This window comes from Ambystoma mexicanum, chromosome 3q (assembly GCF_040938575.1).
Source record: "Ambystoma mexicanum isolate Mex_15411 chromosome 3q, UKY_AmexF1_1, whole genome shotgun sequence".
Classification (NCBI taxonomy): Eukaryota; Metazoa; Chordata; class Amphibia; order Caudata; family Ambystomatidae; genus Ambystoma; species Ambystoma mexicanum.
In genome coordinates this window covers 231,275,647-232,429,079 of record NC_090926.1, presented here as the reverse complement: position 1 = coordinate 232,429,079, position 1,153,433 = coordinate 231,275,647, and the positions used below count along the sequence as shown (strand labels likewise).

Here is a 1,153,433-nt window from a genome sequence, read left to right as displayed (position 1 = left end):
AAGGTCGCTGTGGACTGTACTGTACAGTACGGCACGGCACAGCCTGAAGTCCACCTCCCAGCCCTGCCTCTGGAGGAATTATTCAAAACAAACTTTGCAGTGCAAGAAACTGTAACAGGATGCAGCCGAGGCTTGCATTCTTTGTGATAATGTTAACAACATATGACTGGAAAGTGTAAATGATTTAGTGTTACTGGGAAGTGTAGACGTTGCGGGGACCTATTTAGAATGATCTTTTTTTTTAAAGAAATGGTTGTGAACCATCTGTATGAATATTAGGAGAGTAATGATTATTTTAGTTGTGATAAAGGAATGGTCCTTTATAACCCGCCCCCACATTACATAAGAAAAGGCGTGATCAGGTGTGCATTATAGATGCCCTCTTTTTTGTAATATTTGCAGTTTCCGGTTGCAGAACGTGTTCCCTGCAGTGAAGGGAGGAGCTTGAAAACATTTTTTTAAAACCTCAGGGTACGGTTTTAACGTTATCTCCAAACACTGGGAAAATATCAGGTATTTCCTCGCAGAGTCAGACATGCATGGCTGCACCTGTGCGTGTGAAGACTTTTCCAAATATGGATGTTCACGGGCAGCTGATTCTGGATGTGGGCATATATGGAGTTCGCCCTGCTGACCCTGGGCACTTGGAGCTCCCCCTGGAACATGGTGGGTGTGAATGGATGCGTGGTGTCGCCGTATTATCCGTTCCTGCCGGTATAGAATGGATGTACATGGGCATCTGATGCCTAACATGGGCATATGCAGCTTTTCCTGCATGGCCTAGGCACATGGATCATGGCATATGAGAAGTGAATGTGAGTGTGAGAGTCTGGCTGTAGGTATATGAATTGTTTCCTGAAGCTGGCATGTAATGGGTGCACCTGGGTGGCATGAGGATGAACCGGGGCATATAAAGCCGCTCATGGCATACAGGGATGCGTGTGGTCATTGAAGATTGTTCCTGGCATGTTGCAGATGCAGCTGCGCACATTAAGATGTTCTTATATGTAGACAGGAGGCAGATCCTTGGCATATGAAGTTGTTACTGATATGTGATGCTTAACCCGAGCATATGAAAAAAATCATGGCATACGGTAGCTGCGCCCTGGCTTTTGAAAATGAACCAGAGAAGACGAAGTGCATCTGGGAGGGTCTGGCTCGCTCAGCAGATCTGAAATATTTCAGTAGTGCCCTTTGTGCCATATTTTGAAACATTGGCGTGCCCTATTTTGAAACATTGGCGTGCCCAATGGTTGTTGTTCAGGGCAGGTATTTACCGGTCACCATTTTGAAGATTCAGCCTCCACCATTGGTTTCACGGTGTCTGATGTTTGTCATAGCTTAAGCATTCCGTCACGTGATTTATTTTAAGTCGGCACTAGCGGCTGCAGTTTTTCGCTATCGAAATGGCATAAAAATGTGCGCGAAAGACCAAGTGCAAGGAGGAACCCGAACCAACCAATTGTAGCTAAATGTAGGGGCGGACAGGTTCCCCCTAAGAATGTTGGAAAATATTTGGTCAAAATGGAGCATTTTAACAGCGCACCAATTTGTGAAAAAATTAAAAAATCCAACAGCTGTCAGATCTCCACCAGTACACACGAGCATTTCTCAACACATTTTCTTAATGCCTATTCCCATTTATATGCCAGTATTCTGCCAGAGTAAGAAGACATGTACATGCTGCCTGCACCAATATTTGCCAGCAACCCCACTTAAGAAGCAGGCTCGCACAGGCCTATAGGACAATGGGCAGGGCTGGTCTTTGTGTCAGGCAGCTCAGGCTGCTGCCTGAGGTCAGTCAGCCTGTAGAGAGCGCTGCGCGGCGGTGCTCTGAGTCCTGCAAGCCAGGCCACACGCACCAGCCAGGCCTATTCAGAATCATTTTTATGTCACTCACACATCAAACAACGAACGTCACTCATGTCCCTGTATTACTGCTACTTCAGGCTGCCTTTGCCCTCAGGCAGGGCAGGGCAGCAACTGACAAATAAATTAGCAACATTTGTTTGTTGCTTTCACTTCCCCGGCCCCGCTGGCGCCAGCCAGGCCCATGGGTGCACCGCACGTGCGGCGTGCCCTCAGGCTATGTGTGGGAGCACTGATAGATTGATGATTGGGGCTGGCTGGCGCCCACGCCATTTGGAAAACAGGAGCGAGTGGTGGATGCAGCAGCAGCACATCAGTTAAGTGTTTGGGCCGACTCGTGTGTGTGTCCGGGTGTCCCCCACTGCTCTAGTGCACTTTGACAGAGATTGGAGGCAAAACATCTCTGTCAAAGTGCACTAGTAGCATGAGTGTGTAATAACAGAGACGTCCATTACTAGAGCGCTTGGAATCCAGCCGCTGGATTCTAGCGTGAAACGCTAAGTCGAGCATTGCACCAAGCATGTCTGCCTAAATTTGAAAATCAAAATTCCTGAGATTTATGCATACAAAGGTTTTTCCTGAATTTTGCAGTACCGAAATTGGACATTTCACCTTAGTTGTTTTTCATGAGGTTATGCAGTGCAGTGGTGAGTTGTCCAGACTGCACACCTGATAGCTCTGGTTCAATGGGGCTGAGTCCATCCTAACCTGGGCAAAAAGACAGAAAGCAAAAGAAATGCACTTTCGCATTGAAAGTCGGCAAAAAAGAATGAAAGGTGAAGCAAAATAAACGCGCGTTATTTTGCTTCAGCTCCATTCTTTTTGCCAATGTGTGAAGCGTTATAGTCATTACTGCAGAGACAAAGCCACACTCAGGCAGGGAGTCCATGGCGGTGTAGCGCAGTGGTGAGTTGTCCAGACTGCAAACCTGATGGCTGTGGTTCAGTGGGGCTGAGTCCACCCTAACCTGGGCAAAAAGAAAGAAAGCAAAAGAAACGCGCGTTCGCATTGAAAGTCGGCAAAAAAGAATGAAAGGTGAACGAAAATAAGCACGCGTTATTTTGCTTTACCTGCATTCTTTTTGCCAATGTGCTGGAAGCGTTACAGTCATTACTGCAGAGATAAAGCCACACTCAGGCATGGAGTCAATGGCAGTGCAGTCCTGCAAGCATAACAAAACAAAAAAGTAATCAGTGAAAGCTGTCCCCCACCAAAATTCCTGAGATTCCTGGGTCTTTCCCGGAGACCCGGAGAAATTGTTAAAATTCCTGAGTCTCCGGAAAAAATCTGGAGGTTAGGCAGGTATGGCACCAAGTCATCATTATTATTATCCCTCTGCTCTTATAGAGCTGCTTTTGAAAAGTAATCCCACCGCATGTAGCTAAACTGCGTATTCCACATTATTAATTGCTGCCTGTGTTACAAAAAAATAATGCTCATTTGTGTAACACGCCCGAAAATTAGAATAGGCAATGCATAATCCCTTAAAGTGTGTGACATTAAAAATCGGTATCTTTTTAGGTGCCCAGGTAGACTAGGTCACTGAACTGCAAATGTTGTCGAACTATGAAAATGTGATGTGTGAGACCTCTACTTACTTGCATTCTTTTGATGAGGTTTACTCGGCATATAGGGGCAGTGGTGATATTGTCTTGTGTATAGGGGCTACGTTTAATAAGTTTTATTCTAGGCATGATGTGAGCGGCTAAATCGGTTGGCGTCATTGTATAGTTTGTCATTATGTTGTTCATGTCTGTTATCGCATCTATTTAAAACTAGTTGCACTCGTTCTAGCATGCTCAGTTGTCTTAAGATGACTATTTCTTACTTTATGTATGACCTGTATTAAGGATTGGGCGTTTGTTGGCAATGATGAAGGGATGCCAGCTCAAGTGGGAGGTGGGAATTCCAAGCGCCTGGAGATTGAGCACGGCATGCAGACTAAAGTTTGCAACATGTACAGCCAGCCAGGTTATACACATCGACATAATATGCCAGTCTCCGGAAGATTTTGGAAACTGGCTTGTTTTGGTGGGTTTGCCTAGCGCCGCAGACCTCGAGTGCTGTCAAAGTGCCTCTGTTTTCTGGGCCATTTCGAATTTTCACCATTTGTGCAGCGGCTTGGTATGTCTATTGGAAGATATTGCTGCCTGGAGTTGTTGTCGCCACCTGAAACAAAGCAAAACCACGTTCTCCTCACATTTGCATCTGTCACATGTTGGAATGATAACCTACTATCAGAAAATTATTCATATGGTTAGTCTTGTATTGCCCCTTGTGAAATACATGAGAGGTTGTATGAACAGAACACCTGGCTGCAACACAGGGCCAGTGGTCAGTGGGCCCTCAGACCCCTGCATGCTGGTCACACCGCAGTGTGCCAGTACGGAGAGTTTGAAACGGCTTCCCTAAGAGCAGGTGACAGAAAAAACATTTACTTGGGCAGCAACAGCTGTGTTTTCACATTAGAATTCTTCTGTAAAGTACTTGAATTACAATTTAATGAAACTAGCTTCATTTGTATAGCAATTATTTATTCTTATTGAGGAGGGGTTTTGTCGCACAACATAGGTGTAGTTTGGGAGTGACGTGTGCCAGTCGGGGGAGGAGGGGCACATTCTGATGAATGGGGGGCAGGGGGCGCCAACAATGCTTCCTGCCTGGGGTGCAATCTGGTGTAAGACCGGCCCTGGCAATGGGCCCAGGGCCGAACCAAAAACACAAAATGCTGGTGTGGGCCAGTTTTTTGGTCAAACTGGGCCACTTTTTTGCACAATTTGGGCCAGTTTATGTTGTGGCCTATTTGCTCTGGCGCACACAAATGAGGCGGGACACCATTGGCGTACGTCAAAACTCTCCATTCTCCTCTTAAAAACCTCTTTCCATTTCCCTCAGCCCTCCCTTTCCTCCCTCCTCCCTCTTCCTGCTGCTGTCTCTGCCCTCTTAAAGGGGCCACGTTCCTTTTACTCCACAACACCCCCCGTTGCTTTTCAGGGAGGTTCGCGGGCTACATCTGCTCAATGAGATGTGGGGGCCTCCTTACGATTCGGTGCTGGTGACTCACGAGTCTCACCCTCTGGGGCTCTGATCGAGGGATCCTCAGTCTCTCTCCACCTAGGTTCCGCTTCTTCCGCCGCCGTCCTGGGCCCGTTGTCGGGCTCCTCTTGGTGTAGCTTGCGGAAGAATGATGCATTGGGAGTGATCTCTCCTTCTGCTATCGCAGTGATCATTGGTGCCTTCACTTCGGTGACCAGGAGTGGCTCCAGCACGTACCTTGCGTCTGTCTTTGTTTGTTGCCTTTGTCTGACGATTACAACTTTGCCGACTGGGAGCTGAGGTTCTTTCGCTCTCCTTTTCCGGTCTGCCCACTCCTTCGCTTTTCTCTTCTTCTCGGCCTGTCTTTCTCTGATTTCTGCATCTTCTTCTGGAGTGTAGTCTTCCAGCTGTGGTAGCCGAGTCCTTGGCTTGTATCTTGCCATCAGCTCTGTAGGTGTCCGTCCGTCGTGGGTGGTGGTTCGATAGCTCCTTAACATCGGAAAGATGGCTTGTGGCATTGCCATCTGGTCTACGGCTGCTTTCTGACGAGTCAGTTTGATATTGGCCATGAACCGTTCCACCATGCAATTGGCTTGTAGCCACAGTGGTGTGATTCTTTGGTGGCGGAATCCTAGGGGGACCGCAAACTTTCAGAAGTCCTGGCCTTGGAACAATGGCCCATTGTCTGTTTTGACGGTGTTGGGGACACCCCATTCGCTGAATAGTTCATCTATTATCCCGGTCACATGGTGGAATGCTGTGGACTGTACATGCTTTACAAGGGGGAAGTGTGAGTATTCATCGATGGTCACTAGAAGGTGGCCCCCTTCTTCTAGAGAGCCGTAGAAGTCCATTGCTACTCTCTGCCAGAGTACCTCCAGTAGTGGTACTGTTTGGAGTTGGTAGGGGGGCCTGTTCTCCACCGTCTTTTGGCACGGCGTGCAGTGCAGAAGCGTGTCCTCTACGATGGTGTCCATGTACGGGAACCATATTTGATTTCAGAGTATCTTATTCGTGTTGGTGACTCCTCTGTGGCCCTCAAGGGCAATAGTCACTAGTGTTTTTTTCAAGCTCTTGGGGGCCACTAGGCAGTTGTCTCGTAGCAGTGGTCCTCATTCCCTTGTGGCGAGCTCGCTGTGAATTTTCACCACCATAGAAGGTCCCTTTTGTCCACCTCCCCGTTCTCAAAGTTTTCAGTCAGTAGTTGTTGCCACCTGTTGTTGTTCGTCAGGTGAATTGCTGCCTGGAAGGTGGGTCTGCTCTGCTCTTTTCTGCAAAAAGGTCACTCGTGACAGCAGGGGGTAGCGCGTTAAGTGATAAGTATGCTATGTAGACTTCCGCCTCATTTCCCTTGGTCTCCTCAGGTGTTCCTTTGGGGTAACGTGATAGATAGTCGGCTGGGTTAGCTTCTCTGCCTGGTTTTTGAACAATGGTATAATCGCACGCTTGTAGTCTGATCCCCCACCACTCGATGTGAGGGGACATTTTCGTTTTGGGGTTTCCGAAAAAAGTGAGAGCAACGCCTGATGATCCATGATGAGAGCGAATGTCCGACCGATAATGAAATGATGAAACTTGTCACCTGCCCAGACCGCAGCTACGCTCTCCCGTTTGGCCTGGGAGTATGCCTGTTCTATGGTGGATAGTGCTCTGCTGGCCTAAGCTACCACTTCTCTGCTGCCCCTGTTCGTTGGATCTATTTGTACCAATATGGTGCCCAGTCTTACCGGGCTGGCATCCACGTTAATCTCGGTGTCCCATTCTGGGTTGAAGTATACTAGTTTCCAGTTGTTGGCTAGTTTATCCTTGATGGAGCGGAATACTTCTTGGCAGTGCTCATCCCACTTAAAGGTGGTGTCTTTTTTGAGGAGTTTTTTCGAAGGGGGTTTGTGAGGGTGGAGTAATGTGGAAGGTAGCGGGCGCAATATCCCGCCATTCCTAGAAAGGACTGCACTTCTGCTACGTCATTTGATGGTTCCCGGTTCACAATGGCACTTATCTTGCTAGGGTCGGCCATGATGCCGTGATCAGAGAAGATGTAACCAAAGAAACGTAGGCTTCGCCTATTGATGGTGCACTTTGGTCCATTGAGGGTGAGGCCGGCCTTGTAGAGTATGTCGCACACTGACCGTAATGCTGTGTCATGTTGTTCTTGCGTGATCTCGAACACAAGGATATTGTCACCGTAGTGTAAGGCATTCGTGTCGGGCGCAATTAGCCATTGGATTGTTTCTTGAAATATCTCGGCTGCCGACGATATTCTGAAGTTGATCCTCTTATAGAGAAACAGTCCTTCGTGTGTTGTGAATGTGGTTAAGGGTCTTGAAGCAGGGTTGATGACCAGCTGGTGATAACCCTGGTTCAGCACCAATAACATGCGGCCCACTCGAGCGGATGCACACGTGGAGCACCAGGGAGGCCGCGTAACACCCATAATACACAGCCTCACCTAAAAAAAAAATATATATATAATAATACAAAGGAAGAGTGGCAAACAAGCTCTCGACAGCAACCAGCCTGCAAGCCACGGGGCTCCAACACACTCATAAGCCACATCGAGAGGACTGCTCATAGAAAGGTGCGGTCAGGAACAGAGACAAACAAAGCTCGTGGCTTGGTTCAATCTCACCAGCATGTCCTCAATGTTGGGTCCCGGGTGTCTCTCCTTCTGAATTGCAGTGTTGGGAATCCACATATTCACACAAAGGCATAGGCGGCCATCTGATTTGGGCACGACCACCAAGGGTGACACCCCTGGGGTCGGGCCATCTACTCTCTCAATAATATCATTCTTGAGGAGTAGTTGCAGTTCACGCGTTACTTGGGCTTGTAAATGAAATCCTATTCTGCGGTGGTGCTGCAGCATGGATTTTATTGTGCGATCAATGTGGAGTTTGATGACTGTGTCTTTCAGCTTTCCTACTCCTTCGAATAGCTTGGGAATGGTTCTTTGAGATTGTCCATGTTCAATTTGCGTTGGGACAGTGCTCAGAGGCTTTGGGTGTTTGGGGAAAGGCTGTGTATGGTTTCTGACAGGTTGTATTTAATGTCAATAAGTACCAGGGCCTTGGCCGTCCGGTAGCTGAGGAGACACCTCTCGGTCACCGGGCTTTGTTTGACGTGAATGGTGGTGGATAGTCGTTGTCCTCGGTGTATCAGATCACAGCTGAATTTGCCCTCGGATTAGAGAGGGATGGTCGCTCCCCATTGGAAATTCGATCGTGTGAAGGTTGTAGGGGGTACATGCTTGCAATGGTTTCGTAAGCTCTTTCGTTCATCACGTTAACTGGGGCTCCTGTGTCTATAATGGATTGGTTTATCAGTCCTCCTATTTGTACTGTCACTTTTGGTGCTGCACTGTCGTCCGAGCTGTCATACATCAGCCAGACGTATTCTCTGCTGTATCTATCTTACTCGTAGTAGGATTCTCCTGCAGAGAGCTCTTCTCCTTCAATAGTTTTTTTTGTATGGGTCATACACGTGTACTCTTGCCCTTGTCTTTGTTCTTCTGCCTGGATTGGTGTCAGAGTGGAGAAGTGTTCCAGTGTGTCCTCCTGCCTTCCTGACGAGTGAACATTTAGGTTTCCCACTGCTCTTATGAACCCTTGTTGGGTGGGGTATGTTGCTGTGTTTATATTTTGGATGATTCTCCCGCTGTCTTTCTCCTGGTATGGTATAGGAATGGGGGCTTTTGGTGGATCGTACCTTTTTATCGCTTCTGACATTGGTGGTGGCCTGTAGGCGGGTAGCATTGGTGCTTTCTCTAGGCACTCTAGGCTTTCTCCATGAAATTATTTTCCTGCAAACATCACATACACATTTGGCTGATAGCTGGACAGTGGCCTTTGGGGGGAAACTCAAACCCTCACCTGTAGCACGGTCTTTCTGTAGGGGTTTGTTTATTTGTGTTCCAACTTTCTTGCCGATTCGATGGGCTGAGATATTTGGTCTGTCCTGGTGGGTTAGTGGCTAGGGCAGCGACAGTGTCTACCTCCTTGTGGTTTTTGATGGCCGCTGCTTGAACATCCACTCTCTTGTACACTCTCACAAGGTCTGCTGTTTCTTGTAGCGGAAGGGGTTTCTTCTGCAGAGGCTTGTGGATTTTTGAGGATGTGCATCCTTCAATTATCCGTAGCCTGATGGCTTCATCATCGTTGAAGTTTGCGAAATCGCAGTATGTTATTTTTCTTTGGAGTCAGAGGATGAATTCGCCAATGGTCTCATGTGGTAGTTGTGTACACTGATTGAAGGTGTACCTTTCGTAGTCTCTGTTCGGGAGGACGACTAGTTTTCCGTTGATTGTGGCAGTGAGGCATTGGTATGTCGTTTTCTCTTGGGGCAGGGTGATTTTTATGATCCCTTTGATCTCTTTTCTCACAAGGTTCGTGAAGATGTCTATCTTGTTGGGGGCTTCCTGGTTCCCCACGGCTCTCATAAAGTCTTCGAATTCCTCCATCCACTCCTCCCATCGCTGGCCTTGACCCTGCTGGGACTGTAGAGTGAATGGGTTGGGGCACTGTAGAAACATAGCTGGGGGTGTGAGGTTTCCCCCCGTGGCGGCTTGTACGCCTGCATGGCGGCACTCCCTGTGACATGAACTGGTGGGCGGTACTTCCTTGTGTATGGGTTGGGAGTGGTTGGGTGTGAGCCTTTTTCCTTACAAGTGATTTGTTTGTCTCTGTTCCAGACTGCCCCTTTCTGTGAGCAGTCCTCTCGATGTGGCTTATGAGTGTGTTGGAGCCCTGTGGCTTGCAGGCTGGTTGCTGTCGAGAGCTTGTTTGCCGCTCTTCCTTTGTATTATTATATATATATATATTTTTTTTTAGGTGAGGCTGCGTATTATGGGTGTTACGCTGCCTCCCTGGTGCTCCACGTGTGCATCCGCTCGAGTGGGGCGCATGTTATTGGTGCTGACAGGGGCCTGTGGCATTCTACAGCGCCATCCGGGCATTAGTTGTGTCTCCTTGTGCTTTCTGACCCCTTCCACATGGTCCTCCTTACTCCAGGGATGCCGTCTGGGCATTCGCTGTGTCTCTGTGTGCTTTCCGACTCCTCCCACATGGTCCTCCTTGCTGTGGGGATGGTATGCATGGTGATGCCATCAGTCTCCACTGCTAGCGCCTCCTCCTCGCGCCGAGCAGTGCTGCATTCCCTCTCGCAGCTTCCAATGTGGTCCGGCCTCCGTCCGGAAGGCAGGATCTCCTTGTGGGGTTTCACTTTGCTTCTCTAGCGTGGTCCGGCCTCCGCCCGGGCGCTTCTTCCTCGACACCGGCTGGTGTCGTCTCCTCCAGCTTCCACGTGGCTTGGCCTCCTTCCGCAGCAACCGTCCTCACGGCTGGCGGTCACCTCCTCAGGGGAATCCCATTGTGTGCACGTAGCTTGGGTTCCGGCGCTTCGTCGACAGTTGTTGTGGCCTATTTGCTCTGGCACACACAAATGGGGCCACGTTCCTTTTCCTCCGCAACAGTTTGATGAGTTAATTCACTCTGCGGCTAGTAGTTTTGACCAGTGTTGCTGAATAAATATTCTTTAAAATGCACAATTTGCACCACACTTAATAAAAAAAATTACTATTCAAACAATGTAACAAAAACGAATGAATTGCCATTTGCAACTGTGGACCATGTTTTAATTGGTGCCGGAGACAATTGGATGCCCCAGTGGACCCTGTTGAGAAGACCATTGTGTTTGCTTTACTCACATAGCCAGTGATGGCATTGTAAGAAAACGTCTGTGCTCGCTGCGCCAATATTGCCCATCACTGCTTTGCTCTCGATTACACTCAGCAAGCCTGCCCCATCCTTCCCCAGCCTCGCCACATTGATTCTTTTGTGAATACACCAGCCTCCATACGCACAAAAGCACATACCCACTGCACTCACAGACACGTGGACATGCACACACATACATGTGTGCGCCAGAGCAAATAGACCATGCACATACGTTTGCAAATGCAAGCATTCAGACAGGTGCACACACACCCACCCACATGTTTACACAACCACTAGAATGCACACACTCATACATACACAAACGCAAACAGAAATATATATTTTTAATTTGCTAACCTGCTTGTCACTTGCTTCCCTTTCCTCCGGACTGCATCCCATACAACATGCTGCTGTCAGTCCTGTGCAACGTGCAAGCAAGAATCAGGAAAATGAGGGAGTTGTCAATCAAACACCCCTCCCAGAGCCCTGGTTCCTGGCATGCATGGTAGAACACCCAGAGATCATGCCCCAGGACAGCCAGCAAAGCAGGGATGCGCAGTAGTGCCTCAACCAGCTTTTGAGCCTGCAGTACCCCAGCCAGCATAGGCAATGGGTCATGGTAGGCTATGGAAGCAATACGCTGCCAACCTTGCATGGCGCATTGGGAATGCGCAGCTTGCATATCCCACACCAGGGGAAACCTTGTTACCCCAATATAGCTGGCCCAGGAACACTTAGCTGTGTGGTGGGTCGGCACCCTGCCACCCCATTAAAGATGACCCACAACCATAAATACCATAGATCAGAGATTCGGTCAGGAGTCAGGGCATCTGCTGAATGTCACATATCGGGAGATTAAATCTAACGTGGCTTTCATGCCCTGCCAGCCCGAGCGAAGCAAGGTCCACAGCTCAGGCTCTGGGCCATTAAAGGCCATGTCCGCCCTCCTGGCAGGGCATGAAAGCCATGAGAAAAATGGGGAAAAAACAAGATGCCCGCCACCATACGGAAAAGGGACATAGTCCCTTTTCCATGTCTATGGCAGCAGCCAAACAGGCGGAGTGCTGGACTGGAGAGCAATGCTCTGGTCCTGCGGGTAAGTGGAGGGCGGGTAAGTGGAGGGCGTCGGGTGGCAACAGAGGGAGGCTCCCCATTGCCTGACCGCAATTAAAAAAGGAAGAAAAAAAAGCACCACCCGGGGATGGGACTTGGGAGGTTGGGACAGTGGGCGGGGATTGTTTATTCCCGCCCGCTGTACCAGCCAACTGATTCGCACAGCGCCCTTCCCCGGTTGCAAATGTGAATTCTCATTGCACAGCTTTAATGTCACGGTTCAGAACAGGATTTCAAAAGAGAGAAAAACTCGAATTTCATGAATCGCAGCAAGTTTGAAGAATTCCAACTTCTGGGACTTTCTTAGAAGCTCAGGTAAATGCGGTGTTCGATTGAGTTGGACCTTGCACCCATATAAGGCCCACAGTGATGTTCAGCATCATGTTGGGTGTGGTGTTTGGAGCGGCAAGGGGCTGTGGTCAGGGGTTAGGGAGAATATGGGGAAGGGAACTATTTTAAAATAGAGAGATTATTCAAATCAAAATTAGAGTAGGTTGGAATACAATTGAAATTAGATGCGAGCCGTAGAGTAGATTGAGAACCTATTATGGGAAATATGCTTTTTTTCCTGACAGAACATACAATAACAGGGAGACATCTTATGCTTTGATGGAGTTAACAAAATTAGAGTGACAGGTGTTTATACGGCAGAACCTACCAGCATCTTGTAGAGTGACAGCTGATTTTTGTGTGGGACAAAACAGTATCACTGCGTAGGGGGTGATTTTTGAAGAGGTAATACAATCACATAGAGTGACACATTATCATTGTTGTATAGAATACAATTTGACAGTGATTGATACTATATTTTCTGTGAAGCAACAGAAAATCACAGCTTGAAAAGTGAGTCTGACAGAGAGAACACACAATCACAGTGTGACCAGTGATTTTTATGACAGACAAGATAACAATCACAGATATTCATATGAGATTTTTCTGTGTGGCACAATATCACAGACTGACAGGCGACACAACAATATCACAGACTGACAGGCGATTTATTTTACGACACAACAAAACCACAGAGTGACGGGTGAGTTAAGACAAATCACAGAGATTGACATGTGATCTTTTTATTAGGTGGAAAGACAAAATTTGAGATGGACATGGGATTTCTGCAGGAAGCCACGTAACATCACAGGGTTGGCAAATGAGTTTGTGGAGTCACCAACACATTCACAGACAAAGACATGATTTCTGCAGGTGGCAAGATACAATTTCAGAAAGGGATTTTTCTGGGAGAGAACAGACAATTGGAAAGGTACTGGTGTTGTTTTTTTGTATAAAACGCTAAATCAGAGCTATCAGTACCAGATTTTCTGAGAAGAAATAGAAGATCACAATGAGTGACAAGCGATCTTCGCGGGAGAAAGCAAAAAATAAAAGTAAGCGAGAAATGTTTTAGCAAAGCAATAACAATCTGTTGTTGGAGAGATGGGCCTCATTGCTGTGGAAAATAAGTCAAAGTCATCAGATCACAACACGTGCCCAGCCCTGAAATGTGCCAGGGAGAAGGGTCAAGGTGGTGCAGCTGATGGGTGGTCCATCCAGCTACTGTTGCTGCTGCTGTGTGCTCAGGAGCAGCCTGTAGCCTTGGGCAGCCACTTTGGTCATTCAGGAGTCGCCTCTAAAGGAAGATTTGAACAGTCTTGTTTATTTATTTATTGCATTTGTTGGCAGCGCCCAAACCAGAAGTTTCACGTCTCTAGTAAACCTAGGCTGGTTTACAAAATGTAATATTAAGTGCACAAGTGTTGGAGCCGCATCACGAACAGATTCAGGAGAAAAGGGTTCACTCCACTACTTCTGGGGCACACGAGGAAGAGGATCAGATCTCATCCAGCAATGCACAAGGGTGTGAACCTACAGGCGATGATAGTGGGGGGCTCAGGTGGCTATAGCCCCAGGTCTTTTGGTTGTAGCCCCGGATAGAAGCTAAGGGGCTACAACCAAAAGGCTATAGCTAGCCCCAAGTCCTTACAGTCCTGACAGCGTAGCCCCGGATCTTTCCCAGACCTAGCAACACCCCGGACCCACACACAAAGTCAAGGGGCAGGATGATGGACATTTGCATGACCCTTCCCAGTTTCTGAGAGCCAAACAATGACCAAGACGGAGATTACAGTCAGTCCTGTAAGGCAAGGCTGGAGGACGTCATTGTGGAGGACACAGCTGAACTGACCGAGGGCAGAGAGGGGCAGTTCAAACCACTCAAGAGTGTGATTGAAGCACAGAGCCACATCAACAAATGGCTGTGTAGAGTCAGAAGCATCCTTACAGCGCTCACAGTGCTAGCGGAAGGCCCCATCCTGTGGCAGTAAATGTACTGCCACCATGACAACCTTTGCACAGCACATAATGACGGGTGCATGCCACATCTCGGCCACAATGTGTGCAATTGCTGTACAATGGACAAGCCATGGTAGCCTGTTGCCACCTGCGTTGTCTGAAAGCAGACTGTCTTCCAAGGGAAGGGTCAGAAAAATGTGGGTACCTCATGTGATAAAGTAGCCTTTCTTCCTTCATTATGATTGAGAGAAGGCATGTAGTTTCTTCATGCCAATCATGATGTGACATCACCAGCAGAGCCCTGAAGAGTAGAGATAAAAGAAGACCCCAGAAGACAATCAGCCTGGCAGTGGGTACAGGTGGGGAGTGCATGGGCAAGAGAGCAGCGCGTGGCTAAGATGACGAGACAGCATAGTCTAGCTGAGAAGCAGTGAAAGCAGCTTGCGGCAGAAAATTCGTTAGAAAGTACACCAACCAAAGACTCACGGATGAGCACCAAGTGAGGAAGACGTCAGAGAAGTTCCCCAAAGCGTGAGAAGCTAACCAGAGAGCAAGAGCGTGAGAAGCTAACTAGAGAGCAAGTGCGTGAGAAGCTAACCAGAGAGCAGGAGCGTGAGAACAGAATCGCGGGGACAGGCAGCACAGCCAACTGCTAGGAGCAAGGAGAAGCCATTCCAGGAGTGCCTGAGAAACTGAAGAGGTAACAGAGGTAGGGGGCCCTAAGATAGGCACCCACAAGAAGTGGCCAATGAAGGCAGACACACCTAGAGGTATTGAAAGTGGAGTAAGGAGGTGGAGAACCATTAAAGCAGTGGATGGGGACCCCACGGAAGAGGACAGGAACATCTGAAAATCTAAGGAGAGACTAAAGAAAGTTGCATGTTGGGAATTGTGGTTTGAATGTTCCAAGACCCTAGAGGACGAGGACGAGAAAGCTATAGAGAACCAAAGGAAGCTTAATATCGGGAGTTATGATTTCAACACTCCACAAATAACAGAGTGGCCCTGACAAGTGAAAGGGAACCACAGTATGTGTACGTTCAGAAGTTGTGGTTCTCCCATTTCATAACCCGGGTGAGGTGGCACTAATAAACCAGAGAGAACTAAGAAAGCTGCAGATAAGAAATCTGCAGATATAAGAGTGTTGGTGAACAGTCAGAACATGTGACACAAAGTCTCTGTTTCAGCTCTTTATTATGTATTCCCAGGAGGAGGCTGGGATAAGTGCCCACAGGGAGTCGGGATCATCGTGGAAAGCACTAAGCCAGGCTTCTGCAAACTGTTGCTCTTCAGTTGTTTTGGACTATGAACTGTGTTATCTGGGGCCATTAGCTATGGTGGCTAGAGATGATGGAAGTTGTAGTCCAAAACAACTGGAAGCCAAAGGTTGCACGCCACCGGTCTAAGGTTGGGTTCAATCATAAAGTGTCTGGGTAATTGCTTCAAGTTCACTTCATTAGATCGGATTTACGGTGTCATTTGTGTATAGTAAAAATGCAAAATGCATCTTTCCTAAAACAGGTGGACACATTTTAGGCGCCATACTTATATGGTTCAAATTGCATAAAACTAGAATAAATAATGGGGAGCTGGAGAATAGTCCTGCTTAACACCGCTATTTGTTATATATTAATTTGTAAAACTCCCCCCATTACTAGCCTGGACTGCTGCATGGGCATTCATATAACATGTTGGTATCATTTGCAGTAGTCCCACAGGGACCTTCATTTCCTTCTTCTTTTGCCACATTGCCTGAGTGTCAACCGAGTCAAATGCTTTCTCGAGATCCAGAAAGGCAACATATAACCCCCCCCCCAATAGTACAACCATTTTCAATTAACACATTTAAAATAAAACAATGATCCATTGTCGAAAAAACCTTCCCTGAACCGTGCTTGCGAAGATTGTAAAATATTATTAGAACATGCCCACTCCATCGGTCTAGTTTTCAGACACTTATTACAAATTGTACTCGTTATATCTAACAAGGAGATGGGCTGGTGGATCCTTAATAGATCCCTTGTTAAAAATCGGGACTATAATGGCATTTTCCCAGGAGTTTGGGATTACAGCAGAACCAAGAAATGGCATTAAAAAGTGTAGCCAAAATATCTGCGCCCAGTTCCGGGCACCATTTAGAATAGTCTAACCTCAGTCCAACTGGGCAGGCAGTTTTTCCAGGCGGTAGAGCCTTGATACCGGCCAATATCTCTTCTTTAAAGAACACAATAACCGTAGTACAACAATCTGCCGAGGAGGCCTTACCACCGCTATCAGGGTCATACAAAATATTAGAAAATTGTGATATCCAATTTTCTGGAGAAATTAGCCCTATATCATATTTTTGCAGTGTTCAAATACACAGGCTACTAACCTCCAAAAGAGCTTGCAGTGGTTTGAGGAGACAGCCTTCTCCACCTGCTCCTATTGTTTATGGACAAACTCTCCCTGTTTTCACCTCAGTAACTTTTTTTAATCGTTCTTGAGAGCATCCGTGTAATTGGTCAACCAAGGTTGTTCCCGCTGGATCGTCAATGTTCCTCGCATCCATGAGACGTTATTTCAAGTAGGTTTATCAGTACTTACACTGTGATGGGGAGGGGATTGGTGATCCACACTTTTGGGGTTTACCACAACTAAAAATTGAGTTCCTTTCTTGAAAAGGCCTTAGTAAAAGGTATGGTATGATAGATTATTTATAACGTGCCTAATACCAAGAGGTTTCGAAGCGCGGACCCGGGGATTGAACCTGTGATGCTCATCTTGCTTCCAAGGCAAGCGGGTTGCCCCTGAGCTATCCTCCCGAGAGGTGTCATGATGGATTAAACTACTTGGTATCATGGTGGTTTTATGCCAGAAAGGCGAATATCCCATTTTCGCATCTCCCTGAACAATGGGCAAAATGTGCAATTTCTCCTTTTTCTGACCTTTTTGATTTGCTGACTTCTATACACACTTGCCCAGCATCTATCACTACCCCTGCCCTCGCTCAGCCCTTAGCCCTACCCCTGCCCTCCCTCACCCCCTATCCCTACCCCCGCCCTCGCTCAGCCCCTATCCCTACCCCTGCCTTCCATCAGCCCCTATCCCTACCCTCGCCCAGCCCCTATCCCTACCCCTGCCATCGCTCAGCCCCTATCCCTACCCATACCCCTGCCCTCGCTCTGCCCCTATCCCTACCCCTGCCCTCGCTGTTTCCCCTTCCACCCTTTTTTCTTTGTTCCACTTTATCCCAACTTTTACTGACCTTTCTATACAAACCATAAATATATATATGCATGCTCGTTATGGAAAATCGTTGGAAATATTGAATTGTCATTTTCTATGCGATTTGACTTCTGCAAGCCATGATGGTTCACTCTCCAGTAGGGATATTGTTCTCCCGTGGGATTTCTAATCTGAATTCAGTCTCAGGAACATAGCACTTCTTTCCCATAATCACAGTCACAGCTCTCTGTCCGTACCAAGAAGAGAGCTCAGATCCAAGCCCGCGTCTCTGCAGCATCTAACAACTCGGCCGAACTCTTTAAAATCTGCAAGGAACTGGCCCATCCTGCTGCAGTCTCTACCTCTCCTGTACCTTCCCAGGCCCTCTGCACGGCCCTGGTTTCTCATTTCCTCTCTAAATCCCAGGACATCCTGTCCTCTCTCTCTTCCTCTCCCCCTCCTCCCTCTACTCCCTGCTCTTCCTCTGGCCCTTCTTTGGCCACCTCTCCTCCGTCCTTCTCTGCCTTTCCCCTGTTCTCCCCAGACAAGGTTTCTAGACAAGTCTGATCTATGACAGTTTCGTCAAAACAGGTTCATCCCTGTTCCTCCAAAACCATCAAGGACCACATTGACTCCCTGGCTCCTGCTCTGGCCGACTTCTGCAACCACTCCCTCGCCACTGGAGTCTTCCCATCCCCCTGAAGCACTCCGTTGTGCACCCTCGTCTTAAAAAACCATCTACCGACTCATCCTGCCCAGCTAGCTATCGCCCAATCTCCATCACTCCTTTCCTGGGCAAACTCCTGGAAAAGCTCACCATCTCCACACTGAATCGTTTGGTTGTCTTCATGACCACCCCCTGTGTCCTCATCTTACTTGCCCTTTCTTCTGCCTTTGACATGGTCAACCATGCCATCCTGCTCAACCGTCTCTGTGATAACCTTGCCCTGGCGTGGCTGACTTCTTTCCTCTCTGATCGACCCTCCCAGGTCCAACGTGGGGCCTTCCTCTCCTCTATCTCTATCTCTACCTGTGGTGTTCCCCAGGGGTCTAACCTCTCTCCCTGCATGTTCAAGCAATACCTGGCACTTCTTGCCCACTGCATTTCCGCTCTCTACCCCAACTTCCAGTGCTATACGGATGACACTCAGCTCATTTTCAGGCTACCTTCAGCCACCTCTTCTCCTTCACTCATCTCTGACTGTCTGTCTGCTATCCAGGAGTGGAGTGCTGCCAATGATCTCTGCCTTAATGCCAGTAAGACTGAGATTCTCCTCATCGATACACCCGCTCCCTCCTTTCCTGTCACTCCCTGGCCGGCCTCTCTTGGTCCTCTTCCTGCTCCCACCTGCAAGGCTAAAAACCTTGGGGTCAACTTCGACTCCACACTCTCCTTCTTTCTCCTCACATCTCTGACCTCTCCAAGAAGTCAAACCACCTGCTGCACCCCCTCAGAGGTATTCTTCCTTTCCTCTCATTCCCCCAGAAGCTCACTGTCTCCAGAGCTCTGGTTCTCTCTAGGCTGGACTATTGCAACAGCCTCTTTCTAAATCTGCCTGCTTCTACTCTCCGCCCCCTGGAACTCATCCAGAACAGGTCTGCGAGACTTGTCCTTGGCCTCAAGCCCAGGGATCGTATCTCTCCAGGACTGAAATCTCTGCACTGGATCCCAGTGGCTGCGAGGATTAAGTTAAAAACCCTCTGCATTGTCCACACGGACTTCTGTACCCTGGGGCCTCAATGCCTTCAACTCTCTCTTCCTAAGTATCTTCCTTCTCGAGCTCTTCGCTCATCTGCCTCCAACTCCCTCAGGGCCAGTCACTTCTCCAAACAACGAGTTGGTGGTAGATCTCTTTCTTCGGCTGGGGCCTCCCTCCGGAACAGCCTCCCTGCCTCCCTGAAACTTGAGGAGAACCATCTCCGGTTCCGGAAGCACCTCAAAATCTTCCTCTTTACTTCTGCTTTCTCTCTTCCTCTCCCCTGCTGAATTCCTGGCTGAAACTGAAAATGCACTGGTCACCTGGCCAACTTCTGATCTCAGGCCCAGGTCACCTCCACCGCCAGTTGCACACCGGCACTGCCTCCCTGGCAACCTCCGCACTTGTGGACTGTTTTGTGTATCCCTACAGTCCCCCTACCAGCACTTGACACCTGATGCCTGCACTTGCACTAGCCACCAGCTGGCCGTATTTTTTATTATTGTTTTATTTATTTATATGTATTTATATGTATCCCATGTACTGCACTGTCCCATCCCACTTACCCCGGCAGTTCTCCCCTCCCCCTTCCCATGCACTTGCGCGATCTGAATAACACCTGTAGTAAGATTGTTGTCTCTGTCTTCCCTCTGTCCCCCCTCCCTTGCCTCGCCACACCTTGAAATACGTCTGTATACGTGCGGTATAAATGCCATATCATAACATATGTTGCTCACATCTTCATTGCAATTGCAATCACAGGGATATAATACCCAGCTTGCTTCTTCTTTGCAATCACATTCACAGGGATATGTTGCGCCCAGCTCACATCTTCATTGCAATCACAGTCACAGGGATATGATGCGCCCAGCTCGCATCGTCATTGCAATCGCAGTCACAGGGATATGATGCGCCCAGCTCGCATCGTCATTGCAATCGCAGTCACAGGGATATGATGCGCCCAGCTCGCATCGTCATTGCAATCGCAGTCACAGGGATATGATTCGCCCAGCTCGCATCGTCATTGCAATCGCAGTCACAGGGATATGATGCGCCCAGCTCGCATCTTCATTGCAATCGCAGTCACAGGGATATGATGCGCCCAGCTCGCATCTTCATTGCAATCGCAGTCACAGGGATATGATGCGCCCAGCTCGCTTCTTCATTGCAATCACAGTCACAGGGATATGTTGCGCCCAGCTCGCTTCTTTTTTGCAATCACAGTCACAGGGATATGATGCGCCCAGCTCACATCTTCATTGCAATCACAGTCACAGGGATATGATGCGCCCAGCTCACATCTTCATTTCAATCGCAGTCACAGGGATATGATGCGCCCAGCTCCCTTCTTCATTGCAATCGCAGTCACAGGGATATGTTGCGCCTAGGGCTGTACCGAACTTCGGCTTCGAGTCCCTATTCTGCCGAAGTTCGGCTGAAATACAGCTATCCGGCTTCGGCAGAATAGTTTCTGTTTAGGGACTCGAAGCCGAAGTCCACTTTCTATGATTAGCTGCCCTCTCCCTGTTTGGGAGATGACAGCCAATCATAGAATGTTTGACAGTGTTCAGGCTGCAGAAGCCAAACAAGCTGTTTGCCTATTGGCTTCTGCAGTCTGACCACAGAGGAACCAGCCTAACGTGTTGAAATAGGAAGCGAGGGAAGGGAACAGTTCTTCCCGTCCCTCACTTCCTATGCCAGCACCCGGACCCAATCACCAGGTAAGTGACGCCCCCCCCCCATACCCCCTCATCACGGTGAGGCCGCGGGGCCTCAGGGAACCCCCGCGGCCTCACCGCAATAATGTTTTGTTTGTCGGGCCACCGGTGCAAAGCCGGTGGCCCGACGTTTATTTTGCATTGGGGGGCCGCTCCTACAGGAGCGGCCCCCCCAGACTCATGAGGCCGCCGGGGCACTTTGCCGACCCCGGCGGCCTCGGTGCCCCCCATCCCCCTCACCACGGTGAGGCCGCGGGGCCTCAGGGAACCCCCGCGGCCTCACCGCAATAATGTTTTGTTTGTCGGGCCACCGGTGCAAAGCCGGTGGCCCGACGTTTATTTTGCATTGAGGGGCCGCTCCTACAGGAGCGGCCCCCCCAGACTCATGAGGCCGCCGGGGCACTTTGCCGACCCCGGCGGCCTCGGTGCCCCCCATCCCCCTCACCACGGTGAGGCCGCGGGGCTTCAGGGAACCCCCGCGGCCTCACCGCAATAATGTTTTGTTTGTCGGGCCACCGGTGCAAAGCCGGTGGCCCGACGTTTATTTTGCATTGGGGGGCCGCTCCTACAGGAGCGGCCCCCCCAGACTCATGAGGCCGCCGGGGCACTTTGCCGACCCCGGCGGCCTCGGTGCCCCCCATCCCCCTCACCACGGTGAGGCCGCGGGGCTTCAGGGAACCCCCGCGGCCTCACCGCAATAATGTTTTGTTTGTCGGGCCACCGGTGCAAAGCCGGTGGCCCGACGTTTATTTTGCATTGGGGGGCCGCTCCTACAGGAGCGGCCCCCCCAGACTCATGAGGCCGCCGGGGCACTTTGCCGACCCCGGCGGCCTCGGTGCCCCCCATCCCCCTCACCACGGTGAGGCCGCGGGGCTTCAGGGAACCCCCGCGGCCTCACCGCAATAATGTTTTGTTTGTCGGGCCACCGGTGCAAAGCCGGTGGCCCGACGTTTATTTTGCATTGGGGGGACGCTCCTACAGGAGCGGCCCCCCCAGACTCATGAGGCCGCCGGGGCACTTTGCCGACCCCGGCGGCCTCGGTGCCCCCCATCCCCCTCACCACGGTGAGGCCGCGGGGCCTCAGGGAACCCCCGCGGCCTCACCGCAATAATGTTCTGTTTGTCGGGCCACCGGTGCAAAGCCGGTGGCCCGACGTTTATTTTGCATTGGGGGGCCGCTCCTACAAGAGCGGCCCCCCCAGACTCATGAGGCCGCCGGGGCACTTTGCCGACCCCGGCGGCCTCGGTGCCCCCCATCCCCCTCACCACGGTGAGGCCGCGGGGCCTCAGGGAACCCCCGCGGCCTCACCGCAATAATGTTTTGTTTGTCGGGCCACCGGTGCAAAGCCGGTGGCCCGATGTTTATTTTGCATTGGGGGGCCGCTCCTACAGGAGCGGCCCCCCCAGACTCATGAGGCCGCCGGGGCACTTTGCCGACCCCGGCGGCCTCGCTGTGAAATGTGCCTCACCCCTTGAGCACGGTGAGGCCGCGGGGCCACAGGGAACCCCCGCGGCCTCACCGCAATAATGTTGTGTTTGTCGGGCCACCGGGCCAAAGCCGGTGGCCCGAGATTGTATTGCATAGGGGGGCCTAAAAAAAAAAAAACTATTCGGCTCACTATTCGGCTCCGGCCGAATAGTTGACAAACTATTCGGTATCCGGCCGAATACTAAATATGCTATTCGGTACAGCCCTAGTTGCGCCCAGCTTGCTTCTTCTTTGCAATCACAGTCACAGGGATATGTTGCGCCCAGCTCACATCTTCATTGCAATCACAGTCACAGTCACAGGGATATGTTGAGGCCCAGCTTGCTTCTTCGCTAATATCCCAGGCACCGGGATAGTGAGCCCAGATGTCTATTTGTAATGTCAACCAGTCCGATGCACATGGCTCACTTCTTCCTCCTGCAAAGACTATGGGGCCTCACTCACCCTTCAGGGATGTGCTGCCCAGACCCCTTCTCAGTGATATAGCACCACATATATGTTCAGGGAAATAGTGCTCAGGTCTCTCTTCAGGTGCAGAGTGCCCTGCTCACTGTTCCGGGATAAAGTGCCGAAGGTTGAGCAGCGCCAGGTATTTGAAGTCTCTCAGGCTTCCCTGCCGCTCCACTCTGTAAGGTCCAGTACACTCATCCATGATGGCCTATATGTGACTGCATCATTCACCTTTTTAGGCAGAAGTATCTGGGAATCATCAGCAGCCCCCTTGCCCTGCCGTCACTGGCCACCAGATCACCAATATTCTGTACCACCACACCAAACAATGTTTTACCTCAATATCAGAAGCAAGCACTCTGTACAGCAACACTACACGGTAAGATACACAAACCTACTGACGCTTCCACAGTGTGCCAGCCCACAGCCACAGTCTCGCAGGAATGCTGCGTGCAGAATTACTGCCACACTCCTTCGAATGCTGGATCCAGCTTTGTGTGGCAGATGAAATTCACTGATACCAGCTGGGAAATTCCGAGCTGGGAAATTCCCAGTCTGCATTACTTTCCCAGATATGCTGCTACATTGTTGTATAACCAGGACACTCTCTCAGTCAGAATGGCATTACGACCAAAAGTCCTTTTACTCCACACTTGGTCAACCTCCCTCCTGCAAATTAACTGGACTCCCTAAGCCTGCATCAGGCATGCGTACGCAATTCGACAACAGGTACCTTGCATGAGTCTTTATTTCAAATCCCGCTGAGAAGTACACTTATAGGAGCTTGAAGAAGCGGTGGCCCATTGGTTTACACACAATCAGCCCCGTTTCTTGGTCCTTGTGGAGCGGGCGATGGGCAGGATCGCAGAGCTAAATAGCTCAGGAGGTGGGCGCAGTAACGGGCTCGCCAGAAAGCTGCTTCTGAGCTTGCCAGACAACAGTTTGAGCAGCCTGCTGTGCCAGTGAGTGCTCCCGTGTGGTGTGCGGCTGGCTGCTCTCTGTCGATTTCTGGATGGCTGCAATGCCGTTCAGAATATGCAAACAAAGGAAGCATATTCCAAACCCAGCATGTGAGATGCTCTGGAGTTACACACCCCGTGCACCTCCTTCTTTGTGCTGACAGCCTTTCAAGTGGGGCAATGTATAAGTTTGGCTCACTTAACAAGCCATTGTATTTACACAGTATGTGCTTACCATTTCAGTTAGGTGACCAAACCTATGCAATCTTCAAAGACAGCGATGTCATTTCACCAAAATGCCTGGGGTAACAGAAGTGACATCACACGGCTCTTGACCTCTGATGACATCACAGGAAGTGATGTCATTTGACCCCACCCCAAAGTGACATCACGAGAAGCCTTTCAGCCTTTGACAAAACAGGAAGTGGCATCACATCGCATTGTTTGTAAGTACACTTCGAAAAATATGTTTACAATATCACTGTAAAGTGATATACATTTATACAAGACTGGATCACTATATGTATCATTAATATCTTACCAAATTACTCTGAATGCAAGCAGGCGTCCAAGGTCAAACGATAATTATGTATTTTCATGTAGCACTTACGCTTAAGCGCTTCATGTAGAACAAATATACATAGAATATCACCCAACCTGTGTTGGTACTCATTTATCAGCCTCAGCAGGATGAAAGGCTGAGTTCACCTTGCCGGGAGGCCAATCTGCAGATCACGCACACGTTGCAGCAGCGAGCGCTCACCCCACTGAGCTATTTTACCAGTTATAGCTATCAGAAAAACAGCCACTCCAGAAACAAAGAGCCACATGTTGCAAGCCACAGCACAGGAACCTTAGTTTAAATAAAAGTGTTTAGGGGTAGGAAGGAAGACCACAGGGGTAGCAAGGGAGACCTCAGGGATCACAAGTGCGACCCCTAAATGACGTCCCTGTTCAAAAAGAATTAACTTGCCACACGGAAAAGTTTTAAACCGTTTTCTTTATTTTCATGTCTCTTAATTTGAGACACAAACACTTTTTTTTGTATATTACTTCTTAGATGGATAGGGCGCATCCCTGGGAAGGTTTACTTTAATTGTCTGGTTTAAGTATTCTAGTGGCTGCTTTGGGAACTTGACTAAATGCATCTGCTCAGCATCAAATGTCTTTTAATTGTCTATTCAAGCCAGCCACTGCCCAGAAGCACACCAGAGGGCAACTCAATGTCACTTGGCACCTTGACCGGCTATGTGGTGCTTCCTTATGTAACTGCACATATACATTGTTTTTGTCTGATGTGCCCAACATCTATACAAGAGCACACTGGAATGTTTTGTGTATGTGACTCTGATGAGCATGCCATACTGTGCCCACACTTAAACACATAAAGCAATCAAAGAAGTTGCCTCAAATTGTAAATCCACTAGGCCAAACGCCCTTTCTACATTGCCACACTATGATTTTCACTAGCTGCAGGCCAGTAATAAGAGTTTTTAACGCCAGCTCTTTTAAATAAAACATGGGCATGCTCTTTTTTGCTGAAATAACCCTGGATCCCTGCTTAATAGTGAGGAGGTAGTGACTGAGGAACTGTGGACCCTTTACCATGCATTAGAAGCCGGTTTTGTTTAAAACGCTTCATCAGCTTATTGCTGCTCAGTCTAAAGTTTGAAAGTGGTACAATCATTTCTGTATAGCCTTTCTGTGCATTGTTTATTGGGTCCCTCTTGTGCAGTATCCTGCCCTGTCTGTAGATGTAATTCCCTAAAGATGTGTCTGTATTGGGGTTGGGCATGCCCACACTGAGACACAGCCCTTTCTCCTCTAAAATTCTTCAGAAACAAGAAGCAAAAGAGCCCTTGTACCCCATTTGAGTGGCTGATGTTGCAGCCATTTTTCACTCGCATCCAAAAACGTAAGCTGTTCAAATGAGCATGTATTGTTCAGGGTTACAAACTTAATGTTATGGTGAGTATTGTGAACCATGATGTGAGCAGCAAACCAAGCATCAGTTATGCATTTAGAGATTCACAAATACATCCTTTTATCACAGACTTGTTTATCAAATGTAGAGATCTCTGGTCACTGTTATAGTCCTGAAATGCTCTGTGATTTAATGCAAAGCATACAGGAATCCTCGTTTGGTGCCATTTGTCCCCTTTCCCTCTCTCAATGAGGTATTTTGAAAGAGTACACTAAGAATGTACCAGACTGTCCATCTTGGAATGATAAACTTCTATCAGAAAATAATTTATATGGTTCGTCTAGTATTGCCCCTTGCGAAAAACAAGTGAGGTGGTACAAACAGAACACCTGCAACACAGGGCAAGGTCAGTGGGCCCTTGGACCCTGGTAGGCTGTTCACACAACGCAGCGTGCCAGTACAGACAGTTTGAAACTGCATTCCGGCAAGGCCTCCCCTACGAGCAAGTGACAGAAAAACAATGTACTTGGGCAGCAACAGCATTGTTTTTACATTAGAATTCTTCTGTAAAGTACTTGAATTACAATGTAATGAAACCAGCTTCATTTATATAACAATTATTTATTCATATTGAGGAGGGGGTTTGTCGCACGACAGAGGTGTAGTTTGGGAGTGACATGTGCCAGTCGCGGGCATGCGTTCAAATGTTTCATCAGGGGCACTAAGTCGGCTAGAAACTGCCCTGCACACAATGCTTAGCGGTGGAATTTGTGCCAGCTGAAAACAGGTGTAAAAGTATAATGAAGATTGCCAAGATCATGCATGTCCTTTGCGTTTCTCATATACTCCACCTTGTGGTCACTCATTTGCCAGTGTATAGACGCCATGATTGGTGTGACACAGAGAATCTACTTATATTTGAATTGCTCATAAAGTGCCCGGAATGTCTTGTGCAAATTCCATTAAAGTGAATAAATTCAGGAACAGAGATATGTATTTTATGACCATGATGCATAAACTGAAAATGTAGTCACATCATCCATGAAGGTGATTTTCCATTCTCATATAATTAACAATGTAAGTGGAAATTCATTTTGTTAAATAGCCACATATCCTTTTTCATAGATCCAAGGACTCAGGCACAATTTTGAAAGCATTTGTGCAACATATACATTCCAAATGGCAAGGAGACGAGTGGGGTTCAGATTCAGCACCAAGACAAAAATGAAATTGCATTTGGCTACATTGGGCCTAAAAATGCAAAGCATTGAAAACACATAGAGATGGCTGCCAAACTTAAAGGGCAGCACTTCATTCTCAACTGCCATATCAAAATGCTGTTTTCAGAGAAAAAAATTAAATGGGCCCAATTTGTTTGTTTGTTTGTTTATTTAATATAGCGCAGACCAAAACCCCCAGGTAGCTGGGTGCAAGCAATACAAGGATACTTAGGAAGCTTAGTTACAGAGTATACCAAAATACATAGGAAACATAGTTACATAGGTAAGTAGGTACATACAATAAATAATAAACAGTAATAAGCAGTGACAACTTGGAATGCAGCCAAGGTTAGCAATGACCAAGTGGTCCCAATACAAATACCAAAATACAGTTGGAAATGGTTAGCATAGCAATCCTTAGGAGGACATTCAAAGATGGGTAGGGTGAGGTGTTAGATAGGGTCAGATAGGGGTCAGATGGTCAGAGGGCGGTCGGGTAAGGCATCATTAGACCATAGCCAGGTGAGGAGTTTCTGTCTGAATGTGGAGTAGGGTAGGTCAGTTCTAAGATCTAGGGGGAGTCCATTCCAGGATTGAGCGGCTAGATCCGGAAAGCTAGAGCCGCCGGCTGTGATCCGTTTGTATCTAGGAACCTTTAGGGTGTAGGCATTAGATTTTCTTGTGGGTCTGCCAGACGTTATCTTGTTAACTCTTTCTACAAGGTAGGGAGGCGCTATATTATTAAGACATTTGGACGTGAGGGAGAGGGTTTTAAGGGAAATCCTGTCCTTAATTTTGAGCCAATGGGCATTTCTTTTGAATGCATAGATATGTTCTCTGTTTGGGATACTTAAAGCTGCTCTAAGGGCATTATTTTGGAGTCTTTGCAATTTATCAATAATGTACTTGTTGGATCCCGCATATAAAGCATTGCAGTAATCCAGTCTAGATAGAATAAGTGCCTTGGCTAGTGTGATGCAGTTAGTCTCAGAAAGGAATGGTCTGCAAGCTCAGATCAATTTGCACATATGAGCTCTAGAAGAAGCTAGAGAGTTCATTTGCTTCTTTGGGGTGAGCGCCGAGTCAAGATAGAAACCCAGGGTTTTAACAGCAGGCATCACTTTGATGACATTATTATCAATGTTGAATGAGGCGTAACTAGGGTTAAGTTTTTTAATGGCCCTCTCTGAATCTAAGAACCTCGACGAGACCCGGAGGCCCAGCCTGCCAAAACTCAACAAAGGATGAAGCGATAATTGAATTAGATAATTCTGTCACATCTCCAACTGACCCTTCGAGTAATTTGTTACTTATGGATCTAACAGTTCATATGGACCATGAAGGAGTCGATGATTCTCCAGCTGATATCGACGTAAATAAAGAGTGGACAGAAACCGTAGAAAAAAGCACTGTTGCTCAGGGGGAACAAAAACAATCCCAATCAGTTACGACTATACTGGGTACTCAGACCACCAAAATCAATATCTGCAAAGAAGTGGTTAGTGCCCCCTTGGACTCAGCAAAGACAACTCATCAGAAAGAAAATCAAAATCCAGATAAAATGGACAGCTCGGTAAATAGGCAAAAGATCATAAATGAACATAAAACGACAAAATCACAGACAGGATTAATTATGGCTACGAGACTTACGCAAACACAAACTTTTAAGATGGAGCAACTGACGCCTGGAAAAAACTTTCTAATCCTAAACAGAAAGACGATTCTAAATATCCTAGCCAAAATACCAAAGTTGAAAGCATTAGATACTGCAGATTTGGTGTTGATCGAACCTTATCACAGACACAAGAAGGCTAAAGCATACCTGCATGTTAGAAAGGCTGCAAGTACAGATCTAAACCAAGACGTGATTATCGCCTTAAAGGAGATGGGCTTTGCCCTTGTGGAAATTACAACATCAGTGAATGTGAAAAAGAGTTCTCATCAAAATCTGACGGGAAAAGAACCTGGACGACAAACACATACAGTACTCCAAACTTCCAAGAAAAGAGAGGAAAAGTACAAGGAGGTTGGAGATATCGGGAGAGAGAGATTACATTCAAACTACAATGCAATAAATGAAAATGTAAAGTATAAGAAGTTAAGACATACAGAGAGCATAAGAATGAACGACAGATGGGGAAAAAACCGCAGCCGTGCTGCGTCGTCTGACCAAACCTCTGACTGGTCCCACAACAAAAAACGCAAACCTACAGGCCCATGGAGATGGCTGAAAAAGGTGTTAAATCCTAATTCACAAAAATAACAACGAAATTGTTTAGGGACGCCGACTCGCCGAAAAACTGCTGAACACCTTCAAGATATTCAATCTAAGGAAACATCCATGTGCTCATGGAATACGAGAGGCCACGAACACCTGACCAAACCCGATGCTTTTGACTTGTCACAGTTTGATATCATCTGCCTCCAGGAAACCTGGCTGATGGAACAACCTACAATCGATGGATACGAAACCTGTGTCTCCCTTGCTAGTAAGGGCATGTTTGGTAGACCATCATCTGGTCTTCTAACCGCGGTCAAATTAGGATCTGGTATCTCGGTTATAAAAAAAGTGACAGAAACTTATGGTATTTTGGCCATACTAACGGAATGGCGTCATCTAGAAAGGCCATCTCAAGAGAAAACTAAATCCTATTTAGCCATTATAAATGTCTATTGGAACCCGCAAAGAACAAAGAGCACCGATTTTTGTAGTGCCATCGCGGATACAGTAGACAAATTTACTACTGAACTGCTTACTGACCACATTGTCATCTGCGGAGATTTGAACGCCAGGTGTGAACAACCCCCCCTAAGTAGTCATTTTTCGACATCTCGAGAACGAGGGGTGCTATGGTCTGATTTTATGGATTCGAGAAACTTCCATAATGTGGCAACCCTCCGAGGCCAGTTCCCAACGATTCCAACTTGGGAACGGCTTGACACCTTCGCAACGCTGGATTATATTTTCATCTCACATTCCTTAATATCTTTCGTGGAATCCTATGAGGTCTTCAGAACTCAAGCCAGTGACCATAATCTTTTGTCAATGGCTTTTGAGTCAGTTAGCATTCAAAAAGAAATCTATCCATTTGACGTGGAGGTATCGCGCAAGTCCTCAGGAATAAAACAAACAGCAGCAAACATTAAGGAGATTTCGCAGAAATTTGACAATGAAGAAAAAAACACTGCATATGCGCAAAACAGGCCAAACTATATCCCATTTCTTGTGAATTATAGAAAAGCGCAAAGAAACCTTCCTTCCTCAAACGAAAATAGGGCACACAAATATGATCAGCAAGTGGTTTTGAGAAGAAGAGAAGTCCGTAAATTGAGGCATCTGGCTAGAGTTTCCGGCAATATTGAGTATGAAGCAATTGCTATAGCGGCCGCAAAAACATACAAAACATGGCTAAAGCAGCATAAAGGAGTCATGTATCAGAATGACGCTGAACAAATGCTAAAAACGCTGACGTCAAAAAACTCTAGAGATTTTTGGGCGCTGATTAAAAACAAAAGCCGAGAGACAACAAATCAGATCGCAAATGTAATATCGGAGTCGAGCTGGACAACTTTTTTTGTAGCCCAGTTCGCAGCCATACCTGAAACTACTGGAAGCTATACACCTCCTATAAAGTCAACATGGGTTCACCTTGCAGATCAACAAGAAATTCTTGCTACCATACTGAAGCTGAAGACATCCAGGGCACCGGGGCCAGATGGTCTAACCAATATGGATCTAAAACAACATCCTCAGGAATGGGCAGACTTGATAACAAAAATATTCAATCAATGCCAGACTAAGAAACAAATTCCCAAAACATGGACGGAAGCATTGATAGTACCCATCTTTAAAAAGGGAAATAGAGAAAATCCAGCGAACTACCGTCCTATAGCCCTCTTGGACATTATGGGCAAGATATTCGCAACCCTTTTACTTACCAGATTCCATAGATGGGCAAGAACCGCGCCCTGTTATGATGAACTGCAAACGGGCTTTGTAAAAAACGCAAGTACGAGTATCAACATTATGATATTAAATATCATAAAAGAAAATGTGAAAAACGGTGCCCCAAAAGTTTTCATAGCGTTTATAGATTTAACGCAAGCGTTTGACAAAATCAGTCGACGGAAGCTATGGTTAAAATTATCAAATTGGAACTGCCCGGGAGAAATCCTAGAACCGATCATTGCTCTCCATACAGACACAAAATTGAGAGTTTGTCTAAATAGACAAGGCATGATGACCGAACAATTCCCATCGGAACGTGGCGTGAAGCAAGGATGTCCTCTTGCCCCGGCACTTTTCATCGCGTTTTTGGGGGACTTTCAATATACTCAACCAGCGGTAAGAGCTTTTCCACCAAGAGTAGGAAACACTGTAATATCTAGACTACTCTACGCGGACGATCTGATCTTAATAGATCAGACCCAAATAGGGCTCCAGCGCCAACTAGACAACTTGGCAAAGTATATCGAGCTAAACGATCTGGAAATAAACATCACCAAATCTAAAATCCTGATTATGTGGAAAAACAAATCGACCACCAGTGAGCGCTGGTTTCTGAATAAAAAGAAGATTGAAATTGTAACCTGCATAAAATATTTGGGAATAATGCTTGATGACACACGCTCAGAAAAGACTATTCACTTGGCCTTATGGTCAAAAATAAAAACATTAACTACCCAGGCGAAGCTTGTAGATCGGAAATTTGGAAAATTTTCTTTATTGCCTGCAATCCAATTCTACAAACAAAAGGTAGTCCCTGCAATGACTTATGCTATGGACGCGGCACTACATTTCCAAGATTCAACATGGTCTAAATTAGAAGGATATTTGTGGAAAACAGTTTTGGGTCTCCCAAAATCAACGTCAATTACAGCTATTAGACGCCAACTGGGCTTACTATCGCTGAAAGCGGCTGTGAAACAAAGCCAGTTAAGACTACTGCGAAAAATCATCTCGCCAGACGCCCTACCATTATTCAAGGCCATTCGCAGGGAACTTACTCAAGGCCACTGCCCCGCCCTGAACAAATGGGAGAAAGAACTGCAAAAAAATCTGGCAGAGTTAGCTTGTACGCCAGAGGACTTAATGTTAAATCCTGAGAAGATAAAGAAAAAAATAGCTCAAGAAGACTGGATTCAAACTTGCGAATCAGCAATGGCAAACAAACTACTTGCCCACTTACCGCCGACAACAAACAAGCTCACTGAATTATTGTATTAAATTTCCTGATAAGAGACTGCAGAAAACATTTTTGAAAATAAGACTGAATCTAATTTTAACCCAAGAAATTAAAGCCATTCGGACAAAAACTTTGTCAAAAATGTGCAGGTTGTGCCCAGAATCACAAGAAGTAGAAACTGTAAGACATTTACTCCTAAACTGCACAAAAACAGCACATCTGCGAGAAGCTTTTCTGCTACCCCTAATGCAAAATACATCTCTGCGTGAGGAGGACACATGGTGGTGTCGCCTGGTAGCAGGTGAAAAGACCAAATGGTCCACTGCAGCGGTAAAGATGTTGGAGGCATCAATCAAACTAGCAACAGAGACTGGCAGTCCATGCAGCACCGTCTAGCAGAAATTTTATTCCTTCTGTCCTTCTGGCCGACTTTTTTTTTCTTTTCCAAATTCCGTTTAGTCTCAACTCTTGTCGTGTAACATTTCATATGTGTGCATCAAATTTGTGAGTTGTGACTTCTTGTAAAAATCAAATTTTGATTTGATTATACACAAGTAAAGAAAAAAAAAATAAGATCAGTAGCTCAGTTTTATCGTCATGCAGGCAGAGGCCGTGGGATGCCATCCATGCCTGAATGAGGAGATATATCTTGTTTACTAAGGCCGAGTCTTCCAAGAAGTTGCCCGAAAGAGGGATGAGGATTTTAGTGTCATCTGCGTAGTTAGTGTAGGTGACACCCAAACTGTCCAATTTGTCAAACAAGGGCTTAGTAGATACGCATGATCCTTGAGGAACACCGCGGGAGACTTGTATGGGGTCAGCGGCTGTTAGAGGGGAGGAGACTCTCATTGTACGGTTCGCAAGGAAGGATTGCACCCAGGTTATGGCATCACTTGAGAAATGGGCAGGTGATCTAAGATGGTTGCATAAGACTGCATGATCCACCAGGTCAAAAGCTGCCGATAGGTCGAGGAGGAGTAGCATAGCTGATTTACCATTGTCCTTTAACTCATCAATTTGGGTCTTGAGGTCGTTCAAGGCTGTTTCTGTGCCATGAAGTGGGCGGAAGCCAGACTCGTGTGAGTCTAGTAAGTTATTAGTTTCTAGGTAGTCCTGAATTTGTAGGTAGGCTACTCTGTCGATAATTTTAAGTAAGAAGGGGACTGTGGTGATAGGTCTATAGTTGGTTGGTATGGATGGGTCTAAAGTTTGTTTTTTGAGCAAAGGTAGCACCCAGGATTGTTTGAGATTGTTAGGCACAAGATCGATTTGAAGGATGCGTTGATAAGCTTTGAGATGAAGAGGGCTAAGTCTCTAGCTGCATCCTTTATGATTTGGGCTTGACAGTTGTCTTCTTTGCAGTTGGAAGGTTTGAGTGAAAGTATAATTACTTCTGTCTCAACAATGGATATTTTTTAAAAGCTGAATGTGGGGGGGAGGTTATTGTGTAGGTTTAGAGGTGGTTGCTGCTGAGGTAAGAATTCAGCTGGTAGGAGCAGGCAGGCTTTCTTTTTGGCAACTTTAATTTGGAGGGAGCTAATTTTTTTTTTTCCAAAATATTTATTTTAAACAAACAGGATAAAATGATACAAAGCTTAATCAATCACGACATATGGTGCAAAAGCAATACAGTTGGTTGCTCTTCCCTCCCCTCCCCATGATCTTAATGTTCCTCTACCTGGCCCAGCTGCGAATTATCGTTCCGTAAGGTTCTCCTGGCTAGTTGGGGCTTGTATGTCAGGGCTGGATAATTCTGATCAAAGTCCAGGATCGGGCCCCAGATGTTCTCGAAGCGATGTAGGCGGCCTGCCCCAGCAGCCGTCACCTTCTCCGCAATTAAGATGTCCCAAATTTTAATCCACCAAAAAGGCATTAGTGGTCCTTCTGCGGTTTTCCAAGTGCGGGCTATTACATTTCTGCCTGCCAGTAGACATTGGGACAGTAGTTTGGCCATAGGGCCAGATCTAGGGTAGATCCCGGGGACCGGGGCTCCCAGGAGGATGGGCTCGGGCTCCAGGGGAAGACGTATTTGAGTGATGTCTGCGATTGTTGCTAAGCATTGTTTCCAAAAGGTCTGGGCCCTCGGGCAGGACCACCACATATGAAAGAAAGACCCTACTTGGCCGCATTGCCTCCAACAGTTTGGGTTAAGTGTAGGGTTCATATGGTGTAGTCTCAGGGGAGGATAATACCAGCGAAGAAGGATTTTGTATGCGCCCTCTCTGTTCGTAATGCAGGATGAAGAAGTGTGTGCCCGCGACCAAATGTCAACCCATAGCTGGTCCTCGATTGGGTGGCCTAGGTCCGCCTCCCATTGGGCCATGTATCGGGTTTTAGAGGTTAGGAAGTCATTTTGGAGGCGTTTGTATAGAGCGGAAATTCTCCCCCTGGTTGGGAGGTCATTTAGGGTCAGTTCAATAGCCGTGGGAGAGCGGGTGGCGGCTTGGCGGGTCTGTGGATGGGAGCACCAGTGGCGCAGCTGAATGTACGTAAATCTATCCTGTTCCTGAAGCTGGAAGAGTTCTTTACAACGCCCAAAGGTGCAGGGTTGTCCCCCTTCGAATAGTTGACCCAAGGTCTCCAGGCCTCCCGCAATCCAGGCTCCGAAGGTCCGGGTGGACCAGCCAGGGGGAAAGCTGGGTTCAGGAACACCGGGGAGAAAGGGCTGAGTCCCACTGGGGTTTTCTTTTGTTTCAGCGCTTTATCCCAGACAGCAATAGTGTGTTTGGTGGTCCTCAGGAGGTTCTGCCACCGTCGGCGCTCGGAGGGATTGATGTGCGGAAGAAAACGTAGCGGGAGCGGTAGTTGCGCCTGTTCAAGGTCCACCCATCTCGGGCGGTTGGTAAGTATCTGCCATGATCGGATGCAGGCGAGTTGGGCCGCCATTTGATATTTTTGTAGATCTGGAACTCCGAGGCCACCCAGTCTAGCGTTGCCCAGCATCGTGGACCTGGGGATTCTGGGCTTCCTCCCTTTCCAGATAAACCGTGTCATTTCCTTTTGTAGCTTCTGAAGAGCAGGTGCCGGAATTGGTACTGGAAGCGAAGCGCAGGCATATAGGAGCCTTGGTAGCAAGTTCATTTTACAGGCCGTGATGCGGCCCATCAGTGAAATCTCTTGTGCCGCCCACCGCTTTAAGTCTGCCTCGAGGTCCGTGAACAGTGGGGGAAAGTTTGCTCGGTAGACTTCCCCAGGGTCAGCTGGGATCTGGACACCCAAATAACTGATGCTCTTAGTCGTCCATTGTATCGGACATAGTGGGGCCAGATCCTCCCGGATCTCTCGGGACAGGCCCACCCCCATGGCAGCTGACTTCCGGAAGTTGATAGCAAAGCCCGTGACCTTTCCATAGCTCTCTATCTCAGCTAGGGCCTGAGGGAGGGAAGTACGAGGCTCCATGATGGTTAGTAGGACGTCATCTGCGTAGAGGGCCAGTTTGTGGTGTGTTGCATTCGATTGGAAACCCTTAATCGCCGGGTTTCACCTGATCCGTTGGGCGAATGGTTCCATAATTAGTGCGAAAAGCAGTGGCGATAACGGACAGCCCTGTCTGGTTCCGCAGGTCAGGTCAATAGGGGGGGAGAGGATGCCATTGACTCTGAGAAGGGTCTTGGGCGCTGTATAGTTAGCCAACGTCATGGCGCAGAACTCTGGACCAAAGCCAAAGGTCTCGAGGGTAAGCCTCATGAAGTTCCAGTCCACCTTGTCAAAGGCCTTAACTGCATCCAGGGCCAGAAGCACCAGCTCCTGGGAGTCTCGGGAGGCAAGCTCCACCAAGTTCAGAGCTGTATGAATGTTATCAGCGGTAGAGCGGTGTGTGATGAAGCCACTCTGGTCGGCATCGATTATCTCTGGCAAAATCCGGGCCAGGCGGGTTGCTAAAATTTTGGAGTAAATGTTGGCATCTATATTGAGCAAAGCAATCGGTCTGTAGGACGCAGGATTCTTCGGGTCACCGCCAGGTTTGGGCAGCAAGACTGTGATGGATTCTTGCATCGACGGGGTTATAGTGCCTGTGTTCCTGAATGAATTAAACAGCTGTACCAGAGGTGGCAGGAGTTGGGGTTTGAAGACTTTATAAAACTTCGACGAATAGCCGTCTGGGCCTGGGGCTCGGGATTTAAGGGATTTTATCGCCTCATCGACTTCCTCAGTGGTGATTGGGGCTTCCAGCGAGTCCCGAGCTACGTTTTTCAGTCGAGGGAGCGCCGCCTTTTGCAAGTATTCCCTGTGTTCTTTGACGTCTCGGGCCGGGGCGGTCATCACTTGGGTCAGGTGGGCCGATGCGATTTGAAGCTTGTCGTGATCCGAGTATTGAGTCTTGCCCTGCTGATCCCGAAGGCCCACAATTGTGTTATTCCTTCTTGTCTTGGCATGTTTAGCCACCAGTAGCTTGTTTGCTTTGTTGTTTTTGGCATAGTAGAACTGTTTAGCCTTCGTCATTTGATGGGCGGTATGTTCAGCGTAGTGTGCTTCAATTTTCTTTTTTGCTATTCGGAGGGCTCGCTGCGTTTTAGGGGTCCAGCCCTTCTCCTTATGGATCCTCTCCGCCCTCTCGAGTTCCTCTTCAAGACCCTGACAAATCTGTCGTTTATGCCTATGATAGGCTACCCCTTTGGCAATCAGTTCTCCCCGCACCACTGCCTTCATAGCATCCCAGTTGTTGGCTAAGGAGGTATCTCCGCTAGAGTTTTCTTTAAAGAAGTTGTTGATCGCGGTTGCGATTGCGTCTCTGAGTGGCATCTCATTAAGGATGGGATCATATAGAGTCCATCTATGCCTCTGGGGCTCCGGGGGTCCCTGGACTCGGATTTTCAAGGTTACCGGGGCGTGGTCGGATAGGATTCTGGAGCCTATAGTTACCTCTTCAGTGAAAGCGAAGATCTGCAGCGATATCAGTAGAAGATCTATCCTAGAGAATGTCCGGTGAACATAAGAATAGAAGGAGAAATCTTTTTCAGATGGGTGGAGTACCCTACATGAGTCCACCACTCCAAGGGTTCTAAATAATCGCAAAAGGGCTAAAGCCGTGGTGAAGTCCCCGGCGGAGGGTGGATGCGATTTGTCTTTTACGGGGTCTGGGACCCCATTAAAGTCCCCACCGATCACTATCTGGCCCTCCAGAAAGGGAGAGAGGGTTGCGGTTAGCAAATCATAGAAGGGTGCTTGGCCAGAATTCGGTGCGTACACGGAGACCAAGGAGAACAGCTGTCCCGATAGCAGACATTTCACTGCTATGTAGCGTCCCTCCGGGCAGCTTATGGAGTCCAGAATCTGTGGATTCAGTCCCCTCCGGAACAAGATTGCTGTACCGCCCCGCTTGGAGCTTCCAGATGCGAAGAGTTGCTTTGGAAAGTCGCGAGAGTGTAGGCGGCTGAAGTCTGCCGGAAGCAGGTGAGTTTCCTGTAGCATGGCCACATCGGCAGAGTCATTCTGGAGTTTTTGTAGAATTGATTTGCGTTTAGGCGGTGAGTTCAACCCCCTGACGTTCAGAGAGACAAACTTCCAGAACTGCTGGTCCGGGGCGGGACCCGGGGTCGCTGATGAGACTTGTGGAGGGGGGGGGAGCTACTGGAGAATCAGCCATTATGTCGTGGGAGATGTGACCATCTGTTATCCTGCTTTTGGGGTTTTTTCTCGGACCGCCAACGGGCAGTCCGAGGTTTAACTGGGGGAGGGGGACCCATTATGGGGTCAGGCCCTCCCCTGGCCAACAGGGCCGTGAAACAGCGAATAGCCAACATGGCTAAAGGTATAAATAGTCTGAGTGAAATGCTCCAAGGACTCATAGGTGGAACGTGCCTTGGAGCTGGGCATGGGCCGTGGGGGAAAGCCCGCTGCATCGGGGGTGGAGATCATCCATGTTTTCAGGGGTGGCGGTCGGCTCCACAGCGCCGGGTTCACTAAGCCGGGTCTCAGGGCGCCGAAGAGTCCCTCGTGGGGTAGCTCCGGGTCATTTCCTCCTCCTAAATCTCGGAACCTTCGACCATGTGTTTTGTATGGGCCTAGGGGAGGCTATAGGGTCCGGGTCAGCCGCCACTTCAGTGGCCTGCTGGGACGAGGTGTTAGCGGAGTCCGGATGCAATATACTTTCAGCATCGCCCAGATGTTTGATCCTACTCATGGTACCTTTATAGGAGAATTGCAAAGCTGTAGGAAAGAGCCATCTGTAGCGATTTTTTTGGGCTTGGAGGAAGGTGGTCAGTGGGCGAAGGGCTCGCCTTTTCTGAAGGGTCAACGGAGAAAGGTCTTGATAGATCTGAAGGGGGTCCCCTGGAAGGTGATTTCGTCGTTGGAGCGACTTATTGCCAAAATGGCTTCCTTTGTCGTATAGAAATGCACCCTGGTGATAACATCAGGCGGGCCGTCTGACTCCACTCCACGACGGGGATTTAGCCTGTGAGTGCGATCCAGTAGCAATAGTGAGTCCTCCAAATCGGGGAGAAGAGATTGAAAGAAAAGGCCTACATATTCGGCTAGCCCTTGGTCTGGGACTGATGTGGGGACCCCCCGAATGCAGAGGTTGTTGCGCCGGGCTCTGTTCTCCATGTCCTCCTGCTTGTATTCCAGGATTTCGACCTTGTCCTGCAGAAGCCCAACGGAACGCTGGATCTCAGTCAGGGAGGATGCGTGGTCCTGGGCGCGATCCTCAATCTCACCCACTCTCTGTTCCACCTCCGAAACCCTCTTATCAGTATTTTCCAGCTTGGCAGTAAGCTCAGACATACATGATCGAAATTCAGTTTTAATGTCAGCCATGAATTCCCGAATATCCTCCTTGGTTGCTAGAGGTCCCTTGTTGTCCAGGGATTCTCGCCAAAAAACAATAAAGGCAGCAGGATTGCGGTCAGCAACTGGGTAAATTAAGGCAGCCCTTAATGGGTTGACGTTTCTAAAATACTTAAATTTAAAACTCTAAATTGTGGTCCACCCCCCTGAGCTAATGACATTTGACAGACACCAGAAGGTGCTTTATGAGTCAGGGGTGGAGTTGTCTTCATATGCATCAGAAGATAAGCAGACCCTGGGTCGGCCATTGACTTTTCAAGAATGCTGATGGGTTTACACCAGGCCAAAAAACAATAAAGGCAGCAAATGGCCAGAACACATGTTCAGTTGGAAGAAAAGAAATATAATGTGAAATTGAATGAACAATATGTATATCAATAATGGCCATATGAATGTATGTAGGATCATACTGTGTTCATTTTTTCAGATACCATAAGGCATACTGAAATTGTTCATATATCACTGTGAAGCTTATAAAAAGATATATCTGTTGATTTCACTCTCATAAAAACCCAACATTGGGAACAAGAGTTACAACCTGAAATGTGATTATGACTTCCCAGAAAATGTAACGAAGCATGCATTTTGGGACACAGTAGCTTAGTGAAATATGACACTTTATGTACAAACTTATGACACTGGCCCTCATTACGACCCTGGCGGAATCCGAAAAACGATGGCGGAAATGTAATACCGCCATCGAATACCGCCCGTTGCGATCATGACCCGTCACTGTAAAGTACGATGCCATTAGCGACACCGTAGTGAACGCCAACGCTAACTGCACCAAGTACGCGCACGCGCGCCGTGCAAGACCACAATATCCGCCATGGCGCAACGGTACGCGAATGCTGACCCCAGCGGACATTCACTTAACGCCATCAAGCATGGCGGAAAGTACCATTCCGCCATGGCGAGAACTACGGCATCGCGAACCAACCGTAAATGGCCCTACTGAGTGCCTGTACTCCACTCCCTGGCCACATTGCACAACTCCCCGTAGGCGCAATGTAGTCACACCATGCAACCAGTGAAATGTACAAGTCACCCATGCATGCCAACGAACAAATGCATGCAGGGGCCCCAAGTGCCCTGTGAGTGGCCATCCACATTTGGCAACACACCATTGCCGTACTGATGCAGCACAGGCATCTGAAGGTGCAAGTACACCAAAATGAACTGAAAATCCCATGAGACAAAACAACAACAGACCCCCATCGCTTGCCACCAGTGTAAATCAACATTCAAAGCAGTAACCTGAGGGAGACTGCACCAGCCCTGTACACTTGCCAGTAGTCAAACCAACCATCAGCATAAGCACGTACCACACAACTGTACCCAGAAGCCGGAACCCAATGCAGATCACCTCACAATACATCGCGCCACAAATCGGAATATGCCACATTACTAGAAAAGAATAACGCTACACGGTTAATATCTGAATATAAATTTAATGAACATCAAAATCACCAAGCCCATACAGCCATTTGAACATAAACTCCCAAATGATCATCATTACTGTGGGCTGCATCCGCAATAAATGACCAGCTTCCCCTTGTGTGACGCCCTGTACCTTCATGGTACACAGGGGCTACATCAACATCCAAAAAGGCAACATGGAAGCGCCTAGGACCGCAGGGCCGTCCCATGAAGTAGGCACTAGACCAGCTGGAAGCTAGGTATGCTGCACCTAGCCTCTAGTACTGCGTAAGGGCATGTGGGCCATTGGCGATCGTCCCATAAGATCGTAATGGTGCTCCACTGATTAACTCGAAGCTGCAGGTGTCGACTGTAGAAGCCATCTGCAGGAGTGGCGTACAGATGGCAGCGGCAGAAGGGGAGGAGATACCTGTCACCCAAATGAAAAAAATAAAAGTATGGGCATCCGAACTTCATATGTATTACTCACTTCATTCAACACACCAAACCTACAACCATATGCATGCTAGCCCACTCATAAGGATCAATTGCACCCAAAAATCACTTGCGAATCATAACGACATAAATCGAGGTGAATACACTATTACAAACGAGTGTCTGTGTGCATGCGCCTGTCAGAACAGGATCCATCAGATGGGATCATCAACGTGCATAGACACAAGTGATTGAAGGCGCGTCGAGACAGGGAGGGTTCAACAAGGGCAGACAGACGATGGTCCCACTATGGCAGCCTTGCATCACATAGCGCAGGGGAAGGGGATAGATTCCAAATAGCCATGTACATGGCAGACTCCCAATTAAATCATCTGTCCATGCATCCATTCATCATTCCCTCATCCCGGTATGAAAACGCCTGAATATTCACTCACATAACATTCGAAATTTCCATTGAGTCTGTGTGTAATGCAGTCTTCAAAATCCACTGTGCTCCTGCCCGGATTCCTTGTGTAGTGAAGTCACATGTATTTGGGAACGTCCTGCCTTATCGTCCACTACGCTATAGCGCATCCCATTCAAATCATATCAATCATTGCATTCTCGTCATGGGCCCTGTCCCAAGGACATTCAACAATAGAACGTTACATTTCCAGTCAGACCTGTGGGCGTCTCCACGCTGCTAGTTGAAAACCGAAAGTGCTGTCCTTCGAATTCCTAATTTGCAACATCACGTCGAAAAGGCATCTGTGAACGCTTGTATTCACAAATACATCTATGTAGTGCGGCTGTGTGTGAAAATGGTAACTGGCCTCAATCACTGATGGGACTCCCCGCCCGTCGGTGAACGTCGGTACAGTGCTGCATGAGGGTCCACCGTTGATCGAGCACTACATTCCACTGACCCTTCACAAGTCTGCTCGCGAATGCAAATATAGTATGTGCAACAATGGGACCATAGCAGAATTAACATATAAACCAATATTTCACTGCCATCGGGATTAAGAACATGAATGCAAATGCAAGATGCCATGCGTCGAATTGCAGCGCCGTGTGCGGGACGTGTTCGCACGAAAGGCATTGCAGCTGACACAGGTGGAATGAATCACCACAGGTGAAGGCTATACAGCCTGAAAATACATAAATTGCACACCCAACCCCCTCCCCCAACCACACCCACTCCAGAATGCTACCGGCAGGACTAGCGATGTTGGGCCTGGGGGACCTGATTGCACTGCAAGTACTCCAACTCCAAGAAGAAGACGAACGCCAACTACTACAACAACCGGCCGCACAGAGGAGACGCAGGAGGAGGAGGAGGAGGAGGAGGGCAAGGCATGGCCAGCAAGCCCCACCAGCACAGCCACTACCACCACGCAGGCAGCCCGCAATCCCACGCCTCCGAGCTAATCCGTTCAACCTCACAGCTGAGCAGATCCACACCCTCTACCGTTTGGACCGGGACACCATAACCGCCATTGTCGACATGACACACGCTGACCTTGTCAGCATGATAGATAGCCCAACCGCCATCCCACCCCTACTGAAGGTGGTGTCTGTACTCCACTTCCTGGCCACAGGCACCTACCAGCACACAGTCGGACAGTTGCATGGCATTTCACAGCCACTATTCTCACGGACACTATTCCAAGTGCTTGATGCCCTCCTGAAGCACTCAGACGACTACATCACTTTACCACGCTCGGAGCAGGAGATTACAAACACAAAAGTGGGATTCCATGCACTTGGCGGCATACCGGGTTGCATTGGTGCCATCGACTGCACCCATGTGGAATTGGTTGTCCCACATGCCATGGAGGCCCAGTACCGCAACCGGAAACAGTATCATTCTATCAATGTACAAATGGTGTGTGACTCCAACAGGATCTTTACACATTGTTGTGCCCGATTCCCAGGATCAACCCATGATTCTATGGTCTTGTGGAACTCTAGAATGCCACGCTACATGGAGCGACACGCAGGGCACCGATCCTGGCTACTCGGTGAGTCTCATTTAATGCATGAGTATGTGGGGTAGGTGATGCGTGAATGACCTGGCAGGAAGGGGGGGGATGCGTACGTAGCAATGACATTCTACGAACATCCTTTGTTGTCCACATACAGGTGATGCCGGGTATCCACTGAAGAGATGGCTCCTTACACCAATCCGGAACCCACAGGACCAGCATGAGGAGGACTACAACCATGCCCACTCACGTACCCGTGTGGTCATAGAACAGGCATTCGGCCTACTGAAGGCTCGTTTCCGCTGCCTCAGCAGGTCTGGCGGGGCACTCCTGTACCGCCATGAGAAGGTTGCAAAGATGGTCATGGCATGTGTCATGCTACACAACATGTGCGTACGTAGGAATGTGGCCATGCCCCCCGACGCAGAACTGCAAGCACCTGAAGATGGTCATGATGAGGGTGGGGATGTGGCAGCACCTCAAGGGGTCCGCGAGGCACAGGAGGCCCGTGAATTACGTCAGAATATCATAGATGCATGCTTCTAGCACTCACGCCTGGTGGCTGTTACATGGACACGGGACTTGTGGCACTGTGTGTGTTTGGAACATGCACAATGTGGACTGTACGCCAAGATAGGCCTCGTACACAGAGATCAATGTCCACACATCTCATTGGATGAATATGAAGAATTGTTTTGCAGATGTGAAATGACATTACACACCCAATCAACCCGCCACCCAATGAAGCACAACACACCCCCTCCACCCTCCTACCTCCCCCCCGAACACCAGTGTCCAATGACGCTCATTGTCAGTGGGCAGACGCTATTGCAAGCCCCCTCTCCGGTTATCAGGGGCACCCCTGCCTGTGGAGCGCCGGTTCCTCCCAGATCTACGTTGGGGGCTGCCCTGGACGGAACTTGCAACGGATGATGTCTCTGCCTGCTCACGTCCATGCATGTCCCTAAGGGTTTGTGAGAGCTCAGTGAGCACACGGCGCACAGCGGCAAGTTCACCACATACGTCTTTGGACGTCGCATGCAGTTCCCCCCTCAGGCTCTCGGTGCTTCTCTCCATTTGTCCCCTCAGGCTCTCGGTGCTTCTCTCCATTTGTCCCCTCAGGCTCTCGGTACTTCGCTCCATTACTGCCCTAAGTGTCTCAGTAGATGTTTCAATGGCTGCCTTAGAACCCCCACATTCAGCAGCATGCTCCTTGAGGAGCGTGGCCAGTTGCTGCTGTTGCACAATCATCTGCTCGAGGGACTGTTGCCTCTGCTGGGCCATGCCCATTTGCGGTGGTGTCACAGAGGGGCTGGACGCCTCATGTTGCCTTGCCACAGGCCTTGTGGGGGTTGGCCAGTCGTCGTCTTGTGGGTGCCCCTGCGTGGTTTCCTCATGGTGTACGGGATGATACAAACAGGGGGATTGAGACAGGTCATGGATGGGTCCTACTTCGCCAGCACCGTTTTCTGTGTCGGAGCATGCTGGAATGAATGCAGTGTCACCTAGGGTGCTGCTGCCACCAGAAGCAGTGCCTTCTGTGGCATCCATTGGGGGGACCTGTGGTGCTGCTGTTGTGGACATGCTGGCTGCTGGGGTGCCTGTTGGAGTCCCCTCCAGTGTGCTGCCACTCGATTTGTGCTGCTGCCGTGTCTTGATCCGTGCAGCTGAGGTGGAGGGTCTTTGGCCGTTGGTCTTGGCCCTCTTTGCAGGTGTGCTGGTAGGGGTGTCCTGAAGCTCGTCGTTGGAATCGGACCCTGTGGTGGAGTAAAGGAGGGCGAGCGTTATTTATGGGTCTGTGGTAATTGTAATGGCAATTGTATCACATGCATTGGGGTGGTACCTGGGGGTGATTTGGGTCAGGGCCTTGGAGGTGGTCTCATTTTTGTGTGGATTGGGGATGCAGTTATTTTGCAGTCTGCAGTTAGGGTGTGCATGCTGCACATGTAGAGTGTGTTTTTGGGACTTTTAAATATTTATTTATTTAATCTGACTTTTAAGGGGCGCTGTCATGGCAATGTATGTGGTCGTTCTCCTGGACATGTGTTTCTATTGCACTATGGGGACACATGGTACTTCACATGGTTGGTAATTGTGGATTTGGCATAGTTTTATTTGGGCCACCTACCTGATTCTTCGGATGTCTGCACTCCTTTCTCCATCCCTCCGACTCCCTCTATGCTCTCCATTCCAATGGTGGAGGTACAGATTTCTTCCCAGGGGGTCAACTTGATGGGTGATTCCGATCCTCCCCCGGTAGCTGTGGCAATGTTCCGGTTGGCAGAGAGTATGCTCCGGACGCGTATCCGTAGGTCGTCCCATCGCTTTCTGCATTGCTGTGGGTTGCGGGGTGCGGTCCCCACCGCACTTACCCGCTGTGCCACCAGGGCCCATATGGCCTTCTTGTTCGCAAGTGCCGTCCTCGTCATTTGCGTCGAGAAGACGACGGCAGCATTCTCCTGGAGGGTCTCTGTGAGCACGGTGAGTTCCTCATGGGAGAAGTGGACCTGCCGCTTGCGATCGCACGCTTTTTTAGCAACTTTTGCCATATTTATTTTTTTAACTGGGGTGGCTAACGGGTTGGGATGTGTCTCAGGGTCGGATTTTTAATGGTTGTGTTGGGATTCTGATTTTATGGGTGTACGGCGTGCTGTTTCCCGTTCCGGCCCCATGTTTTTACTTCCGTTTCCGTATATTTACGGTGACCGTAATTTGCGCTGACCGCTCATTTCGGTGACCGCTAAGATGGGTGGCGGAATTGCACCTAGGGCGACGTACGACGGCGGTAAGGGGCGTTTTGGGGTCATTTCCGCCATCGCGGACTTTGCACTTCCGCCATGGCGTAATGCTCCTGCCCGATGGGTCAGAATTGGCCGCACTTTCCTCCATCGTGCAGTGGCGGAAACGCTATTTACGCTATGGCGGTCATGTCAGTTACTTTCCGCCAGGGTCGTAATGAGGGCCACTGACTTTTATCAGTTTTGAGTACATCACTGAAAACTGTGCTTTGAACCTGCAACCTTGTGCAGTCACAGCACTCATTTCATTAAATCTGGCATGATAAGATAAAGCCAAATATCTATGTTAGAGGATGCTTCGTTGTACATTAAAGTTTTTTGCCATGTTAAAGTTTTTCACCTAATATTTGAAACTATGAAAATACTATCCTAGATGGGAGGGGCTATTATTCAAAGGGATGATGCATAATAACTAAACAGAACCATTCAAAAAAATGGGGCTAGGCCTCGGTTAAAGAATGGAGAACAGTTGTCCAATCCCAGTTAAGAGCCAATCAGCTGGGATCTCATAATTTAGACATTTTGTCAGTTTTATTATTGGTTTTTTAAAGTGTTGCACAATGGGAATCAGGGAGAAAGCTGCCTGATTTCATCTGAGTGGGACTACTGCAAAATGTCATGATGCCTGCCCCCGGGCATCCGGATCGAGTTCATCAGCCCCTGGAGCAGGCATCCAGATACTTGTTAAAACCCCAGCAGCCCCGGCTGGGGGCTGTTTGGGTTCAGTCCTGGCGCATGAGCCGCCAGGCTCACAGACATTACTTACCTCATGCAGACCATGCTGCAAATGAATCCAAGCCAACGTGAGGCCTGGATGGGACTATTTTATTACAGGGACTATTTTTTACTCGGGTGTGGTTCTGGGGAACATCTTACCTGGAACTACTTTGGAGGCTATTTAAACCACGGCCGAACAGCAGCACACGCTTCGCGTTATTCTGCATCCTGCAGCGTAACGCTTACCGTGCCTGCAAGTCAGCATCCAGTCTTCTGCCACGCCCGCCTCGAATCCGGAGCTCCTAGAAAAAGGGGAAAGAAGGAGAAAAGGTTAGATCACGGACATTATTTTAATTCCTTACCAGATTCCGGATCCAGCACGTCTCCGAGCCTGGAAAGGACATTATTCCAGCACGCGTCACATCGCCAGCAGCAGCGCCGCGTCATACTCACCAGTCCACAGCATCCTTCGACTCAGCGCTGCCTCCATCCTTTTCTTCGTCGAACTCCAGCACCTAGGGGAAAACAAAAGAAATAACAAGGTGAGCCAAGAGAGCCGACAAATACAATCTCTTACCACCATAGGCTTACCTGATTTACCACCGGAGGCATTACCCCTTTAATACGCCTCATCTTCCTATGCCGCACCTATAAAGGGAGAGAAAACAACAAGTTAAACTCATGCAACTTTTACCGGACAGTGTTGGGTAATACAGACTCTTACCTGAACGCCATCAGCTGCCTCCAGCCAATATTCTTTTGGACCAGCTGCAATTCAACAAGGGAATGGAACAAGAGTGAACATCGGACATATTGAACTCTTTGAACTTTATAAACCCCGGAGTCAATATTCCTCCGGAACTCCTCCAGTACCTTCAAACCAGTGAAGTAACTGGTATCTACGTGCCCCTGCATGCCACGCAGGATGGAGAGCTCATCATTTAAAAACATAAAGTGAGGTTACTAAAAGGGGATATCGGAGGTGACAACAGTGGGAGGGGGCCATCACTACAATCCACGGGTAGCTAAATCCCTTTCTCCACTTGCAGGAGAATACCTCTACTGGTCAAGCAGATGAGATTAGGCGGGCCAGTCCAGACAGTCATCTCGGCACTACGCATCACGTTGGTGGAGACTGCAGCTGTCCGGGTCCGATCGACGCCCCTGTGGGAACCAGGTGAGCGTAAAACAAAATTGCTGGGCAAATAGTCTTGCCTGGGAGACAGGAATGGAAGTTAACCAGGAAAATAGACAGGGGCTGGGATCTATGACCAAGGAGAGACAAAATAAAGCAATTAATGATGGAGAACATACATTTCGGTAGAAAGACCACCTGGTCCGAGGGCCTTTCCTCTGCCCAATCCTCTAATGGCATGAGTGATTTTGGGAAGTGAAATGTCACCCTCTAAATGAGACAGGTCAGTTTGGGGATAAGAGTGTCTGTTGATCTTATAGAGAAAGGAGTCAATGCTTTCGGAGGGGACAGTGGTTTCAGGAGATTATAAGTCTGAACAAAATTGTTTAAAACAGTTTAAGGTATCGTCAGGGTGAGTAAGGGCGGTGTCAGTTTTGTCTTTGATGTGTGATATATGTGTTCTTTCCTTCCTAGTTTTAAGATAAGATGCAAGTAACTTGCCTGCCTTGTTGGAAGTCTGGTAAATCTTGGTTTTGTATTTCAGTAGAGTTCCAGCAGCTAATTCAGTGAGCTCATTGTTCATTTGGAAACGTAAGGCCATGAACTGACGAAGGTTTATTGCACTAGAGTCTTGATAGTAATGTTTTTCATGTTGGACAGTTGAATATAAAGCTCATCAAGGTGCTTTCTATGTAGCTTCTTTTTTTCCCCAGAATATGCCATGATGTGGCTTCTAAGCGCGGCCTTGAACGCGTCCCACTTGTTAACAACTGAGGTGTCACAATCGAAATTTTCAGCAAAAATTGCTGAAAGAATAATTGTATTGCTTGAATAAACTGCTGGTCTTGCAACAGATAGTTGTTGAATTTCCATCTGGACTATGGCTTTGTGATGTACTCAAAATTGAAAGAAGTGCAGACAGGGGCGTGATCAGAAATTATAATATTGGAGATCAAAGAGTCAATAATAGTGCCGTAAAAGATTTGGAAGAGAAAATGTAATCTAGGCGGCACAGTGTATCATGAGGAGGTGAGTGTAATGTGTAGTCTAACTGCGTAGGATGGGAGAGCCTCCCTGATTCAATGAGTCCAGTCTCAGCCAGACAACCTACAAAGGATTTGTGGGTTTTAGATGTTTTAAACACACATTTGGATTTCTGATCTAGGAATGGATCGAGGATTTGATTGACAATGCCACATACAATGAGTTTGGTAAAATCATTTTTGAGAATCATTTGTTTCATGGAAACCCAAAAACTAGGGTCAGATGGGGTGGGACCATAAATATTCAGAATGGACACATGAACAGACCGAATCAATAGCTTGAACCATAACCATCGCCCATTGGAGTTAGCATTTTCACCCAGAATCTTAAATGGTAATTTCTTACTGAGAAGTATAGCGACTCAATTTTTCTTGCCCACCGCAGGACTTGCAATAACCTCTTTCATCCAAAAGGATTTGAGTTTCATTGCTTCGGCACTTGATAAGTGAGTTTCTTGAATGCATGCTAGTGATGGCTTGAGTTTATTAAGATGAGATATAATCTTGCACTTCCTTATTGGAATATTGCAACCCTTAACGTTCCACGTTACACATTTAAATACCATGGGAACAGTTCGGTAATAGTAGGGTCAGAGTATAAACCTGTAATGAGCACAAACTGCGGGTGAACCAGAATATAATGTTCACTTCCAGAACAATATGAATCAATGAAGTAGGGATACACTTAGGACCTCCCATAACGCGGACCAAACATGGATGGAAAACACCTAAGGATGAGGGGATAAGGAAGGGAAGTCTGATCAAGGACTGCCAAAATGGAGTCAAAAAGTGACGAAAAAAACCTCAGATTCAGGAAAAAAAGAATAGCATTTATCACTTTGGATCAAAGAAGATGATCAGACCAGGAAGTGCGAAAAAGGAAGAAAAAGGCAAAAAGGGGTAGGTGACAACTACCGAGCCGTCAGAAGGAAAAAGACGACTCACAACAGAAGAGGGACACCTCCACAGCGCCCGACTCACCAATGCTATAATACAATGTTAGTAACGGCATTGAATAAAGCCCGAAGTGGGCGAGATAACAAAAACCTCATGATCTGGAAGAGGTAGAGGGATTACAGATGACGATGTGTCCATGCCTTCAGTCTTAATGGAACAAATAAATGATTTCAGGTCGGCAGGATCATCAAACATGGCAGTATGTTCCTCGTGAGTAACTTTGAAGGAACAAGGGTGATATAAGTCATTTATGATATTGAGCTGCTTTAATGCAGGGCGGAAGGACAAGAGTTATTTTCTGCACAGAGCTGTACTCCTTGCCACATTCTGTGAAATGTGTAATTTGCTTCCATGCCAGGTGAGAGAGTTTCTCTCCTTGATTGTTGAGATAATTAGCTAGAACTGAGTATATTCAAGCAAGTAGAATGTAAGAGTTTGGGGAGGAGAGCGAAGGGAGTTTCTTAATGGACCAATATGATGAGCTTGCTGTATATTGAATGATGTTTCCATAGGTAGATGAACTAAAGCAAGTAGTAATTTCTGTATAAATGCAATGGGGTCTGAACCTTCACAGCCTTCGGGATGGCCTGAGATGCATAGATTATTGCGTCTGCTTCTATTCTCCAAATCCTCATTATGTTTCTGGAGGTCTTTAATAGTTTTTTCAAGCAGCGTCACCCTGGGAGAAGCATCCTCCACAAGACCAACCCTTGTTCCACCTCTTCCATTCTATCTTTAAAGCCCCTCCATCTATCATCCAATTGTTGAGGTTTTTGATTGGTGGTTTCGATAAAGGGTTTTAATGCTCAAATTTCTTGTAGAATGGTTTCAACGGCTGGGTCCGCCAATCTAAGCGGCAGTGGTGGGTCATTCTTTGGCCTTTTCAAGTTTGTTGAAGAAGGGTTAGTGTCTTCACTGACAGGCATTGATTTTGGATTATTTTTTCCAGTAGCCATTATAGTCTGGGGCTCCGATTAAGATACACCACGGATAAGAACAGCAGATGATGAGGTTCATTTGATGTAACTCCAAGCACAAGGTCCAGAAAAAGGGCTGTGTACTTAATGATGCAGAGGGCAGCAACAATGGCTGCACAATACCCAGAAATTGGCCCCTCAGAGTTAGAGAAGAGTTGGGGAATCCAAGTGCTGAGGTAATTCAGAAAGAGGAATCAGATGATATATTGAATATGAGCACTGATGTGCCATAAGTTGCTCAGATATCTTTTGTTTATTCTCCCTCTTCCAGAGTTGAACATTTTACTTTCACTTCGCTTTCCTTCTATTTCCTTTCTTTTTTGTTTTCCTTTTCTTCCTATCCTTGTCCTCTTATTTAAACTATTGTCCTCTTATGTATGAATATATTAGTAAAACAAGTGGTTGTTTTTTTCTTTTCAAATGACCCCACTTATTCTCCCCTTTTTCCTGCTGAGCTGCTGCCCAATATAATTCAGTACCGTGCGTGAGAATTATAACATTCCACAGGAGTAAAACTTTGTTAAGAGATAATATAATGTCAATTAAGACTGTTATTTGAGAGAAACTTAACTTTAATTGCAGCCTTCAAGTTTTTAGAGTCCACAGGAGGTGGTGCTGTTTTTTTTTATAGATGGAGCCGACAAGGCCCTAAGCCTGCGCTCTGTGCTCCGAACGATGCTGAGAGTCTCCTCATGAAAGGTGGCCATTGTCAGGAGCTGCAGGCCCCCGGGTGACGAGGAGCAGTGCACTGGCCCATGGGCAAACAAATAGTAGTCGCAACCTCAAACTGGAGCCATTGGAACGTAGCTGCAGCTTCGGGGCAGGGACTCATCAGGAAAGTTAACTGGTAAGTGATAGAAATGCTGTAATGGATATGCGGTGAGTCAGAGCTGCAAAATTAGGTGGCCATCTTTAAACTTAAATTGTAGTTTTCCCACTTTATCTCCCAGAAATCCTCTTCAGGTTCTTTTTCTGAGGCTCTACTCATCTTATACCCCAAAGCTACTAAATATCCCACACTTCCCTGCAACTATAGATCAATCTCTCTCATTAATGTGGAGAGCAAAATCTTTGCTAAAATTCTTGCCAACAGAATTTAATCATCTCTCCCCGCTTTGATCAGATCCGACAAAGTCGGGTATGTTAAGGGGCGGAACATCCCTGAAAATGCTAAATTATTATTTGATGTCTTTCTCCAAGGGTAAGAAAGATACGTAGGGCTATGCTGCAGTTGCACTTGATGCGGAAAAGGCTTTTGACTGTGTCAACTGGGACTTTATGTTTCAATCACTTTGGTGGCATGGTTGTGGCGAGCAGTTTATATCCCTGGTTATGGTTCTCTACTCTTGTCCCAAATCATCTATTATTAACGGTCTATCCTCATCCTTCTTTCCCTTATGTAGAGAAACTAGACAAGGCTGTCCCCTCTCCCCATCCTTTATAGTCTCTCTCTTGAACCCTTGCTAGAACTCATCAGATCCGAGAGACACATTCCTGGAATCCCCTGTGGAAATTCTATTATTAAAATTGCAGCTTACGCAGATGATATACTTATCCTTATTAAAAATCCCAAACTTCACCTTCCTCACCCGCTTAATAGTCTTCATCAGTTTTCCCTAGTGTCAGGCTACAAACTAAAGAAAGAAAAATCTGAGATTTTACCCCTCAGTTCCTTTTGTGTCAATCCTGACTTAGATGTCTTCGGTTTCAAATGGTGCAATGAGTCCATTTAATTTCTTGGCATTCGCTTTGCCTCCTCAACATATGATACTATCAAACTTAACACACATATACTGTTAGATAGACTTAGAGAATTAACATCAATGTGGTTTCCCCTCTACCTCTCCTGTTGGGGGCGTCTTGACACCATTAAGATGATGTTGTCCCGTATTGTTTTATATTACCTGCAACTCCTTCCGGTCCCATTGTCTCCTTCATTTTTCAAATCCATCTGCTCTATCCTTCTCAACTTCTTATGGGGCCCTGGGAAATGTAAAAGGATTGCTGTTGCCAAGTTAAAAGCCCCATATGACATCGGTGGGGTCAGATTCCCGGACTTCATATCATTCAGCATTTCTTCTTAAACAATCCCACTGCTGGCTTGCCCCTCCCAATTCCTCAGACATCCCCTCCTGGTGTGTATTAGAAAAATATCTAGTACACCCCTATGATGTAGCCAATCTTACTTATGTATTTAGCTACTTTTCTACAGCCCCATCTGACCCCATTAAGGCCACTATTTCTGCCCTAAAACTATTTCTCTTTCCACATACCAAAACCCCTTCCAAGAACCTTTCCCCACTGCTTTGGCACAACAAAAATATCACTACTAATAACAGAATATTATATCACAAAATCCTGGTTAAAAGGTGGCATCAGATTTATCCAGCAATTTGTTAATGGCTCCTCCATTCTCTCCTTCCAACAACTAAGAATTCTCTTTTCTATCCCTTTTTCTGACTTCCACTTTTATAATAATTTGGTAAATGCGTGCCTAGATGCACTTAATCATTTCTCGAACATCATCCTTTCACCTGATGCCGCTAGACTTTTATTACTGACCATGGTTTCCGATATAAAGGCATCAAAATTGTACAATGCTTTGACCTCTAAGAATGTTGTATGGCCTATGCGCTTGACATGGGAGAATGACCTGGGCAGTGCTCTGAGTGACCACGCGTGGTCTCTTCTATACTCTAGGATCAGGGGCATATCTGCTTCAGCCAACATAACACAACATCTGTTCTTCTTTATCCACAGAGCATTTATCACTCCCATGAAATCATCCAAATCCAAAAGAGATACAGATGATAAATGTTGGTCATGCGGTAGCACCCCTGCCTCCTATAAACATATGTTTTTTGACTGTTCATATGTATTTAAGTTCTGGCAGGAAGTTTGGAAATTCCTTAAACTCTTTTTTTCTCTAAATATCGTATTATCGTATTTAAATATTGTTTTAGGAAGCCTGGTGGTCACGAACATTAATCTGCATACCTCTGCCAAGCTATCTGACTTGTTCATTGCCCTTGCTCTGAAGCTCATCACCACCAAATGGAAAGACTTGCACAACCTTTCTGCCAGGGGGTGGTGGGACAACATCTGTCATGTGCACAGAATTGAGTTAAGTATGGCCACTTGTCTGGATACTATTCCCAAGTATAACACCAAATGGTCTTTCTTTATTCGCTACGTGGACTGTTTTAATGCGTCATCGCATGGTACTTGAGCACTGGTTTTAGATCCTACGCTCTGTTTGAACATCACCGGTTTGCTTTTATTTGTCCATTAGATTTTTCCAATGCTTTACTTCAAAAATACCAACTATAATTTTCCCATTGATACCCCCTCGCCCCCTTCCCCTCTGTTCTCGTGTTTGTTTTTGGTCTATTCCACCTGTAAGTCTTGGGTATACGATCTTCAACTTGATTGCAAATCTCAATGTTGTTGAACTTCCCTCATTAATTAATTATTCCCTTGGTCCTACTCAGTTTGCCACAAACTCTATGAATTTATTATCGTATTCCTTGTGATCAAATTGTGATCAATGTTTTTTATCTTCATGAATTTCTGAAATGTTATCAATATGTACTGTTCTCACTTCATATAATCTCAATAAAGATTATTATATTAAACAAAATAAAATGATGGCGGACATTCTTGACTGAACGTGGAGAGGCCTCTAACCAAGACCCAATGTTTGCCCTGTGTATCGATAAGCCTTGAGGACTTTCCTGAGTGCAAAAACCCAAATATATTTTATGTAAGTAAACTTGTCCAACAAAACCAAGTCTTGTTGGGATCTGTTTGATTAAATATCTTCCTATTATTGATTGGGTGGGCAGACAAAGTAGACCCCTAGAATTTTCTTACCAAATAATAATGTAATTCCTTCCCCTATAGGTAGTGTACACTTGTGTACAGGCACGATTTAAATAACATATCATATCATATCATAACTAACGCAGGGTGAAATTATTGAAATTCAAAATCAACAATATCACTTCCAGTGCAAATACAAATATAGTCTGTTTAAGTGCTTAAGTAGCCCTATTTCTTTTTGCCAACCCCAATATTCCCTAAAGGGAATTCCCATAAAAACGAACATTTCTAACTATTCACCATTTCTCAGACCCTGTCTTAAATCCGAGGGCTGCTGAATGCAAACTGAATATCTGGGTCTTGTGATGGTCTTGCCAAAATTAAATGAAGTGGCGTCTCTGATTGAAAAGCATACTCTCTACTGAGAGTGGGAAAGTGATTCTTGGTAGAAAAGAGATTCTTCATGGCATTGTAGTGAAGGAAGAAGGGTCCTTTATATATAAAAAGTGTTTTGTTTTTGAAAGTCTGTTGTGCTCTAACGCTGCTAGGATTTCCAAGTACGTAGGGAGATAAAATACAGAGCACTGCATGTGTGAAACTGCTTTTGCCAAAAGGAAAGTGTTGCATGTTATTTAAATTAAACTTCATGTAAAGGGTATTGCTAAGCCTGTGATCCGGTCATGTTTCAAAAAGCTACATGTTATAAAGTAAACCTCCTGCAAAGTATTTGACAGTACATGTTGTGGGGCTAAAGAGTCTGTGATCTGTGTTATCCTAAACCAACCAGTGTTTTCAATTTGTGTGAAAAGGGAAGTGCTAGGAAAGGAAAACATTTGGCCCATGGAGTGAGGTTATGTGATTTGTGATGTTGTACCGATAATGATTTTCCTATTCTGTAATAAATATATATTCTTTCTATACACCGGCTGGCTTCTTGTCTTACCTGTGTCACAGGGGTGAGGGTTCCATGTGGCTCTCAATGAATCATGGACAGGGCTAGAATGAACAGAAAAGGAATATTGTTGTGGTGCTTTTGATTGGGGAGGTAAATAATTCCCTGCATCAATGGTTGCCATATAAATATCTCCAACACATGACAAAGCCGATTCCAGTTGAATACATTCTCTGACTAAAGAGGATAACAATGCCTTCCTGGGGCAACCATAGAACAGATATAAAACATAATGTTATATAATGTTATCCAGGGATTCAATTGAGTGATTGTTTCAAAGGCATGTACTACTAAAGGATGATGTAATTTAGCCCATCCCACCTTGACATAGGCCATCAAAGTGGCAGCTGTCTGTTCTCTTCTGTAGCCACCTTTGGAGGTCAGTCAGGGTGTCGGCATGAATGCTTCATCACTCAGCAAAGTGCTACCTATGGTACACTTACGTGAATTGGACCTGTCCAACGCAGGGTGTGAATAGCATTTGGCTGGCGAGGCAAGCATAATACAACTTGTGAGAGAGCTGCTCTCAACATTGAATCATAGATCCGTGGGCGGCACTCATGTAACCCATAATCAAGCCTTCTTAAGCTCATCTTAGTGCCTTAATGCCCGTGGGCTGCAGTGCGCTTTACAAATCTAAATAAATAAATAAATATTCTATACGGCATTGATGAAATGAAGGGGAATATGGAATACATGTTGCCTTCAATTCTTTACCAGCGTTTTAAAGACACAATGCACACTATTCAGCAGCATGTAGCTGGGGAGGGTCCCTAGTTAGGGCTGGTTTTATTTTCACTGCATGCCAGGCTAAACTGACGAGGCGCTTGGAAGAGCAGTTCAATCAAAACCTGGGGCACCAAGGACGTGCACTATGTATTTAACGGCCACTTTCACCACAGCTATTGGCATAATCAGACAGTACATGCCTCTTTTTCCACACATCTGTCTCAGGTTCAAGGAACACTGCGGTAACACTGTATACAGGCTGAAGAGACTGTGGGGCAGAAAGCTCCGTAGGCATCTGAGACTAAATAACATGCAACAGAAGACCCAGAGCAAACACGCTGAATGATGGATACCAGTTTGTCACATGGTAGCAGGGAAGGGACAATAATCCAGTTTAATTTTGACTGAATAAGTGGGCTGGCTGGACAGCAGGACTTGTCCAACTGGATATTGAGAGCCTAAGTTGATCCCCTGCTAGTTTGCAGTGCAAAAGAGTATTTAGCACGGCAGGTTCTTTTGCATTTGGCAGCATGACACATTTCTCTTAGTCTCATGTTAAACAACTGACATTTAATACAATGTACCAGCACCAAAACTGACTGACTACGGCAAAAAGCTTTTGTTTTTCTCCCAGCAAAAACAGCATGCTTAGTTCAGAGATTATTTTGCGTTCAAGAGCATCCCCTGGCACTTTACCTTACCAGAGCATCTCACTTTGGGGTCTTTAGTGGCATGATGCTGTGGGTTGCATCATGTGGGTTTGACATCTATATGGACATAATCGGGAATGACTGTGTTCAGTTTAAGAGCCATAAGAAAAGCATAGAGGGCAGCAAGGAAATCTGTGAAGGTTTTGGCAATCTCAGAAAAACAGAAGACAGCTGGTTTCGCGAAACCGGTTCATAAAATGTAGCATAGCATGTGTCGGCACTTCAACGATAACCCCCCTCATCTTTTCTCCTTCACCCTTGCAGCACTCAATTCCAGTACAATTAATGCAGTGTTTCAAGCTAATATGCTACGATAGCCGTGTCTGTGTAAGGGAGATGAACCCAGGGCCATCTTAAACAATTTGGGGGCCAAGGGCACAGACACCTTTGGGGGCCCCCCTCCATCGAGCCAAATGAGTTAAGGTACCCAGAATATCTGATTGTGTCCCCCTCATCGCAATCACAACACATAGCTTGGCATGTTACCTCGCAGCTATTAAAATAGCCAATGGCACTCCCTTTCAGTCCCCTTACCCCCTTCATTCTTGCTGTAATAAGAATGATAAAGAAGTAGCATTTCAAGCCCAACATCAGCAGTCCACGAAAAGGCTACTTGCATTCTAGCATAGCTACAGGCCATTTTTCATCATGAGCAGTAATGAGGAAGATACACTAGTCATAGTATAAATTCAGGACACAGATTGTATGTAAAAGGTGCATATAATCCAGAATAGACAGACAACTCAGATTAGCTCCCTCACAGAATGCAAAAATGCTCAAGCATGGAGACCAATTGGAAGCAAGGAGAAAGATAAACCTACCATGGAATAGATAATGGATGAAGATTAGTTGCTACCATTTATGTACACGCATCCATACAGATTGAGATTAGATGAGGGACATGGTTTTCAAGTAGGGTTGCCATTAGAGAGCAAAGAAACAAAACAAGTGGCTTTGATATGCAATATACCAATGCTCACTATTATTATAGAGGAAGCAACACTATAGGCAGTTAAACCACGTGTGAAGCTGTTATGAAGATCATACCCTGAGAGCAAAATCACTCAGAAGGGTGACAATTGTGAATGGTTTAGGGACTACCAATTTTCACATATTAGGCAATGCAAGATTAAATGAGATACTCAGGATTACACATTGGTTAAAAGGTGAAGCTGGGATTTGCATCCACTCTGCAATTTTATGCACTTTACAACTTGCGTTTCTAGTACGTACCATGAACTGAAATAATCCCATTTTATAGATCCGATTTAGAAAGGAGACAAATCACATAACCTAACATGACAATTTTAAAAACAAAATGTTATAGAAGCTTATTATGCAAAATGGGAATGATTCTAGCTTCATTGTCTCGATCATCAAGGGAAGTATATAGGTGCCAACATAGTATTTGATGTGATATTACAAGATTAAATCTGGGTTTCTCTTTATTTTTCAATGCTTTAAATTGGCCCAAAACACAGGCTTGTGAAATTGTTATTCATAAACATATACAAAAACCTTTTGGTTGTACAAAAAGCAAAGCATTTTTGTGCCAAATGAGCAGACTTTAAAATATGCTTGCCACAGCCCTGCAATATCTCATCCACTCTCTTTGTCTAGGAGCCCTTCTGCTGAAATGACCTACATAAAAAGTCAGATCAGGTAATGAATGGGCTAAACAATACCCCCAGCATGTGAAAAGGCAACCTTTCCAAGGAAGACAGTACAGTAATGTCAGTGAAATAAGTTGATTTGTCCAGGATCACTGTATCGCATGAACGCTTTGGTTCCACAGTCTTGAATTTGCATACCTAATCACTTCTCGGACTAACCCTTTATAGTCTTAATTTGAGGTAGCTGCCTAGGTTTTACAAGCCTCCATCTACAGAAACCAATTTCTAGACCTTCACCATACTGATGCTATATTCGTTTTTGCTTTTATAGCAACCACAGGTACAGGTACACTACTGAAAATAGCACCTGTTGCACTACAAAACAAAATACACATACCTGCAGATTTATCAACTTCAAACATAGGAAAGGCTGAGCAGGCCTTGCTGGAATTCAGCATTATAATCTTGCATATGAACACACATCTCTACAATTAGTGCTTAACACACTGAGCTATCTTCTGAACCCACGGGACACACACATTTATCAGTATGCATTTCAACTTTGACTATTGCACCTGATCAATATAATTTCCATATAAAGGTGATATTGCTGCAGGAGTTGTCGTTGTGAACACACAAACTATGTGGTGTGGGACAGTGAACACAGAAAGCATTACATGATAAATTGATGAGAGCAGTAAGTATTTGTTAGGACAGGCAATAGGTTCAGAGCCTCAGCAACACGCCGTACAATATCTTGATGTGTGCTATTTAAGTTTGTAAACAATGGTCACTAACTTCTTTAGATTAGACATCTTTGTGGGGGCCCCATCCAAGAGGGGAGCCCGGGCACGTGCCCCTTTTGCCCTCCCATAAAGATGTCACTGGATGAACCCACATAACAATAGAAGAAGAAAATGTGTTGTGGTCACACGATCTATCAAAGATGAAACTCAACATGAACTAGTGTATTTGTCAAGAAGGATCGCAGCCTTGCCTGGAAGTGGAAGAAGGACTAATCTGTAGGGAGGAGCCAGAGGAGCAGGAAGTGCCAGAATGTTCTCAAGAGCCAAGGAAGCAGAAGTAAAACCGGCAAAGTGTGGTATCTGAAATTTGCCATGATTCATTATCATTAAGTCATTTTCCTGCTTCCGAACGGAGAAGCATTGGTCCCAAATGACAAGTGGTGTAATGTGGATGAACAGGATACAAGGGTTAAAGGAGACCCTTGACTAGAAGACAAGAACAATTATCCTTGAGTAAAAAAGCCTTGGCCCATATTTGTATTTTTTTGAGGGCAGGTAAATAGTGGCTGTATTTGAAAAACAGCGTACATTAGGGCAACAGCACAACAGCAGTAAAAGAAGCACTCCCATGACTTGATGCTGCAACAAAGATAAGTAGACACATAATTTAGGTGGAAGTTGGGAAACATAGGAAATTGAAATAAGGACATCACATTATTAACAACACAGAGATAACACTGTATTTAGTTATCTACAGGTGGCTTAGGGAGGGTGAGGGTTAAAGGGAGAAAGTATATCAATATGTGTCATGATAGTAATCAAGGCACAAGGTTTCAACTAATTTGAAGAATAAGCCAAAAACATGAAGTAGAACCTTCCTTAGAAATGAAAATCCAGAGTAGTGTAGCGAGGCAGATGTACAAGTCATCTAAGGAACCCACCCCCTCACCTCTGTCATACTGGAAGAACAGCAAGAGAACACTGTGCATGATACCTGGTATCATCCCATTACCACATCGAAGGTAAGAGAGACGTTATGTGCTCAGACAACCACACCGAATGAACTGTGAGAAACCTGAAGGTTGCCTCCCTGACTAGTCCCTGGGGATCTGTCATCCAGGTGGCCAGGACACGGCCATCGCTATTGGATCCAGTTCCTGAGGGTGGACCATTGACGGAGGATCACCTGGATGGGGGTTCTCAGGGAGTGGAAGTGGGACACTGATGGGTGAGACGCGGTATACCCCTTCTTCTAACACCTTTTTCCCATCCAGCCATGTAGGATACTCAGAAACTCTTCCCCCCCTTTTTCCAACACAAACACTTTTGTACAGTACAAAAGCACAACGGGCTAACGCCAGAGGTATTTACCTGACATGTCCGAACACAAGGGTCAGGAAAAGTCAGGCAATTGACCAAAATCACACACACACCTGACGGCCCTTTCCCTTCCCCAGTGGGATAAAAGGTGGAGCACAAGAGCACACGAAGAGCAAGGCAGACGGAATGACCAAATAGCTATCCAAGCACGGCAGTTAAAGAGGAGAAGAAAGGCAGCGAGAACCAAAAAGATGACAAGGAGAGAAGCGAGCTTGCCCTTTCCGACCAAGACCCGCAAATCCTCCATGGAAGGAATAGTAAGACCGCGAACAATAGCCAATGTGTGTGTTAGGAAAGTTTCCCATTTATGTGTAATTTTCCCTCCAGTTGTGAACCCCCCAACCTTCTGCTGTTATCTGATAAGCCTAGCCTGACTTTTGATTGGAGCACAGCCTTCTGCTGCACTCTGCTGGGTTTTCGCTCACTTTATTATGGGGAAATTAACATGTCCTAAAGACAGTCAGTGCTGGGAGACTGTTTCGCTTAGTCCTTTCCTATGTTGCAACTTTTCTGCAACATGTTACCAGTGCACAATGTACCATACAGTACAGTGCACTGGGGTCTTCCTTTTGTTTCCAAAGGTCCTTGACTCCCTCAAAGGATTTCTTGGTAGAAGTACAGATGTGCCTTGGACAGGGCTGGTGGTAGCTTTTACTTTTGCATATTTTTAAACCTTTCGTGCCAAACAAAGGCATTTACAGCGGTTGGCACCGGAAGATGGCCGGGATCCAAAATGGCCCTGCCACAAGGTTCTTTGTCCTGTCCTTCTGCCATCTTGTCCCTTTGCTTTCCCCAGGTCGAGCTGACCCGGGTCAGTCCTTATTTGGTCATGCATTCTCCCACAAAACACCAAGCTTTTGCTGGCTTCTGCATGCCATTGTGTGTGTGCCTCCAGGATGTGGGCTGGACTCTCTAGTTCCAATACACATCCTGGGTGCCAGAGAGTCTGGTGTGCTGAGAATGACTGGGACCACCGTGGTCTGTGATTGGTCCACGTCTGGTGTGCCTATATGTGAGCAGATCTCCCATACCAGGTCGATCTCTTGAGTTCTCACTGAACCTAGGATAGGATCCAAGCATCCTGAAACTAAGAGCAGAGTCGAGGAACCACTGGTGACCCTCTGGAAGATTTGGCACCCTGAGGCCGCTGTTGTCCCGCAGGACGCCTCTGCATCTTATCGAACCTAGAAGGTCTGCAAAGGTGCTTCGTCCCATTTGAATAGTGGGAACAACTAGTCACGAAATCTTCATGTTAACCTGCAAGCGAGCCTCTTCGGGAGTGTTCCTGGGCCAACCAGCGAACTGACCAGCGTGTGCAGGACCTTTGCTCTGAAACCGCTGCTGTTGACACTTGAAACTTGGTAAATTGTAAGCTCTGGGTCCAAGGCACTCTCCTACCAAGTTTCGTATACCTATGCACAGTAGGTCTGGAATTAGGAGAGTACGCCTGAACCCGAGTGCATGCGGTCACTGTGTTGACTAGCCGTGGTGACGAACCTCGCAGGTGCCTTGCTGCTGTGCCCCTCTGTGCCCTGAATCCTGCTGCAGTGAAACTGGCCTGATACCTTCACCAGGAACAGAGAAATCATCACTGTCCTGCCACGGAATCATCGCTGTAACTCAGCCGCTGAAAGCTGCAGAGCCGCACAATTGACACATTTGAACCTGCAACCTGTGGACTCGACTGCCGAAGTTTGGTGCACAGTGCACCGGGGTCAGTGAGTACTTGCAACCCTTACCGGTGGCTCCTAGCATGTCCTTCCATTTTTATGCATGAGTGTCCGCTGAGGGCCACTCACCTTTCCTCAGGTATCCTGTGCTACCATTATATTGCCAACTCCTGGAACCTGCCCTCTTGTGGAGAGCCTCCTGGAATAGGTGGAACCTATTCTTCATCACCTCACCAACCTTCCTGACTCGCTACAGGTCCTGCAACACTTGGTTCCCTCAGAGTCTCAATGGGTACCAGGCTCCTCCATGACCAGTCTTCCTTGCACTGCCTCCTGGCCTACCGCGCACTTAGGGGCTGTAACTGTAACCCCTACATCCCCCCTGCCTCCTTGCACTTACCTAGAGCCGCGCTGCCCTGGCTGAACTTACTCAGAGCCATGCTGCCCGGATCGCACTTCCTGCCCTTAGATGACTCTCTGTATTCAGATCTAGCAAGTATCCTGCATTCAGGAAGAAACAAGGCTGTTACCAAGCTAAGGATGAACGTAAATGAGATTCTAATGGCTGCTGAAACATCCATTGAGGATTAAGGCACTATTGAGAACTGATTGGATCTCTACAATGACAAAAATGTGACAGTATAAGTTGTACTGTAGTTTGGCTCCACTGGATAAACCGCAAATACTTATTGGGGTATTCAGTTCTTGCATTATCCTCTGAATCATCTCCCCACAAATGAGATTTGTCAGACCAGAGCGCAAGATAAGGAAAAGATATAGGGTTGTGCCCTATGTAATGATTTGACAGTGGTACAAAACCGGAAACATATTATATAGTTTTGTACAGCGCTCACAAAAATTAGAACACTATGGGCCTCATTACGACCCAGGCGTAAGTTACCTACGTTTACGTTTACGTTTACGCCATGGTGGTTGGCGGACTTACCGCCCCATTCCGAGATTGGCGGGGCGGTAAGTCCCCAATCCCCATTTACCCTTCCCCATTCCCATTTCTGCCCCATAGGGCATAATGGGAGTGGGGAAGGCGTTAATTACGGCACCGTAAATTACGGTGGCGTAATTAACTCCATGGTCCCTTAGCACCATGGATTTTAACACCTGCTAAAAGCAGGTGTTAAATCCGCCATGGCGCTAAGGGACCTCGTACTCAGGCGGTAAGGGTCGGCGCTGTTTACGGCGCCGTAAACCCCTTACCGCCTGAGTTGTAATGAGGCCCTATATCTAGGCTGCATTATTTATAACTCTGAAGTGCTAAATGTTGACCAATTTTTTATAAGAATCTCTAGTGGAGAGGAAACTTTAGCTACGATCGCAGTTTTGAATTTTTTACAAGAAGCAAAACTGATAAAGCTATGCTAATCCTATTTTTAAAGGAATCTCTGCTTGGAAAAGATATTGTTTGCAAGTTGAAGATCAGGGATGTAATTTAGCGGTCGCCAGGCGTTGCAACTGTGACCTCTGTGGTCTCCCTTGCGACCTCTAAAAAAAGAAACAAAAAAAAGTGTTTTTTTTTTGTGATGCAAGCTCCTGGGCTGTGGCCAGCACCATGTGGCTCTTTACTTCTGGAGTGGCAGGCTTTCTTGTTCAGGCCCCTTAAAAAAAAGAAGAAAAATAAGAACAGGAGCGCTACAAGTCTAACACTTTCAGCACTGACCCTAAATAATAAAGAATAGGAATACCAAATAATGGGCCTCATTACAGGTCGGGCGGCCCGGAATTAACAGTGGAGGTAAACCCGCCGCTACTATTAATTCTGGACCGCCCGATCCCGAGTCCTGCAGGCTGGAGGTGATCTTCCCGCCAGGTCTGACCTGGCGGGTTGAACATCTCCCGCCTGCAGGCAGACGTGGAAACACCAGCACCATCACGAGATGGTGCCGGTGTTTCCACTTCCCCATTCCCATTGAGTCCTGTGGGACTCAATGGGAATGGGGATTTACACCATTCCGCCTCCGGGATTCCCAGGACACCAGGGTCGTAATGCCCTGGTATTTCTGGGAGTCTCGGAGGCAGAATGGTAATACGAGTCCGGCGGTAACCAGGCGGTTTTACCACTGCGGTTACCGCCGGACTCGTAATGAGGCCCAATGTGTATTTCTGGAATTCTATAAAATAATTACTAGACTCATTAAAGGTTTATTTCAGGCACACTTCAGGGGGTGAGTCACTGATTTAGGGCCTCATCACGACGTTGGCGGTAACCCTTAAAATCGGCGGTAAGGCTATCAGTGCCGATTTTAAGGGTCCGTCGGATCACAAGTCCAAATACCGCTGCGCCATTACAGCCGACACAAGTACAGCCGGCTGTACAAGCGTCGGCTGTAAAAGCGCCAGTAACCATTCGCGCTAAAACATCAGCAAAACGAGTCCGGCGTAGGCGCAATTAGCGCCCGAAAAGCAGTGGATAATCCACCGAAAATACCTCCAGCAAAAAGCTGGAGGTAACAGAACACAGGCCACAGCAATAAGGGCCCAGGTGAAACCAATGCAAATCAGAGGCCTACAAAGGACCCACCCATGCACAACACACCCTCCCCAACACCATTACACCAGCAGGAGCAGGAAGGAGACAGCAATAAGGGCCCAGGTGAAACCAATGCAAATCAGATGCCTACAAAGGACCCACCCATGCACAGCACACCCTCCCCAACACCATTACACCAGCAGGAGCAGGGAGGAGACAGCAATAAGGGCCCAGGTGCAACCAATGCAAATCAGAGGCCTACAAAGGACCCACCCATGCACAACACACCCTCCCCAACACCATGCTGCCATTTGGAGCCGGGAGCCTTGATGTTGACTTCTACCTGTTGCGCCTGGAGCTACAGAGGCCAGCCAACCAGGCCAGGGCCCTGGGAGTGCAGGGGGTAGTGGGGATGAGGAGAAGGAGGAGGAGAGCAGCACCAGCAAGGCGGCCAGACATTCCCAGGGTCAGGCCAACACCCTGGGCCCTGACTGATGGCCAGTTGGTGACCAGATATCGGACGGACAGGGCAACCATCAGCCAGTTGCTGGACACAATCCAGGGCGACATTGGCAGCCGCATAGCCACCAGCACAGCAGTACCTCCCCTAGTGAAGTTTGTGTCTGTGCTTCAATTCCTTGGGACTGGCAGCTACCAACATACCGTTGCCAGGATGCATGGAATGGCCAAGTCCACATTCAGTGCCATGCTGGGACAGGTGCCTGATGCACTGTTGAATCATGTGAACGAGCACATGGCACTGCCAGCCACACAGGCACAGGTGCACCAGCTGAAGGGTCAATTCTATGCCATTGCCCAAGTCCCGAATGTAATAGCAGCCCTGGACTGCACACATGTGGCACTCGTACCACCCGAGGCACATGAGGCAGTCTACAGAAATCGGAAACAGTACCATTCCCTCAATGTGCAGATGATATGTGGTCCTGACCTCACCTTCAGCCACTGCTGTGCCCGCTACCCAGTAACAACAACAGTACCCTGCCGGCGTACATGGAAAGGCACCGAGGACAAAACACATGGCTGCTGGGTGAGTACAAATGTATACCATAATGCATGTCAATCCACAACTGATAGTGCCTGTCACAAAATCCATTATTCCCAATAGGCAGCACCATTACTGCAGCATTCACATTCAAGCAGCTTGCACGATAAACCTTGGACATGTCCAACACAGCAGAACACACCCATGCAGGATGTAAAAGACATGTGGCGGCACAGTGACATATGTAATCCCCACCACTATAAAGCCTCCTGTGTGAGTAGCACCATGGGTCCCAACACTGACACAGTACAGAAATCCCACCCTGCCCACCCGAAAGTAATGAAATTCTAAACCATAAGCTGGCACATCCACAAATGCACCACACATAAGTAGCCTAAGTAGTGGCAATGTACATCCCACGAACACTGTCCCCAGAATGGCCAAGCAAATGCACGGAGAACAGTACAGAATAGTGACAACCAGCAAATGCAACTGCAGCCAAATGGAATTGCAATGACACATGAGGCAGCCACTCTTGCCATGTAGTAGTAGATGGAAGGGCCCCCTTACCCAGCGACAAGTGAATGAGTACTGTTACATCCAGAAATATAGTTGTACCAAGTTGAGAGTACCTCATTGATTCAATTGTGCCCATAGAACAGCACACTCCACAATGTTGTAGACCTAATGACAATTATAGCAAACTGACACTGATGACAGAGCTCTGTACACCCACTGGACTTACCTTGTCCCCATAACGGCTTTCTCTCCCCTGCAGGTGATTCTGGATATCCCCAGTATACGTGGCTCCTGACCCCTGTGCGTCATCCACACACGGCAGCGGAGCAGGCATACAACCTTGCCCATGCTCGTACATGGATCTGCGTGGAGAGGGCATTTGGACTGCTGAAGGCACGTTTCCGGTGCCTCGACGGCACGGGAGGGGCAATGATGTATGCACCAGAAAAAGTTGGCAAAATTGTACTGACATGTGCCATGCTGCACAACATCTGCTGTCGCAGAAATGTGCCACTGCCCCCTGATGCTCATGTGCAGCCACCTGAGGATGGGAGTGAGGATGATGACGTGCCAGAAGGTGTTGCACATGCACAAAGGTTTGGGCTCAGGGAGGGTAGGTTGGCCAGACATGGATTGATTGATGCATTTTTTTTAAACGGGTGATGGGTAAATTAAACAGATGTCACTTCAACATTAAATTGGATTTGTCAACAATCACTACTGTCCATGCATTGTGATTTTTCAAACATGATTTATTTTCAGTCCAACAAACCCCCCTCCCCCAGTGAACACCCAGCACACAATCCCCCCTCCCCCAGTGAACACCCAGCACACAATCCCCCCTCCCCTCAGTGAACACCCAGCACACAATCCCCCCTCCCCACAGTGAACACCCAGCACACAATCCCCCCTCCCCCCATTGAACACCCAGCACACAATCCCCCCTTCCCCCAGTGAACTACCCTCAACTGTGCAGATAGGCGTATGTGCCTTATCAGGGCACAACAACGATGCCATGCACCACTAGGATGGTCGTGGGCACTTTCCTTTTCCAGGCCCCTCTGGTGTGCGTGCCCTCAGGTGGCACATAGACCGGCACCTAGGAGATGGCTTTTAGGGAACCCTCCGTGAGTGTTTTTGATGTTGAAGGGACAGAAGTGGCGGCCTGCATGTACTGTTGCATGAGGTTGTTTCCCTCCCTTGTTTGCTCAGCAAGTGCTGAGACTGCCTCGCTCAACTCCCTCACTCGTTGTCCAAACCCTGTCAGGGCAGCGGCACATTGGGCCTCATTACGACCCAGGCGGTAAGTTACCGCCTGGGCCGTGACTTTACCACCATGGCGTAAACTACGTTTACGCCATGGTGGTTGGCGGACTTACCGCCCCATTCTGACCTTGGCAGGGCGGTAAGTCCCCAATCCCCATTTACCCTTCCCCATTCCCATTTTTGCCCCATAGGGCATAATGGGAGTGGGGAAGGCGTTAATTACGCCACCGTAAATTACGGTGGCGTAATTAACTCCATGGTCCCTTAGCGCCATGGATTTTAACACCTGCTAAAAGCAGGTGTTAAATCCGCCATGGCGCTAAGGGACCTCATACTCAGGCGGTAAGGGTCGGCGCTGTTTACGGCGCCGTAAACCCCTTACCGCCTGAGTTGTAATGAGGGCCATTGTGTGCACGCATCGTCACGCGCTATGTATTTGCATCCATGCCGTATAGATGCACTGACAGCCTTGATGTGACGGCTCTGCACCTTGGCCATTGATTCCACCCTGGCCTGTTTGGCCTCAATAATGTCGAGTCGGCCCATCACTGCTTCCCTGTGACGAAGGGCTCCCCTGGTGTGTCATGTGCTGACCTGCGACTTGTGCGCTGTCGGGGGGGTGCTGCATGGGGACATTGCGCTGGCTTGGATTGGGCTGCCAGGCTCTGAGTGCTGGCCTTCTGGCTGCCATATGATGGCGTGTCCTCGTCCGGCTGTGGTGTGCGGACACGATGCACAGGCACATGTGGGCTTTGTGCTTGCTGTGTGCCAGGCCCTGGGGTTCCCTGTGGTGTGACCATCCCTTGTGCGTCACTGCTTCGGGGTGAATGCTGTCCTCCAGCATGATGAGCACGTGGAGGCGTGACCGATCCACAGCTCAGTCCCTCTGCATCGGGGCTGTGTCTGGTGGCTTGGAGCGAGCTGGCAGTGGCCTCCCTGCGGCCATGTGGGTGGTGCTGCCATCTGGTAGGGCTGATTTGGGGTGAAGTGGGGGGTGGCCTGGGTCGTCTCCCTTCCGTGCGGCCTGTACGTGGGGTGGTGGTGCTGGTGGAGGCTTGCTGCTGTGGGCGCTGTGTTGGTGTGGCCTCCTCCCCATCATCCTCGTCCTGTTGGGTTTGACGTGTGCCTGTGGGGTACATAGGGTGTGGTTTGAGTTCAATGCTACATACATTTGTGTGATGCAGTTCATGCCAACTAGTGGGATTGAAGACATCAATCACGCATTCACCTTGCATTCTGTTCAGTCGCCATGTGGTGCTTGTTGTGAGTGGGTATGGAGGAACACTGCATGTGAATGTCGCAGTGACAAGATTGCATGCATGGTTGGGGTGGACTGCGCTCAGGGTTTTGGGAGTGTATTCATGCACACTCAAACTCTACCTAGCTGTCCTATGGCTATGGATGTCTATCCTCTGCCCCTGTCATTCATGCACTGCATGTGCAGGGTCGTCTAGGCAGCACTATGGTTCAATGGATGTAGGCCTCACTTATGGGTGTATACAGTTCCTCACACACATTTCTTCGCATTCATTCACTCAGGGTCTGCATGTGTGGTACTTTCAGCTGCATGCATTCGGGGGTGGGACTCACCTGCAGTTGGATCGATGCCAGTGCCTGCTTCCACTCCACCAATGCCCTCGATGGTGCTAACATCTATCAGGGCACTCATTTTCTCCTCCCAAGGTGTGAGTTCGGGTGGGGGTGGTGGTGGCCCTCCTCCAGTGCCCCTGCTTGCACTCCTGTGCTGTGACAGGATGCTGCGGACTCGCACGCGCAGGTCGTTCAGGTGCTTGCGGCAATCCTCCCCATCCCGGGTCACATGTCCCACAGCTGTGACCCTCTGGCTGATGTTGCGGCAGATTTGTGCTCTGCGCTGGCCACTTGTTTTGCGCTGCTGCAGTTCCTCATGGTGTGTCTCAGCCTCCTCCACCAGTACAGCTAGCTCCTGGTCGCTGAATTTGGGCTTTCTCACCCTGTCCAGGGCATTCTTGCCCCTAGTGCGCTCCTGAGACATGTTTTGGGGTTGGATGGCTTCCAGGGGCTGTGATATCCGACGGATTGTGATTTCCAAGATGGCTGCCGCTTTGTTTCCCGTTCCGGCGGTGACGCGTTTCCCACGTGCTAAAAGCGCACGCTCATAGCGCGCGCTATGAGCGCGATATGGCGGTAGCGCACGGTGCCCCGGATTTAAAGGTTTGCGCTGTTTACGATAATGCCATGGACCGGGACGTGGGCACGATAACTCGTGATTTGGCGGATTGTCCGCCGCGGGCCTTGGCGTTAGCGCTATTTACGTCCGGCGGGAAAACTGCCGCATTACCGCCGAAGTCGGGATGAGGCCCTTAGTCTGTTCTTAAACTCCTCAACTCAGCTTTTCATGCTTCTGAGGTCAATAAATGAGTACCAACACAGGTTGGGTGATATTGGGTGTATATTTTTTCTATATAAAGCGCTTAAGCGTAAGTGCTATATAATAACACATCATTATCATTTGGTTATGGACGTCTGCTTGCATTCACAGTAATTTAGTAATATGGGACAATACACACTGATCTTAACGATACATATGGCGATCTATTCTTGTATGAAATGTACATCACATTATAGTGATATCGCAACCATATTTTTTGTAGTGTACAATACTATGTGATGCCACTTCCTGTTTTGTCAATGGGTGAAAGGTCGTGTTCCATCGCTTCCCGCGATATCACTTCGGGGTGGTGTCAAATGACATCACTTCCTGTGATGCTATCAGGGTTCAAGCGTTGTGTGATGTCACTTTCGCTACCCCAGGCATTTTGGTGAAATTACGTCCCTGTTGAAGATGATGAACCGATATATTTTAACTTGTGTACATTTAGATTGTTGAATTGCTATATTTTAGCTTGTGTAACTTTTGTTCATTGCGAGGAATTTGATATAGTTTTATCTTGTGTAAATTTTGACTAATGTGATGAACTTGTCAAGATTTTAATTAATGTGATGAATTTTATATAGTTTGAGTTTGTGCAAATATTGATTATCATGATGAACTTGTTAAGGATTTTTATATGTGTGTTTGTTTTTGTGTAAGGTTGTCTTAGAACAACCAGGATCACAAATAATTAAAAAAAAAAAAATCTTCCCCTTTTCCTATCCCTTGCACCTCCCCCTCTCCTTTCCCTTGCACTTCTCGTTCTCGCGCTTGCACGATCCAAATGACGCAAAGGCCTAGTAAACTCATTTGTCTTATCCTCCCTCTGTCTTGCCTTCCTTGTCTTGTGGCATCTAGAAACACTTGTGTACAAGCGCGTTATAAATGCCATATCATGTCATTGGATTTACAAACTATGGATGTTGGTGTTTCTTAATGAGGAGACATTACATTAAGAGCACTGACTAGACATGGAAGCATGAACTTGGGGCTACGAGGAGATCCCTGGTTATGCAGGAGCATGCATGGGAATGTGTGTGGCATTATTACATAAGAGATCTTCATGAAAAGGATGTCTGTGGCACTCCAAAGGATCACCTTTAGCCTACTTTTAAGCTGTCTACAAATCCTGCCCCTCACCCCTAAAAAGAACTTCAAGTCTATCTCCACCTCTAACATACCTGCCTAACCTCCGGGCTTATGCCGGGGACTCAGGGCTTTCAGAGTCTTCTCCTGGTCTCTGGGGAAGAGCTTGTAGTCTCTGAGCTTTCGCAGAAGCCCCAGAATTGCTGTGCTCTGAGGCGGGGAAGGCTGGGGCAGTCAACAATGAAGCGGCTATGGCAGCACTTGCCACGCCTGCATCCCCGAAAAGAGTGTTTTTTAAATTGTCAGTGATTTTCAAATTAAGGGTTACTTTTATTTGTTCTTGCCGTGGAAGCACTGATCAAGGGATTGCTAAAATGTTAAAGGGATGTCTCAGCAGGACTATACAGGCTGCAGGCGTTGTCCCCTTATTCTCTTTGTTGCTTTTAAGTAAGCCATTTGGCACGTCTTATTGCAGGCATTACCAGACAAGTGTGTGGCAATGGCCCATTTCTCTGTCAAGCCACAGATCACTGGGATATATAAGCCACATAATCTGCATCTATGCTAAAGTAAATGCCAGACTAAAAATGCATACTAGTCTGTGCCCTGCCTGCTTGGTTGACATGAAAACAATGTGTTTACCCTTCATGAGGCATTGCACATTTTATTTACGTCCTGCATAACAAGATGCATGCCAGTGTGAAATGACCGAAATGCATTCTGTGACTCATAGGGCCTCATTACACGTTGTGCGGTAGGGATTTAACGTTACCGGTAATGGAATACCGGTAACGTTAAATCCCCATGCCAATTACGACCTGGCTCACCGCTATTAGCGGCACCGCTAAGTACAGTGCCACTAATAGCGGGCAGGCCGCGTGCGCGCGACCCTCCTTCCCGTAAATTACACCATGCCGCTATTAGCACAGCATCACAAGGCGAGCGAACATGCTAATAGCGGCATGGTAAAGCCCCCCAAATCCCTTACCACCATGGTGCTAATACCGGCATCGCAAACCACCCGTTAAGAGAACTGAGCAGTGTTCCCACCTGCCACAGATGGACAAAATCAGCCCAGGTGAAGGCAGCTCTAAAGGAGCACACCACACCCCTTCCCACACCCCTTCCCACACCAAGATGATTCCAATACTGGCAGCATTACATGGCCTGGAGGACCTCATTGCAGTGCAGCTGCAACAACAACAGGCAGCACAAAGGAGACGCAGGAGGAGGAGGAGGAGGAGGAGGGCAAGACAGGCACAGCAAGCACCACCACGGCACCTAATCATACCACAGAGGCACCCACCAATCCCCAGGATCAGAGCCAGTCCATTCAACCTAACCCCTGAGCAGATACACACCCTGTACCGTCTGGACACGGCTACCATCACCAGCATCGTGGACATGATCCACGACGACATTGTGTGCCTCATAGACACAGAACTGACATCCCCCGCTACTGAAGGGGGTGAATGTGCACCACTTCCTGTCCACAGGCACTTATCAGCATACAGTGTGACAGATGCACGGCATCTCACAACCAGCATTCCCACGCACACTGAACCAGGTACCCGATGCACACCTGAAGCATGCACCTGAACACATATCCATGTCACAGACTGCCCAGGAGATAGCAAACACAAAAGTTGGCTTCCATCCACTGGCAGGCATCCCAAGTTGCATCGGGGCCATTGACTGTACCCATGTTGAATTGGTGGTCCCACATCACAATAAAGTAGTCCACCGAAACAGGGAGCAATTCCACTCTATCTACGTCCAAATGGTATGTGACGCCAACCAGATATTCACACATTGCTGTGCCAGATTTCCTGGAACTACACATGAATCCATGGTTCTGCGGATCTCAAATATCCCACGCTACATGGAGCGACACACCCGACAACGTACGTGGCTACTTGGTGAGTAGCCGGGCAAGCACATGGCAACGTTATTTGGGGGGGAGAGACACACACTCAAAGTGGGTGTTGACTGGCGTCCGTACGGAAAATGGACATACAGATGTACGCCAATGTCCATCAGGGAAGGCCACGATGTACCTGAGAAGAACCCACATGCAATTTGAAGGTGCACGATTTTGAGAACAATGCAGGTTGCAAAATATTACACATCCATCCCCATTTCACATCATGCCACGCCACATATTACACAAATCAGCAACATGGCGTCAAGATGGTAATACAGAATCAGCGCATCACAGCATCAATCCAGCAATGTACACTTGAATGCATGCAAAGGGATCACCCCTAGACATAGCACTGAACCACACACCTATAGCACCACTGAAGTGATGCTTCACAGCATGGCAACATCGGTGTCAGAATGTCAGTACACTAGCAGTGTGGTACAAAATTTGCCTGGGCCAGGGACACCTAAGACCTGGCCTCACCCAGGACATGTCAAAATTACTGTTGTAGGCATTATTGTGGCATTTCTACTTGCAGGGTCGGCCACACACTTACACGTTGCTGTCACACAGACCATCTGCATGTATGCTCTCAGTCTAGCACTTGCATCACAATGCAATGTCAATTTGTGTGATGTGAACAGGCCACCCTTGAGGTGAACAGTAACAGGACCCCATTCATCCCCCCATACAGATGATGCGGCCTATCCCCTGAAAACCTGGCTCCTCACACCTGTACGGAGACCACAGAACAGGCACGAGGAGGTATACAATCGTGCACATACCCGTACCCGCATCGTGATCGAGAAGGCCTTTGGACTTTTGAAGTCACGTTGAATGTGCATTACCAGGTCTGGTGCTGCTCTCTTGTATGGACATGAGAAGGTGGCCAAGATCACCATGGCATGTGTCATGCTGCACAATATGTGTGACAGACGGAATGACCCACTGCCCCCTGACATTGGAATAGAAGCACCTGATGAGGATGATGATGTTGATGAGGACGGAGGTGAAGGGGATGCAGGTGCTGCAAGAGGGGATGGCCAGGAGGCACATGCTGTGACACAGCATCTGATCAGCCAATCAATCTGCGGAACAGGTTTTCGTACTGTCACACGGATATGGGGAGGAATGCACTGGTGTATGTCTTAGAGCATGCAATGGACCCTGTTGCCAATGAAGTACACACACACACAATGAAGATGTCCAAGGCTGTGTTTTCATCAGAAACCAGTGTATTGACTAACATAAAGGTGAAGAAGTGCAAGCCCCACAACATCCCACCACCCTTCCCACCCACCCCTCACAACAGACCCATAACACCCTTCCCACCACCCCCACAACAGACCCATAACACCCTTCCCACCACCCCCCACAACAGACCCATAACACCCTTCCCACCACCCCCCACAACAGACCCATAACACCCTTCCCACCACCCCCCACAACAGCCCCTCATGTGTCTGCCATTTTTGCCATGGCCAATGCACACCGAGGTATCCCCATCAACCCCCTAATTTCCATTGTCCTTGGAAGGATCTTGAGGGTTGCCAGACGTGCGCCTGGTGGTTCGCATTGAGCGCTTGAGGGGGCTGGTTTGTGTTGACCCGGAAGACGAGGATGGGGCAGACTGGCCTTGTTGGTGAAAGTGGCGGTCCATTGTGTCTGCCATGCGGACAAGCACCTCCCTAAGCCTTGCAATTTCATTGCATATCCTGTCCGTGTTGGCGTCCATGCGCTCAGTGGAGTGCCTCACCGTCTGGACAATGTTCTCACTGAGATTGGCAACCTCAGCGACATGCTGGCCAACCAGCACGGTCTGCTCCTGTTGGCGCTGCAGGATGGTGGAAATTTGGAGGTCAGTGCCGGGTGACCGTGCACTGGATGCCGTGCCCTCAGATGGCTGCAATGCAACAGGTGATGGTAGCATGGGTGACATGATTGCAGGGTTGGTGTCCTCGAAAGTCCCATCAGAACCAGGGGTCTGGGATGCCACTGACTCTGGGCTTCCTGGGGGGCTTGGGATGTGCTGGACTAGGGTGTCCTCTGGATTGGATAGGGGGCCAGTGGCAGCTGCCTCACCAGCAGAGCTTGCCGCAGCTGATGGTGGGCCCTGGGTGTCTGGCATTGTTGCCAGTGGGTTTGCCTCCGGTGGTGGGGCCACAGTTGGTGGTGCAGCTGGCACTATGACGTAGGCTACCACTTTTCAGGTGTGGCCTTCCCCCCTTGCCCCTGGTTGTTGCTGGGGTATCCTCCGGCTCCTGTGCCCTTGGCCTCTTGGATGTAGGTGGTGCCTTTGATGCATCAGTGGGATCCTCCCCATCTGCATGTGAGCATGTCAGGGACGAGAAGGGGGATGGCATTGGTTGCGTTTCAATATACTCAATGTAAATTACAGGAATGATGCAGTTGTGGCCATTGGGATTTAGCAGTTGTGGATGCAGGTGATGTGCCAGTTCAGTGCCTCATCCATGCATGGTTGAGTTTGGGACTTGTCTCTGGTGATGTGTGCATGTGTGTGTGTTTGGATCTGACACTGGCATGGTGCTGGATGGATGCATGTGTGGATGTGTGTCCATGCATGAGTGGGGTCTGTACTCACATATGGGGGTGACTGTACATTCACACCGCATCCTGTCATGTGTACACTCACCTCCATCGGAAGTGGTAGCCACGCCGACCTCCATGCTGCCCACTCCCTCGATGCTTTTGATGGCAATCATGTTTGCGCATGTCTCCTCCCATTCCTTCAGGCGTATTGGTGAGCCATCTCCACCGGCACTGGCAATGCAGTGGTTTTCAGCCAGGATGCCCCTCACCCGCAGCCTGAGGTCGTCCCACCTCTTCCTGCATTCGCGCACAGTGCGCGTGCTGGTGCCCACGGCACTGACTTTGACAGCCACCTCCTCCCAGATGGCTTTCTTCTTCAGCAAGGTAGCGCGGCGCATGTCATTGGCAAAGACTACCTCTGCATGCTCTGCAAGGGTCTGTGTCAACATGACCAGTTCCTCATTAGTATATTTTTCCTTCCACTGCCTGTCACAGGTTTTCTTCAAGGCCTTGGGCATGATGCAGGTGTCACGGATGATTTAACACAGCTCCCAACTCCAAAATGGTCCAGGGGGCAGAGGATGGCAATGGATTGTGTTTTTAAAGATGGCCGCCGTGCTCTTTCCCGTTCCGGTGCGATGACGCTATTTCCGGTTCCGCAATTTAAAGGTCAATGCTAATAGCGGTGACCGCTAATAGCGGTGACCGCTATTAGCAGTGACCGCTATTAGCATGTAGAGTGAGGGCGGAGGTGCTATCAGCACTTTGGTCGGCCCCGGTAAGGTGCTTTTGCGGCATGGCGGTAGGGTCATTTACCGGCATGGCCCTATGCGCGTGTCCGCTTACTCGTAATGGTACGCTATTGGCGGTCTCCTGTGAGGGCGGACACGCTAATAGCGCCATGCCGGTAAATCCCGTTTTTTACCGCCTACCGTGTAATGAGGCCCATAGTCTTGTAGTTATAACGGGAAACCACGGGTATATTCTCAGAATCAATTTAAAGAAGCCAAAAGTCTGTCTCTGCATGGAATGGTGCGTGGGTGCGTATTTCAAAATGTTTGGAGGCCCCTTTGCTTGCAGCTGAGAAGACCTGCCTGCACACGTTAGCAAAATGCCTTAATCTGGAACAGTGTAATGCTTCCAGGGGCACAGTTCCATTTGATGCAGTTTTGTGTACATAGCCGATTACACATTCAATATATGTTTCTCCGTAAAATACTAGATAAAGCCGCCCATAGACAAATCCAACAATACCTCGAAACCAACTCCATCCTAGACAAGAGACAATCGGGGTTGCGCAAAAGGCATGGAACTGAAACCGCTTTACTAGATCTAAAAAATCAAATCACCAACATCCTTGACAAAGGCAAACCCGCGCTTCTCCTACTCCTTGACCTTTCAACAGCGTTTGACCTGGTTGATCACAATACCCTTACTAATCACCTCACGCAGGCTGCATACTTCTCCAAGCATGCTGCAACATGGGTCACATCATTTCTAGAAGGCAGGGTTATGAAAGTGTTCTCAGACATAGCGAATGCAGAACCCTCTTTGGAATCAGAAAAATACAATCTTACAGCTGTTACACCAAGCAAAGGAAAATACACCAACACGGGCTTGTAAAGATTCCCATAATCTTTATTACAAAACTGAACAGTATTGCACAAAGCACACAAATAACTATTTGGCTGTCAATACATCACAGAGACCACCAGCAGGGTTCAATGTGAGCAGTGAGCAGAATTTCCTAGCTGGACATCAGCGTATTTATACAGTTTGTTATAATGATGTCCAGCACTTTTACAATTTAATAACACACTCGGCTAGGGTCATGCCAGGTTCATTTCCTAATTTACATATCTCGTGCATGCGGTTTACTTTTAAATACACTTACTAACAGACATTATTATTCTCTAATTTAACGTTTCACTCTTTACATATTACTTTAATACAAATCAAACAAATGTTTCGCATGTCGTATTTGGATTGCATTATTGTTCTTGTATACTTGTAGGTTAACATTGCTAATTCAAGCAATCCTCTGATCCCGAGGTCAACAAAGGACAAGGTCTACATGACCCTAACATGTAGCCTGAAGGCAGGTTGGACATCAACCCTCCTACAGAGGTTGAAGAGGTTAAGGCAAGAACAAGAGCACACGAGACGGCCATTTTAGACTACAGGGTGACTTTGTACAATAAACTAAAATGGCGGTTCTAACCTAAAATGGAGGCTCGATTCACTTGGGGTCACGACCTTGTAATACGGGTTTCCTCGCAAAGCGACTGGGCATAGGCCAACATATACAATGAGGACGAAACAATGTTATATCAGTTCTAACACCACTATCATTCACTGTGATGTGCCCCAAGGATCATGTACGGCCCCCACACTCTATAATATTTTTACCAAGCCCCTCTTCGATAAACTGGACGCACTTGGGATCACATATACTAACGATGCTGATGTCACCCAAGTGCTCCTCCCCCTTACTGGGAACTACAAGCAAGACACCACTACCCTACAGAAAATGTACTCCACCATACAAGCATGGTTGGCAACGAACGGTCTATGCCTCAATGGGGACAAGACCGAAATCCTCATTCTTGGGCAAAAGTCCACATTAGCCAATCTCGACTCGTCTTACCTAAACTTCTGTATCGACGATTGTGTCATCACTGTACTAACCTCTGTCATAACTCTCGGTATACACATTGATGCTACGCTATCCATGGATAAACAAGTTAGCGCTATTGTCTCAGCTTCTGCCCTGAGCACAAAGCTGATCAATGCAATAAAACCATTTCTAACAATGAACAACCGCCTCTACATTGCCAGAGCCACCATAGGAGCCAAGCTGGATTACTGCAATGCTCTCTTAGCCAGCACCTCCAAAGAAACATAGCAAGACTCTAAACCACCCAAAAGAAAACCACTCAGAGCTGCTCTCAGTATACCTAAAAGAGACCACATCTCACAAGCAAGAAAGGCTGCTCACTGGCTCCCAGTCAAAGACTGCATCACATTCAAAATCCTCACTACCACACACAAATGCATCAATCATTCAGCACCCACATATTTATCAGACATGCTTACCATAGCTCAATCCACCAGGCCTACTAGACTACACTACTCTAACCAACTAACTGTACCGCACATCAACAGGGCCAAGGCTGGAGGTACTGGATTTCCCTACCTCGCCCCCAAACTCTGGAACGCACTCCCTACGGCCCTCAGAGCCAAAACATCTCACCATGCCTTTCGCAAAAATCTCAAAATGGCTCTCTTCAATTAACTCTCTTTTTCCCTTATACTACCCTATTCCTATATGCCTATAGGAAGAATAAGCAGTTATACCCATGTATAACCCCTATGATGTCATTCGTCTGTTGTATGTATCTATGTATGTAACTAAGCTGTAAACACCAATGTAACAAGCGCCACGATGCCCACGGGCTGATGTGTGCTCAACAAATATGACTAAATAAATAAATATATATATATATTTTGACATGTGGGCGGAGCCTTGCACAATTGGGCGGAGTCTTGTGTGGCTATGGGCGGGGCATAATTCTCAGGGTTTTTGATTTTCAAATCTAGGCAGGTATGATCCCTAAATCAGATACAGACAGTGGCAGGGGTTTGGGGTACATGCAAATATCGGTGCCGTGACTAATGCACATGGCTCTAGAGGAAAGGCTTGGGCACTCTCAATGTGCGTCTTAGTTTCATAGACCCAGACCAGTCTCCCTCAGAACCTGCTGAGCTCCCTGTGGCTGTTCAACATAACGCATGCACGCCGTAGAGCGTGCTGCACCCGTCCCTGACTTTGGTGGCTAGCTAGTGGAGTGGGGTCAGTCAGCAGCTATGCGGAAGGTCTCCCTCTCCCCCACCAAAATAGAAAACAGAGGGGCTTCTCACATGACCCGCCAGGCCTGACAGTCTTTTCTTTGGTGATTGCACAAAATGCTATTTTTAAACATCAACTCTTGATTGGCCAAGTCCTTGGACTGGAACTGTATAAAAATATTTGGAGAAATGCAAGGGTTGGGAGGTCAGAAGCAAACTGCGGTCTAACTGCCCATTTCCTCTCTTCTCCGCAGTGCTTTTTTTTGGTTTTGGCGGGATTGTGGAGGCGGGAGCGAGGACGGAGGGCGGTCTCGGCCGGGTAGTCCTTGTGCATTTTAGTGATGATGTGTTGGATGTGTCTGTGCAGGTAGCCCTGGTCTTAGAGTCTTTCATCTTTGACAGTTGTAATGGCCCCCACGCCCTGACTCTGAACAAAGAACGATCTCTACCACAGGGAAGGGATAATGTAACAATTAGGTATCCCATGCATTTGGCAATATGTTCCTTGCATTATTGTATTGCATATTCGTCGTTTTTCCTAAGTGGTCATTTAGGGTTTCAGACCCAAGCTGTTTTTCTTTCTTTGTTCTGCTGTGCAGATACCAAAAAAGGTAGCCCGCCGCTAAGGGCCAAATACGAGCCGAGCTGGCAAAATTGGCTGTGTAAAACACTGGATGGAATATTTTGTAAAGCAGACAGATATTTGTATAGAGCTGGGAAGATATGCGAAAACAATCTCTGACTGGACTCATATCCCACGTTCATCATCTAACCACAATTTGTGATCCTGGGAAAATCACGCTTAATCTGAATAATTCAGTTGCCAGCATGTGTTATGAAAAAAGACCCACTCATGTTTTACTATAGTGTTACGCCAGCCATGTATTGTAGTGACCATTCTTATATTGTCCACTACATCTCCTGATTATTCACATCTATGGGGGGCGGCGGAGGGGAGGGGCTAGGCGTATGGTATGAAGGGGTGGGAACCTGGGTGGTAATGACGGTGGTGGCACAGCAGGAAGCATTGGGCTATGTTGAAATGCCAGCGCTTACCACCAACCAGCATTCCAGCGCCACAGACTGACATGGAACGGTGAACAGGGATGGCAGCCAGGGTGCAGGACACGGGTGGGTTGAGAAGCTCTGGGGCTGGGTGAAGGGGACAGCATAGGACGTGGATGGCGTGAAACACTACTGCAGCATTTATCTTCTAGAACAACATTTCCAAAGTTTCCACTCCTCCATGTCAATAAAAATAGGAAGTGATTGCTCTCCTTGTACTGTCCCAGCCAATCAATTAGTGGCAGAGGGGCAGGGCAGGAAGTCAGGTGGAAAGTTTTGTTTTCTTAAACTTTCCATCCGGAAATCTGTTTTGCGGGCAGGCTGACAGGCACTGGCCCCAAACAGGGGTCAGGCTAGGGCTCCTATGTTGCTGTATTTAGGGTTTTGCCAGAGAATGAAGCCACAAGGTGGGGCTGTAGCACAGCAGCATGACCTTGACTCATGAGACACTTTGCACCTGATTCACAGAGCGTTTTCCTATGGGATTGCACCATTATAAAACACTTCTGTGAATCAGGCCCTTTATATGGTGCATTAATGCTACCAAAGACACACACTAAATGATTATTCAATTGGTAAATACAGGCAACAAAAGTGCTAGAAACAACCCGTATACAATGTATTGATTCTATAAATACACAACCATAAAAGAGTGAATGACATGTACAGGAAGGCAAACTGGACTGTTCACCTTGCACGGTTAGTGCTACTATGCCAACCTATTCTGGCAGCCCACATCCAAAGTATATTCAAAATCTACCTTTGGAATGTGACAAAATGATAGAGGAATACATACAAATACGTACACGTGGTTTCTCAAAGGAATACAAATGAATGGACTCAAAAAAATTAATATGCAAATATGTTCAACATGATGCATAGAAATTCACTAATTGTATATTCATGAATAACTGAGAGTGGAGTTATCAGCCATGCTGCACCCCGCTAGGTGCAGTGACAGGTGCAAACTAAGGCAACCGAAACAATCAAAGGAGACTGTGACCGGAGGTGCATAGGGTGTGAAGAGAAGAGCGCGAGGCAAGATCACAGCCCTCTCTACCTGTATAAGCAATACAATAAACACTGAATGAAGGACAATAATGTGTTCCCTGCAGACAGACTGCACTGTCAACAACAGTGGGGCTGTTGCAATGCACATATTCTTTAAGGAAACACGAGTCATCGCAAACTAAAAGGCTGTCTCACTCTACCCGTGCATTTGCTGACCCAGGATGTTGCATTATCAAAGATATGCTTTACTCGGCTTTCAGGCCTTTGTTGTGTGGCAGCAAATATGCTTGGAGATTAATACAGTTCAAGGGGGGCTTGTTATTAGACCTCAATGATAACACCAATTTGTTTTATGAAACATCTATTATAATCCAAGCACCACACTGCTGGCCCCCTACCCCCTGCCTCCCAGTGGAAGTCCTTTACCTATGTTGCACTGTATTAATTCTTCCCATTCTTTATAATAAATTGATTGTGTGATCAGGGGTATACAACTCAAACTGTTAGTGCCCCAAAAACGTATTTACCATTGCCCACTGACCTTTTGCATATGAAAACCAGATCAACGCATTGGTGTTGCTAACGGATGCAGGCAGGCTTTCCTGGCTGTAGGCCGGGCAAGGGAAGTGCATGGGGTGCTGGGCATGAGCTGCCGGGAAAGCAGGATCCAGGAAGATAATTGGGAGTTACAGTGCTCGAGTGGAGGGAAGCAGGGCAAAGGTGGAACACAGAGGGACTGCTCCCCTCTGGCCTCTGCAGCTGCAATCCACACACTGGGTAGAGCAGGGAATTGGAGACGTATGTATGCACCAGCGCGTGTGCACAGAAGCGTCTGTGATCTGACCAGAACTTTCCAGCTCCTCTGCTCAGGCAGAGGCGTGGCCATGGTGTAGAGCGACGTGCGCTTCTCTACTTCTTTATCTTGGGTGTCTCTTCTCCAGCCAGTCCTCCCTGCATCCTGTCGCCCGCAAGCCCTCAGCCCCCTCTGCGTCACGCTGTCTTCCCATCACCTCTAAGCGGAACTCTCCCCAACTCAAGCACGCCAGCTTCGATTCTGGCCTCAGCGTGAGCTCGAGATCTAAAGCTTGAGCGTGGATCCCACCGCAAACTACTGCACGATGGCTGTGCACCCTGATGGAACCCGATCCCCCGGGTATTGCCCCCTGGGATGCCCCATCGCTGACCAGCCATGGCAATGGTGGCACTGGCTTCAAACTATAAACCAGTGGTATTCAGACTTTTTCATACCAAGCCCCCCTTGCATAAAATATTGTTTCTATTGTTTCTGCCCCCCCACCTAGGGGGTTGTCCCCCATAGGGGACCCAAAGGATATCTATGGGGGCCCAAGGCTCTTTAAAATGAGCAGATTACCTACTGCTTATATGTTCTATTGAAAGTAGTCACCCTAATCCTTTTTCATGCAAAGAACAGCCATCTTAATCCGTTTTTAATAGTCTAGGGCCCCCCAGGACATCTTATGGGCTGCCTAAGGGGTGCCAGTCCCCAAGTTTGAAGACCGCTGCTATAAACCACTTGTACAGAGCTGATGATTGGCTCTGGAGGCATGGCCAGAGCGGTAGTTCAAAGTGGTAGGTGAATGTCCCATGAAATGAGAGCGCTTCACCCACTTGTGTCATTTCAACCAAATTTTAGGTTTGGGACAATATGCTCAGTCGGATTGCACATTTCATTTCAAGCCCACATAATGTTAGCTCAGCCTTTCTTCCTTCCTTAGTTAACAAGTTACATTCATCTAGGTGCTGTAAGGAAGGCGTGGTATCAACAGTAAGACAGACACAAGTGACCATAGTTCAAGGGTGTTTATTGAACTTCAAAAAGGGTTCTAATCGTAAACCTAAAGATGGGAGCAAGCTACGACCATCAAATAGTAATAACACAGTCCTAACGGTGTCTTGTCAAAATAAAAGGGCCTATACTAATAAACCTACTGCCAATCCTTACCTCTAAATACAAATAGTGTGGGAAACAATGTTATGTAAAAGAAAGAAGTGTCCAAGAAATGATAATTCAGGATATTCAGGCCATTGGCCTCCCTTCCCCACCTTTTCAGCATGGGACAAAGTGACACACTCGAGCTTAGCACAGTTTCTAGCTTCTCTAGCACAAGGGTGAAGTTCAAACATTAGCATCAGGGCCTTCCGTGCCCAAGTCTCCTTGCCTTTCAAAGTCTCCTCTTTCAGAGGGCCTGATGCGACAAACAATAAGTTATTTTCATCTCAGGATTTCACATGTACTCAATCTCTCAGGTGATTCACTATTCGGACTCGGACCGGTCTGTTATCGGCCTCCCCAACACACTGGCTGTGTTGCTTTCTGTAGTGCTGCTTTGTTGTTGGAGCCAAGGACAGTGCCACAGGAGCAGGCAATTCTCCCAGCCTTGATCGATGCAGGTGAGCCCCGGGTACCTCAGACACACAATGCAGGATTCTTCAGCCTGGTTTCCTGGTCTTACGCTTTCTATTCTCGAGGTTTTGTGAAAGTAACGGTTCCTCTTCGAAAAGCTCAAAGGCACTTCTCACCTAGCAATACCCTTCGCTTTTGCCATATTTCCCCTTGTATCAAACTGTCATCTTTGAATTGCAGCATCCTCATGTGCTTTGCCTTGCTCAGAGTGTGCTCTTGTGCTCTGCCTTTCATCCATGTGGGGAAGTGTAATGGAAGTCGGGTGTGTGTGATGGTCAGTAATTGCCTGACCCTGCCTGACTGTCATATTGGGATATGTCATGTATACGGCTCGGTGTTCGCCTGCTTTCTCTCATAGCAAGCTGTCCATGAGAAAGTGTTTGTGTTGTGATGGGGTGGGGGGTTTGAATTCCTAAGTATCCTACCTGGTAGAATGGGATAAAGGTGTTACAGGGAAGTGGATACCACGTCACACCATCCAGTGTCATACTCCCTGAAGAACCCTCACCCAGGTGATCCTCCTGCACTGCTCCACCCCCAGGAACTGGATCCAAAACCAATAGCTGTGACCTGGCCACCTAGATGACAGATCCCCGCGAACTAGAAGATGAGACACCTTCAGGTTTCTCAAAGTGCCAAAAGATACTTCAGTGGGTTTCTATGGGTTATATTGTAAAGGGGCACTCTTAGCAGCTACCCCGATTACAAGCAAGAGGGAACTTGGCACCCAACAAAATCCCTGCCACAAGAATGGAAGACTCAACCATAGGGCATACTGTCTTTATCATCAAACAAAATGACAGGGATCACACTAGAACAGCATGTCGTTTCCAGAGCTCTCGTCCTGCAAACGTGCGTCATGCCATTTTAACCATACATGACATCACAAGAACAAGTTGCATCCCCAAAACCTATCAGTGAAGGGGTTTGTTCAGTTTAGAAAAAACTATATATATATATATATATATATATATATATATATATATATATATATATATATATATATATATATATATATATATATATAAACACATAGGGGTTAGTTAGGTTATTGCATTGCCATATCTGGTGGCTCCTCCTAGGACCACCTCTAAATGTAACAAATACAAAGTTGCAGATTGATGGGCAAATTATTGGCTCCTGCAACATAATGTGCCTTAATGTGAAAGATAGCTAAGGATTGGACAGAACGTGACTTCCCAGCCATGGGACCTTGGACCGCTAACAGGCTGAGTGGACCTTTTCAAGGCAATGGGAATTAACACAAAGGTGCTGTGTATTCCCATCATGTTGCCACCTCTGATCACCTAAACCCTGAGAGAGTACATCCAGTTTTGAACCTGTGTAGTAATTCTATCTTTCCACCTCTGGTTCGATGGGAACAGCTGCCCTCCATCTACCTCAAGTGATTAAGCATTGTCATGTTCTTCCAGGTCACATGTGTAGGGACCACGAAATGGAGCTCTCCTGCTTGGAATTATGAGGATTTTAAACTGCATTCCTTGCAGTGTCTTAACGCTGTGGTGAACTGGAAACTTTCCATCTCTGCTTGTCCTTGGCTAGGATGTGCACTGTGTCTGCTCTGGAAGCTCTGTATGCCTGTCTTTTCTGAATCAGGCTGTCAGCCTTTCCATGTAGTAGAACTCTTCCTCATCTTTCCCATTCACTTCAGTGCACCTATGGCTTCCATCTTTGTTCTTATGGCTTTCTTTGTTAGTTGCTGTTGAACATTTGCAAGCTGGATATATGTATTCTTTGGCATCTTGATGGTTCCGTTTAGCAAAAGATATATATGTGTGTGTTAGTTCTCTATCTGCATAAGTCATAAGCATTTGTTTTGTTTCTATCTGCAATAAACAAATGAGTGTTTGTGTAGCTTTGTGCATGGCATCACAAGAAGATGTACAAGAACAGATCGCCTGTCTGTTAGCATGCACCAACATGTGTTTATTCCCTCTGTCCCCACAGGCCATCCCCACCCCCCCTCACCCCTCGTGATGTTCCCTTGTGCCCCCCCCTTCTAACACACAGGTGTTTCCTGTTTTGCTTGATTGTTCTTCCCGGCTTCCCCACCTCCCCCCTCCAGCCTACTTCTGCAGGAGTCTGTCCTGATACATTCTGGTTTCACCACCACCATCTTGTGGCCAATGCTGGATTTTACTTTTATGGACTTAATTGATTCACGGTGCATCGCCCTTTCTCAACTCTCATGCTGGACTTCCTTTGCATCTTGTACTCATGGTGGCCCAGAAACATGCTGTTCCCATCTTCATCTTGTATCCTGGCTTGCAACATGATGTGTTACTACTGACTTCTGCAATTGTATTTGCTCTCCCCTCTTGCTTCTCCACTCTTTTTAACTGCTTACTCTCTGTGCTCCCCTCCTCTTCCTTCTCCTATCTCCTCCCCCTACTTTCTTCTATGCACTTACTCTATCAGAATTGTCCCTGGACCTAGTATGATAGCAACCTCGTCTGTCTCCTCCCACCTCCCATTACTGTACCCCGCAGGCCCCATACAGCACTATCTGAAATGGTGTCAGGCCTAGTACGATAGTCGCTTGTTTTGTTCCTCCCCTCCCTTTCTGCACCCCTCTCTCTCACCTTCTGTTTTTCTCTGGCTCTACCAGAAATGTCGTCAGGTCTAGTACAGTAGTCGCCTGTCTGTTTCCATTTCCTTCCAACTCTCCCCCTCCCTTCCTTATCTATGTCTTAGCTCTTGCACTATCTGAAATGTCGTCAGGCCGAGTATGATAGTTAATTTCATATCCTTAATGTTCATGGCCTGTAAGAATGTCATTGTATTTTCCCTTGTTTCCTTCCCTTGCCTTGAAGCGCTTTGAAACACATTGTGTATAGGCGCTATATAAATAAACTATCATATCGTATCATATCATATCATGGATCCCTGTATGCTTCATGTCTACGTACACCTACGTCGTGATGTCAGTAATGACAGTGATGTCAGTGATTATGTCATCACTTTTCAAGGTTGTAGTCAGTCAATGTGTTTGAATGATTACAACTCTATCTCCTCCATATCGTCAGTCAGGTATGGTTTGAATGGCTCTCTGAGTGAGTAACGTTTCTCAATGGTGATGAAGGGCCCAAGAGTGATGTACATCTATAATTTCTCTGCTTTTGGTCTGCGAGTCAGGTGGGGGTCACAAGGGCCACACTTGGACCTCCATCTTCAATACCCCTCTGGTTGATGAGTCGACCACTCTACCCAGACGATTCTCTCTATTCACATACAGTTTCAGGAGCCAAACCTTTGTTATTCCTCCAAGGTGTCCATGACACTTTGCATGGTTGTTCAAACTCCAGGACAAATAACGGCAATCTCCACTAGTGTTGCACCATACCCATTTTCCACAATAGTCACGTGTGTTATAGGAAAACTCAAATATTGTTCCTGCCGGGAATAGAGGACACTACGTCAACTGTAATTTCATCGCATTACATGTCTTTGTTTCTTTGTCTTCATTCAGTCTCGAAGTCTGTTAATACTTTCATCCCTATAGTCTTTTCAGTAGTCTTCCTGCATTGTGATTTTGCTACTCTGATGACACAGAAGGTGAATAACACTAGTATCAATGCTACTGCCAGTACTTTCAGCCTGTTGGCCATCTATAATTGTATCCAGGAGAAGATGTATGAGAACCAGTCATCCTTTCCTATGGAGTTTGTCTCTGCCTCCATTTTAGCGTGCAGGTCTGATAGTTTGGGGATAGCCACTGACAGGGCCCCATTCTCTTCATCATGGGCGTGTGTGAATGTACATCAAGAAGGCCCGATCTTGGTGCAAATGCCTCCTTCCATTGCTGTGAGAAGGTATAGAATATATCGGTTCTGTAAGGCCATTACCCTGACCGCACTCAATTCTTCTTTGATGGTGTTGAATCCCCTAACGGTTGAATTTATCAACTGCATCAGTTCCCATCGTCTGATCTGGAGCCATTTGGTATTCACATTTGCTTGAATTGCTGGAACGATGTACACGAAGAACATCTCAGTCCTGCTGAACAACCTATGTGTTCGGGTGATATTGCATCCAGTGCATCTTTCATTTTTGATGATGCATAGTTCCCTCTCTTCACTTTTATCAGCTCTACAGATCTCTTCTTCCTTTGATGAGCATCCATATAAGGGAATCCCTCTACTAGTATGTTTTTCCGGGGTACTACTGTTGCTGGTGTGTTTAGCTGTACAAGAGAACATATCTCTCCCCACTTAGGTGTCAATTGCATGTATGCCTTCATTTTCTACCTATCTGAGAAACTTTGCACTTGCTTCCCATTCCTTGAGGCAGTTGTCATTCCCCCTTTGTACTATTTCTACTGTAACATTTAGGAGTGTGTGTACTTAGCTGTGGTCATTCCCAGCATCCTGACATTCCCCCTGTCTCCTTTTGTCCTGTCTTGGGGCATTGTAATTCCTTTTGGGTCACTATCTTTGCTTCTCCTTTGTGTTGGCCGTCAGAGATGTATTGTTAGTGTTCCAGTAATCATCTATCATGTCTTAAGTCTTGTTATACTTGTTATAACTATCTTCATACAGGAACGTCTTCCGCAACATCCATCTTAATGTAGCCCATCTCCTTTGAAATCGGCATCTGGTGGTGGAGAGCAAGAAATGCATGAAACATTGTGCTCTGGCGGTTGGATTTTCAGTTGCTATGAAAGTTCTGGATGTACAAATGGCATAGGGAATGAGAGAGCATACATTACAGCTCTCCTTCATAGTTTCATACCCCACCATGGTCATGTGTTTGTACCACATGTTATTAGAGATATGGGCCGAATTAGTTAGATACAAATGTTCCGGGTCAAAGTCTATGGGCCTCATTATGAGGTATGCAGTAGAGGGATAACTGAGCCCGGAGGGATGCCGGCCCCGTTATCCCTCTACCGCCCGATTAGGAGGTCTCCTCGTGGGACCCGCTAAGGATGCCTGGCGGGTCCTGCGAGCAGACCAGGATGCAAACAATGGGTTCGTCATTAACAGGGCTGTTGTTTGCATCCTTCCCATTCCCATTGAGACCTATACAAAGGAATGGGGATGTACCGGGTCGGGGTTCCCAGGAAGGGGAATTTCTGGGCCCTCCAAGGTCGGAATGGCCCGGTACTTCCCCATTCCGGGAACCCGGACCCAGTATGGGGGTTGCCATGACGCTAAAAGCGGCATGCTTACCTCCATACTCAGAATGAGGCCCTATGTCTGCACTGCGTTTAAGTCTTTTCACTTCTTTGGCAGTTAGTAGGTGTCAAAGGATGTGCATGCGAAAATAAAATCCTTTAAAATGCAAAGAGAGTAAAGAAGTAGAGACAAGCGAAGGTACAAAACATCAGTACAGCAGTTCACATTACAGTTCCCATGTTTGTAATACCGAATGTACTCTGTGTTGTTCCGAAGATCCGTAAAACTCACCAGAAAAGCCTCAAGAATGCGTGATTATTGTTTAGTGTGTTAGGTTAAGCTCTTTGTCTAAAATATTGTGGGAGCGCTGCATAGAACAACTGCTCCCACATTAAACGGACCCTAGTACTACTTAGTAACGTTATGACAGATGGGTCTCCGTGGATCGTATGTGGGTAGGTAGTGTGCCATGTTAAGCAGAAAAGCTTGAAAGAACAATCTAGGCGGGATCATCCGTTCAGTCTTAGATTCAAATACAAATGAAAAGCAGGTTGGCAGAAAAAGTCACGATCCACAGCGCTTGTATATAAACAAATAAACAGTAGGCAAAGAGGCTGCTGGTGTCTGGGAAGTGTGGATATACTGCCAATATAGTTCCACTGTGGTAAATTCAAATTAAACACGAGAGGGCCCCAGTCTAACTGCGCCAAGTAATTTTGCAAATAAGAACTTGAAATCCAAAAGATTTATTCAAGGAACAGCCTTGAATAAATCTTTTGGATTTCAAGTTCTTATTTACAAAATTTCTTGGCACAGTGAGACTGGGACCCTCTCGTTTTTAATTAGATTAAAATACAAATCTAATAAAGTACTCCTCAAAGGTTGTGTGCAGGTACGGAATCATATATTTAAAGCAGTCCTTTTACTTTCACGATGAATACCTCGTGTGAAGAAAAGAGTGTGCCTAATCTAGTTGTGCATTTTGTCCTTCCCTAACTCTTGCCATAGACCGAGTCAATCTTTGTTGTGATGCTTCTCCTTTGACTTGTTCTTCTTCTTGCATCAAATTGTCTTCGTTCTGGCGGTAGAAGGTCTCACCTCGGCAGGGCTTGACGTCTCCAATATAATTCCAGGCCTTTTTTCCACTCAGCTTAACAGCGCGATCAGTGGCCTGCTCAACAAGATAGGGTCCCTCGAACCTTGGCTTGAATCAAGGCCTGAAAACATTTTGCAAGAAGACAGTGTCCCCAGGATAAAGTAGTAGTTGTTTCAACAGTTCATCATTAGTTTCTGGTTTGTTGTCTTCCTCAATCTTCTTCCCCCTCTCCCGCCAGGATTAAAGCTGTCGAGAGATAAAGAGGCACTAGCCATCATCGAACCAAGATACTCATGCATTTAATCTCCTAAAACAACAGCAGAACTGTGAGCATCTGTCAGTTCTCTAGTGGGAGGAGCAAATGGGTCGTCGCATGCGTCACCCTGTCACCACCTCATGAGGGGTTAAATAGTGGTTGGATCTAGGCTGGTCGCGCAATGTGAACAAAGCTAGGCGCAGGCAATGAAGCCATCCCTTTTCAGCGTGGCTTTAGTTTTGGCTTTTTTCTCTTTCAGCAGACCAGTGAGGCATTCACATATTCCATTCGCTTACGGGTGATAAGCACAGCAGAACCTGTGCTTGATCCCCAGTAGAGCCATTATATGCTGAAAGGTCTCATTTACGAAGTGAGGTCCATAGTCAGATTGTAGGACCTCGCATACCCCCATCATGGGAATACCTCTCTAACTATGAATTTGGCAGCTCGGAGGGCATCAGGGTGTGAGCAGGGATCAGCTTCGATCCACCGGGAAAATGGGCATACAACTACTATCTGTGGTAGGGGCACTAACTAGTGCCCAGCTTTACTACTGTAATAGTCAACTGCTGGGCATCCCTTCCAACCAACTTCAGCGGCTTCAGAGAGCTCAGAATGCAGCTGTTAGATTGATTTCTAAATTACATAAATCTACTCATGTGTCTCCATACCATAGGGAGTTACATTGGCTCTCAATTGTTGATCGCATTAAATTTAAGACAGCCTCTATTATCTTCAAATGCATAAATGGCATTGCTCCTCTATATTTAAGAGAGCTAATTCAGCCATATCATCCTATGAGACAATTACGCTCCAGCGACAGTCATCTTTTGATCATTCCTCACTCAACCAATACATCTCGAGGTGATAGAAGATTTGCTGTCTTTGGTCCCAGGCTGTGGAACTCTTTACCGCTACAGCTTAGGACCACGAGTTCTCTCCTGCAATTTCACCGAGCACTGAAAACCTTTCTCTTCAGGTAGATGGCCCCCTTTTTTTTGGGGACCCTATATTTGGCATTCTTGGATCATGTCAACAAAGTCTACATGGAGGTGTTGGAAGGCCCAATTGAATGGGGATTGCTCCTTGCACTATGCGTGAAGTATGAGCCGCATTGACATTTATACAGACAGTACAGTTTTCCATAAATGTGGCTATATGCTCTGCCATATTTGGGCAGAACCAACCCTCCAGATAATGTGCTTAATCAGCCTTTTTATGCACAGAAATCTTGTCAATAGGGCACTTTTAATTCTTCCTTGCGTACCACTTAGACAGGCTATTTATAGCAGCACCCCCATAAATCATAAAGCTCACTGGTGACAGCCTGGCTAGCAGCAGCTTGCAAATCCATTCTTTACTTTAGTAATCAACACAGTTCCTTGAAAGAAGCAACTGGGATAAGTCCTGGTCTGTTTAATTTTTGTAACACCCTCCTCTGTTAATTCTTCTATCTATAAAATACTTGAGTAATGTAAAAGGGAATTTGTGTTTTGTTCACTTTGTTCAACTGCCTGCATTTTGTAGGTTACAGTGTTATTAAGGAATCTTGAATCATGAACATGCTTTTCCTTTTGCTTTAGGACACAGGTATTATTGGGTAAAATGAAGAATTTCTTAAAAAAGGGACGCATTTCTGCTTAATTGGCTTTAATAGAGGCAGCGCAGTTGCAGCAGAATGGGCATTTCATACTTTGGTTTCTTTTCATCACAGAAGCATACCAATTGCATAGCTGGGCATGTGGTCAGAACATTAACTCACTTTCTGACCACCCACCGCAAGCAGGTATAATGGATACAGGTATAAGCAGTGCTGTATTTATTTTCAGTGGCACAGATTGCACATGTAACTCTCAACAGGACTGCTATATATTCAGGCAAAGTAGCCTAATTTATCAACAGAGCTGCTATACTGTACGCATGTCATGGCACAATGCCAAATATTCACAGCATGGCTGATTGCATAATGTCCACATTTCTTAGCAGGACTGCTATGTTTTGGGAAAGTACCCAAATTTCTTAACAGAGCTGCTGTTAAGAAAGCACGAACATGTGTTGGCATTCTCTGCAGCTAAAGTACAAAACAAGAACAGTGTCTGAGCTCTTCCCGCCAACCTCTGACTGTGTCAGAAGATGGCATTGCTGTCATATACTTCAATCCCTTCTACTCGGTCTTGCGCTTTTCAAAACCTCTGCTTCTACCATGTCCGATTGCTGATTCTCACTGTCAAAAATCTAGCACATTTCAAAGCCTTATTATGAATCTCCTGACTAATGTAGGATAGTCCAAACAGGGTTAGAGCTTTTGACAAGCCATTTTTGTCAGGCAAGCCTCACATGGAACTGCCAGTGCCCTAACCCTATTCAGCAGCCTGTTGGGAAAGGCAGCTCAGTGGCTCAATAATCCTGCTGCAGAGATTGTGTAACCTGTGCGTTCAAATCCTGTTAATAGGTGAGTTAATGAGTATGCATCAATGATATGCATTTGAAATGGAGGTAACATTAAAAAAAAACATAGTTGACTTAACTTTCGACTTATCAAAAGGACTACTAAATGTTCAGTGATTCAGAGCACACACATTTCATCCGGGGTGCTCTACTTGTAATGGCTCATAACACACAACTCCTCAGGGCTGCTATACCCGTGATTGCTCACAACACAACTCTTCAGGGCTGTAATGTCTCAGAACACAAACTTCATCAGTGTTACTATACCTGTGATGGCTCAGAACACACAGCTCTTCACGGCTACTCTACTTGAAATGGCTCAGAACACACAAATCTTCAGTGCTGCTATACCTGTGATTGCTCAGAACACAATTCTTCAGGACTGCTGTGCTTGTAAAGGCTCAGAAAAAACATCTCATTGGGGGTGCTATACCTGTGATGGCTCAGAACAGACCCATCTTATTTGGGCTGCTATTCTTGTAATGGCTCAGAAGAACCACATCCCATGAGGACTGCTATATGTGTAATGGCTCAGACCACACACCTCATCAGGGCTGCTATACCTGTGATGGCTCAGAAGTAGAACATGCACATCCCACGAGGACCACTTTACTTGTAATGGCTCAGAACAGACATCTCATTTGGGCTGCTATACTTGTAATGGCTCAGAAGAAGCACATCCCATGAGGACTTCTATACTTTTAATGGCTCAGAACAGACACATCTCATCTGGGTTGCTAAACCTGTGATGGCTCAGAATACACAACTCTTCAGGACTACTATACTTGAATGGCTCAGAATACACACTTCATCAAGGCTGCTAGACCTGTAATGGCTCAGAATAACATCTCATATGGGCTCTTGTACTTGTAATGTCATACAGTGTTGGAAAAGCATCTGCATTCAAGCAAGTGCTGCATCTGGTCAGACAAACCTCTAACTCTAAAGTTCCCAGCCTAATGGGCAAAAGAAGGTTTGCACACATCTAAAAAGGAGCACCCACTGGTAAAGCTGCACTGGATTTTTTAAATAGAAAAGGCATTTTCATCTTTTTGAACCCAAGCAACACAGAAGAACAAAGGTGTGGCAGGGACAGGGGGTGAAGGGACAGAGAACATACTAGACAATCCAGAACAGGAATTCGAGCAATTGGAAGAGAGAGCAATGAGCTACATGATAGGGCAACAAAGAAAGTGAGAAGGGAAACAGAGTTAATAATAGGACAAACACATAATAGGGAGGCACCAACGCCAGATAGTGGCCGCTGCAACCTTGCGAGGGGATTTATCCCATGAAAAGATGAGCATCTTATTAGGTTCTGCTATATAGAAGCTGAATATTGATCTTGGACTCATGCCATAATCCAACTATGACTCTTGCAAACGGAACTCAAATTTCAAAATAATAATCTATATAGGGATTTGAAAACATATCTTACCACTATTGCTTTGAGGCTTTGTGGTTACTTTAAAATTACGACAAACAAATCCCAAATTTAAGGGATATGAATTCCTGACATTTATGTTGGCCTTGATAACGACCAGGGGGTCAAAACATGTGTCGGCTGTCTACAACTTGATGAATAAATACTTATTTATTTAACTTACTGATCTACTGCAGTGATATATTCTCTATATGAGTGAACTCTTACAATTTCAGGGGTATATTGAGTGCGAGTAGCCTTCCCGTACTTAATTCATAAGGCAAACACATAATAGGAGTGAGGGATAGAAGCAGAGCAAACAAGACATTTGGAGACAGTAAAATAAAACACAGATCAACAGCAGGTGGGGAGAGATGGAAATAGAAAACCAAGACTACAGAAGGGCAGGCCAATAGCATAAGAGACAGTGCAATAAAGTTAATCAAAAGGAGTATCAACCACAACCGAGAAAATGAAAAAACAAATATAGCCCGAGTAATGACATGAGAGAGGAAGAGGAGTTGTATCAACCGATACAGCTAGATATAGGAGGGAAAAAGCAACAATAGGATGCAGATATGGGACAGAGAAACAGACCTCAAATGTGGCACTGCAGCACTTGAGGGTGAGAGGCAGAGCGTCAGAAAGTGAGACAGGGGGAACTAAGTAGCAAAGGGAAGGAGAGATAGAGCAAAAACATGGAGTGGCTGTCAAGCAGGTAGGGCGAGGCAGCAACAGTAGGTCCGAGAGACAGAGAAATGATGCTGGTAGAGGGAGGGACTTGATTTATGAATCACCTGATGTAACTAGTTGGTATCTGTAGTAACTCTTAACAGAGTTTGTGCCCAAGTATCATGAAGATGAAACTGGGTAGTATGCATCTGCAAGGTTCTTGTGTGGGGAAAATGTTTTCCATAGGTGCAATAAATTATTGTGTTGCTCCATGTCGTTTTGCTTCCAAGGCGAGCACGTTGCCCCTGAGCTATCCTTCTGAGACAAGGATATCACGTAGGCTGATTCGGAATACACTGTAACCTCCTTGTCCTTGCGTGTTTCTAATGCCATTATGATAGCCACTAATTCTGCTGCTTGTGCTGAAAAATGTGAAGGCAATCTTGCGCTTGCTACTACTTCGGCTTTCCCATCTGATTTCAGTTTTGCCACTGTTGTCCCATTATGCCTTTCTTCCGTCGTCTGGTCTATCGTTGATGACTCGTCAATGAAAAGCAACCGTGCACATAGTCTCCCTCTTCCACTGGTTCAGCTAACAATGTAGCTGGGTTTACAATTCTGCATCTTTCAACTTTTATTGCTGGATTCAAGATAATTACTTTGGATTCAGATGCTCTCTGGGTGGGCAACGAGTTTTTCTGTTTTTTTGAGAATCTCGAAGAGGGCATGCTCCACGAATGTGGGTTGCTGCACCCCATTGTTATACTCGCCGACTTCTCCACTGCAAAAACAGAAGCAGCCAAAGCTTGTTCACACAGGTATTGACCTTTCATCACTGGGTCTAAACGCTCACTATAATAGACCATTGATTTGTGTCCTAAGGTTGTTTTTTGCATGAGCACTGCTGTCATCACTACTCCATTGGAGTGTGAGAAGATGTAGAATTTGTCATTGTGACAGATCAACTTCCGAGCACCAGTGGTCCAGGGTTGAATATTGGTTTCTAAACCATCAATCCTCCCCACACCTCTAGTACACCAGAAGCGATCCAAACAGATTGGAACACAAGTCCATTATAAACCTCCTTGTCCAATTTTGGTAACATGGACAGAATGGCAGGCTTATCTCCCCAAGGTCATGGATCGTTGATTAGTTGCAAGACAGCAAAAATACAATTATTACCCAATGATAAAAGGGACTATCCAGTCAAGGTGCATACAAAATATCTACTTTATTATTACTACAACAGACAGCTCTAGCACACTACAAAATACACTACAAAATACAACCCACCCTGTAAAGCAACACAGAGGACAGACAGTTTCACGAAGGAAAGGGATGCACTCTGGATTTTGACATGAGGGTAGTTGGTAAAGTAATCAGATTATTCGTTCCAGCACCCGGGGGCAAAGGGTCATAACTGTCTCTAGGGGCCTTCACAGAAGGATCAGGGGGCCAGAACCACAATGTACCTGCTGCTGAAGAAGTTCTTGGCACTCAACAGCATTGAGGCAGTTCCATGGCCCTTGGCAGCCCATGAGACAGCGTTAGTGGTGGGAGACAGCTGTGGGTACCATGCGGCAGGCAGTTAGGCAAACGAGGCTGAATGGACGCAGTGACTCGGGGGCCAAGAATCGTTTCTTTGTGCTGGTTGGCAGATCTGGTTGAGGCGACTTGGACAGCTCTTGTGACTGCGGCGTGACAACAGTCGGTGGTGCAGCCAGATGCGGTTCGAGGACTCGACTGTCTCGAAAGTGTCCTTAAAAGATGGACGCTGGATGATGCTCGTGTGGCACTCCTGTTAGCTTCTTTGCAGGCTTGTGTCCTTTCAAGGTGGACGGCCCAAAGCGCAAGAGGATGATTGCGGGCAACGGCCTTGTCCTTTGTCCAGAGACTCTCTGGCACTTCCCACCTAGGAATCTTGCTGGCAGAACCTAGCAGGTCACACTGTGTGCTGGCTGGGTACCAGTTCTGGTGCTGCTGGACAGGTCCTCTGAGTCCAGCATCTCCCTCTGTTCCCTGGGAGATGTTTAGGGGAGGGATCTTGCTTCCCTCTTGGAGCTCCTTGCCTTCTTTCACTGGAAGAAGATGTAAGGTATCCTGTACCTTCAGCCCGGGTCCGAATGAGTTCTTCTTGTTACTCCTTGTGAAGTTGTCAGATGATCTGCTAAGTGAGGGGTTCAGCCCACTTTAAAGCCAAATGGGCCCCAGGGATTGGTGCAGGCTAAGCCCACCTCAAAGAACCAATCCTGGGTCCCCACCAACAATCTTCTGTTATGCATGAGGTCAGGACCAAAGTGCTCTGCGACAGTACAGACAAGGTGTGACAACATATACCTAAGTGCCACCCATCTTCCTCTCTGTTGTAGATCAAAGTGTCTCACTGGTTAACTGAGTCCTCTGTGACTCTTGATCAAAGCACATGTTTCCTTTGAAGTATGTGGCCAGAGCAGACTTCCTGTCTCCTCCAAATCACATACTTCTCCCCTCTGAAAGGGGTCTGATCTGCAGGGACACCTGTGGTAACTGCTGGACCCAGACAGGCCATTTACTGCCTTTCATACAAAGAGTAGGAACTAGCTTCAAGTTGACCCATTGCATACCAAAGGGTTGTTAGTCCCACCTTCTTGTTTTCTCTTCGGCAACCAATCCCCTCAGTGGGCTTGCCTCAATTATCTCGTTAGTATGCACTGCCACCAGCCGAATTTAGACACAAGGAGGCTCCATGGAGCCTTTGATATTTAAATAAGGCTGCTCATGGCTGGAGGAAGGTGTGCCTTCCCCCTTCTTGGAATGCTTCCCAGGGCTGTCACATCCATGCTGAATATGACTGGGGAAGATGGCACCTGTAGGCTGTGTCTTCCTAGAGTACATGCGACTATGCGTTTTGTGCGGGAAGCAGATTAAATGTGCGCAGAATGGCCTCATACATTTCCCTGAGGTTGGACGGTACTCTCCATCTGTAGGTTGCTGAGGTCCATTGATTAAAGATAGACCGTGACTCTCAGTACCACTGTGGTAATCTCACATGTTTCCACTTCCGGTTTCTATACAGGAAGGAAGTCAAGTCCTGTGACTCTTCGTGGAGTGGTATGAAAAAGGTGTTCTTCAAATCTATTACCATGAAATGGGTAGCTTCAGGCGGAATGATCCATAAAATTGTCGCTGGATTGGGAACTAATGGAAATCCTGCCTGTTCAAGTTGGTTCAAATGACGTATATCTTGGATAAAATACCATGAACCCTTTGTCACCTTCTTCATCGGGTCCACAGCTGTGAAGGGTCTAAATTGTCTTGCTTTACTTTACGATTGTCTCATAAATGCCTTTGTCTGCCTCCCTTGATAGGGTATATTGGGTTGCCCTCTGTAAAATAGCCCCTTGCTTGAGCTTTATTTTGACAACTCATATCCCCTTTAACAGGCCCACGTCAAATGGACTGCTAGTCCATAGGACACTGGGTACTCGCCCCAAGTCTTCCTCGGGAAATGGTGGTGCCTTTTTTAGCAAAACCATTCTTTGTGGTACCTCCTTGTAATGTATCCTCACCCAATGGGTAATGCACATGAAAAACACTGTCTTGTGATGTGAGCGATTGTCTTGAAACCATTCCTCATCTGTCAACGCAGTCAGCCTGTGCCCTTCCCCCACTGCGATTATTGTCCTCCATGATTGTCCTGTGTCATCAGTCCCATGCAATACTACTGTCTCATCCTTTACTATCACTGCTTCTAGTTCTATCCGTATCACTTGTCCTTCCTTCTCATCTAGTAGAACCTCTGGTCTGAACAAGAGCTTGTTGGGTGTATGTAATAATTTGCCTTGTATCCCTGGAAGCCATGCTATCAGCACTTCAACTACATATTGAAAAAACTCAAGATTCACTGGCACCCCCCTCTGTACAGTCTGCATGCAATATGCCTGGATGAGTTCCCACATGTTCATGTAGTAAATTTCCGGTGTCGAGCACACTATCCCTTGTGCAGTGAATTAAAACTATCATGTTAAGTTGGCTTATCATGCCCCTACCTATTATGTTTACTGGTGTCTGTAGGGATTATAACAATGGCATAGTCAGATCATGTTCTCCTACGGAAATTGGATGTTTGTCAGTGAAAGGAACCAAATCAGTAGCCCCAGAGAATCCCTGCGCATCCATGGAAAAGCCTGACATTGGGTATCTTCCCTCCCTAATACAGAATTGAGTTGCCCCCATATCTACGAGAAAGGAGAAAGTCTTGTCACATATTGTCACTCCAACATGTGCTGTGTGTAATGGATAGGATCGAACACATCAGGTTTGTCTGTGGCCTGTCCTATTGCGGATATAATGACATTCCTGTCCCTGTAAATGGATTGCCCCCACTACATTCACCCCTCCCAGTTTTCGTAAGGGGGTCTGCATCGTGAAGTCTGTATGTGATGTTGCTAGAATGTTCTGCTGTGTCGGTGCTTGCTGTGCTGGTTCAGGTGGCTGCATGTGTTCCTGCGCTTGCGGTGCATGAGGCATGGGCAGATATGGCTGCACTTGGATGTTTTGTGTGTGCGCTGATTGTGGCGCATATGTCTGCTCTTGCGTGTGATGCTGGGCAAAATAGTCAGTTTGCTCTGTCTGATATGTTGGCTGATGCAGAATCCCCCCATTCTGTTGCATTCCGCCCCGGGTTCTGCACAATCGAGATATGTGGCCTGTCCTTCCACATAGCCAGCATAGTATTGGACCCCTCATTGGTCTCGGCTGTCCCCCATTAAATTAATCTCCACCCTGCTGCATCATGTGTCTGAATCCTCTTCCCGGGGCACTCCTCCCCACCCTCTTGGCCAGTGGTTTGCGTCACCCCTTCCTACAAAGTCTCCTATTGCCTGTGGTTGATTTTGTATAATCTGAGTAACTACCATTGCATACTTACATACTTCGATAACCTCTTCTGCACTAACTTTGCTTCTTCGTGCTTTCTCTCCTCATGCTTCTTTCTCGCATTCTCTTGCATTAACCAACAATAGTGCACTATAGTCAGTTGAATTTCTGACTATGGCTCAGCCTCCAACCCCACTAACCTCTTCAGCTGTTTCTGTACCTGTTTTGGCAACCCTTGACATAATATGTGATAAAATAACCCCCCTGTTTTATACCACATCTCACTCATCTCGAGACACTAACACTCTTGAATCTCCTGAATATATTGAAGTGGATCTTCATCCTCTCACATTTCGCATGCCATAATCATGCTTATATCAATTGTGTCCATCTACTGTACCCTTAGAGCTTACCATACGGTTGCTCTGCAGTTATTGAACGGTGCGCCAACCTGTGCCGTGGTCTGTGCTGTCACTCTGGGGTATCCTGCTCTTTACCAAAAATTGGCCGCTACTTCCCCGAGAATGGCAGAGAGTAGGCTCTTCATGTCGCCCACTGCCAGTGTCATCCCTGCTGTGAGTCTTTCAATCTCATAAATCCATTTCCCAGCCCCTGCAGTCAATTAAGGTAGCCTGCACCTCAAATGATCCTTATCCGTCTGTTCCTGCGGTATATACTGGGGTCGTTTGCCACCCTTCTCTAGTAAGGGAAACTGTGTCAGTCTCATTCCTCTGTTATGTCTCCCTATGTCTTTAATGGCTGTAAACACCCTTGTCATCTCTGCTTGTTTCTGTTCTGGCAGGGCTCTGAGCCTCTGCGCATAAGGGGTAATTTTGTCTGCAGTGTGTGGTCTGTCCCTAGGACGCACCAGTCGTCCCTCAGGTTCTCCTTCTTCTCTTCCCATGTCTTCCACTTGTCCCCACAATGTATCTCTGACAGGACTTGTTTCCCTGGAGTGGCAGCGAGGCCTCTCCCCCTCGTCATCATCACTTTCCTGTTGATCTTCTTCTGACCCCATGGTTCCAATGCTATCTTCACTGTCTTCTTCTCTTTCATCCTCAAAATTAAGCCTCCTTAACATCGGTTTCTCCCTTTGTTTCCCCTTTCCTTGATATGATAAACTGTGTTCTGCCCTCAACGAGGACCCTGCTGTACCCCTACTCGTCTTTGGGGCAACCAAACTGTCTCTTCTGCTCCTGTAAAGTTCCCCTATTCTTCTTCGTATCCCTTCAAGTCATATAGACATGTCAAGTCCGTTTTAATGTCCATTGCTTTCTTATAATGTCTCTCCCTACTTTGGTCACTTTCCCGCGACGTCTCCTATCCTCCTCTTCTTCTCTGTGTCAGGGCTCTTTAATGAGTCGCTCGACTTCTAACCTTCCTTTCTCCCTCTTTATTTGCAATTGTCTCTCCTGCTCTTCTTCAGCCTTCCTCCCCGCTGTCTCCTCTAGCTCTCTGCTTTTTCTTCTTTCCTCTCTATCTCCCCGTCTTCTGCTCGCTCTCGTTCTCTTCCCACCCTGTTGTATTCTTCCTTCTCTTCCCTTTCTCTTCCATGTACTTCCTCCGTTATCTCTGTCCATTCTTTAGCTTCTTCCTCCATATCCTTACGATTTGGAGCTTCCTCTCCCATATGTACAATCTTGCGTGTGGTCTTCCCGTCCAGTTTACGCAATATCTGTCCACCTACCCATTCATTTGTTGAGACTATCGCCTCATGATCACCACTATGTCCTGTCCGTCCCTCATCGTCTCTTCTCAGTTTTGCTTGCATGTCGCTGCGCTCCTCATGCTAGGCACTGTTCACCTGCGCTTTTTTTTCTCCTGCTTTGCACCACCAAGTGTGCCTTCACTGCTATATGCTGGAGGTACAAAAATAGGTTTGGTATATCCTGTTGCTGCTTTCAACTCCTTTAAGGGGTATCATCCCAGACTTTCTGTTGTTGGGTCTATATCTGCAGTTTGAGGAGGAGGAGAGGCAGCCGAAGGCAGTTCGCCTTCCGTATCACGTTGACTCAGCGCCATTGCTTTTGGATGGAGTCTCCTTCCTCATTCTGAAACATTTTCCATAGCTGTAATATAGCCGACCAGTTCCTTAATTTCTTCCCCTTATAACCTGCATGTAAGTACATGGTCATATGTTGCTTCTCACATTTCGAACAGCTTCAGTCTTTGAGCCATGGCTTTGCCAATTTGTCCTCGGTATCGCAAGTCCATTGCGCCCTATACTTGCGTATTTTGTCTTGATATCGTGGGAGGGACTTGCACAAATGTGGAATGTATGTATCCCTCATTTTGACACGTTACTTTGTAATCGTCAATATTTACTTGACCTCAAATCGTGATTTCGACACGCTCAATTTACCCATGTCAATTTGCAATTTAAATAATTAACATTACTTTTTAATCACATTTTGACAAACCATAACAATGCAAATAATCTTTTCAACTCCCTCTCTGGATCACCACCATCAACAAAAGTGTGCTGCGCTCACCGCCCATACTGCGTTTTCAGCCCTTAAGGCCCAAACTGTAACTTCACTTAGGTGCTCCTCGAGCTCCGCCCAAATGGCATAACACTTTTCATTGATTCAAGCATAAGTTCAACAAATGAGACCCACCACCTATTACACACCTCAACTCCTGTTGGACAACCTTGCAGGTGCTGTCACCAACTGCTCAAAGGAAAAGCCCTTAATAGTTTACTATATATTTCTGGTTTCAACTACATAAATACAATAACAAACATGCCATAATGAATTGACGTCTTCCTGCCTCACAGGGTATCCCAAAAAATCATGTTGTCCATACTGCTGCATATAGGAATACATCTCAAAGAGATACATTTAAAAACACCTTCCGTGATATAAGCTAGCTTCTACTGCTAATACCTATATACAGGTAACCATACATAATCATCCATGAACCAAGCTAATCTGCCTAACCAATAAGCATCCTTTTTTTGTATTTTTTATGTTTTTTCTCCATACACCAAACTAGAGATCGAATATAAGTAACTTTTTTTATAATCTTTTTTATCTTTTTCATCCATAAACTAACCTGACAGCCTAAACTGACCACCTAAAGAATGGGGAACCTTTACATAGAAACACAAAACATAGGGCCTCATTATAGGTTTGCCGGTCCAGTAGTAACAGTGCCAGTAAGCTACCAGCGCCGTTACGACCGGACCGGCAAACTATGAGTTCTGCTCTCATGTGCTTTTTCGGCCGCCAGGTCTGACCTGGGAGGCGTACCGGCACCCGCAAGCAGAGCATGCCGGATGCACCGGCACCATTCACGAATGGTGCCGGTGAATCCAGCTTCCCCATTCCCATTGAGCCCGATGGGGCTGTATTGCTCTCCCCAGAGTGGACGGAAAAACATAAATCACCAATGCAATTACAGCGCAAATACTTTGAACGCAGACAGAGGCAATAAATCACAACCACACACTCTTAGAAGATAATCCGCTCTTATACGGCTATTTATTCAAAGCTGATAACATAATAACATAGAAATAACTCACAGAAGTAATATAGACATAAATAACAAAAGAAGCAAAGAATTCAAAAGGAAATACATCACTGTGAGCGTAACAGGATTCCTCATCTCACCCAGAAGCGGCTGGAAGACCCCAGGAAAAGCCAGACCGAGAGCACCACAGCTCACAGGAGTGCTGGACGTAAGTGTCCTTCTCCGGCTGAAGTCTCACCTGACCGCTCCGGGTTTCCGCATATATACACACTCCACAAAGGGGAGTCAATTCTCGAACCTTCTGGAAATTGCACTTGCGCAGTTGATGAGCAGCCGTCGGTTGCCAGCTGGGTCAATCGAGAGCTACCCTCAAGGAGCAGAGTGCCTCCCTTCTCTAAAAACACGCTCCGCGGAGAACAGTACCAAACCATAACAACGTTAACTTTCCCAGCAGAAATGTCCTTGACCGCATACCAGGTTTGGAAAGCATGTTTTTCTCAGCACCATGAATCGAACACTCAGCAAAATGTGTGCAGCTGTTCACTGCAGCCTGAAATAAATATCCATCATGGCTCCGAGCGCTCCCAGAATACACTGCGCACCAGCGCCATTTTAGTTCAAGCATAACAATTCCACCCTTGGATATTTACCTTCCATAACCCGGTGGCAAAGGAGCATTTCTCTGAAACCTACGAAACATTAAAACTAAATTGGGAATACATTGAATACAACAACAACAAGCTATTATGATAGACAATATAATAAAAATACAAGCAAAAGCGTAACGCAGTGTACCCCCAATATCAGGTATCCATGAAAATAACCAATCCCACCAATTCCCAGTACGATCTTGAGACACTTGAGAAATGAGATCCCTCAAACCTCGAATATGACTTTCAATAGATCGTGAATGGTCACTTAAATTGAAACAACACATACCTTCAATGCGTTGCACCCTAAATTATGCTTTAGCAATAGATAATCAACAGCAGCTCTGTTCTGCAAAGTTGCTTTTCTAATAACTTGACTATCAAGGAGTAATTCTTCTAATGCCTGAGAAGTATGATTAAGGCGTTTGACTACAAAACATGCTAATTTCATTAAGGATTTGTAACCTCCAGCAGCTAAACCCCAAACTCCCACTAATGAAAGGGTTAATGCTAGAACCTCAGCTTCTGATAACAAGTCTACATGTGAATCACAATCAGGAGATAGACCTACAGATACAGAAGTTGACCTTTTACCTCGAGTTATCGCTGGGTGTAAAGGAAACATCATTAGTCCTAATCGAGTTAAAGCACATGGACCTCGGGAAATGTTAGCTGGAATATAAGTATATGTGATGTTACCACATGAAAAGAGCCATCCTGTTGGAAGTTTCACATGATTCAAATGACTGGCAGCTATCACTGTATGATTACAAGACATAGGCCCTCATTACGACCCTGGCGGAAATCGAAAAACGATGGCGGAAATGGAATACCGCCATCGAATAGCGCTCGGTGCGATTATGACCCGTCACCGTAAAGTACGATGCTATTAGCGACACCGTAGTGAACGCCAACGCTAACTGCACCAAGTACGCGCACGCGCGCCATGCCAAACCGTAATTACCACCATGGCGCAATGGTACGCGAATTCTGACCCTAGCGGACATGTACCTAACGCCATCAAGCATGGCGGAAAGTACCATTCCGCCATGGTGAGAAGTACGGCATCGCGAATCAACCGTAAACGGCCCTACTGAGTGCCTGTACACCACTCCCTGGCCACATTGCACAACTCCTCGTAGGAGCAATGAAGTCACACAATGCAACCAGTCAAATGTACAAGTCACCCATGCATGCCAACGAACAAATGAATCTAGGGGCTCCAAGTGCCTTGTGAGTGGCCATCCATATTTGCCATGGCACCATTGCCGCACTGATGCAGCACAGGCATGTGAAGGTTCAAGTACAGCAACATGAGCAGAAAAATGAGTCAAACAAAAACAGGCCCCCCCCATCGACTGACACCAGTGTAAGGCAACATTCAAAGCAGTATCCTGAGTGAGACTGCACCAGCCCTGTACTCCTGCCAGTAAACAAACCAACCATCAGCATAAGCATGTACCACACAAGTTGGCAGAGTGACTGAGCAGCCAGGCACATCTCAAGAGGGGCCAATGGGAGCTGCAGGGCACAGATGGCACGAATACAGAAGCTATTCCAATGGACATGACCTCAGTCTCCCTCCAAGAAACGCACGCAAACACAGGCACCTGTGACCAGCCATATACTGATAATCACATCATTCCACCAATCCACCTGGCTGACCGGCATCTGTTACACAAAAGCTAATCCCCCGCCCCTGAGCATGACATAATCAAAACAGTCATAATGGTAGCCCCTATCCCTGACCACACTGGGCTTCGTAGGCAAACGCGGCCAGTACAGTACCACGCAACTATACTCAGAAGCCGGAACCCAATGCAGATCTACTCACAATACATCGCTCCACAAATAGGAATATGCTACATTACTTGCAAAGAATAACGCTACACGGTTAATATCAGAATAGAAATTTAATGCACCACAAAATCACCAAGCCCATACAGCCATTAGGTCATGAACCCCAAAATATATTTCATCATTGTGGGCTGCATCCGCAATAAATGACCAGTTTCTTCTTGTGTGACGCCCTGTTCCTTCATGGTACACAGGGGCTACATTCACGTTCAAAAAGGCAACATGGAAGCGCCTAGAACCGCAGGGCCGTCCCATTAGGTAGGCACTAGTCCAGCTGAAAGGTCGAAATGTTGCTCCTAGCCACTAGTACTGCGTAAGGGCATGTGGCCCATTGGCGATCGTCCCATAAGATCGTAATGGTGCTCCACTGATTAACTCGAAGCAGCAGTTGTCGGGAGTAAAAGCCATCTGCAGGAGTGGCATACAGATGGCAGCGGCAAAAGGGGAGGAGATACCTGTCACCCAAATGAAATGAAAAAGAATAGTATGGCCATCAGAACTTGATTTGTATTACTCACTTCAATGATCACACTAAATATACAGCCATATGCATGCTAGCCCACTCCAAAGGATTATTCCCACCCAAAAATCACTTGCGAATCATAACTATAAAAATCGAGGTGAAAACACTATTACAAACGAGTGTTTGTGTGCATGCGTCTGTCAAAACAGAATCCATTCGATGGGATTAGTAACGTGCATAGACACAAGTGTTTGAAGGCGCGTCGAGACAGGGAGGGTTCGACAAGGCCAGATAGACGATGGTCCCACTATGGCAGCTCTGCATCACATAGCACAGGGGAGGTGGATAGTTTCCAAAAAGCCCTGTACATGGCAAACTCTCCATCAAATCATCTGTCCATGCATCCATACATCATTCCCTCATCCCGGTATGAAAACGCCTGATTATGTACTCACATAACATGTGAAATTTCCATTGAGTCTGTGCGTAATGCAGTCTGCAAAATCCACTGTGCTCCAGGCCGGAATTCCAGTGTTGTGAAGTAACATGTATTTGGGAACGTCCTGACTTATCGTCCACCACGCTATTGCGCATCCCATACTATTCATATCAATCATTGCATTCTCGCCATGGCCCCTGTCCCAAGGACATTAAACAATAGAACGTTATATTTGCAGTCAGACCTGTGGGCGTCTCCTCGCCGCTAGCTGAAGACCGAAAGCGCCGTCCTTCGAATTCCTCATTTGCAACATCACGTCGAAAAGGCATCTGTGACCGCTTGAAATAACAAATCCATCCATGTAGTGCGGCAATGTGTGAAAATGCAAAGTGGCTTCACTCACAAATGGGACGCCCCGCCCATCGGTGAACCGCGGTACAGTGCTGCATGAGGGTCCACCGTTAATCGAGTACTACATTCCACTGACCCTTCACAAGTTTGTTCGCGACTGCAAAGATAGTATGTGAAGCAATGGGACCATAGCAGAATGAACATATGAACCAATATTTCACTGCCATCGGGATCAAATACATGATTGTAATAGCAAGATGCCATGCGTCGAATTGCAGCGTTGCGTGCGGGACGTGCTCGCCCAAAGGGGATTGCAGCTTGCACAGGTGGAATGAATCACCACAGGTGGAGGCAATACAGCTTGAAAACACATAAATTGCACACCCAACCCCCTCACACAACCACACCCACTCCAAAATGCTACCGGCAGGACTAGCGATGTTGGCCCTGGGGGACCTGATAGCACTGCAAGTACTCCAACTTCAAGAAGAAGACGAACACCAACTACTACAACAACCGGCCGCACAGAGGAGACGCAGGAGGAGGAGGAGGGCAAGGCAGGGCCAGCAAGGCCCGCCAGCACAGCCACTACCACCACGCAGGCAGCCCGCAATCCCACGCCTCCGAGCACATCCGTTCAACCTCACGGATGAGCAGATCCACACCCTCTACCGTTTGGACCGGGACACCATAACCGCCATTGTGGACATGACACAGGCTGACCTTGTCAGCATGATAGATAGCCCAACCGCCATCCCACCCCTACTGAAGGTGGTGTCTGTACTCCACTTCCTGGCCACAGGCACCTACCAGCACACAGTCGGACAGTTGCATGGCATTTCATAGCCAGTGTTCTCACGGACACTATTGCAAGTGCTCGATGCCCTCCTGAAGCACGCAGACGACTACATCTCTCTACCACGCTCGGAGCAGGAAATTACGAACACAAAAGTGGGATTCCATGCACTTGGCGGCATACCGGGTTGCATTGGTGCCATCGACTGCACCCATGTTGAATTGGTCGTCCCACATGCCATGGAGGCTCAGTACCGCAACCGAAAACAATTTCATTCTCTTAATGTACAAATGGTGTGTGACTCCAACAGGATCATTACACATTGTTGTGCCCGATTTCCAGGATCAACCCATGATTCTATGGTCTTGCGGAACTCTAGAATACCACGCTACATGGAGCGACACGCAGGGCACCGATCCTGGCTACTCGGTGAGTCTCATTTCATGCATGATAATGTGGGGTAGGTGATGCGTGAATGACCTGGCAGGAAGGGGGGGGGCGTACGTAGCAATGTCATTCCACAAACATCCTTTATTGTCCACATACAGGTGATGCCGGGTATCCACTGAAGAGATGGCTCCTTACACCACTCCCGAACCCACAGAACCAGCCTGAGGAGGACTACAACCATGCCCACTCACGTACCCGTGTAGTCATAGAACAGGCATTCGGCCTACTGAAGACTCGTTTCCGCTGCCTCAGCAGGTCTGGCGGGGCACTCCTGTACCGCCATGAGAAGGTTGCAAAGATGGTCATGGCATGTGTCATGCTACACAACATGTGCGTACGTAGAAATGTGCCCATGCCCCCTGACGCAGAACTGCAAGCACCTGAAGATGGTCATGATGAGGGTGGGGATGTGGCAGCACCTCAAGGAGTCCGCGAGGCACAGGAGGGCCGTGAGATTCGTCAGAATATCATAGATGCATGCTTCTAGCACTCACGCCTGGTGGCTGTTACATGGACACGGGACTTGTGGGACTGTGTGTGTCTGGAACATGCACAATGTGGACTGTACGCCTATAAAGGCCTCGTACACAAAGATCAATGTCCACACATCTCATTGGATGATTATGAAATGTTTATAGCATATGTGAAATTATGTTACACACCCCATCGACCCGCCACCCAAGTGAGCCCAACACACCCCCTCCACCCTCCTACCTCCCCCCCGAACACCAGTGTCCGAAGATGCTCATTGTCAGTGGGCAGACGCTATTGCAAGCCCCCTCTCCGGGTATCAGGGGCACCCCTGCCTGTGGAGCGCAGGTTCCTCCCAGATCTACGTTGGGGGCTGCCCTGGACGGAACTTGCAACGGATGATGTCTCTGCCTGCTCACGTCCATGCATGTCCCTAAGGGTTTGTGAGAGCTCAGTGAGCACACGGCGCACAGCGGCAAGTTCAGCACATACGTCTTTGGACGTCGCATGCAGTTGCCCCCTCAGGCTCTCGGTGCTTCTCTCCATTTGTGCCCTTAGTGTCTCTGTACTTCTCTCCATTTCTGCCCTAAGTGTCTCAGTTGATGTTTCTATGGCTGCCTTAGTACCCCCACATTCATCAGCATGGTCCTTGAGGAGCGTGGCCAGTTGCTGCTGTTGCACGATCACCTGGTCGAGGGACTGTTGCCTCTGCTGTGCCATGGCCATTTGCGGTGGTGTCACAGAGGGGCTGGACACCTCATGTTGCCTTGCCACAGGGCTTGTGGGGGATGGCCAGTCGTCGTCTTGTGGGTGCCCCTGCGTGGTATCCTCATGGTGTACGGGATGGAACAAACAGGGAGATTGAGACAGGTCATGGATGGATCTTACTTCGACATCCCCGTTTTCTGTGTCGGAGCATGCTGCCATTAATGCAGTGTCACCTATGGTGCTGCTGCCACCAGAAGCAGTGCCTTCTGTGGCATCCATTGGGGGGACCTGTGGTGGTGCTGTTGTGGGCATGCTGGCTGCTGGGGTGCCTGTTGAAGTTCCCTCCTGTGTGCTGCCACTTGATTTGTGCTGCTGCCGTGTCTTGATGCGTGCAGCTGAGGTGGAGGGTCTTTGGCCGTTGGTCTTGGCCGTCTTTGCAGGTGTGCTGGTAGGGGTGTCCTGGAGCTCGTCGTTTGAATCGGACCCTGTGGTGGAGTAAAGGAGGGCGAGCGTTATTAATGGGTCTGTGGAAATTGGAATGGCAATGTATCACATGCATTGGGGTGGTACCTGAGGGTGATTTGGGTCGGGGCCTTGGAGGTGGTTTCATTTTTGTGTGGATTGAGGATGCAGTTGTTTTGCAGCCTGCAGTTAGGGTGTGTCTGCTGCACGTGTAGAGGGTGTTTTTAGGATTTTTAATGATTTCTGTATTTAATGTGAGTTTTAAAGTGCGCTATCAGGCCAATGTATGTGGACGTTCTCCTGGACATGTGTTACTGTTGCACTATGTGGACATATGGTACTTCACATGATTGGACATTGTGGATTTAGCATTGTTTTATTTGGCCCACCTACCTGATTCTTCGGATGTCTGCACTCCTTTCTCCATCCCTCCGACTCCCTCTATACTCTCCATTCCAATGGTGGAGGCACAGATTTCTTCCCAGGGGGTCAACTTGATGGGTGATTCCGATCCTCCCCCGGTAGCTGTGGCAATGTTACGGTTGGCGGATAGTATGCTCCGTACGCGTATCCGCAGGTCGTCCCATCGCTTTCTGCATTGCTGTGGGTTGCGGGGTGCGGTCCCCACCGCACTTACCCGCTGTGCCACCAGGGCCCATATGGCCTTCTTGTTCGCAAGTGCCGTCCTGGTCATTTGCGTCGAGAAGACGACGGCAGCATTCTCCTGGAGGGTCTCTGTGAGCACGGTGAGTTCCTCACGGGAGAAGTGGACCTGCCGCTTGCGGTCGCACGCTTTTTTCGCTACTTTTCCCATTTTTATTGCTTTCACTGGGGTGGATGACGGGTTGGGATGTGTCTCAGGGTAGTATTTTTTATGGTTGTGTGGGAATTCAGATTTTATAGGTGTACGCCGTGCTGTTTCCCGTTCCGGGACCATTTTTTAACTTCCGTTTCCGTATATTTACGGTCACCGTACTTTCCGATTGCCGCTCATTACGGTGACCGCTCAGATGGGTGGCGGAATTGCACCTAGGGCGCCGTACGACGGCGGTGAGGGGCGTTTTGGGGACATTTCCGCCATCGCAGACTTTGCACTTCCGCCATGGCGTAGTGCTCGTGCACGATGGGTCGGAATTAGCCGCACTTTGCTACGTCGTGCAATGGCGGAAACGCTATTTACGCTATGGCGGTCAGGTCAGTCACTTTCCGCCAGGGTCGTAATGAGGGCCATAGTATTATTTACACTGGTGCATTTGCGTGGCACCCACGAACATAGTCGTCTCTCAAACATTGTATGATTGTGCTGGTTGGTCAAATCGATCTGTTGGCATTTGCCAATTTCTTGTGCATTGCAGGTCATAAAATAACATACATCACCTTGGGTTATATTATAAGTAATAACACGTGTCAAATTTCTCCATTTACGATCGGTCTCTTGGCAGAACCTACAATATTCATACACGGAAAAAGATTGCCTAATATCCGAGTCTTGAACCAAAGAATCATTGTGTGTGACGCCGAAGATATGCTTTAAAACTGGAACAGGTGTCGGCACTGCTACTAAACAATAAAGCTTCAGCATTGGGCACATCAGTAAGACAAAAGTGTGATATGTTGAGTACTTGCCGTGCCAGCTATATCCACATATTCTCCGTCTGGGTGATCATAGGAGAATGTTTTCGCCTTCCTGAAAATACGTCTTGCATGACTGGCATCAAGGTTGTTTTCACTTGCTCCTGATGTGTTTGCCGCATTTCACGAATCCAGGTCTTCGGTCTGGCTGGCTTTTCGGCATCGGCATAAGGCTGCTTTGGGACAACATTATTCATCACTATCAGTATCCCCTTGATCACTGCCACAGATGTGACATTTTTCGTTGGTAACAGCAGACTGTTTAACTCTCCCAAATGGAGTCCATTTAGTACCACAATTACACCAGCCAGACACAGGATCGACAAGGCAAACCCAGAAAAGAGATATCAGTGTTGCACATCACTCTCTCAGGTAACATTTGTCTGCGTATACATATTGCCATTTCTTTCTACCAGGCTCCATAACTAAAACGACTTGATCTTTGCCTGATGCAATGACATCTGCAGGTACTGGTGGGCCACTTGGCTTTTCCACCCATACCTTTGCACCCGGTGTCTATCAATGCTCGCACCTCTTGTGTATTTCCTGGCCCCCAAAAAATCTTAACATCAACATGAGGCCGCCTATCCACTTTTATGCGGGCAGACGCTGCTGGAGCTTGGCCGAAGCCCTAGTCAAACTTCGAATGAGTGTGACTCGACTCCGCCTCTAACATCGCACTCACCACCTTTCTCAAATCAGCATATGTTGGCTGGTACGGGGAAGGTGTCCCCATAGACCCTTCGTCTTGTTCTTCCGCAGGGGGAGCAGAAGGTGAGGTGTCCCCCTGTGGCGTGGTGACTACTTGTTTCTTAACCTGTTTATAGCACTCTTTGGCTGCAAGTCCTCGTTTTTTGTATAATTCATACATTACTCTGGTTTCAATGCCATCAATTTCTTCGTGTGGCACACCATCTTTTAACAAAGCCAAAAACATGTCTTTTCGGGACACTCGGGAGTCTCTACTATCTTGCCGCCTGCCTTCGGTTCTTCTCTCACTACGCCCCTCCCTCTCCCGTGGCTTGTTATCGCTCTTATCCCACTCCCCCAAATCTGCAAGTTGCCGAATGGCATCTGCTACCTCATCAGTAGCTTTGCCCGTCATACCTACGAGCAAAGTCATAATGACACTTTTGTATGCGGGTGGCGCAGTTCTAATCACCATGTTTTGAGTTGAAACTGAGAGCGGCACGGCTCCCATGTGATCAGGAGCATCTATGTGAATAGCCTCTTTCATAGCATGCTCTCTGACTTTCTGAATTGCTTCTCTCAACGTATACCACTTCGTTTCTTCACTAGGCCAATCTGTGATAATAGGGTATTTACGGTTACATGCTTGGGCTACCAGGTGCAACAAAGACACCTGCGTATCTTGACCATTTGCATCAGGGGTGGTCCTGCCCTTAAGACCTCCTGTACATTGGTGTCAATTGACAGTGGTAAAAAACGCGGTGAATCTGTAGAATCTACCAACAACCCTGCAGCACCCCCATCGAGTAATCTCACCATCCATGTCAATAAAGCTTCCCCTGATTTTTGCCTCAAACGGGTAATCATTTCCCCAACCTCCTGTTGTGTGTAATCCTCCAGCGTGGTTAAATCCACCATTCCGCCAGCAGGATTCTGCGGGTGGGGTCCGGCTCGCCGTCTTCTAACTGGCTTAGCCGCCACTGTTTTCTATTTCACTTCCATTTTGGGGTCAGACTCATCTGCGGAACTACTTTCTAGACTGGTTGAATCAAAAATATCACCATCCCACTTATCCGGATCCCAGTCCACACCAGCGGTAGCGATTACAGTTGCCACCTTTCTTTTGTTGACCCCTGCCCGTCTTTTCCTTTATTTATACCGGGCTACTCTGACTGCTGCCCTCTCGGCCACCGCCTGATATGTGTCAGCCTTATCTTTAAACAGTTTCATTTGAATTTGCTGCATTAACGCAGTCTGCCGTTCTGCAGCTAGCTCTGTTTCTAATCACAAAACCTCATTTTTCATTTCCACCTTTATTTGATGCATTTTCCTATAAGCATGCAAAAGAACCCAACCCCGCCTACCTAATGCCGCACATTCTTTGCCACGTTCTACTAGGACTTGTTGCAAGCATGCCATTACATCAGCCGGATCGGCATCTCCCCATCCTTGATCCCATGTTTCACTTAGACTTGCACCACATGCCCACACCTGGGCCAACCTATCATATGGACTCTTAGTCCAGCCTGGAATAACAACATCAGAACAGTCACTGCCAGCGGTAACGCTCTTCTTCCTGAACAAACTACTCATTATCGCAAACAAAACAAAACCTCATTGTATCTATATGTTTTTTCTCTCCACGCTGCAATCACTCCGACAGGCACTCACACACTGGCAAAGGAAAAAAACTTCACTACTCAAAAACTTCACTTGCAAGACAACCGAATCCTATCTACGTTCCAACAGATTCTTGAATACTCGGAAGAACTCATCACAAGTATCCTGTTTGTGACGCCAAAAATGTATTGCTCTCCCCAGAGTGCACGGAAAAACATAAATCACCAATGCAATTACAGAGCAAATACTTTGAACACAGACAGACGCAATAACTCACAACCACACACTCTTAGAAGATAATCAGCTCATATACGGCTATTTATTCAAAGCTTAGTAGCAACCAATAATAACATAGAAATAACTCACAGAAGTAATATAGACATAAATCACAAAAGAAGCAAAGAATTCAAAAGGAAATACATCACCGTGAGCGTAACAGGATTCCTCATCTCGCCCAGATGCGGCTGGAAGACCCTGGGAAAAGCCAGGCTGAGAGCACCACAGCTCACAGGAGTGCCGGACATAAGCGTCCTTCTCCGGCTGAAGTCTCACCTGACCACCTCCGGGTTTCCGCAGATATACACACTCCACAAAGGGAGGTAAATTCTCAAACCTTCTGGAAATTGCACTTGCGCAGTTGATGAGCAGCCGCCGGTTGTCAGCTGGGTCAATCGAGAGCTACCCTCAAGGAGCAGGGTGCCTCCCTTCTCTAAAAACACGCTCCGTGGAGAACAGTACCAAACCATAACAATGTTAGCTTTCCTAGCAGAAATGTCCTTGACCGCATACCAGGTTTGGAAAGCATGTTTTTCTCAGCACCATGAATCTAACACTCAGCAAAATGTGTGCAGCTTTTCACTGCGGCCTGAAGTAAATATTCATCATGGCTCCGAGCGCTCCCAGAATACACTGCGCACCAGCGCCATTTTAGTTCAAGCATAACAGGGGCTCAAATGGGAATGAGGAGGAATATTTTCTGGCAAGGCCGTAATGACCCGGTAATTGCCCATTCACGGGCGCTGGGAAAAAATGATACAGGCGGCAGCGGCTACCGCCAGTATCATAATGAGGCCAATAGAATCACAACACTAAGCAGAACTTCCCCCTTCCTCTATATTTGCCATATAGTTGAGTCGATACTTACACTCCACGATCCACTTCACTTATTTCCCACGCATGGTATTGGGGTACGATCCTTACGGGTCGCTGCGCAGACCTTCGGCATGCAGCGGGATGAGGCTGGCTTAATGCTGAAAGGTCTTAGCGACCATCCTCTGCTGCCATTTGTAAAGGAGCAGCAGGGGAACTCTTAGCAGCTACCCCAATTACTAGCAAGAGGTTAGTTGCGCCCCAACAAAATCCTCAACGCAAGAACGGAAGACTCATTGGTAGGCCAAAATATACTGTCTTTATTATCAAACAAAATGACAGGGATTACAATAGAACAGCAGGTCGTTTCCAGAGCTCTTGTCCTTCAAACATGCATCACACTGTTTTAACCAAACATGACGTCACAATAAACGAGTTGCGTCCCCCAAAACCATTGAAGGGGATTGGTCAGTTTAGGAAAACTATATATATTACACATAGGGGTTAGTTTGGTTATTGGATCGCCATATCTTTTGGCTCCTCCTTGGAACACCTCTAAACGTAACAAATATAAAGTTGCAGGTTGATGAGGAAATTATTGGCTCCTGCAACTCATTACAAGGCTTTTACTGGTGCCCAGAAATGGGTAATCACTGGCTCATTATGGCCTTGCCGGACCCAGTATTTGCCCATTCCTGGGCGCCGGGAAAAATTCTTCCCCATTCCCATATAAGCCCTATAGGGCTCAATGAGAATGGGGAAGATGGACCGTTATCAACGGTGCCGGTGCATCCGACATGCTCTACTTGCGGGTGCCTTTATGGCTGCCAGGTCAGACCTGGTGGCTGCAATAGCACCCGCAAGCAGAACTCGTAGTTTGTCAGTCAGGGATCTACGGTACCGGCATGCTTACTGGTACCGTAGTTCCCGGACCGGCAAACCTATAATGAGGCCCAATGTGCCTTCGCCTGAAAGGTAGCTAAGGATTGGACAGAACGTGTCTTCCTAGCTTTGAGACCTTGGACCACTACCAGGCTGCGTGGACCTTTTCAAGGCAATGGGAACGAACACAAATGTGCTGTGTGTTCCCATCATGTTGCCACCTCTGATCACCTAAACGCTGAAAGAGTACATCCAGTTTTGAACCTGTGTAGTAATTGTATCTTTCCACCTCTGGTTCGATGGGAACATCTTCCCTCCATCTACCTCGAGTGAATAAGCATTGTCATGTTCTTCCAGGTCATGTATGTAGGGACCATGAAATTGAGCTCTCCAGCTTGTGAGGATTTAAAGCTGCATTCCTTGCAGGTGTCTTATCGTTGTGGTGAACTGGAAACTTTCCGTCTCTGCTCTCGATTAACCAGTACGTGCACTCTGTCTGCTCTAGAAGCTCTGTCTGTCTTGGCTGAATCAGGCTGTCAGCCTTTCCATGTATTCAAAGTTTGTCTCATCTTTCTCATTCACTTGAGTGCACCTATAGCTTCCATCTTTGTTCTTATAGCTTTTCGTGTTAGTCACAGTTGAGCATGTGCAAGCTGGATATGTGTATTATTGTATTATTTGTCAACTTGCTGTTTCCGCTTAGCAATGGATATATATGTGTGTGTCAGTCCTCTATCTGCGTGAGTCATAAGCATTTGTTTATTGTCTATCTGCAATAAACTAATGAGTGTTTGTGTAGCTTCTGCATGGATGCTTATATGCTTCATGTCTATGTGCACCTCTGTCGTGATGCCAGCAATGACAGTGATGTCAGTGATGATGTCACCAGTTTTCGAGGCTGTAGTCAGTCAACTTGTTTGATTGATGACAACTCTATCTCCTCCATATTGTCAGTCGGGTATGGTTTGAATGGCTCTCTGAGCGAGTAATGTTTCTCACATCCGCAAAACATTAGTGATGGTGATGAATGGCCCAATAGTGATGTACATCTATATTTCTCTTCCTTTGTGCTGCAAGTCGTGTGGTGGTCACGAGGGCCACGCTTGGGCCTCCTTCAATATGGATGATAATGATTTGTTATTTACACAGCTCTTTCGCCAAAGCTCTGTACATAGAACATATTTGCATACAATTATTATCCAAAGGAAGTTGGTACTCTATTGACCTCAGAAGGATGAAAGAGTGAGTTGGACTTGCGGCTTGCCGATCACACACAGATCACAGCCGCAATCTCTCAATCCACTGAGCTACTTTACTGGGCAATGTTCATGTAATGGTCATATTATTGTAATATAATCCCTGGAGGCATTTACACGCTCGCATGTTAATGCAGGTGTACATCGTGAACTAATGTATCCAACAAAAGGTTCTTTCGTAATTCAGCTTTTTGCTTTTCAGAAATAGTTTTTTCTGCACGTGGCAGGAGGGTTCAGGATGAAGTTTGTCTTTTGAAACCCTTTTGTCCATATGTGAAAAGGTGGTTTAGATGAGCGGAATGATTTGGCTGGGGCTTGCAGGTGCCACTGAGGGTATGGGCTTTCTGAAACAGGTGGAATATGGCCCCATGCTTGTTGCCCAGAAGTGGGCCACACTTTTGAGGATGTTGCTTTCCTAGCTGAATGTTTTCAATTTTCTTGGCATTCTGCAGGGCTAGTTCCATTCTCTTCAGCTTGATATATTTTAGAATTTTCACTGATTTGTGTGGCTTCTGTTCACATGTGTTGAAGTTGTCTAGGTTCTCGGCAATGGCACAGAGTCCTGGTGTAATACACAGAAAGGGTGGCATGGTACACAACAACCACATCTATATGCACTGTTGCGGTCCGTTGTCTGCGAAGGCACTGAATAGCTGTATGCTCACCCCACCAGTGGGTGGACAGCTAATGAATTAAGAGTTCACCTCTGACACGTTTAAAGCTTGCACTTTGCAATTCGAATTCCCTGCATGGCCGACTCAGGCCTCCCAGACGGAGTTGATATGCTGAGTACCAGTGCATTGGATAATAGGAACATCTAGTATTGCAGTGTTTTGAAGCAGGAGGAATCCAGCAAGAAGCGCTATATAAAGATATTATTCTGTCCTTTAGGAATTGCCGTAAGGTGCCATGGCCAACTGCGTGAAGATACGCACAGAGGTACATCAAGCAGGGCTGGTAATGTGCTGTGCCCTCATGGGCATCTTAATGCATGGCGTGGAGAATGCTAGTGCATTCAAGTGGGTGCAGGCTTGAACCGACAACTCGTTTTCCAGGATTTTGGAATGAAAGTTGAACTTTGAGGGTCATCAGAAGCTTCCCAATGTGCCCAGGGGTTTTTTCCGCAGCAGAGCAGCTCCACGTTTCCTGCGGGTAGGTTGGGTGGTACCTTTGAGGAGGGAGGACGATGCTGGGCAAGGGTTGTGGGGTAGGAGGCCGGTTTTGAAGGGGTTAGTGAATGTTCAAGCCTTGGAAGTGACTGACACAAATGATATTATAGGAGTTTGCAGGGCTCTTGCTTCGGGTACCTGCCTTGCCTTGGGGCTGTACACTTGTTTGCTTGAGGCTGGTTTTCATTAAGGAGAAGTAACGTAGCCTATGGCATTTGCCTAGTGCCTTGGTGGGATCAATGTGAAGGAAGTTAATTGCTCTGTACTTGGCTTATTATAGTTTTACCCGCATGCAAACTATTTCAGGGGGTACTTTTAAGAAAATGCAGCTTGGGGAATCTTTGCACAGTTTAGTACTCTTTGCACTTGAACTTTTAGCATTTTTTGCACTTGTACTTTTTTGTCTGACCCCCATACGTTCCTCATACTGATTAGGCAATTTAATTACTTTCAGTCACATTGGGCCTCATTACGAGTAGGGCGGTAAGGGATGCCGGGCACCAGTAAGGAGACCGGTGCCAGTAATCCCTTACCGCCTTACTACGAGTTCCCTTAGCGGGTCCCTCCTTTAACGCCTGGTCTGACCAGGCGTTATGGACGGGACCCGTTAAGGGACTTCAGAGCTAAAAACGGTACCGCAATTTGCGGTACCGTTATTAGCGCCTTCCCCATTCCCATTGAGCCCCAATGGGGGCTCAATGGGAATGGGGAATGGCTTTTTCAATGGGTATTTACCGTTCCTGCAAAGGTCGGACTACACCGGTAAGTCCCCATTGAACCATACCGGTGACTACCTCCAATCTCGGATTGAGGCCCATTATGTCCAAGCGGAAAGCGAGAGACTTACCATTGGTCGTGAACAAAACAAAACAAAAAAAAATAATCTGCTGGAGAAGTAGGGATAGGCCAGACTTCCCAGCAGTCAACTCTAAATGAGTATTTGAAACAAATGGCTGGGAAAATTGAGGAGCGCATTCAAAACATGGAAAAGGGTCTTTGAAGTTGCAACCTCCCATTAAAGTGATCGAGAGGGCATACAGTTAGTGCTGCTCTCGCCAAACAGTAATTTTCCCAGTTTGTCTCAAAGCCTTGATTTTAGTGAACAAGAGATATTGAAAGTGCACTCACCAGTGGGTACTCTGGGGCAGGAGTCAATTAACATTGGACAGAACTTGGTGATACAGGGAATGGAGAATATGGGAGTATCCCACCACCAATCAAACTCTATTGAGAGCTCATTAGTCTCAACTTCCAGTGATTTTAAAATATTAGATGAAATCCTGGACAAAAAGTTGGCCACAGTTCTCTCTGGTATTACCTCACTCAAAGACTCCTTGAATGTATCCCTCTCGATCATGGATGATTTGATCAGGGGGATAAAGAGTGATGTCCAGGAGCTCAGAAGGATTGTAAACCTGAGTAATACATCCACCTCGGTCTGTAAGGACATGAATACAATGTTGGAAACTAATAGTCTCCCACCAAAAGAGAACTCTGGTGCCCAACAATATGAACCCTTACCTGTGCACATCCATCAGCACAGGAAAGGTGTAGAGGAGGTACCAAATAAAGCCTGCACTCCCATCGCCCATTTTGAAGTACCAGGAATGTTCACACCAGAATATGTGACATATGATGAACAAATAAACCAGCAGAGAGCCGCAGTAGGGCTATGCCCAGTACCCATCAGAAAAGCAACACCCATTGAAGTACCAATACCCAGACAACCATGGACAGTAAGGTATCCATTGAGAGAACCCTACCAACAAATGAGACGAAATAAAGATTGCCTAAGTACCGTCCCAGAAGAAACCAAAAAAGTCTTAACGGAAGACGAATGGTGACATTGCGAAGGCCCGGACAGACTCACAGATAGAACAAATGACGAACCAAGAATGACATAGGGAAACGAAACGCCCTGAGAAAAGAGATTGTGAGCTTAAAGTGATAGAAAGCTATCAAAGCGTAAGAGAGTTAAGCTGTAAGTAGGTGCAAGATATTCAACCAGCTAACGCCTGTACATATGCTTGAAACCGCAAGAAAGCTAAGAAAACAGTGCGGATGCTATGCTAATTAGAAGAATAGCACGGCAAGTGCCATTGTACATAATATACCTCAAAATGAAGCGCATTTTTATAAGTGCGATTCCACCTTACACGAAAAGCAAAATCAACTCAGGTTACTAGAGGCCAAACAAGACAAGATTCATATTCTAGCAAAATGAGAAGAGACGGCTGAATCGAAACTCAGCAGATGCACCTCATGCCAAGAGAGCCAAGGTCATATCAATAGAAGGAACGAACAGTAGCTACATCTAATTGAAACTTAAGAACAGAATATCCTGTCTCTGAAAGGTCGAGATAAGGAAGCATGGGCAGGTGGCAAGCCGAATAAGAATTAAACGCACAAATTGAGAGAACCTAGGAAAATTCACAGTGTCCACATCACATGACCAGGCGAGCGAGGAGAAGCACAAGTTCACACCTACGCTTGGCATCCACCCAGGAGGAGATATCAGAACTTTTCCAGACAGAAGATGAAGTTTCGAGGCCAACCACAGTAAAATAATTGATACATAGTTGCTGAAGTGATGATTGATTGTAACCTTAATTGGAGGAAGGCCGGGTAGCTGAGGGGGCACCCTGCACCTGGCTGACCATTCTGCGTGCTGCTAAGTAAAGTGGAAATTTACGCATGGGGTTGGTGCCAACATAATCACAATTGACCAAATAATGTAGGGTCCTATAGTTAGTAGAACCAATGGGACGTCGTACTTTTAGTGACGTCTACAGTAGTCATTTTGAAGGAAGGACTTGGACGCCCACCTGACAGTATTTACCCAATCCCCTCACTCCGTTTCCATATACAGATATAGTACCTATAGTAAAGTTACCTTTCCGAACCAATAGAAATGCTTATTAGGGCCACCATGGGGGCGCACAGGCAATGGCTGCCTGATTGCGGTGTTCCCGCTGAGGCCGGGCCTACACAGGGGATTAAGCCCCCCCCAATACCCTCCTGAGCAAACACAACGGGAGGCAGGAGCTTATGAACCCCCCGTGCCGCCCCCCCTCGAAAGAGCGGACCTCCAGCTCCAAGTGGAACCGGAGTTAGGAGAGTGTCGGAGCTCGACTGGGCGGGCGCCGCGATCGGCAGCGCAGTACCCGGAGGAGACCTACGCGGAGAGAGGAGCGGAGGAACGACCCGGCCCCCCACCGGGCCTGGAGGAGGAAGGCGAGTGTCGGTGGGGCGGCTCCCCCCGGGTGGGGACCGGCGGAGGCCCTCTCCGCTCAACCACAGAAAGAGGAGATGGTCGCCTCTCCGACCCGGCCCCGGGTCCCACAGCGCGGCAACGCAGGCCCGCTAAAACATCGCTGGAGGCTGGGCCTTCCTGGAGGAGACCCAGGCGAGGAGGCCCCCGGTGACGCCCCACCTCGGGCGAGTGGCAGATCTGCCCCCCCCCCACACAGGGACCAAAACGACCAACGGCGCTGCCAAGCGCAGAGGGACCCCGCTTCAAGGGTGAATTCGGAGGCCAGAAAGGGGTGAGCTGCCCTGGCCCGGACCCCACCACGAAGCAAGACACCGCCCCGGGGGCCCATCGGGGCGAGGACCCGCCAGAACACAGAGGGAACCGGGGGGCAACCCCGGGAGGCAACAGCAACCAAGCAGCCCAGGTGAGAGGCCCCCGCCGGCAATCGGTGGGGCGTGTGCCCACTTGGGGGGACTACCCCATTCCCCGGGGGGGCTGGAGCCCGCTCCCAGAAGCCCCCACCTGAGAATTATTTAATGACACGTCGTCGGATCAACATAATACACCCTCCGGGTCCTGCTAGGCCACGACGGTCCTTGCAGCTGGGGGTCAGTCCGCCCCCACGGCCTGCAGGAGGACTCCACGGGCTCCCCGCTACCGCGGGGTGGGGGGCTTCCCCGACTTCAGCGGGCCCACGGCCCACCCTCAACTTGCAGACGGCATGCGTCCCATGTGAGAGGCCCCCGTCCCAGGTTGGCGGGGCGAGTCCCCGCCTGGCGATCTGCCCAACCCCTTGCAGGGGACAATCCACCGCCCGTACACTCCACTGGTGAGACGTGGAGTGGCCAGGCTCCAGGGCTGCTCTGTATTCCCCCCAAGAACCCATCCGGACCGCAGTGGATCCCACAGCGGGTGACCAGTGGCACCATATGAGTTGGAAGAAGACCCTACAAACGTTTTGCTTTCAAGTAACAGAGGCCACCACTGGGGTCCCCACACTGTCCAGCATCATGGCCCACCCTGAATCCGCAGGACAACCCGCGATGACAATGGAAAGAGGCTTCGCCTCAATTCTCCAGGAGATTAGAGAAATGAGATCTGATATCGCTCAGAAGTTCGAGAAATTGGACCAAAGAGTAGACAAAATCGAGGACAGAGTCCTCGAAGTGGAAAACTATCAATCATCCTCTACATCGCAGGAGATCCAATTCGGCACCCGGCTCGCTGCTCTGGAAAGGAGAGACGAGGAGAGAGCCAGGCTAATGGACAACTATGAAAATAGGGAAAGACGGAACAATCTAAGGTTCTTTGGAATCCCAGAAACTGAGGGGGAAACGGAGAAAGAGTTGACTCGAGTGGTGAGAGACATTATCACCCTCCTGTTCGCAGAAGAAATGACAACGCTGCTCATGTTCGATCGGGTACACAGGGCCGGGGGAAGGTCGGGGAGCCCCAGAAGGGTCCTGGCCAGCTTCCACTATTACACCGACAAAGCCAAAGTTCTGGAGGCTGCGAGGAAGGCAGGATCGATAACTTACAACTGCTCCCAAATCTCTATCTTCCAAGATCTTTCAGTCTACACCCTAGCTAAATGTAGGATGTGCCGCCCCCTGACACAACTACTGAAAGAGAAGGGCGTTCGATACAGATGGGGATACCCCTTTTCCCTGTCTTTTGAATATTCAGGCCAACACACAATGCTGGTGACGGAAGAGAACATTAAAGGAGCTATTCAAGACTACGTGGGGGATTCCGCCCCCAGGAAGGGGCCAGTGGGCCCGGAAGCGCTAAGCAGGGGCTCCCCCAGTCAGCCTAACTCCAGGAGAAAGAAAACCGGCGCTAGGAAATTCAAGAAATTGAACACGCCACCGGCACCAATGGAGGAGGAGCGGGCCGAATCGGAGGGGTGACAACAACGATCCCAAGATGATCTTCGGGACCAATCAACAGGAGGTCTTGGGAGACGCTTCACCTGCAGCACTCCCTTGAACTGCAAGTATAAGGGGGCCTTGGGGGGCCACGACTATGGGGGCTGTGAGATGTAACATTTTGTGCCCAGGGATTGACCGCCCCTGGGGCGGAGGGATCAGCCCGGGCTACCCGTAGTTCGGGCCGTGACGATTGGGGGGGGGTAACACTTGTGATTCCCCCTCGAGCAATATCCAAGCCAGGGCGCACGGGAGACGGGAAGCGGAGGGGGGGGGCTCACGTTAGTGTGCTTTGTTATCAACGCCTGGCCGTAGGGAATCGGCCTGTGGTCCGGCCAGGAATCCAAGAATGGATGAACTACATGGCTGAACGCCAGGGAGTGGGGTGGGGGTTTGCACACAAGTTGGGGGTTTTGGTGTGGAGCCTGAGTTGGGGGGCAAGTTGGGGAAAAGTTCTAAAAATGTCCAGGCAAGGGACCACAGAAAGCAGGGAGGGTGCGACCATGCAACATCAATGACCAAAAGGGAAGGTGACAACAACCATGGCTGATGACCGACCGGCCCTAGGAGTGGAACCCTGAATGTGCGGGGCCTGAACACCCCCACGAAAAGATCCCTAATCAGTAGAGAATTTAAGAGGGCTAAGCTGGACCTACTTTTCGTGCAGGAAACGCACTGGGCGAGGCGGAGGGAGCCCAAGATGCGGGGGGGAGGTATTGAGGAGATGTTCTATGCATCCCATAAAGGAAAGAAAAGAGGGGTCGCAATCCTGCTTGCTAGGGGGTTGGGATTTGAGAAAGACTCCATCCTCAGGGACCCTGAAGGCCGCTACCTCTTTGTACGGGGCTCCCTACAGGGCACCCCCATAGCTCTGGCAGTAGTATACGCTCCAAACGAAGGCCAGGCACTATTCTGGGAGGGAGTGGGGGAAAAGCTGAAAACTTTCGCTCAAGGCCCATTGTTGGTGGGAGGTGATTTCAATATGGTCCTCGACCCATCCAGAGATAGACAGCGGGTGGGCGTATCGAGCCCCAGACCCACGGGAGATGCAATGTCACTCGGTTTTCAAGGGGTGAATGAGGACCTGGGCCTGACAGACACGATGCCCGCCCCCCGGACGGGGGCGCCATCCTTCTCGTACTATTCCTCCGCTCACAAAGCCTTCTCCAGGATAGACTACATTCTTGTGGACGAGGTACTCCGCCCACACGTAGCGGGCTACACGATAGACACCGTTCCCTGGTCGGACCACGACCTGGTTAGAGTCACCTTGGCGGGGGGCTGGTGTAGAGAACGAAGAGGCCGCTGGAGGTATAATGATGCCATATTGAGAGACGAGGTTCATGGCCAGGCTGTCTTGGAATCCATCTCGGAGTTCTTTGAGCTCAACGACAATGGGGAGGTGGGTACGCATACCCTCTGGGATGCCTTCAAGGCGACCCTGAGAGGGGTCCTCATAAAAATAGGTTCTCGTCAGAAGAGGGAGAGGGAGACCCAGGAGAGAATTCTGAGGGAAAAGATAGCACGCCTCCAATGGGGGGCCCCCTGGCACAGGCCTTAGACCGAGACTGCGTGGCCACCCTGGAGGATTACAGACTTCAATTAAAAGACCTGCTCCTCCATAAAACGGAGAGGAGCCTCCAAATGGTCAAACAGAGATACTATGAGAAGGGGGACAAAGCGGATAGGATCCTGGCCTGGAGGTTGTCGGGAGGTCCAGAGGAGTGGGATGGTGAAGGAGGTGAGGGACAACAGGGGAATACTAGGATACGACACCCCCCACATTAGTGAAGCCTTTCGCCAATACTACGAGGCACTATACACCTCGGAATATGATGGAGGTGATGCCCAGATCGAGGAGTTTCTTGACTCCGTACAGATACCGTCCCTTCCCCGGGAGCTGTCAGAGGGGTTGGAGGGTCGGGTTACCGAGGAAGAAGTGGAGAAGACGATCAGAGGGATGAAGCTGGGGACCTCCCCGGGGGAAGACGGCTTCTCGGTTTATTTTTACAAGAGATTTCGCTCCACCCTGTCTCCCTACCTGGCGAGGGTTTTCAACTCTGTCCTGGAAGGGGCACCCTCCCCGATTCCATGATGGGCGCCATCATAGTGGTCCTGCCCAAGGAAGGTAAGGACCTGAGGGAATGTTCGTCATACCGGCCCATATCACTGCTTAACATCGATGTTAAAATCTTGGCCAAGGTGGTGGGTCGGCGGATGGAAGGGATAATGCAAAAGCTAGTCCACGGGGATCAAGTTGGCTTCATTAGGGGCAGACAAGGGTCGGACAACATCCGAAAAATGATAGACTTGATGCTTTTCGCCCAAAACTCAGATCTAGACGCATGCATCCTGTCCCTGGACTCGGAAAAAGCTTTTGATAGAGTTTAGTGGAGATATATGACCCTCCTTCTCCAGAGGATGGGCTTCGGCGCGCACATCCTGAGTTGGGTGGCTGCCCTCTATAGAGCCCCAACCGCACGGTCCAGGTGAATGGACTGCTGTCAGAATCCTTTTCCCTCACCCGAGGGACTAGACAGGGCTGCCCTCTTTCCCCACTGTTATATGTCCTCACGATGGAGGCTCTGGCCATAGCGGTCCGATCCCACCCAGGCATTAGGGGTATTTGAAGGGGGGAGGTGGAATTTAAGCTCTCCCTGTTTGCCGATGACATCCTGGCATATCTGGTGGACCCGGTCTCTTTGATCCCTCCCCTCCTGTCCCTGGTTAGCTCCTTTGGATTTTTCTCGGGTCTGAAAATTAACACGACCAAGTCCGTTCTCCTTCCGATGCGCCTGGAGGACCCGGTACTGGACCCCCTTTCCAGGTTTCAAGGGATAGCAGTGAGCAAGAACACCATAAAATACCTGGGCGTCCTCCTCACTAGGGACTTATCATCACTGGGAACCTCTAACTACGGGCCCATCTTGTCCGATATTCACTCAGATTTGAGGAGATGGGGAAAGATGATTCTCTCTTGGTATGGCCGGATGACGGCAGTCAAAATGAATATACTGCCCCGGCTATTGTACCTCTTTACAGCCCTCCCTACCCGGATACCCGCCCAAACCTTCATAGACTTGCATAAGGGGGTCCGAGACTCTATTTGGCAGGGAAGAACCCCAAGGGTTGGAAGGGCCACCCTGACGCTTCCAAGAGAGGAGGGGGATTCGGTCTCCCTGACTTCCAGTTGTATTACCAAGCGGCTCAACTACGGGTCCTCCTGGAACACATGAAGGAGGGTCTGCTGACATATTGGTCGTATCTGGAGGACATGGACGTCCACCCCCTCAAGGTCCGAGACCTCCTGTGGGCCCCTCGCAGGTCAATTCCGAAACAAGCTCTATCCCACCCAACTCTGGGTGTTCTCTGGGAGATCTGGAGAGAATGCCCCCAGACAGCCCATCTTTCATGTTGGCCGTCCCCTATGACCTCTCTGTGGGGGCCCCTTCTGAAACTGGGTAGTAGAGAATTTAGACAATCCCAGCGCTGGTCCGACGCGGGCCTGGAATGGGCGGGCCAGTTATTCAGGGAGGGAGAATTCCTGAGTTATGAGGACCTTAGGGATGGGCTGGGGGGCGGTGCTTTATCCATTTTCAAATACCTTCATCTTAAGGGTATCCTTAACGACCCCGCATGGGGCCCAAACCTGCGGAGACAATTAACTCCTTTCGAGAAACTCCTCGATTCAGCAACCTCCAGAAAGGGAGTAGTGTCCTGTATGTACGCAATCCTAAACACCCATAACCTTCAGACTAGGAGAGGCTTTTGGGGGTTTTGGAATGACCTGGCGGGGGAAGAGACATCAGAGGACGCCTGGGCTCGCATTTTTAGGATATCATTCCACGGCAATCTTTTTACCTCGGACATGGAACACAACTTTAAAATCTTGCAGGGGTGACACAGGGATCCGGTGAAACTCTCGAAAATGTTTACAGGGGTGTCACCAGAATACCCGAGGGGTTGTGGCCAAGCAGGGACTAGAGGCCACATGTGGTGGCTATGCCCGAAAGTGCAGACCTACTGGGAATCTGTGAAAGGTTGGATAGCGGAGGTAACGGAAGACCCTCTGCCACTCGACCCGCTGACCATGCTGCTGGGCCTCCCTGCGGAGGAGGCGGATCTGCACCGGTACCCAAGAATGGTGGAAACTATGTTGAGAGCAGGCAGAGTGGCCCTAGCACAGAAGTGGAAGAGCCCGGAAACACCTTCTAGGGAAGACTGGATGAAAAAACTCAAGAACATGTTCTTGATGGACAAATTGACTGCCTTGGTAAACAATAATTCATGTTCTTTTCTCACCAATTGGTATGGGATCCAGCAGACATGGGGATGGGACGTCCATTAATTCCAATACCGCGCCCCCGGATGGTCGGGGCGTGATCATCAACGAGAAGAACTATACCCAGTGGGGGGATCCCACGACCCGGGGCGATATCGGCCTCAAGCCAGCCATTGAGTTGGTCACGTGTCGCATTGAGTCAGATACAGCGGAAATTATATGAAAGTTTGGTCTCCTTGCTACTGTTATGTTGGCGTGGACATGCGGGGGTGGGGGATAAACGGGGGGCAAAATAGGGGGGGTTTGGGTCTAATGTAATGTTTATTTTTGTTTTACAAAATGCTAATAAAAACCAAAGTTTAAAAAAAAAAAGAAATGCTTATTAACTTTTGAGTGTTACACGTCACTTATAACGAATTTTCAGTACAAATTATGTGTTTTTTATGAAGTTCGTTGGAGTTGAAGTGAGACAGACTATCGCATCACTGCTGATTGCCATGACTCCCCGTTTTTTGTACTTGTCATTAAAGGGACTCCCTTTGCCAAACCATTGAGTTGTCCTTATTGATTGGTGTTGAGTAATAAATCTGCACCCCCATCCACCTCAAGGTGCAGCTATCTCCTCTTAAAGTACGCTCGGAGCACACCTCAGCTCTATGGGCCGGACGGGGGTCTCCTGAGTACAAAGGTACATCAGGGGCAATAGAGATAGTCATGAATAGACCATTGTCATTACCAATCCCCATTCCCCAAATATCCAGGAATCCCGGTAGGTTGGGTGCAAAGCAATTAACAATTGACCTCCCGCCTGAAGCAGCACCCCTGGTAGGAGTAATAACAGGCCCCCCCCCCCACAAAAAGGTGTGGAAGAATCAACTATCTCCCTGATAAATAAATCTACACAATGGGTTAATACCCGTTTACCTGGGATGAAGATTAATCTAAGGGGTATTTTGATGGTAAGGTGGGTGGCGTGGGTTGGAAAGACCCCTAAGTGGATAGAGGGGGATTGTGTGATAGTCTCATTGATAGCCCTGACAATGTTGGACTATCTGGTCCCTGCACTTAATTCAGCTTGGCGGACCAAGTTGCCTGGCTTGGATTCAAGCTCTTTTCTCCCGTTGGCTGCTTTTTATCCATCCCACCCTGCCCTACCAACCCGACAACAGGAGTGGGAGACTCCTAAAATGAGAGGGGGTGTGATTGGCACGTGGGGGAGGGGGTCAGTGTGGAGACTGGACAGGGAGGGGGCAATTGTCACCGTAAATTGTTTTGATAACATGGCTGGTATTGAGGAGCTGGATTGACTGAATCTTATTGGGGATTGAATTCTGGGGACAGATGGCTCAGTGGGAGTACTAAGTGAAAATAATCATCTGAGTATGGATTGCGTGGTCACCCGTGCAAGGGCGCTGTGTCTAAGCTACCAAGGAGGGAGGTCGTGTCCTTTTTGATGTCTTGTGACATCGTCTTCTTGCAAGAAACTTAGGCATTGACTCCTGATTGCTTGGATGATTATGTTTCAATCTGCAATCCTGCGAGGAAGGGTATTAGAGGCTGCTGCCATGGGGAATGGCAATTTTGATTAAATCCTCCCTTGATTGTAATATAACTGAGAGGAAGATGAAGAACCCTACCCTGCAATGTGTGGCAGTCTCATCCGAGTCAGGTCAGGATTTGATGTTGGTTAACTTTTATAAGAGCCTCCATGTTTCTGATAAGGACTGTTTGGGGGCATTGAATGCATTTTTTTAATCAGACTATCTGTCCAAGCTGAGTGAACAAACGATTGTGGTTATGGGAGGGGATTTTTATGCCGAATTAGGATTGGGGATCCCAAATGATATGGTAGACTCCGGTGAAGATTGTGTACACAGTATCTCTAGCCCTCTACTGTCCGATGAGAGAATGTGCTCTAGGAGTCCACGGTTGAATACATGGTTGTTAGACTCGGCATACCGAACGGACGTGTACACTCAGATGTTCGGGGTAAGACCACATTTGTTGGTTCTCAGGGTAAATCTATAATTGACTATTTTTGTATTTGTGTCCAACATTGGTCATTAATTGTGGACTTCAAAGTCATTGATGAGATTAATAACGACTATTTTCCTCTGAGGTTGGTCTTATCTTTTGAGATGCTGGTAACTATGCACCCGCACTTGGACCTTTGTGACGACAACCCACTCTGCAAACACAGGTTAAAATGGGCTAAGTCTGATCCAGTTTCAACCCAGCATAACGCGATCCAGACACACTTGGACCACATTGCATGTATTTTGTCTGATGATGTGCAACTAAAGGAAGTTATTCAAGCATCACATACAACATGGGATTCCCTAACATAATTATTCAAACACGATTTCAAAAATAGAAAAAGTCCTGTGCACAGCTGGTTTGATGGATCGTGTAGGATAGCACAGAACAATCTGAAGGGTATCTTGAGGGATAGGGATAGGGCCAGCACCAGAGGAGAGGTAATTGGCGCAAGAGCACAGTATAAAAATGCTCTGGCGTTAAGAAAGAACTCCCTAGAACATTTTGCATGGGAAGAACCTCTTATGACAGTTTTGAATAAGGATTCATTGTTGCATGTGGGCCAGCGTATAACAGGGGTAGGACCCGCAAAGAGAATCACGTGAGTGCAAGGGCTTGGTTAGACCATTTAAAGCTATTGTTTAAAGGACAAGCAGCTAGATGTGAGGACGTGGAGTGGTTCTCCACACTATGTCTGACTGTGAAAGAGGTGCAAAATGCGGTTAGCCGACAAACGCATAATCGGGCACCTGGCCCAGATGCAATTCCCGCTGACCTATTTCAAGAGGAAATAGAACTATGGGCTCCACTATTGCCTGAATGTTTTTTAATTCCTACCTAAAATTGGGGGAATACCCACAATCCTGGAAAAATGCTATAATCTACCCTATTTTCAAAAAGGGGGATCCAGGAAGCCCTCTTTCATATAGGCCTATTTCATTATTGGACACACCTTTTAAGATTTTTGGACGGGAAGTATTGCAGCATTTGGAACGGTGGATCTCTGATAATGATAGTCTTTTAGACATTTAATATGGTTTTCAGCCAGGTCTGCGGATGCAGGATCAGGCTCTTAACTTGTATTTGGTTGGTTCATCGTCTATTTACGTAAGGAATTAACCAATGTATCTGGCCTTTATGGCCCTGAGCACAGCATTCGATAGAGTGGATAGAGTGAGACTATGGCAAGTGCTCAGGTCCATAGGGTGCACGGCTGAATTGGTTAAAGTGTTACAGATCATTCATGAGGATACTAGAGCCTGTGTGAGGTTTGGAGACCAGGGCCAATGCACTGGTTTCTTTGAGGTGGCCTCTGGAGTACGCCAAGGATGCGTTGTGGCCCGGTGATATTTGCCCTCTGTATTCATGGTTTATACAAGGCACTAGTTAAGACGATGGCTGATTCACCCAAGTTGGGTGAGATGCCCCTCCCTGTACTGGCCTACGCGGATGACACACACCTGATTGCACGGTCCCCACTTGACCTGTTACTTTTAATAGACACCTACACTGCCTTTATGTCTGACCTAAAACTATCTGTCAATGCAAAAATGTCAGCAGTAATGACATGCTCTAAAAGGAGAGCTGGGAGGATAAAAATGAGAAGAATGCTGAGCAACAGTGAAATTATCCCACGTGTTGAAAAATGTGATTATCTGGGCATCACCCTTAGCGAAAATTGGCGGGGAGCCTTGCATATAGAGTAGCAGTGTCTCCGAATGAGACAGGGTCTTGGACGATTGTCCCGCTTTATGAACATGTGCCAGGGTCAGCCGTTTAAGCTTATTTTGGAAGTATACAGAGCACAGACTAAGGCGGCAACGAATTACAGTGCTGCGCTGTGGGGCAACAAAAAGGTTACTGCTATTGAAGTAATAGAGAATGTTTCTTTTTTTAAACTCTTGGGTCTCCCTAGCTCAGCACCGGATTTTGCAGTACACGTTGAACTAGATACTTTGCACATAGGTGACGTGTGGTACAAGGCTGCGCTTTTGCATTGCCTGGCACTTTGGTCTAATCCAAGACTGAATTGACGCATAGGATTATTAGTGCCTTGATGCAGAGTTCATTCGGGTGCAAAATCCCCTGGCTACACTTTACATCTCAGTGCTTATTACAACTGAACACTCCAAGTTTGCAGTGTCCCTCTGCTCTTTTAACACTGGCTGCAGCGAACAAATATAAGCAGATGTTTGATTCCTTAGTTATAGCCAATAGGGAAACATCTGGGGTGTGGATTGAATCTAATAGGAAACACTTGTTAATTTCAGACCCAGCTGGTGTTTAATCATATCTTCTGCACAGTAATAAAGCGATAGATAGATCGCTGGGCTCTGACTAGGGCCCGATTTAACCTTTCATGGCTCAGAGCAGTCACTGATATGGGGATCTAGGGACCACCCCACAGTTTGCCCGGGGTGAAGTTCTGAAATAGAAGATCTGTTGCACTTTGTATTATTCTGTCCCCTTTATCACGATGTTAGAAAGAAAACCATTGCTCCGCTTCTTAAAGCTACACATTTCACGCATTGATTTATCTCTTACGTGCAGAAACATTACCAGTTGCATGGGGCTGCTTGGAATGTCTGAGAAAATCTTGGCATCCTAGGAAATAAATGTAGGAGGGCAATTGTTAACTTATTGTTTTTATCCTGATAGCTTTCTTTTATGCTTTTAACTTTGACGCATACTATGAATTATATATTGTTTGTTGATCATACCCTTGTTGTATTGATGCATTGATGTATGTATATGTGGTTTATGGATTTTTTATCCGAACACACTTTGATGATGATGAAGTTAATTGCAATGAATATCTTTGGCTGCCATTTTTTGACATTGGCTATTCTCTGTGAGATTAATAGTTGTATACCAACTAGTCGTGGCATCTCTACCATGTTATGTTGCTAAGGTGAAACTATTGTTACAGTGATTTTTAATTAAACAAATGTAATTAAATTTTAGCTCACTTTCATGTGGTTGATGTAGCCTCAAATAGCAATGGAGCAGTGTACATAGCAAGGCGCGTTACAATAGAAACCTCTTCAGTCCTCCTATGCGTACCCTCTCCTCAATGCACACTTGCGTACCACACTCACCATGAATGTGAGCACCATCCTGGCTGGGAGTGGACCTCTCACACCCTCAACCAGAAAAGATTAATCGCCTGATACACACCTTAAACAAACTAAACAGCAAACCCATGATTCAACAAGAATACACTAGAGAAAAAGCACAGCGCACTCCAAGTCCTAAATCGACGCACCCTCATACACATACAGAAATACTTTAAGAAATTGCACCAGACCAACAACATACTTACACCAACCTCTATCGAAGACAAAACAACTGCTGTATCTGTGATGCTGGTTATAGCAGCAAGTTTTCGAGGAGCCAGGTCATATGCCTGCCTGCAAGAGCCCACTATTCCCCAGAAGAAACTTGCTGCTTTCCCTGCATGGCCTAACACGAGAAGGCTGCAGCGTAAGACGATCGAAGGCTGGAAACAAGATGGAACAGAGGTGAACTCATAGAAAAGACAGTGAAAGTGAAGGAACATGGAACTCAGCCCCTCGGACTCTGGGGAACCTCAGGTTTACCTGCTTTGCATTGCTAGGCCTTCATCTGCCCCCGACCCCCCTCGGGTAATTGACCTGCGTGGTCCGCTTCTGGAAAGCTGCACCATATCCTGGCGCCAAGTCGCCTTTGTCTCCAGCCCAGCATCTCTCTAGAATATTTAAGCCACCCTTCCTGTGTGGGAGCCTCCCATTTCTTGATCAGAATCGTTAATGCAAAACCATATACTGTATCTGCCGCTGGTGAACTTGGACTACCCAAACTAGTCTAAAACTTATTTTATGGCGCAGTGTTGACTATAACCGCAAGCACTTACATATTAGAATAAACATTGACTTTGGGGCATTCCAACCCCACTTGGTGAACCTTGGTTCTGGAAGCCCTTGTAGATCAGGAACTCTGCCAATGACACTAAGCTGGCAGAGTCATATCCTAAGATATTCAAGTGTAATCATCTTAGCAAATGATTCAGCTGCAATTCTGCAATAACCTTTTTCCAGCACTGCACAGATAACTATATATTTTCATTCACATCCCTTTATTTTATGATATAAAGTGCTTGCTCTTTGTGTTGACTTGTCTTCTGTGTGGATCGGCCTCATTCTTTTCCTGCTCCGTGTTCCCATGCCCTCATGATCTGCGAGGACTGCACATCTTCTGGTCTCTGGGTGTTCACTCCTTTTTCCTGGTGTTCTGTGCTATCCTGTCTCATTTTGAATCCAAAACCAGCTCCCATTTCACGGCTCCTTTGCTACCTCCAGAACGGGAGGGGAGCAGTTGTTTTTCTTCTCATACTTGGCAGGGAGAGTGTTCTTGGCGCAAAGGGTCCTTGGTCTGGCAATGGGTTCAGGCTTAATTATTGATACGCTGCACTGTGTCCCAGGAGGGATTTTATTTAACCCCTGAATGTCAGAGAGCTGTGTCTGGAGAAGGAACAAGCGTTCTTAGTGGCTTCTGAAAGATCAGCTTCGACAAGGGCTTTCCATCCTAGCCAAGGATTGATGTCATCATAAATTCAACAGAATTTAATAGAACATTATTTGTATTATTATTATTGTATACATTGAGCATGGTCTTAGCTTTCAGAAACAATGGAGAGCTTTACAATGCAACATTTTAGGCAGCATCCTAAATATGGTGAGTTGAAAATGTGGAAGTCCTCCTCAGTGATGGCGCTGATACTAAAGAGAAGGCCAGGCCCTCTGACACGTGTGTTCCATGTGCATCTGTGTTCACATTTTTCTGTGTGCATGCTGCGAGCTCCATGCCCCCTTCCTTAAGCGAGTGATCTTGTGTAGTACCAACAAGGCTCGATAACCGCATCATTTTTCAGGTCAGCAATGCAATCACCGTAGCCGAACCACAGTCTGAGATTCAAGCTGCTGCTGGCCTGCCGTAGATCATTGCAACACTAAAAGGTGATGTCTGGAAGGTTTTGAATGAGTCATTAAAATAAACACTAGCATTGCCCTAGGCAACATTCTATGCCATTGTTTTTCAGCCTGACATGCCATTATCGAAGGGAAAGATCACATGCAAATCAGGCTTGGTCACAACCCGAAGGGGCAATTCAGAACTAAGCCTTGGTCACTTCCATTCTGCATGAGACCACCCGCAGCCTCAGATATGTTTTGGTCTCATTGGGCATCATCAGTGAGGTGTAACTTTGGTCTCTAGGCAGAGCAGGATCGGTACCCACGTCTGAGCATACCCTCCCCACACTGGGTGGCATTTGAAAAACACAAAGTAGATGGCTGGAGCGTTTTGAATGAATCTCAACCACTGACATTTCTCTGGACAGCCTGCCAGACAATTGTTTTCACCTTGCCCAGCCATTACAGAAGGGCAAAGACTATAATCAAATCAGGCTTGATCCCACCACAAAAAGGCAATCCAGCCCAAACTGAAAGGTCACATTCATTCTGCACAAGACCACAAGCAAGCCCAGGCATCCTTTGGCCTCATGGGGTGTCATCAGCGAGGTGTAGCTTGGGACTCTAAGGCACAGCAGGCTCTGGATCCACATCTGGGCATGTGGTCTTTATCCCTTTTTAATGGTACATCAGGGTGAAAAAGAAGGTTGCCCAGGGCAATGCCTGTGGTTGTGATTCTTTCCATAGTTCTATCTATCAATCTTGCCTTTTGCCACCCTAAGTGGGACATATATGCACTGTTGTGGGCCCTGGGCCCACTGTGCCTATAGAACAAAGCTACACCTAACTGATGAGTCCAAATGTGCCTGAATCATTTCTGGGGTTGCTTGTGCTCTCATCAGGTGTAGCAAGAATAGTCTAACAAGTGGGGCCTGAAGCTAATGTAGATGAGCTGAGTGCAGTGACACTAACATCTGTAAATGCCCACACAGTGCTGCCTCGGCGGCATGCCGAAGGCATGTGACCTAGAAGTTTCCCATTTTCGGAGGTGGGACCATGCATGATTTGCATATGGTATTTCCCATCGTGTATGCTGAAAAAAGATGGTTGAGATTCATTCCACACTTTCCCTCTTTAGTGTGGCTGCAGTAAATCATGACAGTGGCCAGGCGGTGCCCTGCCAGGTAAACCCTTTGGTTCTTTCAGAGGCGGGGGGTCAAGGTTTGGCCCATGCAAGAGACCTGAGATGCAAAACATTAGGAACCCCTGCAGGGAGCAGGATCACTTTTTGGAGCTGCAAGGAAGGGTTGCAACATGTTTGACAGAGTTAGCTATACGAGGGTAATTCTCCAGTGCCACGTTCAGTGTTACCCGTTTGCAGACAGATGTGCAACACGCATGGTACTGTGTAGGCAGCAGAGCAGATGCCTGCCCAGCTTTGGGTCTATTCAAAATGACTGCAGCAGTAATTGCTGTAAAAATGGGCGGAAAGTCGGCGCATTCACCTCCAGCTCAGACTTTCCCCGGAACTCATAATTGGGCGGTACGGTGATGAGGCAGTAATGCTATTACCACCACACCTCCCAACTCCTGATGAGGCGTGCTGAAATAAAATGAATTTAATTGACCACCATTAGTTTCATTGATTGTCCCCTACAGCATGCAGCGTTATGCAACCTATCATTTCCAATCACCCACCATTCACATCCCTTAAGGGACATGCCCAGGATTGAAGCCATCCTCCCATTACCGGTACATACAGCTGTGCCTGCAGCAATTCATGCTTCATTGTAGTAGACAAAGGCAGATTACTTCTGAGCAGGGCTTTGGGGTGGCGTGGAATGGGTGTTATGTCCCAAGAAGTCTATTCAAATGAACAAAATCAATCCTGTGTGCGCGGGATAGCTCAGTAAGATGTGACACTGGAGTGTGCCAGTAAGGCCAAGGTTCAAATACCAGTAAGGTAGATGTGAAAAAAATACAAAGGTGCTCTTCCTGCTGCTCCATGTGACATGAAGGAAGGCAACAATGGCGGATTTCCCTGAAAAGTAGGGGAACGTTGTACTCTTTAGTTCCCTGCCACTTGAACCTCTGCCCAGAATGTGCAGTAACAGCAAGGTTGTATACCAATATACATAATTAGCAATCACAGCTTTACACTTGATTGCAATCATTAAGCTACAGTCTGAATAAACCTGCCTGTAAACACATTAAAAGTTCACATTGTGTGTTGGGTGGATGACGGCAGAAGCTAGGCTGCATGAGAGAAAGGTTTTTTTACTTTTGGTACCAGTGGAAACCCAGCTAAGAAGAGGGTTCCAGTCCACCCCCAATATACTACATCAGCATTATAACTGATCAGCCAGAGGGCATGTCCAACCCAACACCCTCTATTCAACACAAGTGTGTGTTCTCATACTGCAATCCCTTTCGCAGGGGTGTTGCTAGGTCTGGAAAAGATCTGGGGCTACACTAATGTTGGGACTCTCAGGGCTAGCTAGCCTTCTAGTTGTAGCCCCTGAGCTTCTACACAGGGCTACAACCAAAGGACCTGGGGCTATAGCCCCCTGATCCACCCCTAGGAACGCCTCTGTGTGATGTCGAGGTGTCTCTGACACTGGACCTCTTCTGGCTATTTTGGCTTGATAGCTCATCGGCCAATCATGATTTCTGAACTTCATGCACAATCTTGAGGCTTGATGTCCACAAAATTTGAACCTGGGTTGGGAGTCGAAACCTCAAACCTTCCCTAATGTTATATCACACTCGGATTCGAGTTACATTTATTCTGTTATTGCTTCTCTTTTGGGTTTTTGCTCCATTGTTAAAGATTACTGAATTTTGCCTTCAGGGTTCCACACAATTTGGGGTTTATTTTCAACGTTGTTTTCCAAATAAACAATGACTTTTTTATTCGCGTTTTCTGGATTTTACAACTAATTAAAATTATAGAGTGTTAAACCTCGACTATAGCTAGTCAGAGCTGGCTAGTAGACAGAGGTAACTACTATTTGTTTAGGGGGAAGATTTCGGAGATCTGCTTTTTTAAAATATTATATATACATGAGCTCCGTTCCCCTATCGGTAAAAGTCAGAGATCCCTTCTTGGTGTTGGGATCAGAAGAGGAGATCTGATGCAGGGATCTTCCTGATCCGTATTGGTCTAATCAGATCACACGAAAAGCCGACCGGTTTCAGTGGTATAGTAGTAAGTGTAACCACTTTCTTCAGGGCTGGAGACTCACACTATGTGTGTGCGGTCGGATTTCTTCTGTTTTTTTAAAGCTGAAACTGAAGTTTTCAGAAATAGGAGGATGCCCCAATAGAGCTGTGACAACTCCCATTTATCAGGGTAGTGGAGTCGAGCTGGTATTTTCCTGTCCCGAAACCAAACATGTATCTTGTGTACCTATGGAGGAAATGTTCTGTAAGTATTTACATGGAAAATAGAAGGACTAACATACCACACTATACAAACATCATAGTGTAATATCAACATACATTTAAAATACATTATACGCTAGCTCCATAATTATCATTGATCAGCTCGAGGTGAGCTTGATCTGTAGCGCATAAAAGCCCAAAAGGGCATCCTACGCTGATTCTCCACAGTCACCCACTGTTCATATGGGACAAAATGTAAAGGGGGACACTTAAGCCAAGAGTTGGTACCACTGATATGTGTTACTTCAGAATCATGCAGAACAACATGTTTAAAGAAGGTGCTTATGAATGGGCGTGAGGGAGTGCATAAGAGTTACAGGCGATGTGCAAGAAAGATGAAAAAGTCGCTGCATCATCCCGCTCAGTGAAGGGGATACTATCGGATTTTTTCATAAAGAGGTGCGGTATTGTGGGAGAGCGGCTCCGTGCGGGGGCCTCACTAACCTCCCAAAAGGTAATATAAAAAAAGCATTGAAGATCTTGAGGCCACAATGAAAGACTTTAAGGAGTTTAATTTAAACAAACAAATTGGCAAACTAAGAAAAGACCTTGCTAGCTACACGCAAGAAAAGATTTATCCATATATCACAGATGCCTATTACGAAGATCAGAGCCAAACTTCTGCACAAACTGGCCAAAAATACAATCAGTATAATAGAAAGCGAATACAACCACGCCCAAAACCATCCAACTGGACCTTTTCAAGCAGAAGTTCAAGTGGAAGTAACCAGAGTTCAGCATCAAGTGGCTTCCAAAATACTTCCCATAATAATGCCTCCACAGCACCCCAATTTTTTCACCGAGGGCAGGGAAAAACAAAGAACAGAGGCAAAGGACAATGGAATGCCCAATGGCAAAACCAGTCACCTTGCGTTATACGCAGCAAGGGACTGGGGTGGAAAAGGCACTCTTCAAAAGTCTTGGAAAACTGGAAAAGGAACAACACCAGGTTTTTAACAACTTTTCAAAGAAAGATAAAGAGGCATTGAAGACACTGGCAGAGAATTACCAGATTGTAATAAAACCAGCAGACAAGGGCGGGGCCACTGTCATACAGGATGTGGAAGATTACAACTTGATGGTTCGCAACCTTTTGGAAGATCGAACTAGTTACAGACAGCTGGGAAAAGACCCCACTGAGGATATTCAGAGATTGATCGAACCTATCCTGGAGGAAGCAATTGCCGAAGGTCATATAAGCCTAAAGGAATATGATTTCTTATCTCCAAGAACACCAAGAAGACCAGCATTTTACGCTCTACCTAAAATTCACAAAGAGAAAATACCTATCCCGGGAAGACCGATAGTAACAGGAATAGGATCAGTTCTGGAGCCACTTTCAGAATTTGTGGATTTTTTCTTAAGACCAAAAGTGAACAAGATGCGTTCTTATCTAAAAGATACAACAGCGGCATTACTCCTTCTGAAGAACCGGCAGTTCGAATCCAAGACACATTTCCTTGTAACTATGGATATCGAATCATTATATACACAAATCCCCCAAATGGCAACTCTACAAGTTCTTGACAACATCTTGAGAAATCTGAATCCACCTTTGGATACCCCAGTAACCTTGATCATGCAACTGGCGGAAATCGCACTCACCAAGAACTATTTTCTCTTTGAACAAACATTCTTTGAACAAATATCGGGCACAGCAATGGGCACGATGTTTGCGCCCAGTTTTGCCAATTTGTATGTAGCAGCATTCGAGGAGGAGGTGATCTACCCAGATACAAATCCCTGGAAAGTCAATATAGGACTATGGACACGCTATATTGATGATGTCCTCATGATCTTCAAAGGCACCGAAGTGGAACTTGGGAATTTCATGCTCTGGCTCAATGAAAAGAATAGGTATCTGAAATTCACGGAGACACATAGGGAATCCAAAATACATTCTTGGACTTACAACTTGAAATACGTAACAACACCATAGCCATTCTGGTCTTCAACAAATCGATCGCCAGGAATTCCTTGCTAACATTTTCAAGCTTCCACTAAGCAAGTTTGACGAACAATTTGCCGTTTGGTCAATTCCTTAGGTATAGAAGAAACTACTCTAATATTATAGATTTTGAGAGACAATCAGATCAGCTGGCCAAAAAATTGAAGACAAGGGGATACCCGAAGAGAACTATAAAACAAGCTAAAAAAAAGAGCACGAAATATACCACCTTCCACCACTCTCGAACAACATGCCAAAAATGGAGACTCTGAGGACAAAATTACTGCAGTCTTTACTTTTTCGCCTCTCACTAACAAATTAAAACAAGAAGTTTTGAGACTGTGGCCGATCCTAAATGTGGGGGAATTGAATCTAGCTACTCCATGCTTTGCCATGAAAAGAAACAACAATTTGAGAGACTCCCTTGTTAAAACTTATAAAGAAAAGAGCCTACCCGTTGAGACACTCTGGAACCAAGATAAACCACCAGGACACACACCATGCGGGTCATGTAGCGCTTGCCCCGGAACGGCCAGAACAAAAACTATAGATATTGCCTGGCGCTACCCATGGATACAAAAAGAAATAACAAACTCTAACACAAAGAATGTCATCTACTTAATTACGTGCCTGTGTGCATTGAGATATGTGGGAATGACTACCCGTCCAATTAAAATCAGACTGGCTGTACATCGCTCCTGTATATGCACCAAGAAGATCACGGCACCTATGGTAGAACACTACATAGAGAAAAAACACAGCCCCACAGACATCCAAAGGACAATCCTAGAAAAGGTCAAGATACCTACAAGAGGAGGAAATATCCAGAATCTTCTGTTTAGACGTGAACAGTTATGGATATATAGCTTAAAAACGGATGTGGTTGGTTTAAATGAATCCATGTGCTGGCAGACTTTGGCAACTCTTTAAACTGCCAGCCTTTCTTATGTATATACTTTGGGGGTGGTTATGCTACAACTGCTTGAAACATCTCTGTTTGGTTGTTTTGTCGTGAGTAGCATCCTGGAGTCAAAGAATTGTTTGTAACTGGACATATGTAAAATGCCTTTCAGCTACTAATAACCTTTCTCTCCCTAGGAAACAGAACTTATGTTATGCTGTATAATATATGGTGCTATTTGTGCTTACCGTGTATCTATACAGTGCACACGTGGGCCTATGGTGTGTTAGACCCAGCACAAATATTATGTACATGTTTATGCATATTTCACAATTCCCCATACTGGTAGTAGCTGTTAACTTCAGTTATGACTTGAGTCAACGCTATTTGAGCTATTTTTAGTTTCTCTGAGCAATTTTAGCATCGTAGTGACACGATTGATTCAATTTACATATTCCAATATGAGTCTTATTCTTTACACCTTTTTGCCCCATCAAAACATCCGGAGGTGGCTTTGTCATTTAATTTGACGATTTTGGTAACTCCTCCAAGCATGAGTGCAACTCTATGCTTTGACACCTCCCATTTTTGGAAGGATCTGCCATACCGGATACCACTCCAAGATGGCCACCATGGATTGGCCCTTCGTGGTATATTCGGCCCGAGATCTGTCAGCCACTTTTTGAGTTCTGCTGCTCGCGGTGGACACGTGACACATGAGACTGGTCACGTGACCGCAACTACAACAGAGCCCGTAGAACAGCAATTGCAGTTCGGATGCTGATCGCGGAATGAATATTACTGCGGCATAATTAGCTTTTGGGAGGTAAGTGAGGCCCCCGCACGGAGCCGCTCACCCACAATACTGCACCTCTTTATGAAAAAATTCAATAGTATCCCCTTCACTGAGCGGGATATTGCAGCGAATTCTTCTTCTTTCTTGAACGTCGCCTGTAACCCTTATGCACTCCCTCACGCCCATTCATAAGCGGCTTCTTTAAATATGTTGTTCTGCATGATTCTGAAGTAACACATATCAGTGGTATCAGCTCTTGGCTTAAGTGTCCCCTTTTACATTTTGTCCCATACGAACAGTGGGTGACTGTGAAGAATCAGCGTAGGGTGTCCTTTTGGGCTTTTATGCACTACAGGTCAAGCTCACCTCGAGCTGATCGATGATAATTATGGAGCTAGCGTTATAATGTATTTTAAATCTATGTTGATATTACATTATGATGTTTGTCTAGTGTGGTATGTTTGTCCTTCTATTTTCCATGTAAATACTTACGGAACATTTCCTCCGTAGGTACACAAGATACATGTTTGGTTTCGGGACAGGAAAATACCAGCACGACTCCACTACCCTGATAGATGGGAGTTGTCACAGCTCTATTGGGTGAGATGTTGATTTTACACCTATCCATCCATGTGAGATAAAACTATGGGATATGATATTAACTACTACCTCCCTCTTTTCTCTCTCCCTCCCACCCCCTGTTTTATTTTATTTATAGGGCCTTCTCCTATTTCTGCAAAATTTTCATCTTTAAAAAACCAGAAGAAATCCGACCGCACACACATAGTGCGAGTCTCCAGCCCTGAAGAAAGTGGTTACACTTACTGCTATTCCACTGAAACCGGTCGGCTTTTCGTGTGATCTGAGTAGACCAACATGGATCAGGAAGATCCCTACATCAGATCTCCTCTTCTGATCCCAACACCAAGAAGGGATCTCTGACTTTTACCGATAGGGGAACGGAGCTCATGTATATATAATATTTTAAAAAAGCAGATCTCCGAAATTTTCCCCCTAAACAAATAGTAGTTACCTCTGTCTACTAGCTAGCTCTGACCAGCTATAGTTGAGGTTTAACACTCTATAATTTTAATTAGTTGTAAAATCCAGAAAACGCGAATAAAAAAGTCATTGTTTATTTGGAAAACAACTTTGAAAATAAACCCCAAATTGTGTGGAACCCTGAAGGCAAAACTCAGGAATCTTTAACAATGGAGCAAAAACCCAAAAGAGAAGCAATAACAGAATAAATGTAATTCGAATCCGAGTGTGATATAACGTTAGGGAAGATTCGAGGTTTCGACTCCCGACTCAGGTTCAAATTTTGTGCACATCTTTCCTCTGGACAGCCAGTTGGCTGTGAACCTATGCCAAGTGTGGCATTTTTTTTCGTACCTACCCCCACAGTGCACCTTGCCCCAGTCGGACACTCCTCTTTTTCTCCTCCCTCCACTCATTTCCTTAAAATCATGTGGTAATGATGTTTGTCAAAATCTAAGAAACTCACTAATATGGCAGAGGCAAGATACCTAACTTTCGCAGAGGACCTCGTTGAGAATATTTTGGCGAACCCATCTATCCTCGGATCAGAGGGTATACCAGAATTAGGCAACAGTGGCAATGAATGGAATGAACTAGAAATCTTGAAAAAACAACTGATCCATACAGAACTACATGGCACCATAATGACAGAATACTTACGGGCGCATGCAGCCCCTATGGGATTAATAATCAGAATTGAACCTAGGATATTCCTCGGGCAGGTCTAATTTAGAAAGGATTGGTCGTACATTTCCAATAAATGTACAAGAGACTGGCTCATACTGATTATTAGTACAGCCAAGACGGTTTCAGAAAAAATGATGAAAGAGATCTTAGAAAAACAAGATAACCTGAAGACAGCCACTGCAATTGCTACATATAAAAAAAGCATTGAAGATCTCGAGGCCACAATGAAAGACTTTAAGGAGTTTAATTTAAACAAAAAAATTGGCAAACTAAGAAAAGACCTTGCTAGCTACACGCAAGAAAAGATTTATCCATATATCACAAATGCCTATTACGAAGATCGGAGCCAAACTTATGCACAAACTGGCCAAAAATACAATCAGTATAATAGAAAGCGAATATAACCACGCCCAAACCCATCCAACTGGACCTTTTCAAGCGGAAGTTCAAGTGGAAGTAACCAAAGTTCAGCATCAAGTGGCTTCCAAAATACTTCCCATAATAATGCCTCCACAGCACCCCAATTTTTTCACCGAGGGCAGGGAAAAACAAAGAACAGAGGCAAAGGACAATGGAATGCCCAATGGCAAAACCAGTCACCTCGCGTTTCACGCAGCAAGGGACGGGTGTGGACCAGTACACCACCTCCCTAAGAAATTTAACTTTTCCAAGAAATTCAAAAAATACAAAAAAGAAAATGGTGACATGGCAGATGGATATGGATACTGATGGGCCTATACAACCCAATATCAACATAGCGGAAGAAATAAATGAATCAGCACGGTTGATTCCAGCACTGATCACTCAGGTCTCCCCTCCTTACGAAAAATCTCTGGTTATAAACCTTTCAAAAATTGTACTCACTCAGGAACAACATGCCCTGTTGGAAAAGGGATTATCTTTCGTACCCACCTCACAACATGATCCATTCAAGACCAGGATCGAGGCAGCACAACTAATTCGAAAAATAAGGATAAAACAGTACTTTGGAACCCTTCCAGAATCTGAATCCCCTAGATTGGAAGAAAGAAATGCCACAGACTTAAAAAATAAATCAACCTTTTACCCACCACCAAATGGGATCTCCCCGGAGTCCATTACTTTTGAAAACATGAACAACATGCCAAAAATAGAGACTCTGAGGACAAAATTACTGCAGTCTTTACTTTTTTGCCTCTCACTAACAAATTAAAACAAGAAGTTTTGAGACTGTGGCTGATCCTAAATGTGGGGGAATCGAATCTAGCTACCCCACGCTTTGCCATGAAAAGAAACAAAAATTTGAGAGACTCCCTTGTTAAAACTTATAAAGAAAAGAGCCTATCCGTTGAGACACTCTGGAACCAAGATAAACCATCAGGACAGACACCATGCGGGTCATGTAGCGCTTGCCCAGGAACGGGCAGAACAACAACTATAGATATTGGCTGGCACTACCCATGGATACAAAAAGAAATAACAAACTCTAACACCAAGAATGTCATCTACTTAATTACGTGCCTGTGTGCATTGAGATATGTGGGAATGACTACCCGTCCAATTAAAATCAGACTGGCTGAACATCGCTCCTGTATATGCACCAAGAAGATCACGGCACCTATGGTAGAACACTACATAGAGAAAAAACACAGCCCCACAGACATCCAATGGACAATCCCAGAAAAGGTCAAGATACCTACAAGAGGAGGAACTATCCAGAATCTTCTGTTTAGACGTGAACAGTTATGGATATAGAGATTAAGAATGGATGTGGTTGGTTTAAATGAATCCATGGGCTGGCAGACTTTGGCAACTCTTTAAACTGCCACCCTTTCTTATGTATATACTTTGTGGGTACTTATGCTACAACTGCTTGATGCATCTCTGTTTGGTTGTTTTGTCGTGAGTAGCATCCTGGAGTCATAGAATTGTTTGTAACTGGACATATGTAAAATGCCTTTCAGCTACTAATAAACTTTCTTTCCCTAGGAAACAGAACTTATGTTATGCTGTATAATATATGGTGCTATTTGTGCTTACTGTGTATCTATACAGTGCACACCTGGGCCTATGGTGTGTTAGACCCAGCATAAATATTATGTACATGTTTATGCATATTTCACAATTCCCCATACTGGTAGTAGCTGTTAACTTCAGTTATGACTTGAGTCAACGCTATTTGAGCAATTTTTAGTTTCTCTGAGCAATTTTAGCATCATAGTGACACGATTGATTCAATTTACATATTCCAATATGAGTCTTTTTCTTTATACCTTTTTGCCCCATCAACACATCCGGAGGTGGCTTTGTCATTTAATTTGACGATTTTGGTAACTCCTCCGAGCATGAGTGCAACTCTATGCTTTGACACCTCCCATTTTTGGAAGGATCTGCCATTCCGGATACCACTCCAAGATGGCCACCATGGATTGGCCCTTTGTGGTGTATTCGGCCCGAGATCTGTCAGTAGCGGTTTGAGTTCTGCCGCTCACGGCGGACACGTGACACATGAGACTAGTCACGTGACTGCAACTACAACAGAGCCCGTAGAACAGCAATTGTGGTTCGGATGCTGACCGCGGAATGAATATTACTGTGGCATAATTAGCATTTGGGAGGTAAGTGAGGCCCCCGCACAGAGCCGCTCTTCCACAATACCGCACCTCTTTATGAATAAATCCGATAGTATCCCCTTCACTGAGCGGGATGATGCAGTGACTTTTTCATCTTTCTTGCACGTCGCCTGTAACTCTTATGCACTCCCTCACGCCCATTCATAAGCGGCTTCTTTAAACATGTTGTTCTGCATGATTCTGAAGTATCACATATCAGTGGTACCAGCTCTTGGCTTAAGCGTCCCCTTTCACATTTTGTCCCATATGAACAGTGGGTGACCGTGGAAAATCAGCGTAGGATGTCCTTTTGGGCTTTTATGCACTACAGATCAAGCTCACCTCGAGCTGATCGATGATAATTATGGAGCTAGCGTTATAATGTATTTTAAATGTATGTTGATATTACACTATGATGTTTGTCTAGTGTGGTATGTTAGTCCTTCTATTTTCCATGTAAATACTTATGGAACATTTCCTCCTTAGGTACACAAGATACATGTTTGGTTTCGGGACAGGAAAATACCAGCTCGACTCCACTACCCTGATAAATGGGAGTTGTCACAGCTCTATTGGGTGAGATGTTGATTTTACACCTATCCATCCATGTGAGATAAAACTATGGGATATGATATTAACTACTACCTCCCTCTTTTCTCTCTCCCTCCCACCCCTTGTTTTATGTTATTCATAGGGCATCCTCCTATTTCTGAAAACTTCAGTTTCTGCTTTAAAAAACCAGAAGAAATCCGACTGCACACACATATTGCGAGTCTCCAGCCCTGAAGAAAGTGGTTACATTTACTGCTATACCACTGAAACTGGTCGGCTTTTCGTGTGATCTGAGTAGACCAACACGGATCAGGAAGAGCCCTACCTCATATCTCCTCTTCTGATCCCAACACCAAGAAGGGATCTCTGACTTTTACCGATAGGGGAACGGAGCTCATGTATATATAATATTTAAAAAAAGCAGATCTCCGAAATCTTCCCCCTAAACAAATAGGAGTTACCTCTGTCTACTAGCTAGCTCTGACTAGCTATAGTCGAGGTTTAACACTCTATAATTTTAATTAGTTGTAAAATCCAGAAAACGCGAATAAAAAAGTCATTGTTTATTTGGAAAACAACTTTGAAAATAAACCCCAAATTGTGTGGATCCCTGGAAGCAAAACTCAGGAATCTTTAACAATGGAGCAAAAACCCAAAAGAGAATCAATAACAGAATAAATGTAACTCAAATCCAATCTTGAGGCTTGCCAACCAGGCCAGGTGTGCAAGTCCTGCCTACCTCTTCTATGGGTGAACTTGAAGGGCCCCGGTCCCTTACTCCCTGGCAACGATGAACAGCAGTAAAGCTGATCATCGAGGCCAGATTTCTCCTGAGGTTCTTTGCAGAACGTCCTTCTCCCAAGCTTCAGCTTTCTCTCTATGGCTAGTCTCTACACTTGCTTTCTACTTGCGTTAACATACATCTGATATCTTGCTTCAAATAATAAGTGTGTTATATAAGTCAGTGAAGATCCGTTCTCGCTAGCTTGCCACCTCCTGCACTGTCATGCACTGCCACCTTCCTTCCTGTCCTAGTCCACTGCCCAGAAGCCTGTTTGCCTCTTATGCATGGGCCCCTGTCTTCCTGCTTTCTGCTTAATTTGTACAACAAATAAGTGCCTAAGCCCAAATATTTTCTAACACACACATGACACGTCAGGATGGGCAGCTCCCCGTCCACTGTGGCCACCACCCATGGCTTCTCCCCATGCTGTGTGGTTGATGGATGGACTCACTACAGCAGATGTGTGATTTACAAATACTAATCAACATACACATAAAATAACATATTGGTTGTGTCTTGACATGAGACAAATGTTTAAGTGTGTCTTTAAACACAATCATCATTTACATGTTGCTCTGATTCTGCAGGTGTTTATTATGTGGCTGGCTAAGGTGCCAAAACACTGCATCATAATCAAACTGAATCTGAGACAATAATGCCGGGGCTCAGAAATAAGTGCCAGGGCTGAGCTCTGGCAAATACCCCCACAAATTAAGCGCTGACTGCTCTACTCCTTCTATTCTCATCTCATGGTTGCCATCTCACAACTCCAGAATTTGGACTTGACTTCTCTAGCCTCCTACTGGCTCACACCCCCATGTGCTGAAATCAAGGGTGTCCGTGCTGTTCAGGCGGTCTGCATCCAATTTCAGAATCTGGCCCCCTCACAGGAAGTGGGCTGGAATCAAAGGCGAAGCAGCTGCCATGGTGGACGAGGAGCACATAAGGACAGCTAGGACACCAGTGAGGAGAGATAGGGGATACTGAGGACGGGAACGCTCTGTGACATCCGCAGGCATCTGCGGCAACAGACTTGATGCACACTTCCTAGTGCTGCACCTATGTCTCCAGCTCCGCCCATGTGACACATGGGATAGAGAAAACCAACTGGCAAGCAACTGAAGCCTAAACAATTTCTAAAATGGGCAAATAATGTAACTAGCAAATAAGCATTTGGCAGCCTTGAAATCGGGCAGAAGCACAGAACTGAAAAAGTGAACATTTCCAGTCTTACTTGGGATGGACCCCTCAGTCCTAAAAGACAGGTCACACATAACAATACCCCCTGAAGAACACTAACAACAACCTGGCTATGCTAGCCTTGCACACATGATCAGCATGCATGGGCTGCCCACGGCTCAACCAAGAGCATGCATGGGCTGCCCACGGCTCAACCAAGAGCATGCATGGGCTGCCCACGGCTCAACCAACCCCACATGTCATGAATAAGATGATCAGGTGCCCTCAATTCCTGCGTAGAGTCGAGGAGTTGCAACCACTTAGAATGCCCGCCATCCGGCCAATGGCCTTGCTGCCCACTGACTCTCCGAACAACAGGACAGTGGGGAATAAGAATTGGCAGATCTGTGCATCAATTCTATAGGGTAGCATAGACACGGACGAGGCCAGAAGTGCAATCTAGTCTGCACCCCACACTACCACTACCTACGGGCGCCATGTGCTGCATGAAGGTCCTCAACGTCTGAAACACCTAATTTTGACAACCAACCCCTTTTGAGGAGAGATTTTTCATGCCTTCTGGAGTTGTTGCCTAGCTCTCTAAGGGCTATGGGGGGCTATTGCAGTGCGGTGGAAAGGTATAGGCGGGAACAAAACTTTTTGTAACTTTGTGTAAGACCTTAAAATGTAACCATCTTTCCTGTCTCCGCCAACCGCTGCTTACTTGGGTTCTGAATCACATTGGTGCATCTCGGTGGGAAGTGGACATGGGATGAAAAGGCAAAGGTTAGGCTGGAATTCCCACCAACCCCTAGGAAGAAACACTGCCTTACAATAACATTTAGCACACACAGAAGGAAAGGCAGGCAACGAAAGTCTGGTGTACAGTCTCTTTAGTTGGCACTTGACTTTTTCTCGTCTCCTAGTACACCATCAGTTTTTAAGAGATTTTAATAAAAATGGGAGAATCACACTACACAATTTCCAATATTAACGTACCTAAGCAGCTGCATTACTAAAACAAAAGAGAAATGGATCCTTTTAAAATATTATATATATATATATATATATATATATATATATATACATATATATATATATATATATATATATATATATATATATATATATATATATATATAATATATATATATATGTTGCACTGTAACTATGTATTATAAAAAGCCTTACTGTGGAAACAGCCTGGCCAGGGCTGTCTCAAGGCCCTTTCTGCAGTAGGTCTTTCTGTTGCTCCTTCTGGGTGGTGATTTGGCAGGGCAGGGCAGAAGCAGCGTGTGTAAACCCCGAAGTCTTTAGAGCCCCCACACACATGTGTTAGGTGCAGCACAGCACCCAGCAGTATAGGGAGGGGGAGTCCCTTTATTTGTTGTAGCCAGGCTGTTTATGCTCAGAGCAGACCGGCATTGAGTGCAGCCTGGGGCCCCCAGAGACTTACTCAAACCCGGTCCGTGTCTGCCAGCAGCGGCCCGTAGAGTCCTTGTGCCCCAGGCCCAGGGCCCTACAAAGTACGGCACAATGGAGGGCCTGGGGGGTTAGGCGAAGGGTGGTGGCAGAGGAGGGGCAAAACACAAGGGGAGGGCAGCCAGGTGGTGCCCCCCCACAAGCAGTTTCCATGGCAGCAGCAACAACACAGGGAAAGTTGTGATGGCAAAGCCGTGGGAGGACCGGGCCCCCACTGGAATAACAAAAGATATGGAAGTATAAGTAGGGCCCCGTGAGAAGGGAGAGGCACATTCAGGAAAGAAGCACACCTCGCTCAGGTGAAGCTTCTTAGATCCTGGAAGATCGAAGGAATCTCTCTCGTTTCCCCTACAGCCAAACTTGCGTTAGCTGCAGAGAAAGGGAGCGAATCTGGTGTTCGGGCTGCGGATGGCGTACACACTCACTTACATCTGCGGTGGATGGGAAGAAGAGATAGCACGTCGGGCCGGAGCTGTGCCGAGTCCCGGAGCCTGGAGAGGGACAGAGGAGCGTCATTACAACGGTTACCCAGGGCGGCGGGCTGCGCTACGGCCATAGTAGCACGGAGAGCCGGCAGCTCTGCAGACACCAGGGAGATCCACAGATCCTCCAGACACCAGGGAGATCCACAGATCAAGGCGAAAGGCGAATGACGGCGGGCGTGCGCAAAGCAGAGCAGGGAAGGAGGGTCCAGCATGGGCCGTTGCCAGGTGCCCGCAACAAGAAGCTGAATTCTTGGTCGAGGTCACCGAAGGGCGAGGAGGGGACCAGGCACAGCCAACGCAGGGAACGCTGGCATCATAAAGTGTGAACGGTGAGCAGATCTAACCTCGCAATTAAATCCGGAAAAGTCAGAGGTGGGAAGCATCCGGAAAGCATTACTAAAGGGACATCGGGGGAAACAATAAACAGTGCTCAGATGCCCAACGGTGCAGAGTACTATTCCTTAAATTGTTGAGGACAGCAAAACGTGGAAAGTGCGCTTAAAGTCGCAGGATTGAAAGAAACGCCTGGGCCAAGAAAAACACCCAGGTTAAGAGTTAAGCTAAAAGAGTGAGGGGCACACTGAAGGAGGAGAGAAATGGCTGATGACAGAGCAAAAAGGGCAAAAGAATTCAGTGAATGGGCCAGGGAAGCAGAAAAAGAATTTGGGGCCCAATGGGTTTATGACATTTTGAGAAAGGAGGAGCAGGTAAAGGAAATGTCGCCTTTGCTGATTGTGGAAAGCAGCAGCAGCGAATCAGTAACGACAAGGGAGGAGGCACTCCCACAAGGTCAAAAAAGAGGGAGTTAAGAGCCCAGGAAATCAACAGAGGAGACCGAGGTCCCAAAGAAGAAGAAAAGAGAATAACAAAGGTACTGTAAAAAATGGTAGCAAAATTGAAAAACGCACTGTTAAAATGTTACGCACCTGCATCGCTGGTCCGGGTAAGGCGCCCAGAACCAGCGAAAAGGGTATGGGGGGGAAGAAACTAAAAGCACAGGAAAGAATGGCGGGGCTCAACCACTGAAACGGAAAGCAGCGAGGATGATGAGAGAGGCCACTTAAAAGCATGGGTAAAATGGAAGGGGGTCGTGAGTAAGGGAAAAGAAAAGGGCTCGGGGTTGGAGAGGGCAGGAAAAGGAACAGAGAATCCAGCGCCATTGCCACAAGGTTCCCCGGTGGCCCCGGCACCCCAAGGGGTGCCACCGTCCATACCAAGTGCACCTGAGGGGCAAATACCTGCGCCGAAGGGGGCCCCAGCAGAAACGGGGGCCACACCACAAGGTGTTCCAGGGGGGACCCCACAAGGACAGGTGGGAGTGGGAAACACGACCACAGCAGTAAAAGAGGGCGGCCCAACCATGACAAAATATGGCAGGCGTAGAATGGGGAAAGATGCACAAGGGAGGTCTATGAGAACATTGGCATGGTACATTAATGACAACGTTAAAGAAAACATTTGGAGAAAGGAATTTATAGACATTTTCTCCTTGCTGGAGAGCCAAAAAAGAGGGCTGAATGTGTCAGCAGAGGACATGAAAGAGGACGAGAAAGGAATATTAAGAAGGGTAACAGTTGAGAGGAGTTTTCAGAACTGGGTATCAGCTTTCCACATACTGTCAACCATTATATTACAAAAATACCCAGAGAATGGTGTGGCATTGGTAGCATACGAACAAAGGGTATTGAAAGTGTACAAACCATTTGGGGGGGAAGCATGGAAGGAGTACGACCATGAGTTTAGGAAGGAAATGGACTGTTACCCCGATATAGAATGGGATGAGGAGAATTATAACTTGTACATATTTAATGTGTTAAAAGAAAAATGGGACCACAGTTCAGGAGGACAGCAGAGAAAACCATACCCGCAGAATAATTATAGAAGCGAATACAGGTACAACAAAAGAAGATACAACAACAACTATAGGAGGTCAGGGGAACAGAATTTTCGGAGCAGACAATATGGTGCACAGCGAGGTTGCCAGAGTGGCATGCCACCAACGGCCCAGGGGGGTGATGGGGGAAATACCTGGACACCACAAGCCCCCCCGGCCCAGTGCTGGGAATTCGAAAGCGGGGTCGCATGCAGCTGGGGAAAAAATTGCAAATTCAGCCACAGATGCGAGAAATGTAGCGGGGACCACAGCATCGCCAAATGCACAAGGGCAGCAACAGCCAGAAATAGAAACAGTGAGGTGAAGCGTATCTATGGGATGGGGCGAGAAGGGGGTTTCACCGGTGAAGCTGGAAAAAATTGAAAAATGGCTCCAGGCATTTCCAGACCAAGAGCGCCCACTTTGATTAGAGAAGGCTTCCAGGAGGGCTTCACAATCCCTTTTACAGGACAGGGATCACGGGACATACCAAAGAACTTAAAATCACCCACTGAGAACAAGGGGATCGTGAGTGAAAAGATAAGAAAGGAAATAGAACTAGGTAGAGTTGGGGGGGCCTTACAAATCACTGCCATTTCAGGAATACATATGGTCACCACTGGGACTAGTACCAAAGAAAGAGAGAGGTGAATTCAGACTCATTCATCACCTCTCTTACCCACCGGGAGCATCAATGAATGACGGAATCCCGCAAATGGAAGCGACAGTGTCATACACAGAGTTCCAAGAGGTACAATTGGTCAGAAAGGCAGGCAAGGGGGCATGGATGGCAAAAGCAGATAAAAAGTCAGCATTCCGACTCCTACCTGTAAACAAGGAGTCACAAAAATGGCTGTGCATGCAATGGGAGGGCAGTTTTTTCATTGACAAATGCCTCCCCATGGGATGCTTCATCTCGTGCATATTTCGAAAAAGTGAGTTCATTTCTGCAGTGGGCACTCACCAAAGAGATGGAGGGGGCCAGGGTGGTCCATTACCTGGACGATTTCCTATTTGTAGGGCCACAAGGCCTTCCCGGGCCGACCCGGGGCCTTTCTTATTTGGGCATGTACTTTCCCGCGAAACACAGATGCTTTCGCGGGCTTCTACAGGCCTTGCATGTGCCTCCAGGATGTGGGCTGGGAAGTCTGATCCCAATACACATCCTGGGTGCCAGAGAGTCTAGTGTGTCGTGAATGCCTGGGACCACCGTGGTCCGTGATAGGTCCACGTATGGTGTGAGTGTTTTGTGAGCAGATCTCCCACTGGGTCCCCTCCATTTTGGCGCGAAGGGAACCGTGGATAAGAGGAGGCTGGAAACACCACTACCATGTCGATCTCCTGAGTTCTCACGAACAAAGGAATACAGGAGCCAAGTATCCTGCAACTACGAGGCTGAACCGAGGAATCGCTGGTGACCCGCTGAAGGACTGCTCCGCTGCACTGCTGTCGCTCTGTGAAACCATTCTGCCTCTGATCGAACGAGAAGGCCTGTACTGGTACTTCGACCCTTTGGAATAGTGGGAACAACTATTCTCGGCATCTTCATCATCTCCTGCACGTAAGCCTTCGGAAGCGTCTCTGAGCCATCCAGTGGACTGACCAGCTTACCCAGGAGTCTTGCTCTGTAACCGCCGTCAGGTTGCTGCTGTATTCCGAGTCCTTGACACTCTCACACGATTCGTACCCTTGGCATTCCCAGGTCTGAAGTGAGATGTGTACATTGGACTGAAATACACATGGCCGCTCCGTTGCCTTGCTGTGGTAACAAACTGTGCGGGTTCACTGCGTTTGGGACATCCTCAACTGTAACTTCTGCTGCCGCGGAATCTACACGACGCCAAGACGTCCCCTGCTCGTATCTGAACCTGCCAATACTGAAACTGATGCGGAGAAGCCTGGGTCTGCCTGCATCGGGGACCGGTGAGTAGCAACGCTAGGAACTGGTCGCCCTCCTGCAGTAGCCCGTAGCTTTTCCTCGCTGTGTTAAACAGCACACCTTTTTCGCACTCGCGCTCTGCTTCTGCCCGCAAGTTGAGGCCGCGCTTGAGTAGCGGAGATCTGTTCGCCCTCCTTTGTTCACCACTCTGAACTGCCTGACTTCCTTGGCGAGACTTCCCTTGGCCCTCTGGCACCAGTGTGTGCAGGTACTTTTGAGCACAAGGCTCCACTCTTCGTAGGGCTCGGACTTCCTTCTAGTTAGGTGGCCTCTGAAGGCAAACTGGGTCTAAACGATTACTAGCACTGCCTGTTTTCCTCCCCATCTAGGTGGTCTGCATATTTCGTGCTTCTAACCCTTTAGACCCTTCGGTAATTGTATATATATATTGTATTTGATTGTGATGTGTTGGTTTACTTGAGTTTTATCGTGATTCTTTGCTATGGTCAATATTACAAAGGCCTTGTAATAAATGTGTCTATATTTTTAATATAACACCTGCTTGGAGTAATTTGTAAGCGTCCTTGCTTTGTGTGCTCATTGCGGGCTTTCAATCACCCTGACCCCTTTGAGACCTAGGGCCTCATTACACGGAAGGTGGTGAGCCATGGCGCTATTAGCGCCATGGCTCATGCCGGTAAAATACCGGCACCGCCTTGGCGGAAAGGGGATTTACCGCCCCATTCCAAGGTTGGAGGGGCGGTAAATCCCCCTTCCGCCATTGCCCTTCCCCATTCCCATTTCTGCCCCATAGGGCTCTATGGGAATGGGGAAGGTGCTAATTACGGCACCGCAATTTTGCGGTGCCGCAATTAGCTCCGAGGTCCCTTAGCGGGTTGGTTTTTAACGCCTGCAAAAAGCAGGCGTTAAAGCACCAACCCGCTAAGGGACCTCATAGTAAGGCGGTAATGGTTAACGGTCACCGTTACCATTAACGGTGGCCGTTAACCATTACCGCCTTCCGTGTAATGAGGCCCCTAGTCTTGACTGCCGCGATCGCTACCTTGATTGGTCTGGCTTGTCCAGAGGTTACCCTGTTCCAAGAAACTGGGCTGGCCTTCTGAACCTCTGCCCCTCCAGGACAGAGTTCAGAAATCCATCTTAACAAATTGGTGTACAGCGGTGGGATACGACTGAAGGTATCCAGTGATGCGCACGAGCGAAGGCATTTCAAGTTATTCCTACCAGGACACATAGTGAATTGTCGTAGTATAACTTTTAACAGTATGGAAACAAATAGCTTGTTAACTTTAAATGCTTCTAAATCCGAAACATTGAAAAAGATGTGTGCAGAGAGAGGTGTCTCCTCTCAAGGCACCAAATTGGATATGATCCAAAGAATCGTGGCGTGGCAAGAAGCGCAGCTTGATGCTATAACTTCTGAGGACAGTGCGGAAGGAGGTGGGGCTGCTCCCACTGGTAGAACCGACGGTTCTGCCACTGCACTGGTCCACCGCGACCACGAGGACAGGGAGGATGAGATGTCTAATGTTTCCTCTGCCAGTGTCGATGGGGAGGCCATGCTTGATTTCAAGAAGCAAGAGCTGCTGTTTAGGCAGAAGGAGCTTTATTTCAACATGGCCAAACTGAAAATCGAACAGGCCGAAAAACAGAAAGACAGGGATCACCAGGTGGAACTGGCCAAGCTTCAGGTTGCAAATGGATCCAAGGGTCCTGGACATGGGTCTGGGGCCTCCTCTCATCCACGGTTTCCAAAAGATCTTCTCAGTGTGTATGAGGAAAAGAATGACATTATGGACTGGCTGAATACGTTTGAGTATGCATGTGAAGTTCAACAAGTTGACAATGCTGATAAGATTGCCTGGTTACTCAGCAGACTGCCCCATTCTGGCTGCAGTGCCATTATGGAAATGTCAAAGGCTGAGCGAGCGGATTTTGCAATGTTAAAGCAAACTCTCATTTTAAAGTTTGGAAAGACTCCTGCCCAATATTTAAAACGATTCCGAGAGTATAAGAAAAAAGAAGGTGGTACTTGGGTATCTTATGTAACCAAATCCTTAAAAAACTTGACTGGCTGGGTCGAAGGTTATAAGGTTTCTACCTTTGAAGGCATGATAAGTCTTGTCATGCTGGAACATATTTTTGCATCTTCTTCCCCGGAGCTTAAGCAGCATTTGGCCGATTCGAAGGAGATAGATCCTAAGAAGCTTGCCATTGCAGCAGATTTATGGGTGTCACATCGAGTGTCCCATAAGGACAAAACTCATTCTGGTAAGCAGGAGGACAGGAAAAAGTCCAAAGATAAGGAGGGTGGAGAATCTGATAAATCTTCTTCTCAAAAGGGCCACAAAAAGAAAAATAAGGGTAAGACACAAGAGAACTCGCAGGGTACTGGAGGTCAGCCTCCGAAACAGAACTCTGGTTACAATAAGCCTCCCTATGTAAACAGACTCAACTGACCACGTGAAGGGGGATCCCCGGTGTAAGGTTAAACCTTTGGGGGTCCACTCCGCTAATCTGGCCTTCTCCTCCTACGAGGAAGTAGAGATTACAGGAGCATCCTTCTCCTCATACTCCTTCCCCAGTGGGATAGAAGCTCAGGTAGTTTTAGTTTCCCTGGGTTCCTGGGAGCCTAAAGTCAAAGAGGCTTATGCTAGGATTCCAGATAATACCAAGCACTTCTTTAAAGACAGTGTGCTGATCAATGGAGTAGATACTCCAGCTCTTAGGGATAGTGGGTGCAGTCGAACTGTAGTGGATTCTACCTTGGTAGACTCAGAAGAAATTGCCAGAGCTACTCTGATGCCCACTAAATTGGCTTGCAGTAATACCTGTAAATCTTACTTTAAATGGTACAGCAGTCAAGATTCCAGTGAGCATTCAGAGAAACGTCTCAGGAAAGGTCTTGGTGGGCAACGATCTCAGAGCTTTAGGGCTCGTAGGAGACACTGCCGGCCAAGACCAATGCGCCGCCCCAGCCAAAGGGGAAACTCAAGGCGAAAGGAGTAAGAAAGTCAAGACGCGGGAAAGAGAATATTCCCCCAAACTCGCCTTCCACTGCGGTGGAGGAAGTTGGTTAATCGCCCGGGCCTGACGAGGAGGTGGCGACGCCTGAAGTACTTGACCCCAATGACCATCCTGAACTAAAAGACTTTTTAGTAGAAGGTGGTCCGGACAGAGAAGAATTCAGTAAAGGCCAACGTGAGTGCCCATCTCTGGAAGGCCTAAGGAGACAGGCCTGCTCCCAGCTTGAGGGTGAACCTCCTGGGACGCATCGGATTTATTGGGAAGGTGGACTCCTGTATAGTGAGCCCACAGAGTCTACAGAAGGTGACCATAGGAGGTTGGTGGTTCCCCTTGCTGTAAGACCCTTCCTCCTGCAGCTGGCGCATGAAGTGCCCCTTGCTGGTCACCTTGGTGTTAAGAGGACCAAGCAAAGATTATCCATGCACTTCTACTGGCCCAAGATGGGGGTGCAAGTAGAAAGTCACTGCAGGAGTTGTGCCTCCTGCCAGTTATCTGGTAAGAGTGGCTCAACAATCCAAGCTCCATTGGTACCACTCCCAGTTGTGGGAATACCATTCGAAAGGGTAGGGATCGACATCGTTGGTCCTCTTGACCCGCAAACATCCTCAGGCAATAGGTCTATCTTGGTGCTAGTCGACTATGCTGCCAGATATCCTGAGGCCGTCCCATTGAAAACTGTAACTGCCAAGTCAGTTGCGAAAGCGTTACTTGGCATCTTTACTAGGGTTGGCTTCCCTAAAGAAGTTGTGTCTGACCTAGGCAGCAACTTTATGTCAAAGTATATGCAGGCTATGTGGAAGGAATGTGGGGTCACCTACAAGTTCTCCTCTGCCTACCACCCCCAGACCAATGGCCTGGTGGAACGTTTCAACAGAACGTTAAAGAGCATGATTGGGGCTCTGGAAGAACCTCAGAGAAGAAAATGGGATCTTCTTTTACCATGCTTACTGTATGCCTACCGAGAGGTACCACAGGAGGGTGTTGGCTTCAGCCCCTTCGAACTTCTGTTTGGTCATCCTGTACGGGGACCCTTAGCCATAGTCAAAGAGGGATGGGAGATGCCCACTCCCCCTGTCACTACCAACGTAGTAGATTATGTGCTGGGGCTCAGAAAACGGATGGTACTTCTGATGGGCTTGGCTAGTGATAAATTGAAGGCAGGACAAGCGCTGGTGAAACATTGGTATGACCAGAAAGCCTCCCTCATCAACTTTACACCTGGTCAGCAAGTCCTGATCATGAATCCCATAAGGCCTCGAGCTTTACAGGACAAATGGTCAGGCCCTTACACAGTGGTGGAGCCCCTGTGTGAGGTTAACTATTTAGTGGACCTTGGAAGGCCTGGACAGGCTACAAAAGTGGTCCACGTAAATAGGCTGAAGGCTTTCGTCCCAAGAGTCGAAATCGCAGCGCTGCTACTGGCTTCAGATGTTGAGGAAGAGGAGTCTGAACCTCTCCCCGACCTGTTCCAAAGCGGTCCTTCATATAGCTCCTTTGAGGGTGTCCGAGTGGCCCCTCACCTGACTTCTGATCAGCAGGCTGAGGTGAAAAGTTTGCTTAGGCAGTTTTCCCCCCTGTTTTCACAGTCGCCTGGTTTGACACCTTGGTGCAAACATAACATAGACACAGGAGACAGTGTACCTACCAAAAGTAGGGTATACAGGATGTCAGACAAAGTACGGTCTTATATTAAGACCGAGGACAACAAGATGTTAGACCTTGGGGTGATTGAACCCTATAGTAGTCCTTGGTCCAGCTCTGTGGTTTTGGTTTCAAAGGCAGGCACTTCTGAATTGAGGTTCTGCGTGGATTACAGGGCTCTGAATGCTGTCACCAAGACAGATGCACACCCCTTGCCTCGAACAGATGAGCTGGTGGATACCTTGGGTGCCTCCAAGTACCTCAGCACGTTTGACCTCACTGATGGCTATTGGCAAATAGCTTTAGCAGAACATGCCAAGGAGAAGACAGCGTTTTCTACTCCAGACGGTCTTTACCAATTCAGGGTAAAGCCGTTCGAGGTGAAGAATGCACCTGCCACTTTCCAGAGGCTTGTGAATCATGTGTTGAATGGGTTGGATGAATTCTCTCTTGCATATCTGGATGATATAGCAGTTGGGAAGACCATGTGAAACACCTCGGGATTGTGCTACAGGTGCTTCATAAAGCACACTTGACCATAAAGGCTAGTAAATGCCAGATTGTACAAGGCTCACTGGTTTACCTTGGACATGAAGTAGGTGGAGGGAGGATACAGCCTCTTCCCAGTAAAGTATAAGCAGTACAAGACTGACCTACCCCCACTACACAGACCCAAGTGAGAGCCTTCTTAGGACTCACGGGGTATGACTGCAACTTCATGGCAGACTATGGCACTATAGCTGCCCCTCTGACTGCCCTCACGACTCCGAAGAAACCCAAGAAGGTAACTTGGACCGACGAGTGTGAGAAGGCCTTCAACGGCTTAAAAGAATCCTTGTGCCAGGCCCCTGTCCTCAGGGCCCCTGATTATCAAAGACCTTTTATTGTGCAGACGGACGCCTCTGACACTGGGATAGGAGCTGTACTATCACAAGTAGATGAGAAGGGTAAGGAACACCCTATTGGTTTTATTAGTCGCCAGCTTAAGGACAGAGAGCTCAGATGGTCCACAGTGGAGAAAGAATGTTTCTCTGTTGTGTGGGCCCTACGCAAGCTAAGGCCCTACCTCTATGGGACCCACTTCACTGTGCAAACTGACCATAAGCCCTTAAAGTGGCTGATGAACATGAAGGGAGAGAATCCAAAGTTGCTTAGGTGGTCCATAAGTCTACAGGGCTTTGACTTCACTATTGAGCATAGGCCAGGTGTCCAACATAGCAATGCTGATGGATTGTCCAGAATGTTTAACCGACCTGAACAAGAGACTCATCCAGGGGTGGATTAGTTCCCCCTGTCCATAGTCTGGGAGGGGCGAGTGTTAGGAAAGATTTCTTAATTGTGGGTAATTTTCCTTCCATGTGACAACCCCTAAACATTTTGCTGTTGTTTTCACCATGATCTAGACTTTGCCAGAAAAGTGCAGCCTTCTGCTGCACTCCTCTGGGCTTTCGCTCCATTCTTTTGGGGAAACTCACATGCCCTTAAGGCAGTCAGTACCGGGAAACGTTGTTTTCCATAGTTCTTTTATCATGTTGCAGCTTTCGCGCAACATGACACAAGAGGTCACTGTAAGCTAAGTTACTGCTCTCTTGGGTCTCTAGTCACTCTACAGGCCCTAGACACTCTCTTTGGATTGTTAACGAACGGTGCAAGTGAATCACAGACGGGACTGGTGGCAGCGATCATTTCTTTGTGTTTTGAGCTCCTTTTGGCTGTTTAAGCGCGTTTCTCGCACTTAGCCCAAAATGGTGGCCTGGCTCCCTAAATGGCCAGACCACAAGGCTCTTTGTCCTGCCTGCTGACCGTCTTGCCCCCTTCAGATTCCCCCGGTCGAGCCGACCCGGGGCCTTCCTTATTTGGGCATGTACTTTCCTGCGAAACACAGATGCTTTCGCAGGCTTCTACAGGCCTTGTGTGTGCCTCCAGGATGTGGGCTGGGATGTCTGGTCCCAATACACATCCTGGGTGCCAGAGAGTCTAGTGTGTCATGAATGCCTGGAACCACCGTGGTCCGTGATAGGTCCACGTATGGTGTGAGTGTTTTGTGAGCAGATCTCCCATTGGGTCCCCTCCGTTTTGGCGCAAAGGGAACCATGGATAAGAGGAGGCTGGAAACACCACTACCATGTCGATCTCCTGAGTTCTCACGAACAAAGGAATACAGGAGCCAAGTATCCTCCAACTACGAGGCTGAACCGAGGAATCGCTGGTGACCCGCTGAAGGACTGCTCCTCTGCACTGCTGTCGCTCTGTGAAACCCTTCTGCCTCTGATCGAACGAGAAGGCCTGTACTGGTACTTCGACCCTTTGGAATAGTGGGAACAACTATTCTCGGCATCTTCATCATCTCCTGCACGTAAGCCTTCGGAAGCGTCTCTGGGCCATCCAGTGGACTGACCAGCTTTCCCAGGAGTCTTGCTCTGTAACCGCTGTCAGGTTGCTGCTGTATTCCGAGTCCTTGACACTCTCACACGATTCGTACACTTGGCAGTCCCAGGTCTGAAGTGAGAAGTGTACATTGGACTGAAATACACACGGCCACTCCGTTGCCCTGCTGTGGTAACAAACTGTGCGGGTTCACTGCCTTTGGGACATCCTCAACTCTAACTTCTGCTGCCACGGAATCTACACGACAACGAGACATCCCCTGCTCGTATCTGAACCTGCCGGCACTGAAACTGACGCGGAGAAGCCTGGGTATGCCTGCATCGGGGACCGGTGAGTAGCAACGCTAGGAATTGGTCGCCCTCCTGCAGTAGCCCGTAGCTTTTCCTCGCTGTGTTAAACAGCCCACCTTTTTCGCACTTGCGCTCTGCTTCTGCCCGCAAGTGGAGGCCGCGCTTGAGTAGCGGAGATCTGTTCACCCTCCTTTGTTCACCACTCTGAACTGCCTGACTTCCTTGGCGAGACTCCCCTTGGCCCTCTGGCACCAGCGTGTGCAGGTACTTTTGAGCACAAGGCTCCACTCTTCGTAGGGCTCGGACTTCCTTCTAGTTAGGTGGCCTCTGAAGGCTAACTGGGTCTAAACGTTTACTTGCACTGCCTGTTTTCCTCCCCATCTAGGTGGTCTGCATATTTTGTGCTTCTAACTCTTTAGACCCTTCGGTAATTGTATATATATTGTATTTGATTGTGATGTGTTGGTTTACTTGAGTTTTATCGTGATTCTTTGCTATGGTCAATATTACAAAGGCCTTGTAATAAATGTGTCTATATTTTTAATATAACACCTGCTTGGAGTAATTTGTAAGCGTCCTTGCTTTGTGTGCTCATTGCGGGCTTTCAGTCACCCTCACCCCTCTTGAGACCTAGTCTTGACCGCCGCGATCGCTACCTTGATTGGTCTGGCTTGTCCAGAGGTTACCCTGTTCCAAGAAACTGGGCTGGCCTTCTGAACCTCTGCCCCTCCAGGACAGAGTTCAGAAATCCATCTTAACAACGGGCTTGGCGGATTTACCCCCAGCTCTGAGCTGGGGGCAAATCTGCTGTGATTTTGCTGATTTTTGGCGTTAATAGCGCCGAACATTCCCCATTAGGATCAATGGGGAATGGGGAATTCCCAAATGGGACCAATGGGGAATGGGTAGGTACCTTTCCGCCAAACCCGTGATCCGGCGCTACTAGCGCTGGGGTTTGGCGGTAACGCGAATAGCCCTGGCTGTATTCCCAACTCGGAATGAGGCCCATCCCGATATAGATGAAAAACTCCAAATGATTGCATGCCATTTAAGCCCAATCCACTAAAAGGCAATGCTTTACTTAGCATGTTATGAAAGCACATGCCTTGCTACCTATTGGCCACCTTACCCTCTGAATCTTAACACAATTCCAGTATAGGGCCCCTGTGCTTGTAACGGTCTCTAGGTTCATCCTAAGTGCCTCAGATCTAGAAATATCGGCGTGTCTCGGATGCGACCACCCCAGGGTAAAGTTACTGCCCTGTGCACCTGAGGGATTTCAGCCAGAGAACTTCTGCATGGTGACTTTTCATGTTCTTCCCAAATGCGGCCCCAATTGAACAACGGTCCCCAGTGAGTCATTTGTGCCATGGATTCTGTCGTTTTCAAATGTTTGAAATGCCCAGACTGGGAGCTGTTTTAGCCTGCTTTATATAAAAGGTAGGGTTTTGCGAAGTATCACTCAGTAATGAAAACAAAGCCTCTTAAACTGTCCCATACCACGACAAGGAAGACTGTCAGGGGCCCCAGAGATCTGGGAAGCAGGCCCGGCCTTAGGGGAGGGCGAGCCAGGTGACCGCTGGGGTGCCGCGCCCCCAGGTGCCATTAGCCCCTGCCACGCCAGCTCGGGGGAGTCTTCCAAGGGCTCCACCGAGCTGGCGTAGCGGGAGAAGGCGCGGCAGGCAGGCGCATTCAATTGTCACCAAATGCACCCCTGCGCCGCGGGCCGGCGCCTTCACCAACAAAAGGCACTGTTAGCCCCCGCCACGCCAGCTCGGGGGAGTCTTTCAAGGGCTGGCATAGTGGCATAGTGGCAGCAGGCACCTCATTGTTAGACAATGCGCCCGCTATTCATAGAATTACCTCCTGGCCGAAGCGAGGAGGATTTAAAAAAAAAAGTGACACTCTGTGGCCACGCCCCCCTGTTGACCAAGGGCGCGCGGGGAAGGGGGATGGCGCCAATTTGCCCAGGGCGCTGCTGCCCTTAAGGCCAGCCCTGCTGGGAAGACTCGGTGAGACCACTGGAAGTCACAACGCCTTCCTATATCCTGGAAGGCCCAAGGACGTGCCATGGCATAATCAAGTCTTGATCAGGGAAGAGCCCCCGCCGGGCTGTCTCTGTGAGGGAACCCCAAGCAGGGAATGATCTCCCTTAATTGTGGCTAAGGGTCGAAGGCTGCTTTTGCTGTTGCTGTAACAGGGATTACAATATTTGGGGCTGGTTGAGAGCAAGGGCCACGTTTTGTGCAGCACGTGCTTCTTGGGGCACGAGCCACATTTGTACACCAAAGGGAATGGTTCCATAAATTAGGTTGGTCAAATAGAATGATCTCTGCTTTGTGGGATTCGATGTGAATGTATTGCCGTGTAAAAAGCTGAAGCTGCTCTACTTATTCTTACTATCTCTCCAGTGTCATCTGCATAATTATATAACTTGACTCTGAAGCATTCAGTTATTGTCAGGAATGTACAGGGGAAAGTATTTTTAAACCCTTGAGTCAAGGCTGTTCTTCATGGGACTCCATGTGTCTGGACAGTGCGCCGATTGCAAACGTTGCCTTTGCAGCGCTGCTTGGCGTTTCTTAAGAAATGTACCGCCCAGTCCAGGCTGGCTGATCCACCCAACACCGCTTCCGTTGTCATAATCAAGGAAATATCTCATCTTCATTGCTGTGTGCAGCATTGCCCAAGCCGGTCTGAGATTGTCACAGACTCCCTCGAGTCCTGCTTAATTAGGGTGTTGCTGCAATATTGTGATGCCTAGGACTCCCATAGCTGACAATTATTATCTATCTACATTGATTTTAAATGTACAAGTCTTAGATGACTTGTATTTTTTTGAATTTATAGTAGTCACGTTTTTTAAATATTACATACACACTAGGAATGTCTCCAGTGGGAAACCACCTACGGTTTTAAACTTTTTAATTGCTGACCACAACTTTGAGTCGAATGTATATATTTTGGATCCGTTGTGCCAAGAAGAGAGGAGTGTAGCTCTTGATTCATGAAATGTGGTTTCACCTCGCACACTAATGGATTATGAGAGGTTTTAATTAAAATGGAATTAGTTTGCTTTGATATTTTATTGATAAGTGTATAATTATGATCAAAATGATGTCTTAAATTTGTAAAAGTTTAAGTACATAAACAAATAAATAAATAAATTAGTGGACATACATAGATTAAGGACAACCAACATTGGACATTTTTAAGTGCAGGTAGGCGGTATGGCCAGCTGTGCTCGGGAAGTAATCATGATGGCTGAAGTGCTAGAGTGGAGGCAGAGGAAGTGAGGGACAGAGGCAGATTAGAGATGAGGGAAAATTGTTAGCTAGCAGGCATATGAGAGGTAGGTTAAGAGGGTAACTTGGAGGTGAGGAGAAAGGTTTTTAGTTTGGTTTTGAACAAATCCATCGGGACTGTTTCTCGGAAGAGAATTCCATGCAAGTGGAGCAAGAAGAGAGAAAAAGCACAAGTGAGAGGAAGCACATGGAGGGCGAGGAGCCACAAGGGTAGTCGAGGAGGCAGAGAAGAGATTAGGAGAAGGCTTGTAGGATTGGATAGAGGAGGATAGATACAGTGGTGCCTCACCATGGATAGATTTGTGACCCAGGAGAAGAAATTTCAATCTGGATGGGTTTTGCATCGTCAGCCAAATAGCCTGGTGACAGTACGAGGAAGTAGGTGTTCAAAGAGAGTCTTGGTAGCAAAGTTAATGATCTTGTTGAGAGGACAGAACGCATAGTTGGGGAGAAAAGGGAGGATAATGGCACAGAAGTCCAGTTTAGAGAAGACAAAAGTGGTTAAGAGATGCTTGGTGATGTTAAAAAGAAGGATGGGCCCGATTTTCCTAGTATTTAGGAGGTTGAGGTGAGCCGTCATTCCAGTTTTGGAGATAAAAGTAGAGAAGGTGTGAGAAGGATCATAGATGACGCTGCGGGTTCTAACGAAGAGTAGGGGACGTGTCAGATGGGAACTGGATAGGCAGAGGAAGACATTAGAGAGCTTTTGGCAGGGAAGAAGAGCACCTCCATTTTGGTAGAGTTTTACATCAAAGAGTGCAAAGCCATACAATATTTAATGGCAGAGAGACAGTTGGAAATGTTGATAGAAAGATCAGAGGAGAGTTCACGAAAAGTGAAGATGATTTGGGTGTCATCCGCGAAGTGTTGGTACAAGAACCCAAATGAAGAGATTAATGCCCTAAGAGTAGAGGTGTAGAGTTTAAAGAGGAGCGGACCCAAGACAGAGCCTTGTGGAATACCAACAGTTACTGGAATAAGTTGAGAGCTGTTGTTGTTCTGGGAGACAGAGAATTGGTGAGGTGCAAGACAGGACTCAATCCAGGCAAGGGCTCAATCGCGAATCCCATGAATAAAGAGAGTATTAAAGAGATCAGAGTGATCAAAAGCAGCAGACAGGCCAAAGAGAATTAGTATAGGGGATAGGTTAGAGTGCTTAGCAGAGGCAATGAACTTGGACACATCCATGAGAGCAGTTTCCGTGGAGTGACAGGAGCAGAATCCTGCTTGTAGGAGGTCTCGAAGTTTGTGGATGTCTAAGAAATTGGTAAGACAGTTGAACACAACCTCTTTGAGCACTTTAGAGTAGTGCGGAAGCAGAGAAACAGGGTGAAAGTTAGTAGTTGCTTTGGATACACCCTTTGCTTTTTTAGGAGAGGGGTGGCCATGGCTGTTTTGTAAACAGAGGGAAAGCAAGCAGAGTTGAAGGACAGGTTGAAGAGTTTAGTGAGGTGAGAGGTCACTAAAGGGGCAATAGGCTTCACTAGTTGAGGAGCAAGAGAGTCTGATGGGGCACAAGAGGAATTAGCCTTCATCAGTAGAGATAGCACTTCGTCAGTATTAGTGTGACTAAAGTGGGAGATAGAGGCAAAGGTAGATGGGAGAGTAGGCAGAGTGTGAAATGTAGGAGGAGGGAGTGTGAGGAAGGTCAGGAGAGAGTCTCTAATTTTGGATTTTTTTCCAGCAAAGTATTCAGCTATGCTATTCGCTGTGTAAGTAGCTGTGAGAGTGGAGATGATAGTCATAGATTTAGGAGGAGAGAGGAGTGAGTTTAGGGTGCCTTCTAGCCAGCGAGGATGGGTGGAGTGCGAGTCAATGAGGGTTAGGTAGAATTCCTTTGTTGCTCTATCAAGAGTTGCAGGTCTCCATGTGAGTGGGCACACCTCCGTTTGCGGAGCAGCCAAAACTTGTCTGTGCGGGAAGAGTGTATGAATGGGGTTACCCATGGTTGAGGATGCTGAGACTTAGGAGGGAAAGTAAGCATTCGCAAGTGAGAGGAGGATGAGTCACGTAGTAGGAATTGGAAGCTGGAGAAGGCAGTGTTGGTGGAAGAGACATTGGTTGTGAAGGAGGGTAGTCGGAACTAAAGGTCAGAGAGAAAGAGAGGAATGGTAGAAGGTTTACATTTCTTTTTAGTAATAGGTGAAGCAAGTGGTGAGGAAAAGTCAGACGGTGGAAAGGAGATGGTGGTGGAAACAATTGAGTGATCAGATATGGATGGTGTGACAGGAGTATTAGTGGCAGAGAGAGAGGTGGAGATGAGAAAGAGATCCAAAGAGTTACCCCTGTGTCTGTAGGTAGGTAATGGATAGAGTGGAGAGGATGGCCACTAAGAAAAGACTGACATTCAGAATTTTGAGTGGTTGGAGAGGGGAGGTTAAGGTCACCTATGAGAATGAGGTTCTGTCTAGTGGAAAGAGAATCAAAGAGTTGCCATAGATCATTAAAGAACAGTCCAGTGGGACCAGCAGGGCAATAGATGGAGTTGATACAAACTAAATGGGGCACAACAATAGTAGAGATGATGAATTCAAAAGATGTAGGAGAGGACGTGGCGTTGGAGATTTATGAGGAATCGAGGTGGGAAGAGAGTAGTTGTCTGATGCCTCGATCTCTGCTAGTAAGTTGATGAGAGTGAACAAAGAATACTTTGGAGTCCTGTAGGGCCACCAGAGTGAAAGTGACAGATGTAGAAATCCAGGTTTCAGTGATAGCAAGAAGGTCTAGGGGAGGAGAGCGGACATGAAAGTAGCCAGTGATGAAGGACATTTTTTGTGGCATACAGAATGAGCATTCCAGAGTGCAATGTTCAGTTGATGAGGTAAGGAAGGATAAGTTAAGTCTTAGAGGAAGAGAGTCTGGGTGGATGCTTGTTAGAGGAGGTATGGTTAGTTCAATGGCTTTGTTGGAAGGAGGTGGGAGAGAGATGAGTAGTGAGAATTTCGAGTTGTATGTTTTATAATAGGTATAATAAGGATAAGAAAGGAGGAGGTTTTAGTGATAGGAGAAAGCATAGGGAGATGTGAGTAGGAGGAGCAGCAGGAAGAGCAGGAGTGAGTGCATTATATGTTAGTAGCACAGTGGAGAGAGACAGTACAGTAATTAGGAAGCTTGGGGTACTCACAGGTGCAACAGGGAGAAGGCAAAAGCAAAGGCTCATAGGCAAAGAGGCTGGTCAAAGGCTGGTCTTCACTCTTCACTGTTCTGCCCTCAACTGGAACACCCCTAGGATGTTCAGAAGGGATGAGACATGCTCTTGTCACCTGAGTGCCTAGTCCATCAGCGGTTGGTCTCTCTGATATTGTCCCTGGTGTTGCTGGGATGAGGCCATTTCTTCCTGACTGGTGCTCCAAGAGGATCCTCTTGTGGCCTTCGGCTGGAGATGGGATTGATCCAAGATGGCCACAGGAAGTGATGGCACTGGTCCAATATGGTCACAGGAAGTGATGTCACCAATCCAAGATGGCCGTTTCAGGGGTAACACTGGAGTGGCATCATAACACCATCCCATCCATAACCAATTTGATGCAAGGGTGTTGTGCACAGAATGCCAAGCTTCTCAATTCTACAATCATAAGTTATTGGTGTCATAAATAATGCCTTAAATTAATAGAATAAGAAGGGACCTTCCTAAAGGTTCAAAGGGCACAGATAGCAATAATAATGTGAGATACCACGAGGGCACTGTGGTATGCATCACTGGACGATGGCGCTGAAAACATTGCAGGAAACAAAAAAACAGAGAGTCTCCTTTGGATACCTCTAATCAGGATTCTCTTATAGTGCATGCTGTTAAGGTAGACACAGCAACATCAAAAGAAAACCATATTGAAAGAAGTCTAAAATGAGAATTGGAGAACTCACCTGAAGGCTGATGCCACTGGAATTGCACAATCTATGGAAATGATCACATTGACAGCTGTCGATAGCCAGGGTGACTGGCTTCTGGGATTGCTCGATACAGCAAGAGTAGTTCCATTATGAAGCCTAAACTTTAAAGCAGTAGCGACTCAATCACTCATAGAAAGTGATTGTTAGAGCTCCGCACAATAGATACAAATAAAAATTTTAACACTACAGAGGAATAAAAAATAGAAACTAAATCAATAACAATAAACATACTAAGAAAATATATGATTTCAAGTTTTCAACCACTTCGTCCTAAATTGAACTCAACTAAACATTACAGATAAAATTAATGTTAAAACTACTGTCTTAATTGAAAGACTTGAAGTCAACATTAACTATCACTTAGGAAAAATAATGTTTTCAATGTTTCTCTGAAATCAATTAAAGAAGAGGCTGACTGAAAAAGTACAGGTAAACTATTCTAAAACGACAGAGTTGCACATGAGAGTGCTTGCTTCTGAGTCTTTGTTTTATTTACTTCAGGAATTTCCAGGACAAATTTATTCCAATTTCGTGATGTTTGGTTACGGGCCAGAACATCTAGTTTTGAAGCAGGCACTAAAGATTTCCTTATTTTATGGGTTTAAAAATTGAACAGTCTAGTAAGATATGATCCTCCAACAGGAGCCAATGTAAGGTCTTCAAAACAAGTTTGCCGGTATCCCGCCAGTAGTTCTGGTGGGATACCGGCAAACTGATCTACCATTTCTGACACCTGATATCCTGGAATTTCTGGGATATTACAGGTGGTGGAAAGGGCGGTAAATACCCACACCATGGATGGAGGAGATTACTGGTATTACCGGCACCACATTACCAATGACCGTTATACCGGTATTTTTTTTCCAGTGGGCGCCTGGAGGTAAATCAGTGACCCCCACTGGCAAACTTGTAGTTTTACAGTGCAGAAAAAGTTCTAGTCACGGAATTAGCAACACTTTTACCAGCACTTTTACTGCACCGCAAAACTTGTAATGAAGCCACAGACTCTCACCTTATTGCTCCAATATTACATTTTGCGGCAGCATGGAACACTAGTTTTAAAGGCCTTAATATTTTACTTGGAATATCCATGAATACGGCATTCCCACCGTCAATAAGCGACAACCCCAAAGCTTGACCTACATAACAAAATTAATTAGGAGGAAAACAATCTCAAATCCTGCATAGGAGAGAAAGTTGATAGTGAGCCAACTGAAATGTTTTGCTACATGGAGTGTTGTCCAAAGATCCATATTAATGAGAAAGCCCAAAGATTTAGCCGAAGAGGATAAACTTCATATCAAATTCCCTAAATTGAGCGAAGATTGACATGCCTTAATTAAATAGGTCTTATTTTCTCGGGCCAAAAAGCAAAAATTTGGTTAACACATGATTATATTTTAAGTGGGCTTTTCTCATCCACTCTTCAATGGCAGATCTACAGCAACCTAAGCAAAGCCCATCTTCTTCAGATGTCATGGCTAGATACAGCTGTGCATCATCAGCTTAATTCATTCATTCATGTTGTCATTGTTATGGCGCCTTTCGCCATAATTATGGTCCCAACGTGCTGTTGGTTGAACGTCCTCAGGGGGACCAAAGTCCAATGTATGGGAAAAATGTGTCGGTGCTATTATGCATGTGTACATTTCGGCCATTAGAGTTATGAGCGAGTGGCCAAGACCCTGTTAGTCACCCATGTCTGAATGGGAATTGAATGGGTGGAAGGAAGGTATACTATGAACTAAGCAGGAAGGTTGTGTTTAAGTGGAAAGAGAATTATGTGAGTAACTACAGTTCGAATTTTTTGTTGTGAAAGGTACCTTCATTCTTATGGCAGCAGTGTTGTGCAATAGTATTTATGCTGCATGTGAGTGCTGGGCTGTGTGGGAGCGGAGCCGTGCATTCGGCTACGTTACGGAGGAGCGGAGTGCGAGAGAAAAAATTGGTTATCTGTACAAACAACAATGTCTATCCCCTGGTTTGAATCCATGTGCAAAGGGCAGTGCTTAGTCATACATGTGCTCTAAGTGTGATAATTAAATACATGTGTATATTCACCCTGTGAATGAAACTTGGAGTAATACATTGGCAACTCCAGGTCCTTCAAGTGTGAAACAAAGAAAATTCCCACCTTAAATTTATATTTGTGGCGGCGATGCCTACCCTCAGATGCTTTGGAGCTACATACAATGCTGACTACAAAAGAAAATTACATTGTAACTAATTGGCCTCCTCCAAATTTATGCAATAGCTTGAACTAAGGTACATTTAACTGAGATGCATTGCCCACGCTCAGATCCCAATTGAGTGCAATACCTGGCCCACTCTGAGGGTTTTATCTTGTGCGAGTTACTGGATACCTTCTTGGGTCTTCTGTACGGGTTGGCGGCAGGTCTCTGGGTGGGGATATGGTTGCAGCGCGCAGATGATTAATGAGATAAGGAGGCATGGTAGCTGAAGGACGGACAGGAGGGAGGGAGTGTGCCTGTGGGGGGGTCTGTCTGCTGGATGGACCTAGGGTGCAGGAAGGGTGGGGGTGTTAGGAGGCAGAGGGAACAGGTTTTGAGGGCTTTCCTAAAAGCCAGGTGATCTTCTATGAAACAGGGATCGAGGAGGAGGGAGTTCCAGAAGGTGGGTGCAAGGACAGAGAAGCAGTCTCCTCCTAGTCTGGATACTACTATGAGGTGTGCAGAACCTGATCTGAGCATTTGTGTGGGGTGGTAGCCTGAGAGTTTTCTTTGGAGGAATACAGGGCCTTTCTTATAGATGGCACAGTGGGTAATGCACATGGCTTTGAAGGACCTGTCAGCTGATGGGTAGCCAGTGAAGTGTCCTGATTGCGCGGGAGACGTGTTCTCTGGGGGAGAATGTGAGAAGGAGCCTTTCTGCAGAGTTTTGGATCAGTTGGAACTTTCTGAGTTGTGATGCAGGCATGCCGAGATAGAGGGAGTTATAATAGTGGTTATATGTGATAATCTAGATATTAAAGGTCGCACACATAAAAGACTGATTCATTTTGACCAATTTGGTGCGCCTTTAATATTTCAGCGGTCTATGTCTGAGAGGCAAGATGCTAGGTTGGGTGTCGAGAGGATGGGGAGTTGAGAATTTTGGGGAGGATCTGAGTGTTATCGGCATAGTTGTAACAGGAAAGATTGTGGGTGCGGATGAGCGCGGGGAGGGGTGAAAGGTAGAGGTTGAAGAGGAGAGTGGAGATTGAGGCTCCCTGTGGGACTCCATGGGGGACTATGTTGGGGGCAGAGAGAAAGGATGGAAAACAGTGATTTGGGAGCAGTCCGAGAGAAAGGGGGAGATCCATCTGAGGGAGAATCCCTGATGCCAAGGTTGAAGAGTCTGTTCATAAGGATGGAGTGGTTGATTGTGTCGAAGGCTGGCGAGAGATTGAGGAGGGTACGTGCGGCGCAGCCCTCTGAGTCTACTGTTCTTTTCAGATTGTCCCAGATTGAGACAAGGGAGGATTCAGTTCCATGTAGGAGTCTGAAGCTAGACTGGATATGGCAAAAAAGGCTGTCGGAGTCTACACCGAGGCTGAGTTGGTAAGAGACTGTGCAATTGATCACTTTGGCTATGAAGCGATTGTTGGAAATTATGCAAAAGTTGGAGGGGATGAGGGAGTTAAGGGGGGCTTTTTTAGTAGTGGTTTATGAGAGGTATTGTATGCTGTCAGGAAGATCCCAGCTGTTAATGAGTGGTTGATTATAGATCTGGCAAGGTTGCCTGCACAGGTGGAGGAGGGAATTTTTTTGAGGTGGGCTGCGGGCAAGGGTCTCCCGGGGGGCGGCTATTAGAGAGAAGCCTTAGGAACTGGCTGAGAAGGAAGGGAAGGGGGGTAGGCGGGAGCGAGGGGGAAGAGGATGATAGTTTAGCGCTGATGACGAGGTTCCTTTTAACGGCTATGTTGAAATAGTGGTCCAACAGTGTAGTGCACAGTGTTTGGGATACGGGGGAGGAGGCACAGAGGGAGGTCTTGAATTCGGTGATAATATTGTGGAGTTCTTTGCAGGGGTTGGTTTTATTGTTGATGCAGGAGCTGTAGAAGCTTGTTTGGCTTTTCTGATTTCAATTTTCTTTTTTTTTTTACTACTTTTCATTTTACCAACCCACAAATATAATATGACATAACTTCAACACATACAACTTCTCCATACTAAATGCAATATGTATAAAAACATAGACAGCTCCCATCCCCCATAACAACAAACAGAGATATAAAAGCTAAACAAAGGAATGAAGAAGAGGAAAAAAAAGTGGAAATATTTTGTTCCACCCTAACCATTTTCCTTATACCACTTTAAAATCAAATTTCATAAATACATCATAAAATATATTTTCCTGCAAAGAACAAGTATAGCAGTTACATTCAAACATAAAAAAAATCAAAAATGTACTTATCTTAGCCTCTGTCTTGTCTTCTCTATACGGACCAGATTAAGCTGGTTCCAAATTCAGGAACCCCCACAAATGTTATTGAATAGAGCCTCCTTTTTCTGGAACGACATCACAACTCTTTCAGTGTTACAAATTGAGTACCTTTCTTCCATCCCTGAGTCCAATGTTGGGTACCCATCCGTTTTCCAATTATGTAAAATGATTTCTTTCGCTGCTAACGAACCCTTCAGAATCCAAGTCACTTGGTGCTGTCTAAGCTCCTCCAGGTCTGTATCCTCTCGAACGATTAATGTTTCAAAATTAAAGTCATTTTCTTCTTTCACAACTCTATTCATAACCTCAGTGATTCCTTTCCAAAATTCTCTCACTTTGTAGCACTCCCAAAACATATGCTCTAGAGTGCCTTGTACGTGACCACATCCCCTACAAGTATTTGTTAAACTCAAGCCTTGCGTGTGCATACGATCTGGAGTACAAAATACTCTGTTCAGTAATTTCACTTGTCGGGCTCTTTCTCTGATATTTAATGACATTCTTGTGATGTTACCACACAGAGCCTCCGATCGACTTTGAGTAATTTCCTCTTCCAAGCTGTGAGACCATGCTGCCAAGATCATGTTATTTCCTTCTGAGGTTTTGCTTAATAGATTATACATTTTGGATGCCATATGCGCTTGGCTACTTATAATCTTAAGAGTATCCAATATGTCTGTAGAATCCAATGTTGGCATGATCACTGCACTTATTAGCTTCCGATATTCACCATACTTGCATTCATTTAACTCATACTTGCTTTTTAGGTCTTGAAATGACCGCCACTTGCCTTCTTCAAATAGGTCATCAATCCTTTTTACCCCTGCCAGATGCCAGTTTGGCCAGAAAATTGTTTTGTTCTTAATTTTAATTGCTGGGTTTAACCAAATTGAAGATGAGTTTATTAGGCCCAGTTTTATGTTCAGTGTCACGGCCATGGCTCTCCAAGTAGATCTTAGAAAGTCAGTCGGAGCAGATCTATTCCCCCAGGCTGCATTGGTGGTTGATCAGACGGCCCAGGTGTTTTGTGAGCCTGCCATGCTTGCTTCTGCAACAGCCCACTCATCCATAGCATCGCCAATGAATGGCAGAAAATGTCTTATCGTGAATGCTTGATGATATCTTCCAAAATTTGGAATAGTCAATCCCCCTCTTTTGTTTTGCAATTGCAGTTTCCATAACTTCAATCTTGGTTTCTTATTTTCCCATAAAAAACAAGTGGATTAGACTATCCAGCTCTCTCAGCTTTGATTTCTTCACAAGAAGAGGGATCAAACTCATAACATAAATTATTGTTAGTGTTATCATCATCTTGATCGCATTTCCCTTGCAAGGGTGGCGTTGTTTTGGGTTGTAGGGTTGCTCTGCCAAAGAGGTTACAGGGGATGGTTGAGCGTTTTGAGGGATTTCAGAAAGGGCTGAACCACCTGTGGGATGGAACTGTGCAGTGGGAGATGGAGATGGTGAAGCAGGGGAGGAGGGGGAGGGTCCGGAGGTAAGATCAAGGATGCTTGTAGCATGGGGGTAGTGCAGGGGAAGGGGGAGAGGAGGAGTTGCCAGGAGAGTGGAAGGAGGGGGTAGAAGTGTAGGAGAGAGGGGAGGGATGGGGTTGATGGGGACTTTGGGGAAAGAGTGCTGCGGGAGGGCTGCAAATAGAGGGTCATCTGCGCTTGGGCAGATGGGCGGGTGCCAGTGGTGTGTGGGTGGCTCTGCTGAATAGGGAATTTTAATAGTTGCAGCATCTGGGGATGAAGGCAGTATTTGCCGATGATAGATTGGAATGCCAGACAGTCCATAGACTTGATCTGCAGCATGACTGAGTGAAGGGCCAACATCCAAAATTTGAGATGGAGCATAAACCTGTTCACAGTATTTAAACTCAATTATGCTTATTTATCTAGCGCTCAAACCCACTGATATGAGCATGCTGCAGAAACAACAAGTATGATCACCAATTTTGGCAAGACAGATATTGAAGAAAGAGGTGTGTTTTTAAGGCTTTCTGAAATGCCCAAATTTGGTTCAGAGCTGAGAGAGTCTGGAACCTTACTCAGTAAAACCTCTGCCACCGGCAGAGTACGCAAGTCAACACTTTGAACTTGGCTGCATGGCAGACTTTTTCCTGGCTTCATTAGCTGTGATTGGCCTGTCCTTTTCATCATGAGCGACACACTTCCATGTATGCTAGCCTCTAGGCCTCACCATGAGTTGGGTGGAGTGGTAAAATGTGGCAGTAACGCTAATATTGACACATTTAGAGCTCCGCCCAATCCTGTGTTCTGGGGCATTCACCTCTAGCTCTGTGCTGGAGATGAATGCGCTGGCTTCAAGGCCATTTTCGACGCTATTGCCGCTGCCGCTATTACAGCCAGCGGTAATAGCAACCCCCAACCCCATTGGGTCCAATGGACCCAATGGGAATGGGGATTTACCACCTACCCCCACCCGCAACTCAGGAACCAGCACAAACTGCGCCAGACCAAGTTGCGGTAACGCTAATTGTATTGCCGTTCAGCAGTAGCCTGGCACAATTAGCGCCTGGATACCGCCAAACTCATGAAGAGGCCCATCTGTTTATGCTCTATGCTGGCACTTCGGGTTCTTCATGAAGCAAGTAGTCACATGCCCATGTTAGCCCATGGGATTGTGACATCTTTGGCTCTGCTTCTGTCCTGGGTTTCAAGTGAGCGAAAGGTCCTGCAGAGTCTGATTCTGCTTCCACTTCTCTTACAGCACTGGTTCCTAGACACGGTTTGGTCGAATTTCCTGGTCAACATGAGGCTAGGGCGATGACTCCCTCACAAGTCCTTGACGAGTATTACTTTGCAGAGTTGGGAGTGGTGAAGTTGTGAATTTGTATAAGGTTGCGGGAGCACGGGTCAGGGTGAGCCTGTGTTGGTGACTAGGCCATCTACGGCTAGCGTGGTTTTGATAGAAGCTGTGGCGGATGAGTGACACATGATGCAGTTCTGTCCCTGGGTTTGTGACGCACGTTGGTTGGCACTCCTGGCAAGAACAGGCAAAAACAGGTGTCTCCCATGCTATCTGCCCTTGGCTAATGACACAGTGCGCCGAATGCCTGCAGGGTGGAATAAAGAAGGGATGTCTTTGTCATGCAACCTGAACCCGAGCCATCAGAGATCGGTAGGGGGCAGGTTGGCGCAGTGCTGGAAGCGGGGCTCTGAATGCGGCCAAAATAAACCTGGCAGCTTAGGAGTGTAGGCACTGAGCAGGGGACCTGCAGAGTGAAAAGCGTGTAAGTGAGAGTGTGAATGGGCTGAAGGCGCATGACCAGATCCTGGCCAAACGAGACGTGGAAGGGTAGGCCGAAAGAATGCTTGTAGTGGGTCTCTGAATTCCCGCAAAATATGAATACACCTGGTGGCTTAGTGAAGCAGAGAATGTGCAAGGGACTTGTAGAGCAAAGGGAGAGTAGGTTATAATGGTACCATATTTGGATTCATATGAAAAAAGGTTATTACTTTAAAGCGTTAGGCCTCATAGTTGACCAGTAGGTGCTTGGCCATATATGCATCAAAGAGGAAAATGATCACAAAGTATCTATCTTGGCTATGGCTGTATAAGGACAGGATGGTCTGCATCACTCTTTTGATGATAAACAGTAATTTGCCAACAAACACATGTCATTTGATCTGCATTTAGCTACCTCATAGTTTTGTTGGATGGCCTTCCTGTTTCCCTTCTGGTTGAGACAATGATAGAGCCAAACCATGGTCCTCCTGCTCTCCCTCCTTTAAACTTTAGATGTGGGCTTGTGTTGTGTAGTGATTGGGTGGCATTTGGTGAGAGCTGGGAAAGGACGGGAGATGTGTTGTGTAGTGCTTGGATGAATGCATGAAACTTATGATGTCTGAGAGAATGCTGTGAAAATGTTGTTGTATAAGTGAGAGAGTGTTTATGAGATAGGGCTCTATACTCAGGAGTTGGAGGGATCAAGCCTGGATGGTGGGTGCCAGTGGGCGCCTAAGAGATAACTTAATGTTACCAAATGTAAGCAATAACGGATCTTACCTGTAACTGACCTGAAGTACCTGCGGACGTGCTTTATTTCACTGGCGACGAGGGTGGGATGTGTTAAATGAGCCATGTGTATGGTGAAAGGATGAGACTACTGATACCGGTGTGTGGGGTAGTCAATGGAACAGAGCGACACTGTGCTCTATAAACAGCAAGTGTGGTGAAAGGATATGATATGATAGTTTATTTATATAGCGCCTATACACAATGTGTTTCAAAGCGCTTCAAGGCAAGGGAAGGCACAAGGGAAAATACAATGACATTCTTACAGGCCATGAACAGTAAGGATGTGAAATTAACTATCGTACTCGGCCTGACGACATTTCAGATAGTGCAAGAGCTAAGTCATAGATAAGGAAGGGAGGGGGAGAGTGGGAAGGAAATGGAAACAGACAGGCGACTAACATACTAGGCCTGACGACATTTCTGGTAGAGCCGGAGAAAAACAAGAGGTGAGGGAGAGGGGTGCAGAAAGGTAGGGGAGGAACAAAACAAGCGACTATCATGCTGGGCCTGACGACATTTCAGATAGGGCTGGAGAGGGGTGGGTAGGAAAAAAACAGTAAGGGGAGGTGGAGGAGACAGACGAGGTTGTTATCATACTAGGTCCAGGGACAATTCTGATCGAGTAAGTGCATAGAAGAAAGTAAGGGGACGAGATAGGAAAAGGGAGAAGGGAAAGGAGGAGGGAACAGAGAGTTAGCAGTCAAAAGAGTGGAGAAGAAGAGGGGAGAATGTATACAATTGCAGAAGTCAGTAATAACACATAATGTTGCAAGTTAGGATACAAGATGAAGATGGAAACAACATGATTCAGGGCCACCATGAGTACAAGATGCAAAGGAAGTTCAGCATGAGAGTTGAGAAAGGGTGACGCACCGTGAATTAATGAAGTCCATAAAAGTCAAATCCAGCATTGGCCACAAGACTGTGATGGTGAAACCAGAATTTATCAGGACAGAATCCTGCAGAGTAGGCTTGAGGAGGGTGAGGGGGGAGCAGGGTAGATGAATCAAGCAAAACAGACAACACCTGTGTGCGAGAATGGTGGGGGGCACAAGGGAACATCATGAGGGGGGGTAGAGTGGGTGGGGATGGCCTGTGGGGACAGAGGGAGTAACACATGTTGATGCATGCTTACCTGCTGTCTGAGCAGGGGGTTGGGCCCTGGATCTTCTTTGTCCGAACAGGTCCAAACAGGAATTGCCCTTTTCTTTGTCTGCCCTTCGCTTAGGATGCCCGGGCGAGAGACACCCTTGATCTAATAGTTAAGAGCAGGAAGGAAGAGGCAGGGCTAAGAAGGTGGGTGGTTCTTAGGCCAGGTGACCTAGATCCACTTGCACCTGCTCCCCATCTGCAAAGGAAAAGAGGCTGGAGGGATCCTTAAGTAGGGAAAAAGAGCAGCAAGCAGGAAGGCACCAGGTGGGCGGGGCTTGCTAAGTGGTGAAAAAGAGCGGCAAACAGGAAGGCACCAAGTGGGCAGAGCTTGCTGAAAAAGAGCAGCAGGCAGGAAGGTACCAGGTGGGCAGGGCTTAGGCCAGGTGACCTAGATCCACTTGCACCTGCTCCCCAGCTGCAAAGGAAAAGAGGCTGGAGGGCTCCTAAAGTAGGGAAAAGAGGGGCAAGCAGGAAGGCACCAGGTGGGCGGGGCTTGCTGAGTGGTGAAAAGGAGCCGCAAACAGGAAGGCACCAGGTGGGCGGGGCTTAGGCCAGGTGACCTAGATCCACTTACACCTGCTGCTCCCCATCTACAAAGAAAAAGAGGCTGGAGGGCTCCTTAAGTAGGGAAAAAGAGACGGCAAGCAGGAAGGCACCAGGTGGGCGGGGCTTGCTAAGTGGTGAAAAAGAGCGGCAAACAGGAAGGCAACAGGTGGGCGGGGCTTGCTAAGTGGTGAAAAAGAGCGGCAGGCAGGAAGGCACCAGGTGGGCGGGGCTTATGCCAGGTGACCTAGATCCACTTGCACCTGCTCCCCACCTGCCACTGGCACTATCGCTTCCAGTGCGTGGGGTAGTCAATGGAAAAGGTGTGGAGTTAGTCTCTCTTACGTAAGAGTTAGTTATTGATAGAGGGTTGCACGCCCTAAAGTGTTTTCAGAGCAGCACCAATCTCAAAACAAGGTGCATTGTGAGAGAGGTGTGTGTGAGCATGTATATGTCTGTGGGTGCAGATGTGACTATGCATGTGTGTGAATGGGTGCAGTTGTGTTCGGTTGGCATATGGTGAGGGCTAGGAAAGCGAGATATGTTGTGTAGTGCTTGGAGGTGTAGCCAGGATTGCCTAGCAAGTGGGTCCTGAAGCTAATGTAGTTGGACCCACCGCAGTGACAATGCCCACACAGCGTTACTGAGTGGGAATTTACAGATTTTGGGTGGGCCTTACCTGCTTAGGCCCAACCCTATCTACGCCTCTGCTTGGATGGATGAATGGATCTTTTGATGTCAGAGAGAATGCTGTGCGGATGCTGTAAGCGATGAAGGATTTTACCTGTAACTGACCTGAAGTGCCTGAGGACCTGCTTTATTGGAGCTTGATAGATACATGTGTATCCCTCTGGGGGAGATCGGGGGAACCTGATGCGACTTTCTGCAGACACTGAGGAGGAAGAAGAAGGGAACCTTTGACTTGGAGCCGCTCTCTCCTAGTTCCTACGTAACTGGGCTACCTTATAGCTAACTCATTGCCACACCTTGCTTCTTTTCGCTGTCAGCCCATCATTTCTCTTTCAGCCTCAACCCCTTTTCCCCCTCTTTCCCTTGCTGTTTCACTTCTTCCCTTGAGTGCTTTGAAACGTCCTGGAGGTGGCTTTAAGCATCCCACACACACACCTGGAGGGCTCCCTGTCATCATATACATTGATTAGGAGTATGGGATTCTGGTGGCAACTGACGAATCTCTTGTGCAGGTGAGTGAGAGATCATTAAGATCAGTGTGAACATAAAGTTTAGGGAAATCTTGGAATCACATTGTTTAAAGCAGCACCAGCTCTGGGATTGTGGGCTGGTGCTAGACAGCCCATAGGCCAAAGGGGGCAACACACTAGAGACGTGTTGGGTGGGAGTAGATGCAGATGCGAAGAACAAATGGTTAACTTTGCACTTCCAAGCTAGAAGGCATCTGAAAAGGAGCTCGCCTCTCATCGCAGTTACCTGCCCATCTTGCTTCACCAGGGCCCTCGGTTGTTCAGTGACCTCCATTACCCAGGCCCGACAACAGACTGTTCGCTATCATCTTGGTTCTTTTAAATGGAAACAGGGCTGCAGATTAATAGAAGGGCAATCAGTGCCAAGCTCAGTGTCGTGACCGACATGCAGGAACAGGAAGCCCGGTCATGCTCCAAAACCAGGTCAAGAAGATAATAAAAGACCATGGGGATACCAATGGGGGATGACAGCCACTGTTGGGTGGAAAGCAAACATTTTTTGTTTTCATGCACTTTATTGATTGGGCACCAGACGTGTTGAAAATGTAGCCTAACACTGAAAAATCAACTTTTTTTCAGCTTGAAGACGATCGTGAACGGAGACACTAGAAGTCAATTCCCCACTATGTCAAGAGTCCTTCTTGCGCTGCCGGTGCCACTTTTGCCCCGTAGTACTTCTGTGTGATTGTATGTTTGGTGGATTGAAATCGTGACACCTGTGGCGACTACTTAGCAACCACAAGCCATCCATACTTCCCGTACTGCCTCATCCCAACCTTCTCCCTCCCCTCCACCAATCCAGTGACCGTACATAAACCTTTAGTGTCTGCTCATGCTGGTGTTTATGATGTACCTATACCCTGCCTCAATTGCATTCTCATAACTGACCCCTCTCACACGCTGGACTTCCTTCACCACTCCACTGGCTTGATGTCAAGCACCCATGTATGGCATTGCTCTGTATTCATATAGGGTGCTTCTGATCGATGCACCAAGCCCTCTTTCTGATAAATACAAGAATGCAAATTCAATAAATACCACCCCCAAGACCTTGACAGCCTGTCATGTCGCAAAGTAGCCAGTCAGAGGACGGGAGCTGCTTGGAGACCTCAGCTCATGAGACACTCCAAAGAATGCAAGAGTTTGCCAGGGGACCATCAAAGCCCAACAGTTGTGAAGTCTGCCGACTGTAAACAAGAGATGCCATTTGCCTTCCCAACGCTAATCCATCTCAATGAGCAATGGAAATCGTATAACATTGAGCTTCACCACGTCGAGATGCTTCATATCGGTCCACCAATTGCAAGTCTACCATCAACGAAAGCCAGCCAAAGACAATCCAGTCAGTCCATCCCCTGCAGGCATGACCAGCCTCAAAATGTAGGTTAATCAAGGAAGATCAGGGGGTGTCCTCAGCTATTGTGTTGCCACCAGATCCAGGTTGACCCACAAAATCAGCCTCTCTGACCTGTTAGGGCATCCCTTCAAGCACTGACCTATTACATTATATGCCAATCCAAGCCTACCTATTGCTCCTGGCATCTCTGCTGCCCGGTTATACCCAATGTGTGCTAATCAAAATCTCTGTATGGACGTTTTGACCGAATTCGAGGAGTACCATTTGTTTGAAGCCCAAAATACCAAACATGAGGAGTGGGGGTTGCAAGGGAGTCCCCCGCATCCCATGGTATTATGGGCTTCAGGGGCTGCAGGGGTAACCCCCCGCTTCCGTGACATTGGAACAGGGGGACTAAAAAAATAAAAAGAAGAAAAAGGGACCCTGCGGCATCAGCTTTGACCTTTTGAGGGATGGAACTGACGCTGCAGAGCTTCAGAAGAAGCACCGGCGGCCGGCGAGAAGGTAAGTAGGGAAGGGGAGATTAGTATGAGGCTGCTTGCGGCACAGGGATTTGGGGTGCTTCACCGAAGGGTAGACAGATTTGCAGGGGTATCAACTATGGTCAATTCCACTGCAAACTTTTAAACTTTCAGTCAAACAACCCCGATCCCTGCTGCCCACTGTTTTGACACTCAGCGTCCGAATGAACCCACTCGCTTGGTTGCTAACAAACTCCTGTGTGCGGATTGGCCAGTGGAAATACCCCTACAACTGATCTCTGTTCCTCATCAGGACTCCACCCCAGGGTTATTTTCAGGTCAGGAATATGCTGTTGCCCATAAACAGTTATTTTGCATGAATATTTTTATATAAACCCTCCTGTCACCACAAGGGTGAAGGAATGTTTGACCTGCCGTGGTAAGATTTTGCTTACAAGATATGTCAAAAAGTGATTTTGTCTCTCCTCTTGCTAACTGCAAGTCCCATTCACTTTTTGCTGTTTTGTGAACCTTTGTTTACTGTCAGAGGGACTTCTAATGAAGCCCCCTGCAGCTAGGACGTATTTATGGCATACTGCTATTTGTAGTCCTTAGTAGCACCTAAAGCCACCAGAGCATGGGCTCCTTGTTCATCTTAGGTTAGGTGAGTTATCTCACCCACAAAGTGTGTTGGGGGCTAGGTTGGTCGAGGCTACATGTTTTATGTTTGGCTGTACCATCCAATAGCCTTATATAGCCGTTTTACTGCGTTGGTAGCCATATGCGCTTTCATGCCCATGGGTTTAAGCGCTATATAAATAAATAAATAAAAACACGCTACTAATATGGAGACCATTGGGCTAGCAAGACATTTTAAAAATCCCACATCCCAGCCAGGTTGTTTTGTGAACTTTCTTTGGGTGTTTGGAACACATGGAATGAACAAAATGTCTGTTTTGCCTAAGTAGGCTCTGATCAGAGCCTACCCAGGTACCCTTTGTTTGTGGGTCTCAAAACATACCAATCCACATCCCTGAGTATATGCCCAGGAAAGTGTAGATTAACCAACAATGTGAGCTGGTGGAATGTTGTGAATTAATCTTAACCACTGGCATTGTGCTGGGAAACCTTCCAAATCATTATTTCTTGCCCATCTACACCCTTGCAGAAGGGGCCAGTCATATGCAAATCAGACTTGGTCCCACCACCAACCGCAGCAGTTCAGCCTGAACTGCTAGGTCATGTCCCTTCTGCATGGAAACACAAGTATTACCACACATGTTTTAGTGGTTCCCTATGGCACAGTGAGCAAGGGACGCACGTCTGGGCATGCGCTTAATCATTCAGCGATACAAACTAAAACTAAGAAATGTAATGAATGGATGGTTATGAATTTATGAATTAATCATAACCACTGGCAAAATCTTCCACACCATCATTTTCTGCTCATCTGCTCCATTGCAGAAGGGGATCAGCCATATGTAAATCAGTATTTTTCCTGCTACCAATGAGAGCAGTTCAGCCTAAATTGCTAGGCCACATCTGCAACGCATGAAAACGTAAGCAACCCCAGAAATGTTTCGCCTTGTTGTGCCTTATTAGTGAGGTGTGGCTTGGTTCCCTACGGCACAGTGAACAAGGGACACAGGAAAGGTATGTTTGGCCGGCCAGTCCTGATAAGTAAGCTGCCAGAATTTTGAACAGTGCATGGATGCTGATTGGAGAAATGAAGTGAACCCCAGCCCTCTGTGTGTGTATCTGTGGGGATATTTAGCCATTGTGTGAGATCAGAGCAGATCCTTCCTAGACCCAGGACCTTGCAGCTCAGATGGAATATGTTGTTCTGAAGATCCTGGCTGTGAACCTGTGCTGCGTCCTCTAAATCTTCCAAAGGCAACACTCTGTCCTCATTAAGAAGAGAGCCTACATCCAAGCCTGCATTTCTGTGGAATCTAACAACTCGGACAAATTTTTCTAAATCTGCAAGGAGCTGGCCAATCCTGCTGCAGTCTCTACCTCTCTGTTTCCCTCCCAGGCCCTCTGCCCAGCCTTGGCCTCTTATTTCACTACTAAAACACAAACATCCTTTCCACCCCCTCTTCCTCGACCTCCTCTTCCTCCTCCTCTACCACTCCTGGACCGTTTGAGGCCATCTCTCCTCCTTCTTTCTCCTCCTTTCCTCTGTTCACCCCTAACAATGTTTCTAGACAGGTCCGATCTATAAAAGTCTCATCAAAGCAGATTCTCCCCTGCTCATTCAGAACTATCAAGGACCACATCGACACCCTTGCTCAAACTTTGGCCGATTTCTGCAATCACTCCTTTGCCACTGGAACTTTCCCCTCCTCCTTAAGCACTCTCTTGTGCACCCTCTTCTAAAGAAGCCCTCGGCCGATCCTTCCTCTCCAGCTAACTATCGCCTGATCTCCATCACTCCTTTGCTGGGCAAACTCCTGGAAAAGCTGGCCATCTCTCACCTTTATCTACATACGGAATTTGTTGGCTGCCTCCATGACCACCAGTCTGGCTTCAGAGCTGCCGGAAGCACGGAAACTGATCTTCTGAACACCCATGGAGACTTCCACTCGAATCTTGACTCTAATCTCCCTTCTGTCCTCATTCTCCTTGATCTATCCTCTGCTTTTCACACGGTCAACCATACCATTCTGCTCATCGTCTCTGGGACAAACTTGGTATTACTGATCAGGCCCTGGCCTGGTTGACCTCCTTTCACACCGACCGGCCCTCCCTGGTCCAACTGGGGTCTTTCCTCTCGTCTATCTTTTTCTCTACTTGTGGTGTTCCCCAGGGGTCTAACCTCTCTCCCTGGCTCTTCAACCACTACCTGGCACCTGTTGCCCATTGCATCACTCATTTCTGCTTCAATTTTCAATGTTATGAGGGTGACACTTAGCTCTCTTTCAGGCTCCCCTCAGCCACCTGTCCTTCTTTACTCATACCAGACTGTTTGGCCGCAATTCAGGAATGTTGTGTCGCCAATGATCTCTGCCTTAATGCCAGTAAGACTGAGATATTCCTCACTGGGACACCGGCTCCCTCCTTTCCTCTCTCTCTCTCTCTCTCTCTCTCTTTCTCTCTCTCTCTCTCTCTCTCTCTCTCTCTCTCTCTCTCTTTCTCTCTCTCTCTCTCTCTTTCTGGCCACCCAATCTGGGCCCTCTTTGGGCTCCATCCTGTGAGGTTAAGAACCTTGGTGTCATCTTCGGCTACACCCTCTCCTTCTCTCCTCACATCTCTGATGTCTTTAAGAAGTCAAACTATCAGCTGCACCTCCTCTAAGGTATTCCTCCGTTTCTCACTTCCTCCCATAAGCTCACTGTCTCCAGAGCTCGGGTCCTCCCTAGGCTGGACTATTGCAACAACCTCTTTCTAAATCTTCCTGCCTTTACTCTTTGACCTTTTCTTTTGTTTCAACTTTATTTAAATATATATAAAACAATACAACAAAATAAAATCTGAAACATCAGAGTGGGAACAGGTGAAAAAACACTCCAAATACAACCATTCAGTAAAACGTACATTATCACTAAGTGAACAGTATTTCTGCAAGAAAAGAAGTCAGAAATTATCCCACCCTTTACCTCACAATAAGACAAAACAACACAAAAACACAAAAGCTACAACAACACAAAACATACACCCTCACCCACCCCCCAACTTCAAAGTCCATTAACAGAAAAACCAAAGCCTACACCTTAACCAAATAGATCACCAAATGACCCCCATCTTTCCTCATATTCAGTTTCCCTATGATGTCGAATCGCCTGAGTCTTCTCATCCCAAGAGAGTGTCCGCATATCTGACACCCAGTTCTCACAATGCAGCTTCTTCCTGGATTTCCACACTTTAATTATTTGTTTTATGGCCATCAACAATGCCCTATCAATCCAAACTGAACAATCCCACAACTCCACCTTCCGACTATCAGCTGAAAGGAAAACCACTGATAGAAAAGTATGAGGCAATATCACACAAGTAACCATGTCAACGCAATCTAAAACCTCTCTCCAAAAATCTACTACCCTACTACATTCCCACAGCATATGTATGTATGTCCCTCTTGAACTTCCACACCCCCAGCACAAGTCCACATCAGCCAAACCTCTCTCTTTCATCCTCACTGGTGTCCAATAAATACAGCCTAAAAGACGTTGGTGAATATACCTCAGATTTAAATCAACCTTAGCCCTCACTGAAGCCCTCCAGCTATTATCCCACAAATCCTCAGAAAGGTCAGTTCCCAATTCACACACTCACTTCATTCATAACTGATCCCAGGAATTTCTCATACAGTCCTGCAAAGGTATCAACCGAACATACGAAGAAACTGTCCTAGGAGGTGCAGCAAAAATCTCACAAATCTGAGGACTACCACTCAAAGGTTCACTCAACATTTGCATCCTTTCCATCAGTAACTGCTCTAAAAGCCCATACCTACCTGCCTCCCTGTTATGCAGCCCATAGAAATTAGCCGATTCTTCAAACAGAACCATCCTCCCCCTTCCAAACATCCCCTATCTTCAGAATGCCCCTATTAGGCCAACCCCTCCAATTAAGCATCTTGTTATTAATTGTTAGACCTGGATTCAGCCAAATAGAGGCCAACTCGTATAAATGCAAGGACTGTCCACACCCCAGAATCCAAGCAACCAAAACCGATTTCAAAACCACCAGAGCTTCCAATTTGACACCAGAATTCGCTAACCTCCCATAAGAATATATACAATCTAAATGGAAAGGATGTAGCAGTTCCCTTTCCATTATACGCCAATATGGATCTAAAAAGAAGCCCATGTATGATAACATGTTTCGGCTCTGCTGAGCCTTTTTCAAATCTGGGCTACATAATATTCCACAGCAAATCACCATACGTAAATAAGATAATATTGTTGGGATATAACCATGATGGGATAATTCAACGTGCAATATGACCTCATAACTATTTGTACATTTATGTCATGTTTTCGTGTGAATTATATATTTTTTATTACAATATTATGTTATTTACGTATGGTGATTTGCTGTGGAATATTATGTAGCCCAGATTTGAAAAAGGCTCAGCACAGCCGAAACATGTTATCATACATGGGCTTCTTTTTTAATGTGTGATTATGCAATATTATTAAATATACACACATATTGATGGCGCAGAGTCCTGCATTCTTTTCTTTTTTACACTGTTTACGGTGACGGTGAAGCTTTATTACCGTCTGGACAAAGTGACCTGCGACATCTTTGAATTTATCCTATGGCCTCAAAGATATGGCATTAGATTGCCAACTCAAATTGATACCAATTCAAGGAATGGTAAGGTGTCGACCTCCAGAGCAACTTATACTAAAGCCACCCTTTTCAGTTACAATATGGATCTAAGCTCTGCCTCTCCTTGAAATAATAAGAAGCCTTTTTTAATAAAAAGCCCCTACAATAATTTTCCAATACCGGGTAACCAAAACCCCCATCTTTAACTTTACGCACCAATATATATCTTGGAATTTACGGCTTGTTACCCTTCCCCCATAGGAATTCCATGAAAATCCTATCAATGTTCTGGAGCATTCTTTTAGTAAACTTAAGGGGAAGTGATTGAATGAAATACAGGACTTTTGGCAACATCATCATCTTGATAGGATTGATCCTTGCCCAAATACTCAGAGTCAATCTTTCCCACCTAGGTACATCTTTCAGCAAAATTTCCCTCAATTTGTCTACATTGTATTCCACTGTCCTCTTAACATCGCGCACTAAGTAAACCCCTAAATATCTCACTGAAACATCAGTCCATTGGCAATCCCAATTCACCAACCTCCTATTCAATGGATACATCTGAAGTGGAAATACTACCGTTTTACCCCAATTTACCTTATAACCAGACAATTCTCCCACCTCCTGCAGCATATTTCTCAATAAAGGTCCGCCTACCTCCGGATTCCTCAAGACCACCGTCAGATCGTCAGCATACGCTAGAACTTTCACCTCATCATTTCTCAGCTTCCAACCACAGATCTGCTGCTCCTGCCTAAGATATATCAATAACGGTTCCAGAACCAAATTAAACAAAAATGGCGAGAGAGGACACCCTTGTCTAGTACCTCCATACAGCCGAAAAGCCTGAGATAAAACGTCATTAACCCAAAGTTTAGCCAAGTTATTATCTTGCAGTGCACCTATAACATTCAAGAATTGTGGGCCAAAGCCCATCCGAAGCAGCGTGAAATTCAGGAACAACCAATTCACACAATCAAACACTTTTTCAGCATAAAAAAAATCAAAAATATGTCCTCCTCCTTAGCATGGGAAAGTCCCATTATATTCAGCAATGTCCTAATATTATCATAGCCATATCTATCGACCATAAACCCCACTTGTGAACCGCCTATTAATACCCCCATAAATCTTTGCAACCTAGAAGCCATAACCTTTGCAAACATTTTGAAATCTACATTAAGTAAGGGAATTGGACAATAATTAGCACATTTTGACAGATCTTTTCCCTGCTTTGGGATGAGGGTAATAACCGCCTCTTGCATCGTCGGACACAATACTCCATCTGAAAGAAACGTATTAAATAAAACACACAATCTGGGCACCAAAACCGAACTGAATACTTTATAAGACTCTACTGGCAACCCATCTGAACCAGGAGACTTACCCGTATTAAGCTGATTGATAGCGTCCGTAACCTCCGCTTCCACTATCCGAACATCAAGCGCCTCTCTACCCTCTTCAGATGAAAAGGGAAGGTCTATTTTTATCAAAGAACTGCACTAATTTGCCTTCCTCAGCCTGCGACTCATCCGCATAAAGAGAAGCATGATAGGATCTAAAGCATTCACAAATGTCAATACTTCTGACCTTCACATCCCCAATGGAATCCTCTATCTCCCGCACAAACGACCTTTCTGACAAACTTTTCAATTTCCTAGCAAGTAATCGCCCTCCCTTATACCCCTCCTCCCAATATTTCTGCCTCATAAAATATAAACCTTTCTCAGCTTGTTCCTCCATCAGTTTTCTTAATTTGCTCCTTGCACCCTCCATCTTCAGTCTATCCTCCCCTTTACCAGACAAAGCATACCCCCGCTGTAAATCCTTAAGTTCCAATTCCAACCCCCTAATTTTCATTTCCCCCTCCCTCCTCACTCTAGCTGTCCAATTAATCAATTCTCCTCTTATAGTTGCCTTAAATGCATCCCACACTATCATAAAATCCGCCGAGCCCACATTGGCCTCATAATAATGAGCAATTGAAACATTAATAGCCTCACAGATTTTCTCCTCTTGTAAAATGAAAGTCTGAAGTCTCCATTTAACTCCGGAAGGTCGATGCATAGATCGTTCCATTTTCAACTTCACCAGCCAATGATCAGAGAGACACCGCTCTCCAATTTCCAGCATCTTTACAAAATCAATCATTTTGTCCGAAATCAACAAATAATCCAGTCTCGAAAAAGAATTGTGAGCTGTAAAGAAAAATTAGAAACCCCTCTCCGCAGGGTGAAGTGACCTCCAACTGTCCACCAAATCAAAAGTATCAATAAAATTATGAAAAGCATTACTCAGCCCCTGACCAGTGAACCTACATGATGACAATCTATCCAAGGCAGCATCTAAGACACAATTAAAATCACCTCCGATAACAATATAATCACCTGTCATCCTTTTCAAAGAATCCGACAACTCCATAAAAAAATTAATACCATTTGAGCATGGACTATACACCGATCCCAAGGTCACCATTCTTCCTTCATACTTAACATCCGCTAAAATATACCGTCCATCATCATCCATAAGTATATTTTTCACCACCATTCCCAATTCTTCCGAAGCAGCAGTCCCACTCCCCTCGAACTTCCGGAATAACAATTTAACAGAACCCTCATAGACTTTGATACCCCAAAAAAAGAAATTGGACTGTCTATCAGGTGCGTTTCCTGCAAAAAAATAACATCCGCCCGCTCACGTGTAAGCCGGACCACCACATTCCTCCCTTTTTTTGTACAATTCAGCCCTTTAACATTCCAAGTCACAAAATTCAAAGACCCCATCAAGTTCCATCAATCACAAACACTAAGAAATTTGCACGGATCACCCAAGACACCAGTTTGAAGATCGCAAACAGAACAGAGCTACAAGACTTGTCTTTGGCCTCAAACCCAGCGATCGTATCTCTCCTGCTCTGACATCTCTTCACTGGCTCCCCGTGGCTGCAAGGATCAAGATCAAGATCCTCTGCATCGTCCACAAGGCTATCTGGGGCCTGGGACCACTCTACCTCCAACTTGTTCTTCCAAAACATCTTCCTTCTCAAGCTCTATGCTCACCCACCTCCAACTCTCTGAGGGTCAGACGCTTCTCCAAGCAAAGAGTTGGGGGCAGATCTATCTCCTCGACTGGGGCTTCCCTCTGGAACAGCCTCCCAGCCTCTCTCAAACTTGAGCAGAACCACCTCCCGTTCAAGAAGAAACTCAAGACCTTCCTTTTCACTTCAGCTTTCTCTCTTCCTCTCCCCTTCTGATGCACCTGACTGATGCGCGAACTGGTAACCCTCTGACCTCGGGCCCAGACTCCTGCATGTCCAGTTGCCCGTGCACTGCCACTGAGCTCCCCAGCATTTAAGGGTCTGTATCTGCAACCCTACAGTCCCTTCTCTCTGCACTTATGAGCCACCCGCTGGCTGCACTTGTGAGTTAACTGCACTCCCCCCTTCCACACCCCCCTGGCACTTCTCCCCTTCCCTCTTCCCTGCACTTGAGTGATCTGAATGACACAATGCATAGTAAGATCGTTATTTTGTCCTCTCTTAATTCCCCCTCCTTGTCTTGTCGCGGCTAGAAACACTTGTGTACAGGCGCGTTATAAATGCCACATCATATCATATCCAGGGGTATCCTGCCTCTAATCTGACAGGAACAATGGGATCATCCTTCACTATATCCTTGTGTGCCTCGTTCAAAGATCCTGCTTCTATTGTCTTCAGCTAGGACGAAAGTTGGCGGCCTACTGCTGTGCTGGAATTGAGATCCCTGTGTTGCGGCTCTCACTTATTTATGTTACTCGCTGTGGGATGTTTAGACTCACACCACAGCAGCAATGTCTTATTGAGGGACCATCTTGAGCGTTGGCTAAGCCCTTTGTGCATTCCAGAGCAACCTCTGACATGCTTGCTGGGTCTCCATTGTGCTTTCCATCAGTGCTGTTGCTGCTGATATACCCTCCTTATCATGGGTTGCCTGAAAGGGGTGTGTACTGATTTATTTGGTCTTGGGCTTGGCCCCTCCTGGGACAGTTTACTGAACCGAATCCTGAACCACTGTTTGACTGGACCCAATCCTGAAAGCAATCCTGTGCTTGTCAGGTTATCCTGCAATTCCTGAGCCACTAACTGGGATGTATGTGATTTCTTCAAAAATATTTTACCTAATGGAGATTTCACAGAATCCATTTTGCCGAAAAACTAAATCTACGTTTTACTTTTTTTACTTTTTTTAATGCAGAGGGTGATCTGCCGCAGCCTCTCCTCACCCCTCCCTACCCTAACTTATACCCTTAACCCACACCCCACCTATTAAATTCAGTGAAATCTCATTAGGTGAAATGGTATTCGAAGAAATCTACGATAACGCAGTAACTGGCACTGTGAGTACTCATCGCCGGGTCCTCATATATTACTTGAGTCCTTTTCGGGGTTCCTGGGCCTGGGAGTAGATGTTCTCTTTAACAAGTATTTCCATTGACTTGCATTGGTAGAAATCCTGCCTTCCAGCTTTCCAGCTGGTTGGGTCTCGATCCTGTAGCTGAAGCTCTTCTAGGGGGTCTCATCTGGATCTTCCACGGGTTGGAAGCTTCTTTGGCTGCACCTGTGGGGTAATCCTTGTACTTACCTTGCCATGGCTTGTCAATGGGCTTTGCCCTGTTGATTCCTATAGACAACCTTTTGGAAACTCCTCTAAAGTGACAGAAAATGGTTACTTCCATAGATCTGGACATTTTTCTTTGCCCGCAACAACCCCCCGCTGAGTCTGTGGACTTTTCTACAAAGAACTGTAATGTTAGACAGTGCCAGTGACTTAGTAAGGGCTTCAATATAATAAATCACCACAGCGCGCTCCTCTCCTGCAGGATAACATTTGAATCGTTCCAACTAATTTTGCAATTGTGTTGCTATATATATGATTTTTGGATGGCCCTGTGTGTCTGGCTTCTAATGGCCGAGACCTTTCACTCCCTTTGTGTATTACACTATCTATATATCTCCCTGTTAGGTTTATCTATTCTACGACATGTCAGAGGTTGTGGGGAACCATCTGTTCAAACCCATATGCCGATATAGTGATTACAGTGTATGCATGTGTTTACCTGTCTACAGAGATCCCTTATCTACTCCCGTCCCTTAGCTTAAAAGTTGTAGGTCTTGTCACCAGGATTTAGTCCTGACACTGTCTTTAGGAGTGAGAAGGGTCTGTCCTAAGGCCCTTTATTGTTTTTGTGTATACATAATGTTTCTAGTGTGCTCATTTATAGTACTTAATTGAACCTCTAGCTGCTGACTGTGTAACCATATAATAAAGATATATAATTTTCAGTGTATTTTTGTAGTGTGCTCTTTTGAATAATATTTTGGGCCTAACTATACCTGACCATCAGCTTTCTCCCCTCCCCTGAGGGGACCCTGGCTGCTCATCTGTGCTACCAAATGGGCAGAGTTCGGATTATCTTTGGTGGTGTGACAGGGCTGTGGGCACGGCCCTGTCAGGAGGGGTAGGGAGCCTGTCCCCAACAGGCTTCTGGGTGCTCGAGGGAGTGGGGGCAGGCCCCCTCCCTGCTCCCACTTACCTGAAAAGAACATGCTGGGATTGTAATGGGAACCGTGACCGCCAGAGCAGGGAAGAACGCCGGAGACAGGGACTGCGCCATAACAGACTGTGCAGCACTGAGCAGCGCAACGAGCAGCACAACACCAGCTGTCAGAAGTGACGCCGCAGAGACTCTTCAAGTAACCATGGTGTCTAGGAATGGAGCCGGCACGGGAGGACAACCCACTAAACTACCAGGGATTCAGCATATTAAACCAATCCACTGAAGCACCAGTGTTTGCAATGGACAAAGACCTTCAGAGAGGCCTAAAAGAGCAACTGGTCCCTGTGAGCCGTTAGAGGCTCCACATCAGGAATGCAGTCAGATTGCCTGAGAAAGGGGCAGGGCTTACAAGCCCTTAAGAAGCTTTTCCACCCCTTGCCATGACACTTCCCCTGGAAAACAGGCAATTGATTGGACCTGTAAGTATTCAATCCTGGGAAGTGGTGGGGCATTTAAGTGTGTGTGAATGGTTTAGTGTGGGTTAGTTGGGTGAGGACAGTAGACAGAGGAGGACGTCCGAGAGAGCAGCGGAGACAGTGCAAGAGGAGTGTGAAGCTACGGGAATGATCGGTCTGTGGAGTCTTTGTGCATGGAAGTAAGGAGTGAGTGGAGTAGGAGTAGAATAGTGTACTGTTGGGAGTGAGAGGTGGTAGTGGAGAGGAGAAGGGAGAGCAACAGTAGTAAAAGAAGGTTGTGGTGGTAGAGTAGTGGAGGATTAGAAGGGGCAAGGAGGTGGCGTAGGTGGAAGGAGGGAGATGAGCATTATAACAAAGGTAGCAACAGTGAAGGAATTGAGTAGCAGATGGCGAGGTAACATCAAAGAGTGGAGGTAGGAAGGCAGAGTGTGTGACGCAAGGGATAACGATGTGGTGGGAGGAAAACAGCTTGGGCTCAAGTGTATAAAGGGCCAAGAGAGATTGTGTGCATGTGTGAGGGAGAGAAAGAGTGTTGCCCGGTGGAAGAAGGTACCATCCCTAATTCGCTAAGAACATAACACTAAGCAGGGTTAGGCGAGGGGGAGTCAGAAGATGCGCAGTGAGCCAGGTAGCCAATGCCTTAGGGAAGAAGCACTTAATCTTAAAAAGAACAAGAGACAGCAGGTGTCACCTGGCGCCAGATACTGACCTTCCGTTACGGACTCCTCAGGAAGGGAGGTGGGAAAGACCTGCGAGAGAGGGACATCCTTACAAACCCCACCCGTCGATGAACACAGTAAACACGTAAGATCCCTTTTATGGAACCAATAGCCATTCCAAAGTCTGTATCAAGTCCAATAAACACCCTTGAACTATCAAACAGCGTGAGCGTGGCTATTTGTGGCGGACACCCCATCACAGTGCATTCACTTAAGGCAAGTGATCCAACAGCCATCAGCCAGAGAGCAATGGAAAACCTTCCCCCAATAACCTCAGAAACCATCAGTAGGTTCAATTTTCCAAAGGGTGAGGCCTCATGTGTGCAAAGTATTATGAGCTTCAAGGTGATGATGTCCCTCGAAGAGGATGAGATACAAGAACTAATCCCCCACAGTTTCAATTGGGGAAGACACAAACAAAACGATCTGCCTACAGGAAACTGGTTACTCCTCCCTTACTGCTCAGCACACTGATGTGTCCACGCCGTTCACTTGTACTGCTGCTTACCACATTGTAAGCACACGACTGGAGAGAGAGAACAAATCATAATACACAATCTTTTTATTTTTTAAACGTTTCTTGAAAAGGTTTACCAACAAGGAAGTCAAAGGAAGGTGACTGAGGGTTAGTATGTAGTGACTTAACAAAATACTGTACAACACACAACACAAATAGACTAATAGGCTGCACTGCAGCCTCACTATGCAAAGGCGTTGCTTGAAACTCTACATCGGTTTGATTTTACAAGTACAGATTTACTTGCTACTATTATGTATGTTTTCATCTGTGGAAACACCATAACCCCAATGAAGGCAGGTTTTGCTCAGGTCGACACGTGTTTCGGCCCTTTAGTCATGATACACTTGCACCCACGTGCTCATGTAGTTGGTTTCTAGGGCCATCATCAGGACATATACGTTATTCCATATAAAGATCAGTTTGTAGGGAGCCCCATAAATCACAATTCCTATAATGAAATGACACAATACAACAATTTAAAAATCAGAATCAAAACAACACTCTCCAGACAAATTCCATTGCCTGGTAACTTAGTTACCCCCTCAACAAGTAAAACAATGTGGTACCGTAACTTCTAAGGCAGGTACTGTATAGATCGTCAAAGCTTGGAACCAACAGATCCACTTGGTTCAGCACAGTTTGTTCTGGAGGGCTCAGTTGCTTAACCCTAAAACGACAATGATCAGACTTGAAGTTTGCAAATTTTAGAGAAGTACTGACATGCCCAATCTCTCATGTGTCACTCGACTGGCAGATCATGTGTGAAGGCGAACAATTCTTCCTACCTGCGTGTAGATGAGGGCACGCAATCTATAAAGTAAAAAAATTATCATCAGGTGATTATGGTATAACCCGACGTTGTGTCACACAGCCTGTTCTTGTAACTGCTATATACCAGTTTGTAGCTCGCAAGTGTTGTGTCATGTCTAATGTTTCCTAATGCGATTGTGACCGGGTTTACCATTAGTCTTACAGAAAATAAATACAAATGGCCCATTGCCATTGAATTCCTCCAACACCATTAATGCGGGGAATAGAAAAACAAAAAACAGAGCACCAGCCTTCACCCACATGTACAGCTAGACCCAGCGTTTCCTTAAACACTCGGCCCCTAATATCCAGTTCTGTGTCTTGCTAATGTTACGGCCCATCACTCTACTTCCGAAATAACGTTGTAATTGGGTCATCTTAAGCTGTACCCTATATTGTACTCTCACCTCGTCTAGGTCAAGACACCGGTGTCCCGCTATCCACTGAAGCGCAGCCTGTCATCCAGATTATAGGATGCTGAATGCGAACCTCGCGCTTCTGTGTTTTTGCGATGGCCACAAAGCCTCGAAATCAAAACGAGGCTTAGGGTTGGCATAGGTGAATCAAGGGAGGAATTGTGAATTAAAACACTGCACTATGAAGACTAAGTGAAGGATAGTTCATGAGTCTCACTTACCAATGGCAGACATGACTCAATGGAATATGGAATAACAATATTTGGTAAGTGAACAAGTGAAGTAGGAACAGTAAAATTAGATCATGTATCTCTCTACCCAGGCATGTTGTAGATATGAGGTACATGGCAATCAGGAAGTCTGGCTTGAATATGTAAGGAAACCATGTGCAATAACTAGACTACTTGAGAGGTGTCCTTAGGGGAAGAGATTGTTGAGAACCTTATGCATAGAAACAGATTGCGAAAAGCTAGAAAGCATAATGAAATGTAAGTCAGAAATGTAGCACTCCTGGTACCAAGCTGTGAAAAAAGAAACTAAGAAGGTAACTAATCCCCCTGGACATATGCAAATAATGTATTAGCAATGTCGGAAATGAAACAATTGAAATATATGAAGGATGCTGGAATTAAATGAGGCTCATTATTTGTCTTTTCACGAAGTCACTGTGACCGTTGAAAAATCGAAGAATAACGAGGACTTGAACCACGCTAGTTTTTTGGTCTGTCAAGATTGTGTCACATTAATTATAGAAGTGTTGTGCAAATTACTGAATTGTATCCCCCTGAGGAATTTCCAGTACATAGAATGTGTCAGTATGAATGATGTGGAAAGAAACATGTTGGGATGAATGGGGTGGAATGCGAAAAAAGAAAAAGGGAGAAAAAAATTGAATTCTACACAAATGGTATTCTGTTATATTTTTTGCCATTGTTGTCAGACTCTGATGAAATGGGCTACCATTGGTTTATCATCCACTTTGTTCTTAATACATGAGCGATGCTCACATATCCGTTGTCTTACTAGCCATTTAGTTTTTCCAATGTAGATTAGGTCACAGGGGCACCTAATCCCATGAATCACCCATTGTGATTTACAATTAGAGACAGATCTTATCTGCCATTTCCAACCATAAATGATCCACTTCCTTCATGTTCTGAGTCAATTGACACACCGAATATCCTCTTCATGTGTAGTGTCCAACTATGGGCGGTAAGTCCCATAGTGTTCTTTGTTTATCGTGGGAGGATTTTGGATTCTCATAGGTGTATACCAGGACGTCCTTCAGATTTGTTTGTCTTTTATAGGCAAATCTTGGTTTAATAGGAGTAAAATCTGGTATGTGTATCATTTTCCAATTATTTTAAATGATTCTCGTAAGATTGTGGCGTATTGGGCTGAATGTCGTAGTACATGTCATTTCGTCTAAATTAGTCTGAGTCCGGGGATAGTGAGACTCTCAGCTATTTGAGTGTGTTGAGCCCGCTTGCAGGCATTTCAAACTACTCTCGTGTGGTACCCTCTTTGTTTTAGGCGACAGCTTAGCTCTTTTCTGTGTTTTTTTAATTCTTCATTGGAGCTGCAGTTTCCGCGGAACCAGACAAACTGCCCAACTGGGAGATTGTTTCTCAAACTCAGCGGGAGAAAGCTCTCAAATTTTAAACAGTGTTTTTATTAGTGGGTTTCCAAAATAAAGTGGTGTTTAACTTCCCAGTTGGAGACTTAATGATTAATAAATCCACAAAAGTCAGCTGCTCATGGTCATAGCTCATGGTGAATTTAAAATGTGGGTCTTGTGTGTTCAGCCACGGCAGAAACAAATTTAATGAGTCTTCATATCCATTCCAAATCATGAAGACATCATCAATATATCGATGCCACCCATTGATCATGGAACAGTACAGGTTGTCTTGATCATAAATTGTTCTTGATTCAAAATAATCCATGTACAGATTGGCAATGTTGGGGGCAAAAGTTGCCCCCATACTTGTCCCATATCTTTGTTTATAGAAAGTACCATTGAAAAGGAAGTTGATTTCAGTGAGTGTGTTTCTGATGCACTCAAGAGTGAAATCTGTGTGGACATAATTTGGACTGGGTGTTCGTTGGTCAAGAATATCCTTCATGATATTCACGCTATCCATTTGTGGGATGCTAGCATATAAAACTTCTATATCTAAGGACACTAGGAGATAATTTTGGCCAATCTCCATTTCTGCCAAGTTGTTTAACATTTCCGTAGTATCTTTAATGAAAGAGCACATTGCTCTTACGAATGGTCTCAACAAAATGTCTGAATAGATCGACAAGGGTTCTAAAATAGAGCCTATTGCCGATATGATCAGTCTAGCTGCCGGTATCCTGCAATTCTTGTGGATCTTTGGTAATAAGTAAAATGCATGTACCTTGGGCTAAGATCTTGTAAGGAACGATTGCTCGTCAGCGTCTATCCAGCCTTGAACAAAAGCATGAGTGTTCAGACTGCTTATCTCTTCTTTGAGTCTATGTGTGGGGTCATGTTCTAGTCTCCTGTAGAAAACAGGATTGTCAAGGTGTCTCCTTACCTCAGCTATATATGCTTGCATGACCATAAAACGATCCCCCCTCCCTTGTCAGCCGGTTTGATCACAAACTCTGAATTCTGTTGTAGTTGCTTTAGAGCATATCTCTTTTCTTTGGTCAAATTGTTTTGATGAAAATTATGCGAGGAAAGTAGAGATTTCAATTCAGTAAGAATCTTATTTTCAAAGGCAACATTTTCTGGGTTCACCACATTTGCTGTAGGGAGAAAAGAGGAAGGGGCTTTGAGGCCAGTAACACTTCCTTTTTCTAACACTGATGTATCTGATGATTGAGAAAAAAGAAAAATCTGTGTCGTATTGATCTAAAAAATCTTCTTAGTTCAATCTTTATTTCAAAATCATCTTCTTGCACAGTGGGAACAAAACGGAGTCATTTACTAAGGACACTGATCTCTTGCTCAGACAGTTGATAATGAGTCAGGTAAAAAATAGGGATCATCAACCTTGTTGTTGTGTTTGATTCCACTGGTGGGTGTGCATCCGGGGGGGGTCCCATACTGTTTGGTTGTGCCCTGTCTGCCACGTCCTTAAAAATAAATCGCAGAGTTTGCCGAGTGAGAGGCCCAGCTGCTGTAGGCAAAGCCAGAGTGCTTATGTTATCAGTTTCCCTTCCACTTGAACTGTTTGATGTGTTTGAGAAGGTGACAAACCTTTTTTTCCTACTGTTTTGGTTATTGAACCTGTTTGTGTTATTTCCTACTTTATTTTGTGCGTCGTAGTAGCTATCTACCAAATAGGGATATGTTTTTTCTGCTCTATACTTATCAATATCTTTCTTTAGTTTCCAAATGTTCTCATCTAATGTGAGTTGTTTACATTTTCCAATCTCTTTGTTCATTTTATCCAATTTGTTCTTAATGTCTTGTATCATGCTATCATGTTGGATTTTACTTTCCAAAGTATCTAATTCTTCCTTCTGTTTCTTCGCCTCCTCTTCTGCTGTATCAATAATCAAAATAACCCAATCTCTAGAGCACATATTCCCCACACCACTAAAATTGTGTTTACATTTTGGATTGTCCATGAAGACTCGTGGGACATTTCGTGCCTGTAGTCCCTCTGGAATCACCCCTGCCTTTAAATGTTCTAGCATCAATTGTCTGTGTGATTAGGTCCTGATCACATTTTCTTTTTTTTGGGTCAGTAGCTCTAGGTCGTTAGTTTGTACATTAGATGATTGGCCATTCGAAGAGGATGCAAGGAGAGAAGGAAGGAAGTTGCTGGTAATGTTCATCGAAAATGAAAGTGTTCACATTTTCCATTTTAACAATACACAACTTTTTCCCCACCAACCAAAGGCTTGCCTATATGCAAGTCTTTCTTTTTGGGTACTTCCCCATTTTTTTTGTTGTTAAGGGACCAGTTTCAATTGGAGAAGACACAAACAAAACTATCTACCTATTGGAAACTGGTTACTCCTCCCTTACTGTTCAGCACACTGATGTGTCCACGCCATTCACTTGTACTGCTGCTTACCACATTGAAAGCACACGACTGGAGAGAGAACAAATCATAATAGAACAACTTTTTATTTTTTACAAGTTTCTTGAAAACGGTTACCAAGAAGGAAGTCAAAGAAAGGGGACTGAGGGTTAGTATGTAGTGTCTTAACAAAATACTGTACAAGACGGAAAACAAATAGACTAATAGTCTGTGCCGCAGCCTCACTATGCAAAAGAGGTGGAAATACCCATATAGAAAGACTTAAAAATATTACTGGCAAAAGTCAAAGATTCCCTTAAGGAAGAGTTTAAGTCACTGAAAAGAGAAGCTAAAATGTCCAAAGTTCCTTAATGAACCAACTAGCTTTTGTGAGATAGAAAGAGAGCTCACATGATCTCAATCACTTGAAAAGATGTCTTTGGAAGAAATGAGAATGATGGGTAAGGACAGATGCTGAGATGCTCCACAAGTACATGTCATTTTTCTGGTCCCAGTAGGCACCCCAACTGAAGTGCAAGAAGAAACAAATTGTTCCACCATGGCGTTAGTGTGGTAGGTTTCTTCTTTATAAGCTCACACATTATTAATAAAGAAATTCAGTGTAACTCGGTCTTGTAAATGTAATAGAAGCAAGACAGCAAGAAGGGCAGGTGATAGTGCCTTTGATAAACTTAGATGAAAGAAAAAAGGCATTATGAGTACATATTTGGTGGGATCAGGTGGGGATGCAAGAGAGACACTCCAGAAACAGATAAAAGCAAACCCAAGGATCGGATAATCCTTAGTTGCAGTTGAATTGGATGGAATCATTTTAGAAGAGCTTTTACAACGGAGGATAGCACAAGGGCAACGTGCTGGCATTGGAAGCAAGACCACGCAGAGCAACAGAGGTTCAAATCCAGGATCCGCGCAAAACCAATTAAATACAAATATATAAAAACAAGCCAAGTTTGTGTATTGATCTAGACAAGTAATCTTTTGTGGGATGTGCTAGAATGAAACCAAATGGTGGAAAACTGGAGAACTATAACTGTTCAATTCATAGAAACGGTCCTTGAAACTGAAACAGAGGCGTGCATGAGGAATAAACTAAGACATTGGTTTGGAAAGCAAATAGGGGAAGGCTGTATTGTTCAAATGATTTGAAATTTTTAAGAATATGTTGTATTGCTAAATGGAATCCCTTAAAAGATGCCATTGTAATGGGGAAAAGGGAAAGATCATTGATTGATTTAGTATATCTTGATTATTGTGTAGTCTGTTTTCGGATAATATAATAGTTATCAATGTTTATGTGTGCCGTTCTCAAGCCCATCCAGAGAACCCACCGAAAAAGCCTATTCAAGAACACCAACTGCCACTTACTTGGGTCAATGGAAGCTTTAAAACAAAGTTGAAGTTGGTCTTGCATTTTGGGAATCCTCTTTGTTGGGAATCCATGTGTGATGGTAGGCAGATATCAACCAACAACACAAAAACAAACAGAAAATAAACCCAAAGGCCCTCATTTTCCCTGGGAACCAATAGGGGAAAGAGTACCTAGAATTCCATAAAGCAAATATTTACCTGGGAAAGTTAATTTCGCTAAAAGAAATATCACTCAAATACAAAAAAAGAAAGGTGATGTATCAACCAGTGGCGAGGAACAGCTGTGAGTCTTGATCTGAGGCCCGGGAGGAAATTTGTGTGCATTCATGAATGAAGGAGTCGAGTGTAGAGCCTTGAGAATGGAGTCAATCTGACAAAAACACTGAACACCAATCACAGTTTCTCGGAAAAATAGAAAGCAACACAAACAGATGCTTCTTTAGAAATACCTAAAGAGATTAGAGAATCAAGAGCAGTGGGAAAACAGGACTGGGATACGGAAGCATGACGAAAGAAGAGAGAGACCGTTTTGGAGGCAAAATACATTTTTTGTAATGGAACATAGCTGATTGATGACTAAAATCATCAATGCAGACTTCAGTAATGTCATCTCAGTAGCAATCCTCATATTGCTCCAGGAAAACCAAGCTATGATATCACTTGAACTGAAAGTCTATCATATGTCATCCTGCCAAATCTAGACAGGAATGTGATTGTTGGCATATGCCACACCTAGATGGAATTTCAGAAATGTGATTGTTAGCATATGCCACACTTAGATGGAATGCTCAAGTTTAGTCTGCGCCAAATCTAGACAGAAATGTGATTGTTAGCAGATGCCACACCTAGATGGAATTTCAGAAATGTGATTGTTAGCATATGCCACACTTAGATGGAATGCTCAAGTTTAGTCTGTGCCAAATCTAGACAGAAATGTGATTGTTAGCAGATGCCACACCTAGATGGAATTTCAGAAATGCGATTGTTAGCATATGCCACACTTACATGGAATTTCAGAAATGTGATTGTTAGCATATGCCACACTTAGATGGAATTCTCAAGTTTAGTCTGCGCCAAATCTAGACAGGAATGTGATTGTTAGCAGATGCCACACCTAGATGGAATTTCAGAAATGCGATTGTTAGCATATGCCACACTTACATGGAATTTCAGAAATGTGATTGTTAGCATATGCCACGCTTAGATGGAATGCTCAAGTTTAGTCTGCGCCAAATCTAGACAGAAATGTGATTGTTAGCATATGCCACACTTAGATGGAATTCTCAAGCTTAGCCCGCGTTGCATCTAGATAGAAATACGATTGTTAGCATATGCCACACTTAGATGGAATTTCAGAAATGTTATTGTTAGCATATGTGATTCTTAGCATGCACCACACTTATAATTCTGAAGCTAGCCTGTGTCGCATCTAGATAGAAATGTGACTGTTAGCTTGTGCCACACTATTATGGAACTCTGAACTTTAGCCTGCGCGGTATCTAGATAGAAATGTGACTGTTAGCATGTACCGCACCTAGATGGAATCCCACAATTGCAAGGATAGGATTGCCAACTACCCAACCAACTAACAATTCCATCCCTCTGCATACACCTCTCAAACTATAACCAAACAAAACCACAAGCCTTAAACGCAGCAATCTGCCCAAACTTCACAACAATGCAACAACAAAACAAACCACACATAGACTTGCACAACAGCACGCGACGACTACGGACCATAAAACACCCCCACGCCCAGCCAACGGACCCATCGGGCTGAAGCTGCCAACAGCACATCACTGCTCTCTTGCACTTTTCCAGCTTATTCCAACTAACCCACCCCCCTCGTCCCCTTTTTCAGAGCCGCCAGAGTGCCAGGAGACCACTTCGGTGGTGATAGTGCACGGTACAAATGTCCTTTAACATTAACATTATCATCCTCAGCTGGTGTAGGGAGTACACCAGGAAGCCATTTAGTTGACCTGCAGATAAGTTGCCAGGTCGAGAAGTACAATTAAATTCATGTCCATTGAACAAATTCACCACTGGTTCAAGCGGTGGACATCCTTTATAATCGCCAGATGACCATTTGAATTATAAATGTACATTCCCAAGCGACAGCCATTCAAAGTCAGTTATAATTGATGTAGAATATTGAACATCTGATGTCTATGGAGACAACACTGGGGAGCCCCCATTCAGCATTATGATTTCAAAGCCAAGATGAGAGTGTAAGGTGGAGGGACCCCTTTATTATTATTAGTATGGTATTTATTGAGCATGGACCTAACTTCAAGAGAAAACAGAGCACTTTTACAGAGGTATACAACAGTACAGATACATAACCGAGTGCTTTTCAGAGGTAATAACAGAACAGATATACTGCAGGGGTAGGGTACAGAGGAGGGCTACAGCTGTACCGGGTGGTGGGGAGGAGAGGGTCGGGTGTCGTCTAGCGAGTCAGCTGGCACGAGGGACGATGTGATGGCCTAGGTGTTGAGCTGAATACCTACACTTAATACGAGTATATCAGGCCTTGCAGATTCTTTAAAATCCCACTAAATCTCATGGGTATGTTCCTTAGTTTACATACTCCACCTAAGAGAAAAGCACTGGTCCCATAGCGACGGATGACAAAATATTTACCGGTACTTACGCTAAAATGGTGGATGTTACCATAAGCACACATCTTATTTGGTGCAATGATGCCACCCAAAGGACAGCCATGCACAGTGACATTTTTATTTTCCATTTACTGTAAACAACGCTTGTTTGTAATAAATATCAAATAAAGGTTTCAAACATTCCCCTTCTCGCCAGCAAAGTTGAGTACCATGAAGGTGGTATTCGCCCGTTATAGAATCTTCTTGCCAATGCAGTGGGTTAGAGCCCTGTTTATGGTGCCCCGATCTTGAAGTGTGATTTGAAGGCTGCTGGTACAAGAGCCCAAAGAACTGAAGCATATTTGTGCAAACAAGGTCTGGTCTCAGATTTCAACACAGTTGAAGTAGGGATGAATTTATTGTTCTTCAGTAACGTGCATGCAATGGATGGGTTCACAGAATAACTACAAATAATCAAACCAACTCAGGAAGATGGCAAGGGTTTCTGTTTTCTTAACAATTATCTAAAACAGGGAGGTTACAACAGACATCAACAGATGTTTGCTCCACTCTCATCAATTTTCTCATAAAAACATCCTTATATGCAGAAAATACATCAGAGGTGATGTCATCCTACGTAGCACATAAGAAAAAACTATAAGCAATTGTAATTAGTTCCAGGGGAACTTCTGAGTATACATTACATAAGGACTAGGATTATGATTGGCTGCCCTACTGTCAGGTGGACAACGTATGCCTACCTCTAAAACATGTAATCTTTAACACTATTAAGTACACGGCTTATCATTGGTTCTCAGACTATAAGGCCCTTTGTTATACAACCCTCTACAATTGGTTGGCACGCTTGTGCCATGTTTGGAACATTCGGTTCACTTAGTAGTACGAAAACTAAGACCCAGATGCTAGGAGGTGGACTTTACTTTACCTCCCCACCCAATTAGCCCGACATCTCTCATCTCAACGGGGCACGTATCACAAATATATGGGAGAAACAGGCTGAAAGGGCAGTAAGCAAGGGCTTTCCATGCAGAGAGTGGAGTACAACAAGGGTATACATTTGCTCCCACTCTGATTACTCTCCATGTAGATGACTTAAATGATACCCTAAAGAAGCAAAAATGAGACATGCTGTAAAATGGTGAAATCAAACCCCTTCTCCGCTGTGGCTGTAAAGGCGATGATCCGGCCATTGCCGGGACCGGCAGGGGTGTGCAGAGCCTTCTTGAAGGAGTAAATAGTTTCCGTTTAGAGTATGGATACATCACCTGAAATGAAAACTCATGATAGGGGGCACAAAGTCCAAAGGGTTTAAGAAGAAAAAAGAAATCGATATTAGGAGAGAGAATTCAGAAAAGGTGAACACTTTTGTATGCCCGAGGATGATATTGACAGTGAGCCTGACATTGCAGAAGCACATCCGGAACACAAAGAAGAAGACAGGTGCTGCTGCTGGTGCGCTGCTGCTGGTGCGCTGCTGCTGCTGGTTCGCTGCTACTATGGTGTGCTGCTGGTGTGCTGCTGCTGCTGCGCTGCTGAGGTTTACCAGGAAAATATCAGCCACATTTCTGGAACTTATGCAGACTGAAATGGCTAGCATCAGAAACTACAGAGCTGAACTCGTGGGTTTAGATAACTCTGCTGCCTCCCTAGGGGCCACCGGTGATCATTTTGGCTTACTGCACAGAAACCCAGACTCATTTAAAAGTGGAAAAGGTCACTTTAATGTGACAGGCTAAAGCTTACAATTAAACGCTTACCTGGCTCCATGGCCTTACAAACTAAAGACATATTTTAAACAACCAATTAAATAATTAAACATTCTCATTTTTTACCCAACAATTAAATAATTAAATAAAGCCATTTCCTCCCTAACTATCCCTTTGACCCTACCGTCTCCTTACCCCTTTTCCAGGCGTCCCGCTTTCTCCCCGGGGCCATGCCCCTCCAGGCTCAATACCTGTTCCCCCGTGGTGGCCCGCTTGTGCAAACAGCGCCACCCCATCCTTTCCCGTGTCATTCCCCCATTGTGCTTCCCTCCCCCCACATCAAAAGGGGCCATGCCCCCGGAGCCCAGGACCACTTCAATACCCCTCAGACTCCCCTCTACACCAATATCCCCCATCCTATGACCTGCAGCCAGTCTGACCTGCCACATCAGCAACAAAATTGCACCTTACAATTTCACTGATGCCCCAACCTGTCACACAAAACTACCCTATAATAGCTCCTTAACAGACCAAAAAACCCCATAAAACCTTGACATGGGACGTAAAAAAAAAACCCCGCCGAAACCAAGTACAATGGTCCCCCATCCCCCTTTCCAAATACCAGACACCAGACCTAACCCAAAATGAAGGGGGTGGGAGGGCGGGACAATCACCAAGTCCAACTGTCGCCTGCCTCCCGAACCTTTCCTGGCCCCTTAAATACCCTAGGGAGGCGCTCTGCCCCCCACGGCCACTCGCTGGCCGTGTGCAGCGCCAAAAACTTCCCCGGGGGGACCCCCTTTTGGCTTACTGCACAGAAACCCAGACTCATTTAAAAGTGGAAAAGGTTGTTTTAATGTGACAGGCCAAAGCTTACAATTAAACGCTTACCTGGCTCCATGGCCTTACAAACTAAAGACATATTTTAAACAACCAATTAAATAATTAAACATTCTCATTTTTTGCCCAACAATTAAATAATTAAATAAAGCCATTTCCTCCCTAAATATCCCTTGGACCCTACCGTCTCCTTACCCCTTTTCCAGGCGTCCCGCTTTCTCCCCGGGGCCATGCCCCTCCAGGCTCAATACCTGTTCTCCCGTGGTGGCCCGCTTGTGCAAACAGCGCCACCCCATCCTTTCCCGTGTCATTCCCCCATTGTGCTTCCCTCCCCCCACATCAAAAGGGGCCATGCCCCCGGCACCAGAAAAACCCTCCCCTGAGGTGTTCTTTCTGCCCCACCCCCCCTCACCAATTCTCCTACCTCCAACTCCTCAACCAATCTCCCAGCCAAGAGCTCAAGTCCGCCAGATAATGATTGTTCCCCAAACCGGAAAGTTTACCCATCCTCTCTAACTCTCATCAATCCTTTCTAAACCAATTCTTACATTCCAAAACCTGTACTGACACCGATGTACAAAATTCTACCATCTCTCTGTTTATCCCCTTCCTTGCCCGCTCTATCGGACCCTCATTTCTCGCTCCCCTCCCAACTCTCTGTGGCAAACACTTAGTCCCCCCTACAGTTGCTTGAGGCCACACTTGTCGGACCCATAACAAAAAGCCTTTTTATTTTCCTGAAAAGAGCCACACCCGTATCCCGTACCAAATCATTTTCCCCACCAAGACTAATCCCCCCCCAACTGGAGGCCCCTAGTTTTCCCTCAACCCAGCCCACATAGGAAGCAACTGATCCCAGCCCAGCCCCCCCAAAACCGGACCATCTTACCACCACATCTTTATAGTTGCAACCCAGTTGCCTGTCAACAACCCTTTCCTCAGCTTCTGTCCCCGCCCACTTAACCCTAGAATGTCCCAAAAACCAGATTTTTGACATCTGACCGTACCTCCTGGCAGCATCTGAAAAAGATATTACAAAATCACTTGCAAATCAACAACATCCTAATAAATGCAACACTCCTGCTACCTACTGCAAAAATGTTATAACGACCTTCCGTTTGACCCGGTCCCTGGCATACCCTTTGTATCTCCCTTAGTCCCAGCGTCCCAACCTATTCCCCTACTCCTCTGAATAGTCCAGCCTGCTACCTTCAGATGCTGCACCCCTCCTAAGTGAATGAGTTCCAACCTCCTAACCCTTCCCACACCACTAGTAACACCTTCCTCCGTACCCTATCCTTTCTGGCCATCTCCTTAACCCTCTCTGGAAAAACCCAAGGTCCTCTCCTACCTGTCCCCCTATATTCTGCCCCTTTCACCTAACCTTTAAACAATACACCTAAACCCACTTGGCCCCCCCTTTTTCCCCTAAACTATTACCCTCCTGCTCACCCTTGCCACCCCCACCTTCCATCACCTTATTAATTTGGCCCTGCGTTGCACCCCCTGCACCGGGGGCCCACGTGCACCCCCGTCCATGCAGGCCCTTTACTTTATTACTCCTCTCGCCACTGCACCAGGGGCCAAACCTGCACCCCTGTACATGCAGTCCCTTCCATATAACCATCTTCAAGCTCCTTGCGTCCCTTACCACCTGTTTCCCACCTGCACCAGAGGCCCTAGTGCACTCCCGTCCATGCAGGCCCCTTTTCTGCCTTACTCCTCTCCACCGCTGCACTAGGGGCCAAACCTGCGCCCCCGTCCATGCAGACCATTCCTCATAAATTCCTCTTCCAGCACCTTGCTTCATTGCTTCACTTTTTTCCCCCAGCTGCACCAGGGGCCCTAGTGCACCCCCGTCCATGCAGACCCTTCTCCTCACTTCCCCCTGCTGCACCAGAGGCGCTCCCGCACCTCCGTCCATGCAGCCTGAAGCTTACTCACCCTGTCGTGCGGCAAGCGTGAGGGCTTCGCCACCGTCAACCATGCCCGCCAAACGACGGCCACCACCCCTTAACAATTTCCACAACTACACCCCCCTGCGGCCTTCCCCTATCTACTATTCTTCCTCCTCACCTCTCTCCTACCCCCTTTAAATCGCCCCCAAAACCTTTCATCAAACCTTGCTCCTCCCCACCTTTTACGCTAAACTGAGCCCGACCTACCAGCACACCCCAATTTACCTGGCATGCGGTCCTTCCCCTCACCTCCTTGCCCCGCTCCTCGCCCTGACCCACTGTCCCCTGCCTGAAAACAATCCGTAACCGGATGCCGACCCGCACACCTGCTGCACTCGTGTTTAAAATTGCACATCCACCTCGTGCAGCCTTCTTTATTGAACGCCCAACATGCTGTCGAGGGCTGACCTCCGCCTCCTCCCCCCACCCCCTCATGGGCGGGGCGACCAAGAAAGGGCCGGTAAGGCACAGGCAGCCCACTTGCTGTGTGCAATGTTGGGGCAGGCCTCGTTGGAGCCATCCATTGCAGCCAAAGATCCATGTCTATCTCCCCCCAGACCGCCTGACTGTCCTCCGCCATTCTCGCTCTGAATTCCTCATCATAGCGTACCCAGGCAAAACCCCCAAAACTTGTGAGCGCCCTCCTAATTACGTCCATATATTTAAGCAGGGCCACGCAACGCTCTGGGAATTTTTCACAATTATTCACTGCCATAAATGATAAATGCCGACGTCCAATTCTCAATAGTCACCGCTACCCTTGGTCGTGCAGCCAGTTCCCTCTCCTCTTCTTTAGACCCCTCCTTAGCTCTCACTTCCCTATGGAGCAATTTAAAAACATCTACAAATTCCCCCGCCTGAATCTTTTCCCTGGTCGCCGCCATCAAGTGCGCCCCCAACGGTTTTGTTATCCCCATGTATGGCAATTTTCTCTCCTTTCCTTTCATTTCAACCTCCTTTTCTTTTCCCCCTTGCACCTCGAGCCCCAATGGCTCCACCACCTTGTACGTCTGAATCTCCACCGAGCAAATGCTCTTCTCAACCCCCAAGGCTCCAATGGCCTGTGCACCAACTTCTTTCCTCAGCCCTTTCAAAGCCGACCCTTCGTTTCCCGTCCCCCCTCCTGGGACCCCTCTCTGCCATGCAGATGACCATTCCCTTTCCCGCTCACCTCTTTCTGCACCCGCCGTCTGCTGCCTTGCGTCCACACCAATGCTCCTCATCTCCTTCCTTATCGGGCTCCTACTGTGGGGACAAAACATGTCAGCAGATTCACCCAGCCAATCTTTCCCCCTCCCTCTTGCCCCCTGACCCACCTGCACCTGTCTTTCCATACCCCAAGCCCAACTTCTTCTCTCCTCCCCCCTTGTCCCCGCTGACCTATAACCATCCACCTCCCACTGCCCCACATAATCCTCCAAACCCATTTCATCACCCATCAAATACCATTGTGGCTGCGAGCTCGTGCCCCAGTCGAGTTGCTCATCCTCCTGCGAGCCTGGGGTGTCCACCCCGCCACTCCTTTGACGTCTTCTCGGCGGGGCCGTGGAAACCCCTGCCTGGTCCTCTTCTCTCGGGCGAGGCACTCCGACCTCCACCCTGGGTTCTTCATTGCTAGGGGCCGTGCTGCACCCTCTAGGCTCTCCGTCCGCTGCCTGAGCAGGGGCCGCTCTCAAACCCTCTACTTCCATTTGACCAGCGGGGGCTGCGCAGCACCCTCCGCCTTCACTCACCCTACCAGGGGGGCCGTTCCGCACCCCGCCCTATCCACCTCAATTGATGGGGACCTCCCGCTCCTTCTCCCACCCGCACTCTTCCATAGGTATTTCCCCGCTCTTCCCCGCTGCCCTTGCACCCCCTTCTGTGCCCCAACCTTAGCACCGCCGTTATTCCCTCGAGCCCCCTCCCTTTGAGCACTCCTTGCTTCCTTAGAGCTATCCTTCATTACCTCCCCACATGGCTGCCCACCCGAATTCATCTGGTCCCCGGACGCCCTCCTGTCTATCTCCCTCCTCAACCTCCTGCCCCTGGATTCCCACACCTCCCCTCTCCCCGCCGCGGGGGTGCAAGCCACCATTGCCGCGAGAGCCCCATCGGCTGCCGCTCTGCGCTGCGGCCTACCCCCACTTGTTTCCCCCTCACCCGTGACCTCTCCCACCGCCCCCTCCAGCTGGGCCCTAGATGCCCTGCTAATTATTGCCAGGGCCTCCCTCAGTGCCCTGGCATCGACCAAACCCTCCTTGCCAGCTCCCCGGCCCAACATTGTGCCACACCAATCTAGTTGTGCACTAGGGGTAATCCCACTCAGGCTAGCTAACTAAGCCCCCGAGCCAAAACCTACCCGTGGACCTACGCCCAACAATGCCAACCCAGCTAAACTAGCACAGAGTAAAATTAAACAATAATAACCCACTCGCTGGCCGTGTGCAGCTCCAAAAACTTCCCCGGTGGAAACGCTTCGCGTTCCCCCTGGGCCCCCTTCTGGAAAGATATGCGTCATCTAGCCCAGAGTACCCACGGCTCTGTCAGAAGGGAATGTTGACTGCACCAGGGTGGAGGAGAGAATAAGAATAATTCTGCTTCCTTTGCTGTTTCGGCCCATTTTAATTGTGATTGATTGATAGCTGTTCGGAAGGCTTTAGAGCACCACCCCATCTCGAATCGATTAAAGAGCAAAACAGTGGTGGAATGTATGTATTTATTTATTTGCATTTTTAAAGCGCTCACACAGCCCGTGGGCATCGTGTTAGTTGCGTAACTGTTTCGTTTTAGTTGAGTATTTATAACGTGCTTAAACACCAGAGGTGTCTAAGCACGGAACGGGGATCGAACCTGTGTTGCTTCATAGCGCCTTGCTTCCAAGGTGAACACGTTGCAGCTGAGCTATCCTCCCGTGACGAGCCAGCACAATGTGCCCAAATAAATAGCTTGCTTTGTCCCAGGGGAATGGCTTGAGGAAAGAGCTGGCAAAACCCATATTGGGCACACCTGTTCCACTCAGCGATGCAATGAGAAAAAGCTACTGGTTTGATCCATTAAAAGGCAGCAGACATTAACGAATGACCGCAAGAAGGAAGGAGGTCATGTATTCTCCCCGCAGGACATCATGCCATTCTCACTGGAACAATACCCATATATTACGTACAGGGAATATTAGCCGGGAGATGAGCTAGCTGTTTACTGTTTAGTCATTTGCTCTGTGTTCCTTTTCTGTTTTATAGTGTTTTAATTGGTGTCATTCTTAGCCCTTTTTTCCTATTGTGTTTTTAACTTGTTTATCACACAAGGGCAAATAGGCCTGGGTGTGCTATTAAAAACTTGAAGTCTGCGTCTGAAGAGTGCCCGGACAGGTCTCGTTGAAACGAGGATTGTTTCATGGGTACTAGGGACCACCTTGCAGGAAAATGCTGCATCAGCAAAGTACCAGTCCAGCCTCCCTGTCTCTCAGCCTCTAACTCTTAAAGCAGGGAAAGGCTCGGTGTTATGTTATGTTAAATGCTCTTACACCACACACTGTTGCCACCTTCGTGGTCTCTTAGTGCTGTGGCGGATCTGTAATGCAAGGAGGGCCTAGGCAATACCGCACCGGTAAGGCGTGGCGTCAGCACAGTGCCAGGTCAGGCATACTACCACGGATCGGTTACTTTCAAACCTAAAATGACCTTTTTGGTCTGGTAAGTTAATGGACAAAGCAGCAGGACCGGTACTTTCAATTTTGGCACAAGGTTTTTGCATACACATAAGCTGGGCAGACATGCTTGCGTTTACAGTTCGTGCCAAGCCTGATGTCAGGGTCTAACCCATATTTGGAAGCTGCCCTCTCTGTGGTCTTTGCTGGGATGCAGAAGTGTTTCTTGCTTACTTTTTCTTGGGAAATGTTAGTATGTTGCTCTGGCACCACTGTACCTTGGACCTTCCAGGAGAAAATGCTGTCTGTGGTCTTTTGCTCCCATCTCACACTGGGTGCAGAACTTGGGGTCTCTGGGATTGCCCTACTGTTTATGAGAACCTGTTTCAGTCTCCAGCTTGTGGTCACTGAGCCTGTTTTCATGGTTTCCTGACACAGGCGAGCTAGTTTGTTGGACTTTTGTTCATGTTCAGGGACCAGTCCAATTTGTTTGTGTCTAGTTGCAACAAAAGGAATTAACTGTAGTAGCCTGCTTGAACAATATGCAAGACTCAGGCATCAGAGACCACTTTTTCCCAGACTGAGAAAAAATTCTGCAGGCGACCTCCCAGCACTGAACGGGGCAGGCAGGGAAGAGCAGGACCAACGCTCTGCATGTAGTGAAGAAGGCTGTCGAAGCAGCACTGGCTTCACTCTGGCAGGGATGTGCTTCAAGGTACTCTGGACCTTCAAGTGACTCCCCTGATGCCCTCTACACGTCGGGAAGGTTCCACTGGTCTGTTACCTGTAACCTCTCAAGCAGGGAGTGGAAGTCCTAGATCTGATTGGTGAACTGCTCCCGGTTAACGGTCCCCTTGGTAGATCTCTTTGCCTTTCGAGCAGACATTCTCCGCCCCCTGTTCTTCTTCTTGACCTGGGACCCTGGGGCCATGGGGATTTATGTCTTCCCTACATTTCGTCTTCTTCGGAGGCTTTCACTATGCCTCAAGAGGGAAAGGCCGTGGATCATTTGTATTGCACCCCGAAGGTCAAGGAAGGTTAGATCTGCCCTCCTTCTTCATATGTGAGCTGCGAGTTTTGCCCTCCCTTTCAGCCCACATGCCCTACGGTGGCTCATGCTTCCTCTTCGAACCATCAGACATCTTCATCTGATGGCTTGACTATTGAAAGACTGTATATTTCCGAAAGAGGGGCTGCCCTTGGACCTTGCAGTGGCTGAACAAGGGTCTAAAAGGTCCTCCATCTGGTCAGCCTATGCTCAACACTGGAGGCCCTTACTTTTTTAGTTGGTGCCTCCGGAACCATCTTGACCTTCTGGCTTGTGATGCTGTGCAGCTGCTTGACTAATAAGGGAAGGGTTCATACTTGGTTTGGCCGTCTCCTACATAAGAGCACAGCTGGCAGCAGTCCAGATGGTTTGTAAGCCCTGGGCTCCCCTCACTGATATTGGCGATTTTGCTGCTCGTTTACTTAGAGGGTCTGAGATCGACCGTCCTCACATCAGGTCTCCCTTTTCCCGCTGGGACATTCACCTCGTCTTCGGGGCTCCCGCAGCTGCTCCCTTTGAGACACTGAAGGCAATTCCCATCGCTCTCCTTTCCTACAAATGTCTTCCTGGCGGCTTTTATGTCAGCCATACGACTGGGTGAATTGGGGGGCCCTCATCTGCAGTACTCCCTTCCTTAGGTTTGTACTGGAGCGGCTGATCCTGATACCACTCCTCTGTTCCGACCAGAAGGTTCTCTCTGATTTTCACCTCCACGAGAACCTGGTCTTTCGCAACCTATGCCCATTTTCCTCTGAAATTCCTGCTCCCTACCTCTTTCATGTGGGCAGATTGGTTTGGGTTAACCTTGACCAACGTCTGACTGTAGAAAAGGGGATCATCTCTTTATTGCTTTTGGGCCAAATCAGGCAGTGTAAATACCGTCTATTGTAACCCTGAGTAGATGGATTTGAGCTGATCACCAGGGAGTTGAGGACTCCCCATCAGGCAGGGTGCGATCTGCTCCATAAGGGCTATGACGGCAAATCGGGTACCCGTCAACAAGGTTCCTATTAATGACATTTGCAGGTCGGCCTCATGGGCTTCCCTGACAGTTGATCACTTACTACAAGTTGTACGTAGGTCCCCTACCCTTCTTTTGGTGCATCTGCGCTGTCTTGTGTGAATTCATAATTTTCACTAATAAAGGAACACATTTGCACTGAACATCTGCCTTGTGTGCTCTTGATTAAAGAATATCCAGTGTACTGCTTTTGAGCACTCCTTAAGTAGGGACTGGGACGAGGAAAAAAAAAGAGGCAGACTCTGTTCTCTACTTCCATTGTAGGATGCAACAGAGACAGGCTTTGTTCATGCCCCAGGTATGAGCATACTTGATCACAGGCCAAATTGACCTTTTCATTTTGACCGAATTTGTCTGATCGTTTTTTGGTGGAATTTCTGTCAAATTAAATTAAATATGTGGGGTGGCGTAAGGGAGTAGTTTAGTGTGGGGGAAGTGGGGCAGGAGTGCGGGTGATCTCCCCCCGCATTTTCGAACAAAAAAACAACCAAAATAAAGTCGGTCAAATTAGAAACTGTCAATTTTATTCAGTCAAACAGACCTAAACCCATTGGCCCATACCCAGTGGCGTCACTTTGGAAGGCCCAGGGGTGTCACCTGCCTCCCTTACAAACTGTTGTGCCCTCCACTGTACTCTCCTTCCCGGGCTGCAGGTGTGGGCCTGGGTTGCTGTGCTGGCTGCCTCTCTTTAGAGAAGCCAGCACAGCACAGAAGTGAAACGCACTTGCGAGTTGACACCTCAGGACCAATGTAATGAGGACGTTTGGCTGCTGCTTCCCAGAAATGCATTTCCCCAAAAGCATTGTGGGCCAGTAAGCACGGGCACCATGCCTTTATATATGGGGCACGCCTGGCTTGCTCTTTTCTTTTAGAAGGGGCACCCCTGCTTCGGATCCTCTGCTTTGTCTGTGCCTCGTTGCTGGCACGCTCGCACCCATCTGGACCACCTAGTCCATCCACTCCACACCGCCTCTCGACCATCCTACCTCATCCACAACGCGCACCGCCACCAAGAGGAGTGGGACCAGCCCAGGTAAGTGGCTTGTTTGGGAGGTGGGCTGCTATGGCCTGGATGGTGTGGGGCTTCTCTTGTGGGGGATGGGAGGCAGGAGCCCGGTATGGGGCTTCTGCTCTGGCTGTGGGGAGCAGCATGCCAGGTATGGGGCTTGCAGTTTTGGTGGTGGGGCAGGATGATAGGTATATGGCTTGTACTGTTGGTGGCGGGGTGCACAATGCCAACATATGGCGCTTGTGCTCTGGTTGGTGAGGGGCTGGATGCTAGGTACGTGGCTTGTGTGGTGGGTGCTGGATGCCAAGCACAGGGCTTGTGCTCTGGGTGGTGAGGGGCAGGATGACAGTTATGGGCTTGTGCTTTGAGTGGCAGGAGCAGGATGTCAGGTATGGGATGTGTGCTCTGGTTGCAGGAGGGCAGGATGCCAGGTATGGTGCTTACAATCTTGGTGGTGGGGGGCAGGATGCCAGGTATGGTGCTTACAATCTTGGTGGTGGGGGGCAGGATGCCAGGTATGGTGCTTACAATCTTGGTGGTGGGGGGCAGGATGCCAGGTATGGGGCTTACAATCTTGGTGGTGGGGGGCAGGATGCCAGGTATGGTGCTTACAATCTTGGTGGTGGGGGGCAGGATGCCAGGTATGGGGCTTACAATCTTGGTGGTGGGGGGCAGGATGCCAGGTATGGTGCTTACAATCTTGGTGGTGGGGGGCAGGATGCCAGGTATGGGGCTTGTGCTCTGGGTGGTGGGAGGCAGGATGATAGGCATGTGGCTTGTGCCCTGGGTGTTGGAAGGGCAAGATGCCAGGCATGGGAATTGCAATGTTGGTTGTGGGCAGGAGGCTGTGTATGGGGCCTGTGCTGTTTGTGATGGTGGTATGGTCCATTTGAATTTGGACGTGTGGGGATCTACCTATATGGTGACCCTACCAACCATAAAATGGCGTTATTTGGGCATTTACTGCGGCACTTTGCATAATATTGCAGCCCCTACAAGGCTTTACATTACAAATGGTGGCTGACCAGGCATGTGATGGTATTATTGGTGGGTTTGAGGCTGTACTTACATCAGAACATGTCAAAAAGGGGCAGGCGTGTGCATGGTTGACATGGATGACATGTCACTTTTGAAACTGGCATTACATTGACTGTGATTAAGTGGTTTTGTTTCAAACTGGCAAAGCTATGTTTAACTGGCAGGCTGGCACATTGCGCTGAACAATGTAGTGTTTAAGAGAACCGCAGCATATTTAAACAATACCCCAGGCAAGTTGGCACTATTATTAGCAACTCCCTTAAATTGAGCAACACGGTCACCCTGAATTGACAGCTCTCTGCGCCATTTGAGCAACACTACGCTTTGGTTTGCAGTAACCTGGCATGTTGGTGGTAACCCTTGCAAATAATTCTATACCTAATTCTGCTATATGCTGGCACTTGCAAACCTAACAATGTGCCCTGCAGAAAATCATGGGATAATATCACAACTTGTGTCATTTATTCTGACCTATGATGCATAATGCTACCTTCCCCTCTGCCTTCAAGCATGCCACTATCATTCCGATTCTGAAGAAACCTTCTGCTCCCCTTCTTACTGCTAACTTCCGCCCTATCTCTCTTCTCTCATTTCTCTCTAAGCTTCTCGAGCGTCTTGCCTACTCGCAGCTCTCTACCTTTGTTTCCAATCTCTCTCTCCTTCCGACCTCTCAATCTGGTTTCCATCCTAAACACTCTCCTGAAACTGCCCTTACCTACATCCTTAACTCCCTCCTCTCCGCTCGACACACTAAGCAATCCTCTGTCCTTATTCTTCGTGACCTCTCTGCTGCCTTCGACACTGTTGATCACCCCCTTCTTCTCAACACTCTTTCTTCCTTTGGATTCAAAGGCTCTGCTCTTAACTGGCTATCTTCCTACCTCTCCTCCCGCTCTTTTACTGTTTCCTGGGGAGGCCAGTTCTCTCCTACCCAGCCTCTGGATTACGGTGAACCCCAAGGCTTGGTGCTTGGCCCTTTCCTTTTCTCACTCTACACCTCCCTCCTTGCCCCTGTTATATCCTTGTTCGGCATGTCCCACCATTTCTATGCCGATGATACTCAGTTCTTCCTTTCCTTCTCTTCCTTCTCTCCCGACCTCCACCTAAAACTCTCTTCCTGTCTTTCCCCTAAAAAAACTGGATGTCCTCATGCTTTCTCTCTCTCAACACTGACAAGACTGAAGTTGTATTCTTCCCCTCCAACTCTAGTCCCCCTCTATCCTCCCCCTTTCATTCACTTTCCTCCTTCTAATCTCCCTATCTTTGCACACGCTCGCAACGTAGGAATTCACTTTGTCTCCTCTCTCTCTTTTTCCCACCACATCTCTCTCACCTCTCGATCCTGTCGCTTCCATCTCTTTAACATTCGCAAAGTCCGCCTCTCACTCACCTTCCATGCTACTAAACTTCTAATCTCCTCCCTTATCTTCTCTCGCCTCTTCTTCTGCTCCTCCTTATTCTTTGGACTACCTAATTCCCATCTCGCCCCCCTCAAATCTATCTATCATTCTGCCGTCCGTACCCTCTGTCTCCTTTCCCCCCCGTGACTCCATCTCTGCTTCCCTTTCCTCCCTTGGCTGGCTCCCCTTTCACTCCCAACTTAAATTTCACTTCCTCTGCCTAGTCTTTAAATCTCTCCATGGCCTTGCTCCCCCTTATCTCTCTTCTCTCCTCTCTTTCTACACTCCCTCCCGCTCCCTTCGTTCTGCTGACCACTTCCTTCTCACCGTCCCTCCATCCCCCTGTGCCTCCTCCCGCTTCCGTTCCTTCCATCTTCTTGCCCCACTGCACTGGAACTCCTTCCCTCTCTCTATCCGCTCTATTCCTTCCTTCTCCTCATTCCGCACATCCCTTAAATCTCTCCTTCTCCATTCTCCGCCATACAACCCCTTTCCTCACCTGTCCCCCTCCTTCCTTCCTCTCTCCCCTCTTGATCATCTCCTTCCTCTCTCCCTCCTCCCCACTCCCATCCTTTTCCCCTTACCTTCCCTCCCTCTTCTCCTCCCCCCTCCCTCTCAGTTCTACTGCTATGCTTCCCCTCCTCCCTCCAGTTTAATTGCTCTTCTCACTGTTTTGTTGGACTGATTCATTACTTTATGTTACTTCCACTGTTATTCTTTTATGTATCATGTTGTTCTGATGTTCAGCGCATTGGCGTAAGGTGCTTTATAAATAAAATAAAATACAAATAATTGCCATTGTGCTTACAGTTGATGCCTTGGCATCAGAAGTATTAGAATATTGAATTGCTCCTACAGAATTGCTTGTAAATGTCTTTTTTTTATCCTACTTCCCTAAATATTGCCCTGTAGTGCGGCATCATTTTTATTTCCCCAGGTGACTTTGGGCTACTCTGCTCCTGCCAATTTGGTTAATAAATTCACCACGTCCATTTTTAGGTGCCTCCCCACTCTTGCCTGTGACCCTTCCTGTGCACCCATCTAAATTCGATTCCTGGAGATGCCACTGCCCATGGCCATTGAGTACTTCTAAGTCTGTAGCAGAGACAGGCCGTGCTTGCAGCCCATTCCGACTGCACAAACCTGCCTACATTTGCTAAAGAAAAACCCAGAAGATGACGTCATCGAACACTCTGTCCCCTTTCCCCTGAGACTCCTCCAACCGGCACCACCCACATAAAAAAGAGCTACGTCAAATGACGCCAATCTGAGTGAGATTTACACTCATCTGCCCATACCTCGATGTGATTGGCTACTATTTGTCTTTTTGTAGCCAATCACATCACATCGAGGTGTGGGCAGAGTTAGTAGAAGGGCCAGAAATCCCAGAGATGCCAATCTGCGGAGACGCGGAGAGGAGCGTAAAAACCCAGAGTCTCTGGGATAAACCTGGAGACTAGGTAGGTATACTATTGCATGGTGTAAAGGTGACAGACTGTGCTTGTGAGCTGTGGCCCAATCTCATTGCATGCTGTTACAGGGAAAGAAGGCCGGGGCAATGCTCCATGCTGCTCCCTACTGGATGGTGCAAGAGAAACATAAAGTTGGTGCACTTAGGTGAAGCTTTCGCCCATTGCCGAGTGTAGTAGGGCTGGCCGCGCACATGGTCCATAGAGTGAGGACGTCACTCCATACTGCCGTAAAGGCTAAGGGGGCTCATAGCCACTGAGGCAGTCTCCCAACAACACATGGCGAACCGTAAAGGCAAATGGGGAAAAGTGTAAGTGCTGATCACACCCAATTCTAAAAATCTTACTAAACTTCCTCCAGAAAAATGAGTTTGTCCTGATCAAAAATCATCTTCAAAAGATTGTGCTATTTTGGTGTCAGCGTGCAGATGTCATTCGCAATGACATACGACAGGATGGATTTTAGGAGCCCTTCGACAAGCCAAGAGTGCGGGAGAGTGTCCCAGACCTAGCCCCGAGTGCATCGGGAAGGCGGCCTTGGCTGGAGGGCGCGTCGGCTTGGAACCCATGGGGTGGCTGGCGGATGAGCGCGATGTTCGCTACCAAGCTTCAGCGACAGCTGGGCTTGATTTGGAGAGACACATGCTGCTGAGTCCGTGACAAAGTAAACAGAAGAATCTGTGACAGATTAATACAGTGGCAAGGATGAGTCTTTTGGGCAGGATCCGCGGCCTCTGGTTTGGGGTGTTGTCCAGGGCTTCTGTTGCTTACGGAAAGCCTCAGATGCGATGTTGCAGAAAGGGAAGACGTTGAGGGGAGGCGGGAGCTGCCACCCTGCGCATTGGCAGAAGCCGACAGGCCCACAGGGATAACGTGAGATCTCTCTGAAGGCACGAGCAGAGGCAAGCCAGGAAACTGAACTGCTGAACCTGGGCGACTGTTCCACCAGTGTCAGACCTGGAGCGGATGTGCTGGTGGGCCACGTGTCCCTTTTCCTGGAAGTGGCATGAAAATACAGAACCTGCTTCCAACCTGCAACTTGTCTCCTGTGTCTCCCTGCAGCGTCGAACAAGAAAAATATATAGGAGGGGGGAGCGATGGAACCCTCTTTTTGTTATCGGGGCCGACCTGACTCTAGAGGTTGAAAAGGTAACAGAGAGTATAAGTACTCTCCCTTTGACGCACAGGAGGTGCAGACAGACAATAGAAGGTTAGGTTTCATTATAAACTAGCCAAAGGATCACATAGCTGAACAAGAAGAATTGTACAGTTAGAACAAAATGTATTCATAGTCAGGAATCATGTTAAAAAGCAAACATGGACTAAACAATTAGTCTTACACAGATTAAAGAAGCAAACATTTCTGTGCGTGGTGTGGTTAGTAACAACAAAAGTGAAATTGCATGTACTGCTAAAACCTTAACTGTACGTAACTAGTGTCAACAGTAGTTACGTACAGTTAATGTTCTAGAAAGGGGTAGCCGTTGACTCCGTTTTCTGTGATTTCCAGTTTGAGGGCCATTTTCAATGGGATCTGATTGACATGCCACCTGACATAGGGTTATTCAGGCTTATCATGTCACCTTTTAGTAGCCAAGGATTCGACCTAAAGAGCTCGATTCTTGACCATAAATCGTCTTTCTTTGTATTGTACAAAAGTAGAGAACCTGTTGTTGTATTTTTTTTTACTTTAGGCCTCATTAGGAGTTTAGCAGTGCAGTAAAAGCTGGAGCTATGGGTTTACTGCTGCATTTAGCGTTTCAGCAGTGACACTCGCTGAAAACCGCCTGGCTTTGCGTAGGAAATTCCCACCGCACAAAACCATTACTTTGTGCCATATTCCTGGTATGCAATCACCAATGGGGACCTAATGGGTTCCAAAATGGGGAATATCTGAGGGGCTCGCAGGACTTGACATCATGAGGACCCCTTCCGTTACTGCATGCAGTCAGGCTGAAAGAGTTTGACAGCATTAATGAGATCCTCTGTGTTTTCTATCCTGACAACCGATAAAAAGTATTTAAAAACTAGCCAAGGGTAAAAGTTTATATTGAGAGAACACGTTGTACTCTAAGGCCACTGCAGCGCGCAGCCTCTTGGCATTTTCTAAGGAAAGCCTCCAGACCGGCTTGTCTTTGGCAGCTTTGTGTTCTCTTGAGAGGTCACTGTGAAAGACTTCTGAGTAAACCTTGCCTTATTTGTAGTATTTGGCCTCCAGGGCCAGCAATTGCTGGAGTAAAATAAAATACCCAAATCTATTGGTTTCTTTTATTGCTCTTCATGCTGGGCTCTAGCCTCTAAGCAGGGGACCAGGTATCAACCCCTTTCTTTCCAAGAGGAGCGCGTTGCTCCTGAGCGATCCTCCCAGCCCAAGTTTTCGACCAGCCTTCAGCATACCCAACCAGCGCACATGTCCGCCGCCAACTGGGAATCCTGGGTAAGATTTTGTTTTTGGTGCTATCATCTCTTAACAAAGCACTTTAATGACTTCCTGGAGAACCTACCTGCAATACCAGAGGGCAGCGGTTGTGCCAAGCCCGCTTATAATTCCACTTCTTGGCAATATCAGAGCAGGTTTAGCCGTATACACGGGGGGTTATCAGGCATTTTTCTCATGGTTGGTTAGTAGTCCCTACCCCTTTTGCTTTCTTCTCAAAGGGGCCCTCATATCCGGCCCTGTCGTGCTCATTGCTTTGTGAGCTCATTGTTGGATAACATGATGCTGGAGATGTTGCTATGCTGTCCTCTGTGGTCTTGTCTGTAAGCGGGCATCAGGGGATAAACAGAATGAAGCCCGATGCCGAAGATTAGCGGCCTGAAAAAGAAGATGAAAATGTGCTGAGCCGGTCTATAGTTTCTGAGGTTAGAGTTTACAAATTGAACAAAAGTTTGTATTTCGGCGATGTGGCTATGAAGCTCATTCCTGTTGCATTAAGTTTTTACACTGCAATGGAAGGAGAAGTTACTAACCAGTAACAATAGTTATCCACTGTGACAGGGTCAGAGGCTTGACCCTGTCAGGGGAGTACAGCGACGCCTCCCAGCTTGGTGTAAGACGCCTACCAGGGAATATGTCAGCGCCAATTCTACCCCAGTGGTCGGGTGAGGGAGTTGGGGGCCGCACCCCAGTCCCTAATCCCCCTGCATGTGCCTTGAATGTCATGACCTGTACTACTTTCAATCGCCCAATGCCACACCTTCTCAATTGTGGCCTGAGTTCTTTTTGTTTCCTTACAGAACTACAAGTACCATGAGGTACTGATAGAGCAAAGGACCCTGGTGGGCCGGCAGAGTAAAACAAAAACTTCCAGGCAAACTCTAAAGTCCTGGCGCCATCCAAGAAAGGAAGCAATTCTCAGTGCAGCATGGAATAAACGAGAAACTGACATGACATTAAGCAGAGACCCACACAGAGACGGCTCCAATTGCGCACAACAGAAGGGCGAGAGGTTAAGGAGGAGTTTTGTAGAATTTCACTAGTGTGACCGAGCCCGCGGGAAAATACGGCCTCAAAATGGGCCCCAGAGTCAAGTGGAGTGTACAAACAAGGAGGGAAGGCAAAAAGCAGTGGGTATAAAAGGATGGTAGAGAGGGGTCTAGAATAAGGAGTCATCAGTTCAGGGAAAGGAGTATGGTGGAGAGAGAGAATGGGGCAGTATTTGGAGAAACACAGGCTCCATCTTGAACCATCAATACCAATATTATGGGAACACCAGAGCAGGGCATTCTAGAAAGTCCTGGAGGGAGTGAGACAGATACAGCCTTTGTCTTTAGGCCCTCCCCTTATAGAGAGGCTATCTTAGTAGGGTTTACCAATCTCTAGTATTTACCCTGATTAGGGGTGATAGGGAAGCCGGGGTTATGAGGGCGTGGGGTGCACAGGAAACTGAGGGACCAACTAGAACAGCCTTTTAGTCGAATTAACCTGCACTCTCAAACCAAACACAAGGTTAATCAAATCTTGCGAACAAAAATTGCTGAACCTTCTATCCGAGTTCTGAGTTTGTTGAGGGCATTTGTGACACCACCAAGAATTTCCTCCCAGAATTCCTACACTTACAATTATTAGCTGATGAAAAGATGCATTCTGGATTAATTTAAAATGCTTGTACTTCACATCAATTTTTTAAACATCAATCAAAACAAATAGATAGAAGCACAGACTTCTGAGCTTTCGGAAAAATAAAAAAAACTTTATTGTGCTGCTAGCTCCTAGAATGCTCAGCAGCTACAATTCAATTTGAATTCATTTTGCAGTCCTCATAAGTAATCTACGCTTCCAAAATATGGGTGGGCGGAGAGTGTAGCTAATGAATGTTGTGAGGGTGCCCTTGCTGGAGAGCTGTTGTTACATAGGGTATGTCACGTCAAGCTCGGCTAGGGAAAAATTCTGCTATATTTTATAGGAATGCTCAATCAATATGATACTCGAGGGGTCATGAAAGGAGTTCAATGGCTTCCTTTTCAGGCCAGCATACGTTCCTCTGTGGACTTTCTCAAAATGTTCATGGTATAGTGATTCACGCCCTGTTCAGTCTCACATAGTCAATATTCCATTCCAAGAAAGGATTGAATTTAGCTGCGTTCACATCCTGTAATGGTTTTGCTGCTGTTTCTAAAAATGGATTTAGCTATATACACATCTAGCATTGGTTTTGCCCCTTGTTTAAAAAATCGTTTTTAGGTGTGTGCACATCCTGCTTTTCACGGGGGTGTGCTGACTGGTTACCCCCTGTTCCCTCTGTTTCTGTGTCCGGTCTGTTTTCTGTTGCCTCAGCGTCTTCATTTCCCATTGTTTTTTCCCTATCCTGTTTGTGTCTCCCTGTGCGCGTGCTCCTTCCTTGCCTACCTCTTCCCACACATCTCAACTGCTCTGCCCGGTTAAGTGTTTCACACTATGTGCCCCTCACTATGGCGCTTTCTTTCACCCCCATATTCTCTAACTACTTCTCCATCTCCTATCCTTCACCTCTCACTAAGACTGACAGAAAGAAACACAAGAAGGACATACTGGCCTCCAACCCATGCCTTCCTATCACTGACACTCACGTCGGTGCTTCCGCCAGAGAGACTCTCACTGACATCCTCTTTGTCGTTCCTTCTACCGACCTATGGACTCTCCAAATGGCTGCTCTGTTCTCTCCTTACTCTTCCTCACCTATAAATGGTGGCACCCGCTGGGAGGCCTTTCTTGCCTCCTTCGCCTACAGGGCCATCATAAATGTCTATCGAAATGGTACCATCCTGATACATGAGCCTCAACCCAACTTCTTACTTTTTGATAGGCTCCTTCCTCGCCTTATCAACTTTTCTCTTTCCTCCACACAGGCTCCCTTGCCACCTGCCTCTATGGCCGCCCAGGCTCCATTGCCAACTATGCCCACCTTGGTTACCTTGCCTCCTACCAACCTCACCACCTCCCTTACAACTCCCCCCTACTCGCACTACACTGTCAACCTCATCAGCCTTTTCCATCCACAATGCTGCCTCATCTGGAGCTCTGTTGCCTCCTGTGGCCCCTCCCACACTGGCTCCCTTGCCATCTACCACCATCCTGGCTCCCTCGCCTGCACCCTCCTCACTGACACCCTTGTCATCCGTGCCTCCTCTGCCTTCTCCTATCTCTATCTCTCAGGCACTCTTGCCGCTTACTGGGGGACATCTGTCCCCTGCACCCCCATATAAGTCCCTCAAAAGTGGCAACCTTTTCCAAGTTGCCACACTACACTCTCGGTCTGCTGTCAAGCACTCCTCTGACATCTGCCACCTCCTTGAACTCCTGGACCTTAATGTTCTTTCTCTTACTGAGGCATGGTTTAAGGACAGCTCTGTCACAGGTTTTGACACACTTCTCCCTGAAGGCTACAAGATCCTCTCAGTGCCCAGGCCCAACAGGCTAGAAGGTGGAGTAGCCTTGGCCACACATTTCACCATCAAAACACAAGGCATCCTGTCCTCTCTCTCGTCTGCTCCCCTTCCTGCATCAACATCTCTTGGGACCCCTCTGCCGCCCACACCCCTCCCCCTCGCCTATCCTCCCTCCCCCCTGTCACACCTGATGAGGTCGCTAGACAAGTCCATTCTATGAAAGCCTCTTCAAAACAGGTGGACCCTTGCCCCTCCAAAACCATCAAGGACAATATTGACACTCGCGCTCCAGCCTTGGTTGACCTCTGCAACTTCTCTTTCGCCACTGGAGTTTTCCCTTCTCCCCTCAAGCACTCTCTTGTGCACTCTCTGCTCAAAAAACCCTTCACTGACCCTTCTATTTTGGCAAACTATCGCTGATCTCCATCAACCCTTTGCTGGGAGAACTCCTAGAGAAGCTGGCTATCAGTCAACTCAGCCTCCACTCTCAATCTTTTGGTTGTCTCCATGACCATCGGTCTGGCTTTAGAGCACCCAGAAGCACAGAAACTGCTCTTCTGAACACCCGTGAAGACCTGCTCTCAAATCTTGACTCTAACTCTCCTTCTGTCCTCATTCTTCTCGACCTCTCTTCTGCTTTCGATATCGTAAACCACAACATCCTCATCTCTCGTCTCCGTGATACCCTTAGCATCACAGATCAGGCCCTGGCGTGGCTCGCCTCCTTTCTCTCCGACTGGCCTTCCCAGGTGGAATGTGGGTCGTTTCTCTGCTCTATCACTCTCTCTACTTGTGGTGTCTCCCAGGGAACTAACCTATGCCCCTGGTTCTTCAATATATAGATGACCCCCTCAGCCCACAGAATCTCTACCTTTACCTCTATGTTTCAGTGTTATGCGGATGACATGCAGCTCTCTTTCAGGATACCATCGGCGTCCTCCTACTTGTCGCTCATCCCTGACTGTCTCTCCGCGATTCAATCTTGGTGTGCTGCTAACGATCTCTGCCTGAATGCCAGTAAAACAGAGATCATCCTCATTGGGACCCCTGCTCTGGCTTTCCCACATTCACACTGGCCAGCCTTCCTAGGCCTTGCACCCTCACCTACCAATGAGGCAACAAATCTAGGGGTCATCTTCGACTCCACTCTCTCCTTCTCTTCTCACATCTCAGACAACTACAAAAAGTCCCACTACCAACTGCACCTCCTCAGAGGCATTCTACCTTTTCTCACTTTCCCCCAGAGGCTCACCACCTTGAGAACTCGGGTCCTCTCTGACTGGATTACTGCAACAGCCCCTTTCTCAGTCTTCTTACTTCTACTCCCCGTCCTCTACAACTCATCCAGAACAGAACCACAAGAATTATCCTTGGCCTCAAGCACAGGGACTGCATCTCTCTGGCACTGAAAGCCATCCAATGGCTCCCTGTGGCTACAAGGACCCTCTGCATAATCCACAAGTCTTTCTGGGGCCAGTGCCCGCACTATCTACAACACTCTCTTCCTAAATACTCTCCCTCTAGAGCCCTCCGCTCGTCCTCCTCCAACTCTCTGCGGGTGATCCGCTTTCACAAACAGAGATTTGGGGGCAGATCTTTATCCTCTGCAGGTGCCTCCCTCTGGAACAGCCTCCCTGCCTCTCTCTGTCTTGAGCCCAAGCCCCTTAAGTTCTGGAAACTCCTCAAGACTTTCCTCTTCTCGTCCTCCTTCTCTCTCCCTCTACCCTCTTAACCTCTGTTTTATTGTCTTCACCCTCCTTCCTCCTTCTCCCCCTAACTTTGTTAAATTTTTGCTGACTGGTTGCCAGGTTCATCTCCAAAGCCTTACAGGTCCCAGGCTCCCCCACCAGTCTTTGAACTTGCCTACGGGCCACTGCACTATGTTCAGCATTACAACACTTTCAGCTTACGCTCCATGAGCGGGGCAACCCCTCTCTGCACTTAACCCAGGGCCCTGCTGGACTGGATGCTTTTGTTCCCCTTCACCCCACTCACCTTCGTCTGTATGCATGAATGACCTGAATGTACTAGGACTAGTAAGTGTGTTCTGTCCTGTCATTGTCCCCCTTTTTCCTTTGTCCCCCTCCCTAGCATTGTCGAAACTGTAACTTTTCATGCACTTGCACTAGGAGAAATGCCGCCACGCCTAGTACGCTAGTGTTTTATGTTGAGCAGTCAGACACTTCAAGGCCTAAACATGTTTACTGTATTCCCTTGCTTTTTTCCCACCTTGAAGCGCTTTGAAACACTCCACCTGTGTATAGGCGCTGTATAAATGAACAATTACAATTGACAACTGGGGTTTCTGTGTCCAAGGACCTAACATTTGGACAGAACTCCCTCTCGAACTATGCTCAATCATCTGACCTTTACAAAACTCCTAAAAGATTTTTTTTTCAAAATCTCTGGATTAGGTTCCTCTTGTCTCTGATCACTGGGCAAGAGTCCTCTCAGTGGATTCCAATGAGCTACAGCTGGCTAGACTCTCAAAGTGGTTTGTTTAATTGGAAGATGCAGTAGAAATGTTATCTTCACCCATTGAGACAATCTGTGTCTACATATGGATGCATTCTTTTGTGGCAAAACCATCCAGCTCTGGACGTCCTCAATGATCTCTACAGATGCCTAGACAGGGTAGAACCGGAGCAGGCAATGCCACACAAAATCTGTATATGCCCACCCAGCAGCACTGTGTGGGCATTTACAGATGCGTGTGACACTGTGGTGGGCCCAACTAGATTAGCTTCAGGTCCAACTTGTAAGACAACTCTGGCTATGCCTCTGGATCGATGAAACCATCTACAAAATCAGAAAAACAATGTTAAGTTGCTGCTGGTTGTACTCTTACATATGCTGCCGCACCAGATAACCTGTGTTTACATTTTGATCAATCCAGCAGATGAAGCACCATAAAGCTAAGGAGTAGCTCAAAACTTTCTTACATCAGCTTTGCACCACATTAAGGTTTGGAGATCTCTCCTGAACTTGGTTTCTTATGTAAAAACATGTGTGTTAAAAGAGAGTTTCAGAATCAACACCAGTGTAGGATGAAGTTCACACGATACACTGCAAACATTACTTGGCAAACAGGAACATTTTTAAACAAATCAAACAATCTTAATTCAGAAAGCAGGTTCCCAAACATAAAGGGGGTAATTCCCAATTCTAGCTCATTAAGGCGTCCCCAGGAAGCCATAACCGACCAGGACTCCACAGCCCACAGTCATGGTGGTGAGGGATTGGACTAAATGCCAATTGAATACCTGTGTAACTGCACATGGCTAAGGAATTTTGATTCCTGTAAATACCCACCAAATGTAAGTAGGAATCACTGGGGCCAATTACTCACTCATCACATTTGGTCCGGATGCATGTGGTACAGGGGTGACGGGTTCAGAGGAAGTTTTTAGTGTCGGGTTTTTAGCTAGCGGCGGTTCCAATCTCTCAATTAATACATAATTACAGGGATTGACCAACTGGACTGGACAGGTAATGTTGAAAACTGACCACTGATTCTCCCCCAAAGAAAAATGACCCCAGGACTCTGCAAGCAGGGTTAATTGGTTGCAGGCAGCGGTGGTCAGGCCCCAGACCGGCCTCTTTTCCGGAAGAGAGCAGCTGGAGCAGACAATAAGGTTTTTGTCACACAAGTAAGATATCTGCCATATATCAGGCCTCTTGGCAAAATGGTGTCCAGTGCAACTATAATGCCCCTTGAGTGGACGGTCAGCTCATGGGATGCTCCAGGAACCTTTTTGTTGTCCTCTGAGAGCAGGACACAGGCCTGGAGAGACCCACCAGTCTAGGGGAGGAAAGCACCCAATTAGAATCTTCTCTGGTCACAGAAGAAGGTCCACAAGGTCCCCAGTGGGTGGCTATGGAAATGCGTGTTCTTCAGCAACAGTCGTTAGTCCCTCCTCTGTATTGTCTTTGCTCTTCTGACCGTTGGTTCCAGTGGGCAACCTCCAGAATGGCTCCCGATCCTCTCGACTTACCCGAACAGGCAGAGGTTGTCCATGCAATAGACAACCTCTGGGAGAAATGTGGCTTAGGACCATACAGTCCCAATTCCAGTTTCAACTTTTTCCAGTCAAGCAAAGCACTTACCAAGAAGGCAAGACTTTATCCCGCAAAAGTGCTTTACCTTACTTGGAAGTTTCTGGCCTCAGGGGGCAGAAAGAAGACCAAAAGCCAAGATGGTACAGAAGCCTAGGGCTTGAACCTTGAGGAGCAGCCAATTTGAGTAATTGGTACTGAAATGTATGTATTTATTTATCTGCCCACAGGCATCAGGGCACACATTAACACAGGACAGGGAGATCAACGGGACAAAAGAACATAAACATAGGTGTTTCTAGCAACCTATTACTCGAGTCTTTGGGCATTTCGGAATGCCAGTAAATGTTTTTCCTGTGCTAGGTCTATGAGCAGGGTATTCCGGGCCTGGGCTGCTTGTACCTGGAACGACCACCCATTCCACCTCACTCTTTTGGCTCTTGGATTAACCCAGCATTGAGTGTTGCTTGATTGCAGGAGTCTGCAGGATTCTTAGAGTTGGAGACTATCATTTAGGTGGGCAGGTGCATTTCCATAGAGGCATTTGTGGGTCGGGGAGATGACTTTGAAATGTATTCTCGCGGCCACAGGCAGCCAATGGAGTTCAATCCTAGTGCTCGAAAAATGTGATCCCTTCTCTTTGCAACGCACATAATCTTGACTTCCTCATTCTGAATCACCTGGAGCTTGTGGACACAGTCCTTGTTGGTGATATAAATAAAATATCAATTCAATTCACCTATCAGAAGGGCATTACAATAATCTAGCCTGGGCATGATGATGGCCCTGACCAGGGCTTCACAGTTCCTATGGGTCAGGAAAGTTTTAATTTGCCTAAGCACTCTTAGATGGCATTGAGATCTCTTAACAGCCCTGCATACCTGTGCATTAGCACCCAGGTAGGCTTCTAGGAAGACAACAAATGTCTTAAACGTTTTCAAAACAGGGATACAACTGCCCTCAATATTCAGCGTTGCGTATTTGGAGACCAGTTTTGCCCTGGCCTGCGTGGAACCAAACATCAGCAGTTCAGTTTTAGCGCTATTAAGGCACATCATATCATTAGACATCCAGTATTTTATTGACTCATATATGTTGGTTAGCCTAACTGAGTCGCTGGTGTAGTTGCTGCAGGAGCTGAATATCATCTGCGTAGTTTGTGAATTTGGTCCCCATATTTGTCAGAAGGTCTCAGAGTGGCCTGATGCATAAGTTAACCAGGGCTGGCCATAGGCACGCTCCCTGTGGAACTCCACAGTGTATTTGCTCTGATCCCAAAGTGGCACTGCCCCAGCACAACCTAGATTTCCTGTTGCTCAATAAGGAACAGATCCAGTTTGTAGCATCTCCTAGGCAATTGCTGGTGTTTACTGTTTCCAGCAGGTGTTTGTGATCAAGCAAGTTGAATGCTGCCGACAGATCTAATAATATCAGCAGCCCCGACTTGCTTCGATCCAGGGTGTCCAGCATATGTGTTTGGAGATCCAGTAGGGTGCTTTCTGTATCATGGTTTGCCATAAAGACTGATTGTCTCGGGCGGAGGATACCTGTACATCCGCGGTGTTGCTGTAGCTGGATGGTAGCAAAGTTGTCCACTATCTTCAGGACAAAGGTGGTGTTCCGTAGGTTACTTGCCTCTTTGGGGTTCAAGACAAGTTTTTTTTTACCCCGCAGCTGGGCATTTTAAATATTTTTTAAGAAAATTGAAAGATGGCAGATCAACCTCAGAAAATGTGTGGGGCTAATCTGCACACATTTTCCTATGCTCACCACACAACAAAAACATAGACCTGTGTACTCTGGGTGGGCACAGCCTACAGGCGCCACCCCTGCCCTCCGTCCCATTTAGTTGGAATGTGACAGCCATGAGTTCATGAAAGCACCTCAGAAGGAGGAGGGCCAAACCTTCCTCCGGCCATGGCCAGCATAATTAAATATCAAAGACTCCATGGATCCATCCAGTTCATTGTCAGTTCTGTTGGTGGCAGAGCATGATGATGAGATTTAATTGAAGCAGGCTTGCGAGAGACCTGGTCACAGAACTAAAAAAGGACAGGAACACCAACACCCCTTTGAGATGCATCTGTGTCAACCTGAAGCCAGATCCTGCCCTAAAGGGTCAATGACAGTGAGCTGTCATGTCTGGTACATGTGTCTACAGTAGGAAACCCACGCAGGGATACGTCATTCAGAGGGTAGGAGTATGTGATTTGATGGAGGCAGAAAATCTGTTCTCGCCACAACATCAAGGGAAACCTGCGCTTTGATCAGGAACCACAGAGAGCTCAATCAGAGAGACCCTGTGATACACAACAGACAGGAAGATGGGTGAGACTTAGTAGTATATGTTTTCACCCCTTTACCTTTCCTGCTGCAAAGCACTCTGGTTATGACCTCACACATAACATAAGATTGTTGGTGGGGATCCCGGATTGATTCATTAAGGTAGGCTTGGCCTGCACCAATCACTGGGGCCCATTTGGCTGTAGAATAGGGTTGAGCCCCTCATTCGGCAGATCATTGGAAGACTTCAAAAGGAGTAACAAGAAGAGCTAATTTGGACCCTTACTGAAGGTACAGTCTGCCTTACAGCTTTTGCCAGTGAAGGAAGGCCTGGATTTCCAAGAGGGAAGCACAATCTCTCCCCTAAACATCTCCCAGGGAACAGAAGGAGATACTAAATCTAGAGGATCCTCTAGCAGCTCCAGAACCGGAACCCAGCCAGCACACAGTGTGCTCTGATAGGTTCTGTTAGCAAGCTTCCTAGGTGGGAAGTGCCAGAGTGTCTCTGAACCTAAGAAGGACAAGGCCATTACCCGCAACACTCTCCTCAGCTTTGGCCCGTCAGCCTTAAAGAATGACACAAGCCCAGCAAAGAAGGTAGGAGGAGTGCACCGACAAGCATCAACCAACGTCCGCCTGAAAGGACATTTTCAAGACAGTTGAGCCCCTCGAGCTGCAACCGACTGCATCCTGACTGTTGTCACGCCACAGTCGCTCACATCGTCTGAGACACCTCGACCAGTGCTTCAGACCTGTCATCCAGCACTGAGATGATTCTTAACCCCAAGCCGCTGTGTAGGCCAGCCTGCAGCCCTCCGTCCAGCATCGCTTGCCGTAACTGCCTGTCACCTGATACTCACAGCTGTCTCCCATCTTGAACTCTATCGCAGAAGCTGCAAAGCACCCTGAAACCGACTCAACCCTGTTGAGCACCAAGAACTTGTACAAGCTCAAGGTACACTGTGGTTCTGTCCTCCTGGTCCTTCTCCGAAGGCCTCTAGTGGCATTGCATGACCCATTGCTCCCTTAGTGCTGAAACCAAGCATTCTTGAACTATTACAATTGATTACTTTACCAACTACCCTCCTGTCAGTATCCAGAGTGCATCCCCTTCCCTTCTTGAAACTGTCTGTCCTCTGCACTTCATTACAAAGTGGGTTGTATTTTGTAGTGGGCTAGAACTGTCTGTTTTAATAATAATAAAGTCGATATTTTTTATACAACCTTGACTGGACAGTGCCTTTTATCATTGGGTAATAATTGTATTTTCGCTGTGTTGTAACTAACCAGCGATCCAAGACCTTGCGGCGATAAGCCTGCCGTTCTGTCCACATTATCAACATTGGACAAGGAGGTTTATAATTTACTTGCGTTTCCAATCTTTTTGGATCCTTCTGGTGTACCTGAGCGGTGGGGCTGATTGATGGTTTAGAAAACGATTTTCATCCTTGGACCACTGGTGCCCTGGAAGTTATTTTATCACATTGGTGGTAAGTGGTCGGATGTAGTTGGAACCTTGCGCACAGCTTAGTCACCCAACGATAAATGTACTGTTGCAGGCAACATTTAGACACTGCTAGGTATTTGTAACAATCATGGCTCTTGACATGGACTATAAAAAGCATTACCAAGGATGTCCTGCCCGTCCAATGTCAAGAGAGGGGACTTCCACACATCACTAAGGTTAATAAACCTGAGTTGCTGACCAGCCTCCCTGCTTGGGTAGAAGCAAGGGCAGTTAGGGAGAAGACCCCAGGGGAGGGGATAGGTCCTGTGTACCTGAACAGAAAAGACCTTCCAGAAGGGCAAGATGATGAGGAAGACGGCATGAGCAGTGTTTCTCGCCAAACATCCCACCTGGGAGCAAGCGTGGTTTCTCAACCCTCTAGAGTGTCAGTGAGGTCAGGGGCTAGTGCGGCATCCCACAGGTCCCAGGCCTCAAGCACAGTCTCTAAGAGGCCCAGTAATTGTAACAGCTGTTAATGAGGTAGCAGCTAGAAAGTTCATGCTCGAGGAAAAGAGACTAGCGCTAGAAGAACAGAAACAGTGACACAAGGTCACCATAGAGCGGGACAGGGCCACCATAGAGCGGCGCAAGCTGGGGTTGGAAGAGGAGAAGGAGGCCAACAGATCCTCCTATAAGGAAAGCAGCAGTAGTGGCTCAAACCAGAGAGCCCGGGATAAGCCCTGGCGGCACATCCCCAAAGACTTAGTGCAGGCTTACAAAATGGGGAAGGATATTTGTAACTGGTTTGAAGCGCTCGAGCTGGCTTTTCAGCTGCAGGAGGTGGATGAGGTACTGTAGGGTGCAGCCCTGATGAGTCGCTTATCGACACCAGGGTCTGATGCAATCCTTCAGTTACCTGAGTCCTGAGGAAAGGCTGTTTAAGAAAGCATGAAGGCAGTCCTCCTCGGGAAGTTCTGTAAAACTCCAGCACAGTATCCCCAGAGCTTCAGAGAGCTCGGAAAGAACAGTGGGCAGACATTTGAAGCATTCACAAACTTGTCATTGAAATATCTGAGCAGTGGGTGGCTGGTAACAAAGTTGACACATTTAAAGGACTGTAGAATTTGATTGCGTGTGAGCATGTACTGAAGGATTGTGAGGTTGACCTACACCAGCATTTTGCGGACAAGGCTATCACAGGCCCGAGGGAGCTTACAAAGGCTGCCAACAGGTTTGTGAGCACTTGAGTCTAGAAAAAGATTCAGTCGAGCACACCCAAACAAGAAGAGACATATTCAGACAAAAAAGTAAACAAGAATGTGAAGGACAAAGGTCCAACCCAATACTCTTCCAAGTCAGGTCACCAAAATAATGAAGGGAAATCTTAAAACTTTACTTCAGCTGTACACACTGAAAAGTAGAGCGCAGGCACCCCTAACACTGGGACACCTGCATTCTCACCAACCAAAGGTGGTTTTGTGTGTGAGGGGTTGGGCCACAGGAATGGGGCTCCTGCTTGCAACGGCTTACCTAAGCAAACCATAGTGATTTTTGGACTCGTGGAAGAGGCCCTCATTACCAGTAGGCCAGGGAGTGGCTGAATGTGGATTGGTTACACTGAGTGGAAACAGTACTGGGTCTCCAGAAGAGATCCCAGTTCCCGATAATACTCAACTCTATCTAGTGTATATCAATGGACACAAAACCCCTGCAGTCAGAGACATCGTGGCTAGCCTCACTGTTGTCACCAGTCAGTGGGTACAGCCAGGCAGGTATATCGATTGGCCTGATTGCAGCGTCAGTGGATTTGAGGGAAAGAGTAAGTGATCCCTTGCCGATAGTAGAGTCCAGCTGGTGTGGTGAAACAACCCAGCGCTGTGTAGCTGTGAAAGACTCCATCCTTGTCTCATGTCTGTTGGGTAATGATCTTCCTGATCCCAATAGTCACAGTGGCTACCCGATCAAGGGCCAAAGAGGATGCCAGATTGAACACTCTGAGATCCTTAAGGCCTGGAGTGCTTCCAGGAGGCTTGTTGGAAGGACTGACATGGCTGATAGCCCCTGGTCCAGTTCCACAGATTACTGAGTTGCCTACTCCTGCAGGAGAGGGGGTAGTAGCCACTGAGGACCCTACTTTGGTAGCAGGGGACTCAGTGACTTCAGAGTTGCCTTCTGCAGCACCAGAACCTGAGGTGGAGGACCAGGTGGGCGCAGATCTGAAGGGCCTGCACAAGCTGGATGAGCTTGCTTCAGCTAGGGGCCGAAGTCAGACTGACTTCTTCACAGCCCAGAAATAGTGTCCCACTCTGGCGGGTCTGAGGAAGCAGGGGGAGGAACAGGCCAAGGGCGAGGCTCCTGGACAATGTAAAGTGCGAAGTACATGGAACAGTCAAAGAGAAACCTAAAGGCCAGTCAGGAGCTGATGAAGCACTGAAACGACCAGAAGGCCACAGTGACAGTCTATTCTCCAGGCCAGTGGGTGTGGATTATGAAGCCTGTCAACCCCAGTGCCCTTCAGGACAAGTGGACTGGGCCTTACTGTGTGCTAGAAAAGATCAGTGAGGTGAATTATCTCATTGATGTGAAAGGACCTAAACAGATGTGCAGGGTCTTTCACGTCAACCAGCTAAAACCCCATTGTAGCCGGGATGACTTTTTCATGGCTTTAGTGTCTGACGGAGAGATGAGGAGGAGACCAATCCCTTTCCAGACGTCCCACACACTGAAGCCACAAGTGGGTCAGTTGAAGGTGTCAACCTTGCAACAGACCTGTCGGAACAGCAACTGACAGACTGTCGCCCGTTACTGGGACAGTTTGCTGGTCTGTTTTCTCTGACTCCAGGTCGCACAGATTGGTGGACCCATGATGTGGACACTGGAGACAGTAAGCCAGTGAAGAGTAGGATTCACCTGATGTCTTATAAGGTCAGGGACACCATCAAGGAGGAGGTTTCCAAGATGTTGACCCTAGGAGTGATAGAGCCATCCCACAGCCCGTGGGCTAGCCCGGTGGTACTGGTCCCTAAAAAGATCAGTGGTGTGAAGACTGAAGTTCACTTTTGTGTCAGGGGGTTCAATTCTGTCTTGAAGACAGATGTACACCCCATTCCTCGGGCAGATGAGCTCATTGACAAGCTTGGCACTGCCAAGTACATGAGTACCTTTGACCTCACAGTGCAGTGTTGGCAGGTCGGCTTGACAGATGGAGCAAGGGAGAGGTCAGCATTCTCAACCCCGGAAGGACATTATTAGTTCACTGTGATGCCATTCGGATTGAAGAATGACGTGCCACTTTTCAGTGGATGGTTAACCAGGTTTTGTCTGGTCTGGAAAACATCAGTGTCATCTATTTAGATGATATTGCTGTAATCAGCCACACCTGGGAGGATCACTTATCCCACCTGAAACAAGTGTATCAGGTGCAGCATAATGCAGGTCTGACTATATAGGCCACAAATAGCCAGATAGCGCAGGGTACAGTGACTTAACTAGGCCACCTGGTCGGTGGAGGTAAGAAGCAACCTCTCAAACCAAAGGTACAGGGTGTGAAGGATTGGGACATCCCCACCACACAGACACAGGTGAGAGCCTCTCTAGGTCTCACCGGGTACTACCGGTCGTTCATCAAGGGGTAAGGGACCATTGCCATTGATATGTTTATAAAACATTGACTGGACAGTCTCTTTTATCATTGGGTAATAATTGTATTTTCGCTGTATTGCAACTAACCAACGATCCACGACCTTACAGAGTTAAGCCTGCTGTTTTGTCCACGTTACCAAAATTGGACAAGGAGGTGTATAATTTACTTGTATTTCCAATCTGTTTGGATCTTTTCTGGTGTACTAGGGGTGTGGGGATGATTGATGGTTTAGAAACCGACACTCATCCCTGGACCACTGGTGCCCCAGATGTTGATTCATCACAGGGGCAACTACCACCACTTTAATGATATCTGTGACCAAATTATGTCTAAATGATGCATTGACAAAGCATACCAGGAAGCGTATGAAAGCATTAAGGTTGCCATGGGTGAATTTTTGACAGGAAGATTTTGCTCTGGCAAGAGGAAGGCTGCATGCCTTTAAGCGTTTATTTTCATCTCTACCTCTGTAACTGGGTGAAAGTGGAAATTGGGTTCTTTGCTATCATCACTGGTATTCTAAGCTGTGTCCCTCCACTAGCATTAATAACTATTTTGTTACAGGGTAGATTGACTTTGTCTAAAAAAGTCTGCTGACCACTGGCGGAATCCTTGTTGGAAGTGGTGAACAGTTGTGGTTGGGAATTAGGCTTTTCAAGTTTTCTGTAGATTTAAAAAGAAAATGTTTTATTGTTGTTGTCACTTTCAATTTGTTCATTGAAAAACCTCTTTTTTGTTTCATAGATATAGGGGCTGATTCATGGAATTTGTGTGCCGAAAAACGGGGATTTATGCGCCATTCTGCCCGCAAATCCCTGTTTAACATGTGGGGATTTGCAGGCAGAATGGTGCACAAATCCCCGTTTTTCAGTGCACAAATTTCATGAATCAGCCCCTTAGTTTCTGTGCGTTTTTTCCAATGATTTCCATATTGTCTTGTTTTTGTCAGAATAGTTTTTTGCCCAAGCTCTCTCGGCTTGTTGCTTCTCCCTTTTAAGGTTGGTTAGATGGGAGCAATTTTATCCAGAAACACATTTGAGTGCATGCTGTAGGCGTTCAACGGTACATTAGGGGAATATGAGTCAGTGGTAACCTCCATGATTGATTTAAGGCAGAAACCTAGGTCCTCTGGTTTGATCTTATTTAGGTTTCTGCTGACTACTCTCGTGGGGATGTTCCGTTTGTGTGCAGGTTTGTCCAGAAGCTGTAGAGTGCATTCTACCAACGAGTGGTCAGACCATATACATGATTTCGCATCCACAGACATCATAATGATGTTTCTTGATGCAATACACTCTAAGATATTGGCTTTTATGTGCGTGGGTTTTTTGTTGTGCACTATAAAGTCTATTTGTTAAGGTGTTGTTCTAGGTTAAGAGCTTCTTTGTCAGAGGTGTCTCCTAACCAACCATTAAGGTTACCTAGAACGATAGAGGAGCAGTTGGATCTGTTTAGTGGGGGGGGAAGAGATGGATCAGTTTTTAATATCTTCAGGTGGACGATATGCCAGAATGATGTTTATGCAGCTGTTATCATTGGGGGTGATTTTTCAATGCATGATTTCACAGCCTGCGCAGTCCATGGCAGATTCAAAGAGGTGTAGCTCTTTCTTGGAGAAGATGGCCACTCCACCACCATTTGAATGTGCAAGATTGTTACTGAAGAAGTTGTAACCTAATGGTGTGATGAGGTCTATTTTGGGCCCACATGAGTTTGTAAACCATGTCTCTGTTATGCACATGACATCCATATAATTATCAGCCACGTAATCATTACATACGCAGGGTAAAAAAGATGGTGCCTGTTGAAGCACCGGTAATACATGTAAAGCACAGTTCACTAACACTGTTCTGTGCACATCCTAGATATAAGAAAAATGTTGCTTGGTAATAACAAAGGAATCAATTGAAGGTGGCTAGTGTTACAATGCAAAAATATGGGGGGAAAGTAAATGGGAGAAAAACTCTTCCTTCACTAGTTGCCTTAGCGTCTGACCACTGTCCGCAAAACATGTGAATTGAGCAAGTGAGTGAGGCTAAAAAGGCCTCACTCACCTAAAAGCAGCCAGAACACCAAGTTCATGACAGATATGCTGTAGCTTCCAATGAAATCAATGGAGGTAAAGTTGCAAAAAGGAAAAATGTCCCTAACAATGTGGAAGGGGCATACCTGCTTTTGCTTTGGGTTCACCATAATAGAAGCAAAATGGTTGCGAAGGAGGGGCTGCGCGCCATGCTGAACATGCCATTGTGATTGCTGCTGGATATACGGTTTCTCTGCGAGTTGGTATGTTCTGCCAACATATCCAGATGACCCTCTATTCAGTCAGAAGACCTACCTGTTAACATGCCCCATGTGGGTCACTTTTCGGGTGCATTTCTAATTGTTCAGGGCAACATCTGGCTCATCTCTGTCTGCCATTCGAATGTCCTGCTGCTCTAGACAAGCCACCAGATTGGCGGAGAATACATTTGGAGTGAGCTTGAATCAGGTTAAGAAGGTCACCTGAACCTTTGCCCCCTTTTCTATGAACCGCTTTGCTATCTCCCTCGTTGGTTAAACGCTTGTGTGTGCAGTGTGGGATGTTTTTACCCATGCATCCAAGCCCTACCATAAAACTGTGCAGTACTGGCATGGAAAACATCATGATGGCCAGAACTCCATAGAGAGTGCACAGGGAAAACATGAAGAATAGGCTGCCACCAATTTTTGCCTATGTGGTGAGCACAGGAGGGCACCGCCTAAAACCACCATTGGGCTACACACACAGTAGCCTGAAACCATTGGGAATGGCAATGCTGATTGCCAAAAAGCAACTCAGAACTGTGGGAAATTCATTTTCTTAATCCCAAAAATGGTTGCATTACCTGTACTCACCAATAGCAGAAAGCCGGTGTTTTAAAACCACCAGACTTTTGTGTAAAACTGAACAAATGAAACAAAACCAGACCAAGGAAAGCCTTGCTAAGAGGTGGATACAATGTAAAACTATATTCCGAAATGACTTGAGCGAAGTAATTATTTAATGTATATGTAAAAATTGTAAGTTTGATTCAAACTGGGAACTAAAGAGACATTTAGCTGAATTCTGCCTCACAACTACCCCCGACAGGAGAAACCTGCTCAGCCACTCTTCCCAGGCCTAGCTGCATCCTGCATCCACACCAAAAGGAGTTTACACCTCTCTGATTAGATTAGGGGTGGAGCAACTGGGAACTGGAAGGGACAGAACAATGCAACTTCCTTTACTCAGGCAAATGTTATATTGGGGGCGTGGTAAAATGGCTTCCTCTTGGGGGAAACTGGGAGGGGCAGTGCCTCTGCCAGCCAGCTGAGCTTGGGGGAAGTGGATAAACCAGTTATTCCACCCTGTGATGTGGGAAGCCACACCCCTTTTTGACCAGAGCATAATTTTAAAAAGATAGATAACGCATAGTGCGGACTGGCCAAAATTATATAATTAATATCATTGTTCTTGTGATTTTTCTGTGCACGTTTTAAGAGGCGTTAGGACCCTGTGGTGTATTCTGGGGGGTTGCTAGCGGAAAAAAGGTTGCTACTCCAAATGTATGCATGTTAAAAATCTGACACTTTATCATCTGTAACCCATATCCCTGGTGCACATTTGTGTAAAATCTGGAAAGGTTTAGAGGTCGTTATCTGGATGAAAAGGGGAGAATTCTGTCATCAGTGGACACGACATCGTACAAAGACAGGGATCGGATGGTTTGGTGCTACAGAAAATATGTTAACTGGACCTATAATATTAGAAAAATGGTACATAGATAAATATGTATTTGGGTCAGAAATAGATTTGTGTGCAAATTGACCAGGGGAGGATCCTCTGACCCATAAACAGACCTCGTCATGATGACAATCCATTTCCTTCCCCCAATCATGGGAGAGGGGAGAATTGGGCCAATGACAAGTAGAGAGGGGCAGGCTTAGCTAGGCCCTGGCACACACCCATTTTCAAAACACATAAAAAGAGACTGCTGGGACAGGTAGAGACATTCAATTCCATTTGCTGCGGAGCATGCTGACCGACGACTTCACATCCAGAGATCCAGACTTCAAATCCATCAATCTCCAGAACCTGTAGCAGAAATTAACTCCAGAATTTGTAGCGGAGAGGCCTGAATCCACCAGCTGAATCCTCTTCAGCAGGCCTCAAAACCAACCAAACTATTGAACAGCCGGACGAGCTGTTTGAATTTTTGCCAAGAATTTTTGCAAGAACCTAAAGCAGTATCCAGAAAGCAGTGCTGTATCCGGAACCCGAGAGAACCACAAACCAGACCGTTGTGAGCAGATCCGGTGCTTGACAGACCCAGAGAGCAGAGCTGACCCAGATAGCCGGGACTTCAGAACCACCCGCCGGAAGTCCCGTCCAAACTGACCAGACCATGACGAGGCCGATTTCAAATTGATATTGTGAGTACCTAGCAGAACTGTGCAGAACCAATCTCTTAGTTAAAATAATCTAATCCAAACTATTTTAACCTAAGTAGAACAGCATCCTAGAAATCATGTCATCTGTCATTTTTAAAGCTGCACAACTGTCACCTGTCAATTCTGCAGCTGTCATTTTGAGTTTACTTTAAATCCGAAAATCTACCTTTATTAAATCGTCCGTATCTCTGGAACCGTTTGGGCTAGGAACGAAATTTAAAGCTGTGATTCTAGGCTTTCCAACGAACCTAGAACCAACTTCCTGCTCCTTATACTTTTTCCGCATTCGCGATTTACGCACTCGCGAAATTTACCGCAATTTGCGATTTTGGCTCAATTTCTCCACTTGTCAAAATAGCAGCTCCATTCTTTCCTTTGTTAAAATCCGTTTGCAACCTGGTAAAAACTCATAGACCATTGCTAAAGTGAGCCTGAACTAATACCAACAAGCATCTCTCACTCACCCGGAACCTCTAGAGGGAATTAAAAACAATTTTAGCACCTTTTCACTTCCCTGCAAACCACATTAAAGTAATTTGCCTGTGTTTAAAACTCATCCCTGTTTTCTCTAAGCTTGCTGGGGGAACTGGAACTGTGTATTGCATTATAAAGTGTGATTTGTTGGGATTCTTGAAGACTGTGTGCTCTCCTTCCATTTCTTACATTGCATAGGGGGGGAGAGAATTGTCAAGGAAAAGTGATTACATTGTCTTTTGTTAAAATCATATCAAGTTATTTTCTGTACTGCATTTTATTCCACCTTGCATTTCCTTGAAACCATCAAGCATTTTCAGTTACCTCATCCTCTACACTACTCCTAAGTAACCAAATCAGTGTACCCCTGTAACATTATCCATTGTTGATCACAGTCATATTCACAAGTGTAATATCCATTATCAATTTATTTATAGAAGTGTGATATATATATATATATATATTGTTTATATTTTCAAATAAACCTTTTAATTTGCAAAACAAACCTACTTCTTGGCTCAGTGGGGTCAGGGGGATTCTAAGAGGAGGGTGTTATACAAGGGTTGTCATCCAGAATACTGAACTGGACATAAAAATACATCAATAAGGGGTTTCCTCAGCATCCCAGACTAGGCATTGACTTAGCTGTAGTGTTGATTGAATATCGCTTACAGAAGTGGGGGCTCGGAGCCGGGATATTCTGGGTTAGATTTACCACTTGTGCAGATTAATACAGTGTGCCAACTGACCAGATACACATATCCGGTTAGATCACCACGCTGTTTTACACTGTGAAAGCATCCCTCAAAGGAACGCTCTAAGGAAACGGTCTGTTTTGCAAAATAAAATACAAACTTCTGTAAGTCAGGAAGGAACTCAAATTCCAGAATGACGACCTTGGTAGATATGAAAATAGCCAGAGAGCACTTCTTACATAAGCTATTTGTGAGAGGTGCGTGAACTCACAAGGACCAAACGGTCTGGTTGCAGGCAATCGCGCAACAGGTCACTGAAACAGGGTCAGATAAATGGAGAGATCAGGGTCCATTACATGTGGCCCTGAGTGAATTATATATAGCTTCTAAGGCCAAAGATGAACACAATAAGATTGCCAGGATAGCGGCATATCTGTATCTATATATGGGAGCCATGCAGGACAAATGTGCTGAAGGCCAAGATCTGGCAAATAGGCAACAGATGGCGTTAGAAAAGGCCCAATCTGACCTGGTCTCTTCTGAGCAGAGGCTGCAGAGGAGCCAGGAGTCAGAAAATGATAGTAGGCAGTATATCATTAAAATAAAAGAGGACATGGATATACTGCAACAGGAAAAGACAGACCAGGATACCAGAATTCTGGCTTTGCAGAAGGAGCACCAAGACAGTTTGGACTTCTTACTGCAGAGCCAGAAAAAGCTGGAGCAACAGATCAATTTCAACAGGGCATGCACAGAGCAGGTAGCCACCCTACAAATCCAACTAGACAGAGAGAAAGAGGAAAGCAATAAATTGATTTTGAAAGACCTGGATACCCAGGCAGAGTTTGATGAAGAACACCAGAAAGCTGGTGCCTTTCAAAGGCAGAGGGACGACCTGGCATCACAAATGCAGGCTCTTGGTCAGGAAAGGGATACCTTAGGCCAGGAAATCTGCCATTTAAAAAGAAAAATGGAAGAAAATCACTTGGCCCTCCAGGGGCTGGGTGACCTCCAAAAAGAGAATCAGGGCTTGCTAGATCACACCAGGAGGGTGGAGGAGGCTCTGGCAAGAAAGGAGCAGGCCAGTAGGGATGGGACTGAGGAGGTAACCCTCCTGCAGCAGAGACTGGCCCAGTACTCCAGGACAAATCAGGAGGCACAGAGAGAAAATGAGGCTCTCTGTCAGCACAATGATAGGCTCCAGCAACAGGTAGCCATGCAGGAGAGACTGATAGAGTCTAGTAAGGCCTTAACTGAGGAACTGAAAGCGCATGCTCTTGCATTGCAACAGGGAGCAGGGGCTGATAGAGACGAGATTCGCTGGGAAAGGGAAACGCCAGAGCATAACCACAGGAGCCCTGGTACCAGAGGCCTTCATCTCTCCCAGTCCCTGGACTCTGCCACCCCCATGTCCCCTCGCGCACATGAGCCCAGGGCCACGGGGATGGCAGATTACTATCCAGCTAGAAGTATGGGGCTCATAGGCCAGTACCTCCCAGGAATGGATGGGTGGGCATCCGGGTATGGGCACCAAAGCACAGTGCTATTTAGTGGGGAACCCCAGGAGAGTAGGCCCACTAAGGGCATCCTGAAAACCTCTGCCCAGTTAGGTCAGTGGGGAGGGTACCCAGCAAATCCTGGTAGCAAGGAGGGATCTGAAGACTCCTCTGAGCGTCACAGAGCACAGGGCCCAGGTCCCCACATTCTGCCAGCCATTCCCAGGCTCGCAGAATCCGGGAAAACCTGGAAGATCAGACGGGCACCTCTGGGAGCAGCGCTTCTGAGTCGGAGGATGAATGGACCAGGGTTACCCGAACCAAAAAGGCCAATAAGGCAAAAAGGGCCTTGCTTAAGGACCCATTGAAACAAATAAAGGCAATAAGGAGTGTCATCACGCCTTATCATAAGAACGCCAAGTATTCTGTTTGGGAACACTTGGAGCTCTATGAGCAAATTATGGAGACTTTCCATTTGAAGGACAGCCAAAGCTGTATTCAATATGTAAAGTGGACCTTCTCACCAGAATACTCCAGTTTCTTTGCGGGGCTGGAGGATCAAAACCATTCAAGGTGGTCCACATACAGGGCGGCCATCTTGAAACATTTTTCTGTGCACAGAAATCCTCAAGAGGCTCGCAAGGCAGCCTACAATTTGCAATGTGGGGAGGATCAGGCCCCACAAGAGTTTGTGCAAGAATTAAAGCGTGCTTTTGTGCAGACCACCAGAAGGGTGCGCACGGATAGCAGAGAATTTATCAATACGTTTTTCATTGCCTTACCCAAATACATAATGACCCAGCTCGTGAGAGATTTTCATGAGAAAAGATCTTTAGACTGGGTCATTGAACAGGCTACCCGGATCTATGAGGTGCAGAAGCCCATCGAAAATAAAAATAATGCGCCGAAAAACCCCAAAACCAACAGCACCCCTGCTGCTGCCAAGGTGGCAGAGGTAAAGGTTGCCCCGTTTTAGATTTGGAAATGGGGGGGCCTAAAAACCTGCCTGCACCAAATAATTCACAGCCCAGAAGGCCCTCGGGCCAGTCACAGAGAGGGAGTCGAGGAGGTAGTCCCACAAATGGGGTCCCCCGCTCCCCTGACTATGTAAGTCCCTGCTACAAGGGAAACCGACCAATCCTGGGTTATGTGTGGACTCCTCCAGCCCAAGGAGGGGGATCCAGCCAAGCACCTAACCCAGGGAACTTCCCTCCCAACATCCCACAGGAGGGCAGAAATTCTCCAAATCCTGGGCAGAACTTTTTCCCCAGGTATCCACCCAACTTCCAGCCCCAAAATCATCCATCCTTCTTTCCCCAATTCCCTGAGCCCAGACAACCTAATCCGGGAGAGGGGAGGCCAAGGGTGGAGGGGTACCAAAATCTTACCAACCAGGGGTACTACCAGAGAAGGGATAGCTACCCTTCCCGGGATCAGCCCAGGGGAGAAAATAGAGCCCCGTATCAGCCTGAGCGGGTTTCACAACTTGAGCGCCAGGTCCAAAATATGGCACGGGATCTGGGTCACATACTGAGGGCTCAACAGAACCCTCAGATGAGCATGCCGCCGCAGAATGCCCCAAACTCTGGACCTGGTGCTCCAGAACAATGACGGAGGCAGCACCCCGATAACCCACTGGTTCCCAGGGAGGAGGCACAAGGGGAAGGGGGGTGTAAAGCCTTGGAGGAAGCTTCCTTCCCAACTTGTAAACAGCCCCTGGAAAACCAGGAACCGGAAACAAAATCTCCTGCCCCTGAAAGCCTGCCTCCCAAGGAGCAGAAGGGGGGTAGGAGAAAAAAAGGACCCAAACAGACCCACTTCGTGGAGGAGGTACAGGTCTTCCAATTTGAGGGAGAGGGATCCTCAGAAGATCCTGGGAAAAGGATCTTCTCCTTCAGAGATGGGGGAACTCCTCCCAAGGAAAAATGGGTCCTAAGGGATGTCAATTCAGACTGGGGAGATGTGGAGACTGAGCTACCGCCGCCCATCATCTCATCCCAGAACCGACAACACCAAAATCCCCTTGTCCACACCCATCCTGGTGATTGCCTCCAAAAAGGGGGGGGGCGGCCCAGAACCGGAACCAGGGGAACCCACAATGGCTCTGATCTCCAGTTGCCAACTTTTTCTTTCAGATTCCCAAGGCTCTCCACAGAATTCTGCCCAAATCTCTTCGCTAGAAATGTCCAAAACCAGAAAGTTAGCCCACCAGTTGTCCAAAAATGTGCATTATCTGTGCCCCCTTGAGGAGAAGGAGGGAAGATACTATGCCCCGGTACAAGTACAGGGGCAGGGTACAATTTTGGCACTGGTGGACACTGGATCCCAAGCTACCCTTCTGTCCAAAAGGGCCTTTGATGAACTAAATGCAGGAAGGGGGGAGAATTACCATATTCCTCTCACCTCTCTTCCTGGACAACTGCAGAACTTTGACGGGAAGGAAATTCCTGTCGAGGGGACTGCAGATTTGGACATCAAAATTGGACGACACAAGGTGAAACACCCGGTCATAGTAGTGTCTCCAGAGGGCACCCCTTGTTTACTAGGGAGTGACCTCCTGAGAAGGTTGTCACCCCTAATAGATTGCGTAAACAAGGTCCTCTGGACCCAGACTAGTCGACCAATAAAATTGAAACAGAGTGTCAACCATGTTAGTTTAAATGGCACCTGCCACATGGTTGAACAAAAATCTGACCAAGTAGAATTTCACTTCCAGAACAACCAAATTCCAAACGTGACAGTAATAGCAGTAGGACAACAGACTGGTGATGGGGGATCCTCTCTATTTCTGAAAATCAACCTTCCTTCCAGTTTAAGGTGGTATTCCACACTGGAAGGAAACACCCTGAAATTCTTTACTAATCCACAATCAGAAACTCCCACTCCTATAGTCCAGAAAGATGTGAAATCAGCTCAGAGCCTGGCTGATATTCAGCAAATTGGAGAGCAGTTGTTCATCCCTGTTCAGTTAAATGATGGGAAGGACTGTGTTCTCGCTCGAGTGTGTGTGAACAACGGTAAGAGCTTCATCAGCGAAGCCATGTTCCGCCAACTCCCAAAAGATCCAGCCATTCCCACATTTAAACTGATAGACAATGGGAAATGGACCTGGAAGCACCCAATTCCAAACATCTCCTGCCAAGCAGGTGTATGCTCAAAATCTCCATTGGCAACAAGCGCATAGTCCATAATTGTTGGGTCGTGCGAGACGTCACTGCCGCCTCTTACTTAGGCAGTGACATTCTCAATCGCTTTGCCATTAGTTTGGATCTAATAAACTTCAAAGCTTGGTCCCAATTAGCGGATAATCCCATGGGCTTTGATGATTCAGAAAAAGCATTTAGGTCAGCTCAATTGCTACCTTATGCAGCTGAAATTCAGATTAAAGAGGAAGTCACCATCCCAGAAAGGACCCGACAATTCTCCCTGGGAGTGAAAGTTAAAAGAGGACAAAAATTGAAAAACCCTGATGCTTATATTCATCTAAATGCTTCCCTCCAACAGCAAGGGTTAGGGGTAAACCCAACACCATTAGTCAACATAGAGCATGACACCATTCCAATAGAGGTGGATAACAGCGACTTAAAGAGTATTACTCTAGCCGCAGGCTCCATTATTGGAATGGCGGTTGATGACCGACATTTTTCCATTGATCTAGGAAATGAACTGTTAGGACCAATCCCCAAGGACTGTTTTGACAGTGACAGTGATGACAATACAACACCAGACAGGATTTTCACCCGGCATGGGGGGAACTTCCTGGTGTACACGTCTTGCCCTTATGGTAAGGAAGATGTGACTTGTGACTTCAGGAGGGATGAGGTGATTTTCCAGGTCCATGAGGGCTGCCTTTCCCACCTGAAGCCTCCAGTCCAAATCAGCACTCTGACCAAGGACTTCTCCACCCAGCTGGAGGAGGCCGCGGAGATAGCCAAACCAGAAGTCTTTCCAGGCTTCAGGCAGATGGTGGAAGAGAGAGTCAACCTAGCTGATGCCTGTGTGACTCTGGAACAGAAGCAAAAGTTGAAACAAGTTTTCTTGGATTTCCAAGATCTCTTTGCGGTAGACTCATATGACTGAGGTCGCACCGACATCCACACCACAACAATTCCCACGGACCCTGGCATGACTCCAGTGTTTGTGAAGCAATATCGCTTGCCTCTCGCATCCATGGAGTCCCTTACTGAAATAATTAAGAACCTTGAGTCCCGGGGAATAATCTGTCCAGTCCACAGCACTTTCAATAATCCGGTGCTGGGAATATTGAAGCCAAACGGCCAGTGGAGACTCTGCGCCGACCTTAGGGAGCTCAACAAACGGGTCCATACTTCCCGATGGCCTCTGCCCTACATTGACCAAGGGCTGGCCCAGATCCAGGGGTCACAGGTATTCACAGCAATAGACCTGACCAATGGATACTGGACCGTGCCTGTCAGTAGGGAGGACCAATACAAACTGGCTTTTACCTTTGGGGGCCAGCAGTACACATGGACCCGGACTCCCTTCGGATACCTCAACTCCGGCAATGAATTCAACATTTTCTAACATAAGGCCATGCCCGACCTGGGTGCGAGGGGTAACTTGGCTTATGTAGATGATGTCCTCATCAAAAGTTCATCTGTGGAGGAACACATAGCGGACATCCGTTATGTTCTGACACAGTTGAGGGCCGCCAGAGCAAAACTTTCCTTTCAGAAAGCACAGTGGTGTAGAACCCGTGTTCATTTCTTGGGGCATGAGATTACTCCTCAGGGTCTCTGTCCCCAAGAAAAGAAAGTGCAATCACTTCAGAAACTTAAGGATCCCACAACTCTGCGGGAACTAAGGAGCCTCCTTGGACTGACTAATTACAGCAGAAAGTTCATTGAAGGCTACGCAGAGATCACTAGACCCCTGATTCATCTCTTGAAGGGGGGGTCAAGTGGGAATGGGGTCCAGAATAATCCGAGGCAGTAAGACAACTCAAGAGAAGCTTCTCACAAGCACCTTGCCTAGCTTACCCTGTCAGAAACAAGGAGTTCTTCCTGGAGACAGGGTTCTCTAATACGTGCTTGACGGCAGTATTAAACCAAAAGCATGACAAGGTCAATAAAGTAATCTCCTATGCGAGCAAAACTTTATCCTCTGTGGAGGAAAAATTCAACGATTGTGAGAAGGCACTCCAGGCAACGGTGTGGGCATTGAAGAATTACCGCCCGTTTATCCAGGGGGAACACATCATAGTGGAGACTCCACACCAGCCTCTGCAATATCTCCAGAGTGACAGGATCCGGGCCGGAAATGTGAGTAATTCCCGAATTACTTCCTGGATTCTGTCAATGGAAGGCTTTCCTGTGGAGGACAGATATGGCCAAAACAAGAAGAGTCCCCTCGCGCAAGGTCTGGCTGACTTGCTTGATTGTGCCAGAGAAAACTTTCTCGAGGACGAAAGTCTAAAAATCAAGGACAACATGGAGGCATATCTTAATTCCCCACACAAAGTCTTTGAAGAAGACAAGTGTGAGGGAATGCCCACTGTCTATGTGGATTGATGCTCTTACCATGTTGACAACAACGGGGAGAAAGAACTGGTGGCCGGTGTAGGGAACGCATGGGTGAATGAGTCCCCAGAACCCTCTGCTGGATGCAAAATTGGTCCCCGAAGTAGTCAGGTGGCAGAATTGATGGCTGTGCATCAGGCCATCCTCACTGCTGTCCAACATCAACTCCACGAACTGGTCATAATCACAGATTCGGATTATGTACGCAACGGGTTCGTGGAGCACCTGATTAATTGGAAAACCAGATGCATGTTATGTGCTAATAACAAACCCTTGAAACATGGGAAATTAATTCAAAACATTGATGATCTGGTCACATCGAATGGGATGACCATCTACTGGAAAAAGATCAAGGGTCATTCCAAAGTAGAGGGACCAGACAAAACTGGAAATGACTTAGCTGATCAGCTGGCCAAAACCGGGGCCATCCACGGGGATCTAATAGAAATAGAGTCCCTGTTGGGGGAAATCCAGGTCACTGCTATCACTAGGTCCCAGACAAATGCTCACAATGATCTTTCAACTGCCCAATGGAGTAAGGAGACCCCGATGCTGATTTAATTACAGCTCAGAAGGGGGATTCAATTATTGGTAAGTTTTACCAACACCTTGAGGACCCTGAGAACTTTCCCCTGACGGATACCGATTACATTGGGAAAGAGGACCTAAGAGTGTTGATGAAATGTCCAAAAATGTTCCGAATCCAAGACGGTTTGCTGGTAAGGAAATCCAAAGCTGGCCATGATCAGTGGGTGGTTCCTACCTCATTCTGAAGCCTGATGTTAAGTCACACCCATGATGCGGCCACCGCCGGTCATAGGGGGTTTCACACAACACTGGAAATCTTGAGAGGTTGCATATTGGCCACACATGGGGCAGGACCTTGACCAATACTTGAAGGGGTGTCTTGTGTGTGCACAATTTCAGCCATTATCCCTCACGCACCGTGCACCTCTCCAAAAGAGGGGGATGACACTGCCATGGTCAGATTTGCAAATTGACTCTGTAGGCCCTGTAATTCGCTCATCTAGAGGAAACAAGTACATGTTGACCGTTACATGCTTGTTTACCAAGTGGGTGGAATGTCTCCCAGCCCCAAACTGCAAGGCAGAAACAGCAGCTGCCCTGATGATTAACCACATCTTTTCCCGTTTTGGTCTACCTCAAAGGATTGAGTCAGACAGAGGTAGCCACTTCACCAGTGAAGTAATGACAAAGATGTGGGAGATACTGAGGGTTAAAAGGAAGCTACACATTGCTTACAGGCCAGCTTCTTCTGGAGCAGTGGAGAGATACAACCGAACCATTGTGAGCATATTACAAAAGTTTGTGGCAGATTCTGGGCCAAGTTGGGTTATCCGGTTACCTCTGGTCCTAATGGCCATCAGATCTACCCCTTCATCTGCAACGAAATGTCACCATTTGAGTTGATGACGGGGCGCAAGATGGTGCTTCCCCAGCATTTGCTCTACAGGACCCAAGAGCAGACACTGATAAATGCCTCCACAACTCATGAGTATGTGGAGAATTTAAGGAAACACCTTCAACATGCTTTTGCCTATGCTCAGCGGAATCTAGAAAGATCAGCCGAGAGCATGAAGACCCACTATGATTTGAAAACTACCCGAAAGGAATATAAGGTGGGTGATCGGGTCTATCTATACAATTTCCAAAGGAATCAGGCCAAACAGCGAAAATGTTTGCCTACATGGAAGGGACCATTTGAAATTATAGACAAAATCTCCCCTGTGGCCTACAAGATCCGCATCCCCAAAGGCGGTTTGGCAGAGGGGGAAGACAAGTGGGTCCATATAAATCAGCTAAAGTGTTGCCATCCCAGACAGACTCTGCAACAACTGGAGGAGTCCTCTGCAATACCAGAGGGGACCGCTCCAGAGTAATTCAATTCCAACCCTAAAATATCCCACATATAGTCTCTAAAATATTATGATTTGGAAAAAAAATGTCTTATAATTGTATCTTGTTTTGGTTAAAATAAGAACGCAAATGTTTTGACTATAAAATGTATATGCCACCCCACCATATCAATGGTGGGGAAGAAATGTCTAGGAATGTGTATTGCCGCTTTGCTTTATCATCCTAGGAGAGATGAAACCATGGAGACTGACCAAGGAGGACGACCGGGGACCAGGAGCAGAGACACTGGAGGGAGGAAAAGATGCTGAACTGTGCCATCTGTGGAATTAGAAGAAGAGGAGGCGAACATCCCAGATATTGCGAATTCCATCAGTGAAAGGACAGAATGGCCGTCGCAAGAGGGGGGGGCTTGTGGGATGTTTTTACCCATGCATCCAAGCCCTACCATAAAACTGTGCAGTACTGGCATGGAAAACATCATGATGGCCAGAACTCCACAGAGAGTGCACAGGGAAAACATGAAGAATAGGCTGCCACCCATTTTTGCCTATGTTGTGAGCACAGGAGGGCACCACCTAAAACCACCATTGGGCTACACACACAGTAGCCTGAAACCATTGGGAATGGCAATGCTGATTGCCAAAAAGCAACTCAGAACTGTGGGGAATTCATTTTCTTAATCCCAAAAATGGTTGCATTACCGGTACTCACCACTATCAGAAAGCCGGCGTTTTAAAACCACCAGACTTTTGTGTAAAACTGAACAAATGAAACAAAACCAGACCAAGGAAAGACTTGCTAAGAGGTGGATGCAATGTAAAACTATATTCTGAAATGACTTGAAGGAAGTAATTATTTAATGTGTATGTAAAAATTGTAAGTTTGATTCAAACTGGGAACTAAAGTGACATTTAGCTGAATTCTGCCTGACAACTACCCCCGACAGGAGAAACCTGCTCAGCCACTCTTCCCAGGCCCAGCTGCATCCTGCTTCCCCACCAAAAGGAGTTGACACCTCCCTGATTAGATTAGGGGTGGAGCAACTGGGAATTGGAAGGGACAGAACAATGCAACTTCCTTGACTCAGGCAAATGTTATGTTGGGGGCATCGTAAAGTGGCTTCCTCTTGGGGGAAACTGGGAGGGGCAGTGCCTCTGCCAGCCAGCTGAGCTTGGGGGAAGTGGATAAACCAGTTATTCCACCCTGTGATGTGGGAAGCCCACCCCTTTTTGACCAGAGCATAATTTTAAAAAGATAGATAACGCATAGTGCGGACTGGCCAAAATTATATAATTAATATCATTGTTCTTGTGATTTTTCTGTGCACGTTTTAAGAGGCGTTAGGACCCTGTGGTGTATTCTGGGGGGTTGCTAGCGGAAAAAAAGGTTGCTGCTCCAAATGTATGCATGTTAAAAATCTGACACTTTATCATCTGTAACCCATATCCCTGGTGCACATTTGTGTAAAATCTGGAAAGGTTTAGAGGTCGTTATCTGGATGAAAAGTGGAGAATTCTGTCATCAGTGGACACGACATCGTACAAAGACAGGGATCGGATGGTTTGGTGCTACAGAAAATATGTTAACTGGACCTATAATATTAGAAAAATGGTACATAGATAAATATGTATTTGGGTCAGAAATAGATTTGTGTGCAAATTGACCAGGGGAGGATCCTCTGACCCATAAACAGACCTCATCATGATGACAATCCATTTCCTTCCCCAATCATGGGAGAGGGGAGAATTGGGCCAATGACAAGTAGAGAGGGGCAGGCTTAGCTAGGCCCAGGCACACACCCATTTTCAAAACGCATAAAAAGAGACTGCTGGGACAGGTAGAGACATTCAATTCCATTTGCTGCGGAGCATGCTGACCGACGACTTCACATCCAGAGATCCAGACTTCAAATCCATCAATCTCCAGAACCTGTAGCAGAAATTAACTCCAGAATTTGTAGCAGAGAGGCCTGAATCCACCAGCTGAATCCTCTTCAGCAGGCCTCAAAACCAACCAAACTATTCAACAGCCGGGCGAGCTGTTTGAATTTTTGCCAAGAATTTTTGCAAGAACCTGTAGCAGTATCCAGAAAGCAGTGCTGTATCCGGAACCCGAGAGAACCACAAACCAGACCGTTGTGAGCAGATCCGGTGCTTGACAGACCCAGAGAGCAGAGCTGACCCAGATAGCCGGGACTTCAGAACCACCCGCCGGAAGTCCCGTCCAACCTGACCAGACCGTGACGAGGCCTATTTCAAATTGATATTGTGAGTACCTAGCAGAACTGTGCAGAACCAATCTCTTAGTTAAAATAATCTAATCCAAACTATTTTAGCCTAAGTAGAACAGCATCCTAGAAATCATGTCATCTGTCATTTTTAAAGCTGCACAACTGTCACCTGTCAATTCTGCAGCTGTCATTTTGAGTTTACTTTAAATCCGAAAATCTACCTTTATTAAATCGTCCGTATCTCTGGAACCGTTTGGGCTAGGAACGAAATTTAAAGCTGTGATTCTAGGCTTTCCAACGAACCTAGAACCGACTTCCTACTCCTTATACTTTTTCCGCATTCATGATTTACGCACTCGCGAAATTTACCGCGATTTGCGATTTTGGCTCAATTTCTCCACTTGTCAAAATAGCAGCCCCATTCTTTCCTTTGTTAAAATCATTTGCAATCTGGTAATAACTCATAGACCATTGCTAAAGTGAGCCTGAACTAATACCAACAAGCATCTCTCACTCACCCTGAACCTCTAGAGGGAATTAAAAGCAATTTTAGCACCTTTTCACTTCCCTGCAAACCACATTAAAGTAATTCGACTGTGTTTAAAACTCATCCCTGTTTTCTCTAAGCTTGCTGGGGGAACTGGAACTGTGTATTGCATTATAAAGTGTGATTTGTTGGGATTCTTGAAGACTGTGTGCTCTCCTTCCATTTCTTACATTGCATAGGGGGGGAGTGAATTGTCAAGGAAAAGTGATTACATTGTCTTTTGTTAAAATCATATCAAGTTATTTTCTGTACTGCATTTTATTCCACCTTGCATTTCCTTGAAACCATCAAGCATTTTCAGCTACCTCATCCTCTACACTACTCCTAAGTAACCAAATCAGTGTACCCCTGTAACATTATCCATTTTTGATCACGGTCATATTCACAAGTGTAATATCCATTATCAATTTATTTATAGAAGTGTGATATATATATATATTGTTTATATTTTCAAATAAACCTTTTAATTTGCAAAACAAACCTACTTCTTGGCTCAGTGCGGTCAGGGGGATTCTAAGAGGGGGGTGTTATACAAGGGTTGTCATCCAGAATACTGAACTGGACATAAAAATACATCAATAAGGGTTTTCCTCAGCATCCCAGACTAGGCATTGACTTAGCTGTAGTGTTGATTGAATATCGCTTACAGCAGTTTGCTCCCGTGAGATTAAGTCAAAGCATATATGACTGTTTTTGGCTCCCATGCATGCACTGCTGGCCCATAGCCACCTGGTCTGCCGGAAGCCATCATTGGCATTAACATAGCCACCATGACATTCTCTGGCTTAGAAGTGATGTATTATTTCTTGGTATCCAACCTCTGGGTGCCTTGAAACATTGCTAAGTCTACAGATAGACAGCGGGTCCACAGTGGAGGAGGGGCACAGTCTTCTGGTTCCAGCGATAGTTTTTTGCGAAACATCTGGCTGGCCTGGTTATACTCATGGCCTTCTGGTTGATTTTGTTGACTCTACAGATGTGTTACTACATTAGTGCTAGGAATCATATCAATTATCAGGTGATACCAGGTCAAATTCCCTTTTTTTCTCCAACACGCATTGCTGAATGTGGCAGGAGAGCATCCTACTGCTGAGTTTTATCCTCACTGTTTGAATCCTAGCTCATGGTTTTACAAATCTGCATACTTTATCTGCAGCGCTACAGAGCCTTCATCAATGAGGCTGCTTAACCTCAGGTAGTCCATCAGTCCTTCCCTCTCACGGTGGGTTCAACCCTCAGTCAATGTTGAAGATGGCAGGCCCTATCTTCTTGACAGGAGAGCTTCAAGATACTTTTGGGTCTTTGGAAGTCTTTCTGCATGGAGAGCTGCTTACCTTCCCTACCTACACGCTGTGCATTGACTGCCGCTTCTTCCACATGGATGTCTGGCTGCTCAGCATCGTAATGATCAGCGCCGTGACGTCCTTGCAAAAGTTTAGGCCACTTTATCTACAGTTTGTTCATGATGGTGGAGTTGGAGAAGGAGATGGTGAGGAACATGGGTCATGTGGTTTATTATCTGCACTGCACTTACTGTCAGCTGGAATTCCTTGTGGTACTCAGCATGATCGCGCATGGCGTTTCTGAAAGAGCCATTGGCGAATGAATGGTCAGTTATGGGCTTGCTAATCATCTTCAACCACCCTTAGTACAATGTGTGGCTGTGAACCCAACTGGCAGAGAAGAGCTCCCTCTTGTGATGAGAAGCAATCATGAAGATCAAGTACCTACCAGTTGCACTTTACAGCAAAAGCAGTATGTTATTTGCTATCAGGACATGAAGACGGCCATAGGCACACCTTGATACATTGTGTTTAAATGTCCAATGGCTTACTATATGGCTGTATCTGCTAGACTCTCCCTCTGTGCTGCTTCTACCTGAAAACCCACTGGATTCAAATCTGTCTTCAGAGCCAAAAGCTGCTGAGAACCTGCCGAGTAGCCACCTATCCATGAAGGAGTCCCATGGTGTCAGGAGGTTGGCCCTTTCAGTTTAGGGAATCCCACCCAGCAAAATAGCTGCCTTAGCACAAAGGAGAGCAGACAATGGGTGAAGATACATCCTAAAGCAATGAGCAAAGAATATCCTAGGCAAGTGCGGCCCAGCAGGCGCGCATAGTGCACGGGTGCTACGGGCCTCGGGCCCCCTCCCATGAAACACTGTCTTCATGAAAGTCCCTATTCTTACAATGGGACTTTTATTTGTTGTCGCCGCTCTCCCCTCCTCCCCCTTTCAACCCCGCTCCCCTTGGGAAACCCAAATGTTAGTGCACCTGCGGCCCAGGCTATGACGCTACGCGCCACAGAATGGAACCTGCTTTTTGAGGAGAAAGCCACAAGCCATAGATGCAGATAAAGATTTTACTACAGGCCCAATTTCCCGCTGGACGAATGGGATGAGATTTTAACGTTAGCACACCCAATCAGTGACAATACTGCCAGCTAGTGGCAATGGACCAAATAACTACGTAGCAATAGAGGTCATCACACACCATTACTTCTCCACGATGTCTGGCCTGGGGGTGGGAGGAGGAGACGTAGAGAGAGAGAGATTGATTGTTGGCGTCACTTCCTGTACGACTAACGCCATTTCCTCTCACTGCTTCCATATCCACACTTGATGATGACTGTCATTAGTAAAACCCAGAGCTGATTATGTCTGAGTTTTAGTTGGGCCTGCGCTCTAGGAATGGCTCCAGTCCTGCAGAAGCGGTTTCTGAAGGGGCGGGTGGATGGGGCACTAAGTCCTGTGGAATCCCCAGCAGGCAAAGACGAACCCTTCCTCACTCCCACTCTGCAGGGCGGAAAGCTACCCTCCGAGCATTCTGGCTCAGTGCTTTGGTCACATCGCCAGAGCCCTTCGCCGCACCCATGGGCAGCCAAAAGAGAAGAGCTGCTTTTCTGACAAGCTTGACACACGTGATTGCGCACACACGTAGACTGAGTACACATACATCATGTTCTCTGGCGAGGGCGGAAGGGCTGCAGTGCACGACACGAATCTTTGGGCTCTTCCCTTGGGAAAAGTGCCTTCCTCTGACTCATTCAGTTCACAGACACTTCCTGATGCAAACATGAGGTTTTCTGAGCTTGTGAGAGCGAGGGAAAAATACACAATCCGCAGATTTTAGGTAGAGATTTCACACACTGATGTCACTTCTGCCTATTAATGCAAACTTTCTTAGAATTTATAACAAACATCAGATCTAGGGCCTCATTACACGGACGGCGGTGGACCAAGGTGCTATTAGCTATTAGCACCTTGGTCCATGCCGGTAAAATATCGGCACCGCCTTGGTGGAAAGGGGAATTACCGCCCTATTCCAAGGTTGGTGGGGCGGTAATTCCCCCTTCCCCCATTGCCCTTCCCCATTCCCATTTTTGCCCCATAGGGCATAATGGGAATGGGGAAGGTGCTAATTACGGCACAGCAAATTGCGGTGCCGTCATTAGCTCCCTGGTCCCTTTGCGGGTTGGTTTTTAACGCCTGCAAAAAGCAGGCGTTAAATTCTCCAACCCGCAAAGGGACCTCGTAGTAAGGCGGTAAGGGTTTACCGGTACCGGTAAAATACCGGTACCGGTAAACCCTTACCGCGGTCCGTGTAATGAGGCCCCTAATCTTTTTAATTTCTGCCACTAAGCCAGTGAAACTTTGACAGCAAGCAAGTTGTGCCGCCTGGATGCCATATACTTGGCACACATATGAGCCACTACATTCACAAATGAAAGCATGCAGTTTCCACATCGACTTCAATGCGGTGTCAGCATTTCATCAAACCATAGGAAAAAAGTGATGGAAATTTAGAGAAAAGCGCCTGCGGTTTAATCTGGCCATACAGCCTCCTCCGGAAAATAAAACCCTTCCTTCCCCAGCAACTGCTTTGGGAACTTCAAGGCTGTTAGACAGAAAATCTACTTTTAAAAAAAAATGTTTTTATTTGTGTATAGTCTTAAAGATTTTTACAAACGAAGAGAAGAAAATCACTGAAAAGTTTTGTAAAAGTTCCGCATTTCGAGCTGAATGATGATTTCATCTTTAGTTCTGAAGGGTAAGCGCAGCTTTATCAGCTAACAGTTTGCCTGGTAAGTCGATGTGGTGCAGTATTTTGTAAGTAGCTAACAGCCACTTTGTTTTGTCACCGTCAATCAATTTAGCCCAGCATGTTGGTTCGTCCATTCGAGCAAAGTTCGACAAGATCGGCCACAGATATCGGGCTCTAATCTGCTGGTTTCCTGGGCAGTGAAGCAAAAGGTGACGAATGGTTTCTTTTTCGTTAGGAATAGTACAAAATCGACAGCTGTTAGTATTTGATAGTCCTCTAACTGCCCTCATCAAGTAAAAATCTACTTTTTACTTGATGAGGTAGCAAGCCCCAGTATTTTTTCTGGGTTTTGGACTTTATTTTTCTTCCATCTAGGTATAATCCAAAGCCCGACTGAGAGTTATCAATGTTTTACATATTCTACCTTAAGGGTCCTTGATGCTGACTACCGCTGAGCACAGCCAAACCACCTTTCTGCTCTTCTGGGTTTCACCCTCGAGCTACGAATCGGCAAATCTATAATAGTCATGCTCCCAATGATCTTGGGGTCCCCCCTCCTACACCGGTGTGTCATTGCTGGAACTCTCTGTGGTCGTTGTACTGTATACACCGCAAATATCTCTGGGAACCACCAACTGCCTGCTGCAAAACTGCTTTTTTCCTCCCAGGGTATTGCTCGCCTGACTCTCCTGCGTTGCATGAAGGGAGCTTGTTCTGGTGCCGCAGGTTCACAATCTTCTGGCTCCTGCAATAGGTTTCTTGGAAACATCTGGCAGACCCAGTTCCTCTCAATTCATGGTCTTCTGGTTGATTTTGTTTAGTCCTCAGATTTACGTCCGCTGCAACGCTAGGGATCAGGCAACCAAATGAAAAGGCCTTTTTCTCCTGTATCAGGGATTGCTGAATGCGGCAGCACAGCAATCTCCTCATGAGTGCGATCATCACTGTGCCATTTGTAGCTCTTGGTCTTTCAAATCTGCGTACATTTATCTGTAGGACTACAGAGCCTTCACCATTGTGGATGCTTGAATGTCAGGTCGTCCATCAGTCATCCCTTATGACGATGGGTTCAACCTTCAGTCAATGCCGGAGATCACAGACCCTATCTTCTTAATCTGGGACCCTCAAGATACTGAGTCTTTGGAAGCCTCTCCACTTGGTGAGCTGCTTACCTGCCCTACCCACACGCCGTGCATGGCTTGTTGCATCTTCCACACAGATATCTGGCTCCTCAGCATCATATAGATCAATGCCGTGACCCTTGTGCAAGTGTGTGTGTCACTTTCTATCTACAGTTTCTTCATATGATATAATATGGCATTTATAACGCGCCTATACACAAGTGCAGTGGAGAGGTTAGAGAAGGTGATGATGAGGAGCGTGGATCGTGTAGTTTATTATCTACGTTGCACTTGCTATCAACTGGAATTCCCAATGACACTCTGCATGGTCACGCATGGGGTTTCTGAAAGAGTCATTGGCAAGTGGTTGGTCATGGGCTTCCTAGTCATCTTCAACCACCCCCAATACCATGTGCAGCTGTCAATCCAGCTGGCATAGAAGAGCTTCTTCTTGTGATGAGACGCCACCAAGAAAATCAAACACCTACCAGTGGCTTTCTGCAGCTATTGGAGCAACACTAACCACTATCAGGAGATGGAGACGGCTATAATCACTCCTTGAAATATTTCCTTAATGTTAAATGTCTTATGAAATAGCTGTATGTGCAAGCGACTCCACTTCTGTGCCACTAACAAAAGAAACTCTGCTTGCTTCAAATCTGTTTTCATAGTTAATTTTCAAAGTAGTTGCATGTTGTCAGTATGTTGACCCTTTGAGTTAAGGGAAATCCCATCCAGCAAAAGCGCTGTGTTAGCACACGAGAGAAGAGCAGACAATGGATGAAGAATCACCCTAAAGCAAGGGGCAAAGAAGTCCAACGGCAAGTACTCCACAGGCTCCGATGCCACCGGCCAGAGAGTGAAGCATGAGTTGACAAGCAAGTCGCATGGACAGAAGGGTACAAGGTTTTCTCTGGAGGACCCATTGGGGGTCATTACGAGGTTGGAGGTAGCCATGGCGTTATTAGCGCCATGGCTGCCTCCAAAATCCTTCCGACTCCGGTCTGGTGGATGGAGCAATTACCTGTCCATTCCGAGATCGGCGGGACCGGTAATTCCCCATTCACCAGAGCCATTCCCCATTCCCATTTGAGCCCCCATAGGGCTCAATGGGAAGGGGGAAGGCGGCAATAACGGTACCGCAAATTGCGGTACCGTTATTGTCCCCGGTATCCGTTTGCGGGTCCTGTCCTTAACGCCTGGTAAAACCAGGCGTTAAAGAAGGACCCGCAAAGGAACTCATAGTAGGGCGGTAAGGGATTACCGGCACCGGTGCCCTTACTGGTGCCGGTAATCCCTTACCGCCCACCTCGTAATGAGGCCCAATTGTCTCACTGCCAGACTGAGATGCGATTTGAACCTTGGAGCACCTAATCAGTGAGGGGACTGCCAGCTGGGGGCTCAGCATGAGGCAACTCTGTAGGAAGAGAGGTCATCACACAGCATTACTGCTCCACGCACATTTCTGGCCAGGCAGAGCGGCATTGGTGAAGTCACTTCCTGTACGCCTGCCGCCATTTACACCCACTGTTTCCAGACCTGCAATTGATGCTGATTCAGTGTCATTAGTGAAACACTGAGTGGATTATGCTGGGTTTTAGATGGGCCAGTTCTCCAGAAATCACTTCAGTCGTCGAGGGGCGGCTTCTGGAGGGGCGCGTTTGTGGCTCGGGGGGTGGCGGGGGGGGGAGGGCACCAAGTCCTGGGGAATCCTCAGCAGGCAAGTTAACCGTTCCTCGCTCCCACTCTGCAGGGCGGAAAGCTACCCTCCGAGCATTCTGGCTCAGTGCTTTGGTCACATCGCCAGAGCCCTTCGCCGCACCCATGGGCAGCCAAAAGAGAAGAGATGCTTTTCTGACCAGCTTTACACGCGTGATTGCGCACACACGTACACTGAGTACACATACATCATGTTCTCTGGCGAGGGCGGAAGGGCTGCAGTGCACGACATGAATGTATGGGCTTTTCCCTAGGGAAAAGTGCCTTCCTCTGACTCACTCAGTTCACAGACACTTCCTGATGCAAACATGAGGTTTTCTGAGCTTGTGAGAGCGAGGGAAAAATACACAATCCGCAGATTTTAGGCAGAGATTTCACACACTGGTGTCACTTCTGCCTATTAATGCGAACTTTCTCATAATTTATAACAGAAATCTAATCTTTATGATTTCTGGCACTAACCCAGTGAACATCTCTAACAGCAGGCACGTTGTGCAGTCTGGGCGCCATATATTAGGGTCCCAAATGCACCGCAGGATTCCAAATGAAAACAAGCAGCCTAGTCTCGCCCTGCAAATGCAGTGTCAGCATTTTATCAAACCATAGGAAAAAATGAATAGAAATCTAGAAACAGCGCCCGAGGTTTAATCAGACCGTAGAGCCCCCTCCAGAAAATGAAACCCTTGCTCGCCCCCCAGCAATGCTTTTGGAACCTCAAGGCTGCTGGGCAGAACATCCACGCTTTACTTGATGTGGTAGCCAGCTCCTGCCATATTGGCTGGGTTCACTAAGCTTTGGACTTTGTTTTTCCTCCCAGCCTGCCTTAATCCGAAGCTGAGAGTGTATCTCTGTTTTGTATATGCTCTACCTTAAAGGTCCTTATGACTTATAATGCAGGGGTACCCAAATGGTGCCCCGGAGTGTCCCAGATAAGGTACCCCTTCTGTGTTAGTATTGCAGCTAGGCTTGTGATAGCTTTTTTGTCTTAGCAAAATGTGTGTGTGTGTGTGTGTGTGTGTGTGTGTTACTTCACAAAGATTGGGTTTTTATAAATGCGCAAAATGCAATATTTGCAGATATGCTAGAAACTGTGCAACCTATGAACATCCAATTTTGGGGAACACCATTAAAATAATGGATGCTATTACGTGTGAAACAGAGTACGTGGTATATGCATTGGGATGTGCCTGCCAGAAATGGTACATAGGCAGCACCAAATATAAGCTGAAGATACGGATTCAGCAACACGTAAGGGCTATCCGACATCAGGACCCCAACTACCCAATGTCCAAACATTTTAAAGACCATCATGCTAACAATATGCAGAGTTTCTATTTCTTTGGTATCCATAAAATTGACAAAGCACCAAGAGGAGGTGACCGTGAAAAAACACTCTGTCAGAAAGAGACATGTTGCATATTAGACTTTGAAACCAAACATCCAATTGGCCATAATATGGATGAGGAAATGTACACATTTCTGGGACAATGATGATTTTATAATTAAGTCAATCTGTAATAACTGTCTTCAGACTAGTACTGTGTTCCTTTGATCTATTAACCTCTCACCCTAATTTCTGATTATAAGGGAGAATACTCATGCCCGGGTATCTGACATCATTTCTATTGTATTTTCTTCTATCCTATTTTATTCTATTCCTTATTCTCCTCCCTCGATGTGTCTCTCCCTCCGCTCTATGTTTCTTCCTCTTCTCTCATATCTCCTTGTCTTTCTTCTTCTAAACTATGGTCTAGGAGACGAGGCAGTTGTGCGATATGAAGGTCCAGTGTGGGAACCTTCTTTTCTCGGTGATATGCACTTAGGGTGATTCTTAAATCTTTTAATGGTGAATCATGTGTCAAGGAAGGGTGGCGCCAGTAACACAATTTCAGTAAAAGGAACCGGTACACTCTAATATTGGCAGTAGTGAAATGATCTGTTCTTTAAGACACACTGTTTATCAGGCATTCATAATTTGATTAATAGTATGAATTGATATAGGTTGTGGCACTTGTCCAATAATGAATCTTGATTATATTAACAATAATTTCAATAGATTTCAAAAGGTTGAATTTTAACCAAGGTCCACTATTTACGACATTATGTCTTTCCAATTTACACAAAAAATGAAAACAACACCATATGTTGCCTCTGTTTTCCGGTTGAAAGCCATAAGATGTCTTATTATGGCAAAATGTAAAAAGATTGGTATCGGCACAGACTGTGACACGGGGTACTCATACTTGTGATTACATGTCATCTGTTACATTCAGATTTCAAAGATGGGGATAAATTAGTAATACCTCCCTAGAGCCTTAGGCCATGCACCCAAGAATCTAGGCCCTGGCCACAACCACTGCAGCATATCACACCCATAGATCACACCCATAGAATCAAACAGCTATCAAATATTTGCAAATCTACAGTTTGTGTTGTGTTTGATTTGTATAGTTTGTATGTGATGCTTTGGCTACATCATGTCATTAAGATTGTAGAGTTTGGTAACAAGCACTGCAGTATAACATATCCATGGAAGTAAACATTTTGTATTGTGGTGTATGGTTAGATGTTTGCTTCAATGGTTGTGTTGTGGAGCAGTATTTCTGAGTTGTATTTATTACTGTTTGGTTTTTTTGTGATTGGATATATTTTATTCATGACGTGGGTAACTGGAGCAGATATTCTTTTTCAATTTCTGTGATAAAAGAAAAGATCATGTTATTGTAGGTAGTTTATAAAGACTTATTATATAGAATAATAGACATTTCTGACATTTTTGACCCTCATATTTAGTACTTTACAAACCAGTGTACTGTGCAATTTGCTCAGTTTCTGTGTTTGTTGCTTAACTCATTGGGTCTGTGGGAAAAAAAATCCATGTTGGATTAAAAAAAAAACATTTTTTTGTTATGGTACAGTACATTTTTTTCTTTGTTTTTAGTGTTTACTTGTTTCTGGCTAATGTTCTATCTGTTGGTTGTTGCAGATTGTTAGATACCTGCTGTTGAAATGTAAACTGATTATAGTTTTTTATTTATATTATTAACTTTGCTAATATACCTGTTGGGTTGTTGCAGATTCTTGGGGCAGTTAGATACATGTTGGTGTATTCTAACTGTTTATTTCTTTTTATAATTTAGTGGTATTGATTTATCTGTTTGGTTGTTGCAAAATATTGGGGCAGTTAGATACCTGTTGGCATATTCTAACTGTTTATTTCTTCTTATAATTTAGTGGTGTTGATTTATCTGTTTGGATGTTGCATAATTTTGAGGCAGTTAGATACCTGTTGGCGTATTGTAACTGTTTATAGTTTTCTAAGTAAAGTTTTATTAATGTTTATGCACAGATTAGTTATTAGATTTTGGCTTACGAATATTAAATAAGCGTTTTTAAGATTTGCTGGTAATCTTTGCTTTAGGGTAATGGTATTATCATTACATTCGAACCATCCACAATTCTTTGTTATATATGCAATGTAGTGACCTACATTGGTTGTGGCTCCTGCATGGTAGATTATACCTATTGTTGTGAAGGTTTTCCTACCAAGTGATACTTGACCATGTGTGAATCCAGTCAGCTTGCAGTTGTTTTTGGTACCATCTGCATTGTAACGTAAAAGCATTAGTATTACGTATTTGCTATGTGTTTGTATTTGTAAGGTGGCGCGATTATCTGAATTGCAGGTAGTACATAATCTGCCATGGTTTGAATTTTGTACAAGTTGCTGAAATGGAATGGATTCACAGTTAGGTATTGATACATACACGAAGCGTTCATTAGGGATTTGTTTTTGTGCCACATTGTTGCAAAGAGTGCATGTATGTTTCCAGATGTATGCGATCTGGAAGATTTCATTTCTAGGTATGTTTTTGTTTTCCAGTACTTGTAGTAAGTACATTAGACATTCTTGTGGATCTTCTTGTGAGTTTATAGTGAATTTCACCATTCCAGCACAGTAGTCCAATTCTTGTCTTATTCCATGAATACAATATGTGTTGTCAGGGTTGTTGGTTGCATTTCTATGAAGGACTAACATTTGCAAACACAATTGGTCTATATTGTGTAAGTAAATGTTGTCAATAATTGGTGGCAATTGAAATTGAATATTTATTGCTACATTTGCATAGCAATTTACAGCAGTTACATTTGAAAATGTGAATGGACCAGATAGTTCTGTGTGCAAGTCATTTCTTTGGAGTGTGTGTTGCTTCTTTGAAGAAGTATCTGAGTTACTTTCAGTAGTACATTCTTCTTCGGTTGTAGTAATTGATGTCTTTTATTCTTTTTGGAGGATTTGCAGTGAGATCATGTTGCATTTCTGTTTGAAGTAGTTTTCTTTTACAACGTTCTGCTTTTTGTGGAACGGGATAGGTTTTTAGATGGGGTGTACAGTGAACGTAGTCTATTGTATTCTAAAATGCAAGGAATATCAGCGTTTACTTTACTTGCATCAAAGTTGATTAGAAATAGACCGTCAAGTGTACGAAAGCGTGATAGTGCTGTAGCTCATGCCTTCTTTAAAGACTGTGTTCCCAATATCTATCAATGCTTTATCTAGGGTAAGACCTTGTGATTTGTGAACGGTGACTGCGTATGCTAGAGTTAGAGGAAATTGCTCTCTGAGTACATACATGCCTTTGATAAGAAGGAATCGAGCTGTTGAGCATCCTATTCTTTTTACTTCTGATAGTTTGTCAAAGAGAATATTGACAAACTGAATGTTGTTGTCACGTGGATATGTTTGAATGCCAACAACTGTACCAAGTGATCCATTAACTAGTCGTTGCTCCACGTCATGGTTACGTTTAAGAATGACTGTACAGTTTAAAGATAATTTTAATATTTTCTCCAAACCAGCTGTGTTGGCGATAGAGTGTTCTAAGGCATTTAATCTTGTTGTGGCTTGTTGACACATGGGTAGTGTCACACCATGTACGTCCTGTTTGTCTGTGGAGCAAATTTCAATTATAAGTTGCATTTCTTTTTTCAATATTGTTTCATTGAACTTGGAACAGCTTGCAAGAGTTGGCATCAAGGACATACAAGTGACATTTTTGTGTGCTAATTGTTCCATGACATCAGTAGCACATGAGTTATGGCCATAAAGTGTATGGATGTGCCGGGTTTTTAATATTGCTTGTGCTTCTTGAGCTAGTACACCAACTCTAATACTTTTTAAAATGTTGGCGTAGGTGAGGTCTGCAGACTGGCGCATGTTTGCTGTTAATTCTCTGTATTGGAAATGTTGCCAAAGGTTAACATTGCCAATGCTGCTAACAGTTTTACGGCAGAGTTTCTGTCCTAAGGTTTTAAAAATAGGTTCAACTTTCACGGGTGTCAATTGAAGAAGATCTCTGAAAACAATAATGTGTTTTCCTCCAAAGAGCTCTTCGTAGTTTGTTTTGAGTACTTCTTGTAATCTGAGGTGAATCAAAGCCAACATTAGATTGAAGATCATGCTCACCTCATCTATTAGCAGCATTTTCATTTGTTTTAACACCTTGCGTAATTCCATTGCGGCTTCTGTAGAAAGTTTGTAATATTCTAATTTGTTTTGGTGTTCTACTGAAGGAGTAGTAATCAGTGTAAAGTGACACCGCCTATGCTGGAGGCAGCTAAACCTGTGGGGGCAGTTGCAACAGCTGACAGTTTCTCGTTTGTGAATTGTTGAAGGAACTTGCTGATGATTTTGATCAAGAATGTTTTGCCTGAACCAGCTTCACCACTGAAATATAGTAGTATACGTTTGTAATTTTGGCAGGTACATTCTTTATTTTCATGTTGTACACCATGTGCAATTTCTTTTGTTACTTCTTGAAAAATGGTATGCTGCTCTTTGTTTAGTTTTGATTGCAGTACAGTTGAGTCTTCTGTATCTTCTTCATAGTAACACATGGGGGCCGATTCATGGAACAAATGTGTGCCAAAATCTGTGGGGCAAGCTGGCGCAAGTGTTAAAAAGCAAGTGGACGCGCACGCGTGCGAATTGTGGAAGGCCCTACGTGTGTTTTCCCCGGGATGTGCGCCAAATGCACGTGTGGTGCACACGGGCGCACACGTCACTGCAACATCCCGAACGTCTGCGCGGCGCGCACAGCGTAAGCACACAATGTGTAGCGCACACACCAAAAGGGGGCGGAACACGGGGCGGAACACGTGGAATGGGGAACAACACGTGAAAATGAGGGTATAACTGGGGAAGTACTGCTGGGAAATACACGAAACGCCCACATGCTTGCGAAGTACACGTATTCATGGAATCGAATAGGGGAAACACGCGCACACGAAGGCAGGCAGAAGCGTCCCTGCACAGTATAAAAGGGTGCACAAACAACAAACACCAAACACGTATATACAGCTACGATGAATGTCCCATTCTGTGGCCCCTTAGGAGAAATGATGTGTCACGCAACGCTCAGGCATCCCAAAAAAGCAAGAAAAAGTAATACGCGACCCCTGTAGCCCACGTGCATGTAAAAAAACACACACAGTACGTGGCAGCCAGGAACACAAAAAATGCGTACGTGATTAACACGCAGGCTAGTATGCCCGAAAAAAGGGGTACGCGACTAACAGGGACACCCGCAGTGGGAAAAATAGCATGTGCGACTCACCGTATGCCCTGCGTGTAGAAGAAGAACGCGTAGCCAAAACCCACACCAAAAGAAGAAGTACGCACTGTAGCCGCTGTGAAGTCATCACGTGTGAACCCCAACGTCTGGAAAACACACGCACCGCTTTCTACGAAAAGCACATACAGAGCGATGGAAACCCATGTGGGACCGTCAAACCGTGCAGAGGGAAACACCCGTGCACATGTTACATCACCTACGCACTTACGCGCTAAGGGCCTTTCCTCGGAATTCATGCAAACGTGCTGTTTTTCACGTGCCAAATCACTCCGTATCAAGCTGGCCACGTGACAACACACGGAAGACCATGCTCCTGCCCAGAAGGCCGAATTACTGCCCCCCGGATCCCCGAGCAGCCTCCCATGAGCCATCTGCTGCTGCCTGCCTGCTGCCACCGTGCCCTGCCATTTGGTGCCTGCACATCTGCCATCTGCAGGGGTCCAGTTGCTGTGACCACCCCTACTGGAACAGAAGACTCCCGACTGGTGTTCCATCACTCCACAGCCCAGCCCCAGGACCCAGTTGCCCACCCATACCTGCCTCGGGGGTTGCCATGTCTGACACAACACCTTTCAGCACCAATGGCAACCCCCCAGCAGAGAGGAAGAGGGCCACCAGCTTCAGTGAAAAGGAAGTTGGTATCCTGGTGGAGCAAGTTCTGGGGCATTATGATGCCCTCTTCACACCATCGCGCGCTGACAAGGAAGGACGGAAGAGGATCTGGAAGGACATAGTGGGTGCCATCAACGCAGAGGTGGTGGCACCCCGTGACATCAAACACATCCATAAGCGCTGGGAGGACTACAAGTCCAGGCCCCTCAAGAAGGCCGGGGCCACTTGGAAGCAGCGGATGCGATGGGGCGCCGGGTCCAGCTTATCACCCAGCAGGTGAGGATCCTGGAGTGCATTCGCCCAGTGCTTCACCACCAGACCCTCAGGATGCAGGCCCGTCTGGAGTCGACCGGTAAGTGCCCATGCATTCACGTTTAAAAAAGGGCATGTTGCAGTATGCTGGTAATTTGCTACTTGGCTGCATGTGTGACATGGGTCATGTTTGGATGTGTGTGTGCAGGGACATGATGGTGCTGCATGTGAGTCCAGTCAGGCGTGACCACATGGATGGTGTACGTGTTACAATGCATCATGCGGAGCAACATGCAGAACGCACACATGTGCCTGTGTCTGTACTTTGACATGTTTGGGGTGTGAGAGATGGTTGCTGCTGTCATGGACATGTATGATGTACATGTCCGTGTGTCTGAGTAGTGTGTGTGCCATGGATGCATGACACATGTCCGTGACAATGTTTTGATTCACTGATACAGCCTAGTCATCCTTGTATCCACTGTGTCTGGGGGTATACGGGGCCAGATGCATGACCCTCCGGTGATGTGTGTGCATGTGACCAGCATGTCCCATGATGCATCTGAGTATCAGCCCACCTGTTACCCTCACCTGGCTCCCACAGAGGCGTCGATCGGAACTGGACAGCTGCGGTCTCCACCAATGTGACGCGTAGGGCTGAGATGACGGACTGGACTGGCCCACCTAGCTTCGTTTGCTTGGCCCGTAGGAATATTCTTCTGCAAATGGAGAAAGGGAATTAACCACCCGTGGAGTTGAGCGTAAATCCCCCCACCCCCGCTGTTCTCCCCACAGACCGCCTTTGATGTCCCCTCTTATAGTCTCACCTGATGGTTTGAAAAGATGAGCTCTCCATCCTGCATTGAGTGCAGGGGCGTGTTGATAACCAGTTGCTTCATTGGCTCGAAGGAATTGGTGAGTTCCAGAACAATATTGACTCTGAGATTCCCGGCAAGACGCCGTAAGTATAAAGTTCAAATGCCTGACTTTCACTCTTGTCCGATTCCTTGCAGGTTGCAGCTTGACCCTGATGAAGAGTTCCTCGTGGCAACCGGTAGTATTCTGGTAAGGATTTATATTTTCCAACACAGTTCGATAAAATAAAGTCAATACGTATCCTGTTGCTTTCTCCCTTATTCAGGCGCTGAGAGAAAGTATTAAGTCTTGGGGAATAATACCTCCGGCGGTAAAATCAGGTAAGTCTATTGTGGTGAGGAGGGTTCCCCTTGTTAGTCCCTTTGTTTCACCTTGCTGTCCTTTTGTTTCCCCAGGGTTTGGCGAAGATGCAGTGGAAGCTGCACCGACCTGTGAAGAGGAATAGTACCCCCGGTGGTAAAATCAGGTAAGTCTATGGGGGGGTAACTAATATTCCTCTGTGTATTCCTGTAGCTCACCTTGCTGTTCTTGTCTTCTCCTTAGGTGCCGGAGTGCGGCGGGAACATGCAGGAGGTTGCGGTGGAATGTGAAGATGCTGCGAAGGCCTGTGAGTTCAGCACGGCGCTGCAGCAGGCAAGGCGATGCGCATAAAATAACTTCTTTCTTCCAGCTCGAAGGCACGATGGATCGGGAATTCAGGTAAGGATCAAAGGTATTGCTCTTGTTGTAACCTTTTCTCCTTCTTTATCCCTTTTTCTAGGAGCTCCAGACTCAAGGCGGGCGTGGCAGAAGACTGGATGCAGACTTGCAGGCACAGTGAGCGTTACGCTGCTGGATGCAGAATAACGCGAAGCGTGTGCTGCTCTTCGGGTGTGGTTTAAATAGCCTCCAAAGTAGTCCCAGGTAAGTATTCCTCCCCAGCCCCGCCCGAGTAAAAAATAGTCCCTAAGTAAAGTAGTCCCTTCCAAGCATCTTTTGGCTTGCAGCATGGTCTGCATCAGGTAAGTTTGCAGCATGGTCTGCATCAGGTACGTTTTACTCTATGAGCCTGGCGCCTATGGCTCCAGGACTGACTCTCCATATGAGCCTGGCGCCATAGGCGCCAGGACTGGACCCAAATAGCCCCTAGCAGGGGTTGTTGGGCTTGCTTAGGATAACTTGATGCCTGCTTCCGGGGTTGCTGGACGTGGTCTGGGTCCCCGGGGGTAGGCATCATGACACCACCATTGGATTAATCTATGGTGCCTTGGACATGGATGCCAATGTATGTTGCATGTGCCATGCCTGTTCCTGCATGTGTGTTGCCTGCACTGACCCATGTGTTGTGGAGGGACATGATGGAAGTGACGTTTGACAGTGCCACTCATGTGCTATTGCTTTGTGTCTAGGGGACTATAGTTCAGTACCCTGATGCTTGTGTTCAATGTCTCCCTTTACACAGCGGCGAGTGAAGAAGAGGACGGGACGGCGCTGTGGAGGAAAGCAGCAGGGATGCCTCCACTGGCTGGCGACGCAAGGTCCAGTCACCCTCCCAGGAAATTCCATCATCCGGGAGCGAGGGGACTGGTGCCGCGTCTGCCACTATGGCTGCAGCAGAAGCGGCGGATGAGCCCCCACAGGGGTTTGCAATGGCGGAAGACGGTGCAGAGCCATCCAGGTTGCTGGTGTGTATAGAGGAGGAGGAGGCCACTACAGAGATACACGTGGGGCCTGGTGGGGGTGGTACCACTGGTGCAAGTGGTGCAATCCAGGGGCAGGGGCAGGAGGCAGTACAGGTTGCAGAGGAGGTGCCTGTGCATGTCTCTGTCCCTGACACAGTGACTGCATCGCCATGCACCAGCAGGGATGCCCCGTCCCAGGCCTGTCCGCAGGTAGGGGGGAGGTCCACATCATCTGGCACTCCTCTACCTGCGGACAAGAGGACCCGTGACCGGATTGAGTCCATCCTGATTGGTGTCATGTTGCGCACACGTGACATTTGTGATGACATGCGTGCTTCCTGGGGGGACCACGCATGTCATCACAAAGAGCTGTGTGCCAACGTGACCCAGTTGGGAGGGACCATGGTCGCGGGTTTCCTCCATGTGTCGGCCAGTATTGCGGCCCTCTCCTCCTCTGTGCACACTATACGCCAGTTGTTCTCCGTGCCGTCTTCCTGCCCAGGTGCCACCAGGGCCCCCTGTGGATCTGCCCCAACCAACGCATCCAGCCTGGTCAAGATCCCATCCCTGCCACAGTTGGGAGTCGGAGGTCCAACAGGGGTGGCCACCCCACCAACTGGACCCCAGCAGATGGGGGATGTGCCAGCATCATCAGGCAGGGCACGTGCACGACAGCGCCGGTGGATTCCATCAGCCCGGAGGCCGTCGTGGTGGCAGAGGCACTTGCGTGGGAGGCAGCAGCAGGCTCAGCGTGGGAGGCATCATGGCTCGGGGCCATCAACACTCCGGGGGCAGGCATCGGCCGAGGGGCAGGAGGACGCCGGACTGGGAGTGTCTTCTGTGTGGCTGTGGTTGGGCCGGCAAATAGATGCAGCTAGGCGACGGGCGGAGAGGGCATGGCTCTCTATGGTCAGGGCGGAGAACTCCATGCGCAGGGCATTGAGGCGGGTTGAGTGCCTCGAGGCAACTCGCAGGGAATTGGAGGAGGCCATGGATGCATCCCTGCGAGACCTCAAAGCCAGGGAAGAGGCCCGCCTCCAGAACATCGACGTGGAGTTCAATGATGCCCTGGCCTGGAACATCAACAAGTGACCCGTTGGACTTGCCCGCCGCCTTTGTACATAGTTCTTTAGGGTTAGGTTTCCTTTGTTTTTCTTATTATTTGGAGTAAATGGTCTTTGCTCCACCTTATGTATATAGTTTTTTATTCATCGGACTTTTTTGTAGGTTTCCTTTTGTTTTGGGATCATGGACCCTTTGGACTTGGAATGTATATAGTTGAAGACTTGTACATACTTTCTTATTTAACATTTCCCATGGATCAATGTTTTTTTTTTTGGGTCATTCAAATCATATTGACATTGGCGATGGACCACTTTTCTTTTTTCATGCCAGGGATTTTTGTTCATCATTGGATTTGCAATTTATTTGGGTAATAGCTTTCATTATTTATTAATTTGCAAGTTTGATTTTCTTTATGTTATTTCATTATGTTTTTAATACATTTATTCTAACTTCATTATTGGTGTTGTGTACTATCATTGGTTTTGTGCATGTCTCAATGAACATTGCCTCTGCCATGTGTTGCCACTGTGTGGCTCTGTTGTGCATTTATGCATGGGCATGGTGGTTCTTTTAAGACTGTCATGGCATGGGTAATTTGGGAGTGGGTACAGTGGATGGTTGCATGCTTGTACTGGGGGCCAAGAGGGATTTGGGTTGGCATTAGGGCCATGGGTCAGTTTTGTTAGGACATGTTGTTTTGTGGCCCATGTGTCGGGGCCTGCTGGCAGGTGCCTGTCACTGGGGGTTGGTGGGGGGGACATGAGTCAGGTCCTGCTTGCAGGTGCCTGTCAATGGGGTTGGGTGGGGGGACATGAGTCGGGGCTACCAGGTGCATGGTACCATGTGGCCTGCCTGCGGGGAATGCCCAGGGGTGTGGGGTGGTCCCCTGTGGTGTGGGCTGCCTGCTGGGCATGCCCAGGGGTGTGGGGTGGTCCCCTGTGGTGTGGGCTGCCTGGGGGGCATGGTGATGGGGGGCACACCCGGGAGGGCACACACTGCCAAATCGCGTATATAAATCCACACACACCCCTCGGAATACACGTACCCTGCTTGCGCCTGAGAAATCACGTGTATAAATCCACAGCACGGTACGTATATTTCGAGGGGTGCGCACCGATTTTTACATGCGATTTTGCTGGCACGAGCGGGGTACGTGTATTCTGAGGGGTGAGCGTGGATTTTTAAACACGATTTCGCTGGCACGAGCGGGGTATGTGTATTCCGAGGGGTGTGTGTAGATTTATACACAGGATTTCGCTGGCGCGAGCGGGGTACGTGTATTTCGAGGGGTGCGCGTGGGTTTTACACGCGATTTCGCTGGCGCAAGCAGGGTACGTGTATTCCGAGGGGTGCGTGTGGATTTTTACACGCAATTTCATGGTTGGGGGCTGTATAATGGTCCACTGGCCTTTGCGCCATGTACTGGATTTGTGCAATGTATTTGGCGCACAGGGCGGGTTTGGGGGCGTATCTGGCGCTGCTGCAGGGTCGCTGCGCCACCCTGCGCCATGGCTGATTGTGCATGTTAGTATCCATGAATACGCTGTGCTCTAAAATGGGTTTTAGCACACGTGGCTGGTGCTGACTGTCGCACGCGCACTCTGTGCGCTAAATTCTATGAATTACCCCCGTGGTGTTTTCTACTTCTGTCATAACTAATTCTGCCTCATTTGCTATTAGTGGCTGTCCCAGTGGTTCTTGGCTTCCTGTCACAGAAGGTTGACTACTGTCGGGAGTGTCCTTATCTAATTGAGCCTGGAGTTCTTTGTGTTGCTATTCATTGAGCAACATTGTTTTGTACTCTGTAAAGTTCACATTGGTTATAGTGCTTTCATTTGCTTTGAAAGCGTCTTCATAAGAGTCATAGATACCTAGTATCTATCTCTTCTTCTTTTCTCCATGGTTTAAAAAGTTGTAGCAGGGACATGTAATATATTTCTTCATGTTGAGGAGTTTTTAATGACAATTTTATATGATAAATTAAGCTTCATTTGGTAAGTTCCACTAAGCTGCCTTCACAATTTGTCACTCTGTATCTACCTTTATTTTCATTGGGTTTTATATAATTTTTGTATGTGAAGTTTTGGGCTATGTGGTACAGACACATGGTTTCCAAAGTCGTATTTCTGTTTGGGTAGTATGTGTCTAGTAAATTGTTTTTCAAAATGTCTTGGCTGTTGGGATCATTTTTGGCTATTGTTTCTATGTCGTCGTATGATTTGAGAAGTATTTTCTAGATTTAGCAGGACCAAGACTTAGCTATACTATATTTTCAGATTTTCCATATAAAGCAGTACTGGTTAAACGATCTGCAGCTTCATAGCAGCCACATTCTCTATGGGAGAGCATTTTTATGCCTGAACTGTACAATTTCTGAGACAGTGTTTTGTCCGATGATAGGTCATTCCAGAGGTCTTGCAGCTTCGTTTTTCTGCTTTAGTTAAGTAGGCTGTAACATACTGTGCAACTGCAGTGGAATTGTCTGCAATGTACTGCCTATCCATGTTTGCACTCCATAAGAGGGCAATGATTGCATTGTAATCATTGATATATTTTGCTTCTTCTGCTCTTTTTATGAAATATGTGTTCTTAGGTGATTTACCTTTAACACTAAGTCTAATTGAAGACATGAAGTTGTTCACTTCACCTGTTTATGTAACTGGTCTATGGAAACCAAAGCGGCATTTGGTGTAGTATTTCCCTTTGTTTTTGCATTTGCGACAACAATATTTCCCACATTTGTGTCTTTGAAATTGTACCATTTGTGCATGAAGGTCACTTTTTGTTGCTTCTGATGGAATTTCACAAGTGACATATTTTTCGATAAACTATAAAACAGTGGAATCACTGGCTTGACCAGATTTAGGAGCATCTTTAATCCATAAAAGCATGTGGATATGTGGTGCTCCTCTCACTTGGTATTCTTTTCACCAAAAGAAGTGTTGCACTTCTCTGAGGGGAGGATCAGTTTTATTACAAATAAAGTGTAGCATAGCAATATGAAGCGATGATGGAAATATCTTGAAACATTAACAGGATCTAGAGAGCAAAGTTCTCCAGTTCTTAGTATGTCTGTGTTTGTTTTGTTTTTGTTAGATATGCGTAGGAAATCATGTAAATCTTCCCATGCATATTCTGCACAACTTAATGTAACAAACCAAGTGGGCAAGTTTCTTATCATACAACGTACATCTCTGTGACGTCTGAACCAGTACTCTTTAGTGCCATGCATGTTTGCTAACAGATTTGTAATGCTTGAATGTAGAACCTCATCTTTTTCTCGCACTTTTTGTAGTCATTGCGTAGCTGACATATTTTGAAATTGGGTACCTGATTTCAATGTGTGTGCAACTCCGTAGCATAGAGTTGCTAGTTCACTTTCAAAGAGTAGGTGGAATATGTATTCCACATTTTGTATAACTCTGGGATCTTCAGAATACATTCGTAATGAGCAGTATTCTGATGCTGTTATCTGAATGGGTCTATCATCGTACCTTCCTCCTTTTCCAGTAGGAAAGAGTAGAGGAAAAGCACATGCTTCTATACTTTTTTCCCACATGCTGATTGGTGATCATTTGGTTTGTCGCATTTGGTACGTTTCCAGTCCATCATCTATGGTGTCACTAGAGTGTAATGGATGAATTGTATAATGGTCTAAAATATTGGATAGTGTACCAGGATGTAGAAGTTCAAATTGACCAGTTTCTGGTGACTCTAGAATTATTTTAGTGGTTTCCTTCAAGTTTTCTTCAATATTAATTTCTTTGTACTATTCATTATTGTCTTTTAGATATTGCAAGGCTTGTCTGCTTTACATAAGTCTACTAGTTGTTGCCAAATTTGTTTGTCTTTTATAGGTACACCATTTACTAAGACAATTAAAGATTGCTCTGTTGGACGTTGCACTCCAGAGTGTTCACATTTTCTTTCAGATCTAATGGTAAATAAACTACTTTGCCACAAATGCCTTTCACTAATTCAGAGGGAGGTAATTTTGCTGTTTTTGGTTAAAGGCGTATTATTGCTTGAAATTAGTGCACTGTTTGAATTATGATGCTCTCATATAAATTGAGTTGTTGCAGGGGTTTTGGTAGTGGGAATATTTCCAAGTTATTTGTGATAGTTTTTTGGTTGTTGTCATGTTTTGTAGTGCAGTATGTGTAAAGTATTAAGGGGTCAGTTATTTCATATTTGTTTTCTGCTATAAGGTACAGAGCTAATTTAAACCATTTGGAATCTTCATTGTCTTCTATTTTGTATGTTATGTCTACAGTGTTTGTGTTACATTTATTAAAAGTTCTGCGGCAACACACACACACACATGGTTTGGTACTTCAGCGGATGTACTTTTAAATTTTAGTATTTCTTTTTTGTATGTGTGTAGTAGAAGGTTGCCATCTGTACAATTGTTGCTTGTCTGTTGTAAAGGTATTGCATTTTGTAAGTGGCTTTCACTTCCAAAATATTTTCTCTGGATATGCTCTATTTCTTCAAGTAGGTCTTTGGCTGTACCATGTAGAAAATTGTTATTTAAATTGGCTAGTGCTAAAGCAGGACTTTTAGCATAGCACAGTTTGTAGACTAGATTTCTTATAGTTGAATGATGTGTTGATATCATTTTGATATGATGGAAGGTGCTTTTTCAAATAGGTCCTGAAATGCACGCTAATTAATGTCCTTGTAGTCCTGTGTTTTTGAGCACTGGACAGGTATCCATATTTTGTAGTAGTTTCATTTTTAATTTTGTCTTTGCCTTTCACATTCTGATTGAGGAACTGGCGTAAAGATTTGAAAGATTTTTGGCAATGTTACACATTGACGTGCACGGCCATTTGTATACTGGACATTCTGGTTCAGTTGAATGGAGAGTTTTCTGGGGATATTTTTGAAAGCAGCATTTTTTGTTCCATAATGGTATTATTAAATGTTTCATAGCCTCTTCCACTGCTATGTATGGCAATTATGTTTGTTTGCTTTTGTTTGTATGCTTCTTCATTGAAATATGGTTCTGTGCTGGTGGTGTGACTCCATTCACCTCCACAGATATCTAAGAAGTTATTTTTGTTGAGATTCTGTTTATTTAGAAGTCTTTTTTGTAATTGAGTAGTTAGTTTTTTTAGTGGTTTCATTCTTTTTAACACTAAAATAAATAACTTCAGTTTGAGAACAATTGCACTGTCTATCAAAGCTTCTAAAATTAATTTTCTACGGTAGGTTTTAAGGGTTGTGCATGATTTTTCTCCTGTTTTTATAAGATTTTGAAACACTCTGTGGTGAACATTTTTTCTAATATACTTTTTTTTTATATGGTTACTTGCCACTACATCAAGATTTATAGGAGCAGTGTTAGCAGTAGTGGTAGCTGAATTGTTAATCACTTTTTGTTTTGTTTTACATTTTGAAAAAGGAGGTGAAGTTTTTGTACTGGAAGCTTGTTTTGTTTTGCTTAATGACTCTATTAGATCTTTTATTTGAACTTTGTGTACAAATTCTGCTAGAGATGGATGCTTATTTTGGACACTTTTATTTTCATTTGCTCTACTTCTGCTTTGCTTTCTATGGACTTGGTTCTTGGTAGGCATTCTTTGGGGTCTGTTGAAAAAAAAAAGAAGATATGGGTTGTGCTGTTCTGCAATGTATATGTGCTGTGTGCATGAGTGTGTGAGTATGATGGTAAGGATGTATGTGGTAGTGTGTGATTGTGCATTAGGAGCTACAAGTAGTTGGGAAGACTACTCTTCTATTTGTGTGTTACTATACTTGGGTTCAGATGACAGTACAAAGTAAGCTAGTGGTGAGGAGAAGCACTAATACTAAATCTAATGGTATAGAATTAAAACAGTTCTTTGTTCTGTAATACTAACATTCTAGGGGCTGAGTTATTTCATTTGTGCATCGAAAAACTGGGATTTGTGTGCCATTCTGACTGTTAATCCCTGTTTAACAAATGGGGATTTGTGGGCAAAATGGTGTACAAATCTCCGTTTTTTGGCACACAAATTCCATGAATCAACTGCACAGTGAGTTTGAGTAACAGTAAGAACATTATCGTAGTATTGTACTTACATTTCTTTTGTTTGGAATGAGCAGGTTTCTTCTGAGTTGTTGTTTATACTTCAGATGTTGCTGCTTTTCAGGAGAGTGGTCTTCACTGCAATTGTAAAAGAAAGAAGTTAGTAATGTGTGTTTATAGCACTGAGGTTAATTTAGATGTTTATTTCTATGTTTTTGTAGTAGTATTCTTGTTTGATAAGTGAACATAGTGTGTGAATGCAGTTTCCTTGGACTATGTGCAGGCTTATTTTACTTACAATATGTTATTTCAACATGCTTTGCAAATGAGTAGAATAGTAAGTGTATGAAACTCTCTTGGTTTTTTAAGGCTGTGTTATTGAATGTTAGGAGATAGAAGAAATAATGATATACTTATTCTGCAATTTTTATAAGGTAAATGGCAGAAATTGTATAGAAAAGCATGGAATGTATGCATTTGTGAAGGTATGGGTGATAAAGCAGAAGCATGTGATTTATAGGCATTGGTGTTATTTCAGCTGGGAGCTTTTCAATGATACGGTCTATCTGTGTGAGTGTATGAAGATGCATAATCTTATCCTGACTGTGTGTAATTTTATAATACACTACTAAGTGTTTTTCTACAATTATACTGTTATTTCTCACATCTTTCAATATTATAATGTTTTAGATAGCTGTGTGTGTTAAAATAAAATTAGATAGCAGGCAGGTTTGGAAGTGACAGTTGATTATAGCAGATGGGAAAAATTACAGTAAGTTCTTTTATAGGTTATACAGGTTAAGTGGCAGTTACTCTGTTTATATGCATTCATAAGAGTTGTTCATGTACTGTGCAGAAAATATGTATACCTGTAGTTTGCATTCTTGCATGTGGATATGCCTGTAGCTGCAAGTAGAAATCTTGGAGTCTTGTAGAGTAGTTTTTTTAGTAGGTGCTTTCCAATGATCTGAGACTTGTACTCAGAGTGATCAACATTACATTTGAAGTGATGAACTCTGATGATGGAGTTAGATGTAGAGGTCTTGGATGTGATTGGTGGATGGTTGTGTGACTGCTTAGCTGTATCCAGTGAGGGAATGGCACAGAGAGTGAAGTGGAAAGGGTAGAAGGGCTATACAAGAGTTAGGCTGGCCGCCGACACCGCAGCTGTCCGTGGATAGGGCGTGCCACATCTGGGACTTTCCTGCAAATCCAGCATGGAAAGGGGACTGTAGGGATCAGCCAATCAGATGTTGAGGTTGTGGATTTCTGTTGAAAGAGAGTGTAGTGAAGATGGCAAAGGTGGAGAAAGTCAGGGGCCTTGATTCACAGAACGTTTTCCTATGGGATTGTGCCATTATAAAACACTTCCATGAATCAGGCCCAGGGTGTTGGTGCTTTGAGATGTGTTTGTGCATGGTTTACAGCAGTATGCTCAATGCAGGCATGTGGCAAACAATTTTGATGTTAAAGGAGTGGAGGTGGTGTGGAGCACTGTGCCTGATTGCAATGTACAGGGAATTGTACAAGTTTGTGAAGATATGGGCAGGAGGAACATTCCCCATGTGGTAGTTTTGCACTATGGTGCTTTCCATTTGGGCTATGTAAGTACCCCTAATTGGTGGCAGATTTGGAACACTTGGTTCAAGCAGTAATGAACATCCTTCCAAATGCTAAAGTAATTTTTTATGGATTAGTACCAAGGGCATTATGGGACAATAGTTCTGTTTTTTTGTCCTCAGCAAAACATTGCTAGGTGTGCAATCAACCGAGGCATCTGTGCTTTCATGCTTAGATCTGGTATGTTCTTCTGTAATGATGAAAATATTGACTCCAGTAATGCTGTTTATTTTAAAGAAGATGGCATTTACCTATCTTTTATGGGAAATGGCATGCTGTTCTGGAATGTAAGGGTTGCTTTGGAGAAGATTATGTGAAGTTTTTAGGAGTAAACTAAGACAAAAAAAGAAAAAAATACAAAATAACAGGTGTCTGTCAAGCATCTGCAAAAACAAAAAGGCTCTTTTCAGAGCCAACTTCAAAGGGGAAATGGGGCACACTATTTAAATTTGCATTCAGCATGCTCAGATTTTCGATATGTCCGCGGACATGGCGGTAGTCCACGGAAATCGTGTATTACATACAGGGATTTTGGGGTGGAGAGGCATGCAAATGAGAAAGAGTAGAGCAAGGGATTGGTCAATAAAGTTTAGTGGGCATGTTGTGTAAGGAGACAGTTTGTCAGAAAGACATTTTCCTGAGAGAAGAACAGATAGCTATGGCTGTGTGTTTCAGAAAACAGATTATCTGGATTTTGGAAGACTCATGGATACATTGGTTGGAGGTGCATGCAGAACGCTGTGGAGTATCTGCAGATCTTGGATTCCCTCATGTGGAAGTACACTGGCGTGGAGTGCATGGAATGAAGTGGCTGGACTTGTTACTTCTCTTGCTAGTTTGGAGACAGAGCTTCATCCAGACATATTTATAATTCATTGTGGAGGGAACAGTTTAGGACATGTGTCTGGAATTTCATTGCAATTTGTAATGAAAGAAGGATTTGGGAAGGTTATGGATATGTTTCCAAATTCCCAAGTAATTTTTCCTCGTATTGCGCAGAGACAAATGTGGCTGTGTTCTTCTTCATTTGGTCCACAAATGGAGAAAGCGAGGCGCAATGTAAATAAGGCTGTTTGTGCCTTTCTAAGAGATGTTGGCATGTCCTCTATTCACAATCAAAGTATTATGGTTCTTAGCACATACAATTTTCGTAGAGATGGAGCCATCTTACTTATGCTGGTAATCAGATTTTTCTGAGAAATGTACAAAATGCATTACGACTCTTTTTGAAATTGCAACCATCCATTTTGCAGTAGGTGTTGACCATTTCAAGTTTTTCAAACACAAAAAAACCCACCAAAAGGCTCTTTTCAGAGCCACAACTTCTTCCCAGAGAAAAATGCAATGGTTATGATAGGGCAGCACCCCAAAATTTTAGATGTCCGCGGACTTCTCCAAAATGCACAGGGCCCTTCTCCATTTATTTACCACTTCTATTTTTAGACTGCGAAAGGCGGCTCTGAAGAGATCCTTATTTTTTGGGGGATTTTTGTTGTTTTATATTTCTTTTGGTTTTTTACATATGACACATTAGGAGAGGAGGGGAAAGAAGGGTAAGAAAGGGGCACCAACCACGGGGATAAGAAAGGGCAGGTGGAGAGAGGAAGATGTAGGGTTGGCATTATTTAGGATTTGGGCAGACCTTCTCATGCTCCTTGACCGTAGTCTCGAAAGCACTCCGAAGACTCTCCCCCTGCATACATGCAACATACACAATATTGTGAGCCTCAAAAGGTATGGGTCAACAGCATTGTGAATGGCCTGTGAGGCAGTTGGAGGGATGCGCTGTCCCACAGGAGTGTCTCTTGTGGTGACAGGAGTGGAAACAGAGGATGTGGTAGAGGAACTCAACCTACTACGTTGATCACAAGGTACAACCTTGCGAACGGCCCCACCGTGGAACGACCTCAGGTGTCGCTTCATGGATGTCGTACCAAAGCTGTACGAACCAGGCTTCCCATGACTCAGCACCATGTGGCACTGATTGCAGGGGACCTTGTTAGCACGCACTTTTGGCACTCCACCATGAATGGTAAACAACCGCCACACCCAAGACTCACAGCTAGTGCTAGTAGTAGGGACTTCCAATACCTCATCCTCTTCATCCTCTTCATCCTCTTCTACATCCTCACGCCTATTCCCCTCTGCAGGCCCTTGTGGAGGTGGTCGTGGTAGAGGGGCTTGGGGTGGTGCTGAGGCAGATGTAACACCAGCTGGAGCAGCAAGCATAGATGTCATCAGGTCGAAGCAAGAGCAGCAAAATCAGGATGATTAGCAGCCAAAGTAGAAAATGCTCTGTCAGATAGCCAGAAGCACAATAAGGATGAGCTCTGGGGTGTGGCCTTTTATAGGGGTGCAGGTGCAAGCTCCGCAAACAGCCGCGCTGTCCGCGGACAGATTGAACACCCCAAAAAGGCTCAAAAAGTTCCAAAAAGTATGTAGAAAGTCAGGGTCATTGTCTGGGACATGTGCACTGGTGAATATTTACTGTAAAATACTTTGGATTGCCCCAAAAAAGTACTTTTGAAATGTTTGTGGTCCCGAACAGTGTCTGCAATTCAGGACAAACGCTCAGCGTGGGTGCAGTCACATGATGATGTCGCGCACACGTCCGCGAAGGGAACTGGTGTCCGCAGCACACCAAATGCACATGAAGGGTCGTGCACATGTGTTCTACGGACAGTGTTTGGGTCCTCAAACTAATTAAAAGTGCGACACAAGTAATACAGACAGTTACGGACAGGTGCAATGTTCGTAGGACTTATGGGTGTGGTGCGCATGTGCGTAGATGTTCTACAGACAGTACAGACAGGCAAAGTGTCCTTAGGATACCTCCATTTGAGTTAATTCTGAACATTCCGGACACCGAATGTGTTCTAAGAACAGTTCCATGTTGCTTGCGGACAGTACGGACAGGTATAATGGCCTTAGGACACCTCCATTTTGGTTAATTGCGGACATTCCGGACACCGATTGTGTTCTAAGAACAGATCCATTTTACTTGCAGACAGGGCGGACAGGTATAGTGTCCTCAGGACACCCCCATTTTGGTTAATTACGGACATTCCGGACACCAAAAGTGTTGTAAGAACAGTTCTATCTTGCTTGTGGACCGTGCGGACAGGTATAGTGTCCTTAGGACACCTCCATTTTGGGACAATTGCGGACATTCCGAACACCTAGTGTGTTCTAAGAAAAGTTTCATCTTGCATGCGCCCAGTACGGACAGGTATAGTGTCCTCAGGACACCCCCATTTTGGTTAATTACAGACATTGCGGACACCCGCGCTGTCCGTGGACACCTTAACTGCCTTTTTAAAAAAAATAAGACACAAAGGACTACATTAAAACACACATATTATTTTTTTTATTATATACAGATATAACATTTATGAAAGAGACGGGGAAGCAGAAACTGACACAAACACAGGGGAATTAGGGTTTTGGAGAGGATGGATGGGAGGGGATGAAGGGATGGATGTCTCATCAAAATGTTTTTCTTGATATTGAGGGTTTGGGGATAGTTGACTGGGACATGGAGAGGGGTAACAGGTGCATGTGGGACAATGATATTTATTTTTTTCTTTTATGTGGTCTTCCACAAAATGTTTCAAGAGATTGAATTTTTCCATAAGCATATCAATTTTTTGTTGCATGCGCTGCAGAGTATTTTCTAATGTCTCTTTTGGTGTATTAGTTTCAATGTTTGTATGGTCTGTTAAATATATATATATATATATATATATGTTAAGTACACATAAAGTAATGGTTGTTAATTTGCTTATATAGAGAACTGTGTACCATAAGTATCATTGTCTTCAGACATTTCCTCACGTGGGAAATTTTCCTCAAGCCATTCCAAAGTAATGGACATTTCTGTGTAAAAAAAAATATATTACTTTTAGTGTACCAAATACAGAAAGTTTAGAAATATACGAAATATATACGAAAAATGAAGTTTACTTACTAGTTTCTGGTAAGTTGAGTTCTTACTGTTGTGTAGGTCTGCTGTTGCTCTTGGCTGTGCAGTTTCTGTCAGGTAATTATGTTGGAGGCATATCTTTTTTGTTGTGGTATATTCCATTTTAGTACATATGGTATTTAAATGAATGGTTGATGTGTTACATATATAGGTTCCATTTCTTGTTACATATATAGGTTCCATTTTTTATTTATTACATAAAATGTGTTTATGTGCTGCTTTTTGAACTTTTTCAGTGTTTATATAGCATGATAGAGCAATCTAAGATGGGTAGTGTTGATGTTGTCCGCGTCCGTCTGTGGACATACGCATAGTCCGCGGACATCAAAATCACTAGCTGGGGGTTCAGTATGTTCTATGTTACATGTATATAAAGTAAGGGAATCCTAGTAAACATGTATCAAATTCACACTATGAATATGTATATTCAGTAAAGGGAGGTTATGGTTAAGTTGCACTATAAAAACCTATGAAATTCAGTAAATAAACTTTGTTAAAGGGACATTATGGTTAAGTTGCGCTACTAAAAACCTATAAAATTCAGTAAAAAAACTTTGTTAAAGGGACGTTATGGTTCAAAGTAAAACCGAAAAACCCATGAAATTCGCTAGTTATGGTAAGCTAAGCAACCATAACTCGTGCCACCAACGTGCATTGCTAAGACTAACACCCAGAACATCAAAGATGACATCACAAATGTCGTTGATGACATCAATGATGACATCACATGTGTATTTACTTTTTATAAAAACTCTGTATAAGGGATTCTTATTATAATGTTGACAGAAAAAGTGTTAAGGATCATTGGAATAGATATCTTGAGCTATGCAGTGCATTAGACAATGGTCTTCCAGTACAGTGTCCTGTTGTCCATCTTAAGGACTGCATTTCCGTAAAGGGGTGATTACAGGTGAAATTGTAACGTATCTCCCATATAACCCACCTGGAACTCTTTAAACATTAGCTGGAGAGGACCTTTTCGTACAGCGCCACAATCCCTGGCTAGCAGGGCTGCCAGAGAAGTGGGAGATACAGCCATCAGCTCCATAGTCACCTATGCAAGTTTTGGCCCATCAAAGGGGAGACCCATTAATGCAAGAAACATATTCTAAATGCCCAGTGATATGTTCGGATGCCTGGGAATCCAAAACCACCCTTCTAAAGAGGTTCCTTGAGCACCATCAGGGGATCTTCGCCCGCTTGTGGCCATCTCAGGAAACCCCCTTTAAGAGTCTCTCAATTAAATTCTGCACTTTTGCAAGGCAGAGGGTGGAGGATCATACTGAAAACGTACCACAAACAGGAAACTAGCATCCTTTCAATACTATGTAGTTTACTCCAGGTAGCCACCTTGAGGCTTTACCATCTTCTAATGTCCACTGAGCATTTTCTAAGCACCACACTTCTATTCTGCTGTACCAGTCCCTTGGTATTGTGTAATAAACAGAAAAGAACAGAGGGCAACCCTGCCTGGTGCCCCTCTGGATAACAAATTAAGTGGAGATCACAGCATTATCCAACACCCTGGCCTTTGGTTGTGAGTGAAGGGCCCGTAGAGGGTGAAGAAGCGTAGTCCACAACCAAACCTTCTCAGTATATGTGTTAAAGAGGGCCAATTAACGCAATCAAATGCCTTCTTGAACTCAGTCCCCAAAACGGCACTCTGGGTGTCCCTCGTTTTATACACATCAATTATCTTGTCATGACCGTGACAACCTCCAATGAATCCTACTTGCTTTGGTTGTATAAAGGAAGGCATGATTGCGTCCAGTCTTATCCTGATCACCTTGGCCATTAACTCAGCATCAGCGTTGAGCAAATGAATCAGACCCATGGCATGATCTGTTCGGACCCTACAAGGTTTAGGGATCAAAATAAGTCATCAAAATGGGTGCCCTCCCACCTTCCATGAACTCTTACCTCTTAGTCCAGGGAATAAAGATCAAATAGGTTTTACTCAATCATTTTCGAGGTAGATTCGTTCTTCATTTAGCTCTGGAATAGAAATGCTAAAAGGGCTCTTTCAGGTTGTCCTAGAGAACATTACACTTCATGGAAAGCTGTCTTAACTGGACTCTTTGGGATGCCCATCTGGTAGCAAATGAAGGAATGCTGCATGAACCTGTGTCCATACCCCTGAAAAGGTTTAGCCTAAATTCTCGCCTTACAATAGATCTTTTAGTGGGTGGGACAAGGTTCTTCTAAATGTTTAAGCAGTGTTTCCTGCTTATATATCTCTGATCCAAGGTTGATGTGCACTGCTACATAGTTTATTCAAACCCTATATACTTGCAGAGAGAAAGCTTCTCACCTAAGCATCGGTCCACTATTTAGGAGAGAAAGTCATACAATACCACGCCTAAACATGTGACAGTATACATTTTGGGAAGTCAAAATACTTTGATTGCTAACATTTTAGGAGTAAGATTGTAGGTGCCTTTTGTGCTAAAAAATAAAGTAGAGTATCCTCCTGCCTCCAGTTTTCAAGTCTAAAAACAAAATGGAAGCTAATGGATAGTAAATGGATTTGTAAACGTTCAAGTGGGACCACATAGAACTGGGGGATGGACTCCAGGAGAGATTCTAGAAAAATAAACGCACCATCTGTATGTTGAAGAATACTTATGAGGAGCCACAAATGGAAGTCATGTTTTAAACACAGCAATCTATTTAAGTCTTTTGCTTCCTAGCTTCTTGAAAAGAGCTTAGCTGGAGCACTGACTTTAAGAATAATTCTACAGAGCGGTGTGCTCCCACATTAATAGATTACATTTCGAAGCTGCACGGAAGTGGGTACTCGCCCATCAGAGGTATACTAACCCTAATTAAATCAGATGGGAGAAATATTGCTTAGAGTTCTTCTGAGATTTGCAGTGGAATTTTGGCCTCCTATGTTAGGTTAATTGATCACGCCCAGACAACTGATTTTTCATTTATAAATGTAAACTGGCAAAAAGGGATTATAAATCGTGAGATTGCACTGGACAGACTTAATGCTTTTGTAAACAGTTTATGTAACAATATGAGAGGGGGTCATCTTGTGGTATTGGGAGACTGTAACGCTCATTACGTTCAATCACATTGCCTAAGCGGGTCCAATTTAATACGGGTCTAGGGAATGGGTTGAAGTATACTTTAAACAGGCTAGGACAAAAAATGTTATATGGTGCGATTGCCAGTGACATCCATTCCAAGTCAAGTTGGAGCAACACCATCAGTGGAGTAACTTTGCTGAGAATGTTGGGGGGGACATGACAACTGAAAGAAAGGGGCAGGGTGGAGGAATGGCAGAAGGGGGCTCTGAGGGATAACACTAAACGACTACACCACAAGACTCCATTGCCGACTCTCTGTTATAACTTTCATAAGACTGGTGGCGTACCTTTAAAATTCAATTCTAAAGACACGTCAGTCTTCTGAAACTTATAACACCAGAGTTGGTCTTTAGAATTTACTGCATTGACAACAGTAAAAAAGCCTGTACCTCCTCTACCTAAAGAGTGCCTGCAAGCAGGCTGAAGGGAGCTGGTGTTTGATTATTGCCACTCAAACAAGCATGTAGACATAATACTAAATGGATGCCTGCACAATTTTAAAACAGCACATTAGGTTGCTTATTCTGATTTAATGAATTACTTGCAACATTCAGATTCATTAAAATTAAGGTATATTTTCCTGTGTTCAAATGACCCCAGGCACTAGCATACTGAACGGGAGGCCAGACTGAGACATTTGTCAGTGGGACGCCACTCCCGTTCAGCACCTCAAAGAGGGTGCTCAATGGGAAATGTGTCCTACTGGCAAGACAATGTGTGCCAAGCAATACTTATTGTCCTGGCAGCAGGACACCTTACCTTTTACGAACGGTAGAGGTGTCCAGCAGCCCGCACAATGTCCTAAGGAGCTCTTGGAAGCAGAGGATCCTCATGTTTCTCTGTGTGAACAGAGCATTACACTATGAGCTATTAGGCACTCATGGGAGGGGGAGGGCGACTATTAGCAGGGACTTTTGTCCCTTTAGAAATGTGTATTGGAGGTAGTGATCAGAAGTGAGAAGGGTGCATAATGTTGCATGCTTTATGAAATAATGCCTATGGCTTTAAAACCCAAGGGGGATTTGGTAGGCTCACGTTCATCTGCATGATACTATTGTGACTTTGCATGCAGGATGGGGAGAATAAATCTAAAGCTATGCTCTCATTCATCAACATAGTTCTATGACAATGGGCCTCATTACGATATGGGCGGTAACCATGGCGATATTTGCACCATGGTTGCCACCAGTAAACTACCGATTCCGCCATGGTGAATGGCGGAAGTAACGCTCCATTCCAAGGTTTGCGGGGGCGATAATTCCCCATTCACCATGGCCCTTCCCCATTCCCATTTGAGCCCCCATAGGGCTCAATGGGAATGGGGAAGGCGGTAATTATGGTACCGCAAATTGCAGTACCGTTATTACCTCCAAAGTCCCTTCGCGGGTCCTGTCCTTAACAGCTGGTTTTACCAGCTCTTAAGGGAGGACCCGCAAAGGGAACTCGTAATAGGGCGGTAAGGGATTACCAGTACCGGTGCCCTTACCGGTACCAGTAATCCCTTACCGCCCGGGTCGTAATGAGGCACAATGTATATAGTGTACAATTAGTTGACTATGAAAGGCTAGCTTACTATGTAGTGTGGTTTGCTTCCAAGTCACTGCTAAAAATAATTATGTCAGCACATGATGAAATGTAAAGCAAAACCTTAATACATATCTATATCAAATAAACCTGGGAAGATGTGCAGTTGATTAAATTGTCCAAATCCCAGTTTCACCATTTAATCAAAGTGTGTGATCATGAGCAATTCATGTAATCACATTAGGCCTCATTACAAGGTTGCCGGTCCGGTAACAATGGTACCAGTAAGCTTGACGATACCGTTATTACTGGACCGGCAAACTACGAGATCTGCTCGTGGGTGCCTGTCAACCCGGCAGGCCTGACATGCTGGGCGGAATGGCACCCGCGAGCAGACCTACACGGTAGCGCTGGCACCATTATTAACTGTGCTGGCGCTACCGGCCTGCCCATTCCCATTGAGTCCTATGGGACTGTAAGAGATTTTGTCTTATTGGGGTACATTTGGGAATTGGCAGTATTTTCCTTACCGTAAAATCTTGGTGGTAAATTGGCCCTACACTTAGAGTGGGTTTGGTATTACTCTATTTTGGTGATTATATATTGTTAGTTTATATTGATGGTCATTTTAGTGGTGTCTTATTTTGTGGTATTTTCAGAATGACCTCATTTTAATGGTATAGTGGTGAGCATGTTTTCTTTTATACTACAACCCCATCATAAACACACCTTTCATTTCCATTAGAATGTCTTCTAGTTGCCTGTAGAGAGCCCCAGACCTAGGACACTTCAGAGAACCCAATGAGTTTATTCAGACTGCCACCTATAGTTTGTGGCTGGTATTACTGGCTTATGTACATCCATTAATCTAAGTGCCAGATTAGGCACCCCTTCCCTGCAGCATGCAAGGAAGGAATCACTCATTACATTTCACACACACACCTCCTACTTTGTAGATATTTACTACTGACTTTCTCTTGTTTGCTATTTTAACTAAAGTGGTAAATTGGTAAATACACTACTGCACTGATATAAACATCACCTCTGTGCTTCACAGATGCATGAATGACACCAAAGTCTCTGTTTTTTTTTATCTGTACTTTGTATTACATGACAATTACAAACTGCAAAACATCTTACCATATGATATTTACAGCATCACCTGCAAGATAAAAGAACAACAGAAATAAGCAGGTATTTTGCAAACACAAATGTATGTTCTCACACCTTGAACATAGAGAGAAAAATAAACATGACATTGTTTCTAACCTCCCTGCACTGCCAATAAATGCTAGCAACACACATACATCATACTTTTTGTTTTCCTCACTTGACACCAATCTTACCATGGCCAGTGAAATCTGGAGTCCCCGCACAACCTCGCTGTCTTCGGAGACCCAGGCTCAGTGCCAAACCCCTTTCGTGTGTGTGGGGAGCTGCCAGCTGATTATGCTCGTAGCCAGCGCACAGTCCACTTAGAGTTCAACAGATATGGCACCGTCCGTCTCCTGGTCCCAGCACGAACTGCCACCTCCCTTCACTTCATTTCTTAGGAAAACTCTCATTCAGCCCTCTGTTGACGTGGTTTATCCACCTACAATCCCTACCAATCAGAATAAAAAGAATGTGAGCTGTGCCAGCCTTCATTTTTCAAGACAATGAAGACTTCATTTTCAATGCAACTGTTTCATTTTCCTTCCTGCATTTGACATATTTTTGTTCTCCACAAGATGAAGAAAACGCTAGTGTGCATTTCTTCATGAAAAAACATTTCAAACAGTGCATCCAAAACATGGACTATATTTCATTGTGCACAGCAGATTGCATTATAATGTTAGAGAAGTTAAAATTAGTACTTTAGTAATGTTAGTACAAGGTTAATCAGTTATGTATTCTAATGCAGTTTTCATACATGAAACATCCAATTTAAATTGTGCACCTCTTTATTTTAACTGGCAGCACACTGTGGGCCTCATTACACGCTAGGCGGTGGACCAAGGTGCTATTAGCACCTTGGTCCATGCCGGTAAAATATCAGCACCGCCTTGGAGGAAAGGGGAATTACCGCCCTATTCCAAGGTTGGCGGGGCGATAATTCCCCCTTCCCCATTGCCCTTCCCCATTCCCATTTTTGCCCCATAGGGCATAATGGGAATGGAGAAGGTGCTAATTACGGTACCGCAAATTGCGGTACCGTAATTAGCACCCTGGTCCCTTTGCGGGTTGGTTTTTAACGCCTGCTAAGAAGCAGGCGTTAAAGTACCAACCCGCAAAGGGACCTCGTAATCAGGCGGTAAGGGTTAACGGTCACCGGTACCATTACCGGTGACCGTTAACCCTTACCGCCTTCCGTGTAATGAGGCCCTGTGTTTTTTATGTGTTCAGACAACTTTGCATGCTGGCTGTTAATGAAATAATGCCTGCAGTTTCAAACTGGGCCTGGCTGTATTTCTCTGCTGTATGTTGCATGTTGGCAATAAAACCCCACATATCCTTACATATGGCTGCACCTCCATGCTGCATGTTGCATGGCAATAAAATCCCATATATATATATTTACATATTCCCTCCTTTTTCCCACAATTCTGGCTAACAAACGCATAATTGGAGGAAACCTTTTAAAATGTACATCTCTCTTTTTCCATCATATGAATCACAATTGAAATAATAGAAACTTAATAAAATGAACATTTAAACATTTCATAACAAACCACTGCTTAATCATAACAAAGTAAAACAGATCCCAAATAGACCCACAAGTCCTCATGCATAGGTGCATGTGCATGTATAACGAAATATTTACATGTTTCTTTCCAACCGAAGTGTTCACGTATGTTTCAATGTCTTTTCAATCATAGTCTTTCATTGTGTGAAATCAACATTTCATATATGAAAACAAAATAATAAAATAAAATAAATAACCAAAACAAATTACTAACATAACTAACCAAAACAATTAAATTAAATAACAAATTTGTGAGTCTCCATCAACCTCACTTTCAGTCACATAGGATGATACCATGCTCCACCCGCAACGCTGCAGAATTAAGTTCTACACACTACTGTTCCATTGATGGCATTCACCATCTTCATGACCGCACCTCTGAGATGTCCTGATCACCAAATTTTCATCATATGGTTCGTTCGGTGGAATTCTTTCATCCTGGCGCTCTTGGGTGTTTTTCCACAGAAATCACCTCTTTAGGCACTCCATACTTCGGTCCGGAGGCTTTACTTGGGCTTCATCCCGTGGGCTCCAGGACTCCATCATCTCTCGCGTCCTCCGGTCCTGCGACCTCTGACCCCAACCAATGTTAGTTATTTTTTTCTAAATCAAATAGAAAAGGAACAGATTAAGTACATAGCACAATACCAGTTTCACCCTTTCTACCACTTTGCCAAAAACAAAATGTGGTCCCCAAAATATTGTGATTTACTCTTCCGAATATTTGCAACTAAGCACATCTTAGAGAGAAAACCCGTAAACCACAAGAAAAGAAGCATGCGCCGTAGAGAGCCAGAGCCTGCAATACTGGCAGATGTGCCAAAAATGAAAGACCTACAGGCGCTGATAATGTCCTCTCTGAGCATATCCATTACTCCATTTCTTAACCTGTATGAGAATCTTAACGACACTACTAAGGATCTGCTAGCTGCAGTCACCTCACTGACTAACAACACAAGGAATATTGAAAAGGAGTCTATGGACTGTAAGGTGGCCATGCAGGAGACGAACAATAAGGCCGACCGGACGTATGCAGCCTTGATGGACCAAGTCATAAATGCAAACATTGACAAAAAACTCTTGGCTGAGGTTGCCAAAGAAGCCCTTAACCTCTTCCGAAAAAACAAGATTCATGGCGACTTAACATCAGCTGATAACAGTGCAAAGTGCCAACTCGCGACCGCTTGGGATAAGGTCGGGTCTCCTTTAAGACCTGACATCGGGCACTTAACAAACAAAGGCGAGGGTGCAACAGGGAAGCCTGTCGACAAAACTGATCATATGGATGGTACTGTTGACCTACGGGTCCCGACAGTGGCTGTTACTGAGGCTGGAACATCCCTCATATGTCTTCTCATGCCGACACTGGTCTGCCCCCTCCTGACTCACTTAAGGATAGTTGCTACGTCACACCAATGGACCAAACATCTATAAGTAGAGCGCTACCTAAAACCAACAGTGGGTTTGCAAAAGCTGTAAAAGAGTATAAAGACGTTGCAAACTTAGCTCTACGGTATCTGCAAAGGCCTTCTTCGTCAATATCGTGTGCCCTTCTGGAGTTGTGCCCAAAAGAACCACTACAAACAACCACGGACGCTGTGGTTAAACCCCCTGTTATCTATGACCCCCCTATGATCTACGACGTTTTCAAACCTCCAGTAGACTTACGAAAAACGAGTAAGTCTAATGGCCAAGTGGCCAATCAACAAGTGCGCCTGTAATGAAGTAATAAAACCAACCGGCAAGGAAAGCGAGGAGAGGTAACAATAACTCTCGGCCATTTTTGCGTAATATCAAAACTGTGAACGTAACTGTTACCGGCGTGCTACCAAAAAGTAATTCTTTGGAACGAAAGCAGCTGGCTAAAAACGCTAAAAAGGTGGCAACAGAGTTGGAGGGTTGGCTCACTTGCATCAGTGATGTATCTGACACTCTGATGAATGCATCAATATACGAGGACGTTGAACTGAGCGTCATCGGTACAGATACGGCCTACGAACTGATGGTTCCCACGCCTTCTCGTGATATTCTACCCCCGATTTGCAGATAGTGAACAACTCAGCGTGTGGCACTTCTAAAAAACCATCTATTGGACAGTTGCAGACCGCAAAAGAGGGGCCAATAGAAGAGGTCGCCTCATCCATAGTGCCAAGCCAGTCTCAATTTCCATTGCCACCCCAGCCTGTAGACTCGGCCCTAAGCATTGCAAAGATGCCCCTCACTTCGCCGTTGACTTCAACAAAAGAGGGGTCCAAAGGTGCAGACAACCAAAACAAAGAGGCAAGATCTTGTCAACTGTTCCAACTGCCGGTCCGGCCTCCCCCTGAAAAAGTCGACCAGAGTCCTCAATTCATAAACCTGGCCAACAAACGGAAATTGTTGGAGGAGAAGGCGAGCACACGAGATGTAACGCCGCGGATTAACTCCTCCACAGTCACTCGGACAGACAAGGTTAACCTGTCGGTGGATGATGTGAGAGTGCCTTCCGGTCTGTCTGTGTCATCATGTGAACCTAGATCGGACACTAGGTTGTTTCTAAGTACAAAACATTCAATGCCACAGTCTGACAGGCGGAAACCCATGAACAGGAATCACCAAGTTGCAAACGAGAATGAAGGCAAGCTACATGGCTTTCACCGTCTCCTACTGGAACGCATTGATTCTACGGACTTAATTTTAAACCGCCACAATGTACTCTGGCTGTGCCATTTGATCCCGAGTCTAAGTGCAATTGAATCTGATGACTTCAAGATTGTAGAATTCTTTAATGAGAAGAAAAACAACGCCGTTATTCTACATCTTCAGTCAAAACTTATTGTTGATGCTTTGCTCGATGCTGGTCCGGTGTTGCTGTCATTGGGGTTCGACATAACAAGAGCGGACCAATGTTTTCAGCCTTCTCTACCTAAAAGTGACTTTGGCAATACATCAGATCTAGTGACAAGCCGAGCTTGGTTGCATCAAATTGAACTAAATAAATTGGCTGCAACGACATAGACAACGTCGCCCACGGTGAAGCCTGTGGTGGCACTCCGAAAAGGGGAGCTTATAAGAATCACAGTCAATGGAGTACAGCGTGAGCCATTATCAACTGTCAACGATACGATGGAATCCAATGTGCCCCATGGGGCGTCCGACTGGTCTTGGATAGCTGCCAACCTAAATAATGTCTCGAATAATTAATGCCAGGCCTTAGAAAACCAAAGTACCTGCCTATTGGCATCTTGGAACACCAGAGGCTTTAATCATTTGTTTGAGACCGCATGGGCAACCGACTTGGACCTCCCGTGCCTATAAGAGACTTGGCTAAGAGCAAGCCCGACTTTGGAAGGATTTGAAATCGCATGCAATCCAGCGATCAGTCAACCAAAGGGTAGACCAATGGCAGGTCTGTCGCCCTTCATTCAGATTTCAACAATTGATCTAACACAGCTCGAAGAAATCAAGGGTGTTCGATTACACATTATTAATGTCTATTGGAATCATCGTGCCAAAGATGCAATGTCGTTTCTAGATAGCGTGACAGCAGCAATTGACGAACTCCTTGAAAAGGAACACCCGTTAGATCTCATTGTGCGCAGCGGCTTAAACATTGCATGTCTGAGTGAGAAATGTCATCTGGAACAAAAAGCAACTCAATGGTGCTCAGATTGACATACGTGGTCTGTCTATGCTTAATGGCCACACAGTGGGAGACACTCCAGCTAAACCCATGTGGAGAAGGTTGGACCAAACTTCAGTTCTTGACTACATATTCGTCACAGAAAACTTCCACAAGAGAGTGCGGCAACTAAACATCATTGAAACAGCTCATAGTAACCATGACATGGTGCAACTTTCATTTAACAACCAGACTGACAGTATCCAAGTGAGCTGGCCTTATTCGGTAAGCACAGGGTCTAGTAGGATCTGTCTAAACCTCCTTGAGTCTGAAGTAGCGAGTATAACATCAAATTTCACCGAAAACACAGAGGGTCTGGAATACCAACATCTACTGTCTCAATTTGAAGAACAAAAACACAATCTGAGACAAGTCGAATTACATCCAAAACACAAATGTGACTTGTCCGTACTTCAACGAAAAAGACGGATGATGCAAGAAATAAGGAAACTAAAAGGGCCTTGTAATGACATCAAGAAACACTCCAAATGGGCAACTAAGCAACAATACAAGAAGTGGCTGAAGTCACATGCCGCCATCATGCTACACAATGACTCAGAGAAAATGATGGCAAAAATGGAAGGGAAAAAGTCTGCGGCTTTTTGGAATCTGATAAACAGCAATTTGGCACCTCAACAGGCCCTACAGGCCAACGCTGTTACTGAAAAAGTATGGGTAGAGTTTTACTCAGCCCTATTCTGTAAAAATGAACTATCAGTTTCCTTTGATCTACCGGCTGTATCTAAATGGGACCTGGAATTCGAAAGAGATGACAGCTTACTTGTCATCAAAGGTGTGCGTGAATCTAGAGCCCCAGGCCCTGATGGTCTGACGAACTATACAATCAAACGCAACCCAGAACTATGGGCAGACTTCTGTGTTACGCTATTCAATCGCATCATTAAGAACCGCTCTACCCCCATCTCTTGGAAAAGCGCTGTTGTGGTCCCTATTTTCAAAAAAGGGGAACGAACCAATCTGAAAAACTATAGCGCTCCTTGATGTTGTAGGGAAGATTTACGCCACTCTTCTGCAACGCAAAATTTTGAGGTGGGTTAAAGACTTCAATCATATAGATCCGAGACAAGCGGGATTTGTAAAGGGGGTTGGTTGCGGCCTAAATCTGCTTCTATTGAATCTTCTAAAGATGGAAGCAATTAGATCTAATTCAAGGATTTATCTAGCATTGATAGACCTCTCTAAGGCATTTGACAGCTTTAACAGAGACCTTTTGTGGAAAAAATTAGACAAGTGGAACTGCCCTCCGAACCTAGTGGACGCCATCCGTGACTTGCACACGGGGACGTCCATTAGGATTTGCTTTGATATGAAGGGCACTTTGTCAACTAAAATCAGCACATACAAGGGCGTGAAACAGGGCTGTCCCTTGGCAGCAACAATATTTAATCTGTTCATATCAGACGTAAGGGATGTTTTCTGTGGCACCAAAACGTTTCCATCTAAAATGCATGGATCACCCATTGATTACTTAGTGTATGCTGATGACCTTGTTCTGATCAGACTCCGGTAGGTCTTCAGCGTAAAATGAATCTGATAGACACTTATATAATATCCAATGGGTTGCAAATTAACAAACAAAAATGCAAAATCCTGATTTTGGAGAAACTGTCAGGTTCGAACAGAAGGGGGAAGAAACACAACTGGTTCATTGCCAAACACCAAATTCAGCTCGCAAAATACACCACATACTTAGGTATGAGATTCAGCGCGAGCAGAAACGATGCACCATGGGGCAAAGCAGTCAAAAGCAAGTGTCGGCAGCTGGCATGTCAAGCCGTACTGATTAACAACAAATACGGAAAATTCTCACTAAAACCTGTTATCATGTTCTTCCAACAAAAGGTCGTGCCGATTCTAATCTATGGAGGTGAAAATTCATTTGCTTGCCCTAGTGACTTATGGAGCTCTTTGGAAAACATCTTCTGGTCCCGAGTACTTCATTTACCGCGGGTTACCTCAACCGTATGTATACAGTACAAATTAGGCTTAATTTCAATTCATGCAAGAGTATCATGGAATTTATAGAGCCTGTATCGTAAAACGATGTTGAGGACACCTGCACCCCATTTCTGCATCCTGCACATGCCTGACACCGAGAAAGAGTTATACCATCCTTTCTAAATGGAACCCCTTGTGTCAAGATTTATTAGAAGAGTACGACATCACTCTCACAACGTTAACAGAAAACTCAGAGTCAGCTAAGAGGAAGATCTGGAGATTGGACTGGATTAAGACCTGTGATTTAAGAGCAACCTCTAAACTGATGCATGAAGCACCAGGTGAGGCTAAAGCCTACAACCAATGACTGTCCTATCTAACACGCATACCAAACCAATATGCAAGGGCCCTTTATATGCACTTCAGATTAAATGCTTTTCCTACAAAAGAATGCATAGGCACTTGGTTCAAACACGCAAACCTTAACCCTATGTGCCGTTTCTGTAATGACGCCAAAGAAACACTAAAACACCTGACAATGTCATGCTCGGATTTTGAGCATCAAAGAGGTCTTATCTTTCCTCCAGTTACTAACAGCCATCGAACAAAAAGCACTGATGAGTGGTGGAATGCACTGTTTGAAGGATCCAATAGAGTAGTTTTATTTGCCCTGATAAATTTTCTTCAAGTGATAAAAACTCAGTTGGAAGAACAGGATCTAACAACAATATAAGTGGCCAAGGAAAAATCGCAAGACCGGCAGAACAATGGGCACGCCTGACTGAACTGTATAAGACAAAATGGACTGCGAAAGCCACGAGGAGGGAGGGAGGGATGGAAAGGAAAGGAGTAACTCCTTATTTGTTTTGTTTTATGTTTTCTTTTTTAAAGGTTGAACAAACCAATAAAAATACAAAAAAATGTATATATATACATTTCAAATTATTATACATCAAAACAATTTTTATGCAGAACATTTCAGCACATTGTACCATAGTAAGTTAACCTGATTCAACACCTTCTACCAATAAATATATTACCGCACTTTTCCCAAATGTGGTACTTTCATTTGCATTTATCTCCACACTAAACATTATCTCCAGTTTTTTATGGCGTGAGACATTTTGAAATAGTCACTGCATCTTTCCTTTCCATGTAATGAGTGCACTTAACCCGTCTCTACCTGCTCAAGTCTCCTGATTCGTGTTTAGGGTGACAGGGCTTAATTTGGTTAACATCAACAAATTGTTCTGTCACCATTTCACCCTATGTCATTACTATCTTATAAACTACCGGGGACACTTTATCTACTATCTCAAAGGAACCTTGCCATGCCGCAAGAAATTTGCAGGCCGATTCATGGAATAAATGTGCGCCGAAAATCCCGGCGCAGAGGGGCCAATACGTGCGCTGCGCCGAAAATAAGCGAAAAGCGCAGGGAAACCAGCGCACGTCGATTCATGGAAGTCCGTGCGCAAGAAAAGCAGAGGACGTGCGCTGAAAAAGCACGCGGCGCAGGCCGGCGCACAGGTCAACCAACGTCGTGCGCCACGGCCACTGCGCTATCACTCCGAGCGCAGCGCACAGCTCTAAAGTAGGCGGAACACAGGGCGGGACACTCGGAATGGGGAATAAAATGGGGCACAACACTCGGAATGGGGAAGAATGTGGGCGGCACGGGGAAAGTATAGGAGGCAAGTGCGCGGAACGCCCACACGCTCGCATACAACACGTATTCATGGAATAGAATAGGGCAAAAAAGCGCACGCTCAAAGCAGCGCACAGGCACAAACAGGCACAAACACGACCGCCACAAGAAAGCAGGCGGTAGCGTCTCTGCGCCTGCAAGAAATGTGCGCTAAAAGGTGCGCCAACAAATAGCACCTATATACAGACATGATCAATGTCCAATACTGTGGCCCTCCAGGACAAATGACGTACAAAGGGGTACCCACAAACACAGACACGCGCTGAGAGAAAAAATAAACGTGTGCGTGCATACCGGGGTGCGCGAGAAGTTGCACACGCGATATGGCCAGGTACGTGGATTACAGGGGTGCGCGGGAAGTTCCACACGCGATTAGTCAGGGTACGTGGATTGCAGGGGTGCGCGGGAAGTTCCACACGCGATATGGCCGGGTACGTGGATTGCAGGGGTGCGCGGGAAGTTCCACACGCGATTAGTCAGGGTACGTGGATTTCAGGGGTGCGCGGGAAGTACCACACGCGATATGGCCGGGTACGTGGATTTCAGGGGTGCGCGGGAAGTTCCACATGCGATATGGCCGGGTACGTGGATTGCAGGGGTGCGCGGGAAGTTCCACACGCGATATGGCCGGGTACGTGGATTTCAGGGGTGCGCGGGAAGTTCCACACGCGATATGGCCGAGTACGTGGATTGCAGGGGTGCGCGGGAAGTTCCACACGCGATATGGCCGGGTACGTGGATTGCAGGGGTGCGCGGGAAGTTCCACACGCGATTAGTCAGGGTACGTGGATTTCAGGGGTGCGCGGGAAGTTCCACACGCGATATGGCCGGGTACGTGGATTTCAGGGGTGCGCGGGAAGTTCCACACGCGATATGGCCGGGTACGTGGATTTCAGGGGTGCGCGGGAAGTTCCACACGCGATATGGCCGGGTACGTGGATTGCAGGGGTGCGCAGGAAGTTCCACACGCGATTAGTCAGGGTACGTGGATTTCAGGGGTGCGCGGGAAGTTCCACACGCGATATGGCCGGGTACGTGGATTGCAGGGGTGCGCGGGAAGTTCCACACGCGATTAGTCACGGTACGTGGATTTCAGGGGTGCGCGGGAAGTTCCACACGCGATATGGCCGGGTACGTGGATTGCAGGGGTGCGCGGGAAGTTCCACACGCGATATGGCCGGGTACGTGGATTTCAGGGGTGCGCGGGAAGTTCCACACGCGATATGGCCGGGTACGTGGATTTCAGGGGTGCGCGGGAAGTTCCACACGCGATATGGCCTGGTACGTGGATTGCAGGGGTGCGCGGGAAGTTCCACACGCGATATGGCCGGGTACGTGGATTTCAGGGGTGCGCGGGAAGTTCCACACGCGATATGGCCGGGTACGTGGATTTCAGGGGTGCGCGGGAAGTTCCACACGCGATATGGCCGGGTACGTGGATTGCAGGGGTGTGCGGGAAGTTCCACACGCGATTAGTCAGGGTACGTGGATTTCAGGGGTGCGCGGGAAGTTCCACACGCGATATGGCCGGGTACGTGGATTGCAGGGGTGCGCGGGAAGTTCCACACGCGATTAGTCAGGGTACGTGGATTTCAGGGGTGCGCGGGAAGTTCCACACGCGATATGGCCGGGTACGTGGATTTCAGGGGTGCGCGGGAAGTACCACACGCGATATGGCCGGGTACGTGGATTTCAGGGGTGCGCGGGAAGTTCCACACGCGATATGGCTGTGTGCTCCCAGGCATTACCTGTACACCCTCCACGGCCCCTGCAGGCAGCACACACCACAGGGAACTACCCTGCACACCTGCTCATGTCTCCCACCACCCCCACCCCTCATCCACCAGGGACACCCTCCACCAGGCCCCCACCCATGTCTCCCACCACCCCCACCCCCAGCACTGTGGGGAACCTGCCAGCAGGCCCCCACCCATGTCCAACCCATGTCTCCCACCACCCCCACCCCCAGCACTGTGGGGAACCTGCCAGCAGGCCCCCACCCATGTCCAACCCATGTCTCCCACCACCCCCACCCCCCATCCACCAGGGACACCCTCCACCAGGCCCCCACCCATGTCTCCCACCACCCCCAGCACTGTGGGGAACCTGCCAGCAGGCCCCCACCCATGTCCAACCCATGTCTCCCACCACCCCCACCCCCCATCCACCAGGGACACCCTCCACCAGGCCCCCACCCATGTCTCCCACCACCCCCACCCCCAGCACTGTGGGGAACCTGCCAGCAGGCCCCCACCCATGTCCAACCCATGTGTCCCACCACCCCCACCCCCAGCACTGTGGGGAACCTGCCAGCAGGCCCCCACCCATGTCCAACCCATGTCTCCCACCACCCCCACCCCCAGCACTGTGGGGAACCTGCCAGCAGGCCCCCACCCATGTCCAACCCATGTCTCCCACCACCCCCACCCCCAGCACTGTGGGGAACCTGCCAGCAGGCCCCCACCCATGTCCAACCCATGTCTCCCACCACCCCCACCCCCCATCCACCAGGGACACCCTCCACCAGGCCCCCACCCATGTCTCCCACCACCCCCAGCACTGTGGGGAACCTGCCAGCAGGCCCCCACCCATGTCCCCCTGGCCCCAGGTCCTGACGATACACAATCATGGCAGTAATGGCCAGCATACCCAGGCAAGGATTGCATGCACCCACATAGTGAATGCAATCACATGACACAACCCCAAAGGCAAGTATGCAAAAGAACACATGTCTGTCACACACACATACACAATGGGTGCAAGTGAATGTCAAAACCCATATCATGACATGTAAGAAACCAAAGAGAAAATAACACAAGTGTAAGATAAAATAAAAAAGTATTAAAAACACAAATCAAGTAAACCAATAAAACATACAACTATGTGGCAAAGTAAATAAAAGGTCCATGTCCGAGAACAAAAATGATAAACCAAAAAACAAAGGATTAAAAAATCAATATAATTTGTCCAAAGCAAAACCATGTAGTAGGAAATCAAAGAAAAACCATTACGTCATGGTGTAAACAATAAAAAAATTAAAAAATGTATCTCCCAAAATATAACAATATATACACGAATGTTCCAGGGTCCATGAGCCCAACAGCACAAATGAAACCTAATACTAACTAATAAAATAAATATGTACAAAAAAGTGGCCATTGTCCGAGCGGTCCAAAATAATAAAAATAAATAAAGGAAACCTAGCACTAACTAACTAAAAAACTATATACAAAGGCAGCGGGCTAGTCCTGCGGCTCACTTGGTGATGCTGGCCAGGGCATCCTCGAACTCCATGTCAATGTCCTGGAGGCGGGACTCTGTCCTGGCCCCGAGGTCTCGCAGGGACAACCCCATGTGCTCACCAAAATCCCTGCGAGCCTCCTCGAGGCACTCAGCCCGCCTCAATGCCCGATGCATGGAGATCTCCGCCCTGGCCATGGCGAGCCGCTCCTCTTCCGCCCGCTGCCGCTCCGCACCTATCCGCTGGCCAAACTCCTCCCACACGGAACACACCGCCATGCCAGGGTTGCCCTGCCCTCCGGCCGATGCCTGCCCCTCTGATCTTGATGGCCCTGAGCCATGATGCCTCCCACGTCGAGCCCGCTGCTGCCTCCGACGCCACTGCCTCTGCCAGCACGACGGCATCCAGGCTGATGGTAACCACCGACGCCGTCGTGCACGTGCCCTGCCCGATGATGCCGGCACATCTTCCATCTGCTGGGGTCCACTTGCTGTGTCGTCCACCCCTGCTGGACCTCCGACTCCCAACTGTGGCAGGGATGGGATCCCCACCGAGCTGGCTGCATTGGTCGGGGCAGGTCCACAGGGGGCCATGGTGGCATCTGGGCCGGAAGACGGCAAGGAGAACGACCGTTGGATAGCCTGCACAGAGGAGGAGAGGGCCGTCAGATTGGCCAACACATGCAGGAACCCCCCGAACATGGCCGATCCCAATTGGGCCACGTCGGCACGGTGCACTTCGTGATGACGTGCGTGCTCCTCCCGGGAAGCACGCACGTCATCACGAATCACAGCCGTGCGCATTGCGACCCCAATCAGGACCTGCTCCACGCGGCCAGGGGTTCCCACGGCCGCAGGTGGAGGGGAGTCTTTGACATTGGCATTCCCCACTACCTGCGGACGGGCCTGGGACGGGGCATCCCTGCTGGTGCATGGTGGTGCACTCACAGGGTCAGGGACAGCGACATGCACAGGCACCTCCACGGTGACCTGTGCTGCCTCCTGGCCCTGGCCCTGGACTGCACCACTTGCACCAGCAGGGATGCTCCCACCAGGCCCCATGTGTGCACCAGTGTCGGCCTCCTCCTCCTCTGTGCAAACCACCAACCTGGATGGCTCCTCACCGTCTCCCGCCGTAGCAGGCCCCTGTGGGGGCTCACCCACCCCTTCCGCTGCAGCCGTGGGGGCATCCCCGCCGCCTTGCTCCACAGCGCCGTCTCCGCCCTCTTCTTCACTAGCCGCTGCGTAGAGGGAGACAAAGGACACAAGCATCAGGCTACTGTAAAATGGTCCCCTAGACAGGAAGCAATAGCAGATGAGCACCCCTGTCAAAGTACACTTCCATCATGTCCCTCCATAACACATGGGTCAGTCCAGGCAAAACACACACAGTAACAGGCATGGTGCATGCCATGCACATTTCCATGCATGTCCAATTGACTCTTGAAACATTCAATGATATGTGACTCACATGCATCATGGCTCATGCATATCACATGCACACACTTCACCTCAGTCACATCCATCTGGCCCCAAACACAACGAACACAGGCGAAACAAGGGTTAGTTGGGTGCGTCACAGAATCTGTGCATTGTCACACACATGTGTCATGCATCCATGGCATGCACAAGTCACAGACACGCAGGTCAGGCACACAGACATGGCTACCATATATGTACCTGGCATCAGCACCCATCCTTCACCCCCATCCATGTCCAGGTACAGAGACTGGCATGCTCTCATGTCCTAAATCTGCATAGGGCTCCCCATGCCACATTTCAACACATGCAACAACCATGTGGGTCACACATCACTGGTCGCACATGCATTACCATGATGTCCCTGCACACATACATGCATACATGGCCCATGGCACACATACAGGCAAGTATCATAGAACCAGCACACCGCAACATGCCCTGTCTCACACAGTAATGCTTGCACACTTACCGCTCAACTCCAGACGGGCCTCCCTCTCAAGGACCTGGGCGTGGAGCGCTGGGCGTACGCGTTCCAGGACCCTCTTCTGGATGTAACTCATGCGGCCCTGGCCCCCCTCCACGAGGCGCCGGGCCTTCACAAGGGTCCTGGACCTCAAGTCCTCCCAGCGCTTCTTGATCTTCTGGACGTTGCGGGTTGCCACCCCCTCCGCGTTGATGGCAACCACACAGTCGGCCCAGATCCTCTCCCGTCCTTCCTTGCTGGCGCGGGACGATCCAAAGAGGGCATCATACTGCCCCAGGACATGCTCCACCAGGACACCAACTTCGGTGGCAGTGAAGCTGGTGCCCCTCTGCCCCTCTGGCCTGGGGTTGCCACTGGTGCCAGATGTCGAAGTGCCCGACATGGCAACCCCAGAGGCAGGTGTGGGTGGGCAACTGGGTCCTGGGGCTGGGCTGTGGAGCGATGTAATCCCAGTTGGGAGTCTTCAGTTCCAGCAGGGGTGGACACAGCAACTGGACCCCTGCAGACGGCTGATGTGCAGGCACCAAATGGCAGGGCACGGTGGCAGCAGGCAGGCAGGCAGGCAGCAGCAGATAGCACGTGGGAGGCTGCTCAGGGCACTGGGGGGGGGCAGTAACTCGGCCTTCTGGGCAGGAGCGTGGTGTTCCGTGTGTTTTCGGGTGGCCAGCTTGATACGGAGTGATTTGGCACGTGAAATTCCTGCACGTCAGCGTGAAATCCGAGGAAAGGGCCTTAGCGCGTAAGTGCATCAGCACGCATACGCGATTCTATTGGACCAGAGTCCCTCACCGCGTAAGCGCGTCTGACGTGATCCGCACGGGCGTTCCCCACTCAGCACGTGATGACGGAGCACACGTGGAAATACTGCACGTCAGAGTGTCATCGCGTGTAATTGGCCAAAAGTGCGCGTACACGCGATTGGCCAATGTACGTGTATTACATCGCGTGTAATTGGCCAAACACGCGAATGGCCAATGTACGTGTATTACATCGCGTGTAATTGGCCAAAAGTGCGCGTACACGCGATTGGCCTATGTACGTGTATTACAGGGGTGCGCGGGCACTTACACACGCAAGTACGTCAGCGCACCTGTATGCCTGCTGCGTGGGAATTTCCACACACTATTGGAGTGGGAACTAGATCCCAGGGGTGCGAGGGTCACACGCTCGCCTAGAACACGCGAAAGGCATTAATTTGCGCACTTATCAATAAACAAGCCAGATGCCAGGATGAACATACCGTTCCTAGCAGCAGTGGCAGTGGGCTACCAAAGGAGGAGGAGGAGGAGAGTCAGGGCCAGAATATTCACACCCAGAACCAGCCTATTCGGGATGCCTGATGACCAGGTGTATGGGAGGTACAGGTTTCCAGCACACATCATACTGGACCTGGTCAGTGAGTGGGAGGATGACCTCACATCACCCACCCTGTGCTCCCAAGCACTCAGCCCCCTGCAGAAGGTCCTGAATGTACTGCACTTCTTGGCCACTGGATCCTTTCAGCGGACAAGTGCCATAGTGGGTGGTGTGTCACAGGCCACGCAGTCACGCTGCCTACACCAGGTCTTGAACATCATCACTGCACGGCCATCAGTCCGCAGGCACATATATCTCCCCAGGACTCATGCAGAAAGGTGGACGTGCATCCAGGATTTCTATGGTGTGGCTCAATTCCCCAAAGTGCTTGGTGCAATTGACTGCACACATGTGGCTCTACGTCCACCCAGGGCAACAGAGCACATCTATAGAAACCGCAAGCACTGGCATTCCATCAACGTGCAAGTTGTATGCAATGCCAAGGGAATAATCACATCAGTATATGCCAACTATCCCGGGTCCACCCACGACAGCTTCATCTACAGAATGTCTACACTATGCCGGGACCTGGAGGCTGGCCAGCATGGAGATACATGGCTGCTTGGTGAGCATGAATGCCACTGCACATGCATGCATGTCAGATACTGGGTCATGACACAACACCACTAATGATACCCATCACCACCTCCGCAGGGGACAGTGCCTACCCTATCAGCCCCTACATGATGACCCCAATCCGGAACCCCACCACGCCACCCGAGGTAAGGTACAACACAGCCCACATTGCAACACGGGGCATAGTGGAGCGCACATTCGGAGTGCTGAAGTCACGCTTTCGCTCCCTTGACCGTTCTGGCGGGCAGCTGTTATATGCTCCCCGAATAGTGTGCAGGATCATAGTGGCAGCATGTGTCCTGCACAACGTTGCAACACGCCGGGGCCTGCCCGTGGACATGGTGGTGCCCCCACATCCACAACCACATGCACGCCCGCTGCGCATGGGAGGGGAAAGGGCACGGGGGGTGGCAGCCCGTACGCAACTGGTGGCCAACTTCTTCACCTAGGAATCACAGTGCTGGCTAGTGCACACTGCTCTGGCACATACCATCTGACAATCAATGATGACACTACCTGACAATGTCACAAAATTACTCGACAATAAACTGTCAGATACACATCAGCCTGAGATTGTTAACATGGAAGTGTCACTATGTGTGCACCCCTACCTACACATACACCAGCAATGCATCACAACGAGAAGACAAAACTCCATCAATCAAATATGCATTGCCACAGGCGATTCACTACATGACAACATTGCCATGTCACCCATTCCCTTCACAGTCCCGCCACTGAGGACACCATGTCATGGTATGTGAGAGCAAACAAACTGGCCATCACAACATGACACCGGTGTCACAAATAGCAGTGCCCCAAATGGAACATAGCCGCACTTGAACAGCTAACCGCGCTGGAGCCACTACTACACACCTGTGTAAGAGTAATTTCAATCAAATTACACACCAACCCACCCTGAAGCCCACCCAAACAAGACACAATGCATGTAATCAATGGTAGTCTCATTACCTGATTCTGCTGGTATGTCCTCACCGTCCAGATGTACAGTGATGGCGCCATGCAAAAGTGTCAGTGCACATCTACCGACATGTAGTCTGACTCCAGAGAGTATGCCCTTGTGAAGATCTGTGTGAAATACCTGCAAAACATGAGCAACATATGTAAGTAGAGGCACATATCAAACCATCATGCATAGTTAGGTGCAACAACAATGAACACTATGAATGTCTACACAGTATTGACTATGGACTGGCCAACAGCTCATGGGAGTCCAATGTCACCGTGTAATTTGCTGTCACTTGGGCACACCCTTTGCAAGCCCATGGAAACGGAAGCAGGAGGGGTGTGGATGTCTGCTACCCAAGCATCGAAACCAAACTCAGGACAAGCCTGCATGTGCCCAGCCACAATACAGTGTATGCCCAGGTACCCACACAAGGCAACACTCTTGCAAAATAAAAATAAAATTGAGAAAAAATGGCCATGAAAGGGCCGGCGGGGGGGGGGGGGCACCTATGAGGTCCGAGGACAGGATGCACGCCACAATCCACCTGTGTGGATCATGGGAAACTAAAACACCCCATAGGCTCGTGGCCCACACGGCTACTCTGTTGTGGGAGATGAGTCGCTATGGCTCTGGCCAGACCCTGCAGCTGACTCTGGAGGTGGGGGAGCTGCCTCAGAAGATGGTGTGACAATGGGAGGCAGCCCACGCAAAGCACGAGTTTGCTCCTCCATGGCTGCAAGCAGGCGGGTCTGGTAGTTCTGGTTCTGGGTTATAATCATGCGGAGGTCCCCATGCAGTAACTCCCGGGATGACCTGACCTCCGCACGAGTTGCCTGCATCTCGGCCGAGAGCGTCCGTGTCAGACGCTCCAGCTGCTCCTCTGTCCTTCTATGGGATGAAGCCTCAAGCTCTAACAGGGTCGACCTGAGGTGACGGAGTTCTTCCCTCAGGCCTTCCCTGTGGCGCTGGGACTCCATGGAAAGTGATTCCCGCAGAGTCGCCAGTGCCGCCCGCCTGTCCATGTTGGACGCCAACATATCCTCCCTGTGTGCCTGGCAGATGGACTCTGTAGCCTGCTCCAGTCGCTCCATCAGCCTTTCTGGGGGGACAATGGAAGTGGCCACCCTATCCATGGCCTGTGCAATCATCTCGGATGATGCTGCCTGTTGGGTGGCCATACCGTAGATGGATTGCTCCCAAACGGTATTGCCAGGTGGCATACGGCCACCACGTTGACGGGCACCACACCTGCCTGGGGCAAGGCGGACTGCGCCTTGCTGTGCCGGCAAGGCCTCAGGCTGCAGGACTGCATTCCCTCTCTGATCTGCAGCCCCAGGAACAGGATCAGAGATTGGGTGGTGTGGCCCTGCATCCGTAACCACCGGAGGCTGATCTGCCGACACTGACATCCCCATTGAGGGCAATGGCCCGGCTGCAGGTGGGTCGGACAGAGGAGATTCTCTCCCAAGAACACTCACCTGCGACTGCACATAGGTGTCATCCTCCGAGTCTACACCTGAATACTGCTCGGGGGAGGAACCCCCAGAGACACCCCTCGACAGCACGACCTGCAGCACTTGTGGGTTTTCACCCACAAACACACCACGTCCCTCACTTGTGGTAGGTCGGCCCGGGTTGCCCTCCTGGGACGGCTCAACCACCACATCCCCAGCATCAACAAGTGCTTCGTCCCCTGCAAAGACATGAAAGAGAAAAATGGAAACAGGCATTAGCACCATGGCATGCAACAAGGGCTGATGAACAACAGAGGCAGTAGTTCTACGACACATGTCCCACATGACTGGGAGACCTCCTATGCATTCACCATCACTGGGTCTGTAGGGGAGGCTCAGGGCATACAATGTACAGATTGGAGAGCAACGCCTGCTCACCATGCTGCCTAGCACTGCCATCACACATTGGCCGGTGATTGCCATGTCAAAGGCACATGCCATCACACACATGGCATGTGACATAGCCACCAAGTGAAGAGGGAGAGGAGGGCTACTTTTTTGGATTTCAACCACTCTGGTCCTGACATTGCATCGTCACATCAATGAGTAAACATGTTGTACATGGATCTGCTAGTCCAAATTGGCCACGATGCACAGTGCCTTGTCTACATCAACAAAATGCAGTAAACAATGTGATTCCACCTCCCCATCACCTGTAAAGGATTCATATTGCATTCGTGAAGCACCGGTCCAGAAATGTATGAAGGTACAGCGGAGCACTGAGGGGTGGTGGGGCAGAAGGGGATGCCAGTCAACAATCCTACTGGTGCTGGTGTCATTCATGTCACGCAAGTGCAGGGGTGGGTGGCACAATGAAGTGCAAGGGGAAGTGGCGGCTGGAAGTGCTGTACAAGGTAAGTAGGACTTGACGTCAAGGGCAGATGGTGTTAGGCGCAGACAAGTGCTGGGGGGGTGGCCTATAGGGGTACAGAGACAATCATGCAGTGCTGTGGCCTCGGAGGGGACAGGGGAGGTACACACTGCATCTGGCTCGGCAAGGTCCTTGCAGATTTCTATGTGTCCTGCAGAGTTGTCACATGCCGCAGATATGTGCCCTTGGATTGGGGATCTCATCTTGGTGAAAAGGGTGAGGCGCTATTGCCTTTGGAGCATGTGGCAGGCCAGTTTGCCAGAGGATGGCCATGATGCAGGACATTCCCTCTCTGCCACCCGGCACCTGTGGTTTGGGTTCACAAGATCCGAGTCATGCCAGGACTCTGCATTGGCATGGGGCTTCAGACAGGTGGTCATGACCGTGGCAAAGACATCCAGTGTACCTGACATGGAGTGGAGCATGGAGTGGGCCCTGTCAGGATGGGAGTGAGCCTAAGGGGGAGCTGGATGGGGGGGAGATTTTGGCAGCATGAGCCTCGACTGACACACACTTCATGGGTCGGAATACCAAGAAGGTGTGTGACAGTGGTGAGGGTGGCTTTGCCTGTGGGGTGGTGAGGGTGAGCTGGGAGGAGAGGAGAATGTGATCACTCCAGGAGAGAGGAGTGCAGAGATGGACGGAGAGGGGAAAGTCAGATGAGATCAGAGCATCAAGAGTGTGCCCTGCAGAATGAGTAGGGACAGACGGGAGTCTAGAGGGTGAGAGGGAGTTGCTGAGGTCACAGTAAGGTCACGTGGGGGCGTCAACAAGCATGCAGGTGGATGCGTACAGCACCAAGGAAGAGGATTTCTGTGTCTGGGGACATGAGTGAGGAGGAGAGGTGAGGACACTCAGAAAGGAAGTAGTACATTTGACCAGTTTTCCCAGACACAGTACGCACAGTTTGTGAATGTCAAGGTGTGGTGGAGAGAGACGTCACACAAGCCATTCCAGAGTGGAGTAGGTCTAAGTAGGAGTGACAGTGGCAGGAATACCCTCAGGGAAGCCAAGGGCACGCCCCCCCTGCACAGTAGTGGCGGGCCAAGGAGAGGGTCTCCTGAACATCAGGTAGGAGTGTGTGAAGGATGCAGACAGAGCTGGCCGTCAGACATGTTTCCATGAGACCAAGGATGTCAAGGTGCATAACCTCATGTAAGTGACAGATATCGGAGGAATGCCTGATGCAGCCGCAGTGAAAGGAGTGTAATTGTGGAGGAGGTTGACAGCCTTGTAGGACTTACGGGGAGTGCTAGAGATCAGAGGTGCAGCATGTGTAGGAGTTGGAGTGGGAGGCGGAGAAGGTTCATGGGAGGGTGCAGGGAGGCAGTGCAGGATTGATGAGGAGAGAGGAGGGGGGACAGCAGGAGAGGTAAGGAAGTTGATGAGATGTGGGTAGCATTTCTCAAGGAGATTGAGGTTGGCCTAAGGGCCTTGGACTGAGACGCTCCCATTACCATGCACATCAATAGTGGCCTCTGAGGATTGGAAGGAGGCCAGGAGTACACCCCAACGGGTCACACCATTGATGGTGGAAGAGGAGCAAGGAGAGAGGACAGGGACCATGTGAAGGGTCTATGGGACAGGCAAAGGCATGTATGAGCAGATGTCAGTGAGAGTTAGCTTTGAGTAGGCTCAGATGCACTGGTCAGCAATAGGGTGGGTCGCATTGGAGGGCAGGGTGCACTCATTTGACTTTTGGCAAGCAGGTGTCGTGAGTAGGGCACGATGGTCTGAACTGTAGTAGTCATGGAAGATAGACCATGAAGAGCAGCATGGAGTGTGAGGGAATGGGGCTCGAAACCAGACGGTACCAAAGCCCACAGGTAGGAGGTGGATGTCAAGGCAACATCCACAGTATGACAGCATGTTGGTTGGCATTTATATACAGAGGACGCATTAGCATGTGGTATCATTGCATGTCAGGCATGTGAAGATGAAACTTGAATGGCTGGGGGAAAGTATAGGAATGGTATGTAAGACATCAGATGAATAGACAGGGGAGTATGAGCAACAATGTAGTGACAAAATGACAATTCAAGGGCAACTTCCATGGTGTCGGGCCATATGTGCACTGTTGCCAGTAGGGATAGTGCTGTGGGCAGATGGTGTTGCACTGAACATACTGGATGAGGCACATGGGTGCCACTATCTACTCTGCCACACACCCCCTTGACAGACACCCAACATGAATGCTTCACACACACACCATGCACATGGATTATACACACATGCATGTGCACTCACCGGATGATGCCTCGTAATCAGGGAGATCTCCCACACCTTGGAGTTGTCCCTCGGTGACGTAGGATCCAGCTACGGACTCGTGTGGTGTGAGTTCTATTTCCTGTGCTGGGGACCCACCTCCAGTCACCAAGGTTGCGGCATGACTTGAGGCCAGCTTATCCTTTGCCCTGCGCTTAAGGTCATTCCAGCGCTTCTGGCAATCACTAGCTGTGCGCCTCACTACTCCAAGGGCACTTATTCTGTCAGCAATGGTCTGCCAGTGTGCCTGGCGTCTGGCATGTGTGGTCTTGGACCCTGCAACGATGACCATTTCCCTATCATGATCTGACACATACTGAACAAGTGCATTCAGTTCGGCGTCTGTGAAGCTTGGCTTCCTTGATGGGCCGGACTGTGCAGCCGTGCCTGGGGCATCAGCCTGTGCCGGACGTGCACTCTTCCTCTTGCGCTTGGAAGGGGGTGGGGATCCAGAGTGTCCTACGCCGCTGTGGACACTAGGGGCAGGAGCCGTGGTGGACTCAGTACTGGGTGTGTGGGATTGCCCACTCAGCATGGGAGTAGGTGCAGGCATTGGGGGTAGTGGGATGGGGTCAGGCCTGATCTGAGGTGCATGAACTAGGACCGACACAGTCTTGGCAGGGTGTATGAGAGGTGGGGTGGATGGAGCCACACCCTGGCTACGGGGGCCAGCAGATGACCTATCTGGCATAGATGCGCGTGCCCTGATGACACCAATGTGCACCGGTGCACGTGCAGTGGACCTGCTGACCTGGATGTCAGCGATGGGATCACCCTCGGACAGGTCTGGTGCCACAATGGCCTGGTCCGACAAGGGCTGATCAGGGTTGGTATCAGCCACATGACTATCAACTGGGGGGGGGGGGGGGGGCATGGGTGTCCCTGACTGGTCCTCCAGACTGGGGGGGACAGGGGCACCCTGCAAGTCACAACCACGTCCCCTAGTGGATCCTCCACGGCCACCACGTGTGGCTCGGCCACCTTTGCCACCCTTACGGCTTGCACGCCTCCCAACCATGGCACTGATGGTATTGTGCGTATGGGAGTCGGTGTGCACAATTGTCCTGGGCAATTGGGTGTCAAAGGGGTTGGGTACCAGATGGTATTCGTACCCTAGTGCAGTGGCAAGGCTATATGACACCCCTGGGGAAAGATGACGGGTCACGCAACGCACAGGCACCCCAAAAAAGTTAAGGAACGTGCACAATACCCCTCCTAGACCACGTGTGCTGATGGAAAACCCTGCACTACGCTGTGGCATCCAGTAACACAATGAACGTATGCGTGTCACACGCAGCCTAGAATGACCTCTGAAGGGGTAGGCTACACACGGGGCAAGCACAGAAGTTAGATACGTGCGTGACTCACCGTCTGCCAGGTAAAAGAGCGTGAAAAATGAGCGCGTTTGGTTGGCAACACCCCCGCCAAAAGAAGATGTGTACGCTGTCTGAGGAGACAGGACAACAGTAGAAGGGGACACTGTTTGAGGGAACAGGCCCAGGTAAACCAGTACAAGAGGAAAAAGAGAAAAAGCTGTCAGAGGTAACAGGGAGTACGAACTGGAAACGCCGTGAAGTAAATCGCGTGTGAAACGACAAGAAGTACAGAATTCACCCACTCGCTCTCCACGAAAAGCACGTACAAGGAAATGGTGTTCAACACTACCTTATATACAGGCCCACACGTACAGCGTCACTTACGGCGTGTACGTGCTTGGCCCATGTTCACCAATCACACGCTTTGTCACTTCTGCGTGTGGATCCTTTTTCACCAATCACACGCTTTGACACTCCTGCGTGTAGCTCACTTTTCACCAATCACACGCTTTGTCACTCCTGCGTGTAGATCCATTTTCACCAATCACACGCTTTGTCACTCCTGCGTGTAGATCCATTTTCACCAATCACACGCTTTGACACTGCACGTGCAGGTAACTATAGACGCACATATGCTGGTGACGGGTTTTTTGCGCGATTCGCTGAGTGTGGGGTTTTCACGTGCAAAATCACTCCCTATCAGGCTGTCCACGCGTTCAAAAACGAAAGACCACGCTCCTGGCCAGGAGGCAAAATTACAGTCCCCCAGAGACCTGAGCACGCTCCCACCTGCCATCTGCTGCTGCCTGACTGCCTGCTGGCCACGTGCCCCACAGTGCTGGTGGGTGGGGGGGGTGGGAGACATGGGTGGGGGCCTGGTGGAGGGTGCCCCTGGTGGATGGGGGGTGGGGGTGGTGGGAGACATGGGTGGGGGCCTGGTGGAGGGTGCCCCTGGTGGATGGGGGTGCAGGGGGACATGATCAGGTGTGCAGGGTAGTCCCCTGTTTTGTGGGCTGCCTGCAGGGGCCGTGGAGGGTGTACAGGGTACACCTGTGAGGGCCCACCCAGCCTAATCGCGTGTGTAACTTCCCACGCACCCCTGTAATACACGTACCAAGGCAATTCGCGTGTGAGAATTCCCACGCACCCCTGAAATACACGTACCCTGCTGAAGTCGCGTGTAAAACTTCCCGCGCACCCCTGTAATACACGCGCCCAGCCTAATCGCGTGTGGAAATTCCTGCGCACCCCTGAAATGCACGCGCACAGGCTATTCGCGTGTGATAATTCCCGCGCACCCATGAAATACACGCGCCCAGGCTATTCGCGTGTGGAAATTCCCGCGCACCCCTGAAATACAAGTACCCTGCTGTAATCGCGTGTGGAACTTCCCGCGCACCCCTGAAATACAAGTACCCTGCTGTAATCGCGTGTGGGACTTCCCGCGCACCCCTGAAATACACGCGGACAGGCTATTCGCGTGTGGGACTTCCCGTGCACCCCTGCAATTCCCGTAGCCTAGCTTTTCGCGTGTGAAACTTCCCGCGCAACCCTGAAATGGACGTAGCCTGGGATTTGACGTGTGAAACTTCCCGCGCACCCTTGAAAATCGCATGGGCCGCTTGCCGTGATGGTCCAGTGTTAGCGCAGCCCCTTGCGCTGGTTTGTGATTTTTATGAGATTTCCCAGCGCAAGGGGCGTTCCTGGGGGCGTAACTGGCGCTGCAGCGAGTCGCTGCGCCACTGTGCGCCACGGCTGCCTGGGGAAGCTAAAATCCATGAATACGCTGTGCGCCGGATTCGGTTTTGGCGCACGCGGCTGGCGCAGACTATCGCAGGCGCACGCTGTGCGCCAGCCGCGTGCGCTACTTGTGCGCTGGATTCTATGAATTACCCTATTAGTGTTTTTATGTTTACCTTTTCCAAAATTAAACTTATATATCCGATCACCTACATTATACTCTTTCACAGATATATTTTTATCATAATATGACTTTGCACTATCAGCAGCTCTTTCCAAATTTCGCTGCACAAATGCTTGTTGTAAATTCTTCCTCAGTTCTACCACATATTCGTGAACTTTATATGCACTCACAAGTGTCTGCTCATGTATTCTGTATAATAAATGTTGTGGCAGTACCATTTTTCTTCCTGTTAACACCTCATGAGGACTGATACCTGTTGCTTTAGCAGGAGTCTATCTAATGGCCATCAATACCAGAGGTAATCGTAAATCCCAACTAGAACCTGCCTCCGATACAAACTTCTTTAACATCTCCACGACAGGCCTGTTGCAATGTTCAACATTTCCAGAAGAGGCAGGCGATATGCAATATGCAGTTTCCTTTTTACCCCTAATATCTGCCACACCTTGCTCATTAAGTTGCTCGTGAAATGACTTCCTCTGTTTGACTCTATTCTTTGTGATAATCCAAACCTTGAAAATATATGATTTACTAGCAATGTAGCTGCTGTTTGCGCACTACAAACTGGTGCAGGAATACATTCTACCCATTTCGACCTCTCAACCTCTTTACAGGCCCTACATAGTCAATTTGCAAATCTGACCATGGAAGAGTTAAACCTCTTTTCATCAATGGAGCTCTATGCATTGGTGAAGCAGGTTTAAATTGTGCATATACCAGACACCCCCTGGTATATAATTCCACATCTTGGGACATGTGTGGCCAGTAAGCATAATATTTCAGTATCTCTAAAGTCTTTTGTGAACCTCTGTGTCCTGCAGTTATTGCATCATGTGCATGGTGTAACATTAGCCCTCTGAATGAAAGAGGTACCACCACTGTGTCTGTCCTGTTATGGATTCCCTGATCATCAGTCCATCCTGTAATCTAATCCATTTTTATTCTTTAATAACGCTCTCAACTCTTCTTTTTCTGTACAATCATATTCCGTTAAAGTATTTTGTTCGGGATCCATTAAAGAATTATAATAGATCCCAAGATTGGATCATCTTTTTGTGCCTTATTCAGATCTTGATCTGGTGTATCATAACTCCATTGCACTACGGGTTGTTCAACTTCTTTTGGAGCTTTAGAGCGTGTAACTGCATCTATTTCTATTTCACCAATCAAGTGTTCAATGGGCAAAAACTCTCCCATAACAGCCCCAATCTTTGCTAATTGATCTGCTTTATCATTTCCCTCCCTATCCCCTCCTGGTGCTTTCAAATGTCCATGAAATTTCCTCCAGTATATTGTTAAATCATTCTCTGACACTAATTTGTCTATATCTTGTATCATTTTCCCATGTTTGAGTTTTTTTTGTTATATGTGAGCATGCCTCTTGTTGTCCAGCCAGGCAGATATTCTACAAAGATATTTCATGCATAATCAGAATCAGTCACCAGGACAAGTTCACTGAATTTGTTCTCAACTGCAGTAGTGATTGCTTTATAAATGGCTGCCAACTCTGCTAGCTGGCTACTCCTAGCTCTAATTCTCATTCCTATACTAGGAATATCCTCACATCTCAACCAGACATTTCCTATCCCTGACACCAACTGTTTATTACAGTCATTTACAATGTGAAAACCACATCTATCAACATATACATTTGGTAAATTATTGCATGTATTTTCATCAAATGCTTTGTGTGGTGATCGTTCGAACTCCTGCAAACTGGACTCCACTTCTACTTCGTGTGATACACATTCAGCCCCAGAGTCATATCAATCTGCTAACCCTTGAGAAATTGGGCTCTTTTTATTTTGGCCATATCTTACTTCCACTGGAAAGCCCTGCAATGCCAATGTTCATGATGTAATTCTGGACTGTGCTAATTTTACTCTGTAAAAACTGCAATGGTTGATGATTTGTCTCAATGATTACCTTCTCCCCTTGGACAATGGGACGAAAATGTTGCAATGCCCACACAGTGGTCAGAAGAGCCTTTGCACATTCACTGAATTTAATTTCAGCCTGAACAAATGCCTTACTTGCATAAGCAATAGTTTTGTGGTTCAAATCATGTTTTTGAGATAACACGGCTGACATACACTGCTCAGTGAATCCTATTTCTATAAAGAAATCTCTGTTATTTATGGGGTATGCCAAGCATGTTGCCTTTATAAGGCATTCTTTCAATTTAGCAACTGCCTCAGATTGCTCCTTTTCCCATTTCCAGGGCATATTCATCTTCAATAGTTTAGTCAATGGTTGAGTGATTTCAGCATCATTTTCAATAAAATTCCTGTTATATCCGGTCATTCCTAATAAGCTTTTTAAAACTTTCATGTTTCTAGGATCTTTCAATTTATGTATGGCCTCCACCTTTTTCTTTTGTGGATTTAACCCATGTTCAGTTACTTCATGGCATAGGAAATTCACCTTTTTCTTGCACTATTGGACTTTCTGTAAAGATACTTTGGTACCCGCCTTTTGCAATTGGTCAAGTACATGTCTAATTTCATCAAAATGTTTTTTTTATGTTTTCATTTTTTATCAGGACATCATCTACATAAACTATGGTCCCTCTTTCCGCTGCATCTGGCATAGTCTTTCTCAAAAATATGCCAAATTCGCTCCCACTATTGACATACCCAAATGGTGTTCTAGACCAATCGTATTGTGTTTTATCAAATGAAAATGCTAATAAATTCTGAATGTCCTCTGCCAATGGCACACACCAGTACCCAGATGTAAGATCTAATGTGGTAAATATCTTTGACCCATGCACTTGAGCAAGGCCTTGATCAATGAATGGCAGCGGCCATGTAGACACTGGCACTCTTTTATTTAATTCCCTCAGGTCTGCACACAGACGCCATTGACCATTTGGCTTTAATACACCCAAAATAGGAGTGTTGGAGGTACTATGAATGGGTCTGATAATTCCCCTAGACTCCAAGTTTTTAATTATCTCTGACAATGACTCTAAGCATGCCAGTGGCAATCGATATTGGCGCACAAATACTGGATTTCTACCACACCCCTCTGGTAATGTGGCAACATGTAAATCAGTTATGCCACAATCATAGGCGTCTTTGGCAAAAACGTCCTTAAATTGAAATAAATATTTTTCTCAATTCATTCTTATCATCTTCGCTCTCACAGGCATCTGCTAACAGGATCTGCTCCTCTACCATTTTTGGAAATTCTGGGAAATCCTCCAGTGGAGGAACCTCTGTGCTTTCTTCCAACTCTGTGGCTGTATCTGTCTGCAAAGTGGCTGTACCTCTCTGCAAGCTGCCACTTTTAAATATTTTGGCATATCAGCCTCCATTTCAATGTGCTGATTTTCTGTATCATTTTCATTTAATTCAAATACTATACAATTCTCCTGGTGACAGCACACTGTCTCATTGGAATCATACGAGTACACAGATTAAATCTTGAAGATTCCTTTGGATTGAGAATCCAGATACTCTGGCAACACACCCTGTGCATATACATATCTCTCTGGGATATTTCCAATCACCATGTTATTGAAAACTGCAGTATGTGATTTTTTATGGCCATTCCTAGTAAGGAATTCTCTTATTAATATCTTGACATCCTTTAATCTCCACTATAATTTTGACGGACCCCTCCCCAGCATCTATCAATGGGGTATATTCATAATCCAGCCCTTGCTGTTTCATGGATTCATTCAAGCACACAAATGCATCAGAATCTTTCATTTCTGTCCATTCTTGCGATTTAATGTTATATCAAACTATTTAGTGAATGCAGGGATAGTAATATCCTTCTTCGCCTGTAGTTCAATTGAATATGGCACTAATTGATCACAATGATAAGCCTTTCTTTTGTCTTCAAATTCGGACGCAGGCCCGCCTAGCGGGGACCATATTTTTTGGTTAAGGAAATCTAACACCATGCACAACCTGTGCATGATATCATTGCCCAAATAAAAATCCTTTTGTGTTCCACTCAGTATCCACACATTGTGGTAGATGGTTTTTTGTCCAATATTAATCTTTAGCATACACCTTCCTGCAATTCAATTTCCAAAATCTGGATTGTCTAAACCAGAAATATATTGGTTTTTAATTCTAAATTTCGGGACCTCCTCTCTTTCCATTATTCTCTGCAGTAGTTTCTCATTAATAAAACTCCTTTCCTGTTCAAACGCCAAAGTGGCTTTTATCATTTAAAATGGCCATATGAATCCATGGATACTCATCTTCCATATGTATTTTAGCAAGAGTGGTGATGTGCATTTCTGTGTCTGCCTTAGGGATGGTGTTCTGTTTGCACTTCTTCTCTTTTAAATAGAAGTGCAATGTGTGTTTATCTATTTCAGTTTGCCATTTCTTCCTAGGGTCCAAATAAATCTACACAGATTGTTATTCTCTTTCATTTTGCATTTTGTCCTGACATATCAAAATAACAGCTATTCTGTAGGTACACCTCCACTGCATCATTCGTTTTGGCAACAGTATGGCATTCATTTACACTGCTGTTTTGTGACTTTATTTTCTTAGACCTTAATGTTTTTTTGGTTAAAGACCACAGGACCCCATTTACTCCATCAATGAGAGGAGACAATCTTTTCAGGCAATCTGTTCCCATCAAGAATGGAATTTCACAAATACATGTGATCAATACTTCCGGTTTCATTCTGTTTTCCTATCTTTATGTCAACCTCAGTGTCACCCTCGATAGGCACCTCCTCACCGTTAAAGTTATGTACCGGGCCTTCACTCTGTCTCACTTTGATCTGATTCTGTGGAGACCTCCCTTCATTGATACTTTTTGCCAATTCTTTGGACATAATTGTGGCCTGTGCGCGTGTGTCAATCATTGCAAATGTATTGCACTTCTCTTCCACAGTAATGGGAGCATAATATCTGTCTTCAACTTCTTCTAATACACACAAAAAGTGTGAATTCTTACTGATTTCAGGATTCACCTTTCTCAGAGCCTTCTCACTCTTGGCTAAGCACATTGGTAAATGAAAGCACATCTTCCCCTCCTTTCTGTCCATTCCCATTTGAGAAACCTTACTCATCTCCCCATATTCCGAGGTCATTTGGAGTGTGGCCACTGTTCGCCCTTCCATCCGGGGATAATCAGAGTCCACACTACAATCCTCCAACTGAATATGCGTATAAACATCATTTGATAAGTTGTCATTTTCTAATTTTGGGCATTTGTGGGTATTTGACATGATACCGGTCTTTTTAATTTCCTCAAAAATCTTTGGCTCAAAGAACTCTTCAGGTGATTGATCTGTACCCTCCTTTTTAGTACTTATTCTTCCTGCCTGTATTTTATTAGCATCTTGATTATCTAGGGAGTGCGTTTTAACATCCACACATACTCCCTGATCAATTATTTTATCCATGCATGAGTTGTCTTTCTTAAATCTGTCTCTTTATTCTTTTGGAATTTCATGTTTTTCTCGTTTTCCTTTTTCATGTGTGCAAATTTCCAACGTTTGATTTAACTCAAGGTTAAACCAAACCTCTTTTTTAGATGTATTTGCAATTTCTGCCTCATGTTCATTTGTAGGTATTTTCGTTTTTAAATGATTAAGCAGCTCAGAGTCATTATGCAAAACTGGATCAGGAAAATCTGCCTTTTTATCATTGCAGGTGTCATGAATATTTAGTCACTTATTATCAGAAGCCACCAGGTCGCTTCTATGAGCTTCTGCCTCCTCCTTTGATTACTGTTTTTGAGCCGTACATAGTTTTCCTATTTGTTCAGCCAACATTTTTACTTGGGCCTCGAGACACTGGAATCTTTCCATCTCTCTAGAATCTTCTCTTTGCGGCCTATGTTAATATTGGTTGTTTTTCCCGTGTTTAAATCTATTCTGGTATCTCTCAGGAGAGTGATTCCTATTTCAGTGGTTTCTGAATTCTTGATTCATGTGGGGCGGGGAGCGGGGTGTACCTATTCTTTGGTTGTAATCCCCTGGTGGCGGTGATTGATTGTATTGACGTGGAGCATAATTCATATTCGGCCTCATGTCCTGTCTCTCATTTTGTGAGTATTGTTCCCTATGCTGAATCCCATTTTCAGTAAATTGATCCACATACCGGGGTCCTGGTTACCATATATCATGGTATTGGGGTCAAATCTGCTCTGTGTCCCCAATGTTTTGTAGGGACCATTACTTCTTTGATCTTGATTTTGTCTCTGATTATTGTTCATACCTGACATATCGGGCCGATATCCTGCCCGGTTCCTGTCTCCTAAATACATAGGGCTAATGTAACTCTCCCTATCACTAGGATCATGTGACTGAAACATCGGTGCAGACGTCGGCAACCTCTGTGGTGTACCCCTCTGTTTGGGTGTCACATTATTTTTACCTAGACTTTGAACAGACTCAAGTGACATTTTAGCTGACCTGATCTCCATTACTGTTGCAGAGGATTCTATAGATTTTGAACTTGTATCTTTCATTTTATCACTCTCTCTACCCTGACAGTAGAGCACTTCATATAGTTTTGTACTTTGGTGCACAATCCATTCAAGGGACTTCTCACGATCAAATTTGCGGACTAACTGTGATATAATGTCTTTCTGCAAACCATAAAAATAAGCAGTTTTAAACTCATTGGAATTGGGATCAAAAGATACATCAAAATGAGAAAAAGCCCTTTTTAAGTCTTGCAGAAATTGGCGAGGGGACATATTTGGCCCAGCTGTAATCGTGTATGCAACTTTTTTTGCCTCCTGTAGAGTGGAATGGAGAGAAATGACGCCTAATCTCTTTTTCAAATTCTGCCCATGTCATGTTCTGCTGTTCATTTAATCCCTTGATGATGCTCGGTGTGGGAGCATCCAGAGTTAAGTTAAATGTTTGGGATTGCACTACTTTGTGGTTCAACCCTTGTCTCAAGTGTATGGGATTGGTGGCGACCCCCAATGGGTGTGCCAAACCCCCGAAAGGCGCTGCAATCAAGCTCAGACACCGGCACAGCCACTGGGGCTCTATCCCCCCATGTAGAAATGGAATTCACCTCAATTCCATTGAATGTGGTACCCTTTCGTTTGTCCTGGGACCTGAAAGTGCATATCTGCTGTTCCAAATCCTTGCACTTTTTAAGGAGTCGATCTGCCTCCTTACGAAAGTAATTATTTTCATCACCCATCTTATTAATCATATTTTGCATATCGCTCATTTGCATTTGACATCCATTAAACTCTTTTTCTCGCTTGTCTCTTTCTTGAAACATTTTAGCTATCTCTTGTTCAACATTCTGAAGCTCACCTTCTTTCTCAAAATTTTCTTTTTGTAAAATGTGCATTTCCATATTAGCCTTGTCTTTAACTTGTTTAATGTGACCTACCAATCTTTTCAAGTGTTTTAATTCTTACTCACTATCCACAAATTGTTTCTTCCTTTGGGACAATTGAGTGTCAAGTTATTTACCCTTTGACTGCATGTCCTTTTGACATACCTCCAGTACTGCTCTTAACTTTTTTTCCTGTTCACTACCTTCATCTAATTAAATTTTTAGTCTGCTAATTAGCTTGGCATCATTCTATTTAAAATGAACCATGTTTTGGCATATAGCCGTATCAGACAATCTTTCTCTGCATGTTTACCAGCAGCATTTAATAATCCCAGAAGACAGACCTGAATTATGCTACCTTCTTCAAAAATGTTGTCCAATGGTTCTTTCTGAACTTCCCCATAGATACGAACATTCCACTCTGTGGCGTTATTTGATGACCATGTTCTATGTGCATATAATTTTGCCTCCAGATATTGCACCAACTCTGGGAATGTGGCCTTCATTTGAGACATTCTGATATTCACTTTCAGTGTCACACTGCTCTCACAAAATTAGTTCTCTTTAATGCATGTATGGTAGTGTTAGACACACCTGCCATGCCCAGTAGATGCTCTACAGTCTATTTTCCCGGCCAACGCACCATATCTGTAAGAGATTTTGTCTTATTGGGGTAAATTTGGGATTTGGCGGTATTTTCCTTACCGTAAAATCTTGCCGGTAAATTGGCCTTACACTTAGAGTGGGTTTGATATTACTCTATTTTGGTGATTATATATACTTAGCTTATATCAGTGGTAATTTTAGTGGTGTCCTATTTTGTGGTATTTTCAGAATTACCTAATTTTTATGGTATAGTGGTGAGCATGTTTTTTTTATACTACAACCCAATCATAAACAAACCTTTCCTTTCTATTAGAATGTCTTCTAGTCGCCTGTAGAGAGCCCCAGACTTAGGACACTTCAGAGAACCCAATGAGTTTATTCAAACTGCCGCCTATAGTTTGTGGCTGGTATTACTGGCTTATGTACATCTAGTGATCTAAGTGCCAGATTAGGCACCCCTTCCCTTCAGCATGCAAAGAAGGAATCACTCATTGCATTTCACCCACACACCTTCCTACTTTGTAGATATTTACCACTGACTTTCTCTTGTTTGCTATTTTAACTACAGTGGTAAATTGGTAAATGCACTACTGCACTGATATAAACATCACCTCTGTGCTTCACATATATAACGGATTCACAAATGCATGAATGACACCAAAGTCTCAGTTTTTTTTATCTGTACTTTGTATTACATGACAATTACAAACAACACAGCATTTTACCACATGATATTTACAGCATCACCTGCAAGATAAAAGAACAAGATATATATATGGGATTGTATTGCCATGCAACATGCAGCATGGAGGTTTAGCCATATGTAAGGATATGTGGGGTTTTATTGCCAACATGCAACATACAGCAGAGAAATACAGCCAGGCCCAGTTTGACTGCTCAGAAAAAACGACATTGCGAGCATACTTGCACGGTAGCGCTGGCACCATTATAAACGGTGCCGGCGCTACCAGCCTCGCCATTCCCATTGATTCCTATGGGACTCAATGGGAATGGGGAGTAACTTTTACCGGCAGCCGGCGAAGGGAATTACCGGGTCCGGTGGGGCCAGAATGCCCTGGTACATCCCCATTGCCAGGTGCAGGTAAAAAACTGACTCCGGCGGAATGGGTGCTGGTATTTACAGGCACAGCTACCGCCACCCTTGTAATGAGGCCCATTGTGTCTTATCTGAAGCTCTGTACGTGATTCTGATTCACTTCACAGTTTATGTTAATATGTAATGCTATTCTAATCAAAAAGCCTAATCACTATAGGGTTGCTCTATATATAACAATAGAGCATTTTAGGTATTTTGCACCACAAACTTATTTGCCACTTGGCTTGCTTATGGCAAATTATTCTAAAGTCACTACCATGGTGCCTCCATGTATCGAAGACTAATGATGCTCCTCGCAATGTCCTTTTTCTGTGAAGTCACTTTTGTTGGTGCAATCCATATGCAAATTAGGAGGTTTCCATGTATTGTGCCCGAGAGCGCCTGGACATGGCTCTAATACATGAGTGTGCTGCATCTGCAATGATCACGCAGTTTTATTTTTGTAAAAATGCCATCTGCCACTAATGTTACCAAAAAAGTAGATTGGGGCTGGGGTGGACAGTTTGGGTGTGTGAATGAGACTATTACACGCACTGCATTTTGTGGCTCACCTAACTCCCCACTCTTGCAATGCTGGACACTCCCCTGATCCCAAATGTGATTGCCCAAAAGTGATCCCTCACTAGGGTCAGCCCGCAGCCCAGCCCTCCAACAAACGTACACGCAGCTGAGCTCAGCTCAGCATTATAAAATGAGAAAGCGCGAGCCTGGCTGGGCACCTCTGCCAGGCTTGCGCTGTCCAATTACACGATCAATGAATACAGCGGCCACAATGCGGCCCCCTGGCCATCCCACCAAAAGATGGGCGGACAAAGAGGCATGCCACCAAAGGTGGGGGGACTGGTCCCCCCTATAATTACGGCCATGAGCACCATCTATTCTTCCACTATTTACTACGTCTTTACAGGGAATTGGGTTTTCAATAGATGTATTTCATTGAAAATTCGGCCAACTGAGTTGAGTGATCACCCATGCTACTCATGGAGATCGACCTATGGGTCATGTGTGCAGACCAGAACGGCCCACGTGACCTCTCGGTCAACACTTTGGGCAGCAGAACTTCATGCAACCCCCCCCATAAAATTGAGGTTGTAGGTAAATGACGCAGTTACCCAATGTTTGGTAACCACCTCCCTATCATTGAAATTGAATACTTTTTCAGTGGATTTGTTTAAACCCTTTTTGAACAGCTGTTTTAATTCCAATTTGGGCTTTTCCTCCTCTTTTCGTAAGATTTACCATAGACATACCCATACTTACGACAGCAAGGTGGCCAATAGGAAACAGCTTATGAAAGCATGTATCAAAGTCCTAAAAAGTAGAAACGATCTGAGCCTGATTGCAAGAGTAATAGAAATTAAGAAGATAAAATCCTATTATAAGGATTTGCTAAGGAACAACCCAGCAGTGTTGCACCAAGGAGATTCTGAAAACACACTTGAAAAATAGAAAATAAATATTCTACTGAATTCTGGAAAATCATCAATGATGATGTAACCAGACAAGCCAATATCCAGCTGAATTCGGTCTCAGAGTCAGACTGGATATCTCATTTTGCGCAGGTTTTTCAAGAGGAATAATGGTTAAATCTTGTGGCGCTTGCCTGTTTTCTTGTGAATAAGTTGAAGGTATTCTAAGTGAAATTAGTTCTTCAAGAGCCCCAGTCCCAATAAATTGTCCAACGTTCTGTTTAAAGAAGCCCAAAGGGTTGGGTCCATAATTTAACAATCCTATTTCTGCAAATGTCCCCCAGTTAACTTTTTCCTGGGTTGTCGCATGTGCCACATATAGTTGCCATTTACAAAAGAGGAGCCAGTAGCGACCCAGGAAATTATCGACCAATAGCCATACTAGATGCTGACAGCAACGTTTTCGCCGCCCTATTGCTTAAACATGTTGAAAAGTGGGCAGAGGAAACCGGCCGTCTTCAAAGGTGGCAGACAGGGACCAGTAGACAGATGAGCACATCACTAAATGGCCCAGTGCTAAATTGTGTCCAATCATTGGCCTGGACAAAGAAGTACAACTCTGTCTTCGTTGCCACCATTGACCTATCTGCCGCCTTTGATGTGGTAAACAGAAACTTGCTATGGCTAAAGAAGCGGAACTGCGGACTGCCGGATGGTTTATTGCGCCTCATTGTCAGTTTACATGAACAAACCGTAATGCAAGTTAGGCTCAATAAGAAATTCCAACACTTAAGGGTGTGAGACAGAGGTACGTGCTTGCCCTCGGTCTTTTTAATTTGTAGATGACTGGCATTTGGGAAATTTTAACTCCTGCTGCATTTGTCTCACCAAAGTTAGGAAATGCGAAAGTTTCTTGGCTGAGCTATGCATATGATTTTGTATTATTTGGTTGCACTGAGGTTGCTCTTCAACTTGTTTTAAAAGCTTTTAATACATTTGCAAGCAATAACTTTTTAAAGATTAACACAACAAAAACCAAAGTTATGCTATGCACTTTAAAGAAACAGCTGAGCTCTTTTAAATGGTCGGTACAAAAAGAAGTTTTGGAAAGAATGGAACGTTTCATGTACCTAGGTTTCCCCATCGCATCTAGACTGCATAAATCGCAAATTTGAGAATGGCTGCATACTTGTGCCTCTGTCTAAGCCAAAAAGGTGTTGCGGATGGACGCTGCTTCGATACATTTTCTCTAATTCCCATCATAAAATGTTATGAAGGAAAGGTCCTCTCGAAGATTCTGTATGGGATTGAGGTATTTGAAACCCTTGCCACATTGGAGGGTAACCTCTGGCCTAGTGTTTTGCACATCCAGAAATCAGTCCCTCCTGTGGCAATTCAATATGAACTTGGTATTAATTCCATGTTGGGTAGAGCCAAGTGAAGACGTTTAACCTTATTCAGAAATATCATTTGTCTGACTCCTGAGTCTCTATATTGGGACTTCGATATCCTGACTAGTGCTAAAAACCTAGAAAGTTTGAATGAATTGGCTGAATACTGTGCAGGCCTGTTGAACGTTTTGGGGATGTCACAAAAAGATCTGGTAAGCAATCCAGTCAAAGTGAAATTAACACTAATTACTCACGACTGGCTTGACATAGTGAAAAAATGGCATGCTTATAGATCATTGTCCCATCTTGCTCATGAGCACCGAAACTGTGGTACTGTGGCACAGTACTTGTCAACCTATCCGATCCTTCTAAAAATTTCATTGGAATCTCTTTCACACTAACAAAAATTATGTTAAAGTATGGCTTATGCCCAGCTGAATTGTAGATTGTGTAGTGCTGCCGATGCAGAAGATTTAAAACACTTGGACCTCATTACGACCCAGGTGTTAAGGGGTTAATGGCGCCGTAAAAGGTGGCGGCACCGTTAACCCCTTACCGCCTAATTACGAGGTCCCTTTGCGGGTTCCTACCTTAACGGCTGGTGTGCCTTAACGGCTGTACCTTGTGCAGAGAGTGACCCTGGTGTTACCAGCCGTTAAGGAACGGGCCTGCAAAGGGACCTTGGAGGCAATTACGGTACCGCAATTTGCGGTACCGTAATTACCACCTTCCCCATTCCTATTGAGCCCTATGGGGCAAAAATGGGAATGGAGAAGGGCCAATGGTGAATGGGGAATTACCGCCCGCCAACCTTGTGATGGGGCGGTAATTCCGCCATTCACCATGGCGGATTCCGGCGTCAACCGTGGCGCTAACAGCGCCATGGTTAACGCCTGGGTCGTAATGACCCCCTTGGTGACTGTTTGTCCCGCATTAACAGGGAAGTGCAAAGTCCAATTTAGTACATTTATTAGCATACAGTATTTAGCAGGTAGTAATTGTGTTTGAAATGATTGTTTGGCTGAACACAAATCCTCAATGGTGTTAGCAGTGGTCGGTTTTATTAAAAACTTGGAGTTACTTGAATGTGCAACTATATGAAATATTAATCTGGAGAATGATGTGTCTCTGTATGTGTTTTGATCTTGAAGTGGAATGGAGTTGTACAATTCTTACTCTTGATGACAATTGTATCTATTGGATTTTTATCACCCACTGATGAACTTTTAAATAATGAATTTGTTGTATGACACCTTAAGCTACATTTTAAATATGTTGATTGTCTTTTCTTTTTTGTATTGTTTGTTAAAGGCTGTTTGCCATATAACAATTTTAAAAAAATAGAAAAACATAACATGTTTTACCTTCCTCTATTTTGGGGGCATGGCTTGCTCAGATAGATTACGACATGAACTGCAGTGGAATTCTGGGTGTCAAACAATCTGGGGGTATAGTCATCCAACATTCTTGTTTATAATCGGATTTTAATTATTTTAGTGTATTTATAGTTTTAGTAAGTAGTTATCAGAGCACATTCCTTAAAAAAAACAACACTGATTCTAGCCTGGCAGTGGGGACCAGTATTACTTATTCAAATGTTGCTTGCTGTAGAATATCTGACGTGTGTGACCTGTAGGAGAAGGTGGGGGCTCTGAATAGATGGGGGTCTCTGAATAGCTGGGGGGCTGCGAGTTACAGGGGTTTATTAGCTTAGTATGCATATGTAGTGGTAAATGCAGCCGGTGTGCATGCCAGATGGGAAATGCACAGGGTCAAGGAACAGACAGCATGTTTTAAAAGTGTTCATTATTTCAGAATGATATTTCATTTGACTGGCTTGCACTTAACCTAAATACTAATATAAACTAGCATGCTAACCCCTGCCCAGTAACCTGTAACATGTAATTAATATAAATTATTGCAAATTGGTCTCTATGAAAATAACCTGAAAATTATTTTGGAAAATGCTCTTTTTAAATGAGGTTAAATGTGAAGTTGGAGCTTGTGTGGCAAGCTGCCAATATGGAATGCTGATCTGCAGAAAAAAAACGTGTGCACAAGAAAATCTCAGGAAGAGATGTATCTTATTGCTTTCCGACAGTAGGATCACATGGCCTCCAGTGGTATGATTTAGATGGGAAGTATTTTCTTTTGAATGGCAGCGAGAGGTCATAAAAAGGACTGTGAGTGGGTGTAGGGGGACAGACATTCAGGAACTAACTGAGAGAGACATGCATAGACGTTTCTGAATGCTGTGCTGAGTGGGACATGATTTGCAGCAAGCTTACAGGCTGACAGACTCCCGAGCTGAGGGCTGCTCACTGGGCTTATCTGTGTGACTCCGGGTTCCCAGCCAAATTGGGACAGGAGTATCACCATCAGATCTAGGTAATATACAGTTACATTTGAGGTGTGGGAAGTGTGCCTTGCAAGCAGTTAGATAGGGAAATAGATCATCTCATGTGTAATATTTCGATGGTAAATGTGATGAAAGTAGTTGCATTTTTATCCTTTTTCTCTCTCAAAGTGCATTTCGTGCCAGTTTTCTCGTGTCCAAGATCGAATGGTAAGATTGTGCACAGCTGGTTCTGTTAATGTGTGTGAACACGCTAATGAAAGGCATTTTTTCTCATGTCCAAGTAACTTGTATCGCATAATGCAAATCGTCTGAACAGCTTTGAATTTTAACATTTGATAAAAACCGAAAGGTTTCAAAACAAACTGATTGGGCTCTTATTATGTAACTGCATTTCTATTAGCACATAGACTGAGGTCCAGTGGGATGATCGGTTTGTTTTAGCCTAGGCGGTAATTCATATTGCCACATCTGGTAAAGTCTGAAATAAATTGTTTTTTTTTTAATAAGTGAGTTTTAGGAGTACCAGACGTGTGTGTATACTATCATTTGTTTATGTTATGATCTAAATATTTTACATTTCGGCCATAAGGGCGTACAGCAGCATTGTACATAAAATGCTGTGAAGTAGAAATAATAATTAGCATCATCCCTCTGAGTGTACGAAATCCAGTACCTTGTGCAGAGAGTGACCCTGGTAGTCAAAACAGTTGTTAGGCTATATTCTGAGGAGAGTCTTATCACTGTAAAATGGAATATGCCAACAAATTATCACAAGAGACACTATACTACAGTAAAATACCACTGTTTACCACCATTAAAAAACCTCACAGAATTAGGTGTAACTCCTCCAGAATATATATCTAACAGACCCTAGTTTGCAGCCTTACGGCTCTTCTACAGGTTCACCGCAGGTATTTATAGTTCAGGTCATGTACAATTATGAGCCTGTCCCTCCCACATAATGTTGTAGCATAGACTGACAGAATCCAGAATAGGCTGTTGCAATGTTACCAAAATCTGCCCTCCTCCCTATACGATCTTATTCGTGCCTGCTAGGCCAACGTCTGCCCGACAGATGGAAAGCTTTATGTAGCAGGGCAGGCTCTTTTTCAGCTGGAATGCTACAATGTAAACTCTCTATCTCCAGCACCTTGAGAAAAGATCTTACTTTCACACACTCACTTCTGTATGGCACTCAAATCCCATCTTTCTACAGCAGAACTTGCCCAGCCTTTCATGATTAGACCAGTGCTTGAAGCGGCCCGGATTGCCACAGATTCGGAAACCGGCAAAATGTGTCTCCCAGATTCCAAATCCATGAAAATGGAAAGCCAATGCCGAGTCCCCACTCATTGCATTGCCCTAATCAGTTTTTTCCAGTGTTCTGAGCGCACTTTCTGAAATCAGAAGAGCTCTGCGTGGTTTTTCTTTGACATTTAGGCACTTTAAAGTGTGATTAATGTTAGATGACTGCAGACAGTAGCGAGTTGGGGATTATTTTCCTCTAAAAGGAGCCGGTTGTGGATGATTAGAAATAGGCGGGGTGAATGAAGCTGCATGCTGTGTGAAATATTTGCTTAATTTGGGTGAATTTAATATGTGGCAGCCTACAATATCCATAGAAAAGCCTGGAAATAATGTTCTTATTACATGCTAGTTGTGACATCACAACTTACCTGCAATGAGAAAATGACATCACAGCCTCTCCTTAATTAGTTATTGCTCTTCAGTTGTGACGTCACAATGCCTGCTGCTCGAGCCAGCAAAGGCCAGAATTCCAGCTGTCGCTGCAGTAGTTAATTTCAAATTCCTTCCTTGCTAAATAGTTTTCTGTGACAGTTTACAGCAATTCATTGCTATAGGCCTGTTTTATGGCACAACGTTTAATTTGCGCACTGCTGGAGATTAACACGTGATCAAGAAGCTGCATTTTTTAAATCTTAAAGTACAAAATGTAAATGTTTTTCAGTGCATTTGGAATAGCAAATGAAAGATATCTTACATTAGATTGAGCAAGAAGAAAGGAATTAAAGGAGATGACAGTGTGTGGCCATGTATTTTAAGTAATTAAATAAGTAATTAAATACCTCTTACCATATGTAAAAAGGATATTATAAGTCACCTCGGTGTTCCGTGACCTTATAAAGGAACTTGCCTTCAGGCTCGTCCTTATATTTGGTCACAGAACCCCTCGGTGACTTGCAATATCCTTATAACGTAAGGCAGGGGTTACTTTATACCATATTTAGGAGTCCGTTCATGGAATTAATGTGCGCCGAAAATTCCCGCGCAGAGGTGCCAAAACGTGCGATTCGCAGTAAAAGTGCGAAAATGGCAGTGCAAGTGCGAAAATCGCAGGGAATCCAGCGCACATCGATTCATGGAAGTCCGTGCGCGAGAAAAACATTGGATGTGCGCTTAAAAAGTGCGCCGCACACGCCGGCGCACAGGTCATCCAACAGCGTGTGCCACGGCCACTGCGAAATCGCACATAGCGCGGCGCATATCACAAAAGTAGGCGGAACACGGGGCGTAACACTCGGAATGGGGAACAACGTGTGAAAATATGGGCGTCACGGGGGAAGTACAGGAGGCAAGTGTGCGGAACGCCCACACGCTTGCCCACAACCCGTATTCATGGAATCGAATAGGGCAAACCAGCGCACTGTCAAAGACGCGCACAGGGCCAAACAAGTACGCCACAAGAAAGCAGGCGGTAGCGTCCCTGCGCCTGAAAAAAATGTGCGCCAAAATGTGCGGTAACAAAAAGCACCCATATACAGCCATGATGAATGGTCCATACAGTGGCCCTCGAGGACAAATGAGGTGCAAAGGGATACCGACAAACACGGACACCCGCTGTGTGAAAAATAGCGTGTGGGGTGTTCCTGGGTGCGCGGGAAGTTCCACACGCGATTGGCCTGGGTACGTGTACTTCGGGGTGCGCGGGAAGTTCCACACGCGATTGGCCTGGGTACGTGTACTTCAGGGTGCGCGGGAAGTTCCACACGCGATTAGCCTGGGTACGTGTACTACGGGGTGCACGCGGGAAGTTCCACACGCGATTAGCCTGGGTACGTGTGTTTCGGGGTGCGTGGGAAGTTCCACACGCGATTGGCCTGGGTACGTGTATTCCAAGGTGCGCGGGAAGATTCACACGCGATTTCAGCATGGTACGTGTATTTTGGTGGTGCCGGGGAATGCTACACGTGATTTGGCCGTGTGGGTCCTCCCAGGTGTTCTCTCTACACCCTCCACGGCCCCTGCAGCCCACACCACAGGGGACTACCCTGCACCCCTGCTCATGTCCCACAGGCAACCCATCCACCATGGCCATGCCCCCCAGCCAACCCACATGTCACCTTGCACTACTGATCACCAACACATATCTCCCAGCACCCCCACCCCCCAGCAGTGCAGGGGCAACCTCCACCTGGCCCGCACACATGTCTCCCATCACCCCCACCCCCCAGCATCCAGGGGCACCCTCCACCAGGCCCCCACTCATGTCCAACTCATGTCTCCCTGCACCCCCACCCCCCAGCAGTGCAGAGGCAGCCTCCACCAGGCCCCCACTCATGTCTCCCATCACCCCCACCCACCAGCAGTGCAGGGGCAGCCTCCACCATGCCCCCACTCATGTCCAACTCATGTCTCCCTGCACCCCCATCCCCCAGCAGTGCAGGGGTAGCCTCCAACAGGCCCCCACTCATGTCTCCCACCACCCCCACCCCCCAGCATCCAGGGGCACCCTCCACCATGCCCCCACTCATGTCCAACTCATGTCTCCCTGCACCCCCACCCCCCAGCAGTGCAGGGGCAGCCTCCAACAGGCCCCTACTCATGTCTCCCATCACCCCCACCCCCCAGCAGTGCAGGGGCAGCCTCCACCAGACCCCCACTCATGTCTCCCATCACCCCACCCCCCAGCATCCAGGGGCACCCTCCACCAGGCCCCCGCTCATGTCTACCACCACCCCCACCCCCCAGCATCCAGGGGCACCCTCCACCGGGCCCCCACTCATGTCCAACTCATGTCTCCCTGCACCCCAACCCCCCAGCAGTGCAGGGGCAGACTCCACCAGGCCCCCACTCATGTCTCCCACCACTCCCACCCCCCAGCATCCAGGGGCACCCTCCACCAGGCCCCCACTCATGTCCAACTCATGTCTCCCTGCACCCCCACCCCCCAGCAGTGCAGGGGCAGCCTCCACCAGGCGCCCACACATGTCTCCCACCACCCTCACCCCCCAGAAGTGCAGGGCACCCTCCACCAGGCCCCCACACATGTCTCCCACCACCCCCACCCCCCAGCAGTGCAGGGGCAGCCTCCACCAGGCCCCCACTCATGTATACCACCACCCCCACGCCCCAGCATCCAGGGGCACCCTCCAGCAGGCCCCCACTCATGTCTACCATCACCCCCACTCCCCAGCAGTGCAGGGGCAGCCTCCACCAGGCCCCCACTCATGTCTCCCATCACCCCCACCCCACAGCAGTGCAGGGGCAGCCTCCACCAGGCCCCCACTCATGTCTCCCACCACCCCCCAGCAGTGCAGGGCCCCCTCCACCATGCCCCCACTCCAACTCATGTCTCCCTGCACCCCCACCCCCCAGCAGTGCAGGGGCAGCCTCCACCAGGCCCCCACTCATGTCTCCCACCACCCCCACCCCCCAGCAGTGCAGGGGTCGCCTCCACCAGGCCCCCACTCATGTCTCCCATCACCCCCACCCCCCAGCAGTGCAGGGGCAGCCTCCACCAGGCCCCCATTCATGTCTCCCACCACCCCCACCCCCCAGCAGTGCAGGGCACCCTCCACCATGCCCCCACTCATGTCCAACTCATGTCTCCCTGCATCCCCATCCCCCAGCAGTGCAGGGGCAGCCTCCACCAGCCCCCCACTCATGTCTCCCACCACCCCCATCCCCCAGCAGTGCAGGGCACCCTCCACCATGGCCCCACTCCAACTCATGTCTCCCTGCACCCCCACCCCCCAGCAGTGCAGGGGCAGCCTCCAACAGGCCCCCACTCATGTCTCCCACCACCCCCACCCCCCAGCAGTGCAGGGGCCGCCTCCACCAGGCCCCCACTCATGTCTCCCATCACCCCACCCCCCAGCAGTGCAGGGGCAGCCTCCACCAGGCCCCCATTCATGTCTCCCACCACCCCCACACCCCAGCAGTGCAGGGCACCCTCCACCATGCCCCCACTCATGTCCAACTCATGTCTCCCTGCACCCCCATCCCCCAGCAGTGCAGGGGCAGCCTCCAACAGGCCCCCACTCATGTCTCCCACCACCCCCACCCCCCAGCATCCAGGGGCACCCTCCACCATGCCCCCACTCATGTCCAACTCATGTCTCCCTGCACCCCCACCCCCCAGCAGTGCAGGGGCAGCCTCCACCAGGCCCCCACTCATGTCTCCCATCACCCCACCCCCCAGCAGTGCAGGGGCAGCCTCCACCAGGCCCCCACTCATGTCTCCCACCACTCCCACCCCCCAGCATCCAGGGGCACCCTCCACCAGGCCCCCACTCATGTCCAACTCATGTCTCCCTGCACCCCTACCCCCAGCAGTGAAGGGGCAGCCTCCACCAGGCGCCCACACATGTCTCCCACCACCCCCACCCCCCCAGCAGTGCAGGGCACCCTCCACCAGGCCTCCACACATGTCTCCCACCACCCCCACCCCCCAGCAGTGCAGGGGCAGCCTCCACCAGGCCCCCACTCATGTCTACCACCACCCCCACCCCCCAGCATCCAGGGGCACCCTCCACCAGGCCCCCGCTCATGTCTACCATCACCCCCACTCCCCAGCAGTGCAGGGCACCCTCCACCAGGACCCCACTCATGTCTCCCATCACCCCCACCCCACAGAAGTGCAGGGGCAGCCTCCACCAGGCCCCCACTCATGTCTCCCACCACCCCCACCCCCCAGCAGTGCAGGGCACCCTCCACCTTGCCCCCACTCCAACTCATGTCTCCCTGCACCCCCAGCAGTGCAGGGGCAGCCTCCACCAGGCCCCCACTCATGTCTCCCACCACCCCCAACCCCCAGCAGTGCAGGGGCCGCCTCCACCAGGCCCCCACTCATGTCTCCCATCACCCCCACCCCCCAGCAGTGCAGGGGCAGCCTCCACCAGGCCCCCATTCATGTCTCCCACCACCCCCACGCCCCAGCAGTGCAGGGCACCATCCACCATGCCCCCACTCATGTCCAACTCATGTCTCCCTGCACCCCCATCCCCCAGCAGTGCAGGGGCAGCCTCCAACAGGCCCCCACTCATGTCTCCCACCACCCCCACCCCCCAGCATCCATGGGCACCCTCCACCATGCCCCCACTCATGTCCAACTCATGTCTCCCTGCACCCCCACCCCCCAGCAGTGCAGGGGCAGCCTCCACCAGGCCCCGACTCATGTATCCCACCACCCCACCCCCCAGCAGTGCAGGGGCAGCCTCCACCAGGCCCCCACTCATGTCTCCCATCACCCCACCCCCCAGCAGTGCAGGGGCAGCCTCCACCAGGCCCCCACTCATGTCTCCCACCACTCCCACCCCCCAGCATCCAGGGGCACCCTCCACCAGGCCCCCACTCATGTCCAACTCATGTCTCCCTGCAGCCCTACCCCCAGCAGTGAAGGGGCAGCCTCCACCAGGCGCCCACACATGTCTCCCACCACCCCCACCCCCAGCAGTGCAGGGCACCCTCCACCAGGCCTCCACACATGTCTCCCACCACCCCCACCCCCCAGCAGTGCAGGGGCAGCCTCCACCAGGCCCCCACTCATGTCTACCACCACCCCCACCCCCCAGCATCCAGGGGCACCCTCCACCAGGCCCCCGCTCATGTCTACCATCACCCCCACTCCCCAGCATTGCAGGGCACCCTCCACCAGGACCCCACTCATGTCTCCCATCACCCCCACCCCAGAGCAGTGCAGGGGCAGCCTCCACCAGGCCCCCACTCATGTCTCCCACCACCCCCACCCCCCAGCAGTGCAGGGCATCCTCCACCATGCCCCCACTCCAACTCATGTCTCCCTGCACCCCCAGCAGTGCAGGGGCAGCCTCCACCAGGCCCCCACTCATGTCTCCCACCACCCCCACCGCCCAGCAGTGCAGGGGCCGCCTCCACCAGGCCCCCACTCATGTCTCCCATCACCCCCACCCCCCAGCAGTGCAGGGGCAGCCTCCACCAGGCCCCCATTCATGTCTCCCACCACTCCCACCCCCCAGGAGTGCAGGGCACCCTCCACCATGCCTCCACTCATGTCCAACTCATGTCTCCCTGCACCCCCATCCCCCAGCAGTGCAGGGGCAGCCTCCACCAGGCCCCCACTCATGTCTCCCACCACCCCCACCCCCCAGCATCCAGGGGCACCCTCCAACAGGCCCCCACACATGTCTCCCACCACCCCCACCCCCCAGCAGTGCAGGGGCAGCCTCCACCAGGCCCCCACTCATGTCTACCACCACCCCCACCCCCCAGCATCCAGGGGCACCCTCCACCAGGCCCCCACTCATGTCTCCCACCACCCCCACCCCCCAGCAGTGCAGTGACAGCCTCCACCAGGCCCCCACTCATGTCTACCCCCACCCCCCAGCATCCAGGGACACCCTCCACCAGGCCCCCACACATGTCTCCCACCACCCCCACCCCCCAGCAGTGCAGGGGCAGCCTCCACCAGGCCCCCACTCATGTCTCCCATCACCCCACCCCCCAGCAGTGCAGGGGCAGCCTCCACCAGACCCCCACTCATGTCTCCCACCACCCCCACCCCCCAGCATCCAGGGGCACCCTCCACCAGGCCCCCACACATGTCTCCCACCACCCCCACCCCACAGCAGTGCAGGGGCAGCCTCCACCAGGTCCCCACTCATGTCTACCACCACCCCCACCCACGAGCATTCAGGGGCACCCTCCACCAGGCCCCCACTCATGTCTCCTATCACCCTCACCCCCCAGCAGTGCAGGGGCAGCCTCCACCAGGCCCCCACTCATGTCTCCCACCACCCTCACCCCCCAGCAGTGCAGGGCACCCTCCACCAGGCCCCCACACATGTCTCCCACCACCCTCATCCCCCAGCAGTGCAGGGGCACCCTCCACCAGGCCCCAACCATGTCTCCCACCACCCCCACTCCCCAGCAGTGCAGGGCACCCTCCACCATGCCCCCACTCATGTCCAACTCATGTCTCCCTGCACCTCCACCCCCCCAGCAGTGCAGGGGCAGCCTCCACCAGGCCCCCACTCATGTCTCCCATCACCCCACCCCCCAGCAGTGCAGGGGCAGCCTCCACCAGGCCCCCACTCATGTCTCCCATCACCCCCACCCCCAAGCAGTGCAGGGGCACCCTCCACCATGCCCCCACTCATGTCCAACTCATGTCTCCCTGCACCCCCACCTCCCAGCAGTGCACGGGCACCCTCCACCAGGCCCCCACTCATGTCTCCCACCGCCCCCACCCCCCAGCATCCAGGGGCACCCTCCACCAGGCCCCCACACATGTCTCCCACCACCCCCACCCTCCAGCAGTGCAGGGGCAGCCTCCACCAGGCCCCCACTCATGTCTACTACCACCCCCACCCCCCAGCATCCTGGGGCACCCTCCACCAGGCCCCCACTCATGTCTACCATCACCCCCACCCCCCAGCAGTGCATGGGGCAGCCTCCACCAGGCCCCTGCTCATGTCTCCCATCACCCCCACCCCCCAGCAGTGCGATTTACCTGGGTACGTGTATTCCTGGGGTGCGCGGGTAGTCTCCCATGCGATACCATCAGGGTACGTGTATTATGGGTCCGCGTGAACTTCCACACGCGATACCAGCAGGCTACGTGTATTACGGGGTTCGCGGGAAGTTCCACACCTGATTGCCCTGGGTACGTGTATTTCGGGGTGTGCGTGAACTTCCACATGCGACTGGGCCTGTGAGAGTGGGGTACGTGTATTCCAGGGATGGGCGGGAATATTTACTCACGACTGGGCCTGGGAGAGCGTGTTACGTGTATTCCTGGGGTGGGCGGGAAGATTCAAACGTTCACCTACAACGCGCCGAAAAATAAATGGTCCAATCCTGAAACACGTACGCCAGCATGAAGCAGGAGTATGTCGACCCGCGCAGCATAAAAGTGCGCGCAAACAACAAACAAGCTCAGACGCCAGGATGAATATACCGTTCCTAGCAGCAGTGGCCGTGGGTTACCAAAGGAGGAGGAGGAGGATAGTGAGGGTCCGAATTTTCACTCCCAGAACCAGCCTTTTTGGGATGCCTGATGACCAGGTGTATGGGAGGTACAGGTTTCCACCACACATAATACTGGACCTGGTCAGTGAGTGGGAGGATGACCTCACATCACCCACCCTGTGCTCCCAAGCACTCATCCCCCTGGAGAAGGTCCTCAATGTACTGCACTTCTTGGCCACAGGACCATTTCAGCGGACAAGTGCCATAGTGGGTGGGGTGTCACAGGCCACGCAGTCATGCTGCCTACACCAGGTCTTGAACATCATCACTGCACGCCCATCAGTCCGTAGGCACATATACCTGCCCAGGACACCTGCAGAAAGGCAGGCTGTCACCCTCGATTTCTACGGTGTGGCACAATTCCCCAAAGTGCTAGGTGCCATTGACTGCACCCATGTGGCACTACTTCCACCCAGGGCATCTGAGCACATCTATAGGAACCGCAAGCACTGGCATTCCATCAACGTGCAGGTAGTATGTAATGCCAAGGGAATCATCACCTCAGTATATGCCAACTATCCAGGGTCCACCCACGACAGCTTCATTTACCGAATGTCTACCCTAAGCCGGGACCTAGAAGCTGGGCGGCATGGCGATACATGGCTGCTTGGTGAGTATGTATGCCACTGCACATGCATGCATGTCAGATGCAGAGTTATGTCACTACCCCACTAATGATACCCATCACCTCCTCACCAGGGGAAAGTGCCTACCCTCTGAGCACCCACATGATGACTCCAATTCGGAACCCCATCACGCCTCCCGAGGTAAAATACAACACAGCCCATATTGCAACCCGGGGCATAGTGGAGCGCACATTCGGAGTGCTCAAGTCACGCTTTCGCTCCCTTGACAGTTCTGGCGGGCAGCTGTTATATGCGCCCCCAGTAGTGTGCAGGATCATAGTGGCAGCATGTGTCCTGCACAATGTTGCAACACGCCGGGGCCTGGCTGTGGACATGGTGGTGCCCCCACATCCCCAACCACATGCATGCCCGCTGCACATGGTAGGGGAAAGGGCACGGGGTGAGGCAGCCCGTACGCAGCTGGTGGCTAATTACTTCACATAGAAATCACACCCCTGTGGAGTGCACACAGCCCTGGCACATACCATCTGATAAGCAATGATGACTCGACCTGACAATTATGACGAACAAAGGGACAGTCAACTGTCAGAACCATAGCAGCCTGAGATTGTTCATGTGGAAGTGTCACAATGTGTGCATCCCTACCTACACAAACACCACCAATGCAGTGTCATCAAAAGACACACTTCCATGCTGCAGAAATGAATACCCACTTGCAAAATACTACATGAGAACAGTGCCATGTCTCCCAACCCCTCCCCGGCATGGCCACACAACACACCATGGCATGTCATGCAATGTGAGAGCAAACAAATTAATCCCCACAGCATGCCCCAAGTGTCACCAGCTACAGTGTCCCTAATGGAAACATGGCCACACATGAAATGCTCACAGTAATGCAGGACCTACAAAACGCATTACCAAATACTTACCAAGAATACCAATCACCTACACAACCTCCAACCTACCTTAAACATGACATTACAGACTTAAAAATTTGCTAGCCTCACTACCTGATGATGCCAGCACTTCGAACACTTCCAAGTATACAGTGTTAGCGCCACGCAAGAGTGTAGGTGCACTGCTTACAACATGGACTCCAGTTCCAAGGTGGACCGCCTTGTGAAGACATGAGAAATGGACCTGAAAATTAGGAGGATGAGATGGATGCAGAGGCACATATCAATGCACCATGCAGTGTACAATGCAACACCAATATGCACTATGAATGTATACACAGTATTGACTACAGACTGCCCACACATCGAATGGGAGTCCAACGTCACCATGTACGTCAATGTCACTTGGGCACACCCTTTGCAAGCCCATGGAAACGGGAAGCAGGAGGGGTGTGTGTCACACAAACCCAAGCATCTGAATCAAGTTCATGACAAGCTTGCATGTGCCCAGCCACAATGCAGCGTATGCCCACGGGAGCCACACAAGGCAACACACTGTCCCAAAAAAAAAAAAAAAATCAAAAATGCCCATTAATGGGCCCGGGGGGGTGGAGGAGGCCACCCAGGAGGTCCGAGGACAGGGTGCACACCAAAACCCACCTGTGTGGATCTTGCGGAAAAAAAACACCTCCATGGGCTCATGGCCTACACGGCTACCCTATTGTGGGAGAATCACTGCTGTCGCTCTCCTCACCCTCTGCAGCTGCATCAGGAGGTGGTGGCACTATGGGAGGCAGCCCACGCAAAGCCCTAGTCTGTTCCTCCATGGCAGCAAGCATGCGGGTGTGGTAGGTCTCGTTCTGGAGGATAATTGTGCGTAGGTCCCCATGCAACAACTCACGGGATGCCCGGACCTCCGCCCTAGTTGCCTGCATCTCAGCTGAGAGCGTACATGTGAGACGCTCCAGCTGCTGTTCTGTCCTTCTGTTTGTTGAAGCCTCAAGCTCAACAAGAGTCATCCTGAGGTGAAGGAGTTCCACCCTCAGGGCTTCCCTGTGGCCCTGGGACTCTATGGAAATGGCTTCCCGCAGAGTCGCCAGTGCCGCCCGCCTGTCCCTGTCGGACGCCAACATGTCCTCCCTGTGTGACTGGCAGATAGAGTCTGTTGCCTGCTGTAGTTGCTCCATCAGCCTTTCGGGGGGGACAATGGAAGTGGCTACCTTATCCATGGCCTGAGCCATCATCTCTGATGATGCTGCCTGTTGGGTTGCCATAGCGTATATGGATTGCTCCCATGCGGTATTGCCAGGTGGCGTACGGCCACCACGTCGGCGGGCACCACACCTGTCTGGGGCAAGGCGAACTGCGCCTTGCTGTGCCGGAACTGCCTGAGGCTGCAGGACTGCATTCCCCCTCTGATCTGCTGGCCCAGGATCAGATGTTGCGGAGTGTGACCCTGCATCCGTAACCACCAAAGGCGTACCTGCCAACACTGACATCCCCATTGAGGGTTCTAGCCCTGGTGAGGTGGGTCGGACAGAACAGAATCCCTCCCAGGAACACTCACCTGCAACGGCACATAGGTCTCATCATCCGAATCGACACCTGAATACAGCTCGGGGGAGGTGCAGCCAGATACACCCCTTGAAAGCACAACCTGCAGCAGTTGTGGTTTCTCACCCACCACCACACCACGTCCCTCACTGGTGGTCGGTCGGGCCTCAGACCCCTCCTGGGTCTGCACCATCTCCACAGCCCCAGCAGTATCAAGTGCGTCATCCCCTGCAAAGACATACAAGAAAACAAATGGAAACAGGCATTAGCACTATGGCACACAATTAGGGCTGAGAGGCTACAGAAACAGTACTTGATTGACACATGTCCCACATGACTAAAACCCTCCCATGCATGCACCGTCACTGCGTGTGAAGGGTAGGCAGATGGCACACATTGATGACACCAAGATGGAAGATGAACACATTTGCTGCATGCTGCCTAGCAGTGGCATCACACATTGGCCAGTGATTGGCAGGTCAAATACACATGCCATCACACAGATGGCATGTACCCTAGCCATAAAGTGAAGAGGGAGAGGATGGCACCAATTGTTCATTTAGTCCAGTTTGTTCATGAATTTGATTTTTTCATTGAAATGGTTCAAATGTTTAACCTGGAGCTGCCAGTCCAAAATAGTCCTATAGCACAGGGACATGTCTAAACAAATCATGTCCAGGAAACAAAGCCAGTCCACTGTACCATAGCCATGTCAGACATGTGACAATATGACTGAGAAATGCAGAGTAAAAGTGGTGGTATGCAAACAATCTGCCTGAATAAACAGAGGAAAATAAGCAACAATGTTGTGGCAAGATGACACTTCAAGGGCAACTGGCGTGGTGTTGGGCTGGATGTCTAATGTTGGCAGAAGGGATACTGCTATACCCAAATGCTGGTGCGCAGAATGTATTGGATGAGGCATATGGGTGACCCAAACCACTCAGGCACACACACCCTCACCTGGCACCCAAACAGAAGCCCTCCCACACACACCATGCACATGGATGACACACACATGCATGTGCACTCACCGGACAATGCCTCGTAATCTGCCAGTTCTCCCACGCCTTGGATCTGTTCCTCCGTGACGTAGGTCCCAACAACCTGCTCATGTGGAGTGAGTTCTATGTCCTCTGCTGGAGACCCACCTCCAGTCACTAGAGTTGTGGCATGACTTGAGGCCAGCTTATTCTTTGCCCTGCGCTTCAGGTCATTACAGCGCTTGTAGCATTCAGTAGCTTTGCGCCTCACGATTCCAAGGGCACTTATGATGTCCGCGATGGTGTGCCAGTGTGCCTGACGTTGTGCAGGTGTGGTCTTGGATCCTGCAACAATCACCATTTCGCGGTCATGTACGGACACATACTCTACAAGTGCATTACGTTCGGCCTCATTGAAGCTGGGCTTCCTTGACGGGCCAGACTATGTAGCCTTGTCTGGGGCAACAGCCTCTACTGGACGAGCACTCTTCCTCTTCCGCTTGGAAGGTGATGGGGATCCTGAGTGTCCTATGCCGCTCTGGACACTAGGGGCAGGAGCCCCGGTGGACTCTGTACTAGGAGTGTGGGATTGCACACTCAGCATGGGAGTTGGTGCAGGCATTAGCTCAAGTGTGATAGTGTCAGGGGGAATGTCAGCATGATGGACTTGGACCGACACTGTCCTGGCTGGGTGTGTGAGAGGTGGGTAACGTGGCTGACACCATCCATGCTCAGCCCCTGCAGCCTCCCCAGCCTGCCTACGCGGGGCAGCAGATGACCTAGCTGCCCCTGATCCACGTGGCCTGATGACACCAACGTGCACCGGCGCATGTGGCCTAGACCTGCTGACCTGGAAGTCAGCCATGGAGTCACCCTGTGCCAGGTCTGGTTCCACAGTGGGCTGGTCCAACAAGGGCTGAGCATGGATGGTGTCAGCCACGTTACCCTCAACCAGGGCGGGGGGGAGCATGGGTGTCCCTGACTGCTCCTCCACACATGGGGGCTAGGGGCACCCTGCAAGTCATGGCCACGTCCCCTACCGGATCCACCACGGCCACCACTTGGGTCTCGGCCACCTTTGCCACCCTTACGGCTTGTTCGCCTCCCAGCCATGGCACTGATGTTATTGTGCGTATGAGAGTCGATGTGAACTAATGTCCTGGGCAATTGGGGGTCAAAGGGATTGGGTACCAGATGGTAATCGTACCCTAGTGCTCTAGCAAGGCTGTATGTCATCCCTGGGGAAAGATGACGGGTCACGCAACGCACAGGCACCCCAAAAAAGGGAAGTAAGGTGCATGCAACCCCTCCTAGACCACGTGTGTGGAAAAATAAACCTTCACTACGCTGTGGCACCCAGAAACAAAAGAATGAACGTATGTGTGTCACACGCAGCCTCGAATGACCTCTGAAGGGGTATGCGACACACGGGGCAAGCACAGATGTTAAATACGTGCGCGACTCACCGTCTGCCAGGAACAAAAGCGTGAAAAATATGCGCGTGTGTGCGTTGGCAACACCCCCGCCAAAAGAAGAATTGTACGCTGTCTGAGGAGACAGGACAACAGTAGAAGGGAATGCTGTTTGAGGAAATAGGCCCAGGAAAAAGAGGAAAAGAGAAAAAGCTGTCAGAGGTAATAGGGAGTACGAACTTGAAACGCTGTGAAGTAAATCGCGTGTCAACCGACAAGAAGTACAGATTTCACCCACTCGCTCTCCAAGAAAAAAGCGTACAAGGAAATGGCGTTCTACACGTACCTTTTATACACACGTCACAGACGCGCATACGCGATGAGGCCATTTCCACCAATTACACACTTTGACACTCGGATGTGTATCTTTTTTTTCACACGCGCCATTTTCTACGGCCATGCGCGTGATGACATAGCTGCGCATGGGGGCCTTTGGGCCAATGAAATCGCGTATGCGTGCAGACGTACTTACGCGCCAAGGGCCTTTCCTCGAATTACACACAGACGTGCAGGATTTTCACGTGCCAAATCACTCCGTATCAAGCTGGCCACGCGTAAGCACAAGGAAGACCACTCTCCTGCCCAGAAAGCCGATTTACTGCCCCCCAGAGCCCTGAGCACGCTCCCACCTGCCATCTGCTGCTGCCTGACTGCCTGCTGCCCACGTGCCCTGCCATTTGCTGCCTGCACATCAGCCAGGGGTGCTGTTGCTGTGACCACCCCTGCTGGAACCGAAGACTCCCGACTGGGATTCCATCGCTCCACAGCCCAGCCCCAGGACCCAGTTGCCCACCCACTCCTGCCTCTGGGATTGTCATGCCAGGCACTGCAACATCTGGCACCACTGACAACCCCCGGCCAGAGAGGCAGAGGGGCACCAGCTTCAGTGCCAGGGAAGTTGGTGTCCTGGTGGAGCAAGTCCTGGGGCAGTATGATGGCCTCTTCGGAAGTGTGTGCGCCAACAAGGAAGGACAGACTCGGATCTGGACGGACATCGTGACTGCCATCAACGCGGAGGGGGTGGCAGTCCGCGACTTCCAACATGTCAAGAAGCGCTGGGAGGACTTCAGGTCCAGGACCCTGAACAAGGCCCGGCGCCTCTTGAAGGCAGCGGATGCTAAGGGGCGCCGGGGCCACTTGTCGGAAGATCAGATGAGGGTCCTGGAACGTATATCCCCAGCGCTCCACGTTCAGGTCCTTGAGAGGCAGACCCGTCTGGAGTCGAGCGGTAAGTGTACATGCATCATGATTGTAAGCTGTGCGTGTGGTGATGTGCCAGTAGTGTGCCGGTTGCACATCTGTTTGTATGGAGCCGAGTATGGGTGGGGGTCTACAGGGCCTAACACATGCGAGGGCTGTCATGTGTGAGACATGGATGGTGCTTGTGTGTGTAGGCTTGCATGCCAAATGCAGATGTGTGGGCACACATGTTTGGATGAATGTGTGTGTAAGTAGACATGTTCGTGATGTCACGCATGTATGTTGTTTTCAGCTGCATGTATCAGCAATGTGTACATGTGCATGTGTGTGTATTTGACAAGGGTGCAACAGTGATGCAACATGGATGCATGTGACAGCGGGATGTGGAAGCCTGATTGGCAGATGTGACATGGATGCCCATCGGAACACTGCAACAGTTGGCTGAGGTGTACACATGCATGCAAGTGTGGTGGTGTGCATGCATGTGTAGTGCACTCCCTGTGTTGCATGTGATGTCTGGCTCATCTTTGCCTGCTCATGCTGTTGTATGTGTATGGATGGTGTTGGCAGTTGCGATGTGGCTGTGGTATGGCTCATGTGTGCAAGTGGAAATGACATGTGTGTTGCCAATTGTGATGCCAAGTCTGAGGTTTGCCAATGCCACTCATGTGCAACTGTCATGTGTGTATGTGTCCATTGTACAGTGCCCTGATGCCTGTGTTTTATTTCTCCCTGTCTGCAGCGTCAACTGATGAAGAGGGCGGAGAAGGTGCTGTGGAGCACAGCGGCGGGGATCGCACCGCCAGCCGGAGACGCAAGGCCCGGCTCCCCTCCCAGGTTGTGATCTCGTCGGGGAGTGAGGAGTCCGGTGACGCGTCCCAGGCCGCAGCTGCCGGGGGGAGGTCCAAGAGGCGGAGGTCGGAGTTGGACTCCTCGGCAGCAGAAGGGGCAGCTGGGACACCACAGGGCCCAACGGGGGAAGATGGCACAGAGTCATCCAGGTTGGTGGGGGGTTTGGTGGAGGAGGAGGCCGTGCAAGCAACAGAGACGGGGTCTGGAGGTGGGGATTCCACTGGTGCTAGTGGTGCAGTGCAGGACCAGGGACAGGAGGCAGCACAGGTCGCCGCAGAGGTGCCTGTGTGCAATCCTGTCCCTGATCCTGTCACTGCATCATTTTGTACCAGCAGGGATGCCTACGTCCAGACCCGTTTTCAGGCAAGGGATGAGCTCACGTCAACTGGCCTTCCTCTGCCTGCGGACGTGGCTATACGGGTCAGGGTTGAGCCTGTCCTGACTGGTGTGGTGTTGCGTCAACGGGCCAAAGGTGACCTGCAGTCTTTTCATGAGGAGACTGCACGTCATCTCGAATGGTTCGTTGACCGCGTCGGCGTACTGGGACAGGTCACCCAGGCCGGATTCCTCCGTTTGATGGGGCTTGCTCAGACCCCCTCCTCAACTGAACCCCCTAGTCGCCAGTCGTCCTCAGTGCCATCTTGCCACCCATCAGTCACCTGCGTGCCCTGTGGAGCTGCCTCTGACGGTGCGGCCAGGCTGGTGGAGGAGGCATCCCTGCCACAGTCGGGAGTCGGACGTCCAGCAGGGGTGGCCACATCAACGACTGCACCCCAGCCAGCGGAGGATGTGCAGGCAGCAGGAGGAAGCGCACGGGCAGAGGCGCAGCAGCAACGTGGTGGGAGCCATGATGGCTCGGGGCCTTCCACATCGGAGGGGCAGGCATCGGCCGGAGGGCAGGAGGACCCAGGACGGGAAGTGCCTTCCGTGTGGCAGCGGTTGGGCCACGCCATAGATGTGGAGCGGCAGCGGGCGGAAGAGGCACAGCTCACGATAGTCAGGGTGGAGAACTCCACGCGGAGGGCCCTGAGGCGGGCCGAGTGCCTCGAGGCAATCCGCAGGGAGTTTGGGGTGAACATGTGGACGGCCCTGCGAACCCTCAGGGCCATGGAGGAGGACCGCCTCCGGGACATTGAGCAGGAGTTCGATGATGCCCTGGCCCAGAACATCCCAAAGTGAGCGGTCGGACAAGCCCGCTGCCCTTGTAAATAGTTCTGTAGTTAGTGTTAGGTTTCCTTTGGTTTTGCAATTTTTTTGGACCTTTTGGACAATGGGCCACATTTTTGTATATAGTTTTTTTTTAGGTAGTGTCATTAGATAGGTTTCATTTCTTCGGTTGGGATCATGGACCCTGGATTGTTTAACTGTATATAATTGACTTTTGGATTTTCAATTTTTTTTATGATTTCCCCATGGAGCAATGGTTTTCGATTTTAACTTTCCATTGGATTTACTTTTGTGGATTGTGACTTTGGACACCTTTCCTTTGCATTATGATTTGTGGTTTTGCATTATTTCACGGACCTGCTGGCTTTTTTTTTTTTTATTTCCATTATTGTTTGTTTATTTTTGATTCAATTTATGTTGCTTTTAATACATATTTTTTCTTCAAAGTTCAATGTGTAGTATCATCTCATTGGTTTCATGCATATCATGATATGGGTTTTGACATTCACTGACACCCATTGGGTGTATGTGAGGGACATGTGTTCATTTCCAAACCTGCAATTGGGGTTCTATCATGTTTTTGCCATTTCTAAGTGGGTGGATGCAATACTCAGGTGGGTGTTTGGCATTTGGAGGCTGACCATAAGGGCCAGGGATCTACATTGTGGTGACATGTTGGCTGGGGGACATGAGTGGGGGCCTGGTGGAGGGTGCCCCTGCACTGCTGGGGGGTGGGGGTGATGGGAGACATCAGTGGGGGCCTGGTGGAGGGTGCCCCTGGATGCTGTGGGGTGGGGGTGCAGGGGGACATGAGTGGGGGCCCGGTGGAGGCTTCCCCTGCACTGCTGGGGGGTGGGGGTGGTGGGAGACATGAGTGGGAGCCTGGTGGAGGGTGCCCCTGGATGCTGGGGGGTGGGGGTGATGGGAGACATGAGTGGGGGCCTGGTGGAGGCTGCCCCTGCACTGCTGGGGGGTGGGGGTGATGGGAGACATGAGTGGGGGCCTGGTGGAGTCTGCCCCTGCACTGCTGGGGGGTGGGGGTGATGGGAGACATGAGTGGGGGCCTGGTGGAGGCTGCCCCTGCACTGCTGGGGGGTGGGGTGATGGTAGACATGAGTGGGGGCCTGGTGGAGGCTGCCCCTGGATGCTGTGGGGTGGGGGTGCAGGGGGACATGTGTGGGGGCCTGGTGGAGGCTGCCCCTGGATGCTGGGGGGTGGGGGTGGTGGGTGACATGAGTGGGGGCCTGGTGGAGGCTGCCCCTGCACTGCTGGGGGGTGGGGGTGAAGGGAGACATGAGTTGGACATGAGTGGGGGCCTGGTGGAGGGTGCCCCTGGATGCTGGGGGGTGGGGGTGGTGGTAGACATGAGTGGGGGCCTGGTGGAGGGTGCCCCTGCACTGCTGGGGGGTGGGGGTGGTGGGAGACATGAGTGGGGGCCTGGTGGAGGCGGCCCCTGGATGCTGTGGGGTGGGGGTGCAGGGGGACATGTGTGGGGGCCTGGTGGAGGGTGCCCCTGCAATGCTGGGGGGTGGGGGTGATGGTAGACATGAGTGGGGGCCTGGTGGAGGGTGCCCCTGGATGCTGGGGGGTGGGGGTGGTGGTAGACATGAGTGGGGGCCTAATGGAGGGTGCCCCTGGATGCTGGGGGGTGGGGGTGGTGGGAGACATGAGTTGGACATGAGTGGGGGACTGGTGGAGGGTGCCCCTGGATGCTGGGGCGTGGGGTTGCAGGGGGACATGAGTGGGGGCTTGGTGGAGGGTGCCCCTGGATGCTGGGGGGTGGGGGTGATGGGAGACATGAGTGGGGGCCTGGTGGAGGCTGCCCTGCACTGCTGGGGGGTGGGGGTGATGGGAGGCATGAGTGGGGGCCTGGTGGAGGCTGCCCCTGCACTGCTGGGGGGTGGGGGTGATGGTAGACATGAGTGGGGGCCTGGTGGAGGGTGCCCCTGGAGGCTGGGGGGTGGGGGTGTTGGTAGACATGAGTGGGGGCCTGGTGGAGGGTGCCCCTGCACTGCTGGGGGGTGGGGGTGGTGGGAGACATGAGTGGGGGCCTGGTGGAGGCTGCCCCTGGATGCTGAGGGGTGGGGGTGATGGTAGACATGTGTTGGGGCCTGGTGGAGGGTGCCCCTGGATGCTGGGGGGTGGGGGTGCAGGGGGACATGAGTGGGGGCCTGGTGGAGGTTGCCCCTGCACTGCTGGGGGGTGGGGGTGGTGGGAGACATGAGTGGGGGCCTGGTGGAGGCTGCCCCTGGATGCTGGGGGGTGGGTGGGGGTGGTGAGAGACATGAGTGGGGGCCTGGTGGAGGCTGCCCCTGCACTGCTGGGGGGTGGGGGTGATGGGAGACATGAGTTGGACATGAGTGGGGGCCTGGTGGAGGGTGCCCCTGGATGCTGGGGGGTGGGGTGGTGGGAGACATGAGTGGGGGCCTGGTGGAGGGTGCCCCTGCACTGCTGGGGGGTGGGGGTGGTGGGAGACATGAGTGGGGTCCTGGTGGAGGGTGCCCCTGCACTGCTGGGGGGTGGGGGTGGTGTGAGACATGAGTGGGGTCCTGGTGGAGGGTGCCCCTGCACTGCTGGGGGGTGGGGGTGGTGTGAGACAAGAGTGGGGGCCTGGTGGAGGCTGCCCCTGGATGCTGGGGGGTGGGGGTGATGGGAAACATGAGTTGGACATGAGTGGGGGCCTGGTGGAGGGTGCCCCTGGATGCTGGGGGGTGGGGTGGTGGGTGGGAGACATGAGTGGGGGCCTGGTGGAGGGTATCCCTGCACTGCTGGGGGGTGGGGGTGATGGTAGACATGAGTGGGGGCCTGGTGGAGGGTGCTTCTGGATGCTGGGGGGTGGGGGTGGGGGCGGTGGTAGACATGAGTGGGGGCCTGGTGGAGGGTGCCCCTGCACTGCTGGGGGGTGGGGGTGGTGGGAGACATGAGTGGGGGCCTGGTGGAGGCTGCCCCTGGATGCTGTGGGGTGGGGGTGCAGGGGGACATGTGTGGGGGCCTGGTGGAGGGTGCCCCTGGATGCTGGGGGTGGGGGTGCAGGGGGACATGAGTTGGACATGAGTGGTGGCCTGGTGGAGGGTGCCCCTGGATGCTGGGGGGTGGGGGTGGTGGGAGACATGAGTGGGGGCCTGGTGGAGGGTACCCCTGGATGCTGGGGGGTGGGGTGGTGGTAGACATGTGTGGGGGCCTGGTGGAGGGTGCCCCTGGATGCTGGGGGGTGGGGGTGGTGGGAGACATGAGTGGGGGCCTGGTGGAGGCTGCCCCTGAATGCTGGGGGGTGGGGGTGGGGGTGGTGGGAGACATGAGTGGGGGCCTGATGGAGGCTGCCCCTGCACTGCTGGGGTGTGGGGGTGATGGGAGACATGAGTGGGGGCCTGGTGGAGGCTGCCCCTGCACTGCTGGGGGGTGGGGGTGATGGTAGACATGAGTGGGGGCCTGGTGGACGGTGCCCCTGGATGCTGGGGGGTGGGGGTGGTGGTAGACATGAGTGGGGGCCTGGTGGAGTGTGCCCCTGCACTGCTGGGGGGTGGGGGTGGTGGGAGACATGAGTCGGGGCCTGGTGGAGGCTGCCCCTGGATGCTGTGGGGTGGGGGTGCAGGGGGACATGTGTGGGGGCCTGGTGGAGGGTGCCCCTGGATGCTGGGGGGTGGGGGTGGTGGGAGACATGAGTGGGGGCCTGGTGGAGGCTGCCCCTGGATGCTGGGGGGTGGGGGTGGTGGGAGACATGAGTGGAGGCCTGGTGGAGGGTGCCCCTGCACTGCTGGGGGGCGGGGGTGGTGGGAGACATGAGTGGGGGCCTGGTGGAGGCTGCCCCTGGATGCTGTGGGGTGGGGGCACAGGGGGACATGTGTGGGGGCCTGGCGGAGGGTGCCCCTGCACTGCTGGGGGGTGGGGGTGATGGTAGACATGAGTGGGGGCCTGGTGGAGGGTGCCCCTGGATGCTGGGGGGTGGGGGTGGTGGTAGACATGAGTGGGGGCCTGGTGGAGGGTGCCCCTGGATGCTGGGGGGTGGGGGTGGTCGGAGACATGAGTTGGACATGAGTGGGGGCCTGGTGGAGGGTGCCCCTGGATGCTGGGGGGTGGGGGTGCAGGGGGACATGAGTGGGGGCCTGGTGGAGGGTGCCCCTGGATGCTGGGGGGTGGGGGTGATGGGAGACATGAGTGGGGGCCTGGTGGAGGGTGCCCCTGCACTGCTGGGGGTGGGGGTGATGGGAGACATGAGTGGGGGCCTGGTGGAGGCTGCCCCTGCACTGCTGGGGGGTGGGGGTGATGGTAGACATGAGTGGGGGCCTGGTGGAGGGTGCCCCTGGATGCTGGGGGGTGGGGGTGGTGGTAGACATGAGTGGGGGCCTGGTGGAGGGTGCCCCTGCATTGCTGGGGGGTGGGGGTGGTGGGAGACATGAGTGGAGGCCTGGTGGAGGCTGCCCCTGGATGCTGTGGGGTGGGGGTGCAGGAGGACATGTGTGGGGGCCTGGTGGAGGGTGCCCCTGCACTGCTGGGGGGTGGGGGCGATGGTAGACATGAGTGGGGGCCTGGTGGAGGGTGCCCCTGGAGGCTGGGGGGTGGGGGTGGTGGTAGACATGAGTGGGGGCCTGGTGGAGGGTGCCCCTGCACTGCTGGGCGGTGGGGGTGGTGGGAGACATGAGTGGGGGCCTGGTGGAGGCTGCCCCTGGATGCTGTGGGGTGGGGGTGCAGGGGGACATGTGTGGGGGCCTGGTGGAGGGTGCCCCTGCACTGCTGGGGGGTGGGGGTGATGGTAGACATGAGTGGGGCCCTGGTGGAGGGTGCCCCTGGATGCTGGGGGGTGGGGTTGGTGGTAGACATGAGTGGGGGCCTGGTGGAGGCTGCCCCTGCACTGCTGGGGGGTGGGGGTGGTGGTAGACATTAGTGGGGGCCTGGTGGAGGCTGCCCCTGCACTGCTGGGGGGTGGGGGTGCAGGGAGACATGAATTGGACATGAGTGGGTGCCTGGTGGAGGGTGCCCCTGGATGCTGGGGGGTGGGGGTGGTGGTAGACATGAGTGGGGGCCTAGTGGAGGGTGCCCCTGGTGGCTGGGGGTGCAGGGGGACATGCGTTGGTGGGCAGTAGTGCAAGGTGACATGTGGGTTGGCTGGGGGGCATGGCCATGGTGGATGGGGTGCCTGCGGGACATGTGCAGGGTAGGCCCCTGTGGTGTGGGCCACCTGCAGGGGCCGTGGAGGGTGTAGAGGGAACACCTGGGAGGACCGACACGTGCAATTCACGTATGGTGCTGCCCGCGCACCCCTGGAATACACGTACTCTGATGGAATCGCGTGTGCTACTTCCTGCGCACCCCTGAAATAAACGTACCCTGCTGCTTTTGCGTGTGATACTTCCCGCGCACCCCTGGAATACACGTACCCTGCTGCTTTTGCGTGTGATACTTCCCGCGCACCCCTGGAATACATGTACCCTGATGGAATCGCGTGTGATACTTCCCGCGCACCCCTGAAATACACGTACCCTGCTGCTTTTGCGTGTGATACTTCCCGCGCACCCTTGGAATACACGTACCCTGCTGTTTTTGCGTGTGATACTTCCCACGCACCCCTGGAATACACGTGCCCTGATGGAATCGCGTGTGTTACTTCCCACGCACCCCCTGATGTACACGTACCCAGGACAATCGCATGTGAAACTTCCCGCGAACCACTGAAATACACGTTCCCCACTTGGCGTTTGCTGTTTGGCAGCCCTGTGAACTGGTCCAGGGTTAGCGCAGCCCTTTGCGATGATTTGGGGATTTTGAAGGCTTTTCCTTGCGCGAGGGTGTTCTTGGGGGCGTAACTGGCGCTGCTGCAGGGTCGCTGCGCCACTCTGTGCCACGGCTGGTTTCGGAGGCTAAAATCCATGAATACGCTGTGCGATGAAAAGGATTTTTTCGCACGCGGCTGGCGCATTGTATCGCACGGGGACACTGTGCGCCAGCCGCGTGCGCCACTTTTGTGCGAATTTCTATGAATTACCCTCATAATGTATTTTCATTCATTATGTTACTTCCACTCGATAGTAAATTTAAAGTCTGATGATATTTTCTTTAGGCTAAAATTAAATTGCATGACAGTAATTGAAGGTTTCCGTTCAAAATGTGGAAAATAAAGCCAATGCCATACTATTTCTGCTCAACATATTAATATAACAATTTATATAACACAAGATTGGTTTATTAAATGGTTTTGGCATGTTTTCAGACATCTTAAAAAAACACAGTATTATTTGATCTCTGCTTTTTAGTCTTCATTGCCACGACACTACCAAAGAGCTTGAATGGGGAAATTGCAGGGGAGGTGGGAACAGGAGAGTGGACCCCTGCATATTGTGGCATGGGTCTCCAGTGATTCCCACCACCAAAAGACGCATACAGATTTTGGGCCCATTGGGATTCCTGAATAGTGCCTCTGCCCCGCAGGGGCACCGGGGATCGAAGTTACAGAGCTGGCAACTGGCACACAGTGGATTGAAGTGTCTCCACTTAGGAGTACAGGGATGGGAGATAGTTCTGGGTTTTTCAGCTTTTTCCATTGTGTCCAGCATCGGTGGCATAGACAGTCTGTGGCCCGAGTGGAAGGACCTACCCTCTACTCTGCAGGGCCCAGCCTGTAACATAAAATACAGGAGAGGGGGAAGAGTGTGGCGTGGGAAGCTGCTTCCTTTATGAGTTAACTGGAACACTGAGCGAGGTGTGCTGACAGGTGAACACACTTAAAACAATGGGAACAGCCCTTCTGTTCCCATCGCCCCACAACCACAGGGTTGTGCCTGATAAAAAAAGAAGTCAGTGCACATTTATATCAAAATTAAAAAAACACGTTATAATATTGGTGCTGCTGAGACACCGACAGTGCTGTCTGGCTGTTGCTGATAATAAAGGTCTGAACTGATCAATTAATCCAATGCATTCTATATTGACTGTAGTGCGTGTAGTGTGTGTTTCAAAACAGAACTAACATCACATGTTCACACCTCATTGACCACCACATGAATAACCAAATGTGAAACGCACGTTGATGAGTTGAGTGCCACAATGGTCCAGCAGGTAGCTTGTAGCTACTACTACTACTGGCTGTAGTGCTGCTTCATATGTCATAATAGTGGCCATTGGTTTAGTACACACCACAATTGATCTCTTGGCACACTCTATGGCTTCTTCTAATGCCAACCTCTGTTCAGGCAAGTGCACCTTCGTGGTAACTTCTAACCTATATCCTCTATCTATGCGGCATGCCTACATGACTTGTTGCTTCCGATGTATCTTCTTCATCCATGCTTCATCAGTTGAACACTCCATGAGGCTACTGATCTGTATTACTGTACCTCTAATTGGGTATGTGTACCGTTGCCATATTGCTTCTTATCTGCGTCCTGCATTCATACTACAGCCTGCATACCACCCTCGTGGCTGTGATTGTTAAATCATGCCCTGTACTATGCTACAACACAAGAGGCCTCTGCGTGGAAAGCTAATGTTGCCCTTGAATTTCCATATGCTTATTATTCTCATTCCAGCACTGATGAGGAAGGTGAAGGGATCTTTAGGGAGTTCCTACGATTGCTTTAATCTCTACCAGGGCAACAAATCAAGATATGGGTTATGATGCAATGAAGGGGTGGGTGGGTGGCAGGAATTTGACCATCTGCATGGTTGGTGTGCGCTCGCCTGGGATTTTTAAATGGATTGATGGTAGACCAACCTCTGGAAAATGTGTGGGGCTGATCTACACACATTTTCCTATGCTCACACCACAACAAACGCATAGACCCGTGTACTCTCGGTGGACAGAGCTTGCAGGCGCAGTTCGTCCTCTTATATTTCGTTGGATTGTGGCAGCCATGAGTACACTATGTGCTCTCCATGAATGGGGAGGACCAAGCTTCCACCCACCATGGCAAGCCTGATTAACTAACACAGGCTCCATGGATCCACCCTCCTCTTTTGTTCAGCCCTGCAACTGCTGGCAGAGTATACTTAACATAGAGTAATCTTCAAACAGGCCAACATGGGGCCTGGCTGCAGAGGTTAACAAAGGAGTTAGGAAACTCCAACACTTTTCATATGTAAGTGTGTCAACCTGAAGTCAGCTCCCGCCCTCAATGTCATTGAGAGTGAACTGTCATGTCTGGGACTGCGTGTTTACAGTAAGCCTCCTGGTAGTGGGACCCCATTCATCAGATAAGGCAACATGATTTGCAGGAGCCAGAGAGTCTGATCTCACCACAGCTTCAACAGAGACCTGCCGCTTTAAACAGAAACCACAGAGATAGCCATTAACCAAAGAGACTATTTGATCAACAACAGACAGGCAGATAGGTGGGACTTAGTATCACATGTTTTCACCCATTTAACTTTCCTGTTGCAAAGCACTCTGCTTATGACCTCATGCATACAGGAGATTGTTGGTGGGGACCCCATGATTGGTTCCTTAAGGTAGGCTAAGCCTACACCAATCACTGTGGCCCACTTGACTTTAAACGAGGGCTGAGCCCCTATTTTGTCAGATCATCTGAAGACTTCACAAGAAGTCACAAGAAGAACTTATCATTGGACCCTGGCTGAAGGTACAGACTGCCTCACATATTCCGTCAGTGAGGGAAGGCCAGGATTTCCAAAGAGGGAAGCAAGATCCCTCCCCTAAACATCTCTCTGAGAACAGAGGGTGTTACCGAATCCAGAGAACCCCCTAGCCTCTCCAGAACCGGTACCCAGCCAGAACACAGTGTGACCTGCTAGGCTCTGCAGCAAGCTTCCTAGGAAGTTCCATAAGGTCTCTAAACCCGAAACCAAGCCTGCAACACACTCTTCAGCTTTGGGCCATCCACCTTACTAGGCGTCACAAGCCCATGGAAGAAGCTGGGAGAAGTGCCTTCACGAGCATCTACAGCTGTCAGCCGTAAAGAACATTTTCGAGCAAGTAGAGTTCCTTGAGCTGCAACTGACTGCAATGCTGACCATTGCCAAGCCACAGTCACTTAAAGACATTCGGGACGTCTTGACCAGAACTTCAGAATCACAGACCAGCACTGAGACAACGATTCCTGGCCCTGAGCTGCCGTGTAGGCCTGCCTGGAGCCTTTCGTCCAGCTTTGCTTGCCGAACCATCTTGCTGCCTAATACTTCCATCTTGAACTCAGTCCCAGAGGCCTGCTGCGATCTGAGCGTGATCTGCAGGTCGCAGGTTCGAATCCCGGCAAGGCCAACCCAGCTTTTCATCCTTCAGAGGTCGATAAATGAGTACCAATTTTGGTTGGGTGATATTGTATGTAAATATGTGCTCTGAAAAGCGCTTTGGATTAAGGCGCTATATAAATAACACATCATTATTATTATCGCGCACCAAGAACACGTACAGCATAAGGTACATTGTGGTTCTGTACCTCTGGTCCTTACCAGAAAAGAACCTTTGCTCCCTTTGTGCTGAAGCCAAGTAACCGCTTTCTGTTGTGGATATTAACCATATCGACGACCGACTAGCCTCCTGTCAGTATCCAAAGTGCATCCCTTTTCCTTCTTTGAAACTATCTGTCCTCTGCATTCCTTTACAAGGGTGGATTGTGTTTCGTAGTGTTGCTAGAACTGTCTTTTGCAATATAAATAAAGTAGATATTTTTTATATAACGTTGACTGGACAGTCCCTTTTATCTTTGGGTAATAATTGTATTTTTGCTGTGTTGCAACCAACCAACAATCCACAGAATTTCGGAGATAAGCCTGCCGTTCCATCCATGTTACTAAAATAATATAATTTGCACGTTATTCCAATCTGTTTGGATCCCTTCTGGTGTATTAGAGGTGTGGGGCTGATTTATTGTTTAGAAACTAATCTTCACTCTAGGACCGCTGGAAGTTGATTTATCACAGTGGGCTTGAATAAAGAGTCTTGTGGTCCCTTCCTTTTTTTTGTTTCAAGGGTCCCAAAAGCTTCCCAGTGCCTAGTCCCCAAAATAATATAAAGTAATGTAATGCAAGTGGTCTTTTATAGCGCCTTACTGCGCTGCAATAAAAAATAATATAATAATAATAATAATAAATATAAGTTAAAATTACCCTGACTTAAAGGGTCTTCTGACACACTCTCAATGAGAATAGAAGAAAACATGGGAGAGACATAAACCTGCAGCGCCCCATGAGCTACAGGGCTGTGGGCCTCATTACACGGTAGGTGGTAAACCATGGTGCTATTACCACCATGGAGAAAAGGGGAATTACCACCCTATTCCAAGGTTGGCGGGGCGGTAATTCCCCGTTTCTCCATGGCCCTTCCCCATTCCCATTTTTGCCCCATAGGGCTCAATGGGAATGGGGAAGGGGCTAATTACGGTACCGCAAATTGCGGTACCGTAATTAGCACCAATGTCCCTTTGCGGGTCCCATCTTTAACGGCTGGTCTACACCAGCCGTTAAGGTCGGGTCCCGCAAAGGGACCACGTAGTAAGGCGGTAAGGGTACCGGTAAACCCTTACTGCCTACCGTGTAATGAGGCCCAGTGTCTTCTTTGGATACAATAAAATAATTTCACCAATTTCAATTCATTCCATAGATGCAAATAGAGCCTGTGCACAGGATAAACACATTTTTTTGATGAGCATTACCTTTCTCTGACTACAGGATTTTAGATGTTCAAGCTACAAAGTACAGGTATGCACAGCAGTGCCTTTCCATCCATTGTGACGATCCTTCAGATGGCGTCACTTTTCCTCAGGTGGAAGAACCTTTCCATGAGGCTAGGCTGGTGAGGCGGCTAACCAAGAGGCCTCGGGGGTGGTAAAATGCAGGAGGACCTCATGGGCAGGAAATTTCTTCCTGGGGACAAGAACGTAACTCCAGGGAAACCCCTTGTTGCACCCGAACCCTATGAAGTAACCACGTCACCCAAGTCGTCGAAAAATATAGTTAATTCAGAAACTATGTGCTACTGTACTAGTTTGGACATTCTCCCAACAGGAAGTACTGGGACAGTGAAAAATCCAAGAATGCTCCCGCAAAGCACAAGGACTATTCAAACAGGTGTTGACAATTGGGCTGATGCCACGTCAGAAAGAACTTGGACATATAAAGCAAACAGAGAGGAAGGATGAAGGAAAAGAAGGAAATGACCGGAGAGTCAAAAAGGAGAAGCTGAGGGGTGGTTCAAGGGAACTACATAGAACGTCTTGCAGGTCCGCAGGATGGCAGCAGTAATTGCAGATATCAGAGAAGTTGGAGAAGGCATTTGGCCTGTTGGAAGATGTTGAGAGCAGTAGTGGTAGAAGCAGAAAACAGAAACCTGAGGGTGGGAGGGAAACTGAACCAAGGAAGAATCAGTTCTATGCCCTGGCTTTCCGACAGTGTGAAGTCGGGTGGTACGAAAGTTAGCCCGCAGTAAAGCAGTGGAAAGAAATGAAGCTGAATGACCGCGAGATGCCTGAGAAGCGTCTGACCAGTCGGTAGGGTGCTGGCAGAAGAGAAGTAGGAAGATGGAGGGCTGGTGTCGTAACCTGTGGTAGGTGGACAGTCGGGTCTGACAACTGCACCGAGACTGACAACCCTTGCCGAACGGGAAGTAATTTAAGCAAGTAAATGATAAGCATCCAGCACTATGAGGCCAATGTGACTCGTAGCAAATGGACATGCAAGTCCTTTTCTAGTGCCAGGACCAGCAGTAATAATCTTCCTTAAACTTATATACAAGAAAGGAAACTAACCTTAAGCCGCGAATGACACCCAGAAAAATACAACCCAAAGGAGACAAAATCCAATCCTTTGGAAATACTCGCCCACGACCTCCTCGCCAACTCCAGGACCGAAGGGCCTTCTAGAGCATCATTGATGGGAACAGCTAGCCGTTGCATGTAGAAAATATCAGGTTTTCGAAGATTGCATGTACTGTTGAAAAGTGTATATATTGGGACATGCCCAAAACAGTGGATTGTCTTTCTTCTGTTTAACTGTCAACACCACATCCCACCAAGAGTCCATGGACGTTATTTAGGGGTTGCCAGGTGTTCCACATGCAACCCGTGAGGTCTCCCTTGCTACTCCTAAACAAATAACTTTAAACATTTTTTTTTTTAATTGAGGCTCCTGGGCTGTGGCCAGCACCATGTGGCTCTTTGTTATGGAGTGGCTGGTTTTCTGATAGCTATAGCCGGTAAAATAGCTCAGTGGGATGAGCGTTCGCTGCTGCAATGTGTGTGTGTGATCTGCAGGTTGCAGGTTCGACTCCCGGCAAGTTCAACTCAGCCTTTCATGCTGCTGAGGTTGCTAAATGAGTATGTTGTGTGTATATTTGTTCTATATGAAGCGCTTAACCGTAAGTGCTATATAATAACACATCATTATCGTTTGGCCTTGGATGTGTGCTTGCATTAACAGTAATGTGGTAATATGGGCCTACGCGCACTGATATGAATTATACATATGGTGATCCCTTCTTGTATGAAATGTATATCACTTTACAGTGATATCGCAACCATATTTTTTGTAGTGCACTTAGAAACAATGCAATGTGATACCACTTCCTGTTTTGTCAAGGGGTGAAAGGTCGTGTTCCATCGCTTCCCGTGATGTCACTTTGGGGTGGGATCAAATGACATCACCTCCTGTGATGTCATCCGCGGTCAAGGGTCGTGTGATGACACTTCCGCTACGTCAGGCATTTTGGTAAAATGATGTGCCTGCAAGAGTCTGTCCCCGTTCAAAACCAAACGGGATATACCTTTCTAGAGCAATGGTAAGAGAATCCTTGGGCCTCATTACGACCCTGGCGGAAGAAGACCATAGTGCTGTTAGCACCATGGTCCATGCCGGTAAGTTACCGACTCCGCCATGGAGAAAGGGGGAATTACCACCCCATTCCAAGGTTGGCGGGGCAGTAATTCCCCCTTCTTCCATGGCTCTTCCCCATTCCCATTTTCGCCCCATAGGGCTCAATGGGAGTGGGGAAGGCGCTAAGTACGGTGCCGCAAATTGCGGCACCGTAATTAGCACCAAGGTCCCTGGTCTACACCACCCGCAAAGGGACCTCGTAATTAGGCGCTAATAGGTTAACGGCGTTGCAGCCTTTTACAACGCTGTTAAGTCATTAGCGCCTGGGTCGTAATGAGGCCCCTTGTCTTTGTCTTTTAAAGGCTGGAAGAAGCAGTTCCTCAGAAGAAGGGCTCTGGAAAACCAAGAACGACTCCAGCACCCTCTTCTTAGTCCCAGTGGGGCAGGACAAGGAGTACAAAGAAAGTTGAATGTGTGAAAACCTCCTTAAAGGAAGTACAAGTCTTTGCTGGAAACTACAAGGAATATTGGGGATCCAGCTAGGAGAAGGGATTCATTCTCCAAGCCCCACGAGGATCCTGTAAAGCTGTTTTCTTTGTGTTGTGGGTTACGAAAAGCCCAGAACTTAAGTGGAACTTTACTTTGAGAAAAGCTGCCGTCTTTTGGGACATGTTACGTCCAGGAGAAGGGAGTCATTCTCCTGGGTCACGATCAGAACAAGAACTGTATTTTTGTTTATTGTAGTGACAGGGATAGCATAGGAGCTTTTTGACTGGGACCATGCCTTTTGATTTGGACTTTCACAGACTTCCTGAAGAGCACCCACGTTTCTTTAGTTTAGGTGAGGGAAACCCCATTAGGGTTGAGGACAGATAGGTTTATCTTTCTTTCGAATCATCAAGGCACTATTTGGTCAGTCTCTTCATTCCTTGTCGCCACACGATACTGAGAGCTCTTTTCCACATGGAGCCCACTATCATAAAAAAAGGACTGACAGACTATGCAGAAAGACCCTGCACCTAAAGCAAATACAAATAAAGGCCAGAAAGATACTTGATATTCCCAGCTGTGACACAGACTTTGAACAGCCAACAGGGAACCTTTGCCAATGCCTAGTGAGCCATCCAGGTAAGCGAAGTTGACAGGAAGGCAAGACGTCTTGTTAGGGCAATTCATAGGGTGCAAGTCCATTGTTTAGCAGACTTGCGTCAGGAGTTCATTTTGTCCTCGGATCTGCCCCCAATCTTGCCCCTGGCTCAACAATAAGTAGAAGGGACTTTATCGTCTTGACTAACTCCATTGAATGCTGTGTTATCCTGCCACACCACCATGTGAAAGCACACATGACCCACAATGTGGTGCAATAATGATGCATGCTCTGTGATGTCTCTTCCTTCACCCCAGCGTGGGATGTGGAGACTGAAGGGACTAGTAGTATGTCACATCTTCCACAGCAAGTGGATTATCATGTTGCTCTGCGTGGGCGACGAGGCAGTGCCGAAGGATTGGCCAACATGAACTTCTCGTGGGCAAATGGAACAATTTGATGATTTAGTGCATTTTGCTTTTGGTTTTGACCATTGTTAAATATTTGCAACAAAATGGACCCAGGTGGTTTGTTGCAAGGTGTCATGAAATGTGACTGGCGATAATTTGTGCTCCGTGCCGAACAAACGAGCTGCCCATGTTGTATATTTATTCATCGAAGGAGCATTATTACTAAATGATGAATGTTGTCAGAACAATTCATGTTTTTTATACTCTGTATAGGGTTTTAATGTTGTGATTTCCCTTATATAACTGATTCTTAACTCCTTTATGGTGGTTTTTAACCATCGAAATAAAGATTTGAAAGCGAGAGTGACTGGCAAATGTGGGCCACTTTTGATTGGCTGGACCTATTTCTTGCCAGGGTCCGTCCCTGCCTACTGGAATAAGGATGCCCATTCCATCCTCCGTGCAGGATCCAGTCCAGAGGTGTTGTCCACATAGACGCCCACCCTCCTCGACACCCCACCGCAGTGTTATCTGGAAGGGGCCATGCAGTCTTCTAAAGCCACCCCTTCATGCCCGGAAAAAAGCCTATCATAGAAACACCAGGGTCTCTTTAGGATTTCTGATGGTCTCCACAGGGGCTGTTAAATATAATGCAGTAGAGAAGGAGACATCGAGTGAGGCACCTACTGTCCTGTGCTGGGGTTAGTCCTCGGGAACATGATGTGTTCCTGTCTGAGTTTTGCGCACCAGAACCTGCAACGGTGATGGGCCAATGGGGGCCTGACATAAAGGAGGCATGTTCTGCTAAACCAAGCACTGCTCATTGAGCCAGAATTTCCTGGATCCGTGATCCGGCAAAAATGTCTCCCTGGTTCTTGGAAAACCATTTACACCCTTCAAGAGTTTTAATGCTGCTAATTTGCTTGGGTTGCCGATGTCGGGATCCGAATACATGTCCCTGAGTGACTTACCCTCTAGATCACTTGAACGTCTGGTCAGGATGCGGGTGATTGCACGCTGCAGAAAATATTTCAGCTAAAGGGGAATTGCATGTTACCTTAGTTGGTGATATAAATACGAACCACACCCATAAAAATGGCAAATATACAAACCAAGGTACGCTAAATGGAGGAAGGTGGAGCTCTCTGTTTAAAACCTGGGATTTGCAGATAATGAATGGGAACGTGAAGGGAGACCTGCATAAGGAAGTTACATGGAAAAGGGGATCTCAATCATCAAACATTGATTTTGTGATTGTATCAAGAACAATGTTTGAGAAATGTAACCTCTTTAAGGTAAAGCATACAACCTTGAACGACCATAACATTCTAAGAGCTTATTTTAATTTTGACATCAAGGGAGAACAGACTCATAAATATATGAATTTGATTGTCAATCAGCGTGGGAATATAATAAAATAATTTACCAAAGGAGGGGTAAAACTGGTAAATAAACTTGAGGAATTCCATAACTATGCCACATTAGAGGAAATAAAAGATGTTTTCTCGGTTAAGGAGTTTAAGAACTTCTTGAGGGAAATTGAAACACCAAAAAATAGACCCCAGTAGTTATGGAAAGCATATGCATACTTTTGATAATGATTTATGGAGGAAGAAAAAGACCTATAAATACCAATTAAGACAACTAGGACTACGCTATGTATGAAACATAATCTATAAGGAGAAAAAAGAGATTTATAAAAAAAATATAGACAGTTGGTGCGCCACCATAACCAGTCAATGGCCCAGCAGGATGGGGATACCATGCTGGGGTGTCTCGGACAGAATAATTCGAGGGACCGCTGGTCTTTAATAAATAGTCAGACCAAAGCTCAAGTTGAGTTACAACACCCTGGCATTAGTGACGCTGGAGGGAGAAGCCAGTGGATTAAAATGAACAAGGAGGTGGAGAGTAATAAAATCATGTCTGAGCCGGGGCCCTGCACTTTGGAATTCGAGAGAGAGGATAGTGAGCGGCTGATTGTGAAGGCCTCAAGCACAAGGGCTCCTGGTCCAAATGGGCTATCGAATCAGATATTAAAACTTGATAAACTCCTGTGGTCAACACTTTTGACAATTGTATTCAAGGATGAGCTGGGAAGTCCATCGTTGCCTGAAAGCTGGAGGGACTCACTTATTATTCCTATACATAAAAAGGGAAATCGAGACAATCCCTGTAACTATAGGCCCATAGCTCTGCTAGATTGCAATAGCAAGATCTTTTCCACTCTGGTTTTAGAGAAACTACAAATATGGATAAGAGCAAGTAACATTCTACCCAATTGTCAAACAGGCTTTAGGAAATGGATGCCCACTACCTGTAATGGTATGATTATATCAGTGTTAGTAGTTCAGATATGGACAGAGGGGAAAGCCCCATAATCCCCCTCTCAGATTGACTTCTCAAAGGCATTTAACACAGTGAATCGCCAAACACTTTGGGCTAAATTAAGAAAATTAAATATTCCTCCAGCCTGCTATCCATACTTGTGTGCATACAGGATGACACCAGGATAAAGATTCGTATGAATTTAGTGGGGATCCTCACAGAAAACATCACTATAACAAGAGGATTAAGACAAGGATGCATTTTGGCTCCCTGTCTTTTCAATCTCTACTTGGCAGATTTAAAAGGGGTACTACGCAATGAAGGCCTGGTCAGCCCGAAGGTGGGCAAGCAATGTATTCATTGGCTGGCGTACACTGACGAAATTGCCCTGTTGGATTGAACTCCAGCAGGCTACAGCGGTTATTATCGGCAATAAGCATCTATGCCAAAGCAAATGACCTGTTCATTCATCAGAGAAAATGTACTGTGACTCACTTTCGGAAAATGCCAGGTTAGAGAATCCCAGTTTAAGTGGTCTAATGATGGCATGCAAATTGACACAAGGAACAATATAGTATACCTTGACTTCGCCTTTACCGCCTATCCTAAGAGAGAAGACATTGTGCAGCGAATCAAAAATGGTTTGGATAAACTGGTCTACCAGATGAAAACAATATACAATACTTTTGCAAATTGACAATAAAACCACTTTTAAGGTTTCATGTGGGGGAAATCATACCGAAGCTGCTGTATGGTCCAACAGTATCATGATCTACCTTGGGACAGATTGGAGGGCAGAGAGCGGAAGAAGTTTCTGAATCTTCCCACATCCGTACCCATGGCATCCTTGCGATATAAACTTGGCCTTTCCTGCTTGCGAGCATGGTTCCAATGGAGAGCCATCTCTTTATGAGGGAAATACAATCAGGTGATAGAAACACTTTGTATGAATTGTTAAAACACTCTATTGGGGATAAATCATCTGATCTCTTAAATAAAATGGATGAGTATGTAAACTCCACAATAGTACACTGTGACGGAAAGGTGACAGGCGTGTTTGAATCCATCATAGGTAAATAAGTCTTTTAAAGAGATGGATTGGATTGACACGATTAATAAAACCTGAGGTTACAAATGACACTCTACTTTCTTAAAAACAGATAATGCCTTCGGGACCCTTCCGAAATACCTCATACAATATCCGTGTTTGTCCCTGAGAGAACCGTTTTTTTAGGTTTAGACTTAACCTCCTGCCTACAGGAGAAGTTATGCATGCCCGAATGGAAAATCGTACCGTTGAAGAATCGCCCTGTAACTACTACAGGTTATGTTGACAATGTAAAGCACCTGGGAATGGAGTGTCCATCATTATCTGAAATCAGAACCAGATATCCTAGTCTTTTTTTACTTTAAGTGCATGCTCACTTGCGGACAATGTATGGGCACGAGTGAGTGCGGCACATGAAATATTTTTTTAACAACATTTTTAAAATCGGTTGCAACATGGAGCGATAACACGATTGAAACTAACATTCAATGTCAATGAATTAGCGATATGCAAGTTGGGGTTACTCACCCACCCACCCCATGAACTCTCCTCCCTCCCACCGCCTCCCCTTCCCTCAGCAGGCTCGAATGAATATGTTCGGCAGCTGTGGCTTGTGTGTTTGCACTGAAAAGCCTTGGTCATATTCCAAGACTGGGGCCAAATGTCTGTAAACTGGTGGAGCCTGTCTTCCTTGGCCGCGGTGACTCTTTCGGTGACCAGGATATCACAGATCTTCATCCCCCATAAAGACTGGAATGGGCCCTTAGGGAATTTCCAAGTACAGGCAACTGTGATCACAAGAGGAGCTGGGTAAGCAGTTTGGCTGTCCCCTAGAAGCCCCAAACTGGGGTGCCCAGTAAAACCACCTCTGGACACATCGGGTGGATAGTGTGGGTGGTGGCCTCAATGGAGGTGAGCACTTCTTTTCAAAAGATTTGAATATGGGGGCAGTCCCACCACATGTGCAGGTAGGTCCCTTGCGCACCACAATTTCACCAGCATGTAGGGTCCAAAGAATTCTGGAAGTGGTGTAGCCGTACTAGGGGAAAGCACCAGCGAAAGAGCAGTTTGAGGGAACGCTCCCTGTTTGTCACACATCTCGAAGTGGAGTAATTTCTTGTCCAGACGTCTACCCAGGTTCCGTCCTCCAGTGGGTGGCCCAGGTCTATCTCGTAGTGGGACATATAGTTTGGACGTGTAGCTAGCAGATCGTCCTGCAGGAGCTTATATATTCTAGAAATATTTACTCCTGGTAAGCCCTTTTGTAATGCAAGTTCAAGGGGACCCCTTTAATAACCACTGGATATGCGAGGTGGTTGTAGGAAAATGGATCAATCTCAGACAGTCGGAGCACCTCTTTACAATTCTCATAAGGTACGGGGCTGACTGTTTTTAAACAATTTCAATAACGTTTGTAGCCCTCACTATGCCCAATTCCTGAAATGTTTGGGTGGCAAGCCTTGAGTAAAGGCTGGGCTGTGAAAGACTGGAGAGCATGAACCCAAGCCCTGTGGAATTCCTTTTGTTCTTTTATAGCCCAAACCCATATTTTCAATGTTGTCTTAGTGGAGGAAAGAATTCCAGGCCAATGTTTCTAGGAAGCTAGGGGGATATATGGTAGAAAATGAAGGGGAAGCAGCATTCTGGACTGTTCAATGTCCACCCATTTCTGGAGTTCAGAGGGGGTAAGCCAAGCTAGGGAGCGTGTTAGTTGTGCTGCCCACATAGTATTTATGCAAATGTGGAACACCCAGCCCCCCAGACGGGCATTTTTCATCATCACATGTCTGGGGAACATCACGTTTTTCCCCTGCCAAAGAAAGCGAAGCGTGTTCTGTTGTATCCTGAGGAGGGGCTACTGTGGGATTTCCACTGGGAGTGACAAGCAGGCATAAAGTACCGGGGGAGTAGATTCATTTTGGTGGCTGTGATTTGCCCCATCAGTGAGATCTCTTGGGTTGACCACCTCTCCAACTCGGCTTCAAGTACTTTAAAGAGGGATGGGAAATTAGATCTGTACAACTCCCCTGGAAGCACCGGGATCCGGACCCCCAGATGCTCTATGATTTTCCTACTCCACTTGATCGGGCAGGGGGGCTGAAGGGAATGGATCTCTTCTCTCGTCAGTCCCACACAGAGGGCGGCAGACTTGAGGTAATTAATTTCAAATCCTGCCACCCGTCCAAAGAAGTTCAGTTCTAGAATAGAGTGTCGCAAGGAGGTAAGCAGAACATTGTCTGCATAAAGAGGCAGCTTGTGTTGTTTGTGGCCTATCTTGAACCCCTTGATAACGGGGCTATTACGTATCCGCTGGGGCAGGGGTTCCATTATCAGGGCAAACAATAGGGGGGTTGGGGGCATCCTTGTCTTGTGCTGCACGTGAGCGGTATCAGGGCTGTAAGCCCACGGTTGAGCCGCAGGGAGGTCTTTGGCAATCTATAGTTAGACGGGACCATTTTCCAGAAGAGCGGCTCAAATTCAAATGCCTAGAGAGTGAATTGCATGAAGGCCTAATCCACTTAGTTGAATGCTTTAGTTGCATCTAACGCTAGTAGGGCCAGTTTATGGCGTTCCAGAGTGGCTGTCTCCACCATGTTTAGGGCCAGACGGATATTATCACCCATTTTTCTGCCAAGCACAAACCCTGTCAATTATTGTGGAGAGGACTTTAGCAAGAAGAATGGCCAGCACGTTAGGGTAGATGTTAGCATATATGTTCAGCAGTGAGATCGGCCTATGAGAGGCACAATCTCTGGGTCTTTCCCTGGCTTTAACAATGGTATTATTGAGGAGACCTGCATAGAGTGGGTTGTGCAGCCTGTATGCTGAAATGAGTTGAAAATAGCTGCGAGTGGGGACAGAACTTGGCCCAAAAGAGTTTGGAAAATTTGGTCAAGAAGCCATCTCGGCCAGCGGCCAAAGCCTTTAATGACTTGATCACTGAATCTACTTCCTCTGTTGTAATCGGTGCCTCGAAGGCCTCCCTATCTGCCCCGAGGCACAAGGAGTTGGCGTCATAGTTTCGGGCAGGTGGGATGCTGCTAAAAGGAATTTGGTATCCACAGCATATTGGACCGTGCCCTCCGGGTCCCATAGGCCCGCAATCACATTTCTACATTTAGCTTTTGCTAACTTCCTGACCAGAAATATGTTGGCTTTATTACTCTTGGCATTGTATCGCTGTTTTGTCTGAAGCAGGGATCAGGGTTTCTCTTTGGCATAGAGGGCTTCAAATTTATTCCAGGCCACTTGCAGGGAACGAAACGTCTTAGTGGACCATGTTTTCTTATGTTTGCTTTCAGCCTCTAGTATCCTCTTTTCCACCCATGCTTGTATTTCTCGCCAACGTTTCCAGTGGGCTGCCACATGGGCTATCAGTTCCCCCCTTATTAGTGCCTTCATGGCCTCCCATGTGGTTGCTGTCAAAGTGAGGACAGGGGGTTCTCTCAGAAATAGATCCGAATAGCCTTAGCAATAATATCACTGAGCGCATGTCATTCAGGATTGGGTCGTATAAGTTCCATTGGGGCCTGGGGAGGGCTTTGGGTAACAGACTAGGGCCGCTAGGAGGACTGGAGTGTGGTCAGAAAGTAGCCTCGCCTTTATGGCTACCTCATTAATATAGGACATAAACTGGGGGGGAAACCTGAAGTAGATCTATACGAGAGGAGGTGCAGTGCACATGGGAGAAAAAAGGGAGGTCCTTCCCACCTCGGTGCAAAACCCTCCAGGAGTCCACCACCCCCAGGGATCTAAAGAAGTGGAGTAGACCCAGGGTAATCTTAAAGTCTTTGGGGGTGGGTTGATGCATTTTGTCAATTAAGGGGTCTGGGCCCCATTAAAGTCCCTTTCAATTATCACCTGGCCCTCGAGAAAGGGAAGCAGTTTGGCCTCCAGTTCCAATAGAAAGGCCGCCTGACCCTTGTTAGGGGCATAAACAGACATCAGAGTGTTGAGTTGATCAAACAGGATACCTTTGGCTCCTGTGTAGTGACCCTCTAGACTGCATCGCATCTCTAGCTCCACAAACAGAGTCCCTTTCGCTAGGAGGATAGTGGTGCCTCCTTTTTTGATCTGCTGGAGGCTAAGTACTGTTGCAGAACGTCTCTACTCCAGAGACGGGGAAAATCCGGCAGGGTAAATGAGTCTCCTGCAAAAATACCACAGAGCTGTTCAGGTCTTTTAGGCATTGCAGAGCCGATTTATGTTTAATTGGGGAATTTAGGCCTTTCACATTGAGTGAGACGAAATTGAGCTTCTGGTGGGGGTGCGATCTATGTGAGCGTTACCCGCCATGTGGCCCCATCCCCGTCTCAGCTCCAGGTGGCAACCGGGTTTCCAACTTATTAACCCAACTTGTGACTGTTACCATAACATAGAACTGGAATCAGGCCTTTCGTCCCACTGGCATTTGGGCCCTGTAGCACTCCTTTCCAGGAATTGGCCGTGTGAAGCCCGGGTCAAAAAAGCTTCCACTTCTAAGTATTGTGGGGTGAATTTACAGGCCCTAACAGAAGTCCCTGTCACCTGAAAAACTACATTAAACATTGCCACCAAAAACGGCTGTGCTTTGTTCCCTGGCACATGTGTCGTAAGCATTTGAACCCTGTGTTTGCTTCACTTTCATCTGCATCCCCATAGGTGATGCACTGCATTGAAGAATGGCCCTGCGTTTGTTGTATTTCATCTAAATGTTTGCTTCTTTTTCATCTGCCTAACAAGAAGAATGCACTGCATTGAAGATTGGCCCTGTGTCTGCTTTATTCCCTCTGAATGTCAAAAAGTATGCACTACATCCAAAACAGCCTTGTCTGACTGTTAATTCACCTGAGGGGCAAGGATTTCCTCACAAATGCATCCCGACCCAGCTTTTGTTTTCCCTTACATGTAAACCGCAGTGCTCAAAACACTGCTAATGGAGAAAAAAAACGGCTTGGCTTTTCCTTTTCATTTCATGTCATTTCAAAGAACCATGTGCAGTACCCCTCTGTGTCAATCAATCAACTGCAAATGCAGACCCGCTCAAAAGGACAAATCAAATTAATCCCATGACCGACAGAACCGCATTTCTAACATTAGATGAAAAATACAGCTTGCACACGTATGAAGGAAAATAAGGAAAAATGACGTTTAAAAGCCAATGTAAGATGGTAGCTTTTGCTTGCACAGAAATGGTAGTGTGGGTGGGGGGTTGGGTACACAATGTACATTATGTTTGTCCCAACAAGATTGCAGTCACCTTGGAAAAAGACTCAGAATATGAGTAAAACCAGTTTAAGGCTCAGGCACAAAACTCATTTGAAAGCCTGGCCTCTTAATGGAAGTCACGCCAAGAAGTGAACCATTCTGCAATGACGTGTGATATGGCGTAGGGCGTGATGACCCTCAGCTCTGCCAGACTAGAAGGCTGGCAGAAAGACAAAGAAAATAAGTGTGGCTAGTACTTGACTCCAGAACCCACTCCCAAGGACAAACTGACAAGCTTCAAAGGGTATAGTAAAAGTCTTTTGTTGCAAGCTGAGCCAAGGGGAGACATTTGGCTGTGGGGAGAAAGCACCACCCTCCCATATGTGACAGATCCTCCAGATTGACATTAAAGGATTTATGCATTTTAGGCATTTTCCCCCAGCACTCAGAATAAGAAATAGCTTTGTTTTATGATATTTTCCATGTGATTTCCAGGAGGGTTTTTAGAGACTAGGTGCATGTTTCTAAGACCTTGTGAACTGAAATGGCCAGTCAAGACTTGTTTCTGTCTGATTTTAAAATGGGAAAAATATGACAGTTGGTGGAAAGATGGAGATGTACATTATATACATGCTTAATCATTTGCAGAGTGATGACTATTATGCATTTCATGAAAAGGACAAAAAAGTGCCAATGGGCCATGCTACCTCGCACAGAGTTGGCGATCAGCTTGTCTAATTCCCCATCACCCCCTGAACCCACCTATCTATTTCTTATGGCGTGTCTATAAGAAATAGATAGATGTCTAAGTTGGGAGTTATGATACATAACTCAGTTTTGCTAAAAAGTTGACCGGAGAAACAAAGAACTGTTATAAATGACAAACAGAATGATGATGCTCTCTCCCCTTGAACCAATGATGCCAGGGGGCAGAGGGGGGAATGGTAGGCTGTCCTATCCCAGGGTAGGAATAATTCTAGGGTACTTCCCCCAGATTGTAAAATAAATGATGTCATTTGGACTATATGAGGGAGGACTGTACTAGACAGAGGGACACACAATAATCCAGGGAGACAGGAGAAAGAGGATGGAGAGGAGGCAGCTGATCCTATCCAAGAGAGTGCAGAGACCAGACCTTTGCCTAGCTGATCCCATCCAAGAGAGTGCAGAGACCAGACCCTTGACTAGCTGTCCAGAGAGTCCTGAGATCCAGCCTGGCTGTCCAGAATCCCACCCAGGAGAGTGCAGAGACCAGACCCCTTGCCTAGCTGTCCCGAAGGTCCTGAGATCCAGCTGACTTTCCAGAATCCCAAACCAAGGCTTACTTTGTAAGTAGCAAACAACCCCAGTTCCAAATTTTGTAAACCTCTCTCCGTTTGTAACATAAATCCCATACAAACCCCCATTGAAAATCCCATTGAAAGTCCCAAATTTGCCAGTATAATTCATTCAACTTTCCATAACAGAATCTGTATTAGCCTTTGTATGTTATCGTATTTCTTTGTTAAATCTGCTCAGTTGTCTGTATAAACGCTTAGCATTATTTTGAAGTAAATCAATTAATTCCCCATTGAAATTCACGGTACGAGTTGGTTAAAATTTTAAATTAACCCCCTTGTGTCCAGTGTCTTTCTTCAATAACTATAGTCATTAAAGTATAGCCTCAACAGAATTAGTCTCTGTGTCACTGAAAACCGAATTTGTCACTGCATTGTGCGCATTCCTAATTTGCATCTGTCCCATTAAAAACCCAAACCGTATTCCCATTGAGAGCAATGCCTTTCTGTTAGAATTCTATCTGTTATGTGCCTCTGTTCTTGTCCTTAAAACCGGTATTCAATTTTGACAGCTAATCCCTTTCCTTAGCTACCAAATCCTGTGTCAAATGAATTTCCATTTGCCGTTTGCATTTTCCTTTTGCATCTGCTTCTCCCCAAAAATCGCTTTCCCTACCTCATTTCTACGTTCTGTGTCCTGATTAGTAGTCTTTAAGCTTCCTTATCTCCTCAAGTGTGGCAACACTAATTTCCTTTTAATTCTGTCCACCACGGTTGTGAGCAGCCGTGCGAGTAATAAGCAAAATCCGGTTCTACCGTTTTGCTCCTAAAACGGGTTTTCATTTTCTTTTCTGACTTCCCATCTTGGGGTGGTGGGCTTTAATCCAAATCCGACTTTTCTTTCTCTATCCTTACTCCTTGACACTGCCTTCCATCCAAACGAATTGGGTTAGCTGATGCTTGGGGGTGAGTGTTGCAGGGGGAGTGCGTAACCTTGGTGCGATCCCTTGACTTTAAAACAGTTTCTTCCTGTTTGCCATTAAAGATCCATGTGAACTGTGTTAGGATTTTGAACCATTTGTTCTGTAGGATTGCATTTGTGTTTCCCCAACATTGCTGGCTGCTACAAAATTGGTTGATTTTGCTTTTTCATTACACCATAAATTAATAAATATCTTATTGATACACACTGGCCTGGTTCCTAGTCCATTGTGACACAGGGTGTTTGTGAAGGTTGGGTGCGAGACGGGTTGGGGCCTACTCAAATAAAGAACCTGTGGTTTATTAAAGATAAAAAGCATTTTTATTGTCTGCCACATTCATTGTCAGGGGAAGGAGTCCCTGGCAGGAGTGTGCTGTGTTATAAAACCGTGACAGAATGGTGCCGTAATGCCTGCGAAGAACTGCAAACAGGGAAGAATCCACCCATGTTTTATTGGGAGGTAATCAGAATTGTTGCAGGGATGTTCCAGGCTTTCATCCCTTGGTAACCTTTGCCCAGGTGATGCGTTTCAGTTCGGGGGCATCCCATTTCTTTGGTGTGGAAGGTTTCGCCGGGGACCCTGCGTCTTTATAAGGGCTAGCATCCCTCAGGATATCTTCAGCTTCCTCCAAAGTGCTAATGGTATGTGTCGTGTCGCCAAAAGTGTACTGCAGCGTAGAGGGAAACAGCCATCGGTTTCTGACCTTTTGGTCCTGCAGAAATGCGGTCAGCGGTCTGAGCGCCCTCTGTCTCTGTACCATTGCCATTGCAAGGTCTTGAAAGAATTGTAGTGGTGCCCCCTTCAAGGTCAATTCTCCTTGCGTTTGAGGATTTCTTGCTTAACTGTGAAGAAAAGGACTTGTGTGATCACGTCTGGGGGCATGTCCACGGACAGACCCCTGCGGGTGCGTAATCTGTGGGTACGGTCCAGAAGAAACATTGCCTTGTCAAAGTGCGGGAGAAGCATCTGGAAGAGTTCCCCTATATAATCATTCAGGGCTTGGTCTGAGATCGAGGAGGGCACCCCTTTGACCGGAAGGTTGTTTCTACAGGCTACATTCTCCATGTCTTCCTGTTTATTATGCATGGCTTCACTCTTCCCCTCCAACACCTGAATCCTGCACTGTAGCTCCGCCACTAGTGTAGTTTGGTCTGTCACATGGTCTTCAACCTCACCTAGCCTTTGTTCCATCTCTAGGACATGTTAATCTAGGAAGTCCAACTTCGATGAAATCTCAGTCCTGCAGCTACGAAATTCCAGTTGTGGGATAAAATACAGCCGTAGAATGTCCAAGATAGAGAGGCCATGCCAGGCTATACGAAGAGAGCAAAGCTGGCTTGTTTAACCCCCTTTGGAATATGCAGGTCAGTCCAAAGCACTTCTTCTCCAACATGAGGCCTAGTGAATGAAAGCTGGCTTGTTGAACCCCCTTTGGAATATGCAGGTCAGTCCAAAGCAGTTCTTCTCCAACATGAGGCTTAGTGAATGAGCGGGAATGGGCCTCCCTCCATTTTGTTAGAATGTACAGGCACTCAGCTGATGAAGAGTACGACTCAGAACTGTAATATTACTAACATTGTCGAAGGGATTCCGAAAACACATGTGGCTTAGGAGATGCTGGCTTCATGTAAAAAGGGAAAGTGCCCACTTTGACGGATTGAAAACTGCAACAGTGCACATGGAAAGAAAAGATACATTTTTAACACTGTGCGTTTGGAAGATACAAAGGAGGAATGATCCCTGACATTTAAGAAATAAAGTCAAGTGACAGATTGCGGTTATCAGGAATAAAGAGACTTATTTTCTCATACAAAATGACAGCATGTAAAGAGAAAGGCCTATTTCATTTTTGCATGATTGAACACTGGTTCTCTTTGTTAACTGTGGCCTATCTGTGTGCATGGAACCAAGAAGGAATCTACCTCTATTCTAATATAGTAGAAAATATATATTGTCCTTATGAACAACAGGCCTAAGTGTAATCCAAAATGCAATATGGTAAACACATCATGCTAATGTAAAAGGTTATTCTTGTAGAATTGTGCGTGTAACTGGCTGCTGTTGTTTTTTTCCATGTCACTGAACTGGTTGTATCTGCAACTGTGACCCACCAGACCTTTGGGCTGGGTTTATCAAGGAAATAGGCTTGGAGCTTCAGTTAAAATATAAGAAATGTTGCAAGAGAGATTGGGACTGCAGGGATTTACAGATAACATGACCAACAGAAATGACCCCTAAGGTCAAACCTCCACATAAATTGGGCATTAGCTTCGAGCAAAGACCTTTGAAGCTCAGGAGGGGAGTGCAGAATCATCTGGTCTGAAAAGCCAGATGTCCCAGTCATGTGGTTTGGAAAAAATGAAACTGCTTGGGTTTGATCTCAAGTGAAACTAGGAGCACCTATTATGCAGTGCCATTGATTAACATTGTACTCCTTTTTCCCTAAGAAAAAGAAAATCGTGTGTCCCAGTGAGCCCAGCCTGGATTCATATTAACGGGTATAAAGAGCCAGTCGGGCCATATGAAAACATTTGTTGATGTAATTTAAGTTAGGATCAAAATTATGATTCTGACATTTTCACACATCTGAGGAACTGGAAGAATTGCTAGAGTGATAGACAGTGAAACTAATGTTGGAATGATGTAGTGTCAGACTTGTAACTATTACGGCGCAGCCACCAAGCATGAAAAATGATAGATTCGCCCAGGAAGGGCGTGCCAAAATAAATTAATATTGTCCGACTCTGCCATAAAATGTAGAATCCAAATATATATAGATTCCTGAAGTTATCAGAAAAGTTAGCATAGGTGCCATGTTGTTAGATTTTCAGAACCCAAAAAGGAAAAAACCGAACTGTCATTTTGAGATGACAAATCTTTCTCCTCACTCAGCATACATCATACACAACTCCCAACCTCTGGTCCTATCAGCAGCCAGTGGGTGTCTTGGTGGGAGATGAAGGGAGAGTTCTAGCCAATCCTTACCATTGTAATTATGATAATGTAGAAGTGTCATCAGCCCTATGAGAGGTCCATTTTTCATCATCACTTCATTCCTGGAGGTAGTCTACTGCTGGACTCTTGCGAGGATTGATGCATCTCTGCTAGTTGAAGGCATCAATCCTTGCATTGGAGACAGTGACAGGGAAATATAGACCCTAGCTCGGACCCCATCAGAGTAGATAGAAGAGGTCTGGGTGCAGGAGAAAATCCTTGATGGAAGCCTTTGATCAGACCTGTGCTGTCCTCAGCAGAGCCCTGCTGTTTCCGTATATGCCCTATAATCAAGACCTCCCTTGTAAGAAGATATATCCCAAAGCTATCAAAGGCTTGGGGGAAAATCTGCCAGCCTTAATCTCCATCTCGCATAGTGGGTAGGGGGTGGTACTGGGAAGACCCTTGCCACATTTTATTAAATCCAATTCAAATTAATTCCACTATAGAAAATCACCCAATCCAGTTAAAGTGAATTGTATCGGGGACTACCTGCCTTTATCCTTTCCATTAAATTGTGGGGGGGGAGCTGTGTAGATCCTTAGCACAGTGAATTGAAGTTAAATCAATGAATTCCCATATAGAAAATCACGAGATGAGTGTTGTCAGTGTTCGAATCTAACAAGGTTCATGCCCAGTGTGTTAGAGCCGGTATAGACAATAAAAACGTGAGTGACTGTCCTTCTGAAACCCCTTACTCCTGTCCAGAAGGAGGAGGAGGGTTCCTGAATCCCTAAAGAAGTAATCCTAAAATGCTGCAATTCAAGTGAATGTAAAGTGTGCAAAACACACTTTCCCATCTATGTGCATTCAGAAACCAGAATCCACAAAGCAATGCATGTCCTTTGAAGGTGTGTTGAAAAATTATTTCCGAATTTGAGTTCCTTTTCCAAACCTTGTGTCATGATGCTGCTAGCTCTGCAACGTCGTGCCTACCTGCCCTGGAGAGCCCACTGGCGGCTCCATGATCACCTCTCCCCGGGCCGGTCACAGTACGTTATCGGTCCCCGGCGTCCCCCAATGGGCGCCACCATGTTGGATGCAGTGTGCATACACTATAGACACGTAGCCGGGTTTCGCGCATGCGCAATCTGTTTGTATACAGGGATTGCTATGGTGACGGTTTTGAGGGATGAGCTCTCCCTCATCACTATATATTGCGATGCTATGCCACAGTCTGTGCATTGTGAGGTTCATTGTAACCTGGACCACAAATGATCGAGGAGTTTAGGTACGAGGGATTCCTGGGGGGCACTACTTGACAGATTACAATGCCTTTCCGAGTCCTTCGAATCAGACATGGAGGCACTACAGGAGCTATGGACCAAATTACAGGCTATTCGGGTGGAGGTGGGCGCTCTATAGGCTGAGAACGTGCAGTTAAGAGATGCCCTATCTGGTGCCACAACAGTGTACTTTCCTGAGTCAGTGGTGGGGCAGTCAAGCGCCATGAAATACGGTGGGGACCTTACAAAGTTCACTGAGTTTTGCAACAATTGTACTATCCAATTAATGCTTCGTTCCACCCATTTCGTGTCTGATAAAGCAATGATTGGCAACATTGTTAGTCATCTTAGCGGCAACGCTTGTGCATGGGCAGTATCACTTATCTCTTCACATAGCCCATTGCTAAGCGACTTCTCTGGCTTAGAAAACGCTTTCCTGGAAGAATTTGAAAAGCCTAATAAGGTGGCTTCCGCCCAGAACCAGTTATTGGAACTCCGACAGGGACCCAGTATCTGATCTTGTACATTGAACGATTCAAGCAACTGGCTCGTGATTCTTTGTGGCCGGAAATCACACAACTCATGTTAGGATACGGGACAAATACAAGGATGAATTGGTCCATACCCCTGAAGAAACTACCTTGCAAGGGCTTCTTGATGAGGTCATCTGGATCGACCATTGCTAGGCACAGCAATGGGCTGAACGCAGGTGAATAGAACAGACAATGATACGGGTGCCAATTCCAACTGTTGGTCCAGGTCTTACAGCTTCATCGGATCAAACAACCGAACCAATGCAGATGGGCTCATTGAGGGGTCCATTGACCGAAGCTGAACGTCAGCGCCGAAACGCCAACCATCTGTACCTCTATTGCGGGGCTCTGGGCACTTTCTGGATACCTGTCCAGTGCTCCCTTCCCGGTTGGAGACAAACTAACAGGCCCGCCATCTGGTAGGAAGCAGTCAGTATGCCTCATCTTACCTTAGTTGCAATCTCCCAAGGAGCTAGAGACTCTTATGCCTCCACCCCCATTGTTCATAATCGAAGCCCTGTTGACCTGGGGCACAAGGCCGGAAGGATCCAGTACCATTCCTGCTTTATTGGATTGTGGTGCCACTGGCAATTACATTGACCGCATGTTTGTCTGGAGTCCCCAGATAACCTCACAGAAGAAGGAACACAGTGCTTAGGTCCAAGGAACACAGTGCGTAGGTCCAAGTGATCAACGGAACATCTCTGTCTTTGGGACCTACTGAGTGACATACAGCATCCCTGAGTCTAGCGCTGGGATAACACAATTAATGCCTCTCTTTTGATGTCATCAAATCACCTGTGTACAGTACACCTTGGTTTTGGGAATCTCCTGGCTCATGGCCCATAATCCTGTGATCAACTGGAGAACTCAGGTAATGATCTTCTCATCCAACTACTGCACCACACATTGTTGTGTGCCACCTTGTTGTTCCCTGGAAGCCATCCCAGGCCTTTGTGAGGAAGAGAGTCCTAATGTCCAACACATAACTTGCCTAGCCTTGCCTACGGAGTATCAGCAATTGCAGGAGCTGTTCCAGGAGCCTGATCGCTCTTACTTACCACCTAACCAGAGCTTTGACTGTGAGATCAACCTGATACCAGATTCAGTGTTGCCCAACAGCTGGAAATACTCCCTTACAGGGGTTGAAATAACGGAACTCAAGAGATACATCATGGAGTGTTTGGAACATGGCTACATCATGCCCTCTCAATCCCCCCTGGGGTCTGCTCGTTTTTTTTTTTCGTACCCAAAAAAGAAGGGGACCATCCGGCCCTGTGCAGATTACTACTTACTAAACGGCATGATATGATATGATAGTTTATTTATATAGCGCCTATACACATTGTGTTTCAAAGCGCTTCAAGGCAAGGGAGGGAACAAGGGAAAAAACAATGACATTTTTACACCCTGAAGGATCGTTATCCACTTCCCCTGATTTATGACATACTGGAATCTCTGCTTGACGCCAAGGTCTTTACCAAACTCGACCTGGAGGAAGCTTATCACTTGTTCTGTATTCGCCCAGACCACGAGTGGAAGACCGCTTTCAAAACACTGTTTGGGCACTTTGAATACAGGGTGATGCCTTCCGGACTGTGCAACGCCCCCAAAGACTTCCTGAGATTCATGGACTTTGTCTTCTCGGATCTGGTTGGCTGTTCAGTATGGGTGTACCTGGACGATATCCTTGTTTTTTCCTCAGATCTGGAATCACATGTTAAACACGTCGGTGAAGTGCTGCTCCGTCTACAGGAACATCATCTATATGTTAAGTTTGAGATTTGCCAATTTCACGCATCAAGTATGGAATTCCTAGGGTATGTTATCAGACCTGAATGGGTGCATATGGATCCAAAGACGGTCAAGGCTGTAATGGACTGGATCGTACCTTATGACCTCAAGTCCCTGCAGCAGTTTATCGGCTTTGCAAACTACTATCGGGGTTTCATTGCAAACTTTGCCGAGCTGACCCGGGAATTGACCTGTCTGACGTCCACCAAGCACAGGTTTCAATGGACTAAGAGAGCAGCCGCAGCGTTCTGTGCCTTGAAGGACACCTTCACTTTGGTGCCAGTTTTAAGCCATCCTAATATCACTCTACCCTATATTGTGGAGACTGATACGTCTGACCAAGCACTCAGTGCTGTTCTGCTGCAATCCGATCCTAACACCCGTGCCAAGATGCCTGTGATTACTATTCCCATAAGTTGACCAGCTATGAACGCAACTACTCTGTAATTGAAAAAGAACTCTTGGCTATGAAGGCAGCCTTTGAGGAATGGTGTCAACATCTCCTGGGAGAGCCGTATGCTGTGGAGGTCAGGACAGATCACGAAACCTGCAAAATGTATACACACTACAATGCAGGAACAGTCGACAGGGGCGTTGGGACTTTTTCTTCTTGCAATACGACTTCTTTGTTACATACATACCACTCTCCCAGAACAAGAAAGTGGATGCCTTGTCTAAGTTGTTACAGCGCAACGAGGCCCTTGAGCCTTAAGGGTATGTTTTGTCTCCTGTGAAGTACTTTCTGTCCGCCATACAACCGCTGTTGGAACAAGTCAGGGCTGCTATTGCCAACAATACTTGTGTCGCTAGCCTTATGAAATCCCAGGAAAATGTCTTAAGGGGTGGATTGTTCTTTCATCTGGATCATTTGTTTGTCCCGACTGAAGATCTTCAATGGCAGGTGTTGACACAGATGCACGACTCTAGGCTGGAAGGGTACCGTTGGTTGCGGGCCATCCTGGAACTTATCCGTCGAGAATTTTGGTGGCCCTCTTTGCGCTCTGATGTCGAGGAGTATGTGCGATCTTGTTCCGTTTGTACCAAGTCCACACATAACCATCCTGTGGGACTTCTGCAGCCTCTGGAAGTTCCTCCTCGTCCTTGGCATACCATCTCGACTGACTTCGCCGTGGATCTCTCTTTGTCCGATGAGTGTACATGTGTCCTGGTCGTAGTAGATTGTTTCTCCAAGATGGCTCATTTCATCCCACCTCTGTAAATATGGCTATCGCTTTCTTCCAGTATGAAATCCGTTTGCATGGACTTCTGCGCAAGAGCATCACTGATCGCATCTCCCAGTTCACGTCTCATTTTTGGACTTCCCTGTGCAAGCTTATAGGTATTACTGCAGCTTTTAGTTCTGGATACCATCCCCAGACTAATGGGCAAACAGAACGGACTAACCAAACCTTAGAGCAGTACTTACGTTGCTCCACTAGTGGTGAGCAAACTGAGTGGAAGGACTACATCCTTACAGCGGAGGTCGCTTACACAACTCAATTCATTCTGCCACAGGGATGAGTCCATTCTACTGTTGCCTGGGATATCATCTGGAGGTTCTTCCTGTTTCCTCTATGAGTCCTGGTCCAGTACAGTCTAGCAATAATCTGGGTCTAGGCCTGCAAGAGATTCACTGCAACACCATTGGCCATACCAATCTTCCAAATGGTCTATGAAGGACTCTGCAGACAACTGGCGATCCCAGGAACCGGCTTTCCAGCCGGGGGATTGGGTATGGCTCTCCACTAAGAACCTTCCCCTGCGCAATGTTCCCCAGAAATTGGCTTCTCATTATGTTGGACCCTTCCGCATCACCCATCGGATATCTGCAGTCGCCTTCCATCTTGCTTTGCTTGCTTCCTGGAGTCTTCATTCTGTTTTCCATGTTTCGTAGTTTAAGCCCTATCGACCTGACCGGTTTGGACGCATGTTACCTGGTCCTGACCCTGTGGTGCTGTCTGATTCTCCTGAATACAAGGTGGTTCATATCTGCGGTTCACGTGTACTTTGCGGGAGGCTCTCTTACCTGGTGTCCTGGAAGGGCTACACAGCGTGTGACAACTCCTGGGAACCTGTATCTGGTGTCCATGCCCCCTGGTTGGTCCGTCATTTCCAGCTGCAATATCACTGGAAACTGGATGTCCCATCTGGCCCCTGGGGGGTGCAGCATGTCACAACGCTGCTAGATCTGCGACATCGTGCCTACCTGCCCTGTAGAGCCCACTGGCGGCTCCATGATCACCTCTCCCCGGGCTCGTCACAGCCCGGTATCAGTTCCTGGGGTCCCCCAATGGTAAACCCAGGCCAGGTTTCACACATGCGCAATCCTTTTGTATATGGGGGATTGCCATGATGACCGTTTTGAGGGATGAGCTCTCCCTCACCACTATATTTTGTGACCCTAAACCACACTCACGTGCGTCATAATCTCTTCTGTGTGCTGAGAGTGGTGCTCCTTGTTATTGTTCTGTTCTTGCTCTGTTCTTGCTGCATTGGTCTGGCCCATTGGAGGTCTGTTTTCCTCTGATTCCTGCCTGTGCGCTGGCGCTTCCTGTCTTCTTTATTCTTTCTGCCTTCTGGAACCTTACCATATCTGTTCCTCTTGTTGCTTGCCATTTCTTGGCATCCACGCCAGCGCTGCACGCTCCACACATTAAACCAGTGGATGTTCTTCTTTCTGTGGTGCTGGAAGAGGGTTCAGAGTTCCCGGCTGTGTTTCACTCCGCAGACTGGGGCCGGGGGCACTTTCCCTAACCATACTATGCTGTAACCTAGATGGGGCAACGGGACGTCATGGTGCCTGCACCACAAAAGATCAAGGAATTCCGGTACGAGGGACTCCAGGGGGCACCGCTTGACACCTTGGTTTATAAATAAAAGCCCAAAAACGATTTTCCCATTGAGTTTCTTTCTCAAACACTGCCCTTCTAAAAATAAAGGCGAAACGATTTTCCAATTGAGTTTCTTTCTCAAACATTGCCGTTCTCAAATAAAGCCAAAACGATGTTTCCATTCTATTGTGAATGTTTTCTATTGGTTCATTTGCAATTAAATCTGATATACTTTGTGACTGCATATTTCAAAATTCTACCTTTGTGTTGTAGTATTTGTAAGTTCATTAGAAATATGAGTCAGTCAATTGGCGCACAAACTTTGAATTTGTTATCTTGTGATGTGCCTCATCATTGGTGGTTGATCTTTTGGTTGCTATTACTTTTTGTCAAACCTTAAATTAATGTATATATTCTTATTATACACTGGCCTGGTTCCTAAGGCCTTGGGGGCCTAGAGGGTATTTGTTGGGGTGGTGCGAGATGGGTTGGAGGTCTCACTAAAGTTGAATATGTATAATTGCATTGGGTGCGTGCCACATTGCTTGGGGGTAAAGGAACTCCCTGAGTTGAGAGTGACTGCCTGATTAATCGTGACTAAGCTGGGGGCTTGTGGCCAGGGTTTGGTTGAGAGTCTTTACTTGTGACAGTGCAGTAGCAGCAGACTCTTCATTTTGAGTGTAATTGCATTACAGTGGATGTAAATTTGTGTTGCATTGAGAAGGTGCCATTCAGACTGTACCCTGGGTTCCACGGCGGTGAATAGATAAAACAGTGGTGATTTTGAGTTGCCATTGTGAGTGGAAACTAAGTGAGAACAATGGTTACGATTTTTGACCTTGCATAGAGAGTATATAAGGGGCAGAACACATTTCTGTATGAGCACTGTAGAAATCAATATGGCCAGGAAGCACCTCCTATCCAAATTGTTTATTAAAGGTGAATGGGTAGAACAAGAACATGAAATGTGGCAAGCCAGAATTATGCAGGAGGTTACTCTGTAAATTTGACATGTGGTAGGATAATGGACTGTTACACCATGCCCTGACATACTTTTACATGACACAAACCTGCAAAAATGAGCAAATTTAAATGGCTCAGCTCACAGCATACATGTTTTTCTGTATGCTGATCATGGAAGAAAGACACCAGAATAGTGTGGCCTCTGTGCAAAACCAGGCTGAGCTTTTGAATAAAGCCCAGAAAGAGCTGAAACAATTAGAAGTGAAAGCACAACAGAGCCAAAACTTAGAAAATATTATTGAACCGCTTAATTAGGAGTTGAAAACACAGCAGCAAGAAAATTGAGAGCAAGAGGCTTAATTGTCTACACTGCAGGGGAGTATAAGGAATGTGTTAAAAATCTGAGCGCAAGACAACACAAATTAAATGAGCAGTTTATTCACAATAGAGCCTGCTTAGAGGACATTTTCACATTTAAAGCACAGGTTAAACAACTGAAAGCGGAAAACAGCCAGTTATTTATTAAGTAGGTTAATTCTCAGGGTGAATTCGATTAGCTGCACCAAGATCTGAACACCTTGAAACAGCAGAGAGAGCAGTTGAGGGAAGAAAATAACAAATGAAGAGAGAGAATAGTGCCCTTTTTCAAAAAGTGTGTTGGTTAAGGGTGGACATGGAGAAAAGTGAGTTATGTTCTCAGGAACTGACTGACATGAGGCTAGAAAATGAAATATTCATGGAAGATGTGAGGCAAGTAGAGGTTGACATAGAGCAGGCAACACAGGCCAAAATTGAATAAGGGGAGGAGATTAGTCTCCTGAAAAGGAAACCATCTGAACATGCCCAGATGATGCAAGCCTCACAGAAGGAAAATGAGTCCCATTGTGAAGAGAACAAAGGACTAAGAAACTGATTCATGCACAAAGTAAAGTGCTAGAAGCCACTCAAGCACTGGTGTCAGAATTAAAAATGCAGGTCTCTTCATATCATCAAGAGATAGGGACTGAAAAGAAACAAATGTGAGAGGTTGGAAAGTGAAATAGCCAAATATAAAAAGGGTTTAAGGCACCCTGACCAGTCAGGGTATGGAAAAGCGCCCTCTGATTAAAGAGTGATGACCACCTTACCAAGGACCTCGAGCAAACTCACCACCTCATATGTACAGAGTGTAGCTGACTTCATACCTACAGCTTCTCAAGAACAGGGAAACATGAGGCAGCTGGACTCACCCAGGCATGGTCAAATTGAGCCAGAAGGCCAGTCTATATCAGATATTGATGAATATTCATCTCTATCCAGCAAAAGGAAAGGTGGCCAGACCGGTGGCTTCTGGGAGTTTAAAAATACCCTGTTAGGTACTTCTGACCAGGAAGGCTCCTATGATGAAAAGAACAGGGAGTTGAACTGGCAGTAAATGAAATTACAAAGGGACCACCTGGTCCGCCTTGCAAAAAGAGAAGAACCAGAGTTTAGGTCTCAAAAGAGCATCGTAAAAACCTCCACACATTCAGGGAGCTGGTGATAATTCACCACCGTCCCCGGAAGGAGGGATGAGGAGGATGAGTACTCTCCGGTGTGAAAAGGGGAGTACAAGGGAAAGGGAAGGGAAATGAACCCGAGAGCCCATAGCACCACCAGGGAGAAAAGATCAGACCCTGTAATTTTGGGAAGGATTCCCAGTCTCATAGAGCTATGGGGCACCTAGAGGACAGGGAATGGACCACTAATAGCAGCAGCTCTGAGTCAGAAATGCATGGATTCAGGTGCAGCGGAAAGGAAAGTCTGATGAACAGAAGAGAGGTCTTGTAAAAGACCCAATTCAGCAGATAAAGGCCATAAAGTGCTGTATGACTCCCTACCATAAGAATGCCAAATAATCAGTATGGGAGTATCTAGAGCTTTTTCACTGACTTCATTTGTTATTAAGAATGATAGAAACTCCATGGAGTTTGTCAAATGGACATTTTCCCCGGATCACTGCAGCTTCTTTGCAGGGCTGGAGGAGCAAAATCACCAAAAATGGTCCATCTACAAGGCGACCATTCTGAAACACTTCTCCATTAATAATAACCCACAGAAAGCCTGCAAGGCAGCATACAACCTGCAGTGTGGGGAAGACCATGTGCCTAGAGTGTTCCTGCAGGAGCTGAAACAAGCATTTGCACAGACTTCTAGGTGGGTAAATACCAATAGCCAGAAGTTCATCAACACTTATTTTCATGTGCTCCCGAAATACATTATGACCCAACTAGTAAGGGATTTCCATGAGCATAAGACCCTGGATTGGGTGATAGAACAAGCCACCTGGATTTATGAGGTTCAAAAGCCCTCTGAAAATAAAAACAACCCTAAAAAACTCAAACCATCAAACACACCGCCGCTGTAAAGGTAGAAGAGATGAAAAATACTCCCATATTGGACTTGGAGATGGGGGGCCTAAAAATACTTGAGTTTAGGGCCCTTTAGGAATGTGCATGCAATGGATGTGTTTACACAGAATAACTCTGAGTCAAAATAACTGAACCAACTCAGGAAGATGACAAAGTACTGTTTTATTAACAATGATCTAAAACAGAGACTAACAAAGGACATCAACGGACATACGCTCGATTTCTCTCAGCAATCTTTTCATAAAACAAAGGTTATATACCAAAAATACATCAGAGGTTATGTCATACTACATGGAACATAATGAAAAGTCTACTAGGAATCAGGATTGGTTTAAGGGGAACATCTAAGTATGCACTCTATAGGAACTAGGATTGTAATTGGCTTCTCACTGTCAGGTGGGCAACATATGTCTACCTCTGAAACATGTTATCTTCAGAAACATTAGATACACGGTTTCTCATTGGTTTTCAAACTATAAGGTCCTTCATTATATGGACCACTACAATTGGTTGGCACGCGTGTGCCATGTCTGGAATATTTGGTTTACTTAGCAGCACGTAACCCCAGACCCAGGTGCAAGGAGATGGGCCTGACTCTACCTCCCCACCCAATTGATATGATATGATATGATAGGTTATTTATAATGCGCTTAATACCCATAGGTTTCTAAGCGTGGACCCGGGGATCGAACCTGTGTTGCTCTGTGTTGTCTTGCTTCCAAGGCGAGCACGTTGTCCCTGAGCTATCCTCCCGAGACAGATCAGCCCAACATCTCTCATCACCCAAGCCTTCTGCCATGAAGATTGTCTTTGAACTTGGCCTTGTAGAGTATCCTTGTCTCTGAGAATACACAGGAGTGAGGGCACTTGCTATCGTGTTGTAGGACTCCTAGTTCAAACTCTATTTTCATCCTTGGCTCACGTGACAGAAAACCACAATTTGGTCCATTTTGCATGTTTTAAATGTCTTAAATGAATTCAACTTGGCGCTCTTGGTGTTCTTTCTTTGCACCTTAACAAGAGATGATTCATCCTTGCACATTCACTCCTTTCCAGAATAGATAGCCAACCTTGGCTGCTTTAATCTTGACTCCAAGCCAGACATTTTCGCCATGTGGCTCCACGATTCAGTTTATTCTTGCTGCAACATAGTTTTTCCCTTCCCTCTTCATGGGTTCTGGCTTACAAAATTCATGATACCGATGTCCAGCTTCTATACAATGGCGGCTTTGTCTGCATTCTATTCACTACGTATAGCCAGCTTCTATGATGACTTAGTCTACTTGCGTTTCAGCATCTGTACAATTATTGAACGGTTGATTCTCTGCATCACTTTGTGCACATGTAATCTTCTTTTGCGTATTTAAAAGTTCACTTGATTCTTTACTTCGTTATTAGTTTTCTTCAGCCATTATCTCGAGACATCATTCATACTCTCGTGACATCACAGGCATCTTATCTCTGCTCTTTTTCATATTCCTTCAGGGAGTTCCTCCCTTAGGTTGTCATCACTTCTGTGATACATTAGATAGGGTTGTCTCAGCAGGTATCTTCTTACAAACACACAATGTGGCATTGGCACAACTGCTGGTGTCAAACATGGAATGATCTAAGGCTTCCAACATATGGGAGGTATAGGGCTGGGGTTTCATATAGAGGCATGCAACTGCTCCTCTACATTCCTCCCTGTGGTCGAGTCCTCAACCAGCTCCTCAATTGTTTCCACATCCACGTATTTTCTCTGGAAGAAGTATTTCTTTTGTGTCCATATCTTCATCACCCCCCTCAGGGAGCCTGCTGATTTGACATGTTTATCTACATTCCAGGTCATGTAGTTACATTGCCCATTTGGGGTACAATAGACCCATCATCCTACGCACTTCTTGAGATTCTTTGGGTACAGAAACTGTGTTCCTTCCGGTGCTACGATGCTGGCCTCCATGTATTTCCTGACAACGTCATCAGTCACCTACTTGGCGTTTGGTTCAAGTTTGACATCTATCATGTTCTTCATCCCTACCACCTTCTTTGCCGTTTTCTTACATTGGGCAATCACCAGCCTCACTACGCAGAATCCAAACATCACCAACACCAGTATTATTCCAAGATCCTAGAATATGTTCACCAACCACTGAGGGATCCATGAACACAAGGAAGCAAACCAACTGTCATTTTCAATATCATCTGTTTCATCTTCCATCTTGCTATGCAGGTCTGTCAAAAACGTTATGGCCTCGGTCAAGGTTTCATTTTGTCCATCCTGTGAAGGTATAAATGTGCAACATGATGGGCCGATTTTTATGCAAACTCCTCCTTCCATCGCTGTGATCATATCAAGGACGTAACTATTCTGGAGGGTCATCACTCGTCTGGCCCTCAATTCTTCCTTAATGGCATTGATTCTTTTTATGGTAGCATTAATTGTCTGCAGATGCTCCCCTCTAGTGATTTTAATCACTTCATCACTGTTTGGATCCAAGGCATGAATATAGTTGTCAATATGGTGGCAGTTTTGCTGAACAACCTGTGTTCCTCAGGAATAGAGACATATGCTATCAATTTGGCTGAGAAATAATTCTCTCTTATCCATCAGAGAAGTTCATTCGATGTTCTTTTTCTCAAGTGGGCATCCACTTTTGGAAATTCTCCAATGTTCGGATCGCTTTGAGGAATCACTGATGCCGGAACATGGATGAGCACCAAGGAACATACACCGCCCCAATCCTTGGGCAACCTCATATAAGCTCCAGATCCACCAGCCCAATATCAGTCCATAAGTATGGCTGTCCCTTCTCACATCCTTGGAGCATCAATTGGGGTTTTGCATTCTTTGTTATATACCACATGTTTCTTTCTGTGTCTTTGGAAGCATAGTATCGCATTAACCAATGGGATTACAACTGCTGGGCCTGATTTGTCTTCTACTCATGTCAACAGTTTCGAGTGCTTGGCCCATGACTTTAAACATCCATCATTCACCTTCTGCACTTCTTGTACATAATCTGTTTTCAGCAGATGAGCTGCGCAAGACATCATTCCTTCTTCCCATCCCTTCGTGGAATTCACTCATCTATAGATTTATAATTGAATTTGTTCCCAACATCCAGGTGATCGGGCTATTTCCGTCACAGTACAGCAATTCATTCTCCTACTTTTTTCAATGATCACCTCATACTGTCCTGCAGCAGGATACACAAGCATATTGCTCTTCCATCCAGGTTCCTTCTCCATTTGTAGAATCCATCGCAAGATCGCCCAACTTCCTTGGAATTGTCCTCGTGTAGTACATGCTGCAAGAGGGCTGAGGCAATTTGCATTGTGCTCTGGAACCTCTTTTGCAATGAAAGTCCTTACTTCTTATCACTGGGACATTTTTAGGATCCTGTAAGAAAGTCTGAATATTAACATCTCTTCTGGCAAGAGCAAGGTAAGATTGAAGTATGAACACAAAGACAGCAACCATAAGCCAATGAACGTAACTGTCGGCAGGTACATTCTAGTACATTCAAAGGTATGCTTTGATCAATAAAAACAAATATTCTCCTGGGTACTGGTATCGTTTCCAATTTCTGATCAAGAACTGATGTTTAGGCATAACTCTGATGCATTGGTCACTACTTCTATATTTCAAAAAGTTCATTTCAAAATTCCAGGCAATTCTCTGCAAGTCATTGCACTCCCTGCTAAAATATATATAAGCAGTGTGTATTGAATTGCAGTCCAAAATTAAGTATGTTTTAATCACTTGTTGTTTTATCCTCCTTCTTCTCAGTCATCGATCGGGTCTGCAAGCGTGGAAATTCTTCTTCTTGTCTTGCTTCTGGATCAGCAACGGTGGGAGGAAAGGTTTTTCCTTTGTAGATTTTCACGTCGATCATGTGCAGCCAAGTTCTTCTTCCTTGTATTTTAACTGCAGAAGGGGACACTTCCTCAACAATAAAAGGGCCATGGAAATGTGGCTCATGCCACTTCTTGGTAAACCTTTCAATTAACGCTAGGTCCCCAGCATATAACTTAGGTGGTGGTAATAGTTCATTTGGATTGGTTGCTGAATTATCCTCTTCCGTGTTCTTAGACTCACCCCCCTGGCACTTGACTTGATCTGAAATGAAAGAAATACTAGAAGTCATACAAGTCAAATAATCGTGCATCTCATCACCTAAAGATTTTGCTACACTCTGGGCATCACTCCTAATCCTCGAGGGAGTGGTAAGGGACGTTCTCATTCGATGCCCTGTTACTAGCTCATGCGAGGTGAGGTGGTGGTCCGATCCTGGCTGATTCCGAAGGGCATATAAGGACATGGGTAGGCAATACAGCCATCCCTTTTTCAGAGACAATTTAATTTGGCAATCCTTTCATTGAGGAGGCCATTGAGTCTCTCACATATCTCGTTCGTTTGCAGGTGCTAAGCAGAAGAAAATGTGTGTTCTATGCTTAATAGAAGCCCTGTTTGTTCGAATAGCTCATTGACAAAATGTGGCCCATTATCAGATCTCAGCACTTCACACACACCCCACCTCGGAAATACTTCACACACTAGAAATGTTGCTGCACAAGTGGCATCAGGGTGTGTACACCAACCTGCCTCGATCCACCTAGAAAAGGGACACACCACCACTAATAGATACCTATATCCATTACATGTCTGCAGTATATCGACATAAGATCTTTGTTTGGCTTACCCCATAAAGAAAAAGTTGTTCTTCATGGAGATAGGGTTCTCAGATACTTGCTTAACAGCAATATTATGCCAAAAGCACAACAAGGAGAACAAAGTCATCTCGTACACGAGCAAGACTTTCCTCTGTGGGGAAGAAAATCAATGATTGCGAATAGGCACTCCTGGAAACGGTGTGGGCATTAAAGAATTACCGCCCATTCATCCACGAGGAGCACATCATTGTGGAGACTCCTCACCAACCCTGGCAATACTTACCAAATCTGAACAGGGAATGTGAGTGATTCCAGAATGATATCCTGAATTCTGTCTATGCAAGGCTTTCCTGTGAAGGTCAGATATGGCCAAAACAAGAAGAGTCCTCTAGCGCAAGGAATGGCTGACTTCCATGACTGTGGTCAAAAAAACTGTCTTGAGGACGAAAGTCTAACGACCAATGACAATATGGAGGCATACCATACTTCCCCAAGCAAAGTCTATGAGGAAGACACATGTCAGGGGATACCCACAGTTTATGTGGATGGATGCTTGTAAAGACCGGAGGGGGGTGTCTGTACTTGTGCTCTCTATATGCTAGAGAGGAGGCACAGAGGACCCCAGCCAAGATTCTCCATTATTGGTATGTGGTCGAGCAATCAAGGCCTAGCTTCTCAGGAGGTGATGCAGGCTGGTTCTTAAGTACAGGGTAGTCCCCAAGCACCCACAAAGGAATGTCCGCACACTGTATTGGTTAAAACACAGTCTTTATATAATTAATATTCAAGGTTATGTACACTATCACAATAACTCACTTTGTGCTCCGAAAATCAACAATGGTAAATATATACAGTTCTACAGTGGTACCACAAATATTATCAGATCTCATTAAAGTGCATCAACTATACTGTCAAAATGTCACACAGATCAATAAACAAGAAACCCGCAGTAGAGAGAGGAAGGAAAGCAAGAGGGTTGAACAATTGGCAGAATACTGGTCACTACCATTAAACACAGCTCTGTGTGGAGATTCCCTCACCTGGGCCACCTGTAGAATGAAGATACAAGCCCAGTCCACACATTGTTCCCATTAGACTTCCCAATAGTTCTACAACCCCAAAGTACCTGGCGTTGTAGCATTCCTCAGTGGGGAATCGATGGCCCTTCTTGAGCGCCCTCCCTTTAAGGCAGGAGTCAGGGGTCGTCAAACGTCTGACGGAGAACAGGGTGAGCTATGACAGTGAAGTGGCAGCTTCGCTCCTAGCGGTGCTCATTGACGGGGAAGCGTAAGCGTCCTGCAAGGAAGAGGCATGCGGGGCACCTCGGTGTCGATAGTTCTGGACCGCAAAGAGTTTGAAGAACTGTGGCGCAGCAAGGGCGTTGAGTCGTCAACGTCTCTGTGGTCCTTGGGTGGCGGGAAACCCACCGACGGATGCTCCTCGGCGCGTCGACGGTCAGGCCTTCTCCAGCAGGATACAGCAGCACGATGCGGACGAGAGCGTCCTTGGATCAAATGAAGTTTTTAGGCAAACGGGAGCACGGCGGCTCCGGTCAGCGACGGCAGTCGGTGACAGTGGCGGACAACAGTCTGAACGCTTCTCTTTGGGGTTCCGCAGCAGTCCCTGTCTCGGGTCGGCAGCCTGTCGAAGGTCTGACTACCAGGGAGCATTGGCAAAGATCAGCTGGCGCACGATGGTCCCTAGTAGCTCGGGAAGGGGGCACCTTACCAGGTCCTCTCTGGGTCAGTCCTTGGAGACACAGCAGCTTTCAGATTGGGAAGGAGAGCAACAGCAATTCTTCTCGTCCAGCAGGGCTTCAAGGTCAAGCTTTAGTTATTCCAGTTACTCATCATAGTGGACTTCAGCTTCTGAACACGAATTCTAGCAGTGAGAGGCCCCCAGATATACTAGTTGATCTCCCATTCATTCTGCTGGGTCACACTCAGGCAACCAATCGGTCAGAAGGGCATTCATGCAGGCAGGCATCCAATCAGGTGCATAGTGCATTCAGGCTATTCCCTCCTCTCCAGAAACTCACAACAAGTTATGTGTATTGGGACAAGTATCCATCCATTCAACACTACACACTGCATTCATACCGGTTTTGGGCAGGGCTGTCTCAGTCATTGTGTCAAATACCAGATACTAGACATCCACAACATAGAATGCATATTCGTCACACACTCCATTCACACAGGTCCCACCCACAGGCATACCCACAACATACGGTCGTTGGGAAGGCTCCAGCCAGTCTGGCCTGGACTTCACAACAACACCATATATGGAACTTCCATCCAACAGCCAGTAAGGGGAAGGGACAGAGTCAGGGATACCCAGGACTTTGGGAAAACAAGGTAATAGGCAATAGAAAGAAAGAGGCCACATGAGCCATCTTGTTTCCTATCAGGAATCAACTGATTCCAATGACAGGGCCTGGGTATCCCAAAATGGAGGATACTCAGGGCACCTGCCAAATTCAGCATGGAGCTGCCACCAGCCCATACCCTGCTCTGTGGGCCACACACAGGTGCCCAGAAACATACACTAGGGGCACAGGGTTGTACCCCCACCCCTGGGTGCCATAACAGTATCACATGGGTCTGTACACCAAACCAAAAGAGAGAGCTGCACTGCCAGGAGTCACACATGAACTCCTGCGCAGAAAACACGACAGAACACACGATAAAAAGTAGTAAAGGACAAGGATACAGAGGCCCTGTCCCTCCGATGCATTTCCAGCATCACAGTCGCCCCCCCAGACTGAGGTTAGGGTGCCTAATCTCCCACGAGATAGACACCATCATCCAGACGGTCAACATACCTTCTGGAAAGGCCATCTGCATTTTCGTGACTCTTCCCTGGTCTGTGCTCTATGGTGAAGTCTAGCCCTTGCAGGCTAATGCACCACTTGAGCAGTTTTGGGTTTTCACCCTTCATCTGCATAAGCCAGTTCAGGGGCTTATGATCGGTTTGGACCTTGAAGGTAGACCCGGTAAGGTAGGGCCTAAAACACCCTAAGGCTCCAAATTATGCTAAAACATTCCTTTTCAACAGTAGCCCACCTAAGCTCTCTACCCTTGAGTTGTCTACTGATGAATATGATAGGATGTTCCCTCCCTTTGTCATCTAACTGGGACAAGACAGCTCCAATTCCGGCGTCGCAGGCATCCGTCTGGACGATAAAGGGTCGGCTGTAGTCAGGTGCACACAACACAGGTGCCCTACACAGACTTTCTTTCAAGCCATCAAAGGCCCTCTGACAGTCTTCAGTCCAATTAACCTTCCTAGTTTGTTTGGTTGAAGTCCGAGCTGTCAGGGGTGCAGCTATGGTTCCATAGTCTGCCATGAAATTGCAATAGTACCCAGTGAGGCCCAAAAAGGCTCTCCCCTGGGCTTGAGTAGTGGGCGTCTCGCAGTCATGTACATTCTGTACCTTACTGGGGAGAGGTTGGAGTTGACCCCCTCCTACCTCATGACCAAGATATGTGACTTTCCCCTGAGCTATCTGGCACTTGGTGGCCTTGATGGTGAGGTTAGCCCTTTTCAAGGCCCGCAACACCTTATCCAGGTGTGTCAAATGCTCTTCCCAGGTGGAACTGTAGACGGAAATGTCATCTAGGTAGCCCACACAAAAGGCCTCCAGCCCTCTGAGCGCATGATTGACCAATCTCTGGAAGGTGGCAGGGGCATTCTTCAACCCAAAAGGCATGACCCTAAACTGGTAGAGTCCCTCTGGTGTTGAGAACGCCGTCTTTTCCTTGGCATGGTCCATCAGAGCTATTTGCCAATAGCCTGAGGAAAGGTCAAAGGTGCTCACAAATTTAGCAGCACCTATGGTGTCCACGAGCTCATCAGTCCTGGGCAATGGGTGCGCGTCAGTTTTGGTGACGGCATTGACTCCTTGGTAGTCCACACAGAACCTCCAATCCTTGGTACCTGCCTGGGAACTTGCCTTGGGGACAACGACCATTGGACTGAACCAGGGACTGGTTGAGGGTTCAATAACACCCAGATCCAATATCTTGGTGACCTCAGCCTGGATGTGGTTCTTAATTGTATCTGATATACGGTAGCACCTGCTTTTGACAGGCACACTGTCACCACTGTCAATTTCGTGCCTACACCACGGTGTAAGGCCTGGTGTCAATGAAAACAGAGAGGCATACTGCCGGAGCAAAGCCCTGCAGGCCTTCTGCTGCTCTGTCGTCAGATCTGGAGAGAGATGTACTCTCTCCACTGAGCCATCCTGAGGGCTGCTATGCAGCAAATCAGGAAGGGGCTCACTCTCATCCTCCTCTTGCTCTGAAGCTAGCAAGAGACATGATACTTCGGCTCGCCTGTGGAAAGGCTTGAGCCTGTTAACATGGAATACCTGAGGGGCTACCCCAGAGGCTCCCATGTCAACCAGATAATTGACCTTGCCCATCTTGGAGATTATCCTGAAGGGTCCAGTCCATTTATCTGGCAAAGCCCGATGCTTGGTAGGCTCCATCACGAGGACCTCCTGTGCCGGGGTCCAATCCACTTGCAATGCTTTAAGGTCATGGCAGTACTCATTCAATTCCTGGCTGGCCTTGAGATTCGCTGCTGCCTGACCCATCATCTGTGTCATCCTCGGTCTGAGGGCTAACACATAGTCCTCCACTTGCTTGGTGGGACCTGGAGGGGTGGCCTCCCAACCTTCTCTGATCAAGGCAAGGGGCCCCCTCACGGGATGTCCAAAGAGTAACTCAAAGGGGCTGAAACCAACACCCTCTTGAGGTACCTCTCTGTAAGCAAACAGCAGGCATGGCAGGAGGAGATCCCATTTCCTCCTTAGGGGCTCTTCCAAAGTGCCTAGCATGCCCTTGAGAGTTTTATTAAATCTCTCAACCAGACCATTGGTCTGGGGGTGGTAAGAGGTGGAGAACTTGTAGGTTACCCCGCACTTTTTCCACATGGTTTTCATGTAACTAGACATGAAGTTGGATCCTCTGTCAGAGACAACCTCCTTAGGGAATCCAACATGGGTGAAAATGCCCAGGAGAGCCCTGGCAACCACCTTGGCAGTTACAGTCCGGCTGTCATGATCCATCGATCACGCCCTTCTGGTCTTCCTGGTCCCTGGCACGTCAGGGGTTACTCGCTGTAGTACACCCAACATGGCCGTATACACGGAACGCGGTCTATCGACCTTTACGTCCTATGCAGCACATCCTATAAATTAGCCACTCCCCTGCGGTTCTGCGCCTCTCAAAGCTACCGATAGCTGTGGCCTGACGTGCTCTGTAGTTCGTTCTCCTGAACTGTGTTGCTTCCTGGTTCCCGAACCTTGCTCCTTCTCCTTTCCTACTACCTTCCTTGGTCCTGTCTCTTCCGCATTCCGTGCAGACCGCCTCCGTGTGCTGCCTCCATTCCAAGCTTCCTGGAGTTTCCTAGATCCCAGACGAAGAAGCTGAACGAATTCTAGAATCCGAAGACGGCCGAGCGGGCTTGTACAAGACCCGAACTGCTCGAAAGAAAACCCAGACAAAGGACTCCGCAAAACAGAGAAAACAGGTGAGAAAAGGGGAAATCTGTGACAGATTGAGACGCCACCTGACCGATCTCGATACAGACATGGAAGCGGCCATCCAGGATCTTATGTGTGGCATGCAAGAGCTGATGACCAAAGTGCAAAACTTAAAGGCGGAAAACGCCGCGTTAAAACAATTGGTGTTATCCCGTGATTCCGCCACGAAGGAGAGTGTAATTCTAAGCGGCGTCGTTGATAAGTTTGATGGTTCAGCAAAGAGCCTTCGTGGATTCCTAGATTCTTGTTTGGTCCACTTTACATTTAAGCCTCATTATTTTTCTACGCCCAGGGCTAAGGTGGGCTTTATAATCTCGCATCTTTCCGGGAATGCCTTGACCTGGGCCACCCCATTGGTTAACTCTGGTGATGCTCTCCTGGATGACTATGACGGCTTTATAGAGGCCCTCAAGACCATGTTTGAACGCCCGGAACACGTTTACAGTGCCCAGGAACGTCTACTCAACTTTCATCAGGGTACCCAGGACTTGCTCACGTATGTCACACGCTTCAAACAGCTGGCTTAGGAAGCGGTTGGTCCCCTGAAGCTTGTTTTACTTTATTTCGAAGAGGGCTAAACGAAGAGATCAAGGACGAACTAGCCAGAGTGGCACGCCCGGGTTCCTTTCAAGCCCTAATGGATCTCGCTCTACAGATTGACTTTCGCATTCAGGAGAGAAAGGCAGAAAAGAAGAAAACCAAGTTACCACTCCAGAAAGCCCCATTGGAAACCCTTCGAGCTCAGAAGGCATTTCTACTCCAACCAATGAGCCTGAACCTATGCAATTAGGGGCCTTCCATGGACCTATTACAAGAGAGGATGCGAAGGATTCATACTGGATTATGTATGTATTGTGCATCCGACAAACATTTAGTAAGAGAATGTCCGATTGCCCCCTCCCACGGCGCTCAGGAAACGCCAGCTCCCGATCCTAAATGGAGCGCAGGTTCGGCAGAGAGATGTCTGCTCCACCTCTATTCCATCCTTGAACTCTCCTGGACAAAATTCCTTAGTAATCTTACAGGCCTTCTTGACAACATCGAAGAAAGAAATATACCCCATCCTGGCACTGGTCGACTGTGGAGCTATGGGGGTATTCATAGATCATGAATGGGTCTTAAAACACCATATTCCTTACGAATCCCGGACTATCATGCAACCTGTGGAAGCATTTGATGGAAGACCCCTTTCTTCCGGACCTATAACCCTGCAGACCAAGGAGATCGAGCTTGCTATAAATCAACATCGAGAAAGGATAAGATTTGACATCATCAAGTCCGCCCATTACCCCATGGTTTTGGGAATGCCCTGGCTTCAAAGATACAACCCCTATATCAATTGGGCAGCGGGATCCTTGTTCCAGGGTTCTGAGTTTTGTATGTCCCACTGCTTACATCCAGACCTTGATCCTACACCATCTAAGGAGCTTCCTACAACTCATAAGAACACAATCTCCGTTTCAAACATCATCCGGGTCCCGGAGCTTACCAGGAATATTCCGATGTTTGCTCCTCCACCATTGTTCAGGCCTTACCTCCCCACAGACCCGAAGATTGTGCTATTGAGATGGAACCTTCCACAGTGATTCCATTTGGAAGGATGTTCATCCTATCAGAACCTGAAAAGAAAACCCTTCGTGAATACCTGGATACTAATCTCGCAAATGGCACCCTACGATCATCTAAATCTCCATCAGGGGCCTCCCTGTTCTTCATTCCTAAAAAAGACACTAAAGAACTCAGACCGTGTCTGGATTATCGAGGTCTAAATCAATGTACTTTCAAGGACCGCTATCCATTGCCCTTGATCTCAGACATCCTGGAGGCAGTAAGAGGCACAGTTGTGTTCACCAAGCTGGATCTCAGGGGCGCCTATCATTTGATTCCTATCAGGGCAGGTGACGAGTGGAAGACAGCCTTTAGAACACCCTTTGGGCATTTTGAATACTTAGTCATGCCCTTTGGACTTGCTAATGCCCCAGCGGTGTTCCAACATTTCATGGATCGAGTGTTCTCGGACATGCTGTTCCTTTTTGTGATTGTCTATCTGGATGATATTCTAATATTTTCGAAAGGACCCCCTCAAGCACGAAGAACATGTGAAAGCAGTTTTACAACGCTTACGCGAAAATAAACTCCTGGTGAAGCCCGAGAAATGCATCTTCCAAACTTCTACTGTTCACTTCCTAGGGTTTGTCCTTACTCCCGATGGTATCGTTATGGATCAGTCCAAGGTCAAGGCTATTTTATCCTGGCCTAGCCCCGCCTCAGTGAAACAGATACAATCCTTCCTGTGCTTGGCTAATTTTTATAGGAAATTCATACCTTCCTTTTCCGAGATTGTCCAACCAATAATTGCCTTGTTGAAAAAGAATGTGCCCTTTCATTGGACCATGGCCCAAGAGAAAGCCTTCCAACAGTTAAAGTCTGAATTTACACAAGCTCCCATTCTTGCTCAGCCTGATGTTAATCGACCATTCATAGTGGAGACAGATGCCTCCAATTACGCCATTGGAGCCGTTCTAAAACAGCAATTCGAGGATAGCTTGGAACATCCCATCGCCTACCTTTCTCGGACATTAACTCCTAGTGAAACCCATTACTCCGTCCTAGAGAAAGAGCTGCTAGCCATCCGTCAAGCCTTCACAGAGTGGCGTAATTTACTTCTAGGAGCCAAATTTCCAGTCCATGTCCGCACGGATCATCGAAACATGCAAGTATTGCAAGCCCTGGAATGTAGGAATAGTCGCCAAGCTCGGTGGGCCTTCTTTTTTGCCCAATATCAGTTTCAGATTCACCATGTCCCTGGAACCCAAAATGTGATAGCTGATGCACTTTCTCGTCGTCCAGACTATGAACCTCCGGAGGATCGGACGTATCCCAAGATGTTTCCTCATACCATATTTGTAGCTCAAGCAAACAACCTCCTGGAAGAGATTTGCGTGCAAACTCAGACTTCGGAACTTTGGAAAGAACTTTCAGAGAAGAATCAATGGGACTTAAGAATCAAGGACGGATACTTGTTCAAGGATACTAACCTGGTCATCCCCACACAGAAACTACAACAAAGGATAATAAATCTCTGCCATGATACTCTTCACTCCGGTCATCGTGGTATTTCCAACACCCTCCGTCTAATACAAAGACAATTTTGGTGGCCCAAGATGAAGACATAGTTACAACTGTACATTCAATCTTGTTCCGTCTGTAATCAGCACAAACATGATACTCAGAAGCCAGCAGGTCTTTTATTACAGCCAACTCCACCAACAAGACCTTGGGAAATCATAGCTACATACTTCATTGTGGAATTTCCACCTTCCAGAGGTTATACCACTATCATGGTCACCATTGACCTATTCACTCATATGGCTCACTTTACTCCTCTGTATAATTTACCATCCTCATCAGAACTTGCTGGTATTTTCCTGGAACACATCTTCCGACTGCATGGACTTCCTTCCAAGATCATATCGGACAGAGGACCACAGTATATCTCTCAGTTTTGGAAACACCTCTGCAGGATATTAGGGATCCAACAAGCTCTTTCCTCAGGATATTATCTCCAAACCAATGGTATCACAGAACGAGTGAATCAAACCCTTGAACAATATCTTCGTTGCTTCTCTACCAAAGTCCAGGATGATTGGTCACTTTTAATACCAGTGGTCGAATTCGCCTACAATAATTCGGATCATTCGGCTGTTAAGACCAGCCCTTTTTTCTGCAGCCAAGGATTCCACCCTTCGGTTTTATCTTCTGTTCTCCCACACCCAACACCTGTTCCAACTGTCGATTCCTGGATCGAAACACTCATCAATGTACAAAAAGACGCCAAGGATCATCTTGAAAGTGCGCGAATCCAAACCAAGCACTATGCAGATTCAAAGAGAAGACCAGGTCTTTCTTACTCTATTGGGGATAAAGTATGGCTATCCTCAAAACTTCTGCCCCGACATCTCAGACCGAATAAGTTGGCTCCCCGGTATTATGGGCCCTTCTCTATAAAAGAAATTATTAATCCTGTGGCCTTTCGACTCCAACTTCCGGACTCCTGAAAGAAGATACATCCAGTTTTTCACAAATCTCTGTTGAAGCCATTCATCCAAACCACCCGGACTACTCTTAGACCTAGTCCTGTGATTGTCGATGACCAGCTGGAATATGAAGTTTCTCGTATTTGTGACTCCCGATATAGACGAGGCCGACTTCAATACCTGATGGAATGGAAGGGCTATCCACCCAGTGAACGTACCTGGGAACCAGTCTCGAATTTAAACTCCCCCAGATTGCTCAGAAGGTTCCACCGAATACATCCAGGTAAAGCCGGTGGAACGGCTTTTAGAAGGGGGCATGCTGTCATGATCCATCGATCACGCCCCTTCTGGTCTTCCTGGTCCCTGGCACGTCGGGGGTTACTTGTTGTAGTACACCCAACATGGCCATATACACGGAACGCGGTCTATCGACCTTTACGTCCTATGCAGCCAGTCCTATAAATTAGCCACTCCCCTGCGGTTCCGCGCATCTTAACGCTACCGATAGCTGTGGCCTGATGTGCTCTGTAGTTCGTTCTCCTGAACTGTGTTGCTTCCTGGTTCCCGAACCTTCCTCCTTCTCCTTTCCTACTACCTTCCTTGGTCCTGTCTCTTCTGCGTTCCGCGCAGACCGCCTCCGTGTGCTGCCTCCATTCCAAGCTTCCTGGAGTTTCCTAGATCCCGGACGAAGAAGCTGAACGAATCCTGGAATCCGAAGACGGCCGAGCGGGCTTGTACAAGACCCGAAGTGCTTGAAAGAAAACCCAGACAAAGGACTCTGCAAAACAGAGAAAACGGGTGAGAAAAGGGGACACCCGTGACACCAAAGGGGTATAGCCTCAGGGTACCTCGTGGCATGATCGACCAAGACCAGGATGAACCGATGTCCACCTGAAGTGGGAGGGTCAAGGTGACTGACAATGTCGATGCCCACCCTCTCAAATGGTGTGCCAAACACTGGCAATGGTTGCAGTGGGGAAATGATACTGCCTCCAGTCTTGTGAGACAACTGACAAGTTGGGCAGGTCCTGCACTGGGACTCCACCTCTACTCCCATCCGTGGCCAGTAGAAATGGGCAGAGATCCTCTGCTTAGTCTTCTTGGTTGCAAGATGACCAGCCAAGGGCACCTCATGCGCCAACTGCAGCAGGGAGGGCCTGTAAACCTGGGGTACCACCAACCTCTTGAGGGCACCAGGTTCAGGTTTAGTGGGCTCACTAACAAGGAGCTCACCCTCCCAATAAATTTGGAATGTCCTAGGCACTTCTCCTTGTACCTGGGACAGGGCCTGTTTCCTCAGAACCTCGAGAGAGTGGCACTCTCTCTGTCCCTTACAGAAGTCCGCCCGGGAGGGTCACCCTTCAGCTAACAAGCATTGAAGGTCGGGATGATCCTCCGGGTTAAGAACCTCTCCCACAGGAGAGTCTTCTGGCTCTTCTCCCACAGGAGTTGAGACGGGGTTTACCACTGGATCCAGCCTGTCCAGAGCATGGATCCCAATAGGTGCTGTCGGAACAGCAGGAAGAGCAGGGGCTCCCTCCACAGAGGTGGCCTTCTTACTGTTCCGTTTCCTTCGTGCCTTGGGTTTCCCCTTCGGGGAGGGTACTGGGCTCGCTGCCGGACCCTGTGTGACCTGCGATCGGGTGACCGCCACAGCAGCCATGGGTAGACCATCCGTGATCATCCCCAACTCGACCAAATCGGTTCCTAACAAAATGTTCACAGGCACGTTGTCCTGAACAGGACTGGAAGCTTCGCTGTCTTGTCTCCAATAGTAATGTTGACTAAGGCTACAGGCGATAATTTGGGAGGCCCACCAGCTAACCTAGTGGTTCTCAGAGGAGCACCTACATAGTCCTCTGGCTTGAGCAGGGTCTTGTCCACCACTGTCATCCTTGCCCCAGTGTCTCTAAAACCAGTAGAAGGCTGGCCATTCAAGAGGACACTTCTCAAAACCAACCCACGAGTTTTCTGGGGGATAGTCGCCAGTACTTCTGTGTAATGGTCCCAGGCCCCAAGGGACACTAAGGAAATCTCTACATGAGCACCGAAGGTGATTCCAGTAGAGCAGGGGAAGACAGTGGCCTCCACCTCAGGTACGGAGTAGGGATAGGTCAGGCTGGCAGCCTGGACTCCAAGTGCATTACCCTTACGCTTGGGGTCACCCCTTCGGTGATCCAGAGTTCCACAATCCCAACAAGTGCCGGGAGTGCGGGGTGCGGTACTGGAACCACTGGGACCCTGCTTTGCAGCAGGCGGACCACTACTCTTACTCCCACCGACAACAGACTTATCCCCACTAGGTTTTTGGGTCTTTGGAGAGGAAGGTTTTGGTTTACCCGACTGTGATAGCTTCTGGGGCTCCTCAGCTTTCTGAGAGGTCCCCTTTTCTTTATCCTTGTCCTTCCCACTGGAGTCCTCAGGGGACACATGGTGGGAGACCCACTTGTCAGCCACCCTAGCCAGCTTAAAGGGGTCCAAAATGTTCTGGACAGCAACATGCTGTTGCAGCTCTGGTGAACAGGCTTCCGAAAAATGCTCAAAAAACAAAAGGTGGGACAATTCAACAAATGTTTTCACTTTGTAACCATCAATCCACCCCATCATGTTCATGTGCGCAGCACTCACCCAGTCAATCCAAGACACATTCTCCCGTTTCTTAAAATCCCTGAACAGTTTAAGGTATTGTGTCGGTGTATTGCCAAACTTGGCAATTAAAGCAGACTTCATGCAGTCATACTGACCCTTTTCTTTCACACTCAGTTTCAGAATACAGTCATATCCAGTTTGAGGCACTCTGCTTAACAAACACTTAGCCCAATCTCTCTTATCAACATCATGAATTGCACAAGCCATTTCAAACGCTTCAATCCATTGGAGGATATCAGAACCCTCTGCATACACACCAACCAAATCCTTCATAAACTTGGTTGCTGGGGACCTGACACTCTCAACTGGTTTAGCTGACGTCTCCACTTGAGCTTTCTCTAACTGGATTTGCTGACATTCAGTGCCCTTGTCTTTGAGTTCAAGATCCCTATACTTGAGTTCCACTTGCTGTGCCAACTCCTCTTTCTTAAGCTCAGCATCTATTTCCAACTTGCGATATTCAAAGGCCAATTTTATCCTTAATAACTCAAGCTCCAAGGAAGTGCTGGAGTTTGGAACAGAGGCAGCAGGAATGGTGGCATTCCCAGAATCAGATTCGACGACAACCCTCGGGGTAGAGTCCTCATTGGTTGCATCCCCCTCTTCAAGAGTTTCACAATCAGTATGGAAGTCGACCAGGGCAGCTATCAGCTCAGCTCTAGACTTATCCACAAAGTCTAACTCCCTGGCTTCACAAGCACTCGGGAGAGCCTCTAAGCTCATCCGAGTCAATTTACCATTTGCAATAGATTCCAATGCTTGTAATGCAGTTATCTTGTACACAACTAAACCTCAATTTAACAAAGTGCAGATATCCTTCGTAAGTGGCACGGTTATACACTGATTCTTAAAACCATAAGCACCCCACCGCTGCCACCAGTGTAAAGACCAGAGGGGGTGTCTGTACTTCTGCTCTCTATATGGTAGAGGAGAGGCACAGAGAACCCCAGCCAAGATTCTCTATTATTGGTAGGTGGTCGAGCAATCAAGGCCTAGCTTCTCAGGAGGTGATGCAGGCTGGTTCTTAAGTACAGGGTAGTCCCCAAGCACCCACAAAGGAATGTCCGCACACTGTATCGGTTAAAACACAGTCTTTATATAATTAATATTCAAGGTTATGTACACCATCACAATAACTCACTTTGTGCTCCGAAAATCACCAATGATAAATATATACAGTTCTACAGTGGTACCACCAATATTATCAGATCTCATTAAAGTGCATCAATTATACTGTCAAAATGTCACACAGATCAATAAAGAGGTAGTAGAGAGAGGAAGGAAAGCAAAAGGGTTGAACAATTGGCAGAATACTGGTCGCTACCGTTAAACACAGCTCTGTGTGGAGATTTCCCCACCTAGGCAACCTGTAGAATAAAGATACAAGCCCAGTCTATATATTGTTCCCAATAGACTTCCCAATAGTTCTGCAACCCCAAAGTACCTGGTGTTGTAGCGTTCTTCGGAGGGGAATCGTCGCCCATTCTTGAGTGCCCTCCCTTTAAGGCATGAGTCACGGGTCGTCGAACGTCTGACGGAGAACAGGGTGAGCTACGATGGTGAAGTGGCAGCTTCGCTCCTAGCGATGCTCGTTGACGGTGAAGGGTAAACGTCCTGCAAGGAAGAGGCGTGCAGGGCACCTCGATGTCGATAGTTCTGGACCACAAAGAGTTTGAAGAACTGTGGCCCAGCAAAGGCGTCGAGTCATTGGCGTCTCTGTGGTCCTTGGGTAGCGGGAAACCCACTGGCGGATGCTCCTCGTCGCGTCGACGGTCAGGCCTTCTCCAGCAGGATACAGCGGCGACGATGCGGATGAGAGCGTCCTTGGATCAAATGAAGTTCTTAGGCAAACGGGAGCACAGCGGCTCCGGTCGGCGACGGCGGTCGGCGACAGTGGCGGATAACAGTCCGGGTGCTTCTCTTTGGGATTCCGCAGCAGTCCCCATCTCGGGCTGGCAGCCTGTCGAAGGTCTGTCTACCAGGGAGCTTTGGTAAAGATCAGCTGGTGCACAATGGTCCCTCGTAGCTCGGGAAGAGGGCGCCTTACCAGGTCCTCTCTGGGTCTGTCCTTGGAGACACAGCAGCTTTCAGATTGGGAAGGAGAGCAACAGCAATTCTTCTCATCCAGCAGGGCTTCAAGGTCAAGCTTCAGTTACTCCAGTTACTCGTCGTAGTGGACTTCAGCTTCTGAACACGAATTCTAGCAGTGAGAGGCCCCCAGATATACTAGTTCATCTCCCATTCATTCTGCTGGGTCACACTCAGGCAACTATTGGTCAGAATGGCATTCATGCAGGCAGGCATCCAATCAGGTGCATAGTGCATTCAGGCCATTCACTCCTCTCCAGACACTCAAAACAAGTTATGTGTATTGGGACAAGTACCCATCCATTCAACACTACACACTGCATTCATACCGGTTTTGGGCAGGGCTCTCTCAGTCATTGTGTCAAATACCAGCTACTAGACATCCACAACATAGAATGCGTATTCGTCACACACTCCATTCACACAGGTCCCACCCACAGGCATACCCACAACATACGGTCGTTGGGAAGGCTCCAGCCAGTCTGGCCTGGACTTCACAACAACACCATATATGGAACTTCCATCCAACAGCCAGTAAGGGGAAGGGACAGAGTCAGGGCTTCCCAGGACTTTGGGAAAACAAGGTAATAGGCAATAGAAAGCAAGAGGCCACATGGGCCATCTTGTTTCCTATCAGGAATCAACTGATTACTATGGCAGGGCCTGGGTATCCCAAAACGGAGGATACTCAGGGCACCTGTCAAATTCAGCATGGAGCTGCCACCAGCCCATACCCTGCTCTGTGGACCACACACAGGTGCCCAAAAACATACACTAGGGCACAGGGTTGTACCCCCACCCCTGGGTGCCATAAGGGTAACCCATGGGTCTGTACACCAAACCAAAAGAGAGAGCTGCACCACCAGCAGTCCCACATGAACTCCTGCGCATAAAACACAACAGAACACATGATAAAAAGCAGTAAAGAACAAGGATACGGAGGCCCTGTCCCTCCGATGCATTTTCCTACCATGTTGACAATCATGGGGAAAAAGAACTATTGGCTGGCATTGGGAATGCCTGGGTGAATGATGCCCCAGAACCCTCTGCTGGGTACAATATAGGTCCCAGAAGTAGTCTGATAGCAGAGTTGATGGTGGTACATCAAACCACCCACACTGCCGTGCAACACCAACTCAAAAGAACTAATCATAATCACTGATTCAGATTATGTCAAGAATGGGTTTATGGAATACCTGATTAATTGGAAAAATGGAGGCATGCTGTGTGCGAATAACAAACTGCTAAGCACAGTAAATGTATCCAATAAAACAATCGTGGGCATCTTGAAGAAGTTTGTGGTGGACTCTGGACCTAGTTGGAACATCTGATTACCTCTTGTCCTAATTTGCCATCAGGTCCTAATTTGCCATCAGGTCCATGCCTCAGAACTCAAGAGCAGAACTCACGACCCATGAGTACATTGAAAATGTAAGGAAATACCTTCAGCATGCTTTTTCTTATGCTCAGCGCAATTTAGAGAAATCGGCAGAAGGAATGAAAGCCTACTACCACCTAAAAGCTACCAAGAAGGAGTACAAAGTAGGACACAGGGTCTAGCTGTACAATTTTAAAAGCAACCAGAGCAAGGAGTGGACTTTCCTCTACTCTTGGCGCGGTGCCATTGAAATTGGCGATAAACTCTCACCTATCACCTACAAGATCTGCATCCCTAAAGGAGAACATATGGAGGAAAAATGGGTACATATCAATCAGTTGAAGAGCTGTCACCCCAGACAGGCGCTACGACTGATTGAAGAGCCCAGTTCGGGTAGGTCCCAGGAATCATCTGAAGAATGAAAGGAAAGAAGGGAAACACAGATGGAGAATATTACAAATTTACAGGGAGTTATACAATTCATGCTTATAAGAAATGTGCCACAATTAGAGAAAAATAAGTTTGTCGAATTGTGTATGTCAAGTGAAATCAATGTTAATATTTAGTTGTAATTTATAAACTGTTGTTTGTTGTCAAATTGTATGTCGATAATACTGGGGAAAGAAGTGCTGTATAAAATACTTAATCTCTCTTTTACTCTTTTACTCTCTGGAGAGTCAATAACTTACCTTCACAGCTTGGAGGTAGGAGAGTCCATAAAGGGAGGAATTCCAGGACCAAACCTCAAAAGTCAAAAAAGATTGTAGTGTAGACCAGAGCGCCACTCCCTCAGGACAGGAAAAGAGTGGATGTGCTCCAACGAGAAAGCCACGAGTCAAAGAAAAGGAAAATAAATACTCTCCCATTGCTCTTTTTTCGGAGTCACCTAAATCAAAGATCCAGGGGAGTAACCTGTGGGGTGGAAAACAGCCCAAGAATGTCCAAGATAAAGAGGCCATGCCAGGCCATATGAGGAGAGCAAAGTATTTCTTTTCCAACAAGAGGCCTAGTGAATGAGCAAGAATGGGCAGAATCACATGGGCTGAAAAGCCAGATGTCCATGTCATGTGGTTTGGAGAAAGTGGAACTGTTTGGGTTTGATCTGAAGTGAAAATAGGAGCACCTACTATGCAGTGCCATTGATTAACATTGGACTCCTTTTTCCCTAATAAACAGATAATCATGAGTCCCAGTGAACACAGCCCAGATTCATATTAAAGGGCACAGACAGCCCATCTGGACCATGTAAAAATGAAATGTGTGTGATGGATGTAATTTAAGTTATTACCAAAATTATGATTCTGGCATGTTCATACATCTGAGGAACTGAAAAAATTGATAGAGTGATAGATGGTGAAATTAATGTTGGAAGTATGCAGTGTCAGAGTTGCAACTATTTCGGCGCAGCCACAAAGTGCAAAAAACGATAGCTATGCCCAGGAAGGGTGTGCCAAAATAAAATGTATATTGTCCGACTCCCCATAAAATGTAGAATCCAAAAATATATAGATTCATGTAGTTATCTGGAAAATTAGCATAGCTGTCATGTTGTCAGATTTTCAGAACCCAAAAGGTAAAACTCAAATGTCATTTTGAGATGACAAATCTTTCTCCTCAGTCAGCGTACATCATACACCCCTCCCAACTTCTGGTCCTATCAGCAGCCAATGTGTGTCTTGGTGGGAGGTGAAGTGAGAGTGGTAGCCAATCCTTACTGTGGGAATTATGATAATGTAGGGGTGTCATCAGCCCTAAAAGAGGTCAATTTTGCATATGAACAGGGCTTTTTCACTTTATTCCTGGAGGTAGTCTACTGCCGGACTCTTGCGAGGAACAACTAGAAGAGAGGCCTCAATCCTTGCATTGGAGACGGTGACAGAGAAATCTAGAAGCTAGCTGGGACCCTATCAGAGCTAGAGGAGAAAATCATTGATGCAAGCCCTTGACCAGACATGTGCTATCCTCAGAGGACACCCTGCAGTTTCCCTAGATGACCCAAAATCAAGGCCTCCCTTTTAAGTAGATATATCCTAAAGCTATCAAAGGTGTGTGGGGAAATCTGCCAGCCTTAATCTCCATCTCACATAGCGGGCAAGGGGGTGGTACTGGGAAGACCCTTGGCACATTTTATTAAATCCAATTCAAATTAATTGCACTATAGAAAATCACCCTATCCAGTTAAAGTGAATTGTGTTGGGGACTACCTGCCTTAATCCTTTCCATTAAATGGTGGGAGGGGGGAATCTGTGTAGATCCTTAGCGCAGTGAATTGAAGTTAAATCAATGAATTCCCATATAGAAAATGACAGGATGAGTGTTGTTAGGTAGAGATCCTTATGTGGTTTTATTGTGCCTTGTGCTGAGACGGATCGTGGCATCATGGTACCCTCCATCACCGGGGGCTGAGAATCAGGTAGACAGAGCCCCTCACCTCCTTCTCACACTGTCGGCAAGTCACAACAGAGAACTCAAAGCCCGGAGCAAGGTTTCCAACTCATGTGAGCCCCCTGGCATGTGCCCGACTGCTGTGGCGAGTCTTCTGGCCATTGAGCCTGGCGGGAAACCCTGCCTCAGATCCCACCTCGCCTTCTGGTGGTTTCCAGGGCCGGGGGAGGAGGCCGGGTTACACAGGCAGCTTTGCACTTATGCGCAGGCACCATTTTGACAAAGCTCTGCCGTGGACACAGGGTATGTCCCACGACGTCGGTCTCCTCCGTTCCTCTCCTCTCGTTCATACACCATGCTCAGGCTTCGTTAGCATTTGTAAACAACAAGAACCGGTGATTAACTCATCGATCCCGGCCTACTCACGAAGGCTATTACAGAAGCGTCTGCATTGCTGGCACTTCAAACCATGCCCCATTAACTATTGTAACCATGTTACCAGAGCATTACCTGCGACATTCCTTCAGTAACCACTGATAGTGACCTACATACACAAGTGTTGCGCTTCCAAAATCATAAATGTGGCAAATACTGCCGACGTAGATATACAAACAAAGGGAAATACTATACCAAATGTTGCTTTGGCTTCCCTAGACCAGTTTCATGCAGTTTCATTGAGTGGCGCCAAAGTTATAAGCCACCCAAAAACGGTGTTTTACCAACCCTGTAATGCACAAATAAGCATAGATGCCCCCGAACATCTAAGATGTTTGCAGACATCAGAGCACTGCCCCAGACTGTTTGTGGACATCGGAGTAGAAACATGCCCGTTTTTTGGCTTTTGAAGGCCATATCCCATCTCATTATCATCACTCCTCACCTCCCCAGAGATTGTTTGATAAGTTTGACAAGTGGAATGTTGGGTTTTTTAATATGTTTTTCCCGCAATGTTCGCGGACTCCAACACCTGTACCAACATGGCGGGCGTTTCCAAAAATCTGACGCACTTTATGCTTTTCACCATCCAATCAGCGGATGCGCCCGAAGTCCGCGGACATCACGTCAGCCTCTGAGCCAATCGGAGGCTCGTCCACGGACCACACAGGGCAGTAAGTCTGTGGACCGAACCCAAATATCACACTTTTTTTACTTACTTTTTGGTCATTTTAAAAAACTTACTGGACGAATTTACACCAAATTTACAAAAGCACGCTTTCGGGACCAAGCCGCTGCTCCTGCCGCAGTTTGGTGAAAATCCTCCCAGCGATTTAGGCTGTAGGCGTGAACAAAAACTTTTTTCCCATTGCATCTATTGGAAAAAAACACACATTTTGGGACCCCCATATAATTAAACACCCCCTTGACGAAACCTCACCAAACTTTCAATCTGACAGGCCATATACTTTTTTTTGTTGCAAAGTTTTGTGAGGATTCGTTCAGGTGGGGCAAAATTATAAGCCACCCAAAATGTGCTCTTCCAATGGGTTGAGCAATATAACCATATCTACAGGGCTGCCACATCAGGCCCTGTAATATATAAATATATTTCGGCAAGCTTTGTAGGTTTAAAATGTGCACCCTTCAGACTTTCATCGTAGGTAACACTCCTCTTCTATTGGGTTAATGCTGGCAAAGGAAATTATGAAGGGGCATCACCACACCGCAGCCCCCCCGTTCTGTGAGCCCCCTCCCTGTTATCCCTCAGTTCCTCATTTCCTTATCCAGCACTGGTTAAACCAACGCCCTGTAAAGCCTGCAGAGCTGTGGCAGAGTGAGTATGCTAGTGGTGGACTGGACTATAGTGAACTCTGGAGATTTCCCAGTGGGCCTCTGCACCCTGGGACTCTTTTGTGCGGTATTTCCAAATGTTCTCATAGGAAAAGCATTGGGCTTGCTGAAAATGTGTCATATGAGGCCACTTTGAACATTATTTCCAGGGCCTCTTTTGGTCCCCAGTATCTATTTCCAGGGCCTCTTTTAGTTCCCTTTCCACCCAAACCCCACCCCCAACACACCCCCGGTTCCTCCACCATGCCCCCCACCCCTGATGTCTCAGTTATACCTTGAAGTGGGGGCACACCTGATGTAGTCCTTTCTGTCTCTCCCATGACATTAGTGCGAGGCCGAGACATATACCCATACACAGTGCTTAAAGTGGGCCGGGGCCCGGGCCCCGGCAGTCTCCAAAAAGTGGGACTGAGCCAGGCCCGGCCGGGGCCCTCGTCCTACCGCAACATTGGCGGGATCCATTATCCCGTCGCGGCCGCAGCCGCGACGGAGGTCACCAGAGGCAGTTACTGTCCCTTTGTTTCCCCAGGTTGCTGATGCATCTTTAACCCTCGGCGAATCTGGGGATTCTTCGACATATTTCGAGGTTTATAAAAGATGGCTTGGAAAGTACACATTTCAAGCCATCTTTTATAAAGCTTTGCCGATGGACAATTTTGTCCGTAGTCAAAGCTTTATAAAACACGGCTTGAATTGTGTACTTTCAAAGCCATCTTTCATAAACCCGAAATCTTTAAAAAAGATGGCCTGAAAACTGGGCAAACTGTAGGGTATGCACACAAATATATATAAATGTTATATATTTGTATGCGTACCTTACGATGGTTTATGTACTTTACAAGCCATCTTTTATAAACGTAGAAATATGTTACATATCTCTATGTTTAGAAAAGATGGCTTGCATAGTACACAAACCATAGTAAGGTACGCACACAAATATATAACATTTATATATATTTGTGTGTATACCCTACGATTTGCGTACTTTTTAGGCCACGCCCCTCCCAAAAGCCACGCCCCCAAATGAGCCCCCCCCCTCGATTTCTTACCCACTTAAAGCCCTGCCCGTACATGTTAGTAGCGCGGTTCGCTCTATTTGTATGCACTGTGTCAATCATGGCAGACGAGTGAAGGGAGGAACTGGGAGATGGAGCGATACCGTGTGTCACTCAAATCCCTGACACGCTCGTCTCTGCCTCATCTCTATGGACACCCACCTCTGGGCAATCCTGACCTTCCCTCGTGCGGCCTGCAGGCCTGCGTGGACACACGGCCTGCCTGTACTCTGCCCCAGGCCCCGGGCCGTGCAAAGTACGGCCCGATAGAGGGCCTGGGAGGTTAGGCGCGGGGTGGGGGCGAGATGGCGCGAAGAAACATGGGGAGGGGCAGCCCGTTGGCGCCACTGCCTCAGCGTTGCCAGGCAACAGCCCCCAACAACAGGCAAGGTGTGAGGGGAAACCTGCAGGGGAGCTGGGGAGGGCCCAGCCCCCAGGAGAATAACAAAGGGTAACCGAGACTGACCAAGGAGAAGGCTGGCATCGCTAACCCTGGACACGGTGTGCCCAAAAGCACAGACACATGTTGTTATCATGATTCTTGTTTGTGTTATTTTCTGTAGAAAATAAATGCCTACGGCCAATCATTTTTCCACAACAAATCTGTCTGTAAGTCATTCCATAGTATAGGAGGTAGGAAACAGGAGCAAGGAGAAGCCCACACTACACAGCCTATACTGCTTTGGGTAAAGGGTGGCCTGCGGTCTCTGCCCCCTCCCGCCCGCATGGGGGACGGAGACAGAGGTGGCTTCTGATCCGCCGCGGCCCCCGCTCCGCCGGCTGAACTCTGCGGTGAAGTGAGCGCATTGTTTACGGATTGCAGCCGGGCTGCCAGAAGCGGAGCGCGGACCCGCCCCTAGAGCAGGCCTCGGAGAATCTGAACTATTCCCTCAGTAACTAACGGAATACCAATGCGGCACGCACAATGACAGCTTCATTGCCTCTTATGCTCTGAAAAACGGGTGCTTTTCACGTCGGCCAATTTTCTATCTAAAATCCTGTACTCGCTTCGGGTGCTTTGCATTGCATTCCGCTCACAGCAGTCTCCTGCATACATTCCCCCCAAACTCCTGAACACGGCCCCTAGCAAAGCTTTAAATGGGCCAGGGCTAGCAACCTCTCTGGCGCTAACATGCGGCCTTGTCTTCTACTGGCGCCCTCGGCCACAGCAGGGCTCCGCCGTCCATGCCTGTAATTACTGGGCTCTAGGGCAGAGGTGGTCTTTTGCTTTTGGGCCTGGGGGCTTTTGAGAAAGGTGTCGCATGTGCATTCATGCCAGCACCTGAGATTGTGCGATATAATCAGGCAGATAGAGAGAGGGATATTTCAATGCACTTTGATTTGCATTGGGGTGGGGCATGCTTTAGGACGGAGAATGGAGAAAAAAATAAACAAATTCCAACTTGTTTTCTTAAAATAGGGAGAGTTTAGATGTATGGTGCAGTACCCCACGCACAAGCGTTTCCTTGCCCTCTTTGAAGGTCACTTGTGCCACGAGGCCATTCAGAAAGGTTCCAGGCCCTCGAGACTTTACCCCGAGGCCATGCACAAAGGTTCCAGGCCCTCCAGACTTTACGCCGAGGCCATGCACAAAGGTTCCAGGCCCTCGAGACTTTACGCCGAGGCCATGCACAAAGGCTTCTGGCTCAGTAATACTGGCCCCAGAATTCACACGGCCATGGCTGATCTCTAATCTGCAGTACAGGGGGCACGACCCTTATAAGGGCAGTGGGCTGCTAGGATTTGTTGGATGGCTCAAAGTTAGGTGGAGGGGTGGGAGGGCAGGGGGGCCACGTCCGTCGCTGAAAGACCTGAGGGTTGGGGGGATTTTAAGGGGCAAGAACACACGGCTGTTTACAATGGCGGATTCCAAAAAAAAAAAAAAACATCCTAAAGATGCGTCTGTGCCAATGTGCATATTGTGCCAATGTGCATATTGCGGTCACCAAATTCTAAAACATATGAGCTTGCCTCTCGGGAGCGCAAGTGTGAGCAGGTAAAACGCGCAAGCAAAGGCACAAGTAATGGCACATCTGACGCAATGTGCAAGTTTGTGGTTTATTGGGTTACATACGTGATTATTTGGTGCAGGATGCTGCACTCAAAATGAAGCACATCTGATCACATGCGCCATTATTTGATGTAAATGATGGCGGATTAATGAAGTTTCGTTAAAAATGAACAAATCACGTAAAATGTGGAAAAAAACATCTACAACTGCCAATAAAAACTGGGACAAAGCAGGAAGTCACGATAAACACCTTTTGGAGAACATTCTTTAGGCCTATGCTGGATTCAGGAACATTCATTCCAACAAAATGGCGTTCAGGATAAACAAAGCTGGCAATGATGGAGAGAAAGCAGCGTGTCAAAAAAAAAAAAATGAGAAGAAGTGGATGCCAGAAGCACCTGCATGACTGACCATGAGGACACCCTGGTCTGCAGAAATGCCCAGGCTGCTGTGGAGAGAGCCTGCGGTCTGCTGAAGCATGAAGGCGATCAAGAAGCGCTGGATAGACATGTAGCTCCGAAGAAAACACAGCTGGCAAACATGCACGCTGATGCCAGTGGCACACGGCAGGGCCATCCAGCGGGAGGGGACAGTGGCTGCATCACACGCTTAGTTGCAGTGGATTGAAGACACGCAGGGACGTACTTTAGGGCTCGCCAGAGGTCACATTTGCGACCCCTAAGGTGTCCCTAGCTACCCATAAAGAAACAACAACAAAAACAACTTTTTTTTACAACAAATTGAAGCTCCTGGGATGTGGCCAATGCCATGTGGCTATTTCAGCTATTTGTCTTTCTAGAATTCCGTACAATGCTCGCGAGACTCATTAAAGGTTTCTTTCAGGCACACTTCGGGAGGTGAGTCACTGATTTACTCTGTTCTTAAACACCTCAAATTCATAATGCAGACAAAAGCCTCCAAAAAGCATTTACAGTAGAATAAGCATCAATTTCGGACTATGTGTGTTGCTTTTCGCACTTTGTAGTTATAGCATTTCTTTTCTGCCGATGCATGTGGTGATACATTCTTGTATGCAATGTACATCACGTTACAGTAAGTGTCATTGGCTGAGAAAAGGATGCATCAGCATGCATGTAACGTTCAGAGATGCCCACACCACACCCCATGACAGCAATGTGCATGGAAAGATGAGGGGATCAATTCGGAACATTTGCACTTTGTGTGAATCGAAAGCACTGTGTGCATGTGCACACCAGGCCACCATCCCAGACTCACTTTCCGCGCCCACAACATCAATGTACTTGTGCATGGTGGTAAGACGGCATGTTTGCGCTCACACTTTCCACCCAGGTTGCCTGCAAGTGGTTATAGCAATAAGGAACCCCAGGAGGTGGGTGGAATGGGTAGAACATCTATAGAGCCACGCCCACTCCAATAGCATCCATGACTCTTAAGCTAAAAGAGATGCAAATCAACTGATTGACAGGGGTGTCGATCCAGACATGCCGCCACTTAAGGGGGCTGAGGAGGAACACGCAGCAACACAGAAGGGCAATTCCACACTAGAGGAACCCATTCTACTCCCACTTGCTAGCTAGGAGCCCCAAATTGAGGAAGAGGATAGGCCTGACCAATTAAGTGAAGTGGTGGCACAGCACCATCTATGGGCGCTTTAGGCAATTTGGCTGCCACTCCTCCAACACAATCACAGGTTCAGAGAGGGGTCCCCAGCAACAGCCACATCCCACAGCCTCAAAGGAAGTCCCAGTGGGGGAGCTGCGCAGCAACCCGATCCCTGCGACCCGCAGGCGGATGAGCATAAAGGAAAGGCAGCATGCTGACATTGCCGTGCAACCTGCTCGCTATCTGCCTGGAACAGGAGCTCTAGCCCCACTGCTTCATCCACTGATGCACAGGGGCAACACCATGCCGTTGTGCCTGAGACACCATCTGGCCCATAACCAAGCAGCAGCCAAGCCATGACGCTCAGGCATAGCCATCAGGGAGATGGAGTTTTTGCCGCAGTAGATTTCATCGAGGTAGAAATCATTGAAATTTTCACAACATATTTTGCCGCAAATATGTTTGGGGTGGATTCAGGTGAATCATAAATGTAGGGGGTTTAAGGGTGGTTCCGGGGTATCCCCCCTCATATTTGTGCAGCAAAATATTTCAGTAAAAAAAGAAAATTCGATGATTTCTACTGCGATGAAAAAAATTGAAAGAAATCACATACAAGCTAGACATCGCGCATAGGAGACAATTTGGTGCAAATGTGCTTTTCCTTTCTGTTGTTTGAGCATGTTTTTGGGAACATGGGGACTGGGTGGCTTTTTGGATATTTTGTTTTCTGTAGATAGTATGCCTGACATCAGGACTATAATACTATCTTTGCAACTCTGCTGAGTGATGTGTCCACTTACTGATTCTCACACGTTGTCAAACTGGTTTACTTTTCTGTTTGTGTTGTCAGTACCTGGTACTTTCAACATGGCATTTGAGTTATATGTGATCCGTCCAGTAGGTTGCTGACATTGAGTGTCCTACATGTGTGATGTATGACAACACTGCCATCATGGTATGGCTGAGCATTCCCAGCAGAATAGATAAGGTGTTACTGTTTCTCACACTAACAACTGTGTGAGGGATGCGTGTCACCAGGTCATCTCAATGGACATTTGCACGTCTGGTAGTTTCTGGAAGTGACTGCTCACTGTTGTGTCTTGTCTTTCCATGCACTCTGCCCTGTCTGCATGGAATGCTGTTAGTGACTGTCATGGAATGCTGTGTGTGCGAATGTTATTCAACGGTAGTGGGCGCCCCTCTCTCGAAAGAACAGACTTGATAACCTGTTCAGTGGTTATTAACCACTTGAGAGTTCGCAGCCACTGCTTTTACTCACTGTGCCTTTCACAGATGGGAAATATCCATTTGCATATCAGTCTTTGTCCTGCCCAGGGGCAGTCCAGCACCGAAATGCAATGGCAACTCCAACCTGAACGAGAGTACCACCAGCAACCCCATACACGTGTTTCACCCTTGTTGGGGATCATCAGTGAGGTGAAGCTGATGCCTCTCTAAGCACAGTGAGAGGGAGACCACGTCTGGTTGCCCCCAGGAGACCTAGGGTTACCAATCCCAGGTTCCTTGAAAAATAGTTTTACAACGGTAGCGGGCGCCCCTCTCTCGAAAGAACAGACTTGATAACCTGTTCAGTGGTTATTAACCACTTGAGAGTTTGCAGCCACTGCTTTTACTCACTGTGCCTTTCACAGATGGGAAATATCCATTTGCATATCAGTCTTTGTCCTGCCCAGGGGCAGTCCAGCACCAAAATGCAATGGCAACTCCAACCTGAACGAGAGTACCACCAGCAACCCCATACACGTGTTTCACCCTTGTTGGGGATCATCAGTGAGGTGAAGCTGATGCGAATGTTATGTTCTGAATGGTTCTGTGAATGCCAGTTAAGAAGAAGGGTTGACTGAGAGAGGATGCCGGTGGATGTCAGTCCAAGTAACTTACCTGATTTCTCCCAAATGTATTCCTGTACCCTGTACTTGGAGCTGGAACTTACTAAAGATGTTTCCTGTTCATACACTGGTGTCAGTGTCATGCTTGGCCAGGAACCTGTAACAGTTTTATAACACGGTACACTCCAGTCACAGACTCCTTTTCCGGACAATGAATGTGCCACACAATAAAAGCGCTTTATATTTTTAATAAACCACAGATTCGTTTTGAGTAGACCCCCAAACCGTCTTGCACCCACCTTCACAAACACCCTGTGTCAGAATGGACTAGGAACCAGGCCGGTGTGTATCAATAAGATATTTATTAATTTTATGGTTTAATGAAAATAAAAGCAAAATCAAACAATTGGACAGCAGCCACCAATGTTGTGGCAATACAAATGCAAAGATTCCTGCAACACAGTTAGTTCAAAATCCCCACAATTCTCATGAATATTTAATGCCAAACAGGAAAAAATATTTTTGAGCAATTGATAGCATTAAAGTTAAGTGCTCCCCCTGCAACACTCACCCCCAAACATCAGCTAACTTAATTCCCTTTGGATGGAAGGCAGTGGCAAGGAGTAAAGATAAAGAGAGAAAAATTGAATTTAGAATAGAGCCCACCACCCCAAGATGGGGAGTCAGAAAATGAAAACCCAATTTATGAGCAAAACGGCAGAATCGGATTTGATTTTTACTCACACAACAGCTCACAACCGCAGTGGGACGGCTAGAAAGGAAATTCGGGTAGCTACATTTTTGAAGATAAGGAAGCCTAAAGAATACTACTCAGAATTGCAGGGCAACATGAACACATGGTAGGAACATTTTTGGGACAGAAAACAAATGCAAAAGAAAAACACACGCAGCAGAATGGAAATTCGTTTTTACACAGGACTTGTGATGACAGGCAGCCACGGAAAGGGCTTAGCTGTCAAAATCGGAAATCGGTTTTAAGGACAAAGAATAGAGGAACGTTACAGATAGTATTCTAACAGAAAGGGGTTGCTCTCAAGTGGACTACGGTTTGGGTTTTACAATGGGACAGATGCAAATTAGGAATTCGTAGGAAGGCATATAATACACAGGCGAATTCTGTTTTGGTTGCACAAAGGCTAATTCTGTTGAGGCTCTACTTTAATGGCTATAATTATTAAAGAAAGGGACTTTGCATGAGGTGGTTAATTTCGAATTTCAACTGTGAATCTCAATATAGAGGAATTCATTGATTTATGTTATTTTGCACTTATATAGCGCCTTATATACCATTGGTATGGTCTGAAGGCGCTGGTAGGTTGAACGCCCTTGGGAACCGAAGTTCAGATCAGTAGAGAGAGAACGGAGACATTGAAGACAATGCTAAGGATTTATGCAGACTACTGAAAGATTTATCAAAGAAATACGCTAACATACACAGGCTAATACAGATTCTTCTATGGAAAGGTGAATGAATTATACTGGCATTTTGGGACTTTAAATTGGGTTTTCAATGGGATGCAAGATTCAAAAGAAAGGTGTATGCAATTTGGGACTGGGGTTATTTGCTACTTAAAATGTAAGCTTTGGTTTGGAATCTGGTCACTCTGCACGGCTTGGGCAATGGATCTGGTCACTGCGCTTTCCTGGATGGGATTCTGGACAGTTAGGTCAGGGTCTGGTCACTATGCACTCCTGGATGGGATTCTGGAAAGGCAGCAAGGTCTCTGGTCACTCTGGACAGTTCGGGCAATGGATCTGGTCACTGCGCTATCTTGGATGGAGTCTGGACAGCTTGGCCAGGGTCTGGGCACTGCGCCCTCCTGGATGGGATTCTGGACAGCTAGGCCAGGGTCTGGTCACTGCGTTCTCCTGGATGGGGTCAGCTAGGCAAGGATCTGGTCACTGCACTCTCTTGGATGGGATCAGCTTCCTCCTCTCCTGTCTCCCCGGATTCATGTGTGTCTGGATCTGGAATCTGTGTATCTTGCTGTGGATGGATGGATCCCCTGTGTCTCTCTGTGTCCCCCTTATATAGACCAAATGACATCATTCATTTTACAATCTGGGGGGAAGTACTCTGGAATTACTCCTATCCTCGGATAGGACAGTCTGTCATTCCTCTCTCTGCCCCCCTGGACCTATTGGTTAAGGCAAGCGAGCATCATGTGTCTATTTGCATTTATGACACTTCTTTTTTTCTTATCTCCACATTTCAGCAGAAATTAGTTATGGATCATAACTCCAAACCTATAATAGCCACCGCCATAAGAAGTGAATATGCAGTTTCAGTGTGTCGCAGGGAATTAGACAAGCCGACCGCCAACTCCATGCGAGGTAGCATAGCCCGTTGGCACATTTTTGCCCTTTTATTGAAATGCATAATAGCTAAAATTCTGCCAATGATTACACATGTTCATGATGTCACTTTCCATCTTGCCACCCAGTTTCATATTTGTCCCTCTTATAACGCATCCAGCAACGCGTCTTTCCTGGCCATTTCAGTTCTCAAAGTGCTAGAAACGTGCACTTGGTCTCTTTACTTCGGCCGAACAATCACATGGAAAACTAGCATAATACACAATTATTACTTATTCAGGGTGGTAGGAAAAATGTCTTAAAATGAAGAAGTCCTTTAATGACAATATGGGGGATAAGTCACACGTGGGGGTGGTGCTGCAACTCTCAACAGAAAACCACCTCCTCTTGGCTTGGCTTGCAACAAAGGACTTTTATGATGCCCTTTGAAGTTTGACAGTTCATCCTTTAGAGTGGGTGCTGGAGGAAATCGCACTTGTTGGTGATGCACTAGTCACACTGGCATTCTTTATTCCCTCTTCAGTACTGCCTGCTAGTCTAGCAGGGCAGAGAATCCTCACACTGTCGCCCACCGCATATGCCATTGTTAAATAGTTCACTTATAAGCATGACTTCCAGGGGATGCAGAACTTCTAAATGAGTTTTTTTTCTGCCTGAGCCAAACTGGTTTTACTAGTTCTCAAGGTATCTGAAGTCCCATGGGGAAGATTATAACGTACATGTGTAGCCAAACCCCCCCACCCACACATATTCATTAACATTTCTATGCAAGGAAAATTGGCATTTCACATTATCTTTCAAGCATCATTTTCCTTATTTTCCTTTTAGACGTGTGAAGACAATATTTCATTTAAAGTTTCAAATGCGGTTCTGTCGGTTTGAGTGGGTTTGCAGGTACTGCTGGTTCGTGGACACAGAGGTGTTCTGCACAGGGTTCTTGGATTGAACACAGAATTAAGAGGGAAAACCATGCCGTTTCTTTCATTTACAATGTTTTGAGCATGGTGGTTCACATCAAAGGGAAACAAAAGCCGTGTCAGGTTGCAATGTGAAAATCTTTGCCCCTCATGTGATTTATCATTAAGACAATGCTGTTTTTGGGATGTATTTACTAACTTTTTGGAATTCAGATGGAATGAAGCATGCAGGGCTGTTTTTCAATGCATCGCATAACTTTGTGGTATTTCAGATGAAAGAAAGAACAAATGCAGGGCCGTCTTGAATGCTGTGTGCAACTTTGGTATTCAGATGACTGAACAGCAAATGTTGAGCCGCTCTGAATGCAGGTCATTTTCTTATGATTCAAATGAAAGGAAATCCAATGCATAGCCATTCTTTGGATGGCATTGTTCAATGCTCGCCACACATGTGCCAGGAAGACAAAGGCACAGCCGTTTTTGTGGCACTGTTTAAATTGAGTTTTTAGGTGAAGGGGGTTTCTGCTTAGGGGCTTAAATGCACCCCACAAACCCAACGTAACACTCATCATGCATGTGATGGAAAGTTTAAAAGGGAAGTTCAGGCTGATAGTTGTTGGTTATGTGATATGTCGTGTAATCTGCTGTTCCCTTTGGTAGTGGTATAGCTTGCCCTGGCTATGTAGGCGAGGAAGGGTGTCCCTTCCACTGTCTGGGAACATCCTGTACTGCACGGGTTGTTGAATGGTGAGTCAAGTTGATTGGATCATTTGCCTGTTATATTTGGTCGATTCCCTGAATGTGTACCCTTGCTGTCATCCTCCTACTCATGGGTTTATGCTGTGGCATGATGCCTACTTTATCAGTCATTGTTGATTTTTGTCAGAAACAATGTGTGGACCTTACGTCCTGTTGGGAGATGTTTCTTTGTTATGCTTCATCCCCTCTCCTAGTGAGACCCCCATCACTTTTTGCTGGACTTCTGAAACCTTTTCTTTCAATCCTGAATGAGTGGAGCCTTTTTCCACTCATTCATTCTTGTGTGCTCTGTCTTTTGGAACTCTGTATTCTACCTGCACTGTGGAGTCTGTCTGCTCCACAGCTCTTAAAGTCATCTGTGTTTTACTACTGCAGCACACAGTTCCTTACCGGCAGTGTTGCCAGGGGCCTTTAGGGCCCCCTTTAAGATTCTTTTACTATATCCCAGAGTAACTACCGTTCTTAAGGATAGAAGAGAGTGGCACACACCACCTTCAGTGGAGTGCCAAAGGGATACCTAGTACCCCTTCTCTCTACCCCTGTGACTTTTTAGTTACATAGACAATCTCCTAGTTGTGGATGGTAGCAGTGTATGTGTTCTACCAACTATTGTATCGTTTTTATACCGCAGGCTTTGTCCATAGCGTGGTAGTGCACAATAAGGGCACCCAACTACCAACTTGGGTTCTCCCTTCTTTCTTCACCATTACTAGCATGGTTGTTCTTTGTTAGCCCTTCTTCTACCATTCTGGAAGGGGGAAGTTTGTGTGTGTGTTTGCCTTTGGCGGGAACCCTTGGGTATCCCCGCCTCAGCTCCAGAGTGTCTGGGCAGGCAGGAAGTGGGGGAGGAGTCTTCCACCCCCCTGTCCTTTGTCTGCCAGAGTGCCTGAATAGGACCAGCTCGCACAGGGGTCTGGCTGTCCTGATTGGACAGCCAAACACCCCTTTCTATAAAATGCTGGGAGAGATTGCAGAGAAGTGTGTGCTGGAACGTATAAAAGGTGAGGCTTCTGGAGTGAAAAGCAAGCCAACCACTGGAAGCTGAAGTAACTGAAGAAGAAGGCGACCAGAGACGCCGGCAGACCCTTTGCAACACCATGAAGCGACCACTGCTGTCCTGATCCCGGTTTCTATGCAACAGGAGAGCTCCGAGAAGTATGACTCCTTCCCTTTGGCTTGTGGGAACAACCAGTCCCAAGACAAACTTTGACTTGAGTCATCTTCCGAGGTCCTAGGAGGTTCCAGAGCTGCAGAACCCCAATACCAGGAGAACTGCTGCCCATTTGAAGTGCATCATTGTGGAAAGGATGAATCCATTCAAATCTTTGCTGGACCCGTAAGGACCTTCCGGAGATCTGATCCAACTTGCTCAGACCCCCTCACCAGAGTGCAGGACTGCATGAAGCAAAGAAGATTGACCGGACAATCCGTGTCCATTTTTGGTGCTGCAGAAAAGGCGCCAAAACCACAGAGGGAACTAAGAAGTTACTCAACGTCGTGTCACAGGTCCGCCCTCGAGACTGCTGCCGAGAGATCCTGTCTATTGTCCTACATTCAGTCATCAAAGCAATTAATACGGAGGTTGGGTCCAGAGCTGCAACACAGCAGAGCATCCAGCATGAGCATTGTCTTCTAACCTAAGGTACTTTGGGGAAAAGGGTATTGCTGACCTGATTTCAAGAAGTTGCTGTAGAGCGTTGGAGTGCACTGAGAGGTGTCCAGGGTCACCCCCTCTTACCTCCGTCTCAAGCCGCTGCTTGTGTCCCTTCATCGAGTCCTTTTACAGGTCTCCCTTGTTAGTTGTTAACTTGCTGCTTCTATCACACTAGAGACTCGAAGAAATCCCCTGGAACTCTTTGTATTCTGCTGCTTGTCAAGACTTTACGTCCTTTCGGAACTGCCTTTAGTTAGGGTCGGGTTTTTGGACTTGCTGTGTGAAGAAACCCTCTCTAGAACCTTGGACCAGGCTAATGTTACACTAACTAACCATTTTCCTCTCTGAAAGTGACCTTACTGTGTGTGTTTGCAGAGTAAGTGTATTACCGTGTGTACTGTTAAAAAAACGCAGGTGCACATGTAATAACCGATAATACGATAACATTATCTTTTCCTTCTAACGTTGCTTAAATGTAACCGCGAACAAACACACAAGTGAAAGTGTCCTTTGAAGTGTATTATCAAGCGAGCTGAAGTGTTCTAGTGTAAACGTCTAAAGTATTTGAAATGATTCTGGTGTGTATATATAATAAATATATTATTTTATACAAATTATAAGTGTAAGAGTTTCTTTATTGTGCATGTCTAGCTAAGGCTCAGTGTACTAACCTACAGCTTACATCTTCCTCTTAAGATAAGCCTGACTGCTCTGCCACGCTACCAAGGTCCTGAGTTAGTACAGACTCATACTAAGAGTTGGAGATCTACAAACCACTGGGGTAGCTTACTAAAGTCTTACTACCAGTAGGACTTTAAGGAAATCTCCCCTAACATGTACTGTGTAGTGTGCTTTGTGGGAAGAGTAGCATCACTCGTATGTGTGGCAAGTGCATTTGCTCACTTTTTGAGGGCACTTGGTTGTGTTTATTCCAGGAGCAAATGGTGTGGTGGAAGTCAGGGGCCCACCTTTTGAGATTTCTCTTTTTGGCACATTTCTGTGCAGTTTTGGTGAACACTCCACTCTTGTATGCCTAATGTGTTTTTTTTTACATACTCTCATCCCACTTTTTGTATCTTTTGTGCTCATTATGTGCTTCTTTAGAGATGTGACGCATCTCTGGGGGGCTTACTTATGTAAATCAGGCACTATTTGTTCCTTATTTCCTGAGCATCTCAGATATGCACCAAAAATATTTTTCGGAATCCGCCCCAGGTTTGCTGAGGAGGTATTCATCGTTCAGCAATATTGGTGTTGGGGCCCATTCCTGTGGCCCACAGAGAGGGCTAAGTTGGACTGGGAAAGGGACAATCAAGCGACTCAGAATAACTGCATGGTTTGGGATGTCAGCCGTTTTACTGCCTTTTGAGTTCCCTCTGAGCAGAGTGAGAGGATGCCATAGGCAACAGCCATCTGGTATGGTATGGTAATGTTTATTTGTAAAGCGCCTATACACAAGGCAAGTGTTTCAAAGTGCACAAGGAGGGAGGAAACAAGGGGAGGAAAAACAACAGTCATTCAGAGCCCTTGAATTTCTGAACGATACAAGCCTGCCAGAGTAGAGTAAGTGTATAAATACAATTAACAGAGTAGATAACAGCAAATAGGTCTGACAACGGTTCTGCAGTTTTTCCAAGAGCACAGAGGCGCCACCATGCAGGTGAGGTGACAGGGAAGAAAGGATCGACAATCTTCAAGGCATGGTATGTTCAGCTTGTGCAAGTGCAAAGAGGTACAGGAGAGGGGGGATAAGTTTGGAGGTGGAATCCACGTGCACCCAGTTAGTCAGGAACTGATGAGAGATGCCATTCTCATGGGTCATTCACCAAGTGCAGTAGTAATGAGGTATGTGCAAGCCCTGAGCCAAGTGCTGGACTGGAGGGCTGGCGAGGGTGCCAGGGACCTGTGAGGCTCTGAGGTAAACCCGGCAGCCAGTTGGCATGCTGTGTGGGAAAGGAAGGAGAGAGCAGTAGAGCGGAGAGACAGGTTAGCAGGGCAGAGAGAGAGAGAAGAAAGAGGAGAATAGGAACGTCTTGAGGAGTTTCTGAAACTTAAGGAGATCAAGACGGAGGGCAGCAGGGAGGCTATTCCAGAGGGAAGCCCCTGCTGGGGATAAAGATCTGCCTCCAAATCTCTGCTTAGAGAACTGGCTCACTCGCAGAAGGTTGGAGGTGGATGAGTGGAGGACCCGGGAGGGACAGTATTTAGGAAGGCATCGATGCAGATAGGTGGGTCGCAGGCCCCAGAAAGCCTTGTGGGCAATGCAGAGGGTCTTGAACTTGATCCTTGCAGCCACAGGGAGCCAGTCAGCGCTGAAGAGATGTGATCCCTAGGCTTGAGGCCAAGGATAAGTCTTGCAGTTCTGTTCTGGATGAGTTGCAGAGGGTGCAAGGCAGAGGCAGGGAGCCAAAAGAAGCTGTTGCAGTAGTCCAGCCTAGGGAGGACCAGGGCTCTGGACACAGTGAGCCTCTGGAGGAAGGTGAGGAAAGGAATATTACCTGTAGGAGATGGGCCACACCGAAAGTACACAGTTGGCAAAAGAGAAAGGGTGGCTGAAGAGGGTCCAAGACAGTGAAGCAAGCTAGTGCTGGGATGGCACCTGGGGTATCCAGTTTTGTTGTGGTTGGGCTTATGCAGTCTGCATAAGCATGGGGCTGAGCCAGAGGAAACAGGACCAGAAAAGGAGTGGGGCCGTCTGTCGAGGAGCTGGCTCGCAAGTGGGAAGGGAAGTCGTGCACAGGGCGTCTCAGCTGGAGGGCAGAAGTGGTGCCTGGAGGGATTCCCTGGGTGTGGAAAAAAGGGGCAGATGGAGTAGAGGGGTGATAATAGAGAATGTTAAGGAGGTGGTATGTGCAGTGGCAAGTTTTCAATTACCTTTGACCAGGGGGGCTGTATAATTCCTCCAACACTGCTGGGGGCAACATGTTGGGGAAATGTCCCGGTGAGTGGGGTGAAGCCAGCCCAGGGTCAGAATAGGCACTCCTGAAGTGTTCAGGTAGGGACTGGACCCCCAGAGTGTGGAAAAAGATACCCACAGACCGCAGGAGACTGAGCACAGGAGAGAGTAGGATAGGGGAATCGTGGAGGGTAATGTTGGGGGAAATAGCAGGTCACCCTTACAGAGAGGCTCGATATACTATGTATTGTCATCTGTTAGGGAGAATTTTCTCTTTAGGCTGAATTTCCTAACGTAGTGAGTCCCCCAGCAGCTTTGCTGGATTTCTGGAGTTTGTTTTTTTCTCCTGCCAAGAGTGAGACTCTTTTTCTCCCACTCTTGGACAGGATTTATGGCGTTCCTTTGACTGTGAATGTGTTTTATGGGCTATGGGGTCCTTTACTCCATAGGGTCTCATGTGTTTTTACTATGTGTGTTACACAGCACCCTCCGTGCAGTGACGCAGGGGTGTCATAGTGACACCCCACCATAGACTCCATACCCTGGGACTGACTACTGTCTCTCAGGGCATGTAAAGTCACCATTGGCTTTACTAGTCCCAAATTATTAACAGAAACCGGTACAAACCATCATATTGTGGACATACTGGTTAGGGCAATTTGATTGCCCCGGGGTGTGTTAGTCGAGAGGGCACGTCTCCGTCCCCCCTGATTGAGTTTTGGCTGGTGGCAGTGGATACTACTTTTTATATTCGACCGCGAATATATCCCTATGGGATTTTCCCATTGTTCGAGGCTACCAACTTCTCATAGCCTCGAACATATCGCCGGTTTATTTATTTAATATTAATTCTCCGGTTGGCATTTTTTGCCAGGACTCGATTCTAAAATGGCGTTTGTGTTCTCTTCTGTGACTCCAACCCAAGTCGAGCCCTTTGTTCCACTTTTTGGCGGGCTTCTCCACAGAAGCCTCCAAAGGTGGTGCCACTCTGTCTGGGTACCACAGGGAGTGTGGGAGGGGGTTTAGGCCCGTGCCAAGCACCCCGGCAACCGGATAGCCACTTACCACTGGACCGCGAATAAAAGGACCGCTCCTTTTACCTGAGAACTCCGCGGCTGGTTTCTTCCCTGGCAGTGCAACGGACTCCTGTCTTCCTCCCTGACGAGATCCTCTCTTTCCCCGGATGAAGCACCGACTTGCATCCGCTGCCAGGAACAACTGCCCCCGCTGGAGTATTCTCACCACTTAAAGGTACTGTGTCCGCCAGGCCTCCCTTTCTAAAGATTGCTACAAGGTAATAATAATCCCTTAACCTTCTGTACTGGGCTGGCCGCCTTGACCTTCTAACTGGTCCCTTTCTTTTGGTCCAACTCTTTTTGAACCTTTGCAAGACTCTTGTGCACTTCAACCGTGTGACCTTGGACACATTTCGTTCTGATCCTCTTAAAGTGGATCCGGCCTACTGAACTCTAACTTCACGGTTTTACTTGCCTTCCTCTCTTGTTTTGTTCTTGTGAAAGTGTTGGGATCTGTTTCAAATTATACTCTGCTTTTCTCTCCCTTTTAAAACGAATTATTAGAGTGCCATCTGCGTTAAGCGCTCACCACTGTCTGAAAATAAGTGGGGCTTTACTTAAGACTTGTCTAATATTCTTCTAAGGGAGTGTATATCTTTTCGTGACCGTGTTTTTGAACTGCTTACTATTAGTGCCTGTGTGTTTTTCTAGATGTGGTTTTAAATAAATAATGATATCTCTTTTACACCAAGCTCTGGTCAGTGTTTACTTGTTCTACTGTGTTCTTCTGACCTATTGTGAATACTCTGTATACTGCCTAACTCTTCTTGAGGGAAGTCTGACTGCCCAGCCACAGCTACCAAGTGAATCTGTGTGGTACAGACTGCTACCAAGTGGGTTTACTGCCAAACACCTGTAATCTTAAATCTTTTGCAGTGGTCCCAGAGGGAACTGCACAGGTTTCTGCCTAACACCATCCATGGAGCAGAAGCAAGAGCCTCATCTGGTGACTATGCCGGGCTCCTGTGGCGGCATTGGGAGGGGAAGGGGGCTACCAGTGTAGTAGAATTGTGGGAGTGTTGGTGGGGTTCGGGGGGGTGAGGGCAAGGAACAGTGAGTTTGGAATATGCACCCCTCCCTCCCCGGGATCGCCATGGGACTGTGGAACGAGCCACAGACAGAGCTGATGATGGGGCAGGGGGGCACACAGATAGTCACGGGGGGCAGGGGGGCACATAGATACTCACGGGGGGGCAGGGGAGGACACAGATACTCACGGGGGGCAGGAGGGGGGCACATGTTGGATAATGTTGAAAGCCCAAAGTTCATGTTTAAAGAAATGCCAATAAAAATATCTTTAAAAAAAAAAGATTCCAAGAGCAGATGAAGGACCCTGGCGGGTGCTGTGGGGATGCTGCCAGTGTGGCCTGAATAGGCGCCCGGCATTACAGAGGGTGTGTTGGCTGTGGCCACAAGGCAACTTCGCAGCAGACATGTCCTATAGGGTTATGCAGGGGAGGGGGCGCAGCTTATGCCATCAGACATTCATGATCACTCCTTGGTCTGAAACTGGCCCCAGCAGCAGTCTTTGCAAGGTTGGATTGAAGATGTGTTTTAAATGCCGAAGCAATTATAGCGCAACCTCTGTGTGTTGGTGAGCACATAAAGAGCAGAGCTATAACCATTTCTGCACGCGCTAGTGTTTCGCCTTAACAAAAGCTTCCTCAAGGCTCATCGTCGTGGACAGTGTGGTTGAATCATTCTTATAAGTATGGAGGTGAAGGTGCGCTGTAATTCAACCTTTAGATCCCAGGCGCGTTTGTAAGTAATAGTGGTTAATCTCGTATTCTCTGTTACTGGGAAATCATTTGCCGAACGCCGCAATGGCTGAAATAATGCCCCAGTAAGAGAGAATTAAACCACGAGGTCCACGATTTGAAGACATCAAGGAATATGACGAAGAACTCTCACACCCAATAGGAATACTTCTTAATAGGCAACAGAGATTAGAACCTAAGATGTGCAATTTGTCTCAGACTTCATGCTATGTGATGGTGTCTATACCTACATGCCTCAATTGAACAATGTTATTGAGTCTTGAGAAAGACCTTTTAAGGATAAACACTAGCACCTGCACGAGTGGTTATGCGTCGGATTTTTGTGTACTCACCGGCAGACGGTTGTGTTATAAATGCTTAGGCAATAAAATAATTATTTTTGAAACATAATCATTCAAGATCGCCTAACTTTTTGATAACTCGTGTGAATTACATAGTCAACACTTATTTGATGTTTTGACCTGGATTGTCACAGACTATTAAGCATTTCTTCTTGTATGCCAATGGGCCTGCACCCAGGGCTGGCATGGGCTGCTTTCCAACAAACACCACTGTGAAATGGGTTGGAGTTCACATAGGAGTCTCACGGACGTCCGTTGGGGTTTAACTGTATTAAAGGTGTCCTAGGGTGAGCCGGCAGAGGAGAAAATGCGGTCGCCAACAAGATGAAGCTGCGCTCTGGCAACGTGTGTCTTGTGGGAGTGCCGTTCCATGGAGGCCCAAACTCCGCCATCCCTCTTCCCTCCTCACCCCCTATATCCCCCCATGTTCAGGAAGCGCTCTGCTCTGGATTGTCTTTTCTGCTGTCTGCTATTTTAATGTATGACTGTGCACTTCAGTAGATGTGTGGTATGCAGAGATATTTAACTGATTTAAAATCTGCAACTCAAAGTGAGCGGTACAAAGGAGTATATATGGCTCATAGTTTTCAGACATGTTACTATTAGGGTTAGCATTGAGACTGATGCAATGAGCTCCCCGGCCAGTGTGCATCACAGACTCAGAAGGATTACATGCATGAATTACTACCCCAGACAGGTTTGTCAAATTGGTGGTTAGCCTTATGTTCCCAAAATGCACTTTGATTTTATGCAAAGCAGCCAGCATCCACAGTCAGGGCATCACACATTATTCTTCACCAAGCTCTGCCCCTTGACCTCATATCACTCTGACTAACCCCCGCTCCCACAATCCATTTGAGCCACGTTCAGCGCCAATGGGGTGGGGAGGGGGGCATGCTCTGGGCACATTTTCTGCCAAAAAGGATAGGTTTGGAACTAAGAAGGGAAGCCTACATGTGGTATTTATTCATCAGCAGGCTAGTGAACTTCTGCCGGAAATTGGAATGGAGCTAATTAAGGAGCTGAAGCTCGGGGAAGCTCCCAGGAATAGCTCGGACTGAAAGGGGAGAGGGTGCGGCTGCTTCCATAGGGGGCTTGAGAGGGGTTAGGGACAAAGCAAGACAACGCGTGGCCAGCAATGGAAGATGTAGTGCACAGAGATGGGAAGGCACTGGCTGGAGCGGGGGGGGGGATACTGGCTGAGCTGACAGACTGTTTTCAGAAGGGTGGGGTGCATCTCGCTGTACTGCCAATTAAAATGTATGATGATGATTATTATGGGGGGGGCGCCTTAAGAAACTTGGAACGTTGTAGATAGGCAACATTGGTGCAGGCGGGACACTGAACGTAGGCCATCTGAGAAGCATGTTTGTGGTTGCTGGAAACGTTGCCAGTTTGGTGGGGTTACTGGAGGTGAATGTATGCATATGCCCTGCTCTGGTGGTTCGGGCCTGGAGGTGATCCTCCAGCGATGGCTACTGGGTGGCGCTGGGGCTCAATGGCTTATCCCACTTTCATTTATATAGGAAAGCAAGAGAAACATGGAAAAGGGGACCCCCGACCTTGGGGCGTGGGTCATCGTGAAACTGCAGACTGGTTGGCAGAGACTGGAAAAGAAAGGAGGCCCTGAAGCATCCCGAAACACACGTTCGAGGAGATGTAACCCTATAACCCCTCTCTCCTCTTCCATCCACTCGCTGAATGGCATTCCAACACCCATCACCACTTCTTCCAACCAAATCCACTGGTTCAGTGGTTTCGGAAATATTTTAAGAGGAGGCCTGCTGAAATAAAACATTCATTGTGTTGCCAGGGCCCAATGACAGAAGTGCTTATAGTTTTTATTAAACATGAGTACCATACTCCCTTTTCGCGCCCTTCTGACCGCGCCCCTAGGCCCCCTGAAGGAGACCAGCCCCAGACGTTTCTCTCCCAAAACCCTCCCATACTCTAGAAGGCCATATCTTTTCTATCCACCCCTAAAGGGTCCTTCGCCCCCCTTCTCCTCACTCGGCCCCTTCCTATAGTGCCAGCGATCCCGAGCCGCCAGCAGGAGTCTGTGGTTTCTGCCTTTTCCATAGCCTGCCCTGCAGCACAGCAGCCTCGCACTGCCTGTTCCCATTGCCCGGGGGTTTACGTTTTCCTCTGTAACCACGGCGGGGTTAGCCCCCAGCCCCCTCCCCCTCTCTCTGTCCCTTCCCACCTGTGCTGGAGAAGTGGCGGGTGAGATTTCAGCCCCCCACCCTGGCAGGGCCAGCGCTTGTTTTGGCTCAGGTCTGGATATTATTAAATGGCTGTTGTGTGTCAGGGAAGGCGGGCCGGGAGGGATGGCAGCAGGAGGAGGGGGTGGGACCTCTGGAACTGCTGCCGAGGAAATCACCAAGTTTCCGAGAGATCCAGTGCGCAGGGTGGCGGAGAAGGGGAGCGGACAGGGCCTGTGTGGGGGACCCCTATGGGCTGCACTGGGACCTGGGACCTCTGCAGCGGCTACGGGCCCAAGGAGAAGCCGCCCGCGGTGGCTACCCAGAGGAAGACCACCATGCGCCTTGCCAAGGTGGGTCCATGCTGCCGAAAGGTGGGCAGATGCAGGGCGTGGCAGATGCAGGGCGTGGGGCCGCTGTCTTCAGGGGGCGGGGCAGGTCAGGTCGGGGTGCCCCCTGACATGGCCTGCGAGTTTCTTTTGAATGGGGTACACGCAGACCTCGGGCGAAGTGTGCTGCGCCACAGCAGCCTTGGCTGTTGGCTCGGTCCCAGTCCCGAGCACGCATGATTTATTCGACCCAGGGTGAGCGCGGAGCCAGGCCACGGGCAAGGAGAGAGTTCTGCCCTTTCTGCCGGTGCAGCTTATAATGAAAGAGTGGCCCCGTGCTTATTCTAGTGCTTCTCAGAGTGACGGGCACACCGCTGCTGTCTGTGCTAGAGAGGGGAGACGCTCACAGGTACCGACACACCAGCGCATCCCACGGAGGCGTGCCCCGCGTGTCTTGTGTCAGTATGCAGCGCACACCCCGAACTATTGACACTGGCGGCACCGGACAGCATCAGCCTTTCGACCTGGTGTCTGGGCACTACAAGTCAGGCTGGGAGTTCAGGAGTTGTCTAACACACAACAGAAGTTGCCCACCGCTTCCAATCACAATTTGTCATTTTTTTGGCAGAAATTGTTTGAATGGGAGCTGGGGCACATTCATTTGTTTTTGGCAATATTATGGTAAAATGTATAGAACACGCACTGGCAATGCCAACAGTGTGGGCTTTCGTGTAGGCATGGCAAAGGCACTTGCCAGGCTCAGCCGTAGTAGTATTAACTGTCCAATGATGGTAGTAGGTACAACATGGTGCGAGTACCTGGGCATTTAATAGCAGCGCCTGGCAAATGCCTAACACTTGTACACACCCCAAAACTGTTGGTTTTGCCAGTGCTTGTTTTTTAACGGACTTCAGTGTTAGGACACTTGGCTGAAGGCAAACCTGGTTAAGACATTTTCATTACACCAGTAGCAGGTTTACAACTCCAATTAAGTCATTAACTCTCAGAAGAATGCTTTGAAAAGACACTGGCAGGGACTTTGAGTGCAAAGTTTGATGGGAATGCTTGATTAAAGCGAGCACAACGAGTTCCCACAAGGAGGTGTTTTAGGCAGGGAGGGGCAGGAACTGGCTGGGAATTGTCCATGTTCATGCTAATCCCCACTGTAGTCCATGGGTGGACAAATAACCAATCAACACCTACAAGCTGAGTGTCCCTCCCCATATGCCATTTCTCCCTATCTGTACTCCAATGCAATAGTTTCGGTTTATAGGTGTCACCTAATAGCCAAAAATAAAAAGGTTTGCTCTGTTACATGCTGGGTTAGTAACATTGGTCAAAACGACTAGCTTGGCAGTGTACTGACTGATCAAACTGGGCCACAAAACTAGCCAAATCTGGCATGTTGGAGTGAACGTATGGGCATTTTCCTATCACTGTCTAGACTAGTCCGAGCCTCGTCGAGGGGCCTCTAAAATGCCAGGTACCTGAAATCAGTGGGGGTTCCTCGAATAATGTGGGCATCCCTGCACCAAAGCTGCAAATATGTTGCCTCTGGCACAGGCAGTACCATGTGGCAGCCCCTGTACTGCAATAGGTATGAGTGCTGCAGGTCAGAAGTGAGGTACACTGGAAGAGCTATGTGTAGGTTCCACTACTAGCTGCAGATCAGGGCTGAGGTGCAGTTGCAGAGCTGTGTGTGAGCCCTACTACGGCAATAGCACCGTTTTGTAAAAGGATTGCGAGCCACTGGCAGAGATGTGGCTGAGTGTCAGTATTTGCACAGTGTGCAATGCTGCAGATCAGAAATGAGGAGGTGCATTTGCAGAGCTGTGTGGGACCCTAATAGCTGGGCAGTAAAGACTCAAGAGTTTAGTGTCGGGGTGCATTGGTTGAGTTTTGTCTCCATCAGTTCCTTTTGCCACCATGTATTGGCTCCCTCTTATTTCCAACTATTGTAATAGCCTGCGGCCTGACACAATGCATGGGTATGGTACACCCACTTCCTCTGCACACTCCCGCCAATTACCCCGTGTACTGCTGGTCACTGACGTCTCTAGACTGCAACCTGTTTCACTTGCGCTGTAATCTGTGTGGGGAACATTCATCTGGGTCATGTGGCATGTTGTCACCATGTCATATGGTACAATATTACTATGGTCTCTGCAGAATCGTTTGTTGTGGATGTAACTCAAAGTAGGCTTGTATCCAAGGAAACAATGAAGTTGATTCTATCCCGAAAGAACCTTTGAGGTAAGTACCCCTTCACCCTTTTTTATTTCAGAGCCATGTGCAACAATGGCAACATTATTGACAGATGGGCACTAAATAATACCACTACTGTACTATGGCGGGAACACTACATATGCTGCTGAGTGTGTCCAGACGCAATGGGTCACAGAGGCCCTCAATACAAGGTTGCCAGTAGGCCACTGGTGCTACCGGCAGCCTACCGGCATCCTCGGCTTACCGTTTCTGCCACATGGGCAGCATAAGACCGGTAAGTTCCCATTCCCGCGGAGGATACCAAATTGGCCAACATGCAGATGTAACTCCTGTATAGCAGAAAGTGGCCGCTCAGACAAACATATCCCAGTGGCAGCCTATTCAGAGGCAGATCATCTTCAAGATATAGGTTTCAGTGCCTACATGTGGTTGAGCCAGTCTACCTGACCACCAAAATTCGGCCCTATGTTCCAAGTAGAGTTCTTTGTTCTGAGGATCTCCACCTCCTGGTGGGTTACTTCCTTTTGAAAAATGGAAGACCAGAGGACAGGAGTTTTTCAGTTTAAGCTCTGCTGCCCTGGACATCTTTTCCATTGGACATTGGCCTTCTTCCCCATCTGCCACTCCACGAAAGGCACTCGAGAGACATCTTTCCAATGGAGTTAATGTGTCTGCAGCTTGGTCTCCTGGTGACAGCACTGCTGCACCACGCCCAGAGTCAATGTAGTTTCCTTTGCTCGCAACATGCCCAACATAAGTGCACTGATCCAATCAACTCAAATCTCCCCAGTTGACTTGTTTCAAATGGATACATTCAGTTTGGTCCAGGCAAGGGCTGACCATTGCCCCAGATCAAAGTCACCTCCTTGTAGAGATTTCCTCTCTTTTGGGAGGAACCATTGCTATGTTGGGTAAAGCCAAGCTCTCTTTCTGCAGACTGTTGGTCTCGGGATGGATTGCACTGTGGGAGCCAGGTCTATCTCTCGATCTGTGAATAGAGACCTGGGTCAATGCTCATCAGGTTCTGCCAGTTGTATTTTTGGCCTATACCCCCGCCCTCTCCCTCTCCACCAATGGGAACCAATCTACAAAATCCTGTTTTAACTGGAGTGATTTCTTAACGATTTTTACTTCAGTTGGCTGCTTACCTATCCTGGAGCAAGGAATGATGCTTACAGCCTACGTCATTAAGGGAAACTAAAACAAGCACAAGGCAAGACAATAGGGATTACGCTATCTCAAATAGGAAGAGAGGCACTATCACCTCGGAGATTTATACAATAGAGTAAACCATATACCTCTGAGGCTGTGGGCAGTTCGAATCCCGGTGGGGAATGTGTTGTACAGTTAAATCTAGAACAAAGTTTGGTGTCCTAACCAGTGATGATTTGCAGTTCTCCTATGTAGGTGATTTCTGACATGTTCTCCTTTTCGCCTCACTGTATGCGTTTCGTAAACTCCACATGGGATCATTGCTGGCCTTCGTATTCCAATTTGGTCTCCACCTGTACATCCAGAAGAGGAGCGGAACAGCACATTGGCATAGACAAGTGTCATATGGGAAAAAGACAGATATCGAGATGGGTAAATATGATTTTAAAAGATTCGGGAACACCTTAGAGCAGAGATCTGCAACCTTTGGCTCTCCAGATGTTTTGCACTACAATTCCCATCAGCCCTAGACTAAATGGGCAATGGTAAGGAAGCATAGAACTCGTGTTCCAAAGTACCTCGAAAGTCCCGGTCGTACATCCCTGTTTTAAGAGTATTGATCATTTTTGAATAGGGACACTTCTTTAAAGGGCTTATAAATAATCAAGATCAGACTGGGCTATAATCAGGAGGGGTCGATATCAAAAATGGGCCCCACATATGTTATGTTATCCAATATTTATACGGCATCTATCACCACTCTAGTGATCTTGCAGTGCCTGGCCATGTCTTGGTCTTGGTCTTTTGTTTCTTGGTCTTTTGCTTCTTGTAGAGCGCAAAAAGGTGCCTACTCACTAGCATAGCGGAAAACATTAGCAAAATCAAACAAATATTAGATAAAAAGTAGGGTTTTTCATTTCTTTCAGAAGGACATAAGATTGAGACTACTTCGTAAATCAGGAGGAAGGGCGTTCCAGTGCTTGGACGCCAGGAGAGAGAAGGCGCTCACCATGGCTCTGGGCCTTTGAAACGGTGTACCACTAACAAAGAGTCATCTGATAAAAGTAGGTTGAACAGGGCAGTAACTCTGAAATGTGTTCGATAGATAACCAGGGCCTAGACTATGCAGAGTTTTAAAAACCAGAGTGAGGGACTTGACTCTAATTCTGCTCACCATGGGTCACCAGTGAAGGTTTCTAGAAGCAGAATGGCAGAATGAGGGATCCGTAGGGCAGCTCCAGAACAGCGCAAGCCATGGTATTCTGGATTACCTGTAGGTTGTCTACTGCATATTTGGGGGCACTTAGCAGCATTGGGCTGCCGAAGTCTAAGCGCGAACTGATTATGGCGTGCGCTATATCTACAGCATGCTCTTCCGAGATATAAAATCTAATTTGATGTAATATAATATAGAAACTATTTGCACTGATAACTTTCATCACAGAGAAATTTTGATCAAAATACACACACAGGTTTTTCACAAATGGTGATAGTTTAACATTCGCTTGGTCTAGGAGAAGCTGCTCGCTGGGGGACTAGGCTTGGCAGATATAAATGTATGAAGGCATTTGGTTTTGCTGGTGTTCAAAAGTTGCCAATTCTGATCCATCTTTGTTTAAATGAAATACAGTGAATGATATATTTTAGCATGTACTGAATCATTATTTTAGGGGGAAATGCAGAAGATGAGTTGTGTGTCATCAGCATAATTCAGGGGTGTAGTGGGAACCAAAAGAGGCCCTGGAAATAATGTTCTAAGTGGCCCCATTTTACCCATTTTCAGCAAGCCCATCCGTTTTCCTATGGGAACATGTGGAAATACCACGCGAAAGAGGCCCAGTGTATAGAGGCCTGGTGGGAAATCTCCAGAGTTCCATATAGGCCAGTCCACCCCTGCAAAGGTCTTGGCAAATGTGTACATTAAGACGTGCAAGACTCGACTCGCCGAGAGTAGCTGTTTAATGAAGGTGTTACTTACTTTTCGCTGCAGCATAGTGAACCTTTTGGCGCAATGCGGCTTGCTGTTTCTGTTATAGAACATGTGAATGAAAGGCAGTAAAGTGCTTTCCGTGGCAAGAGAGAAAAAGGAAAAAAAAGATACTTTAAGGTATATTGGAGAATAATTCAAGTTGATGTTAATGTTAATGGATATTTGTACTGCGCAATATCACCACCGGAGTAGTCCCCTGGCGGTCTTGTGACTAGTGTCCATGGATTTGGAAACATGCAACAGAATGTTTGCACGTTGGGTGTACTTCTGTGCGCTGTTTCTGAGCACTATGTAGAAGTGAATATTAATGGAAGACGATACTCCTAAAATGAAATTGGAAACCATTGACTTGATTGCAGTAACTGTTTATCTTTAGGAGTGAACAACACCAAGTATCATTAGGTGGTGCCCCAGTGGTAGCATTGTATGTTATGTAATAGTGGCAGGAACTGTAAAAACAAATTAGATTAATCTTTATGGACACAAACTAATAAGAAGGATACTATGTTGTGTCAGCAATCTATTCCCTGAAGAATTTCTGATAAACCCCTTTAGCAGGGAATGAAACATGTTGGAATGGTTTGTATGAGTGAGTGTATTGGTGTAAATGAGTGATGGTGTATAAGTGGAGTATGGTAGGCCCTGAGGGAAATTGCAATACAGTAATTCATGCTATCTTGTTCCTAACACAACCTGAGGGTTTGTTGCCCAATTAGTGCATCTTGCGCAGTTCTTTTGAATTTTTGTATTTTTGGATATGGTACAATTGAATAAAATCATATTTTTAAATAAAAAATATAGATATTAAAAAGGAGAGAGGATAAACAAGCTCCTTGTGGAACTCCACAGTCTAGCTTAAAAGTTTTAGATTCAGTTTGATTGATCCTAACACAGGCTTTGTGGTCGCTTAAGAATGGAGAAAACCAACGTAAAGCATCATTTGATATATTAACAACCACTTTTAACCTCATTAATAGAATGCCGTGATCCAGGGTATCAAATGCTGCCGATAGATTGCGTAAAAGCAAAAGCGCGGATGAACCCTGACCCACGAGTTGTAAAAGATGGCCTTCTACATAGAGTGATGCTGGTTCAGTGTTACAGCCTGGTTTGAAGCCCAATTGGCAATTGTTGAGTAGGGAATCTTTCTTCCGATGTTCTTGCAGCTCATTGGAGACTACTTTGTCCATGATTTTAAGCAAAATGGGACAGTTAGAAATCGGTCTACAATTCCCAGCTCCGAACGGTTCTAAAGATTTTCTTTTAAGCAGTGCGGTAATCCAAGAGATTTTTAGGTGTTTAGGTATGACTCCTTCAGATAGAGATCTTTTGATCAGCTGCATAATGAAGGGAGTAACGATGGTGTTGCACATTTTAATAATACTTAATGGGCAGGTATCACCAGGACAGGTGGCCAGATTTATTGAAGACATAATAGCCACCACCAGTTTGTTGGTAACGGCCTAAAGGTGGTCTGAAAGGTGGCATATTGTGACCCTGCCAAAGGTTGTTGCCAGACCTTAGTCTGTGGGCAGAAAGGGGATGTTTGGGGAGAATGTGATAGGAAAGAGAAACTACACAATAGAATGACCAGACACAGAGAGGGACAACTACTGGGATGAGTGGGAGAGAATATGGTTGTGGAAGTAGGGATGCCTGTTTCTCAAATGTGATATGTTAATGGTAAACATAGGTGTAGGACTCAGGAGTGCACAGCTTGGATTAGAGCAGAGGATTATTGTGAATGCAATATCTAGGACGCACGAAGCACGGTCCCAGATGTAGTCCCAGATGTAGTAATGAATATTATACGTCAGGATGTGCCAATTTAGAGACCTGCTAAAATGTTTCCAATATCCTTCTTACTCACCCTCATACATCACACTAAACACACCCATTACTCTACCACAGCAGTAACAGAAAACCACCACAAACTGCAAACACTCTGCAATACCCAACCACGCCCAACAAAGCATCTCACACACACTCATACACCAAACACCAACTACACACAAACAAACCCAGCACATAGTGACTGGTTTTTACAAACTGAAACTACCAACAGCACATCAAAGCTCTCTAGTGCTCTTCTTCTCGATCCCACTATCCAACCCCCCGTTCCCCAAGCCCTCCTTCATTTTCAGATCTGCCAAAGCGCGTGGACACCATGAAAATGGCAGCTGTGCACAGTACAAATAACAATAACATAACATAGCATAACTAGAGCTACTGTTCTACAGTGGTGGCTGGAAATTGAGTAAAAAGCCATACAGGTTTGCAATTGATTTTGTAGGGTAACTCATGATAAAACCAAATAGATGTAAGTTACCCACCTTGCATAAGAGCATTTTTCAATGCATTTTATTGACGCCCTTTGCCCAAATTTAGTCCAGTACAAAAACATGTTCATGCTAGATGTGCCCTTATATTTCTATGCTGGCTGCACCAATTTATGCCACCAGTCCCATATCAGGTCATACTAATGTTTGCATTGCGTATAATGGCAGTAATGATACTGTAAGAAAACATGTCCATGCTTCCTCTTAGAATATATGCCAGTATCCCACGCATGAAAATACTTCTGCCACCTTTGTCAGTAAAAATGACATTCCACAATAAGGAAGCATATCAAGAATGGCTGCACCAATGTAGGCAGGCTAGCCATATAAGAACACTCATCATACTGGCTTTACCCTTGATGCCAGTAAAAATGCAATGCCACAGCAAAAAATATATTTCGACCGGTTGCACCAAAGTAGGCCAGTTTAGATATGTAATAACACTTAGGGCAGTCTAGCCACGTAATAACACTAAACATATTTGCTTAACTCTTGATGCCCATTAAATCATGCCATGCCACAGTAAGAAAATATATTCATACTCACCCACCAACCTAGGCTAGTCTTGCCACATAATAACACTTATCATGTTTGCTTTACGCTTCATGTGCATTCAAACAAGCATGCCGCTATAGGTAAATATATCCAGAGTGGCCCACCAAGTAGCCAGTCTAGCCAATAATAATACTTATAATGTTTGCCTACTCTTGATGCCCATTGAATCATGCTAGGTCACTGTAAGAAAATATATCCATACTGACCCACCAACATAGGCCAGTCTTGCCACATAATAACACTTATCATGTTTGCTTTACCCTTGATTCCCAATAAGAAATTCCATGCCACAGCAAGAATGTATGGCCAAACTGGTGCTACCAAAGTAGGCCAGTCAAGCCGCACGATAACACATCATATTTGCTTTACTTTTGATGCTTGTTAAAGCATGCCATGTCACCGTTAGAAACTATACCCAGACTGGCCCACTGATGTAGGCCAGTCTTATCATGTTTGCTTTACTCTTGTTGCCCATTAGAAAATTCCATGTGACAGTAAGTAAATATATCCATACTGTCTCACCAACGCAGGCCTGTCTTTCCATGTACTAACACTTATCATGTTAGCTTTACTCTTTATGCCCATTAAACCATGCCATGCCACTGTAATAAAATATATCCAAACTGGCCCACCAACTTAGTCCAGTCTAGCCACGTCATAACACAAAACATGTTTGCTTTGCTCTTGAAGTCCATTAAAACATGCCATGTCGCTGTTATAAAATGAATCCAGACTAGCCCACCAATGCAGGGCTGTCTTGCCACATAATAGCACGTATCATGTTTGCTTTACTCTTGATACCCATTAAAAATGCAATGCTGTGTCTGCAAATACCCCAAACTAATCATAAATCCCCTCACCTCAGTCCTCCACCCCACCTATACCGCATGCACAATCAGAGGTACCCTCCCCAGCACACACGCACTCATTCATTCATTCCTTACTTCATTCAAGCATTAATTTCTCTCATTCACACATCCATTAATTTTTCACGTTCACCCCACACACATTCAAAAGAAGCTTTCTCATTCACTTGCATACTCTTACAGATATAAACACTTGCATACACACACACATACAGAGCTACATAACTATATTCATGCATCCAGTACATTGTTTTATCATTACCTGCAGCCCTGGTCTCCCGCCACCACCTGGTACAATTGCCCTCAAGCTTTCGTGCAGCTAGAAGAGCAACCAGAAAGCAGAGAGAGCTTCCTGTTCCTCAGGGCATGTGCAGTGGAGCCAGAGCACCTCCTTAACGCCACCTACGGAGGCCTAAATGGCAGGGAGGCACAAGAGCACCCCATAGGCACTTTTGGGTCTGCCGTTCCCCAGCCTGCTACCCCAATGTGCAGTGCAAGGCTGGGGAGGAAAAATGCCCTGGCCTTGCATTGCTCATTGGGTGCGCACTGGGGAACTCAAACTGTCAAAGGGAAACCATGTTTTCTTTTGAGAGTCAAAACCAGCCCAGAAGTGCTTGTGGGTGCTATTGCTGAGCTGGCTTTGGCTTGTCTATAATGGGTGACGGTGTTGGGTGGGAGATATGTTGTCCATTATGAATGAGCCCCCTCTGTTGTCCTAACTCTATCTTGCTGGTGCTCCCCACACTTGAGCCAAGCTCCGGATCGGAACTGAGCTCCAGAGTGAAGAAAAAAGGATGGGTTACTCCGCTCCCACATCAAAGGACCCTCTGTAGCAACAGTTAAAAGGCTAACGAGGCATGGGCTCGCATGCATTTGGCCACTGCAGCATTTTTCTGTTACCCCAAAGCAGAACAAGAAACACAGGTAAAAATGACATCCCCAATTGACTTTTTGTTAGAGATGTGCGAAATTTGGCAATTTTGGTTTCGTCAGTTTTGTGAACATGTGCAATTAACTGTCACCAATTACGTGAAATTGCTGACATTTCCGAAATTGCAAAGGACAGGATCAGTACCTCAGCGCTGAGCAAGGTTTCAAAATGCGTTTTGCCTTTTTCAAAATCCGTAATTGCTGCAACAAACAAGTTAAGTGTCTAATGATGGAAATCGTGACATAGTTTACTGGGAAAATCGGCAGAAAACGATTTATCAGCATTTTTCTATGTTATGTTATATGAAAGGTTCTTATCCCGCGCACATGCTGTTGCCACCTGCGTGGTCCCTTGGCGCTCTGGCGGATCTGTAAAGTGGGGGGGGGGGAGCGGTAAATTAGTAGGACTGAGCAGGGGAAAAGAGCAAGAGAGCTGTGATGTGCTGTTGGTAGTTTGGTGACACCGTTCACTGAGCGTAGGTGTGTTTTTCGGTTGGTAGCCGCCACATGGTGCTGAGCGAGGCTATGTGTGGTTTGTTTTGTTGTTGTGGTGCATGGTGTTGTGGTGTGCTATGCTAGAAAAGTAAGCAGTAATCTCAAGTAACTGGTTTTAAACTACTTGAGATTTCCATTATTTTTGTGGAATACCTGAGTGTAAACTTCTTCAGATTTCTCTCAGTAAACTAAGCAAAAGCTCGTTACTGGAGTTTTCCGCTTATTTTGCTGATAACCAAAATCCTGTAAATTCGTTTTCGGGGGGAGGAGGGGGTTCTTTTCCCCAAGGTAAGTAAATACATCTTACCACAGTTTTCCATTTATTTTGCTGATCATAAATCCTGCAAATTGGTTTTATGCAGAATTTCATTTCGGGAATAAAACACAATTTGTGCAATTTAAGGAAGTGAACATTTTTATGTATTTTACCCAATTGGCCAGTAAAATTTTAATTGCACTCGACAATTCTTCGTATCAATTTGTGTGGATACGGAACAATTTATTTCATTATGGTACATATTTGGCATCCTACCCAAGAACCCTACTACTCAGTCTTTAACTTGCCTAATGCGACGGCTGCTCCTACCTTCCCAGTCCTGGAAGACATGAATGGTTCACTGAGCTTAGATCACCCACCTCAGGCACAGAGACCCCAATCACTGTTTAACTCCCCTGGTGCTGTTTTCTTACCCTGGTAATGGAACTCGGGGTGTGCTCTGGGTGCATCTGTTTGCCTCCACACTTCCTTTTTGTGGTGGGACACACTTCCCAATGACAGAGGCCGTAGCAGGCACACCTGCTCGCTGGTTTCAATTACCCTGGCTCTAGCAGAGGATGGGCATGCAATGTCCTAATGGCAGTCCAGGATCCCCTAGAGCCTCCTATCCTAGATGGAGGACAGTTGTTAAGGGTATTCCAAAAGTGCCTTCTGACCCCGTTTCGGGTTTCTTTAAGGACGTTGCTAAGGAGATCCCAGCTCTTCCAAAGGCCCCTTCCTTTCTGGCACAGCCTGCAGCTTGCACCTGTGCCGGCACCAGCATTTCCTGCTGTGTTACTGGTGACCGCAGATCCAGGAAGGTTGACTGCTTTGGTGCTGCTTGCACCACCTTGGACAGAGAGGCGTGGACAGTCTAGGACCTGAGAGGGCAAGGCCCACCCAAATCTGTAAATGCCAATTTAGCAGCGCTGTGTGGGCATTTACAGATGTTAATGTCACTGCGATGGGCCCAACTACATTAGCTTCAGGCCCCACTTGTTAGACAATCCTGGCTACGCCTCTGCTTGGACATGGGGGAATCTTCTGCTCACTGACAGCACATCGGAAACTTAGCCCGAAGAGGTCTTAGAAGAAGATGAATTGTCCAGGGCCAAGATCTTCCAAAGCCTCACGGGAAAGGGATGGCATGCATGGGGCTCCAGGTTTGGATGCTGGAATTTTAGCCCTGATCTTTGCCTCTAGGTATGAGGGATCAGCCATACTTACTGAATTTTAGGTGTTAAAGGTGTCCAGTGACATCTGTAAAAATCCACACTACATGCTGGTGGCGAGCAAGGCACTGGAAACCAAAAACTGTACCACTGTAGTAACTCTTGTAACATTCCCCTCTTTCTCCTGATGACCTTCCCTACCTCTTATCCCTCATCATCGCCATCATATTATAATGAGTGCTCTTACGGCCACTGGAAGAAAGGAAAAAGGCTCAGTTAGGAAATTGGGTGCAGATGGAAGTGTAGGGCATGGGTGATGCACCCAGTCTTCTGTAAACTCCAATATAACGTTTTTCATGCTGCATCCGAAAAATGCTACAATCCCTATATATGTGGTATGGCTATCACACAAGCCTGAAGGTACTGAGAATGCACTCTCAAAAAGACTATATAGCAAGTACATGGTCCAGCAAAAAGTCCCCATAAACAAAGGAGGCCCAGAAGTGAGCCCAAACCAGCATACTCAGCCCCTGCCTAGGCCGAAAGATCTCAGTGACTTCCCAGCAGTGAAGATCCTGCTCTCCCTGTCAAATGTAAGTGTGGCCATGACTCCAAATGGGCGGAGGTGAACCCTCAATTGCAGCCTATCTGCACCTCATAGTTGCCCCACCTCGCTTTGGCTATGAAACACTGGTACAATTCTAACACACGGCCAAATGCTCCCTCTCACAGTGACCGAAGAACCAGAACTAGTGCCTCCTTGTGCCTCTCGCTGGGAGATAAATGTATAGGGGTCCCAGCCTGATGACTCTTTACAAACACAAAGGGAGGGAAAATGCACCCAATTTAGAGCCCCAACGACCAGAAACAATTTCATTTGTGATCAAAATTTAAAAGGTTGCCTATGTATCAGGGGATGGTTTCGGTTCTGCGGGAGGAGGTCTTGTTTGTGGTGGAATTGTGGGGAGGATGTATCCCACACATGCAGGAACATTGGCCATTCCTGAGTTGTGAGAGAGGCCCCCACTATCAATACAAAGCATCCCGACTGTCCACAGCACAGCCCTGTGGGCAGTAATTGTACCTCTGGCAATGGTGTAACTTTCCTCCATTATCAAATAGCTTGCTTCTCCACCAACTAGAACCTGCTGGGGTTCGAGCGAGCCCCTCCTCAGGGAACATTTTCCTTCAGGCTGACTGATTAGCACTGAAGGCCCTCTTTTAACTGAACGCCTCTACCCCCAGCCACCAGTTACTCATCAGCTCTTCCAAAGCCATCACATTTGTAGGACCAATGTGGGACAGAAGCGAAACCACGACCCTTTCTCCACTAGAGAGACCTTTCACTCAGCAAACTGAGCGCCACTCGCTCTCGCCACCACAGAAAGTAGCCTCATGAATTGTGAGGACGTTTGAGTATGCAGGTTTCATGAATCGAGACTGTTTCTCCCGCTACCCTGAGAGTGAGACCTAGCTCACTTCATCTGGAAAGGGCTGGCGCCAAATGCTTTACAACCTTGCCAAAGGTTGCATGTGCAGTCTCCGGAATCCTGTTTGAAACATGCATTGGTTCCCAAGCATGCCAGTCATAATCTCGGTATGGATGCAATGGCATACAGGAAACGAATTGTCTTGTATATCTCTGCTTCGTGGATTTGTTCATTGTAGACCGAATGACGTCCTGCAGATGAAGGTAAATAAACTGAACTGAACCAGATGCAATGCACTCAGTAGAGTTCAGGTGGGAGGAGTCCACCACTGCGGACGTCCCACAATCTGATGGTTGGACATCTCACACCTGCAACGCTCTGGTTTTACGTGGCTTTGAAGGATTTCATGGCGGTGCGGATGCGCGCCGATGTCATGTCTACCATTTATCGCACCAGAGAGAAGGGCTTTGGGTATTTATTGGCGGTGCAAGCTGGATACAGAAATTTGGCCGCAGGTGGTTCTTCTGGTGCTACGCCTTGCAGCTGTGCGCTCCCCCATGAAGACCGGCCCGCCTCACACTGCTGAGACACATCTACACACCCTGGAATGTCCTCAGAGTAGGCAGGTGTGCAACCAGCTCCTCCGCCAGTTGTGAGTCATTTGCCTCCTCGATGGACAAAGGACAACGTTATTTAGAAGACATACCAATGGCCATTGGGACTGGCATATGTGTCTCTACTCCTCTCCCCAGCCCTGTTGATTCTTGAAGGCCGAAGCAAATCGAAGGAAAGCAACCATGAGCTGTCATCCTCTAGTACGAATTTCTATGAATGTTTCCTGTTCGAATGAGGCAACTTCATCCCTCTTCCGCTGGTGGTGGATATTTTGATCAGAGACACGGGGAAGAATCACCACCACTCAGCACAGGATACGTTTCTTGAACAACTAAACTTTACCAACTGAACTCGGACCCTGAACAAACGGGGGTCCTTGGAAATCCCCTACCAATCGACGGGGCGAAGATTTTGCTAGTGGGATATTTTAGATAAAGAAATATATCGGCTCACTTGTTCAGTGGAGGATATGACTTTTTGTTTACATGCAGTAGAATCTAGTCTTGACACTGATGCAAGACATACTTGCCACCTCTTGGCACGCAGAGGACAAACCAAGGGTGTTCTTTTCACATCCAATGCAGCTGCGCATTCATCGCTTGCTCGGCCTTCTCCATCGACATAGGGAGGATGTTAGTATTTCTCTGCAGAACCTAAGTCACTTGAGGACAGCAGCACTGGTTCGAAGGGCACCACCTCGGTCACAGGCCATCCTCTCCCACTATTCAGGATTCTCTTCCTTAGGATATGTCTGGGGAAAAAAAAACTCTATTGCAGAATTGCAAGACCATTCCTGTACCCCTGCATACCATGTTAATTATTGCCACTGGTGATGCCTTCTCCACTCTACATCCTAATCACTTGGCCAGTTACCTTTACAAAAATAGATTCTGGTGCCACTCCCAAGCTGGTTTCAATGTGAATAGATATTCAGGCAACTTTGGTTTAAGAAGTGGCCCTATTGGAAACCCCTACAAACGCCATCTTTGTAAATAAACAAATGAATCAGAGAAGTAAGTTGTGGGCAGCGTTTTTTCATGATTGGGAACTGATCATATTAAACAGGCGAGCAGCAGGTGATGGCCCAGGAGAACAACGTGGACAAATGGGGCCATTAGTTACACCCTTGATTATTTTTTTGTAACATTAGCATTATTCGCTAGGGTAGCACTGTGACAAAATGACTACTGCTGTGCAGGAGGACAGGGATTAGTGTTGGTTGAAGTGCCTTCTCAGCCCCACACTACTACTAAACCAGCAGTGATCTCAATCAAAGATGAAACAGGCACAGCCTGACAGGTATACCTCATTTGCGTCTTTTGGTAACGTGTGCCAAAGGCAGGCTATCTTCTTCAGGAGGGGTGTGAGGTAGCAGCAGTAGCAACCCAAACAACAAAAGTATGGGGGTAGCAAAAGAGAAGAATGCCCAACCAAGGGTCTATAAAAGTAGGATCTTTAATTAGAGTAACAAAAATGCATGAAGCCATAACTGGACATTGTTTATATTTAGTGTTTAACATGCCACCAGTCGGCTGGGGTACACAATTATCATGTTTTGAACTGGAGGTCAAGAATATTTAAAAGGCCACCTCTGCCTGCTGGAACTTTGTGTTCTGGCAGCTTGTTTGTGACATTTGATCGTGCCTTGTTGCCACAGCGTGGCAGTTGCTGGAGATGTCAAGGCAGCATTCACAGCAAAGGGCAGGAGTGCAGTATGTTTTTGGCATTGGGCATTATGAAATGGGGGTTCTGATAAGCAGACCTCCCTTTCTGAAACAGAATTGCTGGCATCATTTTAATTGCAAAAAATCAAGAATGTTCAGGTTATTCCACCCTCACCATATGGCATTCTGTCACATGCCCCCAACCATAAATGGTTGAGCACCACCCTTCTTGTGGTCGGGCTCATCATCCAGATGGACGCAGCGCCCGAGACCATCTGCATTGGAATGCTGCAATCCAGGTTTATGATGGATGTCCATATGCAATCCCTATAAGGATACGGTCCAGCAAAGCTACTTGATATTCTCTTCTGCATGGCCACTAACCACCTGAGATCTCTGTGGTCAGTCTGTTAAAATGGAACCCAAAAATGTAGGGTTCCAGTTTGCATACCACCCAAACTACCGCAAATGCCTCTTTTTCGATGGGCGACCAATTATGCTCTCTTTTAGTCAGTTATCTGATAAGGTAGGCAATTGGGTGTTCAACCCCTTCTGATGTTAGCCGAGCTAAAACTGTTCCAGTTACAAATGTACAGGTGTCTGCCTCGATAATTATCATGTGTCCATAATCTAGCCTCTTAAGGGCCCAGGCCTTTCACAAGCCATCTCTTATGGAAAGTGGTTTGGAAGGCAGGAGTGACCTCGCGTTCTGAAACACTTGTGTACGAGCGCAATATAAATAAAATATCATATTACATCATATTTGGCTTCTTTGTAGATGTCAATTCATGCAATGGTCCCACATCCCCACATAACAGATCTGTAGTACCCTTTAGGGCCCAGAATGGCTACCTGGTAGAAATATCCCAATCCTGAACCACCTGCACTTTACCACAGAAAGATTTCTGCAGTAAAGGATTTCAGATCTTGCCTATTTTAGAAAACTGGAGTCACAGGGATAACCCTCTTGTAATGGGAGGGAGGGGTAACAAGTAACGCCTCCGATATAGTAAACGGGAGAGGAAACCCGGAAGTGGAAAAAGGGGTCGAGAAAAGAAGACCCACGAAATAGTGTCCCCGATTTGGCCCGGCAACCGCTGGCAGTCCTGCAATTGCTGTTTTGTCAGGTCAGAGGAGATGTGTACCTCCTCCATGGACCCCTCTGTGAGTCTCAGGCAGGTTACAGGGTTATGAAACCGGTCGACCTCGTTACAGCATGAGCGGGCCTCATGCGTTTTTATGATTTGTGTACAGAACAACTGGTCATACACTTATTTAATTCGATTTGACCTGTGATGTATACCGGGTCTCTCAAGAAACTCTTATCTGTACAGTTTTTAGACGTTGGAAAAGAACCTTGTAGCAGAGGTTCTTTTGATGTATTGTGTGTTATTAGTTCAAATTGACAGACTTTTCTAGCGGCTGGCACCACATTTGACAATAAAAGGTTTTTTCACACAATGTCGTGCAAATATAGCCCTAAAAAACTCTAAATAGTAGGCATTATCTAATGTAAAATGCCTAGTTCTTCTCAAACATTGCCGATGGATTTTTAATTGTATAACTTACAATTGTATTAATAGACAGAAGGTTACTTGTATTAGATTCCTTTTTGACTATTATCCAGAGGTGGATGGTCCACAATTGGGATCCTCTTCAGACGCACCATCAGTCAACACCAAGTCATCCCTGCTGTAATGAGGTTTGCGCCGGGTGACGGGAAAGATCCAATGCTTCTGCCTAGGAGTCTTTGTGTCAGTGAGGTAATTAACTTCACTGATCTTTTCCAGAACCACGTAAGGTCCAGTCCCTTTATCTTAAAGTGCACAGGATTTGGCAGGTTCCATAATCCAGACCAACTGACCTGGGGCAGATTCTGTCACAGTGGCTTTCTGGTTATGTCAGTCTTTCATTAACTACTGACTACCCTTCACTCAAGAAGCAATGTCCAGTCATGTGAATTTCTTTGACACAACGGGTGTATTGATCAGATAAAAATATTTACATGAATTAACCCTCCACCCGCAGTACGTTAAAGTCAAAACCCACCCCCAACCCCCCAACACCTCACACACTCCCACACACCCTTGCCCCCCACCGCCCACCCACAACACCCCCACACCCAAAGCTAAATATGAGTACAACAGGTCCCCTGCTATTGTTGCTCCCTTTTTGATGGAGGGGATTGCATCTCCAGACAGTGCATGCTGCGCAGGGACCTGCGCACAGGGCTCGTTTGTGTGGAGCTTGCAAACGTAGTGCTTGTTGATGTTGTTGGTTGGTGTTCAGATGCAGCGGGACGGCGGTGGGCCATGTTGTTGGCCATCCGATCAAGGGTCTGTGCAACGGATGTGAAGCCCTCATGGACCCGCTTTGCCACACAGTTGACTGCACGGATGATAGCCACTGTGTTGTCCCTTTGGCCCTGAGCATTGCCTCCCAATCAGCCAAATACTGTTTTATCATGTCGTGCATCGATTGCTCTCTCCCCTCCATGCGGGTCAACCGTCCCTCTATGACCCTGATGGAAGTGGGTCTGGATGGTTGCATGGCCGGTGGTGATATGCTCACCACGGGATGTACTCTTGTGTAGACGTACCCTGCTCGCTGCGGTGGCCTTCGGACACATGTTCAGGGGTGCCCTGTGGTGTGTCCTGCGTGCTGGGCGTGTGTTGGCCGTCTCCCAGCATGCTGCCTCCTGCATTTGGATCATCCTCAGGCCCCTCGTCCTCCTCAGCACTGTGTTGAGCCAATGCCAACTGGCTCACGGAACTAGTGGCTGTTGGATGTGTGCCATCCATATCACTTGTCACTGATGTTGGCTCATCCCTGGCAAGAGGTGTCTCCTCGGGGCTGATTTTTGCATGGGGCAACCTTCCTTGCGCAGCATCTTTTGACAGGTGTGCCTTGCAGGCACGGGTGCCTTCGCCCTGGTGCTCCTGGGTGACAGGTGCAGGTGGCTGCTCATCCTGTGGACGGGGCTGTGCACCCTGGTGGGCACTGGTGTGTGCTTTGGCTGTGCCTTTGGTTTTCGTTGCACCTCTGGATGTTGATGGCCTGGTGGCATCATCCTCACCCCTGGCCTTTCGTGCAGGTTTTCTTGCCTGTGCCATGGCGTCATCGCTGTTGCTGTCTGAATTTGTGCCTGTGGGAATGGAGTGGCAGGGCATCAGTCATGGGGGAACTTGCATCCTGCATGCATCGATGTTGGTACAGTTTGGGTCATGTGCTTCGTTGTGTGCTGGTTGGAGTGGCAGACATGGTGCTTGCAGGATTGGGGGGGATTGTATTGGCATCCCTCTGGTGCTGCCATGATGTTCATGGTGTCTGTTGTGTGGCCTACAGTTGTGTTGTGGCTTGCATGCTGTGCGGCATGTGCTGTTAGGTTGTGTATCGGGTGTGTATTCGGTATTGGAGAGGCATGCAGCATGCATTTTGATGTGACAGTAGTGAGGCCGGCATCTCGAAAGGGATGTGTGTGTGTGCATGCATATGTTGGTTGTCTGTTTATGTGGCAGGGATGTGGCATTTGGGTTAGGGATGTGTGTAGGTGTGGCTGATGAGCCATGTATATGCTATCATCTACTTCACATCTGGTGGACAACTTTGTACTTGGGATGTCGGGGGTGTGTGGGACTTCTGTAGTGCGCAAAGGGTCACTCACCATCATCATCCGATGATGGGACTCCATACTCCGCATGTCCAAATCCTTCTCTCGACTCCATATCGATGATGGAGCTACATGTTTCCTCCCACCTTGCCAACTTGATGGGGGAGTTAAGACCACCGCCTGTTGCCTGCCCCTGGCTGCGGTTGGCAGATTGTATGTTCCTGACTCGCAGGCGCAGGTCATCCCATCGCTTTCTGCAATCCTTCACACTGCATGGGGTTGTTCCCACTGTAGTGACCTTCCTGGATACCTCCTCCCATATTTTTTTCTTTCTCAATTGCGCTGCATGCCGCAGGTCCACCCAAAACACCACGTCAGCATGCTTGACAAGTGTGTCTGCCAGCATTTTCAGTTCATCATCACTGAAGTAGGGTTTCCACAGGCGTGGAGTGCCTTTTCTGGTTGCCTTCGACATTTTCTTTCAGCAAGGGTACAGAGTTTTTGTGCACAGGTCCTGTCAGCAGAGGACTGCAATGGATTGTGTTTTCCTTGATGGCCGCTGGTGCAGTTCCCGTTCCGGCGATGACATTGCTTCTGGTAATGGTGATAACAGTGCCGTTATTAAGGGGGACATCGATGGTGGAGGAGGTATCAGTGCACTTGTTGATGCCGCTATCGGGGTGTTTAGGGACGTTACCGGCATGGCGGAGGGTCCGTTACCGGCATGCTGGTACGCGCATGCCCGCTGACTCATACTCCGACGTTGATTACGAAGGCAGTAATACACCGACACGTTCCTACTGGCATGCCGGTAATTGAGGATTCTTACCGCCAAACCCGTAATGAGGCCCAATGTATATGTGGAGAAGCCTCAAACTAATTAGGCAACAAAAATATTTGATTACAAATAAGTGGCCAATATATTTCATAACAAATGGCAAGTGCTTACATTCACAAAAAAAACTAATAAAAAATACAAATATCTAAGGCACAAGAAATGAAGTGCATAGTGCATTAATACCACGACTTACATAGATGTCCTTAATGAATCGCAATGTATTATGCATTAAAGTACTTCATTCATGAGCTCGATAAAAACACATATCAAAATTACAAAGAATATAGTGTACAGCACATCTAAAACCCTGCCATGATAGCCAGGACTAGAGACAAGGAGGCATAAATGAACTGAATCCCAAATGTTTCATGATAAAGTGGTAAGTGCCATAAAGAGCCAATATTCAGAAAATTACATCTGTATTCTAGAATCAAATAATTCTACAGTTTGAGGATCACATAACGTTAACATATAATAATTAATATGTAGTACTAAACGTGCAAAAGAATCAAGAAATGTATTAATTGCAATAAGAACATTAGTGCTTGCAATAAGAACATTAGTGCAAAATTGCAATAAAGTGCTAAGTGTTGCGATATAATATGCAATATGTAGTACCAACTATCACAAAATATATTCAATGCTACAAGGACACTAGTGTCAATTTTCAATAATGTATTAAGTGCATTAAAGACAAACCATGTTCGTATGACATCTTCAAACGGGTATCATGTAATAATATCCCCAACAAAAATATCGCCGTAAATATGGCCGTTTGGTTCGCCATAGGCGATATTTTTATTGGGGATATTATGTGGGAGCGGGGGTTGAGGGGGTCTCCCCCCACATTAAAAAATGATGCGGGGGTTGCGGGGGTTTCCCCCGCAGGGTCGATTGTCAACTTCCTGCAAAAATATGGCGCTATTATTGTATCGCAATATTTTTGCGGCAGAATTATCACATGGCACCGTCAAACGTGAATGCTACAATTGAACAATGTGTATCAACATGACTCAAAGATGAATATCAAGTAAAAATGCCCATAATAGTGACAGAATACTTCATGAAAAGCCCATCATAGTATTATCAGCCATCAGAATGGAGAATCATATCAAAAGTACTTTATTGCAAACAAAAAATGTTAAGAGAAAAGAGCAGCAGCAATAAAAACTTATCATAACATCTTAACATCCTGTGAACACATCTGGTTTAACAAACGTGGTGTAAATACTAATCACGGATATTACAAGACGATCATGTTATGGAATAAATTCAAAATTAGAACCAGATGCGCATTAGGTGCCCAGATATGTATAGAGTTTTTCATCAATATTATGTCCTTTAGGGGGCCTTAGTTTCAAAATGTAAGATCGTTTTAGTCTCCAGCTAATGTAGCTTTAGTGCCCTGTCACTGCCACGAGACTTTGAGGAGCATGTATAATACCAAAGTAATTAAAGTCATCCAGTTTGCCATAATGAATTTCATGAAAGTGCTTTGCCATCAGGTATTTGAAGTCAGTATTTTTATGGCCCAGATGTGTTGGAGAATACAAAGTTTCAATTTACAGATAGTGCTCCCAACATATCACTTATTACATGGGCGTGACAGTACATAAACTACAAACTTGGTGTCACAGGAAATCTTGTGTTGAATTGTTAATGTTGATCTTAAGACAGCATAACTATCACACGTGATGACATAGATACAACCTCTACATTTAGTGCATTTGAAGAAACCATAACCCATTTTCATTAACAAAGTCGAAGCACTGCTCTCTATTCTTTTAGATTGTAAAAAGCTAGATACTTATTTTTCTTTAATGAGGATGCCTTATGGTAGGTGACACAGAGATGGCTGTGTAATATTGATGACAGGTTCTTAGCTGCCTTCAACACATGGCAGCGTTTTTTGATTTCCCTTATATCTGGAGATTCAGCACAAAAAATGAGTATCAATCTGATCTCATTCGTTTTTAGCAGGTTTCAGATATGAGTCGGTGGTTAGCAAATGATCCTAATTCAAAGATTTCACTTTAGTGTATGCTTTTTCTATAACTTCCTTAGAAAATCCACATCTATGAACATTTTTAGATTTACTCCCACTTTCCTTATCAAAAATCTTGATGTCAGATCATCAGAGCACGCCGGATTCATATAAACACGCTGTATGGAATGCTCTGTTTACAATTTAATGGATAATTGCTGGGCGATTGGAGCTCATAGGTTTCCTATGTAGATCTTTTGCTAAGACACCACTATCTGATCGGAAGAGAAAATCCCAAAAGATAATCTCCTGTTTAGTATGTGATTCAGTGAATCGGAGATCGAGATTGCTATTCAGAATTTGAACAAATGTTGTCCAATCTGATTCATTGCCACTCCAAATTATGAACAGGTGATCGATATAGCATAGCCATGTCACCAAACGTTCAGTGTAAATAGAGTTCTCTCTATACCATGATAGGAATGTTTCCACCAACCCAATGTAAGGTTGGTGGAGAAGGAGCAAAAGTGTTACCCATGGCAGTGCCCCTCAGTTGCTTATAATACACATCATTGAAGAGAGAAAAACATTGTTATTTAAACAAAAAGCAATCATTTTGAGGAACAACTCAGTATGTCTCAGATAATTCAAGGACCTGGTATCGAGAAAGTGTTTACATGTCTTGATGCACACATCATGATCGATGGATGTATAGAGGGAGACGACATCTAGGGTTGCCAACATGTACCCTTCTTCCCATGAGATAGCATTGATGTGCTTTGACAAATCCTGTGTATCCTCCAAATAAGAAGGTCGTGTAGAAACAAATGGTCCAGATTTCCAATCAGCAATCCAGACATGGTCACAATGGGTCTACCTGGAGGTTTTTGAAGACATTTGTGGATCGTGGGTAGAAAGTATATGATGGGTGTTACAGGGAATGCAGGCGAGAAAAATGTGCACTCTTGTTCATCCAAAAGATCTATGGTGCTCCATTTGGTTAACAGCTCACCACGGTTCTCTTATATGGATGGAATGGGATTCTCCATTAACTTCATATAACAGGTGCCATCTCTTAATCGCCTCTTCACTTCCAAAAGGAAATCCTTTCGATTCATAAGAACGGTGCTTGAGCCCTTGTCCGGCTGCTTTATCACTACATCAGACAATTGTTGTACATTCATGTAAAGTGCTGAACACAGTTTTGAACAGGTTGTTAAAGTGCCTAACAGAGCAATTAGTCCTACGTTTCATGAGATCACCAGATTCTGGAAGGCATCCAAGCATCTACCTTTTTGTAAAGGAGAGTTATGTTTGGATTTACATTTTAATTGCTTTTCATGCACCAGTCTGGTTCAATATCAAAATCAAGCAAATCTATGACATCAATTTCAGCTGTTTCCTCTGCCAGATGAGCCAGGTCTCTTCAGGTAGATAGATCAGATATAACGAGATCAGTCCTGGCTCCTCTATGAATGTGCATAGTGTCTTTTTTAGGATTGATGGCATTGAACTTTTTAAGTTTGACTTTGCGCATAAATTGGTCAAAATCTATAGTGTTTGAACATAATCCAAATGAGTCGTGGGGCAAAAATTCAAGCCTAATTCTAAAATCTTGGATTGACCTTTCGTCAACTGATGATTTGATTAGTTGACCACTCACATGTTGGAGCCACCATTGACTTTTTCCCCCAATTGCCATAGCTCGCTGACCTCCCTTGTTGGGGAGTATCGATTCCCTTTGCCCCGCTGCCCCCTGCAGGTTTTCTTCCAGTGGAATGATTCCGCCCCCTGCCTCTCTCTCTTTCCTGTGTTTTTCCATCATGACAGAGAAGCCTCATTTTCTCAAAAGAATTCTGTGTTAGAGTGTGTTCATCATTTTCACTGTTATGAGTAAAAAAAAAAATGATTCCAACTAGATTGGATTGAAACAATAGAGAAGAGAGAGAATCACAAATGCATGAAAAATGTGTCTACAGAAGCAGAGAGTCTCCGTAGCATATCAAAATACATGGAATTACTCCCGTGCAAGCGTCTACGAAAGAATTACCTGAAATTCAGGCTGGACCTATATGAAACAAAAGAAATACAACGACAAAGGCAGAATCCGCAAGTACAAGATCTTAAATGTCGTTTCTGTCAGTGCGAAGATGAAACATTAAAACATTTGGTCCTGCACTGCCCTGAATTAAGAATGCTAAGAACCAAATATTTGGGCCAGGAGCTGAGCACAAGCATGACTTACAGTTCCGAAGATTGGTGGGCAAGAATGCACAGCAGCAATTTCAAAAATTTGACGTTGTCTCTCACACTGTTTCTTGAACAGCTTGAAGGGAAGATGAAGGAAGCCGACTGAACATTTCATTGAAATAAAAAGATAAAAGATAAACAATGGAGACCACCAGGGGGCGCAGAGATGCACTGACGCATCTGCACTAGTCTCCTCCAAAGGGCACCGTCAGAGGGACTTGAGTCCCCCCCAGACCCTCAGGAGTGCAGTGCCGACCCCCCCCCGCAGCCTGCTGACATCGCGGAGCCCCCGCACGCCCCAACTCCGGTCGCCCGATGCAGAGATTTCGCAGAGTTCTGGCCCCTTGAAAGAGGAGGGAGAGAGAGCTCCACCTTCCCCCGCACCGCGGCTCCCAAGAAGTAACGGCCCATGGGAAGCGACCCTCCTCCACACTGGGCATCCTTGCGGCGGACCTTGCAACCATTTGAGCCTCAACCAAGATACGCATCACCTCAGGTGCTTGACTGCTCTGCACCGGGAGGGAGAGCGAGCCCCACCTCCCCTGGCGCAGCGGCTCCACACTGGGCTCCGGTGAGCTGGGGCCTACGTGAGGCCCATACCAGCGCCGGACGGCGCGGAAGAGCGCCCAGTCACCCCCAGACTCAGTGGTGGGGGATTTCCAGACCCATCGATGCCCGGACGAGATCACTCAGCGCCTTTGAGTTGGTTTTCTTTTCCTGGGACCACAGCCTGGGGCCGTGTGCCGGGCCCTACGGCTTGCACTCCCCCAGGGGACACAGGCGGACTGGAGAACTGGCGCGGGAGCGCACACAGAGGGCGCGGATTGCTCCCTCAAAAGTTTATAGCCCCCTCCCGACCCGCAGGGCCATTCTTCATTGGGAGCCCCTGAGAGCCCGGCCCCCCACCGGCGGAGCGAGAGAGCGGGAGCCTCCCCCTTGCAGGGGGGCCTACAGCAGTCCCTCAACACTTCCCCCATTGGGCCTTCCCTGGATTCTGTGTTGCCCAAGAGAGGTGAGAAGAGAGCTCCGAGAGCTCCATGGGGTATGAGAGCGCCCCAGATTATTAATCAGCATTAAGGGCAAAGATGATTACTACCGCACCGGCTGCCTGGCCTCACAACAGTGTCCGCCCCCTTGAGGTTTTTTTCGAGCAGAGGGGTCCCGACATAACACGGGGACAGAGAGCGATAGACCCCTGTTGGCCGTGACCTGGAGATTTGTCACGAGTAATCTCCCGCCTCAACATAGCGTGCAGAGTCAAGGTCGTATACAGAGAAGTCCCCCCGTTGCTCTCCCTCTAGAGTTGTTCGAAGGCCCAGCGGCGCAGCCCACTTGACCTGGGGCGTTCACGAGGAGACCTTGTGGAGATGGCCGGGGGGAGCCCATGAACTAGAAGGAATCCCTACAGAGATTTTGACGCATGCCCTCAAGCTCGCCAACCTGCCCTGAGATGGCGTCCCCGACGCATCAGGAAATGTCTGATACTAGCACAGTCACCAAAGGTATGGCTGCCCTCTTGGAGGAAATAAGAGGCTTCAAAGCGGACATAACGATATGGTTGGACACCTTGGAAAAAAAGTGGACAATATAGATGACAGGGTCCAAATGCTTGAAAACAACACAGCCTCGAATGACATTTTTGTGACTCAATTCGACATGCGCTTATCGGAACTCGAGAGGAGAGAAGAGAAATGCTCCCTAAAGCTTGATGACTTAGAGAATAGGGAACGCCGCTGTAATCTGCGTTTTTTGGGCTTCCCTGAGTGGGAGGGCGAAACGCAAATGGACATTAGCAAAGCTGTTATTGCTCTGGTGGGAACTCTTTTTGAAGGTGCAAATACGAATTAACCTACTATCGATAGAGCTCACAGAGTGGGTGCGGCTAACAGAGGCCCCAGATCCATTCTCGTACGATTCCATTATTTCACGGAGAAAAGCAAAATCTTGGAACTGGCACGTAAGAAGGGTCCGGTGGACTGGGAGGGGGCCCGGATTTCGGTGTATCAGGATCTGTCCGCCTTCACCCTGGCAAGACGTCGACTCTGCTCCCCGCTAACGAAAATGCTCCAAGCCAAGGGGGTTCGATACAGATGGGGATACCCTTTTTCACTTTGCTTCGAACTCGAAGGATACAAATATGCCCTGGTCACGGAGGATGATATTCGCAGGGTGTCGGGAGAACTCCTCGATGAACCAAGCATGGAGGTGGGAGAGCAAGAGCGCGGAAGAGAGCTGGTTGGCCCCCGGGGGACAAAGGCTCCACAGGAGAGACGTAAAGTCCGAGGCCACAGGAAGTTTAGAAGAGTGGCTCCGACATCCCCTGGACAACCTGACACTTAAGGAACCACAGGACGCTTCACGGTCAAGTTTGTACTTTATTCCGAAAGGGGGAGCAATGTAAATGTTCACAATCTAAATGCGATAGGGGGGTGAGGGGGCTCAAGTTGTTGTTGTTGAAGAGTTGAAGAGCCCGGAGGGGGGAGACACTGGTGGCCTGGCTCAGCGACAGGATGAAGCCGCTGGTGTACCAGGCGTTCACAGAGGAGGGGGGAAGGGAGAGGGGGGAGGGAAAAGTTGGGGTTTGTTCAATGGGGTTTTAGCTGGGACAAGCCAAGTTTTCTGGTCTGTTTCGTAACTACAGATCTGTTTTTTGACTATAGCAGGGGGCGGAAGTATTGCAGGAGCACTGAAATTAGTTGCTTTGTGGAGGGAGACATGAGCTTTTACCATCGCTGTGATGGATGATTAATTTCAATTTTTGACAGTGGGTTCGTTAAATGTACAGGGGCTTAATTCTCCCACTAAAAGGTCGCTGCTGGTGAGGGAATTTTCAAGGCTCCGGCTCCACTTCCTATTCGTGCAAGAAACACACTGGGTCAGGGGCAAGGAACCAAAGCTTAGGGCTAAAACCATTGAACAGGTGTATGCAGCGTCCCTTTAGGCTAAGAAACGTGGAGTTGCCCTACTGGTCTCTCCCGGGGCCCATTTCGTACTCAAAGCTCAGAGGGCAGACCCGGAAGGACGATATATCATGGTCAAGGGGGAGGTGAGGGGTTGGTTGTTTACCCTGGTTTGTATATATGCTCCAAATGAGGCGCAAGATGGCTTCTGGGTGGGGATGAGAGAGAAAATTATAGCTTTTTCCGAGGGTACTCTACTGGTTGGTGGGGATTTTAACATGGTTCTTTGCCCTGAACGGGACAGGAGGGCGCCCAACCCATGTCCTAATCAGCGACTCCATAAAAAATTGGCTGAGGCTTTCCAAACAGTTAACGAATATCTGGGTTTGAGCGATACACACCACACTAGGCAAGATCGTGATCCCGACTTCACATTTTTCTCAAAACCTCATGCTACATTTTCCCGTATTGATTATATTTTAGTTGATTCCACGCTTCGGGGAGAGGTCACAGAATCGGGGGTGGAGGTTGTTCCTTGGACGGACCATGACTTGGTTAGAATAAAAATGGGTATCCCCCCGGCGTCGACACCCGGCTCCCTATGGAGGTGTAACGACCTCCTTCTACACGACAAGGAAGTGCGCCAATCCCTCCTGAAAGCTATTACAGAATACTTCTCCATCAACGATAATGGGGAGGTCGGGGTCATGGGATTATGGGAGGCATTCAAGGCAACCATTAGGGGCATTCTCATTGAGACAGGTTCGAGGAAAAAGAGGGAGAGGGGCCATGAGGAGAAACTATTGAAGGAAAAGATAGAGGCTACCCAACCGGGTGGGAAATTAAAAACGCAAATGTTCCCCGGAAAGTGGGAGGAGCTTCAAAGGTTGCGCTCAAAGTTGGCAGACCTCCAGGTGGGACAAACGGAAAGAAAGCTGTCCTTCCTGAAACAGAAGTACATGGAAAAAGGGGAAAAAGCGGATAAGATATTAGCTTGGAGGCTTTGCGAGCTCAGAAACAATAGAAGGGTGAATTCCATCCATTCACCGGGAGGGGAATCAACGGTAAGAGATAGTAAAATAGCTGAACATTTTCGGCAGTATTATGAGCACCTGTATTGCTCGGAGTACGCAGGGGATGGAACCGAGATTGACAACTTCCTGGACTCCCTCCCGATTCCCGGCCTCTCACCCGAAAAAGCAAGTACACTAGAACTCCCCGTAACCCCGGAGGAGATAATAGACACTACATCCTCTTTGAAGAGTGGAACAGCCCCAGGGGATGATGGGTTCACAGTCAAGTTTTACAAGACCTATCGGTCAATGCTAGCCCCATTTATGGCTAAGATGTTTAACTCAGCACTTGATCAGGGCAGCCTCCCACCCTCGATGATGTCTGCACTGATAGTAGTACTCCCCAAAGAGGGGAAGGATCCTTCCCAGTGTCACTCATATCATCCTATATCCCTTCTTAACGTGGATGTTAAGATCCTGGCTAAACTTTTAGCAAATAGACTGGCGAAGCTCCTCCCCTCCCTAATACACGGAGATCAGGTAGGCTTCATTCCGGGACGCCAGAGTTCGGACAATATACGGAAGACCCTAGACCTCATGCACGAGGCTTCAAGGCAGGGTGTGGAGGGCTACTTGCTGGCATTGGACTTTGAAAAGGCCTTTGACTGTGTCGAATGGCCTTATTTGGGTAGAGTTCTCCAGAAAATGGGCCTGGGGGACAACTTTTGTGGGTGGGTCTCAGCACTATATAATGGTCCTACAGCAAGAATTTTGGTCAATGGTGGGACATCGGAACCCCTTGCCTTATCTAAAGGAACCCGGCAGGGCTGCCCTCTTTCACCCCTTCTATATGCTCTGGCAATGGAGCCCCTGGCCATAGCGATTAGAGCGGACCAGGAAATCACAGGGATACATTGTGATGATTGCGACTTTAAACTTTCCCTGTTTGCAGACGATATCCTGGGCTACCTAACCAACCTCCAGGTTTCACTACCTAGACTGTTCGATCTTATAAATTACTATGGTCCCTTTTCGGGACTTAAGATAAACGCGTCCAAGTCTAGCATTATGCCTATGGGTCCTGGGGACCAAGATATTGGGGATCGCTCCGAAATATTGGGAGTAAGAATAGAACAAGTGTCCACTGGGTATCTGCATTCCTAGGAACCTTTCACTGCTATACCAGTGTAACTTCCCCAAAATTTTGGCCAAGATTAGCAGCGATCTCAAACGTTGGGCACCTCTTACACTCTCTTGGTTTGGGCATATGGTTACGGTTAAAATGAACGTCTTGCCTCGCCTACTGTATCTCTTTGCAGCCCTCCCCGTGGTGATCCCTGACGCCTTTTTCGAGGTCTTACAATCCGGAGTCCTTCAGTTTATCTGGGACGGGAGGAGAGCAAGAGTCAAGTTCTCGACCTTGACCCTTCCGAAGTCTCATGGTGGATTCGGCCTTCCTGACTTTAGGCTATACTATAAAGCAGCTCAGCTCCAGGTGATGTTGGATCATATGAGAGAAGATATGAGGACATATTGGACATACATTGAAGATATCCACACCCACCCGAAAAAAGTCAGAGACCTGCTATGGGCCTCCCCTAAAGCCCTCCCCTCCCACCTCAGAACACACCCTACATTAGCGGTCCTATGGGCAGCCTGGAAACCGAATAAAGATAACAAAATGCTGTCATCCTGGCCGTCCCCTTTAACGTCATTGTGGGGCCCCCCTGTCAATCTAGACACCAGAGGCTTCTGTGATACCCAAGCATGGTCAGACATGGGTTTGGAGAGGATTTCCCAACTCTCCCGCGAAGAGGGCTTCATAGACTACGACCAATTGAGTACGTTTTACAGTACATTGATAACGGCTAACTTGGAGGGTAGACAACCCTTTAAACAAATTTGGGAAGAAAGGCTGGGCATGACGCTGGATGACCACACATGGAGGGCAATTTTTAAAACTATATTCACGGGTTCTCTGTATACTGCTGCCATGGAGCACAGCTTCAAGATTCCCCATTCCTGGCATCGCCCCCTGGCCACCCTGTCCAGAATGTTTGTAGAGGTATCCCCCTTCTGTCCTAGGTTATGTCTCCAAAGGGGCACATGGTTCCATATGTGGTGGGGATGTCCGGTCATTCAGGTGTACTGGTCGGAACTGCTCAGCTGGATTAAGGACATAGAGGGGTTCTGCCCATCCCTACTCCCCCTGGAAATCCTCCTGGGTACCCCCATGCCGGAGACGGAACAGAATGCATTCCCAAGGGTCATTGGGGCCATGTTGAGGGCGGGGAGGCTAGCACTGGCCCAAAAGTGGAAAAGCGCTCTAGCACCACCCAAGGAGGAATGGCTTTGTAAATTAAGGTCGATTTTCACCTATGAAAAGCTTACAGCAGTGAAAAATGACACAGTGTCGGAATTTACGCAGGAATGGACTGCGGTTCTCCTCCATGATGACTGCGTTTCAATGCGTCTGTAAAATATGCTTTATTACGTATCCTCTGTATCCATCTCGGCACTGGCCCCAGAGTTAGAGTTTGGCCCTCAGTTTGCTTTGAATCAAGCGGACCCCATGATGTCAAAAGTGCATAACAATGTATACAACAATGTTTGAATGTTCTCTCGGCAACTTCCATAACCTGCAAAACCTCAAGAATTGGTATGCTGCAAAGTTGGGGGGGTGGGGAGGGAGGGGGGATGGGATTAAAAGGTAAAAATGTTGACATCTTTGTTTGCTTTTTCTATGGCAGGCGGGGATTGCTGGTGCACCCTACCTTGTATGTACAATGTCAATAAAAAACAAATTTAAAAAAAAAACAAAAAAAAAATAAGTAGTTTTATACGAAACGAAAAAGGTTTAATGATCTTTAGTGTATAATTTTAAGTAACTATAAGTGTTTATTTCATGTTTCTTTTTAAAAGTTTGTAATAAACTAAATGAAAATTTTAAAAAAAAAGATATAAGAGGAAGACCTTGTTTCGAAAGCTGGATCAACAGAAGTATGGGACCTAGTGAGGGGAGGTATTTTCCGTACATGATCCAACCCAATTCATAATCCAATTTATCAAAGGGGAATTTACATCGTTTTCTTAATTGTATGTCCTTGTCATGAGATACCAAATTGGACTCAATATTGTTACGTAACTTCTTGTCTTCTTCAGTTTCTGGAAGGTCTTTCAGGTTAGTTTCGATAACATTCATGTGCTCCTAAATGTTTGCTCATTCAGATTTGGCATATTTTACCAACAGGGAGAGAAACCTTGCTGAACATTCATTGGTCACTTACCCTCATTCCTGTACAATTTCAGGATCGTGCTCCTCTAAGACAGAGTTTGGAAGCTGAGGTTGGAAGCAGTCTGTGGCAGTCCCCCCTGTGTGCAAGTCTGCTTTCTATCCCCACTGTGTTTGTGGGTGGAGACATTCTACAAAACCCACCTCAGTCCGCGGAGCGGACGCGGAGTTTGGAAGCTCAGGTTGGAAGCAGTCTGTGGCAGTCCCCCCTGTGTGCAAGTCTGCTTTCTATCCCCACTGTGTTTGTGGGCGGAGACTTTCTACAAAACCCACCTCAGTCCGCGGAGCGGACGCAGAGTTTGGAAGCTGAGGTTGGAAGCAGTCTGTGGCAGTCCGTGGAAGTACGCGGAGTGGAGGGAGCGGAGGCTTCCCCTGCCCTCCCGGACCCCATGAAGGAGACGGGGCGGTCCCTGAGAAGCAGCCGATCGAGTCGAGAGGATCCAGTCTTGGACTTGAGAAGTCCCCTGAAAAAACCTAAACGCCAGCGTCGACCTATTCCCACTACATCCGCATCATCCGCAACGGCGGCGACAACACAAGAACTTTCAGGTACGAGCTTGTGTGACTCAAAACGTTTGGAAACAAGCTCAAATATTGATGTGAATAGGGGCATGTTCCAACCCATGCCTTCTTTTCCACAGAAGGCAAAAACCCATGCGCTGACCCCTGTGGAGAAAGATCTCCTCCTCTCATCCCCCATTGCCAACAAGCCCCGTGCGACTTACCCACAGGATAGAGGAGAGAAGGTGAACGGGGCCCAAAATGACGGGCTAACCGAGGTTGAGTCATCAAAGCACTTGCAGCCCTCGAGCCCCCATCAGGAACTTAAAGTTCCTGGGAAGTCAGTGGAGGGGGCTGCAGGTGAGCGGGGGAGTTGGGAAAGTGATTCGAAACTGGAGGAGTGGGCGGAGGGCCTGGAGGGGAGTAGGAAGTTGGCTGCCGGCGGAGAAGCGTCTGCACTGCAGGCAAGCCCTGCAAGACTCGAAACAGACCCCGTGGGGGGAACAACCCCGTACCCTGTCTCTGGTGCAGAGCCGCCCGACAGTCGGAACACTACAAGCGGGGAGGAGTCCAGAAAGGCCCCTCAGGACGAACAAGGGGTGGCAACGGGGGGGCTAACAGTGATTGAAAACACAAACTCCCTAATAAACATTGCCATAGAGATCTACTCTCCAAGGGCCTGTCCTGACCTGAAGAGTCCGGACAACGTGACAGAAATGGATAATATTAATATGACAGAAATGGATAAAACCTTTTTAGAAGAAAGCTTGGTTTTAGGGGAGGGTCTAACAATGGAAACACAGAGCCCGGAATTGAGGATGGAACTTGGTGAAAGCCACCCTCAAACCCACGAATCCCTGCCTGTATGCAATGAACATAAAATAATATGTAACACGAAGAGGCCAAACACAACAATCGTCCTGGTTGAATCTTTCTCAGAAGAAAACAAGCAATCGCAGGAGATTGACAAAGAGGAGCTATTGCCTACAGAAAAGGGGGTAGATATAGGTAGTAACGATTCCAAAAATGCATGCCATTCACCAGCACATAACGAACTTCAAGGTGCAGGGGATGGGACAATACCCAGGAATCTGCCATCAAAAAATTCCCCAAAGAAACGAGGAAATAAACAAAGAGGCTGTAAGCCAAAGGCACTAACATTGATGGGGAAAATGCTGAGGAAAAATACCTCAGATGTACTAACTAGAAGAGTGATGAGGAGAGCAACACCTAGACAAAAAGCAAACACTCTCCAGGTGAATTCAGTAGCAAGATTTTGTTTAAAACCATTGATGGAAGAACATTATCAAATGGAAGAATTGTCAGATGCGGAGCTGTTGGAGGGTGATATTTCTCATACATGTGACAGATTACAAGAACGGAGGTTTGTATGGTCAGGGATGAGAACAGACTCTCCACGAGAAGTCCTAAAAACAGGAATTCGATACTTTAAAGACCCAGATCTGCAGAGGAAGCAGATGGTCTCGAACTCACCCCTACAAGACAGCATACAACCAGAGAAAACACTTGAAACCACTGGAGATATTTTAGGGGAAAGCCAGAAGCAACAGACAAAAGAGTTGTCCTCCAGACCAGAGGTAGTCAACATACCTTGACAGTAATAAGGAGGTTGAACCATGTGCATCGAAGGAGCCTAAGGGGATGTCAGGGCAGGATAAAGACCCAGTACGCGATGAAAGGTTCACAAGGGACTCATTCCAAGAGACCTTACCTATGGATAAGGACCAGACAACTCCAATTACACCGGAAAAAAAAACCTCACCTCAAGCAGGAAAGAACTCAAGGGATCGGACATCGGACCCTTTACCTGTGGAAAGAAATCAGGAAAAAAATCAAGAAAATATATCAGAAAAAATAATAAACATAGAAGAGGAATTCCAAGTAAACAATTCTCTGAGGTTCAACGTTTCTGGCCACTGCTCTTTGGCAGGTCCCCAGCACCGTTCCCCCACACAAAATAGAAGACATTCAAATTGGTCAGTGAACAACGAGAGAAAGACACCAACACGTAAAAGAAGATCTTCAACTGTGACCATGAGAATGGATCAACAACAAAAAAACCTGACATTTTCGCAATAATGTCAGCGATAAACATTGCAATTAACCCATTCTGCAAACTGTACGAATCCATACACGATACCTTAAAGGACCAGTTAGCCCTGGTAGCAATGCTTCACACGAAAATGATCTATGTTGAAGGTTTCATTACGGCTACGGAATCAAGGGGGTGGGGGGTTCCATACTCCGAACAGTTTATGGAACAGAGAACCCAGACAACAAAACATAACAGAAGCGTCGAAAAATACTAAGCAAACGATTACAACCGCTATGCAGACCGAGGACACAGCTGAAGTAGTCAGGAAAGAGTCGGACGGAAACCAGCATGGGGAAACACAAATGACAAAAGAAAATGAGATCACCCATCGGGACGTCCGAGAAGAACATAAGAAAGGCCCCCAATTAAACGCACAAAACCAACAAGGGGATAAACGGCAGGGTCCCACAAAGAAACCAACTACAAACGGGTGTGTATTCCTAACTTTGGAAAAAGACGTTCTGAGTATGACGCCCGTTGAGTGTGAAGGAACAAGAGGGCATCAAACGGAGGCCCCAAGAGCGAAACCTCAAAATATGATCCAGGAGCATAGACAACCAAAACCGCAAACAATGGAACAAACAACATACCCGCTTTTTGCAAATGAGAAAACGAGGGCAAAAAAAGTTGGACAGAGAACAGTCACACTAGAAACACAGCCGGCCCACACAGTGATGACTAAGTAGTCAGCAAACTCCCAGAATAAAAACAGCCACCATAATGAGCAAACGAAAAATCGTACTGTGTTCTTCCGAGACGTAGAGCTCCCAACTGTGGAAAAAGCAAATCAAGATTCGCCCACAAAAGGTTGACAAAGGGAGAACGAAGCCCTGGATGAGAGCACCAATCTCATGGAGCTGTCGATATACTCCTGCAAAACCGTGGACACTGAATCCAGCTTAGAGATGCAACAAGTAGAAGGTGTGACAAAAGAAGCAGAAGCTAAAACCAATGAAATTGTAGAAAAAGATCAAAGAAGTCCTTCTCTTACTTTAAAAGAAAGGCGTGATAAAATTGCTGGGGCCTTTAAGGTCAGCAAAAGGGACACAACAGTGCGATCAGAAACAGGAAAAAGACGGACTGACTCCAGAGAGAAAGAATTGTACCTGCGGGACAAAGGGAATCATGAAAACTCAGTCCTGGGAAGAAGTCAAATCTGTGAACAATTGTAAGAAAGAACATACTCAAAAAAAAAACTTAAGTGACTCGGATTATGAGAGAACTTCAAGAAACAAAAGAAACAATAATGCAGAGAATGAGAAAGATACCTACATTCCATATAGTAAAAAAATTGGTAGTGAGAGATCTTTTAAACTGGAACGTGTGGGGGACACACGTGATAAACTGATACTGAACAGGAAGAACATAATGGCCCTAATGAATTGCATACCTAATCTGAGGCAGATCAATTCGGACGACATCAGATTTGTGGAATTTAGCTCCTCGGGGAAAAGAGGCTGTGTCTATCTACATATTCCTTCTCCAATAATCAGAGCAATGATAATGTTGGAACAGGAAAGTTTTCATATGTTGGGGTACGACGTTTGTGAGTGCAATCTAAGAAATCAAAAATTGCACCATGAAAAAAGTAAACCGGAAAAGCAAGAAAACACGCAGTAAAAACAAGAGAAGGAGCGGGCCAGTTCAAAAGGAATAACATCTAGACCAATTGAAAGGGCGAAACAAAAAGAGGTTGAATCCACGAATCAAACGGAGCTTGACTCCCCGGAGAGGAGGAAACCCAAAGGGAAACTACTATAACGGGAGAAACGGTGAAAACTCCAAACTTGGACCCCCTCAATATTGATAGACATCCCAAGGGCCCTCTGCGAAGTCTGACAATAACATTTGAACAAGAAGACTTAACTAGGGACAATGGACAAAAAACCACAATCACCCCCAACAATGAAGAAAAAGGCGTCCTCACCAGATGGTCGTGGATTTCAAAAGGATTAACAAAGAAGAGCTAGCCACCCAGGGAAGTGAAGGAAGGCACGGAACAAGCGCCGGGAGGTGAGATGGTAGAAGTTGGAAAAGACACCATCGTAATGGGAAGTTGGAATACCAGGGGCTTTAGTCACCTCCTGGCACAAAGTGACGTAAATCTAGGGGAGTTTGATATCTTATGTCTCCAAGAGACATGGTTAATGAACAAACCTTTCTTGGAGGGATATGAAACTTACCTCTCCCCAGCGATACATTCGGGGAAAGGCCGTCCATCATCAGGTTTGTTGATAGCCATTAGATCTGGAGTTGGAATCCAATACATAAAAACGGAAGTGTCAAATGCTCATTTCCAAGCATCCGTTTTGAATTGGACAAAAACCGCGGTGGATTCTAATAACCAAAAAGGTGCAAAGGAGGAGATACTGGTTTTGATAAATACCTACTGGAACCCAGCAGTAATTAAGAATGAAGACTTCCTGAAATTAGCAGATAGCATACTGGAGAAAATACATTTGGAATGGGCGTCCAAATATATTATTCTCTGTGGGGACCTTAATGCTATCTGCCCTAAAAGCATCATTTCCAACGGTACCACGAAAAAAGTCACACTAAACATGGTCCGAGGACAACTATGGAAGGTGGCGATGTCAGCATGGGACCTTCATAGTCTAGAGTCTAGAGACATCAATGCGCAGTGGGGGTTTACCTATCCTGACGTGCGAAAGAAACAACCAGAGTGCAAACTTAGATCACATATTTGTCTCTAACGAAATGCTGAGGATTATGGTTGATTTTGAAGTGGTGAAAACATTTAATAGTGATCACAACTTACTAAAAGCGAAATGGATGAACACGAGGAGGCCTAGACCAACTATGGCCGTCGAGATAGAGGCATATAAAGGAGGCACAAGTTTGAGACTGCCAGCTAAAGCTGTGGAAGAGCTAAAGGGCACATACACCACCATATGTAAACTAAAGCGACAAGGGGGTGGAAAAACGAAAAAGACAACATTGATTACCATCCATTGTTAAACTTTTATGAAAAGGAAAAAAAAGTATGGCCAAATCGTGAAATAAAAATCCACATACATGAGTTTAACAAATGCATTGTGGAAGAGAGGAAAAAACTAAGAAAGCTCAAATGCCTTGCAAGCAAAACACGCACCCTTGAGATGACGAACCAAGTTAAAGCCGCGGTAAGGATATATCAAAGTTGGCTATGGCACCAAAGAGCTGCAATTACCCAAACAGATGCAATGGCAATGGTGAGGACGGTATGTAGCTGGAAATCAAGAGACTTCTGGTCCTTGATAAGAACAACATCAGGGATCCAAACAAATCCAATAAATAACTTTGTTGGAAAAGAAGCGTGGATTAAGCACTTCAATAACCTATTCCAGAAAGTTGGGTGTTATAATTCAACAATTCCAACAACCTCTAACACCGACTGGATGACAACGTGGGACCGGGATGACATAAAGAGGAAACTGGTCCATTTGAACAATCCAAGGGCCTCCGGGCCAGATGGCATTACAAATGCTGACCTAAAACAACATCAGGAGGAATGGACGAAATTTATCCATGAGGTTTTAAAGAATTGTACATAACACAAATCCATACCCACCTCTTGGACAACGGCAACTATTGTGCCAATTTATAAACACGGACCAAGAGAGGAACCAAAGAATTATCGCCCAATAGCACTCCTCGGTGTAGTAGGAAAAATTTTCGGTTCATTACTTTCGGAAAGTTTCCAAAAATGGGCAAAAACCTCGGGCAACGAAGACCCACTGCAATTGGGATTTGTCAAGGAATGCAGGACAGCCCCAAATATCTTGCTGTTAAGCATCTTAAAAAGCAAGATTCACGAAGGAAGTCCTAAAATCCATCTGGCATTTGTTGACCTGGTCCAGGCCTTTGACCAGGTCAACTGTGAAATCTTATGGGAAAAATTAAGAGCAAAACGCTGCCCGGAAGGCATTTTGGAATCCATTAGAGCTCTTCACCAAAACACCTCCGTAAGGGTACGCTTAAATCGAGAAGGGCTCCTTTCAGAACAAATTCACATGGCCAGAGGAGTAAAGCAAGGGTGTCCCCTTGCCCCAACGCTATTCAACGCATACCTGTGGGATATTAAAGATGGAGAACTAGTGATCCGCTCATTTCCACCAACAGTAGGAAGATCTAAGATCTCGAGACTACTCTATGCGGACGACCTCATCTTACTGGATTACACACCAATTGGCCTGCAGCGTCAATTAAACAAGCTGGCAGTTTACATAAAGAAGAACAACTTGGAAATTAACAAAACGAAAACCAAAGTAATGACCATGGAAAAACATAACACCCATACCGAAACATTCAGATGGACCCTGGAAGGGGAGAAGATCGAACAGGTGAGGGAATTCAAGTACCTAGGGGTGATCCTTAGCAACAACAGACAAGAATGTCCAATGCAAAAACATCTGTTGGAAAGAACGAAAAGCTGGCAAGTCAGGCCAGAGCGATAGACGAAAGATACTGTCAATTAACAATCCCCTTGATACAATTTTATAAGGGAAATGTGGTTCCTTCCCTAATCTATGGCGCAGATGCTATGCTGATTCCGCGCAAATTCTGGAAGCGCATTGAAGGGCTCTTGTGGCGAAGCACATTGAACCTACCAGCGTCAACGCCGGTCTCAACAATACGTCAAGAACTGGGCTTACAATCATTAGAGTCGATGGTGGTAAGAAACACAATAATGCTACACAGAAAGATTATAATTTCCAACTGCCCAAATGTAGCGACCATTATTCGCACTGAACTTGAAGACCAAAGAAGCAACTTGTTGACGATCTGGGCGAAAGAAAATCTAAAAATCCCAGAGGAGATAGAAAGCTCTGAGGAAGAACTGTTACAAAATCCAGACAAAGTCAAACAAAAACTGTGGGAACGAGACTGGATCCAGACGACATCTCTAGAAAATAGAAGTAAACTAATAGAACACCAGCCACCAACAACAAGGAAGATAAACGACATGTCGAATTATCTAAAAAAGTTCCCGAACAGACGGCTGAGAAATGTGTTTATGCGATTCCGAATGAATCTCCTGCTAACAAACGAAATCGGAGCGATAAGGAAAATCTCAATGGAAAACAGTTGCCGTTTTTGCAAAAAGAAGGATCAAATTGAGACATTGCGACATTTGCTACTGACATGCACAAACTTGACGAATCTGAGAACCAGACACCTAGCACACATATTCAAAGAGTCGACTATATGTGGAGAAAAGGGCTGGTGGAATAGATTAATAGAGGGAGACAACACCTCTTATGTGATCGCAGTCTCGCAATTCTTTGTGAACTCGAAACTTGAAGATCCCCAATGAGGCAAGATCGAGAGTCCTAATTTTTTCCACCAGACGGGAAGAGAGACATTTCCTCAAGTCTACAATTAACTCAGTGCAAAGGACTATTTCTTTTTCTTACCTCTGCTTTTCATCCTCATCTTTTTTCTTCCCTAAAGTTGGAATGGACATAACAAAACTAGAAAGGATGGGAAATGTTCGTTGTTCGTTATCTTGTAAAAAATGCATTCTGTAAAATTGAATCAAGTAAATAAAAAATAAAAAAGAAAATATATATATATATATATATATATATATAAAAATATATATATATATATATATATATATTGGATTTTATAAAGCAAAGCACAAAACCAAGTCCTCCATTAGACAGCACTGTGTGGCCGAACCATCTGCAATGCCCACTATAGGATCTAGGTTGCATGTGTTTTTACAGCACACTTTTTCGCATCAGGCTTTTTACTGCAATGTTGTACCATTTTTTGCTGAAAAATATCGGGGGATACCCTCGTTCCCAATTTTGATAAAAAATAATTTTGGAAAAAGAAAAAAAAAACCGACGGCAAGTTTTGCGCAGATTGGATACCTTCTGGGACAGGAGTCTCCTTTCAGACACTGCCTCTGTCATCATCACACAAGCGGCCCTGCGTGTCTTCCACCGCAGCGGCTGCAGAACCCGTGCCGAGCCGCACCTCACCCCACACCGCTGCACGTGTGTACAGAGTCAGGGAATGTCCAAAGGCGAGAGGCCCTGTCATACATGCCTCTGGGATTCCGATCTCGGTGCTCTGCGAATTACCTCTGCATGACGGCTTCCAGCGCCACGCAAAGGGACTTGTAGTGGCGGCCAGTGTTCCTATTTAGGAAAACTAGGGGGTTGCTGAGGCTCCTATCTTGTGGCCCCCGTGACTGCATTGAACCTGCTCCCCATTTTTCGATACCGCACATGATTGTGTATATACCCTTTCAACCTTAGATGCTTTCCTTTTGTTTCACTTAGTAGTGTTACCTGGCACCACTCACCCTCATCTCCGCGTAGATGCGCTTCGTGCTGCTTGTACGGGAGTGGAGGTACCCGAAGGAAGTGTTTGGCCTGCCTCTTTGAGCAACGAGATGCGGTGCCATGAGGGCAGACCTACCACGTGACAGGTTTCAACCGCTCTCGCACGGACTCCCGCCTTTGGGTGCTCGCAGGACGGCTTGCAACATACAGATCTATCTCAAAGATCACAGTCGCACCTCCACGCTAGCCATGACCCCTACACCCTTTTCCCAAGACAAGCAGCATTCATCGGCAAGGACTGCCGTTACTGCGCGGGCAGCCCCATTCTTTCAAAGTGCGTGGGAACAGCGTCACCTATGTTCCGCACTGGAAATTACAGGCGAGCTATGCACAGTCAGACCAAAGATCTATGTGCTCTTCTCCCTTATGCATGGCCCAGGCCATTATCTTCATGTGTGCCAGCAGGGGTGAACTGGGAACGAAAAGAGGCCCTGGAAATAATGTTCAAAGCGGCCCCATATTACACATTTTCAGCAAGACCAACCCTTTTCCTATGGGAAAATGTGAAAATAAAATAGGTGACCACACAAAAGATGCTCAGGGTGAATAGGCCTACAGGGAAACCTCCAGAGTTCCCTATAGGCCAGTCCGCCCCCGCCTGCCAGTCGTGACAGGTTTCTTCTGCCCAGAAAAGCGGACTGAGCCTGTGCCATGACCATGTTTGTAATAGAATGACAGAGCTAATAATCTTGGGTACGCATTCTAACATCAATAAACTAGGACAAGAATATGCCTCTTTTAATATCGACGGCAACATTATAAATGTATCCAAGGAAGCAAAAACCCTTGGCCTTTACCTGGATTCAACCATGTCCTTTGACAAACAGGTGAAATCTCTGGCCTCGACCACTGCCTGCACTTGCAAGTTAACAAGAGCGGGCAAGCCTTTCCTATCCAACGACAGCTGTTTGATTCTGGCTAGAGCTCTAATTCTATCCAGACTCGAATACTGTAATGCCCTTTACAGTGGCGCTAGCAATGCTACCATCCAGAGGCTACAAACCCTACAAAATAATGCCCTAAGAGCTGTGCTTGGCATAAATAAAAGAGTACATATCTCTTCCACTAGACGCCAACACAAATGGCTTTCCACTAATAATAAAATACAGTGAAAAATGATGTCCTTGACACATAAAGCACTTAATATCGCTGCCCCCAGCTATCTCATGGATAAATTAACCAGAAGAACATCCACCAGACCCACAAGAACGGCAAATACTAACTGCCTTGTAGTTCCTAGATACAGACTAACTAAGATTAGAGGTAATAGTTTTCCTGTGAAGGCTGCTAAACTTTGGAACGCCTTGCCTTATAAATTGAGAGAAGACCAACCCTACTTACTCTTTAGAAGGAACTACACCAACTACATTAATGCTAATGATCCCTAGACACCTTCTTCCCTACCGAGTACCAATTGTATATTGAGTTTCAATTGTATATTTCTTGTATAGACTGTATATCTCCTGTATAGTTTGAACGTGTATCGCAGTACTTCCACATTGCCCTGTAATAACACTGTATTATTAATGTTGATTGTACATTCGTGCATTGCTATGCCTTATTCTGTAAAGTGTAAAATTTGTAACTTGTAAGCCTTGCATCTCCTTACTGCTGCACCCTCCTACCTCCGGGTTTTGGTGTGCATTAAAAATAAACAAACAAACAAACAAACAAACAATGATGTACTTGTGTGCCAGTTGCTATGGGCGTGGGTTCTGTCTCTCTGCGTGGTGTTGCCTCTTCAACTGGTTCAGGTCACCAAGGGATGCATACAAGGGGTGCAGATGTTAATGAGGCGAGGTCTCGCCATCTGAGTGCGCAGGGCCTGCACGCGTAGCCCCAGTGGCTCGCATTTTCCTTCAATGTGTACTTTGTTTGCTGATCAAGGATGCCCAGGCTGGATCTAATTCCATCCCATTCGCTTATCCTCCTGGAATCTGTCGCATTCCTCTTCTCGCCTCGGAGGGAGGAGGAGCTGATTGGGAGCCTCTAATGCTCCAGTTCCCCTCCTTGGTCTATGCATTGAATAAAGCAGGAAACCCTTTAACCCTTGACCCGGATGTTTAATTTGCCCCGGGCATGTCTGAAATCTTTAGTGGGAGACAGGCACAGTGGTATTGCTTGTGTGGGTAGTGCTAGACCAGGGGCCTGCAACCTTTGGCTATGTAGATTTGTTTTACTACAACTACCATCAGCCCTAGCCAGCATAGACAATAGTGAGGTATTATGAGAGTCGCAGTGTAAAAGATATGGAGTGCCGCAGATTGCAGACCACTGCACTAGACAATGCTCGTCCACATGATAGTCCATCGGAGACCTCGCTAAGCCCTTCCGGGCCCGTAGCTTGCAACCTGTAGCCTAGTGCAATGTGTCCACCAGAGTCAGACCTACACATTCGAAAGAAGCATAATACTGTAACTCGGCATGTGCTGGAAGCCATCTCTTTATGAAAATGGCATAGAAGAGAGTGAGAGATGGAAAGTCAAGATGTAGGTGTGCACTACTGAGCCTAGACCAACATCCGATGCGCCAGTAACACACACTAGCCCTTCCACTAAGGAAGAACTAAGGCCCGAGATCACATACGTTCCCCTCCTTTTGGGACAGCACTCCTGCCTTACCGCAGAGAGCCTGGGGGCCTGGGATATGGTGTTGCACAAACCTTTCTTAGGAGGCGACCGCTCATGCTGTCTATACCAATCCATGCAGAGGCTACTGACCTGGCAATGGATGCCTATTGCTAACTCTCTCTGCAGACCCTGAGAGAAGATGGATAGAAACCAGATATTCTGAACCAAGACAGGCAGTCCGCCAGCCCACTGGGGCATCTACAGGGGAGTGGGACTTTGCACCAGAGGCCATCTCTCCTTTCTGAACACCATGCCATCACTCATGAGGCCATGGTGTGCTAGGCACTGCCCTTGGAAGTGAAAAGCGTATATGGCCCTGAGTGGGTTTGCGGGCATGAGCCATCCTCTCCTGTCACTAGCCCAGGAGATGCCCTCTGGGGTTCTACAGTTGCCCCCGGTGGCAACTGTGAGGTCGCAGCCAAGAAGCCATGGAAGAGAGTCCCCAAAGTAGGGTTGTTCTTGAGCACCCAGACACAAGAAGATGTCCATTACAGAATCACAGCACAAGATGGGTCCTTAGGAATTGATATTTCATGGCCTGCTTTCAACCCAATCTTCTGAGCAGCGTGCTGTGCAGCCCTGCTGACCCTAAATGGAAGAACGCCTGCAAAAAAAGGCCAGAACCACACACCAGCGCTACCAGCCCCTCGGCAATCCGTTCTCCAGAACCCACTGTGTGAAGAGCAGTGACCGCCTGCGGGTCAACATCCTCCTCAAAACTCCTGAAAACAAACCAGGGCGTAGGAGTATCTTCTTGAGAGGGAGGGCTTGTAGAAAGCACCTGGAGAAAGAAGGCGTTGGTGCTGCTGAGCCCAAGCCTGAGAAGCAGCTCATGCCCACACCACCAGAGCCTAGGTCTGACCAGCCCGGTCCAGAGTGCACCTAACGATGCAGCACGACCAGAACGATGCTGAGCCCTGATGCTCTTTAAGAAATTGGACGAGTCATTGCAGATGTTCACTATTAATTCACACCACCAGTCATTTCTGGAATGCAACATTGCAAAAGCAAGCCTGTTTCATCTAATCCCAGAGTGCAGGATGGTGTTTATGATATCAAGAGTCCCGTGAGTGCATCTATTCTATCAGAGGTAGAGTTCTTTTAAATCGTAGCTGTATTTTGTATTTGGGGTTTTAAATAGCGCAAGCCTAGGCAGGAAGCACTGCAAATGTGGTTAAGGGCAACGTATGAGGTAAAGACGTGGGGGGTTGCAATATGTGACACGGGATGTTCCAGCCATGGGGGTGGGGCGTGATGCGTGAATGCAAGGACACCGGGTGGCATCTAGGTATTGACTGAGGAGGGAGATCTTACGTCTCTTGCTGAACTGCGAGAGGGTTGGCCTATTCTTGATTGGCACATCACATCACGGTGTTCCAGTAGGAAAGGGCATAGTTGGTAGGATTAAGTCTAAGGTCGTATTTATGGCAGAAAATTCGCCCCTGTAAATCAATAAAGCACAATTCTTGACACACAACAGTGCTTCTATTGTTTTTCTTATAGATTGCCTGTTCTTGTCTGCCCCCCGGAGGGAAAGTAATTGTCCCACCATTGGCTATGACCTTCGTCCCCAACGAGAGGGATCTGAAAAGCTTCAAGACTCACCACCAATCTATTATTCAGGCAGCAAACTCATCCGCCATTTTGGCAAGCAGCGTGGCTGTGTGCTTATGAGTTGAGCTGCAAGAACTCCGAGCACAGAGTGTCTGTCACACGGGGTACAGGAAGAGATGTGGAGACAGTGGGTGTGAGCGGCACAGTGCAGTATGTGACCTGGCCTCTGGGGGGCCTGGCTACGTACTTGGGTACCTTCTCAGACACCGCGAGTTGCTGCCTCGGAAGCACACGCGCTGATTTATTGGGTGTGAAAGGGACAGTTGACCCTTTCCCCCTTGAACAACCGGCGCAGGAGTGTCATGTTGCCCCCATGGAAATTCTATAAGTATTTGTATAGTCTGACTAAAAATAAAAAAATAAAAAACGGATTTAGTGCCATGCTCATTAAAATCGCTGGGCATGGCAGGGCTTCTGGCGGGTCGCCTGTTGGGCGCAGGCTTGGTGAAGTGTTAGCATGCATCTTGCAAAATGAGCACGTGCTGCTGCTCACTTGAAAGTGGGAAGACCACTCTACCTGGCTGTCTGCTGCTTATTAATTGACCACCTGAGCCTTGATTGTGTGGAGCAGGCCGAAGCTGTTTGGAGGATGCAAGAGAAGTAGTGTGCTCATTGTGCCTAAATATGCCACCTACCTGCTAAGGGGTGCCCGCTGCCAATTTGTCTCAGTAGGAAGAAGGAACCACCGCCAACATAGGTGCTGAAGACACTGGGCGGTCGGGGGGAGGGCACACTACTTTAGCAAAGGGGGCAGAAACATGACATGCCCCATGGAGACGTTATATTTTACATTTCCGACTGCTCATCCTGTGCGCAGTGACCAGGTTGTTGTAAATGATCCGCTATTGACTTTTAAATTATGCACATTATACTGATTTGAAAGTTAAAGGAGGAACAATAAAGCACAAGTCTGAAAAGGCAGCTCAGTAGGTTAGGCGACTGTTGCTGAGAAGTTACTATGTTTAGACCTGCCTGTAAATCCTATGGCATTTTTTTCGAATTGTAATTCACATAAAATGTGCTGTACAATGTGGTTCCGGCCTGGAGATGGCTATGTTTCCCTCGCTTCATTCGATGTGGGAATTGTGGCCCCCATAACGAACATCAAAAGCTGGTATCCATGCTCGTAGGCCCTAACAGCTGAGGTGGCATACGCCCTTGCAATGGCCTGGCCCCTTGTAGGTCACCAGGAACGGTGTCGGGGACTTTTCAACAAAAACATTTCAATTAAAATGGACCATGGGGTACTGGGAGGCCCCAAGCAGCTCCCACATGTTGGCAGTCTTGTGACACGTGGGCCTCATTCAGAATTGGCCAGTCTGGTAAAAAATTGCCGGTATTCAAGGATACCAGCACTTTACCGGACCGGCAGACTACAGGCTTGCTGGTGGGCACCTGGGTTACCCCCAGCTAAAGGCTGGAGATAAAGCAGGCGCCCTACCGGCATAAAAAGACATCATTGCCTCAGGGTCGCATTGGCCCCTCGGCCAATCCTCCCTGAGGGGTGGGGGCCGGTTTCTGGCCATGCCTGGGCCAGTTTGGGAGAAAACAAATAGATATTTTTTTTCCATTTTTTTTTTCTTCAAAAAGTCTTTCATCCTTCTTTGGTCGATAAATGAGTACCAACGCAGGTTGGGTGATATTGTATGCATATTTGTTCTATAAAAAAGAGCTTAAGCATCAGTGCTATACAATAACAGATCATTTAACCTTGGACGTCTGCTTGGATTCGCAGTAATTTAGTGTCCTTAGGAACAATGCTATTTGATGCCACTTGCTGTTTTGTCAAGGGGTGAAAGGTCGTGTTTAATCGGTTCCGGGATGTCACTTTGGGGTGCGGTCAAATGACATCACTTCCGGTGATGTCATCAGAGTTCAAGGGCCATGAGGCGAGGGGTGGGTCACTTATTTTTGGGTGACCGGGTCTATTTCTTGTCCCAGTCCGACACTGCATTACCTGCACCGGCGTTGCCAGGGCCGGTAGTCACTGCAAATCTCCCCATGGAGTCCTATGGGACTCATTGAATGGGGATTTAAACTGTCACTCTGGCACCCGTAATCTGGCGGCATTGCTGCCTGGCGGGTGCCGGAAACAATAAGTGCATTTGCCGGTTTCCTGGCGCCTCTACCGCCAGGATACCGGCAATGTCAGAATGAGGACCATATTCCTTTAATTGCGGAAGGAAAGTGCCCAGCGCATGTTACAGGCTGCCTTTGGTAGCGCCCACAGGCCCTTACCTCCCCCTTGCAGTTAGCAGCCTGCTGCCAAAGAGCGATTAATAGCTTTTTAGCTGGATATTTAGTGTTTTGGTTCCGGCTGGCCGCCAGTCCCACGATAATTTTGCAGCTATTAACCACCTGCTGCATCCTCTTGACTGCTTTATATAATGTAAACACCCGACAGACGCTTCACAGCTGGAAAGCAAGGGCGGGCCTAAAGGTCATGTCGAGATAGGCCCCCACCAGTCCTCAGCCGGCCCAGTAAGTCATCATGCAGTGGTTGAAATGAAAAAAAATGTGGTGGGGGATCCCACAACACAAGGGCCGGGATGGGGAGGAGCGTGCCCGCGGGGGCGTGGTCTATAGGGGGCGGGGCTCGTAGTGGACCTCCAGCAATGCTGGAATATTTTTAAAAAAAATAATTTAAAAAAAAACGCCCGTGACTGCAGCTGTGCCTTTTACCGCCAGCTTTGGCACGTGGTTTTTTTTTTTAAGTATTCCAGCGCGGTTCATGGGCTTGGGCGGCTGACTCTGGCCGGATCCCGAGATCTGGCTCCACATCTGGTGCCTGATCTCGGATCCGCCGAGAGCCGGCCCAATGACCAGCACTGAGGTCATGTGGAACTATGCCTCACGTTTCAGGATGGGACATGGCAGCACAGCGCCCCCTCTCCTTTACAATGCTCTCCGCCACACCATCATTCCCTCCGCCCACTTCCCACTCTATGGCCTTCCGCACCTTCCTGCCGTGGGATTTCGGGGTGCGGTTCCAGACCTGGCTGGCCAGTGCTGTGAGCCAGGAAGTTGGACGGGGACCCGCTGTTCCGTGGGCAGGAAGGGGTGCGCGACGCCCTTCCAGCGCAACCTCTTCCTGCCTCTGGAATGCTGAGTAGCCCTGCAGACTCACTAGGAAATCTCTGACATGTATGCCTTGGTCCAGAACTAAGAGGTCTGCTTAGCTCTCACAGGGCCACGCACCCCCTCGACGACATGAGCCCCACCTCCCCATGATAAATAGACGGGTGGTGACTCCAGCAGCCCACTCTGGAGTCTCAGAAAAGAGTCGGGTCCATTACCCCAAAGTGAGGTCCTCTGACAAGCGAAGTCTGCTGGCATCCCTACCTGCAGAGAAGGGCAGCGATGTGAGGGAGAAGGGCTGGGGGACAAAACGGGTTTTTGGATGCTTGCCCTCCCCCTAATATTGCAGGGGGGTAGGGGGAAGTCATCTCAGACGAAAAAGTAAAAGCCCTTTCAGGTCCGACTTCTGTTGGCGGGAAACAGCCACTGCTCTTATATCAGGGATGTGCATTGCTGTTGCAAAATAAAAAATAGTCCACAGTGCGCGCCACACTAAAAATGACAATTCGAAAATCCATCTCAAACAGGCTTTCAGCTCTCACCATGTTGAGACCCCTGAAGCCCATTTTCGTCTCATATTATGTGCATAGAACGCTACACATTGAAATAATTACACAGTGGGCCTCATCACGACCCAGGCGGTAAGTTACCGCCTGGGCCGTGACTTTATCACCATGGCGTAAACTACGTTTACGCCATGGTGGTTGGCGGATTTACCGCCCCATTCGGACCTTGGCGGGGCGGTAAATCCCCAATCCCCATTTACCCTTCCCCATTCCCATTTTTGCCCCATAGGGCATAATGGGAGTGGGGAAGGCGTTAATTACGCCACCGTAAATTACGGTGGCGTAATTAACTCCATGGTCCCTTAGCGCCATGGATTTTAACACCTGCTAAAAGCAGGTGTTAAATTCGCCATGGCGCTAAGGGGCCTCGTACTCAGGCGGTAAGGGTCGGCGCTGTTTACGGCGCCGTAAACCCCTTACCGCCTGGGTCGTGATGTCTATAGATAACTGTGTAACACGTGCAATGAGAGAAGTCCTGCACATTCTTTGCCCTTGGCCGCCTGGCACATTTCATGGACATCATATGCGTCTTCAGAAGCAAACACAGTCCCTTCCCATGCATTGCGCTCTAACCTTGAGTCCAGCATTCCTTCTGTCCTCATCCACCTTGATCTCTCCTCTGCTTTCGACACGGTGAACGACACCATCCTGATCAATCAACTCTGTGAGAACCTGGGCATCACCGGTCAGGCCCTGGAGTGGTTGACCTCCTTCCTCTAGAACTGCCCCTCCCAGGTCCATCTTGGTTCCTTCCTCTTTGCCTCCTTTCTTTCCACCTGTGGGGTTCCCAAGGGCTCTATTGTCTCACCCTGGTTCTTCAACCTCTACTTGGCCCCTTTGGCCCACCTGATCTCTCCCCTCTGCTCTATCTTTCAGTGTTATACAGATAACACTCAGCTCTCCTTCAGGCTCTCCTCAGTCTGCTCTCCCTCCTCGCTCATTCCTGACTGTCTATGCGCGATTCAGGATTGGTGCGCCTCCAACAATCTGGTTCTATACGAATTGTTCGTTTTACAACTGTTCGAATTACAATTGACCTTTTCACAATTGACCGAATTGTGAAGGTCAATTGTAACATATATGCGGGGGGGAAAACCCCCCGCAACCCCCCACCCAATGCCAAACCCAGCCAAAACCCCTATATATATATATCCAAAATCCTCCGCACCGTCTACACGGTGCAGTCTTGAGCCGCACTCCCGGAGTGGTGTACACAAAGTCGAGTCAATTCTTGGGTTCTCACAAAACTTGCTGCAGCCAAATGCAGATTAAAACATTTGTTCTTTATTAATACAAATTAAAAAAAAATCCATGTGGAAACCTCCAGCCCTCGCCCAGCCAGATAAAGGAAAATGCCCCGGCGATGACGCGTTTCGCTACGACTTGTAGCTTGATCACATGTATTCTACGTAACAAAACACAGTATTTGAATCTTTCACCCATTGAGTAGCAGTTAGAATGGAAATAGGACTGCAACTATTTACACAATGTAAAATTCCTGCCCCGACCGCCCGCCATTTTGTAGTGGTTTCGTTCTGAGGTATAACATAGGAGCTCAATAGTAAAAGTACTCAGGGATCACCCCTTTGGATATATACATGTATACTGAATATTATAATTATAACAATAACAATTACCATCTTAGTGACGCTTTGTTGCCATCCCGTGTTGGTCATATATGATCGACACTTCAACCAATTTAAATGTGCCCGTAATTGCTAACGTCCTCAATTAAAAATAGATGCATATACATATCCTTTAAGTGATGCAAAATCTAGCTGGATATACACATTTTGCGATGCATAGTGCAAACGATACATGATTCTCCCACGGTACTGCAGTAAAATTCATTTTACACACAATGTTTGCCAGATACAATAAAGTGACTAGTACTTCTAAACAAAATGTTGGCAAATGACCTTGGTGAATGCATCTTATTTTATCAAACACAGTGTAAAACCGTACTAATACATTGAATGGATGTTTCTTAGGTTTTGCATATAATGCATAATGACTCAATGGGACTCCTAATAGCTTACTTTACCAGAAGTAAGATGACATTGAAGATTGGCTTTTATCACTATTGCCACTTTTGGCGGGAAAACACAGGAAAGGGGCAGGTAATTAAATGTGGGTGTTGGGTAACCTGTGTCTGAAAATGACATAAAAACAGACTCCCAATTGATGTCCAAAAGGGGAGTGATAAAACCCTCTTGCAAGGGGAATACAAAGGGAAAAGGTCAACAAATCATCAGTAAATAACCATAGATCTCATTTTCACAGTATGTCTTGGAGGCAGTAAAACATATGCTTTATTCGCCTAAGTATAAAGTTCCTCATCAATGTTGTGTCTCAATGGGAACTTGCTCTCAAAATCGATAATTTATCTCGTTTCTCGTTGTCTCAACAACTTTTCTCTGTCTCCTCCCCTGGGTCCAATGTTCACTTGCTGTAACCTGATGAACGAGAGGTCACATAACTTCGCTTCATCTTTCTCCCAAAAGTGTTTCGCTATTGGGTATGCATAATCCCGATTCTTGATTGCTCTGATGTGCTTTTGGATGCATACCTTCAGTTTGCACTTGGTACCCCCTATGTACCACTTATTGCAAGTGAATTTGAGTGTGTATACGATATACTCAGAGTCACATGTGATCCTGTCCATAATGGAGATGGTTCTCTTGAGTATGGGATGTAAATATGTACTGCACTCCTCCATATATTGGCATATTTTACATTTTCTGCATTTATAGAAACCATCCTTCCTACAGCTCAACCAGGTTGGATGATGTGAAGTGATGTCTGGTGACATGAAGCTGCTCACTAGTTTGTCCTTAATGGATTGGCAATTCCGGAAAGAGAAGTTGGGATACTCTCCCAATGATTGCCTCAAGTCTGTGTCGACTACCAATGTATTCCAATGTTTGCGTACAATGCTTTTGATGCGTTTAGCTGATTGTCCATATGTCAAGATTAGACGAGTTGTTACTTCTTTATCCGTACTCGGTATCCTATTTGTGTGATCCAATAGGAGTGTGGACCTCTTACATTGGCGTGCCTTTAAATAGGCTCTCTGTATGATTTTTTTGGGGTAACATTGCTTCTTGAAGCCCCATGCTGTGATTTTGCTTTCTTCATCGTATGAACTAAGTTCGGAACAGTTCCTCCAAAGATGGATAAACTCGCCATATGGAATACTCCAGATTAAATGTTGGCAGTGGGCACTGTTGGCATGTAGTGGGGCATTTACTCCAGTGGGTTTTCAAAACATTTTCGTTTTTGATCTTCCCATTCTCAATTTGGACAGTGACGTCCAAAAATACTACTTCATTGGGACCGTGGGTCTCAGTGAATTTAAGATTGAATTCATTGATGTTTAACTGTTCCACAAAGTCTGTCCATTCTTTTGAAGTGCCCTTCCAGATGATGAATAAATCATCAATGTAGCGTTGCCACATGATCACTTTGCTCGTGAACCTCTCGTTATCTTCTTTCCAAGCCTCATATTTCTCCCAGTACCCCATTGTAAGGTTTGCATACGAAGGGGCAAAGGTCGTACCCATCGCGGTACCTTGTCTCTGTCGATAGTACTTTTGATTGAATAAAAATACGTTATTGGTCAAACGGAGATGAATCATAGCCATGTTCATTTCCGAATGTTTGGTGTAATTTAAGGACCTAGTGTTCAGAAAGTAAGTACAGGCCTTCATTCCTTGTTCGTGTGTGATGGACGTGTACAGAGAAACTACGTCCATCATGGCCAGTAGAAAATCTGAATCACAAGGTAATTTGTTGATCTTTGACAAAAAGTCTTTCGTATCCCTTAGATATGAGGGTAATGTCAAAACGAAAGGAAATAGAGATTCGTCATATTTTGACATGTTCTCTAACAATGACCCAGTGAGTGTTACGATGGGTCTACCTGGAGGCTTCGAAATACTCTTATGTATTTTAGGAAGTTAATATATTGTTGGTGTTATCAAGTGGGATTTATAGAGAAATTTGATATCATTATCTTCCAGCATTCCTTCTTCGGACTATTTGCTGAGAAAGTTCTGTACCTTGAGTTCTAAATCCTTCATAGGACTTTCAGTAAGTTTTTCGTAGCAAGTTTTATCATTGAGTTGCCCATTGGCCTCATGCACATATTGATCTCTAGTCATGAGTACGATATTACGGCCTTTATCTGATGCCTTAATGATGCAATTGGGCAGGAGGTTCAATTCTTTCAAGGCTTTGGTATATTCATTACCTATGTTGGGGTTATAGTTTTTGGCCTCCTTATGTCTCATTCTTTTCAGATCTTCAATCACCAGACTTTGGAATGTCTCTATAGTACCACCTGTTGTGATTGGAGGTACAAACTTGGATTTATTTTTCAATTTTGTGGTTTTGTACCAGTCGATATTGATATCTAATTCATCCAAGTCTAATTCGGAGGGTTCAGCGGCTGGATCGCCCCCTTCCTGAAGGAACATGAGAGTGGACAACGTATCCAGATCTGACTTTGTCAATTCGGTCCGCCCTGCTTGGGCGATTCTTTGTTTTTCTTTGATGGGATTAGTCATGAAGAATTTACATAGTCTAATTTTTCAGATATATTGATCAAAATCTATCCTGGTTTGCGGATAATCATATGCCGGTGCAAGACAGAAATTCAGACCCAAACTAAATGCTGAGCGTTGTGATTCAGTTAGAATGTGTTCGGACAAGTTAACAATCGACATTTACAAACCTGTCTCTATGGCCGTTCCTTTTAGTTCCCAGAGCGCAGTGATCTTCCCGAGGTGTTCTTTGTCGGTTTGTTTGCCCCTCTGCCCCCTCCTCGTTTTTGTCTTCCTCCTCGTGCTTGTCCCCGTGTTTTGCCTCCTCCAGTCTGCTTGTTCGTCCTCCCATCCTGAGAGAGCAAGCGCATCTCTTCCAAAATAATTAATCGAACTGGGGGTTCTTCATTTTCATTTTCGGTGACACCTGATTCTGAGGCTGTAGAGTCTTCATTGGAGGTTCCGGCTCTATTAGCAGCCGTGAGCACCTTTTGTACTTTAGTCTGTGCATATATATATATACGGTCAATTGTGAAAAGGTCAATTGTGACCCTTTAAATTCGGTCAATTGTTCATTCGAACAATTGTAAACAAACAATTTGGGTAATACCAACAATCTGTGCCTTGTAATATGGAGATCCTTCTCATTGGGACCCCTGCTCCCGCTTTCCCTTTCTCTGGACACCCACCTTGCGCCCTCTCCTTTGCCTTCCTGTGAGGCAAAAAACCTTGGTGTCATCTTCGATTCCACTCTCTCCTTCTCTCCTCACATCTTGGACGCTGCCAAAAAGTCCCACTACCAGCTTCATCTCCTCAAAAGTACTCTTCCCTTTCTCACCTTTCCCCAGAAGCTCACTGACTCCAGAGCCCAGGTTCTCTCTAGGCTGGACTACTGCAACAGCCTCTTTCTCAATCTGCCTTCCTCTACTCTTCGCCCTCTGCAACTAATCTAGAACAGGACTGCAAGACTTATCCTTGGCCTCAAGCCAAGGGACCAGATCTCTCTAGCACTGAAATCTCTCCGCTGGCTCATGGTGGCTGCAAGGATCAAGTTCAAGACCCTTTGCTTTGTCCACAAGGCTTACTGGGTCCGGGGCCCGATCTACATCCAACGTTCTCTTCTTAAATACCTTCCTTCTCGAGCCCTTCGCTCAGCCACCTCCAACTCTCTAAGGGTCAGATGCTTCTCCAGACGGAGAGTGGGGGTAGATCTCTCTCCTCTGCAGGTGCCTCCCTCTGGAATGGCCTCCTTGCCCCTCTCAAATTTGAGCCGGATCACCTGAAGTTCCGGAAGCAGCTCAAAACTTTCCTCTTATCATCTGCCATCTTTCTCTCCCTCCCCTGCTGGCCTACCTGACTGACCTGTTAGCTACACTGACTGGCTGCTTGGCTACCCTCAGAGTCTCACTGGGTACCAGGCTCTCTCTTTACTTTACTTTATAGCATTTGTATGGCGCACCATAAACCCATAGGTGTGAGGGCGCAGACAAAAACATAGAAGAAAGGGGAGATAGAGAGGCTGAACGATCTAATGGAAAGAGAAACCGCAAACCAGGGGCAACTATTTGAAGAGGAAGGTTTTAAGGCCCTTCTTGAATGTATTCAGGGATGATGAATTTCTCAGTTGGTCTGGCAGAGTTTTCCAAAGCGCCGGTGCAGCAAAGGCAAAAGCACCACATTCTGCCTTTTTGCCTTTGACTCTGGGCTGCTGGACCAGGTTCCGTTGTTGGACCGAAGGTTTCTGGCTGAAGATTTTATTCCAATGTACCTTTGCAGGTAGGAGGGCATCTTGCCCTGAAGGCATTTAAAAGTGATGACCATAAGTCTAAAGGAGATTCTTGATTCCACGGGCAGCCAGTGTAGTGCTCGACGTGCCTCCGAGACATGTACCCTGTATGCAAGACCAGATACCACTCTAACAGCTCCGTTCTGAACCACCTGAAGGCGTTTGATGATTTTTTTACTGGAGCCTGCTAATAAGCTACAACAGTAGTCTAGTTTGGAGCCGATAATGGCTCTGGCGATGGTCTCAGCGTTGGATTGGGAGATGTACGGACGCAGATGGGACAGCAATTTAATATAATAGTTGGCGGAAGAAACGGTACTGGCCACATAAGAATTCATCTTGAGTGATTGATCCAAAACCACGCCCAGGATTTTAACCTTAGGAAGAGTGGAAATTAGAGCATCTCCCAGCTGGAAATGTTTGTAAGTTGGGTCTAGTTTGGCTATGGTGCTATCAGATCCTACAACCATGAGTTCTGTCTTGCTGCGATTGAGTGCAAGATTATTCAACATCATCCATTGTTCTATCATAGCAAAGATGCGATTAAGTTCTTTTTCATCCTCCGAATGCTGGCCTGTAAGAGGGATGACACATTGAGTGTCATCAGCATAGTTGGAAAAGATCAGTCACTCCTGCACTGCCCAGGGCCTACCACGCACTTAGGGGCTGTAACTGTAACCTCTTAAGTCCCTTGCCACCTTGCACTAACCCAGAGCCGTGCTGCACTGGTTGCACTCAGAGCATTGCTGCCTTGTTCCCTTTGCCCCTCCCAGGCACTTCCCCCCTACCCTTCCCCTTGCACTTCTCGTTCTCGCACTTGCACAATCTGAATGACACAAGGCCTAGTAAGATCGTTTGTCTTGTCCTCCATCTGTTTTCCCTCTCTTGTCTTGTCGCGCCTAGAAACACTTGCGTACAGGTGCGTTATTAAATGATGTATTATATCATGTATAATTTGGAGAACAGTTCATGGGAAAGTCTTTCACTGTTGCCATTGCCTCTAGGCACTATGCAACATGACAGAGAGAAGGAACGTGCCCAATGTTTTGATTGTCCATTTACAACACTGGCTAAAATTGTGACACACACCGCGAGTGACAGAAACTTCGGTGGTGCAGTGTCTCCTGGGTCCGGGTGCATCTCACAAAGGAACCTGGCAACATGTTAGACAATTTGGGAAATTTTATAACTACTGAAATTAGAGGGTTATCACGTCTGTCAATGATGTTAAAACATGAAGGTCTACTCAGAATTAATGGATAGCAGCAACCTGGACACTTATACCTGACAGGCTAGCCAGATAGGAATATATACTGAATGAAAAGCAACCATTACATATATACCAGACAGGGTTTTGTGATGAATCCTATGGATCCCTCACTATACCCCTGCATAAAGCCTCCTCCTAGGTGGTCAGGGAAAAGCAGACACCTCCTGATTCTGACCTTGAGGGTGGTGTGCTGCGGGATGATTACCTGGGAGCAGACAAGGACAAGGTGGTGAAGAGAGATCCCATGGGATGCGATGCAGTATTTGTCATTTGAAAGGGAGAACCTTTTAAAGTTGCCGAAACAGATAATGGCTTATGGTCATTATGATGTATCTGAACCACATATAAGAGCTGTGGCTCGATGCACAAATGCCATAAAACCAGAGTGAGCCTTAACAACAGAAAGACCATTCAAGGTATTTCAGGATAAAAATTCCTCCTTAGCCCCAAAGGTACAATAGAAATGAGTTAAGAAATATTGCCTTAAATAAATTGTCTTCCTCTTTAACAACGAATTCTAATGGTTCATCCTTAAATAACTTTAGGGAAAATAAATCTACTCTTAAAACCAAAAGGTTATTAAAAAGCAATAACTTTGTTGTTGAAGAATATTAGTCCCATAATCCTATAAGTCCTGGAACAAGGAAGAGGACTGAAGGGTCATGTTGTAGCAGTAGTTAGGCAATTAAGCCTGACAGCCCACACCTGAGGGAAGCTGAGAGGCTTAAAAGGCCCCCTCATGTCCAGGCAATATAGAGAAGCTGGATCTGTGACTGGAGTGTTTGCAGTAGTAGCAGACGCAGAACGAGAAAGACATGGGGCCTCATTACGAGTCAGGCACAATGGGTTAACGGCGTCCGCTAATGGATGCGGACCCGTTATTCGCATTCCGCCTGATTACGAGGTCCCCTCGCGGGACCCGGTAACGACGCCTGGCAAAACCAGGTGTCGTTACCGGGTCCCGCGAGGGGACCAGGGAGCTAACAACGGGCCGGTTGTAATCGGCCCATTGTTAGCTCCCTGAACCCATTCCCATTGAGCCCTATGGGGGCTCGAATGGGAATGGGGAAGGTCCGGGCCCGGGTTCCCTGAGGGAGGAATTACCGGGCCCTCCTAACTCAGAATGGCCCGGTAATTCCCCATTCAGGGAACCCGGACCTGGACCCGGTTTTGGAGGCAGCCATGCCGCCAATAGCGGCATGGCTACCGCCAAAGCCGTAATGAGGCCCATGGTGTTGGCAATCCAGGAAGAAGTGGGAGAACTGAAGGGACATCGGGACTCTGATGCAACAGATTTCACCTGCTTGTCCTGAGAGGATTTTGTTTCCTTCAAATTCTGAGGTGCAGAGGCTGCGCAGCGAAAGGCAGGCAGGAAGATTGCCTTTCCCCATGTGAGCCAAGTTGCAGAGATTGCACAGCAGGAAACGTGTCGGAAACAGTGGTGAGCAGCTGTTGTGAAGCTGAGGGTATTAGGAGCAAGATGGTCTCCATAATTGGGTGGCTGGACCAGAGACGCCTTCAGTAAGGAAGGACGTGGTCCCCAAGTGAAGCCAGAAGTCATAGAAGTTGTGCACACACAGAGAAAGGAACTCAGAAGCCGGTGAGTTAAACCTGGCCTTCTGATTCCTTGTGCGAGCACCGTTGGCAATGGTATCCAGCTTAACAATCACTTGCGTAAGAGTAGAAGCAAGGCAAAGCTGTTTTTAGAGTCTTTAAGAATGAAATGTACCTCTCGAGTTTGATCAGGAATTCTCCCTTTTCACTCGCATGAAGAGCAAATGCTATAAAAAGCAATTGTTGAACTTTAAGCCTTGTAAAATACCTGAAAAAGTTGTTGTGTGTGCCTAATTATGCTTTTCAGAGAAGGGGTGACTTCTGAAGCATTATTCATACAGACAACACTTGCTCATAAAGAAAAGACAAGTGTTAAATCTTGCTATTTGAAGTTAGAGAGAGCAAGCATTACCTAAGCCAAGAGAGAACAAGGTATTCCCCAAGTGCTCCCCAAAGGAACTTGGACATATATACCTGACAGGGTTGCTACATAGTAATGTATATTGTGTTGGGATACAAGTGCAACCTCCCAGGCAGGCAGAGATTTACACAGCGAAAAATATATTAGCAGTTGGCCTAGTGTTAGCAGTTCTCATTCGGTGCCACAGAATGCGCATGTACCCATTTGTAGTTAGCTTTGACACATATTAGAAACACCTTATAGCCAAACAGAAAGAGCAACACTGTATTTTTTTGTGGTTGCAGAGGTTACAGATAGGGTGATGTAGTTTATTTAGCAGTTTTATATGGTGTTATGTTTTAAGTGATGTGCGAGTAGGTAGCCAATATAGGAAGGAGTATGAGATGGAGTCAGAGAAGTGTTGTGGTAAAGGTGAGGTCCGAGGGATAAGGTAGCAGGAAGTCTGCCATGTTGCATTTCAGGGCATGTTACAGGATGTGGTTTTGAAAGTATGTGAAACAGGCCTAACGTAAAGCTGCAGCTCCATTCAGTTTACCCTGAGACAACCATAGAAAAGCTATGCTGTAAAGGCCAAGAGTGATCGCACTGGGAGAGGAATGTTGAGTACAGGAAGGGATGGTAGGGATGAGCCTTTGAAGGTTGAATTCATTTGAGCAGGGCATGGGGGTCTGTGATGCCAAGGGGTCTGGTGAAGATCTAGAGCACTTCTGCCCTCACCCGAAGAACGGTCATCCTATTTCTACTGTAGGCATTGTCTCTAAGGATCAATAAATAAGCAAAATTCAAACATAAGAGTGGTACCCCGATCATGTAATTCATGGGCACCCGGGTACTCAAAGTGATAAGGGGGGAGACCTGCTCAGGGTATACTGTGATTTAGGATGGGAGAAGCAGAGGTGATGCCAATAAATGCATCTACAAGGTCAGGGAGCTGTTTGTGCGTGCCACAGTGTCTGGAATAATGAGAACCATTGTATTATCAAAGCAGATTTGGCCTTAGTATTCACACTTTGATCAATATACGACGCAGAGGTGTACATCAGGTGACGGTCAAGAATATTACCTGGTAATTAATCAACTCTTGAGTGTTGTAGTGATGATATAGTAGGTCACGTGTTAGGGGAAGGTACTTAGATAATGTGTGATTAATAGGGTAATAGGGTAATGGACTATAGGGGATAATAAGAATTGTACATATGTGTTACCCAAAGGGGCGTGCAGGATTATGCTGTAATCTTTATTATGCATAGATTTCCGCTTTAAAATTTAACTTCTCTGAGTGGGGTGAGCTCTTTGTTAATTTGATTCTATGGGACCATCTGATACTTTTTCAAGTAATAAAACTTTGATTTCTTTACAAATGGGTCATTGATTATTTGATTTCTTTACAAATGGGTCATTGATTATTTGGCCTATTTGGGATTGTTTTTATCGTTCGGGATTTGGGTAATTTACACTACAAAATTGGTGACCCTGACGTGATCCCGAACTCTCCATGAGGCCAGGGGCTCCCCGCTGTGCATCCCGGGTTCCAACGCCCATTGACTGTGACCAGTCCCACATGCGTGACTTGAGGAGGTTTGCAGGTGCTGTGCCACCAGAAGGCCTGGCTGTTCCTTGGAGCAGGACACTGCGCCCAGCTGTGCAGGACAAATTCAAGGAGACCCCACATCGGAGGTACTCGGGAGAATGCATAGAACTAAGTGCACCTTTGCAGGAGAGAACAACAGGGGGAGGAAGTGTGAAGTTGATTGTTTGTGAGTGTGTGGAGAGCGATTTTGCCGATGTGTGCGATATATAGATTTTTTAGGAGTAGCCAGAGAGATCTCCTCTGACGAGAGGAAAGAGGGTGTCGTAAGTAGTATAACAGTGATAAAAGAGGAGAGAGGAAAACAGGATCTCCTCATAGAAGAGAGAAGGCAGCGCTGCAAGTAGGTAGTGGTCCATTATATAGAGAGCCAGGGATCCCTCTGTCTGGCACAAGGTGGCATGAAGACTAGCAATTCCCTCCTCTTGAGGTAAGGAGACAGAGGAAGGGTCTACACCATTGTGTAAATAAGTGTGTTTTTACTATTACAATCTTTTTGTATTCATTGTGGTTTAATGTTATATAGAATAGTTGTGTGGGGCGATGGTTGCCCAGTTGAATTAATAAGAGTGTGTGGTTGTGACTGTGAATTTGAGCTGGAACGGGCAAAGGGGTTTGGTCTGGGTTGAGGGGACATTGGGGGGAGACACGAGGAGCGTAAGCAGTGTTGGGAGCGTGAGGAAGAACGGAACCGCTGGATCGGCTATCCAAGACATATGTATTTTTGGTAAGTAGAGAAGTGGACAGATTTAGGAGTACCTCACTTGGGTATATGTGCTCGGCACCTCCACGGCACCAGGAAAGATTCTTAAATATCATTGCGAGTGGGTTGCAGACACAAAAGGTGGAATGTTTAAGCTGTGGCCCAAAGAGGGCTCAAATAATAAAGATGTGTTGGGACATATGTATACGTATCTGACTGTGAAGTATAAAGGGAGAAAGTTGAGAAATAGGCAGGGTATCCTCGAACTCTGGCGAATGTTGAGGATTTAGAAGCTGCCCCACAGACACAAAAGGGACAAAAGGAAGTAAACATATTGTTATCCCCATGGCCTGCCTCCATATGGGTGTTTCCCCTTGCATACCGCAGCAGGTTATACCAACCTCCAGTATGTACCCCAGCCCACACTAAGGCAGGAAGCTCCCACGGCTAGTACGAGCACCACACGCGACTCAGTAGTTCATTCTACATGAGACCCATTGGCTATGGAAGTAGAAAATAGGGCGCAGAGAGCATTAGCAATGGCGCTCCATTAAACAGAGGCAGAGCTGGCGTGAGCATCATCGGAGCAGGGGGAGGGACGGAAAGTGACGATACGTGCAGACGAATGAAGAGAAGGTGACATTGGTGTCCAGTCAACTCGTCGAAAAAAAACTGGTCGACTGCAATTTGGTCGACGCAATTTGGTCGAAAACCAAATGGTCGAATTTTTTTTTTTATTTATATATTTATTTTTCGGGTTTTCGTTTAGTTAAAAAAGGGGTTTTTAGAGAAAAAAAGGGGGTTGGGGAGGGGACCCCCCCCCCCAAAAAAAAAGGGTTAAAATAAAAAAAAAAAAATTTCGACCATTTGGTTTTCGACCAAATTGGTTCGACCATTTGTCTGGTCGACCAATTTTTTTCGACGAAATGTCTGGCAACCGGTGACATTCTGTTTTGAATTGATAGTAGAGTGATCAGAGATGTGCAGGTAGCTGCAAGCGGAGATAACCCCAATGCTTGGGGGCATCCAGAGGGTCCATTGCATGCCATCAGCATAGAATATGATCAGCTCAAATGGCCACAGATGCTGAGGTTGCAGAGGAGGAAAAGGAGTGGGTGTCAGAGGGGAAGCAGGAGGAGAAGCAACAAGATGAGATACCACCAGTACAAACAGAGAGTCCATAGGGGCCAGGGCTAAGGGCACGAACAAGTCGAATGGTTGTAGCAAAAGGCAAGAGAGGGTTGGACCGCACAGGTTAAACAGTCGGGTACACAGTCTCCATTACTTCGGGACATGGGAGAGAACAATACGTGCCCTGGCCACACATGGACAGAAACAATTTAACGAAGGCATTACCTTCACTTACAGTGGGGCAGGCAAATTAATATATGCAATAGAAAAACAGATGAATTAACGGCCCAAGACACGCAGAAGAAATAAAAGGTGGGCGGACAGCTGCAGTATACAGGCTTTACATATAATGGTACACCTTATGGGCAGGTTTTTTTTTATCAGTTATGTCTTTTGTTTGTAGCGTTCTCCTTGAAAAGTTCTCCACAGCTGGGGAACTCAACCGTTTCACATCGCCTTGAACCCGGTGTCCTGAAAAAAGTTCAGAGGGGTAAACCATAATCTGAACTGATGCAGGACACCGTCTGCCGCGAGCCAGAGACACAATGCGTCGACCTATTTTGTGTACAAAATTGAGCTTTACACTGTTGCTATCTTCACTTTGAGATAGGGTTTAAATACTAGTTTCAGTTTACCCTCAAACTAGGTCATGGAATACAGTTGCCTTCAGTGGGTGTTGTGACACATTATTAAATGTTGTATCGTGTAAATGTTAATGTCCAATATGTCTTTTTATACTAAAATTGAATACATGCTATTAATGATTTTAGAACATTTACCTGCCCATGTATATTGTCGAATCATTTTGTACAATATTCTCTGTAGCTGGTATCCATCCACTTGCGTGTGGAAGGGCGGGGTAGACTGGGCTCACCTGTTTTTTGCTCATACTTAGATAAACAGACTGCAGGGATTACATTGGCTATGGGGGACATGACAAGCTTATTCACTGCACTGCTAGGAGAACAGGCAGATGACATATGGAGGAAGGCAGAGTAACCAGGAGTACAGATAAATAATGACAATCATGATGGAGCACAGTTTAAGGACTGTTCAGCACAAGTATGGAACATGTTAAGGTTAGCATCCCAGATACACCAGATATCTGTTCAGTCATGGCCCAGATAATGAAGTTAGATGAAGACCCTGCATTGTATTTAAACCAGATTCGAGAAATGTGGAGGATGGAGAGAGCGGAGCCAGGGGACAAGAATATAGAAATATTGTATCATATATTATGGAAGGGACTCCCCAAAGATGTTCAACAGGATTTAGATAAGGTAGTGGGGAACGAAGCAAAGGGATGGGCTGAGATTCAGGCAATCATAGTGCATCATTGTAGGAGAAGGCAGGAGCAGGAAAAGGAAACAGTGGAGCAGGCACAGAAGGCTGAAGCAAAGTTAGTACAGAAGTTGGCAAAGATAAGTGTAGAAGGAGCACTGATGACCAGCTCCCCTGATGGGTAGCAAGACATAAGGCAAGCATCAGAATGGATGGAGGTTCACCCAGATAATAGAAGGGATGCAGGAGGTTATCATAGGGGAAGAGGAGGCTTCCAGGAAGGACGAGGAGGTGGATTCGGGGGAATGAGGCAAGGTTTGGGGGTCCAGGAATGTGTTGGGCATATGGCAAGGCAGGACACTTTGCGTGAGAGTGTAGGAGCAGATCAGTATATTCTTATGATCCCTGTGCTTATCCTAATGGGCCTGCATACGCGCTCACATACCACCCGCTATCAAAAATGCCTCCAAGTGCCCTAGGCCATCCACAAGCACCTAACCCTGGACCAGTATCACAGTATCAGTGTCTGACACATCCACACCAGCAAATGCAAAACCCAGGTCCAAATGCTGCACCAGCATATATACAGCAGCAAACCCCATAGCCCCCATCACATCCCTGTGACAAGGGCCCATTACACTGGAGCAAGGGTCATAAGAGGGAGTGCTTTTCCATTTCTGGAGTCGAACACTTATCCCCAATAGAGCAGGCCGCAGAGAACCCTGATGTGCCCAATCCTGTCAGTCACTACCGACCCGGAAGAGGAACGCCAGGTAGGTGTGAAGATAGGTAGTAAACGATTCACCTTCATGGTAGACACGAGAGCTACAAAGTCCTGTATTAAGAAAGGTTGCTTTCCCTTATCAAGTTACGTAAGGGACAAGCAGTGGTTCTCTGGGGCAATAATGTTGGTTCTGAAGATTTACCCATCAAGGTAGGTACCCAGAAGGTGGTAACCCCGTTATAATTCTCAAAGATACCCCAGTGAAATGTCTAGGTAGGGACCTCCTGAGAAAGTTAAACATGACTATTGCATTTTCTGAGGATGGTCTAGTGTGCTCAACCCCAGGAGAATATTATGCCAGGGCAGTTGCGATTATATGAGCACTCTACAGTGATGGTGCTATCAGAGGGGTCCCTATACATCCAGATTTGATCCTATATGATGCAACAGTGTTGGTGGGATGGGTGCCAGGAATGAAAAACAAAACGTGGAGAGTGGCAGTGGAGCTTTTGTTTAGGCCAGCAGCCCCTCAGGAACATGCCCCTGGTACCATCCTCACACTAGATTTAGAAGCAGTAATAATCAAAAATGATAAGCTACTATTGTTAGGTAGTGACAAGGAAGGAGGTGAGTGGTGCACTGTTGCATGTATAGATCCACCCAATCACTAAGAGGGTTGTTCGAAGACGCTGGGGACGATGGAGACATTATTTTGGAAATATGTATCCCTTGTCAGGTCATGGTACAACACAGAGACGTACCACACACCACACTTATTGCTAGACCATTACCCTCTCACCTAAAGGAAGGTATGGCAAACGTACACAGTAGACTGTGGACTAGTTAAGCCCACAATGTAGGTTTATTGAAGAGGATAGGGGATGTTCACATAAAGCTGAAAAAGAATGCAGTATTACCTCGAGTATGACTATACCCATTAGCCAGAGAGGCAGATGAAGGAATTTATGACACCATCATGGCATTATGGGAGCAGGGCATAATAATGCTAACGACAAAAACATTTAATTTTTTTCCTCTGTGTACAAAGAGTGTTTTTACGTTTGATGATAGTAAATGGGACAATGAGTGTAAAATCCCTAATCTAAAACTATTTCCAAGGGTCATTCTGTTTTTCCAGTGGTAGGCTCCCTATGTCTTTGTTGTTAGTAGATTTTGCCCTATCTACCAATTGATGTTTTAGGGCCACCAATATACTTTTCACAGCAGGGCATAATAATACCATCAGAATCCCCCTGCAACACGGCCATACCAGTCAAGAAAGCAACGGGTTCAAGTTGGAGAAAGATACAGGAACTCCACCCTTTGAATAACATTGTAGAGGTAGAATTCCCAGTTGTACCGAATCCCACCACAATCCTTTGTAACATACCCACTGAGGCCACATATTTTACTGTAATTGATTTGAAAAATGCCTTTTGCCTATGCACTGTGATTCTCAGTATCTCACTGTGTTTACGTATTGCGGGCAATGATTTCAACACACAAGGCTTCCTCAGAGGTACAGTGAGTCCCCCAGTATTTTTAACAGAGTATCGCATATGGATTTAGGTATCACACACATTCAGAACATCATCATTCAGTATGTAGACCTCTTAGGGTGCAGTAACACCGAATAGCAGTGTAGAGAGAACTCATTGGCAGAAAAAGGGTAAAAGTGGACAAGGACAACGTCCAGCATTGCCAGAAGGAAGTGGTATACTTGAGGCAAATTATATCCTCAGCAGGAAAAAGAGTCACACCAGAGAGAGCAATTGCAGTACAAAATACACCGCAGCCTATCACTGTGAAAGGATTGTTTAACTCTGTGATAACCTAGGTATCACCGGTCAAGCCCTGGCATGGCTGACTTCCTTCCTCTCTGATCGACCCTCCCAGGTCCAACACAGGTCCTTCCTCTCTGCTACCTTTTTCTCTACCTATGTTGTCTCCCAGGGGTCTAACCTCTCTCCCTGGCTGTTCAATCAATACCTGGCACTCCTTGCCCACCGCATTGCTGTTCTCTGCTCCAACTTTCAGTGCTATGCGGATGACACTCAGCTCATTTTCAGGCTACCTCAGGCCACCTCTTCCCCGTCCCTCATCTCTGACTGTCTGTCTGCTATTCAGGAGTTGCGTGCCACCAATGACCTCTGCCTTAATGCCAGTAAGACTGAGATTCTCCTCATCAGCACATCCACTCCCTCCTTTCCTGTAGCTCTCTGGCCGGCCTCTCTTGGCCCTCTTCCTGCTCCCACCTGCAAGGCTAAGAACCTGGGGATCATCTTCGATTCCACACTCTTTCTCCCCTCACATCTCTGACATCTCTAAGAAGTCACACTACCAGCTGCACCTCCTCAGAGGTATTCTTCCTTTCCTCTCCTTCCCTCAGAAGCTCACTGTCTCCACAGCGCTGGTTCTCTCGAGGCTGGACTATTGCAACAGCCTCTTTCTAAATCTGCCTGCTTCTACTCTACGCCCTCTTAACCTATCCATAACAGGACTGAGAGATTTGTCCTTGGCCTCAAGCCCAGGGATCGTATCTCTCCAGGACTGAAATCTCTGCACTGGCTCCCAGTGGCTGCGAGGGTTGAGTTCAAAACCTCTGCATCATCCACAAGGCCCTCTGGGGCCTGGGGACTCAATACCTTCAACTCTGTCTTCCTAAATGTCTTCCCTCTCAAGTTCTTCGCTCATCCGCCTCCAACTCCCTCAGGGTCAGTCGCTTCTCCAAGCAACGAGTTGGCTGTAGATCTCTCTCTTTGGCTGGGGCCTCCCTCTGGAACAGCCCGAAACTTGAGGAGAACCATCTTCGGTTCCGGAAGCACCTAAAAACCTTCCTCTTTGCTTCTGCTTTCTCTTCCCCTCTCCCCTGCTGAAGTCCTGGCTGATTCTGAGACGGCACGGGTTACCTGCCACCCATCTGGTCTCGGGCCCAAGCCATGCCAGTTGCACACCTGCACTGCCTTTCCGGGAAACCCCTGAACATGGGGACTGTTTTCTGTATCCCTACAGTCCCCAAACCAGCACGTATGCCTGCACTCGACCCTGCACTTGCCATCAGCTGGCCGTTCTTTATTTATTTTATGTTATTATTTTATTATCCCATGTACTGCACTTTCCCCTGCCCCCTGCCCCTCACACTTTTCTTTTTCCCCCTTCCCTCACACTTGCGCGATCTGAATGGCACCTGGCCTAGTAAGATCGGTGTCTGTCTTCCCCCGTTCCCCCTTCCTTGCTTCGTCGCGCCTTGAAACACTTGTGTATAGCCGCGCTATAAATGTAATATCATATCATAACTATTGTATAACGTGCATTTTTTACTACTCTAGCTTCACAAAGCCCTTGTTGCAAGGACTTATAGAAGCACAGAAAGTTAAGGGGTCACTCACATAGACAGGAGAAATTATCACATGATCCCAAGAACTTAAGAATGCTATCCGTAATGCTCGAGTGTTAGCAAAATCCGAATTACACAAAAGAATTCAATTTGTTTTCAGATTGCAATGAGGAACTAATGACAGCAGTGATGGCACAGGCAGCATCCATGGGGCACACACCCCTAGCATATTACAACTGCATCTTAGACTCAGTGATACAGGCATTAGTAGCAGCAGCCTTTGCAGTTAAAAAATCATCCAAAAAACTGTGGGCTGCTCAGTAATGTTAAACGTGGAGCATGCAGTTTTTGCCATTCTGGAAAGGTCCAAATCAACCCTCACGACCTAAAGAGCATTGGGTTATGAGATCATACTATTTTATCCCTCCATTCACATAGTAAAGTGTCAGACAGTGAACCCTGCTACATTAATTTCAATACCCATTCAGCTAGGGGAGGAGGTGCATGACTGTTTTACTTATGAAGGCCCCAAGGATGACCTAATTCAGTCAAGAGAGCATGCACTTGAAGACTTGAAGCGGGGTAGGTGCTCTTGGGTCATCGACGATTAATCAGGAGACTGGACAAAGGCATACAAGTGCTGCGGTGGTACGCCTCGTAGACGGAAAGTACAAACTAGCAGTGAAAAATATATTGGCAACACGCAGCAGAACTCATTGCACTTATTGAAGCACCAGAACCATCAAACGGGTGTCCAGTAGTGATCAATGCTGATTCATCATATTTTAAACCCACAGTACAATCCGCGTTGTCCAGATGGCGAAGAAGAGGGTACAAGAGGTTTGATAGGATGCCTCTGCAGCATGCAGCATTGCCAGAAAGATTTCTTTGTGCCTTATCCCGTCCATCAGTAGTAGCAGTGAAATGTGCTGCCCACACCCAAGACAAAGACTTGTTTCACTTGGTAATGATGCCATAATAGGGCTGTCAAAGAAGCAGCATATTTAGAAGTACCGGACATCACAACATATCCGAACTTTTACTACTTTAATCCTGACGTCGACCCGTTTTTTGGCCATCCCTCCAATGCCAGGCTATAGCGGAGCCTATTTTTAAGGTCTAAACCCCACACAAAAGTGAACTATCCCATCAGATTCCTGTATATAGATCTGTCACCCTGCCACCAGACTAGCAAACCCCCTAAAAAAACTCAGTCGGCCCAATTCGTGTCATATTGGTGACAGTCTTATACCTAAAACATCAGGGATCCTAAGTGTTTTGGGGAAAAAATCAGTTGCATTTGTGATGCTCACTGCACCTATTGTATTTGTAATGTTTGCACAATTTATGGACTAGTATGAAATAATATATAGCCAAACTGTGCCCATTTGTGAAGGTGCTTTGCAACTGACCATATGTTTTGATTTGTTCTCACATAGTACATCGGAACTTTGGTACCTGTATTATTTGCATTTAATTGTTCTCTTTCTTTCATTCGAAATCCACATGTTCAGCCAAATTGAAAAAGTCAACAGTAGCTACATCCCAGTGGTTGGATCATTCCTTTCCCAGTGACAGACATGTGTCTATTGTTTTGCTGGTTGTTTCTGAAGGTTTGAATAAATATTGCAAGAAATTATTGCAGTTCTAAATGTTTTGAGGACAGGACAACCCCCTCGTATACAGTATTACTTCAGCCATTCATGTCCTGCCCGACCCCAGGATTTCCCTCATGTTACCAATCAGATACATTGGACAGCTGAGAATTTGGGGGAGGAGTTTCAGGAAGTACCAAGGTCCGTTCAAAGTCATGTATGTCACTCGGTCTGCAGTAAGAGTCAAGGGGCTGTGAAATTGGATACATTAGTCTAACATCCAAAAAGCAACTGGCACAGTTCATCTGCTGCAGACATTCAAAGAAAAGTGACAGTAAAACATGAATGTGTTGACTTTTTTTGTGACATTCTTGCAAAATAGGCCCCACACGGGCACCATGACGTTTTCTTCTTCCTTACAACTTTCAGGATTAAGATAGAGTGCAATGAATACATTGTGTTAGGAAAGATTTCCCTTGGGTGCAATTTTCCCTCCATTTGTGAACCCCCCCAAACCTTTTGCTTTTGCTTGGAGTACCTAACCTGACGTTTTCCAGTGGAGCACAGATTTCAGCTGCACTCCACTGGGCTTTCATTTTTGTTATGGTGAAACTGACACGTCCTTCAGGCTGTCAGTACTGGGAAACTATGTTTCCCTTAGCCTTCAACTTTGTTCCAAGTATCTTACAGTACCACGCATAGGGGTCCTTTTGTTTTATGGCCCTAGCCACCCTCTAAGGATTTTCTGGTGTTTGTACAAGTGTGCCCAGGATGAACTGTTGGCAGCAGTTTACTTTTAAAGTATTTTCACTTCTTTTTTATAGACCATACCACATTTACCACGTTTGGCCCAAGAACGTGGCCAATGCCAAAAATGGCCTTCTCACAAAGTATTTTGTACTATCCTTTGGCCATTTTGTCCCTTTGCTTTCCCCCAGCTCGAGAGACCCAGGTATTCCTTATTTGGACATGCAGCCTCCCACAAAAACTGCAACTTTCGTGAGCTCCTGCACATCACGTGTGGCAGCGCCCAGGAAGAGGGTTGGGACTGTCTAGTCCCAATCCACTCTACTGGTGCCAGTATGTCTGGTAGCCGTGAATATTTGGAACCACTTTGGGCCACAATAGGCCCACATCTGGCGTTCATGCAAGAGGGCACATATTCAATTGGCTATCTGAGATTTGAGCGCAACCTGAATCTTGGACAAGAGAAGGGGCTATGCATCCATTACAGGTCAATTTACTGAGGGTCACACTGAACCTCATAAGGAGCCAAGTATCCTTAACAAGAAAGCAGGCTCAAGGAACTGCGGGTGACGTGCTTGGAAGGTTTGGTACCCTGACCCCGCTGTTGCCCGTCGAAGCACTGTTTCTTCATCAAACCAAGAATGCCTGCAAGGGCACTTCTCCCCTTTTGAGTAGTGAGAACAACTACACTTGGCGTCTTATAGTTACCCTCAAAAAGAGCCTCTTTAGAAGGGTTCCTGGGTCATCCAGTGAACTGACCAGCTCAAACCCAAACTATCACGCAGGAACACCAAAGTCCTGAGTTGAGACTTGAGACTCTGGGAATCGTTAGCTTGTGGTCATGGGCCCTCTCCCACCATTGACCTAGCTCCTCTGGTTAGCGATTTAAGATAGTGTGCCACACCATAAACATTTGCAGTTCCTGCATGGCCCCGCTGTGGTGACCACCACTGAAAGTGCCTGCATTTCTTGCCTACCGTGTCCTGAGATGAGCTGCATGGGAACTATACTTCTTCTTCCTTCAAGGACTGAGAAAAAGCAAATGTCCTGCCATGGATGATTCTCCCGTACCACAGCCACTGAGAGTTGGAGCATCCTAAAACTGCAGGGTTAACACTTACAGGTGAAGTGGGCTAGACTGCCAATGTTTCGTCTGTGCTGTGTCGTGGGTCGTGAGTACTTTCCTAGCTTACTGGTGGCCCTTGGCACATCCAATCCTTTTTTATATGCACGAGTGTCCCTCAAAAGATACTCACTTTGGCTGGGCTAGCCTGCGCTTCCCAGCTATTCCCAAACTCCGAAAGTCATTCTATCTGCAGGGTGGACCCTCTTCTAGGAATAGGAACTTATTCTTCATCGCCTCAAGCCCCTTCCTGAGCAGCTACAGCGCCTTGAAGAGAACCCGCTTTTTCGTGTATACGCACGACCGCACGTTGTTAATGCACAACTGTACTTTGAGTGCTAGGCTCCTCTCTTCGTAGGGCTGGACTGCATAAGTTAGGTATTCTTGATGAAGGACTGCCTAAACTGATATCTGTATTGATTTAACCCCTTTCTGTTACAGGTCATGGTTATTTCCTCTCCCCATCATCAGCCTTAGGCTAATTGCGTTATTGTATATATGTTAGATAGTGAATGATCGTGTATGATATTGTTTCTTCATAATTGTGGTTTAATTGTGTTTTGATTATAAAGGCCTATAATAAATGTATTTTTTTTATATACATCTGTCTTGAGGTAATCTGTGGAGTTTTACTATGTGTGCTCATTGGGGGCTTCTGATCACTCTCACCCCTCCTTAGACTATGGGCCTCATCACGAGTTGGGCGGTAACGCCGGCGCTATTAGCGCCGGCGTTAATAGCCTTACCGCCAAACTCCCCGGCGCCAATAGGGCAGGGGTCACGGGTTTGGCAGAACAGGTATTGCCCATTCCCTACTGAGCCCATTCGGGAATTCCCCATTCCCCATTGGGCTCAATGGGGAATTTTCGCGCTCTTACCGCCTTAGTCTTAACCGCCTCTCAAGCTACCCTAGATTGGTCTGGTTTGTCCAGAAAGTTCCCCTGTCCCACTAAATTAGGGTGGCCTCCTAAACGTCTGTCCACCCCGTCAGACTTTCAAAATCCATTTTAACATATTGCTATGCATAGGATGTTTCTGTGTCTGTCTTCTTTCTTTTCGTGTAGGCAATTCATATGTTTGGTGCATATGAAGGCGGGGTATAGTGATAACACTAATGACACAGAAAGGCTAAGTATAGGCATGGCAAGAAAAAAAAGGGATGTTGATATTGATATTGATATTGTATTTGTATCGCGCTCGTACACACTTGTTGTCTGTGGGGACGCACAACTATTTCAATAGGGATGTCAAGACTTACTGTGTGTGATTAGTATTTCTGGCGATCCTTTTAAGTTTCCTTGGCTAAGTGGATACTGGGCCTCATTATAAGTATGGCGGTAAGGCAACAACAGCGCCGTTATTGCTACCGGCACCGTTGCTACCATACCGCCATACTAGGAGGTCCGACCTGGTAGCCGTACCGGCACCCGCAAGCAGAACATGATGGTAGCACTGGTACCATTATTAACAGTACTGGTGCTACCACCCTCCCAATTCCCATTGAGCCCTATGTGGCTCAAATGGGAATGGGGATGTACCGGGCCCGGCACCCGCGAAAGGGCAATTACCGGGTCCGGCTGGGCCAGAATAGCCCAGTAATTGCCCATTTGTGGGTGCCGGACATGGATGCGAGTTTGGAGGTAGTCTTGCCGGTAAAACCAGCAAGGCTACCTCCAACCTCGTAATGAGGCCCACTGATACTAATAGAATAGATTTGTTCTAAGAACTGTTTCTTGGGCCTCATCACGAGTTGGGTGGTGCAGTAAAAAAGGCGGCAGCAATAGCGTTACAGCTGCATTACTGCACCACCGAATTCCGAGTTTGAGAGAAAGTTGGAGGATTCATCTCCAGCTCTGAGCTTGATGTAAATCCGCAGACTTTCTTCCCATTTTCAGCACAATTAGAACAGTGCAATTACAGCCGTAGTAATTGCATCAAAAATACCCAATTGAGTCCTAAGGGCTCAAGAAAAATGGGGACTTCCACCGCCACCGCCACTTGTAATCCGGTGGTAATACCACTGCACCAAGTGGCGGTAACAGTAATTGCATTGGGTGGTATTCCGACAAATTTACCACCCAACTCGTGATGAGGCCCATTTCTGTAAATAAGGATTTGCAATCAAATTCTGATTTCTTTGGACTACAGCGTGTACATGGATTGCTTACAATAAACTCTTAATTGCTGTGTACAATACATTTCTACAGACACATTTGCAACTTTTATAAAGTGAGTTTTGACAAAATGTAATCTCTGCATCAATTTCACTTGGCAGATAGCTAGGGTGTATTTTTATTGGAATTTCGGCTATCACTACGCGTTTCGGGGTCTAACTTCTCCCTTCATCAGGTGGATGAATCCTGTCTTCCTAAAAACATAACTTGGATTTAGTGTTGTGGTTCAAAATGTTTTAATTCTCATGATGTACACTTACTGGGATATGCGCATTGAGGCCTACCGACATGTTTGAGATATGAACCTTCATGTAACCCATTTGGGGTTTATTTTAGAAGTGCAGCTGTCAACTGTCAGTTCAGGCGTTAGTATTTTCGAAAAACTGGGGACAAATGAGAGTTACAGCTGTTGTCTAGAGTTAATTTCATTAGTTATAGGACTTTATACAATTAAAGACAAATAGTTGATGATCTGAATTTACTTTGTGATGTAAAAGTTATTGTCACACACAAGTTGTGCCTGATAGCCTAAGGATGAAGCCATACATGTTTGATATGGTTATTCAACTTTTCAATGACAGGCCTTGTACATTTGTTAAAAGTAACTCAAGGCGACTTAGAGTTATCGACAGTCCCATGAGGATGTTGTTAAATGCTGAATCAAGCAGTATCCTTGGTCTTCTCCAGAAAATCTGTTACTGCTCGAGGTGGGATGATGGCGATTCGATATGGTACCAATCATATCATGTAACAGAGAGGTATTGCGTCTATTTATGGTAATCTGTTTGCTTACTTTTTTGGCGATCATTAAACAGCCGGACGCGGGATGGAGGGCAGCTGCGAAGCAACCTCCTGTCCCGTGCCCGGCTTAATAATAAACAAAATAGGGTTATTTGTAAGAACCACATTCACCTGGGCACTGGAGATCTGATAATGCAATTTATTGAATCAGCTCAAGTATATCAGGCAAAAAATGAGAAATCATGTAACTTGTGTTTGGAGTTTAGCGGTTAAACAACTCAGAGGAATGTGGTTCTTACAAATAAACCTCTTTAACTCACAGGGACGGAAGAGCATCATCTCCTAAGAACCCCTCCCCGGCAGCAGGACCCACTCCCCGAACTACCATGATCAGCGCAGTGATCTGTTTATTCTAGTGCTCTACCCCCCACCTTCATACTAAACAAAATTGTTTGCGTGTGTCGTCATGCGCCATCCGACGTCATGATGTGACCAATGTGCAGCGTTAGCAATAAACCTGTTCAAAATTAAGGAAGGACTAGCGTCCTTATTCCAATGCCTCACTTAAAGTATGTAATTTTGTGTGCGCACATAATCTTGCTGATGCATTGTCGGATACTGTCAATTCTATTATGTGTGTGTCCCACTATGACTATTAATCACATTTTATATGCAGGTATTCCTGCTTGGTCACTTAATCTACGGACAGAGCCAGTGCTGCAAAATCCATGGCAAGTGAATCTTCGCACAAGCACTGTTACTGTAAATTGCAGTCCGAATGTAGATTTTCCCGCTTGGAGGAAGTGTGTTACACATGTTACAAAGTACATAACATGTACATGTTAGCACAACCATTGTCAGGTCACAGTAAGGGCAAGGCTTTATGGTTGGTAGAGCCATCCTTTGTGTGATGTCATGCTTCACTTCTTAAATGTCATCATATCATCACAGTTCACGTAGTATATTATGTGCACTAACAAGTCACAGTGTTCCATTTCTCCAGAACTAATTCTGTGATATACATGTTCTGATGGTGATGGTTGTCTCCTTTAATGATGGCTTCCCTCTGCCACCATACATTTTCAGAAAATGTAACATTGGTCATATCAATAATGTCAGTATCACAAATACAAGTAAGGTCTGATTTTGTGTTCATTCCTTGGGGAGACAAACTCTCTGATCGATCGATCCAGTGTACAAGAGGGACCCCAGCTGGCCCATATGACTGGGGTTTTCCCAAACAGCACTTTAAGATGGAATAGCAGCACCCGTGAGATGGATGGGGATGCAGATTAGTACTCAAGCATCAAATCAATAATGACAACTCAATGGTTTGGCAAAGGGAATCTGGTTAATGACAAGTACAAAAAACGGGGAGTTATGAACATCAGCGGTTGCTCGATCTTCCTTCTCGCTTCAACTCCAATGAACTTCACAAAAATCACATCCTTTATACTACAAACTCGTCATTGCTGACGTGAAATGCTAAAAATGTTGCAAGCAATTCTATTGGTTACAGGAAGGTAACTTTACTATAGGTACTATATCTGTATACAGTAACGGGGAGAGGGTATTGGTTAGACAATGTCAGGTGGGGCAACTAAGCCCTTCCTTCAAAATGTCTACTGTAAAACGTCACTAAAAGTACAACTTCTCATTGGTTCTACAGACTATAGGATCCTAGATTACTTGGTACATTGTGATTGGGTTGATACCACGTCACCTTGTACTTTTCCACTTTGCCCGTCAGCTCCCCTAGACTCCCACCAACCAGTACCACCATCCATCACTGACCCACTGGCCATGTGTCAATTAGTTTCTAATTTGTAGGCCTCGATCTGCCTCTCTGTCTGGGAGAACTCGGATATCTGTGTATGGCTCAAGGCTGCGTGTAGGTGTGAAGGCCCCAACTCTTCTTGCTTGGCAGGTCACGTGTTTAGGCACTGTGAAATATTCTCCGCCTCCATGTAATTCGTGTATTTGATTTTAGCTTTCTGTCCACCAAATGCCTTCTGCTGCTTATCTTGACTCCTTTGAACAGGATACTCTGCTCTCGGCATCATAAATTGTATTAGCCTGTGTAAGCTAAGATGACCTTGGTTGCTTTGCACGGGTCTCATGCATCGGAGTTTCATTAATAACTTTGGCTTTCAATTCCTGTGTTTGAGGGCCTTTGCTCCTGGGGCCTCTAGTAACTTGCGGTTGGTTCTGCCCTTTTGCAAAGTGGACATATACGTCATATAAAGTGCTCCTTTTGAGGTAGATATGTGTATGTGCCGCTTGCCGCAATACATGTTTCTACTAAGCATAGCAAGCCGCATGTTTTCCTCAGCTTTCTTGCGTTTCCAAGCATATGTACACGTGTAAACTGGTTGCATATCTTCATCGCTCTTATGGCATAAGCTTCTTATACTTGACATCGTCCTTTTAACTTCAACTCAGGATGTCGCTTATCCATGGTGTTTCGTCTCTTTTTCGTCATTCAATGGTCATCGTTTTCTTTATCTGAGAGTCAGTCCGAGTTCTTGTGATGTCACCATTCATCTTCTTTTAGGACTTTCTTAGCCTCTTCAGGGACTGTACTCAGACGATCTTCATTCCATTTTATTTGTTGATATGGTTTCCTCAATGGGTACTTTACTGTCCATGTTTTCTTTGGTGTTGGTACTTCAATTGGTGCTGTTGGTCTGATCCATACAGGGCAGAGCCCCACTGCGGCTCTGTGCTGGTTTATTTGCTCATTGTACATCACGTATCTTGGCGTGAACGTTCCTGGCAATTCAAGGTGGGTGCTTTGAGTGCGGGTCATGCTTGGGACCTCCTCTACACCAGAATATCTCTTTGTGCAGTAGAACCTTTGAGTGTTCTTATGCACAGAATGGGATTACCATAATAAATGATCTAGGAGCCAAATACCCAGACAAACTCAAAGAATATGGCAAAATACTACTTTATTCTCAGTTCAATAAAGTAGGGAAACCTGGCGAACAGCAAATTGTGGTCCACACACTCTCAATCATATTTCAGCTACACAAAGGCTTTATACCTCGATGTGCATCAGCTATGATGTCATTCTATGAGGCAAATAATAAAACCGGGTGGAGGGATTGGTTAAGGGAACATATATACCTATATATCGTTTAGGTGTTCGGGACATCATTGGCAGCCCCTACCTGGCAGGCATACCTTGAACAACCCTCTAGCATAAAAACAATGTATTGGCCCCTGCAACAATGTTTGCTCACCATTGCATAGGCCCTCTGATTGGTTGGCATTCTTTCCCAACCCTGGACATTTGGCTTGTTAGCAGCACGTAAGTAAAACGAAACTCAAGTGCAGAGAACAACGTCAGACTATTGCCTACTTGCCCAATTAGTCTACCATCTCTCAACAGCCAAGCCTTCAGCCAAGGCTTCTTCTATGTACTTGCCCTTGCTGGATGTTCTCTTCACTGGAGCTTTAAAGGGAGTTAAGGTACAATGTTATCTTTGTCTGAAGCTTTTCAATAGGCCATGTTTTTCTGGTCTTGCACCAGGTGTGAGGAGACCATTATTTTGTCCAACCCGCCCTCTTTTTTAGTGCAATTTGATTCAATTATCCTGGGTGTCATGACTCTCTTCAGCCTGTGGAGTCTTGGTTGCTCTGTTTTGCATATGTTTTCTGCATCTTTAATTGTTCAATATTTGGCATTCACAAATGTTTGCTTATTTACTTAATCTAAGATACATATGTCCTGCATACATTGTTTATCCCCCGTGAGTCCCTTTGTAGTCTACAATTGCTTCTTGTAGTGGCATCCTTGATCTCTGGCCAACAGCTATTCTTTGTTCATGCACAAATACTTCCAGTGTCTGACAGCTCTGCAGCCCAGGTCTCTCCTTCAAGCTTTTTGCTTACTCTTGTCCAACATGCCCGATTTACCAGTGTTATATTTTTTACTGCAGCATGCTTCTATGTTCCTCATCTATCTTGCGTATATACATTTACTATATATCTGGTTACTTATCTTCTGTGTTTTTATGGTTTCTTCTCACTTATATGCAGGCTTACTCTTGTTTCTTTAGTTACATATTCATTCCTTAAGTATCCTCATATCATGTCAGTGCATCATTGTGTCGTCTCCTTATGACAACACTTTGCACCTATCAGATTTTCTTTAAAGCTCTTCGATGTTCAGTGGTGTCTGCAAATCTCCTGCTACCCCTTCAGTTCGAGGGTACATCTGGTACGGTTGTCTGAGTGCATAAAGTCTCTCATACACCCAATGCAGCATTGGAATGATACCTGGTGTCATGCATAGTGTCTTCTTGTCCTTCATCCAATAAGATGGAGGTGACGGGGTGGGTTCTATCAATGACGTACACATCTGCTCCTCTACATATTTCTGAAATAGGTTTCTCAGTATGTCCCCACCCCTCCTGGGTGGTTTGATTTCTTCCTAAATGATCACCTACATTTACGCTTCTGTGTGACGTGCTTGTTTAAAGTGCTGTGATAGCGGGGATTTATCTGACTTTGCCCTGCTGTTTGACTTGCTCTGTCCAGCGTGTCTTGGCTTTGTGTGTCGTGATGCCAATGTAAAAGATGCCACAAGGGCACCTTATCCTATAGATCACGTTGGCCGAGTCACAAGTCGTGGAGTGATTAATCCAAATATTCTTTCCTGAGTATGAATGGTTGATGGAATTTCCCTTTATGAAGTTATGGTAATGCTGCCATTTATTGCATTGGGACGTGCCTTTATGCCTGGATCCAGTATTCCTAGGGGAATTCTTATCAGCCCTAATGACACTGTCCCTTATTGAGTTACTTTTGCGGTATGCAAAGGTGGGTAGATCCAGGAACAACCGACTCATGGTGGGATTTAGTTGTAATAATTTCCAACGTTCTTTCAAGATTATTTTGATCTTGGAGCTCTGCTGTCAGTATGTAGTTGCATATACAAGATTAAATTTCGCTTCTTTTACTTTAGGTGAAAAGGCTGATTGCCTTGTAACAGATTTCGCTTTGTGAGCTGCTTGGTTTACATTGTCATGTGAATATCCTCTACTCAAGAACTTCTGTCATAGTTCCGATGATTTCTCGATATAATGGTGGCTTTCAGAAAAAAGTCTACTCTATCTCAGGAATTGGCTGCTGTAAGGAATGCTTTCTATAGTCCTTTTTGGATGGAAGCTGGAAAATAACAGGACACTGTTTTTATCCGTAGGTTTCGTATATACGGTGGTTTGAAGGGTGCCATCCCTCACATAGATTTCGACAACAAGGAATTCCACTGATAGTTTGCTGTGTTTCGAGGTAAATTTAATTCTGGGTGTCATCGTATTCATATGTTCAAGGAAGCCTGTAAACTGTTCTGCAGTTCCTGTCCATATCCCCAAAATGCTGTCTATATCTATAGAAAGGCTTTAGGTGCGTGGTCCACCGTTCATTGGTGAAAACATGTTCCTCTTTCAAATATGCCTTGTAGGTGTTGGCGTAACTCAGAGCCATGGTGGCTAGGATCATCTTGCTGCACATGCACACTCCCAAACGATGCGGACAATGGATCTTTAACCTATCCATAGGGAGCCATCACAACTTGCGGATTGCCATAGAAAAGAAAGCTGGAGTGAGTGCTGAAGACTAGTTTGTCCAATGTTTTCATGGGGCCCATCTTGGTTGGGGATAGCCATGAAGGTGCAGGTTCCTATCGTAGTATTTTTTCTTGCAATTATTTTTGTTCCTGTCAAGTGATTCCACAGTGCTGCTCCAAGAAACTGCCTAAGAGTGAGATGATGATGTTGGTGTCTATAACAACAGCTAAGGATGCTCCCCTCATAAAACACATGTACACACAGATCGAGAAGTGGAGTGGTGAAATAGAGCACAGGGTGGTAAGAGAAGAACAATCAGTTAGTCCCCTGTGGACACTGTCTTACCCCCCCAACCTGGTCCAGAAAATTATGTGGCGCATTGGGTATATTTGGCAGGAGAGGTGGAATGTTGTTTTATGACATGTATCCTAGAAGAATATGCCCAGATGAGGTAATGTTTACACCAAGTGTAGGTGCACAAAGACAACGATTATAGTAGGAAGGAAGCTGGGTTTGTTAATGGAGTATTAACTAAAGGGGGGTGGGTGTTGGGGTGCAAGTAATGTAATGTAATGGGCATTTGTATAGCTCCTTCCACCATTGGCATGGTCTCAACGTGCCGTAGGTTAAACACCCTTGGGGACCGAAGTCCAGGTATGGGAAATTCACCATAGAGAAATAGAGTGCATGTATGTACTTAGCCAGTATGATATTTAGTAATGTTGGCCAAGTCCCTGCTAGTCATCCATGTTGAGCAGGCATGTGGGTGGGTATGGGGAGTTGTCTCAGAGAGTATGTGAGAGAGATATTATATGTGCAGCTAGGCTGAATTTTGTCATGGGGGATAGCTGTATTCTAGTGCCAGAGGTGTTGTGCAAGGTATGTGGGCCAGGAGGGACATTATGTGAGCAGATACGTCAAATTATATCAAGGGGGATAGCTGCATTCTAGTGACAGAGGAGTTGTGCAAAGTATGTGAAGCAGGAATGACATTGTGTGAGCAGATAGGCTGCATTTTATCGCAGGGAATAAAATATTAGATTCAAGCATTTAATACACCCACATGCACTCAGATTCAGAAACATCAGGTGCGCCTAAAGTGACTGAGATTCCCAATGTAAGTTGTGTATCAGAGCACCTATATTTAAGACTTCCCTGCACTTATTAAGCACCTACACTCACAACATATCATACATGTGGGTTCAGCGATATGTAAGTAGTGGTTGTGAGTGCACTCTAAATTTGGTGCATATGCAGAAATTGAAATTCTCTCGAGGATCAATCAAACGGTAGGTAAGATGTGGCATGAATGCGGTAGCAGTGGAATTGGCCTAGCGATGGCTAGGGTAATGGAGAGATATACCACTTAAAGTGAGACAGACAGAGAGGCAAAGACTTTGATACTGGAAGGCATTGATCCTTACCCTTGCCATCTTACCTGGATAGTAGCAGTGGATTCATCCAGTGTGACACACTGTCCACCCTCAGATCCATCTAAGTGTGACCCAAAGGAACATCCTCACAGTTTGTTCAGGTGCGGCACATTGCCCACCCTCCACATGATGGCTGCCTAGAGAGTGACAGCCATGAATATTATTGAATATGATTCAGAACATGATGTTGGTGTGAGTAATCAAGTATTGAGGAAATTATTGGCTATAATTCAGTTCATGATATTGGTGGGAATAGCCAAGTCGTGAGGGCACATCAGAATGTCATGTTGCCTTGTGTCTGTTTCATTTGGGGGGGCGGGGGTCACTAGAACAAGGGTGGTTCTTGATCTCAGGTTTCTAGTGGGGTTGATTTTCTGTTGTAAGTATTTAGGGCCTATCTTGTGCAGTGCTCGGTGAGTGATGCACATGTTTTTGAAAGTGACCCACCTTCCACACCTTCTACACAATGCCTTGCTGTAGTGGCTGTAGTGGCTCAGAACTGGAGGTGAACTTCCAGCGATGGCTAATAGGTGGCGTTGTGGAATGTGTAACTTGTCTCAAATGGACTTTCCTACTTTCACATGTCAGGTGAAAGGTTTTTTTTTCAAACCTTTTTAAAACCACCATAACTTTCTTGTCATTGGGCATCACATAACTTTGGACCTGTAGATTACCTTCATATCGTTCATGTTCAGGTCAACTAGGCTCTTGTCATAGTTTTTTGGGCCCGGTCACTATGGTATTTTTTAGGGAGTTAGTACTGGTTTCCAGTACTGTCATTGCTGCTAACACTTGCACTTTATCTTGTAACGTGTCATGAATGTTTTCATCATATGCTGTCTATATTATTTGTGATGTTTTTAACTAAGACTAGCATCTTTTCCTCAGGACTACAATTATGCTCATTATGGGCGATCTACTTCTACAGTCTCTTAATTATTGATACTGCTCATGTCTATTTTCATCACAAATTGCAGCATTTGATTAGAGATTTTGCAGCTTATTTTAGCACTTTACGCTATTGACTTGTTAATGCTGCTTTATTTCAATTATGGATTTGTACTTTATGGTCCTTTCTGCGTATGATCCATCAATAGAATGCACTAGCACTTGAGCTCATTTTATCTGAATTTGATCAATTATTAACTCCAACAAGCACTTGCACTTTATCTTTCTGCAACTACCTGACCGCATCGTCTGGTCTGTGCATTTTCATTGAATGCGCTTCTGCTGCAGACCATCGAAATTGTGGTACTTTCTGCATCATGTAGCATTAATCATTTGTAAGTGGCTGCGGCTGCTGTTCCACAAAGGAGTTCCCAGTAAGACACTATGAGCAGGTCCTGAAAGTACTTGCACTCTAGGAACCTGACCGTTTCATACTATTTTCACACCTGAGGTCCGATTGGGTTATACACAACAAACCCCTCCCCCTGTTTAAAGACCCATTGCCCCCTTTTTTTGTCCTGGCGACACAACTGCATCGCATTCAACATTTAGGATAAAGTGTCTTTTTATTTTGTTGCAAACAGTTTTTTTGCTTCTATTTATATTGTACATAGCATATATATTGACATTTACCATGTATTATGCATTTGCTTCTCCATTCTAAGATGTCTGCCCGCTTTGCACGTTGTTCTCAAGACATTGATATGCACTGTAAACATTGAGAAAGGACTACCTTTATATTTTTTAGCCCATGCTGCAATGCTCCTTGCATGTGAACAAGTGCTACATTAGTGCGAAACGCGCCAAACAGGACTTGTCCCTGTGTTGTCCTGCCTCTGATGTATGCTATTTTAACAATAAATCACTTCTGTGCCAACCGACCCGAAGTTCTGCAATCTTTTCTTGGTATCTCCTGACATGGAGTGCGGTCCAAACTGTCCACAGCAGTTTTTTTCTTTATATATATATATATATATATATATTTTTTTTTTTACAAAAACAGCAGCACAAACTACCATGCTTAAGGATTGCACTCGCCGAAGTCCACACAAATGTCCGTAAATCAAACATCCATTAGCCAGATAAAGGGCCTCATTCCGAGGTGGGCGGTAAGGGATACCGTGCACCTGTAAGGAGACCAGTGCCGGTAATCCCTTACTGCCCAATTCCGAGGTCCCTTAGCGGGAACCGTAAAGGACGTGTGGTCTGACCACACGTCCTTAACGGGTCCCGCTAAGGGACCAGGGTGCAAATAACGGGCCTGCTATTTGCGGGCCCATTATTAGCGCCTTCCCTATTCCCATTGAGCCCTATATGGGCTTTATGAGAATGGGGAATGGTTTGGTGAATGGGGACTTACCGGGTCCTCCAGGGTCGGAATGACCCGGTAAATCCCCATTCAACCAATATTTGGAGGTAGCCATGGCACAAATCGCACCATGGCTACCTCCAATCTCGGAATGAGGCCCAAAGTTATTTTGGACCAATTCCAGTTTATTTTGGGTCCCAGTTTATATATATATTCAAGGAAAAGACTTCAGTTGCAGGAACGTTAAGGTGAGAATTTAACACAACAAAACCCCTGAAATTCAGCTAAAGCCACCTTAACTTTCCGCCCCCTGTTGTTCAGCCTATGACCACAATGATGACATTACAGATCCCATCACTGATGCCATCAGTGGTGCCAACACTAATTACATTGTCTATAACGGATTACATCAATAATGGAATTAGGCATAACATCATTTATAAATTAGCTCATGAAAAGTTTGATTACCTTAATTACAGGTTAGGCTGTGAACTTGGCCATGACAAAGGCTGGGGTCACACGCCAGTACCAAAGACCATTGCTAGTGCTCGGTTAATGTTAAAAAATACCAATGTGCATGGTTACAAGCCATCCCCAGTAGCCCATCACTGTTTTGGTATGTAGTTTTAGCAGGCATCCCTTTGATCCATGAAGGAGGCCACATAGATCAATGGCATGCCTGTTAAGACTACATAGTCCAGAATACAGAGTGTTTACCAAAATATACTGTTTTAATATTTTTTTATAGTCTTGAACCCTGGTCTGCCAGAGATCAAGGACCAACATTCAACCACTACGCCACAATGGCTTAGTGCTTCATGGTCCATACCTTTCATTATTAGTCTTCAATTTAATATGTCCAATTGTAAAAGGCTAAGTATGAAACTTGTGAGAATCCAAACAATAATATCATGGTAGCATAATTGTTAAGTGCTGTGTCCCAAACTCCTGCAGGAAGGTCAGGGTTCAGCACAAATGTGTTTTTCTTTTGGTTTTTTCAGTTTTATATTGTTTCCCAGAGACGATGTAATACATGTTCCATCCTGTTTTATAATGTTACAGTAAATAAATGTTTTTCACGTTTAACCCATATTACAAAATGCAAAGTGCATGCAGGTTCATGTCGCACCAAATGTGACCTCTTCGCCAAAACATCCTTGCACAAGAGGTCCCTGTGTCCAACTGGCTGTGTCTGACTGGGTGCACCCAAACGGGACCTGCAGCGAAACGGTTGCACCATAACGGCATGTGCCTAACTGGCTGCACCGAAATGTCCTGTCCTCCAAGACCCTTGCTTTATGGCCAGTCTCTTGGTGACTGTTATAATACATCGCACAACCCCACTAACTGCATTTAAGCAGCACATAAAAGGGAAAAGAATGACCAGCTGCAAAAATAACATATGCCCAGATATTTTTGCCCCCATAGTGAAAATGAAAAGCTGGCATCCATGATTATATGCACAGTAAGTGAACATATATCTATGTTGTTCAATAGATCTACTCTTAGAAAGTGCACCAGACAAAATGGCGTTGGAGTTTCAAAAAAAGGAATGAACACAAGAAAAGTAACCTGAGAGAGGAAATGTTCCAATAAATATGCTGGCAAAGTAAAAAAGGTGCTCACCTTTTAAACTCAGCATTCTGTAGTGAAATAATCCATGGAAAACAAAATCCCAATACGAAACAAGTGCTTGTGGTCTTGTGAGTAAGCTTCTGCACTGGGAACATGACAACCTGAGTAAAATCCTGGTAGCCAAATATTTGAGCAAGCTTGCCAACCTCAAAAAACACCAAGGGGTTGCGTCCGCCCTCTGAAAAAAGTTACGCTGTCCACCCACATGTGTCCTTTATGGGTGCCCTGAAAAGCAGCCACAATCAGGGGAAAATAACTTCACTAGTGTCCAGGATTGCCAACTCTCTTGCCACATTGTGGGCAAATACTCATGACTTACTTGCCCTCTCATCATTTCCCCTCCTCAACCCCATGCCTGGCTTTCAACAATACTCTGCTTTATAAAATTAACTTGAAAAGTACACATACCATAGTGTTAATCCCATAAATAAATCCTTATAGAACTATGTTAGGCACAAAGTTACAATTTTGGCATTATTCCCCCATCTTCACCATGAGACTACAACTACCAGAATGGAATTTGGCAAAAGGCAAACAAATGGTCTCTGAGTGCAATTTGTTCACGGTATGACAGTAGTACAGTTTAAAAAAAAGATGTGGATGCTGTGTGTTATGAGATATTTATGAGATGTTATGAGATATTTAAACTAAGAAAACTAAGAAAACACATGGCACTTTGAAGTGGCTCCCATCTATGTCTGGGACTGACCCTGCTTAGTTTCAAAGCAAGGAAGTATCCAGCCACTTAGGCCATGTTTCTTTGAAACTAGGCAGGGTCTGTCCTGGTTATTGCATGGATGGGAAACCTGGATAGCAATCATGTCACTGGCCATGGCCGATTGTGTAGGCCCACATCATTATAGCTGTAAAAATATCTTTCAAAACCTGTAATGGCGGGTACTGAACTAAACTACCAAATATTTAGGCCACAAAAACTCATCTAATTTTTTTTAATATTTGGGGGTCCCCCCAAACCTCCACTTACTTATTTTCTAGTCCCTATTCCACACACCCCCATGCCACTTATATCCCATTACACACCCCTCCCCATATTTTTCAATTAGTTTTTTCGGCAGAAATGTTTCTGCAAAAACTCAGCGAAAAACATGCTAGCATTGTAATAATGTTGTACCAACTACACATACCCTTGGCTATCTGTAGTCCTTTATAGCCTTGAATATCAGCAAAACGGCAGAAAAAAATGCTTTCCTGCTCTCACCAAGGGCCCCCCTCATCTGGGCCAGGTCCCCCGATGGCCTCCTCACTGCCCCTGCTCTCTCCCTTGCCCCCACAACACACGCTGTTTCTGTGACGCAGTTTGCTTTGAGATGTTGGCTATCCGAGGCTACAGAAATCTCTGTGTTGCAAACTTTGTCCCTAGACCCCCTCCAACTCCCAAATTTCACTTGGTTCCCTCTAGTCGCTCCCCACCTCTAGCCTGATGGCATTTGCATATTTTCTGACCTGAAACTTGCATTTCATATCTTCGGCTATAACCTTGAATATCTCTTGCATCGAGAATAAAACAAGATGGTGGTAGTTTAATTTCTAAATACCCCCGATTTTGGATAAATCCTTGAGATATAGCTATCTATTTTTGAGAAGGGGGCACCCTCTTCTCCGTCAAGTATTTAAATAACTACTGCATCGAATAACCCCAAACCAAGCATGGATCGCGAGTCAATGCTTCGTGCCCAAGTTGTTTCAGACCTGGTCCAAATCCATCCAGTGGTTTGGGCTGAACACTTTGGCAAAAATGTACCTTGTTTGTCTATGGGAAAATGAAAGGGAAGTAGGATGCACTTTTGGAAAAAAAAGATTTTGTCTTCTTAATAACTTTTTGTATTTTTTAACGAATCATTACAAAACTTTGCAGATGGGGGGGACAAGTCCCTAATCACTTTAAAAATGTTGTTCAAATCAGCTACTAGAACCAAAAGTTTTTAACAATAGAATTTTGAGGGGTTCCTATGGGAGTCCATCTCATCTTAACTATATGGTGGCTATCGATGCCCTATAATGTATATATATGTATATAATGCTGTTGCGCTAGCGCATGATGTAGTGGGGGGGTTAAGTGAGAACTTTTATGCAATTTCAGAAAATAATGTTTCCTAATAATTCGTGAACCTTTCCATGAAAAAATCAGACAAGAAATCCATAGTAAAATTTCGAGGATTTTCCGTGGATGGCTTCATATTTTTGAAAAACAAAATGTTGTTTTGTTCCTGTAACATGGGTTTTTTCATAGGGGGAAAAAAGCGTGTCAATGTTAAGTTCTTTAGCAGGCACCTAGATCTTAGCATGATTTGATGCACTGAAAAATATTTTTGAAAATCGAGCTGGACAATTTCAAGATGTTCACGTTTTAATATGTATCTGTATGTCACACATGCCCAGAATCAATGTGCATTCTTTATACAAACACTACATGTGTAGAAGATGTAACTTTTGTACATACACACTATTAATACATATGAAAGCGCACATCAGAGTCAGGCTGACTTTGATGTCACTTTTCATGTGTACTCAAGACATTTTGGAGCTGTAAATTGCATACATGTATGAAATGTAAAGCTCCTATTTGCCTCTGACACGTATTGAAAACTCACATAATTGTATGGTAATGTGAGCTTTGATGCATGTAGAAGGGGTATAAGACATGAGCAGAACGAATGTACATCTTACATACAAACTGTATATATACGTTTAGGAGATAAACATTTCACACAGGTACAGTCATATATCGTTACTGTTGTCAAACTGGGCAAATATGTGCCTTAATGATGTTTGTGGAAAGTTTTCAATACATGTGCATTGCAGCTGCATCAAGGACATTGGTAAATGTGTGAATTACTGTGAAATGTTGAGACCCTGGAAGGCAAGTGGGCACAGGCTTCTGAGTTCACACCGCAAGGGATTTGGGGAATGTTAGCTGATGTGCATGGTGCATTTTAAGCCACACTGTGCTTCTAGGGTCAGTTAAAACTGAGGCATTGTAGGTGTTTGGAAATATTTACATAATGGCATCATTTTGCATTGCTGTGTCATTGTAGGAATTGACCAATATGTGTATTAGTGAGAGATTGCAGAAATTGGTCAAAGGTCTCATTTCTGCGGCATTGTGGAAATAGGGTCATTTATTCGTTAATGCAGTATTGTATATATGTAAGTATGCTGAGCATGTTTCGAGTGCACACATTGCTTCAAGGTAACTGAGCCCTGTACATAGGGGATGCATGCAGGGGTTGCAGGTATGGGGCAACGGCAGCAGAAGGGCTAGAATGGGTACTGGGAGCAGGTGAGGGGGGTATCTAAAGAGGGGGAGAAGAGGGTTTGAGTGGAGCGATCAGCAATCGGCTAGATGTTCTTTGAAGAGTATGGTCTTCGGGTCCTCCCTGAAGTTAGAGGGGGTCTGTATTAGCTCCACTGGTCACTTGTTACAGAGACAGGATTTGGCAGGAAAAGGCCTGTTCCTAGTTTTCCCCTCTTGTGGTTCTTTGTTTCCAGCGTGGCGATGTTGTGGCTTCTGGGGTGTGATGGTAAGTTTCTTTACCAGGATGAATTGTTTTTGTGTGTGACTGCTTAGCATGTGGTGATGCAGGCTGTCTTGTACATGATGTGTGAGTGATGTGGTAGCCAGTGCAGCTTCTTGACACAGGTGATGTGGTTGAAATGTCTTCGCCATGGGATGGGGCATGCAGCCGAAGGCTGTACTGCTTTCAGTGGTCGCAAGGTGTCATCTGGGACTCCTGCGAGTAGGATGTTGCCACCATCCTGGTGGGAGGTGACCACAGCCTGGACAACTGTTCTGAAGCGCGGGGGTTGGCAGAGTGAAAGAGTTGACTTTGTGTGTGGGGGGGGGCGCAAGCTGGCAATGCTCCTGGGTTTTCTTGGTGATGTGTGCATTGTAGGAAAGGTCAAAGTTGATGGAACATGCACCGGATAACAGCTGAGATATGAATTCGTTGAGCTCCATTTCTGGCAACCAGTTGTGGACCTGAATATGCTTGGTGGGGTTTCCTTGGAGATGGAGTTCGGTCTTTGTCGGCCTGAGCTTTAGGTAGGTGCTTAGCATTCAGGCTTGTCTGAGGGACAGACAATGGTGGAGTCTATAGATGCCAATGTAGCATTGTAAAAACCACGCCACTGTCAATGTGCATCACTGAGGCATTGTGAAAACTAGATATGTATGCACATGTGCATATACCGTTTGAGAATTATTGTGCCAATTTGGGGATTTAATGTTTTGGTTTTGGTTAGTGTATACTTTGATTTTACTGGGTGGACCCCTTACATTAACTAAAAGCATGAAGAACGAACTGACATCTGTAATGTTGTACTGATTACATAAGGTATTTTGTAGCATTGTCTCATAGGAACAGTGTACATATGTGGGCTATTGTGTACTAACATGGCCCACAATGCATCACTGAGGGTTATTTGTACTCATATTGGTGGTCCCGGGGGAACTGGCATTTCGAGGTCCACGTGGGTGTTGGGAGAGGAACTGGTGATCACCATTGGCGGGTGCTATCACTGGACATGGGATCCACTTCGGATCCTGGCTCTGCTGTATAGATCATGCACTCTTTCAAATTTCCTTGAATACTCTCCACTTTCCATTGATGTTTCGGCTGGGTGTGCTTGAAAATGCACCCTTTGCCAATTATTTACCTAAAATTCCTTATGGGAGGACCCCCAACCACCGGCAAACATGTATGTAAACTGCTTCCATTGTTAATTGATCCTAGAAGCACAGTGTGGCTTAAAATGCACCATGTGTATAAGCTACCATTCCCAAAATCCCTTGCGGTTTGAACTCAGAAGCCTGTGCCCTCTTCAACTCTTTACAGTTTTTACCAGGTACTAACAATGTGATTTGCCACTCATGGTCCTAAATTTATTTATTTTTACATTTATAAAGCGCTCACACAGCCCGCAGGCATCGAGGCGCTGTTACAAGAATTGTTTGTTTTTCTTAGTTGCTAATTATGTTTTATTTTTTTGTCTTGGTTACGTATTTATAACGCGCTTAAACACCAAGAGGTTTCTAAGCGCGGACCAAGAGGTTTCTAAGCGCGGACCCGGGGATCGAACCTGTGTTGCTTCGTGTCGTCTTGCTTCCAAGATGCGCACGCTGCCGCTGAGCTATCCTCCCGGGACAAATGTTCAGCAAAGATAACCTACAAAACACCTTGTGAAGAAGGTCTTTCTACAGCCTTCTGGTGAGGGGTGCAATAAGACCAGGGCTTAGTAAAGTAACATGGTGTTCACCAAATGTGTACAAACTTCACTCAATAGTAACATAGCAGACCAGTCTGGCTCTACTCTTAGGCAGGGGTGGGCTAGTACCAAGGTACAATAGGCCCATAAACATACACAACAATATGCACTTCAGATAAGCTACTGTACAAACATGTAAACTTATTATTATGTATTGCATCTACAAGTAGTCCCTTCTCCCTTTCCATGGCAGCTAATCGCATGGCAGGGATGCGGAGGGACGGATCAGCACAGGTAAGTGGTTTTGGGGTAGGGTGGGAAGCAGTTATGTGGAAAAGGGGGGAGGGGGTGGAGGGGAAGGGGCTGGGAACGCGGGGAGCGCACTTACCTTTGTTCCCGCCATGGAAAGATGGCGGCCTCCAGCTCTGTGGAGGCGGCTCAGAGCGGGGTCTTTCCATTTGTGGTAAGGACCCCGTTCCGAGCCTCCTCATTGGCTGGGAGGATGTCACCCCCGACCCTCTGTCGCAAATACTAATCTCAAATAGGTACTTTCAATACACCTAATTAAGCAACGTAGTACTTACATTAAGGGGGAGGACAGTGCAGTACATGGGATAAGACAATAAATAAACAATAAGTAAAAAGTACGGCCGGCAGGTGGCAAGTGAAAGGGTAAGTGCAGACGTCTGGTGTCAAGTGCTGGAAGTGGGACCGCAGGGATACAGAAAACAGTCACCAAGTGTGGGGGTTGCCACGAAGGCAGTGCAGGAGTGTGACTGGCGGGGGAGTGGACCTGGGCCCGAGGTCAAGAGGGTGGCCAGGTACCCAGTGAAGTTTCAGTGTCAGTCAGGAAATCAGCAAGGGAGAGGAGGGGAAAAATCAGACGTAAAGAGAAAAGTTTTTAGGTGCTTCCGGAACCGAAGATGATTCTCCTCAAGTTTCAGGGAGGCAGGGAGGCTGTTCCAGATGGAGGCCCCACCCGAAGAAAGAGATCTACCACCAACTCGTAGCTTGGAGAAGTGACTCACCCTGAGGGAATTGGAGGCAGATGAGCGAAGACCTCGAGAAGGTATTTAGGAAGAGAGAGTTGAAGGTATTGAGGCCCCAGGCTCCAGAAGGCCTTGTGGACGATGCAGAGGGTTTTGAACTTAATCCTCGCAGCCACTGGGTGCCAGTGCAGAGATTTCAGTCCTTTAGTGATACGATCCCTGGGCTTGAGGCCAAGGACAAGTCTCGCAGTCCTGTTCTGGATAAGTTGCAGAGGGCGGAGAGTAGAAGCAGACACATTTTGGAAGATGCTGTTGTCCAGCCTGGAGAGAACCAGAGCTCTGGAGACAGTGAGCTTCTGGGGAAGGAGAGGAAAGGAAGAATACGTCTGAGGAGGTGCAGCTTGTATGCATGATCAGCAATACTGGACCAGTGTAGTTCTAAATGCACAAATTGTCAGAAATTATGTGTGTGAGATCCTCCAAGCTCCCCTGTACGTTGTCCTTTCAAACTATCCACTTTATGTAGTTGTGTCGCACACTAAATGTCTGATATTCGCCACTAATTTAGACAGGTATTCCTTGGGTTAAATTTCTTTTTTTAATGAAAATATTCCAAGAGACTCAGTTATTATGCCCCACCTATCCAATCAAGAGCCCCAGGGCAGAAATAGCCCAGGCTTCATCAACTAGACCCCTGAGACCAGACAGAGCAGCTGCTTTCCCAACTAGGAGTCTGTAACTATACTGAACCCTGGCTTCCAACACAATGAGTCTGACTACACAGTTCATATCTCCAAGCAGGTAGTGGCGCTAATATGCTGGTTCTCCCCCAAGAGTGCCTGAGTGGACACGGCCCTCGGTCTCCTCACCAGAAGTCTGTCACCAGACAATCACTAGCTCCACAACCAGAAGCCTGTAAACAGAAGAATCCCTGTCTTCGTCAAACAGGAATCCTATCAGAAACAGATCCCCCAGCTAAGAGCATGTGAGCAGATAGATCCCTTGATCCTCCAGCCAGGAGCTTGTGCGCTGATAAATCTCTGGATCCCCCAGCTAGGAGCCTGTGATATGCTAGACGCCTGGACCCTCCAGCGTGGAACCTGTCAGTTGATAGATCCATGGATCCCCAGCCAAGACCCTATGAGCTGATAGATCCCTCGATCTCTAGCCAAGAGTTTGTAATTTGATAGATCCCTGGATCGAGAGCCAAGACCCTGTGAGCTGATGCATCCTGGATCTCCAGCCAAAAGTATGTAAGCTGATAGATCTCTGCATTCGAGCCAGATTGTGTGGGAGCATATAGATCCCTGGATCCCCCATCCAGGAGGCAGTGAGTAGGGATAGTCTCAGCTACCCTAACACAAGTCTGTGGGCAGAGAGAGCCTTGGCTTCCTGTGATGGATTGCTGTTTGGCAAGGGAGTAGGAGCCCTGGCTTTTTTAATTTTAATTATTTTAATAAAATGATGGGCGTAATTCCATCTCTGAAAGGGTAATATGCTAATCCAATTCCCTTTTCATAAGATCCAAGCCAAAAGCATTGTCTGTACATGTGCCCGGCTGCATCAGTACCCTGATTTGCAGCACCTGCTCTACGAGCGGCACAGAGTAGGTTCAGAGGTCACAGGTGCCCATTTGACAGCTGCAGTGACAGCCAAGTCTCTGCAGTGCAGGGGCTGCATTTAGGGTATGAACCTCTGTTGCAACACCGTATAATCATGAGTTTAAATCCTGGTGGCAGAATAATCTTTAAATATAGGCCATGCCTGAGTTATGGTATGGTGTATGGTATTCCCACAATTATTACACCCATTGCAATTTGATATCACTCATGCTTAGCTGTGAATGGAGTATGTGTATTCTCTCTGGAAAGGCTGGACCTTGCATTCCTGGTGGGACTGTAGCCTTGGAGGATTGCCTTTCCTTAATCCTTTGTGAGGGTGGGCAACACACTTCTCAGACAACGGCCACTCCACATGAGGCTGACCTGGGAACGGGAATCAAATGGCACACACATTTGCAAAAGGCTAGGACTCACGCCAGGGTGCTGCATTTCCAAGTGCCTTTGATCCTGCTGAGAAGGGAATTGGGTTAGTTTGTGAAAACATAAAAATTGATATGAGGCTGGGAAGCCCAAAAGAAACACACCAACACAGGTTACAAAGGACATACAAGTGCTTTATTAAAAAGCTACAACAGTTACCAAAATCAATTGACAAACGGATAGCTATTCGGCTCTCAGAGTAACGTAACGAACTTCAACAAAGGTTCGATGCATTAGTAGAGAGACCGTACATTGGAATACTTGGGCTTTTATATCCTTTATCCAGCCCTTGGCCAACCCCCTCGCGGGTTAACCATTCTCGGGACCAGGCCTAGGGTTCCTTGCCAGGTCAATCCTATAATGTATGCATTTTGATCAGTTCCGTTGATACAGTTGTTCATTTACACATAGGTCAGTGATAGGACAAGGTCTCAGTTTGCGACCCCGACAAGTGGCCTGCAGGCATATTAATTATTCGTGTGTGCGGAGGTCACAACGGCCAGAATCTCACTCAGAATGTTATTCGGCCTCCATTTTGATGTTCAGGGTGACTTCCACTTTACAAGAGAACCTAAAATGGCGGCTAAATCCAAGATGGCGACTTACATAACTTTTCGTAAAGGTCAAGACCTTGCCGCGTAGTCTATTTACATGATATTTTAGACAACTTGGCGTAGGCCAATACACATTCAAATACTGCGATAGGAGGCATAATATCATTTCAATTCCAACAGACCCTCCTTTTGGCCTATGCCAAGTGCTAATATCATTTCTAATACTTTTGCAAATAACTCCATGTACTGTCATCCATACATCCCGAATCATTGTCTGTAATATATATAGCCATTAGGTCGTTCATCAGAACCTCTTGTAACACAAAGGCCCTCATTACGACCCTGGTGGATTTTTTCCGCCAGCGACGGACTTTCCGGCCATGGCGCAAAGTCCCTTTACGCCATGGCGGATGGCGGACTTACCGCCCCATTCCGAGGTCGGCGGGGCGGTAAGTCCCCATAGACCCATTTACCCTTCCCCATTCCCATTTCGGCCCCATAGGGCTCAATGGGAGTGGGGAAGGAGTTAATTACGCCACCGTAAAAAACGGTGGCGTAATTAACACCAAGGTCCCAGAGCGCCATGGATTTTTCCGCCCGCAAAAAGCGGGCGGAAAAATGACCATGGCGCTCCAGGAACTCGTAGTTGGCGGTAAGGGGTCCGCGCAGCTAACGCTGGCGCAGACCCCTTAGCGCCAGGGTCGTAATGAGGCCCAAACTCTTTGGATGCTGTATCTGGGGCATACATTCTATGCCCTATTGTGCTCACTGCTTGGGCACAACATCCCCCTAGCATTCCACATATACTCGGAAGACATTGAAGACAGCAACAAAGGAATAGCAGGATCCCCAAAATAACTAGAATAACAGAAAGCACCTTCCAACCCCAAGATCGTAAAGAATCCCAGAACCAGGTGCTAAGATTCCAATCTCCTACAGGGATATATACTTCAGAACTAAGAATATGCAAGTTCTGTATTGCTTTAAAAATTGTCGGCGAGGAATCTGGTACGAAAACACAGCAAGCGGACCCCACCAATTTGCATACTCCACCTCGTTCCGCCAAAATGACATCAAATGCCATCCGATTTTGGAGTGCTACCAATCTTATTGCTTTTTGTTCTAGTGTCATATTGTAGAGTATGTCCGTGGTCCGGTTGATCGTTCTCTCCAGTACCCTTGCTAATCCCCTAATGTTCTCAGAGTTTGTTATTTGTCCCCAAAAGGGCACAACTGATTTTGCTATATCTCCCAATACTTGCCCAGGGGTATCTCCGTTCTTGTCCCGCCGTGGGCGAGCCTTAGAAACCTCCAATGTACTAGCTACAAATACCCCGGGTAACAGGATTCCTAAATAACAGGTTCCCTGCAAATCCTTGGGCAACCAGGGAAATGCTAAACTACCACAAACAAAGTAAACAGGCCCCCCTACATACAGAGGCCTGTTTTCTCCAGTCAAATTTACAATGTTCATACAACCTTCAAAATCTCCCATTGCCCGAGTGCCGTTTCTTTGTACACAAAAGGGGACCGAGTCAGGGCTATGATTTATAGAGTAGGAAGGAGGCACGGCGTCCTTATTGCCTATCAGAGCCATTTTAAAGGAAATGAAAGTTTGAAAAGGAAGATACAGTTTATCAGACGGCCTAATAGAAGCGACATTAGGTCTACTTCTATTTGCAAAAAGCGAGCATCCCAGGGGAGTTAATTCACGTTTCTCAAAATCATTCAAATTGGTTCCATCAAAGTTCCCTGAGATGCTATCATTCCAACGGCCAAAGAATAATGCTCTAAGAGAGGCATAGCAAGCAGTCGTTAAAGGTAAAGGGTGAATATACCATCCTAGTCCCTTGTTCCCATGTTGCGGTAAATGAGTGCAAATCCAACAATTACTCTTATTAAAAATGGCATGCGTTGCATTCATTACTATCATTAGAGTGTTGTTATGATACTTTTGTCTATGTTGGGAGTCTCTAGGGGACAGAGTGTGAAGGTGTACAGAGGGAGTCAAAGCAGTTGGTACAATCTCGGTCGGTAGTAGAGGTTTTAGAGGATAGATTTCTTCAAAGTACCAAAGTCCTACAGCAGTAATTGCAAAAATAACTATTATCATTATCAAAACACAGCAGTACGTTTTCGGGGCCCAGGCACATTGTTCATTGTCCAAGTTGGTCACCCCCTTATTCACAAGTCCAGTGCGGGGAGCAGCAGTGGAGGTGGCAGGCATTGTAGTTCCTCAATCGACGACCCCAATGTTCGTTGCTGGCGACGCTACGGTCGCGCGATTTCTTAGTCCTTCCCAACCCTCGCCAGCAGAATCCCTTTTTGTTCAACAGAAACTTTCTTATACAAGAGAAAACTTCCAATCACTTCCCTTTCCCAAATGCACAGAAAACCCGTGCGGTAGTTCTATTTTCTTCGTCGAAGGTTGTACCTGGTGGTACCCAAGATTGTTTGATCCGAAAATAAGGTGTCGTCACTTCCTGAGGGAAGCGACGTGTCGGAGGCGACGGAAGTCGCAGAGCTTGAAACAGTGTTTTCCGGAAGTGATTTTTCAAGAGAGTGCGGAGACGAAATGGACTGTTCCCCAAGCTCCACGGGCTCAGAGAGATTCTCCGACGCACTCACAGCGCTGTTTGCTACTCCAAGATCAGAGACTGTAGCATCAGCGAGGGGTTCTGCTTCTTTTGTAACATGTGGCGTCGGGTGAGGAAGTTTCTTGACATGCATCGCGTGGATCCAGTGTTTCTTCCCAGCCACCCGCACTGCTGTCTGGGTGACCAACAGCACCTGGTAGGGTCCCTTCCAACGAGGAGCGAGACAGGAAGACCTTTCGTAGGCCTTCACTAGGACCCAACTTCCAGGCTGTATATCGTGTCCTGGGCCCGTGAACCGTACAGGTAAAGCCGAATACACCTGGTGATAAATGAAATACAGGTTTTTAGTTAACTGGTTACAGTAGTCTACAAGCAATACATTTTCCACCTCTCTCAGGGCTTTAGGTTTTGGGAGACCCCAAATGTTAGCAGGTCTCCCCATCACTACCTCAAATGGAGAAATCCCAGTCTTAGTTTGAGGTGTGGTACGCGTAGCCAATAATACAATAGGTAGGGCATCTGGCCATTTCAGTTTGGTATCGGCACATGTTTTTGCAAGCTTATTCTTTAAGATACCATTGTGTCTTTCCACCAACCCAGCACTCTGAGGATGTCTAGCTGAGTGAAATCGTTTCTCAATATGTAAAGCTGTGCATATCTGCAAAATTACTGCTGCAACGAAATGAGGACCATTGTCTGACCAAATTACCCTTGGGAGCCCAAATCGAGGAAAGAATTCTTTTACCATAATCTTTGCAGTGGTCATGGCGGTAGCATCTTTAACGGGGAAAGCCTCGACGCATTTACTGAAGGCACAAATAATTACAAGAACATATTTCAGATTGTTACATCGTTCCATCTCAATAAAATCAAAGTGAATGACCTCGAAGGGAACAGAAGGGGTCCCAAAGCTTCCCCTTGGAGTTACTGTCCCCTTACCCACATTGTGCTGTAAGCAGATCATGCAATTTCGAACATGTCTCTTTGCAGTCTCCAAAATCTTGTTATTCACCCAAACTTGTTCTAACATTTTCGTGATCTGCTGAGCACACACATGTGTAGGACCGTGTGCCATCGTAACCATTGCCAGTACATATGAATCAGGGAGCAACCATTTTCCTTCAGATGTATCCACCCAACACCCATCATCATCTAGTTTCCCCATTCCTTCGGCCCACCTTTTAGATTCTTCTACTGTGGCATCAGTTTGAATATCTCGCACAGACCCAATACCTTCATCCATTATATAAGCATCTTTCATTTCCCTCGAAGCATACATGTCCGTGCTAAGGTCTGTGGCCGTTTGTCTGGCTATCAGGTCCGGAAAAGCGTTCCCTTTTCCCACATCATCTATGACCTTACGATGGGCTGCACACTTCATGATCGCTATCTGCCTAGGGAGTGAGAGTGCCGAGAGCAATTGCACTATCAAGGGGCTATGCTGAATCTTGGTGCCATGTGAGGTCAGGAACCCTCTTTCCGACCAGAGCCTCCCAAAGTTGTGAGCCACCCCAAAGGCGTACTGGCTATCAGTGTATATATTTACTATACGCTCTTCGGAGAGTTCACAAGCTCGGGTCAATGCTATAATCTCTGCGGCCTGCGCGGAGTTATGCGAAATTCTCTTAGTTTCAACAACTTTACTCAATGTAGTAACTGCGTAAGCAGCTGTAGATGTACCATCTGAGAGTTTGAAGCAGGAGCCATCACAAAACAGCTCCCCTTCTGCATTGTCCAAAGGAGTATCTATAAGATCTATCCTGCCCTTCGTTTCTTGCTCAGTGGTATACAGGCAGTCGTGTAATTCTTCGCCACCGCAAACAGTGTCTTGCGGGAAAGGTAAGAGTTCAGCCGGATTACGAATACAACACCTCTTAATTTGAATGTGTGGGGCAAACAGAATTAATTCATACCTTGTTAACCGTGCAGAGGTGAGGTGTTGCATTTGGGTTTTGTTCAATAAGATATCTACAGAGTGAGGTACCATCAAAATCAAATCATGGCCTAGGACCATTCCCTCACTCTGTTTTACAGACGCGGCAGCAGCAGCGACAGCTCGCAAACATCTTGGCAAAGCGCATGCGACAGGATCAAGGGCGGAGGAGTAGTAGCCGCACGGCCTATTCTTCCCTCCGTTTTCCTGTGTTAACACAGCCAAAGCACATCCATCACATTCATGCACAAACAACACAAAGGCCTTGTCATAATTTGGAGTACCCAGAACCGGTGCAGAGCATAACGCGGTTTTGAGAAGCTCAAATGATCGTTGATGTTCCGATTTCCATGGCAGTGGCAGAGAAATGCCCTTCTTCGTCAAAGCCAACATCGGTTTTATCACTAGCGAAAAGTTCGGGATCCACAACCTACAGTAAGAAGCCATACCTATTAAGGCTCTGACTTCCTTCTGTGTATTTGGAACAGACATGCCAGAAATGTGTTTTATTCTTTCAGGTGTCAATCTCCTCCCCTCCTTTGTCAGGAGGTACCCTAAATAGGCGACCTCCTGACAACAATATTGAAATTTTTTGAGCGAAGCTTTATGACCATTTTTGGCTAGTTGAACAAGCAACAGTATAGTGCCTTCTTTACAAGCACTTTCAGAATCTGCAGCCAAAAGCAAATCATCGACATATTGAAGCAGTGTACAAGTAGGTGGCAATTCAAGGGTGTCGAGCTGCTCTTTCAAAGCTCTACTATAAATGCTTGGACTTTCAGTATACCCTTGAGGTGCCCTAGTAAATGTAAATGAGCGTCCCCCCAAGGTGAACGCAAACAAATATCTACTTTCCTTATGTATAGGGATGCTAAAGAAAGCGTTTTTTAAATCCACAACGCTGAAGTGCATAGCCGTAGCAGGGATCATTGTCAATATCGTCGTCACATCAGGCACGATTGGAAATTGTGGGGCGACAACTCTGTTAATAGCACGAAGATCAATTATGAACCGGTATGGGATTGCATTGTCGCCTTTCTTATATACAGGCAAGATCGGACTGTTACACAAACTACCTGTAATCTCCTCGATCACCCCACGATGCACAAAATCAGAGACAATGCATTTCAAAGCACGCTCGCCCTCAACTGATATTTTATACTGCGGAATGCGTGGTAGTTTAACTCCATGTTTCAAAACTATTTTAACGGGCTCAATCTGTAGTACCCCGACATCATTGTCGTCAACCGCCCATAAATATTCCGGGACAATGCTAAACTCAGGACGTAAAGGTTGAATCAGAAACTGAGAATTAGGAAGTTGCTGTGGTGATACCGTCAGCCGTACTCCATCAGAGGAACAATGAATTACTGCATTCAATTTCTTTAACAAATTCAACCCCAGCAAATTCTCTCCACAGTTCGAAGTCAGAAGAAAAGGGCAATGGTCCGTAAAGGGACCCAAAGAAACAGACACCGGTGAAGAAAGCGGACAAACAATTGGTATGCCAGAAAACCCTACGGAAACATTTGTTTGCCCTGACAGTGGAATGTTTAGAACTCAAGAATGATCAATGGAGCACTTCTGTGCTCCAGTGTCTATCAAAAACTGGTGTTTCCTATTCCCTACTAATAATTCAACGTAGGGGCCTTTCTGATAAACGGGAATAGGTGAAGGTTCCAAACCCTGCTTCGGGCAGTCCTAATGAAATAGAGTATCGTCAGAAGGAAGCTCTTCAGAAAGGTAGGCAGCAGAAGGGTGATCAAATATGTTCCTCGAGTCCACACTCGAGGTCTGATTTTCCCGTGAAAAAGGTTGCTGAGGATCTTGCAAAAACTGACCTTTATCAGGGCCCTCTGCTCCAGGGCGGCCCCTGGGTCGTCTACCCATACTCCTAAACGCACTGTTTGACCTTTGTCGAAGGACGGGGCACTGTGCTCGCCAATGACCATCCTGGCGGAAATAAGCACATTGATTAATATTCACAGAACCCAAAGGAGCATTTCCTTTTGGGACATACTGACCTCTGGTCTGTGTCGTGCCTCCTCTGGGGTTTCTAACAATTTGTTGTAATAATACTTTGGTTTTCAAATCTCCTTTCCTCTTTTCTATTTTCTCCTTCTCATTATTAACACGGTTCTCATAATACTGAGCCATGTGCAAAACCTCAGATTGAGATTTTGCCTGCCAAGCGCTCTCAGAGGACATAATCTGTGACTGGATGTCGGGCAACAATCCACGCACAAATTTGTCCACAAACAACCTTTTCCCAGACTCTGTACCCAAATCCTGCCCACTGAAGTCGGAAAATACCTGCTCGAATCTATTAAAGAATTCGGTGGCGCCTTCAGTTTTCCCTTGAACACAGGCCGTAAGCTTGTCCCAAATAATTCTTTTCTCTGGAATTATAGTTTTTAATTTTGCGACAATTCTATCAGGCAAAGTAAGTATTACCTGTGGTGGTTTCTCACCTGCTGGTCTTTCCCCATCAATCCTAATCATATTAGCCCACGCATCTCCCAACCCTGGCACATCGTCTATTGTCCGAACCTGCTTCCATACATCTACGGGTAGAAGTACAGGGAATAGCAAGTCAATATCACTTAAGGTGAACACAGAGGACTGCAAGACGGACTCTATCTCTTTGTAAAACCCCTTCGGGTTTTTCCTGATATCGGGAACTGATTGTCTAATAGTGTTCACTTCCTGTCGTGAAAACGGGACGTGAACGAATTGCGATACATAATGTGCAGGGATATCCACAGCGGGTGCACCAGTCCCAGCGTTGGCGGGAATCTCAACCTTTGGGACAAAGGTCGGAGGAACCTCTCTCATAGGCAACTGAGATATAGGTACCTCCGGCCGCTTACTAAGCAACAGAGCCAGGTCGAGCGCTAAGGCAGCCGAAGAAGTGTCAGGCGAAAAAGCCCTTTTACAAATCCCCAACAATTCTATGGGGCAACTAAACTTCTTTCTTACACATTCTTCTTGCAGGTACTGTACCATTACCTGAATTACCTTTCTTTGCATTTCTACTGTATACTGACTATACGTGTCATATACTTCATCTGGCGGAATCGATGAATCCGAGATCCATCGAATCGCATCTTTGGTACAAATTCGTACTTCCTCAGGTGCCGACCTATGACATGGAAGGAACCGTTTCTGTACATACATACTGTCGTCTTCATCATCCTCATCTCGTGCTTTCTCAAAGTCCCTCCTATACTCAAACAATCTTTCAACATGACCATGTACTTTCTGCTCTGTGTCCCTCGAAAGTGCCAAAGCATTTAGATCTCTCACCCCTTGTGGAAGATCCGAATTCTGTAATCTACCCCACATCACACATAAATGAGTCCCCAAGCCTTCGATAAAAAAAAATTTCTCGGGAAAACTGTTCAAATTAGATAATGTGGAAAAAACATTAGTTTGGTCACCTTTCTCCATACAGTGCTTAGCCCATGCAAACAATTCCTGTTTCTTATCTGCAGAAACAGTATTACGAGTGACTATCTTTGATCCTGCACCTTGATCAACTTCAGTCAATACGGGACCACTCGGGAGCGGAGGTGCAGGTAAATTTAATAAAGGTGCAACTATCGGCTCAGGAGGAAGGGGCGGTGCGATAGGTGGAGGAACAACAACTAGAGGAATAGGAACAATAGGTTGTACAGGGGGAACAGGAATAACAGCAGGAACAACAGCAGAAATGGGCAGAGCGCCCAAGAAAGGATCATACGGAGGCGGCGCAGAGGCACCAGGCCTGCGTTCGTTTAACAATTTTTCAATAAATTCTTCGGAAACATGAAAATCTTTAGAGGGGTACATTTTCTGGATTCCAAGTGAAAAAGCCCTATCCATATTTTTAACTGATTCTGAATGTTTTTCTTTATCATATAACAACGTTTTTTCGGCATTTGTTTTATGACGGCGTGCATGTTTATCCCTACTTTTAAGCTGCTGTAACGCTTCTTTTTTCCAATTCTGTAAAACATCAAAGGCTGCAGGTCTAGCCTTTTTTTTTAGCAAGACCGATTCTAGGTATTCAATACGGGAGATCTCAAAACTGCCATTGATTGGCCACTGAAATTCGGAGGCATGTCTGGTCTGTCTGTGCCAAATATCATTAAATACTATACTACCAAGGCCATACTTACAGTACACAGTACATGCCGGCGACCCCTCCTGTGGTGCCAGGCGGCTAAATTCCAAAGATTGTCGATCGCTGCGGAACAGAGCCCTAAAGCAGCTAGACAATTTCCTAGGCATTTCACAAAAAATTTGTGTTACCTGGTCAATAATTGTGTCTGCAGATACAATACGCCAAATTCAAATTGTCAGGGTTAAATTAAGAGCCGGGTCACGACTGCACCTGACCAAACCTAAGGAGGACCGTACGGTTTATCAAAGAACTTACCTAACAAATTTTACCTTATGTTCGGTGGTTTCGACAAATCTGCCCGCCTCAAAAATGGACCCTCGTCAAGATGCCGTGTCAGACCACACGACTATCGTCCAAGGATCGGATCGTGCAGCGCTGCCGAGGTATCGCGTCTCGTTCGGTCGGGCCCGCAGAATCACACCGTCCGATCCCGGTTCGATAGTCTGCGTCAACCTTCAATGATCCGGCATCAATCTTGAGGGTCCCTATTCGGGCGCCAACTGTGAAAACATAAAAATTGATATGAGGCTGGGAAGCCCAAAAGAAACACACCAACACAGGTTACAAAGGACATACAAGTGATTATTAAAAAGCTATAACAGTTACCAAAGTCAATTGACAAACGGATAGCTATTCGGCTCTCAGAGTAACGTAACGAACTTCAACAAAGGTTTGATGCATTAGTAGAGAGACCGTACATTGGAATACTTGGGCTTTTATATCCTTTATCCAGCCTTTGGCCAACCCCCTCGCGGGTTAACCATTCTCGGGACCAGGCCTAGGGTTCCTTGCCAGGTCAATCCTGTAATGTATGCATTTTGATCAGTTCCGCTGATACAGTTGTTCATTTACACATAGGTCAGTGATAGGACAAGGTCTCAGTTCGCGACCCCGACAAGTGGCCTGCAGGCATATTAATTATTCGTGTGTGCGGAGGTCACAACGGCCAGAATCTCACTCAGAATGTTATTCGGCCTCCATTTTGATGTTCAGGGTGACTTCCACTTTACAAGAGAACCTAAAATGGCGGCTAAATCCAAGATGGCGACTTACATAACTTTTCGTAAAGGTCAAGACCTTGCCGCGTAGTCTATTTACATGATATTTTAGACAACTTGGCGTAGGCCAATACACATTCAAATACTGCGATAGGGGGTATAATATCATTTCAATTCCAACAAGTTGATGTAGACAGAGGGAGCTCTGTATAGATGGAGGAAGATTCCACCATCTTGTTTCTCCCTGCCTCTCTCTCCCCTTCCTGTCCCCTCCACTTTCTCTAGCTCAAAGCACTTTGGGTGTGATGTCAGAAGAGCAAAGTCCACTTCTTTCAAGAACAGGTTTTGGACCCCTAAAACAGGCTAGCTTTAGTCCAATCACCTGCAGACTTTTACCTTTAAAAGGTGGGATCTCCCACCAATTCTTTGATTCAATCTTGAACATAAACCTAAGGAAAAATTCAATAGACCTATTTTGGGTGATTTAATCTCTCCAAAGTATTCCGCCAATGAGATAAAGATTGAGTGTCCAAGGCAGAGGTGAGCTCTGCTCCCTAACTATCCCCAGGAACCATTGGGGATGACATTCTGCAGGGACAAGACGTGCCTCTCTGCCAGCCACAACAGTATCCAGGACCTCACCACATTGTAGGGCCCCTGCAGTTGTGGAACAGCCTCCCTAGTGATTTGGAGAATGAGAACAAGGACCAAAACGCATACTTGAGTCCCTGGATATGGACTCATAACAACCAGAGGACCAGAACACCCAGCAATCCTGTGTTCCTGCTATCGAACCAATTTGAGCCATGATTAGAGCCTGTTTGATGCCTTCAAACCCACAAGACCCTCCGGCGCTGCTCTTGGCACTCTATCTCCTCCAACCACTGTCTCACATATTTGAACCTGTTTGCTGCCGCAACACGCCAGTTGAGCACTCTGTTGCCTCAGATCGAACTACATGTTCATAATTGTATCTGCTGCCTTTGAACCTCCATTCGAATGGCCAGCATCTTCGCTGTTAATTATCACTGATACTCAAACTGACGCTGGTGGTCCATAGATCCCCGATCATCTATCTCTGCATCGAGCCGCTGGAACCAAACTGTGCAATCAGTCTCCATCATCTTCGCCGTCGAACCAAACGTTCCACTGACTCTAGTGAACCTTACGACCCGCACCTCCTCAAGTGCACAATTGGATCGATCCAGTAAACTGGGGATCCAGTCTCCAGCATCTTTGTAGTTGAACCAACTGTTTAACTGCCCCTGGTGGACCTGTGAGTCGCCCTTATCAAGCATTGTGTTGGAAATGCAGCAAGCCCCTGTTTGAACTCAGCTCAACACTGCTCTCCATCTAAAACCACATGACTGCTGCTCTCGAACTGCTGAACTGCACCCTTGAACCAGTTTGATGTTGCACCATGCCAGCTAAGCGCTTCATTGCTCTGGCTCAAACCTGGAGCTCAATGTTGCACCCGCCGTCAAACCACTTCTTCAAACGGCCACCACCTTTGGTGCATATCTTCATTAGCAGTTGGCCAGACCCTGGAGGTACTTTTGAACTGCAATCTTTGAACTCTGCACTCAAACCATTATACTCAAACCACGTATCAAGTCATCAGCCACTTAACTACTGAACCGATGCTGGTGGCTCTCATGATCCGCATTTCTTCAAACCGCAATGAACTTCCGCTCCACACCTGCTCCCCTTCTGGACCGCTGCCTCTGACACAGTTGAACTCGATTCAAACTGCTGGAACAGAACCAAAAAGCATGGTTTGATTCTGTTGAACCATCAAGCAACCTAAGAAGGTACTGTTGACTCTTAACTGCCCCCTTGGTCCAGTTCTGGGCACTAGCGACTGGTTAGGTCACAAAATCCCTCCTTAGCTTCAAGAACATATCCTTTGACTAGAACATTATGGAATTTACTTTCCTTGTACCCCATATTCATTACCCAAAGTAAACAAGAGTGTGGGAGCCCCTCTACTGAGAAAGAACATGGCTCAAATACCCTGTTCTATGGAATTACCTCCACTCAGGAGGATCTGCAACCACGTTTTAGCTCACTGAACCCTTCACAGAGGAGACATAGCCATTTGCATATGAGTTTGGTCCCACCCACAAGGGCAGTCCAGCTCCAAAATGCTAGGCAATTCTCCTCTGACCAAGAGTACCATTAGTATCCTAGACAAGTGTTTCGGGGTGTTTGGGCCTCCTCAGTGAGGTGAAGCTGAGCCTCTCTAGCACAAAGTGAGCAAGGCGTCCATGTCTTGATTTCTCTGGGATACTTAGAGTAGAGTTACAGAGTACTGCATTGTGATATCTTTGCTTAGACTCTGTTCTTTTCTTTCCTCAGGGGTAGGTTTTTTGTACTGATTGTCTATTTAGTTATTCTGTAAATGGTGTGTTTTGTCGTGGAAAAATTACCACTGGCGATTCCAGTGGATTGGTGAACAAATTATTAGTAAAATGCAAACAGCAGGACAAAACAAAGCAACAACAGAACAAACCCCCCCTCCCTCTGAGCACCGTTCTCGTACACCCAAAGGAACACATGCGTTTAAATGGAAGGGGTGGTCCAGACAGGGCAAAGAATCATACAGAAACAATGTTACAAGTCTTTGATACAGCTGCGTTCATACATGTTGGACAATGTTATCAAGGAGGACAGCATAGCAGGATACATTTAGTGGAGGTGAATTTACTCTGTAAAGATGCACGCATGCTCGGAGGCAAGCAAGAACGCTTCCAATATGATTACTTCCGTCTGCTAATACTGCTTTTCCAAGGAAAGTGGGGGCCTAAAACACACTTACATACATATGCCAAAAGTTAAACAGGTCAGGAGCGAGAGATGTGAAGGCGAGCATTCCTGCACGCTAGGTGAAGAGCCTTAATTACAAAGTCATGCAGAGTAAATCCCAAAAGATTACCTCACATGAGCAAGAAACAGCGTTTTAACATGCAGTTTACATAGCCTATTCAATATCATAATGCAACAGTATACTAGGGGCGTACATACAATTTTCAATTCCAAGCTTTTCCCCACAGTTTTATTAAAGTATATCTATTTTCGTTTTATAAAACCGTGATTGAACATTCCCCTTATTTTGCACTGTTATGCTTTGATACTAAATGACATTCACACCCCTCTTAAGAGCATAGCCTTCCTTAATTGGGGATCTTTGGTGAGAGAGCAGACACTTTCAAACTGAGCAGATGGAGCACAGACTTCAATAATACACCCAGTGCTGAAAATGGAAATTATGTAATGTGGGATCCAATGAGTGACAGGGCTGGGGGGCTGTCCTCACCCCTCCCTCGCATAAACATGTGCCTCTCAGAATATTCATCATGAATACCTGGAAAATAACTCAAGAGAAGGGCCTTTCCTAAAATGCTGGCAAACTATAAAAAGTGCACACTTTTTGAACCTAAAAAGCTGTATATAAATATTTTCCGCAGAGTACAATCCTAATAAGCAATTTCACAGGTATCAGCATCAGGCCTTCAAGTGGTCTTATGGCTAAGGCACTGATTCATGGAATTATCTGTGTGTAAAATGGGAATTTGTGTGCCATTCTGCCTGTTTGACGAATGGGGATTTGCGGGCAGAATGTCATGCAAATCCCTGTTTTACACGCAAATAATTCTATGAATCAGGGCCTAAGTGTCCAACCGCTGTTCCCGGCGACATGGGTTTGAATCTCAGCTTTGGAGCCGTTTCAAGTCCGAACACACTATAAATCGATTATCCAATTGAAGGCTTCCAATGGATTTTGCTGGATTCGAGATAAAGGAAATGCATCACTGAATTAGACCCACCCAAAATTCTAAGCTAAGCAGAGTGGGGTTCCTTCACCTCCAAGCTAGAGTGCAGACTGAACCCATGCACCGGCAATCAAGGAGCTGTGAAATCATTCATGCCTCCGTCAACTCTGCCACAGTGCCATTAAGATATGTGTATTGGCAGGGGAGTGAAAAGCATAGAGTTGGAGGGTGTGGAAGTAGAATTATTATTTGAAAAGGCCTCTTATTTTTTTTTGATAAAGCATTTTATTGATTTGAGACAAACAAACAACATAAGCACACTGTCGATACAGGTCATTGATTGTTTCCCACCGTTATTACAGACAGCATTTCAAAATTGAGTTCACTGCCCCTTCACAGGAGCTACATTCGGTTTCCCCGCCTTATTGGTACCCTGGATGTCGAGAGGCGCCACATTCTCTTTTCTTATTCGCTCATACAGAGTCACCTTTCAGTGGGCGTCTTCCCATTTTTGCCATACCTTTTGCGCCTTGGCCGGACATCCTCTGGCCGTGTATACCCTGTGCTCCATTGCAACACAGATGTCTACGTCTGTCGTCCATTGTCCATAACTCGGAGTCACCTCCGACCCCATTTCTGAGCAATGTTTCTTTTGATAGGTGCGGTAGTGGTGAACACAAACAGTTTTTCATATTTTGACAGGTTGACTTCATCGTCTATTCCCAACAGTAGCAGCTTAGGATCTCTGGGGATCTCTTTACCTAGGACTCTAGATAGCTTGTTGCAACATGCGTCCCAGAACTGCTGAATGTGTGTGCATGTCCAGAGTATGTGAAAGAAGGTACCTTCCTCTGTCTTGCATCGCAGGCAGGTTGGGTCATTTATCCTTCCCCATTTGTAGAGAGCCACTCTAGGATAGTATACTCTATGTAGTACCTTTAACTGTATCAGCCTGAGCCTTGACGATATGGCTACCTCCCTAGGAAACATCAGGGCTATGACCCATTCTTCCGGTAGTATTGTACCCACATCCTTCTCCCATTTTGTCTGTAGAGCTCGCAATTCTGTCGTGCCAAAGGAGGTTATGGCACTATACAGGACTGACGTCACTTTCTGAGTGATTCGCTCCGGGAAGAGGTTCCTTTCTATTGGGGTGAATTCCGGCAATGCAGTCATATCAGGGAGATTGCTTTGTAGTGCGTGTTGCAACTGAGTATAATGATATTGTTCAGTTTGGGGAAGTGTGAGGTTGAGCGCCAGCTCCGAGAATGGAATTACGATGCCCTCTCTCACGACATCACCCAATGTTAGTTTTCCATGTTGGGACCAGAGCGGCCATTTGGGGAGATTGTATACACCCGGGAGATTTCTGTTGTTCCACAGTGGTTGGGCTAGCGACAGCTTGTTGCCCCATCCCACAAATTTGTGTGCGTCAGTCCAGATTTGGTTCAGGTGTGTCCGCATATTGGAGATGTTTGGACGGGCCCTTTTCCTATAAAGATATTGCATGACAGGGTTTTCAGGAGTGTCAATTTCTAATGTGCGGTTATGCGGCGCGGATTTGTCCCCGTGCAATTGGTCATTTACGATTGTCAGTTGGCTGGCACAATATTATGTCTGTATCTGGGGAAGCCCTTTTCCGCCCTCCCAAATGGATCTTTGGAGCGTGGCAAGTGCTATGCAGGGGGGGGGGCATCATTCCACAGCAACTTTCGAATTGATTGATCTATTTTCCCGAATACGTTAGGGGGGACGTGAAGTGGGTCATTTTGTAATATGTATAGGAGTCAGGGTAGGGACATCATTTTAAAGAGCGCTGCTCTGTCTAGTAGCGTCAGGGGGAGGGATGCCCAGTGTTGGGAATCTTCCGCGAGTCTCATCATCACTGGGTGTAGGTTTCTGGGGACATAGTCATTGAGATTATTTGTGACGAGTATACCCAGGTACTTGAATTGCTCCATTTCAACCTGATAGGGGCATTGTTGGGGTATCGCTTGTTCTACCTGCCCCAGTGGGAACAGGATGGACTTAGCCCAGTTGACCTGTAGGCCGCTGAAGGCGCCGTATTTTTGTAGCAATCCGGTCACTATGGGACAGGATCTTACTGGATCGTACAGATATACAAGCAAGTCATCGGCATACAGGGACACCCTGTCTTCCCAGCTTTCTGACCAGCGGAAGCCCTTCCATGTCTCATTGCCTCTCAGTAGTATCGCGAGTTGCTCGATTGCTATTGTGAATATCATGGCTGACAGAGGGAATCCTTGCCTGGTTCCCTTTCCTATTTCAAAGGGGTTTGATGTATAGCCGTTCACCTTTGTGACTGCTGTTGGTGCTTTATACAGTAGTTTGACCCAGCTCATGAATTGGGAATTGGGGCCCAAATCCCATTCTTTGCATTATCTCCCAGATCGCTTCCCAGTGTACCGAATCGAACGCCTTTTCAAAATCTACCGCCAACAGGGCTAGTGGGCCCTGAATGGTGGGCGCTTTTTCTATCGCCGTATGTAATCGATGTATGTTCATGCGCGTGGATCTTTGTGGAATGAATCCACATTGATCCGGGTGAATCAAGGAGGATATAATTGGCTGGAGTCGATTAGCTAGAGTTTTCGCTAGGATTTTGGTTTCGGTGTTGATGAGAGAAATCGGTCTGTAAGAACTGCATCTATCCGGGGGTTTGTCTGCTTTGGGTATTACCACTATAGTGGCTTGTCTCAGGTCTCGTGGGAAGAATCCCTCGCTGTGGGAAGTTTCATACATTTTTAATAGATGTGGTGTAATTATGTTTGTACCCATTTTTTTCCACACCTCTACCGGGAAGCCGTTGGGCCCCGGGGTTTTCCCGGGTTGGAGGTCCACTATGGCTGCGGCCAATTCATCCTCCGTGATATTCGTGTCTAGGAGGGCAGTTTGTTCGGGTGTTAGAAAGGGAAGGGTAACTTCCGCTAGGATTGTGGTATCAATGGGGGAGGTCGGGGCTTTGTAGAGCTCCCTATAATAGGAGGCGAACACCTCCACGATGTCCCGGTCCGCTCTTAAGAGTGTGTCCCCCTGTGCCCTAATCGCCCTGAGCCCTTCATCTTGCTTCTCCAGCCATGCCAGCATTTTGCTCGCTTTATCCCCAGTTTCGTACATTCTAGCCCGCATTGCTGTGTGCGCCTGTTTGGCGTTGTCGAGGGCGATGTTCTGTAGTTGTTTTTGTGCTAGTTGCAATGCCCAGAGAGATTCCGGTTGGCCTTGGGATATATGGGTTGCCTCTGCCCTCTGCACTCGCAATTCCGCTTCCTGGATTGATTTAGCTTGTTTTTTCTTATGGGCCGCAATCCAGGAGATAAGTTCCCCCTTAATACCGGTTTATATTCTTCCCATACAGTTGTTTGGCTGCCTACAGAGTGTTCATTCACTTCAAAGTACAATTCTGTAGTTTTTTGTTCAGGCTCCAACAGTTCTGGGAAACCCAGGTAGTAACTGTTCAGCCGCCAGGTAGGTGGGGGGGTCGGTCTATCAGTGTTGATTTCTATCATGAGTGGGGAGTGATCTGATATGCCCCTGGGTATGAATTGCGCTGCACTTACTAGGTGTATTTCTCATGTTGGCAGAAAAAAGTAGTCAAGCCTTGAAAATGAGGCATGTGCCCCAGATAGGAACGAGTATTCCCTCGTGTCAGGGTGTAGGTGCCTCCACATATCTTTCAGTCCCATGGCATCTGTAAATGTGGCTAATTTAGTGCGCGTGGAGGGGTTCCCCCCACGGACATGTGTGCGAGGTTGATTACTTCATTGAAGTCTCCCCCCACTATAACCAAGCTCGAGGGGTCTGCAGTGATTACGGGTGTTAAGTCGTCGATTAGGGAAGTAAATAAGGTTGGTGGGGCATAAATGGCTAACATGGATGTGGTGCATCCCCAGAGAGTCCCGGTTATATGTACATATCTGCCTCCCGTGTCCTGTGCAGCGGTTAACAGTTTGAAGGGCAATCGCCTGTGTATTAGGATCAGGACTCCCCGGGCCCCCATGGAAAAGCCTGAGTGCAATGCTATGCGGTAATTCAATCGCTTGAAAAGGTTGCAGTTCGTGCCCGCTAAGTGGGCTTCCGTTAGGAAGGCTGCGTCTGGCGCATGTCGATTTAGTTGTTGTAAAACAAGGCGCCTCTTAATGCTACTGCCCAGCCCGTTCACATTCCAGGTCATAATCTTAATGGACTTGGTGTTATTCCTGTTGTTGGATTCCATCATATCAGATAGGCATTGGGCGTGGCGGGTTGTGCTGTGTGTGTTGTGTGGTAATGAACTTTATCTCTCCGGTGGGAGCCAGATCCCGACCTATAGTGTGCTGTAACTTCTGTGCCCGAGTGGAGCCACAGGCCATTTTAAAACAAGGAACTAAACAAATAGCTTCTGATGCAATTTTGAACTCCCCTACCCCCTCCCCATACTCTGCCCCAACATGAAGAATCTGTCGCCCGAACATCAGTCCGAGCTCGCCAATGGTTTGCTCGGACAACAGTTAACAACCCCTACAACTTCTACAATTGTTCCCACGTAACAAGGGGGGTGCGTGTGTCCGAAACGGCCGCTATATGTTTCCTCATCCGTGTCAAATACCTTGTTGCATTGTTTCCATCGGATGCCGATCCTCCGTCGTGGGACCCGCCATTTTGGGTGATCGCTGGTACCTTGTCTCCCGCCTCAGCCCTCCCCTGCAAGTGGTGGCATAATGTCATCACGGTTCGGTGGCTGGTCCGGAGAGGGTCTCTGGCCGGAGGATTTCCAGGATGCACGGGTCTGCTTCTTCGATTCGGTCTCCAGCCACCATCTATGTGTAGTTCTGCCCACCCCCACCTCCATGCCTCTTTAGGGTCAGTGAAGTGGATCGTCGTCCCTTTATGGAAAATTTTCGGTTGGGCCGGAAAGATTAGGCCATATTTGACATTTAGAGAGCGCAGCTGTCTTTTGATTTGCTCAAAAGATTGCCTCGCCTTTTGCACTTCTCTTGTATAGTCCGGAAATAAGGCAATTCTGGAGCAATTATGGGTGATCGAGCCCCTTGTGCGTGCCATTTGCAACAATGCGTCCCGATCTCCGTAATTCAGGAACCGTGCCACCACCGTGCGTGGCGGGGATCCAGGCGAGGGACACCCCGTGGGCACTCGGTGAGCTTGTTCTATCGAGAAGAATTTGGAGAAGCTCTTTTTGTTGAACAGGTCGAAGAGCCATTGTTCCAGGAACAGTTCCATGCAGTCACCTTCGGCCTTCTCAGGCAAGCCTAGGATGCGTACATTGTTCCGTCGCGACCTGCCCTCTCCTTCGTCTACTCTTGCTTCCAGTACCTTCAGGCGGGCCGTGGTCCTGTGGAGTTGCTGCTCCAGGCTCCTTAGTCCATCCTCCGTCCCAGATATACGCTGCTCGGCCTCACCGGTGCGGGATGTACATTTTTGGAGATCATTGCGTAACAGCGAGACATCCACGCTTATTCCATCGATTTTCTGTTCCATGGAGGCACGGGAATCGGCGATCGCCGCCATAATGTCCTTCAGAGAGATTGCTCCTGTTTCCTCCTCCATTGTTTCACTGCAGTCTTGCTCTACCGGTGCATTCGCCGCGGCAGTGGTGAATTGATCAATTTTGCTTTGAGTACCGGTTTTCCTGGATTTTTCCTTTCCCATGTCAGAGGTCTTTACACGGGAGTTTCTGCGTAACATGTGCTGCCAGTGAGTCCGATGTCCGATGAACACCTTTCGATTTGGGTGGCTCTGTGCTGGGGGCCAGTTAGGGCTTGGCACGGGGACAAGTCTTGGTTTGAGGTGCCTCAGGCTCTTCTTTTGCAGGCTTCTCACTTATACTCATGCAGTGGCGCAGCCGTGTGCCGCGCGGGGCGCTCTGTGGAGTCTCGTCCGTGCTCACTGCCCCTTCGACCGGGCCTGTCCTCGTGTGCATCCTCTTCAGGTGTAACACTTTCTCTCTCCTGGACAGGTCTGGCGGATGAGCGGGAAGCTTGCCACACCCCTCAGCGGGACGGGCGTCGGGGTAGAGGCGAGGCAGCCTTCCTCTCGCGGGCAACCCCCACTTAGCCACGCTCCGTGCCTCACTGTCTGTTATTGTCCACCCGCACCCCCTCCTTGTTGGGGGACGTCCCAGGTCCTCTCTCTGCACCTCTCGTCTCCTTTAGCCGGCGTCCGTTCACAATCTCGTATCTTTGCTGCGTAGGCAGGTTTACATCAGCACGTAGCCTGGCGCCATCTTGGAATCTCTCCCTCGGGACACTTCGGGGAGATCTCTTTCCTCCGGACACCTCGCCGTCGCACTTTTCGCTACGATTTTCTCACGAAAATTTTCAGCAGCGGTTCCCCTCGCTGAGGGTGTGATTAATAGTTGTCGTTCGACACGGATGGCAGGCGATTTAAGCAGGATGTATGTAGCGGGGCCAGGAGCTCGAAGGCTCACGTCCGCATTGTTCGGTAGCTGGCCACGCCCCCCAAAAGTCCTCTTATTGATGGTTATCTCTGTCTGCCAAATGTGTGCTTAAAGGGAGCAGTGCGACCTAAATCACCATCTCCTTGGAGTCCCTTGCCCAACTCCCACAATACCACTAACGTCTAAAGGCTACCTGGTGGCAGCATAATAATAACAATTGGTTATTTATAATGAGCTTAATACCAAAGGGGTTGCTAAGCACAGACCATGGATTTGAACCTGTGTTGCTCTGTGTCATTTTGCTTCCAAGACGAGCACGTTGCCACTGAGCTATAGTACCCGAGCGTCAAACGGCACTGCAACACAGTGGGTGCCAGTTGCTTCATGGCATAAAATAACAGATGTTACTATTAGCCAATTTATAGAGCTTGGAAAGCAAGCCCTGCGAGGCATGGGCCAACCCAGGCGAAACAAGAGCTCTCTCTAGCCTGGCCCTTCTTTTGGGCTGTGCCAGACGAACTCAGGAGCCAGAAACGTGTCCCACCTGCCCTGAAAGAGGTTTGCTGGACACCCTACATGAAACATTTTGAAAGAAATTCTGCAATTGACTAACAACTTTCTGTGCTGCCCCTCTGCCACTCATACAGGATATTGATAGGCTGGGACAGGACATGGAGTCACTACCTGATTTCAGAGACATGCGTGGTGTGCAGGAGTGGAGGTGAGTGGTGAGTGGAATGGAACTGGTGGTGACTTGAACGTTTCTCAACTTGCAGGTGGGTGCACAGGCTCCTGGGTCAACCCCTGCACCATGCCTTCGCCATGTTTCAATTTGCTCGTGCCTCTTTCGCTGTGCCACCATCCAAAAACATTGGACACTGAACTAAGCAAAGAGTGTTCAGGGGGTTCTTCCCTTTTTTAAATAATGGGTTAAAATTGGGCATTTTACATCACTTTCTGTGAAAAATGTGGTAAAAGACAGTTTCCAATCAATTTTGTATGGTAGCACATGAACAATCCCAATAGATGCAATTGACCAAAAGTGGACAGGAGAATGTTCCAATGCATTTTCATTATGCCGTTGCCCACAACATATGGTAGTATATAAAACATTATCGTGACGACTGTGCTCATCCACGATGCACCAATATATGCCAGTATTAGCATAAAAGGACTTCCAGTCAGTAAAAAAATGCCATGCCACAGAAAGAAAGTATATCCAAAATGGCTATACCAAGGTAGACTAGTGTGCCAAGTAATCACACTTATGTCTGCTTTTATCCTAGATACAAAGTACAAAAATGCCATGACACACAAATAATATACTGCTAGACTAGAGCCACCAATGTAACCCAATCTAGCCACTCATCTTGTTTGCTTTACCCTTGATGTCAAGTAAAAGTAATAATTGCAATGCCACAGTAAGATAGTAAATGCAGACTGACATCACAGGCCAAGATAGGCACGTACTAACATGTATCATGTTTGCTTTACCATTGATGCCAAGTAAGAAATGCTGTGCCACATTAAGCAAGTAAATTCAGACCGACACTTGTAGTGCCACTTTGCATATACGTTCTTAATGTGGCGTGGCATTATTTATTTGGTGTCAAGGGTAAAGCAAAAATGATAAATGTTAACACATGACTAGACTGACCTACATTCAATGTAGGCCAGTCTAGCCGGTTAATAACACTTATCACACCTCATCTTCACTTCTCTTCCCCTACTGTGCTTTGAAGCTGTCTGAATGTGGTTTTAAGCAATATGCAAGAAATCTACATACGTTTATGTGTACATATACACAACACAGGACGTGTCTGTTATCAGCATACTATGGGTGAATATGTATGTTGCCTGCATACAGTGCTTTAAGTAGGCCGGGGCCAGCCAGGGCTGGGCCCCGAGAGTCTCCCAAAAGTGGGGCTGAGCCAGGGCCCTGGCGGGGCCCCCCGGTCGCACCACAACATCGGCGTGACACATTATCCCGCCGTGGCCTCAGCCATGACGGGAGATGCGCCCGCCATTTTCGAGTAAGACAAGCTGACAGAAGTGCTAGGCAGCTGCTGCTGTGGCTGGCTGGCACTTCTCTCAGTCACTGTAACTTCCTCGTGTGACCCTTCACAGATGGGGTCAAGGGGGAAGTTAGTGTTCTTTTGTTTTACCCTCCCCAGGTCACTGAGGTGTCTTTGACCCTCGGCGAATCTGAGGACTTTGTGCTAATTTCTATATTTATAAAATATGGCTTGAAAAGTGCACAATTCAAGCCATCTTTTATAAATGTTGCCAACGAACAAAGACGCCTCGGTTTCTGTACTTTTAAAGCCATCTTGAAGTACACAAACCATAGTAAGGCACGCAAACAAATATATAAATGTAAGCATTTATATGTTTCTGTGCGTACCTTACTATTGATATTGATATTGATATTTTATTTCTATCGTGCTCGTAAACAAGTGTTTCAGAGCGCGATAGGGCAAGGGAGGGAAACAGGGGAGAACAAAACAGTGATCTTACTAGGCCCATTGACATTGAGAACGCGCAAGTGCATGGGAGAGGGGGCAGGGAAAAGTGCATGGAAGGGGGAGAAGTGGAAAGTGCGAAGCAGAGTAGAAACAGATAAATAATAATAAATAAATAATGAAGGCAACAAACAATGGTAGTGCAGCCAGAAATGTGCAAGTGCTAGGTTTAAGGCAGCAGACAGGGTAGGTCTGATAAGTGCAGGAAGAAAAAGGCTGTATGGGTACAGATACAGACCCCAGTGCAAGGGGTGGCCCGGAGGCAGTGCGGGAGGGTGGCGTGGTGAGCAGGCACCTGGGTCCGGAGGTCAGAGGGTGGCCAGGTGCACGGTGCCAAGAGAGAACAGATCAGCAGGGGAGAGGGGGAGCGAAGGCAGAAGAAAAGAGGAAGGTTTTGAGGTGCTTCCGGAACCGGAGATGGTTCTCCTCAAGTTTTAGAGTGGCAGTGAGGCCCCAGCCGAAGACAGAGATCTACCCCCTACTTGTTTCTTTGAAAAACGACTGACCCTGAGGGAGTTGGAGTTAGAGGAGCGAAGAGCTCGAGAGGGGAGGTATTTGTGGAGGGATAGCTGAAAGTATTTTGGTCCCAGGCCCCAGAAAGCCTTGTGGACAATGCAGAGGGTTTTGAATTTAATCATTGCATCCACTGTGAGCCGCTGGAGAGATGCGATCCCGGGGCTTGAGGCCAAGGACAAGTCTTGCAGTCCTGTTCTGGATTAGTTGCAGAGGGCGGAGAGTAGAGGCAGGTAGATTTAGAAAGAGGCTGTTAGAATAGTCCAACCTAGAGAGAACCAGAGCTTGGGATACCATGAGCTTCTGCAGGAAGGAGAGGAAAGGCAGAGTACCTCTGAGGAGGTGCAGTAGGAAATATGACTTTTTAGAGACCTCAGAGATGTGGGCGGAGAAGGAAAGGGTGGAGTCAAAGATGACCGCGAGGTTCTTAGCCTCGCAGGTGGGGGTAGGAGGAGGGCCAAGGGAGGCCGGCCAGAGAGTGAGGGGAAAGGATGGTGAAGTTGTGCCGATGAGGAGGATCTCTGTCTTGCTGGCATTCAGACAAAGATCATTGGCGGCACACCAATCTTGAATGGCAATTAGGCAATCAAAGATGAGAGAGGGAGAGGAGGTGGCAGAGGGCAGCCTGAAAATGAGTTGATTGTGATCAGCGTAGCACTGGAAATGTTAGCAGAAAGTGGCAATGCAGTGGGCGAGAGTTGCCAGGTATTGGTTGAAAAGCCAGGGTGAGAGGTTAGACCCCTGGGGAACACCACAGGTAGAGAGGAAGATAAATGAAAGGAAGGACCCAAGTTGGACCTGGGAGGGTCGATCTGAGAGGAAAGAGGTCAGCCAGGCCAGAGCCTGATCAGTGATACCCAGGTTTTCACGGAGATGGTTGAGGAGGATGGTATGGTTTACAGTGTCAAAGGCAGAAGAGAGATCGAGGAGGATGAGGACAGAGGGAATGTTAGAGTCAAGGTTGGAGAGCAGATCTTTACGGATGTTCAGGAGAGCATTTTCCATGCTTCTGGCAGCTCTGAAGCCAGACTGGTGGTCATGGAGACAGCCAACAGAATTGGAATGAAGGTTAAGATGAGAGATGGGAGCTTTTCCAGGAGTTTGCCCAGAAAGGGAGTAATGGAAATTGGGCGGTAGTTAGCTGGACAAGAAGGATCAGTTGTGGGTTTCTTGAGAAGAGGATACACAAGTGAGTGCTTCAGAGGGGAAGGGAAGGATCCCGAGGCAAAGGAGTGGTTTCAAAATTCAGCAAGGGCCAGAGCGAGGGTGTCAATGTGGTCCTTGATGGTTTTAGAAGAACAGGAATGTACCTGTTTTGACGAGGCTTTCATAGATGGACGTAGAGGACTTATCCAACTACAGACCCATCTCCAACATACCCTACACAGCCAAACTGCTAGAAACGTACGTCTACCAAATAACCCAAGAATTCATAGAAGAGCACTGCCTACTAGACCAGGCACACGTTGGCTTCAGACCTATGAGAGGAACAGAATCGGCTCTCCTCTCAATATGGGACGACCTAAAAACAAAAGCAGACTCAGACAACAGCACCGCCCTGATTCTCCTTGATCTGTCTGCAGCCTTCGACACTGTCAACCACGCCATCCTCATAAAGAGATTAGAAGGACTAGGGATAACAGACACTGCCCTACTATGGATCAAATCCTTCCTAACTAACAGAACAGAAACAATATGGATGAAACCTTGTAAATCCAAACCCAGAGTCTCCACGTGCAGAGTACCACAAGGATCATCCTTCTCCCCGCTTCTATTCAACATCTACATGTACCTACTAATCAAACTTATCAAAAAACACGGCCTCACATGCTACAACTACGCCGACGATACTCAAATAATCTTCAACATACAAGACACCCGAGAAGAAAACACCACACTAGAGAATTGCCTTTGTGACATATTCAACTGGATGAACCTCAACCATCTCAAAATCAACCCAGGCAAAACAGAGATAATGATTGTTACATCCCCTGGCCAAGAGAGCTCGGCACCACACCAGAACCATCATCAACTGTAAAACACCTAGGGGTCCTGATGGATAACAACCTCACTCTGGAGCCACAAGTAAATTCGGTAATCAAGAAATGTTTCTCCCTCCTGTGAGCAGCAAAAAGGATCCTACCGTTCCTGTCATTCGCCAACAAAACACTTACCATCATCGCTCTGATCATGTCCAGAGTATACTATGCCAATAGCCTATACCTGGGCATACCCGAACGACTTCTAAAAAAACTGCAGCGCATACAAAATGCAGCAGCCAGACTCCTCCTCAAGCTACCCAGAAGAGAACACATCACACCCACGCTAAAAATACTACACTGGCTACCAATGAAACAACGAATAAAGTTCAAGGCCATGTGCATCACGCACAGAGCAATACACAAACAAGGCGCAGAATTCCTAGGCGACAAACTACGCCTACACCCACCAACAAGAACACTAAGATCAAGCACCGACATACGCCTCGAACCAAAACCCTACAACAGAAAAAAACTTCGAGGATCATCTTTCTCTCACCAGGCACGCAAAACCTGGAATGACCTACCTAAGAATATAAGGAATACAACAAACCACATAGCATTCAGGAAACTCCTCAAATCATGGCTCTTCAAAATGTAACCACAACGGAGACGCACTAGAACGCCCAGACATTAAAACAATGACGAAAATAATTCCAACCTCGACCGCTCTCAAATTGGGCAAACACTCAAACCAAAGAACCAACCATTCGACAGAGCATAAGACATCATGGAAAATAGCCACAAAGGAAGGCTGCAGAGGCTGACCACATACCTAGACCCAGACGAAAGCCCCAAGTAACACTCCCACTCGTACGTACCGGACGAACATATCCAGACCGGCAGACGCATCTAGATAGACGTTGGCCTGCGTCGCACCTGGATAGGATCGATTGAAGGATAACATGCCTGCGCCTAGGAAAAACGTGAATGCTAACATGTGCCACACCTAGAGGTGTGAACACCAGCCTGCATGGCGCTCAGATGGAGTTGTGAATGTTAGCATGCCCACACCTGGACGGGTCGCTAGACACTAGCCTGCGCCGCATCTGGATGGGGGTGTGAGGGTTGGCATGACCACACCTGGATGGAGTCCTAAACATTGGCCTGCGCCGCGTCACCTTTCAGTGGGCGTCTTCCCATTTTTGCCATACCTTTTGCGCCTTGGCCGGACATCCTCTGGCCGTGTATACCCTGTGCTCCATTGCAACACAGATGTCTACGTCTGTCGTCCATTGTCCATAACTCGGAGTCACCTCCGACCCCCATTTCTGAGCAATGTTTCTTTTGATAGGTGCGGTAGTGGTGAACACAAACAGTTTTTCATATTTTGACAGGTTGACTTCATCGTCTATTCCCAACAGTAGCAGCTTAGGATCTCTGGGGATCTCTTTACCTAGGACTCTAGATAGCTTGTTGCAACATGCGTCCCAGAACTGCTGAATGTGTGTGCATGTCCAGAGTATGTGAAAGAAGGTACCTTCCTCTGTCTTGCATCGCAGGCAGGTTGGGTCATTTATCCTTTCCCCTTTGTAGAGAGCCACTCTAGGATAGTATACTCTATGTAGTACCTTTAACTGTATCAGCCTGAGCCTTGACGATATGGCTACCTCCCTAGGAAACATCAGGGCTATGACCCATTCTTCCGGTAGTATTGTACCCACATCCATCTCCCATTTTGTCTGTAGAGCTTCCAATTCTGTCGTGCCAAAGGAGGTTATGGCACTATACAGGACTGACGTCACTTTCTGAGTGATTCGCTCCGGGAAGAGGTTCCTTTCTATTGGGGTGAATTCCGGCAATGCAGTCATATCAGGGAGATTGCTTTGTAGTGCGTGTTGCAACTGAGTATAATGATATTGTTCAGTTTGGGGAAGTGTGAGGTTGAGCGCCAGCTCCGAGAATGGAATTACGATGCCCTCTCTCACGACATCACCCAATGTTAGTTTTCCATGTTGGGACCAGAGCGGCCATTTGGGGAGATTGTATACTCCCGGGAGATTTCTGTTGTTCCACAGTGGTTGGGCTAGCGACAGCTTGTTGCCCCATCCCACAAATTTGTGTGCGTCAGTCCAGATTTGGTTCAGGTGTGTCCGCATATTGGAGATGTTTGGACGGGCCCTTTTCCTATAAAGATATTGCATGACAGGGTTTTCAGGAGTGTCAATTTCTAATGTGCGGTTATGCGGCGCGGATTTGTCCCCGTGCAATTGGTCATTTACGATTGTCAGTTGGCTGGCACAATATTATGTCTGTATCTGGGGAAGCCCTTTTCCGCCCTCCCAAATGGATCTTTGGAGCGTGGCAAGTGCTATGCAGGGGGGGGGGCATCATTCCACAGCAACTTTCGGATTGATTGATCTATTTTCCCGAATACGTTAGGGGGGACGTGAAGTGGGTCATTTTGTAATATGTATAGGAGTCGGGGTAGGGACATCATTTTAAAGAGCGCTGCCTAGGATGCGTACATTGTTCCGTCGCGACCTGCCCTCTCCTTCGTCTACTCTCGCTTCCAGTACCTTCAGGCGGGCCGTGGTCCTGTGGAGTTGCTGCTCCAGGCTCCTTAGTCGGGGTAGAGGCGAGGCAGCCTTCCTCTCGCGGGCAACCCCCACGTAGCCACGCTCCGTGCCTCACTGTCTGTTACTGTCCACCCGCACCCCCTCCTTGTTGGGGGACGTCCCAGGTCCTCTCTCTGCACCTCTCGTCTCCTTTAGCCGGCGTCCGTTCACAATCTCGTATCTTTGCTGCGTAGGCAGGTTTACATCAGCACGTAGCCTGGCGCCATCTTGGAATCTCTCCCTCGGGACACTTTGGGGAGATCTCTTTCCTCCGGACACCTCGCCGTCGCACTTTTCGCTACGATTTTCTCACGAAAATTTTCAGCAGCGGTTCCCCTCGCTGAGGGTGTGATTAATAGTTGTCGTTCGACACGGATGGCAGGCGATTTAAGCAGGATGTATGTAGCGGGGCCGGGAGCTCGAAGGCTCACGTCCGCATCGTTCGGTAGCTGGCCACGCCCCCCAAAAGTCCTCTTATTGATGGTTATCTCTGTCTGCCAAATGTGTGCTTAAAGGGAGCAGTGCGACCTAAGGCACCATCTCCTTGGAGTCCCTTGCCCAACTCCCACAATACCACTAACGTCTAAAGGCTACCTGGTGGCAGCATAATAATAACAATTGGTTATTTATAATGAGCTTAATACCAAAGGGGTTGCTAAGCACAGACCATGGATTTGAACCTGTGTTGCTCTGTGTCATTTTGCTTCCAAGACGAGCACGTTGCCACTGAGCTATAGTACCCGAGCGTCAAACGGCACTGCAACACAGTGAGTGCCAGTTGCTTCATGGCATAAAATAACAGATGTTACTATTAGCCAATTTATAGAGCTTGGAAAGCAAGCCCTGCGAGGCATGGGCCAACCCAGGCGAAACAAGAGCTCTCTCTAGCCTGGCCCTTCTTTTGGGCTGTGCCAGACGAACTCAGGAGCCAGAAACGTTTCCCACCTGCCCTGAAAGAGGTTTGCTGGACACCCTACATGAAACATTTTGAAAGAAATTCTGCAATTGACTAACAACTTTTTGTGCTGCCCCTCTGCCACTCATACAGGATATTGATAGGCTGGGACAGGACATGGAGTCACTACCTGATTTCAGAGACATGCGTGGTGTGCAGGAGTGGAGGTGAGTGGTGAGTGGAATGGAACTGGTGGTGACTTGAACGTTTCTCAACTTGCAGGTGGGTGCACAGACTCCTGGGTCAACCCCTGCACCATGCCTTCGCCATGTTTCAATTTGCTCGTGCCTCTTTCGCTGTGCCACCATCCAAAAACATTGGACACTGAACTAAGCAAAGAGTGTTCAGGGGGTTCTTCCCTTTTTTAAATAATGGGTTAAAATTGGGCATTTTACATCGCTTTCTGTGAAAAATGTGGTAAAAGACAGTTTCCAATCAATTTTGTATGGTAGCACATGAACAATCCCAATAGATGCAATTGACCAAAAGTGGACAGGAGAATGTTCCAATGCATTTTCATTATGCCGTTGCCCACAACATATGGTAGTATATAAAACATTATCGTGACGACTGTGCTCATCCACGATGCACCAATATATGCCAGTATTAGCATATAAGGACTTCCAGCCAGTAAAAAAATGCCATGCCACAGAAAGAAAGTATATCCAAAATGGCTATACCAAGGTAGACTAGTGTGCCAAGTAATCACACTTATGTCTGCTTTTATCCTAGATACAAAGTACAAAAATGCCATGACACACAAATAATATACTGCTAGACTAGAGCCACCAATGTAACCCAATCTAGCCACTCATCTTGTTTGCTTTACCCTTGATGTCAAGTAAAAGTAATAATTGCAATGCCACAGTAAGATAGTAAATGCAGACTGACATCACAGGCCAAGATAGGCACGTACTAACATGTATCATGTTTGCTTTACCATTGATGCCAAGTAAGAAATGCTGTGCCACATTAAGCAAGTAAATTCAGACCGACACTTGTAGTGCCACTTTGCATATACGTTCTTAATGTGGCGTGGCATTATTTATTTGGTGTCAAGGGTAAAGCAAAAATGATAAATGTTAACACATGACTAGACTGACCTACATTCAATGTAGGCCAGTCTAGCCGGTTAATAACACTTATCACACCTCATCTTCACTTCTCTTCCCCTACTGTGCTTTGAAGCTGTCTGAATGTGGTTTTAAGCAATATGCAAGAAATCTACATACGTTTATGTGTACATATACACAACACAGGACGTGTCTGTTATCAGCATACTATGGGTGAATATGTATGTTGCCTGCATACAGTGCTTTAAGTAGGCCGGGGCCAGCCGGGGCTGGGCCCCGAGAGTCTCCCAAAAGTGGGGCTGAGCCAGGGCCCTGGCGGGGCCCCCCGGTCGCACCACAACATCGGCGTGACACATTATCCAGCCATGACGGGAGATGCGCCCGCCATTTTCGAGTAAGACAAGCTGACAGAAGTGCTAGGCAGCCGCTGCTGTGGCTGGCTGGCACTTCTCTCAGTCACTGTAACTTCCTCGTGTGACCCTTCACAGATGGGGTCAAGGGGGAAGTTAGTGTTCTTTTGTTTTACCCTCCCCAGGTCACCGAGGTGTCTTTGACCCTCGGCGAATCTGAGGACTTTGTGCTAATTTCTATATTTATAAAATATGGCTTGAAAAGTGCACAATTCAAGCCATCTTTTATAAATGTTGGCAACGAACAAAGACACCTCGGTTTCTGTACTTTTAAAGCCATCTTGAAGTACACAAACCATAGTAAGGCACGCAAACAAATATATAAATGTAAGCATTTATATGTTTCTGTGCGTACCTTACTATTGATATTGATATTGATATTTTATTTCTATCGTGCTCGTAAACAAGTGTTTCAGAGCGCGATAGGGCAAGGGAGGGAAACAGGGGAGAACAAAACAGTGATCTTACTAGACCCATTGACATTGAGAACGCGCAAGTGCATGGGAGAGGGGGCAGGGAAAAGTGCATGGAAGGGGGAGAAGTGGAAAGTGCGAAGCAGAGTAGAAACAGATAAATAACAATAAATAAATAATGAAGGCAACAAACAATGGTAGTGCAGCCAGAAATTTGCAAGTGCTAGGTTTAAGGCAGCAGACAGGGTAGGTCTGATAAGTGCAGGAAGAAAAAGGCTGTATGGGTACAGATACAGACCCCAGTGCAAGGGGTGGCCCGGAGGCAGTGCGGGAGGGTGGCGTGGTGAGCAGGCACCTGGGTCCGTAGGTCAGAGGGTGGCCAGGTGCACGGTGCCAAGAGAGAACAGATCAGCAGGGGAGAGGGGGAGCGAAGGCAGAAGAAAAGAGGAAGGTTTTGAGGTGCTTCCGGAACCGGAGATGGTTCTCCTCAAGTTTTAGAGTGGCAATGAGGCCCCAGCCGAAGACAGAGATCTACCCCCTACTTGTTTCTTTGAAAAACAACTGACCCTGAGGGAGTTGGAGTTAGAGGAGCGAAGAGCTCGAGAGGGGAGGTATTTGTGGAGGGATAGCTGAAAGTATTTTGGTCCCAGGCCCCAGAAAGCCTTGTGGACAATGCAGAGGGTTTTGAATTTAATCATTGCATCCACTGTGAGCCAATGGAGAGATTTCAGAGCTGGAGAGATGCGATCCCGGGGCTTGAGGCCAAGGACAAGTCTTGCAGTCCTGTTCTGGATTAGTTGCAGAGGGCGGAGAGTAGAGTCAGGTAGATTTAGAAAGAGGCTGTTAGAATAGTCCAACCTAGAGAGAACCAGAGCTTGGGATACCATGAGCTTCTGCAGGAAGGAGAGGAAAGGCAGAGTACCTCTGAGGAGGTGCAGTAGGAAATATGACTTTTTAGAGACCTCAGAGATGTGGGCGGAGAAGGAAAGGGTGGAGTCAAAGATGACCGCGAGGTTCTTAGCCTCGCAGGTGGGGGTAGGAGGAGGGCCAAGGGAGGCCGGCCAGAGAGTGAGGGGAAAGGATGGTGAAGTTGTGCCGATGAGGAGGATCTCTGTCTTGCTGGCATTCAGACAAAGATCATTGGCGGCACACCAATCTTGAATGGCAATTAGGCAATCAAAGATGAGAGAGGGAGAGGAGGTGGCAGAGGGCAGCCTGAAAATGAGTTGATTGTGATCAGCATAGCACTGGAAATGTTAGCAGAAAGTGGCAATGCAGTGGGCGAGAGTTGCCAGGTATTGGTTGAAAAGCCAGGGTGAGAGGTTAGACCCCTGGGGAACACCACAGGTAGAGAGGAAGATAAATGAAAGGAAGGACCCAAGTTGGACCTGGGAGGGTCGATCTGAGAGGAAAGAGGTCAGCCAGGCCAGAGCCTGATCAGTGATACCCAGGTTTTCACGGAGATGGTTGAGGAGGATGGTATGGTTTACCGTGTCAAAGGCAGAAGAGAGATCGAGGAGGATGAGGACAGAGGGAATGTTAGAGTCAAGGTTGGAGAGCAGATCTTTACGGATGTTCAGGAGAGCATTTTCCATGCTTCTGGCAGCTCTGAAGCCAGACTGGTGGTCATGGAGACAGCCAACAGAATTGGAATGAAGGTTAAGATGAGAGATGGGAGCTTTTCCAGGAGTTTGCCCAGAAACGGAGTAATGGAAATTGGGCGGTAGTTAGCTGGACAAGAAGGATCAGCTGTGGGTTTCTTGAGAAGAGGATACACAAGTGAGTGCTTCAGAGGGGAGGGGAAGGATCCCGAGGCAAAGGAGTGGTTTCAAAATTCAGCAAGGGCCAGAGTGAGGGTGTCAATGTGGTCCTTGATGGTTTTAGAAGAACAGGAATGTACCTGTTTTGACGAGGCTTTCATAGATGGACGTAGAGGACTTATCCAACTACAGACCCATCTCCAACATACCCTACACAGCCAAACTGCTAGAAACGTACGTCTACCAAATAACCCAAGAATTCATAGAAGAGCACTGCCTACTAGACCAGGCACACGTTGGCTTCAGACCTATGAGAGGAATAGAACCGGCTCTCCTCTCAATATGGGACGACCTAAAAACAAAAGCAGATTCAGACAACAGCACCGCCCTGATTCTCCTTGATCTGTCTGCAGCCTTCGACACTGTCAACCACGCCATCCTCATAAAGAGATTAGAAGGACTAGGGATAACAGACACTGCCCTACTATGGATCAAATCCTTCCTAACTAACAGAACAGAAACAATATGGATGAAACCTTGTAAATCCAAACCCAGAGTCTCCACGTGCAGAGTACCACAAGGATCATCCTTCTCCCCGCTTCTATTCAACATCTACATGTACCTACTAATCAAACTTATCAAAAAACACGGCCTCACATGCTACAACTACGCCGACGATACTCAAATAATCTTCAACATACAAGACACCCGAGAAGAAAACACCACACTAGAGAATTGCCTTTGTGACATATTCAACTGGATGAACCTCAACCATCTCAAAATCAACCCAGGCAAAACAGAGATAATGATTGTTACATCCCCTGGCCAAGAGAGCTCGGCACCACACCAGAACCATCATCAACTGTAAAACACCTAGGGGTCCTGATGGATAACAACCTCACTCTGGAGCCACAAGTAAATTCGGTAATCAAGAAATGTTTCTTCCTCCTGTGAGCAGCAAAAAGGATCCTACCGTTCCTGTCATTTGCCAACAAAACACTTACCATCATCGCTCTGATCATGTCCAGAGTAGACTATGCCAATAGCCTATACCTGGGCATACCCGAACGACTTTTAAAAAAACTGCAGCGCATACAAAATTCTGCAGCCAGACTCCTCCTCAAGCTACCCAGAAGAGAACACATCACACCCACACTAAAAATACTACACTGGCTACCAAATGAAACAACGAATAAAGTTCAAGGCCATGTGCATCACGCACAGAGCAATACACAAACAAGGCGCAGAATTCCTAGGCGACAAACTACGCCTACACCCACCAACAAGAACACTAAGATCAAGCACCGACATACGCCTGGAACCAAAACCCTACAACAGAAAAAAACTTCGAGGATCATCTTTCTCTCACCAGGCACCCAAAACCTGGAATGACCTACCTAAGAATATAAGGAATACAACAAACCACATAGCATTCAGGAAACTCCTCAAATCATGGCTCTTCAAAACGTAACCACAACGGAGACGCACTAGAACGCCCAGACATTAAAACAATGACGAAAATAATTCCAACCTCGACCGCTCTCAAATTGGGCAAACACTCAAACCAAAGAACCAACCATTCGACAGAGCATAAGACATCATGGAAAATAGCCACAAAGGAAGGCTGCAGAGACTGACCACATACCTAGACCCAGACGAAAGCCCCAAGTGACACTCCCACTCGAACGTACCGGACGAACATATCCAGACCGGCAGACGCATCTAGATAGACGTTGGCCTGCGTCGCACCTGGATAGGATCGATTGAAGGATAACATGCCTGTGCCTAGGAAAAACGTGAATGCTAACATGTGCCACACCTAGAGGTGTGAACACCAGCCTGCATGGCGCTCAGATGGAGTTGTGAATGTTAGCATGCCCACACCTGGACGGGTCGCTAGACACTAGCCTGCGCCGCATCTGGATGGGGGTGTGAGGGTTGGCATGACCACACCTGGATGGAGTCCTAAACATTGGCCTGCGCCGCGTCTCAATGGGAATGTGAGGGCCGACAGGTGCCACACTATGACAGAACTATAAATGTTAGCATGGTAAAGGTCAGGTAACCCACTTACCAATATAAGCTCAAACTCTGCATACTTATCTCACTCAAAAAACTCACACAACCATCTCTCGCACAACAAGCCGCACGCACTACACAACACTGCAACAACACATACGCCGGAACAACAGCACACGCGGACTGACTCTGATCCGATACCCGCACCAAAGCTCAGCACCCGGTGTATACTGAGTTGAAGCTGCCAACAGAACACCACTCCTCTCACTATCCTACTCCCTTCTTCACCTTACTAACCCATCCCACCTTTATCGTTTACAGATCCGCCTGGGAGCCTGGGGACCAATTCCGTTGGTGACTGTGCGCGGTACAAATACCTTTAACATTTAACATAGATTGGACTTGTCTAGCGAACTCATCAGGGGAGGAAAGGACGAGAAGGATGGTGGGAGGGTGGCTAAAGGAGGGTCAGCAAGCACAGATGGAGAGGGAAGAGTAGGAGTGTGGGTGGAGAGGGTGGACAGGATGTCCTGGGTTTTTGAAATGAAGTGAGAGGCAAGGGCATTGCAAAGAGCCTGGGAGGCAACAGGAGGGGTAGAGACTGCAGCAGGGTTGGCCAGCTCCTTGCAGATTTTAAAGAGTTCGGCCGAGTTGTTAGATGCTGCAGAGACACAAGCTTGAATGTGGACTCACTTCTTGGTGAGGACAGAGAGTCGGTATTGCCTTTGTAGCAGGCGACAAGCCAGTTTGTCAGAGGATGAACAGGAAGTCCTCCATTTCCTCTCAGCCGCCCTACACTTACGTTTAAGTGTAGCTAGGTCAGAGTCATACCAGGAATTGCATTTAGCTTTGAACTTCAAACTATGGTTTGTGTACTTTTCAAGCCATCTTTTATAAACATAGATATTTGTAACATATTTCTGTTTATAAAAGATGACTTGCATACTACACAAACCATAGTAAGGTGCACATACAAATATATAAATGCCTACATGCATTTATATTTTTGTTTGCATACCTTCATATGGTTTGTGTACTTTTAGGCCACGCCCATACCGCAAGCCACGACTCCAAACGATACCCCCCTCTATTTCTTACCACACTTAAAGCCCTGTCTGCATATATTCATATATTGACTCAGGTGAGGTGTTAGTATTGAGGTGTCTGTGTGACTGGGCGCGTCTGCTCTTGTGTCTTCGCCCCCCTGCGTGAGTTTGTGTCTTCTGGCCTCTGTGTATTTGTCTTCGGTGCCTGCATATATTTCCCTGCTCCTGTTCGCGTGCCGCTGAGTGCTTATGCTGCTGCGCGTGCCCACGTGTGTCATGTCTGTTCCGCCTACACGTGTTTACTTGCATGTCTCTGTGTGCTTCGTGACGTGCTCTGTGTAGCAGTAGGCTCGCTCTCGTCTATTCCCTAATGGGCAGGAGGGATGGTTAGCATGAGGGGTGGCAGTGCCATAAACTGGGCAGGGGGCGAGGGCTGTGTGTTAATTGCTGTCTGTCATCTGTGCGTGTGCCTACGTGTTTATTACGCCCCTGTGTTTGCCTTTGCGTGTCTGGTTGCCGTTCTGTGTTTACCCTCGTGTGCCTCTGTGTTTATGCTGGTGCGTTCGCCCCGGTATGTCTGCTGGCCCGCGTTTCTGTTTCTCCGCTTGCCCTCGCGTGCCCGCGGGCCTCTGTGTGTCTTCATGCCGCGGTGGGCAGTGGGTGCGCGTTTCAGACTATGCCCAATTGCCTAACGGGGCAGGGAGGGGCTGGGCTGGGAGGGGCAGCGGGAGGGGGCTAGATTCCCAGTTCTGTCCCAGTGTGCGGGAGTGCAGAGGCCCTGCCGTGGCTGTCAGTGCAGCAGCTGGGCTTCCTCTCCGTGTGACTGGGGACGAGTCCAGCTCCCATCCCGGGACTGCTGCAGTGGAGCTGGGCCAGTGCCGCTGAGGACTATGCCCGAACGCAGGCTGCCGAGTTTTGGGGTCCCCTGCCCTCAGAGATGACCCAGGTACCCATGCACTGCATTTTCATTCTGTGGGTGTCTGTGTCTTGCGGGAGGTGGTTAGGGGGCTTTTGAAGTCAGGTGCCACTTGTGTTGATCTGGGGTGCGTGAGTACTTATGCCCGGGGTGTCTTGTGTCAACTGTGCACCCATGAGTGGGCAGTGCACCCCTAAGTACGGTCCGTGTTGTGTGTGTGGGTGTATTGCTGCAGTGCACAGCACCCATGGGGGACAACTCCGTGCACTAGTTGCCAGTGGTCTCCGTGTTGCTAGTACGGGCACCCTGGCACAGAGCCTGTTGGTTCGTGCAGCTCTGGCCCCTTGCGAAGAGCATCCGCGGGCACTCGCTTTGCATTGAGAATACTGTGCGCGTGTGGGCGCCTCGCGGCGCTAGATTAGGAGAACGTGCTTCCATGGTATGGAACGTGCGCCCGCAGGTGCTGTGTGTATTAGGTTATCCCTGCCATACCCACATGCACACAGGAACTGTTATGCGAGGAGTACCAATATTTGTAGGTGCTGCCCGTGGTAGCAATGTGCACCCTGGTGCTGTCTGCCTGGGGGGAGGAGTTCACGGGAACCCATTTTTTTATTCTTTTTGTTTGGGGAGCAGAGTCCTCCTGCCGGACATGAGAAAGCCATCGAGCAAAAAAGTTGTGCGTCTCTGGCAGCACATTTTTCAGAAGAATTTGCACCAACAAACTTAGAATATTTTCAAGCCGTTCTGAGCGGATGGGCTTAACCAATACTTCAGATCCCGGGTGTGACAGCCAGGCCGCTGAGCAGAGTGAGGGAAGGGCGACGGGTCTTGGCGAGGCGACCACCAGGGACGTCTATAGCGCCCCCGCGCCCCGGAGTGGAGTAGCGCTCTATTTGGAATGCATGCGCTGTTCATCGTCGACTAGAAATTATTGCACTTTTCTGCATGAGGACCGCGGCTCATACGTGATATTGACATGTGTGAGCAAAGAAAAAATTTAGTTTAGAGTGTGCTCTATAAACATGGTGAGTAACACAACACATTATAACTCCCCTTGGGTGAGAACTTCCCCGTCACACGCAGTGAAATTAACCATTGCTGGGTGGTCCCTGTTTTGGCTCAGAATGAACACAAGACAGAAAGAGTAAAGGGGTAAAGCGAGGCAGGGGGATTCGCCCAGGATCACAAAGTGTGTCAATTGGTTCACTAAGTGCTGGAAATTGACAACATTCACCGTGGGAACCCCCCCTCCCCGCCCCCATTCCTGCAGACAGGGATGGGATAGGGCGGTTCTGATGTAGGGGTAGGACTGGGGCCCAGATTGTCAGTGGTGTACTTGGGGCTGGGGGCAGAGCTAAGTGTCAAATGATGTGCGTTCCCTGATTATAGGATTCTGGCTGCTTTGCATAAAGAACAAAGTGCATTTCGGGAACATAAGAATGACCTCCTGTCTACATGGAACAGTGCTCAGGCAAGACCGTTTTTGCTGGAGCGTAGCTGCCTTGTTCCGGCCTAATTTCTCCCCTGGGCACGCTGAAATGCGTTCCCTAGTTCTACAATGTAGACAGCAGAGTAGACTATGGGCCTGATCACGAGTTCGGCGGTAATGTAATTCCCCATTCCCCATTGAGCCCATTCGGGAATGCCCCATTCCCCATTGGGCTCAATGGGGAAAATTTGCGCTCTTACCGCCGGCGGATTTCCCGCCGGCAGTAATAACGCAAATTTTTGGCGGATTTCCCCCCAGCCAAGAGCTGGGCCGAAATCCGCCAAAGTCCTGATTTGGCGGATCCTTAAATCCGGCGGTAATAGCGCGACCGCCGGATTTAAGGGTTACCTCCAAAGTCGTGATGAGGCCCTATATCTTCTACGGATCCAACACTGCCTTCTGCATATGTGTCTTTTATGGACTAACCTAGTACTCCCTTCAATAAACCTTACTTGCAAAACACCAGATCGAGTGAGCAAACGATCTGGCAATACACCGTATAAGAAATCGTCATAGAATGGCAAAACACAAGTATCATTTCCTTCTTCAGATGAGTCTGACCCACAAGTGCAGTGTCGTGAAAGTGACGCAAGGTTTTAGCAATAGGCACTCAACCTGATGAGCTACCTTTCCAGCTTTGTCCCCCAGAACTAATCTTATACAGAATTCAACAGTGGATGTGACTCCCCTACCACGGCCCGATGTCCCCACATCACTGGCAGTGCCGTTATAAATTACACCAGGGACACAGACAACGCCTACCCATCTAGCATGCATAGCCGAAACCAATGATTGCGGTCCTTCCTATGGGGGCACAGGGAGCTCTCTGGACCCTTACCAGTATACTCAGCCCCCATGCATATAATGCACGGGTGGGTACAGTCTCTGTCGGCTTAGGACAGGTAGGCACATGTGTTGGTACTTCCTGTTTCAGGTAGCAGGCACCCACATACATAGGTATTGTCTGATCTAGGTCAGAAGAGCGTCTATATATATATATATCGATACTTTCTTCATGGTATTACACAAGCGCACAAGCGTTGTGTGTGCTGGGGCTGGGGGGTATAGCCCCGGGTCTTTTTGTTGTAGCCCCGGATAGAAGCTCAGGGGCTACAAATAAAAGGCTAGCTAGCCCCGCGTCCCGGCAGTGCAGACATTAGCGTAGCAGTATACCCACGGGTACTGTCCCTGTTGGGGTAGTGGTGTGCACATCCGGTGAAGTGTAGGATACATTGTACACACACTTGCAGGTACAGTCTTTGCTGGCAGTGTAATACGCATGCATACTGCTTGTCTGAATACACTTATCCCTGGTTACTGTTTCTGTTTGTGTGGGGAATACGGTCAGCAGTGAGTGCTTCTCTATCTGGTCAAGAGCACCTTCCCCCATTGGCACAGTCTGCGTCGGGTTAGTAGTACGTACCGATGTCCAGAGGTTCTGGGAAAATGTGCATATGTGGTACCTTCTTTGTTGTGTTATTAATATCCGAGGCACTGCTTGTGTTGGACCAGGAGACTATAAACTATGTGTTCTTAGTTGCGACAGGAGCAGGTATATGCATCCAATGTCCCGGGAGGATAGCTCAGCGGCAACGTGCGCATCTTGGAAGCAAGACGACACGAAGCAACACAGGTCCGATCCCCGGGTCCGCGCTTAGAAACCTCTGGGTGTTTAAGCGCGTTATAAATACGCAACTAAGACCAAAAAAAATAACAATTACGCAACTAAGAAAACAAACAATTCCGGTAACAGCGCCTCGATGCCCGCGGGCTATGTGAGCGCTTTAAAAATGTAAAATAAATAAAATAAATGTCCATCCATGGATGCTGTGAGTTCCAGTTTGGGGGCACGCATCCACACATGCCATTTCTGTTATATGAGTTCAGGTCACCTACACTGTGTTAGCCAAGGGTTGAATAGAATGTTGATCCAGAAGAAAACAAGGAGTAAATTCCTTAATTAAGCTATCAAAGTTATTTATTTTGCATATTTGCAAGCTTTTGTGAAATGTCTCCACTTCCTCAGTCAAAGATGGAATTAAACTTTTGAAACACATCATAGCCTGTCTACATCTTCAGTAAATCGTCTGCGACTAGTTTAAGTATGAACCAACATAAGCGTTAGCTGAAATGGGCAAGTCATTTTTACATTATGGGGTAGTGTGTTTTTGATTTAATGATTATGGAGCGAGCCGAGAACACCCAGCTTGAGGTCTGGTAAACAGAGCCGACCTAAGGGGGGGCGAACCGGGCGACCGCCCGGGGCGCCACGCCCCCATACCGCCTTTTGCCCCGCCACACCAGCTCGGGGGAGTCTTTCAAGGGCTCCCCCGAGCTGGCGTTGTGGGAGAAGGGCACTTTTCATAAGAAAAGGTGCCATTAGCCCCCCACCACGCCAGCTGGGGGGAGTCTTTCAAGGGCTCCCCAGAGCTGGCGTGGTGGCAGAAGGCGTGGCAGGCGCCTCCTTGTTATTGAATGAACCCGCGGCGGCGGGCTCATTTAATGGCAATAGGGTGCTAACGCGCCCTATTTAACGTCCTCGCCGGAGCAAGGAGGTAATAAAAAACAAAAAAGAAAGAAAGAAAGAGTGACCCCTCCTGGCCCCGCACCCTTCCGCCCCACCCCCTGGTAACAAGGGGGGCGCGGTGGGCAAGGGGGGGCGCCAATTCGCCCAGGGCGCTCCTGCCCTTAAGGCTGGCCCTGCTGGCAAATAGTGGTTCTCCAGACCAAGGGGGGCCTGAGAGACACTCTGGCAGATTGTGCCAGTCTGCTCCTGCTTCACAACCCATTCTTCAACGAGCGTTCAGAGAATGGCCTGCCTACAGAAACTGCATAAGCCTCACATACAGTTTTGCTGCTGCCTTTCTTTCTTTCTTTAAATTATCGAAAGCGTGGGTGGACCCACGCAGGCGCTTCCCCATCCTAAAGGATGATGCGCACCTAACCCCCCCAATCATTATTTAGCTCACATAAACTCACAATTCCTCCCACCTCCCCGTCCGTCTCACAAAATCCAACAACACACTGCTCTTCTTCCTGCCACTCACCCCGTCACCTCCCAACAAAGCCTTCCCACTCAACTCAGCCACACCCAGCGCTGACAACTGAACCCTCATCTGCTGTTCAAACTGTGCTGTGTCCAGCATTTTACACACATCTCTTTCTTAGGGTGAGTATTGTGACCAATCAAAACAGAACAGTCCATTATTCGCGTAAAAGGTTTTCTTAATGAATCACTATAAAACATGTTAAACATTTAAACTTGTGAACATTATGTTGTTCCCATAATGCGCTTTGCTTTTATGCAAATCGCAAGATTGAGTTCTATATATAGATACTGTTGCACAACCTGGCCAGCGTCCACGCCCCTTGGCCCCGCCCCTCATTCCCAAAGCCACGCCCCTCCTGAGAAGTGATGCTTCTTCCCCCAATAAATGTTTTCCATTTCCAGCAGTGTTGATGCCCACAAGTCGTGGGTTCCTAGAATCCGCCATCGGGGCAAGGGGCACATCTGTGGCTGTGGCTATGGGGTTTCTGCTTAAAAAAGAACACAAAGCTGTGCCGGGGTGAAGTAGAGGCACTAATATTTGGGTTATGAGCGTGTCGACACGTGGGCACTGCCAGTGCTGGGTTAGGCGCGTGTACACCCTTGGCACTGCCAGTGCTGGGTTAGGACGTGTATACCCTTGGCACTGCCAGTGCTGGGATAGGAGCGTGCCAGTTCTGGGTTAGGAGCGTATACACCCGTGGGCAGTGCCAGTGCTGGGTTAGGCACGTGTACACCCATGGCACTGCCAGTGCTGGGATAGGAGCGTGCCAGTGCTGGCTTAGGCGCGTGTACACCCGTGGGCAATGCCAGTGCTGGGATAGAAGTGTGTACACCCGTGGGCAGTGCCAGTGCTGGGTTAGGCGCGTGAGTGCCCACGTGCAGCCTCCGAGAGTATCGTCCCGCGCTCTCCAGCAGGGCCCCTCGCTGTGGCACCTCGTTGAGAGGGTGAGTTCTGAGGCCACGAATGTCGAAAGTAAGCACTGTAGCGTACGTTCTACAGCAGGGCTGGGAACTGCATTCACGAATGTATTTTTGACCCCCCTTCCTGGCCTTGTAAAGTTTGCTGTTTGTTACACGCTGTTCCAAACAGTAGATGCAATTGGTGAGCTATATTGGCCTTACCAAGAGACTTGCAGCAGAGTTTGCTCACGTGCCGCTCTGCCAGTGCCCCCAATCCTTTCCTTCAGTCACCCCTACATTCCAGTTCTGAGCACCTCATCTAGCTATGCAAATATTCATCATTGCAGACTTGGGAGGGGGGGCTGCTTGAGCAACAACACCCACGGGCCCACAAACAGAGCTCTGCCATTGCGCCTCACTCCTGCTCGGCAGCGGCCTTTGCTATTCCAGAACTGAGCTCCGCCAATGTCCCTCATCCCTTACCTGCAGTGCGGCCGGCTATTGCAGTGCTGGGACCTACACAGAGCTCTGCCAATGCACCTCCATCCTGACCGCTACACCCACTGCTATTCCCGCACTGAGGCCCATGCAAAGCACTGCTAATGCACCTAAGTCAACCCCTGCCGTCTAGTATGCCAACAGAAACTTTCTGATTTGAATTGGCCGAGTCGTCCCTCTAGTAGAGCGCACGCATGGGGATGGTGTAATGGCCATCTGTTGGTCACTGGCCACTGAATGCTTGACGATTTCAGCCTTAAAATTAAGCTTGTGTTTGACAAACATGGCCTCATTTGATGTCATAAGACTCTGGAGCGACTTGGCTTTACGGCAAGATTCCCTTTCCCCGGCCAAAATCCACAGCAGTAGAGGCGGAAAAGTGATAAATGCGAGCTGGGAGCAGGGCAGCTACTCCAGGGGTGGCAACGAGTTGCTCTGTGCACCGCACCTGAGCCTAAATCCCCTTTCACAGACTGGGAGCAGCCAAGTTCCAGTGCACACCCTGACCATATCACAGACTAGCATAAGCCAAATTCCAGCGCACAGTCTGCCTCTTTCACGCACTAGCATCAGCCAAGTTCCAGTGCACACCCTGCATCTATCACAAACTAGCATAATCCAGGTTTTAGTGCACACCCGGCCTCAATCACACCCTATCATAAGCCAAATTCCAGTGCACACCCTGCCTCAATCAAAGACTAGCATAAGCCAAGTTCCAGTGCACACCCTGCCTCAATCACACCCTATCATATGCCAAATTCCAGTGCACACCCTGCCTCAATCACAGACTAGCATAAACCAAGTTCCAGTGCACACCCTGCCTCAATCACAGACTAGCATAAGCCAAGTTCCAGTGCACACCCTTCCTCAATCACAGCCTAGCATAAACCAAGTTCCAGCGCACACCCTGCCTCAATCACAGACTAGCATAAGCCACGTTCCAGTGCACACCCTGCCTCAATCACAGACTAGCATAAACCAAATTCCAGTGCACACCCTGCCTCAATCACAGCCTAGCATAAGCCAAGTTCCAGTGCACACCCTGCATCTATCACAAACGAGCATAATCCAGGTTCCAGTGCACACCCTGCCTCTATCACAGACTAGCATAAGCCAAGTTCCAATGCACACCCTGGCTCTATCACAAACTAGCATAAACCAAGTTCCAGTGCACACCCTGCATCTATCACGCACTAGCATCAGCCAAGTTCCAGTGCACACCCTGCATCTATCACAAACTAGCATAAGACAAGTTCCAGTGCACACCCTGCCTCTATCACAAACGAGCATAATCCAGGTTCCATTGCACACCCTGCCTCTATCACAGACTAGCATAAGCCAAGTTCCAATGCACACCCTGGCTCTATCACAAACTAGCATAAAACAAGTTCCAGCACACACCCTACCTCTATCACAGACTAGCATAAGCCAAGTTCCAGTGTATACATTGCCACTATTAGAAACTAGCATAAGCCACGTTCCAGCACACACCCTGCCTCTATCACCGACTAACCCAAGCCAAGTTACAGTGCACACCCTGCCTCTATCACAAACGAGCATAATCCAAGTTCCAGTGTACACCTTTCCTCTATCAGAAACTAGCATAAATCAAGTTCCAGCACACACCGTGCCTCTATCCCAAACGAGCATAATCCAAATTCCAGTGCACACCCTGCCTCAATCACAGACTAGCATAAGCCAAGTTCCAGCGCACACCCTGCCTCAATCTCAGACTAGCATAAGACAAGTTCCAGTGCACACCCTGCATCTATCACAAACGAGCATAATCCAGGTTCCAGTGCACACCCTGCCTCTATCACAGAATAGCATAAGCCAAGTTCCAGTGCACACCCTGCATCTATCACGCACTAGCATCAGCCAAGTTCCAGTGCACACCCTGCATCTATCACAAACTAGCATAAGCCAAGTTCCAGTACACACCCTGCATCTATCACGCACTAGCATCAGCCAAGTTCCAGTGCACACCCTGCATCTATCACAAACTAGCATAAGCCAAGTTCCAGTGCACACCCTGCCTCAATCACAACCTAGCATAAGCCAAGTTCCAGTGCACACCCTGCCTCAATCACAGACTAGCATAAACCAAATTCCAGTGCACACCCTGCCTCAATCACAGTCTAGCATAAGACAAGTTCCAGTGCACACCCTGCATCTATCACAAACGAGCATAATCCAGGTTCCAGTGCACACCCTGCCTCTATCACAGACTAGCATAAGCCAAGTTCCAGTGCACACCCTGCATCTATCACGCACTAGCATCAGCCAAGTTCCAGTGCACACCCTGCATCTATCACAAACTAGCATAAGCCAAGTTCCAGTGCACACCCTGCATCTATCACAAACAAGCATAATCCAGGTTCCAGTGCACACCCTGCCTCTATCACAGACTAGCATAAGCCAAGTTCCAATGCACACCCTGGCTCTATCACAAACTAGCATAAGCCAAGTTCCAGTGCACACCCTGCATCTATCACAAACTAGCATAAACCAAGTTCCAGTGCACACCCTGCCTCTATCACAAACGAGCATAATCCAGGTTTCAGTGCACACCCTGCCCCTATCACAGACTAGCATAAACCAAGTTCCAATGCACACCCTGGCTCTATCACAAACTAGCATAAGCCAAGTTCCAGTGCACACCCTGCGTCTATCAGACCCTCCAGGTTATTGCGATTTTGCGATCCCGCAAAATGCCGCGAAAACGGCCGTTTTGCGCAAAATGCCGCAAAAATGGCCGTTTTGTGCAAAAACAGCATCTTTTAAAAAAAAAAAAATTTTTTTTTTTTTTTTTTTTTTTAAGTAATCTGCAAAAATTACTGTTTTGAAAAAAAGAATCCTCAGGGTGCCAGGTGCTCAACTTTTTTTTTTTGTTTTTATTTACACAAGAAATGAAATCACTTGCGCCCCAAAAATTGCAGCCCAATCCACAAGGGACACATGAATGGGCACATTTTATATGCGCGCCCATTCACATGGCCTTTTTCACCTCCTTGATCAAATAAAGTGTCGTTTCTGTCAATTTAAAAGCACATCCCTCATTTCCAAGCAAGATGCACTTTTAAATGTGCAGAAATTGTAGGCAACCCTACGCGCACGGGATGTGGGGCTGCCACTGCATGACAGGGTCTTTCCTGACCCTGTCATGCATTTCTTTTAAGGTATGAACCGCTGCTGAGTCGCATGCATTTCTGTTCCTCAAACAGGATAAAAATGCATTTTTTGGGTCACATTTTACAGCGGCAGGCACCTAGAGTGCCTGTCCCTGTGAAAGGCGCTGGGAGCTTGCAGAACACTGTCGGGAGAGCGATTCTATTCAAAGTACTCCCCATTTTGATGACAAAAATCTATCGAATGTTACAATTTGACCAATTACGTGCAGTACTATTCGATCGATTTTTATAAATACTGAACATGTGTTGCGGGGGTGTCACCCGCTCCCCTTGTTTAGTATTTTTGGTCTAGGGTGGTTGCAGAAGTGTTTTCCCCTTTTTCCTCAAAATTGGAGGCGGGGACAGAAAAAAAAGGAAAATAACGAAAAAAGGACCCTGCAGAGTCGGATCCGACCCGCGTTAGAGGGACGGATCCGACCCGCGTTAGAGGGACGGATCTGGCACCGCAGGGTTGCAGGGGAAGCTGCAGCGACCAAGCGGTTAAGTAGGGGAGGGGGTCGGGTGGTGGTGAAAGGTACATTTTGGGTTGTTTGGCTGAAGTGCAAATCAATTTGCAGCAAAATTGACTACGGTCAATTCCGCCGCAAATAATTACACTTCGGTCAAACAACCCAGAACACCATTCAAGGCAGCTGCCAGCGCACAATTTGCGCTACAGCTCAAGCCTGTGGAAATGCGCCGGTCACCTTTGAGAATAAGGTGACCTGCTCATTTCCAAAAATGGGTTGTCTAAAAATAGCATATCCTCCGTTCTTTTTTTAAATGCCCCCTCATTTGAGGAACTGGGACAAAATCTACATTTAAAAAAAAATAATAAAAATGGTTACACTATGAGAGAGAGGGAGAGTGATGGGTGAGATGTGAAGTGATGGGCAAGAAAGCAGAGGAAGAGCAGTGGGTCAGAGGAGGAAGTGCTGCACAAGAGAGCAGAGGAAGCAGTGATGCGGTGGGCCAGAAATCTGAGAGCGAGCAGAGGTACAGAAAGTAGAGGAAGCGGTTGGCCAGAAAGAGGCAGTGAGCTGCAGATTGGGAAAAAGGATGAGGGAAGAATGTGATAGAATGGGAGAAAAGATGCAAGATGCAGAAGCAGCACAAAAGAATGAAGGACTGTATATTGAGGGAGGAATTGTAGAGTGTAAGGTGTGAGTTGGGAGTATGATTTGGAGTGTGGCAGGGGCTGGGCAGTGCAGATTGTGACTTGACAGTGTGACATAGCACGTGAGTATTTGTATGACAGAGTGAGAGGTTAAGGAATGTAAGTTATGATGGAGAGCTGGTGAGATGTTTGTGGGTGTTTGGGGGATTGGAGAACATAGAAGGGGAATATTTTCAGCATTACAATTGATAATGATCAATTTAGTTAATATTATTAAATAGGCATGAACATTAAACCAGAAATGTAGCCAAATCAAACACTGTTCTGCCAAGCCAGAGACATCTGGGACTCTTCCTATTAAATTAATACAAAAGACACATAATAATGATACCCTGGCTCTCTTCTAGCCTTGCACTCTACCTATTTCCTGCAATGTGGCAATCTTACACCCTCCAGTTAATACAAAATGTCCCGCAAAAATGCCGCAATAAATAAAGGTTTGTGCCGCAAAATTTGCCATTTCATGCCGCAAAATTTGCCATTTCATGCCGCAAAATCCTGGAAGGTCTGGTCTATCACAGACTAGCATAAGGCAAGTTCCAATGCACACCCTGGCTCTATCACAAACTAGCATAAAACAAGTTCCAGCACACACCCTACCAGCAGAAAACCAAGTTCCAGTGTATACATTGCTACTATTAGAAACTAGCATAAACCACGTTCCAGCACACACCCTGCCTCTATCACCGACTAACCCAAGCCAAGTTACAGTGCACACCCTGCCTCTATCACAAACGAGCATATTCCAAGTTCCATTGTACACCTTTCCTCTATCAGAAACTAGCATAAATCAAGTTCCAGCCCACACCGTGCCTCTATCACAAACGAGCATAATCCAAGTTCCAGTGCACACCCTAGCTCTATCACAAACTAGCATAAACCAAGTCCCAGTGCACACTTTGCCTCTATCGTCGACTAGTGTAACTAAAGTAGAAGTGCATACCTTGCCAATTTCACAGACTTGCATCTTAAATTCCAGGGCAACACACACGCTAAGGGGCTGTGGGGGAAGTGTGGGGTGGAGCAAGCAGATGGTCAAGTGGGTGGGAGGGGCAAAAGAAGGAACTTCTCTTGCCCTGGTTTCATGTTGTTCTCTTGAGGCGCACCTGAAACCACTGCAATAGATTTAGGGGGGCTTCTTCCTACAAACTCTAGAATGCGAGGGGCAGGGTGACCATTCAGATTTTCTTGGCTTCCCAACCCACATATGCCATTTGATAGGGTCACAGTGTAAGAACCTGGGGATGCAGGGACCTCTGTTTACCCAAGAAGTGGAATCAAAGGGATGAGAACAACCCTGACCTTCTAATGTAGCACAATAATGCTGCCAGGTGTGCCCACTCTCTGTACAGACTGCGTGTGATGCTCAAAATCACTTCAAAGCACACCAGGAGTACTTGTGTTTATTATAGGAACCTAGATGTGCACGCCTTTGGGTCAGCAAAAAAACCCAGAAAGGGGGCAGAAGTTAATAGCGAAAGGATAGACAGATGCAAGACAGAAGGTATCTGTTTTGGCCATCACTGTTCTCTGGGGCTTTTAGGAAGAACACAGGGGGCGGAGCACATCACAGGCAGTGCTTTTGGCAAAAGACACTCAATGGCACTTATTATAAAGTGCAACAATAAGAACGATATTTCTCATAAATCTTCTACATAACACAGTTTCTACCTTAAGAAACACACTGCACATCTAATCAACAGTAAACCACAGAAACTACACAGCTGTGGGCGTGAGGGGAGTGCCTGCCACCAGGTCGCCACCCATGCCTTTGAGACAAGGTAATCCCCCCTGAACACGCCATTTCCTGGTCCTGCTCCCCGACCCCTGCAAACCTTACCAAGTCAGGGCCATCACTTGAGCGCACCTCTGACAATGTCACTGGATGCCACCAAGCCTCAGGGTGCGCGCAGACAAGATATTACTTCAACATCAAAGTGTGAAACCATCGAGATTCAAGATGGCCGCTAGCAGCGACTAGACGTGCCGACGGCAGCTCCCGCACCCTGAGGCCTTTGTTCGGGACCCACCACCCCCGGGGGCGCTTGGCTGCAGTGGAGGAGGAGTGCTGCATTGGGGGGGCCGAGCGGTGCAGGACTTTGGGTGCCGCGGCTCCAGCTTGCACTAGGAAGCGGCTGTGTATTTGGTTGCCGCGGGCGAGCGTGCCTGCCCACGGCGGTGAGCGCCGACGGCTCGTCCCTCGGCGGGCAAGAGGATTTACGCCGTGGGCAGAGCTATGGGATCTTCGCTGGCATCTATCCCCGGAGGAGGTGCCCGACACGGAGGGCCGTGTCGGTGAGTAGGAGGCGTCTGCAAGTGAGCGGGGCAGTGCGACGCCTTCCCGCGGTTGGCGGCTGCCCACGAAGCGGGGACTTGTGTGCAGCGGCGCCGTCCGGGGCCTGGACCGCCCCACCGAAAGAGGGATAGCCGGACCCCCAGCGTTTTGGCAGCACAGCAGAGAGGTGAGGCGATCGGAGGAGCTGCCAAGCCTGAGGGGTTGCGGGCGCCCGTGCAGGTGAGGAGCAGGCGAGTCACCGGGGGGGGACAGAGGTGCCCCCCTTGTCGGTTAGCAGGCCGCTTGCCGCCTGGAGCAGGCGAAATCGAGTGGCAGACCTGTGGAGCGTGGAGGAGGAGGGAGAGTCGGGGTGGCGGTGCTGTGGAGGACCTGACCCAGAGCGGGAAGAGGGGAGGTGGGGGCCTCGGGGGAGCTGCTTACCGGGCTTCTGCCCCACTCTGACTTTTGTGGGCTCCCCGAGGGGCCGGAAGACTCACTGTGGAGTGCGCTGGGGCGGGGATCCCCCGGCTTAGGCGGCTGTAAGAGGGGAGGGTCCCTGACGACGCTGGCCGTGGTGATTGATGCCCCTGCCGAGGGGACTATAAGAGGAGGGGGGTCCCTGGCTGGGTTGGACACGGTGCTGACCCCCTCTATAACAGCGTGCTGTGGAGAACTTGGGGGCGCGCTGAGAGGCGCTTGGGAGCGGTCTGGCCCCCCTCGTCCCGAATCATTGGGCTCTAAGGAGTGTAAAGGATCTAATGCCCACTAGACCCAAGAGTAAAGCGCTGCACTCCGGCCAGCGAGTGGGGGATCCCCTGGGCACCCTTCCCTCCATGTGGTTAGCAATGGATGCCAGGGGCAACGACGGAGACGACAACGGGCACCACACCATGCATACGGCTCACGATGGAGCAGGGAGCCAGGAGCCTCTGACGAGACTGGACCTTAAAGGTGAGATGCAGGCCCTAGGAGAGACTTTAGCTAAAACTTTCCAGGAACAGTTTCAGTTGCTGAGAACCGATTTGAATACGGCGCTGGGGGAGCTGAAGCAGGAATTGGCCCAGTTAGGGGAAAGAACGTACCTACTGGAAAGGGGCCTGCAGGAAGTGGAAAAGAACAGTATGGCCAATGGGGAGGCTATCGACCGCTTGGACCTAGCGACGCGCAATCTAGAAACCCAAGTGGAGGACCTTGAAAATAGGTCAAGACGGGTCAATGTTAGAGTGAAACTTCTTCCAGAATCTGTAGCGGACAGGGACTTGAAGGGAGAAGTTGAGAGAATCTTCATGGATCTGTTGGGCGAGGGGGACCCCGAAGCAATTGAACTGGACAGGGTGCACAGGGTGTGCCGACTCACCCGGGGCCCTGATGCTAGGTCTCGAGATGTTTGCACAGTACGCTCAAAAGGAGGCAGTGCTGCGTGCTGCAAGGCTTCATGAACCAGTGAAGTATAAGGGTCAGGAGATTACCCTGTTTCAAGACTTGGCGAACAGTACCCTAGTGAAAAGGAGGAACATGCGACCTGTCCTCAGAGAGCTCGCTAGAAAAAGTGTACAGGTGGACTTTTCCATTTGGGCTGGTGTTCGAGTGGGAGGGCGTCCAAAGAAGGACCACTACTTTGCAGGAGGCGGCTAATATCATCCACCTAGACCTCGAGGGCGGGGGGGTTACTGGGGGAGCCCAGTCGGTTCAAGGAGACAGGGTCTAACCATGGGCATTGTCGACTGTCGGTGATAAAACAAGGAAGAAAGCGGGCCGGAGGAGCCCGCAGGAGGGGAGAGAGGAGATTGCTCGAGGCGGAAAGGAGAGAGGGGTGCCTGGCCAGGGATGACCTTGGAGATATGAATCGGGATGGAGCATTAGAAGGGGGTGGTGGGAAATTGGCTATTAGTGAAGATGGGGAGGGGGCGGAGGTGCACTTCTTGAATCACGCAAGGACAAGAGGGTCCGGGGAAGTGTGGGGGGGACTCGGCCCGCCCTCCAAGTTGGGGTTGGGAGGGCGGAGGTAGGGGCAGGGTAGGGTTGACTAGTCTGGGAGAGGGGAGGGGAGGTGGGAAGGGGGGGAAGATTTGGGGGGTGGTCACAGCACTCAATGAGGGAAAGATGCCCTGAGAGGTCGGTGAACGGGGGGCTGATGAGGGTGGAGGCGTGGGGAGGGTATTTGGGGCCCTTATTAGACAGGAAGGGGGGGACACTGCCCGGGTGCCTCCTTGGAGCCCCAGAGGGCTGGCTGGTAACGGCGCAACAAGCCCAATCGCTACCTTTAGATGGCAAACACACAATGTGAGGGGGCTCAACTCCCCCCTTAAGCGTACGAAACTGGAACAATTTGCTAGATCCCACAAGCCGGACGTGCTGGCACTGCAGGAGACCCACTTGAGGCGGCAGGATCAGGGTCGGCTGCGTCTTAAGGGCTTCCCACTGATATGGTTTGCGTCCGGCCCCACGAAGAGGGGGGGCGTGGCCCTTGCCTTTGGAAGGGGTATCGACTTTAAGCTTCAGGAGATTCTCAGAGATAGCAACGGAAGGTACATCGTGGTAAGGGGGACAATAATGGGTTACAGCTATACCATTGCATCTATATATGCTCCGAATGTGGGCCAAGACCAGTTTCTACAGGATACCTTGAGCGCCATCGAGAAATTCGCTAGGGGCCACGTGGTTCTGATGGGGGATTTTAACCTGGCTTGGGACAGGGTTAGGGACCGTTCCCGACATGAAGAGGGGGGGGGGGCGTGGTGGCCTCTCCCCAGTTGAGGGAGAGATGGGAAGAGGCCGGTCTCTGCGATGTCTGGCGATCACTACGGGTGAGCGAGGAGGGCTTCACATTCCTTTCCGATGTTCACAGGACACAATCCCGAATTGACTATATTTGGGTATCCGCCAGTCTAATGGGAGAGGTAGAGGCAGTGGAGGTGGGTCCTCTGGGAATTGCCGATCACAAGGTGGTCCAAATGAATCTGAGGCTGGGGAGGCGTAGGCCAGGGGTTGGAAATTCCCAGGGGAGTTCCTGAGGGACCCTGTGATATGTAGGGAGCTGGAAGGCAAGAATCGGGATCTCTATGTGAGGAACACGGCCTCGGACACGAGTTTGAGCATAAGGTGGGATGCCTTCAAGGCTACTTTGAGGGGGGACCTCATCGCCTTGAAGGTGGAGAGGAATAAAGTGTTGAGGGATTTGGAGACCCAGCTTGAGAGGGAGGTTGAGACAGCTAGAGCCCAGTTGCGGGTAACCCCCATGAGGAAGGTTTTTAGGGCGTACAGGCTGGCAGAGGGCCAACTTGGGATCTTGAGAAATAAGAAGGCGGAAGAAGCCATGCTTAGGGTGAGGCAAACCTTTTACGCTAAGGCCAATAAGGCAGGTTCTCTCCTGGCCCCCCTCCTGAGGGGAGAAAGGGAACAGAAGGTAATTACGGCTCTTAAGGATCAGGGGGGTAGGAGACTAACCCGCATTGAAGAGATAAAGGAGAGATTAGTGGAGTTTTACGAGGTTCTTTGTTCCTCCCAAGGACCAGCCCCACTCCCGCAGAAAGAGTTCTTGGGGAACTTACCTCTTTCGCAGGTATCCAGGGAAGTGGGAGAGGAGCTGGGCCGTCCTATTACGGAGGATGAGGTGAGGGCAACTATTGTATCTCTTCCCCGAAATAAGGCTCCTGGACCTGATGGCTATCCCGCCTCCTTTTACAAAGCATTTTCCCATCTTCTGGTCCTGCATCTAACACAACTATTTAATTCGTTCTGCGCCGAAGGCGGAATCACCCAGCCGATGGAGGAGGCTAAAATCACCCTTATTCATAAGGCAGGGAAAGATCCGGAGGAATGTACCTCTTATCATCCCATTATCATCCCATTTCCCTTATCAATACAGAGGCAAAAATCTTCACAAAGATTCTGGCAAGGCATCTAGAAAAGCACCTTCCTTCGTTAATCCACCAAGATCAGTCAGGATTTGTAGTGGGACGGCAAACCGCTGATAACATTAGGAGGGTGGCTCACCTAGTGGAGAAGTCCCACAAAACAGCCACTCTGGCGATCCTCTTGGCGCCGAGAAGGCATATGACCGGGTGGAGTGGTCGTTCCTATTCCAGGTGATGGAGAAAATGGGGTTTGGGTAGGGTTTCCTCAACCTGGTTGCCGCCAATTTTAAAAATCCCACATCAAGCATCCTGGTTAATGGGGAGATGTCCCGGCCCTATAGGCTTCACAGGGGGACGAAACAGGGGTGTCCCCTCTCCCCATTACTCTATGCCATCTACCTAGAACCACTCCTTTTGGCGATACGTCAGACGGTGGAAATTAGGGGGATCCCATTCGGAGGAGGACAACACAAAAGTAGCGGCTTTCGCTGATGACATGCTGCTCACATTAACTAACCCGAAGGAGTCCTTTCCAGCATGCATAGCATTATTGACCACTTTCGGTGAAGTATCGGTTCTGCGGGTCAACTTCCAGAAATCGGAACTGATGAATCTCTTTTTAGGGGTGAGGGAGGCGAGGGAGACGAGGGAGTTGTCCCCGTTCAAGTGGAGCCCCTCTGGGTTGCGGTACTTGGGAGTAAGGATCACCCCCTCACTAGCCGGCTGGTATGGAGCGAATTACGAGCCGATTCTTTTAGCCATTAAAAAAGATCTACAGAGGTGGGGTGCCCTACCTATCTCCTGGCTGGGTAGGGGGGTTGTCTTCAGAATGGTGATTCTCCCCCGAGTGCTCTACCTCTTCCAGGCCATTCCATTGAGGGTCCCGGAGAGCTTCTTCAGGAGGCTGGACAGGATGACCAGGGACTTTGTCTGGGGGGGGGGGGAGGGGAGAATTGCGCTTATCCAGGCAGCTACTAACGGCTTCTAGGGAGAGAGGGGGCTTGGCCTTCCCCGATTTTCGTCGCTACCATGAAGCGGCACAGCTCAGGATAATCAAGGAATGGTTTTCGAACGATTACCTGAAGCACTGGGTGAAGATGGAGAGAGCAGTTGCTCGGCATCACCTGGGGGAGGTTCTTTGGCTCCCACGACGGCTGCGACCTCCCCATGTCTATCTGAGCGATATTACGAAAAGTGTAGTTGATAGTTGGGATCGGGCTGTAGAGAAGCGGGGGATTACGACTTTTCCATCGCCGTTCACCCCTATTTTCCATAATGGGGACTTCTCTCCGGGAATGGAGAGAGGGGCGTTCCTGGATTGGGAGGAGGGAGCGTGCAGAACCTTGAGGGACATGTTCATTGGAGATAGAGTGAAAACATTTGAGGAATGCAAAAAGGAGTTTGATTTGGGAGAAAGGGAGAGGCTTTGGTATTTCCAAATTAGACACTGGGTTATGTCTCCAAGCATAAGGTTGGCCGCGACTAGAGATATAACCCACTTTGAAAGGTTCTTAACAACCCATGAGGGCTCTAGGGGGCTCATCTCAGACTTATACAAGCAGTTAGAGAGATGCAGCCCGTGTGTTAGTTGGACATACATGGCCGACTGAGGGCGGCATTCCGGGGTCCGAATGGAGCAGAAAGATTGGGAGAGGCTGTGGGCACGGATCCCCAAAATCGCGAAGGCAATCCAGGTTCGGGAGGTTTGGTACAAATGCATGGTGGGATGGCACTATACTCCTACCCGACTCCATGCAATGTACCCTGTTACCCCGAGGGAGTGTTGGAGGGGATGTGGGGAATGGGGCACGGCCTCACATATCTGGTGGGATTGTCCCATTATTCAACCCTTCTGGAGCGGACTTAAGCGGGCCATAGCTCAGGCTCTCGGGGGGGAGCTCTTTGGGAGATCTTGATGGGGAGGAGTGGGTAGGGGGAGGAAGCGGAGGAGCGCGGTCGCGCCAAGACGACAGTGATATTCACGCTGACTGCTATGTCCCTCGTCGCACAGAGGTGGAAGGGGCCCACGATCCCTACAGAGCAGGATTGGCTGAGGAAAATGTGGGATATTGTCTCGTTGGAGTGGGCTACATATGCTGCAGACAACAAATTGGGAGTCCTTATATGCAGACTGGGGGGAATCCCTGGAATACTTGAAAGGGGACTTTAGAGAACAACGGTTCCCTCAAAGACTTAAACTGCTGGACATTTATAGTTAAGAAACCGGTTGGGGGGCGGTTGCGGTGGGAGGACCATTGGGGCTGTGCCACAGGGGTGGGGGGGGGTTATGTTTTTGTTTATGTTTATTTTACTGTTGATTTATACTTGTTTTTTTCCTGTTAATGAAATAATAAAAAGAAGTTTAAAAATAAAAGTGTGAAACCAGTCTAGTATATGCTTCCAGGTGCCCCATAAACTGCCATCACGCACCCTACCCTCAACATCGGACAACCAAACCTATTATTGGGATGGATGGGTGGGGAAATGAGCTGGCGCCGAAGGGTCAGGGGTCTCACAGGGTCAGGATGCACCAGGAACACAAGAAGGGGAACTGATACGTATTACTTTGTTTAAGCTCCCAATTACCGGGGCATGCCAGACCCCCTAGGGTTCCCGCACGTGTGGTGATGGGCAGCGGTGCTTGGTGACTTCACACCTCCCAGTGCCCCTGACTTGCTAACTGCCAGCCCGTCGCCATTTTCCCAGCAGCACCACGCAGTGGGCTTGCAAGGAATAGATTCAAGATGTGATGTGAATGCACTTCTCTGCTTTACAGGTGCATCATACTTACAACAAGCATTGGCAATGCCAACAGTTTATAATATGATATTTTATTTATATCGCGCTCGTACCCAGGTGTTTCAGAGTGTGACCAGGCAAAGGGGAGGGGTACAGGGGAAGAAAAGAAAAACAATGATCTTACTAGGCCCAGTGACATTGAGAACGTGCAAGTGGATGGGGAAGAGAAAATGTGGATAGTGCCTGGGAGGGTGGAGAAATTGGAAAGTGCAGAGCGTAGGAGAGAACAAGATAAATAATAAGTAAATAAATAAGGTGATCAAGAACAGTGATAGTGCTCCTGTGAGTGGCAAAGTGCAAGGTTAGTCAGATAGGGTGTATCTGATAAGTGCAGAAGAAGAATGGGGGGAGGGGCTGTATGGGTACAGATACAGGCCCCAGTGCAAGGGGTGTCCAGGAGGCAGTACAGGAGGGTGGCAGAGTGAGCAGGTACCTGGGCCCGAAGGACAGGGGGTGGCCAGGTGCGACTGTGCCGAGAGAGAAAGCAGATCGACAGGGGAGAAGACGAGCAAAGGCAGAGGTGAAGAGGAATGGCTTGAGGAGCTTCCGGAACCGTAGATTGTTCTCCTCAAGTTTCATGGTGGCAGGGAGGCAGTTCCAAAGGGGTTCCCCCCTCCCCAAAGACATAGGTCTGCCCCCAGCTCATTTCTTTGAAAAACGACTGACCCTGAGGGAGTTAGAAGTAGAGGAGCGAAGGGCTCAAGAGGAGAGATATTTACGGAGGGATAGTTGAAGGTATTTTGGATCCAGGCCCCAGAAAGCCTTGTGTACAATGCAAAGGGTTTTAAATTTAATCCTTGCATCCACCGGGAACCAATGAAGGGATTTCAGAGCTGGAGAGATACGATCCCAGAGCTTGAGGCCAAGGACAAGTCTCCCAGTCCTGTTCTGGAGTAGTTGTAAAGGGCGGAGAGTGGAGGTACGTAGATTTGGAAAGAGGTTGTTACAGTAGTCCAACCTAGAGAGAATCAGAGCTTGGGAGACAGTGAGCTTCTGAGGGAAGGAGAGGAAAGGAAGAGTGTCTCTAAGGAGGTGCAGTAAGAATTTAGACTTTTTAGAGATGTCAGAGATGTGTGCAGAGAAGGAAAGCATGGAGGCAAAGATGACCCGAGGTTCTTAGCTTCGCAGGTAGGAGCAGGAGGAGGGTCAAGGGAAGCCTGCCAGAGAGTGAGGGGAAAGGATGGAGAGGGTGTACCAATGAGAAGGATCTCAGTTTTGTTGGCATTTAAACAAAGATCATTGGCGGCACACCAATTTTGAATGGCGATAAGACAGAGATGAGGGAAGGAGAGGAGGTGGCTGAGGGAAGGCTGAACATCAGTTGGGTTTCATCAGCATAGCACTGGAAACGTTAGCAAAAAATGGAAATGCAGTATGCAAGAGTTGCCAAGTATTGGTTGAAACGCCAGGGTGAGAGGTTACACCACTGGGGAACACCACAGGTAGAGACGGAGATAGAAGAGAGGAAGGACCCAAGTTGTGCCTGGGAGGCTCGATCAGAGAGAAAGGAGGTCAGCCAGGCCAGAGCCTGATCAGTGATACCCAGGTTGTCATGGAGACGATTGAGCAGGGTGGTATGGTTGACCGTATGGAAAGCAGAGGAGAGATCAAATAGGATAAGGACAGATGGCATATTAGAGTCAAGGTTGGAGAGCAGGTCTTCACGGATGTTCAGGAGGGCAGTTTCCGTATTTCTGGCAGCTCTGAAGCCGGATTGGTGGTAATGGAGAGAGCCTACAGAGTCGGAATGAAGGTTAAAATGAGAGATGGCAAGCTTTTCCAGGAGCTTACCCTAAAAGGGAGTAATGGAAATTGGGCAATAGTTAGCCGGACAATAAGGATCAGCTGTGGGTTTCTTGAGGAGAGGGTGCACGAGGGAGTGCGTCAGAGAGGAGGGAAAAGAGCCAGAGGCGAAGGAGAGGTTGCAGAAATCAGCAAAGTCTGGTGCGAGGGTATAGATGTGGTCCTTAAATGTTTTAGAGGAACAGGGATGGACCTGTTTTGATAGGCTTTCATAGATCGGACTTGTCTAGCGACCTCATCAGGGGAGAAAAGAGGAAAGGCAGAGAAAGTGGGAGTGGGGGTAGCTGAGGGTGGATCAACAAGCAGAGAAGGGGAGGGGAGAGGAGCGGGAGAGGAGAAGAGTGTGTCCTTGGTTTTAGACATAAAGTGTGAGGCAAGGTCATTGCAAAGAGCCTGAGAGGCGAGAGGAGAGGTGGATACTTCAGCAGGGTTGGCCAGCTCCTTGCAGATTTTAAACAGTTCAGCTGAATTGTTCGATGCCGCAGAGACACAGGCTTGAATATGGACCCGCTTCTTGGTGCATACAGAGAGTCGGTATTGCCTTTGGAGCAGGCGGAAAGCCAGTTTATCAGAGGATGGGCATGAGACCCCCTGCCCTACACTTACGTTTAAGTGTAGCTAGGTCAGAGTCATACCAAGAATTGCACTTGACTTTGGGCTTCAAAGGGATCCACATGACAGGGGCAAGAGCATCAAGAGTATCAGAGATGGACGAGTAGAGCAGAGACAGGGCTGTGTCAGGGTGTGAGTCAGCATGGAGTGAAGGAGGGGGTGAGAGGGTGGCAGCAAAAGCCTCAACTGACACACGCTTCATGAGCGGATGTCTGGGAAGGTGGATGGCAGTCTTTGGGCAGGCTTGGCTTGAGGGGAGGAGATGGGGAGATGAGAGGAGAGGAGGTAGTGATCACTCCAGGAGAGAGGAGTGATGAGGGGGCACATAGGGGGAGGCCAGAGGAGATCAAGACATCAAGTGTGCGGCCATCAGAGTGAGTCGGGCCGGAGGGGAGGCTAGAGAGGGAGAGTGAATCACAGAGGTCACGAAACAGCGCAGGTGAGAAACAGGGAGAATCAAGATGGATGTTGAGATCACCAAGGAGGAGGAGTTGAGAGGTAGAGGCCAGGAGGGCGGAGGTGAATTCTGCCCACTCAGAGAGAAAAGAGGTGACTTGACCAGAGGGTCGGTAGAGAGTAGCAATAGTAAGGGAGTGGCTAGGAGAGAGACACAGCCTACAGACAAGGCATTCGAAAGAGGAGTAGGTCTGAGTGGGGATGATGGAGGTAGGAATCCAATCTGGGAAGATCAGGGCTACACCCCCTTCGGGCCGGTGGATCTGGGAGTGGAAAGGATCTTGTAGCAGTCAGGGAGGAGAGTGTCAAAGCTTGTGACAGAGCTGGCCGTGAACCAAGTCTCGGTAAGACCAAGGACATCAAGGTCATGTTCTTCAAGGAGGTGGCAGATGTCAGAGGAGTGTTTGACAGCGGAGCAAGAGTTGAGGGTGGCAAGATGAAGAATGTTGCCAGCCTTAAAGGCCTTCCGGGGTCAGAGGTACGCCCTGCGGAGGTGTGGAAGGAGTATGAGATGGGGCAGAGGAGGAAGGGGAAAAGGCAGGTGAGTAGGGGACAGCTGGAGATGAGAGGAAGTGATGAGGCGAGGGAACCGCCTATCAAAGAGACAGAGGTTGGCGCTAAGGCCTTGCACCATGACAGTGCCATTTAGGTAGACATTAGTGATGACTCTGGAGGAGTCAAAAGAATCCATACAGACTTCCCAGCGGGTGCCACCATTAATGGGAGAGGAGGATACAGGACAGAGCACAGTGAACATATGGGGGGTCCAATGATCAGGCGAAGGAACGACAAAGAGGATGTCGGTGAGGGTTTGACTGGCAGAAGCGCTGGAATAGATATCAGCAATGGGGAGACCTGGAGGCTAAAATATCCTTTTAAAATGTCTTCTTGCCGGACTTAGTGAGAAGGAAGGGATAGTTAATAGTAAAGCAGTTTGAGTAGAAAGGAGAAACAGATAGAGCCATGGCGAGGTAGAGAGAGGGGGTATTGGGGGAAATATGCAAGTGCAACGGTAAGGAAAAGTCACTGGGCAAGCAGGTTATAGTTGAGGGCCAAAGTGAAATGAGAAAAACACCCAAATTTGCTTACAGAAACACACCCAAATTTGCTTACAGAAACACACCCAAATTTGACTTTCTAAAACACAACCAAATTTGCTTACAGAAACGCACCCAAATTTGACTTTCTGAAACACACCCAAATTTGCTTACAGAAACAACCCAAATTTCATTTTCAATGGCAAATGCTAAGGTACCACAGGTAAGCAAAATGAAAAATAAGAGTAGTGGGGAGTGTAGGAGCGGGAGCATTGAATAGCATATCAGGGAGAATGGTTGGAACAGGAGAGGGAGAGAAAGGATAAAAGGAGGAGAGAGCTAAACCCAAGGAGAGGAAAGTAAGAGAGGCATTGGTAGTCCAGTTACATGGCTGAGTGGGCTGGCAGTCCCAGGAAAGGGTCCAGAGGGTCGGGATGTTGCAGTAGCATCATGTAGCGTCCCGGTTAATGGACAGGGAGCAGATAGGGGCCTTAGAATTGCCCTTTGTAAACAGGCCGGCTCCCGCCGCCCGGTTCAAACTGATTGAGGGATGAAAGTGCAGGCAGCCAATAGGCAGGGGCGAAAGAAGGCAACATAGCCTCCGGTGCAGTCCGGCAGCCATCTTGGAGGTGGTTTCAAAAACAATGCAATGCTGAGCAAAGATTCATGAAGAGTGCCCAAAAAAATGGAACGTGATTTCAATGCTGTGCTTCCAGAGACATGCGCTGTAGTTGGAAAGTGCAAAAAAAACAGCATGCACAAATTTGGGTTTTTATATTTTCACATTCGATTTTTTTTTTAAAAGTAAAAGTAACACCATTTCTAAATATGCAAAAGGACCCCAAGAGCGCCTGTGCCAGGAAATAAGGTCAGCAACGCTTACCCAGGATGTAATGACAGCTCCAATGCAGGAAGTTAGGAGACCGCCGCGAAACAACTGTTAAAGAGTTGATTTCACCCACACGGAGACGGGTCTGTACACAGTGAAAAACAGCTGATTTCATTAACAAAGGTGCACACGTGCACACGTGGAGCGCGAGGTCTGGGGGCCATGAGGAACTGAGGTATGCTGAAGAGGATCAAGTGAGCAAGTGGCCTTTCCCTACACAACAGTTTGGACTTTTGTGTAGGGAAAGGCACTTTGCAGGCACTGCCGTAGTAGTATTAACTGGCCATTGATGGTAGCCGATGCAAAATGGTGCGCACCTGGGTATCTAATAGCAGTGCCGGGCAAATGCCTATTTGTTATACACAAGTCAAAACATTGGCAAATTCAACAGTTTTGGCTTAACATGACTTCAGTGAAGGGCATGCATAGTGTTTATAAATCGAGCGATGGAAGGCAGACCTAGTTAAGAAATGTTTATTACATCAACAGTAGAATGTTTAAAGCTCCAATTAAGACATTAGCTCTGAGAATACTTCTTTGACAAGAACACTGGCAGGTAGGTCCAGTGCCAAGGTTGATGGTAAGGCTTGATTAATGCAAGCTCACCCAGTTTCTATGAGGATGTGTATTGGATAGGGGGGGGCGCAGGAACTGGTTGGGAATGTCGATAAGGATTAGCATGGCCATGGGTAGTCAATGGGTGGGCAAATAACCAAACAACACGTACAAGTTGTGTGTCCCACCTCATCTGCCATTTCGCCCCACATATACTCTAATGCAATAGTTTCGACTTACATGTGGCACAAGCACCACCCAATAGCCAAACAGAAAGTGTGTTTCATTGACCAGAGCACACTATCCTAGGAGTCCCCTCTACACTCACAGATGAACTAGAACGCAGTTGCATGAAGAGGTAGGCTTTAACTCCAATTAGCACCAAGTGGAGGTGGAACACCCAGTGGATGTGTGAGGGTGTGTGTGTAGTGGGGGTTCGTGCAGCCAATGAGATGGCTCAGAATGTGGGCATTAACTGGCCATATTGCCCCCAATTCTGAGCCCTTTAAGGGCACCTTGCACCTTCCACTGCTGCTGCCCCTCACTTGCCTGCTTCCGCTCGACCAGTCGCCCGTTCTTCCCCGCAGGCCTCACCCCTTGCCAAACCATCCTATTGCGTTCCCTTTCGCTAGTGCTCTTTTTTCTTCTTGTCCCTTTTTCCTGAACATCGCCCTCCCTCTCCTTTTCGCCTCTCCTATATTTCGCTTGGTTATCTCTACTCTTTTGTCTCTGCCTGCTTTTCTCACTTATTCCTCCCTCTTCCTCTCCCATCCTCATTTCTCTGCACGTCTTCTCCTCCGTCCCCTTATTCCTTTCCATCTCTCCGCCCTCCCTCTATTTCGCCTCGTCCTTTGCCCCCACTCCCTCTCTTCCCCGGCAGCTGTCGGCACGCGGGAGAAGCTGGAGGCATTCCTTGGATGTCTGGGAACTGTGCTTGAAATTCCTTGCCGAACTTTCACCACATTAGCGGGATAGCATGGGGTCCCGTCACGTGACCGCACAGGTGCAGCTTCCTGGCCTGCGGGACTTGTGATGACTAGCAGGCCACACCAGAGGAGCGCGCGCAGCCTGGCGCAATCCATTGGAACCCACCGCACCAGTCCCGCTTTTTTACGTGTTCCACCAGGCAGGTCATTGTTATTTCTCTCTGAAGGGATGAACCTAAAGGCTTCTCCTTGGTTACACTTAACTGCTATCTCCTGCTTTCTCCACGCTCCATCATTGGGACAGGAGGCACAAAGTACATGCCCATACACCCAGTGCTTTAAGTGGGACACGAAATCAAAGGTGGATTGGGCCCCTGGAAGGGTGGGAAAGTGCTCTGGACGTGGCCTAAAGGCGAGCCAGAGACTTTTTTTGTATGTGTGGCATGTTGTACACAGCCCCATATCTAGGGACGGGCCGAGCGGGTGGCTGGGAGCCGCTGCTGGTGAACGGCACTCAGCCCCTTGGGGACACCTGGCAGCGTCGGCCTTCCAGGCCACTATCACATGCCCCTCGTGGTGGGGGCGAGGAGGAACAGAACTGCCGCAACCGGAAGAGGAAGGAAAATGATGTACTCCTGCCTTGGAGCTCTCTGTCTTCACCTCTATGGCAGAGTATTTTGTAAAAGGTTGTATTCATAACAGAGTTCCAGTAAATCTGTCTTCTTTTGAGAGTCCAAAGACGAGTCAACTAAAAGAAGGGGTTCCTTTCCTTATAGAGGCAGACTTTTACAGGGGATTGGTCCAAATCACACCTTTAGTAAGGGGTCCAATCCAGGCTGCTGTAACAAGGGTCCTTTGCCTGCTGACATCATACCCTGATAGATGTGTCTGCTGGAAGTGTAGATGGGAAGGAAGTTGTAAAGAGCCCTAACAGAAACCAAGATCGTGGAAACCCTCTCTTGGCTTACTCTAGTCTGGACTACTCTAACTCCACCCCTTCACATGTCTGCTGACTTTAAAAGGACTCAGTGATCAGCACCCTGGTGCGAGTGTAGCTTTGTTATGTCAGGATTGCTGTTGAAGAACTGATTCCCAGGGGACCTCCTGGGGAGGAAGGTGTTGCCTTCCTCATAGTGAGGTAAGAAACAGCTTCACGGGCATTGTCCTTCATGGTTGTTGTGGAGGCATTCGAGCCAGATGGCAAACATACATCAGCCCTGTCATAGCTGAGGCACTGCTCACCAAACTGGCACTAATATGATATCAAAATGCTGTGGCTGTATAATTGTGTGACTCCCAGGAGCCACCATGCCATAGCCATGCTTGGCTTATTTTTAAAGTTTAATGTGCCACAAGGCTGACTATTATTTATAGTTTGAATCAAAGGTGCAGACCATTAAAAGGCCACGTCTGCCTGAACATTGTGTTCCAAAAGCTGTCAGGGATGCACAACCATCCCTCTCTCTCTCACACTTTCTCTCTCTCGCCTCTTTCTTCCTCTCTCTCTCTCTCTCTCTCTCTCTCTCTCTCTCTCTCTCTCTCTCTCTCTCTCTCTCTCTCTCTCTCTCTCTCTCCTCTCTCTCACTTAGCTCTCACTGGCTGAGATTGGGCAGTCCTAGCCGAAGTCCTCCTCTGCAGGTCTGTGATTGTACTGGTCATAGCTGGCATGACGTGTCATCCTGGGCATCCCTTTCTTGTATTTGTTATGTGGGAGGCAATATCCAAGATGACTTAGAGTATCATAGTAAGTCCTTTTAGTTGATGTTCTTCATTTGGAAGTTCCTGTGTAAGAAAGCACCCATTAGCTCTTTATTTTAAATTGACCGGAAAGTCAGGTGCAGGAAAATCCACAATGCGCAATTGAGCGTACTACGAGCATGCCATCATATTCATGTCAGAGCCACTGACTGCTCAATTACTTTCTTGGAGGTATTTCTTCCAAATGAACAGCAGCTAGCCACCGAAGATTCCGTAACAGTGGTAGCTCCTAGGCCATAAGAGCTTTTCAACGAAATGTTCTTACTGCTAAAGACAATCCCTTCAATGGCTGCCTTGCTGCTAGAGAATTTATTTTAAACTACTTGTATGGTTTTTAAAGTGTGCATGAAGCGTTCACACCATTTTATGATAATAAGATAATATGATAATAAGATCCATCTATACCAATCTTCCAGATCCTTAGAATCTCAAAACATGTGTCTGCTGTCTATTAACTCTTCCAGTTGAAAGACCAGAGGTGATCAGTTGATTTCTGATCAGTGATTTTCTGTGCTCAGTCCTCTCGTCTGGAATTCTCACTCCATTGATCTCAGCAATGGAGATCAATGCGGCCGCGGCGGGATAATGCGTCCCGCCAATGTTGTGTGTTGTGTGGGACCGGGGGGCCCCAGCAGGGCCCCGGCTCAGCCCATCTTTCTGGAGACTGCTGGGGCCCGGACCCGGCTGTCCCCGGCCCACTTAAAGCACGGGGTCCAGCCCAGGATTCCCTCTCTTTGATTCGCCTAGGAAGGGTTGTCCCCTTTTGATGAAGGCAGACAGAGGAAGTGTGAAGAGTTAGAATAACCCAGAGGAGAGCTTCAGTGCACAGAAGGGTCTACCATCTTGGATTTTTCCAGGGCTCCCAAACATCCTGTCAACCTCTCCACTTCCCGCAAACAAGGAACTGTGGGTATGATATCAGCAGGCAAAAGACACCTGTTAGAGCAGCCAGGGTTGGGCCTTTAACATCAGGCTGGATACACTTTTCTTAGTGGATTCATCTTTGAAACACTATTGAAGAAGGATTCTCTGGAACCTGGTTCGGAGTACAGTCTACTCTGAAGTCCTCTGCCAAGGAGGTGAAGACCAGGAAACAACAAAGCTCTTCTCCCTAACCACCCCATGGACCTATTTGGTATGACCAGCCAGCTGGGCAAGGCCTTCTGCAACTGAACCACTGGTACCCAGATCCCTACTCAGTGGAGGTGACAGAACCCTGCAAGTACCCTCTACAACCTTCCTGGTTGGGATGGTTGGAAAATAGGACTCACCTTCCTCCTGAGATCCTGCACTGTGTCTCCCAGCAACCACACAACCAAGGAAGTGACCCCTGGCTCTTCCTGAATCTCCGAACCACATTGACGCTGGTTTGGGAAACTTCAATGCTGTCCAAGCAGTTACTAGGGAACCAATGGAGTCACCTCCGACCTTGATGCTCGACCTCTCCACATCTTCGAGTTTCACTCTAGGCTGATGCCGAAACTCCACTCTTTCTACATCTGAGACCCACTAGCCATTCTAGCATTAACAACTTGGCAGCATCTGCCTGGTGACTAGCCTCTTCGAGTTCTGATCCGTCCCTGCTGCAGTACCACAATGCCACTGGGCCCTCTAGACCGACTGACCTGATACTGCCTGGCATTTGCAGCATCTTTGACCTGCAGTCCATCTCTGCTGCTGAACAGTATGACATCATTGGAACCTACCACTGAAGCTCTTTGACTTGACCCCGGCTTGGCGCTAAAACTGTCCAGATCCCCTTTTCACTGCTGAAAAGCCTGGCTCATTGCTGTTGAGCCCCTAGACCAAGAACAACATGCATTTGAAATGGCCCGGTCCCTGTGGTCTGCCTTGAAGGGCCTAATGAATTTGAAGCCCCTGTCTCAACACTTTGAAAGACATGTTCAATGACTAACATTTTGCTGCTGAAATCTTTGCCCAGGCACCCAAGCCTACAAACTCACAGCGGCGCTTTATAAAGTCTGCTTTCTCTGTGTATTACCTTACAGAGGTCGGGCAATAGTGTTTTTATTCGTTTTTGTTAGTTTAATTAAAGATCCTATTTTATAGAACATTGGTTGGACATTATTGTTGTTTGGGTCGGTTTTGTACCAGCTCACACCCCTCACGGTTATTTTAATCATCAACTGCACTCGTATTACTTAATGCTGCCCAAAAACCTAGAACTCAGGGTTCTGCAGCCCTTGGAGGGATTCATTGCTAACACAAAGACAAAAATATGTGCTTCGTGTAGCCCTGGTGACTTGTGTCCACAAGGGGCGCTGCGCATCCATTTTGCAACTAGGGTAAAGTCGAGACTGTAGCTGTATCCTGTTCAAAGTGTATAAAAATCTAAAATCAGGGGCATGTGCTAGACACTACTTTTTCTCGTCCACATCCCAGCGTGGGTGATTGGCCTGGACAATAAAGTGGTAAGTCTTTACCCAAACTTCTGACTGTTATTTATCAAATGTTCTTTGTGAACACAATGTCTTGGCTGCGACCCTGTGCAGCCTGTCCATGCATACTCCGCCAGGTAGACACTCTGGATAGAAGCCTGTAAGGCGGCTTTTGAGAGCCAGAATCGTCTGGATTCTTGGCTGTGGTCATGCCGACACTGTGTAGACTGATGCTTTGGAGCCGGGCCAGGTGGTTTATGACGAGGCTAAACTGCTCAAATGCATTGTTTCACGGTGGCGAAACAAAAGAGGTGATGGCTGGAAGGCTTAGAAGTAATCTGAACCTCTGGCATTGCTCTGGGCAACCCTGCAGACCCTTGTTCTTTGCTTGCCAAGCCATTACAAAAGGGGAAAGACCATATGCAAATCAGGCTTGGTCCCACCCCAAAAGGGGTAGTCCAGCCCAACTGATTGGTCACATCTCTTCTGCACTACACCACAAGCATCCCCAAACATGTTTCAGCCTTGTTGGGACTAATCAGTGAGGAGTAGCTTGGGTATCTAGGCCCAGCAGGCACAGGACCCAGGTCTTGGCACCTGCAAAGAAGACTGCACACCAGGGCTGATGACCTCTCCCATGCTGTGTAAAAACCACACCCATTCAAGAGGCATGTACGGCTAAACCAGCCCATTTGTGGACCTTTGTCTGACTGGCGTGGACCTGGAGAGACCCCATGCTGACTTCTTCATTTATGAGGTGTAATTGGTGGGGGTGAGGGGCCAATGACATCCCTGGAGTGACCATGTTGTACGAGTAGGCCTTTTGTCTCTCTCACTTACTGCAAAGTGCTTATATGCGGGTCAGTTTCTCTAGGCTGTCAGGAAAAGAAAGCGATGGCAGGTCAGATGTGCACAATTATATGGACTTTATTACGTTTTTGGGGTGCAATGGCCGATGTGGTCCCTGGGAATTATGGTGTTGTTGACCCTTAGGCTTGATTCAAGGCTCCTGCCCTTTAATATTGGATTTAATTCAATGTGATTGGGAAACTGATACTGTCTTACTTCCCACAGTGTGCCTATATCGCCATCTTGTTTTTTTACAAGGGTCCCATCATGTATCAGGGAGCTGGACAGTGAATGGCCAGCCTCCATTCTTCATTTCCATCCTTTAATTCTAGGGCAGTGGTGGCCATGGCTACCCTCGAAATGCGTTCAAAGGGCCAAACGAACGCTGAATGATGTCACCATCATGCAGAATTGTTGAGGCCCTTCCTGGATGGTGCCTTCGGGCACCTGTAGGATAGGGGTTGGTGCCAAGACCATTCAGGCATGTTTGCGGCTCTGGCGGAGAGGATAGAAAATGCTGATGGAGAGGGATGACGTAGATCCTGAAGGCATGGTCGTCTTGTATCCTGATTGGTTAGAATACCTTATCCCCTGATTGACAGTATCGTGCACCAACACCAGGATGTTCACTACGTTTGGATCGGGCCAAGATCGGGCCAAGACCGAGCCAGGTCAGACTTATATAGGGGTTTGAATATCACTGGATCGGCTGGAAGCGATCCAGTCAGCTATATGGAAGCCTCTCAGTCAAGCTGACATCAAGGCCGGCTTTCTTTGTTCCAAACTCTCACACTTCCATTTCGCCATTCTTGGCGGAGCGAAACACCACTTACCTTTAAACTTCCGAAAGGTGGTGTGAGTGCATGTGCTGCCTTTAGCAGGTAAACAAATTTCACTAGAACTGTAACCTGGAACTTTTAGCTGGGCCTTACAGTGTGTGTGTCGATCGAGAGTTTTAAAAATGAGTGCTCCCTGCAGTCTTTGCCCCATCTCTCTGCAGTTCTGGGATCCGATGGGGCCGGATGGGCCAGGGTCAGAGCCCCTCGCTCTCTGCAATGCTATGTTTGGATGGTCAACGGTCGCAGGTGATGTTCACTGGGTCTTACTCTGAGCCCTCCCTCCGCTCTGCTGATCTTTCATAGACCTTGATCCCAACCCCTCTCGCTCGTCGATGGACTGGTGGATCCCCGTAGTGTGAAGTTACGTACACAGGAAATGAGATTTGTATTTCAGGAAGTCAGGCCTCGTCTCCTCGTTCCGACAGCAAAAGCCTTGGCCGAGCCCATCATTGTTTTTACCGTCATCACGTCCTTCCTCGGGGGTTGGCCCGTTTTGAGGCCCACCTTGGCTGCCTCCTTCCTCTGATAATGCAGGCACGTACGTGCGCTGCACCGCTCTCGCAGGGCATAGCTGGTGGAGGGCTGCTGGGGTTCAGGGGATCATACCCCAGCGCCTCCGGCCTCGGAATATAGAAAGGGGTGCCAAACATTTGTATGGCGCTCAGTGGAGAGGTTTCCTGTTGAATCTGGATTTCCTGGACTTCCTCCGTTCTTTTCTCTGCATGGAAGGACGCCGCACACAGGGAGATTGCAGGAAGAGCAGTGAGGGCCAGCATTAGTCAGACGCTCTTACCGAGCCCCTCTACGCATCTTCATGAAGCCAAAAACACGGTTGGAGGGCTTTCTGAGGGTTCTCAGTCGGAAAGGCAACATGAGGGTTCCAGACTGCAGTGGGGTACGTACACACCTCAGCACATGGGTTCAAGAGGTGGGGGTTGGGGGCGTCTCCCTGTGGCCACGCCTTGGGGAGAGTGTCTCTGCTCGTGTCTTGGTGGAAGGGTGTCTGTACTCCTGTCTGGGAGGAAGGGTATTTGTGCTACTGTCAGGGGGCTATGTCTGGGACAGAGGTCTATCTGCTTATGTAAAGGAGGGGCTACTGTGCTCATGTCTGGATTGATGGTTAATCTGAGCTCCTGGCTAGAGAGGGTCTCTGGGCTCATGTTATTGAGTGAGAGGGCATTTGTTTGCTTATGTTAATGAGACAGGGACTGTCTGTGCTCATGTTAGTTTCAGAGGGTCTCTGTGTGTGCGTATGTCTAGATTTCCCTCTGCTCATGTTTGGGCAAGGGGGCCTATGCTCATGTCTGGGGGCGAGAGGACCTCTGCCCATGTCTGATTGGGAGGTCCTATGCTCATGTCTTATCGAGAGGGTCTATGCCCATGTCTGAGCAAGAGGGCTCATGCTCATGTCTGATCGAGAGGGCCTATGCTCATGTCGGATCGAGAGGGCCTATGCTCATGTCTTATCAAGAGGACCTAGGCTTATGTCTGAGCAAGAGGGACTATGCCCATGTTTGTATGTCTGCTTAAGAGGGCCTATGCTCAGGTCTGATCGGGAGGGCCCATGCCCATGTCTGAGCAAGAGGGACTATGCTCATGTCTGAGCAAGAGGGACTATGCCCATGTCTGAGCAAGAGGGACTATGCCCATGTCTGATCAAGAGGGCCTATGCTAATATTTGAGCAAGAGGACCTCTGCCCATGCCTGTGCAAGAAAGCCTATGGTAGTGTCTGTGAAAAAGAGCCTGTGCTCATGTCTGGGCAAGAGGGACTATACCCATGTCTGAGCGAGAGGGTCTATGCCCATGTCTGATCGAGAGGGTCTATGCCCATGTCTGGGCAAGAGGGACTATGCCCATGTCTGAGCGAGAGGGTCTATGCCCATGTCTGATCGAGAGGGTGTATGCCCATGTATGATCGAGAGAGCCATTGCTTATGTCTGATCGAGATGGCCTATGCACATGCCTGGGCAAGTGGATCTATGCTCATGTTTGAGTGAAGGACTGTACGCCCTATGCTCATGTCTTGGCGAAAGGGCCCAGGTGTGCTCAGACTATAGGACACAGGGCCTCTGTGCTCTAGACAGCAGGGTGCCTGTGTGCATATCTGGGAGAGAGAGCCTATGCGTATGTCTTTTTAAGGCGGCCTATGCTCATGTCTAAGTGAGAGAGCCTATACCCATACTGAGAGCTTGCCTGTACTGGTACACATGTCCACTGTGCTCTAGTCAGCAGCCCCCCCTCCCCAATCCCGTGTCTATATTAGTGAGAGCGTGTCGTTGTGCTCATGTTGCAGACATGGGTGGACTGGCCTATAGGGAACTCTGGAGATTTCCCGGTGGGCCTCTGCACCCTGGGCCTCTTTTGTGTGGCATTTCCAAATGTTCCCATAGGAAAAGCATTGGGCTTGCTGAAAATGTGTCATATGGGGCCACTTTGCCAATTATTTCCAGGGCCTCTTTTGGTCCCCAGTAATTTTTTCCAGGGCTTCTTTTAGTTCCCAGTCCACCCCTGGTTGCAGAGAGGGTTTGTCTGGCTGGAGTTTGGCAGAGAGGGGGGCTCTCTGCTCATGTTTGAGGGGCGGGAGCTCCTGCTTCTCAGGGCACTCATCACGTCCATACCGTATGTGCTAAGCCTTCGCCCCTCTGCAGCCGCCCATACTTCCTCGGCGTCTCACATGCCCGCCCTGGATTTGCAGGATAGCGTGGCCGAGGGCTTGTAGAACATGGCGGCGGCTCTGCAGAGCTTGGCTGCGCATGACGGAGGCTGCAAAGAATGCCGGGCGAATGTGCCCAGAACATGATGGGAAATATGTGCACACCAAGAAGGCCGGCTCAGGGCTCATTTTCAGTGCCATAATATAGCAGGCTTATTGTGCGTTTGTGTTGATTAATTGACTTGATATTTTATGCACGACAAGAACAGTTGCTAATTGTTGATCACAACAGAGCAGATTAAAAGCGTCTGTTGTCACAGATCAGATCAAAACATTTTCATCTTGGTTACAATGATGTGTGGAGGAATTTGGACGTGTGGAGCCCATAGGCACACGCCGAGTTGGTGGGTTAGTTACAGGGCTGGAAATTGAGGGGAACTGGGAGCTATTTAGCTTCTGCCTGTAGCCTAGATCGAGAGATTCACTGTGTCACCAACAGCTGCCAGGAGCTACATTTGGCTCCCCAGGCCAATTGCTACGTACCAAAAAAACACACCTAAGTGAATTTGGGACAATCACAAAATAAACAAGGACACATCGATACAACATTTAAAGCATAAGGGGTCATAAATAATGGGCAAAATGATAGGGTTCCAGCTTATGTGGAAGTTAGAATTGAGGAATGCTATGTACTAGCTCCTCATTCCCCAATGGTAGCTTCTGGTCACTAGTTAATGCTGGCTACCCAAGAGTTGCTTTTAGCTCCTACCAATCCAATCTTAATTTCAAAACCTGTAGTTACATATGTTGTCACCAATACATGGCAGGTTGCTCGTTTGAGGTTGCACACACAGGTAGTGTGTCTCTCGTAAGTGGAGAGGGCAAGAGGGTAGAAGAGGTATATATTAAGTTTGGCACTGACATACATGCCGTATATGGTGTTGCGTATCACTTGGGGGAATTCATTCTTGAGATGGGGTGTCAGCTAGATCTGGGCACCCTCAGCTGCTTGGCCTGTGCTGGGTTGAGAACTACCATGACATTTTATTTTGGGGGTAGGGGAGTGCTGATCCTTTCATGCTTCTGTTCTGGGGTATTTCCTCTGAACAAATGCTGCCTTGGTGGTCACTCTGATCACCTGGGAGTTTCGATGGGGCCAACATACCAATGTCCTGGTCTACCAGAAGTAATTTTCCCAAAGCATTGACGGGCAGATGGTGTCCCCATTTTGAGATGTACATGGACTTTTTAAAATTGTTTCTTTAAACTTGTGACCAACCCTACAGCTAAGCGTTGTACCAACCATTTTTACTCCCTAAAAGCAAGCTAATATTAAAAAACAGAAAAATAATGGGTAAATGTACTCCGTGGAAAGAAGAGAAAACAGTGGTCACATAGGAACCTGCCCCCTGCTTCCACGCATGCAGCTCCATGGATATGTATGGTCGAAAATACTTTTTATTGTTTTGCATATAAAGAAACTAGCAAACATTAAAAAATAAACACCAAACATAACCCCCAATACACGATTGGATATCATACCAGGTTTGTTCAAATCATATACCAGGCGAAGTACTGTCAAATGAAAAGGAGGAGAGCGAGAATCAAACGTCCAGGGCATCACCCTGTGTAGCAGCTACACATGCATGCCCCCCCCCCTTATACACCCCCATCCCACTTCCCCCAAATCTTCTCCCATTTCCCGGGGCAACCCCTGCATTGTATACTCTCTTCTGCAGGACCTTGCAGCAGTCCATTTCGGCAACCCATTTCGACAGTCTTGGAATTTAAATGTAAAAATGCATTTATTCATTTGAATGTATTAATAGGTGCAGAGAAGCTTGGACTACAAAAAGATATCTGTTTTTGAGCAAAAATATAGTTAACTATTAAAAATATACCTTTACCCACCTAAAATACACCCAATTGGTTTGGGAATTGCCTTTTTACTTCTGAAACAACAAAATGCTCCCACTTCAAAGTCTTATACAGACCCTTGCTTGTGACACATAGTTATATGTGTTTGCCATCAGCATTAGAGTGCAAGTGTGGGATCAGAGGAAGGCTTTTAGCACCCTTTGAATGCGCGGGAACCAATCAGGGCTGAGGAATGTGGCTGCTTCTGGTTCCTTTCTCTGCTGGCTCCCTGCACTGTCCGCCATCTTACTTCAGGACTTCTCCCTGCCTCCATCCACGGCCTGTTGTCTTCTTGCACGTCTCCCTGTGATGCCACAGAAAGGTGATCCCAGTGTCCACGCTCCTCTCTGCTTGACTTTGCCCCGCCACCCACTTCGTTTCTCTTCTGTGGCATGGATTGGGAGTGGTGTCACCAGTCCTTTGTGGCCTTCGCCTTCCACTTTGGTTCCCTCACCTCACATGCCTCCCCATTCACTGCAGGTGCAAATGGCGTTCATTTCCACGGAGGTGTGCTTTCAGAGTCAGTAATGCCCTCAAGCCGCTGCTATATCACCTTGGGCTGGAAGCACATGACCAGCCAGCAAATCCTCCCATCACGGCCACTAATGGTTCGTCATTGTTCAAACATGGGCCTGAAAGAGCAGGTGTCACAGTGGGGAGTCCTGTTGGACTCGATAAGTCACCCGAAATGCTGGTGAGCCTTTGATGGCGCCAAAGGGGGTGGTGTGCAAAGGCCCGGGCAGGTTCTGCGGCATGCACATGCCGAGTCATCCCTTATACGCTAGATTTAAGGTTGTGCCATACTGATACCAGCGCTGTGCTAATGGTGTGGCGGTGGGCGAATGTGGCCTGGAACCTTTTGTGCTTGGACTCAGCCTGATTTTTGAGTTGGCTTGAGACCAAAGTTATTGTTAATGGCGGTTCCTAAGAATAGGACCGGCAGGAGTCGGATGGTCTGTCAGGAAAAAGACCTTCATTTCTAAAACTGCCAGTGTAATAGTTCCTTGACTCAGTGACAAGGGGAGAATACCAAGGTAGATCCTCAGGGGTGACCTTCTCAGACTTCAGTAAAAGCTTCATCTCCATCACACAGAACTTTGCAAACCAGTTGGTCAGCCTTGTCATGGGAGTTAGACTGGTAGGGAGCTGGTCGAGGGATCAGCAGTGGAACGCGTGCATGGGTGGAGTCCATTCTGGGTCTTTGGGGCCACCTGTTGCTGGTCTGGCAGTGTGGGTCAGTATGCAATGCCCTGCTAGATTGGGGGTGTTTTCAGGTCTGGCTGGGCTGAGGGAATCCTGACAGCACACATCACTCAATGTGAGGAAGCAAGTACTCCCTCAACCCACCAATCTCCATCTATTTATTTATTTATTTATTTATTTATTTGTTTGTTTGTTTGTTTGTTTGTTTGTTTGTTTGTTTATGTATGTATTGTATTGCTCTTTTGTTAGGTGCTTCAAAGCTGACATGCTGCTTTAATCCAGTCCAAAGCCCCAGCAGCAGCCAACAGTGTCCAAGCAGCCTGTGCACCATCACTCCAGCCTCTGGAGAGACACAGCACGCTTTCACAGTTAGCTTATCTGCACATGCACTGTCCCATTGCAAGCTGTCCCTGAAACCATGATAGTGCCCTACGGTGCCTATGCAGACATGTGCTGTAGAGCAACATTGGTGGCGGGGCGGAGAAGTGATTGGAGGTTGGTCTGTGGCCGTGGTGTTGGGAGAGCAGAACATGCTGACCCTGGGGTACATTCCAGGTGGATGGCATACGGGTCTCCAGCCCCACTGCACACCACAGGCAGCTTTCACTCCCACAGTTACCTTCTCATGGACTGACCAGTGGCAGGCGACACTGAAGTGCATTGGGAAACTACCAGGGCAATGGGTCTTTACCTGTTGGTACACTAAGGAACCAAGCCAGGAGTGCATCGCTTGCTCGAGATCCTGTGGAAACTGGCACCGCAATTCTGGTTAACATACTAGGGCAATGTGGTAGATGTTGGCATGCGGAAAATGGTGTGGCAGTGTGTGCTTTATATACAGGAGAGTGGGAATGTTGATACTGGCATTGACATAAGCTCTTAGCATGCACACAGAAATCAATTTCTTCCACAGCAAGAGTGAATTTAGTGAAAAACATTGGTGAAAAGCGATGTTATGTTTAATTTGGCCTAATAGAAACCTATGAAAGTGAATGAAACAAACATTGCAGTACAAGAAAAAAAATCATTTTCCAATCATGATTTCTAAAGCAACCCAACGTGTTCTACTGTAGTCCTAAACTAGCCATAGCTCGGGCACAGCAATGCCCTGCCAAATGTGGAATATCTTGCATAGGACCATATTTTACCCTCATATGTCCAGAAGTGTATACTGTCTCAGGTAGGCACTGATTCTTCTTAGACATAAATATATTTGCATACTGTGCCTTTAGTATTTTGTAGTGTGCACATACTTTTTCAGTAGGCACGTACATGATTTGCAGCCATGGGGAATTATTCCTCCTGGCTACTTATGTCAGGAATAGCAAAGAATTGGAAGGTGACAATAATGGTCACTTATGCTAGCCATGCCATCACACTGCTCCACTCAGCCTGCATGGCATTCCAACTGCAGTGCCACAGCAGGGTGGGTTGGCAGCAACAGGTCAGCTACCAGTGAGGAGTCACAACACAGGAAAAAAAGGGTAAAAAAAGGGCAAGTTATTTATTTATTTTAATTTTTATAACACGCCACGCACCAATAGGTCTCAGGGCGCACATGTAAACACAAACAGACAACTGGTATCAGAAAAACAGCAGAGAGAGGAGGTACAGTTATGCAAGGTTAAAAAGGTGTGTCTTCATTTTTTTCTAGAAATCCAACAGAGATATTTAACATCATTACAGGTCTGGCGGTAACCGTGCCGCTAAAACCGGCAGGTTTTCGCCGGACCTGTAATGAACTACCAGCACCTGACTTCCCGGTAACACTGGGGTATTCTGACCCCAGCGGCCGGGAAGTCAGGCGTGGGTAATTTTGTAAGTCCCCATTCCCATGGACCACGGAAGTGCCAGCACTGTTAACAATGTTGCAGGTGCTTCCGTGAAACTCTGCGGGCGGGTGCCATTCAACCTGCCAAGTCTGGCCCTGGCAGGCAGGACGGCACCCGCCCGCAGAGTCGTACTGGGCCAGTCCGTAAACACTTGTGCTGGTAGGCTTACCGGCACTAGTGTTTCCAGACTGACACAGTCGTAATTAGGCCCATTATCTTTCTCAGGATTGGAGGAAGAGCATTCCAAGCCAAGGGGGCCTGAACATTGAAGGAGGTACCACCAAACCCTTTCAGTTTGAATTTAGGCTGTTGGAGGCTAGCCTGGTCGGCCGATCGGACCAAGCGGCAGGGTTGGTAGACCTTGGTGAGTTCACAGAGATAGGAGGGAGCCTGGAGATTCAGGCATTTGTGACTCAGCGTTAGGGCCTTGTGGGTAACATGATGTTTCACAGGGAGCCAGTGAAGCTTCCTCCTCACATGAATGATGGGAACTTGTCTGGCTAGACACTTAATAGCCCAGAATGTCCCATTTTGAATCACCTGGAGTGCTGCCCAGTTTGCCTGGGAAGTGCCCCAATACAGACTGTTACAGTAATTCAGGCGTGAGTTAACCAATGCTGATGCAAGGAGGAACATGTGCCCAGGAGACGAGAATGACCGATGTGGCTGAGAAGTTTATTAATGTAGCCACAAGATGCCTGGAGGGCATGGGGTTTCATGGTGAGACTTGCATCGAGCATAACCCTTAGGGTTTTAACACTTTTCGCCACTGGGATGATGGAACCAGCTATGTTAAAGAATTGAAAATCTGCAGGTAGCTTTTTCAATCGAGGCCTGAGGCAACAATCAAGAGCTCAGTTTTATCTTTGTTCAGAACCAACGCACTGGTTGCCGTCCAAACCCGGATGGTGCCATAGACCATATTAATGGTTTACTGTGTCTTCTGTGTGGATACCTGAGAGCTTCAGGACAACCTGGGTGTTGTCAGCATAATTGGCATACTGCACACCCAGGTCATCGAGAAGTGTCAGAAAAGGCAGGAGATAAATGTTAAAAAGACTCTGCGAGATACAGGACCCCTGTGGTACCGCACAACAGATGGCCTCAGGGGTGGATCCAGCATTATCCAACGCCCACCATTGCGGGTGACAGGAAGGATGCAACCCACCGAACAGCAGCCTCGGAGCATCCCGCTAAATCTCGCAGCTTAGTGACCAAAAGGGAGTGATCCACGAGGTCAAAGGCAGCAGAGAGGTCCAGCAGCATTAACATGGTGGGGTGACCATCGTCCACGATAAGGGAGAGGTTGGATTTCAAATCGAGAAGGGAGGTCTCCTTGCCATGTCTGGCTCTGAAGCCAGACTGGTGTGGACCAAGAATATTGTTTTTCTCAATGTGGCTCTGAAATTGTAAGAAGGCTTCTCGGTCCAGCACTTTAAGCAGAAAGTGGACATTTGTGATGGGGCGATAGTGCCCAGCTTTAAAAGGGTTGAGACTGCTTTTTTTGAGAAGTGGAGTGATCCAGGCCTCCTTCGGAAACTGAGGTACCAGGCCTTTGGCAAAAGATACATTCACCAGCTTAGTAACAAAAGGGACTAAAGTGTCTGAGCAGTCTTTAAACACCCTTGAGGGACAGATGTTCCCATGGCAGACAGTGGGTTTCAGGGATTCTATGATTCGGGAAACGTGGAGAGACCAGAACAGGGAGAGAAGGTGAACTCATTGATTCTAAGGGCTGGGCTGGGCTTAGGGTTGGACCCAGGGATGGAGATTTCCACCCCAGAAAGTGGAATAGCCTTCCTAACGGCACAAATGGCCTTCTGGTGTTTAAGGATTTCTTGCTTGAATTCATCGTGGATGGATTGCCTGACACCATTTTGAATCCTTAGTGGGAGTTAGTCCCACGGCTGTCTTGCCTTCAAATTCCTTCAGTATTGTAAAAAGCTCTTCATAGCTAGACTTGGCCTGAGAGATCCTTTTGTTGAAGGGGACAGTTTTAGTGGCAATTGTACCTGCCTTTAGGTGTTGTGCCGTTTGTTTGTACAGGGCAAGCGTGAGTGGTGAAGGAGATTTACGCCAATTTCTTTCTGCTACCCTTTTAGAATGTTTTCAATCAACAATATCCTGGTTAAATCAGGTGTTCTTGATAGAGGCTGGTTTGATTACTCTAGTTTGGAGAGGGGCAAGAAAGTTGACCGCTTCGTTCAAGGTATCCACAAGAAAGGAGGCCAAGTCAGAGGCATTGTCAAATTTTTCAAATCCGTTGAGCTTGGTTTTTAGAATGGGCGATAGATTCTCTGCAACAACTTTTTAAACGTTTTGTTGAAGTCGTGGTATAATTGGGAATAACATTAGTCCTCAAAGGAAGGGCAGGAGGATGAACAAGGGAGGACACAAAGAAGTGATCGGACCAGGGGCACGCTCAGGCAGAGATGTCAGACACCGACAAGTAGTGTCAGAGGATCCAGTCAAGAGTGTGGCCTGTGATGTGTGTAGGTTTACTCGCTGCTTGGGAATACCCTATAAAGCCTAGGGCTGATAACAGAGAAGTGGCCAGTTTGTTAGAGGGGTCATCTGCCCAAAGGTTACAGTCACCAAGAACGATCACAGGGGTACTGGATTTAGTAAGATTGTTTAAAAGGCAGATTAATTGTTCCTCAAAAGAGGGCATAGCTCTATGTGGTCGATACAGTGCAAGTATGGTAAGAGAGACGTTGTGGTTTATTTTGATTTTTATCTCAATGTTGATGAGTAGTGCCTGTCACAAGTGCCAACCTATCAAAGAAGACCTTACTCCAGTGTTTGACAGGAAATTTAATTCGTTCAGTAATGATTTTGCCTGTATTTGTCCATCAATTAACCATGGGAGGGAAGCATGTTTGCTCTTTTGTCTGTGGTTAGATGGTCAATATGTTCCACTTGCCACTGATAGAATTAGAGCAAAATGTTAACGAAGACGTGTTTCAAAGAAACGGCATATTAGCTGAGGCGCGAAATAACATAAATGTCTGTCGACACTGCCAGAGTCAGATCATTCATCCCCTTCAATGAACCGATGGGAGTTTCAGCTTTCACCCCCAATATATTGGCACTGTATGGAGCAGGCGTGGGTAGTGTCCACCCCGGTGTGTCACAGGCATGCTAGAGAATATTTGGGCCCAGACACTTGTTTGCCTACAAATTAAGCACTGCTTGTCCATTAAGAAGTGGGCTCACTCCTGAAGCCTGATTTATATAAGCACAGCTGGTGGCCCATTGTGCCCCTTAAAATACTGCTGTCAAACTCAAACCTGAAATGTTGGGGTGTTGCTAGCAGCTCCTGGCCTGGTGTGCTCTTGCTGCCACAGTCCCTGAGGGTTGGGTGGCAAGCAACTCCTGGCTTGGAGTTCTTGGGACTCTGCCCCTGGCTGCAATCAGACTGCATCCCACATATTACCAGTCTGGTTCTTGGCCACGTTGGGTGCCGGCTCTGTGCCATGTGTGATGCATATGATCCCTGACCTGACTCCCCCATGCCCACACATGACAGCGGCATGGCGAGTGCGAGGGGCTCAGCGCTTCACATCTCCCTCATGGAAGAATCTGGTATTTCAGTGGCCCCTTCGAGGCAAGGCATCTTGGTATGCAGTAATAAAATTGCGGCAAAAATCTCGCCTTTACAAAAAATCGCAGCAAAAATGCAGTGGTTTGACCCGGTAAAGGTGTACCCCATTATACCATTTAAGGGGCGCGGGGGTTGCGGTGGTGTCCCCCGCATCCTTTACATGGATTGCGGCGGTAAAACCACAGCCTTTTGCTGCCATTTTTTGTGCAAACCGCCACTTTTACCACGATTTTAACACATGGAACCGGAACTTGGGGTCCTATCGCTGAGGAGACTAGTATTTCTTTGTGACCAGGTAGGATGATGTCAGAGCGATGATGCCCATACCATTCTACGCAGCCATTAAAGCATAGCACACATTATTTCAGACTGATGACTCTCATGATGTGGCGAATGCTGCCCTCTCTGCATACATTCTGACCCCTTGGCAATGATGACTGAGCCGTTTCCGCTGCGGCAAGCTTGGCAGAAGGAGCATGAATGGCACAAATTGTTTGACGCCTTTCACACCAACCTGTACCACTGGCTTTTGCATGCACTATTAGAGATGACAATTATGAGTTTAGGGCCACAACTATTCTTTTTAATTGTGATTTCCTTTATTTGACAAACCTTACACATTATTTATACCAACATATGTATGAACAGAAGGTAAGACAAAAGAAAAAAGACAGAAATGATTTCACATTCATCAAACATAACAGACAAGGATAAAAGACAAAAATTTAAATTTGATCAAATATCACATTAATTCATTTCCAATTAAAAAATAGCACTATTCACTCTGACTTCCAGTGGTAAAATTTCACTAACAAACAGAATTGTATCTGGTGTTAGTGAATATTGTCTTCCAGATAGTGGTCGTAACCAGAAACCCGTAAGAAAATGTACATGTGAATCATATGTATAATATTTAAAATGTTGATCTCTTAAGAATTGAAGCACTGGACAATAAATAATAAGATGCTTCAGAGTTTCCACTCAGTCCATGTTTTTTCAAAGCAACAGAAACGATCACCCCTAGGAATATTAAGCCTTGCACCAATGACTTCATATGCAGGCATAAGAGTGAGCTTTCTTCAAATTAATGTATTCCTCAACTCCTTACTCAGGAATTTGCTAAGGTAATGATTGATCTTGTTATACCTTTTCTCTTCCTAGATGTCATGGTAAAACAAGCGCATAAACAGTGATAGGCTTTTATATTACACCAATCAGAATCCATAAAGAATGCTGAATTGCCAACAGTGTTAATAGGAATTTGTAGTCTGATTTAGATCAGCCAAGATCTTCTCACAACTATTTACATAATTGTTAAACTGAAAGCATCCTTTGTTGATCACTAAAGCTCCAAGATCCTCGCACATGAAATTGTTCAGCGGAACAATTATTTTCCTATAAATCGAGACTTTCTTCCAATTTATCAAAGTTGTAATGATAACAGCCCTAATTCGAATCTTAGGATGGACATCGAAACACATTTTGGTAATGAAAAACAAATGTCTCGAAATCAGAACTTCTAGTTTTGACTAGATTGATACATCCTCTAAGTGCAAAACATACAGCACTTTCACATTCTAATAGTTAAGTACAGGTAACAGTGAAAAACACCCATATTTCAGAGTTATTTTTCGCAATTGACCAGCAAACATATTGGATCTAGATCACAACCTTTCCATGTTTAGGCCAATTTCGGTTTTCTGTACAGAAAAAAGCCTAGATACACCAAATGTTTCACCACCTCAATGTTTTCATTGTTACCAATTTAATTTCACCATTGGAACTTAGAGAAAATGATAAACTTGAATTTCTTATGATTGACCACAAGGTCATCCCTCTTCCTCCAAAACAGTCCAACTGCGTTGGATGTCAATTGACATTTGGTCCATGATAATCAGAAGTTCCCATAGGGCAACCAATGCAGAGGCACCAGGCCTAACCGAGGGGAATGCGCATTGTTTTTACTAAGGGAGACACCAATGTCAGAGGTATAGAGATCAAATAAAGCTGGAGCTGGGGCACAGACCTTGTGCGGCCCTCTGAATGTCTCAACGCCATCCAACATTGTTCCATGCCCATTCAGTCTATCTCTAATAGGTCCATGCCACTCTACAAAGCCGGTATGGCAGCACACAAGATATTTAAGACTGGTGACTCTCTTGATATGCTGAAAACTCTCTCAGCACAATTCTCAACCCCTATTCAATGCTGACTGAGCAGTATCCGTTCAGGCGAGCTTGGCAGAAGCACAAATTGCTTTACACCTTTCACACCACATGCACCACCGGCTTTTACATGCACTCTCACAGATGAAAAGGATGAGGTTAGGGCCACAACTAATTCAGGGCTGCTATTCCACAAGATTGTGTAGGAAGATAATGAGGGAGCCCTCCGTGCGCCCTAAAATGTACTTGGGAACTTGGTAGGTCCCATAAACTGGCAGACACCAGAGCTTCTCACATAGAAACAGCCCGGAAATTTCTGCAGGTGGAGGCAGTGAGCGTTGTTGGTAATCCCGCCAAACCAAGGAAGTCCAAGATCAAGCTACCACATGATACTTCAGTATCAACCAAAGTCACCCACTGGTGCACAGGACCCATGTGGGGCTTTGCCCAAAAAGATGCCAGTCTGCACATCCCACGCCGCCAATGCTGGACCCCATCCATGTCTTGGTCAGTCGGCTTCAGGACAGAGGCACAGGTGAAGGTGTCACCTGGTGCTGTTGTGGTTGATGACGCGGTGGAAAGCAAAAAAGTCTTTTACATCTCTGAAGTGCTGGGAGCCACACCAAGACGTATGTGCTATCCGTGCTGCAGGTTGCTCATAAGTGTCACAGAGATATTTGTATTGAGTGACCATGTAGCCTCAGTGAAGTTGATGACACAAAACCATTTTCCATCGGCTGAAGCTTGAGCCTACAAAAGGTACACATCTTCATACTTGGTGGGACAAAGCAGCACCCTTTGGAAGATACCTTTCCAATGGTTCTATGCAACCAAAATGGAGAAGGACAAACTCCTAGGCTGTATCACAGAAGATGCAGTAGAGGTTTTGCCTGCAGTTTGCTACTGGAGTCTACATGCAGGATGTCTTCTTCAGTCATATGACACCCTCTTCCAGGGCGTAGGTTTCCTGAAGCATCTGATGGTCTGACTCAACATTGACAGTACAATACTGCATGTAAAAATGAAACATCATCATAAGTTGTTTCACCTGTGGAGGGAGGTTACATTTGAGCTACAGACATTGGAAAGGATGGAAATCATTGAAAGTGCGTCTGGCTCCACCCCATGGGTGTCTTCCATTGTGGTTGCCATAGAACACAAGGAGCCAGATACGATTCAGATTTGCATAGACATGCGCCTTCCCAATAAGGTAAGGGAGCAACCCCCGATGCCAACTATTGATGACACTGTAACAGACTTACAGGGGGCCAAGTTATGTTCAAAGCTGGGCCTTAACACAGGCTACAATCAGGTGCTGCTTCACCTGAAGTCCTGCTACAACACAAAATGTATGACACACAGTGGTTTATCGCTGTAAGCGGCTATTCTTTGGGAAGCCTGCTACATAGGTTTCCTTTCACACCATCAACAGTGTGTTGGCCTCCCGGGGGTGTGAACATTTGTGATAACATCCTGGTGAATGGTGCCTCAGAGGCCAGACGCATGGATCATCTATTGCTTGTCTTTTAGAAGTTGCATCTTCAAGGCCTCCGGTTGAATAATGCCAAATGTGAGTTCCTAAAGAAAAGGATCAAGTTCTTTGGATAGATTTTCCAAGAGTCCAGGCTCTCGGCTGACTCCAAAAGGTTCAGGATATGAAGTCCGCACCTGCTCCCACCAACCTGTCCAAAATATTGCACTAATGCAGATATTTTCAGGTAGTTGCAAAGATAGAAGCAGCTTTATTGTCTTGCAATACAATCTATTGCGTTCCATGTTCGCTGTACTAGAACAATCAGGCAACAACCTGATACACCCGCCAGATCTCCACATTCATAGGTCATGACCTTATGACCAAAACTGAAACTTAAAGAAGATCATGGAGTACAATAGTGCCCTGTCTAGTGCCTGGGAGGAGGCCTCCCTCCTCTGCCCAGTTCTTCCACAAATAATCGGGAAAGTCAATCATCGACGCAGATGTCTCTGCTGCATTGATCACTTTAGCTGGGTCCTCCTAGAAGGCTCCGTCTGAACTTAGATCAAAATTGCCAGTTCCCACCTGACACTAGACTGTAATTTTCCATCGCAATCTGGCCAAGTCCCTCAGTTCATATTGTCCGCACCACGTGACACCTCTGGTGCCTCGCTCAGAACCACTGACTCAGCAGCTTCCATGTTTCAATCAAATGACGCATTGGTCCTGAAAGTGAATTTAATGCACACCAATAATAAATGAGTCATTATGTCAAAGCCCACTGTTATGAGCTGAAAAAAGGAAATGTTAGAGAGTCTATTCTAATCATTAAAGCCAGAAGAAACGAACAAATAGCACAATGGGACAATTCAGAGGTTTGAAATTTCCTGGATACAGTGATGCACCCTGGGCACTTCACACACAATATGGCCATGATTTTGGAGCCTCTTAGGCACCTGGCAAAGACCAACTGACCATGGTCCTGGACAGTGCTGGAGGACTGTGCCGTCCAGGCAATGTAGATGGCGCAATGGAATTCTTCAATCGCTCCCACTAGTAGGAGGTTGTGGTAGATGCAAGCCTATAATCTTTGATGGAAGAACTCCTTCAGCGGGACATGACAGGAGTGTCCCAACCGATTACCTTCTCTAGCAGAGTTTTGTCAGACGATGAGCAGAGATAGTCCCAATTTCAGGTCAAAGCGCTGGTGATCTTGTGAAGCTGCTGACATTTTGTCACATGGACATATTTGGCCATCCCGTACATTGATCGCTGGCCACAAGCCTTTTCTCATGATAACTGCAGACATGATGATTCGGCACCAGCCAGGAGCAACCGTTTGCTTCTTAATCTTCAGGAATATGATTACATCCTGAAATTTCACCCTGCAGTGCAGACAACAATACAACAGACCATCTCTTGCGCTACCTGGGAACAGGGATGAGGCTTATGTCTCCCTAGCTAAAGAACACTTTTCCCTGATCACCAGGTCTGCTGTTCTGGTGGCTACGTCCCTTGAGTAGACTGTGCTAACTACAAACAATGAAGAGTGCTTTACATTGGTGAAAGAGTTCATCAGTTCTGGCAGATGGAGGACTTTGCTCCAGTCTTAGGCGAACAGGACAACATCAGCCAAAACAGTGATTCAATGCCTTTGGAGAATACACTGTGAGCTCACAGTTTAGCAGAAGGGGCACTTCTAGGTTTTTTCCAGGATTCTTGTGCTGTTGAGTCTGGCCAAAAGTGTCATCAGATGTCATTATGATGGATGTCAAAGGGCTTAATTCCGAGATTGGTGATAGTCATGGCGCTATTTACGCCATGACTGCCACCAATAACGGGTCAGGCACCGGTGTTGTGCAATGGGGACTTACTGGTGTAGTCCAACCCTGGCGGGACCGGTAAGTCCCCATTGCACAAACCTTTCCCCATTCCCATTTGAGCCCCCCATAGGGCTCAATGGGAATAGGGAGGGCGCTAATAATGGGCTCGCGACTTGCAAGCCCGTTATTAGCGCCCTGGTCCCTTAGCGGGACCCGTAAGGGACATGTGGTCGGACCACACGTTCCTTACGGTCCCTGCCAAGGGACCTTGGAATAGGGTGGTAAGGGATTACCAGCACCGGTCTCCTTACCGGTGGCCGGTATCCCTTACCACCCACCTTGTAATGACCCCCACATGTCACGCTTGTGTGAGAAGGTTTGGTTTCTGGATGGATGAAGCCATCCAGAATTGTGAATGGGGCCAGGCCACTAATCGACCTGACGGACCTCCAATGTTTCAGACTACCCCCTCACTGCTTCATACCAGGGCAATGCATTTGCATGGAAGTTAACACTGCCAAGTCGGACAAGCACGTTCTGGTAATCCTGGATCAATGATCCCGATATCCAGAAGCAGAATAGAGGTTTCATAGTTGCATCACCAGTTATCCCTAAAACTTGAGAAAGTATTTGTGACCCATGGACTCCCCGCAATCGTGATTTTCTATTGCAAATGGGATTAACACACAAAAGAGTAACTACTGGGTGGATGCATGCTTACATGATGGAATGTTTCATGAAGACACTGGGCAAAATGTTTTGTTAACATACACCTCCACATTATTCAGCCGCCATTGCTCCAGCTGAAGCACTGATGGGACATCTTGTGTGAGGAACTTTGCCCTGCAGTCACCAGTCACAACCAAAAGCTATGATTGCTAATGACAAAGTGTGTCAAAGATAAGCTTGGCTACTATCCAAACATAGATGTCAAATGCTTAACTCAAACTGAATCCAACCAAGACCGAATTTGCCCTCATCGGTCCCCTTACCAAACAAAAACTCGTGCAATAATGGCTGGATGACTTGTGTCTGGAAGGGTTCACCCCTCAGCTGTCAAACTCAGCCAAATCCCGAGGTTTCTCTGTTGACAGTAGCCTTTCCTTCCAAAAACATACAGCCAAAAAGGCACAAAATGCATGCTCACTGATCCACACACTCCACAAAATCAAACCATTAATTCCCCCAAACAAATTCTGTACAGTGATCCAAGCCCTCGTTATCCCACACATTAATGGGGAAATGCCCTCCTTACTGGACTTCCAGCCGCATCACCTGGCCCCCCTCAAAGTAGCACACCACGCTGCAGCCCGCATCATTACAGGTGCCTGCAAATTGGACTATATCTCTCCAACACTGCGCACGCTTCACTGGCTCCCCCTCCCTGCCAGGATCATATTCAAAACTCCATGTATCACCTACAAAGCAGTCTCAAACGGAACACTAAAATACCTGCTGGCTAAATTCCACACCTCTGTAGACTCTTGCACCTCATGTAGCAAAGCCATCAACATCAAAAGGTTGCAGTCAAATCTGGCCGGCAAAGAGAAGACTCAAGCGTCCTCCTGCTATGACCCGACCATCTGGAATGCCCCCACCATCTGGCGCACAATCCCGGTAGAGGCTGGAAACGCCCCCAGTAGCCTACAGTTCCGCAAAAACACTAAAAACGTGGCTCTTTCGGCAATACCTGCTGATGAATGAAAATCCTTCTCTTCCTTCACCAACAGGACTGCATTACTGTATAAAATGCCAAGCTCCATTCTGGCACAATCATGTTATAAGCACTTTGCTGCTCTTGAGCTCGGTTTCTGCTACAAGCAACAAAATAAAATGCCAAAGAGAGCAAACTGTGGTTTGCCCGGAAGAAGAGTCTGTGGGTGGAAGAGAGCGTTCTCACAAAGAACTGCCATCCCACAAACAAACTGAGCTTTCCATTGGAACTCACTCCCTCGACAAATACGAGGACAAGAAGATCCATGATTAGAGTGTGCCACGGAAGCCAGCATTTACTGAGGACCTGCCGAATCTTTAGGAGAATTGCACCAATCGACATCTGTACTCTTCTCCAAGCAGGTGGGTCACCCCCAATCAGCGACGCAACACCATTGAGCAGACCGGGCTTCAGCCCCCATCCCCTGAAACGTTGGGCTATTTTGACGTGACCTGGGTGACCTACAGAGCCAAAGACCCTGCAAATACTAACCTAAAGCATTTCATTGTTAGCACCTGTATTAATATACATACATTTTTAGGCAATTAAAATGGTGATGTTGATTTAGTACTTGCATGCCAGGGGAGTAACTGGAAGTGTAGAGAGGGGACATGAGACCGATCATTCTGACAGCAATCCTTAAGTGGGTGCTTTGAGGAGAGAGTTAACTGCTTGTAACACGGAAGCTGCACTAGAATTGTCTCATTAGAATGTGTGAAGAAGTTAGAAGCCCCCTACACAAATACGTTTGCCCCTTTCTGAAGTTAGCGCCTCTCCTAACATTTGATGGGATAGTCCCCCGTCCCTAAAATGTAGGTTTTGTTGCGCCCCTGCCACCAATAGAGGATGACAGTGAGGGTGAGGTACTAATCCGTGGGTCAATCAAGAAGGCCATGCCTAAGTCCCAGCAGGGCACATCCAGAAGTGACATCAGGCACAGCCAGTAAAGAAGTATTGCCCTAAGAGTATCCTGCCGCTGTTCCAGCGGATGCCCGAGGACTGTGCAATCTATGAATAGAGCCCTGATGTGTTAGTAAGCTAAGAGTTTTCTTAGACTTTGTAGCATAGGGCTGATGTGACTTTCAGTCTATGTTGTTGGGGAGGGATGTTACAGTTTCGGCTTGGACGAGCGAGGCGTCTCCAAAACCTATAATTTATAAGCCATGGTGCTGTGACACCAGTGGTCGAAGGGGGCGGGAGTGGGTGGGAGTGATCGGGATCGGTGCTCCACAACTTGTTTAAATTATCTTTTACTGTTCCTATACTTTTATTTTTAAACGAAACCGTTCCGGAATGGTTTCGTTTTAAAATAAAAGTGTAGGAAGAGGTTGAAACTTGCACTTCCAGTGGACTGCACTGAACATTCCCTTAAAGAGCAGGTCCATGTTTTGGGGGGTTTGTATTGTGTGTGGGAGGCGGCGTGGTGATGGGGTTTGTGAGGAGTGGGGGCAGGCCAGGGAACATAGTTCCACTACTTCTTTTCTTACACTTAGACTGTGTGACACACCGTTTGTTCCATTATTTCAAAACTCTTTCATGGAGAGAGCACCGCAGAAATGCCCAAGAAGATGGCTTGACCCACTTGCCCGTTGCAAAGTTAGGGCGAGCTCGCAGCCTAAGCCTGGCGCTGCTGGGATCAGCCCGTGGTCTGGTGCCAGAGGCGTTGCTGGAGGGTGCGGGGATGGAGTGGCTATAGCCCCTGGTCTTTTGGTTGTAGCCCAGGATGGAAGCTCAGCCTAGCTAGCTAGCTAGCCCCGAGTCCCAACAGTCCCCACATTAACGTAGCCCCAGATCTTTCCCAGACCTAGCAACACCCCTGCCTGGTGCTTTTGAGTGCAGAGGCAAGCGGCATGGCAAAGGCAGCGGTGGAGAAGCAGCGCCTCATTGGCAGATGAATAGATTTGCCCTGAGGATACACACCTTATGTTACATGTCTGGAAGGGCATGACTATGAGCGTGTGTCTTGGTCTATTGGCAAAGAGCGAGCAGGAAAAACAGGGAGCAAGCTAGAAAAGTTGAAAGAGTGGTCATTCAAGCTTCTTCCCTCTCTCTTCTTCCCTTACAGCGCTTTGAAGGGGCCATAGAACAATCTAAGCACTATATGACATATCCACCTCCATCCCTCACCTCCCCCTTCCCTCAGAGTGCATTCTTTGAATTGACTTCAGGGCGTGCGTCATTCCCTATTTACAAGCAATCAACGTCACCGAACGTAAGGTAGGGCACAGAAATCGCCTGTAGCATGCATGATGGGAATTGACGTCATAAATGTCAGTGGGGTCATCACGTCTTTTATCTCAAAATGTGTTTATTTTGCGACAGTCATAAGGAGCGTGGGAAATATGTGTTCTCGTGTATAGCTAGGGCTGCGTTTCACTGGGTTGACCAGAAGTCCCGGTCATGCCGGGACTGTCCCGGTATTTACCACTTAGTCCAGGCGTCCCGAGAGTTTGGGGACTTTTAAAACCCTGTCCCTAGATGGAGGGACCACTGGCTATGGTCCAGTTTTTTTCCAAGACCCGATTAAGAAATCCCGGGCCCGGCACCACTCTTCCTGCTAGCGTGAGCACTTTTCATGCCCCCATTTCCTTCCCCCTTCCCCTCCCTGGCCACTCTCCTCCAATGAGAGAAGTGTGCCTGTGAACACATCCCCGCAACAGGCCAACGACATAGAAGTAGGACTACAGTTTTATCGGCGTCCTGTGTGTGTTTACTGTATACCTACCTTTATGTCTATTGGTTGACCAGTTACTTTTTTTTTTTTTCTGGTCACCCTACTTTTCACCCTTGGAGAATGGTTGATATCAAAATACACAGCAATGATGAGGCCTGAATTCAAACAGCGTTGATGCTGCTTTTGGGGTAATGTGTACAATATTTCCAACTCCTAGATTGCATGGGGTGGTTCAGTGGCCCAGCTGTGCCTGTCCAGGGTACAAGTCATGACAAAAATAAAAAGTGGGAGGCTCATTAACATACCAGTGGGAAGTAGAGCTGCAGGAAGTGCACCTATCTTAAAGCGAAATATGCAAGTTTTATTCAGTTGGCCTGTCCTAATCCAAGAAATCGGAACATTAATCATTAACACCCGAAAATAACCCGACATAGGTGATTTTCCTACAACCTTGCCGGTCATTTTAACAGGCGCACTCCTTTTAAACCTGGGCATCTTTAGCAAAATATTCCCTGCAGAGCACACCTTCAATAAGAGAAATTTTACACGTGCTTCGATCACACTTTTATGTTGTCTTGTGAATAAATATCCATGCTGGCAATCTCAGACCTGGGTTCAAATCCCGGCTTCGAGCACTACTCAGTCAGACTCACCAAACCCTTGTTTACATTAAAAGGAGCAGGCTATTTTTTAGTTTGGGCTATTAGGTGGCGCTAAGCCGAAAGTACTGCATTAGATTACAGATAGGAAGAAATGGCATATGAGAAGGGACGCAAAGCTTGAAGGTGTTGTTTGGCTATTTGCCTACACATTGACGGCCCATGGCAATGCTAATCCCTTTGGCCATTCCCACCCAGTTCCTGCCCCTGCCTGCCCAAAACATCTCCTCATGGAAGCTATTCGAGCTCGCTTTAAACAAGCCTTACCGTTAAACTGTGCACTCAAAGTAACACCGAAAACCTGGTTGTTTTAACAAATATGGTCGAGGCTCTTCATAGCCTTACCGCCGACCTCCTCATCCTTTGTTCCCGACCTCTTATGCATGCATCACTGACTTGAAACGTATGTCTGTATTTGATTATGCACTAGTGCCTTGATACCTCCGGGTCTGGGTGCTGCTAACAAATGTAATAAATAAATAAATGTCTGCCTGTGTTTCTTCAAAGCAGTCTTCTGAGAGTTAATGACTTAATTGAAGCTGTAAAGCTACTGCTTATGTAATACAAATGTCTTAACTATGTCTGTCTTCAGCCACTTGATTTATAAGCACTATGCAGTCCTTCACTGAAGTCTTGTTAAACATATCTGGTACTCTCACAATGTGACACCTGCTACCATCAATGGCCAGTTAATACCACTATGGCAGTGCCTGGCAATTGTCTTTCCCATGCCTACACAAAAGCCCAAACTATTGGTATTTGATGCTTGTTTTGGACTGCTGCCTCGAAAACAGGTGGGCATACGGTGTCCACTCAGTGAAAAAAGTGGGTGAACAAAGTGGGCAGACACCATCTACCTGCATGTAGCCTCGACTTGTGTCATGTGTCCCTGACTGTAAAAAGGTCACCTGCCATAAAAAGGCAATGATGGAGGCCACCCGTGCTTGGGCATCGAAACCATGCCTTTCTGCCCTGGACACATATGATCTCTGGTACTTTGATCTGTCACTCCCAAACAAACTGTCAGGGAGGAGGAGAGTCAAGGTCTGCCCAACTGAAAGTGCTGCTGACGTTCACTCACTTTTCAAACATATACAAAAACAAAACTCTAAACTTGTCCCTACTCAGAGATGACTTTTTAAAATCATGTTGTACTGCATTCTTGTACAATAAATGCAGTTTTGTTGTCATTGGAAATACAGGACTGCAAGTACCAGAATGCAAAATTATGGTAGCCTATTATCCAGGGCTGAGTGAACATCTGACCCTCTATACTGAATACACCGGGATCACTTTAAACAGCTTTATTGTGCATGTGTGATAAAGTTAAATGTTCGTAATCATTCTTTGATACTTTAGGCAGCTTATCGTTGCCCATGATGTTAATAAAATGCACAATCCCTCGAAACATATACATTTGCAAGGTGGATTTCTTATGTTTGAGCTGAGGATTTTTCGGATTTTAACATAATTCAGTAGGTTGCGAGTTGAGTAGTGCATAAGTGCCTGGAGTAGCATGAGCAAGGCTCTGATATTGGGCCTCTTGTCCTCCCTCCACCTTGTTCGTTGGCCAGTTCCCATTCAGCAGAGTCCAGCCTAAATGCATGTGTGTGCAGGTGTTAGTTACCTACGTTTGGGTGTATCTGTGGACTGTACATGGGGACGGTGAAGCCGCAGATGTGCTAGTTTTCACTGGATGCTCCACACCAGTGTGGCGCCTTCTATACATTCATGGTGGACAGTGCAGTCTCTGTGGCAGAGGTCTTCAAACTGTGGGGCATGCCCCCCACACAGTTGCAGGAAATGGGTTGGGATGGCTCACAAGGTCGCACTGGAGCATAAAACTGTCTCCGGCACCAATTAAAAAGTGACCCGCAGTTGCAAATGGATATTCATTCCTTTAGTCACAGAATAGTACCCAAGGGGGTGTTTTTTGTAAAATGTAAGCAAATTGCGATATTTAAAGAATATTTATTCAGCAACAATGGTCAAAACTACTAGCTGCATAGTGAAGTAACTCATCAAACTGGCCCACATTGGCCAAAAAAGTGGCACATTTTGACTGGCCCACAGTAGCATTTTGCTTTTTTCGTAGGGCATTGCCCTATTGCCCTAAAGGTCTGTCTGAGCCTGGCATCTCATCCATAGTGGCGAGGGGGCGTCCACCCAGTGGCCCCCTCACCCATTATGGAGGAGCCGAGGAGCCATCACAGTGAAACACTGAGCACTCCCTCAGCTGCTTTTTCCAGCTGAGGGGGTGCTTCTGTGCTGGCTGAACTGTCAAGGGGAAACACTGTTTCCCTTTGACAGTTCAGTTCATTTCCCCAGCTGCACATGCTCACTGATCCATGCAAGGATGTGGGCGTTTTGCTTTGCCAGCCTTGCATAGCTCATTGGAAATGCTGACAGGGGCACTGCATCTCTGTATGTGCAAGGGTGAGCTCCTGCACCTCCTCGCACATACGGACAGAGCAGCCTGGAGTGAGGCAATTCAGCACCCATGCGCAGACCCCAGCAGAGGGTATGTTTATGTTAATTTCTTTTTTATTTAAATATGTGTATGGATGCGTCTATGCTTGTGTTATGAGTGTGTGTATGGTGATGGGTGCTCATGTGAATGATCATTCACACAAGCACCCATCACCATACACTCACTCATTACACAAGCATACACGCATCCATACACATATTTAAAAATAAAAAAAAAATGTGTGAATTGCTGTGTGAATGTGTGTTTGTTTGTTTTGGTCCATTGAGCTGATTTTGGCAGAAGGGGTAGAGGGGGGAAGGAGGGTTGTACAACAAAGGCAATTTAAAATTGCCTTTGTTGCACAATCCCCCTACCCACCTGCCAAAATCAGCTCTCCTCTGAGGCGCTGTGGAGCCCAGGGCACAGGGATGGTATTTCTTTACTGGATATCTATCAATAGATGTCCAGTCAAAAATACCATGCTTTTCCCCTTGGCCCCCCAGTGCCTTGCATAAACACACAATCATGTTAATTGTCTTAGCCACTGTGGGGCCCAGGGGACAGGAATGGTATCTTTTTACTGGAAATCTATTATCGGTGTCCAGTAAAACATATCACGCCTGCCCACTTGGCCCCCCAGCGCCAATTGCAAACTGTTTGGTTTTCATTTATTTATTTATTTATTTTAATTCTTGATAACGCGCCAAATCGCCCGCAGGCCTTTTACACCCCTTTTATTTTTTAAGTATGCAAAATCACGGGGGAAACCCCTCAAACTCCTCTTGATTTGTTCAGGGTCCCTCGCTGCGCTCAGTCGCTATGGCATATCTGGTGGAAATATTTATGCCCCTTCAATTCACCAGCCACCACTGGGCCTGGGACTCTGCTGGGAGCAGGGTGGGGAAGCCCAGGGACTGTGGTAGGAGCAGGAAGCGCGGGAGCTATTGGATAGTGGTGGGAGCAGGGTTTGGAGAGCCCAGGGTCTGTGGTGGGGGTGGGGAGAGCACAGGGACTGGGCTAGGAGTGGGATAAGGGAGTCCAGAGTCTGTGATGGGAGCAGGTGGGAGATCCCAGGGACTATACTGGGAGCAGGGGGCAGTGATGGCGCGCGATAGTTCATAGCCATTTGAACTTACTGTCCATTTCACATTTTTTTTGGGGGGGCGACCTGCCCACATTATTCTTAGCGAAAGGGGACCTGGCCAAAGACGTTTGAAGACCACTACTCTACGGAGTGCAAGAGTTCATTGGAGACTGACTGCAGCTCTGAAGAATCCATTTGAAGTCATGTGTCCAGAAAGAGAACTTTTAAACAGTCCAAAGCCAGAGGAATACAAAAGTCCACGCTTGCAAGTGAGGGTCTGTCGAGGAGTGATTCAAGAACTAGCATATGCCGTGTGCAAATTGGGAAGGGGCTATCACATAGACCTCTGTGCTTCAATAGGGAATTAGCACTGTGTGGGATGACATTTTTTTCCCTGATCAGGGCTGGTACGAGACTAGTAACAACTGAAACATTGTTTTCACAAATGTATTAAATGCATGGAGAAAACTCATACATACCAACGCGCCCGATGCCTTTCTGGGAGATTATCATTCAGCCCGTTTTACTTTTGGCTTTTAGGTGGTGCTTTAGCATGGCCGACGGGGCAAAACTATTGCATTGCAGTTCAGATAGGAGAGAGATGTATTGTGAGGAAAGAAACAGGATGCGAACTGGGAGATACATGTGTTTCTTGCATTGAAGTCCTGTTAAACACAAGCATTGGCAACAAGCCAGCCCTTAGGTATTAGATAGGCATTTGCCAGGCAATGACATCATATGTCCAGGTATGCACACCATTTTCCAGCTGTTGCCATCTTATGGTCCGGTAGTACTGTTATGGCAGTGTCTGACAAATACCTAACCGATGTCTACACGAAGGCCTGCACTAAAGACAAAACTGTTGGCTTTTTCAATGCTTGTTTTTACTTACATTCTAAGACTTGTAGCTTTTCTTTTCCCATTAAAACTCGAGGACGACAATTTCCATATGCTGGAAACCACGTAGGAGGGATGTGACACGACCAGGCAAAAAATGGGAGGCTGGAAAGTTCTGCTTGTCTTAAGCGACCATCTTCAGCATGTTTGGCGATGTCCCAGCCCCTCCTGTGACGCCCACTTGTTGTCCCCCATCCAGCAGATGCTTGTTTACAAAACCCGGGGACAAAGCAGCCCATTCATGTCTAATTTTAGCAATGTTTGAGTGCTCCATCCGTTTTAAAAGATTCCATTCACAGATTGTGATGGCTCTTTGGGCCTGGGCCCACAACCCAAGGGAGGACTACGTGTCCCATGATTCCATGTTCAGGCGGGATTAGGAGATAGGCAAGTCTAGGACGATAAACGTAAAGGACTTCTGGACAAAAGCAGGAAAGCGCTTTCATTTTGTGGAGTAATAAAGTTAACAAAACAAATATATATTATAGGTTCTTTCTATGTTGTTACATCGACGTTCTTTAAAAAACACCGAATTTAGTAAAAAAATATTTGGGGGTGGGGTTCACCCCACAATCCCACCTCCCCTATTTTTTTGATCTATTCCTGTCCACCTCCACCACTTACATGCAGTTTCTGACCCCTCCCGACATCCACGCCCAAAAAAATTTTTGGGGAAAAACCTATCGATTAAATGACTGTCGATATAAGAAAGTTATATATATTATAGTGAAGCATAAGCAGTCTGCTATTCAAATGAGGGTTCCTAGATACTTCTCTCGTAATGCACCTCAATCTTGGCCAGAGACATGAGATGGGCTGGGAACCAAAAGAGGTCCTGGAAATGTTTTTCTAAATGGCCCCATATTACACAATGTGACCAAACCCAACCTCTATCCCATAAGAACATTCGGAAAAACAATAGGCAATCACACAAAAGAGGCCCCTGATGCAGAGGCTGACTGGGAAATCGCCAGAGTTTCTTGTGGGCAGCCCCCCCCCTGCCAGTGACACCCCACGCAGCCCAGCCCTACCAGTGACACCCCACGCAGCCCACCCCTGCCAGTGACACCCCACGCAGCCCAGCCCTGCCAGTGACACTCCACGTTATTGTCGGATGACGCGCGGTGCTGTGCTGTCAGTGGAGCTCACTGCTACATTCCGGCATCCATGGTATTCTAGCTTTAAGACCATTCACCTTGACCTTCTGCACGTCTTGATATTTCAGGCCTGGGCTCCAAGCACAGCCCTCCTGCTATTCCATACTGGCGCACATAGATAGCTCTACCAATGTACCTCAGTCCTGCTATTTCGAGACTGCGAGCAGATGCAGCTCTTCTAGTCTACTCAGTGGTCGAAGTGGGCCGGAGCGGTTGGGAGCAGCGCTCCTCTACATTTTTCGATTAAGTGTTACGGTTCCTATACTTTTATTTTAAAAAGAAACGTGCACTCCAACACACTGCACTGAACATTCCCGTAAACAGCAGGCACGTTTGGTTGTGGGTTTGTATTGTGTGTGAGAAGGGGTGTGGCGATGGGGTTCGCAGGGAGTGGGGGCAGGCCAGCAGGGAACATAGTTGCACTACTTCTTTTCGTACACTTCGACCACACTTAATTTCTGTATTTAAACTGTGCTGATAGTTTCCCTTCCCAGTCTCAATTTCTTCTATCTGTTCCTCGTCGACCCTCCGCCCCGTCCAACTTTCACTCCTTCATTCGACTTGCACCTAAGCACTGAACCGCCCTGGCTCCCCCTCTCTGGTCTTTTTTTTCTTCTTTCTCGTCAGAGCGCTTCTTAAGGACCGCCTCCTCTCTATTTGATTGACTGTCGATTGACTTGTGTTCATCTGTTTGTATCGTTTATTCCCCTGTGAAGTATTTGTTATTCCTAGTCTTTCTTATTTAGGGTCACTGCTCAAAGTTTTACACTTGTAGAACCACCTTTTTTTTAAGAGGACTGAACAAGAAAGCCAACCACTCCAGAAACAAAGTGCCACATGACGCTGGCCACAGCCAAGGAGCTTCCATTTAAAAGAAACAACATTTCAGTAATGCTGTTGCAGGGGCAGCTGCCTTGCCAAGAGACCACGCCCCTGCACAGCTCCTAGATATAGGGGGCATACTTTATGGCCCCCCGTCCTATTTGCTGCACCTCCTTACTGCGGCAGCAGGGTCTCAGTTGAGGTCTTGATCAATGCATGAATAGATTCATAGTACCTTGAAACGATGGAAACAGGTAATTATTATAGTTCCACAAATAGAATGGCAGACGAGTCATACCTGAGGAGCCAATGAGGCTTGGCAGACAGAGCAGGCTTAAACATTGATAGCCGGGACCCAGTGCCTGCCATGTCATGCCAAGCCTTCCAAGGGATCCGGGGCACCCTGTGACTCTGACAGGAGGCTTCTAAGGGATTGTTCCTCCAATGTCAACTCCCCCGCTGCCCGCATTTCTTTGTTCTGAATTGGAGAGCACAAGAAACAAGCCCTCCTGGTAGCACGTGCAGTCCGCCTACATTCCACAGAGACGTCACCACAGAGCCACGGCAGTGGGGCAATGTTTACCGATGAATCCACGCCGTTTAGCGCCGCTGATTGCAAGAAACAGCGTAAAAGCAGCTTCACTATACCGCGCACTATACATGTAACATCGTCAGACGTCTGCAATAGCTTGTCAACAATTACAGACGATTTCCCGTGTGTTGAGCTCTTGACTGCGGCTACTGAGCAAGCAATAGAAAACATCAATGATCGAAGCTTAGATTTCAGCCTGTGGAGCCTTTTATCCAGGGATGTTACCCCGGCGAGGTGCCCATCTGGACACAAATGCCACTATGCCCTTAACACAGACTACCTAGAGGCAGACCCACATGCAGAGCCAGTTCTGATCTGCACACGCCAGCACAACAGCAAAGCTATCTTGCATTTTCCCTCTCTCCCCGCAGTCTCTGGGATTCGTACATGTGTTGCTCTGAGTTGTCTTGATGTCAATACAAACGCGTTGCCCCTTAGCAATCCCAGTAACATAACATAACATAACATAACATAACATAACAGATTCTAGGCACAGAGAGAGCCCCTTGTCGGATGTACCACCCCCAGTGATAGTCTTTCTTCACTAGATGTACTTGCAGTCTGTTCTTTATTCTAGGAAAACTGAACGCTGCAAGCACCACCATATAAATAGCTGCAGGATTGGGTTAAACAGTTTGGTCTGACATGAGCAATTAAGATCTTTGCCAGCCTGGTGTGTCGGTTCAGGCATGTCCAGACTGTTTTGCCTGCGGTGACCCAAGTGGGTCACTGAGTCATGTAGAGGTGGCATGAAGTACAAGCCCTCACACAGAAAATGATCATAGTTTAGGATAATGGGGTGGCACCTGGGGTGGTCAATCAGATTCCAGGGTTGTCACGTGCTACCCCAAACAACTCCTTTGTAACAGTTTATTGAGAGACCACCCTCTACATAGGGAGTTCCTTCACTCTCCATGCTACACAATAAACGGTTAATGTCTTTTATTCAGCCCTATTTCAGCCTCATATCATTTCCATTGGATCCCTCCCCTGGGCTACAAATGAGCCAAGAATCAGGCCGGTGTACAGGAAAATCTATGTGTATTAATTTGAATTATAGGTAATAGAAATCACACTAATCTACACACACCAAGTAAGCTGGATGGTAAAAATTGGGATGATTTGAGAATTTTGGTTTAGCAACAAAGCCACTCCTCTTCCTAAAAGAAGTCAGGGTTAAGAGGCAAAATAGGATTACCCAATTACATTACAATCTATAGTTTTCAGCGCACACCAGGAAAGAGGTTTGTTCATTTCAAATTTGAACAAAATCACCCTTGGGTGTTCCTCCAAGGGTAATTAATTAAATTATTATGTTTAGTTAAATAGGCTAAGGATGTACCCAGTTTTGCCCCCTTCCCCCCACTATAATGGGAAAGGATTTAAGGCCAGCAGATTCCCCCACCTTTTGGTTACAAAGGGCTCAAGTCGACTTACATTGACAACCTCTGTTAAAGTTCACCTACAGGCAATCTCTGCAAAATCTCCTTTTGGTGTTTCCTTGTGGCTGTCAGATGGTATGTTTTGGCAGGAACGCTTTCCCTTCTCCCATAGTGCATCCACTTTATATAGCAGTGATGACACCATCAAGATTTCAATTTTGAACAGTGCAATGGAAGAGTTCTCACAAATAAGATTGGATGGTTACCCTTTTCTCTCCTCCCAAATCCAGCCCCTCTTTAAGGATTGGTTTAGGTGTCTGGAGCAGAAATATGGCAATTCCCATTTGCAACCCCCTTTTGTTTTCATATCAAATTTTGACAAAAATCTAGTTATGTGTCAAAAACATTGTGATTTGCTAGTGACTGCCATAATATATATATATATATATATATATATATATATATATATATATATATATATATATATATATATATATATATATATTTCGCTTAAGCTAATTATGGGGAATTTAATAAAATGGCAGCTATTTCTGCATCACGTTACATGACCGTGAGGCAATTTGCAGCCGTTTACACAAAACGCATAACACATATGAACACGCAATTTACTCCCCAGATTACTAATTGTACCCTCAACCAGATTGCCAACTCATGAATTCTGAAAAATGTTGGATCAGCCAGAAAACAATTTTAGCTGGTCATTACAGTTAAATAAGTCACAGGTGGATGATTTTTATTTCAACAAATTTGCCTGCAACTTATCTAAAAGATGACACATATATCAAGGCAGTATGACTTATGGTTGCTGGGAAAAAGGCCCAAGTTATAAAAGTCCTTTGAAATTAATAGTCAATCTTCATGTTGTGCAAATGGAAGCTCCCCTACCTGCAGGCCATTTGTCTCTTTCGGCCCACCTGTGACCATCGTTTTTTATTGGTCACTTTGTTGTCTAAAGTTGGTTGTTTGAAGTTGGTGGCTGCAGATTGTAAACGGGGATGCATTTGCTACACAGAGATCTCCCACTGTAGATAATGATTTGGCATGGCCTGTGATGTCACGAGGCCCATCCACTTATCTGAAGGGGACCATCATTTGGATCTGAAAGGCTTCTATTTCTTGTATTTCCTTCAAAGTTTCAGCTTCCCTTGGTTGTAGCCCCAGTTTTCACACCTCCCCCTATATTCGGGTCATGCACCAGCCAGGGCCAATTGTCCTGCCCAGAGCCCAGCTTTCAACACCTTTTAGGTAGGCCACATTTTATTGCATATGTACACAGTTGGAGTGCACAAACCAGGCTTTCAGTGGGTGGAGTCCCTTATGAAATGTGCCCATTGTCCTTGGCTGAAATTAACTCGCACACTGCATTTTCTAACATCAGCTTTTATTCTTTGACACCACGTGTGTTTTACTGATCAGAGTTCACTTTGCTTTTGCGCTAAAAGTGCAGGGCTTTCTCTTTCAGTCATTAACAAAATACACTTTTAATTACTTGCTGTTTGTTTTTCTGCTGAAAAGTGGGTCTGAATTGTCAAAGTGCACCCCCTTTTGATGGGTGACAGTTTCAGTGAAAAATGGTTGCTTTTCTTTCTCAGCCTGCAATGTGATGTGCTTTTGCAATCTGTGCTCCTTTTTGTTCTAGCCATCTCTGGATTTCCCTTTCAGAAAGACACCTGCATTGTCTGACTAAATAATAGGCCCAATTTTTCAGCATGCAGGTTTCTGAATGGTGGCAGGTCAGTTACCCAGTGGCTCGTTCAGTTACGTTGATGTGTGGCCTTTGATTACACCCCACACCCTGGACATGCCTCTGGGGGCCACACAAGTTCAATAAGGCCCACCCATGGTTTAGCTTCAAGAATGAACTACAAAAGCTTATAATAGGCCCATGATGTTTAGATAGTTTCACATGACGAGGAAAATATCAGGCGGGTGTCAGAGACAGGCGCTTAGAGTAGCAGTTGTTCAATGCTGAGCCACTTATACTAGTAGAACCTCATTGTTTGCACCTCTCAGGCAAGGACGGTTTTGTGGTCTGCGCACAGAGGACCGTTAGGTTGCATCAGTGAGAGCCTTTGACTCTATGAACCTCTTAGTGTCACAAACCCTCAGTTTATGAGGGAATCAGTCCTCTAGCCACAGTGGCCTTACTATTAGTATCTCTAAACTAGAACCCATCAGTTTGGAGATCACAGACCCTCAGAATAGGGCTGTTTTGGAGACTATCACTCTAGGTAGGTGCCCAGGACAGACACCTCAGTCTAGGGCAGTGTCAATGGCTGCGCATCGCAGAGAAAGGGAATCCCAAAGTCAAAGCCCCTCACTCTAGATCGCTTCCATCTCTGAATTCCTCATAATAAAACATTTTAAGAACCCCCACATCCCAAGCGAGATGGTTTCAGAGTCTGCGACTCTCACGCTTTAAGGATATCAACTAGGAGGGGCTCAATTATATACAAGAACATTCCCCTGGAGAAATAATTTCTGCTTTAATTTACAAATAACAAACATAGTAATTCCAGGGGTATATGTTAGGAAAATACCTTTTTTAAAATGTAATATACATTCATGTATTCTTAGTACAACCATGTGTTTCAAATCACAGCACCAAATAATAATAACATGTTTTGTCCTTTTTGTCTGTAGCGCGCAACCTCCACCCCTTAAAGATTGATACAGTTTTATTTCTTCCCACTCACTTGATGTCGTCAGGCAGCAGCCCGACATCCTTCGGGAAATATACTTACAAACATATGTTTTTACATACAACACGTTAAGACAATAGCAAAGTAAAGAGCGAAAAGTGTCAGTGTTGGGCCCTTTGTTTCTCTCCCTGGGACATTCATTATTTTTCATCTTGGAACTTCAGCTTCCATGGAACAATTGCATTCCTGGATACTGGATTGAGGCGGATATTAATGGATTGGAGTGTAGTCCTTCCTTCTATCACTCATATTAAATTATTCAAAGCAGGTGCCATTCATCGTCCATCCCTTCAATCTATAGAAAATATGGATGAAAACTATGTTCTGCGGAGCATTAAACACGCTCTGTTAAGAAGTTTGCGCACAGAACTAAAACCACAAACACATCACATACATTTGATTAGATGCAGCCTAAATGTTGTTAATTCATGGAAGGGGTATTTTGTTGAACACTGACAGACTTTGGCCCTAGACGATGGAACCACTCAAATACGAACCAGTAGTTCTCCAGGTGTCTCTGCTTGACTAGGTAATTGACTGTATAGGATGACCTTCATATCCAAATATGTGTGTTCATGCGACTGCTAGCAGTGAGTTTCTCCTCTCATGAACCTCCCTTTTCAATTACTTTGGCTCGCGGCCATGTTAACCTCTGAGCTGGGATGGCTTATTACTTAAATGCATGGGACCCATAATATATAATCTCAGTCATATCATGTCCTGCACATTGTTCAGTTCAGTTTGTTATATGTAGATTTCTTTATCATACATTTTTCTCCAACTCTCCCCTTACTTCCATAGCAATGGGGGCAGGAACCACGCTTAGCCGCCATAGAGATGTTTACACTTTTCAGCCGACTGTGCTTCCCAGATGAGACTGCATGCATTGTCAACGCTGCAGCAGATAAAACACAATTGTCTGCATGAGCTGCACTGTGGCTTTGAGCAGTATTAGGGACCCACCTGCAATACTGAATTCTTTAAAGTTGAGTGACAGTTCTCCAAGCAGAAATCTGCAAGGTAGCGCAGACGGTTTGGTGACTGTTGCTGAGATATTATATATTGAGATCAACCTCTAAACACGAATTCCTGCTTTCTTAAAGTCTCTGCATTTAAGCACTTTTTGATCTTATTTCCAGTTGCCTTCTTCTGGTAGGCTTAGCACTCAAGCACTTTGAAATTCTGTCTGACAATTGCACTTTACATTGTACCGTTTTTTGGTATTTTGTAACCCTGTTCTCTTTGAGGAGCAAGTAAACAGAAATATGTTTAGGATTAATATGAGGTGAAGTGTATATGAGGCGGGTTTGTGTTTTTTTATTGATTTGTTTTGATCTCTATTGATGTTGTATACTTTTGCATGACTGTTTTTTGTAAAGGCTATTTGAAAACCACAAACAATAAATACAAAAACAAAAATCTGTCTGTAAATGGTGCTCTATGGTGCACCCAGGAAGCAGGGGGGGGCAGCACCACATTTTGGGGGGCTGTATGGCAGTTTTGAAAGCTAGTAGTGAGAGAGACTGTTAAACCTATTGTGTGGTAGAACCCACCTGCCCCAGCCCAAAAGGCTGAGTATATATTACACCTTTATTTCGGCTACCAGTTGCATCTTTCACCCCCAAATCACCAAAGGCATAGCCAGGATTTTGTAACAAGTGGGGCGAGCAACTAATGTAGCAGGGCTCATCCTCTGCCCCCTGCCAAATGTGCAGGGGTGACTGAGCATAGTGAGGGAGCACAAACCAATCAAAGGAGTTCCAGGGGGTTCTCCCCCTGAGAATATTTTAGAAATAATGGGTTAAAATGGTGCATTTTACAGTGCACTTTCTGTGATAAATTAGGTAACAAACCACACAGTTTTCAGTCGGTTTTGTAGCTTAAGACATGAAAAAGGTCCTAAGATGCTAAGTCACGAACAATGCACAGGAGCATTTTCCAAGGCATGTTTACAATGTCTTTGCCTGCTGTATGCCAGTACTCTGCCAGTGTAAGATAAATGTTCATATTGATTTTGCCCACACATGCCCATTCTGCTGCACCTATGTCAGTATTCCCACGTAAGAACATCCTCATGTTTGTTTTCCCCTTAATGGCAATAATGATTCTATTACAAAACATGTTCATGCTGGCTCTGCCAATATATGCCTGTAGTCCCAGGTAAGAACATGCTACTGGTGACTTTGCCTAAATGCCAGTAAAACAAAAATCCATGCCACAGTAAGAAAACATGTCCTTGCTGGCTAGGCGGTCAAATAGCTCAGCAGGTTGAGCGCTTGCTGTTGCAATCTGAGTCTGATCTGTAGGTCACAGGTTCAAATCCTGGCAAGGCCAACTCAGCCGTTCATCCTCCCGAGGTTAACAAATGAGTACCAACTTCGGTTCAGTGATAATTGCATGTACGTATGTTCTCTGTACAGCAGAAAATGCTATATAAATATTATAATACAAATTCCCCCGTATAAGTGGACTCATCACGTTGTATTTGCTCCCTAATGCCAGTAAAAATGTCATTCCCCTAACCCCCATGTAAGGACAGATATGTTGTCATTTGTCTTTGACCTTAACACCAGTAAATGCAATTCCATGCCACAGTAAGGAAACATGCCCTCCCCGATGTCAATACAATGTTGCCTTTGCTCTTAATACCAGTACAACATTTACAGCCAGCCCCATTGTTGTAAACCCCCTTCACATAATAACACTTAAGTTGCCCTTGCTTTTCCCAAAAGAATGCCAGTAAAACATACCATGCTCCTGACAAAAAATGTTCATGCCCCAATGCCCCTCCCCGGGCCCCACACATATACACACATATGCAGATACACTCACACAGATTCACACACACACATTCATACACTTAACCCACCAGTCCCGCACCCATACAGATTATCTGCCATTCACATGAGCACCCAGAACCGTGACACTGCAATGTCATTCACACGCTCACTAGCACCCATGTACACCATTGCCACTGCATTAATTCATATGTGTGCACCAGACATCCCCTCCATATAACATGCACAACCTTACACATTTCCTCACATGCATACAAACTGCTCATGCACACAAACAAAACCTTTTTTAGTTTGAGCTATTAGGTGGCAGAGACACCTATAAACCGAAACTATTGCATTAGAGTACACATAGGAAGAAATGGCATATGAGATGGGGCACAAAGTTTGATGGTGTTTGGTTGTTTGCCCACCCATTGACTACCCATGGCCATGCTAATCCCTATGGCCATTCCCACCCTGTACCCGCCCCTCGCGGCCGAAAACAGTTCCTCATGGGAACTCTTTTTGCTCTCTTTAATCAAACCTTACCATCAAACTTTGCATTCAAAGTGCCTGCCACTGTTTTTCAAAGCAGTCTTCTGAGAGTTAATGACTTAATTGGAGCTGTAAACACAATTCTGGTGTAATTAAAATGTCTTATCTGGTTGAACCTTCAGCCACTCGATTTATTAGCACTGTGTTTGGGTGTGTGTGGGTGTGTGTGAAGATATGTTTAAAACAAGCATTAGCAAAGCCAACTGTTTTGGCTTGTGTACAAGATTTAGGCATTTGCCAGGCACTGCTATTAGATGCCCAGGTACTCAAACCAGTTTGCACTGGCTATGTCAGTGCCTGGCAAGTGCCTTTCCCATGCCCGTACAAAAACCCAAACTGTTGGCATTGCCAATGCTTGTTTTCTTACATCTTTCACTCCAGACTGCTTAGGCCCTACCCTAGCTATGCTTCTGCAACTTACTGGCTATTTAGTTCATGCTAATTATTGGAGGCGTGAGCCATCTAGACAGGATTGTGAATGTTAGTCAGTGCCACGCTTAGATATAATTTGTGAATGTTACCTTGCATCACATCTAGACAGGATTGTGAATGTTAGCCAGTGCCACACTTAGATATATATCCGGTGTGGATCACCAACATGAAATAGACAGGAAGGGAACCGGGGGACTGTAAATAACCCACTATCCCAATAGCTCAAACCTCTGCATACATATCTCACGCAAAAACCAATAATATCTTGGCTTGCAAATTAAACCCAGGCAACTGAAAGATAGAAAGATAGAATCATACCACGGAAAGAGCAGGGAGAGATCAGGATGGAAGGGGAAGGAGTGTATGTCAATAATATCTAGGCCTGCAAAGTCAACACAGGCAGCAATGGATAACCGACAAGGAATAGGTATGAAGGGAACGAGGGTTAGTAAATAACCCACTATCCCAAAAGCTCAAACTTCTGCATATTTATCTCACCCAAAAATCCACACAACCACCTTCTCGTACAGCAAACCGCATGGACTTCAACACATCGCAACAGCAATCAACACACAAGCCACACCAACAGCACACGAGGTCTCACATCGATCCGATATTCGCACCCGAGCTCGGCGCACTGTGAGAACCGAATGGAAGCTGCCAACAGGACATCACCCTCTCACTTTCCTACTCCCTCTCCACCTGACTAAGCACCGCCCCACCTTCGTGTTTGGAGATCCACCTGAGCGCCTGGGGACCAATTCCATTGGTGATGGTGCGCGGTACAAATACCTTTAGCATTAAAATTAACATCTAAAAGGTGAGCCCAGCAGGTAAGCCTTTAACTTCAAAATGTCAACATATTGGGTATATTGCCTTGGCAGTCTTTTGGCCTTTGCCTCTGTTCGTTTCCTGCTGCCACATTCACGTTAATGACACTTTTCTCACCTCAGAGAGCAAAGTATTTGCTTACTTTTAAAGTTTAAAGGTGAGTAAATAAACGGCTCTCCGAGGTGGGAAATTTGACAGGTTCTTGCTGTCTGGGCCGCAAGCTGGTCGTGAAAGCAGAATGATGGCTGCTCCTTCAAATTGGGGCTGGGGGCGGGTTAGCCCTACTAAGCCCATGCCTGGTGCCTCCCATGCCAGGAAGGGATTGAGTTTGGTTGCTTGATCATGAGAGTTGTTTGCCTTGTAGTGAAAAGCAAAAGTAGCCAGCCCTACTACAGCCCACTAACAGCAGAATTACTCGCAGGTGTATGTTTTGTGTATGAGACTCGGCGCATTGACTTGCACTCACCCAAACAAGCAACTCCATGCAATGTTAAGGGACGTTTTGGATATGACATATACTGCCTGGCCAGAGTTCATACTTCTACTGCCTAATGAGAGCACATGAATACTGCCTGGTCAGGAGCCATTGCCATGCCCACTACCTGGTGGCGGTCAAAACGAGTTAGAGGCAAGAGGCTCACCCATCATACACTGCGTGGTCAAACCGATCCCTTAGGAAGCTTAGGGGATGCCAGGCTCCCATCAGGCGCTATAGCTATGGCCCCCGAGGGCCCATCCGGCAGTATAAGCAATAAGGCCCCCAACTGGAAATATAGTCATGGGCCCATTGATAAACATTAGTACTGCAGGGACCAATAAGTCATTATCGATGAGCGTCCTCAGAAAGTTTAGCCTCTAATGATCGCCATAGGGTGGAATGAGTGTGGCCACACTGGGTAGTATAGTCCATTATTATGTTAGCTGCTCAGCAGAGTCATACATATAACACCTGAAAGGGGCCATCCCGTAATTGCCTGCTTGTGTGTTATCATGTACTCGTCGTTACGCACACGGCTGGCATACCTACGCTACTGTGGGTTCTGCATATGTGCCAATGTGTATGGTATCCGTGGGTCCGGGTGTGCCTGCATGGGTCCTCTATTGTGGGCTTGTACATGCAGCGACTATGGGTCTCTATATGTGTGCACTGCCTCTGTCCGCAGGAGACCTGTTTGTGAGTTGACTGTGCATGTGTGAGTGTGCATGCGCGCATACACAGTCCTAAGACTACACCGACTGACTTTTTCCCTAAATGTTCTGCATGCCATATATAGGATTTCGTTGTGAAAGCTCTTTGGGGTGTTCTCGCTCTTTGGCCACATTCACTCTTGTCGTGTGACCATTTGTCTGACGGTGCATTGGCCTTGTGATGGTACAAGGATTGTATTTTAATTGTCGATTTAATGGTCAGGGTGTCTATGGACCATAGACACCCTGAGCATTAAATAGACAATGAAAGACGAGTCCATATTATTAGGCATGATCTTCTTCTATCGGGCCATGTTGCCATCTTTCTCTTCCAAGGTGCCTCCATGTTTCATGGCCTGATTCTGTGACTGTAACCATGGGGCGTCTGCTAGCCCCCACCCCCCCGCCCCCCGAGGAGTTTCACATCCGGGCGTTGGAGGTCGAGTACCATGGTGATGTGAACCCATTGAAGACTGCCACTCTCGAGTCTGGCAAGGGCGCTCTGGACCTTGGTTGCATTCTGGAGGCCTGGATACTCTATGACCAGGCAATGAACGTAGAGCTGGAGTGGAGGCTAGGGGGGTCTTGGCCCTGGAAGTCCATGGCACGCCAAAGGCCAAGGTGTTCTCCGCCTGGAGTACTTGCTGGACGCTATAGGACAGTATCAGTCTCGCCAGCCCTATGAGTTCTGTGGACTTAAATGGTGTCTCCCTGGCACACAGCATCCTGTGGGATGGCACCTGAGCTCTGATTGCTTGTTGAAGGCTGGGTTGCCCATGTCCTAGTAATCCATGGACTGCTAGAGGTTGTCCGGAGTGGTTTGAGCCCTGGCTGATGGATTCTGGAGGATGCTTTTCTCTTTGCAAGCCGTGGATTGTTGGAGGCTGAGTTGGTCTCTGCCCTTTTACATGGAAGGTTGAAGGCTAGGTCTTGAGACTTGATACCTGCTGTGCGCTTGTACGGTCTTAGTCGCGCACTCCCTGGGTTGCTAAATGCCCTGCCATTTCATGATGTGTTCGAAACTCGGGTGGCATTGGACCTGCATGTATGCTGCAGCCTCTGTGGTCTTGTCCACAAAGGTTGATTCCATCTTGATCCTAACATGTTTGATGCTGTAGGCTGATCTGGTCTCGGTGCTGGGTGTTTGCTGGAGGATGGGAGTGTCATGGTCTTTACATTTTGAGAAATGCTTAAGCTTGGTTATACACCAGTGATTGGAACACTAGAACTGCAGGACAGCCACGCTCGCACGTGAATATGTATGGTGCCCTGCAGCGTGTGTTGTAGTCTCCTTGGGACAGTGTTCCGCTGTCCCTCATTTGGTATTCAAGTTGCGGTTCTGAGAGTAATCACATTCGCGCTAGACACTGTGTGGTGTATCAGGAGAGAGTTCTCTAAAGAAAGTTTACAAATTCTTGGTCATTGCAACATAGACAGGTGTTTATTAGGATTGCCAACCCGTGTTTCGATCATGCAGGTCTTCTTCAAGGATAATTCTAATATTTAGTACATTCAGTTTACCATCACCCATTCCAGTCCATGGCAGTCCATGGTATGCTGAACGTTGCAGTGGGCTCGCTTGACATGGGTGAAGATGGGTGAAAAAGCAATTTGGTGGTCCACTTTGGAATGACGCCTGTCCTCCCCTCTCTCTTTCAGCCTGGGAGAACCGAACCGCACAGCTTCAAGGAAAAGACGCTCAAGAAGAAGAAGGCGTGTGGCACGTGCAAGGAGGTGCTTGAGTCTCAAGGGCTGGTCTGTCGAGGTGAGTGACGCCGCCTCGATCCTGCAACCACTGGCTTCTACTATGCCATCCACCAGGCTGGCTGGAAAGGGTGTGATAACTGACTGGGGGACTGACTCGTGAAAAGTACTCTTTGCACTGCGCTAAATGGGCCTAATTCATGGTGCAAAGAATACGTTTGCACTGCAGTGGTGTTGCACTGCAAAAATACACTTTGCACCGTCTGTGAATCAGGGTGTTTGTTGGCAGTGCAAAGTGACTTTGCACTGCGCTAAAAATTCCATGAATCAGGCCATGTTTAAATTCCGTTGTCCACTTTTCCCATGTGCGCTCAGTCAATTTTGCTGTCACACTGTTCCGGAGCCGCCCATTGGTCCTTTTCACAGATTGGCACTATCCTGCCCCATAATGCCCCTCTCCCTTCCTAATACATGCCAACATGACCCCATTCAATACGCGGGGTGTTATTGAAATCCTCGTTTTCACTTTGTATTCTGGGTTCATATTGTGGAAATCAAGGACTAAAATGTGCAGAATGCCAACTTCCGAGACTAGGCTAGTATCTCCCGGATGGAATGGGGCGTGTTAGCATCTATGCTTCCAATTTCATATGGGGGAGACCACTGCAACACCCCCTCTAAGCACCTCCTCTTTTTCCCTGCTCACCCCACTTCCATCTTTTGCATGGCCTCGCAGTTTGTATAGAAGACACTCCAAAGATCCTTTTCTCCTTCATTCCCTAATTACATTTGCACCCCCTCCCTTACTCAGGTCTGGAAATGGATAAAAATGTACTGCTGGGGCGGGGGTTGGGGAGGAGTGGGGCGGGCCAAGGGGTGTGACCCCAGGCCCTATTGCTCAACACAATATCCCCCTTCAAAGAACCCAATCCTGTCAATTTGCATGAAAGGAAAGAGCATTATGGGAGCGTAAAGTTGGTCACAATTGTAAATGTGAAACATGTCTTATAGTGATTTAGAAAGAAACCCTTTTGAGGGAGTATGTTGCACTTAGTTGTTTTCATTGTCACAATACCACCCTAACAAAAAAGGGTCTGTTTATTGCCATGGCATATATATATGTGCACACATCAGTTTGGATATTGGTGCACATCATCCTTTAGGATGGAGAAGTGCCTGCGTGGGTCCGCCCACGCATCCGATAATTAAGAAGAAGAAGTTTGGATAGCTGCAACACAATATGTGAGGGTTCGGCTGTTTCGGTATTCATTCGCCCATGCTGCGTGTTTGTGAGATGCGAAAATCAGCTCATCCTCAGGGCAGATTTGGAAATTGTTAGGGTTAGCCCTTGGGCCTGGGAACTGAGCCTGACAGTGCAGTTCCAACCCATTTCCTACCCTCCACGTGTGTCTTTCTCTTGTGGGCTCTCTGGCACCCCTGTCACTCACAATCACACACAGACACCCCTTCCATGTAGTCCTGGGGGTTTTCTGACTTCCGGGCGTGCATACCTGAATCATGGCATCAGATTGACCAGATTTTCCAAAAACAAAAACCCGACAATTTTGCCAAGTCAATTCAATAGGCATTGGAGAAGGTCATTACATTGTTAGCTCTACCATTCGTGGCACCCAGAATGGCGTATCACACGGGATGTGATCGTATATCAGGGTTTCCTTCACTCCAGCGAGGTGCGGGGTATCTTCTTACGCCTACCTCAGAGTCCGTTCAGTGTTATTGCAACTATTTCAGGAGCACTTTGAAATAGGGGGGGGGGGACTTTTTCTGTATGCATGTCAATATGCCACCTTTCATTTGAAGATGCCAATACAGTCTGTATTTTTTCTTTGCATTTTGGGACTGTGAGGTCTCCTTTCCCCACAAACCAGCACTATAATTCCCAGAATGCAAAAAAACAATCTGAATTGGACTAGCAGCTCCAGAAGTGAAATGGCGATGCTGGTAGATATAGAGGGCACTAATGTTGATGAATTCTGATAGGAACAAAAGGGGCGGCAGAGGAGGGCCCTTCCCCCCTGTGTCTTTCATCTCCTCCTCTTAAACAGAGCCCTCCGATCTACAGCGGCAACACAAGATGGCTGTGTGTATACTGTCCCTCCAACACACCAGGTCAAGTTGTCGTTGTAACCTGGTCTCCAGACACCCCTTATTTGAGAACATTTGACTGTTTTTCAGAGTCTTGTCAGGACCGGGAGACATGGTGTCCCCGCAAAACTAGGAAACATGGTCTCCCCAAAATGACAGCATTCGCAAAAAGATCCTCGAAAGACGTGCGTCATGTGCAGTTAATGACGGCCACGAAAAGAAGCCATTTGGGTAAAAGGAATGCGGTGGCGATGGGACTCTGGAGGGGAGCGGCCCACGGCGGCTTTGAGCAAGGTAGCCAGGAAGTCTTGACTTGTACAGAGATGGGGTCAGCTAAATGTCAAGCAGAGGGGATTCCCGCTACGTCCTTCAAGCCCGGCCCCCACCCCCTCACGCCAGAGACCCATTTCCGGATCACCAGCACACCCTTGTGCCTTCTACTTCGCCAGGGAGGCAGAGAGGTCGGATATATATTTAGAACAGTAATTGCAGCGTGCCCTGCTGAACTTCCCGAGTAACCAGGCCTGGCCTGGGAACTACTTCCTGTCGAGAGGGGGGAGGCCCCCTGATATTTGCTTCCGGCCCATCCCCCCCACACCGCTCGGGGCTCATCCAGCCTGCCCTCTTCTCTGCCTTTCTCTCCCGCTATCCAGCTGCTCCTTTACTGCAGACCCTGTGTTTAAATCGGTTAATTCCGTTAACGTGTTTAACTGCGCCAGGCTTCCGGCAGAAGGCTTCTCTGTGCGTTCATTACCCTGTAACTAATGAATGAATGAATGGGCGTTTAAACTGCGCGGAATCACCACCACCAGGTTACAAAGCGCCTATCTTTGTTCCAGGTTTTAAGGTGTATATTGTCACCACCTAAGGCCTAAGGCGGAAATGAAACGGGATCAGAGATTGACGAGATCTAGGAAAGAGGTTGGAAGAATGGAAGGAAGCTTGAAGGTGAAAATGATGGAATTCTAAACGTATCGCCTGGATGCAGGAGGGGGTTAAGATGTGCTCAGGGTACCACGTTCATTTATCACCAGGGTTTTTTTCGTAGTTTTTTGCTGCTGAATTTTGGCCGAAAAAACTCAATGAAAAATATGGGGAGGGTGGGTAAAGGGATATAAGGGGTATGGGTGTGGGGAATAGATGGTAAATAACTGAGAAGGTGGGATTGGGGGGAACCACCCCCAAACAAAACAAAAAAGGGCGAGGAGTTTTTTCAGGCAAAAATCAACAGAAAAATACTCGGTGAAGAACGATGTAATGACATAGAAGCCTGCTTGTGCCATCGTAAGTGTAGTGAAGGCATGATTGACCGGGTCTCCACTGGGTTAGACTGTTCCTTTTAAAGTTCTAGAGGTCGCTGCCAGGCCAAGGACAGCAAAGCCCAGTATACGTATGGGTTGCTAATGATACATGATATGTATAACGCGCTTAATACCCAGAGGTTCCTAAGTGAATAAGAAATGTAAAACAAGATAAAATGAGTAGATGGTAGCGGTGGGAAAAGAAGAGGAAGAAAGCCGATGTTCCAGGATTTACCCAGTGTTGTATAAAGATTTTAAAGATATAGGCAGTATAGAGGGCAAGTAAAAGATATAAACACATCATAGGATATCACAAAACATCCGATGAATCATGTCTGCAGGCAAGATCAACTTTATGTCATGTCAACGGATATTTATACTGCACCCATCACCACCGTAGTCATCCTACAGCGCCCAACCTCGTCCAAGAAGAGGTGTATTGTGACCCTGCCAGCTTGTCTCTAGACTTTGTAGGTAAAAAGGAGGCGGGGGGGAGTGGTAGGTGAGGGGATTAGACAAAAGATAGAACAAGTTCAGTTGGGAAGATGGTAAGGGAGTGGGGATGCATGATTCCTAACTTTGATTACTAAGCATCAGTGTGATCTAAAGTTTCATGGGCACCTAGCTTGTTTTGAAGAATAGCTTTAATGCGATGGTCAAATCTCGACCGGACGATGCACGGTAGATGTGTGCGACGTGTGGTTTCATGATGGTCATCAGATGTGCTGACGCGGGCCCTTGTGGCTTGGAGGCTTTCACCAGCTTATTTTGTAAGAAACAATTCCCGTGTTCAGGGCGAGAGCTCTGGGTTTGCCAAGCCAGCTGCACGCATGCGTCAGCGCCAAGAGTTGGATGTTTATAGAAGTGTGGGTGAGGGCAGAGGAGAAATGATGGATACGAGGGATGTTAAATTGGATTCTATAACCAAAGACCTGACTAATTCACTGTGGGTTTCAGGTGCATGAAATAGAAACATGACAACAATGTCCTCATCGAGTAGGTATTTCAGTAAGGTATGAAGGGATGTCTGGGTTGGCCAAGTTTTACGTCCTGCTCTTCTGTTAAGCGCTCTAGTGAATATAAATAAAATGAGTCTAGGAACATAGCAATGGCCATCAAAAGTTATGCATAGGCCCAAATGTCATGCCCTTGTTTTCTAATTGTAAGTGGTATGCGAATGAATGCAGCAGCGGGCAGACTTTCCACAATTATATGATCGTTTATTTATATAGCGCCTATACACAATGTGTTTCAAAGCGCTTCAAGGCAAGAGAGGGAACAAGGGAAAATACAACCACATTCTTACAGGCCAGGAACAGTATGGATGTGAAATTAACTATCGTACTCGGCCTGATGACATTTCAGATAGTGCAAGAGCTAAGACATAGATAAGGAAGGGAGGGGGAGAGTGGGAAGGAAATGGAAACAGACAGGCGACTACCGGACTAGGCCGGGCGGCATTTCTGGTAGAGCCGGAGAAAAACAAAAGGTGAGGGAGAGGGGTGCAGAAAGGGAGGGGAGGAACAAAACAAGCGACTATCATACTAGGCCTGACGACATTTCAGATAGTGCTGGGGAGGTGGTGGGGAGGAAAAAAATAGTAATGGGAGGGTGGAGGAAACGGACGAGGTTGCTATCATATTAGGTCCAGGGACAATTCTGATAGAGTAAGTGCATAGAAGAAAGTAAGGGGAGGAGATAGGAAAAGGGAGAAGGGAACGGAGGAGAGAAAAGAGTAAGCAGTCAAAAAGAGTGGAGAAGCAAGAGTGGAGAGCGAATACAATTGCAGAAGTCAGTAGTAACACATAATGTTGCAAGCCAAGATACAAGATGAAGATGGGAACAGCATGATTCAGGGCCACCATGAGTACAAGATGCAAAGGAAGTCCAGCATGAGAGTTGAGAAAGAGTGATGCACCGTGAATGAATGAAGTACATAAAAGTCAAATCCAGCATTGGCCACAAGACAGTGATGGTGAAGGAAGGCACCAGGTGGCAGGGGCTTGCTAAGTGGTGAAAATGAGCAGCAGGCAGGAAGGTACCAGGTGGGCGGGGCTTCGGTCAGGTGACCTAGATAAACTTGCACCTGCTCCCCATCTGCAAAGACAATGACTTCAGCACTTTTACCTCTGACCCTCCCCTAGTGATACAATGAACGCCAGTCAGGGGCCTCCTTCTCCTAACAAGGAACCTCACCACCAGTGTCCTTTCCCCCAGATCGCTTCACCCCATCGGCCAAGGCTCGCAGCCTGCAGGCCCTATAGGACAGTGACCTCAAACATCAGAAGTTCCTTACATCAAATAAGACAGCTGGCAAACCATGCTTCTTCTATCACTCTCCTAAGACCCTCATCTCCACCCTCACCCTAAGCAGACTAGATCCCAAACCCATCCTCCTCCTTGCACTTTATCCATACTTACATTTCCCCTGTACAAAGTGCTACACTTGGCCACCGGCACCCTGTGTAACCTTCCACGATCCTCTTTCTCCTCTGCGCAACGCCTCCTTGTGCGGTGGCTCTCCATGCAGAATTGCTCCCACTTTACCCTACTGCTTATTGTCGTTAAATGTATAGCGGACTCTCCCTGCGAGACTATCTATGCCCATCCCCAAGCTGTACCATCGCAGGGCCACTTCAGCGTCCATGCATACACATTGATCAGCCAGAGTTGGGGGGGGGCTGAGCCTTAGGGTACACTGTAAGAGCCGGCGGAGATCTGTGGTTACCACGGACTGGTGTAGGCAGAGGATGGCTGCGGCATAAGCTGCTGTATTATTTAGATGAAGAAATACTTTTACACAACTTCAAGGATGCTGCACTGTGGAAGGACAAAAGGTAATCACATCCTAGTGGGACGTGTTATGCGTAAATATCATACAATCAGGGCACAAGTCCAGGGAGCACGCAGGTGAACAGTAACGCTTCCTTTTTTCAGAGGATGGATGCCGTCCCCCGTGTGTGTTGCATGGAATTAAAATTATGCATATTTGCTGCACGTACTTGGAGTACACAGTTCCATGGCCAGGGTTTGGACGCATCACACACTCGAAGCCACAATGCCATGGGCAGGTTTCAGACGCAGCACGCACTTGAAGCTGCAATGCCATGGCCGGGGTTCGGACGCATCACACACTTAAAGCCACAATACCATGACCAGGTTTCAGACGCAGCACGCACTTGAAGCCGCAATGCCATAGCCACGGTTCGGACGTAGCACGCACTTAAAGCCGCAATGCCATGGCCAGGGTTTGGACGCAGCACGCACTTGAAGCCGCAATGCCATAGCCAGAGTTCGGACGCAGCACGCACTTGAAGCCGCAATGCCCTGGCCAGGTTTCAGACGTAGCACGCACTTGAAGCTGCAATGCCATGGCCAGGGTTCGGACTCAGCACGCACTTAAAGCCGCAATGCCATGGCCAGGGTTTGGACGCAGCACGCACTTGAAGCCGCAATGCCATAGCCAGAGTTCGGACGCAGCACGCACTTGAAGCCGCAATGCCCTGGCCAGGTTTCAGACGCAGCACGCACTTGAAGCTGCAATGCCATGGCCAGGGTTCGGACTCAGCACGCACTTAAAGCCGCAATGCCATGGCCAGGGTTTGGACGCAGCACGCACTTGAAGCTGCAATGCCATAGCCAGGGTTCGGACGCAGCACGCACTTGAAGCCGCAATGCCCTGGCCAGGTTTCAGACGCAGCACGCACTTGCAGCTGCAATGCCATGGCCAGGGTTCGGACTCAGCACGCACTTAAAGCCGCAATGCCATGGCCAGGGTTTGGACGCAGCACGCACTTGAAGCTGCAATGCCATAGCCAGGGTTCGGACGCAGCACGCACTTGAAGCCGCAATGCCCTGGCCAGGTTTCAGACGCAGCACGCACTTGCAGCTGCAATGCCATGGCCAGGGTTCGGACTCAGCACGCACTTAAAGCCGCAATGCCATGGCCAGGGTTTGGACGCATTACACACTCAAAGCCACAATATCATGGCCAGGTTTTGGACGCAGCACGCACTTGAAGCTGCAATGCCATGGCCAGGGGTTGGACGCAGCACGCACTTGAAGCCGCAATGCCATGGCCAGGGTTTGGACGCAGCACGCACTTGAAGCCGCAATGCCATGGCCAGGGTTCGGGCGCAGCACACACTTGAAGCCGCAATGCCAAGGCCAGGGTGCTGACGCAGCACGCACTTGAACTAATCCGTTCCATGAATTCAAACTCATGGGATCAGCACAGGGGCAGGGCCAGGGCAGAAGTAAACACACCAGACTCGGGTATGGATGCCACTATGGCAACATAGTTATAAACACATTAAATCATCAGCAAACCATCAAATGTCACTTTTCCATATTATATATCACAAACCAGAACAAGCATCACATCCCCAAAGAGACAGGTGCACCAGGCGGACCATTTCTCTACGCCCCCAGGGCGGTGCATGGTGGTAAGGGCCCTGTTGCCTCCCCACCATGCCCTTCTCAGGGGGGTGATACCAGGAGGCAGATCACACACACTGGCCCAAAACTGCCTGCCTCCTGATCCCGCCCCTCCCCCCACAGGACCCCCTGCTGGTTGTTCTAACATTATGATGGAGGGGGGGCGCCCTGTGCCCTCCACTAAACACTATTCCAGCTCTGGAGTCCCCTGGAAGGATATCGTAGTGCCCACGTGGTCCTCCCCCAGCTGCCACAGGGGTGCAGACCCACCAGGCAAAGCCTGCAAAGCCGACATGCCCTTCTGTCATGACACCAGTTCCAGCTGCCATCCTCCAGTGCCAAACACTGCTTCCCCCGTGGCCGCCCCCTGGCCCGCCAATCTGGCATCCCTGCGATAGGCAGGTCTTTTGCCTCCATGCCACATGACCACAAGGCTAAACGCAGCCATTAGACCACACAAATGTCTTTAAAAGAATCCTTAAAATGTATGATATTGCATTAAAATTGCATATATATAGAAAAGACTCCCAGACTTAGATGTTTTTTCACCTGGTTTAAAATTGCATTGTGAAAGTGTTTAAAATTGCATTGTGAAACCTAGGCCTTTTTGCCCTATACAGGACTCTCAGACTTTAAAATTGCATTGTGAAAGTAGTACCACTCTGTGGTGTTGACTTCCTAGCAAATCATTCATCTACCAAACTTCTACCATTGTCTGAGCGCCTATTGTCTTGTCCAACTGTCTACTATTGTCTCGTCTCTCTCTGTCTTGTCTGCTTGTGCCACTCCCTGCATCCCTCCCTAGTGTTATCGCCGCCCACCCTTCCTCTTCTCTCCTCTTACCTCCTACTCTATGGTGCTCTCCGCCTCTGCTCTCTATCAACTATCCTGCTCTCACTAAATCTGGTAGGAATAAGTTTAAAAAGTACATCCTGGTCTCCAACCCAGGCCTCCCTATCGCTGACAACTATATTAGTGCCTCCTCGAGGCAAACCCTCACCGACATCCTCTTTGTCATTCCCTCGCCAGTCCTATGGACTCTTCATATTGTCTCTGTGCTTTCGCCTCTATTTTCTTCTCCAATTAATGGTGGCACCTGGTGGCACCTGGTGGGTGGCCCTCCTGGCCTCCTTTGACTCCTCTAAGGTCATCATTAATGTTTTCCTGAATAGTACCGTCTTGGTCCAAGGCCCTCAGGCCAACCTTCTCCTCTTTGAAAGATGCTTCCCGCGCCTCATCAATTTCCTTCCTTCTCCTGCAGTCCCCTCTGTTCCCTCTATGGCTTCCTTGCCTCCCCCTGCTGTCTCGTCCTTGGCTACCTTACCCTCCCTCCTTTTTTGCCCCCCCCTCAGGCATCTTCTACACCTCCACAGGCCATACCTCTGAATTGTACCCCTCCCGGAGTCTTTCAAGAACGGCAACTTTCTCCATATTGCCACTCTTAACTGTCGCTCAGCTGTCAAACACTACTCTGACATCTGCGGCCTCCTGGAAGAACTTGACCTCGATGTCCTTGTCTCACCGAGACATGGTTTACGGCCATCTCTGTCATGAGCTTTGACACTCTCCTCCCTGACGACTACAGGATCCTCTCTGCGCCCAGGTCCAACCGGTCCGGAGGGGGGTGTAGCACTGATCTTCCCCGAGTGCATTCCTGCCCCTGTCATTCCTACGCAGGCGTACTCCTCCTTCGAATGCCTCATCTGTAGTCTCTCTCTCCCCAGGCCATTCCCTTATTGTGGCCACCATATATGGGCCACCTGGTTAGATCTCCTCCTTCCTTTCTGAGTGGGCGGACCTCTCCTCTTCACTCCAGGTCTCGACCACTCAACTCCTCCTTCTTGGAGACTTTAACATTGACCTGGATGCTTCCTGTCCTTCCTCTTGACTCTTTCACAACCTCTGTGACTCTCTCTCACTCTCTATCCTCCCCTCTGGCCCGACTCACTCTGCAGGGCACACTCTGGATGTTCTGATCTCTACAGACCTTCCCCTTTCTATTACTCTCAGCACTCATCTCTCCTGGAGGGTCACTTTCTCCTTTCCTCCCGGCTCACTCTCTCCACCCCGCAGGCCAAGTCAATTCCAGCACTGCCACCTACCTTCTCGGTTACCCAACCCATGAAGCCTGTGTCAGTTGAGGCTTTCGCCGCCACTTTCTTACCACCGCCTCCCCCTGTGGCTGACTCACACCCAGGCACAGCCCTCTCCATGCTCCACTCTGCTATATCTGATACTCTCAATGTTCTTGCCCCTGTCATGAGGATTCGCTTGAAGCCCAAAGCCAAGTGCAACTCCTGGTACAACTCAGACCTCGTTACCCTTAAACGCAAGTGCAGGGTGGCTCAGAGTAAATGGCGCGCTTCCGGTACATCCTCTGAAAAATTGGCCTGCCGCCTGCTCCAAAGGCAATACCGGCTCTCTGTCCGCACCAAGAAGAGAGCACACATCCAAGTCTGCATCTCTGCGGCATCTAACAACTCGGCCATCTCTTTAACATCTGCAAGGAGCTGGCCAATCCTGCTGCAGTCGCTACCTCTCCTGTCCCCTTCCAGGCCCTCTACACGGCCCAGGCTTCTCATTTGATCTCTAAAACTCAGGACATCCTGTCCTCTCTCTCTTCCTTTCCTCCTGCCCCCTCTACTCCCTACTCTTCCTCTGGCCACCTCTCCTCCCTCCTTCTCTGCCTTTCCCTTGTTCTCCCCAGACAAGGTTTCTAGAAAAGTCTGATCTATGAAAGTCTTGTCAAAACAGGTTCACCCCTGGTCCTCCAAAACCACCAAGGAGTACATTGACACCTTAGCCCCTGCTCTGGCTGACTTCTGCAACCACTCCTTCGCCACCAGGGTCTTCCCTTCCCCCCTGAAGCACTCCCTTGTGCACCCTCTTCTTAAGAAACCCACTGCCGACCCCTCCTCCTATCGCTCAATCTCCATCACTCATTTCCTGGGCAAACTCCTGGAAAAGCTGGCCACCTCCCAGCTTAATCTTCACACTGAATCTGTTAGTTGTCTCCATGACCATCAGTCTGGCTTAAGAGCTGCGAGAAGCACAGAAACCCCTCTCCTGAACATCCGTGAAGACATGCTCTCCAACCTCGATTCCAACACCGCCTGTGTCCTCATCTAACATGACCTCTCTTCTGCCTTTGACACTGTCAACCATGCCATCCTGCTCAACCATCTCTGTGATAACCTCAGTATCACCGATCAGGCCTTGGCTTAGCTGACCTCTTCCCTCTCTGAAGGACCCTCCCAGGTCCCGCTTGGGCCCTTCCTCTCCTCTATCTCTATCTCTACCTGTGGTGTTCCCCAGGGCTTTAGTCTCTCTCCCTGGCTGTTCAACCAATACCTGGCACTTCTGCCCACTGCATTGCCTCTCTCTGCCCCAACATTCACTGAGATGCGGATGACACTCAACTCATTTTCAGGCTCCCTTCAGCCACTTCTTCTCCTTTGCTCATCTCTGTCTGTCTGCTATCCAGGAGTGGTGTGCCACCAATGATCTCTGCCATGATGCCAGTAAGACCGGGATTCTCCTCATCGGTGCACCGGCTCCCTACTTTCCTGTCACTCTCTGGCAGGCCTCACTTGGCCCTCTTCCTGCTGTGGAGGGTAAGAACCTCAGGGTCACCTTCGACTTCACACTCTCCTTCTCTCCTCACATCTCCAACGTCTTTAAGAAGTCACACTACCAGCTGCACCTCCTCAGAGGTATTATTCATTTCCTCTCCTTCCCACAGAAGCTCACTGTCTCCAGAACTCTCGTTCACTCTAGGCTGGACTACTGCAACAGCCTCTTTCTAAATCTGCCTGCTTCTGCTCTCCTCTTTCTGCAACTCATCCAGAACGGGACTGCGGGACATGTCCTTGGCCTCAAGCCCAGGGATCGTATCTCTTCAGGACTGAAATCTCTGCACTGGCTCCCAGTGGCTGTGAGGATTAAGTTCAAAACCCTCTGCATTGTCCACAAGGCTTTCTGGGACCTGGGGCCTCAATACCTTCAACTCTCTCTTCCTAAAAATCTTCCTTCTCGATCTCTTCGCTCATCTGCCTCCAACTCCCTCAGGGTCAGTTCTTCGGCTGGGGCCTCCCTCTGGAACAGCCTCCCTGCCTCCCTGAAACTTGAGGATCACCATCTCCGGTTAGGGAAGCACCTCAAAACCTTCCTCTGCTTCTGCATTCTCTCCTCCTCTCCTCTGCTGAACTCCTGTCTGAAACGGCACTGGTCCCCTGGCTACCCTCTGATCTTGGGCCCAGGCCCCCTGCCCTGCCAGTTGCACCCCTGCACTGCCTCCTTGGCATCCCCCGCACTTGCGGACTGTTTTCTGTATCCCTACAGCCCCTTACCAGCACCTGACACCTGCTGTTTGCACTTACTCTTGCACTTGCCACCAGCTGGCCGCACTATTACTTATCGCTTATTTATTCTATTTAATTTAATGTTGTTCCCATGTACTGCACTGCCTCCTCCCCCTTCCCCGCTGCACTTTTCCCTTTCCCCTTCCCTTGCACATGTGCAATCTCAATGTCACTGGGCCTAGTAAGGTCGTTGTCTCTGTCTTCCCTCTGGTCCCCCTCCCTTGCCTCGTTGCGCCTTAAAACACTTGTGTATAGGCGCGTTATAAATGCCATATCATATCATATCATATTGACTTCTATATATTTTGATACAGATTTTTCGACATAAAAAGTGTGCACCTTTTTATACTAAGCCACCAATGTTATAGAAAAATATGTTCTCTTGGCCAGCAATGGTATAGAAAAATATGTTCTCTTGGCAAATGCTTATTTGTTGTGTGCGTGTGCTTCAAATTGGAAAGACAAATTGAATACCATTTGCATATTTCACTTTAGGAAATGTTCACTTCCTATAACGTCACTTCCCATTGCATATGTCAGTGGCGACCCACATTTTCTCTTAGGACTTCTTGAGCTCTGCATACAGTATCATATGCAGTTCACATTAGATACGTTGATACATTACCAAGCACATGGTAGCCAGAGAATTTCAAGCTATATAAGGATATGGGGGCACTACTCTGTGTAATATTATATTGAAGAAAGAAAAGAAATATAAATCCACTCATTTCAAGTGTATTCAGGTGCTCTCGGCCCACCCTTGCTACAAAGGGATCACAATATGCTTCAGATCAATTCCTCAGTTCCACGGATGAAATACCTGGTTACTCCTCTCGAGGTATCACAATGACCTCTTCGTTTTGTATAAAAAAATGTATATTTTTATTATTTCAATTCAAAATACTTGATATCTCAAATCACATGAGGATTCACATTCTTCTCCTAAATTAAATTTTGTGGCGCCTTGAAACACTTGTGTATAGGCGCGTTATAAATGCCATATCATATCATATCATATCATATCTTTAAAAAAAACAAGAAAACAAAAACATTATATCCCTTGCCCCTAAGGGGTTCGTGATACTCTTCTTTAAATGACTCACAGAAGCGTTGTATTCATAACTTCAAATGCGTTCTTCCCACAACTATGCATTATACAGACTATGCATCAGATAAATCTCAGTTTTGTGTCAACGTGCTAGCTGAACCACACCAGCAAAACCTCTGTGCAGTCCTCACAATCGACACCACACCACAGGTTTCGGGGCATTGTGCCCCTTCTTCAGGAGAAACTGCTACAATGAATCATGGACTGTCAAAAAGAAAAAAAACAAGGACCCAATAGTCAGATATTCTATTTAATCAATATCAACACTACGTGTGCTTTTTTAACAGTGAACCAACCTGTTTAGTTTCTTAGTTTCAACCTCCTACTAGGGTGCTTTTTTAATTCTTGTTGTGAAGTCTGTAAGATATATAAAATATCACTTTCAGTATGAAATGTCCCCTATGCTCTGATATGCGCAAGCGAAAAATACAGGAAACACTAAGTGTTTAACAAAAAGTGACCTGCTTTTCTTAATAGTGGATGTTGTAAACAAGGTTAAGTTCTCTGAGTGCCGGTATCCGTTAATGGCTTCTCCCCTTCATTCTGAAACAAATGACAAATACGTGTCTTAGTGTGTTTCTATCCCGCAATATGCATTTAGTAAAACTCCTGCTGGTCAAAAATCTCTGCTCCCCGTTCACCTCTAGTCTTACCTGCTTGCATAGTCTCTCAAGCACGATGCGGGAACAGTAACCCAGCTGCTTCGACAGCCTCCCGTCACGCATCGCCTGCACTTTATCCCTTGTGAGGCTGATCAAGTGATTGCAACTTGGTCACGTGATCACTAGTTTGGCAGAACGAACTCTACTGACGCGGTCATGTGTATAGTAATCATATGTTATAGTGGGTAGCTATTGTTTAGCTTAACTAAATCCTATTTCCTACTGTGTGTGCTCAATGGTAACCTTCTGTCTACTTGACGCTGTAAGTGCAGCTCTATTCTGCTCCTGTTGGAAATTCCACCAGCCATCTTTAAATGCCTTCTCTTGTAAATGGGCTCTGGCCAACAGGCTCTAATACTGCACTAAATAAGCGCCATAGTTAACACCCTTTATAGAACACCGATTTAATAATGAATACAAATCTGCTTGCAAGGAAGAAGTCCTTATATGCAATGTCCATTTCCCTCACCAATTAAACTCTATTTTGATGATGTGGTTACAACTTCACAACATAATCAACACGATCCCCATACCTTTACTGTTGTATTGTATTCATCACAAATGGTATGACATCTAATTATATGGAACTTCAACGAGGTTTCTAGACTTGATGTAAATATTAGGATTGATACTTTTGAATTAGTAAGTCTTCAAAATACCCATTCAAATATGTTTCTTTCAATTAAGATTACTGCACAATATAGACATGTCATTCACTAGTTATTCATATCATCGTATTCAGGTATATCACGTCTGTTGTTTTACACACAACATTTTCTGCTTACAACCTAACTACTATGCAATAAAAAGTATGCTGAAATCTCTCATTATTTTTCCGTCTACACAACACCAGCATCTCCTCAAATTGGTTTTAAATAAAACAACTCAAATCAAACTCCATGTTCATCCCCCTGGGGTCCAGGGAACCCAGTCTGTCAATCCATTGAATTTCCTTATGTCTTAACAAAATGTTTATATCACCCCCTCTTTTCGGACATTTAACTTGTTCCAATACTATCAGTTTCATTTGTGCTATGTGTAATTTGAAGTGTTGAGCTACCGGTGAATATAGTGAACCTGTGCGAATATTATACTAATGGTCAGTCCATCTAGTTTTTACTTTCCTAGTTGTTAATCCCACGTAAAATAAACCACATGGGCATCTGATGCCGTAAATCGCATTGGTTGAATCACAAGTACTAGTATGCCGTAGTTGAATTGCTTTGCCTGTATGCGGGTGATTAATGCTATTCCCTATGACGTTGTTTCAATGCTGGCCGTTATTGCAAGGGAGAGTCCCTTTGTATGTAATATTTTCTTTCTTGGATTGAAAGTAAACAGCCTGAATCAAGTGATCTTTCACAGCTTTCCTCTTCCTATGTGCAAAAGTTGGGATATCTTCAAATATTTGGGCAAGTATTGGGTCAATTTTCAACATTTCCCAGTTATTTCTTATGATTTCTTTAATCCTATGACTTTGTTCTGAATAAGTTGTCACATATACTCCTTTTTCTGACATTGTCTTTTTTGTGGATTCAAGAGTTTGTAATCTTGGTACTGCTGATACCTTAATCTGTGCTGCTGCCACTGTCTCTTTTGAGTATCCTTTCCTAAGAAATTTGTCATGTAGTTTCAATGATTGTTCCCGAAATTCCACATCTTCTGATATGATTCTCTTGTACCTGACAAATTGACTGTACGGTATGCTTTCTATAGTGGTCTTGGGATGAAAACTCGATGCTAGTAAAAACCTATTTTTGTCCGTTGGTTTATTGTAGGTTGTGGTTTCTAGTTTATGGTTTTTGACATAGATCTCGAATGTCCAAAAATTGGATCCGAGTAATACTGGTCTGTGTCGTGAACTTGATCCTTGGTGCTAATTGGTTCATATGCAGGAAGAAGTCCATCAGTTCTCCTTGTGTGCCTCTCCACACCCTAAATACATCATCAATAAACCAGTAAAGGTACTTCAGATGTTTCCGATATTCTGGATGATTCAAAACCAGTGTCTGTTCAAGATAAGACATGTATTTATTGGCTTATCCTGGCACTATAGTCGCTCCCATGGATGTTCCTGATAGTTGGACAAAATACTGTTTTTCAAACGTGAAGAAATTGTTGGATAGAACCAATTTTAATAGGCTCAGTACGCATAGCTTATTAGCTACACATCCTTCTGAGGATAAGAGAAGCCACCCCATCGCTTCTAACGCAGCTTCATGTGAGATTTTTGTGTATAGGCTACACACGTCCATTGTGAAGAGTATGTCCACTGTCTAGTCAGTCTAGATCCTTGATCTTCAGTAGAAAATCTGTGGTATCTTTTGAGATAAGTTTGAGTGGATTGTACCAGTGGTTGGATAACATTATCTATGTACTGAGTGAGAGGTTCCAAAAGACTGTCAGACTGCGCTATTATCGGTCTTCCAGGGGAGTTTGATAAACGTTTGTGTACTTTAGGCAAAATGTACAATACTGGCATAACCGGATAACGTTTGGTCAGGAATGATTTCTTTTTTTCTGATCTCCACTCATTCTGCTCTGCTTCGTCCAAGAACGAATTGATGGCGTGTTTTACTTGCTCAGTCGGATCTTGGAAGACTTCCAGGTATGTTTCTTGATCAGTTCGTTGGCGTTCAATATCTTCTTTTTATTTAACACAATCCATTATTACCAGAGCGCCTCCCTTATCCGCGAGTTTCAGTATTATTTCTTGGTTCCCGCACAGTCGCAATAATGATTCTCTTTGTGTTTTGTAAAGTTTCCTCTGTTTTTGTTTCTTAAATGAAAGTTTCTCAAATTCACTCAATGTTTTCTTTTGGAATACTTCTAAAACATGATTCTGTCCAGAGGGCCTCAAAATATAATTATTTTGATAGAAAAGGAAGAGGTCATTGTGATAGCTCGAGAGGAGTGACTGGGTATCTCATCAGTGGAACTGATGAATTGTTCTGAAGCCAGGGAATTTCACCCAGTATTAAAGCACATTTAATATAAGATCATAGTACAATCCCACCAATGACCTTTGACAGGCAACCTGATAATTACCAACTCTAATAAGGGCCAGCTTCCAGGGAATTTCTCTTGTTCAGTTTGTTGCTGCTGTTTTGTGTTTTTTCACACACTTCACAAATGTTCTGTAAACCAATCTGCACTTGCTTATCTTTGCTCAGTCTGTGTAGCGAGCAAGGAGGGGGGTGATCGAGCTCTCCAAAACCTCAGTCAATTCTTTCACACTGTTGTGCTCCTCACACTGTGAAGCCGTCTCAGCAGTGCACTGGTTCACCTAATGTGCAACTATTCCTGGTGTCAAATGGCTGGGTGCGTTCATGAAAGCAATATCTAGAAAATACAAAAGCGCATGTTTCTGCGTCTAAGCCATTGCTGGGTTCCATAGCTGTTGTCACTGGTTATATGTCATTTTACCAAAGTAAAATTCAGAGTGGTAAGTTTTACAGAGGTATAAAATATCGATAAAATACTGAATTATAGTTTTTTGTAAATTTGGGTGGTCCCCCCGAACCCCTGTTTTCCTAGCCTTTTAACCCCATCCCCAGCCATTTTAATCCCTTACCCCACTACCATATATTTTTATTTAAAATGTTCAGTATTTTATTGATATTTTTTACTTTGGTAAAACTACCCCTGTGAATTTGTTTTGGTTAAATGACTGGATACCGTCGTCACATTATATCTCGTTGTCATGGGTCTTGCGCCTCACCCCTCTACCTACCATCATGTTCTAAGGAACGCAGGGAGGTCTGTTGCGTTTTTTCAGTTTGAGCTGCACAAGCAGAGGATTTTTCAGTGGCCGGAGCGCCCTATCATGTTTGGTGGTGAAATGGGATTTTTCAGAATTGTGTGCTAGTGTTGTCTAACTGGACATATTCTGCAATAGTGCAAACTCGGAATTTACTGGGATTGTGCAAACCTGAGTAGACAGTTTGTCAAGATGGGATGAGGGGAGTGGGAAACTAGAAATATAGTGATGGGATTTCTAACTGCAGACATGCTCTGATTTTTCAAACTGGGACCATACAAGCACTGCAAACTGGGACTATGTTGGGAGTGTGCTGGTTGCTATTGGCATTTTACAACGAAGGACTAAACTGGCATTGTGCAGCAGTGAACTGGGAACATACATGGATTCTGCAATGTTAGACGGTGAGTATACTTACATTTTGTAACTCTGAACTGGGAGTGTACTGGATGTATTTAAAATGTGTGTACGATGGCCATTTCAATGGGTTATGATGGAGAGGAAAAAGAGAGTGGGGAGGTCAGTAGAAGAGATGGGAGGAGGGAGATGGGTGATGGGGGTTGGAGGAGAAATTTGGGGCTGATAGTGAAAAGGTAACAGGATGTGACAGAGAGCTACAACATGGGGACAACAGTGAGCTAGAGACTCAGACAAAGGGCTCCAGGGCCAGCACTCCTCCCGCTCTTCCCTAAATGTGTATGCAAAAAGCCCCTCCCCATTTCCTGGTTCCCTTCCAAATGCACATGTTGGCTTGAGAGCCCAGAGCCGGTGTTAGAGGGAGGGAACAGTGGGAGCACTGTCAGGTGCACAGCCTTTAATTTCCATTGGTCGAGAGCAGTTGGTCGAAGTGGGCGGGAGTGGTTGGGAGAGGTGCTCCTCTAATTGTTTTAATTCAATTTTACTGTTTCTATACTTTTATTTTAAAAAGAAACCTTTCCGGAAGGGCTTCGCTTTAAAATAAAAGTGTAGGCAGAAGTTGTAACTTGCACTTTGATTGCAGTGCACTGCTCGTTCCTTCAAACTGCAGTCGCGTTTGTTTAGGGGTTTGTATTACGTGTCAGAGCGGGTGTGGCGATGGGGTTTGTGGGAAGCAGTGGCAGGCCAGCAGGCACATAGTTCCACCACTTCTTTTCGCACACCTCGACCACCGACAAAGACAGGGAGAAGGGAGAGGGCGTCACCCACTGGGGCCTCTCCTCGTGTGCGCCTTCAGCCACCAGAATGACTGGCAGGTGAGACTGTGCTTTCATTTAGGGCTGAGTGCAGTGACAACATAGAAATGCATTTACCTCTGCCTGACTAGGCAACCACGCTCAGATTCTCACCTGGGCCCGCCACATGTTTGGCAGACTGCCACAATGCTTCCAGCTGCCGAGTCAGGCCCCAAACTAAGAAGAAGAGTGAAGTGTGTAAAGGCCGTTTCTTTATTTATTTGTTTAAAAAAATATGCAGATGTGTGTGTAAGATTTAAATGTCTCACGTTTTGTGTGCGTGTGTACAGAGCTTGAATGAGTGTATGTCATGTGAGCGAGTGCATCTATATGTCTCCATGTATGCCTGGGTATATTTGCGTGATTGGGACTGACTGGATGAGTAAGGGTGTGTGAGTGTGTGTGTAATGTGAAGGATGCATGCATGTGATATTAAGCAGGGATGAGGCAGCACTGATCCCAGCACCACAAAAATTATTTATATAGTTGCAATTCTGGCTAAATTACAGTAGCACTGCTGGCATATTTTGTGGATACAGGCATGATGAACATGTTGTAAAATGCTCCCGTGTAATGTAAGTGACCTCGCATATATGGGATTTTTCCGTGTGCTATGTCTGACTGTAAATTGCGTGTATTCTTACCTCATTTTGTCAAAAAAGGTGCCGTAAAATACACCATTTCAAGTCACCATTTTGAAACGTTTCTCAGTGTAGGAGCCCCAGACCCGCCTGCATTACGCATAGGCTCGTCACTATGTGTGGTTGCCCTTGCTAATACAGGAGAAATAATAATATGCCGAAACACTATATTCAACAGCTTGCACAGACCATAAGTCATTTGGAATGCTGGTGCCCCCACCGGAGCCGCTCACAACCCTGGCCACCCAAAGCGGTCTCCATTATTGGTGGTAGATGGGGGTTACTGGGAAGAGGAGGGTGTCAGAGTACAAGGGAGGGGACCCACAATTGGATGCTAAACATGAGAAAATAATGAGTTTGTACAATTTGGAATATTCTGGCATAGATCTAGGAATATGTGAATGCTGAGAAACAGGGGGTACACTAGAATGTTACAAACTGCGCTTATAATGAGATTGTCAAACTGGTAGGTATTGACATTGTCCAGGCAGAGAATTTACTGCGATTTAGAAAATTACGCGGATAATGGAATTGTGCATTGTAGTTATAGAGGGAGTCGTCAAACTGAATAAAAAATGTGGCACTAGACAGGAATTCTGCAAACCGGGAACATACTGGGAGTATATTGACGTTTGGCAACATGGAGTATACTGGGATTGAAGATGGAGTATACTGGGATTGGCAAACGAGAAAAAAATGACATTGAGCGATCTGGAAATATACTGAGATTGCATTAATGGCCGTGGCCCTGGGTAGCGCACATTGGGAATGCAAAATAGGAGATTAATAGGATTTTGAAAAATGGGAGTTATTACGCTTTCTAGACAAAAGCAGAGCTATAATATAGAGGTATTTTAATTGAAGCTCGGGTGGTCCAGAACTCTTCTATCTGGGATAACAACAGGGTTGTCTTAGGCATTTGGAATGCCTCTACCAACATATCCCTTCCTGCAATCTTTCTCTGGATAATCGGTTTCTAAAATGCCTGGAGATTTTGTCTTCAAATTCCAGCATGCATTTTTCTGTGGGTAATTTGTTTCTTAAATGCCACTCGAATCTTTGACTCTTACTCTTAGTACTTAGTTCATTTAATGTCTTAAGTGACTTTGAACTTCATGTCCCAACATGCACTTGAACGCTTTGGAATATATTTCTTGGGATGCTCTAGGGATACTCTCTCCAGTGTGCCCCTTCCCTTCTTTTGTTCGCTTTCTTGTTACACTGTGGGAATGTTCTCAAAGGTCTGTGGTTTTCCACTTGTGCACTTTCTCACCACCCGCTAGGAGCATCCTCTCTATTCAGGGATCACCCATTATCCTGTGTGTCTGCCTACTGCAGATGCCAGCCTCAAAGATGGATACTCCTCCATATCTAAGTTCCCTTTCATGTTCTTTCTGTTGTGCTTTTTTGATTAATGTGTATTTTGAAATTCTCGAACTATAAATACACTGTGGTCGGACAAACAGGAAACGTACTGGGATGCGCCAAATGGGAATACAATGGGACTTTGCAACCTGGGAGTACACTGGGGTCCTCAGACTGGGAATATACATTGTGCAAACTAGGAATATACTGGGGGTTTCAAACTGAAAATGCACTTTCTTTGTGCAGGTGTAGCATACTGTCATTATCCAACTACAGTATAGTGGGTCTTTGGCAGTGGAGGATGCAATGCACAATTGTAAAGTATGGAAATTGCCAGGCTATTGTCGCACTGTGTTTTTTTCAGAAATATATGGGCCTGGTGCAAGCTGTGAATGTGCAAGGCTTGTCAATCTGGGAGCAGCCTGTGTCTGTGCCAACTGGTATTATCCTGGAATGGCCAACCCCTGCGTGTATACTGGGGCTGTCAAACTAATGGTGCAAACGAGGACTATGTAGGGCGGGAGTTTACCATGATTCTCAAACTGGGAGTGTAGTGGTATTGTCAAATTGGGAAAATACTGGCATGGGCAAAATGGTCATTAACTGGGTTTGAAAAACAGAAAATATACTGGAATGGCAAACTGGGATACACTAGTATTGCGCAACCTCTGTATGCCAGACAAGGAGATTCAAACTGGGAGCATATTAGGATTGTCAAACAGGGGCTGTGAAGAATGGGACTGTGAAAGGGGAAGATACTGTGATTCTCACACTGAGGTGACTGGAGTTCACACACTGGGTTGCATGCTGTCACATAGGAACTAACGGGACTGCGTGACCTGGTGATAGGCCAGAATTGTTAGACGCGTGCATGTGGGACTACTATTATGGTAGGTGAACATTGCTGATTGCAGGGCAAGTGCAACGGCAAGATGCAGTGAAAGGACTTGCATGAGTGTTAGGGGCGGCCCACGTGCGCACGGATTCTGGTGTTATCGCAAATACCGACCCAAACACTAACACTGTGGCGAACACATGGCGCTCGAGGAAAAGTGCCCTGGAAGTGTAAGGTGGTTTGGTGGAAATCGCTGCTTCAGTCTAAGTGCTCCCTGCATCTGAGCCCCTCCTACGGATACCAGCTGAATTCTATAAGAGCCTACCTCTCGCTCGTGAGAGTGCACTCGTGTGAAAGTGTTCTGGAAGTGTATGGTGGTCGGGTGGACATCGCTGCTTCTGGCTTCAATATACTCCCTCCATCTGAGCCCCTCCTATGGATACCAGCTGAATTCTATAAGAGCCTACCTCTCGTTTGTGAGAGTGCGCTCGTGTGAAAGTGTTCTGGAAGTGTATGGTGGTCGGGTGGAAATCGATGCTTCTGGCTTCAATATACTCCCTGCATCTGAGCCCCTCCTACGGATACCAGCTGAATTCTGTAAGGGCCTGCCTCTCTCTTTTTAAAGCGCGCTCGTGGGAAAGTGCTCTGGAAGTGTACAGTGGTTTGGTGGTTCGTTGAGGTAGCGAACGGTGAGCATTTGCACTGACTTGCTTATTTGAGACGGTACATGGGATCTAGATTAAAGCAGCGGTTTAGCATTGGGGGTTATTAATTTCCTCGCTGACTTTAGAATCTGGTCATTATGATGACCAGATCAAAGTCTAAAAAAGCTAACAATCCATGCTTGAATGGGAATGAGACTAAAAAGCAGACCGGCGCTAGTGCTGGTTGGATTGGAGAGACAGTGGAGCGAGCGCTCTGCACACAGAGCAAGCCCGAAAGTAGGAGCACGATTAACGGTGAAAAGAAAATAACATCCTACTATACAGCGATTAAAGGACCTAACACTCAGCGGGTTGAGGAAAATCTAATTAACGCAAGTACTGACGAATGCACACGACATGGCACACTCAGTAGAGCCTGACAATTCGTTACTTGACTTGTGCTACTCGTCTCAGTCCTGCTATTGCTGCACAAGTATTGGTACCGCCCATGAATGATTTAATGACATCCATACCGAGTGTTACCCAAAACGAAGACTTAATACCTCTTTCGGTACGAGACTACCGCACCCGGACTAAGTGCATCTCCCGTACCGTTTCCCGAGACTGGTGAAGAGTAAAGTGCGAGTGCTAATTTGACACATGGATCATCCCCTGATATGGCATCGGCAATATCTACGATGCAATTTGCGCTAAAAATTCTACTAAAACTAGGGGGCCGCTTGAATGATGAAATGGCGTTGATTGGGGCCGCTTTCACAAAAAGTGATGCCAAATTACACCAACAAGGTGCCAATCCATTGCCGGGCCACAGCGTAGTCTGTGAAGTTAAAAATCAACCCAAGACAGTCGAGTTGGAGGCTCTCAAAGATACTAAAAGCACAAAATTGACGGGAACACAAATGGAACCTCACATTAATAGCTCGGATGATAATAAACCTGACGAGTTTCTGTCTCGTAAACAGCAGTGTTCTTTGAAAGTTTTGCAACGTCAAGCTGAAAAGATAGAATGGTAAATAAATAAAGCCAATTCTGACGATGCAAATAATACATCTAGCACCCCGTTAGGTGGGACTCGCAGAGCCAAAGAGACGAGGAACCGTAAAAGCAGGAGGCTGGAGGCTAAGAAAAGCGGCTCCGTCGCGGGATGGCTGATACAGGAACATTGGCCCGCAAATTCTAACAACAAAAAAGTCAATGGAAGCCTCTGAGTCTGATTTCACTGAGTCTAAGGCGTCTACCGATTCGGTGATCGAAAGATGTTCTACACCCGAAACTGAAATCAAGCAGTGTGAAAGATGGCAGAACAGGGGCTTGAAGGCTAAGGTGGAGTAAGAAAAGGAAAGTATCCCTGTGCCTTCAGTGGAACCTCAGAGTATTGCTCTGAGGAGTGCACATTTGACAAAAAGTGGGAATGTGATTGACAGGGTGGTCCTTTTAATCATACTAAAGCAAATTCCCTCTTTCATAGTTCTTGGCACAGTGGACTTTGAATTTGCTGCAATCATTAAAATCATAGCAAGCTCTTTGCATGTTCATTGTATCTCTAAAGAGGTGGCCGTAACGGTCAGAGACCATAGCGGCCACTTTTTAAAATTAGGTTTCCCAATTAAAGAAGAGGAACAGAAGCCTTTGAATCATCAAATTAAGCTTAACAAGACACAGCCTGGTTCTTGGTTGAGTCCAAACAAAAGGGCTGATTCCTGTGGAAAGATGGAGGTCATGAACGACATTCAGGGTTGGAAGTGGCTTACCAGATTGCTTGTGGACGTTCTAATGAACTAAGAGTGAATCGAATTACTAACTTGCAATTCACGTGAATTCACTCCTGGTTCACTGCCCATGTTGGAATCCTCAGCAATTGTCCTACTAGAAGAAACTTGGAGAACTGGAGACTTGCTAGCTGAAGGATTTTCTGTCTATCAAAAGAAGGCACAAAAGGGTTCATTGTGGAGGCCCTTTGGGGGGTCTTGCAATTGGCATGAAAAACCCTATTTGTGCGAGTCAGGTAAAGAGTCATGCGCTCAATAATAATGTTATAACAGTTGAAATACGGTTGAACACTTCAAGCAGTGAACATAGAATTCTTCTTATTAACATCTATGACCCCCCTTGGGGGGGGGGGGAACACTGAAGGGATATTTGCTGCTGTTACAGAATACATTTTAGGCTGGTGGACAACTAGTGCTGACTATATAATAATGGTCATTGTAAGGACTCCAGTAAGATCAATGCTGACAAAGGGGTTTCATGTGACTGTAAATTGCTACAGGACCACACCAATAGTTCTGGACAATGATAGTCTAGGTTTCTGGTGGCGTGTGACCTTATAGTGCTTAATGGGTGCACTTTGGGGGATTCACCAGGTGGTTACACCTGGCACTCTGGATCTAAGAGAGCTACCATTGATTATGGATATTGTTCAAGTGAATTATCCCATATTGTAAGAGGCTTGACCCTCTGCGCAAATACTAAAAGCGATCATAGGGCAATTAAGCTTTCTTTAGATTTGACTCAAGCTAGCAGTTGTATGAAGCTATTGGGAGGAATACAGGTGAATAATTCTAAAAATAGAATTAGTTGGTCAGAAGGAAATGTGCACTGCATGTGTGAATATATGGGGATGATTGGTCCCTTAGAATTAAGTGAGTTGAGCTGTAGAAATCCTGAAGAGATCGAAACATGGATACCACAATTAATGTCTAGATTTGCTTGTATCAATCATTCAGTGCCATTACAAATGAATAATGCCCAAGGCACTAAACATTTCGATATGTGTATTAGGAAAGCTAAACGCTGATTGAGATCAGGGCCCTTCGAAGTGCTGTGAACGGCAATAAGTTATGTCATATTTCAATGACACATGTAAAAAATAAATATATCAATTGGTTAAGAAGGCTGGCCCAGTGTACCAGAGGGGTCACAGTGAGAGGAAGGAGCTGAGTCTCTGTGAAGCCAGAGTAAGTCGAGGTTCCGCTTATTGGCTGTGTATAGGCCAGTGCTCGTTCCCCTGGGACATGTGCCGGTACGTGAGTTGTCTGAGGGGCAGGTAGTGAGACCCTGACCTCACACCCTTTATCCCTGTGAGCTGCTCGCTGGCACTGCGCTGTCTGAGTGAGTCTTGCTAGGTGAATGAGAGGACACCAGGCGCATGAGGATGGATGGAGTGGAAGTGGCGGCTTGAAAGCAGAAAGTAAAGCAGTAAGCAGAAAGGAAAGGAAAGGAAAACAAAGAAAAAGCAGAGTGCCCAACGGGCTCGAAGGAAAGACAGTAAAGCGAGGGTGCAAGCGACCCGAAACAAGAAACAAGGGTGCGAGTGACCTGACAGATTGAGAATGTGAATTACAAAGTGAGAGACAGTAACGAAAAGCAGGAAAAAGGGGGTACCAAAGACCTGCAGGTGGAAAAGGGAAAGTGCAAGAGGCACGAGACAAAGGAAGTTGCAAGGGTGCACGATCAAAGAATAGAATGTGCCAGGGGCTCGATAAAGTCAAGAAGATTGTGAAATAGTCAAGGCAAAGAAGATAGAAGGGTGCAGGTGCGCACCATTGATGGAAAGAAGGGGAAAGAGAAACAATGTCCGAGTGGAAAAGAGCACAAGAGGGAAAGGTGACCAAAAGGAAAAAACAGAGTACAGAAAGAGGGATCAGGAGTCAGAGTTATCACGCAGGGGAGGAGCCAAAGCCCGGCATTTTCAAAAGTCTCTGACATTACCCCATGGGAGGAACTGTGTGTTAAAACTTGACAAGATTAACTTTTTGTGTGAAACCAGAAGGGCCTATGCTTGGCGAAGGGAACCCTGAGAGGAACACCAGAAACATTGATGAACATTGTAAAGAGAGGCCTAAACCTTGGGGAAGGCAACCCTGAGAGGTCTAACAGGAACTGTGGACCTCATTACGAGCATGGCGGTCTGGGAACTACGGTGACAAACCTTCCAGCGGGTCACCAGCGGTTCCTCGACTTGGATCCTATCCTTCATTCAGTGGGAACTCCAGAGATCGACATGGTATGGGTGTTTGGGGCCTTCTCTTATCCAGAATCTCCTTTGCCCCAAAAACGAAGATGACCCAATGGGAGATCTGCTCACCTACAGGCATACCATACATGGCCCAATCGCGGACCACGGCCATGCCAGGAGGTCCAAGCGAGCGTACTGGACCTGCCGTTCAACAGAACCTTTTTGGGAAGGCTTTCAACAAATCCCTGCAGGCCATCAAGGCTGATACAGAGACGGACCGTGCCCTCTGCACGCTCCAGCAACACCGATTTTCCTTTCGCTCCTCGGGAAGAAAGTCAGATCAACAAAAGATTTCTCCTAGTACTGCCAGCCCTCCAGGTCCACGACTGAGGAGGCTTATAGAGGCCGTTTCAAGGCCTACGGTCATGGTGGTCAGCGTCGCCATCGCAGGACTGAACCAGCTAGGACATAGGGCCCGCACCCATGCATCCAAGTGGGAGGCCGGCTGACTGGGTCCGCCAGCGAGTGGAAGATCTCAGACAGATGGGTGCTGGATGCTCTTGGCCACGGACATAGCCGGTAAGCATGCCGGTACCATAGTTCCCAGACCGCCATACTACATGCTCTGATTGCAGGGGCCGTTTCACCTGCCAGGTTTTTCCTGGTGGGTGAAATGGCACCCGTGAGCAGAGCACGTCGGTTGCACCGGCACAACTCTGCATGTGCCGGTGCATCCGACGTCCCCATCCCCATTCAGCCCTATGAGGCAATATTGGAATGGGGAGGCCCTTGATTCCGGCACCCGCAAATGGGCAATTACCGGGTCCTCCGAGCTCGGCATGACCCGGTTCCTGCCCATTAGCGGGTGCCGGAAAAAATGCAACTCCGGCGGCAGCCATGCCGTTTTTAACGTTTTTAACGGCACGGCTACCGCCAGAGTTGTAATGAGGCCTTATGTCTTTTTGTTTTGAACTGGAAGGATCGAAGCTTGGGGAAGGGAACCCCGAGAGACCCAGAGACATTGTGAACTCTATTGACTTACGGCAAGAGCCCTACGTGGAAGGTTCCAAGTGCAACCCTTTTGAGTTGAACAATTTTTGAACTGGCATAACTACACCGATGGGTAAGACTTCCTGAAACCAGCTGTGGTTTACATTTCACTTTTAACCACCATTGTTTCTTTAAGAAATCCCTCAACACATTTGTCTCTAAGATTGAAGTCAAGCATAGGTTTAGATACAGACTGGCTTTGGTTTTGAACTCAGTTGTGGGAACCACACCTTTAGAGTTAGGGCCAGTTAGGCATTGCACCAACCCAAAAAAGCTTACAAATAAAGGTTTTTGAACTGTTACCTTCGAGTCTGTGTCTCTCTTGACAGCATTCCTGTCTCACAATAACTTGAAGTTGGACTGCACCTGCCTTTCTCAAGTCCTAGCTGGTAGCATGATAAATTCACCCTAATTCTGGGAACTGGGGGTGTTCTAGTGAATAAGACAAGCAACCAGCCTAGAGGCTGTCGACATAAGGAAGTCCAAACCCGGGGCATGCTTCAGCTTCCTACCAGAAAGCTTGGCCCACAGCCTTTTTGTTAGATTCAATAAGATGCTGAAGGCTGTGGTACGGATAGCTATCCATCAGTGTGCTGGGATTTTCACAGGATCTCCCAGCGGCTACCTAGAAATATTCACTGGATGTATAGATATTGCTAATTCCGGCACACACGTATTTTACTACACAGGTTTTGGGAAAATGGGGTAAAACGCATGCAATTTACAGTCAGACCTAACACATGGAATAATCCAATAGATGCTAGGACACTAACATTACATGGGACCATTTAACAACATTTTCTTCATGCCTGTATCCACAAAATATGTCAGCGTTGCTACTGTAAAACACTTTCCTGATGCTGCACCCACAATACATACCAGCATTGTCAATGTAACTCACTTTAATGTTTCTGGACCCACAATAAATGGCCATCATTCCCACTGTAAACCACACTGATTTTGTTCCCGCAATACATTGCATGATGTACACTGTAAATCACTTTCATGATGCTGTGCCAAAAAGTAATGCCGGCATTCTCACTTTAAATCAATATAATGTGCCCACAATGTGTGCCATCACTGACACTGTACATAACTTTCATGATGCTGCACTCACAACATATAGTAGCATTCCCACTGTGAATGACTTTCATGACACTGTGCCAACAAGTTATGTTAGCATTTTCACTTTAAATCACGTTGATGATGTGCCCACAATATTTGCCGTTACTGACACTGTAAATCACTTTCAGGAACATTGCTCACAATATATGGCAACATTCCCACTGTAAATCACTTTGATTAGGTATTGGCAACAATATATATGCCAAAACTGTTTTGTTATGTGATAATGCATATCTCCCCTGTCCACAGGGGATAGGCATAGATGGGGTGACATTGTAAACCACTTTCATGATGCTGCACCCACAATGTTTCCAATATTCCTTCTATAAATTGATGTCCCACAAAATAAGCTAGCATTACCGTTGTGAAGCACGTTCATGATAGTGTGCACAATTTATGCCAGAATTGCAACTATATATCACTTTTATGGCGCTGGTGTCAGTGCTGCCTCGTCCTTGCTAAATATCACATGCATGCATTATTCAAATTACACACACACTCACACCCTTACTCATCCAGTCAGTCCCACCCACGCAAACATACTGAGGCACAGACAGAGGCATATAGATTTACTCGCTCACATGGGCATACACTCCTTCAAGCTCTTATAAACAGACACAAGCGTGAGACATTTAAATCTTACACACACACATATTCATATGTTTACAAAAAAAAGCGACCTTTGCACACCTTACTCTTCTTCTTAGTTTGGGGCCTGGCTGGGCAGCGGTACGCATTGTGGCAGTCAGCCAAACATGTGGTGGTGCCCAGGTGGGAATCTGAGAGTGGTTGCCTAGCAACCTGCAGTCAGGCAGAATTAAATGCATTTCTATGTTGCCACTGAACATATCCCCTTTCCAACTCACAGGGCCTCATTATGACCCAGGCGGTAAGGGATTACCGGTACCGGTAAGGACACCGGTACCGGTAATCCCTTACCGCCCTACTACAAGTTCTCTTTGCGGTCCTCCCTTAACGCCTGGTTTTACCAGGCGTTAAGGACAGGACCCGCAAAGGGACCTTAGAGCTAATAACGGTACTGCAATTTGCGGTACCGTTATTAGCGCCTTCCCCATTCCCTATTGAGCCCTATGGGGGCTCAAATGGGAATGGGGAAGGGCCCTGGTGAATGGGGAATTACCGCCCCGCCAACCTTGAAATGGGGCGGTAATAGCTCCATTCACCAGGGCGGAGTCTGTAAAGGTTTGGAGGCAGCCATGGCGCTATTAGCGCCATGGTTATCTCCAAACTCGTAATGACCCCCACAGTCTCACGTGCCAGTCATTCTGGTGGCTGGGGGCGTACATGAGGAGAGACCCAAGGGTGTGACCAGCCTCTCCCTTCTCCCTGTCTTTTGACACTCCCAACCAATGGAAATGAAAGGATGTGCACCTGACAGTGCTCCCACCACCGCCCCCACCCGCTCAAGCACCGGCTCTGGGCTCGCAAGACAACATATGCATTTGGAAGGGAACCAGGAAATGGAGAGGGGCTTTCTGCATACCCATTTAGGGAAGAGAGGGAGGATTGCTGGCCCTGGAGCCCTTTGTCTGAGTCTCTAGCTCACTGTGCTCCCTATGTTGTAGCTCTCTGTCACATCCTGTTACTTTTTCACTATAAACCCCAGATTTTTCCTCCAACCCCCATTGAGCTCCCCACTCTCTTTTCCTCTGCATCATAGCAAATTGAAATGGCCATTGTACAGACAGTTTACATACATTCAGTACACTCCCAATTCACAGTTGCTAAATGCAAGTATACTCTGAGGCGTAGTCGGGATTGTGTAACAGATGGGGCCTGAAACTACTGTAATTGGGCCCACCACAGTGACATTAAAATCTGTAAATATCCACACTGATGCTGAGTGGGCATTTTCAGAGTTTTTTGATGGGCCTTGCCTGCTCAGTCCCCCTGTCTGCGTCTCTGACTATACTCGCAGTTTAATATTGCAGAATCCCAGTATTTTCCCAGTTCACTGCTACACAATTCAAGTTTAGTCCTTCGTTGTAAAATGTCAATATATCTGCAACCTGCACACTCCTAACATAGTCCTAGTTTGCAGCTTCTGTATGTTCCCATTTGGAAAATCAGATCATGTCTGCAATTAGAAAGCACACAACTACATTTCTAGTTTTCCTCACCCCTCATTCCATCTTATAAAACTGTCTACTCTAGTTTGCATAATCCCAGTAAATTCCAAGGTTGCTCTATTGCAGAATATGTCCAGTTTAACAACACCAGCACACAATTCCGAAAAATCACAATTCACCCCCATATATAATAGATATGATAAGATAAGTCATTTATAATGCGCCTGTACACAAGTGTTTTTGGGCGCGACAAGACAAGGGAGGGAAGAGAGAGGGACGACAAGACCAACAATCTTACTAGGCCTTGTCATTCAGATTGTGCAAGTGCGAGAACGTGAAGTGCAAGGGGAAAGGGAGGAAGGGAGTGCAAGGGAGAAGGGAGGGGAAACAGGGGAGCAGTGCTCTGAGTAAGTTCAGCCAGGGCGGCGGGGCTCTGGGTAGTGCAAGGAGAACAAGGAACTGTAGGGTTACAGTTACAGCCCCTATACGCGTGGTAGACTGATCAAGAAAGAGCCTAGCACACAGTCAGGCTCTGAGGGTAGCCAAGCAACCAGTCGGTACTGCTGACCGGTAGGTCGGGTAGGTCAGCAGGGGAGGGAGAGAAAGCAGAGAAAAGAGGAAAGTTTTGAGCTGCTTCCAGAACTTCAGGTGGTCCAGCTCAAGTTTGAGAGGGGCAGGGAGGCCATTCCAGAGGAAGTCACCTGCAGAAGAGAGAGATCTACCCCCACTCTCTGCCTGGAAAATCGTCTAACCCTTAGAGAGTTGGAGGTAGCTGAGCAAAGTGCTCGAGAAGGAAGGTATTTTGGAAGAGATCATTGGATGTAGTGTGGGCCCCGGCCCCAGAAAGCTTTGTGGACAATGCAAAGAGCCTTGAACTTGATCCTTGCAGCCACCGGGAGCAAGTGGAGAGATGTCAGGGCTGGAAAGATACAGTCCCTGGGCTTGAGGCCAAGGATAAGTCTTGCACTCCTGTTCAGTATTAGATGCAGAGGGCGGAGAGTAGAGGAAGGCAGATTGAGAAAGAGGCTGTTGCAGTTGTCCAGCCTTGAGAGAACCAGGGATCTGGAGACAGTGAGCTTCTGGGGGAGGGTTAGAAAGGGAAGAGTCCCTTTGAGGAGGTGTAGCTGGTAGTGGGACTTCTTGATGACATCCCAGATGTGAGGAGAGAAAGAGAGAGTGGAGTTGAAGATGACTCCAAGGCTTTTTACCTCGCACAAAGGCGAAGGAAGAGAGCCCAAGCGGGTGGCCAGAGTGAGCGAGGGAAAGCAGGGGCAGGGGTCCCAATGAGAAGGATCTCCATCTTACTGGCTTTAAGGCAGTGATCATTGGATGCAAAACCAATCCTGAACCGTGGGTAGACAGTCAAGAATGAGTGGGAGTGGAGAGGAGGCTGGGGGGGAGCCTGAAGGAAAGGTGAGTGTCATCTGCATAACACTGACAGTTAGAGGAGAAGGTAGAGATCAGGTTGGCCAAAGGGGCCACGTAGAGGTTGAAAACCCAGGGTGAGAGGATAGAGCCCTGGGGAATGCCGCATGTAGATAGAGGGAGGTGGCAGAGAGAAAGGGTTCAAGTTGGACCTGGGAGGGGTGGTCAAAGAGGAAGGAGGTCAGCCACTCCAAAGCCTGATCTGTGATGTCCAGGTTCTCACTGAGTTGATTGATCAGGATGACGTGGTTGACCGTGTCGAAAGCAGAAGAAAGATCAAGGAGCATGAAGGAGTGCTGGAATCAAGGTTATAGAGAAGATCTTCATGGGTGTCAGGAGAGCAGTTTCCGTGCCTCTGGCAGCTCTGAAGCCAGACTGATGGTCATGGAGACAACTAACAGATTCAGTGTGGAGAGTAAGCTGGGAGATAGACAGTTTTTCCTCCAAGAGTTTGCCCAGGAAAGGTGTGATGGGGATTGGGTGATAGTTTGCCGTGCAGGTAGGATCGACAGACAGCTTCTTGAGCAGGGGTGCACAAGGGAGTGCCTAAGGGGGGAGGGGAAGTTCCAGTGGCGAAAGAGTGATTACATAAATCGGCCAAGGTTGGAGCGAGGTTGTCAATATGGTCCTTGATGGTACTGGTGGCGCAGGCGAGCACCTGTTTGGACGACATTTTCATAGATTGGACTTGTCTAGAAACCTCGTCGGGTGTTGTCAGAGAGAAAGAGAAGAAAGGAGGCGGAAAGGGAGAGATGGCCAAAGGGGGGTGGAGAGAGGAAGGGGAAGAGGAGGAAGAGCACAGAATGTCCTGAGTTTTAGGGGAGAAGTGAGAGTCCAGACCCATACAGAGGCCCTGGGAGGGAACAGGAGAGGTAGAGAATGGAACAGGATTGGCCAGTTCCTTGCAGATTGTCAGCAGTGTTGTTAGAGGCAGCAGAGATGCGGACTTGAATGTGTGCCGTCTTCTTGGACAGGACAGAGAGTCTGTATTGCCTTTGGAGCAGGCAGCAGGCCAGTTTGTCAGAGGATGTGCCCGAAGCCCTCCACTTCCTCTTAGCTACCCTGCACTTGCATTTCAGGATGGCGAGGTCAGAATCATACCAAGAGTTGCACTTGGAGGTAGACTTCAGCCGGATTCTCATGACAGGAGCAAGGATGTCCAGGGTATTTGAAACAGAGAGATGCAGATTAGAAAGGGATGTGTCAGTGTGTGAGTCAGCCGCAGGAGTAGGAGGAGCAGAGTGCGCAGTGGCAAAGGCATCCACTGACACACGCTTCATGGGCCGAATGACCGAGAAGGTAGGCGCAGTGCTGGAGGGAGGAGGGGCTTTGCCTGAGGGATAGAGAGTTTCAGATGAGAGGAGAGTAGAAAGTGGTCAGTCCAAGAGAGAGGAGTGGTGAGAGGGTTAGAGTGGGAGATGTCTGAGGTGATGAGAACATCCAAAGTATGTCCGGCAGATTGTGTCAGGCCACGAGGTAGAATGGAAAGAGAGAGAGTGTTGCAGACATTGCGGAAAAGCCCAGAGGAGGGATTGGAAGCATCCAGGTGGATGTTGAGATCGCAGAGGAGGAGAAGTTGAAAAGTAGAGAAGAGGAGAGGTTGGCCCATTCAGAGAGGAAGAGAGCGACCTGGCTTGGTGGCCTGTAGATGGTTGCCACAGTTAGAGAAAGGTCAGGAGAGATAGAAAACCTGCAGACCATGCATTCAAAGGAGGAGTAGGCCTGCATAGGGATGACAGAGGCCGGGACCCACTCTGGAAATATCAGGGCTACTCCACCTCCAGGATGATTGGTTCTGGGTTCGGAGAGGATCTTGTAGCCCACCGGGAGGAGAGTGTCAAAACACGTGACAGAACTGGCCGTAAACCATGACTCGGTGAGAGCAAGGACATCTTGGTCGAGTTCTTTGAGGATGTGACGGATGTCAGAGGGGTGTTTGACAGCTGAACGAGAGTTGAGAGTAGCGACATGGAGCAGGTTGCCACATTTGAAAGAATTCTGTGTAGGGGAACAGGTTTGAGGTACACCCTGCGAAGATGGTAGAGGGGCCAGAGGGTGGGCATACGAGGAAGATGAGGATGTTAGAGAGATGGCAGAAGGTGTAGCAGAAGAAGGGAGGAAGTTGATAAGACGTGGGAATCACCTATCAAAAAGGAGGAAATTGGGCTGTGGGCCCTGAACCAAGATAGTGGCATTCAGATAGACATTAATGATGGTCTTGGAGGAGTGGAAGGGGGCCAAGAGGACCTCTCACCCAGTGCCACCATTAATGGGAGAGGAGGAGAAAGGAGCGAGAACAGAGACCATATGAAGGGTCCATAGGTCTGGAGAGGGCATGACAAAGAGGATGTCAGTGAGAGTCTGTCTGGAGGAAGCACTGGTGTAGGTATCAGCAATAGGGAGGACTGGGTTGGAGACCAGGATGTCCCTCTTGAACTTCTTCCTTCCAGACTTAGCGAGAGGGATAAGGTAAGAGATAGAGTAGCAGTTAGAGAAGATGTGAGAGAAAGAGAGCACCATAGGGAGTATGAAGGAATTAGGTGGAGAAGAAGGGGGTGAGAGAAGAGAGAGAGACACACAGCCCTGTGGCACACAACTCAGAATGCACAGGGGGAGAAGGAAGGTAGGCAGGTGGGGTCACAACAAAGGAAGACACTGGAGGGGAACAAGTAACTCACAACAATAAACGGCACGCCTTGCAGGGGGGAGTCTGGATGGCAGCCTGGAGAGAACCAGCAAAAATGCCACAGCTACCGGAATTCGGAAACACCCAAAGTCGACTCTCCCAGAAGGAGGGAAAAGGCAGGTTTTTGAGCACAGCACAATACAACACACCCATATTTGACTTTCTAAGAATGGGGAAAAGGCTATGTTTTTGAGCACAGCACAATACAACACACCCAGATTTGACTTTCCTAGAAGGGGAACAAAGGAAGGTTTTTTAGCATGCACAATACAACACATCCAGATTCGACTTACCTGATCAGTCGCAGCAGGTCGATGGCTGAAGGCTACGTGCTACCACAGCGGACACCGGCACACTCCAAAGGAGCGGTCCTTAGCCTCTGGTCCTTGGGCTTCCACGGCACGGGGTGCTTTGGGTTGCTGATTTTAAAGGGCCGCCAGCCAATGGGAACTCGCTGGAAGGGGGGGGGCCAACAACAAGGAAGCAACCGGTAAAAAGGGAGGGGAAGCGGGCACATGCGCTGCAGCACGAGAATACAACTTTTACAACTGCTCAACTTAATGTCCCACGGAGCACCTGTCCTCACCCCAGCACCAGAGAAGTTGACGTTGGCATTGCCTGATGATGGTGGGGATGGCTTGTGGGGACTGTAACGCTCACCTGGTATCCACGGGGACGTCACTCAGCCTGTTCTGACCTTTTACGACCTCGAACCCTTCCCTGGAGTCTACTCGACTGGAGACTGGGCTTGAAACACAGGATTGGTAGAGTTTAACTCCCTATTGTCTCTGTGTGCTTGAAGCCCTTCTTCGCCGGGGTCCAACCCTTCCCTTTGATCCACAGCTCACCTTGTTTTCTTGGAAAGTGTGCTCTCCATCCTGCTTTCAGCGCAGGGGCGCGTTGATTGATGCAGGCTCGTTGCTGCCTAATTACTTCACTGGTAAGAGTCCGACAGGTAAGTATAATGAGTCTTTAAAACAGTTCTCTAACTTCATTCCTTTCCTTCCTTAGATGGTGGCCGGCGTCCGGGGATGGCGACTTGCTGCTGAGATGAGTAGCGCTGAAGGTGAGTGAGAGCGCGATGCGCGATGCAACCCTTTTAGGTGCCGCAACGTTTTCAGCGTGGATGCCGGTTATGAAGAAGAAATGCGGTAAGTGCGGTATGCGGCGCCTCTAGATGTTTCCACGCTAACCTGGAGTGTCTTTTCCCTCTTGCAGATGGATGAGAAGTTCCGGAGACAGAGTTCCCCCAGAGCGACTGGGATTCAGGTAAGCGTTTGAAGCTCGTACAGTCTTTAAAAATAAGCGAAGATTTGCTGAATGCTTACTAATGCCTTCTTTTCCCTTTTCCTTAGGAAGCGGCATGTCGGGATGGGAATGACACCACCGAAGATGCCCGCAGAACAGAAGGAGCTATGAATGATGGGCAGAAGCGCCGCAAGGTAAGGCTGTTCCTAACGGTGTTCTTGTTCTTGCAGGAGCTGAGCGCAGAAGAAAGATGCAGGCCTACTGGAGACCGATCCGAACACGGTGAGTGTCACGCTGCAGGTGCAGAAAATGCAAAGCATGTTTCTCAGCCTGGGCGTGGCTTAAATAGTCTCTGGGTATCCCAGGTGTCTCTGGGCTGAACCACACCCAAAAGACTAGACTGCACATGCAGTTCCTGGAACCAAAATATGTGGGGGCATCCATCTCGTCTCCATCAATGCACTACAAGTCCAATCCCCAATATTATCCTATGGGCAAGCACCAAGTCTGACTCCAAGTGGGTCTTTGGAGGGATGGAGAGGCCCTTGAGGGCCATGTAGGTGATTGTGGCCTGGCTCCAGCCTGACATCTTGGAGGGCTGGGGACATGAAGGGCAGGAATCATGACAGCACTCCCCCCCAAGTCCCCTCTCAAGGTGGCTCTTCTGTCTGGTCCTGGTTTGTTTGGATGGTTTTGATGAAATCGTCTAAGCAAGCGAGGTGCATGGATGTACTCACAAGGCTCCCATGTCCTGTCTTGTGGACCATACCCCTTCCAGTTTACTAAGTAGTATAATTTGGATCTGACGTGCTTTGAATCCAGGACGTCCTTGACTTCGAATTCTGTGTCCCCGGCGACTACTACTGGCTGTGGTGGCGTTGCTACCCGGGTCCCAGGTTGAACAGGTTTAAGGAGAGACACATGGAACACAGGATGAATCTGCATGTTTGACGGCAAGTGACCACCACAGGATTTATCACGGAGGTGACGGTGAATGGACCCAGGTATCTTGGACGGAAAGTTTGGGTTCCTTTAATGGACACGTGTTTAGACGCCAGACAGACTTTGTCTCCCACTTGGTAGTTGGGGGCCTTTGCTCGGTGTTGATCAGCAAACTTCTTTTGGTGATTCTTAGCTTGAAGTAGGTGTTCAGCTGCCCTTTTAAAGGTTTGAGAAATGTTAATGTGCAAGGTTTTGACTGCTGGCATTTCCAGAGTTGTAGGAACGTCCAACTCAGAAGTACGTGGGTGCCTGCCATACATGCTATAAAAGGGTGTCTGCCCAGTGCTGGTGTGTAGGGAATTATTATAAGAATATTCAGCTATCCATAATAGGTCGAACCAGCTTCCTTCCGCCTGGTGTAACATGCAACGCAGATACTGCTCGAGCGTCTGATTTGTTCTCTGTTTGACCATCCGTTTGGGGATGGTGACTGGTGGATAACCGGATGTCGATCTGGGCCATAGATTAGCATTTTCTCCAGAAGTTAGATACGAATTGAGTACCTCGGTCTGAGACCAAAACTGAAGGAAACCCATGGAGCCGTACGATGCCTTCAAGAAATACCTTTGCCAGAGTGGAAGCATTTGGGAGCCCCTTAAGAGGAATGAAATGTGCCATTTTTGAAAATAGGTCCACAACCACAAGAATAGTGTTAAACGCTTGACTCTGTGGTAAGTCAGTAATAAAATCGAGGGACAATGGCCCTCATTACGACCCAGGCGGTAAGTATCTGACATTACCGCCATGGCGTAATGAACGTTTACGCCGTGGACCGATGGCGGAAAGAGCGTCACATTCCGACCCATCGCGCACGAGCATTACGCCATGGCGGTAATGTAAATTACGCCATGGCGGAAACGGCCCCTACCGGCATCGTACGCCACGCAAGGTGCACTACCGCCACCCATCTTAGCGGCGACTGTACTGAGCAGACACCGTAGTTAGCGGTGACCGTAATTAGCGGTCACCGTAAATAAGCGGAACCGGAAGTAGCGTGATCGCGGCGGAATGGGAAACAGCACGGTGGCCATCTTGGAAAACACAATCCATTGCCATACTTCCCAACCATACCAGATACAACCCTGAGATCTGTCCCAACCCATCACCCACCCAATTACCTACCTAAAAATGCCCAAAGTTGTGAAGAAGGCATGTGATCGGCAACGCCAGGACCGATTTTCTCGGGAGGAACTGACCATGCTTGCTGAGACTCTTCAGGACAATGCTGCCGTAGTATTTTCTACGCAAATGACCAGGCCAGCCATAGCCAAAAAGAAGGCCATATGGTCCCTGGTGGCAGAGCGTGTCATTGCGGTGGGGACCGTACCCCGCAACCCACAGCAGTGCAGGAAGCGGTGGGATGACCTGAGGCTCCGCGTCAGAAGCATCATCTCCGCTAATCGCAACCTGGGCCTGGCTACCGGGGGAGGATCTGACTCCCCAATCAAACTCCAACCATGGGAGGAAATATGTGCCAGCACAATAGGCATGGAAGGCATCGAAGGTGTAGGAGGGATGGAAAGAGGAGCGCCGACATCAGGCGATGAAGGTAGGTGCCTCAAATCAAGACATGCTATAGTCACTGAAGTCCATTCATGTGTAGCACAATGTTGCCCTAGAGTGTAAATGCAACACATCAGCTGGACACTGCCCACAGCCACATGCGACCTCCACCCTGTATACATGTAGCATGCACACCCTAACTGCAGGCACCCACATACCTCCATCCTTATTCCACACAAAAAGGAGACAACCTGCATGCCCCTGCCTCAAATGTGCCTCATCTAGTGACCAAAATCATGTCAATCATTGCCATTCCAATGTCCGCAGACCCATCAATAACGCTCTCCCTCCTTTGCTCCACCACAGGATCAGAATCCAACCCCGAGGATGAGGACACCCCTGCCACAAAAAAAGCCAAGAGGGCCAAGACCACCGTGCACAGACCCTCCACCTCAGCTGCAGTGAGCCAGACACCGCAGCAGGCAAAATCCTCTGCCAGCACACAGGACGGGCCACCGACAGGCACCCCAGCAGGCAGCAGGCCAGCAGCAGCAGCACCACACGTCCCCACATTGTCCGCCACAGAAGGCACCGGTTCTGTAGGCAGCAGCACCATAGGGTAAACGGCTGCCATTGCAGCATGCTCTGACTCCGATCAAGAGGAGCCCGATGTTGGACGCCCCACTGACCTGCCTCATTCCCCCTGTCCGTCCCATACCAGCCCCCAAGAGGATCCGAAACAGGGGCACCCAGAGGAAGAGGACTGGCCATCCACCCCATGCCCCGCTGAAAGTCCACAGGAGGGGAGCAGCCCCTCCGTGACACCACCTGCAATCGGCATGGCCCAGCAGAGGCAACAGTCCCTTGAGGATGTCATTGCACGTCAGCAACAGCTGACCACGCTCCTCAATGAGCATGCTGCGGAATGTGGGGGGGCTAGGGCAGCCATAGAACAATCTACGGAGACCCTAAGGGCCGAAATTGAGCGGAGCACGGAGACCCTGAGGGCTGCAATGCAGTGCGCCTCAAGGGACATTTGTGGGGAATTTGCCGCCGTGCGCCGTGTGCTCTCAGAGCTGTCCCACACCCTTCAGGACATGTATGCACGTGAGCAACCAGGGACATCCTCCGCTGCCAGTTCTGCCCTAAGCAGCCCCGTCCGACGATCAGGATGGAACCTGCGCTCCACAGGCAGGGGTGCCCCGGGGGCCGGGAGAGGGGGCTTGCAATAGCGTGTGCCCACTGTTACAGGCATCTTTAGCCACTCACAGGGTGTGTGTTGGGTTGTTCAGGGGGGAGGGGGGAGGGGGTCTGTTGGGTTGTTCAGGGGGGAGGGGGAGGGGAGAGGGTGTGTGTTGGGGTGTTCAGGGGGAGGGGGAGGGCGGAGGGGGTGTGTTGGGTTGCTCAAGGGGGAGGGGGGAGGGGGTGTGTTGGGGTGTTCAGGGGGGAGAGGGGAGGGGGGAGGGGGTGTGTCACAACAATTTACAATTGAAATACACATTTTCCTTTTTCCCAAATCAAATGTGTGGACATTTTCATTGCGTATGTGTGCTTTATTGGTGTACAGTCCAGTGTGCATGACCCAGAGACACACAGTGCCCCATGTGCCGTCTCCATGTGATACACACCAGCCGTGTGTGCTAGAAGCATTGGTTGATGATATTTTGACGCATTTCACGCCCCTCCTGTGCATCGCCTCCTCCATGAGGTGCGGTCCCATCTGCACCCTCCTCATCCTCATCGTCATGTGGCTGCAGTTCTGCGTCAGGGGGCAGGGGCACATTTCGTCTGACGCACATATTGTGTAGCATGACACATGCCATGACCATCTTTGCCACCTTCTCATGGCGGTACAGGAGTGCCCCACCAGACCTGCTGAGGCAGCGAAACCGTGCCTTCAATAGGCCGAATGCCTGCTCAATGACCACACGGGTACGTGTATGTGCACGGTTGAAGTCCTCCTCGTGCTGGTTCTGTGGGTTCCGGACTGGTGTAAGGAGCCACCTCTTCAGGGGATAGCCTGCATCACCTGTATGTGGGCGAGAATGTATGTGTCAGTCATGACGTCTAATTCAGAACATGATGTGCCACCATGGCTTGCATCCAACTGTTACTTTGGACCACTTCTAAATGCACTTATTGATTCACACTATGCGACCGGTATATGCTCATGGCTCTCATGGCCTGATTTGCATGCCATCAACCAATGTATGCAGAGGGGTTGAGTGCCTTGTGAGTGCCCATCCACTGTGTTCGTTCATGCCGTTAGTTTTGGTGGCCTGGCACGTGTCCTGTGATGTCAATGCTCACATCATTGCAACATTGCTGTTGGCCTCATCATGACCCCAGTGAGCAATATTGATGTTGATAGGGACATTTTGGGGGCCCTGCTGTCTGTGTAATGGTGTGTTGATGTTTCTGTCCGTCATGTGCCTCCTTCGTGCGCAGTTATGGGGGACAGGCCTTTCGGTTGATGGTGTTTGGTGACGTGCATGTAGGTGCATTTCGTTGTAGTCAATGTGGTCTGAATTGGTACAGTGCACTTGCAGATGGTTGTGTCATGGTTGGGACACGACCTCATTCACATGGTAGGGCTGCATACATCATGTATTGGGTTTACTGGTGTTGGGTGAAGTTTGGGTTGCTTTAGGGTATGATCTGGCTCCGTTGTCTCTGCTACTCACAGCCAGGTGGAGTATGCATCATTCCCCCCCCTTTCAGCCAGGTGGAGTATGCATCATTCCCCCCCCTTTCAGACAGGTGGAGTATGCATCCCCCCGCCCCCTTTCAGCCAGGTGGAGTATGCATCATTCCCCCCCCCTTTCAGCCAGGTGGAGTATGCATCATTCCCCCCCCCTTTCAGCCAGGTGGAGTATGCATCATTCCCCCCCCCCTTTCAGCCAGGTGGAGTATGCATTGTACGTCGTTCACCTACCCACTTCACATTTCCATGGTCATGACATTAGACTCACAGAGTAGCCAGGATCTTGGGCCTGCATGTCGCTCCATGTAGCGTGGTATTTTGGAGTTCCTCATGACCATTGAATCATGGGTTGCTCCGGGGAATCGGGCACAACAATGTGTGATGATCCTGTTGGAGTCACAGACCATTTGCACGTTGATTGAGTGGAATTGTTTCCGGTTGCGGTACGGTACCTCCATGGCATGTGGAACCACCAATTCCACATGGGTGCAGTCGATGGCACCAATGCAACCAGGTATGCCGGCTAGTGCATGGAAATCCACTTTGGTGTTTGCAAACTCCTGGGCAGTCCGTGGTAATGAGATGTGGTCGTCTGTGTGCTTGAGGAGGGCATCGAGCACTTGGATGAGTGTACGTGAGAATAATGGTTGTGAAATGCCATGCAAGTGCCCCACTGTGTGCTGGTAGGTGCCTGTGGCCAGGAAGTGGAGTACAGACACTACCTTCAGTAGGGGTGGGATGGCGGTTGGTGTTTCTATCATGCTGACGATGTCGTTGTGTGTCATGTCTACGATGGCGGTGATGGTGTCCCGGTCCAAACGGTACAGGGTGTGGATCTGCTCAGCAGTGAGGTTGAATGGACTGGCTCTGATGCGTGGGGTTGGGGGCTGCCTGCGTGGTGGCACTGGCTGTGCTTGTGGGGCTTGCTGGCCCTGCCTTGCCCTCCTTCTCCTCCTGCGTCTCCTCTGTGCTGCCTGTTGTTGTTGTTGTTGTTGTAGCACTTGCATTGCTATCAGGTCCTCCAGCCCCAACATTGCTAGTCCTATTGGTATCATTGTGGAGTGTGACTGGGTGTGGGAAGGGGTGGGGTGTGCTCTTTTTGTACTTCCTGAGTCTGTATTGCCTCCACCTGTGCTGTTTCTGTGCACCTGTGGCAGCTGGATTCACTTTACATGGCCATTTACGGTTGGTTCGTGATGGCGTAATTAGCACCATGGCGGTAAGGTACTTAACAGGCTGGGTGATGGCGTTAGGTGCATGTCCGCTTGGGTCGTCATTCGCGTACCTTTCCGCTATGCCGGTGATTACGGTGTGGGAGGTCGCGTGCGCGCGTCCTTGGAGCAGTTAACGGCAGCGTTAACTACGATGCCGCTAATGGCATCGTAGTTACCGGTCACGGGTCATAATCGGACCTAGCGGAAAACGATGGCGGTAATCATTTACAAGATAGGATGAAATGGATAATGTCTTTACGCCATGTGGGCCACCAATAATTTTGTTTTACCTTGGCTAGGGTTTTAGCAATTCCATGGTAGCCCTCGATCAAGGAATCATGATAACCGGACATGACTTGTTCTCGTAGTTCTTGGTTTGGTAAGAATAAACGATTCCTGAAGTATGGCAACTGGTCTTTTATCATGTAATGTTCTCCTTGTGCACTCCACGCTTGTAATTGCTCCAGACCCATCAGGTTTTGGATTTCTTCATGTAATTCTTTCTGAGTTATGGTTGCTTTGATTTCTAGGAGCTTGTCACTCGGGATGATTGCTATTGGGTCAGGGGCCTGATACCCTTGCTCTTCCATCCCCATACGGGAAAGAGCATCGGCCTTCCCGTTTTTCACCACTGGTCGAAATGTAATCACGTAGTCATATTCAGCAAAAGAAAGAGCCCAACGTAGTTGTCATGAGGATTGGGCCTTTGCCGTTTTTAGGTACTGGAGGTTCCGGTGGTCAGTTATTACGGTGATTGTGTTTCTGGCGCCCAAGAGGTAGTGCCGCCATGCCTTAAAGGCTGACTTATTGGCCAGGAGGTCTTTGTCTGTGATAGCGTAATTGAGTTCAGGGATGTGAATTTACGCGACCAGAAGGCAACAGGGTGTAACTGGCCCATTTCAGGGTCCTTTTGTGAGAGGATGGCTCCCATAGCCATGCTTGAGGCGTCCATTTCCACCAGGTATGGGAGATCAGGGCGAGGGTGTCGTAAGATTGGGGCAGATGTGAATCTTGCTTTGAGTTCCTGGAAAGCTTGCTCGGCTTCTGTTGTCCACTGGAACTTTTTGTTGCTTTTCTTTAGCAATGACGTGATGGGATGCACGATTTGCGAAAATCCTGGGATGAACCGGCGGTAGAAGTTTGCAAAACCCAGCATACTTTGAACCCCCTTGAATGAATTTGGGGATGGCCAGTTCAGGATAGCATCTACCTTATGTACATCCATTCGGATTCCATTCGGGCTGAGAATAAAGCCCAGGAATTCCACCTCGGAGACGTGGAATGAGCACTTTTCGAGCTTGGCGTAGAGCTGGTGTTGACGGAGTTTCTCCAATATGGATCAGACGTGTTTAACGTGGTCCTGCTTTGATGCGGAATATACTAGAATATCTTTGATGTACACTAGAGCACAGACATCAATCAATTCCCGTAGAACATCGTTCATGAAGTATTGAAATGCTGCAGGCGCGTTGCAAAGGCAAAAGGGCATTACTTGATATTCGTACAAGCCGTATTTGGTGCGAAAAACAGTTTTCCATTCGTCTCCCTGTTTTACGCGAACAAGGTGATATGCCCCCATCAGGTCTAGTTTTGTGTAGATTTGGCCATCTTTGACTTGATCAAGCAATTCAGGGATCAGTGGCAGGGGGTAGCGTTTTTTTACGGTAATCTGGTTCAGTGCGCGATAGTCGATGCACGTTCTCAAATCCCCCTCCTTTTTCGTTACGAAGAATAGAGGACTGGCTGCTGGAGACTTTGAGGGATGGATGAACCCGTTGGCCAGGTATTGGTCAAGATAGGCCTTCAGGTGCTAGTTTTCTGGTTCCGTGAGTGCGTAAATTCGCCCACAAGGGATTTGTGCGCCGGGTATCGGGTCGATTTGGCAATCGTATGGTTTATGCGGTGGCAGGGTATTAGCCTGTTCTTTCTGAAAGACATCTTGAAAGTCCTGGTATTCACTTGGTAGGATGCCGATTGCCACAGTCGCAAGCGTGGAGGTTCTGGTGTCTATTGGTTGTTTCTCTTGGCGATAACATGTGTGGGTGCAAGTCTCGGGAAAGGCCAATTCTTTTGCTCGCCAACGATTTGAGGATTGTGAGCTACCAACCATGGCATTCCCAAAATCAACCGGAACTGTGGTGCCTTAATGAGGTCGAAAACGATAGATTCTTGGTGTCCATACTGGCACAGAAGGGTTAAAGCTGCAGTGCATTGGGATACTGGACCAGAACCTATTTCCGTGCCGTTGACAGTGGTAACAGTGTCGGTGTTTGATTTAGGGCGTAACGGAAGCCCCATCTTTGCCGCAAGATCCTGGTCGATGTAATTCCCAACGGCTCCACTGTCAATGTACGCTCTTACTGCGTGCATCCGAGATGGTTGTTGGTGATTGATCAAGACCACAGATAGTGCAAAATGGGAGGTCTGTAGTTCACTTTCTTCGCTCGACAAGTGGACCCCTACACTTGCCGGGCTGGGGAGTTTTCCGAATCCTTGGTGGTATCTTCCTTTTCCGTGGCCCTTACTGTCCTCCTCGGTGGCTTCACAGGGCACTCTTTAAAGAAATGTCCTGACCTTCCACAGTACAGACATAACTGCTGCTGTCTTCTTTTATCCCTTTCCGCTTTACTCAAGGGGGATCTGACCCCCCCGATTTGCAATGGTTCTCCTGAACCTTCCGTTGTGTGGGCAATATTGTCCTTTGGACGCACATACATAGGGCGAGGGTCCGGTCTGGTTCGATCTGCTCTTCGGTCCTGCAACCTATGATCCAGTTGAACAACAAGGTCAATGAATTCTGAGCAGTCTTTCGGGGGGTTCACTACTTGTGCGAGAACATCCTTGAGCTCCCCCCGCAACCCCTGATGAAATAACGTGGTTCTCTTCTCCACTGGCCATTCTGTTTCAACTACAAGTCTATTGAACGTGGCTATGTATGTTAATAGGTCTTGATTCCCTTGGCGTAGGGACAGACGTTCGTTGTCTAATGCCTGCCCATGAGTATGACGGGCGAACAGCTTTTCCATCTCCTGCTGAAAGCCCCTGAAGTCATGCAGCAAAGGATCGTCTTGGGCCACAAAGGGTACAGACCAGTCCGCGGCGCTACCACTCAGGTAGGATAGCACAAAAGCAACCCATGATTGGTCATTCGGAAAGGCCCCTGGTCTACAAAGGAAGTGCAGTCGGCACTGGTTCATGAACGTTGCAAACCTCTTGGGATCCCCTGTAAATCGTTCAGGCGGGCTTAGGGAACTGCCCCAGGAAGGGTTATCTGAACGGGATTGGCTGATGGTGCTGGCATCGAGGGCATGCTTCCCGGCAATGGTGCATGCCCTGCTTGTGACTGGAGAAGTTGCCGGCTTAAATCATCAGTGCGTTCTTTGGCTACTATCAGCTCTCTCCTCAGGGTGTTGGTCTCCTGCATGGCTGCATGTACTTCAGAACGTAGCTGCCCCAACATGTGGGCTAACTGGTCGGTTTCTGACGTTTCCATGATGCCCAGGTGGATTTTTATGTGAGGCTTTGCGTTCTGTAACGCTCACCTGGTATCCACGGGGATGTCACTCAGCCTGTTCGGACCTCTTATGACCTCGAACCCTTCCCTGGAGTCTACTCGACTGGAGACTGGGCCTGAAACACAGGATTGGTAGAGTTTAACTCCCTATTGTCTCTGTGTGCTTGAACCCCTTCTTCGCCGGGGTCCAACCCTTCCATTTGATCCACAGCTCACCTTTTTTTCTTGGAAAGTGTGCTCTTCGTCCTGCTTTCAGCGCAGGGGCGCATTGATTGATGCGAGCTCCCTGCTGCCTAGTTACTTCACTGGCAAGAGTCCGACAGGTAAGTATAATGAGTCTTTAAAACAGTTCTCTAACTTCGTTCCTTTCCTTCCTTAGATGGTGGCCGGCGTCCGGGGATGGCGACTTGCTGCTGAGATGAGTAGCACTGAAGGTGAGTGAGAGCGTGATGCGCGATGCGACCCTTTCGTATTTCTATTGAACTGAGTTCTTTTTCTGTGTCTTTTAGGTGCCGCGAAGTTTTCAGCGTGGATGCCGGTTATGAAGAAGAAATGCGGTGAGCAAGCGCGGTATGCGGCGCCTCTAGATGTTTCCACGCTAACCTGGAGTGTCTTTTGCCCTCTTGCAGATGGATGAGAAGTTCCGGAGACAGAGTTCCCCCAGAGCGACTGGGATTCAGGTAAGCGTTTGAAGCTCGTACAGTTTTTAAAAATAAGCGAAGATTTGCTGAATGCTTACTAATGCCTTTTTTCTGTTCTTTTCCCTTTTCCTTAGGAAGCAGCGTGTCGGGATGGGAATGACACCGCCGAAGATGCCCGCAGAACAGAAGGAGCGATGAATGATGGGCAGAAGCGCCGCAAGGTAAGGCTGTTCCTTACAGTGTTCTTGTTCTTGCAGGAGCTGAGCACAGAAGAAAGATGCAGGTCTACTGGAGACCGATCCGAACACAGTGAGTGTCACGCTGCAGGTGCAGAAAATGCAAAGCATGTTTCTCAGCCTGAGCGTGGCTTAAATAGTCTCTGGGTATCCCAGGTGCCTCTGGGCTGAACCACACCCAAAAGGCTAGACTGCACATGCAGTTCTGGGAACCGAAATATGTGGGGGCATCCATCTTGTCCCCATCAATGCACTACAAGTCCAATCCCCAATGTTATCCTATGGGAGTGAGTGAGTCTGGTGCCACAATCGCCAAGTCTGACTCCAAGTGGGTCTTTGGAGGGATGGAGAATGTAGGTGATCGTGGCCTGGCTCCAACCTGACATCTTGGAGGGCTGGGGACATGAGGGGCAGGAATCATGACAGGGACAGAGCGGGAAAACACATGTCTGTGCATGCGTACCTGTTATCTGAGCAGGGGCAAACAGGAACTGCCCTTTTCTTCATCTGCCCTTTGTTTCGGACGCCCGGGCGAGAGACACCCTTGATCTAAGCTCAAACTGAAAAGACCAAACAGATATCCCTGTGCTCCATAAAACATGATGGCAGGTAGAGGGGTGAGGGGCAAGTCCCATCACAACGAGACATGAGGTGTCAACAGGTATCCTGTTGGGACCTAACAATGGCTTAGATGCAGAAACATGCGCTTTGGTATTTTTTAGATATTACTTGCATGAACGCCCGCCAGCCAATTGACACAAGGAATAGTTGCACATTAGACAGCTTCTAGAAGCGGCATAGAGTGGGTACATAGGAACATTGAACTTAGTTGCAAATACGCCTCCAGGCCCTACATTAAACTCTCAAAACTATTACAGCCATTTCAACGACCCTAGGTGGTCTCCAGTTTTGACTGCTGCCCTAGCAAAACTGTTGCCCTTATCTCTGTTATGTTCCTGCTACAAATCATTACTAACAAATGGAATTCCAGAAATGTGGGAGGAGTCCATTATTGCCCCAGTCTACAAAAATGCAGATGGCGTTATGCTACCTCTAAATTATTTGCTTAGCGTGTTCTTGTGTGCATTAAAGAATGGCCTGAGAGTAGCTGGTTAATGCCGCCATCTCAGGCTCTGTTCTGTTGTAAAAGGGGAATTATGGCGCATTGCTTTCTCTGCGGGAGGCGATCAGGGGACCGTAATTAGGGATGAATAACTGTACAGCTGCATGTGTGGAGTAACGGGTGGTTGGTTGATGGACATAGACTGCGTATCGTTGGTGGCTGGTATCAACCACTTTACGCTATCGCCCCCTTTTTCTGAGTGCCTGGCTTGTAGCATAACTTAGAATGCATCACCTTTCACACAGTATATTCCAGACTGGGCTACATCTGTCCCCCCACTTCACAGCCCTGAGTTACTATTCTGGAATTCGCCGCATGGAAACATGTAAACGGTGATACTGGGCCAAAAAAGCCGCCATAATGTAACCAGATGGCTGGAGCACCCCACAAGCCCATCACACAGCCGAGCACCACACGTCGCTAAATACCCATTGCTCCACTAAGCTACTTTACATGTGTTTATGCCAAAGACACTTTTAGCTTGCCATCCTTTCTGCAGTACCAGTATATCATCCACCTTAGTGAATCCACAGGCACCCAAACTACCCCAAAACATTCTGCGCCCCCTTCTACAACACTCCACCCTTACGTCTGTGGCATTTTCTCCCACTTCTCCATCCTCCTGTCTTCTCGCTACTCCTTTTCCTCCACAGACTAAGATGCGTCTTACCCGGGCTGAGGCGCAATATGCCAGCCTCCAGAAGCGACAGGTGCTCGGAGACCACTGCGGTGGTAGCATAAAAGCCTTGCAACATAACATGGCATACCGTAACATAACACTGACCCAAGGGCTTTGAATCTATTGCAGCTGCTGCATTCTGGCAGACTGGCATTTGAACATTTGGAGTTCACTCTCGCCTCTAGATCTGGCCTGAGAAATAAGGCTGTGTTTTGGCCCTGGTATCAGTCAAACTTTTCATCTCAGACATTCCCCAGGATCTAAAAGAGAGTGATCATTTTCGTCCAAAATGGGCTATGCGCGCGATGGTGCATTAACATCATCTGATTTATGGCGCTGCCCTTCTGGGCCTGACACCTATTGAGATGCAGTGGCAAATAAATGTAGCTGACAGCTGGTCCAATAGCACAGCAAGTAGAGCACTGCTTTGACATCTGTGCAGAGCCCGCTGACACAGGTTCGAATCCCGGCAGAGCCAAACTCAGCCTTTCATCCTTGAGGTCGATAAATGAGCACCACACACTGTGGGTAATAATAAGCATCGCTCAGATACCTGAGGGTTCGTAGCGCTATATAGATGCAAAATTATTATTTTGATAGCTATTGTACACGCAGCTGCTTATAGCCCAATCTTCCTGAACAATAATGTTGTGGTTTTTGGGAGTCAGCAAGTGATAAAAGCTTGGTTGTAGGGTTCCAGTAATCTGGAGGTGGTAAAGTGCTTCTGATACGTTGCCCTGCTTTCTGCTAATAATTGATCTTGGACTCTCCATTTTGTGGCAACGCCAGAATGCAGGGTTTGATAAGATTGGACCACCGGTCAGGAGGTTTTTCACTGAAGCCAGTGAACAAAGCGTAGGTGGCTAACGGTGGGGCAATGACACCTGGGAGCTGTATCTGAGGTGCCAGCGGCCTACATGCTATCAAAGGGTGTGAAGCGGGCTGCTGGAGAAGAGTCCTGGGCTTCCACTGCCCCCCTCACTGTGTGCCATCAGATTGGAAAGTGAGCCCTGCCTGCTAGTGAGGGCTACTAAGCCGCGTATAAACGGGTGCTGTGGTGTATGGCAAAAGGGGATTCAAACATTACCAATGGTATCTTAGTGGAGAAGGTGGAACAAAGAGGCCCCTGCATGCTCAGCCTGGCAGCAACCCATGCATTTACACACGTGTAGTATCAGTGAGGCAGAACCCGATTACTCAAATCCAAAAGCAAAATAACTAGTTGCTAGGATAATCTCTGATGTGTTGAGGGACCAAGACTACTAAAGTGCATGCAAACTGCCCAGTTTAGCACTTTCACCGAATTATTAAAATTCTTGTGTTGAGTAGAGGTAGGTGCAGTGTTTGTTTTGCTGCAAGTCCTGGTGAGTGTTATGTAAGTTCTGGCTGGGAATTACACCTACAAGGGGATATTTGGGAAGATTGGTGGGACTCTGGGATCATCAAGGACGTGTTCCTGTGCTGAAAGTCTGGTTCAGTTTTGCATTCTACATGCCTCTGTCCTATGCTGAGTGCTAGTCGACAGTCTGATTGGCTTAGCTCTGCAATCTACATGCCAGTGTCATACGCTGGGTGATAATCGACAAAGGTTAACTCTGATTGGCTCAGTTCTGCATTCTACATGCCACATGCCACTGTGCTAAAATGCGTGATAAATGAGAAAGGTAAAGTCTGATTGGCTCAGTTCTGCAATCTACATGCCACTGTTCTACGTTGGGTGATAATCGACAAAGGTAAAGTCTGATTGGCTCAGTTCTGCATTCTACATGCCACTGTCCTATACTGTGGCAATAAGCCACGAGACCGCAGGCCAATACCGCCCCTGTAACTAGGGCCCCGGGGGCATTACCGTGGGCGGTATAGGCCCGCAGTTGAGGGGCTTATTGCCATTAGTACCCTGGGCCGTTAGACCTGGGTACTAATTGCTTTTTTTTTCTGTTCCGAACCACCTTTCGGAACAGAAAAAAAAAGTTTAAAAAAATGGCCGCCGGGAAAGGGAAAAAGTAGTCAGTTTTCCCTTTCCATGGCGGCCATCGGGAGCGGGCACGCTGGGAACATTCTGTTCCCAGCACGTCCGCTCGCGAGAAAAGAAGAAAAAAAAAGGTAGGTGGGGTGAGGAAGGAAGAAAAAAAGAAAACGTACCACGGTCTCCGCCGGGGGACGATGGAAGCCTCCAGCCATGTGGAGGCTTGGAGCGGGGATGGCCCCGCTCCGAGTCTCCACACAGCTGGAGGCTTCCATCGTCCCCCGCCGGAGACTGCGGGATAGAAGGTAAGTGGGGTGGGGTGGGAGGAGGGAGGAGGAAAGAGGATACAAAAAAGAAATGTCTTACCTGAGTCCCCGTTGGGGGACGAGGGAAGCCTCCAGCCATGGGGAGGCTCGGAGCGGGGATTGCCCTGTTTCGAGCCTCCTCATTGGCTGAGGGGCTGCCAGGCCCCTGGCCGGGAACAGGGTAGCCGGCACGCACAGCATAAAAGGGAATACTGTGTGGTATGGCTCGCAAATGAGCCAATCACCACGCTGTATTCCCATTGCACCGCGCGTGCCGGGTACTAATGGGTGATAATCGACATTCTGATTGGCTTAGTTCTGCATTTTACATGCCACTGTTCTACGCTGGGTGATAATCGACAAAGGTAAAGTCTGATTGGCTCAGTTCTGAATTCTACATGCCAATGTGCTAAGCTGTGTGTTAATCAACAGTCTGATTGGCTCAATTCGGTATTCTACATGCCACTGTGCTACACTGGTTGATAATCAACAAAGCTATCTTAAACAGGTGAAAAATAAATGTGGATCTGAAGACGGAGGTCCAAGTGTAGCCCTCATGACCCCTACCCAACTCGCAGCCTGAAGACAGAGAAATTACAGATGCACATCACTCTTAGGCCCTTCATCACCATCATTGATGTATCGCTGATGTGAGAAACATTACTCCCTCAGACAGCCATTCAAACCATACCCGACTGACGATATGGAGGAGGTGGAGTTATCAGCAATCGATTGTCCATAACTCGATAAGTTAATGACATCATCACTGACATCACAACGTAGGTACACATAGCCATGAAGCACATAGGCATCTGCACATGAAGTTACATGAACACACATTAGATTATTGCAGATAGACACAAAACAAATGCTTATGACTCACGCAGGTAGATGATGGACACATATATGTATATATCCTTTGCCAAAAGCATAAACCGCAAGATGCCAAGAATACACGTGTCCAGCTTGCACATGCTTAATTGCAACTAACATGTAAAGGCATAACAACAATGATGGAATCTATAGTTACACTGAAGTGGATGAGGAACAGAATAAAGACTTCAAATACATTGAAGGAGTGACAGCCTGATTCAGCTAAAGGCAGGAAGACAGAGCTTCCAGCACAGACACAGTGCACACCCTAGCCAAGGCGGAGCAGCGATGGAAGGTTTCCAGGTTCACCAAGGCAACCAGACACCTGCAAGGAATCTAGTCTAAAATCCTCATCATTGTAAGCAGCAGAGCTCCATTTCGTGGTCTCTACACACGTGACCAGGGAAAACAGGACAATGCCTATTCACTCAAGGGAGATGGAGAGAAGCTGTTCCCATTGAACCAGAGGTGGAAAGATACAAGTGTTGATCAAAGTTAACAACTGAATGTACTCTCACGGGCTTAGGTGATAGAGATGGCAACATGATGGAACACACAGAACCTCTGTGTTCGTTTCCATCACCTTGAAAATGTCCACCCATCTTGGTAGCTGTCCAAGGTCCCAAGGCTGGGAAGACACATTCTGTCCAATCCTCAGCTACCTTTCACGCTAAGACATATACTGTTGCAGTGGTCATTAGCTTCTTTACTTTCCCGAAACTTTGCATTTGGTGTAAGTAGAGGTGGCCCTAGGAGGAGCCACCAGACATGGCGAGCCAATAATCATACTAACCCCTATACATCGCATATGTAGTTCCCCTAAACTGACCAATCCACACCTCTGATAGGTTTCGGGGATGTAACCTGTTATTGTGACGTCACTCCTGATTGGAATTGTGTGAGTGACACACGTTTGGAGGGCGAGAGCTCTGGAAAACGCTATGCTATTCTATTGTGATCTCTGTCATTTTTGTTGGATAATAAAGACAGTAACCCTTTGCCCCATGGTTGAGTCTTCAGTTCTTGCGGCAGGGATTTGTTGGGGCCTGAGTGCCCTCTTGCTGGTAATTGGGGTAACTGCTAGAGAGCCTCTGACACTCCTTTGCAGAACTAGAAACAGGCAGGAGTTGCTAGGATGTCTAATGCAGCTGAATTAGCTGGAAGGTTGCATAGGCCTGCCCACATGTTTGTGTGGAAAATTAAGAAACGTAGTGGGGCCGAGTCTTATTGGAAATGATGTATGCAATCTCAGGTGAGATACGTTCTACTGTTCATGACTGAGCTGGCTGATCATTTTGTGTCTTGAAGGTGGATGAACGCCATCATTTAACCTTTTTTTTTTAAATCCCACTTTTTAAATCTGTTAATATGTTAGATTGTATATAGGGATTTAAAACGAAACAAATGAATACATGCATTGAATTGAATTGACCAGTGTTGCTGTGCTGGGTCGTCGTCCTCTGGTTCTCGTATTGTTTACCCATTGTGGGGATTTAGACCCGGCTATCAGTTCACACTCTTCCTCCCCTGCCTGGGTTTAAAGTCGTGACTGATGACCTCTGGCCGTCTCATAGGGCTCGCACTGACCCCGAGTCCCTCCTGGAGCACATCACATGGCCGCATCTGCGGGGGTCAAGCGCCACTGGCGATCAAGCAAGATCTGAGACGCCAAGGTTTCCAGAAGGAGTCGCTCATCTGGGGGAACAGGGGAAGCCTGTGCCCCCTTGTGTGTGTCTGGCAGCACATGGCTGCAGGCAGGAATGCCATGCGTCGGAGATGTTATTGGTGCCTTGTAATTGCAGGACTCGTGACCCTCCTGCTCAGCACGGGAGGCCATTTAATTAACACGCTTCGTGTTTATGCTAACCTCTCTAACTCTCTCCCTCTCTCTCCATTTTCAGTGTGCAAGATCGCAATTCACAAGAAATGTGAAGCCAAGGTAAGGCATGAAATGGCGCTCGTTCGTACTGCACTGCATGCCGCGCTGACACGCATTGTAAGGGGTGCTGTGAAGGGTGATGACATCACTGTTCCTCGATATGCTGAACTATACGTACGTCGTGGCGCACGTGTCTTCAAGAAAGCGCCTACTGTGCAGTCCTCTGATCTATTGGGAATTCTTCAGGGGTGCTTATGACTGACAGAGCTCCCACTGTCGGGGACAACACGAGGGACACAGTACAGGGGGCAACATAAAGGTTGATGCGATCCTACATGGCAAGGATATTGCCGAGAGATGTCTGATGCGCTGCTAGAAAACTCAGCAATAATGTAATAGCAAGCGAGGGAGTGTTAGAATGCAAGAATGGAGCCATTAGGACCCCTCAGGAACCTCCAAACCTGGAGCATTCCTTTCTCCCTTGAGAGCCTAGCATCCCCACCCGCAATCAGCAAATAAGCACCAAGGCCTGATGCCAGGCTGACCTTCATGCACATAGTGGGTGGGCATCAAGGCATAACGCCAGGCTGACCTTCATGCATACAGTGGATGGGCATCAAGGCCTAATGCCAGGCAGACCTTCATGCACATAGTGGATGGGCATCAAGTCCTAATGTCAGGCTTAACTTCATGCATATAGTGGGTGGGCATCAAGGCATAACGCCAGGCTGACCTTCATGCATACAGTGGATGGGAATCAAGGCCTAATGCCAGGCAGACCTTCATGCATACAGTGGGTGGGCATCAAGGCCTGATGCCAGGCAGACCTTCATGCATACAGTGGATGGGCATCAAGGCCTAATGCCAGGCAGACCTTCATGCATACAGTGGGTGGACACCAAGGCCTAATGCCAGGCGGACCTTCATGCATACAGTGGGTGGACATGAAGGCCTAACGCCAGGCTGACCTTCATGCATACAGTGGATGGGCATCAAGGCCTGATGCCAGGCTGACCTTCATGCATACAGTGGGTGGGCATCAAGTCCTAATGTCAGGCTGAACTTCATGCATACAGTGGGTGGGCATCAGGTCCTAATGTCAGGCTGACCTTCATGCATACAGTGGGTGGGCATCAAGGTGCATTAGCACCCAGAGTGGAATGTTGAAACCCCGTGGCTAATCAGGATGCAGGGCTATAATGGAATGGCTGGTGTAGGCACGTATCCTGCCGGTTCACAGGATTTGATCATTTACCCTGAGTGCCCTCTGCTGCCTCAGCTCCATCTCTGCTTACCTGTCTCTGTCTCCCCCCCCAATGCCCCCTCTCCCACCTAACAAGCCATCTGCCTGGTGCTCAACCCGTTCCATCAGCCTCCATTTTCCAGACACCTGCTCAACCGTCCTACGCTAGGGTGACCAGATTTAAGAAGTAAAAAAACGTGACAGCGCATCTAACATAAATGTAGCACTAACTCTTGAAAGGGGCCGTCAAGGCACTACACTTCAGTAGCGGTTGGAGGAGAAGGAGGTTTAAGTGTTACTGGTGGAATAAACACATATTATAATAAATTCATCATAAACTACCACTATTTTAATTCGTAAAATGCAGCATTTCATCTGTGTGAGAATGTGCATTCCTGCCTGCCAGATATGAAGATCTACTACCAAAAACCGGGACCACTGCATTTTCCAATGGAAAAATAATCTTGAGAAAGGGGGACAGAGCACCCAATTCTGGGACACTCCCAGCAAAACCGTGACGTCTGGTCCACTATCCCATGCCGTGCCTCAATCCCACTGCTTGCCAGTCATGCATGCCTCCTTCCTTCAATACGTCAGCAGCCGAAAGCTGAAATCGAAGAGGAACTCCCACTCACAAGCCACCAAACAATCACTGTTCTTCAACAATAGCTGAACAGATGTATTTTTGAAGTTTATCTGACCATCTCCCTCCCCCTCACTCCCTCTCAGCACTTATGGTTGCTGTGCTTAGCACCTGGTCCAATAGCCTTATTGCCTGGAGCCTCTGGAGAATACTACTTGTTGAGTGCCCTTATCCCTCCTTATACACTGTGTGGTTTCTTTACTCTTAATAAGCAGTGCTGCTCAGGGTTCAAAGCAATAGTGCCCAATTAGCCGCCGTAGTGCAATATTAGAATCCTGGGAGCCAATCAGGATCTGTTCACTAATAGCTGGTGAGGCCATGTATCCTGTCTGCTTGTAGGATTCCGTCATCTACCCTGAGCTACGCTTGGTTCCATAAATCGGGCTTCTGGGCTCATTACAAGCAGTATTGCCCAGAGCTTTGGGCAATATGCTTAATTAGTACCCGGTGAGGGACATCAGATTGTAACAATCGATCTAATTGTCCCTCGCCGGGTCATTACCAGGCCGACAAAGCCTTACCTGCTGTCATTCTGTGTCCCTCGATGTTCATTCCCTTTTTTCGACTGGCTGCCTTGGGAAGGGAGAAGGGACTATGTGTTGTCCCTTCTCCCCATTCCCTGGTGGACATGTTCTTTGTTTACTTTTTTAAATTAATTTTTAATGGCCACCATGGAAAGGGAGAAAGGACTACGTGTAGAGTTGTATCCCCGCTCCATGGCTTCCATCTTCTTTGTTTTCTTTTTTCTTTGTTTTTGAAGGTCCGCCATGCACAATTTAAAGAAAGACACTATTAGTACCCTGGTCTTACAGTCCGGAGTACTAATTGCAAAAAGTCCCTCGCGGGGGGGGCATTACCACTTCAGGTAATGCCTTGGGCCTGTAACTTTGAGCCCCTGGGCATTACCTGAAGTGGTAATCCCCCCAAATCGGGGCTTATTGCTACCTGAGTGTATTTTTGCATCTAACTTTGGCCATTGATTGTAACCGGCTAGCCCAGTGACTGTTCACTACTGCTGTACTTGCTTACTCTTCCCTCTGCCTCCACTCTTTTCCACTCATGGCGCTCTCTGTCTCTCCCATCTATTCCAACTGCTTCTCTATCAACTATCCTTCTTTTCCCAAGAGGTAGTGCCGCCATGCCTTAAAGGCTGACTTAATGGCCATCATCCGACCCATGAAGCGCGTGTCAGTTGAGGCTTTCGCTGCCACCTTCTTGCCCTCTCCTCCCCCTTCGGCTGACTCCCACCCTGACACAGCCCTCTCCACTCTCCACTCCGCTATATCTGATACTCTTGATATCCTTGCCCCTGTCATGAGAATCCGCCTGAAGCCCAAAGCCAAATGTAACTCCTGGTATGACTCGGATCTCGTCACCCTTAAGCGCAAGTGCAGGGTGGCAGAGAGGAAATGGCGTGCTTCATGTTCATCCTCTGACAAACTGGCCTGTCGCCTGCTCCAAAGGCAATACCGGCTCTCCGTTCTCACCAAGAAGAGAACCCTTATCCAAGCCTGCATCTCTGCGGCATCTAACAATTCGGCCGAACTCTTTAAAATCTGCAAGGAGCTGGCCAACCCTGCTGCAGTCTCTACCTCTCCTGTCCCCTCCCAGGCCCTCTGCACGGCACTGGCCTCTCACTTCATTTCAAAAACTCAGGACATCCTGTCCTCACTTTCCTCCTATAACCTCCCCCCCTCTATTCCCTGCCCTTCCTCTGGCTCTTCTGCAGCCACCCCTCCTCTCTCCTTCTCTTCCTTTCCCCTTTTTTCTGCTGACGAGGTTTCAAGACAAGTCCGATCTATGAAAGTCTCATCAAAACAGGTCCACCCCTGTTCCTCCAAAACTATCAAGGACCACATTGACTCCTTGGCTCCTGCCCTTGCTGACTTCTGCAATCACTCCTTCGCCTCTGGAGTCTTCCCAACCCCTCTCAAGCACTCCCTTGTGCACCCCATTCTTAAGAAACCCTCTTCCGACCCTTCCTGCCCAGCTAACTATCGCCCAATCTCTATCACTCCCTTCCTGGGCAAGCTCCTGGAGAAACTGGCCATCTCCCAGCTTAATCTCCATGCTGAATGTGTTGGTAGTCTTCATGACCATCAGTCTGGCTTCAGAGCTGCCAGAAGCACGTAAACTGCTCTCCTGAACATCCGTGAGGACCTGCTCTCGAACCTTGACTCTAACATTCCATGTGTTCTCATTTTGCTTGATCTCTCTTCTGCCTTTGATACTGTCAACCATACCATCCTGCTCAACCGTCTCCGTGATAACCTCGGTATCACTGGTCAGGCTCTGGCGTGGCTGACCTCTTTCCTCTCAAATCGACCCTCCCAGGTCCAACTGGGGTCTTTCCTCTCTGACATCTTCTTCTCTACCTGTGGTGTCCCCCAGGGATCTAACCTCTCTCCCTGGCTGTTCAACCAGTATCTGGCACTTCTCGCCCACCACATCGCCGCTCTCTGCCCCTACTTTCAGTGCTATGCGGATGATACCCAACTCATTTTCAGGCTACCCTCGTCCTCCTCTTCTCCTTCCCTCATCTCTGACTGTCTTTCTGCTATCCAGGCGCCAACGACCTCTGCCTTAATGCCAGTAAGACTGAGATTCTACTCATCGGCACTCCCACTCCCTCCTTCCCTGCTGCTCTCTGGCCGGCCTCTCTGGGCCCTCTTCCTACTCCTACCTGCAAGGCAAAAAACCTTGGGGTCATCTTCGACTCCACACTCTCCTTCTCTCCTCACATATCCGACGTATCTAAGAAGTCACACTACCAGCTACACCTCCTCAGAGGTATCCTTCCTTTCCTCTCCTTCCCCCAGAAGCTCACTGTCTCTAGAGCCCTGGTTCTCTCTAAGCTGGACTACTGTAACAGCCTCTATCTTAATCTGCCCGCCTCTACTCTCCGCCCTTTGCAACTCATCCAGAACAGGACTGCAAGACTTGTCCTTGGCCTCAAGCCCAGGGACCGTATCTCTCCAGGACTGAAATCACTACACTGGGTCCCAGTGACTGCGAGGATCAAGTTCAAAACCCTCTGCATTGTCCACAAGGCCGTCTGGGGCCTTGGGCCAAAATACCTTCAACTCTCTCTTCCTAAATATCTTCCTTCTCGAGCTCTTCGCTCATCCGCCTCCAACTCCCTCAGGGTCAGCCGCTTCTCCAAATAACGAGTTGGGGGCAGATCTCTTTCCACTGCAGGGGCCTCCCTCTGGAACAGCCTTCCTACCTCCCTGAAACTTGAGGAGAACCACCTCCGGTTCCGGAAGCACCTCAAAACCTTCCTCTTTGCCTCCGCTTTCTCTCCCCCTCTCCCCTGCTAATACTACTGAAACTGCACTGAATCTGCAACTGGGCCATTCACCGTTCTCGGCCCAGCCACTCTCCCCTGCACTGCCTCCACGGCAACCCCTGCACTACGGGACTGTGTCTGTATCCATACAGCCCCCCTTCCCAGCACTTGTTTGCACTTACCTCACACTTGCCACCAGCTGGCCCTTGTTATTTATCCTGTATGCTGTATGCTTATAACCCTGTACTGCACTTTCCCCTCTCCCTTTCCCCCATGCACTTTTCCCTTCCCCTCTACCCTTGCACTTGCGCGATCTGAATGACACCTGGCCTAGTAAGATCGTTGTCTGTCTCCCCTTGTTCCCCCCCTGCCTCGTCGCGCCTTGAAACACTTGTGTATAGGCGCGTTACAAATGCCATATCATATATCATATCATATCATATATCATATCAAGTATGACACTGTCATAGTTCTCAACACACTCGCTTCTGATGGGTGTCACCGGCCAAAAGTATCCCATTTCCTTCTAACATTCCGGTACCGGGGGGTCATCTTTGGGAAGACATCCTGTTTCACAAGAAGTTACTGACTGGGGGCCGTTGCCGGCCTGTGCATGCTGATCACAGCACTACCAATTTTGTTTTTTGTGGCGTCACGTTTTGGCGCGATCTCTCCAGCAGTTTAACAGACAGTGGGCCTCATTATGAGTCCGGCGGTAGCTGTGCTGGTAAAAATGGCACGGCTGCCACCAGAGTCATTTTTTTTCCAGCGCCCGGCAATAGGCAATTACCGGGGCATCACAGCCGCGGCGGACCCAGTAATTGCCCATTGCCGGGTGCCGGAAAAAATTACTCCCCATTCCCATTTGAGTCCCATTGGACTCAATGGGAATGGGGAGGACGATAGCACCGGCACCATTCAGAATGGTGCTGGTGCTACTGTCAAGGTCTGTGGGCGGGTGCCGACCCGCCCGCCAGGTCGGATCTGGTGGGTGGGACGGCACCCGCTTGCAGAACTCGTAGTTTGCCGGCAAGTTTGTAATGACCGCCAGTGACAGTAATTTGAAATCACAGCCAATTCAAAGTGCCCTAACAATGAACGCTGTTGTGCTCTGGAAAAACATGTATACAGTTCTCTGCCAGTGGTGTGGAGTGGAATATACATGTTTCTAGCATGGCATGTCATGAGCGTTGCAGATTTTGATGTGTAGAAGTTCATAATAAACTTCACTGCCACTCGACCCTGCTGAATTATCTGGTGGGGGATATTTATAAAATGTTGCTACCTAAAAGCATCATTCTGGCGTCCTTGGTTGCCAAACGCTGTATTTTAAAGATGTGGACACACACCATTCCCTCCCTGGCCACCCTATCCTCCGAACCCCACCCCCGTCCCCTTGGCGACAGCACTGATGCTTTAATGCATGCACTGGAGCAGTAAATGACGTTAAAGTGACTGGGAGGTGTCACAGATAACGCAGCCAATTCAGACACAAGCTTGCCCCCACAGATGCCCCAGGCGACACTAGGTCACTAAGCTGCAAGCTTATCATTCCTCGTCACCTGCCAACAGCACCTTCTTGGAATGAGTGTGAATTTGCCATATTAGTACCCGGCGAGAGTCAAGCAGAATGCAACACGAATTCTGATTGGCTCTCGCCGGGTCCTTACCCAGCCGAGAATTCTTCGATTCTCTGCCGGGATTCCAGCCGCCTTGTCCTCGGCGGGGGGTGTGGCAGCCCCTCAGCCAATGAGGAGGATCGAAGCGGGGCCATCCCCGCTCTGAGCCTCCCCACGGCTGAGAGGCTGCTTTTGCCCCCCGCTGGGGACTCAGGTAAGCTTTTTTTTTTTCCCTTCCCTCCCTCCTCCCTACCCCACCCCACTTACCTTCTTGCTCATGCGTCCCTGGTGGGGGACAATGGCAGCCTCCACACAGCTGGAGGCTTCCATCGTCCCCTACCGGGGACACAGGTACTTTTTATTTTTATTTTTTTCTTCTCCCACCTTCCCCTCCCTCCCGTCCTCCCAACCCCACTTACCTTCTGCTTATTTTTTTTCTTTTTTTTTCGGGAGCGGATGCGCTTGTGTTCCCAGCGCGTCCCCTCCCGAAGGCCACCATGGAAAGAGAAAACGGACTCCTGTTTTCCCTTTCCCGGCGGCCATTTTCTTGCTCTTTTTTCTTTTTTATGTCCCGAAACGCCGCGGCTTTTCGGGACAGAAAAAAATTCTTTAGTGCCTCGGTCACGCATATATAGCGGGCCGGGGTACTATTAGCAACATGACCCTCGCGGCGAGGGCATTACCGACTCAGGTAATGCCCCGGGGCCTTCGTTAAGGCCCTCGCTTCGCCCCGGTCTATAACTATGGGCCACGGGGCATTACCTGAGTCGGTAATGCCCTCGCCGCCCAGGTCATATTGCTTAAATAAAACATTGCAGCACTCTTGGCTTCAGGATGAATAGTAAGTTTACTTTTAAGCAGATGCGCTTTTGGCAACAAAATAAGCTGTACAGAATGACTGTGTTTGTGATAACTCTTCTACATCTCTAGGCAAAACCTGGTACAATGGCTGCTGGCAAAATGACGTATTGAAGCATCCTAATGAGTTAATATTAAACTACGGACTTTTATCATTATGATCTTATCTAGATGCGAATTTCTCTAATGTCACTTCCGGTGATGTCACGTCCTCCAAGCAGTTGTGAAAGGTTGAGAGCTATACGTTGTAGAGATGCACCCCCTGTAAAGTCAGACATTCGTAGCCATCTTACTTATGAATGAAATAACATTTGTTATTAACAATAATAACCACACAATAAAATATAGTGAAGATGGGAGTGAGACAGAAACAAGTGTGTGCACTTAGCGGGAAGTGTCTCTGTTTGTTATGTTATATGCCTTTTATGCTGCACACATGGAAGACAATCTGGATGATGTATTGCCATTAGGGGCGCACACACTTGCAGTGTCAGTCAAGTCTTCTGGCTCAGTCATGCAAGAGGGGCACATATGCTGCTGGGCCTGTGTGGGCAGATGGAGTGCTAAACAAGACTGCTGCTCGCGCTAACATGGCGCTGGAAGGTAGAGCATCCAGGCCCATGATATCCACCCGCGCACAAGGCTAGGACGACACTGGGCCATACCATGTTTAGAGCTTTCTCAGAAGGCCACAGGGCCTGTTTACATCCAGGGTAGTAATAATGGCGGGAAGTGGTTGTGGTCCGAAGAGTGTGACAGAACTTGCACGGGTTCCCCTCGCAGGGGCCGACTGGCTTGCCACCAACAGCCCCGGCAGTATGGGATTTCAGCACAGCTTGTTCGCGCACACCGCTGTGAACGCCCCTGCGCACAGACATAGCTCCAACAAACGGCTCTGCCAGCAGGTAATGAATTATTGGGCTCTCTGATGTACAAAGGCGCTGCGATTGGCCTGGGCCAAAGTAAAAACAAACATACCTGGTAATATGCGTTTATATGTTATGCCATCTTGCATTTGTATAGAGCCTCCTGGCATAGTTTATGGCGTCGAAGCACTACAGTTCTTGCTACACTGCTTCACAAAACCAATTTCAACATTAGCCATTGTAATGGTACATCATTTATCAACCCTAGGGGGCTAAGAAACTAAGTAGACCATTGTAAGATTTGAGCAAGCACTCGAACTCAATGAGCTATCTGTCCTGGCAGTACATAGGAGCTGTGTAGATGTGCATGGCTAGTAGACAACTGTTTGCAATGCTATAGGAGCAAAGAGATGCAAACACGTTCACAGGCACTCCAGTTATACTAATAACCCCTGATTTTATTGTTTTGCCTATGCCAAGGCAGACGTACCTTTGATGGAGGGTCCCAGTGGAGGGTTCGGTGTCAGAGATGTGTGGCTGTGCTTGCTTTGTGCATGCGTCGTGTGGAATTAGAATGTGTGCTTGGATCCGAGATATCTAGTTTCCTGCATGCTGATATGTTTTGGGTGTGCATTATGGTGATGGGTCAAATGCATTAGGCATCTGGGGCTATGCAAGGGTGGGCGAGGATAAGTGGGAGATTATGCAGCGTCTGGAAGGTGGATGGCAGTTAGGCCATAAGGACTTTGGGTGCATTCAGCCATGAGAGTGGTACTGTAGTTAGTTGGCTTGACGCATGCTGGTGTGTTTTGGGTGTGCATAATGGTGATGGGTCAAATGCATTAGGCATCTGGGGCTATGCAAGGGTGGGCGAGGATAAGTGGGAGATTATGCAGCGTCTGGAAGGTGGATGGCAGTTAGGCCATAAGGACTTTGGGTGCATTCAGCCATGAGAGCGGTACTGTAGTTAGTTGGCTTGACGCATGCTGGTGTGTTTGGGGTTTGTAATTAGAAATGATAAGCTCTGGCTCCTGAGGAGGATGGGTGAGCATGTACGTTGTGTGGGCTGTAGGGCGATGTGTCCAGCGGCCTCTGCAGGAACTCGATGACGGTAGCCAGGTTGCAATGATCTAGGTGAGGGTGGGTGACTTGAGGGACAGCAGGAGGAGGATCCGGAGTTAAAGGGGAGTGTTCTTGATGCGTGAGGTATGTGAGGGTGGGCGAGTAGGGGACACTTGATAGAAGATGTTGCTGGTGTGGGGTGTGGGCAGTTGACTAGAAGCATTGGGTGAGTGGGCCCATTAGGTAAACAGTAGGGATGAGGATTTGGATTGAGGCTCGGTGTTATGGGCAGGTTAGAGAGAGGGTGGTGATGGTGGGTAGGTGTGAATGGGTGAGAGGTACAGTTGGTAGGCATTTGTATGATTGGCGGACATGTGGGTGTAAGTGTTATCTGATGGAACACACTGGCATACAGGTGGGACAGTTCTTGACGTTTCATACCCTGGTCACAAATATTCAGGGGAGATGGGCAAGCTAGCGGGTATTGAAGAAGACTGGTTGCTGGGCTCTCTGTATGACATAACAGATGGTGGACATGCAGTCTCTAGACTATACAAACTGCTACGGGATGCTGGGAGACATGAGCTGCGTGGGAGAAGGCTGTTGGGCATGGGTTCACGGACGTGGAATGGCAGCGGGCACTGGCATATGCTGAACTAGTGCCTACAAATTCTAGATTCAAACTCACCCAGCTGTATGCGTTGCTTTGGGCATACCTGACTCCCCATAGGATATCTAGGTTTCGGGATGCGGGAGTCCCTACTTGCCCCAGATGTGGACACAAGGTTTCAGACTTCTTACACATGTTTTGGTAATTCCCTGTCATTGGCCGGTTCTGGCGTAGTGTGGTGGCCTGTGCAGTAGTTGGGGGAATTGGGATGCAGGTGTGGCCCCCAGAGACATTCTTGCTGGGACTGTACGCTGGGAGGGGTAGGCAGGAGAGGCACATCCTCTGCATGAAAGACACCATTTGTATATTGGCCAAGCGACATATAGTTATGGCTTGGAAGGCGCCAGAGGGACCCAACATTGAGGCCTGGATGGACAGACTTGAAAATGTGGGCCCTGGCAGAATCGGTGGCCTGGTGCAGGGCCGCACAGAGAGGGTCCATAGGGGGATGTGAGGACGTGAATGCTTGGGATGCACTGGTACAGGCGATGATCCCCCCATCTGATGAGCTACCACCTTAGACCTTTGGCCGCCACGGAGTACGAAAACATAGTTTAGGGCTGATCATCTGTCTGACCTAGGGAGGACGACAGGATGGAGGGGACTCGTCGAGATGAGGGATTTTTGGAGGAGATTGTGCGATATGCAAGGCATTGGAAGTGCGGCAGGGGTTCTCGCTCCCCTCAGTGAGGGGTACGAGGCTAAATGATGATTCGCCCTGGCCACCTTGAATGTAGTGGGGAGTATGGACCACAATTATAAGCAATTGGTCGCTATTGGGGACAACGGAACCAGGTTATGGGAAGCGGCAGAGTTGGTGGAGTGCACGGGGATGAGGTCTGACCCGTCATTAATTGAATGTATTTGGACATGGGATTCGCTGGGAATTTAAGGTTGTGCCTTCACCTTAAATTTCTTTGTTCGTTTTGTTTTGTCGAAGAAATGGCAATAAAGATTTTAAACAAAAATGTGGGTGGGAGTGTTATGTTGATTTATACCGTGCACCTCTACCACCCAGGGGAAGTCTCCAGGTGCTCACGTGGCTCTGCAAGATAGGGGCGTGGTGAGGTTAGTGAATACAGGATGAGAGGATAGGTTGAGAACCAGGAAGAACTGGCATCTATGAGTGTTGTATTGCATGTGGGTGTTGGTGTGAAAAGCCCCGTGCGTTGTAACTGTATGGGTAAGACTCGGGGGGCCTCATTACAACCCTGGAGGTAACCATGCCGCTTTTTGCGGCATGGCTACCCCCATTCCGGGTACCGGGTCTGAGTTCCCTGAATGGGGAAATACCAGGCCATTCCGACCTTGGAGGGCCCGGTATTTGCCCATTCAGGGAACCCAGACCCGGTACATCCCCTTTCCCATTTTAGCCCCCATAGGGGGCCCCTTGTTAGCATCCTGGCCTGCTCGTAGGATCCGCAAAGGACGCCTGGTTTTACCAGGCATCCTTAGCGGGTCCCACGAGTAGACCTTGTAATGAGGCAGTAGGGGGTTAACGGGGCTGGCAGCTCTACCGGCCCCGTTAACCCCCCACCACCAGTGTTGTAATGAGGCCCAGGGTCTCGGATGTGTGCTAGTATTTGTGTTAGTGTGTTGTGTGATGTTGGGTGGGTTGTGCACACTGGTTAATGTTCATAAGGGGTCCAGATTCACAGGTGGCATAGCTTTAAGACTATCTGGTGTCTTGATGTGTACTTGCTTTGTTGACGGTTTTATGGACTATGTGGGGTGGTTCATTCTAGGTGTGCTTCCAGCATCTCAGAGATGGTGAGTGTTGACATAGAATTGATTCTTGGTGTGTTTATGTGTAGTGAGGCTAGTCCAAGGTCTGGTGCATTGCATGGCCACTGGCCCGAAAACACAGACCCTGCACCATCAGGGCACGAGGGTAAGGGGTAATACAACTTTTAATTGTCCCTTTGGGACAATAAAGCATAAAAGGCCCAGCTGGACTCATGAACAAATGTAAGCTGACACACTTTATTTGGTGCAAAAGTACTTTATTTCAACTGCAGGAACTTCCACGTGCATTTATTTGGGCGTGGCTTCTGGGGAAAGCTGGATTGCACGTGCAGCATCCTTTAGGAGTGGCAGGGTGGGGCCGGTAAGCCAAGGCTAATGAGCGTGGCCAGAGCTAGACTATGTAAGTCCGCCCAGCCTTCATGCAAGCGCTTTGCGTTATTCTGCACTGATGGCAGCGTAACGCTCACCGCCGCCTGAGCGCCTCTTACCTTTGATTCCAGCTACCAGCCTCAGCACTTACCTTGGGACCTGTTCTCGTCTGCACGCATCACCGCTGACTCTGGCATTCATCATCCATCTCCAGACCTCCGGAAAGCAGCACTTCAAACCCGACATCGCAGCACAGCAAGCAGTTCATCCGAAGGCGGCACCTGCAGTAGAAAAAGATCATGACAAGGTTAGAAATTACAAAGACATTACGTTTAAGGTCGCGCTTTTGACAAATCTTCATGCTCAACCTCAAACCAACACTCAGGTGCTGTCGGAGAATCGTGGGCTCCTTTCTCTTCCATTTTGGCCTCGCTTCATGCACCGCAACTACCGCAGGGCCGCAATTTCACCTGTTGGAAGAAAGCAGAAGAGAGATCATTAAGAGACACTGACAATAATCAGGAACTAACATTACAATATTCTAAAGCCATAAGACACTTAACATCAGGAGTGGCTAAGCCACAGCTAGTCCGGGCTGCCACGTACAATGGGCCAGTGAAGGAACTCGGTCCATCAAGAAGCGCCCCTGCAGTGAGAAGCATGACGGAGAGCTCATCATCATTAATCAACAGGAGCAGTGTCACCAATTGTCACAGCCCACAGCATATGTGCAGGGGAAGAAGCCTGACAAGGGTGATCCACTTCCAGGCAACATCCCCGCAGAGACCAGGTGAGCGTAACAGTGCAGTGGTGTTGATTATGTTGGAGGAGCAGGAAGGGGAGGTGGGTTAGTAAGTTGGTCGGTTTGTTTTTTGGAGCCCCTGGAGTGACTCTTTTTGGTTGTCGCTTGATGGTATCTACCCTGTTCTTCGTTGTGGTTCGTCCAACCCTCTCGCCTCCTCTTTAGTTGTTTTTCTGTGATGTTATTGCTGCCATTGTCCCTTTGCAGTTGTCTTTGTCTGTTGAATAACCAGGTTTTGAGTGGGTGAAAGTAAGAGTGGAAAGAGTAGGTGGGAGGCAGCATGATGGGATGGGACGTAGGAAAGTAGAGGTGTGACAGAATGCCTTCTGATGAGGGCAGGATATCCTCTACCTTTGGGATGTTTAGAAATAAAATGATGCAGGGAATTCCGTTTCTGAAAGGGATGTCTGTTAGTCAGACCCCCTTTTATAATTTAAACCAGAATGTGAGAGCTGGTAGAGTGGCTCCCAAACGTTTTTGTGAATCCAATTTTATAGTGCTTGATGCCAAAATCAAAGTGCACTCATGAGCTTCTGCTGTGATTGTCTCCTGACATCTCCAGCAACTGCACTGAAGTGGCAACTAGGCAGGTGCAAAGGTCACGTATTCCTACCAGGTGCTGCAACACAAACTTCCAATAGGTAGAGGTGGCTTTTTAATCATCTGAATCTCTGATTCAAAACATAAAAATGTTGTAACCTAGTCGGCCAGGTCTAATGTTAAACTGTAAATATCAGCAATGCTTGGTTATGGCATGCTGGCTACTGGGATCACACAATTACACAGCCACAGAATGAGGGTGTTATATTGTTGTCCATCTGGTGAGTAGGGCTCCAGTCATGAAAGGACTTGTGTTTATTAGCTGTCTGGTCTGGGTGTCTCCACAACAACTATTGGGACCCTACCCAAGAAGCTGCTCTTTTGTTCACTCTGAGGAGGGTGACTTTCTTCAGGTCACAGGAACTCTCCCTGGGAGGTCACCTTTGAAGAGTGCTTCACAGACAGCCCTGACATAACAAAGCCACTCTTACACAAGTGTGCCGGTCCTTGGTGTCCTTTCGAAGGGGCTGGAGTTAGAGTAGCCATGGGACAGGTTTAGGGCAAAGGAGGGGTTCCACCATCTTGGATTCTGCCAGGGCCCCCTATACCTACTACCCCCTCCCCATGTCCTGCAGACAAAGCACTCGTGGCATAGTATCAGAAGGCAAAGGAGGGAAAACCCTGGTCTTAGCCAATTCATCTTTGGACTTAGGGATAAGAAGGATTCACCTGGACTTCTGTTGATGGTACAGTCTGTTCCAAAGTCCTTTGCAATAGAGTTGAAGCTAGAAAAATCCAAGTAAGAAAAAGGCCTCTCTCTACCCATCTAAAGGGCACATTTGGGGTGAAACTACTGTGGACTAAGACCTCTCTGCTGCATGGGTACCGGAGCCAGGATCCTGCTCCCTCGAGGTGAAGGACATCATCTAGATGCCAGAAAATTCCTGGAGTGGATGTTCTAAAGAAAGGACTAATCCTTTCACTGGAGACCTTGAACTCGGCCTCCCAGCAATGCAAAAATCCATGAGCAGCTCAGAGCCATGTTTACTGCTTCGAGACATCTTTGAGCCAACTCAACCCCAGCTCGACTCACTTCGAGCCACAACAGGACCTGTGGTTCTGCATTTAGCACTCTCTGAACTGCTTACCTGCATCTTTGACGTGATTCGACTAAATGAAATGCATCACTGCCACGGCTCGACTGTCAGATCGCCATTGTGGAAGCTCCCAGCAGAAGCATCATTTCGACCTGACTCGAAAGTCGGCATGACCCACTGGAAGTCAATCAGTTCACTGTCTCATACGGCAACTCCTTCCACCAGATTTATTATTTTGACCCCATAAGTTTCACGCACTGACTTGGTGCCAACTCGATGCCCACTTGCCACTAGGAAAACTTGACTAAACCATTTTGACATTGGCTCAACTGCAGAAAAATGTCCAGAAGCCCGACTCAACACTGTCAAGCACCAAAGACAGTAAAGTAGGGTATTTTCAGTGGTTCTTTTCCCTGGTCTGCCTTAAAGGGCCTTAATGACTTATAAGACCTTGTTTGTTGCTTTTTCAAGCCACTTCCAAGTACTTTTGACATTTGGTACCCCCTTTGCTCTCAAGGTCTGCATTCACCGTTTCTTTTACAGGGGTATGTCTTTAGTGTTTCTAATTAGTTGTGTGCATTGCTAGTTTTTATTAAAGCTTGGTACCACGTAATATTATTGTGTTGCAAAAATATCAGTTCACACCCCTCCTTAAGAGTGTTGCCTGTTACCAGAAGAAGTAAAGGAGCTATACCTGTTGGGCTGTGCCGGTTTCATGTTTGTGATTGGGATCACTGCTGGTTTAGTAGTAGTGTGAGGTTGAATATGTGCTTTAGTCACTACTCAGCCCATGTACTCCTGCAGAGCAGTAATGATTATGTCACAGTGAATGGTGGTAGTAGTGGGTCTGCTAGAGGTGAATGCAGGTAGTAGGTGAATTGGCTAGTGCCGGTGAGAGGAGGAGGAGGTGGGGAGGAAGGCTGAGGAAAGTGGAGATACTTGGGTAGGTGAGATTAGTCGTCAAGAGGATCATTTATTTGTTCTTCAGCCCTCATTTGTCACGGACCGTTCTCTGACAGGTTGCCTTTGATAAACAATTGTCTGTTATCATTAGAGCACGCACGATTCATGCATGCAGAACAGGAAGTTGCTGCACTGAGGCAACAGGACCCTGGGGGGCAGGTTCAGGTAAGAAGTGAGGGGTATGGAGTGAGGGTGGAGGTGTATATCACATGTTATGTTGAATTGACTTATACCGTGCACCGCTACCATTTGCATAGTCTCCAGGTGCTAACGTGGCTCTGTGAAAAAGAGGGCAGGTGGATTAGTGACGGAAGAGAGAGAGAATAGAGGTTGTGCTTGTCTGTTGATGATTGCAGTACCAGGAGAAACTGGCATCTCTGCATATCTGCTTTACAAATGTACTTTGATTGTCTGCACTGGCTTGTTGTGTCCAGAGAGGTGAGGTCCAGTGTCTGGGATTATTTGTTGTTTGCTGATGTTTTTTGTGGTGGGTGTGTGGTTTTGTGCATTGTGTGTGTAGTGTGGCTGGCCAGGCCGGTGTGTGGAATTTGGGAGGTATGCAGGAGAGGAGCCGGAGCGGGGGTGAATGGTACAGTGGCAGGCTTCAGAGTGTAGTTATCTTTCAAACACAGAGGCAGTATTCAGCGGGCAGCAATTCCCTAATCAATACAGTTTCGATACTTCAAAATTCCACTAAATGCAATGCATCGGTTTCCCTTGAGTTCTTCTGTGATACATAGGTTACCCTAAGGATTTATCTGAGTGCAATACAAATACAATTGGCTGCTCTCAAAGTTCTACTAAGTGCTGTACATTGGCTACCCTCAAAATTATTCTAAGCGCAGTGCATTGCCTACACCCTCAAATTCTTATAAGTGCAATTTTATTGGCTATCCTCAGAATTGTGAAGTTCAGAAGCAGCACCAAGTGAAGTAATACAAATCTACTGTGTCTAAATTAAGGGCACTGCTAGCTAAGTCAGTGCCACTCTAGAGTGCCTAGGTTCAAGAGCAGTGAAGCCATGTTAACATAGTTCCTCCCAATTCAAATTCCATTTCAGGAGTCACATGTGCAATACAACTATGCAGCAACAGTAGCATAATATGTCGTCTCCTACCTGGGGGTCGCAGTATATCGTGAATAGGGACTAACAGGGCTGCTCAGGGGGAAATGGGCAATGGGAGCTGCCCTTTGCCTTTGGCCCTTCTCTGGCTGCCCTGGGACTCTCAGTTAAGAGGATAGCTTCCTGGCTGGGAAGCACCAATCACATGAAGGGTGGGTGGGAGTGGGGCCGAACAGTGGGGGCTAAGGGGAATGGAGGCAATGGGGAGTGCAGTGGGAAAGGGAAAAACAAAAAGGCCAAAAAAGGATGGAAGGGGCCAACTTACCCCACCGACCTCACATGCCTGGAGCCTGAACTGCAGGACCCGCTCTCACAGGCCTGCAGGGAAAAGGAGCATCGGATGGGCAGCACTCACCAGTGCACAAGCTTCCTGGCTGGGAAGTGCCAATCACGGGAGGGGTGAGGCGAGACGATGGACGGGGAGGGCTTAGGGGAATGGAGGCAATGGGGAGCACAGGAGAAATTAAAAATCAAAAAGTCCAAGAAAGGATTAAAGTGGCCAATTTACTCCACTGACCTCACAAGCCTGGAGGCTCCATTGCAGGACCCGTTCTCATGGGCCAATAACTCAGCTTAAACAGTCAGTTATAAAAAAGAGTTCTTATTTAGGCCTAAACAAAATGAAACTCGCAGGTAGTAATACTACACAAAACCAAATAACAAATGAAACTGCGAGGAAACATCTCTTAATGGAATACCCAATGGCACTTCTTCCAACTTCAGGTGTAAAAGGCAGCTTGTGTACATGTGTTTCCTTGGGTCAGATGTTATTGGCGACCACTGGTGATGCAATCACAGAAAACTGGATACCTGCCCCTGAGGAGTTTCTAAGCCATAAAACCAATGGACGAATACTTGGGAGTAGCTTTAAAACGGTGGCTTCAGGAAGCAATCCTGAAAGAGGGACTCCCTTTATCCTGGCCATCAGTGATCATTCCTATATAAGGGCCAGTGGAATTAGATCAGTAACAAACCTGTAACTGGCCTGTCATCAGGTCATCAGGAAAAAATGGCAACCAGCAGTGAGAAATCAATTTTCCTTTACTTTGCTTTAATAAATTTTTATTGCGTACCTCGTGACCTGGAGGCTTAAGGGCGCAGGCAAATAACAAGAAAACAGACAAGACAGTACAGAGGAAGACACGAAAAGTGGAAGTCTAATTTCAATAGGAGGCAGAGGCGATCCATGTAGCAAAATCAAACTAAACAGTAGGGTCTTCAGTTTTTTTCTCAGTTGCTCAGTCGATGTCACTATTCTAATATCTGGGCTAGAAGGAGTTGGCCACAGTCTACAGATCCCTCGAGTGGTTCCAGGAGCAAATCCATGAGAAGGCAGTGATAGTAGGAACAGGCAGTATACCAATGATGTCCTACTTCAGCAGACATGGTGATAAAATATCTCATCCCCTGGTTCCCATGGCTTTCGAATTGAGATTTTTGGAGAAGTCCCTAATCCCCCTGATGGCAATACACATCAGAGGGGTGGTCAATATCTTGGCAACTCAGCAGACCTCTCCCTCCCTCTCAGGAATGGACATTGAAACCCTGGTGATGGTTGTAGAAGCATGTCTCCTTCAATGTACCTTTTTACATCACACGAGAATGCAGTATAAGCCAAATTGTACTCCACATTACTATACAAAAGCCCCAGGGGTGAATGTAATGATTATGACATGGCCAGCAGATGTGGTTTCCTTATCTCTAGAGCTGACGGTGGCCTGTGTCTGACAAATCCCCACTTTCCCGTACCCAGTGTGGGGGCAGATAGGCAGCCTTTGAACATCAGGTGGAGATGGGAAGCATGGAAGTTAAAATGAAGACCTTGCAGAATAGTGGTCTCTGGGCTCACTATAAATAACATCTGTCCTCCCTCTTGTGGGGTTCCGGTGGGAAGCCATTCCTAAAAAGAAGGCCTTTCATGAGGCCAAGCAGTTTGTAACGTAAGGGCTCAATAGGTGGCCATGAAGGCATTCCATGATCCATGAAAGGGCAAGGGAGGGGTCCTAGTATATCGCCTGCTGAAGCGTTTCCCTTTTGCAGGCCCACTGGCCATTCTGGGGTTCCCCCTTGGGATCATCCCCTAGATCTCAAGGGCTTATCACCTCTCCCTTTGAGGTGATCGATTACATGGATCTCAAACTGCGGACCCTAAAAACGATGTTTCAAGTGGCAATTACATCTGCCAGCTGACTAGGGGAGATAAGTACTATTTTAGTTAGACCCTCCTTCATGTATATATTACCAAAAGAATTTGCTCTAAAAATGTGACTCCTCTTTTCTTCACAAGGCAATTATAAAATTCCATCGATGCTGGGATGTTGTAGTCCCTGGCTTTCCCCCAGAATCTTGCACTCCAGGGGAGTGAAGTGGGATCATTTGGATGTAAGAAGGACATGATTAATTTGCTTGTAAAGAAGCTTTCTCTCTGAGAAAGCTATACAATCTTTGTGTGATTTTCAGTGTGTCTGGTGCTATTGAAAAGGCCCTTTAAGTAAGTGGATTCCCTAGACAAACACTATGACATAGGAGGTAGGAGGCGTTCTTCTTCCAATCAGGATCCATGCTCGCTCGAGAAGAGGCATGGCAACTTCACAGGGAAGATGCTGCGGTAATTCCATTGTTAACCCTTCGCAGGGCAGCCACATGAGAGGACCAAAGTACTTGCATCCAGCACTACAGGGTCCATGTAGATGGCTCTGCCGCTTGTCATTTCGGCACCAGTGTTTTGAGCACTGGCACCCACTCAGAGACGTGGGGTTTCTGGGATCAGGCACTAAATAAAGGGTGGTGGGTGCACTTCAGCATACTTTCAGCATGTGTGTGAATTATGCCGAGGCCCCTTCCATCACAATACTATACTGTTCTTAAAAAGTAAGTACTGGGATGGGGGAGGGAGGCGTGGCGTTAATGCAGTGATTAGCCTTCTTTACTCTTGATAGCCACAGTACTTGCAACCCTCCTCTCCCACACTTTTGGACGAAGGGCCCAGAATCCCATTAGGCAAATGTTAACTAGGGCATTGTGGGATACTGGAGATATGTACACCTTTCGTAGAGAAAGTACAGGGACATTTCAATTTGGAAATTGGTTCCTATAATGGAGCAGTATATCTGAAAAGTATGTACTGTTTCGAGGAAGAGTAGGATTAGGAGCAATGAAGATTACTGGTAAGTAATCCTTGCATTACATTGTGTCTAAACATGTCTAAAATGGATCCGTTATTTAACTAAGCAGTGTACAAAAAAGGCCCATTGTATATATCTTCTACCGTGTGTCAAGGTTTCTGTATTTACATTACTGAGCAGGACCCGCCTGAATTCTTCACAGAAATGCTAGCTCATGAGAGAAGGACCCAGCCCCATTCCCACAGACGGATTACAAACAGTGGCTTTTGAGGTCTGATGGCAGCTGGAAATAGCTCGTAAAACACACTTCCTGGTCCAATTTACTATAAAGCTCTGGCATCACAAACTCATCGTGTGCCTGCGTCATTGGTGTGCTACTGTGAGCTCCTGCAGGTGACATCACACACACCCACTGGTCAGAGTCTGGCCTGATTGCAGGTGCAGTGTGCGATCGCTGATCTATGCCCCCACTCAGTTGGCTTGCCGTGGGTTTTGTATTCACCCCTGTTAATGCAATTTCAAGCATGTGTAGTACGTGTTTTAGATTCTCGTTATCTCAATAAAGCTTCCCACAGGAGATAACCCCCGTGCCTGTGGTTGCTCCTCTAGCAGCGCTGAATGGGGCATGCTAACAATGATCACACACGCTAGACTCTTGGCCTGCAGACTCTAAATGAACTCCATGCTATGTTATGCTTCAAAGCTTGGATACCCGGCCAAATCACCATTGTAGGGGTCGCAAAGTGCCGAGGCGGGCCTGGAAATTGGCGCATTGAGCCCCTGCCAGGAAGAGGCGTTGCTAGAGGGGGGTGAGGGGGCTATAGCCCCGGGTCTTTTGGTTGTAGCCCCGATTAGATGCTCAGGGGCAACAACCAAAATGCTATAGCTAGCCCGGCAGTCCCGACAGTCCCGACAATAGCGTGGCCCTGGATCTTTTCCAGACCTAGCAACACCCCTGTGCGCAGAGGCGTTGCTAGGGGGGGGCTGAGGGGGCTAAAGCCCTGGATCTTTTGGTTGTAGCCCCGGATAGAAGGTCAGGGGCAACAACCAAAATGCTATAGCTAGCCCGGCAGTACCGACAGTCCCGACAATAGCGTAGCCCTGGATCTTTTCCAGACCTAGCAACACCCCTGCACGCAGAGGCGTTGCTAGGGGGGGAGGCTGAGGGGGCTATAGCCCCGGGTCTTTTGGTTGTAGCCCCGGATAGAAGCTCAGGGCTACAGCCAAAAGGCTCTCTAGCCCTGAGTCCCGCCAGTCCCGACATTATCTTAGCCCCTGATCTTTTCCAGACCTAGCAACACCCCTGCCTGTGCGGCCAGGGCTATCGAGCCTGGAGTCTGCAGAGCCAGGGGAAAGGGGACAGAGGTCTAGGGGCAGAGGAAAGGGGGTACAGATAAAACAAATGGTGATTCCAGCAAAGGCAAGCCTGTTCAAAAGAAGGAGGATAATATTAGTCATAGTTTGGGTGCGTGTTTATCCATCCAAACAGGGATCGTGGACCGCAAGTGAAGAAAAATAAATTCAATCCGAAGCTGACTGGAGGAGCAGGGGGCATTTACTTGAATGCAGTTTTAAAAAAGATACAGGAGTATTAATAATTGTAGTGTGTGATTTGATGATGAACTAGAAATGGATGTGCTCATGTGTACCCCTTGAAGTGTGGAGGCCTTTTGTTGTCAGAATGCATTTAATTTATCGGACTAAATAACGTCCAGAGAAGTAGAACTCGAACTGATAAGCCTGGAGGCATGAGTGGCCAGGTCAGGAATGGACTGTGTGATCAGTGGTGAAAAATAGAGGAAGGGCAAATGCATCAAAGTGTGTGGGATGGGTGTCTGTCTTCCTGTATACAGAGACGTTGTGCACGGTTACGTCATTTTTTTCACCTAAAGGATTTTTCATCAACATATTTTTAGCTAAAACTTTTTTACCTAATGTAGATACCGAAACGGATTCACCGAAAAACCTGTATACTGAATTTTTTTATTTTTTTTTATGGGGTGGGGGTCCCCTCAAACCCTGTTTTCTGTCCTTAAAAACACCCCAAAAATTCCCAAATATGTTTTTTTTATGGGGGAGTTCCCCCTCCAACCCCTGATCTCCGCCCTTAAAAACACCCCAAACATTCCCAAATACATTTAACTCTTTAATCCACCCACCCAAACATACAGACATGTATGTTTCACCTAGAAAAATTCAGTGAAAGATTTTTTCAATGAAAAATTCTTCCAATGTACATTTTAAGGTGAAAAATCTCTTGACGAAAAATCTTTAGGTGAATGTCTGTATCCCATTGGGCATGCTAAGAGTATCATATCTCATAGTTTGCCACCCTATATTGTGAAATGTTTTTGTGAATAACATGTAGTTGTACAGATAATCTAAGAATAATTAGGGCAAACATTGAAGCAGTAATATACAGACTTAGTATATACACCATCTAAATTGTTACCAACACACAGGAACATAGTAAGACTGTCCCCAAGTGTTTTAGGTGGTCTAACTATTTGTACCGTCAGGTAAGGAGAACAGCTTTTGAAAATTGAAATTGTCCGTCAAGATTTCATAGTTATAGCGATGTATGCCAAAGTAAAGCTACTTCACAGCAGTGAGGGTGACGAGCCGAGAGGGAGTTTTTGAAGCTGCAGGCCAACGATGTAAATTCCAGTGCGCCGAAAGATTGAGCATTACCGGACCCACAGCCATGGCCTACCCCAAACAGCTGGCCAATTCTGTAGTAGGGATAAGTGGCTGACGCGTAGGAACCTTCCATGTAAGGGTGGGCTATAGTAGGCAGGTTCCCTGCTGAGAACACAGCCCTGCAGCACCTGGCCAAGCAGTCTTTGGCCCTTCCAGCAAACCTATGGGGATTACTGGGGCACTGGGGAATGTGGACCCCTCATTGATGGTTCTCGGGCTCCCCTGGGAATAATCTGCACATATAGCGCCCCTTTGCAAGTCTGATAACCGGCTCATTTTACAGGACAGATGGTGTGATGTGTGTGGCAAGATTTCTATGCATGCTGTTGAATGGGTGACTATTTAATCCAAAAAAGGAAGGGACATGTCCATATTACTTAAAACACAATATGTTACCCACAACAATCTGAAACCTACTTACATAGCCCATTAACCATTTCAAGGTTATGTTAAGTTTAATGAATGACATGTATTCAATATTTAAAATATCATATTTAATTCATTTGCTAAACAGCACAAGTATCAAAAAACATTCTCATAGAAAAATGCATTATATCACATAAAAAATATACACTTTAATAAAAGTGGTGGTAACACAGCACATATTCAAGTTCAAACAACTCATAGAACATTCTCAACAGTAGCTAATTCAACTGTTCTTCTTTCCTACTGTGCGTAACAACGTAGCCCGACTTATATAAGTTTCTGTCCTGGATGTTGCTATTAACTGGACATTCTTCAGGGGCAGAAAATTGTCTTGTGCTTCTTGTAGACTTCTCTCTATGATTCCAGTTTCTAGAATTGGGGGTACCTATAATACAAAAACATATTACTCCATTGACAAAGTAGGTTATTTTACTTAGCCTACCTCGTCCTAATCATAATTAGGATGCATCAAGTATATATTTAATCAAATACTGGTGCTTAAAACTTGTATCCATTTAATGTTGTACAAATTTAAAAGACAATCACAATTTTGTCCTTCACTGTTCACAGTGTTAGAGAGAGATATCTAGCGCCTATCCCACCATGTTCTCATCAAATCATGCTACCCGATGAATGGTATACTCATCGAGTAAACAGATCTATTCTGAACCCTAACTAAGGTCCTCACACAATCTAATGGAGTATGGCCTCACCTCCATTCCAAAACTGATTTTTCTCTCTGTTGGGCAAAGTTCCAGGGTTTCTCTCAAACCCAATTTAGATAAACAGTTCTGTTTAAAAAAACAATCAGATAAGACACTCCTGAATGTACAAAAGGTAGACCACACAGTAATAGACAGGAAGGAAGGTTCATACCTTTAAGACCCTCGATTTAGGATATTACAAATTTATGAGGTCTGGAAACATATCCAACACTTCCTGGGCCAAAATTCTATTTTGCTTTGTAGCATTCCATGGGAAACAAACGTCTTCCCTAGAGTGTAACGAACACAAAGCCTCACTTTAGTAAGACATTTCAACAGAAATGTACTTTTCAATCAAGAATTACCAAGCATAAGTACCCCTGCTTACCTTTACAGTAGCTCAAATCGAATTCCATCAACAGCGTATAGTTATTTTACCGCTAACCTGCTCGAAAAAGCGAGCCTCTCCATTTATATTGCGCGCTACATTTGTGCACACATTGATGACGTCATCACGTCAAAACGTGACGCGATGACGTCATACATTCCGCGCCACACCATGCCGTCGCCACAACAAACGTGGTTACCAAGGCAATCCACGAAAATGTCAATAAACATGGCTTCACGCCCCTCAATGGGGCACAAACCATATATTTTTTTTAAAAGAAGGGAAGAAGAAAAAAGAAAGAAAACATCCAAAAATACCTTATTCTATACAAATGCTAAGGCCGCACAGCTGGTTTCTACCTACCCAGAGACTGTCTCAAGTTTAAAGATATCTCTGCTGATAGAATATGCCAAATTTCATAAGAGGCACAGTATAATGATACAAAAGATCCAACACTAGGATTTAATCATACAGTAAACATGGGTTCATAAAATGTTATCATATGTGGGCCACACCGCACCATACTGGAGAAACATTTAGTTATTTCCACAGGGTAATGCTAAATACCCTACCCACATCATATCCTGTCGTGAGCTCTTAGAAGGAAATTCCTATTTGACAGTAGAAGCATCTTGATAGGGAATACCAAAAGTCAATGCATGACACGTCCTGTAATGTGGATTAAATATACAGGAAAATAATCAGTCTATTTAATATTGTGCCACTCAATATTCTCATTAAGTCCTGTTAAATGACTGTTAGTTAGAAAAATCAATTTTTGTTCTAAATTTAATAGTTTTCTATTGATATCTTCCTGTGTCTTTCCTTTTACTTTCTTCAAGATGCACCATTCAAAATCCATGAAAGAATGGCCCTTCTCTTCAAAGTGTTTCACCAGCGGGGCTTTTTCAACATGGTTTTTAAGGCAACTCTTATGTTCTATCATCCGTGTCTTGCATTTTCTGTTGGTCTTACCTATGTACAGTAAGGCACATGGGCATCTAATCATGTAAATCACATTATCTGTTTGACAGTTAGTATGTTCCTTCATTTGCCATTCTGATTTTAAACCCAAATTCACAGATGTAATTTTACGGGTAAGTGGACACATAATGCAATCACCACAAGGATGATGCCCTATGACCCTAGGTATCCCCCATAAAGTACTTTGTCGCACTTCAGGGGTATAAGTTTTCTGTATGTCATTACGCATCACTAGATTGCGAATATTAGTACTTTTCTTAAAAGCCACTAAAGGAGTGGGAATGGTCATTATCTTCTTCCAATTCCTCTGGATAATGTTTTTAACTTTATAAGAAATATTACTAAAGGTGTTCACAAATACCAATGGTCTCTCTACCGTCTCTCTACTTTTCTTTTCAAATAACGCTTCTCGATGATTATTAAAAGCTCGTTTTGCTGATTGTTTCACAATCTTGGCTGGATACCCTCTCTCAGTGAGTTTGTTAATCAGAATGTTAGCCCCATCTTCATAGTCCAATGAATGGGTGACACCTTGTCTGCTTATTGTATCTGACAACAGATGTGTGATGAGTTCTATTCTGACTGCTCCGTATAAACTCCATGTTCCACCAGTATCACACATGCCGGCCTTCTCAGTGTCATCTTTTTTCAAATGCATTTATGAATTTTAAATGGCATTTATTAACTCCATATCATTTACAGGGCAGAAGCTTTTCCCTGTAGGTCTGTGTACAATGCGATTATATTGCTAGTAAAATATGTGTTTTTATGCACCGTTAGTTTCCTGCATTTCGCAATACTAGAAAAAAAGTCTTGAAAGATCTTATCTCGCATTCCTAAAGATGTCTCATTAACGACTTACTTTTACTTAGTGAAATCCCATATTGCGCTGGCATCCCTAATTTATTTTAGGCCCAGCTTGCATATTTTGCCTTTGCCCTCACAGTAATTTCCTCCTGGGATCCAATCCTCCTCGTTTGGTAACATGTGCCAAGAGGCTGTGTCAACGTTCATTAAAAGTGCTGCCTTTCATAACATGACTAAGAGGGCGTGTTGGCCCCTGGAGCTGTTATCTTTATGACAGTGGACCTTGGAGGGGTCGGTTGGTTAGGCTGTGGGTTCCCCGAACGTGCGAACTGGTATGCCTGGCAGGAGGGCTCAAGTCGAGGGTACACGCGGGTGGACAGAGTCCACCCACTTTTTTCAAAGGGTGGACTCATTCGACCCCCCCCTCCTAAAATACACTTTGCACAGAGTTCCATGAATCAGGGTTTGTGTCGGCAGTGCAAAGTCACTTTGAACTGTGCACAAAATTCCATGAATCAGGCCCTAAATATGCCTGCTTTGACATAGCTCCTGTTTAATGTCCTTCCATCATCAAAGAACACAGTAGTGCACATCTAAACTCAAGATAATGTGGTTCATATTATTTTGACCTTACAGAAAGCACAGTCAGAAAATCCTATCAATCGTTTGAAATATTTTTTTTATACCCTGGTGTGGCTATCGCCATTGTTATTTGCACAGGACCTCTTATGGTGATCCTCCGAAGGAGAACCGCTGGTTCCCCTCAGTAGCCAAATCAACTCTACAAGAACAAAATCAAAACCTGTTGTTTAACTGCATAAGGTCAATGAAATAGCAGAAATCCACTCCAGTGCAAAAGTTCTTAGACTCACCTCTGTATTTCTTCTAGTGTTGTCTTCTTAACCTAGAAAAAAAGACAGTGGGTTGCTCCTTTTGAAATTCGCTAGCATTGGGTCTCCAATCTGCCTGTCTTACCAATGTCACCACATAAATTGCGCAACATGGCAATTGCGTCATACGTGACCTCTAAGGATTGTGGGGAATGAAATTCTCTGAACTGGTGAAGTTCGCTTTTGACTTTTTTTTATGAAGCATCCTCACAATTACATGATATCAACTTGTGAAAATGAAATGTTTTCCATAGAGACCAAACTAGTGAAATTCCCTTTCATAGTTTTCAAAATCCTTGTTATTTTGTTGCATCAAATTCTGTATATATAATCTTGTTCATGGAAGCACTGACCATATCACAACGTAATGGAGTTGGACAGAGCCAAATCTCAATGTCTACCTAATGATCCTTTCTTTGGTTTCCTGTATAGCTGTTGTGGGACATTTAAAAGTTAATTCATATACCAGACAAAATTGCCACAATTGTCAGCCCTGTCATAGATGGTATTACATAAATCTTGTGGTTTACAAAAGGATTACAACACTGACCATTCCATTTTCTCATTTAACCCAACAACGTGACTCTGTAGTCTATGCCCAGTGCTGTTCCTGTTTATAAAACCTTACATTTGTTTGATAATTGTACACATTTGGCTTTACATTATCAATTACAGACCAATAAAGTTGGTTGTCAGTGTGATTGCATTCAACATAATGCTTAACCAAAGGTGGCATGTTTCTTGTGCAGATTTTAGAGCAATTCTCAGTGATCCATGTTGACACTGAGCTTGCAGTCATACTAATGTATGCGTTTTTGCATGAACAAAAGATAGCATTTTTTACTTGCTACCAGAAGGTTTATATGATTATTTCAGTTTGTCTCAAGGTAAATTGGCAAACACTGCAAACACACAATGACCATAAGGAAAATGGCCTTTTCAGGAGTATACAAGTTAAAAAATTGAGAATTCATGCTTAATGTCTGCAATATCACCTGTTTTACATGCACCAAGCAACCACAATGTTTTTCCCATGTTTTCATGCAAGAAATTAGTTTGGGTGGCACTCTGTCATGCTTTGTCAAACATATTCAATTTTTTTCTAATTTTTGTATGAATTTTCGGGTATGGTAACTATGTATGTTTTCACACAGTCTGGTTTGCACCCTGGGTGGGATCACAGTTCACGGTTTTGGCACGTTAAGGCCACAATGGTGAGGATGTGCACTGTATAAAAGACAACATTAGCAGCAACAATAAAACCTAGCTTATGTTCGTTAGCTTTGGAATCTTTTTTTTGAAAATAGAGTTCTCTATTGGCTCCTTTGATCCCGGTTTTAGTAGAAGATGTGCAAATAGAAGAAAAGGACAAACAATCCCGCCCAAGTGACTAGGCAGTGACAATAAAAACAATGCAATTGGGAAGGACCTCTGGTGATTGAATGGTTTTCAAGTTAAATGGAAAAAATTGAACAAACAGCTCAACGCTGTGTACATCTGTCATAAGCCAAAAGAATGGTGGCAGGGATCAGCCTCAAGTTGGCCCTACGATGGAGCAGAGCCCCTGCTCACCTGGCTCTTTTTGTAAACTGTTAATGGATTGGAATTATTTTTGAAATCATCATTTAGAATACAGTCTTAAGCATAACATCGAGCTCTATGGTAGATTGCCTTCCTGTGATTGAGGGTGTTGACTGCTGTAATGTAGCACCATAGTTCTACCAGTGGGACACAGAAATAGAATTGTATGTAAACTGTTATTTGTTTTGACCATCACATCCAGAAATGGAATTTCATTATTGCTGAAATGGCAAGGAATTTCCAAATTGCTGTTATAATAATTGAGCCACTGTGTAAAAATGTTTAAATAGTTACTGCCCCTTCAAGATTACAAAAATTACATCGATATAGAGTTGCCAACATATTTTTAACAAAGAGTTATTGCAACAAAATATAAATTGATCTTTAAAAAAAGCCAAGCATAAATTTGCCAAACTTGGGTTAAATACTACACCCATAGCGGTGCCTTTGCTTTGACAATAAAGCTCATTGTTGAAGCTAAAAATTTTATTGTTCAAAGCTATATCTAGGAGAGTGACAATAAAATCTGTCCAAATGACATTTGTTCTTGCTATGCTTTCTAATTCAGGCTGAATCACCTCAATGGTTTGTTGTTGAAGAATGTTAGTGTCCAGAGAGGTAATGTCAAAAGTCACCAGTAGGTTACTTTTACAGTCAAAGACATGAACTTCAACTGTTTGAATAAAGTCTCTTGTATCTTTGAGAAAAGATTTTGGTTGGAAGAGTAGAGGTTGAAGAAATGTAACAATGTCTTTTTTTACCAATAGCCTTAAGAACAGAACAAAGGGATATAATTGGTCTTCCCGGTTGTGTTATATTTTTATGAATTCGTGTATGGGCATATAGCATAAGACAACTAGTGTGCAGCAGTGTCAAATATGCCTCTCTTTGTTGACCCCAGTAGCCTTGGTAGACTCCCATCGAGCACATTGTTTTACTCCTGTGTGATAGCATGCCTAAGAGAGACAATATAGTTCAACCATTTGTTCTCCTATCTGTGTTGTATGCTTGGGAGAGACAAACAGGTAGAACCCTGGGTTCCCTATATCTCCATGTACGTGTATGCAGCATGATGGGGGAAGACAGGCTGATTAAACTCTGAGATCATTATTTGTGCAATAGTATGCCCAGGTAGAGGCAGGCTACTTAAAGCCTGCATTCCCTGTATCTGTGAGATGCCATACCTGTCAGAGACAGGCTCGTTAAAACTGTAGTAAACCCTTACTTCCCCATATCAGTCCAGTATGCTGGGAGAGACAGCCAGTTTCAGTATACAGTATCTGTATTCAGCATGTCTGTATGCTGTGTGTCTGTGGGATACAGGCTGGTTCAACCCAGGGTTCCTGATACCTATGTTGCATGCCTGGAAGAGACAGGCTAGTTCAACCCTGGGTTCAATGTATCTGTATGCAGCATATTTGTGCCGCAGGTCTGGGGAGACAGGATGGTCGAGCCCTGGGTTCCCCTAATCTGTATACAGCATATCGGCATGCAACATTGCATTGGAGAGACAGGAGCTTCAAACTGCGTGTTCCACATATTTGTGATAGCATGCCTGGGAGAAACAGGCTATGTTAAACCCTTGTTCCCTGCCTCTGTTTGAGAGCATAACTGAGAGATGCAAGCTGGTTAAACAATGGGTTACCTGTATCCATAAGCAGAACATCTGGGAGAGGCAGGCTGGTTACACGCTGGCTTCCCTGTAGCTATGTGCAGTATCTCTGACCATGTACAACTGAGGTGATCAGTTGTGGAGGGTTCGGAGACCCTGGGAGCCAGAGGAAGCCACCCCCTCTGTGATGTGACCCCTGGAGATGATAAATGGAGGACCCCCAAGGTCTCTCTCCCCTCCCAACGTTTTGTGTGAAGACACCACAGTGTTGGTTAGGGATCCAGTTGGGGTGAGGAATGAAGGGATACATGGCAATTGTCCGTGGTTCATGAAATGCAGTGGCAAATGGGTAAGAGAACAGTGTTTTCATCCTGTAGTTAGTCAGTACCTCCCGCGTGGCTCGTGTGGTGGCTCCCGCTGAACATACATCATGGAACAAAGGACAGGGTTGCAAACTGGTTCATTCTTGGTTTACAACACTTCCCACAGAATGGAGGGAGATGGATGCCCAGTGGCTTGCATGCCACCTGCACTTAAGGTCTCGAAGGAGATGACACTGTGGGACAATTTAGCTGAGCTATGGACCCACACATACGCCATGACACTGCCACTTGGTTCCAAATAGGCTTCTCACTGGGTTTCTCATATGAATAGAAAACATACCAATCGAGGAAAGCCACAACACATGAGGGGAATAATAAGAGCAGGAAAGGGGAGACCACAAAGCCCACACCAATCATTTTCCTGAGATTAAGAGGAGATGTGTTTAGCCAATCACAAGCTTTACTGTGAGGAATCAGAACCAGATCCACAGTATAAAAGGAGGAAAAAGCTGACAAGCTTGGTTTGTAATAGGAAATAGAGCAAAAGCGCTGGCGGGAGAAAAGATGTGAACCGGCCAGAGAAGTGCAGTTGGCCAGTAGAATGCAGACCTGGAGGCACATTGAAAACAGCTTGCTTGGGGCTATAACCTAGGTCTGGTAAATGTGGGGTGTTATTGGTATAATGGGGAACTAGATGATTGCACTAGGATAGTGGGTCCCTTAGAATAGTGTCCCATTAGGGATTTTATGAAACCTTCATCCTCACTGATTTAGACTAAATCATAATGCTCTTAGACTCCACTTGTTACCCCTAGACTCTGTGGGAGTCTGTCAACCCTAGAGTGTCAAGAGCAGAAGCCTCCGATGAGGACCACCCACTGGAGGAACATTGGGCACCTATATGGGATGGAGCGGCATGGACTACAGACTCTGGAAAGACCCAATCCACACATTGCTATTTTGTTCTTCCCCTTCTGGTCTCAATTTGGCAAGTGAAGCCAAGTTGCCTAGTCCTTTTCATCATAACTCAATTTTCACCATTTATCCACCCCTCCTGCGGTAAACATAAAGAAGTTGAAGCTCATTTTATGTGCCCTGCAGGTTCTGTGGCTTTTGCAAGCACGACACATGTCCGATGTGATTGGCCAGTTGGACCCTGGGTTACGTGTGCGTGCATCCTGTTTCTCACTGGAGAAGTGACATGCTGGGCCTAGATCACACAGGAGAGCTCAGACTCAGCTACCTAGCTCCAACCCCCTGCCATGAAATTCATCGTATAAAGCAGGCATGGGGCAAGGGGCAATGGTTAGGGAAGAGGAAATAGGGAGAAGAAGAAGGTGCACTGGTCACAAGAAAGGACTTGTTAGCAATGTGGCAGAGCCGGTTGTATGTTAGAGACAACCCACCAGGGGCACACTCTACTCCTTCATTGGTTGTCACTAAAATTCCAGGCTGCACAACGTCCATGACAGGCATGTCTGTGCCGGTAAACATATTCTGGCCTAGCGGACAGTCCTGTCTGAGAGCTAAGAAGGCCCTTTCTCAATTCATCATGGAGGTTGAACAAGCTGAGGATGGCATGGAACGTCTAGTGGTGTTGCTGGAAGACTCAGTAGCCTTGGGTTCATAGAAGCAGAGACTTGCCTTCAGCAGTGATAAGTCTCGACTAGCTCAACACTACCTTCTATAGTGCAACGGCATGGAGTTCGAAGAAGCTGTTAACCAGGCAGGCAATGTCAATTTGGGGATGCTAGTAAAGTCGGCGGATCTCCGATGCAGAGATGGCAAAGGTGTCTCCATCAGTTCATTTGCAGCAGATTTAAATCATTGAAGACACCCAAACTGGCACTGAGGCTGTTCAGAGATGCACAGAGAGATCCAATGATCGCTTCCTTGGTTCTGTGGATGCTAGGAAATCCAGTCCAGCGTCTCAAGGGCAAGGTGTGTCCTTTCTCATCCCCTTCCCAAAGCAGAAAGGTTCATATAGACGTACTTGCAGGATTTTGGCACTGCCAGTGATAGGGTACTGGAGACCAGTTCTCAGTTGCAGTAGGCCTTGTTCAGCCAGCTGGGCATCTTAAATAGGCCCTTGGAAAGGTTAGAGAGAAGATTGTTCCTCTTTCTTGGAGCTCCTGGTCTTCGCATCTCTGGCAGAGGACTTTAGAGTAGTTTGTACTCCCAAACATGTTCCAGTAATCCATCTTCAAGCAGTGTCAAAGATGAATCAACTAAGACGAGGGCTCCCCCTTGTCACAAATGGAGCAAGAATTACTCCAAAACTCAGAGATGGTTCAAGGGTTTTTATTGGTTCTTCAAGGGAGCCTATAGCTGTGTTACTAAATGAGAGGACCTAATATGAAGAATTGCCATCTGTAACTAGATTCCCTTAGGGACTTCTGGAAACAACTGTTCTAACCAGTGGCTAGTGTTCTGGAGGGGTAGGGAAATGTGCCTTATAGACACCCTCCTTGATTCAGTGCTTCTACAGTGCTCACATTCTCCTCTCCCTCTCTTGACCTCTTGCTACACTCTGTTTCCAACTCCACCCACCTTTATTCTCTCTTACTTCTACTCTTCTGTCCCTCCGTTGTCCCTTATTCCTTCTAGGCCTCGCCCCTATCCTTTGATGTTACTCCACCCACGTCTTCACTACTTAAAAAAAAAACATATGGTAGATTTTATCGAATTTTGGCTGTACGAATATTTCGTACAGCTGAAAATGTTGACCACATATACCATACGGTACCATTATAGCGAATAAGGGGTGTGGGGGTTGTACACCCTTGTTCACTACAATGGCATCGGGGTTGCTGGGGTGTCCCCTGCTTCCTGTGCAATAAAGTTGAACACAAAAAAAAGAGGACCCTGCAGCGCCGGTTCCCATCCTTGTAAGTGAAGGGAACCGGCATTGCAGAGAGTTGGGGAAGTCGGCGGCACACAACGAGGTGTGCCTCCAACAGGTAATTGGGGGTTGGGTGGGGATCAGGTAAGGGAATGCCACTGAAATTATGTTTGATTTCACAGCGGCACACATTTTGAATTCGGCATTTTCGAATTCGGAATTACGTGCTGCGTTAAAGTCACGTACAACCACCCCATCCTCCACACTATTACTCCACCCACCTTCTACTCAGACACCCTCTTCTTACTTAGACCCATACACTTCATATGCACTCCTTCCTCTCACTCAGATAACCACACTCGCCACACTAACATTACCACTCAAAACACAGTATTGCTTACACTCACTAACCAAAACCTCAGCTTTGCTAATAATGGCCTCCACAATCTGCTGCTTCATCCTTCCTCCTGCTGGTCTGCCACACCGCCTCCTCTGACTGCACCCCAACAACCCACAACTTCATGCTTCCTGCCCTTCCTTTTATGCTCTTGTTCCTGCCATTGGTTCACTTCCCCATCTAATCTATTCCTGTAGTTCCCTCCTGGGGTGAGACATAATCAGCAGAAATGTTAAATGATGTGATAAGTCCCTCCTCTTTTCTCTGCACAGGCCCATTGAGGAATACTGATGGCAAACCAAGCCATCCTGTGTCCATTTCTGTGTTGGTGGGTTTGGCTCAAGGTTCCTCCCTGGTGAATGCAGTTTGTTTGGGGAGGTCAAGACCCTGTTGCAAAGTCCCTGGTGGTCTAAGGAGCAAACAATTGGCTGTGGCGAAATGCAGCCAGCACTGGAGAGTGCTTTGCCACTTTGCTCACTGCCACGTAGTTGCTGATCTCTTCCTACAGGACCTCTTCTTTCCTTCGTGGGTCACCAGTAGCTCTGGATGCGGAAGGGTTGTCTTTATTGTTTTGGGTCCAGCCTTCTGATGACAGGTTGCACACTGTGTGTGGTGCTGGAGGGCCTCTCTCCCTCTATCTGCTATGGTTTGCCCTGACTCCTAGCAGGTTTGTTAACTCAACAAGAAACAGAAAGTGTCTGGGAAGCTGTTTTTGCATGCAGTCCTCAGGGGAAGGACTGGCTGTGGATTGCTCCCAGGTAGGCCTCCCACCCACACCCATCCCACCTGAGAGAGGTTACCATCCCTTCTTGACAAGACCAACATACTGGCCTTTTCACAACCTCCTTATATATAGTCAAATGCAAAAGTGGATTGGTCCACAGCAAGCCTATTACTAAGGTTCCAATCCTGTCTCCTGTAACTAGTGTCCTTTGCCTGCTGATATCATACCTAGAGTGCTTTGCCTACGGGAAGTTGGGAGGGGGACAGGAAGTTTGGGATCCCTAGCAAATTCCAAGGTGGTTGGACCCCTCTGTAGAATGAAGCTATCTTCTAAGCTACTCTTACTCCCCCCATTCATCTGTCTACATCAAACGGCCTCCAGTGATCAACACCCTGGTGTTTGCTGGCCGTTATAATGACAGGTCTGTCTTTGAAGCACCAGTTCCCAGGGGACCTCTCAGGAAGTGTCCCTGTAGGAAAGTAAGAGTCCTTCTCAGGGGGATCAAAAAGAGGGCTTCCCGGGCTGCAACCAGCATGGTTGTTGTGAGTACACCCAGCCCAGAGAACTTAATGCAAACAATTCATCATGAACGAGTGCCTGTCCATCAAGCTGACAATAAAACGACATCAAATACTTGTGGCTGTATATGTGTGCAATCTCAGTAGCCATCAAGTCAAAAGACATGCCTTATATTTAGATTGAAATCTGCCGCCATGATATTTTGAATCAGTGGTGCCTACCATTAAAAAGCCACCTCTCTATATTGGAACTTTCTGTTCCAGCAGATGTGTTCAGGAATGCACGTGTGACCTTTGAACCTGCCCTGCCACCATTGCAGGACAGCTACTGGGGATGTCAGGAGACAAGACACATAAAGGTACATGTGTGCATTAAGCTTTTTGGCATGGAGCATTATGAACGTGTATTTTGATGAACAGGTCTCACTTTCAAAAACAGAATTACCCACATGATTTTATAATTAAAAAAAAAAAGCTTGGGCTCCCCGCCCTCACACCTGGCCTTTTGTCACAAAGGAAAGTAGGTGTTTGTAGGTGGGGTGGTTTCTTAATGACTCAGGACACCCTGTATATGGACAGTCCCCACCTTGTGCAGGTGATAACTCCTACCGCCCACACACTCACACCTCCCTCCCATCATTCCCTAGGAACAACAGCCCCCTAAATTAGTTTAATTATAGATACTTGTTTGACAATACGTGTTTCTTTTGAGTACTGGCGTACCTCAGGCTGAGGGAGGATGACTCATGCTTCGTTGGAAACCTGGAAGAACCTCTTGCAATTGCTGTAGCCATATTCTGGGATCCAGTATAAAGTGCACGTTGCCTGGGACTGCCTTTGTTATAGATTCAATACATGGGCAGTCCATGGGATTGACCATTAGGGCAATGTATATGTTCCCCCCACCCTCTTTCTTTCACTGTTCGCATGCTTCTCTGCACCTCCCTGCTGCCACAGCACCCTCTTTATGCCAAGGAATAGTGTACCCTACTTCATGGGGCACTTTAAAGGGATCCTCACGCCACCTTTTACCTTCCCTGTTCAGCATCTCATCGGCCTACTTGTGCAGGACTTCCTACAGGTGTTCCTTAGCTTTCTGAAACTCAAGATGTGGAGCTGTCACAACACTAGGTGCGTGGGGTGGGGGTCGTGTTGGCTTGTGTCTCTGTGTGCCACGTGAAAGGGGTTCGAGTCCTTTTGCAGATACTGGAGAAGACTTCTGGGGGAAACAACTATATATTCTGGGTCCTGCCCTGATTATCTGGCAAACACAATTCTTTGGGAAATTACTGTTGCTCAGGTGGGCAAAAGACCCCTCACAGGGCACAGCACCTGAACAAGTTAGGGTGGGGGTGCGGCGGCTCTCAGCCTGCCAACCAGTACACTAAGGAAGGTGAAATAAGCACCTGTTATTTTTTTTTATATCGTGGCAGCTCTTCAGCTGAGACAAAACGCCCGTGCCTCCCAGAGCTCTCAGCGCTTCGCTTATGTAAATGAGTGCGTGCCACAATCGGCCCTAATCCTTCATCTGCCAATCTATCCAATTGAGAAGGGAGATGGGAGGAGCTGGCTAGCAAGACAGAGAAAGTGTGTGAGAGAGAGAGGGAGAGGGGATTAAAGAGTGGCAAAGTGAGAAAGGAGATGGGAGGGAGCTAGCTAGCAAGACAGAGTGAAAGAGAGAGAGAGAGAGAGATAGACAGAGAGAGAGAGAGAGAGAGAGAGAGAGAGAGAGAGAGAGAGAGAGAGAAAGAGGGGATTCAAGAGTGGCAAAGTGAGAAAGGAGATGGGAGGGAGCTAGCTAGCAAGACAGAGTGAAAGAGAGAGAGAGAGAGAGAGAGAGAGAGAGAGAGGATTCAGGAGTGGCAAAGTGAGAAAGGAGATGGGGGCTAGCTAGCAAGACAGAGTGAAAGAGAGAGAGAGAGAGGGAGAGCGAGAGGGGGAGAGGGGATTCAAGAGTGGCAACGTGAGAAAGGAGATGGGAGGGAGCTAGCTAGCAAGACAGGGAGCGAAAGTGAAAGGGAGTGGGATAGAGAGGGGATTCAAGAGTGGAAAAGTGAGAAAGGAGATGGGAGGGTGTGAGGGAGCTAGCTAGCAATATATATAGAGAGAGAGCCAACAAGAGGCACAGGGAAAGCGAGAGCGAGGATTCAGGCGTGGCACGTGAGAAAGAGAACGTGGGAGATGGGCAGTGACCAGCAGAGGGCTGCAGGTAGGAGGCCATGCTGTGCCTTGTATTTCCCTTTCAGCCTTGCCATGCCTTTTAATTACTTTTTATGCCATGCTATGCCTTGCTAAATGTGTATTTTTTTTATTATTTGTGCCCTTCGCCAACCTGTTCACCGTTCTATTTTCCACCTTACGCTACACACACAGAGTAGCCACTCCCACATTGCAGGCGAATGCAAGCTAGAACCTCTCTCTCCACCATACACCAACACTATGCAAAGCCTGCACCTCTCCCTCCATCTTTTTACACACAGTCCTCGCCCCATTTTCAGCGTCGGGGGAACAGGTTAGTAGCACACCAGGCAACACACGTACATCTGGGGATCCTTTCTTGATCCACATACATACCCCAAATTGGCACCAGCACAACTCATCTAGAAAGATTCTAGCACACACAGCCTGGTTTCTATCGGCCTGCACTCATCAACACTTCAGGTTTTGCGCCTCACATCTCCTTCTCTTCCCAATAGCTTCCCCTCACACCCTTGTACTACCCATTTTCAAGAGGCCACAAAAGTGGCACAAGTTGTGCTATGCAACATCACTTAAAGTTATGTTACATTAAAAAAAATGAGCACATGGTGGCACTAGGTGCCTTTGTTGGGAGAAAGCTCTTCTCAAATAAGGACTGTGACGAGAAAGAGTAGGATGTGGAATAATGAAGATTACGGATAACAATCAGGGCATTCTGGTGAAGGGAGTGTCCTGTCTGGTCGCATCATAGAAAAGAGGGAACCCCGTCTGACTACAGCCCGGGGAAAAGCAAAGACTGTCCAATTCAGCATGGAAAATTGAGACCTCAGTCTGACTGCAGCATGGTGAAGGGAGAGCCCTGCCTGACTGCAGCATGGTAAAGGGAGAATCTACTCTCAGCTGAGCAAAGCATAGTGAACCAAGTGTGACTGCTGCAGCGTGGCCAATGAAAAGCCCTGCCTGCAAAATGCTGAAGGGAGAGCCTGACCTAACTCATCATGGTGAAGGGAGAGCTAGTCCCTACTGCAAAATGATGAAGGGAGAGCCTGACCTAACTGCAGCATGTGAAGGGAGAGCTAGTCCCTACTGCAAAATGCTGAAGGGAGAGCCTGACCTAACTGCAGCATGGTGAAAGGAGAGCTAGTCCCTACTGCAAAATGCTGAAGGGAGAGCCTGACCTAACTGCAGCATGGTGAAGGGAGAGCTAGTCCCTACTGCAAAATGCTGAAGGGGGAGCCTGACCTAACTGCAGCATGGTGAAGGGAACTCAGCAGGGTGAAGGGTGAGTTAGTCCCTACTGCAAAATGCTGAAGGGAGAGCCTGGTCTAACTGGACGATGGTGAAGGGAGAGCTAGTCCCTACTGCACAATGCTGAAAGGAGAGCCTGACATAATTGCAGCATGGTGAAGGGAGAGCTAGACCCTACTGCAAAATGCTGAAAGGAGAGCCTGACCTAATTGCAGCATGGTTAAGGGAGAGCTAGTCCCTACTGCAAAATGCTGAAGGGAGAGCCTGGTCTAACTGGACGATGGTGAAGGGAGAGCTAGTCCCTACTGCAAAATGCTGGAAGGAGAGCGAGATAATGGTATAACTACAGCACATACAAGGAAAGCAAGGCCTGGTTGCAATATCCTGAGAGTGGGGGCCTAGTCTGAGTGCCGCAGAGTAAAGGGAGGGCTCGGGCCTACTCCTGCTGTAGCTTGGTGAAAGGAGAGCCTGGCCTAACTGCAGCGTGAGAGCTAGGCCCGACTGAAAAATGGGGAAGGGGGAGAGCCATGCTTAACTGCAGCTATATTAGGGAAGCTCCGTCTGACAGCGGCAGTGTGTGGGGAATGCTCTGTCTCACTGGAACAGGGGTTGGGGGCGTGGTCTGACTGCGGCATGGTGAAGAAATGTGCTCAAGAGCGAGCGCAAGCCCTGGAGAGGATCCGGGGGCAAAGGTCGCCTGACCTACAGGATGTTTTTGGTATGGAGGAGGACCGCCTTGGAATCTAATCTGGCAGAGTCAGGAAAAGGGAGTGTAACTGGGAAATGTGAGGACCAGGAGACAAGATAGAGGCCGGAATAGCAGGGCAGAGACTGGAAGTCTCCCAGGCCGAGAAGCCGGGGACACGGAACTGGTAATTCATGCACTAAAGGAGCGCTGTCAGCCCGCAGACATTTTGGATTTGCTTCAGTCTGCGTTTTGACTAAATTCCATTAAGGCAAGAGTTTGTAAGGCCATCGCCCACTGGAACATGATACGGGCCCCTGTGCCAATAGCACGTCCCATGCGCTTAATATAGAACCGTAGGACAATTAATCAATCGAACACGTAGTAAAGATCAAAATGAACGGTCATTGCTTATACAAAATATACCCCTCAAGCACGAGTCCGTATTATCAAATGAAGGAATAAAGTGAGTCGACCAAGTGAAGCTTCATCGGGGCGTGGCAGAGCGCCCTCTGGCACTCCAGGGTGGCATGAATCGCACGGAGGAATTCCATAACGTCCTGCTGTTTTGGGGGGTGGGGCGATTGCCACATACCCTAAAGCGTGACCTAATTCTACGCGACCCCTCAGCAACCCTGAGGGTTTTCATCGGCCTGCTCTATACTGGGGGGTGGGGTGGGCGACAGTAGCACTGACAGGACGTTTCTGGGCACGGTCCACACCTATGTAAGTGGATTATTGCGCACATTGAGGGCTGCGTGACACTGCACCGCCGTGTGATGCCATTGGGAGATGCCGGTTTGTGTAGGGGGCGCTCGCGGGCAAGTAGCAGCCCCGCTCGCGCTCCATGTGGCTCTGGCCATCATCTCCGCTTTTGGTGGGAGAAATGTGATGGGTCATAACTCGCAGCTGTCTCTGCTTTACACCCCCATCCCGCATCTGGCTTGTATCAGTAGTCCAGCAGTGGTTCACGTGTGTGCACGGGGGCGGGGTGGCTGCAGCTCCCAGCCCCTCAGCTGGACAGTTGTGCTGGGTCCTGGGATTCAGAGCGGCATCCAGGCCGAGCTGGAAGCGCCGCGCCTCTGAAGACCCCAGCTTACGGGCGACTTCTGCTCCGGCCTCCCCGCTGCTTCTTCGCCCCCCTACCCGCGTTCGTCAACACAGTTCATCCACCCACAGCCCAGGCTCCCAGCACAGGGGTAATTACAGCCCTGCCGTGGGAGAGAACGCCTTGGAGCCGGGCCAAGGAGGCTGTGCTGAGGGAAGAAGCCCTGAACGTCCCAGCACTTGTTATCCTCCCAATTTGTCCTGCCGGAGAAACAGCGAGCGCACGGAGGGCCCGAGGAAGGGGAGGCGCGGGGTCTCCTCGCGCTGCCATCGCCCTCTTTGGTTACAGAGAAGCCAGTGTCCCCGGCCCAGCTGGCAGGATGTCCACTGGCCCTGCTGAGGATGCCGGGTGAGGCCGAGCTCTGCCTGAGCAGGAGAGCAGCGTCCGCAGCACAGGTGAGCTCACGCTCAGAGGACGGTAGGGGAGATGTTATTTATTTATTTATTTATTAGTATTTATATAGCAGCCCGTGGGCATCGTGGCGCTGGTACAGACAAGCATATTAGGTTACATAAGAGAATGTGCTTAGTTACAGTAGACTGTACATTGAGCATACTATTATATATATAAAACATACACGCATAAGTATTTACAGCCGAGATAGAATGTGCTTAGTTACAGTAGACTGTACATTGAGCATACTAATATATATAAAACATACACGCATAAGTATTTACAGCCGAGATAGAATGTGCTTAGTTACAGTAGACTGTACATTGAGCATACTAATATATATAAAACATACACGCATAAGTATTTACAGCCGATATCAGAGGAGGCACAAGAGGGGACATGTGAAGGGAGAGAAGGTGGAGTTAGTTAAAGAGAGTTGTTTTCAGCCCTTTGCGGAAAGCTGCCAGGGAAGTTTAGTCTCTGAGTGCATGGGGCAGAGCGTTCCATAGTTTGGGTGCTATGTGTGGGAGGTCTGCTGCGGTTTGTTGCTGCCAAGTTCCACCATATCATGAATTACCTCCTCCAGGCTCCAGCCAGTTCAGTTTCTTGGCCAACTTCGGTTCCTTCGCGTGGTCACAATTGTAATGCCCCGGAATGACGCGAACGCGTTCCTGAAAATCCCGAGTTGGCAGAAGGTGGCAAGCATGCCAGGGTGTTGCATGGCAGCTATGGCACTACTGCTGCCGCAGATAGTGGTGGCAGTGCTGCTGGAGGTATAGAAACCCAGTAAGGTGGTCCACTGATGTCTGTAACAGCCTGGGCTCGGCAAAGGGCTCTTTCTGATCCCCCTAGCCGTGTGGTACAGGCAGGTCAGTTATGGCCACAGTCTGTGATGCCCTGTATTAGCTGGTGCCCCCTGTCTCTGGTAGTGAGCAGGGACATGCCATCCATAGTCGGGTCTGCAGAGTCACGCGCGAATAACAAAGCCTGCACTCTACGCGCTGTCAGGTCGCCTAGGCCCAAGGGGTGCATGCATACACCTGTAGGCGTGGGGGTGGTCTACGTGAATGTGACCTCCAGGGAGTGAGTGAAACCTCGCACTATGCTGTCACGTCCGCAGAGGTCTCAAGTTGCCCACGTCAGGCGCAGGGCTGGGCTGGCCTATAGGGATCTCTGGAGATTTCCCGTAGGCCTCTGCACCCTGGGCCTCGTTTGTGTTGTAACCCATCTTGTTTCCAAATGTTCTATAGGAAAAGGGTTGGGCTTGCTGGAAACGTGTAACATGGGGCCACTATGAACATTATTTCCACAGCCTCTTTTGCTTCACAGTCGACTAATGGTCAGGGGGGAGCCCACACAGAAATAGGTTTTATTTACACTTCGGCACTTGTAGGCTGTGCCCTCTCCTTCATTGCGTGTGCCAGCTCAAGTTGCACCCCCTGGCTCTATCAACGTCACACCTTGGACAGGAGACTTTCGCTTTTCCCTGGCCCTTATTGGCACCTCGCACCTGGGAAACATCCGTTATTCTGTTAAAAACGGTTATATCTCACTCCTGTGGACTCTTCGACTTTGCGATCTTGGCGGGGGACAAGTATGACTAATCCATCCTAACAATGAATAAAGTTGTTGCCCAAAAAAATACAAATAAGCAGGGTAAATGAGGATGTTCTTAGAACAAATATCTATGACATGTAAGACCTGGCACCCCGGGCTGCCCATGTTCCCTTCCTGCCCCCCACACCGTCATGCATCACCACAGCATCTCTACGCTACACAGCCGCGGCAGCAGGCCCGTAGCTGCCAAGTTTCCCAGTTCCATGCATGACACCCCAAGCCAGCCCTGATTTTTCCCCTCAATTGCATGCTGGAACTTGTAGTTTCGTTTTCCCCACTGTAAGGATGATCCTACAAGTCCCAGCATGCAGTGGGGAAAAAAGGTCGGTGTGACGCACGGAAGTGGGACACTTGGCAGCTAAGCAGCCACATCACATGACAATGGGGTGTAAGAAACCCAAGGCTGTGGGAGGGCTGCTTGGAGGCTGATGGGCTGTAAAAGGAAGAGGGGGCTCGTGGTTGCCCCACGGCAGGTGGAAGAGCAGTTTCAGTTGCTCATTATTGGAACTAAACACTCTGGATGCCAGCCAATACCAAAAGCCCTTGTTTACATGAAATAAGGATTCCAACCCCATATATTTGCCTGTATCTAATGTTTAGTGCAACCATTACCATCCAACAACTCAATGGTGTGTTCCAAGGTGGGGCAGGGTCACATGTTTTTACATTGTTTTGCCAACTCTGGCATGGCTATCCTCTTCCCCCTAGGCAGTAAACTAGTGCCACCTGCGGCGGAGTGCTATGGGCATCGTCTGGGTGGGAAGCCTGGTGGCTACACCCAGCCTTTAGCTCTGCAAGGTTGCCATGTGGAGCGCAATGCCAGGCCGAGGCATCAACGCATCACAAAAGTGGTTATTCTTGGCGGGTGCGCGCCTAGCGGAAAGTAGACAGTGTTTTAAGGAGGCCCGCCATGTCCCCTTCGGGTTAAATGGCCCCGTGCTTCTCTATTCAGGCCTGGATTTCCCTCTCAAGGTGGCAAGTATGGCTTCCCGTTGGGCGGCCATGCAGGATCACTTAGCCCATGCTCCTGTGCCTGACAACATGTAATGCCCATGCTACGCCTTGCACCTCGTTTACTGGGCACTCCAACCGGGCAGATCCATCGCCTCCAAGTTTCCCAGAATGCTGTGCGGTCAGACTTCTTTTCAGTCTCCCTAGATCTGCCTCAGTCCCACCGTATTGCAGATCCTTACATTGGCGGCCCGAGTTACCTCTCTTCGAAGATCTTCTTGCACCAGACTCCACGTCTGCTTAGATCCTCGGGACAAAACCTCCTCAGCATTCCTGCCTCGCGGTTTGTTCACCGTGGAGACAGATGCTTCTCAATCTGTGGCTCTCCCGTCTGGAACTCCCTGCCGACCGAACTCCGGACGATTGACTTCCTAACTCTATTTTGGAAGAAGTTGAAAACGTATTTGTTTCAATGATTGGTTCATCTGCTTCTTTTTGCTTTCTGTCCATTACTGATACATCTGCGCCCAGATGCGGTTCCTTCGGATGTTCGCACTATAAATGCAAAATACAAGCACAAACCTCGCACTCTGATGACGCGCGATAGCATTTTCTTATGGTTTGAACGAGCTGCTGGCACTTTCTGCAGTGCCGTAAAAAAATGGAGGGAAGGGGAGAGCACCACTGAAACAAAATGTACATTTTAAATAATTCTAAAGTATAAAGAAGGTTTGGAGTCCCTGGTTCCAGAAAACTCCAAAGCTGCCAATAAATCCCTAGTGGGGAAGGGGGGGAATCCCTCAGTGCTGCACACTCTACCAAAAGGTCACGATCGACCGCTCAGATATATTTTGAATCAAAAGTTACATAAACAGTTAACAAATCAAATGTAAAACTCAGAAAATAAAAGTTCCAATGTGGATAATTAAAAGTGATTTCATATCGAAGTTATATGAGAGGTTATTTATAACGGGCGCAATACCCGGAGGTTTCTAAGCGCGAACCCAGGGATCAAGCCTGTGTTGCTCCGTGCCGTCTTGTTTCCAAAGCAAGCGCGTTGCCCCTCAGCTATCCTCCCGAGACAAATCTGACAAACGAGAAAAACAGATTCCTTCCAAACGTAGTGCCAATGCATTTCAGACATAGGGCAATCATCAGGGCTGAATCTACTCAAAGCAAAGACTGGGAGGAAAAAATGCCAGTTTATGAAAAAATGTGGAAAATATAAAAATTCTAGACGAATACATAGCACAATGCACTAGTCAAATAACAAGTGTCCCAGGCATAGCAGTGTCTACTCTCTTTAAAACATAATAAAAACAGCAGCAACACACATGTAATCCCACGAAACCTAACAGTAAATGAAAAGGAACAGATTGCAAAATATGTTTCATTTTTCTAATTAACAAATGATACAAGGTCGCAGCCAACCTGTGGAGTAACTCTGCTGAAAATGTTGGGGGGCCATGACATCTGGAGAAAAGGTGCCCCAGCCAAATGAATGGGGACAGAATGGTGTACCATGAAAGTTGGGGGGGGACAAACACCCCTGTCCCCCCCCTAAAATTATGCCCATGCAGCCAATGACGGACCGCGTAGCGCAATGACGGCACGGAAAATGCCATGACATCACCACGCATCTGTTGGAGCACACGCAAGCAGATATTCAGTCTGTCAAGTTCTGGAACTAATAAATAATCAAGGGGACAATACCCAGACCACCACACTGAGAGAGACTATGGTAATTAGCCCTAGACGCACTACATCAGTATCATTTTTAGATCAAAACAGAAACGGGAAAGAGCACGAAGGGGGCGTGGGGAATAGACAAGACAGCAGGATGAAGACACGACAACACAGAACTTTGTCATGAATTTGTCTATGAGAATTCTCACTAAAAACGAACTGCCAGTGTTACAATAATGGTTGAATTCTGTGCCAAAGGTGAGCGCAAATCTGTGTAACACTAAAGTGGGAATAACAAGGGGGGTCCTGGGAGTCTGTCTGCCAGACATTGGTCCTGGAGCCTTACGAGAGCCTTATATATATATATATATAAAAACAAACACAATCTCATAAATATGCACGTATTGCATGTGAAAGCATGTAAGGCCACATGCATGTAAAGACCAAAGGGAGGTACAAACAATCATAATGTGTAACCAATAAAGATTGTGTAACAGAGCAACAACACAAGGAGGGTATAGTCAACCGGAAACAGGCCAGATTATACATAGCAACTGTTGTTAAAGGCGTCATTGCCAACAACAATAACAAAACACAATGGTCTGCAGGGTTGTCCAGATCAATGCCAGTGGTTATATATATGTACTCAACTACATTGAAGTAGGACGGATCCCAAGAGGATTGAGGATCCTAATCATTCCCTCATTTGAAGAACAGGACCCTGCAATGCTTAATGAGTGGAGTGAGGCAACAAATATCTCTTCAAAGACTTTTCTCCAACTCTTAATAAAATATGCAGGGGCCGATCGATTGAAAATACTGGAAAAGATTGAGGAGGTGGAAGCCAAACTGACCATGATACCCGAGAGTGAAGATGGCAAAAAACTAAAAAGTAATATGGAAAGAATTCTGAAAGGTTATGAAGAAGAGATACAACTACGGAAACAGCAGGAATTCTTGCGTGATAAAGAAGATTATGAAAGAGGTAGCGTCTATACGTTTGCTCGAAAATTCGATCAACTAAGACAAGTGTCTAAATCAGGGGCACCAACTGTGACTAATGAAATAGAGACAAATATAGAATCTTCTGCATCCGAATCAGATGCCACAGCAAGCGAGAGTGAAGAACCATCAATACGTATGAATTTTGTAGACAAAATGAGGCTTCTACGCCAAGATGGGAAAAACAAAAACAAACAAGAGGAGGTTTCCAAAATCGAGGAAGAAGCAGAGGCGGCCGTACAAAACGAGGAGGGGGCAGAGGGGCAACCAAAGCAACGAGCAATATTCCGGACAGATTGCTGTGCTCTGGGAAAGAGACAGCATAATGAAAGAGGAGAGCCTTAATATCATAAATCTGTCTGACCACGTTCTGACTGTAAACCAAGAAAAAGTACTAAGCTTGGGTCTGAACTTCTGTCCGACTGCACATTTTAATTATGTGCAAACCCAAATCGATTTTGATCATTTTGTGCGGAAATTACGCCTAAGGAAATTCTTTGTGATCAACCAAGGCATGATGAAAAGGCTACCTAAAGAAGGGGGGAAAACTGAAATAACTTAACGATTTGGAGGCATTAGCAGATCTGATTGATCTCGAAAAGGAGATAGAACCTGATCTGACTTTAGAGGAAGATACGATCAGTTTAGAAGGACTGAATATAAGAACTGATTGGACAATGAAGAGTAAGTTGAAACAGAAGTTCAAATTCAATCCAGTTAATAACTTGGGCAACAACATAGAAGCATTTCAAACACTAGTGATTGAAGATCTAAAACATTTCAGGAGAAATAAAAGATTGAGATCTAAAGAAAACTTATCAGCTGCGGACAAGTCAGCTTTAAATGAACTACAGACTCTGAAGACCTGCATTATTAAGCCCTCGGATAAAGGCCGAAATATCGTCCTTATGAACAAAGCTGATTACATCAAGGGGACATATAAGCAGCTTAATGATAAAAGATGCTATGAGAGAATGACAAGTAACCCAAGTCAAGTATTGGAAAACAGGGTGAAAGACTTCCTCACGAAATGGGAAAAAAAGGGCATCCTAACGGAAGATAACTGCAAGTTCCTCTCCTCTCCTAATTCAGTTACCCCCACGATATACTTCCTCCCAAAGATACATAAGGATATTAACAAACCTCCGGGCAGACCCATAGTCTCTTCAATAGGCTCAACATTAGAAAACATGTCAAGATACATTGACGAGGTACTCTTTCCCTTCGTATCAGCTCTTCCATCTTACCTGAAAGACACAACAGACTTTTTAACACGCATTGAAAATATACCTTGGGATCCGAATTACATGTTGGCTACGATGGATGTTGTTTCGCTATACACCTCGATAGGACACGGATACGGCACAAATGCATGTGAAAGTTTTTTAAATACCAGATCTTTGGAATACTTAGAACATACACAAATGGTTCTCGAGATGATCAATTTATGTCTCACTAACAATGTCTTCATATTTAATAATGAGTACTTCAGACAGTTGCAAGGCACAGCGATGGGCACAACATTTGGCACAACATTTGCCCCACCCTATGCAAATTTGACAATGGGGGCATGGGAAGCAACAGATGTATGGTCCGATCAGAATCAAACATTCACGGAAGACGTCGTATTATGGTTGAGATACATCGACGATCTCTTTATAATATGGAAAGGATCTGAAAAAGCATGGGTAGACTTTGTGAAACACCTAAATGACAATAAGAACAATTTGAGGTTTACAGAAACACATAGTCGAACCTTTCTAACTTTCCTAGAAGTCAACCTAAGGATTGTGAACCAGACACTAACGACTGAACTGCACAGGAAACCAACCGGAACGAACACCCCTCTGCATGCAACAAGCGGGCACTCCAAAAATCTCATTTGGAGTATCCCATACGGGGAGTTCATAAGAATTAGACGCAACTGCTCTACACTAACAGCATACGATCGAGATAGTAAAACTGCAGCAATTGGCTTCCTAGAACAATGCTACCCCAAAAAAAGTTATAGAGAAGGCATTTGTTAAAGTGAGGCGGAAAAAAAGATCTGAGCTTCTCACAGGATCTCAAACATCGGCCGAATCAATTGATGACAAAACAACTACAAGAATGATCTTGACGTTTGATAAAGAAGCACCAGGAATAAGACGTATACTCCGCAGACATTGGAGAATCTTATTGGCTGATAAAGATTTGGCAAGCAGCCTAAAAATGAATCTAGAGATTAGTTTCAGACGAAATCGATCTCTGAGAGATAATCGGGTTCAAAGTTTTATGGCATGGGATGGGCCGCCTGACAAAGAGATGTGGCTTGCAACACAGAAGCCCGGCTTTCGCAAATGCACTAGGTGCAACATTTGTAAATTTGCAAAAAACTGTACTTCTTATAAGCATCCAGTTTTGGGAAACTCCATTACCATACAGGAGAAAATTACATGCAAAACTGAATTTTGTATCTATGTACTGGCATGCGCATGCCAAAAATGGTACATCGGCAGCACCTAGTGTAAATTAAAGATCCATATCCGGCAACATGTGAAGGCAATCCAACACCAAGATGTAAACTATCCCATGGCTAAACATTTCAACGACCATCACAAAGGCAAAATGGATAGTTTTTCCTTCTATGGTATCCATAGGATTGATAAGGGCCCGCAAGGTGGTGACAGCAAAAAAAGACTTTGACAGAAAGAAACCTGCTGTATTTTAGACTTTGAGAGTAAATCACCCAGCGGGCACAACATAAATGAAGAACTATACACATTTTTGGATTAAGATACAGATAAAAATAATGTCACCAACGTTGTACTACCATCTGGTATACCCGGTTGTATCCTCATCAAGTTGTTAGATGAAAGTTTTATGGATTGCTCAGTATATCTCTCTCACACTACACCAACCCCCGGGCCTGATCAGTAATTAAGAAATAGTTATCCATCTATACATGCATATGATAAGAAAGGTGTTAGGTCTTTATGGTTTTATCTCCTCTCTATCCAGTATTTGAATTACAGTACTAGCTGTGAAATTTTGTTTTAAATCACAATCTGGGATTTGATGTGTTTGTTTGACCAAACACACATTTATTATAGGAATTGTTTTGTATTTTATAAACATGTGACTTACGATAGGAAATTTTAACATCTTTTTTTGGGCAGGCTAAACTGATATTGGTGTTTGTTGTTCTTGAGAAATATAAGCATTCACACTTTATGAAAGAAAAACAGTATTGGCACCTTAGATATTGCTGCTAGCACTTTGCACTTTAAAATTGAATTTCAAGTACTATACATATACTAGTTGGAGACCAATTTGAGTCTTTTGAGAAGATCAGTTGTCTAATTTAATTGAATTTGATGATCTTCAACTCGGTGAGTGTCATTTTGGACTAAGCATTAGATGCTTTATACACTATTGAATTTGGCTGCTTTAAACATGCACTTTAGCTCTGACAGATAGTATTATACTATCGTTAGTGGTAATACTATGCACCTTATTAACAGATTGCCAAACACTATGCACTTTAGATCTGAATAAATAACATCCAATATGAGCAGCACTATGTACTTTAATGATAGATCAAACTCCCTAATATGCTCCTATAATAGTATATGCATTAGCATATTCAATACTCTGCATCCAGATGTATACAATGGCGACGAGCACTATGCGAGAACAATACATAAATGTTATATCTATTGATGACAACACACTGTTGCTGTTGTCAATATACGCCATTATCATTAATTTGGAGATTAGCACTGACATATGATAATATGTGGGAGTACAGGTCTGATAAAGTGTGTATGTTTACAAACCCGTTCCAAAATGGCCGATACCGTTTTGACATAGACACAAAAAGCAGTCCTCTTTCCATTGTTGATAATAAGTCACATGGGGTATTTTAACTCACAATTATGTTTGGGTCATTTGTTGTGAACAAGCGGGCGGAAGCCCATGAAACGCGTTAACCCCATCGAGGATGCGCCAGTAACTTTGGGAGAACCACAATGTGTGTGGGTTTTGATGCTGATTCACCATGAGAATGTGCGAGGATTTTACTGAACTAAAATAAAGTGTAAGATATTTCGAATTTGGTTTCCTGGATTTTGGTTGGATTGAGGAGTGCTCCTCCAACGACTGTTTAACTAACAGGATAAAGGACATATATATATATATATATATAAATCGTCCACCCATGAACGTTCAGTCATCATCCTTATATATTGTGTCTGCTCTTCTTACGTTTTGTGCTCTGCTGCCATAGGGTGTGCGTTTCCCATTACCAATCCTTTTTAAATAAAATAAATGTAAGATCTCCCTATAATGTCAAACCCATAAAGGGTAGCCAGCCCCGGAGGCTATGCTTTGCAGGCAAAGCATTACCACAGATGTCTAAGCATTATACTTGTATGGGCTTTATCTGGCACAGGGACTGCTAGCAGGGGTCGCTCAGCTTCCCTTCTCTGTGTAATGCATGGTTTAGATGCACGCACAAGTGCTTATATTCTTTACAAAGCTGCGTGTGTGTCATTTACTTCCGGTGCGCTGTTTCCATCTCCTTAGACCACATTAAAGCCAGCAGCAAACCTGGCCGATCGCGCGGAATGCTCCCAGTCTGACTTGAGGGCGGGGTTTGCCTCCAGCTCCTCTGACCCCCCGCCCCCACATGTTTTGGTTCGCCTGACCTCAGTGGGCGGTCGCATTTGGGAGGCCCGTGTGGTTGGATAGGCACATGTTTAGGTGCGCGCGTGAGAGAGGGCGCATAATGGTCTGTTGTCTGCCCTGAAGGAAAAGCTGAAAGGATGGCGGTGTCTGCTTGTGCAGCCCAGCCCGGGTGCTTCTGTAAACAGCACGCTCCCCGTCTACTGCTCGATGCCTTCGCTCGTGTTTTAATGTTTACCTTTGTGTATCTCGGGTTCTGTATTTTGGATAGTCTTATTATAACTATTCAATTTGAAAACATTCCATTGTTATATTCTTTTGTTGTTAGATATTAACGATTACTCATGGACTTTTATTTTATATCTTGGTAAACTGTCTAATATTAAAAAATAGATTTGTATGGATAAGCCTTAAGAGCATCGATTTTGGGCATGTGCAATTATTTTAACATAGTAAATATATATTGGTACTGATGAAAATCAATGTTGATATAGTTATAATATCGTTTGATCCCACAAAATGTTTTTAATTGAAAGTTATATTTCGTTTTATATAAATATGTGCGAAAATATACATATTTAACTGAGTCTCTGGCAGTAGAGGTAGCTGACATGTTTAATCAGAGGGGAGTACAGCAAAAATATTTGCCCCAAATATGGCTGAGAGAATGAGCGTAGCGAGGGAGTCTGAACCAACCAAAGAGGTGTCAGCGGGGTTCTTCTCCAGAGATTAAAAATAATGGGATAAAATGGTGCATTTTACATCACTGTCTGTGAAAAAATGGGTAAAAAACCACATAGTTTGCATTGGATTTTGTAAGAACATTAAAAAAAATCCTTTAGATGCAATTCACCAATAGTGCACAAGAGCATTGTCCAATATTTCACAGTAAAAAAACATTTTTATGATGGCTGTGCCCATACATGTCCATGCAGGCTTCCCCAATATATGCCAATATTACTGTACAAGAATGTACTCCCGTTGACTGTGACAACCAGTACAAAAATGCCATGCCACAGTAAGAAAGTATATCTGCACTGGCTGTACAAATGTAGGCCAGTCTAGCCATGTAGTAACACATCATGTTTGCTTAACCTTTGATGCACAGTAACAAATGCCATGCCACAGAAAGAATATATGGCCAGACAGGTGCTGCCACTGTAGGCCAGTCTAGTCATGTAATAACACTTAGCACATTTGTTTTACCCTTGATGTCTAGTAATAAAAATAACATGCCACTGTAAAAGTATGTGCAGACAGGTGCCCCAAAATAGGCCAGTCTAGCCATGTAATACCACTTATGTTTGCATTACCTTTATGCCCAGTAAGAAATGCTGTGACACAGTAAAAAAGTAAATACACACTGGCCCCACCAATGTAGGGCAGTCTAACCACATAATAACACTTAACATGTTGGCTTTGCCCTTGATGCCCAGTAACAAAAATGCTGTGCCACAGTAAGAAAGTATATGCACACTAGCGCCACCAAAGTAGGTCAGTCTAGCCATGTAAAAACACATATCCTGTTTGTTTTACTATTGATGCAATGCAAAGAAGTCCATGTCACATCAAGCGTAAAGCAAAACATGCCACCAGCAGCCTCCCACTCCTCTAAATCTAGAGGCCTGCTCCCCACCACACACGCAGGTACACATGCGCTCATTCACATGCTTTCCTAAAAAATACACTCTATCATTCACCTGCACATTCATACAGCGCTCAGACAACTCACATAAAAACATACATACAAATGCACATACATACAAACACATTACACACATATAAACCATTCTTCAGTTATCTGCTCACACCCTCTGCAGTCCTCATACCTACACCACAGAAGACTGGATGGCTGCCACCCTTCTTTAGTGCGTGAGCACATTGACTGACAAGAGAGGACTCCTGTCTGTCAGCTTGTCTATGCTGTTAGCACAATAACAAGAGCCAGCAGGGCCATACTTCTTAAACCCTGCCGGATCTCTTTATTGTGGCCTACGTACTTTGCAGAGAACAAATAGCGCTGCATTAAAACAAACATTCTTTGCAGGGGAGGCACCTCTGTTCAAAGACAGGCAGCACAGGCCCCTTGCACATAGGGGACTGTGGTGGCTGTCACCCAAATGAGGGGGCAGCACCGCCCACCCATACAGGGGAGCAGTTCTGCTCTCTGGTACTTGCAGTCATACCCTTGGTGCTTGCCGTTGGTTATGCACTTTGTCCCTAGTGCTTGCAGTCATACTGATGTTTTATTTTCCTCCATTGGTTGCAATGATCCCTTTGGTGCCTGCAGTGATGTCCTTTAGTGTTTGGAGTGATGCCGATGAGGTGTCTCCAGTGCTTGCAGTGCCCTTCTTGGTGCTTTCAGCCATAAGGTTGGTGATTGCAGTTACACTGACAATCTAACCCTAGTTCTTGCAGTGGGTCTGGCGCTTAGTCTTCAGTACATAGCGCAGAGATGGTACCTCATCCAGGCAGACCTTGGTGCATGCAATTACACTGGTATATTGTCCCTAGTGTTTGCAGTGATGATGGCGACGTGTCTCCAATGCTGGCAGTGCCACCTTTGGTGCTTGCAGTTACACTGGCACTTTATCCTCAGTGTTTCCACTGACACTGATGCTTTGTCTCTGCTGCTTGAAATTATACCCTTGGTACGTGCAGTCATAAGCTTGGTGATTAAAGTTGCACTGGCACTTTATAGCTAGTGTGTGCAGTGATACGGATCCTTTCACTCCGGTGCTTGCAGTGATATCCTTCAAGCTTGCATTGGCACATTGGCACTTTGTTCATAGTGTTTGCAGTGATGCTGATGCTTGGGTTCAAGTGCTTCCAGCTATTCTCTTGATGTTGGCAGTGAATCATTTGGGGCTATTGCAGTTGCACAGGCACTTTGTCGTATGGTTAGCAGTGTCACTGATGCTTTGTCGCCTATGCTTGTCGTAATAACCTTGGTGTTTGCAGTTACAATGACACTTTGTCCCTATTGTTAGCAGTGATACTGATGCGTTGTTTTCGGTGCTTGCAGTCATAACCTTCATGCCTGCAGTAAAACTTGCAGTTTGGTTGTAGTGTTTTCAGTGATGCGGATGCCCTTTTCTCTGGTGCTTGCAGTTCCCCGTCGGTTCTTGCAGTGATCCTATCGGTTCTTCCAGTCATAAACTTGATGATTTTAGTTACACTGGCAATGTGTTTCTAATGCTTTCAATGATACCGATGCTTTGTCTGTGGTGCGTGCAGTGATAACCTCTGTGTTGCAGTTACGCTGGCACAATATCCTGCGCGTTTTCAGCGATACCGATGCTTTGTCTCCGGTGCGTGCAGTGATAAACTTTGTGCTTGCAGTTACGCTGGTACATTTTCCCACGTGTTTTCTGCGATATCGATGCTTTGTCTCCGGGGCTTGCAGTGATAACCTTTGTGCTTGCAATTACGCTGTCAATTATCCCGCGTGTTTTCAGCGATACCAATGCTTTGTCTCTGGTACTTGCAGTGATAAACTTTGTGCTTGCAGTTACGCTGGCACATTATCCCAAGTGTTTTCAGCAATGCTGATTCTTTGTCCCTGGTGCTTGCAGTGACATCCTTGCAGCTTGTAGTTACTTTGAAGGATTGCCATCTGCTACGGTTGCAAAAGCCCTGGATTTTAAAAATGTTTTATTAATAATAAAAGTATGTGGGTAATTCCATCTCAGAAAGGGTGGTCTGCTAACCAGTCCCCCTTTTAACAAACTTCCTTCCAGAAGCATAGTGCACACCTCTGCCCTGATGGATCAGTATCCTGAGCTGCAGCACCTGCTCTCCAGGGGCACAGAGCAGGTTCAGAGGTCACAGGCCTCCTGTCTCACTTCGATGATGACAACAAATTCACTTCAGCACAGAGGCCATATTTAAATCTACACGTCTATTACAAAACTACATAATTATGTTAAACTATCGTTTTGGTGGCAGTTTAATCTTTAAACATAAGCCATGCTGATTAGGGTCATGGTGGCTAGTAATTCACCTATTGTTAAAGCCACATCTGATCTGTATCACACATATGTCAACACAGTGAACCCAGCCCAGCCATGGACCAGCTGTGTCTATTCTCCCTAGATTGGCTATCTCTGCTGCAACCAGCAGGACAATAGCTAGTGGGGGCTGCCTCTGTTAGATCTTTTGTGAGGTCAAATAACACATCTCTCCAGCAGGGCAGCCCTCAGCACAGCAGGACCTGGCCTGACCTGACCTGGGAACAGGAATCAAAGGGCACACCCTAAACAAAAGGACTAGCATCACAGCAGGGTGCCTTTGATGCCATCAGTCTGCAAATGGGGCAGGGTTAATGTAGTCAGAGGGAGCTTAGCACAGTTGCGGAAGCATTCCGCCATCTTGCTTTTCTCTGTGCCTCTCTTTCCTTCCCTTCTCCTATACTTACTTTAGCACAAAGCACTTTGGGCGTGATGCAACCAGGCGACTACTTGTCACAACAAGAGTAAATTGACCCCTTATAGCAGGCTTGCTTTCATCCACTGTTTTAGGGCCATTTCTCTATAAAATAATGGATTTCCCACCCCTTCTTTGATTCACTTTTGGACCATCCAAGACATAAGAAAAAATTAGTTTTGGACCTTGTTAGGAGAGTTTTTCTCTCCAAACCCTCAGCCATTCAGGTGAAGAAGGTGCTTGAAGGCAGAGGCAAGCTCTGCTCCCTACCCACTCATAGAGAACATTGGGGTTGACTCTTGCTGAGGACCGGGACCTGCCACTCTGCTTATAACCTCCCTAGGCTGGGAGAGCAGAACCTAAAAGGACTCACCCTGTCATAGAGCCCCTGCAGTGGGTCTCAAAGCAACCTGAAGGCCAGAACAGCCAGAATCTCTGTTCTCACTGCATCAAACTGGTCAAACCACATTTGCGACATGATCTCTGCATTCGAACCAGAAAGATCCACTGGTGCTGCTTTTGGCACTCAATCAAACTCTGAACAGCTGCCGCTCCTTCAAACCAATTTTCCACCTCAATTTCCCAGGCAGAGCATGTCACCTGTTCAGCTCGAACAACGAGCATGTGGACAAATTCAAACTACAAACACTCAAGCATTACATCGGGCCATCAGGGTCACAGCTTCGAACAGCCAGACCGCAATTGAAACTGCTGGAGCATAGCATCACATGTCAACCCAAAGCAGCGGTTACAACATCTCCCAGAAGTTACAACTTCTTGAACTGATTCTCGACCTTTCAACTGATCCTGGCAAACCATCTGAATTACATAACTCGACCACTGCACCCAAACTGTACCGAGTTCCCACTTTGAACTGACTTGATGCCTGTTCACCGGTTGGACCACTACAACTCACCACACCCGAACCTGGTTCAATCCACAGCTGGACCACCTATGTGCCTGGTTTAACAATGTCAGACTGCCTAAACTTGGAATCAGGCACTCCAAAGTGATCCTGTCCCTGTAGCCCACCTTTTGAGACTATAGAGACTAATTAAGACTCTTTTACACCTTTACCCTACAAGACATACCCTTTTAGAACTCCTTATTGCATTCTTTGCCTATTTTCCCTTCCTGCTCAGCATCCCGAGTGCTTGCGCTGTTACATACTGCATTACTCTGTCTTCCTTTACAGGAGTGCTTTTTATATTATTTTTGCTATCGTACGTGTGAAATTGATTTGTATAATTAAAGGAAATATTTGTATAGAACCTTGGTTGGACCTGATTTTATTTTGGAATAGTTCTGCTATTGCTGTTTGGGCTGCCACTGGCTCACCTTTACACCCCTTCTGAGAGCCTTTCCTCTGCCCACGTTACCACAAAGGCGCAGGGGGTATATCTCTCTGCTGTGCCTGTTTTACCTTTATTATTGGAATCACTGTTGGTTGGTAGAAGTGCGGGGGCTGAGTGGGTGGTTTAGCCACTTCTCATCCTTATACTCTTGCGGAGAAGTCGTTTTGTTAGTTACACTGACATTAGGTCCCACGTATTTGCAGTGATACTAATGACTTGTCCTCCAGTGCTTGCAGTGATATCCTTTATGCTTGCAGTGAACCACTTGATGCTTGTAGTCATATGCTTGATGAATGCAGTTACACTGGCACTTTGTCCATGCTGTTCACAGTGATACTGATGATTCTTATCCAGTGCTTGCAGCAATACCCATGGTGCTTGCAGTTACACTGGCTCATTGTGCCTAGTGTTTGCAGAGATGCTGGTGTTTTGTCCCTGGTGCTTGCAGTGCCACCCTTCCTGTTTACCTTTAAACTGTCACTTTGCTGCTAGTGTTTGCAGTGACACTGTTGCTCGCAGTGATGTGTTTGCAGTTGCACTGGTACATTGTTGCTATTGTTTGCAGTGATACTGATGCATTGTCTCTGGTTTTTCCAGTGATACCATTTGTGTTTGCAGTGACACCTTGGTACTTGCAGTTACATGGACACTGTGTCTTCAGTGTTTTAGTGATACTGATGCTTTGTCCTCAGTGCTTGCAGTGGTGATCTTGGTGATTGGGGTCATATGCTTAGTGATTGCAGTTACACTGGCACTTTGTCCCTATTCTTTTCAGTCATACTGATGCTTTGTCTCCAGTGCTTGCAGTGACACCCTTGCAGCATGCAGTTACACTGTCACTTTGTTCCGAGTTTTTCTGCGATACTTATAACTGGTCTCAGGAGCTTCCAGTGGATACCCTTGGTGCAAGCAGTTACACTAACAATGTGTCCTGGTGCGTGCAGTGATAGAGATGCTTTGCCTCAGGGGCTTGCAGTGATAGAGATGCTTTGCCTCAGGGGCTTGCAGTGATATTGATGCTTTGCCTCAGGGACTTGCAGTGATAGAGATGCTTTGCCTCAGGGGCTTGCAGTGATATAGATGATTTGCCTCTGGGGCGTGCAGTGGTAGAGATGCTTTGCCTCAGGGGCTTGCAGTGATAGAGATGCTTTGCCTCTGGGGCTTGCAGTGATATAGATGCTTTGCCTCAGGGTCTTGCAGTGATATAGATGCTTTGCCTCCGGGGCTTGCAGTGATAGAGATTATTTGCCTCAGGGGCTTGCAGTGATATAGATGATTTGCCTCAGGGGCGTGCAGTGATAGAGATGCTTTGCCTCGGGGGCTTGCAGTGATATAGATGTTCTGCCTCAGGGGCTTGCAGTGATATAGATGCTTTGCCTCCGGGTCTTGCAGTGAGAGAGATGCTTTGCCTCAGGGGCTTGCAATGATACAGATGTGTTGCCTCAGGGCTTGCAGTGATAGAGATGATTTGCCTCCGGGGCTTGCAGGGATATAGATGCTTTGCCTCCCAGGCTTGCAGTGATAGAGATGCTTTAGCTCAGGGGCTTGCGGTAATATAGATGCTTTGCCTCAGGGGGTTGCGGTGATAGAGATGCTTTGCCTCAGGGGGTTGCAGTGATAGAGATGCGTTGCTCCTGGTCTTACAGCGATAGAGATGCTTTGCCTCAGGGGCTTGTGGTGATAGAGATGCTTTGCCTCAGGGGCTTGGGGTGATGTAGATGCTTTGCCTCAGGGGCTTGCAGTGATAGAGATGCTTTGCCTCAGGGGCTTGCGGTGATAGAGATGCTTTGCCTCAGGGGCTTGCAGTGATAGAGATGTTTTGCATCAGGGGCTTGCAGTGATATAGATGCTTTGCATCCGGGGCTTGCAGTGATATAGATTCTTTGCCTCAAGGGCTTGCAGTGATAGAGATGCTTTGCCTCAGGGGCTTGCAGTGATAGAGATGCTTTCCCTCAGGGGCTTGCAGCGATATAGATGCTTTGCCTCGGGGGCTTGCAGTGATATAGATGCTTTGCCTCAGGGGTTTGCAGTGATAGAGATGCTTTGCCTCAGGGGCTTGCAGTGATAGAGATGCTTTGCCTCAGGAGCTTGCAGTGATAGAGATGCTTTGCCTCAGGGGCTTGCAGTGATAGAGATGTTTTGCATCAGGGGCTTGCAGTGATATAGATGCTTTGCATCCGGGGCTTGCAGTGATATAGATTCTTTGCCTCAAGGGCTTGCAGTGATAGAGATGCTTTGCCTCAGGGGCTTGCAGTGATAGAGATGCTTTGCTTCAGGGGCTTGCAGTGATATAGATGCTTTGCCTCAGGGGCTTGCAGTGATATAGATGCTTTGCCTCAGGGGTTTGAATTGATAGAGATGCTTTGCCTCAGGGCCTTTCAGTGATAGAGATGCGTTTCATCAGGGCCTTGCAGTGATAGAGATGCTTTGCCTCCGGGGCTTGCAGTGATATAGATGCTTTGCCTCAGGGGTTTGCACTGATAGAGATGCTTTGCCTCAGGGCCTTGCAGTGATAGAGATGTGTTGCCTCAAGGGCTTGCAGTGATAGAGATGCTTTGCCTCTGGGGCTTGCAGTGATATAGATGCTTTGCCTCAGGGGCGTGTGGTGATAGAAATGCTTTGCCTCAGCGGCTTGCAGTGATGGAGATGCTTTGCCTCAGGGGTTTGCAGTGATAGAGATGCTTTGCCCCAGGGCCTTGCAGTGATAGAGATGCTTTGCCCCAGGGCCTTGCAGTGATAGAGATGCTTTGCCCCAGGGCCTTGCAGTGATAGAGATGCTTTGCCTCTGGGGCTTGCAGTGATATAGATTCTTTGGCTCCAGGGCTTGCAGTGATATAGATGCTTTGTCTAAGGGGCTTGCAGTGATAGAGATGCTTTGCCTCAGGGGCTTGCAGTGATATAGATGCTTTGCCTCAGGGATTTGGACTGATAGAGATGCTTTGCCTCAGGGGCTTGCAATGATGGAGATGCTTTGCCTCAGGGGCTTGCAGTGATATAAATGCTTTGCCTTAGGGGCTTGCGCTGATATAGATGCTTTGCCTCAGGGGCTTGCTGTGCTATAGATGCTTTGCCTCCGGGGCTTGCAGTGATATAGATGCTTTGCATCAGGGGCTTGCAGTGATAGAGATGCTTTACCTCTGGAGCTTGCAGTGATAGAGATGCCTTGCATCAGATGCTTGCAGTGATATATATGCTTTGCCTACAGGGGTTGCAGTGATATAGCTGCTTTGCCTCAGGGGCTTGCAGTGATAGAGATGCTTTGCAGTGATAGAGATGCTTTGCCTCAGGGGCTTGCAGTGATAGAGATGATTTGCCCCAGGGCCTTGCATATATATGCTTTGCCTCCAGGGCTTGCAGTGATATAGATGCTTTGTCTCAGGGGCTTGCAGTGATAGAGATGCTTTGCCTCAGGGGCTTGCAGTGATATAAATGCTTTGCCTCAGGGGCTTGCTGCGCTATAGATGCTTTGCCTCCGGGGCTTGCAGTGATATAGATGCTTTGCATCAGGGGCTTGCAGTGATATAGATGCTTTGCATCAGGGGCTTGCAGTTATAGAGATGCTTTGCCTCTGGAGCTTGCAGTGATAGAGATGCTTTGCATCAGATGCTTGCAGTGATATATATGCTTTGCCTCCAGGGCTTGCAGTGATATAGATGCTTTGCATCAGGGGCTTGCAGTGATATAGATGCTTTGCATCAGGGGCTTGCAGTGATAGAGATGCTTTGCCTCTGGAGCTTGCAGTGATAGAGATGCTTTGCATCAGATGCTTGCAGTGATATATATGCTTTGCCTCCAGGGCTTGCAGTGATATAGATGCGTTGCCTCAAGGGCTTGCTATGATAGAGATGCTTTGCCTCAGGGCCTTGCAGTGATAGAGATGCTTTGCCTCTGGGGCTTGCAGTGATAGAGGTGCTTTGACTCAGGGGCTTGTGGTGATAGAGATGCTTTGCCTCAGGGGCTTGCAGTGATGGAGATGCTTTGCCTCAGGGGCTTGCAGTGATGGAGATGCTTTGCCTCAGGGCTTGCAGTGTTATAGATGATTTGCCTCAGGGGCTTGCAGTGATATATATTCTTTGGCTCCAAGGCTTGCAGTGATATAGATGCTTTGTCTCAGGGGCTTGCAGTGATATAGATGCTTTGCCTCAGGGATTTTGACTGATAGAGATGCTTTGCCTCAGGGGCTTGCAGTGATCGGGATGCTTTGCCTCAGGGGCTTGCAGTGATAGAGATGTTTTGCAGCAGGGGCTTGCAGTGATATAGATGCTTTGCCTCCGGGGCTTGCAGTGATATAGATGCTTTGCCTCAGGGGCTTGCAGTAATAGAGATGCTTTGCCTCAGGGGCTTGCAGTGATAGAGATGCTAGAGGGGTGAAGAGGTGAGTGGGAGACATTGTGCTGGATCCCAGCAGTAGCCGTGGGGAGAATTCAAAATAATGTTATGTCGATGGTTGTTTCACACTTGTAACCCCCAACTTGTACAATCTCACCCGAGGATGACCATTCGCAAACCTCATGAAGTTGAACGCATCCTTAATTTGATACGAGAAACCTTGTTATTAGGTAGCACAATCTGTGCCGCTTTAGGCGATCCTACTTTACATGTTTTTTGTAATTTTTTAAAAAAAATAGTTTTGGTTTATTCAGACCTTAACATTCAGTACACAAGAAAAACAGAAAAAAGCCACCAGTACACATCATAAAACCTAATGGAGGAAAAAAACATAATTTGTTAAATACATCTAAAAAAAACCAATTCATTCATAATGAAAACCAGTCCTAACATCCAATTCATTGTAACAGTGCAGCCTACATCTTAACCAAATTTTAAAACTTCAAAAATGGTGCAATTTCCCAACTGTCTGAAGTATTGTTACCACAGACGCATCGATGCCACAGGAACTCAATTGAGAGCGTACTAAAAGAACTACAGAGCTTCCCCATAAAGATGGACCTCGGTGCGCTTAAAACCAAACATTCCAATAAAAGGTGTCTACAAATTTCCACTTTCCCCAGAGTACCACAGAACCTGCCAGCAGAATCATCCAATTGTGTTATCAAATTCCTCAAAAGTACTTCCTTGGATAACCGCAGGTTCCATCTTCGTTTGAGAAACAAGTTACGGAGGTATTTATTGGGGAACTGGTTTAAAATATATGAGATCGTCCCTCTTTTCTTGTGTTCCTTTGACAGGTCATGCAACGAGGGATAATCTTGGAATCTCTCTAAAGTCTCCACCCAATCTTTGTCGAATAGAGAGTCTGGATTACCCAACAGTGTATCCCTCTCCAATACAAGAAGCCCCCCAAAATCCTGTCACAGTCGTTGGCCAACAAAACCAAAACAACGTGAAGTTCAATTACAATTGCGCACCGAGGGCTTCATACATCGAATCAGCAATAGAAGTCATTATTTTACTAAACAAAGACAATGTTTCCAATTCACTCGAGCCCTGAGTGAGATTAAGCCCAACTAATAGTGGATCGCCGCCATTGGTGTCAAATTGGGGACTTTCAAACATCTCTTCCACACCAACGCCTCAATTTTTTGGAGACGACCCAGGACTGACTCACTTAGACATTCAGCACCATAAACTAATTTGGGAGTCATCTTGCCCTCATAAAAGTGGATCGCAGGATTGATAGAAAATCTCCCAAACTAGTTCCAATTTCACAAGTTGTACCGATGGGGGTATGGGTTTTGATTTAAGGGTTTCCAATACTATTCCCCTAAGAAAATCATCAGAGCACCCAAGCCTGGAATCTCCCAAAGACCACACCAATTTTCTGCATCTCCTTCCTCTCGCAAACTGCAAAATGTTTAACCCATAGACGATGCATATTACACAAACCCATTGATAAGCCTTTGAAGTCTGATTGTAGTGACATCAAATAATATGAAATCATCCGCGTATGCTATCCACAGGACCTTCGTCCCCCCTATTTTTGTAGGTACGAAGGCTAACCGATCCAGATGATCCCCAATGTCAGACGAATATAGATTGAAGAGGCAGGGGGCTAACATGCACCCCTCCCTCACCCTCTTGTGTATGTCTATTCGACGCAAGAGGTCACTCACTTTATATAGTCTGACTTTAAATGTGGAGTTATTATGCAATCCCATCAACAGTCTCAAGAGCTCCCCTCATCCCCGCGAGACCCCACTTCTGTAATTTACGCACAGCCTCTTATGGTATGAAGAAATTCCATAGAACAGGGTATTTGAACAATGTTCGTTCTCAGTAGAGGGCTCCCACACGCCTTTGTACCTTTAGTATTTTAAATAACCTTGACATACCTCTTCCTGGTTGTTAGATGCTATCCTTTTTGATCCAACCCTGGGATTTCCACCGCAAGTACCGCTTCACAGAGGTGACCACGCAGCTTCATTGAGCCTATGTTCCTTTGAGTGGCTACATGCAATGTACCCAGCTATGCACTCAGCTGTCCCTAAAGCTCAATTTCGTTAATGAAATCTATCACCTGAGCTCTCAGTCTCTTACTCATTTCTCATGCATGTCAAGCACATACCTGAAACTGAGGCCGAATTCATCCCTGTGCGTGCTCTACCAAGCACACTCTAATCCAGAACTGGCGGTTGTGAATTAAACTTGATTGCCTCTCTTCTCATCTTTCATCAAGTGCTAGGTCCCTCTGCCTCTTCATGGACAGGGAGTATTCATTCAAGGCCCACATCCTGATGAAGGCTCTCTCTTCTTCACACACTCAAGCCCTCCATCCCTGGCACAGACTCCAGAACCATCGTCCAAGCCTCGCTCCTTTCCCACTTGGACAGGGGATAACATTCTCCTTGCTTGATTGCCAACGTCCACTGTGCCCCCATTGACAGCTGCCCTGGGCCCGCCTCATCACTGAATTGAAGAACGACAACCACATCACCCGAGTTCTCAGATATCTGCAGTAGTTACTCTCCCTGCCTTCATCACGTACAAAGCCATGACAAGCAAATGTCCATCCTACCTGGCTAGACATCTCACCATCCCAGAAGGCCTCTGCAGTACCCAGCAGCCCCATTATCCCAAGACTAGCATCGAAGAGATGCGAGAAGAAAAGAGGCAGGAAACAGGCCTGTTGCTGTCCACCTGGACTCTGGGAGAACGTCCATACACACACGGGAGTGGTTTGGTATGTCGCACATTAGTGTTCGATTTACTTTAGTTTTCCAATTTCTCAGGATAATTGTTTTGGTTATGAGGCCTTTCATTTTTTGTGTAGCCATTCGTGTTGCCATTTTGTGCGGGCTCGTTGTGTGTCTCCTTTTCACAGTCCTTCTATGGGCTGGCGGCAGGATTTTTAGTAGGGGGCGGTGACTACTCTCTCCGGCAAAGCCTCCCCCCTGCTCGCCCATTTGTGATTCAAGACCCGGTTCTGAAAGATCTGATTGGAGCCCAAACCAGGCGCGCGGTCTCTGCTCAAATATACACACGTATTTGTCGAGTGGCCTGTGAATACTGATGGCATACAAGATTATCATGACATTGTTATGAGTGCGATAAAGATGAAAGCCTCATTAAAACTGGATTACAACTGCATCGAGAACCAGGACTCATGTGAGTAGGGGGAGCGTAAATCTTTTAACAGGGACAGCTGCTGTTGCGCCGTGGTGCACTGGAACCCCATCAAAGCACACCGCTGTGGGGGAGGGGCAGGGTACACCCGATATCATCAGGGCAGGACCCAACGGGCAAGCCTCTTCCCTGGGATAGGAACAAGCGGACGCTGTGGGTGTATCTGTGGGGATTTCAGCATCGTCGGAGCCAGTCTCGCTTTTAAATGTGTTGCGTGTGACGCAACTGCTGGGGCCCTGCCAAGTGGCCCTCGTGTCTCCCATGGCTATCAGATCGTGGGTCCTCAGCAGGTCGTAGAGACTGTGTGGACGCAAGCAGAGAAGCGACGCGTCTCTCCTCTGAGCCGAGTACCTGGTGGTGTGCCACTTTGTAACCCAAACACACTGTAGCCAAGTGGAAAAGACTCGTGCTTCGTGGTCATTTCACAATCCACACCCACAGAGCAGGCTCAAGGGGCGATCGAGTGGTGCGGTCACACAGGGGCGCCGCAAATAAAAGGCGCTGCCAGCTAACACAATCTAAAGCAGGGGTGCACAAGTGATTTTGACAGAGGGCCGAAAGTACCTTACATGAGGGCTATAGTGGGCCGAAAAGTAAATGTGGGCGGGGCGGTAGGCGGGGCGTGGGAGGAGGCTTTTTAAACCCCCAATTTGTACTAAACACATGGAAAAAGAATGTTTTTGAGGGGTGACGATTTTTATTTGCATTTCAAACTTACATTTTGTACTACACATTTTCCATTATTTATTTCTATTTAGTTATTGTATCTCGCCTGTTTAACTTATATATATTTTATTGACCCTAGATTGGCCGTTATTTTGGACTGCTATAGTTTGCTGTTTGGGTTGCCCAAGAGGAGTATGGCCTTCGTTGAGTCAGGTTTCCTCAAAAAGCCAAAGATGAACATCTCCTAACTGTGCCAGTTTTAGCTTTATTATTGGGTTCACTCTTGGAGTGCAACACTATGCCCCATGGCCCCCTCACCCCCAACCAAACACTATGCCCCATGTCACCCTCACCCCCAACCAAACACTATGCCCCATGGCCCCCTCACCTACAACCAAACACTATGCCCCATGGCCCCTTTACCCCCAACCAAACACTATGCCCCATGCCCCTCACCCCCAACCAAACACTATGCCCCATGGCCCCCTCACACCCAACCAAACATTATTCCCCATGGCCCCCTCACCCCCAACCAAACACTATGACAGTTGGAAAAAAACACCTTTTTGGAGGTGTACCGTTTTATTTGTATTTAAAACTTACATTTTGTACTATATATTTCCCCAAATCATACAGGATGAAACAGTGAACCAGACATAGTTGATCAGTGAGAAGCATTGCAGCGTTTCTCAGCTGTCAGTTTCTGGATCTCGGGCTCCAGTGAGGTTGTTCCTACTCTCAGGATAGCATGGAGATGTTGGTCAGTTAGTCTTGTCCTTAGGCTGGATTTATGTAGGTTCATTTGTGAAAAAACTTGCTCACAAATGTAAGTACTGCCAAACATAGATACCATCTTTAATGCTTCCCGTGACAGATTGGGGAATTGAGCAGTGTCCAGAGACTGATAGAAGACTAATAAAGGCATCTCTCTTTGCTTATTTATGAGGGCACTACAGCACTGAAGTTCAATCACTTCCAGTTGAAGTTCAGGTGGCACACTGTCAACATCAGCTGAGAAAGGGTCTACAAAAAGTTTATTAGAGGCTCGCTGTGATTTGAATTGTGAGAAACGATTCTCAAAAACATTTTGCAGTTCCTTCAGGACCTTCACATGCCGATACCATCCTACATACTTGTAATGGGGGAAAACCTCTGCACATGCGGGGTAGTGTGCCAGCATCCCTTTCTCCAGTTGGGCTGTGAGAAGCCTTAACTTTATTTCAAAGGCACAAACTGCCTCAAACAGATCCGATATGAGATTTTGGCTTCCTTGCAACTTTAAATTTAAATCATTGAAATGGCCTGTTAGGTCAGTCAGAAAAGCAAAGTCAGCTACCCAGTCAATATCTTGCATGACAGAAGTGTCCATTCCCTTTTCATCAAGGAATGCTTTTATTTCGTGCCGTAAAGCAAAGAATCGCTTCAGCACATTGCCACGACTAAGCCATCGAACATCGGTGTGATATAGGACATCACCATAATCCGCCTTTACCTCTTCTAAAAACGCCTGAAACAATCAGTGATTTAAAGAGCGTGCACGGACAAAATTAACCGTTTTCACAACAAAGTCCATCACTTGAGTGAATTTCAAATGTTTTGCACATAATGCCTCCTGGTGGATGATGCAGTGATAATTTTTTTAATGGACAGCCTTCTCGCACAAGTGCCTTTTCAAGCAGCCAATAAACCCATTTTGTTCCCCAACCATGGCTGGCGCCCCATCAGTCGTCACGCCTACCAACGCATCCCATGGCAAATTTAAATCATCAATGACTTTTTGAAAGGCATTAAAAATGTCAGCACCAGTAGTCCTGCCATGCAAAGATACCGGGGAAGCCAGTTCCTGAAATACTTTGCATTGATTATCGACCCCCGAATGAAAATTAAGAGTTGGGCTGTGTCACTTGCATTTGTGCTCTCATCAAGGGCAGCTGAAAAGAACTTGACATCCTTACACCGCATTTTCAGTTGGCTGTAACAATTGTCAGCCATATCTACAATACGCCATTGTGAATGTTTTGTTTCACAATGGCGGCAGATATTATATTCCTTGGGGACTGCTATGCGTTCGAGACAAATGAGACACGAATACACATTAGGTTTGGACTCGATGAAAAAAAAACTTCTCAGTCCACTCATCCTTAAATTGACGGTGCTCCTGGTCAATCTTTCTTTTTTTTACTGCACTGAACATTGGCAGGGACATCTTTGGATAAAGATACGAACTCCACTGTTATGCTCCCACTACGACGGTCCAAGTCTAGAGTATATACAAATTATATACTTTTTTGAGAATCCTAGAAGCGACAAAAGAACAAGATCAGATAAAGAACATAGCCCTGCCAGCATACCTTTTCATGCACTTATTGATGGATACTTTCAGGAATAGCGGGCTGCATAGCATATCAACCTGCTATGTTTGGGATTAAGGTGGAAATTGAGGACCTACTTTAAAAAAAAATAACATTTCAAAGCACAAGCTGTTGCCAAATTATGAGCTTTTGAAAAGAATTATCACAGGATGACCAATTACTTTAGTGAACATACAAAGAAACTGATCTCAGTTTCTTCCTGGGCAGGGCAAAACTGACAGGAGCTCTACCATATTGCGCCAGAGAAATAGTTTCTGCTTGTGCTTCTATCACCCTGAACAATGCTTGATGGGGTTGTAGAAAGGTAACAATTACCCACACTCAATGGGTCTAAAACGCTTGATCGAGGTTTAGTTGCAAAATTACAGGAGCAGACATCATCCAGGACCATACTAGAAAAGGCTGCAGCCGATTTCTAAAGCTTTAGGAATGTACAAATAAACCACACCCACTGCTGACCCTTGACACTCTGGCCCAACATCTCTAATGATATGCTATGATAGTTTATTTATATAGCGCCTATACACAATGTGTTTCAAACCGCTTCCCGACAAGGGAAGGAACAAGGGAAATACAAAACATTCTTACAGGCCATGAACAACAAGAATGCGAAATTAACTATCGTACTCGGCCTAGCGACCCAGATAGGAAGAAAATGGGAACAGACAGGCGACTACCGTCCTAGGCCTGACAACATTTCTGGTAGAGCCAGAGAATTACACAAGGTGAGGGAGAGGGGAGGAGAAAGGAGGGAGAGGAACAAAACAAGCTTTTATCGTACTAGGCCTGACGACCTTTCAGATAGTGCTGGAGAGGGAGAGGGGATAGTAAGTGGGGGTGGGGGGCAAACATTTGTTACTATCATACTATGTCCAGGGACAATTCTGGACCTAGGAGTATGATCTTTAGGGGACTGCAGCTAATGCCAAAGAGCATCACTAAATGGGAACAGATCTACGAGGTGATGCCGATTTGGGTTTGGCCCGGGATTTATACACTGGGTGCAGTTGCTATACATCAGGCCAGTGGCCAGGGTTCGCACTGGCAAACACATTTCACCTGCCTGGGTGATCCTACGGGGCACCAGGCAAGGCTGCCCGTTGTCTCTGATGTTATTCATCCTGGCACCCCCCACCCAACTTAGCACACACACTCTCAAACGAGCACCCATACAGACCCAAACCCCCCACCCCCCAAATCAGCACACACACAGACCCGAACCCCCCACCCCCCAACTCAGCACACACACACAAACATGCACCCATACAGACCCGAACCCTCCACCCCCCCAACTCCAAACCCCCACCCCCCAAATCAGCACACACATGAACCAGCACCCATACAGCCCCGAACCCCCACCCCCCCAACTCCAAACCCCCCTACCCTCCAAATCAGCACACACACAAACCAGCACCCATACAGACCCGAACCCCCACCCCCAACTCAGCACGCACACAAACATGCACCCATACAGACCCGAATCCCCCCACCCCCCCAAATCAGCACACTCTCAAACAAGCACCCATACAGACTCGAACCCCCCACCGCCCCAACTCCAAACCTCCACCCCCCAAATCAGCACACACACAAACCAGCACCCATACAGACCCGAACCCCCACCCCCCAACTCAGCACACACACAAACATGCACCCATACAGACCCAAACCCCCACCCCCCAACTCAGCACACACACTCTCAAGCATGCACCCATACAGACCCGAACCCCCCCACCCCCAAACTCAGCACACACACAAGCATGCACCCATACAGACCCGAACCCCCCCACCCCCCAACTCAGCACACACACAAGCATGCACCCATACAGACCCGAACCCCCCACTCCCCAACTCAGCACACACACAAACATGCACCCATACAGACCCGAACCCCCACACCCCCAACTCCAAACCCCCCACCCCCCAACTCAGCACACACACAAACATGCACCCATACAGACCCGAACGCCCACACCCCTAACTCCAAACCCTCCACCCCCCAAATCAGCACAAACACAAACATGCACCCATACAGACCCGAATCCCCCACCCTCCCAACTCCAAACCCCCCACCCCCCAACTCAGCACACACACTCTCAAGCATACACCCATACAGACCCGAACCCCCACCCCCCAACTCAGCACACACACAAACATGCACCCATACAGACCAGAACCCCCCACCCCCCAACTCCAAACCCCCACCCCCCAAATCAGCACACACACAAACATGCACCCATACAGACCCGAGGCCCCCACCCCCCAACTCAGCACACTCTCAAACATGCAAACATACAGACCCAAACCCCCCACCCCCAACTCAGCACACACACTCTCAATCATGCACCCATACAGACCCGAACCCCCACCGCCCAAATCAGCACACTCACAGACCCGAACCCCCACCCCCCAACTCAGCACATACACAAACATGCACCCATACAGACCCGAACCCCCACCCCCAACTCAGCACACAAAAAACATTCAAATCAAAACATTCATACACATCCGACAACCCCCCCACCCCTGCATCTCAACATCCACACAAAAAACATTCAAATCCAAACATTCATACACATCCGACAGCCCCCACCCCTGCATCTCAGCATACACACAAAATACATTCAAATCCAAACATTCATACACATCCGACACACATCCGACACCCCCCCACCCCCGCATCTCAACATACACACAAAATACATTCAAATCCAAACATTCATACACATCCGACACACATCCGACACCCCCCCATCGCAACATACACACACAAACATAAAGCAAAACAGACCCGACACACAAACACATACAGACCACTTACCGGAGACGTGCTGGAAAGCAGGTAAGTGGCAGGTAAGCTGGAACGCTGGAATCGTACTACGGTTGGCGTGGTCCAAGGCTGAAATGCTTTCCGGCATCAAGCCTTATGGACCACACCAGCCGTAGTGCTGGCCCTCCATTGGTGCAGCACACACGCATTACGTGGCTCGTAAGAGCGACGTGGTCCGTGTGTGTGCTGAGCCAATGAGGGCCAGTGTTTTGTCCGGCCCGGAAGACAACAAAGACTTTCCTAATGGAGCAGGCCGCCCTCCATTAGGAAAATCTTTGTGCCTCGCGGGCCGGACAAAAGAGCATGGCGGGCCGCAACTGGCCTGCGGGCCTTATGTTGTGCACCCATGATCTAAAGTGTCAATGAAGGGCTGGCGGCGCCCTAATTGCCAGTCCATGACTTCCTATTACGATATGATATTTTATTTGTATCGCGTTCGTACACAGGTGTTTCAGAGCGCGTGCGCTTCTAGTGCGTGACAGAGGCGCGGCATGATTCTTGAATAGGCACTTGCACTGCGCCTCTGTCACTCACTAATAGAAAGTAATTGACTGACACTATACATGAGTGTAATGTCAATCTCGCACAGGCCACTGGTATACCTGGGGCGGCACTTAAAAACACCTGCAATTCTGCTCTTTAAGTGGGTTACCAAAACGAAGTGCTCTAATGTGACAGAAAGGAATATTCGGGGCGGGGCCTAGTAAGAGTCAGGTGTGGCCTAAGAAGCCCAAGAAGGAACCTTTACATGATGCGGGGTGCATGCAATTAAAGGAGTGCTTTACCAAAGACAGTCACTCTTGCTCGTACTAATAAATGTTTGTTTTATTAGTACCCGGCGAGGGCGTAGCTTTGTCCTCCCAGTGTTTGGGAGGCTCTGAGTGGGGGCATTACCATACGGTAATCCCACTGGAAGCTGCCATCTCCCCTGTCGGCAGTGTTTCAAGTGGGTCGGGGCCAGGCCCCGGCAGTCTCCAAAAAGTGGGGCTGAGTTGGGGCCCTATTGGAGACCCCCAGTCCCACCACGCCATGGCAGGTCACATTATCCGCCCACCATTTTCATTTCAGGAGGCTGACATTGTCACTGCAGCTGGCTGGCACTTCAGTCAGTCACTGTTAACTTCCTCTTGTGACCCCTAATGTGAGGGGTCACATGAAGAACTTATCGTGCCTTTGTCCTTCCCAGGTCACTGAACCTGATCTATCTGCTCTGCAGAGCAGAGCACAGACCACTGAGCCCAAGGCGTCTTTGTCCGTTGACAAAGCTTTATAAAAGATGCCTTGAATTGTTTACTTTTCAAGCCATCTTTTATAAACATAGAAATATGTACAAAGACGGACAAAGACACCTCGGGTTTTGTCCGTCCTCAACGCTTTATAAAAGATGGCTTGAATTGTGTACGTTTCGAGCCATCTTTTATAAACATAGAAATATGCTATAAATGTCTATGTTTATAAAAGGTGGCTTGAAAAAAGTACACAAACAATAGTAAGGTAAGCACACAAGTGTGCGTAAATTAGTATGGTTTGTGTACTTTCAAACCACCTTTTATAAACAGAAATATGTAGCATTTCTATGTTTATAAAAGATGGCTTGAAAAGTACACAAACCATAGTAAGGTATGCATACAAATATATAAATGCTTACATGCATTTATAAATTTGTTTGCGCACCTTACTATGGTTTGTGCACACGCCCACCACAGAAGCCACGCCCCCAAATGAGCCCCCCCCCTCAATTTCTTACCCCACTTAAAGCACTGCCCGCCGGGGAACAAAGTGCCTCCTGCGCCCTCCACCCTGCCTTGCCACAGATTTCCCTCCCTTCCCCTCCTGCCCCTCCTGCCCCACGTACCTTCTCCTTTGTGGCCCTATGCCAGGAACAGTAATGTTCCCAACGTCTTTGCTCCCGATCCGCGACATGCCACCATGGAAGGGGAGCAGGAACTACGTAGTCCCTTCGCCCTGTTCCATGGCAGCCAACTTTTTTTTCAGTTGTGAAACGCTGATAGCATTTCACAACTTCTGAAAAGATTCTATTAGTACCCTGGTCCAACAGCTGGGCCTGGGCCTGTAACTATGGGCCCTGGGGCATTACCTGAAGTGGTAATCCCCGCATTCCCCCCCTCCAGCTCGTGGCTTATTGCTTAGTAATGTGTTTTAAATATAATTAATTTGCAGTCCAAAAACCGATTTAAATAAAGATAATCAAAACATACATTTTAAAAATCAAAACGAGTTGATGCACATTCAAGTGCATCAGTTCTTTTGAAGGTCATCAATGATACGTATGTATTAAATTTGTTAAATAATTTGAATGGCAAGCATTCAATATGTGGAGTAAATCCATCAATGTATTCTCAATACCATACTTTCCCTCCACTTCAGTGTTGGAAAACAAATGACCTAAATGGCAAAAACCTGTAACTGACGCTGTGATTCAAGTTGTGGCTGATAGTGACATCTGCTGGCGTTTAGCAGTATTGTCACTTATTGTCCTTTCATCTACTTTAACGTGCTAGGAAATCAGCTGAGGCAGGGACTTTGCGGAGCTAGTACTTCTTTGATCATGGCATCCTGTGAGAATGTTTGTGCTAGTAATTCTTTGATCATGGCATCGGCATCCTGTGAGAATGTGTGTGCTAGTAATTCTTTGATCATGGCATCCTGTGAGAATGAGTGTGCTAGTAATTCTCTGATCATGGTATTCTGTGAGAATGGTTGTGCTAGTACTTCTTTGATCATGGTATCCTGTGTGAATGAGCGTGCTAGTAATTCTCTGATCATGTATTTTGTGAGAATGGGTGTGCTAGTACTTCTTTGATCGTGGTATCCTGTGAGAATGGGTGTGCTAGTACTTCTTTGATCGTGGTATCCTGTGAGAATGAGCGTGCTAGTACTTCTTGGATCATGGTATCCTGTAAGAATGAGCATGTTAGTACATCTTTGATCGTGGTATCCTGTGAGAATGAGTGTGATAGTACTTCTTTAATCATGGTATCCTGTGAGAATGAGCATGCTAGTAATTCTTTGATCATGGTATCCTGTAAGAATGAGTGAGTGTGCTAGTACTTCTTGTATCCTGTAAGAATTAGCATGTTAGTACTTCTTTAATCATGGTATCCTGTGAGAATGAGTCTGCTAGTACTTCTTTGATCATGGTATCCTGTGAGAATGAGTGTACTAGTACTTCTTTAATCATGGTTTCCTGTAAGAATGAGCATGCCAGTAATTATTTGATCATGGTATCCTGTAAGAATGAGCATGTTAGTACTTCTTTGATCATGGTATCCTGTAAGAATGAGCATGTTAGTACTTCTTTGATCATGGTATCCTGTGAGAATGAGTGTGCTAGTACTTCTTTGATCATGATATCCTGTGAGAATGAGCATGCTAGTAATTATTTGATCATGGTATCTTGTGAGAATGAGTCTGCTAGTACTTTTTTGATCATGGTATCCTGTGAGAATGGGTGTGCTAGTACTTCTTGGATCATGGTATCCTGTAAGAATGAGCATGTTAGTACTTCTTTGATCATGGTATCCTGTGAGAATGAGTGTGCTAGTACTTCTTTAATCATGGTATCCTGTAAGAATGAGTGTGCTAGTACTTTTTGTATCCTGTAAGAATTAGCATGTTAGTACTTCTTTAATCATGGTATCCTGTGAGAATGAGTGTGCTTGTACTTCTTTGATCATGTTGTGAGAATTAGTGTGCTAGTACTTCTTTAATCATGGTATCCTGTAAGAATGAGCATGCTAGTAATTATTTGATCATGGTATCTTGTGAGAATGGGAGTGCTAGTACTTCTTTAATCGTGGTATCCTGTAAGAATGAGCATGTTAGTACTTCTTTAATCATGGTATCCTGTAAGAATGATCATGTTAGTACTTATTTGATCATGGTATCCTGTGAGAATGAGTGTGCTAGTACTTCTTTGATCATGGTATCCTGTAAGAATGAGCATGTTAGTACTTCTTTGATCATAGTATCCTGTGAGAATGAGTGTGCTAGTACTTCTTTGATCATGGTATCCTGTGAGAATGAGTGTGCTAGTACTTCTTTAATCATGGTATCCTGTAAGAATGAGCATGCTAGTAATTATTTGATCATGGTATCTTGTGAGAATGAGTCTGCTACTACTTCTTTGATCATGGCATCCTGTGAGAATGTGTGTGCTAGTAATTCTTGATCATGGTATCCTGTAAGAATGAGCATGCTAGTAATTATTTGATCATGGTATCTTGTGAGAATGGGTCTGCTAGTACTTCTTTGATCATGGCATCCTGTTGGAACGAGCATGTTAGTACTTCTTCGATCATGGTATCCTGTGAGAATGGGTGTGCTAGTACTTCTTTGATCATGGTATCCTGTGATAATGGGTGTTTTAGTACTTATTTGATCGTGGTATTCTGTGAGAATGAGTGTGCTAGTACTTCTTTGCTCATGGTATCCTGTGAGAATGGGTGTTTTAGTACTTATTTGATCATGGTATTCTGTAAGAATGAGTGTGCTAGTACTTCTTTAATCATGGTATCCTGTGAGAAGGAGCGTGCTAGTAATTCTTTCATCATGGAATCCTGCGAGAATGGGTGTGCTACTAATCCACAAGGATGTCATTTCACCAAAAGGCTAGGGGTAGGGGAAGTGACCTCACACAACCCTTGACCCGTGATGACATCACAGGAAGTGATGTAATTTGACCCCACCCCGAAGTGATATCGCGGGAAGCCATGGAACACAACCTTTCATCCATTGACAAAACAGGAAGTGGCATCACATAGCATTGTACACTACGAAAAATATTGTTACAATATCACTATAATGTGATGTACATTTCATACAAGAATGGATCGCCATATGTATCGTTAAGATCAGTATGTATAGGCCCATATTACCAAATTACTGTGAACGCAAGCAGACATCCATGAACAAATGATAATTATGTGTTTATATAGCACTTACGCTTAAGCACTTTATAATGAAAAAATATACACCCAATATCACCCAATCTATGTTGGTACTCATTTATTGACCTCAGAAGGATGAAAGGCTGAGTTGAGGCATTTAAGAACAGACTAAATCAGTGACTCACCCCCTGAAGTGTGCCTGAAATAAACCTTTAATGAGTCAAGCAATTATTTTATAGAATTCCAGAAAGACACATTATTTGGTATTCCTATTCTTTCTTATTTAGGGTCAATGCTGAAAGTGTTAGACTTGTGGCACTCCTGTTCTTATTTTTCTTCTTTTTTTTAAGGGGACTGTACAAGAAAGCCAGCCACTCCAGAAGTAAAGAGTCACATGGTGCTAGCCACAGCCCAGGAGCTTGCATTGAAACAAAAAACAAAAAAAAGCTAACTTTTAGTAATTTTTTTTTTACAGAGGTCGCAAGGGAGACCTCAGAGGTCGCAGTTGCGACTTCTGGCGACCCCTAAATGACGTCCCTGCTAATCCAATGGGAATACTGTGTTCTAGCCTTACATTGTCTATTTCCAATGGCTGACCGGGGTGCAAGTTAGCCTGCAAGGATATTATTGGCATAGACTACTACAAACATGCTACAAACATGCTAACATCTGTTTATGATCATACATTTCATAAAAGTATTCACTCAATCATGTGTAGTTCACAGCTTTATCGTTTGAGCAAAGGTGTTTCTGTTCGCCCGTGGTACTATAAAACAGCAGAAACATAGCTAACCAAATTGAACTTCTATGTGACTTACACCTCCTGCACCGAGTGCTTTGTCTACTCAATTTTTGGCATCCCTTAAGATTCCATGGGTACCGTTGTGATGTTGTGGATAATGCCCGGCCAGTCTCTAATGATGCTTCTTCTCCTTATGGTGCTGATGCTGCTCCGGCCATCTCTGATGTTGCTTCGATTAATACTGTTGCCTCCCCTGCCTAACGTTGAACTTTCTGTGTTACATGTTCCCCCTCATGTCTTTGACGTTGTACTTCTCAGCTGCGATGTTTCTCCCCATCCCACATGTACCCCCTACTATCTATGAACTAAGTGTGGTTGTGATCGGCATGTCTGCGCGACAACCTAAAAAAAGCCACAAGTGATGCTGGATACCACCAGGAAATCAATTAACATGCTCCAACCTCAGTTACTGGGAAAAACAGCACTGCCATGAGATATTCCCTGGAAATCCATTTTGTTACAAGATACTCCACCTATTTCTTCTATTCGAAAGAAACATATAAATATCCCTCCCCCCTTCCCGGTTGCAGCAGCATATGTAGCAATCCTAGTGCAGGTACCCAGATTAAGAGCTGATTGCCCCAAAGATACTGATCCTCGGATAAGCACGAGTATGCACTGGACAAACATCAACATTAAAATGCCCTGGTCAACCCCCAGAGCCTCAAGATGGCCAGGAGAATAGAGCAGAGTGGCTGGGCCCTAAAATTAAATCCCTGTATGGTGACTATATTACATTATAATGTAATAATGACCATGTAGTAAGGTATTTGCTTAACTCAGATTTATCAAGGGTAGAACAAAGGAATGGAATCTAAGTGGTCCCGCTAAAAACCTTTTACAAGATGGAGCCCCTGCTTTCTTGTAACTTGGTTGGCTCCTTCTTAAAGATTGCTATTAAACCTGCTGATGTCATCACTGGAAGCCTCAGACCGACTCCGGGAACATGAAGTAACTTCTTTGAGTCCTTATCCAACTTATAGGAAATAGATGGACTGGGATCATCCTTGCAAGAGGAAGCACCAACCTCCACCCTCCCTGCTGAGAGCCGTGACAGTCCCAGTATGGACACGCGACACGTACCACTAGCTCCGACGACCTGCAAGGTTCTTTCACAGAATCGAGCAGGACTCGATTCCAAACTTGAGGAGGATGAAACATTAGAATTCATTAACGCCTATAATGTCATCTGTTTGCAAGCGAGTTGGCCTAAATTTCCTTTAACTCTAGATTTCTTTTTGGGTATGGAGTATGGTCACACTCGACACAAGAGGGAGAAGTTCTGGAGGCTTCTGCGTACTGGATTCTCGGCAGCTTTTTACCTCCTGTGCCTGTTTTGCAAATACTTCTGCATATTTAATGGTTGAACTTGCATTTGCTAAGAATTGTACTAAGGCCAGGACCCAACAAGATGGAACATTTTCTAAGATCTTTAGAGGGGGACTTGTGTCAGCTCAATGGGACCTATTCTATGAATCAAATGACGCTTATTGTATGTGACGATTTTAACACAAAAAAGGTGATGTTCACAACATAGAATGGTTTGATCCAGGAGAAAAGTTATCATATGGGCTACCCCCATATGGGCTACCTCCTTAAGGACTTCATACATGACACCAAAGGGCTCAAACGTTTCCTTTATATGCCAAAAAGGGAACTTGAAATGATTAAATTGAAGAACACCTTCATCCTCAGTGGGGGACTGATCCTTTAGGGGCAGCCGAGGCTGAACCATCATCGGATATTGATATTTTATTTGTAGCGTGGGAAATTGATATTTTATTTGTAGCGCGCTCGTACACAAGTGTTTCAGAGCGCGACGAGGCAAGGGAGGGGAACAAGGGAGAACAAAATCAACGATTTTACTAGGCCCAGTGACATTGAGAACGCGCAAGTGCATGGGAGAGGGAGAGAGGTAAATGCAAGGGGGGGGTGGAAAGTGCTGAGTAAAAATTTGAGAAATGGTCATGGGTTATTAACCTGTCTATATAATCAAAATGGGAAAGGGCTCCCACTGCTGTGTCGTTGTCCCTAGCCATCCCAGGATATAAAGCAGGGCAAAGGAAAAAAAGAACCTGAGAATGACTAGCGGAGGATAAAATGGGACCATATATTAGAATACGAATTGGTTGAACCAATCATATACATTAATGTTTCTCTAATTAATCATTGTGCGAGGGATTGTAGCCATGTTTGAACCCTTTTTGAAGAATATAGGGGACTCTTTAAGCATAAAGTCAAAAGTGGCATAAACAATCATGGTTAAATAGTGATTGCAGAGAACTAAAAGAGAATTGCCTTTAGTGTGATAAGTATTCCAGGCTAGAGATAATTAAAAAGGGGAACCATTTTAAGAGCCAGTATGCTGCCAGGAAAGCAGAACTGGTTGAGGAATGAGGATGCCCGGCCGAGGCGAAGCACGCTCTGTCTAATACGTAGGGCCTCCAGCTAATGTCGTTGGGCCCACCGCAGGGGCGTTAACATCTGTAAATGCCCACACAGCACCGCTGAGCAGGCATTTACAGATTCTGGGTGGGCCTTGCCTGCTCGGGCCCTACCCTGGCTACACCTCTGATAAATGGCCTGATCTCGTAAAGGCGGCAGTGTTATCCAACAGGCAAACTTTCTGGGAGGTAGTAGTGAACGACCCTACTTGTTATACAGCCCCAATCATCGAGAGCAAGGTATCTCTTGAACTATGCATGGTCCCTTGTCAAGTCTGGGTGATGACGTTAGTAGTCATAGAGGCCGCCTTCATTTTGCTTACTATAGCATTGAATGAATGATTTTCAGTACTATTTTAAGCAAAATGAAGGCGGCGGTGCTGCAGAAATAATGCTGCTTTCAATACAATGAGATGTATTGAAAGCACTATTATCATTTTGCTTACAATAGCACTGAAAATCATTCAATCCTATAGTAAGCACACTGAGGGCGCCGCCGCAGCAATAGTGCTTTGAATCCAATGACATGGATTGAAAGCACTAATATTTCGGCGGCGGCGCCGCCTTCATTTTGCTTACTATAGCATTGAATTAATTATTTTCAATGCTATAGTAAGCAAACTGAAGGCTACCACAACCGAGTTTACCTTTTTGACAGGTGGCAGGGGGCGGTGTGCAAATGGGCGGAGTCTTGTGTGGCTGTAGGCAGGGCATAAATCTCAGGAATTTTGATGTTCAAATGTAGGCAGGTAGGCAATAGAGCAACTCAGTAGCCAGCACAATCTGTGCTATTTTTAGGGGGGACAAGGGTGTTTGTATCCACAAACTTTTGTGAATCACCCTTTTTTCCCACTTATTTGGCAGGAGCCCTTTTCATTTAGATGGCATGCCCCCGCCCCCCAACACTTTCAGCAAAGTTGCTGCACTGCCCCCCTCCTGCCTCCACGCACAGCCTAATTGGCGTGCTCGTGCTGTGCCCGCTTCGCCCCTGCCCACGATGTCCCTGGCGCTGTTCACGGCAGACTTTCCGGGACCCGGTGCCCTGCTCCTTGTGTTTCCTGTCGTGTTACATAATCCCGCGGAATCCCGTCAGAGCAGAGTTCACGCGAGGGTTGCGGCCTGCGCTGGGACGCTGCTGCTAAATCTGCACGGCATCATTCCTCCCGTGCACTCCGCGGACCCGGGAATGCTGGGAATCCGGACCAGATGTCCAAGGCCTGCGTCCAGGGACTTGTTTAAAAGAGCACTGTTCAAAAGTTGGAACATCAAATTAACACCCTGAGCCTGGGAACCCGCCCCCCTCCGTGTCTTCTGAGGCATGATGTGCGTGTATTCCTGCAGGGAGATATCAAAATACATCTCCCTGCGGGGATGCCCGTATAACGTCAGAGCCATGCGTTCGCGTACAGAGAAGGGGGCCTCTTCCCGCTACCGTGAGTAGTGTTCATCCGGGCGCGGGGTAAATCTGACCTTAGCCCGAGGCGCTGCTGGAGGGGGGGGGGCGGCGGCTATAGCCCCTGGTCTTTTTGTTGTAGCCATTGATAGAAGCTCAGGAGCTATAACCAAACGGCTCTCTAGCCCCGAGTCCTGCCAGTCCTGGCATTACAATAGCCCGGGATCTCCCAGACCTAGCAACACCCCTGCCTTAGACTTACCGCGCGCCGGATGAACAGCCATAGGAGCATCCAGGGTGTGTGCTAATATCTGCCTAGGCGTACTTTCAAGGGGCGGACTTTTTAAAATACTCAAAACGTGTGTTTTACAACAGGAATCAAGGTCGACTCACTGGACACGTGTTCGTGAAGATATCAAATGAAAAATTGCAAAGAAGACTGCCTGGGTCCCTGGACAATGGAAGAGTTGGATGCACGTTTGCTGCGTGGAATTCAGGAAAACCTAAGAGACCATTTAACGGGGACGTCTCACGAGTAAACCGAATGCAGCTGCTCTCCGCCACTAGCTCAGGGGAGAATGCCATGGTGTCTCGTGCAGCTCTGGGACCAGAGCATCTCAGGACCAGCCTGCACGCTCACACGCAGCATGCAGGCGAGCACAAGCAGTGGTGCGTGAACGTTGTGATGGTGTCAGGAGCGCAAACATGCAAGCGCTCGCGCTGACATGCGGTGTCACCGTGCCAATTAAAGGCATAGGCAGCCCGCACAAGCGGTGAGCTCCCTTGCTGCGTTCCACACACCTGTCTCCTTTGTCTTATTGTGGCCACGCCCTGGGCGATTAGCATAGCCTGGGGGAAGAGCCAATCAGGGAAGACTGCCTCCAAGAGCTATCAGGCCCCCTATTGGAAGCCAATAGGGGTAGGATACAACTGGCGATGGAGACGGGATGTGGGCTCAGAAGAAGAAGGGGTCAATCTGGTATCCACGGCCAGGACACTGGGCAGGAATGGCCCCGCTTCAGTTTCCATCTAGGAGTTTCAGACCCTGGGTGCACCCTATGCCCAAAATGGGTGCTCTGGGTGGAGAGATTGGAGCTCCGTTTTGCTACTACAGAGGGACATGACAAAGAGGCAAAATGGTCTAAGATGTTTTTCTACCTACACAGGTTTATGGGTGCATAACATTTTTAAGACCTTGTTTTTTATTTATTTTATCTGGTGATAGTGCCGAGACCCTGAGCTATCATGGCGCTAGTGAGGTTATAATACAGGTAGCAATATTACAGCTTTTGTTACAGGCAGTACGTTACAGGCGAGGTCGTCTGTTATGTTACATCTTTGCACAGGGAGTTGGAGGAGTCCGCTTGTGTGAAGCTTGAAACAGAACTCAGAGCGCCCACTGTAGAGGCTTTTGGATGAAGCACTTGAGCATACGTGATCGTAGTCACTGTGGCGGTGGGAACAGGGCGCAAGGAGGTGTTACGTATCTCTGAAGAAGGAGGAATAATAGGGAGCAACCGAGAGGAGCGAATGGGGGACCAGTCTGCCCCTTGTAACTGGTAAGGAGTGATGGTTGACCCCGACGGACCTTCTCTGGAAGCCATCTGGGTGATAGGAGGACCCGAAGGCAAGTCCAGCTTAAGACCGTTAGAACGGTCCATAGTCCGTGCTGTGCTGCGCAAAGCTGCTGCCATGGAGTGGTGTAGCTTAGCAACTTGGAAGTACAGCGGTCTATGGAGCAAGCTGCTCTAGGCCAAGAGTGAAATCTCATAAGAGAGGAAAGTTCACATGGAAGTAATTGGAGCAACCGCCCGAATTAGAAAATGGAACCGTGATCGTGCACCGACTCCCGAACTCCCAAACTCCACTATCACCTTCCAAATCACTTCTCACAATCGCCATGTGTGTTAAAGAGAGGCAACAGCTTTTGGCTGTGGTGACCATGTTCAAAACATCCTAAAGCAAAAGACTTGTCTGATCTGAAATGTTGCTTCATTTTAAAAAGCTTGGAAAACGCACGTTGTGAATGGTATGAAGTAACGAAGTGAAGGCATGAAAGGAAAGAAATGGCGGCCGTTTAGTAGTTCTGAATGACGCGTCACTGCAGTCGGGCGTTTTGCGATGGGCGTTCCTAGCTCTAGCTTCACGTATTAATCACACAATGTTAAGTCTAACTTATGTTTTGGCAGCTAGTGAACGCAAAGGTTGAATGGTGGACCATGGGCGTTCAAGCCGAGCAGTGGAAACCCTAGGACAGCCTGAACTAGGACAGCGCGCCCTCTGATCCAGTCCTCTGCGCAATGCACTCTTTCCTGTCAGAGGTCTTTGTGCATGATTTCCCCACTTTGCTCTACAAACAGGGCCACTCTTGACTAAACCTATTCACATGCTCGGTTAGCTCGAGCTACTAGAAGCTGAAATGGTTTACCTTTTAGTGGTGGTATTACCAACACTGTGGGGGTCCTTGTCATAAAAGTGCAAATTGCATACAGAGGGCTACCAAGGCTAGCAGTTGCCTGCGGTTGGGTTCCCTGCATACAAGCGACAACTTTCAGAAAACCAGTGCGAAAGGAAAGATTAAATACAAGTGATATTGTCCTTACGCTCTACTTTTACTGTTTTATGAAAAACGGAAATGCCACATGCAATTTACTCTCTGCTCGTGGCATTTACAATGGATTCCTATGAAATTCAACTGCGTTTAGCAGGTGCTAAATGCAGGCCGATTCCACAGGAATCCATCAGTTTTATGCCAGCATGAAAATCTCAAGTGGGAGGAGGAAGCCTGTTTCCCCACCAGTCGCCCTCTCTTCATGCAAAACATGTGTACAATCTCCCAGAGCATTGTAGCAAGGAGTACACTGCTGTATGCCGTGCTAGGCCACTGTGTCTGTTATAAAATGGATCCCCTGTGATTTGTGGAGGTAGGAATAGTCCTCAGGCCAGGGCCCTGTACTGGGCGTGCTGGCACACTCCTACGGCCCAGAGTCCAGACCATGCTATGAATGACCCTTGCCTTATCTACTTGAGCACTCCTGATTCTGAGATGTCAGTGCCTCTGCACTGGACAGGTAGGGCAGTCCTAAGGGTGTCCAGTGATAACGTCACCTGGGAAATGGCCAGTGTTAAGGAGATTTATCATGTGTGTGCTTCATCCCCTCCCCTACTGAGACCCCAGCACGCTTTCCTGGACTTTTCAGAAATCCATAATGAGTGGAGCCTTTTTCCACTCATTCATTCTTATGGACTCTGGTCTCTGTGTTGTACCTGTCCTGTAGAGTCTACTTTCCTCCATATCTCCTTAAGGCATCTGTATTCTACTATTGCAGCACACAGACCCTTATGGGCAGGGTTGCTGGGGACCCTGTGGGTCCTCCTTAGAGATCCCTTTCTTTATCTTAGAGTAACTACACTTCTTAAGGTTAGAGAGACACTTAGTATCACTCCTAAAACTTTCTATACTGAAATGGGCACACGCCACCTTATGTGGAGTGCCAAGTATCCCCGTTCTCTCTGCTCCTGTGACTTTTTAGTCACATAGACAGCCTTCAAGTTATGGCTGGTGGCAGTGGATGTGCTCTACCAACTATTGTGTGATTTTTCTGCCGCAGGCTATGTCCATAGCCCCGGTAGTGCACAATAGGGGCAACCAATACTAACTTTGGGGCTTCCTTCTTTTTTCACCATTCATAGCATGGTTGTTCTTTGTTAGCCCTTTTTCTACCATTCTGGGAGGGGGAGGTTTGTGTGTGCTTTACCTTTGGCGGGGACCCTTGGGTGTACACGCCTAGGCTCCAAAGTGCCTGGGTAGGCAGGAAGTGGGGAAGGAGCTTTCCACCCCCTGTCCTTTGTCTGCCTGGGTACCTGAATAGAACCAACTCCCACTGGGGGTCTCGCTGTCCTGTTTGGACAGCCATATGCCCCTTTCTGTGAATTGCTGAAAGAGATTGCAGAGGAGTGTGTGCTGGAACTGTATAAACTGTGAGGTTCCTGGAGTGAAAAGCAAGTCAACTAGGGGAAGCTGAAGTAACCAAAGAAAAAGACGACCAGAGATGCCTGCACACCCTTTGCAATACCGTGAAGTGACCACTGCTGCCCTGACCCCATTTCTATGCGACAGAGGAGCTCCGAAGAGGACTCCTTCCATTTGACTGATGGGAACAACCTGTCCAAAGAAGAACTTTAATTTGAGCCATCACCCGAGGTCCTTTGACTTTCCAGTTCTGCGGAACCCCAATACCAGGAGACTAGTGACCCATTTTAAGTGCATCATTGTGGAAAGGCTGAATTCCTCCAAGTCTTTTCTGAGCCCTCATGGACACTCCAGAGACACAATCCAACTCATCCATGTCCCCTGAACAGAGCGCAGAGCTGCAGGAACCGGAGAAGATTGACCGGGTGAATCAGGTGCTTTGTTGGTGCTGCAGAAAAGGTGCCAAAACCGCACGGTGACGAGGGAAATTGATGAAGTCGTGCCAAAGGCCCTCCCTCGAGACTACTTCTGAGAGATCCCGTCCATTGTCCTGCCTTTTGTCATCAGACCAAGGAATCCAGAAGTCGGGTCCAGCGCTGCCACATCACGGAGTATCCAGCCATGAACACTTTCTTCAAACTAAAGGCACTGTGGGGCAAAGGTATTGCTTACCTTATTCCAGAAAGTCCCTCCAGAGCATTGGAGTGCACCTAGAGGTGTCCAGGGTAACCCCCTCTCACCTCTGACGCAAGCCGCTGCTTGTGTCCCCTTAGCAAGTTCTTTGACAGGGTCTCTGACATTGGTGAAGCCCTCTTGTATTTTTTATCCTTGAGACTAGAAAGTATCCACACGAACTTTTGACTTCTACTGCTATTCCAGACTTTAAGCCTCTCTGAACTACCTTTTAGCTATAGTTGTGTTTTGGACTTTAAAATACTTGCTGTGTGAAGAAACTCCCTCTAGAACCTTAAGCTATGCTAGTATAACACTAACCAACTATTTTCCTTCCTAGAAAATCACTATCTCATATGTCTTTGCTAACGGAATTCAATTACTGTATTACTTTGTGGGTGCGCGTTATTACCAATAATACAGTAGACCTGTCAAACTCCTGGAACAATTCTAAAAGCGTTCAGCAACTACCAACCAAGAAGTGGCCTTTTGAAAGTATCTAAAAGTATACCTATGTGTGTTGTTTTATTGCGCTAAGTATTTAACAGTGACTCTTATAAATATAATGAATCTATATTTTAATATAAATGTATGTGTGTTTCTTTGATTTGCTTTACTAACTGGGTTCAGTGTACTTACCTAAACCTCTTCCTCTTATGATAAGCCTGACTGCTCTGCCACTCTACCAAGTTCATGAGTCGTACAGACTGATACTAAGAGTTGGGGATCTACAAACCATTAGGATAGCTTACGTCTTACCTCCAAGTAGGACTTCAGGAAAACTGCACTATCAGCTGCCAGGGGGGTAACATTTCGCAAACAATGCACTCTCAGTAAAACCAAACACTTTCCCAACTAGTTTAGGATTGGGGTGTATAATATAAAATTATACCCCTCCTAGAATATTTGGGGAAAGTATTTGAAACATTTGTGTATAGGCGCGTTATAAATGCCATATCATATGTGAGTTTGGGGTTTTGATTGTGCCAACTGGAGGCGGGGCACGGAGCGGAGATAAGATCTCAGCCACTGGGTCCTGCGCCCTAATATAAAATACTGATTTCTCAGGTGTCGCAACTATGTGAGGCAAAAAGAGGCATAGACCCCAACCTCTTATTATAACATGAAAAAAAGAGTTTCCTCAAACAATAAAAGGTTGAGTCACACTCATGCTTTGATAAGCAGATTTTAGATTTTAGTCATGTTAAGAGCATACAAATTATAAAAATCATGTAGCAACAAAGCGCCCTTTTGGATGGAAGGACGCTTTGTTGCTACATGATTTTTATAATGTGTATGCTCCTAACATGACTAAAAGCTGCTTATCAAAACATGAGTGTGGTGCAATCTTTCATTGTGTAAGGAAACTCTTTTTTTCTCATACCATATCTCCGGGGTCAGTAAAAAATAGTCACCTACCTGGCGATGTTTTTTTCCATGCAAAATTATCACATGGAACCAGTCCTGCGCACCTTTAATAACAAGTCATCTCAATGCAAAGGCATGTCCTGTGGAATAACCAACCTTTTACACGTTTCTGGATTGTGTGTTTCTGATTGAGGAGCGAATCTCTCTGCCTAACACATAGCTGTCAGGTGTGCCCACACCATGCCTGACACCATGAGTGTCAGGCAATGGTCGCTTTTTTCGATTTCCTTGTTGGGATTTAGATGCCCATACTTATGATGGTAATAACAAAACTACAAGTCCCAGCAGGCAACGGGAATAACCAGAAGTGGTTCATGGTGTCAGGCACATGATGGGGCTACTTGGCAGCTATGTTAATGGCTGCCAAAGCACAGACTTGTGTGATCCAATCAGAGTGGACACTACCCTTGTAGTCAAGTTTGCTCGATCTAGAACTTTGGCACGTACCATTTGACTTAAATGCACGGACTAACGTGTTTCAGTAGGACAGTGAGACCCTGCAAAAGCCCTGACACTGCTCAAGTGAAAGCCAGATTGTTCCATTCACTGTCTCCCTGTGTAGACTCTAACCCAGAACTCGCCCAGACCTGGTCCGATACGAAGCCGCCTTTGGGAGGACTGCAATGAGGATTCTCAGTGTCCAGTTTGGCTAGGGACTCATTTGAGACATATCGTTCCCTGGTGTATTCGGGGGAAGGCATCCTCACCCGAAATGACTTTAGGGGTGAGCTGATCATGTATTTTGCAAACTATTCTAAGCCCACCCATCGGCATTGTAGAGAGTTCAGCTTGGCCCTTGAGCCACACTTGTACCACGGCCTGATGTTCTTATGACCCTGCGCCCAGTTTACCCATAGATTAGGGTTGTGGTTTCTGGGGATACGGCGAGTATAATAGGGGTGACCTATGGGTCTCTCTGTGCCTAATAACTCCTGGTCTCAGAGGTTTTGTGTGGCCTGCCAGGAGGAGTGTTGTAAGCAGGAAGGAGAAGGCCCTTCCTGAGTGGGATGCGCTTGATGATGCAGCGCTGAGGAGGAGGCGGCACCTGGGCAGGGCCAGTTCAATCTATGTCGGGCTTGTGTGGGCCCATTTCAAAATGATATTTGGGGGACCTCTGTTCTATAGCTGGGAAAATCAGTCTGTGGTGTGCACATGTTACAATGGTGATGTAAAGGAATGCACGGAGGGGGTTAATAGCTGCAGATTATCATAGGGCAGGCAGCCAGCAGGAAGCTGGCACACTAACCGCCTCATTTTGAATGAACCAACAGGTTACATGTCGGTGTAAAGGCGAGGAGTAATGTTTTTGCACCTCCAGTGAACATGCCACTCCATTTTGCAGCAGTGACAAGATGGAGGCGGGGCACGGAGCGGAGATAAGATCTCAGCCATGCAGTCCTCCTCCCACTCGTCAGTGTACCGAATCATATCCCTGCATGAGATGTTCATGCAGGCGTACAACGAATGGATTCCTATGGAATACGCCTCAGATTGGCACATGGTTAAGACTTGGCAGGTTCCATATGAAACCAAAGGTGCCTCCAAAGATATTTGCCGGCAGTGTTTGTCTTTCCACGAGATGCAGTGGAAAATGAAAAAAGTAGAAGAGAGTTTGCCTCACTTTCACTCTTTTCTTGTCCACTTCACCACATGGACCTGTAAAATTTCATGCAAGTGATCGAACAGCAAGTAAGTGCTAAAGTTGGCGATGCAGTGAATGGAAATTAGAGTTTTATTTGTTAAAAGACCCTTTAATGTCCGCTGAAAAGGTATTAAGCTCTCTTTCTAAGCAGGGTGCCACTTTAAGCGAAACATCATTAAAAAGGCAATGAGGTGATTAGAATGCTGCTGGATACTGCAGGGCCTGAGGGAGGTGATGGCCTATAAGGGCTCCAGCAAAGGCAGCCTCTAAAAGTGTGTGCTGCAACCAGGGGTGCCGAGTACGGGGGTGCTTCAGGGCCCGAGCCCCCCTCCCCCCCCCCCCCCCGGCAAAATCAAGTCGGGGCTGAGCCCCCCCCCCCCCCCCCCCCGGGCTGGAGAGAAGTGCTGGAGGGGAGGGTTTAGGAGCAGCGTTATTCAAACTGTGGGGCGCGCCCCTCTGGTGGGCCGCAGCCTCATGCCCAGGGAGGGCACGCATCCACAGTTTGAAAAAAAAAAAAAGAGGTTAAATGACCAAAGGGTCGGGCTGTTGCTTCATTAACAAGCAGCAGCCCGATCCACGGCCCCTGCCACACATGCTTCCTGCGACAGGGGCCAGGCCTTTGTGAGGTCTCAGGCTCCATTAGGAGCCTATTTATGAATACAAAAGAAAAAGCGCACACCTTCTTTTGCCTTGATGATGGTCATCACGGCAAGAGAAGGTGTGTGCTTTTTTTGTCTTCATGAATAGGCTCCAAATGGAGCCTGAGGCCCCACAAAGGCCCGGCCTCTGTCACACTATGGGTGGTGGCAGCAGGGTCGGATTGGCCCCTGGCCAGGCTGAAATCGTCCCTGGAGAGTAAGGGCCGGTTTCAGGCCATGCTTGGGCCGGTTTGAAAACATTTTTTGGGAAAAATGCATTTTTTCAAATTTATTTTTTCATTTTTTATTCTTCAAAAACCTTTCATCCTTCTTGGGTCGATATGAGTACCAACACAGGTTGGGTGATATTGTATGCATATTTGTTAAATAAAAAAGAGCTTACGGGTAAGTGCTATATAATACCATATTATCATGTGGCCTTGGACGTCTGCTTGGAGTCACAGTAATTTGACAATATGGATCTATACACAGAGATATTAATGATACGTATGGTGATCCATTCTTGTATGAAATGTATATCACCTTAGTGAAATCATAACCATATTTTTCGTAGTGTAGTTTACTTAGGAACAATGCTATTTGATGCCACTTCCTATTTTGTCAAGGGGTGAAAGGTTGTGTTTCATTGCTTCCCAGTATGTCACTTTGGTGTGAGGTCAAATTAGATCACTTTCAGTGATTACATCAGAGGTCAAGTGTCGTGAGGCGAGGGGTGGGCCACTTTTTGGAGGCGAGGGGTGGGCCACTTTCTTTTGGGAGACCTGGCCTATTTCTTGTCCCAGTCCGACCCTGGGTGGCAGCAGTGGTGTGGAACTGCCCAAGTGTCACAGAAGTGCTAGAACATATTTGGGCACAGGCACCTACTGTTTTACAAATTAAGCACTTGGTATACACATGCAGTTGCAATTAAATGTTAATTAAAAAAGTATGCCCTCAAGAGTATGCTATCACAGAGAAACAGGCACCCCAAAGCCAGTTCAACTACCCACTCCGAGGTGTGCTACTGAACAGGTAGATGTAAGTCGAGAGCCAACCAACCTCTTTCTCCCATCTGTGCTACTGTACCATACAAATAAGGGTGAATCGCTCTCCTGCAGCCTCTCTCCCAGTCATCGATTCTTGATGATTTACTGGTGCAATCACAAAAAAAAGATTTTTGGGGGGATTCATTTTGTTTACAAAAGTAGCGCATTGCTAAAACCCCCTGGCTGCCAGTTCATTGTCCTTGGAGCGTCCCAGGCTCCCTACACCCTGAGAGTCACCAACCTTGGGTGCTGTTTTATAACAAATGAAAGACGCAGAGAGAACAATAACTGTGTGAGTCAACTGAGGGATGAATGCACTCATGCTCCATTCAGAGAGAGGCTTTGAAAATGTAGCTCTGACAAATCAGAGAATCAGGGAGGCAAATAAGCACTGCACATCTCCGCTCCCTCTTCATGGGTTTACGGTTGCCACCTGAAAGGTTGCCAGCAGCTAACCTGCCATCCTGTCCCAACTCCATGCCTCATGTGCTATTTATTCCCTGTTCAACCAAACCCTGTGAACTCATAGGCCTCATACGACCCACAGAAGTCTTTTTACCGCCCGTACTGAACGTCTGTTTCTTGCACTACTGCTATTAACGTGTGCAGCTCTAAGGTATAATATTAACAACCAGTGTTTGTGGGTAAAGGGCCGGCATAAAATCTCTATTTCAGAGCCAAATGATAAGGTGCTTGTGGCAGTATGGAGTTCCAAGCCTCTGCTTGGAAGCCGGGTTCTGCAACCTTTAGCTCTGCAGATGTGTTGGACTACAATGCTCATCAGCCCCAGCCAGCATAGTCCATGGTGATGGATCATAGGAGTCGTAGTCCAAACCATCTGGAGAGCCACATGTTTAAGACCCCTGGCTTTAAGGAACAGGAAGTAAAATAATCCATGAAAGTAACAGGAGTATGACGTTCCTGGATCTACATGGGTAGAATAAAAGTAGACTAGAAGATCAACAGCCTGGGGGCATCAAGTTTATGGAGGATGGAATGGTGGGGGTCTGAGTCACCTGAGGAGACAGGGGTATCTTACAGGTCTGACACCTGGTAATCCACTTTACAATAAAAGACAACATGGAGAGAGGTGATGTCTCTGTGTGGCCTGTAAATCTCCCGAGATATCACCAAACTGTACTACCATTACTGCCACTTGGTATGGCGGTATTACTGCCAGATTACAAGTGGTGGTAGGCAGTGTTAGTCCCCATTGATTGGAGTCCATAGGACTCCATGGTGGATTTCAGCGGTATTATTGCTGGTAGTAATTTTGCTGGTGGTAATATCCTAAATTGTTCTATTTTGGGTGGTATGGTGGAGGAAATACCTCCAGCTTCTTGCTGGAGGATTTTCCTCCACCTTTTCCCTAAAACTCATAGTTGGGCGGTGCGATAATGTGGCTCTATACGGTATTACCAGTGTTGCCAGTCAGAACTCATTTACCTCAACAATGTATTCAGTTCTCTGTTTTTTGTCCTGATGCTTAAAATGTGCGATTTGCATTACAAGCTGTGTGCAGCAGTCTGCTTCCACTCTAAGCGGGGGCAAAGTTAGGACTGTCGGGACTGAGACGGCAGGACTTTTTAACCTTTTGACACGAGGGGCCTTCACTGAGTCTTGTGGGGGCATCACCTCCCACGGGATATGGTACAGTATAATTACCTCATTGCTTTCTAACACTGGTTCCTCTACATCAGCCTCTTGCTGACATAGAAGGGTTTATAGCTGTTCAGTGGGCATTCAGTGCTTAAGATCTATGCTGGCCTGCCATCTTGTGATAAACGGCAACTATTAACCTTAAATTTGTCGCCATTGCAAGTCTCACTTCTCCCACAGCAACAGCAGAGCCCGCTTGCCAGTGCCTGATAATCCCAAAATTCTCTGTAATTTTATGCAAAGCTGCATTTTATTTTTATAAGGTTATTTTACTCACAGAATGCTGACCAAGTGTTTTAAGTCTGGACATTATTAACTGGGTGCTTGTAATTGCAGCACAAGCACTCTTTACAATCTAAACTTGAGGTGTGTTTAAAATGCTGATTGTTCCAAAATACATCTCCTAGTGTGCTGCTTTGGGTCAGGGGCCCCCTTTAAGCTGTACACAATGATACATGATACATTGTCTGGTTGACATACTATGTGATTTGTGTATTTTATAAAGGAAACTAAGACCACTAGAACTCACCACCCCAGAAACTCCCAATCCCACCTTTTGGGGGCATTCCTGTGGACATGGGAACACAGAGGAAAGAATGAATAAAAAAGTATTTGCCTTCAAGAGGAAGCTAGACCTTTGCAAAAGAACAGTTGAAGCTGGGCAAGCCACCTAGCAACATTTAGGTCCAGCTTAGATGAATACTTCCCTGAAGAAAATGCTGGCATTAATGACTGGGTGATGTAGACTTTTCTGGCAGAGGAGGTGGTGCATCATCCATTTGATGCCCAGGAAGAGCTGATTGAAGTTCAGTCGGACACTACTCTGCAATCCGAATTTAGGAACATTGCAGTGGGTGAATTTTGACTGAAGGTAATCCTGGAGTATCCTACATTGGCATGGTCTGCTATACAGTAGCTCTTACCCTTTGGGTCTTACTACTTCAGCGAAATAGGCTTTTCAGCATTGGCTTTTTCACTGACTCCTTCATTTTTTTTAATAAGGGGTGTTTCAAAAAATGAATGTTGAAAACCCGGAAAGTGGGAGTTTTTAAAACATGTAGACAACCATGGCTACAACATTTAGACGCGAGTGCTTCCATCAGTCCCAAACATCACCTGGGTGCAGGGTGAGCCTGGGTAACTGCTTTTTAACATTGTACACTACTTTACCAGAATTTCTGGTAAACTACAATGTTAAAAGCAGTTAACACTCACCCCCCCCCAAGTCTGAAACCACACTTGATTGCATTATACTTCAGCCAGGATTGCATTATACTTCAGCAGCACAACAGATGTGTCCACTGAAAGGTTTAAGATTAAGCTACATCCCTAACTCTATCTGGTTACCCAGAGGTAACATCTTAGCAAATGTCACTTGTGGCTGGCCAATCTACAGCAGCACTATTGTAAGTTTGAATTGTTGATGTTTTACTGAACTACCACACACGTCTTGCTTGGTAGTTTTTAATCGGGAAACGTCTTTACTTCTCGTTTCCCTTGAATTGGGAACTTTTTTTTTGGTGGTGGTGGTACTCCACCTTGCAGCTGTACCTTCTGTTTAGCAAGCGTTTTATTCTCCCATCCTAGTTGTGTTGCTGGACGATTATAGAGGGGTGGAGTAGGGGCAGTGATGTCTTACTGGAATGTAACTCGAAGGCTTAAATCTCCTTCTTTCTTGACTTTAGTATATGCAATGCATGCTAGCCAATGTTTCCACTGTTCTGCGATGCGCGTGCCAACACCCACCCCCCGCGCGCCGTTGCACCTAGTTGGCGACTACATGCAAATTTGCAATCATATAACTGCCAGTGATGTCACTTCCTGTATTTGGGCCCTCCCCACCACCCGGGAAATTCATAAGTCGGCTCCCCTGGCTGCAACGCCCACATTTTAATGTACTAGATGAATGAAATATTGTTCTTTATCTTAAGACTACCAACATGGGGTCGAGGCGCAGTTCAACAAAAAAATAAAATAAACAAAAGGCCCTGGCGCCGTCCCTGCGCCTGGGTGAGTGGCATACGTGATATCCTTAGTTCGGTAGAGGACTGCTACTATCTGGGCAGATTGCTCACACATTGCAGAGCTGAGAGGAACGCGGGAGCTCCGCCTGTGTAATGTGGCTCACAGCCAGACATGAGTAAAAATCACAGCCCCGAACAAGAGGTATGGGAGGGCTGGGAGGGTAGGAGGTCCCCCTGGCAGCTGAGCCTCCACCTCCTTCGACAGCAGCAACTCGAGGCATGACATCACCTGGGCCATGGGGGCACATGTGGAAAGGGCTGTAGCCCTGCCAAAAATACAACAGAGGTGGACGTCGGGCGTGGGAGTGCAGGCTGGCAGAAATATATAAGTGGGGATGGCAGTCGCAGAACGTCTTGTGTGTGGGGGGGTGAGGGTGCGGGGGGTGCCGGTGGCGTGTCCAGGGAGTGGCCTGGTGTGGCACGTGCTACTCTTGGAATCTGTTTCGCCACCTCAGGTGCCACCCCACTATCCTAAACTTTGATTATTATGTGTGTGTGCTCGTACTTCATGCCACCCCGGCATAAATCCGTGCCCCACTTGGCCCACCCCACTCAAGAGAGTCTGGACACAACGCTTGGTGGGGGCGGGGGGAGCAGGAGAGCAGGCTGCGAGCCGCCAGTGGAGCTGTTTGGGGGCTAATTATACACAACGTAGTTGAAGCAAGGTACCATATCTGTGCTGTAGTGGCGTAGCAGACTCTGTGGAGGCAGAATAGGCGCAGTGCATGAAGCAATATGGCGACTGGAGGGAACGGAACATGCTATGAATCCTATGTATGCATTGGGGGAAGAGCTGTGTATGAGAAGGTGGAAGCTCAGAAAGACCTGACGTGTGTGAAGGGGGCTGGGAGAGCAGGCTGCCCGCTCAGCAAGCGCTATAGGAGATGCTGGCAGAACGGTAGATGTCCAACTCCAGGCCTCGAGGTGCCGCAAACCTGATGGGTTTTCAGGATGTCCTTCATTGATTGTAATGGGGGATATGCTAAAAATCTGACATGCTTCCGGCCCTCGAGGCCTGAAGTTGGACTAGGATAGAGCTAACTGTGCGTACGGAGAGTGGAGAGGAAGGTGGGCGATGAGGAGCAGGAAAGGAGCCGAATGGTAGGGTGTGAAGATTGGAAACAGAAGGCTGGATACTCAAGCGTGAGCTGTGTGAGGAGGACTGGAGCAGGCTGCCAGCTCAGTGTTAGCCAGGAGCAGGCTGCCAGCTCAGAGTGATCCAGGAGCAGGCTGCCAGCTCAGAGTGAGCCAGGAGTAGGATGGCAGCTCAGAGTGAGCCAGGAGTGAGGAGGTCTAGATCAGGATGCCAGCTCAGAGCGAGCCACGAGTGGCGAGGTCAAGAGCAGGCGGCCAGCTCAGAGTGAGCCAGGAGTGAGGAGGTCAAGAGCAGGCTGCCAGCTCAGAGTGAGCCAAGAGCAGACTCCAAGCTCAGGGTTAGCCAGGAGTGAGGAGGTCAAGAGCAGGCTGCCAGCTCAGAGTGAGCCAGGAGCAGGCTGCCAGCTCAGTGTGAACAAGGGGTGAGGAGGTCAAGAGTAGACTGCCAGCTCAGAGTGAGCCAGGAGTGAGGAGGTCAAGAGCAGGCTGCCAGCTCAGAGTGTGCCAGGGGTGAGGAGGTCAAGAGTACACTGCCAGCTCAGAGTGAGCCAGGAGTGGTGAGGTCAAGAGCAGGCTGCCAGCTCAGAGTGAGCAAGGAGTGAGGAGTTCAAGAGTAGGCTGTCAGCTCAGGGTGAGCCAGGAGCGGGGAGGTCAAGAGCAGGCTGTCAGCTCAGGATTAGCCAGGAGTGGGAAGGTCAAGAGCAGGCTGCCAGCTCAGGGTTAGGCAGAAGTGGGGAGGTCAAGAGCAGGCTGCCAGTTCAGAGTGAGCCATGAGCAGGCTGCCAGCTCAGAGTGAGCCAGGAATGGGGAGGTCAAGAGCAGGCTGCCAACCCAGAGTGAGCCAGCAGTGAGGAGGTCAAGAGCAGGCTGCCAGCTCAGAGTGTGCCAGGGGTGAGGAGGTCAAGAGTACGCTGCTAGCTCAGAGTGAGTCAGGAGTGGTGAGGTCAAGAGCAGGCTGCCAGCTCAGAGTGAGCCAGGAGTAGGATGGCAGCTCAGAGTGAGCCAGGAGTGAGGAGGTCTAGATCAGGATGCCAGCTCAGAGCGAGCCAGGAGTGGCGAGGTCAAGAGCAGGCAGCCAGCTCAGAGTGAGCCAGGAGTGAGGAGGTCAAGAGCAGGCTGCCAGCTCAGAGTGAGCCAAGAGCAGACTCCCAGCTCAGGGTTAGCCAGGAGTGAGGAGGTCAAAAGCAGGCTGCCAGCTCAGAGTGAGCAAGGAGTGAGGAGTTCAAGAGTAGGCTGTCAGCTCAGGGTGAGCCAGGAGCGGGGAGGTCAAGAGCAGGCTGCCAGCTCAGGATTAGCCAGGAGTGGGAAGGTCAAGAGCAGGCTGCCAGCTCAGAGTGAGCCATGAGCAGGCTGCCAGCTCAGAGTGAGCCAGGAGCAGGCTGCCAGCTCAGTGTGAGCCAGGGTTGAGGAGGTCAAGAGTAGACTGCCAACTCGGAGTGAGCCAGGAATGGGGAGGTCAAGAGCAGGCTGCCAACCCAGAGTGTGCCAGGGGTGAGGAGGTCAAGAGCAGGCTGCCAGCTCGGAGTGTGCCAGGGGTGAGGAGGTCAAGAGTACGCTGCTAGCTCAGAGTGAGTCGGAGTGGTGAGGTCAAGAGCAGGCTGCCAGCTCAGAGTGAGCCAGGAGTAGGATGGCAGCTCAGAGTGAGCCAGGAGTGAGGAGGTCTAGATCAGGCGGCCAGCTCAGAGTGAGCCAGGAGTGAGGAGGTCAAGAGCAGGCTGCTAGCTCAGAGTGAGCCAAGAGCAGACTCCCAGCTCAGGGTTAGCCAGGAGTGAGGAGGCCAAGGGCAGGCTGCCAGCTCAGAGTGAGCCTGGAGTGAGGAGGTCAAAAGCAGGCTGCCAACCCAGAGTGAGCCAGGAGCAGGCTGCCAGCTCAGGGTTAGCCAGTAGCGGGGAGGTCAAGAGCAGGCTGCCAGCTCAGAGTGAGCCAGGAGTAGGATGGCAGCTCAGAGTGAGCCAGGAGTGAGGAGGTCTAGATCAGGATGCCAGCTCAGAGCGAGCCACGAGTGGCGAGGTCAAGAGCAGGCGGCCAGCTCAGAGTGAGCCAGGAGTGAGGAGGTCAAGAGCAGGCTGCCAGCTCAGAGTGAGCCAAGAGCAGACTCCAAGCTCAGGGTTAGCCAGGAGTGAGGAGGTCAAGAGCAGGCTGCCAGCTCAGAGTGAGCCAGGAGCAGGCTGCCAGCTCAGTGTGAACAAGGGGTGAGGAGGTCAAGAGTAGACTGCCAGCTCAGAGTGAGCCAGGAGTGAGGAGGTCAAGAGCAGGCTGCCAGCTCAGAGTGTGCCAGGGGTGAGGAGGTCAAGAGTACACTGCCAGCTCAGAGTGAGCCAGGAGTGGTGAGGTCAAGAGCAGGCTGCCAGCTCAGAGTGAGCAAGGAGTGAGGAGTTCAAGAGTAGGCTGTCAGCTCAGGGTGAGCCAGGAGCGGGGAGGTCAAGAGCAGGCTGTCAGCTCAGGATTAGCCAGGAGTGGGAAGGTCAAGAGCAGGCTGCCAGCTCAGGGTTAGGCAGAAGTGGGGAGGTCAAGAGCAGGCTGCCAGTTCAGAGTGAGCCATGAGCAGGCTGCCAGCTCAGAGTGAGCCAGGAATGGGGAGGTCAAGAGCAGGCTGCCAACCCAGAGTGAGCCAGCAGTGAGGAGGTCAAGAGCAGGCTGCCAGCTCAGAGTGTGCCAGGGGTGAGGAGGTCAAGAGTACGCTGCTAGCTCAGAGTGAGTCAGGAGTGGTGAGGTCAAGAGCAGGCTGCCAGCTCAGAGTGAGCCAGGAGTAGGATGGCAGCTCAGAGTGAGCCAGGAGTGAGGAGGTCTAGATCAGGATGCCAGCTCAGAGCGAGCCAGGAGTGGCGAGGTCAAGAGCAGGCAGCCAGCTCAGAGTGAGCCAGGAGTGAGGAGGTCAAGAGCAGGCTGCCAGCTCAGAGTGAGCCAAGAGCAGACTCCCAGCTCAGGGTTAGCCAGGAGTGAGGAGGTCAAAAGCAGGCTGCCAGCTCAGAGTGAGCAAGGAGTGAGGAGTTCAAGAGTAGGCTGTCAGCTCAGGGTGAGCCAGGAGCGGGGAGGTCAAGAGCAGGCTGCCAGCTCAGGATTAGCCAGGAGTGGGAAGGTCAAGAGCAGGCTGCCAGCTCAGAGTGAGCCATGAGCAGGCTGCCAGCTCAGAGTGAGCCAGGAGCAGGCTGCCAGCTCAGTGTGAGCCAGGGTTGAGGAGGTCAAGAGTAGACTGCCAACTCGGAGTGAGCCAGGAATGGGGAGGTCAAGAGCAGGCTGCCAACCCAGAGTGTGCCAGGGGTGAGGAGGTCAAGAGCAGGCTGCCAGCTCGGAGTGTGCCAGGGGTGAGGAGGTCAAGAGTACGCTGCTAGCTCAGAGTGAGTCGGAGTGGTGAGGTCAAGAGCAGGCTGCCAGCTCAGAGTGAGCCAGGAGTAGGATGGCAGCTCAGAGTGAGCCAGGAGTGAGGAGGTCTAGATCAGGCGGCCAGCTCAGAGTGAGCCAGGAGTGAGGAGGTCAAGAGCAGGCTGCTAGCTCAGAGTGAGCCAAGAGCAGACTCCCAGCTCAGGGTTAGCCAGGAGTGAGGAGGCCAAGGGCAGGCTGCCAGCTCAGAGTGAGCCTGGAGTGAGGAGGTCAAAAGCAGGCTGCCAACCCAGAGTGAGCCAGGAGCAGGCTGCCAGCTCAGGGTTAGCCAGTAGCGGGGAGGTCAAGAGCAGGCTGCCAGCTCAGAGTGAGCCAGGAGCAGGCTGCCAGCTCAGTGTGAACCAGGGGTGAGGAGGTCAAGAGTAGACTGCCAGCTCAGAGCGAGCCAGGAGTGAGGAGGTCAAGAGCAGGCTGCCAGCTCAGAGTGTGCCAGGGGTGAAGAGGTCAAGAGCAGGCTGCCAACCCAGAGTGAGCCAGGAGTGAGGAGTTCAAGAGTATGCTGCCAGCTCAGAGTGTGCCAGGGGTCAGGAGGTCAAGAGTACACTGCCAGCTCAGAGTGAGCCAGGAGTGGTGAGGTCAAGAGCAGGCTGCCAGCTCAGAGTGAGCAAGGAGTGAGGAGGTCAAGAGTAGGCTGTCAGCTCAGAGTGTGCCAGGGGTGAGGTGTTCAAGAGTATGCTGCTAGCTCAGAGTGAGTCAGGAGTGAGGAGGTCAAGAGTAGGCTGCCAGCTCAGGGTGAGCCAGGAGTGGGGAGGTCAAGAGCAGGATGCCAGCTTAGAGTGTGCCAGGGGTGAGGAGGTCAAGAGCAGGCTGCCAACCCAGAGTGAGCCAGGAGTGAGGAGTTCAAGAGTAGGCTGCCAGCTCAGAGTGTGCCAGGGGTCAGGAGGTCAAGAGTACACTGCCAGCTCAGAGTGAGCCAGGAGTGGTGAGGTCAAGAGCAGGCTGCCAGCTCAGAGTGAGCAAGGAGTGAGGAGGTCAAGAGTAGGCTGTCAGCTCAGAGTGTGCCAGGGGTGAGGTGTTCAAGAGTATGCTGCTAGCTCAGAGTGAGTCAGGAGTGAGGAGGTCAAGCGTAGGCTGCCAGCTCAGGGTGAGCCAGGAGTGGGGAGTTCAAGAGCAGGATGCCAGCTTAGAGCGAGCCAGGAGCAGGCTGCTAGCTCAGTGTGAACCAGGGATGAGGAGGTCAAGAGTAGACTGCCAGCTAAGAGCGAGCCAGGAGTGAGGAGGTCAAGAGCAGGCTGCCAGCTCAGAGTGTGCCAGGGGTGAAGAGGTCAAGAACAGGCTGCCAACCCAGAGTGAGCCAGGAGTGGGGAGGTCAAGAGCAGGCTGCCAGCTCAGAGTGAGCCTTGAGTGAGGAGGTCAAAAGCAGGCTGCCAACCCAGAGTGAGCCAGGAGTAGGGTGGCAGCTCAGAGTGAGCCAGGAGTGAGGAGGTCTAGATCAGGATGCCAGCTCAGAGCGAACCAGGAGTGGCGAGGTCAAGAGCAGGCGGCCAGCTAAGAGTGAGCCAGGAGTGAGGAGGTCAAGAGCAGGCTGCCAGCTCAGAGTGAGCCAAGAGCAGACTCCCAGCTCAGGGTTAGCCAGGAGTGAGGAGGTCAAGAGCAGGCTGCCAGCTCAGAGTGAGCCTGGGATGAGGAGGTCAAACGCAGGCTGCCAACCCAGAGTGAGCCAGGAGCAGGCTGCCAGCTCAGGGTTAGCCAGTAGTGGGGAGGTCAAGGACAGGCTGCCAGCCCAGAGTGAGCCAGGAGTAGGCTGTGAGCTCAGTGTGAACCAGGGGTCAGGAGGTCAAGAGTAGAGTGCCAGCTCAGAGTGAGCCAGGAGTGGTGAGGTCAAGAGCAGGCTGCCAACCCAGAGTGAGCCAGGGGTGAGGAGTTCAAGAGTAGGCTGTGAGCTCAGAGTGTGCCGGGGGTGAGGAGGTCAAGAGTACACTGCCAGCTCAGAGTGAGCCAGGAGTGGTGAGGTCAAGAGCAGGCTGCCAGCTCAGAGTGAGCAAGGAGTGAGGAGGTCAAGAGCAGGCTGCCAGCTCCGGGTTAGCCAGGAGTGGGGAGGTCAAGAGCAGGCTGCCAGCTCAGGGTTAGCCAGGAGTGGGAAGGTCAAGAGCAGGCTGCCAGCTCAGGGTTAGGCAGGAATGGGGAGGTCAAGAGCAGGCTGCCAGCTCAGAGTGAGCCAAGAGCAGGCTGCCAACTCAGAGAGAGCCAGGAGCAGGCTGCCAGCTCAGTATGAGCCAGGGGTGAGGAGGTCAAGAGCAGGCTGCCAGCTCAGAGTGTGCCAGGGGCAAGGCGGTCAAGAGTAGGCTGCCAGTTCAGAGTGAGCCAGGAGCAGGCTCCCAGCTCAGGGTTAGCCAGGAGTGAGGAGGTCAAGAGCAGGCTGCCAGCTCAGAATGAGCCAGGAGCAGGCAGCCAGCTCAGAGTGAGCCTGGAGTGAGGAGGTCACAAGCAGGCTGCCAACCCAGAGTGAGCCAGGAGTATGATGGCAGCTCAGAGTGAGCCAGGAGTGAGGAGGTCTAGATCAGGATGCCAGCTCAGAGTGAGCCAGGAGTGAGGAGGTCAAGAGCAGGCTGCCAGCTCAGAGTGAGCCAAGAGCAGACTCCCAGCTCAGGGTTAGCCAGGAGTGAGGAGGTCAAGAGCAGGCTGCCAGCTGAGAGTGAGCCTGGGGTGAGGAGGTCAAAAGCAGGCTGCCTACCCAGAGTGAGCCAGGAGAAGGCTGCCAGCTCAGGGTTAGCCAGTAGCGGGGAGGTCAAGAGCAGGCTGCCAGCTCAGAGTGAGCCAGGAGCAGGCTGCCAGCTCAGTGTGAACCAGGGGTGAGGAGGTCAAGAGTAGACTGCCAGCTCAGAGCGAGCCAGGAGTGAGGAGGTCAAGAGCAGGCTGCCAGCTCAGAGTGTGCCAGGGGTGAAGAGGTCAAGAGCAGGCTGCCAACCCAGAGTGAGCCAGGAGTGAGGAGTTCAAGAGTAGGCTGCCAGCTCAGAGTGAGCCTGGGGTGAGGAGGTCAAAAGCAGGCTGCCAACCCAGAGTGAGCCAGGAGCAGGCTGCCAGCTCAGGGTTAGCCAGTAGTGGGGAGGTCAAGGACAGGCTGCCAGCCCAGAGTGAGCCAGGAGTAGGCTGTGAGCTCAGTGTGAACCAGGGGTGAGGAGGTCAAGAGTAGAGTGCCAGCTCAGAGTGAGCCAGGAGTGAAGAGGTCAAGAGCAGGCTGCCAACCCAGAGTGAGCCAGGGGTGAGGAGTTCAAGAGTAGGCTGTGAGCTCAGAGTGTGCCGGGGGTGAGGAGGTCAAGAGTACACTGCCAGCTCAGAGTGAGCCAGGAGTGGTGAGGTCAAGAGCAGGCTGCCAGCTCAGAGTGAGCAAGGAGTGAGGAGGTCAAGAGCAGGCTGCCAGCTCCGGGTTAGCCAGGAGTGGGGAGGTCAAGAGCAGGCTGCCAGCTCAGGGTTAGCCAGGAGTGGGAAGGTCAAGAGCAGGCTGCCAGCTCAGGGTTAGGCAGGAATGGGGAGGTCAAGAGCAGGCTGCCAGCTCAGAGTGAGCCAGGAGCAGGCTGCCAACTCAGAGAGAGCCAGGAGCAGGCTGCCAGCTCAGTATGAGCCAGGGGTGAGGAGGTCAAGAGCAGGCTGCCAGCTCAGAGTGTGCCAGGGGCAAGGCGGTCAAGAGTAGGCTGCCAGTTCAGAGTGAGCCAGGAGCAGGCTCCCAGCTCAGGGTTAGCCAGGAGTGAGGAGGTCAAGAGCAGGCTGCCAGTTCAGAATGAGCCAGGAGCAGGCAGCCAGCTCAGAGTGAGGAGGTCAAAAGCAGGCTGCCAACCCAGAGTGAGCCAGGAGTATGATGGCAGCTCAGAGTGAGCCAGGAGTGAGGAGGTCTAGATCAGGATGCCAGCTCAGAGTGAGCCAGGAGTGAGGAGGTCAAGAGCAGGCTGCCAGCTCAGAGTGAGCCAAGAGCAGACTCCCAGCTCAGGGTTAGCCAGGAGTGAGGAGGTCAAGAGCAGGCTGCCAGCTCAGAGTGAGCCTGGGGTGAGGAGGTCAAAAGCAGGCTGCCAACCCAGAGTGAGCCAGGAGCAGGCTGCCAGCTCAGGATTAGCCAGTAGCGGGGAGGTCAAGAGCAGGCTGCCAGCTCAGAGTGAGCCAGGAGCAGGCTGCCAGCTCAGTGTGAACCAGGGATGAGGAGGTCAAGAGTAGACTGCCAGCTCAGAGCGAGCCAGGAGTGAGGAGGTCAAGAGCAGGCTGCCAGCTCAGAGTGTGCCAGGGGTGAAGAGGTCAAGAGCAGGCTGCCAACCCAGAGTGAGCCAGGAGTGAGGAGTTCAAGAGTAGGCTGCCAGCTCAGTGTGCCAGGGGTGAAGGGGTCAAGAGCAGGCTGCCAACCCAGAGTGAGCCTGGGGTGAGGAGGTCAAAAGCAGGCTGCCAACCCAGAGTGAGCCAGGAGCAGGCTGCCAGCTCAGGGTTAGCCAGTAGTGAGGAGGTCAAAAGCAAGCGTTATGCTCTCAGGGGGCTCAGCACCGCCCTCTACCCCTGTGGAGAGCTGTTTAGGGATGTCGAAGTAGAGCAATGTGGCCCAGTAGTTTAGTGGAATCAGCTTTAGTGGAACCTGCAGCCCCGAATACAGATCCCTGCTTCTCCACAGGTAAGCATCTGATGTTGGGCAATGTTCACTTCACTTTGCCTTCATTCCATAATCTTAGGAGCCCTCGTCCTTTAAGAACCCGGAGTGTTTGCTTTGGCAGTGTGAGCTATAATAATGGCTGGATCTCTCTATATTTCGACTTCTAACACGTTCCTTAATGTTGATATTTCTGTAAATACACTTGTTATTTATCACTGTAATACCAGAATTTAGCCTCTTTGTCAATGTTCCCATGTTTGGCAGATAGTGGAACTGAGGCATGGGGTGGATAAGGAATTGCCCAGGGTGACGCAATCAAAGCTCTATAATCAATGCGTGTTTGCCTTGCGACCAGACCCCCTGTAGCACTGTCCCGATTTCTCTAGATCTAGAGCTCTCCGCAGCACACCCACCCCTTGGGCACAGCGCCTAGACCAGCCCGGGGCCCGCTGCTGACTTCACAGGCCACCTGACTTCTCCTGAGGTGTTAAGTGTGCCTGGAGGCAGGGTAATCCCCTGCACCCCGGCCCGTGGAAGCCCTCGGCCTGGTGCAGGTGAGCGAGGGGGCCTTGTGGCGCTCACTGAATGGAGCCCACTGTCCGGGCCCAGGCGGCAAACACTGCCTTGTTGATGGCGGCTATATATAGAGCCTCGGCATCATGTTCCGCCGCCCAGGACCCGCGGCCTGCAGCGGAGAGCCGTCCTTCGCCATGAATCGAGACTGTGTCCTGCGAAGCCCTGCGTAGGCCAAGAACAACAGGCCTGCACCCTGGAAGGCGGGAGGCCGCGCGCGCTGGCAGGGCGGTGGTGGGAGCCTATCGCATCGCTGGGAGAAGCCCCTGGCCGCTCAGGACGAGCGACCGAGCACACTGAGGGCCTTCTGTATAGGGAAAGTGTGCTTGGCCAGAAAGACGTGCCCGAGGCTCTCCTAGTATCCCACATTTCTCCTGGGCCGGGTGGGGGCAGTGCTATCGCCTCCCTCGCCACTCCCTGCCGCCGTCACCCAGAGAGGGGCCCGTGTCGCAGCATTCAGAGAAGCCTCCGTGACAGACATTTATTTTGATTGAAGGCCTCGCGGTTATTGCCACTCATGACCCTTCATCTCTTCTCGTTTCAGGAGGCCTCCGGGTGCCTGCCCCCGCCGTCAGCAGAACTGGTAAGTGATTAGCAATTGGGGTTGTTTTGCTTGTTTGTGTGGTATTTTGCAGGATGCTGTCTCTTTGTTGCAAAAGTTTGGACTTTCAGCTTTGCTCCAGCTACCAGTTCTGTGGTTCCGTTTGCTGGGTACTGTTTGCTGTTGTTGGAATGCTCATGCGAAAACATAGTATGGTTTTTAATCTCTTTTTTTAAAAAAATATGTTGTATACGGGGTGAGGAGCTGATCTGTGTGTTAAACACAAGAGAAAATCTGGAAACCCTGCTGTTTCTCTAGGGGGTACTGGGTTGGAAACAAGAATATTGCCTTCACCTGGCAGCCCTCACCTACTGTCAGACTCCACTTGCACACACCCCGGCCCATGGTCTGCCCATCCCCTTTATTTATATCAGACATGTGGCCCGTTCAACTTGCGCCCCTGTGATGGCAGCTTGTTTGGCTCCTGGAATGATAAATTACGTAACCGCCCCTTGCTACAAGCGAGCAGGGACATCATTCCACCAAATTGCCAGGGGTAGCGGAAGTGACATCACACAACCTTTGACCTCTGATGACATTACAGGAAGTGATGTCATTTGACCCCACCCCCAAAGTGACATCACAGGAATTGATGGAACTCGACCTTTCACCACTTGACCAAACAGGAAGTGGTCTCACATAGCATTGTTCCTAAGTACACTATCCAAAATATGGTTATGATATCACTGTAATGTGATATACATTTCATACAAGAATGGATCCCCATGTGTATCATTAATATCAGTGTCTATAGGACCATATTACCAAGAATGCAAGCAGATGTCCAAGGCCAAATGATAAGTTATTATATAGCACTTATGCTTAAGCTCTTTATATAGAACAAATATACATACATCATCACCTGTGTTGGTACTCATTTATTGCCGATAGAAGGATGAAAGGCTGAGTTGCCTTTGCGAGATTTGAACCTGCAACCTGTATATCACACACACACATTGCAACAGCGAGTGCTCAACCCACTGAGCTATCTAACTGGCTATAACTATCTTACCGGCTATAGTAAAATAAGCCATTACATGTCTGAATGTTCTCAAAGTCAGAAAGCAAATTACACTCTGTAGTAGATACCCTTAATCTGGTAGCTGAGATTTAACAGCAGGCCAGTTCATCTGCAGGTCTGGTGCAAAGTTGGCCACATGTCAAGCCTGCATGGATCTACTTTTCAGGCTTCAGAGGTTAGCAAAATACATATCATTGGGAGGGTTCATAACTGTGTTAAAGAATTTAGAGTAGCGCAGGGAAAGCAGCGCACTCACACGGTGTCCCGTACTCTGGGCACTCGCAAACAAACATCCTGAACAGCATCGTAGGGAGATAGGAAAGATAGACACATTACAACAAAGCATTATCTGTGGCCAAATTAAATCAAGGGCCACTTTATGTGCTATGGTCAAACATTTCTACACTGTGCAAAAGCTTTTAGACACAAGGATTTTGTCAAGTGACTGAGGACACCAAGATATGGAGTGTCTTGTGACGATCGTAACAGAGACAACGGCAGAAAAAAACACGCTATAACTGCAACCTGCAAAAAGAAAAATATATAGTGCAAAATAGATGCTTACTCTACTCTAAATGATTTTCGGAAGTTTGTGTCTGCATTGTGAATTTGAGGTGTTTAAGACCCGACTAAATCAGTGAGTCACCCCCTGAAGTGTTGTGCCTGAAATAAACCTTTAATGAGTCTAGCAATTATTGTATAGAATTCCAGAAAGACAATTTATGTGTTATTCCTGTTCTTTCTTATTTAGCGGCACTGCTCAAAGTGTTACACTCGTGGAACCCCCTGTTTTTTAAGAAGCCTGAACAACAAAGCCAACCACTCCAGAAACAAAGAGCCACAAAAAGAAAATGAATGTATATAATTTATTTTTAGGGGTAGCAAGGTAGACCACAGGTGTAGCAAGGGAGACCTCAGGGGTCGCAGCTGCGACCCCTAGCGGCCCCCAAACGACGTCCCTGCAAGGGAGGTCCCCACACATACAGGATCCCTCACTTGTGTTCGTTTGGTGCTTTGTGTCCTGATGCTTGGATCGCGATGCACGGAAGAGGGCATATTGAGGGCATATTGGGAAGCAGCAGTTTCCAAACACTCGGTCATGGACCGCTTAGTCTAGCACATAAAGTCATATATTATTAATTGTGGTTGTAAGCTTTGACTGTAAATATGCCTAATAAGGTGTCCAGGGTCTACAAGTTAGGTCCCCTTTAGAGAGCTTGGTAAAACCTAGGCAAGTTCTTCCAAACATGTCGTATTTTTTTTACTTTTCCTGAATTTCAGATCATTAGAATCCCCTGCTAGTCAAGAGAGAAGAGTTTGCCAACATTTGGGGCCTTTTGTGGCCAGTTGGTTAGTTCCCAACTTGTTCAGACAGTGGGTTGGATGAGTCTATCGGCTGGGCTAGAGCACAGGGCTCTAAAGGTCTGAATGTCTTGGAGTGGTTGGAGGTGTTACTCGGGGTCCTTGTTCCATACCGCTGTCCTGGTGATGCATGGGGCCTTGGATGCAATGCTATATTAGATGGTCAGCCAGTGGAGGTTCAGTAGAGACACAGAGATGAGGTACGGTTTGTTAAAACCCTGGGCCATGGACATCACCCAGGCCATGTAAATACTAATGGTCCCATTCAAATGTAGGTATACAACACTTCACACAGGGCCTATAAGGAGGGTGACACAGCTTTGCCGTTTAGAAAAACCCAAAGTATTACAGTCGCAGTTTGTAGCTGGCTGTATCTTGTTATAGAGATGGTGCAGCAACTGTATATAACCTTCTCTGGCAAGAGGGAACTGCTTTATCTGCCAAAAACGATTCTTTAGCACCTTGGCCCTTATTCACAGAGCATTTTCCAATGGGTTTTGCCAGTATACAAGGCCTCTGTGAATTAGGCCCCTTATGTGTAAGATGATATAACAGCCATCACCTGGAGGAGAGCTATCTCCATCATTGTAATTATAATTGTTCTTGTATGACGCGCTTAATACCAGGGACCAGTTTCTAATCACGAATCCAAAATTCGAACCTGTGTTGCAATGCGTTGACTTGTTTCCAAGACTAATGCATTGCCCCTGAGCTATCCTCACAGCCATTACAATGAAGGGGCTTGCTCAGCAAGTGTGGGGAGCTGTCTGTGGAAATAACTGTCCAACTGTGGGTGCTTGGATTTGGCGTGCCCTGGCACGTGTCAACAGATATGGCACCAGCTGTGTAAAGGAAGTTGAAAGGGCAAGGCCTTGTTGCCGGGCTGGAACATGGTTAGTGACGTGCATACAGTACAATAGTTTGAGTAAGTGGCAAGTACATTTCCCCGTCCTCTCTTCTTTGGTGTGGTTTCATTTCCACAAGTACAAGTGGTGTTGGGGAGAGGAGGGCTGTGGGTATGTGAATTGAATGCTTTAAATTAATGCGAAATAAGGGGGTAGAATTCAACTGAAGCTTCCTGAAACCGGCGCTAAGTTTATTATGAAGGGGGATTGGTCGAGGTTGGGCTTCAGGTGTCATCAGGGCCGGCCCTAAGCATGGGACTTCTGTGCCGTCGCCCAGGGTCATGCACTCATGCCTCTCCACCCCCCCCCCACCCCCGCGAGCACCAGCTGCGATGTGCCAAGTAATACCTATTGTATTGTGCTGCTTCTTGGCATGAGGCTAGCATGAGGCTAGCTCTTCCTGCCACAGCGAGGCTGAACATCTCGAGACCTCACCTCTCCATAGGCTCAGGAGCCACTGCAACGCATGTCCCACTGGGGACTCATGCATACTTATCACTCTCTTTCTGTTGTAGCAGGCCTTTTAGACAGGATAACTCATTTCTAAACGGTTTGACACGCGTCAAAGCGTTTATTGCTTTGTAGGATGTCGCCTTTACCCCACAGCGTATTTGAAGCAGGCTTTTGTCAAACAATAAAAACCACAACGGTATCTTTTCACACATTATCGTTGGTTTTTTAGTTTTTAAGGCTAAAAATACATTTACAAACACGCAGTCCATGTTTTTTTTTAGCCTTTCACCAAACTGCATTCTGGTAATGGTACTCTTCCATTTAAGAGAGGAGAAAAGAATGCTACAATAGTACTTTATTATGGTTTGTGTACTTTTCAAGTCTTTTTTTATTAAACAGATTAAAAAAGTTGAAAGCCAAAAATTGGAGCGGGGAGGGGAAGGAGGAAAGGACAAGTGAGTCATGATGACTGAAATATACCATGCAACACTAATGAAAGCAATCACGAAACGGGTGCAAAAACAGCACTTCACTTCAGTTAGCCAAGAACAGTCAACATTATTTTGCATTGCATTCAACAGACAGGTAGTGTCTTGCTCAGGCTTCCATGGCCCATTGGGCACGAAGGTTGGGGGACTGCAGGTCAAATATGAGGAGGGGAACTTCTGCACCTCCCCGCACATTTCCAGGGTCTGAGGTGTTACTTTGGGAACACCAGCTCTATCTTGCCTGTACAGGAATCGGGAAGCTTACTCGCTACATTATATGTGTGAGCGGAGGGCTTGAGGCAGTTGCAGAGGCGCTGTCTAGTCTTGAGTTGGAGCAAAGCAAGTCAGAAAAATAATATTTGTGTATGTTTGTATGCATGCACGTGAGGGGTTCTGTCTGTGTAAATACACTGAGTTCTGTGTAAATTACATTTCTTTACATTGGAATGGCATGTTTTACTGGCATCATATGGGCAAAGCCAACTTGATGAGTTTTCTTATTTGTGGCTATGGGTGGGAGGGAGGACTACACTGGGACAACCATCATGGCCATTTTTTTTTACAGTGGAATGGCATGTTTCACTGGCATTACCTTGGCAAAGCCCTTTTGATAAATAATCATGTGCAAGGTGACTATATTGGGGCAGCCAGCATGAATATTTTCTTACAGTGGCATGGCATGTTTTACTGGCATCATGGGCAGTACAAACATGATTTATGTTTTTATGTGGAATACTGGCCTACTCTGGTACAGCCAGTACATACATGTTTTCTTACTGTGACATGCTATTTTTCACTGGCATTGTGGGCAAAGCCAACATGAATGTTCTCATGTGGGCATAGTGACCTATGTTGGCCTACATTGGTGCAGCCAGTATGGTCATGATTTCTTAAAGTGGCATGGAATGTTTTACTAGCATTCTGGAGACAACAGTAGTATTTCCGTGGGGATACTGGCATATATTGGCAGAGCTAGCATGGAACTGTTTCCTCATGTTATCATTATTTGGCACTATGGGCAAAGCAAATATGAGTATTTTCTTATGTGGGAATACTGTCATATATTGGTGCAGCTAGCCAGCATGGACATGTATATTGTGTGGAAAGCATCATGAAAATGTGTTGGAGGATGCTCATTTGCACTTTTGATGAATTAGCGTCAATTGCATCTCTTCATGTACTACCCTACAAAACCAATTGTAAACTGTGGCTTTTTACTAAATTTTTCACAGAAAGTGTGTTGTAAAATGCATCATTTTAAGACGTAGTTTAAAAGATTTTCTCATGGAAGGAGAACCACACTGGGTTGTTTTAGGCTACTTGGCTACTCCTGGTGGCTCCTACATATTCATAGGAAATGTTTACAAACCTCCAATCATAATATTCACCAGGTGCCTCTGCATATTTGCCAAAGTAGGAAGTCCGTGAAACCGAATTAACGCACAAAGTCCACTACTAAAAACTCACGATATTGCAACATAGGTAAAAATAGTGACCCTTCATATGCTGGACATCACAAAGTTTATCTCTTGGCTTACTTCTGGCAACTCCTTTTAAAGTAAGTTCCCTTGACCCCCTCGAGTATTAAATAGACGCCTGCAAGATATTGCGTCAATTATTTCCAAATTTTGCACCAGGAGAAAGGAATCTTTGTGTCAACAATATGTACATTTTGTGTCATTTATGCTTTAATAAAAAAGTTATTGATAGGTACTAAACTTACATGTACATTTTGTGGTAGTTATGCATCATTAAAACAAGTTATTGAGAGGCACTAAACCCACAGAATCTATTTCTAATCTTAAATGTTATGTTAAATAATATTTATACTGCACCCATTAACACCATAGTGTCTTACAGCTCCTGACCGTCTGTCTAAGTGGTGGTGTATTGTAACCATGCACGGGTGTCTCCAGACCTGAGTCTGTGGGTAACGAGTGTCACAATATTTATACGTCACAAGCAAGTCAGGGATCTACTTCCCCTACAATGAATGTGGCGCACAATAAAACATCTTTTGATTTCTACAACATAGATTCTTTCTTAAGGAGGCCTACAACCCACCTCGCACCCATCCTCTACAAGCACCCCGTGTCACAATGGACTAGGAACCAGGCCGGTGTGTTATCAATGAATATTTTATGAATTTATGATTTAATGTTAAATTAGAATAAACAAATTACAACAGCCACCAAGGTGTGGAAACACACATTGCAGTGTCCCTTTTGGTCAAGCAGCACACTGAGACAACTCAAATATAAGCAGTACAAGGATTTATTTTACTTCTTTCACCACTACCATCAACGAACAGTTCAAAACATCAAGAAAATGAATGCAACAAACAGGAAAGTGCATACGCACACACAATGATTCTTAAGTCCCAGCAACCCTCACCCCCCCCCCACTGAACCTCCACTAGGCTTGTCAGTTTTGGATGGAAGGCAGTGGTAAGGAGTGGGCACACAAGATAAAAATCTGATTTTGAGTAGTACTCAGACATAATATGGGGACCAAGCAAAGAATGAGACAACTCGTTTTCGCACAATGAAAAAATTGGTTTTTAATGATTTAGCACAACTGCTATGGAACAGACAGAACGGAATTTGTACTGCTTACACTTAAAAGATAGACACAGCTTTAGAGCATACTAGCCAGCACACAAGAAGAAAATTGGTTCTAAGATATGCAACACATGTGCAATGGAAAGGGAATGCAAATGGAAATTCGTTTTGACAACACAATAGGGAAAGAGGAACAGAATAGGAAAAACAGTTTTTAAAATGTTAAGCTCAATTTCAATGGAAAAGGAAATGTAAGTGGAATTTATTTTGACTGAGGCTGCAAATGACTGGCAAGCCCTGGGCAATAGGAAACTCACAATAAGAAAACGTGTTTTAGGTAGAATGACAGATGCAAGTCACAGGTAGGCCTTGGGAAAGGAATAGCTCACAAAAGGAAAATCGGGTTTGGGGTAAAATGACAGAGCAAAGGGAAAATACAGTTGCAGATGGAAATTCGTTTAGCAGGACACAATTTAAACACATGGACACATTCATTTTTCAGCTCACAATGGGATTGATTCTTTTGGGCAAAACCTTTATGACTATAACAACTCACAATGCAGGAAGAGATGGTGAGTTTCCAATTCCCACAATACAAATCCAGTGAAATAAATGGGGAAACAAATTGATTTACTTATACAAATATACTACAGATCTACACAGGCAACTGTGGATTCTTTAATGGGCAAACAATTTAAATGCACAAACAAATAAAAGACTCTTCAATGGGAAAACAACTAGAAGGCACAGACAAATAAAGGATTTTTCTCTAGGAAAATGACTTAAATGCACAGACAAATAAGACAGGGTATTTGTCCCTGGGAAATCTCTATGGCAATGCTGAAGAGGATAAGGCTCATGCAATCTATGGCTTGGGATATTTATACTTACAGGAGAGGGCTAGATGGACATCAGGGTGTGTCACAGCATCACTGCTGGGGCAGTCAAGGGGTCAGTGAAGAATTCACTCTGTCCTCCAAGGGGTCCCAAAGCAGCTACTAAACCTCCTTAACTCTCTGTAAGATTTAGGCCTCACTCTGCTGGGATGGTTCCAGATTTCGCCAGCTGCTCACCTCAGGATTTAGTAGAGGGGTTACCTATTTATAGGGTAAGTGACATCACTAATGTGTCAGAGTTCTTGCAGAATGGATTGGGTACTGTTCAAAAATCTACTCCCATCTGTTGGCTGATAGGTCCAGAAAATGCGGGAGTGTTTTGGGAAACCCGGGGAGGAGGCCCCTTTGTCATCTTACTCTGACAGGAGGGTTCAGCCTGGCTTGGGGACATAGAAATCTCACTGTGTGACAAATGGCCTTAATCTTCATATTTGGACACATTTGAGGGCATTTGTGAGCACTATATTTTACTGTGAATCAAATGACCCTACTTAGAAGTGTGTTGGTTATTCCATAGCAGAGCTACGGGTTTCCCTCATTTACTCCCAAACTATATCCATGAAAAATATGGCGCTCGGTGGGCGGAATATGAATCTTATTTTGCATGCTTTCGCAAATTTCTATATCTCTCAACCACACCAGGAGTGCCCCATGATGTTTTCCTAAATAACTTGGGTTGTGTAGGCCCCACTAAATCATTTTGGATTGACCAGAAAGGCCTGTTTGACACCTTTTCAGAAATCCTACCCTGATTACTGAGTGATAAATATTGCCAATGTTCTACAATAAAAAGTATATTTCCCATTTTGCACAATCGGAGTGAAACCACTCATTAACCCTGGCCCCACCCTTCGCATGGGTCTGTTCATGGCTGTGATGTCAAGAGGGGGTCCCATGTTTAGATTAGCTCAGAGCTTCAAAAGCGAATTGCCAGCTACAGCAACCTTTATTGCGGCCTATGTGGTTTGGATCATAAAAGCTGGAGAGCAGAGCTGCCTTTATCTCGCCCCCTCCACATATTTGATATCTACTGGAATTTAAGGTTGTATTTATAAGAGCAAACACTCATGTTTGAAGGGAAACCAGGCCTACATCCCCATGACAATGGGCTTTGGAATCTAGTTTCACATTTGAAGACACAAACAGAGAGAAACAAAACCAAGATTAGGCCTGCCCCCACTGCAAGCATTTTACTTTCAAATAAACTCCCGGAAATGCATACAATTTTAACATGTAAAACCCTTGAAAAGTAGTTCCCTGCACACATTGGTTACAGAAGGGCAACATAATTATATTTTTTAGAGATTTTAGTTGTGCATCTGGATGCCCGGAGTGTCATTTTAAAGGCACAATTGAAATGTCACTTTGTTAAGTTCCAGCCGTGAAAAAACATTAATTCTGCTGCAATTCAACATACCCTTGTACATTCCGTGCAGTGTTGTTTCCACTGTGATGGGCTCATGATGGACAGAATCCAAGTTCATATTTTACAAATCTTACACACATTTTCATGAACATGTCTTTAGTTTAAAGAGAGAAACGGATTTACACATGTTCTTTAATGTCCCTGCCAGAATGCAGTCTGCTTCACTGCAACTATAGCTCACAATGCTGACATCCCATTGAGGGTGCTGTGGACTGTAATTACTGAGAATGTTTTGGCCACCCTTGTCGCATGTCTTTCCCTTATGCCGGGCAATTTACATTTTTATCCCTCTCCAGGTTTTGAGGCCCAAATTCACTCCTTTCTGCTTTTAAAGTGCAGGGCCTCCTTTCCACATTAGTTCAAGGCAGGCCTTTCCTTTTGGGGAGCCCTCATAACTGACTCCAGACTTTTACTCATGACATCCGGGGCTATTTAACTCCACATGAGGAAGAGGGCGGGTGAGGGAGGAGAAAGGGGGTTGGATAAAAGATTAAACATATTAGTGGGGATAATGGTAAGGGCATAGGTTTATAGTAGTAGGGATTCATGTTTCTTTACTAAGATTAATTGTAAATCAGCATGAGAAATTTACAGGAGTGTGTAGCTCGTTCTAATGCAAAGATTTAATGCGAGGGCAATATCTAGAGCAGATAATGCACAGTACCAGATTTACATGGCGTGTGGTTGCATGATGGGCATGAGATGTGCTCAAGTGATGACCTTGTCATTTTGAGGCTTTCACCAGCTTAGTTTGTAAGAAACCATCCCCGTGCTGAGGGGAGCACTAGGTTTGCCTAGCTAGCTGAACAGACGTGTTAGCATCAAGAGTTAGGCCTGTATAGAAGGGTGCATTGGGAAACCATGGGGTAAGGGACATAATAAGGGGAGAGGAGAAAAGCATGATTTGAATTTAGTTAAATTAGGGTGAATAAGCAATGGGCTCACCTGACTGAAATTCACTTTGTTTAAGGTGCACGGATACGCAGAGCACAGAGTGTTGCCATATCATACTGACAGCTCAGCCAATTTATTTGTGGGAATCAGCCGTATTGTATGGGGCGCACTGCTAAATGTGGGAAGGGGATAGCATAAATCAGTGTATCAATCCCCACATTCCTGGGCGCCTGATTGTCTGGCACCCCCGGCCGGGTGCTAATGCATGTTAAGCCACGGTTTGAAACCTACCCTTCACCTGCATGACACGCTTGTGTGCAACTCCTTACTTAGGGTGTACAGTTTTCAGGGCTGATGGAATTCTGCAAATTACATGATTTGGACGTTGATTGAATAATACACGATCACTTCAGGTGGCACGGCACATGTATGAAGGGAAACCTTGTTTTGAATATTTCCGGCTTCTTCACATGTGGCGCCACTTTAGAGAGTGAGACATTATTCCTTAATTAATGCTGTACTGTCCTTCTGGAATGGAAACTATCCCTCCCATTGGAAGTGCCTGCATATAGATGCTGTCTGGGGCTTTGGGCGACAGCAGTTGTAGACACCACTGCATATCAGGAATTGACAGAGCTTTAAGTGGGGTAAGAAATTGAGGGGGGCCCTCCTTTGGGGGCGTGGCTTGCGGGATGGCCATGGCCTGAAAAAGTACACAAACCATACTAAGCTACGCAAACAAATATGTAAATACATGTAAGCATTTCTATATTTGTATGCGTACCTTACTATGGTTTGTGTAGTATGCAAGCCATCTTTTATAAACCTAGAAATAAATATGTAACATATTTCTAGGTTTATAAAAGATGGGTTGAAAAGTACACAAACCATAGTAAGGTACGCACACACATACACAACATTTATATATTTGTGTGCATACCTTATGGTTTGCGAACTTTTCACGCCATCTCTTTTAAAAATGTCTATGTTAATAAAAGATGGCTTGAAAAGTACACAATTCAAACCATCTGTTATAAAGCTTTGCTGACGGACAAAGCCCGAGGCGTCTTTGTCCATCGGCAAAGCTTTATAAAAGATGGCTTGAATTGTGTACTTTTCAAGTCATCTTTTATAAACCTCGAAATATGTCAAGAAGTCCCCCAGGTTCGCCGAGGGTAAAAGACGCATCAGTGACCTGGGGAGGGGGTGAGGGTAGCAAAAGGACAGTAACTTCCTCTGGTGACCCCTCACACGAGAGGTCACCAGAGTAAGTTACAGTGACTGACAGAAGTGCCAGCATGCCTGACTTAATGGTGGGCATGTCTCCTGTCGCGGCTGCGGCTGTGGCGGGATAATGTGTCCCGCCAGTGTTGTGGTGGGACCAGGGGCCCTGGCTCAGCCCCATATTTTGGAGACTGCCCTCGCTAGCACCGGCCCATTTAAAGCACTGGGAATTTACATTAATTGGTTGATCATACTAATTATAAGTGGCTGATGGTTAAAATAATATATTTTCTCCTCTTTAGCAGCAATTGAACAATATTGCTGCACATTTAAAAATGATCTCAGTGATTTTGATAATACAAAATAAGGTGTATGGTCTGAAAGACTCAATCTCTGCTGCCACTGATATGATTATACATGCACATTAGGAGGTCCCACTGTATGGCATACGCGATGGCACCCCAACGTTCCACATTTGAAATGCCATTGCGTGCGCACTGCGTTTTGACACTTGACAGTTGGTTCCAACTGTCACAACGGAGCTGGCTTGCTGGTGAACCAACCCACATGGGGTCTTGTCATGAATAAACCTTGTTTCATACTAAGCCCTTGGTCTACGTGTATAACTTTCCACATATCAGTGGCAATGAGGATCCAGATTAAGAAAGATCCTATGCGTCGTCCAGCTGTCGAAGTCCATGGTACCTGTGAAGGGTACAGGTGATATGACGGTTGGGGACTGGTTGTGTGGCGCCAGTGCCCTGTCAGCTGCGGTACAGTCACCATCAAGGAACCAGCTGGCAATGGGGCTGAGAGGGTCAGTTAGAGCTTCCCTCTCACTGATGACCGAAATTTAAGGTGTCTGTTATTCAGGGATTCAATCCTGGCCCGGTCGCCGGCTGCGTGAATCCGTGCCTATGAGGTAATTTGTGACCCTGTGAGTGAAGCTTCTAGTTGCGGGCAAAGGTGGACTCATATTAAATTGTGGTGGCTGGTGGCGGATCATTGCTGATGCCTAAGTGTGCAGTGGGGGCACACATACTGCTGTGCCGGCCTGGCGAGGCATGTTCGTCGAGCATGCCGACAGCCTAGGGTGACCAGATTTAAAAAGTTAAAAACCTGGACAGGGAAACTAATATAAAAGTAGGACTAACTTTTGGAAGTGGCTTTCAAGGCACTACACTTCAGTAGCCGTTGGAGGAGAAGGGGGTTTAAGTGTTACTGTTCAAATAAACACATAATTAATGTATCACTAATTTATCACAAACTAACAATATCTTAAGTTGTAAAATGCAGCATTTTTTCTGTGCGAGCTGTGCCTGCCAGCTATGAAGGGCGACTATTAAAAACCGTGACCACTGCAGGTTTCCAATGGAAACATAATCTTGACAAAGGGAGACAGAGCTCCAATTTCCGGAACAGTCCCGGCAAAACTGGGACATCTGGTCACGCTATCGTGATGCTTTGATATTATGCCCAAGACCCCCGTGGTTAGGCCTTGCCTCCGCCGTACCTGAATTAGATGCGGGACACAAGTTTGAATGCTTCGGGCTGCCGGCGCATACTGGTGGGCACGGGTACGCCCACTTTTTTTAACTGACATGCGCGATGGCGAACGCTGCCATTGCGCTGGAGTGACACCATCACATTACTCCTTTTTCAGAACAAAAACCAACGTGGCCGTTTTGCAAAACTCACTGTCAACATGACACATAAGTACTCAAACATAAAAATACAGTTTGCCCAACCTGGGCAATACGGGGAGACATTGGTTGGTCGTCTCAACTTGGGTCTCAACTTGGGTCCATGAGGTAGTCTTTGAACCGGGCCAGACACTGACGGCCCTCTCTGCGGGCATAGCATCCCTGCATCACGGGTTCTCCCCCTCCTGCCGGGTCACCTTCTGTTAGCTCTGGGTCCCCCTGTCTTCCTCCGGTGGCGGCTCTCTGCCCACTGTTCGGGCCGGGGATGTTTCTCCTTGTGTACTTGTTTGTTTCTCCCTTCCTCCAACCTTCTGAAAGAAGCTTAATTTCTGGTCACTAACCCTCTCTGATGCACTGCAGTTACCATGGACCCTTTAATCTGGGTTACACCCATCGGCACAGTTTCATAATTGAGGGACAGCTTCCCTTCCGGGTGGCGGTTCCTCACCAGGACCGTGTCACCCACCTCAATGTCAGGTGGTCTTAGCAACGTTACACATTCTCCCTCTCGTTGTGCACCCGCCGGTCCTCTGACATCACCTTGTTGTCAATGATACCTGGCAATCGGCCCTCTGTCTCCCGAATGAGCCCTCTCGGGTACTTGTTAAACAGGGCTTATGTACTGATATGGGCTGGCCCGATACTCTCGAAGGGACTGGTACAGGGTCCTTTTCAGTTTGCTTTCCTGCCCTTGGGCTGTGCGGAATATCTTATTGAGTGTGCGCATGAAGCGCTCAGCCTCCCCATTGGCCCTTGGCCATCCAAGCGGCACTTTCCTGTGCGTTATGCCGCAGGCTTCCATGAATTCTGTGAAACCTCCTCCCTGAAATGGCGGCTCATTGTCAGAGCAGATGAGACGTGGGAACCCAGGGGTGGCGAACAGTTTTTCCATGACTTGAATTATTTGGTCACACAATGTCGATTCCATGAGCTCCACCTCCGGGTACCTCGACCACAGGTCGATCATGACTAGAAAATGCATAACTCTCCCTGTTCACCCGAAGTCTACATGCACCATGACCCAGGGCTTGTGGCTTCTTGCCATAGACTCAATGCTGGGCTCCGTGTTTACTGGGGCTGCTGCTTGGCACCATACACACCTGCCAACATAGTCATCCACCTTTGTCTCCAACCCTGGGAACCATACCTTGAGATGCCGTCTCGCCTTCATCTTTGCTGTGCCCTGGGGGCCACAGTGGGCCAGTTCCACCACTCTGCCCAGCAGAGTCCTCGGCACTACTATCTGGCGGCCTCGTAACAACAGCCCTTCATTTGTTACCGAGAGTTCATGCAGGACTTGCCCCAACTGTTCAAATTCATGTTGTGTTTCCTTGTCCCTGTGCTGGGTATTTGTGACAGCACAGCCTTCCAATCACCATCCACTATGGCCCCCCTGAATTAGCTGCATGCATTCGTACTCTCTCGAGGCCTCTATGACCTCTTCAAGTGTCATGGCTAAAGGCTTTGCTGTGAGTATCTTTGTTCAGTTGCAGTGAGTGCCTTACTGGCATAGGAGATGGGTTTCATTTGCCCTTGGGTGTCTGGCTGGAGGAGTACCACCCCTAGCCCGACCAGGCTGGCATCCACAATAATTTCGGATTCCTTCCCTGGATCGAAAAATGCCATTGTCCCATCACCCGTGAGTGCTTACTTAATGGCGTCAAATGCCTCTTGTTCTACCTCCGTCCAGACCCTGGTGGTGTACTTCCTAGTCAGGATTCTGAAGGGCTCTGAGAGGGTTGCCAAGTTTGGGATAAACCTCCCGCAGTAGATCACCATGCCAAGGAAACTCCTGACCTCTGAGATGTTTCCGGGAGGTGCAGCCTCTTGAAGTGGAACACGATCCCAAAGAAGTCGATACTATCTTTGCGGAATTCGCACTTCTCACGGTGCAGTGTCAGTCTAAGATTCTTGATCCTCTCCAGAGTCTTCTCCAGACGAGTCATGTGTTTGACCTCTGAGATTGCATATACCAAAATGTCATCACTCTAGTTAATTACCCCCCCTCCAGACCTGCAAGGGCACCCCTGATGACATTCTGAAAGACCTCAGCTGCTGAGGAGACACCAAAGCTCAGGCGCTTATATTGGTACAGTCCTTGATGGGTCGTAAAGGTTGTTATATAGCGCAACTCGGGGTGTAATTTTCGCTGGTATTACCCAGACCGCAGATCAAGTTTGGAAAACACCTTGGCCCCTTGTAGTTCCCTCACCACATCATGTAGTGTTGGCATGATGTGCCTCTCGCGTCAGATGGCGGGATTGAGTAGCCTCATGTCCGCGCAAATGCAGACCATCCCTGGCTGTTTCGGTTTGGCTGATACCACAATGGGGGACACCCACAGGGTGGGGCCCTCTTCCTTTTCAATTATGTCCATGTCAACCAAGTTCTGGAGTTCTTTCTCCACTTGTTCCCTTAAATGGAATGGTATGCGCTGATGCTTTAACGCCGTTAGGTGTACAGTCTCATCAATATAAAGCTTGATGGGTTCACCCTTGAGCTTCCCAACCCCTCTGAACAGCTCGGTGAACCTTCCCAACATGTCATTGATGTCTTCCACATGCACCATGAGTGCAAAATGTACAATCCCCAGCACAGCTCAGGAGTGAGTGCGGACTGATGTCTGCCACAAAGAATTTTGCTCCAATGGCCTTGTCTGCGTGGGTAAACTGGGCTACAAACATGCCTCGGAGGGGTAACGGGTTGGTTCCTCCGAGCGAGAATATTTTGGCGTGTGCCTTTCCTAGTGCTGGAGGCCCAGAGAGTGCCTCATAGTGGCGGGCTGCTAGTACGCACACGGATGCCCCTGTGTCCACTAGCACCGTGGTCGCTGTCCCACATACTGCCACTGTGCACATGGGTCACCTCCTTTTTTTTCACACAGTTGATGCTGTATATGAAGAATACCTCCTCTTCCTCCTCCTCTTCTTCAGCTATTTCCAAGTTTTGCATGTTCTGTTCAACCGCAGCCACCTGTCTTTCACGCCGCGGCATGTCACCGAAGAGTCAGCTTGGCCCCCTGGAAATGGCGGTTTGCCGGAACTGCACCTCTACAGTAGCTGCTTGTGGATCATGTCCTCCTCATTGTCCCATTGGCACGTGCTAGTGAGTTGGCAGAGCCTCCCACAAAACTGGCGAGTGACTCCTCTTCCTATTGTTTCTCGCCACACATTACAAACCTTTCAAAGTCCTGGTTTGCCAGTGGCAGGAAATGCTCTTTGAAGGCATCCTTCACAGCCTGGTATGAGTTGATGGCAGGGGGGAGTATTTAAAAGATGCAATGTACTTCAGGACCAGCAGGGTAGATGAGGGTTGCCACCTTTGCTACGTCATCGGTCTCGCTTGTTGCTTTAAAGTACATTTTGGCCCCAATTTAGAGGGTGAACCTGAGTTGTCAAATTCTGGCACCAGGCCAGTGTGTCCTGCTGTCTGGGTGCTCTTCCCTCTTGCAGGGCCCCTGCCGCACCTTGAGCGGCACCATCGTCGTCACTCATGTAAGCAGATCGCACAGGCACCCTCCCTAGGGCTGCAGTGTGGAAATGATCTGGGCTCCCGCCTCACCAAAAAAATGGTATTTGCTGCATGGAAGGATGGCCTTCCTATTCACGCTGATGGATGGGCATAGGGAATGGCCTTGCAGAGAAGAGTTAGCCCTTGTTGGCTCCAAAAATTGATCTTGTGGCGCACGAGCACTCCCTGTGAGGAGCCACAACCACAGAACACACAAAATGGCAGTGTAATCTTCCCTGCGATGTCGAACGTTTCTGGCAGGCGTCAGAGAACAATGCCGATGCATTCAGTGCCGTCAGATTGTAAACACCCTTCCCAGAGCCGTCCTCGTCGCCAGTGTGATGCTTTCATATGATGCCAGGCACCCCTGTGGTTAGGCCTTGCCCCCCGTACCTGAATGAGACACGGACACAGGTCTGAATGTTTCGGGCTCCTGGCGCACACTGGTGGGCACGGGTACGCCCACTTTATTTAACTGACATGCGTAACGGCGAACGCCACCATCACGCTCCCGTGATACCAGCACACCTCTGACAGCCTGACTGGAGGGCCTTCCAGGTCGGGACCCGTGTCAGGGTTCAGGGAGGGCCAGTCTTCCATCCGGTGTCCAGGTCCGGACTTAGGAGGCGAATCATGCTGGCAGCGTGTACTCATTGGGCCATGCCTTTGATTCACGCATTCTGCGCACAGCAGCAATGTTTTGTTTCAGTGCGTTGTCTTTGCTCCAGTGCCTCCCATACCTGAGGCTAGGTCAGGAGGTGGGCACACCTTGTGGGCCAGAGCGGGACTAGTGTTGGGTGGGGTGCACCATATCCCCAACCTCCGTTACCGGTGTCCCGGTCAGGGCTCGGAAGGAGAAGTGTGCAGCGCATTTGTTTCCCGACGTGCGGAATACAAAAGATGTTCACTTTACGGCGAGGAGTGGCATAGCAGCACTTATCTGCTCTCATTTGAAGACGTTTTACGTCGACAAAGTCTGCTCCTCCCATAGCCAGGCGTGTCAGGAGTCCATGTTTGTTCTTCATAGTGATGCTGCATATTGGAGTTGGAAATAAGACAGTTCTTGTGCACTAAGGCCGTATGGTGGGACATCCATAGTTGCATTCAGGAGGCATTTCACTTACGTCAGAAGTAACATTTTCATCTTGGACAGAAAATAAGTCATAGAAACGTTCCTTGGTCCTGCACATTTGTGGTTAACGTTTCACATTATATGAAGATTGGTAGACATGAGTTACTAGTATTATATATACTAAGTTTTCTTTCTCTGCGTGGTGCGGCCCAGTTGCTTCCTGGGGCCCCCTCTGCCTGCTTTTTCATTTGTGCGGGTGCCAGGGTGCGCACCTGGCTCCCGCCACCCTGAGGCCCCGACAGGAGACCAAGTCCCAGCCGGCAAAGTAGGTAAATCACTTGTTGTTGCGTGCAGTGCAGCCTGAGCCTGTCACAGTCAAGTGATCAGGCAAGGAAGACCCAGGTCGACGGCCCTGGCGGTGGCACGGTCCTCTGGTGGTGTCCTGACTGCCCAGGAGTCAGGACCCCACCAGGGGCCCGTCCGCGCCCGAGCTTCTGTCTGTGTGACCTCTGTGCAGTGTGTTGCTGACTGCAGTCAGTGCCAAGCCCAGGCCAATTTCTGTGACCAGGGGCGACTCTGCCGCGGGTGGCCGGGCCTGTGGATTGTGCTCAAAAGTACGTTTTTTTACTTTTTTCTTTGAAAACCTGACCATCCGTGGGGCTGGTGGCCGGGGCCCCGCCCCACAGAAGGTAGGTTTTAAAAGAAATAACTTATTTTGAGTGGCGGCTGTGGCCCATCACTTCGAAAGTGATGGGTCCCATCTGCCCAAATATACGTTTTTTCTTTTAAAATCTTACCTTCCGTGGGGCCGCTGCGCCAGGCACCTATTTTTGTCATCATCAGGCTCAGCATGGCCGTGGTGGCACCACGGAAGGTAGCCTAAGTGATTGAGGCAAGGCAGGGCAAAGCCCAGGACCGGGCGGGGCATAGGCAGCTTTGTGGGCCCACTAGTGTCTGTCACAAAAGGAATGAATTGTCGCTTGCAACTTTGGCCACTTTTTCATTGGTGCCGAGCCCGACTCGAGACAATTGTATGCCCCAGTCCGACCCTGGATAGCATTCATCTAAGTGAAATATGAACTGTGAATTTTTGGCTGGGTGTTTCCGTTCTTCCTTTTAATGGTATCGGCCTCATTAGTTCACAAACAAGCTTCAGCGAGGGGACCCGGAACGGTGCACGTATTGGGCCAAAACTGAACAGGCTGCACTTCGCGAGAAAAGCCCATGCAAAGACGAACTTCTCAAATGCCATTTCAGGCTTAAAGATACACACATGGAAACTAGACGGGGATAAACATGGTGCACGTGCCCACTAATCTGTCGTCATAAATAAAAGCACTAGTTGAGTATTCGTGTATAATTCTCAACCGTCTTTTGTTGTCATTTTTTTACATAATTACAGCGCATATTTTCTATCCTGATGTGTGGTTTATACATCAGATGTGGCCCCTTAACCTGGGTACAATACACTCCGAGCATGTGCTCCAAATTAGAGCACATGCAATCCTCAGATAGGAATCCTCCGATAGGGAGGTGGGTGTCTGTTACACCCCGCAGTTTAGTGAAGTATGTCAAGAACATGTCAGTGGGAAGGAGATATCCGAATATGTATTCTCCTCTGGCTCCTGAATATTGGGTGACAAACATATTTAGTTTTTTAATATGTGTTAAGGTGGAAAGAGGCCCTAAAGCAGAAGTAGCACAGGCCGTTGATTTCACAACAATGTCTTGCAGGAATTACTTTTTCCAAGTTATACAAAACCATGCTCACGCTTGAAGGAAGGGTGAAGGGGGATGCATTTATGAGATGTGATGACTGATAAGGGCTTTAGAGTAAATTGGTTACACAAAACACCTTGATGAGATGACTGAAGAACGGGCTGAGGGGAGGGTGCTCTTCCTGGAGGTAACTGATTAATAATACTTGGTGTACTTTAACAGACTGTCAGATGGGGCAGAAGGGGTAGAGACAAATACAGTGCAACAGTGACTGAAACAGAATGCTTTTTTATTTATTTGCATTTTTAAAGTGCTCACACAGCCCGGGGGCATCGAGGCGCAGTTACTGGAGGAGCATGTCTTAGTTGCGTATTTACTACTAGCCTGTGCCAGCAGTTGCTGCAGCGCCAAACATGTGTCAAGGAGCAGCAGCAGCGTGATGGGCTGGTGGTGGGCCGATCTTGGTAGGTCTAGCACTGAACTGGCGTGGCCGGCGCACCCACGCAGAGGGCGGCGCCGCGCCCACGTAGAGGGCGGCGCCGCCCCCAGCATTATGGGGCCAATGTTTTTTGGGCACTGGCACTTATTTTTTTACAAATTAAGCACTGGAGACACACCCTCTCAATGTTTAGCTACGCCAGGGGAACCGCCAGTCCCATGAGAGGGCTGAAAAGATCTCTTCAAATGTTATTTTGTAGCATCTGGTTGAGAGATTCTCAGATGAGAGGAAATGTTCTACTCTCATGTGTTGTGTGAGGGCGGAAGCGGTAAGAGTTATTAAAAAACTCCTGGACGTTCAATAGGAGGATGGTGAGGAGGGTGTGAGTGGGGATGGTGATAGCTTATATAGGAAAGCAATGAGGAAATTGGAGGCTCAGTACGGTAAACAGGTAAACAACAACTTACCACACCCACGCATCTTTTGCTGCCCAGGACCCTGAAAATCCTAGGGCCATGGTGTCATAGTTAAACAAAAGCGTGAGCCTCCCATCCCTACTGCAACACTCCCTTGCCATAACTTTAGAGCTGTGAAGCCACACAAGTACCCATTAACCCAACGCATCATTGCTCCATGTCTCCAGTGCCATCTCCCTCCCTCACCCCGTGCCTTCTGATCCTCCAGCGGACCGAACATCCCCTCCCCTAAGGTCCTGAGAGCATGATGCCCATTTCAGCCTCTTACTCCCCCATGCCCAGAGCCGAGGACTCCTTCACCCGTCTCTCCGCCCTGAATGCTTGTGCCATTTCCCCACGGTCCCTATAGGCCCCGCCTGTTTCAACAGCAGTCCCGTGAGCCAGCTCTCCCGTTCCTGGGAGCCTCTGCTCCTCCCGCTCCTGAGAGCTGCGATACATACATGGCTGGGTGGATGCCAGGCGTCCCTTCAGCTGCTGACCCCATCCTGCTTGGCGCCCTGCCCAGTCGGGGTTCTCAGAAGTTAGTCGTGGGCTTTTGGCGCTGCTTTCGCCATGGCTTCTCAGGAGGTCACTCCCTGTGCTGTTTGTGTTGCTTTCTGTGCTGCGTGCTTTCAGTCCCTAGTCCACATAACTGTTGTTTTCTCTGGGCTTTTCTCTTCTCCTCTAGGTGGCTTTTGTGTGCCAGGCAAAACGGCACCCTATTTTTAGTTTTGGCTATAAAGTGGTGTTGTAAGCACTGCCTATATAAGCCAAAACTATTGGCACGTGAAGTGAGGATTCGAGGGAGACGAGATGTACTACGTGACACAAAAAGCCTGTGGGCGTTGTTTGGCTTTTTACCCACCCATTGACTGCCCATGGTTATGCTAGTCCTTATGGCCATTTCCATGCACTATCTGGCCATCTCTGCACATTCTTCCCGTGGCCCCTTTTTCTGGATCCCAGAGAGCTTGCTCTGTCCCTTTAAGGTGATGCCAGTGTTATTTCCGATTAGTCTTCTAAAAGGTAATACCTTAATATCAGCTGTACGCTATCTCCTGGTGTACTAAAAATGACTTCACCAGTTCTGCATGCAGTCATTTCATGTTTAAGGACTATCTGTGCCCTTGCAGCTGTTCTTTACACTGCATTCCAGTTAACATCAACCACTGGCAAAACCAGCAGTTTTGGCTTATGTTTAGGCATTAGATTGACAATGCCAAACACTGCCATAATATGCCTAGGAGGTAGTTACACCATTTGCCAGCTGTTGACATCTAGGTACAACCATTATGGCAGTGCCCGGAAAATCCCTACCCCAGACTTACCTCAAAGCCAACATTATTGACATTTGCCAATACTTGCTTTAGGGTGAAGTTCACTGTTTCAAGGGTGTTTGGATCTGAAAATGTGTACTGCGCTATTGGCTACTTAGACCAAAATGTGTGATGTTTGCTTTGCTTGGTTGTTTCACCGGAGGTCAAACCTGAAATGTTTAAATCAGACTCTCTAGTTCTCGGTGCCCGGAGACCAGCCCCTGAGATATTTCTGAGTTATGAAATGTGCTTTTTTTCTGGCTGCGCCAAAGGCCTGGAATGCTATTCCTCCAGACCTAAGAGAATTGAGATCGACAGCAATGTATAGAAATAAGCTGAAGACTCTTCTGCTCAGATAATGCCTCAGTGATTTGCTGTTCGTCATCTCGGGAGGATAGCTCAGGGGCAACACACTCGCTTTAAATAGCCAATTACAATCTGGCTGTCTTTTTGGTCATCTCTGCCCTTAATTAAAGTAAACGTAAAGTTGCTGTCCTAGGCATATTTATTTCCTCTCTCTAGGCTCTCAACACCCTGCTCTGTGACAGCGCTACCAATCCTTCAGAGGAACGGGCATGTTGACTGGCACTGCCATGGCCCCTCTGGCATTTCAGAGGCACTTTATTTTTCAGGAATGTACTGTTTTCTAGGACGTCCAGTAAGCCTATACTTCTTGGGATAAAGTAATGACGATTGTGGCTGTGGTTTCAGGTGACATGACATCTAATGTAGATTACCCCTGCTAATAGCGCAGGGAGTCTTGATTCTATTAAAGACAAGGAGGCGAGCATTATGCTTCATCTTCACATTTATTCCTGTCTCCAGCAGTTTCAACAAACCAAACATTATAATTTTCCAAATGGAAAAAAATCTTTTTTTTTTCTTCACACTTCTTTAAAACTACATTTCCCTTAAATCCAGTCTTTCTGTAGTCCATATGCTCTGGACACATGATCATAGTCCTTCCTGTTCTTTTCATCTCCCTCTTCTTTAAATGCTCTTAACTGCATTCCAACATCTAACCAACACTTCTGAACTTGTCAAATTACGGAGACTCCTCTCTCATCCTGCACTGCTCTGCTCCATCCCTGTATACGTCTGAAGGGCTGCGTCACTCAATCAGCCTGTGCTCTCGCTAGCCCGGCTCAGCTGTTCTTCTGATCGTCTCCTACCAAAAACATAAAGATCACTTTTCAGGGGGGCGGATACACTACCCTATTCCAAGAGAAAAATCCACCATCAACACATTCATAGACATTGTTATCAACTCTCCCGTATATCTAGGGTGGGAAAGTAATACTCACCTCCTTGTCTTTAATAGAATATAGACTACCTGCACTGTTAGCAGGGGCAATCTTCATTCTGTGTCAAGACTGGAGGCGTGAATAATGCTTGTTCAAAAATGTCATTACTGTCGCTGCTACAGATTGCACAGGCTTGAAATAGAATGTTCTAAGCGTAGTATCGCTGGCCCAGGTGGCTGCTTGCAGAATATCTTGCAACTTCACGCCCTGCGCTAGCGCCTTTGATGCCATTGCGCCCCACACGGAATGCGGTCCAAACCTAGGCATATCTACTCCTGCCAATTGCATCACTTCACATACCCATCTCACTACAGTGGCTGTTGCGACTGCCTTGTACGGCTTCTTGCACGCTATAAGCAGCTGTGTTGTCCCCATTGGGCTCCTCTATGCTGTCCTATTCTCATATTCCCTTATACAGGTTACGATGCACCACTTGGGGCGATCGTGCAAGTAAGGGTAAACTATTGACGTGGAGCTGGTCTTCGTCCTCCTGACCAGCGTAAAGGTCACTCCTTCTGGTCCGTATGCCTTTCTGTTCACGTCTAGCGCTCTGACGTGTGCCACTCTTCTAAAAGAGACTAGGCACTATAGAATTTCTAGTTTCCCTGATAGTTGCTTCAAATATAGGTATCTGTTTCCGGGCCAGCTGGCGAGTAACTTCAGTACTGCCGTTAAGTCCCATAGGACATCCTATCTTAGTTCTGGTGGTCTCCTAAACTGGACTCCTCTAAGAAGTTGAACGACTGCTGCGTTCTCGCCTATGGGTATGCCCTCGTTGGGCAGGTGTCCTGCTGATATGGCAGACCTGTATACTCCTACCGTCCTGTAAACCTTCTCGTCTTGCAAAAGCTCTGCTAGGAAGTTCAAAATCTCCACTAAAGGAGCAGAAACGGGATGAAGATTTCTCCCTTTGCACCATCAAAACCATCTGTTGCAAGCTGCATCGTAGCTCCGTTTAGTGGACGGTGCCCATGATTCTGCGATGAGGTGAGCAGCTTGCGCCAAAATATCTGGGCAGGCCCAGCGTTGCCTTCTATCATGCACACCATCAGTGGGAGAGTCCTCTCACTCTCAGAGGATGATATCACCCAGGTGAGTCCGTGAGCAGGTTGTCTCCCGAAGGGAGTATTCTCGGGTAATCTGTCCTTCGTTCCATCAGTGTGGAGAACCATACTTGCGATTTCCATATTGGAGCCACTACTATCATCTTCGCTTCCTCCCTGAGGACTTTCGGTAGCACTCTGTTTATCATTATGAATGGTGGGAAAGCATAGTGTGTGGTTCCCTTCCAGTCCTGGAGGAAACCGTCTACTCGGGCTGCTGTCAGGTCTAACCACCAGCTGAAATATCCACTTTCTGAGCGTTCAACCTGGATGCAAATAGGTCCATGTGGACCATTCCTCATAACCTCTCTATCTGAAGGAAAATGCCCTTTTCCAGCATCCAGTCGCTGGAATCTGATAAGTGTCTGGCGTTCCAGTCCACTGCAACATTGAGCGAGCCAGTGAGATATTCCGCTACCACTCAGGTCCCTGATTCGAGGCAGTAGTGCCAAAAGTCCTTGGCTAGCTCTGCCAGAAATCTGGATTTCGTGCCTCCTAAGTGATTGATGTATCTGACAGCTGATATGTTGTCCATCTTCAGCAGGATACACAAGTTCACTTTGTATTTTGTGAAGGCCTTGATTGCGAAACACCCAGCTAGCAGCTCTAGGCAGTTTATGTGGCGCTTGAGCTTTTCTGCGCTCCACTTTCCCTTTGTTTCTAATTCTCCTCACTGGGCTCCCCAGCCTGCTCTGCTGGTGTCTAATTCTATCACTAGATCAGGTCGTTCTCTGAATATGGTTTTCCCTTTCCAGGTGTCCATATTCTGCAGCCACCATTTCAGTTCTGTTCTGGAATCTACATCAAGGGGTACTGTATAATGGTACTTTAGCTCCTGCTGTAGGTGCTTTATTTTTAGTCTTTGCAGGGCTTCATAATGTAAGGGCCCTGGGAATATCGCTTGGATCGATGCTGGTAGTAGTCCCACTACTCTTTCTAACGTCCTCAAGGACACTACGCTCTTGTCTAGGCAGCTTCGTATCTCTCTTTTTATATCTCTTACTTTCCTGGCTGGTAGTTCAAGGGTTGCTGTCTTGGTGTCTATGATGAACCTGAGGAAGTCTATTCTCCTTGTCGGGATTACATCTGACTTCTCTCGATTCACTAGGAAGCCTATTGATGACAAAAGCTTCTTCACACCGCTTGTCTGGTACTCGAGCGTCTCTCTGTTACTTGCCAGCAGCAGGAAATCATCCAGGCAGATAATTATCCTGATCCCCTTCTCTCTGATTGCTGCTGCTATTGGCCTCGTGAGCTTCGTGAAGGCCCATGGTGCTGAGGCTAGCCCAAATGTCATTGTTGTGAATTGCCAAATCCGTCCGTCCCAGTCCCACAATAGGAAGGGACGGTATCTCTTTTGGACCAGGATCGTGAGGTAAGCGTCCTTTAGGTCGATCCTCGTAGGCCAATCGCCCTGTCTCAGGATATCTCTGAGCTGGTGGATTCCCTCCATCTTGAAATGGTGCTACGTCACCCAGCTGTTCAGTTCCGTCAAGTTTATTACAGGCCTTATTTTGTCCTTCCTGTGCACAAGAACCATCGTGCTTATAAATCTCGGGGTTGTGCTGCAAGGTTCTATAGCACTCTTCAGCGCTAAGCATCAAGGTGCTGTGTGTAATGTCTCTTTCTCTACCTGCGCTGTTGTGTATTGCGTGGGGTTGAATCTGCATGGGTACCTGTATGAATTCTAGTTGTAGCCCTTTGACCATCTGCAGGATCCAGGCATCGCTGTAAAGTGCGCACCAATTTCCCCAGAAGCGCTGTGTTCTCCCCCCAACTTGCGGCTTCGGTGTATGTCTCAACTGTGGGGAAGCTTTGTCCTCTTCCTCTTCTTCCTCTCGGGAAACGCCCTCTCATGGGGAAGAAAGCACCTTGCTGCTTGTTGTCCCAGTAGTGGGCCCTGTTACTTTGAGTCCTTCTTGCGGCTTGATGACGACCAGTCACTCGGCCTCGATACTGACCAGTCCCAGATAAAACCCTGCCCGGGAATGTCTTCTTTATAGATGCTTGGGCCTTCTCTAGGGAGGTGTAGGTGCCTACAAATCTCCCCATTTCCTTCCCAAACAACTCCCCGAACAGGAGTCCTTGTGCCGCTTCCCTCACCTCGTAGGAGGCTAGGTCCCCTAACTTGGAGTCGATCTTTAGGAGGACTCTCCTGCGCTCCGAGGATATGGTGCAGTTCGCATTGCCTAAGAGGCAGACCGCTCTTTGTTTCCAGTTAGCTAGTATATCTGGGTCCACCTCTCCACCGGTGTCCCGGGACCGCTCCGCCAGGTCCATAATCTTGGCCTGGGGCCCTGCAATATCAAGGACCTTTTCCTGGCAGCTTCTCCAAGACCTGTCTATCCCCTTCCAGGGGGCTATGTAGGCCTATGCTACAAAACCCAGCATCTTTGGGTCTAGTTCTGGCGCCTCTGCCACCTTTCCCGGCAGTTCTGGCCTCGGACATTCGGCCCGCATGCGCTACCTCGCTTCCCTCTCGAGGGCTTTGCGCTGACTCTGGGTCATATATTTTGTGACTCATGGCAAGGGCAGCCTGCCTGACGATTTTGAGTTTGATATTTTCTGGCTCAAACATTCCTGCCAAACTCATCGTTTTCCTCTGTTATTTTCCTTCCATAGTCTTTTCCTAGGAGGAGGTTGTGTCTCATCCTCATCGACTCTGTCCTCTTCTTGCGAGTATCGTGGGGTCTCTTAATCCTGCCCCTCATTTCCCATATTTTCATCCCCTGGGTAGGGGGTAGTGAGGCTCGGCACTGCTGACCTGTGCATGAATGCATCCCTTAGTTTCATGAAGGGGTTGGTAGCCTCTGGGGCCCCATAATCTGCCCCATCTGGTTGACATGGGGGGTCAGAATAGGTCTCCCTCTTCCGGGTCTTGTTACACCTCTTGAGGACCCTCTAGCATGGCCCCTGTGGACGTGCTTTCCTTATTGTTGGTACCTTTGCCCTTAAGGCTTAAGAATGTCTCAATGGTCAACAGTCTCTCTTGCAGCGGTCTCACCCCTTGTGCCACTGCCTCTACCAGTGAGTTGCCCAGCACTTCTCTAAAACTATAGGCCAGGTCCACAGCCTGTTCCTCCTCACTGCATTCGAATTCTGCCATAGTGTGTACTGGGTCTGTGCCTTGTGTACCTAAATTCAGGTGTTGTGGCACGTCCACTGTCTCAGTGTATTTTCAGCGTGGCTGCACCAGTTTTGCCTTGCTGTGCAGGCTTGAGTACTTGCTCTGAGAGCTTTGGGCCCTGCAGCACCAGTCTTGCTGCCAATCAAAGGAGCAGTCTGGCCGCTAGTATAGAATAATCGCAATCGAGCTTGTTTCATTATGCAACCTCTCCCAGCCTCCGGAGGATTGAGCTGAATGCTCCGGGGTGCGCAGATTCGCTGTGTAACAGCCTTAGGCTCAATGGTGTGTACTATTCAGCATTGTTGATCATTATTCTACGCTCTGTATAGTTCCGCTCTGAATATCGTGGAGGAAGCTCCTTCCATCTGAGAGTGGGGGCTCTTGCCCCCAGGATCTGATCTGCGCTTTTGATGCACGTTGGATCACATCGGGAGGTGCGGCCCCGCCTCCCCGAGTGTGGGGGGAGCTGCTCCCCTCTCTTTGCCCTTCCTATGGATGGGCTGATGTCCTAACTATGCAGAGTTTGGCGGATCCCAAAACGTGCCGTGAGTGCAGCAGAGGGTTGCCAACTCTGTATTCCTAATACCTCTTAGAAGTTATACCTCTACTTTTAATTATGTGCTACTGAATAACACATGCACACTTTATCGCTTGTTATGCCTTGCGTGCGTTCTATGACAATGTAAACACCTTCAGTAAATGCTGCGCTACGGTGTCAGTCATAATATTGAATGAAGAATTTCGAATGTCAAAAAAGTCGAAAAAAAAATGTCGAATTATTTATTTTTTTGATATTTTTTTTGGCTCTAGTTTATATAAAAAAATAGGTAAAAACAAAAAAAAGGGGGGTTGGGAGGGGAACCCCCCCATTTTGAAAAAAAAGTCATAAAGAAATTCGACATTTTTTTTTTACTATTTTTTTTCGACTTTTTGACTTTCGAGATTTTTGTATTCGAAATTATGTCTATAAACCCTGCGCTACGCAGTTAAGGAAAAAGTTGACTTATCGTCTAAGAGCGCAGGAAAGAAGAGGGATATGAAAGGAACAGGAAGGACAATGATCCAGAGCATATTGACTACAGAAAGACTGGATTTAAGGGAAATGTAGATTTGAAGAAGTGTGAAAAAAAAAAGAAATGTTTTCCATTTGGAAAGTTCTAATGTTTGGTTTGTTGAAACTGCTGGAGACAGGAATACATGAGAAGATGAAGCATAATGCTCGCCTCCGGTCTTGACATAGAATCGTGACTCCACCGCTAGACCCTGTTGTGTAATATTTGCCAAATCAATTTATCTCCAGACACCAGAGTGCCCTTATATGCTAAGTTTGTGAGAATTGTAAATAAGCGAAATATCAGCATGTGTCTACAAGAAATAAACTGCAAACATCACAATCTGATAGACTTGATCTCCTCCTTTTTACTTGTGTATGTGGCATATGATTGCAGCCGCATTATTCCCAGTGGCTTGATATAAGAAATCTTGGCACAATATAAAACAAGTGGCGTGTCCTCGTGCGAGCCAGGAGGCACATTACTTTGAGGGTTGCAAATAAGAAGGGTCACTACTGAAGACTCCTTCAACACCTTCAAGAATAAAACCAAATCTTGGCTCTTTGACCAGCAATAGTTGTGTTAGACATCTGTCCTACTTACCCAGCCCACCTGTTCCCTTACATGATTTCCGGTCTGCTACCTTCCCAACTACCTCAGGGATACTCCCTCTGCGGAGCCTAGGGATACTGTACCCTGTTTAATATTTGTAATTATTAACATTGTATTGTGCTGTTTTGTTATACTTTTATTGTAATTTATTTCCCTGTATGTTCTTTTCTTGCAACCTTGTACAAATTGCGCCCTGATGCCCCCGGGCCGGATGGTCTGCGCATTATAAATAAACAAATACAAATACAAAAACTATTATATATGAAGCAGCAGCCTCGTCATGAGCCCATGAGTGAGGCTTTTCACTAGTGCTCGCAGTGAACGAAGTCACTTCCAGGGACTGGCAATTCTGGGCGGTAAGGCGCAGTGAGGTTAAACAAATTGTCCTGGATCCAACATTTGGTCTGCAATTTACGCACTTGACCACATCATTTCTCAACTCTAGGTGTACAGTATGGTACACTTTGTGAATGCTCATTTTCAAGAACTGTATAACATATAATGAATAAGCCAAAATAAATTGTCTTAGCCTCATACAAGCACATGCTACTTGTTTTAGTGACACAAAGCACATTTAACGTTCTACATAATAAAGCAGACTGGACAGTGTAAGGAATGGAGACTCGTGGGTGCTTCAGGCTATTTGTTGCTTTGAAATACTTCACAGATGAGGCCACCAAGCAGAGCTGAGTGGGGGCTTTCAGATGCAGATATGTCTATCCCAGCAGTAATCATTGAATCATTAGCACATATTCAGAGAACTTGTCACATAAAATGGTAACTACTGTTGGTCAATTCCAGGCATGTTCATATTGATCAGGCCAGAGGTAGGTCCCTTTTGCCATCCTGTCAAGCCTGGGGATGAGTGGAGAGGGCCCGGTGAGGCTTTCGGAGGAGCTGGCCTTCCTTTCAGGCGTTTTCCTGAATTCGTGATCTGCTAAACTGTCACTGGCCAGAGCTAGAGAAGTCTGTGTCACCTTCTTAGGTGGCCAGATCCTGAAGTGTTTCTCATGATTTGTCCACATTCTCTGGAGATGACACCCCGCCGTGTTGGTGATGCTCTCTGGTTCACAGCAGACGAGGCACTGGGATGGATTGTGCTGTTTTCTCTATTTAATTCCTGCAGTAGGTGGTCTGACACTCTGGTGCTTGTGTTACTCGCTCTCTCGTTCATACCCCCTCTCTGTCAACCACTGGTTCTCATGAGGTCATCCTTAGATGTGAGTCTTGCTCTCTCAGGTGTTTCAGGAGGCCACGCTCCAAGATATGTGTGTTGTTCTATTTAAATTCTCTGGAGGTCTGACACTAAGATGTGTGCGCTACTCTCTGGGATTGCCTGAGGCATAGGCTAGGTTGCTTGCAATGCTCTCTTTGGATCCTCAGGCGGCCATAGCCTGAGATCTAATTCCAGGGACAACAGACCCTCAGATGATATGATATGATGGGTTATTTATAACGCGCTCAATACCCAGAGGTCTCTAAGCGCGGACCCAGGGATCGAACCTGTGTTGCTCCGTGTTGTCTTGCTTCCAAGGCGAGCACGTTGCCCCTGAGCTATCCACCAGGGACATGATTGTCCTCCTTCCTCACCCCATCAGCCTTGGATCTCTGGGCACCAGACACTGATATGTTTTTGCTTCTCTATATGTGTTCCTGTGATGTCCATCTCTGACGTGTTTGCTTTGCGTTCCCATTCTCTCTCTTGTACCTTATGGTTCTTAAAAAGTCAGGCTATGATATGTGGGTGCTGTTCTCACTAGTTCTCAGGGAGCTAGATCCAGCGGGATCCTGGGGTTTCTTTGTTGCGCTCCCCAGGTTCTCCTTTGTCTTTGTTTCTCTGGGTTGCTTCTTTTGACATCTCATAAGGTCAGGCCCTGTGCTACTCTGGCCCGTGTGACAGCACTGCTTTGCACTGTTTTTTCGCTGTTTCACGGGTGACCCATCTTTGGGTCTCCAGTCCTGTTTCCAGTGGATATAATCCAACATCTTTCATTGCTTATTTTCTCTGATTCGATCCCTGCATCTTGCCCTCTGGTGTGTTGCCTGCATACTCTTTTCTGCCATTCCTCCCAGTTGTTGTATAACACGTACCCTGCTCCCAGTGGGCGTGCACGCGCGTCTGGAATGCTGGCATACCATAATAGGGCTGCTCAATCTTCTCACCAGGCCAGATCCCAGACTGATTTTTCAGCTCCAAGTTTTCTTCACAGACAGGCCCTGTGCACTTTCTGCCTCTGGGTTCTCAGGAGACCACACCCTGGGCTGCTTCTATTTCCGACTCTCGGGCAGTGGAGCGTTCCACTGGGTCTTTGTTTCTAGGAGGCTGTCCCCTCTCTTCACCGTTCGGATCCTAGACGCGTTCTGTCTCTCTGTCCCCAGCTGGTTACACCCGGGTTGTTCCTCTGGGTGCAACCTGGGGACGTTGGACTCTGAGCGTCTGCTTTCACTCTTTGCTGCACCTGCCAGTTCAGTTATAAAATCCTTTATTTGTATCACCAGCATTAACACACTAACATTATACATAGCGGTGCAGATGGAATTGAACTCACATTTAGTCTGATGGAGAGAATAGTCCTTTGTATCATTTCCAACTGCATCATTATATTCCATGCATCTCATTTTCTTTACATTGCCACCAAACACTAGACGTGGGAGCGCGTAGTTCTTTATCACCAACATTTTGACCACTGGAGGACGTAATGATGCAAACATCTTTCCAATGTATCCAAAAGGACATGTACTTATCTCACCGTATCCAAGTGGAACATTGTTGGCCTATTGGACTCTTGCCTTTGATTTAGTAAACATCTTCTGGAACTATCTGGGCAGAATGTATTTCCAATGACCGACACACCTTTGGCAATCTACCCAAGCCTGTGGCTTCCATCTCTTTACCCAGAGCTCCTTCCTCATTGCTCATGTGCTGCCTCCTTCAATACTCATTCCAGATGTGTGCCTGTAGGCTGGCCCTGTCCCATCACTGGATGTTGCATTTAACAAGCCTATCTTCCTGTTTGCAGCCTCTATAACCGAAATACATTTTGATGGTAATCGACTTGGCATGCCTGATCTTTTCTTTAAATGCATAATGACTGCATTATAATTAAGGCTCCCGGTTTTATTGTATTTATTGTTCTGCCATTTCCATCTGTATTCATCCATATTTATTTTTGGCATTTTTCCTGTATTAATCCACATTTATTTTTTGTCATATAAAAAGATCATTTGCAACCAGTATTGTTCTGCTTTTATTATAATAAAAAAATCCATTACTTAAAGCACACATGCAGCCCTATAGGAAAGAAATGCTAGCACAGTTTTTTCAATAACATGAAACGGTTGCTCCTGTGATGGCTGCTGCCTTAAGATATATGCTGTTGTCAATTTGAAGAACATTAATGCTATTTTTATACAACATTTACACTCTCCATGCTGCCAATCTGCAATGTGATTTTCCTGCGATGTTTAGGGACATCATAGGGAACCAGACAGAAAGACCTGTTTTCTGTTTTTTCCATTTTTATAAATAAATACAGACAGAAAGCAGAAGGATTTCCATCTGTATTTATGTGTACAAATCAGTAAAAACGGAAAACTGGAAGCCTTAATTATAATCAATGCTAGCCAACACCGGCAGCCTTGTTCGAGTGTAATCAAGGTCCCAGTGGTTTCTCTTGCAAGGCATACATTAGTTTTCAAAAAATGATTCGCAGAGTTTGATAATTAAAATGTTCTTGATTGGCAAACACATTTATTTAAATAGCAGTTTTGTGCTCATATATATAATGTCACCAGAGGTTCAGAAGTTTCATGAATCAAAAAGTACACAATGTTAAAGGAATGTCAAAGCTGGCGACTTAAGTAGGCAGCCCAACACAGCATTGTAATCCTGCTTGCCCATGAAAGTAATATGTATTGCTATTACCACACCAGGCCTCTGTCTGGGCTGCTGATACTTTTTTGTTTGTGCTTTGAGTGCCTTTGCTTTGCCTAATTCATGCTTTCCTTATAAATAAATTACTCAAATGTCTGTGATTGGAAATAAGCATTTCTAAGACCTGGAGGTGCCCCACGAGGTGCCCAGGTGAGTGGGCACGGGGGCTGAGTTGTGTAACTCCAGTGGGAAATCATGGACAGGGTGAAGGCTGTACAGAGGTGCAGCGGGCCGGCATGAAATGCGCGGGGCTACTTGAGGATTCCGCTTGCGTTCCGGGCCTCCAGATTGGCATGCTCTCACCCACATACTGCAATCATATTCGTAAAGTAAAGCGAGCTCTGAAGGCGAACTACAGTTTATGATATTGCAGCAGGTCTGTAGATGTACAGAGCTGGATGGAACTATTGGTCACTACTTTGCATAAACATCTAGTCAGCTTTGTGTAAACATTATGGAAGATGAAAGACAGTAAGAGACTATGCAGAGTGGATGGTGTAGCAGCCAGAGAACTGGGCACACTAGTTTAAAAATATTATTTTGCAGATATATCACTTTCAGGGTAACTAGTAGAAAGCAGCAAGTTGATAAGATTGAATGTCAAGGAGTTTGGGATGAGCTCATGGGTGGAGCACCAGATGCACAGATGAATGCAACTAGCAAGTCACAGAACTAGGCTTACCATCAAGCGGTGCCTTGCCATGTGATTATGTACATTTTCAAAAGTGTTAAAACATCAGTATAGTGTGCCTTTCCCTATACAATTAAATATAGTTGACACTATGAGATGTATATAGACTAAACATTACTGAACCACAAGGGGGCAATGCAGTATTTTACAGCAGTAATACTGTAATTGTGCATTATGTATCACTTTACATTTTTAGGAATGAATTGACTGTCTTTAAAAAAAATAAAGTTAACACATAAATGCCCTTTGCCAAATAGAATATAGGTTGCTTAATAAAACAAGCATCCTGATTACCTCTGGCTTGCAATTATTTGAAAAAGAAAGAACTTCTCTTGGCTAGTCCTACACATGCCGTTTACATTTTTAATAGTGGAGGAGATGATTACTGCTGCACTCTCTCTCCATTAGCCCCTTTGAACTTGCAGTGAACAGAGGAAAGAGGCAGGATAATCTATTAGCACCTTTGAACTTGCAGTGAACAGAGGAAAGAGGTAGGAGAGAGCCCTCTTGGCAAAAGAGGAATGCAGAGTGAGCTGTGTTTTCATTGAACAGGTGTGCGACACGAGTGTCAATGTAATTATCAAATCTACTAAATTACATGGCAAACTTGTACGCAACACTGCTTATTTTATGCCTTGTTTTTGGATTCCAATGATATTCTTTAATTATCTGCATTTCATCACTGTTTCTAACACCCCAAACCCTGCTAGCCTACAATGTGCTCTTTCTTTTTTTGTATCAAAACCCTTGACCACCTCAACACAAATGTGTGTCCCTTATTGAGGGTTAAAGCTCTTTAGTCCAGCCATTTGCACTTACATTTTGTGATATTCCTACATCCTCATATTGAGACCAGGGTTTATTGAAAGCAAACACAATGCTCAAATATCTATAGCATTTTATTTGTTCTATTTTAATATCTCTGATATTACACCAGTGTAAAAATCACTTATTTTCTATTTAACACTGTTGTTTTCCATATTTTCTTCTCTACAGCGGCGGCGGACGGCACCTGCACGCCACATCCAGCTTTCGGTGAGTCTGTATGTATTTTGTGAATGTGTGGGTTCGGAGGCAGCAGAATGATGTAGATCGGGGACACAGGTAGAATGCATGTAGAATGTAGTGGTGGAGACTGGTCCCTCTTCTTGTTTGCATTTTTGCCAGCTCTGGGACCTCATGGGGACACCAAGTGAGAGGTGGAATGGTATAGCGGGGCAATGTAGCTAGGCTAATGTTTATGTATGCCAGTGAATTATCACAGTGGTGAGGCATCCTATAGAGTAGTTTGTCCCTCAATCTGGTGGCCTCACCTTGAGTCTTGTGCTCAGTTATGAAGGCCTGACCTGGAGTATTGCAATGGGTTCTTTTGGCTTTACCAGGACTTGCGTCCAGTGTGAAGGGCCATACCTCGTGTATTGCATTTCTTATCTGGAATCCTTTATCCGGACCTGGTTGCCCCATCTAGAGTTGTGTATCCAGTCAAGGAGGCCTCTTCTAGAAACGTGTGTCAATATTTTGGGACCACTCCTGTATGGCCTCTGGTCTTTGTGGTTCTATCTAGAGTATTGTGTTCCGACCTTGCGGTCATACTCGATTATTGTGCCCAGTTTTGGAAGCCACATCTGGTGGCCATTCTGAGAGCTACCAGGAAGCATCAGAAATCTTCTGAGGAGTGATGCAAGAGCCTGAAGGGCAGCAGTGCAGCAAGATATGTGATGAAAACATTTAAAAATCACAGGGCCGTCATTTGCTGCGTTAGGAATGATACACCAAGCGCTCAGTGTATGAAATGAGCGGGTAGGGAATCACAGGACAATTCTGGCTTAGGAAAGATCGGGGTAAAATAAGGAAGTCGTTGACTTCAAAGATGATCACAAGGGCAAACTCAGAATTCAAATTGGTCCAGGTAGATAGACTGGGGTAATAGTAGTGTAAATCAAAAAAGATCTGGACAGATGCTGTGTTGATAAATAGCGTGCACAATGCAGACATCATTGCCTCTTCGTGCTATGCATGCAGCATACTAGAGCACGGCTCACAGGATTTCCTTGAGATATTCCCGCTCTCTCTGTACCCTACACATAAGGCGTGCATCGGATACTTTTACTCCCTAAGAATAGGCAAATCATCCCAAAAACTAAAAATAGGGAGTGAAAACACTCCCAACAAAAAATGGGAAACAAACACGTAGGACTCTGTGCCTGGACCTTCACCCACATGGTTCCATGTCCCGGGTGGTATAGTTCAGTGGAAACGCAGTCGTGTTGGAAACAAGATGATGCAGAGCAACACAAGTTTGAATCCTGGTTCGTGCTTAGAAACCTCTTCGGTATTAAGTGCGTTGTAAAAAAACTATTATAATGATGGATATGTTTGGACCAGTAGTGCACGTTGTACCACAGGAAGAAACTACTATTATTAAGAAGTAAACATGTATCTTTTAATCAAGATTGGCGATGCAGAAACACTGTTAGTTTGAGCAGCACTCACATGACGGATCCTCCAGATAAAGAACCAAAAAGACTGCAAGATAAAAAAAATGATTGAAACTTTATTGAAAAAATTATTTCATTAAAAAGTAATCTTCCCATTGAGGTATATGCCAGCAGATACGAGGCTGTTGACGTGTTTCACCACACACCCGTGGCTTGATCACAATGTCTTTCCCATGTGAACTATAACCTTAAGAAAATGTGTATGAATCAGCTGAAAAGGAATAATTATTACACAAACATTTGCGTTTTACTGTTAAAACATATTTTTAGCACATATAAAATACTCCCATTGGGAATTGGACTTACATTTTTGCTCCCCAAAAAATCATTTTACTCCCAACTTTAAAAAATAGGGAGTAAAATACTCCCACTTCAAAATCTTAACTGGAGCATTGCTCTTTCTCGCCCTGCTCCATCCAATTCAAACATTTATATTGTGTTAGTTCATGATTACGGGGGCATGTGGGATCAGAAAAATTGTGGTTTGAGTGAGGGCCGCTCCAAACTGCGCAAGCGTCTGTGGGGCTCTTAGTGCCAGTACGTGGCCCGCCAACACAGAAGCAAGCCTGCGTCTCACTGAGCTACCGCCTGCCTCGTAATGAGGCCAATTGTTTATAGGCGCTATACAAATAAACTATCATATCATATCATATATATGGATATAGTCGAAAATACTGATCAAATACAAGTAAAACGGATGCTTCCCTTCTGTGTGTGAGCAATTTGCTAAGGATGCACGGTGCCAGCTCCTTACAGCCCCAGCAGTCGTGTGTGTTTCGTGTTCCACTAGCACAGCTCCTGCCTCTCTCTCTCTCTGGGTAGTCTGGTGCAGGGTTTGGCGGCTGCAGCAGGGTTGGAGCGGGCTTCACAGCCCTGTTTTGGGCAGAGGTCCAGTCAAAGAGAGTGTGGTCAGCTGCCGCCACAGGGTCAGAGCTGGGAAGGAAAAGGGAAGGGTGGAGGGGGGGGGGGGGGGGTTACGGGGTGTGGGCGCCGAGGCATGGGAGCGGAGGAGAGCCAGGCTTTCACAATTTTGCTCTAATGAAGAAAAACTACATGGAAAAAATGATAAAGCTGGTTGACTTTGGCTTCGGAAAGTGTAAAGAGCCAACTCTGATTTCACAATGAGTGCGAGGGGGGGATGGGGGCACTGCAGGAAGGGAGGGACACGCAGGGGAAGGGAGAAGGGTGGTAGAGCAGGGTAGAGGCATAGGGACACACGTGGGAGAGGAAGGGTACATTTGACACGGACAGGGCGGTAGAGAGGGATGGGAGAAAGAGTGGGAAGTGTAGAGTTGATGAGAAGGGAAACGTTAGAGTGAGATATAGAGGAGGGGGAGTGTGTACGTTAGTGAGAGAAGGGAGAGGGCAGTATGCTATGGAATATATTATTTATTTTTACATTTATAAAGTGCCTAAACCCGGGGGCATCAGGGCGCTGTTAGACCAGTTACACAAAGCTTACATCTCTGTTTGAGAGTCTTATTATGATGGTATTTATTGAGCGCGGACCTGGCTTCGAGAAGCTACAGAGCGCTTTACTGAGGTATAGAATAATACAGATACATAACGGAGCGCTTTACTGAGGTATAGACCAATACAGAAACACAACAGAGTGTTTACAGAGGTAACAACAGAACAGATATACAACGGGGATAGGATATAGGGGCACAGAGGAGGGGTACAGCTGTACCCGGTGGCGGGAAGGCGAGGGGTGGGCGGCGTCTAATAAGTCAAGAGGTGCGGGGGAGGGGTGACATGATGACCTAGGCATTGAGGAGAGACGGCTTGAAGCGGTGGGTCTTGAGTTCTTTTCTGAATTGTAGGTGATTGGGGGCAAGTTTAATGTTGACGAGAAGGCGGTGCCATAGTCTTGGGGCGTAGGGAGAGAAGGCTTGTTTTCTGGTCCTTTCCTTTTTGCAGCAGCAGATTTCAAGTCTCACGTGTCCTGGCTTCTGGGGGTGTGCTGTCTGCCGGAGATGCTGAGTTTTTTTGTGAGGTAGCTGGGTGACTTGAGGGCGACTTGAGGCGCATATAGAAAGGAAGATCAGGGTGAGGCTGTGGAAGAAAGATGTGGGAGAGATTGAGGGCTGTAAGGTGAGGGAGTGAATAGAAAGAAGGCAATGTGAGGGTAAAGAGGAGAGGATTGATGGTGGGCATAGGTAACGCAAGAGGCCATCAATGGTCCCACAGAAAACAAACTCTCAATGCATGGGAGGACAAGGCATTGGCCGCTTTTATTCAGAACTCGACATAAGAATATATACAAGATAATGGGACCCCTTCCTTGAGACAAAGCATAATAATGTAATTGGTGCAATGGCTGTGACCCAACCCGGCACTGAGCGCGGCAGATGGCAAATAGAGATAGGAGGCTTTAAGTGGAGGGAGTGAGAAGAAAGAAAGGAGAAGAGGTAGGGGAGGTGAAGGGAAAGAGGAGAGAGAGTTGATGGTGGGCAGAAAGCATGCTGGAGAGAGTGGCTGTGGTGAAACGAGAGAGAGAGCGAGAAGGCAAAGACTGCAGTGCGAGAACGTAGGAGAGACAGGGAGAGGGTAAGAAGAAAGAAGATGATGGTGGTGAACGTAGGCAAGCGAGGGAAAAGATCCTGAAGAATACAAAGAGGGGGATGTGCAGAGCTTGAGCAGGGGAACAGAGAATTATTTGCCCTGACACTGCTCTACTGTGTGAAACAGACATCACTTGGGTGAGAAAGAGCACACAACTCTTGTCCTGCATTTGATATGGGGGTGTGTGTTTTGTTTAAAAGGATGAAAGAAACCCGGATATACAAGTGTCTTCGGGCTTGGCCAGAAGGGATCTCTGACATCCTCGTGGTAGGACTGGGCACCCCTTGACCATAGACCTCGGACCGCTGGTTATTTGGTGCTAAAGCTAAAGGATCACACTGCCAATAGAGGTAAAAGGGAAGAGTTAATGTAAAGAACCACCCATCTCTACTCTTCTCTTCCACCTCCCTGCCAAAAGCCAGCATTCCTGACATTTCCTGTATCCCACTCTTATGAAGAACAGATCCCGAACCCTTGGTGGTGGCCATCTCACTTGCAGTATATCACCGTTTCAACCATTGTCAGCAATGGCAGCAGGACCTGGTCCAGGCCAAAGAAAACTTTTGAGGAGGTCTAGACTATCCCAATGGGGGAAGATTGGGATAGGTAGGCAAAGCAAAGGGGTGATGAACCGATGATCAAAGGGTGCTTCCCCTGACTTCTGCCATTATTGACCAGGCCATAATAATGACCGAGAAAAAGGGAAGTGCTTAAAAGACCCACCCATCTAGAGTTATGTTATGTTATTTGTCATTTATATATCACTCTATATATCATTGGTATGACCTCAAAGCACTGGTAGGTTTAACTCCCTCGGGGAGCGTACTCCAGGTCAGTTGAGAGAGTAAGGTGTCATAGGATGCTTGGGTGCACCAGTTATGTGTGCAGCTAATGCAACTGCCTGATAGTAACTGCATCCTAGCATTAGGTGTGGTGGTATTGATATCAGTTGAATGTGTGCAGTCTGGTGGGTGGACAACGAAACTGGTTTCTGGCTGCGTTAGGCCTGTGTAGGATGCTTATGTGTGCAGCTAGGCTGGTTTGTCATGGGATGTAGCTGCGTTTTATTAGAATGATGAGGTGTTCATGGGGTAATGTTCGTATGTGAGCAGCTAGAGTGCCAAAGTTCAGTGAAGAAAATGTTTCAGTGAATATTCAGTCCTTTTCACTTTTTCTTACAGGGTTCCACAAAGTCCTTGAACAGCCCAAAGCAGAGGAGCACGTTGCCCAGGTAAGCCCGAACCAGGGACCATTTGAAGAAGACATTCCAGCCAAGCAGGGTTGTTGACTATATAGTTACAATTTGACAGCAGTAATTTGGCCTGGTGGAAGTTGGTTCTGTACTCTGGCTCTCTCGTCGTGTTACGACACCGTACCCCCGTGCTCTCTGCTTCAGATAGTGCCAAACGTGCTTTCCTCTCTGTCTCACTGCAGAAGCTTCAGCCTGGACCACGTGATGGAGCGGAACTATGACTTCGACTTGACCTACATCACGGAACGCATCATATCCGTTTTCTTCCCCGCCGCCCTGGAGGAGCAGAGGTACCGAAGTAATCTTAAAGAAGTGGCCCAAATGCTCAAGTCGAAACATGAGGAGAAATATCTGGTAATGCTGAGTCATGATTATTCATCCTTTCCTACGTTTTTGGCGCCTTTGCAGACTGGTCTATCCCACTGTATTACACTCTCTTCTGTTCTGGATTAGAATGCTTGATCAAAATTCTTCTAATTACTATTTGTCTTTGTTATTCCTTTCTGTTTGATTCAAATTCAATCTGCTTGATGCTTTTCCACTGTATACTATGCCACTTAAATGCATTGCTTTATTTTGCTTTGCCTTTCATCACTTGCAACTGGGAGGGAATGCCTGCACCCACAGGTAGGTTCAGAACGCCTTCTTGAAAAAAAACTCCTGTCACTTAGAAAAATAAGCAAGGATTTGTGTAGGCACGGTCCTCGGTCCTCCTACTGGCATGTCACCAATCGACCCCACCCTTTTCTTGTTTTTTTCTGTCTTTTGGCAGGGCCAGGGCTTGCTTTTGCTGTTGCGCCCCTTTTTGCTGGTAACTGACTACATATACACAGGTTGTTGATGGGTCCTTTAATTTTGCACTCTTTGGAGTGAAATTAGATCCGGAAAGCCTTTCAGCTGCCTATTGCTGTACACCATCCGCTTCAGGCAATGCATTTGCTGTTGAGGGCCATTTGCTGTGGCTGACCCAGGAAGAGCTTGCATTGCCTGCCTGCTGAGTTTATGCTTATTCTCTGCCAGAGGACCACCACAGTCCCTGAGGAACCGACTTAATTCCATATCATCGAAGGTCCCTGTATCGTGGGTTACAACCTCACTCTCGGGCACAAGCAGTCCCACTCGGGGAACAGGGATTCAGTGAAGGGCGCAGGATGGCAATCAGTAATGACTATAGGTTCTCCCCAGTATTGGCGCCCTCGGCTATACATTAAGATGGGTGCCCCCCCTTGGGAGGGCCTCAAGGGTTAGTTAAACACTTTATTTTGGGTTTGACCATTAACAGTAAATAAAATACAATACATAATGATTAACTATGAAAAGAGCTTAACATTTCCTCGCCAAACCTTTAAAAGCTTCAACAGTATACTTACATAAGTCATTAATCAAACACGCATCTACACATGACAGACCAAAATTCATACCATTTGAGACATGCCTGATGTTGTTAGCTTTCAAGTGGTTTTTCAACTATACTCGTCTCAGGTGCAAGAATTCTGGGCAAATAAATAAAAAGTGAGTTAAATCCTCCTCAGCCCCTCCACCACATATACAGAGCTTTGAGTTGAACAGCCACTTCATCCGCACCCTCACAGGAAAGTCATTCAGACAGATCATCGCAATGATGCGTCTTTGTGTCGGTGAGTAGATAGCACTCAAAGAGAAATGTTCATGGTAGGTCTGACGAGCCCTCCTCAAATGCCACAACGAGCTTAACTCATCCATACTATTTATTGTAAGAACAAAGTCTCTTCTACTGGCTTTCATGGATAGTTGTTTAGTAATTATACCACTCCCCAAAACCAATTTCCCACTTTTTGCACAGGATGGAGCAATCCTTATACCAGGGATACATGGCAAACCTCTCCACTTCTCTAATTCTTCTCTTGCATTCAAGAGATTAGGATTCAGCACTGGATCAGAATGTAGTTTATGGACATATTCTAAAGACCTTATTTCCGCCTGTACGCCTATATTAGAAACCCCAATCTCTAATGCAAGAGGACTTCCTGGGGTGCTGGGCATCAAACCTAACAACTTTCTTAGACAGATACAAAGTATACGGTTCAAGGAGGTACAACTCACACTTCCCCACAGCTCACTGCCATATAATATGTCTAAATAGATCTTAACCTCAAGACCCTGAATACATGTATCAAAGCGAAATCCGCAACATCTTTGGTAAAATCACCTGCGTCCACCCAAACTAGTCCTTATGCAGTTTTCCACCATTACTAGATGTGCAGAACACTGGCAGTTGCTTGCGAACGTAACACCCAAGTAGCAATATGAATCCTACACTTTAAGAATCACCTTGTTTATAAAACAATTATATTTCTTTTCTTTTTTAGAACCAAACACAACAATCTTGGTTTTCTTTCGATTTAATTTTAGACCGTTGTTTTTAAAATAATTAGATGGATAGGGCAGGCTGCGGGTCAGCCCCTTAGGGGTCAGACCTAGTAATAGCGCATCATCTGCATAGAGTAGAGTAGGGCATAGCCCCCCCCCCCCCCATTCAAACTTGGTGGAAAAGAGCCCATCAGACACAAGGGTGATATACAATCAGATAAAAAGATAATAAATAAAAGCAGAGCCAGTGGGCAGCCCTGACACACTCCTTTATTCTTAGAAAATTAACTTTAGGGCCCTGCTAACAGAGGCCCTAGTATCTGAGTATAAACAGCCAATCAGATGGAGTAATGAAGATGGAACACCCACTCTCTTGAGTCTGGCCCATGGTAGAGGTCGTTCAATGGAAGAGGAAAGCTGGTCAGTCGAAAGAGCCTCCAGCCGGTTCACCATTGGTTTGAGCAAGTGAGACAGGAACCAGGCGATGAAATGATCTTCTATTGCAGGTGCAGAATAGTGGCTGCTCCATCGGAACCGGTCCAGCTTGAGCCTTCATGTCCGACTATGAAGCAGAGGACGTGATAGGGCTTGGATCGGCAAGAGGATATTCTGGAGGTCATGGTGTCAGCTTGCTGGGCGTTAATGAACGATATTGATGTCAGCAGATGATACAAGCTCTCTAGTTGACACCATGGCATGGCTGCAGGGTAAATTGGTGCCATGATGAGGGTGTTGTCATGTCCAACCGCAGTTGTGTTGGATTTTTACGGCACAGTTGAAGCTGGCTCAGGCACTATAACATTTTCAAAAGAACACTTGAAGGTTTCCGTCTTGCTTTTCAGACTGTTGTGCAATATTTGAAAAGGTTAATAATTCCTTTCCTCCAACACAGTTTTCGAGTAGGTCTTGTGCACTGAACCTGATTTTTTGATGGCAGATTGTTGCAAGCCTATGCATTCTTGTTCTTTGGGGTCATCACTATATATGCCATCTTACCCTCGCCCATCACTACCGCACACTATGTGAGTTAGGAGATGTGCATTTTTTTTAAATCAATGTTCAATTGGCTACTTCTGCTTTGCTTTGAGGTGTTACTTTGTTGCACATCGTTGGTGCTACCGCTTGAGCCTCTGTTTGTACATTTGCCAGGCATTAGTGCCTGGAAGCAGTGGGAGCGCGGTGTCAGCATTTTGTTTGTCAGCATTTTCAGCGGCACGTTGATCACATAGATCCGGGAGCGCAGCTGCTGTGACGGGTCCATCTAACAGTAGTTTTCGTTTCAGGGGGTGTCTTTTCTTTGCTATCTGTTGTCCATCATCCTCTGGATTATGCTGCTTTGGGAGTCGCTCATAAGTGGAGGAATCTGTGGGAGGAAGCTATTCGTTAGAACAGCAAATCACTTATCTCCGGCAATGTCATTTCTGATGGATCTTATCCTCCCACCACAGATTCTTCACAGACCCTCCCACCTCTCCCTCTTGAGATGTCCCTGTGATTCCTTGGAATTGCTTTTGGGGCAAATGATCATGCCATTTCTGCTATTCATGGTGCCGCTCTGCAGTGGAGTACATTGGGTAAAACTATGGTAGGAGTCCATCAGCAACAGCATTCACACACACCTGGCAAGTCATTTGGTGCCAATATCCTCGTAATCGGAGCCTCCAGGCCAAGGTTGCTCCTGGTGGCACGTGTGTGGCCGATAGATTGCATTCATCGGCATGATCATTGCCGGGGGTAACTCTTGTGTGGCAGCCAGAAGATCGGTCTACTCTTCTCGCGAGATGCTCGGGAAGAATTAACAGCACGGCGGTAAACAAAAGAAACGGCTGGCGCTTCAAGTGCACACTTTAAACAATATTTAAGAGAACCTTGTAGAACTGGCAAACCATCCCACAGACCCCCAAGCACAGGTGTGCTAAGCTGCGACAGGCGAAGAGTTCTAGAGTTCACACTCTAAATGCCCCCACCAAACCCTGCTGTCACATTATGTGGCTAGGCAGGTGGAGCGAGAGCTTAATGAGCCCCAAGCCTCATGCCACTGCTGGTGGTTCTACTCTTGGGCGCATGTGTGTTCTGTCCTTTCAGTTTCAGTTGCACACATGTGAGTTCTCCAGTGGCAGCTTGCTCTCCACAATATTTGGGACAGATTTGGGATTTTTCAGTACAGTATACTGGGGTTGTCAAACTTGAGGTATACTGGGAGTGTCCTGGGATTGCCAAATGCAGGGCCTCGTGGAGTTGTTTAACCTGGGAATATACTGGGGTAGTCACACTGCGAACGTTATTGTAGTGCGAAACTGGGATTCTATGGACCTGGTATATAGTGGCTTTAAATAAGTGGGAATATACTGGGATTGTGCAGACTGAGAGTCTAATGGGTATCATATAGCCGAGTGGGTAGCACAGAGGACTGGGACAACAGAGTGAGTTGTAAAGCATTTTATTCACTAGCAATACCTTCCAAACACCTCCAAACAGTCCCACCTTGGCTTACAATGTTGGATCAGTCTCGGGCCTCAGGGTGTCCCACACCTTTCCTCTTTGGGTCCTTCAAGTTTCTAAGTACTCTGTTTACGGGGTTCCCACACCCTTCTTCTCTCAGTCTCCACAATCTCCTCTCTCGGTGTAAGGCTTCAGGGTTTCCTGCACCCTTCTTGTCTGTGGTTATTCTCTCATTTGGACCCATCCTGTAGGCGTTTCTGTGTTTCTCCCAGCAGTTGATGGTATAGGGGGAGCCTCTCGGCAAAGCTCATATAAAACCAATGGGCAGTTCTTCTCACTTTACCCCACACTACTTGAGTAGGGCCTAGTCACTTCAAGCTCCCTTGGTCCTGACCTTTACCCATCATAGCTCAGCTGTTCTATACCTGACCCCCCTAAACATTCTGCCACATGCTCATATCTCCTCCCACCATGGGTCCAAACCCTACAGTTTGGGGCCTTTTCCTGTGCCCCCTGCCTTCTGTCCAGCTAGCCTCCTCCTATCGTCCTATGCTGCGTATCTATTCACTCCTACTTTTCTTCTCCAGACTCTTCCTTGTTATTCTCAACCACCTCCTACTTCTGTCTCCTAACATCTCATTCTGCTACTAGGTAACCTCACCCAGATATTCACCCACATCCTCCCACTGTTCTCCCACCTCCTCCTTCTGTCTCCTAACATCTCCTTCTGCTACTCGGTAACCTCACCCAGATACTCACCCACATCCTCCTGCTGTTCTCCCACTTCCTTCTTCTGTCTCCTGGCATATCCTCTGCTACTCGGTAACCTCACCCAGATATTCACCCACATCCTCCCACTGTTCTCCCACCTTCTCCTTCTGTCTCCTGGCATCTCCTTCTCCAACTCTGGTCTCCCACTTCCTCTCTATACTCCTTCCACCACCTCTTTCCAATTTCACCAACTTGCACTGCCGCCTCTGTTAGGGAGATTTTTTACAGCCCTTTGTTGAGGGGTGCGCAAAGATCTACCCTAAGGGCAAGGTAGGGTTCCAAACAAAAGGTAGACTAAACTCTCTTATTGATAGCAATGGCCGGGCAGTGAGGCTTCACTCAAGGGAGGAAGACGGCTGCTGCATGGGCACAGTTAGTCCCAATAAAATACACAAAAGAGGACACCACATAAATATACTGAAAAATATATAATCTTTTTTTAGGGTTAACCATAAATCACACAAAGGTCAACTAAGTGTTTTAGTTGGGTACAGTAGAACAGTATTTATAAAAAGCATCAAAGGGCCTACAAACCCTTCCCAATCATAAAGCGAAATGTATGACTTGTACCTGGTGGCAAACGCAGTAGTGCATTATAATGCTAAGGGGTGGGGAGAAAAGGGGATCCCCCTGAACACAAGCAAAAAACATTAATTAGTCATGTTCAGATTCCAGAGTGCCAAAAGATGAAGAGAATAGGCAATTTCAGTAACAACAAAAAAGCCAACCATGAACAGCGCCACCTAGTAACCATCGCTGGAATTTCACCACCAGTTCAGAGCTACAGCAATGCACTATGGGTATACAAATTAGCTGAAAAACGTGCTCTTGGCTCCAAATAAGGAAAATGCCATTTGGCCTCATTATGAGTTTGGCGTAAATTGGCGGTAATTCTGCCGAATTATCACCAAACTCGATATTTGTTACGACCACTTGGTCCTGTGGGTTTTCCACAGAATTACAAGTGCTGGTCCTTTCCCATTTGTGTAGTCTACAGGACTCCATGGGGATTTTTGGTGGTTTTTCTGCCGGCAGCATTACTGTGCGATACATCCACCGATTTTTGGAGGTGAAGTGGAGGATTTACTGTCGGCAACAAGCTGGAGGTGAATCCACTACTTTGCTCCCAAAATCAGCGAATTTACCACACAGTTATTCTACCTGTGGTAAAGCTGCCAAATATTATAATTTGGCAATGTGAGAAAAACGGCAGCAATTCCACTAGGGACAAAAAACTGGTGGTAATTAAATTACCACCACTTCGTTCCCACACCACCAAATTTGTAATGTCTTGTCGGGCAGTGCTATCTTATACATAGCTTTAGCAATTCAAGACTGAAAACTTTCACGGATGTAGCAGCCAACGCATAGACGTTTCACAGGCTTAGGGAGATTTTCCTTTAGCCCTGGTGGTCAGTGTCATTAAGCATGTCTTCCCTCCGTGAACACCAAGGATTCCCTCAAGTTTCACCAGGCTCTGTAAGTGGTAGAGAGCCAGAGAAGTTCACACTTAACTATCAGGTGACGAGTAGGGTAGTTAGCAGGTACAGTACACACCTATCACAAATACCAAAAGGGAGACTGTCCACGCACAGTATTGTAATAAAAATATAATTGCATATAGGAAAAGGCAAGAGATAAAAAAAAATAACGTAGGTAAATAACCTTAATAAAAATGAATGCAACAAATAAAAGGTAACTAGAAATAGTTTCAGAAAGAGTTCTTAAAATTCAACAAAGAGTATTTCCTAGAACGGGAAGTATAGTTGCAGGTATGTAAAATACTTGCAGTAGCTCGGGCAGAAAAGAGTTTTCATAGAAAGCAAAGGTAACCCGTTTGTGCAGATTTGGTACGCTTTTGCAAGAAAGTGACCTTTTTCAAAAATGTCCAAGGGAGAGGTTTCTAGAGTTCTGGAAGAGTACAGGCCACAGAAGACCTTTGGTGATGAAGAGGAGAGCCAGAAAAAAAAATCAAGTTGGGAGAGCAATATACTGGATCCAAAAAGAACTTCTGCAGCAGGTGGCTTTGCAGTTTCCAGAGGCGGTCACTAGTGACCACAAAGGGTTCCAGTGAAGAAACACTGGTCGAGGAAGGACCCCAAGACTCTTCAGAAGGAGGATTATTGAAGATTTGGTGTCTTCAGAGGAGCAGAAATGCAAGGAAGATGCATTCAGCAGTATTCAGCGAGACAGGGTTCCTGCATCGTCCTAGGGCTTAGGGTTCTGCTTCTGAGGCTGAGGTCAGCTTGAGGTGCCCCAAAGGAAGGACGATTATTGCAGATACGTCCATGGGTTTCGGCATGGAAGGGAGGACAAGGTGACTTTGGTGGGGGATTGGACGACAAAAGACAGCACAGACTATATAGCTTCCAAGACAGGCACGATATAATCAGGGTGCTTGCCTGATGTGGTGGGATAAAGAAACTTTGTTTGAGAGGGTGCAGAAAGGCTTCAAGGTCGTGGCGGCAAAGGGGTCCCACTTCTAAATCTGTCAATACAGGCATGATCGGGTGCTTAGGGAGAGGCAGCTTTCGAACAGGAGCTGTGATCCAGGTGTCCCCACCATATAGGGGGGAAGGATCACTACATTTGGTTCCTTCTGGTCTTCTGGAGAGGAAGAGGTTTGCCGCTGGATTCAGTGGAGTGGTAAAGGATGCAGGGGCAGAGCTAAGGTCCTTCCTCAAGGAGTAGGCCTTTCCGAGAGTGCAGGCTCAGAGTTTCAGAGGTAGGCAAGGTGAGTAGGTGAAGGGATCTACTTGGATTCCCCTTGGAAGACAGTGCGTGAACAGAGCACCTAATGACAAACAATGTATCATAAAAAAGAGGGGAAGCCAGCCTACGACTGGCAGTCCTTGCAAGCACACCTAGGCATTCAGGAAGGGCTCGCATATAGAAAGGAAGGGACTACACACTAACCCAGACAGGCATCTGCATATGCTAGTCAGAACCTGTTTTCTTTCTGGCTGACTATAACCCCAAGTCCTGGGATACAGCCATCCGTTGGCCAAAGATGGCAACTTCCTCTGACACAGACAAAGAGGGACAACCTCCATTCTGTGAAATGGAGAAGGGGGTCAAAAAGGACCCAGCCAAGAAGCAGAAAAGCTCCAACCCGCCTAATCACATGACTAACAGAGAGAGGGTACCCTCAATGCATCACTATTGGGTACCTTTGGGGGTATTCACACTTTAGGAATCATAAGGACTCTTAAGGCAGAGCACACAAAACCAGAGCAACGCTCTCAGTCAGGCTTTGGATTAAGCCAGGCTGGGAGGAAAACAAAAGTCCACAACACAGAAAACCCAGCAAAAAGTACAGAAGGCTACCTCATCGGGCAAAACATGGGGGTTCTTCCTAAAACACGCTTATTGGGGATCATTAGTGTGGCATAGGTTGACATCTTTGTGATTGGAGCATTGGGAGATATTTGCCATTCACCATATTATGGTGGGTCAAAACAGCAATAAAAACCATTAAACCTCAAATGTAAAAGTAGAATGAACTATTTCAACTAAAAAGCCACAGCCAACAGCAACAACTAGTGGCCATTGCTGGAATGTACCCTACAGATGAGAGTTACACAGCAATACACTATGGTACACTAGCTGAAAATCTTGCTTTTAGCTCTTAATGACATCTTATTGGGCAGCAGTGCTATTTTATAAATAGCTTTATCAACCCAACCCTGAGAGCTCTTAAGACTGAGCAGCCCACCAGACACACATTTGCTAGTTTTTGGGAATCATCAGTGTGGCATAGGTTTACATCCGTGTGACTGGATCCGTGCATTCCCGTGTGGCTCTGATCTGGAATTGAAATTCCATTGATGAATACTATGTGACTAGACTTGTTGCAATGTTGATTTGTAAAGATGCGAATATGGGATTGTTCAAAGCTCCCAATAAATATAAATGCAAGCACTACAGTGGGATTGTTAAACTGGGAGTTACTGAGATGGTCAATACTGGGAATGTCAAAATGCAAGTGTGTCACTGCGCACAATATGAGAGCACACTGAGATTATGTGCAATGGATATATATTGACAATGGGAATGTTTGAAGTATATTGGAACCGGCAGTTTACTAGAATTGAATATACTGAGTCTGCTAAACTGTGATCTTACTGTGTTTGTCTAAGTTAGAGATTACTGAAATTGTATTTTTGTGTTATGTTGTCATGCCATGCCACCGTTTTTTGATCCATGTCATGTTATAACCATAGTAATATTTAACCCTAGTTTCCCCTTTATCTTTGTCATTTCAAGGCGTGTTCTTTCTAGCTGAGTCCCACTTCTGGGTAGTTCCCCGTGACCCTTGTTAATTTCAGATCTGGCCTCTGTGAACCCTAGGTCATAGTGTGTGTTCACACTGTTGGTGACAGCCCCTTTCTTATTGTGGGGCTAGATGCATTGTGAGAAGCCTTCCTGGTGGTATGAGAGATGTCATTGTTTTGGATGGGTGAGATATCAAAATGCCTTCCTGTCGATGGGGCTGTGAGGTAGGCGGGAGGGTGCACGGGCATCATTTGGCGCTTTGCTCTTTGAGAGTTGGAGGGGAATATATTTCTTATACAGACGTGTCTGAAACATTCTATTTATTTTGCAAGCACCTTGCTTGCCATTACCACTGAATAAACGTAGGTTATCCCCTTTGGGACCTTTCACAGCAGTTTGGGCTACCACATCTGGTGGTCACGTGGCTCCTTTGGGTGCTCAGGCTCCTTGTTTACAATCCATATGTCGTTGTGTCACATAGTGCGCCTTCTTTTCTGAGCCCTTTGTGGAGGCTTTGCTTTTTGTATCATCCGCTATCACTGGATTATTACCCAAACCCTTGCCAACCTGAAGTTTCCTTCTTTTCCAGCTCCTTAACTTGTCGGAAAAGCGCCATGACATCACTCGACTAAACCCAAAGGTAAGACACACCTTTCTCGGGGCTCTGCTCTTATTTCAGAGGCTACTGTGGCCATGGGTGAGTGGCTGAGACACAGAGTCTGAAAGACATGACCCGTAATGTGTCATTGTGTGCCCGATGCATTCTTCTGCAACAGCCCATGTAGTTGGGAGCAGGTTAAGCAATGAAATTCCCAGCGTGGGTTAAATGGGAGCGTCCACCTTCATAACACTCTGTAGCCGCTGGCTACTGTTCTTTCCACACCCAACTGTGCCTTTCTAAAGGTCTCTGTTTCTCTTCCCCTGTTGCACTGCCTTAACCCTGCAAAGCAAGCAGTGTGCACATCAATATACCACCCCTGCTGTTCCCTGCCCCCAGTGTCCATCTCTGTCTGCCCCCATTGTCTCCCTCTTTCTCTGTCTCTCTCACTCTGTTTACAATGTTGCCCGAGCATTCCATGGCCATCCATTTTGCCCTGCCTGTATGCAGTTTCTTGCCCTTCTTTTTCCAGATGTCCCCACCATTGTATCGTTATCCTTTTTTCATATCCTCTGCTTATGTTCAGCTGTCATTACATCTGCCTGCTTAGAGATTGTGGTTGTTCTATTTATGGGTGTCTGTGTTTAACCTCTCACCTCTTCTCTTGCTCTGTGAGACTATTTTTCATTTTCTAACTCTCTCTGTTTTTCCTTCCTTTCATTTCTACCCTCTCTTGGTTGGAATATCCCATGATGCTGCTTTGCTTCCTCTGCGCCTCTCACACTCTCTGTTTGATGTGGCGCAGGTTGATTAGTCTTGCATGACTTTCACGTACATTTCCTTTATTAATGTGGTTGGCACCTGTTTTTGGTTGTTTACATTTTCCTCCCCTCCCACTGATGGCTCAGGTTCACGATTTTGGTTGGCCAGATCTGCACGCTCCACCGCTGGATAAAATCTGCTCCATCTGCAAATCTATGGAGACCTGGCTGAACTCTGACCCTCAGCACGTGGTGGTCCTCCATTGCAAGGTAAACAGACCTCCAGGGCCAAATGAGATGATCGCTTCCACGGTAAGGGCCTTATACTCTGGGATGGGAATGCAGGCCAGTTTTTTCCTTTGTGCTAGAACAGGAATCTCCACTGATCATGAACTCAATGCTCCTTCTTAACTAGGAAGGGTGGATGGGGAATGGATCCAAGCAAACATGTCGCTCATGACGCAGGGTCTGTGACCACAGGGAGCCGGAGAATCAGTCATCTAGGCTATGCGTATCATGGCGGGGTCACTAGATTGATGTACACCAGTCATACATATGGCTGAGGTTTCTACGACTCCCACAAGCAGGTTGCGTTATGGATCCCTGTTGGGACCCTAGGCGAGGCATAGCACATGCGTTTGCTGGCAGAACATGTATAGAACAAAAGAGAGATACAGGGACTTCAAATTCTCTGCACATTGAAAGAATTGCCCTGGCTACGCTCGAGAGGGAATCAAGTTGCTTTTTGTTTTGGGTGTCAATCCGGGGTCATGGCAGGAGATAACCCTGATCAAAGGAACATTGTGTCATGAAGTGCTGATTGATAGTCAATGGACTGCTTTAAAACATCTAGAAAATAAAACGTGAACTATAGCTGCCTTTTTCACGTAGAGCCCCAGAGCTCACCCACGCACCAATTATGCATTTGGATTTCTTTGAATTACACATTTGCATAATGCTTTCATAATATCCCTTTTTGTGTCACTGTGACCTGGAAGAGGCGGGGGATGCAATGCCGTATCTCCTGAAATGCAGGGAGGCCTTTAACACTAGCAGCCATTTTAAAACTTCATTAAGGAGTGTTCATCCAGCAGCTTAAGGCTGGACATTGCTGTCTGGAACGCTTGAGTGCAGCTCTAGGTCTCCGATTGCGGTGCAGATGTCTTCAGAAAGCAGTGGCTAGTGTGCTGGCTGAGAAGCCGGCAACAGTCAGGGTGGGAGATGGAAGGCCGGGAAGTGGCTGACAAGGGCCTACTAAGGACTGATGCATGATTGGAAGGGTGGAAGAGCTAGTGGTGTGAGAAAAGGGATTTGGGTGGAGGAGGCAGAGTGGTGTCTGTGAGCTGGGTGGTCAGTACCTCATGGATCATTGGTCAGTTCCTGGAGAATGGCTAAACAGTGAATATTAGGCAGCCGAGGCCAATACGATACATGACTGTCAACATGCTAGCAAGGGTGATATTTAATTTTTCGCATGTCAGAGTGAAGGTTTCATCCAGGCACTGCGGCACAGGGCTTCTTTTTTCAATTTCCCCCCCGAGTTGGTTAACATGACTTTTTCCCTTAAAAGCCCTCACCTGAGGCCTCATAATTGCTGCGAATGCTGACTATGCTGCTGAGAAAACTTTAAATCCCTCACTGCCAGGGTATCTCACGTAGCCTGTTTCCCTGTGAGAGTCACCTCACAAAGCTGCCTGTGTGGGCCCCATGGGTTGGTGACAGTTCGTTGTATGTTCCTGCCTGGACTGCATCCAGCTGTATCCACAGGGCACCCCAATTCTGAGCCCATATGCAAATCCAGTCACAGGTTCAATGGGCAGATATTGTTCCAACGAGTGATTGAGTGGGGCATGGATGCGACCATACATGATCACAGCTAGCACCTACCTTACGGAGTTGGATGCAGTTGTCGGACCCAGATATGACTTGTCTGTGGATTGTGTCTGGGATTTCAGCCTGAGTCAACGGAAGAAGCCTGTTAAAAACTGAAAGTGACAGCCCCCAATGATTGAGGGGATGCTAGCATGTGTATTTGGATGTACCAGGTTTGATTGGGGTTTGGACTTCCTCTTTGGCCCGAATAAAGCATGAAAGGTCTGCTCCCTTACCTTGCCAACACCATAAACGGATCATTAAGAGGCCTTCCCTGAACCTGAAGCAACCAGGGACGTTCTTAATGATTGTTCCCTGCGTGCTAACCGCTCACGCTCCTTGCCTTGCCTTGACGAGACCAGCCAGTTTACAAGCCCTCAAGGATCCCATGCTCCTAGGATAGTTGTGTTAACACTTTGGTGGGTGGACCCAGCACAAAGAGGCAGAATCAAAGCCAGGAGCCCACCCGAAACCAATGGAGCCTGTCACCGTCGGCTGCTACAACTCAGGAAGTGGAAGCTAGAAACCAGAGTGATACTCTTTGAAAAGTAGATGTCCTCCCTGAACGGCCTCCTCTGGACACCATCTGTACTCTCCGACACTAGATCTTCACCTCCAGCGAACGGGGCAAATCACAGATCCGGGTTTTGGCAATTCTGCATCTCCTTCATCACACCAGAAACTCCAGTGTTTCCACGGCTGTCCTTATTGCTTGAAGAGCGTCAGCTGTAGTGGAACCGCCACTGAAGCTACGCCGGAGCACAGGGATTACCAGTGTTGGCTTATAACCTTGCGAGGACCAAAGTGTGGACTGCCAAAGGTCAGAAATTGCCAGAGAAATGCGACTGTGAGGTTCCAACCACTGTGGGAAGGCCTGCAACCAAGACCCTGGGCCTCATTACGACCCTGGCGTTGGACCATGGTGCTATTAGCACCATGGTCCATGCCGGATTCCGCCATGGTGGATGGTGGATTTACCGCCCCATTCCAAGGTTGGTGGGGCGGTAAATCCCGATTCACCATGGCCCTTCCCCATTCCCATTTTTGGCCCATAGGGCTCAATGGGAATGGGGAAGGCGCTAATTACTGCACTGTAAATTACGGTGCCGTAATTAGCACCAAGGTCGCTTAGCGCCTTGGACTTTAACGCCTGCAAAAAGCAGGCGTTAAAGTGGGAATCTGGCGTTAAGGGTTTAACGGCGTCGAAGCCTTTTACGGCGCCGTTAACCCCTTAACACCAGGGTTGTAATGAGGCCCCCTGTCTATAATGTTGGCCCTATTGCCACCATTGGATCCTATATTTCTAGTGGGGAGTGCACAGCATAAGCATACGCATTCCACTCAGTGAAGCCCATCCTTCTCATACACTATTTCCCATAGGGCTGTAACCTGCTTGAACAAACACACTTCCCAGGGTCCTCCCATGGTACTTTATGATACCATAGGAACCTGGTTGACCTTAAACCTTGCTGCCGACGCTACCTGACCGGGTAAAGACTTAAAAAGGCTGCTTTATACATAAGGAAACTTTTCAAAATCAAATCATGTCCCTAAAACCTGCAGCAACATCTTACTGTTTACAAGATATAGCATATATTTTCATATAACTCTTTGTGGATATTCCTTTATTCAAGTCATACTGGGTTAGCCGGTATTATGTACCATACTAGAGTTAGCCTTCATTGCTCAACCTCTACTACCAATGTGTGAGCCAAGGAAAGCTTAAGAATGGCCTGTGTGCTCGGATTTAGGAGGGCACTCCTAAAGTCATGGTTGACTCCTTACAGGCAGTGGTCGAAGTGAGCGGGAGCGGTTGGGAGCGGTGCGCCTCTACTTTTTTAAAATTAAGTTTTACTGCTCCTATACTTTTGTTTTAAAAAGAAACCATTCTGGAACGGTTTAGTTTTTAAATAACTGTGTAGGAAGAAGTTGAAAATTGCACTTTCAGTACACTGCACTGAACGTTCCCTTAAACAGCAGGTGCATGTGTTTGGGGGTTTGTATTGTGTGTGGGAGGCAGTGTGGTGATGGGGTTTGTGGGAAGTGGGAGCAGGCTAGCAGGGAACATAGTTCCACTACTTCTTTTCGTACACTTCGACCACTGCTTGCAGAAAACATTGATTGACAGGTAGCACGCAGGAAAGGAATCTGACAGATGGCTGGCTAGTGACTGGCGTGTAACTTGGGTCGGAGCGGCAGGTGGGATAGCAGTGAACAAACAGCAAGGAGCAAAAAGAAAGGTGCGTGCTAGGCATCCAAGCAGTGCCAGGTAGCTAGACAGACTAATTAGGGTGCATGGTAAGTAAATAGGAATTGAGAGATGTTGTGCAGTGAGGGGCAGGTTATTTGCTGCTTAGTGAGCTCGCTCTGTACGTTAAGCTGAACTGATGCTCTGTGCTTTTGTTTGACAGGGTAACAAGGGAAAGACTGGAGTGATTGTTGCAGCGTACATGCACTACAGCAAAATCTCTGCAAGGTGAGGGAAGCCAAGGAGATGCCAAATGCCCACATCACTGCACACACCAGAAAGGCTGGGGTGTAATCATCACGTTCCCAATGCTGTGTATACAATCCAGCTTTCTGCACCTGCAATTCCAACACATAACTCTATAAAATGACACACAAAACATTGCCCATCAACACTTTGAGCCATAAGCATCTCGCCTGTTACCTTCCACAAAACTGACGTTGCCGCATACACCCACAATCAGGCCGTATCACACATATCAAAACCAACTTCTACACTGTCCATACCCAAAACTGGACATGCATCCTCTTTATAACTGACCTCCCACCCAACCAGAAAAACCTCCAAACACACTATGCCCATGTATCATCCGGAAAAACCTGTTTTTACTTTTACCTTTCAGAACTCCTGGGCACACATTATGCCTCCAAAACATGACTACCTTCACCCAGAAAAAGACTTTTGCACACCCCGAACAAAGTCACTTCTACGCCATCCCAAAAACACATCACTGCTAGCACCACCACCAAAACTGACATGCACAGAGTGCATCCCCAAATCTGTCCTCTCTCCTGCACCGCCCCAAAAGTTGACCTTCCCACACATTACACTAAAAAACTGTCGAACCCACAGAAAAGCTAAAAACTAACCCCACCACCCACATTCCAACCAATTTACCTCTGCACACACTGATTTAAAGAACATCTTACTTCCCCCTTTCAGCAGCCCAGATAGTGGACCTCACCACCGACCATGATCAGAATGGACATTAAATCGCACCATTCGCAACAATCACCCCCCAACACAGTCATGACAATGAGGCTACATCCATGAGTTGGCCCTGCCTTTGTTTCACACTGTTAACTATAATCTCTAAAAGTGCTCAGAATGTAAATACTTGTGTCTTGTTATGCTACGGCTCAGACTGTGACTTATCCCTGCTTATAACTCGGGGTGTGAGTTGTCTAAACCTGTTGCTCAGGCTGTAAATTGCCCTTTTTTTGTAAATGCTGTAAGGTGTCCTCGCCTGTCTGTTGTTGTAGGTTCTTTTGTCAATAATCACTGCTGTGAGTTTTTCTGCTCGTGAATACTTGTACCGTCTCAACTTTTGGCTAAGGCTGTATTTCATTCTCTGTTGCTGTACATCATGCAGTGAAATGTCTATGTTTATGTGTTAGAATGTAAGCTGTTGTCGCATGTTGTAGCTCAGGCTGTGGCTTGGGCTGTGAGTTGTCCTTGTTTGTGATTGTAGTTCATCTCTGAGGAATTACTGTTTGCGTCCCATGCTCCAGGCTGTTATGCAAGTCTATGCAAAAAGGATGAGCATACTCGTCCTTGGCACTAAAGGGGTTAAGTTCTTGTTGATGCATCTTTGGTTGTAGATTTTCCCTACCTGTTGATCAGGTATTAGTTGCTCTCTTGTGGATCCAACTCTGAGTTATATTTGCCTTGGGCCTCAAGCAGCGAGTTGACTTCCCTCATTAGGCTCAGCATGTACGTTATTGTCCCTTGTTATGGCTCAGGCTGCGAGGTGTGTCCACTTGTTGCCAAGGTTGTGAATTGCTTCTGTTTGTGGTTCGTGCTGTGGGATCTTGTGTCTTGCAGGGTTTTAGGTTGTGTGTTTTGCATTCTCTCCAACTCAGGCTGTGTGATTTCTCTTCTGTTGAGTTTCAGGCTATTTATTTCTCCATAGTTGCTGCTTAGGCTGTTTAGTGTCTTCTGTCGTTATGACTTTGGTTGTAGTTTGTATGCTCCTGTGTCTCCACTTGTCTGTTAGCTTCCCTTCATCTTCTCACCCGTGTATCTGCAGGTGGTTTGGGACATGACATGCTATCTCTTAGGGGACTAGGAATGTATGTGTCTAGCTGCTCACTTGTCCATTCCTCTCCTGCCCTGTGTAGTGCGGATCAGGCACTCAGCACTCTCGCCATGAGGAAGTTCTGTGAAGACAAGGTGGCCCCCTCCCTCCAGCCATCTCAGAGCAGGTAAGACAAACAGAGTGATCGGGGAGAGGGCTGAATGGGGAATGGCCAGAGCGAGATGTGATGCATAATAACATCTGTGGAGTGGATCCGGCGAACAATGGTTATGAAAGACTGAATACTATATCATCATATTGCCCATGACATTTAAACATCAATGTTGCTGAAGTCTGAAGCCCTTTGTGCCATCCTGCATTTCTGACATTCTTTGCTGGTTTATTTCTTGGACAAACCATGTCCACCTTACGGTTTCCCATGGTGCAGGGACCTTTGCATGATTTTATGCGTGGTCAGGTGTCATCCCCCAGTGGGATGACACCTGACCACACATAGAGATGTGTCCACTGTGCTATGGTATAACTATGAACTGTGTGAAAGTGAGTAGATGGTGATAGGAGAGTTTTTTTTATAAATGCCACTGGTGAGGGGGGTTTAGGGAGGCGGACTGTAGTAGTGTGCAGTGCTATCCTTTAAGATTGGGCCACACTCTTACTGTGGAGTGTGGATGGGCTCATTATGAGTTGGGCGGTAACCTGCCAGTGCTACAGGTGGGTTGTTGCTGAACTCGTAACACCGTTTCCACCGCCTAATACCCAATGCCAGGTCCCAGTGGCCCGGGATAGCAGGCAGTGGAAAGTGTAAGTCCCCATTGCCATGGAGTCCCATAGGGCTCCATGGAAATGGGGACACAGAAGCACCGACAGACCAGGGCCGTTGCTCCCGGCAGGTCAGATTTGCCGGGTGCACCGGCGCACGAAGGCAGAGTTGGAGTGTGGCGGTCCGGAAAGGGTGCCGGTACGGTGCAACCAGCACTCTTATTTCTGGACCGCCACACTCGGAATGAGGTCCAAGTAGAAGTAGAGACTGGTGTAAAGTACACATCTCAGACAAAGGATCACAAGTAAAGGATTGTCCACACTGAAAATATATGGACTGTCTATACTAACTGTAATGTTCATTAAAGACCAACCCTAGGGTAATTCAACAAAAAAGTACAGATACAAAACAGTAATAGTGTACAAAAGACACCAGTCACGCTTTAAACAAAACAGTTCAATATTTTGTGTGTGTACCCTGAGTATCTTGGGGACTGTGGCCACATTTGTGTGTTATCCGATGCTGTGGATCCGCTTGTGCCCATCTTGTGAGATGCTGAGACAGGAAAAGTCACTACTCCTCACAGTCTGTGCATGAGATGCAGTTTCTGCAATCACTTTACTGAAGAAGACCACAAGAAGCAATTGACCTCAAAGTCCTTCTCTCCTGAGCCTGGAACTTTCTTCCTAAAGCCAGCTGTGATGAATCCTCCTTGTATCCCTCTTCTGTTGCAGACTCGAGCATAGATTTGCACCTGACAGCCTAAGGCTTCTGACAGAGATAACGTCTGCTTTGAGGAAGGAAAGTGCTTAAAACAGAAGCACTGAAGGAAGACCGGCTTCACCAGAAAGGCAGATCTCAGTGCCCGGGGCAGGAGGCGCTTGCAGACTATGCCCTTGCCAGCCTGTGCTGCACCACCTGCAGCAGGTTGCTAGATGTGAACAGAGATCTTTGATGTGACAAACTCTTCTGGGACCAGAGATATTGCATCTGCGAGATTCCAGGGCGGTGGATGCGTCCACAACAACCCCGCTGCATACCTGGGAGGGTCTCCTCACTGCAGCCCCCAGAGGATATTTTGGTGTTTTCAAGTCTAAACTAAACAATATAAATTGTTCACTAATTCATTTCTTCCTAGGTTTACCAAAATACCGGCACCCTTACATTTTGAATTGGACAGTTACAGTTAAATTTTAACTTAAGTAATTGCTAATCTTTTTATAGTTTTACTATGGGGGGCGAAGGCGTCCAACCACCTGAGGGACTTGCATTGCTCGCTCCTTCCCCCCGTGGCTGCTGCGCGTTGAACTCAGTGGCTTGGTTGCTTGTAGGGATACTTCACCAAAGGCTCGCTTCGTTCGCACCCCCCCCCCCTTTTGGGGAATTGGAAAGTTGGAAATTATACCAGCAAGTTGGGGAAATGTGAGACAGAATGACAGCAGACCCATATCTTTAGGGCATACAATGACCCCAATTCAGAGCGTTACGGTACCGTCACTTATCACTTACACAACTTCATCACACAACTTCATCAGTTAATGTCAGTTAACAAACTTGAAATGCCTTAGTTGATTTGCTTAGTATACCATCAAAGTTGGATGCCAGTGGAACGGAATGTCACCAAACTCATATGAAACGTTACAAGAAATGATCACTTATACACAACTTCATCAGTGAATGAACTCCAGTGAATGGACTTCAAATGTCTTAGGAATTGCAGTTTGGAGAGTATGCCATTAAAGTGGGCGAAATGTGGAACCGAATGACACCAGAGCCAGGTCTGTAGGATATAGAATGACCCCAATTTAAAGCGTAACAAAAAAACAAAAGAAGTTACACGAAATTGTCACTTATACACAACTTCATCAGTGAATAAACTTCAAACGCCTTAGGAATTACTGATTTGGACAGCATACCATTAAAGTGGGCTGAATGTGGAACGGAATGGCACCAGAACCATGTCTATAGGACATACGATGACCCCAATTTCAAGCATTACAAAAATCATTACAAAAAACGTTACATAAAATCGTCCCTTATGATTTTATATTACAGGGTAGATTACTTTAATATATTTCCATTGAGTGAGTACACCCTTACTTGATTAGGCAGCTCACTGGAACATAAGTATTTCCTGTGTGTGGTCCTTGTGATTTGTGTGATATGATACGGCTCTCACCAGTATGGACTGTCTCGCGCAGAACGTAATGGCTCCCTCAGCCAGGTCTTCACGAGCTCACTGTGCAGGGCTCGTTCCCCTTCCCTCATTTTCTGAGCTGAAGTTGGGCGATGCCCTTTCCTGCCTGTAGTTCCTTCCTTTTCTGTACTTTGTTCCAGCCTATAAATCACTTCCACTCGCTGGTCTTTTCTGCTCTGGTCAAACAATGGACTACTTCCCGGCACTGGCTGGACTGTGCAAGCTTGGTGCGCTGGAATCGTTTGACTTCACACCTCTCTACACTGTCTCACCGACTCCTGCTTTGACCAAAGGATTCCTCTGCCTGTGCTGCTTCCAACGTCATGCTCTTTTCCTTGCTTGCCTACACATGCTGCAGGGTGTGTATGATACATGTCTATCTACGTTCTCCCCCTCTAGGTACATCAACTACTTCAGTGGTTTGCTTTCAGGCACTATGAAGATGAACAGCCAGACCCTCTTCCTGCACCACATTCTGATTCCCAACATCCCAGACTTCGAAGCCTTTGGAGGTAAGCAACACTGCTGCCGGGAGATGGGTGTCAGAGGGGCTAGTGATGAACAGATGATCCCTGGGGGTCTGCCATCTCCATGGCTCTCCTTCACCCAGTTTCTTATATTGCGCTTCATGCCGGACTCCCGCCTGAAGGCACAGTACCGCGACTGGGTACCAAACCCGTGCTGCTCAGTGCGGTCGCGGTCACAAAACGAGGCTGTTGCCCCTGAGCTATTGTTTCGCCTCTACGTTGAGAAGGTGTGCGTGTGTATAAAGAGAGGCCGTTGCTTTCCTCATGGTAGGATTTTGTGCATCCGGGGTGCTTTGCGATTCCTCTGGGACAGATTCATAATTTTGGTCCAATATTTTATACATTCTGACCTCGTTTTGGTTTCAAATTAAATGTGAGAAAAATAGGTTAAAAAAGATGAAATTATATGATGTCTAAAAATTGCATAACAATTTCTGAAGGTTTTAAAAAAAGAATCCAGCCCATGCCTTTTTGGTTATGTTGTCTGAAATGTGATTTTTTTTTTCCGTCCGTAAGAAATTGCTTTGCTCTTGCATATATGTAACTTCTTTCCTTGTCTTACACATGGCCTCATACCTGGTATGGGAAGGAAGTTAGGCCTCAGATTTCTACCTCCAATTTCTAGTAAATAGTTCCCATATTTAAAGTACAAAATGTCATAGACCCCTTTTCTGAGTCTGTCTTAGGTTATCAGAAATGAGGGGTATACCATTAATGAAACCTGTCACTTAATCCCTAATGATAAGCCCTTTCGAGGACTTGCTACAATAGACCCTTCCTTTAAAACACGCCCCCTAACTCTACCTCCCACCTTGAGTTAAATACACATTGGGCCTCATTCCGAGGTTGGTGCTAGTCATGGCGCTATTAGCGCCATGACTACCTCCAATACCGGTACGGTGTCTGCCCTCGTTCAATGGGGACTTACTGGTCGAGTCCGACCTTTGCGGGACCGGTAAGTCCCCATTGAAAATGTCAATCCCCATTCCCATTTGAGCCCCCATGCTCTGAAGTCCCTTTGCGGATCCCGTCCATAACGCCTGGTAAAAGCAGGCGTTAAGGACGGGGCCACAAAGGGACCTAGTAGTAGGGCGCAAAGGGTTTACCGGCACCGATGCCCTTAACAGTGCCCGGTATCCCTTTGCGCCCTAGTCGGAATCACCCCCATTATCTTGCATCTGCCCCATTGGCTGCCTCTAGTATTGAAATCCTTCCAAGGCAGAGGTTATTAGGTCGCTGTTGTGTTGTGACAGTGTTTCTCACATACACTGGCCACATAAAAGTATATGTTGTTATTAGCTACTATAAACTGTAGACATAGTGACAATGCACTTACACTGATTTTTTTACCCCATGGTGATTGTTCACAAAGTCCAGGGATCAGTGTGAACATGTATTTCTTAATACAAGTGTTGCTGGCATTCCCCTCGGCTCACACACCATCGCCTGGCTCATGATCCTCTGCATCGTGAGTGCTGAGAGGGTGACATGACCTGCCAATACTTCACTGATTTCCTCGGTGCAGTGTACTCCTATTGATGTCAAAACCGAAAAAGCAGCCTATTCGCCAAAGGTTTCCTGTCCTGTTGTGCAATGTGGTTGGGTTGCACCCAACCTCCCCGCCCCCAGGGGCAGGGGCACCTTATATACTGTCGTCCCATAACCTTTAGAATCTATCAATCCTGTTATTGATTTCCAGCCTCCATTTTTGCTACCAGCTAGTGTGAAGACTACCAGGGCCGGCCTTAGGGCGCCACCTCGGGGGAGCTTTCCCAGGGCTACCCCAAGCTGGCGTGGTGCAGAAGAGTCCTTTTGAAATTAAATGCGCTTGCGGGAGCGGGTGCATTTAATAACAATAGGATGCTGGCACCCTATTGAGATAAATACCTCCCTGTTGTGATGGGGGAACGGACAGCTTTCATTAGATCAGGGCGCTGATGCTTGCAACAGTGCCCTATTCCAGTGATTATCTCCCCAGTCCCGCGCCGGAGCAGGGAGTTAATCATCTTAATAGGGTGCAGCAGCACCCTATTGTTGTTAAATGCACCCGCAGCCTTCTCCAACCAGTGAAAAGAAACATTTGGCGCCCACAACTCCCCCCCAATTGACCTGGGGTGCGGCAGAGGGCAGGAGGGCACCAAATTGTTATTTTTCTGCCTGGGGGCTGCCGCCACTACGGACGGCAGTGAAGACTAGTGTGTAGTAAATTGTGACATATGCCATCTCTCTTTCTCTCTCTCTCTCCTATCTCCATTACACACACTTGTGCTGTCTCTCATCTCATTTGTGTAAGTCTGTAGTGTAGCCCTGCTGTGTTCCTTTGTTTGATTACTATTAAATGGCACTTACGCATAGGCCTCAAACTCGGCCAATGCTCCTGATGAATTTAAATGCAAATAGCCAAATGACTCTGGCATGCAGAGGCTTCAAGCAGAGAAGGGCTTGTTGTGCATGTGCTGCACGCTATGCACTTGCCTTGCGATGCAGGATGTGCTTCACGTTTCCCCGAAGGTTCATTTCTGAGTGCGTGCAGGCTGTTTGTTGGCTCTTAAACTTGACCATGGCCGGTGCTATCACTAGGCAAGGTTAGACGCTTGCCTATATGTTCAAAATGTTAGACCGGCAAAATGCTGCTTTAACTCAAACTACATTTGTTCTGCCTTGCCTTGTCTGGGATAGCACCAGGCTTGTGCACCGGCCCTGGCCCCTGCACACTGTCTGCAGGCTGGTGCTGGCAGCAGCAGCAGAGTCAGAGACCAGGTGGTGCTGTGAAGGTTGGGGTCAGGTCAGGCCTGGGTCACGAGTGGCATCATGGGTGTGGCAGCGCTGGCTGTCAACTGTGCATTGCGAATGGAGCACGCCATGTGCCCCTCTGCTCTGTTTGTCTTCTGTGCATCGTTATAAGTAAGTGCCAATCATCCCACGATATTCAATGGGAGGTCATGGAGAAAGCAGTGCGGGCAGATGCTGAACAAGAAGAGTTTCCTGCTAGTGCCTTGGCAGAAGGAGCAGAGTAATCAGGTGGGACAACCCGCCCATTTACCCAAACTCTGTGTCATACCCTTGTCCCTGTTGCTGTTGATACCCCTCTCTACAGTGCCTCCACAGTTTCCATGCATACCTGTTACTTGTAATAATGCCTCTATCCGACCATCAAAATGAATTACCCTGCCCCCATCGGCTCCTCCCATCAGTGTATATATGTTTACCCCCTCTGGATGGTGCCCCAGTCCCCGCGTGGTGGTTGACTTGACCCCTGTACTTGGGCTGGCACCTCGGATATGATCACATTTTATGCAATTTGTGGGCAGCGGACCAACGCCGCATGGAGTCCGGGACTCATGGGCTCATGAAGCGCCTTACAACTTTGTTCAGAAACACCAGCGCTGATCTTTAACCAGATAGATTCCAAATCATCTGCAGAGCATGGATCACAGTGCATCATATCTGTGACCATAGGCGAAGCACCAAACCACCAAACCGGCCATCAAACATTACACATTTTACATACATGAGAAGGAAAGAGTCTAGCTGAGTATGCAGATGAGTATGGCCTTTTGACTTTGAAGGATAAATGCATATTCACAAGGTTTGTTGGCGGGCTGTTCAGGGATGCTTGTCTCCAGGCCATTAAGAAGTACCCGCCTTGCATTGCCCACAGTAAGTAAGTATACACAGAACACAGGAACTGGCAACACCACCCTCAGGTGAATAAATCACTGCAAGTCTGGCTAAAGTCATAGAGCTCACACTTTTCCACTCCCCTCATTCTGTATTGGGGGACAGTCGCAGCTGCCCAGCAGCAACTCCAAGGGCTGTCATTTTAAATTGTTTGCATTTGTGGCCTTGAAGTGGTGTGTACGTGCCTATGGAGCATCTCAAATCGAAATAAACTTAAAAAGACGTAACTTCCATGAGCCGAGCCTTCCATAAATGCAGCGTCAGGAACTGCAAGGCTCTGTGATTTGGTGGTGATTTACAGAGTGGGCAGTGATCACAAGTCCTTGATCACCTGGTGATTTGTTTGGTGGCAATTCCTAAATTTCCAAAAAGCCACTACAACCACTGAACAAGCATTGGCAATGCCAAACATTTTGACTTTTGTGTAGAATAGGGATAGGTATTTGCCAGGTATGGCTGTAATAGTACTAACTGGCAATTATTGGCAACTGCTGTAAAATGATGAGAGTACCTGAGCATATAACAGTAGTACCGGCAAATGATTATAAATCAAGTGGCTGAAGGCACACTTGGTTAAGGCATTTTTATTACACCAGTAGCACATGTAAAGATCCAATGAAGACAATAATCTGCAGAACATTCCATAGAAATAACTCTGACAGGCATTTCAACCAAAGGTTCATGCTTCTTCTTGATAAGGCAACATCAAAGAGATCCCAAGAGAATTAGCTTATAGCTGATAGAGGCAACAAGTGGGTAGCATGGACATGGGCAGTTAATCGGTGTACAAATAACCAAAAAACAAATAACCAAAAAACACCTACACATGTTGTGTCCCTCAGCACATCCCATTACCCTCCTAGCTGTACTGCAATACAATCATTTTAGCGTATAGGTGGTTCTTAGGATCACCTACTAGGAAAAACTAAACATGCCAATGCCTTCTCTATTGGTACACCAATAAGCAAACCCTGTGGCGTAAATAAACTCAATTTAAACCTAGTTGACAGTTTTTGCACTTTGGTGCATCAGTGCAGAGGGTCTTCTAGGGAGAATGTCACTCCATTTTTCCCATTCTCTCGATCTGTCACTGCTTGCAAGCACAGGTGTCATGATTCCTGCCCCTTATGTCCCCAGCCCTCCAAGATGTCAGGCTGGAGCCAGGCCACGATCACCTACATGGCCCTCAAGGGCCTCTCCATCCCTCCAAAGACCCACTTGGAGTCAGACTTGGTGCTTGTGGCACCAGACTCAATCACTCCCATAGGATAACATTGGGGATTGTACTTGTAGTGCATTGATGGGGACAAGATGGATGTCCCCACATATTTCGGTTCCCAGAACTGCATGTGCAGTCTAGTCTTTTGGGTGTGGTTCAGCCCAGAGACACCTGGGATACCCGGAGACTATTTAAGCCACGCCCAGGCTGAGAAACATGCTTTGCGTTTTCTGCACCTGCAGCGTGACACTCACCGTGTTCGGATCGGTCTCCAGTAGGCCTGCATCTTTCTTCTGCGCTCAATTAATTTGGCCATCACAATGATGTGTGGACAGGGCTAACCAAGTATCTCTGAATGTAAAATTTGTTTCGCATTCTGTGTTGGCTCTCGGTACAAACAGTCTTGTATCAACAAATACGGTTGCATGATTTACCAAATGCACCCAGCAGCAAAATAAACTCATAAGCTGTATATAATACCTATTTCTGTCTGAACTACTTCATGTACATTTTCACATTTACAGTGTTTTTGTATTTCCTTGGACACAATAGAAATTATTTGGGCATACTAGAATCAGAAAGTAGTCCCGCTCTTACAATTGTACACGGCAGAACAAACCCCTCTTTGTTAACCAAGTGATACTAGCCCAGTGTTCTGTCGTTTGTGGGCTTTCCCTCCAGTTACCAGCTCCTGCAGAGAACAAGAACACTGTCAGGAACAGCCTTACCATGCGGCGCTTCTGCCCATCATTCATCACTCCTTCTGTTCTGTGGGCATCTTCGGCTGTGTCATTCCCATCCCGGCGCGAGGAAAGGGGAAAAGACACTCCAGGTTAGCGTAGAAACATCAAGAGGCACCGAATACCACGCTTACTCGCCGCATTTCTTCTTCATAACCGACACCCATGCTGAAAACGTTGCGGCACCTAAAAGAGACAGAAAAAGAACTCAGTTCAATACAAATACGAAAGGGATGCATCGCGCATCACGTTCTCACTCATCTTCAGTGCTACTCATCTCAGCAGCACGTCGCCATCCCTGTATGCCGGCCATAATCTAAGGAAGGAAAGGAACGAAGTTAGAGAACTGTTCAAAGGACTCATTATACTTACCTGTCGGACTCTTGCCAGTGAAGTAACTAGGCAGCAACGAGCCCGCATCAATCAATGCGCCCCTGCGCTGACAGCAGGACGGTGAGCACACTTTCCAAGAAAACGAGGTGAGCTGTGGATCAAAGGGAAGGGTTGGACCCCGGGGAAGAAGGGGTTCAAGCACACAGAGACGATAGGGAGTTAGACTCTACCAATCCTGTGTTTCAGGCCCAGTCTCCAGTCGAGTAGACTCCAGGGAAGGGTTTGAGGTCGTAAGAGGTCAGAACAGGCTGAGTGACATCCCCGTGGATACCAGGTGAGCGTTACAACAGGATCCAGAACCACCGTTCACATCCCTCAATGCCTAAATTGGAGGTGTATGCTACACAATTTCAGTATTCCCTGTGGTACTTTATCAGCTGTTTCCATCAACTACATTATAAATGAAATCCTGTTTTTTCCACTGTCAACTTCCCAGTGGAATGGCAGGAGCATGGATGACTCTTGATCACACATACCTTTAATACATTTATGCTGCCGCTATGCAAAATATGGTGGGCCATTAAAGACCAGCAGGCTGGTTCCTCAGAGTGGGCGCACCACGCCTGGGAAAAGACTGGTCAAGGGTGGCTTCCTCCATAATCAATGTGGTGCCAGCTCCCACTCTGCCACTGTTGTGATGAGGTGCTGGTTGCTAAGGTTTACGTTTGTTGTAGTTCCTGTATCTTTATCAAAAATTGTGCCCTCTTGTGCCTGTCGCTTTTATCTTTCCGAGTGTGTCCGAGAGATGCAATTGAAGGTATTGACCCTTGCATGTGATGGGAAAAGTGATAATATGGTACCCTGTGCTGGGAAAGACCTCAGTCCTCACATGTCACTCTGGAGGGTTGTGATTTGTTGGTCTGATTTTGACATCCAATGCCTTACCTGTTTACAGACCACTATGAACTCATTGGCGGTCCCATAGCCAGGCACGAGGCTATGGACCTCACTGTAGCGCTTGGGAATCGGGGGTATTATGACAAGGCTGTTCAGTGTGGTTATGCTTCTCGTGTGGGAATGTTTCCCACAGAATTGCCTTGGGTGATTTTGGCTTGTGGGTGGCTGACCCCTCAGATGCTGTGGCAACAGCTGTAATTCACAGTGTGGGTATTATGCCAGTCTCTTGATAGTTGTGGCTTATGCCAGGGGCACTGCATGCCACGCAATTGAGGTGGTGGGTCTTAAGTTCATTGTATCTGACCTGAGAGAGTTATGGAGCTGACTTGGTTCTACTGAGCACAGACATTGACACATTATTCCTCCTTTACCTTGGAGGACAGACTCCATAACAGCAGAGCGATGTGTGATCATGTGCTTTGTGGTGGCATCATCTTTACAGGCCACCTCTGGAAACTTTGCCTGTAAAGGATTTTGACATTTCCCTAGTATTCCAGTGTCCAGCAAATGTTGAGACTTGAATTCTGAGAGAAGGACCCCTCAAGCTGTAGGACACAGAATGAGGGTGACCTGATATTTAGAAAAGGTGTCATAAATGCACAGATTCCAGTGTATCGGCAGGGTAGGTAAACCTGAGGACATCCTTCACAATGAGGGCTTGAGGGTGGTGTGGGCATCAACTTCATCCTAGTTAGCCCAGCACCATCTCATTATTAGCTTTGGCTATTAGGTGGAACTGAAAGTGCCACCTTTAAGCTGAAACTATTGTCATGGGGAGGGAGACATAGGAGATGGGATCCGGGGAGGAAGACATTTTGGGACTTGCAATATGTGGAGGTACACACAATAAAAAGTTGATCTCTGTGAAGATAGTGACATGTTCATAACATTAACATATGCAACAAAAGTGCATAACAAGGAGCTGCAAATTTGTGATACAATCTCCATACCTAACTTAGTTTATTACACAACTTCTTTCAGTGTGTGTCTGAAAATGGTGAAAGTACAGTAGTGTTAACGGGAATTGTTTCAGGCTTGTATTATTTTGCATTCTGGAAACATATATGAACCTACAAATTGAAAACTTAAAATATTTGTACCAAATAAATCTGTATATGTTTGTGGACAAGTGCTTGAAAAGGTGAGGGGGTTCAAATCACTGCCTCACCATTTACCCAATGTGTGTGACCATGGTCAACTAATTTAATCTCCCTTTGACATAACTCTGCACAGGTGTCTAGTATGCATTACCAAAATCGTTTTCCTACTGCATGCATTGCCTATATATAATTTATAGAAAGGATTACATCCACATGCGCAGGATTACATTTGTTGTTGCTATAATATCATTGACCTGTTCAATAAACCTGTATTTATGAAACACACAGGCTTTTATTTGACTTCTGAAACCTAACAAAGACATGAGCAATGTGTTAGGTGGAGGTAATAGGTTTGTGGCAATCAGTAACAAAATGAGGACTGTTGGTTGAGAACGGTTAAGATCTGGAGTGGAGTGGGGGGCGCCAATCTTTCAGTTTGCCTAGGTTGTCAAAATTCCTTGCACCAGCCCTGAACTTGACACCCCCGTCCAGGACACTGGCCCTCTCCTGCAGATGTGAGTCGTATGCTGGTGCTGTAATGCTGTGTATGCTTCGATTTCTCCCGCAGGGTACCGGCCTTTTCTGAAGATTTACCAGTCCATGCAGCTGGTCTACACTTCCGGAATCTAGTGAGTGACATGGCGCCACAGCCTCTCTCTGTCTCTCGCTCTCTCATCTGTATTCCTCCTGCATCACCGATTGCGTATTACCCTCAGTGCCCATTCTCGTTCTCGAAGCTTCTTTCTCTCCACCCCCCTTACCTTCTTGCATTGGTGCTCTGAAAGGTTGTTCCCTTGTCACCTTCGGGGGTGTTTTTGCAAACTGCCCGCTGAGTGATTATTGAGGGTCTATGTGGCCACCCTAAATGAGTAGTATTCCCAGAGTGGCAGTATGAATGAACTTCAAAATGGCATGGTTCGGTTGCATGGCATGTTCTCTGTGGAACGTAATCTGGTCAAATGTGTGCTCTGGTTGCAAACATGCTGCGGTTATTATTTCCTCAATTTATAAATGATCTCTTATGAATGCTTTGCTCTGCTGAGAATTGTAGTCTGGTGGTAATTATTTGCTAGTGATAAGTATTTTTCTCAGAAGGCAATGCATAGTTGAGAAGGATCCCTGGAGAAGTGTGTGTGGGTGAGAAACACTGTTGGAGAGGGAAGCCTAATCTCTTGGATCATACGTTCATCAGAAGCATTCACATGTGCGAGAAACCTGTGTTAGGGGGCATCGTGACATGTGTAGCAACCTACCATCACCCTTTCTGGACCACCAGACTACCGGAATGCCTGCCGAGAGCAACGGCCCGCAGGGCATGGTTTTCACAGAAGCACAGGCACCATTACCAACAGTGCCGGTGCTTCCGTGTCCCCCGAATCTGATAGGACTCTACGGGAATGAGGACTTACACTTTCCGCCACCTGGTATCACTGGCCACCAGGACTTGTAATGCCCCTTGCAATACCCCGGTGGCACCGGGATCTCAGGCACGGAACGGTGTTACGAGGTCAGCAGCAAGCCACCGGTAGCACTGGCGGGTTACCTCCAACATTGTAATGAGGCCCGTTCACTGGTAATAAGCATGCACTGATGTCATGAGTGCCCCAGTAACATGTACACACTTACTAGTGAATGAAAGGTATGTGCTGTTGAGAGATATGTGCTGGTGAAACGTATACGTTGGTTCGCGGCCTGGCCTGTTGATGTTGCACGCTGGTACTGCTGTTGAGTTCTTGGTCATTTGAAGAGCCTTTTCTCTTCTGCTCCTCTAGTGTCTCCTTTGGTGAACGAGGCCCTGGATCAGGCAGGCAGAGGCTCGGTGTCTCGCTGGAGCCAGCTCTGCTGCTGAAAGGCGACATTCTAGTGAGTGAAGGCCCAAGGGGTCTCGGAATAATCAAGGGTGGGGGCATGGAATACGATAGATGGGAGCTAGTTATGGAAAGTCGGGTAGGCGGTAGTAACCCGTTTTGTGCTTGTAAGTAGATCCATTTTACCCTGTATGCCACCTTGTGTGCTGTTGTGGTTGAAGTACATTCTAGACCTGCAGTGCTTGTGTTGGGAGTACCTGCTAGAGCTGTGTGCTTTTGGGTGCAGTGCCCTGAAGGTTTCTGTGTTTGTGTATGAACGAACCTTCAATCATTCTGTGCTTGTGGGTGAAATTATCTTTCTGCGCCTTTTGTTTTGGGGCGGGGGGATAATCTCCAGGGGTGATGTGCTTGTGCGTATGATTGTGCTTGAGTTGTTTGCTCAGTGGGGTAAGCACCACAAGGAGCTGTTTTGTAGTAATACGTACATGTGTAAGAGTTGATTGCCCAAGCTTGATGCTAGCTTCACGTTGTGTGAGTGGAAGCATCTTCCAAGCGATGTGTGCCTTTGGGGCAGAGTATCTTTAAGAGGTGAGTGCTTGTGGGTAAGTGGCGGCTCTTTCAGGTTTGTCATCATCACTATGTTAACAATGATTTTCCTAATCTTGTCCCATAACAGCTGGAGCCGGAACCGTGTTGAAAGACTGCTTTAAAGAAAAAAGATTGTTGTTGACTCACAGGCTAGTTGGTAGTCCGCTCTCCACACCTCGGCGCTATGTTCAGACTCCTATTTCTGCTGTGACATTCTGTCCAACAATCAGGAGGTTTGCCCTGTTATCTGAAACTATTAATTAAGCAATAAGCCCCAAGCCAGGCGGGCATTATCACTTCAGGTAATGCCTCAGGGCCCATACTTACATAGCCTTAACGAAGGACCCGGGGCAATACCTGAAGTGGTAATACCCCTCTGCGAGGGGCTTATTGCTATTAGTACCCTTGCCCGCAAGACCAGTACTAAAAGCATTTTCTTTGTGTTTTCCAAAATGCTCTGGCGTTTTGGAATAGAAAAAATAAATGTAAAAAAATGGCTGCCGGGCAAGCGAAAACCAAGTCTGTTTTCCCTTTCCACGGTGGCCATTGAAAGTAAGTGTAAAAAGGTAAATAAACAAAATGGCCACCGTGGAAAGGTAGAAGGGAGTACTTGTAGTCCTTTCCCCCTTTCCATGGCAGTCATTCAAAAAATAGGGGAACATGTAACAAAATTAAAATGGCTGCCATGGAAAGGAAGAAAGGACTACTTGGAGTCCCTTCTTCCTTTCCATGACGGCCTGCCTCAGATCGGGAGCGGACGTGCTGGGGACAGAAGTGTTCCCAGTGTGTCTGCTCCCGAAATAGACAGAAAAGATGGTAAATGTGGTTGGGAGGGTGGGGAGGGAATTCTGTGGCTGGGGGGAGGGAAAGACTTTCCCGATTCCCCAGCGAGGGGAGATGGCGGCCGCCAGCCCTTAGGAGGCTCAGGGCATCAGGATTACCATCTGGTAACGCCCGCGTTCTGAGCTTCCCCATTAGCTGCTAGGCTGCACACCCCCTCGCCCCCCCCTCGCCGGGTACTAATACAAATAAAGGGCAGCTCTGAAGGAAAATGGAAACAACCCAAATCAAGCCATTTAAATGTTGTCACATTTCCTTCCAGGACTCGATCGAGGAAGATTGCATAGGAGTGTTAAACTGTTTTGAAGGTGTTGAGATTCCTAGGGGACTAGCATTCCACTTTGTATTTGGAGAGGTTCTGCCCAACACCCATACGGAATTTCATGGAGTTGTATCCAACCTAGTTGAATTACTTCTGGCTGTAGGCTGCAACAAGCTTTGTACAATGATGCACTGTTATTTAGATGAAAACAGAAATGTCATAGAAAGTGTCTCTCGACTCAAATATTTTGTTGATATGGGGCAAAACATGTTACTTTAGAAAGTGGTACAGCGCTCATTTGAGCAACTGAGAAATTAATTAGGGCTAAAGCTGCATACAGTAACTTAAGGGTATAGTTCTGCAACTTGAAAAACACACACAGAAAGTGAACAGACGGCGCACAGTTGTATGTCGGAACTTTTCATCAAAATTCCTAATGTACATTGAGAAAGTGAATCGACAGAGAACTCTAGCACCTTGAGTCAAAGTTCATCCAAACCACTGAGAAGGAGAAACCCCAGATGACAGGAACTGTGGGGGCCAATGAGAGAAAGAGTAGAGTTGTAAACATGCTAACAACATCAAACTTTTATAATGACACAGATTGACTCTACCTTCGGCTCTCTGTACATTCATTTTTCGCCGCAGAGGGCAGCAAATGCAGGTAGCATCAAAATGGAGCAGATCTTTGCAGAGACATATTGCTAATAGTTTTTTTAGCAACTAGGAGGCTTTAGAGAAGGGCAAACACATCTAGGCATGAAGTGCCGCCGGCCCATTAGCTCCAACAATGGAAAAATAGAATTCCCTGAGAGCCAGCCTTTATAAAAGTGCCCACCAAACCAGATGGGATCCTATTGACCGCGCTAAGGAGAAAGTCACTGACCCTGCACTTACTGAAGGGGCTTCTTCCTGAAACTTATGAGCATCCATTGGACAACGTTGTCAGACATAAGAGACAGGAGAAAATGGAACACAACCCCAGGGCTTGGCCAGTACCTTACTTCATGGAAAGAAGGCAGCATCTAAATTGGTTTAGAAGGGTTACACATATTGAAGAACTGTGTGCAGTCACACCACAGTGAACCAACACATCTCAACAGGACTCATACTGCATAGCCACTCACGGCTGAGGATAGCGGGTGTTCCAATGCAAGATGCAGACATACATGGACACAAATATCCTATACTTTCAAGATCTTGTTTGGTGATCAGAAAGACGGGACCACGGGAGAACAACATGCCCTATACTTGCAAGATCTTGTAGGGTGACTTGATGTTAGGGACCCTGGAAAAAATAAGTATGGGGCCTGATATTGAAAGGCCACATCTAACATGCAGTCAATCACCACGAGAAAGCAGCACACCCACAGACAGACATATCATCCAATGACGCGAGAATCCGTCCCATGAAGAAGAAATCTATGGAGGATTGACCGCTACAGAAAAAGAATGAGCAGAATGGAAGGAGACCCATTACTTAAGAACTGGCATTCTGGCTGGACCTTGGCTGTTTTGTCCCTGGGATGTAGAACAGAGACTTACCAGATTTCTCCCCATAATCATGGCTCAGCCTATTGGATTTGTCCCTTTAATCCTTGCAGGGTGCTTTTTCCCACTCTCCCACAAAGTGACTTTTAAGGGTACATACCTCAACACTGACCTTTTTCCTGGATCCCCCTTGGGTCCTTGGAGTAACAGACTGTATTTTTAAATCACTGCATTACACTCCTGCCTTATGAAAGGTCATTGTGTATCACTGCTTGTTACTTTTGTATGCACATTCTAGGCCTTGTAGGTCAAGTATTATAAGACTAAATGTTTACTAAATTTTGGTGGCCCGATGGGCATGTTGGCTAAGTGTTTAGCGTCTACATTTTTAATATTCATTTTAATATGTGCTAGAGGATGGGGGAATTACTTTGGTCCATTCATGTGTTGGAAATGTGGGTCCTGATCACGAGTCTGTGAATCCATCTGTACAGTTGTCTAAGATACCTTCATTTCCCAACCCCTAGTCCTATATGTATTGAGCCTATTGCCAAGTTGTGGGTAGTTTAGGTGTCTGTAGGACCATCAAAGGCTCTTTACTGTTTTTATACATACACTCTGTCTTACTTAAGGAATAAACCCCGATGGGTGGGGGCATTAGTTGCAGGCCAGACATGGATGACTACTTATGATTATAATTGTTCTTTTTATAACACGCTTAATACCGGAGACCACTTTCTAAGCGTGGGACCAGGATTTGAACCTGTCCTGCTATGCGTTGTCTGGCTTCCAAGACAAACGTGTTGCCCATGAGCTATCCTCCCAGGGGTGGTAATCGTTTCTTTTTATAAGTTAAGAAACGGCATTCAACTTAAATTACCATGAAGTGAAGCCAACATTCCGACCTCCCTGCATAGCTGGGACGCGTCCTACTCCCCCCTCCCCCACCGGGGTCTTAATGTGTGTTAAATTTAGCATTGTATATTTTCTATGTATAATGAAGTGTATATTGGTCAGTAGACCAGTGTGGTTTATTGCCTAGGGGTAACTTTTGAGAACAACAATACTTCATTACCAGCCTGACCCCTCCCTCCAGTGAGGCCTGACTGTTCTGCTGTACCTACGCCTTTACTGTTTCTTTGGTTGTAAACCCTGTCTTGGCCTTAGGTGACACAGTTTTACGTTCCTCACCAGAAGGCTGTTGACAAATCTCCTTAACACATTCCCTCCAACCAGAAAGGCCGCTCCAGTTTGAGAAAGGAGTGTGGTCTTAACCAGACATAGGCAATAGGGGAGGACCAGTTCAACTGATGCATACAAGTGCCATTAATTATCTATATTGAAATCTGCAAATCAGAGCGCCCATCACGTCAGCACGTTCATGTACAGCTAACATGCCTACATTATCAGTATAACATACATTTGCTGTTTTCTAAAACGAAAGGCTTTTTGAAGGCCACATCCATCACATATCTGTAAGGTAATCTTGCAGTAAATTGTTGCTTCCCCGAAATTCTTACAAAATGAACATCGTCCATCAGAAAGGAGTCTGTGTTAGATGTCTGGAGGACACTAGGATTGTATATGCAGTGCGCAATAGAATTCAGAAAGACTAGGCATCTCGATTCAGTTGTCAGTCAGGCCATTACCGCAATACGTGGCTCGAAATTAGGATTGGATAAGCAGGAGCTGTAAGCAGCTCTTGGGTATCCAGCAGTAACGGGTCACCAGGAGCTACCACTGGGGGAACGAGGAGCTAGTACATGGCGTTTCGCAAATCTAACTTCCACATAAAATGCAAACATGTAATTGTATCCGTTATTTATGACCCCTCATGCTTTAAATGTCATAGGGATGTGTCCTAATGTTTATTTATAGATTGTCGCAAATGAGTTAAATTCACGTAGTTGTTTGTTCAGCCTCAGTTGGTCTGAGGAGCCAACAGAGCTCCTTGTAGCTGTTGGTTTTAAGGCAACCAGGCTCTTCTAGACTATAAGTAGGAGCTAAATAGCTCCCAGCTCCCCTCAATTTCGAACCCTGAGAATATGTCTGAAAAGGTGGCTTGTTAGAAAAATGAGAACTTGTGTCTATCGTCAAGAAAGGAAGGCCGTTGCAGGGCACAGCCGCAGCACACTCCACCAAGGGAAGCCGCTGTGGCCAACCACATTGGCAGTATCCCTTTGCAAGAGATGCACGCAGCTTCGATGTGCAACTCTGCACCGAGATCTGAAAAGCAGTACTCTGCTGACTCAAGTTCAAGACAGTGGCCACAGTTGGGCAAATGACGCGCAGGAGTTTACTGAAAACAACTCCAACTTTGATGCCGTCCTCCTTGTAAAGGGGTTCTATTTGTTACCATATAACAGATAGACTACAAGCAATATAAATTACTGACCACTTATAGGAAAAGGATATGAAGATTGTTTCCGGGGTGATGACCCAGCTAGCACTGCATGGTGCTGCCATTAAAGGCCATTCTTTGAACACTCCCTTTTTTCTTTTAAGGAATCTTACAAGACGTTTCCAGATGCACGTGCACCGACCATAGAGCGGGATTAAGCAAAGCACAAGTTGTGGGTTTGAAGATCTTTAAGGTGTGATAATGCGATAGAAAAATACTTATACAGGTTGAATGTTTGTGGCAAAGGGCATTTCAAAGGCGTGTGTGGGCGCGTGTGTGTGTGTGTGTGTGCACTTGCTGTAACGTCAGGCTAAATGCGTGTGCATGAAAGTGTTTATTCGCGATTCCCAGCAGGAGAGCGGCGATTGTGATGTAGTTGCTGTGGTGGAGTAAAATGTGCGTGTGCCTCTGAGGGTATGTCCTCTGCAGTGGGTTAACTGTGGGGTGCACCATCTCTGGTGGGTTGCTTTCCTCGGATGGTGACTGCCATGGGTATGATGAGGGCTCCACTTGGGTATCTAAGCTGAGTTCCCTCTCAGTCATGGGAACTTGCCCTGTGCATTCAAGTGTCAGGACGAGACAGGAGAGTGGCTTTCCACAGGAATTTAACCCTAGCTGTCCTCCCTTTCCACTTTTAGGTGAAGTGCTACCACAAGCAGAGCGCTGGTCAGGACCGGGATGTGGTGTTCCGGACGCAGTTCCACACTTGCACCGTCCACAGCTCGCAGCTGTGGCTGTCCAAGGAGGACCTGGATGAAGCCTGGAATGGTGAGCGTGTGCGCATGTGCACAGAACATTCAATACACCTAGCACTGAATGTGTGCGCACTGTGCCTGTGCGAGCTGCCGCCGCGCAGTGTCATTTGGAGTATATGTCGTCACTAGTGGCATTACCTCATTCACCTCTACTCGGGCCCACCCGGGAAAGTCAAATTGATGGGCCCTTCTTGGCAGAAAGTGCTCAGATTATGGGATAATGATAATAAGACAGGGCAGACACTCTGCTCGGTTCTCAACAGATTCCGACAGGTGCATGCTTGCCTTGTGGTTAGCGCAAAAGCTGTGCAGGGCACTTTCTTATTTACATTGGAGGCAAGAAATACCTTTAGGATGCTGAGCTCACCTACCTATTTAGAACATAGCATTGCTGCTTTCCTGTAAATATATACCTCCCCACACCTGGCACGCCCCGGCTCATGCCTTTCTGCAGAGTGAGAGGGCTGGCTGTACTTTACCAGCAGAGCCCCAGCTCCCAGTACCTCTTCTAGACAGGGCACGGAGCAGAGCTGAGTTCTATCTCTTTGCTGGAAACGTGTATCTGTGCAGGTGGTGGGTTCCACACACCGCAGCCTGTGAGCACTGTCGCATTATCTCGCCTACTGACACTTAACTGAGGTGTGGATTTCAAACACTGCAGTCCCCGGGCAGACCTGGGCTATCACTCCTTCCTAAAAATGTGTGCTGAGTAACCGTGCAGCTTGTGCTTGAAAGAGACACACACAAATACTCTCTCTCTCTCTCTCTCTCTCTCCCTCTCTCTCTCTCTCTTTCTCTCTCTCTCTCTTATGGAGCAGGGCTGAGTTGTCTCTCCGTCCTGATGACGTGTACTAAGGACCTGTCCATCTTCCCTGTGCCACACAATGTAGCCACTGAGCGGAGATGCACTCTCGCCTTCCTGCCACTGTGCTGTGGTGTGCAGCTGGCCAGTCTCAAAATAAGGTTTCAGAGGGTAGACATCACTCCCTGCCTAGACATCCAGTTTGATGAAGTTCACTACATTGCTTGGATTTTATGGACTCCTGCCATGGAGATGAGCTTCCTGACCTTCAAAAAAATGTGTTGAGTGTTTCAAAGAGCGTTAGGTCCCCTCACTGTTCCCCAATTTGTCAATGCATTTGACTCTATTGTATCTAATTAGAGGGCCACACTCTTTCTCCTCCCTCTTCTCTTTCCATAACTTTCCTTTCCAGACTCCTAGAAGGGTTCCATCTGTTAAAATCGTGTCAAAAATGGCCGTTTACACAAAAAAATTGCAGCAAAAAGGCTGTTGTTTTGCCGCCGCAATACATGTAAAGGATGCGGGGGACACCCCCGCAATCCCCAAACCCATTATACCATTTAAGGGGAGCTGGGGACATCCCCGCAACCCCCGCTCTCCTTAAATGGTATAATGGGGTACACCTTTACCCGGTCAAACCCCATCATTTTAGCCGCGATTTTTTGTAAAGGCGACATTTTTGCCGCAATTCTATTACTGTATACCCCTAGAAGAAAGGTGGTTTGTGGTGGGTGCCTCATGACTAGCCACCTCTGACATCAGTTGGCAGTTTGTAGACCATGCTTCTGTCTTGTCAAACACACACACACATTTTAGATTCTTGGGCATTCCGACGCTACACATGGCACGTGCCCATGCTGTCGATAATCTTCTGGCCCGTCGTGTTCTAACATGGCAGCTACTGAGTGTTGGAATGGTGTTACGGAATCAAATGCATCTTTGTGATTGGAAGGCCCGCCATAGTGTGTTAGGTGCAAGACCCTTCACGTCATTCGCTTCTCTCCTCAGACGACCGCTTTCCATCTGATGCCGCAGTGGAGTTCATCTTCTCCTCAGGACCAGAAAAGATGAAAGGTAAATTTAAAGCATGATGTCACTTTTGTTGATTATTTAATAGGCTGCACCCATCAAGGGGAGCCTCAGATGAGTCTATCCTTTACAGTTTTAGTTTGAAGCATTGACCAATCTGAGCTTGCACTCGCATCACCCCCCCAATTCAGCGTCCACCATCAAGCCTCTAAGCGCAGCATCTACACGTGGGACCTTTGCATGTAGCACCCTCCAGTGAAACCATGTGTTCATTAGTTGCCTTAGTGTGCAATGCTCACCAATGAAGACCTTTGTATACAGCATCTGCTAACAGAAGCCTCAGCACCCACCAATCAGCGCCTCAGATTAAGACACACAATGATCAAAGATGCAGGTGAAAGCATCCTGTAACTTACACCTTAGAGCATAGCACCCACCAATCAAGAATGCAGTATAAAGCATCCACCAATGACCTGGAAATACACAACCAGCTAATAGGTGAATCCCAATTTACCTCAGCATACAGCATCCACTAATCAGAGCCTCCCAATACAACACCCGTAGATCATAGCTGTGCTTACAGAACCCATACATTCAAGCCTCAGTATACAGCACCCGCCACCTAGGTGCCCCGGAATAAGACATCCTCCAGTGAAATCATCAGTACACCGCACCCAATTTGAGCATAAGTATAACGTATCTGCCAGTCTCAGTCACTCATACCACAGGATCCACTGACCAGAATGTAGACTACACCCCTGACTAGCCACACACACACATTGACTGTCCCTCAAAGCCACCCAGGACTCCAGCACAGCACCTCTGCTCTTCTCTCCTATCAGAATGGCCTGACCCAGCGCCTGGATAAGGCCTCAGTACTCAGTCAGACTCTTTTGCACGTCCCCAGCCAGAGCTCCACTGTCAGACATCCACACTCCAGGCTTCTCTCCCTCAGTCTGAGCTTGACCTTTGCTCCTCAGAGCAACGCATCCCATGCTCCTCAGCTTGAGTTGCGCCCGAATTCCTTGGTCAAAGCTTGCTTCCAGGGAAATATCAATCCTTCTCTCAGTTTAAAGTTGCCATAATTTATTTTGTGTGTCAAAAAGTATGCCCATCTTTCTACAAGTCCTCCTTCTCCTCTGTCTGTGTAGTTCCTCCTGCTCCTCCCATTCACTGTATTTCCTCGTTGTTCTTTACATTCTCCCTTTGTTTTCTCCTCTGACAATCTGTGGGCTTGGTTCGCCATGTCACCCTCACCTCTTACTTTATGTTCGTCACTTTCTTCCTTTTTCTCCCCTCCTCACTCACCCCTTTTTTCCTCTACTGCTTTCAGTACTTGAACCCCACCCCCCTAACAGTCCTTCTGGCGCCCTTATCCTGCTTGCTTTTGTGACTGACGCGTGTTCTCTTTCTTTTGGAAAGGCAGGGATACCTTCCGCAATGACCCGGATGTGACGGTGGATTATAATATCACAGACCCCATGGTGCGGTATGACTCATATGAACATTTCAATCTCCGCCATGAGGACAGCTTGGAAGGTACTACCTCGGATCACTGGCAGGGGGCATAGACTGAGAGCAACTTGGAAGGTACCACTGCTGAGCCCAGGTAGTTGGCACCATCTAAAGGTAGTGGGGGACACTGCTCAGGGGCAGTAAGAGAGCAGTCAAGCCACAACCTGAAGGCGTCCCTGGGGACCACTGGGAAGGGTTTGCCATGCAAGGATAGGCTGGCAGACAGTACTGGGTTCCTTGGGGAAATGCCTCATAGGAGAATAACATGAAAGGGATCTCGCTGGGGGCAGTGGGAGGGGTGCACTCCAAGCACAACCTTCAAGGTGTCGCCCCAGATCTCTGAGGATCGATTGGAAGGTGCCACCTTGAATTTATGGGCAGGGGCCCAGTCATTGGAATACCTGAAACGTGCCACTGGGAATTACTGCGATGGGGGCACCAACCTTGGGCATCGCTGGGGCATGTGTTCACACTTGCTTGTATATTTCTGCAGCTAAGTATCTACTGTGCAATGTCTACACTATCGCCAGGTGACTCCGTCTTACGCACGTCCTTTGTTAGGGCGTTTGGCATTGAATTAGGGATCATCTAAAGTGCTGCTTCTGCTATGGAAGACGCCCCAGGATTCACTGCTGGCCCCTTCCTCTTGGGATTTAATAAGGTGCAGTCTAGGAAAGATTAAAATAATGACAGACACCCTGATGGTAAATCAGAAAGTATATTTACTTCGATAGAGAGCGCAGCATGGACGAATGTAATTCACAAACAACACAAGGACAGAATTAGAATACTTAATGCTTCCAGCTGTGGCCGATGGAGAGCAGTGGCCGGCTGTTGGGAAGACCCGTGTCCCAGCGCGAGGAGCTTGAGAAGATGACTTCCTTCTGCAGACCAATTGCTGAGAGGCCCTGCTTGCTTTAAATGCCGTACACCCACTGCTAAATTTGAGGATAATAAGTGCCAGGGCTTAAATATTTTCAAGCACATCCATGACGGGTGGATTCCCGCTCAGTGTTGCCACCTTCCCTCATTGCCAATGGGTCAGGGGTTAAAGCTGCAGGCCCCACTGGCTCATTGGGGTTGCTGAATGTACTGGCTATGGCATATGTGTGATTTAGAAATTCCAATCAACATAACATAACATTCTTGTTGTGCCGTGATCTGAGTCAATTGTTTATGAGTCAAATGTTTACATGTGTCTTAAACACAATCATTGCCACCGTTTTGCTCTGAATGTATAGGTGCGTCTTAGGTGACTGACAGTTAAAATAATAAAGTTGCCAAAATGCCACATCACAGTTGAACTGAGTGTGAGACAAAAAGTGCCAGGGCTGAGCCATGGCAAACACCCCCTCAAATTAAGCAGTGCTTACACCCCCGCCCAGATTTCATACCCGGGGCCAAGGCAATTTGAAACACAATTTCTGGATGTATAAGCGCCTTACAAATCCACAAAAAATAAATAAAATAAAGGTACACGCCGCTTGACTACCTATCCAGCCATTGGCTCAGGGGATTTCACGGTGGGTATGACCTTCACAAAGGAGGTTAAGGATATGAAAACCTGATTAACCCCTGCAGGCAGCCTTTTATTCCCAAGTTTAATGAGGCAGCAGCTCACCAAGGCCCTAAACGAAGGTGACCAGAAGTCTTGGTTTTAGGGAGGAGGGAAGTCCCAGCTTTTCATACCATGTCCCCTTTTCCCAACAAGCCCCAGCATGAGAGGCAAATGTCCCACTTTTAAGAATAGCCTTTTAATCTGGAGCTAGATCGGCGCACCTCCCTGGGGTAGGGTGAATGCAGGTCGGGTACAGTGGCAGGGAAATCCTGGTCTGAGGGAGAGACAGCGGGACTGAGGGGCCTCCGACGGGTGCTCTGGACTACAGCATCCCAGCATGCCGCAACACGCTGGCTGGGGCTGATGGAAGCTGTAGACCATAACGTTTGAAGCGCCCAGCCTTGCTGGGCCCTGGTGGGACTGTAAGCGTCTTGTACTGAAGGTCAGATGGTTCAAAAGGTAGAGGAATAGACGAAAGAGAATGGGGAAGTCATGGGATGTAATAGAAGGGAAGAAACTGTTTAATGAAGAAAGGGGGTGACAGGAGGTGAATAAAAGCAAGGATTTGTGCAAAGGTGAGGAGGGCAGAGAAATAATAGACCCCGTTTTTGGTTCGTAAACTGGTCACATTACTAGAGCTCTCAAGTTTCCCCATACAATGTATGCGAAAGTCATCTAGTCGAGTTTTGTTCTGAGAATTCTGGGACGTGAGGTCCTACATATTCAAACGGAAAGACAAAACTACAATTCCCAGAATACCAAGTAAAAAAACACAGGACTTGATGACATGGGTAAATTTGAGAGCTCTGCCGTAGCGTGAGATCAGTGTGTGCATACCTGCATTCCTCCCTCCAGGTGTGCCCGCTTCCCACGTGCACGTAGAGACGCACATCACTGACACCTGCTAATCCTCTGGAGCCAGGCTTGGCTGAGCCCTAAGTGTTTGCTTCTCCTCAGGATTCCGCATGCAAAGCGGGAGGGGTGGCAGATCTCCTAATTACCAGGACAGTTTGAGACACACATTGGAATATTTGTCTAGACGTAGTAGGAGCAGACATCAGAGCTGAACAGCACCTGCATTTCCGAGGTCTGTGCATACTTGTTTTCATTCAAGGGAGGGGTGCAAGTGTACTGCAAACACATTGCTCGCCATCCCCAGTTTGTACTGAGAGTTCTCAGATTGCGTCTCTTTCTTGTATTCTAAGCAAACACGGGATGCCCAACTGTAGATTTTGGTCCCACTATAAAAAATATATATTATTGTTGCTTCTCTAAATATTGAAATCTGCAAAATGTTTTATACAAAGTGCTTGAATGGTTGTGCACTTCCAATTTTAGTGTAGAACGTTACAAGGTTTTTAAAGTTTTCATTTGTAGACACTTGTCGCATCCACTGGCTATGGTCGGCAGAAGCTGTTAGCAGGGATCTCCATAATGCCAATACCTGAGTGCCTCTCCTTTACTTATTGCAAAACATGTACCTGTTTCTAAGCAATAACCAAACTTTGTGTAGTAACACAAGCCTCTTGTGTGCCGCTTGCTTTTCAGATCTGGCCCACACCCGTGGCCCCATTGATGGCAGTTTATACGCCAAGGTGAGAAAGAAACGGAGCCTGAGCGTGCCCCCCAGCCCAAGCAGCCCTGGCAGCACAGCGGGCTCAGAGCCGAACCACCGCTTCATGTCGATCAGCAGCGACTCTGGCCACTCCTCAACTGTGACAGAAAGGCTAGAAGATCCAGCACCCCAGAACAAGACGTTGCCCACACCAGCCGAGAAAGAAGAGCTTGACCGGCTTCTTGGGGGGTGCGGAGTCCGACCTAGGCAGGATGCCCAGCTACACCCAGACACATCCCCCCCGAGGGAAGAAGGCAGTCACCGCAGCCTGAAGGAGAGGGAGACGGCCATTCTAGATGATGAACTTGCGGAGATGAGTCACTTTGGAATGATGGGTGGCTATTCCGGGAAGAGAGCAATTCTCACTCGTCACTGCTCCTGTAGGATGGGGTACCATTCGCAGAGCTGCCTCGACCCACGGTGTGCGCACAGTCCCGAGAGGGATCCGAACAGCACTTGTGGTATGTCGGACGGAACACTGGAAGGAAGGAGAGCACCCTATGGCAATAATGGAGTCAATGGATTTCACCCAGATCATCATCCCCCACTTCACCATGAAGACTATGCCCAACTGCAGGCTAGTGAGGGCTACACCAACTTAGATAAGAGGAGAGTGTATCGGTCACAATCTGAGGGAACCTCATCGCAACAGTACCACTTGGGCAGCGAGCTGCGTCCTCAGAGTCCCCCAAGGCGGACTAGCCTGCGGGAGCATCCTGGGCCAGCTTACAAGCCCTCCAACTACAGAGAATTGGTGTTCATGGATGGACATCCTCTTCGAAACTTGGAGCCCCCAAAGCTGCAACCAGTGTGTCCGTGCCAGGACTGCCAGGAAAAGGTAGCTCATGACGAGATAAGCCTCTCAGCTGCCACCTTTTATGGCTTGCGTTTGGACCGTGAAGCCATGCCTCCACCTCCAGAGATGTGGTCTCTCAATAACACGAGTTCCTCTGTTCTGCACCAACTCTCGAGAGCAGGGCACCCACCTCAACCAGGATCACTAATTATGCCTGGGCCTGTTTATGGCCAACATACCCGTGGACACCATGATTTTGATCCCTCTCATACGAAGATGCCAATACACTTTTGCCACGCATACCAACCCCACCCAAAGACCCATCTTGAGCCTCACCACTTCAGCAGGTTTTCCGATGGGCGTTATAGCCCTGGATACCCTTCTTCAACTCCTGCTCATGGACCTTACAGTTACTTGACCTCCCAGTGCCCACAGCCAACCTACTGCAGCAGCACAGAATACAGCAGAGTCAACTCCCACCCTCCGTTCCTTCCTCAACCTGAGATGCGATCTTGTCAGTCAGAGCAATACTCTCCTTCGCCATCCCCAGTGTCCCCGGTGGGAGTCCCTCACCCATCCTCACGAAAGTTCAGCTATGAAACTCAGCAAGGGGAGAACGACGAGAGCTACCCTTCGTCCTTCCAGCAGCAGGCCCGATTGGCAATGACACTGCCGCACGGTGAGTATACTGGTTTCCTTGCAACTGAGTTATTTTGCAGGAAATTGGTAAACAAGGAGCATATCTGCTAGTATAGTACAACAATGAGAAGTGTGCATTCCAGTTCCATAAGTATTGCAGTGCACCTGGGCAGTACTGTCTGTTTTATTTTTCTATTGGAGTGGCACAAATGCTCCCCAGGAGTATGCACGAGCAACCGAGTATAACGTGGAAGCCCTAACCAGCAAAGGTGTCCGGTCAAAGGATCGACTGAAAAGGATCGAATGACAAAAGGGTCGAGTGAAAAGGACCGAAAACCAAAGGGTCATTTTTTTTTTTTTAAATGTATCTTTTTTTGGGGGATTTCGTATAGGTAAAAAAAAGTGGTTTTTACACCAAAAACGGGGTTTTGGCAGGGGGCCCCCATCCAAAAAAAAGAAATAATAAAATCCGACCCTTTTTTTGGGTCCTTTTGACTCGACCCTTTTGTCATTCGATCCTTTTCATTCGAACCTTTGACCTATAACCACCAGCAAAGCAGCGTTCAGGGGATGAAGGGGAGTTTAGGGGGCTCTCCCTCTGTCCCTCCAAGAAATGTTTTAAAATAATGGGTTAAAACTGTGCATTTTACAGCACACTCTGTGACAAAATGGTAAAAAGCCACACAGTTCGCAATTGGCTTTGTAGAGTAACACATGATATGATATGATATGACATTTATAACGCGCATGTACACAAGTCTGTCTAGGCGCGTGAAAAATGTAAATAGATGGCAAGTCACACAAACAATGCACAGAAGCCTTTTCCAACACATCCCCAATATGCATTTGCACAATATATACAAGCACACATTGACCCCTCTTGAGATAAGCCTGGTTGCTCAGCCTACCAAAGGTTGGGTTCCTATTGCCAGGAGGTCAAGATTGCTGTAGTCTTCCAAAAGATACTGCACACAATCTTGCATAACAAAAAGGAAGCTTGGAGTCACAACTCAGCTCTCACCCATTGCAAAATCTCTCAGTTTTACCATTAATGGTGACCTGTCATTTAAAACACACATTGCCAAGAACACTGCAGTCCGTGCTCCTCCACAAAGTCAACACTTTCATCCCACACTGTTTCAAAATTCTCGTCCAAGCCATAGTTATCTCCCACCCTGAGATAACTTTGCAGGAGTCCCAGATGTCACCTTGACCCCTTTCTGAAACACACCTCATCACAGGACAAAGAACACGCAACCACATCAATCATATCCTCATGGAGCTGCATTGGCTTACCCTTCAGGCACAAATCAATTTCAAAATATCACTTGCAAGGCGGTCACAACCAAAAAACACTTTACCTGGTTGTGAAACTGATCATTTTTGGAGGCTGACAAACCACCAGAAATGACAACCTAGCAATACGGGAAACAAAGACATGAACGAGGGATAAAAAAAACAAGGAAAGGAGCCTTTTCTTGCTATGTACCCAGACTCTACAACAAGTTAGTAACTCAGACCTGACTCCCCCGCCCAACCTTCTCTTCAGGATGGACTTTCAAAGAACATCTTGTCAATCAATGATCCCTCCACGCAACCCTACTTTTCTTCTCCCCTCCCAGAGCTTTCCCCAGCCATGCTCCCACTACCCACCCAAGCAATCTATGCTACACACTAATATTGTTTCTAGCACAAAACCCATGTTTTGTCCCAGTGATTGTTGCCCTTCCAGCCTTTTCAAACCATGCATTGACACCCTGATGCCATGGGCGACCCACCATGTCAATCTGTCCTTTGAGGAAGCAAATGTACCATCAATTCTCAAGGAGGCATTATAACTCCATTTTTGAAAAAGAGTACCCTTGATCCTCTCAATCCCCAAAACATTTGACCAATCACTAATGTACCATTTATTCAAAAGATTCTTGGCCATGTTGCTTATTTGCAATTACAGGATTTCTTAGAAACCAACCATCTCTTTAACCCAAGACAATCTGGGTTCAAGTCAAAACACTGCACCAAAACTGCATTACTTGACCTCAGGTCAAGCATTTCAAGTATTGTGGGCAGAGAAAAGCTAGTACTCTTGATGCTGCTTGACTTATCTTCCGCGTTCGACCTGATAGCTCATTCTAGGGTCACTAGACTAGTGGACCAGCTGCACTGTTCCCATCTTGCAGCACAGTGGATTGCATCCTTTCTCGGTCCCAGATATGCAAGAGTGGCTCTAGACAATGCTAGTTCCACCCCCGCCCTTGTCACATGCGGGGTACCTCAAGGTTTATGTATCTCGCCCACCTTGTTTAATGTATACACTATGCCCCTTTTTGCACATCTGGAAAACATGGGTGTCCAATTTACCAACTACGCCAATGACACCCAGGTTATAATGGAATTATCAGGATGTTACTCCAGGGATGCTAATTCCATCAACTCTGTTCATCAGACCATTCAGGCTTGAATGGCTATCAACTCGGTGTCCGGTCATTTGGTCGAAAATAATTGGTGGAAAATAATTGGTCGAATGACCATTTGATCGAATCCAAATGGTCGGAAAAAAAGGTTGAATTTATTTATTTATTTATATATTTTTTATTTTTTTTTTAGTTTGCTTGCTTAAAAAATATTTTTTAATAAAGAAAAGGGGGTTTGGGGGGGAACCCCCCCATAAATAAAAAAATAAAAATAAAAATTCGACCTTTTTTTTTCCGACCATTTTACATCGATCAAATGGTCATTCGACCATTTATTTTTGACCAAATGACTAGTAAGCCTATCAACTCATTGGCTCTTAATGCCTAGAAAAATGAACTCTTGATCATTGCCTTAAGTAATAAAATCAAAAAATTGGTCCCGAATATGAATGTTTTAGCACAGCTGATAATAATATCAAAGTTGCAAAATCGGTTAAGACATTAGGCATCACATCGGATGCTCATATGTCTATGAAGCCCCAAGTCACTCAGGTTAAAGCTTCATCTAATTACATTTCTAAACGTCTGAATCATATTCAACCATGTTATTTCTCTACAAAAAAGATCATTGCTTGCTGCAGCTCTAGTCAACTCATGCTTGGACCATGGTAATAGTCTTCTGGCTGTAACCGCAAAAGAAAATATCTCAATGCTGCAAGTTACTCAGAATAATGCTGTCAGAGCTGTGTTCAACCTTACTCTTAGAGACCACGTCTCCGACACCTGACGAAAACTGCACTGGTTGCCTATAAAACACTGCATCACACATAAGATTCTTTCATTGACATATAAATGTCGTAATGCTGAGGTGCCACTATATTTGTCCAATCGGCTTTCCTCCTCTAGTAGAACAGGATGTGTGCTGCGCTCTTATGACCCAACCAATCTTGCACAGCCCAGATTTAAGCTTGCCAGTTTTGCCGGCACCATTTTCGATGTTCAGGCTCCACTTGTATGGAACAAGCTTCCTACACAGCTAAGGCTGGCCAACTCCATCCTTGAATTTAAAAGGGGAATTAAGACCCATTGTTTCAATCTACACTCAGATTAACCTTCTGTTAATCTCACTGTATTCTACTCCATCAGGGTTTCAGTCTGTCAATATTGTTGTGATTGTTATGTGTGCGCTCTGAAGCCTTTGGGCGATATAGTGCATCATAAAATACCTGAAATTTACTGAGTGCATCCCATGTAAACTCCTTCGCTTCCCAGCTTGGTTTGTATTTTATTTTTTTCATTCATTTATTTATTTGTGATTGTGGTTTGTACAAACCTTTACACAATGTTAAAAGAAAATGATGTGCAGATATATTCCTTTACATTCCATTACAAGCAATGAATGGAAAGCAATAAGTTACATTTCTTATAATTTAAAAATCATATGCAATTGAAGTAGGTTAGATAAATAATTCGTAATTTTTATAGAAGTAACATTAAAATAACTGGAAATATAAATATCACCAATATAATCATCAATAGAAGTCATAGGATCAGAAATGGGGGATAAAACAACACATCTAAATACACCTAACTACATTATGCAAAGTAAAAATGCAGATAAAATTATACATTTTTAATATGCTTTAAAAAAACTTCATTCATATCATACACTTCAATGAATTCGGGTTCTGGGAAATTATTCGGGAATTAGCGTTCTTCCAAACATAGTAGACAGCACCTGACATAGCAACTGATTCAGCCGAAAAAATTGAAGCCCAGAACTGATGCTCATCAATATGTATCTAGATACAACCTTGTTATAGCCTTCAGCATACTCCCTCTGTTGTTGTGTACATTGAGTAAGAATGTGTCTGGAAGTTAACATGTTTAAGCCACATAGACGGCAAAGCCTTTCCTGTCTTGGAATCCGAGTCCAACGGCCTGTATGCTCAAGAGTTGGTAAAACACTAAAGCGTAAATAGATCATTTAATCTTCTAACTTCTTTGTCACACATTTTCATAAGATATGCACGAGGAACAGCCAGTGTGAAAACCTGTGTACTATATTGCTTGTACATGATGCGTTTAGATAAGCATTCAATGTTCATACAGTCATCATACTATTTAGCCTTCTTCTTAATGAGATACATTCGGTTGGGATTGATTAATACCTCCCCCAAATCTAAATTAAGAAGCTTCAGATAGTCCTCCACAGATTCTTTCAAGTTAACCAAGAATGGATTATTACTATTTTTGTTATATTGTTCCGCCATGAGTCCAAATATCGATTCTTTTTCATCCATTGAAGTTAAGATGATGCTAAGGTATAAAGTGAATTTTTTAATCAAACGTATGTTTCTAATAGATGTTATACCAAGTTCCATATGAAGCACAGTCACCGGGACTGTCTGAGGGACATTTAAAATAGTGCGCATAATCTTTGCTTCTAAGTTCACAATCCCATCTAAATTACTTTCTGGTATGGTCAGAAGTCCATTCGTGAAACTAGGAATAATACTGCTAGTGTAAACATTTATGAGGCCCTCGATGTTGTTGCCACCTTTCTTATGCATAATACTCTTAAGAAGGACACATTTTTTCAACACCTTTAAACATACATTGGTGCAATAAAAATCCTTGCAGTGATTATTTTTAATAGGGACTCTAAATAGTCATACATATAGACTACCTCCAGTTTGACTTTACCAAGCAGAGTTAACTGTTCTTCTGTTATGTCCAAATGTTACTACTTTGGTTTTTAAGCAATTTATTTGAAGATGATTGTTATGGGCATATTCAGATAAAGCGTTAAGTGATAGGGGTACAATCCATAATAATAGTATCATCAGCATAGCTGATCCATGGCACTGGGGTGATCCCAATCTTTGGCGGAAAGTTACTGACTTTTTTAATAGATTGATCCATATCTGCTACATATACATTGTAGAAAGTCCTGTCTTCAGCCTGTGCAGCCGTCCACCATCCACCTGGAGGAGCAGGAGCTCCCTTCACACTGCAGGAGCAGTGCCCACCCACACCAGTGGGCCCGGATCATCTACTACCTATTTGGGTAAGCCCCTGGGCTTGCTGCACCTTGGCAGCATCGTCTGGCATTTGTGCTCTTATGAGCATAATCCTGCAGCATAATTCTGCACATCATGCTACATTGCTTTGTGTAGCCCCCATCGGAGCTCAACAGCTGTTTATGCTGTTCACTTTCCACATCGCCATTGCAAACCACGAGGTTTGCACAATCCAACATGGCCGACCGCCGATCTACTGCAGCTCTCCCTGCCCAACCCCTCACTGCCGCACCACGATTGGCTTGAGCCTCCCTCTTTACACCAATCGGGAGTCGGCAGGCGTTTAGCCGGCCCACAAGCACGAAGGCCCCAAGAACTAAGGCTGAGTCCTGTCTTCAGCCTGTCCGCAGCCTTCCTCGCCGTTCGCCTATAATCTATGCCCGTTGCATAAGCCACAGTTATCATGGTGGAACACACTGGATGATTCAGTCTGCACACGCCGACGCCGATCTACCTCGCAGAGGCGGTCTCCCTGCCTCGCTACAGTAAGACTCTTTATCACCATATGCATAGTCCGTTCGTTAGACACTGCCAATAGCACGCAGGATCCTTGCACCTCCCGCTATTGTGCACATTCCCTGTTTAATGCCTCCCAACAAACCGCAATATTGATAGACACACACCTCCTGTCTAGCTTCCATATGTGCCTCTAATTGCCGCATTCAGTATATACAGTGAGTCCTCTGGCTTCACTGCCTCATGGCAAATACTCAAATCTATGTGTCCCCTAGTGTATGCATTTACAAACTGCTACTCTCTGGCACCTCTGCAATACTCAAATCCAGGTCGCCCGAAACTACTATGTAACATTGTTGTGCCTTATGGTCGCGTAGAGACCACTGTGGCATTGTGTTGTGCCCTATGGTCACGTAGAGACCACTGTGCCATTGTGTTGTGCCCTATGGTCGCTTAGAGACCACTGTGCCATTGTGTTGTGCCCTATGGTCGCTTAGAGACCCTATGCTATTGTGTTGTGCCCTATGGTCGCTTAGAGACCCTATGCTATTGTGTTGTGCCCTATGGTTGCGTAGAGAGCCTATGCTATTGTGTTGTGCCCTATGGTCGCTTAGAGACCACTGTGCCATTGTGTTGTGCCCTATGGTCGCTTAGAGACCCTATGCTATTGTGTTGTGCCCTATGGTCGCGTAGAGACCCTATTCTATTGTGTTGTGCCCTATGGTCGCTTAGAGACCACTGTGCCATTGTGTTGTGCCCTATGGTCGCTTAGAGACCTCTATGCTATTGTGTTGTGCCCTATGGTCGCTTAGAGACCACTGTGCCATTGTGTTGTGCCCTATGGTCGCTTAGAGACCCTATGCTATTGTGTTGTGCCATATGGTCGCTTAGAGACCACTGTGCCATTGTGTTGTGCCCTATGGTCGCTTAGAGACCCTATGCTATTGTGTTGTGCCCTATGGTCGCTTAGAGACCACTGTGCCATTGTGCTGTGCCCTATGGTCGTTTAGAGACCACTGTGCCATTGTGTTGTGCCCTATGGTCGCTTAGAGACCACTGTGCCATTGTGTTGTGCCCTATGGTCGCTTAGAGACCACTGTGCCATTGTGTTGTGCCCCATGGTCGCTTAGAGACCACTGTACTATTGTGTTGTGCCCTATGGTCGCCTAGAGACCTCTGTGCTATCGTGTTGTCCAACCCCTATAGCATCCCAGCTCTCACCGCCCTATCTCAATATGCACACCACACACACACTATACGTCCTCTTAGGTTTAATCTACATCGTACTTACTGGTAGTATTGCCTATTTCGTGCCCAAAGGGCAACCCAACAGCCATATCATGGAACTTAGGCACTCCACCACACACACTACTCCCCCCAAAATGCCTGAGACCATACCTAGGCAGCGCAGACTCAGAACACGCACACTGCCTTTAGCACTCCCCTCCACACCCATGCAGGTAACAATCAGGAACTCACGCCTAGGCTCACGCACGCACGCAAAAACCTGCCGCCCGCCTTACACCACCACCTACAAGCCCCTTAACAAGGCTCCGACGCCCACTCCTCCCATACTTCACATGTCCAACAAGCCTATGCATACTACCAATAAGCCTACTCCAACCACCGACCTCAAGCCACTACAATCTAAAACGCTCCAACACCTTAAATGTGCGCTACTAATGTTCGCTCACTCAACGCCCACGCTCTAGAAGTCAATGATACTATTACCAGCCAAGACCTAGATATGTTAGCCATAACAGAAACTTGGTTGCATTCCGCTTCTGGCCCTACTATCAGCATAGCTGTACCGCCAGGTTACTCTATCTTAAGACAGGACAGAATAGCCAAAACGGGAGGTGGGGTCGCACTTATGTTCAAAGACTCCCTAGCACTAAGACAGACTCCCACTACCGGGGAAGACACTACTGACATCCTCTCAGCCAAACTCACCCTCTCCCCTAAAGATACAGTTAACATTCATGTCATATATAGACCCCCAGGCCCTGTCAATAACTTCACAGGCATAGTCAACCATCTCCTTGGTAAAAACATCAAACAAACTTCCAGAACTCTGCTTCTAGGAGACCTAAACCTTGGATACAATGATAAACGTGACAAAGCAGCTACCACTCTCGCCAGAAACCTCACAGATCTAGGATTCACACAGATAGTTACTGCCCCGACCCATAATAAAGGCCGTATCTTAGATTGGGTGGCAGATCACAACTGTGGCTCCACCCTCAACTCCAACACATCCCTCCCATGGTCCGATCACAACTGCCTTCAATTCTGCATTCCCATATCCGTATACTCCAAACCACGTATATCCGCACCGGCCAAGTTAGCCAGAAGTGCCAAAAAACTTACAGCAGACAATATACGTCCCTTTCTCAACAACCCATGCCTAGCACCTCCTTTCTCCTCTGACCCCAACTTTCTAGCAGATATCTTTAAAGACACTCTCACCCATGCCATCAACTCCGCAGCTCCTCTTGAAAACAAAAAAGAAAAAAAATCGTTTCATTCCAACTCATGGTTCACAGGGACCTATTAAATCTACGCCAATGTAAGCGCCAAGCCCTCAAAACATGGCAGGCCAACCCCTGTGATGCCACCAAAGTAGACTTTCTCTGCATTTCTAAAAAATACAAAAGTGCCATATTTAAAGCCAAGTCAGAAACCTACAATAAACGTATCCTGGAAGCTAACTGCCACTCAAAAGAGCTTTTCACCATCTTTAAAGAGCTTACGGTCCCCCCTATCTGTACAGATGAGATTGTTAAGGACGAAGACTGGTGTAACAGCATCCAAACAGCAATGCTAAATAAAATAGACCTTCGTCAAAACAAAAGAGCAGAACACTTTAAGGCTCTGCCCCCCCAACAGACCCACCCCGCCAATACCACTAAAGGCAAGAACACCCCACAATTCAATTTTTCTCCAATCACCGAAGCAGATGCTCTCCACATCCTCAAGCAGCTCAAACCATCTCAATGCAAAGGCGATATATGACCCCCCAACATCATTAAAGAGTGTGCGGCACCCCTCACACCGATCATCACAGCATTCATTAACGCCTCATTCAAGACGGGCTTAGTCCCCGACAGCCTTAAAGAGGCATGGGTGCGTCTGCTCTTAAAGAAACCTACCCTTGATCCTACCCAACCTAACAACTACCGGCCCATTACTACGGTCCCATTTCTTTTGAAAATCCTAGATAAAGCAGCCCACATGCAGATACAGTTCTACCTTGAAAACAACTCTATCCTAGGTAAAAGGCAGTCTGGATTCCGCAAAGGTCATGGCACTGAAACCGCTCTACTAGATCTGAAGAACCAAATTACTCTAATTCTAGACAAAGGCAAGCCGGCCCTTCAGCTCCTTCTAGACCTCTCGGCGGCTTTTGATTTAGTCGATCATGCCATCCTTACGAACCATCTCACGCAGGCCGCACATTTCTCCAAACAAGCCACAAACTGGGTCACCTCCTTCCTCGAAGGAAGAGTAATGAAAGTGTTCTCTAATATAGCTAATGCAGAGCCTACGACCATCAGGCATGGAGTCCCTCAGGGCTCATGCACGGCTCCTACCCTCTATAATCTGTTTACCAAGCCACTCTTTGACAAACTGGACGCACTTGGGATCGCATACACCAACTACGCGGACGATACCCAAGTACTCCTCCCGCTCACAGGACTATACCATCAGGACGCAGCCACCCTCCAGAACATATACGCCACCATCCAAGCATGGATGGCCACTAACGGCCTATGTCTCAACGGAGACAAGACTGAAATTCTCATCCTGGGGCAAAAATCCACTCTCACTAACCTCGACCCACTCTACACCAATTTCTGCATTGACAATTGTGTCATCTCAGTTCTACCTTCTGTAAAAACATTAGGAGTCCACATCGACGCCTCTCTTTCTATGGACAAACAAGTAAACTCCATTGTTTCAGCCTCCGCCCTGAGCACCAAACTCATTAATGCCATCAAACCGTTCCTAACCAAAGATAATTGCCTTTCTATCGCCAGAGCCACCATTGGAGCCAACTAGATTATTGTAATGCGCTATTGGCTGGCAACTCCAATCTCAATAAACTTGAAACCACACAGAATAATGCTCTAAGAGCAGCCCTCAATATACCTAAAAGGGACCACATCGCGCAAGCTAGAAAGGCAGCACACTGGCTTCCGGTCAAAGAGCGCATTACATTCAAAATACTTACCACCGCACACAAATGTATCAACCTGTCTGCACCATCATACCTGTCTGATACGCTAACCAAGTCTCTCTCCTCCAGACCAACTAGGCAATGCCACTCCAACCAACTTAAGGTCCCACGCATCAATCGAGCTAGAGCAGGTGGAATAAGTTTCCTCTACATTGCCCCTAAGCTATGGAACGCACTACCTAGCACACTGAGAGCAGAAACCTCTCTCTCTGCCTTCTGAAAAAAGCTGAAAACCACCTTGTTTAACTAACTCCCTCTCCTCATGTTGTTTACTCTCTCCTCCTCCCCTCCTCCCTCCTCTTCCTCTCCTGTAGATATTTCTCTTCTCTTGCAACTAAGAAATTATTTCAATGTATGTACAACTAGTCATCTGCATATCTTCTGTTTTCTTCTCTTGCAACTAAGTAATGACTTCAATGTATGTAAAACAAGTCATCTTCATTTTCTGTAACAAGCGCCACGATGCCCATTGGGCTGCCTGTGCGCTAAACAAATGCGAATAAATAAATAAATAAATAAATAAAGTTGGGGATAATACTCACCCCTGCTTAACACCTGTATTAGTAAGAATGTCAGCAGTAAGTGCACCTGCACTATTAACCTTAATTCTACCAGTAGTATAAGAGTATATTCAAATGATAAAATGTAGTAAAATAGGATAATTCCCCATTTTCTAAGTTTTTCCTCAAGATACGGCCTACAACTGTGTCAAAATGCTTTGCTAAAATGTATAAAACAGACATATAAACCGATCCTGCTTTTCCTGTTTAGTGGCAGCAATAAAAGTATTGCATACGCTAATATTAGTCCGAGTAGACAGTAGTCAGTTTCAGACTGGCTTCTGTCAGACTGGCTTCGACAGAAGCCAGTCTGAAACTGAGGCAGAATCTCAGTATCACAGATCCATTTGTTTAATTTTCTTAAGAGCAAAGCAGCAAAAACGTTTTGGCTAGCATCAACCTTGGGCAATAATCTATAGTTGTCAGTTTTAGTGTGGTCTCCAACTTTAAAGACTGGCACCATGATGGATTTCTGCCAGCTAGTTGGGATATTGCCATCTCTTAGTATACGTTTAAATAGGTTTATAGTGATGATGTAGAAAGACAAAATGTAGAAAGTCAAAATGTCGAAAAATAAATGCAGAAAAAAAAAATGTCGAATTTTATTTTATGATGTTTTTTATTCAAAATCGGGGGGTTCCCCCCCCCCCCAACCCCTCTTTTTTTCTTTTTTCTTTGTTTTACCTATTTTTTTTTTATTCCTGGACCCCAAAATAAATATATAATAAAAAAAAGGGAATTCGACTTTTTTTTCTACATTTATTTTTCGACATTATTGTCATTCTACATTTTATTTTCAACATTTTGCCTGACCACCGTTTAAATAGTTTTTCAAGTACTGGTGCCCAAAAGTTGGGGTTATACTTCAAAATTTTGTTAGCAATCATGCTGGGGGCCGGAGCTCAAGTGTCATACTCTGCCTTTTTTCTCACCTGTTTGTCTTTGGTCAATGTCTTTTTTGGGGCTCCCTCCTTCTTCCTGACTGTCCGGGACTTATACAGGTAAGGGCGAGTATCGTTGGGTTCCAGTGTTAGGATCGCCGTCTGCCTCAGAAAGCAGGTAGAGTTCAGTATCCAGGAAGGAGGACGGGGGCAGCAGAATCCAGGAAGGAATGGAGCAGGAAGTCCAATGCCGCGACACGCGAGAAATCCAGCGCGTACCGAAGTACAAGACAGGAGTCCGGGATGGGAGAGGAACGGACCCAGCAGATGCAAAGGGCTGTTCAAGAATTACCAGGAAGGAAGGGTCGGTAAGAACGGGAGTGGGCACAGAAGGAAGGGGAAGAAAACGTTAGCACTTGCTGACAACTCGGAAATAGTAGCGTTGAGATGCGCAGAGCCGCGGGGGCATGCCTATTTTCTAGGAGGCAGCACGTCATGCGTGAACGCTAGAGAGTCGAGCTTCCTTGCGGTCGGCAACATTGGGGGGATCTCTGACCTAATGTTGCGATGCATCAAGGACCATGAAGTTCAAAAGGGTCAGAGTCGGTGATTCATGACATCAAGTGCTATTAATTGAAGCTAAAATAATCAAGATATCTTCAGTATCAAAGCCTTTCAAAAGTAACTGGTAGGTCAATAGGAGTCAATATAAGTTGAAGGGACCTGGGCTATGAAATAAAGCCAGTGTTTTGAGCTGCTGCTTTGCATCACTACTAAGTGCAAAATATTTATCAATAACTCTGCATTGTCTTCGATAATGCCTCTTAGTTAACATGATCTTTCTATCAAAGCATCTCCGGTGTATATTTGTACCACTTCCTTGTACCCAATTTAATTTAAGATGCGTTTTTAAAGTCATCATCAACTTATTAAAATTCCAATGATTATTCTGGAGCCAGGAGAATAACCAAGTGTTATTATCCAGGATGAATCGATTCAATTTATACACGTTTTTATTGCTCCAGGTAATCGTGTTCCCAGTGGAATTTATATGGACTAATTCGTTATAATCCGTATGCCACGTGTTAATTATGTTATCAATCGCCAATACAATTTCATTAATGTTTTCATCACCAGGAGGTGACTATACATTGATAATCAATATGTCTTTCAAAAGTGGAGAAAAATGCAATACAACAGACAGTACATACTGGGAATTAAATTCCAAACAATAAGGGTTGATCGATAGGAATGACTGTACTCCTATAGCTAAGCCACCCATTGGTCTCCCACATGGTCCTTTAATTGCATGGTGATTAATAACTGTATAGCCATCGATCATAAAGTCCTTTACTGCCATGTTTCTTGTAATAGGAAGACATGACTAGAACCAATAAGAGCTATACCTTCCGCATAATTAAGAAAAGAGTTATATCCTCTTGTATTCCAAAATAACCATTTAATGGAGCTGGAATCAGTACAGGGTCAGTTGGTACTAGTGTAGAGACGATTCCCGTTAAGTTGTTTTGTGTGTTTCATATAATTCTTCTCCTTTAGTTTTGCAGTGTGGAATTTGGTGTTTAACGAATAATCATTGTGGCCAATAGATGGCTCATCATATCTTGTTATGAGATTATATCCTAATTTTAGTAGCAAATCTGAACATGAATACAATAGAGCTGTAACAGCTTTGTTTGTATTTTAGATATCCCATGCATCAATAAATATGAACTTTCTTTATTTAAAGAAAAAAGTGTAGCTTGGATTTCCCTTTAAATTGATTCCATAGAAAATTACACCCATGTTGCCGATAATGTACTTTACTGCATAAACAAAAAATGGGTGCAGAAATTTGGGAAATCCATGAATTGACAACTGACGTTTGGTCTACCGTACTTAATTCATTTGTCGTTGAATTTTAGCTACATAATTCTGAATAAATAAGCACTGTATACGTACATTCGATTTCCAGTTTAAATTGCGGCTGGCCGATGATTATTGCTGCATTACCATTGCAGGATGTGAGGTGGGGTTGCTGTGGCAGGAGACGTCAGATTGGTTTAAAATATTTAGCTTTTACACAGTTCCTCGAACCGTTTGTTGGATTATTTGTCTAATTGAGTTCCGGAGGCGACGGTTCAGAACTGAGATTGAGCACCCACCTATACTGGTGGGATTGTCTTGGGGACTGAATATAGTGTGAGTGAAATCTGCTCTTGAATACATGTTGGAGGGCACTGGCAGCATGTTGGCTTGGTAGGACATTTGTCTGTACTGGATGCCTTGCATGTCAAACCTACGCATTTGAACTCTGAGAGCTAATTGCAACACAGTGACAGGAGACATGTGCTCATGCTCTGATCATCCCAGAGTTAGTTGGGGTGCTGCATTTTTATCTGGTTGGAGATTCTGAATGTTACCCGAAATCAGTTATCACAGCCTTCTCCTGGCTGTATTTCTGAGGAGTACTTTTTGAGTATTCTTTTTGTCATCCTTGTAGAATCCCGGAATTGTGGAGAAGCAGTTACCTGGAGAGATGCCTCGCTTCCTCAGGGTTCAGTTAACTGCCATCACCGAGAGGGACGGACAGTCTGCACCCCACCCAGTGACGTGTCTGGCCCACCCACACCTGTGCACACCAGCAGTCCAGTGAAGGCCACGCCCAGGTATGTCCATTTATTTTTTTATTTTTTTATACACGGTAGAAACAGTGCTCTTTTCATCCCAAAAGTACAATAGATAAATCAGATTTGACAGGAAGCAATGAGCTTATTACAATGGGGTGAGTTTGAGGGACATTCTGACCAGATTGTGGAGGGGAGTAAATGGAACAGTCACTGGGAACAATACATAAGTGGACATACATAGATTAAGGACATCCAACATTGTACACTTTTAAATGCAGGTAGGCGGTATGGCCAGTTGTGCTCAGGAAGTGGCCATGATGGGTAAAGTGGAGGCAGAGAAAGTGAGGGGCAGAGGCAGGTTGGAGGCGAGGGAAACATGTTTGCTAGCAGGTAGATTAGAGGTAGGTTAAGAGGGTAACTCTGAAGTGAGGAGGAAAGCTTTAGTTTGGTTTTGAACAAATCCATGTGGACTGTTTCTCGGATGTCCAGGGGAAGAGAATTCTATGCAAGTGGAGCAAGAAGGGAGAAAGAGCGAAAGTGAGAGGAAGCACAAGAAGGGCGAGGAGCCACAAGGGCAGTTGAGGAACGCAGACCAGAGATTACGAGAAGGCTTGTAGAATTGGATAGAAGAGGATAGATACAGTGGTGCCTTACCAGGGATAGATTTCTGAACCACGAGAAGAAATTTAAATCTGGCTCAGTTTTGCATCATCAGTCATCCAGCCTGATGACAGTACAAGGAATTAGGTGTAAAGTGAGGGAGTTCAAAGAGCATCCTGGTAGCGAAGTTAATGATCTTCTCGAGAGGAGAGAAAGCGTAGTTGGGGAGACTGGAGTTGGTTAAGAGATGCTTGGTGGTGGTGAAAGGAAAGAGAAGCCTGATTCTCCTATTTAGGAGGTTGGGGAGAGCTGCTGTTCCAGTTTTGGAGATGAAAATAGAGAAGGTGTGAGAAGGGTCATAGATGATGTGAGGTTTCTAGCTGAAGAATAATAGGGGAGAGTGTCAGGTCAGGGAACTGGATAGGCAGAGGAAGAGAGTAGTAAGGAGATCGGATTGATCGACAGTATCAAAGGCAGCAGACAGGTCAAGGACAATTGAGATAGAGGATAGGTTGGAGTGCTTAGCAGAGGCGATGAAGTTGGACATGTTCATGAGAGCAGTTTCTGTGGAGTGACATAAGCAGAAACCTGCTTGTAGTGTGTCTTGAGGTTATGGATGCCTAAGAAATTGGTAAGACTGTTGAACACAACACTTTTGAGCACTTTAGAGTAGCGTGGAAGGAGAGACACAGGGCAAGCATTAGCCAGTAGGTTCGGGTCAGCCCATTGCTTTTTTAGGAGAGGAATGGCTGTGGCTGTTTTGAAAACAGAGGGAAAGCAAGCAGGTCGAAGGACAGGTTGAAAAGTTCAGCGAGGTGAGAAGAAACTATTGGGGCAATAGGCTTGATTAACTAAGTAGCAAGAGGGTCTGATGGGGCACAAGAGGGGTTAGCCTTCATCAGTAGCGATATGCCTTTGTCAGTATTAGTGTGACTAAAGTGGGAGGCAGAGGATGATGGTAGAGGAGGCAAAGTGTAAAATGTAGGCGCAGGAAGTGTGAGGAAGGTCAGGAGAGAGTCTCTAATTTTGGAAATCTTTGCAGCAAAGTATTCAGCTAGGTCATTAGCTGTGAGAGTGTAGTTGATAGTCACAGACCTAGGCGGAGTGAGGAGGGAGAAGTGAGTTTAGGGTGCCTTGTAGCTGGCGAGGATGGTTGGAGTGAGAGTCAATGGGGGTAGAGTCCAATTTCGCTCTAACAAGAGTGGACTTGAGAGAGGTCAGGGCAGAGAGGTAGAGTGCAGGTCCTCATGTGAGTAGGTACGCCTCCATTTGCGCAGCAGCTGACTCATGCCTGTGAAGATACAGCATATGAATGGGGCGGCCCATGGTTGAGGATGCTGAGACTTCAGGGTGAAAGTAAGCAGTGGCAAGTGAGAGGGTAATGAGTCATATAGTTTGGATTGAAAGCTGGAGAAGGCAGTGTTGGTGGAAGAGGCATCGGTTTGTGAAGGAGGAGAGGGAGAACTGTAGGTCAGAGAGAAGGGGGGAATGGCAGAAGGTTTCAATTTACTTTTATACAACTGATTCATAGCCCCCAACAACGGTGCAGGCAAACACCATTTTAGTGTCAATATGCTGTTGCAATGTGGAACAACTGTAAGTATAAAAGGTGGTCCTCCGTCTTTAAAATCTCAATTTACTTTGCCCATCTGCCTTATTCACAGTTTTATCCCCCACTATGAAGGCGATCCACTACACTCACATGTACATGTGCACTAGTGGGTAGGGTGCCAGTCCTGATCCAGGCATCTTCTTTGATCCTGAAAAGCAAGCCTCAATGCATTCTAAAGCCCACCTCTCGTTCTGCTGTAAGGCCTGTTAGAGTGTTAGTCTACCCAATGGTACATTTATTGTTGGATAGCCACAAGTCTTATTGTAAACGCACACATTATACATACTGTTTCTATTAGTCTCAATAATACCCTTTTGGGCGTAACACAGGGTCTTAATCAAAACCTACATTTAAAGCCACATTGCTCCCCTTTCTAAAAAAAAAAAAAAGTATGCTTCTCAGTGGTACATAAACCCACTCTTTGAGAGTCTTGGTGAGTGTGCCAGTAGGTTCTTCCTCTGTAGGCCCCGACATCTGGGCAATCATCACTTTTTATGGTCTTCGAAGCAATGCCGGCGTTGGTCCTACTCTCCAGACTACTCAGTGTGGTGAATAGGGGAAGCATTTCATTAATTAAGTTTATAAGGAAAATCAGTAAAGGGATTTTTCAGTGACATTTATTGGCATCTTGCCATGTCTGTGAATTTAAGACATCCTACATCTTCGGTATCATTATTGTGAAATAATGTAAAACACCCTGCACTAGGCATCATCTCTGAACCCTTATCTGTAATATTCCTTAAACCTCTGAACCCTATTGCATATACCTAGATCGCGTTGATATATTCCTCAGCGTGCACGTGAGGTACACTGACTGCAGATATGTTAGATAGTGTTTGTATTCAGTTTTTAAGGGACCCTATGGTTAATGGAAACAGGAGACTTGAGTTGTTGTCTTGGTTTTCCCACTTGCACTCACCGCGTGAATGTGGGAACATGACTTTGAGCATGGTTCTTCCAGAGGAACTACCGCCAATCTTGGATACCGTTAAATAACACCATTATGCTAAATCCTCATGATATTGAGTGGCAGAATGGCGGTGCCCAAGGTGTCTCCTCCACTTTACTATCCAACATAGTTGTGCTGGGGCAAGTGGCGGAAAGAGAATTATTGCCATTTTACTCCCACTTTTGTCCTGCAGCGCTAAACTTGTAATGAAGCCCCTTATCTCGCTATTGCCTCTGTAGCCTTATATTACCTAATTGGTAGGGCTTAGGCTGAACGCCAGTGTTTAGTGCTGTGTAAAAATTGCCTATTTATATTTGCTAATTTCCTGTGGATGAAAGTGTAAGACCAGGGTCTCTGAGAGCTGTTTTATGAGCATTTGGAAAGAACAGAGAGAGGCCAACAGACCCAGCCAATCAAAAGCCAGAATAACAAAATATCCTGGGGGAGGCGGCTGGTGGCAGCTGTAATTAAGTTTGGACCACACCAAGGTTGATGCCATTTTTACTGCATTAGTAGCCCAATGTGCCAATAGAGTAGCCATTCGGAGCTAATGTGTTTTTTAAGTCCTAGGTCTGTCCGTTTTGTTTTGTGGCCTTTCCTTGTCTGTGTGGACTATGTGGTGCAGCTAAAATGGCTATTTATTTTGATGTAGGCCCATCCTGAGTCCCCAAAAGCACACCCAGTTTTGGTTCAGAACAGTGCAAATAGTTGAAAGTCCCCCAGAACAACATCCTGTGGGGCATGCTTGCATGAATTGCGTTTTGCCTGGCCAGCCCCGATTGGCTGGCCTTGCAAACCTCTGTGTGCTGGCTGGAGTGTGATTAGAGGGTTTGCTTGGGCCAGTCCCTGGGTGAATGTGTTTATTAGTGGGTAGGCCCTGTTCATTCCTCAGATCCAGTTTTCTTAGCTCTCCTGAAGGTTGCTGCTGAGATGGGTAGTGCTGATGATCCTGGTGGATACTCCCACATTGCTGCTGAGATGGGTGGTGCTCATGGTCCTGGTGGATACTCCCACATTGCTGCTGAGATGGGTGCTGCTGATTGTCCTGGTGGATACAACCACATTGCTGCTGAGATGGGTGCTGTTAAGACGGATTTCTGAACTCTGTCCTGGCGGCGCAGACGTTCAGAAGGCCAACCTAATTACTTGGAACAGGGTAACCTCTGGACAAGCCAGACCAATCAGGGTAGCGATCTCGGCGGTCAAGACTAGGTCTCAAGAGGGGTGAGGGTGACTGAAAGCCCGCAATGAGCACACAAAGCAAGGACACTTACAAACTACTCCAAACAGATGTTATATTAAAAATATATACACATTTATTCCAAGGCCTTTAAAACAATGACCGTAGCGAGAAATCACAATACAACTCTAGTAAACCAACACATACCAAACCAATACAATATATATACAAATACAAACGAGTCTAAAGCGTTAGATGCACAAAATGTGTAGTCCACCTAGAAGGGAAGGAAAACAGGCAGTGCGAAATAATGCTTAGACCCAGTCCGCCTTCAGAGGCACCTAACTATAAGGAAGTCCGAGCCCTACGAAGAGTGGAGCCTTGTGCTCAAAAGTACCTGCACACGCTGGTGCCAACGGGCAAAAAGGGGAGTCTCTTCGAGGGAATCAGGCAGTTCAGTTTAGTGCACAAATGAAGAAGAACAGAGTTCCGCGACTCAAGCGCAGCCTCCACTGTGGGCAGAAGCAGAGCGTGAGTACGGAAAGGCGTGCTGTTTTGACACAGCGGGGAAAAGCTATGGGCTCCTGCAGGAGGGTGACCAGTTCCTAGCTATGCTACTCACCGGTCCCCGATGCAAGCAGACCCAGGCTTCTCCGCGTCAGTTTCAGTGCTGGCAGGTTCAGGAGAGCAGGGGACGTCTCGTCGTCGTGTAGATTCTGCAACAGCAGAGTTGAGTTAAAGATGTCCCAAACGAAGTGAACCCGCACAGTTTGTTACCACAGCAGGGCAACGGAGCGGCCGTGTGTATCTCAGCCAAATGTACACTACTCACTTCAGCCCTGGGAACGCCAAGTGTACGAATCATGTGAGAGTGACAAGGACTAGAAATACAACACAACCTGGCGGCGGTTACAGAGCAAGACTCCTGTGTAGGCTGGTCAGTCTGCTGGATGGCCCAGAGACACTTCTGAAGGCTTACGTGCAGGAGATGGTGAAGATGCCGAGAATAGCTGTCCCCACTATTCCAAGGATCGAAGTACCAGTACAGGCCTTCTGGTTCGATCAGAGGTAAAAAGGGTTTGCCAAGGCGACAGCAGTGCAGAGGAGCAGTCCTTCAGCGGGTCACCAGCGATTCCTCGGTTCAGCCTCGTGGTTGCAGGATACTTGGCTCCTGTATTCCTTCGTTCGTGAGAACTCAGGAGATCGACATGGTAGTGGCGTTTCCAGCCCCCTCTTATCCACGGTTCCCTTTGTGCCAAAACGGAGGGGACCCAATGGGAGATCCGCTCATCAACACTCACACCATACGTGGACCTGTCATGGACCACGGTGGTCCCAGGCATTCACACCACCCTAGACTCTCTGGCACCCAGGATGTGTATTGGGACCAGACATCCCAGCCCACATCCTGGAGGCACACACAAGGCCTGTAGAAGCCCGCGAAAGCATCTGTGTTTCGCGGGAAAGTACATGCCCAAATAAGGAAGGCCCTGGGTCGGCTCGACCTGGGGAAGGTGAAGGGAGCAAGACGGTCAGCGGACAGGACAAAGGAGCCTCGTGGTCTGGCCATTTTGGGAGCCAGGCCACCATTTTGGGCTAAGCGCGGGAAACGCGCTTAAAACGCCAAAAGGAGCTCAAAATACAAGAAACGATCGCTGCCACCATTCCCGTCCGTGATTCACTTGCACCGATCAGTTACAATCCAAAAAGAGTATCTAGGGCCTGTAGAAGGCTAGAGACCCAAGAGAGCAGTAACTTAGTTTACAGTGCCCTCTTGTGTCATGTTGCACGAAAGCCGCAACATGATAAAGAAACTACGGAAAACAGCGTTTCCTGGTACTGACTGTCTTAAGGGCATGTCAGTTTCCCCGTAAGAATGGAGCGAAAGCCCAGAGGAGTGCGGCAGAAGGCTGCACTTCTCTGGCAAAGTCTAGATCATGGTGAAAACAACAGCAAAAAGTTTAGGGGTTGCCACATGGAAGGAAAATTACCCACAATTACGAAATCTTTCCTAACAGGTGCCGCTGATGGTCCTGGTGGATACTCGCACATTGCTGCTGAGATGGGTGCCACGGATGGTCCTGGTGGATACTCCCACATTGCTGCTGAGATGGGTGCCACTGATGGTCCTGGTGGATACTCCCACATTGCTGCTGAGATGGGTGCTGCTAAGGGTCCTGGTGGATACTCACACATTGCTGCTGATGGTCCTGGTGGATATTCCCACATTGCTGATGAGACAGGTGCTGCTGATGGTCCTGGTGGATGCTCGCACATTGCTGCTGAGATGGGTGCCACAGATGGTCCTGTTGGATACTCCCACATTGCTGCTGAGACGGGTGCCACTGATGGTCCTGGTGGATACTCCCACATTGCTGCTGAGACGGGTGCTGCTAAGGGTTCTGGTGGATACTCGCACATTGCTGCTGAGACGGGTGCCACTGATGGTCCTGGTGGATACTCCCACATTGCTGCTGAGACGGGTGCTGCTAAGGGTCCTGGTGGATACTCGCACATTGCTGCTGATGGTCCTGGTGGATATTCCCACATTGCTGATGAGACAGGTGCTGCTGATGGTCCTGGTGGATACGCGCACATTGTAATTGTTTTCAATTGCTATGGGAGACATTGATGTACTTTATGATCTTTGTGATATGCATGTATTTGGGGATGAATTATATAGGCTTTATGATATATGCATGTTTGGGTGGTTTGTAAGGATGAATTGGATGATATAATGTTAAGTGTTTAAATTGTTGTAATAAACTGAACTTTGTCTGTGTTATAGCAGTGTGTGAATTCCCTGTGGCCGGGAACGTATCTAGACTGATATTTGTATATTGATTTGTCATGTGACAACATTCTGTCTGGTTGATGGTCTTTGTATGGCCAGGCTGGCTGTGCCCTTCGTCCGTTGCCCTGGCACCCCTGCTCTCCTGTGGCTGGTGGAGTCCCTTGCTATGTTCTCCCTTTGCATCTTCCTTGATTAGACTGGCTGTCCTTGCTGCACTCAAACTCGCCTGCCTGTAGTAACATGTGTATGCGCCAAGTGCCTAAGGGTCTCTCCTTGCTGTCCTGGCATGGACATCCATGTGGCTGTTAGCGGTTCCATTTAACAGTGTCCCCGCAAAAATGTCCCCTGACACAAAAGTCGCCATTTTTTGCAGGGACATTATTACATTGAAAATGCGGGGACACCCCCGCAACCACTGTTTTTTTTTTAACAATGGGAGCGGGGGACATCCCTGCAACCCATCCTCTTGCATAATGTCACCATATATAATGTAGCCAATGGCTTTTCCTGGTGACATTATGTATGGGGACAGTATTACCTGATACCCTGTTAGCTGCTCCTCCTCCGCGTCATCGTGGATGCTCAGGGTCACCAACATCCATTGTCTTTCTCGTTGTACCATTTTCTTGCTCCGCTCAAAAAAAGACCTAAAGAAATGCACACATTCGTACAGCACATTTCTATTATGTGTTAGATAAGCAGACTGTGCTCTGTGGCACTGTGTTTGATACTGCTGATTGGCAAAGGTACTTATAGATGGAAATTGATGAGCTTGGGAGAGAGGTATGGTGATAGATGGAGGGATGTGCAGAGTAAGAGGAGGTGCAGGAGGATGGTAATAGGTGTAGAGGGCCGCCTCTAAGGGAAGCTTGGGAAGTCATAATGACCACGAGGGTGGAAAGGCTTTGTTGAGAAGAGTGTACAGCACAGAAGTGGTAGACACAGTAAGGAAAATGGTGAAAGGTGGAGCCTCCACGGTGGGCAAATAAATTGTAGCATCCAATAGGGGATTGGCGTAGGAGAAGAGGCGTGCAGGGATTTGGAGGTGAAAGCACTTGTAGTAGATGGAATGGGAGTGTAGTCTTAAGAAGTAGTAGGGAAGAGTGAGTGATCATGTAAGTGTGGTTTTCTGTTAGATGCTGGGAACGTGTAGGGCTGAGTAAGCAATCGCAAGATAACATGTTGGGTTGCTGATGCCTCTGTAGACTTGTTTGTGACACTAACACATCACATTTTTTAATCCCGGATGGGCCAGGTCATCGTTTCATGCTGATGAAGTTGATATCATTAGCGCAGATTGATTCGATAATAAAAGCACCCTTTAATATAAAATGTCAAAATCTGCAGTAGCAAGATCCGTGTATACCACACGTGTTCATTATATTATGTTACATTATTGGGATTTATACCATGCGCCGTTGCCAGTGGCTTGGTCTTCAGGCACCCTGGTGGATTGGGGACATTATTATGGCAATGAAGGAAGTGTAGTGGTTGAGATGGCCCTGGGAGGCCAACAGTAGAGCCTGGCATGTGATTTCTGTTTGGGAATACAGTAGTACGGGTATTACAGGTGAGGCGTGGTAGGGCTGCGTATGTGTGGAGTGTACTGCAGGTGGGGCAGTGGTAGGGCTAAGAAGGAAATGGTTGCGAGGAGTGTGTACTGTAGGTGGGGAAATGGTGCAACAGAGAAGATGAGGACTACATTAACACCATTCTGCTCTTGGGGAGCCAATCAAGAAGCTCAGAATACAGGGGTTCTCTTCTGTTGGAAGCCTATGTTCTAAGCATCTCTACCTACTCCCGGGCAGCATACGATTCATTTGACTGTTGATATGGCTTCTCTCCGCTTCCAGTCTCCTCACATTTTTTTGTCCTTCACCCACCCCCTCCACCATTCTCTTTCTGTTTTAACATAACCATTGCTTGCCCTTTTTTCACTTTATCATCCTCCCGAAGAGCCGTGCCTCCTCCAACGCATATTCTCCACCATGGACATAGAAACCCGACTCAATTTCTGGAGTTCCACTTCTGTTGGGATCGGCGGCCATATTTCATTGGGCTGTCAATTCATTGCGCTGTCATATTTATTAAAACACGCTTTCATTTCCTTCATAAAACGTGTTTTTGGCATTGGCATCCTCTCGCTTTCTGTGGGTGCTATATGCAATAGCGCATGCTGTGGCGAGCTGTACTGTCCAGTAGCGGCACCCGTGCCCTCATAAAATGTTCACGCTTCACTAAGGTCTATTAAAAAAAGGTGGCAGGCGGTTATTGTCCAGAAGACCTCACCACAGCGTGCGTTATTGCCTGTATAAAGGTGTAGTGTTCCTGGATAAAGACTTTACAGAAGGGATGAATACATTTTTGGCAACAGTTGACATTGCTGACTGAAGAGGCGCCGAGTACTTGCAGTCATGGGGCAGATTCAATATGGTGGCTCCAATAGCACGAGCTGACAGAATGTGTATTTCAAGACTCTTTTATTCTAGTTAAAACCCTGATCTGGTGTCTGTTGCTAGTTCCACACGAGGAAGTTAAAGCCAGCCTTCTGTATGGTAGCGGTGCTCAGTGTCCAGAGGGTTCAGCGTACTGCCCTTGCTGTTCAGCGAGCCAATTTACTCTCCGGATAATTTCTACCCTTCCATTTCAGCCATGGTGTTAACCACAAGACTCACTTAATTCATATGGACAACCACTAGGATTATTTTTGGTTTGGAAATATGCCAGATTGAGGAAGTTAACCCTGCATTAGGGTTGTTGGGTGGAACTTTTACAGCAGCCACAGGCTTCTTTTTGCATAGTGGGTGAAACGACGCAGAACTACCTTCCTGGGATCCAGTTACCGCGCCAGCAGGAAAATCAAGAGGATGAGTTTAACAGGGAGGAGGCTGCTGTCTTTAATCTGAACCATAACTCTGGATATTCAATGCAGTTTCTCAGAAGTAGGCACATGGTGGAGTTTGAAATGTGAGAACATAACAAATAAGGGACAGGAAGCAAGATAGAACTAAACATAAGAAAGCAGTACTCAGCTCCAATGCCAGCCACTGGGTAAACACGGTTGAAGTACACCTGCAGAGATCTTTGACCAAGGACCTAGAGATAGTTACCTGCATGCATGGTTCCCAAAAAGTCAGTTCCAGGAAGGTGAAACAACCTGGTACAACTGTTTGCAGGGTGATTTAAGGGATCTGATCACCCAGGGACTTAAACCCTAGACCAACAACAACCTGACAGCCAAATAAATAACAATCCCTTCTTCGGACCCACCAACCAGAAGTGAAAAGAATTACAAAGTTGGCTTCGGGTGGATGGAAGAGCCCACACAAGCAGGTTCCAGCTCCTCAATGTACCAAAGAAGTCAGCCCACATGCAGAAGATAGTCTCACATGGAAGACTACAGTGAAGGTGGCCCAGGATGGCCCAGACGAGCAGATCAGGAGGGATATTGTTGTCCTGAACACCCTTGCAGGTGACGCCAGCTTCCAACACCAAGGTGGGAGAACCAGGTGGTAAAAATGTGAGGCAGCAGTAAAACGGCTCATAAGATGATTCCATCACGGGAAGCGTGGCCTAGCCAAAGAAGAGGACCATGATGTTGTGGAAGGTCCAGGAAGGACATCTAGCAGCTCAAAATCTGAACCAGAGCTAAACCTAGCGAATAGGGTCTGGACATTAGAGCCAGATCTGGTCCTAATAAATGCAGCAACAGCTTAAAATGATGGAAATCCTCCAGCAGTTATGTAAAACTTGCTTCACTCCCAAATATCAGATGGAATTGAGTGTAGGAACAGGGTCTCCCGCAGTCTAGCCTAAGAAAGCTCACCTCTCACACAAATGGACTCCCAAGCAAAGGGTTTGAAGGTCAGCCATACAAGTTGGCCAACCAAACACCCAAGACCACGCCCACAGGATGTACAATGGCTAGCCCAGGTCCAGTGACTGGTCTAAACCAATTAAAAGCACTATGGAGGGAGCAGGACTGGGCTCAAAGTGAGCCCATACGTGTGCAGCATCCATTTTAGGACTGCCCTGTGGTTTCCATGGACAGAGAAAGACCCCAAAGACAAAATGGCAAAGAAAGAACTACAAATAAGGTAGCTTGGGCTACTAATGTGGTAAATAGGCTTATACATTCCTGGTAAAGCCAGAACTAAATGACAGCTACTGCCAACATACTTCCTAAAACCAATCTAGACAATGGCCAAAATGAAGGGCTTAAAAGGAACCCCAGTCCTTGGAACCATATGGGATGTAATCGGATCACTAACACTGCCATGGGAAGCAATGGCAGGGGGATTTCAGAAGTCCCTCTGGTCACAAAAAGAAATCAGAGATCCAAAAAATGTAAAAGGAAAAAGCAAAAGTGTATGGGTGTCCCCAAAAAGAGATCGCAGAACCTCAAAAAGTGAAATGCTGCCCTAATACCAACACAGAAGTGGGAGACTGTGCTGTGGTGCAGGAGCCCTGCAGTGGTGTTGCCGCTGTCCTTTATCCTGCTCCATACCAGAATTTGTCATGCTGGGCTCCTTGTAGAGTAGCTCATTGGTGGTCCATCCCAGAGCCTCCACTGCTCTGAGCCAGTGTTGGGATAGCCTGTTTCTGCAGCGATGCTTGGATGTCCATCACGGTTGTGAGACTGATCACCTGTGAGTCCTCTGACTTCATCTGGGTCACTGGTTCCAGTCTTCTGTCATCGGTGTCTCTAGATGCAGTCCTTGTTGCCTGGAACCGAATCGTGGCCTTTGGAAATCCAAAAGTCTCAATTCACCTATGCACACTCGTCCCCAGGACATGTTTTCCAATCTGCACAAGCCATATTCACCTCTTAAGGGTCTTCGGACTTCTACTGCATTGCCAGTTCCTCTCTCAAGTGCTTGGGGCCTTAGGACCGCATTACTAGTTTGGCAGTGCAGTAAAAAAGTGGTGGTGATTCTGCTACTCTCACTATTTTGGCAGTAATAGAATAACTGCCACTTTTACCACACTGCCGAAATCCGAGTTTGACCTTGAAGTGGAGGAGTTCCCTTCAGCAAAATGCTGGAGGTAAATGAAGGCCAGAGATCGGCAGATTTACCACGCAGTAGGCCCTATGCAGAATGGACCTAAAAAATGGGGATTTATATCGCCCTGCCACCACTGGTAAACCTGTGTTAATGCCACGGGACTGAGAGGCGGGAACGGTAAACCTGCTTGGCAGTAAATTTGCAGATTTACCTCCGGATTCATAAGAGGTCCTTTGACTACAGACCATCACCTGGCCAGTGCAACCTTGGCTGAATGCGACTCTTGAGGTCATGCCTGCATTCTTCATGAACTTCTGTGATGGATGCTGGGCTCGAGCCCCTCATTAATAACAGCCCGCGGGTCGCCCCTCTGCACCGCCCGCTAGAACCTGTTAACATTTGACCAATTTTTCTATATAATCATGAACTGCCTAGTGACTTTGTTCCATTTGTTCCTTTTGATGCACATTTTTAAATAATATCAACTTACAAATCTGTTTAGTGCTTATTTGGTTTATCCCTTAGGCGTCAACTTGCTGTCTGCTCTTTCTCTAGATTGGATAACTCGCCTGCTTGCCTTCTTTTCACACACAACCTTTTACATAAGGGTATAACTTAAGGGTTGTGTGTGTTTCCCTTACCTGACAACCACCCCCCTCCTGAGCGTGCTGTCTTGTCTCTCTGCCAGATAACACTACGAGAGTCAGGAATAGCCTAAATGAAATCCTGCCTTCACCAAGCCCTCACCAGAGGACGTTTGGAAAATAGGCCAAACAATGAGAGAGAGGAACTGGCTTATGATTGGCAGAGCGGGATACAGTCCTGATGCTGCTGTCCCTGTTTGTTAAGCTTGGGCCTACTGGGGTCATGATCAGGCATGTGGGGCTGACCGTGATGCCTGCCAGACAAACATTGGCATTTCACTTAATCAAAGGTTTTCAGCAGAATCCTGTTTTCTAGTTGGGCAGCAATGTCTCTGGTGGCAACGATTAGTTTCTGGAGGGAGAAACAATGACTGAAGACCCGTTAGAGGAGATGGCAAACGGCTGAAGTTGGGGCAGCCGTGCTGTTTGCAGCCAGTAGACTTTGTAGTACTTGTGAAATGTACTCGGTTCAAGTTCAGGTAAGACTTTGGGCCTCATTACGACTCCGATGGTAGCCGTGCTAGTAAAAACGACACGGCTGCTGCCGGAGTTGTGTTTTTTTTCAGGGCCTGGCTTTGGGGAATTACCAGGGCATTACACCCCCGGCGGTCCTAGAAGCCAGGCGCCGGAAAAAGTAACTCCCCATTCCCATTTGAGTCCGAAAGGACTCAAATGGGAATGGGGAGGACGGAAGCACCTGCGCCCTGTGCAACAGTGCCGGTTGTTCTATCAAAGTCTGCGAGCGGGTGCCTTTCCGCCTGCCAGGTCAGATCTGGTGGGCGGAAAGGCATCCGGCTGGCAGACTTGTACTCTGCCGGTCCGTTAACAACGTTGCCGGTGAGCCTACCAGCACCGTTGTTACCGGACCGACAGGCTCGTAATGAGGCCCTTACTCCTCAGAGTACCAACACTACTTTCATAGTTTGTTTGGGTGGGTCGTATAAGAGCAGGCCTCTGGCACTGTCCATTATCGATCCTCAGAGTGTCCAGTACGCCTATCTGTTTGTGTCAGTTCAGCACAGAAACGGGTACAAAAGGTTTTTCTGGAAACAGCTGATCCTTGTCTGCCCAATGAACTATAGGAATGTAGTTTGTTCGCCCCCTCCAGTCACTGAAAAGTCTGGTGCCCTCAGACAGTGGCAGAGATTTTCCCTAAAATAATCATCTGCTGTTTCTTCGTAACATTTTTACATCATTTGGAGTCTGAAGTACCAGTTGATTGGTAACTTGAAGCTGAAAACTTCGATTTAGAGGAAAAAGGAGCTGTCAAGATGCAGATCAGCTGCGGAGGTGCAGGATGTGCTGGCAGTGGGCCTCTCAACCAAAATTAATAACATTGGTTAAAAGTGTTCCTTAGAAAAGCATTGCGTGCAAGCTAAGCACAACCACGACTTGTGCTGGCTGACCCTACACTTTGTCAGCCCTGTGCTTTGCTATGGACCTTGAACTGTCGGAAAGCATTCGTTTTTTCAATGTTCTAAAAACCCTGACCATCATTCCTGATTTAGGGATGCAAGACTGAACCCTTGAACTTTTCCAGTGAGTTCTGCAGAAGTCACCACTCTAAAAAAAAACGACTCACCTTCAACATGCTGCATTTTCAATGCTGCTAAAACCTCTATAGAGAGCATTTTTTGATATACACACTGTGTGCACATTCCATTTTTGTGTGTTGGTACATGTTAACCCTGTACCCTTTTACCAGCCGCCCTATTGAGAGAATAGCCTTGACTGCCCAAGCTTACACCTTAGAGAGTCAGGCATAAACATAGAAGTCATGAAACCTACGGTGCTGATATAAATTCCTGAACCCTAAAGATATAGTGGAGCTCATTTTATATGAGCCGTAATGTAAATTAATGGCGTAAAAGCTTGCAGAAGGCTTTTTCCGCCATGCATTAACGTCACAGCTCATGTTAATTCGTTTGTATTGTTGGGTGTCCTGACCCACGTTTGAGCTATCATGTTGCAACATTTGGTGCTGTGGGCTTAGAAAATCCAAGATGGCCAAAAAGCCCACATGTGCGCCAGAATCTAGGAGAACCACGCAGTTTGTGCACACTAAAATGGTTGCCTAACTTGCCACCCACCAGTGCGAGCAGGATGGGCCGGGGTGCCATGAGTGAAATGTGTGCCAAAGGAAAAACCGCACTTTAAAATCACCTTTTGTTTCTCTGAATGCCAGCTCAAAATGCCTATTTTCAAACATTGCAACACATCCAAAAATCTCACTGAACACCAGCGGACATCTGGCAGAATGAAGTATGTGTGCATACTAAATCTGGGAAGTTGAAGAGCCCCAAAACAATGTTTATAACAAGACTGGCTGAGCTCTGCAGGTCTGCAGCAGCCTCACTGAAACTGGATTTAAAACTACCAAAAATCAAAAATGTTTAAATTAACTGAGTGACCTACTTTGAGTGTCACATAGTTTTTCACTGTTGAAATGTCATAGTTGTGAACTTAGAATCCGCATTCTAGCTGCATATGTAAAAATTGTCTTGACTTAAACTGGGGAACAAAAAGTGACATTTTATCTGAAACCTGGCTTAATGAAACTGAATTCTGCCTGACATATACCCCCACAGGAGTTAAAACCTGCTCAGCCACTCTTCCCCTTGCCAAAAGGAGTTGTCACCTCTCTGATTAGATTAGGGGTGGAGCAGCTACAGGGAGTTGAACAAAGGCCTGTCCTGGGCCCAGGCAGATGGTTTATTAGGGTGGCCGTAAAATAGCTTCCTCTTGGCAGAAGCTGGGAGGGGCAGGGTCTCTGAGCTTGGCAGAAACTGGATAAACTGGTTTCTACACCATGTGACCTGAAAAGACACACCGCTGTTGGCCAGAATATGATTCTAAGAAAGATGTATAACTCATGGTGCGGACTTGTCAAAATTATTTAAATGATACCATAATTCTTGTGAATGTTCTGTGCACATTTTAAGACACGTTGGGAATTTGTGTGATGTTCTGGGGCAAAACCCTGCTATTTATGGATACTACAGACTCTGTGTTTAAGCTAGAGACATGGGAATTTACTGGAGTATGTATGGACAGGCCGTGTATATGTGTATAATTTTTAATGAAGAACCAAGGTTGCATAACCCACTAAAATCGAAAATGTTGCCATTTCTGAATGCAAGCCCCCAGGAAGAGCAGAGTTTGAACAGGGTATACCTCATGTGATATGTGATGGGTGCATGTAATTTCAAACCACTGTGTATCTATGAAATATGTCTTTAGGTCAAATATAGATTGTGTGTAATTTGACAGGGTAGTGTCCTTTCTGCAAGCCATTAAATGACATCGCTCTGACACTCCACTTCTTTTCCCCAATCAAGAGAGAAAGGAAAGCTTGACCAATGGGCAGTTGAGAGAGGGGCTGGCTAGTGATGCTGCACACACACCCACTTTCAAAAGACATAAAAAGAGCCACTGGAAGCTAGAGAGGACATTCAAAACCAGTTGCTGCAACGCGCTCTGCCGGACCATACAACATCCCGAAGATACCAGATTCAACACTTAGACTTTAAAACTCCAAAGAACTTGATTCAGAACTCAAAGCAAGGGCCTAAACCCACAAACTGAGAACTCTTCTCAGTGGGCCTCAGCATCCAGCAAACCTAACAACGGTAGCAGCATCCAGGAACCGTGCAGATCAGCACTGGGTCCAGAGAAAGCTGTGCAGGAAGATCCAGAAGCAGTGCTGTACCCAGAGAAAGCAGAGCAGTATCCAGAACCAGAGGCCAGAGATCCAGAGTGACCCAGACCACTGTTAGCAGAACCAGAGAGCTGACCCAGATCACTGTGAAGTGCCGAGCCCAGAACCGGAGTCCAGTCCAAAACCTGACCAGATCCGTGGCGAGGCCTAATTCAAAAATATATTGTGAGTACCTAGCAGAACTGTGCAGAACCAATCTCTTAGTTAAAATAATATAATTCAATCTATTTTAAATCTAACCAGAACTGCCTCCTAACTGTCACCTGTCATTTTCTAGCTGCAAGCTGTAACCTGTCGCTTTGAACTTTTAAAATTTCAAATCCGAAAAACTACCTTTATTTAATCGTCCGTATCTCTGGAACCGTTTGGGCTAGGAACTTGGTTTAACTTTCCTCTGAAAGCTTAGAATACTTTTGCCGTAATCACGATTCTCGCACTCGCTAATTTTACCGCGATTTGCGATTTGGTTAAAAATCCAGCCACGTGTAACCATCAGCAGTCATCTCTTTCCTTGCCAAAAATTTGTTTAACCTGCTAGTTACTCTTAGATCCTTCCTAAAGTGAGCCTGAACTCATCCCAAGTATATTTCACTCATCCTGAACCTCCCTCCTAAAGGGAATTAAAACCATTTTCAGCATATTCCTCACTTCATTGCCAGCACATATAAAAGCATTTTGGGCCTGTGTTTCAAACTTCTGTAGTCTAAGCTTGCTGGGGTGAACTGAATTACATTTGATTACATTTCTGAGAACTGTGTGCTTTCCTTCTATTTCCTTGCATTGCATAAAGGGGGGGAGTGAATTGCCAGAGAAAAGTGATTACATTGTCTTTTGCTGAAATCCTATCAATTTTTTTTTCTGTACTGCATTTTCATTCCACCTTGCATCCATTTGAAACCATAAAAGTATTGTTGCTATCTTATCCATCCTATAACCACTCATCATTGATTATAAAGAAGTGTGCTAGTGCCAGACTATCCAATATTGATTACTGCTCAGATTAAGTGTGATATCCAATTATTCATTTATCATAAAGTGTGATATATATATATATATTGTTTAAATTCTCAAATAAACCTTTTAACTTGCAAAACAGAACTACTTCTTGGCTCAGTGGGGTCAGGGAGATTCCAAGAGAGGGGTGTTATATAGGGGTAGTCATCCAGAACTCATGAACTGGACATAAAGATATATCAATAAGGGTTTCCATTCAGTATCCCAGACTAGGCATTGACTTAGCTGTAGTGTTGAATTGAATCCTCTTACAGTATGGGGTGTAACGCTACTTGCGTTTACGCCGCTCCCTTCCTCTCCGCCATGCAAATGTCCCAACATTTGCACCAGCAGGCATTTTAATGCTTGCGCAAATGCTGGGGATACCTATGGAATCCACCGGCAAGCGCCAACAAAAAGCAGGCCGACCCGATAGGAATCAATGGTAAATGCTGCTTGCCGTGGGTATATGGCAGGCAGGGTTTACTCAATTTTCACAGGCAAGGCAAAAGGTGGCATACACGCTAGTACGTCACCTTTTGCCTCCCCTTATGCACTCTACCGCGCAAGTGAGGAAAATTTGGGTCAAGGAAAATGTGCTCCAGGTTCCAGGAAAATCCTTATAACACAAGCCAACTTGCAATAAGGTAAAAGCAACTTCTGACGCGTGTCGCTCCAATTCAAGCTTGTCAGAGGGCTATTGCCTGACTAAGAACAGTCCACATGTAACGAAAATGGAGAGAAACTCTGAGAAATGTCCCATTTTATGTGGAGAACATCTGAAGTGAGACCTTGGTGCTTTGTTTTCCAACCTCTAAGGAGTTAATTTTGCTCCAGGCAGTAATTTGGCCGCTGAGATACGTTGCATTAGCTCTGCAACGTAAAAGGCTCCCCTGCCGCGCTATTTGGATCATTTGCACAGCAGGGTGCAAAAGTACAGGGTAAAAGGTGGTGTACAATTGTGTATGCCGCCTTTTGCCCTGCACTTTTGCACTCGCGGAGTGCAAAATGAGTAAATGATGCCTTTCATGCGAGCATGGCAGGCAGCATTGACAATTACAGTCAAATAAAGCCCACCATGCACGCATGGCAAGCAGCGTTTACAATGGATACCTATTAAGGCCGCCTGCATTATGCTGGCGCATAAAGCTGCAGGCTCCATAGGGAACCCAAACATTTGCATCAGCATGAAAATGGCAGAGAGGAAGGGAGGCAAAGTAAACACAAGTTGCATTCCGCTCTTAGCCTCTGCTATAGAAATGGATGAAAATGAGCCGTGACGTTAATGTCTGGTGAAAAATCCTTGCGCAAGGTTTTCAGCCATAGATTTACGTCATGACTCATTAGAAAATGGGCTGCCAAGAGATTTGCTAGGTTCTGATAGATGGGGTGGCGGTGCGTAACAGAAATACAATTTCTGCTTGACTTTCCCCTTTTACCTGTCAAAACCGAATGGTTTTCCGCCAGCATGACATGACTGGATTCCTATGGCTTGCTCTTAGCAACTGTAAGTATTTCCTGCCATGTGTAAATGGTGGCGTGCATTTACACATTTGTGTTGTATGAAATGAACAAATATCTTTTAAACCTGTGTCCACTAGGTTTAACAAGTTTTGTGTACACTTTGTAGTGCAAAATTGTTGGGGTGGTCAGGAAGGGTCCCCATGATGAAGAGGGGTTCATGTTGCGTGCACCATTTTTGTGACTCGGGTGCAGCAAACTGGGCACAATGTTGTAATTTCATACATAGCCAGTGTCGTTAAATATGAATGGGATATGTTAGTTTGATGTTAATTATTGTTTAAGTTGATACATATTAGATGTGTTCACGCACTTACAGATAACATGCTTAAACTGCCCAATGAAATATAAACACGATTAAAGCATGGCGGGCTACAGAGTGCCTAGAAGCAGGCAACGAGGAGTTTCATAATGCACATGCGACGAAGGGGGGGGGGCTCTCCTGAAGTACACACAGTGAAGGAGAGATAATATTTATTAAAAATACATGCACACAGAGGAAAATACAAAGGGAATTTATAAATCTATATGTAGTGAGCTTTCATGAATTAATTTAGACTCTGCAGCCAGCACTTTGTGCTGTGAATTTCAGGTGGCTGGGATAATCTAGTTCTGCAGGATTGAGGTCTTGGGGAGGAACAATGATTAACCAAACAGATGGTCAACTGTTGAACATGGCACAATTTTAATGGCTTAGCAGTTCCGCAGGGGGCAGATGTAATCTCTTTAAGTGCATTGAACTTTTACAGAGGGATCCGGCCATTTGTTTTGCCCAGCAATAAACATGGGGTGAAGTAACACTTGAGGCTAAAGTGATCGATACCCTGGAGTTTCAATTGAATTCTCAGATATGCCATGCATATGGAAATGGTAGACATTTAGATTAGAATGTTTTTCGGCACCCCAGTAAAGTTGGGGTGGATGAGATAGTTATCGCCAGTTCAAAGGGAACTGGTTTTGTCTACTTACCTCATGTTTTTGAAGTATCCATGCGAACCATGTGCAATTATGATTAAGGTTACAAGACTCAGGCCAGTTGTTACTTATAATGAATTATGTTTATACACAAATGTTTAACTGTGTGATGATGTCATGACCTACCACGGATGAATCGCAAGAAGGGGTGTGCTATGAATACGATCTGAAATGGTAGTTGAGATACCAAGTGGCCATAACAAGTGGCCAATGAGAATGATGGGGTTTCTTTGAATAGGTTTTGTCCAAGCACATGTGGGGGGTGGATTGTAATAAAAAATATGAGAGTGTTTTAACTGGTGCAAAAATGTACATAATGTGTCAACTTATGTGGTTCAGCGAGACATGGGTTAGTTTAACTCGAAAGGGTCACCCCATATGATTGTACAATGAACTTGGTTTACGTCAAACATGCACTTGTTCCTTAAGTGGTGGGCCTGCTTGGGTTAAGGTGATTAGGGGCCCATCCATACAAAATTATGTAAAAATGCACATGGAGGACCCGCGTGCAGGGGAGTTTACATCAATGCGGTCCTTTCTGTGCAACTTACACTTTAAAAAAGAAAATGAGACATGTTGAATCTCTTAATTTTAAATAAATATAACAAGATGCAGCTCAGGTACATTACATGTAACGTTGACATATAAGGGGTTTGCAGTTCATGATATAATTCCTTTTGTACAATTAGATCATGAAATTCACCCTTTCCAACAATAGCAACCTGTAGCTGCTCTAGAGGTAGCCAAATTATAATGCAATGCCTGGTAGGGATTGTATTTATTTTCTTTCCCTCCACTTCTATTCAACAGGAATGAGTGCTCCTAAACAATATTCGCCAAAAAAGTACATCCATATTGTGAGAGAGCATCTCCTCGCCCCATGAAAAATCCATCTTTTTTAGCAATGTGGTCCACTGTGCTTCATGTACTTGCTTTTGGTCTACCACCTGTAGAACTCGTAACCTCAGATGTGTGGCTTAATCATTTCAGGTCATCTCTTCTTCGAGGCCAGGGCTACAAACCTTCATGAGCTCATTTACATCCTATAAAGTAGACATCACATTCTCTGCACTCTCACTGGAAAACCAGAGAACAGGATACTCTGGGAATAGTCCAGAAGGCGGCTTGGGCCCCCAGTGGTGGCACTTAAACTATAGTGTGGTACGCATGCTTGTTCCGGAAAAAGAGGAAAACAGTGCTTTTTGAAGTGTAAAACCCAGAGGTTTGCCTACGTGAAATCCTGATAGATGGTTGGTTATGTTTGCATATTTCTTTCAAGTCTTACCTTTTATTACTGGCCCCTGGCAGACACAAGTGTGAAATGGAGAATGCTAATGGCCCCTTTTCCTGACAAGTCACTGGGAAGCAGCCAATAACATTCCAAAGCCCCTCAATCTGTGCATATGCCTCAGTAAATGCCTGCAATACATAAGCATGACTTTGTTTCTAGCTAGTCTGCGATGTGTCTAAGTTGACATGAAAACAGTGAGGTAATAATTCATACACACTTGCACATTTTATTTAGAAGATGCTTGTGTGAAACAATTCTGTAATGTGAAGGCAAGTAGGGTAATACGCAAATGCCTGGTTGTCTTGTGCAGGTTACAAAGTTTCAAGCATCAGGGTGTTGTAATGTTTTTATGGACTCCTTCATTTCGGGAATAAGGGTTGTTTACAATTAATGTTGAAAACAAGGAAAGGGGGTGTTTTTAAAAAAAATGGAGACGAGCCAGGGTACAACCTTAGACTCATACTGCCACCACCCGGCTTGGCCCTTATCATTGAGAAGGATGGTAGGACCCATGTCCTATCCTATAGTCAGTTCACTCAGAACCAACCCACCCCAGAAATTCCATGTATACTGTTCTATCACTGACTCTCTCTTTCACTCTCTTTTCTCTGCTGATCTCCCATCATCCTAAATTTCAGAACAGCATTGAAGACTTGTTCGTTCCAATCTGCCTAGTGACCCTAGTTGTTTGATCTGTCTCTTTTCCTGCTCTTCACACTCTATCCCTACAGAAATCTGTCACTGCTCTGAAGCGAATTGAAGCATAACAAATAAAGTCAATTGAATGAATGGCGAGTCGCACCATAGCAATATTGGTAGATGCATAGATGAACCAGTTGAACTGATGGGAGGAATCGGCACTGTAGAGAAGGCACAGGTGCTAGCATCCACATTGCAAGTAGCTGCTGGAAGCATGCACTTACTTCACAAACTGGTTGAGGAGATCCAGGCTAGATTCTAGTTGTGTGTAACATTCTCAGGCATGCCTGTTGTGCTTTTTATCTGACTCTGTGTTTTACTTTTGCAGTCCGGGGATCCCTGATAGTGGTTCCGGAGACACGAACCTTCAGGAGAGATCAATGAAGTCTAAACCAGAGGGGGAGCAATCGCTGAGTGTGGAAAAGGCCTCGCCAGTTGCTGACCAACACCTTAGCTCCAACTCCTCCAGCACAGGAGGCATTTTGAAGCAGGCAGTGTACCCATTGCCCAGAGATTGTATGGCTGGCACAAACTCACAATCGCCCCCTCACGAACACAGGCATTCATTGGACCCTGCAGCACAGGCCAACCTGCAGATGGGAACCATAGGACCGTCCTCATCTGCTCCATGTGATGCAGCAGGTGTGCCACGTACACCCTCACCAGGCAGCTGCCGAGTGGTCACGCACCAGAAGATATCCTGTGAAAGTAACGGCCCTCCTTCATCATGTCACTCCAGACCCAAACTGCTCACCATACAAGAGACCACACAAACTGCTTTCCCACACATGAACGGTTCAGGACCAGTGCTCTCCAAAGTTCATATGGGCAGTGGTGCAGCCTCGCCGGGGCAGCGCCTGGGCAGGCAGTCTTGCGAGGATACCAGCAGCGCCCCTCACCCCAGCCCCGAAAGACCGGATGAGCATCCCAATAGCCCATGTACAGCAACACCTAGTGGCAGACTGGGCAACACTGGACACCCATTACCAGAATCCCGTAATGTTTTGCAGAATCACTCACCCCCTGAAAAGACCACCTGGCCTCTATGCAGCGAGAACGTTGGACCGTTGAGTGGCCACACTGAAAGATCACGGGTGTCAAAGGTGCCTAGTGAAAGCCCTGATGACTCACCCCTTACCCCGCGGTCCCTGAGTGTGCAGATGCCATTCGCTTTGGGAAGTCTATCTGACATACCGTCCTCCCCCACCCCTTCCTTTCCTATCACCACAGCTTTTTATACAGGTAGCCCCCAATCCCCACCTCTAAACGCAGGAGGCCCAGCCCAACAGAGAGTGTCAGTGGACCTGCCGTCGCAACCGCCACTGCCTGAGAAACGTCATCCATTATCATCTAGCGACCGGTCAACCTCATCTGTGGGCATAGAGAAGACGTCTACGTTGGCCCGGAGTCCCGGGCCATCCCATCATGTAACCTTCTCACTAGTGGACAACACCCCTCCTCCCTCAGGTAGGCAAACAGTAACTCGCTTTGCATGACTGCATGCACGGATGAGCAGAAGAACGTTCTAGATAGAAGCAGCGTTGAACTCTTTTAAACCCATATTTTCAAATAATAGATTATATGTAGAGATTACACATGCTTATATATTGGTATAAAAGTACTATTCCTCACCCCAAAGTAGCACTTTTTAGGTGCCAACAGCAGTTGACACATGATGTGGTTGTAAGCACTCTGTTTTCCCTTTGCTGGTGGAGAAGTAGTGTGATGGTCCCTGAGCCTCATCACACTGCTTGCTGTTACGTTCTATAAAGCACAGGGGTATGTGCTATTCCTTTTCAGTTTTAGATGCATAAGCAGGGTTTCTCAGACTGAAGTGTGCTTTCCTGGAGATGGACACATCCAGAGACTAATCTGGCAAGCTCAAGCTGGGAATATTGCAGGGCTTGCCAATAGGGGCATACACAACTCAAGTGTCACAACTGTGAATGTACTGGGATTTTGCAAACTGGAAGCATACTTGCATTGTCCAGTGGTGACATGGAAGCATGCTTGGATTGTGTACTCGTAAAGTGGGAATTTTCACAAGGTTGAAAAGTCTTTATTAAACAACACAAAATAACAAGAGATTCAGTAGTACTGGTTATCATGGTGGGTAACTTAAATAAGACAATCGTTCAGGATTTTCATTCGCACATAGTCTGTCAGTCCTTCCTCCTCTCCATTAGGCTCCACCACCTGGCAGTCAAGAAAACCACTGACCATTGTTAGGTTTTTAAGTGTCCCAACACTTCTTTCTTGGCACTTGTGATAGATTGCTGCCTTTTACGCCCTTCTTAGGACATTGTTCCCCTCGGCATGTGAAGTTGCTGCTACCACTCATGATGATTAGCGCCATCTGTACTAGGGCCATCCATTAGTCTCCAGTAAATCTTGCCAAGACCTCATTGGCCCCGAGAATCAGCAAGCATAGCCTTATTGCTGCTGGCCACAGACCCTGCCACAATCTCACCCAGCACTTAGGTCTCAACCACTCTGGTAGGCTCCTGCCCTTTGGCTTGGCCACCTTTGCTCCTTCACACCTGGACTCCTTCAGAATTTTGTTTGCCTTGTCTTCACTCGCCTCTTCCATCTGTCCAATCTGGATCTCCTTTCTCTTCTCCTCAAAGCCACACAGCGCTCTGCTCCTCTCCTCTTCCCTCTCAGTTTGTCTTCTCCCCCCTCACTCTCTGCTTTCTGGCCAGTGTACCTGGCTCTCCTCCTTTCCTCGCTTTTAGGGTTCCAGCCACAGCTCTCCTGCTGTTTTTGTTCTTCTCCTCCAGTGGCCCAGTTATTGTCTACTACCTCCTTCTAATCTCCCTTTTAACCCATACGCTACCTCCTTCTAATCACCCTTTCCACCTTGGCTGGTCTTACTTCCTTGACATTTCTTCTGCCTTCCTCCACAACCACTACCTTTTCCTAGCTAACCCCTTATGCACCTCCTTCCACCCTTCTTCTTTGCCCCCACCCACTGTATCTCTCAACACTTCCTTCTCCTTCCCCTCCGCCGTTTCTCTCACTATCTCCTTCTCTGCCACCACCTCCTCTGTTTTATTAGCCTCCTTGGCACTCTTCCACGCACTCACCTGCTCTCTCTGCCTCTGATCCCTAACTTCCACTCACTTGCCAAACCCCAATGCCTTGAACTGCTCTAGCGGGCTGTTCCGCTGACACCATGATTGACTGGTACTTTTCAGCGTGGGCTTGGTCTCACTGTTGTTCAAGCACTGCTTTGACTCACTTGTACCAAAAGCAGCTTTCCATGTTTGAGTGTCCCGTAACACCACCTGGTGACTTGCAGTTTTAGGTGCCATCATCTTGATTTCACTTGCTCACTTGCATCGTCGAGTTGCATTGTTGCTATCCATCACTCTTCCAGAGTGAGTGTTTCCAGATCTGCAGGTGCACCTTCATTCCTTGTATGATGGCTTGCAAACTCGAGTAAGCATCTGCTGTTTGGGGAAGCATGTTGAATGAAGACAGTCATTTTTCAAACTGGTTGCTATTCTTGCGTTGCTGAGTTTGGGGTGTCCTGTGGTCAAACAAAGATGGAGAGCCGTGGTCATGAGCAAAAACACTTTTCAAATTGTCAGAGTGAGCCACTGTAGTTTATAGTATAGCAACAGGTATTTGTGTGCACCGGTGCTATATTTACCGGCTTTGCTGTGCTGGACCTCTGAGCGGCATGGTGGTCCACATTGCTAAAGCGTTGCTCCAAGCTGGTGAACCTAATGCTACCTTTTCTCCAGAGTTCTGAAGAAAAACAGGTCCTTCTTTTCCCAGGGGCCAAGTAATGGATGAGACCTTCCGATTTCCCATTCCCAGGTCCTTAGTATGTGACGCTATGAGCACATTGGGGTTCTTCATACATTGGTGAGGCGATAGGGCTGACAGACTTGGGGCACTCTGGGTTCTGATCTTGGATGTTACCCTCAGGTTGATGATGGACTTAAGAGAATGGGAGATCCTCCGAAAACCCACATCATAGTCGTTGGTGGTGTCCCACGCCCAGGGTCATCCGAGTCCCATGACCCAAAATCCAAAAATGGATTTTGTCACAAATTATACTTGAATTATGCACTCTGGGATACTGAATACTATGAACACACCGGCATGTGTGAACTGGGAATACACTGGAGTTGTCAAAACAAGAGTGTACTCGGATTTCACCATTGTGTGTGTGCTGGGACTGCCACTATGGTTTTATATTGGGATTGTGCAGACTAGATGCACAATGGGATTTTGAAAACTGGGAGTGGATTGGAAATGTGTGACAGCAAACTCGTATGCTGGGATTCTTCAAACTGGATTGTAAAATCTGGACGGTACTGGAAGCGTGCAAAACTGAGAATGCACTCAAATTCTTCAGATTGGGAATGGATTGGAATTGGAGAAACTGTGATATTCCCTGGGTGTCAAACTGGGATTTTACAAACTGGGTACATGGTGGCTTTGTCACTTTTGGAGAATACTGGGATATCAAACTTGGCATACACAGACACTGTAAAAACTGGCCATGTCAAACTGGGAATATATAGGGGTTGCCACTATGACAGTATACTGGGATTGTGCAAAATTGGAAAATACTGTATTGGCAAACTGGGATTATGAAAAAATTGAATATACTGGCATTCTGGAAACCATGAATATACTTGGATTATTTAAATTGGGAAATATACTGGAATTGGTAAAAGAGGAATTTACTGGGATTGTTTTATAATTGCAGAATTGTGCAAATAGGGACTATACTAGGAGTGTGTTAACTGGGAATATATTGGGGTTGCCACTTTATTATAAGGTCACAGAAAATATTTATGATGTGGAAAAAGAAGTACTCAGGTTACACAGAATACATAGCAGAGCATAGTGTAAATACAAAACAGTAAATGAGCAGCCAATGCCCAACTCACTCTTTGTCCTTAAATGTAGGCCTCATACCTGTAGCAGACACAAAACATAGTTTCATTGGCGAGTTGAAGAGTACACCTCTAAATAATATTACACACAATAATTAACATCATGTTCAGGATCCAACTGTACCACACAGCAGTTAACACAGGTTTCCTATTACATTGTGAATAAAGCATTATTTATTTTATTTATTTATTTGTTTTTTATAACGCGCCTAATACCGTACCTGAGTTCGGTTTCTAAGCGCGGATCCGGGATTCAAACCTCTGTTGCTCTGCATGGTCTTGCTTCCAAGACCAGAGCGTTGCCCCTGTGCTATCCTCTGTATCATTATACATAATAAACCTGCACATAACACATTTGTGTCATTTAGATGTAGTGAACACGGTATCATAATTGCCAGGACGGCTACCAAAGTCTAGGATTTATTTTAGGAAGAAAGTCCCTAGCCCTAGAAAGGCATATTACAGACAAAGGAGGCAAACAGTTGCAACACACAGTGATAAAATGCACATCATAGGCAGGACTGTAGTACAAAGACCTAATAATCCCTAATAAATCAGAGAACATCTCTAAAAATCCAGGGCTTTCTGGAGAACTCCAGGGACTCTGGGGGGACCCTAGAAAAATCCAGGATCCAGGTATAATATGATTGGTTATTTATAATGCGCTTAATATCCAGAGGTTTCTAAGCACGGACCGGGAATCGAAAGTGTTGCTCCATGTCGTCTTGCTTTCAAGGCGAGCATGTTGCCCCTGAGCTATCCTCCCTAGACTAAGGTAAATATCGGGCAGTGTCCCTTGTAGGATTTCAAAGTTGAAGAAGATGTCCCATAGGAAATAACAGGACAAAGACTGTATGCTGACATGTGCCGGTAATGATGAAAAGCTGGGTTTGTCCCAGTTCTTTCCCACATGAACCCAAAAACAAATTATCGAACCCCACAAGTGAAGACCAGAAGAAGATATCTAGTGGAGGGTTAAGGATGCAGCAGACCCAGGAGCAGAAAATGATTCAGCCCCCAATGTTAACCAATTGGAAATGCAGTTAAAGGGGACTTGCAGAACCCAACGGCCACAGAACATGGAAACCCCCGAGGGTCATTATCTCAAATAATTTGGAAACCCAGGGCACAGAGGTAATTACTTAAAGTGTTTTCTTCCAGAAGCTCAGTTCCAAGAAGGCAAATCCACCAGGTGGGTAAAGACTTATTTTTAAAGACCAAAATTAAGGATCTAGTCTCCCATGGTCTTGTACCCTGAGCAAATGAAACCCTGACAGCCCAAAAGAAGAACAATCATCCTTCACAGGAATGATGCCCACCATCCAGAAGGGGACTCATCAACCGAGATGCTGCAAGAGGACATAGGAACACGAACATGGCAGACCCCAGCAGCTCAGCAAAAAAAATGGATGGCACGTCAGCAAAGATAGTCCCTGCATAAGAAGAACAGTAGCAATGACCCGAGAGAACCCAGACAAGTAGAATTTGCAGTAGCTGGGGTCCCAACAACCTTCAGGGTGGCAGCATCTTCCAAAATCAAGGTTGCACACCCTGGCTGGCAATGGCAGTAATATACAGTGACATGGCTTTCAAAATGGTCTTTGGTTGGAATGCCTGGCTCTAACAGATGAGGAGGACCCGTAGAAGGCCAAGAAAACCTCCGAAAGGTCAGCTAGCGGCCAAAACCCCAACCTGGAGATATGCCCAGACCACAGCATCAAGCCAGGATGGCCAGAAGAGAGCCTAAATGACTGACAATGGCAGTAAATGGCTGGAAATCCTACACCAGGTAAGCAGACCCGCTCACCTTCCAAAATTTTAGCAGTACTGAGCTCAGGAATAGGGGTTCCCCAAAATAGCCCTTTACTCACAGGGACTGGCTTCTGCTAGCCCACCAAGCCCATTACAGGATTTAAAACAATGATTTTGGTGGCCAAACATTCCGGTTGTCCTCAAAAACCACCAAACACCTAGGCACCCACTCACCCCAAAGTAAGTGTAGTGTCCTGCTCAGGGCTAGGAATTTGTCTAATGCAGTCCAAACCACTGTGGGGCTGCCATCTAGGGATCACATGCGCCCACATTGGCAGAACAGCAGTTTTAAGGCCTTACAACCAAATGGGCAATAGAAGGTCTTGGAAAATATCGTTTTTGACAAAATGTGCTACCCACTAGGGTGGTTCGAAGGTTAAGATTAAAAATGCTTCCCGAAAGGCCTGCTTGTCGTTTTTGTGTCAAATTGAGGAAATTGAAACTTAACAACACTTGATTATTCAGTATCCCAATCTACAACTAATTAGATATGAGTTTTTAAACATTTAATGGTAGCTGATAAGCTAATAGCAGGCTCTCAACTATGGTTAAACATTTGCTCTGGATCAACGGTCTCCTTAATATTAGCACCAATGAGATATTTATGCAAGATTTTAGATCTTGGGCCTCAGGGTTAAGTGAAATTACATTTTCTAACTGTAAATTCTCCGGGGGTGGATAATAGCCCCACCGCCATTCGGACAGATTTTCAGAATATAATATGTGTAAGATAAATAAATGATAGTATTTACATATGTGGACACTTTATATGTGTGTGACAAATGTATCACCTTTTTAAAGGAATTGTAGGTGTTTTCATGTGTTTCAATACATTTATATAAAATGTGTAATGTTTCATTAAAATCATAACAAAAGAAAAATAAGCAATTTAAATAAAAGCAGTAGTACCCCAATGGCAACCATAAAAGTACATCGGACTACAAATGCAGTAAATAGGCTTGCACTCCTGGTGAAGCCAAAACGAAATATTAGCTACCACCAGCCTGCCTCTTAAAACCAATGTAAGGTGATCAAATCACCATAGAACAAACATGGGGGGACTATGAGGCACATTAAGTAAGCAAAGATGTACATAGTGGACAGGGCAGTACAGCAGAAGTCACTCCGATCAACAAAATACATTGGAAACCCCCAAAAATAAAGAAGGAAAAGCCAAAATGGAGGGGTCCCATAAAAGGAGACTGCAGAACCCTCAAAAATAAAATTCTGTTCTAACAGATGCCCACACGCCCACATCCCTAGCCCAGGACTTTACCAGTGGTAATTAATCCTGTGATGGGTAAGTCCAGCCCACAGATAAGGAGTGTATCAGGCAATGTTTACTCCCTATAAATAGGCAAATACTGCCAAAAAATTAAAATAGGGAGTAAAAATACTCCCAACAAAGAAGGACACATAGGGACTTGTGCCCTGCTTTCACCCACACAGCTCCATGCATTTGTTTGGAACAGTAGTGCATGTTGTACAACAGGAAGAAACTACTATTATTACAACCTGATCAGAATTAGTAATGTGTATGAACAACTAGGTGCAAAGGAATAATTAATATAAAAACATTTCCATTTTCCGGGTTAAAACATATTTTTACTACCGTATAAAATACTCTCATTGGCAACTGAACTTACATTTTTACTCCCTAAAAAATAATTTTACTCCCTACTTTAAAAAACAGGCAGTAAAATCCTTCCACTTCAAAATCTTATCTGGACCACTGGGTAAGTCATATGGATATTTATAGTTGATTAAACTGTCCAGGAAGGACGGAAGCTGTTTTTGGAGCGATTTCCAACTTATATTTGTTCAGAAGGCCCCGCCTCTTCAGGCTATAGGACCTACAACATCCTTTTGTAATTTTCCTCCACCTAAGAGAGAGGGTCAATTGCAAAATACTCTCAAGGGGGTTTCCTTTCCCAGAACCTTTAATAGATTTTTCAACAAGGCCTCAATGGGGCCCTCAATATAGGATTCTAATTATCCAGAGTGGTCTCCATCAAGAGAGATTCAGACCCTCAGGAATTCTATCCACCTCTCCAGTAGAAGCAGGTTGTGTCACAGGGTTGTTGGCTGGATGTCTAGAGTAAGAGCTAGGCTTAGCCTTCTTTTTCCTCCTGGATCCGGGCAACTTTGCATGTGTAGAGGTTGCCCCTTTGACAATCTGACCCACTAAAGGAGTGGGTGGGGAATAACCTTGCTGCTCCTGAAACCAGAGTGGTGCTTCTTAAGACATCATTCTCTTCCAAACCATTCCCTTCCATAGTAGCACTCTCCAAGGGACTTTTTCACGAACAATGACAGGAAGGACTAACTTCTTGCCAGCTATTTGGAAGGAGACATCAACTTTGCGGAAAGTCTGAAGGGCACCACTAGATAACTTAGCAAATTTCAAAGACCTATTTGCTAGAACCTTTGGTCCAAAGAAAGTACTGTCTACATCAGTCACATTTGCAGCAATGTCCCTTATCTCGTAGTTGCTCTGACAGCTACACAAAAGAGATGGTGGTACTGATGGGTATTAAGAGGACATTTGTCCCCTCTACGAAAGAGGCTGAAGAAATCTCTGGCATGTCTGCTTTTGAGCATGTCTCCTCAGAGTCAGAGACGTGGCGCTTAGCCTTATACCTCTGTGTCCCTTTTCGGCCAATTTAGACTACCTGTGGGTTTTGGTCAGACCCACCACAGTCCCATCAAGTGCCAGGGAGCCTGGGAATAGCACATTTTTAAGCAAGATGCATCCCCACCTCTAAGTTGTGTGCCTGGGATCAAGGGAACTTGACGTACTGCACTAATTTGACCCATAATCACTGTCAATGGAACTGTCCTTGTGTTCCACTTCATGTGACTCCCACAGGTCTGCACTTTTAGCCGGCACCATTAGATCCAACATCTCAGAGATCATACTGTGGAGTCCACGTTGTAGCCAATCAGCCAACCCATTCATTTTTCCCGGACTCATACACCCAAGACACCCATTGGAGAGGGGCGAGAGAGAGGAATACTGAGAGGAGAGTGAAGGAGAGAGTTGGAGGGAGAGTCATTTGGAAGTTGGAGAAAGATTAGGTACCATCTGGAAGTGAGAGTTGGATGTTGGAGGGAGAGTGTTGAGGAAAATGGAGGAATATTGGGTGCCATCTGGCTAAAGACAGATTGGAAAGGTTGGAGGAGAAGAAGCACCAAGAGCAAAGGAGGCAACAAGTGGTAAAGAGTGTAAAGCAAAGTCATTACCATCTGTGAAGAAAAGGTAGGCGGGAGACACAACTACTATGCCTGAGAAGGTGAGAGGAGAACATGTGTTCCTACGAGAGAGAGAGAGCGAGAGTGAGGCTAAGCAGGCTCCATTGGAACAAGTTGATGCAGGGCAGAATCTTGAGTTTGTAGGAGTTGGTAAGAGACAGTGCCATTCCACTGGGACCATGGGATTATGATAAGGATAGTCAGAAAGACGGCGTACTAGCAATCGGTGTCATAAAGCAGAGATGTTGTCAGCGAACAAAGAACAGCCCAAGTCCAATCGTTGGATCTTAGGAGAGTGAATCAGTGCTGAAGAGATTTGCCCAGTGCCTCAACCTCTTGGAGGAGACCAACAGACTTTTGAAAGTCTAGAATGTGGTGGCTCAAAAGACCAGGAACCCAGCCTATGATGAAGAGGGTACAGGAACCCAAATAATCCTCAACTCGAAGGCAAAGACAAGAACCATCAACTGAAGATTTTAGTCGGGCTGGATGCACCCAATTCTGGAAACTTTGCCTACAGTCAGAGCAGAGAAGCAACCTACTATAGTCTTTATTGTTGTGCAAATCACACCCTATTTTGGGGTTCTGCTGTCCCATTCTATGGGACAACTACACTTTTACCTTTTTCCCCCTTTGGTTTTTAGGATCTTTGAATTATTTTAGTTGTCAGATGGACTTCTATTTAAAACCCGCTGTGATTACAATACTTTTTGAGTATATTGACAAATAGCTACCCGCCTACACACGTGCTAGGTGTGTCTAGTTGCAAAAAGAGTGCTACCTATCATGTCGGTGAATTGATTGCGACAGAAGCAATAGAGATATACATTTTTTAATTTATTAATCAAAAACACTCAATAAGATATATGTTAAAAAAGACAAAAATGCATTTTGTTTGTACATAACATCACATAAAAAACATATAGTGAAAGTCAATATTTTCAACCAAAAACAGTTTCTTCGAACTTAACACAAACATCATATACTGGTGATGTTGTGGGGTTAGTAAAAGTGTGAGGTGAACATCTTGTTGTTGAGTGAAGCCTCAAGTTACAATTAGCTTGTCCTTGACTCTGTCCCAATCAATTCACCGACATGATATGATAGGTAGCACTCTTTTTGCAACTAGACACACCTAGCACGTGTGTAGGCGGGTAGCTGTTTCTGTGGCATTCTCTTTACCTATATGTTCGCAGTAGTCCTCTGCCACACAGCCCCCTAAAAAAGAGGACTTTGCAGCTCTAACTGCTTTGTATCAGTATATTGACAGATGACATGATTGAAGGATTCGAAGGGTTTTGCACAGCCCCATGTGTTAGGAATACAACACTACAATGAAATGTTTTACTTATTCTTGCATTCAAATGGAGAAGTGATGACAGCAGTACTTACACACGAAGATGACATTAGGACATGGACACAAACCATTAGCCTATTATAGTGGGATTCTAGACCCAGTAATGAAAGGACATTATCCTTGCGAACAAGTGTTAGTTGCTGCTGCTTTCGCGATTGAGAATGCTACCGATATTACAATGGAATGCTCGATAATATTCTTTGTTGAACATTCCCTATTTGCCATTTTGAAGAAACCTAAAAGTACATTGACTACACAAAGAGTGCCTGGGTACGAAGTGATTATTTCATATCCAGCAATCAAAATTGTTAGATCTAGAATAGTCCAGCAACATTTATACCAGAACCAGTAGGGAAGGACATCTATGTACATGATTGTACAACGTATACTGAATTCTATAATGATATTCCCCATGTGAGAGAAAATGCTCTTGGAGGAGGCAAAATTCTCTTTTTTTGATAGTTCTTCAAAAATTTACCAAACGACTGGCGAAGGGCATACTTAGGTGCCAGAAGTGAAATTAAAAAAGAGCAGTGAATTCAAAGTAGTGACGGGTGTGAGATTGCTTTCTCACTGTTCAGCGCAGGCTGCCAAATTAGTGGGGCTCATCGCCGCGCTTCAGAGATTGTGTCAGTGTATTCTGACTGCCTACCTTATGACAACCGTACACACAGAGCTGTCACATTGGAAAAGGAGAGGTTTCCTCCGTGCAGACGGCACTCCAGTGCAGCATGCGTCCCTAGTGGCCAAGCTCATTAAATTACTAAACCTCCCATTGGCTATCGCTATTAGGAAAGATTACATTTATGTGCAAATTGTGCCTCCATTTATGGACCACCCAAACCTTTTGCTTTTGAGTGGCTATCCTAACCTGACTTTTTCCAGTGGAGCACAGCTGTCAGATGAACTCCCCTGGGCTTTTGCTCACTTTTTTATGGAGAAACTGACACATCCTTCAGACTGTCAGTCAAAAACTAAGGGAAACATAGTTCCCCAGTACTATGTTGCCATTTCTTGGTAACCTTTTAACCGTGCACAATGTACCTTCCAGTACAGTGTGATGGGGTCTCTTTTTGTTTTATGGCCCTAGACACCCTCAAAGGATTTTTTTGCTGATTGTACGAGTGTGCCTGGTACGAGCTGGTGGCAGCAGTTACTTTTTACAATGTTTTACTTCTTTTTACTGAGTTAAACCGTGTTTGGCTCGAGACTGTGGCCAGGTCTGAAATAAATGGCCGAGCCACAAAGTCTTTTGTTCTGTCCCACGTCCATTTTGTCCCTTGCCTTCACCCAGGTCAAGTAACCCAGGTTTTCCTTATTTGGGCATGCAGCCTCCTGCAAAAACCGATCTCTTTCGCAGGTTTCTGCCTTTCACGTATGTGTGCCCAGGAAGAGGGCTAGTGCTGCCTAGTTCCAATGCACACTACTGGTGCCAGGATGTATAGAGTGCCCGATTGACTGAGACCACCATGGGCCATGATTGGTCCACATCTGGGATGCCTGCAAGAGAGCAGAGCTTCAATTGAAAGCCCTCGAATTTGGCGCAAAGCTAATCTTGGATAAGAGAAGGGGCTCTGCAGCCATTCAGGTTGTTCACCTGTGTTCTCACTGAACTACAGAAGGAGCAAAGTTCCCTACATGAAGAAACAGACTAATGAAACTGTCGGAGATGCTTTGGAAGGTTTTGGCACCCTTTGCCCCCTGCTGTCCCATCAGACCCATGCTTTCTTCTTTGATCAAGAAGGACTGCCAAGGCACTTTGCCCCTTCGGAGTAGTGGGAACAACTACTCTCAGCGCCCCCTGCTTATCCACCAAATGAGCCTCTTCGGAAGTGTTCCTGCACCATCCAGCATACTTTCCAGCTCTACCTCAGGGTAACACGCAGCTCCGTCTCTGTCTCGAGTGCAGACCCAAGACGTGGGACATCGCTTGCTTATGGTCCCATGCATTCTCCTGCCAAATTATGCAGGCCTAGCTCCTCTGGGTCCCAAATAAGGAGGGTGCGTAATGCTGTCCGCATCCACGATTCCCGCATCACTACCTGGTGGTGACGGTCGCTATAGTTCCCCTGTTCTGCTCTCCTGTGCCCTGAAGCCAGCTGTACCAGAATTGTCTTCATATCTCTTTCGGAAGCTGAGAAAAGGCAACTGTCCCCTCAAGGACAATCATTCTCCACTGCAGCCGCTGAGAGATGGAGTGCCGCAAAACTGCAGGACTTGAACCTACTAGTGACCTCGACTAAACTGGCAAAGTTTGGTATGGACTGTGCCGAGGGTGGGAGAGTAATTACATAACTTACCAGTGGCCCCTTGGCACAGCTGATCATTTTTATGCACGCCTAATACCATTCCTGAGTTCGGTTTCTAAGCGCAGATCCAGGATTGAAACCTGTTTCTCTGCGTGGTCTTGCTTCCAAGACCAGTGCATTGCCCCTGTGCTATCCTCCAATATCCCTTAAAGGTCTTCGAACTTCGCTGGGTTAGCCTGCGCTCCCTAGCTATTCCCCCCTTTTGTACACTGCTTTGCTGCCAAGGGCAGGGCCTACTCGAATAGTGGGAACCTTCATCGCCTCAAGCCCCTTCCTGACATGCTATAGTCCCTACAAGAAGACCCGCTTTTTCTTCATCTGCGCGATTGTGCGTTTTTACGCACAACTGTACTGTTGAGCATAAGGCTCCCCTCTTCTTAGGGCTGGACATGAAAGTTAGGGAACAAACTCTGAAGAATTGCCTATTGCCATTTGTGTACTAAACTTCACCCTCTCTTCACAGGTTGGGGTTGTATGTTGAAAGTAAATTGCATTAGGAAATGTAATGTATATATATACTGTATAGTTTAAGGATTTGTGTGATCATTGTTGTACTCATTGCTAAAGTTACTTGTGTCTATTTGAATCGGCTGACAATAAATGTATGGATATTTTCCATATACAGTTGTCTAAGAGCAATTTGTGGTTTGTTGCTGTGTGTGTGCTCATTGTGGGCTACCGATTACTCTCACCCCTCCTGAGACTTAGGGCCTCATCACGCGTTGGGCGGTAATGCTGGTGCTAATAGCGCTGGCGCTATCTGCCCTACCGCCAAACCCACCGGTGCTATTAGCGCCGGATCACGGGTTTGGCGGAACTGGAAATCCCCATTCCCCAATGAGCCCATTCGGGAATGCCCCATTCCCCATTGGGCTCAATGGGGAAATTTCGCGCTCTTACCACCGGCGGATTTCCCCTAAGAGCTGGGGGGAAATCAGCTGAAGCCATGACCTGGCAGACCCTTAAATGCAGCGGTAATAGTGCTACCGCCGCATTTAAGGGTTACCGCCAGACTCGTGATGAGGCCCTTAGTCTTGACCACCTGCCAAGATACGTAGATTGGTCTGGCTTCTCCAGAAGGTTGCCCTATTTCACTAAACCGAGGGTGGCCTTCTAAATTTCTGCCCACCAGGTCATCCATAGGCTGCATCACCTGTGGAAAAATAGGGACACACATTTGCATGGTAATGTTAGATTAGTGGTGTGCTTATAGACGAAATAATACAGACATGGCCTGCTTATGTGTTTCAGCAGTTACCAATCAGTCATATTCTACTGTTGGTCATGCTACACATCAATCGTGGCACATTACTCTTCTGCATTGCCATGGGGTCTTGTGTGGATCCCAGGAACCTTGCATATATATGAGTATATATCATGTTTGCATCTCACACAGTCTGCATGTTGATGCTATGAAACCTTTACGATTCCAGTAGATGCGTTCACGTGCCTTGGGGCTATGAAGGCAACATGTGTTATATCAGATACACCTACAAAGTTGGGCAGGCCAGCCCCACTGTAGAATTCAGTCCTATTGGTGTTGATGGAGGGACATATGTTGGGAATATGATGTGCTCCCCACACGTGGATGATGGCGTCAAGCATCTACATCAGGATGTTACTACATGCCAGCTGTGAGATGCCAGCTTCACATCCCACAGAGGTCTAGTAAGATCCACTGGCACAGAAATACAAGACACTCATCTCCTTCAGAATTGGAAGAACAGTAGGGACAATGGTGATCTTCGTCTCTAGATCTGCTACTCTACTATCTGTCAAGTCCATAATGGTCCTTTGGTCGAGTCTGTAGATGCCGAGTGGGTGTTCTGCTGTCACACCTGGAGACATGCCCTTGGCAGATGAATGCGTGTTTTTTTTTCTTCTGCCATCTGGGATGTACCCTTTAGGGGGCATAATGTTGGATATCAATTATCAGTGTGCATATTTGTGTGCATTTCATCCTTTTTATGCACACCCCATTTGTAGCCTGTCCCTGGGTAAACACGTATGTAATTTTCACCATTCAGTCATTGGTATAGTACATGGATGGGTATATTGTTGGTGGCACGTACCAGTCCTGGTGTGTTATATGCAGTATGCATGTTTCCTTGTCCTTCCTGGCACATTGGGCCCCAACATAAGTATGCATTTCCTTTGCTCCATTCACCGCACATTGTATGCAGCAAGGTCATCTGGTCCTGCTTTGTTTGCTTGTTTATTATTTGTATTGCGCACTAGACCCTTGGGTATCAGGGCTCATAGCATAAGACAACTTTAAGCTTGGTTACACAATGAGAAAATACAATAAAGTGCATATGATTTATACAAGTCAAGCAATATCCGTCAAACACAGATATATAATTATGCATACCTCAAGGTTTCATAAAAAGCAGCAGAACATAGTCGGAAAAAAAATGGACGAATGTTCATTTACAATGACTAGTCAAAACGGTACATTTAAAATCACAGCTAAGTGGATACTTATCTACAATTATTTACAAGGTAGCAGAGAAGATCAATTGTAGGTGTCAGAAAGCGGACTTTTTTTATCTGAGTCTTTGATCCATCTTATTGTCTTCAGGTGCCCCCTCTCTGTCCATTGCTGTGCATGTGGATGTCACTAATGCTAGGTGTTCCCCTGAATTCACCATCTTGCTCTGGTGGATAGGCAGTAGTTGGGCTGGATTTTGGCAAACCTCCCTATTATGGTAAAGAAAGAGACACCGAGGACTAGCTAAGCCCAATCAAGGTAAGTGTTAGGAAAGATTTTCTTTTTGCAACTTTCCCGCCATCAATTCCTATGGAACCCCATTCTTTTTGCTCTGTTTTTGATCCTGTCTTAACTTTTTGTAGGGAAGAAAGGCCTTCAGCTTCACTTCCCTTCCCTTTCCTTTTGCTCATTTGTTGTGGGGAAACTGATCAGTCCTTTAGGCTATCTGTACTGCCAAACTTTGTTTCCCTTTTGAATTCTTGTATTTTTTCATTGCACACAGCACCTTAAAGTGCAGTGCAGATGGGATAGTTTTGTATCACCCTAGCTTTTTACACATGGGATTTTTGGTTACTTTTATATTTTGGTGTTCACATTCGCATCTACCGTGTATGGCTACTAAGCATGGCTAGTGGTCTGAAATGGCTGTACCACAAGATTTTCGCGTGTTCTTGGGCCATATTGTACTTTGGCCTTCTTCCTGCATTTCGAGGTCAAGAAAGTCCTTATAAAGTCATGCATTTGTCTGGGAAAGCTGCTGCTTTCGCAGGCTCGTGGGCCTTTGTGTGTGTGCCCCAGGATGGGGCTTGGGACTGTCTAGTCCCAGTGCACATCACTGGAGCTAGAAAGTCTTCTACTGGGGTGAATGTGAAACCAGTAGCTGTCCCTGATTGAACAACTGCTGGCTGTTTGTGTGGTGCAGATCCTTAACATTGGCGGGCTTGGAATTACTTCCAGCTCGGATTTTGGATGAGAGGAGGACTGATGCAGCCATTCTTCAAATCTACAATGGAGCCAAGAATTTCCTTGAAGGAGAGCAGCCAGTTGATGACCCAGACACAACTCCTGAAGTGGCTCAGCATCCCCTCCAGTGTCCGACTTGGCAAAGCCCTGCTCCGCTGCCTAATCTTGGAATACACCCTGCAGTGGTTCAACCCTGGGACTAGTGGGACAAACTTGTTTCTATGCCTTTTTGAGGATCCAGCCCTTCGAAGTGTCCCTGGACTGCCTGGTGGACAGACCAGCTCTCTTGTGGGCTACCTCACCAGAACCATCACTGTTCTGCGTTCAATCCCGGAACTTTGGTGGTCGTCAGCTTGTGCCACAAGTCACTTAATCCTCAAATTTAAGTTTCTTATCTTCAAGGGGACCAGGAGCAGCTTCAGTGACCATGACTGGACGGATACCTTTCATCACCTGCCAACATTGAGGGTCGTTGAAACTTACCTTCTGTCATCCTGTTAAGTGTCCTGAAGAGGTCTGCATTGCTGGAATCTGCATTTTTGCATCAATAGGTATTACATCTTGCAGTTGACCCGACCAGAAGAATCCTCAAACCTATAGCCCCTGGGCATCTCTCACTGGAACAAAGGATGGAAGACTGCGCTCCAGTGACCCCCAGACGACCGATCGTTCTCCCTGGGAAAGTCAGAGTATGGGGGGTAAGGAAGCACACCTGAGCCTGTTTCCTAGCTCCCCCTCACTCACCTTTGGTCACCAAACCTGGATTGGGTATTCTGCCCATGGGTGAGCCTTGGGTCTGGAAAAGAGAGGATAACTTACCTATCTTCTTATTGTTATTGAAACTTTAATCAGTTTGAAACTAATCACCACAAGTCCACTGTATTATTTTAGAGCTCTCATACCTGTGAGAAATATGTATTAGAACCTGTGACTTTTGGGCAAAAGGGACAATACATCTTAGGGCTGGACTTCTAAAGATGGATATTGTACTTGTGGCTGGTTTCAATCATGTTACTGTATCTGCATTACTTACCTGCATTACATGATGACGTTATTAAGTGAACCTGTTGGTGATTGTAAATATTTGTATAATAGAGTGTTGTGTGATAATGCTACCTGCTAATTTCATTTGTCAGTGTGTTATGAAGGCCTAAAATAAATAACCATTAATATAACTGACTGTCTAAGTTGTGTTTCATTCTGTGTGGACTCATTGAGGGCCATTGACCACGCTCACACTATCCTGAGAGTAAGACTTGACGGGTTTGCTCTCCGTTGCTAACTTGATTGGGTTTGGCTAAACTCTCAGAGCACCCTGTTCACTAGAACTAGGGAGGCCCGCGGAAATCGTCCACCAGGCCAGAATCTAGAAATCCTTCTTAACAGTGTGGTATCAGAGCAGCAAGACTTAGTTTCAGGAGGGAAGTGAGAGTGTTCTAGGGCTACAATGAGTCCCCACAGAACACCAATAATTCCAGTTAGACAGGTAAGTACAAACATATACAATGATTTATTAGGCCTTCAGAAAGCACACTATGCAAGTAGAACCTCTAGGAAAATATTGTCATACACTGACAAAAAAAAGATATATACATTCACACTTAGAAGAAGAAAGAGGGCATATGATTCAATAACCAGTATAACACATGCAAGTATTCCGATGCATGGAATTCAGCAAAGACACTTTAGAATAACCACAGAGCAGTTTCCCTAACAACTAGTGCCCTAAAGTCATCAATTCAAAAATTATAAATTTCTGGTAGGTTTATTAAGCTATTGGACAATGCCAGTGGTTATAATAAAAAGTTCAAAAAGTAAGATACGTTCAGATAAGTAAACTTGTTCAATCCCAGACACTAGGATAGTCATACGAAGGCCTCCACTGACCAAAGTCAGGAAAGAGGGATTTAGGGACAGGACGAACATTGGGGTAAAGGAACAGGCATGTTAAACCCCTGACTGCGATTTTTCCAGAGACCACTGCTGAGGTTCCGGAATCCGTTTGGGACACACACATGTGCTTGGTCCGCCCGAGGAAGGACCAGGGGCAACAGGTGCAGAGGTCACTTTTAAAGCTTGGATTTAGTTTCCCAAACCTTCCGGCTAAACACCCAAATCATCAAAAGGTAGTTAAAGACTTCTGCAGAGCAAGCAACCTTAGGACAACTCTCGGAATGCAGATAAGTCAGATTAAAACGTGAGTCACCACATTCAGGCGGCGACCGATGATTTTCCAGGGATGAACAAAGGGTCAGGCCCTACATAGCTTCCATTGATGCAAGAAGGCTGAAAATGCAGGAGAAGATCTCTTCTAGTACAGGGACATCATTTAGGGATCAACCCCTGAGGGTCTCCCTTGCTACCCCTTTGCTCTCCCTTGCTACCCATAGTACATATTATTTTAAATACAAGCTCCTGGGCTTGGGGGTGCCAACACCATGTGGCTCTTTGCATCTGGAGAGGCTGGCTTTGTTCTTCAGGCCTCTTAAAAAAAACAAAAAAAACAGTGGTTCAACAAGTCTAACATATTCAGCAGTGACCCTAAATACAACAGAATATGAATACCAAATAATTTGTCTTTCTGGAATTCTACACAATAATTGCTAGACTCATTAAAGGTTTATTTCAGGCACACTTCAGGGAGTGAGTCACTGATTTATTTCTTAAACATCTCAACTCAGCCTTTCATCCTTCTGTGGTTGATAAATAAGTACCAACAAAGGTTGGGTGATATTGTATATATATTAGCGTAAGTGCTATATAATAATACATCATTATCATTTGGCCTTGGACATCTGCTTGCATTCACACTAATTTGATAATATGGGTCTATACACACTGATCTTAACGATACATATGGCGATCCATTCTAGTATGAAATGCATATCACATTATATACATATGCATTATAGTGATATCATAACCATATTATTCGTAGTGTACTTAGGAACAATGCTATGTGATGCCACTTCCTGTTTTGTGAAGGGGTGAAAGGTTGTGTTCCATCGCTTCCTGTGATATCACTTCGGGGTGGGGACAAATGATATCACTGCCTGTGATGTCATCAGAGGTCAAGGGCCGTATGATGTCCCTTCCGCTACCCTTGGTATATTGGTGAAATGACGTCCCAGTTCTAGTACAAGTAGAATATCCCCCAAGTTCCAAGGATGCACTTGAACATCAGTGGCTGTAGTGAGGTAGCCCAGGAGAGAGCTGGTCAGAATGCTTGTTGGTTCAGGGACATTTCCAAAGGCTCAGAGGGCACAGAGTCTCAAGGGGTCGAGACTAATTGTTCTCATCGTCCTGGAGTAATAGCACCGGGGTGGGGGGGGGATCTTCTTGAGTCAGTCAGAGTGAGCAGGGCTTCACTGGGTCTCCACTGGAATTGGTGCTGGTCAGCTGCAGGAGTCATCCTCAGGTCGTCAACTGGCTACTCTTCTTCAGAGAGGTCTTTGCTCCAATGATGATCTGAACAATGGCTGCAGGAGTCCTCCTTATATCCATGAACTGTACTGGAAGCTGTCCCAGGTCCGCCAATCGTGAGGATTTGAGCCATACAAACTCGCAGTGGATATCCAATCATGGATAGCCACTTGCCACAACATCTGCACAGCAACAGACATTCAGGCACCAGGGTGTGTAGTGGGACCGGACAGTCCATCCCCCACATCCAGGCTCACACGCAAACCACCTCTTTGCCCAGGAAAGAAGCAGCTTACTCCAGAAAACGACTTCCCATATATGACAATTCTAGTACCGAGAGGACAGGAAGCAGGCCAAAGAACAATATGACCAAAAGAAAGGCAAACATCTAGTGGCACGGTCATCTTCGTGTGCTTATCACCTTTATCAGCCTTTTGGGGTCAATTCAAAAGTACACTAGTAAAAAGAATAAAACACAGAAGAAAAATATCCATTGCCACCCATCCTAGGCAGATTGTAAATGTAACCAAAAAGCCACTACAGAAGAAGTTCTAAGGATACAAAGTAACCCAACCACACTTCACTTTAGGGCGATGTGTGCAATTGTAACCATACAAGAAAGTCACTTAGATCGACATAGCACCTCAGTACTAATAGTCTTATGGACAGGTCAGTTTCTCCATGATAATGTGTAAAAAGACAAGGGTTTTAATTGCCTCCAAAAAGCCAGGCCAGGAGTCAAGACAAAGCAAAATAAAAAGGTGTCCCATAGAAGTCTATAGGAGGAAAGCAGAAAGGTACATCATTTGCTACAGCAAGCACTTGCTCAATTGTGTTTTATACCATTTAAGTCATATCTGTTGTGTCTGTTAATTCCAGAGGTATATACAACAATTTTGTGGCATATTTGATGCTTCTTAATGGTGGATGCATGTACGCTGACAGAGTGCATTTCTAAAGGCGGTCCGTTGTTCCGTCTGCCTTGTGGCAGCACGATTGGAGTTTGCTACGTCGGTGTCAACTTTTAGGAAGGATTTCTCTTTTGGCAACTTTCCCTCCATAGTTCTATGGACCCCCAAAACCTTTTGCTTTTGTTATTGAACTTATCGTGACTTTTTACAGGGAAGTGAAGCCTTCCGCTTAACCCCCTGTCCCTTTGTTCATTTTATTATGAGGAAACTGATCAGTCCTTCAGACTATCAGCACTGAGAAACAATTTTTCCCTTTTGTCTTTTTACCTTGTTAGTAACCTTTTAACACTGCACCCAGCATATTACAATACAGTGCAGTGGGGATACTTTGTATCACCCTAGTCCTTTACAGTAGTGATTGTTGGTTACCTTTATATTTTTTCCATAAAGACAAGCCGGTGGCAGCAATTATATTTTTACAATTTTTATGTTCATTCTAGTGTTCACATTCATGATTTACCAAATGGCCACCCCCCATGGTTTTCACTTGTTCTTTGGACATATTCTGGTTTGGCCTTCTTCGGACAGGAAATCCCATTTATGGTAATGCACTTGCCAGGAAAAGCCCCAGCTTTCTATGGCTATTGATGCCTTTGTGCACTAACACCTGGAGCATTCCTAGTGCCAGATGGGATTACCAATGAATGACCTCAGGCCCAAATATCCAGACAGACTCAAAGAATATGGCAAAATACTACTTTATTTTCAGCTCAATAAAGTAGGGAAACTTGGTGAACAAACAAATTCTAGCTCAAACACTCTTGAAGCATTTCAATTACATAAAAGGCTGTATACCTCAATGTACGTCAGCCATGACGTCATCCTACATGGCAAAAAGTAAAAACCTATTGAACGGAGGGATTAGTTAAGGGAACATATATACATATAGCTTAATTAGGTGTTAGTAACATCATTGGCTGCCCCTTATCAAGTAAGCACGCCTTGAACTACCTCTAACTGTGCATAATACAGATAATAGCAGAATAACGGCAGCAGAATGGTTTCTACAACAATGTTTAATCCATCATTACATTCGGCCTCATGATTGGTTGACATTCTCTCCCAACCTTGGATATTCGGCTCATTAGCAGCAAATAAGCAAAATGAAACCCAGGTGCGGGGAACAATGTCAGACAACTGCCCATATGGCCATTTAGCCTTCCATCTCTCATCAGTGAGGCCATAAGCCAAGGCTTCTTCTTTGCAGTTAGCCTTGCTGACTGTTCTCTTCCTCAGGAACTTTAAAGGGAGTGAAGGTACATTGGTATCTTCGTCTGGAGCTTTATGAATAGGCCTTGTTTCCTGGTCTTGCACCACATGTGGGGAGACCAACATTTTGTCCATTCTGGCTTTCTATTTAGTGCAATTGAATTCAATTATATTGGGTGCTACTATGCCTCTTGGTCTCCGGAGACTTGGTTGCTTCATCTTGCATATGCTTTCTACATCTTTAATTGTTCAATATTTGGCACTTGCCAATGTTCATTCTTTTGCCTAGTGTAAGAGAAATATGTCATGCGTTTGTTAGCTTACCCTCTTTGACTCCTTTCGTGCCTTGCAATTGCTTCTTGCTGCGACATCCTTGACCCTAAGCCAAGCAAATATTCTTTGTTCTTGTACAGAGCTGTATTCCAGTGTCTGTCAGCTCTACAGCCTTGGTTTCTCTCCTTCAAGCTTCTCGCTTACTATTTATACAGAGTCGACGTCCATTTTCATATCATGGCTGCTTTACTGTGTTATATTTTCTACTGCAGCAAGCTTCTATTTAGCTCATCTACCTTGTGTTTCTGCATAGATACATCTACAGCATCTTTTCTCACTTATCATCTCAGTGTATATGATTTATTTGTATTCTCATCAATGTTCACTCTGTTACTTCAGTCACATCTTCATTCTTTAAGTATTTGCATATCGTTTCACTGCATCCTCGTGTCTTCTCTTCATGGTGTCACTTTACACTCATCAGACTTTTTACTTATAGCTCTTTTATGTTCAATGGTGTCTACAGACATCCTTCTACCACGTCAGTTTGAGGGTACATTTGATACAGTTGTCGGAGCACATAACGTCTCTCATATCTTCGATGCAGTATTGGCATGATATCTGGTGTCATGCACAGTGTCTTCTTGTTCTTCCAATATGACAGAGGTGAAGGGGTGGGCACTATAGATGACATGCACATCTGCCTCTCTACACATTTGTGTGTGTGTGTGTGGCCCAGGAAGGTGGTAGGATTGTCTGGTCCCACTCCACATTCATTGTGCCTGAAAGGATGTGTGCCATAAGTGAAACCCACAGTGGTTCCTGATTGCACCACTGCTAGCTGTTTGAATGGTGCAGATACTTACCATTGGTGGGCTTTGACTTGCTTCCAGGTAGAATCCTGGATAAGAACTGGACTCCTGCAGCCATTGCTTCAGATCACCATTGGAGCCAAGTATCCCGTGTAGAAGAGCAGCCGACTGAATAATGGGAGCCTTCCCAGTGACTGTATGATGTGGGTACACCCTTGGGGTGGGGCCTGTGTGAATGGAGCGTGTGACCAATATGCATTCCATGTTATGGGTGTCTGGTTTCTGTCTGTGTGGCACAACGAATGAGACAGCCCTTCCTGAAACTGACATGAATGCAGTGTAGTGTGCTGAAAGGCTGGGTGCTTGCCCCAACCCACATTCCTTGTCATAGGCGTCTGGGTGGAGTGAATGGCCTGAATGCCCATGGGCCTGATTGGCTGCCTGTCTGCATGAATGCTATTCTGTGTGATTGGTTGACTGAGCCTGGCTCAGCCAGACTGAATGAGGGACGGATGTGTATATGCGGGGACCTCTCACTTACCAATTTGTTCAGAAGCTGAAGTTGAAGCTTGAAGCTGATCATTGAAGCCCAGCTGGAGGAGAAGATTGCTGCTGCATTTCCTTCAATGTAATCCAAAAGCTGTCAAGGACTGATCCATGAGAGCACCTGGCTAGGAGACCTCTCCCCGAGCTACGAGGGACCATCATGCAAAAACTGCTGCTCCTCATCAAAACACCTTGAAAGCCAGTTCTGTGAGTCTGACGTCCGGGGAAGGGGTACGCCGAGAATCCTGAAGAGAGCGCCTGGACATCGAGGGTTGTCAAAGTCCATTGGTGTTGACCAGGGTTGGAAGATTTCTGTGACCGCTGGAAGCTAAGTCGAATTGCGTCCGCCAGAAGCGGGTACACCTTGACGCCATGCTGCTCGATGCCCGTAGCCAAAAAAGCTCCCCCTTGTCATCACCGTCAAACACTTTGTCCCTCCGGAGAAAGTCGAGGTCGCCGGCTAATGAGGAAAGTCCGCCGGTGGGGTTCCTGCCACCAGAAGCCGACAAAGACATCCCAAGGAATCTGACGGAGTGAAGATCCGAGGTCCAGCCCGTGGTAGAGTCCCAATCGCCAAACCTATCCTGAGGTACATGCTGTGGCTACAGCATCGACAAGCCAGAGGACCACCGGCTGCGACTCCTGATGCCCGCTGCCGAGCCTGCATCCATCACCGCTGAAGGTCTTTCAAGTCCACAGAGTCTTATTTGCAGCACCAAACATTTTGCATCAAGGCCTACCGCATGCCTCATCTTCCCAGGACTTCCACCATCGAGGAATCGATCAATCATTGAAGAACACTGCAAAGGTCGAAGCTGCTGTATCACTGCAAGTGTTGTATTTTTCCTGGAGGATCTCAGCGCCCAGTGGCTCCTTCTTCAAAGGGGGTCCATCCTCGAAGGATATCACCGAAGAACCGTCAAAGAAACTCTATCCTCTTCAGGTACATTGCAGTGGTTGAACTTTTAACCAAGAATCAAGGCTTATTGAGCATTTATGGACTGGGCTTGTTAACTTTTTAACAGGTTGCCCATGCAGGGGGATCCTCACTCAGACCTGTGCATCTTTCTCCAAAGAAAGCATTCTGCCATGGCTTAATGTTAACCTGCCTCTCTTCCCCATTTCTATGCTGATGCACCTTACTGAAATATTTATGTGCTTTTTTATAACTGTCAGCAGTTGATGCATTTTAAAAGAATCTAAAGTCTAGGTGTGGTACCACATAGAATTGTATAGATTTGTCATTATAGTATTAACTGAGTACAAAGTGTGTTATTGAAATGTGTATATATATATATATATACCTGAACCTTATTTTTATATAAAGAGCTGTGTTAGCACATAACATAGACATTCCTTTGTAGGGGCTTGGGAACTCTCTGTACTTAAGAACCAGCCTGCATGACCGCCTGAGAGCTTAATCCTTGGTTGCTCGTCCATAGCTACCATATAGAGAACCTTGGCTGGGGTGCTCTGTGCCTCTACCCTGCCATATAGAGGGCAGAAGTACAGATATCCCCTTCAGCCTTTACACTTACTGCATCACCTACTTAACTTATTTTGTTGAAGTTATTGAAATCATTCATAATAACCTATGGTGACTATATATATATTTATAACTGAGTGCTGTGCAATATTATCACCCACTTGTTCTATTTTCTAGTGTGTGTTTTGGGCCTAGAATAAATATAGTATTTTTGTACCTACCTTTCTAAATTGAATGTTTGTTATTCACTGTGTGGGCTCATTGTTCACCCCTGACCCCACTCACACTCTCCTGAGAATAGCCTTGACTGCTCTCCACTGCTACCTTGATTGGGTTTTGGCTAAGCTCTCAGAGTTCCCCAGTTCACTATAACTAGGGTGGTCTCCTAAAATGTATCCACCCGGCCAGATTCCAGTAATTCATCTTAACGTCAACAGACTCGTGATCAGCGGTCAAATGGGGGTTTTGCTTCTGCCACCATTTGGATGCTTTTTCAGCCAGATTTGTGGCATAATTTCCATTTACACCACACTCTAAATGAGCTCCTTACTGTTTTTTATAATGTACTTGGTATCCTTTATGTGCATTAATCATTAAGTACTTATTTTGACTGGATATATTTCGATGTGTGACAAATAGACATGTTTTCATTATATCAGTTTAGTGAATTTTCTAGAGGGATGTGTGTGCACTATGCGTACCTTTGTCTCAGTCTACTACCCCTACCTGAAAGTGAAGCCTTGTCGCTCGGTCCACATTACCTTTCTCAAGAGAGGTTGGCTTCCCTTTCTTGTCATGTGTGATTAGCCTCCTAGTAGGGTTAGTCGTTGCAGTGTCCCCAACAGAGGGTGGTGCCCCTCTTAAGCTTATATAGTGTCTGTAGTGTCTGCCACCAGGTAGTGAGCGTACATTTTATTTTAGGAGTGCATAGGCTCTTCACTGTCCATTGCTGTTTTTATACATACGCTGTGTTTTGTGACATTTTATTTGACCTAACAATATTTGACCTAATAGATATGGTATGTGTGATTTTATAATAAAGTGTTTATTATTCAGTATACAGCATAGTTTAGTATTTGCGGTTAACTGGGGAATAATTACTTCACCACCAGCTTTCGTCCCTCGAGTTAGACAGCTCTGTTCTACATTTAGGTTGGAACCCTGTTTTGCCATTATGATGCATTGTTATCGAGATTGTTACAGTGAAGAGACAAACATTGAACACTTAATCGGGATTTCTCAGGAAGAGCATGCAATAATGAATGCGTGACTTTAAGCAACAATGCGCCTCGGCATGATTCTTTTGTCGGTAATGGACAGGGGCGCAAGTAATGGGCCAGAGCGAAGTGAGGGCGTTAACGCCTGCCGGTTACCAGAGGGTGAAGCCCAGGTACGGGGGTGTGATTGCAATAAGCACTCCAGGTTTATAACTCCTGAGTACAGCCAGCCATGTATTTGTGTTTAATAACGAGTCATGGCGAGCACACGACCCGTTGTTTCACAAAAATATTTACCTAAGATGCCCACCATTGAAATGGAGCGTGGGCCTCTGTGTGGAGCCCCTCTTCCATTGTCATTATGGCCAGTTGGATAAGGATTAACTGTTTGGTGCCTCGCTGCAACACAGAATGCGGGCTTGGATACTGAGAGTGAATCCGAGTGATCTGCCCGCGGCTGAAAGTACTGCGGGCAAATCGTTTGCACGAGAAAGGTGCAAACTACCAAAAGTTTGCACCTTTCTCATGCAAACGCACATACATTCTCACACACACACAACACACCCATAACACCCCCACCCACACCCTCAGCACACCCCCACCCACACCCCCCAACATAAACAAACCCCACTTACCTTCATCTTCACGCTGGGTTCCCTGCAGCGCCAGTTCCCTTTCACTTCCGTCATCGGGAACCGATGCTGCAGGGACCTTTTCTTTTTTTTTTTGTAATGGAAGACTGCGGGGGAGTCCCCTGCAGCCCCCGCTCACTGTACCATAAAGTATAGTGAGCAGGGCGATGCGGGGGACACCCCAGCAGCCCCCGTTTTTGTTTTTCAATGCTAACACCAAAGGTTCGAACTTTTGGTGTTCGAACCTTTGGTGGTAGCATTTTTAGAACTTTTGGTCAATGCGACCATTTCTTTTAGGTAATTTCGACCTAAACCATTGAGTTAGCTTGCATTTTGAGCAATCTGATTGGCAGCCTGACCTGCCCAGGGTGCTAATTGAAAAGCATGCACTGAAAACTGCAAGCAAGAGTTTCTGTGGGCTGGCATCCTCCCCAGACAATGAGAGTCCTACCCTGAAGATAATGCAGATTCTATGCATGCCCCTTTCTTGTCCACTGTGCATACACTGCCCAATGGGAAGACCTATTCTGTTCTGGTTGTAACCTAAACACTTTGGTTTTCTAGTTGCAGATGCTCAGCGGGAAAACCAGCTGAACGTGAAGTTTGTCCAAGACACGTCCAGGTTCTGGTACAAGCCAAACATCTCCCGTGATCAAGGTAACGTGTGTTAAGGATGTTGTGTGTTAGACAGTGTTGGTCTACTGCCATCTCTTTGCGTATGTGTGCAACTTCTGTGTATTTCTTACTTTGAATGTACCAATGTATATTTTATGCATTGGTGCGTGTCCATAAGGAAAGCCAACACCGCCTGGAGTTGTCTGTGATACCTGATGCTTGTCTTTTTATAGTTTTGTGTTTGTGAATACGCCTGTGTGACGAAAGTTCTCTTTCTGTGTTCAGTTTTTGTGTGTTTCTGTTGAGAGTAATCTCTTTGCTGCAACTGACTGTCGGAAGCAGTGTCTCCGAATAGACTTGTGTGACTGGCATTGAAGACACCCTCAACGCTGAAAGTGTATTGGTTTTTCAGAGACCTTCAATGTTAATAGTCCCTTCAATGTCCAGAAAGAGCCAGCATCTGAGCGGAGGCTGGAGCTGGGAGTCTGAACACTTCCTGGAATATTATAACCGGGACGCAAACTCCAGCCTTCACACTGCAGGCCATCATTCGAGAGCCTGGCCAAGAGTCTCAGGAGGCAATAGGTTTGATGCACATATCCAAGGAGATCCTGGGGAGAGCCCCTGTAATCGAGACAGCACGTGGATGAATGCCGGACGCAATCCATGTGCAAGGCGGAGCTTCACAACTTGCTCCTCTTCACAAGTGGATTGGTGGCTTAACAATAGCGGATCCATTTGACTAGTTCTACTAGAACGGTTAGAGGTCTTCGACCTGTCAATCATCCAAAAATAATTTCACAATTTGATTGAATTCAATCTGCTCCAATCATCAGCACTGCATCACTGTACCTCCTTTCCTGTCTGTTGAAAGTGTAGCGGTGAATGGGGTACCGCAGTTATCGGCACTCTCCCTCTTGCTGTTTATTGGCTGTCTTTGTCCTTTGGCTCCCTTGATTCATTCATTTGGTTTCAATTTTTTAAATTATGTTAAAGATGCCAAGACAGTTTCGCAAACCACGACTTCCCATATGAATGATCTTAGTAACATTAACAGCCTTATGCAGGCAATTGATATTTGGACGGGCTGCGATTTTCTCCAACTCATTGCTAGTGACACAGAGTTTCTTAAGGTGGGAAAAATATCAATTGAGCCATCCTGCTTTTTGGACCACGGACTCGCGCCCTAGTCCATTCTTTTCTACCATGGTTAGAAATGTGGGAGTGCTCATCAATAGCAAGGTCCGCTTTATATGCACAAATCACCAATGTGGTTAAAACTGGCTTCTTTCATTCAGACATGCTGAAAATACTCTCCATACTTAGCCCAGGTACATCGCTCTCAGCCTGTCTTAGACTTGGTGCAATCCCATTTAGACTGTTTGTAGGTCTTCCTAAATATCAGATTAAGAAAATGCATAGATTTAAGAACGCAGCAGCGCAAGCTCTATCTGGAACCCATTGGTGAGGGCGCATCTTGCCAGTTTTGCCAACCCTGCATTGGCTGGCGGTTGAAAAGCATATTCTCTTTGAAACACTCTGCCTAGCATATCGCGCTTATTATGAGCAGAGTTCAACTTTTTTCTCTGCTCTCTACCTTTTCCTTATTAGGTATAGTCCAGTCAGATCTTTCTGGCCAGCATATCAAAAACTATTTACCATTCCATCCATTAATAAGACTAGAGTTGGCGGTCACTCTTTTTCTTTCAAGGTACTCAATGTGGAACTCGCTCTTAAACTGTTAAAAACCTAATTCATTTATTTCACCAATACCGTTATGTACTTCCACAAATTAATATAGCTAAAATGACCTTTGTGGAGAATGTTGCACTCTACAAATACGGGAGCATAACAACACGATTTTAAAGCCTGTAATCTATAATGCTGTTAGCCTCATAAAAACCTCAATGTTCTGTTAAGTACATTGAAATCAGCACAGGTTGAAGGTGGTGGACCATCATGATCCCATGGCTGCTCTAAAATTGGGCCACCTTGGTTTTGCCCTCTGAATGGTCCGGCTTCCAATTGGTTGGGCTCCCGTTGACTTCTATGTATTTCTTTCTGCTGCTGGTTGGTAGGTCGCGCTCCTGGCAAGGGTGATTACTCCTCTTTTTGATACTCCTGGTCGTCGTTGGTCTTGGGCAGAAGACCTTGTGCAATGGATATTGTTACACAGACAAACATTTGTACTTACCATGTTGTTGTGCCATTTCTGAGCCAAGTTCTCCAATTCTGGCACCAAGAGTACTTGCCCCTCAGCGCTGCTGGATTATTCATTGGTTTTCCCATCAGGTGTGTCTAGGTCATGTGGTGGTGGGGTTCTGCAGGTCCCCCTCTACTGCGGTCTATCATTGACTTTCATTGTTTGTAGTCTGATTTGCTTCCTCCTTCTCTCTCGCAAACCTGGAACTGGAACTCTACGTGGGTGGGGGGGGGTTCTCCTCTGTCGCCCCCTGGGATTGGTTGCACTTTTATCTGCACCTGTGGCGTAGATCTGAGACTTTCTTGCCTTTCCCCCGTAGCCCTGGCTCTGCCCATTGGATTTGTCCGGTTATTTCCAATGAGGAACTTTTCCCAAGTCTGAACACTCCACTAAAGTGACTATTAAAGGGAGCTATCTGAACATTGCCATTTTCCTGGCCCCTGTGGTTTTAAACAAGAGAATGGAATTTAAGCATGCACCACTCATTTACTCCTCATTTTAAAATCAATGTCTTGCCCTCCTGTCTGTGGAAACGTGTTGTTGCAGTGTATTACTGTTGGTTATTGTATATCACTTGATATCCTGGGTTTTCTGGGATTGTGACCCTACATTTGGTCTACCTTTTGGTGGCCCTCTGGGCCTTTTTGAGAAAGTGTGAGTTTCCTTTGTCCTGCCTCTATGTAGTGTATCTAGTACGTGGTCTACCTTTGCCATCTTTCTACTGTGTGCTAGAGGTTGGGGGATTACGGTGAGAATCCCGGTGTTGGCTACTGGGTTCCCCATCATGACAATGTGAATGCATGTTTACCGTTGCCTAGGGTTCCCTTTTTCTCCCCACCCCTTAGCCTTCTATGTATTCTGCTTACTGTCTGCCTCCGGCCCTTTACTGTTTCTTTGCATGCACTGTGTGACTTGTTATGTGTCCTGTTTAGTCCAAAGTTGAATACTGTGAATATGTATTATAATAAAGTGGATGTTTATTTGAATACCAGTGTGGTACATTCTCTGGGGTGTGTAGAGACCTGAAGAAAAATCTCTCTAGCTCCACGGAATCCACCTCCTGCCGGGAAGGTGAAGAGATGAACAAACGCAGGGTGCCCACCCCTTGCAGAACCGTCACTAAACCCCCCTTGTCTTTTCGCCTTGCAGCCATTGCTTTATTGAAGGACAAAGAGCCGGGATTCTTCTTGATCCGAGACAGCAACTCATTCCAGGGGGCCTACGGACTGGCTCTGAAGGTGGCAACCCCCCCTCCAAATGCTGCCAGCCAAGCATGCAAAGGTGAGGCTCTGGACAGTGACACATGATGGCACATCTCTTGCAAAGGAGCACTGATCGTTTAGGTGGAGAGTGTTAGAGTAAGCAACTTTCTGTCAAGATACAGCTACGTTTACAGTCAATCAGTATTTTATGGAGCACGTTGCACAGGGAGGATGTTTCATAAAAATGGAGCATCCATTCATGTAGGTTTGTTGAGTAACAGAAAATGATAAATGATGTCGGGAGGTAGCCCCCTGTACTTTTTGCTGACTTTACTGGGTTTTGGGCTTTATATTTCTACCAGCCAGGCTTGATCCAAAGCCTGACAGAGTGTGGCTCTGTTTTTAAGAACCCTGCAGGAGTATCCCAAATTTGTCCCACACTGTCTCAGAGAATTAATCAATTTCACCTGGCTGGGTCCCAATGGGTGTGTGTGTGTGTGTGTGCACTCTACACCAGCATCGTGACTCTATGAAGAATCCAATGACAAAGCTCTGACACTCCAGGAAGCCCAGAAGGAATCCAAAGTGGCGCACTCCTTTTCCCTGACCAGGTGGGTACAAGTGGATCATAACCCCCTGACTGAAGGTATTGTCTCCGTGAAGCTCCTGATCATGCCTGCATCGCCAGACACAGAAGTGAGTGTCCCCTCACTGCCAGGCCTCTGAAGACTGACTGAGCTGAACGACCAGAGAATATTCATCCCAGCACATCAAGCAAGCACTCTAATTCTGTGTCCCCTCACCCGGGAAGCTCCAGAGGCTCTACTGCCCCGAACCCTGAGACTGCACTGCCAGAATTGCCTTCCTGGTCCTTCTGGCATGACTTGCCCCTCTCTTTTGTGGCTTCTTCAACATCCGTTCTCCAGGACAGCCCCACGCTTAGAAGCCAGATCCTGTTTCTGAGGATGATGTGGGAACCCTGCATCTATGACTACTCACAGCAGTCAGACCCCTTTGACCTGGGAATCACTGGAATGAGAATAATCACAATTCCCAAATGTCTCTGTGTCCTCTCTGCACCAGTCTCCTGCTGCTGGAACCTACGTTGGACCCTGAACAACCCGTGAAGTAACCTCTACTGGAAACCAGCAACTGCATCCTGCAGAACTGCATTTCCGGTCCCAGGGTATTGCTCTATTGGTTTTCCAGTGGTGCTGGTGGGTTTTAGCTTCATTCTTTTCTTCAACCCTGGGCCTGCTCTTTATCTTAAAGTGACTCTTGAGGTCTTCCCTCCATTGTAACTCCAGCAGCTACTCCTTTGAGCACTTTCACACAAAGATAATCCTTTCCCACCAAATATTTCTCCTATTCACTCTACTGGTCACTTCTGAACTTGCCAGCTTAGAAACAAAAGTAGTTTATTTACCCATTTGTAGGTAACACTCTAAAAGAATCTTACCTAAAACTGTTACTTGCCTGATACATTGTGGCATCTTCTGATTTACTTACCTGTGAGTGCAATGTTTTCTATTTGCCATTTCTCAATATAGGAACTTTATTTTTTATGGAAATATAAAGTGTGGAATGTCACAGGTGGTTTCAAGAATACACAAAGTTTCAAGGACAGTTTGAGGGGTTTTATTGGAATTGTTAGGGGGTCCAGCTGATGGCTGTCGTCCACTCTCTCATCTTCCCATGGGTGTCCTCCACCCTAGTCTGGGCTTCCCTAATCCCAAGATGGTGGTCACTGGAGATCGGTAACCCCTTCTGTCTACTGCCTTCTCTGGCTGGAGGTGAGGGCCTAAAGACAGAAGCCTTATCTATCTGACTCCCTTAGGGACTTCTAAGGGTACCCTCACCTTCCCCAGATATCAAATGATGGTGTGAAGGTTGTGCCAGACTCAGACACCCCACTCCTTTCACTCTCCCCTTAATATGCTCCCTCTCTTTCTCACTCCTGACACTCCCTCTCTTCCTCCTATGTCCCTCTGGTATTCTCCCTCTCTCTCTCTCTCTCTCTCTCCCTCTCTCTCTCTCTCCCTCTCTCTCTCTCTTCTCTCACCTTTCTCCTCACCTTTCACTATACCACTCTCCTCATCTCTCACTACACCCGTATTCTCACCTTTCACTACACCCCCTTCTTACCTCACACTACACTCCTCTTTTCTAACTACGCCTTACCACGCTCACTCCCGCCCACCTCTTTCCACTACTTTCACCCCCTCCTGATTTGATCCCCACTCATCACTACTCCCACTGCTGCCTTCCACCCTCCCGCTATAAACTGCCACACTCTCTAATTCCCCCTATGCTTTATCCCCCCATCTCTTTTCTCTGACTCACCTTGTACAACCCCCTTTCTACACTGCATACAACCGGTGCCACCCTCTTTGAGAACCTATACCCCACTTTCCACCTCACTCTATACCCCAGCAGCCTTTGCCACCTCCTTCTCCACCGGTTACACCCTCCTCGCTGCTCTCTCGATCTGACGCTCTTGGGTCAGCAAACACAGTAATCAAAAATACAATAGATTCTGCAGTAACAGCAGGAGACTTGTTGGACGGGCCACAGTCATCAAGAGACATGCATGGCTTAGGAGCTCAGGGTTTCAACCCGAAACACAAGTAAATTTACTGGACATGCCAATAGAGGAAGCGCTCCTGTTACGCAAAGTAGTGGGCAAGGCTCTTGAACATTTTTTTTTTAAAAAGAACATGAGACAATCAAAAGCGTGGGGCAAATAACGGGCAAATCATACCAGCAGTGGGTTTCCTCTGCTGTTCCTAGTACACAACTTCCACAAATCAATACACATATTCATCAAGAAACAAGGCATGGTTTCCCAGTCGAGGCACAACAAACAGTTACACAGGAGCACTATGTCAACACAGACGTGGCACAGGTTGAGAAGCAGTCATTTTCCAGTAGTGGTGCCCTGCCATGTTTTCCCAGTAGGGGGACGAATGACATCCTTCACCCACACTTCGGTGGGAATATCATCAGACAAGTGGGTATTAAGCACTAAGGTCATGAAAGGGTATTTCATGCATCTTTTAACCAAACCATGCTACACTATACAGGAAAATGCAGCACAGTCATCTTGTTCTACACCAAGAAGATATAAAAGCAATCATCCTAAAAGGAGCCATCGATCCAGCTCCTCAAGATTAAGTAAACAAGATAATGTATTCTCCAGTCTTCCTTGTTCCCAAAAGAAGACAAAACAAAAAGGAAAACAGAAATTCGGATTCATTCCACTACTAAAGAAGAGAGAGTGTATGGCAACACTAGCTATGAAAGATGAATACTTTCATATTTCCATGTTCCCGAGTCATTGCAAATATCCATGCTTCAAAGCAGACAAAGGACATTTTCAATTCAAGGTCTCTTTTGGAATTGCCACAGCACCATTGTTACTGCTTCATCTACTGGACTCAGGTTTGGTATACTATTCACTCAGGGTGCATCTTGCTGCATTAACAGCATACACAGTGCCACAACACAAAGGGCCTCATTACACGGTAGGCGGTAGTGATTTACCGGCACCGGTAAAATACCGGTACCGGTAAATCCCTGCCGCCTTACTACGAGGTCCCTTAGCGGGTTGGAGTTTTAACGCCTGCTTTTTGCAGGCGTTAAATACCAACCCGCTAAGGGACCTCGGAGCTAATTACGGCACCGCAAAATTGCGGTGCCGTAATTAGCGCCTTCCCCATTCCCATAGAGCCCTATGGGGCAGAAATGGGAATGGGGAAGGGCAATGGCGGAAGGGGGATTTACCGCCCCTCCAACCTTGGGATGGGGCGGTAAATCCCCTTTCCGCCAAGGCGGTGCCGGTATTTTACCGGCATGAGCCATGGCGCTAACAGCGCCATGGCTCACCGCCTACCGTGTAATGAGGCCCACAGTGTCCTCCAGGGCACCAGCTTTCAAGGCTTTCATGGCAGGTGTAATACACACCAACAACCGATCACCACTTGGTTGGGATTTAAACACAGTGCTATCCAATGTAATGGGGCTCCCATTTTTAAACCAATGCATAAAGCCCCCATAAAGGAACTCTCAAAAAAGGTTGTGTTTCTTGGAGTGGTCACCTCTATCAGAGTAATAACTGAACTGCAGGCAGAGCGCCTGGGGACCAATTCTGTTGGTGACGGTGTGCTATATAAGTACCTTTAACATAACATAACATAACATTATCTCTGTCAGAGCCATTTGTCTCTTATACACAAACACAAGGTGGTTTTAAGAACACACGCTAGGTTCCCTCAAATATATTTCGAAATTTCATATCAATCAATCTATCAAATGATATGCCTTCTTTCAAAACCCACAATGCAGCAATTAAAGGTCATTAGGTACACTTGATGATTGCAGGGCAGTCATGTATTACCCTCAGTAGGACCGAAGAACGAAGGAAAACTGATCCATTTTCTATCCAATGGCAACAGGAAGAGATAAATCCCTGGCTTTTACCCTGAAAGCACAACCACAATCTACAAACTGGAAGCAATTTGTAAAACAGCAATATGACGCTCAGTATACACCTTCACACAACACTATTGGTTAGACACTCAGGCAAGAACAGATTCACAAGTGTGACAAGCTGTTTTTTCCAAATGTATCTTCAGCTCACCCACTGCCTACATCATGTACTACTTGCTAGTCTACGCAAAGCATGTGCATTTAATCAGATTCACAAGCCCCAGAAGGAAACCATTATTTACCCAGTAATCGTATTTCTGTGGCTTGTATCTGCAAGGTGTTGCATGTGTCTGCACATCCTCCAACCTTGGGATCAAAGGCAGAGTACTGCAATGATATCATACATGTAAAAAAACAAAAAACAATCATGCATTCATGTCCTGTCAGACAGACAATCTGAGGATGTTGACGAGTGAGGAATCATGGGTACCTGTACTCGTATTATAGAGTTACTGTGACAGGAATGTCCATGTTGACGCCACTTTTAGAATCTGAAAAGAAAAACAAGATGTAATACTCGCAAAAACCACTAGATGGTGGTCTATGCAAAGCATGTGGCTATAAGCAGCTGTAAGCCACAGGTAGACAATAACTGGATGAGTAGAATTGGTAAAAGATCTGCTTATGCAATTAAAAGTCAAGGATGCTGTATACTACATGTGTTTCCTTGAAAAATACGATATGTATACATCTGTGTGGACCTCTTGTACTTGTCAGTCTTATTGTTTTGCCAACCATGGCTCTACAAAAAACCTCTGATCTCTCAAATGTAAGCCTTACTGCTTAGCCTACGCTACCCAAAGAGTTTGGTTAGACCCAAATGAGAAAACGCCACTAGGTTGGCCTGCTCTGTCAGTAATACCTGATGTATAAATCAGACGGGATCAGTTTGGGTCAGTTTGGGTCAGATCAATTCAAGAAATCATTTATTCCACAGTGTTGCAGGAGACCACCTCAAAATACATGTAGAGAACCCTGCAACAGCAATGGGTTTGCCCCCTTCCTTAAAATGCACATGTTTTTATACATTGTGTGGTCATAAAGGTTTTAATTCACAAAGTGGAAGTTTCTTTGATCTCATCAAAGAGAAACTCATCTGCTCAATTACTGCATTGTGTGTGCCATTCAGACCCAGGTACCCAAAGTTGAATGCCTATTCAGTAGATAGAGAAAGCTGGCAGCTGGGCAAGGGAAGTAAATACATAGCCTTCAACCCCTTCCTTGCAAATTAGCAAAGCAGGGAGGTGTTACTGGTAGGTTCAACGCTTGAATTGTGCAAACGGGAAAGAATATTAAAACATGCAGTGAATACAGCATTTTACTTTTCTCTTTGCTTTAACATGTATCGTACAGAAATTCAAGATTGAGTGCAGATCAGTTGAGCCTTTTGCTTTTCCGACAAGTTGCCATTTTTACCTGCCTTGTTAATCCTTACTCTTGTACTCTGCACTCTGTAACTTAAGCTTAAAGTAATCTTGTACCTCTTGCGCCCAGGAACCTTCGGGTTCGGTGTGCCATACAAATAAAACAAACAAACAAACAAGTCCCTATTACAATGTACTTCAAATTCTCTATTTTTCCTCACAGTTCTTCTCCTTTGAGCTTTGAGACTTTTTTCTTTTTTGAAACAGCCTCACATAGCTCAAACATACGGAATTGACATTTCCAGATAATAATCAATGCCACCTGCTCATGGTTCATTAAGGACAGAGTGTTAGAGGCAGCATTAGCACGCTTTTCTAGTAATAGATTTTGTCCAGGTATCAGGTAACCCATATCTTCAGCAAATATCTGTGATTTGTTGTGCAGGTTACGAGTAGCAAAGTGTTGTGACTAATAGTGTGCAAATCATACCCGATATAATATGGTCCTAATAAATTAATTGAGAGGTAGTTGTAAAATGGGGTTCTGAATGTAAAGGTACCTTGGTATTTGGTGTAGCCTGATACAATGCAAGAGAATCCCTTTTGAAAAAGAAAGGAATGGGGGTGGCGCTGTTGAGCAGCCCAAGATGGCTGCCTAGTCTTTGAGCTCTGTGGGGCTCCGGCCGAAATTCGCCATCAACTGCAGCATTAACTCTTCTTGCGACCCAATACTTTGTGGATCCATGTGGGCGACCTTTCTGCTTGTGCCACAGCAATCCCGGTCTGAAACGGTCCCGGATCCGGATGAACCGGGCATCTCTGCTGGCTGGTGGCCTTCTGACTGGGCATCCGCGTGGGCCTGGCTCCCGCCTCCTCCTTCTGGCCGGATCTCGCGGAGGCCGGCAGTGGGTGCTGGGCACGGGACCTGCGGCCCCTGATCACTGCCCGGGGCCTTCCAGCTCACGCCCGGCGCCGGTCTCTCCTGTGCACTGAATTCGACATTGCCTGCGGTCTCCCTCCTGGGGTGCGCTGTAGCACGGGTGGCCACTGCGGGGGCCTGCGCAGGAGCGCGCTCCTACTCTTCATCGACACATCGGCTCCGCGGCTCCATGCCCTCCCTGAGATAACTCTGCTGCTCTCCCTGTTGGCGGCGCGGGCGCCCTGCCCTCACTGGGCTGCGGGGTGACTGGGCCAGAGCCCGGTTGCCCACCCGACATCTGCAGCTCCCGATCCGGACCCCGGCGCCCAGGTGAGGAACGGGGAGGGTGGACCCGAACCGAGTTGCTTGGGGCCTACATCACCTGGTCTTACCCCCTGAGGGGCCCGGAGCCCAGGCGCATGCTCTGGAGGGGTGCGCCTTGCCCGGATCACATACGTCGGAGGGGGGCCTCCGTAGACCCTGGCTGCTGGACACACCAGCGCCTCCTTGCTTGGAGCTCCTGACCGTGCATGGGGTTTCCCCTTCGACCAGCTGAGTTTTTGGCCTCCATTACCATTCCACAGGTGCGTGCCTCATCGGAAATTCTACCGGCTATGCCCAACAAATACACAGGGAATTCGAAAGGGGGAGCCATGGACAAATTTACCAAATCTGTCCCGAGGTCGGAATCCACCCATACATCATCCTTACAGGAGGAACCGGACCCAGTCCCCCATCCCCTTGCAACTGGCCCTGATCTAACTACACTCATGGAAACCATGGCTAAAAACTTTGCCTTGTTCCACGAGAAACTTGATGACATTAACGCCAATGTGGCCTCCCTGAAGACACGCGTGGACCAAGCGGCCACCAGAATCTCTGATGCGGAGAGCAGGATTTCGATGAACAAAGATGACATTCTAGCCTTGCAGAACACGGTCACCTCACTATCCCGTGACATGAAGGGTGTGAAAGCTAAGTGCGATGACTTGGAATCGCGCTCCTGCAGAAATAACCTGCGTATCATTGGTGTTCCCGAAAACGCTCTGAAAGGGCGCATGGAAGACGCCATTGAAACATTGCTCAAAGATCTCCTCGGCAACCCAGCCCTCTCTCCCTACTTCACGGTGGAGCGTGCCCATCGGGCCCTCTCGCCGTGCCCCAAACCAGGGGACATTCCAAGGCCCATCATCGCCAGAATTTTAAACTACCGCGATAGAGACCTTATCCTGCGCCTGGCACGTGAGAAGGGCGAACTATGCTTTGAGGCCAATACCATCAGGATTTTCCCTGAGTTTTCAACAGCTGTACAGCAGGAGAGGCGCAAATTCCTCGGGTCAAGAAGTTGCTCAGGGAGCGCAATGTCCCATACGCCATTTTGTTCCCCGCTCGTCTTAAAATCACATACAGTGGCAAATTATATTTCTTCACTGTGCCTGACGAGGCGGTGAAATTTATTGAAGCACATATCCCTCTACATGATCCAGATGGTGGACACGCCGAGGGAAATTGACCCAACGCGCCGTGTCCTAATGGGACCTAATTAACCTATCTAGAAAAACCCCTTCTTCCTCATCAGTGTACATGGGTAACTAGCAATACTCTACCGCAAGCTCACCACGCTTGGCCCCATCTATGGCCCTCTGGCCCCTGGCTCACCGCTGGTACTCTGGACACTGATCTCTGTGCACCTTCGGTGCTTGGAACTGAACATGACTACTCAACACTCCTCAGTTCCCATCATACGTTCAACGGCCAGCTGACCCTGGGACCTGACACAAGATCCACTTACCGCAGAACCTACACCAGACGGCTGTTGCTGTCCTACTTGATACTTAAGCGGCCGTCCTCACGGCAACAGCACAGCCCACTGCAATGGCAATTTTAATGTTTGATTGGGTGTTTTCGATGGCTGGGCCCAGTTGGGCCATGGTGGGGGCACATTCCCGTTGGATGTTGTCCCTCATCATCATCTGTTTTATTAGCGTTAGGGGGGATTGCACTGCAAGTTGGGGGTGGGCAGATTTGTTGGGGAATGGAAAAGAAAAGTGTTATGGCAAATGGTGGAGGCGGTTTGGCAGACCGCATCGCATTGGGGCATCCGCATCGGAGGGAACTTTGTCTCACATTTGGCTTACGACAACAGTGGTGGGATGTGCATTAGAGTTCTCATATGCTACCTGTGCAATACACGCACCCTATGGGCTCTCCAGTTAAGTGTATCTTATTTAGATCATTAGAATGCCTGTAATTATAATGTCCTGGAATGTTCGGGGCCTAAGCAACTATACCAAAGGTCGCAAGATTATGGCATATGCCAGCAGGCAAGGATGCAAAATACTGCTCCTGCAGGAGACGCACTCCACGGGCCCACTGGCTAGGAGCATTGCGCCAACCTGGGGGCCTCACAGATATTTCACTTCATACTCCACTCGTGCCAGAGGGGTGGTGACTTTGATCCATAAGTCACTCAAGTTTGTTCTCCACAAGAGCTACATAGACCCGGAGGGGAGATACATGGTGTTGTACTGCACCATTGCCAACAGTGATTATTTGCTGGTGAATACCTATGGCCCCAATGTTGATTCTCCCGAGTTTGTTGATCAGGTGGTGTCCATTTTACTAGGGTACGTGGGGGTGCAGATCATCTGGGGTGGGGATATGAACTTCATCCTTAATACCATGATGGACAGGACCAACACAGCCCCCAGGCCCCTGCCAGGTGCAGCGCGTAGACTCCTGACTCATTGCGCGACACTCGACATTCACGATGTACGGAGGGCATTACATCCACAAGCGCGCGAGTACACCTACTACTCATCAGTCCACGACAGCTCTTCCAGGATCGATCTTTTCCTACTGTCCGGCCCTTTGCTGGGCAGTGTGGCGGGGACATCCATACTTGCACGCACACTGTCTGACCACTCGCCGATTGCATTATCCCTAGAACTTAGTATTCCGGCTCCCACCATCAATACATGGCGCTTCAAATCGGCCGCTGTGCAGGACATCGTGTTTAGAGCGGACATCCTAGCCGACATCCAATCATACTTTGAGCACAATCTGCCGCAGTCCACCACCCTGGGGGTCCGCTGGGACGCCTTTAAGGCCTTCATCAGGGGGGCGTCCATCTCTAGGGAATCAGGAGTCCTTAAAACCATAAGAGCTACCCCATCCCGCACTGAAACTAAATTAAGGGACCTGGAGCGAGCCCACCCAGCCTCCATTGATCCGGGAGTCCTCTCCCAGATCAGCGAGGAGCTCAAGATCTTCAACGAGCAGGCCAATAGGGAAGTCCAGTACTTCATCTGCCCACAGGCGGCACGGAAATACGGCGAGGGCGACAGACCAGGCAAAACGCTGGCCGCCTTGGCGAGGGGAGAGTGGGGTCATTCCCAGATTACCTGTGTTAAGGACAGTCAGGGGGCGATACAATGGTCTGATCAGCATATCCTGGAGGTCTTCACAGGCTTCTACTCTGATTTATACTCTCAACCCCCCGAACATGGTGACTCCCAAATGCGGGAACTCCTGGAGCAAATTCCCACCACCATCGTTTCCCCCGCCACAAGAGACCAGCTAGACTCCCCCGTTACACTGGATGAGATAGTGGAGGCTATCTCTTGTCTCCCAAAAGGAAAGGCGCCGGGCCCAGATGGGCTGACGGCAGAGTTCTATCAAGAACATGTGGCTATACTAGCCCCGAATTGCTAGGGGTGTGGAACGAATCTGTCCGGCTGGGGTCCCTTCCCCCGACACCACGCGAGGCCGTTATTACGGTTCTGCTCAAGCCTGGCAAACCTGCGGATGAGTGTGGATCATACCGGCCCCTTTCACCTATGAACCTGAATACAAAAATCTTTGCCAAGGTGATCGCCAATCGCTTCCTGCCTGTTATGCCATATAAGGTGCACGACGACCAGTCGGGTTTTGTGCCCGGGAGATCCACATCACACAATATCAGGAGGCCCCTTAACGTCCTGGCACGAATTGATCAGGACGTGAGTGCAGTTGCGGTCACCCTGGATGCCCAGAAGGCCTTTGACATGGTGTCTTGGAGGTACATGTGGCTGGTCCTGGAGACCATGGGCATTGGGCCTAGGATGATTGCACATATCAAACTGCTGTACACCTCTCCAGTCGCTAGGGTCTGCGTCAACTCTCTCCAGAGGCACCCGCCAGGGATGCCCGTTCTCCCCGATCCTGTTTGCACTGGCCATTGAGCCTATGGCGGAGTTTGTCAGGGAGCGCCACTCTCGCAAAGGGTTACGGCTGCAGGGTACCCCCGAGATTATTTCACTTTATGCAGACGACGTACTACTGTTCGTCAGAAACCCTGATCTCCACCTCGACCCTATTTTGCGCAACATCACTCGTATCGGTACATACTTTGGATTCACCATCAATTATGCCAAATCCGAACTCTTCCCCCTCACGGGCTCCACGATTCAACCTGCCACGGGATACCCGCTACAGTGGTCTCCCGACGGGATTAAATATCTGGGAGTCCAGGTGTCCTTGACCAAAGAAGCTCTCTTAGCCAACAACTACCTGGCCGCGGCAGAACTGGCGGAGTCCAAGATAGCACGTTGGCGCTCTCTCCCGTTGTCATTGGCGGGTAGGTCATCACTGGTTAAAATGATTTTACTCCCCAAACTGTTGTACACATTCACGAATGTTCCCATATGGCCCGGCAAGAGGTACTTTGCTGATCTACACAAGCTGTGCGCTCAGTTCCTGTGGCATTCTGGTGCGGTGCGGAAAAAATGGGCTGCCATGACTCTCCCCTACGAGAAAGGCAGGTTCACTGCCCCTGACCTGATGCGGTACTGGATTGCCGCGCAGGCGCAGTTTGCCACCTACTGGTACCCTGGGCCTCCCTCTCGCCCGCATGTCAAGCTAGAGGCCCTTGCAGCCTCTGGCACCAATATAATTACCTTGATCTTACATCAACCAGATTCACCCATAGACCCAGTCCAAACCACCATATCGGCTTGGAAATGGATATTTGCAGTGGGTGTGGAGGAACGCCCATACTACAAGTGGCTCCCCGCATGCCAGTTCCCCGGATTAGAACCTACAAACGACATGGCTTTGGCACGACATTGGCGGTCCCTGGGGTACCTGGCCCTAACTGACTTTTACCTGGATGGGCTACTCATTACACCACAGACCTGGAAACCGGGTCACTCGGGATCACCATTGGAACTGCTGCAATATTACAGACTCCGCGCTGCATTCCGCGATATGTGGCCCGAGTTTCCCCACGAGCCCCCTGATTCCCCTGGGATTTTGTACATCGCCAACTCGGGCGGGGCCCGCGGGGTAGTATCATCACTATATAAACTCCTTCTCACAACTGCTACACCGCAACTGTCTAGGGTGCGGGACGACTGGGTCTCCGAACTGGAGGTGGAACTCACTGACCAGCTGTGGTGGAAAATGTGTTCTCACACTAATAGGGTCTCCCTGAATTTCCGATACCGCACCATACAGTATAAATTGTTGAACAGGCTCTACTACACCCCGCGTAGGCTCTCCAGGTTCACCCGCTCTGACCCACGGCTATGTTCTCATGGCGCGGACGATGCAGGCCACTTACACAGGTTCTGGGACTGCCCACAGCTAACCCCATTCTGGGAGGAAATCCTGAAAACTTTGTCTGAAATCTGTGATGCTGTCATCGAGCCTGACCCGTTGGGGGTACTGTTTGGGGCTTGGGAGGACGAGGGAGCCAGAGGGGCTGCGAAATTCCTGAATGTGTGCTGTGTAATTGCCAAAAAATGTATCTTACAAGACTGGAAACGCTCTGCCCCCCCTACCTTTCGGAAATGGCTGAACCTGTTGACCTGGTCTCGGAATTGCGAGGAGGAATAGTTACCTCAATGGCCTCAAAGCCGGCTCCTCTATGGATAACTCACCGTAATCAATGCTAATGTGTGCTTTGTTACTTGATGCCCTATAGGGCCGTGACCTCCATGTTATCACTACTCACTATTCAAATGTGCCACTGAACTCTGTTCATATATCCAAATTGTCTCTGTATAGCTGCCTGCTCTGATGTGTGTGTTTGTCATCTGCCTCTGCCAACAAAAATAAAAATTAAAAAAAAAGAAAAAGAAAGGAACACCATTTATGGTGATAGTATTTGATTGACAGGATACACCTATGTTTACTAATACTCATCAATATCTTGCCCTTGTTTACATAACAGAGGAGACCTATACCCTGGTTACTTTGATGTAGTCATTTTCCTATGGAAAGACTTGACACCTTGAGTGTCCCATCAACGTTGTTGTGGGTGCTTTTGGTCCCCACCAATAGGACGTTGAGTGTGTAGGTCCGCCCCCGCAACTACCCCATAGATTCTAACCACTGCAGATGGAGGATCCCCTGTAGAGGATGTTTGCCTGGAGGAGGGAGGCTACAGAGTGCATGTGAATCCATCAAAGATACAAACGCTGGAGAAATGGAGTTACATGTATGAAACTACTGCCTTCTCCAGCATTGGACCGTTCATGGATTCACATGCTGTGAAAAGATTTTATAACAGTATACATGTTAGGAGGAGATAAACCAGGCAAACAAAGATTAGAAACATTTGCATTTTTCTGTGCTAAAGTGAGAAGTATACATACGTAAGTACAAGAAAATACCCTGGAAGCTGCAGGGCTTACCTTACTGGAACAGCTGTTGAAGTACTGCCAGTCTCATCTGCATGTCTTCAGCGTGCTGCTGCTGTCGGCAGTAGTGTGGTAAATGTGTGAGGCACTGTCCATGTTGCCACCTGGCAAATATCTTTGATGGCCACTCTGGACCAGCGAGCTGCAGAGGCGACTGTGGCCCTTGTAGAATGTGCTCCACCTGCAGTTTGTAGAGACCTGTTGGCCTTTGTGTGGCAGAAGGAAATTGCTGAGGATATCCACCTTGCAATGCCTTGTTTTGAGATGGCTTTTCCCTTGTTTGAGGGGGCAGAGGTGACAAAAAGCGGTTTTGTTGTTCTAATTGATTTTGTCCGGTCTAGATAATATTTTAACTCCCTTTTCACATCCAGAGAGTGTAGCACTCTCTTCGCTGGGGAAGTGGCGTTTTGAAAGAATGTAGGCAGAGCTATGGTTGCATTTTTGTGAAATTCTGATGGCACTTTTGGGATGAAGTGAGGATTGGTGGAAAGGATTACCTTGTCCTTTGCGAATCGGAGATACAAAGGGTCCACCACTAAAGCTTTCAGTTCCAAAACTCATCTAGAGGATGTAACGGCGATTAAGAATGCCACTTTCCAGGTCACAAAAGTGATGTTTGCTGTTTATAGAGGTTCAAACAGAGTTTTCATGAGACCTGCCTGGACGAGATTCAGGCTGCATGCTGGTGGAATCCTCTTTTTTGGAGGAAAGGTACGAAAGAGTCCCCTTAGAAAGTGTTTGAGCAGCCTGTCGCTGTAGAGAGGAGGTGATCCTCTTTTTCTTGTGAATCTTGATATTACAGTTAGGTGCACCTTTCCAGAGGAGATGCTAGACCTTATTTTGCCAATTTGAGAAGTTAGGGAAGAACCTGTTGAGGTTTTATGGCCAGTGGTTGAAGGTTGGGCTGTTGCGCACACAATGTACAAAACCTTTTCCATTTGTGGTTGCAGGAAATGTTAGTGGACAGAGCCCTAGCTGCAACTAGAATGCACTGGTAGTCTTGCAGGATTCTTAAGTGGCCGAATCTAGTGTGATCAGGAGCCACGCTGTTAATTTGAGGGAGCCTGGGTCGTGATGTAGAATCACCCTGTCGTTCTGCGTTTGGAGACTGGCGTGAGATCCTAGATGAATTGAATTGTCTGCCGTCAGTTGAAGGAGGTCCGAGGGCCAAGTTTCTCAGGGCCAGTATGGTGCTACCAGAATTATTTTGCAGTGATGTTTGTGTATCATCTGGATTGTTTTCCTGATGAGAGTGAATGGAGGGAACGAACATGCAAACATACCGGTCCATGGGAACGAGAATGCGTCCCTTTGATAGTCAGGATGTGGGATCCTGCCCGCAAATTTCTTGCACTGCTTGTTGCTCTGAGGAGGAGGATGACCACATGTGGAGAATATTTTGGATACTTGGTTGCTGTGTAGTTGCCATTAGTGGGACTGTGACAAATCCCTGCTGAGGGTGTCTGTTTGTTTGTTTGTTGTGTATCCCTGGGAGATGGAAGTCTTGCTGCAGAATGTTGTTGTGAATGACCCAGTGCCAAATGGTCTGTGCTTCTTCGGTCAGGGTGTTTGACCGCGTTCTGCCTTGTGTGTGCAGATAAAACATTGTGGTTGTGTTGTCCGTGAGGACTCGTGCAACTGAATACCTGATTAGCCCAATGTATTGCATGCTGCTCCAGCACAGTTATGTGGAGGATGGATTCTTTGGGGGTCCACAGGCCTTTGACTTGGTGCTTGTCTAGGTGAGCTCCCCACCCCGCCAGGGAAGCGTCAGTTATGATCGCAAGATAGTAATTGGGTTCTACATCGGACATCCCTTTTGAGATGTTGCAGGGGTCTGTCTACCGTTTTAGTGTGTTTGAGAGTGTCCGAGTGATGGTAATTTTGACTGACCAGGACCCATGTGTTTGGGACCATCTGTTAGCTAGAAATCTTTGTACTGGCTGCATTTTTAGCATGCAATATTTTATTAGCGGAATGCAGGACAACATGGTCCCTAGTAGAGCCATGTATTTGCGCACCGTGATTAGCTAGTTTGGAAGTATTGGAATTTGGCAGGTTTATTCATTGTTTCACTCTATCTGATGAGGGTTTGATGAGGCTTTGGTCCATGTTAAATTGAGCGCCCAGGAACACCAAACTTTTTGAAGGAACTGTGCATGATTTGGTGTAATTTATTGCAATTGTTGGAGAAGAGCTTCTGTTTGTCTCAGAGAAATTGTGGTTTGCTGATATGTTGGACCTCGAACCAACCAGTCGTCTAGATATGGGTAGACGTGGTAGTCCTGTTTTCTGAGAAAAGCTGCCACTTGTACTGGGTATTTTGTGAAGGTCCTGGGGGCTGATTTGAGGCCGAACAGAAGCCCTCAAAACCGGTAATGACATTTGCCGACCTTGAATCTGAGATGCTTCCGCTGTCTTGGATATATCAGGATGTGGAAGTACGCATCTTTGAGGTCTAACGCCACCAGATATTCCCAGATGTCTTGAAGTGTCAGCATCTTGAACTTTTGCTATTTGATGTTTTTGTTTAGCTTTCGCAAGTCCAGGATTGGACGCCACTTCCCGTCTGGTTTCCTGACCATGAAGTACCTGGAGTATTCTCCTTTTCCCTTTGCTGAATGAGGAACTTTTTCGATTGCCCGTTTCTTTAACTTTAGATGCACTTTCTGTTGTAAAATTGGAAGATGCAGGTGTGATACCTTTGTGGAGGTAATGGAATATGTGTGTGTTTGAATTCTAACAAGTGGCCGTGATGGATGGTATCTAGCACCCACCTGTCTTTTGTAATTGCTTGCCACTTGTTGAGAAAAAAATGCCACATTTGTCTACCTCTTTGAGAGATGGCTGATCTGCGTTTGCGCTGTCCCTGTTGATACTCCCTGCTGCACTGGGAGAACTGCTAACTTCTCTTGTATCCTTGAGAATAATATACGGATCTGCTGTAATTTTTGTTGTCCCTTGAGGACAAGAATCTAGAATTATCTGAGGCACCTCGAAAGGAACAAAAAGCACTTCTGAACTGTAAGGTTGTTAGAGATCTAGCACTATCAGAGTCTGCTTTGATTGTTTTGAGGGCCTCATCGATCTTGTCACCAAACAGGTTTTCTCCCTCAAACTGCATGGCAACCACCTTATGTTGTACCACCTGCCGGAAATCGGTGCAACGTAGTCATCCTTTCTGGACTACCCCATTGCAAATTTGTTTGAATCCCGTGTCAGTGAGATCAACAGCAATATTAATACTGTGGTTAAAGGCCTCCTCACCTTCACGCACCAGCATCATGGCTTTGTTCCTTTGTTGCTCTGGCAACTGCTCTAATATAGCAGGCAAACGATGCCACATTTCTCTATCATAGCAAGCAACTATTGCAAGGGCATTGGCTGATTTGACTATTGTTGCTCTGATGGTGAGCACTTTTTTACCGAAGACATACATTTTTCTGCCTTCATTGTCTGTGGGAGTGCCACATTTGTGCTGCATATGAGCCTTGCAACCCGCTGCCGCTGACACCACCGACTCTGGAGAGGGTTGTGAGGTGAGACATTTTGGTGTTGTATCTGGTGCTTTATATTTTTTGTCCAGTTTCCCATTAAGTGCTGGTTCAGAAAATGTATGTTTTAGAGTAGGAAGGACCTCCTGCCACACATGATCTAGGATGGGTATAGAAAACACAGCCTTTATGCGGTTTCTTGTCTTAAAATCGTGCCAAAAGTGGCCATGAATATAAAATATTGCGGCACAAATGCAGTGTTTATTTTGCACCACAATCATGTAAAGGATGCGGGGGACACTCTCGCAACCCCTGGACCCATTATACCATTTAAGGGGAGCGGGGGACACCCCCAACCCCTGCCCCCCCTTAAATGGTATAATGGGGTACACCTTTAACGGGTCAAACCACAGCATTTTTGCAGCAAATTTTTTACTGGTAACATTTTTGCCGCAATTTTATTACCTGATACCCTTTCTGCACCTATTCATGTGGTCAAAAACAGTCCTTTTCTTCTGCAGGAGTTAAACTGAATTCCTGCCACGACTTAGATACCATGGAGTGGAAAGCTCCAATGTCATCTGGAGGCGAGGGTTGAGCAGGACTACTTTGTTTATCTTGGTCCGGGTCATCCGTGTCCCACATATCATCTCTCTGAGGAGATGAAGAAGAGGTAGAGCTTGTGTCCCTTGGACCTGTGTCTTGGTCTGTATCAACTAGTTCCCCCTCTTCTTGTTTGCGTATTCGCTGACTATGTCCTCATGGAGGTGGAGGTCTAGAAGGTGATTGTGCTCTTGGATGTTTGCCTTGGTCCCTGGAAGAATGCCCTGGATCCCTTTGCTGCTGATGACCTAGCATACCCTGGTCTTTTCTGCATAGATGAACTGGCTGAGGAGGTGGGAGCCTGGCATTGAGTTGTCCCAGCAGTGTTTGTAGAGTGAAAAGCACTTGCAGGGAGACAAAGGATTGCGAGTTTAGAAGGGGGGATTGTGAAGTCATACTTCAAATTCCCAAAGGAGTTGAAGGTGTAGAGTAGGTGATATGTTATGTATTCTTAGAGGCATTCTTTCTCTTCTTGATGGAGGACGATCAGAGGGTTTGTCCTGAATATGAGGCTGGGACCTGCCTTCCTCTGGATGGGAGTCCGTGATCCCTGGGCACTCCTCTGCTGGAGTGATTTCATGCTCTAAGATGTCCTCTGGCATGATGTAGGGGTAGCCTATACGAGAGACTACTAGAGAAAGATGTCTTTGTTCTACAGGATCCCTTGTCGGGTTTCTGTATAGGTAATTCAGTGGTTTCAGTCGTGATAGCGGTTGACACGGTTGATGGCAGTGCATCCTTACTCCAGATGATTTGTGTTTTTTGGTCGTCGACAAAGGGGTCGTCGACGAGTGATGTTCCAATGTCATTGTCTTTGATTTCGTCGGAGTGGGTGTCGACGACGATTTGGTCATTGGAGGGTGCTTTGTGGACGACTCCTGTCCAGAAGATGATATGCGAGACTCCGCGGACGAATGGTGTTTCTTTTTTGCTAATAAAGACAGGGTCTTCGTGGACGACTCGCATTGGTGTTTGTCTGCCGTCGGAGAGGACCGTCTCGACGAGTCGGACGTAGTCTTAGTCGAGGGGCGTGAGCCTTTATCTGTTGGTTTTTCAGATAGCATCTTCATCGACAGAACTTTGGACAAGTGCTTAGAACCAGAATGGGACTTTTCACCGCTACCTGGTGTTTTATTAACAGGAGAGGAGTGTTTTGGCCTTATCATGGCTCATGGACGATTTTGCTACACCTATTTTTTCGCCAACGGTTCTTCAGACTTGGACCTGTGACCTGATGGCGACCGCTTGTCGGAGGGAGTGGTAGCTCCCCCCCTCCTTGACAAACCCGCTTCCAACGTCGGTTATGCTCCTTCATTAAACCAACAAATGAGGCAATGGTTTCTGTCCTTAAGGGTTTTCTCTGAAAAACCCTGGCAGATCTCACATTCCTCTGGGGAATGGTTAGGGTAGAGGCAGTATAGACGATTTGCATGCCTGTCACCTTGATACACGTTTTTTAGGCCTTAAGTGTCACAGGGATTGAAGGACTTTTTCAGTCCAGAGGTCTCCATGGTCGTTAACGGGAACGTAGATGAATCGTCGACGGCTCCAGTTGGAGAATAAGTTGAACAAATATACATTTTGTGTGGAGCGATATTTTCTCTCAGGAGAGAAGAACTTGAGGAATCCCAACAGCTCAAAAGATGGTTCAAATCTGAGGGGAAGCTGGGGGGGTGGGGGGAGGAGCTGTATACTCAACTTCCTATTTGTGGGGACCAAAAGAACTCACAACAATGTTGATGGGGCACTCAATGCGTCAAGTTTTTCCAAAGGAAAATTACAAAATCAAAGTAACAAGGGATTCCCAGCCTGAGGACCGGGAATATTCACAGCATGTGAATCCATGAAAGATCCAATGCTGGAGAAGTAATGAAAGCAGGACAATGCAATGAAAGAAAGTCATTTTGTAGAAATAGTTACGCCCAGGTTAATTCAATATATGTTCATCCATGCAACAAAGTTCAGGTATAGTTAGTTAGTTGACCAACACCAATTCTTCAGAGTTTCATGAAGCTGGCAGGCACTTGTTCCTTCTCAACATCATGAAAAACAGCAGAGATACTTACAGACAATCGTAGTCAAGTGGATGCACAAGTGACACCGTGCAGGTCTTGCTTGCTGCCTGCCTGCCTGCATTATAGAAACTGCGCATCTGCACCAGGATGAGAATTCTAACAACCTATAGAAACTCTCCAATCGTGATGTTTCCTAGAGAAATGAACACGGGAGTCCTTTGCAGCTTCTCCTCCTTATAGCCATGCCTTCAGTCATTTCCTGAACAAACAAAATATTATCAGGAAGAGGTTGTGCTGTTTGGTGCAATCAGCGTCTTTTGTTAAAATCACAAATGCAAGCTAATTACCTTCTGTGGTGAAGGCAGAGGATGTACATGTGATATGCCTTTGTCTCTATACCTTGAGCAGCAAGGGTGTGTAGAGTTCACAATCTTTGGCACCATTGCAATTCACCGTATGAGGAAGGAGTATTAGACAAAGTTCACACTGAAGCTGGTGTTGAAAGCTGGACATTATCAGCAGTGGTCGAAAGGAGGAGACACGGTCAACACTGTAGGTTCTGGTGAAGAGGTTGGACTGGCAACAGAAAAGGCAGGAAGTGCAACCATGCTAGTAGGTGGGGTAGATAGAGAGGCCTTTGGGGGGTGCTACCTGCGACAGTGAGGCTTTGGCCGGTGGTAGAGCCTTCTTACATGCAGTCATGATTCACTTAATGTCGTCACTTCTCCCCGAGGAGGAGTCCTTTCACGAGGCCAGGGATGTGAGGCTGCAACCCGATAGTCCCCGTGGGGGTGGTATAATGCGGGAGGATTTCATGGGGAGGGACTAACCCCCAGGGTAATGAACTGAGAACAAGATATTGGCAAAAGGGAGTCATTTTCCTGGTAACATGGACTGGCAGAAAGGTCCAAAAAGGCCTGGGGAAGGGAGACATTCCCCCGGGCTATCTGAAACCAGACTTTAGGAGAAGGGAGGAATTCTCCTGGTCCAACAAGAAGAGCAAATGTATAATTTGGACCTCTACGGTCAGGGGAAGGGAGCCATTCCCCTTGATAACGTTTGAGAAAGTATTGTTGGGAACTTTACCTTCAGGGGAAACAGAGCCATTCTCCCTGACAATGTGTAAGTCACAAGACTGTTATCAGACTTTGAAATGGTTTCAACAAGCCAGAAACCATAACCCAGGAGAACAGAGTCATTCTCAGTTGGACCAGAACAATACTTCTGTATTCCTAAGTTTCTAGTGTAAGGGACAGAAGTAAGGTTTTCTTGACATAGGATTGGTGGACACATTTTAGTTGACAAACATCATGACAGTCACATTATCTCTTTAGTTGAGGTAGGAAAACCCCTCTTAGGAGCAGGGATAGATAGAGGCTCTTTCCTTCTTTCTTTCTTTTTCTTTCTTTGATAATATCCGGGGCTACAACCAAAAGACCTGGGGCTATAGCCCCCTTAGCCCCCCCTAGCAACACCTCTGCTGACAACACCACCGCCAAAGACAGCCCAAAAGGTACTGTGAATGGGTTGAGTGACAGCAGCAGTCACCCCATTGTGACATAATGTGTTAAATGTTGTATATATGTTGTTCATTCATATGTATATATTGAAGTAATGTTTAGGAGGATGCTATGTAGGGAATAGGGATTTTTAATGGGAATGTTATGTAGGAAGTTACAGGTGTAGGCTGTTTTTGTTATTATAGGAAAAGGGAGCTCGTGGGACGTACTATAGTGTGAGGTAGTGGGAGACTGTAGCATCCTGCTTGAGGCCACCTAGCGAGATGGGACCACCCACATATGCCATCCTCTGCCTCCCACTCCATGTGGGAGGTAGCTAAGTTCATGTAATGGGTCTGTTGCTTCAGACTCACCCTAAGAGTTCCTGTGACTCCTCCAAGGAAGGGTGAGCTGATGTAGCAGGTCCCCATTTAGTTGGTGCTCACACCAGGGGAATTCTCGGGAATAGAACCTATTCACTCTTGTGTCTGTATCCAGATAGTTAGCTAAGAGCTCAGGGTGTAGCCCATCTCCTGTTGGCTGCAATTCTATTTGGCAGGTGCAGCACCTCACCCTATCTAGGTGGACTGGCGGGTGGAGGTGGTGGTTTCCATGTCCATGGCAAATGCCCCTGCTCTGGAGAAGGGAAGAGTGCACCTTTACACAGACCAGGGCCAGAAATCAGGGGCTACACTACCACTAGGTGAGCCAGGGAAAGCTTACAGGAAACTGTGTAGCATAGCTGTGGGTCTGCGATTCTTAACTCCCTTCGAACGCAGGGGTGAAATCAACTCTCCCAACAGCAGGGGCTACAACAGTTAATGTTGCCAGGCTTTTCAGCCAGCATTCCCTCCTGGATCTGGATGTAGACTTGAATCCAGACATCCCAGTCAACCGATCTTGGCTTCTACCATGTTTCTTTCAGTTTTGATAGATTTGGCAGTATACATCCTCTAGGTGTTAGGATCCGATTAGGATTATTTTGACTCCAGAGTAGTTTTTATCAAAACAAATTTCATAATATTTCCGAAAATGGACTTTATCCCTCGTTACAAGCAGGAGTTGCTATTCTAATGCTTTAACTCCAGGTATTAAGGTTTAGCCATTGTAACATCCTGAGGGACTGTTCCGTACAATGGCAGAAACAAAGTGCACGCTTTCAAGAGGAACTGTTTCCCTCGGGTTACTCTTGCCTCTATGTTTAACACTGGACCTGTGTGCATTGGCTGTATGCACTTTTCACTGAAAAGCTTGACCCTTATCTTCGCACCCGAATGAAGGTCACAAAATAGCTTTTGGGCCTCATTACAACCCTGGCGTTGGACCATGGTGCTATTAGCACCATGGTCCATGCCGGATTCCGTCATGGTGGATGGCGGATTTACTGCCCCATTCCAAGGTTGGCGGGCGGTAAATCCCCATTCACCATGGCCCCTTCCCCATTCCCATTTTTGGCCCATAGGGCTCAATGGGAATGGGGAAGGCGCTAATTACGGCACCGTAAATTACGGTGCCGTAATTAGCACCAAGGTCCCTTAGCGGGTTGGACTTTAACGCCTGCAAAAAGCAGGCGTTAAAGTGTGACTCGGGCGTTAAGGGTTTAACGGCACCGCAGCCTTTTACGGCGCCGTTAACCCCTTAACGCCAGGGTTGTAATGAGGCTGACTCCAAACGTATTGAGGCCTGCACAGCTGTTGTTCCCTGTGTGGCAACATCTGCATGTTTACTAAATAGGAGTGTTGATTAAAGAGCTAAAGATGAGGCACTTATAAAGATGATATTTCATACGGGGGAACATGTTTAATGCCAGGTGGACATTTAATTAAGTGAGGTATTTCGAGAACTGATTTTTAGTGGCGCACTGTAACGGATGGCTTTGTGAATTGAGGATCTTTAGTGAAGTGAGAGCATCCCATGAAAAGTGAGACTTTAGTGGAGAGACTATCTTAGGTGATGGGGGGGGTGTTTAGGACAGGGATGAGTTTTGAAAACTAGGTGCGTATCCTGAAGGTCTGAATTGTGAAGTTGCTTTTGCTTGCATGCCCTCTTGTCTTTAAGGATTATCAAATGTCCTAATGTGGCTGATGTGTCTCCCATCCGTGTTTTTCAGGCGACCCCACAGAGCAGCTCGTCAGACACTTTCTGATTGAGACCGGACCCAAGGGCGTGAAAATCAAAGGCTGTCAGAACGAACCTCATTTCGGTGAGTAAGTAGATGGAGTGCCCCTCTGTGATTGTCACAGAATCTGTCTGAGTGTCTAATATCACCACCGGGGAGTTCCAACCACTGTCAAGAAAGTTGCCCACATCCTGAGATGGCTGGTCTGCTTAGTTTCCTGATATATTCAAGACAAGCGTGATAGTGAACCTGGCAGCGGTGTCAGCGGTGCTGGCAGCGGTGTCACACAGTATGATATGATATGATATGATCGGTTATTTATAACGCACTTAATACCCAGAGGTTTCTAAGCGCAGACCCGGGGATCGAACCTGTGTTGCTCCGTGTCATCTTGCTTCCAAGGCGAGCACGTTGCCCCCGAGCTATCCTTCTGATCAATCATAGCAGTGTCGACACTGTGGACATATGGCATGCCCATACAGATGTATGGGTAAATGTGAGAGCAAAAGACCTACACTGTACCTCTAGCGACAAGCCCTGCACTTGTTGATGTTTTTGCTTTTGGGACTTGGCCCACACCTACCCATAATCGGTGAACTTAAGTGGGAGTGCCCGAGGCCTCAGAGTTTGAGTTACCTACACCTCAAGCTCCCAATGAAAGCGTAGCCATCTTTTGTACACACAGGAACTACTTCAGCAAGAAACAATTCAAGCACTAATAGCCTAGTTTTCGATGTCTTAGAGTCCAGAGGTGAAGATAAACCCACTGACGCACTACACCCCAAGTGCCTGTACTGGAGCCAGCACTGAGCCTCAAATCTGGGGACGACCAGAGGGGGACAGAGTACAACCTCATCAGGAAGGGGAACCACAATCTCCTGCTCCAGAAGGGTGTCAACATGATGTGGCGGACCGTCGGCATCAGCGGAATAGGGCGCAAGGCAGACAATAACCCCTGAGGCCAAGGACTCGTCAGAGCATCCGCCCCGGCTGCTAAAGGGTCAGCATCCTTGGAAAATTATATTAATAACAGGGCATTCTCCTTGGAAGCAAACACGTCTACTTTTGGCATTCTGAGCATGCAAGTCCACTCCTGGAAAGACACACCAGACAAACTAATTGCCTGAGAGACTGGGAACCTCCGGCTCAGGGTGTTTGCTCTGACATTGTCCCCACCCCACGTTACCGAACGCTGATGGACAAGAGAGAAGATTCTTCCAAATCCCCTATTCTCATTGGTGCCTTCTCCTGAGCACAGGAATATGTTCTCCCCTGCCGTTTGACGAACACTGCTGTGGTTGCTTTTTCCGAATGAGTAAGGACTGGGAGGCCCTTGATCAGTAGCTGAAATTCCTCACTGCATCCAACTCCCGCCAATGGGAAATCTGCAAAGTCTGCCCTTAAATCCACGTCTTCTGACAGGGCTGTCCTTTAACTCTGCCCCAACCCATGGCACTGACATCTGTCTTGATGATGTTTGGTTCCAGAAGGGATCATGAGATGACCTGCAGAGGTTGTTCAACCACATCCACCAGTATAAGGCCCTTCTTACTTCTGAGGGCAATGCAACCAGGTTGTCGAGCATCTCGACGGCTGAGGCCCAGTTCCTGAGGAGGTGATATACCAATGGTCTGAGAGGCAGGCCTGGCCCGGGAGTCACAAATACAGTTGCCGCCTGTTATGGAGTTTTACACAAGTTTGCCTTAGGTAGGACTAGAGAAGACTCACTCTTAGATGTAATGGATTCCAATTCTTCGATGTGGCCCGAACTACCCAAAAGGTTTGGTAGCAATGGCTGAGCAGCCAGGCTTAGTCTAGGAGGGAGGACGATGGCTGTAGGTAGGAACACAGGACTCAGAGCATATAAGGCGGTTCAAAGAAACACTGACACACTAATAGTTAATATAAAACATGTTTTATTATATGCACACATAGGTTAAGGCTATTAAGCAAGTTAAGTACTATTCACAGTAAAACCACATTCAAAGAACAGTAGAATGAAAGGTTATATCCTTTAAATCAACATGGAATAAAAGGTTTTATCCTTTAAATGACAATGTAATAAAAGGAGACACACTTTAAATCAAAGTAGGATAAACGCAATGTTAAAACACTTGTAACAGATAAGCAAACTTTTAGAACACTGGTATTTTAAATTAACCCCTGCTTAAGGCTTCAGAAGTCCAGTCTTATACTAGGTGCTACACACAGAGTCAAGAAGAGCACTTGGGGTCCGGCGATGAGGGGTTAGGAGGAAGGAAGAAGGTGAGCAGTGGTTAGAGTAAAGTTCAATGAAGAAGTCTTCCTCTTTGCAGGTAAGCACAATAGTTTTAGAAAACTAGGCTCAATAGGTTCTTCTATATCGAGGGTGCCCTGAGGAGTGAGGCAAGTAATAGCTTAACTGCAGCTCTCTCGGTGCACAAAATCACACAGCAAGACCAGGGTAAATACCAAGGCTTTTCACAGTAACTTTTCAGTGGAGAGTTTGCTGCAGCAGGTCGGGCCACCAGGTGAGGCGACAGGCGTCCCCAGTTTGGGGTTTCTTGGCCTGAAAGGCTGGTGAAGATCCTTTCGAGGGAGCAGTCAGATGCACTCGAGAAGTGGGACGCCCAGCAGTGGATTTCCACGGCACAGGTGTATTAGTGCCTTTCAAAGGCTCTGGATGCAGATTGGTTATTGCCTAGTGGAGTTCGCCCCTTTCTCTGTCCTCATTTGTCCAAAGGCATCTTGGCGCAATTAGTGATAACAGTTTATTGTTGGAAAGGAAAAGTCTTCAAGGCCTTGTGAAAGCACAGGTGGTCAACCGTAGACTTGAGAGAACAGGAAGGGCATTCCAAAGGCCGGCCACAGCCACAGAGAAGGAACGTCCCTCAATACGACTGTATTTCACAACAGGGATACTTACTATTCAGGCCTCAGAAGAGTGTAAAATACTACCTGGAGTATAGAGCCAAAACTTAGACTGTAAGTACTCTGCATCTAGACCATGGAAATCCAGGTGGACCAGGCACACAGATTTAAAATGGATGTGCTTACACACCGGGAGCCAACACAATTTGATCAGAACAGAGCAAATGTGAGAGTAGCGATGGGTAGATGTTGCCAGCTGTGCAGCATAATTCTGGAGGACTTGAAGATGCTGTAACACATAGGCTGGTTTGGGCAAGAAACAGAGAATTAGAGTAATCGATAGAAGAGGAGACAAGTGCAGAAACCCATGTAGCATGGAGGTGAGCCAGGATAAAAGGAAGGACCCGGTGTAGAAACTTAAGTTGGAAATGGCCCCGCTGACAGATACCACTGGCCTGGGACTCCGTAGAAAGAGAACCAGAGTGCTTAGCCCCAAGGTCTTAAACAGTGTGAATAGGTGTTGAGAAGGGCCCAAGGGAAGGGGGCCAAAAGTCTGTGGTCCAAATAGAGTAAGCCTTGGGAGGGCCCACCGCCACCACCTCAGTCTTTTCTCCATTCAACTTGAGCCAGTTGTTCTGCATCCAGTCCCCCACAGCATCAAGACACCCACAAAACATGGCCACCGACTCCGGGATAGACAGGTCAAGGCAGACCAGGATCTGCATGGCATCTGCATAAGAATAGCAGAGGCAGCCGTGGGAGAAGATCAATTTGGTCAGAGGTTGAATGTAGACATTAAATAAGACCACGGCAATGGCAGACCTGTGAGGGACACCACAAGTGAGGTCCGTCCGTAGAGAAAAAGGAGGAAGAGATAGAATTTGGCAACAGTCCATAAGAAATGAACGGGCTCTGCAAGATGATCCAGCAGGACCCCATGATCGATAGGATCAAAGCCGGTGGACAGATCAAGTAATAGTAATGCGCTGGCGCTGCCCTTGTCTAGGGTCTGCGTCAGATTGTCCAGTACCGAAGGCAGGACACTCTTGGTGCCACAACGTGGATGGAAACCAGATTGAGAACAGTGGAAAAAGGACGAGTCTTCAAGAAAGGTAGAAAGCAAAGGGCAGATAAATGATTCCAAAAGCACCATTAACAAATGGAAGGAGGGAAATGGGCTGATAATTGTCAGGCACCAGTGGGACCAACAAAGGCCTTGTGCCGCACAGTAGAATCTCTTCCATTGTGGACAAGGCATCTTTGCTGAAAAGGCCTATGTTCTGCTCTTCTCTTGACATAGACGGGTGCACCCTCAACCTTTTTTGCAAACTGTCTGTGAACCTATCCGGCTTATGGACCTTATGAACCTTCTACTCAAGGTCTTTGCTCTTTTAAAAGACAAGTGTAGTTCCACCATCTTCTTTGCAGAGTCTGTTGTCCAATCTCTCTGATGGATATTCCTTCTGTCTGCCACTCCTATGGTTAGAGTGACCGCTCTCTCACCCCATAGCAAGAGGTAGCCGATAGGCACTCAGTCAGTAGCTGAATGCTTTCTACCACTCCTCACAGTCTTTGAGACCGTAGTGCCTGAAGAAGATCCTGGAAGACATCCAGAAGCACGTGCGTCATGTGGCACTCGTAGCGTTGCTTTTCATTACTAGGTGGGCACTGGCATAATTCTTTCTCAAGTCAGAGTCCAACCCCTTACCTAAGCAGTCTCTCACCACCACCGCCTCCACTGGCATGGAAGTACGTCCCAACACTGAGGAGAGTAGAGATCAATCATTGGTAATAATGGCTGGGCTACTTCTTTCCTGGTTAGTGGGCAGAGTCACGTCATAAATCTGAGTTAAATGCTCTGGGTCCTCACATTCACTGAACAATCTTGGTTTAATGCCCAAAATCAGCAGCAACCCTTTCTTAGTCATGATCCTAAACTGTCTCTTGGGGCGGTCACCCTTTGCCATTGCCGGCCTCTTGAACTGCATCTTTTCACGCACCTTGGTCAGTACCCCTCCAATGCCTCAATGTACTTTCCAGTTGGCTCTTCGCTCTTGTCTGCTTTTTCAGAGCTGGCAGATGATGTTGAGGGAAAAGAGAAGGAGGACAGTTTCTACAACTCCTTTTTGGTGCCGGACTGATCTCCTCCTCCAGCAGGACCTCACTAATTCATTTTTCAGGTGCCTATCATCTGGCAATATCTGCCCCTACATTTCTTTTTCCACTGAAGGGGTGGGAACAGAGGAAAAGGAGCTACTGCTCACACTGGTTTCCCCTGTGGTGCCTCTTCTGCGTGTGTTTACCCATGGCGATTCACCATGCTCCTGCTAGCATGCATGTCTGCCCCTTGCACACAACTACTTTTTTGCAAGCTGGACCTGTGTCTCACCCTGGTGCTTTGCAGCCTTTTTTTCCAAGTCCGGTCCTGTCCTGCCCCCACGTACCTGTAGTCCTCCGGAGAAGCCCAGCAGCTCAGATGGAACCTTTAAGCTTATCCTGCAAAACGGCTGGACACGGCCCAACTCGGGTCCCGCTGCCAATTTACTTACCATCACTGGACCTTCTACAACTGACCCAACCCAGCAGGGTAGGCGAGAGATCATCTTCCAACAAACCGTGCTCATCACCCCGGCAGGGGCATTTTGCTGATTGGGAGAATGATCGTGCACACAGGCCAGAAATCGTAAGAGGAATTCATGCAGGAAGAGAGGGCTCTTATGCCAGAATAGGGGCGTGGCCAAAGGGCACAGAGTCAGAGATAAGAAAGAAGATTGAGAAGCTAGATGGAAGTCGGAAGGCCTTCAGACAAGAACCAGGAAGAGGGGATGTGAGGTGAATGCTGGAATAGCACGAGATTCGCCTGCCCCCAAGTGTGGGTTTGTCAGTGAACAAAAAACATAAAAGCTTTTCACTATGCAGAAAAGAAGCTGATCAGCTTTTTCAGTAGTAGCTCACCCATAGCACCTGCACTGTCCTGTAATTTCTAAATGTTTGTTCATGCCATAGGAGAACAGATGGAGGTGGGCAGATCCTTTTTATTCAGGTGCAGGCATTTATATCATGATTGCGTGGCACCAGAGCCAGTCAAAGGCATGGGCAGTCTGTGCAGCTGCCCAGGGCCCCCACGGTCATATGGCCCCCGCAGGCACCAGCTGCCTGCCTCCAGCATATGAAGTAATGTTGTTTTCCAGAAGGGCTGTCCTGCCTCCATTTACAAGGCCAACTTTATTTTATTGATTAAAGCATGGACTTAGCTCGAGAGCAGTGGTGTGCTGTCCAGAGTGTGGCTAGCCGGCATTTGGGCTGCCATCTTTAGCAGTAGTGCAGTACTTTGAGGTCTGTGTGGCGGTAAGTGCGTCCATTGAAATTAGTATGATTGTAATTGAATGATTTGTAATTGAAGCCAGTTGGCCGATTTGCTGCACAAGGAGCGTGGGCCACCAAATATGTGGAGCTTAGCCCCCACCTACGCTGGTGTGCTACTCTTAACTGCCTTGTAAATGATACATGCAGTCTTGAACAGTCTCCTGGCTTGGAGTGGAAGCCAATGTAGTTTGTGTAGAATGGGAGTAATGCTGTCAAATTTCCGTGCTCCCATAATAAGACGTGCTGCAGCATGGGGGACTGCTTTTAGAGGAACCAAGTGAGCTGGGAGCCCTGTCAGGAGAGCATTTCCCACATCGATGTTCAAGAACACAAGAGCCTGCACTACAGTCCGGAGGTCCTGTGGCAGTATAAAGGGTTTGATTTTTTCCAAGGGTAGTGATTCTGAGCCAGGCCATTTGGGCCTTCGTGGCTATGTGTTTCTGGAAGGACATATTGCTGTCAATGGTGAAGCTTAAGGATTTTGATGAGTCTGAGAATTGTGGATGAAATCATACTAGACGCATATCATTGAGCCAAGTTGTTTTTTTAGCAGGCAGACCGATGAGGACAAATGCAGTCTTGGATGGGTTTAGTTTGAGGTAGGCAGCTTGGATGATGGCTGGGTAATCATAGAGATTAATTATGTCCTGCACGCTATTTACTCTCATGTACAACTGAGTATCATCTGCGTATTGGTGGATGGCTATATTGGGATCTTTGAAGAGAGTGCCCGGAGGCTGGTACTGGTAAATATCTGGTGGTTTAATGTAAAGGTTAAAAAGGATTGGTGAGAGGATGGAGCCTTGGGGGACTCTACAGGAGACCTAGAGACAATAACAACACAAGTTCTTCTGGTCAGCCTGGTGTCTGCCTGAGAGGTAGGAGGTAATCCAATTCAGGAGAGTGCCAGAGAATCCCATCCTGTCAGCCAGGAGGCAGAGAAGAATGCAGTGGTCGATGATGTCGAATGTAGCCGAGAGCCATTGACCTAGTTAGGCCTCGGTGCCATTTTCCAACCTTTTGTGACACTCAAAATCACACCTCCCAGCTTCCCACATAAGTACTGCTTATCGGTTTCTTTCTTATAGCAGAGCTTTTAAAGTAGATGAGATTTGTAAGTGAGGGCCCATTTAAGAGACCATTGTTTTGGACAAGATGTTCTTAATGTTTCCGTGTTAAGAAATGCAAAGGTGCATTTTTATTCTCAAAGCACACACAAAGCACTAGTTAGCTGTCTAAATCTACACGCTCCTCCCGGCCAATTAAAATATATCACACAAAACAGTTTTAAACTAATTACATTATTTTCACATGTTCATATTTAACACACCAAAAAGCATTTATTTTTGATCGAATGTAATATTTTCGTCACATGAATGAAGCCCACATTCATCAAACATTGAACATTTGAACACAAACAGGTAACACTTTCACAGATTACCTTTTGTTATGAGTCTTTAAGTCTTGAAAGTACATCTTGAACACCCTTCTTTCTGCTGAATTGCATTCTGGTACTGTAGTCTCCCATTCAAGATAGAGGGGAATAATTCTACAACGATACACCTTTTTCCTAACACATTTCTATAAGGATTTATATATTTGTGCGAGTACCAAAGGTTAGTAAACTTTTCATCATTTCTAAAACAGAGTATTGTTGAAAGCCAAACATGGGGGTGAGGAGGGAAATGTGGCAGGGGCAAGTCCTCTTGGCATGTTTTTAATGTAACTTGTTTACGTTTTCAAGACTCATTCTGTGATATTATTTTCTGTAACATCACTGAGGTCACTTTATGCAAATAAGTGCCATATTTTGCCACCCAGGGCCCCACAAATGCGAGGGCCGGCCGTGCATGGCAGACGCTTCTGGAAAGAAGGGAGGCGAAGGGTTAACTGAAATGGAGTGACCGGTCCAGTGGAATAGTAAAACCTGCCCTTGTGTGTTTACCATTTGAGGAGATGTCTGCTGTGGTTCGACTTTAGTAGTGTCACAGTGGACTCGGCCCCCAGGACAGGAAGCATGTGCTTTTAACTGAACTTTTGTTTCCGCTTCTCTTTTTCTTCAGGGAGTTTATCAGCTCTGGTGTCGCAGCACAGCATCACCCCCATCTCTCTGCCCTGCAGGCTGCGGATCCCCAGCAGAGGTGGGTCTTACTCTCTTTATGCAGCTCCATGTTACTGCTTAGTTTCTCCCACCCGCACTTTCGTCCATCTTCTCCCTGTTTCCTCATCATCTCAGCCCTTCTCTTGCATCCTACAGCTCTCCTGCACGACCACCATCCGCCACTCACTTTTCCCACACCCGCCTCGTTGCTTAATCCGTACTTTTCCACCCTGCACCCTCACCTCAGCCTTCCCCTCAACCCTCTCCCGTGCCCTGTTTTCCCTCTATCTGCAGACTGGAATCTGTTTTAATTCATTTGCTGTATAGAGTCCACCACCTAGTGGTTAGTCTGGAGTATTACCATTGGTTTATGGACTTCGCCGCTGAAAGTGTCTTTGGTTCAGTAGGAACTGTGTATGAAGTTGCATGTGTTCTGTTTTGCTGTTTTGAGTCCCACAGCATGTCTCCTGGCTTTTGTTGTCACCTTTTTAGCAAGTGAGGTTCTTTTATTCTCAACGTGCTCTTCTTTCCTTTTATGACTCAGATTTGTGGGAGAGTACTCGTCAGTCGTTGGAGCCGCCAGTATTGGGGTGCCCTAGGCTTCATTTTTCCATTTTTGGTTCTGCACTACTACCTTATTTAAGAGTAGTAGGGCGGGGTGGCAGCAGTTGCCCGTTTTCTTTTACTGGAAGTGGATTTCCACACATACAGTTTCCTCCAATGCAAGCTCATGATATGATAGGATAGTTTATTTATGTAGGGCCTTGTAAACTGATTTTGATAATTTGGATAATTTTCATGTTGTACTACCATGCACCATTACCTTTACTGCAACTATTTCTGCAAATATTTGTTCTGATTTTGGTTTATGCTACGGGATGCCAGTTTACCAGGAAGACATGTGTTTCTTTGGCTGTCAGGGTGGAGTACTTTACTACAGGAGCTTTGAACTATACAAGGACCTTAATTATGGATACCTCAGGGGCATTATGGGCAAGTGGCAGCTAGGATGCTGAATGCAGCCCTTCCTTAGGTTCAGTGATCTCCCTGGAAGAATACAAAGTACTGTCTTGGTAATGTAAGTGCAGGATTTGCATAGTTAGAAGAGGTCTGCAGTAAGTCATATCTATTTTTGCAGAGAATCTGCTAAGTGGATAAAGGTGTTTTTTAGTATGAGCCCCCTCATATTTTGAATAGAGCACCTCCTCAGGCAGCCTACACCCCAGTGTTATACAAAGCCACTTCTGCACCCCTGACGTCTGGACTCCCAATGCCTCACCTGAGTGTCAGGGCGCCATACCCGTAGTATTGCCCCCAGAAGCCTTATTGAATCTAGTAGGGTGTGGGAGTCCTCCTCAGTAGCCATCCTTGTCTTGCCTTTGGTGCTTGCACCTGGGTATAGGAATCTCCTCTAGAGTCCCCATAGACTGTTGAGATTAGTGGCCGCCCTCCTATGCTTAATAGGCCCCACATGTAGCATCCTACAGAGGCTGCCACAGTAATCATACTTGCCTATTGACTTACTCATGATATCCTATGCGTAGAAATGTGTATAACTGAAAAACATGTATAATTAAGTGACCTGGGTTACTTACCTGTGGCATTGATTGGACTTTTGTTCAGCTGCTACGGGTGGAATTCTGAAGTCATTTGTTGAGCTTGCGTTGGTCTGACTTAGTTCAGCACAGGCTTGCAATATTGGGTCTAACTCCCATTGTCTGTCCGACTTTCCAATTGCAACAGTTGATTGTGTAACGATTTGAACTACTGTTTGTTATGTAAAGTGTGAGTGGTGTCAATTTTGGACACTTAACTGTTTATATTCTATTTATCTACATTAACATCAGGATGACTAATGGGGAGGTTGGGTGGGTGCATATGACTCTAAACAGATTCAAGCACCCGAAAGACTATTACTCTGTAAGTAACATTTTTCTTCTGGGACTTGTGAATCTGTTCAGATACACACGCTAGGCATAGATTAGCAAGCAGCTTGTGACTTTAGAGGTGGGTTTGTTGATGACATGGCAGAAAACAAATGACAACTCTAAGAGCAAAATGGGGTAACCAGCCAGCAGAAAAATGCCCCATGATGCAGGCAACCCGATGTGGCACAGTTGAAGAGTAAAGGTGGAGCAGTGGTGCCCCACAACCCTTCTAGATGACAGAATCTTCCTACCTCATGGCTCTGGGTCCATGGTAGTAACACCCCAGTAAAACGGTCTAGAAACAGTCCCTGCATGGGCCATTCAGTTTAGTCAGCGAGGAGGATCAGAGGTTGACGAAAAGTACCACAGGGATGACATCAGCAGCCAAATTAAGAAAACAGTGCCAAGGACAAAGGACACAGATGCCAGCCCTTAGGGACAAACTTGGTCTTAGAGAATCAGCACCCCATTTATGTGGCAAATCCTCCAGCAAAAGAGGTAAGAATTAGCATATTTGAGGGATGGACAGGGTCGCTCTTAGATGTCCACTCATGTACTGGTCCAAACCAGCTCTCTAATCACACACCAGCAAGACACACAAATGTATTGGCAGCCAACTCGAAAAACCACCAAACACTCATGTCCACCTATTTGGGGATTTCTGGAGAAGGCAGGCAGTCTAAACCAGTCAATCGCAGTAAAGAGGGTTCAGGGCTGGGCTCAACGTGAGCACAACAGACATTTTAGGCTTGCCTCATAGTTCCACAACAAAGAGGTGGCTTTCAAAAGGGCCAGAGTGCGTGACTAAAGCAAAACAAAGAGGTGATGGCTAGAAGGTTTTGAATAAATCAGAACCTCTGGCATTATTGTGGTCAACCCTCCAGACCATCGTTCTTCGTGCACCAGCCATTATAGAAAGGAAGCGCTGCACCCAAAGGGGCAGTCCAGCCCGAACTGCTTAGTCACATCCCTTCTGCACGAGACCACAATCATCCCAGACATGTTACAGCCTCATTGGAGCTTCAATTAATGCATAGTACTCCAATGACTACTATGCTGGTGCATTAGGTTACTAATTTGGTAAAATCAGCTACACCCATGGTGAAGCCACAAGTGAAGGCACAATTAAATTACAGCTGCCACCAGCCTACTCCACAACACACGTGTAGGGTGGTATAATCACCCTATGGGCACAATGGGGTGCACAAAAAGCACCTCTGTCCTAGGAGCCCTAGGCACTAATATAGGGTAGTATCAGGAAAAGGGTTGCAAAGGCAGTGGGACCTCAATAGATGTTCAATCTATTTAGAGCATTAACCAATGTATCTCGCGTTTATGAAACTGAGCACATCCTTTGACAAGGTTAACAGGAAAATCTTGTGGGCTGTGCCTGGGTCGCACGGTTGCCCGGTGGGGATAATAGATTTGTTGGGCACTTTGCATAGAAACACCCAGGCCTGTGCGTGAAACGGATCTTTTGGTCATTGTACTTCTTATTTTCAAGTGTACGCCAGGGATGTGTAATGGCCCCTGTCTTGTTCTCTTTGTAGATCAATGGGTGACAAGATGCATTTATGGGGGCTGGTTCGGATGTGCTGAGAATGAACGTGAATCTGTACCCGGTCTTGGCACATGCCAATGGCACGGTCCTGATTGCTTGCACACCACAGGCTCTGCAGGACCTTGTCACAGCATGTACAGATATTATGACATCATTAGATCTGAAACTTAATGCCACTAAGTCAGCTGCAATGGTTTGTCATCTCTCTAAGAAAAGCCCTAAAATGGCACCAATGTTGGTGAATGGTGTAATAATTCCAAGAGTTCAGACTGTTGATTACTTGCGGACAAGTCTTACCCCGAATCTGTAACCAGGGGCACACACAGAGAAACAAGCAGTCAGGTTTAAACAAGCTCTTGGTTGGTAAGGAGATTTATGTCAATGTCTAGCACAAAGCCACCACATTTGGAAAAAGAGGGTCCATGCCAGTAAAGCAAAAGCAGTAGCTAAATATGGAGCTGGTTATGGGGCTATGGTGATATACAGGATATTCAAATTACCAAGAATTTCTTTTTAAAACCAATTCTCGGTGGTGTCCATATTGAGCTAGGTATGTCGTTTTGGGAGACAAAATGGCGCTGGTACCAGTCTTGCACTGGCTTAGATTATGGCCCCAACCTCGAGGTGTGGTAACACATTCCCTAATTAAGCTTCTGTTGGATAAAGGGGGAGTGCTGACTGTACCTTGGTTGTCTCGTGTAAGGGAGATGCTGGCAAAATTGAATGGTGAACATTATTTGACGAACCCTACGCTCATTACTCAAGCTGTAGCAACACACATTAAGCATCAGTTGCTATCAATATCCAGAGCTGACAGAGAGCCTATGGAAATTCCAAAGGGTACAAATATAAATCTGGTCATTATTTCATCTGATGCCATTCAAAACTATTCATTGCGAGCAAACAATCCTGCAGAAAGCAATCTCTTGACTCGAGCTAGATTTCATATCCTCCCCTTAAGATCTACGCTGTCTCGCTGGTCAGGGGGCATGGAGGGAGAAGGGCGCCCTTTCGTGAGGCCGAGAAGGATTTTCTGCACTTTGTGCTTTTCTATCCAATCTGTAAAGATATTTGAGCTAGAATGCTGGTCCCAGTTCTGAAAGATAGACAGTTTGTGCAATGCCGACCTGCATTTATATATTTATTAGGGGCAGAGAACCCACAGGTGAGCTGGTCACTGTTGTCGTTTTTAAGACAAGCCCTTGCTAAAGAAAGAATATATTTGTTGATTTGCATTTGCACTGCATATTGTGTTTCATCTTTGTCTCTTTGTTAGTCTCGGGTGCATTTATGAATCTTAGTTTGTGCACAACACTGTGGAATCTGATTGAACTTTCTTCTAAGGCATTAACTGGATGTAGAGTTTGGAAACTTACTGTATGTTGAGTTTGATTACTCAAATATAGTCAACGCTCCAAGATTTCGTCTGCTAGGAGAAAGCTGCATTGGCTTCCTGTTGAGCAGCAAATTCAATTTAAAGGTGCAGTTTTAGTATATAGGTAATGCACCCTGCTACCTTGCCAATAGGATGGACCCTCCCTTCAAATGGTAACCAGCTGTTGCATCAGCCACATGCAAATCTCAAGAGGATTGGTGGCGCCAGCTTTAATGCCTGGGTACCTACCACCTGGAATCCTCTCCCCCTTGATCTCAAGAGCTGTGCGCCCTTACTCTATTTAAAAGACAAGTGAAGACAATGCTGTTTGATGGAGTGATGGTTTAGTTAATTCAACCTTTTCTCCGCTGCTATTGAAACCCCTCTCGGAATGCCTACCATTTAATGTTTTAAGTTTGTTTCTGTCTATGTGAGTGCCTAGAGGCCTACGGGCGAGTGGCGCAATATAAAAAAAAATATAGATAATTTATTTATTATGGTTTCTTATTGGCTTGTAATGTCTATACTGGTGTATGTATGTATGTCTATGCTTTCATGGCTAAATTGCAGAAATATAGCGGTTTCAAGTAAGATGTCCCCCTAACAACAAAATGAGGTCAGGGATTTTAAAAAAACAGAAGAGAAAAAAAAAAGGGGCTGATTCATGGAATTTGTGTGCCGAAAGACAGGGATTTGTGCGCCATTCTGCCCAAAAATCCCTGTTTAACAAATGGGGATTTGCGGGCAGAATGGCGCACAAATCCATGTTTTTTTCGGCGCAGATGTTCCTCTGTCCTAACAATGGAACAAGGATAACCTCTCAAGAGAATGACTGTTTGCAGCCCCGATCCCTCAGGTGAAGCATAGCGACTGATGCATCCTTCTCAGTGGAGGGAGCACACTCCTCAGCGACAGAGCAGGATATTTGGTCACAGACGCATCAGACACCACACAGCAATGTGTCAGACACCACACAGCAATGTGTCAGACACCACACAGCAATGTGTCAGAAATAATGGCAATAGACTCCATACTTCAAAAGGTCCAATTCCAGGGGAAACGTTTCCTAATGAGAAATGTTAGGGGGATTTTTTCTGCAGTCCTCTACTGAGGAGAGTGTAGAGAGCTATCCTAAGGTGAAGAGGGAAGCAGGTCTATTGATCATTTTATTTTTGATGAAATCTTTTTTTCTCAGATTTTTCGGCTCAAATTTTCGCCAAAAAATGTAGATAGTAAGTTTAGGTTAGGCAATATTGAGAGATGTGGTGGGGGCATTTGGCAGGGTCAGGGCCATCTTAAGCACTTTTGGGGCCCTGGCCACGGACATCTTTGGGGCACCCCTCCACCAAACCGAAGGAATTAAGTGATAAAGAATATCTGCCCCGCCCCATAGGTTGATATGCTGCTCACAGCATTAAAAATACGGATGTTTATTCCCTTTAAGTCTGCTTACTCTCTTCATTCTTGCTCCAAACAGAATGATAAACAAGTAGCATTTGAAGGCCAACATTATTAGTCTACGAAGAGGTTACTTCTGTTCTAGTATAGATACAGGAGACTTTTTATCAATAGAATCCAGGAAGGTATACAGCCTGTAATATTAATGCAGGACTGTATGTAAAAGGTACATGTAACCCAGAATAGAGACAAAATTCACATTTGCTGCCTCACAGAACGCAAACCTGCTCAAGCATGGATAGAGGAGACGAATTGGAAGGAAGGAGAAAGCTACACTTACCATAGCATGGATAGTGAATGTAGATTAGAAGCTACCAGGAAGATGTCTGTATCCAGACAGACTGAGATTATAAGTATGACATGATTTTCAAATAGTGTTGCCATTAGAGATCAAAAAATAAAGTGCCTGTGGTGTGCAATATATGAATGCTCACTATTATAGTGGAAGCAACACTATAGCCAGTGAAACCATGCGTGAGGCTGTTTTGAAGAGTATAGCCTGAGAAGGAAATCTCCCCGAAGGGCTGACACTTTTGAAAGGTTTAGGGACTGGCAATTTCGAGAGGCTAAGGATACAAGATTAACTTAGATGCCCAGGATAACACACACTGGTTAAGGGGTGAATCTGGGATGTGTGTATTTGAACACTTTCAATGCCAGTTCTTACCAGGAATTAAAATAATCAAATTTTATGAAACTGACTTGGAAAGTACACCAAGCACGTTATCAAACAAGACAATTTTTAAAAACAAAATATTATAGAAGGCGGTAACACAGAATGCTTTTAGCTTCATTCTCTCCATCATCAAAAGAAGTATATAAGTACTAGCATACCAATCAATGTGATTTAACCGATTTAATCTGGGTTGGTCTTTTGTATTTTAAAGCTTTCCAAAAAGCTTCTGTCTACCATCCCTTTCACTCAAATGGCCTAGATAAGAAGAAAGATCAAGTAATGGGCTAAATGATGCCAGGAGGCAAACTTCACAGAAGACAGTACAGTAATGTACGAGGTATAATATGATTTGACCAGGATACAAGCATAAAGGCTTTGGTTCCAAATTTGGATACTTATTAATCTCTTGAACTAACAGTTTATGCTTATCGTTGGAGGTGATTGCCTAGGTTTTACAACACCCCACCTGAACAAATCAATGTATAGACCTTCACCATAAGGATGACATGTTCATTTTTATAGCAACCCCTATCTGGTGCAGGTACATTGCCGATAATAGCACATTTTGTGCTGCTAGACCAACCTCATATGCAGGCAGGTTTATAAACTTTAGACCTAGGAAAGGCTCAGCAGGCCTTACAGGAATGTGCTATTCTAATCTTGCATAGGAATACATATCTCTGCAATGAGTACTTAACACATTGAGCTAACTTCTGAACCATTGTGGCACTCAATTTACCAATATGCATTTCACATTTGGATATTGCACGTGATCAACATAATTCCCACAGGAAGGAAAGAATGCTACAGGAGTTGTGCTGGAAGGAACACACAAACTATATCTACCACAGTGAACACAGAAAGCATTACATGATGAATTGATCAACGCAGAATGCACTTGCCAAAACAGACTGGCAATAGGTTTAGAGCCTCAGCACCATGCCATGAAATATCCTGATGTGTGCCATTTAAGTCTGGTGAACAAAGGAATATTACTTCTTTAGAACAGGCAGCCTTGTGGGGCCCCCTCCAAGGTGGGGGCCCTGGGCAAGTGCCCCTTTTGCCCTCCCATAAAAACGTCTCTGGGCAGGGTTTCCCCCGTTTTCTATAAAAAATAAATGCAAGCCAAAAAAAAAAAGAACACGACATAGCATCGAAAAGAAGTGCTCACTTTTTGTTGTTGCGTTGTTTGCCACAGAATTCAGGGGTAGACCCCCCTGCAACTCGCCACTTGCCCTACCCACCCCACAACTCACCTCCACCAATATTGCCTGACCCCCACCTCACCATATACATTTTTGGGGTAAAATTCGATCAAAAGCATTCGAGCAAATACACTTGAGTTGTTTTTGCTCCGGGGCAGCAGCGGCAGCAGCATGGAGGGAGCCGAGTTGCGCCATTCAGCTGCAGCCCAAGGTTGTCCTGGTGATGAGGGTCCCTTGGAGGTCTTCACTAGCAGGGCCACGTATGTCAGGAGCGGCCCGGCACAATTAGTATCAGCCAGGGGCTCCAGGCACTATCTCCCTGCCAGTTTGAATATTCCAGCCAGTCAGCAGCAGCAGCGGGGGCCCAGAAGTCTTTTATCCCAGTCTACGTATGCCTGAGCGGGGGTTCAGTATGGCCCCACATTAGCAGGGGATGGGGCCAGTGGCAATCATACAGTGCTCCGCTTCCTCACTGGGGAGGGCCACGTTTCAGATTCAGCCCGGGCAGGGGCAGTGACTGAAGTGAGGCACTCCCGCTCCACACAGGGAGCGCCATTACTAAAGAGACGGGCACACAGCAGTGACGGAGGTGCTGCGCCACCCTCCACACGGGGAACCCCAGGTAATGAAGAGCTGGGTTGCGGTAGTGAAGATAGTAGGAGGTGCCCCTCCTGGCAATGGGGTGTGCGCTGATGAGCCAGGCTGCAGCGGTGAGGCGCAGCACGCTGTGCCTCTCCTGACCATGGGCACTACTTTAGAACAGGCAGGATCACCAATGTATTTCTTGGTAGAGCTGCTGAGTAGAGCACAAGCCCAATCCTCTTAGGTGAGGGTCAGGTTTTTTCCAGTTGTCATAACAGCACTCCGCTCGCACCTTTAGGGATCAATGCAGTTTTTTTTTTCTTTTGAAGGGTCCCCTGTGTGGCACACATGCAAGGGGGCCCTTCTAATGAAGGTGTAACTAGGGAGTAACCCGGGCTCTACCATTAAATATCTGAAACCACTTTCCTTGCAATGCCCCTACACGGCATAGGCGGTTACTTATGGGTAAAAGTAAGGTAAGCTCTCCTTTCCTTGTGCAAGAAAAGGGGCAACCAGTCAAATGGGACACCAGAGGAGAATCCCAAGAAGAGTTCCAGCCCAGGGCCTGAGATCCAGAAGGCGGGAAAGAGCTGGTTGCAGAAAGAGCATAAGCCTACTCCAGTCAATGGAAAACTGTAGGGGGTACCTCAATACCCCACTACTCATAGGCTTTGGGGACAGCTGATGAAGAATGCAAATAATATATCAGGACCCCAGGACCTGGAGACAAGAACTCACCGCCGGAAGTGGAGGATTCGGCCCATGAATAGTGGGAGAACAGTGAGAATTGGTGCGTAATTTAGGTGGCTAGTCACAGTTGGGAGCATTGCCTGCAAGGGGCTCGAACTCACGACCCAGAGAGGATCTCTCTGATTCAAATGAGTACTGCCATCCCAATAGATGGCAACAGGACGACGTAAGAACCTGGCAACGATTCCAGGCCATCTCAGGGCGACAGGAAGGGGCAGCCGGCTAGCAAGAAACGGTCTGACGATGGAGGAACAGCAGGAGGTGACACTGGAAGTCCAAAAGCTCAGCAGTGGCGGTGCAATGGCAAGCCACCAGTCGTCCATGCCAGGAAGATTTAGCAGAAACCCACCTCTAGTAGCAGTCTTCCATGAGTCCAGGTATAGAATCTCTGAGAATGCCTATGGTCCCCCACAGATCATACAGTCACACAGGGGCATGTCAAGCCTACAGTAGCCCTCCAATGATACAAACGAGTACACACGAAGGATTTCGGAGCCAGCCAATCCGGCTGGCTCTAAAAACTGCCAAACACACTGGCCCATCCAGACTGGATCTAGAATGGGAAGCCTTATGGATGTTAAACCAGTCTACACCAGTTTAAACTGCAGAGGTTGACTTTGTGGGCTCAGGATGGACCCACATCAGCAAAATTGCAGTTTTGGCTGTGCCTCATGGTCCACATAGAAAAAAGGATGGCACAACAAATGGAATAGTGCCTATTGGCTACCATTTTGGTGCATTGGACTCCAAATGTGGTAAAAGTGTGTACACCCCTAGTGAAAGCATATCTAAATCAAATGCCATCATCCTACCACTGACAACACATTTTAGGGGTGATAGAATTACCCTGGAACCAAATGGGGTGTTTAAAAAGCACCCTTGTCCTGTTAGCCATATGGGCTATTAAATGCAGCACGTCATTGAAAGGTTTGCAGTGGCTGGGGGACTTATGTCGACATCCTTCTGGCCACAAAAAAACAGTTGAACAACCAAGGTAGGCAGCAAAACGTTTACGGGACTTAGAAAGATAGGAAGCCAGAGCCACAAAAATTAAATTCTACCCTGATAAAAGCAGAAAATGCAACGGCAATGTGTAACATCAACAAAAAGGGGCACGCACTGCAGCACCTATATTATATAGCCCAGCACATGTCTAAAGAGAAAGATGATCTCCGTAGTATCACAACGCGCGCAAGGCACACAGAATGCCTTGCTGATGACCTGTGTGCAAGTGCAGTAGCCACAGGAATGGGAGTTAAAAATATAAAGACAGTAGTCACAAAATAGGGAAAACCAGACGTCAATCAATTCACAACCAGAAAGAAAGCAACATTCCACACCTTCACCGCAAGATACACACCCCACAACAAGCGTCTCTGGGCAACAGATTGAGGATCAGCGGGTCAGCGATATTTGCCTATACTTTTCCTCCAGCATCATTAATACATAGAGTGGCACAGAAAATGCAAGGGTCCCAATGAAGATGATCTCCTTGCACGCTGGTGGGCTCTGCAGGTGTGGTATGCACATCTGATCTGTTACAGATGGCACTAGCACCACCAATGCAACTGCACACACATCGGAATGGAAACGATAGAAGAGGGCACACCTCAGCCCACACACTCTGAACCTCGCAGCTTGGCTCTTCAAGTCATAACGTTTGGTCACTTAATGTGCAGGCAAAGCTCTCTGGAAATATTAAAGGAAGTACGCACACCACAGATTTTATTTTGCTACTTCAATTAATGGCATACACGACAACACGTTGAACCACTTAAATGTCTACAGTTGTAGTTATGGGGGAACCGGAGATATCATTGGGAAAAACTATCCTCTTCAACAGTGTCAAAATAATGCTTTATTTCATTGCTAGTATTTTAGTATGTCCTTGTAAACTTCACTTTATAATTCAGTCGAATCCATGTGTGATTTGCTAAAAAACGTAGCTCCACATTGGACTCGAACCATGTACGTTTGCTTATTTCCGACAACCGTGGGAGCGATTCTGATGTCCAAACGGGAAGAGCAATCCATGGTGGGAGGCTTATTAGTAACAAGGCTTGGGTTCATGGGGCTGCAGGACGTGGGAAGCAGGGCTACGGGGTTGACACCCTGTTAAAAGGGAAGTTGAATAAACAGGAATGCAACTGAAGGGATACCCAATACAAAACATGTGCAGTTGTATAGTGCCGCAGAAAACCAGGACTCGAACTGCAGTTTACGATTGCACCCATTGATCGTAGCAGCTAGCAGGATTGTCCTTACTACGCCGCGCAGTGGACTTGGCTTTTTGAGACAGGATTGTCGAGCAGCAAGGACCTCCGATGGTCAGAGTGGGGTTACGGGCGGTATTTCGAGGACAGTGTTTTCACTTTTCATGTATTTCATAGGAGACCGACATTCAATTAACCGTTGTTTAATTACCGGCATTCAGAAGAAACAGTATTAAGACTAATAATATAACATACAGCCTAGTTCCGGTCTGCAGCTGGACTCCAACGGACGACTGAAGGCCCACTGAAGATAGAACTGCCCCATAAAGTCGTGGTGTTTTCTAGTAGAGACGGAGACCTATCATTTTTACATTTGTATTTGTGGTTGGTATATAGCGTGAGTTTAGCTAAGGAGCATTGGACGCTGTACATGTCTATGAGGGTAACATATGAGGCAAGGACGGGGTTACAATATATGCCATGAGATGTTCTGGTCATGGAGGGTGGGATATGATGCAGGAATGCAAGAATCCTAGGTGCCTCCTAGGTATTGACTGAAGGCTATGTCTTGAGCGCCTTCCTGGCGTGGTCCCGATTGCTAGTGGAATCGTGTTCTGGCCTATTTCCTGTTTTTTTCTTTTCTCACCAGTTTCGTCTCAAGCCTACCGATGGCCTGGGTCCTGGCAGAGTGCGACCCACCTGAGCTAGTTTTGCAGCTAGGCATGTGGGCGGCAGTTGCCTTATAGGTAATGCAAGCAGTTTTTAAAGAGTTTTTTGACTGGGGTGGGAAGCCACTCTCCTTCCATAGAATGGGAGAAATATGGTTGAATTCTGTCTTTATTGTTAGAAGCCCTGGCGCGGCATATTGGGCAGACCTTACTGGGGCCAGCTGCATTTCCGGAATGTCGGTAATTGGGGCATTTCCCCAATCGGTGAGGTCGAGTACCAGGGCTTCGACTATTGTTCTGATGTCCTCGGGTGGAAATGAGGAAGACTTTTATCTTCCGCAGGAGGGTGAGCTGATACCAGGCGGTTTGGGCCTTTTTGTTGATATGTCATTGGAATGAGAGAGCGATGTCTATAATGAACCAGAGTTATTTGGCTAGATGAGTTGTCAAGTCACCAATGTGTATGTCATTTAGCCACCCTTGAATGGTATCCTGCTTAGCAGGATGATTTAGTAGGACATTCTTTTCTCATTGACAGTTCCATTATTACCCTCCCCTCCTCTCCTCTCCACCTTCTTCTTGACTTCCTCCCCCTGCTTCTCTCTCCTTACACCTGCACATGTTCTCTCACGTTGTCCTTCCCTGGAAATAATTTGAGACATCTCTATGTTCCCAGATCCCATGGAGGAGAACCAAGAAGTGGCTGTTCCTACCAACTTAAGCACTGCAGCTGACCTACTGCGGCAGGGAGCGGGTAGGTGTGCACTGAGAGGGTGGCGGTTGGGGGCTTTAGGGGGAAGGGCAGGGCAGCATGGTGGCAGGTGTATGCATACAGACTGTAGACCGTCGGTCTGTATTGGGGCAGGTGCGTGGAAAAAGATTGGGACGTGTGTGGTTACATATTGAATAGAGGTGTGTGGCTGCAGATTGTTGGCAGGTGTACATATAGAACACAGATGATGGCTGCAGGTTGATGCAGCTATGTCACAGGTGTGTGTGTGTGTGCGCGAGAATGCATGTGTGTGACTGTGGCAGGATATTGGGTGTGACTGGGGCAGTTGTGTGGGTACAGTTTTGTGCCAGTGTGAGGTTAGAAAGCACCCATCTGCAGGAGAGAGTTTGAAGTCTGAAATATTGTCATTGTTTCTCTTCCCGCACAGCTTGCAGTGTGTTGTACCTAACCTCTGTAGAGACAGAATCCCTCACTGGGCCCCAAGCTGTCTCCCGGGCCATTGGTGTGGCACTGACCTGCAGTCCACGCCCTACAGCCTGCCTTGTGCACTTCAAAGTCTCTGCCCAGGGCATCACGCTGACTGACAATCAAAGAAAGTGAGTATATACAGCATGCAATATCAAGCCTGAGGGCTCCACTCGGTCTGAAACCCCAAACCAACTCAGTGTCCACCTTGAGTTAATCAAACATAAGTTATTGCTGTAGCTCCTTATATCAGATGATTTTGTCTCTACCTTCTAGACAAACATATTAGCTCACTGAATTGTCACCTATTTCCAAACATTATACAGACATGTGAGATGACAACCTCAAGTGGTGTGTGAGAAACCAAAGGGTGTCTCACCCACTAGTCCCTGGGGATCTCTCTCTCAGGTGGGCAGGGCACGGCCATCGCCTTTGGATCCAGACCCTGGGGGTGGAGCAGTGCGGGATGATCACATGGGTGAGGGGTCCTTGGGGGAGTGGAGATGAGGCAGTCTATGGTGAGACATGGTATTCCCCCCTTTTTTGTTCACCTAACCCATCCTATTTTTTTAAGATTCTCTGAGGTCCAAACTCCCACCCCCCTTTTTACACAAACACTGGGCTGAGGAAGAGGGTGACAGAGTAACAAGACTAACTCTTATACATCCTACTGGACATGTCTCGCTAATCGGGTCAGGCAAAGTCAGGCACTTGACCCTTAAGTGCATACACCTGATACCAAAAAGCTCTCCTCACATGGAGAAAAGTCAGAACATAGAGACACACGCTGAGCAAGGTGGAACACAAGTACGAGCAGAACTTCCAGGGGCGAATAGCAAACCTAATGGAGCAGAGCGACGGACCAAGGGACGAGAGCAGCGGGTCAAAGACCCCAGGAGTTCCCTGCAGAAGGTTATTGCCTCCAAAAGGCCACGAAACACCCTGGGAGAAGGCCCGATCCCAAATCAGAAGGCTGCATTGTGTTTCAAGGAAGCCAGCGACCCTCCTGGATAAACAGCAAAGTTGGGGAGGCGAGACCAAACCTCTGGAACTAACCTTGACTCGTGAATTGGAAATCGTAAAACCAAGAAAGAAATGCACACACCCGGTGAGATGGCAAGTGACCTGAGAGACTGGTGTTTGTGTTAAAGAAAGTTTGAAGTGGCAACATTATATCGCAAGTGAAGGCTGCATGCGTGTGGCTGAGACGGGAAGAAAGGCAAACCTGTGAATGAACATTGAAGTAAGGACAGCTATAAAATCAGTGATACTGTGTAACGGAGTGGTCCGGCGAAAGGAAGTAGCCCACTCGTAAGTCTCTGTGAAAGTTGCATTGTTTGTAGCGATAAAGTGATTGAACTGTAAAAAGCGAAGTGAGCCAAATTCATCCTGAGAGAAGGGGAAAATAAAAAGCTGAACATTGAACTTTGAGTCGAAGTGGTCCTGCAGAGGTCTGTAAAGAGAGCCATGCACATTCGAAAGTCTTCGACATTCTAAAACGGTCTGAGCCCGACTGAGGGAGACCCAAAGTGTAATAAACTTGGGGAAGGGAGCCCTTTCGAAGTATTGTTGAACTTTGTTGTGAAAGGTCTGACCCTGCCAAGGGGGACCTACGTGAACTTTTTGTTGAAATGGTATTTGGAAGTCTGGAAAGAGAGACTTTAATGTGGAAGGCCAGATGGGCCTCGATCCACGTTTTGTAACTGTTTAGTGTTGAAGAACTGAGTCAGAGTGTGTTGTACTGCCCATTGGGACCACCTTACTCCCTGTTGTCTAACGTGGGGAAGAGAGCTGATTCTGCTCCATTTATTCTTTATATTTGAACACTGATTTTCCTTTACATACATATTTCCTTAATACACTTTTTGTACAAGAGATAGGGCAGGCATTAGGTTTTGTTAGCATAGGCTATTTTGCTTTGATGGACTTCACTAGGACTGTTTTATTTATTATTTGATGGTCGAGACTACACCAATCCTAGTTATAGGGCACAATATGAGATTTTCTAAAGCCCAAAAGTTCAATAAAGGTTTTACAAATTGTACCTTTTGTGTCAGTGTCATACTTGTGATACAATGCCTCCCCTACAGGTGGCACTCTTAGTCTAAGTGGTACCCATGCTAAACCTCTTTTTTTAAAGCATCGCTATACCTTCTTTGACTTTAATCTCTCACACCCCTGAAACGAAGGAGCTGGTAAGGTTAATTGCGTACCAATGCAGCTGTGTGTCACAGAGAGACCAGTTCAGTAGTGGTACCCACTACAGTCTGCATTTACCATAGCCCCTCCTCCCACAGTCTTTCCTTTCCTCTGCAGCTTCCTCCCCGACAGAGCCTTCCCCGGTTCTACTGAAAACAGAAAATAACAAGGCTGAATTGTGAAAATGTTTTTTGCACTTTTTAAAAATACTGCGGTGGGAGACTTTCTGCACTGACCACCTCGTTTTCTGGTTCTATTTTTGGGGCATTACCGTCTTCCCCATCAGACGCCTGTAGAGTTACTGGCTTATATAGTATTTCATGCCTCTCTACTCCCCTCAAGCCTCACTCTTTCATGCGTTGTCTCTCGCTACGGTGTCTGCCTTTGTCTGCAGATATGTGCTCTAAAATGGCAGGGACTCGGAAACAGCAATGGCACTAGAAATGTTTGCCAAAGTGGTCCCACACTACGCCGTGCCAGCGTATGCAGCACCCAAGCCCATCCACTAAAAGAAGGGTTTTGGGGGTTCTCTGCACTAGAATATTTGGAAAAAGTGATCCAAAAAGTGAATTATAAATAACATGCGTCTCTATATTGGGATTTAAAAGTAGTTATGCATAACAAAAAAGGACAAAACATTTAAGAGTGAGGAGTAAAATACTGGAAGCTGTATAGCAGATTCTTAGCTTAAAAGGGATGTGGGGGATGAGGAGCAGGGGTCGACTGGGAACCAAAAGAGGCCCTGGAAATAATTTGCAAAGTGGCCCCATATTACACATTTTCACCAAGCCCAACCCTATTCCTATGAAAAAATGTAGAAATAAAATACGTTACCACACAAAAGCGCCCCAGGGTGCAGAGGCCTACCAGGAAATCTCCAGAGTTCCCTATAGGCCAGTCCACCCCTGATGAGGAGAGATGGAAGGAAGTGAGTGCAGATCAGTAAATCAGGATACCCAACCCTAAAGAGACCCTTTGTGTAGAGGCAGAGCGGGAAATCTCCCAAGGTCCCTGTAGGCCACTTCACCGCGGGTCCTATGACATTATGTCACCTACCATCTATTTCTCTCTAGATCCTCTCACATTTAACCAGATGTCTTGCTCTCTTCTGCTAAAGTTTAAACCACTGATACAATCTGCCCCCGTGTGTGTCTATCCTGCTTTGTATGTCTTTCTCCTACCTGTGCAGTTCAGTCACGCATTCCCTCCTGCAATCTCTTCCATCCATTTACTACTTTAACATCCCTGTCTCACTACGTACTACAGTACACAGTCAATCATCCTCGTCGTCACTTTCTTTCTCCCGCAGTCTCTCTCCCATTGCTGTCTCTCTTTCTCTCTTTAAAGACTTTTATATTTTGTTATCTATAGGTGACTCAGCATCACAAATATTATAAAGAGGATAATGGAGGCATCTACCAAAAATGTAAAAAAAAAAAAAAAAATCGGCAATGTATCCTATATGACATCATCCACTTAATATTTGGCATTTATTTCCCATGGTGTCAATGAGATGAAATTATATTCTATTTATATCGCGCTCGAATACAAGTGTTTCAGAGTGCGGGTTATGGGGATCACCCACCTATTTCATGTTTGAGGTCTCTCTTCCTCTGGTCATTTTTCACCAGGCTCTCCTCTGACGTGCCGGTCTCCATCTACAGTCTCTCCCATAACATTACGTAGTCCACTGTCTCCCAGGTCTCCATCTACAGTCTCTCCCATAACATTACGTAGTCCACTGTTTCCCAGGTCTCCATCTACAGTCTCTCCCATAACATGACGTAGTCCACTGTTTCCCAGGTCTCCATCTACAGTCTCTCCCATAACATGACGTAGTCCACTGTCTCCCAGGCAATAATAAGCAGCAACCCACTGAAAGTGCTTCTCATTTACACACATTATTATTATGTATTTCTTACTACGTGCCACATGCCCTTGGTCCTCGCAGTTATTCATAAGCGATATTCTCAAGATGCCCCTTCCGGTGCCAGATCTTCTAGAGGTGAAGGGTTAGTGGTGTCATTCGCTGTTCTTGGACTGTACATGCGGTATTATTTCCCCACTATAAGTGCAGAGCTCCAATACCAAGACTGCAAAGTGATGGGAGCATGAAGGCCCGGACTGAGCATCTCACATATCCTGCCACACATTGTTAGGCAAGACGTGCATTAGGAAAGCTGGTTCTTTTTGCCACTTTCCTTCCATTGACATCAGAGCCACACTGCCAGGCAGGTTTCGATTAAGCCCAGTTGGCAGGAAAAACAAGTCTTAACCCCAAAAGGCCGGCAAAACGTTAAATAGGGCTACCACGGGTGGTAAAATGTGGGCTTTCTACCTAACACTGGCAGAGCAGTCAGGATTCACCAGAGGGAGGCAGGATTGCCGGTGGATAGTGAGTCCCAAATCGTCACACCAAAATAATACACTAAAAAGGTATACTGAAAAATATGCACTTTATTACAAAAGTACACACAGGGTAACTTATCAGTTCAAATAAGTACTTTGGGTTAAACATAACACATAGTAAGACAAAGTGAATGCATACAAAAAAGTAAAGCCCCATAGGAAGACCCTTCCCATTCCTAAGGTAAAGGTATGATTAGTATCTGGTGGGTAGAAACAGAGAACCCTAGAGAACAGTAAAAACATCTTTACAGGGCCATACTAAGGACCCAAAATGCCAGCACCTGAATAGTCACTGTAATCCCCACAACCCCTAACGCATAGTAAAATAATCAATACACACAAAACACTATAGTACTTAGAGGGAGTAAAGGGTGTTAAGACTTTCCTCACAATAGCCAGAGAGCCACCAGAAAGTCAAGATAGGCCTAGACTTATAGTATCAGACCAGGCACCATAGTCTAATTACACCCCTACAAAAGGATTGCTACAATGTAACTACATCTAGAATCACAATACAATTCTATTGCAGGCATGCAGTGCAGTGATGTCATGTATTTAAATCTGTCGCAAATCCTAACTACCTGCTAAAATTCTAGCCTTTTTTTGGGAAACGCCAGGGACCGAAGGCAGATGGAAGGGTAGAGGGCAGGAAAAATGTCAATATTCAGGTGAGTACCTTCCAAAGTAACTATAGAAAGTTTAACAGTTGTAGTAAAATTCCCCATAGGAACGTAAGAGACAAATCCTGTAGAGAGAGCCTGTGCTATGGGGAAAAGGCAGATAAGTATCTGTTCTATCCCACGAGGTCAGAAAAAGGAGTAACAAAGCCCTGGTGATGTTAGAGGAGAGCCCCTTGAAAAGTTCCAGAGCCAGGTTTTAAACCCAGCCAGCAAGCAAAGGGAGTGTTGAGAAGGATTTCCAAAATCAACCATGGGGGTGGATTTTGGGATGCTGCCCTATTATGCTGAACAGGGCCTCATTACGGGTCGGGCGGTCTGGAATTAACAGTGGCGGTAAACCCGCTGCCACTGTTAATTCCAGACCGCCCGAACCCGAGTCCTGCAGGCAGGAGGTGATCTTCCCACCAGGTCTGACCTGGCGGGTTGAACACCTCCCGCCTGCAGGCAGACGTGGAAACACCAGCACCATCACGAGATGGTGCCAGTGTTTCCACTTCCCCATTCCCATTGAGTCCTATTGGACTCAATGGGAATGGGGATTAACCGAATTCCATTCCACCGTTCCTAGCGGTAGACGATCGTTATGCAGCTAACGCACGTCTTTACCTGCTCTTGCTTCACTTGCCTAACTGGTGGAGATCAAACCTCCGGAATTCCCAGGACACCAGGGTCGTAATGCCCTGGTATTTCCGGGAGTCACGGAGGCGGAATAGTAATATGAGTCCGGCGGTAACGAGGCAGTTTTACTGCCGCGGTTGCCGCCGGACTCGTAATGAGGCCCACTGAGGACTAGCCAAACCCAATCAAGGTAGGTAACAGGGCAGCAAGGTTTCGTCGCAGGAAGGCTGTGTGGGTGGCCTAGGGCTACGAGACACACAGAACACCACCAATAATTCCAACTAGACAGGTAAGTACAAACATATACAATGATTTATTAGGCATTAAAATACACTCTAAGCAAGCAAAACCTCAAGTCAAATATTGTCACACACTTACTATAAAACAGATATGTACATTTCCCCTTAGGAGAAGAAAGCAAACATTTGATTCAATAACCAGTGTAGCACAGGTAAGTATTCAGATGCCTGAAATTTAGTAAATAACTTTAGAATCCCCACATAACAAGTTCCCCAACACTTACTGGGTCCAACCCTAAGATGGTTTGGGGCCTTGTCAACAGCTCCAAAGTTATACTTCTCGGGCAGGCAGATTAGACAATGTCAGTGGTCATGATTCGAAAGACACAAAGGTAATGAAAGTTGTGGTAAGTAAACTAACTCAATCCCAATCACTAGGATAGAACTAGGGAGGGATCCGTGACCGTGCCTCCACCGACCAGTCAGGAAAGAGTAGTTTAGGTACAGGACTTTACACATGTTGATATCTTTGGAAAACAGTGAGTGAAAGGAACAGGTATGTTAAGTTACCCCACTGACTCCGATTTCTCCATAGACCACTGCTAAGGTTCCCGAGTCCATTTGGGGGAGATAGCCCCTGTGCTCGGTCTGGTCGAAGGTGCAGAGGTCCCTTTCAGATGCAGGATTTAGTTTCGGTCGGCTGCGCTGCTTGGAAATCAGTCCCAGGCACCTTCTACCTGAAAACCCAAACGAAGAAAAGGAGAAGACTTCTGCAGACCTCAGGACACCTCTAGGATGCGAAGAAGATGGATTGCAATGGGATTCACCACAACGCTTTTGCGGTGGCAGGTGATATTCTAGACATGAACAAATGAGCAGGTCCTGCACAGCTCCCGTTGATGCAAGAATGCAGGAGCAGCCGTCTTTTTGTACAAGTTGAAGATCTTCCAAGTTCCAAGAATGCATCAGAACGGTGGTGGCTGCAGTGAGGTAGCCCAGGAGAGAGCTGGGCAGTCCACCAGTTGGTCCAGAGACACTTCTGAAGGCTCAGAAGGCTCATGTCCTTGTACGGGGCTCAAGACCGGTTGTTCTCACTGGTCCAGGTATCAAAGTACTGACAAGGGTCTGCTTCAGATCCGGCACAGAAGCAGGGCTTCACCAAATCTTCACTGGAGTTGGAGATGGCCAGCTGCAGGGGTGGTCTTCAGAGGAATGCTCTACCTCTTAGAGGACTTGGCTGCAACAATGATCTGAAGAATGACTGCAGGAGTCACCCTTTTATCTAAGATCTGGACTAGAAGCTCACCCAGGACCACCAACGGCGAGGAACTGCACCATCCAAACTGGCAATGCCTGGCCAATCATGGAAAGCCACTTGCCACAACATTTGACCAGCAAAAGACATTCAGGCATCACGATGTGTACTGGGGCCACGCAGTCCCAGCACCCATATCGGGGCTCATACACAAACCACCTCTTTGCCCAGGAAAGCAGCAACTTTCCCCAGGAAAGGGCTTTCCATATTTGGCAATTCTGGACCGGACATGGCAGGAAGAAGACCAAAGAGCAATATGGCCAGAGGACAAACAGAAACCTTGTGGCATGGCCATTTTAGGGTACTAGCCATGTTAAGTTACCCTTTTGCAGTAAATGCAAAAGTGCATGAGTAAAAAGTATTAAACACAAAGTATCCTAACAACACTTCACTTTAGGGTGATGTGTGCAATTGTAACAGGGCAAGAAAATCCCTAAGAGAGACATCGTCTCTCAGCACTGATAGTCTTAAGGAATGATCACTTTCCCCAAACGAATGAGCAAGAAGACAAGGGAAGTAAAGCAGAAGGCTTTACTGAGCTATAAACCGCTAGGACAGGATTCAAAACAAAGCAAAAAGAAAGGGTGTCCCATAGACATCTATTGGATGAAAAGCAGCCAAAAGAAAATCTTTCCTAACAGGAAGCAAAGCAGTATTCGAGCCAATGAATCTGAATGGTAAACCACTGTGATGGGGTTCTGCAACACCCTAGACCCAGGGGACCCCTGATGGAAAATCCAATGAATACTCCAGGATCCCAAGAGTCGGGGGCAAGTACCCAAGGCACCAGATTCAGAGGACTTGACAAATGAATGGCAAAGCTAGTCAGGAGCAGCAGCAACAACGGCAGAGATGGAGTTCTGGTGTCCCACCACCCTTCTACATGGCAGACGCTCCCTACCCACAGTGTGAGGCCCTGGAGGACTTCACAGGAAGCAACAAAATGTCCCAGAGACAATCCCAGCAGGTGACATCCAGTCCAGTCAGTGAGGAGGACCAGGAAGACTAAGAGGAACAGCCAAGGAAGGACATCCAGCAGCCAAAAGATGAAACCGGAATAAGAGGCACAGTACACAAGGCTCAGCCAGGATGGTCAGACCTGATCTTACAATTCACCCCCAGACTTCATGGCAAATCCTCCGGCAGTTCATGTAGGAATCAGCAGACTTGAGGATCTGATGCATTGAGGGTCCCATGCAGTCCCTGCCTGGGACTGTGTAACTACATCTTCACACCACGACATTCATGGCCACGGACCCCTGAAGCAGGTAAGCCCTTTGCTGATATGATATAGCATTTATAATGCACCTATACACAAGTGTTTCAAGGGGGCTTCTACTATCCATCCAGAGCAGGCTGCTCGAGACCACAAAGTCCTTCACATTCGTTTTACCCCCCCACTCTGCTGATTGCAGATTGGCTGAGGCATTCTTTATTTGCCTTCTGCTCAGGGAGCCGGCAGGCAAAACTGGCCCTCTCAAAGGGCCCCCTTTAAGGGTCTGATACAGCCTCTGTCTGTGCCTGTCCATGCACACTCGGCGCACTAGGGTTTCTCCTTCATCTGCCTAATCTACTTTTTACTTCTCAATGATGCTACTGATACCAACATGCAGCCGCTAGCTCCTGGACCATCTCTGTGTCATAAGGTAAGGAGATCCTTACCTCCTTGCTCGCCCCACACTCATTCACTGCCCAAAGCATACCCCATCTCCTTGTCACCTATAGCCCACCTACCTTCCATACTAAGTCCCTGTCCACCCATAATTCATTTGTTCGCTATCTACACTTCCTGCATATACTTTTCGCCGCTTACGAGACTTGCCTCATATCTGATCTACCTCCTGGCCGCATATTGGTACGGCACACCTTACCACCGTCTTTGTTGGCCGCCTAATCCTGCATGTTCCATTCCACCGTTCCTAGCGGTAGACGATCGTTATGCAGCTAACGCACGTCTTTACCTGCTCTTGCTTCACTTGCCTAACTGGTGGAGATCAAACCTCAGATGATATTACCACCATGACTCTCTCCCTCTGGCTGTATCAACATGGACTTTACAAGTTACCATATTTGCTCCAACTGTAAAATCAATCCAAGTCTCACTGATCTGCTGTGTTCTTGAATCACCCTCCTTTGCCACTGTCACCTATCTATGTAACTTGTACTCTGTAACTGCATCTCTAAATACTCAGCCCCCCTTACCCAGGGGTGTGGCCTGATCACTCATACAAATGATACCAGTCCTGCTCACTAGCACACCTGAAGTAGCCCCTGCACTATGAGGTGAGGCTTTGCCAGTCTGTCTACTCATACTTATTGTGTCTTTTGTCTGTTTGCACACCTGAAGTATCCCCCTGCACAATGAGGTGAAGCTCTCCAGAGTAGTTTCCCACTATCTACCATTATATTGTAAGCATTTCAACAAGTTCTCGCACTTTGTTTTCACTGTACTCTGCACTTACTATAACTAGCACCTGGATGGCCGTGGGTGTTGCGCGCTGCTATAAATGTCTAAATAAATAAATAATGCACAGGGTCTCCCCTAAATATTCACATTCGCACATGGGCTGACCTAATCCAGCCCTCTAATCACTCACCAGGGAGACAAGCTTTCTGGGGCAGGGGGCCAGTCTAAACATCTATAGAAGGTGCAGGGCTGGTCTCTGAGTATGATATGATATGGCATTTGTAACGCGCCTATACACAAGTGTTTCAAGGCGCGACGAGGTGGGGGGAGGGGGTACAAGGGGAGACAGACAACGATCCTACTAGGCCAGGTGTCATTCAGATCGCGCAAGTGCAAGTGCATGCACACAAGCAATTTCTGGCCTCCCCAAAACAATAGTTTGGCCCAAAACAAAAGGGCAGAGAGTAGGACTTAAAAAATGAATTAGTACCCCAATGACCACTATTCCCGTACATTGTGCTACTAAAGTGGGAAAATCGCCTGCAATCCCCCCTCCCCCAGTAAAGCGAAAACCAAAATACAGCGACTACCAGTCTACTGCGCAACAAAATTGTAGTGTGATATAATCACCCTAGGGCCAAAATGGAGTACTTAAAAAGCACTCCTGCCCTGGGAGCCTTATGGGCTACCAAGGGGCAAAGATCCAGAAAAACCAAAAGGAAAAAGCAAAACTGAGTGGACCTGGTGGGATTCAAACCTGTGACCATAAGATCAAACACAGGCCCCTGTAGTGGCTGCATTAGTCCACTGAGCCACACAGCAGGCTATTATTAGTAAACACGACCATTATGGGTGTGCCAAATTGGGCCCGTATTTTTCCCTCTGCTGCTGTCATCCGAACCACTCATAAGGCATCCACACACACACCCCGCCATTCATTCCCTAGCTCCTTCACCCCCATGTATGACCTCACGCAGTTACACGCATTCATTCACGTGCGCATTCACTTGCTCCCTCTGCCAGCCCGCATACACTCTAAACATGTTCACACACACATACACACACACACACACTGCACTCATATACGCGCATACACACACGGGTACACATTCACAAATACACACAACACCTTACATGCACGCAAAAAGTTGTTTTAGAATATTTGCCTACCTGCAGTGCTCATTGTTCAGCACTGGACTCCCACTCGCCGTCTCAACTGCTCTAGAAGACCTGCCCAGCGCACCGTTAAGGCAGGAAGCAAGGGAGGTGCCAATCATGTCTGTCACTGAGGCCTTGTTTTGACCATAGGCGCGGTGCGACAGCAGATCAACAGGCGCACCGAACCAGCGGGAAGGCGCAAGAACACCCCCCTACACATGTTACAGGATGCTGTACCCCAGCTCTGCATGGCCAATGGACCCTGCAAGACTAAAGAAGCAAAACACAATCAACCTTGCATGGCTCGTTGAGCATACACGGCTGGCGTAGACCATTCACGCGCCATAGGAGCGCCTCCTCCGCTATGTACTGCCGCTGGGGGAGCGCTCAGGTTTTCACTCGGCTCGCTTTTGCTCGTCCAAAACGGGTTGCGGCTCGCTGCCCCCGTTTAAAACGCAGGTTTGTGGTCTTCCTCAAACAAACACCAGAGTTGTGAAATTTCAAGCTGCACTTAACGACATTGGCCATAGGATGGCAGAATCGAGTTATCACTACTTCAAATAAAAGAACCTTTATCTTGCATGGTATTTCCATTGACATTTAGTAAGGGATGCACTGATGTTTGAAGGATAGCGCATTTAAACGCTGGCTGCGAAATGCATGCAACCTCTTGGGTTGCAGGAGACAGTAATCATTCGCTGTATGGGAGCAAAGCCGTCTTCCCAACATAGGACGTGCACACTGGTGTGTCAAAATATAAAAAAAGGCGGGAAGATTTAATGCACACCCTTATGTCTAACCATGTCCCCTAGCAAGCCTTTGAAAGGTAAGATTCTGGTAGCAGAGAGCTTCGGTCAGGCTGGCCGCCCTCCCCGGGCCAGCTGGCTGCCCACTTTGCAGAAGGGGGAACTCCTAACCCAGTGGTCAGGCGCTGGGCCTCTTTTCGGGGAATCGGCCAGTAAGGCGATAGAACTGATGCTCTAGAATCGTCGGCGGCCGTGCTAGCTACAAACACCACCTCGCAAGGTGCGAGTTTGTTCTTGAGCCAGAAATGTGGCTATCTGCTCAGGAGTTTCTAGTCAAGCAACTCCTGTTCTTGCAATGGCCGCCCACCTGCACTTAAACATGTCTAATGTTGATTATCCTTAATCTATGTAAGGCCATCCATGTCATTACGAGTCACCCGGTATGGAAATAACAGTGGCGGTAAACCCGCCGCCACCGCTGTTTCCATACCGGGTGATCTCGAGTCCTGCAGAAGGAGGTGTCATTCCCGCCAGGTCTGACCTGGCGGCTTTAACACCACCCGCCTGCAGGCGGACGTAGAAACACCGGCACCATCACAAGATGGTGCCAGTGTTTCCACTTCCCCATTCCCATTGAGTCCTACGGGACTCAATGGGGATTTACTGAATTCCGCCTCTGAAATTCCTGGGACACTGGGGTCGTAATTCCCCAGTAATTCCGGGAATCACGGAGGCAGAATGGTAATACGAGTCCAGCGGTAACCTGCTGGAATTTCAGGCACGGTTACCGCCGGACTCGTAATGAGGCCCATTGTCTCCGGTGTCTGCTCTATTTACTCCACACCACAACCTGGTCAGAATGTCCCTCGAACTCACCCCATTGTAAGAAGCTCAATGCTTCCTGTCAAGTCTGATATCCTATCTAGTGTACGGTGTTCTGCGAACAAAAGGGCATCAATCTTCCCGGTCTATAAATACATTTTCAAAACATTATATTTTTTTACACTACACTGGATAACATAATACGATATCAGGATTGACGGGAAGCAGTGAGCGTCTTTATAGATGTATAAATGTGTGTATCCAGAGGCACCCGTTGTGGTGAACGGCCATTTTGAGGAACGCCTGCAAAGCAATCTTGCATTTGCTGTAGAACGTGTGCTAGGGTTACTGGCTCCCTACACCTGGCATGGTGTGAGGGCTTTAGGGAATCTGTGGGATAAGGGACTGTGGTTCGGTGCGCAGTAGTAACAGGCCAGGGATTGCTTGATTACTGTGTGTCCGATTTGGTCGAATCCAAATAGGTTGCAGATTTTTTACCGAAGTTGGCTGCAAATATATGTGAGGGATCATTAATATAAATATAGGGGGTAGTTTGGTGGTCTCCCCCCTGCATATGTTTGCGGCCAAATCGACCTAGAAAAAACAAAAACTCGACCAATTCGGATTCGACCAAAAAGATTCGATGTAATGAACCCACACCACATGCCAGGCTACTGTTGTTCTATACGATAGAAGTTGGGCTTTTAAGCCTTTGGTGGCCATGGAGACTACAGGTGCCTGGCATGGCACATAAGGATTTTGGGAAACACAACAGGCCCTGTATCTTTGGGGTGTCCAGCTGGGCATAAACCTGCCCCCTTGTTACCAGAGAGGAGTTCCCCCTGTTGTTTGGACATAGAGTTATGACTCAAACCGCTGATAGTTTGTAAGCTATGCACAGTGTGTGCAGTTGTGGATCAGTGCCCGAACACTAGGCTCTAGATTGTGGAGGAGAATCCCCTGGGGTGAGAACTAAAGCTCAACAAATAGGCAGAGTGATGTAAGCGAGAATTTTGCACAGACCGCTGGTGAGGGCTGGACAATCAGCTATCACCCAAAAGATCAGCCTGACTCTCGAAATTTGGTAGCCATGCCAGAGCAGTCAGGCTTCACTCAAGAAAGGTAAGTAGGCTGTTGGATAGGTACATTTGTTTTCCCAAAAGACACAGAGAGAGTACATCACACAGGTATACTGTAAAATATATACTCTTTAATAAAGGGTTACGCATATAGATTAAAGAAGTACTTGAGGTGTTAAACAGGGTTTGGGTCTATTTGACCTAAAACATTTGACCTAATCACATTTGATCGAATTTATTTGACCTTTTATTCGGGCTAAAATATGGGGCAACGAGACCCCTGCAATCCACCACTTCCCCTCAACCTAATCAGAACCCTTACCCACCCTATATATATATATGTTTTTAGGTCAATTATGTGAATACCGTTAAACAGCAGAGCAGTATACATATAAAACAGTAAAGTGAGCCATAGCAGACCATTTCCACTCCCAAGCTATGACTCGTACCTCGTGGTAAACTTGGTACGTTTGTATTGCTAGGGACTGGGGAAAAAGGGGGGAACTCTAAACACCAGTAACATACATCATTGCGTCCTTCAAGATTCACACATCCCACACGTGGATAGTCCCCCAACTTCTAGTGCATTATAAAACTAGTGTTATATAAGGAAAAGAGGAAGAGGAGAGGAGAGCACGTCACAACAGGTCAAGAAGAATCAGAATAGGCGTAGGCTTGCTGTATTAGACCTACTGGTCCGATTGCACTCCTAGAAACATGTCAGGCGCTCAGCAATCATGCATAGTATCCTTCTACAGTCCGAAGGGCAGGAGTGCAATGCATTGATTTGAAGGGCAATAGTAAATCAGGCATGCAAGGTACAATTCTAGGTCTTGGTAGTAAACTCCAGGGAAAGAAGGGAGCTCAGGAAACATGACACTTTTTAGGTGAGTACCTTCAGTTGAAGAAAGGTTCCCCATAGTTAGGAACAGGACAAATCCAATAGGCAAAACCATGCTTTTGAAATAAAGTCAGGTAAGTCTGTGTTCCACCCCACAGGTGCAGAGAAAGGTGCAACCAACCGCTGAGGACATCAAAGGAGAACCCCCACGAAGAGTTCCAAGTAGCAGGTCCAAGGACCAGAAGAAGCAGGAAGGGAGTAAGGCAGGATTCAGCCCCAATGAAGGCCAATGGGAAAACACAGTGAAATGGGACCTGCAGAACCCAACAAAACGAAGACCATGGGGAACCCTGAGGGTGAATATCTCGAATAACCCACAGCCCACAGGCCCAGAGGTATATACCTGGGGTGGCTGTCCCCCAAAACAGGGCTCGTGAATGGCAAAGGAACCAGGTAAGTACAGGTCTTCTTTTCCAAGTGCAGTTTACAGGATCCAGTCATCCAAGGACTTGAACCTCGGACAGACTATGACTCGGACGACCCAAAAAAAAGAACAGTGAGCCTTCACAGGAGTGTGGCCTGCCAGTCAGGAACAAAAGCAACCATGGAAATGACAGCCAGTAGAAGTTCCTCGGAACACAAAAATAAGGTCAGAGGCAGAAAAACAAACAGGCAAAAGCAAAAACGTTGAGGACCCTCAAAAGGGAATTCTGCCCTCATAGTAAGCTCCTAAGCTCAGGAGTACCCGAGTGGAGTGGCTGAGTCCTGCAAACTAATATAGGGTTAACCCCTGTTCCAAGGGCTGGAACGGGGGTAACGTGCTTGTAGCCCAAGTTACCGGTCCAAGTGAAGTAAGGGCCTATAACGAGGGCACCAGGCCATTACCCCCGTTCCAGCCCTGGTAACAGGGGGGGGGGAGGGTAACACTATTAGCACCCTGGGTTACCAAAGCAGTAACCCGGGAGTGCTTAAAAAAAGTATTTTCATTAATTCAACAGGACGCCGCGCATCCTGTTGAATGAATGAAAATATGTAACCAAAACTCCTCTACTATGAACATGGTGGATGGAAAAGGGAAGCAGCCGTGGCAGCGGTCCCGCACGATGCCACCGCAATCAGTTAAGTCGAGACAGGGTTGGAATACATATATTTTGTGTTTTTAAAGATATGGGAGTGTGGGTGAGGGGGAGATGGCAGCCCATGGTGGGGAACGCAGCCTGTGGGTTCTGTGGCCTGCGGGCTGAGATTACAGATTACGCAGAACCAGATTGGCTGCACCCCCGGCCCAGATGTTAATCACTGATGTATCATTTTCCTGAGCTTAGAAAATGGGCACTGGGATGGAGATCTGGACTGCACCCAAGAGTCTTTGAGCCCAGAAGCCTTTGACCGCACTTCCTGCGTCCCCTGAGGAGTGGGACCAATGGCTCAACCTAGACCCTTTGTGAACTTGCTGGGGCACTGTAAAACCAGACACAGCTTCAGGGAGCTATGCAATCATGAATATTAATGATATGATATGATATGGCAGTTGTAACGCGCCTATACACAAGTGCCAAGTGGGCCAGGCAACCTTGGTTCCCCTACCTTATGCGGCATGTCCCTGTGCTGATGCAGTGGCCGTCAATTTGCTCCTCAGGGGAGGCGGTTGATGTGTGGGACCCATTTGGCCAAGCTCAATTTAGCTGTGTTTCTCCATAAGTGACAGAATGGGATCGTGTGAGTCTAGCCTGTTGCCTGAGAAGATCCATTTCACCTGCTAACAGTGAGAATACGTGAGCTACCTTTTGCATGCGGCTAAGGAGAGTGGTCTATCCATCTGTTAGAGTTCATTTAGCAGCTTTAACAGGACACAGAATTATTCCAAACAAGAGGTTGCTGTCCAGTATGCCTCTAATACTGCCCCTTTGGAGGCATAAAACAGCGTTTGCATTATTAAGGATATTACTCTTAATATTTCAATTTAATGTTGCATTAGCTAGGATGATAGGGCTCCTTGTGATCCAACTAAAAACCTATAGTGGGAGGTGCCATTTTGCTATCCATAACTTTGGTATAAAGGGTGAGTGAAGGTCAGTAAGGGGCAGATGATGCCGAGTTCACAGCCTTCCATTCCGCTGAGGGGATACTGAGCTTACATTCCAACTGATCAACCAGAATGGTTCTATAGTTCACTTAAACCCTAATATGGAATGTTGGGGGCTCTTTGAAGAGCCACACTATACCAGCTGAAGGGTGTTTACAAGGTCTGGATGCTAAGAGGATATTTTATGTGGATAACACAAACAAGCTTGGAAGGACTAGACACCTTTTTGTGGCAGATAGCTAGGCAGTCACATTGACCAGGCTAGACTGGCTAGTAGGCGTGAGTGCAGAGTAATTAAAATGGTGCTAGCAGCTAGCAGATTGACAGCAGTGCAATAGTGCACTTGCTGCTGGCGGGTAAGAGGCCCTGGAACAATCCATCACACCTGGTGTGTACATCAGCCTCATGGGGGTTTGCAAATAGTTTTTATGACGCATTATTGGCTTACTCATTCACAAAACATTCTCTTGGGCATGATGTGCTTCAAAACGCATTCAACCTCTTGCAAAAGTCCCTGATAAAAGGTCCATGGGCCAGTTGCCAGTCTCTGCACCGCATGCGACTGGTTTACCGCAGCGAGCCACCTGGCATCCTCCGGGCCATTTTAGGAGATCTGGTATTGGCCGTTGAATTGATGTGAGAGCAGACTTGGCATAAACGTAATGTGTGGACGCCTCACAGATGTGAGGCATTGTGTGTTTTTGATCAAGACATCTACTCTTTTTTTTCAAACACAAAACAATATTGTCCTTCACTCCACTTCCTGTACTCAAGACGTGTAAAGTAAGTGGCAGCGGGGCTGGTTTCTGAGTCAAAAGAGGTGCAGTAAAGGCAAAAGGCCCCACTTCTGGAAGCCGTTCTCTGTGAGATAGTGGGAGATGCCCACCTCCCTGGCACTAAAGATCCTACCATGAGAGGGCAATGAGTACTGGTTTCCCAATGGGCATGCGAGACCACACTGAGAGAGAAATACAGTTGAGATCAATCAGAATTAGAAGAGGTACAAGGAAAGATATCATGAAATGTAATTGCACACTGAGCAGCACCTTCCCGGGAATATTGATGTGCTATACTCAAGACCTGTACAATGGTATAATTGTTGGCTCAGCAGAACCAGAGAGCAGGAGTATTTACTAACCGCACCACATCTTATTTTTGTGTTACTGTGAATTCTAGGTGATCTGTTAACAAATGGGATTGTTTTGAAAAGGGAAAAAAGGGGGAACAAAATTATAAAGCATGGTTTCCAAATTGATAACATTGTATAAAAGTGTGTTTTAGATAAAAATAGATATTAAACCACATATTGTCACACATGATTGTTTTGTGAATAAGGTTTGCTTTGGGATCAGTGGGTAGATGGAGAGGGTGAGGAGACAGAGATGGTTGCATCATTGCCTCCAAGAGGAGCTGTGTAAACATACAATGTGCGAGATTTTGGGCAGAAGGCCTGATTTCTGCATGCTGTGGGTATACACGAATGGTGCCGGAGCTCTGGCGTGCACTAACTATGAGGTCGACTTGGCGCATGAATTATCGACTGGCTTCCTTTTGGCTGACAGATCTCGTTTCTACTCGCAGGCTATTCTTCCGGCGTCATTATCCAGTTACCAGTGTGACTTTCTGCAGTACGGATCCACAGGACAGGAGGTGAGCAAAAACATGTGTTATTACAGGAGGCACCAGCCTCACATCTGCCCCAGAGGACCCTGTGCGCGTCTCCTATAGGATTTGTACCGCACCCCGCAGGGGGCTACCCTACACCATTCCATAGAGTCCTGCCTTTTGGGAGAGGACTGATCTCAAATCCCTTTGAGATTTGTCTGAGGGTTGGGTGTGGATGAAAAAGAATGAACCAACTATTCAACCCTTTCATTGTTTTTTCACAGGTGGGCGAACCCTGATGGCACGACTTCCAAGTAAGTGCATCGAACTCACCACATGTTGTAACTGTGCAGTGCAGAAGAGGAAGCTGGCTATCCTGTAGACTATTAAACCCAACTAGCCTTTCGCAGGCAGCATTCTGTCTGGAGATCGGGCGACTTCACAAATGGATAGTGCCTATGAAAGGCTAGTCCTTTACAATCAGCCCTGTCTCTTTCATGAGAGGAAAAGACTGCACATAAGGTTGGGCAGGAGATTTGCTCTTTCAGGGGAGCAGCCAAATGAAGCATCCAGCTGAAGTCCTGGCTGAGCCATGGGATGAGCATACTGGATGGGGTGTGCAAAAAGGGACTGGCACCCTCTCATCTTGTGGGATGCCAGTTGAATTTTTAGATGTCATGCCTTTGCAGAACTAACCCATTACAGATTCATATGTTTTGCATGATCCTGCCATGTTAGAAGGGATACTCTCTGCTCCTGTGTTCAAGATGTGAGGGGAGTCGACTCACGAGTAGAAAACCTGGATATCCCCGAGTCTGACTCTTCTAGCGGTAAGCGCGCAGGAGCAGCCAATCCAGCACCCTCCGGTGGGGCAGGATATTGGGGTACTGTAGTTAAAGGTATATTTTCAATGATGGACTGTCCACACACTAGAATAGTCAAAATATGTCTTTATCTTTGCTGTGAGGGTTACAATTTAAATTGTGTTCTCCGGTGTCTTTGGATGTGACCGTGCCACGTTAGGGTCAGCAAGACTGTTCACCGTCAACCCGGGTCTCTGGGCAGCAAGATGGCCGAGTGGGGATAGTGGGTTCCAAAGTCAACGTTTTTTTCAAAAAAAGAAACCACTCCCCATAAAATGAGTGAAAGATTGGTTAAACCCATACAGTTTTGTAGGGTAACATGAAAAAACCCATAGACGCCCAGTCACCAACAATGCACAGGAGCATGTTCCAATGCATTCCATGATGCCTTTGCCTGCAATAAATCCCAGTAAAAAAACAATTTCATGCTGAGTGTGCCTATATGGCTCTGTCAGTATATGCCACTATCCCCACGCAACAACATACTCCTGTTTGCTTTGCCTGTAACAAAAAAAAATGTCATTCCACAGTGAGAAAACATGTGCAGACTGGCTGCATCAGTATAGGCCAGTATGCCCACGCAACAACACTCATCATGCTGGATATACCCTTGATGCCAGTAAACAATGCCATGCCGCAATAAGAACATTTCTAATGTTTGTTAATCTGCTTAGAATCACATGCTGTGCATAGGTCCGACATCCAGTGGTCACTGCGGAGTATTGCATTTTGTTTTTCGTAGTCGAAAAGGGGACGTCGACAAGCCGTGTCTGAAACACTATCCCTATAGTGACGTGTGTTGTACCCACAATCCCTCACGCGTTGAGGTCCCTCAGATTGTTTTTTTCCGCCCAGCTACTGGTCGCCTTTACGCGGAGCTCCTCGAGAGACATTGCAGATTTCATCTCCTCGACCTTTGGTCGCTTTCCTATTAATATATAACACATAGATCCCTCCCTCGGCGCAGTTGTGAAGCTGTTTCTCCACCGAGCGAGATCTTCGACGGAGGGGACGAGCGGAGGAGATCCTTCGGCGTCGCCGAACACGTGGCCTGGCCTCGCAGGCCAAATACAGTAGGGAGAGTGGGGTCAGGGGACATCGCTGTTTCCTTTCTGAGAATGCCTTTCCTTTTCCCCTTCCTTTCCCTTGGGGTCGTTATCACGATTTACTGCCTCAGCTATGGAGAGGACACCCTTTAGGTTTTGCCCGCGTTGCAAGGGCAAGTTCACTTGGAAGGACAAGCATTCACGGTGTAACCGCTGCTTGCCCCTCGATCACAAGGAGGAGGGTTGCACGGCTTGTCGGCTTCTTAAGCCAAAGACTCTAAAAGACCGTAGGGTCAAGAGGTGGGCGGCCTACGCTATGTCGAAGGCCGATTCCTCACCCACCGCTGCTACCACCGACAGTGACGAGGAACGTGATAACACGACCTCCGCTACAGAAGTCGTAGACCCCTCTAAAGAGCGCTCGCGCTCTTCGTCGTCAGTCCCCGGCCCGACGGGCTCGGCTCACGCTCTGCTTATGGGGATGAACACCCCGGCGACACTGACGCACACGATACCACACATAAGCACACAACCCACGGCTCTTCTTCGTCGAAGACGAAGAAAGCATCAGCGCCCAAGGAGACGCAGGTTCCACCGGCGGCCTCCTCGGACCGTTCAGGTTCGAAGCCCCTCTCGCAACCGCAGCCGCGACCAGCGACTGGGCTTTCGGCAAATAAGGGCGCCGCCCCCAAACCATCGGCCGGCGCGCACCAGCAGAGAGCGCACGCCGCCGTAGAACGATCGACACCCGTAACGTGTAAACCACAGCCCTCCTCTGACAAACGAGTCCCAGAGAGCTTGGCGAGGATCGTTGTAGCCGACGCCCAGAAGCGTACGCCGAAAGAGAGGTCGAGTGCTACGCAAAGGCTGAAAGACATGCCGAAAAAGCCCGAAGAAAGACAGGGACTACCCCCTTCAGTCGGGGGGACCCCCAGCACACCGGAAGGCTTTTTTGAAGGCGACGGGACACTTTCCTCGATGTTATGGGGGAGGTCGAGCCGTTTTCAGGCGGAAGACACTAATTTTCCCCTGCTAGACCGCTCAGGGGTACCCCATGAGACCATGGAAAGGCTCCATCTCTGCATGGAGAGAATGGAGAGGTTTATGAAGACCCAGAACCCTCCCACTCCCAAGAGAACAAGAGAAGGGCCTCAGGAGGACCCCAGGGCTAAATATCCGAGACTATTCAATCCCTCCCAGCAGGACACAGCCTCAGATTTCCATAATGTGTATGACCTCACTGGTGAGGAACAATACTTGGAGGAGGAGGATGAATTTGTGGACGATGAAGAGGGACAGAACCAGGAGGAAGGTCTGGAAGACAGCCCAGACATGGTAGGAGAAGGCTTCGGAGAAAATCCTGAAGAAGGGCCTTCACATCCCTGGCAATCCCCATCACTATATTCGGACACTGATGTCCTGAACCTAAATCCTCCTGACAATTCACCTGTTAGGAACACGTCTCCCATAGACGATCAGCCCACATTCAATGCCCTGTTGCGCAGAGCAGCAGCACATTTCGAACTGGACACTGGGGAGATCTCTCCTGAAATAGACTTTGTGGAAAGAGTAATTAAGGAGCAACCCCCGGTCAGCCAGACCATTCCCCTCCTCGCTTCAGTGAAGAGAAGAATCATCCCTTCGCTATCCACGCCCGCACTAATCAGAGGAGTTAATCCAAGAATTGAAAAACTTTTCACTCCTTCGCCCTCAGACCCGCTGTACATCAGGGGACATTCTATTCCTGACTCCCTTGTAGTAACCAATACAAGGAAGAGGGCAGGGGTGCCGCTGTCCACCAGCGAGGCACCACCTGACAAGGAGGGCAAGAGATTATATGCCCTTGGAAAGAGAGTCACATCCTCGGCTGCCTTTTCTGCAAGAATTGCGAACAACAATTCCTTGCTAGCTAGCTACGCGGACGCACAGTGGGCCAAACTGCGCAAAGACGCCGAAGAAGCGCCGGAACCCCTACGGACACCCCTGCTATCAACTATTGGCGAAGGAACCCAGGTCAACCAGAGCATTGTGAAGAACTCTCTCGATGCTGCAGAGACAGCGGGACGTTCCCTGGTTCAGGGAATACTCCTAAAATGCCATGTATGGCTGCGTAACTCAGGGTTCAAACCGGAGACACAGGCGTCTTTAATAAATAAACCTATTGAAGACTCAAACCTCTTCGGGAAAGCGGTGGATGAGGCTCTGGAGATGGCTAAAAAAGAGTTTGATACTATCAAAACTCTTGACCAGATCTCTAAGCCCACTACCAGATGCAGCTATGGCAACAAACGCTTTTTTCGTGGCCAACGCCAACAACAGAATCAGCAGCAACAGTACCCTGCCACCAATTACCAGACCAATAGTGGGCAGTACAGCCAAAGAGGCCAGCGCCGTGGCAAAGGGAGAGGTCGGGGGTCCACCCCCAGAGGCTCCCAAGCCCCCAACAACACCAAGTGACGCGAAGATTTGCGTCCCCTCCCATGCAACACCGGTCGGGGCCGGCTAACATCCTTTCTTCCAGCATGGGAGGGAATAACGTCAGACCGCTGGGTACTTTCCACCGTAGCCCACGGTTACTGCTTCGAATTCAACGGTTTCCCAACATACAGACCCCCGAGGGGACGACGCATGACACCAGAACACCTAGCCATCCTTCTCCAAGAAGTAGAACAACTTCTGGAAAAAGGAGCCATAGAGGTCGTGCCTCTATCTCAGGTAACGAAAGGTATTTATTCAGTGTACTTCCTTGTACCCAAAAAGGATCTAACCATGCGCCCTGTATTAGATCTGCACCCAGCGAACAAGTTTGTCAAACCCCAGAAGTTTCGTATGGTGACCTTACAGGAAGTGATCAACCTGCTATCACAAGGAGATTACATGACAACACTAGACATGAAAGATGCATACTTTCATATTTTAATGTTGCCAGCGCACAGAAAATACCTCAGGTTCATGATAGAGGGCAGACACTACCAGTTCAGAGTGCTACCCTTCGGCATAGCATCTGCACCAAGGGTATTCACGAAGGTACTGGCAGTGGCAGCGGCCCACCTGCGCAGGTTGTCCATCCCAGTTTACCCTTACCTCGACGACTGGCTCATAACAGGGGATTCTTACGAAACATGCTTCTCCAATACCCAAAAGACTGTAGACCTTTTGTTCCAGCTGGGCTTCTCCATCAACGAAAAGAGGTCCAGTCTAGACCCCAGCCAGATCAAAGAATTCCTAGGGGCTCTAATTCAAACAAAGGACGGCCTCGTCTTCCCCTCCAATGAGAGGGTCCAAAACATGCTGTTTCAGATCCCTCAATATGTGGCCGGTCGAGAGGTGACGGTACGCAAAGCAATGCGCTTGCTAGGAATGATGGCGTCGTGTATTTATTTGGTACCTCACGCGCGCCTGCGCATGCGCCCAATGCAAGAGTGGCTCAACAGCCAGTGGTGTCAGGCCAGCGGACTATGGGACGATCTAATGGTGGTCTCGCAGGCCTTGGTTCTCTCGCTACGGTGGTGGAAAAAGGAAAACCTGGTAAGAGGGAAACCCTTTGCCACACCCGCGGCGGAAGCCACTCTAACCACAGAAGCATCCCTCACAGGATGGGGGGCTCACCTATCCCATCAGACTGCTCACGGAGTGTGGACTCCGAACGTAGCATCCAAACACATAAATCTACTGGAGCTACTAGCTGTGTTCAAGGCACTAAAAGCCTGCCAGGAACACCTACAAGGCAAGACAGTGATGGCCCTTACAGACAGCACCACAGCCATGTACTACATCAACAAGCAGGGGGGCACCCACTCTCCAGGACTGTCCAAACTGGCCCAAAATATATTGAAGTGGGCACTCAAACGAAACATGTTCCTACTGTCACAACATGTACCAGGGGAACTCAATCTGCTGGCAGACAAACTCAGCAGAGATTTCCCCCTGCCCGAAGAGTACGAATGGCGACTGCACGAAGACATCGTCTTCGACGTCTTCACGCAATGGGGATTCCCAGAAATAGACCTGTTCGCAACCCTGGGGAACTCACAATGCCAAAGTTACGCCTCCAGGTACCCTCAGAACCAATCCAAGGGGAACGGTCTGTCGATTCAATGCTCAGGGAAATTTGTTTATGCTTTTCCCCCGACTCCCCTTCTCAACAAGGTGGTGCACAAGATGCACCAGGAACAAGTGACCATGATACTGGTGGCCCCAATGTGGGCCCGACAGCCATGGTTCGCTCACTTGATGGAGATGTCTCTATCTCCCCCAGTGAAACTCCCCTGCCCGTACAACATGCTGTCACAAGACAAGGGCAGGACTCTGCATCCATGCCCCCAGAACATGAATTTAGCAGCCTGGCTCCTGAGATCATAGAATTTGGACATCTACAGCTCCCGCTGTATGCATGGACATCCTCAGGGAAGCCAGAAAACCTAACACTCGCCACTGCTATTCTAGCAAGTGGAAGAGATTTGTCATCTGGTGCAGAAGAAAGAGCATCAACCCGATTGACTGCTCTCCCACACATATTGTTCTATACCTGACCCATTTATTGGACTCAGGTATAGTGTTCAATTCCATTAAAGTCCACCTAGCGGCACTTTCTGCATACACCACTTCCCAACTCAAAGTGTCGTGGTGGAAGATCCCTGTTATAAAGGCCTTCATGGAGGGAGTAAAGAGAATCCACCCCCCGATAGCTGACCCAGCTCCCGGATGGGACCTTAACGTGGTACTTACCAGACTCATGGGCTCACCATTTGAACCCATGCACAAAGCATCTCTTAAACACCTCACTCTTAAGACTGCTTTTCTAATAGCTATCACCTCCATCAGGAGAGTAAGTGAACTACAGGCTCTTTCTGTTCTAGACCCCTTCGTTACAGTTCACAGAGATAAGGTGGTTCTACGCACGCACCCAAGGTTTGCTCCGAAATTCATCTCGAAATTCCACGTAAACCAGTCTATAGAACTACCAACGTTCTTTCAAAATCCTTCCAACTTGGGAGAAAAAAGTCTGCACACACTAGATGTGCGCAGAGCGGTCATGTTCTACATGGAAAGAACCAGACCACTGAAGAAGACTAATCAGTTCTTCGTCTCGGTGGCAGCAGGAAGAGAAGGGGATGCAGTTTCAAAGTCCACTATTTCTAGATGGATTGTTCAATGCATCACTCTCTGCTATACTCTTGCTAAGAGAGAACTGCTCTTTAAGCCAAGAGCACAATCTACTCGAGGCACGGGGGCGTCCATAGCATTCATTGCTAATGTTCCCCATGAGTCCATCTGCAAAGCGGCTACCTGGAGTTCTGTGCACACCTTTACAAAACACTACTATCTAGATGCACACTCGAGATCTGACTCCCAGGTGGGACAAGCAGTATTAAGACATCTTTTCTCTACTGTTCCTTCTCATAACCCACCGCCAACTCCGGGTACTGCTCGCTAGTCTATGCACAGCATGTGATTCTAAGCAGATTAACAAACATCAGAAGACAATGCATTACTTACCGTAAAAGCATTTCTGATGGTTGTATCTGCTTAGATTCACATGCGCCCACCCTTCCTCCCCGCTCGGATGGAAGGAACATAGACTTCCTTTTATATCTATCTTTTCTGTACTCACTCACGTCTAGAAGGCTCCCTCAGGGCAGAAAAATACAAACAGAGGGACCTCGACGCGTGAGGGATTATGGGTACAACCACGTCACTATAGGGATAGTGTTTCAGACACGCCTTGTCGACGTCCCCTTTTCGACTACGAAAAACAAAATGCAATACTCCGCAGTGACCACTGGATGTCGGACCTATGCACAGCATGTGAATCTAAGCAGATACAACCATCAGAAATGCTTTTACGGTAAGTAATGCATTGTCATACTGAGATCCTGGCTGCACCAATGTAGGTCAGTATGGCAAATTCAGAACAGTCATCACATTGGCTTTAACCTTGATGGCTGTAAAGAAATGTCATGCCGTGGAGGCAAGTGCTCATCAACAGGTCGGCGGTCAGCCCCCAACAATCCCCCCTTCTTCTTTCTCTGACTCAGGCCGGGCTAGGATCAGCACTCTGACCCAGCGCTGAGACAGTGTGGAAAGGGAAGGGCAAAGGGGCATTTGTTTCCCTGCAAAGGCTGGATTTCGAACGCCCATGTAGGGAAATTAATAATGTGACGTCAGGTGATCCCGTCCGAATATGTTTCATAGGGCTGCACATGAGACAGTGCCGGGCGCTCCTCCCCTGGCTCATGTCCAGATGAAAAAAGCAGGCTCTCCTGCCGCAGAGGTGATGCTGGGCAGGAGCTAAATGCAACCTGATGCTGGGGTATGACATGGCTATCCAGGTGCCAGACGGAGAACAAGTGGTGCAGGTCAGGTATGCATGGGTCCCTTGGAGTCCCATCTGTCTTAGATCAATGTCTCGCGATTACAGATCAACGTTGCTAAGAGCAGTCCCCTTGCTCTGTCTAGTACCAGTGCTCGATTGTCCGTTGCTACTGCCTCTTTACCGTATCACGTCACTTCCTTTTAAAAAAACATCATTTTGATCCTGCACTTTTGTTCGACCAGAATTCAACCCGTGTTTTTAAAAAAAATATTTGTACGTATATGTACTCCTGGGGGTCGAACAAAATGAACACTTTCAGAAAGAAGTCATTCAATACATGTAGAACCCCTACCTCTTCACATCAGGCTACGGAGGGCAGGTACCAAGGGGGCATCATGGAGCACACGGGTATTGGAGGCTGGTAACCCTGCTGGCCACACCAGGCCATGTCTCCTTTTGGATTTTGTGACGGCTGGAATCCACAGATCCTAGCAGGGCTTCACCAACAGTGTGTGGTTTTCGGCAGGTTACCCCAGCAAAGTTTCCACGGGGCTCTCCTCATGGTTGATTATTGGTATTTCGAGGAGTCTGCCACGGACTGATAGCTGTAACATATAAGAATATTGCAAGTTGAACGCAAACTCAGCCACCAATCACAATCTAGCATACTTTCAAACTTTTGGCAACAATCTGGCCATTGGGTGGCATGACATTTGAACTTTCTCAGACTCCTTCCTGGGTAAACACACAGGACATGTATGTTGCGTTGAATCCAAACTTCTTGTTCAGATACTCCCCAGATGTGGTTTTCTCTTCCCCTGTCGCATGCTTCAAAGCATATGTAGGGGTATCCTTTGCACAAAGGAAGTCCAGTTTGGCTGTGAAACTCCTTCAGAGGTCCTAATGCATTTGCGCCATCTAGGGGCCTGGTGCCGGGCAGTGCACGTCTGATTCCTAACGCTTAATTCGCTGGCAAGTGGTTGGGTTAACTGCAAAGTAGTCTTGAGGGCCCCAACGTCTGAGGCTTGCAGAGCTAACTGGGCACGGTTAATGGAGCAGGAAACCACCAGGGGACTTTTGGACACCTGGTTCTGAGAGACTAAAGCTCTCTCAATTGGCACATAACACCCAGTTGCTTCCCTAGTTGGGCCCTGGATTAGGATTTAATAGGGAGCAGGAGGAGTCGTGAACCAGTTCAGAACAAGCCAAAAGAAAAGTGGACAGGTCAGGACTGCTCCCCAAGGCTAAATAAACCTAAGCATATTGTGGCATGGTCAATAGAAAGCCCCTTTAAACGTTCCTCTTGAGTAGTCACTTAGGTTTCCAGCAAAGATAAAAAGATGTTTGACAAGTTATGGCTAAAATCATTCCTGGGCCCTAGAAATGCCTGTGTAGCCAAGGGATCTTCACGGTCTCAGAAAGTGCCTGTCACTTGTGGTGTCCCTCAGGGATCGCGTCTATCCCCGCTACTTTTCAATATATATATCAAATGCTTATGTGACTTGCTAAAATCTATGGGCATACTATTCGCCAATTATGCCGACGAGATCCAGATAGTTAAACTATCTGGGGTCTATAAAGATGATCTGGCTACTATTAATGGGATGTATGGGGCAATCCAGAAATGGACTGCCCTAAACTCGCTTTCCCTTAACGACAAAAAACAGAGTTCCTTGTCCTCTGTACACCTTACAGGCTGAAAAATCTGGACGCCTGTTATAAGGCCTTTGAAATAGGTGGCAATAACATCCCGGTATCTGAACATGTAAAGACCCTCGTAGTAGTCTTTAATGCTCACTTACCCTTTCTGAAGCATGTTTCATATCTTAAATTGTCATGAACCTTCCTTACACACCTCCTATGGAAAATACGCCCTTATTTGTCCGACGCTAATAGAGCATGAATTGCAGCAGCTATAGTTAACACCAAGTTAGACTACTGCAACAGCCTTCGTATAGGAACTACTAAAGGTAACATCAGGAGCCTTCAGACCATACAAAATGGAGCAGACCGGGCTGTCTGTGGGTTGAGTCGTCAATCCCACATTACAGAACATCGAAAACAACTACACTGGCTCTCTATAGAGCAGCGATTAAACTTTAAAGGGTTAGTTATGGTCTTTAAATGTCTCCCAGGTAATGCACCCGAAAATCTTAAAACTAGTTTAAAAATGGCCATACCAAAGCGCGCCCTGCGATCTAATAGTCAAATGCTACTGACTCAGCCACGCATAATTATGAAGAAATTGGGCAGAGCAAGTTTTGCCGCCAGAGGTCCAAAAAATTGGAATCCGATTCTGCTTGACCTAAAACAATGTGTAACATTGCAGCAGTTTAGGAAGCGTCTCAAGACATTCCTCTTTGATGCCTAAGGTCAACCATAAGTGCTTGACCAACCCCCGACACATGAAAGGACTCCGCTAGTCACCTTATTCAAAGTGACTTTCAACGCCCTCTAACACTGAGCGGCTTTGTTTTTGTTGTTGTTTGTCCTTGTGAGCGCCCTGAGACCTTTGGGTGAGTGATGTGCTATACAAAAATGTGTCAAGTTAGCAAGTTAGCGATAGAAATACCTTGAAATGCTGCTTTGGCAGCATGGGAATCTTTCATACAAACCTGTGCTTGAATCTTCTGCCACAAGTGACAGAATGTGTAAACACGTGAATCTATGAAATAACCCTATTGCAGAAATAGGTGAGCCGTGTATTCGTATTTTTAGAAAATAATTCTGCATGGCCTACTTGTGTAGAAAGTAATAGGTGATTACATACATGTGCAAGGTTTTGCTGGTCTCCATCTCACACTTTCCCCCCTCTCCTTCATAGGGTCTTTGGATTCGTGGCCAAGAAACCGGGCAGCACAGTGGAGAACGTCTGCCACCTGTTCGCCGAGCTTGATCCTGAACAGCCAGCGTCTGCCATTGTGAACTTCATCACCAAAGTCATGTTGGGCACTCACCGGCGGTGAAGGGGCTGTCTAAGGATAGGTGGGGAAATTGGGGGACAGGGAAGCTCCGGAGGGGACATCCAGCTTCGCAGGAACAATTCCTCCTCAGCACCGCGTCGAGGTGTGAGGAGGGACTTACTTCTGTCCATCAAGCTTTGGGACTTCAAGCAGTTGGTGGGGCGGCTGACATTACAAGGGACCCTTTTGATGTAGGAGCAGTGTTCTCACGTTGTAAAATGGAATGTCACTATTTTTGTAACCTGCTTAAGAAATTCCACGTTAGTTATTTCTCAAATCCTTCAGCGTGTTGTTATTATATTACAAAACGGAGAAGCGAGAACAGAAGCCAGTGCTGATGGGTCCACCAGGAAGACGGGAGCCCAGCTTGCTTCATTCCTGAGAACCGCTCCGGGCAAACCTCGCCCTGGCTGATATTGTCTATGTTTTCTTTGACTCTATCTGCTGCTACTCCTCTATCGGGGATGGGGAGAGGAAGTGTCGATGGTTGGGAGAAGATCCATCATTGCGAAGGTCCAGCGTTGTGGTTGTCCTCACATGAACTTCCCGCTGCGCTGACGCCTCCCTGGCAACGCTCCTGTGGTGTCTGTACAGCGAGCCATGCCCAGGGCATCTTTCCCACTTGACATGCTACCTCGTGCTCAGTTTCCTTTCTCTAGTTGTGGTTCCAGGTCTTGCAGTGCAGCGCCATTCTTCTTAGGGCAGTCCTTTGCTTTTAGTGCTGTGGCAGTTTTATCAAGTCAAGTTGTCCTTCACCCAGGATGTTTCTTTTCTTAACATTTTTCCTTTTAGTAAACCTTTTACTCCCCCCACCCCCACCACCTTTCCTCTGTCACTGCTCCAGTGCATGTCCTTAACATGGAGTGCATGGAAATCACTGCCCCTGTGTAGTTCCTTTCTCTTTGGTGCACTGTTTGTCCTTTCATTGCATTGGTAAGGCTGACCTTAGGTGCAGTCCCTCTGTGTAATTATTTTCTCATTCGTGCAGTTCTGCCTTTTGTGATTCCCGCTGCCTGAGTGCAGTTCATGCTTCCTGCCCTTCATTGCAGCGAATTCCTCTTCTTTTGGAACAGCCCAACCTCCTCAGTGCAGGTCAATTTCTCTCCACGTTGGTCTATTTTCCTGAACGTGGTTCTGGGAAGTTCTTTTCCTCCCTGTGCGGTTCCATTTTTGGTAGTGCAGTTGTATTCCTCTGTATCTCATCTCATTCCTCCTCGTGCAGTTCCATTCTTCCCAGCATCCCTGAGCGTCTCCAAACTGTCCCCATGTTAGTCAGTGCAGTTTCTTTCTTCCCGGAGCAACAGCCTGCCCCTGGGCGAAGCTACTGGCCTCGAAGTGCATTTCAGGTCCTTTTAGTGCAGCCCACTCCCTCTCGATGCAATACCCTGCCTTTGAATGACTGCCCTCCTACACTGACATGGGGGCTCTGTGCTTCTGGACACTGCCATTGGAAAGGAGGTGAGCCACTTTCATGGTTCACATTTTCGCCTCCATCATGCAAGCATCATCAAGACCCATAACCTTTAGAATTCGCCCAGCGGTTCCATAGGACCGTGGAACACGTTTGCAAAATGTCATTACAAATTAATGTTTATTTGTGTTAAAAGCTCTAATTTCTGAAAGCATGAGTTCTGGACCTGTCATGCTGTGTCCTTCGAAGCCAAAGCTCTCCCAGCATGCCCTCCACACATGTAGTTACCACAATTCTAATTGCACGCCTTCCAACATATCATCCATCAATCCTTCACTTTTCTAAAGCCACCTTATTTTCAGTTATTTTTCTTTTTCCTCGATACCTTTTTCCAGCGTTAGTTCAGTGCAGCAACGGCTTCTGACAGAATATGTTCGTGGAATTCTGAAACCACCTCTCCTTGTCCCCCTGGGTCTGTTTAAGAGGCACCCCAAGTGTGGCAGTGATGCCGTGGCATGGAAGGAGCAGGCTGTGCGTGTCTTACTTTTCTGATGACTGCAGCCGTGTTTTCACTGCAGTGCATTTCCGTAAAGACCTCTGAGGTGTCATCAGATAAGCCGAACTTTCATTCTCAGGGATTCAAACGGTTGCAGCCCTCATGGCTCCAAGAAAGCGGTTTGGTTTTCTGTAGGTGTACACTGGTGTGGTTTGGTTTTCTGCAGGACGATGGTGTTCTGGTTTGGTTTACTGTTGGAATACAGTGCCCTGGTTTGGTTTTCTGCAGGAGGATGGTGTTCCGGTTTGGTTTTCTCTAAGAGTACACTCTTCCGGTTTGGTTTTCTGCAGGAGGATGGTGTTCTGGTTTGGTTTTCTGCAGGAGGATGATGTTCTGGTTTGGTTTTCTGTTGCAGTACAGTATCCTGGTTTGGTTTTCTGCAGGATGATGGTGTTCTGGTTTGGTTTTCTCTAAGAGTACACTTTTCCGGTTTGGTTTTCTGCAGGAGGATGGTGTTCTGGTTTGGTTTTCTGCAGGAGGATGATGTTCTGGTTTGGTTTTCTGTTGCAGCACAGTATCCTGGTTTGGTTTTCTGCAGGAGGATGGTGTTCCGGTTTGGTTTTCTCTAAGAGTACACTTTTCCGGTTTTGTTCTGGTTTGGTTTTCTGCAGGAGGATGGTGTTCTGGTTTGGTTTTCTGTTGGAATACAGTGTCCTGGTATGGGTTTCTGCAGCAGGTGGTGTTCTGGATTGGTTTTCTGTTGCAGTATAGTGTCCTGGTATGGTTTTCTGCAGCAGGATGGTGTTCTGGTTTGGGTTTCTGTCGGAGTAGTGTTCTGGTTTGGTTTCCTTTTGGACTATGGTGTTACAGTTTGTGTTTCTGTTGTTCTGTTCCCATCCCTTCTTCCAGAGGGATAACTTTAAGCTCCACAAAGCATGTAGTCTTTTTTGGTAAGCTTCTTCATAGAGCAAGTAGTGTGCCATTGGCAGGCAGGTGCAAGTCTCTAGCAGGCTACATTATGACCCTTGCTGCTGGGCATTGTGCCTGCACGCTGTGTCCTGACTCTTTATGAGATGTCCTGTGCCACCAGATCTGCCATTCTGGAAACTCAAGGAGCCCCTTTTTGGGATAGCCACAAGACAGACATACCTTCTGAAGGCACCCTCTGGGGATCGTTAGCGGGGTTAGGTTAGTTCCTGGAACTGCATTGGTAGTGTGGGAATGTGTCCTAAGCGTGCTGGAGATGTGCTCACTGCACTGGAGTCATCCCTTTCAAAAGGCACATTTTAATGGTAGTGATTTAATGCTCAGGTTCCAGGAGCACTAGTTGTATTGAGGAATCCGAACGGGGCCAAGCAGACAGCTAAATACGCCACATCTTGTTCACTCCCCCCTTTGCTCCCGGATCTTTCACCTTTCAAGAGTTCAAAACAGCAAACTGAAAATCCTAAGCAGGGTCGACTGAAAAGTCCAAATAGACCAAATGCTCCAAGGATAGAGGATTGTTCCCATGTTAAGGAACCTCAAGAGACATGTTTCTTGAAGTCCAAAAGGTTGGACTGCCAAAGCTTCTTGAACATGGCTACAGAGGAGTCCTCACTGGTGGAAAAATACGAAACGTTCCCATGGGTGGGAATATCCGGGACCTTAGGAAGTAAACTGAAGCAAATACCTCAGACAAAGCAAACTGTTACGCAAAATTCCTGCCAACGTGCAAACTAAATAACACAGTAGTTGGATCCAGAAGCGTATCTAGTATATTTAAATGTTTAGCAAAGTTGTGGTTGGCAACTCGGGATATGTCTGCATTGAGACTGAATCAGGTGCAGACAATAGGCAGAGGCGGTGCTGCACACACTGTGTACACCAGAAAGGCCTATGGGAGCGTGTAGGGGAACGGGACACTGTAATCGTGGGAGACTGGCAGACAAGGCCCCGCGACCAAGGGTCACCGATAAAGAGTCCTGTAAACACAAAGGGTATGTACAGGGGGAGGCATCGTAGATAGAAGAGCAGGTCACGTAAACACAAGAGACAGCGGGAAGCCCTTCTGTAAACATGGAAGGCATGCCGAGGGGTTCGAATACATAGAACAGAGAACTAGAGACAGGAAGCTTTACACACAAGATGACAAAGCAGATCCTGTAAACATGGGGGAAGAGACGGAGGGGGGCCTGTAAACGGGGCAGAGTGGGATCTTGTCACTATGATGAAAACTACAGAGAAGGCCCTGTACATGTGGAAGACCTGAGAGAAGTGTGGACAAACGTGAGCAACATGCAAAGGAGGTCTTCTAACAGGCCGAGGTGCGCCTCTGAGTGGGAGAGGCCCGGCTTTGGAGGTCGGACAAACAGATACTTTTTTGCTATTGTATTAGCAAGGGGAGTGGTTGGCTACCAGGGAATTGGTTGGGTACCAGGGAATTGGCCAGTCACGAGAAAGAAGTGGGAAACACCTAGAATGAAACCCTCTGATAGGTAATTGTATGCAGTGGCGGTCGCAGATCAGAGAGTGAGACAGAGCCCCCCATTTTATCAAAAAGGCTCTGACATTTTAGACTGGATTTATTTAGCAGACCGAAAAGGCCAAAAGAAAATCCCACCCAACACTTAGAATTATAGGAGATAATCTACAAACATTAAAGAGAGAGCCTACAAACATTAAAGAGATAGCTAGGTGTAAAACAGCAGAGCCCAGTGTTTAGGATGACCAGATTTAAAAAGTAAAAAAAATGGGACAGGGCAACTAACATAAAGGTAGGATTGACTCTTGAAAGTGGCTGTCAAGGCACTACACTTCAGTAGAGGTTGGAGGAGAAGGGGGTTTAAGTGTTACTGTTCAAATAAACACACATTATTATAATTTATCACAAACTAACACTATCTTAAGTTGTAAAATGCAGCATTTTTTCTGTGTGAGATTATGCATTCATGTCTGTCAGCTACAAAGACCGACTACCAAAAACCAGGAACACTGAAGTTTCTAATGGGAACATAACCTTGAGAAAGGGGGACAGAGCTCCAAAAACTGGGCCAGTCCCAGCAAAACCGGGACCTCTGGTCACCCTACCAGTGTTGGACATGTATGAGCAAGGCAGAGTGTGTCGTTTTTATACATACAGGGTATTGGCCTACTTTACTGTCATCGCAAATGTGTACGCGACTGGTGACGCAGCCATTAGCAAAAGAAGTATTGGGTAACGTACTGCCCGTTCAACCGTTCACACTGCTTTCAAAGTGGGTCTGCATAGGGGCAGTGTAGAGCAAGCAGTGTGATAAGCAGCCTACTCACGCTGAGGCAGAGATTGCAAAATGGCAGACTTCAGCCAGGATCAAGAGCACAGAACGCAGTGACCTTCACATTTGCGGGACTTTGGCTACCCCCATAACTGGAGCTATTTGATACTTTTGAGAACAAGTTCAGTATCGGCGTCATTCAAGCCCCAGGCGGGCACGCGTTGACGCTTCAGCTGGTGGCACAGTGGTTTCATTCATGGTCTTACCTTCTTTTCTCATTCTAAACCTTCTGCTATTTGCTTCTTTTTCTCCCAGAGTGGTTTCCAATGTCGCGGGTTCACCAAGCGTGATCAGTCTAGAGCGCTTTCCTCCAGCATGCATGAACGCACACAGAGCTTGCTTTGAAAGGTCTGTAGACTCGGGCATGCGCTGTTAGGGACGGCTGATTTGGCCCGATAATAGTTATTGAGGCACTATTTCCTGGGCAAAGAGGATACACGCCAGAGCAACTACAGGAACTGCACCAATGCAGCCAACCAATGGCAGAGTTAGTGACATCCCAGCCTCCCTACCCTATAGGTGGGCTATAGGGCACTGATGGTATTGAACTGGCTTCTCCCACGGGCATGTGTATTACAAGCACAATAGTGGGTTGGGGAACAGGAGAGTTCAAGAGGCGCCGTCCGATAGCATGAACGCCTGGCATATATCTACGCCTATAGAACCCGCTGCTCCCCAAATGAGAATCGCGCTGTGACTCAGTTGGCATGGCCCTTTCTGCCATGTACCTATTGTTCACATATTGCCGTTTCCTGTCAGCACACCAGGAACCAATTACCGGCACTATGGAGAGAAAAAAAACAGAAAGAAAGGTAACGCAAGCCTGCTGAGACACAGCTTGGTTCACCTTCCAGGCCAGACTCCCAAGGCGCTCAGATTTGGATACGCAAACCAAAATGTAAACTTTGCACCCAGGCTCTGTGGCTCTTTAAACTGAATTTGCAAAACTACAATGCTAATCCCAGGTAGAGTACATGCTGCCCATGTGTCCCCTGGCGGAAAGGACATGATCTGCCATTTTCTTCTGTATGGAATGACTGTCATGGAAAATGGCGGCTCCCTTATCTCCTGCCTCCAGCAGAGGGGCGCCGTCATTGTCTGCTGGTAGAGATGAGCAGAAGCCATGCCCCTCTGCAGGGTCTTCCTGTGGGTTCATTAAGCATGGGACCCGTTCCCATTTATTAAAGCCCAACTCAGCAAGTGTAAATACAAGTCGCAGGCTTCCAGTGGGAGTTGGGAGTAGAGGGGAACAACCCTACTTTTTTTTTTGTTTTAACCATTGCTACTGCCTGAAGTTCTGTGTGACTAACCTGGTCTGAGTCGTGCCCTCCCCCACAACATGAAGATTGCAAACTGAGCATGACAAGAATAGCACCCAAGTCAACAATTTATGTAAAACAAAGGTCTCGCATGGGATCCCAATCCCCACAACCCCCTCCCTGGCCCCGCCCGAAGAAAAGGGTTGCAGGCAGGACAACAGAATGCACAAGAGGAGTCACAGGCCTGCAGCAACTTCAAATCAACAGCAGTCTCTCGTGTCCAAATGTGTAGCTATATTTGTGTAGAATAAAGAAAAAAATCTATTTTTGTCTGAAAAGAATTTATATAAGCTTAGCCAGAGATATATAATATATATTCTTGTGTCTGTGTGGTTACATTTGCTTTTTGTAAGCCTTTGTATTTCTCTTATTTTGAAGTATGTTTCTGTACTGAAAAAAGGATACTTTTAAGGAATACTTTTAAGAAAGAAAAAATAAAATACATACCTTGTAATATTTTGAAGTCTTACTTGTTTATCTGCCTTGTGTTAATTGCCTATGCACCAGGTGTGTCCAGTGACTTTGATAATTAGCGCACTTGTAACTTGCCTCCCTACTGTCACACCATTGTTGCTCTCAGCAAACTACGTTACTCTACAAGTCCATACTCCAAAAGGAGCAAACAATGTGACTCTGAAACAGGTTCATACTAGAAAAGGGGCAAACAACAGGACTCTATAGGAAGTCCATACTGCAAAAGGAGCAAACAACGTTACCCTACAACAGGCCCATTCTACAAAAGGAGCAAATAATGTGACTCTACAATGGGCCAATATTGCAAAAGCATGCTACCGCTCATTAACACTGGATTTCTGGCTGAAGGGAGATTTATCATTTTTATGCTTCGTCCCCTCTCCTAGTGAGACTCCCCCTGCACTTTTTGCTGGACTTCTGGAGTTGGACAATGGAGTTGTTGCCCATTGCTTGATCTGTTGATCTGCGTACAGATCCTCTTTCTGTAGCCCAAATTCTAGGGTACACTCCTCAAATGATTTAAAGCACGCTGCTTCATACAGATCCCCGATTTCTCTCAAACCCCCTGTTTTTCATCTTTCAAACCTTCTACACTACACTGCCGGGGAAGGCCGGGTTCCTAAATATTGGCATGCAGGGCGACAGTGTTCACCGTATCCCAAATCTCTATGTGCTTTTCGTTATGAAATTCTCCTGCAACCCTCTTGGTCCTTCTTTCTTCCTTAACCATTGTATCTTCCACGTGTGCCCCCATGCTATCGCTTGTTCCATCCCCACCCAATGCTTCTCGTTTTCCACCCTCCCCCACTCCACCAGCAGTCACAATTTCATAGCCTGGTAGTATTTAAGCATGTTTGGGCACACCAGACCTCCCTGCCACATCCCCCTCAATAAAACCACCCTCCCAATTCGCAGCTTCTTCCCATTCCACACAAAATACATGATTTCATCCTGTAAACCCCACCCCTTCTGCACTTTTCCTGCTTTTGGGATCGGTAGCGCTTGCAACATATACAAGAGCCGTGGAAGGACATTCATTTTTATAATCGCTATTCTCCCTGGCCACGATACATACAGCCCATTCTATCTCCCAAGAACTTTCTTAATTTGGACTATCAAAGATGGTTAGTTTGCGCTGTGAATTTGTTGAAGATTTGAAATTAGGTCTACCCCCAAATACCCTTTTGTCCACCTAAATGGTATATTGGTGCTGAGGCACTTAAGTTCCCCCTGTCCAACTGACAGGGTTAGTATTTGGAGATGTTGACTTTGAACCCTGTAGAGAAGGAGCCAAGTACCCCCACCTCAACCACGTTTGCCCATATTGCTTATATGTTGGGAACCAGAGTGTGATACACGTGCAGTATCAGTGAAAATACCAATATCGAAGAGAGTCCTGGAGGCAAGGCTCCCATTGAGAAAGCCATACTTGCATATGAGACGGTATGATGGCCATTGAATCATATCCCAGAAGAAACAGGACAGCTGAGTGGAAGAGAATGGTGACATTAGCACCGTCAAATGAAGCCAGTCTGATATACATAGAAGGAGATGCAGGGACAAGAGAATGAAGCTATTCTATAGGCATCATGAAGGCATCAAAGATAAGTGACATCTTTGGATTAAGATGAAGAAACTTATGCTACAGAAACTATGAAGATATCAAGTTATTTTACCCGTGTACAGATGCAAAGAAATGCAAGCAGACAAAGTATTCTTGAGGCTAGCTTTCGAGTGAATAGATTGCGGCATGCGCCAACATATACGAAAACAAGGAAGACATCAGAGGTCTATTAGAAAATAGTATTTTTAATGCACTAGAGCTCGATTTTGTGGTCTTCAGTCACATGGAAGTTTGAAGTTGGATGAACATGACAGTCACACCTACGCATGAGGGCAGAGCTTGCCTTCACTCCCCTGAATTCTCCAGAGCAAAAGAACACTCCCAAGGACAAGTTCAAAGCCTTAATTGACAGCAGACCACTGAGGTGATGATAGATGAATATGCTCATTGATGGGAAGCTATGGTTAAGACTAGCTCACCAGCACCTGTAAACCCAGCCTGTATGCTGCTAACATAGGTGGAAAAGTACTGACGGAGGTTAGAATGCCAATCAATTGTTGCGACACTTGTGATAAAGGGTCCTATAGTTTGTGTAACCAAAGGGACGTTGTGTATTTAGTGACGTTCATAGTGACCTGTTTAAGGGGAGGGCTTAGTTGCTCCACCTGATGTTAAGAAACAGATCACTTTTCTTCACTCTCCCAGACTAGTATGGATCATATACTTAGAGGTTCCCGTAGACCCGATCACTTTCTCCAATAGGTTTTTGATGTTTGCCACGTAGGATGATGTTAGTAAATATGAAGGTTGACATCATCAATGACGATTTTGTGTTATACAAGAATGCTTTTTTTCAAGATACATTCAGAGACCTTACGCTGAGACATCCGTTGTGCTCCCTGTTTTAGATAATTGATATTAAAACAGTTACCTTTTTGCCAACTACCTGAGTCGTTTCGATTATTGATGTTTGAGTTACTTCTGTATCCCCATCCATCTCAAGGGTATTGCTGCCTCGCCTTAAAGGGCTGAGGTCTCCCGATTCACGTGGTAGCAGAGAGGATGGTTAAAAATCCATCGAGATAGTAGATTTTGGGGTCTCCGGAAATATTACACGACCTCTGCCATTCGGCTGAAAGGACATGAAGCTCCCTGTAGATAGCGGAAACATTTTTAATGATCAGACTTGCAAGCGGTAGGTTAGACGGGTCCCTTGATTTCAGGCAGAATCCCCTACCAGCGTCTACAGGAAGCTGAACAAACGGAAAGTTGAAAAGGCTGATAAAGAGGCGGACGATCCCAAGTCAGAAGTCTAAAAAGTGAATGGTGAGTAAAAACTGGGTGAGGTGGCAAAAATTGTGAATAGGTAGTGACTCACTCACTACCTATTCACTAAGTGATAAGGCAAAAACGAGTAATGGAGGGAGGTTAGGGTAAAGTAACTTGAGAACGTTGAGCTTTGACATATTAGGTAATTGACTTGAGGAGAGGCCAAGCAATTAAAAGGTATTGTGAGGGAAGGTGCCACGATAAAGAGTATGCCCAGTTTCCTGCGTTGTAAAAACGTAACAGAAGGAATCGTTTCTAGAGCCATATTTACAGGTGACCTAGGCTATGAACTTGGATAAAGACGAGTTTAAAGAGAATGATTCACATCCCAATCGGGGTATTTTTAGGCGTAGGAAAAGGTTGGTCTTGAGGAGAAGACTGAAATATCTGTGGTCGGTCGAGTATGTCCGTTTGTCTGTTTTATGTAACTGTATATGGTGAAAAAACAATAGAGGAATTGATAGATGTGAAAAGAAAACATGAGAATTTGAGAATTAATTATTTATTTAGTGGAAATTGAATTGATGGTGTTTAGTGAAAATGTAGATTAAAATCAAAAACGTGATATAGAGGGTTTGGAGCCTGCAACGATTTGGTGCACGCTCATATTGTTTTGTTTTTCTGAAATGTATTTTTGAAATTTGTTAAGAGAAAGGGTGAGCATTGACAGTCAAGTGTGATGAGTCAAAATGGAGGATATTACTCCACTTATACACCTCTGCAAACAGTTGCCGAAACACGCACCCAAACTTAAGCAGAATGGGTTAAAGGGACGGCAGAAAAGATGTTCATGCCATGGCCACAAGGGGGGATCCTTATTGAAGGCAGATTTGCAGCATATGATGACAAATTTGCATGCAACATATACGGGAAAAAGTTAGATAAACAATTAGCGAGCTTAGAGCTCTGCAAAATGTACCAGGAGGAAAGAGAAGAGCCACCTCCTAAAGACTGCATATTGAATATATGCAAAGAGGGGGGTGAGGAGCCTTCTGCTCCCCCGCTGCGCCTGAAGCAGACAGCGATAGTAAGAAAGATGATGGGTTATACCCATTATGGGAGCTTAAGACAGCGACATGGTACAGCAATCTGGCATATGAGTCGCCTGCGCAAAGCAGCGACGATGGCCCAGAGGAAATTTCGGAGAAAGATGTAATCTCTAAGATCCCAAGGGACAAGAAGAGACGCGATAAGGAGAGAAGTGATCGACCAAGTACATCCTTAGATATAGGACGTGAAATAAAGAGATGGAAAGGAGAAAAAGATAAGACTGATGAGTTAGCACTTATACAGAACGAATGGATGGGTGGTCAGATGTTGCTCAAGCTTGATGGTAAGAGCATCAGGGACGTAAGGCAAAGAGAAGATCAAGATGAACAGGACAAGAAGGATAGAGAGAGAGAGGAAAGATTGAAAGAAGATGGAGTGAAAAGGAAGGATAGACAAAGTCGGGAACAGTTGTATTAAGAGGAGCAACTGAAAAAGCAGGAAAGGGCAGAGGAGCAAATAAATTATGCCAATAGACAGAGGACAATTGAAGAATGAGAAAGACAAGAAAGAAAGGGAGAGGAAGAGGAGGAACAGAAATTAAGGGATACAAGAATACAAAGACGAAGTGATACAAAGGGCAAATGAGAGGAGAAATATGAAAAGAAAAGAGGAAGCAAGGACACAAAGAGAATTTGATGATGAACTAGAACAAAAGAGGAGGCAGAGAGCACGCAATCTTGGGCGTATAGAAAAAGTGTTAATGGATAGTAATCCAGTAGTGGCATGGGAAGACATAGAAGAATTCTTCCCAGCACGTGAGCCAATAGCAGGTCTGTCTAGAGCAAATCTAGAGGATGAGTTTGACTGTAGAAGCATTGGGGGTGCTATCAATAAAGTTTATCATGATATGAGGACTAAAAGTGCTGCATGGGAAGGGTAAAAATGATCGACTCGAGTGTGCACAGTTGTACGACAAAGAAGGAGCCTCATGCAGTTTTGAGCCAAAGGAGCTGTCTTTACTGACTCTGAATAGAGATGATGAGGAGAGAAGTCACACGCGTTTGGGACAGGATATGTCAGACGAAGATAGGGAAACCTCCCATGGGGAGGAGAAAGGCAATGTATGTGGCCCTGAAGGGTGTTTTTCAATGGATAAGGAAGTAAGATGGTTGGATCTAGACCAACCCAAATCATGGGCATCAGAATCATTGACACGGCTAGATCCACCTAGAGGGCGAACCCATGGTGAGAGGGGGGACTCGCCACCTTATGTGAGCAGGTAAATGTCACTGCCAGGTAGAAAGCAGAGCGGAACCATTGTCCCTGCTATGAACAGACAGACAATGGGGGACGAGTGTTAGTTTGGGGTTTCATAGTTTCCATTGTTAGAGAAAGGAGGAGCCAGGCCACAGTATGTACCTTGGTCACAGATGGATAAGGATAATTTAAGGTGTTAACTCCCGAGTTTAACTTCTGGCGCTGGGAAATAGATACATGAGTTAGAGAAAATGACAGGAGGAAACACGTTAGCTATAGGGGACATTAAAGGTCTCCTGATCGCCATCTTTGGGGCAAGGGCTGATGATGTTTGGTCAAGAGCAGGGTTTTCTAGTGTTACCACGGTAAACACTGCTCATGATTGAGCACCGTTCAATAACTGTAGCGCGGCGGTCTGGAAATCGCTTAGAGTACTGTATCCGGACACGTCCGACACATCTGACATGGGAGCTACAATGGCAAAGAAGATGCAGGAAGGGGGTGATCCTCTTGTTTATATTCAGAATTTCCAAGAGCAGTGGGCTTTGGAGACACGAGACTCTTGGGGTAAATCCATACCTGTATTTTTCCATGTATTATGCCAAGGGGTGCCAGAAGCAGTACAAAAGCAGCTCAAGAAATTATTGGGCATGGAAACAAAGCCGTGGTCAGAGATTCAGCTGGCCATCACGCATTATTGGAGGCTGTTTCAAGAGAAGAATCGAAAGAAAGATGATGCTAGGAAAGGTGAAGAGGCAAAGTTTGTGAAGAAAAACCTATCAAAGCACGCCATTGAGGGGGCAATGTTGACTAGTGTAGATGTACCGGGTTTACAGCAAGTAGCAAGCATGCCACAGGTGAATAACCAAAGGCAGTTCGATAAAGGTAATAATGGATTTGCATCACGGGGAAGGGGAGGCTTTCGAGGTAGAGGCTTCCGGAATAATCAGGGAAACTGCCAGAATAATCAAACTGGGTTTCAAAACACACAGAACGATAGTCAAGGCATGCAGGAGGGGCAAGCTAGGAGACCTCCTCCTGTATGTTGGACACTTGGTATGTCAGGGCATTATGCTCGCACATGTAGAAGTCAAGGATTTGTGCAGTTGAGCAATTCTCAAGAGGGGGGGCCACAAACCTGCCTGCATGTTCGCAGCAGAATGGAGATGGGTTTGCTCAGAATCAGACAGTGCAGCAAACACAAGCGCCGAGAATGTAACAAGGTTTACAAACACAGCAGGTAACAATGAATCCACCATCAGGGCAGTCACAGCAGTCACCCATGCAGATACAACAAAGCACAAGCACGGGACAGTTAATGACTCCTGCAATAGGGGGTCTTACTGTTGATGGAGGGAATCCTTTCACTTGTACGGGGATGAGAATGTATCCACGATAGGACAGCTCACTGGAACACTTGATGTGTTTGATACTATCAGTGACTCCCAATCCTCAAGTGGAACCGAGGGTTGACGTCCCCCTCCTCGACCACGCCATCACTCATGGCCACTCATTGGCTACCTCACTCCTCCATTTAGCCTGCCTCTCCTTTGTCTAGCCCACTCAACCTAATCAGCAAACTCTCAAGACTCAGGACATTCACCTTACCGCTGCCACGGACCAGCCTTCCCACCTCCATCAATTCCAGGAATCTAAGACTGCGCTCCCTCCCGCTCACAACACAGACACCCTTCCCGCTACACCCCCTCCATGTCCCGAAATCACTGCTTTCCTATCCACGTGAGAACACTGCTGCCAAACACACACACACACACTACCAGCACACACCTCCCCACATCTACCACACTCACCCTTAATCAAGAAAAACCCTCAATCACCTCACCTCAATTTTGCATTACTCAACGTTCGCTCCCTTTCTGCCCATGCCCTAGATATACACGATCTCCTAACCAGCAACAACCTTGACCTACTTTTCATCACCGAAACATGGCTACACGAAGCTTCTGACCCTGCCATTGCCTTAGCTCTTGCTTCAGGCTACTCCATCCTCAGACAAGACAGACCGTCTCGAACAGGAGGGGGGTAGCGTTCATCACAAGGGATACCATATCACTAAGGCCGAACAACCGCCCATGGGAGGGCAACTCAGATATAATATCTGTCCAACTCTCCCTGTCTCACACCAGCACCATCAACATTCATGTCCTATACCGCCCGCCAGGCCTTCCCTCAGACTTACAGGGACACCTCATCCACTTACTTAGCAATAACATCAAAAGCTTCACAAAAACACTGCTTCTCGGTGATTTAAATCTAGGTCTCAACTATCCCAAAGATAAAGCTGCCGCTACCCTCGCTAAAGAACTTAAGGACCTAGGCTTCACACAAAAACTCCTCATCCCTAACCATTCAAAAGGTTGCACCCTGGACTGGGTCGCTGACCACAACTGCTCCACCATCGTCACCTCCTTTACTGCATATCCTTGGACTGACCACAATTGTGTTCAATTCACAATACCCACAGGCCGCACTCCCAAAGCTCTCTTACATGCCCCACAGACGCTACTGAGAAGCTCCAAAAAACTCAACAAGGACAACCTCTGCCCTTACCCAGATGTCCCTGCACTATCACCCCCTTCTCCAATGACCTCAACACCCTAGCAGACCTATACAATGACACCCTCTCGAATACCATCCACTTCATAGCCCCACTTGAATATAAAAAAGAAAAAAAGTCACTGCATAGCAACTCATGGCTCACAGAAGAACTATAGGCCCTACGAACCAGCAAACGGAAAGCCCTCAAGAACTGGCATACCAAAGGAAAGCTTCAACCTGATCTCCCACCAATACAAAGACACCATTACCAAAGCTAAGGCCAATTCCTTCAACAGCCGCATCACTAATGCTAACTCCCAAACGAAGGAAATCTTCGCTATCTTCAACGAGCTCATCTCTCCTCTCACTAGCCCAGATGAGATCATCAAAAACGAGGCCTGGCGTGCAAGCATACAATCGGCCGTGCTTAACAAAATTGACCTCTTACAAATAAAAAATTCAGATTCATTACAAAGCACTACCAAATCAACATCCACCCACTCAAACAGTCCCCACTCCTCCCAGCCCACTCAACCTATTCTCATTTCGAGATATCACGGAACCCAAAGTCATCAACCTCCTTAAACACCTCAAGCCATCCATGTGCAAAGGCGACATCTGCCCACCCAAGATAATCAAGGACTGCGCCAATTCCCTTGCCCCTCTCATAACGGCCTTTATAAATGCATCCTTTAGAACAGACATTGTCCCTGCCAGCCTCAAAAAAGCATGGGTACACCTCCTACTAAAAAAACATACCCTGACCCTGCTCAGCCTAATAACTACTGGCCCATAACCACTGTCCCCTTCCCCCTTAAAATCTTGGACAAAGCAGCCCACAGCCAAATCCAACACTTTCTTGAAACCAATTCCACCCTAGGGAAAAAACAATCAGGCTTCCGCAAAGGACATGGCACAGAAACCGCATTGGCTGATCTAAAAACCAAATCACCCAAATCATGGACAAAGGCAAGCCAGCACTCTTCTTATTACTGGACCTCTCAGCTTCCTTCGGTCTTGAAGAAGATCACAAGACTCTCTCCACACACCTCACCCATTCAGCCAAATTCTCCAAAGTAGCAGCCTCATGGATCACCTCCTTCCTTGCATATACCAACTACGCTGATGACACTCAAGTACTCCTACCACTATCCGGCTCCTACAACCAAGATGTCAATGCACTACATATAATATATGCCACTATCCAAGCCTGGATGGCGGCCAACGGCCTCTGCCTCAAAAGGGACAAGACCGAGATCATCATCCTCTGTAAAAAGGCCATGCTAGCCAAACTAGATAACCTATACTCCAATTTCAGCATAGACAGCACCATTATGCCCATTTCCTCGTCTGTGAAGACCCTAGGGATCTACACAGATTCCACTCTTTCTATGACTAGACAAGTCAGCGCCATTCCCTCAGCATCAGCACACACCATCAAGCACATCAATGCAATAAAACACTACCTCTCCAAGCCCAACTCTCTCTCTATAGCCAGAGCAACTATAGGGGCCAAACTTGACTATTGCAACGCCCTCCTAGCCAGTACTTCAGTGAAAAATGTAAACAGGCTCCAAACCACTCAAAACAATGCCTGAAGAGCTGCACTCAGCACTCCTAGAAGGGACCATATCTCCCATGCTAGACAGGCAGCACACTGGCTCCCCGTTAAGATTGTATTACATTCAAAATCCTTACACTCACACACAAATGCCTATCCCTCACAGCCCCCTCCTACCCATCAGATACCATCACAAGAACCTCCTCCACACGCCCCACGTGCACCCTATACTCCAACCTACTGCTCACCCCACACACCAACAGGGCCAAAGCAGGTGGGTTAGGTTTCCCCTACATAGCCGCCAAACTCTGGAATAGGCTCCCCACAGCACTTAGAGCAGAGACCTCCCTCCTTGCATTCCACAAAAATCTAAAAACCACTCTTCAACTAGCTTCCTCCCCTCCTGTTCTTCATCGTACTGTATGTATTAATTTCTGTAAAAAATGTATGCACTGTATGTTCTGTAACTAAGTTTCTCACTGTAACAGGCGCCATGATGCCTTCAGGCTGTTGCGCGTTATACAAAAACGAATAGATAAATAAATAGGAGGCACATCTTTTTCTTTTTTAGTAGACACTGGTGCAACACGCTCATGTATACGAGAGGGGACATGCTCGATGTCTGGAAATGACATGAATACTCAAGGTTTCACGGGAGCTACAAGTATAGTTCCTTTTACTGAAGAATTGCCAGTCTCTATAGGAGAGTGTGACATGCCTGTGCCATTGTTATATTCAAGGCAGACACCTGTCAATATATTAGGTTGAGATTTAATGACCAAGTTGAACATGACGATTTTGTTCACTGATAAAGGAATAGTATGTTCAACACCAGGAATGCATTATTTAAATGCGAGTGAATTTATTATGGCATTTGCAGGACAAATGGCCATACGAGGAGTACCGTAAGAACCACAAGTTTTTCACTATGGGGTAGGTAGTCTGTTGACATGGCTACCAGGTTTAGTGGGCAGAACTATGAGAATACCTGACACATTTTTATTCATGCCAAAGATACCTATGGATGGAGAGGAAGAGCAAGGCTTTCCTTTAGAATTACAAGCAGCCATAGAGCGAAGAGAAATGGCTTTGCTTGATGGAAATTATTATGAAGGCAGACGATGGAGCACAGTGATTGCCATTGGGGAAGGTTACAGATTGAATGACGTCACTGATGAGGATATGTTTAGAGATCATCTGTCAGGTGACCAAGTAGTATTTGAGATGAGCATTACTTATTGCGTAAGAGCAATTAAACGTGAGGTTCCTCAGAAAATGATGTTTGTACAAAAACGGCCATTTCGATGAAGATATGGGAAAAGTGCCAGTTTCATTATGGAAAACAGGCCCCTATGATGTTGGCCTATTGAAGGGGGTTGGAGAAGTGAAGATTAAATTGAAACCAGGAGTAATTTTACCTTGAGCATGACAGTATCCTATGTCTCGAGAGGCAGATGAAGGTATTTTTAAGACAATGGGGGTCATTCAGAGTTTGGAGGCAGCCATGGTGCTAATAGCACCATGGCTGCCTCCAAACTCGGGTCGGGGTCCATGCTGTCAGAATGGGGATTTACCGTGACATTCCGAACTATGCGGACCCGCTAAATCCCCATTTCGAAAACCATTCCCCATTCCCATTTGGGCCCCCATAGGGCTCAATGGGAATGGGGAAGGAGCTAATAACGGGCCAGCAAATTGCGGGCCCCTTATTAGCTCCATGGTCCCTTAACGGGTCCAGCTAAGGGCGGCTGGTAAAACCAGCCGGCCCTGGTGGGATCCACCAAGGGACCTCGTAATAGGGCGGTAGGGGGTTAATGGCACTGGCATCCTTACTGGTGCCGTTAACTCCCTACCGCCAGGGTCGGAATGACCCCCTATATCTGCTATGATGGAACAGGGTATTTTAGTGACATCAGAGTCGTCATGCAACACCACGGTTTATCCTATTAAAAAATCAAAGGGAGGGTCTTGGCATTTAATGCAAGATGTAAGGCAGATAAATGATATTGTAGAGGCCGAGTTCCCTCTAGTCTCTAACCCGTCCACAATCCTTTGTAATATACACGTTGAGGCGAAATATTTCACAGTGATTGACTTGAAAAATGCATTTTTCTCAATCACTGTGTAATACCGCGATTTATCCTGTAAAAAAGGGAAAGGGGGGCATGGCATTTAGTGCAAGACCTTTGCCAGATTAACCAGATTGTAGAGGCTGAGGTCCCTCTAGTTCCTAATCCTGTGACAATCTTATGTAATATCCCCGATGAGGCATGATATTTCACTGTGATTGACTTGAAAAATGTGTTTTTCTCAATCCCATTGCATAAAGAGTCACAAGTTCTGACGTCATTTACGTTCAGACAAACTGAAAAGAGTCGCCTGTCCCAGGGGTAGTCTCATGGCAACTTGCCCAGAATCACAGGAGCTGCACCATCAGGTGGAGGGAGCAAGGAGCACCATGGTTCACGCACGTCCCTTTGGGACGTTAATACACTGGGGGCCTGGTTGGACTCAGTCCTGGCACCTTTGGCACCAGGCTCATGGAGAAATATAAGCAAGACTCTTTTATTATGGGCAGGAGTGCTTTCAAGAACTTTCCACTTGTGGTAATCAGCCCGGATGTGGCTTTCCATTTTCAGCTGCACATGTAACTTTGAGGAGTGGCAGGGTGTGGCAAGCAGAACTGAGCTAGTGGCCATGGCCTTAAGAGCTCAGCTATAAAATCCAGCCCAAACCCAAGGTGCACGCTTCACGTTAATCTACATTTGCATGCAGCGTAATGCTGACCACCACCTGGGTTAAGTAGCACTTACCTTGGGAATCTAGTCTCCTGTTCATACGCTTACCTCCTGGAGTCAGCTTACATCTGTATTCATCACCGTTGAGCCTGGCATCTATTCTTCATCTTCCGGATTGCAGGTCTTCAGCTCTGGCCACAACATCATCTTCATCTTGGCACGCAGAACTCCAGCTCCCGGCACCGAAACATGACATCTTCATCTCTAACATGCAGAAACTTTGGCTCAGGGCTCCGCAGCATGACATCTTCTTCTTCCAAGAAAGCAGAGCCTTTAAAAGGACAAAAGGCAAGGTTAGACATACGAACCTGCAGTTTAAGGTCACGCTTGCAAAATTCTTCGTGCTTGTACTTAAAAGCTCACCTACCTGCTGCCGGAACGCCGCAGGATCCTCTGCTCCTCATCAGGAGCCACCTCGGGCTCTGTTGCTCTGCTGGACCACACTCACACCTATTTGGGAAGAAATATAGATATGGTTACAGAGCTGACAACAGGCTGTGAACAAGACAATACCAATACTTCAAGACAAACAGAAAACAGAAAGACACTTACCAGAAAAGCGTGGAATTGTCACAGCTGGACTGGACACCACGTATAAAGGACCAGTGAAGGAACTTGGTCCTCATTCTACATGCGCCCCTGCCAGAAGTAGCAGGACAGAGAGTTCACCCTTAATGGGACGGTACATGCTCACCACGCTATGGGAGGAAGGGTTTGAGAGGGAATTCACTCGCAGGCCAGTAAACTTACATCCTCTCATATCTATGCAGGAGCAGGGTTCCAATTCATCGCAGCAGTCCACAGCCTATGTGCAGCAGAAAGAAGCAGATCGGGGGGTCCAATTTCCTGGGAGGGTGGCAACCGTGCCCCAATGTCCCCACAGAGACCAGGTGAGCGTAACAGGTACTGTGAGTCTCTGTTGATTTTCAATAGAGTCCTGCAGATGGACTTAAGCAATATTGATTTGGACAAGTGTTGTGTTGCAGTACGTGGATGATATATTGGTCTGTAGCACCTTAGAGGAAGAGTGCAGACGCGATTCAGTTCAACTGAGGATTATTCTTGCTGAGAAAGGATATGAAGTAGACAAGGAGAAATTGCAGTATTGTCAAAAGCAAGTACTGTAGATAGGTCAGTAAATTTCACATGAGGGAAAGAAAGTTAATCCTGAGAGCACTGAGGCTATTTTTAAAACAGTAAAGCCCCTCACGATAAAGCACATGCAGAGATTTTTGGGACTATGTAACTATATAAGAGCATGGGTCTTTCATTACAATTCATACATAAGGCCCTTGTTACAAGCTCTAAGGAATGCACAAGCACATCAGGAAAAAAGTGTCTGGTCTGAGGAGATGGAAGAAGGATTTGGTGAGTTAAAAAAGGCAATTTGCACAGCTTAAGTTTTAAGGATTCCCAATTATGCTGAGGAATTATTTTTGTTCTCGCACATGAATGGCACTGTTATGACAGCTGCACTCACGCAGAAAACCATGTTGGGGTACAAGCCCCTTGCATATTACAGTGGGATTCTAGACCCAGTAATGAGGGGTCACTTCCCATGCAAACAATCTTTGGCAGCCGCCACGTTCGTTATTGAGAAGGCTGCTAGTATAGTAATGGTGTGCTCCATGACGTTATTTGTTGAACATGTATTGTTTGCTATTTTGGAAAAAGCTAAAGGCACGTTGACTTCTCAAAGGGCTTCTGCATACGAGGTAGTCATATCGAATCCGGCGATTAAATAGTCTGATGCAAATTAGTGAATCCTACCATGTTTGTAGCAGAACCACTGGCAGAGGACGAACATGCACATGATTGCTTGAACTATGAGGAATTTTATGACAAACTCCCTAGGGTGAAGGAACATGCGTTGGCAGCTGGGGAGATTCTCTTTATTGATGGTTTTTCTAGCATCAATCAAAATGATGGACAAAGATATACAGGTGCCGCTGTGGTAAAGTGCATGGCCAATGGAGAGTTTAAAGTATTGATAAGTGCACGACTACCATCTCACTTTTCGGCACAGGCTGCAGAATTAGTGGCACTGATTATCGTGCTCGAGAGACATGCAGACCAGGAAGTAACAGTGTACAGAGACTCCGTCTAAGTGACATCAACAGTGAGCGTAGGGCTAGCACGTTGGAAAAGGAGGGGTTACCTCCGAGCGGATAGCACTTCAGTGCAGCACGCAGCCTTATTGGACAGACTTATTAAAGACTACAACTCCCAGTAGCCATTGCAGTAGTTAAGTGCACAGCAAACACTAAGAGAGCAGACTTTATCTCACGTGGCAATCATAAGGCAGACGAGACAGCAAAACAAGTTGCATGTTCAGATATTATTATGTTGTTTGATATGCCTGATGTGCATGAAAGCATGGCGGTGATGATGAGTGTGTCTGAATGTTATAATAACTTGTCTAGGACTCAATTGGAAGAGATTCAAGGGGAAGCACCTCAAGATGAGAAAGACTTGTAGACGCGGAGAGGGTGTTCTTTAAATCCCTCTAAAGCATTGTGGCGACAAGACAGCACTGGTAAACCGGTGATGCCTGTAGCCTTGTTAATGTTGGCATTAGAGCAGCTACACTACCCTGCGAAACATTACTAGAAAGAGCCTCACCACAACAATTGCAGAGGAATGGTTTGTTCCAAATATAGTAGAACACATTGCATTTCATGTAGTAAATTGTATCATATGTCAAAAGTTTACTGCTGGGCACACACTGCGCCCAATGAGAGGAGTTGTTCCAAGGCCTAATGGCCGCTTTCAGCATTTGCATATCGACTATGTCGACATGCTGCAAGTATGTAATGGATACAAATATGTGATTGCAGTGGTATGTCCCTTTTCGAGGTGAATTGAGGCTGGTCCAGGTACACACAAAAACTCCACCTGTGCAGCAACATGTTTAGTATGAGAAGTGTTTCTTAGATGGGGAATATGTGAAGTATTAAGATCAGATAATGGCCCTCATTTTGTTAATGAAGTCTTTGAACAGATAAGCTTGTTGCTTAGCATAAAGCACAAGTTTTCATCGGCTTATCACCAGCAAGCGAACAGAGTCTGTGAGAAACTCAACAGCTTGCTTAAATAGAGAATAGACAAATTGAAGCTTACCTTGAAAAAAGGATAATTGCATGGTCTACCACTGGCATTGTATGCATTGAGAAATCATCCAGGTTCAGACCATTTTACCCCCATGAAATAGTGACGGAGGCAAATGAGGACATCTCTCACACCTCCGTCTAGAACTAGAAGTGATGCCCAGACCATAGCAGAATTGTTAGGAAAGTAGCCAGGTGATTACTTACCATGCATGACCTCAAGTATCTCAGTCATTTCAGATCAGCTCAAGCGGAAGGGGTTTGGGGCTACTCAGAACACAGAAGGAGATGTTACAGCCACCGGAAATAAAGAACTATGTCTTCCCAAACCTTTCCCCAGTGATTCAATTCTAATCTGTAATTTCACGAGGAAGTGGCACGAGCCGCGTTTCAACAGTCCCTTCGTAGTGGAAGACGTGACACCATCTGCAGTCAAAGTGCCGGGCAGACGTGCTTGTTTATTTCTCAGAGACGTGAAAATATATGCTGGAGAACTCCCTTCACCCTCACCCCCATCAGAAGCAAGCATCAGGGAGGAACCACAGCATGTGCAGACTAGATCTATGATGAGGAAGAAGGATGCAGAAGCTGTTGAGTAAACAGACAAAGAATATATTGGACCGCAGCTTATTGTTGGGACACTCTTTTCAGTCACTGAAAAAGGAGTTAAGGGAAGCTATTAGTTCTTGAGCCACAGAAGTTTGTTGACATTGGACTGAGACATGTTTAAGTCTTGATCGAGCAGGAGAGCATGCCAGATTTGGTGTTCCTTTTCAACCACTGGAAGAGGGAACAGTTCCCTGATTTCTTCCTCACTGAATTTCTTTGTTTCTGAGGTGCCATTGAAGGGGCCCAATGACAACGTTTCATGGATCGTGCTTGCAGTTTTCCTGTTTGTTCTATGCGCATACCTTGCGCTTGTGGGGAGAACTACTAACTTTTATCTGTTCCTGCAAGATCTTAAAAATAGTCCAACAATGAGAAGTTTGCTCACAGGTATTATTGAGCAAATCCTTCAGCTTCCTAAGTACAGTGGGGAAAACACAAATGCCGGTGTCAGTGGATAATGCACATAGATTTGCCAGCTTGGTGTTCTATTATCTGATTGAGGCATGCCTGGATCTTATTGGGAGACAAACTGATGTCCGCACGTTCCTGAGGGATCCGGGGAATGATGCAGCACTTAATGAAATACTGAGACATAATCACACAAGTGAACCTTTACTCAGAGAGAACACTGAGAACTGAATGAGACTTTTGAAGGAGAAGATCCAAAAATCTACTCGTTAAAGTACTTTGTTTCATGCTGAAGGAGAATCTTCATGTCTTCTGGTAAAAGACCAATTTGTAGTCTTCACTGGGAACTTTTGTTGATCATCGTATAGTCAGCCAGCTGAAGTTGATCGAGGGAACTTGTGGATCAGACTCAGCAGCTTCCAGTATATTATATAATGTTGCCCGATTAAGGATTCTTTTTTCCTTCCTTAAAAAAAAAAAGAGTAAAAATGGGTAGCATCAATAGTGATATCATTATGGCAGATCATGAGAGATGTCCACGATGTGCAAGAAGTTATTGTTGTAAATGGTCTTACTTGTGTGTGATTTACACTTGCATTTTGTTCATAGTGATACTGCGCTCACTTACAGTACACACTGCTTACTATTTAGATCCAAATAGAGGAAACAGTTCTCTGTATCTTTCTATACAGGAGGAGGGTACAGACGTGGCAACTACAAGACAGCTGACACCTTATGTAATTGTCACTACTCTAGAGATACACACGAGGGCACCTGGTCTTGTGATGGATAAGCCTGGGTTATCCTTTAGAGGGAGGTCACGTATGGAAGTTATGCAAGACACCTTTTTGCCCGCAAATTATGTGAATAGGATGAAGCTTCTGGAACTCTCTCCCACACAGGTAGCACATGTAAAAGCACCCAACACACTGACAAATGTTTCTATGATTGGTCCAGTAAGAAAGAACCATGCTGACATATTGTATGAGATGGTTAGAGAAGCTCGTAAAAAAATAACGAGACCTAAGAGAAGTGTTAGGGAGGATGATCATGAGTTGAATGATTACCTCGACAGTACAGCACACTTGGGTATAACATATGGTATCAGAATATGAAAGAAGTGGGAAGAAGTACCTTGAAGGAGGAATGCTTTGTATGTGCACTCCTGCCTTATAGCATGGGGAAGTCTAAAATCTTCACGGCTATTGAAATAGACGTCCAAACAGCACATTGTCTTTCACACATAGCACTCTGCCATACAGGGGTCAGTTCATGGGCCGAGATGCCTATCTCAAATGGGCCACTGAATTGACAGATCTGGATCAAGACGACTATATTCAAGATACAAAGAAGACAAGGCTAAGAGCTCATACTAAGAATCACGTGATCAGATACGAAAAGCCTGGCGTGAAAGGAGCTGGAATCAGATGGGAAGTAAACAGAAGATTGGAGCGTCCAGGAAAATATGCAGAAGAAATTTGTAGATGGAAGAACAGAGGCCAGATGCAGATTTGGGGATCAGTGCTATCACTAGATGGATGGGAAGAAGGAGTAGTGATCTGCAGAGCCTGGGTGGTCATTGGTTGTCATCGACCAGCCATTGACATAGTGCAAAATGGATGAAAACCTTTATGGCCAAGATTTGCTAAGCTACTGACCTGGGTCGAAGACAGAGGAGGACCCTTGCTGATTGTGCCTTTGGCGAATGCAAAGTTGTGCTTAAGAAACAATGGCAGAAGAAAAGTTGGAGAGAATCAGAACTGTGGTCGAATATTTGATGTACCAGGAATGAAACTTGTAACAGCAGTGATCATGGATCACTATTGGGCTTGTGGATCCAGGGCATATATGAAGCTACACAAGGATTGGGGAGGACGATGCTCACTAGTGAATGTCCATGGTCCAGCTTTGGTGATTCCTAAAAGTGATTTGAACCTTGACAGTTTCCCGAAAGCAGATGCCCACCTGAGGAAGAGGAGATCTGTGGAGCCAATTAATCGAATGAAGAGGTAGAACTATTGCTCCGCCAAGTCAATAGAAGCTTTGGAATCCATCCCATGTGAACACAGACTGTTTAGCCAGACTTCGTTGGTATGCACGTTGATCTTCATGCAGAGAATCCAGGTTGGAGCAAATACCAAATGGCTGCAGATTACCAGATGGGAATTGCTGAAGACAATCAACATAACCATAAAAGGATTCAATGCTATCAGAGAAGAGATGAGAGCCATATGACTGATGACTCTTCAGAATAGATACATCCTGGACATGATTACAGCTATGGATGGAGGTGTTTATGCAAAAATCGGAGAATCATGTTGCACGTTCATACCTTCTCATGACAACGAGAATGGCAACTTGACAGAGGCCATAGAAATGCTGACGAAACTACACGTCCAGATGATAGACGAAGTAGAAGACATTGACATTGGTTTCGATCACTTTTTTCTCGGGTTCCACAATGGATGGCAGATATGTTCAAGTTCCTTGGAGCCCTGATTGTGTTGGTATTGCTTGGATTTTGTGTGACCAAGATAATAATCACACAATGCAGAAAGACAGCAAAGAAAGCCATAGGGAAGAAAATTATGATCGATGTTGAATCAGTATGGAAGGCCAGAGAGTTGACAGATGAAGAAATCAGAGACTTTGTGAAAGCTAGCATTCATGCACCTGAGGGAACAAAGTTCCTGTATCCAAAGAACCATAAGAAGTATGTGGAAAGTTGGATCTATTGCAGCCCAAGTGGACAGTGCATGCCTATGACTTGGAACAAGGATGAGCATGTGAAATCAGCTGCATGCCTGAAGGGATTCATAAAGATATGGATCCCAAAGAAGCATTTATTTATTTATTTTAATAACGTGCCACATGTCCGCAGGCCTCAGAGTGCACAGAAAAACAGTGACAAGACGCACAAACAGAAAGCAGGAGGGAGCTATGGATGAGCTGAGAGTTAAAGCCAGTTATTCTTCAGATACGGATGTCTAGAGATGAAGGATAAGGATGATGGGAGAGTGGTCAATGAATCGCCAAGAGGGGGGAGTGTAGAGAAGGAGCCAAGTACCCCCACCTCAACCACTTCGCCCATATTGCCTATATGTTGGGAACCAGAGTGTGAGACATGTGCGGTACCAGCGAAAATGCCATTACCGAGGAGAGTCCTGCAGGCAAGGCTCCCATTGAGAAAGCCATACTTGCATACAAGACAGTATGATGGCCATTAGAATGAAATCCCAGAAGAAACAGGACAGCTGAGTGGAAGAGAAGAATGGTGACGTTACCACCATCACATGAAGCCAGACTGACATACATAGAAGAGATGCAGACAAGAAAATGTCTAAGATAAGTGACATCTTGGGATCAAGATGAAGAAACTTATGCTACAGAAATGATGAAGATATGAAGTTATTTTACATGTGTACAGATGCAAAGAAACAAAAGCAGACAAAGTATTCTTGAGGCTAGCTTTACAGTGGATAGATTGCGCCATGTGCCAACACATACATATATATATATATATTTATATATATATAGTGGCTGTGTAGTTATGGTTAAGTTGCTAATCCCATAGGAAGAGCACTTTTTGGGTGGCTTATAACTTCGCTCCCCCTGGACGAATCCTCACCAAACGTTGCAAAACAACTATATGGCCCACTCTGAAATATTTTTTTAGTGTGGTGAGGTTTGGTCCAGGGGGGGGCAAAGTTATAGGGGGGCCCCAAAACTTCTTTTTTTCCCATAGACTGAGTGGAGAAAAAACTTTGCTCACGCCTACAGCCCAAACCACTAGACAGATTTTCACCAAACATGCGGCAGGAGCAACGACTTGGTCCCGAAAGCCTGCTTTTGTAAATTTGGTGAAAATCCGTTCAGTATTTTTTTTTTTAAATGACCAAAAAGTAGATCACAAACAATTAGTGATATCTACGTTCGCTCAGCGGACACATTTCCCTGTTCGCTCCGCAGACAGGACACCGATTGGCTAATCGGCTTGCGTCATGTCCGCAGACATGTGACGTGTTCACTGATTGGCTGGAATGAAGCGTGAGGTGCGTCGTATTGTTTCGAAGCGCCCGCCATCTTGGATCCACAGACATCCGCGGACAGCACAGTGACAAACGGGGGAAAAATACAACTTCGGCAAGTGTGTTGGTGTGTGATAGTGTTTGTGAAGGGTGGCGGAGTAAGAGATGGGTCAAATGCTGTATTTATTTAGGTGGCAGGCACCCCCAAAGTGTTTGTCATGTCCGCGGACAGCCGCGCTGTCCATGGACATAAAAAAATGAATGCAGTAGCCCATATAGCAAGTTCAAATGTTTGATTCTATGGGTGTGATATGTTGCGCAGGTTGTGGCCAGGGCCTAGAGTCTTGGGTGCATGGCCGTTTGATTCTATATGTATGATCTATGGGTGTGATATGCTGCGGTGGTTGTGGCCAGGGCCTAGAGTATTGGGTGCATGGCCGAAGCCCGTAGGCTGTGGCATCACTGTCTTGAACAAATTCAGGAGCATCTTTAATCCATAAAGGCATGTGGATATGTGGTGCTCCTCTGGCTTGGTATTCTTTTCTCCAAAAGAAGTGTTGCACTTCTCCGAGGGGAGGAACAGTTTTATTACAAATAAAGAGTAGCATAGCAATGAAAAGATGATGGAAATATCTTGAAACATTAACAGGATCTAGAGAGCAATGTTCTCCAGGTGTTAGTATATCTATGTTTGTTTTGTTTTTGTTTGATATGCGTAGGAAATCATGTAAATCTTCCCATGCATATTCTGCACAACTCAATGTAACAAACCAAGTGGGTGGGCCAAGATCACTTATCATGCAATGTACACCGTGACATCGGAACGAGTACTCTTTAGTACCACGCATGTTTGCTAACAGATTTGTAATGCTTGATTGTAAAACCTCATCTTTTTCTTGCACTTTTTGTAGTCATTGCGTAGCTGACATATTTTGAAAGTGGGTTCCTGATTACAATGTGTGTGCAACTCCGTAACATAGAGTTTCTAGTTCACTTACAAGATCTGCTTACACCTCCAAACTAGAGATTCCAAGGTTTAAATGTTCCACCGCGGGAGGAACTAGCTTTCATGTTAAAGCTGCTCATTGCTGGAACAAATTACCACTTGATCTCAGAACGGAACAACCGTACCTGAAATTCAGGCACAAGATAATCAATTGGCTGTGCACCAATGACACACAACTTACACCCAGCTTCCTACCTAGCCACGACCCACCCTTTGCCTGGACCCCCCAAGACATGCACTTCTTCTGGGTATATGTTTGTATATGTTCTTGAATATATTTGCTTTTTGCCGCTGTGTCTTATATGCATATGCTTGTATACAGTCTCACATATTTTTGTTCTTTTTTGCCACTGTGTTGTATATACTCATGCCAAATACTGTAACAAGTTTAAGTCTTCATGTAAACTGTTGCGCCCGGCTACCCATGGGTTTGGCGCGCATTAACAAATAAACAAACAAACTTTCAAAGAGTAGGTGGAATATGTATTACACATTTTGTTTAAATCTGGAATCTTCAGAATACATTCGTAATGAGCAGTATTCTGATGCTGTTATCTGAATGGGTCTATCATCGTACCTTCCTCCTTTCCCAGTTAAAGAGAGCAGAGGAAAAGCATGTGCTTCTATACTTTTTTCCCATATGTTGATTGGTGATCCTTTGGTTTGTCGCATTTGGTAAGTTTCTAGTGCATCATCTATGGTGTTATTAGAGCGTAATGGATAAATGAATGGTCTAAAATATTGGATACTGTAGCAGGATCTAGAAATTCAAATTGACCAGTTTCTGGTGACTCTTGAATTATTTCAGTTGTTTCCCTTAAGTTTTCTTCAATATTCATTTATTTGTAGTATTCATTATTGTATTTTAGATATTGCAAGGCTTGTCTAACTTTATGTAAGTATACGAGTTGTTGCCAACTTGTTTTGTCTTTTGTAGGTACAACATTTACTAAGACAATCAAGTATTGCTCTATTGGACGTTTCACTCCCAGAGTGTGCACATTTTCTTTTAGATCTAATGGTAAATAAACTACTTTGCCACAAATGCCTTTCACTAATTCAGAGGGAGGTAATTTAGCTGTTTTTGTTTGAAGGCGTATTATTGCTTGAAATGAGTGCACTGTTTGAATTATGATGCTCTCATATAAATTGAGTTGTTTTAGGGGTTTTGGGAGTGGGAATAATTCCAAGTTATTTTGTGATAGCACGTGAAGGAGTTTGGTTGTTGTCAAGTTTTGTAGTGCAGTAACTGCAAAGTATTAAGGGGTCAGTTATTTCATATTTGTTTTCTGCTATAAGGTAGAGAGTTAATTCAAACCATTTGGAATCTTCATTGTTTTCTATTTTGTATGTTACCTCTATAGTTTTTGAGTTCATTTTATAAAAAATTTTACGGCAACACACACACACACATGGTTTGGTACTTCAGCACTTTTAAATTTTAAAATTTCTTTTTTGTATGTGTGTTGTAGAAGGTTGCCATCTGTACAATTGTTGCTAGTCAGTTGTAAAGCTATTGCATTTTGTAAGTGGGTTTCACTTCAAAAATATTTTCTCTGGATATGCTCTATTTCTTCGAGTAGGTCTTTGGCTGTACCATGTAGAAGATTGTTATTTAAATTGGCTAGTGCTAAAGCAGGACTTTTAGCATAGTACAGTTTATAGACTAGATTTCTTATAGTTGAATAATGTGTTGATATCATTTTGATATGATGCAAGTTGCTTTTGAAAATAGGTCCTGAAATACAGGCTAATGAATGTCCTTGTAGTCTTGTGTATTTGTGCACTGGACAGGTATCCATATTTTGTGGCAGTTTCATTTTGATTGTGTCTTTGCCTTTCACATACTGATTGAGGAACTGGCGGAAAGATTTGAAAGATTTTTTGGCAATGTTACACATTGATGTGCATGGCCATTTGTATACTGGATGTTCTGGTCCAGTTGAATGGAGAGGTGATAACTAAGTTTTCTTGGGATATTTTTGTAAGCAGTATTTCTTGTTGCATTATGGTATTATTACGTTTTTCATAACCTCGTCCACTGCTATGAATGGCAATTGTGTTTGTTTGCTTTTGTTTGTATGCTTCTTCATTGAAATATGGTTCTGTGCTTGTGGTGTGACTCCATTCACCTCCACAGATATTTAAGAAGTTATTTTTGTTTACATTCCGTTTATTGAGAAGTCTTTTTTGTAGTTTAGTAGTTAGTTTTGTTAGTGGTTTAATTCTGTTTAACACTAAAATAAATAACTTCCTTTTGAGACGGATTGCACTGTCTATCAAAGCTTCTAAGATTAATTTTCTACGATAGGTTTTAAGGGTTGTGCATGATTTGTCTCCTGTTTTTATAAGATTCTGAAGGACTCTGTGGCGGAACATTTTTGCTAAAATACTTTTTTTGTTATGGTTACTTGCCACTACATCAAGATTTATAGGAGCAGTGTTAGCAGTAGTGGTAGCAGAATTCTTGTTAATCACTTTCTGTTTCGTTTTACATTTTGATAGAGGAGGCAAAGTGTTTGTACTGGACGCTTGTTTTGTTTCGCTTAATGACTGTATTAGCTGTTTTGTTTGAACTTTTTGTACAAATTCTGCTTCGGATGGATGCTTATTTTGGACACTTTTATTGTCATTTGCTCTATTTCTGCGTTGCTTTCCATGGACTTGCTTTTTGGTAGGCATTCTTTGGGGTCTGTTGAAAAATAAAGAAGGTATGGGTTGGGCTGTTCTGCAATGCATGTGTGCTGTGTGCATGAGTGTCTGAGTATGATGGTAAAGATGTATGTGGTTGTTTGTGATTGTGCATTAGGCAGCTACAATTAGTTGGGAAGGCTTTTCTTCTATGTGTGTGTTACTATACTGCAGTTCAGATGACAGTAGAAAGTGAGCTAGTGGTGAGAAGAAGCACTAATAGTCAATCTGATGGTATAAAATTAAAACAGTTCTTTGTTTTGTAATATTACCATTCTAGGGGCTGAGTTATGTTATCTGTGTTCCGAAAAACGGGTATTTGTGTGCCATTCTGCCTGCTAATCACTGTTTAATAAATGGGTGTTTGTGCGCAGAATGGTGCAGAAATCTCTGTTTATTTTGGTGCACAAATTACATGAATCAACCGCACAGTGTGTTTGAGTAACAGTAAGAATATTATGTTAGTATTGCACTTACTCTTTTTTTGTGGAATGAGCTGGTTTCTTCTAAGGTGTTGTTTGTAGTTCAGATGCTGCTTCTTTTCAGGAGAGTGGTCTTCGCTGCAATTGTAAAAGAAAGAAGTTAGTCATTTTGTGTGTTTATAGCACTGATGTTAATTTAGACATTGATTTTTATGTTTTTGTACTAGTATTTTTGTTTGATATCTAAACATAGTGTATGCATGCAGTTTCATTTGACTATGTGCAGCCTTTATATTTTATTTACAATATGTTAGTTCAACATGCTTTGCAAGTGAGTAGAATATTAAGTGTATGAAACTCACTTGGTTTTTTAAAGCTGTGTTATAGAATGTTAGGAGAAATGGCAGAAACTGTACAGAAAAGCATGGAATGTGTGCATTTGTGAAGGTGTGGGTAACAAAGCAGAAGGATGTGATTTACAGGCAGTGGTGTTATTGCAGCTGGGAGCTTTTCAATGATAGGGTCTATGTGTGTGAGTGTATGAAGATGCATGACCTTTTCCTGGCTGTGTGTAATTTTATAATACACTACTAAGTGTTTTTCCACAATTATACTGTTATTTCTCCCATCGTCTAATATTATAATTTTTTAGGTAGTGTGTGTGTGTACAAAAAAATGTAGATAGCAGTCAGGTTTGGAAGTGACAGTTGATTATAGCAGATGGGAAAAAGTACAGTAAGTTAATTTTATAGGTTATACAGGTTAAGCAGCATTACTCTGTTCATATGCATTCATAAGAGTTGTACATGTACTCTGAATAAAATATGCATACCTCTAGTTTGTATTCATGCATGTGGTTATGCATGCAACTGTAAGTAGAAATCTTGGAGACTTTTACACTAGTTTTGTAGTAGGTGCTTTCCAATGATATGAGACTTTTACCCGGAGTGATCAACAGTACATTTGAAGTGCTGAACTTTGATGATGGAGTTAGATGTAGAGGTATTGGTTGTGATTGGTGCATGGTTGTGTGACTGCTTAGCTGTATCGAATGAGGGAATGGCAGAGAGAGTGAAGTGGAAAGGGTAGAAGGGCTGTCCAAGAGTTACGCGGTCCGCGGACAGGGCATGCCACATCTGGGGTTTTCCAGCAAATCTAGCATGGAAAGGGGACTGTAGGGATCAGCCAATCAGATGTTGAGGTTGTGGATTTGTGTTGAAAGAGAATGAGTGTAGTGAAGATGGCAGAGGTGGAGAAAGTCAGGGTGTTGGTGCTTGGAGATATGTTTGTGCATGTTTTGCAGCAGTATGCTCAATGCAGGCATGTGGCAAACAATTTTGATGTTAAAGGAGTGGAGGTGGTGTGGAGATCTGTGTCTGATTGCAATGTACAGGGAATTGTACAGGTTTGTGAAGATATGGGCAGGATGAACAGTCCCCATGTGGTAGTTTTGAATTATGGTGCTTTCCATTTGGGCTATGTCAGTGCCCCTACTTTCTTGGCAGATTTGGACCACTTGGTTCAAGCAGTAATGAACATCCCTCCAAATGCCAAAGTAATTTTTTATGAATTAGTACCCAGGGCAATATGGGACAATAGTTCTGTTTTTTGTCCTCAGCAAAACACTGCTAGGTGTGCAATCAACTGAGGCATGTGTGCTTTCATGCTTAGAGCTGGTATGTTCTTCTGTAATAATGAGAATATTGATTCCAGTAATGATGTTTATTTTAAAGAAGATGGCATTTCCTTATCTTTTTGGGGAAATGTCATGCTGTTTTGGAATGTAAGGATTGCTTTGGAGAAGGTTATGTGAAGATTTTAGGAGTAAAGAAAGAAAGAAAAACAAAAAAAATAAAAATAACATGTGTCTGTCAAGCATCTGCAAAACATCAAAGGGGAAATGGGGCACACTATTTAAAATAACATTCACCACGCTCAGATTTTCGATATGTCCGCGGACATGGTGGTAGTCCGCATACATGGCGGTAGTCTGCGGACATTGCGTATTACATATGGGGATTTTGGGGTGGAGAGGCATGCAAATGAGAATGATCAGAGCAAGGGATTGGTCAGTAAAGTTTACTGGGTGTGTTGTGTAAGGAGAGAGTTTGTCAGAAAGTCTTTTTCCTGAGAGTAGAGCAGATAGTTATGGCTGTGTGTTTCAGAAAAGAGATTATCTGGATTTTGGGAGACTCATGGATACATTGGTTGGAGGTGCATGCAGAACGCTGTGGAGTAGCTGCAGATCTAGGATTCCCTCATGTGGAAGTGCACTGGCATGGAGTGCATGGAATGAAGTGGCTGGACTTGGTACCTCTCTGTGCTAGTTTGCAGACAGAGCATCATCCAGACATAATTATAATTCATTGTGGAGGGAACAGTTTAAGACATGTGTCTGGAATTTCTTTGAAATTTGCAATGAAAGAAGGACTTGGGAAGGTCATGGACATGTTTCCAAATTCCCAAGTAATTTTTTCTCGTATTGTGCAGAGACAAATGTGGCTGCATTCTTCTTCATTTGGTCCACAAATGGAGAAAGCGAGGCGCAATGTCAATAAGCCTGTTTGTGCCTTTCTAAGAGATGTTGGCATGTCCTCTTTTCACAATGAAAATATTATGTTTTGTAGCACATACATTTTTCACAGAGATGGAGTCCATCTTACTTATGCTTGCAATCAGATTTTTCTGAGAAATGTACAAAATGCATTGCACCTTTTTTGGAATTACAGCCATCCATTTTGCAGTAGGTGATGACCATTTCAAGTTTTTCAAACACAAAAAACACCACCAAAAATGCTCTTTACAGAGCCACCACTTCCTCCCAGAGAAATGTGCAATGGTTTTGATAGGGCAGCACCCCAAAATTTTAGATGTCCGCAAACTTGTAAAAAATGCACAGGGCCCTGCTCCATTTATTTGCCACTTCTATTTCTAACTGTGAAAGGCGGCTCTGAAAAGATTTTTTGTTGCTTTTTGTTGTTTTATATTTGTTTTGGTTTTTTACACACAACACACAAGGAAAGGAGGGGAAAGGAAGGTAAGGAAGGGACACCAACCACGGGGATAAGAAAGGACAAGTGGAGAGAGGAAGATGTTGGGTGTGCCTTATTTAGGTAGGTAGCAGACCTTCTATTACTCCTTGACCGCAGTCTCGAAAACACTTAGATGATTCTCCCCCCTGCAGAGCACTGCGTTTCAGTACATACACCAAACTGTGACCCTCGAAAGGTAAGGGTCAACAGCATCATGGATGGCCTGTGAGGCAGCTGGAGGGATGTGCTGTCCCACAGGAGTGTCTCTTGTGGTGACAGAAGCGGAAACGGAGGATGTGGTAGAGGAACTCAACCTACTACGTTGATCACAAGGTACAACCTTGCGAATGGCCCCACCGTGGAACGACCTTAGGTGTCGCTTCATAGATGTCGTACCAAAGATGTACGAACCAGGCCTCCCACGACTCAACACCATTTTGTACTGGTTGCAGATGACCTTGTTTGCATGTGCTTTTGGTACGTCACCATGAATGGTAAATAACCACCACACGCAAGACACACGGCGAGTGCTGGTAGTAGGGACTTCCATTACCTCATCCTCTTCGTCCTCCTCTACATCCTCACGCCTGTTCCCCTCTTCAGGCCCTTGGGGAGGTGGTGGTGGTGGTGGAGGGGGGGGTGGGAGTGGTGCTGAGGCAGATGTAGCACCCGGTGGAAGAACAGCAGCCATGGATGCCATCAGGTTTCAGCAAAGGAAGCACAGCAAAAGCAGGTTATCTTCAATAGTAGGAAGACACAATAAAATTCAGCTCTGGGGTGTGGCCTTTTATAGGGTTGCTGGTGTGCGCTTTGCGGACACCCACGCTTTCCGCGGACAGAACGAACACCCCAAAAAGGCTAAAAAAGTTCCAGAAAGTATGTAGAAAGTCAGGGTCATTGTCTGGGACACGTGCAATGGTGAATTTTTACTGTAAAATACTTTGGATTGTCTGAAAAAGTACTTTTAAAATGTTCAGGGACCCGGACAGTGTCCGCAATTCAGGACACACGCTCAGCGTGGGTGCGGTCACATGATGATGTCACGAACACATCCGTGAAGGGAACGGGTGTCTGCAAGACACCAAATGCACAGCAACGGTTGTGCGTGTGCGCGCAGGTGTTCTACGGACAGTGTTCGGGTCCTGAAACTAATTAAAAGTGTGACACATTTGAGACTGACAGTTACAGACAGGCGCAATGTTTGTAGGACTTATGGGTGTGGTGCGCATGTGCGTAGATGTTCTACAGTCAGTTTGGACAGGTATAGTGTCCTTAGGACACCCCCATTTCTGTCATTATGGACATCCCAGACACCGCGCGTGTTCTAAGAACAGTTCCATTTTGCTTGTGTACAGTACGGACAGGCATAGTGTCAGTAGGACACCCCCATTTTGGTTAATTATGGACATTCCAGACACCGAGTGTGTTCTAAGAACAGTTTCACTTTGCCTGCCGACAGTACAGACAGGTATAGTGTCCTTAGGACACCTCCATTTTGATTAATTGTGGACATTCAGGACACCAAGTGTGTTCTAAGAACAGTTTCATCTTGCCTGCGGACAGTACAGACAGGTATAGTGTCCTTAGGACACCCCCATTTTGGATAATTACAGACATCTCGGACACCTAGTGTGTTCTAAGAACAGTTCCATCTTGCCTGCGGACAGTACAGACAGGTATAGTGTCCTTAGGACACCTCCATTTTGGTTAATTGCGGACATTCAGGTCACCAAGTGTGTTCTAAGAACAGTTTCATCTTGCCTGCGGACAGTACAGACAGGTATAGTGTCCTTAGGACACCCCCATTTTGGTTAATTACGGACATCCCAGACACCATGCGTGTTCTAAGAACAGTTTCACCTTGCCTGCGGACAGTACGGACAGTTATAGTGTCTTTAGGACACCCCATTTTGGTTAATTACAGACATCCTGGACACCCGTGCTGTCCACGGACATCTTAACTGCCTTTTAAAAATAAATAAGACACAAAGGACTGAATTAAAACACACAATATCTTTTTAATTATATACAGATATACAATTTAGGAAAGAGAGGGGGAAGAAGAAACTGACACAAACACAGGGGAATTGGGGGTTTGGAGATGATGGCTGGAAGGAGATGAACGGATGGAAGTGTCATCATAACATTTTTCTTGGCTTGAGGGTTTGGGGATAGTTGACTGGGACATGGAAAGGGGGAACAGGTACACGTGGGACAATAATATTTATTTTTTTCTTTTACGTGGTCCTCCACAAAATGTTTCAAAAGATTGAAATTTTTCATGAGCATGTCCATTTATTGTTCCATTCGCTGCAGAGTATAAAAAGAAATATATATGTTAAGTGCACATAAAGTGATTATTATTAATTTGGTTATATAGAGAAGTGTCTAACATTAGTATCACTGTATTCAGACCTTTCCTCACATGGAAAATTTTCCTCAAGCCATTCCAAAGTACTGGACATTTCTGCGCAAAAAAAATAAATATATATTACTTTTAGTGTACCTAATACAGAAAGTTTCAAAATATATAAGAAAAATGAAGTTTACTTACTAGTTTCTGGTAAGTTGTGTTCTTACTGTTCTGTAGGTCTGCTGTTGCTCCTATTTGTGCAGTTTATGTGAGGTAATTATGTTGGAAGCATATCTTTTTTGTTTTGGTATATTCCATTTTAGTACATATGGTATTTATATATAGGTCCCACTTCTTATTTATTATTACATATAATGTGTTTATGTGCTGGTTTTTGAACTTGTACAGTGTTTATATGGCTTGATAGAACAATTTAAGATACCCCCTGAGTTTTTGGGTAGTGTTGATGTTGTCCGCATCCGTCCGCGGACATCAAAATCACTAGCTGGGGGTTCAGTATGTTTTATGTTAGATGTATATAAAGTAAGGTAATCCTAGTAAACATCTATCAAATTCACACTATGAATATGTATATTCAGTAAAATAAAATTTGATAAAGGGAAGTTGCGCTATTAAAAACCTATGAAATTCAGTAAAAAAATGTGTTAAAGGGACGTTATGGTTAAGTTGCGCTACTAAAACCCTATGAAATTCAGTAAAAAATCTTTGTTAAAGGGACGTTATGGTTCAAAGTAAAACTGAAAAACCCCTGAAATTCGCTAGTTATGGTAAGCTAAGCAACCATAACTCGCGCCACCACCGTGCATTGCTAAGACTAACACCCAGGACATCAAAGATGACATCACAAATGTAATTGATGACATCCCATGTTCATTTACTTTTCATGAAAAGTCTGTACAAGGGATTCTTATTATAATATTGAAAAAAAGTGTGAAGGATCATTGGAATAAATATCATGAGCTATGTAGTGCATTAAGCAATACATTGATATAAATAGCCTTCTATTATGAAGTTCCTTAGAGTGCTACTCATGTATAAACATAAGCATTGTGTGCAGCATATAAGATGGAGGTGCAATATTCATAATCTTCCCATGTTGAATAGTGAAATGATAAATGCATTCATGACTAGCGAATTTGAGGGGTTTTTCGGTTTTACTTTGAACCATAACGTCCCTTTAACAAAGCTTTTTTACTGAATTCATAGGTTTTTAGAAGCGCAACTTAGCCATAACGTCCCTTCAACAAAGTTGTTTTACTGAATATATGAATATATATATATTGAAGTGCGTAAAGAATGGATGTTTCCACTATGTATTATAGCAGAGCTGGACCAAAGAAGGAAGGCCTCTTTTCCAGTGTGTCGCAGTTCAAAACAATTGAATTGAAGCTCATAAAGGCGAGGCTGGACGAGGCCCAAGAAGCCAAGATCTTATCAGGCTTGGGCGAGCAGACATTGGATACAAATCGTGTGAAAGAACGAAACTCCTGTTTAGAAGACATGGACAAAAATAAGGAAGATGTCAGAGGTCTATTAGAAAATAGTATTTTAAATGCACTAGAGCTCGATTTTGTGGTCTTCGGTCACGTGGAAGGATGAAGTTGGACGAACATGACGGACACACCTACGCATGAGGGCAGAGCTTGCCTTCCCTCCCCTGAATTCTCCAGAGCAAAAGAACACTCCCAAGGACAAGTTCAAAGCCTTAATTGACAGCAGACCACTGAGGTGATGATAGATGAATATGCTAATTGGTGGGAAGCTATGGTTAAGACTAGCTCACCAGCACCTGGAAGACCAGCATGCGTGCTGTTAACATAGGTGGAAAAGTACTGAGAGAGGTTAGAATGCCAACCAAATGTAGGGGGCCGTGAGATTAAGGGTCCTATAATTTGTGTAACCAATGGGATGTCGTGTATTTAGTGACATTCATAGTGACCTGTTTAAGGGGAGGGCTTAGTTGCCCCACTCAATGTTAAGAAACCTATAACTTTTCTTCACTCTCTCAGACTAGTATGAATCGTATACTTAGAGGTTCCCGTAGACCCAATCACGTTCTCCAATAGGTTTTTGATGTTTGCCATGTAGGATAGCATTAGTAAATATGTAGGTTGACGTAATCAATGACGATTTTGTGTTATAAAAGAAGGCTTTTTTAAATTTGCATTGAGAGACCTTACGCAGAGACGTCCGTTGATGTCCGTTGTACTCCCTGTTTTAGATAATTGATATTAAAACAGTTACCTTTTGTCGCGCCTTGAAACACTTGTGTATAGGCGCATTATAAATGCCATATCATATCATATGACTGCCTGAGTCATTTCAGTTATGGATGTTTGAGTAACTTCTGCATCCCCATCCATCTTAAGGGTATTGCTACCTCGTCTTAAAGGGCTGGGGTCTCCCGGTACAACTCGAAGACCCTAGAAAACTCTTCTATTTCACCATCATTATAGCGTCATCTGCAAATAATCCGATCTTGTGCTGTGAACCAGCCCACGCGATCCCTTGTATTGCCTGGCTCTCTCCAATTCTCTGTGTGAATGGTTCCATGACCTTTGCAAAAAGAAAAGGGGACACGGGGCAACCCTGTTTAATCCCCCCACTTATGGGGAAGGGTCTAGTCAACCTTCCATTAACCCTCAACATTGTCACTGGGCTCCTGTAATTGTCTTGGGCCATCTTCAAAAAGTGCGATCCCATCCCATCTTGTGTAGAACTTTACAGATGATGGCCAATTTTATGCAATCGAAAGCCTTCACAACGTCCAACATTAGGAGGACAGTGGGGGTCCTACTCCCACTTTTCGCCACCTTGTCTATGACGCGTAGATCCCTTCTTATATTATCAAAGGTGTTTCTCCTCTGGATAAATCCCAAGCGGTCCTGAGAGATTAGGGATGGCAGCACCCCCTCCAATCTTATAGGCCTATATGAGGATCTTAATTGTGGGTTCTTCCCTGGCTTCGAAATTACTGTAATATGAGCCATCTCCATCAAGGTAGTTCTCCTACCCATCATCCTAAATTCATTGAAGACTTCTGCTAGGCAGCTGCTCAATTGTGGACTAAATGTCCTGTAGAATGTAGATATAACGCATCCACTCCGGACTTTAATGGAACTTCAGTATGCCTATTGCCAGCTGTACCTCCTCCTTTGTTATCGGACCCTCCAAATATTATGCCTGCTCTTCTGACAGTTTCAGACATCCGGCCAGGTAGTTTCCCTGCTCCCGTAGGTCACATGTTTCTTCGCTATATAAATCTGCAAAGAATTCCTATGTTACCCTTATCTTATCCCCCTCTGCCAATACCACCTTCCTCCCTGCGTCTTCCAGCCCTGCAATAAAGGATTTCTGCTCTTTAGCTCTCTATTGCCATGCCAATACTGTTCCCATCTTTTTCCCATATTTGTGAAATGTTTGTCTGCATCTAAGGAGAGTGCTCTCTACTGATCTACTGACCAATTGCCGCAGTGACACACTCGCCTTTGTCAGTTGTCTGGCAATTTAGCTGGTCCCCGATTCCTTATGAGCTGCTTCCAGTTCCTATATTTCTTTCTCTAATTCTCGCTCTTCCCTATCCCTAGCTTCCCTCAGTTCCTTTGTGATCCCAATCAAATAATCCTTAATGTGCTCCTTAAAAGTATCCCAGCACTTTCCCTGTGTCACCACTGGGTCCTTTCCAGCACTGCAGAACTTGCCTATTTCCCCCTCCATCCGATTCTTAGTTCCCCTGTCCCACAAAAGGTATGCTCCTAACCTATATCCCCTCCGCCCTTGTCGGAGTTCACGCTCCGCCAATTGCAAATAAATCAGAGCATGATCAGAAATGGTCATATTGCATATCCATGCATCCTGCGCCCCCGTTATTCCTTCTTGCATTGCCAATGTGTAATCAATCCTGGAGTATGTCTTATGAATGCTTGAGTAAAATGAGTAATGTTCTCTTGGGGGTGCTGCACCCTCCATGCAACAAATAGAGCTAATTCCTCTATCCGTTCCTGAAATGACTTCGGCATTGCCCCTGTCACATGCCCCCTAGGCCCTGCTGATATATCCTTGCCTACATCAAATGCCAGATTGAAATCCCCTGCAACTGCCCCTCACTTTCCCCAAACTTCTCCAACTCCAGCAAACAGTTCCCCAGGAACTGTTCTTGACCCTGGTTCGGCGCATATAGTGAAACCAGTGTGTATTTCTAGCCTTCTATTTTCCCCTTCACCATAACATGTATCCCCTCAGGGTCCTGCCTAACTATCCTGTCTTCCAGTTTAAGAGACTTAAGTAGTAGGGTAGCCACCCCTGCTTGTTTACTGCTTTGCATGCGCTTGGTACTGCGTGAGGTATTCCTTGTTCCCCAACCGCAGTGTGTCCTCTTTCTTGAGGTGTGTTTCCTGTGAGCATACGATCTGCACCCCACTTTTCCAAATCTTCCCTCAGTATGCTCACCCTCCTGTTCGGGCTATTTATCCCCCATCACATTCCACGATTCTAAGGTAATCATTGCCATGTTTGAAAAATGGTGCCCTTATCGCCCAGATTCCCATCATACCTCTACTTGCATCCCCTTTTTCCAATTGGTCACCCACGAAAACCTTTACATCCTTTTTCAATAGACCTGTTCCCTCCTGTATAAATTGAAAAATCCTTAGAACCTCAATCCACGTTCGAAGCGTGTCCCCCATTTGTGGGTGCCATTGGCTATGTCTCCCTTACCCTTAAATTAGTTATAACTCTGCTTCCCTCTCGCTCATTCAGCACAAGTCTCCCTTCTGTCCCTGATGCTCAAACCCATGTCCTCCCTTTACCCCTCTTCTACCGTTAATTGCAGGTTAGGGGTCACTCCTTCTTACTGGGGCCCACTCCTTACTGTAGCCCACTCTTCCTTCTCCCCCTCCAACCACCATCATTAATTTCAAGTCATTTTCCTGTTCTTTAGGACCACCACTCTTGCCCCATTGGCTGCCGTGGAGGAACTCCAGCTGGTCTCTTTCCACCTGTTTTTCCTGGGTCTACGCTGGAGATGATCTTCTCTTCAATCCCCATCTTGAATTGTAATTTTGTCAGAAATAGCCACCGGTACTTCAGGTTCCTTCTGCGGCGCTCCTCTAACAGTCTTGAACGCTCTTCTTTTAGCAAGTGTCACTTGTGCTAGATCGTCAAAGAGCTGGACATCACTTACCCTGAATTGCATCTTCCCTCATGGTCTGGCAATACTTTATCTTTCTTTTGTCCTTAAAGCTATTTCACTAGTACATCTCACTGGTGTGCTCCTGGTTCATTCCTTCTTCTGCCATGCGGTTTACCCTCTCAATCTACATCCGTTGCTCTTGCCCAGTCTTCATCATTCCCACAAAGAGTTCAAACATGCACTCTTCTAGATCTGTGCCCTCCACACCTTCTTTCAAATCCTTTACCCTGATGTTATCCCTCCTTGATCTGTTTTCCACGTCCTCACACTTCTCCCCAGTATAGTCACCTTCTCTTCCACCCTTTGCACCTGCTGTGTCATGTCCGGGACCGTCTCAGTGATCCCCCACTAGTTGGTCTTCTAAGCCTGCCGCTCTGCCATCCAAATCTTCAACGTCCTTTCTGTGCATCGCAATGGCTTGGGCCAGGTCTTCCTTGATGTTCACTGCCTCCACTTTAACTGTCTCATTGATATCGCTTTTGAATTTGTACATTTCAGCGTATAGATCTTCTTTCATGAGCTGCATTTCTTCGTCTTCATCCTTTGCCTGTGGTCTGAACCAGACAGTAGACTGCTTAACCACTCTAGTCTGCTCCTTTACTCTACCCTTCTTCTTTCCGGGATGGCCTTTCCTTTTTGGTCCCATTTCCATTGTGCTGCCGTCAGATGCAAGTCTCCATTTGAGGGCGTTCTGCCAGTATCTAACCTCATTACACTTGTAGGGTGAGGCCCTCCACCAGTCTTGCTTCTTCTCTGGGGGGTGGTTCTCCCAGCCTCCTATCCCTCTACTTATTGAATACCACTATCTTCCTGGCTTGTCACCATTTTGAAGGTAAATCCACGTCCACTCTTCTCCTCCCCTCGGCTGAAGCTCTTCCCTCTACACCTCTGTCACCAAACCTCTGCTAGGCCTCATAATGTGGAAGGTCCAAGCTGTGGCTCCTCCTCTCCCCTCCTCTGCTCGGCCCTGCATCAATATGACTCAGCCGTCCTGCTCTTTGCTTGCAGGTCCTCCTGAGGCACTTCCACTTCTTCCAACACCCATTCATCCACTACTCTCTGGCGCTCACAACCACCCCCAGGCCGCCTCACTGTCTTCCATTACCTTGACTGCACCCCACTCTCAACGGCTTTCACCTCCTCAAGCTGCTCTGGCGCCTCCTCTCTACCTTGGTACTGCTGCACGGTTTTGTACGATCGGACCAAAAAAAAGGTCTGATCGTACAAAACGACAGAAAATTGCTACTACCAGTAGAGTATAGTGAGGGGGGGTTGCAGGGGAAATCACTGCAGCCCCCGTAGTATGTGTGTTCGCATGAGAAAGGTGCAAACTTTTGGTAGTTCGCACCTTTCTCGTGCGAACTTTCCGGTCGTGGCAAAATCAGCCGCAGTCGGATCACTTAGAATCTACTGCACAGCTTCACCTGGCAGGGCGCTACTCCATTGCTCTATGCTTGTTCTTTGGAGTTCTTGCGGGCCTCCGTGACTCCCCCCACACGCTGTGAAGCCCCAATGGTCTTTAGAGTCTGTGCTTCTGCACCCCTGCCATTTTGGGCTCCTCACTGTTCCTTTTCTGCACCACGAGTAGTGACTTGTTCCACGGGCTGCTGCACCACTTTCTGCTGCTTCTTGCATGTCTCTTTTTATTTAATGTATTTTTATTTTTATTTTTTGAATTTGTAAATCGCACTACAGCCCGTGGGCATCGAGACGCTGTTGCAAGCAAATGACTTAGTTACAGCTTCATGGAGGATCGCTCATAGGTTACAGAGAGCAGAATCTGGGCAGAATGAGCATGAGACAGGTACAACTGTACAGGATAACACAATGAGAAACATATACAGTAAGGTTATAGTAAAGGTGTGCAGGTTAGCAGCAAGGTGGCCACACAACACCATGAGGCCTTTTATACAAAAAGCCATGTTTTGACAGGCTTCCTGAAAGCTGTGTGTGATTCAATGCTCCTTATGTGTGTAGGTAGGGAGTTCCATTGAGACGTGGTGATGAAGGCGAAGCTCGAGCCTCTAGCGCGGGACCTGGAGATTTTGGGTACATTGACCCTGTTGGAGTAGGCCGTTCTAGTAGGCCTATCCGAGGTGGGTTTGGCAAATCTCTGGGAAAGATAGAGGGGTGCAGTGTTGAGGCATTTGTGTTAAATGGTGTGAAATGGTGAAGAATTTGAAGGTGATGTGTTCCTTGATGGGAAGCCATTGGACTTGTTTACTGGTGGCAGAGATATGTTCCCTTTTTGAAATGCCATTGGCCGCCCAGAGGGCATTGTTCTGTATGGTCTGAAGTTTTCTGATGTTTTTTAGGGAGGTACCGGCCAGGAGGGCATTGCAGTAGTCTAGCCTCGATCCAATTATAGCCCATGCTATTGTGAGGCAGTTCTCTTTGGACAAGAAGAGTCTAGCTGCATTGATCAATTTAGCATGGTAAGATGCCGCGGTTGCAATCGCATTGACTTGTCTGTTCATGCTGAGATTAGAGTCTAAGAAGACCCCTAAGGTTTTGACCGCCTGCAGCACAGGGAAAGGGGTACTGTCAATGGTGAATGAGTGGTATCTTTCATCCAGTTTCTTTAGGGTTGCCGGAGCTCCAATGAGGAGCAGTTCAGTTTTTTCCCCGTTGAGGCAGAGCCAGTTTTCTGCCATCCAGGTTTGGATCTTGGAGTAAATGGAATTTAGTTGATCCATGTCAGTATCATAGTCACCAATGAGGGGGATGAGCACCTGCGTGTCTTCTGCGTAGTTGGTATATGAAATACCTAGCTCATCAAAGAAATTGAATAAGGGCTTCATGAAAAGGTTATAGAGGGTGGGAGAAATGCAGGAACCCTGCGTGACACCGCATTTGATATCATTTGGGTTGGCACATGCTTGGTCTGAAAATACTTTCATGACTCTGCCCTGGAGAAATTAAGAAATCCATTCCGTGGCCTTGGAGGAGAAGTTGGCTGTGGATGATAGGAGGTGGCAGAGGGTGCTCTGATCAACCAGATCAAAAGCTGCCGATAGGTCAAACAGTACGTGGAGAGTCGGTTTGCCAGTGTCTCTGAGATCATCAATTATATTTTTAAGGTCTAGAAGTGCAGTTTCCATCCCATGTCCTGGCCAGAAGCCTGACTGGTGTAGAACAACGAGGTTATTGGCCTCCAGCAAGTTTTGGACCTGCATATAAGCGGCCTTGTCAAGAATTTTAAGGAGGAAAGGGACCGTGGTAATGGGTCTATAATTCCCCAGGACGGTTGGGTCCAATGCCGGTTTCTGCAAGAGCGGGCGTACCCAGGCTTCCTTAAGGCAAGCCGGGACAAGCCACAGGTGAAAGAGGCGTTGATGAAGGCTGTCAAAAAAGGGGCTTACGTGGGGGCACAATCTTTGATGAGCTGGGCAGGGCAGACATCCCCTTTACAATTGGACGGCTTAATAGTTTTGAGTAAGGCAATGACTTCCTGTTCATTCATTTCTTTGAATGAAAAAGGAGGGGAATCAAGGAAAGGATATGCAATTGAAGTCAGCAATGTGTTGGCTTAAGGCCAGTTGATGGGCAATTATTTTGCTTTGTAGTAGGTCAAGCTTGTCAAGCATGGCCAACTGGATAATATTACACCAGTCTGCATTTTTGGCAATGGAAGGAGGAGAGGGTGCTGGTGATTCTAACTCTCCAAAAATAGAAAAGATGTCTTTGGACCCTGATTTAGCGTTAGATATCCTCGTATTGAAAGAGTTACTTTTGGCTGTGATGATGGCCTTTTTATAATCTGTGGCTATGGACTTGAATGCTGCTTAAGTGGCTTGACAAGTTTTGGCTACCCATGCGGAGTGAGAGACTCTCTTTCTGGGACGCAATTCTAGGAGATCGGAGGAGAAACACGTGTTAGAGTGTTTATTCCGTTTGGCTTTCCTGAGAGTCAAAGGGGCAATTACTTCCACCGCGTTGGTGATGATGGTGTTGTAGGTAGCGGCCAAGGAGTCTGGATCCTTAGAAAATGGTGTCAGGAGGGCAGGCGATTGGAGATAGGGCCGGAGCCTTTCCATGGTTAGCTGCCGGGCGCTCCAGCAAAAGGCTGGTTGGAGTGGTTCAGCTGGCCAGAGTGGTTCTTTGGCAATGTTCAACTTGAAGGAGATGCCATGATGATCAGACCAAGGGATGGGAGAGGTGGCTGAGATGAGAGGGGGGTAGTTATGATGTGCGCCTAGTAGGGTGCAACCTTTGATGTGAGTGGGTAGTTTCACTGCTTGTTGGAATCCTAAGGAGGATAAGGATTTGTTAAGTGACACAGGATCACTCCTAAACGCTGGTCTATTGGCGCAAGCAGCACCAGGGACTCCCAAGATGGCATGCACACTAGGATGAGCCAGCAACAGCAAGGAATTTGAAACTACCTGCTAAACTGAAGGCACCGGGTGGGCTACAAACATTAGTGTTCTGAAGCTTGCGAAGTGTCTTGTCCAGCCAAGGATTGTTGCTAGCATGAAGTTTGCTTGCTAAGAGGAGCAGTATCAACCTTTCAATAATAGTTAATCAATTTAAGATACAACATGAATAACATTGTACATGAAATAGATAAGAACATTATACATAAAATAGATAAGACAAAATTATACACAAATTCAAAATGTCAATCAATTATCATACAAAGCAAATCATGATGTGCTGGAAACTAAAAATGAAGATGATTAAACATTTCATCAGTTGCATTTAAAATATTTGACTAGCATCTCAGGGACATTAAATTCATCCGTCGACTCCTGTATCATTGATATTTAAGGGTAAGAGAAAATTAACAATTGCAATTCTAATAGTTGCTCTTTTGGTAGAAAATAAATTCTGCCAGAATATGTCTGGAGTCATGGTGGTGAAACCTTTAAAATGAACTTTAAAATGAAAGGTTCTTGCAGACAGTAGCTTGGGACAATCAATAATTAGATGTATTATGGTTTCATATTCTTGAAGGTAAAATCGACACATGCAATCCGAATTTGGGATAAGGTGCCATTTTATCAGGATTTCCTTGCAGCACCACAAATCCTGTCTGTAAATTGGATCCAGAGATTTTGCCAAATATGAAGCCAAAATACCACGATTCTTCTGAGCAAATGGATTAGGTTTAAAATCTTTCTACAGTAAACACATCCCTCTCGTATAGATCCAGTCTTGATGTCATAATGTGTATTTGGCGCGTACTGGATTTGTCAGCAGAAGATTGGTCGAAATGGCTGCTACGTTCAAAGTTTTAGTCTTCCATAACATAATGAACTGATGGTTTGAGAGGTTCACGTAAGCAGATAGTATAGATAATAAGGATTTAGTATTGGATGGTAGTAGGCATTTTCTATACAATTAACATACTTTCCAAACACACATGCCATATAGGGGAATCAAACCTAATTCATACCTAATGATTGCCATTGGTTGGCAACGAGGAAGCATTAAGACACTCTTCCAAAATCTTCCTTCAAGCTTAAGCCAGAAAGATTCAGTCTTCCAAGACTTAGTCTCTGCTCAGCATAATATAGTGGGAATTACTTTCTGACTATAGAATGTCATGATCGGAATGCACAAGAATTTGCCATATTTGGCATGAATTATTCAAGCTTGAGATATGGCTGTAGACATCTTGGATTTAAGTTCTTCAATGCAAGGCAAGTCAGATGCATGATCATTTATATTAAGGCCCAAATATCGATATTCATGTACTATCTGAATTTCCATGTTTTACGAACCACCTGTAAGGAACCTTAGTATTATGTCTTTTCCCATGTTGCATGATTTGTGTTTTAGTTATGTTGATAGTTAGCTGGTTTTTATGGGCATATTCGTTCAATGCTGTTAAAAGAACTTGTAAATCTTTTAGAGTCTTAGACAGCAGGACTAAATCGTCCCCATATAGGAGCCATTTGATTATCTGTGCCCCAGTTTTGGTAAATCTGAGTTAAGTCCTAGGAACTTTAAAGAAGGCAGAGGCAAGTATACAACCTTCCTTCAGTCTTCGAATTGTGGGAATTGAGGATGATAATTTTCCATCCAAAGAGAGACAAACTTGAATTTAAGTGTTGGTATGAAATTGGTGGATTAAAGTAAAAATAGAAAAAGGGTAATGATGGTCTAATAATTTGCGTAACAATAACTCTCTGCACACCGAATCAAAGGGCATTTTAAAATCAACGCCAGCCATATATATTGGCTGTTTCCATAGATGTCCATGTGCTTTGATGGAACTGATGGTGAGTAAGTTGACAGCATGTGCCGAGGCCAGTGATGAAGCCTGTCTGGAAAGGATCTTGTAATTTCAGGTCCCTTATCCACAGACTGAAGTCTCTTAAAAGGATTCTAGCAAAGATTTTTCCTGGGGCGTTGAGGAGAACAATATGTATGTAATTTGTTGGGTTTGGTCTGTCCCTTTTTTAAAAACTGGAATCATTATTGATTTTAACCATTAAGTTGGAATTGTCCTCGTTGTTAATATCTGATTGAATATCAATTCAACAATATTGGCCCATGCTTCAGGATATTGTTTGAACATGCAGTTGTTAAGACCATCAGGGCCTGGAGCTCTAGAGGAGCTCAATTTGGAGATGAAAAATAAAATATCATCCTTATCAAATTTCAATTCAATATTAGCTGTAAGAGGATTGGGGTGTGCTTGTGCATTCCGAAAAGGTGAGGCATATAGAGCTGTGTAGTGATTATGCCATTGAAACTCTGTGACTGCATTTATTTAAACTGAAAGCTGGGTTTTATGGACCGCCTTATTTAATAAAGACCATATTCCAGCAGAGGTTTTATTGGCTATGGCTTTGAGCACGAACTCCAGGTCTTTTTGTAGCAACATCGCTTTCCTTGCTCGTATCCAGTTCTTATATTTTGAGTTAAGGTGTTTAACATGACTAAATCTTAGAGAAGTGGCTAACCTGGAGGCTCTTCTAATAGCTCGCCTAAGAGCACTTTTTATACCCCAGATATTCAGAATTATGGGATGCAAAGGCGTTCCCTGTCAATTTCAATCTTAGCCAATCCAATGATCAGTTCTCCTTACAAGGTCTAGTTGCTAAGTTCACTATTTTACTGTTTGATTTCCACCAGCCGAGTTTCTCATAACAGAGTATTAGATTTTGATAGAGTCTTCTCTTCAAGGGGTACCTCTTTTATTACATGCCATAGGAATGGCATGTCTACATGCATTTCTTAGCTTTCCTTCACATAAGAGTACACATTATATGCTCTGCAATGACTTAAATATTAAGAAAATAAAACAGCTTGTCTTTAGACCATCTTCAGAGGCTCAATGCCTGATTTTTTATAGGACGTATCATTTCCCAGTGTCTCCTTCCATCTCTGCACATTTGGTTATGGAGGGGGCAAAATTAATTTAATCTTTTTTGGAGCTAATCCTTCATAGGTGTGAGGGCATCAAAAGCTGAAGACATGAATGTAGCGGCTTAATCTCTGGAGTCAACCTTTAAGATGTTTTATCATATCATAAACTTATTAAGCAAATGATGTAACACAGATACTTTGAACTTATTTAATAAGACGCCTCAGGTTGTGCAAAAGAATATCTAATTTCCCTCACTAATATGAGAGGTGGTTTAGATGTTTTGTTCTGTTTCCCTCTCAGTTAACAATGGCTAACCAATCAGGGCTGAACTGCGCCATATGGATTCCATAGTCATGGTTCTCATTGGCTGGATGGCTTGACTTCTTGTTTTGTTTTTTGTTATGGAGTTCTACCAAGTTTGGATCATAAAAGAAGAGGATGAGGGACAAATGGACATGCTATTCATGGCGAGTGAATGATTTGGATGGGTGGTTTGGGGTTATTGGAAGGAATTGTTTCCCTTAAATGTATTTATGTAAAAAAAAAATATTGGTTACCTTGTTTGGCAACGTTTTGAAAAGGTTCTTGGTTCTCTGCTGATGGGCAAATAGATAACAATGTTTTATTTACCAGTCTCTGGCCTTCCAAACTCCGGCACAGGATAGGGACGGACATGCTCTGCCAATGGCAGAATGAGATGTTGCGGCACTATCCATTCTCAAAGCGCACAGAAATGTATACTTTGCTGACCTCACAGGGCTTAAACATGAACATGAAAGGGAATTCTTCTTTAATTTACAAGAACATATTGCGTGTAGGTTTGTTGATAAGTAGTATTTACTTTGTGTGTATTAAGGGTGTTTGCAAAGTGCTAGCATGCCACTGTGCATTTGCTTGTAAGGACGTTTGAGATTTCTGGGAGGAAAGGTTGGCTATGCCTTGCGGGTGGGCTCCACCGGATACCGCTTTATGTAGAAAGGTAGTGGCCGGTCTTGAGCCTCCGACTGCCAAATCAGGAGTCTTTAGTGGATGCGAGACAAGTATGAAAGATGGGTAAATGCTGACAGATTTAGGAGATGACCAGGTTGACATGGTGCACAATATTTCTTTGACCCTTGTTCCAGTCGTAGTTGGGAAAGGAGGGAGGGGATTGCTTTTTGTATCAGGAGGTAGAGGTGGCCAGCAGGTTAAGTGGCACAGATCGTATGCATGCAGCCAAACATGTACACTCATTAAACAAATGCAAAAGCAATACTGTAAATTAAACATTAAGATAGTTGGATGTCTGCAAAATGGGTCTTTGAAAGCTTCTACCTCGGTCTCATCCTCAGATACGGCATACTGTCTGGAATTAGGCTCAGTCATGACAGTTGTAGCCTCTATTTCTAGGTAAGGGTGACAGGCCGCACGGGAACCACCCTCCCCCACTCCACAGACCAGCATGGATAGGAAGGAGCACTTAGCAACCAATAAATAAAATTGATGTTACAAAAGGAGACGGGCTAAGCCTGGGGTCCATTCCTTCTTTCTTCATTCCAATGTGACACAGACACCAAGGTGGATTTTTTAGGGATCCCAACTGGGACCCCTTTTTATATATAAAAACATAAAATAACTCCATTAGCAATTCTATTCCTCACTATAAAAGCAACCCTATTCGCTATTTGCCTGGTGTGTGGTTCCTCTGCAGTATCTGCCCCATCACCCCAACCTCCCATAGAGGGGTCAATGGTAGATCCATAGGGTGGAACTGACTGAATGGACCCCCACAGCCTACCTGGCCCACCCACTGTAAAGGAGGGCAAGGCTGCAGACCCAGGGGGTGGCGCCATCCACTAGGTGACCTCAGGCAGGCTGCCACTTCTCCTTTCTCTCTCTCACACCAGGGCACCTCCTTACTCTCCAAATCCAACTCTACTCCACTACTTACATAAGAAAAGGAACTATACTATTAATAACAATATATATACATAAATATAACTAGAACAGTAAACCTACCTATGGGAACATTGACATCCATTATAAACAACAAACAGACAAACAAATATGTTACATGGGGTGGCTGCTGCAGTAAGCCACTCCTTCTCAGTACCTGTGGGTGGTGCTTCTCTTGGTGGTTGGGAGGTCTACTAGCCTGCTGGGAAAAGGGTCTGCCCCACTACCCCTAAACTGCGGGTAACCCATGCCTGTTCTTCTGGGTGTGCCGTCCGGCGCATTTTCGGGACACCCGATCACCACATGCGGTACGCGCCATGCCACTGTCACTTTCAGGAAGCCCACTGAGCCACGTGGGGTGGCCTATTAACCACTGTACTCCATTCACAGACCCCTCCTCCCCTGTGGGTGGGGCCTCTCCATCACTGCAACGTCCCCACGGGCACTTGATCTTCTTTAGAAGGTCCCTTGCCCAGGACCATGCCCACAGCACGTTACTCTCTTCTAGCGGTGTCCCCGTTGTGAAGGTGACAACGTCATCACTCATCGCCACGTTCCAGCGCCTCCATCGCAGCCCAGCAATATCCCTGGAACTCCACCCGGCATGCCAGAGCTCCAAATGCATTATCCTGGGTCAACATGACTAAGCGGCTCAGGACGCTTCTTCACCGGGGCATGAAAAGTGAGGTGCCAAGGACATCAATTCACCTGGCCCATGAAGGTGGCTTGGGGCTTTCCATTACTGTCCCACCCAACGTGGTCGGGTGGACTTCGGGTGCTGTCTCCAGTTTTCAAAAGGTTGTACAGCTGTGGGGGGCTGGTGAAGGCCACATCTCCCATGGAGCTGCTGTTTTTTTTCTTCCTTCTCTCTTCTGCCCCTCCAAACATTTATTTTTCAACAAATTAAATAGGCAATTTTTTCCGAACACCCTGGCGTCTCTGTCTTTATTTCTATATTTCCATTGGGGTATGTAGTCCTGCCTAGCTGAGCTACACAATACACCAACGTATTTAAAGACCAACTGAAGTGCAAATGCAGATGTAGTCATGTAAATAGCAGAGGGGTGTCAAACTAGAAGTGGCGCTTCGCAGAACAAACACGTTCACCTACATGCTATCAGTAGCTTGTTTCCAGAATATCGAAAATGTGCATTTGGATTCATCAATACTTAACAGAATCAGGATCTGATTTTGAGGTACCAGGTGTCAAGAACCTGGTGCATACACTCCCCCCCTCTCTCAAAAGGTCAGTGTGTTTGGCTGGATTTCACCCCAATGCTTTCTCTCATTGTGCATTGCATCCAATTAAAGAAAAAACGAGGAAAGTCGTTTTTCACAGAAGCCACTTTAAAAAGGCTTTTAGCGCCACTGAGATGGATCCTCATCTTCCGCCTTCGGGGAGCAGCTGGACGCCTGCGAAAGCTGTCATCATGGGACTGGGAATATTGCAGAAAATCTCAAGGGAGCCAAACTACCTGGACACATCTTCCTCCTCGCACAGTTTGCACCTGTTGCAGTTCTTTCAGAAGTGACAACAAAAGATATAAGCTGCAGCTCGCAGGCTGCACCCCTGGTTCAGCAACAGAGCACTGCTATGCCCAGGGGACGAGTCTACCAGCCGTACCTGTTTAACATCCAGTTCCAGGTCCTCCAACTATTCTCATCGTGATAGGTATGTGGCCATATGCTGCCCAGGATGCCCAGCTGCTATGCAGAGGATGGTGAGGTAAGGCCAGCAGCAGTTTATATCTGGATTAAAGGTTCAATCCACATTGGAGGGTTGGTCGTGGATGAAAAGGTCGAAACTGGAATGTGGGGACCCCTCCTCCCCCACCGTTTATTGGGGGATGTTGAATGAATGGAACCCTTTTTGGGGGGCTCGGGATCCTTACCCTCATCCCAGTTATCTGATAATGTGAATGGTCTTTTCTAGTTACTTGTAGAACTAGAATCGTAAGGAGATACCAGCCTAAAGATTGGATAAGAGGAGAATGAGGGCGAAAGCCCAAAACTGTACCTCTGGTGGGAGGACCTGAAAGTTTTGATTATTCAGGAGTAATTTACCAACCTTTTTTCTAGATAAGCGGTCACTCATGGTCTTTTCTGGGACACAGATCTAAGAAATAAAAGAAGGGGTATAGTTCAAGCCAGGTTTATTGGGGTTATTTAGAGGTTTGGGCAAAACCTGTAAGGAAAAAACAATGTTAAGCTTCCACAATAATAAGGTGGCTCTCCTTGGATTCAATAGTTTGCGTCTCTTTAGATAAAACTCGATATAGGTTCTCTTTTGGGGGTTGATGATCAATGTACAGTCATTCAGAATCCTGTGGGTTCTGACTGTCCCCCACACTTCTTTCTTGACACTCCAGTTGGTAGACTTCAGTCCTCTGCTTCTCGCCCTTGGTTTTGGGGAGGCCCCTTTTTGCAGGATCTCCAGGGACCATGTGTAGCCACATGTTCAGCTTTAACAGAGATAGAAACCTGGTTAGGGCAGCACCTGGCAACACCCCAGTGCTTCCACCAAAAGGCTGGTAACCTGAGCTTACCCAAAGGCTCTAAATCACTGTTTTAGCCATGTTACTCCTCTACTTTCCTCCTTTCCACCTCTTCCTTGGTCTCCCTCCAAGTCTCGAATAAAGTGTTCTCTCCAACCATCTCTTTTCTCCACCCTCACCCACATCTCTGTGCCTCCTCTCTGATGTTCTTCTACTCTTCCCTGGTAATGGTCTCGAGTCCGCTTTCCTCCAGACTCCTCACCAGGATCTACGGCTGCACGTAAGATCCTTGTTTCGATCAGTGTGCTTGCTTTATATAGCTGTTGCAGATTCGAAATTTTAACTGTGGGATACTGTGTTGGGTGGTAACTACGGTTTAGAAAACATTATCCAATAGTCTCTGTGCATTCGACATCAATGTTGCTATTGAGATTTCTTGATTCTGCACCTGTTCACCAATGCCTTAGCAACTGTTGCACCTCTGCCCAGTACCTTAATGAGTTATTGATTTTAGCATTTATTTGCTGCTGCCACCCTGCAACATGGGATAGGCACCATGTACTTGCCATTTGATTGACTCTTGCATCTGTGTGATGCTGCAGTCCTTGCAACTTGGGGTAGGCACCATGTATTTGCCCATTCATTGACTCTCGCATTTGTGTGCTGTTGCCGCCCTGTAACATGGGGTAGACACCATGTATTTGCCCATTGATTGAATTTTGCACCTGTACGCTGCCGCTGCCTCCCTGCAACATGGGGTAGGCGCCATGCAATTGCCCTTTGATTGACTTTCAAATTTGTGTGTTGTTGCCGCCCTGTAACATGGGGTAGGCACCATGTATTTGCCTATTGATTGACCCTCACATCTGTATGCTGCTGCCGCCCTGCAACATGGGGTCAGGCCCTACCGATGTGATCACCATGTAATTCGCCTTTGCACTTGGCGTATGATGACCTTCTGCAAGTTCCATGACGCTTCCTTTTCTGTAACCTGAAGCAATTACTGTAACCATATTCTTAAGTTAAGAGCACCTAGATACCTCTGGGTTTTGTGCGCTATATAAGTGTCAAATAAAGAAATTAATAGCTGCTCTGTTTCATTTATTGTACCTATTGAAATTGTTCTGTTATAATAATTGAATTTCAGACGCATGTCTTTCTTACGTTTTGGCTCTCTGGACCAGCCACATCATAGCTCACGTGATCCTTTGAGGCACTTATGTGCCGGGCACTCATCCACGCAGCAGGCATGCCAAAGGTAAACCTGTCTGTGCCCGTCCGCGCCTCAACTGAGCTCGACAGCCCATGGGAGCATTTCATTTCCCTTGTGCCGACAACTACTTGTTTCCCTCCTGGTTTCACCACGGTTCATATGGAGAACACTGTGATTCATTCGACTGTTAGTTCACCTGTTGCTTTTCCAAATACGAGTCTTTCTTCTAATCCCTCATTCAACAATTTTAGTATGTACGCAAGTAACTCCTTGTTTTATGGCCTTTTGATTAGCGCCAGATCGGCTGGGGTGCATTGTGATGACATCTTTTCTATACTTGATCATAAAAAGCCAAGTATTTTGTGCGTTACGGAAACTTGGTTCTCCACTTCTTCTGGCCCCGACATTGCTCAGCTTTTGCCACCTAAATATGTGATTAAGAGATTGGATCGCGCCAGTCTGGCCTTAGGGGGTGGGGTGGCATTGGTGCAGTAAAGCTCTACAATATGCTGGTTTATTCATGTTCCACATCATTTGACATGTGAACTCCTGCTAAGCCCCATTCAGTCTTCCCCTAATTTTTCAATGTATGTCCTTCTGGTATATCGTCCCCCTTTCTGACCTACACTTTATTTTATTAAGCTCTTTACTCAATTGGTATCTGATCTCTCACTGACTTATTCCAACTTGATTGTGTTGGGAGATATTAATGTGCATCCTAATGACACATCTGATCTTTATGCCAAAAGGTTGGTGGCTGCTTTGACGGATTACCACCTCCATTTATGTAATTATCTACCCACACATATTAAAGGAAGCACCTTGGATTTAAATGTTCTCAGACATTTCCCTAAAAGCTACTTTTGAACCTTTGCCAGTCACTTGGTCGGCTTTGTAGTCTCTCTTCCTGCTCCTCATGATCCTGCCCCACTGTTTCGTCAGGCTCGACATTACTGGAATAAAAGTATTCTTCTAGTACAAATAGCTCAATATTTAGAAGAGAATATGACGTCTCAAAGACACTGAAACAATGGACCCTTTTAGAGCTTTACTTAAAGCCATGGCTCTAACCGCCGATCAACTGGCACCTTTCGGAAGAGGAATATGCCGATCGAAACCATCTGCTCCTTGATTTTCTTCAGATATTAGGCGCACTTGTCGCAGGGCTGAGCGTAAATGGCAGATGGATTATGCTCCAGCCGCGAAGCAGGAATATAAAACTGCAGTGTTAGCTTTTCAATGTGCCATTAAAGAAGCAAAAGCTCAATTCTATGGTGACCGGATTATTAAAGCACCTTGCTCATCTCAGGAGCTTTTTAAGGTTGCTAAAGAACTTCCAGCACCCCTTGTCCCCAAGGGGATTCGCTACGTTCACAGCAAACATGTGATTCAATTACAGCTTTTTTTCACTGACAGAATTCCCATAATTTGACGGGAAACTTCTACAACCGGAGTTACAGCTCAGACCTTTCTTCCCGTCGCAAAGAATGTGATGTTGGATAGAAATAATTGTTTTCAATTTGACTGTTTTACAGATTAGATGGTTACCTCTGCTTGAAATAAACTTAAAAATTGTCTTCTCCCTTAGATTTAATTCCAATGTATCTCTGTCAATCTCTGCCACAGGGTTCCATTTCCCATTTTACTGAATCAGTGCACTAATCTTTGTTAAGTGGCAGAATCTTTAAAACATGCACTGGTTAGCACTTTGCAGAAAAAGCCTCATCTTGAACCTGCAGAACCTTCTAACTATCATCCCATCTCTCTCTTACCAATGCCGATTAAGCTCATGGAGTGGATTGTTATGCCTCAACTTTCATGTTATCTTAAATCACACTCCTTCCTTCATGATTTTCAGTCCTGTTAGAGGAACAGAATCTGTGTGAGGATTTCGGTTTTTGATGGCATGCCCCAGGACCACAGTGAGGTTGTAGTTCTTATTTTGCTTGACCTCTCTGCGGTCTTCGATCCAATTGACCATGCCATCTTGCTTGAATGACTGGAGGCTGCTGGTATTGTTGAACTCACCCTGTCTTGGTGTTCTTCTCTTCTATCTGACAGTTCTCAGTTTCTTTGTTCCCATTTAAGTCTGAACCGATACATTTTTCTTGTGGCGTCCCTCAGGGTTCCTCCTTTTCCCCTCTTCTCTTTAATGTTTATCTTCGGGCCCGGGCAGATTTAATTTCATTCTATGGTGTTAGGTTCTATACTTATGCACAGGACTATCAGCTGATTTTTCAACTTAATACTCCTGAATCGGACCCTCCAAGTAGATTAAGATCATGTCTGGCCTTAATCGGGGGCTGCATGTTGGAAATTCGGCAGAAGCTGAACGGAGAAAAGACAGAGATTCTGTTGTTTGGTCCCCACGAGTCTAATTGTTTTTGGATCCCTGATTTTTGGCCAGAATCTCTTGGCCCGTGTCCTGTAGCCAGTACCTCAGTTAAAAGCCTTGGAATCAAACTACACGCTTCTGGGCCCAGAGAAGCTCAGGTTGCGGCTGCGTACAATATCAGCTTTCTTAAACTTAAATTGTTAAAAAAAAAGGTGCTGGCTTTTATTCCTCCACATCTTCGGTCTGAAGTAGACACTGCTTCAATTATGGGGTTGCTTGACTACTGTAATGGCATTTATTTGGTGCAACCAGAGTTTTTGCTGCACTGTCTTCAGGTGTTGAAGAACTCTGCTACACGCTTGGCCATAAATGCTCACTGGCTCGTGATTAAACGGCACATTGAGTTTAAGGTTCTTTATTTACAATCACAAACTTGTACGCTATTTACCATCTAGAACTCTGTGCTCCTATTCACAAATTGTATTCGTTGTTCCCAGATTTCAGAAAGCTTGCGTTGGGGGTTGGTCTTTCGGTTTTGGCACCAAACCTGTGAAATGCCCTTGCTGCTCAACTTCGAGATCTGGCTGATCCTCTCCAATTTCGTATGGCCTTAAAGAAGTTTCTTTTTGTTTAAAACCTTCTGATTAAATAATCTTTCGGTAGATGCCTTTGGGCCTTGGTTTTTGTGCTGTATAAATCCTCAAATAACTAGCTTAACATCTCTCTAAGCCCCCCTTCAACTACTGCCTCTCTCCATCGCCAGCTACCTCTACAACTGGCTCGCCAACTCCTTCCACCTATAGAATTGGCAAACTGCCCGCTCTTCTTATAGGGGCGTAGACTAATGAGCTGTCCAAACCTAGATTGGGGACATCCGTGGGAATGTATTGAAGCTATGTATAGATTGGCACAGTGGTTCTCCTGCATTGATATCCGCTGATTGCAATGAGGGTTTACTGATGTGTGCATCACCATGGACTAAAACGATTTTAGCCTCAGCCACAATCTTGAATGTTATACATGACTTCCTGACACCACAGAGCGGACTTCCCCCATGCTTTTCCTTGCAAATGGACTATGGCCGTGCTCACTCCACATCAGATGCTACCAGCAGGCTGAAACTACTCACTTAAACTGTTGTGAGACTTTCAGATGTAAGACTAGGCACCCAAACAGAGGGGTCACAGTGCAAAAGACCTTTCTTATAATGGATCTTGCTAAGCCCCATAGGGTCCCCTATAGGGCCATAAGCAGTGACGGTTTCATACCAGTGGAAGTCACCTGCCTTATTCCTGGGCCATAGTGGGGTGGTCCAGAAGCGATTCATTCGGTCTTGGGTGACCATGCAATTCCTCCGGGCCACGTCTCATATGGCATTTGGCTGCACTTGGCCCCCTGACCACCTCATCCAGCACTCCTAGGTATGGGCAGGGAACCTTGTCAAAGTAATGCTTGAGGGACCCTTGGTCTCTCAGGGTTGGGGCGTTGCAATGACGCAGAGTTCTTTGTGCAAGGTAAACTTGCACATTTATCTGCACCTTCATTGGTTGGTGGTACAATTGCATGTGGGATTCTCTTGATATATCCAGAGGGAGCGTCCTACTGCACTGCCCTGTATTAGAAGTCAGTTTATTCTATTGGCTTGGTGATGTCATAAGAGTGGTATGATGTCATGCGGAACATTTTTAGTGTGAAGCCTAAGGAATGTGTTGAGTGTGTTAGTTAGACCTGAGTTACTGTGGATTAGATGTACCAGAGGGTATTTGCCTTGATGTCTCTCGTATTCAAACGTAACCTGCAACTTAAGTTACCTGGAAGACCCATATTAAAGGTGCATTCTTCAAAACCTAGAACCTGTGTCTGAGCCTGCCTGGACTACATCTACCATTTTTTACAGAGTTTCCCAGCAAAACCATTTGAGTGAGCCCATCCTGCATGTTTAGACTGCCATTATGCATATTATGAAACCCACCTTGTTTGTTCTGGAAGCTTCCCTGATTATTCTGCCAATTCCCTTGATTATTCTGAAAACCTCTTCCTCGAAAACCTCCCCCTCCTCGCGGAGTAAAGCCATAAATGCTCTGATCAAACTGCCTTTGGTTATTCACCTGTGGCATAGTCACAATCTGCTGTGAATTTGATCCATCTACACTAGACAACATTGCCCATTCAATGGCATATTTAGATGATTTCTTCTCCACTAACTTCGCCACTTGGCCTCTTCGCTTTTCTGAGCATCGTCTTTTTTGCGATTCAATTCCTGCAAGAGTCTGCACTAATGTTACTGATGAATTACCAGTCTCTATAGGAGAATGCGACATGAAGGTGTCTTTTGTTATATTCAAGACAGACACATATTGGGTCGAGATCTAATGAAAAAGTTGAATATGACAATCTCGTTCACCGATAGAGGCATAGTGTGTTCAGCTCCAGGAATGCATTATTTAGATGTGAGTGAATTTATTATGGCATTTTCAGGACAGATAGCCATGAGAGCCACACCTTTAGAACCAGAGGTTTTTCAATATGGAGTACGTATTCTATTGACATGGCTGCCAGGCCTAGTAGGCAGAACAATGAGAATACCTGATGAATTTCTCTTTAGGCCAAAGATACCTATGCATGAAGAAGAGGCACAAGTTTTTCCCGCTGTTTACGTTTCTCGCAGGACCTGATCGAACAATTTAAGCCTTGGTACCAGCGACAGATTGTTCCCATCACATCTTCTACATCTCTGAATATGAAATACGGAGGTGAGTAAGATGTACGCACTCACTTTGAGAGTTGTTTATGAATTAATAACAGTATGTAAAGAGAAATGAGGATGACAAGAGTCCATGATAGGTTTTATTGATTTTATTAAATGTTTTTGCGTAGATGATGTGGCTCACTCCAGTCCATGAAAGGCAAGACATAACCAGATCTTTGCTTCACGTCCTGATGAAGGTCTGAGAAGAGAGGGACATGATTATTAGTCTCATGACCGAAACATATGTCGACTACAAAAACTGTTCAGTATTGTAACAAACTGTAAATCACATATGTATCAAGGATAGGCTCAAAGTATGTTGTAAAAGTACTTGTCTAATGAAATGGTGTAATACGAAGTTTGGTTTACACAAAAAGTTGGAAACCCATTGGTGATTTGTGAGTGTGTGTGTGAATGAATGACAGAGAACACTTCGTTGTGAGCTTGATTTTGATTGAAGTATTGATTCTATGATATTGGTATGTATTATTATTACAAAGCACATATACATATATGTTTGTATTGATTAAATAAAATTGGATAAATAATATATTGAGTTAGATAGTGTTGTCATCCTCTATCTAATGGTCCATGCTTCTATTTTGTTAGCCTCCACAGTGCCAATGCTATACGTGCCATCCTAAAAACAGCTGGATCTGCCACACCTAATCTTCAAAGTCCGGCTGAATCCACGGCATAGTCGGTGCAGAACATCCCAGCACTGCACAAAGTCACACATGCTTCTTTTTATCCAACGTCTCCCAACCTCTGGCTGTGGACAAATTACACTGGCATGCTCTCATTTTCCGCTTGGTGTCATGAGAAAATCACCTTTGCAGTAGGAAATAATCTGCATCACAGCTGTCATCAACTTCTTTAAATAAGCGAGCAAACGTGACCACGACATGTGCCCCAAATATAGTCCTCCAAAATGCACAATCACCACATCTACAGTACCAACAAAGGCCACACATTTGCAAAGGAGATCCAGGCACCCGAAACCCCACTCATAAACTATGCCCCAAAAAGCCTGCACTCCTTCCAGCTGAAAGTCAGTATCAAAGCCTCTTTCCACTGCATACCTGTGCAGATCGTGCAGAAAGGTATCACCGACTATAAGCACTCGGCGACTGTCCATCTCTGCCAACTTTCCTGAATCAGTTTTGGGTAAGTATGTCACTGCCCCTTCCCGTGAACCACACTCTCGAATCCTCATTGGAGAATCCCCCCAGTTCCATTTGCGAAAGCTCCATGCTCAGAAGGCCATGATGTGGCACGTGCTCTTTCCCAGCTACAGCTAGGGCCATGTCCCAGTAAAGCAGACACAATACTTCTTCCCTTTACACTCAAATTTTCCAACACTCCCTTACTGGCGGCTATTGGCGACTAAGACATTTTCAAAAAAGCCTGCACTAATCACTTACTGAACCTCGGCATTGCACACTATAATTTCTCTACACAACTCCATATTTCCCGTTAAAAACTCTGAAAACACGTTCCCTTTGCTTCCAAAGCCCCTCCACCAGAAACCTTTCCTACAGGATGCCCTATTTCAGCATCCACAATGATACTGCAGCGCACCCAGCACACCTTTCGCCATGCACACAACAGTCCACCCTTGCCCACACCCAGAACAACACTATGAATCCATGCATGCGATCACGTGGGCAGCTAACATTGTGCACAAACGTAACATACATAGCAGCACTTCAACCCAACTCCCTCACACCAGAAAGCACCCATTCACGTAACCAAGCACATTTAAGGTGCACTTCTACCATATGCTCTTCCATACTGACAGTATGCAAACCCAGCACCCAGTGCCCACACTGCATGACTTTTCACACCACCATGACCAAGTACACATAAAAAACTTTACCATGTTGTAGCAGTGTCCTCACATGCAAAACCAAACCTGCAAGCATGGCACCTCACTTTGCATCAGGTCACCACCCTCTAACTGCTGCAAAATCCAAAATGCATTACTGCCGTGTGTGTCCTAAAGTCCTAGCCTCTTGAGTGCATGGCCTTCAGCCATGCACCCAACAGTCTAGGCCTTCAACATTCTCACTGCTACATGATGGCACAATCCATTTCACCATGTCACCAACTACGACAATCCACATATACAGCACTGCCATCAGCATTTATACCCAACCTGCACACCGCCATACAGCTATACAGGAACAATTGCTACACTTACCACAATGTAGAAACACAACACTGTCTTCAGCACGCCTGTGCACTTTCATTCACATAGTACGTACGTACCCACTTCCATTCACAAAGTAATCTGTCACTGTAAACCTACCCACATACTGTTCGCAACACTGCTCCTACTCCAACCAATCTGCACACATCACACTATGCAAGCACCCCCCTCTACCGGCTACAGAGTCACACATGCATTGCTGCGGTGTGTGAGCTGAAGCCCTAGGCTCTTGAGATCATGGCCTCTGGCCTACGGCCATGCACCCAATAGTGTAATCCTTCACCAAACCTACCCCAACTGCATGCACCCATGCATGCCACCATGTCCCCAACCACTGCTTCCATCCGCATAGCACAGACACCTGTGCTCCCACCCACCCTATGCCATAACCAATTCACTTCCCTTCTGAAATTCACCTTCCACCATTCACCACGGAAAGAGGTTGCCACAGACAGGTCACCAATATAGAACCAAAACACTGTCTCCTGCACAACTGTGCACTTTCATTCACATACTACGGACGTACCCACATCCATTCACAAAGTATGGTATCACTGCTAACCTACCCACGTTGCTCCATTAGCGCTACTCCAACCAATCTGCACACATCACACTATGCAAGCACCTCCCTCTACCGGATACAGAGTAACACATGCATAGTTGCGGTGGGTGAGCTGAAGCCCTAGGCTCTTCAGAGCATGGGCTCCGGCTTACAGCCATCAGCCATGCCCACAATAGTCTAATCCTTCAACACACCCACCGCAACTACATGCACCCATGCATGCCACCAAGTCCCCAACTACTAATCCATCTGCATAGTACAGGCACCCGTGCCCCCACCCACCCTATGCCATGTGCCATGTGCAATTCAATCCCCTTCTGAAATCACCTGCCACCACTCACCACGGAAAGAGGTCACTGCAAACCGCTCTCGGCAGAAACTATCACGCTTTTACGACAGCTGCCTCAATTCACCACACAAAGTTGTCGGCTGTCTAGGTACCCGTAAAATCGTGCTACACGCACCAATACTGCAGCCACTCCTTCGTCTTCTTCCACCTACTTACATATGTCACATTAACCACTTATCACTCCCTCACCCTTTCCCTCCCTTGCTGTGGCCAACACATGGCGTACAGTACATTTTGCAGACCCTTCCACAGGCGCACTGTCCTCTGAGACACCATGGCGACGTTTTGCAAACATTGTTGACGTACAACACACTTCCCTCCAGCCAACCACTGGCCGCGTCCAAAGTTCTCCGACAGCATGCCATACCACAGGCCAATGACACTTCGGGCCACGGAGCGTACAGGGAAATGGGTCAGCAGAGCGGACCCAGATATCACTAATTTTTAGAGACGTACATTTCAATCATTTCCAACAAAAGTACTGGTCGGATTCCAACCAAAGACACAAAAGCACGCTTTCTGACCCAAACCCCCGCTCCTGCCGCAAATTTGGTGAAAATCCATCCAGCCGTTCGGGCTGTAGCTGTGCTCAAAGTTTTGCCCCATTCAGTCTATGGGAAAAAACATTTTTGGGACCCCCTATAACTTTGCCCCCCCTTCACAAAACCTCCCCCAACTTGGCAACAGAATTCAGAGCCGACCATATACTTGTTTTGCAAAGTTTGGTGAGGATTTGTCCAGGGGGAGCGAAGTTATAAGCCGCCGAAAAAGTGCTCTTCCTATGAGTTTAGCAACTTAACCATAACTACACGCTGTTACTGCAGGCCGTGTTATATATATGAACCTGACTTTGCTGATTATTTGATTCGTATTCCATGGATGCATGGCACATATGTATCACTAAAGCTTTATGGCTTGTTGTTTTGTATTTATTGAACACCCCAGTTGGAATTATTGATATCCCAGCTGAAAAACATACTCCTTTTTAATCTAGATTTGTATGAAATAGGGGTCTTTTGATATAATGAGCACTGACATCACATATGTAGCTTGTATGGCTAAAATTCAGTATATTGAATATGCTCCTGACAGAGTAAGGCATCCCAAAGAAAAGGGATGAAAGCAGAGAGGTAGACATGATTCTATTAACAAAATGCATCTCACCGGAAGATACACGTGATACAGCACTTGTATTATCTGTATCTTCCGGTAAAATGCATTTTCTTAACATAATCGTCTACCTCTTTGCTTTCATCCTTTTCTTTGGGATTGTTTACTCTGTCAGGAGTATATAAAATATCTTCTCACCAGGTCTTGGAGAGAGAAACCTCAATTGCTTCAATCACGCAGGACTGTTTTTGCGAGGGTTTGAGCGACTAAAACGATGCAGTGCTCATCAGTTTCCACAAATGCCTTAATGAATTTAGCTAGTCTTCAGCATTTCCTTTAGGCACTAACGAGGCTTTCAGCTGAATTCATGAAGAGACATGCTGTCTTTTCAACACCGTGATCTGTATAGGTTTCGTGCCAGTAATGAAAGTATTGAGCTTGGAGCCCTTTGGATAGCATGCATGCAATGGCTGGTATGCAGAATAACTGACACCAAATAATTGAACCAACTCAGGAAGATGGCAAAGTTTTCTGTTTTAATATCAATTGTCTAAAACAGGAAGTTACAACTGACATCAACGGACGTTCGCTCAAGCTCTCAGTGCACTTTACAAAAAATAACAAGTTATGTAGTGAAAATTCGTTATACGTGATGTCATACTAAGTGGGAAATAAGAAAAACCTATGAGGAATTGTGAGAGGATCAAGGGGAACATCCAAGTATATTTTCTACACAGGGTTGCTTTGCAATTAGATCTCTACTGTCAGGTGGACAACTTGTGCCCGCCTTTAGTGCAAGTCATCTTCAACACTATTAAATACAGAGTATATATTTGGCTCTCAAACTAGAAGCCCCTTCATTATATGGCCCTCTACAATTGGTTGGCATGCTCGTGTCATGTCTGGAACATAGCAGCATGTAAGCTCATACCCAGGTGACAGGAGGTGAACTCGACTTTACCTCCCCACCCAATTAGCCCAACAGCTCTCATCACCCATGAAGATTGTCTTTGAACGTGGCCTTGCAGTGAATTCTTTTCGTTGGGAATATAAGGGAGTGCAGGCACGCACTATCGTAGTCCTGGAACTTCATGCCCAACACTATTTCCATCCTTGACTCGCGTTACAGAAGACCACGATTTGGACTATTTTGCAGCATTTAAATGTCTTAACTCAATAAAACTTGGCATGCTTGGTGTTCTTTCTTTGCACCTTAACAAGGGATGATTCAGCCTCTTACGTTCACTGCCTTGAGAATAGATAACCGGCCTTGGCTTGCTTCAACTTTGATACCAGGCCAGAAAGTTTCACCATTCAAGTGTGCAATCAACGCTAATTCTTGCTGCAACACAGTTTTTGGTCCTTCTCCATGGGTCCGAGCTTACTAAATTCATGAAACCAATGTCCAATTTCTAGACAATGGCGGCACCACCTGCAATCTATTCACTACGTATAGCCAGCTTCTAAGGTCACTTTAGTCTACTTGCATTGCTGCATCTGTACAGTTACTGAACGGCTTGCATTTTCTGTAGAGCGCCACACAGGTGGAATCTTCTCTTCACATATGAAACTTTGCTCAATTCTTTAATTCGTCATTGGTTTCGACATGGTCCGTGCATTCTCTTCAGCCAGTTGTCTCAGAACGTCACGTTCATCTCTTGTGATGTCACCAGCTCTTTTCATATTTCTTCGGTGAGTTCCTCCCTCAGATTATTGTCTCTTTGGGAATACATCTGGTAGGGTTTTCTCAAAGGGTACCTTCTTTCGAATATTTTCCGGGGTATGGTCATAACTGCTGGTGTCCAGCATGGCACAGTCTCAGAATTCCAACATATAGGAGGTATGGGGAAGGGACTTCCTGCAGAGGCATTCATCTGCTCCTCTGGTCGATCCATCGACCACCTCTTCACCAGTTTCCACATCTTGATACTTCCTCTTAAAGAAGTGTTTCTTCAGAGTCCAAGTCTTCATCAACCCCTTCAGGGTGCCGGCCGATTTAACATGTTCATCCACACTCCAAGTCATGTAGCTGCACTGCCCATTTGGATTGCAATAGACCCAATATCCGACGTACTACTTATGATTCTTTGGATATAGGACTTTGTTCCCTCAGGTGCTATGATGCTGGCCTCTATGTATTTTCTAAAATCCTCATGTGTCAATTTCCTGGGTCCAAACCCTGATTCAACATTGATCATGATCTTCCTTCCTGCTGCTTTTTTGCTGGCTTCTTACACTATGCAATTATTATCTTGATCACACAGAATCCAAACATCACCATGAGCAATAGTGCTCCAAGAAACTTTACGATGTTTGCCATCCACTGCGAAATCCATGAGAATATGGACGCAAACCAACTATCATCTATAATGTTCTCTGTCTCGTTTTCGATCTAATTATGTAGGTTCGTTAACAACATCATGGCCTCTGTCAAGGTCCCATTCTCACCATCATTAGAAGGTCTAAATGTGCAACATGATGGCCCAAGTTTGGCACATACCCCTCCTCCCATCGCTATGATCATGTCAAGGACATATCTGTTCTGTAGGGTCATCAGACGTATGGCACTAAATTCTTCCTTGATAGCATTGAATCCCCTTATAGTAGTGTTGATTGTCTGCAAGAGCTCCCATCTGGTACTTGCAACCATTTGGTATTGGCCATTGTCTGGATCCCAGGCATGAAGATAGTTGTAAATATTGAAGCAGTCTTAATAAACAATCTGTGTTCATACAGAATGGACTCAAAGGCTTCTATTGACTTGGCAGAGAAGTAATTCTCTCTTCTGGTTCGATTGAGAAATTCAAGTGCTCTTCCCTTTCTCAAATGGGCATCTACTTTTGGAAATTCTCTGATGTTCAGATCGCTCTGAGGAACCACGAATGCTGGAACATGGATAAGCACCAAGGAACACGTTCCTCCCCGATCCTTGAGCAGCTTCATGTAGGTCCTAAACCCACAAGACCAATATCGATCCATCAGGACAGCTGTCCCTGCTCCCATTCTGGAAACGTCAACTGTAGTTTTGCAGCCTATATTATCTCCCACATGCTTCTTTCCTTCTATTCGAACGCACAGTGTTGCATTCGCTAATGGAAACACAACCATTGGACCGGATTCATCTTCTACTCATATCAGCAGTTTGGCATGCTTAGCCTATGATTTCAAACACCAATCATTTACTTTCTGTACTTCTTGCACGTATTCTGGCTTCAATAGGTCAGATGCACAGGACATCAGTCCTGCTTCCTATCCTTTCTTGGACTTCACTTGTCCATAGACTCCATGGCCTACCCTCATCATCCATTCCTTCGAGCATTGCCATTTCCCTTTGTACTATGGCTGCTTTTAATTATGTAGGGATAGCTCAGGGGCAACATGCTCGCCTTGGAAGCAAGCCGATAAGGAGAAACACAGGTTCGATCCCCAGGTCCGAGCTTAAAAACCTCTGGGTATTAAGCACGTTATAATTAACCAATCATATTATAGTCTGTCCCCCCTCTTCATCCATAGGTATTCGTGGTCTAAACAGAAACTCATCAGGTATCCCCACAATCTTGCTCACTAAGCCAGGTAGCCATGTCAGCAGAATGCTCACTCCATATAGGAAAACCCTCTGGATATACTGGAACACCTCAGAGAGGCACTTGCCCTGTGAACCCCAGTATAAACTCGCCCACGTCCAAATAGTGTATTCCTGGAGTGGATCACACTACCCCTTGATCAGGGAATGAAATCATCATGTTAAGTTTTGTCATCAAATCTCTTCCCAAAATGTTAAATGGTGTCTGTTGTGAATATAACAAAGGAACAAACATGTCATATTATTTTCCTATAGAGGCTGGTAATTCATCAGTAAAAGGAACTCAACTTGTATCTCCAGTGAACCCTTGAGCATTCATGGCAATTTCCGACATTGGGTAGTTTCCTTTTCGTATACATGAACGAGTAGCCCCAGTGGCTTCTCAAAATGAAAAAGATTTGCCTCCTATAGTCACATTGACCGTTGGTTCCTCTTGCGGGTCTGGTGTCACAGATAGTACTGAACACATCAAGTCACCCTATGAGCTGTCCTATTGTGGGTGCAAGCTCATTCTTGTCCCTGTGAAAGGATTTCTCCTACCACAGTGGCACCTCCTATTCTGGGTGTCAGCACCTGTCCTGTGTTCGCATACTGCTGTATCTGCATGGGGGCTTAATGCAAATGATGTTGTGGTGGATTAATTTGCACTCGCTCTTGCTGCTGAGACCTGCTGTACTCGCGGCGCTTGTGTCTGATAAAATGTCTGATCTTGGGCATACCCTTCCCCAGTTTGTGTGCTATGTGGTGGAGGAAAAGCTTCTCCCCCCCCTCTTGACAATTGACAATTCTGTACATTCCCTTGGCTCCCACATACAAGTGCTATATGCCCAGTCATACCACAAGTCCAACATATTGGGGTTGCTCGTCTGATAAGTCCCCCTTGGTTAAACCCTCCCCAGGTGCTCTGGTTCTCATTCTGCGTATTCTGAAACCCACCTTGGTTATTTTGGAATCCCCCTCTTCCTCTATAGCCCATATCCACCTTGGTCCTTCGGGCGCTGATTATTCACCTGTGATGTACCCATAGCTTCCTGCATTGTCAATCCTTCTCCAATCGTCAACACCGCCCCTTCTATGGCAAATTTAGAAAAAAACATTTGAACTAACTTGGCTTCCTCGATTTTCCTAGTCTACTCTTTCTTCCTATTTTTCTCTTGCAATAATCGACAGTGATGCACTATCGTCAACTGTATCTCAGCCCACGGTTTTTCTTCCATTCCCACTTGTTTCTTCATCTGCCTCTGTACTGGCTCAGGTAACCCCGGGCATAAAATGTGATAAAATAATGCCACTGTTTTTTCCCACTGCTTGCAAGTTTCAATTTGCCATTTCTCTTGAATATCCTGAATGTAAGCAATAGGGTCTTCATCTTCCTTCATTTTATGTGTCATAATTGCATCCATATCTGATGTGTCAGGATACTGCACCCTGAGAGCCCTCCAAACATCTTCTCTGCAATTATTAACTGGTGCTCCGTCATGCGCTGTGTTTTGTGCTGTCACACTTGAAACCCCTGCTCTCCTCCATATGTCATCAGCCCTCTCTCCAGGAATAGCCGCCAGGAGAGCCTTAATGTCCCCTAGGGCTAGCAAGTTTCCTCCTGTCATTTTTTCTAATTCATATATCCATTTTGCAGCACCCAAAGTCAAACTCGGGAGCTTGCATCTTAAATTATCATTGTTCATCTGCGGCCATGGAACATACTGTGCTCTTGCTTCCCCTTTTTCTAATAAGGGAAACTGCATAAACCCCAACCCACAGTCGGTTCCCATCGTTAGTCTATCCATGGCAGGGACGATCGTCCCTGTCCACCTCCTTGCCGGTAGTGACCTTAATCTGCTCGTATATGGCCGTGAATCTCCCTTCTCACTATATGATCGTCCTCAGGGACGCTATTTCTTTTTTAAAAATGTTTTTATTGGCATTTCTAAATAGTAACTCATAGCAGTTTGTAAATTGCAGCGTACATTATGTATGTCAGGGGCAGGGTAGGGTGTGGACCAAGGACTATGGGGGTTGTTGGGCTAGAACAATCACAGAAACCATTGTTTAAAATCCTACAGCCTTATAGACGGCTGCTATGCCCTTTCTGCAGGCGGAAAACACTTAAAGTCTACAAGACCCAGCAAAAGGCACACCAGGACTACATTACCCAGCATGCCTTGCGGGCCAGCGAGCCAATGGGAAGCCGTGTTGGGAGTGACAGGCCGACGTGCATGCACAAGCCCCGAGGCACGGGGCTTGTGCTTGAGAATCCAAGGGGACAGGACGTGCGCCCAGGGGCTCTAAAGAAATCACACGCGAGGGGCCCCGAGCCTCCGGAGCAGCGATCCGGCCCCTCGCTCTTAAAAGATAAGTACCGCTTGGCCTTGGGACTCACTGAGAAAGAAGGGGGAAGCGCAGGCGGCATTTATCAACCCCCCCAGAGCCCCTGTGCCGCCGACCAAAGCTAAGTGGGTGGGGATTTTTTTCAGAAAGCATAATTTGGTGCAAAGGATACAACTTGGTATTCGTTTGAAACTCCACGTGTTTTCGCCTCGTGGAACGATAAGTCCAATGGGCATATGAGACGAAAAGCGTGTTACTGAATGTACGATCGGTCTGAAGAAAGACCGTGTTGAGCAGATAAACATCGTTAGGTGTTACAAGTCATGTGCGACAGCGCACGCCAATGGGATCTGAAAATCTTGTGCACGTCAAGTGCGGGATGTGTGTGTGTGTTTAATGCACTGAGAGGAGCGAATGATCACCAAACTCAAAGGCATACACTAATGCTGTCTTTTGTTTTCTTCTAGTGTGAAAAGACCCACAGACTTCAGGGACGTGGCCCAGGACTCGACAGCTCTTGCAGGACTGGACTTAAAGACTATAAAAAAAAGCTAAGTGTGCAAGTGCATGTTGACTAACTTGAGTGTAAATGTATATGGGATAAACCTGTGATTGATACTCCACTGTGGCATTGTGGTCAACCTTGATGTTGGGGTTAACAGGTTCATGTTTATTTCTTTAACCATGTGTGCAGGGGAACACCTTTACATGTAGAGGTGTTGGAACATTGACCCCTCAAGTGTGCCAAGCAAAATATTGGCTTAACAAAAGTGTGCAATCATCGCCTTTACCCTTATTTCCCCAGTCCTATCCATGACCTCTCCCTATCCCTCAATCCGGTTACCCTACAATCCCCCTACCTATCCAAACATCGAGACCCTAACCCTCCTTCCCCGCTCTGGTCGAGGAGGTCTGTGTAAGCTTTGACTTGCAGGCACCGAGACCGTAGTGGGGGTGGTTGGTTCTGCATCACTCCTGCGCCTTGGACATGAGCATTCCTGACAATATAATATAATATGCAGATACTGGTTACCGATAACAGTTAAACGTTAAACAACAACAAACAGTGACTGTCTTATAGCGTATTGAGGTCAAATATGTACATATGTTAGTTGGGGCCAGATTCTGATTTTGCAACACTCAGCTTGGGAGGGGACCATCTTGGGTCATTGTTTCATTAGCTCTCTTTACTGTCTAGTTCTCTTATGTAGGTTGTTTCCATGCAGTTCAGGGGGGCTTGTCATCCGCTGGAAGGAACATGTCTCTGATTAATGTTTTCCATGCCTCTAATGTTACATTCATGTCACCATCAGACACATTCGTCCCAGCGCTCCAAGCTGTGGTCTCCGCTGTCGACCATCCTTCTAGTTCTTTGATCCATCTCTCATATTGCGGGCACTCTGCAGCACCCCCAGAACATGTGTATCAATTCTGCATCTGCGCTACTGCACCATGGGCATGTAGATTGGGCTTGTTTGTGAAGACCGGCTTCTCTTAGGGGGGTCATGTAAGTCCTATAAAGTACATTTAGCTGTATTAACCTGAATCTGGCGTTCCTAGACACCTCTTTTGGGAATATCAGTGCCCTCTCCCATTCCTTTTCAGTAATTGCAACTGTCAGGTCCCTCTCCCATTTTTTATTTTGTGTAGAACTGCGGGGGTTGGGGCAGTCTGACAGCCGACCATATAATCTAGACACAGGTCTCCAGCCATCGCTCAGGTTGTACATCTCTCCAACTAAGGGGTTTGTCATCAGCTCCTCAGGCCAGCCCTCCCATTTCTCCGTGACAGTGTGCTTGATCCTTTGGTACCATAGAAATTGCCCTTTCTTTAGTCCCTCCCGCATTTGCAATGACTCAAAGTCCCTGAAGACTCTCTCCTTGAACATGTCTCCCCAAGTGTACAAGCCCACCCTTTCCCAGTGTCTTACTGTGGGGAGGTCGACAGGGACCCTGAAAACGTCCACCAACATCGGTATATCCGACAAGTAGGGGTGTTGCAGACAGAGCACCAACTTGGTCCTATTCCACACTTGTCTACCCAGCCGCACTATCATGGGGGTGCTCGTTGAGTTAATCGGTACAAAGCCTCTTTTGGGTTTAGGGCAGTAATTAGTCGTTGCAGGAGGGCAGTTTCAGCGGTGGGCTTGTCAGAGAGACACCTGGTTATGTGGCTAAGTTGTGCCACCAAGTAGTACTTCTCCAGATCAGGAAGTTGTATTCTCCTTCACTGTGTTGCAGTTTCAGCACAGTCAGAGACAGTTTGTGTCGGGTAGCACCCCATAGAAACTGCCTAATCATGGCTTCCAGTTTTTTGAAGAATGTTGATTTTATGTAGTAGCATATGTTCTGGAAGTAGTATAGGAATCTTGGGAGTATGATCATTTTATAGATAGAGGTAGCTTGGACCAAAACTTCATGGAATTACGTAAGCCCTTTACTACTGTACCCGTGTTGCTCTCATGTGAGTTCCGGAGTGTGTTTGTTGTTGACCCCCAAGTACCTAAATTCATGTGGCTGCCACCCGATTCCCACTTCCGGTAGGTCTCGCTCATTTACATCTTTTAATTTCGCTAGCGTGAATGCACAGGACTTCTGTTTGCTAAACTGGATTCCAGATACCCTTGCGTAGTTCTCAAGCATCTCTAATATTACCAGGGCATTAAGGGGTGGGTCTCTTAGGTATAAGAGAACATCATCAGCATAGAGTGATATTATGTTGTACTTTCCCGCCGACTCGTATCCTTGAGTCAAAGTGCTGTTTCCTAAGGTATATTGCCAGTGGTTCGAGACCAAGGATGTATAGCATAGGCGATAACGGGCAACCCTGTCTGGTGCCACTCTGTATCGGCCATGGGCTTGACACCATTTTACCAGTCTTAACTAGCCATTGGGGCATTATATAGGACCTTGACCCATCTCACAAACCCCTCCCCAACCCCAAATTCCCTCAGGACTTCTATTAGCCACTCCCAGTATATGGAGTCAAATGCTTGGACAGCGTCTAGTGATAGTATCGCCATGGGGGCCTCGCTGTCTAGTGTTTGTGCCATGATGTGTTGGAGTCGGCGCTGGTTGGCTGTTGTATTTTGGCCAGAGACAACCCATTTTGCTCCTCGTGTACCAGGTCCCCCACCACCCTAGCCAGTCTCTTGGCCAGTATTGTGGTCAATATTTTATTATCATAATTCAGCATGGCCAGCGGGCGGTAGGAGTCGCAGTCCACTGGGGTTTTCCCTGGTTTGAGTATCAGAACTATCAGAGTCTCATTCATGCTTTTCGGGAGTGTCCCTGTCTCATATGCCTCCATGAAGACTTCATTTAGTAGCGGGGTCATAGGCTTAGTAGAACTCCGGTGGGAGTCCATCGCTTCCTGGGATCTTGCTAGTGGACAGGGATCTGATTGCATCTGTGATGTTGTCAATGGTAATAGTCTCATCTAGGGTTTCTCGTTGTGTGGTATTCAGTCTGGGGAGTCCTATCTCCTCGAGTGTGTCACGTATGTCAGATCTCACTACCGGAGCGTCGTGGGCATATAGTTTGGAGTAGAAGGCAGCAAAAGTTTTGTTTATTGACACCTGTGTCTTGCACATTGGCCCATTTTCATCCTTGATCTCGGTAGTTGGGTGTCTCGGGTGTTCTCTCTTAGATACCCATGCTAATAGTCTACTAGGCTTGTCTGCCTCCATGTGTGATCTTGCAGCGTTTGTTATGTAATCAAACTTAGATAACCTCTCCCATTGCCCCTTGGCATTTGTCCCTGGCCTCCATAAGTTTGGACTCATCCTCCCTGGTTCACTGTGTGTGGGTTTCAAGTTGTATTTCCAGTTCCAGACGCTCCAGCTCCTTACTTAACATTTTCCTGATGCCGCTATGGTTTCCCCCGTGTCAACACCTTCAAAGTTTCCCAAAGTGAGCTCCAGCACTGCACACTGCCCTGGTTAATGTGTACAAATTTGTCAAGGTTATCCCCAAGTTCTGCCCTGAAGATTTGGTCAGTGAGAGCTCCATTGGGCATTCACCACATCGGTGTCCTCCTCAGGGACACTATGGATATGGTATGGGATCTGGTGTCTTGTCCTTAGGTTGTTCCAGATCCGACTATCTTACTTCTTTATCTAATTGCAGACTTCTTTCGGGGGTGCATGCACTCCCCCCTCCTATCTCGAGGATGGACTGCCTTTCCTCGTCTAACATGTCTTGTCCCCAACGAGCATGACTATCTTCCCCTTCACCTTTGTCTAGGTTCAGTCTACTTAAGGACAATGCTATATGTTTGTGACTGAACAGAATTTCTTCTTCGCTTTGTGATTGAAAGGCTAGGGATTGACCCCTCCTCCCTCGACTTTCATAGCTGCTACCTTCCTTTAATTCTTGATAGACCTTATCGATCCTATCCCCGATGCTTCCTGCATCAAAGTTTTCTTCTTCCAGTACTACTCTAGATGCCCCAGACGTTGCTTCCTTTATTGGAAGGAACTCTTCTGTTCTGTCCCATCGTATTGCTGGGCTTGGCGCTACTGGCTCTTTTCGAATGAGAATGGCATCAAGACCCTGTGGTCTCTTTCCACATTCAATTTTTTCATCTAGCTCTCTTTGCTTTCTCACCTCTCTTCTAACTCTGTCTTCCTCTTGCATTCAGTCTTCCCCCTTACTACTTCCCTTCTTTCCTCTTCTTCCCTTCATCTCTGTATTCTTTAGTCCCTTAGTTTTTGTGCTTACTCCTTTTCCCTCTCTCCTATCCCTATCTTCCATTGCTCTCTGTCTATTGTCCTATTTTCTTAGTCCGTCTTCTTTTTTCTCTTACTCCTCGATACATCTACTCTTCGTTCCCTGTTCTTCCTTTCCTGCTTGTCTCCCTTCAATCTCTTCTCCCGTTCCTTGTCCCTTCTATCTTGTTCTTCCTTATCTTCTCTTTGCCTAACTTCCTCGATGCTTTTCCCATCGATTTTTAGTAATATCTGTCCACACATCCATTCATTCATTCATTCTGCACAAGTGCCATCTCGTCAGCCTTGTCCTTTTCTCCTTTCCATCTCTTAATTTCCCTTTCTATTTCTGTTGATATATGCCACTGTTCACTCTTTTTTTCTTTGTCTTGCAGGATCTTACCAATCTCTTTTTTTCTTTGACTCTCCTCTGGACTATCATCGCTGCTATAAGCGGGCGGTTCGAATATTGGATTACTATACCCTGTCGCCGCTTTCAACTCCGTTAAAGGATACAACCATATTTCTTCCATACTAGCACCTTTTTCTTCAGGTGAAGCAAGGGGAGCGGAGGGCTCAACACCTTCCTCCTTTAGCCGACTAAGCACCCACTCCTCAGGTGGAGGATCCTCTCTCTCTTCCCGTTACATTTTCCAGAGCTCTAGAATAGCTAACGTTTTCTCCAATTTCTTCCCCATGTATGCAGTGTGCAAGTATATGGTCATGTGTTGCAGTAGCACTTTTGACAGTGATCCCTCTTATGGCCATGGCATGAACATCTTTTCTGCCATGCCTTCCACCCATTCCGCACTATAACTTTTCAGCTTGGGCATGTGCTTTCTCAGTGTCTTACATAAGGGCAGGGCATCACAGGAGTGTCTCCCATAATGACAAGTCTCAATTGACTGTCACTACTTAACAGACTTATGAAATAACCTTTAAATCACCACCTTTTTAACACCTTTGAAAAAGAAATAGGAGCGTGCACCATTAATCGCCGCTCAAGCCTCTAATTTCTGATTTAGCTATCTCTACCTTTGGATTGGTACCAATCACTTCACTAGGTAGTTACCACAGCTTCGCAATTCTTTTTCACTGACTTCACAATTTCCATCGCTCTTCGATATTTCTACTCAACAAAAAGCATGCAGACTATTCGACTTTACACATTAATAAACACCCTGTGATCACCTTTTTTTCTCGCCTTTTTTTATACCCTGTACAGGGTTTGAGAAGTCACCTTACATGAACTTGTCCATGCGTTATATTTTTCTGCTCTACCACGATGGAATTTGAGAGGTCTCCTTCGGAACTTCCTTCAGCTAGGATTCTCTAAGCACTATTCTTTTCTTCACACAATATTTCCTGTTACTCAAAACATATCACAGCCCTATCCCCTCAATTTGGCATTGCCCTTAGTCTACTCATCATTAATTCATTAATCGACTCAAGGCCTTCGGTATTGTCTCCTCCTACCATCGACCACTTCGCCTTCTGTCCGCAGAGCGCCCGTGGAAACCGGGTCAGGATTTCATCAAAGGGGGACCTGCCCACCGTCTCGGTTCTTCTTGCAAGATTATTTATATTCGCCCGCTCTCCACAGGAAACCCTGTGATCTTCCGGCTAATGGAGGAGGATGCCTGATCGTTCAAAACTCTGGAGACAACGTAAGTTGGATCTTTTAACCATCTACAGTGCTGTGCTAATACACAAGCTTGCAGCCCTTTGGATAGCATGCATGCAATGGATGGGATGCAGAATAACTCTGACACCAAATAATTGAACCAACTCAGGAAGACGGCAAAGTTTTCTGTTTTAATATCAATTGTCTAAAACAGGGAGGTACAACAGACATCAACGGATGCTCGCTCAAGCTCTTGGTGTAATTTACAAAAAAATCACAAGTTATATAGTGATAATTCATCATACGGGACATCATACTACATGGCAAATAAGAAAAACCTACGAAGAGTTGTGATAGGATCAAGAGGAACATCTCAGTATATTATCTATACGGGTTGGGTTGTGATTGGATCCCTATTGTCAGGTGGACAACTTGTGCTTACCTGTAGTGCAAGTCATCTTCAAAAAAATTAAGTACACGGTATATCATTGGCTCTCAAACTATAAAGCCCTTCATTATATGGCCCTCTCCAATTGGATGGCATGCTCATTCCGTGTCTGGAACATTCGGTTCACTTAGCAGCATGTAAGCTCATACCCAGGTACCAGGCGGTGGATTTGACTTTACCTCCTACCCAATTAGCCCAACGTCTCTCATCACCCATGCCTTCTGCCATGAAGATTGTCTTTGAACTTGGCCTTGCAGCGTATTCTTGACTCGGGGAATATAAGGGAGTGTGGGCATGCACTATCATAGTCCTCGAACTTCATGCCCAACACTATTTCCATCCTTGACTCACGTGACAGAAGACCACGATTTGGACTATTTTGCAGCATTTAAATGACTTAATTGAATATAATGTGGCACGCTTGGTGTTCTTTCTTTGCACCTTAACAAGGGATGATTCAGATTCTTACGTTCACTACCTTGAAAATAGATAACCGGCCGTGGCTTGCCTCAACTTTAATACCAGGCCAGACAGTTTCACCATTCAAGTCCGCGATCTCAGCTCATTCTTGCTGCGACACAATTTTCGGTCCTTCTTCTCCATGGGTCTGAGCTTACTAAATTCATGAAACTGATGTCCAGTTTCTATACAATGGCAGCTTCGCAGTCTATTCACTACATATAGTCAGCTTCTAAGTTCACTTTGGTCTTCTTGCGTTGCTGCATCTGTATAGTTATTAAACATTTTCTGCAGTTTGTCACACACATGCAATCTTATCTTTGCCTATGAAAGTTTGCTCGATTTTTTAGTTTGTCACTACTTTCTCCATGGTCCATGCATTCTCTTCAGTATTCTCAGGACGTCACGTTCGTCTCTTCTGACGCCACCAGCTCTTCTTTCGCTCTTTTCATATTTCTTCAGGGAGTTCCTCCCTCAGATTATCGTCTCTTCAGGAATACATCTGGTAGGGTTTTCTCAAAGGGTACCTTGTTTCGAATATTCTCCGGGCTCTGGTCACAACTGCTGGTGTCAAGCATGGCACAGTCTCAGACTTCCAACGTATAGGACGTATCGGGGAGAGACTTCCTGCCGAGGCATTGAGCTGCTCTTCTACAGTATCCTGTTTTGTTTTTACAATGTATGTACCTAAGCATTTGCAGACCACGAGTCTGTGTGTTTTTGCTATTTAAAATGGTACATTTTTTAAAATAAATAATTTGATTTTTGTCTGTGGTAGTTACAAGAGGTTTGAAGAGATAAAACATTTGGTGCATGTTTTCTGTACAGGAAGGATCCCGGTCGGTCCTTCGAGGCTGCTCTCTGACATGTAGCGTGATGGCAAAAGCTCAAAATTATACATATTGTAAAAGTGTCCAAGTATTTGCCTTGTTAAGCTCACCTTTATGAATTATACTTACTGCTTTGCCTCTTTCGCAAAGAAATTGTGCTTGCAGTACTCAGCCGTACCTTGTTCCTTCCTGTTCCGTCATGAATGTACACACCCTTTTTAATCATTCTTGTGTCTCCCAGATGATGGCAGCATTACAATGGAGGGCCTCTCAATGTTCGATTCTATCCTATTACCAAATGACCAGGTTTACTCGGTTCCCTCTTTGGGGAACAAGAATATTATTGCATCATTCGACACTACTATGCCTTCTGAGGGGTAATGCTGCATTCATGTTATATTCATGCGTCATATCTCACAATGGTGGCTATTGTACTTTGCCTGCTATTATGTGTATGTCAAAATGACTGAGCATTAATATGAGATTGATATGTGTAGTTGTCTTTTTTGAATAACCAATGGAAATATCGATTTTATCTGACGAACAACCACAGTGTTATATAATTAACGTGTATAGATTACGCAGTTCACTTGCATTCATAATTGATCCGATTGTTTTTGGTAAAAGGTGCTAACATATATATCTTATTAAAATCATTTTACTGGAGTATTTTTTAGACAAATGAATTCACTTTTTAAGTGTTAAAATAAAATATGCTTCTCAATTGCTGTCGTCGATGTGTTTTATAGCATATGGTGTGTGTGTGCTATAAGTTTGTATTCTGATAAAAGCAAGAACATGGTTCCACATCTGTTACTGCATTTATTGTGCATCTTATTTATTTGAGAAGCAGTTATATTTTGCATTTTATTTTGGTAAACGTTCTTTATTGCTGCCTATGTCTCAACGATGCTTACATTTTTTTTTTAACTCTGATACCACAGAAGTGTTTTGATCAAGGATGGTTTTGGATTAATACAATTTACCTCAAATGTCACACCTTTAGGATTTATTGTGCTGGGGATGTTTTCTTCTTGCTCTGTTTATGCTGGGCTAGACTGGTTTTCTGAAATCTTTGGAGCTGCCATTTTGTTGCTCTTTGCTTTCACTCATTAGCAGGAGAAGAGAAAGTAAAAGCTTCAAGACTTTGAAAACAGCTTCAAGCTCTTCAAATATTTCGTTGGGATAATTCCGCCCCGCCCCCCGCCCCTGAAGCGTTTATCGCAGAGTGATTCATTATCATAAAGCAGACAAAAGCAGGCTTTTTACAGCCTATTAGGTAGGAGCTATAGATTCAGTTCAACACTGTCCAGTGCTCTAGAATCACACCATAATTATAGTACTTAACAACCTGTCATGCAGAAACCATATATTTACTGAGTATCGGAATGCAGTTGATACAAAACACATTATTACAACCGCAGCGCGTGTACCAGGAATGCCAGAATTGCGTGTGGTACATTGAGGGCTTGAGTGCTGCAGTCAGAAATTCCTTCTGTACAAGAAATAGCAGCACGTGCTTGGGTATTTTAGTCCGAGGAGAATTTGTCACTCTCTCTAGGGCTGGAGGGGGAGAAGTGTAGGCTGCACCCACTAAGGTGCAGGACGGAACACACCGCCTAGAGGAGCATCGTGAGCTGGGAGAAACAGTCCGCATATAGGAGCAGGATACGGAATGTTCCGGGTCTAACCACTAACTAAACATCAAGTGAGTCTGAGAAAAAGGATGATGAGCTAGAAGAAGATTAAGATGAAACGGAGTCCAAGCTGAAAGACAGGAATTCTGTAAGCTACTTATATAGAGGAGGAGATGACAATGCCACCGTTTGGAGATGGGAGGTAAAGACAACGCTACTCCTACACCTGTGTACAATGTCTTTCAAAGACACCCTGTAAGCGCAAAATATCAATGTGTAGCAGCTAGATAATCGATGCCGCCGCCGCCGCCGCCAAACATGAGACCCAAATGGTGTAATTATTCAACAAGGACAAAGAACAGCATCTTGTCTCCTTTATGCAGTGCCAGAAATTGGTTTGCTGGGAGAACACGTGGACTAACTTCAGTTCTTCAACCTTGCACCATGCAGAGGACTAGGATGTCTCAGAAGACCTCATTTGTAGCCTTACCGCCAGATGTCAATCACCCTTGTATGGTCACCCCAGTAAACATTGCTGATGTGCCAACGTGGTTCTGGACACAGATCCATGGCCTCCAGTTCCTGAAGTGATACCCATTTGTTTCAGGTCACTGAGATAGGGGGGAGTTTGAGTGTGGGAACAAGTATAACTTGCCAGATGACAGAGTGCACTTTCCCACTGCTACCCTTATGGTAATTTCACCTATGGACCAATCAAATCTATTTTGTCAAAAACAGCGGTTTCAGTCAGTTTAGCAGAAAAGTATCAGCACTGGGAAATGTCCAGGTGAGTAGGGCATGCACTACACCATTCTGACGGCCAGAAACTCCCATTTGGACCAATGCACAACGTATTGACTGCAAGGCTGTGGTTGTAAACTGGATGACATATCCTTCTCCTACCTAAAATAATCTATGGAAAGTGAATGTAGTGCAGTACCAGGCCTCGTTGTGTATGGTAGAGTTTGAAGGCATAAACCACAAGTGATTTGCTATCTGGGAGGAAGTGGCGTCACAGTGGCTCAGGCGCATACATCTAGGCTATGTTGTTGCTGACAATGGGTCCAATATCCTTGCTACCATGTGAATTGGCAAGATCATGCATGCTCCTTGCTTTGTGCATGACCTTTTTGACACATTTCATCAGAAATGGCCAGTCTGTGAATGAAATGCCTACTGTGGCCCAGAAGATAAGCTCACACTCTAGCCAGACCTTAAATGTGCTGCACTAAGGCAGCAGGCCTGCAACAAGTTGCAGCAGTGCATCTTGAAAACCAAAATTGCCACCCACTAGAATTCCATTTTCAGCATATCGGACTGTCTCAGTGAACAACAGCTTTCTCAGGAGGCCACCAAGCGGATTAACCAGCAAAGTGCATTCCGCATTGAGGTACTGGCCCTGTTGTATCGGTTAGAACTCAACCTGTCCAGCATAAAAGGGCACAAGAATTGGCTTGCCATGTGAATACCGCTCAGCTGGTAGAGGGATGTGCTCTCAAACGTACATGGGGAAACATGCATATCCCCAGAAAGGAAACCCTGCATTCCTCCTGGTGTCATTTCTTGACCAAGGTGCCAACATCAAAGTGGTGATTGAGAACAGAGAACTAGAAGGAGACATTGTTAAAACGTGCAAAGATGCTTTAATGCAGTGGGTGGAAATTGTGACGAATTCACCATTTCTCCACAAGTGACGAGGGAGGTGAGACCGCTATGCAATATCGTCTCTGGTTTCTGATCTGGTTTTATTTCCACCTCTTGAGGAGGACCAGGACTAATGGAATCTTCTTCTCCATTCCACGGTGGAACACAACTGCCACCATACGCCAACAGAGGAGGAGTGAAGTTGCTGGAAGGTCAGAGACGCCGGCGGAAGTGCAGCACAGAGAGACGCTGCAGCAGAGGAGGCACTGAACGCCACAGAATGGTCGTGGCCAGCCCAGACCCAAAGCAGCCTTCAAAGCACTACCACATCTACGAGGGCAAGAGCCCCGACCACACAGGGACCGCGTAAGAACAAAGCAGAATAAACAGTACAGCATCTGCTTTGAGCAGGTGGAGGAAATGCAAACAGCAGACCGTGCAGACCAGAGCAAAGGCAAGGACGCAAACCTACATGGGCCACACAGACTGCCTCCAGTCCAAAACAGCGCTGCCATAGAAAAGGTACGTGGCAGTATTCAACAAGTAGCTGAAGGGTGGTGAGGCCAGAACCGAGCACACACTGGGCTCAGAGTGTGAATACCCAGGGCAGTGGGGGGTGAAAAGAGCCAGAAAAGCATACAGGGCTGAGCAGGCCCATAGCCCACCCAGGGCCAAAGACCAGAATACCTCCGGAGGGGGTGATAGAAGCAATCAGACAAATTGGGCTTAAGAAGCCCAAAACCCAAACTGGCTTGAAAAGCCAAATATCCCATGAGGGGGTGATAGAAGAAACTGCACAAGCAGAACTGAGCAGGCCCGTAAAGCACACCAGGTTGGGAATACTGCGGGTGGGGGGGAGAAAAGCAATGACCCCAACAGAGTAGAGCACGCCTGTTGCCCACACAGGGCTAATATGACCCGAATATGCAAGACGTGGAAGAAGACAGGTAACAAACCCAGCAGGGGGGACCACGGCCACAGTTCACATGGGGCTAACTATCAGAATACCCTAGGAGGGGGAGAGATGAGCAGCAACCACCCGAGTGCTGGGCAGGCCGTAACGCACCCAGGGCAGAGAACATGACTACCCCCAGCGGATGTGAAGTAAAGGAAACAGCCATCAGAAACAGCGTTGGAACCTACCTAAGGCTAAATGTGTGAATCAACCAGAAGGAATAAAGAGTGAACTTAGTTGTTTTTGTAAATACAGGCCTATGGACGTCAAGAGAACCCATCCCATGAGAAGGGATAAACCAGACACTACGTGGACTACCTGATGACACCATCATTTAAACCAGAGAGTCATTGAAAGGCATTTTCTTTTCTTTTTTATTGTTATTTTGCAAAACTGAGAACCAGAAGAGACTATCAGGACTCATTGGTGGGGTGGGGCGGTGAGGAAGCTAGCCAGCCACCCCACAAAAGGGGAGTAACACAATACTGAGCTTAGTTTCCCTTTATTTCTTTCTTGCTTGCTTGCTTTCAGTTCCTGGAGGTAGGTTAGACGCAAGAATGGTATAGTTTTGGACGGAGGACAGAGTTTATTTGAGACATTCTGGCGAGCACCAGTTTGTTATTTTCTAGCACAGGGAATTCATCATAGAGTTTGGGACTTTGAGACGGTTTTCTAAATGCCTTTATTAGACGTTGGTACAAAACATGTCCTCTTGTCAGTCTCCTTTGTCTGACTTACCACAGAATTAAACTGCATAAAGAACATTTGTCTTCATCATCAGGGGGTACATTATTCTTGCACACTATATTCTGTGAACAGAGCTGGCGATAATGGACAGTGTGTGGGATGGCCTATAGTACTTGCACAATTGTGAACCCTTGTTGCAGAGGGATCTATAAGAACAGAGTGGACCTCCAGGAGCACAGCTGGGGAATGCTGATCTACTGGACAGATCTCATATGGGCCGAGATGATTATTACAACCGACCGCAGTACTTGCTTACCAAGTGGTCCACCTGAGTGTAGCCATACAATCTCTAACCTGCTCGACTGCTAGTGTATGGTCTGAGCAAGTCTTTAGTGCCACCTTGGCTATATTATCTGCCCACAGGAGAAGCACTGCAGTGCCTTTAAGATGATCCAACACTATAATCTGAAAAACTTGCTAGAAACACACTAGCTCTGATGCTGCAGATTTGTCATTTAAAGTCACACACAGAGATGTGCACCAGTGTTTAGTGTGGATTGTAGTTGTGAAATAGACAGCGGTTACGGACTATGCAATATGTTTTCTGTTCTCAAGTCCTACTCCTTTTATTGAGCCGGAGTAGTTGAGAGGAGAACCGCCTACCCATTGGGCAGCACACCAGTAAGAATGTTTCAGGGCCTCCTTCCTCACCAGCAAACCACCACCACATAAAGCATTTGTTCAGCCTCTCCCTGCTACACGAGACTGCAAGGCTTGCTCAGAATGGCCCTGCTAGTTCCGGGTCTCACTGCTATGCAATAACCAGAACTGTAAATATTTATCAGATTCTCCCTGCTACACGAGACTGCAAGGCTTGCTCAGAATGGCCCTGCTAGTTCCGGGTCTCACTGCTATGCAATAACCAGAACTGTAAATATTTATCAGATTCTCCCTGCTACACGAGACTGCAAGGCTTTCTCAGAATGGCCCTGCTAGTTCCGGGTCTCACTGCTATGCAATAACCAGAACTGTAAATATTTATCAGATTCTCCCTGCTACACGAGACTGCAAGGCTTGCTCAGAATGGCCCTGCTAGTTCCGGGTCTCACTGCTATGCAATAACCAGAACTGTAAATATTTATCAGATTCTCCCTGCTACACGAGACTGCAAGGCTTTCTCAGAATGGCCCTGCTAGTTCCGGGTCTCACTGCTATGCAATAACCAGAACTGTAAATATTTATCAGATTCTCCCTGCTACACGAGACTGCAAGGCTTGCTCAGAATGGCCCTGCTAGTTCCGGGTCTCACTGCTATGCAATAACCAGAACTGTAAATATTTATCAGATTCTCCCTGCTACACGAGACTGCAAGGCTTTCTCAGAATGGCCCTGCTAGTTCCGGGTCTCACTGCTATGCAATAACCAGAACTGTAAATATTTATCAGGTTCTCCCTGCTACCATTGCCCAGAGACTTTCTTCTATGCAGGAGCTGCAGCAGCAAATATTTCACAGGTGCTCCCGATGCATAGCAGCAGCTCCCTGCACATTTCTTAGAGTCACCGTCTCTCCTGGCTTTATTTAATGGGGGATATTGGGGTGATGGGCGCACACAGGTGAAACTCGCCAGCACCCTGGACTGCACAGTCCTTCAGCTTCCCCCCGAGCTCGCCACCACCCTGAAATGCAGGTAATGTGTTTGTGCATTTTAAAACGGAGAATTAGGCTGGCTGATTCCATATGGAAGAACACCAAGCCTTTCCATCGCAGGAGCCGGGCAATCAACATAGGCCCTATAACTGGACAGCTCCATGGGCTGTGGTTTGGCTTCTTTCTCTGGCTTCCAGATGCTTCCTCTGCACCACATGGGCGGGTAATCGAGTAAGGCATTGGATGCATCATATGTTAAAGGGGGCATTCAGGCACTTTGAAAGTGGGTAAGCATTGCAATTTGTACCCAATGCATAACACTAACTCTACTTGCCCTGCAACACACTTTTAGCAGGGCTCACACACTACTGTACAGATCTCTGCCTGCGCCTTCCCCTCAGGCAGGGGAAAGCCCAAGATCCAGGAGCAGCCTATTGTAGACCATGATGGAGCAGCACCATCCTCCTCCCGTGGCTTCTCCAGATAGCTGCTACCCCTTAACCTTCTCCAGTGCCTCTTTGCCTTGCCCCAAATCTGTGCCCTCCGCTTCCTCCTCCTGCATCCGCCTCATGTTCTACACACCTGCTATTCCACCTCCTGCTTCCACTCGCCCTCCCGGCAGCAGCCAAGCACAGCCCACAGAGAACCAGGAAGCTCGCTGGGCCTTTTATATGCCCACCTAGCGATTCTAGGGTTTGTCTCGCTGAAGCCCTCAACCACATCCTGTGGTTCCGATTGTGCTGCCATACTTTATTCTGCTTGCTAGTTATGCGAGATTTCAGTCTGCCACACAATCTCACAAGATCTTGCAACCCTGTCCAGTTATATTTTGACATTTTTTTAAATGTTAAAGGGTTTAGTTTCGTATAGTAAAATAAATGTTTTTTAAAATGAAAACGGGGGGTTAGGGGTGAACCCCCGTACACCCCGCCATTTAAAAAAAATAAATGCACTCAAAACATTTTTTTCGATGCTTTTGTGTCAAAACTTTTGTATGTAGAAACTTTAACTGTCGAAAAAATCACTATAAACCCTTGCAACTCTGCTGAATCCTAAACATGGACAGGAAGTACATGTAGCATTACCAGAGGGCACTACTTTGATTCTTTAAAGGGTAATGCTCAGGAGTAAAATTAGTGGAGTAACTTCACTCTCACACACATTATGCATACAACAGTGAGAATGAATAAGTAGTGTCATTGCTAGCTGGGGCACCTTATTTCTCTTAACTTTTACTGGGAAGGTAAAGATCTTGGACATAGAGAGCTACTAGGAGGAATGGAGCCTGTTTTCAACAACTATGTTTTCAATGCAGAGGACGCATCATGCTTAGGAGGAGCTTATCTCAAGGATGGCGTTGAACGGTCGCCACAAGCAGCATATGTGCTAGAGGCTGTGGCAGACTGACACACGACCGTAGGCTAGGATGGGATAGGAGTGGCAGTCTGTGCTACACGACTGTGGGCTGTTGTAGGGCAAATGAACTCTGGGCTAGGTGGAGCAAAAGCAACAGTCTAGGCCACAGGCCCCTGACTGGCCAAAGGGCGGGAAGATGGAGGGGTAGGGAAGGTGGGGTTAGGCGCAGGGGGCGGCAGGTTGCTTTCCCGGGGAAAGGCAGACGGTTTGGCGGCATCACCTGGGGGCCCATGGCAGCAGACAGGGTGCGGAAAGAAGGAGGAACACAAAAGCCAGAAAGCCAAAAAAGGTGCGAACGGTACAGCAGGACCCCAGTGACAGAAAAAAAGGAGAAGGCCTCATAAGTAGGGCAGCCCAAGAAGGCAAGGATCACTTCTCCCTCTTTCTTCCATCTTCTACCCCATTCCTCTCTCCAGCTTTCCACTCCTCTCCCACTTTTCTATCCCTTCTCTCTCACTTTTCTATCTCTTCGCTCCTCTCTTCACCTAGAGCAAGAATGGCTGCAGACACGTCTGAGACACTCCAACTCCAGCACACTGAAGATGATATGCAAGATATGGAAACCGTCTGTCACAAGCAGAAGACTTATGCAGCCGCATCACCACTAAAGTTCAAGAAGTTGGCTGAACCATCAATTGCAGGTGTGAGCACCAGCAAAAGGTATGTTGCACTAGAGCGGGAAGAACTAAGCACAGAATCTGGAGACGCAGCGGACGAGCAGACATCCCTCCCACCCAGTGCTTTAAGTGGGGTAAGAAATTGAGGGGGGGGGGGCGTTTGGGGGCGTGGCTTTCATTGTGGCCATGGCCTAAAAGTGCACAAATCATAGTAAGGTGCGCAAACAAATATATAAATGTGAGCATTTATATGTTTGTATGCGTACTACTATTGTTTGCGTACTTTTCAAGCCATCTTTTATAAACGTAGCAATGTTACATATTTCTATGTTTATAAAGGGTGGCTTGAAAAGTGCACAAACCATAGTAAGTTACGCACACGTATGTGCTTATCTTACTATGGTTTGTGTACTTTTCAAGCCACCTTTTATAAATATAGACGTTTGTAACATATTTCTATTCGTGCTAAAAGATGGGTTCAAATGTAAACAATTCAAGGCATCTTTTATAAAGCGTTGATGACGGACAAAACCCAAGGTGGCTTTGTCCGTCGACAAAGCTTTATAAAAGATGCCTTGAATTGTGTACATTTCAAGACGTCTTTTATAAACATAGAAATATTTCTACGTTTATAAAAGATGGCTTGAAACGTACACAATTCAAGGCATCTTTTATAAAGCTTTGCCAACGGAGAAAGGCGCCTCGGGCTCAGTGTCTCTGCTCTGATCAAATAGATCACTGAGCCCGAGGCGTTGTTCACCCTCTGCGAACCCGCGGGCTCCGTGATCTAATCTGCATATTAGATCACAGAGCCCATGGGTTCGCGAGGGTCAGTGACCTGGGGAGGGCAAACAAAGGGGCAGTAACTTGAGGGGTCATCAGAGGAAGTTACACTGACTGACAGAAGTGTCCCGCTGCGGCCGCGGCGGGATAATGCATCCTGCCAATGTTGTGTGGGACCGGGGGGCCCGGCAGTGCCCCGGCTCAGCCCCACTTTCTGGAGACTGCCGGGGCCTGACCACAGCAGTCCCCCGCCCACTTAAAGCACTGCTCCCACCCAAGAAGATCCGGATCCCACTAGTGTTTGTGAAGAGCCTGAGGACACACAAGGACCTGGTCGACTTGCTCCGAGAGCAGTGTGCTGAACCAAACTTCACGACCAAGCCTCATGGAGAGCACGTGAAGATATTGCTCACCCCAGTGGAGGACTACAGGAGCATGCCAGACACCTTCACCGACCAGGGCCTGCAGTATTACACCTTCCGATTGGAGCGAGTGAGGTCCCAGAGGTTTGTGATCCGTGGCCTCCCAGCAAACACCAGTATTGGAGAAATCTCAGGGTGTGCAGAGCACTTCCTCCCAGTGAAGAGCGTTGTACAGCTGACCTCACCAGTGGACAAGAGCAGGAAATTCCCTTGGTTTGTTGCCACTCTGGCACCAATCAGCAATGGAAGACCCGCTGACCTAACAAAGATCACACAGCTATGCAGCTGCACAGTCACCAGCGAAGGGCAGACGAGGAACAATCATGTGCTTGAACTGCCAGCGCATCAGCCACACATCCACCTTCTGCCTCCAGGAGCCACGCTGCATGTGATGTGAGGAGAATCATGCATTGCAACACTGCCCCCGAAACCGAACAGAGCCGGCAGCCTGCTCCAACTGCAAGGGACCACACCTTGCCAGCTACTGCGGATGTCCAGCCCTGACCAGAGCAAAACAGTGAGCAGCAGAGGAGGAGGGCACCATGACCACTGCAAACACCACGGAACCCAGCAACCACTGCACATGACTCGCAGAGGAGCAGCGGAAACCACCACCCACACCAAGGCACTGCACATCACCACAAACTGCCACACAGAGGAACAACCCACCTCACCCACCACCAGGCTAAGACCCAGCAAAGACCCAGAGGACACCCACCACATCCAGGCTGAGCTACGCTGGAGTCCTACATCCGCCACCCAATCTGCCGCAAGCTGCCATCCCAGTGCAGGAAGAGGGAACAGCTAGCCATATCAACTGGATGACCCTCATTGTGAAGATTGCAGTTTTTTTTGCAGAGCTGAACGTCGAGCACACCATTACAATGGTGGCAAGGCTCATTGTGAGCCTATTCCCGGGGAAAGAAACGAACCCAGTTATGCCATTGTGATGTAGAATGCGACAAACTCCTTTACCTAATGGAAATGAGAAAGAAGAGTGCTACCTTGCTGTAGAGACCCACCTGTAAGGAAATCAGAAGCCAAGCCTGCAAACCACAGTTTGTACCGGACAGGACGAGCAGCAGGAGCCAAAGGAGGGGGGGACAGCAGTGATAGTGAAGACAGTGATCGACCACCATGAGATTGCGCTCCCACCTCTCAGAAGCATTGAAGCCACTGGCGTGCAAGTCAAGACTGACAGGACAACTCCGGCTGATTGCAAGTTACTGCCCTGAAAGCAAAGCTGGACCTTGGAGACCTGGATGCTTTGCTGGATTCCACTGTTCCGACCATCATCGGAGGAGACCTCAAAGCCAAACATTGAAGCGGGGACCTCCAGGACTGCCAACCAGAGGGGACAGACACTTCTGGCATATTCCAGGAACGACGACTGTGTGGTAGCAGGTCCGACTCAGCCCACACACTACCCAGGTGCAGCAAGTCACAACCCAGATGTGCTGGACATTGTGCTACTGATGAACCTGCAACACTCTGGAGATGGAAACACTGGCGGAGCTGACCGCTGACCACAACCCAGTAGCAATCACTGTGGGAGAAGAGACAAAACCCTACCAGCAGGCCGAGAAATACAGCTTCAGAAGAGCTGACTGGAGCCACTACAAGGAAGAGCTGAACAGCAAGGTGTCACCAAATCCTCCTCCCCCCCACCCTGAGTGTCACGATCCACACCCCTGACCCCCCCCTCAGGCGTAACAGCCCCCTGACAGCAGTGGGGCTACAGCCCTCCACAGTGGCCCCAAGGGTCTTGAAACTCCATCATCAGAATACATGGAGTCAGTGCTGGCGCCTTTGGCGCCAGATTCATTACCAGGAATAAGGCCAGTACCCCTTTGGACCTTAATCCAACATGGAGGTCTGTTACGCAGCTCAGTTCCTAGAACTGAGCTGTGCAGACTAGTGTTTTGGGTGTGGCTCGGCCTTCAGGTGTGGCTGGCTATATAAGCCACACCCAAACTGGAATACATGCTTCGCGTTGTTCTTCACTCCTGCGGCGTATCACTCATCGTGTCCAGCTTCACCTCATCTGCTTTTCCCAGCAGCCAATCCTGAAGCATCGATCAGAATTCCACTGCCAACCTGGAAGAACAAGAACAGCATTAGCAGGACATACACTTACTTGTGAGTAGCAGATCCTGAATCCATTCAGCGCTCTGTGGCATCGCCCATCTCTGGATTCACCGCAACCTGTCAAGGCAAGGAAACAAGGACAGCAATAACAATAACCCTTATCTGGGCACGCGGCAGATCCTGACATCACTCTGCACTCCGCTTGCCTCGTCCCATCTCTGGATTACATCTCCACATGTAAGGGCGAAGAAGAAACAAGCATAACATTAATGAAACACCTACCTGGGTAAGCAGCGCTTCGATCGATCATCACTCTGGAACATCACTGCAATGCAACCTGCGTGAAGAAGAGAAAAGAAAACAGGTTAGCAACTAACTCAAAATAAACAGCGCCGTGCTCCGCGCTCAGCAACTTACCATAGTCTTCGCCATCCGGCGCTGCGGCTCCGAAATCGCAACCATCCCTGTGGAGATAGAAAGAGACTTTATTAAACAACGTAGTGAAAAAGGTAACACTGAGAAGACACAGAGAGCGAAGGGAAGAAAAGAGACAGAACAGAGACTGGAAGACTTTCCTGAACACAATAAGCAGAGTCAGAGTCACAGCCGGTCTGGACCTGACACAAGGGCACATGGACCAGTGAAGCAACTAGGTCCTCGGAACGCCTGCATCCATCACGCACCCCTGCACAGAGACGCAGGACGGAGAGCTCAACGCACAAAAAAACAAGGTGAGACATAACCCCAAGGGCGGGGACTTGGATCAGTGGGAGTCCACCCATCAAGGGGCCAGTATCTTAACCCTCCGTTCTCCTGTCGCTACATAGACATAGACGCTACCCAACGGCTGGCATACAACCAAGCAGAGAAGGGTCTGGAAAAGCGCACAGCCTTCCATCCAGTATTGTGTGGCGCCCCAGTGGATACCAGGTGAGCGTAACTACCAAGGAAGACATCGACAAGGCTGTGGAAGACTTCACAATAGCAGTCCAGCAGGCAATCAAGAGCAGTGTTCCGAAGCAGAAGACAAACCGATGTTTCATCTACGACCTACAGAGAGGCATCCAACAGTCAATCGCTGACAAGAACCGGGCTCGATTCCAGTGGCATACGTTTTGCATCCCGGATCTCCTGGAGAAGTACAACACAGCTTGCTGAAAATGGCAGGGGAGCAACGGCAGAGGGTAACGGAGCTGCGCTCCTGGGCAAAGGCTGTGGAAAAAGAGTTTGGAGCTCAGTCGGTGACTGAAACATTGAAAGCGATGGAGCAGACCAGAGAAATGTCACCACTGTTGATAGACGAAAGCAGTGGCAGCGAATCAGGAGGGGCCGATGAAGAGGCCCTTCCCAGAGGAAGAAGGGAAAGGAAGATGCAGAGGCCAGATCTGCAGCAGGAAAAACAGAGAATGAGGTTCCACAGAAGAAAAGCGAGAGAGAAAAAAAAATACAGATACTGGAACGAATGGTTTTGAAAAATGGATAATGAAAATACTATGCTCATGCAAAGCCGGCTTGGGCAAAACGCACAGAGGGTGTTGCACAAGCAGAAAGAGGGGAAAGGCAGATACCGACAAAGACGGGGAACCCCTGAAAGCATAAGTGGAGAAGAAAAGAGTGTAATAAGCAAGGATAGAAAGAATAAGGATGAAGGGGTTGCCACAGCAATGAAACAGGGGGAAAACAAGGTTGGAAATGTCCATGGTATGGACACAACTGGGGAAGAAAATGCAAGATAGTGGGGCTAACACAGGAGCGCCAGCGCAGGGGCAGTGCACGGGGGTAGCAAGCACAGCAACACTAAGCGAAGGTTATGGACCCAGTCCTGGTGTAAAAACCTCACGGGGGCGCAGTTATGACAACATTTGGAAATGCGACAATGGGTAAGCATACACAGGAGAAGAAAACAATGGCATGGCACATAGAGGAGAAAGTGAAAAGTAAAGTCTGGCGCAAAGAGGTCATCGAAATGTTCAGATTGTTTTAATACCAGAAGAGGGGCTATGAGGTTTGTAGGGACGACAAGAAAGAGGAGGAAAAAGGGGTAAGCAGAAAAGTGGCAGTAAAACAGACCCTTGAGAATTGGTTGTCAGCATGCCACACCCTATCCACCATTATTATGCAGAAATACCCAGAGGAGGGAGTAGTATCGGTAGCCTATGAACAAAAGATTTTTAGGGTCTGCAAATCCTTCAGGGTGCGATGCATGACGGAAATACGATCATGAATTCCGCATGCAGATGGATGGTTACCCGGACCTGGGGTGGGAGGAGGAAGACGCTAACATTTACATTTTTAACATACTAAAAGAGAAATGAGAGCAGTCAGTTCAGAACACAGGCAGCTACAAAAGAAACCATATTGGCAGAGCAATGACGGAGGAAACAATAACTGGTACCAGCTGGCAAGAGGGCAGCCTTTTCGTAGGAAGCAGCTCGGGAGCCTGCAAAGCTGGCTGCATAGCTTGCTGCCCACCACACATGGCGGAGGGAGGCATGGGCAGCCCAGAGGACCCCTGCTATTTGCTGGATATTCAACACTGGGTCATGCAGCTGAGGGAAGGATTGTAAATTCAGATATCAATATCAATGTAGTAGGTGCAGCAGGGATGACAGCAGTGGCAAGTACACTATGCCCACCGCACACAGCTCAAGACAGACCAAGGGCAAACGCTCATGAGGGGCTGGGTGCGATGGGAAGGTCTCCTAATGGTAGAAAGAATGGAAAAGTGGCTACAGGCCTTCCCAGATGGCGAGGAGGCCAAGCTAATAAAAGAGGGGTTCTCTAAAGGTTTAATCATCCCATTCAATGGGCAGGGCTCACAGGACATACCACAATACCTAAAGTCAGCAAGGGAAAACCCAGAACTGGTACGGAATAAAATACAGAAAGGAGATAGAACTGGGCACAACAGGGGGTGGGGGCCTATTCGAATAAATACCATTCCACAAATTAATCTGTTCCCCTCTGGGCTTAGTTCCCAAGAGGGGAAAAAGGGGAATTTAGGCTGGTCCACCACTTATCGTACCCACTGGGCAGTTCTGTGAACGACAGCAACTCCTTACTAGAGGTGGCAGTGGCTTACACTGACTTCCAAGAGGCAAAGGAGTTCATCAGGGAGGCAGGCGGGGATCGGGGGGTATGGCTGGCAAAGGCAGACACTAAATCAGCCTTCTGGCTCCTCCTGGTTCACAGGTCCTGACACCCATGGCTGGGCTTCCAGTTTGATGGCAGCTACTACTACAACAGGTGCCTGCCCATGGGGTGCGCAATCACTTGGTCATATTTCGAGAAGCTGAGTTCATTTATACGGTGGGCACTCACTAGGTTAATTACAGAGACGCGAGTGGTACATTATCTGGATGATTTTTTATTTGTCAGACCATAGCACTCTCGGCTATGCAAGAAAAGGTTCAAGAGGTGAGTGGGGCATCCCACTATCCCAAGAAAAAATGGTAGGCCCGGCACAGACAATCCAGTTCTTGGGGATAGAAATGGACTCCAGAGTAGGGGTGTGCCACATTCCAGAGGACAAGGTGGCGAAATAGGCCATCATCATCAAGGGGATAAAAGCAACAAATAAATCACAGGTAAGGGAGCTATAGTCACTTTCAGGGAAATTAAACTTTGCGGGAAGAGCGATACCGCAGGGACGTGTATTTCAAAGGGGCATTGAGCTGAGAACAAGAAGGGCCTCACAAAAACAACAGAGCGCCAGGCTGGTCATGGGCACTAAGAAAGACCTAGCAATATGGGAGGAATTTCAGAGGGATTTCAATGGCACGGTTATCTGGCGAACGTCCATCAACCAAGAGAGCAAAAGAGTACTGTTTACAGACGCAGCAGATGCAAGCGGTTTTGGCACAGTAGTGGGGACAAAATGGTGTGCAGAAAAATGGTCGGAAAGCGTGCCGTCCCTGGGCTGGACCAGGAATAACACACTGCAGGAACTGTTTGGGTGGCAGTATGCGCTTGGGGCAGACAGCTGCATAACAACAAGGTGGCTGTATGGTCTGATAATATGGCAATGGTACAAGTGCTCAACAAAGGGAGCACATCTTGCCCACTGATGTAGGAAGTATTAAGAGCAAGAACTAACACAGAAAAATAACATGGTGCTAAGAGCCAGGCATATCGCTGGTGAGATGAATGATGTTGCTGACACCCTGTCTCGTTTGCAGTGGGGGCTTTCAGGCAACTGAGGCCGGACGCAGACTGGCAAAAGATGGCCACACCGAAAGAAGCATGGGAAACACTGGAAAGACAACTAAAGGGACACCACAGCTCAAAGCAGAACTCTTCAAAGAGAGATGGTGACAGAAAAGAAGAAAAAAGGCCAGAGTGAGGGCCTGGCCATGTCATAAGGAATCTCACCAAAAACACTTGGCCCAGAAAATGGGTAAGCAGTATTATGAGCACCTACAAAATATGAAACATATTATTGAACAAAGTAACAAAGTGGACATAACGAAAAATGATATTTGCTGATTTGTGTAGTGGGCATTCACACAGGGGAAAAGAAAAAGCTGGGCAAGTGTGTATCTAGCAGCAGACGCCTATGCAGTAAAGATGGGGAATTACAATCCTTCCCTCAGCTGCATGACCCAGTGTTGAATATCCAGCAAATAGCAGGGGGTCGGATCCAAAAAATAGACCCCTGATAAGATATGCGCTCAAGGGGTGGGCCAAAATCAAAGGGAACAAAACAGACACAAAGAGATCACTGAATTTTGGTAAATTGGTAGGCCTATTGGCGGCATTTAACACATGCACCAACAGCTATGATGAGACATCACTGTTAAGGGCAGCATTTGCCTTGGCATACTTTGGGGCATTCAGAATAGAAGAACTAGTGGCAAAGAACACTGCGGCAGGCGATGGGCTACTCATGGGGAACATTAGCATGGAAACAGAATGCATGACGATATATTTGAAGTCCAAAGCTGACCAAATGGGAAAGGGAAGGTTGATAACCCTGCAATGCATCAAAGAGAAGGGCCACTGCCCCAGATGCATTACACACAGATTAAGGTTGCAGTCACCCATAGGGGGCTACTGCTAATACACCAGACGGAAAAGCCCTCACAAGGTTTCGATTCCAGGCGGTTCTGAAAAAGGTGATTAGTAAAGCGGGTTGGGACCCAGCAGACTTTGGCACGCACTCATTCTGGAATTCCGGACAGGGGTGGCTACACCCGCCTGGTCCAGGGGGCCTGGTAGCCAGAGAGGTTAAAGGGATAAAGGTTTGGCGCTCCAACTGTTTGAAAGAATATATTAGGGAAGAACTGATCTAACACCACCACATTCTCCCCTGCAGGTGATGGCCCTTACAGATCGGCGTGGATAGCAGACCACTCGTTCATGGCACGGGCAGGGAGATGGATAGAAGATGTGAAACAAGGGCTGCATTTTCAAAGAACAATCACCTCCTGGTGGGGGACGCCATGGATGCATTGGGAAGGTATCCACAAAGGACTGTGTGACCGGTTCAGTTTTAGAGACCCCCAGAATACTTGGTGATACATCTTAGGGGTAACAATTTAATGCAAATGGGGATGGGTCAGTTCTAGAGGGACATATGTGAATCCCTGAGCAGCATATCGCACTGCTGGAGTGGGACCAAGATATTTATGTCGGAGGTGGTACACAGGAAGAAATGGCATGGGGCAGAGTGAAGAAAAGCAATAGAGACTTCTACGAGGACACCAAATAAGGCTCTAGAAAAATTCTGCAGGAACACAGGGTTAAACTTTATCAGGCACGGGTGGTCCCAGAACAACACTGGCCTATTTCACCAAGACCGAGTGCATTGATCACCAAAGGGGATAGAGGTATTTACAGACAGCATATTTAGGGTCCTGGCAGATATTTGGTGCATTTAAGAATACTTTTGGGAGAGGTGTGGCGGCACATATCTAAGGAGAGAATGCCAGTTGATTTGGTAGAAGGCAACAGACAAGTATGGAAGGAAACAATCTGGAGATGCCAAAGTCCAGTTTGCAAAATGCAAAAAAGGGACTTGGCCAGCAGAGCTCAAGGAACAGTGGAAAGGCCACCGTCAAGGATCGGGGAAAGACCTCTGGAGAGAAGCAGGGCTGGTGGTGGGAATCGCCCTCCTTGGACACAAGGTGTCCAACAGCACACCTTTGAGTTTGATTTGAGTTGGTTCTAAATAATAAAGCCTACGGCCAATCTTTATTCAACACAAAAAAATAGTACAGCATGGTTTTTACAGGTGTAGAAGGTGGGATTAGAGAGCAAGGGTTGCCTGCGCTACTCAGCCTATTCCTGCTCAGCAAACCCTATCATGGTGCCTGCCTCCGGGGCATGGAAACACTTCCACCAGTTACGAGAGACAGTAGAGGTTCGACTCACCCGGCAGGCAGGATCAATTCAGCCTGCCCATGAGAGTCTGCCTCAAACTGGCTGAGGTTGGCAGCTGCACCAAAGATTATTTAAGCCTGCCTGACATCCAATGACCCAGCACTTCCAAGGTTTTCAGGCCTACCAGGTCCCACCTCAGCACTTCTGCATGTCGCAATATTTTGCTCCTTAGTATCCTAGGTAGTTTGCCCATGGTATGAATTGTTTGCCCCAACACGTACATTCTTCTCTATAACCCAACACTACAAATAGATAAATTATGCCACTTGCTCACAGCAATTTTAAATCCCTCTCTACAGACACCAAACAGAAATCTACACATCTACAACCAATTTACATGCCACTACCCGGCCACAGCATCCTTGCACCACAGGCAGACAAGGCTACAATCGGAACACAAATTCCTCTATGCCTTTGACACAGAACCTCAAGAAACAGCCCCACACTTAATAACCAGGTTCTTACAAAGTGCCTGCATCAGCAAAGTAGCAACGCTCTCTTGCATGTCACCCCTCTCATCAGTAACCTAACTCATTTTCCCCTTCAGGGGTGTTGCTAGGTCTGGAAGAGATCTGGGGCTATGATAATGTCAGGAATCAGGGCTAGCTAGCCTTTTGGTTGTAACCCCTGAGCTTCTATCCGGGTCTACAGTATAGCCCCCCTTGGCCCTCCCATAGCAATGCCTCTGTCCCTCTTTCAAATCCGCCACAATGCCTGGAGACCATGCAAATGGCAGTGGTGCATTGTATAAATTCTATTAACATGTGTGCCTACTGGCACTCAGCTATGGATCTGCCATTCATTAGAACTGGTTTCTCTACTGGCACCAAATAGCATCTGGCATCCCAGCTAGGCAAGGTGAGTCACTCGTTTTGTTGGCCAACTCTAAATTGCTTCTGTCCACCTTGCTTTCAAATGTCTGCAAGAGATTATATGCTTGTAATTGACTCCCCATCCCACCATTCACTTCTTAGCTCCACAGAAGTGTAAATCAAAACCAGATTCACTGAACAGGAGTAAAGATCACAAAGCACATTAGACGAATTGTCAGCAAAGCATCAATGGGTCATGAAAGAAATTCTTCAAACAATTCTAAAACAACACAGGTGGGAACTTCCCTCCCTATCAGATCTGCTCACTATTGAACAAAAACAAGCATTGACAATTCCAATAGTTTGGGCTTTTGTGTAGGCATGGGAAAGGCGTCTGCTAGGCACTGCCGTAGTAGTATAAACAGGCCATCTATGGTAGGAGCTGCAAAATGATGAAAGTACCTGGGCATATAAAAGCAGTGCCTGTCAAATGCTCAATACTTATACACAAGCCCAAAGTGTTGCCTTTGCCAATTCCTGTTTCAACAGTTCAGTGAAGGGCACACAATGCTTATAAATTGAGTGGCTGAAGGCAGACCTGGAGATATTGTTATTACACCCGTAGCCCGTTTACAGCTTCAACTAAGTAATAACTCCCAGAAGACTGCTTTGAAAAAACACTGGTAGGAACTTTGAGCACAACGTTTGATGTTAAGGCTTGGGAAAGCCAGCTCAAAGAGATCTCAGGAGGGTCATAGGGATTAGGATGTCAAAAGAAAGGTCTGAGTGGGCAACACGTAGATATTGCTATAACTGATTTTTGATTAAGTTATGGGGTCCTGTTGGCAAACGTGTCTCCTTTGCGCTGGAGACTGAATGCAAATATCCACTGGGACCCTTTTTGCTTATCAATGATATCCAAAAGGTAAAATTCCCAGTCAATGCGTAGCAAAAGTAGTTCTACCAAAAACAATGAGCTTAACAACACAGGCAGAAAACAAACTGCAGAATCCAATGCATTTTGTACTGAGCGTCCATCTTCACGGGAAGCCTTCTGCCTGATGGGATGGAGTGTTCATCTTCAAATGTGCACCAGCTCTCAGGACTGAGGTGGTGTTTGTTTAGATCTCGTAAAAGAGCCACATTGTGCACTGCACCTCAAAGGAGTGTCCGTAGCGTGGTACCTCCGATATCGCGGTTGTTGCTGCTAAATTCAGAGCGGTTAGCATGGTCATGGGAAGCCAATGGGCCAGATTATTAGTTTGCCGGTCCGGAAACATGGGTGCCGGTGAGCACACCGACACCCTGGTTTCTGGACCGGCAAACTAGGAGTCTGCCTGCCGGGGCTACCGTGCCTGACAGGTCTGACCTATAGGTCAGCGCCCACTATTGGCAGACCGGTCACGGAAGCAACGGTGCTGGTGCTTCCATGTCCCCACTACCATAGAGTTCTATTGGACACTATGGGAATGAGGACTTACATTTTACCAGTGCCTGACTTCCCAGGCCGCCGGAGTTGTAATCTCCCGGTGGCACTGGGAAGTCAGGTGCCAGTAAAGTTTTACAAGTCCACCGGCAGGGTTACCAACAAACTCGTAATGAGGCCCAATGTTCCTGTTAACAACACCTTCACGCTTTGTGTCCCTTCTCATATGCCAGTTGTCACTAACTCTACTGTAACAATAGTTAAGGCTAACAGGTGACTCTTTAGCGCCCTATAACTGCCAAAACTAAAACATTTCAAACAATTTAAAAAAAAAAAAACACACACATATGGCCTCATTATGAGTTTGCCAGTCCGGAAACAAAGGTGACGGTAAGCTCACCGGTACCCTTGCTTCCGGATTGGCTAACTCAGAGTCTGCCTGCCGTGACCGCTGTATTCGACAGGTCTGAACCTGCCGGGCGCAGTGGACACAGTAGGCAAACCGTTCACAGTAGCACGGGCACCGTTAACAACAGTGCCGGCGCTTCCGAGTCCTCACTCCCATCCAGTACTATGCGAGTGGGGAACACTCCCCACTCCCATAGAACCCTGTCCCCGTGTTTCCAAATTAGCCCCAGGTCAATCCCAGTTTTTCTACAATGCTCTAATATGTACTGCAAGATGTGAAAGTCAGTCCTGTTTCAGTCACAAATGCAACACAGGCCAATAGTTTCCAAAATGAATGATCTGGTAGCATATAGTGACCGGGCTGACAATTAGCAGGCCCGTCAGTTGGGCAATTTACCGAAAGTCGGGGTGTGTGTGTCATGTTAAAGCCTTGTATTAATGAAGAAGTTCAGAGTCTATGGCAAAGCGTGCAACAATGCAGTTTCATGGGACTGTCTTCTGCTGCAGGGACTGTAGTGAAGAAGGTGGTTTCATCCACATATGGTGGCCATGCCCCAAACTATGGAGGTTTTGGCAAGAGATGATGCAGACATTGGCAAAGGGTACTGGTGTGGCTGTACTGCAAGACTCCCGTGTATGGTTTAAGCAAATCTGTTGTAAGGGATTTTTCAGTGACCTCATTTGAAGTGACACCATTTCACCAGCTGCGTCCCCTGGTACTTCCTTGGTATGCATGGTACTTGCCTTGAAACCCCTGGTTCGAGGACTGCAGGCAAGGGGTGCAAACTCATTGTTCCCAATCCTCCTTGCATCCTGCGTCAGTAGGTGGTTGCCGATCCCGAGCACGCAACAAAAGCAAACACCAGGCAGGAGTAGAAGCGAGGGTAAAGCACAGCGCGTGAAAGCCAGGAGCTCGAGGCGTGGGCGCCAGGCCTCCCGCCCGGGAATTGAGGAGGGTGGGTATATGTGCATGCAGAGAGTGCATAGATCAAATCCTACCTTGTATATGGAGATCCTGCAGCCACGTTAATCTGGGGTCGATACTTGATGCTGCACTTCACGTATGTGTCTGAAGATTGTCCCTTGGAGGTGGTGATTATACCTTAACTATGAGGCACCATCTGCATATGGATGGCAGGGGCATTTGCGAGTGCACTTGGGATGTGATGGCGGCAACTGAACATATGAGGCTGGCACTTTCATCTAGTGGCTAGACCATGCATGAGGGGCCCGGTCTGGCACTGGACAGCATTAGTCGGGCATTTGAGGTTGAATTTAATTTGATTGTATCTCCTGCACATGTGAGGCTGCACCCATAAAAAGGCATCATATGTCAGGGTCGGAATAGAGGAGGCCTCATTTGGCATGTGATAAATTCAATAACAGTACTTTAGGGAGGAAAGGTGTACCGTCATATAATTACACCTGGCATGTGAGCCCATGGCAGGCATAAAATGGCAGTATGCCCATACAAGAGGCTACACTTGGCATATTCCAGCAGCACCTTCGAAAGTTGACTGTATAACATAGGACTACACTGGATATGTAGGACTAGGACCGTCATAAAATGGCAATAACTGGTATCACGTGCCTGTTCTTCAACATGACATTCTTGGTGTGCACGTATCATTAACCATGGCATATCAAGCAGCATGATAATCAAAACATAGGCAACTACTAAAACAGTCTTAGTTTTAATAACTGATTATTTTACATTTCCTATAACTGCACCAACACTTCACGTGCTATCGTCTGGAAAACGTGATGTAATTGCAGTCAACAGTCATGCGACCACCCTTTCTGTAAGGTCTTCAGATGTGGGATATCACTTCCACTACCCCTGACGTTTCATTGAACTGACACCCTAAAGTAGTGGTAGCGAGACAGGCAATAGCAGGCTTTTGGAAAGCAGCACTCCCGATTTAGGAATGTTATGCTATGTTGACTTATACCATGCACCGCTACAACCCATGGGCAGTCTCCAGGCACTCGCGTGGCTCTGCAAGTAAAGAGGCTGGGGTGCGTTAGTGAGGAAAGGATTTATTTACTCATTTCTACATTTAAAGAAATGGTGCCTGGACGCCTTTGGACCTTGGTGCCTTATAAATAAAATAACAAAGAGCGTGCAAAGCCCACGAGCATCCAGGTGCTATTGACGTGACCAGCTACTTGCAGGGCATGATAAACGTACAGTGCACTAGGATTGACAGTTCTTGAGGTGATGAAGGTCTGATGAGGTCAGGTGAAGAGCAATTCTTTTAGAGCTCTCTGGAATCCCCAATATGACTGTTCTGCTTGCAAGGAGGGTGGGAGCAGGTTCCATTGCTTGGCTGCAACGGAGGGGAAACTGGGTGACTCTGTGGGCGTAGGGCGCCCTGAGGTAGGATACTTTGCTGACTTTATGGGATAGATAAGAGAGGGCTCTTTAAACAAGCATTGGTGTGTGATGGAGAGGTTTTAGAAGCGAATTCGTTCACGAACGGGGAGCCAGTGGGCTTTCTTTCTTGCTTCAGTGATGTGTTCAGTTTTGGGGATATTTAATGCTGCTCCGAGTGCGTTGTTTTGAATCACCGCAATTTCTGAATGTTATTTGTAGTACCTGCTAGGAGGGCATTACAGTAGTCAAGCCGCAAACCTATCATTGCTTGGCTATGGTAAGGCAGCTCTCTGGGAATAGGAAGGGTCTGGATGCATTGATTAGCTTAGTAGTGTAGGCAGCGGAGGCGGCCATGGCACTGACATGTCGTGAGAGTCAGAGGGTAGTGTCCAGATAAGTGTTTTCACAAATGGGGAGACCGAGATCGGGATGCCGTCAATGTTAAAAGTGGATTATTGAGGGTCAAGCTTTTTGATCAGGGGGAGATGGGGGGGAAGCAAAAGGAGCATCTCGGTCTTTTTGTCATTTAGACAGACAGTGAGTGGCCATCCAGTACTGGATCGTTGAATACACAGAATTAAGGGAAGAGGGGTTTGTAGTGTAGTTGCCAGTGAGTGGGAGAAGGATCTGCGTGTCGTCCGCATAGTTTAAGTAACACCGAAAGAATCTAGAAGGGCTAATAGTGGCATCGTGAATATGTTATACAAGATTGGCAATACGCAGGACCCTTGCAGCACTCCGTAGTTGATGGGTGCTGTGGGGGCACTGGAGGTCTCCAAGAAGACTTGTATGGATTGGTTACCTAGGAAGGAGGCAATCTAGCTGTGGTCTCGGGCGAGAAGTTAGCTGAGGAGGAAAGTTGCCGGCCTAGGATTTCGTGGTCTACTAGGTTGAATGCAGCTGATAGGTCGAGGAGTAGCAGCATGGAAGGTTTGCCTTCATTTCGGATTTCATCAATCTGGATCTTCAGATCCAGAAGAGCAGACTCTGTACCATGACCTGGGCGGAACCCTGACTGGCGTATGCCCACTATATGGTTTTTTTATATATATTTTTGGATTTGCAGATGGGCTGCTCTGTCCAGGATTTCAGCAAGAACAGTACAGTTGTGATTGGGTGGTAGTTGGTGGGGATGGCAGGATCCAGGGTGGGTTTTTTGATAAGAGGGAGAACCCAGGCTGCTTAGATGAAGGAGGTGCTAGTACGTCAGAACAGTCTTTGATGAGGCTCGCCGGGCCCGTATCTTCTTTACAATGGGAAGTTTAAGGGCCTGTTAAGATGTCAGTAAAGTAAAATATAGGGAGGTCATTTGGACTGTAGGTGGGAGGGGTGGAGTTGTTGGTGGAACTGGCACGGGTTAGACCAGGGATAGTTTGGAGTCTACTTTCTTGTGCAGAGTGTCGATTTTGTTGAACATGGGATTTTGGATGTTTAAACACCATGTCTCGTCTTTGGTTATAGTGACTGGGGCGGTGGTGGGTGATATGATAGGTTCAGAACCAGAAAAACTGGTTCTGAACCTATCAGAAGAACCAGATAGGTTCAAAAACTGGCCTCTGTGTGCATTGTCTTGCGTGCGAGTTGGTTGTGCAGCCAGCTTGCTGTAATCGTAAGGTTAAGACTCAGTGCCTCGGTGGTGTACTAGTGGTTATGTTGGGTGTGTGAATCGTGTTCGGTTAGGGTGGAAGTATAATCATGGACACTGGTTTGTTGTATGCAGAAGGGGGAATCCAGTGTTGTGGTTGTCTGAATGTAGAAAATGTTGGTGTGCAAGACAATGACGCATGCCCTACAGGTTGGTTGCATTACTTGCTCGGACAAGGTAATGCAAAGCATTTTATGGCTCTACCAGGCCTTATACAGTAGCTTATGATTACAGTGTACCGGCAAATGGGGCTATATGTGGCATTAGACAGATGTGCCTGGGCACCCCCGAACTACCACCAGAGTCACGTTTTCCCACCTGGACTGCATCTTAAAAGTTATACCTTCATCACAACCCAAGTGGCTCATACACATTGAAGCACTGGACCAACTCCAATGGCGCAGAGTTAAAGAGCACATTAACATGAGAAACACATTGTAACAAATTAAGGGCAACATCTGTGGAAAATCAAAGTGGAGAAGCATGTAGGAGCAGAGGGACGGGTACACCACGAAGAACCACACTGAAGGGGAATCCTACATTGTGAGGTCTTACTTTTAAGGGACCCATTGTAAGTTTTCAGCAAAGTAAATCTCCTCCTACTTATGACCTCAATGTGATTTGCCATAGATGTGTCCTTGATTTGCTACCAGGTGTTACTCATGGGAACCTGCTTTTAATAACCCAAGTGAAATTTCATCCGATGGGTACCAACTATAAGTGGGCCCCTAGGTGTCTCCCACATCTGTGCTCTCACTCCAGGGTGCTCCACCAAGCAGCCTTACTCTTGGTTGCTCAAACACTGAAATGCTCTTAGGTTCTCACCCACTGTCATTTTCTACCATATGTTTCTCGACTTTTATACCCCAGGCATTTTCCCAATGTTCTCCGGTAAGTTTCTCGGTGACTTTGCACCGATGCGCAAGCCTACAGGTCATCCACATGGTTACACAGATACTCCAAATGCTCACTGGGACATGAACTGCAGTTTGCTCTCACCTAGACGCTCAAAATGTACCTTCAACATTATGCAATACACTTCCACTATGTCACTCCTGTATGGCAGCAGACCCCCCTCCCACAGACGGAACATATACACTAAAACTAGCAGAACCCTACATCTCTGCCAGAAGCTTATATAACAGATCCTGAGGTGGCTTTGCATACAGATACCTGAAGTGCTCTTGACACTAGTCAGTCATCGGAAACACATGGGCTCTTCCAACCTATATGGACCTATCAGTAATAAACAAACCCACCTCACTTTTCTTGCAGACCCTACAGCCCCAACATCCAAACTGTGCCGTATAAAACCCAATAATCTACAAGATTACACTTGCCGTATGATGGCAGCATCTGGGCGTTTGTTGCGGCATACAACGGCAGTGCCTGGGCATAGAAGACTGCACCTTGTGTCCAACTTTATCTTGTACAGGACGACAAAGCCTAGTATTTAAGGAATGACCTGGCATAAAATGTAATTCTAGGGCATTTGAAGCTGCACTTGGCACACAATATATAAAACTGTACTTTCATAGAAGGGCCATTCCTGGCTTACGTCACACCATTTATATACTGTGCCAAATGGGGAATGAACTGGCTTAAGTAGATGTACTTGGACATGTGAGACTGCACTGAGTGTAATGCTGAGCATCTTGAATATGATGTAAATACCCGACATTTGCAAAATGACTAAGCTTATTTATGCAGTACATGAGTGATGCTGCACTTGACCTATGACACTAGGGCCCATGAGACTATCTTCCATACAAGGACTGCTATATAGAAATAAAATGCCCAGCTTGTGAGGTTTTGTCTGGCAGCCTGCTCAGGAAGCACTGGTTATATGTGTGATTCATGTGCATATTATGAGGCCCGTGTTCATTTGACTCATTTCCTCTTCCCTCCCCTCTCCCAGACCTGCGCCTCCCCCCACTCCCCCTTGCGTGGCCATTGCTCTCCGAATGGTCCTTGATAGCTGCACGTGACCTAAAGAGCTTGATTTCAGAAGCTCCCCCACCCCCACGGCAGTCTTGCACAGGCAGCCGGTTATGTGCCAGAGGTAAAGGGCACCTCACTCGCCTGTTCGCTACTCTGCGCCCGAGCCAAGCCTCTGAATGCTATCCACTGCAACTCACATGTAAGAATATTCATCGTAATACCATCTGTAGAGTTGTTGGTCGTAAATCTTGCCCGGATTTCATTTCCACTTCCAAGTATAGCTTCCGTCTTTTTGACTATCTGTAGTCTAGTGCTTCCATTGTTGCTCTGAATTAGGTGCTTTGCGGGTCTTACCTTTGCACCTAACTCCGCCTGTGTTGAAACGCAGCCGCATGTTTGAGTTGCAACTATAGATGGACTTGTGCTGCTCCTTAACATAGCAAGTGTGTAATACACTAGTATAATGCTAAGGCAGACTTTATCCTCCCCTGAAACTTTGCCACTGGTTCGATCCCAATTATAATTCAAACACAGCAGGGGCGTGGCTTGGCAGACATGTGGTAGGCAGCAGATCTTCACAGCTTCGAAGTGATCCTGCAATCTAATCAGCAAAACTGGCCTGAATTCTTACACAAACACTGTGGAAATGCGAAGAGCAGGTGTCAGAAGGTCTGATCAACACTTATACCAACTCCTGTGAAGATTTGAGCCGCTGAACGGGAATTACAGTAATTTGTCGAAACTGTGTACCAACTCCCAAGGTGGAGGGCGCAACCAGCCTGGCTCGCTAGGAGAAGCCGCACGGGGGAGCGTGACGAAAGACTGGCAGGACTGAGGGGCTGTCCGGAAGAAAGAGAAGCATGGGTGGCACTGGTGATCGTGCCTCGGGTGCTGCTGTTGTAAGTGTCCAGAAGCAAGTGAAAGGCCACCGGACGCTGCAACATCGCGGGGATCGCAGCCAGCCCGGGGCAGGAACCCACTGAGTAGGTGTGGAGAGGCGGGTCAAAGGGTACAACATCCATCTCTGAGACAAATGCGGGGCTTGAGCCGGGGACCGGTGTATGCCCAGCGAAGACCCCGAGTGAAGGCGTGGACACTGAGGCCGCATCGCGGTCGGCAGCAAAATTGAAGGGCTCCGACAACACAAGGCTCCCGAGAGGAGACACACTGGCAGTGCACAGCCCGCGCTAATGCATCAGAGGACAGAGCTGTGCGCACCTTGTGTTGAGGCGCGACAGGAGCTTTGGCCCGGTGGCAAGCGGACAAAGTCGGAGGACCGCAGACGGAGAGAGCAATTTAGTAAGGGCCGTAGCAACAATACGAACAACGGTCCCCTTATGAGAGGACGAGTGGCCGGCCTGCACCCGGCGGGAGAATGCAGTGAGAGGGAAGAGAAGTGAGGAACCTGTCGCCGCAGAGGCTGAGACGATGGTGACAGGAGAGGTGGAGATGGAGACTGTCTGGAGGACCTCAGGGGAGCTGCGCAAGTGGGTGGCCCGCGCTGGAAGGCATTGAACCAGGTACGACATTGCTGCATATTGGAATGTGGGAGGCTGCAGTCCATTGTGACGACGCACTGGTGCATTAGCCACGAGCACCAAAACATCCCGCACTGAGGAGGGGACAAATATTGTCACATTATACTGGAACAATAAGGGCCAGAAGACCCAAGGTCACGGCCCCCCCGGAACAGGTATGGCACATTAAGGCAGATGATATGTGGGAGGACATAACTCACTGGGCTCACCTGCACCCACCCAAAGTGGTTTCTACAACAGCAAGGCCCCGGCAGCTAGACATTTCGCACACTAAGGACACTCTGCCGTGACGCACTAGGATCAAGACCAAATCAGGCAGTGAAGATGGCCACATTCCAATGATGGTCTGGACAAGTGAGGGAACCACTGAGGGGTAAGAGCCCAAGACCACCAGTGAAATCTGTGAGTGCACTCCTGTGGTCCTCAGCATCCCCTGACCCGCTCAGTCAGACGTGGGACAGGGGACAGACAGAGGTTGGTCGGAGACCCCACCATTATAAAGTGTCTACGAGGCAGGATACCTGGAGGAGTATGTATATAGGGAAACACACTGAGTCTGCCCTTGGATCTTGAAAGGGAACTGGTGGACATAACTGCAAGGTGGGAGCGATCACTAAGCAATGCATGAACAAGCAGCAAAAACAAAGCTACATATCAAGTTGATATGTGGGAGGGCATAACCCATGGTGCTCCGAGGAGCTTGCTGATCTGCACCCCCTTGGCTGCAGCAGGCAAATACAAGACACCATCGCCCACCGAGCAGTTACCTCAAGTGCAGAGACAACACCGGCTGCAAGCACGAAAGGGGAGAACGCCCTACTCCGGTGGAAAGCACCCGTGCAGAGACAGCAGGTCACATCTGGCAAGCAAAGTCTAAGGCAAAACTCCAGGGGTCTCTCCAAAGGAGGGCAGTGAAATGATGAGAAGATATGAGAACCAGACCTCTGGCCCACGACAACCAAAGGGGGAGAGCCATATCCCCAGTCAGAGTGGACTGTATTAATCACACGCTGCAAGCCCCTGGAGAACGCCATATAGCACTGGAGAAGCACCTCCAGGCACAAGGCAATCCACAGTCCATGGAAGGGAACTAGAATATACCCACAGCACAGATTGGGTCGATCGACAAGCACCTGCAGGACGCCAAATAACTGACAAGAAGATACCTCCACACTACCAAGCGATAGCATTGCCAGGGGTATGGGATCACGCTCCTGCCACTGAGGCTGGCAGAAAGCCACAAGAACAGGGGTGATAAACAAATCAAAAGTTGCTAGAGGCAGACAGACCCGCATGGAACCCTTTGCCAAGAAGCATGACAAAAGCCAACCCAATGTGTCAGATGCAAACATTGCTGCAAGCACCTCTGGGCAGCATGAAGGAAGTAATGGAGGGGGCCCTATACTGCAGGCTTGAAGGCATTCCTGGAAAGAAATTTGGGTACGGTGATGGTGGATATGTGCCCCCTTCGACAAGATGTCAGGACCCTGGTAGACCAAGTGAGCACGCGCAACAGCAAGTACCGAAGAACACCACTGCTACAGCCACCACTCAGTCCCAAATGTTAGACGTATTGCAAAGGATGAAAACCCTTGAACACAGGGCGGAGGATGCAGAAGGAAGGGCTCAGAGAAATAACGTTCAGATTGTTGGACTGCCGAAAGGAGAGGAAGGCAAGGACCCCACGAACTATGTGGAAAATCTGCTGCTGCAGGAGATTGGGGCAGGGGTCCTGTCCCAAGGCTTTGTGGTAGAGAGCCCACAGAGCCCTGACCAGGAAACCACAACCTGGAGCCCCCCCCATGATCAATAACAGCCAAGATCATGAACTTTAAGGACAGAGAAAATACTATCATTCTCAAGGGAAGGGGGTGGGGGTTATAACCAGGAACTCCTCCAGGATAACTATTTACCCAGACTATGCAGTTCTGGTCCAGAGACAGCGGGCATGCTTCGGCCCGACTAAAGAATGCCTTAGGGCAGCAACTATACATTACATGCTGCTGTACCCTGCCAAGCTGAAGGTGATGTGGGAGGGCAGATCATACTTTGACACGACGGAGGAGGCTCACGCATGGATGGATGGATCAACAGGGCATGCCCCAACACAGAGCCAGAAATGCTAATAATGAGAATCCTCCTGTCACGATGCCTACTCCCGGACCAAGTCCATCAGCCCTGGGAGCAGGCATCTAGACATTTAGTAAAACCTCAGCAGCCCCGGTTAGGGGTTATCTGGGTTCAGTCCTGGCGCCTAAGGTGCCAGGCTCATAGTCATTACTTACCTCAGGCAGACCATGCTGCAAAGGACTCCACTCCAACATGAAGCCTGAAAGGGACTATTTTTCTACAGGGACTATGTTTTACTCGGGTGTGGTTCTATGGACTTCTTACCTGGGATTACTTTTGAGGCTATTTAAACCACACCCGACCAGCAACACACGCTTCGCATTATTCTGCATCCAGCACCGTAACACTCACCGTGCCTGCAGCCTGCATCCAGTCTTCTGCCACGCCCGCCCCGAATCCAGAGCTCCTAAAACAAAGAGGAAAGAAAGGGACAAGGTTAGAAAACAAACTTATTTCTATTCCACACCTGATTCTGGATCCATCTTGTCTCCGGACCTGTAAAGAACATCATTTCTGCACGCGCCACACCTCCAGCTGCAGCGCCGCGCCATACTCACCAGTCTTCACAGCATCCTTCCTGTCAGCGCTGCCTCCATCATTTCTTCGCCGAACCTCGGCACCTAGGAGACAAAAGAAAACCACAAGGTGAGCCGAGGGAACCAACAAATCTAATTCTTACCACCATAGACTTACCTGATTTACCACCGGAGGCATCCTTTTGTGACTCTCCATATTTTCACGTGCCGCATCTGTAAAGAGACAAAACAACACGTTTTCCTTGTGCAACATTTACTGGACAGCGTCGGGTAATACAGACCCGAGCGCCACCAGCTGCAACAAGAGCATCTTTTCACGAGCCAGCTGCAAGACAAGAAAGGAAGGGGGGAACAAGAGTGAACATCGGACATATTGAACTCTATGAACTTAATACTTACTGGTCCTCACCAGGAACCTCAGAGTCAATACTCTCCGGAACTCTCCCGAGCCTTCAAACCAGTGAAGTAACTGGAATCAACGTGCCCCTGCAAATCGACGCAGGATGGAGAGCTCATCTTTCAAGAATATAAGGTGAGATTGTGTGAGGGCATTTCGGAGGCGATTAGTTGGGGAGGACTGTGGGGGTGCCATCACTTGAAGCCACAAGTGGCTAAATCCATCTCTCCACTTGCAGGAGAATATTTCGACGGGTTAAGCAGACAAGATTAGGAGGGCAGATCCAGTCAGTCATCGCTGCACTACACATCACGTGGGTGGAGACCGCAGCTGTCCGGGTCTGACCGACGCCCCTGTGGGAGCCAGGTGAGCGTAACAGAACGTGAAGACTATCTACAAATCCCCACCCGGGCGTTATGGAAACCTCAGAAACCGACCAACTAGCCCTATTGTTAGGGGAACTTAGGGCAGAAGTGCAGTCCGCGCGCCAAGAGACTAATGCCCACAGGAGAGAACCGATTGTGTCAAAGGAGTGCACTGATGATCTTGCTAGACAATTACTGCAAAACCAAGCTGGGCAAACACCATTACCTGGACTCGGGGGGGGGGGGGGGTTAATCCAACTCCTGTTTCATCGAGCAATCCTGTGCAAGTGGTTCTACCAGGGAGCATTCCTTTAGCTCCACCCGAATGTTTTGCTGGGGACCCAAAAATGTTTGCCGTGTTTATGACCCAATGCCGATTGCACTTTTTATGCAGACCTGGAGCTTTTCCGAATGACCAAACCAAAGTAGCCTTTGTACTATCATATCTTAGTGGCAGCGCAGCGGATTGGTCAATTCCATTAGTTAACCAGGATGACCCTCTTCTTCGGGATTTTCAAGGTTTTCAATTGAGCATGGAAAGACTATTTGCCAGACATTCACAGGGACAGGGCCTGGATAACAAACTTTTATCATTACGACAAGGTAACCAGGATCTACTAACCTATATCGCCACTTTCAATAGGTTAGTGGTGGAAACCAGCTGGCTAGAGGTAAAACTTATTACATTATTTCATCGTGGAATTCGGGGTGAATTCAAAGACGTTTTGGCCCAAATTTTGAACCCACCTCAGGATTGTGCAGAATATATAGACTTAGTGGTCCAGTTAGACCACCGACTTCAGAATAGAAAGGCTGATCTAGCTAAGTTCGAGAATCGGGTATTGGTTAAACCCAATGTTACCCTCAAAGGAACAGATGTATCAGAACCAATGCAGATTGGGGGGTCAAGGGACCCTTAACTCAAAAGGAAAGAGAAAGAAGACGGAAGATGCAATTGTGTCTGTACTGTGGGGCCTCAGGACATTTTCTACGGGATTGCCCTATAAAAACATCTAAAAAAGTAGTCGAGTTGCTGATAAAAATCAAACAGAGCCTGATTCGGGAAACGACCACGCCCGACAAGCGTAGAGGTCCGCTTGCCGAGCTTGAAGGAGGATACTCAGATCTCGCACTTCATCATACCAATGGTCCTTATAGATCCAAGGCAGCCATCACGTATGCACGCAGTGAGGGCATACATTGATAGCGGGGCCATAGGAAACTATGTGGACCACGAGTTGGCTTCTAGGGTGAATCTATCTCTCTGCAAAAAGACCACTTCGGATGTCATCACCACAGTCAATGGAACTGAAATTGCCTCTGGGCCTGTAACCCATTCCAACGCAGAGATGACACTATTGGGTCAGGATGGGCATCGAGAGACTATTGTGTTTGATTTAATCAAAGCCCCGCAGTTCCAAATAATACTGGGGATACCTTGGTTCGAAACACATAATCCTTGTATTGATTGGCGAGAGAAGAGAATAACCTTCCCGGATTGTGCATATACTTGTTGCCCAAAAAAACCCTTGAACAAAGGCCTGGTCACAGTAGCTACTCCAGTCGTGCAGCTACCTCATGAATATCAAGAATTCCAGGATGTTTTCCAAAAGGAACAGGCAAATACCCTACCACCTCACAGATCATACGATTGTCAAATCGATCTCATACCCGGTGCACAACCTCCATGTAGTAGGATCTATGCCCTTACGGAACCCGAAAACCTTCACCTACGACAATACTTGGACCAATACCTTGCTAATGGCTTCATTCGTCCATCCAAGTCCCCTGCATCTTCAGCTTTGTTCTTCATGCCTAAAAAGGAAGGTGACCTCAGAACGTGCATAGACTACCGCGCATTAAATCAGATCACGGTTAAGAACCGATACCCATTGCCTCGGATCCCCGAATTACTAGACCAAGTAAAGGACGCTTGCATCTACACTAAATTAGATCTCCGAGGGGCATATCGTTTGGTAGGTGTAAAGAAAGGCGACAAATGGAAGACTGCTTTTCGCACTAAGTACAGGTTATTCGAATACCAGGTGATGCCCTTCGGGTTGTGCAATGCACCAGCAGCCTTCCAGTATTTTATGAACGATGTCCTTCGTGAACTCATTGACGTCTGTGTTGTTGTATACATAGACAATATTCTAGTGTACTCCTCTTCAGAATCAGACCATGTGAAGCACGTTCGTGCAGTCCTTGAGAAACTACGCCAGCACAAGTTATTTGCAAAATTGGAAAAATGCGTTTTTCATGCTATGGAAGTTGAATTCCTTGGATTTATCCTGACTCCAAAAGGAGACCGAATGGACTCTCGAAAAAGGTGGACGCAATCCTCAAGTGGCCATCACCCAGTTCAGTTAAAGGGGTACAAAGCATGCTCGGATTTGCTAATTTCTACCGCAGATTCATTCCAGATTTCTCACATGTTGTACACCCTATCACAGCACTTTTGCGAAAAAACAAACGCTTCTTGTGGACCGAAGAAGCTGAAAAGGCCTTCCAAGAGCTGAAAGCGAAATTCACGTCTGCACCTGTCTTAAAGCATCCACGCCCCAAACTTCCATACATAGTTGAAAATGATGCATCCAGTTTAGCCATGGGAGCTGTCCTGTCCCAGAAGGATCCTGAAACCGGTCAACTTCACCCAGTAGCATTTTGGTCCAGAAAGTGCTCGGCACCCGAGTTAAACTATGCGGTTACCGATAAAGAATTATTAGCCATCAAATCCGCCTTCAAGGCTTGGCGGCATTATCTTCTCGGTGCCAGGCATACCAATCACCGGAACTTGCAGTATTTAAAAACAGCTATGGCCCAATCGTCGCGTCAACTTCGATGGGCATTGTTCTTTGCAGAGTTCGATTTCGTGATCACTTATCGACCAGGTTGTAAAAATGGCAAGGCAGATGCCTTATCCCGAATAGGGATGGGAGAAGCATATGCGAACCCGGAACCGGTGCCTATAATTTCAGAACAACAAATTCTTGGCATAACCACTCTAGACACTAGAGGATATTCAAGTAAAGATCCAACAACTCTTCGATCCAACAGCCCTGCTGGACTGGGTGAAGAAAGGCCCGGACTACTCAGTCATCAATGACCTACCTTATTATCAAGGGCGACTATTTCTACCACACAAGGAACTACAAGAACTAGTCATCTCCAATTATCATGACACCCTGATGGAAGGACACCCAGGTATCGCAAAAACTGAAGCTAAAATTAAGAGACAATTCTGGTGGCCCACCTGGCGAAAAGACGTAAAGTCATTTGTAATGTCTTGTGGCATTTGCACCCAAAACAAAAGTCAGAAGAAAAAACCAGCTGGCCTCTTACAACCTTTGGATATTCCACCTACACCATGGCACACCTTATCGTTAGACTTTATTACAGATCTACCTCCATGTAATGGATTTAACACCATTCTAGTTATTGTGGATCTTTTTTCCAAGATGGCCCACTTTATTCCTCTAAAGGGATTACCTTCTACTTCAATTCTGGCCAAGGAGTTCCTCGGAAACATTGTTCGAATACACGGATTTCCTTCCGTATTGGTCTCTGACCGAGGAAGTCAATTCATTTCACATTTTTGGAAGAAATGTTGTCAACTGGCGCAAATCGACGTGAGGTTATCAACCAGTCACCATCCCCAGACCAATGGTTAGACAGAGAGGACCAACCAGACCCTTCAACAGTACCTACGTTGCATGCTAAACCAGACCGAAAGTAATTGGAAAGATTTTTATGGATTTCCGAGTATGCATACAATAACTCTGTACATTCAGGAACCAGACAAAGCCCCTTTTATACCATATATGGACATCACCCGCGAACCTCAGAACTAGATTTGCCTCAGCATTTAGAAATGCCTGCAGTTAGTCATTTGCATTCTACTATTACACAAGCCTTTAAAGAGGCAACAGAACATTTGAAACAAGCAAAAGAGAAATATAAGAAAAATGCTGATCAACAGGGGTGAAACTCCACAATACCAGATTGGGGATCAAGTTTGGCTGGCTACAAAACACATACCCCTGAAGGGAACTCAGACTTTCAACCCTAGATATTTGGGAACTTACACTATCAAGGCCATCATCAACCCGGTAGCCGTCAAATTGGAATTACCCTCTAATATGCGCATTCATCCTGTCTTCAAGTTTCACTTTTAAAACCAGTTCAACCAGGAACAAGATTAACCAAACCACCCGACCCCATCTTGATAGATGAAGAACCTGAATTTGAGGTATAAAATATCCTGGACTCCAAGATGCTTAAATCAAAACTTTATTTAATCGATTGGAAGGGCTACAGACCACAAGCAAGGTCATGGGAACCTAGTGACCACGTCCATGCACCTCGGTTGGTGAAAAGATTCCATCGGAACTTCCCAGACAAACCAGGGCCCAGGGGAAGAACAACTTTAGAAGGGGCCTTGGGGGGGGGGGTGCTGTCATGATGCCTACCCCCAGGCATCCGGACCAAGTCCATCAGGCCATCTAGACATTTAGTAAAACCTCAGCCTTAGGCGCCAGGCTCATAGTCATTACTTACCTCAGGCAGACCATGCTGCAAATGACTCCAAACCAACATGAAGCCTGAAAGGGACTATTTTTCTACAGGGACTATTTTTTACTCGGATGTGGTTCTAGGGACTTCTTACCTGGGACTACTTTTGAGGCCATTTAAACCACACCCGACCAGCAACACACGCTTCGCGTTATTCTGCATCCAGCAGAGTAACACTCACCGTGCCTGCAGCCTGCATCCAGTCTTCTGCCACGCCCGCCTCGAATCCAGAGCTCCTAATACAAAGAGGAAAGAAAGGGACAAGGTTAGAAAACAAACTTATTTCTATTCCACACCTGATTCTGGATCCATCTGGTCTACGGACCTGTAAAGAACATCATTTCTGCACGTGCCGCACCTCCAGCTGCAGCGCCGCGCCATACTCACCAGTCTTCACAGCACCCTTCGGGTCGGCGCTGCCTCCATCATTTCTTCGCCGAACTTCGGCACCTAGGAGACAAAAGAAAACCACAAGGTGAGCCGAGGGAAGCAACAAATATAATTCTTACCACCATAGACTTACCTGATTTACCACCGGAGGCATCCTTTTGTGACTCTCAATATTTTCACGTGCCGCATCTGTAAAGAGAGACAAAACAACACGTTTTCCTCGTGCAACATTTACCGGACAGCGCCGGGTAATACAGACTCTTACCTGAGTGCCACCAGCTGCCACAAGAGCATCTTTTCACGAGCCAGCTGCAAGACAAGAAAGGAAGGGGGGGGGGGGGACAAGAGTGAACATCGGACATATTGAACTCTATGAACTTAATACTTACTGGTCCTCACCAGGAACCTCAGAGTCAATATTCTCCAGAACTCTCCCGAGCCTTCAAACCAGTGAAGTAACTGGAATCAACGCGCCCCTGCAAATCCACACAGGATGGAGAGCTCATCTTTCAAGAATATAAGGTGAGATTGTTGTGAAGTCATTTCGGAGGTGATTAGTTGGGGAGGACTGTGGGGGTGCCATCACTTGAATCCACAAGTGGCTAAATCCATCTCTCCACTTGCAGGAGAATATTTCTAAGGGTTAAGCAGACAAGATTAGGAGGGCAGATCCAGTCAGTCAGCACTACGCATCACGTGGGTGGAGATCGCAGCTGTCCGGGTCCGACCGACGCCCCTGTGGGAGCCAGGGGAGCGTAACACCTCCCCAGCAGTTACATGTGTGAACCTAACACCGGAAAAGAACATTAAGACGCCATTGATGCGACGTAGGTCAGCAGAAATATAAATAAAGGAGCCATGAACTTCAGTTCTCCTGCAGAAGATGACAGGACATGGAACCCCATTGACTAATAAGTTCAGATGCCAGTTTTAAGGCATCGCGCTGCAGCGGGCCTGACCCACTTAGGGCGGTAGTGCAAGAGAAGCAGCAGTGACCGAGCAGGAGGAGGGTGGCTGGGCGTTCCTTCACAGTTTACGTTTTTTGTTCAGCACAAGGCACAAGAAGGGGAGGACCTTTTATACGGATAAGCTGCAACGGCGGCGCAACCTACAGAAGGACCATAAGGGTAAGAAGGCAAGCGCAGTGCATTATACTACCCAACCGAGAGCAATTCACTGGACCCACGAAACCTGAAGCAAATAGGTTCATTTATGGACACCAGTACATAACAGTAAATGAAATGATTTTAATATGATATCTTGGAATAGTGAGGGCACCGGCATCTACTTGCTGAATCAGGCTCATATAACCTTCTTCATAATGCCCAAAACATCTTTTTACAAGAGACCTGGATCAAGCAAAAGATTGATTTTGACGGTTATACAGCTTATCATAATCTGGCCAAAGGGCAGACAAGGGCAGACCTTCTGGAGGTCTTGCTTTCTTTGTTTCTAATGCCTTTAAATTCCCATGAATATGTATTAGCATCTCCTAATGCGAATGTATTAATGGTGGAAGTATATGTGAATAAGGATAACAGAATTATCTTGGTTAATATTTACGATCCTCCTGGTAATGATGCTACTGCTATCATCCAACAAGATATCTATGCTATCATCCAACAAGATATCTATGAGTGTATCTGACAAGTGCAAATCCCAGGGGGCGATGAATATTATATTGGGAGGTGATCTTAACTCCAATGTCCTACTACCAAATATTGCTGAAATGACAAAAGCTGAAAGGTGGAAAACATTTATGGATACTGAATTACATGTGGTGAATGGCTGTGAATATGATACGTCTACATGGACTAATGGCCTGTATACCTCAACAATTGATTACATATGCATGAATGATAATATGTCTGATCTCTTAACTGGCTTTGAGATATTGGAAAATACATTTAGTGATCACTCCTTGTTGAAATGTATGGTTAGCTTGGACATAAAAGTAATGGAGTTGGATGCCATAGGGGAAATAAATATTTCCTGCAAAGGCAACAGACTTGGCTGGTCTGACACTAATCTAGCCAAAGCAAAAATAAATGTGTACTGGCCTTGCCCTACAACTATTGGCAACTCAATCTGCAGATAAGATAGTGAGGTGGCTGTACGAACAGTTTTATGGTGTGATGTCTATTGGTGGGAAGGTGAGACCCCATAAGAATGCACAAGGAAATATGAGAATGTATGATAAAGTCATAACAGATTTGAAATGTGTGGTGCGAAGCAAGCTGCGTATCTGTGATCGTAGTGCCCTTAGTCCTATGTTGATTCACAGGGATAAGCGGCGGATAAGGAAAAGATACAGAAATGAGATCAGACGATATTTGGCTTCTGATTATAATATCAATTGGCAACGTATGGTGCGGCTGCTTATGGATGGGACGCCAGGAAGTTCTGGGCCAGTTTTAAGTCTATTAGTAGTGCTGGTAACCAGGAGCTCATAATTCCCATTGACAACTGTACCTGGGTCAGATTCCTCTCTGATAAATGTAAAGGAGATACCAGTAAGCTGGATAAAAAAAAACTATCTCCGATATGACTATATGCAGGGAGGATATCATACAGGTTATTAAGAACTTAAAATCCTCAAGCGCGCCAGGACACGATAGGCTCTGCAATATTAAAATTAAAGGCAACCCAGAGATGTGGGCTGACATATTGGCTATCATATTCTAGAAGGTGATCGATACAGCATTATGCCTAACTCCTGGAAGATGTCCAATATTATACCTGTCTTTAAGAACGTCCCACAGAATCTCCCAAAGAGCTATAGGCTTTTGGCACTCACAGATGTGCCGAGTAAGATCTTCTGTACTCTAATACTCTATGAAATAAATAAATGGATTAACAGTGATAACATATTAGATAAGGCACAAACTGGCTTTCGGAAAGGCTGCTTAACAAATGACAATATTCTTAATGTCAATACTTTAATTGAGCAGGCCAATGGTATAGCTAAACTAACACTATATATGTTATTTGTTGACTTCTCCTCTGCATTCGACTCTTTTGCGCAACGGAAATTATGGTCTAAACTTGAATCCTTTGTTATGCCTCAACATCTTTTGTATTTTTGTATGATGATCTACGACGAAATTAAGGCCAGGATTCAACTAAACAACATGGGTGCGACGTCTGAAACGGTTTCTATGGAAAAAGGTGTCAGACAAGGATGTGCATCCTGCTATATATATTTGGGCCACGAGGTACGTGTTGAAAGGTAAAAAATGAATCCTATGGTACAACAAACCAAAAGAACTAATGTAGCATCAATCCTCACAGCAGTAATGTTCTTCTCGAAGAAAACGGCGAACTACAGCCTGCTGGGAATCATCAATATATATAAACAGAAGCTTGCGGCAATATTTTTGTATGCTCTGGAAACTTCATACTCAGACTGGTCAGATTGGGTGAATGTGATTGAAGGATTGATATGGAGAAGAATAGTAGGGCTTACTAATTATAGGCCAGTACAGGCGGTTCGCCTTGAACTGGGGCCCATTTCCTTGTCCGCTCAAATTGAACATAATAGAGCTAAGCTCCATGTTAAAATGAAATTCGCACGTCCAGAAACTCTGATGTTTATCCTCCGGGAAGGGCTGGAAGGAGGTAAAATGGACACCTTGATTAAATTCCAGGCAAAACACTATACATTCTTTGATAAAATTGGATGGTGTCCGAAATGGGAATATGGTGAATGCGCTGTGCTAAAATCACTGAAGGACTCAATAGAAAAGTGGGACTGGTCGGCCAGTCACGACAAGGTATCAACTACGAGTTCTTTGAGCATGTTTGCTAAAATGCCTTTCTCATATAAAAAACCCCCAAATTATCTGAAATTGAAACCTTGTAAGGCGACTTGTAGATTTTTCCCAGACATTAGACTTAATCGTCTAAATGTCTTAAGGGTCAGAGGAGCCTGGGCGGATATCCCAGCCGAAGGAAGGACCTGTAGACTTTGCCTAGCTGATACAATGGTCGAAACTGCTAGACATGTACTAACTTGCTGTCCTATGATGAGAGCGACCTATGATAAAAACTTTATTAAATTTGAGATTGAGCAGGAATATATTGAAAGTGAAAGCTTTTAGCTGAGATGCCTCTCTGGGTTTAATAAAAGTCTAATCCTTGCCATCACACAGACCGGGAAGGTGGTTAATGAAAATTTGCTAACTTTTGCAGAGAAGGTAAAACTGGTAATGGACCTGGTTAAGTAGCCCTGCTGTGATGTTGATAGACGTGTGGATGATCTGATATTGATGCTATGAGCTATTGGAACCATATCTTTTGTCATCATGTCTTTACCATTATGTATACCATTTGTTAATAAAACAATCATTCGGCCTTGATATTCTCCTTCTGCATATATTGAATACTCAGCTATCTGCTATGTAAGTCTGCTGTGTCTCTGCATGATATGCCTTATGTTTTAATTTGTGTCTAGCTTTAACTTTTAATTAGCTTTTGATCTTGTTTTATTTTATTATATGGCTGCATGCCTATTTTGATGATTTTAATTCTAATCCTACGTAATTTTGTAACTTTATGAAATGTAACGGTGTCGGAAACAAATTTGTGAAAGGTTCAATGAAATAAAACACAATAAAATAAAAAATAAAAATAGGGACATTTGGGGACTGACTAGCACGGCAAGCGCAATGACCATCATAAAGACAAGCGGCCGAGACAAAGGCAGGAGACCAGATGGAAGCCCGTGGGAATGGACGAGCCCACACAAGACAAGGTGATAAGAACTCAGATCTTACGATAGCGACCTGGAATGTTCGGGGGCTGAATACATATGTCAAGAGGCTGCAGGTGCATACCTGGCTGAATAAATCAAGGGTTAAAATAACGTTGCTGTCAGAAACCCACTTGACAAAACACAAACAATTCAAGATAGCGACCAAGTGGGGTGGACAAATGTTTAGCTGCACCGATGCCGGAGGGGTCCCAACGTGGATAGTTCTGGGGGTCCCATTCCTGCTAACAACTCAGGAACAGGACAGAGAAGGCAGATGGGTGTTGGTGCATGGGAAGATAAGGAGGTGTGCCTGGTCAACACATACACCCCAAATGAAGATGCAACAACGTTCTTCCAGAAGCTGGCACCACGACTAGCCCTGTACAGGGAGGCAGCACTCATTTGGGCAGGTGATTTCAACTGTGCTTTGGACCCGTTCCTATACCGTTTGAACGATAAACACCACAAGCTGCCCCACCGGCAAAAGCACTCTGGAGCAACTGAAGCTGGAGGATGTATAGAGGAATCTGCATCCAGACACACAGGGATACACCTGTTACAGTGCACCGCATGGTACGTTTACACAAATAGACTATCTTTTTACAGGTAGCGAGACACTAGAGGAATTTACTAGCACGCACCACAGATCAAGAGCACTCAGACCACAGCCAGGTGACAGCAACATGGGCGAACACACAGCAACGGTGTGGGACGCCTTTAAGGTAGTAGTCGGAGGCGCAGCAATTGGGAAGACCGCAGGACTTAAAGGGAGGGTCATGACAGAACTTGGGGACATTGAATGAGAAATAGATAGGATGGAGTCACAGGCAGGCCCGCGACAAAGGAATCACCTGAATTGGTATCCCTCAGGATACAGTGCAAGACAACCTGGGAGAATCTTGGGAATTTAAATTATGCGAAATTTACGCAGAGACTACATGCCAAAGGGGATAAACCGGGGAGGCTCTTGGTTTGGCTAACCAAACAGGAAGTTAAGAAAGTCCCGATCAACGCAATCAATAATAAAGCTGGGGAAGAGGTGAGCACCCAAGAGTGTATAAGCCAAGTTTTTTCAGAATTCTATGAGTATCTATACTCGAGCACTTGCGAGGCTCATAATTCAGATATTGCAGACACATTAGACCAGATTGACCTCCCTAAGCTGGATGCGGAACATGCACAGATTCTCGAGGCCCTCTTAACAGTAGAGGAAGTGGAGGCAGTCAGACAGTCTCCCGACGTCCAAGACCCCGGGACCCGATGGGCTACCCTGAGAGTTCTACAAGGCAAATAAGACCATTCTAGCTACTAAATTACTGGAGGTATATCAGGAGGCGTTTGAAATGGGCCAGCTGCCAGACAGCATGTGCAAATCCTTAATACTGCCCATCTTAAAACCGGGCTGCCCGTTATCCCCAATGCTCTATATATTGGCACTGGAGCCCCTGGCGGTCTTCCTGTGACCTGCATATGCTGACAATATGCTCTTTTTCGTCACAAACCCCCGCATCAACCTCCCGGACTTACTGGAGGCAATAGACGCCTATGCCAAACTATCGGGTATTTCCATAAACAAAGCAAAATCCATCTTGTATCCCCTGGTAGAACTCAAATTACTTCTCATTGACCACTTGCCACACCTGGGTCTTATGAGGGCACCACGCACGCACCTTCTGCTATTTGGGCGTAGACATATATCACGATCCCGCACAAACACACTGCAAACACACAAATGGCCCTAGAAAAAACAACGAAGTCCATGGAGTTTTGGAGGACATTGCAGTTGGGGATGATAGGAAGAGAAACCCTACTAAAATTGATGTTCCTACCCCGGCTGTTTTATTACTTTACGAGCATACCCTACAATATCTCAGGGACTTGAAGAAATTGAATACAATAGTGAGAGAATGCCTGTGGGGAGGAGGGCAGAACAGAATACCCTTACATGCACTGCAAAGGGACTACTTGTCCAGGGGAATCAGCGTGTCGGACTACGAAAGATACAATCTAGCGGAGCAGCAACAATTTGTGGTCCGATGGTTGGGGGATGAAGAATCTGTAGATTCACTGCTATTTCAGCCAGCACTGCAGAACTGTTACTTATGTGAAATCATCTGGATTGAAAAAGACTGGGCCAAGAGACTCCCTACCCTGCTCAAACTGGGGTGAACGTTATGGAAAAGGGCGTGGAGGCTGCAAGGAACTCAAGACCCCCTGCTCCCTACTGATCCCCCTAGCAGGTCTAGTGGGCACCGAACCAGACGCTACAGGACACACTGGGAGGCCAAAAGAGTGGCACAGGTTGGAGACCTATGACAAGAGGGGAAATGGGTGGACTTCAATACCCTCACAGTAGATAACAGAATACATAAAGGGCAATTCATGCTCCACTACAGTATGGTGCAAACCATTAAGAGGAGGTGGCCGGACCTCACAGAGATCAGAGAACTACAGGGGGACTTTGATAAGTGGTATGACATCTCCGAAGGAGGACACACAACATCAAGGCTATATGAGCATCTTATGGAAACTATTACGGCAAGAAACTGCAGGTGCAAAACCAATAGGAACCCGAACTCCAGAAGCCCTTCATGGATCAGGAATGGTCAAGGGTTCTAAGATACACAAAAACTGTCTCGAGAAATGCGAGATTTAAGCAGATACTCCTTTACGTCACCCGCAGAGCGTACCTCACCCCACAGAGACTGTCCAAAATGAGGAACAGGGGTATTCACACCTGCCCAAGATGTGCCGCAGAAAATGCAGACATGCTCCACATATTTCGGGGGGGCCCAATAATACAAACTTTTTGGGAAGACATTAAGGCAAGGGCGGCGATGGGTGGAGTGCAAATGCAGCAATGGACGTCTGAAAGCTACCTGCTGGGACTATTCCCAAGGAGTGAGGCACAAAGGACACACATAGCCAAGATGAAGTACTTGATGTGTGTCCTGGCGAAGCTCTGGATTGATATGGCGTGGAAGACCGACACAGGGCCCACGATAGAAGCATGGTGGGCCGACTTGAATATTTGCAGAGATAGTTGTATGGACCAGTGCAATACAAAGAGGGTTGAGGGAAAGTAGCGACAAGCTGTTGGCTTGGAACATTCTTCTACAGGAAATGCTGGGATCCAGAGGGGACAAGGAGGACCCGGTGGGATTGGAAAGTGTGGGCCCGAACCCGATGGACCAGGTCGGAAGCGTTACTGAAGCGGTCTAACCCGCTGGGGATGTGGTCCTCACACTCACGGGGTTGGGCGTTTGGACATGCAGCTGGACAAGGAATACCTGTGAATAGAGTCTACTAAGAAGAGCAAACACCATGATTATTGCAATAGAGACAGACTCCCCGCAATCAGTGCTATTACTAATGTTTTGTTGTTTTGATGTTTGTTGTATTGTTCTTTATGTTGACTGTTATAAAATACAATAAAGACATTTAAAAAAGAAAATTCAAACACAGCAACTTGACTCACCTAGCAGCACACTTTTAATCTCTCTATCCTAGACCCACCCCAAGTATAGCTCCTGTGTTTTTGCCCAATTACATGCCAGTCTAGCCACTACATAGAACCTCTGAGCACTCGGATTCTGCTAGTGCCCCAATCTTAGCTCCATAGTGTACTCCTCCTCTCTATTGATTTGCTGCGCCTGAGTTTAGGCTCAGAGTTAATTATGCGACTCTTGTATTCTTCCACCACCTTAATATCTAGTTCTTCAGTTGTGCACAGTTAACGTTAGAAATCTAGATACATTACCAAGTACAGCCCATGTTTTAATCTAGAGGCATTTCTAAGTACAACCAATGTGTTGAACTTTGCTGCATTTCAGATATACCCTAAGCATAGAATTAAAGTACACCCTGAGGTAATAATCCTCCACACCAAACTCAGCAGCATATCTGAAGCATAGCCAGTGTATTGAAAGGAAGAGTCCCTTGAATATAGCCAATGTTTTGTATTTAGATGCATATCTGAGCACAACCATTGCTCTGAATCTAGAAGCCAGTGTATTGAATGCAAGTGCCTCCTAATTATATGCCCCTCCATCGGCATCACTTCTTGATATAGTTAACTACATTACACAGGAGTCTGTACACTGCATATACTCTAGCAATTTCCGCACCGTTCCCATGTCAGCAGCTCCTGTGGAGACCCGCCAAGCTATTTCTCTAATGTTACTCAGAGAGCATCCGGTGCATTTGAACCTCCCTTGAAACTCGGGACTATTCCCAGCTTCAATTTCAATCTCCGCCTCCCTCTCCCCCCCACCGTCCTCCTAGGGAGCGGATAGCGTGTCAGGCTCTCTTTTAGCACACTCATCCCACCTGAGCAGATGCAACAGACTTTCCATCATGCAAACCAACTAACAGATCACAGGGGCACTTTGGTGCAGCAGAAACACACCCAACCCCTTGACCTTCCCTCTCCCTCCCCACTCCTCCCCTTAGACACCACACCTCTCTCCATCCACTCCAACATCCCCTCCTTCCATCCCCCACTGCCAGCCCGAGATCCCCTTCCTCATTCTTTGTTTCCCTAAGCGCTGTCGGGTCTTCCCTCACCAACTCCTCATCCTCAGCTGGTGAGCCCACACAACCACCCACCCAACACACCCACCCACACACACCTCTGGCACCCATGAACCCCCACAAACACAGGACCGCAACACCCTGATGCTATCTTAACACACCTCACCTGATTGCCCTCCCATAACCCTGCCTGCACCCTTCTTTTGCTCTATTACAACCCCCCCTCCCAACCCAGTGAAAACCCTCTTCATCTCTTGCCCCCTCACCCCTGGAATTATTCCTTTAGGCACCAGCTTCCTCCCCACCGCCAGCCATCTGCTCTCCCCCATGGAAATCAGAACGCCCACCTCCCCCCTTCAACATCACCCCCCCTTCCCAACCTTCCCTTACAACAACATGCCCTGTTGGCATGGCCAGCTACCACTCCACAACCTCAGCAGTCCCCTCAAATTCCACTAATACAACCTCTGAATTTCGCCCTGACATCCTTCCACCCACATCTCCAGACCCCCACATCACTGCACTTCACAATCACTCTTTTCATACAGAGTGTCTAGAACCTCGCCCTCTGACTCTTAACAGACACCTCTCCTCCTACCATACACTCCCACTGTCACTCCGGCCCCTCTCCTCCGTCCTCCCCACCCCTCCAGACTACACTGCTGCCAATCCCCTCTACGAGAGCTTACATACACCTCCATCCCTCCTTGCTCTCCTGCATTAGAACCAACACAAAATATTCGACCTAATTTTGGTGGAAAACCCAGGCCACCTCTTCATCACAGAAACCTGGATCTTGCCCAACTTCCGTCCCATCGCATATGAGACCTTTCCCCCAGGTTACATACTGGTTACTCGCAGCATAACGAGCAGAGCAGACAGGATCGCCATTCTCTTCAAATCACACCTCAACATCTCACTATGAAAATCAATCCTGTAATGCAGACTGTGAATCCCCCTTAGTGAAATTCCTAACCACCACCCTCTAACACACAGCTTCCTACTACTCTATAGACCACCCTGCTACAACAGAGAATTTACCAATGCTCTAAGTGACTCCCTAACAGCCATCCTGATCACCCACCCCCCTCTTACCATGCTTTGAGACTTCAACATACGGTTTGATGCCCAGCAGAGCCGTCTGATTCTCCCTCTCCTAGACAACTTGGAAGCCCTCAACCTGACCCAACTTGTATGAGGTGCCACTCTCACTGTGGGGTGTACGCTAAATGCAATTTTCAGCACCACCAATCTGATCACCACTCCCTCCCAGTCCACTCCCATGGACGGATCACAGAGCTATTCTCTTCTCACTCTTGAAGAGAGTGTCCCTGGAATGGCCTGTGTGACCCCTATATGCATGACAGCCTGAAGACTAAGGAATGACAGAGGCCAGTCACTGTTTGGCCAGTCCCCATGAAGGCCACTAAATTCTACATATGTGAGCAGATATTCTCTTAGACAACCAGTCAAACCAAATCCAGCTGACTTCTTTGCAGACACAGGTGCCTCAACACTGGACCAGGTTGACCAACGATAAATATCCAGCTGTGCTGACATCATTAGAAACACCACGACATTGTAATGTTAGTCACAAAGCAAATTTGCATTCCTGCATGAAGTTAGACGGATACACACGAAGTACATTCAGAAACAGTTTTATAGATAGAGGACAGACACATGCACATACTGTCAAAAGTCTTTCTTATTTTCTTTCATTAGCCAAATGGAAAAGCGCAAGAGAGCAAGAGTCACAAAAAACAAGCTTGCAGCCGTTTATTGCAACTGACAATATAGAACTTCAGGGACATATAAGGAATCTGGAAGAACCAAATACTACTAACCGCAAGAGAAAGCAATACAATAACATATATAGACAGAGAAAACAGAGCAACTGTAGTGAACGTGCATGAAGCCACAGGCCTCAGAAAAAGGATCGAAGACATGCAGACTCGCAGCACAAAGCAAAGGGCCAGTGCTTGCTGCCAAGGACAAAAGGCGGGTGGAAAATTCCTGGTTACAGGGGCAAGGAGCCACCTACAAAACAGCAGAATAAATCCTCACTTATTGCAGACCAAAAGATCGGTTTTGCAGACCTCACACACATGATGCGGCTGAGCCAAACAATGGTCATTTACCCAGGGTGGGAAGAGAAGCTGTTCCCACCAAAGCAGACAAGAACTGATGCATGTGTTGCACAACAAACATTGCTTTTCGCAGGCACCCTTCTCATGCTAGGTGGATATACCAGTGGCAACAATTGGGGGACAGTCTTTCTCATCACCTTGAGAAGGTACACCGAGCACTGAGAACAGAGCAGGGTCCCAGGCCTGATGAGACCTGCTCAAGCCAATCAGGGAGCACACATCCTAGGGTGGATGTTAATGAGCAAGGGCCAATCGTAGTCTTGCGACCCTGCAACAATGCAATAGATAGTTTTTGGGAAAGTCTCAGGCGAGACCACTTCACTTGAAAGGACCACTTAGCCAACACCTCTAGGTGCCTCCTAAAGGCACTACCACCCCAGCCACTCTAGGGCTCTTAGGTTTTTGGGGAAGTGTTCAGAGTTATGACGACATTTGATACTAAAAGCCCCTGACACGGACCCGGGAACTGTGATTGCTGAAAATGTTGGTTTCTTGTATGATTCCTGTCAGTTATGGAAAATAAAGGACAGTTCTAACTTGCCCTTAGCTGAGTCCTCTGTCATTGCCGGCAGAGGGTTCATTGGACCTGGGCACTCTGCTGAACGGTGATTGTGTAGCACGAACCCCAGTCCTCTGGCATACCTGTTTACAAATTGGTAGCAGAGGATGGTTCAGTACGTTTGTTACAAAGCCGCCTTTCCCGTTACAACATCTGGAGGACTGTGAGATGACCCACAGAGCACAAGTCACACAGAGGTGCACCCCATGCGGAGGCCGTTAGGAGGTGCCTTGGAGAAAATCCTGCCCGTGTTCTGCAAAAAGCCAGGTAGACCATAAGGGCAGAGAGGCAGCTTTGTGGAGAGCCGGTGGCCGAGCAGTGTCAGCGGATCACAGAGTGCAAGTATTGACTCAGCCAGACAGCAATTGAAGGGGGTAGTAAAAAGATGTTGGGTGTGAGGTGGTGATGAGTATTTTTCAGAATTCTTGAAGTATTGTTGAGTATCGTCGAGTACAATTGAGCAAGAAGAGAAAGTAGATGTCATTTGTTGGTGGTTAGGGAAAATTCGATCTTGAGGTAAATGGTTCAGGCGACTAGCCTAGACTATTTAAGGGTACGGAAGACAGAAGTTATGTAAATAGTAGATTCCCTGTGGATTGGGTCTTATAGCTTGGGTCATGGATTATGGTATCCCAGTGTATAGGGCTTAGCAACTGAGGCCAGCTTGAACTGCGGAAGGTGTTCTTCTGGTTAAGTCTCGGAGGCATTTTATCTACAAGGTGACACTGTAGGTAAAGATTAAGCACATGAAATATTGGTATCCCCTTTTAGGAGGCAGGATGACAGCCATGGGTATATTTTGTTTGTATTTGTGAAAATAGCGGTGTAACTAGTAAATGGTATTGTGAGTTATGGCAGTGGTGGGTTCCCTTCACTTATGCATTTTTAGAGGCGACGTCACCCGTGAGGTTTCTATGTTGGAATTGAAAAGCATCAGGAGGTGCGACAGAGATGTGGTGTTTTGAGGCGGTGCACGGAAGGCGCATGTGTGAGATTAGTGGGTGTGATCGAGGAGACAGGAGGTGTGCAGAGCACTCCCAAGGTATTGATTGAGAGCAGGAGAGGGTCACCAATGTATTAATAGCACTGTCAATTGAACATTTCAACAAAAGAAAAATGTATAAGTGATTGTGGAAGTATCGATAGCCAAGTAAGTATAAAGAATAATGCATCATGGATTTAATGTGGGGGACACATCCCTCCAGCACATGTGCCGGTCGCTTCTGCGATGCAAGGACAACATTTGTAAATATAGCACGGAATGGACACCGAGCAAAGAAGGTAAACTCCCTATGCCATGGCCAAAGGGTGGAAGCTTCTCCAAATATGTGCAGCAACCGTTAGATATACACATACAAGTGGTTTATAAGGGGAAAATGTTGAGCAACTGTGTGGCAATATTCAAGCTCTGGAAAATGTTCCAAGACGACGCAGGGCATGTGGTGCGGCATCAGTGGATTCTGACCCAACAGGTGACCCGGGGTGCCTCGGCCCCCACATCTCCTCCAGAACATGGGAATGAAGGGGCAGCAGGAGGGGTGCAGGGAGTATTCCCAATATGGGAATTAAGAGCAGTGGCAGGGTGCACAAACCGAACATTCGCACCTCCACCAAACAGCAAGGAGGGGCAGAAAGGGGTCAGACAAGCAGGATGAGGAACAACAGTTGCCGAAGGTGGAAAAGAGGGAAGCAGCGAGACTCAGATAAGGGTAAAGGACAGTGACCGGTGAGCAGAGGGAAGAAGGGAGGGGCTGGAGAATATAGTATCGAACAAGTGGGTGGCAGGAAAAATATTACTACTAGACAGGAAGACAGCGGGAAAAACGGGAGGGGCGAGTAAGGAAGTAACAGGGTGTAAGGAGAAGAGTGAAGCACAAAAATGGACAGAGATAATGGACGAAGTGGAGGGGCAAGAAAAACAGGAAAGGGAGGAACGGGAGAGAGACCAAAGAGAAAAGCAAAAGGCAGAAAAACTAGAGCAAGTACAGCGAGACGCAAGGAGAAAGAGCTCCAGGAGATAGCAAAGAAACGGAAGATGAAAAAAGGGAAAGACAAGTACAGATAAAAAGGGAGAAGAGAAAGTTAGAAACAGAGCAGCTCTTAAGATCGCGACGGCGCAAGGAGGAGCAAGAACGCGCAGTGAGTGAAGTAAGGATTACGTTGGGTTTAGCACGATTTGAGGGCATGACTGACACAGAGGAAGGGCAGAGGGGAGGCACTGTTTTGAGAAGGCCAAGCTTCCAAGGCGATATTGACAGTGACACTGAGTCGGACGACTACTTCCAAGGAAGTGAGGACTAGGGACTGGGACGGCCTGCCCGAGGAAGCTTAGGGAAGAGCATGGACCGAGACACAGTAGGGGGAACGGCAAGGACAAGAGTGAATTGCGGGGTGACAAAGATGAAAGGGCATATTGTTCTAGGTCTACATCGTGCAGCATCGACAGCGCTACCCCGTACACACAGAGACTAAGGGACCTTTCTAGCACGCAGGAGAGGAGAATTAGCATGGGCATTCACTGCCACCAAAGACACCGGGAGACTGGAGGGGGAGATCGGGCTGACACAGTTCCCCCACAGCACCCCTTACTGGAGAAGGGAGGTGGGGGCAACCTAGTACATGCCATGGCAAAAGATAGACAAACATAACTTGATAAGTAAGCTACCCTCGTTGACTGCGGGGGCAGGGAAATTGATATACGAAATGCAAAGAATAACAGCAGAACATACATTAGCAGCAGGGGACATGAAAGGTTTATTAGCGGCGATCCCCAGAGAGTCTGCAGATGACATATGGAAAAGGGCCGGATACCCAGGAGTAACCACCCAGAACACGGCGCACAATGGTTTGCAGTTTAACAACTGCTGAGCAAACTATACAGGTGCAGTACCCAGACACATCAGATATTAGCACAATCATGGCATGCAAAATGGGGGAAGATGAAGACACGCTACAATATATTCAGGCTATTCAAGAGTTATGGAGACTTGAAACGCGAGAACTGTGAGATAAAACAGTGGGGTTATTCTACCATATACTATGTCAAGGGTTGCCAGTGCAGGAGCAAAAGCAACTTAAGAAGCTGGTGGGGATGGAAGGAAAACCATGGCCAGAAATTCAGCTCATTATAGTACACTATTGCAGGCTAATGAAAGAAAAAGCGAGGAAAAGGAATGAGGAAAGAAAGGAGGAGGAGGAGGAGACCAAGTTAGTACAAAAGAAACAGTCTAAATACGCCATGGGGCAGTATTAAAAGCATGGGAGGACAACGCGCACCACAGACAGTACCCACCGCTTCCCACGGAAGGCGGGTTCATGGGGTGGGGATGCGTAGCATGGGTTCCAAGGAAGAGAGGGGGCACAGAGGGGACACGAGTATAGGTATGAAATGCAACAAAGCCAAGTGGTGTTCTCGGGAAGGTATAAAGGATATGGACAACCAATACAGCAAGGCACAGAAGCGCAACAGTATTTGCAGACACCCCACATATCGCAGGCACTAAATACCACGCAACCACCATACACGGCCCCACAAAATGACAGGACACAAGCATGCACAGACTCCATGGGAATTACTCCCATTCAGAAACTAGGGGGGACTACCGTGGAGGGGCACCCCATTTGCAGGGAATGGAATGTCATTATACTCTCAATAGGACAGCCTACAGGCAGACCTGTATCAATAACACCTATCAATAACACCCAACCGGTGGAGGAATCACGCATAGGGGGGACAATAGGTGAAAGACTTTCTCCTTTCGTGTAGACACAGGGGCAACCCGATCCTGCATCCGGAAGGGAGGGTATAGGATGTCAGGCAACGCCATGAATGATCAGATTTTCTAGGGCGACAGAAGTTGTTCCTTTTACAGAGTATTAAACTTTCTATAGGGCAGTATGACTTCGCTCTATCCTTACTGTATTCCAGACAGACACCTGTGAGCATAACGGAAAGGGACATTCACTGACAAAGGGTTAGTGTGTTCAACACCTGGGATCCCCCTTCTAAACGCGAGGGACATTTTTCAAGCTTATTGTGGATGTACCGTTCAGAGGCGGGTGCCAGCAGATGAAGAGCTATTGCGATATGGGGCTGAAGTAATAATAGCATGGCTTCCAGGGATTCAGGGAAAATTTTGGTGCCTTCAAAATGAATACATGTTTAGACCAGAACTACCACTTGACGAGAAAGATGGGATGATAATACCACTAGAATTAGAGGCGGTAATAGTGGGAGACTACAATAGTACATGGGACAGATGACACCGGACGGGTATGGAGGTCAGTGATTGCGGTGGCAGAAGGCTATAGAGCAACTACTGTGATGCACTAACAACCAAAGACAACCGCTCAGTTCACAAGGTAGTGTTTGACATTAGCCTTACATACTGGGTGAACATACACTACTACAGAGAGGTACCACAGAGGATGGCGATGATGCTACACGCACCACCGATATTTCTCGAGTAAGACTCGGCAAAGGTCCCCAGCGTCTTATGGACCACAGGTCCCTTTGACGTGGGGCTTCTGAAAGGGATAGGAGCAGTAAAGAAGAAGCTGGAGCAAGCAGCAATTTTACAGAGAGCTAGGCAATCCCCTGTCGAGGGAGGCAGACAAGGGTATTCATGAGCCCATCGCAGTACTAGTGAAGCAAGGCATCTTAATACCATCAGGATCACTGTGCCAGATGGTGGTGTACTCTGTGGAAAAAGGGAACGGGGGGTCATGGTGTTTTATGTAGGACGTGCGCGCTCTGAACCATTTGTCCAAGCAGAATTTCCTTTTGTTCCGAATCCAGTGACAATTCTATGTAGCATTCCTACAGAAGCTACCCACTTCATGGTTATAGACGTGAAGAATGCTTTCTTCTCTATACCACTGCACACTGACTCACAAGACTTAACTTTTCCTGTATAGAAGTAATACATGGAAACACACTAGACTTCCTCAAGGGTACTGTAAATCACCTTCAATATTCAACAGGGTCTTTCAAATGGACTTAGTAAACGTACAGTTAGAGAGCGTAGTTATACAGTATGTAGACGACATATTGATTTGCAGCAAAACAGGGCACAGTGTAGAGATGACTCCGTACACATGTTGACAGTGCTCGCAGAAAAAGGGTACAAAGTAGACAGATCCAAATTACAATATTGTCAGAAAGAGGAGGTGTACATTGGACAACTGATATCAGAAGACAGGTGAAAAGTGACACCAGAAAGATCAGAGGCAATACGCAAAACTCCAAAACCCACAACCATATGACAAATGCAGCAGTTCCTATGACTACTTAATTACTGCAGAGCATGGGTATAGCACTACACCACTTATACTAGGTACTTGTAATGCGCACTGAAAGAAGCACAGAGAGGGGAGGGCACCATACAGTGGACAAAAGAAATGACTGGGGCATTAGAGGAGCTGAAGGAAGTAATATGCACAGCTCCCGTGTTGGGGATCCCTGATTATCAAGATGAATGTGTCTTATTCTTCAACTCCAATGGAGTAGTTATGACTGCAGTACTGACACAAAAGACTAAGTATGGGGAACAAACCTCTAGTAGATTACAGTGGGATGTTAGACACAGTAATGAGGGGTCACTACATGTGCGAACAGGCACTGGCTGCTGCTGCATTCGCAGTAGACAAATTTGCAAGTATTACCAAGCGATGCAGCACCACTCTTTCTGTGGAGCATGCTCCCTTTGCGATACTGGAAAGACCCAAAATTACACTGACAACACAGAGAGCTTCGCGGTACGAGCTGTTACCGTCAACCCCAGCCCTGAAAATAGTGAGATGCCGACTTGTCAACCCAACACCAAGTCCATAGAGAATGACTACTATATGCACGACTGCACCGCCAACATAGAAAACCACAACAACATCCCAAAAGTACAGGAGAATGCACTTCAGGGGGGAGACATACTTTATATTGACGGGTCATCCACCATTGACCAAGCGACAGGGGAAAGACATAGTGGGACAGCAGTAGTGAGATTAAAAGATGGGACGAGCGAGGTGGTGACAAGCGCACATTTACTGTCACATTTTTCAGCAGAGGCTATGTAGATAGTGGCTTTAATATTGGTACTGGAACATAGCAGAAACAAGAAAGTGACTGTGTATTCAGATTCAACCTATGTGACATCCACAGTGAATTCTGGGCTGTCATGTTGGCTGAGGAGGGGCTTCAGGCGTGCTGATGGGTCACCTGTGCAGCAGGCCCTCCTATTGGGCAGACTGATAAAGGCACTCCAATTCCCACTGCGCATGGCAGTGAAGTGCCAGGCCCACACGAGGGGGGAGGATCCCTTTTCCAGAGAAAACTAGGCAGCAGTCGTGGAGCGAAACGCAGCACTTATTGTGAGGACATTTTAGAAATAAATGCTTCGTCCCCAGCGTGTAACTATGTACGAACAATGATATTAAAAGAAGGATATAATGCATTAGCATTGACACAAATTATGGAATTGTAAGGAGATACACCCAGGGAAGAAAAGGAATTGTGGCTAAGGAGGGGGTGTACAGTATCTCTGACAGACGCCTTATGGCGGCAAAACAACATAGGGAAAGTGGTAATGCCATTCTCATTGCTGCACACTGCACTGACACAGTTACACCATCCTACCTGTATGGGGAAGGTGCTTGCTGCTCACGTTAGAGAAGACTGGTTCTGTCCAAATTAGGCAGAACATGTGACAGAATTCATGACTAATTGCCTTGTGTGTAAACAATTTACAGCAGGTCATACTTGAGAGGAGCCATAGCTCGCCCAATGGGAATATTCAAACACCTTCATGGTGACTATGTGAACATGCTCCAAGTATGCCAGGGCTACCGCTTCATGATAGTGGTTGTATGCCCATTTTCCTGATGGACCGAAGCTGGTCCCTGTTCACATCCTGATGCCATTAGAACGGCAACATTTCTGGTTCATGAAATTTTCCCACGATGTGGTGTGTGCGAGATCCTGCAGTCTGACAATGGTCCTAACTCCGCCAATGAGATGTTTCACCACATCACAATCTTATTGGGAATACAACACAAATTCTCTTGTGACCATCACCCACAAGCAAACAGGCTGTGTGAGTGTCTCAACGGGCTGCTCAAGGAAGGCATTGTCAAAATAAAAAATACTCAAAGGTTGGTTGCATTGTCTGCCTTTAGCATTATTCACATTGCGCAATAAACCAGAGTCCGACCAGCATTTAACCCCACATGAGGTGGTAATTGGACGGCGCATGAGACTTCCCCTGTTCCTCCCACTAGGGTATAATTAGATGCAGAAAAAATGTCTGATATATTAGGATACAAAATGTATGAATACACTGCCTCCTTGATGGCTAGTGCCTCTTATTCATCGCCAGCTGCATGAACAACGGGAGAGGCCCGAAAGCAAACTAAGAAAACAACAACCTAGAAGCAAACAGAATGTCTGAAACCTCCACCACTTTATCCTGGAGACCAGGTGCTTTTAAGAGATTTCACACACCTTTGGCACAAGCCCCGGTTTACAGGACCATACTCAGTGGAGCATGTCACAGATTGCGCAATAAGGCTTGGAATTACGTTGGGGACATCAAGCCCTATCAACTGGTGGCCTTTCCTCGCACCAACATTGAAAGTGCAAATGATCCACAAACAAAAGAGCAAAACGATCATCTTGGAACATATCAGCTCAACAGAAGCCAACCTATGATTACTCGCTCCAGAGCGAGAGATAGGGAAAGGACTTCCTACACATCCAGAGTGAGGGCACACTGTTTATTATTTTTCATTCTGCACACTGAAAGCAATCATTGTGAAAGTTGCAGCTGTTATTATTACATTGTCCAGTGCTTCCCCATGATCCACATCCCACGACTTTCCAAGGCCACTTTGTCCAATTTGTCAGAAGATCCAACAGCAATGGAAGACGCCATCCTAATATATTTTTCAGTTTTCCTGGCCTATGTATTGTATTGTATTTATTTGTATTGGGCTCCAAGCCCAAAAGGCATATGGGCACATTTCTCGCAAGGCAGTTACAGAGGTGCAAGGCATATTTATAAAATTACATAATATACAAATGCATGTCTGGCAGGTTATGTATTACAGGAATGGAGCGGCGAGACATAGAAGATGCATTGGATAGACATTTGAGAGTTTAGCAATTTGCCGTATATGCAAAGGACAACAATTTACAAGTTAGCAATATGCAGTATATACTAAGGACAACAATTTACAAGTTAGCAATATGCAGTATATACAAAGGACAACAATTTACAAGTTAGCAGGAAATAAACTTACATATAAAAAGCGTATGCTAGAATATTTCCACCATGATGCTCGCCTAGTGGATCTGTTGGCTGAAGCTAAGATAGGGGTAGCTGTGATTTTTGGGCCAGAAGCCAATTTTTGTGTTCCCTCTGAATGGATAGTAGTACTGTTCTGTTCTTAGTGGTAGTGGTAAGGTGTTCCATAATTTGGCTGCTAAAACAGGGACATTACTGCCTCCTGATCCCGATTTAGCCCAAACGTACCCACAATTGAATAGAGGAAACCATTCGGAGCTTGCAATACTTCGTGATTCTAGGAACACACATTTTGGGAACAATTGTTTTTCCTTGCAATAACCCAACATCAAGTTCGCGGCTCTTGACTTAATAAAATACTAATAAAAATAACGCCTTTTCTAGCACATTGCAGGCAGTCAACAAACATCTTCAAAACTACACAAGATTCCAAAGAGGAGTAAGTAATGGGTGAAATTATTAAATGAATGCTCATTGTATCCTGTGTATTATTCTCGTTTCTTATTTTAGCTCTTATTCTTTGGCAAATGTCTTGTTATAAAGCATACTGCTATAACCCCTACTAACACAAACCCAATGTCGGCAGGATGAACTACCATGTCAAGTGGAGAGGTAAGCACTGTAAAAAGAGGTAGACAGTGCTGATGTGGACATGGGAGGGGTGGATCTCTGTCTCACAGATACTGCTAAAGTATCTAATAACATGTGGTACACGCACATGACTAAAGTAGGCAAACAAACCATGGGGAGAGCTGCCATGTCTGCTCTCTTATCCCCTATGCCAAGAGTGTCTCCAGAATGTTTGCGGCAACTGAAATACCAGCAGCAAGAGCACAATGCCTTATGTAACGGTCCATGTGTACTACCAGAGGAGGATTCCAAGCGAGAACAGCAACATTGAGATGCCCAAAACAATATTCCCATATGAAGATAACTACATCATAATGCTTGACATGATGGACAATCATTTGAAGAAATACCAGGCTATACAATACATAACTGACGGTCCAGAAAAAGGAGAGACAAAAACTATAACATTGAAGGAATTACCATATCCTAAGAAGCAACCCAAGGAAATAGGAGAACCAGGATGTAGGAAACAAACGCAGATGCTTGTGTATGGCCAAGTGTACACAGCTGAAGGGTGGAAAGAAGGTGTAGTAGGGAGCAAGGCGCGCACACACACTCCTGACGGTTCCAGTAAACCCAGTACAGGCAGAGAATGACAAATGTCTAAAGGAATGGGATGCAAAGTTGCTGCCTGGGTGGAGAATAAAGCTGGACCGTTGACCATAAAAACCACTGAAGAAAGCAGCATTATGTTTCCAGAATGATGGAGCAGTAAAGGTTGGAGAAAACAATGACTGCAAGCAGACAGTGAAGCGTCCAGGCATGAAGGTTGGGACGGCAGTATTAATGGATCATTATTGGGCGTGCAGATTTAAGGCATTTGAAAACCTGCCACCCAACTGGGAAGGAGTATGCTCACTAGTTCACATCAATACGGCAGCACTAGTGGTCCCACAAAAAGACATCAAAATAGAAGACTTCCCTAAAATGGACAATGCTAGATGAAAGAAGAGGACAGTAGAAGTGAGAAGAGGCAGAACTACTTGTCAGCATCGGAAGCTTCTCTGGACGACATACCTCCTGAGCGCCGACTGTTCAGTAGGACAGAAATGTTCTTTGCGTCAGTAGTTCCAGCTGTACAGACAGACAAATGCAAAATGGCTCCAGATTATGAAGTGGAAGCTTATGCAGACAATAAATTCCACTGTCAATGGCTGCAATGCAATAAAAGAGCTGCGAGCAGTAAGATGGTCCTCCAGAAAAGATATGTTCTAGACATACTCACAGCAATGGAAGGAGTTTGCGCCAAGATCAGGTCTTTTTGCTGCAAGTTCGTGCCAGCAAATGACGAAGCAAACGGAACACTAACTGAAGCAGTTACCAGATTATCGAAAATGCATGCAAAGATGTAGGAGGAAGCCAAAGGTGCAGGAAAAGATGATGGCTGTCAAATATTCGCATGGATATCCACGTGGATGGACTAAAAGTACTATTAGCAGCATTGTTACTAATATTATTGACATTATGTGTGCATACCAATGCAACAAGACGACAGAGGAAACAATAGGGATGAAAATATTAGTAGACAATAATGGTGAAGAGGACAAATTAGTAGAAGCTCGAAATACAATAAGGACAAAGGTAAAAGAGTGTCCATTGTTTTTGATTGAAATGATAGTATTCAATGATCCCAACGACTACAAGAAATATTGGGCTAAAAGGGTGTGGTACAAGTGCTGTTCCATGACATGGAGTTTGGATGACCATGCAAATTACTATAGACATCTTGGAGGAGTAACAAAGATATGGCTCCCAAGAGCTACAGTGAATAGATTAGGAGATGTGGTCGACCAGAGGGGGACTGAAAAGAGGGTCCCTGGAATGGCCCTCGTGACCCCTATACGCATGACAGCCCAAAGACTGAGGCACGAGAGATGTCAGTCACTGTTTGGCCAGCCCCCAGGAGGGCCAGTACATTCTACATATGTGAGCAGATATGATCTTAGACAGCCATTCAAACCTTATCCAGCTGATGTCTTTGTAGACACAGGTGCCATAACACTGGACCAGGTTGACTAACAATGAATATCCAGCTGTGCTGCATTATTACATAGTTTTATAGATCAAGGACAGATACATGCACATACTGTCCAATGTCTTGCTTATTTTCTTTCATTAGCTAAATGCAGAAACGCCAAAGAGAAAAAGTCAGACAAAACAAGCTTGCAGTCGCTTATTGCAACTAACCATTTGGAACTTCAGGGACATACAAGGAACCTGGGAGAACCGAATACTACTAACCTCAAGAGCAAGCAGTACAATAATACATATAGACCTAGACAAACCATAAAACAACTGTATTGAAAGTGAACAAAGCCACAGGCCTCACAACAAGGAACATAGACATGTAGACTCTAAAGCACGAAGCGAAGGGCCAGTGCTTGCAGCCAAAGACAATGGCATGTGGAACATTCCTGGCTCCAGGGGCAAGGAGCCACCTGAGAAATAGCAGAAAATAATCCTCACTAATTGCAGACCAAAAGCTCAGTTTTGGCATCCTCACCCTTGTGATGCAGATGAGCCAAACAGTAGCCATTTACCCGTGGGGAAAGAAGCTGTTCCCAGTGAAGCAGGCAAGAACCGATACATGCGTTGTCCAGCAAACACTGCAATTCGCAGGCACTCTCTGGCTAGCTGGATATACCAGAGCAACAATTGGGGCACAGTGTTTCTCATCACCTTGAGAAGGAACATAGAGCTCTGAGAACAGAGTATGGTCTCATGCCTTAGGAGACCTGCTCTAGGCAATCAGGGAGCACAAATCCTAGGCTGGAGGGTAATGGACAGGGGTAAATGGTAGCTTGCGACCCTGCTGCAATGTAATAGGTAGTTTTTGGAGAAGTCTCAGGCAAGACCACCTGACATGAAAGGACCAGTTAGCTAGCATCTATAGGTGCCTTCTATAGGCACTACCACCCCAGTCACCCAATAAAGTGGGCTTTTGAGAAGGGTTCAGAGTTGACATTTAGTAGCAAAAGCCCATGACACGGGCCCAGGAGCTGTGATTGCTGGAAATTTCATTTTCTTGCATGATCCCTGTCTGTTATGCAAATTAAAGGACAGTTCTAACTTGCATACTCGCCTATAAGACCTCATAGCACCCATCTCCATGCCAGCTCTATATGGGTAGCTAATAGGGGCCTGGCTAGCCCTATCCACTTTCGTATCGACCAAAATGCACACACGCATTCTAAACTCCTGTGACTCTTGTCCCATACTTTGGTGTTCGGTCCCCTGAAGGCGTTCACCTACAGCGCTTTGGGAAATGGTGCTATACAAATTACAATTGAATTACATAAGATGACAGAACATTGGCATGTGCGGCTTTCTATCTTATATGCTTGTGAGGTTGCATCTTGTGCATGAGGTTTATACATCGCGCATCAGGCTGCCACATGGCATTACTTGTGTAGAGGAACTGTACTTGGCATAGCATGGCAGCATCAAGAAATTGAGGCTGTAACACTTTTACCAAAGTGGCAGTGGCTAGCCATATGAGGCTTTACCGTCATATGGCGTCAATAACCTCAGACATTGATGGCTCTGCTCGGCATACCCCAAGCCAACAATGACTGTACCCCATTAGATATCACAGGGGCACCCTAATACATACATAGTTGGTACCAAATATTCATGGATCTACTTTAGTAACTTCCGGTTTGATCAATCATATACACATTGTTTTATGTAGGCCAGTGATGCCACTTCCAGTGATGTAATCTGGGTCAATGGTTATGTGCTATTGCTTTCGGTGAGGTCAGTGCATCATGTCCTTTCTAGGATTTCAAAGAATCCGTTACCACTGGTATTTCGAAGAATCTGCTACTATCCGTGTGAGGAAGGTGTACTAATAGTTGAGAACCAGGAAACTGTCACAGGCACAATGCTACAAAAAACAAATGACAAGTGTAATTGACTGGTTTTTACTTGCCATCACCTTCGCTGCCTCTGCTATTTAAGGTGCTCATATGTGCATAGTGGAGAAAAAAAAATCAGGAACCAACAAAAAGGTTTCCATCTCTCGAGTTCCTTGCATCTCTGCATTGTAAAAGGCGTGGGGCCAATGATAGGTGGGTGACTTAGTGGTGGTGGGGCATGTGCACGAATTGGGGATGGCGTCAGGATCGAGTATCACAATGAATATCAACTATTATTTGACATATCAAGGAAACCCGTAATTAAAGCCTTTGGTCCCGTGCTAAAAAACACATCTTTTCAAAAGATTATAGCTAAGTAAATATTTCTGTCTATCCAAAAACCTACTTTTCCCACACAAAAGCAGTCAGTGGTTTTTAAGTATTTTCATCCGGCCCTTGACCCGAAAAATATTATTTTGTCTATATGCTGTAAAGCACCCACAACGCCTGTTGGCCTGCCCCAGGCTGTTGAAATAATAATTTAGCATTGCGTCCAGCTTTCCTCTGTGTGAACAAAATCTGAATTCATTCTCCTAAAGAAAGCTGAGCTCCATTATAAAACAAGCAGTAGACTACCAAAATTAACTACTTGTATTTAATCTAGTTATAATTAGGGTAAAGGGTTGTTCCCCCTTTCACATTTGGAAGAGAAAAATGTGTTTTAGAACTACATTTTATGAGCACCCGGGGCAGGGGACGCACTAAATCAGGAGGCAGGAAACACGCGGCTGAATCTCCCGATGTTAGACTGCGTTCCAAGCCACCTGATGGCCATTTCCCCCACCCACCATCTTTCCTGCACCACCGGACGACTTTTTAAATAATCCCTCCTCCCCACTTACTTCATTGTGGCGGTAGCACTCGCAGCTACTACCGCTTCCTTTTTCCACTTTCCTCATGCATGAGGACACCATAAAAAGCGAAGAGGGGCTCCTCTTCCCTTTACATAGCAGCCATCTTTGAACAGTCTCTTCGTTCCGTGAATGGTACGCTGTGAGGCAACCCCTTTGTGGAAAGAAAATACTTAAAATTTAATTATCCCCGCCCCAACGCATGGGACGGGTGCTAATGGCGTTAAGCCCCCGTTCCAAGGACTGGAAGGGGTGGTAACATCCTGGGCCCCACATTAAACGCCCTTGCTTTGC

General features: G+C 46.9%; 1 protein-coding gene across 4 annotated transcripts; it reads left to right on the top strand.

Annotated features, from left to right (window-relative positions):
* Positions 1-428,474: 428,474 nt before the first annotated feature.
* Positions 428,475-1,019,434, top strand: TNS2 (tensin 2). 4 transcript variants are annotated; one of them, XM_069653619.1, is made up of 29 exons: positions 428,475-428,625; positions 629,207-629,312; positions 682,947-682,984; positions 785,410-785,448; positions 819,730-819,768; positions 824,978-825,027; positions 825,231-825,402; positions 835,475-835,525; positions 836,392-836,514; positions 840,528-840,592; positions 842,485-842,568; positions 845,759-845,871; positions 854,485-854,545; positions 855,689-855,779; positions 861,945-862,074; positions 863,872-863,937; positions 865,315-865,431; positions 868,514-870,055; positions 884,150-884,315; positions 906,587-907,725; positions 934,492-934,584; positions 937,895-938,026; positions 961,123-961,215; positions 969,411-969,488; positions 982,541-982,618; positions 983,025-983,193; positions 1,001,243-1,001,311; positions 1,001,551-1,001,580; positions 1,012,316-1,019,434. In XM_069653619.1, the coding sequence occupies exons 1-29, from the start codon at positions 428,524-428,526 to the stop codon at positions 1,012,455-1,012,457; spliced, it is 5,178 nt and encodes a 1,725-aa protein (XP_069509720.1). In that variant the 5' UTR covers positions 428,475-428,523; the 3' UTR covers positions 1,012,458-1,019,434. The 4 variants fall into 4 exon arrangements, with proteins under 4 accessions (XP_069509720.1, XP_069509722.1, XP_069509721.1 ...); XM_069653621.1 differs by lacking the exon at positions 428,475-428,625 and adding an exon at positions 557,412-557,608; XM_069653620.1 differs by lacking the exon at positions 428,475-428,625 and adding an exon at positions 589,481-589,813.
* Positions 1,019,435-1,153,433: the final 133,999 nt, after the last annotated feature.

Excerpts from the sequence above, each read along its gene's own strand:
- TNS2 (XM_069653619.1), top strand. The coding sequence starts at position 428,524 with ATGGGCTGCACTGGGACCTGGGACCTCTGCAGCGGCTACGGGCCCAAG. Across the intron at positions 969,489-982,540 it reads GCTGCGGATCCCCAGCAGAG|ATCCCATGGAGGAGAACCAA; the intron begins GTGGGTCTTACT and ends CTATGTTCCCAG. Across the intron at positions 982,619-983,024 it reads CCTACTGCGGCAGGGAGCGG|CTTGCAGTGTGTTGTACCTA; the intron begins GTAGGTGTGCAC and ends CTTCCCGCACAG.